Source organism: Phyllostomus hastatus, unplaced genomic scaffold, assembly GCF_019186645.2.
Source record: "Phyllostomus hastatus isolate PE091 unplaced genomic scaffold, TTU_PhHast_1.1 phas_scaffold_501, whole genome shotgun sequence".
Lineage (NCBI taxonomy): Eukaryota > Metazoa > Chordata > Mammalia > Chiroptera > Phyllostomidae > Phyllostomus > Phyllostomus hastatus.
This window is the reverse complement of record NW_025334033.1, coordinates 2,076,681-3,018,518: the sequence shown is the minus strand read 5'-3', so window position 1 is coordinate 3,018,518 and position 941,838 is coordinate 2,076,681. Positions and strand designations below refer to the sequence as shown.

The 941,838-nt window shown below is 41.5% G+C and overlaps 6 protein-coding genes, 1 non-coding gene and 4 pseudogenes across 7 annotated transcripts; 6 read left to right on the top strand and 5 right to left on the bottom strand.

Annotated features, from left to right (window-relative positions):
• Window positions 1–142,658: 142,658 nt before the first annotated feature.
• On the top strand, window positions 142,659–647,192 carry RYR3 (ryanodine receptor 3). The gene is made up of 104 exons (XM_045822230.1): window positions 142,659–142,752; window positions 301,881–302,000; window positions 332,446–332,545; window positions 343,530–343,538; window positions 364,424–364,494; window positions 366,707–366,785; window positions 373,098–373,210; window positions 374,148–374,247; window positions 377,196–377,289; window positions 382,386–382,457; window positions 384,402–384,558; window positions 396,752–396,916; window positions 400,841–400,962; window positions 413,714–413,882; window positions 415,198–415,333; window positions 417,445–417,540; window positions 419,020–419,138; window positions 424,397–424,530; window positions 426,319–426,560; window positions 436,637–436,829; window positions 446,396–446,612; window positions 450,270–450,374; window positions 451,966–452,069; window positions 453,259–453,342; window positions 454,925–455,084; window positions 456,481–456,628; window positions 457,489–457,685; window positions 458,279–458,453; window positions 466,264–466,472; window positions 468,068–468,243; window positions 469,139–469,175; window positions 470,686–470,849; window positions 471,996–472,161; window positions 477,166–477,252; window positions 477,562–477,788; window positions 479,257–480,052; window positions 482,063–482,263; window positions 485,559–485,661; window positions 486,411–486,545; window positions 503,762–504,035; window positions 505,592–505,706; window positions 507,211–507,344; window positions 508,500–508,587; window positions 510,257–510,392; window positions 521,981–522,161; window positions 523,328–523,439; window positions 526,827–526,947; window positions 534,801–534,970; window positions 538,351–538,571; window positions 542,784–542,874; window positions 544,578–544,718; window positions 545,872–546,035; window positions 548,136–548,214; window positions 551,733–551,822; window positions 552,790–552,962; window positions 553,143–553,197; window positions 554,350–554,425; window positions 554,538–554,661; window positions 557,687–557,802; window positions 558,366–558,433; window positions 559,373–559,494; window positions 563,045–563,094; window positions 563,506–563,566; window positions 565,361–565,599; window positions 566,988–567,069; window positions 573,765–573,895; window positions 579,906–580,226; window positions 582,439–582,679; window positions 590,839–590,926; window positions 591,026–591,118; window positions 600,070–600,240; window positions 600,562–600,621; window positions 602,127–602,258; window positions 602,712–602,824; window positions 605,660–605,756; window positions 607,395–607,501; window positions 607,905–607,956; window positions 608,892–608,948; window positions 609,846–609,945; window positions 610,096–610,175; window positions 611,664–611,740; window positions 614,254–614,327; window positions 614,585–614,602; window positions 615,028–615,108; window positions 615,576–615,664; window positions 616,815–616,943; window positions 618,509–618,613; window positions 620,308–620,389; window positions 621,059–622,386; window positions 624,266–624,324; window positions 625,304–625,472; window positions 626,587–626,673; window positions 627,763–627,963; window positions 631,045–631,175; window positions 634,702–634,744; window positions 635,209–635,336; window positions 635,758–635,818; window positions 636,154–636,300; window positions 639,535–639,669; window positions 640,958–641,114; window positions 642,358–642,422; window positions 642,838–642,938; window positions 645,310–645,361; window positions 646,287–647,192. The coding sequence occupies exons 1-104, from the start codon at window positions 142,702–142,704 to the stop codon at window positions 646,380–646,382; spliced, it is 14,574 nt and encodes a 4,857-aa protein (XP_045678186.1). The 5' UTR covers window positions 142,659–142,701; the 3' UTR covers window positions 646,383–647,192.
• A 115-nt stretch (window positions 647,193–647,307) lies between these two features.
• On the bottom strand, window positions 647,308–816,832 carry AVEN (apoptosis and caspase activation inhibitor). The gene is made up of 6 exons (XM_045822231.1): window positions 816,447–816,832; window positions 774,851–775,028; window positions 657,195–657,265; window positions 651,665–651,760; window positions 648,592–648,955; window positions 647,308–647,798 (listed from the first exon to the last, which is right to left on the bottom strand). Exons 1-6 carry the CDS (start codon window positions 816,684–816,686, stop codon window positions 647,683–647,685), a joined length of 1,065 nt encoding a protein of 354 aa, XP_045678187.1. The 5' UTR covers window positions 816,687–816,832; the 3' UTR covers window positions 647,308–647,682.
• LOC123808023 lies at window positions 716,475–717,018 on the top strand (annotated as a pseudogene).
• LOC123808270 lies at window positions 762,389–763,524 on the top strand (annotated as a pseudogene).
• LOC123808994 lies at window positions 773,064–773,178 on the bottom strand (annotated as a pseudogene).
• Window positions 816,833–826,992: 10,160 nt separating the features above from the next.
• LOC123808493 (actin-related protein 2/3 complex subunit 3-like) lies at window positions 826,993–827,747 on the top strand. The gene is given in 2 exon segments (XM_045823163.1): window positions 826,993–827,589; window positions 827,592–827,747. Coding segments are annotated over 2 exon segments (753 nt in total).
• A 4,520-nt stretch (window positions 827,748–832,267) lies between these two features.
• On the top strand, window positions 832,268–833,866 carry CHRM5 (cholinergic receptor muscarinic 5). The gene has a single exon (XM_045823487.1). It carries the CDS (start codon window positions 832,268–832,270, stop codon window positions 833,864–833,866), a length of 1,599 nt encoding a protein of 532 aa, XP_045679443.1.
• A 14,338-nt stretch (window positions 833,867–848,204) lies between these two features.
• Window positions 848,205–860,229, bottom strand: EMC7 (ER membrane protein complex subunit 7). Its single transcript, XM_045823942.1, has 5 exons — window positions 859,933–860,229; window positions 855,704–855,823; window positions 852,895–853,033; window positions 851,500–851,580; window positions 848,205–848,672 (listed from the first exon to the last, which is right to left on the bottom strand). The coding sequence occupies exons 1-5, from the start codon at window positions 860,163–860,165 to the stop codon at window positions 848,520–848,522; spliced, it is 726 nt and encodes a 241-aa protein (XP_045679898.1). The 5' UTR covers window positions 860,166–860,229; the 3' UTR covers window positions 848,205–848,519.
• Window positions 860,230–872,653: 12,424 nt separating this feature from the next.
• On the bottom strand, window positions 872,654–872,838 carry LOC123809043. The gene has a single exon (XR_006783919.1). It is a non-coding gene; the product is annotated as a small Cajal body-specific RNA 16 (non-coding RNA).
• A 15,716-nt stretch (window positions 872,839–888,554) lies between these two features.
• KATNBL1 (katanin regulatory subunit B1 like 1) lies at window positions 888,555–931,496 on the bottom strand. The gene is made up of 10 exons (XM_045823485.1): window positions 931,352–931,496; window positions 902,733–902,863; window positions 901,434–901,474; window positions 899,130–899,409; window positions 894,557–894,675; window positions 893,738–893,788; window positions 893,554–893,643; window positions 893,116–893,205; window positions 892,030–892,123; window positions 888,555–890,570 (listed from the first exon to the last, which is right to left on the bottom strand). Exons 2-10 carry the CDS (start codon window positions 902,847–902,849, stop codon window positions 890,538–890,540), a joined length of 915 nt encoding a protein of 304 aa, XP_045679441.1. The 5' UTR covers window positions 902,850–902,863; window positions 931,352–931,496; the 3' UTR covers window positions 888,555–890,537.
• LOC123808686 lies at window positions 909,924–910,342 on the top strand (annotated as a pseudogene).
• Window positions 931,497–941,838: the final 10,342 nt, after the last annotated feature.

Below are 941,838 nucleotides of genomic sequence, written 5' to 3'. Positions count from 1 at the left end.
GTAAAGTTATTCAGCCACCAATTTGGAGTCTCTTCTGAAAACAACTCATATATTTTGCCAAAAGAGCTAAAAGTAAAAATTTAAAGTTTAAAATTTAAATAAGAAATTCAAATTTTTTTCATACTTCTTGCCTGTTTAAGGCCAGAGGTAATGTCAAGAAAAAGCAAAAATCTGTAAGCCACTACTGGCCTTGTAGGGCTTTTCCAGTCTCTTCACCATAGAAGTGGCTGAAACATCACAAACATAAAGGCAGCTGCTCCTTCCTGTAACTTGAGGTACCAGGAGCATCTCTGTGGCTAACATTTCTATGCACAAGCATGGGGCTTAGAATTCTGTATGACAACACTTCATTTCTTTAACTAAAGCATTGCTCAATTTTCAAGATGCCCATGTTTAAAAGAAATCCTTCTGGGAAGGGAAACACAGTAATCATTTATTAACCATTGATATCTGCAATGAGTGGTTTTTGTCAGATATTTCCTAACTGGTTCTAAAGAGTAAAAAGCTACACAAAAGTACATCTTAAGTGGACCAAGAGAAAAAGGGGGCAGAGTTTTATAATCGAAACTCCTTGAGGAAGACAGATAAAGAAGAATGATAAAATGAAGGTTTAAAAAATGCAGATATCTGGTCAACCTGGAGTTGCCAGGTGGGCTCAGACTACTCACAGAAAAAGAAGTGAAACAATGTTTTTAAAGTACTGAAAGAAAAGACCTGTTAACCCGGAATTTTATATCTGGTCTTCAAGAATCAAGGTGAGCCCTGACCAGTGTGGCTCAGTTGGTTGGGCATCATTCCTCAAAGCAAAGGGTCACTGGTTCAATTCCCAGTCAGGGCACATGCCTGCACTGTGGGCCTAGTCCCCTATTGGGGGGTGTATGTGAGAGGCAGTGCATACGTATTTCTACCACACATCAATGTTTCTCTCCCTCTCTTTCTCCCAACCTTCCTCTCTCTTTAAAAATAAATAAATAAAATCTTTTAAAAAAGGTAAAATAAAGATGTTCTCAGATAAAGGAAAAGTAAGAGAATTAGTTGTGAGCAGACCTGCTGTAAACGAATTTCTAAAGAAAGCTCTTCACAGTTCCAGCCAAGACCAGGAGTAGGTAGAAATGCTTCACTTCCTCACACAGCCAAAAGAAGGATAAAAACTAACTTAAAAAAATAAACAACCAGAACTTCCAGAAAATTAAACTGCATGGAACTCCAACAACCAAGGAGTTAAAGAACCATTCATCCAGAGTGGCAGGAGGGATGGAGATGGGCAGCTGGGTGAAGAGGACCTGCCACAAAGCAGGGACTGGTAGAGCAGGAAACTAAAGACCTCTAGCTATAAAATCCTGTGGGAGTTGTGAAGGAGGGAGAAATTCCCAGTCTCACAGGAGAGTCTGTTGGAAAGTGGGGCTAGAGTGGAGCAAGTCAGTGTCATTGTTCCCTTTACAACCTCTCCCCCACAGACAGGGCCACAGTGCAGCAAAGAGGGTTGCCTTTCCCTGGTGAATACCTAAAGCTCCTCCCCTTAAAACATAATAGGTATGCAGAGACAAAGAAATATGGCCCAGCTGAAAGAACAGATAAAAACTCCAGAAGAAGAGCTAAATGATGAGGAGGTAGACAACCTATCTGATGCAGAGTTCAAAACACTGGTAATCAGGATGTTCACAGAATTAATTGAGCTCAGTCATAAATGAAGGCTATACAAAGTGAAATAAAGGAAAAATATATAGGGAACCAACAGTGAAGGAAAGAAAACCAGGACTCAGATCAACAATTTGGAACAAAAGGAAGAAATAAACATCCAACAAGAACAGAGTGAAGAAACAATAATTCAAAAAAAGTGAGGATAGGCTTAAGAACCTCTGGGACAATTTAAATGTTCCAACATCCAAATCATAGGGATGCCAGAAGGAGAAGAGGAATAGCAATAAATTGAAAACATATTTGAAAAAATAATGAAGGAAAACTTCCCCAATCTGACCAAAGAAATAGACTTTCAGGAAGTCCAGGAAGCTCAGAGAGTCCCAAAGGAACTGGACCCAAGGAGAAACATATTAAGGCACATCACAAATACATTACCCAAGATTAAAGTTAAGGAGAGAATCTTAAAAGCAGCAAGAGAAAAGGAGACAGTTACCTACAAGGAATTCCCATAAGACTATCAGCTGATTTCTCAAAAGAAATCTTGCAGGCAAGAAGGGACTGGAAAGAAGGATTCCAAGTCATGAAAGGCAAGGATCTACATCCAAGATTGCTCTATCCAGCAAAGCTTTCATTTAGAATGGAAGGGCAGATAAAGCGCTTCCCAGATAAAGTAAAGTTAAGGGAGTTCGTCACTACCAAGCCCTTATTATATGAAATGTTAAGAGGACGTATCTAAGAAATAGAAAAAGATCAAAAACTATGAACAGTAAAATGAAAACAAACTCATAACTATCAACAACTGAACCTAAAAAACAAAAACAAAAAGTAACCAAACAACTAGAACTGTAACAGAATCACAGAAATTGAAATCACATGGAGGGTTATCAGTGGGGAGGGGAAGGAGGACAATGCAGGGAAAAAGGTATGGGGAATAAGAAGCATAATTGGTAGACATAAAATAGACAGGGGGAGGTTAGGAAATAGAATAGGAAATAGAAAAGTCAAAAAACTCATATGTACAACCTATGGACATGAACCAAGGGAGGCTAAAGAAATGCTGGAGGGTGGGGGATACAGGGCAAAAGGGTGGGTAACTGGGAGAAAAAAATGGGACAACTGTAACAGCATAATCAATAAAATTTACTTAAAAAAAGAAAGCCTTCAGACAATGAAAATGACACCAGAAATTTATAATATCAAGAATGAAGGAAGAGCAACAGAAATGGTAACTATCTATGTAATATAACATTAATCCTTTCTTAAATTCTTTAAAAGATGCTTGACAATTAAAAGCAATAAAATAATATTGTTTGATGGGGTTGCAATGTATGCATCTATGATAATATAAAACAATGACAACAAAAAAGTAAGTGGGAAAAGGGACATATATGCTGGTAAAGAATATTAGTACTTTAATTCTAACTGCACTGTGAAGAGTTAGGCATATACACTGTAATCCCTAGAGCACCCAAGAAAAAATACAAAGAGGTATAATCAATAATATAATTGATAGATTCAAATAGAATAATAAAAAAATTTCACCTAGCTAGTGTGGCCCAGTGGATTGAACGTGGGCTGCAAACCAAAGGGTTGCTGGTTCAATTCCCAGTCAGGGCACATGCCTGGGTTGTAGGCCAGGTCCCCAATGGGGGACATGTGAGAGGCAACCACACACTGATGTTTCTCTCCCTCTTTTTCTCCTTCCCTTCTCCTCTCTAAAAAAAACAATAAATAAATGTCTCTTTAAAAATCAATTGCTTTAAAAAAATTCAAAAACTCAAAAGGAAACAAGAAAGGGTAAATTAGGAAAAGGAACAATAACAACAAAAAAAGAGGCAACAAGCATAAATAAATAATAAAATGGTAAACCTTAATTTAAACATAATAATTACATTATGTAAATGGTCTAAACAGAAAGATTGTCAGAGTGCATACAATATAGAGTTAAAGTCAATGGCTTAAAGTTACTCAAGGAGAACATGCAGACCTTGAAAAGCAAAAGTTTCAGAATATACTTCTGGAGACACAGATATTTAAAGGATAGATATATGAAGGGAAAAGAGACTTTAACTGAGGCTGAGAAGGAAATAGGTAGTAAAGGAATTCCCTGTATTTTATTTATTTTTAAAGATTTTATTTATTTTTAGAGAGAGGGGAAAGGAGGGAGAAAGAAAGGGAGAGAAACATCAATGTGTGGTTGCCTCTCAAGTGCCCGCTACCCAGGTGCTTGCCTGGACTGGAAATCGAACCAGCAACCCTTTGGTTCTCAGGCCAGCACTCAATCCACTGAACCACACCAGCCAGAGCCCCCATATTTTATAGCTAAAGAAATTAAGGTTCAATGATGTAACTTCTTACTATGCTTGTATTATAAGCCTGTAAAACCTAGCTCTGAAATCTTTTAATCATTGAAACCAAACTGAGACCAGAATTCATTTCTCAGAAGCTAGTATTAGACTAAACCACAGGACTTCCATAATACAAGCAAGCATTTCTTTCTTCCTTCCCTGGCAGTAATAGGAGTCACACCCCAGTTATATCCTTAAATCCTTATCTTCAGCTTCATCCATCACCTTCTTAAAGACCGTGCACTTTTCTTCTATTGCTACATTTTCATTTGTAGAAGAACAGAATAAAAATAGTGACAGTCGCAACCATGGTGTGGTGCCATGATGAAGACCATTTCAACTAGGACCAAACAATAGGGTGTAGAAGATAAAGGGGATGAGTTTGGGGTTGCAGAACTTAACATTGTTCATGTGGTTTGTGGCAGGATACATAGCAACAACAGCCCTCTATCAATTGTAAAAGAAAAGTGTCCCATTCCTGGAACTAAGAAATCTTTTAAAATGTTGCAGAGTTGTACTTTGCTTCCAAGATAAAATACTCTTCTAAAAGGTTCTGGGAGTCCAAATCCAGATGCAAATGGGTTACTTCATGTCATGTGTTCATAATTTCTGAGTTTCCAAGGACCATACGCAAGTAGAGAAGATACTCTTAGTACTTCCCTCTCTAAGCCTTATCATTTAATAAAAATTTCAAGCAAAAGACATTATCAGCAATGAAAGGCAGGGGCTAACAATGGGAGTGAGTTGTTTTAACTATAAGCCATCATCACTTGGAAAGAACAAGTTTCTCCTCCTGATGCACAGCAGCACAGGCATTGATATGTCATCAGTGGCACAGAAACGATCTAACTTGCCTGAATTTTGCAATGACAGAGCATCTTAGAGGAAACTCATAAAAAGTTCATATTTTATGGTCCTGGAATGAGTTTTAGAATTACCTTTGCTACAATTTTGGACATCCTAAGTCCAAATGATTTAAGACAGATTACTGCCAAGAAACATAAACATTTTTCAAACACTTATTTTCCCATTCTCTTCCATAGTTTGAAATTATTTTTAACAAAATTGTTGTGCACACCCTCCACTATCATCATTGAATGTTTACAGAGCTGCCTCGCTGTGAAACATGAAATAACAATCCATGGGTCTTCCAAAATATCCCTCTCTCAATCAAAGAAAAAAGCCAGGATTCAGTGAGCATCCCTGGCAGTGTCAAATTTCATGTCCTTTGTGAAATGAGAAATTTAATTTCTAAGTTTCCAATCCACTGACTCAAAATATTATTTGGTGACACCTACTAGCTGACCAAAAGACTACAAAACTCCCCCTCTTCAAAGAAGAAAAATGTATACTCTGAGTAAATGAACTTGAACCTCAACACTTTAGTCAAAAGAGGGCTTCAGAGCAAGGCAAATGCTTTTCTGTGATAGTCCATTAGCAAGTCAGAGTGCAGTGCTGAATCATCACACATATTTTCCATCTGAGAAACCTGAGGAAAAAGAACTGCAAGTCTTGGATGGGGAGAAGAAAAATAACAAGAAAAGCAATATGAAGTGGGGTTAAATACACCAGCACTGCAATTTCATGCTGAGTTCACAGGACTATTTCAAGCAGCATTGCCTCATTCTGCTTTGACTAAAAGGCAGCAACTCTGCAGGCTCCACACACTAAATTAGACATCTTAATTTGGTCTATGCAGTGACCTTCTTTGGTTGCACTCCGTGTAAGAGCACTTCTTTTCCTGAAAAATCTTCATGTCTTCCATTTCCTCCGACAAAGTCCAGGCTGACATTCTCTTCAAGACAACACTGCTAATGGATATTTCTCCCCTGGCTCTTTTTGTGATAAGCAAGTACATGATTTTATTCTACCCAAAATGGAAATAGCTAGTGTATTTCATTATAGTGGGAAATTATTGACTTTAGCAGATGCTATTCAATGCTCATATTTCACCAATGCCTAAAATAAGATCCAAGAATTAGCTGCTATCATTCTGTCTGCTTACTGTACATTTTCTAATTAATTTTGTCCCTAAAAGATGATCAATGCAAAGCTTTGCTTGTTTTAGCCATTGGCACAGTCATGTCCTAAGTCTCCATCTGAGCCCAGTGCTGCTAAGATAGATTACTCCAACTTCTGTTAACAAACTGAAAATTGTTTGTTAACTAAATCTGAAAACTTTCCATTCAGATTCAGGCTCTACCCTTCTGCACACAACTTGAAGCATCAAGATGCTGACTTTTATGGATTCAATCAATTAGCTCCTTTGTACTCTGGTTTCTATTGCGTTTAGCCACTGATAAATACTAGCAGCAAATGGAGGGCAGAATGGAAGAAGGGTCAGAATATTTATTCCCTGGCTTCCCTCCTCCTAGGCTATGTTTTTTCAGTAGGTGTTTCCACAGCTCCTCTTGGATAGCCTTTCCCCAGCTACAGCTATTTTCTCTGGGGAGCAGTTACTGCTCCCTCCCATTGCTCATTCAGGCCGAGGTAGCTTTGAATTATGCCTTTCATGTTTGATTTTGAAGAAGTCGGTGCCTTCATGTCTCCTTTCCACCCACCCCAGAATGGAGTGCAGTGCTACTGTTCTTCAAATGGAAGACATAAAAACAAAGGTAGATCTACAATAGCTTTCTAGCTCTTTTCCCAAAGGAGGAATTTTTCTCCAAATAATCTACACAATGTAGGAGTAGGATTATGGGAGTAATAACTAAATTACTACAATACAAAGCAGAAAAAGACCCATTTTATAAAATATCAAAGAACAGATCAATAAAGGGCAAAGAAAGGAGAGACCACATCATGTGTATAGAATCAGAAAATCCTTCAGGCAGACAATAGCATTTGAAATAGCTCACTAAAGGGTAAGATTTTGACAGGTAGCAATTAAGAAAAGGGAATTCCAGAAGGAAGAGCATTATATAAGATTGCAAATCTGCTAATGTGTGCAAAGGGAAAAATTACTCACTTTGTTTCTTAGATACATGTGAGGAAAGATTAAGTTACGAAAAATAGAGTGATAACACATTGCAGAAAGATTTGAATCCAGGTTGGTAGGAAGTTAACACTAACTTCATAGACAATTGGGAAGCATTTGATGTGTTTCAATCAGGAAAGTAGTTTATTGAGCACTAAACTAAGAAAGATGAACTTAGTCATAATAGTAGTACAGAATGGAGTAGAAAGAGACCAGAGAGTCAAGAATGAAGAGCTCAGGAAAATATCAAACTATTCAGAGGTTGAAACAGAAACAATTAGATAGAAGTTTGGATAGTAATTTTAGTAGAGGAATAAAACACCAAAATATATTGCAAAGAGCAAAAAAAATGGTTAAGAGAAGGAAATGAGAGTAGCATTTTGCACAGGTATTAAGGCTTTGTCTTCGCTGTTACTTTTGTTTTTTAAGACAAAGGAAACTTCACCATGATTTTAGTTGAGAAGACAGAGGTAGTAAAGAGGGAGATATTGGTAATACAAGTGGAACATGTGGTCAAATGGGGGACAACAGGTGAAGGAAGGCACCAGGGGAAGGAGAAGACAGGGCTGGAGGACGCAAGGGGAGTTCAGCCTTGACAACTAGGAAGGTTTCATGCTCAAAGGTGAGGGCTAAGTGAAGAGGAGAAGATGACTCTGAGATAGAAGCAGTGAAACTGAGTTTACAGACTTATCTCAATGGTTATTGTTTTCTTCATAAACACTACAAATGTATGATTTTATTTGCATTCTTACAGTGTTACAAGAAAAAAAAGCACTAAGCTGGTTTATACTGTAGAAGCAAACTTTCTATCTTTGAAACTCTAATTTGACTTTGATACCACCAAGAGTCCAAGCTAGGTTTTATTATAACATATAACATACTAGCAAATCTCTACGAAAATAAAATAGAAGCCAAAACTTATTATTCAACAGAATTATTTTTGACTGTAGGGCTCAACTTCCATTTGAGCCACACAACCACTCTGTGAGGCAGACATGACAGATGTTGTATTGTCACTGCACACAGAGAGGCTACAGGAGACCAGAAAGTTTAGAGGAACTTCTCCCTGGTCACACAGCCAGTGAGGGATAGAAGGGACTCAAATCGGGGTTCCCAGATTCCCAGTTTGGTGCTCTCTCTACTATCCTACTACCGATGACAATTACTTTTTTAAAAAGACTTTTAAAGACAGCTAAAAATGTGTTGCTGGGCCCTGGCTGGCATGGCTCAGTGGATTGAGTACCAGCCTGTGAACTGGAAGGTCACAGGGTCAATTCCCAGTCAGGGCACATGCCTGGGTTTCAGGCCAGGTCCCTGGCTGGGATGTGTGCAAGAGACAACTGATCAATGCTTCTCTCCCTCTCTTTCTCCCTCCCTTCCCCTCTCTCTAAAAATAAATAAAATCTTTTTAAAAATGTGCTGTTGGATAGAACTTTAATGCAATGTAGTACTACATAAAGTGAAGCAAGTGGGCTCAAAGCCCACTCCTTGGTAAAGGTTTCTTATTTAAATATGACTTTTTGAAGACTTCTGTGTCAGAGTAAATGCTCAGAATTCCATGAGGGACCATAACTCATAGACAATAATTTCATAAGTTGTGTCTGCTTCCTTTTTGCATTGTTTTGGGAAACATACTGGTATCAGTTTCACAAACTCTTATGTTTACCATGGGAATCAAAGAAGGCTCTTATTCACCTTAAACTAGTGCCACTTCATAAAATCTGCCATAAGAGTTAGTTATTTTGAAATGTATTTTGCACAATACCAGTAACTCTATATAGAGTAGTGGTTAAACAGAAAGCTCTCCCAAGAAAGGGGCAAGGTGACCCTGAACTGCATTCTGGCTCAGTGTTTACATCTGTTTCAGCAAAGACAACTGGAATTCCCAGTGCTGTCCCACAAGCTCGCTTTCCTTAGTTCTCTAATGAAGAGGCAGGAAGAGAGCCTGGGGAAAAGCAGTAAGAATCTGTAAACATTAAAGATAGAGGTATGGCAGTGAAATGGATAGATTCATACTTGGTTGAGAAGAAAAAAGGGAAGGGAAGGAGGAAGAGGAAGAGGATGAGAAGGAGAAGGAAGAGGAGGAGGGAGATGAGAAGGAGAAGGTGCAGGAGGAGGAGGGGGAGAAGGACATTCACCAAAGTTTCATGAGTTCTTAACCAGTGCTAGGCCCTAGGCTAAGTGCTTCCTATGCCCCATTCATTTAATTCCCTCAGTCCTGTGAAATGAGCACCAGTAATTCTTGCACTTCACCCACGAGAACCATGTAAACTTAGAGAAATTAAGTAACTTGCCCTAAGTCACTGAATTATTGATTTGCAAAACTGGAACTTGAATCCAAGCCTGAATGTCTTAAAAGTCTGCATGTAGTAGTTACAAAATACTGCATTCCTTAAAACCTCAGGGAAAGATCATGAATCATCTATGGGATATCCTTAGATCTCTAGCACCTCTACATAAGGATTATTTCTCTTCTCTTTGGGAAATAATGGTTTACAGACTATGGAGTTTAAGCAAGTAACACCATGATCTGCTGTGGTGTTACTTAGCCAGAATATGTTATGGCAGCAAGGAAAAAGAGCATGCAACATCTGCAACATTCCTTCTAGAACTGAATTATCTTATCGCTAATTTCAATAGTTCTAATACAGACCCTTCTGCATCACCCCAGTTGCAATCAGACCCAAAGGCTTAGCACAGGAAGCAGGACCTTCTTAAGCTCCATGCACATCTTCCATTTAATAAACTGAGCTTCTCTGAGATGCCCCGACTTGACTGCTACTCACAAATTTCACCACTTTATGCAAACATACCATGTCCACTATTCCTATATCTGTAAATGTTACACAGGTGTCTAAGATTTCTTTTATACCATTTACATATGATTTTAGCAGCATTTCCTGATGATTCCACAATTTCATTCTCAAACATATGTTAATTGATCTCAATTGAAAGGCAAAAAGTATAAAAAACACATCTCTATGTCAGAAGTCAAAAACTACAGCTATCTAAGTGGCAGACTTGGAAAGAATAAAGGTGAAGATAAGTACACATTTAGGAAACTGATGAAGAAGCCAAAACTTTGAGGTATAGATGATTGTCCTAGATAATTTGTTACAGCAACTTCACACTGCTTCTAGAAATTTCCCATGTTCCTAGGATTCAAAACACATTTAAAACTCCTTTACAAAACAAGTTAATAAGAACATTTCTGAATTTGAGATTGTGAAGACCTCTAGATAGATTAAAGAAATAACTATATACAAAAAAGTTTCAATTGCATTTGAGAAAGGTGGCTGCCATTCTGATCCCCAATGGAAAGAGTGGCGGGTCTCTCCCCATCACCAGCACACAGGGGAGCCTGGGAATTAAAGGACTCTGAGCACATTTCTGGTATCAGGAAGATTTTAAACAGTCTGTGGCAAGTTACAAAGACAGTTTGAAATAAGTGCAAATATATGATAAGTGCAGCAAATATGTGTGCCACAGTAGTTAGAATGCAGAATGAGAAGGAAACTAAGGCCTGAGGTTCCATAACTTTTATAGCCTTCTATAAAAAGTTCCACTTGGCACAAATTTCTGTCTCATAAACTGCAAAGTAAATCTGCGAATCAGATGAGGCCTCCAGGGAGTGCACTATTGAGTATTTTTTTTATCATCAGATTAAATAAAATGTTCTCTAAAGTAGACATGTACTTACATGATGAATCTATTTTCTAATTGGAGGAATTCTATATGGATTAAGAGATCAGGATTTACCAAGAAAATCCTTCTTAAAGGGCCTGCCGCCATCAGCAGAAATACCTGTTTGGCTGCACTGGGGGCCTATTTGAGCCAAATAAATTCACATGCTTCTAAAAAGCAGGTTCTGGGGCATTACACATTTAATTTTATAACATAAATAAGTTCAGGACATGGGAAATTAATCCCACCACTGGTTCTTTAGATTGAATTATTAGTGGAGGAAAAATTAACTATGGGGTTTTCTTAAATTTGATGTTGGGAGACAGTACTTAACTCATTCTTTTTCTTCAGTCTCAGTTGCCTTCCAAGAGTCAGCGTGTCACCAATATAACCATAACCACAGTTAGTTCTTCTTCAATTCTAAGGGGTTTCAGGAAAACCTATACAATGAACATATTCACATATGCAATGTGTGTTCATTACACAGTTAGAAACTATGTTAATATCACTAGCTGCCACCATAATGTATGGCCATGTGTAGTATATAAAACACAATGATTCAAATGGGAGATGTGTTTTACTTCTAATGTGATCACAGATTTTATACTGTATTAATGAAAAATCGGACACCATTACTAAGGTACAAAGCGGTGAATGTGGATTTATGACTAAATGATCAACCCACATACTAACTCAAGGTCCCGTGATGAACTAGATGCAAAGGCCACTGGTACACTGAGTAAAGTGGAAGACGGTTGGCAAGGTAAGAAAAGGTACAATACACAGCTACAGGAGTATTACATGGATCTACATGCAGTCATGAACCATAGCCAGCTGTACAACAAATGCACCTTGTCCCCAAGGGATGGGACTAAAAAGGAAGAAGGAGGTGGAGAATAACACTGGTTATGTGGTTTGACACTGAGTTAGAGATTCTACATTTGTTATCTCATTTCACTCTAGCAATGATCTACTGCCTTATATGGTTTTCATTTTGTTTTATACATCATAATCAATAAAATTCACAAGAAGGAAGTGGCAGAGTTAGGCCTCAACACAAGGTCAGTCTAAGCCCAAAATCAATAGTCCCTTCAGCATAGCACATTTGAGCAGCTAGAGCCTGACTATTTTTCAATACTCTAGCTTATCAGGAAGGATTTTAAAAAGAAAAAGGGACTTTTGGCTTTAGCTCAAGCAGTCACTTCATCATGGCAGACACTAAAAAGAAAAAAGGTTAAAAAAAAAACAAATTATTTCAATAAGGCTAGAGAAAATTTAAAGGATGAAAAATTAAAGAATGTGACTTTGAGGTGGAGGCAGGGAACCATATCACTGAAACTCTACTGTAAGTGCAAGGATGATCTTCCCAGAGGCCTTCTGATAAAAGAGCAACCTCCTATATCCCACAAGAAAATGGAGCAACCAGAACAACAATCTGAAGTTACGGAGGAACAGTGATCTACCTGAGCCTTGGTGGCGATGCAATATCCAGCCCACCTCCTTGTGACCCTGATGGACAAGGAATCCTTCATGATGTACAGGGAAAAGTTTTTGCATTGGAGCAACAGGAAAAGGGAAGGAGACATACATATATATAAAAATCTAGAGAGAGAGAAAGGGCAAATTGTGGGTAAGAAACAGGAGGAGACAGAGAGAAAGATGAGGACAAAGAGAAAAAGGGACAGACGTTAACCAAACAGAAGAAGGCTGGAAATTTCTATGTGTTCATAAAAGACTTTGTAAGACTATGAAACCGACCGTGCTACTTCAGGGCCCAGATGAGCAAGCATGGCCAGGGTTAGAGAAAGGGCCGTTCTTTCCCATGCGCCATCTCCTTCAGTGTCCTAAAAACTCAAGAAGGCCATTACAAAAGCCTGCTGTGCTCAGCAGCGTGGTTAACAGAGGGCACCAGCAGCAGGGGCCGGAGCAAGGTGCAGTGAGGACAAGGCTGTGTGACGGGTCTGAATGCTGAGCATGCGATGCTCCAGGAAATAACAGGAGGTTTAAAGAAGTGGATGAAGTCCTATGTAAACAGGAAAGAAGTAGGATTCACCATAATATGGTATTATTACTAACGTGGCCTCACTGGAACCAATAGAAGTGATTGCTGGGTTACTAAATTTATATTCAGTGAAGAAGAAGCAAGTGACACACACACAAAAACATGATGAAAAGAAATTCAGGAATAACTATGACTCCCTTACCAAAGAAGGGAAAAATCAAAGTCATTCAAAGGAAATAGGTTTCTTTGAAAGGCTTGCTATCACTGGACCTTTTCAAATGCATGTTGATGGCAATTTGATAGAGATCCTGAGGAAATTAAATCATTATCCATTCAGTTCTATAGAACTATCAGTCCTCCTTAATACCCCCCTGCTCAGATTCAAATCCATTATCAGGTCCTGGTGATTTTACCTCCACAAGTGGCCTTGTGCTTGGATGAACTGGTCTTCAGAACCAGTTCCACCCCATGCTAGTATTTTTTTATACACATTATAATATATATTCGTCTTGGACAGGCAAAGAATATTTGTTCTCTTAAGCTATTATTTGTATTATCTCACATCATTATATTTTTATTTCAAATAAAAACAGTAGATCCCAATAATCATGAACATTTCCTTGATTCAGTTACTTAGACCATTTAATTCCCTAACACCCAGATTTTGATCCACTGATATTTAAGGGTATCTAGCCTAATAGAAGCCACTAGATTCTTGGGAGCATAGGATCAAATGAGCAAATAGCATATGGTTTTTCCTGTTCCCAACTCCCCTACTGTATGAAGGTTATTAATGATAAGATCCCCATGTATGATTGGTTTTCCCATTATGGACTTAGAATACTTGGGCGATCAGAAATATTTCCACATTCCACACTATTGTGTTTCCTAAAGCAAAGTGTAGTGGTTCAATTGAACCATGATTTCTGCTGCAAAATGGATGCTGACCCACAGGGCTAAATAAGGAGCCCAGGACATTGAGGGAACTTTCAAGTGGACAGACTTTTTCCTACCACATGTTTGCTTTAATTAATAAACTAGATTCCTTTCACAGGAAAGAAATATTCTTTAACTGTTAGGGTCTCAATCATGGAGAATTCCTAGGTTATTTCTAGGGAGGGACTTGACATTCTAGAAGGAAACCCCTTAGTCTTCTAAGTGTTTTATCACATATTTTCTCCTTTTATTACTTCTCTTTTACAAAAAATTTAAGAAGACAGGTAGCCCCTATATCTCCACACCCCTTTCCCTTTCCTTTGTTTTTAAATAAAGAAGTGAGTCCTTAAAAGTGAAGAACACGTGATTTAGAACACTTCACACAATGCTGGCTGTGCATTTGTAGGTCTGGAGACTGGAAAACCAAAGTTAGGTATGGTTCCAGGAAGGTCAAACTCTAGTACACTTCAAAGCAGAGAAATCCTGAATATACCCACCCCTCTTTCTGCCACATACACACTCAATAGTGCTCACCCATGGAAGTGAAAAGCATCAAGACATTCTCATCGATATACATGTCCCTCAAATGAGAGGTTCCGTCCCAGTTGGATTATTTATTGAACTGAGATACAAAGCCTCAAAATTCCACAGTGCTTTTGGAAGAAATGTGATGTATACAATCTTATTTAACTAAACAGTTTATCTGAAAATAGTAGAAAACAAGATCAACACGTGAGACACTGCAGACTTTGCTGAGGGAGGTTGGAGAGAAATACTGGGATGGAGTGCCAACAAAGCAAATAGCACATTTGCTATTGTCTCACACTATTCTAGATGGATAACTTGATTTTGGCTTCTCTAACCAGCCTCTTTGTGCTTCCTTTCCTCTTACTTGTAATACATTCTTTTTCCTGCCCATGTGAAAATTCACTTTCAAAATATGGCCAGATAGAAATCATTTAGCATTTGACTACATAATTTCACCATCCCAGGAGTATGTTCATTCTCAGGATTACCCTGGCAAAGGGAATGATAGGCTGTGGATTCAGTTCAGGGAATTGCAGCTTCACTTAAGTAGAAGAGGTATTGAAATGGTCAGGGCTCTTCCCAGCATTGACAAAATCCCAATGAGTCTGCCTGCAGCTAAGACATGACTTAGGCATACCAAGAGTGTTTCTGAGTTTTGATCCTCAGGTGGAAGATGAAGAAATAGCCTACATCTTTAATTGTTGAGGTGATTACTATTGTTTAGTGATCACTTACCAGGTACTAGTAACCTTTCTTAGGGCTTTTCCTGTTTTAACACATTCATGTTGACAAATAAAAGAGTCTATGAGGTAAGTGTCATTACCATCCCATTCTACAATGAAGAAACTAAGGCACAGAGAGGGTAACTAACTTGCCTTGGGTCTCACAGTTACTAAGTGACTGAACTGGGATTTCAACCCAGATGGTTTGCTCCAGAACCCTGTCTCTGAAAATCCCTACAGGACTGACTGGGGTCACTGAATCCAAATCTGAAGACGGATCCACTGATTTACTAATTCTTCTTTTATGGAGCACTCACCCCATGGTACAACTGGGCCAGGACTCATGAATCTACATATAACACCATTTCCACCTGGGCAGTGCAGATCAATCAGAGTGAGAAGGCTTGGGCTTGAGCCCAGCTCTGCCAGTTTTGTGAGTCAATTAACCTCCTTGTGCCTCAGTGTCCCCATATGTAAAATACCTTTTTATCATCCCTCCCAATTCTATCATCCCTCCCAATTCTGTCATCCCTCCTGCAGAGAAACTGAGTCCACTCTCCACTGTACTTTTCTAGGTACCTAGTAGATCCAGGTCACACACTGGATCAGAACCCAGACTTCTGGAGTCAAAAGGCAGCACAAGGTGGTAAGGGAGGGAAGCAGCCAAGGGAAATGGCATATGAAATTTACAAGGAGAGGGACAAAGCGAAACTTTCATCAGTAATGCAAGAAACTAGAAAGAAGGCAAGCCAAGTATTAAAAGCAATAACACTGAATGTAAAATTAACATGAGTAAGAAAGAATGAATTAATCAAAGCTTATTATTTTCACCTCTATTGTAAAAAAAATTGTTAGCTTTAGTGAGACTCAGGACACAGCCCAGCACTTCTAAAGCCTTTTTCCCTGTGTGGTCCAAATTCTTTATTTGGCATTTAACATGTAACCTCTGAAGAGCTGCTTTAAGCACTCCTCCTGGCTCATGCACAAAGGCAAAAGTCTTTAATTCAAGCCCTCCTTCAGGCTCTTACAGTCTAACCCAGGCTGTGATGTCTCCAAGCCCTACTCTCGGTCTCCGATCTGTTTAGCCTTCCCTGGCAGAACGTTTGGTGCAGTCCTAACTGAGTCTGTGAACTCAGACTTCAATAGTCCTTGGGCTCCATGCCTCATAGTCTTTAGGGCCAGAGTAACCCTCCCTCTTACCCTTTAGCACAGCTTTAGGGTCTATACTGTCTTTGTTCAATTCCCAGCTCTTCCACTCAGCATGGGAACCTTAGCTAGCTATGTAATGTCTATGTGCCTCAATTTCTCATCCCTAAAACATAGACAATGATATCTGACAGACCTATCAGCATTTAGAACATGGAGTCTGACACATAGCAGGGGTTATATAGTAATAGCTATTATTATTATGTGTTCCAGATCTGCATTATCCAGGAATGGAATCCCAATGCACCCTGCTTCCTAGTGTCAATTAACCTTTTGACATGTATTTTTCCCTATCTGATCAAAACCTCCCTGAAGGGAGGACAGCCATCATCATCATCTTTGTTTTCCCTACAACACATGCCTTAAAGATGGTGGATATTCAGCAAAGAGTGGACTAAAGTGTCATTATCTGAAGATATAAACCCAACCTGTGTCTCCGCCTGGAAATTCAAGCATGTCATCACTTGTAGCCGGCACGAATGACCACTGATGGCTCTGGTTTCACTTTCTGACAAATGTGATTAAAGTAGACAAAAATTGCAATCATGCCCATCATTAAGATACGTATCAGGGAAAGAAAAATATAAAAAATACAAAAAGGCAAATTAGAGAGTAAGAGACTACACTGATACCAAAATTTCCAATAAAGGTCAGATTAAAATAGAAGTAGGAGATGTGAAATGTGAATAAAATAATTTTTGATACTCCCAGATACTAAATGACTGGTAGAAACAATAGATTTATGAAACCTTGACCAGTGCCTAAGAGAAACATGAAAGGCATGATTTCAGGATTCCCACATAAACTTAAAAAATATATTTTTACTATTACTTTGGCCTGAACCGCCCCAGAATCTTTATGACACAAAAGATGCCTCATTAAAATACTTCTTCAGTGACTTGGCAGGTGTCACTCTCCAGCCCTCACCCTGATGCACCTGAGACCACAGAACTTGTCATCTGCCACACTGCACACCCATGGTCACTCTGCCTCTCCCCAGGCACTGCAGAATGCCACCACGGTGAAAGGAGAAGCTTTGTTCCCTGCTGTGTCCTGTGCTTGAGAGTTTACCTGGAAAGTCACGCATGCTCAGTAAAAGTCTGTCCAATGAGTGTTCCATTTATTAATACAGATATTAATAAATATATGTATGAAGTGATTAACATAGTGCCTGGCACACACAGTGGGCCCAATTAGCTATTCGTAGTGAGAGTACAGTAGCAGAATTCCTCCCTCAATTCTCTTTGATGTCTTAGTAACAAAAGTCTTCTGTCCTGGAGGACTTGAAAGCAGTGTGAAGGGTTATACAAGGGGGCAGGAGAGGCAGCTTGAAAATCTAAGAGGGGAGCTATTCACTTTATTTAGGGGCCTATTGGGAACTACTGAAGTGCTCTATGGTACAGGATGGTCAAAGAGCATGCTTTAGTGGTACTGTGGATGCTAACAATGTGCCAGGTCGGGGGAGGGAGCAAGACTGGGATCAGTAAGCTGGGGATAAGAGTGGGCCAGGGTGCAGGTGACAGTGAGCAGAAGTACAAAGTGCAGCAATGATCTAATCCACTTTCTTACCTATGTCTACAATTGCTTGGTCAGGCTCCAGGCTTTGAGATGTCAAAAATGTGATACCACCAGGCCTGTGTAGAAAAAAATAAAAAGCAAGGCTTACCTGAAGCAATTTGCACACTAGGGGCGTGTATGCATGTGTGTGTATGTGCCTGTGTACACTGCTGCCTTGCCTCTGTTTGAGGAGGCCAATTCCAAGGGGCTTTCTGAAATAGGATGCTATGGTGCTAATCCTTTTTCTTCTGATGTGAGCCTGCATCTTTCATGCAACAACCATAATCTCTACCTGAATGATGGCATAGCACAGGTGACAGATAGGGCTGGCTTGCCATGAGTTTCCAGAATACAGGCTTTTCAGTGCTAAAACCAGCAAAGTCCTGGCCAAACCAGTACCAGCTGCAACTCTACCACCCTACCACCACAGTGCCTCCAAACAGGTCTGTGCTCATTCATCTGTTGTTCACACTGCAGCCAGTGCAATCTTTTCCAAACAAAAATCCAACCTTGTCACCTCCTCACTAGTCACATACAGTCAAAACCCTTCAGTGGCAATCTTGCTCTTAAGACAGGTTTCAGGCCTTAACCTGGCCTGAAAGGCCCTCAGTGAATGGCCCCCTATCTGTTTTTCCACCTTCATTTTATCCCATGCCTTGGCCACAGTTACCTCTCAGTGGCTGACGGGCAGGCCACTCCCTCCACATGCGGGCTCTGCACGTGCTGGTCCCTCCGCACAGAATGTGACTGCCATTCCTCTTTCACATAGTTCACTCAGAAGGTTTTTTTGTACCATAGTTCCATCACTATCACTTTTTCAGAGAAGACCTTTCTGACTTCCCTAAGCAGACAAATCCCCTCTCCTGTGCCGTTTTGGTGTCATAGCCACTACCTTGGTGCACCCACATCCTCTTGGCAGTCATCTCCTCCCACCAAGTGCTGCTCACCAGAAACACCTGTGACTTCCTGCCTGAAGGCCTTTGTCTGTCCATGCGCGCACCCTCACCTGCACACCAGCTGGCACCGGGAGAGATGGGAGTGACAAGCAAGAGTGCAATCAGGTACACTTTGTGGGCCATGATATGGAGTCCAGATTTCATTCTAAGCCCCATGTGAAGCTATTTGAGAGTTTTAAGCTGAGGAAAAACATGATCTGATTACATTTTAAAGGTCACTCGGGCTGCTACACGGAAAACAGACTGTGAAAGGGCAGGTGAGGAAGCGGAGAGAGACCAGCTGGGAGGTTAATGCAGTGACCCAGATTATTATTTCAGAAGGAAGCACTGTGGAAGCGCAACTGAAAGCATAATAAAGAGTGGCTATTTGTAGCACAGCAGATAGTGCCTTCAAGTTTCGGATCGGCTCCAGACCAACCGCTTACCTGAGAAGGCCCTCTGAAGTCTGTTTCATTCAAGTTGGTTCTTGGAGGAGGTTAAAAATCTTACTCCTTTCTATGTATGAAGTGGGGACAAATACATGGTGCATAGCCAGACATGCAGTTTATCTGTGGTATTAGCAATTCCTGGGTGGGGGTGAGCAATTAGGGAGAAGTCTAAAGGAAAGAGACAACGGAAAAAACAGGTTGAGAAACACTGCTCCAGAACATCAGGCAGGCTGCAGGCTCCTTAGGACCAGAGGTGCTCTTACACTGGCCTGGGATGGCCCCTGGCCTGCTGGACCAATAGCCCTAAAACTGCCCTGTCACGTTTCCTGGGATCTGTACAGACACTGGCTATTTTACTTCTCAATGGGAAGATGGTCCAGTAAGATATAATGGTCATTTGCAAGTCAGTCTCTCTAAACACAGACACACCTGTGTGGACACTTTCGAGAAGTATAGTGAAGGAAGGAGGTCTTAGCAGCTGCAAGTGCCGTGGGTCTCAGCAGGGTCTCCTGTCCTGTGTTTCATGTTTCTCTTCCTTTTAAGACTCTGTCGACCTCTCACCTGATGAATTTCTGTGCGCCCAGCACAGCCCAAGTGCAAATATCTCCTCCCCTGGAAATCTGAGGTGAAGAATTATTCCTTTGAGTATACAGGGAGTGTTGTACAATAATATTAATGGCATCTATTTCTTGAGCTGGGGGGGCAGGCATTACACTAAACATTTTACCTTATATAATGCTACTGTTAATTCCATTTTACAGATAGGAAACTGGGGCTTAGGGAAGTGAAAGAGCTTGTTCAATGCCATATAGCAAGTAGATAGTAGAGATTCAACCCCAAGCAGCCTCTTAACCTCTAGACTGTATAGACCCCATTATACTACTCACCCCATTGTATTGTAATCAGCAGGCCATGTGCCTCTTTCCTCTACTACTCCCAACACAAGTGACCCAGGCCAGGTGTCATAAAGCCAGAATGAGTTTTACAATCAAATTCTGCTGTATAACTTTGGGATATTACTGAGACTCACCTTCCTCTTCTATAAAATGGAGACGTAAACACCTACCTAATAGATTTGTTGTCAAGATAAAATTAGACATAACTTTTAGCGCACTTACCAGTTTCTGGCACATAAAGGCCCATTCAATTAAATAAGTATCAATTGAGGGCTTATGAAATATCAGGCTTTAGGATGGGCACTGAGGATAAAAATAATAATAATAAAACAGTTCTCATGGAGCTAATACAGTGGGAATTTAATATATTTTGGTTGCTCTCACTTCTTGAGGGCAGACACTATATGCTATTCAACAGTGAAATTTTAAAGTTCAGGATTGACTAGCACCAAATAGGCACTCAACAACTTTTTAGTAAATGAGTGAAAATGGGTTACACAGTTTCAGGGACCCTAAGTATTAGGGGTTATGAATGACTGTGTCAAATTAGTGGGTTGGTGTTTATCAAATATCAGAGTCGGTAAAATAACTTAAAATAAAGTGCAAGGGTATCACACCCAGAGTCTGTACATATTCAGTCTATTTAAGCATAGAGCTACTATTACCAAACATGCTTAAAATTAAATTCACAGAGGATAATGGAATGCTATAACTTGAAAAATATACCAATAATAATGCATCTAGTAATACCCAGGAGGTTGGAGATAAAGAAGGGAGAAAATTTCAAAAGTGTTACCCTTCAAATAAAAGGAGGGTAGTCAATTTATACTCTCTAAAGAAAAAGTATTTAGAAAACAGCAATATAATTAATAACAATGACTCCAACCTCTTAATGTTTTCATGACATTTTAGCTATAGAGAGGTTTTTTTAAAAGAAATTAATATACTTTGAAATGAGGTAGTTATTTGAATATCCTTTAGTTTTAATTCAGTTGCTTTTCATTGCTTTCAAAATTTAAAAATTATTTTTGTTATAAATAGCATCTCTATTCAATTTTATAAAGTATTTCTATCTAAACATCCATTCATAGATAGACAGATAGAGAGTCTGAAATGATGTTCACCTAAGGTTAACAATGGGAATTGTATTATTTGAGATGATTTTTAAGGATTGTTATCTTTGTGACTTTCTGTCTTATTTCAATTCTTGATAATCAATGTATATGATTTTTAAAAAGTGTGTTACCTAAAAATAAAGAGAGAGTATGCCAAAATGTAGTTAATTCTTCCTGGTGGTAATATGAATGAATCATTGTTATTTTCTTCTTTGTGCCTTTTTGTATTTTTTTACATTTCCAAAAATAATTTCTAATGGGCTTTACATTAGGTTCTACATTTATGATTGTGTTTCTTTCCTTTGCAGCTAGACTCCAAAATAGAAATTATGTTTTTTACTTCTGTGGCAAATGGTGCCTTGCAAAGCAGGAAAGACTAGATTCTTTTGAATGTTCTTTATAAATGCAACCCACTCAAATAAATCAAGTAGAGAGATAATGAATGGCTATATGGAAACCATTCATTTAAAGGTTTTAAAGGTTTTTAAGGTTTTTACTTGAAGGTTTTTCAAAGGGGATTATGAAAAGCTTCATGATGTCAGACTACTTCTGATGGAGCCTTTGAGACCATGATCTGAAAATAAGTGGCTTTCCTTGTCCGTTTGGGTTTAAGACGTGCTTCCTGGATGTTGACATCTGTTTGCTGCAGTAAATAACCAACTAGAGTAATCCAGTTATTACCCTCTAATTAAAAATAATAATAATACAAATACACAAATGGTCACATTGTTGTTAAAGGGATTAGTTTCTGTGAGACATTTTGGGAATGGTGGCTAAAATATCTGAGCTGTTTGGGTTTCGCAGAAGGTGCTGTAGTAACATTGTTTCATTTATAAAGATTTGGAAGAAAAATTGGAACTCCAATTTATTCCTTAAAATAGCTCAAGAAACCTATTTAGTGTCATGTAGGCTAGAATTCTAGGTACAATAGAATACAGTATTTCCTGCATTTTATAAGATTACAGTAATATTATAGAAAGTTTTTTAATTCAGTGAGTTGCCTGAGTGAAAAACCTTAATCATCATTAATTTATTCCTTTCATTTATAGGTAAAAAACAAATTTTTGTTTCTGTTATTTTTTGGAACTATCTTCTCTCAATGAAAGTTTTCAGTCTATGGTTCTTTTTTTCTTATTGCATTCTGTCAAAATGTGGGTTCACATTTTCCTTGCCTAGGTGTTAATAATATCCATAGAGAAACTATTGGGATTTTAGATTTGAAGAAAACTTAGTCATTCCATCCCATCTCCCTACTAACACAGGACTCTCTCCTTCACTGTAACCCTCATGAATGACCATCCAGTCTCCTCTTGAACTTTTGCATGGGAAAGTGTTCTCTACTCCACAAGGAATCCTCATAGGATTCCAGATGGCCTTAAATGTTAAAAAAAAAAAAAAGTTTTCCTGAGCCAAGTCTATTTCCATTAACATCTTTCCACTGGTGCTTGTTCTTATTTCCAGAGCTGCCTTGAGAATCCAACTCCTCTCCTAGCCAATAATCCTTTGAACACCTGAAATCTAGTCCTGTTTCCTGAGACAGCCTCTCACCTGACTAAACCATCCAGTCTTGTCAAGCCCTCAGATGAAGTGTTTCCATCCTCAAAAACCTGCATATCATCTCTCTGTTCTCTAGTGTGTCAGTGACAAAGCAGTACCCACGGCTAAAAACAGCTTCTCAAACAATGCCAAAAGTTGTTCCAGATCACAAATGCAATTCTTGCAATAGTCACTTTAAATCGTTAGACAAACACATCTTAAATAGCTAGATTCTATCTTACTATCTCTTCACCTATCTGGAGTTTCAGTTTCCTCTTCACCATGTTTTTCTGCCTTTGCAATTTTGAAGACCATTCTTAAATTACTCTTGGTTGCAAGCAACTGAAACTGATTTTTGTCTACCTTCACAAAAAAAGAGCCATATCCAATTTCATTAAATTCCTGCGCAATTTCATGAAATGAGAGTAAGAGTTGAAAAGCCAAGAGCAGGAAGAGCAGGAAGCAGTGCTTGCCAGGGGCCTCGGGGACAGGACTCCTAAGCTATCTCCCCAGGTCACTTCACTTACTGTGACTTAACTCCAGAGACTCTCAGTCACTACAGTCCCTCAATCCTAAACTCCAATTCTTGAAAATGTCCCTGCATTTAGTAGCCCTGGCCAGGGACATGGTGTTATGTATATGATGCCCACGCATTGTATCTGGGGTTATTTTCAGAGAAAGGAAAATGGATATGAACCTGACAGATATCCAAAATTACTGCTCTTCTAAAGGAAAGTAGTATTCAGAGATGTTAACGTTTTTGTTATTTCCTTTTGTTTTCTGTCCCTTTGGCTTGATTCCCAATAAGGCAAGTATTCTGAAATTGGTGCTCACTGCATCAGGGGAGGGATGTAACAAGGAGAAGAAGAGAAATGACCTGAGAATATTTCTAGATTTTTGTTTTCCAAAATCCTTAAAAGAACTCAGGGAATGTCTCGAAGCAAGTAAAAAGAAATAAGATTTATAAAAATGGAGAATCTTTAGGAAACATGGAGTAATATCTCCCTAGAGCTACTAGAAAAGAAGGGGGTAGCCTTACAGATTTAGAGGGGTGAGGGGCCAGCTCCTGCTTCCTGGCAGTGTCTCCAGAAAGAGCACAAGACTGCAGAGCTGTGTGTGGTACAACAAAGTAGAAGGAACCACTGGAAATATCATCAAAAGGTTTCTGTGGACTAAGAAGAACCTGGAGATGTGCGACTCAGAGAGCCATGTGAGCAGCACCCCTGGGTGCTGCAGTGTAACCTGTGTGGTCTGATGCCTCCTTGACCCTAGGGTCCCCTCTCCCAACACTGCCCTACAGTGTCAGCCACCTGGCCTTGACATGGTTCTGGGGAGTGGTGTGACCCTAAGAAGGGCTGAGGGGAAGTCTTCTGCCTTCCCAGAAGGAAGAGGCTTGAAACTGAAATGCTTTGTAAAAGAAGAAAGAGAGGAGATACTTTTCTTTATGCACCTGTCTCTGTAGATGGAGATTCCCATCTGCTGCACTTGAATGGAAAAGACAGAAGCAAAAGGAGAACCGAGTGGTTCTGCTTCCTTGCTCTCTGTGTATTTGACCTCATCTTCTTCAAGCAGCGGACTCTGTACACCATGCACTGACTGTAAGGTTAAAAGCCCACTTTTATAAAAACTGGCTTAGCGTTTTTTTTTCAAACTCCCTTCTTGTTTATGAACTTACTTTTTTCCTGATGCTATTCTCCTGGGTCTATGTCATACCTCTAGATGTGTAGTCTTAGACTATAAACCCTCTCTCCCCTCTTCTGTGCTTTCATGTCATACCTCTAGATGTGTAGTCTTAGACTATAAACCTTTTCTCCCCTCTTCTATGCTTTCCTTCCTTCTGAGATGTGGTTAGAGAACAGGTTCCCCGTGCACCCACCCTGGAGCCGTCACCTGCCTCTCCCTTTGCTTTGCCATTTGCCCATGTGGTAGTGACTACGATATCAGTTTATCTTTTTAAAAACTTTTTAATTCTTTATTTATTTTGGAAAGAACAGTAACATGAGATCTACCCTCTTAACAAAATTTTAAGTGTACAACACAGTATTATTGACTATCAATACAGAATTTTGTTTTTCTTAACACATTCTGAATTAGTTAAGATCCTAAATCTAGCCAACGCTGCAGAAAGTTAGTGGCCATTGATATGTTTTACCCCAAAATGAAAAACAAATAAAAAGGCCAAGCCTCAAACACTGGGTCTGAGAGTTGACTGTCTTTTCATTTTTGTGGTTGGCAGGGCTGGTACTTCCTGAAGAGAAGTCAAGTGATGTAATGAACAAAGCCCAGGGAGTCGGGTGACCTGGATCTATTCTTGGCTGTGCCACTGACCATGGCTGACCTTGGGCAAGTCACTTTTTATCTCCTCATCTCAGTTCTCCCACTGTACAACTAGAAATATACCTTGTCACCTACTGAGAGAATAATTTGGGTATAGGAGTTATGGATAATGCTGCCTGAGAAAACAGTAAGTTTATTTGTTTCAACCTGCCACGGTTTCCCTTATGACAGTAGGGTGTCATGGAGTTTTAGCTCTTCAAAAAATCATGAAAACTAGAATTAACCTGTATTTTCAGAATTTAAAAGAAATCAGGACCACCTTATGACAAATAAGAAAGTGACCTTAACACAAGACCAGTGTACCTTATTATGCACGATATGTTCTATTCCTATGTATTTGGGGGTTGGTTGGAGAGGAAAGATTGGATTCAAAAGACCAGTTGGTCTCCTGTAGGTAGAAGATGCTACAGCAGAAACAAAAATGAAAGGAGACAGGGACATTGGCAAGTGGGGATGGGACAGAAGCCAATTCTGCAGATGAATTCTGTTTTCTGCAGGCCTGAGGCTTTTTAAAAATTATGTGCAAAGCTTTCCAAATCTGATCTAGGCTTAGAAAAATTTTGAAAGTGGCTGTCCTTATTTAAAAAGAGAAAGGATAATCATTTTAATACCTAAAAAAAAAAATCAACCCTTGCTTTTCACTAGATCCATACTAAGAATACTGCACTATATTTATGGTTTATCCTAGTTTGAAAGTTTCAAAAATTTTAAAGCCAGGAATGCTCTCAGTGGCTACTAGACAAAAGGTGGAGTGCAAGCCCAGTGGGTGGAGTAAATACTACCCTGATCCCATTTACAGCCATACCCTTAAACATGCACATTAACTTCTCTGAGTCTTGATTTGCTCATCTATGCTAAACAGTATCATCTATCTACTGCACAGAGGTACCTACTGACAGATTAGGTAACAAAGGGAAGAAGCTTCAATCACGTTTTAAGCACAGAATGGACACAGAGGGAACATACAACTCATGCTCACTGCTTGCTCTTGGAATAGACTTAAAGGGCATTTTTTCTCAGAATAGAACATCAAGTTATATGGGCTTCATGGTGTAATGGTGAGAAGTTGGCTTTCTTAGTACTCATAGGACCAAGCCCATACAGATAGGCTTTCGGTCAGTGAACAGATCAAAGCAGCAATGTACCCTTTGGAAATGATGACAAAGATTTTAGTTACTACCTTCTGGACACTGAATACATTTAACATTGTATCTGCCCAGGTGAAATTCTCACAGAGGAGAAAGATCATTAAATGTTATAAAAGCAATTGTCATTCCAAAATACTTTCCCCATCCTCGCTCAGCAATCTTTCCAACATTGAAGAGCAAATTGTTCTGTAGAACTTAGAGATGCTGAGACAGTGGAAAGTACTCTTGGGGAGCATGAGAAAGGGCCATTACTATCTATGTGCTGCTCAGAGGGTTTTCTCTCAGCCATAGATGATGTCATTGTTTCAGAGAATTGTATTAGAACTTCACTTGTGCAAATGTCAAGGCTTTGGAAAATGCGGTTTCCCCAAATTACCATGGTGAATAGATCACTGGGGTTAGCTTCTCCTGATAAGTAGACAAGTTCTCCACTCTCTCCAAAAACCGCATATTTTCCTTACCCTGTTTCATAGAAGAAATCACTGGAGGAAGCATCTGAGCCTAAATGTGGGGACTGTTACTAGTGTAGGCTAAAACAGGGCAACTATAGCTAAAGAGCACCCACAAACTGCTCTGTTAGATGGATTTTTAAATATCGTTCTGCAGGTCATTGCATGTTCCCTGTGCTTCTTTCATAAAAATGTACACTAGAGCACTCCTCTTGGGATATTGGTACTAGTACCTTCACAGTAGCAACAAAATGGTATTTCCTGCTCTGCTTTAAAGTCTTATCAGCCCTCCTCAATCAGCTTTCTGGCTGCATTTGCTACTTGTCCATATCTTAATGACAAACATGAATATTAAGAAGTCCTGCCATCCTGCATTCCTGTTGCATAGGCCACTCAGAAGGTTCACAGGAACATGTGATGCCTTCACCAGCGACATTCAAACTGCGAGCTGAGAAATTCATTAAATTGCTACTGCTTGTCCTCATTCTACCATCTCAGGATGCTTTGAGGTCAACATCTAGAAATTTTGACTGACTACACTCTGGAGTCAAAAACTGGGAATATAGTTTGTTATAATCATTAACCTTTGTCTTTCTTTTGTTTGCATAGAAACCCCCCTTAATTAAATGCCTGATTGTTCACACTATTATTAAAAGACACAGGCCTAAAATGGAGTCACTTGTGCTAAGCCCATGTCACCAAACTAAGACTTAATACCTAACCTAACTGCAGTTTAAGCCTATCTAAGTCTTGTAATCTTAACCAGTTGGTATGGAATCATCTGGTCAGCACTAATGACCAGTGAGATAGACCTCTGCCCACCCCTCAAAAGGAAGGTGAGCTTGCCCAAGATAATTCACTCTGCTAGAATAACTTCCTTGCCCTGCCTCCTTCTGTCTGTAAGTCAAAAAGTCTTTCATTTTGTGCAACTCCTCAGAGTCCCTTTCTATTTGCTAGACAGGATGTTTTCCAATTAATGAATTATTGAATAAAGCTAATTAGACCTTCAAATTTCTTTAGTTGAATTTTTTGTATACTACATAGAATCCTAACTTAGATACCCACCTGACTCCCTCCTATACCACTGACTCCTGAAACTAGACACACCAGTTTTACTAGACTGACTTAGTCCCAGGGCTGAAGACTGTTTCAGCAGGGTGGGTAATGCATTTAAATGCCATTTTCTGCTTTCTGCTCCTTGTTCTAATCTGTTTGCTTTCTCTCCTCCTTCGTTGATCTCTTATCTTGCAAACCTTTACCCCAATCTCTCTATAGCTACCTATAGCCTGGTCTTTGATACATAAAACTTCCTAGAGGGAAAAAAAGGAAATTTCAAAGGGCAGAATGAGGGGTATCAGAATATAGTGCCCCAAAATATGCTTCTTTGGCATATGGATTATTCTCAGATAAAGACCATTGAGAACCAGCAGGTGCAGGAAGAGCTCTAAAACCAGTGCATAAGTTTTCCTTTTGTAAAGGAAACATATTTATGAAGACATTTCCATTTATAACAGGTATCTCCTCCCATGCTAGGAAGAGGAAAACTACATAACTCTCACAAATGGAGAAGAAACTGACTTAAATATCCATAACACACCTTATTAAACAACGCTTGTTTATGACACTTTTCTGGTCACCTTCCCACAATTTGCCTTCCAATCAGAAGCCCCAAACTCCTTTTCCTTTAGCCTAAGGTGGTAAATATTTAAGCCAAAATCCTCTCCTACCCTTTGGAGTTACTCATGTTTGGTTACTTTCATATGTAAGTGTTATACATGTGATAACTAACTTTTGTTTTCAACCTGTTATAAGAAAAAACAACAACAAAAAACCTCCTGCTTACATCCAAATATTTCCAATAGCCTATGACTTGGAATACTAAGGTAAGAAAAAATATTTTACTTGAAAGATGTTGACCTTTAACAATGATCTATGACTCTTTAGAAAGGAGAAGCAGGCATAACCCTAATAAGATAGAACACAATACGGTTTTGATTAAGGTCAGTTTTGATTAAGGTAAGAAAATAGATTAATTGGTTTAAAAAAAACAAGAACAAAAATAAAAAACTAGCTAGCAGCCCAGTTCTTGCAGAGGTGAATTACAGAGGTCTTAATCATTTCAGCAAAGTGGTAAGGTGATGTGACCCAAAGGGAAGACCAACTCTTCCCCCTTCCCCAGACTCATGCATGTACTGTGGCATTATATATTCAAAGCCTAAAAAAATACAGATTACTCACAGACATGTTTTATATCTAGCTAGAAAACATAAGAAACCCTAGTAGGGGATGGTCCGCTTCCCAGAACCTTGACTTTTATATGTTGACAAGGTAAGGAGATTCGTAGCCTTCCTTCCCTCTTCCTACTTTCATAATTATCATATTACAGACACACAGACGACTGCTTTGTCAGCACCTCTATACAGACACTAAACACAGGATGTTTCAATTTCCTCACAAGGCCAGCCTGTTGGTGCAAGCTCATATTTGCTCCGTGAGGATACAATTCCCATGGTTTAGCATCTTTACAAGATTAAGCAAATCAGATTAGTGGCTATAACTCTGTCAACACACAGGCTGAGACCTGCTGAGAATAACACTGATTTTTAAGACAAAGATTATATACATCTAAAAATAATGACCTCTGTGGAAACTAAGGCTCAATAAGAGATTCTGAATAACTCCCAAACATGATCCTCTAATGGTGGGATCACTGTATGTTATTAAATATCTCTGATGAATTTTCACAATTTTATAAGTGAAGTTGTAAAGAAAACCATTAAAGGCAAGGTTACCTAAAACACACCTTTGCCAAGGATAACATGCACAAGTTCAAAGCTTAAACAAAACTGGACTCTGACTCACTGTATACGAGGCAGGAAAGAAGTGTTTCTGAACCCTCTATCAAGAATGTTTACCATCACCACATCACATTCCAATCTGCTCCCATTCCTCCCATTCCCCTTCCTTTGGACACAGATCTACAAATTTTATTCCTAGAAAGGGAGGAAGGTCAAACAAGATATGAGGTCCACCCTCAGAAAATGATAGTACCCATAGGACCCCATCCCCTTGGTCAAAGCAGAGTTAAGTATCTAACCAAGGACCAATCAGAGTTCTTTCCTGAGATTCACTTTGGAGTTAGAGAAGGGAGCTAACCTAAGGTTACAGAGCTAGATTGATGTGAATCTAGAGCTTATGAAGGTACTGAGAGGACAAGGTCTCTGATACCAAAGAATAAAGCCAAGACAGAGAAAGAAAAGCAGAAATAAAAGATGGGACTAAAAAAAATAGAGACAAGGAATCAGAAAACCACTAATAAACCAGAAATACCTGAATATCAGGACCTGGCTGGGGGTAGACCAGCTTCCTCACCAAGATGTTAGAGCTTGGTCATGACTCAATTATGTTAGCCCCAAATGCCTATTTTTGTTTAGGATTCTTTCTGTTGGCATTCCACCCCATACAACAGAATGGACCCTAACTAATATAATAGGCAATACACTCATAATTTCAAACTATCCTCCCAAAGCAGATAAGACTGTTAACCTCTAAAAATGAGAAAATTGAACCACATAGATTATTCAGTAATCACTTGCTGTTTTCTGCATGGGCAAAGAGAAATATATTATTCTTCGAGAAGAAAACTATTGTGAAACAAAAGTTCATCCATCCTGGCAAGTTAGAGTTTCTTCAATTCCCTGGGACATTTGAAGGAAAGCAGTTCTGCTTCTCCTGGGAAGAAGCCAATGCATTAACTAATGTGTAAAAAAGCGCAATTTACCAAGTCAGTGCACTGCAGAGCCAAGGGTAAAGAAGCAGCCTAGGACAGGCCTAGAGGTCCAGAAACTTTTTCTAAAGCTGCATCTCTAATGCACCTTGATAAAGCTTGCTAAGCATTTGTGCAGGCTGGTGAGAGAAATGTCTGTCCAAACACAGGTGGCTTCAATCAGTGCCACCCTTCTAAGATGGAGTCCTACGAAGACCCTGAAGACTGCCATCCTCTATTAGCATCAGCTTTAACAACTAAAATGGATGGAGAAAGACAATGCAGAAAAAATACACATCTTAAGGACAGAACACTGGCTTCCATTATCCTCACTGGCAAGCATTATTAATATCAATAAAAGTTACCATTCATTCCCTATTTATAATGTGCCAAGAACTACTAGGCATTTTAATTACATTATCTCATTTAATCATTACAACTTCCACTATGAGGCAGATAATATTATCCTGATCTTACAAACAAGAAACTAAAGTTCAAGAGGATTAGTGACTTGCCAAAATCACTCAGCTAGTAAGTGGATGGTCCAGAATTTGAATCCAGGAGACAGGTTTATGAATTTAACCTTATGATATACTGCCTCCAGTGGGGCCAGTATTGCTTAGTTCCAGAAGTATTTATATTTAAGGACATTTTATTCATTGATCCTACTACCAGACTATAAACACAGTTGAGAAAAAGGAGACTAGACATCTCTGACCAAGAAGACCTAGGACTTTTATAACACTTTTAAACTGATATCTTCTGCAATGATGATCTGGTGTGCAGTGCTCAGTTTTACTGTTTTTCCTCCTGAAAAAGTTAATAAGTCTATGATTCAAATGATTTTGTAGTAAGTCCTAAGAACAGCTGAGCAAGAGCTGTTGAATCCCAGTGGCCTGCCCCTAAGATATCTACCTGATGTAGATAACACAACACAACTCTCTCTCCCAGGAACTTAATTCGCCCAAGGTGGCACAGCACGTGATGGCACATACCCCATATGCAAACATGGATTATGCTTTAGTACAACTGGAGCCACAGCAGAAGAAAGTCAGACGCTGAACTACTTGACCTGGTCCTCTTAAAGGAACTCTCCATGACTGAAGCACCCATTTTGCACAGATCTGCACCACAGGTCCTGGGCTCTGTATTCAGCCCATCAGGAAAGTGTCAGTGCCAATGTCAAACTCTCCAAAAGTCAGCAAGCAGCAGCGTGGATGACTAAAACAAAGGTGTGTGTATGTGTGTGTGTGTGTGTGTGTGTGTCCGCGCGTGGCAATCTCAACTGCAAATGAGGATAAGGAGAATCCCCCAAATCACACTCTGCTGCCAGCTACGTGTCCTTTAAGTACATGCGGACTTGGTTCTGGCCTCAGAGGACAAGGGCACTGCTCATTATTTGGGGGATCAGCACTTACATGCCTGAACAGAGTCTGGCTTTGCAGAACTTGAGGAGCTCTGATGGAGGAAGAGAATGATGGTGGTGGAGGTGATGGTGATGATGATGAAAGAAAAGAACGATGATGATGAATATCACCTATAAATATAAGCAGAAAGCAGCAAGAGATATCCTTCTATATACATTGCTAGTTATCACGAAGCAGCTTCTGCTCCCAAACCAGCCCCAATAAGGGGCTCCCCCTCTGAACTAGACACATCCAGCTTCAAGATAGAGCGTCGTATCCCTCCCTCCCCCGCCCGTCCTTCTGCCCGTCCACCCTTCCTGTGCCAAGCTGGGAATGAGACTGCACTGGTGAGTCAGAGGGCTGGGACCTGAGAATTAAGGACACTTTTAAAGTGAGGAGCGTTAGGGTAACCCTGGGGGCCCCGCCAACGCACTTTGGAACCGCTCGGTTGGGGAGCTGAAGGAACAGACGTAGAAGGGGGGTAAGATAGGTAGCTGGTCAAAACAGATTTGGTGCCTCTTTGCGAGAGCCCTAAAGCCCAGGGAGGCGGAGCAGGCAGCCTTCGGTCGGGGAGGAGAAGAGGCGGGGCAGGCCGCCAGCGAGAGGGACAAGTCTCTCTTTACCTGACCAGGTGCAGCAGCCTTAGCCGCTGCAGCGAGGATGCTGCGAGGGAGTCCAGAGCCAGAAGCTACAGCAGCCGCTGCGCCGGCCTCTGTGGAGGCCCCGCCCTATCCCCGCCCCCCAGCTCCGAGGTCCCACCTCCCTAGCACCCGCGGCCTGACGAACTGTTTGGGGGGGCGGTAAGTAATGGACTGATCGGCAGGACTACGGACCAATAGGAACGTGCAGCGGCGATAGGAGCGGTCAGACAGCTGAGCTGCCGGGCCGTCCTAGGTCGCGGTGTGGTTGTTGGGCGACGCTAGTCCAAGCTGCTGGGTGGAGGCGGTAGTCGGTAGCCTAGGTCGGAAGCCCTGATCACGGCCAATCGCCTCGGCTTGCTTGCGTCGGGTGACCTCTCTCCGAGCTCTCGATCGGGACTAGTTCGAAGGGGTGGCGGGAAGGGAGCGGCTGAGACTCCCGTGATTCTCGAGGTTCCCACGCCTCCGAGACCCCGCGAGGCTGTGCAACTCCAATGATCAGATCAGCGGCCCTTACCCCTGTACCTTCAAGCTAGCCATTCAAGATTAGAAGTGCTAAAAGGAACCAAAGAGGAAAACCCAAGAAATAGAATCCACAGGTAAACCCAATTCTCATGTTAGTCTTGCTCACACCTCTCAATTCCACCTCCAATTAGCTCTTGAACCCTAACCGCTGGCAGGTACATTACTTTGACTACTTGGAGGTAAGAGCTAAATTGGTTTCGGCGAAACAATGACCTAGCTCGTTAGTTACCCGGGAAAGAAACACTGGGTCCGCTTGTCCGGAGGCCTGGGCCTCACAATGAAAGGTACCTGCTTGCTGGCAAAGGGTAGCGTTCAAGTTGTTGTTGCCCCTGTTTCTGTGCTGGTGAATCACCAGTATACACCTTGATCCGAGGTAAACCATCATGCTACCAAATGCCAGATCGTCCTAGAATGAACTATCTTCAAACGTGGCGTAAGATTTGAGGCCTTAATGATAAAGTGATTTGGTCTGTGATTTGGGTGGCACTTCTTTCTGCTTCAAGTAGATAGGCAAGAAAGAGCATTGCCTTTAATCTGCTTTCTGATAAATGCAAAATTTATCATGCATTTGGCATAAAGAAGAAACTGTACCCTGAACATATTCTGTTTTCAAATAATAAGTGTGAAACACTTTGGCAAGATATTTTAAAGTGAATTTTTTCCCTCAAAAAAGTTTTTTTCTAGAAATAATAGCTTATGGAAATTCTGATTTATTCTTACCCATAATATTTTTATCTATAGTTACTACCTTCAATCCACACATCTACCCTGTGTAAATTTTACCTTATAAATAAGAAAACGGAGAGCTCAGAAGATTAGTCAAGTTCTCAGGTCACCTAATTAGGAGTCGAGTCAATACTAGGTCAACACTTGTGTTTGAAACCCATCATTATGAATTGGAAGAACAAGAAGCATTAACAGCACTCTTATTTTTTTTGAAGTTTTTTTGTTTGGGGTTTTGTTGTTGTTGTTGTTGTTTACCTGGGAACTTTGCTGGTGGGACCCAATTCCCACATTACTGACTTCTTGGTGCTCCAGCTTCAGAAGCACTGCCAGGAGTGAAGCAGCAGCTCTGATATGTGTGTGGATTGAGTACAAGTCAGCTTTGTTCATAGTCAGGAGATGTGATTTGATATTGAAGGGAAGGAAGTAAATTTTTTCAGGTCTTGAGTCTAACTGGATTTTAATGGAAGTAGAAGTCTTTTAAAGTAAACCAAAAATATATTATCATGGCCATAAAAGTTTAGTCCTAAAAAGAAAAAAGAGGATATAACCCAAAATCTTATTCCAGCATTGTTTCAAAAGCTTTCTGAAGAGACTCATAAATCATGTTCTGACCTTTCTTTAATCAAACTTGGAAATATGTTCTTGGGAGAAATATCTAAGCTTGTGAGAGAGGAGTATATAGGAGGAGGTTTAGAGGGAAAGAGAAGAAGAAAACTATATCCCAAAGAGGCTACTGTAAAGACAAAATATAAATAAGTTAAAGGTTATAGATCAATACAAACGTTAAACCAATTAACAGGTTAGTGATATAGACACTTAGGATTGTATGTGCTCCTCATTTAACAAACAGTTACTAAGTGTCTAAGTGCCTGACACTACATGTTAGATGTCGTGCTAGACTCTGAGGATATCCATTTCAAGGAAAACCCATTTTCTGATACCCATGAAGCACAATTCGAGGACACACAATACGGATCAGACTTGGAGAGATTGGTTTGTAAACATAATTACTAGCCTTCACAACCACCCAGGAGGTATTATCCTCATTTCGCAGATGAGGAAACTGAGAGTAGAGAGAACAGTAATTCACTTGAGGTTACAAAGTCGACAAAAGGCTTAAACCCAAATCCTTCTGACCCGGAAACCCACAATTTTGTGTTACCAAGTACTTGCCTTCCTAAGGGAAGACACTATCTTTAATAATCCCCACAGAAATGCACCCCTCTCTGAAATATATGATGCAATGCCTGCAAATTTTTAAATATTGAATTTGGTCAATTTGTTTGTGTAAGTACTCTACTTCTGAATGAAACCAAGAAAATATAAAAGATGGTTTCTGCCTATTTGAGACTTCATGAGGTGCTTACATGTCCTCTTTTTAAGCCCTTAATGGTAGGTGGAAGGATTTCATGTAACTCCCCATCCATTCCCAAACTCTTTTCTGTACCTCTTAGTTCACTTCTAGTGAAACTAAATAGTGATGTTCATTTGGATGTGTGGTCAGAAGACCAGTGGATTGACTTTACCTGGAAGCTTGTTGGAAATACAGAATCTCAGATCCACCCCAGACCTAGTGAATCAGCTGAATCTGCATTTTATCCCAGCTGATTTCTATGCACTCACGTTTTTGAAGGACTGTTTATCTTGTGTGAAATTCATTTAATAACTCTGGCAGCTTTAATAACTGACCAAAGAGGCCTGCTCCTGACTTCGAACTGGGAAGGGGAATGGGGGAGAGGAGGGGAAGGTAACATCTGCACACACTCGCAAGTGTTTCTTCTATTACCTGTAACAGCAAGAAACATAGCTGCCCACAGATCACTGACTCTCAACTTCTCTCAAAAGATGAAACCATCTCTTTCCTGCAAAAAAAGGGTGAAAGAGAAATGTAATCCAGGCTGTAGATTCAGATGAATCCTATCATATATGTGAAGCTTTCCAGACCTACTGTTGAGACCTTCTACAGTCAATGAAAGCCACGGATGTCCTAATTTAACCACTAAGTGCTTTCTTTCAAAGAAAGAGATTTTAAAATGTCTTCCTACAATTAAGCTCCAGCTCACAATTTACTTCCTCCTGAGACCTTCCCTTATCTCCTGTCAGAATTCATTTCCAAGTCCGTGCTTCTGTGCTGTGTTGTTTGTAATTCTCTTGTTCTTTTGCCCCCCGTAAAGGGCTGCAGACATATTTGTTTCCTCCTCTGGATTGAAAGCAATTGGAGGGAGAGGATTGGCTATTGTTTACCTTTTCACCCCATGGATGCCTTGGATATAAGTGTTCTACTTTGTTTAATTGAATCTTTGTCCTTCCCCGAGGTGGACACCTTCAATTTGTGACCTAGAAAATCAAAAGAGTTTCAAAAAGGCAGCAGAGCCACCAGACACAGAGAAAACACAATTTGACGGTTCCATTTGGAAGGACAACAACCAGGTGGGGAAAAAGAGATGGGATGCTGCCCATGACATCATCTGTTGCCTTGGAGTCCTACCTTCCATTATGTGACCAGTCGGGAGCAAGGACTTTCTTTTACCCCAAGGCTGATGTCAGGGAAAAGAACTCTGAAGAACCTGTGTGTGGGTGTCAAGGGGAGACCAGCCAGAGTGAAAACAGAGACTAGACACTACAGGTGAATTCTGGGAGGTGTGGAGGGAACCCGGGCAGGAAGAGCACCCCAGTGATCCGTCCCTGGGGAATGGCCTTGGCCCTCCCACAGAGAAGGACTGTGCTCTGACAGGATATAACAGCATATCAGATAATTCCAAAAAGGGCCCAACATGTCCTTACCCTCACTAGTTATAAGGCCCAAATCACCTCAACCAATTGGGACTTCCCTGTCCTTACCGGTCATAGATGGGGATGATAAAGTTATCCCAGAATGCCCACCACAGGACCTCAATGTTAATGTTCTTTGCTCTGACTGAGGTAAATGTATACATGCAGCATTCTCCAAGGCAGATTTTGTTAGATTTTATTTCAACTGCAAGATGACCAATGGGAAGAGAAAGGCTATCCATGGGAAACATTCAACATGAAACCAGTGATCACATCCCTTTGAAATGTAGGACACTGGGAGCAAACCTAATCTCCAAGATGTTTCCACTTCATTTGCCCTCAGCTGTGTAATCAGCTTTTCCTCTCCACACCGGATAAATGCAACTGGCCTGCTGCCACATTCATCCTAATATAGATGCTATTCTGTTCATCAATAGCTACTCATCACCCCAACATTTCCTGATAAAACTTAATGGCATCAAAATGTTTATCTCTGCAGCACATCTAGGGATCTAAAACACAGAAAAACAAGCTTTGGGCTGCAACATTGTCACTTAATGTGGGTTCACAGTCTGAGAAAAGATAAATCGAGCCATGGAAAAGTCAGGACTTAAATAATGGTTGAAAATACTCAAACCAGCAGAATGATACCTCTGCAAATTGAGAGGGCTCAGCCTCTTCCAATGCACCATCCATATTATTTATTCCCCAACTCATTCTGAAGAGGATTTGAAATACTGCATTCTCCCTGTAACGTTTCAATGTGTAGGTGAACATTGTGGAGGCTGGTAAAATGTTTGCAGACAAGATTTTTTTAACTTGCCTACAGAAGTATTAAAAATATCTTAAGTGCCACCTGAAGCACCATATGGAGAAATTACTCTCACTTAGCTACAACCATAATTGCATTTATGCTATCAGATTGTAGCAGAAAAGCAAGAACTTGAGTCCTAAGCTGAAGCCATTGAATCACCCATTTTATTTCCCTGAAAATGTTGAGGTTTGACTCAACAGGAGAAGTCATGTTGACCATCGGTCTCTTGACTATGGGGGAATAGAAGGGTAGGATGTGTGAGGGCTTCGTGCCAAGAGATATCTCCTCAGGCACTACAGCAGGATTTGTAGTCATTGCAGGCTTGGTGTGCAGCTCCATCATGAAAGCCACCAGGATGCATCCCTGAGGGCGAGAGAGAGAGAAAAGCAGGATTCCAAGTCACCTGCTTTGTGGCAAATCAGCTAAAGTGATAAGCAGGGAAGAATTACCCCATCTGGGGCAGAACTTCAGACAATGCAGCATAATCATGTTCCAGGGCCTAGAGTGGTAGCAGTCAGAGGAATCAGTGCCAAAGACAGCAGGCTCTGCAGAGGACAGCTGCATCCTCAAAGGGAAGAAAAAGCTTTTTAAATGATTTTCTTATTATTATGAAAGTATCACATGATCACTGTATTTTGAGAAATACAAGAAAGCACAAAGGAGAAAATAAAAATGGATCACAATCTCGCCACTCATCTATTTAATCGGCAAGTATTTCTTGAGCACTGGGACCCTTTCTAGGCACTGAAGATGGAAAGGTGAACACAAACCTGCTCTCTTTGAGTTTCTGGTGCATGAAGGCAGACAGACAAATACTAGAATCACACAAAGGAGAGTATCATTACTTATGAGGTTAAGTCCCACAAGGAAAGCAATAAAGTCCCTAAAAGTAGAAGATAAAGGAAACAGTTCCACTTAAAGGGGAAGGGAGGTGAAGTAGTCGTTTGAGAAGGTGACTTAAACTGAGATCTGAGAGATGAGCAGGAATTAATTAGTAAAAAGATAAAGAACCATCCAGGTAGAAAAAGTAATCTAAGCAAAATTCCCTGGCAGGAGGGAACACGAGGTGTATGGGAGAACTGAGAGAAACCTGTGTAAATAGACTCTGAGCTCAAAGGAGAGGGTGGGATGTGAGACTGGAGAAGTAGGCGGGGCCAGACTGCACAGGGCATTGTTGACCTTCATATGAATCCTTAAAATATTTTATTTTTATATATATATGAGGTCTGTTCAGAAGGTATTCAGTCATGTAATATGAAAAATAGAGATATTTATTGAAGAAGATAGAAGATACAAGAAACATTGTACATAGGACAATCACACTTCAATCCCCTTCAAGGTGGATACCTTGGGACCTCACACAGTTCTCTCAGAGTCTTTCCTACTGCTCAAAACACTATGCAAAATCCTTTGTTAAATCACATTAGCTGCCCCATTGTATTTTACTGAATCTCGTCAACAGTCCGAAATCTCTTCCCTTTCAAAGGAGATTTTAGTTTTGGGAAAAGCCAGAAGTCACCCGGTGCCAAATCCGGGGTGTAGGAGGGCTGAGTCACCTGGGTGATTTGATGTTTCACCAAAAACTCTGCATGAGATGTGATGCATGAGCAGGTACATTGTCATGATGAAGCTACCAATCACCAGTTGCCCAAAGCTGGCTGTTTTTGTTACATTGCATCTCTCAACCAGTGAAGAATATTGAAGTAGTACTTCTTATTACTTATTAGGTCTTGTGGGGCATACTCGTGATGGGCAACATCTTCCCAATCAAGAAACACAGTCAACATGATCTTGGCTTGCTGAGACTTTGCCACACCTTTTTCGAGAGTGGAGAAGCGGGAGACTTCCACTGGGACAACTGGGTCTTATTTCCAGATCTTAGCCATACTCTCACCATTCATCTCCAGTTATGACCTTCTTAAAAATCTGGTTCATTGGTAGCAGTTTGGAGCAAGTCATTAGCAACTGCAGCATGATGTTCCTTCTGCCTTGGAAGCAGAAGCTGCAGAATGAATTTTTCCATGACATGTTTCATACCGAGATCTTGTGTCAAAATCCCAGACACAGTAGTTTTTGGAATCCCCATATCAGCTTCTAGTTCTCACACTGTCTACTGATCTTTGTCGATTGCAGCCCAGACACATTCAACATTCTCAGGTGCTGTGTTTATTGCAGGCCTTCTAGAACATGAATCACTTTCAACAGATTCTTGACCATCTTTGAAGTGTTTGTGCCACACTTTTATTTGCACTGCAATCACCTCATAGTCCCTGAAACCCTTCTGAATCATCCAAAAAATTTCCTTGGAGAAATATTGGAGCCTAACACAAAATTTGATGCAGATTCGTTGCTCTACTCGCTTGGTCATTTTGAATGTGATGGCCCCACAGTACACATGCTCACTCAACAGTGTCTACCACCCCCCTGACTAATGCAGTGAAGTCAGCAATGTTCACTCATGTGCATTCCAGTCCACTCTCCCTGGCTGCCAGGTTACATCGATGTCATGCAAACTGTTCTCATTATATTAACAATGGCTGGACTTTTTCCAGACAGACCTCAGTATGTGTACATATGTGTATGTGTACATACATATACAACATGTATGTATAATGTATATATATATATTTGTATATATGTTTAGTTTAACCATTAACCATCAAATTGTCAAATTTCTTCAGAAAGCATACACTAATTGATACTCTTACACTATATGAGTGTCAATTTCACTTTGTCCTCAATAACATTATCTATTTTTAACTTCAACATTTGATAAGCAAAAAGTATGTCATTTAGATTTTCATTTAACACAAATGAAAATATACACAAATATAAAGTTCCTGTGGTCTCTCCACTTGATTCACAGAAAGCAGGACTTTGTTCTCAGTGAAATAAGTACAATATTGTTAAGATCAGTCAAAGGCAGCTGGAATAGCCCCTCTGTTGGAGATATCTCTTGCAAAGTTTCAGCCTGGATACCTACTGTTCCCTCATTACTCATCCTTAAGCTAAGGCATTAAAATGTGAAAGCAATCTATCAAATTAGTGTTAGTCATTAGTCTTAGTTCAAATTAATACATGAAATTAATTGATTTCCTCCTGGCCAGTCACATAGGATAACCTGAGGGAAAGAGGAAAGTCAGGTAAGACTAGTTGGGCAGAGAAAAGAGTCAGGTCTGGGCTTGAGGGCAATGGGCCAGTCTGGAAGAGGTAAAGGCATAGTGAGAGCCAAAGCAAGCACCTCCCAAAGAGACTTCATGCCAAGCAGAAGGGATAATCAGTGAGAGAAAAGGGCAGCGAGAGAAGCACTTAAACACAAGTGTGATGGTTTCACCGTCCTGCCCATGGAGAGCAGGGCTCATCGGCATGAATCACACAAAGACTCACTGGCCTCCCTTTCACCTTAAGTCCCTTCTGCACAAACAAATCTTGATCTCAGAAGATCAATACTGTGATTGCAGTGTGTGAAGGCTTCAGAAACTTATGCAAAAGTCATGTGGCACATCCCTAGAATTGGTAAAAATCACATCTCTGGGCAGGTCTAAGGAGGTGTGAGGGTGAAGGAGGAAGATTTACGTATTTCCATCTACTGGGACCCCAGAATTTCAACAGCAATGGTCAGGAGGGGCTCATCTTGAGAATTCACTACAGCACTGGAATAGTTGTTTAACATGAGAATTTTATGGAACAATAAGTAAAGAAAGATTGAGAGAACACTATCCATTGAATTCTACATATATTTTACTATATAATCTATATACCACAAAATACAGATACAATAAAGTGGTTTTCTCTGCAAATTTCCAGTTCCAGCTAACTAAAGAGGGTAAGTGACTAATACAGGTTCTCTCTTCTGGTCTGCACTGGATTCCTTTTTTGTGTGGCTCACATCCTATAAATGAACATCTGTGGGTCTCAGTTCCATATTGCAATCCAAGTCCAGCTTCATGGGCATGCCACCTCTGCAGTCACACAGAGCCCAAGCACAGAAGGGCCCCATACTTTGTTTAATGCTTTGCTCTGTCTTGAAATTCTTAATAATTTTTGAACAATGGAACTTGCACCAGGTCCCACAAATTTGTAGCTGATCCTAGCCATGTTCTGTTCCCAAGACTCTTCTTTCCAATATTGAAATGTTTCAGAGGATTCATAGTATAATTGTGTGGTTAGAATATGTTTGGAACAAGACAGACCAGAGCTCACATCTTAGTTCTGGCACTTTCCAACACTACAATTTTTGACATATAAGATCTCTCTAAACCTCAGTTTCCTCATCTGAGCTTACCTCATAATTTGATGTTTATGTTTTTTTAAAAAAATAAAATGTTCCAAAGCACTTAGCATCCTCTTGGCACAATGCATGAAGATACCATTAGCATGTGAATATACACATTTTACTTTTATTGTGTATATTTTGCTAATTAATTATGGCTTTGCTTCTCCTCAATATAATCAGCAAAATATTTACCACTAATTACCATAGTAACGGCTTGTCAGATTGTGTGGTCTTTCAGCTCACCATCCCTCTCTGTCTCCTCAGTCTGCACACCTTGGTTTAAGGTCAGTGATTGCTGAGTTCTGCACTGTCTTCCTCCCATACAGCATTTTGCATTTCCTTTGTGGCCATAAAAAGGTTGCTTTTATTCTGCAACTTTAGGCAGAAGGAATAACTCCCAGATTTGGGTCTGGACCAAAAATGGATCCTGGACTCTCAAATCATTCCCCACCTCACCCATTTTGCCCCCAATGCATGACAATTCCTATGTAACACCATCAAGCACTTGTCCTACCCACGACAGTGCAGTGATACCCCAGAACATGTAAGAGTAATAAAAAAGCTTCATTTAAAACCCACACTTGGGTGTGCACATACACATACATACAGGTAAATGAATAAAAATAGATTATACTAGGCATCAAAAGAATGGACAGCCACAAGTGTTTCAAAGGAAGTGCACTGATGTCTGCAACTCACGTTGAAATGCATAAAAATTATGATAGACTGAAGGATGGGTGGAGGGATGAGCAGATGGATAGATATATGACAAAGCAAGTAAGCCAAATATTTCCTGTAGAAACTAGATAGTGAGTATTTGAGTATTCACTGTGTAATTCTTTCTTCTTCGTACATGTAAATTTTTTTTATAAAATAGTGAGGGAAGTCTAGTCATGTTTTGTTTGCTTGCATCGTCTTCTAAAAAATCAAGAAATGTAATGAAATCCAGATTTTTATGTTTCCATAAAACTAAATTCCAGCAATAATGAACCTACATGCCTACAGTGGTTGAGACTGAGTAGCAGCTGCATTTTTCAGGGGCATAAGACCACCAGGTTTCTATATCGCTTACCATTTCCTGCTCTGATAGGTCCTCCCTGAGTCACTCATTTAGGATTTCTGCCTGACCCTTATAGACATTTGAGTTACAAACCCTGATGAAATGGTTATGCACTTCTTAAAAGTCTTCTTCCCAAAGTTCCTTTCCAGAGATTTTTTATGTGACACCTTTAATGTTCTCCTTCAGAAGTAGCTATAAATGTCATGAAATTATATGTGCCTGGAAAATATTGTGCCTATGCCCTTATGTTCATTTTTTCTAAAAAGGTAGTCCATAGCTTTTTAATTAGGCTCTCAAAAAGATCTGTGGCTCAAAAGTAATTAATAACTAACAAGTTAAGGAACTGTGCTAGTATATTTTAAACAATTCAAATTAAAACACACCACCTACACATAACCAGTCAGGTACACTGTTACACTATCCTGAACAGAAAGGTACCTGTATACCCCTTCCTGAACCAGAATGTGTCAGGCTTCTGTGTGTAAGAGAGTGAGTGAGTGAGGAAATGGGTGCATGAGTGAATGTCTGCTTAGAAGGGAAGGTGAGATTTACTGTTGATGAAGGACCAATGCCCATAGAGTTCCCAAATACTCTGTAATCCAAGCATTAGGAGTCTACATTCATGTGCATACATAAGAGCTGGTGATCTCCTGGAAGCTCTGAATCTCATGTGTACACAACTCCAATAGAACAAAATATTTTGATGAATCCTAACTTGGATACTAACAATTTCAAAACTGTTTCCCTCTCTACTTCAAGTCCTGTCCCTAAGAATGGCCAATAAAAATCTTGTTTCCCCTCCAAGAATTGACACCAGAATTTCCTGGATTTGTACAGATAATGGCAGTTATCTATTTTAAGTCATTGCTTCCTCACTTAACTCTCTCTGTCTTCAAGAATATAAGAAGAAAGATTTGGAAACAGCCCAAGTGCCCATCAATAGATGAATGGTTAAAAAAAGCTGTGGTACATTTACAGAATTGAAGCCGTAAAAAAGAAGGAAATCCTACCTTTTGTGACAGCATGGATTGACCTGGAGAGTATTATTTTAAGTAAAATAAGCCAGTCAGGGAAAGACAAATACCATATGATTTCACTTATATGTGGAATCTAATGAACAAAATAAACTAACGAAAAATAGAAATAGACTCATAGATACAGAGAATAGACTGACAGCTGTCAGAGGGGAGGAGATTGGGGGATAAGTGAAAAAGGTGAAGGGATTAAGCCAAACAATAAAAAATAAAAAGGACTGACAGAGAATAGTATGGTGATTACTAGAGGGAAAGGGGTGGGGGAAGTAGGAGAGGGTAAAAGGGGAATAAATGGTGATGGAAGCAGACTTGATTTGGGGTGGTAAATACAAGACAATATACAGATGATATATTATAGAATTGTACACCTGAAACTTACATACATAATTTTATGTATGTAAATAAATTCAATAAATTCAATAAAAAAGAAAACTTTAAAAAATGTAAGAAGACATAGTTGTTAAACATAGTTAACCTTTTTTATTTATACACAATGCTTTTTTTGTCAGTTTACCTGATCTTTCCATTCTGAGTGAACACAAACACAAGATAGAAATGAATTTTATTCAACTACATGTATTGTGAGTCTGTCATGTTTCATGCAATGTGATACTATCTAGACTAAGAGGAAATATGACTCAGTCCCTATAGTCAAGGAACATTGCTATAAACACTATTGCATTGGTGCTCAAATAAGTTACAAAACAAACAAATTATCTTTAAGATTCTATAATATTAGAGACATGGCCAGGTAGCTCAGTTAGTTAGAATGTCCTCCATTATACTAAGGTTATGGGTTCAGTCCCCAGTTAGGGCATATATAAGAATCAACCAATGAATGCATCAATAAGTGGAACAAAAAAAAAATCAATCTCTCTCTCTTTTTCGCTCTCTCTCCCTCACTCTTTCTCTAGCCCCTCTCCTTTCTCTCTGCAATCAATAAATTTTTAGAAAATTTAAAGATTCTATAATATTAGAAATATAGTTTTTTTCAAGGAGTTCTTGTGTGGATTACCAAAACTTTAAGTCTACCAATCCTGAGGTCTTGCCTTTCAGAACTTTCTCTACTCCCTTTTCTCCAGGATTGGTCACTCTGAATTTGATCACATGAAAATCCCTCCCAGCCAACAGAGTGTTCAGGCAGCTGTGACCATTCTAGTTTCTGAGAGCCTGGACTTTGTAGTTATGGGTATGTGGGGAGACAAGACACAGAATGAGGGGCATATCCAGGGACAAAGCAAGCATTGGAGCCAAGTAGAGGTCTACTGGAGGCATCAGTCAAAGGTCATAGGCAGATAGGTAGAAAGTAGTTAGGAATCAAAAGCAGGAGGTAAAATAGAGGTACCTGGATGGAGGGAATAAGAAATACAAAGAGATTCTATAAGGCATCTCAGAAGTTTCTCAAGCAAAAGGGAACTGTCATGGTTTGTGGCATGTTTACACATAGATCTCTTGTATCAACAATTCTCTAGGCCTTCAGGTGCTCCTCAGTCAATCCTTAATTTTTACCATCTCTCCATTGCTGCTTTCCTTGCATATTAACCTCAGCCATTCTATCACTGACATCCTTCTGAATAATTTCATCTCATCTCTTCTAGCCTCATTGCATCTAGGCACATCCATAAAAGGCAGAGTTTGGAATCAGATGATGGCCTTTCCAAAGTTCTTCCAGTGACAGAACCAAAACAAGAAATTGTACCTTAAAGTTAAGCATAACTTTTAATAAGCGACTCTTCTTTACCTAAATAATCTGGAAGAGTCTTTGTGAATCTAACATCCTGATACAACACCAGTATATCACCCTATCTAAAGTTTATGGTTATAATCCACTCAGGCCTTTTGATATAGGTACCAACTATTTCTGTAAAGTCATCAGTCAAATGCCATCCCATTCTATTCATCTACCAACCTGGGGGCTGAGGCCAGTGAACACCCATGATCAGATCCATATGTAACTGCAAGCGACTCAGATTAGTGCCTGCATCTGCATTTCCCAGCATCCTTCCCCACCCACCTCCCCAAATCATCTACCTATGCAAGACACTCACTCTTAGTAAAGGTCTCATTTCTCATATTTCCTGAGCAAAGCAGAATGAAGATGAACCTAGATAGGATTTCTCAGCCTCACACTATTGACATTTGAGGCCAGAAAAGTCTCAGTTTGGGTGTGGGAGGGTGGCCTGCCATGTGCATTGTGGGACTTAAGGAGCATTCCTTGTCTATACTAGACACTAGAAGACAGGAGTACTACCCACCAGCTAGTTGGAAACCAAAAATATCTCCAGACATTTTCAAATGTCCTGTGGGGACAAAATTGTGAGTGCTTCAACATTAATTATATCATTTAATTTTATACCAACTCTTCATAGCACAGAGAAAAAAAATTGAGATAATGCCACAGAACTGAGACTGGGTTCTATCCAGCACATCGCAGCTACCCCCAAACAAGTGCAGAAATGCAAATGGGTCAAGGGTCTTGGGATTTTTTTCTCTTCCAAATCCAAATCATTGGGCTCATCTTTTAGGGACAGTAATGCACATTAAAGTCCTTTCAGATTGCCCTCTCCCTGATTGTCATACTGCTTTAGTAACTCAGCTTCACCTCAGGTAACCCAATTTACTCACCAACAGCTATCACTCCTACTTATTGGATCTTTGGATGGATTTCACAACAGGCCTTCTTTAGCACAAGCTGTTCAGCTGAGTTTTTCTAATTTAACTCAAAGCATCTAATGCCTGAATACTGGAGTCAAGTAAGGAAGAATACAAAGCTAACACTCAGCTGGAACTTAATGATTCCCAATGGAAAAGGGGAAACAGGAGCAAGAGCAATGCACACCTAATGGGCATCTGATCTTTCCTTCTTTCCGCACTTGTTATAGGGCACTGCTACCTCTAAGCCAGCAGGTGGCTTAACTTACTCTTACAGTGAAAGGAGAGTGTGTTTATTCCTATATTCTTGAGAGGCCAGCTGTTTTACTAAACGTGATTAACAAAAATGCAATTCTTTGTACTATGTCCCAAAGGATTTTTTAAAAAAGCAAGTTAACACCTGGAGGATATAGGACTAAGATGACCAGATGTGTCTGCTACTCACTGGCTTTATTATCTTTCCTAGGATAATTCCTGGTTCCAGATGCTGAAACAGAGACTCATTGGCTCCTTGCCAGAAGGCACCTTACTCAAATACCCATATTTTACACAATTCTAGAATGTGAGAGAGGGGGAGAGGTGATTAACTGATAGGAAGATAGTCTTCACCCTTAGCGTTGCTTTTCTTTTCAAGTTTTATTTTAAAGGCTTACATGTTACTTGGTTAGGGCAGTGTTCTGCAATTAGTTCATTCTTATTATTTAAACTACTGACAAGATAGACACAAGAAACTTTATCTTGACTATATGAAATATATTTACATTAAAAATGTGGGAGGGATGGGAACATAGTTCCATGTTTTGGTTTGTTTTTTTCCAATAACTTCTTCAGTAAGCTAATTGGCTTATCTTTGGCAAGTGTAAAAGATTAAGCTAATTTTAAGAGTTCTTGTGATCTGAGTTCTTGGAAGAAATGGCTGGGGAGGTTTGTAAATTTTTAAAAACCTCACATAAATGTCATTTACTTAAAGTTAATAGTAAATTGAAACTTCTTCAAAATAAACCTATTTTTAAAATTATTTATTTACTTCTAGAGAGAGGGTAAGGGAAGAAAAAAGAGAGGGAGAGAAACATCAGTGTGTGGTTGCCTCTCGTGGGTCCCCAGTGGGGACCTGGCCTACAACCCAAGCATATGCCGTGATTGGGAATCGAACTGGCAACCCTTTGGTTCACAGGGGCCAGCCCTCAATCCACAGAGCTACACCAGCCAGGCTAAAATAAACCTCTTTTATATTGTGTATGGGGAAGATTAGAAGGTCCCACCATTGTCAGATGGATACTAGACTTATCAATGTTACCACTTTGTAAATTACATAAATGTTTAATCCCTATGTTGTACACCTAAAACTAATGTAATGTTGTATGTCAACTGTAATTTAAAAGTAAAAAAATACCTTAAAAGGTGACACGATTAAACTCTTACCACTAGACAAAACATTTTAGTTTAGCGTAGCTGAGATTACTCCTTCTCTCTTTCGCTTCATCCTCATAATAATGTGTATAAAAGATGCTGTGTTTAATTTTAGGCTCTCAGAACCTTGGGATCCTCCTAGAGATAAACCTGGTAAAACTGTACCCCTGGCCTAGGCCCTAGGGTGTTAAACCACGCCAGCAATCAGTGCTCCAGCTGAGCTACCAAATCCAGTTGACATTTGGGTCAGCTGTCCCAAATCCTTTACAAATTAGATTCTGAAGGTGGTCCCAACTGGATAATCTGAAATAAAGTCACTTGGGCAAAAACCTATTAGCCAGAATAATAGACCTAAGAGGAAAGTTATACCATAATTTGACTCATTTGGGTTAGAGCTGGCTCAATTCTGTGTTGTTTTTGTACTTAGTTTCCTTTTTTTAAGTGTTTTTTCAATTATAACTAGAAAGAAAATCCCTGAATAACTTTAGATCAGTAATCACGGATTACACTAGGGCTTAGACACTGAATATTTGGTTGGGACTGGGGCGGGCTAAACTCACGGTGTTAACAAAAGCATTTCCTAGAGCCCTCCAGAACCAATGTTCTCATCCAGAGAGCCTGCGAAAATACCTCCTTAATTAAGATTAATATGAAAACACATAAAAGATATGATTTATTCCATATTTAATTGTATGAAAATTCTTTCTCTCTGGATGGGAATGCCTTCTCAATTTCATTAAAATTTTGACATCAAAGTAAAGACAAGAAAAAGTAAAGACAACAAATTTATAAGAGCAGAGTGACAAGGATCCCTACCACCTTGTGATGTTGGAGAGAAAAATCCAAGGAAAAGGAGCTGAAACATGCATTTAAAAGTACTGTTGTGTTTCTATGACCTTTTATAAATTTGACCATAGAGCATAGAAGATCTTTTTTTTCCACTTATTGAGTTTATAGGGGTGACATCAGTTAATAAAATTGTATTGCTTTCAGGTGTACAATTCTATAATCCATCATTGGAAGATTGTGTTGTGTGTTCACCAACCCAAGTTAAGTCTCCTTCCAGCACCATTTATCCCCCATTTACCCTCTTCTGCCTCCCTCACCCCCTTTCCCTCTGGTAATCTCCATACTATTGCCTGTGTGTATGAGTTGTTGTTTTGTCTTCCCTTTTCTCTTTCTCTTCTTTCTTTCTTTCTTCTTTCTTTCTTTCCCTTTCTCTTTCTCTCTCTCTCTCTTTCTTTCTTTTTCTTTCTTTCTCTTCCTTTTTTTTGCTTAATCTCTTTACCCTTTTCACCCAGCACCCTAACCCCCCTCCCCTCTGACAGCTGTCAGTCTGTTCTCTATATGTTTGTTTCTATTTTATTTGTTAGTTTATTCTGTTTATTAAATTCCACATATAAGTGAAATCATATGGAAAAAATAGAAGATCTTATTCTAGTTGTCTGGGGAAGTTAGTTAGTCCATTCCCTTGATTTTAGAGCCATCCTGGAATGTTTTTCCACCTTAGTATTTCCCCATTTGAATTTTTAGGTAAATAATATAAAATAAAAATCAAACCTCTCAGCCACATTTATAGTCCTTTCTCTGTACCTCACACTTACCCACTGTATTTTCAGACATGTGACTACATTATGGTTTACTTTAACTATTTCATCATGTGTTCTACTTTTATATTGCATACTACACAGTGTTATGACACAGATACCGGCCAGCAGTATCTGTGGTGCTGTGGATGGTCAAGACATGAGAGAAATTCACATGGACTACCAAGTCCTGTAGAGGAAAAGGGACGGCTTGGCTACCCTCTCAAGGGGAAGGTGCCTCGGAGTGGCCTAGCAACTCTCTCAAGAGGAGATTGCTGCACTGCCCTGCCTGAACAAGCTTTTATTAGTTTTGGGGGGTAGGAATACAGATACAGCTTATTAATCATTTTCTGGCAGTGAGGATCAAACAAATAGATAATGTTCAAAGGACTAATAGGGCTACACTGAGTTGGGGTCTATCACCTCAAAAACTACAAAACTTAAGGGGCCAAACTCATTTCCTGCCCAGGCCTTTATAATCTAATTAAGAGCACCCTCCACAAAGCAAGTTTCACAGGTTTTTACATATCCTTCCTCAGCCCTAAAAACCCCAGGAAGTCCACTGTTTCCAGCACAGGGTTGGGTTGCACCACCCCTTGTCATTGTTACAGGCTTGAGTCAGGCAGAGGAGAGGAGGCAGCCAAGAGATAGGAGACTTCTCACAGGCAGAATGAGGACTCAGGCTTTGTCAAAGCCAAGGGGTGAGGGGCGATCACCCCACAGCCCCCCAAATCTTTCCCTGAGGGCCTTCCCACGTGATCATGCCTGTCTTAATGTCCCCTCCCATGAGGGATCTTACCCATCATTGGCTAATTGGCCAAGCAATAGGGGCTAAGCAAGGAGCAGAAACAGCGCTCCTGCCAGGGAGATAAGCTTGTCTCCTTAGTGGCTTCTGGTCCAGAGGTCTCTCACTCAGCCTTAGCCAAGGGGGTGGGCATGGGGGTTACAGCTCCTGAAGCCAGGCGGGGCAGTTCCCAACAGTGTTAGAAAAAATAATATTCTTCAACAAATGTATTACAAAACTTTTAGTTTTCATTCTCTTTGCATTTCATCTACAAATATGTTAAATGCTCCAGAGTTCATTTAGCCAAAGCATAATATCAAGCCTTTTATTGCTAGTGAAATATGTGTGCCCTGACTGGATCTTCGACTCCCCATCTGTCTCTCCTGAATTTGAACTAGAATTCAAGTTAATCATAAATAGCAGCATGATTATTAATTATGGCTAATATTTGTTGAAAAATCTACTACCTACCATGCACTATACTTATTGGAAGAGGCAGTATGCCATGAGCTTTTGAACATTCCAGCATGTTCTTGCTGGGTGTGCCAAGAATGCAAGGCTCTGACCACTTTTCAGCCAGACCATTTCTCAGAGTTGTGTTGGAAGCAAGTAACCTTGGAGGATGAGGTAATATCTTCCCCTGGGCAAAGAGCAAGCTTGCTTCTTCTTACTAGAAAGTGGTAAATCCCCAAATATAGTGCCCTCTTTTATAAGTCAACCCACTGTGCATGCAAGTATTTATTACAGGGCTCATGGGACTTAGAGGACATAGAGAACCAATGCAAATGAGCGTGGAGCTCTAGCTACTGCTTTTGCTGTAATATACTTCTTTCTTTCTGTTTCAGAAGTCATTTATCTCCTACCAGCATCCTCTGGCAAGCTAACTTGTAAGTGAGGTCAAATTACAGGCCCTGTCTGCATACTCCCTAACAAAGTTTTGTATGTTGATTGTCATGCTTAATTTTCACAAAGACCCCATGAGACTTTTATCCCCATATCTCTGAAGTTATCAACACTGTACTGATCACTTTTTGCTTCATTACTAAGTTTGGACCCCATTGTCAATTTTCTCGTCAGCACTCTCAACACCCTATGCTTTTCCTGCAAACACCAGGTAACACACACAAAGCTTGACCAGTTGGGAAGTTAAACTTCCCACCTGTGCTGCAAAGAGCAGTCCTATCATCTGCAGTCACTAAACTCAAGACATCCAGCCTCACCTGAGCCTCCAGCACCATCTATGGCTCTTCTTTGCTTGTCCTTGAATAGTTCCGAGTCCTGTTCTCCTCAAATGCCAAAAACTACTCTTTCCTGAAAGCTCCTCCTCTAACTCCTTGACTCCAGAGTCCTGTTTCATAGAAAGAATAGAAAGTTTCAGAAAATAAGTCCATCAACTCCCCTACACACACACACTTAACAGTGTGACTATGAACATGGCCTCCACAATTTCCCTAAAAGTCCCAGCTGATCAAGTCAAATCCTTGTCTACCCTCCCCACATCCCACTTTTGATATCATCTCTGCTTATCTATCACTACTCAAATTATGCTCACATTTCCCTTGCCTTGAAACATTCTCAAGTCTCTAGACCAAAAAGAAACCTTTTCTCAAGACTCCTCCTCAAGGATCTCTTCCCTATTTCTTCTCACTTCCACACCTCCTCCAGGCTTCCCATTCACTACGTCACAGAAATGCTCTGACAAAACTCAGCCAAGATCTCCTAACTGCCCAGTCCAGTGGACCTCTCTCTTCTCCACACATCTAAGCCACAGTCTCAAAAGGTACCAGAACCCAGTAGTAGCAAGGCTGAGTTCCTTCCATAATGATTTCAAACTATGTAACTGCAGTGCTATTGTTAAATAATCATAAGATACCAAGTTTAACCATGGTTGGACTTGACATTTGAAGAGGCTAGTGAACTAATAGGTTACTTATAATAAATGACCTTCAAACAGGATTTGTTAGGTAATGTGTTATGTACAGAAGAGAAGAACAAATTATTCTTTTCAGTTTGAAGTTGACTTACTTGGGTCAGTTTTGGATACTATTTTCATTGTGCACTTGTGTATCCTGGGGTAGTATGTAGTATAACCATCACTGCTCTTTAATTTTCTTAGAAACTTACATATTTATCTTAAAGAGCCAGAGTCAAATATTCCTTGGCCCCATGATTTCCCTTGGCTATACTCTGTATTTAATCATTTGGCAACCTCCTTCCCCATGATTTCTGCCAAGGGAAGACCTAAAATGTGAAGGTAGAAAGGACCTTGAAGAGTATTGAGTTTAACACCAAAATTTTACAGGTGAAGCTATAACCCAGAGATGTCACTGGAATTACCCAAGGTCAAACACCAGTTGTTAGAAATTAAACAAGAATTCAGGTTCCCACAGTGCTTAAATCTTCTCTTATTTCCACTTTCCTGATTTTATATGTGGCCACCCAAAATGTGCAGCCAATCTTCCCTTAAGTGCTATTCTATCACCAGAAGCTCCACCAGCTGGAAGGAGTGTAGAGTGGTGCCCTAGGCATAGTGCTGAGCATTCAGACCCCTGTGTCAGAACCTGTCTCTGACCCAACAGCATGCAGGCAAGGCCTTTTGTCCATCTAGACCTATGTTTTCCCTTCTGAAAGAAAAAAGGGAGGGAGAAGTCAGAACAAATGATTTCTAAGATCTCATTCATATCTACTTACACAAGTGCTGTGGAAATTTGTTTTATGAAAATAATGATGTGGTTGTCATATATCTAGAGAGCATTTTATTATTTTAAATATACTTTTAAAAGATTTTATTTACGTATTTTAGAGAGACAGGAAGGGAGGGAGAAAGAGAGGGAGACAAACATCAATGTGTGAGAGATATTGACTGGTTGCCTCTCACATGCCCCCAACCAGGGACCTGGCCCACAATCCAAGCATGTGCCCCAACTGGGAAGCATACCAGTGATCGATCTTTCAGTCTGCAGGCCAGCACTCAATTCACTGAGCCACAAAAGCCAGGGCTAGAGGGCATTTTAAATCTCTTTAGCACAGGTGGCAAACACAAGGCCTGTGGGCCAAACCCAGCCGTCACCTTGTTTTATCCAGCCAGGCACCTTTTTTCTACCCAGTGGCAATGCCAAGCTCTGGCTTAACTGTTAAGGAAGAGTTACATTTATACAGTCCTAAAATTACATTCAGCTCTTTGAAGGCAACTGTGAGGCTGATGTGGCCCCCAGTGAAAATGAGTTTGACACCCCTGCTCTACAGATATTCAGTTAGGTTTCTATCATCTAAGTGGATTATATTCTTGTTTCTAAAAGAAGGATACCTTTGAACCTTAATAAATATCAGATTAGGACCACCACAGGTATTATACTCCCACTTCCAAAATAAACACATTTTTAACAAAGATTTTAGTAATCCCAAAGACTAAGAGAGAAGGAAATGGCTGTGAATTAATTATCACTATTTTCCTATTTGAAATATTTGAAGAAAAAATGGTAGGAAGAATTGCATGTCTGGGTCTTCCAAGAAGGAGACACTAAGATGTGATTAGACAAGCAAAGATGTTATTAGATGACATGCCTATGAGAGACCACAGAGACGGAGCCAGGAAGGGCTGGGAGAGCAACCTGTCTATGACACCAATTTGACCACAGCTAAAGGAATGAGGCAAGAAAGGTTGGGTGGAAGTATCCCAGGCTGTCAAGCAGTCCAAAGAAAGTTCAGCAAGGTCACCAAGGGTCATTGAACCAAAGCTGGACTTCAGAAGAGTCCTGTCTCCAGGAGCAGACTTGCCTGGCTATCCCTCCTGCATTTAGGGAAGGGGGATAAGTAAAAAATCCGTGTATAGCTTGGGGGGGTGCAGGGGTGAGGACATAGCACTGTCTTCAGTTTAAACTCCCTTAATTTAAGTCTTTAAGGTATATATATCCTTAATGCCTCCACAAATTTCTCTCCCTTTGATTTTTCAATATCTTAGCAACTCTTTGCTCTAGGAACAATTATCATTTACTGGCTTCCCCCTACAGGTGATCCATCAAAAGAAGAATATGAATGAATTCTAATTCTATAATTTCCACTTAATCCTTCTGGAATTAACTTTCTCCACAGATAATACTGGCTTCCCTTATTGGCTTGTCTTTAAAAAATTACTATAAAACATGATTAGAAACTGTCTTGTAGAAAAGTTTGTAAGAATGAGTTAGGCTACAGAAATTGTCACAACTCTATTCTTACTCATTTAGTAGATTAGAAGGGAGTGGAGTTTTAAAATAATATTTTCCTTCATGTCTTGATATCTGGGACTTCTGATCTTTGCTTACAAATTCTAGCAGGCACAGAGGAAGACAGAGAAGACATAGAAATGTTTGGAAAGGACACACCTTCACCTGTCCATACTTCTCCCCTGCCCTCCCAGGTATCAATTCCTCCCTCGAGAGAATCCTTCTCTGAAGGGTGTTAGAGCCTCTTCTCTATGTCTTTACTGTTCTTGTGCTACAACCCTCCTGTTCTGGGGTGGAGTTTCCCTTATGTTTCACACTTTATTGCAAGTTTCAAGAAATATGCATGCTCTTATGCAGTTACTCATGGTTGAGATTTCCAATCTCGAATCCTCCAGTTATTACAATACTGTTACTTATATTCTATACTGTACTTTACATTACCATGACTGTTTTGTAACTACCAATCTGTACTGTAAATATTGGGGAGAAGACTTTGCAAGGTATATGACTGTCCAACCACTATGCAGGACACGTGAAACTAACACAAAATAATATTGAACATAAACTGTAATTGAAAAAATCTAGAATCCTCCTCTATATTTAGAGATCCTGCTTTCCACAACTTGCTCTCTGTTGAATGACTGCTGCCAGTTATTTGTCACTTGGGAATGTGTTGCAAATGGGTATAAATCAATTTGGTCATGCTAACTCTCTTAGGTTCTTTTATGCAAAAAAAAATCATAGTCAATAAAAAGTTCGAGGCTCCCGAGAGTGAGCATTTCTCCCCAACCTTACTACCAGATTTTAAAGAAAGCAAATTTCAGACAGAATTCTAGCACACATATACTTACAAAACAAGCATTTATTTGCAAGCAAGTTTATACAAGCTGCTCTGTAAATTAGATAAAGTTCTAGCTCTCTGTTTTTCTAGGTGCTCTGACCATAGCTTGAATGGAATACTCCACAGGCAGAGGACTATCACCCTTCTGTTCAGCAGCAGAGAAAGAGCAATCCTCCATGGTTGGACACAGGACTAACTTGGAACTGAGCCCTGGGTTCCATACAGAAGGTTCAGGCTGTATGCCTCACTGAGTTCTTATACTCTCTGTTCATGTTCATGCATGAGTAGGGAGTAGATCTATATTTTGACCAGTCCACAAAATCACATACCTTTCTTTTAACCAGTAAGAGCCAATTCCTAACATTCAAACATGTTAACTAGCAGTGAATTTCATAGATAAGACTCATTTTTGAAATTCATTTCATTACCCAAACTCCTCATATTGACTGGGTGACAGATTAGGGAAGTGCATATGGTTGTTGCTGCAGAGTATGTCTAGGCCTTCAGATTAGATGCTAGCTGACCCTTTAGGCCAGCTGCATTCACGATCTGAATACCATTTGGAGTTCGGCTGTAGCTTAACCTGATTTAATACAGATGGGTAATCACATGGTCTATGCAGAAGTATCACAAGGATGAGTACAGACATTGTAATCAGATTTCTTTTCTCTTTATGGGACCCTGGAGCTATTTAGTCTTTCAAGGATGTAAGTTAATGCACTCGCTGTTGACAAGAAGTACCTCCCCTCTGTTACCTCACCTCCCCTTTCCAGCCCTACTCTGAGGAAAGCCAGTGGTTTCCTGCCTCAGGGCCTTTCCCCTTGCTTCCCGGAATGCTTTCTCCTAGGCTCGCACCCACCTAGCTTGTGCTTATCCTTTAGTTCTGAACTCAAATGTCACCTCAGGAGAGCAACCCTCCTGTGCACCTCATCTAATTCAGTTGACCCTTCTCCCCAGTTGCTTCCTATGACATTGCCTAGAGTGTTTTCTGCATATCACCTTCATATGTTTTAGTTCATTTGTTATTGTCTTGTTAATAGTTTGTTGTTTTAATTATTTCTTATTGTCTTTTTTTATTTTAAGAATCAAGAGGTTAGTTACTGTCTCCTCAGTGACCACAGCAGTACTTGCGTCTGGTACATGTGTATTAAATATTTGCTGAAACAACACATGTGGTCTCCCCCACTGAGCCAGAGAGGTGGACACTATGATCCTCCTGTATAACACTGTTACACACTTTTGCTTACAGCAGCGAGGATTTTCCTATTTATTCATTTTAGGTCACAAGCCATCTTTGAGGTCTTCAAAACACAATCCTTTACATATCACTAGATCTTTCATTCTTCACTTCCAACTACTCTCTTCATTTTCTGTTGGTGAAAGTAAGATTGTTCAGCCTATCATTCTATGGCTTGTACAGGTCTTTTCCCACCAGTCACTGAAGTTTTTGTGCCATCTATAGATCTTTGACTCTGAGCTCCAAATTCATCCTTTTTGCCTACTCTTTAAAGATGAATATTGGCCCCTTAAACATTTTTCCTTTGTCAGGTGGCCAAGTGTTAAGCTTCGTAAATAGAGGACATTGGAGACGTTGTAGGAGGAAAGGTTTGCTTCCTGATTCCTCATTTTGTAATAGGTGTGGAGCAGGATCCGGAACTTGGGGTGCCTGGGAATATAGGATACCTCCTGTAGACCTGGCTGGGGGTGGAAGACTTGGATCAGAGCCATTGAGAGTTACTTTGCATATCATTAATAGCAGGCTAGCTTCATTCAGCACCTGCTCTAGAGCTTGGAAAGGGTTAGTGCCACACCAAGGGACCACACCTGCCTGGACAGATAAGGTGGGTGTGTGTGGGGGGAGCTTAACTTTGCTTGCACAAAATAGCAAGGAACTCGTGGGAGATGCAAGAAACCCTGCAAATGTATAAGACTCAGCCTGAGTATTTAAACTCGGTGTGCATAGCACAGCAATTCACTAGAGCTGGAGAACACAGAGACATGGCTGATGGTGCTAGAAATTGCAGAAGCCTAGCTGAGCTTTCTAAAAGACATGCCGTGCCTCTGACTGGCCTGGTTTGGCAAGGGGAGACAAAACTATGTGTATTTATGGGTGTTTGGGGGATTTGGGGACTTAAAAACAGAATTTTGCCATTGTTCTAAGTCTGTATAACTTTTAATAAATATTCCCTTTCCTGTTCACCTAACTCTGGCATTGAAACTACATTTTCAGGAGTGGGCAATAGAACCCAAAATCTGTTCCAGAAGTGAATAGCTGGGCATTCCATTATAGTTCTTGGTGCCTAAACATGGGGCTGAGATTGCCTATGGCAGGTTGACCCCCTTGGGAGTGGGAGAGCAAGACTGTGGAATTCCCCAGTCTCTGAGAATTTATCTGCACACCTCCTGAGGGCATTGACCGCCAAACATGCCTGGAAGGTGGGAAGGAAGTGGATCATGGATCTGGGAAGGGATAGGAGAAGTGAGATTATTTGGTTGAAAGTTTGTTCCTGAGCACAATTTTGGAACAATGGAATTGGAGTTGTGGACAATAGTTTGGGGTATATGTGGCCTCCAGTTTGGGAAAATACATGGTCTGTATTTTCCTTGTTGTGGCTTTTTGCTTGTGCTGCTGGAACAATAAGAGCAGTTCTGGGCTGGCCCCAAGGGGGAGCCTGTTGAGTAGAATTTTAAAGGACTGGAATATTTATTGCTGTTATTCAAAGTCTAAGGAGGTATTGATTTATTACTGTAATAATACTGTTTGGCCTAAGTATGTTTCGGATTGTGAGGAAAGGTGGCCCGTGGATGGTTCCCTGAGTTACTATATCATTAAGCAATTGGAACAGTATAGCCAACAGTTGGACAAAAGGGATGAAATCCGTTATGTCAATGCATTTGTGTTGTTGGGTAATAGGGTTTCACCAGGGATGGAGAACTGATTCATGGTGAAGAGAGAAGTAGCCTCAAAACCTCTCCCTCACAGTAAGACACAGGAAGAAAAGGAGTATACGGTGATGTCTCTTTAATGCCCCGGACCCAGGGGACTCAGGGTTGGTAGCAGGAAGACCACTCCTGTCTCCACCTTCTCCTCTAGTTACCCCTGAAATAGAGAACCAATGGCTCCACCCCTATATGACAAGGTATGAGCTTCCCCCTCAGAGACATACCAGGGCACCCAATTTGGCCAGGGAGCATTCCTATCTGGAACAAGGCCTTTTCCTTTGAGCCAGTCTAAAGGTGGAATAAATCAGCAAGGCCAGCCTGCTGGCTACTATTGGGCCCATACTCCATATTCCACATCAGACTTACTAAATTGGAGAATTTCCAACCCCTTCTATAGGGAGGATCCTCAGAAAATGACAGATTTTGTCACTTGCATTTTTGCCACTTATCACCCAAATTGGGCAGATATATAGGCTCTCCTAAGTATTTTGCTAATGGCAGATGAGAGATGGGTGGTTCTAAGTAGGGCTGATGAAGAGGCCCAGCATCTCCATGAAAAGGGTTGCCAGGGGACCCTTGACCCAGCTGGCACAATTCCTTGGATGGAGCCTGGGACCTGAGTAATAGTGGGGGCCTAGCCTCTTTGAAACAGTACAGAAGGTGCATTTTGGGAGGGCTGAGAAAAGGAATATCCAAGCAGAGGAGCCTGTATTTGATACAGACTCTTCAGCAGAAACCAGAGGAGGATCCTTCTGAATTTTTAGAGAGGATATATCAGGCTTATAGAAGATACACTGATGCTGACCCACAGGCACCAGAAAATGTGAGAATAATAATCATGACTTCAATTTGGCAGGGTGCCCCAGAGATCAGAAAGAAACTCCAGCATGTAGACGGGGTATTGGGAATGAGTCCCTCCCAGCTGGTGGACATAGCATTTAAAGTTTACAATGTCTGGGAAACAGGGAAGGCAAAATAGCCCTTGGTGTTTTTAGAAACAGGTGGGGAGGCCAAAAGAAGAGGCAGAACCCTAAAGAAGGGAAACTCATTAGACACCCACTACTGAACCTGTTGCAAGGAGGGCCCTAAAGAAAGGAGGAAAGACTCAATAGGCATGAGTCACTGGAAGAACAAGTGACCAAATTGCAAAAGGGGAAATAGAAATGAGGATCCAGGCTGAGAGATGTTAAAACTTCGAAAGGAGGCTGATGATGAATGAAGAGGTCCAGGGGCTCCAATGGGCATCTCCCGACCTATTACCATTTCCCCACAGAAACCCCAGGAACAGCTGACTGCAGGGAACAAGCCAATTGATTTCCTTGTAGATACAGGAGCTACATACTCCATGTTAATACAAAATTAACCAGGAAAAGTTTGGATGAAGTAATGGTTACTAGAATGACTGGCCAGCTACAAAACAGGCATTCCTGCAACCTCTGGAGTACCAGCTTAGGGATCAAAAGCTTATGCATAGTTTTTGGTATATGCCAGATTGTCCCATTCCATTGTTGGGCTGAGATTTGCTTTGTAAACTACATGCATAAATACCCTTTCCCATGAGAGACAGCAGTTGTGTGTGCAAGTCCCACTGGAACCTGCCCTCCGACTGCATTCCTGACCTGTCCCAGAGGCCCCAGAGGTGAACCCTTTCCACCTGAGATCTGCAAACATGTCAATTGAATTGTTTTGGCTGATGAAACCCCAGGTAAAGCAGGTAACATGCATCCCATAAAGATAAATCTGAAAGAATGGGTGCAGGTCCCACAAAAGAAGCAGTATCCTCTCAAAAAGGAGCCTTTAGAGGGGATCCAGCCAGTGTTGCAAAAGTTTTTTAAATTAGGTTAATTTGACCATGCCAGTCACACTACAAACTCCCATTCTGCCAGTCAGAAAGCCGTACTCTGATGAATATCAGTCTGTACAGGATCTCAGGGCCATCAATGACATTGTTGAGGACATTCACCTACTGTGCCTAACCCTTATACCCTCTTGACTATGGTGCCTGGGGACAGCAAATGGTTTTTAGTCTTGGACTTGAAGGATACCTTTTTCTTTATCCCAGTGGATGAGCAGGCTCAGCAACTGTTTGCCTTTGAGTGGCAGAACACAGCAACTAAGGCCACACTCCAATACTGCTGGACCAGGTTGCCACAAGGATTTAAGAACTCCCAACTATGTTCAGGAAACTGCTGGCAAAAGACTTCAGTATGTTCAATTGAAATTGGGAATTTTTTTGCAATATGTGGATGACCTGTTAATAGCCAGCAGCAACTATGAGGACTGTTTGCACAATACCCTCACAGTCCTAAATGATTTGGCGGAAAGAAAACACAGAGTATCACCTCATAAAGCCCAGATCTGCAAACAGGAAGTGGCATATCTGGGCTTGCAACTAAAACAGGGTACCAGGAGTCTGATGGCAGATAGAAAGCAAGCCATCACTATGCTAAAAATTCCAGAAAATTGAAGGCGGTTTCGTGGGTTCCTAGGAATTACAGGGTTTTGTCAAATTTGAATACCAAACTTTGGATTCATATCAAAGCCAATGTACAATTCCCTAAAGGAACTGGATTCTGAACTCCTCAAGTGGACAGGGGATTGTCAGGTAGAATTTGATACTTGGAAGGAAAGGCTGATTTTGGCCCCTGCACTAGGACTGCCCAACCTACAGCAGCCTTTCAAATTGTATGTGCATGAAAGGCAGGGGATTGGACTGGGGGGTGCTAACCCAGACTCTGGGAAATATACCCCGACCCATAGCCTATCTCTCAAGGAAGTTGGATCATATTACAAAGGGTTGGCCACTATGCCTCTGAGCAGTAGCAGCTGCATGTGGCACCCTACAGGAAGCTGAGAAGTTTACCTTGGGACAGCCTACTACAGTGTTGGTACCACACTAGGTTAGAACAGAGAGGAGGATATTGGCTGGCAGCAGGGCATATGGGGAAACACCAGGCCATTCTGCTGGACAATCCAAATGTTACCCTGCAAACCACTACACCCCTGAACCCAGCCACCCTACTCCCAGGTATGGAGGGGGACTCAGTCCTTCAGCATGAGTGCTTGGAAATTATTGACCAAGTTTATTCTCACAGGCAAGGTCTGCTAGACCACCCACTGGCAGCTCCAGACTAGAAGCTGTATACAGACAGGAGCAGCTTCATGGACAGTGGCCAGTGGCCAGTGACGAGCTGGGTATGTGGTAGTCACCACAGACAACGTAATAGAAGCCCAAGCCCTTGTACTGGGAACCTCAGCACAAAAAGCTGAACTAGTAGCCCTCACCAGAGCCTTAGTACTGTCCCAAGGAAAGATGTTTAACATACAGACTCCAAATATGCCTTCATGGTAGTCCATGCCCATGGATCAGTATGGAGGGAGAGAGGACTCTAAACCACAGGGAACAAGGATGTTAAACATGCAGGAGATTTTACAATTGCTAGAGGCAGTGAATGTACCAGACAAGGCTGCTGTAATGCACTGCCCAGGACACCAGACAGATGGCTCCCAAACAAGTCAGGGAAACCAAATTGCTGATAAAACAGCAGGACAGGCAGCCAAGGAGCCGCCACCCTAAGGGCTCTGGTCCCCCATCTGGACTTGCCAGAGTTTAAACCTCATTACACAGAACAAGATGAGACATGGGCCCATGAATGGGGATTCACTAACACTGATCCCAGTTCTATGTGGAAGGTCAGCACTCATGGCATGATCTTACTCCCTGAGGCTCTAGTGTATCCCATCCTCAAACACCTACATGAAGGGACGCACTATGGAAGGGATGCTCTAATGGACTTCATTAGGCCACATTTGAAAGGCCCTTACTTGCAAAGGACTATCCAGAGAATCAGCCAAGCCTGTCAGATATGTGCCAAGAACAATACTAAGACAGGGCATGTCCCCACAGAGAAGGGAGTACAATATAAAGAGATGTGTCCATTCGAGGACGGGTAGGTGGACTTCAGGCAAATACCTAAACCCAAGGGAAACTTCAAATTCTTGTTGGACTTAGTGGATACTTTTTCTGGATGGATAGAGGCATACCCCAATAGGACTGAAAAGGCAACTGACATGACAAAACTGTTACTTAAAGAAATAATTTCTAGGTTTGAACTTCCTCAAAGCATTCAAAGTGACAACGCACCATTGTTCACTTCAGAGATCTCCCAGAAGGTTGAACTGGCATTACAGATATGATGGAAATCTCATGCATCTCAGAGACCTCAATCCACAGGAAAGACTGAGAAAATGAATCACACCATAAAGACCAGGCACAGCCCATTGCTCTTCTCTGATTTAGGGTGGCACCCAGAAATGGGCTCAAATTGAACCCTTTTGAAATAGTTTATGGGAGACCCTTTCAAATCTCTGCTTTAGGAATATCCCCTCTAGATTTGGAGCATGAGGCAATAATTAAGCAGTGTACAACATTTAGGGCACACACTAACCATTTTGCAAAAGTTTGCTCATTGCAGGTCTGTCTACCCATCTGACAAACCCCTGCACCCCTTCCAGCCAGGGGACCGAGTCCTACTAAAGACCTGGAAGACTCAAGTCCCTGAACAGCAGCTGTCTGAACAGTGGACTGGTCCCTACGATGTCCTGTTGACAACACATTCTTCCTTGAAGCTGATGGGAATTAAGCCCTGGATTCACCACACATGGGTAAAACGGGCACTCCCTAAGGGATTTGTAGACCTGCTGCTGTAGTTGATGCTGAAAGGGAAAGCTGGACCTGCACTCTGGAAAGTTTGAAATTCCTCTTCTGGAGAAGGACAGTGAACCCGACACAGGGTGGCGATGTTTCCATTACTTTATGCATATGTTTGTAGAGCCAGGGACTTTGAGCTGCCAGGTACTGAGTTTGAGTAGTCTTTCCCAGTGTGGAAAAGAACAGGGATTAAAAGTGAATTATGGTTAAATCTGAATGGGTAAAAATATGTATAAAGGTTGTGAAAATTTCAACTTTGAAGAAAAGGAAACCTCAACTACCTGTTTTTCTGATTTCATGGGAATGTAGTTTGAATTTTGCTCTGTTTCTGATCAGGAATCCTCTGTATCCGTCTAGCCAATAAGACCTAGGAAACATCACCTGTAGCTGGTTGGGGAGAATGCCTTTGCCACCCAGGGCCAGGAAGGGTCATTCAGGGCTGACACATATTCCAGCCTGAGGCAAAAGAGCACGTCCCTGCCAGGAGGCCAGTGGACTCACTGGTGCAAGGGAATGCCCTATCTGTGTGTTTTTCTTTTGGAACTTGGTCTGTTTTGAATTTTGTAGTTTCTGCTCTGAAAAGCAATGGAGGTTTCCTAGGGAAAGTTGAAACTTCACACTATGCAGGAAAGTGAACAGGGAAATTATAAGACATGGGAATGCAATCTTGGTGGATATCAGAGGGATAAGGATTTTCCTTTACACTTTCTATTTTTTCCTCTACCTGATCCCTCCAGAATTTGGCATTCTGAAGGAGTGAGTGATGACATAAGGTTGCTTTGTATAAAACCAGTAAGACCAATCATTAATGGTGGTTTTGTTAACCAAGATTTTGACTAGAATGTCCTACCTGAAGGAGGCCTGTTGGGATTCTAGATGTCACCAAAAAGCCCTGAGGAACTGGGATTCACTTGTGAAGCTAGCAAAAGCCCATGAGAAAAAGCCTGGTACCTTGATAGGTTGTGTGATTTGTGGCAGCCTTTCCATGGAAGGAATGAAGGTTGCTTTCCTGAAAGGTGGCTAAGAAGGAATATGCAGGCACAATGGAATCCTCAAGGACTTAAGCGAAATAACTGGTACAGGCCAAGCCAGATGGCAGGTGTGTGGCTCAGCTTCTGTGCCCTGAAGGGTGGACTAAAAGGTCAATCTAAAAGTTATGGAGAATAAGTAGCATAGATGGCAGGTAGAAAATAAACAGGGGGAGGGCAAGAATAGTATGGGAAATGTAGAAGCTAAAGAACTTATGGCACATGGACATGAACTAAAGGGGGGGAATGTGGGTGGGAGAGGGTGTACAGGGTGGAGGGGAATGAAGGGGGTTAATGGGACAACTGTAATAGCATAATCAATAAAATATATTAAAAAATAAATAAAGGTTCCCTGTGTGAGTTCCAGCAAAGCAGACTTTAAGATTATACGTGATCAATGCCTGCTCTTGGTGTATTTATGCAAATATACAGGCAAAATTAAAACTGGACTCAATGTATTCCCTTTAATAACAATGAGGGTGATCTTAAGGAGAAAAATTGTGGTTCAAGGAAAATCACAATGCTCAGTTTTGTATATTGGACTAGTACAACTAACTGTCTTGAAAGTTTGTTTTCATTTGGAAGTTGCAACTGGGTTTGTGACATCATCAAAGATGCTCAACATACAAGCACAAAATATCTGTCAAGTTCCCACTGTTAAATGTCATGCCAGCAAAGGCCTTGCAAGTGAATGTCTTTCCAAAAGGCAGTCTGGCAAACTCAGAAGCTGGTTTGTGGGTTGTATGAATTAACATGTGTGTTCTTCCTTCTGTTTTCATAGGGTGTAAGCCTATGACCTCATCACTTGAGTGATTGGTTGCAATATAGACCTCACTTAAGGGACCCATCTTTATCATCACCCCCAAGACTCAACATTTTGGCTGGACTAAGTGGTTGGGTTGGTGAAGTTTGGGATGGTCTGTGGACTTCACTTTAAAACTGATTTTCTTTTTCTGCTCTAATGACTCAAACAGAAAAGGCTCAGGAATCTGGAAAGGGGGGAAATCCTAAAATATTCCCCTCTGCCCAAGATAAGTATAGTGGGGAAGAAGAGCTATGGACAGGTGTAGCATACCTTGCACACCTTCCTCCAGATAAGCTGTTCTTTTCCTAATGTGAGACATTGAAGAATTGGTCCCTGCCTTTGTTGCTTAGTGGTTGTGGTTTAATTTTTACTCTAACCCTCTTGCCAAATCTGTCACCTCCAGAATACAAGGATGCCAACTGTCCAGTAATGCCAGCCTTTTGACATCAAGCCTGCTGCTCCCTAGTAACCAACTGACCAGGACTCTGCAAGATCCTTCCTCTCATGGGAAGGCCACCCTTCTATGCCATACCCCCCCACTCTTTTAGGGAACCCTGGACCCAAGGGTAGGTAGTGTGTTGGCCATATCCAGCTAGAAATAGCTCCAAGAAAATGAAATCTTCACCCATTGCCCTTATAAAAATATAAAGGATCTAAACCTAAAAGAGGGAAACTATAACAGGTGTGGAACAGGGTCCAGAACTTGGGGTATCTGGGAATATAGGATATCGTCTGTAGACCTGGCTGGGGGATGGGAGACATGGAGCAGAGCCATTGAGAACTACTTTGCATGTCAATAACAGAAGGCTAGCTTCATACAGCACCTGAAGAAGAGCTCTGAAAAGGTTAGCCCCGCCCCAGGGGGCCATGCCTGCATGGAAAAAGCAAAGAACTTGCAGGAGATGCAAGAAATCCTGAGAGATGTAGCAGACTCACCACAAGTATTTAAACTGGGTGTGCATAGCATAGCGATTCACTAGAGCTGGAGAACAGAGACACGGCTGATGGTGCTGGAAATTGTGGGAGCCTAGCTGAGTTTTCTGAGAGACATGCCTCTGACTGGCCTGGTTTGGCAAGGGGAGGCAGGACTGTGTGTGTTTATGGGTGTTTGGGGGACTTAAAACAGAATTTTGCCATCATTCTAAGTCGATATAACGTTTAATAAATATTCCATTTCCTGTTCACCTAACTCTGGCATTGGGAACTGCATTTTCAGTGATGGCAATAGAACCCCAGATATGTTCCAGAAGTACATAGCCCAAACATCTGTAACAGTTTGTTTTTCAGAGATTCACTAGAGCCAAATAACCATATAGAAAGTATATTTATCTCAAGCTATAGACAGGAGACACTGGGTAAGTATTACAGTGGAGTAATGCTGAGTTCCTAGTTGTAAATTCTAGCATGAAATTTCAGCATCTTAGTACAACTGTCTTGTTTGTATGACTTGATGCCAAATCATCTGTTAACAAAGTTTCTTCTAACTTGTCAAAATCCATTGATATCGTGGCACAAAATGTGTGCTCCTGGTTCTTCTAAAAATTGCCCTATTTGTAAGTAGCTCTGAAAAGCACATTTCCTTACAAGGAATCTCTTGAGAGCCCCTAGGCCATAAGTCTTCCAATAAACACTACAAAAGACATGAGGTAAGTAAAACTAAAGCCCTTTATCAAAAGAATAATTACAAGTAACAGAGCAAGTACAACGTGATGTATTCATCTCTAAACAGATGAATGGATACATAAAATGTGGCATGTACCTATAACGGAAGACAATCATCCTTAAAAAGGAATGAATCGATCTTGAGAGCCTTATGCTAAGTAAAACACCAGCAGCAAAAGGACATATATTGTTTAATTTCACTTGTATGAAGTACCTGTAGTAGTCAGATTCCTAGAGACATAAAGTGGAATGGTAGTTGCCAGAACCTGGGAGGAGGAGAGACTGGGGAGTTATTTAGTGGATGGAGTTTTCATTTCAAAAGTTGAAAAAATTCTAGAGATAGTGTCGATGGTTGCACAAAATTGTAAATACATTTAATGCCACTAAATTGGACATTTAAAAATGGTTACAGTAGCAAAGTTTATGTTATGTACATTTTACTATAATAAAAAAATTAAAAAGTAACATATTCCAAAATGAATACTTAATTGGGCATTTTGCCTGGACACCTTCCACTTCCAACAATGCACACACTCACCTCACCCTGACTAAATTTTGTGGGGTTTGTGACCATCAGTCTTTCTTCCTCTGAAAAAAAGGCATGAAACAGCTCCATATTTCTAGATTGTGTTGTTTTATCCAATGGGCAGATTACTCGTACACTTCAGGAAAATGCTATCCAATAGCAATGTGACAAAAGCCACATATGTATTTTAACATTCCTTAGAAATCATGATAAAAAGGTAAAAAAAACAGGTGAAATTAATTTTAATGTTATACTTCATTTAATCCAATAAATCCAAAATATTATCACTTTAGTGTATAATCAATATAGAAAGTTGCTAGTGAGGTATTTGACTGTATTTTATCATGCCTTTGAAATCTAAAGTGTATTAGATTTACCTCCTTCTCATTTAAACGAGGTGCCTGGGGCTAGTGGGCACTGTGCTACACAGCACAGCTTTAAGGGCTCAAACCAAAATAAGTTTGTTCAAGGAGAATATGTTTTAAAAATTTTGACATTAAATTTTTCTATAATGCAATGTGAGGGTTATCATATGAAAATTTGTATCTCATTTTGTGCTTTTAAATTAGAATTAGAAAGGATTTGTGTTGATGATGTGTCTGTTTAATTAGCAGTGTCTTTTTTTTCCTAATACACATAATGAAGTGGTGCATCTTATAATTACTGACATTTTGGATTTTAAGAAATATAAACCTTAACCCTCAGAGTCTCTGGCTCTTCCTCCATAAAATGGCAGTAAAAAGACCTTTGATATGGGATTGTTGTGAGGGTTACATAAAATAATGTGTGTGAGTATTTAGCAGCTTCTAGAGGCTGCCTGCATTTTTTGTCTCATGGTCTCCTTCCATTTTCAAAGCCATTGCTCGAACTTCTGATTATATCAATTATATCTCCTCCAACTCCAACTATCCTCCTTTTCTCTTTCACTTGCAACAACCCTTGTGATCACTACATTGAATCCACTTGGAAAATACAGGATAATCTCCCTTCAAGATCCTTAACTTAATCATATCTGCAAAGTCTCATATGAGGTATGTATTACAATATTTACAAGTTCCAGAGATTGGGATATGGATATCCTGTGGAAGGGCATTATTCTGCCTCCTATATCTCAAATGATAAAGTGTTGCTTTGCCCTGATTTCTATACTCTCTCCATGGCATAGAAAGTACCTACTACACTAAAGAGACTTCTTATCAACGTGAGGTGGGTAGGAGCAAATGTAGACCCAGTTGGAAGATGTCAAAGCAGCTGAAACATGCAGAAATAATAATCAGGATCGGTGGTCATGTTGAGGTGAACTTCATCTTCCTACATACAGTTGTCCCCACCTCTTACTTATTTTCTCAATTCAGAAGTAGTTCTTCCCACCTCTGTGTTTTCCTTCCATAAACAGTCTAGAAGTTGCCCTAAATGCTTTGAAAGCAGTGGTTCTCAACCTTGGCTGCATATTGTAATCACCTCAGGTAGGGAGGTGAAAGGTGCTTTTCAAAAATTCCAGTGCCCTTAAATAAAATCAAAATACCTAGGGTTGGGGCCCAGGCAGGAATATTTTTAAATATCCCCAGGTGATTCTAATGTATTACTGAGGTTAAGAGTCTGGTGTAAAGGAAGTAAGACCATCTGGGTGGTATAAGGGACTGAACCAATTTAAGGCCTCCACATAAGCATTAAAAAGATTCTGGCAGGCACTTATGGAGATCTACTTGCCTTGAAACTACCCAAAACAAGCCTCACATGTAAGTTCCCTTGCTTATTAAATCTACCACCTGCTACCTGCCACCTGGAGTGGGCTTTTCTCTGGTCTCTCCCTGCCCTTTGTATATGGGGGCCAGTTTGTGAACCAACAGAGGCCCCTTGGGATTATTTGGTGCATTCTCCACCCTCCAATTCTGTCGATGTCTAATCCCTTGGAGACAACAGTTTATTGAGTCCATTTTGAACTCTTTCTTGCATAAGTGAATAGGTAATAATGACTCAAACAATTACTAATCAAGTAAGCGGCTATTCAGATTCTCCCTGCTGGGAGAGACTTCTCTTTGACTATGCAGAGCATTAGAGTAGGAGCTCTAGCCTCTCCCTGGGCACTTTATTTAAAAGCCTGGGAAAGTATTTGGATCATCATCCCTCACCTTCCCTCCCTCTTTTATCAACCTGTGTCTCTGTCGCTGCTTATATCAATTGACACCTCCCCATTAGCTTCTTCCTGTTCCAGATGCAATCTTTTCTCTTTGAGCCTCCTTGGCACGGCATCCTCTTAATGGTGCTTCCTCACTCTTCTTTGTATCACAGACACTTCATACTTCCTTTTTCCCTTACTAATAGATAAACTCAAGGTAGGAATTACAAAATAGAAGTAGGAATTGCATAATCTTTTTGTGCCTATTTTTCCTAGTATAGTAGGGTAGAGAGGAGGGACATAAAAATTTGTTGAATTGACATTTCCTCTTGTGAGATTGGTAAATGGTGATCTTCCCAGTAGGAAAAACCTTGGGAAGAGGATAGGTTCCAATTACATAGGAAGTCTCTAGTATGCTAGGCTCCAGGCTTATATTGGCTCAGCAATTTTCTACACCAGAGGTACTCAGACCCTTCCTGGAGAGGCAGGGGGACCTTTCAGGACCTAATCTCACATTCATCTTTTATTTCTAGACTGGAGTGCTAACTGTAAGCTGAGTAAGGTTTAAACTATTATATGGTTTTATTTAAAGTTGACTGTAAATGTAGTTCCAGGTTAAACTGGCCTGGAAGCCAAGAGTCTCCTAACCACCTACATTTGCTGCAGGAAAATTCCAGCCAAAAGAAGAATCCACAGCCAGGAAATCCATTCCCTTTCCTGCCAGACCCTCTTGGACTTTCCCCACTTGCTGTGCTTTCCTAGCCTTCACTCCCACCCCACGTCACCACCTCTGCGTGGTAATTCTCCTAAGAGCTGCTGAAAGCCACTGCTATTGCTCCTACCACTCTTCTGTGACTTAGCTCAGTGGGGCTCAGAAATCCAGTACCTGAAAAGCCTCAGGTTAGATCCAGGTTTCACCAACCTTCTAACAAACCTCTCAGAAGAAAAATAAATGCCAATTCCAAGCCAGAGGTGAGGCTCCCACAGATTGCTGGCAAGGGTAGACAACCCCACACTAGGGCGGCTCTGCCAGCTGAGACCCAGGAGGACAGCAGCGAGAAGACTTCTACCTGCTGAAGCAAATGGAGGAAGCAGCATCTGCCCATCCATGGTCCCTGCCACAGAGCTGGTGGCTCTCTAGCTCAGAGACCATACAGCCCACGGGGATGCAAATACACTGAGCTAACTCCCAGAGGGAAGAACTGATGTTCTTTCAAGCTGACGCCTACACACAGTGGGTGATGGCTATGGCATAAAGGCAAGGATTTCAAAGGAACTGATGAAATCCTAACTGGTGAGCATCTATGGAGTGAGGGAAAAAGACCCACCGTGACAATTTCTGCTGGGCTTTGCAAGTGTCAACCTGCCAGGGACAATGACACCCTGGAATGAGTCAAATCCTCTCCAAATTCTATGTTATACTAAAAGCTGTAACACGAAAGTGGCATGGCTGCGTGTGAGAACTAAAGCTTTTATGTGGGTTCCCCAGGGGCTGTCTTGGGCAAAGCTGCTCTCAGTAGAGTCGCCATTCCAATGATTACTTCAGTTTCCCTGTTACCACCCGGACCCAACACCTCCACCCACCTGTGGTAACAATGGCCTTAATAGATTCGCAGGCTTTCCCTATAAAACCCACATCTCCCTTGCAATGCCTTAATAAAGCATTTATCCAAGGCATCTTTAATTTTAAGGGGAATCATTCAACTAAAGTATAATTAAGCTCCAAATTTAAATTTAAGCCAATGAATGGAAATGATCTTGGATCTCTATAGCAACTTTAAATGACTTACAGAAGAGAAAGGAAAATAGGTAATGGGTGAGTAACTGATTACAATCACTCATTCAATAGTTCTACTAATTAGCAGACTAATGTGGATTTGAAGATGACTTCAAGGGTCTTTATTACATCTGAAAATGAAAGGCAAGTGTCCTGGAGGAATCCAGAGGTGGCCTGTGAGCCCCGGCTCTGCCGCTTACTAGCTGGGCGATCTCAGGCAGTTCACTGAACTGTGAAATGGGACCATATGGAGCATCTCTCTAACACTGTGTCTGCGATATAGTAAGTGATCAATAAGTGATTATTGATAGTTCTGAGCCCCCATCAAGTCAGCATTGATACTTCAGAAGAATTTCACAGTTACCTCTACCCTTGATGTTGAGTTCCAGGATTTGCTGCAAAATTGAGAGTCTTTGAGAACATGATTTATTGCTTATTTCTTGATCTCTTTGCCCTCCCTTTTCCTCTGCATCCCTGTGCATTCATCATGCAGTGCTGGGCACATAGTAGGAACTCAATAAATGTCTGTTGTTCTAAGATTTTAAACCAAACTTCCTAACTCATTCTTAAGAAACACTATTTCTTAAGAAGGTAAGACTCATTAAAGCATCATCCACTGAGACTTCTGACAAGGAAAAGTGATGGAAGCACTTCCGAGATTCCAGAGGGATCCCCTGGAAAAGAGGGAGGGCAGGGAAGGGCTCAGATGGATGGCAGGACTGGGGCCTGGCAGGTTTGGAGAAGGTTAGGAAGAAGGTAGTTTCTCACTTGTGTAAGGACCTGAATGGACTAGTTCATAGAATCAAAGAATGTCAGAATGGGTGGTCTTAGAAAGCACCTAGAAATCAGCCTCAGGCCCAGAGAAGTATGTAGCTAGTGTAAAATCAGGTAACAGAAAGGCTGGAGCCAGCAGCTAAGATTTGACTCCTTTTTCAGTCTTTTTCAAGACAACACTGAGGTTTTCAAAAAGATATCATAAAGTACATTTTTTAAAAGGCATTTCCATGTTGTGTTTGGAACAGGAGAGCTGAAAGGGAGAGAGCACTCCTTAGGATTCGGGTGTAATGTTAGTAGATAAGAGTCCTATTTCACATCAGCCTTCTCTATCAAGGAAACTGATCTTTACCATGATAAAAAGGGTAGTCCAAAACAGGGAGCAGGTAATTAAGTTTTCAGATAGGTGAGAAGATATAAGGAGAGCACTTAATCCGTTTAATTGAATTCAAGTCCCCAGACCCAGAGAAATTCCATTTCAGAGTATACTGGAAAGACTTGCAGCTATTGTAACCTGCTCCTGGGGGAGAGCAGTGTTGGCCACTTTATTTTTATTTATTTTTTCATTTACTGTTTTCTTTTTTTATTAAGTTTATTGGGGTGACATTGGTTAATAGCATCACATAGGTTTCAGGTGTACATTTCTATGACACTGTATAAAATCTGTGTACTGCAGTAGGTGCTGTTAGCCTCTTTAACCGAAGCATTAACTAGCTGCCCCAGTTCAACAACTATCACAAGGGCAAAGATTTCACACCCAAACTCCTCTGCATCCAGAGTTCAGCGATTTCTACTGTAGCAGCTATCTCTGGTCATTAACTGGGTGAGTTAATTTCTTCATAGAATCAGAATTTTCAATGATGATGAAACTAGCAACCAAACCAACAAGTAACATTTATCAGAGCAAGTGGAAAATCCTGCATTTCGTATTGTTTTTCAACCTGTGTGAACACAAAGCAGAGGAGATGTAGGGTTAAGAATAATCCATGTTCAACAGGGTTAGGGATCTTGGTTGATGCCAAACTCCTATCTTTGTGTGTTACAGCTTCCAGAATGGCTGCTGAAAGCTCAGGAAGCATTAATGAAGCCATACTGTCCAGAATAAAAGGAGACTGGCGCTGCTGCCCTTTGCCAGTCAGACCTTATCTGTAGGATTCTATTCACCTTGGGATGTGGAGGAAGAGTAAATTAGATAAAATAAGACCTACAAGCCGTGTCATATGACAGCTTACAGGACTTGGGACTGTTCATGTGGAGAACAGAAGGCTGTTTGGCTTTAGAGACTAAAATATGAAGGAGGCAGTCATTTTTCTGTGTGGGTTTCGAAGGCAGAACTAAGATGAACTACTAGATAAAGGCAAACTTTTGTCTAATATAAGAGAAAGGAAACTCATGTCAGTTGAACATCCATCATGTGCCCATTGTTGTGTCAGGTGCTTTGTAATCATTCAGAAACCGATGGATATTTGGGGAGTGGTAAGCTCCTGTTGCTGGAACTCAAAAGTCCAGCTCAGCACTGCTCACTAAAAGCAGTAGTCACCCCTGTTCTGCTTCCCAGACTTGGAAATGTTATCCAGGCCCTTCTCAAATCAGACTTCTACTTGGAAACAGGTTCTCTGGGTGGCTGGAAAGGCCCCTGTGCTTCTGCAGTGTGGGTTTCCAACACAGCTTCAAGGGTTCAAATCTCCACTGGATCACTGACTATGAGTGAGGAGCTACCTCATCCCCATTTTCCCAAGCCTATATTTTCTAGTCTTGTTGAGGTGGGCCCATGTTTGTCTAGGATGTGTCTGTAGAAAGTGCTGGGAGGTTGAGGAGAGCCTAGGAATTCCATGAGCTTATGAGGGATTGTGTGACCAGGGATGGGAAGGTCTCAGCAAACAATACCTTGGTAAGTGCCATTTTTTTCCCACAAACCTCTAGTCCTAGAACCACCCAAATGTAGAAACCCTCCAGTCTAATGAATGCTTCTGGCTGATGAACAGTGTATCAGCCACAGTCCTGGCAGGAACCAGAATTCAACTTGGAAGTTTCCAATGAAGAGAGTTGAATGAAGAAACCACTGCAGAGGTATGAGCAGGGAACTAACTAAGGATCCTCTGATGTTCCAGGCACACACCAGCCTCAAGGCCATGCACTTGTTCTTTCCTGTTTGCCACGCTGCCCCCCTTGGTATCCACATGGTCTTTCATCTCCTTCAGGTCTTGGTTATAATGCCACCGTCCCAAGTGAGGCTGCTTTTCAAAGGCTGCTCTTCAGTATTCCCTGCCTCCCCCCACCCCCACTTAACTATTTATGTCTCATGATATCATCTGATATTTCCATATTTTAATTATTTGCTTATCATCTGCCTTTACCCACTTGAATGTGGTTAGACATTTTTGGCTGTTTCGCTCTAATCCTAGAGTGAAACAGAGCCTAGAACACTGCCTGCCCTAAGAAACAGGCTCAGTAAATATGTATTGAATGAATGAATACTAATGGGACTTGTTAGAGCTCATAAAGAGAATTGTCGGGGAGAGACAAGTGATCTGTCTTCCTGTTTCAAACTTGCTGATCATACTCTTGCCTTTGTAGGTGAAGCCTGCTTAAATGCAAAGAACTTTCATTTGGCCACAAGAGGGTGGTGCTGGTCAGATTTTCACTTTTTAAGAGCCTTGTTCTGAGACAATTCAACCTCTTCCCCCTAGCCTCAACCTGCCATCTCACCCCTGAAAACAAACAAACAAACAAACAAAAACTATGGGATAGGGTCACGTCCACAGCCAAAGGAAATGTGCACTGTATCTTTTTTTTAACCCCAACATCGGTACCCAAGTGAAATGCAGTTAAAACCTTTATCAAGAATGGTTTGGAAAGGAGAAAGGTCATCATAAGGTCATCACCAGGCTCTTGCCTGGGGAATGCACAAGAGGAAGGAACTGCCAAGGAAAGGTGCCTTTACCAGTTAGCTTCAGTAACCTGTAGAAACCACCACCTGACCACGTGACCTTGTATTTGTGTGGTATCCCTTCACCTCCCTTCCCTCTGCACTACCAATACCCAGGTGGCTGTACCAGCAAGAGTGAGCTCTCACAACACGGGGCCTAGACTCATGGTCCTAACTGTCACCCTCCAGATACCGTGGAAAAGAAGTACAAATCTCCAAGGAATCATTCCTAAGTACCAACTTTGTATGGGCACTGCAAGAAGCCACAGGAGATGAAGCAGAATAAAGGGATCAATCATAAGCCCTATAGTCAAGACACACAGTAATGACACTATAAGGCAGCAATAGGTGGGGCATAAGGGAAGCCCAAAGGAGGTGCTGGGAACATTCAGAAGAGGGCAAGTGAGGCTGTCTTAGTTCAGGAGGGGTCAGAGGAGGCATTATGGGAGAGATGGCATTTGAATTAAGATTTAAATTATACATATGTGCAAACTGTGTTTGGCTATGTCTAGAGTATTTTCTGATTTTACACACTGCTTTTTATGTGGCACTTAAATTTTAGGGTAATTTTTTCCCAGTGGAAGAGTAATCATCTGTGCACATGAAAAAGGTCAGTTTTAGAGATCATCCTACTCCTCTAAGATATAGGATGATATAAAATAAAAGTTTTAGGGGTATAATCAAGCCTCATTCTACCTAGTAGCTCCTCAACTGAATGCTCTTTGTGCCCACCTCAACGTGAGTAGAGAATCTAACAAATGAAGACATTTTTTTCTACTTTTTTTTTTATGAAGCAAAGAATGGAAGTCTCCCTTGGGGAGATTTTCTTATCTCACTATAAGTGCAGCTTTCTCAACATTGCAGGGTGGAAACTATGAGTGCCTAGTGAGGCCTCAAGACTCACAGACCAAGCTCACAGACCAACATATGAACTCTGGTCAAACATAGTCTTTGTCTGAATGGGAGAGACTCCAGAGGGAAAGTAAGGGAAAAGGATGAAATGCAGAGGTCACATGTCAGAGCAGCAGCTCGGAGTCAAGGCTCCCACTCCTTCCTAGCCCATCACCCACACAGAGCAAAGCCACAGCCCTCTCTCTGCTGGTATGTGATATGAAGCCCCTCCGCCCCCATCACTCCTGACTAGTATGGGAGAACTTCTTCCACTTCTAGAGGGAAGAAGGGAAATAAGACCTCCCTCAACCTCTTCAAGGTGTCCCTGCTCATTACCATGGGGAGGGCATCCACAAGGTCTGAGTTTATGTACTGCAGCTCAATGAAGACCATGACCATAAATACCAGATGCTGGAAATGCCTGCAAAGGGATGTTCACTGTAGCACAGAAGAAAGAGCCAGCCCAGTACCCAGCAGTAGGAGGTAAACTTCATATTCATAAATAACTGGAGAAGTACTTTCTTCAGGCAAAACTGGTGAGGAAGTTGGAAAGGAGACACAAGGGGTGAGGGTGAGGAATAGGTGATAGCTGAAGAAAGATTGATGTAATGTTTAGGAATCGAATACAGCCCTCCTGATGTTTAGCCTTCCAATCAAATAGATGCCCACAATGAAAGGTTGGAGGTGCAAAAGTGACAACTTCCCAGGAACCATATGTATATATGGGGCAGGCTATTTGGGGTTGTCAGAAGGTGTCCAGGACCCTCACACTTGTGAGCACCATGACCAGTGGTGCTCATTAGTCCACTATGACAAGAAGTTCTAGAATTTGAAATAAGACTGGCCATATCTGATGTTAACACCCAGGTGAAACAATTAGGATTTTTTTTTTAAACATCAGGTGCCAAAAGAGACCAACTCGGACAATAAAAGGAATGTGCATTGAACTGTACTTACCCGCATGCACTCAGGAAAATTCCACCCTGAAAACTCATCTTTTCAGTCTTCAGCTATATTGAAATGTCATAAATTGAAGCTTTTCATTAAACTGCCATATGAAGCATTTCAGAGCCAGTCTCCTTGTTTCAAAAATAAAAAGTAAAAAAATCACAGACAGTTTAAGTGTTTTTTCTCTAAAATTTCATAGGCTTCAGTGAAAGAACTAAGAAAATTAATAACTCTGAACTCTCTTTCCAGCAAAGAGTTTAGCAGAGATTATCAGGTTCAAGATCTGAATAATAGAAAGGGGCCACCCCTCCATCATAAGCATGGAACTTCTCAGAAAAAGCTTTCTCCAACCACCAAGTTCTGTATAACTCTGGGGTTGAAAACAGAAGCAATGGGGAGAAATCTGTGGCGGCCTGATGTTTTCTGGTTGATGGATGTGTTTATCCTTCCTCCTTATGCCCTTTCCACATCGTCTCTTACTTCTACAAAGTCAATGTGGCCTGAAGTAGGAAAAAGGGGAAAAAAAACAAAAAATAAAACAAGACTCTACCACTTACCTGTACCAAAAGATTCTTTTCTGTTTAATAATGGTCTTTGCCTGTGGGAAGCAATAAGAGCCACCGCTGTGCCTGCCCACGTGCTCACAGAGAGGCAGTAGAGCCAGGTGCTGAAGAACTTAGACCCCGAGTCAGGCTGCCCGGGTTCAAATCTAGGCTTTGCTACTTTACAGCTGCCATAGTGTAGAACTCGGTACTGAAGCTCATTATTTCCTTACTCTAGAGTTATTAAAAAAGAAGAGTGGGGACAGGGGAGGAAAGGATAAAGGAAAACTCCAGTTGGGGAAAGGAGGACTTACCATGTTGTTTTGAATGGTTTCTACCTGGATTGACCCAGGTTTCACTACTTGGGAGGAGTTATTCTGAGCTTTGAATCTGGTGAAAAAGATCAGATCTAAGAATTATGTAACATAATCTGAGGGGCTGATGGAAGGTGCTTTTCTAAGTCATGTAATATCTATGATTTATTTCCTGGATTCTTGATAACATTCACAATGCTCACATTTAAAATTTGTAATGGCTCAGCATTCAAAGAACCAGGTAAATGTGTTCCATTTTCAAGAGAAAAGATAATCAGTGAGGAGTAATCCTGACCAAACCCTGCTGTTAAATTCAAACTGCAAGAAGTCTATATCTATTGGTGGCTGTTCAAATCACAGTTCAGTTCTGGTATCCTCAGCTGGGCTGCTCAAAGCTTCCCTGAGCATGCGTGGTTTAGAGATAAGCCTGCAAATGGGGCAGAGTTTAGACACAAAATGCAAGACTCCATCTCTAGCCCTTTGCTTTTTATCCAAGAACTTCGTCCTGTTTTTTAGTTCAGAAAGATGACAGGTTTTCTCCCTGTGTTTCAGTTGCACCCCACACACCAAGTTAGCCTGTCCTCAGGCTGACAGTAATAAAAAGGAGGGAATTGACCCCCCGATTCCCTTCTTCCAAGTGTCAACTCCCCTCCAGAATCTGCCTGCTTTTATTCACTCTCCAGTGCCTTATGATTGTTTGCTTATTTGTCCTGTTGTCCAGAGTTTGGAGTGGTTTTCTGCCAGAGGGTCAGATCCAGTAAAGCTTACTCAACATTTTCATGGGAATATCTTTGTAATCATCAGACAGAGGGGAAAAGGTAGAAGTGGCGCAGACTGCAGGCTCTGGCCAGTATGGAATAGCTTTTGTCACACTAGACCAACTATAAAAGCAACTATAAAAACTGGGCAAAATACATAAAACAACTATTTGAGTGCACTGAAGAGTATAGTCAGAAGCTGAGGGGATACAAACCCTGAGTGAAATAAAGTGTTTGGAGATGAGCTCCTCACTCACCCAGGGTTTCCCCAAAGGTGTTTGCCAACAGGTGGTATGGGGAATGGGGTCTATGGAGTGAGTTGCAGCATTAATTGGCTGATGAGACAGAGAGTGGAGTTCAAGACCATCAGGTGACTGTGACTTGAGGTAAAAAAATGCAAGTGAGGAGGGAATTATAGAGAAATGAGTTCAAATAGCTGCATGAACTTCCTTGTCAAGGCTTTACATGAATAGATCAAGGCTCCAAGAATGGCAGAAAACAGAAGATTCCTAAAGAGCTGAGCAAAGATTAGAGAAGGCTGGGGTGTAAATTCAGAGTTCAACATGAAGGCGCCCTGCCACATCTCCAACAAAAAACACAATCCTTTCAATACATACAGAAAAAGCATTCAATAAAATGTAATACCTGCTAATGATAAAAATAAACCATTCAGCAAACTCAAAATAAAAGGAAAGTTTCTTAATTTGGCAAAGGATGTCCATAAGAAACCCACACACCATACTTAATGGTGAAATATTAAGCACTCTCCCCGTAATAAGTAAAAAGCCAAGGATGCCCCCAGTCACCTCTCTAGCCAATATTGTACTAAAAATCTAAGCTAATTCAAGAAAAAAATTAAAAATGATCAATATTAAAAGGGAAGAAATACAACTGTCATTATTCAGAGATGGAAATATATAAGAATCTATAAACACAAATTATTAGAATATGTGAATTTAGCAACTAGTGGGTAAAGTTTAATATACAAGGTCTGTCCAGAAAAAGTCCAGCCATTGTTAATATAAGGAGAATGGTTTGTGCGACATCAATGTAACCTGGTAGCCAAGGAGAGTAGACTGGAATGTGCACATATGAACAATGATGACTTCAATCTAGTAGTCAGTGGGGTCAATAGAGGCTGTGGAGTGAGCATGTGTACTGTGTGTCTGTCACATTCAAAATGACTGAGCTAGTAGAGCAATGAATCTGCATCAAATTTTGCGTTAAGCTTGAACATTTCTCCGCAGAAACTATTTGGATGATTCAGAAGGCTTTTGCGGATGATGCCATGAGTGCAGGTAAATAAAAGTGTGGCACAAATGCTTCAAAGATGGTCAAGAATCTGTTAAAAGTGATCCATGTTCTGGAAGGCCTGCAACACCAGAGAATGTTGAACGTGTAATGGCAGCAATCAACAAAGATCGGCGACTGACAGTGATAGAACTAGAAGCTGATCTGTGGATTCCAAAAACTACTGGCATTTCCCAAAACTAAAATCACCTGAAAGGGAAGAGATTTCAGACCATTGATGAGATTCAGGAAAATATGATGGGGCAACTGATGGCAATTTCAACAAAGGATTTTACAGAGTGTTTTGAACAGTAGAAGAGATGCTGGGAGAATGGTCTGAGGTCCCAGGGTGCCAACTTTGAAGGGGACTGAGGCATCATTGCCCTATGTACAATGTTTTTTTTGTATGTTGTACCTTCTTCAATAAATGTCTCTTTTCATTGTACATGGATGGATACTTTCTGGACATAATGTGTGTATTTGTGTGTGTGTGTAGACCAATTATATTTCTCTGTATTAACAGTAATCACTTAGAAATTAAAATAACAAACATGTCATTTATAATAGCATCAAAAAAATAAAAAACCTAGGAATCTGTTGGAAGATGTATAACACTACATAGAAAACTACAAAACACTTGAGAAACTTAACAAGATCAAAATACTTGGAGAAAATATGTTTATGGCTTGGAAACTTAATTAGCCTTCAAATTTACCAATAGATTCCATTAAGAGAATTAAAAAGGAGAGCCATAAAATAGATTATAATACTTATATCTGACAAATGATGTAAAAAATAGGAAGCCCTACAAATCAATAGGAAGACAGACAATCTCCCAAATATAGGCAGAAGATATTCCACAAAAAAGGGTGCCCAAATTTCCAATAAACATTTGAAAATATTTACGATATCTTTAGTAATTAGTAGTAAAATGCATTACTACAATCAAAATTAGGTATTACTACACTCTTGCCAGCATGGCTAAAATTAAAAAGACTATAAATACCAAGTAAAAAATGAGGATGTAATTAAAACATTTCTTATGAGAGGGAATATTGGTACAGGAACTTTGGAAAAGTATTTGGCTTTCTTTAATAAAGCCAAACATATGTACACTTTATGACCCAGCAATTCCCCTCCTTGGTAAATACCCCAGAGAAATGAATCATATGTCCACCAAAAGACATACAGAAGAATATTATAGCAGCTTTATTTGAATAACCCCAAACTGGAAAAAAACAAAACATTCATCAATAGTAAAATGGATAAATTATGCCATATTTATACAATGACATACTATACAGCCACAAACAAGATGAAACACAACTGCATATAGCAACATACATAAATCCAGTGAGAGATTTACTAAAGAGAGCATACTGAATTATATAAAGTTCAAAACAGACAAAACCAATGACAATGATAGAAGTTAGAATAGTGGTTGCCTTGCAAGGAAGATTGGCCAAGAGGAGGGCACAGGGAGCCTTCTGGGGACCTCAGAGTGTTCTATATCTTGATGTGAGTGGCACTGATGTGTGCATATATGTATAAAACTGTGCCAAGCTAAGTCCTGAAGATTTGTGCACTCTATGTGTATTACAAAATATAATACATAATACAGTTTAGAAGTGTAAACAAAAGGAAACTGTGTCAACTTCTGGGCCATATCTGTATAAGTCTATAGAGACAGAGCGTACATAAAAGGGCATCACTGGGCCCCAGGCATTGCGGCAGGCCCACCATGTCCTGGGAAAGGGGACAGCACAGGTGTAGGGAGAAGCATTGCTGGGCCTCTTTGTACTGGAATGATTCCTCTTTGAGCCTAATCTGAGTCAATTTTCAAAAATAACACTCAACTGAGGACGTATGAAGAGAACATATGAAAGAGACTTTTGAACATTGATTGCCGAGAAGGGCGGTGGAGAAGCCTGACAGCTGATGATTACTCAGGCTAGACCATGGGGCAGAGCCTCGCTTGCTGGGGGCCATTCACAGTGACACGGCTGATCTGAGGAGTTCCCTGCTCCTCAAACACCAGCTGAGACTGTCACTCCAGTCCATCAGGGGGATCATTTTTCTACACTTACATTCTTTTTCAAGAAGCAGCACCTTCTTCTCCTTTTCCACCTGCTTCAGTATTTCCTGGTATTTCTTCCCATGGAAATAAAAAGTTGTCATAATCAAGAATTTCTGTGTATTTTTATTACAATATCATTGATGAAAGATTGTCTTAAAGCTGATTCCTCATATTCCAAATAATAAATGCCTGAGCGTACATACACAAGTAGGGTGATGTTCTAACAAAAAAATTAGGAGATATTAGTGACCAGATGAACATGTGTGAAAAGGGAATTCTCTCTTGGAATCTTGCTTATATTCAAATCCCAGCTCAGATGCTTACTAGCTGTGTTCTTAAAGGAGCACACTCCCTAATTCCTTAAACCTCAGTGTTCTCTTGATCATAACAACATCATCCCCACAGAGTTATTGCACAAAATGTTTGAGAAATGTACTCTATAGTGGGTGCTTAAAAATACCATATGTTCCAGCGCCTGGTACAAAGTAAGTCTTTAACATACATCTGTGTTGTTGTTGTTGCTGCTGTTGTATAAAAGGCATTTTCATTTTTTCCAGAGGCAAATTTTCATACCAAGGAGCCCACAGCCTTAGAGAAATTCTGCCTCTATTCTGACTTGCCCCCAGAGGCAGTGCGCCTGCATAAAGCCAGTGGGCCTCATCTTCACAGAACTTACACACAAATTGGTAGTTGTTCTCTATCTAGAAAGAAAAGAAAATTAACAGATTTCATGAGTTAAATCTGAACCAAGTTTGGCTGCTCCCTGAGACGGTGACTGATGCATTGGACATTTAGGTTACCTAGCAACTTCTTAGGTGAAGGAAAAACACCCACGTCACAAAGCAGTGATCTCTTCCTTCACAGGTAGGGTCTAATTTTGAATAAAGGAAATTGTTTGCTTATGTTGTCACATGCCTCTCAGGTGAAACATCAGATGTTTCAGGGCACTTAGTTTTGGGATTCAACAGTAGTGTTTGAGGTAGAGGGTGTTTAAGAAATAGTAAGACTGGTGCTTTTAATACAAGCTTTCTTTCCCTCTACCTGCACGTGAATCAGAATTCATTTTCCAGATGTTCTTGCTCCCCCATGCCCCATGCCTCAAGTTGTTCTGTTGGCATCTCTCTCATTATAGCCTGGACAAACCCCCAGTGAAGGAGACACTGAGGTAGACAGCCTCTACCTTGACCAGTTTCTTCTCTCACTTGGCACAGGACTCTGTTGACTTTTGTAGTCTCACCAATGAAAGACAATGAGTGACAGCAGAAAGGCCATGGCATTCTTTGGTGGAAAGTAAATGGATGACAATCGCCCTTTTTCCAGACCAGCAAAGAGCATGCTAATAATAGCTATCATATATTGAGGGCATACTCTAACAAGCTGAGGTAGACACTATTATAAGCCCCATTTTACATGAGGAGACAAAAGCAAAGAGAAGTTAGGTGCATAACTGGTTTAAAAGTCACACAGTGGGAGAGCTGACATTTAAGCCTCCCGTCGCCTGACTGCCCAGTGTGTGGGGCTAACCATCCTCCTTCCTCCAGTTTGACTGACCCAAGCTCACCAGCCTATCTCTTATATTCCAAAAGGTGCACTCACATGCCTTCTCAATCACAGAGCAAAAGAGAAATCTTGTTCCTCCTCTTCCAGAGAAAAACAGGAGAGAAGGGCTCTGGCAGAGTAGGGTCAGCCAAACTACCATACTTGCCAAACAAATCTGCAGACATTCCCATTAATGTTTCTGCCCTCTGTTGGGATCCAATTCATTCATTAATTCATTCAACAAATATTGATTTGGCATTTACTATATGCCAGGCACTGAGGAAATAGGAGGAAGGAAATAGGAGAAAAACAGACCAAGAAATTGTGCCCTAATTGTATTTACCTTCTTTCTCTTTATGGGAAATGCATCTGTTATATGTTTAAATATATTTTTGATTATGCTATTACAGTTGTCCCATTTTTTCCTCCCCTTTATTCCCTATCACCCTGCACCTGCCCCTACCAGCATTCCCACCCCCTTAGTTCATGTCCATGAGTTGTACATATGAGTTCTTTGGCTTCTACATTTTCTATGCTATTCTTAACCTCCCCCTGTCTATTTTCTACCTACCATTTATGCTTGTTATTCCCTGCACCATTTCCCCACCCTCCCCCACCCCCTCCCCACTGATAACCCTTCATGTGATCTCCATTTCTGTGATTCTGTTCCTATTTTAGTTGTTTGCTTCATTTGTTTTTGTGTTTGTGTTTTTTTAGGTTCAGTCATTGATAGTTGTGAGTTTGCTGTCATTTTCCTGTTCGTAGTTTTGATCATTTTCTTTTTCTTAGGTAATTCCCTTTAACATTTCATATAATAAGGGTTTGGTGATGATGAACTCCTTCAACTTGACCTTATCTAGGAAGCACTTTATCTTATTTTTTTTTAAAAAATAATACCTCTTCAGCCTATAAGCCATAGGCTGGAAAATCAAATAAGATTTTTGACCCATCCCTGTATAACTGTGGAAAATGAGTCTTCTTTCCCTACTTGAGTATCTGTATTCATAGGTCATTTAGGTCAGGTGTCACCAACCCCTGAGCCACAGACTGGTAGCAGTCCTCAGCTTGTTAGGAACCAGGTCACATGCAAAGCTCTCCTGAGCTCCACCCCAACTCCTGCTGCCCACCCCCACCCATCCACAGGGGGTGAGCAAGAGTGAAGCTCACCTGAGCTTTGCCTTCTGCCCCCCACCACCTTGTTGCATCTTCCACAAAACCAGTACCCCAAAATGTTGGGGACCACTGATATAGATCATAAATTTGTCAACTGATAGTCATTGGTGCCAGTTCAAAACAAACAGGAATACCTTTTGGGGAACAGCAAAGAAGGAAATTTTATTCAGTGCAAACAGCTCAACTGTGATATAGCATGGCTGTGAAAACAGTACAGCTGTGAGACAGCCCTGGGGCCAGGATGTTCTCCAGCTAGACAGCTCTGCTCTGCTCCTATCAGTCTGCTTTGCACTGTACTGGCCTGCTCCTCTTTGCTTTGGTCTGCTCTTGCCTGCAGTGATCTGCTCTGATAAGACATCTTCAGTGTTTCAGCTCAGCCAGGGAGGTACAGCCTCCAGTCTTTGGTAGAAAGGGAAAATGTACTCTGAGTCAGAGGGGAGCTGGCTTATATGGACAGAAGGCCCCGTCCCTGGTCCCTGATTGATTTGTCCTCATGCAAATGAGGGCCCTAAACCCTCACAGTTTGGTTTGGTCAAAAGGCACTGTCCTTATTGGTCAGAATAAAGCTACTCGGTTGTTTGGAGCTGCATAGCTCTGATTAGATGAGAAAAAAAGCCTCAGTCCTATTGGTTGAACTGGAATTCCAGGAACTCCTTTATAAGGGTTCACTCAGATGGCACAAACCCAGTGCAGGCAGGCAGTTCAATGCAGGTTTCTCCCTGAAGGGCAGTTTATGTGAGAGGCACCTGTGTAGAAAGAAATGATTGCTAGCTGTTTTTTATTTGTTTGTTTTGTATTTAATTTGAGTCCATTTAGCCACCAGGAGCCTTTCTTTGTAGGTGTCTTCCTTCTCAGGGTTCACAAACTTGAGGGAAGATCTGGACCAGCATTAAGACCATGTGTTTTGTTGACTGGTGGATGATGAAGTTGCTGGAGCAATTCCCTCCACTTTCTTTTTCACTGCAATCATCTCAGCACTGGTGTGACTAATAATGCTATGAATGCCACACAGCCATGGGATGGGGGGAGATAAGGACACTGGGTCCCTTCTGATAAGCATACAGACATAACCAGTGTAGGGGAGTCCTTGAAAGCAGTTTCTCTCCAAACCTAAAACGGACAGTATCTACCAGAAAATCTGTTGTTTTTTTACTCACCTTCGATTCAGCCAACATCTGCTTTGAGGTTTTGTTATCAAGCCCAGCATTTTAAACTCTCCTTGAAATCTGAAATATACCAAAAATCATGAACTGAGCAAGGCACACAGACATGAAAACCTGGGGTAAGGGCAGACTTAGGAGGTTTCTGGGCTGCAGAATAGTGTTTAATTGACTTAGATCCCAGATAGAAGCTTGATAGAAAATAATCTCCTCCCAATGAGAAGCAGTCTGACTTTGTGCTAGCAGGACAGACTTTTTCGACCCCACAGTCCATGGAAACAATGGCATAAGGAGAAAAGGAAGATGAGGAGGGAGGGAAGAGAAAATAGGGCAGAGTGGTTGGGGGAGGGAGGAACAAATCTTTTCTCCCCCTATAGTCCTTTAGCTCTGTAATGTCTGGAGAACAAATGGCGACACTAATTAGAGTTTGCTCTAAAGATTCAGGAGGCGACAGTCAGGAGGGAGCACACAGATTTTACTGGTGGGTCCTTCTCCAGCCTTCCTGACTGGAGAGTTCAAGAATTTGGACAACTCAGTGGTGATTCCAAAAAAAATGAGCCTCCTTTCAAGAGTGGACTTATCCTTGGATCCTTGAAAGTCCAGAGACCATCTTTCCTTCTTTTGAAGCTCCACCACATTCCTGCTTAGAGTCTCGTTACTATTCTATTGTGAAAGAAAGAGGTGAAGGGGACAAACATACTTTGCTCTTGATTCCTCCCCCTGAAATCCAATCTAGGCCTAAGTGTATCAAGTGGGAAAAGTAAACTGGCTCCACACAGAGGATGCGGGAGCAGAGAGCCCCATACCGAGTGCTTCATTCCCAGAGCTGTGACTAAACAGCTGTGATTTCTACAGACACAGGAGTAATGGCCACACAGTGATGACCCCTGTGGAAATGAGAGCCCAGACTTTGAGCAAAACGCATCAGTACATCCTTTTCTAGACTCTCTAGTTCCAGGTCTCCTACAGTTTCCTTCTTTTCATATAAGATATGGTTCAGCTCTTCCTTCCCTTTGGTTTCTCCTGATGACAGTAACCTTTTTTCTAGACTGAGTGACGACCAAATACAGCAGCAATAAAATGTCAATCTAATGTGGAAATTTAATGCAAAAATCTATACATAAAACCTTTTGAGGGCATCACAGTTGATGTTTCACAATTTACATAACACTCTAAAATTCACCAACAAAGAAGTTAGCCTTCCTCCCACATTTCCTTTAACCCAAGGGCCATTCAGATGCAAAGCTCTTACATCACCATCTGCAAAGGCTGACCTTTGATTAGTTTCTTCTTTCCCTTGAATTTTTCTGAGAAAAACCTTATTTGCCTCATCCAGTCTCTGTGGGTCTTTTCAAAAGTCAAAATTCAGGTAGACAAGTTTCTGTTTTGTGGCTCCTGGTGCTGGTATTTCTATCATCTCCTGCCTACAGGAAAATTATCTTCATTACTAAACTCAGGACAGGGAAACAGAGGCCCTTAAAAAGATTTTCCGCCACAATCTCATTCATTACCCCATCTTCTGTTGTTAATACACCTAAACAGCCAGCCCTAAATTGTAATTTTCCAAGATAAATGGATTTCTTTTTAAAATATTTTCTCTTTTTTCTTTGTTTATTTATTGAATCCATTGGGGGTGACATTAATTTAAAACTTATATAGGTTTCAGGGGTACATTCTGTAATACATCATCTGTATATTGAATTGTATGTTCACCACCCTAAGTCCAGTCTCCTTCATCTCTATTTATCCCTTATTACCCTCTTCTACCTCTCCCATCCCCCTTTCCCTCTGGTAATCACCATACAGTTGCCTGTGTCTATGAGTTTTGTTTTTTTTTTTCACTTAATCCTTTCACCTTTTTCACCAGCCCCCCAACCACACTCCTTCTGAGAGCTGTCAATTTGTTCTCTGTATGTAAGCACCTGTTTCTATTTTGTTTGTTAGTTTCTTTTGTTCATTAGATTCCACATATCAGTGAAATCATATGGTACTTGTCTTTCTCTAACTGGCTTATTTCACTTCTTTTTTATGTAGCATTCCATTGTGTAAATGTTCCTCAGCATTTTTTATCCATTCATCTACTAATACTCACTTGGGCTGCTTCCAAATCTTGCCTATTGTAAATAATGCTGTAATGAACATAGAGGTGCTTATGTTCTTTCAAATTAGTGTTTTGGGTTTCTTCAGATATATTCCCAGAAGTGGAACCACTGGGACATAGGCAGTTGCATTTTTAATTTTTTGAGTAAACTCTGAACTGCTTTTAATAATGGGTATACCAGTCTGCATTCCCACCAACAGCATATCAGTGTGCTCTTTCCTCTACATCCTTACCAACACTTGTTGTTTGTTGATTTATTGGTGATAGCCATTCTGACAGATGTGAGGTGATATCTTATTGTAGTTTTTGTTTGCTTTCTCTGATGATTAGTGATGTTGAGCATCTTTTCATATGTCTGTTGACCATCTGTATGTCCTCCTTGGAGAAGCATCTATTCAGATCCTTTGCACATTTTTTAATTGGATTATTTGTTTTTTTTTTGTTGCTGAGTTGCATAAGTTCTTTATAAATTTTGGATATTAACCTTATCAAATGTATCTTTGGTAAATATGTTCTCCCATTCAGTGAGTTGTCTTTTCATTTTGTCAATAGTTTCCTTTGCTATGCAAAAACTTTTTAGTTCGATGTAGTGCCATTTGTTTATTTTGTTTGTTTGTTTGTTTGTTTGTTTCCCTTGCCCAGGGAAATATATCAGAAAAATACTACAATGAGAAATGTTTTTGTAGTATAGTTTGATAATTGAAATGAGAAATGTTCTTCTAGTATTGTTTGATATCAGTTAGTGTTATTCCTCCAACTTTGTTTTTCTTTCTCAAGATTGCTGCAGTTATTTGGGGTCTTTTGTGATTCCATATACATTTTTAGAATATTTGTTCTATTTCTGTGAAATACGCTATTGGTATCTTGGTAGGAATTGCACTGAATCTATAGAATGCTTTGGGTAGCATAAACATTTTAATGATGTTAATTCTCCCTATCCATGAACATGCTATATGCTTCTACTTGTTTGGATCTTCTTTGTAGGGACTTCAGGGCGACCATTTACCCAGAATCCAATTGGAATGGTGCTCCCTGGAGTTATTCAAGAAGCGAATGGCCCTGAAAATGGAGAGTGAAAATAGCCTGGGTTAGATGCAGAAAGCACCTGAATTTTATTCTATTCTGGTACTTCATAGTTGTGTTACCTTGAACAACTTACTTAATCTCTCTGAGTTCAAGTCTCCTGACCTGTGAAATGGGCATTATTTCTACTTCACAAAGTTGTGATGTGGATTAAATAAAATAATATGTGTAAAGCTTCTAACACAATGTATAGCACACAGTAGTTAATTCTCATCCATGCTCCAACAAAATACATGTTTAATTTTTTTATCTTATATGAACTTTGTATATGCCTGTGTTGAACATTTTTAGAATAATTGAATGACTCCTTTCACTCCCTTTATCTAGAATCGGTGCTATTCTCGCTCTCCTTCCAGCACACCTAAGAGACTCACCTGTCCACTCTCATTAGTATAATCTTGTGAGTAGCACAGTGCACCATAGTAGAATTCTCAACAGAGGGCCATGTTCTCCAGGAGGCTGATGCATGATCATCAGGGGTACACTCTGAAAGCCCTGTTTAATGTCCCAGAGAGGTAGTTACCTCTGGTTGAGAATCACTGATGAACATATTCTCCCCACCATCACTCCTTTCCTTAAGGATATTGAACAGATTCACCCTCTCCATGACACCTTCCAAAATGAACGTCTTTTAGCTTATTGCTACAAGTAAATAATATTTACTTTGAAAGTGACTATGTTTCCCTTTCTGCTTTGATAAGGAGAAGCAAAAATTCCACATTTGAAGTCTCAAATGTCACTCATTCATTTTTGGTATAGAGGAAAGCAATTGACTTTGCATATTAATCTTGTATTCTGTTACCTTCCTATAATAAGTTGCTTACAGTTCCAGGGGCTTTTTTTTTTGTTTGTTTTTCTTTTTTTTTGATCTTTGAATTTTCTACATAAATGGTCATGGCATTTGTGAACAAAGACAGTTTTATGTCTTCCTTCCCAGTCTACATAGCTTCATTTTCTTTTCTTGCCTTATTGCATTATCAGAAACTTTTTTTTAAAGATTGTATGTATTTATTTTTAGAGAGGGAAAGGAGGGAGATAGAGAGAGAGAGAGAGAGAAACATCAATGTGCGGTTGCTGGGGGTCATGGCTTGCAACCCAGGCATGTACCCCGACTGGGAATCGAACGTGCGACACTTTGGTTCGCAGCCCCGGCTCAATCCACTGAGCTATGCCAGCCAGGGCTGCATTATCAGAAACTTTTAGTGTGATGTTAAAAAGGAGTGGAGAGAGGGTACATCCTTGCTTTTTGTACCTGATTTTAGTGGGAAAGCTTCAAGATCCCACCATGAAGTAAGATGTTATCTGTAAGGGTTGTATAGATATTCTTTATCAAGTTGAGCAAGTTTCCTCTATTTCTACTTTGCTGAGCTTCTTATCATAAATGGGTGTTGCAATATCAGTATTATTTATTTTAGCTATAAATTTCCCATAATAGTTCACCACGATCTGAATTTGCATTTGCCTAATGATTAATTGTTGTTGAGTTATTGTTGAACATTTTTCATTTTCTCCTTTGCTATCTGTATATTCTTTATGGTGAAATGTGTCTTCATGTTCTATGCCTGTTTTCTACTTGGATTGTTTTTACTGGTGAGTGGGTGAAATTCTTTACACATTTTAAATACAAATCTTTTGTCAAGTATGTGATTTGCAAATATTTTCTTCTATGCTGTAGCTTTTCTTTGTATTCTCTTAAGAGTTTTCACAAGGAAAAAAAATTGAATGTAAAGAGATACATTCATAGGTCACCTCTCACATGCCCCCAGCTGGGGACCTGGCCTGCAACCCAGGCAGGTGCCTCGACTGGGAATCGAACTGGCAACATTTTAGTTCACCGGTTGGCATTCAATCCACTGAAGCACACTAGCCAGGGCAAATTTTTTAAATTTTACTGTCAGTTTGTAGATTTTTTTCTTTCATGGGTCAATTTTTTGTTATGTCTAGAACTCATTATCAAGCTCTAGGTCCCTGAAATTTTCTCTTGTGCTTTCTTCTTAATGTTTTATAGTATTCCATTTTACATTTAAATCTGTGATCCATTTGGAATTAACTTTTGTGTAAGGTGTGAGGTTCGTTTTCTTCCCTTTTGTGTCTAATTGCTCCAGCACCATTTGTTGAAATGACTATTTTTTTCTCCATGAATTGTTTTTGTACCTTTGTAAAAATTAATTGGTCAGAACATGGTCTTTTAACAGTTTTATCTGGTTAGATCCAGTTGTGGTGATTCAGCACTTAGTTTTCATATCTCCTAGGCAAATGCTGTTGTAACTGAAAATTTCTTTTGACAGTTATGGCCTCAGGTTTATTTATACAAATAACACCGGAGGATACCAGCCCTATGAAGCGCAGGGGTCACACCAGTTCTTTTGTCTTCAAATCAGCACGCAGAGACTTCTGGAGTCTTTGTGGGGGCCTGAACAGCTTTGGGATAGTGAACCAGAGCTGCAGCTAGAGCCACAGCCCAGGCCTTGGTTTAAGAATTGACCTTGGACTTTGGACAGCAGAGCCTGAAACCCTTAGTGATGCAAGCACAAACACGTTTCCCAAGCTGGAGGTGAGCAATGTAGGAAAGTGGATTGAGCTTGTGGCTGCCATCCTTTGGGATCTTGGACTTGATCTCCTTGGACTTTGTGAAGGCCTTCATAGCCTTGCCGTGTGCACTCATGGCTTTGGCTTTGTTGGCCTACACCTTCTTCAAGCCTTATTGTGCCTCTTGGAAAAGTGCATATTCTTCAGGAACTTGGTGTCTACCCCCTTAAGAGATTTATATCTTTGTAATTAGTGTTTCTTGGGACCATGTATGTGCCATTTTTGGGACTGGTTATGCGTGGTCTGATTCTTGGACTTGACCATGTCTACCTTTTCAATAGCACAGCTAGAGGAGAAATATATAATCAGATATATATTTCCTGGCTTCTCAAGTAACTCTGTTTGCCTTTAGCTAGTACATATGAGGTCTGTCTAGAAGGTATCCAGCCATGTAATACAAAAAACAGAGACATTTATTGAAGAAGATATAAGATACAAACAACATTGTTCATAGGACAATGACACCTCAGTCCCTTTAAAGTAGGCACCTTGGGATCTTACACAGTTCTCCCAATCACCATCAGCTGCCCCATCATATTTTCCTGAATCTCATTGACAGTCTGAAATTTTTCCCCTTTCAAAGGTGATTTTAGTTTTGGGAAAAGCCGGAAGCTGCATGGTACCAAGTCTGGACTGTAGAGGGACTGCATCACCTGGGTGATTTAATGTTGCACCAAAAAAAACTCTGCACAAGATGTGATGCAAGAGTGGGTGCACTGGTGTGATGAAGCTGCCAATCACTAGTTGCCCATAGCTGTGGCCTTCTGAATCATTTGAATAGTTTCTGCGGAGGGATGTCCAAGCTTAACGCAAAATGTGATGCAAATTTCATTGCTCTACTTGCTTAGTAATTTTGAATGTGATGGCCACACAGTACACATGCTCACTCAATGGCATCTACCGCCCCCATTGACTAGTACAGTGAAGTCATGCATGTGCATCCCAGTCCACTGTCCTTGGCTGCCAGGTTACATCAATGTCATGCAAACTTCTGTTATATTAACAATGGCTGGACTATTTTCAGACAGACCTTGTATGTATGACTAATCAGTAAAATATAATTGGATCTTTCTATGACATAACATATTTTGAAGTTCTGAGTCCTCATAGACACAAACTTTTAAAAGTATGGACCATGTGTTTTATTTCCTTGGTTTATCTCTGCGCAGTATATAATCCATGAATGTGAACCATTTGCTGTGGATACATACCCAAATGCTCTCTTTGCTATAGTTTCATTTATGTCATCCTAGCAAATAAAAGAATGATATATATCAAGATGACAAAACCCTTATTAACACCTCAATATTTTAAAATTAGTTTAAAAACAATCAGCCCTTTGGACTTCCCATGGCCCTCCCTACCCCTAGCAGTACACTTGTAATGATGTACTGGGGAGCTCTAAGCTCCAGCAGTTTAGGGAAACAGAATTGAAAGCTCCTATTTACTGTTTTGAGTTCTGACTCTTAGTTTTATGCAGAACTGTTCCTGTTTTGTTGTAGTACCTGAGGCTATAGAGGAGGCCTATGCTAATTTGCATGGCTATAAAATGCAGTTTTAACCTCTCTGTGAGAAATTCCACAAATCAGAAGGCTTTGTGTCATCATGCTATTTTAGTTCTCTACAAACATCAGAGTGGCAGACAAATTTTTGCAGTATCAGGAATTAACTGTTTTCTGATTAAGAAAAATTAGTTTTCAGCCATTGGATTTTGTACCAGAAAGATCAACAATGTTGATTTAATATGTTTAAAGACCCTGCATTCCTTATTTTGCATGCAAATATGCAAAAAATAGATCTTTTGAGATTTAGAAGAGATCTACTTATTTTGCATTTTTTATAGTTTTTCATAACATTAAGACTAAGTTGTCAATCAAGCCTAATAGAATAAAATGAAAATTTTTATATTAAGAGAGAGTTGTTCACAAGGTAACAAAGGCATTGTACAATTTATAATCAAAGTTTATAATACCAGGATAAAAATATAATAAGTGGCTTTATCTCCAAAAAAGAAAAATATCCCTTCTAACCCATCATAGTAAAAAAAAATTCTCATCATATTCTTAATATCTGGGAGAGGTCTATACTCTAAGAATCCCTGTATTACTTTTAGGGCACTGGGGTCAGTTATGATCAAAATAATGACAGCATTGGATTCTTAAAAACTCTAAAATCTGATTTTCTTCTATAAGGCCCCTTCTAATAGACTGTGTTGTTGAAAACTTTGCTGATGGCCTGCCACAGTTTATATTAGATGGATTCACGAAAGGAAGGAGGGAAGGAAGGAAGGAAGGAAGGAAGGAAGGAAGGAAGGAAGGAAGGAGGGGAGGAAGGATCACTTAGATAATGTTAGATGTGGCCTAATAATTTATGCACAGCACCAAGAACCTCCCACACTGTCAGTGAGGTGCAAATTGGCACAACTATAAAAAATGCTTTGGAGAGAACAACCACTTTGGCAAAATGACTTTTGGAAATTTGCAAATGGCAAAATAAAATATGTATTCATCCTACAATGTAGTAATCTCACTATCCAACACACCCTAAAAAAACTTGCCCAGTACCCTAGGAAAGAATTATAATAATTTTTACATAGCATTGTCAATAACAGAGAAACACTGAAAGCAGCACAAATGTCCATCACCAGTAGAATGGAGAAATAAGTTGTGATATACAGCAGAATAAATAATCTTCAATTATGCTCAATTACATGGATGAATACGCTAAGGAAAATGTTAACCAATGAGGCAGATCACAAAAGAATGTATGCATTCTAATTTGACTTATACAAAGTTCAAAATATATTAAACTGTAAACAATGTATTTTAGAGTACATATGTAGATAATAAAATCTATTAAGAGCAGCAAGGGAATAATTATCACAAAATCCATAATAGTGGTTTAATATTCTGAAGGAGACAGGGGATGAGATCAGTATAGGGTACAGGAAACTTCTGCATTACACAAGTATTTTGTTTTCTGGTAGTATATGAGTGTTGACTAATTATTATTCCTTAAACACTACACATGTTTAAAATTATTTATTTATTCATTTTCTTACATATTTTAATTGTTGTTCAAGTACAGTTGTCTCCATTTCCCCACCACCACTCCCCACCACCCCAGCTACCCCCACCTCCCATCCTCCATCCTACCACTCTTTGGCTTTGTTGGTTTGGTCCATGTGTCCTTTATACATGTTCCTTGGTGACTCTTCCCCTATTTTCCCCCATTATCCCTCTCCCCCTCCTCTCTGGTACTGTCAGTTTGTTCTTAGTTTCAATGTCTCTGGTTATATTTTGCTTGTTTGTTTGTTTTGTTGATAAGGTTCCACTTAAAGGTGAGATCATATGGTATTTGTCTTTTACTGCCTGGCTTATTTCACTTAGCATCATGGTCTCCATATTACACAGGTGTTTTTATAAAACTCTTATTCTATATTTTACAATCAAATATATAGAGGAAAGACACCTGGGTTTTGGGTTTTTGATGTCTGAGTTTCCCAGACCCTTGGTACAAGGCAGAGAGGTGAAGGTAGGTAGGGGAGGAAACCATAGAAATGTCTTCATATTGAGAGGTGTGGGGGATGAAGGAGAGTTGTTCACATTTAGCAGCTGAAAGAAAGAGAAATGGTCTTCCAGAAAAGGCAACCCCAAAACAGACTTTTCTCCTTAGTCCAGGTGTAGTCTAGGAGCGTTGAAACCATCACTGTGAGTCTGTCAAGATGGGAAAGTAATGGCAAGCATGATTTTAAGCAGAAGTAGGAAAAGGCTTATTTCCAAAAAGGGGCTCTTGGTTCTGGAGCTCAGAGTTTTCAAACCACTGGTGAGGGGGTGAGGCTTATATTGGCCATGTGTTAGACTTGACCCACACATGATTATAATTTTTTAGCTAGTCAGTAGCCATTTTGAAAGGACATTTCATGTGAAAATCTCAAATTTTAGTTCCTCTTAAACACTCAAATTTGTCTCTCCTATTTTTTTTGAATAATGGAAGCTCATGATCTTGCTACAACGCAGGGAGGTGTAGGTAGGTAGGGGAGGAAATTATAGAAATGTATTCCTATTGGACATCTTATTCACCTAGAAAAGCAGGCTCAGAAACAGATTTACCTTATGAAGAAAGAAAAGATATATGATTTTTTTTTTTGCACCTTGACTATGGTGGAAAAATTCATTCATGCCTTTCACTTTTCTTCACGTGTTATTTATTGCTCCAAGAACAGTTCCAGATGACAGGAGGAGGAGGAGGGAAATGAAGGCAAATTGAGCTTCATGATAAAGAGTGGGGACAGAGGGAGGGAGAGAAAAAGCAGGCTAGGTGGGAAGAGGCTGGTAGGCAGCATGACAGCTGACTCGATTCCAAGGGCCAGGTGGTGAGCAAGAACTTGTGGAGGACAGAATAGAAAACACAAGGGCACTTCAGTCATGAAATAAGGGGGACCCCCTTGATATTTACACTTAACTTAATATTTATGACAGACATGAGTTAAAGATTGGAATTGCTTAATGTTTGGCTATAGGTGAGGGCAGGAATGCAAATTCTTTTTTGAATCTGATGCCAATATTTAGGCAAACAGGACAATAAAGAGCTAGGACTCATGAGTTACCCCACAGTGCAGAATCCAACAGACAGATTCTCTAGCAGTGGTGTCCAACCTGAGGCTGAGGATGGCTATGAATGTGGACCAATTCAAAATTGTTACTTAAAATATTATGAGATTTTTTTTGTGATTACATGTCACAATGTATTTAACATGTGGCTCAAGACAACTCTTCTTCTTCCAGTGTGGCCCAGAGATGCCAAAAGGTTGGACACCCAAGTAAAGGAGAGGACTTTTATTTAAGGGGGAGGGGCCTGTGCAGCTTTAGAACTGGGCAGACAATAGAGCACATCCCAGTAGAAAAGACAAGACGTAGGTAGCATCCTGAATGGGAAGGGAGTCAGAAAGGATGGTGCTGACAGCAATGTGAGCCGTCAGTGCTAACGAGAAGCGGAGTTCTCTCTCTTCTTCTCTACACTGTTTGCGAGGGTAGGAGGCTCTCCTGCTGTGGAGTTAGATGAAAGCAGAGAAACACTGAGTTTTGTTGCTGCTAGAGTCACAGAAAGGGCCTATTTGAAGGAGAATACTTGGTTAAATATTTTCTATTTATTTGCCTAACCTGACCAGGCCTTGCTGCTGACTGGGGGCAGGGGGAGGCTATTTATTTGGAATATAAATATGTGTTGATTTTTATGATTGCTATGTCAGCCATGCCACTCTAAGTGTTGGAATTCAACTATATTAAAATTAAACTCATTTAAATTCAATATATATTTGCATAATGCCTATTATTTATACAGTATTTGAATTTTGTCAATTGTGCCAATAGTGTTCTTCATTGCATTTTTCCTATACCAAGGATCTCACTCAGGATCACACTTTGGTTGTCATGTCTATTTAGTCCCCTTTTATACGGAACAGTTCTTTTGCTTTCTTTTGTCTTTCATGACATTAATATTTGAAAAGTATAAGCCAGTTGTTACATAGAATATTCTTTATGGTACATAATATATAGCCTACATAATTTTAATATTAAGAAAGATACAGACAAAGAGAGAGTTTAGTGCTCAAGAGACCTGTGAAATTATTCCACAAAGTTTAATTTTAAAGATGGGAGAACTAGTCTACAATCTAATTTAAAATTTAAAAGGGTAATTCAGATACCAAGTTTTCATTAGGCAGTTGGCACAAACCTAAAGAAAGGTTTGGTGAGAGCTGTAGCATATTCAGGAGGTTCCACAGAGGAACCAGCAAACTGAAGGCTGCCTGGACTTGGACGGAGAGGACACAGAGCCTCAGGTTCCTTGTGCACAGGGTCCCTCTCAGTGGCAGAGCACATTTTCCAAAGAGGACCACAGCAGGAGCTCTTTGTAGGACCTGGCCACTCCCTTATCAAGTCCTTCCTCCTTGAATTTGGCTGAACTTTTGACTTGTTTCCATAAATAGAATGCAATGGAAGTGACATGAATGGCTCCCAAAGCTGTGCTAGAAAAGGCCATGCAGCTTCCACCTGGTTCCCTTCAATTCCACCTCCATGCTGTGAGCAAGCCCAAGATGCCCATGGAAAGCATCACAACAGCAGGCGCAGAGGCCTGGCTGAGCTCCTTGGCAACAGTCAACGTCAACTTTCCAGCCACATGGGCGAGAAATCTTGAAGCTAGAATTGCCAGTCGGAGAGCCCCAGATAACATTATAGAAAAGACAGTAGCCATTCCTGCTGAGTTTTAGATTCTTGAGGAAAAAAGAAAACATTGTAACTGTTTTACTATCTAAGCTTGGAGTGTGGTTTGTTGTCACATAATTGTGGATAACAGCCCTAGGTCACAATGTTGTCTAGTCTTTGGCTGTCTTGTGAGGCAGAGGCAAGAAACCAAGAGTCAGGTGTTTAGAATCTCTTTAGACACAAAAATAGCAAAGTATTCCAATTCAAGGACACTATAACTGAAGGGAACTGATGAGAAGAAATTAAACAGAGGGCTTTTGACATCTACTGGACCTTAGAAGCAAGAAACAGCAGTCACACCTGAAAGGCTGCAGCTTAAACGCTGTCATCCCAGGCTCACTGCATGGCTCCAAGGAGCTTCGCTGGGTTAGGCCTTCACTCGACTGCACTCCATCCTAGTCCTTCATGCTAAAGACCACGTCTCACCTTTGTCCTGCTTCCCTGGTGTCTAGAGACGGTCTTCCACACTCCCTGCCTCACCTGAAGGGCTTAACTCCAGGTAATTGAAACTGGGACAGTTAAAAATGTGAACCCTCTACAGTATAGTCCCAAAGTCAACCAAGGCAACTGTAGTTACCATTCCCAAGACCAACCCAACTCAGCAGGGGTCCCGACACAGAGAATCTGAGTCCGGAGACTGTTCCAGAAAGATAAAGACCTCCCACATGTGGGTTAGAACTTTCTCCCGTAGGTTGATAGCAGCCCCTCGACAGCCATAGAAAGAGCTTTCAATCTTTTCTAAAATTTATTAGCAACTCTTTTTCTTTTCTTGAGTACATCTAGGGATTAGTTGGAATAATTAATTGTAATTGGTAAGCTATAATTAGAGACATACGGTTTCCCCAGAGTTTAGGGCCAATAGCTACAGAATCTTATTAGAATATTTAATTAATGTATTTCCAGTACATTTCACTTATTGGGGGTGGGGAGGGGGACCAGAACAGTGATGAAAGGCTTTTCATAGACATGTTTTTAAAGTTAGGTAAATTACCATTTAAAAAGCCTGATTACAAAAGAAAAACATTCTTTTCATGCAATCTTGTTTGGCTAAATGAGTAAAAATGCTTCTTGGCACTGCTTTTTAATTGTCATCTCTTTTCCTAGTTTTAAAACAAATTAAAACTAAAGGAGACATGCCATCTTCCATGAAATCAATTCATCATGGATTGGGAAAGATATAATCTTGATTATAAAGGGCAAATGGAACAAAGATTACCATGGCTAAGAGATATATTAACTTCTGAGCACTTGAAGAAAGAATCATATTTCACATAGTTCTCTCCACACCATTATAATAGACATTACTGTACTAAACTATATCCCCACCAATCTACCAAAATTTACCAGTTCCACAAATAAGTGTTCACCAGTTTTCAGTAAACCTTTTTGCATTTAGGATCAACCTGTTAAAATATTACTATTTCCAGAAAGAGTACTATATCAGTTATTAAGGTTTTATCTTGGACCTTTTGAAATGAAACACTGTTGCCTCGGAAAGCTAGAGCAAATGTCCTGAGTGGAGGAGGACGCAGGGTGGATACACTTTGATGTGAAAAGGAGTTGAACAACTTTTCAGGGGAGCTGGTCTTTGTGAGATGAAATAGATGCATGAAGCTGAAGATCAGTCAACTCATCATTTTCCAGGGCTGGCCCCCATCTTCGGTAGAACCAGAGTAAACTGGATTACTGAGTTAAATGCAATGAAAGTTTACCCCCTCTGTGTCTTTCCCTTTTTCTGAAAGGCCTCTGCACTTCTTTCCCTGGCAAACACTGAAGCCTTTTCTCAAGGTTTAGCTTCTCTCTGAAAACTTCATAAACCCCCAACCCCTAGAGCAATTAATTATCCCAGCTTCTTTAGTCTCACCAAATTATGCATATCCCTCCATTACATGTGTGACCTCTGTTAGCACATGAGCTCCTAGAATTTTAATGGTGCCTAGACAGAAGGGTGTCTGAAGGTTAGCAGATGAAGGAAGCACCTGTAATGTCTGTGCAATGGGAGATTTCTCTTCCAACTCCAGTGCAACACAGATGTTGCTTTTCCTGCAAAGGTTTCAGGGACATTCAGAATAGAGACACATAGAAAGTAGCAGAAGTATGCAAATCGAGAAACTATTCCCAATTAACGAGTATATATTGGCAAGCATTTTTGTCAAGCTTACTTAACAAAGTAAATCTCCTAAGAATGAAATGAATGGGGCCTCTGTGACATATTGTCTGAAACCTGTACACTTTCAAATCAAAACTGTATTTATTCTCTGAAATTGGCCACAAGTACCTTGACACAAGGAAGCAGCCGTTTAAAGCCAGACCAGCAGGGAGCAGGAATTACTCTCAGTAGAATCTCAGTGAGGAGAAAGAGCCTGGAGATGAAGGGAAATCTTTCATTCATTTGTAGTAAGGATGGCTTAGAAGTTAATTTGCAAACACCAGGATATAGAACTTTTATGTATTCTATCTTTATCTATCTCTTCATCAATCTGTCATTTAGCTATACTCAGGTTACCTGAGTGATAAATTATTGTTCTTGTTCATCAATGTGAGTTCAAGCATCATCACTCATTTGATTAACTTTATAATAACTAGAAATAATCTCTGAAGTATTATCATAGATAGTCATCTGGACCAGTCAGCCCACCCCAAAACTGCAGAGGTAATCAATATTCTCATGCTCAGAGTGAGTCCACCAGATGGGTGTTTTTCCTTATAGAATTTTCCCCTCACAAGACATATTTCTGAGCATGCTGTGTGTCTTCCAAGCCCCTGTTCTTCCTACTTCTGTATTCTTGGTTACTAGTACAGTGACTGACATATAGCAGGCATTCAGTAAACACTCATCGTATAAATAAGTAAAAAAAACCAACAACAACCATTTCACTTGCACTTGCTCCTCTCAGCTAAATCCCCAAAGCAGAATGGTGAATGTTTGGATGGCAGGCACACGTCCATCCTGCTGTTGATGATCAATGTGACACAATAAAACTATTGGTCCAACAATGACATCCATTAAGTAAAATTATATTTTGCTTGTGTCTTCAGACCATCATACTGAATAACTGATGTTAAACAATAAGTAGAGTTTCTATAATTTTTAAATATATTTTTGCAGAGCAGAAAATACTTTTCTAAACCTAAATCAGATGGATTTGGATAGAAGTCTTCAAACTAGGATCTGAATGGGAGCTGTTAATGTCAGGTTTTAGTTGGGTTTCTTTCAGCCATAAAGTATTACCTTTCCTCATGTATTCCTCTAAACACAGAAAAGTAAATGATATTTTCTTTTCTGATAAAGACATGCCAAAGTCATAATTGCCACTTGAAATGGGGAAGACGGTAGAAAAATAACTTTAATTAACACTTGGCCCATATGCATGGTTGCACATATTTTTGATTAAAGTATTTGGAACTAGACTGAATGTCAACACAATCAGCTGTTACCAATTGTAGCGACACATCAAGGCAAAATTGTGACTCTGGGATCAAGGAAAACTAATGAATAGTGACAGTAAAAAATACTTCTATTAATTGCCAAGTTGAGTTATACACAGAAGCATTGTCTCAAATTAGAGTTAGAGAGGCAATTCATGCAAACATGATCAGCTTGAAGGACTGAAATGCTAAATATTTAAATTTCTTTAATTTAATCAAAAATAGTTTTCTTTACTCCTTAGGAAGGCTCCCAGTTTTTGAGAGACTATATTTGTCGATCTCACACAATGCTTTTGTGCAGCAACCCTAAATAATGCAAAAGCTCTTGAGCTAGAACAGGAGTATGCTAGCCTGTGGGAAATCTAACTACTTTCAAATCAAGAGGAAGGAGGGCTCAGAAATGACCTGTAAATGTAAATGAAACTCGATGTAAATGAAACTCTCGCCTCCTGAGATACAGTCTGACCTTCAGAGAAGGATTTTACATATAGTAACTGTGCTAATTAGACTCTTTATAGAATGGACTCAGTCAATGAGTAAGAAAAAGAAGGTGCATCATGAAGATAAAGAGCCAACCTTCAGGATCTAAGGCAGGTCTATAAACCACGTGCTCCTTGCGCTCACCCTTGGCTGGTGAAGCCTATTCTCCTGAGTCTTGCTTTGCTGGGCATATCCATTTCATTGTCTGATTTTCTTATACATAAATGAGACTAGTTCCTACTCTATAGGGCTATTGTAAGGATTAATTGATAAAAAGCACTTTGAGCAAGGGTGCATTTTTTAACCGATTCATTTTTCTTTTCCCTTTAGAGAAAAACTCGCAGAAAGAATTGTCTATTCTGTTTTCAATTCTTCTTCTCAAATACTATGTTGAAACTACTCCCATTAAGCTTTCATCCCATCACTTTGCTGAAGCTGCTGTTACTGAAGCCATTGATAACTCCCACAGTGCCCACCCCAGTGCTCTCCCTTTGCTCTCCGCAGAATGTGACACCGTCGGCCCTTCCCTCCTCCTTCACTTCGGCTTCCCATTCCTAGTTTTCCTCCTACCTCACTGGGTTCACATGCTCAGTCTCCTGTCCTAGTTTTCTTGATCTCCTTGATCTCTAAGTAGTGGTGCGACCCATGGATAGGCCTTAGCCCTTCTTTCTTCTCTGACTATGTTCTTCCTGGGTATCTCCTTCCCTCTCACATGCCGAGCTTCAGATACATGCCTGAAGGACAGTTATCACCACTTTTATGTCTAATAGGCATTTTAAATTTAACTTCTCTGAACTGAACACCCAATCTTCTTCCCGTGACCTGCCTCTCCCACAGTTTTCCTCGTCACAAGAAATGGCAACTTTATCCTCTCGGTTGCCCCGTCATTGCTGAATCCCCTTTCCAATCTGTCAGCAAATCCCGATAGTTCTTTCTTTAAAACACATGCAGACCTCGCCATCCTCTTCTTAAAATTTCCATTGTACATTCTCAGTCCAAGCCACCATCGCTTTTCGCTGGAGTACTGCAGTAAGTCCCCGTCTATCCGAGCCCCCAGCAGTCTGCTCTCCACACAGCAGCCAGAGGCGTCTTGTTAAAGGGAAATCAGAGTGTGTCACTGTCTTACTTCCCACATCCGGGGGCTTCTCATTTCACTTTAGAATAAAAGTTAAAGTCAGTACAATGGCCTATAAACCAGGCCCAACACAGACTTGCCGTTTCCTACCCCAGTCCAGCGCCAGCCTGGTCTCCTCTACCCTCCTTGTTTCCGGACCCCAGTCCAGCCACTCGGGCTGCTCAGGGCCTGGGCGCTTGCTCCTCCCTCCACCAAGAACGGCTTTCCCCACAGATGTCCACATGGCTCACTCCCTGACCTCCTTCCCGTGCTTATTCAAATGGCACCTTCTCCCAGAGACCTTCTTCACTGTAGTTGATTCTACTCTCCTCCAGCCGGCCCCCTTTCTTGCCTTATTATTCTCCACACCAATGACCACCATTCAATATACTATTTGTTTCACTTGTCTAAAAAACTGTTTACCTCTACATGAGAATGGAAGTCTCATGACAACAGGGTTTATTTTGTTTTATTTATGTCTCCAGTGTGAGGAAAAATGCTTGGAACAAAGTATTCAAGAAATATTCAACCAGTGATTGGCTAACAGGGGTGTCCAAACTTTTGGCATCTGTGAGCCACACTGGAAGAAGAAGGGTTGTCTTGAGCCACACATTATATACACAAACACTAATGAAAACTGATGAGCAAAAAAAAAAAAAAAGGATTTAAGTAAATTTACGATTTTGTGTTGGAATGCATTCACGGACATCCTGAGTATTATGCAACCAGCAAGCCTCATGTTGGACACCCCTGGTAGAATGAATGGTCCATAAATCTCAACAGTAATTACCACCTTGCTCTCAATTGACCAGTTCTGCTGCCCTGAGTTCATGGGGAAATTTTGGTTACCAGAGAACATGGGCTGGGCAAACTCCCAGAGGGTTTACCTCTGTGTTTGTGTGCAACACGCGGTTGCATCACACTTAGCACATCTGAATGCCACCCCAGAAGGTGCGCAATTAATTGTGTGTTCCGCTTGCCACCTCTGCTCTATCCCTAGTTCCTCACCTGGGGTTAGGACATACCCCTGGCTGGGGATGGGGGCAGGGGCTACTATGTTCTGAAAAGATCAGAACAACAGATGAAAACAAGAATCTGAAAGAATCACCAGGTTGTTAGCAGTTTTCTCTGGTGGAGTGGTAGGAAGTGGGAGGGTGATATTTTTTATGTTGTGTATTTTGCTTATCTGAGTTTTCTTTAATAAACAAATAAAAGAAATAAGTTTGAAACTTTGTTTTGTAAAAATGAGAAAGAAAAAATTAGATTTAGAGATTCTCATATCTCAAAAATGTCCAGAATAGGCATACCTCACTCCAGGAATGGGACCTACTGACCTGGGGGCAACTGTGTCTCTAGGGAAGGGGGGAGTTGCATTTATCACAATGGATATCAGGTATGCCTGACTACTTCCACTTGTTATAATGCCATGATCACCAGGCAACAGTTCCGATAATTTAGTATCCCAGGGAAATTGCCTGCAGGGAGAGGGTGCACTTCCCAGGCATAAGCATCCATCTTCCTGATAGTTACATTTTCTTCATTAAAAATGAATATATTTGCTTTTGGGATTTGGTTTTTAGGGTAATGGAATTTTGAAAATTCTAGCTGAGAAAAACGTACCCTCAAACCTATCTCATTCAAAAACCCTGCTTAAGCCCTGGCTGGTATAGCTCAGTGGAATGAACATGGGCCTGCAAAGCAAATGGATGCAGAATTGATTTCCAGTCAGGGCGTATGCCTGGGTTACAAGCCAAGTCCACTGTAGGGGGTGTGCAGGAGGCAACCACACATTGGTGTTTCTTATCCTCTCTCCTTCTCTTACCCTCTCTCTAAAAATAAAATAAAATCTTTAAAAAAAAATCCTATTTTAGTCACACGTGTTTGCCCTCGTATGTCCTTGTGTGAACACGGTCCCTGAGTAGGTTGGTGGTGAGAAGTGGATCTGAATTTCAGTGAACAACTGTAACCAATTACTGCAGCTCTTGCAGAAGAACAAAGATTTTGTTGAAACTATGGCAAGAAATAGAAGGGAGACTCCACTGAAAGACACAGGCACGGCTTATAATGACAGTGAAATAACTAAATCTCACTTGTGCAGATAGCTGCATGTTAAACATTTATTTCATGCCTGCAGCTGCAAATTTTAATCTTCTTGGAGAGTGAATGGCATGATTTATGCCCAGCAATGTCTCTACAACTTTATTTGCATAAAAACCTCCTGGGGAGCTTCCTTAAATAGAAATCCCAGGCCATACTCTCAGACTCTGCTTTTGATCTGCGCCCAGAGAGAGCGGCCCCCACTGGACCTCTTGTGGCTGCCCTGCTCTGCATTGGCTACTCCAGCAAGGCTCAGCCCTTCCCCTGTCCTGCTTTTCCTCTGTTTTCCTCCCTCACTCATCTCTGGGTCATTCATCCTCCAGCTTCCCCCTTGCCCCTTGGGCTGATGCTTGTTACACCTCCTTCAGCACTGAGCTAAGGCTTCTCTGTCTCCAGTCCATCCGTACTCTTGGGAGCCCATGGTTTGCTGCCATCCCAGACCTGATCCTAGGTCCATGCCAGAATGAGAATAGTGATTGGGAGCCATTGCCACAGGCGAATGTATTCACTTCCAGAGTCCAGGAAAGAATCAAGGCCTCAGAATCTGCGTTTTAAAATAAGAACTCCAGGAGGTTATAATTTAGTGTGCATGTGGGGTTAGGAGATGTCCTTGGGTCACATTTTGAGAAACATTTTTAAAGGCAGTATGCAGTTTTCAAGCTATAGATCATAATCTACTAGAGGGCAATGATATCAAATTATTGGGTCATTACTAGCATTTAAAATATAGCAAACAAAACAGAATAGAACAGCCCTGGCTGGTGGTGAGGTTGGAGCATCATCCCATGCACCAAAACGGTTGTGGGTTTGATCTACAGTCAGGGCACGTACCTAGGTTTGGGTTTGATCTCTGGTCAGGGCTTGTGCAGGAGGCAATGGATCAATGTTTTTCTCTTACATAGATCTCTCTCTTTCCCCTTCCTCGCTCCCTAAAATCAATAAAAATGTATCCTTAGGTCAAGGATAAGAAAATAGATCAGACTGTATCAGAGAAATAAAGTGTATTTCATATTATGGGTTGCTGTTGAAAAAGAAGGAGGAGGAGAAGGAAGGACCCTGAGTTAAGGGATGGACCCAGGAATCAGCACACACCTACAGCACTGAATGCTGATTTTGCTTTCCATACTGAAGAAGTCGGTGATTTTCCCTTATCTTTCAGCTCAGGGTGCGGTTTGCTATTACTATGGTGATTTTGATGTTGAATCTATCCCATTGCAATTACCCAACAAACATGGCCTTTCTTATTTTTATTTCAGATTTAATTAGACAAGTTTACAGACCCCTTTTCATCTAAATAGTGATTTTTTTTTCAAAGATTCTCTTGTAGCATTTTCAATTTAATTCCTTAATGTAAGAGTGGAGGGAAATAGAAATCTGCAAGACTCATTTTAACTGTTCATCGGATCATTCAGAAAGAATTTATCAGTGATCAAAAAGGCCGGAAAGCCTGCATTTCTGATTTGGCAAGGGGGCTGCAGAGGAGGGGAGAAAATGGACTCTGTGCACTCTGTGTGACCGGGTGCCTGGGGCGTGCCACCCTCCAAGGGTCTCCATTCATTTTCTACTCTTGAGCGTGGCTAAATATATGTATATAGTACAATATAACACAATATAATAATATTTATTAGATATATAATTACGTAGTTTTTTCTAGACAGATAGAATTAATTTATTGTCATTCTTTTAAGTCTAATACTCTGTGGCCTCCTACCTCTAAGCAACCCTGAGGTTCACTGCCCCACATGGGTAAAAGGTTAATATTGCATAGAAAAAAGGAGGTCATTTTCATTTCAAACCTAAGGGGTTTTTTTTTTTTTGCTTAAATAATTCAGGAAATTCAACAGTCTTAAAATTAAAGCTTTATGGAGCTAGAAGAGGGATTTCTCTGTATCTAATCTCCACTCTCTCACAGATCAGTGTGTTGATGAAAGAGCACCAAAGCCTATAGAAAAGTTTTATAAAAGTTCATTTGAGCCAAATTTTGAGGACATGCTGGAAGCAGTATCTCAACAGATTGAGACAATTCTCCAGAGAGTGGCAGTTTTGCAGCTTATTTTATACATTTAGAATCAAAGGAGAAAAACGTAAGGGAGCCACATTAAACCTACTGGTGTTAGATAGGGAGGTGGGAGAAAGCAAAGTGGAGAAATGTCTAGGGTTGGATGAAAAGCAAAGTGGGGAAATGCATGTTCCTTCGCATTGGTGGGTCCAGGACAGTTAGCATTTAACATTTATAGTAAAGACAGTATGAAGGTAATAAGGCAGCAATGAGGGGTTGTAGTCCGATGCTCTGGTGATCTCGTGCTCTGGTGCCAGCAGTTGTACTTTTGAGGGGTCTGGAAAAGAAAATTACTTTGATTCTTCAAAGGTATGTTATCCTAGGTGCATAAGAACAATGGGTAGAGCTCACAGACTAAGCTTTGCTAAGGAAGCTATTGGCCTAGGATGTGACTACCTCCTATGACCTGCCCAGTTAGAAACTGGGCACATCATCCTGTGGTTACTTTTGGTTACTGAGCTTATCGGCTGGCCACATGGCTCCTAGGGCTTGTCAGATTTATCCCACAGCCCCTTTTCTTTTTTTCACAGATACCTGGTGGTCTTAATCTTAGAGCTCTTAAGTGGGGAAGGCCTGTGAGATAAGATGGAGAAGTGAAAATCCTGAACTTTTCAACAACACCTTTAGGTTTGTGAAGAGAAGAAAGGAATCAAAGCTAAGTCCGTCCAGAGGGATTTTTCTCCCCCTCCAGAGCCCAAGCCTTGAGTAAGTGAGAGTGTAGGAACATTAAGATAGGTACTGAGGCATCCACAATGCCAGGGCTCAGGGCTGCCTTCCTGGAGGAAGCCTGGGAGAGGCTGCAGGCCACCTGGGCAGTCTTGGTGCACTGCTTGGTTCCATGTCCAACGTGGCATCAGAGTGACAGACCAGAGCCAACTGACTGGACAGGTGAGCCTGCCTCAGTGCTCCTGGCTCCTCACTGGCCTGGTCTTGCCTGCAGAGACGCCTGTGTGCCTGCTGAGGAGATGGGAAGGGCCAGGGGACCCAGGGGACCAGTAGGATAAAGAGGCTCCTTTAAGAGGGGTGTTCACGAAGGAGCAGGTGCCTGGAACCACAGACTCCAGGGATAGGTACCACGACATGACCTGAGAGGACCACATGGAACCAGCCACACAACAGTGATTAGCACTTAACGGTGCAGGTCAGACAAGCCGTACTATTGCAGAGAGCAGCAAGCCCCCAGAGGACACTGCAGGGATCCAGTAAGGCGCCTCATGCATCTCTTAGGAAAGAGAGGAGGGTTACAGCATCACCCTGGAAGCCTGAGAATTCACCCAAGAGACTGAATCATTCAAAATACACAATTCATATAAGCCCCACCAGGAAAGTGAACTTTGAATAATCTGATTGCTTAACTAAAAGGAGATTATTTAAACCCTAAGAGGCAGAAACTTTAATTAGCAAGTTAATTAACAAGATTTTCTGGTACCTAGTGAGGATGGAGGCTTATAGAAAATTAACTACATCTTCTTTGTGCATATGAGTGTATAGCCTGTGTTATTTGGAACCCTGATACACCAGCTGAGAAACTGCATGTGAAACCCCAAGGAAAGTTCTTTCTTTCAGTTTTGCTTTGCTTGCAAACTATGCTTAGTCAGGAAGGCAAACGGCTGGGTGGCTCCAGTCTACCTAAGTCACTCCATGCCCAGTGTATGAGCTCGGGCATCACTGTCAACCCGTGAAGTGCCCTGTGGATACTCCTGTCACCCCACAGCAAACCACTCCCCTGGACCTCTCTCTCTTCTCCAACTCCCAGTGACCAAGCAACAAGGAAATGTGCAATCTTCTGCAATCAAAGTCCAGAGACTGCAGGCTTGTTTGATTCAGTGATGCGGCAATGTGACTGAGGCTCTGGTTTGTTCCATTGCTCTGGTCTGTTATCATAGTGTCACCTTAACTCTCAGATTGGTAGAAGATGGCTGAGGCCATCTCTACCAAGAGTCACATGCAGTCATAAAAATGTCCTGAGGAAGTGAGACCATTTCCCCAAAGCCCTCTGCAGACTTCTCTCATCAGCCAAATGTTGTCTCCAGTCTATTCCTAGCAAAATGCTGGAAGGGTGATAGAATTACAAAGATGACACTAACTTGTCTAGACTTGGGTCCAGAGTGTGGGTCCACATGGAGCAGGCTGGCAGGGCAGCCGTTATTCAGGGCATGTGGTTGTGGCAGGAGGACAAGGGCAGGAGCAGAAACAGGTGATGCTTCTGTTCCGCACCTGCACCAGCCCTGTCATCCACAGAGCCCAGTCCAGACTCCATGGGTGAACAAGGGCAGGAAGGAAGAATTGTGAACAAAGAATATGTTATACCACAGTAGTTGAGAAGAGAAGAAACTTGGGAAAAGCAAAGAGGGTGGAGGCTTTACTCTGCAGAATATGGAAGTGCACTTAAGAGGGTACAAGCAAGCTCTGGTCACCAGCCTCTCTTACTGAGCCTGGTCTCGTTAGTGATCTGATAGAGTCACAGAGCTGGGCAGCATGCAAGGTTCTGGGAGAGGGTTGTGGTCAGCCCAGCATCCGCCCTGTTTGGAAAGCTCACCTTGCAACTGTGGGGCTTAGTATTTTTACCTTTCAGCATTCAGTTCCCTTTTCATCTTCACCATGGATTGATGCAATTTTTTTTCTGATTGGTTGCAAGAATAAAAGTTTATCAGCTAGACCACAATTAAATTTAATTGGATACATTAACACTAAAAAGACACTTAACTTGCCTATTAAGTTTTCAGTGATTCTAGTCTCAGTCTATATTATTCCATTCATGCCTCTTTCCTAGAATTAGAGTTTTTATTTTAAAATCTCATCAGTAACTCTACCATGATCATTAAGTAAATGTTTACAGCTGTGAAGTCACCTCAACTTGAAAACTCGAGGTCATCTGAGCTTCTGTGTCTTATCTACAGAGTTGCCAAATATGGGCACCACTTCTTGGGAATGCCTCTCACTTCCTTCTCCTGTCTACAAGCAGATACATCCCCACCAAATTGAATTTATTTATAAAAATTGTGTACTTTTAAATGTTTAAACTTCAGCCACCTTCAAAGTACTTCCATTTGATGCAATACATCTATGTAGATGTTTTTGCACTACCGAAGCAGTTTTTGAACTCGTCAATTTGATGCCTTTCAGTGCTTCTGCTATTTTTTTGTTTCACCTCTTCCACACTGGCAAAACATTTCCCTTTACGGACTTTTTTCATCCATCAAGACAAAAAAAGTCACTTGGGGTGAGATTGGGTGAATAGGGAGGGTGGGGCATGGAGGCCATGCTGTTTTGGGTCAAAACTGCTGAACACTCAGCATGGTATGGGCAGGTGAGCTCACAAATCACCCTCATGAAATGGGCAAACACACTGAGTCTGCAAAAAATGATTCACTGAAGCAGGACGCAGCCTCTCACAACAATGCGAGCTGGTACACTGATATAGATGGGTTTCTAGAACACTCATCTAGTGGGGAAAGGCTGTACTGTAAGGGGTCTGACCTCCAGAAGATAATTCCAGGATTTTATGGGCCCCCCTCATATTCCTTCCCCCACCTTTCACTTATCACCTCCCACCTGAACAATTGCACTAGCCTTTTGGGAGTTGCCTAGTTAGTCACTACACTATACTTTATCACTACATTGTATGTTTTATTTTTTCTTTTAACTTTTATTTTGACAATTTCAGATCTACAGAAAAGTTTCAAGAAAAGAACAAAAAAATTCAGAAACTTTTTACCCAGATTCTTTAAATATAACATTTTATTACATTTGCCTTTCAATACACACACACCCCATACAGGTGTAGTTGGTATACATGTTATATACATTTACATGTGTGTGTGTATATATACATATATATTTCTGAACAGTTTGACAGTTGCAGATATAGCCCTAAATGCTGCAGTGTACATTTCTGAAAAGGAAGGATATTCTAATACATAACCACAATGTAATTATCCAACACCTGGAATTAACATTGGCCTAGTAGGATTTGTTAATCCACTAACCTTATTCAGATTTTGCCAATTAACCCAATAATATCCTTATAGCTAAAAAAAACAAACAAAACAAAACAAAACAAATAACATGCTGCATTCAGTTGTCACTGTTTATTTAGTTTCCTTTACTTTGAAATTGTTTCTCAGTATTGCTTTATCTTTCATGGCATTAATACTTTAAAGGGTACAGGCCAGTAATTTTATAGAGTGCCCCTGATCTGGAGCTGGTCTGATGCTTTTTCACCATTTACCTCACTAATTTGAAAGTGCCACTCTGGCCAGGACAATCCCTCCTGTTACTGCCTGTTACGTCCCCAGCAACACTCACATTCTCGGGCCTCAAGGACCTGACTCTATTCTTCTCTTCAGTCTAACTTTTTATACTCCAGCCAGACTGCACTAAACAGCCAACAATCATTTTTGACTGTTCTTTTTTTCAACTTTCATTTTTGAACTACACTTGACATTCAATATTTTATAGCGGTTAGACACTTACATAACTTATAAAGTGATCCCCCACCCCCCAATAACTGACTGTTCTTAAGACGTCCCTTCACACTGGATCATTCTCTCCATTTTCATGCCACCAATTGATGCCTACTCCCCTTCACATGTTAAGAAAAAATGCAAATACCATCTGAAACTACCCATATTTTCTCCACAGTCACAGAATCATCCTCACCGTTTATTGCACTTCTCTTGGATTTGTTTAGAATTTTATGTTGATTGCCAGCAAAATCAGGATAAGAAACACAAGTCTATGAACACCTAAAATAAGCAAGCAGTAATGACTAGAAGCCAGTTTCCCACAGTGAAAGCAACCCACCTCAACAGAATCTCATTCCTTTTTGTGATAAGATTTCAAGACTAAAGGCTCAGGGAAATAACAGGGGCACTGCCAACTGACCAAGGCATGGGACCAAGTCTGGCAATATAGACAGGGTTTAAAAATATGAGCTACTTATTGTCATTGAAATTCAGATTCCTGGCATCTAGCTCCCTCCTCTCCCTAAACCCAGGGTCCCTCATCCCCCACCAGCATGTTCAGCTTTACTCTGTCTCCAGGCAAGAGGCTATCAAGAAGTCTAGCCCAGGTCACACTTGTGGCCAGTCCAGCTCTGACTCTATGTTGCATGTCTAGTCTGCTTTCTTGCTTCTGAAACCAAGTTATTACTTGGTCTTCAAGTTCTGATAACTAGATACAGTACTTATTGACTTTCTATGATCTATGACTAATTACATTCTTGGCCTGTTTTTACCTCCAGAACCATGCTTTGATCTTACTACATCTACTCCCGGGAACTGGAATCCTGCCCATGAACTTGAGTCAGAGTTAGGGTTCTTCAAGATTGTATACATTTTCCTGATGCTAAGTGTCTCCCTGGATTTCCAAGTATCTGCCCTATTGCTCTGCCCTACTTCCAATTTGGACTAAGTCCACTAGGTTATGTAATCCTCATTCTCTGTCTTCCCCAGTTGACTACTTGCTTGTTGTCTGTTACCGTAATTTCCAGATACTGGCTGCTGCTGCCTGGTAGGCTGGATTCCATCCAGAATTGACCTGTGGATCTATCTCCTGATGCCTGGCCTCCCCTTTGGCAGGTACGAGTTTACATCTGGACCCCTTCCAAGTTATCCTAACCTGCCATTCCTGGCCGTAGGTCATCATACGATCTCCTATTACTGTGAAGTATAGCTAGTTTAACAGCTGTGTGTGCAGGCTGTTGATTGCTGGATCAATGCTGATTTGGCAGGAGGTCTCTAGAGACTGCTACTGAAGGGTTCTGGACTTGACGCTGCACTGTTCAACTTTTTTTTTAAATCAAGGACTAGAAGGAAGCTAGAGAAAGAATGTTTATCAAACTTTTGGATAATCTACAGCCCAGGGAAATAGTGACTATAGACCTTTGATGGGTTGAGAATATTCTAAGATTACCATGAAAGGGCAAAACAAATGATGTAAATATTAAAAATAATGAAGACCTTTACTTAAGTTCTAAATACAATGTCTCCAGTACATGAAAGGGAAAACCTGACTTACAGCAGTTTATACCTGACAGTCGAACAATACAGACCTGCAAGAGGCCCCTTTCCTCATCATGCTCTTTCTCATGCTCTGGGCCTTCCTTTCTTCCATCTAGAAAGTCCTTCCCCACTCCTTTCATCTGCCCAACTCCTCTGCATCCTATAGGACTGAGACAATCACCTCCCCTACAGAACCCCTCTGCAGCCCCTGTGTGTTTCTGCGTCATTGGACTGCCCACATGATGAGGCAGGTCGATGGCCTGTGTCCATCTCCCAAAGGAGTCTGTGAGAACTCTGAGGTTTGGGCATAGGTCCTCTTCATCATTCATAAGTAGTGCTTAGCCCAGGGCATGGGCATGGCAAATAATGATTATGTGAAGGTGCTGGAACAGGCTTGATCCTCTTAAGAGCTTCCTCTTCTCCTCAGGGCTCAGCCCTGGAAGACCTAAAATTGCTTCATGTTATGTTTCTAGATTCCACCTCTGAAGTCTGTTTTTCATCTTTGCCTGTTCCTTATTGAAGCTATTTTGCTATGTATCTTTATTTTTATTTCAATCTGCACCATAAATGTTACATTTCTGACTTCCCCTTGCTTTCTGGCCTGCCCTCACCCAGGACACCCTTTTTGATTTTCTCCTCAGCCTGGGCCCCCAAGCCCAGGACAAGGACCAGCCTTGTTCACACCTCGGTCCACATACCCAGATTCTATTCTTAAGACCTAGCTGGTGAAAGAGTCGTTTCCTTAACTAGACCTCCCTGGACCCCACTCCCTCCCATGATTCACCTACCTCCAGGCCAGCATGATGGCTGCAGCAGCACACCTGGGGCTTTAGCTGACCGCAGGCATAATACAAGTCATCAGTGTGCCACAGGTGCTGCAAAAGCACGTGTATAATTCATCAGTGGGAGTATAACAAATACCATGAGATGAAGTGTCCCTATTGCACTTCAGACAGATCAGATCCATTTCGGGCATCACATTAAGGACAACACAAACTTCGTTCTTCCAGGGAGGCACACCAGAATGCAGAAAGAGATTCAGGCCCTCTCCTGGAAACCAGGCAGCCGAGGGGGAGATGAGTGTAATGTTAGAATATCTATCATGAAGAAAACTTTTTAGAAATTGTTAGCATAGCTTTCTAAGTAAAGATTAAATGAAGTGAAGATTTCGTTTGCTTAATATCAGGAGGAATTTATTCTCAGTGAAAACTGTTTAAATGCAAAATTGACAGTCTTCTTGGGATATACATTATCTATAGGTCATTTCTTAATACTCTTAATATATATTATTTAAAATAAAATACCATCTATTTCATATATTTAAGAGTGTTAAGAAGCGACCCTGGGTACCAAACACTCTACAGAGTGTGCACTGTGAGAGGAGTTGGACTTCATAATTTGTGAGGTCCCCTAGTCTAAAATGTCAGTCCTCTAACTTTTAAAGCACCCATTTGAACCTGTTTTCTATATTAATACATGTAGTTGTCTGATTGGTCCCACCATGTTGCAGGCCCTTGAATACAGGGGCGTTTTTTTCACCTCTGCTACCCTTGTAAAAGGTACATACATAACATACCGATTTGCTCTATAGACGAATCAATGATGGATAGGTGGATCAAACAAGAACAATGTGAACTCTTTCAGAAGTTTTTCTGATATCTTGAGAAAATGCTCAAATTTTTTCCCAAATTAATAAAATTGGCATAAACTAACAATTCTACTCCTTGCAATGTTAGAGGAACTAGCTAACATAAGACACCAGGAACATAATACCATGAGACAAAAGCATAGTGAAAGAACACTTCATCACCGATCTTTACTCCTGCCTCAAATCCTTCTATTAAAAATTGACTTTTTTCTTTGTTTTAATAGTTTATTTTTATTGTACTTTTTTCATTATTATTTATCCCCCTTATACAGAGTTTGATGGCAGACATTTCAGGCTCAGACACATTTTTATATGAGTAATTTTTTACTGTGCCATATTCCTTTTAATCAATCTTCATGGAACCATAAAGTCTTTTCTGTGGCATGAGTTAGAATACATTAACTGAATAATGCAGCTTAAGTTTTACTACTTTTGAGACAAATTTTAAAAACATCCACTCCCTATTAATTAACAAAAACAGCAGTGGCATAAACGCATACTTATCAAAGGTCAAAGCAAGAGATCACTCACTGTTTTTTAGAATGGTGTGAGTTTGCCCTTGTGGCGGGTCTGTTGAGGCATCTGCCACAGCGCCCATCTAACACTATTCACCCTATCGCAGCTTCAGTCACATAGACCCGTGCCACCCATGACCAAGGCTGGAGTCATCACCGTCTCTTCCTCCAAATTCTGAGCTTGTGGTTAAATGTCAGGCTCTCTCCTTGAAGCTGTGCGCAGAACCTGTCATCTCTCTTCTGTCATATTTCCCAGTGTCTCCCAAATGACAGGAAACCTTCCTCGTGCATTCATCTTTTTTAATTGTCTTTATAATGTATATACACATATAATTAGGTCTATGATTATTGTAGCCTCCTGAAGAGTATTCATATTGATTTAATATTAATTTGGCTCATATCTGGGTTGCAAGTAATATTATAGGTATTTTAAGGAAAAAATAGGAAATTTATTTTAAGACTATTGGAGTAGCTAATTGAAATCTAAGAACAGAGGAAAATAGGTAGCAATGCTATCAGGACTAGCATCCTGTTTATTAATTAGCCTTTTTTCTTTTGTTTAATTTCAAGTCGGTTTATGAAGGCTGACCCAGCTGGAACCATCTCTTAATAAACCAAAGTGTTTTATTTGCCATCAACAGTGAACACATTTGTCAGGCATTCTATCCGTCTCAGTACCACAGAATCCCTGTTAATGACACCTCTCTGGATAGTGTATTACAGAGAAAATCACTCAGGTTCCTCAAGATCCCAGGTTGCTTTCTGAATTCTTTACAAGAAAATATACAGAAACTATAATTAGGTGTTCATTGTTTCTTCTTTTTGTAAAATGGTGAGGTTTGTATTTGCTACATGTGAAAACACTATTTACCAGAACATTGAACTCCAATCAGAATGATAGCGGAGGATACACAAGCTTTATCCCACGCTACATTAGCTCCATGCCACCAGAGGGCGACCTAGTGTAATTATGTTGTGTGATTCTGGGAGTTGACTTGAAATGCAGAATGAGCCCCAAACTGCTGAAGGGAAAATATCACAATCAAGAGCATATACTTGAAAAATTAAAATAAGGATACGCATAGTTATAACCTTCCACTCTTTCCTATTCATACTTCCTTGTTTCCAAAAAGCCAATTTCATTCATTAAGGATATATTTACTGTTAGCAACTTGATATTTTTATTTCTTGCCTTGGTTATTTTTAATCCCTGCTAGTGCCTCCTTGCCTGTCTGAATTAATTATGGACTTATTTCTTTAGGTCAAAAGATTATGTAGAAAATAATGCATTACAATATTTGCAACTCACTACTTAAAATGGAAAGATGGCCCTGAGGCACTTCTTACACGTAGGGACCCCTCCTGGTTTGAAGATTCATATAGGCGTTTGTGTCAGTATCTCCTCTGTTCCCCTCCCCACTGTTCCCACAGCAACAGCATGTTCATGGTCTCCCCCAAATTCCAAAAGTTGAGTAGAAACCCGCTTCCACCTGCTTTGTCTAGTAGTAATGGAAACAGCTTGTTAAAGATACAGAAAGTTTTGTTATATCCTTTCCTTGGCCTTTTCTTTTTATTTTGAAATAATATGCATTCTTTTTAGCTTCTTTTCAGACATTACCTGGCTGACATTGCTACTTTCCAACTTTTCTATTATTTTGGTGCCCTCCTCTGAAACAAGTAGATTGGTTGATTTCATGTTTGGCACCCCCCTATTCCAGCCCCCTGCATTGGTTTGTCCCCTGTGGAGCCAAGGACATCATTGGTGAAGTGGGGGGTGTCTTCTTGTTTACTTTGGTTTTAATTCAAACATGCACCAGTGCCAGCCTTTGGTCTGAACTCATGCTGCTCTCTGTTCCTTCAGCAGAACATGAAAGCTGTCCCCATTGCCCGCCTCCAGACTAACAGCCTATCATTCCCTGAAATCGGCCCTTTGATTCTCAAATGCCCCTACCCAGCAAGTCACAGCCTCCTCACTGCTGAAAGATCTTCTGGGGGCAGGCTGAGGACACAGCCCAGCTTGCAGGGGCCTGTGAAGGGAGGAGCCTTTGAAGTTAGGTGGCTGCTGTCCTTGGTGCACATCGCTCATAGCACTCATCCCTAATAATATCTCATGAAGACAATCTTTCCTGGGAAACAAATCAGAAGGCCACTGTAATCTGTGTGACCTGCTTTCAAGCCCTATGTCATATTGCAAATATGTGGGCATTAAGGGGTATGTTTTCCTGGCTCCACACCTGAAAACCAACTCTGCCCCGAGACTTAACTGGCAGCCCCAGGACCAAACAAACATGCTGCCTAGTCAACACCATGTCCTTTCAGTTCCAGCAGAAGCTCCTGTCTGAACACAAATAAGAGCTTGTGTAGTGAAGGGGATTGTTACGAACTCATACACAATAGCAGATCAACATGGTAGCATGTGTTCTTTAATGAATGAGTGGCTGTCATCTTCCTCCTCCTTTCACTTTTATTTTCCTGTCTTTGAGCTTTTGATTAGAATGAAAAAAGCAAGCCAAGATCTGTGCTTTCCTTTTTCATTCTCAGTAAGCAGTGTGGGAAACAACTGGTCTTCCCAGTGCGTAGCGTATTAAATATCAACTATCATACAAGAACCGAAAGTTCATTGGCCAGCCCCTCTACTCTGCCTAATACAAGAAATATTAGATATATACTAGTCGTAGTAGTTAACATTTTTTTCAGGTCTTTTACTGTGCCAGGCACCTATGCTAAGCACTTGGCATATATTAGGTCACTTAATTTTCACTACAGCCTTTTCAGGTAGTATTTTATTTTACAGATAGTGAATCTGAGGCTGTTAGAGTGTAAGATATTTGCTCAAAATCTCACAGCCTGTAAGATGAGCTCTGACTCGGCACCTGTAATCATACTGCATTCTGGATTTCAACACTGTACTAAAATAGGACACATACACAAGCAGAACACCTTGGATTTTATATCACCAGGCACTCACCTGTAGTTCATCTAAGATCCCATGCTATAAAAATAGGTGTTGTGTCCTTCCAGTTTCTATAGCCAAAGAGATCTTCTGGACTTAGTGACGATATGGACCGAGGAAAGTCTCCAGGCTGGAGAAACCAGTTCTAGCTTGTCGAGTGGTTATTGGACCTTTCTCCAGTCTCTCCCCTCACCCACTGGACTCACATAGCAGCTGAGGGGGCCAGGGATGGTCTCCCAAGCTGCTCAGGTTTTAGCCATTGAAGTTGATGTTAAGCTTCTTGAGCTATATGGCAGATATCTCCTTAATCTAAATTAATACATTTTGCACAATTGAAGATTAACAAAAAACAAGCAATACATTGTAGGCAGTGTACATTGTGTGCTCACAGCCCTGCTGGGATCTGTAGAAGATGAGGAAGGAAGATGAACCATGACCTCCGATGTGGATTTGAACATTAGCAAAAGGGACGGGCTCGAGGCTCCACATCACTCTAAGCTGCTCCTCATTCCCACAGCCAGCCAGTCACTCCTGGGGCTCACTGTACTTCCTGACCTGGCAGAAATATGATTAGTGACTTATACTAGTAGTTTTTCAAGCTTAAAAATTACTGAGGACATAAATAGCTTTTATATGTGTACCATCTAATAATATTTATAATATTCAAAATTAAAGCAGCTAAATTTTAAAAATAGTTGTTAATTTTTTTTGAAATAACAATAATAAATTCATTGTTTATAACACATTTTATGAAAAACAACGGCATTTTCCCAAAATATTAATGAGAAAAATGGCACTTTTACATTTTAAAGAATATCTTTAAAGAATGACAATGAAAAAGAGCATGATTCTCATAACTGCTCCTTCACTCATTATCTGTTGGGATATGTTGTTTTGATTGCAGTACATGGAGAAAACAGAGCCTCATGTGGACGTGTAGCTAGAAATGGAAGACCTACCATACTGCCGAAAACTGCTTTAGGGACCTCTAGGGGTCCTCAAACCACACTTTGAGACCAGTGATCTTTGCGCAGAGTTTGGGCACAGGTACCTTTCATGGCTTAATGTAAGCCTACAACCACATATTGGCACAGACACAGAACTGTCATATGACTGTGGGTGTCCAGTTAGACAGTTACCCGAGAGACAGGATTTGAGAAGCTTGCAAAGGTGTTCCCATCCCAAAGTATCTCCCTTCCTCGGCCCCTCGAAGTGCATTGAACCTGATCATCAGTCTCATTTCAGGGTAAAGATACTGAATGCTCCTATTTAAATGTAAATTTATCAATCACCTTTTAAATAACCCTATATTAAATGGCATAAATGTGTGAGACATAGAGCTATAAAAATAAATGTGAATAAAACAGAATAATAGAAAACTTTATTAGCAAACAGTTCCCTGAGAGAATGAAAAACATGACATGTTTTGATGGGAAGGCAACAAGTAGCTGAACAATTCTGAAAAGGATATTATCCACTGTGGAGGTGGCCAGCATGGCATAATTTGAGGGACATCCAGAATTCTCATCTGGAAAAAAAAGTGCCTCTGAAAGCTCAGTTTTTGGAGTTATTCAACTCTTTAAAAAAAAATGAAAGTATGCCTCCTTCTCTCAACTACTGTCAGAACTGTTGGACATTCTCATATGTCATTGAGGATTCCACCTGAGAAAGTCTTTAGGTTCTGTATTTATTTCTGTATGTAGATCTAATCTAAATCGCAATGTCACTGCCAGGCAATTAAGACTAATTGCTGCTCCTTAGGGAGTAAGACCTACATTTTCAACATTAACTTCCCAAGCTCCTGCTAAATCTAGATCTAGATATATATCTACATATATACACTGCACACACACATTTATTGAAAGAACTTGACTTATAAGATTGCAAGACTAGGCAAGTCCTAAATTCATATGGCAAGCTGTGAGACAAGAATGCTGGAACCCCTAGGGCAGGACCTGATGTCACAGTCCATAGGCAATATTTTTTCTTCTGCAAGGAAATCTTACTTTCAATTGATGGGATCAGGACCACTCAGATTATCCAGAATACTCTCCTTTACCTGAAGTCAACTGACTAGATCTTAATCACACCTACTAAATACCTTCACAACAGCACCTGCATTCGTGAAATAACAGTATAATTGCCTAGCCAAATTGACAGATAAAACCGACCAGATTTACATGAATTTGTTTGATCAACTGCTTACTCCTTGAAAACTTTTTAGATGTTAAAATCTAAAAACAACCAAGGATAAAGAATAAAGAAAAATCTAGAGCAAGAAGATAAGATGAGAAAGTGGATCAGATGGGAGGGGAATGGTGGACAGGGAATAAGAGCAGAGAAGTTGACACAGGGAGGCACATACCTGCGTACGAAATTATAGAGGGAAAGACAGAGGCCTGTGGGGAGAAGCAGAGGGAAGGGTGACGGTTCTGAGTTACACTGCTCCCATCACTAACTTTCAGGTAGGAGTTAGGGAAATGATTGTTATTCACAACTCTCCATTTTATTTACTCTGAGTGAAATGGAATAGACATCAGAATTTGCCATGTAGGGAGATATAGTTCCAGAGCCTCCAGGGACCTGAAACTTTTTAACTTTGGCTCGTGGCTGCAGCTGGCCTCCCCATCCCTACCCTCTGTGTTGAGACAGGCTTGGTTCTTCTGAATTTAAATATAGGGAAAATGTGGGGCCTCTCTCCTCTCTTGTCAAGGCTTTGGCTCTACAGTCAGGCTGTGTGGGAAGCATCCTTTAAGGTGGCTGCCAACGATCCCATTCTCTGGTATTCATGAATTTTGTATTCATGAATACAAAATTCTTCTTGAATGTGGGTTGGACCTCATGAATCACTTTTAATGGACAGAATATGATAGAACAAGGCAATGCGATGGGCTGTCACTTCTGAGATTAGATTTCAAACAATGGTGACTTCCATCCCTCTCTCTCCCTCTCTCAGTTTTCTTGGCTACTTGTTCTAATGGAGCTGCCTTTTACTATTATGTTGTAAGCTTCCCCATGGAGAGGCTGCAGAGGTGAGGAACCGAAGACAGGCTTTAACAAACAGTCAGAGGAACTGAGGCCGTCAGTGCAATAAGCCACAAAGAACTGAATCTTGTCAATAAACACATGAGAGATGTTGGAAGTGGATCCTTCTCCAATCAAGCCTTGATATGAGCAACCCTTACTAAACCTTGAATGCCCCTGATGAGACACCCTGAGTCGGAACACTCAGCTAAGCCACACTCAGATTCCTGACCTGCAGAAACTATGAGGCAATAAATATTGTTATAAGTTACCCCTAGACTTAGTAAAGTCTATACTGCTATATAATCTGTTATACAGCAGTAAATAACTAATACAGACTGCCTGAATTTAAATCCTACCACTTATTAGCTATGTGACCTCAGGCAAGTAACTTGAATTCTTTGCCTCATCTTAAAATGTAGACAATAGAAACACTGTCTGCCTAAGGCTATTATAGAATGAAGTGATTTAATATACATACAAAAAATGGATAGTCCCTAACACACAGTAAATGCACAGTAAATGTTAGCCTGCAACTGCTACTACTATTACTATTACATCACCATCATTAAAAGTTTAGGGAAGGATCACCATGTATATACTTCTACAGAAACACAATGTCACCACCAGGCAATTAAGACTAATTGCTGCCCTTTAGGGAGCTAGCCTTAAATTTTTAATATTAACTTTCCAAGCTCCTGCTAGCTTCATGCAATTCTAAATTTGAAATGGCCTATCCACACACACAGGTGGTCCCTGAGAGCCCAGTGCCTCACTGAGCCCAGAATATCCTAAAATATTTGTGAAATACTTGGGAAATGTCCTCTACTACTGTTTTTTTTTTCATATTTGATCTCTTATATTGTGGCGCAATTTTACCCAAGAACTTTCATTGCTTGGTCATGGAGTTATCTGCTGAAAAAATGGAGACCTCTGGCCTCAGGGATTAGCAAGCCATCACTTGAACAAAGCTGAGCAGAAGCTGCAGCTGCCCTGCCTGTGATCCACTCCAGAATCTTGTACAGCCTTCTCCTATGGGGATACTGACGGAGGCAGGAGCAGGAGGATGTCTGCAAAAGAAAAAGACCAAATAGAAGGGTCATTGTTGGTCATATCCTTTTCCTTAACTGTAAATGACAGAAAACATTTTACCCTCTCTCCTTTTTTTATTGTTGTTCAGTTACAATTGCCCCCATTCCCCCTACCCCATTGTTTTCCCTGACCCAGTCCAAGCCCCACTCCCTAAGACAATCCCCTCTCCATTATCCTTGTCCATGGGTCCTTTGTACATGTTCCCTTTCTTTCCCCCATTAACCACCTTCCCCCTCCCCCTTCCCCTCTGGTCACTGTCAGTTTGTTCTTTATTTCCAAGTTTCTGATTCTTTTTTGCTCACTTCTTTGTTTTGTTGATTAGGTTCCACTTATAGGTGAGATCATATGGTATTTGTTTTTCACTGCTTGGTTTATTTCACTTAGCATAATGCTCTCCAGATCCAGCCATGTTGTCACAAAGGGTAGGATTTCCTTTCTTTCTGCTGCATTGTATTGTATAAATGTACCACCATTTTTTGATCCACTCATTTACTGATGGGCACTTAGGCTGTTTCCAGCACTTGGTTATCATAAATTGTGCTGCTATGAGCATTGGGGTGCACAGGTGTTTTTGGATTGGTGTTTTAGGATTTTTAGGGAATAATCCCAGCAGTGGAATTGCCAGGTCAAAAGGCAGTTCCATTTTTAGTTTTCTGAGGAAATTCCATATTGTTTTCCACAGTGGCTGTACCAGTTTACATTCCCATCAACAATGTACTAGGGTTCCTATTTCTCCACAGCCTCACCAGCACTTGTTTGTTGATTTGGTTATGATGGCCATTCTGCCCAGTGTGAAGTGGTATCTCATTGTGGTTTTAATTTGCATCTCCCTGATGTCTAGTGATGCTGAGCATCCTTTCATATGTCTTTGGGCCCTCTGTATGTCCTCCTTGGAGAAGTCTTTTCAGGTTCTTTGCCCATTTTTAATTTGATTATTTGTCTTCTTGGTGTGGAGTCCTGTGAGTTCTTTATATATTATGGAGATTAAACCCTTGTCCAAGGTATCATTGCCAAATATGTTTTCCCATACAGTTGGTTCCCTTTTTACTTTGCTGATATTTTCTTTAGCTGTGTAGAAGCTTTCACCCTCTCTACTTTTCTAATCTGCCTTGTCAGGAATGAATGAATGAATGAATGAATGATAGTATCTTTAACACATTTGTTATAGTAAAAGGAAACTTCAGGTAAGGAGTCCCTTTGATTAAAGAAAAAAAAACTGTCAAAAGGTAACAAATGGAATGCTAAGTACTAGCTGAATGAGCCTTACAAATTTTGTAGAAATGGGGTTGAAATCAGATTTCAAGGAATTCTTCCACTCTGAGAGATCCAAGAATGACCGTAAATACACCATCTATTGGCCAAGACCAGAAGCTGTCACTCAAATGGATTTAAACCTATTTTCTTTTGTCTCTTCTCGATTTGTTTTCCACAAGCTTGGAGCAGCTGCTGAGATGGGTGTAGCTTTAGAAAAAAATCCCCCAAGTTGTGTTGATACTGAGGGAGACTGAACAACCTATAAATACAATTGCTTTGGATCAGTCCACAGGATCTAACTTGACTATCCCAAATTTAAAATAACTAAGAAGTCTTCTTCTCTTTGCTTGAACTGGAAGTATGGAAGTGCAGTGCTTTGGTCTGGCTTTGAAATCAGATATACTAACATGCAAATCCAGGTTTAGACATAAAACTTTAGGGGGAGTTACTTAAACCTTGCTCTCAGTCTCCTCATCTATAAAATGGTGATAAAAATGCCTACATCACAGGGTTGTTGTTAGTTATTATTTTTTTTAAGAGAGAAAAGAGAAGAGAGGGAGAAAGAAAGGGAGAGAAACATCAGACGGCCCCAACTGGGAACCTAGCCCACAATCCACGCACACACCCTGAGGGGGATCAAACTGGTGACCTTTCAGTTCTCAGGCAGGTGCTCAATCACTGAGCCACACTAGCCAGGGCAATACTTATTATGAGGTGAGAGATAATGTTGAAGATGGCAAGGCGGTGCAATGGCAAAGAGAGAGACCAAAAGCTGGATCTGCCTCTGGAGTGGTGTTTTTGGGAGGATGGCATCGCCACTAGCATGAAGCATTTTGCTTGTTCCAGGAGAACTGAGCGATTATGTTAAGCAGCAGTCCCAGCTGTTAGGCCTTCAGCATTGACAGCCAGTACCTGGATCAGGGGAACTCTTGAGCCCAATCATTGTATGCTGCCTCCTGGAAATTGTATCCTGGATCTCTTCTTCTAATCAAACTCTAATCACCCTACCGGACTGAATTTAATCCTGTTAACTCAGTGGAGACTGTTACCATTCAAAGGTTTGTGTGCACCATATGTCAAAAAGCCAAAACTCAAAACATCAGAGTTGGGAGTAAGTCAAGGTTTATTGATAGCGAAGCAAGAAGATGGGAGACCTAATGGTGTCTCAAACCCATGTTACTTGCTAGACTAGGTTAAGGTTTTTAAGGGGTTAGGGAGAATAGAAATTGGAAGTGCTGGCAAGTTTCAACTGAAGGCCCTTGGAACTTCGCCATTTATAGTAAAGGGGTGTCAACACCAGACCTACCTGGACAATAAACCCTTGGCTTCTGGTTCCAGTGTTCCAGACCCAGTTATGTCCTGGACCTTTGGTTCCACAGGGGATGGGGGTATGGAGACTTTGTTTCCAGGTGGAGCAGGAGGCCACAGTTCTTTCCTCTGCAACATGATTCCACTGCATAACTTGATGTTGGTCTGTTATCTCTGAAAAACAACTCAGTGTGTCATTAAACAGGATAGGACCGCTTTGAGTCGGTTCTGTGGTCACAAACCCATTCTGACTGCTCAAGCCAGCAGCAGTCTCACCCTCCCAATGACTTACGCTCCACTCACTGAACACTGAGCAAGTCCTAACTTCTATCACTGCACATCTTCCTGCATTGTTTATAGTTTGTCTCTGAAACTATGTTACAGTTTTTTGAGGATAAGAAGTGGATTTTTACCTTTTCTGAATCACTCTCAGTAGTAGGCACCATGAACTGTGTGCTCCACAGACTGCTCTGTGGATCTCTAACCTGTAAAGGTGACTCAGGTATGTCACCTGGGATGAGAGAACTGGGTTCCCAGACAAATCCTGGGCTCATCACCACCACACTTGTCTACCAGCTTCAGCCAGAAGAGCCTGGTTCCATCTGTTTTGCCTTTGGACTTCAGTGGTGATGATGATAGTTACGCATTTATTGAGCATGCTGGTAGAGAATGTCCTCATCTATTTCCTTGGGCCCTATCATTGTATGGGCATGTGCCAGCTCAGTTTTCAACTACTTGAGGGTTTTCTCTGGCAGCCAGAACAGGTGGTAGTGCCAGAGAATTCACAAGGCCTGGGAGCAGCTTTAACCACTGACCAATCAGAGATAGTGAGTAAGGACTCTAGCTCGCTTGTCCTTCCAGGGGATGACTGAGAGGTGGACATTCCCATGAACTCTCAGAGTTCCCCAATTTAATAGGCTCTTTTCTCCACAGTGGTAACTGGCTTGATAACTTACTCCTTATGGACTTCCTTCCCTACCCTGTCTCATTTCCTCACTTACAGGTATTTCCTGGGATCACTTCCCAAATCCATGTCTCTGAGTCTGCTTCTAGAAAATCAGACATTAATTTAGCATCCATTCTAAAAGATTTACAGATATAGACTACTTGTATTCTTCAACCACCTACTAAAATATTTTCATTTGACTTTGTGATTTAATCTTTATTGTATTTAGTTCCATGACCATTTATTCCCTTTATGCCCCCTTCCATCCACAAACACCACACTGTTGTCCATGACCATGAGTCCTTTTTCCTTTTTGCTCAGCTCCTCTATCCCCTAACCTCCCCACCACTAGCTGTCATCTGCTCCCCATCTATGAGTCTGTCTCTGTGTTGCTTGTTAGTTCAGTTTGTTCATGAGATTCATATGGTATCAAGTCTTTCTCTGGCTGGCTTATTTCATTTAGCATAATGTTCTTCAGGTCCAACCATGCTGTTGCAAAGGGTAAATTTTTTTCTTTTTTACAACTAAGTAGTATTCTATTGTGTAAACATCCCATAGTTGTTTTATTCACTCATCTACTGATGGGTACTTGGGCTGCTTCCATATCTTGGCAAGTGTAAATAACACTGCAATGAACAAAGAGGTGCTCATATTCTTTCAAATTAGTGTTTTGGGTTCCTTCAGATATATTCCCAGAAGTGGGATCACTGAGTCAAAAGGCAGATCCATTTTTAATTTTTTGAAGCATCTCCATACTGCTTCCCACAGTGGCTGCACCAATCTGCATTCCCACCAACAGTGCAAAAGGGTTCCCCTTTCTCCACATCCTCACCAGCATTTGGTGTTTGTTGATTTATTGACCATAGCCATTCTAACAGGTGTAAGATGATATCTCATTGTGGTTTTAATTTGCATTTCTCTGATGATTAATGACATTGAGCATGTTTTCATTTGTCTATAGGCCATCTGTATGTCCTCTGTGGAGAAGTGGCTATTCAGGTCCTTTGCCCATTTTTGAATTGGGTTGTTTGTTTTTTGATGTTGAGTTTTGGAAGTACTTTATAAATTTTGGATATTAACCCCTTAGCTGACATGTGGATGAATATGTTCTCCCATTTTATAGATTGTCTTTTTATTTTGTTGATGATTTCCTTTGCTGTGCAAAAAACTCTTTAGTTTAATGTTGTCCCATTTGTTTAACTTTCCTTTTGTTTCCCTTGCATGGGGAGATACATCTGATAAAAAATTGCTACAAGCAATGCCTGAGATTTTGCTTTCTATGTTTTCTTCTAGGATTTTTATGGTTTGGGGTCTAACATTTAAGTCTTTGATCCATTTTGTATCTATTCTTGTGTGTGGTTTAGTGGTCTAGTTTTATTTTTCTGCATGTATCTGTCCAATTTTCCCAACACCATTTATTAAATAAACAATCTTTATCCATTTGTATGTGTTTGATTCCTCTGTCAAATACTAATTGACTATAAAGGTATGGCTTTATTCCTGGGCTCTCTATTCTGTTCCATTGATCTATTTGTCTGTTTTTATGCTAGTACCATGCTGTTTTGATTACTTTGGCCTTGTAGTATAGTTTCATATTAGGTACCATGAATCCTCCAACTTTGTTCTTCTTTCTCAAGATCACTGTTGCTATATAGGGTCTTTCGTAGTTCCATATAAATTTTTGAAGTATTTGTTCTAGTTCTGTGAAATGCATCATTGGAATCTTCATAGGAATTGCATTGAATCTATAGATTACTTTAGGTAGTGTGGACATTTTAATGATGTTAATTGTTCCTATCCATGAACACAGATTGTGTTTCCACTTCTTTGCATCTTCTTCAATTTCTTTCTTCAGTGTCTTATAATTTTCCAAGTACAGGTCTTTTACATCCTTGGTTAGGTTTATTCCTAGGTATTTTATTCTTTTTGTGGCAATTGTGAATGGGACTGTTCTTAATTTCCCTTTCTGTTAGTTTGTTATTGGCATATAAAAATGCACTGATTTCTGGATATTAACTTTGTATCCTGCTACTTTGCTGAATTCATTTATCAGTACTAGAAGTTTCCTGGTGGAACCTTTGGGGTTCTCTATGTACAGTATCATGTCATCTGCAAAGACAGTTTAAATGGTGCTGGATTTTATCAAATGCTTTTCTGCATCTATTGATGTGATCATGTAGTTTTTATCCTTCATTTTCTGTATGTGGTGAATAACATTAATAGTTTGTGAATGTTGTACCAACCTTGTATTCCTAGAATAAATACCACTTGATCACAGTATATGATCTTTTTGATGTGTTGCTGTATTAGGTTTGCTAATATTTTATTAAGGATTTTAATGTCTATATTCATCAAGGATATTGGCCTATAATTTTCTCTTTTTGTACTGTCTTTATGTGGTTGGAATTAGGATAATGCTGGCCTCATAAAATGAGTTTGGGAGCACTCCCTTCTCTTGAATTTTATAAATTAGTTTGAGAAAGAGAGGTGTTAGTTCTCAAAATGTTTGGCAAATTTCACCTGTGAAACCATCCAGTCCAGGGCTTTTGTTTGTTAGGAGTTTTTCAATTACTGCCTCAATTTCATTACATATAACCTCTCTATTCAGTTCATCTGATTCTTCCTGATTTAGTTTTGGAAGATATTATGTTTCTAGGAATTTATCCATTTCATCCAGGTTGTCCAGTGTGTTGGCATGTAGTGGTTCATAATATCTTTAAATTATATTTTATTGGTTATGTTATTACAGTTGTCCCAGTTATTCCCCCTTTGCCCCCTCCACCCAGCAACCTAACTCCCTTAGGCAATCCCAGCACCATTGTTCATGTCCATCCTCATGCTTTTAAGTTCTTCGTTTACTCCATTTCCTATACTGCATTTTACAACCCCCTGTCTACTCTGTAACTATCAGTTTGTACTTCTTAATCCCTTCACCTCCTTACCCATTCCCCACAAACACCTCCCATCTGGCAACCATCAATACACTATCCATAACCATGATTCTGTCTCCGTTCTTCTTGTTTTCTTAGTTTGCTTTTTAGATTCAATTATTGGTAGATGTATATTTATTGCTATTTTATTGTTCATAGTTTTGATCTTCTTCATTTTCTTAAGTCCCTTTAACATGTCATATAATAATGATTTGATGATAATGAACTCCTTTAGTTTTTTTCTTCTCTAAGAAGCTCTTTATCTGCCCTTTGATTCTAAATGATATTTTGACTGTGTAGAGCAATCTTGGCTGTAGGTCCCTGCTTCTCATGACTTTAAATATTTCTTGCCAATCTCTTCTAGTCTATAAAATTTCTTTTGAGATCAGCTGACAGTCTTATGGGAATTCCCCTGTTGGTAACTAACTGTTTTACTGTTCCTGTCTTCAAGATTCTCTCTTTATCTTTAACCTTTCACATTTTAATTATGATGTGTCTTGGAGTGTACCTTTTTGCATCCATCTTCTTTGAGACTCTCTGTACTTCCTGGACTTGCATGTCTATTTCCTTTATTAAATTAGGAAAGTTTTCTTTCATTATTTTTTCAAATATATCTCCAATTCCTTGCTCTTTCTCTTCTCCTTCTGGCACCCTTATAATGCAAATGTTACAATACTTCAAGTTGTCCCAGAGGCTGCTTATACTACCCTCACTTTTTGAGATTCTTTTTTCTTCTTGTTGTTTTGATTGGTTGTTTTTTGCTTCCTTATGTTGCAACTCATTGATTTGATTCTCAGCTTTATTCACTCTATTGTTACTTCCCTGTAAATTTTTCTTTATCTCAATTAATGTCTCCATTGTTTCTGAGTGGATATTTTTATGCTGTTGAGGTCATCACTAAGTTCCTTGAGCATCCTTATAACCAGTTTTTTGAACTTTGCATCTGATAGATTGCTTATATTCATTTTGTTTTGTTCTTTTTCTGGAGTTTTTATCTGTTCTTTCATATGGGCCTTATTTCTTTGTCTCCTCATCTTGGCAACCTCCTTGTGTTTGTTTCTCTGTATTAGGTAGAGCTGCTATGACTCCCTGTTTTGGTAGCGTGGCCTAATGTAGTTAGGTGTCCTGTAGGGTCCAATGCACAGCCTCCCCTATCACCCAAGCTGAGTACTCAAGGTGTTCACTTTGTATGGACTGAGTATATCCTCCTTGTGTAGTTGAGCCTTGATTGCTTTTAGCAGATCAATGGGATAAATATATGCAGGCCAGTCAGCTGCAAGAACTGGCTGTGACCACTGACCATCAACCTCTGCCCTCCATGGAGGATAAGCTGTGCAGGTGCAGGGTGGTGGCGCTTTGAAGTGGTGTAGTTGTCCATTGGTTGTGAGGGCTATGGGGTTTCCTGGGTGGTGCATGTCAAGGTCAGCCCCCACTTGTGTTTTTCCTTGGGACACCCTACCTGAGCTATAAGGCAACCTGAGATGCCCACTACTTATGCTGGCTTGGAGATTCCCAGGCGAAGCCAAGCTGTGAATCTAAGCTGGCTGCTGTTAGTGCAGGACCTGGGGCCACTTAGCAAGAGGTACAGGGAGTAGGGACTCATTGAGGCCAGTTGTTGCTTGTTTGAAAGGATTTAGGAAGTTGTGAAGCATGAGCCAAGACAAGCCATACATATGGAAAAGTGCCATTTAATTGCTTGGGTGGGCCAGTAAGTTGGGTGGAAAGACTCTCAGGGGATCTCCAGGGTGGGGTAAACAGTGTTTGCCAGGTTGATGGAGTTTATTTTGGCTTTGTGGCTCTTTTGGGGAGAGGGTTCAGAAAAGGCACAGTGGCTTCTGTTTGCTTTTTTGTCTGGGAAAAAACTGTCCCCCCAGCTCTTGCCTTGATACCCAACACTTCCATTGCCTCCTCTATGCCACTGGTGCCTTTCAAGCTGCTGCCCTGGTGCTGGAGGTCAGAGGGAGTAAGTCCATGTGTGGGTTCTTTAGGAGAAACTGCTTACAACTGCAGGAGTTTCTTCACTGACACAGTCCCTGTTGGTTTTTACAGCCAGAAGTTATGGGGACTTATCTTCATGGGACTGGAACCCAGGCTGGGGGGCCTGGTGTGGGGCTGGGACTCCTCACTCCTGAGATATCCCTCCTGAATTTTTAGCCACTGTATGTGGATGTGGGACCAGCCTGTTATGCATCTTCACCTCTCCTACCAGTCTGGATGGATGTGGTTTCTTTAATTCTGTACTTGTCCGATTTCCATTCCACTCAATTTCTGATGGTTCTGACAGATGTCTGTTCCATAATTTAGTTGTCATTTTGATGTGGTTGTGTAAGGAGGCAAGCCATGTTTACCTATGGTGCCATCTTGACCAGAAATTCATTTGATTTTTCATTTTGCAAATAAAGAAATTGAGGAAAGTTTAGGTGGCATACCTGAGTTCACAAAGCTAATACATGTTGATGCCAGAACCTGAAGCATAGGTTTTCACACTGAACAGACTCTGACAAATTTGCTGATCCAAGTAGCTACCCTTCCCATCCCATTGTGTAGCAATCACAGCTTCCTCTATAAGTCCTTGGCAAAGCTCATTTTATTTCATTAATTCCTGAATCTTGTCTTTGCCACATTTTTTTTAAGTCTATATGATCTTAGTCTGTGTCTTGAAGATAACTCTTTATTGGAAGCATTACTTTTGTTTCTTATAAAACAAACTCTGTTATAGAGGCCAAAGTAGGGATAGTGGAAAAGGGAGAAGAAGGGTGTGCTTATATCTTGACTAATTATTTCAGCTGGTTCCTTTGCCATCGTTAATGGAGATAGATGTCCTTCATTCTAGTAATTGTTCCTACAAGTATGATGGGACCAACAATGGAGACAGAGATGCTGGGAGGATGGAGAAGCCAGTTGGTGTGGAAAAGGAGTTAATGGGAGGAACCTCACTTATGTGATTAATTTTGTTTAGGTATGTTGTGTTTGAAGAAATGGTGAATCACATAGTTGGAAATATTCAGCACACAGTTAAAAAAGTGAGTCTCAAACTTTAAAGAGATGGTAATAAATATCTGGGCATGGAGATGGTTGTGCTGAAGTCATGGAAGAAGATAACATGCATTTACAGAGAATGAAGAAGTTTCAAGGATTGAATCTTAGGAAATGCCAATTTCTGATGTCAGGATGAACAGTAGGATCCACCAAAGGATGCAGAACAGTGCCATGGTATGGACTCAAAGGATGGAGAGTAGTACCAAGAAATTATAACTAATCAACAGGGACCAATACTACAAGGGTAAAGATGGAGAATTTGGACCAAAATGAAAACATAGTGCTTAGAATGTCTCTCTTACCCTTTGAGCCTGATGATTAGAATGTTAAGATAGCCCTGGCTGGCGTGGCTCAGTGGATTGAGCATGGGCTGTGAACCAGGCATTGCAGGTTCAATTCCTAGTCAGGGAACATACCTGGGTTGCAGGCCACGGCCCCCAGCAACCGCACATTGGTGTTTCTCTCTCTCTTTCTCCTTCCCTTCCCTCTTAAAAATAAATAAATAAAATCTTTAAAAGAAATAATAAATGTTTTTGTGTTAAAAAAAAGAATGTTAAGATAAAAACTAAGGAGAGGATGATATGGAAAATGTGAAGTGATGTGTAAGTCATACAATTTAGTAAATCAATCCTTTGCTTTTGTGAAGGATATTTTAGAACTGCCCTAAAGTATAAACTTCACCAGTCCTCAGAACTCCCCAAAACATTGTTTTAATATATAAGTGTTTAGTGAAAAATATTTAAGATTAACCTCAGTTTTAACTTCATGGATTTGTTTGTTGCTATTGGTTTTAACAACTGGTAAATAATCCTTTAAGGAGCCAATGCTCTATCTAGCTACTAAAGAGTTCCCACAAATGTATTGTTTGTTTTTAAAGAATTAGACCATAGCAATTCACTTAACATCATGACTTTATAGAAGACAAAAGACAAAAATAATTGTATTTGATGATTAAGAAGACATTCCAGGATCTTTCTGTACTTCTGAGCCATTACCCTGAATTCCATTAAAAAGAAGGCAGAAAAAAAATAAATACTACACAAGGAGCCAGGAGATTTGGGCTCTAGTCCCAGCTTTCATCAATTCAATTCATCACAGAGAGACTCAGTTTCCTTATCTTAGAACAGGGAGATGGACTTTATTGATGATTCGCAAACCAGCACTAGTCTCTAATGATATTTTCCTTTTCTTTGCAGCAAAGGAAGGAGGAAAAGAGAGAGAAGGGGAGAGAGAGAAAAAGAAATTAGAGAGTTGTTCATAAAATTAGACTTACTTATTTTTAATTCAAAGATTTGTCCTTTTTACTATTGTACTAAAATTTTCTTTTATAAAACAATTGTCATAATTATTAGCAGTTATATTTTTATGTGTTTAAATAGCAACCTAAATAGCTGAAAACATAATAAGACAGCTGAAATTTTTCTCTAGATTTTTACTGGGCTATTGACCCACAGGACTACAATAATTATTTTCTTCTCAATTCCAGATTGAATACAGTGAGTAGAGTTTAAAATCTCTGACTTTTGTTTGGATCTTAGATAGGAGCAACAGGAGTCACCCAGCAGCACTGCCTGCCTCCTGAACTCTTGTTAGAGACTAGAAGTGTCCTGTCATACTTGTCAGCAACAGTGACACATTGGGAAGGAATTTGAAAAGCAGAGCTTGAATTCCAGACACCAGAGGTCTGAATGCCAACAGAAAAATGTGAGTCCTTGTAAAGACAAAAAAAATTTACTTTGTTAAATTCTTTGAATCATTTCATTTTACTTTTAAAATTTTTTAATTGAATTTATTGAGGTGACATCGATTAATAAAATTACATAGGTTTCAGATGTACAATTCTATAATAGATTGTACATTGTATTGTGTATTCATAAATCCAAGTCAAGTCTCCTCTTGTTATCTTTTATCTCTCCTTAACCCTTTTCTACTCGACCCATCCCTCTGGTAATCACCACACTCTTGTCTGGGCCTATTAGTATTTTTTTTTCTTTGCTTAATCCCTTCACCCTTTTTTACCCACCAACCCCTTCCCCTCTGACATCTGCCATCCTGTTCTCTGTCTATGAGTCCATTTCTATTTGTTTGCTAGTTTGTTTTATACATTATATTTCACATATCAGTGAAATCATGGTATGAAAGTCAAATATGGTATTTGACTTTCTCTGACTGGCTTTTTTATTTATTTTATTTTTTTTAGACTTTATTTATTTATTTCTTAGAGAGGGAAGGGAGGGAGAAACAGAGAGAGAGAGAGAGAGAGAGAAACATCAATGTGCGGTTGCTGGGGGTCATGGTCTGCAACCCAGGCATGTACCCTGACTGGTAATTGAACCTGCAACACTTTGGTTCGCAGCCCGTGCTCAATCCACTGAGCTACGCCAGCCAGGTGGCTTTTTTCACTTAGCATAATAATCTCCAGGCCCATCCCTGTTGTCACAAAGAGTAAGATTTCCTTCCTTATTTTACAGCTGAGTAGCATTCCATAGTGTAAATGTACCACAGCTGTTTTTATCCACTCACCTACTGATGGACATGTGGGCTGCTTCCAAATCTTAGCTATTGTAAGTAATGCTACAATGAACATAGGGGTGTGAGGGACCTTTGTCCAGCAGAGCTCCCCTGGGCCACTGTGGATGAGAATAAGTCTACCAAGACATGATCTGCTTGGGGAGGAAAGGTGGCTAACCTTTCAGAGGAGAAGAGCCTTGAACTTGTTCCGCAATGGGCTTTTATTGGGTTTAATTTACATAAGAATACAGGGCGTAAAGCTCATCAATCATTTTCAGGCAGTAATGATCAAGGAATAGATAACATTCAAAGAACTATAAGGGCATATTCTCAGTCAGGGTCAGATAGAGAGAGAGACACCAAAAAGCCATAAAACTTTGGGAAACAAACTCATTTTATGCTTGGATCCTTATCATTTAAATTGAGCAAGTTTAACAAAGCAGGTATTCAAAGCAGGTATTCTTAGCAAAGCAGGTTTCATAGGATTTTATGCATTCTTTCTGACTGCCCCTGGAAACTGCCCATTCCAGCACAGGGCCACACCCACCTCCTGCAATGTTTCAGGCTTAAAATCAGGTGGGGGATATGGGCAGCTAAGAGATCAGGAGACTTTTTACAGGTAGAATGAGAACTCAGGCTATGACACAGCTGAGGGGTAAGGGTCCATCACCCCTCTTTCTATAGTCCCCTAAGCCCTTCCCTGGTGGCCCCTTGATGACCATGCCTATCTTAGGTTGCCCCTCCCTTGAGTAAACGTACCTGTCATTGGCTAACCAGTCATCTGCCTGGGGCCAAGCAGGGTGACGTAAATGAGGCAGAGGCTGCACCCCTGCCAGGAGGATAAGTTTTGTCTCCTTGGTGGCTTGTGGTCCCAAGGTCTTTTCACTCAGCCTTAGCCATGGGAAGTTACAACGTCTGAATCCAGGCAGGGTGGTTCCCAACATAGGAGTACATATATTCTTTTGAATTAGTGTTTCAGGGTGTTTTGGATATACATATTCCCAGAAGTAGAATCACTGGGTTGTAAGTCCATTTTTAATTTGTTGAGAAAACTTCATACTGCTTCCACAGCAGCTATGTTAATCTGCATTTCCACCAACAGTGTATTAGGGTTCTCTTTTCTGCACTTCACCAGTTCTTGTTGATTTATTGATGATGGCCATTCTGATAGGTGTTAGGTGACATCTCATTGTGGTTTTAATTTGCATTTCTCTGATGATTAGTGATGTTGAGCATCATTAATGTTCATATGAACATCTTTTCATATGTCTAGTGGCCATCTATCTGTATGTCCTCCTTGGAGAAGTGTTTATTCAGACCTTTGAGGATTTTTTATTTGGATTGTTTGTTTTTTTGGTGTTGAGTTGTGTAAGTTCTTTATGAATTTTGGATATTGATCCCTTATCAGGCATATTGGCAAATATGTTCTCTTTCAGTGGGTTGTCTTTTCATTTTGTTGATGGTTTCCTTTGCTGTGCAAAAGATTTTTAGTTTGATGTGGTCCCATTTGTTTAGTTTTTCTTTTGTTTCCCTTGCCCAGAAAAATATATCAGAAAAAAGTATGGCAATGAGAAATGTCTAAGGTTGTAGTGCCTATGTTTTCTTCTGGGATTATGGTTTTGAGCCTAACATTTAAGTCTTTAACCCATTTTGAGTTTATTCTTGTGTATGATGTGAAAAGGTGGTCTAGCTTCATTTTTTTCACATGCATCTATTCAATTTTCCCAAGCCATTTATTAAATAAATTATCTTTACTTCATTATATGTTCTTGCCTTCTTTGTCAAATATTAATTGATCATAAAATTTTGAGTTTATTTCTTGGCTTTCTATTCTGTTCTACTGATCTATGTTTCTGTGTTTGTGCCAGTACCATGCTGTTTTGATCAATATGGCCTCATAGTATAGTTTGATATCAGGTGGCATGATTCCTCCAACTTTGTTCTTCTTTTATAGTTCCATATAAATTTTTGAAATATTTGTTCTAGTTTATGAAATATGCCATTCTTATCTTGATAAGAATTGCATTGAATTTATAGATTTCCTAGGTGTTTTATTTTTTGATGCAATTGTAAATGGGATTGTACCAACTGACACCAAAAAAATTCAAAGGATTATAAGAAAATATTGCAAAGTACTATTTGCCAACAAATTGGAGTACCTGGTCAAGATGGATAAATATAATTGTCCCAAATCAAATAAAGAAGAATCAATGAATCTGGATAGACAAGTGTTACAACTAGTGAAATTGAAACAGTAATCGAAAAACTCCCAACAAACAAAAGTCCTGGACCAGACAGCCTCATAGTTAAATTTTACCAAACATTTAAAGAAGAACTAACACCTATCCTTCTCAAAGTGTTCCAAAAAATCCAAGAAAGGGAAGACTCCCAAGTTTATTTTACAAGGCCAGCATTATCCTAATTCCAAAACCAGATAAAGATACTACAAAGAAAGATTATAGAACAATATCCCTGATGAATATGAATGCTAAATCCTCAATAAAATATTAGCAAACTGGATCCAGCAATATATTGAAAAGATCGTACAACATTATCAAGCAGGATTTTTTTTTCTGGGGATAAAGGTCTAGTACTATATCTGCAAATCAATAAATGTGAAACACCACACAAGAAAAATGAAGGATTAAAACCACATGGTCATATCAATAGATGTAGAAAAAGCATTAGATAAAATCCAGCACCCATCCATGATTAAAACTCTCAGCAAAGTGGGAATAGAGGAAACAAACCCCAAAGTAATAAAGGCCATATATCACAAACCCGTAGCCAACACCATACTCAATGGGCAAAATCTAAAAGCATTCCCCTTAAGATCAGTAACAGGACAGGGATGTCCCCTTTCATCACTCTTATTCAACATAGTACTGGAAGTCCGAGCTACAGCATCAGACAAGAAGAAACAAAAGGTATCCAAATTGAAAAGGAAGAAATAAAACTGTCACTATTTGCAGATGACATGATATTATACAGAGAGCACCATAAAGATTCCACCCAAAAACTGCTAGAACTGATAAACGAATTCAGTAAAGTAGCAGGATACAAAACAAATATCCAGGAATCGGTTGCATTTTTATACACCAGTAATGATTCAATCTTTGAATAATTTCAAAGGATATTTCACTAGCTCGAAGATACTGGGAATAGGATCTGCTCAGAACAGACTATAGAAACAAATTTAACCAACTGCCTGTATTAAACAGTTGCAGTGCCTGTAGCTTTTATGAGAGAAATAAAACAAATATCATTGGAAAACAACAACAAAAAAAATTTCTGCATCTATCTCCTCCCGAATGAAGAAAGGAATTACAGCCAAGGCTCTCTGGTATGGCTTTCAATTCTTTGAACCAAAGGCATACATCAACATAGTAGCTTTACCTTAGAGCCAGAATAAATTTATTTACCTATATTTTTACTTACTGAAATGTAGGTCTTACCCTGGAACCTGAAAGAAATAACACAAAAGTCCATTTGTCTCCTTCCTGCTGGGTACCCCACCTATTTCAGCAGGAACTATTAGAACTGTAGCAGGTCAGAGCCAATTGTTGCTGGCAGCGGCTTTAATAAATCTGTGCCACTAAAGTGCAGAACGAATTAAAATGCAGAAATTAGAAATCAAAAGCATTGAGGTTAGTGTGAGACTTATCTGATTAAGCATATTTCATAAACTGTTAGATCTCAATTTCATAAAGCCTTAGGGAAAACCTGAGGGGGGCAGCGATGACAGCCCCACCTTCCGGAAGAAGCCACGGATTTCAAAAAGCCATAGCAACAGGATACATTTTTCATTGCAGATGCGGGCACAATACAGCTCAGACAAAAACTCCCTAGGAAACAAGCACGGAAAGTAGCACTGGAGTTCACTGTCAGCTTACCACCCATGAGATCTGTCCGGAATGTTTTGCTTATTGGGGCAGTAAACTGTTTCCTGAAATAAAAGACAATGTGTCTTTGCGTCATGGAAATGGAACTTTAAGAGAGGCAGGAACAAATAGACATGAAGGGTAGGCATTGGAAACCAATACAAAGGAGGAGGAAGAGGAGCAGATTTGCAAGAGAAATCTCACAGTCTTATACTGGGCACTGTCACAAGACACTCTGCTAAGCATTTTCCAACTATTAGGTCATTTACCATTATCTTGAGAAGTAGGTATTTTCACCCCCCGACCCCATTTTTCAGAAGATGAAATGGGCTCTGAGAGTTTAAATCACTTGCTCAGGGTTGTATAATCTTTAAATTATAGTCTTACCCAGCACTCAAATCCTCATCTGCCTCAAGGCAAAGTTTATGCTACACAGTAGCCACAGTGCAAATTTGAGGTTAAACAGAGATCGACTGGAGGCAAGTACAAATGAGCTTAATCTATTGCTTTAACAAGCCGTTCCAGCTGGAGTTGTCCTGAAGCTACATCAGCTCAATGGATGGCACCCTGTGGGAAGATCCACCCCCAGGCCTCCACAGGTGAACCCAGTTTGCTTCCATCTCAGCTAAGACTGGAGTCAAAAACCCTCTGGGACAGCGTCCCCTTTTTGAGTAGTTTAGTTTCAGAGCCTTTCACTTTGTTACGTAATCTTTTAATTTTAAGGTATTGGGGGGGGGGGAGACATTTCCATTTGTTCAGCTACAAGATATCCTTAGCTGTGGATCCTTGCCTGAATTAAATAGTTGTAATGTCTGTGGCTTTTGTGACAGAAATAAATCAAATACCATCAGAAAACAACAACAAAAAATATTTTTCTGCATTTATCCCCTCCCTAATGCAGAAAGGAATTAAAGCCAAGGCTTTTTAGTATGACTTTCAGTCCTTTGGACCAAAGGTACACATCAACATAGCTTATTGCAAACATTTTGGAAACATGCTAAACATTTCTTAACACTAGCAAAAAAAAAAAAAGACTTCTGTAAGTGTGCACACCATCTTTCCTTCCCATTGGCACCAAATCAAGATGGCAAGATGGGAGGCAAGATGTCCTTTTAGAAATAATTTCTGTTCATGGGCTTAACAGGTGACAATGCCTTCCTGCCTTACCACCAGTGAAAGAGATTTACAATTTAAACACTTGAAGAAAAAGAACAGAAAGGTGGTGTTTTCTCTTTGCTAATGGAAAAAATAAGTAAGTATTCAGTAAACATGTGGATAGTACTTACGTACATGGTGAGGTGTCAAACAAGATGAAAACTTGCAGAGTCAGCCCTCTTGCCTTCACCATTATTCTGTCATTGCCTTTTACACTGTCCCTAGGCAGCCCCTGAGGCAGGCCAACACCCTGAGCACAGCTCAGTGGAGAAATCAGATGCAGCAAGTGCATGACTCCTATGGTGGGGAGGTGAGGCCACAGTGGATATTGATGGCAGACTCAGTGTTGCATAGAGTTTAATATAACTCCAAAAACCTGATGAAGGCTATCTTTGTCAACTGTGGCCTCTGAGCTTCTGCGTAGGTCTTAGTTGATCACTGGACTTGGGCCTGCCTTCCCTATGGTGAAGCCAACAAAGATTTATGAGGCTCTTGGGGAGAATGAAGGGGCCAGGGCCTTTGGCCACCAGGTAGAGTAAAGCTAACATGCCCTCCTGGAATTGAATCCACAACCCTGGTTCCACTGATAATCAAGTATAGCTATTGAGATACTGAATTATAAGACTGCGGGCATTTTTTCATCTGTATTTTAAAGCAATATCAGTGTTGTTGGTAAAATGCATGTCAGAAACCCTGTTATGTGAGAAGGTCCTCAGGACCAATATTTCATTTGAGAATCTGTCAAGGGGTCTTCTAACAGATTCTGTATGTACGTAAAAGGTACAGCAGTGCTGAAAAGATAAAAATGAAAAATTCTAATTTGGCCCCACAAGCCTAGGGTTGCCGTTATATATGTGCTCTGCGGTTTCCTGCTGCTGTTGATATCGGCTCTGCAGGAGCACCCCAACATGCAGGTGCTGCCCAGTTTCAGGGCTGGCCTTGAGCACCTCAGGAATCTCAAAGCTCTTTCATTACTCTGTGGGCACTTCACTAGAAGTGGCTGATGGCTTTCTCCAGGGGTTTAAAACCTGGGAGGCTTGTTTTTTCCTGACGAGACTATAGTAGCTGTTAGGTCCTCTAAGGCCTAAGGTCCAAGCCTTCTGGCTCTCTCTAAAGAGTAATTGGACCTAAACAACAAGACAAACAAGCAAGCAAAATATAACCAGAGACACTGAAATTAAGAACAGGCTGACAGTGACCAGAGGAGAGAGGGGAGGGAATTTCAGGGGAAAAGGGGAAGGGCCTACAGGAACAAGTATAAAGGACACATGGACAAAAACAAGGAGAGGGGGTGGAAATGGGAGGGAGGTGGGGAGGGCTGGGGAGTAGGCTGGGATGGGAGTAAAAGGCAGAAAACTGAACTTGAACAATTAAAATAAAAAATATAAAATAAAACAAACAGAAAAGACTAATTGGTTTGGGGAGACATTCAGTTTTGAATCTGATATTTTTCACTTTGCTGTCTTAGAAACAAAAATTTTTTTTTTGCAGTGAAAAAGTAGTGAAAAGTACTAGGCTTGGAGTTGGGCAATCCAGGTTTGAATGCCAGCTGTGTCACTTACCAGAGATATAAAGTTAGACAAGTAACACAGTCCTAGCTCATTCTCTTCTAGACTTGATGGTAGAAGTAATAACAAAACTTATACCAGAGCCCAATGTCTCAAATAAATCTCTCTGTCTACCTGTGTACCTACCTACCTACCTTACCTTAGTTTCTTTTCTTTCCACTCTTTCTTTCAACTACTCCTGAGGACAAGGACTTTAGCTCTCACATTCAATGCTATATCTACAGACCTAAATAAGTTAAACCCTAAGGTGGTGGAGTAATCAAGCATCATCACTGGTGAATTTTTTTGGAAAGCTTATAAAATGGGAGTGGGTTTCACATAGAGGGAAATGTGCTACTTTCCCCAAACTATAGGCTAAAACTTTAGACTAAGAAACTATAGGCTGAGCACCAGAATAAACCGTAGACTGAGTAATGAAACAGCTCACTTTTGAGTACACTGAAGGAATGCATCAATCCCCAGGAACCCTAGTGGGTGCACTAATACCGTCACAGCCGTCCTTTCCCACTTCCTTTTGTGGTGGGGCTGTTTGACTGATAAAGCTGGTGGCGTCTTACCTCAAGTATCTGGATTTAAACAAAGAATGTAAAAAAAGAGTTATTTGTAGTCTCCTCATGAACAACAAATTTGGACTGTAAAGTGGTATCTTTAGGTAGGCTATTTACCTATTAAATAATCAAAAACAAAAGTTTGAAAGTTAACCCAAGAAGGTATGCCAAAAGTGTGTCATATCATAGTTTAGTTATGATTAGCACTTTGGATGGGATAATAGAGATTCAAAAAAAATCTTAAAGGACCATGTATAGACAAGAAATTACAATCGGAAGAAGTACTTTTAAAAGCTTGTATTTAAGTACTTAAATATGCCCCAAGTGAGGAAGACTTGACTTTAGTGGTTCACATGGGAGAGAAAAAAAAAACAACCCTAGAAATTCTAGTTAAATGCAAATGTGTCATTGGTGCTGCCCTATAGTCATCTAATTCTAGGCTGCCTGTACAGACTGCAAAACAAGGCGGAGAGCACTATGATGCAAGAGAAGACGAGCAACAGGGCCACTTCTAAGGCCATCGAGGAGGATGTAGGTGCTGAAAACCGTGCTGCAGGGGGTGGTGTGGGGAAGAGGAATCTTTAGCCAAAGGAAGACTAGGAAGACACGTCTCAGTGGAGAGCGTGACAGGTGCCCTGCAGTGTGCTGGGTGCGCAGGGCTGCCGTGTGCGGAGAAGGCTTGACTTACTCTAGGCAGGCTTCAGAAGAGAACCAAGGGCCGAAGTGCACACTCTAGAAGGAAGCATTTGGGTAAAATACAAGAAAAAAATTTTTTTTCTTCACATTTCTGATGTCCATAGAAAATGCGGGGCTGGAGCTCAGGGAAGAGGTCTCAAGGAAGGAGAGAGGGAGGAAGGGAGGGAGGGAGGGAGGGAGAGAGAGAGAGAGAGAGAGAGAGAGAGAGAGAGAGAGAGAGAGAGAGAGAGAGACTGGTCTTCTTCCACAAGGAAACTATGAAATTGTGAAATTGGTTGGGGTGTCCAGTGTTCTTTGCTACCATCAACCTGGAATTGTCGCCCACACATCTTCTGGGTTTCTCTTCACCCAAGGTTTCCATCTCTTCCCAAGGCTCCCTTCCTGGCCAGCAGACAGAAGAGGGCACCCTGTACTACCAGCTTTAGCAAGGACCAATCCGACAGCCTTCAAACCCAGGAAAACGACCTAAGGATGGTCGGGATGTCAGCAGCCCAAGGACATGGAAAGGGTCTCACTGTATACACTCCCTTTTATCCCTCTTACTGTCCACAGAGCTGGCACGCTAAACCGTAGAGTAAGTTTAAACGAGGGGTAGGCAGAGAGAGAAGACTCTGATGCCACCTGACCTCCGAATTGCAGGTGGAATGAATGGGGAGCCCCGGAAACCTCCTAAGGTGCAAAGAAAAGTTACTCTGCCCAGGAACAATGGACAATCAAGGGGTTTGGTGAAATGTGCTGACTGATGTTGAATGGGGAAGGGGCGCCTTTAAGGTGCAGAAAGGGCTATCTAGAGAGTAGCAAACTTTGTTACGAATGGAGAGCACCCTCACTGTACCCTTTTCTCCTTGCCTCTCAGCAAACCACAGGCGCACCCCTCTCCGCCTTCGAAGGCACTCGGGTCAGAACAAGGCATTCGAGTTCAATACACACGCACACGCATGCACACGAGGGCAAAGTGGGCAAAGCAAGAGGGTTGGTACCTAGTCTTGGTGCGCTGGAGCTAAGCAACTAGCCTTTGTGGATAAGGAGCAGGGTAGGGGGCACCCTCTCATCGCCGCGGGCTGCGCGCCTCCGCTGAGTGCGCAGCACGGTGAGGTGCGGTACGGTGCGGTGGGGAGGGAGGTCCATCGGCCCGCGTCCGGTTCCCCACGCCGCCCCGCCCGCACCCCGCGCCTACCGCTGCGCTTGCCGCCGGGCCCACGGCCCCCACGCTCTTGGCTGGGGCGAGAGGTGAGAGGGGTAGGCGGGCTGCTTGGTTGGCGTTGGCGCTCTGCAGTGCAGTGAAGTGTAAGCCCAGCTCCCTATATGGTCGGGGATTAGCTCGGCGCTGCTGAGCTGAGCCAGGAGCCCGAGGAGGAGGGGGGAAAGGAGGAGGAGGAGGAGGAGGAGGAGAGAAGAGCGCAGCAGCAGCCAGCGCACGCCGAGCGGCTACCAGGAAAGCAGAGGCGCGGGAGGCTGGGGCAGCACCGACGCCTCGGGAGCCATGGCCGAAGGGGGAGAAGGCGGCGAGGACGAGATCCAGTTCCTGCGGACTGTGAGTCTCCGCTGCGGGGCCAGGCGGCGGGCAGGTGGGGAGGAGCGCGGAGCTGGGCGAGGAGAGGCTGCGCTGCGCGCCGCGGTGCCGGGTGCCCTGAGCGTTTTCCGAGCCCATGGGCTGCAGAGGTGGACCAGCCACCCACCGCGAGGTCGCCAGGGGCTGTGTGGGAAGGGGCTCCACCTGACTGCCCCTTTTTCCCCTACCGCAATCCCCATCCCAGACTTCCACCTCTACCTCTCTCCTGGCAACTTGCTACTTGATCTGAAACCTTGGATGCCCAAACTTCCACTCGGGGCTTTCTCGTGTTTGCCCTGACCCAGAGGATCAGAAGTGCAAGATATCGCCCCAGAGTTGGCCTGCTTCGTCACCCCCAGCACTACACCCCAACCTCCTGCCTTGGAGGCTCCCCCACGCACTTGGGGAACCGCTAGAGGAACCTGAGGGGCAGGGGCGAGCCTGGGGAGCTGATCTGGAGAAGTGGGTGCAGGCGCTCAGTCCCAGTCGCGCAAGGAAATTCACCCAGCGCTGCCCCTCGCACCTTAAGCCCCAAGTGCCCAACTGCTGCTAAACGTTACTTGACTGCTTGAGTTTAAGAGCCGTGGCTTCTGCTGCTAGCTCCTTCAAGCCCTGCAGGACAGGGAAACCCCAGTCTGTGGCTCCGCGTCACTCAGGTCCCCTCCCTGGCATCCGAGGGAGCTGCTCTGCCCCACATTTTAGGGGAAGTGGCAGTGGTGGGGGGAGGTAGTGTCTGTTGTAGCCACATCGACCTTGTCCTTTGGGTTAATGAAAAGCCTTTGGTGATGGGCGATAACCAGGATGAGTGGGGGGCGTTGAGGTGCACCTCAGCTCTGATTTCAGCCAGGTGACCTTGAGCAAATCGCATAATCCACCCTTCTTAGTCTCAATTTCCTCATGTGTAAAATGGAGAAAATAAAGCCAGCGTTTCAGGATGATAAGGATTAAATGAGATAGTGAATGTCATAATGTTTTGTAAACTGTAAATTGCTCTATAAGTGTTAGGTCCTTTTATATGCGCTGTCTAGCTCTCAGAAATTAGAATGAAATTCTTTCTCTTTCTCTCCCTCTCTTCTTTTTATGTACCCTTCTGTCCTGGTCTCTGAAGATAATAACTTAGCTCTTGTCCATCTTTTGGGCCATTCCTTCTTTTTCTTGAAGTGCTTCCTTACAATTCCTTTCAGTTTCTCTTCCAAACATGAGTCCTCTGTCAGGGCTGGGACTTGGGTCTGCTTCAGGAGATACAGTGGGACCCACCACCCTTCTGATATTACAGAATTAGCTACCTGGTCGGCAGACCCAGGCCCATACTCCTCTCTTGAAGTGCACCCAGGACGGTTTGCAGCCCTTTTATGGTAAAGCCGCCAGTTTCCCACAAAGCCCCGTGGAATTCTGAGGCTTTCCTTTAACGGGCTTATTGGATGGGTGGCAGCTCAGGTACTCCCTACCCTATGCCCTCCTCAATCATTCATTTCTTGTGCTTATTATTAGTGATCTTCTAGGCATTATTGATTGAAAAAAATCCCTCCTTCTGGATAGGGTCAGTGTTAAATAGATGGCCTAGAGGGTCAAGGCAAAGCCCTGGTTTTCTCAGATCCCAATCCCACATGTTTCTCTTGGCTCCTGTGGCCACCTCCCCAGTGTTTCTTCTCCATGGGGCTGTGTCGCTGGCTTTCAGATACCTGTCAGATACCAAGGTTTCCTGTGTGGCAGTGGTTCTTAAATTGTGTGTGTCTTGGGTATCCTGCTCCAGAGATCAGAGTGGGTGGGCTCCTCTGAAGGCCGATCCACGGCCCCCTGTGGTATTCAAGGGCCAATGTTAGGACCCCTGTTACAGATGGACTGCATGACAGTTATGGCTTCCAGGGAAAGCTGGAGGTAACCATGGGGTGAGTGACTCCAAGTGTGACATTTCTGATTCTTTTTTCTTCTAGTAATCACCTTAAGTATTGTTAAGATGTGATCCTCTGTAACCCTGGAAAACAGCTTAACTTCTTCATCTTTGGCTTATTGAAGAGAAATAGGATTATTGCGAGAAAATAGGTGATGAAACTGAGGCACAGGAAATCAAGTGGCTTGGCCATGGTTGCCCAATGAGTTACTGATAATCAATTATAGCGTTAAATCAAATTCCCACTACAGCCTGCCATTGAGCATTATTTCAGAGGTTACAGTCATAAAGTTACCAAAATGAAAACTGCTGCTTTCTGGATTCCGACACTCGCCTTTGGTATCCATGAACAGAACCAAATTATCTCTTTGAACCCAATCACCAGAAGTTTTGGTCTGCACACAATTTTGTCTTTATCTTTCTGTTTTTAGCCAATTCGGGAATGACAGGGCTGTGCTAGCAGAGGAATTTCCTCACCTCTGAGTATGCCTGGGTTTGAAAAGATATTTCAGTTTGAATTCCTCCATTTACCCATACCTTGGCATTTGTTTCTTTCCCAGAACAGTATCTTCTAAAGCATTTTTGGTCATATGTTAGTCACATAATGCCTCCTCACCTTCTGGACCAGAAGGTGGTTGATATGATGATGGACTGGAATCCTATCTTTGCAACCGTGAACTTCACAGGATTGCCGTTCTGGAGAGCCCAGGCTTTTAAACCTATTTTTTTTTAAACACACCATGGAATAGCACTCGTGTCAAGGGTCCTCATCAAATTATGGTGGTTATGGTGTGCTGTTTATTATGATAGTGACAAAACTGAAAGCACCTAGAACTATCAATGACATGAAATGGGCAAGAGTTATTGCAGGAATGACTATAAAGTGTGTGTGGTGAGGCTTCAGACACATGCTAAGTGTTAGTGTTCATCTTGGTTGCATCTTTTGATACATTCGAAGCCCACCTTCTCCTAGGGAGCAGGCTGGACACAAGGGATTTGGAAGTGGAAGCAGATTTGCATCTTAACTAAATGCTCCTGTACTCCAAACCTTAAATGGATTCCTCCCTACTGGTGGGATGGGTAAAACTACACATCTTCTCCTGGTCTTTTGAAATCACAGGCAGTCATTTAAGTCAATGAGAGAGAGTCAGCCAGACAGATGGACCTGAGACTTTTCTTTAAGGCTAGAATTTTCCCTCCCACTGCTGCTGGCAGTGGCATCAACCTCCCTTCCAATTGCTCTTGCTGACGTAGCCAGTGTCACTGACGCGGCTCTGAAGCTGCTCAGAAGCAGATAAACCTGCCAGCCACCGATCTGAAAGCAAGAAGTTACAGTGAGAAGAGTGACAATTACTCTATCTCCAGACAGTTGGTGGAGCTGGCGCCGCATCACACTTTGAGAGTGCCAGGCAGAAGATGTTTTCTCCCCCAGCTTTTTTCCTGAGACTATAGTATCCATTTAAAAAGAAAGAAAGAAAAGTCTCCAAGCCTCAGCTTCTTGTTTTTAATACACCATGCCTTCTCCTTGCAAACCCCTCTCCACCACAAAGTTAATTGAAACAGAACTCAAAGGGAGGTAGACATTTGTTTCTATTAATTTCCCATTAAAGGTTGGTCTTAGATGCCTAATTTAGTCCTTCTGGTAGAAAGTTGTCCTCCTCCATCTAAATTTGCAGCTCTCAAGGGACAAGAGAAGGCCCTCTGGCTGAGAATCAAGACCACCCCCATGGTCTTGGGTACCTCCCTACAGCCTGCCCAGGACACATCCTTGCATTGGAGCTGCAGCACTAATGTGAGCTCACGTCCTTCCAGAGCACATTGTCCCAGGTTGGGGTGACAGTGAACTTTCACTTGGTGGTTTACAGATTACTGCTTGCTTCTTCACTCAGCAGAGTCCATTTACATAACAGCTGCGTGATGACAGTGTCATGCTTTTGATAGCTGCTCCTCAAGGAGGCAGGGGGAGGAGGTGAACACGAGTGACTTCTTCCTTCTTCCTTCAGGGACAGTGGCTCAGGGTGACACTGGGTGACAGTAAGGGAGGGAGTGCTGGAAGGCAGGCCCCATATACCCAGGGGTATGGTTTTGGAGAGCCATCCTGGGCTGTCCTGGTGAATTAGGTTTGATGGTTAAAATGAGAACACTCACTGTTTCCACATTCTGAGCCTCCCAACATCACTTCATGCCCTTCTCAGACTCTGCCAAAGAGCTTGCTCTTTGCCTTCAGAGAGCTCATCTTATTAAAGATCTGTAGCTGGGCACCCAATATCTCCTCCTTTCTAGGGACATTCCCTGGTGGATGGGAGAAAAAAGGTAGATCCTCACAAAGAAATTAACTAACTTGTGCCAGGAAGGCTGCATCAGCACTTGGTATGTGGGGGTTGGGGGTGGGGAAGTGGCTCATACCTGTAAGGCACTGATTACCTATGGTCATTGGTTGTCCTAGGGGATTTTAAGCTGCTGAGCTCCTGGTGAAGGTGAAAGCAGTGATGGTGACTGTGAACTTGGAAATATTTGGAATGTGGAATGTGTTGTAGCTCAGTGTGAGAGGAGTGAGGCCATGAACAGGTTTGCAGTTGAAGTAGGTATGTCTGATGTCTGTGAATTTCTTTTTTTTAGTGCTAATATGATTGTGAAGTGGAACGAGGACACTTCAGGGAAATACATTCTTTAAAACAATTCTTTATTCATTTTCCAATATTGATTTAGAGGGGAAAATATTTCTCTGGTTCCTTAGGGTTGATCTGAAGATTAAAAATGTTGAAGAAGAAAGGGCGAGAGGATTTTATTTGGAAAGCAAAATACTCTGAAGACTGGTTTCGAAGGACTTGTATTTAAATGGGCCTTATTATGTCTGTGTTTATTTGCCTCCTTATTTGCTTCTTTTGTCATCATTCTTTTTTACTTGTTCCTGGGAAGGACATTTTATCTCATAATTTAATTTTTCCTTTACCTTACTACTTAAAGAGATTTTAGTTTGGAAGCTACTGGTTTCCTCGCTTCTAACTGACTTGGCATCGTCCCGAGTGATTTGTACCAATCTCTCCTGTACGCCCTGGAGGTCTCATGTCTCCAGAAACTAATACTTTTTAGTTCATTTCCCATAGTTCCACATCCATACAAATCCTCCTAAATTACCTCTATCTTTAAGGTACCCATAATACAAGATTTATCTAGTAGGAGTGGAATGATGTAATTAAAAATTGAACTTAGAGGCAAGAATTCTTATTTCTAGCCTTAGTTCACTGTGACCTTGAACGAATCACTTTAGAAAATTGAGGTTTCGTTTGCCCCACAGTGTGGAGATAGAACCTGCTTCAACAACCTCACAGAGGTATGGTGAGAGGCAGCGGTAATTTCGATAATACCTCAAATGAGAGAAGAGGGTGTGTTTTGTGGGGTTTTAGCCTGTGTTTCTGCTGCACTAGGAGACAACCCGACTTGTGACTGCGTCTTGTGGAAACACAACGTTCTCTGCTACAGGTTCTCGCCTTCATCTCAGAGTTGTCAGTTCGTCTCCAATGTTGTATATCTACAGCCTCAATATATCTATCTGGGAAACTGCTTGACTAAAGCAATTGCCAACTTTTGTTAAGTGATTTGACTAAAAGACTTGATTGAGAAGGCAAATCAGATGGTGCAATAATCTTCAAGAGGCCAGGTAGGTCTTCAGGATTCCAGACACCAAACAAAGCAATCAGTTGCTACTGTTCTTGTTGTTATCATTGTTACTATTTTGTCTTCCTATAAAACAACCGAAGCAGTTCTTTCCCGTAAGACCACATTTTCTTTTTAAATCCCATATCTCTTCCTTTCAAAGCCATCCCTCCCAAAGCCTTCCTCCCATTTCTTTTATGAGCCCATTCTTCCTTTACCCTAGAGAATTGGGACCAGCTTCCCTGTAAACCAACATTGCTTTTCTGCCCAGGGATTTTGCGGCTTCAGTTACGTCTGTTTAGGGAGTCCAGGCCTTTGAAAAGTTCCTGTGGGCTGCAGCTGGATGAAGCAGATGCTTTGGTGGCGGGAGCCCAGCCAATGCTGAGGCTGCAGGGCACCACTTCTCCCCAGGGAGCCATGTCCTGTTTTCAGGGCTTTGGACTGGCACCTCCTCAGCCATCCTCTTGGTTGTAAGTCAGTGGGGTATTTTAGGGACAAAGACATTTCCAGCCACTGCAGTTTCCCTTGCTCCAGTGAGTTTTGCCATCATAGCACCTCTTCAATTCAGAGCAAGGGAAGAAAAAATGCTGGCACCTTAGCCCTGACCCTGCTACAGGGATGGGCCTCGTGAGGTGCCAACAATATTATTTTTTTCCTCCTTATGTCATTTCTGATTCCTGATTGTTAGAAAACAAAGTTCAGAAATGGCTCGGAGACTGATGATGCAGTATTCAAAAATAAAAGAGCTGTGCCTCCTCTCCTCACATGCTCTTCCTCCACCTCCAGCTCAGAGCACATTGCTGACTCCGCAGCAGTGTGCTGGGCTCTTGTCCTTTTAGGTGAGACACAGCCTTACAGGTAGGAGACACTGAGGCACCAGACTGTGTTTTGTTTGTTTGGTTTTTATTTTCATTCACCTTCCACCTCCTTAGATGGTGGACTTTTCATTGAATTCAGGTTTTGTCTACTTTAAGAGGTCTTATTTTTATTGGAGTCAGTGCCCCAAAAGAGGCCATCCTATGAGCCATCCTTTTGGGGTGACAGCAGCTTGCTGCTGCTTACTTTAAGAGTGTAAAGGAGACAGGACAGAGCTCTGGAGGCAGAGTTCCTGCTGTCTGCAGAATCCTACTGGCCACCCACAGTTCTCCTACCAAGTTTAGCTTATTATTTAATGCTATGGAACCAATCAGGGGGTGAGCAAGGCAGCACAGGGGACCAACTGAAAGAAGGTGAAGGAATTAGTCAAAGAACATATAAGAAGTACCCACAGACATCGACAACGGTGTGGGGATTGACTATGGAAGTGGGGAGTGGGCTGGGGAGGCCAAGGAGGGAAAACTGGGACAAATGTAATAGCATATACAATAAAAAAAAATCTGGGTTTGTACTGATGTCAATGTGACCCACGTACAGAAGCTATCATTCTTGTTAGTCTTCCTTTGGGGTAAGGCACTGACACAGGAAATTTTTTCTTTGAAAACACCAAAATGCAAAATTGTTTGCCTGGTGGGTACCATCAATGATTACCATCATTAACAAGGAAGCAGAACCAGTTCCTGAGGGAACAGCAACTGAACTGGTGAAAGATAATAGCACTTGGGGGTCCTGCTGAGAGGGGCAAACCTAAATGAGCTCTGCATGGTTCTTGGAGAACCCTGGGTGGGCAGAAGAAGCATCAGGCAGAGAAGTCTGAATTCTGGGGGTGGAGCCACAGAGATTCCATCTTTGTCTATTTATGAACTTTGATCAGAGGAGCAGAATCCTCGAGCTACAGAGAAGGAAAAGTGGCCAACTCATTACAGGCACTGGGAAGAGCTCTATTTGCAACCAGGACTGGTGCTCATAAATACTTTTAGATAATTCAGAATCAGAGACAACATTAGAAAAAGAAAGTTTCAGATTTTTATAAGATGAGGTGACTCTACATCAACATGAGAACTAAGGTGCAGCCTTCCTGAAGTAGAAAACTGTTTGAGCAACAAAACTCCACTATCAGTTATCATATTTGTTGATATGTTACTCATCATATCCCAAGCAAATGATCCAGGATCCCTGAAACCAACTTAGCGCAATTCCTACTGAAAAAAAAAATGAGAGAGAGAGAGAGAGAGAATGCTAAGAAGACCTGTGTATCTCCCAACACAGCAAATAAGAAAGGATCTTATTGGAAGGTACAGGCTTCTCAGCAGACCAGTGACAGAGCCTGTTATTTATTCTTAGATAATTTCACAGTTGAGTTCTCTAATGTGCCAGAGCAGGAGAGCTCAGCAGTGGGAGACCACAGGAAGAAATGGAAAGTTCTACATCAATGGTACAGAAATGTCCACAATGCAGGAAGTATTGATTAGAACTGCTGCACTCTGAGCCATGGACAGATCCACTCTGTAATAATGCTGGGGTCCTTAGAGAGATCCCATTGACCTCCACTCCACATTGAACCAAAAGCTGAATTCCAAGAAGTCACGTCAAAATAAGGAGGAGTGTGCGCCCCTCATAAACCCTTCATCTCTATCATTCAGGACATATGGCTATGGTTCTTCACTTTAGCAGTGCTTCATTTCCAGGTCATCCTCTCTTCTGTCCAGGCTGGCTAGAAAAGTGGAGACCAAGAGTAAGTCATAGTGATGTCTTGAACAAATCTCATTTCTTTGCAAGTGGCATTTTAGGAAGAAAAGCATAACAGGGAACATACCACTCAAGCAGGTAAAACTCAGTTAAAGTGTTTGCTCTATTTAATGGCATTCCTATGGCTAAATGCCTGTAGGATTGTCTGTTTATTCCTGAGTTTTAGTTTATCCATTTATAAATCATACAATGATGATTATATCTCATAGATGCCTTGAAAAGAGGAGTGAAGAGTCTCCGAGTCTTTTCCAGGAGAACTAGGTGTGTGTGTGTGTGTGTGTGTATAAGCTTGGAATAAAAGTTGTTTAGTTTCCCTTTTGCCTGAAAAAGTTGCTATCAACCTGAATGGACTCCAAATTCCTAGGTACCTGTAGATCAAAGAGCTCACAAACTTAAACACTTTGGGGGCCAGGCAGGTAACTGAGTGTGTGAATAGGCCATTTTTCCTCCCCACAAAGAGAAGTGGGCCTGGTCTACACATTCAAATGAAATTCCTAAACACTGCCAGCCAAGCAAGACGCATCTGCAGCAGAATTCTAAGCTGCCTGCCAGTTTGCAGCCTTGGACGAAGCCTCAGAGTCTGTGTGAGTGAATGCGCTCCCTAGAATGCATGAATATTTTTATGAGTAGGATCAGGCTCACAATACACATCAAGGTCCTTGGATGAAAATGTCAACCTAAATGACAATATAGCATTAATCGTAGTGTATAAGAGAGACATAGGCAGAAAGATGAATAGGTTTAATAAATGATAGACTTGATCATCAAAATCAATTCAGATTGTGCTAGCTTTTAAACACCCTTTAAAATGATCATATCACTATAGATACCATGAAATTTAAAGTACGCAGAGTATCCATTCAACATTTATTGACCAACTTCCCTATGCCTGGGCCTGACCAAGTCACCAAGAGTATTGTATGGGTGAGTAAGACATCTTAACATTGAAATCCTCCACTGGCTGAGGGTCAAAAGGGACCTCACTCTTGTTTTGAGGTAGCCAGGACATTAGTCACTTCAGATGAATTTGTAACAATTAATTTAAATTTGTCAAACTCCTATGGCATAAGAATCATCTTATTAAAATGTGTGACCTTGGGGACACTCATTAACTTCTTTGCCTGTTTCCTCATGTGTTAAATGAGAGTAATAATATTGCCTTTCTCAAAGGGTGGTTGTAGGTATCCAATGAGTTAATCCACATAAAAGTGCTTGGAAGAGTGCCCGGCATATAGTAAGTCCTCAATAAATATGTATTAGCTATTAATATTCTCTCAACAAACAGTGTAAACATTGACATTAGTCACACTAGCTACTCCAAATGTCATTGCACATTCATTTTATAGTTGAAGAGTACAAAGGGACAATACCCTGTCATTATCCCGTGGTCTTGATTCCTGACATTCTGCTTAATGTTAACGAAACCAGGCTTGTGAATGGCAATGAGTCTGGAATGGACATGGCCTCACGAGCATAGGCTGATAGGTCGGTTCTCGGCGGGCCTACTTTGCAAAGCCTCTTGATGGAAATACTAATTGACTTTCCCTCTAGCAATTTTTGATTACCCACATTGATGGATGGGCAACATGATTCAGAGAATCCTGTAGACAAGCAGCTCATTGTCCTTGGTTTGGGAGACTTTTTTTTTTCCACCCATGTTTTAAATATGGAAATTTGCCTTACTGGGCATTATCTGTATTTTCAGTTCCCACTATAAAGATCTGGCCATGCACCTTCTCTGATCTATTCTCATGTCTGTGCATATGAAACATGAACCTAAGGTAAAGCTTTAGTGCCCATCCTCTGAAGGCCTTGCAGTGGGCAATGGCCCAAGCTTCTTATTCTTACCCCTCCTGTCTATCAAACATTATTCTCATTTTTTCTTCCTGATTTCCATGGAATTAAGCTGAATAGTGTTGGTTATTTACTCACTATTAAGGATTTTCCCTTCCCTGAATGAGAGTAAATGTTTACCTAATTAGAATACTCTGCTCCTTGAAGAGTGACAGGTATATAGGGTGTCTAGGTACATGGGCAGGCTAATGGCGCCTTGTTTTTCATTAAGTCACATCACTCTAATTGGCTCTTCATTTTCACTCATAAAGCTGGTCTCAATCACCGAATGCTTAATTGGGCTAAGTAGATGGGAAATTTCATTAAAAAAATTAAATTGAGATTTCCCTAAATGAGAGAGAATGGGTGGGGTTTTGATTTCTTTAAAAGAGAGAGAGAGAGAGCCCTGGCTGGTATAGCTCAGTGGATTGAGTGTGGGCTGCGAACCAAAGGGTCACTGGTTCAATTCCCAGTCAGGGCACACACCTGGGTTGCAGGCCATGTCCCCAGTGCGGGCCACTGGAGAGGCAACCACAGACTGATGTTTCTCTCCCTCTCTTTCTCCCTCCCCCTCTCTCTAAAAATAAATAAAGAAAATAAAATATTTTTTAGAGAGAGAGAGATTTCTTTTTGTGTCAAATCTGGGTGTTTCATTAATTAGCAATAAATTTCACCATTTTAGTTGTGAATAGAGAACTAAACTATATGTTTGAGCTATTTCATCTATTTCAGCCTCAGTTTCCTAATCTACACAATAGTGAAAATCATAACTAATTCACAGGGAGGATCAGGAGAAACTGATCAGACCCCTGTATTCTCCAGAGTAAGGCCCTACCTTATTACTGTTGACTGCCTCCTTCCCCTCGACATCTGATAATGCCTGATACTGAGGATCCTCTGAAAGCATACCCTATAAAGAACGAAATGCTATAGAGATGTCACACATGCACATCAGAACCTGAGCAATAGTGAAGTCTGATTACATATGCATACAGCTCACGATTCTAATCAAATAAAATTCAGATCAAAGTTATTCTGACATATTTTTGTACACAAATATTTTATTGGCTCTAACCAGGCATTATTGCATACAATTCACAGAAATGACTATAATTAATATAAATTTTGCCTAGCCGGACCAATTTCTTCCATTGAATGTCCTAGTTCTTTCCTATTGTCAACCTTGAAATTGATGATTTTTCTAGTACCACGTATTATTTTCAGATCACCATTATTATTAACATCAGCGTCAATACTATTATCACATGCAGTCTCTGTTAAGAGAGTAGTTAAGAACTTCAGGTAAAACAGACTAAGGTGTGAACTCTAGATTCATCGTTTGCAAGCTATTTACAAACTGTGAGACTCTGATAGTTTCCTCCTCTCTAAAACAGGGATATTAATAACTTTTCATGTGACTGCTGAGATAGTTAAATGTGGTAATGATTGTAGAGCTGCAATGAACACAGTTCCTGACTCTTAGCATGCGTATTTTCTCTTCCGTGCTACAATATGTGATATGATATAATACACATTTTGATGGTAGAACTTATTCCCCAGTAGCTGGTATTCCCTTTGCTAGGTCCCCGCAACCCGTGCTCAGCCTGAGCTTCTACAAGCCACCTCAGAGCCTGAAGCAGCTGCTCTTCAGTGATACGGGAACTGTCTTGTGGGGCGGAGAGTAGAAGATGTACTTGAAGTGTTTATTTACTATAATTTCTAACTCAACTAATTGGAAAAAATCTAAATAGCTCTCCCACCTGCTCCTAGAAGCCTTAGCCAAATAGAAACTTGTGGGTGTGCATGTGTTCGTGCTTGAATTTTTGAACTCACAGAGGTTGCAATCCCAAATCATGCTTTTAATGAAAACAGGAACCTGTGCCTGACTCCCAGCTGTTTGGTAGGAGATGACAAGTGTGCTGACAGATCCTGGGGCTTTGCTCTGCTCTCTGGCTGTGCTAAGTGCATGTCACTCCTGTCCATGTCCTGGTGAGGCTTCTAGAACACACAATAGAAGGCAAACATCTCATAAAGCTACAAGAGGCTCTCAGAACTAGTCTAAACTCCCGAAATCAAGTAAAAATTAAAAGGTAGGTTTACTGGGCTTTTAGAGTAAAACAGATTTAGGGTTAACCTTTCTCTGGCCCTGTGTTTAGGTATAATATGTCCCTGGGGAAGATGTGACTCCTATGCCCCAGATTTTATTGTCTGCAAGATGCATGGAATTTCTGACATTTCAGTACTCCTTTGGGTTACGGCATTATCTCCAAGGCAAATGTATTTGCTGGGGGTCAGGGAGTAGATTTAGATGTTGTTATACCTCCTCTTAGATTGTTAGATTATCTAGGAATAAAACCTTGATCTAGTAATGAGGCATTGAGGTTGAACGATAAGGAATGGTTACTAGGGCACTGATAGATTCAGTCCCATAGTAGCTTACCCTGGATCTCCTACAGAAATAGGAGCAAAAGAGGCTACAATTAAAAAGGAAAAAAGCACCTAAAGGATAAGGAGCAAAAAGGCCAAGCATCACTGATTTTGTAATTTTTATCTTAATCTTATTTTGTAGATGCCAGTATCTTAGATGAAGCTCAATTAATAGAGTTTTCTATTAATAGAAGAGTGATTCTAATATTAAGTGTCTTTTCCTGCACTGCCTACCTTACTTCACCTTTGTCACTTATCAACATTAACATACGAAATATTTTATTTACTTATTCTGTTTGTGTGTCTTCTACCACTCAAGGGGCAGAATTTTGTCCTTTATTTCTTTGCTGCATTCTCAGTACTAAGGATAGTGCTTAGCACATAGTATAGGTCTCTATAAATACTTGAAGGAATGATTAAACCCTCACATGTCTGCCTGCCAGCCCACATCCCTGCCTCACTGAGTTATCTCTGCCCAAGTTCCCCTTTCTGTGCCCTTATGGTTGGTGAGACTGATGTAAGTGAAATATATGTTTCCATGAAGATAGAAACCAGCCATATTATGGTATTATCCAGACTTGGGATATGGGGACTAACGTCTCAATTTCTAACCTTAATGACTTATATGAAGTTAGCCTGTGAAAATTGTAATGAGAATAGCTCCACTATCACATATATGTGTGCCTGACTGCCAGGGCTAACCACAATTATGGGACATTTTAGGTCCCTGTGGAAATGTAGAATGGATATGGGACAATGCTATATATATATATATATATATATATATATATATGAAGCACATGAGCATGCCTTGTATACATTGACATCAGTCAGGATGACTATTGATATTTTTGTAGTTTTTATGTTTCTAGGTGTTTACAAACTGATGCTTATTTGAGAAATGGTTATTTTGATGTCAGTTTACTTTAGAAAAGTTGTCTGTGTCCTTTTTGAATCTCTGATCTGTACCATACACAAACCAGAAACCATTCTATATGGCCCCTTTATTTCCATGGGATTCCTGAGTGCTAGAAACAGCAGACACAGCATCATCTGCTGGCCCATGAACCTGCAGGTTTCGAGGAAAACTTAGCCATCATTCATAGCTATAGATGGAGGGAAGCCATTGTATTAATAGGTTGTTATTGAATAATTCAGGATTGATTTTTGTTTGGCTTTGAAATGTACTTTACTACCATCATGTTGCTTAGCTTGTGTCTTCTTTTACATTATCTCTGTTTCTTCCTAATCCTAGTCCTTGTTTAGAACCTACAGGTTCTTCTGAAACTTTGACTGGGATTTCCTCCTGTCGTGTTCTGAATAAGACTATGATGAGGTTTCGCTCTCTTTTCTAGTATGAGTCAATGGAGATTTTTTTCAATGTCTACTGACCTAAATAAGAACTAATGCCTTTTTAAAGGATCATAAGACATTTGTGATTATTCCATTTCTGATTTATTACATTATGGAGCTAGGTAAAGACCTTGGCAATCCTCTGTTAATTTTTGTGTGGGGTAGCTGAGATGCTATGTGTTATTTATCCATTCATCCATCTACCCATACATCCATCTAGCAAGCATTTATTGAATATTTACTACGTGAAAGGCATGTACTAGGGATGGGAAATTTAAAGGTGAGCAAAGTACATAATCTTATTGTCATGGGTCTCAAGCTATAGTAGGAGATTTAGGCATCTAAAGAGCTAACAGTAAAGTAGGACAAAGAATGTGGTAAATAAAGGTAAAAACAATACACTCTAGAAGGAATAGTTAATTTTAACTAGGGAGTCAGGGGAAATTTGAAGAGAGAGAATATCTGAACTGGGTGAATTCTATAAGCTGTTGGTCAGTGGAAAATTAGCTTCAAAGTATATTTCAGGCAGATGGGTCATTACAAAATAACACCTAGAGGTGTGAAATTATATGACATGTTCAGGGAACTCTAAAGACTAGAGTATAGGGGGTACATGGAAAACTTTGGGGGGATGAGATTGGAAAACTATTTGGGGAGTAAGCCAAGATGATTCTTTAGGTCATGAAGAACTCAGTAACACATATACAATTAATTCTAAAGATTTCAAAAAGATATGCTTATGTTAATTCAGTATGCATGGTTTTGGTAAAGTAGAATATATAGATATAGATTATGTGAGGGTAATTTAAGAAAATTGGTTTCTTCAGTTCACGGTTGGATATCTGATGCTTCTAGAATCTAGGTGGCCCTGTAAGGACAGATATAGATCACTTGAGTGACTTCATCTATGAAGAATGGACTTGAGAGGTCTGAGACTATTAGCAAGAGAAAACCTCCACTGTTAGGGAACTGGCCTTGCCCTTGCAATGAAAATGGAAGAAGAGTCTTACGTTGCACCTAAACTACTTCTTCATGGAGTGAGAACTACTGTATAGCTCCAGAAGATGATTCACCTTGGCTCAGGCCAAGGGATTTAAGATGACAGAAAAAGAAGCAGGTACTTCAAGCATGACCAGAAAATAGAAACTGATTTTCTGAAAGGGCTGTACTGAAGGGCTGTAGCCCCATTAGAAGCCTTATTGAGGACTCTGGCTGTTAAAAGTTAAGTACCAGCAGTGTCTCTCATACCTCAAACTATTAAACTTTGGCTCTCACACTCCCGCCAGAGGCCACTCCTAGTCCATGGAGCACATGAGCCCTCTGTGCCACTAGGAGTGGTAGGTGGCAACCCTTTCTTGAATAGACTTTATATACTCTGGCTTTTGCCCTTTAATGACCTATGATTTGGTCACATCTAATAGGAAAAATAAGAGATCAAAATTCAAAATGCATTCAGATTGTTTGCTTAAAGTTTTGCTAAAAGTTTAGTGAGAAGTATGACTGGAAGGTAGTTATTATTTTTTGTCTGGACTAAATAATCTGGCACTTGGTTATACTGTGCAAACTTTGTTTCATAGTAGATAAATCTCCTTTTTTTCACAAGGCTTAATCGCCTCCTGGGTGCAAGGTCTTTGCTTAGTTTGTTTGATTTCTTACAGTTCCTATCAGTGCATAAACAATGGCTAAGTGATATCTTAAATGGTTATTTTTTAATTACCTGTTATTGTTTATGTTATTACAGTTGTCCAAATTTTTTCCCCTTCTCCCCCTCTATCCAGTCCCCCCTCCTCCCTCATGCAATCCCCACACCATTGTCCATGTCTATGGGTTATGCATATATGTTCTTTGGCTACTCCATTCCCTATGCTGTATTTTACATTTCCATGACTACCCTGTAACTACCAGTTTGTACTTAATCTCTCTACTGTTTTGTACCCATCCCCCTCCCCCTCCCATCTGACAACCATCAAAACGTTCTTTGCATCTATGATTCTGTATCTGTTCTGCTTGTTTATTTTGTTTTTTAGATTCAGTTGTTGATAGATATGTATTTATTGCCATTTTATTATTTATGTTTTTTTCATATTATTCATTTTATTATTTCTTCTTCTTCTTCTTCTTCTTCTTCTTCTTCTTCTTCTTCTTCTTCTTCTTCTTCAAGATCCTTTAACATTTCATACAATGCTGGTTTGTTGATGACGAACTCCTTTAGCTTTTTCTTGTCTGGGAAGCTCTTTATCTGTCCTTCCATTCTAAATGGTAGCTTTGCTAAGTAATTTTGGTGGCAGGTCCTTGCTTCTCATCACTTTGAAAACTTCTTGCCAATCCCTTCTAGCCTGCAAAGTTTCTTTTGAGAAATCAACTGACAGTTGATCATTTTATTCAATATTTCTGCCAGATCTCACTGCTTAGACTGGGTATTTAGCAAGTATTACTTTGGAACACCCACATGTGTGTTTTTCCTTAGTGGTTTATAAAAAGGGACTCAACTTTCAGAAACTGCAAGTTCCATTCTGAGTTAGACAATGAGAACTTCTAGTGAAAATGACTCTTTTTCCTTGAAGTTTAAAAGGGGTGTGTGTGCTTATCTGAGATGAAGTCAGGGACTTTGAATTTTTATTGTTGTTGTTTTTTCTGATGTATCCCCAATGGCCAACACAGCACAGCCTATGGCATGTGCTGCGTAAACATTGATAGAACAAGCTAATAAAACTAAATGGAGAAAACTTAAGTTTATTTGAAATCTGATACCTCATGTTCCAGCTAAACTCTACCAATAGGTCTACCTATGAGGAACCATTGATTCCCTTGCATGGGCTGTTATCACAGCTCTGCCTGCAAACATCCTTATCTTTCTGGAGTGCTTTTCAAGCTTGCCATTGTTCCCTTGTAGAAGTGCTTAAGAGAGCCATTCATCATAGTTTCTTTCTTTCACACAACTTTCAGCTGTCCCTTCTCAGATCCCTGCCTTCAGGCCTGAGGTCCTGTAACACATCTTCAGATGAACCCCTTCTCTGTTACTAACCTACATGGGACTATTGAGGTGAGTGCCTCAGATGATACTCTGCTTTCATCAAGAGCTTCATTATAGTTTGGGGAACATTACCTCTATGCAGTGGTTGAATGCACACATTTCCCATGTTTTAGTTAGGATTGGTCTGTAGCCTTCCTTCCCAGAAGTTACGATTGGTTCAATTATTTTTGGCTTAATTAGACTTTGGGTTGTGAATCTAATATTGCCACTCAAGTGACTGAATCATTTTGCAGCATTTTAATAAACCCAGACACATATTCATTCATATGCATCTAAGCCTGTAAGACTACTTCCCCCCTCCTCCTCAAGTGCATGTGTTTATTCTCTCTCCATTTCTTGCTCACTTGTTGTTACATTGTTATTTTCTCTCTTTTCCCCCTTGTTATCAGCTGCTTCTCTCTTTCCTCATATCTAGTTCTCTTTTTCCCAGTCTTTCTCTGAAAATAAACAGAAGTACAAGTAAAGTTTAGTCCTAGAATAATAATGTTGGCTGTCAGGACTTCAGTTAAAGGAGATGTCACGTCAGAGCAACAGCAGCCCTTTCCCACTTCCTGACCTTCCGTTGTTCACCAAGTCTTGTCTGCGAGCCTGAGAACACTCTCCTGCCCCCACCCCCCCTTTTCCCAATCCCATTTCCTCCCCCTTGACTTAGAGAAGATTTGTAGACAATGGGTCAAGCTCATTGGCTGGGGAATTTTTGTTTCTACTGTATGTACAGCTGAGAGCTGGTGGGTAGTTCTAGGCTGGGTTTCCATAGTGGGTCAGCATCAAATATTTAACTCTGTCTCCCAAGAAACTAAAAATTTTATGTCTCTAGGGAAGTCACTTACTGAGGGACATGAGTGATACTAATAAAAGCTCCAAAAGATTTATATAAAAACTAGAAAGTCAGGCTTCAGGTTTACCAGAAGAATTACTTGTAGGGTTTTAAAGTTCATCAAACTTTTTGCTGAGGGAAGAATTGATAGTGACAAAAGGAAACTGGTGTCTCTGAAAGGATGTTTGCATCGTGCTCACTCATTTTAGTGTGTGAGAGGTATTCTACTCTGTGCCTTTTGGTAAGAAGAAGTGGAGCACATATTATATACTGGAAGCTGACACCATGCTACTAAGTGCTTAATCTCTAGTTCTCAAAATTCTCATTTTTTTAAAGCATCAGAACATTTTGCTTTTAAATTTTATGTTTCTTACAATGTGACAAATGGTAGTTTGTTTTTTATTCAATGCCTGACCACAGGACTGGTTTCTTCCCAGTATAAGCAGCCCACAAGATGGTACCCAATTGCAAGAAATTCCAGAGACTGTTGCACAGAGAGATTTTTGAGGTGAAGTAATGCCAAGAAGGAAATATTTAGCAGAATCTAGGAAATGGAGCCAGGAGCTGGGAGTTGGGAAGGCAGCAGTTGCTAAATCAAGATGGCAGTGCAAATGGTCAAAAGGAAGTGATGCTGGGTCTGGATAAAAGACCTTGAGGGTCCTCCAGGGCTGTCTGCTTACACAAGCTTGAGGCTTTCTGGGCCTAAGTCAAGGTGGTCAGTTTTTATTTGTGTTGCATTCTATGGAAGCACCATCCTTACCAATAAATCTAATGAGTAACATCTCAAGGTTATTCTTGTTGATTTCATTTCAGGGTAACTTTCTTTGTCCCAAAATTATTGCGGTACTACCCTTTATGGGCTGTTGTCTCCCATTCACCAACCATACCTCCCTATACTCCTTCCTCATGCCTTCTGTTCATTCCCACAAATAAACTGATAATAAATAAAGTGAAAAGAGGAGTTTTTGTTTTGTTTCTCTGCCCTTTTATCTCCCTGTATGAAACAGTTTCAGAGGAACAGTTGCCAGAATGCCATTTTTTGCCACCCAGCCTGCCTCCCACCGACCGACTGCACCCTCCTCCACAGGGACCGGAGGGCGCGACTTGTGGTATGGCTCTGCTGTGCTCTGACTCTCCCTGCGCTTCCTCCCAGAGTCTGCCGGTCCAGTGTCCCCACACATCGTGGTGCTGTTTGCCATCTTGCTCCTGTTCTTGTGAATTAATTTGAGCTAGGATATTAAAAATGGACAAATACTGCACCTAGATAGTTTCATTTTAGAATCAGTCTTCACTGCTTTGATTCACATACATTGATTACTAACTGGAATTCGAGACCAGCTAGCAGCAGGAGGACACACTGAAGCTGCAGCAAGAAAAGCTACTCACGCCTTCCTCAGTCCCAGGTTATTGACCCCCTTCATCAGTCTTATGGGTATAATTGCACAGAACTACACTCTGAATAAAAACCAGTGAAATTTTAGTTTTCACAGGATTCTCTCTTAAAAATACACACCCACCTGTATAGCATTTGGGGGATAGTCTGAGCCCAGCCACTAGTTTGGCAAACTTGGGCTATTGTTTATTTATCTCAATGAATGAAGCTAGATAAGTTTTAAATTCTGGTCCAGGTCTGGTATCATCTCAAAATAATAATAAGTGGCATTTTCTTTATGAAGAACTACTGTGCTCTAGTAAGGATTTTGTTTGTTGTGGAATTTAGCACATATACTTTTCAAGTTCCTACTCTATAACAGGCATTGGAGTGGGCACTGAGGATATGATAGTGACCACGATATGTAGAGTCCCTGCCCTCAGGGAGCTTACATTACAGCGAAGGAGAGAGACAATGAGAATAAAAATAGAGAAGAGACGTAATTCCATATACTGCTAAAGGCTAAGAAAGATCATACAGAATTGCGGGATGGGGAATGCGGGTTTGCAGAGGTCTGGTGGTTATTAAAAGCAAAATGGTAAGATTACATTTTAGTCAGGTTCTGAATGGTATGAGATAGAAGTCAGAGAGAACGTAAGAGAGAAAAGAGAGAGAACTGGTCAGAGTCCCTGAGACTGGAGAGGCTGGTGTGGATGGAGCAAGGGGAAGATGAAGTTAGAGGTAAACAGAGATCAGGTCTAGCATGGTCTTGTAAGCCAAGGTAATATGGCAGGTGGGGGTACTATTCTAAATGCTTCATGTATTAACTCTCATATCAACTTCTTCATGTAGATAAGCATTGTTATTATCTCCATTTTACTCATAAGAAAACTAAGGCTCGATGAGGTTAAATAACTTGTCCAAGTTCACACAGTCTGAATGTGCCAGAGCCAGGTGGTGTGGTCCCAGAGATTCTACTCTTGACCACTGTGTTCTGCTCTCTCTAACTAGTAGGGGTTTGGGGTATTCTTCTGATGAGAAGCTGTCAGGAAGGTCTAAGAAGGGAGAGACGTGGTTAAGAACTCTGACTCCCATGTAGCAGGAATAGAGTGGAAGCTGGGAGACCAGTTAGGAGTGGACTGCAGTTGTCCTGCTGAGGTGGCGGTGGCTTAGGCCCAGGTTTGCTGGAACACTGAGCCGTGATAAAGGCTGCTCCACGTGATCGTGGGCTTGTGCACCTTTGAGCTTCATATGTTTTTCGGTTTTGTCTTTATTTGGGGTGGAGAGGCATGCTTTTTATGGATGTCACACATGCAGATTCGTCAGTGCTCTGTAAATGCAGAGGATCGCACCGCCGCTCTCTCAGGAGCCGAGCTCACAAGTGGCAGAGCCTTTTCGGCAGTTTTATGAGCAGACCTGAAAGAACCAGTTTCAAAGGTTGATGGTCAGGGTTTTCAGCCTTTCCAACCTGCTGTATATATTTTTAATACATTAGAGTTAACAAGACTTTTTCAAGACAAATATGTTTTGGAACTTTTGGGAAAAAAACATCTTCTTAAAATTGATCCATTCTCTTTCAAATATTAATATAAAGGTGTTCTTGATGCCAGCACTTTAGGGTACACACATAGTTAAGAAGGCAAAATAATCTGTGCTTACATTTATTCCACCTGTTCTCTTATACTTGTTTAATTTGCTGATGTTCTTATAAAGTAGATCACTAGATAATTCCACATTTTTGGAAAATGTACTGAAGCATAGTCCAGTTTAATTAAGTAATTTTTGGTATTAAATTAGAAATAGACTCTTAGAAAGAAAATAAAATAGAGTTTTAATAGTTTAACTAAAAATAGACTCAGTCTCCTTGATTCACTTAATGACAATGCTTCCAGTTTTTCTGCTGTGACAGAAATAATGCACACATACCGTATTTTGCCATGTAGAATGCACACCCATGTATACTGTGCACTCTCATTTTTGGCCCAAACTTTCAGGGGAAAATAATTTTTGTTTTAATTTTTAACTCAATTTTTTACTTATTTATATTTAGATACTTGGTTTTTGTATCATAAAGGAATTTTAGCATTTATTTTTGAACATATTATGGCACAAGAAATTTTGTGTAACAAATAATTACAAAACACAAGAACAGATACAAGGTATTTTAGTGCTACCCATATATATAATGCTCATCCTTATTTTTCCCTCAAACATTTGGGTAAAAAAATGTGAATTGTATATGACAAACTATGGTAATATATAGTCAATATAATAATTATATAAGTCTTTTAATAAATATATAACTAAGTAATTGTACTCTGACAAAAACCTATACATACAATATATATTTATACATTAAGTGCTGAATATAAGATACCCAGTGAAATGAATTTTTAAGAATGAAGACTAAACAAAAACATTTACATACAAAACAAATCTAGGAAACTTTCTAAAGTGCTTCAGTAAAGGATATACTGTATGAAGAATAAAAACAACCCCAGAAAGAAGGTCTGAGAAGAAAGAGCAAATGGTAAGAAAAACAAAATGAAAACATATAAAAATGGTAAACAACTTTACATGAAGTAGTAACAATAAGTAAATGTGGGGGTTAAAATAACATATGTTCAAAATTCTGGATAATAAGAGCATATAAATGAGGAAGGAAGTGATTGATGAAAAAATCTTTAGTCCTTTTATTGTTGTATGAAGGTAAAGATACTAATTTTAGACTTTAACTATACAAGTTAAAAACACTTACTTGTAAAAAACATTTTGTTAAATATACAAGTTAAAATTTCTATATTAGCCTGCAAAAAAGCAGAGCTTGGCAAACTTTTTCTGTAACAGAATAGGCAATAAATATCACTATTTACCCTCTCAGTTAGCTCTCACAGCTACTCAGCTGCGCCATGGTAACACAAACGCCACCATGGACAATATGAAAGTGAACAGTTGTGGTTTTTTCCAATAAAACTTTATTTATAGAAACAGTCAAGGGGCAGTTTTGCTCATGGCTCTTGGTTGCAGACCTCTGCCTTAAAGGCTGCTTTAAAAAACAGAATAGTTGGAATAAATGAAATAATCATCTAACTTAAAGAATTTGGGGTGGGGGGGGAACAAAAGTAGAATAAACCCAGAGAAAGGAAGTAGAAGAAAATGATAAAGACAAGCACAGAAATAAATACAAATAAAGACCCATAAAACAAACCCATAATCTGCTTATTCTAAAAGACTGCTTTAGCCCAGGTGCTCCAGAAGGCAGAAGCTTGGGTAATGACTAAGGTTTCTAATAGAGCAGTCCCCCCTTAATCCAAGGTTTCACTTTTCATGGTTTTAGGTACTGACAGTCAATCACAGTCTGAATATATTAAATGGAAAATTTCAGAAATAAGCAATTCAAACGTTTTAAATTAAATGCCATTCTGAGCAGCATGATGAAATCTCTTGCTGTCCCAGTCCACCCCTCCTGGGACGTGATGTGAATCACCCGTTGTCCAATATAATATTGCTGTGTTGTATCCGCTCTCCCTCAGATAGTCACTGAGCAGCCGTCTCAGTTACCAGATCGGTTATCAGAGACAGAGAGAGAGAAAGGGACCCACAAACATAACTTTCTTTACAGTACATTGTTACAATTGATCCATTTTATTAGTGGGTATTGTTAATCTCTTACTCTGCCTCATTTATAAATTAAACGTCATCATGCGTATATAAGTATAGGAAAAAACATAGCATATCTAGGGGTCAGTACTCTATGTTGTTTCAGGCATCCACTGGGCTCTTGGAACCTATCCCCTGTACATAAGTGGGGACTACTCTACTTGTATTGGTAGGCACAAGCCCAGGGCTGTGGGGATTGGTATGAAGAGTAGCTAAAAGCACAATGAACTCTCAGTGGAATGGCATATTTTTTGTCAGCAAATTCATGCAGCAGTGTGACCTTTCAAGTGGGTTCAACAGTGGAGAGTAATCCGGGATACATGGGCTCTGTGCAAGAGAGAGAGAAAATGTGATACATAAAGTTCATGTTGCAATGCAAAGGCTAGCAATGCTTCTGAAAGTCTGAAAGACAGATACAAATATGAAAAGGCATGAAGTAATAATGTTAAAAATAATATGGTTAAATCTCAGGTGCAGCAGAGATTTGAAAGATAAGGGAATATTATGAGCCTTTGTGCCAAATAATTGTGTACACTTAGGTGTTAGATCAAATTCCTAAAAAGTGTATAAATTATCAAAACTGATTTAAGAAGAAACAAAAAATCGGAATGCCCCATAAGCTATTAAACAAAATAAATCAACATATTTAAGAACTTTCCTCTGAAAACACAAGGTTCAGGTAATTTTATATAGGCAAATTCTACAACAGCAAAAGGTCAAGCAACTAATACCTTACAAAATCCATTAAAAGGGTGTAAAGAGAAGAAACACTCCTAAATAAATGTAAGAAGCTAGTACAACCTTTTTTTTTTTGCCAGTACAATCTTTAGACCAAAATCAGTCAATGATTATTTAAGAAAGAGAAATGACCATGTTAACTTTTGAACATAGATACAAAACCCTAAACAAAATGTCATCTACTTTTTTTAACCAACTGAACTTACCAGAAGGTGAAAAGGTAACGCATCGGGCCGTCAGTCGGTGCAGCCACTCTGGAAAATAACACGGTTACCCAACAAGACAATGAAGGTGAGCGGGAGCATCCCCTGTGGCCCCGCAATTTTCTTGGATACAGCCGCTGAACTCGTGCACATGCACACTTTCATGTGTTCAAACGTGTTATTAGTGTTTAACAACCAGAAATCACCCACATACCCATGAACAATAGAACGGAAAAAAGGTGTGCCTTAACTATCTACAGCAACCTGCAACAATGTGGGTGAGTCTTATGGCTGTAGTAGTGGAAAAGGCAAGTTCTCAAAAACTACACACATTTGGCTTTTCTTATAAACAAGCAAAACTAAGCAAAACATTATTTTTAGGTATGTACCCATGCAGTAAAACCACAAAGGAAAGTACAAGACCAAAAACCTGCAAATTAAGGGTATGGCTCCCTCTGGCAGATGGAGTACAGGGCTTCCTAGGATTGGTAGTATTCTGTTTTTTATTCTTATACTGGTGGTGGGAACACCAGAGTTGTATCATGTATAACATTTCTCTCTCTCTCTCTCTCCCTCTCTCTCACTCTCTCTCTCTCTCTCTCTCTCTCACACACACACACACACAAAGAGAGAGAGAGAAAATAGGCATTTTCCGGAAGGGGTTGGGACTACTGCACCCAGACCCAGAGGAGTGAGGGGACCCGCTGGCTCAGGACTGGGAAAGTGAGCTGCTGCTCCACTCCTGGGGGTGGTGGGGGTGTGGCCGGAGGGCAGACGGTGGTGGATGGGATTCTGAAGAGCCTTGTATGAGATTTGTTTTGGAGGGAAGACCTCTGGCCATATTTTGGAAAGGAAGTGAAACAGTAAGAGCATTTACAAGCCTTCAGGTTCACTTCAGGCGAAAGATGACAAAAGTGTCACGCGAAGTAGTGGCAGCCGGGACAGAGATGCAGGATTTGAAGGATATGTCAGAGGCAGCATGGACAGGATTGGTGCTGCCCGGTGGTTACGGGGGATGAGGAAATCAAAAAAGGCGACTTCAAGGGTTCCAGGCAGCACAGTCAGAGGAGTCAAATGACCGTCACCTGAGTGGCAGAACACCAGAGGAGGGACGTTTTGTGGCCCCAAAGAGAAGAGGAGAAAGGAAGACAACAAATTGAGCATGAAGCGTATACTTTCCTCCAGGGCTGGCCCATCGAGGGGCGTTGGGCCGCTGCCCTTCCTAGAGCTCTGTTCCATGACCACTGCGTGCCTCTCCCGGACAAGCAAATAGCGCTTACCCTTCCTCGGCTGCTCCCGTTTAGTGGCCCCTCCCAGCCCTTGTATGAAGGACCGCAGCTCCCGCATTACTGTGGCCGGACAGTTATACGAGTCGCGCGTTCGGGGATCTTACTTTCCGAAGGGTGTCTGAGCGGTGTCTCACCTCTGCATGTTTGTGGTCAGAGGCTCCAGGGTGCCCTCCTGTCACCGCCTGCCATGCTGACAGAACGGCTGTCCTGAAGATTCCTTTGTTTCTTTGGGCTTTGGAGGCTTGTTCCAGAATTCTAGAATCACTTAATTAAATTAAAATATTCTTGTCCACAGAAGCAGAAGGCTTTGTGTATTAGTTTGCTAGGGCTACTATAATAAAAGTCCACAGCTTGGGTGGCTTAAGCCATAGAACTTTATTTCTCACAGTTCTGGAGGCTGAGCATCTGAGATGAAGATGTCAATGGGTTGGTCCCTCTTGAGGCCTCTCTCCTGGGCTGACAGATGGCCTCCTCCTCTCTGTGTCCTCACACGGCTTTTACTTTACGTGCACACATTCCTGGAGTCTCTTCCGCTTCTTATAAGGATGCCAGTCCCATTGGGGGATGCCTCACCTTTATGACCTCACTTAACCTTAATTACACCTTTCAGGCCTGTCCTATCTCCAGGTACAGTGATGTTGGAGGTTAGGGCTTCGACATTCGCATTTGGCGAGAGGACATCATTCAGTTTGTAATTCCTGAGTTCTAATCAAGGCACTAGAGGTACAATCTTAGGCAAGTGACTTCTCCTGCACTCCTATTCTACTCATCTGAAAACAAGGTGTAAGGTCTAGAGCAATGATTCTGAAATGTATGCATGTACCTGAATGGCTTGTTGAACCAGATTGTTGAGCCCCATTCTCGGAGGTCCTGATGTGGTGGACTCGGGTGAGTGAGAATTTGCATTTGAGCAAGTTTCCAGGAGCTACTGCTGCCCTTCTAGGGACCATACTTTGAGAACCATGGAAATAGAATGATCTGTATGATCCTTTTGGATTTACTCTTCTACAGTGATTTTGTGGGAAGGTAATATCTTACAGCCTTTCTCAACTGGGGTTCCTCATCTCAGTCACACAACCTGGAAATTAATCTGAGTGGCTGTTTGCTCAGTTCTCCTAAGGATGGTACATAACTAGTTTGTACGAACCTGGATGCACAGGAGGGATCTCATTCATCACAGAAAGGGGATGAGAGGGCATTAAAGTTTGATTCTCTTGTGGAGCCCCTGTTGAAAATGGCCCAGACTGCAGAGAGGGCTCCAGTGATGAACGTTACTTCTTTCAACGAGTGTCCACAGCCTGCAGGAAAGCAGAAACACTATCGGACCTGGTACCTGTCACTGCCTTTTGCCCAAAAGGATTTCAAAAAAATCAAAAAACCTTAGAGCTCAAAGAGATTGTAAGTCATTTCTAGACCAGAGTTATACTTTTTCCAAGGAGATAATTGAGGTTCAAGGATGACCTACCCAAAGCCACACAGCAAATTAGTGGCAGGGTTGGAGCCAGAATTCATGTCTAACGACTCCCCTGGCCAACCAGGGGCTCTATTCCTGCTTAGCATGCAAAACAAATGGTCCAGCAGGGGAAGGAGGGGGTCAACATGGGAATGGATGGGCAGGATTTCTGCTCTCTGGAACAGCAGGCCCAGCCCCTGCAGCTGTGGTGGGCGGGTCACTTCCGAGCACAGGAAAGCGGCATATGCTACATCAGTGCTCCTACTGGGAGCCTTCTCTGACTCCTGGCCCCTGCCATCTGCAATTTTCCATAGCGTGGGCTTTAGACAACCAACAATTTGTTGCATGGCTTCAAAACTCACCCTTTATAAATTAGGAATAAAATACAAGAAGATAAAAGTTAAACTCCTAAAAGAAACTTTTTGCCCATTGTATGTTCAGACATGTTCATTCTTCTCAGCTGAGGTGGGTTTTGGCATTAATTTCTCGTACTAAGACCTCTGCCCTGGATATCAGTTTTCCTTTATACACCTGCTTGATGATATGCACTGATTAAGGAATTTAAAATATATTAATAGGTGGCATTTTCATAACCTGTAATAGTTTAAAAAATCATTTTCAAGGAAAGCTGGTCTCTGGTTTCATGCACACAGTGTTATCCATGATCTTGTTTACTATGTTTAAAGTCAATTTGTATCAAAAAATAAAAATAATAATAATAAAATCCATTTGTATCAGCCTGTGCCCTCTTTCAGAATCCTTCCCAACCCCTAAATTCAAAATCAAAAGCAAGATGCCACTGTTCAAAATTGCATGAGTTTTTATTTTTTAAACAATATGCTCCAGCTACCTGAACATATGCCTCAGGTTTCTGGTTCACATCGCTAGTGTAATCAAACTATAAATTTCCCAACCATACTCCAAGACTTAACCTCACAACTATTTCCAAAGGAAAAAGACATTTCTTATTGATATTAACTCACAGATCAGAGTTTGCTGTTCAAACTCTGTCTGCCAGATCCCTCCTCATAGGTAATGTTGGAGGACAAATCACAATCTGTGACAAGGTATCTTGGTTCCATCCCTCATCTCATAGGCAGAAGTAGGAAGAAGGCCTTGAAAAAAACTGGAGTAGGTTGTTTTTAATGTTCTATGTGCTCCAATTAATTAAAACAGAAAGGAACATCCATAGCAAAGCTCTTTTTGATCATGCAATTGAGAAATTGGTTTCAGGGAACATGATTCTATCACCTCACCACCTCACCATAAGAAAAAAAAAAAGCAACCCATGAGATAATGTGTGGGGCTGTCTTTACTGGGGATGTTCGACAGTATCATCATGGTGTAAGTAAACAGAGTGTTTCCACAGGCCCTCTGAAAATTCTGAGTTCTTTGAAAGCATGGGGTGGTCCTGGCCAATGTGGTTCAGTTGGTTGGAGCATCATCCTGCAAACTGAAAGGTTTACGGTTCGATTCCCCATCAGGGCACATGCCTAGGTTGCATGGGTTTGATCCCCAGATGGGGCAGTACTGGAGGCAACCAATCAATGTTTCTCTCACATTGATGTTGCACTCTCTCTTGCTCACTCTCTCTCCCCACCGCTCTCTCTCTCTCTCTCCCCTGCTTCCTATCTCTCTGGAAGCAGTAAGTATGTCTTCAGGTGAGGATAAATAAATAAATAAATAAATAAGCATGGGGTGGCTTCTTACCGCCTCCCTTTTCACACCAAGCTCTCAGTTTCCCTAACCTGCTCTTCCGTGTCAAATGCAAAATTTAAAAATAAAACAAAAAAAACCCTCTTCAACCTTACTCACTTCCTCCTTTGCATTCTAACAAACACCTCCCCTTGTCCCTCGCTTTGTGTCATCTTCTCTGTAGTTCTTCCTGCTGAATTGCACAAGAGAATTTATTTTGGGTTATTTTGCCACAATTTTGCATCCCCCCATTTGACTTCCCAGATGCTCTCACCTCAGTGTCTTTTGAGTGTTTCAGCCTTTTCTATCTTAAAAGTGATTTGTGATCATCCTTGCCTATTTTTCACTGTCTCAGGAAAAGAGCTTGTTCCTATCAGTGGGAAAACTCATTGTTTCCTTTAGATTATTTCCTGTCTACACATCTTGATATTTTCAGAATACTTTGCCACTTATTATTATTCTCAGTTCCCCTTGTTTTGATTCCGCTTTTCAGGAGAAGGAAGTTAAGAGCAAAGCGAGAGGTGTCCCATCCCAGGAATGGAAGCAGTCTTTCACTTTGGTTTCTGACTATCTGGCCCTGTTGCGTTTAGCTTGGCTTCTTGGTGGTTCAGAAAGATGTCTGGGGTATCTGCATTTTTTCCTATACAGTAGTAATTCCTGATATCTTCTGGCTGTGGAGCAGTGATTAGTGTAATGGAGAAAGGTTAAGAAGATTTCCAAAGATGGCAGCTTCTAGCAAGCTTATTTTAAGATTCAGACATTTCTCTGCCAGAGGAAGAGAATTGAAATGCTGTCGCAAGTAGAAATTCAAAAACATACATTCACTTGCTGGGATTTTTGTCATTGCTTTTTACAAAGCAGCTTTACTGCAGAGTCATGAGAGGCTACCTGTCTGCATCAGCCAAAGAATGAAAACTCTTTTCCCTCATTGAAGGTGAGATTCCAACCCACCCTGGAAACCCACACTGGAAAAGCAGAAGCCCTGGTTGCCCTCATTAAATGGCTTGTACCTTGTACCCAAATCTGCCACACGGTTGAACATGTGTGTTGTGGTAACACTGAATTGAACAACGAAAAGTCATTTATTTCTAGAAAACATTTCCCAGAACTGACCAATCGACAATTTAAGGTTAAACTTAAGCAAATTAGACCCCACCATGGCTCTGTCCACACTGGCAAGTGTTTCCTAATACAGCTTTCAGTTCTCTATTTCCTTGCTTTATATATTAATTCCTAGCAGATGAATTTTTTTTTCCAAAACAAGTTTTGGAATTAGTGAAATGTGTTTATTTTCTCAGGCAGAGTTTGTTTGTTTGTTTGCTTGTTTCTGGGCGGTTCTGAAGACCACTGCCTTCAAGATGTTTCTCAAATGCTTCCACTCAACTCTAATTTCAAAGACTGATTCTTGGTGAAAGACTCTTTTTTTTCCTCAATTAAAAATTGATCCTTTTTTATTGTTGACACTATTACAGATGTTCACTTTTGATGAATTTGATAATATAAACATTTTGAAGATTGTTTCTTTAGGCAACAAAAATACGCATTCAGTTCATTCTACTTTCAGTCAGAGTTATTGAATCTCTAGGTGTTAGAAAGCTGAAGTGGTGGGGATAGGAGATATGACTGAACACACGAAATAAGAGACCAAAACATAAATGTCATATTTAATAAATATAATTGGAAAGTCCCGAGCTTAGGCCTGATTATACATATTGGATGGCAGAAATCCTGATGCTATAGCTTATTTTCGGAATTTTATTGCTAAAATTCACCTTCCCAATCCTTCCCACATTTTGCTGATAGAAAAGAGGAGTTCAAAGATATGAAAATAACTTTCTTACATCTACAATAGCCAATAAATAGCACAACTAGAAACACAACTCATGTTTCTTGGTTTCTAACTCATTGCTTTTTCACAAGTTCAGTATGAAGTAACTGTGTGATGTAGTGGCCAAATATATAATGCAAAGTCAGGTAAAAGAAGAACAGAGTAGAGTGTAAGTCTGCTTACTCTGAACAATCAACTTACACATTCAATACATAGCTACTATATGCCATTCATTGTAATGGTTATTTAGGGTGTCACTGAATAGCTATAATTTTAAGCAGCATTTAGAAATTTGGGGTCAGGGGAATATCATAAACCCCTATGAATATAAAGGCTGTTGAGGTATACAACCCTGTGTCCGACTAGCCTCTGGTTAACTACCAGGCAGGGATTCAACAGAGCATTTCTGCAATAGTGAATGTTGAGTGAGATGACCTCGAAGGCTCTTTACAGCTCAAAAGTCTTATGTTTCCTCGAAAAGCTTCTATGAATGCTTTTATAACAGAGTGTTTGATAAGAATTGAGCACAGGAGAAGGTAGTGTTTAGCCTAAGACTAAGGAGAAGGTCTCAGACTTCATTCTCTATCATTCGTGGACCCTGCCTGGGCCTGGCAGAACTTGAAAGGGAGGAGTGCACCACTCACCCTGTGTTACCAGCACCTCGCTGCATTAGGTCACATGATATTCAAGAAGAAATATGCAGACATTTTTAAATACTGAAAAATTTTCAAATTACAAAATTAATATGCTCTGTTTATGAAAGTTTCAACATTATAGAAATCCATACATGAAAATGAAAATTCTTGATCATACCACCCATCCCCCTATAAAGCAGTTTGGAGTGCTCTTGATATGTTAACATGCCATTTTTCTAAAAATAAAATTACGTCTACTTAAGTTTACAACTTTTTTTACTTAGCCATTTTTTCATGTTAGTATATTTATTTTTAGAAGGCTATGTAGCATTCCATTGAATGGGTGTACCATAATTTCAAACTATCATTTACATTTTTTCTATTTCTAAGATAATACCGCACCAGCACACCAACTTCTAAAGGATTCTGACCTTTATAGTTTTAAGCTAAAGGTGACAGGTGATTCTTAGAATATAAGAGATACACAACGCTGGTTTTATGTATGTGTGTGCATGTGTATTGGGTGAGAGAGACAGCTGATGGGGAATTGACCATAAAAATTTATTGAAAAAAAAAAGGGAATTGTAGTATCTCTGCAAACCGTGCTATGGCATTCTGTTGTTCATACTTACTGACCTCAATGGTTTCAAAGCAGTGCTACTGAATGCATAGGGGAATCCACGGCTCCTAATTAAGAACCTGAGTCCTCAAATAAAACTTGCACCAGACTGTGACAGCAGCCCACGGAGCTACAGGACCAGGAGCCCCAGAACCCTCTGGGAGGCAGTACGGTGGCTTGTTTATACATGGCTTCACCTCCTACCTTGAACAGCTGTATCCAGGGAAACATTTCGAATATTAACATCCAGATGTAAGGATTGGCATGTGTTTAATTGCTTTAGAAGTTCAAAGTACTTCAAAATGCCCTATTTTGGGGTATCTTGTCATAGTTAGAAATCCAGTGGACATCACAATCACTGGCAGGCAAGGTCCTCCTGTGAGCCTCTGTCTAAGACACCAGAAGGGGCAACAGTCAACCAGCACAATCGTGCTGCTTTGTTTGTGCAGGTCCCGAAAAACAGCACATTAGAACACACACTAACGCTGTTGATTTCATTAATTAATTGGCTTTATTTTTTGAATAATTTGAATAATTTTCCATTTATTAAACAAATAAACAAGTAGTACAGAGTTCCCATGCCACTCCCCCTGCCTGCCCCAATTCCCCTACTATTAATACCTTACATTAGTATTGTCAATTTTTATAATTAATAGACTGATATTGATATACTATTATTAACTAATGCCCATCATTTATTTAAATTTCCTCAGTTTTTAACTGACATCCTTTTTCTATTCTAGGATTCCATCAAGGATACACATTATATGTCATATCCCTTTAAGCTCCTCTGGGCTATGACAGTTTTTCAGACTTCCCTTGTTGTTGATGACCTTGACTGTTTTGAGGCATACTCATCACTTATACTGTGGAATGTCTCTCTATTGGAATTTGTCTGATGTTTTTCTCATGATTAGGCTAGGGTTCTGGGGTTTGGGAAGGAAAAGCACAGAGGTAAAATGCCATTTTTATCACATTATACCAAAAGTACATACTGTTACCACAATTTATGACTCTTTGTGCTGACCTTTATCACCCAGCTGATGCAGAGCTTGCCAAGGTGTCTCCACAGTAAAGTTGCTTTTCACCCTCCTCTCTCACTGTCCTCTTTGGAGGCAGTTTCAGTGTGCCTAGGAGTGGGGAGTCATTCCTCACTTTCCTGAGAGTCAAACATCTACATAAATTATTTGGAAGTCTTCTGCATAGCAGATTTGTCTCCTCTCTCCCTTATTAATTTATTCAGTCACTTATTTGTATCTGTATGGAATTGTGGGTATTTGTTTTATACTTGAGTTATAATCGACTGTCACTTTATTTTGTTGCGCAGGTTGTTCCATCTTTGGCCATTGGGAGCCCTTTCAGTTGGCTCCTGTATCACTTTGATACACTATATCTTTTAAATATTTTTATTGTCTCCCTCATTTCTAGCACTTGAACATATTCTGGGCTCATCTTGCATATTCCCTGCCCCAGTCCTAGAATCAACCTTTTTTCCTTCTTTGGAAGAATGGTTTTAGAAACCAAGATCCAGGTACTAAGTGTATTTGTTGCTGCTGGCTTTTTGCTTATTTCAGGTTCTTTCAACTAACAAAGAAATATACGTGTGTATACTAACCTTTACATGCACACGTGTTTATAAATATTCTGTAAGTAATGATCTCTATTAACCATGAGTGCTTATTGATGTCTCCAAATCTAATACCTTCCCACATGCATCACTCTAGGTTTCTCCCTTGCTTATCTGTAATTTCCACTCCCACCATGAGAAGCCTGTTTCCCACCATCTGCCATCCATGAACTTAATTGTTCAGTTCCAGTCTGTATATATAGCAGCATCAGAATTGGCAACCCACATTTCAGTGGGAAACAACTAAGTCCACTGGAGAACAGTGCTATGCACAATTCATTCTGCCTGTAATCATATGGACTACATTTATTTCCAGAGTTACTTAGGCTAGTGTCTTTTCTCCCTCCCTTCAGTGAAGTTGTTTCATGTATTTGTAATACAATTAGATTCTTGTATCATTATCTTCATCCTTTTCTGAGTTTTTCTGATCTCCTAAATGATTTTTTAAGATTTGTCTGAGTTAAGGTTTTTGTGCTGCAGAGCTCAATGAGTTTCGACAGATACCCATGTACGAGCGTTATAGTATCACACAGAAGAGTTTCATCACCCTACAGGTGCCCCCGTGCTTCATCCCTCCTCCTTCCCCTGAGACCTGAGCGATCACTAATCTTTTCTCTTTCTCTGTAGGGTTGACTTTTCTAGAAGGTCATATGGTTAGAATCACATGGTAGGAAGCCTTTTCACACTGGCTTCTCTTGCTTAGCAATATCCTCTTAAGATTCCTCCATGTCTCTTGTGGCTTGATAGCGCATTTCTTTTTTACTAATATTTCATCGAGTGAATGAATCACAGTTTGTTTCTCCATTTGATTATTGAAGGACACCTTGGTTATTTCAAATTTTGGCAATTATCACTAAAGCTGCTGTAAATAATATGCATGTGTAGGTTAGGTTTTTATGCAAGTATAAGGTTTCAAGTCATTTGGGCAAATACTTAGGAGCATGAATGGTGGATTGTATGGTAAGACTATGTCTACTTTGTGAGAAACAACCAAACTATCTTCCAAATTTTGCATTTTTGGCAGCAGCAAATGAGACTTCATATTGATCAGCATCCTCGCCAGCATTTGGTATGTCAGTTTTCTAGATTTAGCCATTCTAATGACAAATGATGTTGAACATCTTTTCATATGCCTTTTGCCATCTGTATATCTTCCTCAGGTGACTATGTAGGTCATTTATCCATTTTAATTGTGTATTAATTTTTAATTGGTTGTTAAAGTTGTTGGTTTCTTATTGTGGAATTTTGAATTTTTTATATTTTTGGATACAGGTCCTTCACCAGATTTTTGTTTTATAAATATTTTCTTCTATCCTAAGGCTTGCCATTTCATCATCTTAACAGCATCTTTCATGTCTTGTTAATGGCATTATCATTTTTTTTCCTCTCAAAGAGAAGCTTTAGCAATCTATAGATTCAGCACAGTTCCTATTAAGATACCAATGGTGTATTTCACAGCACTAGAACAAATACTCCACAAATTTATAGCAAACCACAAAGGACCCTGATAGCCACATTAATCTTGAAAAAGAAGAACAAAGTTGGAGGAATCATGTTACCTATTATCAAACTATACTACAAGGCCAGGGTAATCAAAACAGCATGGTATTGCCATAAAAATGGACGTGTGTAGATCAATTGAACAAAATAAAGAACCCAGAAATAAACCCATGCTTATATGGCCAATTAATATTTGACAAAGCAGGCAAGAACATACAATGGGGTACAGACAGTCTATTTAATAAATGGTGTTAGGAAAATTAGCTATGTACAAAAAATGAAACTAGACCACCTTCTTACACCATATACAAGAATAAATTCAAAATGGATTAAAGACTTAAACGTGAGACTTGAAAGCATAAAAATCCTAGAAGAAAACAGGCAGTAAAATCTCAGACATTTCTCTTAACATTTTTTTCTGACATATCTCCTTGGGCAAGGGAAACAAAGAAAAAATAAACAAATTGGGCTACATAAAACTAAGAAGTTTTTTCACAGCAAAAGAAACCATCAACAAAATGAAAAGATGACCCACTGAATGAGAGAACATATTTTCCAATGTTCTCTCATAAGGAGTTAATCAGAGTTAACATCTGATAAGAAGTTAATATCCAAAATTTATAAAGAACTTATGCAACTCAACACCAAACAATCCAATTTAAAAAATCAGCAAACAATCTGAATAGACACTTCTCTAAAGAGAACATACATAAGGCCAATAGTCATATGAAAAGATGCTCAATGTCACTAGTCATCAGAGAAATACAAGTTAAAGCCACAACGAGATATCACCTTGCACCTGTCAGACTGGCTATCATTAATAAATCAACAAACAAACAAGTGTTGGCGAGGATGTGGAGAAAAGGGAACCCTTGTGTACTGCTGATGGGATTGCAGATTGGTGCAGCCACTGTGGAAAACAGTATGGAGGTTCCTCAAAAACTTAAAAATGCAACTGCCTTATGATCCAGCCATTCCACTTCTGGGTATATATCTGAAGAAATTCAAAACACTAATTTGAAAGAATAGATGCCTTACTATGTTCATTGCAGCATTATTTCCAATAGCCAGGCTATGGAAGAAACCCAAGCACCCATCAATAGATAAGTGAATAAAAAGTGGTGGTACATATATACAACAGAATATTACTCAGCTCTGAAAAAGAATGAAATTTTACCATTTGTAACAGCATGGATGAACCTAGAGAGAAGTATTCTAAGTGAAATAAGCCAGTCAGAGAAAGACAAAAACATATGCTTTCACTTATATGTAGAATCTAAAGAACAATATAAATGAACAAACAAAACAGAAACAGACTCATAGACACAGAGAACAGACTGATAGTTGCCAGAGGGGAGTGGCTTTGGGGGACTGGGTGAAAAATGTGTAGGAATTGAGAAGTACAGCCTGCTAGTTACAAAATGGTCAGGGGGGTGTAATATACAACGTAGGGAACATAGTCAATAATATTGTAATATTTATGTATAGTGATACTTGGATACTGGAAATACCATGGGGAACACTTTATAAAATATTTGTTTGTCTAACCACTATGCTGTATACCTGAAACTGTTATAAATAATATTGAATGTAAACTGTAATGGACAAAATACAAAGAATAGTAGCTTTAGGACTATTCTGGTGGTAGAGAAGATCAGTTGTTCTGATGCAGCCAGTGCTTTGCTCCTCCCCGACCTGTCTTGATAAACACTCATCTAGATTCTCACTGCTCTGTAAAACCCACCACACTTTGGAGCCTCTTCTTGTTGACTTAACAAGATTGCAACAATGGGGTTGAAGGTGAATGGAAACCTGTAAGATTTAGTGCTTAATTCTAGCTATGCTCATTATTAGCTATGTGGTTTTGACATCACAATAGTATTTCTCTGTGCCTCGGTTACTTTGGATCTGATATCTCTAAGCTAATAGTTTATGAGATGTTATTAACAAGCAAAAGCTTGAGTGTCAAAGGATCTGATTACTTTCACTGAGGCTCAAAGTTGCCTACTACAATTAGCTTTTAGCACAGAAGCCTATCCCCACTTCTGTTCACTCACGGTGGTCATGTAGAGAGTTAATGTCAACTCTCTGCAACTGGACCATTTCTAGAAATATGTTAGACAATTACAAATGCCTCACTTATATTAGGACTATGTGGACCCTTCACTCTTCTCTTGGTATATGGTATTTATATTGCCTTTGAAATGTTTTCTAGACCTAACGTGAGGTCTCCTTTGGAAAGTGCTTCCTAAGATGGAGAACCTACTCTGAGTTCTTCTTCTGACCTTTGTCATGCTAAGTAGAAAGGGTTAGAGCAGCAAAGGGGGTATCCAAACTTTTGGCATCTCTGGGCCACACTGGAAGCAGAAGAGTTGTCTTGGGCCACACATTAAATACATTGTGACATGTAATCACTAAAAAAATCTCAAAATTTTAAAAATAAATTTACGATTTTGTGTTGAGTTGCATTCATAGCCACACTGAGCTGCATGCAGCCTGTGGGCTGCAGGTCAGACACCACTTAGTAAGGTATATGAGTGCATTTGTTTTTTTGTTTAGTTTGAATTTCAATGAGAAAAACCTGAAATGGTTATGAAGAAAATAGTAATGTACAGCCAACTCTGATTTTTGCCTTGATATGATATTTCTAAATTACTCTATTTGCCAGGGGAAACAAGTGAAGGATTTTAAGGAGGATATTGATGTGATTTGATCTCTTTTTTTTGGAAGAGATTAGTCTTGGTGGTGTTTATAAAAGGGACTTTAGGGGGACACTAGTGGAAACAGGAGAACACCTGAGGGAATAAGTGTGATACAGGCAAAGCTAGAAAGTAGTCTGGACTGGGCAATAGCAGTGAAGTTGGAGAGAAGGCATCAGAATTGAAGTGCATTTGGGAGGTAGAGCTAAGTAGACTTGCTGATAGATTGGCCTTGACTGGGACATAAGACAACTACTGTACTGGTTTGCTCAACACTGGTCCCAGTTTTAGCCAGGTCCTGCCGGTGAGGGACTACCCACTCTCTAATCCTGGGGATTAGAGCCAAATCATGACAGTTCTGCTTAGCTCTAAAGTTCTAGATTTCTGTGATTCTATGAAATACTTCTGCAGAACAATTTCCCCCCATGAAAAAGCTGATGGTGATCTTGATGTCTTTCCCTGCCAGGGCCAGGGCAGAAACTTCAGAAGAAGGCAAATTTTATGAGATAGCACATCTCATCCTTATAATTTCTATGTAAAAGAGAGTTCTCTCCCGGTAGGGAAGATTTAGCTTCTAGAAAAGGAAGACTTTTCTAACTGTATAGCTCTGGGAAATGGAAACCTGTGAGTCCTCCCTTTTGAAAGGTATTTGAAGAGTAAATTGGACATCCATTCATCTGAAGGCTTCCCAGAATCAAAGTGAAGGTTGACATGACCTCCTGAGGTCACTTTGGCGAATGGTTTGAGTTCTACAGCAAAAGAAATTGGTGAACATGAAATGTAATAAGTCTTTATTGTCATGACCCAAGATAAATGTTTAACCTCCCATTTTCTCAGATACAGGTGGCCTTGATGAGAATCCCCTAGAGATGCATTCAGTCTTGCAGCTGTTAAATTTAGCTGCTCAGAAGCACCTGCTAAGAAACCTCCCATACAGAAACCATGTGGTAAGATGCCCATTTGTTAGTGTTCCCATCCACACAGTTCTGTTTCTCTTTAGAATCTGGTCTGCTGCCCCTCACCCACTTCTGAAATAGTTTTGCCTCCTATTTTGCTTTTCTTTCTGCAAACTGCTTGTCACATGTGAAGCCTTGACCCTACCCATAGGGAATTATGAGTCTCTTCAAATCCTGTAAATGAGATCATCTTTACAAAAAAGAAAAACTGCTAAGTGTCAAGTATCACTTTATAATGCAGCTCTTGACTTTGTATTATTCAAGAGTGCTAGGCCTTTCATCTGCTTTGCAAACCTGTTCAGGACTCAACTTAATCAGTTTTCTGAACATGCAGGGAAGCTATGGTATAGGAGTGGGGGTAGGGAGTAGTTTCTTACTAACTCTCACAGGTACTCTTTATGAAATAAGTAGATCTTTCTTTCAGGGAATAAATTATATCAAAGCTGATCTGGGAGCATACCCTTTTCTGTGATCCTCAATTTCCTTAGTAATTCACAAGTAAAGTAGTCAAATTTCTTTGTCCAGTCTATGACAGAACCACCTTTCAGCCCCACTCACCGTGTACCCCGACAGCCAAGAGCAGGTCACTAGTTGCTTCATGTAGGCTTGTCATCCCTCTTTCCAGTGAAGCATGAGGATTAGGGAAGATAGTGCTTTCCATATTTAATCTTGAAGGTTTCTTACTTGCAACCATTTAATGGCAGAGAATAAACCTTATACTTCTAATAATATCTAATATTCATTTAGCACCACAAAATACCTCATTTAACAGCCTGCTACCAGCCCTATGAGGTATGGGACAATGCCCAACCAACTGAGCCAGCTAGCCAGGGCAGAGGTGTATATTATTATCCCCATTGAATAGATGAGGAAACTAGGGTTTGGAAACTAAGATGTTTCTGCAGGCTCACATTGCTAGTAAGCATTAGAGATGGGTTTGCTACTTCTGTGGATACCATAAAAACAATCAAAGACATGATGTTTATCTTCATGCTTCTTTTCTGCTGTATTTCCTAGTGGGTTCTTAAAGAACCAACTTTTAATCCAGTCATAAGACCTCTAAAGTGTCTAGATCTTTCAGGCTGGTGTTGCTTCTATTGCTGCTGGCTCCGTGGAGGCCCTTTGTCACTTGAGCTTCCAGAGAAAATGGCTGCCTCTCACCCCTGGTGTTCTGGTCTGGGCAGCAGTAATGCTACTTACCTGGGGGGCAAAGGAAGAGAGCTTGGTATCTTCCAGTCCCTACACTGTTCACATCCCCAGCATGCCACTTAGCTCTGTTAAAGGACTTTGTCCCTTTTATTCTTTAAAATCCCATAATTGATTTATGATAAAATTCTTAGGTTCCACTTTCTGTAGGATCCTGTGGTGGATACTGTGAGGGAAACAAAAGAATAAGATCTTTAGCTAGGACATTTTTAAAAAATATTTTATTTATTTATTTTTAGAGAGGGAAGGGAGGGAGAAAGAGAGAGAGAGAAACATCAATGTGTGGTTGCTGGGGATCATTGTTACAGGGTGCAGCCAAGAGGGGGGACCCCAAATGGGCATTTGAAATGGGGTCCAGAACTTAAGGTGTCCAGGAGATTTTAGGATGTTTTCACCCCCCCTCCCCAGGGTGTGGGTAGGGGGAAGGGACAAATGGAGCAGGGCCATTGAGAGCTGTTTTGCATAGCAACAGCCTTGTAGCTAACCTCTGGTGTGGTCATTTAACATATCTATAGCCTTTGGCTGGTCGCTTAGATATGCTAAATAGCTATGGCCAGGCTCAAGGCCAGGGGGATGGAAAGGGATCTCCCCCCACAATGGGACTGGGGGGCAGGTCCCCTGAGTTACAGCGCCTGCATGGGAGCTGGGAGAAGATTGGCTCCAGGACATGGGGTCACACCTGCCCAGACCCACAATGGCGACCAGAAAAGCTGGAGAAGACAGCAGATTGAGGGCAAGTGTGCCCAAGTGTAGGCGGAGTCAGAAATGGGGTTGCAGAGGAAGATTGGCACGGGGGATTTAAACCCAGAGGCGGCAGCCATTGAGAAGGAGAACCATGCAGCAGCCCTGAGAGAGAACCATGCACAGCCCTGAGAGGGAGAACCATGTGGCTGTGGAAGTGAAGAGAGGATCACAGCCATTGCAGAGAGAGAACCACACAGCTTTAGCAGAGTGAAGACTCCCACGGCCCTGAGGGAGAGAACCACGCGGCTCTGGCAGAGTGGGGACCCCTGCAGCTTTAGAAGGGGGAACCACCACCTGGTTTTAGCAGAGATCCCGGCAACTCAGCTGAGGGTGCCAGGAACCCAGGGAGGTCTCCCAGTCGAGATGGAGTACTAACTGGGAAGAACCAGAGGACTGCCTGAGACATGGACTTCTATTTCCTTTCCTGAGATATGGTACTCTGGACTGGGCAAAGGGGGAAGGAAGGAAGGACTGTGTCTGTTTGTGGGTGTTTTAAGGGACTTTGGGATTTTTGATAAAGACATTAGGTCACTACTTTAAGTTTGTATAGTATTAAATAAACGTTTCCTTTCCTTTTCATGAATTTCTGGCATTGAGAGATGTCTTTCCTCTGGCGGTGGACATGACAGACCTGGAGGACTTTTAAATAATAGTATATCGTCCCAGGCCCCCCTTGTTTGTTCTGTAACATCATGGCCTGCAACCCAGGCATGTACCCTGACTGAGAATCGAATCGCGACACTTTGGTTCACAGCCCGTGCTCAATCCACTGAGCTACGTACGCCAGCCGGGGCTTAGCTAGGACATTTAGATAGAGATGCCCAGCACATGGACAGCAGAGATGTGATGCGGTCACCGCAAGCAGTGTCCACTGCATTGTGGATGAGACACGAGAAAAATTCACACGGACTACCGAGTCCTGTGAAGCAAAAGGGATGGCACAGCCACTCCCTCAAGGGGAGAGTGCACCAACCCTTGCTTTGACAGACACTTATTCTTTTCTTGGCACATTACATGATGGTCCTCATTTACCATGCAGAGGTTCGCTTTAGGTGGTTACCTTTTACAGAAAACAAAGGAGAGGATACCGCTAATCACATCACAGAAGAAGGACATTTGCAAATGCAAAGGGAAAAGTGGTTGAACTTGTTACACTCCTCCTTGGAAGGTTTAGCATGGATTTTAGGAAGTTACTTTAAAGATATGCAATAATCATTTGCTGCCTCAATTCAGGGTGAGGGAGTTTCAGCAAAAAACAAGTCTCAGAGTGGCCTAGGTACAATGCAGGCCTGATTCCCCACAGGAGAACCTATCTGTGGGCGTTCGGACCTTGCTTTCCACTGGGAGCTGGGCCCACGCCACAAAGAATGGTCTCCTATAGAAACATAGTTGAATTTGGGAGATAAATGAAGACTGTGAGTATTGCAACTGGAGAGCATTATGCTAAGTGAAATAAGCCAAGCGGTGAAAGACAAATACCATATGATCTCATCTATAAGTGGAACCTAATCAACAAAACAAACAAGCAAGCAAAATAGAACCAGAGACATTGAAATTAAGAGCAAACTGACAATAACCAGAGGGGAGATGGGAGGGGGTAATGGGAGGAAATGGGGGAAGGGTTTTCAGGAACAACTATAAAGGACACACAGACAAAACCAAAGGGGGGTAGGGTTGAGGGTGAAAAGTGGGGATGGCTAGGGTCGGGGGAAGTGGTGGGGTGAAAATGGAGACAACTGTACTTGAACAACAATAAAGAAAAGTTTAAAACCAAATTTTAAAAAAGACTGTGAGTATTGTTCTGTGAGTCATGCCTACAGTGAGGGCCAGTGAATCTAAGTAAAGCAGCACGGTTTATTGGAAAGAGCCCAGAATTTGAAGTGAGCAGGTCTGTGCTACGGCCTCATTTCTACCTCTTACTAGGCACCTTTGGCAAGCTATGAAATATCAAATAAACCCAAATACTTTATCTCTAAAGCAGAATAATTACCATTTTTACTTGACAGCATTGTCAGAAAGGTAGAAATAAAGTGTTTTGACATGCCTTGCAATCTGTTATCAAAATTTCAGTTTTTATATTTTTATCTGTTACCAACAAGTGAGAAAAACAAAGTAGGTGGTGCAGGATACACACGGAAACGACCCCCTGGTGACTGGCTGCCACTTTGGAAGTAGGCTTAGAAGTTTGAATTTGTATTTGCGGACCTTTCTGTTTGGACAGATGCTATGGCACAAATGGAAGAAACAGTGACAGTTAAGAATACATCAACCAAACGAAATTATGTATGGGAAAAGGGTAAGTTGCTTCATCTTTCTGAATCTTGGTTTCTCCCTCAATAAAATGGAAATGATTATGTACAATCATATTTTATTTTGAGTGTTAAATGATATTAAAAAATACATACAGAACTCCTTAGCATAGTCCTTAGCACAGCATAACCAAGCAAGAAGTTGGCTCAGTGACTACGAAGAAGCAGCCTAGTGCTGTGGGTGGGAAGCCCCGGCACTTGCTGTGATCAGCTACTCAAGTTTGCTTCCCTCTGTTCCCTCATCTGTATGTGGATGGCTTATTGTGACAGTGACTGGCACACATTGTCCAATAAATGGTCTGCATTATAAATGTAAGTTTATATAATGAGTTAGCAGTGGAGTGAAAGGCTATGGAAGCTAAAGATTTAGACAGATGGGACCAAATGGGAATTTCCCATGCGTCTTTCCATTAGTCAGGACCAGTTGTCAAGGCCGGCAGGACATTAGAACCTGTTCTTACCATTCTGATCTTCAGCAGGGCTGGGGACAAAGGACCTAGAAAAGACAGGTGGACATGGAATTGCCACAGGTGAACTATTAATAGGTAAAGGCCAGAAACACAAGTAGAAGTGAAAGTCAGCTGGTTTTATGGCCCAAAATTATGTATGGACAAGGAGAGATCAGCTCATTTTACTCACTGGAAAGAATACAACCAAATACAATATTAGCTTTATGGGCTTATGGATTCATTAGCTTCAGTAAGCATCATGGGCTGTCAAACAACAAAAACTGTTAACTCCAAAACAATAATTAGAATAATGAATTGTTATGGAAAGTCACAGTTCATCAGAAATAATTTACAAAAACTATTATTATAAGGAGGCCTTAGTTGTATTTATTATATAAGAAACACTAGAATCTTTCTGTAGGCTTACTATTAGCAAATTTGAGAATGTTTTGTTAAAATCTGGGGATTTAGTGATCTCTGAAATTTAATTCTATGCAGCAGACCACCAGAATTGATTGAATAAATGAAAACATTAACACTCTGTAAACCCAATCTGTTTTTAAGAGATGCCGTCTTACATTAGACTATCAGCTCTAGCTTAGCTTGGACTGAAGGGAGATTCACTTTGGAAGGGGATTTAAAAATAACAACATATACTTCCTTTATCATGCCATATGCTGGTATCTGTGACCTGTCCCTTCATACTGGCAGAGCTTCTGTTCTACACAAGCAGGATCAGGGTTTCTAGGCCCAGACTAAGCTCCTGAGATCCCGGGCTGAGGACAGGGCTCAGGCAGGGCTGACCACAATACACACATCAATGTGACCTCAGAGAATCCTGGGAGTGAGGTAGAAATCAGAAGCCAGGCAGCCCTTCTGAAGAGCCTCCCAGGAGAAGACCAAGGGACAGAGTGGAGGCTGGGGTCCTAGGCTCAGATTAAGAGAATATATAAACCTGGATAGGGAGCGAATGGGGAAGGGGCTCCTGGAGTTGCTGGAGTAAAATATCAGATATCTTAGGTTATACAAGCCCACACTCAGGCTCTGACATCGGGAAAGCAAAAAATTTCTTCCAAGTCTTAAAATAGTTGTTCAGTAGGACACGACTGAGGTTTGCTCTCCAAGGATCAATGCAGCATTTCACCTCCCTCTAACTTGGCTTGTAGTAAGCATCTTATAAATGGTAGGTAGTAATCATTTATGACATGGAAAAACAGGACTTTGGGGACCATAGTTCAGAAAGTCATTGGTGATGAGATCATCCAACCTGGGTGCTTCTTTGGGAAGAAATGATTCCTTGTGGCTTGTGACTCATTCTTCGACTCTGCTGTGATTGCCTTTTGTAAGTGGGAAGCTGGTGTGCCATCCTTCCCTCTTGTGTTCTGCCTGTTCCTGTCTGCTTGCTGCCTCTGTCTTCTCACCGTGCACCTTGGTAGTGGACATGGGTGTTGGCAGCAAACAGGAGTCTAAACATCTGAAAGAGGGCCTGGTCCTACTTTTCTGCCACTTTTCAGACCTAGATTATTTAGGTTCGCTGGACTGCTCTAAAATGACTTCAGCTCTGCTCTTGAGTGATCTGAGAAAGAGTTCCTGAAAACAAACTAACACACAGAGAAATCCTGCCCCTTTAGGGACTGCCTTGCTTTGGAAAATTTACTTGCCGAGTTGGACCAGAAGGAAGGTTCGGCCATGTAGATGAGAATGTGACCTTTGTGTCGCTCTCATCTTCCGATGACACGCTGCTCATTCACCACACATCACCCTCCTCCTCAGGGCTGAGACCCTCCTCTATTTCAGAACTTCTCTGATGTTCATAAACCTTCTAGTTTCAAAATCAGACTCTAGTTCTCCAGGATAACCCAACTAGATTTCCCAGCTTGCTGCATTTTTGTCTTTTATGTTATTGTATAATGCCTATTTAAAATGAGCAATAAGTTTATAAGTAAACTGGATATTTTAGAATTCATTTATGAATATTTTATTAAATAATCTCTCTTCACTAATTTTTATACTGGATCTTAGCCAAAAGGCCAAGAAATGATGTCTCTTCACTAATTTTAAAAAACAAACATGCAGGATATCCTCCATCACTGTCTCACCATTGAACCTGATCATGTTTTGGGTCTCTTAGGTGAGAGGTATTTTCCATGAATGGCAAGATTGTATATTGGACGAGATGGGAAAACTTCACTAGAAGGAGGACTATGTTCAAGCTCTTTTTACAACAATTTAGACAGTAAGCAATGTTTGAAATTCCAGCAACAGGAGGACTCTCTTTCCCTCTGATTATTTCTTTCTATGCTGGCTGATGCAAGTAATGGAAAGTATGGAGTCAGGTTGGGTCCAAGTTCTGGCTGAGTGACCATAGCCAACTCACACATTTTCTCTGAGCCTTGCTTTTCTCCTTGATAAATGAAGATAATGATGCTGACTTGATGGAATTGTCCTGATTAAGCACAGTGGATCAAGCTACTAGGCCCCCCGAAAATGCAAGTATGACCCTTATGCTAGATACCTACCGGTTAGGGCACTACTGCCCACCTGTGATCTTAACCTCAATAAGGGAACCATGTCCAGGATTTGTCCCTTGACAAAGTCTCTTGGCCTCTATTTGGCTTACTTGACATTTGTTTGACAGTATGTCTAGCTGACCCATAAAGAGAAGGATTTAGACAAGGCTGAAATGCATCAAATTCAGTCATGTCTCCACAAATCAAGGTCTATGTTGTGCTAATGTGAAAAAAGGTCTGTAGACACATAACAGCTTGACGTGATTCAGCCCAGGACCAAGAAGGAGCCAAGGCCCTTACTCTGCCCGAGTCTGATATTCACAAGAGTTTTGACTTAATCTCCTTATAATGACTATTGAAACAAGGGTAATGGTTAAAAAAAATCTGGCAAGACAGGAATTGTTTTAACTTAATTTTAATGCTTTGTTAAATTTTGCTTCTCTCACAGTCCCTAGCCCCTTAGTAGTAATTCAAGGTGTGTGGATGAGGCTCACTCACAACCCTTTGACCAAAATAAATGAAGCACAGACTTCTCCCGCGGGATGATGACTGTTCTTCGACCACAGAGGAGCGACAACCCTACCTCACGTGGCTGGGAACTGAACTGTGTGCCAGCTGCTATTCTAAGCACTTTTCAGGGCCTTATAATATGCTAAGCCTGCTTTAGTATGTTCTAAGTACTACTCTAAACACTATTTCAGTGCTTAAAGCATATGAAGCACTTTTCCATTTTTCCTCAGAGCCAGCCTAGAAGGTAGGTACTCTTCACTTCCCAAATTTACCCCGACTGCTTTTGCCACTTCCATGGTTACGCCTTACCCCAGGTGACTGTCACCGCTTGCTTGGGGACTACAGCAGACATAACTATTGCTTCCGTCTTTTCCAGCTTCATCTTTTCTACTCATAGCAACCAGCATGATGCTTTTGAAACATAGATCATATCTAATCATTTTCCTTCTCTTTAAAAAAAAAGGCACAGCAAACAAACAAAAGCCTTCACTCATTTTCCAACATACTTCACTTCAGATTCCTTGAACAGCCCTCAAAGTCTCTGCAGGATCAGATCTTTACTGACCTGCTCACAACTTTTCTCACTTGGCCTCAGCCATAGTGGCTTCTCAGCTGCCCCAGACACGGTTCTGCCTCAGGGCCTTCGTACTTCCTGTTCCCAGGGCTTGGGATGTGATGCTCTTCCCCGGTATCATCTCCTCCCCTCTCCTCTCCCCCTCCCTCTCCTCTTCCTCCTCTCCCTCCTCCACCTCCTCCCTCCCCTTCACTTTTCATTGACATCGTTACTTAAATGTAGTCTCTTCAGAGAGGTCTTCTCTCACCTTCTGTCAAACCCTGCATCTCTGTCCCTTTCTATCCCCTTACCCTGCTTTATTTTATTTATGGCATTTATCACTATGAATTGAATCTATTTTCATGCATTGATTATCTGTCTTCTGTCTTTAGAAAGTAAGCTTCAAGAGGGGAGGGACTTTGTTTTGTTCATTACTGTATCCCAACACTTAAAACTATACCTGCCACATGGTAGTATTTTGTTTAAGTAAATTTTGAGATGTTATTCAAATGCAATAAAATACACCCATTTAAATGAACAGCTTGATGAGTTTTAAACCCACATAACCACTACTACAATCACAAGATAAGACAGTTCCCCAAAAGGTTTCTTCCTGTCCATTTACAGCAAATCCCTGTTCATTGTCCACTCCTTGGCCCCAGTCAGGTACTGATCTGCACTCTGTCGTCATAGATTGGGTTTGTCTTTTCTAGAATTTTATATACATAGAATCTTACAGTATTTACCATTTTGCGTCTGGCTTCTCTAAGCATTATAGATGTATATTTAATACATAGATTCGCCTATTTTATTGCAGTAGTTTGTTCCTGAGTGCTGTTGCATTACAGGGATGCACTGCAGTTTATCCATTAACCAGCTGATGGATACCTGGGCTGTTTACAGTCTTTGGCTATAATGACTAAATCTGTTATGAACATTCAAACACAAGTCTTCTTTGATGATAGATACCTAGGCATGGCTTACCATATATTTGAATGAATTTTACAAGTGGGGAATTGGAGCCTTAGAAAAGTCAAATGATCTTTGATCTTCCCAAGTACACCAGTAAGAGGTGGATGTGAGGTTTGCACCTGGTTGGTTTGACTCCAAAGTGCCTGAGATTTGAATCTTTCCTTGAAGGTTTCTATGCCCAAGAAAGCTAAGGAGTCTCACACATGCCTCAGAGTGGCTCTCTGCACTCAGACAGAGCAGTAGACTGGGGATGAGCAGAGGCTGTTTACCCACTTTCCTCCTGGATTTCCTTCCTTCTCTCCTCCCTTTCTTGCTCTTTTTCCATAGTGTTATCCTCTGAGCACAGAGCATGTGTATTGAAGGAAAAGCAGCAGACGCAGCTCTTATTGTAACTGAAGAACATGGCACGTGTCCCTTGAGCCGAAGGCTTCTCAGCTGCACACTCTGGGGCCTGCACTGCTCGTGGGCCTGGATGCAAGTGACCAGCTGGTCTGGTGTAGCTTTGCTACTGTTGCACCTTACCTGTATATGGTGAGAAGTAGACACTAGATCTGAGTTCTCATCTTTGGTAAAGATGCCTTCATCTTCTTTACCTGAGAATCTCCACTGGGTGCTTGCTGAACATGTGACACAGAATTATTACAAAGATTAGACTGCCTGTACCATCTGTAGCCAAACTGGAAGAATGGTGAGCAAATATACACCAGTACAGTTTTTGCAGAAACATTATAGGAATGAAACTACCTGTTCTTGTGTGGCTTTCGCCAGTTTAGCAGTATGGGAATTACATGTTGGTATCAATAGGTATGACTTCGCAGAAGAGGATGAGGAAGAATGAATTTTAAGGATGTTCTCTACTACACCTTTTAAGGAGTGGCCAGGGTAGAGAAAATCAAATAAACTGCCAGGTTTGCAGAGGTCTCAGGCAGCATGACACATGTAAAATATTAGCTAAATAAGCAGCAGAAGACTGGCTTCATTGTGACATTCACAGCTCTCCAGCCTTGAGAAGTCCCTTTGTTTTGTGGTTTTTCCCTCTGGAGGAGGAGGGGGTTGGCCAGTGTGCCAGTGGTACCCAGTTCTTAACATGTGAGGAATAACCTAGTGGGTGTTAAAAACACAGATTTCCAGATCCTACTCTCAGTGACCTGGAGCTAATCAGGTTGGAATGGCCCAGGAATCTGCATTTCAGCAATTCCCAGATGATGTGGATGCTTGTGGTGAGGGAACCATGCTTAGAGAAAGGGTGACCTAAGCCTGGCATCTTTCTCGGTGAGCAGGGTTCAGTGAGAACCCCTTGCAGGTAACTGACTGGAAGCCAGCTCTGCTCTTGGACAAAGAGCAGTGACTAGGTTAAGCCCCACCGGCCGCTACCACCCATCCACAGGCAGGCCGACCCTCTTTGAAACGTCTTGACGGGAGATGAATCTGACAGGTTAGTACTGTGTTATTTATAACACACTCCTGCCTCCTACACTGTGTCACCTCTTGTTTTTTTGTACCACATGCTCTGCAGCTCTTGTAAATAAGAACTCCCTGTTGGCTTGTGTTATTGCAGTTATTGCTTGGTATTTTTGTCTTCTGTTCTTTTTTGCCTTGCTGTGTTCCAAAATGAACAGCCTGACATTTCTCCCTCTCCCTTACAGCATAGAGTTGTTGGGGGAATTAAATTAGATAATGTATGTAAAACATTGAGAGCAGGGCCTGGCACATGTAATCACTCAATGAATATTAGTTGCCATCATCACCATCATCATTATTTCAAAAATATAAGCTGGCACATTTGTGTAAATACATACATTTGCTTCAACCTTCTGTTCAAAGGTCTTTATGGATCCCAGTGTTCTACTTAATGGGTACCAACTCCTAGCCTGGCAGCCAAGGCTGACCCGTCTTCCTCATCAGTGTTAGCTTTATCTTTTACCAACACAGTGTTTTAAGTGAGCTGAATTGCTCAGTGTTCCTTCCCACGCTTTTTCATGTGTCTTCTGACACTAGACTTCGTGCTTACAAAGCCCTTCCCTGAAACATCATACACCATGACCCCCCTCAGTGCCCAAGAGAAAGCACTAAAGTCATCCCACCCCCAAAGGTCCCTCTGCCTTCCTGGGCAGTATTACTAGTTCCTTCCTGTAGACTCTCAGGGGGTTTTATCTGACTTCTCTTATGCCACCCACGCTTTTCACTTTGTGATGGAGTTGTTTGAGCTTGGGTCTTTTCTCCTCTATTAGAAAATAAGGGTAGTGGGTTTAGGATATATTTAGTGAATTATATACTTCTTTGTATCCTTACCCTGTCCTAACTGCCCTTCCTTCTACACAGTGACCACATATGATGGCATCTTCATGCCCATTGGCTGAATATATAAATAAAAATACAATTAATATTACCAGGTGCCAGGTGTATCCGTCAGCCTCACGCAGTGAGAGGAAGCAAGCTGCTTATGTAGCTCCCAGTCTCCTTTTTCACCTCTCTTCCTCTTTTGTGAGAAACTTCCTCAGTCATTGGGGCCTTGGCTCCAAGTTCTCGCCTATCCTACCTCCCTTGGTCCAGTTAAATGTCTTGGTTCTGTTATTGTTGGCTTGCTTACATCTGATAACTGGTTGTTGTGAATATGCTAAAGGCTGATAAGCTGAAGAGCTTTCTCTTGCGCTTCAGCTGGTACAGATTTCTAATGCTCAGTTTTGCTGTGCAGGGGATCCTTTGGCCAGCGGATTCTAGCTTGCGGCATGAGGCCTCCTGGGGTATGACATGAATTATTCTAGTGGGTTTCCAGATTCATGTATGTATTAAAAAGTGTGTGCTGGTGAAAAAAGAGATAAACTCTCTTGCAATATTTGTATTGGTATTTTTTCAAATATACAAGGTCTGTCCAGGAAAAAGTCCAGCCATTGTTAATATAATGAGAATGGTTTGTGTGACATCAATGTAACCTTGCAGCCAAGGAGAGTGGACTGGAATGCTCATGCATGAACAATGACAACTTTACTGTATTAATCAGTGGGGGCAGTAGATGCTGTTGAGTGAGCCTGTGTACTGTGCGGCCATCATATTCAAAGCGACTGAGCAAGCAGAGCTTTGAATCTGCATCAAATTTTGTGTTAAGCTTGAACATTCCTACTTGTGGAAACTATCTGGCTGGTTCAGAAGGCCGAAGCTATGGGCAACTGGTGATTGACAGCTTCATCACAACAACACACCTGTTCCTGCACCATGTCTTTTGCAGAGTTTTTTGTGAAATCTCAAATCATCCAGGTGACTCAGCCCCCCTACAGCCCAGATTTGGTGCCCTGTGACTTCTGGCTTTTCCCAAAACTAAAACCACCTTTGAAAGGGAAGGAATTTTAGATGAGATTCAGGAAAATATGATGGGGCAGCTGATAGTGATTGGGAGAACTGTGTGAGGTTTCAAGGTGCCTACTTTGAAGGGGACTGAGGAGTCATTGTCCTATGTACAATATTTTGTGTATCTTCTTTAATAAATGCCTCTATTTTTCATAATATATGGCTAAATACCTCTGGACAGACCTCATATGTTGGTATTACTGTGATGAGTAAAATGAAATTATTTAAAGGAATTACTGAATGTGGTGCATCCTTTTTTGTCAATTTGCATTTTTCCATTCATAGGTTGTTAATATAAAAATGACTCTTATATGTTGAGCCCAAGAAATTTTTGCTAAGAGTGGTTATCACACTTAAAACTTGCTGTGTGTCTGGATCATGCAATCCATTGTAGTAACTTTCCAGCTACACATGGCTCTTGAGCTCTTGAAAATGTGGCTGGTGCCAGTGAGGAATGGAATTTTAAATTTTATTTAATTTTAATTAATTTAAATGCAATAACTGATACTGCATCCAGCTATTGGAAAACTTTTAAAGTGTGTTTGGGACAACTTGGATATGAGAATCTACTTTTTCAAATGTAAATTTTATAAAATCTATATACACATGAAGTATTTCTGATGAAAATTGAGCATCTGAATTGAGGTGTGTGGTAAGTGGGAACAATACAACAGATTTCAAAGATTTAGTAGAAAAGTATATAACATCTGTAGTAACATTTTATATCGATTACATGCTAAAATGACAATGTTTTTGATATATTGTGTTAAATCAAATGTTATTAAAATCAATTTCACCTGTCTCTTTCTACTTTTTTAAATATGTCGCTACTAGAAAGTTAATATTTCATGTGCGGTTCACATTATATTTCTTTTGGACAGTGCAGCACTACATCATGTCTCTCAGTAGGTAACCGATTCTTTCCAGCACAAATCTCTTCCCTCCCATATTCTCTGTTTCAAATGGGCCAAAGAGGTGCTACAATTACCTTAAAACAAGTGATTAAGCAAAATTACTGCCTTCCACATATACCTCATGAACACCCCTTTGCAGGATCCCTCTGTTTCCCATCTGTACTGTTTCTCCAAATTCTCATTTTTGCCAGATTGTGATTTCTGTTAGCAGCTTGTAAAACCACAGGCACAAGAACAGGAGAAAAGCGCGGCAGAGTAATGATGGGAGATTTCAAATATTTGGGCCTGCGTAGGCAGGCTCATTCAGCTGAAAAGCGGAGTATCCAATAAGGCACGGATATGCTTTGGTGTAAACGCCATCTCCTAGGATATAGAAGTGACAGTTCTGTCCAATGAGGAAGACTCAGACTGGTGAGCAGGAGAAGAAAGGGGTTCTAGAAGAAAGTGATTTTATCCTTGGAGTTGATCAGAATCAAGTAAAGAAGACTAGGCAGAGGACCCCAGACTTGAGCGAGGCAGGCTTCAGAAATGTCAGAAAAAGCAGTAGATGCCATTCCACGGCATCCAGTTCTAACAGGGAAGAGGGCTCAGTAATGTTATGGAGATCTCAGAAAGTAACTCTGTCACTTGCAAGTGATCTTAGCAAGGAAAAAAAGAAAAGATACATGTGAAGGTGTTTTCTTTCTTTCATTGCTGAGAGCATTTGCAATTGCAGTGTGAATGCTCAGGGGGCTTCTTCAAGAGCTCAGGGGCAAAGAGGACATGTACTCAAGATGGCCAGAAGGACATGGGAGTAATACAAGTGTGACACAGCAGCAAGGTGTAAGAACAGCACCCTGAAGTCCGAGGGTTCACATTGGCTGACCCTGATGACAGACAACAATGCTAAGAGCCATTTTTAGTTAGGTTGGTGCGGAAAGGGGAATGAGAAGGGGCAAACCTTGACCTTGGGGTCACAGTGCTCATTCTTGTCTTTAGATTGAGAGAATGAACATTAATAACAAGTAATAAATTAATAACAGGGAAATGGTTTCTTGCCTGGGTAAGTTATACCCCGTAGGATCAAAAAGCAGTCAGTAATGTCTCTGAGTTTCTGACAGAATCTTTAGAGACTAGAAGAATAGTAAAGTGCTCAGAATAGGGGGGAAACTTGTGAGTTTCCAGGTTTAAAAAGGAAGGAAGTAAAGACTCTAGTATGGTGAGTTTTGTCAATTCCAGGCAATATTCTAGTATAGATTATGAAGAGGTAGTTTGTGAAAATTAGAAAAGCTATCAGTGGTCAGTAGGAGACAATTGAGGTTTCCCCCAAATAAGTCATGTCAGAATAGTTGATCTTAATTTATTAAGATTGGGATAGTGTTCTGAATATGTCTCTGCAGTTACTAACATACTTAATTGGATCTCCTGTGAAACTGTTGAGAACCAAACTGAGATATGTAAACCGAATGATGCCGGCATGGTGCTTGGTAACTGATGCCCATAATTAAAGGAGACTGGTCACTTATTACTTACTAAAATGCAAACAGTTTTATCAATAAATTAGGTAAAGTTAAAAAAGACATGCTTTTCAATTTGCAGATGCCATGAAACTTTCAGGAATAGGTCATGTATTTGGTGGCAGAATGAAAAAAGGTCTTGACAGTTAGGAATGATGGGCCTCATCAAAGAGGATGGGTTTTATTTTTATAGGAAGGAATTAATGTGGAGCCCTGCACTGAGTTTCAGAAAATTAAGAGAACCAGCAGCCATGGTATGCATGAGCAAGACTCTTGGGGTTTTAAATTCACAGTAAACGCAACCTGAGTCAACAGTGTGGTGTGCCTGATGAAGAACTAATGTGAACCTGGGCTACACTGAGATAGACAAAGATAAATTGGAGAGGCGAGTTGCTAGGAAAATCACTGGGAGGTCGAGGTGCTTCAGCACTAAGAGCTAGAAGGAGGCATTGGAGCCATGGGAGTATGGAGACTGGAAACTCAGTAAGTGGCTTTAACTACTCAAAATAGGAGAGAATTTTGCTATATGTGTGAGACTTGTCCCAATGGGGAGTAATTAGACCAATCTGTGGAAAATAAGGGAGGTGAATTTTAGCCCATCAAAAGGAAGCATTTTCTATTCTTAAAAGATTTATTTATTTTTAGAGAGGGAGAGAAACATCAATGTGTGGTTGCCTCGTGCATGCTCCCTACTGGGGACCTGGTTTATAACCCGGGCATATGCCCTGACTGGGACTCAAACCAGTGACCTGTTGGTTCACAGGCCAGCACTCAATCCACTGTGCCAAACCAACCAGGGCAAAAGGGAGCATTTTCTAACAGCTCAGATGGAATGGAGTACCACAGAGGGAAACAAGTCAGCCCGTCTCGAAAGGAATGTAGGGATGTCTAGATGACCTTGAGTGTATCTGGTATCAGAGATGTCATTCTAGCACTGGGAGTACAACAGTTTTTAAATGCTACTGAAGACACTGCAGTTGATTTAAGAACTGTGGCAAATATATAAGAAAGCATTACTTTTATTTTTGTAAGTAAATTATTTTCAGTAGCCGGAGGCTCTGATACCTCCTAGTGGTTATGTCACCAAATTAGAATATATGTAGTTTATTACCAGATGTTAAATTCTGTCACAATGCATTTCTGAAAAGTGTTCAGAAAGCATACAGTAAAAAATAACCAAGAAATAGCTCTGGAGACCTTGTCATTTTCTCCTCCAAATAAATCCTCCTTTTTCTCATTCTCTTTCTTTTCTTCCTTTCTACCTCCCTGTTGCTGCCCTTTTCCCACTGCACAGTCTTTTCCTGTTGTCGTCTTCAGAGATTTTAGATAAGATTTACTTAATTCATTTTATTGGTTAATTAATTTATTTTGGCCTCAAAGATTACAATAATTTTCTAAGTTTAATGTGTACACAGGATTATTTAATACATGTATGTATCATGAAATGTTTACCATAATAGGGTTAACACCTCCATTCCCTCACACGATTACCACTTTGTGAGTCTCTGTGTGTATGTGGTGACAAGATTTAAGGTCTACCCTCTTAACAACTATCAAGTATGAAATACAGTATTGTTAACAATAGTTGCCACATCATTACATTCCAACCCCAGAGCTTACTCATCTTAAGCCTGAAGGTTGTATCCTTTGAGCAACATCTTCCTATTATCCCCACCCCTTCACTCATGGTAACTGCCATTCTACCCTTTGTTTCTCTGAGTTTGGAGTTTTAGATTCCACAGATGAAAGAGATGATACAGGATTTGCTTTCTTTGTCTGGCTTCATTTAGCATAATGTCCTCAAGACCCATGCCGTTGTCGCAATAATCAGGATTTTCTTCTTTTTTAGGGAAATAATATTGCATTATATATATTATATATATCACATATTTTTAATCCATTGATCTGCCAGGGGACACTTAGGTTGTTTCCATGTCTTGGTTATTGTAAATAATGTTGAAATGGGCAGGAAGATCTCTCCTCAAAGTAGTAATTTCATTTCCTTCAGGTATATACTCAGAAGTGGGATCTCTGGTAACATGGTAGTTCTATTTTTAATTTTTTGAGGAACCTCTGTACTGTTTTCCTAGGGACTATATCAGTTTACATTCTCACCAACAGTGCAGAAGGGTTTTCTTTTCTCTACAACCTCACTAGCATTTGTTATTCTTTGCCTTTTTTTATAATAGCCATTCTAATAAGTGTGAGATTATATCTCATTACTGTTTTGATTTGCATGTCCCTGATAATTAGTGATGTGGGTCTTTTCACATACCTGTTGGCCATTTGCATATCTTCTTAGAAAAAAAATCTATTAAGTCTTCTTCCCATATTTTAATTGGATTATTTTTATTTATTTATTTATTTATTTATTGCTATTGAGTTATGAGTTCCTTATGTATTTTAAATATTAACCATTTGTCAGGTAGATGGTTTGAAATATTTTCTCCTGTTCCATAGTCTTCCTTCTTATTTTGCTGATTGTTTCTTTTGCTGTGCAGAAGCCTTTTAGCTTGATGTAATCCGACTTATTGATTTTTGCTTTGGTTGATTGTACTTTGATGTTATGTCCAAAAAATCATTGCCAAGACTCATCAAGGAGCTTTTTCCCTATGTCTTCTCCTAGGAGTTTTACAGTTTCAGAACTAGCATTTCAGTCTTTAATGCATTGCCAGTTAATTCTTGCAAGTGGTGTAACATAGAGGCCTAATTTTATTCTTTTGCATGTGAATATCCAGTTTTCCTGACACCATTTATTGACAAGACTACCTTTTCCCCATTAAATGTTCTTGGCTCACTTGTCTCATACTAGTTGATCTCACATGTGTGGGTTTTTGGGGGGCTCTCTATTCTGTTTCATTGATTTATGTGTCTGTTTTTGTGCCAGAACCACACTGTTTGGATTTCTTTAGCTTTGTAGTATAGTTTGAAATCAGGAATTGTGATGCTTTCAGCTTTGTTCTTCTTTTTCAGCATTGCTTTGGCTATTTGGGGGTCTTTTGTTTTTCCATACAAATTTTAGGATTGTTTTACTATTTCTCTGAAAAATTCCATTGTAATTTTGATAAGGATTGCATTGAATCTGTAGATGGCTTTGGGTACTCTGGACATTTTTAACAAAATTAATTCTTCTGATCCATGAACACGGATGTCTTTCCATTTATTGATGTCTTCTTCACTTTCATCCATGTCTTATAGTTTCCAGTATACAGATTCTACCTCCTTGGTTAAATTTATTTTTAAGTATTTTATTTTTTAATGGTATTTTGTATGATATTGTTTTCTTTATTTCTCTTTCAGATAGTTTGTTGTTAGTATGTAGAAATACAACTGAGTTTGTTATGTTGATTTTGTATCCTGTAACATTACTGAATTTATTTGTTTTAACAGTTTGTTGATAGTCTTCAGAATTTTCTATATATAAGATCATATCATCTGCAAACAAAGATGATTTTACTCCTTCCTTTCTGATTTAGATGCCTTATATTTCTTTCTTGCCTAATTTCTCTGCCTAAGGCTTCCAGTACTGTGTTGAATAGGAGTTGTGAGAGTTGCCACACTTGCCTTGTTCCCGATCTTAGCAGGAAAGCTTTCAAACTTTCGCCCTTGAGTATGATGTCAGCTGTAGGTTTATTGCATATAGTGCATACCTTCTTTATCCAACTTGTTGAGAGTGTTTATTAAGAAAGGAAGTTGAATTCTGTCAAATGCTTTTTTTGCATCTGTTGAGATTATACGATTTTTATCTTTTGTGCTAATGCTACTAAAATGCTATATTACATTTACTGATTTGTGTATGTTGAACCATCCTTGCATCCAAAGGGTAAATCCCACTTGATTATGGTGTATAAGCCTTTTAATGGCTATTGAATTTGGTTTGATAATATTTTGTTGAAAATTTTTGCATCATATTCATCAGGAAAACTGGCCTATAGTTTTCTTTTTTTATATTGTCCTTATCTGGCTTTGGTATCAAGGTAATGCCCACCTCAAAAAATGAATTTTAGACTGTTCATTTTCTGTCATTTTTTTTTAAGTTTTCTGGAACGCTTGGGTGAGCAGGTTTTATATCTGAGGCCAGCAGGTGGGCTGACATGATGCCTGGGTCCATGGGGGCAGTCCTGAGGCCTAGGGTCACTGGAGCAGGCCTGGCACAATAGTCTTCAGTGATAGGCCTATGACCTGGGTCCTCCTCATGGGTAGATCTGGATCTTGGGTCCACAAGGGCCAAACAGATGCTGGGAACCACTAGGGTGGCCTGGCATTTAAGTCTTTGGGGGCCAATCTGGTACCAGGACAGGCCAGGAGCTTGGTTTCATAGAAGCTTGGGTTCAAGGGTGGCCAGGCTGGTGGGAGCTTGGAGCCTGAGTGGTTGACTTGTCACTGGGCCCAGCTGGAGCCTGGGTTCTTGGGTACTCACCTGGAGCCTAGGTTCCTAGGAGCTAATTGGGAGCGTGGGGCCACAGGAGTCCCCCAGATCATGTGACCTGGCCAGTACTGGAGCCCTAGGTTCAAGAGAACATGCTACAAGCCCAGCGGCCTGCTTCTGGAAAAGACTGGTGTTGGGTCAGCAGGAAAATTGGGAGCTCACTTCACTCTCCTTCTACAGGGAAGGTGTCTGTCCACGCTGCCTGGGCTCGGGGATGTGGCGAGGGGGATGATGTGAGTCCATGTTTCTCACCCTCCTCAGTGCTTTTTTTCCTCACCCAGAATTCTTAGATTTTGTGAAGGTGTTTCCATACATGGGTAGTTGTTTAAATTGATGTTTCTGGGAGGGGACAGGTGCTAGAAATTTCTATACTGCCATTTTTCTGGTGTTATCTCTGTTGATTTAACTTAAATGGTGGGGAAGTCTAATTGAAATAATGAAGAAATCTGAACTGTAGGATATTCAATCATAAACAGAGCTTTTCCAGCCACAAGAACATGTACACAGAGTTACCCTGTGGCGAGAAGGAAGAGAAATGAGGCCCTAGGATTCCACCCTGCTCTTGGCCTGATGAGGATCATTTCTAATGAGCACAACTGTCGGTTTGATAGTAAGGTTGCCAGGAAACGGGTTTGTTCTTAAGGAAAAAAGTGGGACAGCTGTAATAGTATAAACAATAAAATATTTTAAAAGAAGTCAAAACTGCTTCTGTGCACTATAATTTAAAAACACAACTACTAAGCTCTTTCTTCATACATAAATACAGTATGATACATTTCTGAGCGCTTCCTGTATTCCTAAAACGACCCCCAGGAGCAGAGTCGGTTGGTCAGTGGCAGCACATTTCTCTAAGTTCCCAGCCGCTGTGTGCTGCAAGGAACCCAGGAGACCTCCCAGTTCAGCCTCACCATTTTGCAGATATGAAAACCAAGGCCCACCGAGGAAACTGACTTATATAAAGATTTGTGGCTTCTCTGATGCAAAAGATCTTTTACAGTGAATGCTGTCCTTCATCTCACTTATGGGACACATATTTTCCGTAAAGAAAGGATGTAAGTATTATTAGCTGTGTAGGTATGAAGGGGCAGTGGAGGTTTAAACTGAACTCTAGTTTTATTTATATCTCATTCTGCCAATAAATTACAAAAATCCTTTAGCTTTCCTCAGTCGCCTAATCATCCCCTTTGGAAAAACCAGCCTAGCTACCAATTCACAACAGTAAATTACAAAAAGATGTAAGGGCCTAGTGTAGGGAACAAACCCCTGCAGAGTTTGAATTACTTTAGCTCATCCAAATACGTACGTTGGACTAGATTCTCGGTCATAGCCTGGTTTTGCAGCTTGAGAATGGGAGTCTTGTCTCATTCCTGTAGTCATTCTTTCCCTCTCTCTTTTTCCCAAGCTGGTTCCCTCTCACGAGGCCTGACCCTCCTTTTGGAGGGGCAGCAGGGTTCATCTTTCAGAAGCCCCACACTGGTCTGGATAGTACAGCTGCTCCTGGCTTTGCCTTAGGGCCCTTGCTGAAGCTGTTTAAGCTGCGATTGCAGGGAGGGGATCGGTGATATGGATAAGTGCACCTCCTGGTCCGTGGTCCACGGCACTGGCATGCAATTAGGTGATCGTGTTTGGTATGAAGTGGTTGAACCATCCTAATGAGATATGCAGGAGGTAGTCTTCTGCTCACTCCGCCTCACTGGATGCAGTCTTTTCACCTGCAGTCTCCACTGCAGTCCACCCTCAGCAGGGGGCCAGCTCCTTCTGCAGGGAGAGCAATGGGAAAAAGCCTCTATCTGGTGTGGGATCAAATGCCTTGAAATCTGAGAAGCAAGCCTTAGGGTCCAAAATTACAGGGAGGTCTAGAAGAGAAGATTAAAATCTGAAAGAATGCATCATCCTAAAAGCTTTGACTTTCTCAATCCACCTCAAAACAATGGCTTTTTAGTCATCATCAGGGGCATCTTCCAAGGCTTGAGTGAGCTCTTGCTTTGCAGCAGCACCATCAGAAGGCTGAACCTAGAGCCACGATTCTCTGCTCAGTCAGAACAGACGTTGCTGGGTACTGGGTACTACTGGACACATTTGATGTGTATAAAATCACTTAATCCTGAAAACAACTCTATATCCCCCAGTGTGCAGAGAAGGGAACAGAATCATTAAGAAGTTCAATCATTTGCTGAAGGTCACACACCTAGAAAATGGCCATACTGGGTGGGCTGGTCCAGAGACTAGGCTTAACCACTGTGCTCTGCTGTGCCTAGACTAGACCTTATTCCCTCGCTTCTTCCTCCGTCAAGCACTCTCCTTACTTTCTAGCCAAATTCAGCCTTCTATTGTCCATGGGTACCCTTGGCATTCTTCCACCTTGGTGCCTTTGCCCAGTTTCTTGTCTTTGGATGTCCCTGGTTTCCTTCCTGTTTGTTAAAACCTCATCACCATCCTTGCCAAGCTCACTTACTGCCTGCCTCCTCCATGAAGCCTACCTGTCTCCTTCCAGCTATAATAATTTCCTCACCTCTGTGCTCAAGGAATATTTTAATCATAAAATCCTCTCTGTTTACCTCCACAGCAAGTATCAGTCTATCTATCTATCTACCCACCCATCCACCATCTATCTATCTAATCTATCCATCCACCCATCTATCTATCAATCCACCATCTGTCATCTTCATCATCATTTATCTATCTGCTCTGTCACCTATGGCTCAGGTCTTCCCCTACCCTAAGCTGTAAAGAAAGGAATCCTGTTTGTTTTTACCCCTGGATACCCAGTACCTATAAGAAAGTTTGGATGCAAGTATTCTTTGAATGAATAAGCAAACAAATGGATAGATTTTGTACCTTTCCTTTAGTAACTATCACAGTCAGCCTTAAGTTTTAGTTCTTTTTGTGCAATGTTTCTCTGCCAAACTTAATTATAAACCCCTTGGGCTCTAAGGCTTAGAGCATGAACAGTATCTTCTGCAACTCAGAAGTCCTTCCCACACCTAATATAATGTGCCTCGGACATAGGAGGTGCTCATTGATGTATGTTTGTTCACTTGAGTGGAAGGAACCTGATGTCACCATCTTTCAGCACACTGCCATTTATTTGAATATTTTAAACAACTGTTTGAAAATGCATCTTTTTTTCCCCTGTAGGATTCTTGGTACCATGGCAACCAAATTGGTTTGACTTGTAAGTATGTCTTAGTTGCTGGAGGTTTTCCTTCTACCTGCTGCTATAAAAACCATACACTGAGACACTCTTTAAAGATTGTTTCCATCTGAGCAGATCTGAGTGGGTAGAGCCGTTCTTCTCTCTGCACCCTGTGACACAGTTTCTACCTGTTCTGCACCACCTCCTCCTCTCACCCTGCTATCGATGAGGCACTTTGAGGCCTGTAATCATGATGTCAGAAAGTCAACAGTGGTCATTCCCTATGTGTTCTCATTGGCTCAGAACTCCAAAGTCCAGAACTCTAATGCCAGATGTGCTGAAAAATCAGCTGGCAAGCTGCTGCTTCCAGACTGGACACAGCTGACCATCCAGAGTGCTAACTCTCAGTTCTTGGCTTGTGGTTCTCATCTTTAACATAGGAAACTACTACTGTGGTACAGATGCAAAGTAAAGTTACTGGCATTGCAATATGTACCCATTTTTCCATTTTCTAGCTAGGCATTTTAGGGGAGTTGTCATGCCAGGATGTTGGCAGCATTGGTGCAAGACAAGCAAGGCTGTGAGCCAGCATAGAGAATGTCAAGTAAAGCACCCAGAGGAACTGCAGGGAAGGCTGTGACCAAGGCAAAGTCAGGTTTAAGGCCACTTAAGACAGGCAGGGAAGACTGACATTAGACACTGGAAATGAAGATAACTCATAATTGAACCAGTAGCTGTTAGAGATGGCTGTGGCCACACTGTCCACCACCCACATTCTAGGGAGATTAGTCCTAGACTGTAAGTGCCATGTGGCAGGGATTTGGGTCTATTTTGTCTCCTACCTGATGCCTACCACTAAGAATGGCTCCTGAGGGTGCTCATTAAGTATTTGACCAATGAATAAGCAAGCCCAGGACTGAAGTATTTTATTTAATGTTTACTTTGTAACTTATATTTAGCAAAAGCATCCACACAATTAGCTCCTGTAATCCCACAGCAGCTCTTTGAGGGAGGATCTCATCCTGTTTTATGAATGAGGGAACAAGCAGGTGCTTAAAGGGGCAGAGGGACGGACAGTAGCTCAGCTGAAAAATGACATTGCAGCTCCTTCTGCCACTTGGAGTTAGTTGCTTGTCAGCAGAGAAGATATCAGGGATGAGCAGAACTCTGAGCTAAGGACAGACTGACATCTAGCAGGAGGACTCTTTTTCTGGGAGCCACTGTCTCTCCAGGTAGGATGGGACAAGGACTGGAAGTGCAGTAACTCCTGACGTGTTGCAAGCTTTGACTAGTGCAACCTGGATTCTAAGCTACTGCCTGTGAGTCCAGGGCTGGTGGGAGGTAGGAACTTGCAAAGGGCTGAGGAGCTGAGCCAGCAATGATGGTTGGCTCTGCTGGAGCTCTCCTGAGCAGCAGCCAGTTTATTGGGCATTTCTGCCAAGAAGCTAAGGCCTGGAGGGCTTCAGTTGAAACTTACTCACCCTAGCCAATGAAGCATTTGTTTCCTGAAACTACTCTGCAAATGATAGCTGACACTCTCTGATACTCACTGGGAATCTAGGCACTGTGCTAACTGCCCCAGATGGGTGATTCCAGTCAGTGCTCACAGCAATGCAGGGAAGGAGGTACCACTGCTTTCCCCAGTACATGAGGAGACTCAGGCTTTGATAGTGTCACTGCCCAGCTCACAAAGTTTTGCCAGCTCTTTCCTGGACACAAAATTTAAAGAGCTCACAAGAGCCTGGCGTTGTACTGTGTGTTTCTGCCTTCTCCCATCCCCTGGTGACTCAGGAAACATCTTAAGTGCACCTTCCCTCTCCTGCTCCTCTCACTGTGCCTTTGCTGGCCTCTCACTTGCAGGGGCCTATCCTCCCACAACATAAAGCTCCATTCAAGTTTCAACTCCTTAGCAGCCTTCCTGAGTACTGTGTTAGAGTTTGCCTTATCCAAAATTGTAAGACTTTTAACTCAGTGCATGACTAGACACCCTCTCCTCACTCATTGTCTCTGTACCTACTTTGGTACCCAGTCTGGATTACCCACCCTTGCAGGCAGGGACACTGTCTCAGTCTGCTCAGGCTGCCATAACACAATACTAGAAACTGGGTGGCTTAAAAAAAGACATTTTTTTCACAGTTCTGGATGCTGGAAGTTCAAGATCAGGGTGTCAGCATGATTAGTTTCTGACTTGCAGAAAGCCATCTTCTCTGTGTGTCCTCAAGTGATGAGGAAGGGAGAGGAGTGGGAGACAGAGAGAGAATTGGAGGACAGAGGAGCTCTCTGATACTTCTCCCCAGAAGGGCACTAATCCCACCATGATAGCCCCACCCTCATGAACACATCTAAACCTACTTACCTCCCAAAGGTCCTGCCTCCTAGTACCAATACCATCCCATTGGAGGTTAGGGTTTCAACGTTATTTCTGGGGAGACAGCTTTGTGAATAGCAGACAACATCTCGTACTTCCCATATATCTCTCTGCCACTGCTCCTTCCTATCAGTGAATTTACTGAGCGACCCACTCACTTTGAGTTACTTTTCCAGAAATCGTAGGTTTATACTGATCAGGTCTTCTCCTCCCTGGTCTCTGTCAAATTCACCAATAAGCATCTGCAAGTAGCTGACCTGGGGTGTCCTTGTTCATCAGCTTGTCTTATGAATACATCTCCATATGGCATTCTTAGAGTCCTTACTTGTTTTCGCCATTTTTCCTACCATCTGTATGGAAATGCCAGAAAGAATCCAGATCATGTGACGCATTTATTCCTAGTTCACCAACAAGTTATTTAACTTCCTGGATCATTATTTCTATGTCTGTAAATTGTGCTGAATAATACCTAATTCATAAGGTTGCTGCAAGGTCTAACTGAAATAATTCATGCACAGGGCCTGCTGTAGTAGGTGACCTACCTGTTTTTATGAAGTCTAACAGTGTTGGTGGTACATCAGTGAGTAGAATTTTAATAAATATATTTCTATGCATTTATCAGATACCGATGCAATGGCTGCTCGCTGTTTTGTTTGGTTTTGTTTTTTGTCCAGGGTAAGTTTCCAGGAGGTGACTGGCTTTTTATATTCTGATGTGTTTTAAATCACATGCAATCTTAGAAAAAAGCACCATCATGCTTAGTTCTGCTACAGATCCACAACAATTACATTGGATGCCCTTGAATAGCTCCAAAATGATTAAACTGAGGGCTGTCGGAAGTAGCAAACACGGGTGAGAAAAGACAGTACGCCGCCTAATTTGTCTCACAGTTACCGTGGTTACATGAAGACGCAGCTGGTCCCCAAGTCGGTACACAGTGTAACAGGGAACCACATTGTTCAGGACGCTGCAACCAACCCTGTGAGCTATGGGGGGCGCTACCGCAGCGATGGGCTGTCACTCCGAGCACAGCGCGTCCCCAAGCGCCCCAGTGGCTTAATTTATATGCAGTTAACATGGTATGTCAGGCTGAAAACAATAATGTTTTTTTTTTTTTAATCTAAGGGTTCTGACACTGCAACCTTTAAAATGCAATATACATCTCAGGGGGATTAAGCAAACAGCTATTTAAACCATAGCAAGGGATTTGGTCCTACAGGGTATGTTTTAACATGAACTACAAAGTGTTTAAGATGTGATTCATGCCTTGCCTGCAACAGCTGCCAATATTTATAATATTTTGTAACAGCCCAAGACACAAAATGGAAGTTAAAACCAGTTTTTAATATGTTGCAGTAGGAATAGAGAACAGGAAACTGGAAACTATAAAGAGTAATTGAAATTTACAAATAATTAAAGAAAAGAAATCTTATTTTGCCCAATGATTTAAACCACAATGCCTTGAATCAGGGCTTCTGTCAGAAAACAAATTTGGCTGGTTTAATTTATCTTTATTTACTCTGTCAAATCTCCAGTGGAGCAGTAGTGAAATGTCGATTAAGATAGGTAACAAGAGAGAGGAAGATGAGAAACACAAGAAAAGAAATCTAGCAAGAAAAGAAGTTCACTTCAGATGCCAGGTTCCCAGCCTCTGGATAACATAGTATTAACTGTGGCTGCCTCCTCCCTCAGCCGCCCGCCCGACGTGTTACTAGTTCTAAACTCATCTCTCATTACCAGGTGTCCTAACAAAGGGAAGTGGAAAATATCCCCACTTAGTGGCATCAAGAAAGACTTCTCTGCAGATCAAACGTGCTCCTTTGGGACAGTTTAAAGTCATGTCTGGTGGTCTGAATTGCATTTCATTTTTTTTAACCATAGCAAATTTGTGCCTGGAAAAGTAATAAGAAGGAAATGTTATATTGAGAGCAGGTAAAGGATATCGCACTTGATGCACAGAGAGGTAACTGTGATCTTGAGAAGCTGGGGGAGCCTCCCAGAGCCCGCCCGGACAAGCAGCGGCTGCATTCAGCACCCCCAGGCATGGCCCCAGGTGAGCTTTGCCCAGCCAAAATCAGAGCTGCAACTTGAATCCCCATTATTTATTTTTAAAAACTATCTTAGATGTTTACTATAATCATTACATTATTATTTTCTGTTCAAGCAAGAGATATTTTATTAAACATACATTGAAAGCAAATAACATCTAGTGGAGAAGACCCAGTCTTTGGAGTCAGAGTCAGGGTTGAGTCCTGGAGTTTTTGCTTATTGGCTCAGTCAATACGGATAAGTTGCAGAATTTCTTTATATCTCAGTTTTTTCATATGTAAAATGGAATGATAATACCTACTTTTAGGGATTGCCTTATTTTTAAGTGAGATACTATCAGCTGAATTTTTGAGTTCCTCCCAAATTCACACATTGAAACCTAACCCCTAATGTGATGGTATTGGGAGGGGGGCCCTTTAAGAAGTGATTAGTTCAAGAGGATGGAGCCATCGTAGAGGGGACTGGCGTTCCTGTCAAAGAGATCCCAGAGCACTCCCTTGTCCACTTTTGCCCTGTGAGGTTGCAGCCAGAAGAACACCTTCTGTGAACCAGTCTCTCATTGGATGCTACATCTGCCGGCATGTTGATTTTGGACTTCCCAGCCTCCACAGTTGTGAGAATCACATTTCTGTTGTTTATAAGTCACCCAATCCATTATATTCTGTTATGGCAGTTCAAAGGGACTAAGGCAGTTAACAACAGCATTTAGAACACTGCTTGGCCCATAGTAAGCACTTGAGAAATGACAATTACTGTTCTTGCTGCTGTTATTGTTACTAAGCCTTCACTGGTCTGGGGGTGGGGTAAAGGTTGATTCTTTAGCTGGCAAAATCCTGAGTCAGCTATCTGAACTCAGAGATGGAGAGTACACAGGAAAGGAAGTTGTCACAGTCCTCCAAGAAACCTTAAAACTCCTTAGAAAAGGGAAATCCAGCCAGAAAAAAATGCAGGAGAGAATGAGAGGAGAGAGGCAGAGTCCTGGGTAAAGCCACATGCGGAAGTTTCAAGGCTTCGGACTTTCAGACTCCAACACGGGAGTCGCTCGGGAACTGCTTTTCCAACCCCACTGCAGCGGGACCCACGATGCCAGAGAACTCTGCTCCGTGGGGTGGGGTGGAGGTTGCAGAGCAAGCCCAGACGCAAGGCCTGCATTTTTTAAAATGAGATTTAATCTTCATACAGGAAAAGGCACAGGTGTAGAGTGTGCTGAAGTTTGACAATCGTCTGCACCTTGGTACCCACCATCCCGATTAGGACAGAGAACATTTCTATCAACCCAAGAGTTTGTATTTTGCCACTTTTCAAGCAACTCCCCTGTCACCACACAGAAACAACCACTTCCTAATTTCTAGTGTCATTGTTTTACCGGATCTGGTGTTTCATGCGAATGCAATCATACCATGTGTACTTTCTTGAGTCTGGCTGCTCTAGTGCAACCGAATGTCTTTAAGATCACGCATGACATTGGGTGTATTAGAAGTTTGTTCCTTTTTATTGCTGAGCAGTATTGCCTATGTGAATATCCCACAATTTGTTCATTCTCTGATGGACACTTGGGTTTCCAGTTTATGGCTGTTGTGAATAAGGCTGATTCATGAGTGAGTCTTTCTGTGTGCATGTGTTATTTCTCATGTGATAACCCTTCAAAGTTGTCTCAGATTGCGGTAAGAGGGCATGCCCTTGTACCCCCTTTGACCACTCATCGGATGAGAGCCACTCCTGCAGACAGAATGGAGCTCTGGCTGAGGCTGGGGAAATGTCTAGAGAGTCAGCTATAAGCCACAGCAGCTGACACCAGCAGCTGGGGATGAGGGCCTTGGTCTGAGTGGGGGCCTGGGTGGCGCATCACACCATCTACTACACTATCTAAGACATGTTTTCTGGCTCCAACGTCGTTTTCTTCCTGAAATTTTATGGTTCTTTTACATTTGTGTCTATAATCCATCTTGAAATTATTTCTGTATATGGAGTAAGTTAGGGGTTGAGGTTTGTTTTTTACATGGAGACACCCAGTTGTTCTGTCACCACATGTTGAAAAGACTTTCCTTTCCCTATTGAATTTCTTGGTGCCTTGGTTGAAAATCAATTGACCATATGTGTGTGGGTCTATTTTTGGATTCTCTATTCTGTTTTATTGGTTTATTTATCCTTACATGAGGCAATGTTTTGAAAGAAGTCTAGCAGAAATGGTGTAACCTTTTTCTTGATCAGGAAGGTAATTTGGTAGCTCAGAGAAGCAAGGAAGGCTGCCACATGGATCATGCAGGTTCATTTAGGCAGATGCAGACAGTGAGGGGCTGTAGTGATTAAAACCTGGGGTAGAGTGCATGGCATGTTCCCAGAACTGGCCAGGCTATGCCGTAGTTACAAACTAATTTTGAAGTCTTAGTAGCTTAACTCTATAGAACACAGGTGGCAAACACAAGGCCCGAAGGCTGAATCTAGCCTTCCACCTTGTTTTATCCGGCCTGGCACCTTGTTTCTACCCTGCGGCAGTACTGAGCTCTCACTTAACTGTTAAGGAGTAGTTACATTTATACAGTCCTAAAATTACATTCAGTCCTTTGAAGGCAACTGTGAGGCTGGTGTGGCCCCAGTGAAAATGAGTTTGATACCCCTGCTACAGAAGTTTCTCTCTTCCTCAGAGCACCACCTGGTGTGAGTCAAGTGGCTCTCCTGGGCAGCTCTTCTCCAAATGATGACTGGGGCACCCCAGCTGCTTCCTTCTTATAACTGGGCCACCCGGGACTTGTGCCTGCCAAGGCTCTGTGGACAGGGAAGAGGGAGCTGAAGGGCTGCACAGGACATTTTTAAGTGTCTGGCTTAGATGTGTTCACATCACGTCCACTCAGATCTACTGTAGGAAACCCAGTCACTTAACCAACCTTAACGGCAAGGAGGACTGGGAAGTGCAGTCTTCATTAAACATGAGCATTGACTCTGCCACAGGTGAGCCTGGGAGGAGGTGAGACTCGGGACTGGGGGCAAGGTTGGGTTTGATAACTTTCATTGTGGGAGGTTTTAGAGCAGAGCTATTAAATGCATGAGCTCAGGAGCTAGATTCCTCTGGTTCCCACTTCTCTCTGGCCCTTACTACATGTGTGACCTTGAGCATGTCACGCATATTTCCTAATGTCTCAGAATCTTCATCTGTAGAATGCAACGTGTAACAACACTCACCTTAAGGCCTTAAGGGGTTGCAGTGAGAATTTTAAGAATAGTATACATATAGCCCCAAGCATAGTGCTTGGCACAGAATAAGCATTTGTTGAATAGCATCAATAGCAATTATGATATACATGCACAGGGGCCTGCAGGCATTGCTTGAAAGAGTTGAGATCTGGGGGAGCCAGCCCAGCCCAGCCCAGCCCAGCCTCTTACCCTCTATTCTGCACTTTCTTCCACACATCCTGGGAACTCTTGGAGGGATCAGAGCATCAGAACCGAAACAGCTCTGAGCCTCTCGCCACTTCACATTTGTAAGAGTTGTTCTCTGGGAGAAATATTGTTAAGTGGTCAGAGGCCATACCCAACAGAATTTTTAAAGGATTTCTGGTCCCAAGAGCCTTGGATTATAGGTGTTTTGAGGCTCTGTCTTCATCTTTGACAGAGGCTATGTGGTTGGTGTTAAGCTGGTTTGCAGTGACAGCCAAGGAGACCCAAACTGTTCGAGGAGAAGCAGATAAGGAGAGAGGACCTAGTGTTTCTTTGTGGGATAAACTGGACAGGTGTTTGTGCTCTGAATATTTGTTCGGCTTTTCAGAAGTTAATATTAGGACAGGGAGTAGATTGAAAATATGTGTTCATACTACATTTAGTCCAATCGAAAGCCTTGTCTGGGTTACTGAAACTGTTTCTCTTTTCTTTGTTCTGAATGACTATGGATAAATTACCCTTGTGGGTGTGGATCTTCACACTCATAGAAAACGGAGATGGTAATAGAGAAAATTCTGATAGTCTCCTGGTCAGGAAAAAATGAGTACAAGAAGTTCTGGCTGCTGCTTGGTATCACATAAAAATAAAGAAATGCTTTCCTGTGACATTGAGCAACGCTGGTTTTCAAGAATTTGAAAATGTGTTGGTGCAACATTCTGAAATAAGAATGGAAGGAACACTTGGTCGATGCCTAGCCATATAGCTATTGCTTGTTATAGTTTAGAAGGACTGAAATTGAAAGCCCAGGTTGTGGGGACTGGGATGGGATGGCCGCTGAAAGAAAGAACTTGGCCTGGTCTGATGTCTGGGGGAAACATGCATTTTGTTAGCAAAGTCCATTTGATTTTGACTTGAATTGTCCTGCCACCCTAGATTAATCCCTCTTCAGTTCGCTTGTTTTTTACCCAATTGAGAGCAAACAATGGAATTTTTAAGTTAGGGAGAATAGAACTGAGATTGTCATTGAATTTTGCTCTGATTTTTATATTGGTGACTTCTCTCCCTGAGGACTTTCTATGAGGAGCTCCCAGCACCCCTGTCTTAGCGAAGGAACTGACCAGAGAGCCTGATCTTGGAGGTGGTAGAACTCAGGAGGTGGGTCCTTAAATAAGCGCCTATTACTCGCACCAAAGATATCCTTACAACATTCTATTTTTAAGGCATTTTCTGGCAAGGAACATTTATCTTTGAGTGACTTCTAAAGTTCTTCTAGCCATGGGAAGGCTGAACTAGAGATAGCTTAGCTATTAACTACTAGGGTGATAAGCACTCTACAATTTTCTAGGAAGAAGGCCAAAGATAGCAAATTCCACATGCTACACTTATCAGAATACCAGGAGAGACAGCTCATATTACTGAGGCTTCAATCATAGCTCAGAGTATAGCCAGTGATGTTCCATGTGATCTCAAGCCACACTATGCATAGTGTTTCACAGCTGGTAGAGGCTGCATGGTACTCCTCTGGCATGTGGGACAGTCCTTTGGAGCTCAGGATGCAGTACATGTACACTTAAGCCCAGTCTTCCACAGATATCCAAAATTGTCTTTAGCCTACAAAGCTCCCCCAGTTCTCCCAATTTTGGTTGGTGTCATGACCATGAAGCCTTTATAGCTCACGATTTATTAGAGCCAACATTTTTACAAAGAAGCAGTTTATTCATAATTTATCAAATCTGTGCTATTCACTCATGATTTTTGAATCTTAGGATGTATGTCTGAGGCATCATCACCTTGTAAGGATCAATCATCTTCTAAATTGTTTGCAACCTCCAAATTTCCCTCTCCCTCCTGCAGTTTGTCAGACCAATCTTCCTAAACCTCCTAAACCTCGAAAGCATTCCCCATACCCGAAGCAACAAAGGCTCCTTCTGCCCAGCGAAGGAGTCCAGCTTCCTCAGCTCGCCATCCTGTTGTCCACAGACATTTCCAACCTCTTATTAATCTTAGACTGTTGGAAAGAAGAGTGGTCTCAGAAATGCCTGAGGCTCAGGTGTTACAGATAAGGAGGCAGATACACAGTAGTGAAGTGATTTGCTCAAGGTTATACCGGCAATTAGCAACAGAACTGGAATAATGACAGCTCAGGGACTTTTATTTATTTTTTTCCTGTGGTGTTACCAGTGCCCAGGACACTCGGAAATTCAATAAATATGTATTGAATTAATCCATGAAGGAACTGGGCCTGGACCACCAGTCGTCACAGTCTCAGTTCAGCCCTCTGTCCACCTCTCTGCTGCCCTTGGCAAACCTCGGCTGCCCTGGCCTTATTGTCCTCCAGGTGTTTGCCTTCAACATTCTTCCTACCCTGAGGCTTTCTCTCAGCCAAATTCTTCCTTCAAGGCTTCGTTCAATCCTACCACTCCTGGAAATCATTCCTGACAGCCTGGATTTCACATGTCTCACTCAGCCGGCCTCCTGTGGCATCTGCAGTCTTCACAGCCCGCTTACCCCAGGCTGCCGAGTGATGCTCGCCTCCCATGAGCACGGTCTGCACTGGCCCTGGCGCACCCTCTGTCCTGCAGGAGCTCTGTGTGGTAATGATGAGCGTGGCATTGTCACAGACTCTGATGCTCACTTTCAGTCAGGCCGCTCTCGGCCTCATCCCATCCTCCGTTCAACCCTGTGTCTGTGTTACTTACTTCACTTAGTCCTATGCCTGGCTTCATTGATCTCATGTCTTGAGTGCTGGGCAGTGGTGAGTAGTATAATGATTTCCAGAATGCATGGAGCATAGCGTAGCACAGAAATCAAGGGAGATCATAAGGGGGAAGAGAGAAACCAAAATTAGAATAAAACTTGAGTACTTTAAAAAAATGATTAAAAGTTAACCAAAGAAGAGTAGAGAACATTACAAGCAGAGGTATCTTAGCAGGACAGTATTGTAGGAAACAGCAAGTAGCTTTGTGTGGTCAGAGGAAGTAGCTTTGTGTGGTCAGAGGAAGACCGCATATGGGAAAGTGGAGGGGTTGAAGCAAATGTATAGGCAGCAGCCAGACCCTAATGACTCGTCTGCTGGAGTATTTGAACTTGATTGTACCTTCATTGCAATTTAGTCCTTTACTCTCAGAAATAATGACAAAAAATTTCCACAGAAAGGTGATAACTATATATGGTTTATACTTAAATTGAATACTATTCAACAGAATGGAATAGGTCTATATATATTTAAACAATGTAATTGTCAATATAAATTAGGTAAAATATATGTGTGTGTGTATTGTATACACAGACAGAAAAATTTTATGATACATAGGAAGCTCAATGGAACTCTAAGGGTCTGGAGTGAATGCAAATTTGACATGTCATTGGACATCCTTAGGTAATTAAAAATTTAAACTTGACTAAAAAAATCTTAGTTAAAAGATGAGCAGATATTTACACCTAGAATCAGGCACTGAGTTTTTCAAATAAGATTTCCAATTAGCAAGTGATATGATCACAACTTCAAAAAGATCATGAGACAAATACCATATGATTTCACGTATATGTGAAATCAAAAGAACAAAATAAATGAACAGACAAAACTGAAACAGACTCATAGATACAGAGAGCAGACTGCTAATTGCCTAAGGAGAGGGATTTGGAGGACTGGGTGAAAAAGGTGAGGGGATTAAGAAGCGCAAATTGGTAGTTACAAAATAGTCATGGGGATATAAAGTACAGCGTAGGAAATATTGTCAATATGATAGTAACTGTGTACAGTGTCAGGTGGATACTGGAAATATTGGAGGGAACACTTTGTAAAGTATTATGATTGTTTAGCCACTATACTATATACCTTAATACAAAATAATATTGAATGTGAACTATAATTGAAAAAAAATTATAAAAGATCATAGGACAGTAGCAGGAAAAGCAGATGGAAGAAGTACCTAATGCAGGCAAGGGATCCAAGTGGTTTTTGGAGACTATTGCAGGAATCAAAGAGAAGAGATGGGGGGGTGCAGCAGTGGGGGTCAGGGTCAAGGTCAAGTGGGAAGGAAATCTGAACTATGAGTATGCCAGGGCTCCAGGACATACATGGGAGGAGCAGGGAAGAGTGAGGCATGACTGCCAGGTCTGTATTGTTATAGCAATTGGCTATCTGGTGCTGTTGTCACTGGACAGGGAACATAGGAAGATCCCCCCAAAAAGGCTTCAGTTTTGAGATAGTCACAGTGTGAGGTGCCTCTGTTAGGCAATTAATATTCTTTGATTAAGAGGACTGGTGGTCCTTGTTGGTGTCTTTCAAGAATTTCTCTCTGGATTTCACACTCAACAACATAGGTTAACATCCAGCATTTTCATGGAGTTCATAGCACCTAAGTCTTACCTTTCCAACGATAAGAATCCAGTTCACCTCTAGTTAGTGGGACCATGGAGGCAGAAAAACTAAAGCAACATTAGCCCTGTGCATTCTGCCCATGTTTGATAGGGAGTTATTTGTCTCCTAGGTCTTAAATATAGGTGTCCCTTTGAGAATATTGCCACTGTGGCACTTAAAGATGAAGGGTAACTATGGAAGAAATAGTAAAATATGACTGTAATACATTAGCCTTGATTTTTTTTCCTTCCACACTTAGATGATCTCCACAAAGTATAGAAAGAAGAAAGTGAAACTGTTTCCTAGGAAATTTGATATAAGACCAGTTGCTCTGCTGTTTTCTTATTCCCCAACTTTTTTATCTATATTAAGGCTTGTTTATTTTCTGGATTTGTACAACATTTGCCATTTCACTTAGAAAGTGAGAGGCTGCATGATTAGTTAGTAAGTGTTTATTGATTACTTCTGGGCCTTTTGGCAGAATTGAATTAGAGCCAGGTGCTATCCCTTTGTGCTCAGTGATAACTTTTGTTTTGTTTTCTTGTAGAAGATGGAGAAATATGTTCCTTTGGCTAACAATAGGGATAGTGGAAATTTTCTTTTTTTATCCTGGTAAATGGCAGGATACTTAAGCTCAACTGATCATTTTTAGCTGAGTGATGAGCAGTATGAGTTGAATCATTTTGTTCTGTGGCTGCCTTCATTATGAGGAGACCCTGAAATTAACAAGTGCCTAGTTATCTCCCTACATTAAAAAAAAAAAAAAAGGCCTTCAGAGTGTATTTAAAATCTGAATGGCAAAGCCAAATACTCATCTCTTAGGTTGTTACTGAATTGGGGCAGCGATGACTAGCTTCTACATCAAGAATTTTCAAGAATGTGCTAACACCAGTGCCCTCTTTCCTCTAAAAATGTCTACTTTTATAAGACAGAAGCAATATTTCTTCCTTTAAAGTTTTTATGGAATTTATTGGAGTGACATTGGTTAATAAAATTATGTAGGTTTCAGGTATACATTTCTGTAATACATCATCTGTATAGTGTGTGTTCACCACCCCAAGTCAAGTCTCCTTCTGTCACCATCTGTCTCCCCTTTACCCTTGTCTACCTCCCCCACCACCCTTCCCTCTCGTAATCACCATACTGCTTGTGTCTATGAGGTTTTCCTTTCTTTGCTTAATCCTCTCACCTTTTTCACCCAGCACCCCAAATTCCCTCCCCTCTGACAGCTGTCAGTTTGTTCTCTGCTTCTATGGGTCTGTTTCTATTTTGTTATTTTGTTCATTCGATTCCACATATGAGTGGAATCATGAGATATTGTCTTTCTCCAACTGGCTTATTTCACTTAGCATAATCTTCTCTAGGTCCATCCATGCTGTTGCAAAGGGTAAAATTTTCTTTTTTTATGGCAAAGTTGTGTTCCAGTGTGTAAATGTACCACAACTTTTTTATTCATTCATCTACTGATGGACACTTGGGCTACTTTCAAATCTTGGCTATTGTAAATAATGTGGCAATGAACATAGGTGTGCATATATTCATTCAAATTAGTGTTTTGGGTTTCTTCAGATATATTTCCAGAAGTGAGATGGCTGGGTCAAAAGGCAGTTCCTCTTAATTTTTTGAGAAAACTCCATACTGTTTTCCACAGTGGTTGCACCAATCTGCAGTCCCATCAACAGTGCACAAGAGTTCCCTTCTCTACATTCCTGCCGACACTTGTTGTCTGTTGATTTATTGATGGTAGCCCTTCTGACAGGTATGAAGTGATAGCTCATTGTGGTTTTAATTTACATTTCTCTGATGATTAGCGATGTTGAGCATCTTTTTATATATCTGTTGGCCATCACTATGTCCTCTTTAGAGAAGTATCTGTCCAGGTCCTTTGCCCATTTTTAATTGGATTAGGTTTTATTGTATGTGCATGGGTTTTGGGGGGGTTTGGTGGGTTTTATTTTTGGTGTTGAGTTGTTTAAATTCTTTATAAATTTTGGGTATTAACTCCTTATCAGATGTATCATTGGCAAATATGTTCTCCCACTCAGTGGGATGTCTTTTCATTTTGTCGATTGTTTCCTTTGCTGTGCAAAACTTTTTAGGTTGATATAGTCACATTTATTTTTTCTTTCATTTCCCTTGCCCAAAGATATATGTATAAGAAAAAATATTGCTATAAGAAATGTCCAAGATTTTACTGCCTATATTTTCTTTTAGGATTTTTATGGTTTTGGGGCTTACATTTAAATCTTTAATTTATTTTGAATTTATTCTTATATATGGTGTATGAAGGTGGTCTACTTTCATTTTTTGCACACATTTCCCAGTTTTCTTACCACCATTTATTAAATAGACTGTCTTTACCTCATTGTATGTTCTTGCTTTTTTTGTGTGTTAAATATTAATTGGCCATATAGGCATGGGTTTATTTCTGGGTTCTCTATTCTGTTACATTGATCTATTTGTCTGTTTTATGCCAGAAACATGCTGTTTTGATTACTATGGTCTTGTAGTGTAGTTTGATATGAGGTAGCATGATTCCTCCAACTATATTTTTCAAGATTGCTGTTGCTATTTGGGGTTCTTCAGGAAAAGAAAATGTATGGATTCAAAATGCTGAATCTTTAGAAAATTTTTTTACCTTCTATGTCAGTTTTTCTGAAGCTGATAACATTTAATATTATTAATATAGCCTGAAATTCTTTCCCTTCCAACATCACACCCTTGCTTGCTTTTTATCTTTCTAGAAGATGTGAATTAAGAACCAGAACTCCTGAGCTGTGAGCAGTTTCTTTAACTAATTGGCCTTTCATTCCTTGATGCCTTCATTTTATCAAAATTATAACCAATTCCATTTCTAGAACAACTTCAGTTTCAGGCAGCCCATTCTCTTGGAGAAAAATGTTTATATGAATATACAATATTAATACTGAGCATGATCACATCCCAAATTGATAAAATTGCCATGAACTGGGACATTCAAATCTAATATAAATCATGACAGCATGCACTGTAACGGTAATTCCTACTAAATAATGGGCAGGATCCCAATGCTTCTGCTACAGTTTTCTGTCAGTTTTTAAAGCCATCTTAACTAGTTTTAGATATACATTCAGTATCATTGAATATATTCACATTGTTGTGCAGCTATCTTCAGAACTTTTTCATCTTGCAAAACTGGAACTCTGGGCCCAATAAACAGCAATCCTCATCTCCTCCTTCCCTCAGTCTCTGGTAACCACTATGCTAGTTTCTGTTTCTCTGAATTTGATCACTCTATATACCTTGTATTGGTGGAATCATACAGTATTGTCATTGTTACTGGTATATTTTACTTATTATAACACCTCAGAATTTATTCATGTTGTAGTATGTGTCAGAATTTTTTCCCTTTTTTAAGGTTGAATATTCCATTGCGTATATACACCATGTTTTGTCCATCTTTTCACCCATTGATGGACACTTGGGTTGCTTCCACTTTTTGGCTATTGTGAAGAATGCTGCTGTGAACAGGAGTATACAGATAACTCTTTGAGACCCAGCTTTCAGTTCTTCTGGGTATATGTCCAGAAGTGGAACAGTTGGATCATATGATAATTCTATTTTTAGTTTTCTTAAGGAACCATGTGTTTTTCCATGATGACTCTACCATTTTACATTCCCACCCACAGTGCACAAGGGTTTTAGTTTCTCCACATCTTTGCCAACACTTATTTTCTGTTTCTTTTTAAATAATAGCCATTCTGATGGGATGAAGTGCCTATGAGTTTTTTATTGATTGATTCTTAAATAGGAGTAGCTAAGGATCACCTGATAGTTGAAGATAGCCTAAAAAAAATGAAAAAAGAGAGAAAAATGATGAGACATGAAGAATGGCCTCATAGAAAACAGGAATAAATTAAATGAAAATGTGACTAGATACTGCATCCATAAAACAAGACGCTCAAAAAAAGAAATGAACAAAACATTTAAAATATGATTGTTGAAATTTAAAAAATATTGCAAGGGTGGGTATTGAAAGATAATATTGAAACAATTTTTTAATAAAATAGAATAGAGATACAGTGATGGAAAATATGAGAGAAGGATAATAAGAGAGAATAAATTTGGGGAGCAGAAAGAGAGAACAAAGAAAAGAGAGAAAAGAAAATTATCAAATAAATATGTAAGATAATTTTCTAAAATTGAAGGACCAGAGTGAAGGGACTCACTGAATGTCCAGCACAAATGAATAAAACATTATCTACAGACAAAAACTCTCTGTGGAAATTCTGAATACCTGGGAGAGAGGGAAGCTTTTATGAGTATGTGAAGAAAGAACATACATAGACGCAGGTCACCCACAAAAGAACAAGAATCATAGCAACAAGGGATGCAATATTTTAATAGTGTTAAAACTTCGAATTTTTGAGTAGAAATATTTCTCTGTCCAGAAAAGCTACTAGGCAAGTGTAAGAGTAGAATACAGATATTTTTAGGTACATTCAGGGGTGGGGGATGGACAAGAAAAAAGAAAGTGGAATTCTAGAAATAATAACTTCAACCCAGGAATGTAATGAAGGAGAATCCTAGGGTGACAAAGGGGTTGTACTGATGGATGGGTAGCAAGTAGTCATGATTGGAGCAGGAGAAAAGATTGTGTTATTAGGGAGATAACAGAATAGGGATAGCAGGGGAAAGATTCTACAGATATGTTACAACCTTTGATTCTTTAGATAATATAAGTAATATATGTAATACAGAAATGACATGACTACTGGCCTGCAGTGACTGTGGATGGCTCGTCGAAATACGAGAAAAACATACACAGAGACAACCAGGTCCTGTGGGGAAATAGGCACAAAATGGCCACTCTTTCTAGTGGAGAGCGCCTCGTTCTCCCGCTCGAGCAGGAGCAGGCTTTTATTGGGTTCGTTTACACAGGAATTCAGGTAAAGCTCATTACTCATTGCTGGGAAGTAAGGATCAAATAACAAGGAACTCTGAGGGCCTATTTTGAGTCAGGGTCAGATAGCTAAAGAGCTGTAAAACTTTGAGGAACAAACTTACTTCTTGCTTGGACCCTTTCATTTAATTGAGAGCATTCTAAACAAATCAGGTTTCACAGGATTTTACATATTCTTTCTTAGGCCTGATCACCTGGGGAACTTGCCCTTTCCAGCACAGGGCTGCACCACCCTCTGTCATTGTTTCAGGCTTAGGTGGAGCAAGGAAAGTAAGGCAGCCAAGAGCTTAGGAGATTTTCTCACAGACAATGAGGATTCAGGCTATGTCAAAGCCGAGGGGTGAGAGTCCATCACCCCCTTTTGCTGTAGCTCCCAAAATCCTTCCTTGGGGGCCTCCCACATGATCATGCCTGTCTTAGATTGTTCCCCCCTTGGGGAATCTTACCCGTCATTGGCTAACCGACCAAGCATTGGGGGCCAGGCAGGGTGAAGTAAAAGGAGCAGAAGCAGCGCTCCTTCCAGGGAGACAAGCTTTTGTCTCCTTGGTGGCTACAGTCCAAGGTCACTCCCTCAGCCTTAGCCTTGGTGGGGGTTACAGCTTCTGATACCAGGCAGGGTGGTTCCGAACACAGAAAACCATTGCAAGAGGGAAAACAAAGGCAACTAGAAACTCTAGAAAAAATAAAAGATGTCTAGAAAGGAGGTATGATCACATTGTACAATTTAGCTCTAAAGTGAACAATATTTATAAAGTCATCATTATTGATTTCAACATTTAGAATTAAATTATAGACAAAGCACAGAAGACAGTCATGGCCATAGAACCCATGTAAAAGATATCTATCTCGCATATAAAAGTATAAATACAAACAACAGAGGTTCAGGATTAGATGTTGGGAAGGAGAAATGAAGGGGAGGATAAGGGCACTCAGACTCTTCATTTATTCACAGAGTGGAAAATTAACAAGGTATTGCCTGTAGTAGACAGAAGAAATAAAGATAAGTATGATTTTTAATTACAAAGAAAAATAATAAGGAAATTAAAAGTAATAATTAATAGATAATATCTAAAGTCAATAAATTTAGAAGTAATCATGGAAGCATGATCACAGAGTGAAATGGAGATAATCAGTAGAAAAATTTAAAGCAAATGCTTAGAAGTGGTTGCTTCTGGGATGACAGCAGCTATGATGTGGTATGGGGACTGTAACTTATTTTAATACATTTTCTGAATATTTGATTTTAAACAAATGTGTACAGAATTTTAATAGACATATAGTAAAAGTAAAATTATTCTAGGATAGCAAGTAATGGAATGGAATAATAATTACAACATCTATAGAGAAACTTGGAAGATATTTTTCAAATGTTGAAAAATCTGAAAATAGATGTACAATATGATCATAATTTCATAAAGTATATGTGCACATGCACAGAGATCAAAATATACAGATAAAATAAGTATTTTGTGTAAAATTTTGAATGATTCTCTCTTTGTAAAAAAATTTTTTTAGTTGAATGGCTCCACTTAAATTCTTTGTAAAATTTTATTTAATATTTTTACATTGCTTTTTCAAGGATATGGCTTAGTATTTATGGGTTATTATGTTATGCAGCTGTTTTACCTTTTAGGACTATTTATGAAAATATACTGTGACAGTGAATTGCATGAGAAAATAGCACCCTATAAATGTATTGCCCAAGCACTCAGAAAGGTCACTTTGTCTGTAAGAGTTACAGTGAAGGAGGCCTATTATTTAGGGCATGCTGACCAGTCTTCAATTTCTCTCATTTCAGATTTGTAAATTACTGCTGAAAATGTTTATGTTTGCGGTAAATGGATTTTATGTCACTAGATGATTTGGCTTCATTACTGGAAATCTGCATTTTTATTCCAAGTAAAGTCTTGCTGTTGGGAGACAGGAGAAGAGATGGTCTCAGCTTTTAATGTGTTTTTCAAATGAAAGCAATCATTAAATACAGCTTTTTTGTATTGTCTGTTTGAGAATTACAGAAGAGTTTTTGTTTGGCCTGTTATTCTGTATTGGCTTCAATACCTGTATACCTGGGGTTCCTAAATTTCACCTGAGCTACTTCACTCTGACTTTTCCAAACCATTCAAGACCAAGCTGCTACAGAAGAGAATTCCTATAAAACATTCTACTAAGTTATTTTTATTTGTTGATCTTACGATACTGAATTTAGGGGAAAATTTGGCCCATTAGTTTCATAATTTCTCATTTACAGGGTTCATAGCTGTGCAGAAAAGAGTTAATATAGCAGGCCCAAGGCTATCTTTGTGAGGATCTGCTGGTAAGGCTGATCCTTGGCTAGCATTTGGGAATTTGATACTTTACTCGTCTGAGACAGAGGGTTGATCCACTCTGCCTAGACTGCACAGTGTGATTATGCTGAACACTGACTTACTCTGGGAATCTATAGCAATGGTGTGTGCTAGGCAGAGGGTGCCTGTGTGGCCATACCCCAGGAACAAACTTGGGTGCTGAATCTCTAATGGGCTCCCTGGACAGAAACATTACACATGTTATTGCACTTTTAATTTCTAGATAAAGAAGCACACTCACCCTCAGAGGAGGGAGAGGGCATAGGAAGCTCGATATTGATTTCTCTGCCTGTGTCTTTCTGTTACGGTCCAGCTGTACATCCTTTCTATGTGGCTGTAATAAATCATGGCAGAGAACCTATAAGCTTAGTCACATGAATCCTTCTAGTGAATCTCCAGATATTGAGAGGGGGGTCTTTGGAATGCATGAAACAGTAAATATTAGATTAATCATGCACCTTTCCCCTCATCCCTTCAAACCACTTACCCTCCTTCCCCCACACCCCACCTAAACACACACTGGATCAAGGATTAGAGTAGTTCTCAAACACAGACATCATTTTCTATGAAAGGACTAGAAGTCCGACCATTCTGTACTGGTGTGTCTCCACTGAGGTTTCACTTCCCATAAAGCCAACTAATTTTACTTTTTAATAACTTCAAGATATGTTTTTAGGTACAGTTTAAAAGCAATCAGCTTTTTTGAGGGCTGGACCAAACAGAATTGACAAATTATTAGATGAGTGAAATAATAGTGTTTCGAGTTTATATTTGAAGTCCCAAGTTAAATTAAACACTCCTTTCAGGTTTTTTAGGGTGTTTTTGCCCAGTTTGATAATTCACAAGGATTTTAAGAGGGTATAGGTTCTTCCCCAGGGCTCCAGCCCCATTTGTCTTCCCTCTGCAAGCTGTCTCCACGAGCCTCCGGGCTCCTATACATGCTATTTCCTCTGTGTGAGCTTCCCTTCTACCCACTCCCTACCTCGCTCATTTACCCAAACTTGAGCCTTTGGCTAAAAGCTGCTTCCTAAGACAACTCTTCTCCCAGATGTAGATAGGTCTCATTATACGCTCTGGTTGCATTCTACACTTTGTCTTCAGAGCATCTACCAATTAAATCCTTACTTATTTGATGTCTGTGTCTCCCATTAGAGTATAAATTTAATGAGAAAATGATGTTGTCTTGTTAGCTCTTGCACCCCTAGAACCTAACACAGGGTCAGGCAAATGGTGAACCCTCAAAAACAAGATCTGTGGTGAATAAAGGAATGTAGACACTGTCTTATCACAGTGGTAAACCTTTTTGGTCTCATTGCGTGAGTCAATGTCTTAGGTTGGACTGACTCACAAGAATACCTTGAGATAAGGTTGGAGCACAGGTAGTTTCTTTGGAAGGTGATTCCAGGAAGCATTGGCTGGGGAAGAGAAAAGTGAGGCTGGGAAGGGAAGGAAGTCAAACCAGGCTAAGCAGTGGGTCACGCCTGTGGAACTGGAACTCAATCCTGCTTCGGGCCTTGGAGACTATATAGAACATGCCTCAGAGATGTTTTAACTGAGGGGTGAGGAATTGGGTGTTTTCTCACTAGCTCCCTTCTATCTTGTTTGAAGTTACTTCCTGGATCATTAACTCCCTGACACTTCCTGCCTGTTCCACTTGAGGGCTAGTGGGCTCCTATGGCTAATGAAACACCGTAGGTAAAGAGTAGAAAATGTTTGTAATAGCAAGACCTCAGCCTCTGGTGAAGGTGTCAAGGGAATATGAGTGAGTCACCACCAGCATCTGCTATCATCTAGAAACCCAACTGGATGAAATTGAAGCAAGGACAATCTATAATTGTGTCATGTGTTGAAAATGAAAGGCAAAGGATTCAGTTGTATATGTGTGCTTATGATTGCTCAAGCATATTTTAGGAATGTGCAGAGGCAGTGAGTTGCAGGAGCAACTGGCACACTGCAGATAAACAGGGTGGCAACAGCAAAGCTCATGTTGGGTATAGAGTTGGAAGCTCTGAAAACAGGCTCCTCCTAGGGCCCTGAACGAGTGACTAGAACCACCTCACCTCTGTCACATGGGGCCATCTCTATCAAGGGAGCTGTTGTGACAGCATTTGTCTTTGAGTGTGTGTGGGTGTTTTTTTATGTAATTGCCTAAACATTTTGGGGGGAACAGTTCTGCTAAGTGGATGTTAACAGGTAGAATCTGAGAGCTGACGTGGCTTAAACAAGGAACGGAAACATCCCAGGACTGAAAAACTGTGGAGTGTTGTCCCACAGCACTTGCTTATTTTCAGAACCTCAGGGGAAATATTGAGAGGACTTTGCCTTACCTCTGGAACTTCCCCTCAGTGGGTGGTTTTATTTCTACAGCAAAGTTGTTATAAAGACAACAGGAACCTACATAATGCTTGTGAAAATGCAGCATTCTCTAAGCCATTTCTGGGGAAAAGAAGAAGGAACCACATATAAAAAATGAGGAAGGGTAGAAAAATTGTTTATAGTGAGGAAAGCAGTTATATATTCTGTGAACTTTAACAGTGAGCCCACTTGAACCCATTATGGTTGAGGAACAAGATGAACAATATTTAAAACATGGGGTGATTGAGAGGACTAAGGATTAGGAACCCACCCTTATGGATTTTATGCTTGGCACAGTGCCAGTTTGGGGAGGTCTCAGAGCCTCTGCTGGACACTGGAGTAGGATGATAAACTTGAGTTCCAAACCAGGCAAACTCCCAGTCTTGGATCTTTGGACCACAACATGGCTCTTCCTGTTGGCTTTCATGATCTACGCCAGGGAAAGAAAATATACAGCTACTGAGCAAGGATACACATGCCAGATACAATATAGGTGTTCTACACTGTGGTATCTCATAATGCATCTAGCAGCCCCATGAGATAGATGCTGTAACCCCCTTTACAGATGAGGAACCTGAGACACCAAGAAATTAGGCCTCAGTCCCAAGGTCAGCCAATGTGTAAGAGGCAGGTTTTCAAAGTCTGTGCCTTTGCTGACTCCATGTGGCACAGGTTACTTCTCCATTCTCCCATGACCTTAGGAAATTCGTTGAAGTAATAGCATCCTCCTTTTCCACACTGGGGAACATAAAAGGCCACACACTTAGCACTACATGGCAAGGCCTCATCCCAGAGCAGAATAGCCCTCTGTGTTAGCCTGGTGACACCCCTACCATGGGCTGAGACAGAGACAAGGGAGGAAAGCATTACAGGATTCTAAAGTTTTCACTTGACTTTAACATTGTTTAAAATATTTTCTGCAGAGCCCGCAAGAGAGATGGGGAGTCAGAATATCAGAGCATGCAGTGATCTGGGTCCAGTGGTCAAAGAGAGAGAGAAAGAAAAATGATTCACATTTACCTTCCAACTTCCATGTGGTTAGGTTGGCCCAGATTATAGATCCTTTGTTTCTAGGCCTGGGGGCAGGGAGCAGGGTATGAGACACCCATTTTTTTTAAAACATCTTGAGTTTTTTCTATCTTGTTGAGTCACAAGTTGTCACTTTGGCTGCTGAGCTGACTTGCTCATCAGTATCTCTTTGGGGTGTTATTCTGTGAAGAGAACTGTAATTTCAGTGAAAGAACCCTTTCCTTCCTTGCATTAGTTCTTGGCTGAAGCCACAAACTAATTTGATTCTGAAATGATGCCATATAGAAAAGCTGATCTTTGGATCTCTGGGGCTTCCACCAACCAAAGATGTGCTGATTCTGGTTTTTACAAGTCAAGCTAATTTCCAAATAATGTAGCAACCAGTTAGGGTAGTAACAAGAGGGAAGAAAATTGAATTTGAAAGCCAGTTCTGAGAGATACATAGAAATAAATTTGGAATTTGAAAGGGAGGGTGAGCCAGGCTGGTATAGAGTTCACTAATCATGAAGAATTTTTAAAAATACTAATGCTTGGGTCTCGGAGGTTCTGGTTTAATTGGTGTGATATGGGGTACAGCTTTGGCATTGAGATTTTACAAGCTCCCCAGAGTCTGAGAGACACTGGACTAGAAAATAACATGTTCTCCATGGATTGTGTTATCAGGGTAATTTTTAGAGGACAAACAATCAATTTTGCTCAAACACACAATACAGGCAGCTTTAAGGTCCTATTGTGAGAAACTGATGTCCACTGTCACAGCCGTGCGCACGTCACGGCGAGACTTTTCATGTTAATCACAAACGTGGGGCTCTAGCCTGAGCTGGTACTTCCGGCAAGGGACTGATAATGAAAGGCTGATTTCTTTAACTCTATTTTTATTGTTGCCAGTATTACAGATGTCCCCGTTTCCCCCTCATTTGCCCACCTCTACCCAACCCCTGGCCTCCTTTCCCTCTGGCCATCACCACACTGTTGTCTGTGTCTGTGGGTTATGCATACATGTTTTTGGCTAATCTCTTCACCTTCTTTCATCCAGTCCCTGCTGCCTCCTCCCCTCTGACAAGCTGTCAGTCTGTCCTATGCATCTATCCATGCCTCTGTTTCTAGGTGTTCATCAGTTTATTTTGTTCAGTGGATTCTATATATAAAGGAGATCATATGGCATTTGTCTTTCTCTGACTAGCTTATTTCACTTAGCATAATAACCTCCAGGTCCATTCATGTTTTGCAGGAGATAAGAGTTCCTTCCTTTTTATGGTTGTATGGTATTCCATTGTGTAAATGTACCACAGATTTTTAAATCACTCATCTACTGATGGGCACTTGGGCTGTTTCCAGATCTTGACTATTGTAAATACTACTGCTGTGCATGTAGGAGTGCATATAGTCTTTCAAATTGGTGTTTTGGGATTTTTAGGATATATTCCCAGAATTGGGATCTCTGGGTCAAAAGGCGGTTACCTTTTAAATTTTCTGAGGAAACTCCATACTGCTTTCCACAGTGGCTGCACTAGTCTGCACTCCCACCAACAGTGCACAAAGATTCCCTTTTCACCACATCCTTGCCAGCACTTGTTTGTTGATTTATTAATGATAGTCATTCTGACAGGTGTGAGGTGATATCTCGTGGTGGTTTTAATTTGTATCATTCTGATTAGTAATGTTGAGCATTTTTTCATATGCCTATGGGCCATTTTTATGTCCCCTTTGGAGAAGCATTGATTCAGGTCTTTTGCCCATTTTTAATTGGCTTGTTTGTCTTCTTGGTGTTGAGTCATATGATGTTTTCATGCTTTATTCTTTCTCACTGGTAGTTCCCGGAGCACTGCTATATTTGTGATAGGTTCTTTAAAAATGAAACTTATAAATGGAATCCCTCCATGCCCCTTTTATCTCATGGACTGCTGTGTAATGCAATGCGCACAAGGGGTTCAACACTGGGCACTCTGCACATCAGCCTGTGCTTGCAGATGACTGACAGGCAAACCAGAGAGACAGGCTGAGCATAAAATTTGAGCTGGTGATGGAATCTGGGCCAGACCCATGACTGAGCAGCTGCCAGTGACATGGGTAGGAGATCTGGGAGTCCTTCCTCTGTAGCTGGAGCCCCGTGTTTGTCAGGCATCCTAGAAAACATATCTGGCTGCTTCGTGCCCCGATAAACATGGACATAGTTCACTCAGAAGATCCAGCTTGTTAAATCTTGTCTGGTTAGCTGAGTGATTTATCTTGAGGACTGCTTGCCATGAAATTGAGTTCTTATCTGTCCTACCATGCCTGTCCCCTGTGGATGTCTGGTCTGACTGAGTAGGTGAGGGACTCCATCCACCTACATTGTCATTTTGAACTTGTGACTTTTCTCCAGTGTTTGAAAGGATGTAGATGTTGCCTGAAGTGATCTCATATCCAGTTGTTGGCCCACTTGAATAATTCTGAAAGTTGGACTTACTCTGGCTCAGAAAGGCATACCTCACTAAAGGAGCCCTGAGCAAGCCTTTTTGGGACTACACTCACTTAAATCAAAAGTTGGAAAAGACATCCAGGCTGGATAGGTGGGGAGTGGAGCACCTTGTAACTCCTTCCATGTTCTGTGACAGACTGACACCTTGAATGGCATGTTTGCCTATGTCCAATGGGGACAGTCATGGTTTTCACCTTAAGGGTGGCCTTCTGGCCTCTGTCCATCTGAAGGCCACTTTACCTGCTCTTTGGTAAAGCAGTGGGTCTTTACCACCAGCCCTCCACCTTCTCATCTTTTCCTCCACTTCTCTCTCTAGAACAGAGAACTGAAGCCTATATTATCACGTGGCCAGACAGATGACACAGGAGTGACACAGATGAGTGGGAGACGCACTAGGAGTGCTGATGTCTCTGGCAAACTGTCTCATCTACAGGGAATACCTGCTACTTCTCTCCAGCTAGTTGTTACCAAGAAGGAACTTGGGACTAAAGAGTTTTAAGAGCCCTGGCCAGTGTGGCTCAGTTGACTGGAGTGTCATCCCATAACCAACAGGTTGCAGGTTTGATTCCTGGTCAGGGCGCATACCTAGGTTGCCAGACTGGGTGTGTATGATTCCCCTGTTCAGGCTTGTATGACAGACAACCAACTGATGCTTCTCTCCTGCACCAGTGTTTCACTCTCCCTTCCTCTCTTTCAAAAGCAATGAAAAAAAATGTCTTCAGGTGAGGATAAAAAAAAGAGAGAGAGAATTTCAAGAGAAACTGTAAAAAAAAGTCCTGATTTTATACATTGGCATCAAATTCATATTTTAAAAACCCTGTTTGAGGAGATGAAAACTTCTGTGGGCCAGATGCGGTCCGGACTGCCACTTCAGATCTCTCTCAGAAGCAACCTTTTTCTAGGCCTTTGGGTCTTTGCAGCCCCAACCCTACCTTTCCTTCTCCCTGCCCCTCAGTATACACATTAACATGCAAGAGGGACCTGGCCCTGTGACATCAGGCTCACTGGTATCAGTGAGATAACAGATGACCTGGGTCTGGAGTCCCAGAGAGATTTTTGCCTTTCATTTCTCGGTGTCTCATTCCCTAGGAAATAACACTCAGGGTTACCTTTCTCTTCCAATGTCCTTTGGAGACTTTGAAACCCAGAAGAGGAATTTAAGACATGGCCAAATAACAGAAACCAGTCTCTTCATTTCCTTGGTCAAGAAACTAAGCCAGATTTTTTTATTAATACTGTTATAATAAGGTAAGGAATAATATCTGCTAAGTGATTTAGCAGAAAAATTGAGGATTATATATATCTTGGCAGAAAAATTGAGGATTATATATATCCTAGAAAAGGGAACATAATGCAAGTGATTTTTGTGATATATCAAAATCCTGGTATATCGAATACAGTATCTATGTAAATCTATTTCAACTCTTTCTCTAGTATTCCATCAAGATAAATATTCAATTTGGGGTTCCTTTAAGAATGAGCTTTTACAAATTTAAAGTAGCTTTAAATAAAATATGACAAACACACAATGTTTATAAAAACTGTTGAGGGAACTACCTTTGCTGAAAAGATTTTTTTCAGTTGTTTAGATCATGTCAGTGGTCAAAGCCAAATTGATAGGTTTTGTTATTGGAAACAGTCGAGGTGGCCATTCAGCCACAGCGTCTGCACCTCAGCGTAGCAGCAGTGGGAGGAATTGGTGACTCTGTTAAATCTTCACTCCAGAAAATGAGCTCTAAACTCTGAATGGTATTTGACAGCCTCACAATCAGAAACACAGGGATCAAAATCAAAGGGATTAACAATAACTAGGTCACTGAAAATTTGGGTACTACTGGAATGTGCTATTCTGATAGGTCTTCAAATGGTAAACGTGTCCCCAATAGTTTCACTGTGTATAAGACAAGAGAAGTTTCTCTGTGTGTGTGATTTTGTGGAGAGGGGTTTGTCCCATGCCACTCTTGCAGGCAGGTAGGCGGAGTATTGCTCCCCTCCTGTGAAAGTGAGGTGGTGGCATTAGGAACACTGTGAAGCCGCAGAACCACAGAGCCTGGTGGCAGGGACTTGAACTGAGGGGATGATGTCTGGTGTAGACCCACAGAGGCAGACTTGACCCGGTCACCTGGATCCAAGGAGAGTGAGGCTCGGCCTGAAGGGGCTTGCTTACATGGGAAGGTGTCATCTCCCGTGGCTGTGGTATCTGGGTGCCGATGGGGACTGTCACCTACCTGTAGGATGCTAAGAATGGACCTCCCAGATTGTGCTGATGTTTCTTGCTTCTCTAGGCTGAAGAGTTCGTTTCCCCAAACTGGCACTGCATGTAAATCCAGAATCATGAGATATTATGGAAGAGAGTGCAGGCTTTAGAACCCATCATATCTGGGGGCTGAATCCTGGTGTCACCTGTGACAAGTGACCTCCCTTTTCTAAGTCTTTATTTCTTCACCGGAGAACTATGTGACATTTGTATTTGCTTCTTAGTCAGTTTAAGGGCAACCTTTATAGTACTTTTAAGGACTGCATTGTTATAATTTAGTAAATTAGTGGATCCAGAACGAAGCCTTCTTTCCACATACTCAAAAAGGTACCCTGAATTGTGCGTGAGCCACAGCTGCTTTGTCCCTTCCCAGCCCCACAGGCAGGGAGGGAGGAAAGTGACATAGCAGCTGGCAGTTAAGTGAGCCTGACAGCTGTATCTATATTACTACAGTTATAGCTGTAACTATAGAGACACATGTGCACATGTGCAGTCAAATCCTAACTCTTCCTTTTTAATAAACTTTTAAAATTAAAGGACAAACCAGAAAGTGCACACGTCATAACAGTGCAGTGAGTTCCCACAAAGTCCATACACTACCCAGCTCGATAAATTGATTGTTATCAAGAATCATCAAAGCACCTCCCATGTTCCTCCTCTCCCCTTCTCACCTCTACCACCCAAGGAAAACTCTTAGGTCACTTACAACCCCATGGGTGAGTTCTCCATGTTTTGAACTTCAAGTGGAATTGTGTTTGCATTGTTTTGTGTCTGAATTCTTCCACTCGAGAGTTATATCTGTGAGACCCAAACACACGAATGCTGTGCTAACACTCAGGTAACCAGATGTAAACTGGGACCATCCTAGTTTATGTTATTGTCTTGTAATTACCAGTAGCACAGCTTTTCACTCTTGAAAGTTGTTCTTATTTGGATAATAAATTGAATGACCAATGCTATCTACCTACCACCTTCTTCCCACTCACCCTATAGGCTGCCCTCTGTAATTCCTTTTCCTTTCAAGCCGACCTGCAATGGTACAGGCAGTTGATGGGACTGGTGCTCTTTGCAGTCACAGCCTAGAGGGAAGCCCATGAAGCCCTGACTTCCTGCTCAGCGGTCTGTGAAAAGTTGCAGAGGGCTGAGCTCTCGCACTAATTTGAACTGCCTTCATGGAGACTGTCTTCCTTCATGGGGGGCTGTACAGACCCAGGTAAGGGAAAGGGGCAATTTTGTGAGGTAGTGGAGTAAGGGTGCTTGCATTTTTAATCTTAAAACTTTGGCTTCCACCGGGGAGTGGTATTGCTAAATTTACCAATGTTCTTTCCCTTTCTTCCCCAGTTCATAATTCAACACATTAAAATTATGACTTGAATGGAAACACTACTCTGTGAACCTTCTTTTGTAGATTTTTAGTACCTTTTTTTTTTTAACCTCTGCTCTCTGAACTACTGTTTGGGTCAGTCATACCCACCCAAAGACAAGGCACCATGGGCAGGACCGTTTTTAAGTAAACAGTGGGCAAGGCCAGCAGCGTGCCTTCACCACCACTGTGGTCCGGTCACTGCAAGCCCTGCTGGTTCTGTCAGATTTTGTTTACCAGGGCATAACGGTGTTAGCAAGCCTGGGCTGAGTATGAACAAGGGCTCTTCCCTGTGCCTCGGAAGAGGTGTCCCTGGAGAACCTTACTTAGCAATGTCTTCTGCTCAGTCATCATGAAGTCTTAACAACAGTACTGCTTTGTTCAGACAGCCATCCTGAGAGGTAACCAGAGTTTGGAAACCGAAGGATGCCTCCCTTCAGATGACAGCAGCGCTAACTTACATGTACAGAGCACTTAAAAAAATTATTCAAACTAAAAAATGCACACAAAACAGTGCACCCATTTCTTCCACCCCACACCTCTGGCAACCACTGATTTGTTCTCTATTTTTTTTTCCTTTAGATTCTGCCCACAAGAGAGATCTTATGGTACTTGTCTTCCTCTATCTGACTTTTTCACTTAGCATAATGTCCCCAAGGTTCATCCATCTTGTACCAAATGGCAAAATCTAATTTTTTGTGGTTGAATAACATTCCATTGCATATGTACACATATGTCTGTGTGTATGATGCCAAGTGGGTACTCGAATTATTGGGGGGGATCACTATGTTAATTATATAATTATCTAACCACTATGCTATATGCCTGAAACTAATATAAAGTAATAGTAAATATCAACTATAATAAAAAATAAAAATAAAATATATCATAATTTCTTTGTTCATTTATCCATCAATGGAGCACTTTTAACTTCTCAAACCTCATTCAAAAAAATTATTACTTTTGCCTTGGCTGATGTAGCTCAATGGATTGAGTGCAGACCTGTGAACTAAAGTGTCACTGGTTCAATTTCCACTCAGGGCACATCCCTGGGTTGCAGGCCATGCCCCCAGGAAGGGCTATAAGAGGCAACTACACACTGGTGTTTCTCTCCCTCTCTTTCTCCCTCCCTCCCTCACTCTCTAAAAATAAATAAATGACATCTTTTAAAAAATTATTGCTTTGGTTCTTGCAGTGATAGCCTTGGTTAGGATGGGTGTAACTTTTTTGTTGTCTCAGGTATCTGACAAGTACACTACCTGGGAAACTCCTGCAACAGGTCTCCTAAAAATTGTGTTCAGCTCTATCCCTCTCCCCAGCTGAATACTATATAGCCATTAAAATGATTTGGTGGAAATTCTAGAATTTCTGACCTGTAGAATAATTTTTTACATGGTAAAATGTTGACAACGTTTTACTTGAGGAAATGAGTTATAAAATAGCATGTTTAGTGTGATGCCATGTGGGAAAAAAGATTGTCATATCTCTTTAAAGCTAAAAAATATTTTTCCTTAAGATTCAGACAATTTTTCCATAGTTTAACATTTTAAAATGAGGATACATCTTACAATGTGTGCCCCACCTGACAAGGTTCTTATGTGGATAGTAAATCTTACATTCGATTAGCATCTTGGAATTAATTTTTATAATCTTCTCTCCCTCTCTCTCAAATCTGTATCTAAATAATTTGCATGATACCCACCAAAATGTTAAGTGAGTACCTCTAGGTGAGAGAATGTGGGGATTTAATTTTCTTTTTACTTATATCCTGTGCATTTTTCAAATTTTCTAAGTGAATGCATATTAATTTCAACAGTAACTCTTTAAAAAGATAATGTACAAGGCCCAAGGACCCCTTACTCAGGACAGTACACTCTACCAAAGAAATATAGATGAGGCTCTTCTCATGATTATTACAAAGTCATAGATGTAGAAGAGAAGGTTCTACATATATCTTCTGCAGAAATGGTTAAAGGTATTTAGGCAGATGTTTGTTTCAGGAAACAGAAATGGAAATTGGTTTAATGTTGCATTTGAAGAACATTTTCTTGGTCATAGATATTTCTGAACAATGTAAGGATATCAGATAGGAAGAAATAATAAGACATTAATAAGTTTATACTGGATCTGCAGTTGGTTTGTTCATAAGTGTCTTCCTAATAGAACAGGGAGACTGTAACAGTTTCCGTTTCATAGACCACTGAAGTGGTCTGATTAGGAAATAACAATGGAATTTAGATTCCCTAATTAGGTTTTTCACTCCCCAAATGGTGCAGGTACAAAGAAGGCTTTCATGAACCAGTTGCATGTGAAAGGTGTTAACCAGGTGCCTGGTGATTCTGTTGCAGTTGCCGGGATAAATGTCCTTTATCAGCTTAACCCCGACCTCTACTTTAGAGCCTGATTTCCAGTGGAAATATAGACAGGCTGTTTTTGTTTCTGTTAATACTAAGCTGAATATTAAACAGCTCTGTTAGACTGAGGCCACCACCGTTGATGATGACCCATTCAGTGTGAATCCTGCCCGGACTGAGAGCAAGTTGGCCAGAACTGCCCTTAGGCAGGGACTCCAAGGACTACTCCTCAAGGACTCCGAATGTTCACTGCTGGGATATCAAGTTTGCGTTTTGTCAGCTCTCAGAAGGACTTGGTACTATTTGTTGTCGTGAAATCATCCGTCAGTTAGAGCCGAAACTAATTAGATTGACTGTGGTGTTAGCTGCAGAGATGTGGGCAGTTGTGAGCTCACCGCAGATGGGTGTGGGTGGGCAGTGCCATGAGTGGCCAGTCCACCGTCAAATGACTAGGGACAGAAGTGTTTAACGACATCTTGCTTTTGTATTTATTTTAGTTTTTGTCTTTATTACAAAACAGTGTAGAAATAAATGAGTGGCTGGCACAGCTGATTTGAACATGAGAAATCTTGAAGAGTTTGTTTCTGAACTGGGACTCTATAAGGAGGTTTGAAACCCACTAATGGAAGAGATCTGTTTAGCATGTCTTTAACTGTTTATATTGATATTTATTTTCTAACCATGTATAGGTAGCAGGTTAAACCAGTTTGTGATAATGCTTTTTTTTAACCTTTGAACCAATATCTATAGTTAAATTAATAAAATATTTGGGTTTGTGAGGAAAGCAAATCTAAACTCTAAATAAGATACATTTTTAAAGCCATGAAGCTAACTCTGAAAATTATACTGAGAAATGCTGAGATTTGATTTTTTTTCTAGTGGTAGATGTCAGATATTTTTAGTAATCAGAGATCAATTGAAATACTTTAAAACTATCAATAACATAGTTTATCCAGTGATGTATATGCCTGGTACATATTAAATATAAACATCCTTAGTATATAAATATATACATACTCATACACAAGAAATGAAGATGTGAGTCTTTCAATACCAATAGGTTGATGAAATCTCTAAAGATTCTTCTAGGTCAAATTGTAAATTTCACTGTAGAATAATCTGTAACAAAACTCTCAGTAAATATGCATGATGCATTGACTTCAATACATGTAATTTTAGAAAACATAAAGTGAATCATTATTTTTTCAGTGAAGTTAATTATAATTTTACTCCATAGCTTATAATTATATTCAGGTGTTTCTGTGTCCATGACACATGCTGAACTTAAATGGTTAATAAGTATAATCTATCTATGCATAATCCAGCCCATTGTTTTCTCCAGTTTCTTCAAAAGATGTTTACTCTTAGTTGGATTTGTCTGAGTTTGTCCTTAAAGTGAATCTTGGATGGTTTCCAAATTATAGGCAGAAGAGAGACTCTTAGCCAGCCAAAATTTTAGAGAAGTTGTAAAAAATAAATGCAATTGGCAAAAAGCATGTGGAATATCTTGTCAACTCTGAGATAAACAATTGTTTTGTATGGGTATTTCTCACTCATAATAGCAGACCACATGTTTCCGAACTTTCAGAATTGTTTGCTTCTCCTGCTCAGCAGTGATGGGGAGGTAAAATGATGGTTCACTTACATCTGGAGTGGCGCCTTTCATTAGTAGAAATGAAGACAGACATAAAATCAAAATATTGCTTGCATTGTTGGTTTTCAGCTTATGCTGTTGACTATAAATGATGCAACATATTGATGATCTTAAAAGGGAAAGAACTCAGTTTTATTGAACACTTATGTGTTCATGTGCTCATTTAATCTTCACAACAGTTCTACACTGTAAATAGTCATCTTGTCTGAACCAATTAAAACAATGAGCCCCAAACCTGCCAAGTAACTTGGCCAAGGTCACACAGATGTGGGGAGGGGCTGTGATCTGAAACTAAGTTTATCTGATTTCAAAACTCAGGTTGGTTGGATTAGATCTTTCTCTTTAGCTAGCTGTTTGGTTGCTCATAGTGCAATTATCATTGAAATAGCTAATTCATTTAGCACAATTAACATCAACAAAGTAGGTACCTACTTATGATTTTAAATGGAAAGTGACTATTTACTTTTATCTGTCAAAATTGAAAGGAAGGGAAAGGATCATCAAGGAACCTGTATAAAGGACCCATGGACAACGCCAAAGGAAGGAAGGATTGAGGGTGGGAGGTGGGGGTGGGTGGGGCAGGGCAAAGTGGTGGTGGGATAATGGAGACAACTGTACTTGAACAACAATAAGAAAAATGTATTCAAAAATTAGAAAACACTAGGCTTGAGTCACTATTAAAAGTGTACAAATCAAGCAAATTATTAAAAAAAACCTGAAGAATAGTAATCACTATTACAAGTCATAAGACAAATGAAAAATAGTGAGTTCATAAAAGTAATAAATAAAATTGACACAGATTAAATTGATTTTTGAAAGCTATAGACTAATTTTTGTTCTTTCAGATAAAATGTACCCCTTTAATCAATACACATAATCTTTATGTTTACAAATCTGTTTTTTTTCTTGGTATCAGACATCAAGTGTCCTGGGAAATTGGAAGTAGAATGAAAAGAGCATGAATCCTTCAGTCAGGTGACCCGAGTTTTAGTCCTGGTTCTGTAACTAACTAACCATGTGTTCTTGGGAAAATGGCCAACTTGGGAAGTCTTGGTTGTCTCAGTTGGGAAATAGGAATGATAGCACCTCTAGGTTGCCTGAGTGAGATAATGTTTATGGAAATATTATAAATATATCATGCATTCTGTGAATCTAAGGTGATAATTTTGGGGGTGGTCAAACACTCAAAAGAAAACTTTCGTCTTCTTGGGTGGGTATGTTTAGTGTAGGATGTGCCTTAGTGGTCTGAGCAAGCAGCCACTGCTGGTTGTCATTCTTAAGGCTGTGGTCCTGGCATCAGAGACAAGCTCTGAACCACTGTCCTGACACACCATGTTAAGTGTGCAGCTTGGAGCTTACCCAGGTAAGATGTGACCTTATAAACTGTCTTGTGTTCACTCTCTAGGGATATTCCCTAGGCCCTTCCACTGAGTTATTTGACTAAGATGCCAGGCCAAAGGTAAGATTCTGGGACCATGGGAGGTTTATCCTGGCTTTCATAGTAAAAAGAAAGAGTTGAACAAATCTGAAGAACCATGAAATATCTCTGATGTGTATATGTATTCTTTTAGCCTGTATGTATTACGTGTTCAATAAATACTTTCTCCAGTAGAAAGCATAGTGAGTCAGCTTGTTTGATAGACTTACCTCTCTGATACAAGCAGGTAAGTCCTGCAGGTAGTAACGAGGCCTATTAATGATGCCCATTCAGTTACAGGTGTCAGCAACCCAACTCAAATGAGCTTGCAAAGAGGGAAACTTCTATGCTAGTGTGTTGTACCTGGATGGTCACAGCAGCAGTGTTGGCTCCACACCCAGTTGGTATGAAGATTAGGTGATGTCACCAGGACTCTGCTCTGCTTCCCTTGATTGGCTCTGCTGTCCTCTGTTCCACTGTCAGGCAGGTTCTCTCTGTGGGAGCCAAGAGACCCACAGTGGCTCCAGACCCAGAGCATCCTCACCACTCCATTGAGTGTATCCTGGGTCTATAACTGACTAGCTGTGTGACGTTGGGCAAATGGCAGCTTTGAGAAGCCTTGGTTGTCTCACTGTGAAGATGGGAATAAGTTACCTGGAGAAAATAATGTGTTCCTCTCTTCTCCATCATCCTGTATTAATTCTGAAAGGGACTCTTAATGGCCCTGTTTTAGTTATGTACCTACCCTTGAACTAAGTAGTGGACCCAGGAGGATGTGTTATTCTGGCAGTTTGGCCTGAGTTACCAGCTTACCCCTGTGTCTGGGAAGAGGCTTGGGGTGGAAAGAGTATCAGATTGGTTCGTTAGAGCACCCTCTATTCTTTGGCATGGAGACTTGGAAACAGGAGTTCTATTGGATGCCAAAGAAATGCTTTTTTTCTCATTACCCCTTTCTCTGATTCGACAAGTGATGAGGGAGGAAGGCTCTCAAGTAGTGCATCAGCTGATAACAGATGGACTAGCTCCCTTTGGCCAGACAGCTGGGCCATTGGGTATAACAGGTCTGCTCTCAGGAATCCTCCCACTGTTTTTCCTCCCCCTCTGACCCCTCCCCACTTCCCATAAAACTCCTGTCTATAATGTGTCCACATTAGCCTCACAGTGACAGTGTTGACCACATGATATTCAATTGCCTCCAAAGAACATTTACACTGGAGAACTTTTTCCAAAGATAAGCTTTTAAGGGCCAAGGAATAAAGAATTACTATAAAAAATGAACTGGAGCTCTTTTTTGGGGGCCTGGCAGCCCTGCCTTGCAAATCCTCATATAATACAGTGTGGGCAGCCACCTAGTCTGCTTCAGTCTATAGTCACCAGCCCTGTGTTCCAGAGAATCAGTCTGGACATAGCTGTAAGTTGAAAGTGGAGAACCACCTCAGGCCTGTCCATCGACCCCTTCAACAAATGTTTCTTGAATTCCAAACATGTACCAGGTTCAAGTTTAGGTCTTGAGGATACATCAATGTATGAAGCAAAGTTCCTGCCTGGAGGAACTATTTATCTTAGGACAGGAGAAAGAATGACAGTCAATAAGCAAGTAAATGTATATGTCACAAGAGAAGTAAAACAGAGTAACAGCACTAACCTGTGCATGGGGGACAAAGATCCGGTGGAAGAGAGAGTAAGCCTTAGAGATATCTGCAGAGAGAGTTTCAGGCAGAAAAAACAAGAAGCCCATGGTGCTTAGCTGGCCCATGCTTGGTGTGACAGAACAACAGCTGGCGGGGTAGTGGCAGCCGAACTGGAGGCCACCGTGAGGATGTCGGCTTGTGCTCTGAGGGAGACTGGAAAGCACTGGGGCAGGGGGGCGAGGGGACATGCCAATTCACCCCGATACCAAGACCTGAGTTGAGTAACTTTGATTTTGTGTCATTAGATGCAACTTCATACTGGCTAAGTAGAACCCTTAATCCATGGTAGTGGAAGAGATGAGCAAAGAGACAATGGCGTGGTCTACGGAAAACAGGAGAGTAAAATCTGGACAAAAGCATTAACTCCCAGCGTGGCCACTGGGCTCCAGGTTAACCATGGGTTGTGTGCCCAGTTGCCACCCAGTTATCTGCTGAGCACTGCCTGCAGTGTGTGCATTCTCCCCTTCCCCTTCTCCCTCAGAGGAGTCGAATCTAGCGGTGTTAGTCTGTACCGCATTGCTTGGAGTAGGGTTTCCAGATTTAGTGGGGGGAAGGATACTCAGTTAAACTGGAATTTTAGAAAAATAATAACTTCTAAGTATAAGTATGTTCCAAATGCAATGTCCCATTGTATACTTTATCTGGCAATGCAAATAGGCAGAACGGAAAGTTGTTAACATTTCTGGTCTGAACTTCAGTGGCTGCTCTCGTAGAATGGAAAAAAGGATCTTTAAGATTTATAGTCATCTACTTAGATCTATGCCAGAAATGTGCTTCTCACAAATTTGACAGAAATCCACACTCTGTGTGGGTGTGCCCCGATGGGGGTAACAAAACAACCTGAACATCATGGTTTCACATGCAGCAGGGGCTTACTTTTTGATGACTGACCAGTAGTCTGTCTGTGAGCACCCACAAGCGGAGAATGTCCAGTCCTCCAGTTCACTTGGTCAGTGGCCTAGGTGACTGCATTCTGCTTTGCAATACAGGACAGGCTTTTTTGTCCCACTACACTGTCTAGAGTCTCCTCCCTGTGTCCAGTGAACACAGCTGCCTTGGTCTCTCCAGACTCCTTGCTCCATGCCCTTCACTCAGGCTCCCCTCAGGCATCTCCTTCCCACGTCCCAGCCTGGAACCCCCACAGCAGGCCCACCAGCTTTCAATGCCTGGTATACAGTATCTTCTTCCTTTTTGCTGTTTTTTTTTTCAGATTGGAGCATAAATCTGGCCCTTTTATTCCATGGAGGCCAGTGGTGTACAAGAGACTGTATTTTAGGACTTTCTCACTCCAGGGCTTCAAGCTGTGCTTTAAAAAATTCTTGATTTCCTTCAAGAAGTGGGTCTTAATTTAGCTTTATTTATAGACTAAGAAGGCCTGGGTTGGAGGAGGATTGTTACCTGAGAGACCCATGAAAGATCCAGGGTCCAGCGATCCTGGGATTCAAATCATGTTCCTAGTTTAGGACAATCCAAAGCAGGTATAAACCCCCAAAATGCAGAATTTAAAAAGATCATTACCTTTCTTTCACCGTTTGATTTTGAATATGGAGGAATTGTACATCCCCCTGCATCAGCACAATCTGGGGTTTTGTGTTCAGTGACAAATGACAGTGAAAGGAACTGTCTGCAGCAAGAGGCTCACACAGTGCGGCCTCCTGGGAAATACATGTCACAGCACTGATTAAGCAGACATTTGGCCTGATCTGCTAGCTCATCAGACTTGGTGGCATTATTGCTCCTCGTGTATTTTTAAGTAACTGAACACAATGCTTTGCTTCTTCAGAACACTCTACTTGACAGGGCCCAGGCTCCCTAATTTGGAATCAACTAAGATGAATTGAAATGAACAGGCAGGTAGCCTCCATAGTGGAAATTAATTATTCACTACATGTCAAGATGTTGAAAATGATTTGTTATAAGTTTAGACAAACTTTTTATCACTAAAGTTCATCCTCATTATTCAAACACAGGACCAGCCAGCCATAATGGACTCAAGAAGAAAGGCTTGTCAGGTGAAGAAAGCCAACCACTCAGAAAGCAGTGAGCAGTCCGTGTGTTCCTGGTTGCCTTATGTTCATCTGATTGTCGGAGAGAGTTGGAATTGAGATATAAAGGTCTCTTGGAGAAGTTTCTTCTCTTCTGTAAATTATTTCAGCTTCCGAGTGAGGGGAGTACTGAGTTGTGTATGGGGGTACTCCCTCCCCCCATACACAACTCAGCAGTGGGGGAAGCCCCACCTAGACACCATCACCATCACCATCTGACTCAGAAGCTGATCTCCTGCTGGCACCCTTTTTTCCCCATCCCTGTGCCTGGGTTTTTCTAGTCTGGCTGTTTGGTAGTCTGCCTCCCTAGTGCTGAAGTTGTCCTGCTGAGACCCTGAGAAAAGTTATGAAATGTCCCAATTAAATTTAAGTAATATATTATCCTTGTCTCTGCACAACCTGCAGCCATCACCTTGGCATCTTTGGGTATTAAGTGACGCAGACAAATGTACTCCTTATAAGGACTGAAGCAAACGAATTCATGCCTTCTATTCAAATGTACTCAGTGAGAGGGGTTCACATGGCCACATATGGACACGAGAAGGAACAGGATACAACTTTGAGTTAGAAAGGTGACATGCAGGGGGATTAAGCAGCACCACCTGTTCTCTGGGCATGCTTGGCCTTCAAAATCATTATTTTTTAGTTATTTGCTAATTTGGCCTGGATGCCAAAATCTGAATCATAAAACTTACCATTGCATCAACTTTACCCTCAGAGCTAGTTGTCCTTACTGCCTACACACACAAGACCACGCTTCCTGAGGGGCTGTGTCTTGGTGAGAAAACAGCATTTCCGAGCGGGTCTTTTCCTTGTGGTCACACCTTGGTGGCATCTCCAGCCTGTACGATGCAGGTAACATCACATCGGCAGTAAACACGGAGAAACAGGAAAACTGACAGACATGTGGCAAGTGTCTGTCTTTCCTGTCTTTTGGATGTTTTCTGTAGTAACTAGCTCCATGAAGACATTTTAGGGCCAAATTAACCCCCAAGAAAGAATTTGTCACAGTTGTCTGTCAAGAAACCTCATATTACTGTGAATGTGATATCAAATTTATGTTTCTAGTGTGTCAATGACACCTGTTGTTGCCATTCTCAGGACTCCTGAGTAAATAGTTTCTAAGTTACTGAGAATAATTGCTTAGGCATATAGATTAAAAAATGACCACTGAAATGAAGTAGACCAATTTCCTTTTTAGACATAGTCGTGGGCTCAGAAAATTAGTAGTTTCTGGCGAGAAGTGCAGCTTTTCCATTCAATATCCCCTTTGGCCTGAGACCCAGAAGGCCACGGGTTGTTCTGGGCACTGACTTGCTGGTGACCTCTTCTAAGTGCCAAAGTTATGTTCCCGAGCTGGATCTGGGCTTTGATGCCACTCCTCCCAGGGGAGCAAGCTGACAGCGGAAACCCCGGCTCTCTTGAAGGCTCTGAGAGAGGCAGCAGGTGGTGGTGTGTGAGTTTCCACTAAATAACTTGGTTGTCACCAGCAGGATCACATTGCAGCCACCCTAACTAACCATCTATGTTTGCTGGCAGAGGTCTCCCTGATGTCTGGGGAAAGGAGAGGAAAGCCCGTGGTTTCCTTTCCCGGCCTGGCGTTTGTCACCAGGGCTCCGTAAGATGGATCCAGGGCCTTTTCCTGCACTGCTGGGGATGCGCAGGTTTGGTCATAACTCTAGAGCTGAGCAAGCATGTGGCTAAATCAAGCCCCTGCTCCACAGTTGCATTTTCAGAGCTGTCCTCCGTTTTGCATGTTTCACACCCTCCCACTTTGGCAGCTTCCTGTTTGCAAACAGCTTTGCTTGTTAAATGAAGAGAACCAAGTTTGCAGGCATTTTTGTCAGGGAAAGCCAGTCTTCTTGGAGGAAGGCAGCGGGGGTTGAGTCCCAAGAGAAAAAGATTCTGTTCAAGAAAATAAGCTTCCCTAGGCCAATTTGTCCATCTTCTTATTACTGTGTCCTTTTTGAGGACTGGAATGGTCTGCCCGTCTCTGGGCCTGAAGGGCAAGTGTACCATCTTGATAATTATCATTTTTAATACATAGAATGTTTTTCATCTATAAAATGAATCTTCTTTTGAAGAAAAAAATGAGATATTTGTACAACCATTTGGTGGTGGCTCTGGTGGTGTTGGGTGTTATGCACTGTAAAATAAAGGGAGGTAACGTGTTTCCCAGGAAACTTGGTAAAAACATACATGTATTCTCCCAAAACTCTTCTCACTAATTTAGATGACTCAAAAGGTTTATGTCTCAGGCAAGAGTTCATATTTGAGCAACCTTCTCAAAGAGTGAACATTAGAAAGAGATGCTATCTATGGCAAGTGCCATTTCCAAACACATGAAAGAACTTTGAAACCAAAGTAGAGAACTGTTAATGCCTTGGGGAAGAGCCATGCTGTTTGATAGATGGGATAGTCTTCTCTTAAAAATAATAATTATAGTGCAGTATGTTCAGTGCTGTAATAGAGAAGAGTCCTGGTGCTTTGGAGCAGTGAGGATAGTGAGACAGGGAATGGACACTGAAAGCCATGGAATGAGAAAGGCTTTAGGGAGGAATGGACACTTGAACTTCAAAGGACAAGCAGAAATAAAATAGGTGGAGAATGGGAAGAACATATTTCAGGTAGCGAGAAAAGCATAAAAGAAGACAGTAAGACATGAACGTGCTGGACAGAATGGATCCAGCAAGAATTCAGTGTGGCCAGAGGCAGGAGCAAGTGGAAGAATGTGATCCTGGAAAGACTGTGGAAACTGGGCTTTATCCTATAGAACATATCCTGTAGAACAAGCTAGGCTATAGTGATATGGCACTGAAATAGCAGGAGGTGGCATCAGATTTGTATTTGAAGACCACTAGCTCTGGAAGCAGTATAATTATGGCACTGGGAAAGGCAAAGACAGAAGCCCTGAGGCATACGGCCATTGTCAAGAGACATGAGAGCCTTAACATCGGACACTGGTTATAATAGACATGACGACAGTGATACATTCAGAAAATAGATGATGTAGAGAAGAGGATTTGAAAGTTGAAGTCCTGTGAGGAATCAGGGCCTTCTGCTAGCATGGTGAGGACAGAAGCCAGAATGCTGTTAGGAAGTGAATGGAGTTGAGCAAGCCAATAGGATAGATGACTCTATCACCAAAAGCTTGAGGGTGCAGGAAGAGGCAAAAGAGTGAGTAGCCTTTAGTGGGAGGACATGGGGGTGGTGCTCAGCCATCCTGCTGGGTGTGCTTCATGCTGAGGGAAGCTAAGCTTTCAGTGGGCAGGAGGATAGGATCTTAAGGAGAAAGTGGAAGAAGCAGATAAAGGAGGGAAGTGAAATTTGAAAAAGACACTGTAATAAACAGAGGTTCCAGAAACCCTCAGTTTTATCCTTTTTGGTAACAGGCACGGCAGACTTTAAACCCTTCAACTTGCAACAACCATCTTCGAGGTAGCAGTCCTGTTCCTGCTTGCTGTGGATTTTCCTGGAAGGGGCTGGAAATCCAGTTCAAGTAGGAAAGTTAGTGTTGGTTATAGGAGGTAGGCTCGGTTGGTACCACAATATCAGCCAGATACTGGACTCTGCTCTCTCTCATCATAAACACTGAGCTCCTGCCCTCCCTCCCTCCTATTAAACTGATGTGCTTTCCTTTAGACTTTAGTTTGAAAAGACTTAAGGAAATAAAGTACCTTTCTGGTGAAAGATTCTATCAAACTTAATGGAAATAGTACCTTTACTTGACAATATGACCACATTTTCTGGGCTTTATTTTTTTTTAATCTACAAAACTTAGACATTAGGTCTGATTGTTGTTAAGATTCCTGTTTAATTCCAAAACTTAGCTGGTTCTCAGTTGAGTCGGTGCCTATTTACGGGACGTGAAGCAGGAGAGGGACAGAGCGTGTGCTCACCAGTGAGGGAGCAGGTGTCGCTGGACAGCACGTGCATATTGTCCCTAGTCGCTTCGCCAGGCAGCTGCAGTACAAGGACGTTTTGCCTGCATAAGCAGCGTGTGGTTCAGCTCTGAATATATGCCAAGCACACTTGAGAACTTTTGCATTTTTGCAGCTGAAGTACAACACAGCTGGCCCCCTAAATGATTTAAAATCTTTCTCTCCACCAGCAGAATTAAAAACGAAGAGACCATAATGGTGCCTCTAAGGGAATGGAGATGCAACCTGTAATTATGAATTATCAGATAATAGGTGACTTTCCACAGCGATCCTTAATGTGTTACCCTAATCACACTTTGTCCTTTGGAGAATCCAGCCTTGGTCTCAACAATCTGAGTTGCTTGGAGGGTAGAATAGGGGAAATGGGTGTGTTACTCCCCCAACGTGACTGAAAAAGGAAATTTGATGGGTTTCCTCCCCACCTGCAGCTGAGCAACCCAGAGGTAGAAGAATCAGAGTGTCGAGGGGAGGGGTTTTCAGGTGACCTGGGGAGTCTCGACCCCAGGGTCCAGTGTATGTGCTCCCACAAACCCTATGCATTCTTGTGTATAATGTTACTTGTATGGGTATTTAAGTTTGGGTAATATTTTTATAATGGCACATAAGAGCAAGGCAAATCTGTTGTATTTCTTGCAGGCCACTCTTTTCAGAGTCAAGGTACCTTCATATCTCTTCTTATTCTTGTAACATCCTGATAAGGTAGAGTTTATTGTCCTCATTTTGCACAAGAGGAAGTTAAAGCACAAAACAGTCCATTTCAGCAAAGCAGGTCAGGGGCAGATGGAGCACGGGAATCAGGTCTCTAAATGTGTGACATTTTTTTATCCTTTCCTTTAGAAAGAAAAAAAAAGAAATTAAATCTTAAAACTTGAACCAGTGTTTAAGTTGTTCCCCTTGTTCTTTGCCTACCTTATGTGAAAGGAATCTGCTTGCTTCTGATGAAAATATGCCCAGATGAAAAAATAAAAAAGCAAAAATATTCTGGATCAGCATCCACCATCAGTAAAGTGAATCCCACCAGGCCCATTGCCTGCGTTGCACATGGAAAGCTGCCATCCTAGGAGCATTTGTCAGCACCTGCGTGATGCCAGGCAGTGTGCTAGAGACTGAAGATACACAAGAAGTAACAGATCAAACCCCTGCCCTTGCAGTGCTCACCGTCTAGTGGGAGACAGAAGCAAGTAAACAGATGATTCAAATTATCTGAAAAACACTGTGATGGCAGCAGGACAAGGTGTCATGGGAACAAACATGAGGAGTGTCTCACGTTTTCTTGGGAGTGGTGCTTAGTTATTGTTTCAAGGCAGTTCTCTCTCTGAGACCTGAGTAGGTTAGCCAGGCCCAAAAGGGGAAAGCATCTGGGGAGATTGAGAGGAGGGATTCCTTGTTATTCATTCTATCCAGAACACAGGTTTGGAGGTAAGAAAAATCCTATTGGGTTGGAGGAGAAACTTGAATCTAAATTTTAGAGTTGAGAGTGGTGTCAGTGTGACTGGACAAAGAGGCAGAGAGCAGATATTGTAAGACTTCTTTAGGCTGTGTCAGGTATTTGGAAGGGCCTGAGGCATTGGGAGTTTATCCAATGAGGGCTGTTTCTAACTAGTCACTGGGGATCTAATGACAGGTTGGAAGAGGACAAGACTCAAGCAGCAGTTTGGAGTTTGTTCACACTCCAGATTACAAATCCAGGCCTGGCTCAGGAAAATGACATTGAGAATGCAAGTAATCTGGGTGATTTGAGAAAGATTTAATGGCACTTGGTGAAAACTGCATGTGGAGGAAAAGGCAAAGGAGGGAGGCTTCAAGGATGGTGTCTGGTTTCTGATTCTAGAACCCAGGTAAATGGTGAGGTGAAGAACACTGGAATAGGAGGAGGTAGTGGTGACTTTGAGGGAGGGGACAGTGGGCTCCTTTAACTTTAAATTGCCTGTGAGAAATTCAAGATGCCTGGGAGGCAGCAGATACATGGACCAGGAGCAAGTTTGGAAGATCTAGGCTGGAGATGAAGATCTGAGTCTTTGCCCAGGAATCACAGCCTTTGGAGGGCACGGGGTTGCCCAGACAGCATGGAGAGGGTATGATCCCCTCGTCATATGAGGGAGGGGAGAGGGAGAGGGCATGCAGTGGAGATTGGAAAGGAGCCTCAGTCCACTCTTAAAGGACAAATATTATGCAGTTTCACTTGTCTGAAATGGCTAGAACAGGAAAATTTATGGAGACAAAGTAAATTCGTGGTTGCTGGGAGCTGGGGAGATGGTGGAATAGGGACTGACCACTAATGGGTCTGACATTTCTTTTTGAGGTGATGAAAATGTTTGAAGACTAGATAATAGTCAAAACTGCACACTTTCTGTGAACTTACTAAAACCACTGAATTATCTGCTTTACAGGCGTGACTTCATGGTATGGGAGCTACATGTCAGTCAAATGTCCTTTAAAAAAGGAGCTTCAGTAAATCAAGCACTTATGGGAGACGAAGGGTTAATGCTGATGGGGGGCACAGAGATACTGTAAATTGGTGTCAATTTTCACCTGCTTTTCTAAGTCCTTCAGTAATCAGGCTGAGCCCATTCCATCTCACAGAATTGCTAGTGTCTAGGAGTTTATGCTTACAATTCAATAAATTAAAAACAATGGACCAACAGGAGAAGGGCATCTCATTTCAAAACTGCGCGACTGTGAAGAGTGTTTTCCTTGGTACAATAAGCACAAAACAGCCACAATGTAAAAGGACTCAGAGGCATCCAAGGCCTTGAATTACCATCATTTTTCACGTCACTCCTGAGTGAACAGCATTATCTTTTTATTCTTTATTTAACCACAGAATAAACAGAACCTATTCTTGCAAAAATGGCAATTTAAAGTCTTTTGACTTAAGTCAGGAGTGTTTTCTTTGATACTGCTGCTGTGGGTTTGGCCAAAGCCCTCAGTCTCCTAGGGACCTCCACTGAGCTGCTATCTCCTTGTTGCTTCCATTCTCCAGAGCTTTCCAGGGAGTGAAACAGATAAATTAAAATGGAAGCTACACAAGGAGAATCCAGCCCAGCCAGGAGAGAGAGTGGGCACAGGGGCAGCAGACTTGGGAGAGACAGGTTCATGAATCCATCTTCCTAATTAGTCAAGTTCAAGTTTCTGGTCCTTACAATAATCAATTCTTAGTAGTGCTATTTTTAGGGCAACTTTTCAGATATCTATATGCATGAATTAAATCTGGGAATGTAGAGGCTTAGAGGAATGATTGACAGTCCCAAGTTCGCACATAGGATTAAGTCAGGGAGCCAGAGTTGAAACCTAGGGCTTCAACCCTCCTGGGGACCTCATCATCTTTTCTTGCTGTGGCATCAGCTGCGACACCGGTCTAGCCCTCTGGTGTGAGAAATGAGGAACATTTGAGTGAGGACTTACCAACTGGACTTGTTGAAGGACATATGTGAGCCTTCTCTGTCCCTGGATACATGAGCCTTAGATTTGGGCCAGGTCACATCCTTCTGAAATGAGCACCTTAAAAAGCCTCTGTGAGGTTCTGATGACATGTGGCGTGACCTTCAGGTAAACTTCTCAGACAGGCCACTGGGGACTCAATCATGACGGAGTCCTGCTTGTTTCTTTGTGGGATGCCTCTGAAGACCAGCAAGGTACCTGCTGCAGTGTCAGGTAGCACCTCCAAGAGACAAGATCCAGGACACCAGTCATTTCCAAGTGCTGGGTACAGACCATGCTGGAGCAATGGCTCAGGCTCCCCCTTGGTTTACTGAAAACAAGGAACTCCGAAGAAACACAAGAATGAGATTTTTGTATGCGTGTGTAACTCTCCATTCTATGAAGGATCCAGCAACAAGATCTCGTTAGCAGGGCCAGAGAAGCTCAGGGGAGGTAGAAATTCAATAAACACTCTTTAGTGGTGGTTCCTGTCCAATCTGGCCAGGGGTGATTAGCAGACTTTAACTTATAATAAGTCAAATGTTTACTTTCAAACCAGCTCTTAGGGATGTGCAATGAGTTTCCCAAATGAAATAATGGTATCAAGGGGAGTTGTCAATAAGTGATGAAAAGCGAGAAATCTAGGGAAGGCAATGATCAGGCAGTCTCTGGAAGGTCCCTGGGAAGGAACCTGAGTCTCTGAGGAGGAAAGGTGACTGGGAAGAGGCCTTGCTTAATCAAAGCCTCTTTCCAGCCATAAAGAATGATGTAAACCTGGGACAATGTCATTCCTATGTTAGAATTCTCAGACCTAAAGAGCTGAATGTTCACTGTTACTTATGTTCATGGAGGGCTAACTAAGCTCTAATTGCGCTGACCAAAATACATGGACATTTATCCATCAGAGTATCAGTCTGTCCATTTTTTATCTAGAAACATGTCTGGTGACTAGAAGACCTCCTATTTGTATCAGTTCCATCTGTTAGGTAGAATTTCAGAGTGACCCAATTATCAGATGTATTTAGAAGTAGAATAAAGAAAATGGGTGGATTTTTAAAGGTGGTTTAATTTAGTCACACACAATGTGGAAGCTCTTCTGCTTGGAAACAGACATATTTAGTGACGAAAATAATCACATTACCTATTTGAAGTGGGTAGTAGTGGATGATTCCTAACATTTTTGTTCTTCACTTTCAGATTTTGTTTCCCTTCATTGCAAGCAATTCAAGTGTATCTTGATAATTGAACAATTCTATTTCATGTGGAACACAGTTCTACAAACTGCTTCTCATTTGCCTTCTCAGGAAACTTCCTTGGGTTCTAAACTGGGTGGATTTCTTATGGCCCCACAGGTGTGGGTGATTCTTTACAGCTTTTCTGACTTTGACCTTTTTTTTTTAATGCTAAATGTAATGTTCCTTCATTTTTCTCTGGATTGGCATCAGGCCTCCGCCCACAGGACACAGCCCAGCTGTGCCTGGGTTGCCAGGTACCCTGACCATCTTACATTCCCTCCCAAGTCTCGGCACTTAGCTTCTCTGCCCAGATATTTTTTTTAATTCATTCTTCAATTACAGCTACATTCAATATTATTCTGTATTAGTTCCAAATGTATAGCATAGTAATTAGATAATCATGTACTTTACATAGTAGTCCCACTGATATTCAAGAACCCACCTAGTCCCATACATAGTTATTATGATATTATTGGTATTCCCTATGCTGTACTTTATATCCCTGTGACTTCTGTAGCTACCAATTTGTGCTTATTAATTCCTCACCTTTTGCACAAAATCACCTCCCCTCTGATTTTAACTGTTTTACATTTTACTTAATCACTAGTCTTCATACTAAAATTTGGTGTCTATTGAAAGGCAATGAAGAGGCACCAAGGAGTGACTGTTCCTTTAGAATTTGGAGGATCAGAGTCTTCACTCCCCAGCGGAAGACTAATAAGTCTCCCCTAGTTATTAGAGAGCCCTTTATGTAATGCTAGTCTCTGCAGGAGGAAATGAAGTGGCATATTGCTGTTTTCAACAAAATAACAGTCTAGAGCAGTGGTCCCCAACTTTTTTGGCACTAGGGACCAGTTTCATGGCAGACAGTTTTTTTATGGACCATTGGAGGGCAGGATGTCTTTATAACCTGCCACCAAATGCAGCTTAATTGTCACTTGCCACTCACTGATAGGGTGTTGATACAAGTTTGCAGGCAATTGACTTAGCATGGTCTCTGTGCAGTCAAACCTCTCTGCTCATGATCATCTGTATTTGCAGCTGCTCCCCAGTGCTAGGTAGCATCACCCCCTCAGCTCTACCTTATCTTCAGGCATTAAATTCTCATAAGGACTGTACAATCTAGAGCCCTCTGGTGCAGTTCACATTAGGGTTCGCATCCATATGAGAATCTAATGTCTACACTGATCTGACAGGATGCAGAGCTCAGGTAGTAATGCAAGCAATGGGGAGCGGCTATAAGTACAGATGAAGCTTCACTCACCTGCCCCCTTGCCTCTTACCTGTGTAGCCTGGTACCAGTCCGTGACCCAGGGGTTGGGGATCCATAATCTAGTAGAATATACACATGCAAATAAACAATTGGAATATTATCATTGCTGTCACAAAGGTATCAATAAACAGAGGCAATGGTCCATGGGTAAAGGAGCCTCAGAAATCTGGGCAAGTCTTCATGGAACTAAAACCTGATGCTAGATTGATTAGGCTTTTGCTAGATGATAAAAATTGGGGGTGGGATGAGAATGTGAGTGAGCCCCTTACAAGTGTATAGCAGACCATGGACATAGAGAGAGGCGTGCAAGAGCCTGGCATGTCCTGGTGCTCTTCGCTATCCCTGAAGCATAAAGTTATAGACAGCAGACTTGGACAGGTAAGCAAAAACCAGATCAGGAAAGGCTTGTATCCACTCTAAGATAGTTTAAATATTAGCCTATAGGTTGTAAGAAGTCACTAAAGTGTTTTAAATGGCATAATTTGAAGGCATCTAGTTTTAGGTTGGTTTGTAGACATTGTCATTCTTACCTAGCACAAGGCCAAGGCCTAGCACGGATCAGGAGACAAGAAAGGTTTGCCTTTATTCCTTCTGGCAGTGGTTGAGGCAACTCTGCACATTAGTGGTTTATTTGTTTGTTTTGTTTTTGTTACTCCTTGGGGTGCGGAGGATATTTTTTGTCATGGTAACAGATATAACACAGAATTTGCCATTTTAACTATTTTTAAGTGTACAATTCAGTGATATAAGTACTTTCACCATTGTCACTATCAATTTCCAAAACAAACTTTCCATCTCCCCATATAGAGAGTCTGACCATCAAACAATAACTCCCCATTTACCCTGTCCTCCACCATGTTCTGGTAACCTCTGATCTACTTTCTGTGCCTATGAATTTCCCTGTTCCAGATAGCTTATATAAATAGAATCATATAATAGTTGTCCTTTTATGTCTGGATTGTCTCACTTAGCAGAATTTTTCCAAGGTTCATCATATACCAGAATTTCATTTCTTTTTATAACTGAATAATATCCCATTGTATATATAAAACACATTATAAGTTTATCTAGTCATCTGTTGATGACAAAGGCTTGGGTTGTTTCTACCTTTGGCTGTTTGAATAATGATGCAGTGAACACTGGCCTACATGTATCTGTTTGAATCTTCCCTTTCAGTTCTTTTGCATATGTACCTTGATGAAGAATGTCTGGGTCATATGATAATCCTATGTTTAACTTTTCAAGTAACCACCAAAATGGTTTCCACAGTGGCTGCACCATTTCACATTCCCACTAGTAACATGTGAGAGTTCTTATTCTTTCACATCCTTGCCAACGCCAACACTTTTCCTTTTCTGTTGTAATTTTGTTTTACTGTTATAGTCATCCTAAGTGGGTGTGAAGTACAGCTTCATTGTGGTTGTGTGCCCACTAAGGGACATGAAAAGATGTTTTCTAGTGAGTAATACCAAGCTTTGAAGACATTTCTGTTCATGAGGCTTCTGAAGATAAGTGTTCCTCTTTTGCCATAGAAATTATATTTGAATACAAACTTGTGTTTCTAAGTTAAGGCTTGTAGTTGGAGCATTCTTTCAAGGTTTTGGAGAATCCTTTGCTCTGAAATACTCTCTAATGCATTCAGGTTCAATTTGCTGATACTGAAACTTCCAGCTGCTGCTTTGTGCCTAGCTGTACAAGTGTCACTTTCCTTGCCCTGGTTCAGACCCTCCTTGTCTCTGGGCTGGACCAGGGCAGTGGCCTGCCTGCTGTTCTTCTGATCTGTGATGTCCTCTCTTCCTACTTCTATGAGCACAAGCATCAGAATCAGACCCTGGTCTGAGTCCTAGCTCTGCCACTGCTACCTGTGACCCCTTGGACAAGTCATTTAATCTCACTAAACTCTGTGTCCTTGCCTATAGGATGGGAAAACCATGGCGTCTACTGATTGGCCTGTTGTAAGGACAATGCATGATGAGCTCTTGGTACTTTGCTGAACACATAGCAGGGGTATAAAACTCATTTTCACTGGGGGCCACATCACCCTTGCAGCTGCCTTCAAAGGGCCAAATGTAATTTTAGGACTGTATAAATGTAACTACTCCTTAACTAGGGGGAAGGAACTTGGTGCTGCTGCCAGGTAGAAACAAGGTGCCAGGCTGGATAAAACAAGGTGGAGGGCCACATTTAGCCCATGGGCCTTGTGTTTGCCACCAGTGACAGAGCATGTCAATAATTGTTCATTTGGGGCCTATTATGTGGCCTGCACTTACCTTTCTAAAAACCTGATTATAGAATTTTTCACCTTGAACTTCTTTGGATTTCTACTTTCTCCAAACAGAGTTCAAACTGTTTGGCAGTCTGTAAAAGGCCCTTCAGAGCCCAGGTGGCTGGTCTGGTCTGCTGCCTCGTTCCTTTACCTCAGCCCTCTGAACCACTGGCCAATATAGACTAGCACATTCATGTGACCATAGCTGAGTGCATGCTCTTTGCTCTGCTTGAATGAACCTCGTATAAATAATGTGCCCTTGACTCTCAAGCCTATAGAAAGACCTCTTCTCCATGAAGCCCTATCTGGCATGGTAGCTTGGTCATAGCTCACTTATCTCTGTTACAGTGATTATCTATTGTCCACAGGTGCTTTTGCACACTCGTCTCTGATTTATCTCACTTACCATGTCCTATTCATATCATGCACACTGTCCAGATTTGATCAAGATGATCAAGATGTGAATATGGAAATTACTTTACCAAGTCATTTACAGAAACCAGTCCTACTCCCTTCCTGTGTCCTCTAGCTTGATGCGGTTTGTCAGACTTGTAGACAGGATTTCCGTGCCTTTAAACTCACCTGTCTTTTCATGTGGCCCTATAGTCATCAGGACAGACTCCTTAAAGGTGAACCTTGGATAGGCCTTATTGCTGCCGTTGCTCTTGGCTGTGTTTTCTTTATTCAACAACTTTATCGAACACCCAATTTATGTAAGTCACTTAATAGTCCCCCTAAGGAAGATATAGAATTGCATAAGATGTTTCTGTAATGAGCCTTCTCAAATAAATCTTCTTGCTCACCCTGTGACTTTGAGGAATGTAAACTCCAGGACAAATTGTAGTCTCTACCATTTTCTTGAGAGATCTTGGGAAATTCTGACTTCTCGTGGCATCATTGTATTTCCAAAATATTTCATCCTTCTTGGTGAGTGATGAGGCCACTTGTGGCCCTGACTCAGCTCTTCAATGTCTGGTGAAATCTGAACTAGAGAGACAAGAAAAATCCTGCTGTTCGTAAGTTGTAAGGGAGATCGTGGTAGATAGCAATTCAGAAATAAACATGCAGAATAACCCTGTGTTGTCTACAATCTCCAATGAGTTCTCTAATACTGAATTTTATCTGAAGTTCTGCTAGGTTGAGACTCATAATTTTGTCACCTTTTGCATTTAAAGAAAATGTATGAATATGTTCTTTTATTCTTTATAACCTCCCTTTTTGACTGTCTGGTCTCATAATAAAAGCTACAAATCCAGTAGTGTTCTTTTGACATGACATTAATAAAAGCGGGAGGAAGTGTGAGTCAGGAGAAGTGTTCTAGCAGAAAGCGGTGGCTAAGCATTCTTTTCAAAACTAGAAATAAAACTTAGTTCAGCACTTCTTGATAGTTAAGGCAAAAGAGAATAATTAAGCAAATATCAAGAATGGAATTAACACTTTGAAATACTATGATTTCACAAACTTGAAATTGTTTAGTTGAAAGTTTTCCATGTTTTTAAGAAAATTGGCAATTGTAGGCATCCTCTGTGATCCTCCATGGGCTTAGTAGCTTTACTTCCAGATTTGAGGTTGGGTCCAGCCTTGGAAGTGAGGATGGACCTTTGTTTCTGAGTTATAAACATAGCAGGCTACAGGCACTCACTATTCCATGTTTTTTAATCTAGTCATTAAAAAAAAATGTTGCCTCTAGAAGTGGACCTTGCCATCTGATTGGTGGTAAGAGTGTATTATTTTTGTACTAAAGACCATTAAGTAGGTACAAAACTATATAAGAGTTACCTGGATTTTAAAATACTTTTACATATATCTAGTTGTGTTCAACCCTCTCAATAATCCTCTAATGTTTTATTATCACCCATACTTAACAAGGATAGAACTGACATGCATAGAGGTTAAGTACATGAGCAGCTCATTGGTGGCAGAGCCAGGGATGGAAACTGGGTCCTGGGAGTTTCAGGGCTCGTTGTTTCCATTCCACCATCCTCCACAATTATTTACTGGGTTCCATAGTTACTGGCTAGATAGTGTCTCTGATGGATGGATGCAAGGGTGTGAAGGAGGACACGCAGCAAAGCACTGGAGTGAGTGGGTAAGTACAATACCTGGGTATGTGTGTTAGTGGCTTGGCTATTTATTATAAAATTATAATAAATGTCAAAATTAAATGTTCTATTCTTTCTTGATTTACCCTATCTCATTTTACAGAGCAGATGCCATAAGATAGTTTTGATTAAGGACCAAAAATATTCAAACTGTGATGATTGATAATTAGTAATAAAGGTCTCTGCTCATGGCTAAATTTTGTATGTTTGATGAGTATTCTCTTCAGTTCATATTTATGACCAGTATTCTTAAAATATATATTTTGGGATGATGACCAAAAAAAAAAACCCCTATATTTTATTTTTCTGAAGCTGGATATTGTATGAAAAGTTTATTTATGGATCTCTGTAACATGAATATTTATCTACCTGGGCAAAGCCCTCTCATTCCCTAAGTAGGACCAGTCACAAAGGCATCACAATGCAAGGCAGAGGTAGAAAGGAAGTAGGTCCAGATTCACTAATATAAAGATGAAACTAGAACCTGACATTAAGTAAGTGTCATGGCTGCGTAGCCCTTTCTCTGTTCTTGCTAGGAATTCTCATTCTGGATAGGAGCCCTGATTCAAAGAAAATAGCAAAGGGCAGGTCTTGAGTAGGTTGGAAATACTGTCTTGATGAAGCCTTCTGAAATCCACTCTCCTTCCAGCCAAAGAGATCTCTCTGACCTCAGCTTCTCCCTCTTGTTGATCCCAAGCATCAGGTATAAGAAGCTGCCGTGTATTGTCCATTATTTTTGTAGAGTAAGCTCCTTCAGAAAAAGGTTCATGCTTATAGTAGTAGAAGGCCACCCTGACACTCCTGAACAATCCAGAATTTTTAAGTGAGACCCATTGGTCATACAGGTAGAACTATGGTATGTTATCTCTTTCTCTACATTCTATCTCCATCTCTTGTGTGGCATAAGAGTGAATAAACTTATAACATATCCAATAACACAGTGACAGTTGACATGCAAGTACTCGGTAACTAATAATGATAGGCACTCTCTCAGGCTTAACAAGGTCTGCTCCAAGAAGGGCTCCACTTCCTCTCAGTTTCCTTTATGAAATTCATCTTTGTGTGTGTAGATATTAAGATATGTACTTTAAAGATTTTAATAATCTTTACTCAGATTATTTCAGATAAACAAAATCCTCTATATGGTTGAACAAACAACAAAAACAAAATACCTCAGACCCATGGTTCTGGGTCTTCCCTGATCCACTTAAGGCAAAATAAAATGCCCATGTAGAAGCAAAACCTTAACCTAAATTCCTCGGGGGGCGGGGGTGGGGGGTTCTCCTCTCTTTGAAGGGAAGGATAAGAGTGAAAACTTCTTAGGTAGATTTCAATTCTAAGATAATTTAATTCCTTATTCCTTTTTTTTTTTTTGCAATCACATAGTCAGACCGAGTTAATGAAAACAATTTTTTTCTGTGACTTGATTTTTAAAGTGAATAATAAATAATGACTTGCAGTTTAGAGGAAACATTTTAATGAAAAAATGTCAACATAATTCTATGGGGCGCTATGTTAGGATTTTCACTAAAGTTCTTCTGAGCTATAACTTATATAACATATTAATTTCATGTGTACAACATAATGACTTGATATATGCATATATTGCAAAATGATCACCACAATAATCTAAGAAATATTCATTACTATTTATAATTACAAATTTTTTATCTCTTGTGATCAGAACTTTTAAGATCTACTCTCTCAGCAACTTTCAAGTATGCAATACAGTGTTACTAACTGTAGTCACCATGCTGTCATTACATCTCCATGACAATTACTTATACCTGGAGGTTTGTATCCTTTGTCCAGCTTCTCCTGTCCCCCCCCCACTCTGAAGACCACTAATATGTCCTCTATATCTGAGTTCATGGTTTCGCTATTATCTTTCTCTGCCTGACTTATATCACTTAGTGTGATGCCCTCATGTTGTTGCAAGTGGCAAAATTTCACTCTTTTTTTTCAATATAGTTTATTGATTATGTTATTACAGTTGTCCCATTTTCACCCCTCACTCCCCTCCACCCTGCACACCCTCTCCCACCCACATTCCCCCCTTTAGTTTATGTCCATGTGTCATACTTATAAGTTCTTTTGCTTCTACATTTTCCATACTATTCTTACCCTCCCCCTGTCTGAATATTACATTGTGCGTATCACATTTTTTTATCCATTTATTTATTGATAGCTACTTAGTTTGTGTCCACACCTTGGCTATTGTAAAGAGTGTGGCAATGAATATGAGGTGCAGATATCTTTTTGAGTTAGCATTTTCATTTTCTTTGGACAAGTCCCCAGTGAATTGTTGGATTATATGGTAGTTCTATTTTTAGTTTTTTGAGGAACCGCCGTACTGCGTACCATAGTCACTGAACCAGTTTACATTCCCATCCACAGTACACAAGGATTCCCTTTTCTCCACATCCTTGCCAACATATTTCTTCTTGATAATAGCCATTCAAACAGGATGAGGTGGCATCTCATTTGCGTATGAGTTCTTTACATATTTTGGATATTAACCCCTTGTAAGATATATGACTTGCAAATATTTTCTCTCACTAAGTAGACTGCCTTTTTATTTTGTTGCATGTTAACTTTGCTGTGAAGAAGCTTTTTAGCATGATGTAGTTTCACTAGTTTATTTTTGTTTTTTGTTGCCTTTGCTCTTGATGTCAAATCCAAAAAATTTTTGCCAAGACCCAAGTCATGGAGCTTATTGTCTATGTTTTCTTCTAAGAGTTTTATGGTCTCAAGTCTTGTGTTCAAGTCTTTAATCCATTTTGAGTGAATGTTTGTGTAAGCTGTAAGATAGTGATCCAGTTTCATTCTTCTGTGTGTGTCTGTCCAGTTTTTTCAACAACACGTATTGAAGAGATTGTCCTTTCTCCATTGTATATCCTTGGCATCTTTGCCATAAATTAATTGACCATATATGTGTAGGTTTATTTTTGGGCTTTCTATTGTGTTCCATTGATCTTTATGGTTTTTTAAAATGACCATGCCATTCTGATCTGATTACTATAGCCTTACAGTATAGTTTGAAATCAGTGAGCAAGACCCTCCAGCTTTGTTCTTTTTTCTCAAAATTGCTCAGGCTATTTGCGGTCTTTCAAGGTTCCATAGAAGTTTTAGGATTATTTGTTCTATTTCTGTGAAAAAATGCTGTTGGTATTTTGAAAGGGATTGCACTGAATCTGTAGATTGCTTTGGGTAATATGGACATTTTAACAATTTTAATTTTTCCAATCTGTGGGCATGGATTATCTTTCCACTCATGTTGTTTTCGGCTTCTTCAATCAATATTTTATAGTTTTTAGTATACAGACATTTCACCTCCTTAGTTAAATGTATTCCTAGGTAAAAAATAGTTAATCCACCCTGGCTGGTATAGCTCAGATAATTGACCGTGGGCCTTTGAACCAAAGGGTGGCCGGGTTGATTTCCAGTCAGGGAACATGCCTGGGTTGTGGGCCAGGTCCCCAGTAGGGGGTGTGTGAGAGGCAACCACACACTGATGTTTCTCTCTCTTTCTCCTTCCCTTCCCCTCTCTCTAAAAATAAATAAATAAAATCTTTAAAAAAAATAGTCAGCCCTCTGGCAGGGACTTGGCTCTCTCCTGGTGTGTCTGAAGCTGTAACTTCCAGACTCTGTCAGGCCCAGCCAGTCTAGCTTCCTTCTCCTTTGTTAACTCGCAGCTGCCTGTGCTCACACGATGAGTATCCTGCCTTAGTAAAGTGTAGGAGTCACTAAGGATTATTGTGCAGTTCAAAAGAGATTTAATTTTTTTCTTATAAACTACCTTCCTTTCAACAATAAAGTTATCCCCTTCTGAGAGACGTTTTTTAAAATCAGATGATAAGCTGCAAATAGGTAGTGCTGCAGGATGTCACTCTTTCTTCCTCTTGGCTCCTAGGAGCCTGGCCCTGATGGCCAGATCTGAGCTTCTAATGGGGCTCTAATTTACTGGTTAAAATGTGCCATTGTTGTTGCTAATGTTTTCCTTGTGCTTTTCATGACATTCTTTGAAGAGAAGAAAAACTCCTCAGAACTCCGAATGCTTCCCCAAAAAGTCCACTATCCATCAGTCACCATACGAAGTTATTGTGATATTGATATTATTAATATTCCCTGTTGTTGTTTACATCCTCATGACTTATTTATAAGTTTGGGCCTCTTAATCCCCTTAACCTTTTTGTCCATAATGCCACCACCCAACCCTCTGGCAATTATCAGTTTTTCTGTATCTATGGGTCAGTTTGTTTTGTTTGTTCCTTTTAGTTTTTCACATTCCACTCCTAAGTGAAATGATACAGTATTTGCCTGTCTCTGACTTAAGTTCATTTAGCATAATATCCTCTAGGTCTCTCCACGTTGTTGCAAATGGCAAGATCCACTTCTTTGTCATAGTTGTGTAATATTCCAGTGTATTATGTGCATGTGCACACACATCCACTTCTTTATCCATTCATCTAGTGATGAACACCTGGGTTGCTTCAATAACTTGGCTATTGTAAATAATGGTGCAGTAAACAGAGAGGAGCATATATCTTATTGGGTTGTGCCACTTCTGGGGGGCTTATCTGAATAAAAGAATTGCTGGGTCCTTCTTTGACCCCTATTATATAGCCTTTGTTTTAAAGTCTTTTTGTCTGATATAAATATTGCTATCCCAGCTTCTCTCTTTTTTTTTTATTTCCATTCTCTAAACACCATTTTAAGGGACTTCTTTGTATATTTTGCTTAAGAAGATTTATTGAGAACTTCTTGAACATGTATAGGAAAATTGCAAAAATCCAGTGAATAGTTTAGGAGGCTAGTCACAGGGTAGCTTTGATGATAGGCTTTTAGAAAGGCAGAGCTCTGTTAAATATTGTATGGCATAAACAAGATTTCTTTTCAAAAGATGCATCATTATTACTGTTTCTTCAGGAAAGAGAAATTGCAGCAATGGGATAAAAGTGTTTCTTCGATTTTTTATGACTCCTTGGTTGCCAGTGGAAGTAGGGTTCTTGCGGTGTCACAAGGAAAACATTCCAAGATACCCACGTGGTTAAAATTTACTTGGGCTTCCCCAAGTTTCCAATGTCTCATCTCTGTCTGTCCCCACATGGAAAAGTCCAATCTTGCCTTCATCGGGCCCAGAAATAGGACTGGTGTTCAAATGTTTTGCAACGTTGCTTTCAGTCCATGCCTCGGTCCCCATGCAACTAGAGTAGTCTGTTCCTGGCTGGTGGTGTGGTCAGGCCCACACAGTCTGCTAATGGCCCCAGACGCTGCCAGAGTCACATGGCTGCTACGGACAGAACACGCAAATGAAGGGGGCAAGCTCAAGTGACTGGGTGAGGAAGAGAGGGGCCTTTGTCTTTGGTAGGCTCGGGTTATATTATCTCAGACTTGGGATGGACCCGGCACATTTTCAAAGTAACCAATTAATTCCCCAAGCTTTCCCGGGCTTCTGATGGGTCCACCCCTTAACCAGTACATTCCCTCAATCCCCACAAGGGTGTCCAATCTTTTGGAGTCTCTGGGCCACACTAGAAGAAGAAGAGTTGTCTTGGGCAACGCATTAAATACACAAACACTAACAAAAACTGATGAGCAAAAAAAAATGTTTTAAGTACATTTATGATTTTGTCTTGGGCCACATTCATAGCCATCCTGGGCCACATGCATCCTGTGCGTGGGCCACAGGTTGGCCACCCCTGCTGGGCTAGGGCTTCATGTTCCCTAACCAGTCTGATCCTATCCAATCTGATACTTTTCCCAGGCTAGACTGACAGGCCTCTATGACCTCCACTTTGGCTCCTACTGCACATGTGCTTACCTCCCACTTTATTGTTTAATCCCTTCCCCCAGGGATCTGTGGGGAATGGGCAGGTGGGGAGTTTGTGAAGCTATAACTTCCTGGGAATCAGACTCAGGTTCCCTAGTTGATTATGCTTAATAATGTCCAATTTCCTTTGCCCTTTCCTTTATTAATATCTAGCTACCTACATTAACACCTCCAGCCAAAAGTTCTCCAAAGCATACTGGGCCTTCTGGATAGGTATCACTGGGATCGGTCTAAAATGGGCATGTGTGCAAGTGAATGAGTGAGATTTCCAGTTGACATTGGGAAAAACTAGGGAAGAGGAGTATATACTGTTAGTTTTGTAAGATATGAGTGCTAGCAAACCCATCAACTGCTGGCATCCTCAGAAAAGAGTCTGAATTGCTTTCTTACCTCTCAGTTTTATTAGAGCCACCTTCTATAACTCTGCCTCAAAAAATAACTAAATGCAAGGGTCCAAAAAGAGTGGGTCAAAGTGCAGTGCACTGCATAAAAAATGTTGACAATATTGCACATAAGTGAGAATGTGAAGTAACTGGTACTCGTACATATTGCTGGTGGAACTACCAATTGGGACCACCATGGTAGAAGGTGAGTTGTAAGTTTCTATTCAGCCCAGTATTTCTACTTTAGTACATCTAGCAGGAGATAAGCATAACAGTGTCCACTGAGAAGTAACAGAAGTATTTCCATACCATGGGAGACTATGAAGCAGTTAAAGGAAATGATCTAGATCTGTCCCAGCTCAACATAGAAGATCATTGAGTTGGGGGCGGAGGGGGGCAAAGCAGAAGAGGAAGCTGATACATATGTATTTTATGAGATACCATATAGTTTCTGTGGCTGCATTTATGTACAATCACACACAGATATGAGTGTATGTATATGGTGTACAGGTATGTCTGAAAGAAGACACACTTAATATTTACCTCTAGAGAGGAGACAGGAATAGAGGATGATCATTGAGGATTTAGCTTTTTCTGAAATGCCAAGAAGACTTAAGTGTGTGTTCATGATTACTGATTTAATTTAAGTTTAAAATTTAATTTAAGCACTGACCCTCTGGTGATAGGACTGGGCAGTTTCTAGGGTTCAGGGAGGTTTTTGCATCATCACGTGATCTGTCTACATATTTCAGGTGATAAGCAACTTGACTTTTTGGAGAGGGGGATTATTTCTACCCTTACTCGTGGTGCTTTTTTGCTGGCCTTATTTCAGATTTGGCTACTTGTAAAATGCTAATGTATAACAGATGGCTCTTGTTTAACTTACAGGGGCCTCACAAATATTAAGTTGCACTTTCAGATTGAGAATAAGTTCATGTTCTCCCATGGCTGAGTGAGTTTTTTAGAGAAAGCCAAGATGAGCATCGTGAGTAGGAACCTGTGAGGATCACAAAAATCACAGGTGCCCTTGTAAAAAGATGACTGGTACAGCAGGAAAAGCGCCAAGTGTCTGCTTTAAGTTGAAAGGAAGAGCAAGGTATCTAGAGAGCACAAAGGACATTATTGAACCACATAAATGTAGTTTTGAAAACAGTGCATTGACATTTAACCTGCCAGCCTTAATTCTGTAGCTGGATCATCTGTTTGAGAAAAACTGCTGTTTTAACATTTTTCCTTCCCGCTGGGCTGTGGAAGTTGTCACCTCAGAGTCCCACTCCCAAGCTTTGCAACAACACTGCATTTAAGTGGGATTTGCAGGTGACTCTGGAGCTAGTCTTGAGGTACAGCCAACCATCTTATCCATCAGTTTTTGACTGTGGGAAACACTTGTATTACTCTAGATGTGAAGCTGTTTTCAGTCCCATTAATTACGCTTTGATTTAATTGGTCTTTCAATGTCTGGCATATATGAAGTGAGGATAGAAATATCAATTGACTCCAACTCTTTGGCCTAAATTAATCTAGTCCTACAGCCTGGAAATAATGCCCATTGTGTTTGCTACATGAGATTAGTTTATTGACCAACACTTTAACCTGGTTTATCCTCTGCAAAAAACCTGTATTGATCTTTTCCTTCATTAGCCTTTGACTCAGGCAAACATTCTGAAGGAAGATGAAATGGGGCCTTCTAAATTATTGCTGTCTGCAGTATAGAGATGTATTTTATGTTGTATATAGTCAGGTGCATGCTTTCTGTTAATGTGTGCAAGCCTAAAGCTGCTACCTGGGTCCCCAAACTCTTTTTCATTATTAGATCATTTGTATATCTTTTGGATTTCTCTAAAGCCATTTTGGTCATTCATTATTTCATTTAATAAGTACACACTAAGTGCTCAAAACTTGTCAGGTAGCATGTGCTGGACATAAAAGATGAAAAAGAAGTAATGATATGCTCTCAAAGAGTTTAAAAGACACCACTGAAGGTTAATGTGTAAAAACTGAATGCAGTGGTAGAGGTAAGCAAAGGTGTAAATGAAAAGTAGCCCATTTAAATATTGATTCTGTAAATCTTTCAGAGTAATGAGTTTCACATGATTACTCTATAAAAAATACTTAGTATTTTAAAGATAAATTGAGAAAGCACCTTACTTAGTAGCTAGTACATTTCAGGCTTTCAATTATGGTGGTTCTCTCCCTTCTCTCAAACTTCCAATGCCTTTACCATATCTTTGGATAACTTGATACCTTTCAGTTACATTTCTGTTCAATTCTCATCTTAGACTGGCGAATTTTAGTGTGACCTGTTGGACACAACCTCAGCCCCTGCATCCCTGTATGTAATCTTTCTGAATCTTTACCAGATCTGTTACACTTTCTTCAAGTGCAGCAATTGGACCTGCACACAAGGTACCAAAGAGCAGAAGGACCCTTGTTCTCCAAGATCATAGGATGATATTCTGTCTCTTTTCTGGTGGTAGTTGGCATTTTTTTGGCCACTTTTTTTAGGCATAGCACAGATCACTATCTTTAAAAATAGTTTATGAGGCCATCAAATCATCTTTTCTAACTCGTGTCAGAGAGAAAGCTCATCAGGCAAATGGTAGAATGTGGATTATGTTTTCAGTAAAAATATTTTCTTCTACTTGCTTGCCTGTGAAACACTCCAGTTGTTTGTTTGTTTGTTGACTGTTTTCCAGTCACAGCTCTAGATGTTTGCTTTGCAGATTGCCACCAATGCCTTGGTTGTGGTGCTTCTAGTTCTCATTAGCAGCGAGAGTTCTGTGCCATCTGCATTTCAAGATTTTAAAGTATACTTTCTCCCTCCAGGAGGTTTTAGAACTCAGTTGAATCCATTTATTTCTCCCCATATTTCCACATTTCTAAATCCATGTCCTCTATAATAGAGAACAACAATGACCAATTTTGTGTCAACATTCTTGTAAGTAGAGTTTTGTCTGGAATCTTGGCAATTTTGTGAACTATTTCAGCTATATGTAAAGTAAAGAGAATAAAGATAGTAAGTACTCATGTACTTACTATTCACCTAGAACAACAAGACATTATCAACAGCTGTATGTTTCTCCATAATTGTATCTTTCTTTCCTTAGAGGTAACCTCTGACCAAAACTTTATATCTGTTATTCTCTTGCTTCTGCTTTGGGTTTGCTACATGTAGGTATTTCTCTAAGTACTACTAATAAACAAAATCAAATATTGAATGGACCAACTTGAAGTACCAGCCACACTGGACTGTCTCTGAGCTATACCTTTTCATTGGTCTGTGTACCTATATTAGTCCCAACACCACATCATTTTCCTATAACTTTAAAAGTGTGTTGCTGTGCAGTAGGGAGAGTCCCCCTGACTTATTCCTATTCTTCTTCTTTCAACTGTCTTTGCTATTCTTCCCTCTTTTATTTTCCATGTAATTTTTAGCATTAACTTGTCAACTTAAATACACACACCGGGTATTTTTGTTGCATTGTGCTGAAATTTTAGATTAATTTCAAGATAATTGACATCTGAAATATCTTTTTAATCTTTGATCATGGCCTATTTATTCTGGGCTTTTTTTTTCATTCCAATAAAGGTTATGATTTTCTCCTGGAGGTGATAGATTTTAAAACACAACTAAAAAAAGAATGGAATCAATAGCACATTACCATTTATGTCAGGTAAATATACTTGCACATAAAACTGTCATCTACCCCTTACAAGAACTCATACCAACAAAAGGATACACATCAAACACTAGAATGTTGTTCTATGGGTTTTGTGGAATTGAAGTAGAAAGGAAAGAGGAGGTACCAGTATTGATTTATGGGCCAAAAGGTGAAGAGAATTGTTATCTTAAATCTCAAAATGTTTTTTAAAATTGAATTAAGTCCTGTAATCTTTTGTTAATATATTTTCCTGGTTTTTTATTGCTGCTGTTCTTGTTATTTAAAACTGGTAATATTTTAAACTTTGTTTTGTAATCCTTTACAGCTAGGATATAAAAATGCTTTTGCTTTTTTGGATGTTAATTTTAGAACCAGCCAACATGTAAAATTCTTAATATTTCTATTTGTCTTTGGATTCATTTAGGATTTCCATGCAAGAAATTATGTAGATAGCAAATAATGGCAGTTTTTTTTTCTTTTCTGAAATTGCATAGCACAGTTTTGAATAGTACTAATAATAGTGGATATACTTCACTTTTTTAATCTTTAAAAAGATTTCTTCCAGTGTTTTATTATTGAATATGACTTAGGCAAGTTCCCTTTACTTTCTATTTTTTCTTATTGTTGGGGTGTGTGTGTGTGTGTGTGTGTGTGTGTGTGTGTGTGTGTGTAAGTGAATGGATATTCCAGTGCTTTTTTTGCATCTATAAAGATCATCACATGTGTTTTCTAGTTTATTCCATTAATGTGATTGCTACAACATTAGGAAGTATATTTAGGTACTCAATCTTAAAATCCCTGGAATATGCTCAGTTACATCATGATATAGCATAGTTTTCTTGCTTTATTGGATTCAGCTTACCATTATTTGGTTGTTTTTTAAATTTATACTGGTGAGAGAAAGTAGTCTTTGATCTCCCCTATTCTCCTTAAGTGCTCTTAGTATCATACAATGAGTTAGGGAATATTCCCTATTTATAATCTTTATTCAAAATGTTTTAATGCTTAATCGACTATAACCTCAAAATGGTCATGTGATCACGGACAAGCTACTCAGTCTCATTAAGCTTTTACTTTCCTTATAAATAAAGTGGGGGTGATATACACTAGTGCCATGGGATTGTTGGGAACATTGGTTGAAATAATCCATATGAAGCATTTGGCTCATTGGCTGACATGCAGAAAGAAGGCACACAAAAGTGATAGATATGGTTGTATTGTCATTCATTAGTCTCTTCTCATCCATAAACACATGTGCTTGCTCTTTCTTTGTTGTAAACAGGTTGCCTTTTGTGTTTGCAATTACACAAGTAAGGCTATTTGAAACCATTAAATGTGCTGGGATTAGTTTCCTTACACTACAGTTAGAAAGACCAAGCATACGAGGGCAGGTCTGCAGGTGCTTGCTCCTTGGCTTAAAACTCTCTGGGTCTGGTTTGATGTCAGAGCAACTAGCAACAGTAACTCAAAACAAAATCCCTTTAAAGGCTCAGATTATATCTCTTCTTTTTAATCAGTTGAGTCCAACTTCATGAAAGGTTGGGAAATGCACATAAGTGTGAGACTCAGCATGTAGAGCATTGCCTTGAACAAGGAGGCACATAGGAGAACACAAGGCTTGCAGCTTCACCTGAGCCATGGCCCCACAGTGTTTAAGGACAGACTAGCTACGTGGTTTTGGTCCATTGGCAGTTTTGCCTCACCATAGGACATTTGGCAGTGTCTAGGGATGTTTTTAGTTGTTACAACAGGGGTATTGGTGGTGCTACTGGCATCTGGTGGATGAGAAGCAAGGGATGCTGCTAAACATCTTACGATGCATGGGGCAGCCATGAATAACAACAAAGAATTACCTGATTCAAAATGTCAATTGTGCTACTTTTAGAACCTGTATGTGTCAAAGTGACTCTCCCACAAGTATCTTTCTGTATCTTTTGGGTTTCTTCAAAATTCTAAAATTCCAGGTTCCACCCTTAGGTAACCTTTCAACATGGTAGAGCTCTAAATTCTCAATTTTTAAACATGCAGATGAGTCTGGTGTAGGTGGTCCTGGAAATTCACCCTAAGAAATACTGAAATAGACACAGTGAGAACATTTTAATAGATGCATTTACCAAGTACTTGGAGGGCAAAAGAGAAAGAACGATAGGTCAGCAACAAGAGTTCTTAGAGCTTTACATTGAGGAGCAGCCAGGCTCATCGGCTTGTTCTTGTTGTGGTAGCAATTATTTCCCAAGTCACTGGGCCTGTGTAGCAGTGGTTTCTTACATGCGGTTAGTGGTGCTGTGCGGTTACATGCACAGCACAGCTGAACGATTTCCATCATTATCAAGCACTTTGTGCTCAGCCAGCCACACTACAGCACCACTTCAGTGGCGAGGATCTGCCCTCCTCCTAGGTAGGCTCACACAGGGCTGAGTGCTGTGGATGGAATTCATGGTGCTGTCCGCCGAAATTCATTTACTGCCATCCTGGTTGCAGTTAGGGTTATGAATACCTAGAGGAAATTTTGTATAATTTTATTCTCTATTTGCCAGATTGTTCTGGCTTTCTCGCCACCCATTTCAGCAACAGCATTAACTAATGTCAGTTGACCAAAATCCCATTTGTGGTACACCATCTTTGTATGAAAGTCACTTTTTAGACAGTGAACTTACAATTTCCCAGGAATTGCTCCAAGTACTTTCAATATATTAGATGATTTAAATTCCACTTGATCAGATGACTAGGTGCTATTACTGTTAGGGTGGCCAGTGATGCAGGCTGTGAAAGAATTCACAAAGAGAAGAAAATTCAGAGGGCAAAGTTTTATTTTTATTTTCCCAACAGAGGGAAAGGGATAGGTGTGGAGAAAGGCACCAGCAGCGAGAAGTTGAGGCGGTGAGTTTTTGGATGATAAAGGGGAAGGAGGGTGCAGCTGGGTAGTCATGGCAATTATTTATAAACCAGTAGGCTTCAGCTGACTGTGCAGGCTTCAGCTCATTCTGCCGTTGTCTTTGGGTTCAGGGCCTGGGCGCTCTGGTCTGGCATGTCCTGTTCATGTAAGTTTTAAAATACCTGTGTTGGGGGATGCTCCTAGTAACCTCTCCAGTCCTGAGAACAGAGGCTCAGACAAACCACAGTTAATTATGCCTGGCGGACCTAAGGAGAGCTAGCACTGATAAAGAGGGCCTGAAAAGGGCTTATTTGTCCTTTTAATTACTAACTACATTTTTAAGTGAGAAAACCAAGTCAAAGGGGGATAAGCAATATTCCCCTTGTCACACAGCTAATACAAGTAGGGACTCAAAACCAGACACTGTCATTGCTAGGCCTGAACTCTCAGTCATGTGACCCTACCTGGTCTCCCAGATCCAGGGTCCAGCACAAATAATGCCCCATTTTTATTTAAAAATCTTTTATTATAAAATCATAAACATATAATTCTGTAACATAATATCACATTCAAGTACACCATATGACATTTTAGGTGAAATGTTCAAATTAAGACTATAAATAATGATACCCACATTATTACCCTACCAACCACACTCAAGCAGGCCTTATTTCTGCCAGACCCTGTATTTTCTGTGATCATAGAATTAAATTTACAAAATGCTCATATCCGAGAAATTCATTATTTAAAAGGCCTCTGCTTTTAAGTGAATGCTCTGCTTTATACATTGGTATTTTTAATTCTACTTTATTTCTGCTAACACACTAAGGACCTTACTGCTGTTAAATGTGAAATACCCGCCCTAGATCCTCATATAGTCACCACATTGGATTCCACGGGGAACCCCCTGTTGGAGACTGAATTTTACTTCCTTGAGAATAGGAGAGAAGGAAAAATTAATAGTGCAGGACAAAAGTGGTTTCTGGACGTATCATTGGAATATCATTCAGCAAATTATTGCCTTCTCAGACTGTCCATAGCAACTTCTAAGTTTCCTTTTCTCTCCTGCTCTGCTGGTCATAGGCTTTTGCCTATGCCACTTAAACCAGGGAGAGGTCAAAACCAGTGACTGGGGTTAGTGTCATGAGTGACTCTGAGTATGACCCTCCCAAATGTGAAATGTTTGATTTCTCACCTTAGCAGCATCTATCTCCTATACATTTGTATTTCAAAGTTTACTGTATGGATACCATAATCAATATAATACATTACCTTCATTTTTTCCTTCTAAGAGTGGAAACACAGCTAAAAGATGGTTGTGAAAACAATATTCAGCTAAACAGTTGGCATTCCCTCTGGAATTAGTTACATCGTTTTCTGCCATTTCCTATTTATATTCTCTGGGGACCAAGTTAGCACTTTTCATACAACTTACCTTCAGGTATTGGTGTTCATTTTTGTTGATTATTTTGCTTAATATTAGGTAGTTTAAAATTTTTTATGTATTTAATTCCTTCTTACTTATACATTTTTTTAAAAGTTTTAAAGAAGAATTATATTTGAGAATTTCTATGTGATATGGTTTTCTTTGATGCTTCTGGAGGAACTAAAGAGGGGAATAAGTTTGCAAAGAAGTGTCATTCAATAATGGTAACAAAGACCATTGGCTGATTAAAAAAACAATTAGCACCACCAGTTATAACTACGTGACTGTGCCAGAAATTTGAAATGGCTTAGAAATGTCACATTTTGTTATTCCCTTTCTCAAGTCAAATAGGCTTCATACAGAAGCTTCAACCATAGCAGTAGTTCCTTCATATGGAGGTCACTTACTCAGTGTCTGTGAGCATTTAAAATGTAAGTGGTGATCCAGTGACAAGCAAAGACCTCTGACCAGACAAAATACATGTCACAAAATACAAGCCAAAAAGTGCATGTATTTATTCAGCAAAGGGGTTGTAATTAAAGTATATTTGTTCTTAAGTTAGAATACTTGTCTCAGTAATTAGGGTTTCCAGACCACAGCACATTAGAAGGTAGGGGAAAGGAGGAAAGTACAAACTGCGTAAATAAAAGTGAAACATTTCTAGTAGACACCTAGAAAATGAACCAAACCCTGGGAGCCAGAAAAATTCACAGGGCATGCTCTGGAATGTCTACCAAACACATTAAAGACTCAACATAATATATTCACTTGATTGCATTGGACCTAAGTTATTAACAGTGGGCTAAATCATGTTCAGTATAGGCTGTTTAATAAAGCAAAAGTTTATAATCCACTTAAAAAGAGATTAACCCACAGTTTTCTGAGAAATTAGCAAACAGCCCCTAATAATGTGACAATATCATATCAAAAGTATTGCTTACTTAAGATGGTAAAGAAGGTTTTGATGTTGTTCAGAGCAGTCATTGTCAGGTTGTCAAGTCCTTGTTTTACAAGACACAGGGCCCCCAGAGTCTAGAAATGATGGCACAGATACCAAATGAACACTCTGGCCTTGCTCGTCTGTCTATTTGGGAATTCACTGGCTACGCTGCAGCCACGTGCACACAGAGGGGTACTCTTCATTGCATTTGCCCTCAAATTCCCTCCCATTTTCTGCCCTCCTCTTGCTCCTGCTCTCTTTGGTGATTTAAGCCTATATGTTGACAGTTCACCTGGGGTCCCACGGAAGCCAGCCTGAACGTCTACTCCTGCTCCGTTCCAACACAGCACAGCACTTGGAGGAGGGGCAGAGCATGAGACCATTCCCCCACAGCCTGGAGGTCAGACTGAGTGGGAAGTGCAGGGTGCCCCATGTGCCTGAAATGAGTTTGAGGGCTTTGTGGTCAGCATTTTTTGAAATTAAAATTTTAGTCCAGAACACCAAATTGGGTTCCACACTAATAAAATTTTGGTGGGATTTTGTTCTACATCAGGGGCTGCTGATGCCTCTGTGCTCCACCCTGGGACCAGGAGCCTATCACAGACCAGTACTGACAGGCAAGTGACATAATTATTTGTCTCTATGACAGGGAAACTAGTTAGAGCAGAAAGTTTCCTTAGCAGCAGCTCCTCGATTTAAGCTGATTTGCATTTTAATTTGCTTTGTGAAAAATAGAAGTTTTAAAAGTATTTATTTTGCTAACTTCAATTTTAGAGCAATAGGCAAAAAGTGCCTCATTATGCTATGTTCAATGTGAAATAGCCAGGGCCCTTACTCTGAGGTCACATATATCTGGTGGCTTTTTTTTTAATTGATTTTAGACAGGAGAGGGAGGGAGTGAGGGGAGTAGAGAGAGAGAGAAACATTGATTTGTTGTTCAGCTTATGTATGCATTCATTGGTTGCTTCTTGACCAACGATGGAACCCACAACCTCGGTGTGTCATGACAACGCTCTAACCAAATATGCTACCCCATCAGGGCTGCTCAGTATCTGTTTACTAAGCACTGGCCATGTGCATAGCACAGTGGTGGAGGCAGAGGGAAAGGGAACAGAGAACCTTCCTGCCCTTGTGGAGCTAACATTCTAGAGGAGAAAGGACAACAGAGAAAGCATGTGAATAAGTACAGATTGGGATTTGTAGCAGGTACCCTGATATACATATTAACCATAATGTGAGACATGGTACGCGTGAAGAGCTGTCTCAGAAATTACATTTGAGGCATAGATCTGAGTGGTGAGTGAGCCAGCCACATGCAAATGCTAGCAGGAGAGCATTACAGGCAAGGGGTAACAGTATGTTCAGAAGCCCTGAGAGGGAAAGGGCTTGTCACATTCAAGAAGCTGTGACTGGGTGCAGGCCCAGTGAACTGGAGGGAGCGTGATGGCAGTTGAGGTAGACATGAAGGCAGCGGAAGGTTCCTGCTGGGCCTTGTGGGACACAATAAGGTGCATGGATTTATCCAAAGAGTAACTGGCCTCTGCTGGAGGGTTTTTACAGAGGAGTGGGAGGTTGTGAAAAGATTCCATTTGACTGCTAAGCTAACCGACCAGGCTGGAGAGAAGAATGAAGCAGGAGGATGAGTTCAGAAGCAGTTGCAGTGGTCGGAGCTGAGGTGGTGGCAGCTTGGACTCGAGAGTCAGCAATGAGGGTGCCAGGAAACAAGAGATGGAATATGTTTTAAATGTGGCAGTGACGGCAATGGCTGAGGGATCAGATATTGGAGCGGGTAAGAGGGAGGGTGGAATCAAGAATAAATCTTAGGTTTGAACAATTGGGTGAATAGTGGTATTTGCAGTATTGAGGAAGACAGGAAGGGAAATTAAAAGATCTGTTTTGGGCATATTCAACATTGAAATGCCTATTAGCCATCTAAGCAGAGAAATAAATCTTATTTTTCTTAATTGAGTCCCCCTCTATGGAATGTGGCAGACACACGGTAGACCTTAGGTTTAGTAACATTACATCATGGAGAACCTGCCTCTCAGCTTTTCAGTCTCAAATGTGAATGTTCATTCTTGTCTCTCCTTATATCATTTTGCCACAAAAATAAATGCACACACACACACACACACACACACACACACACACACATACATGCATATATATGAAAGCCCTCTTAAGACTCAAAGAAGAAATTCAAGGGAAGAATTCAATGGGTATTATTTTCACAAAAGTTAAAAGTCAACTTAATTGATCCTTATTTTGTACTGCGATGCTTTGTCCATCTTATAAAGGAAAACTGATGTAATTTTTGTACTGTTATAAATAACAGTAGAAAGTTTCTGAAGCTAGATAACGAAGGTGAGCCTTAAGATTCTGAAGGTTCTAAGCCACTGAGGCAGCTTAGTAGATGTTATAGACTTGCTCCCCTTAAGCCTTTACATGAACTCCCAGGACTAGCTTCAGTGTCATTGTCCAGAGTCCAGTTCTGAGGACAGTGGAGGCAATTTCTTAAAGATATCCCCACCCTTAATATGTATTTTCTGCATGAGGGAATTTTAGGATGGAAACCAAGAACCTGTAGAAAATGCCCTTAATTACACTTGGCCTCACTAACTTCTGATTTCCTGATTCTCTTGCTCAAATTAGTGTTCCCATAAGGTCCAGGCAAAAAGAGGTTGGGGTAAAAGATTTTCCTTTAAAGTTGACATCAGAAAGCTGAGCTTTTCTTCCCAGATATGGAAGCTTTAGAATAAACACCAACTAGTATGAAAATAGGGTTAATATATAAAGTACCACAGACCGAATGGCTTAAAGAATTTATTTTCTCACAGTTTGGAGGCTAGAAGTCTGAGATCAAGGTGCCAGCAGGGTTGGTTTCTTCTGAGGCCTCTCTCCTTAGCTTGTAGGTTACAGAGGAGTGGGAGGTTGCAAAAAGATTCCATTTGACTGCTAAGTTAACCCACCAGACTGGAGAGAAGAATGAGGATGAGTTCAGAAGCAGTTGCAGTGGTCGGAGCCAAGGTGGTGGCAGCTCAGGCTCGAGAGTCAGCAGTGAGGGTGCCAGGAAACAAGAGATGGAATGTGAAGGCACTGTCTGCAGCCAGTGTCTTCACATAGCCCCCGCTCTGTGCTGGTCTGTGTCCTCAGCTCTTCTTACAGGGAGACAAGTCCTAGTGGATTGGGGGCCAGCCTAATGACCACATTTAATGCTAATCACCTCTTTTAAAAGCTCTGTCTCCAAATGCAGTCACACCTGGAAGTACAGGGGATTAGGACTTGAACATGTGAATTTGGGAGAACACAGTGAAGCTCATAACAGTATTTCAATGTTATTTAAACCCCTCCTCTCATAAAACTCATTGTACTGTAGAAACTTTCAGCATTTCTTTTAGTACCTCTGTATTGTTAACCCTTGTTGATCCCCCCATCTGTCCTTCCCCTCCTGTACTAGTGCAGGTGTCTTCTAACCGATCCACATGTCTCCACCCTTCGCCTCCCTCTAATCCACCTCCCACACAGCATCTAGAATGATCTAAAACACAAATCTCAATGTGACTGTCCTATTTGGCATCCTTCAGTGATTTTTCATTTTCTAAGAGAAAATCTAAACTCCAATGGTCTTTAGTATTCTAGACACCCCTCCTCCCACTTACTTTCCTTATTCTGCCCAGATTTGCCCCTCAGTGGCAGTCATGAACTGTTGATGCTGCTCAGAGGTGTCGGGCTCTGCACGAGCCTCTCCTCTGCCAGGAGCACTCTCTCCTTCTCACACACTTTGGAGAAGGCAGGTTCTGCAATGCCTCCACAACCCTGCTCACTGCCTCCTGCACTGACTTCAACAAATGCAGTCGATAATGGACTCTTTCATGCAACCATGTTGTACTTCTCAGCCTGTGCAACAGTTCTTCACTTCCACTTCTGACTTGGAATAGAATGAGAGAAGTGAGGTCAAGAACTGTGTTTAACTTGTATTCTAGTGTTTAGCCTGACATAATAAATGCTTAATAAATAAGGAATTAATATTAGAGAATTGGAGAAAGCTTCCATTTCCTTAGTGTCAATAAAGATAATCCATTGTTCATTGCTTAGAACTTTGTTTTAATTACTTTAAATTTATATACTCTTCTTAGCTTCACACAGTGTCCATTAGAGCGACTAGATAATGGTGATGATAACTGGGTACAAAATGACCTGTATGCTTCAGAACAACTGGAACTGAATATGCAGTTAATAGTAGGCAGACACACAGTCTTGGCCCGAAAGAACTTCCTTCTCACTCCCATGCCTTTACAAACTGCTTCTCTGTGAATTATTGGGCTCTTAGACTCCTTAGAAGGTCAAGGTTATATTTGGCTGTGCTCTCTGGTCAGTGCAGGCAATCTACTTGTGTTCCCTGTAGGTTGGATATGAGAAAGGTAGGCTCATTCATGGAAAGGATGTTCTTCTAATGCTTCATTGCCCAATATGATAACCAGTAACCATATGTAGCTATATAAATTTAAATTAATTAAAATTAAAAATTTTGACCCTCATGCTAATCATATTTCAAGTGTTCAGTAGCCACATTAAACCATATTAAACAGCACAGAGTATAAAGCACTTTAATCATCACAGAAAGTTTTATTATTTCACATGGCTCTAAACCTTAGGTCATAGCTTTTAGTTGTAATAAGCACCATTTAAAATATACTTACCCTGTGTTAAAATCTTTTAAACCTTTATTTAAGCATGTAGAAATGGAGGCTCAGTGAATTAATTTTCCCAAAATTAGAAAGCAACAGAGCTGAGATAATAAAAGTATATTATTTTTTAAGTTACCAATTGAATACATATAAAATGGGCCTGCACTATAGTTTCAACTTGTGTGTCTTTGACAGTGAGGTTAACTAGTGCAAAGCTAGACCTGGGAAGAGGCTGGGTGTCCTACTAATCTGGCTTCATGTTTCTGCTGCCCACCTTGTCTTGGTTCCATTGTGGAGGCTGAGTCTTCCATTGAGGGGCCCCTGAGACTGTGGACAGCTCCTCTCAGGAAAGCAGGAGTCTGCTTAGCTGCTAACCACAGGGGAATGTGGAGTGTTTTCCCATCCTAACATCTCATTTAGGTCCAAATCATGTTTAATTGGGACAAAGAGTAGGATAAGACTAAACAGAAGACCCTTTATTCTGAAGCAACCCAATCAACCATTGAAAAGATGCACTGGTTGAACAAGAAAAGACAGATTTAAGGAAGCCGATCTTTTATTCATGTTTTTATGTGAGTTATAAAACATCCTGACCAGAAGAGACTGTTAGACTTCCTAGAAAATTGAATAAGTGTTTCTAAAGATGGAAACAAAGGAAAAGCTTTGAAAGTGAAACTTGAAGGTGGCTGAACACTAATGAAATAAGGAAATGAACATAAAATATCAATCATGGGCAGGAGTTTCTCCAGATAGGGACAAATAATGAGGGACCTTATGCTAATGGAGCAAGGGTGAGATTTTTGCAGAAATCAGTTCTTTCTGTAGTCTTACTCTTTCAGTGTAGTTGGGCTCCTAAAGAAAATCAGAGAGTAAGGGAACTGAAGCCACACAAATCTGTCTGTGGCTTCATTAGGTGACACATGATGACAGGTGATAATACTTTTTCATGTAGTCAGCTCCTGAAGACAAATGACTTTGTCTTGGTGGTCCATTCTGATTGATTGAAAGTGGCTGTCTGGAGTGTGAAGAGAGAATGTGGTGACAGATTATCCACACCTTTCAGAGGTTCAGAAAGGGAGGGGGTGATACAGATGTCAGGTATTTGTGACTGAAGGGTCTCAGAAGAATGTCCTGGGGAGAGTTTCAGTGCTCAGAATATTTGATGTACCAGATAATTTGTTACCTATGACTATACACCAAATTATCCCCAAATTTAGGGGCATAAACAATAAACATTTATGATCTCTTAGTTTCTGTGGGTCAGAAATCTGAGTGTGGCTTTGCTGGGCCCTCTGATCCAAGGTCCCTTTCAGGCTGAGTCAAGGTGTTACTAGGGGCCATGGTCATCTTGGGGTTCATCTCAAGTTGGCTAAGGGAGGATCTACTTCTAAGCAGACTCACCTGGCTGTTAACAGCCTCTGACTGTTGTTGGCTGTTGGCCAGAATTGCAGTTTTGACCACATGGACCTCTCCATGTGGCAGCTGCCATCCACCAGAGACAGCAAGAGAAGGCATGTGACATGGAAGCCACAGTCTCTTTGTAACTTAATTTTGTAAGTGACATCACACCATTTTTTTCTGTATTCATTTCATTCAGAGGATGCCACTAAGTCTAGCCAAACTCAAGGGACAGGGATTACATGAGAGTATGAACCCCAAGAGTATGAATCATCCTGGGGTTCAGTATGAATTCCTGAACCCCAGGAATCACTGGAGGTCATCCGAGAGGCTGTTTATGAGGCAGGATATTGAGTACATTAAAGAAATCATTTGTTTTCTTGGCAATGTATTTTAAAATGTAACAGGGTTATATATAGTCCCATACTGAATATAAAAATAACACAAATGTTATAATAAGTGTGGAAGAATTCTGATAGTTCCCTAAAGTTTAATCAGATTGCTTTTTGTGATAATATTAAGAGGATGGATTTTTTTAAATTTATTTTTTATTTTTCAATTACAGTTTACACTCCACACTATTCTGTATTCATTTTAGATGTACAACAAAGCAGCCAGAAAATCACGTACTTTATAGAGTGGTCCCCCCACCCCGATGCTTCAAGTACCCACCACACCCCATACATAGTTATCACGATGTCATTCACTATATTTCATATACTGTAATCTACATCTCTGTGACTATTCTGTAGCTACTAATTTGTACTGCTTAATCCCTTCACCTTTTTTCACCCAGGTCCCAAACCCCCTCCCCTCTGACAACTATCAGTCTGTTCTGTGTATCTATAAGTCTGTTTCTATTTTATTTGTTTGCTTATTTTATTCTTTAGATTCCACATATTAGTAAAATCATATGGTATTGTCTTTCACTGTCTCACTTCTTTTACTTAGCATAATATCTTCTAGATCCATCTGTGCTGTCACAAAAGATAAGATTTCATTCTTCTTTACAGCAGAGTAGTATTCTATTGTGTAAATGTACCACAGCTTTTTTTATCTACTCATCTGTTGTTGGGCACTTGGGTTGCTTCCATATGTTGACTATGGTATATAATACTGCAGTGAACATGGGGATGCATATATTCTCTCAGATTAGTGTTTTGAATTTCTTTGGATATATTCCTGTAAGTGGAATTGCTGAGTCATATGGGAACTTCATTTTTAACTTTTTGAGGAATCTCCACATTGTTTTCCATAGTGGTTGCACCAATCTGCATTCCCACCAATAGCAGTACACTAGGGTTTCCTCTTATCTACATTCTCACCAACACTTGCTGTTTGTTGGGGAAATTAGATATGTGCAAAAAAAAAAATGAAACTAGACCACATTCTTATACCCTATACAAGAATAGACTCAAAGTTGATAAAAGACTTAAATATAAGACTTAAAACCATAAAAATTCTGGAAGAAAATATAGGCAGTGAAATTTCAGACATTTCTCTTGACAATATATTTTTTCTAATATATCTCGTTGTGCAAGGGAAATGAAATAAAAAATAAACAAATTGGAATACATCAAAGAAAAAAGGTTTTGCACAGCAAAAAAGGCAACAACAAAATGAAAAGACAGCATACTGAATGGAAGAATATACTTGCCAAAATTTATAAAGAACTAATAAAACTCAGCACCAAAAAAACACACAAGCAATCCAATTAAAAAATGGGCAAAGGACCTGAATAAACACTTTTCCAACAAGGACATACAGATGACCAATAGACATATGCAAAAATCCTCAGCATCACTAATCATCAGAGAAATGCAAATTAAAACCACAATGAGATACCACCTCACATCAATCAGAATAGCTATCATCAAGAGCATGGAAATTTGGCAAGGTGTGTGGGAATAGGTCAGCAACTTTGGAGCATGGATCTCTTTGCTTCAAAGACGAGGTGCCCATGCTGGCATAAAAGGAAGACATTGAGCCAGAGGGAAACATAAACACTGAAATTTTTGGAGGAGGGGGACAAAGGGCAATCAGGGAAGTGGAATAGGTTCTGGATTAGGTGGGGAAATAACCAAAAGAAAATTCAAACCTATTTTGAATGTGTACTTAGGGGTGGTCCTACCCTTCCCTCCTAGAGAGGAAAGAATCCACAAGTTCTCTCTCTCAACTCAATCCACTTATCTCAACCTTTACTGAAATTGAAGGATTTGACACCAAGAAAGAAGATTGAGGCATCATGGAGCTAGTTCCGTTGATGTCTTGGCAGGAACACTTTAAATGGCCAGGGCATCACTCACCCTACATGTCCTCGCCCAAGCAGGGGTTATAGGCTCAGGCTGACCAAGAACCTGAGATTCTACAATGCTCTTCTGCACAATGAAAACATCCAGCTGAATAATTAGATCTTGAGTCTATTGGCTAAGAATTTGATGGTGAATTTATAACATATAATTGATTCCTGAGGCTAGGAGGCCAAGAGGAGAGAGCCTGGATGCCACCTGACTCCAAGCTGTACACGCATGATGCAAAGGCCCTCCATCTCCGTCCTCATCTCAGGCTGCCCTAAGTCTGAGGTGTTTCCCCAGAGCACTTTACAGAGGAAACTCTTTGGAGCAGTGGCATTGTTTATTACTGCATATAACTTTGGCAATGCCTGGTCTTTTAGTTCATTTGTTTAACTACGGTGTCAGTTTATGGATTAATATGTAGCCTTTATTCAGATGGCAGAGCCTGCAGGATCCTTATCTTTGCAGAAGCACTCAGTCCTGGGCAGGCACAGTTCACATGCACATGTAGATTCCAGAAAAGAAAAAACCTCCAGAATTCACGTTCTGAACCACAGGAAACAGACTAGTAGAGTATGTCTCCTTGTCCAGTAGCTTCTCACTACTCCCAGGTAGGAGGCATATATAGAGACTCCAGCTCACAAATTCAAGTGCCTCTTCCCATCCTCTTTGATGTTTATAATGATCTCTGAAATAAGCAGAAAAAAAAGATGCTCTGTGGCCCTTACCAGAGACTTGTTGAGGTACCTGAAGCAACCTGAAGTTGGAAGAAAAGAAGTGAAGATGAGTTTTTGTTTGGACCCATTCCAGCAGACCTAGATTCTTATTTCAGCTCTCCCACTGTGCTTTGTGGATCAGGATAGATGACTTATGCTTTGAGCTTTATCAGTTTTCTCACCTGTCATGTGCATGTGAGGTGGTTGTTAGCATTTTGTCAAGTTCTGTTTATATAATGCTTCACACAGAATTGGCGTATAATAGGCACTCAGTAAATTGTGGCCTCCTTCATCTTTTCTGAAGCAGTTCACAGTGGGTGGCGGTCATTACCCCTATTCAAACCTGCACTCTATTCTTCTCTTCTCCATTCCTTCCCACCCCCATAAACTTCCAGGATAGTACCAGTTCCCATTTGTCTAGTAGAGGCTCAAATACAGCACTTGAATGGAAGAGAGGGCCCACTGGCTGCATAGCTCTGTTAGAAATTGTCAGGGTTGTCAGGAAATAGGAGCCCAAGTTACAAAACAAAACAAAACTGGAGAAAATGTACTGCACATCAGATTATGAGGCAGACAAGCAGGTTACATTAGCATGATGATTGTAATGCATCTGTGGCATCTGCGTGGCCTGCCAGGATATGGATGGGTGGAAGAGAATCCAGAAGATTTAGAGGCCGAAGATCAAGTCCAGACAGGAGCTCAAGGTTACAGAGCAAGGACAATAGGGTCCTAGGCAAAGCGAGAGATTGAAAAATAAAAGCTAAGAACTTGGCTTTTTACTATTTATTATACTTGTACTGTTTCACAGTTTATAGACTACATCTCCATGAACAACTATATACCTCTCACAATATCTTTGGCTGGGGCATTCATTATTAACTTCACCTTGTAAGTAAGCCTCATGGCAGTAAGGACTTACTGAAAGCCGAGCAGCCAGTGAATAATCTAATCAGCACTCAGACCTGGGACTTTGGAATTTCATTTTGGTTCTTTTTCTATTAAATCATGATCACAGACTTAATCAAACTGTCTAGGGCAATGGAAGTCTGGTTGAAGGACAGGAAAGGGCCTTTGTATTCCAGCCACCAGCTAGAACTTGAGAGTGGCCAGGACGTGTTTATCTGCCTCTCCCCCAGAATTAGAACTGTCTTCAAAGAATGCAAAGTCCAACCTTTATTTGGAGTAAATGACAAACTTGGTTATGGGGTGTGGTGGGGCTGACAGGTAGTGAAACGGTTGCTTGTGGTTGTTTGAGTCCATCTCAGTGGGTGTCAACACCCAATGTGTTGACAGTTCATTGTAGAACAGAAATAAGATTTATTTCCTTTAATTTCCAACTTCCCAAAGAAGGACTCATATGGTAGACTTAGGTCAGTAACCTACTGGGGGAATTATATATTGTTTAGGCTTCAAGTAGCATCTCAGTTTTGAGAAAAGCAACTAAAAAGCAAAAAAATGCTGGTTCAATTTCTCCTTCTAAATCATAATTGTAACTTTGGAGACATCAGTGATCAGTCTGTAAATATCAGAGTATTCTATTGTTATCAGGAGATACAGACCATCGAATGTTGTATATTCATAAAGGGCTTCTTCAATAAAATAACAATAAAATGAACAAAATACCCTTTCAATGGAGCACATGTTACATGCAAGTACTTTTATGGGTTTTATATTTACCAACTCATTTAATCTCAAACAATGCACAAAGAAATTATTATTTCCATTTCTCAACTGAAAAAAAATGAGACAAGAAATTAATAACATTTGCCAAAGGCCATTATGCATAGATTCAGAGATAAGATTCCACCCCAGCCAGTCTGATTTCAGAGCCTGATCCTCTTCACCGCTCTGTAGTAATGGATTTCATATGAAAACCGAGGTAGCAAAATCAATCAATGCACAAGACAGACCTAAAAACATCTTAATGCTTTCACTATGATTACATAAAAACCTACAGCAATATATTAGTGCCAAGGGAGGTTTTGTCTCTCTGAATTGTAACTTGTTGGATAAACTCTCCCGAGCCACAATGGCACTCTGGCTCTGTCTTCTTGCCTCTCTTTAAAGATTCCAGTGAGGTTTGCTGCTATTGAAACTAGAATTTTCCTCCGAGGGTCAGCAACTTGAATGGTAGATTATAACTTCAACGGTGAATATAATGAAGCAACAAGTTCTTTCACTAAGTTCTAAAAATGTGAAGACTTTTATTAAACATCTATTTATCAACTTAAATTGAGAAAGTTGAGAGGGTTAAGTGCATCTTAAAGCCAGTTTTGGCAAGATTTTTAAGGGAAAAAAATTCATTAGTATTTAGTTGGCTTTTAGGCATTCTATATCCATTTATCTGTGATCCTGGCCCAGATGTGGCTGATTACACAAGCTTTTTCCAGCTTTGCTAGTAGTTACCTTTAGCTGTTTGAGGGCCTTTTATATGTTCCTTCTCTAGAGTAATCTCCATAAAGCATCTGAAATCACACATGGTAGCAAGAGACAGCATCTGCTTGCATGACTGTCTGGGTGAGAAAATCCTACATGTTAACGGCTTGTCCATTAAAAAAAGCTGAAATCTAAAATAGGACATATGGCAATTCTGTAGGTTTAATGTGAAAAGGACCAATTGGTATAGTATAGAGTAACAATTTAGCCTCCCTAAAAATGTACATCTGTATGCAAATGTTGACTGCCTTTATATCACAGACCCTGTTATGTTTGGGCAGGGGTGTTGCATTGTCCTTGTATATCTGCAATAATTGACACAGGTTTCAGTTCATGACTTTTTATCTAAAGAAAAAGAAATGAAGATGTCGTTGCTAAAGGAAGTATTAGCTGCAGAGGGGCAAACACATGGTTAACTTACATGCAAAGGAACACAGCAAATGATCAACTCTTTGACTCATCTGGAGAGGAACAGTGGGTCAGACATAGCCTCTTTCCATTGGATCCTGTCCAAGGGTCCATAGGTAAGTGAGTGACTTATTTGGAATTAGTTGTTATTGGGTTCATGCCAGGCTGAGGCTTGGAGGATGGAATTGACTCTAAAAGTTGGCAATAAGTCAAAATCTGAGCAGGCATAGCAGGCATAGGTCCACCTTAGGCTGGAGGACCTCTGGAGGGCCTCCCTGGTCTGTTCCTTCAGTTCTTTCTGAGGATGGGGTTCACTGGACAAAGTGAAGATACTGGAGCACTGAAAATAGCTCCTGATGTCAAGGAGTTTCCAGCAAAGAGAAAACTGAAGGCTAAGAAACAAGAAGTTGCACTGTTGCTCAACACTCTCAAGTCAAAGTGCAGACACACATCGGAGACATTGTAGGTTCAGTTCCAGACCACCACACCAAAGTGAGTATTGCAATAAAGCAAGCTGTAATCTTTTTGCTGTCAAAGGGTCTTGCCTTCAACTTGTAAAAAAAAAATACAACATCAGTGAGGCACAGTAAAGCATGGCACAGTCCAATGAGGTATTCCTGTAATTGGCCAGAGAAGGCAGTTGAGGCATTCACTTCTAAGACTTTATTTAAACCAGCCTGTTACTCCTTGCATATCCCATTGACCTGTTCTTTTCACCTACTTTGCCATCCAGTGGCCTGGCCTAAAAACTAAAAACCAGAAATTACACTTGACTATATTGGTTCAACATGATGAATTTAAACTTAAGACCCCGGGCCAGCTGAGCTCAGTCGTCCCTTCATTGGGCATTTACTGGGCACCTCCTTTGTGCAAAGCCATGTTCTAGGCCCCTAGATGAGTCAGATGTGGTCCTGGTGTTCTGTGATCTTATGGCCAGCAGAGGTAAGCAGACAGATAACCCTGAAGGAAGTACTATGGAAGAACACCAGGTTAAGTGAAATGTGTGATGCCTTAGAAAATGAGTAGTGTGACAGAGACAAGCAATCAAGGCTAGAATAGCATGTGCAAAGGCTCAGGGGTGAGAGAAAAGCATGACCCTCCAGGTAGTAACTCCAGAGGGTTGAAGGTTAGTGTTGGGGTGAGGGCCAGTGGGGGAGGGGTAGGAACTGAGACTGCAGAGGTGAGGGCAGGAGCCAGATGAGGAGGAAGAACTTGAACTCTCTCCACAAAATCCAAGTTGTGGGCAAACCACTGGAAAATTTTCAACACTAGAGTGAAATGCTCAAATTTTTCTTCAGGTGATATTACTCTGTCAGGAGCATGGAGGACTGATGCAGGGTAGTCAAACAGAAAGTCAAGGTTCAGAAGGAAGCTACTGTAGTAATTCTAAGGGCCCAGGCTAAGGTAAGGGCAATGGTAATGGGGAGGAAGGGGAAGTAAAGGGAATTCCATCTGCATATGTGAGAGAGAAGAGCGTGGATGGTGTCCAGCCTTCTGCCATGGGTATGTGAGTGAGTGATGATACCTGTCACCCATACAGGGAGTGGGAAAGGGACAAATCTGGGAAAGGGAAGATAATGAGATGAGTTTTGGATGAATTGACTCAGTGTGTCATGGACAGCCTAATGGAGAAGACCAAGCACCCTTCACTCTAATGCTCAGATAAGAGAGTCTGAGGAGCCATCAGGGAAGGAGGTTTGAGCTGAAACCAGTCATTGGGATGGAGTCACTAGGTAAACAGTCTGAACAGTGCAGGAGTCTGAGGATGGGGCCTGAGGAACTCCCAACTCTCAGGGCTGAGAAGAGGCTGAAGGAAAAGGGAGAAGATAAGAAAATGAGAAGACAATGGGGAGATCAGTACATTGCCTTAGAAGACAGGAGGGAAGACTGTTTTCACAAAAATGAAGGGATCTGCAGTATCCATTGCCACATAGAGAGGTCAAGAAAGAGGAGGTTGCTGGTGACCTAAAGTGAAAGCCATTGGCTGCAGGAGCAGAGATAATATTAATGAGCAAATGGATCAGGCTTTGTCACACTGTCACAAGGATAGCACCCAGGATCCTGGTCTTTGGATATTGGTCCAACAAAAAAGTATTAGGCAAAACAGTTTACCTTGTTATAACAAAGAACAGTGAAAATACTTTATTATCTATTTACTTGCACATAATGCCATGCTAAACAGAATAGAGGACAAATTAAACAGTTTGTGCATTCATGGACCATGAGTCTCAAGACTCTAAAGTTGGATAAATTGACCAAAAATAATCCTTTTTAATGGCTATTTTTATAGAATGTGTTCTCACAGAATTCCAAGCACAAGATACATTAAAGATCCCAGAAAAATTACTTCTGTATTCTGTTTGTAAATAACTGTAATCCAATCTTGACAATTTATGGTAGCATTTAACCCTCACTTTCAGTAAGTCCTTTCTCCTATCTCATTTCAGTCTCTTCAGATATATGTTTAGGGCTATCCTGTCTTGTTCTGACCTCAGTGGATAACAGATGGTTACCATTTTCCATATATCCTTCCTGTACTTGCAGGTGAATAATAAATTTCCATTCTGCTTGGAATTCCCCAGGCTAAATAACTAATGAAGCCTAAAGAATTGATCTTGCAGAATGTGAAGAGGATTAACTAGTTAATGGACACTGACTGTAGGCAGAGCAGGCAAGCACATGACAGAGGAAGTTTTTAATCAGAAAGAGAAATATGCAACAGTATTACATCTTTCCACTGGTTTTATGTTTTCAGTTGGTTTTTATGTATCTTTTGGTGCTTTCTATGTGAATTCCTTGACATCTTATGGATGAATTGCCAAGAGGTTTCAGTGACTCTGGAGGTGCTCCTTCCTTAAATATTCTGTGATTCCATGTGGAGCATTTTTCCTTCCCTTATCTTGGTTAGGAGGTTTATTTGCACAAGAAACCCTAATAATGACAATGCAGGAGGAGTGAGGTCATGAGCACTTTCTTAGGATTTTGTTTTTTAGCTATTGCTGCTGTGGTCTGCTCTATACTGTTTTAGTTGGTCAAGGCTGAATCAGAAATCATGAGAGCTACTACAGTCAGTGTCCTCCAGGATAAAATAGGGACCTTTCTGTACCATTGACCTGCTTTGAAGAAAAGGAGCAAATGTTGATGCTTAATTCTAAATTGAGTTATAGATTTACAACCTAAAATTATTAAAGGAAAGGCTCTCAATCCCCGAACCATAAATATATCACAGTCACCAGAATCTTGCTTGTGTTCAACACATGGATAGCTACCTGTAGATGAGCTATGATTTCAAAAGCTTGAAGAATATTCTAAGTCACACAAATTATTTAACATGTGTGATACCAATTGTATATATTCCCCATGTTATTGAAAGAAGACTGAAGTTGTTCTTTCTCTACTTCCAGGTAGAAAACATGTGCCTAAGAAAAAGTAAGATGGATTAGCTTTGGAACATTGTTTGGGTATTCTGACATCTGTCACTGAAAAAGCAATGTATTATTGAAGAAAGATCAAGAAACCTTCATTATCTTCCAGAATATACCACTGTAAACAATTCCTTTATACATTTTGAGGCTCAATTAACCCCAGCCATAAAGCACTTCAATTTTTAAGGGCATATAAAGGGGCATATTTAGGGCATATTCATTCCAAATAGTTTTACTTGCCCTTTTTTGAAGTTACCAGAAAGTCATTCCCACCTGTCAAGGGAGGAGGTTGGGAGTGGGCTGGGGAAGGGAGAGGAAGGACCCTCAAGTGCCATGGTACAGGCAGTGCTGGGCACATTGAGAACATTCCACAAGTACTTGCTGGTTGGTTGGCCAGTTTTCTGTTTTAAACTCTTTAGTCCACTGTCTATTTATGATGTCCTAGTTTTGGTGAAGTCTTTGAGATAATAGTTTATCCTGCTTATTCACATATAGCTGACAAATCATCTTCCTAGTCTCTGCACCTAGGGAAAAAAGTCTTATGAGGCAACATTACGAAGGCCTACAGAGAGGAAAAAGAAGTCAGGCTATGTTCTAGAGCAGGGGCTTACAACCAATGTGCCACAGAATTTTAGTATCATGTGTGCCATAATATGAAAAAGGTTGAAAATCACTGTTTTAGAAAAATATACCCAGTGAGGGGCCTGCACCTGGTGTAGCCTTTGGTGATTAGAGGTTCTTAGGTCAGCAGTGACCTAGCTTTTGGATCCTTTATTAAAAAGAAATGGGGGCACACCTGATCTTTTGCCCACTATTTTGCTTTTATTACATTTAAAACACTTATTTATTTATTTATTTATTTATTTAGTGATTCCATACCTGTGTCAGAGTATCAGCCAGCCTCCTCTGATTTCCCCAGCTATTACCTCTGACCTGAGTCCTAGGAATCAGTGCCAAGGAGTTCTCCATCGGCACTGTGCATCAGTCATCTCGAGAGATCTTAACCCCCTCCACCCAGAACCCCTCCCAGAGATCTCCACTCATGTGGACTACGGTAGTGCCCAGGCATCAGCACATTTTTAAAGTGCTCCAGAGGATTCTCATGTCCACATGGGCCTGAGCCCCACTGCTTTACAGCACAGCCAGGTTTGTATATATTTTTTTCCTGGAAACTCATCAAAGCAAGAGAATTCCAGGGAGAAAATACAGAATAAAAATGAATTAGTTCTTCCTTTGCTTTCTCATCAAGACTAGCAGGGCTTTGTGGCCTAGAGATCTGGGGCTTCTTTTATCCTGGGGTGGAACTGAGACTTTTATTTCCAAAAGTCTCTTGGAGGTGAAAATTTGGGTGGTCCTAGTGGGGAAGGGGCCATGAGGCTTGGGTAAGATAAGGCTAGGTGGCCAAACTTGGGAGAGCCTTGCTTCAGAGGATGGAGGGAAGCATAGGGGCTTTATAGGTAGCAGAGACCTACAGCCCTGCCCGTATACTCTACCTGGGTGATTGTAGGCCTATCACCCAGGTAGAGTAGGGCCAAAACGTTGGAGACCTGGGTGCTGGGCCTGAAGCATGAGGGCCTTAGGGTTCACAGTCTCTGTAGCTAAAAATGGCAAAGAAGTAGTGAATATTTGCTATCAGATGGACCACACAGACCTGGACAATGGGCATCTAGGCAGCTATCTTGATGGACTGTAGACCAACTGCTTTGCCAAAAATTTCATGGAACATATAGATCTCCTAGAATTATTATGTAGTCACAGGGAGGGTATAGCTTCCCCAAACATGAGTGAGGCTGAAATTATTGCAAGTAAGGATTCAGAGCCAGACATTGCTATATGAAAGTCTTTTTCTTCATCTGAAGGATGTGGAGTACATTCTAGTGTCTGTAACAAAAAGAACCAAGCAATCAGCCTTAAATGAATTGAATAACTCCATCTCATATGCTTTTAATTGTATTGGTTTTTTATTAGCTTTTGGTTTGGCTGAGAGCTCTAAGGACTTTTGCTGCAGGAGGACACTTGAATTTTCTTAATCTGTTCATAGGATGTAGTGGTTGCTCAGAAACTGTTTATGGTGGGGCTTCAGGTAGGAGTGTAGTTGTGATTTGGAGGGGAGCAGAGAGAATGGCCCAGGGCCTTGACTGTTGTATCCTAACTTGATAGAACATTGAGAAACAATTGGATATTTATCTTTTATTAAAGAAAGAGGAAGCTTCCCCCTCAGTTAAAGCCTTCTAGCTGGAGCACCCCTACCTGTATCACCACCCCCACTGATAAGGTGAGAAATTGAAAAGCAGCTTCACAAACTGGTAGTGGTGAGTGTCAATTACACAAGCTACTGATACGCTTTCTTCACAAAAGGAGCTTTCGTACAGTGGGAAGAATTTAGGTTTTGGAGTCATACTGAACTGGATTTAAATTGCCACTTAACTAGCTTTGATGTATTTTTGTACTCTCAGGATCTACAAGTGTGTGGTGTATAATGGGCACTTAATGAATACTTAAGAAATTAATGAATAATGGATGAACTGAAAAAATAGTCATCTGACTCCTTGCAGTCACTTAACATATATATATGAACCTAGCCTAAATGTCTTTACCTGTAGGATGGTATTTGGGTAGGTTTTTGTTTTTGTTTTGTGTGGGGAGGTTATGTGTTTTAAAGAATTTATGCTGGATTTTTGTTTCAAGTTCTCATTTCTGTTCTTTTATCTTGTTAGGGAGTCTTTAAGCCAAGCTGTTGTTATATTATCCTTTTCTTTTTTCTCCTTAAGTCCTAGACCATTGTACCTCCATTGTCTTGAGGCTTTACAATATCTACAAACATCAGAAGGCAAATAGGAAGGGAGCTGAGTAGACTTTGATTTTTGTTTTAATTTATGTCATTCATTTGATTAAAGGAGTCTTGATGATTAGCCATTATATCAATATGAGACCTCCATAAGGTTTTTTTTCTTTTCAATTTAGAAGTTTTTCCAATTCAAAGGATCTGTCTTCTGGCCACTGAGGAATATAATCTATTAATTTTAATAGTGACTCAAACCAATAAACCTTTCATGGCTAAACCAAAGGCACAATAAGTATCCCATAAGAATGCAAAGAATGCAACCCTTATAAGATCCAAAAAGTTCATTCTGAGTTAGTGTGAGAAGATGAGGGGGCTGTTTTTAAAACAGCTGTTTCAAAACACAGGTAATCATAGATGAATTATTGTCATTTGCAACAACATGGATGGATCTGGAAAATATCACACCAAATCTTTACTGTAGTTGCATTTGCCCAAGAAAATAGTTTCACCAGTATTTTCTCCTGTTAATCTAAATTTAGAAAGAGACAAAAATTATCTTTTTTTTTTACCAGACCCACAGATAGAGATCTTAGGAGGCTGAAGAAGATAAGAAAAGCTTGTTTGTCTGCTTGATTGTCAGACACCCAGTATCTCTTAGCTACAGTTGTCTTAGGAAAAGCAGTTTTCCATCTGGGAAGTTCTCCTGGCTGGCTCACCAGAACTGTCAGGGAGGGGGAGAATTAATTTTATTATGAGTCCTACAGGTGGACTCATAATAAAATGATAAAATTGACACAAGACTAGATTAACAGGAGAGAAACCAATTAAATACATACACTTGGGAGAATCATAAGATGCTGACATTATAAAATGAGGTTCAAAGAAATGATCAGACCAGGCAGCCTTTAATACTTTTGAGACAAAGAAACAATACATTTGTAAGAAATTGATAGGACAAAAAATGGTGGTGCTCATTAGAAAAGAATATAAGCAAAGTTCAGGCTTGGAAAGTAAATTAGTAAAGGTATTACAAGGTTTATTTCTATGGGCTTTTTTTACTCTGAATTTTTTAACTCTTATGATAAGTTTGTCCGCTAGCCCTCAGGAATGGGGCAGGCACCTATTGTGGAGATTTATTTCCTGCTTTTATGTCAACAGAGAAGAGTCAGAGAGCTCCTCTATCTCCTGCTGTTTCTTGAGTGATTTTAATTCCAAATATTCACTATGCCCTTGTGAGATACCTTGGGGAAGCCTGGCATGGACACCAACAGTGGGTATACTCATAACTTACTCAATGAGATTTTTGAGCATTTTATGAAATGTAAAGTGCTTAAACCAGTATCTGGTATGATCTCTTTGTATTTGAGTTGCCTGCCGACAGCCGACTTCTCTTGTCCTGTTGACTCATTGTGTTCTGACAGGAACAGCCTTGCTGAATTGGAATCCTCAAGGCAGGAAGTTGTTGCATACAACAGCTGGCTTTTAACACCACATGAGACTCTGATAACTCAACCCTGAGTCCTGCAATAGTTAGGTTGTGTTGAGGAGTATTCTTGTCAGTAGAAGTAGGCTTGACTTGACTTCCAGGGATCCTCTGTCTCTTCATAAGGAATGTCGTACGATCCCTGGCAATGTCTAGTTTGGATTCCCGACTTTTGGGCACTGTGGTCTACAGCTTTTCACTTAGATTTGACCCACCATTCTGATCCACTATTTCCCCTAACCTTCGTTCTTTTAATTTGAGAAGCATTTGTTACATGTTTGACATATGCCTTTAGGAATACAAGACAAACAAATCTTTGTCTTCTAAGCAGAAGAATTCTGGCAAAAGGGATTTAGATAAGAAATCTAAGAATTACAATATAGAGGGGGAAGAATAGAAACATACACGAGAGCCCTTCCTGGGACATAAAAGATGTCAGGGAGGAAAGAGATGTAGCTCAAATATCCCTCCCTGCATTTTTGTCTCTGTCTTAGATTCTTCTGGCTCTCAATCATATCATCATCTCTGAAAACCACAAGTTGGTCTGATTGTATATTCCACAAGACAGTCATCCACTTAGAATGGGAGCTTCAGGAGGGGAGATCCCGAGCCTGTCTTGTTTACTACCACTATACCCCAGGCTGTGAGACAGAATGTGGAGCATCAGTAGGCATGCAAATATTTCTTAAATAAATGTATGGCTTAGTTCTGAGTGAAGTTGGAAGAAATGGATGATTTTTTTAAAGAAACTTGTCCTGGACAGTTCATAGGCTTTATGTACCATTAAATTATAAAGACACTTCATTTGCCTTTATATGACCTGTTTTTAAAGACTTAAAGCCATCTAAATGTCAGCCCATACAATTCTTTTTTTTCCTTGTTAATCAACAAAAGAAAAAAGCAATTCTTTATGATCTACTAACTTCATCAAGCATACTTTTTGAAAAAGGCACAGTGTTCCCTAGCTGTTAAATTTTGTGTGGAAATTGCTGGCTGCTTTGTTCTCACTTTCATTTTAAATTTTAAATCTGTCAGTACATTGGAATGATTATGCACATACACAGAGTATTTGAGTGTATCCTACATGTTACATATTTAATTTTGTTTACTTTTTCTACAAATCTTAAAGGAGAAAATTCCAGAAACTACCCTGTCTGAGACACTGCCTAATAAAAGTAAAAAAGAATCTCAATACATACTTACTGTATTGTTTAGAAAGAAAAGCAGATGGTACCATGTCTCACTCCCTTGAACATAGATATTGCTAGAAGATCAGGCTAAAAGTGTGTGGGCTGTCACAGGTGAACTGCATGGCCCAGGGAATGAGTTATGCCTCAAATTAGAAGACAAAAGTCCCACAACCATTGATAAAAGTAAAGGAAATTGATTTAAAAATAAAGAGTAGATCTAATAACATAAAAATACAGATATCCTTACTCAATTTGTCAAGGTGTCTCAGTGATGCCGCAGCAGAATCAGAATTGGATGCTCTCTGTGTCTTTCTGGGGTCACAGTGCTTACATCGCATCAAGATGGAGACACAGTGCAAACTCATCAGCATTTATGATATGAAACTGGGAAATTGAAGTGTCCTGGTCAAATCTCCTTTACAAAGTTACATTCAGAGCAGTGTTTGATCCAGAGCCCTAAACTTTCCTGCCGTAAGTTTATTATCCATCCTTACTGCTTCTGAGGTTAGACATGGAACATTGTGATTTGCTCTGATGTTCAGGTGTTTTTTTCCCATTTATTCCTCACCCTGGCTGTTCCCTAAAGAAAGAAATCAAAGGATTATGTGCATGCACCTGGGTGTGGTCACTCTCCTAGTGTGTTCTCATTGGGAAGGAGAAAAGTATTCAAACTACCAACATTATAATTTTGTACAAAACCTTTGTGTAGGAGCTGGAAGAAATGGATTATTTGTTAAAGAAAAAAAAAATTGTATGGTACCTGAAATCTCTTAGTACCAACAAAATCACTCTTTTTCCATGCTATGAGAATACAAAATTCTAACAACCATTCCTTCTAGGAGGACTTGTTGTAGGCCACTGCATTGTTCCATGTCGGGTAGCAGCATGTTATGTAAGACAGGGAATTAATTGCCTATGTAAGCCCTAGTGCCTGCTTGTCTCTCTAGTCAATTTAAGGAAAGGCTCTTCCCTGCAAGTTCCAAAGGGAACCGGGCATGGGAGAGGCTGAGTAGATTCTATAATCACACCCTAAACTCTGCCTTCTTGGGAATGGAAAAAGTTATAAAGAGGAAACAGAACACTGCTTCTGGTTCCTGGAGCAGAAAGTGTCCTCCTGCAGGCTGTAAATGCCTTTTTTGTTTGTCAGTCCCCAACATAGCAAACTGCTCCAGCTGAGGCTGAGGACTGTTTGGTCACTTTCCGTGAAGGAATGAAATAGTATAATGAATTCATAAGTTTTTGTGGTCATTGTATTTAATAGGAAACAAAATGACTTGTCTGTTATTCTATGATGATTTGAGTGTCTGCCATGTACCAGGCATTGTTTTAGGCATTGGGAATGTAGTGCTGAGCAAAACAGTTCCTGTGAGGGCTACATTTTAATGGAAGAGAGAGATAAGAAAAAATAAGTATATATTCTTAGGTGGCAAGTGTTAAATGGGAAAAAAGGCAAGAGAAGAAGTACAGAGTGAGAATGGGGTTGTAACTTTATATGGGTAATCAGGGAGGGCCTCTTTAATAAGGTAACATTGAGCAGACCCCTAAAGGAAGTGAAGGAGGGAGCCCTGCAGATATCTGGTAAAAGAGCATCCTAGGCAAAGGGTTTGAGGAAGGGTCATGCTTCAAAGATTTGAGCTTCTAGAAAAAGGCCAGTGCAGATGAAACTAAACAAGCAAAAGAATGATGGAAGAGAGATTGTAAAAAGATGGGCATATTTTGGGGACCTCACAGACCACAGCAAGCATTCTGCCTTTTTCCTGAGTAAGATGGAAAGCCATTGGAGAGTGTTGAGTATTGGAGAGACATAATTTCAGTTAGATTTTAAAGGCCCCCTCTGGGTACAGTGTAGATAAGAAATGTGAGTAGGGAACAAGTTGAGAGGTGATTGCAACAATAACAACAAGAGATGATGGCATGAGCCAGGTGATGATGGTGAAGAGGATGCAAGGTGATCCAACTGGATGAATTTTGAATCCAGAATACATAGGATTTATTTTGGATGTGAGGTGAGAAAAAAAGGATCACTGTGACTCTAAGATGTTTTAAATTAAAAAAAAATTGTGAATGACCTGACGAATGGAGTTACCATGTCTTAAGATAGAGAAGATCACAGGAGGAACATACTTGGGAGAGATGATCAGGAGTCAGATGTCTGTTAGACAATCACCTAGAGATATTAAATAAGCAATTTGAGATAGTGAGTCTGGATTTCAGAGAAGTTGATACAAATTTTTAAATTATGCAAAAGATACAAATTTCAGATTCAACAGTATATACATGGTTTTTAAAGCCATGAAGTCTAATAAGATCACTGGGAGGGCAGTGCAGGGGAGGAAGAGAACCCTGAGGAATAGTCCTGGAGCACTGTTATGGCATTAGAGGGTGGGGGAAGGTAAGGATATGCCAACCAGGGACACTGGGAAGGAGCTGCAACTATATGGGAGGAAAATGCAAGCAAAGGAAAGTGTACTTATAAGCCAATGAATCAAGTATTTAAAGAAGAAAAGAATAATAAACTATCTCAACTTTGTCTCTTGGAACTCTGAAATTTCCGTTTTACTGAATATTACAACCATCAATGAATAGTAAAGAGCCAGAAATGGGAGCCATCCCTAATTTCTGACAGATTCAAAAACAAGAAGAATTTCTAAATTTTCATCATACTAACACCAACACAGACAACAGCAATAGCAAAGCCCTGGAGATGGCCCTGGGACACAGCATAATGCCAGTCTCTGAGAACTGCACATAGGACTAGTTAGCCTCTTCCTTCAGTCTATAACCTTTGGCTTCAAAATTTTTTAAATTATATTAAGAATATTCACATGTCTCCTGGGCCACTGTGGAAGCCAACAGGGTATCATAGATCCCTTTATATAATCCTGACTATTCCCAGGCTGACATCCAGACACTATGGGTAAGAAAATGTAAAAGGGGATTTTATTATGCAATTTAATGCATAAGCATTTTTTCTAATTTTATTAGTTTTTAAAATACACAGTTATGTCATTAACTTTACAAATATCTCTGCTTTGATACTCAGTATCAGGCACTATGCTGGACACTGAAGATTCACAGAGAAATGAGAGGCTCCTGCCCCCGAGGAGCTCAGAATCTAAGAAAACAAATACTCAAAATGATTGATATTTCCAACATACAAGTAGACCATCAGTGTCATTAATTCTTGTAAACAATTGTGGTTAATCTCATCATCCCAAAAGCATCTTTTCAAAAAATAAAAGATGCTTTTGGGTAAAGCCTTAAAATGAACTCTCTCACCCACGTCTAGTATCAGCTCCCTAAAATCATGCCTGTTGTTCCAGATGAGTGGCTGAGACACATCTTTTTTAAATCATTAAATGCCTATGGATTTTCCTCTGCAGTAATATCTGCACTTAAATGTGGTCCATGAAATCTACTGGCCTGCACTCTGTCCCACATGCTCCCTGCTCACGAGCTTCTTGGTGCCGTGATGTGCAGATCCAACTATTAGGGCTGTCATCAGCTGCTTAGTGTTCTCCCTTAAATAGGACTGTCAGCCATTTTGTTTGGTTCCAAAGAGCTCTTTGCAAATGACCCAGAAAGAAGAGGGAGTATCAAGGTGCCCCCAGCCACCAAATCAGAGATGGCAAGCATGGTCATTCTGGCCCTGGGGCTGTGAGCCAGGGTGTAAGAAAGAAGCAACAGGGATAGAACCAGGCAAGCTCCATTCATTTTCAAGTTAGAAGTTCTATAGCTCCAAGAGGACTATAGAAAAAACTTGACTTTGTCAGAGATGGCCTGTGATAATAATATGAAATCTAAGCAAAGAGAGCCAAAGGCTATATATTCTTGTTCAGGAACAATCACTCAACATCCTCACAAGCTGAGTCTGTGACAGGAATAGCTGGTGCTTGTGCACTGAATAGCTTGGAGGGATGCTGACATATGATATACCTTGGATTTTAATCATTTTCCCCCACAGCTGGAAGTTTTGGGATGATGTTTTCTCCTTCAAGTGTTGTAGTCATTGGGCACAGGAAAATATTATTTTATGGAACTTGTAGCTCCCTGACTGTTCTCTCTGGCATTGTGCTCTGTGATTTGGTTACTTTTCAGTGTTGTATGGCCATTTGAGAGGGCTGGTAGCTATCTATTTTTATCGGCACCCTTGCCATGTCTTAGAGTCAGGAAAATGTGAATTCAGACTTATTGAGAAGGTCAGTCTCTTGGTAAGAGAGCCAGCTTGGCACTGTGGTAAAGGGGACTGGCTCCTGATTGACACAGGCCAAGGTTCAAGGCCAGCATCTATTACTTACATGCAGTGTGGTGCTAGGCAAACTAACCTCTCCATGCCTCAATCTCTTTATCTGCATGCAGAGAGTATTTTTATTAGTACCTACCTTATAAGGCAATTGTACACTGAAATGCTGTAATATGGTGGTACATAATGACTTCATTAAATATTCATTCATTAAAATTGCTTAATTGCTCTGAGCCTTGGTTTCCTCATTCTTAAAATGGTGGTGTTGTTTTGAATATTAAATTAAATAAAATTGAGGGAAATCTCAGCAGAATGTCCAGTATAGAATGAATAGTTGATATTATTATCCATAATAGACTCCAAGGTCTCATAAGTGCTTATTCCTCATTACTTTTTTAATGTCAATATCTGAATATCTGTTCTCTTTTTTTATTATTCATTTCTAATTCATCAGTGAAACAGTAACCCTGCCTACAGTAACTATTGTTATATGGCTGAGAGTGGAGAAGTCTCTTTTTTTCATCTGATTCCATGTCCCAGTCAACATGTGTTTACCAAACACATTATTTTCCCAGCTTGAATGGGTAAGCAGTTTTCTGCTATAACAGGGTTTGTAGTTAACTGGGATTACAAGGTGAAAAGATATCCTTTAGTAAATTACAGCCAGATACTCATGATGCCTGTGAGTATCATGACTGGGTGTATACAGGAAACAGATGTGGGCTCTGCCTCCGAGGGCCGCAAGGGCAGCTGAGAGGAGCAGGGGAGAGAGTATGGATAGAGTCAGCCAGGACTGGATACCAGGCTCTACCCTTTGCCACTATGAAATCGGAGACAGTTATTTAGCTGCTTTTTACAAGGGAGCCTCATTTGTCAAGTGGAGATAACAGCAGTACCTATACAATGGTATTAACTGAATTTAAATGGGTTATTGTGCATAAAGTACAATGCCTATCAGATAGTCATAGATCAGTAAATGTTAGCCATTTCAAATTATATAATATAGTGGGGATAAGGCATGCAAGTAAATAACCATAATGCAAGAGCCTGGTGACATTGCTATAAAAGTTCAGAGAGAAGAGAGATTACTTGGGCTTCATGAAAGAATGTGAGATTTGAGCTAAGCTTGGGAGGACAGGTAATATATGAACATGGAATAAATCAGGGCAGCTTTAGAATTAGAGACAGCATGAGTAAGGGCATGGAGGTCTAGAAGACCAAGGAGTTCTGTGGGGAAGAAGTTGGGAAAATAGATTGGAAAGCAAAGGTCCTCAGATGCTCATGTAAGCTGTTTGTATCTGTTATGTGGGTAGTGGAGGGAGTACCATTACAGATTTTAAGCAGGGAAATGGAGGTCAGAGCTATGCCTCTGGTGTTGTAACAGCCTTGTGTTGGTCTCTAGACCTCCAGTCTCTCCCTCCTCTGGCCTATTTACTGTTGGATAAAGGCAGGAAGACTCAGACAGAAGATGACATTTGAGCCTGGGTTGCTGAGAGGTTGGATGTGTCACTAACAAACAAACATAGGGAGCACAAACACAGACTGAAAATGAAGTCTTTTGGGGCATTGGGACATACTGAGGTGTTCGTGAAGCCCATGGATGTAGTTAGGAATAGGTGAAGATTTGGAATCTTAGAATGCCACTAGGATGGAGGGAAAGAGGGCATCACAACTTTTGAGAGTAGAACTAGAAGCCTGAAGAATGGAGAAGATTGCTAAGGGAAAATGACAAGAACCTACTCTGGGATGATCCCTATATTTACAGGCTGCAGGAGAAAGAGACCATGGGAATGCTCCATCAGAAAGGTAGTTAAACTAGGAGAGCAGAGTTGAATAAAGGAATGGAGGGGTTTCAAGAGGGAACATTTTGTGGGCTAAGCAAGACTTACTTGGGTGACAGTAAAGTAATAGGAATGAAGAAAAGGTAAGGCTAGATGTGGAGGGGAGAACTCAACTGGGTGGGGGGGCACTCTAGGATTCAGTCAGAAACCTTTTGACTTACTTGGCAGAAGGCAGAAAAATCGTCGTGATCTTACATACATTATTTCCTGGGACATAAGAGATTGGCATCCCTCACCTTAAAGATGGAGTTTAGGTCTGAAAGTCCTACCACTGATTGTGGTTCCTTCTGACCTTTCTTCTCTTTCTTCTCTTTAGTTATCTGATATTGACTGAGTTGAATCTGTTGTGAATCCTACAAAAAAGGGAAAATTTTATGGTCATGTTGCACTGAAATCTGAGTTCAAACAAGCTAAAAATATATTACAAAAAAAAAGTCCTGTAAATTTTTAGTGGAACAAAACCCAAGAGTTGTGTTATTTTCTCTAAAAATGTATCATTCTTCAGAAAAAGTCAAGATCCACATGATCTCCTTTATATGTGGGATATAAAACAAAGCAACAAATGAACAAGGCAAACAAACAGAAACTCAGAGACACAGACAAAAGATTGGTGGTTACCAGAGGGAAAAGGAGGGTGGGAGGAGGCTAAAGAGGGTAAAGGGGGTCATATATATGATGATGGAGGGAGACTTGACTTTGGGTGATAAACAATGCTATATACAGATGACGTATTGTAGACTTGTACACTTGAAACCTATATAATCTTATTAACAAATATCACCTCAGTAAGTTTAATAATTTTTTAAATTTTAATTGTTCAAGTATAGTTTTCTGCCCTTTACCCCAATCCCAGCCCACCCCTCCAACCTGTCATTCCCCTTCCTAGGGTAGCGGAAATAATGGAGATGGCAGTGCCCTTTAAGAACCGGTAGTCTTGATGAAGGGGAGCAAGAATAGCAAAAGTAAGAGAATAAGAAAGCAAGAAAGAGAAGAGTGGGTTCATAGAGTAAGATAAGTTAATTTTAGATTTCAGAGTTAGAATTGTTCTATAGATAATGACAAGGAATGTTCATATAGTGTGTTACTAAAACAAAGTAGAAGTAATTAGGTCAGGTGTTTGTTTTGAATGGATTGTCCACATCGACCTTGAACTTACTTGAAATGATGACTGGAGTGGAGTGGAGAAAGGCCATCTGCTGGCCTTTTGGCCATCGGCCCCATTATACAGTACTTACAGCTCTTGTCTTATAAAACCTGGTGTGCTCTGCAGTGTCCTGGCAGAAGCTTCATCATTGGAAGGTAGTCAATAAATGTGTGTTGAATACACACCAAAATTTCTATCACATGTTCTGATTGTCATTAAATGTGGTAACATTGTCAGATTGTCAGATAAGTGGTAACTGGACTGTTGATAAATTGCCAAAGAAGATGTGGACATTGACTATCACCTACTTCAAAATGTAAGAGTTTTGCGTTTGAGTAAAAATGTCGGTCTGAATTTGACACTGGGGGATGTAAGGAGAGCACCAGCTTCTGAGGCGATACCAAATATGGAAGAATTTGCAACCTCCATCTAAAGGGCTTCCTTGGAAATGGTATTCTCTGGAATTCCTAGGCCTGATTTAAAGCAAAGGCAGAAAGGAAGATAGATAACAGGAAAAGAGGAAGTCTACATCGGTACAAGGATGAGTAAACCAGGTAGGGCAGTACCTGGAAAGGCTGGTGTCCTGTGCTTTACTAGGGAATGAGAGAAGTAATGAGACAGGTTGAATTAGCTCATCTCGTGATTCCCAGTAGGACTTGGGTGCAAAGATTTCAGTATTATGTGCTCGAAGGATCCAGATGTCTGTCTGTTGGAGGTTTGTGGAGGTAATAGCTGCTGTCTGGAGCAAAGGCAGGTGCAGGCGGCCACTCCAGGTGGTGCCTGTAGCCAGATCAGCACTGAGCATACAGTTCGAGACAGCAGGTGGAAAACAGTGAAGGTGTTTGGAGATGGCAAATCTGGCTTCCAGTGCCACACCTGTCTCTGTGTCATCCTGAGTGATGACCTACAAAATCTCTTATGCTGGACTGCACTTCAGCAAATGGTTATTGAGCCAGGGCAGGTTTGTTTATTGCATGATTGGCTGATTGGCAGCCCAGGTTATGAGGATGTGAATTATAAGACAGGTAAATTTCAGAAGACAAATAGAGACTCAAGGCAGCTAGTGCAAGGTCAAGCTACAGTATTTTTCACTCCTTTGGGTGAAAGGATGTGGGAAATGAGATCATGAAAAGAGATTCTCTAAGACATATACCATATTTTTGGACTATAAGATGCACCCCCCAATTTGGGGGGAAAATGAGAGTTCATCTTATAGTCCGAATGTAGCTTTACATTTACATTGGTGAAATACTGTTATTTATGTTATTAAATATTTTAGCACATTTTTTGCTTCAAAAATTTTTTTCCTATTTTCCTTCTCTAAAACCTAGGTGCATCTTATGGTCTGAAAAATATGGTACTAAAAAGAATACTTCTCAACTTTCACTGGGTCATGGAAAGTCTTGTCCATAATCACACTCCTGTGATTTCCAAATGCCTTTTTATAAAAACTGGTGAATTGTGTGTAGGTGGTAGATATTAAATATTTTTCAATTAGGGGGTCCTCTTGACATTTTGTACAGAAAAATTGCATGTTTCAGAGACATTGTATTCGAAGATGTTTCAATTACATGTTTCTTGCAATATACACACCATTTATCTCACACAGCCCCTACATCACAATGCACATAGCACCCCTCAATCATTTTGACAACTGAGAGTACTGCCCATTGCCCATGCCCTTTAGGAGAATGGATCTTGGGGAGACTCCACCTGAGGAAAAACTTCATCGTCCTCACAGATTTCACTGAGCCCATGTTTGGAAAGAAGTGATGTTCTGGAGTTTTCTTCAGTCTCAGTTCAAATGAAGACCATGAATTCTGACTTCGCTAGAATCAGAGTTTCTTGAATTTATTATTGACTCAAAGTAATAATGGACAGTGACGTTTCAGTACTAGTATAAGCATAGAACTTTTTCTTCCTCTCAATCTTCTTTTCATATGCAATTTGTGGCTTCTTTCATGTCCCTTTAGCCCCTGACCAATCTCTGGGCACCAGCAGACACATTGTTGGAGTCTGGTACTATTGAATCACTTCATCTTCCCACCAGGTGGAAGGATTTTATTTTTCCATGACACCGTTAAGAAAATGTTGTTTCTATTTAATCTACCTGGACAAACATTAACACCATGGGACATGGGGATGAATCAGGGAAACAGGAGAGTTACAGCTAAGGAGGAAGCTCCATCTGGCTCTTCTCATTACTCCTTTAACTTCACCACACCTGAAATCTCTCTGAGGTCTGAAGCCCAAAGTCAAATGGTGGTAGATAGAGGGCGTGGACTAATTGGAGGAGCAAGAATGAAGGAATTGGTAAGGAAAGTGTTTTCCTCCCAGCCTCAGGCAGGTTGTACAAGAGGAAAGCATATTAGTGAACATGGAGAACAGCTTTGTTTCTGACCATCAACAAGAGAAATGCCATTCAAACAAGGTCTCTGAAATTTTAAGAGGCTGCTTTTGAGCATGATGTATAGAAAGGAGGTCACCTCCTTGGGAATCCAGAATGAGTCCTCTGCTGGACTTTCGATTCCTTCTTTCAATCTGAACCTTCAGGGAGTCTTACAGTCTTCCTTGCCAATATACCAAAAACATCTCCTGTTACCCTCCAGTTCCTTCTGTCGGATCTGACAACTGTGTAACTCACTACATATACCCCTCCCCTGACAAAACAAAACATGACTCTTGCCTCCTCCACACACCCCAACACAAAGCAGACTTTCCCACCCTGAATCTAACTTCCCTCTGATCTCTGCTGTGGTGTCTGTTCCCTCGATCACATCTTATTTGATTTCATATTAGGAAATTGCTTAGGTTTGCTTTCATGGTCACTCAAGGGTTGAAATCATCTGCTCACCTGGGGCGTGTGCACTGTAGACATCTCAGAGGAAAGGCCCATGCTGTATGTTTGTGTAGTATGTCCACTCCATGTACTTGTTCCTGGTGACTCCACATCAGAATCTACATCAGGGTAGGTACTCAATTATACCATGTGAATATAGGCATGTGAATAAAAGTCTCCTTTATTTAGTATTCAAAAGCACGTGCCTCTCAGCATACCTGAGAAAGATACAGCAAGGCAACTTGGGGGCCTGGTTCTGCATGGAGAGGCAATCCTAGGCCACTCTCATTTGTCTGTCTGTTCTTATGGCAGGAAGATGAAGTGGTTCTCCAGTGCATCGCGAGCATTCACAAGGAGCAAAGGAAGTTCTGCCTGGCAGCTGAGGGACTTGGCAATCGCCTGTGCTTCTTGGAACCCACTTCAGAAGCCAAGGTGAGATTGATTACCTTCCGGGCACCATCCCCCTTGGCCTCCCAAGCAACCTTTTAGGGGATGGGGCTCCTGGGAGATGGTGACAATATTTAAAAAGATACTTTTATTTATATTTGCTAAAGTTTCAGCTATACAACATTATAATTCAACATCCATATATACTACAAAGTGATCACCCCCAAAAGTCAAGTCTAGTTACTGTCCATCACCATGCAGTTGACCCCCTTCACCTCTTTTGCCCACCCTCAGCCCTCTTTCCCTCTGGTAACCCCAGATCTGTTCCCTGCATCTATGAGTTTGTTTTTGTTTTGTTTGTTCATTATAAAAAAGGACACATTTATTTTTAAAATTGGTAGTAGATTAGATTTAGAACATATCATATTTGCCATGTATATTGAGCACTTTTTGCCCAAATTTTTGAGGGAAAAATAAGGATGTACATTATACATGAGTGTAATTATTACTTACTATGGGTATAATAATGAGTATAATAATCCCAAAATACGGTAACTCTCCCCAGCGTAAGAAACATTTTAGTAGGAACCGAGAGCGTGATGAAGTATTAGAGGCGCCTTGTTTGTCACTGTTCACCTGGACACAAGGGAGGCCTTGATGTCACTGTCCCCTTTCACGGAGGAGGTTCTTTTAATATTCCCAGAATGCCTTTTCTTGCTGTTAATCCCTAGAAGTCTGAGTGTGTGTTCCTAACTGTCAGCTGTCCTGTACTGCTACAGGGACTCATGGGTGCCTGGGCCTGTCCTTGCAGCGTGCACACTGTTCCGAGTTCTGACTGTTCTGGGATTGTGATTCTCTGCCTGTTGTGACCTGGGGACAGAGAGGAACTTTTATTCTGGTCGTTGCCTGCGGGATGGAGAGTAACGTCCTGTCTCTTCAGCCAAACTTTTCTTCTTTAATTTTGGACTGTTGCTGCCTTTTATAATCTGTATGTCAAGTGGATCCATGTGCTCAGCATTCTCAAAGCACTTTGCAGTCCTGGCAAAATGTTTCTATGAGTCGGGGTTCTCCAGAGAAACAGAATCAATAGAATCTCTCCCTCTCTCTAGACAGGTGGGTGGGTTGGTGAGTGGGTAGGTAGGTGGATTGATAGAGCAGGTAGGTAGAAAGATAGGCAGATAGAGATTTATTTTAAGGTATTGGCTCATGCAGTTATGGGATTGGCAAATCTGAAATCTCCTAGGTCAGATCAGCTGGAAGCTCAGGCTAGAGCTAATGCTGTCTTGAGGCAGAGTTTTCGTCCCTTAGTTTTTATCATCAAGGCCTTCTACTCGGGGAGGCCCACCCATGTTTTCAAGGGTGATCACCTTTAAAATCAACTGATCACCTACAAAATATCTTCACATCAAAACCTAGATTGGTGCCTGATTAAATAACTGAGTACTGTAGCCTAGTCAAAGTACACATAGCTTACCACCCTCTAAGTTCAGTTTTCTCAGAGCACCTTTTTTTTCTCTTAAATCAGTCAGGTTACATTTTCCAGTAGGACCAGCTGATTGGCATGTCATTTCTGCACATGAACATATACAACATAAACACACATGCAGAGTCTGAGCCAGTCCTAGAACACCAGATGCACACTGTGATGACCACATCTCCCAGAAAGCCCTCACCTCTCCATCTCCATCTCTCCCATATAGGTCACCAATCCACACGTACAGTCATCTGTCAGGGGCACATAAGGCCAGTACCAGTAGGACAGAGTCCCATTAAAATTAATGGCAGAGCAAAGAGATAAGAAAGATTTTTATCTTTTTAAAGGTCTTAGACTTGATTTCCCTGAGGCCTTTTCTCATTTGCTTTTGTTCTTAACTAGATATTTTTCTCTTCATTCCCAGCAGTCTAGAATAATAGGAAGATCATTAGATTGGAGTCAGTAAGTTAATTCTCAACCATTAGCTAGTCATGTGACCACAGGCAAGTCACTCAGCCTTGTTTTCAGTTTTCTCATCTACCAGAATGAAGTGCAGTCTGTGGAGTGGAAAGAGTGTTGAATTAGACACCAGTGTGACTGTTTGCTAGTCATTCTTGGAAGGGCGCATGGGACCAAGGTTTAGGGCACAGGCTCTGGGGCCAGACTGTCAGAGTTTGAATCCTGTCTCCACCACTCAGCAGTTAAGCCAGAAGCTTGAGCAAGGTACCTCACCTTTCTGAGCTTAGTTTCCTTATCCGCTCAGTGGGAATTTAATAGTAACTACCTAATAAAATTATTATTAGGATTAAATAAGTTAATACATGTGAGGTGCATAGCACATTAGGTGGTCTAGTACATTGTAAACTCTGTATATAAACATGTGATATTATGATTTAATCTTACTTAAACCAGATAACCTAAAAACAGATTAAAAAGAACTTTATATCATAACCTAAAAATGCTTTGTATTCCCCAGGTATAAAAATAATGATTTATGGTTATTAAGAAATGTCTTGTATGTGCTTTTGCTTCTTGGAGTAACTGTCCAGGTTAGCAGTAATGGTGTCAGGAGCATGAACAGTAGTAAACTGCTTTCCTAAAAGGACATACCACTTGTTGCATTTGGCACATGCCCAATATCATTTCATGAGTGTATGCCTCTTTTACACCTAGTAATTGATGGGGAAAGTACACCATGAGAACTTCTCATAGAGAATCAGGGTCAAGCTCATAGAAAGGCTAGAGTAGTATTCAGAAATTCCTGTCACAATTCCTGGGAGCTGCCTGCTCCATGAACCCATTTTCTGTGGCTTCAGTCTTTTCTGCAGTCAGCGACAGCTATGCATACATTCCTCTGGCAGGTCTCCTGCCTTTTCAATAAACATTTCACCTAATTCTCTACCATCCAATTTCACAGCTAGCTGGACCATTGTTAGGTTCTTGGAAGCTAATGTAAGCTCCCTTTATGCAGTGAAGTGAGAAGGTGTATTCCCAAGCCTGGCACTGGGCATGAGGCACAGACATTAAATGCCACTCTTATCAGAGCCAACCAGTGACCTTGGGCTTTCCTAGTCAAGGGTATTTAAAGCTAAATGAAACTCAGAGAAAACTGAGATGCACTCTAAGGAGAAGAGATGAGATAAGTTTCTCAAAGTATATTTTTAGTGTACAAGCCCTGAGAAAAGGAGGTCCTAATGAAGCCAGGAGTGACAGAGTAGAATAAAAAGCAAAAGTTTAAGACTGTCAACACTTGCTACAGACATGGAGGCTATTTAGCACATTGGAGAGCTCCTGTGACTTGGATTCCTGTATGCTATTCCACCCTTCTTTGAAGGTCTCCCGAAACTGCAGATATTAACTGATGGAAGCTCCACCATTTATCATCTCTTTCAACTAAGCACAGCTCCAGGAATTAAAAGCCATCTTGTTTTATAGGAAAGACTCAAATCATAACCAGAAAACATGGAGAAGAAACATTGCTTCTTTATTTTACTTATAGTAGCAGCAAATTATTTTTGTTTTGTTCTGTTTTCAATCCTTAACTGAGGACATTTTTTTCATTGCTTTTAGAGATAAAGTAAGGGAGACAGTAAGGGAGAAAGAGAAACATCGATGTGAGAGAGAAGCATCACTCGATTGCCTCCCATACACGCTCCAATTCCTCTGACCAGGAATCAAACCTGTAGCCCCTTGGCTATGGGATGATGCTCAAACCAACTGAGCCACAGCAGCCAGGGCACAATAGCAGCAAATGTTTATTTACTGTCATTTTTAAGTAGTGCATTTTTTCCCAGGAACAAAAATATACTGGTCATGTGTGTGTGTGTGTGTGTGTGTGTGTGTGTGTGTGTGATCTGTTTTGTATCTGCAGTGTTCAGTGTCCATCACAGGGTTTTGTTTGGTTCAACCTGACATTCAGACTCAAAAGACTTTCATAGATCAGTTGGCACCAGTCTGCTCAGTAGGATAGGAGCCACAGCTTGCCTGCTGGGAAGTGTCAGGCACTCCTGTAAAAATCCTTGCAGTGGTACAGCGGTTAGCTTCTGAATTTCCCACTCCAGATGACAGCTCAGGTGCAAAGAGCCAAGGTCTACATCAGGCAGGTATAAGAGTCACCATGGCTTAAAAGCCTCTTGTACCACAGGTACTGATGTATCTTGTAACAACTCCACAGTGATAGCCTTGAGGATCCCCACAAAGGACCACACCAGCTACAAGCGTCTTCACACTTAGGGAGTCGCAAAGATAGGGCTTCTTCTAAGGTCTTGGTAGTCATCCTAGTCCCGAAGCAGGATACCAGCCAGGGATCATTTTCACTGTAAACACATATCAAACACTTAATTCACATATCAATTTTATCAGCTTGTCCCAAGAACAAAACTGGACAGCTAACAGAAGATAAATTCTCATGCAGAAGGAGAAAAGAATTTCATAAGCCATATCCCAGAGTAATCTTCACTGATGACAATTATTTAACTACTGTGGCTTTCTCAGATTTGGGGGGAACACCAACACCTTTCCAAATCCTTATTTTTACTGTCTTTAAATATAGATCATCACCAAAACGTAGGAAGACTATGGGAACTTTTTATTTAAAATCAATTTCAAAGAACCAATATTTGTTTCATGGATTTTAGTGATGATGAAACTGAAATTGACAAAGTGAAACAGCTTACCTGGTGTCCTTGACAAGCCAAAGGCAGCCTGAAGCCTTCTGGCTCCGGGGGGCTCAGAATGAAGTTCTACCTCTCTGCTGGGGAACACTTTGTCTGTCTTCCTGATTGTGGTTTATTCAAAATAAAATTTCAGTTTCAAGTCCAATTTCCAAACTGAAAATTTTCAGGAAAAATTTTATTCCTGCTATTTTCACTTCCTCTGTTGAAAATGAAGAACAGTCTGCTATGGTTTCTGCAAAGTTGTATAGGCTCTCAAGACCCGTGACTCGCCATCTGTGGTTGTGCAAACATCATTATGTAGGTGACACCAATTAAGATGGCATTCTAGGCTAAAAATAACTTTTTTCTATTATTTTTCTCTTTCTCTCAGAGATAGATTTACTGTTTACTCCTAAAAAACTAAGCCTGTGCAAATATATAGTGACAGAAACTTGACCTGAGGTTGTACACTCTTTGAACTTCTGGTTGATACTTTTGTGGGTGTTATTTTCTCTGGACTGGAGATCTTATGCAAGGTCAAACTATAAAACTGTTTTCAAAAATATCACTTGTGTACTATAAATAGACTTACAAGTTGAAATTCTGAACTTTTTTTTTACATTTGTCAGGCATCATGTGCCATGCTCTCGTGTAATCTTTACAGCCCACAGAGCAAAGGTTTTTTTTTAAGATTTTATTTATTTATTTTTAGACAGGGAAGGGGGGGCGAGAGAGAGAGAGAGAGAGAGAGAGACATCAATGTGCAGTTGCTGGGGGTTATGGTCTGCAACCCAGGCATGTACCCTGGCTGGGAATCAAACCTAGGACACTTTGGCTCCCAGCCTGTGCTCAATCCACTGAGCTACGCAAGCCAGGGCTGCAAAGTTTTCACTCTCAGAGAAGAAAGGTATAAGAAGTTAGACAGTTAAGTAACTTTCAGAGGATTATTCATTCCAAACTCCAATCTCCATCTAATTTCTATAATACTCAGCAATGAAAGTACCATGGATCCAACTTAAGGGTAAAGAAGACATTTTTCATGTGGCTAGATTTTCAAGAATACCTGGCTAGATCTTCATACCCACTCAAACAACCTTCTGCATCTGTCCTCTAAATATCTGACATTCCAGAGCTAGAAATAGGTATTTTGCTTATGTTCTCTAAAATGCAAATGTTCTGAGAGAGCAAATGAAGCAGTGTTAAAATTTTATAGGCAATTTTTCCTGCATAAATGAAATCATCATAAAGTATATTTTTCTAGAAAATATATTTATAAAAGGGGATAGGCAGATCACTAAAAGCCTCTGTATCGGAATACAAGACACAGAAATACTGTAAATAGGGAAGTCAGAGCATCTACTCCATTGAATTTTGATGGATTACCTGCCTTTTCACCTGCCCTCCCCCATTCTGGGAACACTGAAGTCAAAGACTACAGTACAGCAGGTACCAAACATGACCATTAAGCTGGGCTGCCTGGACTGGTAATTCTGTCTCCATGGCTTAATTGTGTTTTGATGGGGAGGGGAAATGGCTTCCCTTTCTTTGCTTTAGTTTCTTCCTCTTTAAAACTGTACCCAACTCATACGACCATTATGAAGATTCAGTTACAAGGGCTCCTAGTTATATAGTTGACCCTTGAATAACATTAAGAGCACTGACACCCCCCAATTCTGCACAGTTGAAAATCTGCTTATAGCCTTACTGATAACATAGTCAATTAACACGTATTTTTTTATATTATATACTATATTCTTATAACAAAGTAAGCTTGAGAAAAGAAAATGTTAAGAAAACATGAGATTCATCTATGAGTTTTTTCAAATTGTTGCAGATCTCAAAAAAACCTTCCAATATATTTATTGAGAAAAATATGCATATAAGTGGACCCAGTTCAAACCTGTGTTATTCAAAGTGCTTAAGACAGCACCTGACACAATCAAAGTACTATTTAAGCAACGGCTTTATTATCCCCAACAGCAGGCCAGATACACATTAGGTCCTCAGGAACTATTGCTTAACTCAGTTAAGTGTCCCATGTACTGAATCAATTAAGTAGTTTAAAGGCCTGGACTTGAGGATCAGTAGGACATTTATGACCTTTAAAAGTAAAATATGAAGGAGAATTAGAGACACTAAGTTAGATGAAAAGGGTTAAGCAATGAGTGAGTGGTTTTAAAAAATAGTGGGATGTAGATTTTTGTTAAGGATTTATAATTTAATTTCAATATGGTCAGAAAACATACTCTGAATTATTTAAATACTTTACAGTTTATTGGGCTTATTTTATGGCCCAGCATGGTGAATGTTTAATGTGTGCTTTAAAAAAAAACTCATGTATAAACATGTAGTGTTTTATGAGTATCAAGGTGGTTGATAGTGGTGTTCAAATCTTCTGTGTCCTTACTGACTATATTGTACCTCCTTGTTCTATAAGCTGCTAGAGGCATTCAACTCTCATTGCCTCCCATTAGCTCTGTCAGTTTTGTTTCATACATTTTAAAGCTCTGTTTTAAGGTCATATAAGGCATTTGGGGGTTGTTTTCTTAATGAATTGATCCCTTTGTCATTATCAAATGTCCCTGTTTATATAATAAGCATTATATAATGGTCATATGTCTTTAGATCTTGTTTATGTCTTTAAATCTTTATATTTAAAGTATATCCCTTACAAATAGCATATAGTTAGGTGTTGCTTTTCCTCCTCGTTTTATAAACTCTGCTATTTTATTAGAGTATTCAGTTCACTTACATTTATTTCAATAACTCATGTTGTTGGGTTTTAGTACCTTTGCTATTTGTTTCCTTTTTCCCCTCTGGTTTTTGCCCCTCCATTTCTCCTTTTCTGTCTTTTTTAAGATAAATTAAGAATTATTAAGTATTCCACTTTATCTCCTTTATTGGCTTTTTAGTTCTACCCCTTTGTATTATCCTTAGGGATTTTAATATGAATTTTTAACTCATTACAATCTCTTTTGAATTAATATTATACCACTTTCCTTATATTCTTTGTGTTATTATTATCATGTATGTTATATAATGTCAGTACTTTCTTATTTATGTTTCAAAGACTTACTTGTCTTAAGCAATTAAGAAAAGATAGGGTTTTCTAATATCCACATAGTTACCATTTTTAGTGTTCTTCATTCTTTCCTCTAGAATATAAACCAGATTTCCATCTGACAGCATTGTCCTTTAGTCTGAAGAATAGCCTTTAATATTTCTTGTAGGCAGGTGTGCTGAAGATCAACTTGCCCAGCTTTTGTTTCACTAACAATGTCTTTATTTTGTGCCTATTTTTGAAGGAATTATTTTCTTTCTTTTTAAATTCTAGTTCTTTTTTAAAAGTATATTTTATTGATTATGCTATTACAGTTGTCCCTTTTTTTCCCCTTTATCCCCCTCTGCCTTGCACCCACCTCCTTCCAGCACGCCCCCTCTCCTTAGTTCATGTCCATGGGTCATGTATATAAGTTCTTTGGCTTCTCCATTTCCTATACTGTTCTTAGCCTCTCCCTGTCTAGTTTGTACCTACCAATTATGCTTCTTATTCCCTGTACGTTTTTCCCCTTTTCTCCCCCCTCCTTCTCACCACTGATAAGCCTCCATTTGATCTCCATTTCTGTGATTCTGTTCCTGTTCTGGTTGTTTGCTTTGTTTGTTTGTTTGTTTGTTTTAGGTTCAGTTGTTGATAGTGGTGAATTTCTTGTCATTTTACTGTTCACAGTTTTGATCTTGTTTTCTTAAGTTCCTCTAACATTTCATATAATAAAGGCTTGGTGATGATGGACACCTTTAACTTGACCTTGTCTGGGAAGCACTTTATCTGCCCTTCCGTTCTAAATCATAGCTTTGCTGGATAGAGTAATCTAGGTTGTAAGTCCTTGCTTTTCATGACTTTGAATACTTCTTTCCAGCCCCTTCTAGCCTGAAAGGTTTCTTTTGAAAAATCACCTGATAGTTTTATGGGAACTCCTTTATAGGTAACTATCTCCTTTTCTCTTGCTGCTTTTAAGATTCTCTCCTTATCTTTCATCTTGGGTAATGTAATTATGATGTTACTTGGTGTGTGCTCCCTTGGATCCTACTTCTTTGGGACTCTCTGAGCTTCCTGGACTTGCATGTCTAGTTCCTTTGCCAGACTGGGGAGTTTTCCTTCATTATTTTTTCAAATAAATTTTAAATTCCCAGCTCTTCCTCTTCTGCTTCTGGCACCCTTATGATTTGGTTGCTGGAATGTTTAGAGTTGTCTCAGAGATTCCTAAGCCTCTCCTTATTTTTTTGAATTCTTGTTTCTTCATTCTGTTCCAGTTGAATGTTTATTTCTTCCTTTTGTTCCAAATTGTTGATTTGAGACCCAATTTCCTTCCATTCCTCGTTGGTTCCCTATATATTTTTCTTTATTTCACTTTGTATAGCTTTCACTTCCTTTATTTTGTGACCATATTCAATCATTTCTGTGAGCATCCTGATTACCAGTGTTTTGAACCCTGCATCCGATAGGTTGGCTATCTCCTTGTCACTTAGTTCTTTTTCTGTAGTTTTGATGTCTTCTTTCATATGGGCCATATTTCTCTGCCTCTGCTCACCTGTTACATTATAAGGGGCAGAGCCTTAGGTATTCACCAGGGCAGGGCAACCCACGTCACTGGATTATGACACTGTATGTGGTAAAGGGATCAGAGAGTGAACAATGCTGCTTGCTTGGCTCTTGCCCCACTTTCAGTCAATTGCCTTGCTTCCTACAAGTGGATTATGCCCTTTCAGATGCTGATTCTTGGGGTGGGTGGGCTTGTGTACATTCTAGTAACCTGTGGGCCTCTCCAACAGACTCTCCTATGAGACTGGTAGTTTCTCCCAGTGCCACAACCCCCACAGGTTTTTACAGCAAGAGGTTTTGAGGCTTTAGTTTTGTACTGGATCCCTGGGTTGCATGGTCTGTCTTGCTCTCCAGTTGTTCCTCCCGGCTTATCCACACACAAAGATGGGACCTCCTAGTCTGCCAGCCACTGCCTCCCTGACCTGGTTAGCCATCTGTGGCCTTGTCACTCATCCTCTCCATCCTGGCTTTGCATCTCCTCCCCTCCTCCCAGTCTGGATGAATGTTCTTCTTTAACACCTTGGTTGTCAGACTTCCATGCAGTTTAATTTTATGGCAGTTTTAGTTGTTTTCTGTTTTTAAATTGGTTGTTATCCTTCTTTTCGTTGTGCAAAGAAGCAAAGCATATCTTCCTATGCCTCCATCTTGGCCAGAGCCTCTGAAGGATTTTTTTTCTGTGTCTATAAATCCTGGTTTGACTATTTTTTCTTTCAGTACTTTATAGATGGTATTTTGTTGTCTTTGTCCTCTTTTCTAAAATGAAAAACTAGATATCATATTATTGTTCTTCTGGATTTTTTTTCTTTATCTTTGAATTTTAGAAGTTGTAATGATGTATTTGAGGGTAATTTTTTTTTGTATTTATCATGACTGGATGTTGTGGAACTTTATGATCTCTTGGTTTGGTACTTTAATCAAGTTTGGGACTCTGGGGACAATTATTTCTTAAAATATTTGGTCTGCCTCATTTACTCTCTCATTCTTTGAACCCAATTTTTATATATTAAACTGTTCTACATTGTTCTATAGCTCAGTAAAACTGATATTTTTCTAAACTATTTTTCTCTCTGTTCTTCAGTTTTGAATAATTTCAACTGACTTATTTTTATTTACTGATTTCTTAAATTTAAATGTGCTATTTACTCCCTCCAATATATCAGATGTCATATTTTTAAATTATAAAATTTCACAATAGTTTATTCTTAAGATTTTATATATTCTCCTCAAATTCTCATTCTCTTTTCCATTATTCCCATATTTTCTGATACATTTATTAACATATTTATACCAGTTATTGGGTCATTTATGGGTCTTCTTTTAATGACTGGCTTCTCTTTTGATTACAAATCACATTTTCCTATTAATTTGAACATATAGTAGTTGTATACTGAACCATGTAGGTAATATTTTATAGTTATTCTGGTTTCTTTTATCTTCCCCTGAAGAGTGTTGTATTTTATTCTGGCAGTCAGTTAAATTACTTGTGGGATCTCCTTGATCTTGTAGAATTTTGGTCTCTTTTATTTTTCCTTTAATTCTAAGGCATAATCATTGGTCTTGGAATGTAGTCTTTCTGGGTTTTAATGAAAATCCTGAAGTGTTTCTTAACTCCCTCTATTTGGGAAGACTTTAACACTAAATTCAGGCATCTCCAAACTGGAAGCTGATGAAACTTTTGCTCTTTTTTAGCACTGCAGATGTTTCTTTCCATCAGATACTTAGAATATTGCCTGTTTACAGTTGATGAGTTAGCCAAACATTTGAGGGCAATTAGTATGCTGATTTGGGGTTTTATAATTTATGGTGATTCCTTTTGTCCCACAATTCTCCTCTTTAATTTCCAGACATTTTGACAGCCCTAAACTCAGACTTCTGACTGCACAGCAGGTTTTTGTTTTATTGGATCTATCCTCCAAATGTCCCATGAACAGAAGAGTGCCCTCAGGAGAAAATTTAATTAAATGTGGACATCACCTAGTTAGCTTCCCATCTTTTAAGAGTCATGTTCCCTCAAGCTTTAGATTGCTCTCCAGTGGCATCAAACATTTATATTTAAAATTTTGTCTGGAGCTGATAATTGTTATTGTCAGGAGAGTTTTTCTATTGTGAGTTTCTCCATCATTATCTGAACCAGAACCTTATCAATGAGTGTTTGACACTCTCTAAAAGAGCTGAGTGTTAAAAGCAAGAAGAGAAAATGGTATTGAAGCAGAATCTAGGTTACAAAGAAGTAGTTTCCATGATGAGAGACACAAGCATGTTTCTAGGCAGAGAGGAAAGAGGGTGTAGAGAAGATGTTGAAGTTGTAAGAGACACTGTTAGCAGATTAAATTGAGTACAGTTTTTGGCTTATGCAAAAGAAAAGAGAGGAGGTAAAGGCACAGATTTTGAAGTAATAAGAATGGGAGCTGAACAAGAATGGGGGTTTATTGTCTGAGGAAAACATGAACTTGTGGAAGATGTATAGGTTCTTCATATGTAAATAGATGATGAATAGACTGGGATTAAGTTTAATTTAGGTATGGTTAATAAAACGCATAGAATGATGGAGATTAAGGTAGGAGGAGTCAAGTGTGACTCTAGAACTATGGGCTTTAGCTGACTATAGGTGGTATATTATTTAGTAAAATAGGGTATGTTGAAGAAGATGATGCTTATTAACTGAAATTTGGACATACTAAATTCAAAAGGCCTGGAAGACATCCAAGAGGAAATATTGGTAGGCAGTAGGATATATGAATCAGGGATTTAGAAGAGAGGTTGAGATGGAGGAGTTGTTGGATTAAAGGTAGTAAATCAAACTATGAGAGTGAGTAGAAAAAAATGTGGATTAATGAGAGGATGGAAGAGAATCCTGAGAGATAAAAGGGAAAATAGGCATGTGTAATATCATAGAAGCCACAGAAATAAAAGGAAGCTTGTCAAGAAGGAGCATAGTCAGTAGGGTAGAATTCCACTGGAGGTCAAATAATAGGATGGAATGCGTATGACAGACATGGTGACATGGAGAACAATTGCAGCTTTGGTGGGAGCCCTTTCAATGGGGTGATGAGGGCAGAAGCCAATCTAGTAGAGGTGAAGAGTAAGAGTAGAGTAAGAGTAAAGATACCATTTCAGACATCTCTGAAAGAGGGATAGCTGGAGAGGGTCTGAGGATAGAAGGGTTTTTGTAATAGGAAAAACTAAAATGTGTTTAAATGTTGATGAGAAAGTACAAATGGAGAAGGAGAAGAAAGAAATGCAGGTGAAGCAAGGGATGGTCTAGTGTGAAAATTGCTGACATAGTGGAAAGGATAGATATCAAGGACAGAGATAAGGAATTCACCTTAAGCAAAGGAAGAACTCATATTGTATTTAATAGGATGAAAGAAGGCAAAGGATAGGGTAGATCTGTTGGTTTTGTGCAGAAAGTTTTAGACAGAATAAGCTGCTTAGAGAAGAGCAGCAGCCTTGCTGAGCAGCTTGAGGTCCCAGCATTGAGGGCCAACTGAGGCTGATAACCTTGAATTTTTAGTGCTGCCAATTTTTTGCAGCAGCCTCAGCAGTCCCAGCATAGTCATGAAGAAAGTGGATAGTTAAATTCAGCCAGGGTCAACATGTTTGCAGGTGAGTGTAATAAAGAACAAAGGGGCAAGAGAGTTCCTTGAAATCTTAGAATTTAAACTGAATGAAGAGAGCTTAAGATAGGAGCAGAGCCCCGGCCTTGTGGCTCAGTTGGTTGGAATGTCATCCCATACACCAAAAGCTGTGGGTTTGATCCCTGGTCGGGCATGTATGGGAGGCAACCAATCAATGTTTATCACTCACATTGATGTTTCTCTCTCTCTCCCTCCCCATCCCTTCCTCTCTCTTTGAGATCAATTAAAAAATATATCCTCTGGTGAGGATTACAAAAATTAGGAAGCATCTGGTAGTGCAAAGGTATAGGGATATATATAGTGATAAGAGTAATCGAGTGAGCAAATGAGCAAGCTGGAAGATGAGTGGATGGGTAGACAGTGGAGTGTGTCAATCGGAGGTGTCAGAATGGAGCATTTTGGCTGAAAATAGGTCCCAGGTTTATGATCACGATAGAGGGTGGCTGAACTGGAGTAGAGAATATGATTGATCAAGAGGGGAGCAAAATAACTGAGAGGCCATGATATGTGAAAGATTATTCATACAACACATTACTTTCCTAAGGCTCCTGTAACAAATGCCCACAAACTAGGTAGCTTAAAACAACAGAAATTTATTCTTCCAGTTCTGCGGAATAGAACCTGAAGTAAAGGTGCTGGCAGAATCAAGCTCCTTCTGAAGCCTCTTCAGGAGGATCTCTCCTTGGCCATTCATTCCAGTTGCTGGGTGCTTCAGGTGTGCTGTGGTTTGTGGAAGCACAGCCCCACCTCTGCCTCTGTCTTCACATGGCTCTTTTCTGTGTGTGTGTCTGTTTTCACGTGGTGGTTTTCTTTTCTTATAAGGACATCAGTCTTATTAGGTTAGGTTCCACCCCAATGACCTCATCTTAACTTGATTACATCTGTAAAAACCCTATTTCCAAATAAGGTCATATTCAAAGTTCCTAGGGTGAGGACTTCAACATACATTTGGTGGGGCGGGGGGGAGGCACAATTCACCAAGTAATAATGTGAATGTTCAGTCACCAAGAGCAGGAATGAAAACGAGTTAGAGGTTTCAATGAAGATGGGGAAGGTCACAGAAATAAACAGAAGAGGGAGTGAAAGGTGATATTGCCAAGTGTGGAAAACTTAAAGAAAAAGGACTTAATTTATGGAAGATTAATGACCTAGAAATAGTACTGCCCTGACTGATGTGACTCAGTGGGTTGGGAGTTGTCCTGCAAAGTGAAAGGTTTGATTCTGGGTCAGGGCACTTGCCTGGGTTGTGGAGGGCATGTGTGAGAGGCAACTGATCAATGTTTCTCTCTCACATTGATGTTTCTCTCCCTTTCTTTTGCCCTCCCTTCCCTTTTCTCTAAAAATAGATAAAATATTTTTTTTAAATAGCCCTGGGAGGGAGAGGGATACAGACCCCATGTGCAAACCCCAAGTTACCCAAGATATGAGAAAATGAGCATCTGTAGTTGGGAGACTTCCCAAGGGAAATGGGGTCCTTTGGGATGAGCCAGATTTTATCTGTTCAGGTGATTTGCAGGGAGAAGGCTGGGGGTGGATGATGGAGTGTGTTGATCATGAAGCAGCTTTTTCTAGCATATTTGAAAGGGGATTGATGGGTCAGGAGATTGGAGGGTGAAAGCATTAGGAAATGAGAATACGAAAGAGGAAAACTAAGATAGCAGAGAACTTATACAGTCAGTTGTCTAAAACAAACAAAGGGGCCAGCCTTTTGGGTTTAGCCATGCAGTCTTCCAGAAGACAGGGACCACACAGAGACTCATGGTAAGTGGAGGCTAGGCAGTCATTCTGTTAGACCAGGCAGTTTTTTTCTCCTAGCTGCCAAACAACCTGTTTACAAGTTCAAGTCCTGTTGTCCAACATGTGGGGCGTAAACAGAGGTGGCTGGGAGTGTTCTGCACAGCCCTGCATGCGCAGTGGCTTGGTCTTCTGGTGGTGCCCTCTGGGACCAGGGTAGGCTCTCTACATTGAGTGGCTAGTCTACATTGAGTTACTGTTCCACCTGGGCCAGGGATTATTTATTGTTTTGTGCAAATAAGACTAAAAGACTCATTTCATGTGGGTCTATATGTGAATTCATCAAGCTAAAGAGTTGGAGTAGAATCCTAATCGCTTGAATTCTGAAAAACATGGCTTCATCTTTCAGTTCTTCCCAAATAGCAGGTGAACTGTTTTGTTTTGTTCTTTTTCTGAAAGTTTTATTCCTATTTCTACATCCACACTGAGCCCCATGCTCTGTTATTTCTTTTTTTTTAAGATTTTATTTATTTATTTTTAGAGAGGGAAGGGAGGGAGATAGAGAGAGAGAGAGAAAAACATCAATGTGCGATTGCTGGGGGTTATGGCCTGCAACCCAAGCATGTACCCTGGCAGGGAACCGAACCTGTGACACTTTGGTTCCCAGCCTGTGCTCAATCCACTGAGCTACGCCAGCCAGGGCTGCTCTGTTATTTCCTACAGTCCAGAGATGAGAAGAGAAACAGACATCCAAAGAAACAGCATAAAAGTCAAGTGCAACACGTCAAGTTTATTAATGCATTTGTCATTTGCTGGATCCCATGACCTAGTTAAAAAGAAAAAATTAGGTCTAACCTTTTAACCCTGAGAACTTTCCTCATCTCTATCATCCTCCTTTCTACTTGAGTTATTAATACTGTCATGATAACTCATCTGCTGGAGGCAATACCAGTCCCCTCTTTTTATTTAAAGACAGTCTATACCCTGGTGGCGGGAAATTTCACAAAGAATTTATTCAGTGTGTAAAGTGGCACCGTCACTTGCTGTCCATTTGTCATTTGCTTTCTCACAGCAGGCAAATGGCCCCAGGTGAATTATGAGCAGGTATTATTCATACCCCCGCTCCCCTGCCACACTTAATACTTTGCTCTTCAGACCTAAGAGCTGCTATTTTGGTCTCGATTAGCAGTACTTTTTATTCCTCCTCCAACTCCTGAACTTACTAATTAGATCACAAACTTGCCTTTTTTTTTCTGTGATTAGGAGACTGTCTCTTTTCCAGTTGTTGCTTTTTCCCTGCAAGAAAAATACTGCACCACCTTTGTGTTAGACCTGGAGCCCAGAGAACCCAAGCCATGTGACATGTATCATTTTTTACCTTTATGAGTATTTTAAAACCTGGGGATGAATCTTAAGTCATAGTTATGACTTTTATGTGGTCTTTTGAAGTTATGTAAATAATCATAATTCACAGATCAAGCTATTGTTATAAAGAACACTAGGTAGTGATTCGGGACATCTGGATTTGCTCTCCCTCCAACTTGCTATAAGATGTTGTGCTAAGTCTCTGACATCTCAAGTCTGATTGGCTGTCTGCCACCTAAGCAGAGTGTTATAAAGAAAATGTTTATAATTGTTTTAAAAATTAAAATTTTCAGACATTTAAGTCAACAACTTTATTTTTTCCTTCTCAGTAGTTGATTCAGTCATTTTATTCATTTTAAATAGAGACACTATGTAAATGTTCTACAGTTTTTTGATCCACTCATTTACTGATGGGCAGTCCTACCCTTTGCAACAGCATGGATGGAACTGGAGAGCATTATAAGTGAAAGAAGCCAGGTGATGGAAGACAAATACCATATTATTTCACCTTTAAGTGGAACCTAAACAATAAAACAAACAAGTAAGCAAAATATAACCAGAGACATGGAAATAAAGAACAAACAGACAGTAACCAGAGGGGAGGGGGGGTAACAGGGCAAAGAAGGGGAAGGGTCTTCAAGGAACATGTATGAAGGACCCATGGACAAAGATAATGTGGGTAGGGTGAGGATTGAATGTGGGAAGTGGGGGTTGGTGGGATGGGGGAGAGTAATGGGGGGAATGGGGACAACTATAATTGAACAACAATAAAATAAATAAATAAAGACATTAACAAACTATATAAACTGAAACATTTTATGAATCACTCACAAACAGTATCTTGCTTGTTCTTAATCCCCTGACATGCAGCAAGTAGGTGATTTTAAATAATTCAAAACACTGTGGAGACTTAATTTGTTTCTTTGTCCAAATTATTTCAGAGAATAATTACAGAGTGTTCCTAATGCAGTCATCCAGGATTTAGTTGCTTTCTCTGTCAGGATGTTTTCAAATCATTTTTCTTCCATTCCACTGAAACCCAGCTTGGTTTTATCCAAAGCCTTTACAAGGTGAGGACAACTGGTACAAGAAAGTTGTCTGTAAGCCTCCCTCAAGCAGCTATGGAGTGGTTGGCAAAATTTTTTTAAAACTTGACCTAATGATCCATTTCTTATTTGAGCCCTTTCATCAAGGATTTTTGCCTCATGTCCCACTTTAGCACTTCCCTGTACATCCCAAGGTATTTCTACTTCAAAATAGAACAGATTATCATGTGTTTGGGTGGTTCAGGTGCTCTAACGCCATTGAGCACAGAATAATTGATCTCTGCCTCACCTTTTCCAGGCCAAGAGCAGTCACTTCAGATTTAAAATGTGAAATTTTACCCTGATTAGCTGTGGAATCTAGGTTCAAATAATTTCACTTCTTTTGCCTAAAGATGGAGAGTTTTTAGAATTTAATGCAAGCTCTGAGACTGAGTGAATGCAGAAGGTCTAATGTTATCATTCAGCAAAATTTCTAGTAAACAGCCAAAGGATATTACTTTTTGGTGAAAAATACTGCCAAAAAGGTGAGAGCTTTTGGTGTTCATGAGGAAGTGTCCACAGTGTCTTCTGATCACCTTTCAAGTTGAAAACTTAGTGCTATGGTTTTGATCACCGCCCAGTTTCCCAGGTAAATTATGCCAAGAGTTCCATATCCTTAAAGATCATAAGGCTAGCATTGGAGGGTTTGGCCCAGAATTCACCCAGAAGGGCAGAGGTTCTCAAATTTGAGTAAGCCTTCAATCCCCATCTTCAATCCCCATCTTTGTCTTGGGTGGGGTCAAAAATCAGCTTTTAGTTTTTGAAACAAACTCCTACATGATGCTTTTAGAGGTGGTCCTCAGATCAGCTTTCAGAAATTGTGACAGGGCTGAATCTGTAGTCATGGGCTTTCCACACCTGTCTTCTTATCTAAGTATTGACAGAGTAGCTAGCCAACCTAGGTGGGCAGAAGTCCTCACAAAGTGAAACAAAGCTACGGCCTTGATTTCATCAGCATCATGTTCACTTACCGACAACCTACCATGGAAAGTTTTCAAATGCTATTGTAATGAATGAACTTGCTTCTTTCTCAAAATGTAAAAGTTTAATAGGAAGCCAAACAATGGCTTTTGTCTTCATCTTGTTCACTGAGAACATAAGGGCAGATGCCTCTGGAGAGCAACTGGCTAATTTGAATCATTAATCTTCATAGGGTCTGACAGAGTTTGCCAAGGTCACCATGAGCAAGGACTTACCTTTTTGAGGCATGACATTGCCCCCTCAGTTTCTATCAACACATTCATTCTCTTTCATGGTACCAAGTTAACTATTATGTACTGGAAGTAACTCCTGGATATTCAGGAGGGGACAAGAAAGAAAAGGCCATAATCTGTCTTCATCATGAATGGAGACCCTCAGTAACCTGGCTTCCTTAGCAGAGCTGAGGAAAGGAACTCAAGTGAAGGCCGAGACATGTGAACTGGGATGGATGGACAGGGGCAGTATTTGACATGGTATTTCCTGGCCAGCTTCATCAGATGCTGAGTGATGGGTTGGGTCAAATAGGAAGAGACTGAGTCTCCTAATGCTTTTCTTATGTTGATCAGAGCTGGCTCATGCCCTGAGTGAAAGGAATCAGTGACTTCAGAGTGGGGGAAAGTTTAGAGAGGATGAGATCCAACAGATCTCCACAGGTCAATGAGCATTTTGATGGCTGTCCATTCTCCATACCTAGAAGGCTTCCTGGTAAGGGTCATGCTATTGCTATAGGCACATAAGGTGATAGGTCTCTCCGTTACCACTCCACTGAAGCAGTGCTTATTATTAAGTGAACGCTTTTAATTCGTGAAGCTACTAACTGGCAGTGCTAAATCCCTGCTCTATGACATGTTTTAAAGTATCTATGATGAGAACCACATGCCTCCTTGCAAATGAGGGCACATAATACTAATCTTTGCATGTAGTACTAATTCTTGCAAATGTAAACATCTAGTGGCAGGAGTTTAGCTCAGACACTATGAGGAAGTTGGAGGGGAGGGGGTGTAGTTTTTCATTAAGATATAGGAGGATTTTTTCCACACTGGAAAAAATATTTATAGCTGTTATTTATTTCCACAAGGATTTTTAAAACTGCAAATTTAGTGAACATATATTCTCATATTCCTGCCAAACATTTTTCAATCTAGAACTTAGTTTGTAGTGATATGCTTATTTCTATTGAAGAGAATATTCCATATGGGGGGGGGAGTAAAAAATAAAACCTGTATTTCCACAATACAATTTGGATTCAGTCTGAGAGTGGGAAGGAAGCTCTGGGAACAAAATTCAAACCATTTGGAAGCCAAGCTGCTGTCCTTGCCCTTTGTTGTTCTGAGCTCTGCGCCCACTTCCGATCCTGAGTGCACGCATGCCGTGGAGCTGGTGCTGATGTCAAGGAGGACCCAGTCCACCGGAGGTTCTTCCAGTAAGTGATGCCGATGCCAGTCACACCTCAGGGGCAGCACTGTCGTTAGGTGCCCTGTGTCTCAGTTCTGTCTATCAGCCTTTGGTCCCAGCTTGGCATTTTCTCAGCTCTTGTGGGCGCCTCCTCATGCTTTCCTCAATCTTCCCCTTCCTGTTGTGCAATGAAAAGGCCACAAGGAACATTCTCCCATCCTGCAACTGCTGGATACCACTTCCCAATGCTAAAGAACAGCCTCACCATGGTTTCCAGATTCTTTAGCAACCACATCATCAGTCCCAAGGAAGGAGAGTGTAAGCAAAATAGAGAGAAGTATGTGGGAGGTTCATGCTGATCAGGGTTCTCTCTCCACCAAAACTAAAGTAAACCAAGTTTTAGACTAAAACGTAACTGACAAGTTGAAAGACGCTCAGCTTTCACCTCATCTCTTGATATTTATGCCTGTCACACCTCCTCTGAATCCACCACCCTGGATTGTGTGCTCTTCCTCTGGCTGAGGATGCTGTACTTTGACCTTATTCATGGAACATGGAAAATGCATGCTGATTTCATCTCCTTTCTGACCTGCTGCCTTTATTCTTTCCTGTTCTCAGCTGTTTTTCTGATAGGCAAACTCTTCAGAATAACGTCCTAACAGTTTCTCAGGCAGGGTAGTCACCACTGAAAATGGGTGTGTGTGTGTGTTAGAGTCCCATTAGCGAATCACAGAGTTTGTTGCATTACCCATGCTGCTTATTAAGCTCGAGTTTTGTTTATGGCCATATTTTTAGGGTCATGTAAAGAGTCATTGTTTCAGTTTTCTCTACCCATAAACAGTAGGTATTATCTGCTGCCCCTCGGTAGGCTTGTTTCTCCAGGTGCAAGTGTTGCAGTTTCTACCTTTTGGCCATGTACCTTTTGTTCAGTACCTTTGCTACTGAACCAGCTGACCACGGCAGGCAGGGAGAGACGCTTGGCTCAATCAAGAACCAAATCAACCACCCAGCCTGTCAGTTATACTTTTCCCCTGCAGGCAGTTTGACAAGCCAGCTGCCCAGCGTTTGTCTTGGATTTTTTGGCTGTCCCTACTTCCTTATTTTTAAAAACACGAGCTTCACAGCACTTATTTTTGCCAGGCTCTTGGTAAAATTTTTCTTAACTTGCCAGAAATAACTGATGTATGGCAGAATATAGGTGTTTGGGGCACCTCAGTGTTATTTTTGGTTGGGACAACATGAGACAAGATCATAAGACAAGATCAATAATCATGTGCATTTTGAATGATTGGGTTACTCATTTGAGAGAAATTCTTATATTCTGATGAGCTCTTTAACAAAAGATCTAGAGTAAGAATCAGTTACTCTCCAGGAACTTGGTTTTTCTTGTTGGGTCCAGTTGCAGTATCTTTCAAAGTGGGGTCAGAGACTCCTGGAGAATACCTGGACTACTTCTTAGGGTACCCACCTGGAGAAGGGTCCCAGTCCTGGGAATCTGAAACGTTAGCAGTCGTGCCCAGGAGTTTCGTGGGCCCACTGTGTTTTTGCATCAGTGCTTCCAAACATGCTCTTGGGAGACATCTCCGAGTGTCATTTAAAAGGACAATTGATGTTGCAAACGTTGCTCTCACTTGAATTAATAAGCATTCTCCCTAAAAGAGGCTAGATGTAATGGTTCTGTCCATCAGTGTCAATTAAACAGCCAATAACTGGGCACCTGAGGGATGCAGTAAAGAAGCAGTGATTGTGAGTGTTTCTAGTTCTTCATCACTTTGGGCTGGTTTTTCTTGGTGAGACATTTGTCAAGGCAGATGTGGCCTGCATTTTGGATTTCCTGCTTCTAGGTGGCAGTGGTACCTCCCTTACATAGAAAATGTTTCAGCAAATGTTCTTTAGTAAATATTTAATTTCCTAGTAGAAACCTTTTATGTTTAAAAATATCAACACCTCCATAACTTGAGAACCTTCTCCCTTTTCCTTGCATATAATCTTCTTTCGTCCCTTTCCTTCTGAATACTGGTCTTGGCTTCAAGTGAACCTCAGGCCAGCCAGGCACCAGACGCTATCATCACTCTGTTCGCAGATGTGAGTGTTTCTGCTTAGCAAGCCTCCATGCGCTGTCGTAGTGATTTTCCACAGCTGTGGTTCTCCCAGGGCAGCTCCCTGGTCTCCAGAATGAAGGATCACCTGGAGACTGCTCGATGCTGAGAGCATTACATTCCTCAGGCATCAGGAGGAAACTTTTTTACTTCACTTATTAGAAAGAAATTCATATCTTCCTTCTCTCCTCCCCCAAAAGAATGTTTTTCAACTACAGGTTTCAATTTTGTGTACTTTATTGCTTACAGATTATGGTTTTTGTTAGCAGAGTCCAAGCAGAAATTGGAACTCAACTGTTATGAATAGTTTCTGTGTGTGGTTTCAGAAAGACCCTCTGTCCTTTACCATAGCAAAATATTTAAAAATAGAAAATTTAGGCAAGGTTTTACAGTTTAACCTTGTTCCATGGCAATAGCTCTTAACACAGATAAGCAAAATCTCTTTTCTCAAAGTGTTTAAAATGTGGATATACATGTTTAAAATTACACATGTGTGTCCTTAGAGGAAACATGCCCATCATACCAAGAGTTGAGTTGCCTTTTGAAAGAGAAAGCTTACATGGTAAGTCAGTCTCGGATTTTAGAAGTGCATAAAAAGATGGAAATGACCTCACCTGCTGGAAATCTCGATTTTTATAAAACTCTGGAACTCTGGTAGCCCCACTAACTTCAGTCTGTAGTGTCTGCATTCTCAGTGGCCATTCCAAAATAGAGAAAGCTTTTTGAAATAGTCAGGAACCTAATGTAAGTTCTTTAAGTTTTTATTAAAATACAAGAATTGGAAGGGGTAGCCTAGTGGGATTAGAATTCTGTAGTCTTGCTGTAGGGTTAGGAATTTTCTCTTCAGGAATGTTGACACAACATGAGTCAGAAAGAATTGAGTTTGAAATTCAGGATTTAAATGTTGTTCACAACATATGATTGTGGAGAAGTGCTTCAACCTTTCTGAATCCCAGTTTTCTCATCTGTAAAATGGCTATAATCTCTTCCCTGCAAGGGGGTAAGGGTTAAATGAGATAATATGTTAAAAGCCTTTAACATAATACCTGGTACAACTATATAAATAGGTAAATAGAAACATTTAAAATGTGTATGTGGATTCTAATCTTGTTTCTCTGCTTGCCCATAGACATTTTACCAAATTCCTTTGTGCCTCAGCTGACCCACCTCTAAAATGGTTGTTAAGCTGTCTCTTGTAGAAATCCAGACACTTGGTGACAGCTTACGACTTAAATATTCACTATATAACTTTATTATAATCTGTTAACAACTTAGCAGAGGTTGCAAAGGTAGATTCAAAAAATACTTAACTGCATAAATACTTAAATAAATCCTGGTTGGGATTGGATTTGGGTTTTAGTTTGGTAATGACTTGCGTATCTACCTCTGAAGTATAAACACAATACAAATAACTATGTATTATCAATAATAGATAAGAAGTCTGTAAATGAGCTCATGTCTGCTGGAGATGGATGAGATAATGTCTATAAAGTGCTTAAAGCTCCTGAAATACAAATTATACATGCCATCACTGGCTATCCTGAGGCTATTCCATGGAAAGTGGGTCTTAGCCAGTGCCACACTATACCCAAAAGGACCTGGTTGACCTGGAACATTTTCTGGAGGAGTGATTTTCTGCCTCCGAGAGCTTGGGAGGTCTTCTCATCTGTGGTGTCTGAGTGAGACTACATTGAGCTACTGTAGGGAGATAATGATCAGTCCTACCTGAGGCAGTGTAGTGGAATGGAACAAACGCAAAGCATGTAGAAGCCAGGCCACTGGGGACTGAGTCCAGCTCTGCCTGTTACCAGCAGGCCTAGTGCCCTTGGAGAAACAGGCTCTCTTTATAGACCCAATCTGAGATCTAGAGCCATAAGAATGAACACCAGCCATGTTTATTCCCACACTAGGCAGGCCCAAGTATCACGAACAGAGCATGGAGCGGGGACAATTGAGAGAGCCTTCCTTAATGAAATTCAGGCATTTCAAGGCTTATTCCTGAACAGGGGTGTCCTATTGGTGAAGGCTGACTGGTCAAGGGCCCTCAGCTTGGCCCCCTGAGTTTTGCTGCTGTCCTGTGGTCCTTCTGTGTGATTCCCCTGCTACCTTTGTGTTGGCCACAGGGGAACACTTTGCTCCCTTCAATGTTCTGGCTTACTTGTAGGCCAATTTTTTTTTCTCACTTTACATAATCCAACCAAAACAGGCTAGAACTTCCAAAAACTTTCATGTGTGTGTGTGTGAAAATTTCAATGGAAGAACACATGAAAAGTAAAGATGGAACGGCCAATGTATTCCTACATTCTGGCTCAAATGTATTGATCTTAAACAATTAACATACTCATTGCTCCTGTCCCTGTTTACATGGAACCCCAGAGGGATAAATGACTTGCCCAAGTCCCTTACTTTCTACCCTCACACATAACACTAGTTGGATGCTTCTGTAGCATCTGCCCAAGGACACCCCATGTTGACTCTCTGTAATGTGGGTCCAAGATGAGATGAACTTCTCTCAGCTATCTCAGCTCTGCTTCCTTAGTTCTGGCTTCTCTCTCACAGTCACTCTTGCTCCCCATGTGATTGACATTAGAAGTTATTTCACTTTGCAGGGAAGACTATGCAGCCTTCCATGTCAATGGGGCTGAGTACACAGAAATCCATTAGCCTGTAAGTATGACACAGTATCAATGGCATTCATCTACCTGCTTAGTCCTGGGGCTGGAGTGGTAGGTGTAGGTAGAAAAATCAGTACACGGCAGTTATCCACTACTTTCTCCTTCCTTTGCTCATTCCCTTTACCAACTCATAATACTTCTAGTACTTGACCCTTTTCTTTGGGTAGTTGGGTGAGAAGGCAAAGGAAAGTAAGGAAACAAGTTCTATAAAGCCCATAACTTAATAATGCCACTTCAACTAATGGAGTTTTCTTTTTCTTTTTTTATTATTTATATATTTTAAAGATTTTATTTAGTTTTAGAGAAAGGGGGAGGGAGGGATAAAGAGGGAGAGAAACATCAATGTGTGGTTGCTGCTCATGTGCCTCCAACTGGAGACCTATCCCACAACCCTGGCATGTTCTCTGACTGGGAATCAAACAAGTGACCCTTTGGTTCACACACCAGCATTCAACTCACTGAGCCACACCAACCAGGGCTGTTTTTATTATTTTTAATAGTTCATTTTTATTGTTTTTTCCATGGCCATTCATCACCCCATACCCTCTTCTACCTTCACCGACCCCCTCCCCACCTCGCAATTACCCACAGTTGTGTGTGTCCATGAGTCCTGTTTCTTTTTTGCTTGATCACATCCCTCCACCCTCCCAATACTCCCCCCAGCTGTCAGTCTGATCTCTATCTATAAACAAAAGGGAAGAATATGCACAAAAATTTGAAAAGAATAATTCTTCCATTGTATTCATTCATTAAACAAATATTTGAGTTCTTACTGTGTGCCAGGAACTCCTTGCCTACATAAACCCTCTTCAGGTCAAGCTCCAGCCTGGGCTGGCCTTTTCTAATCACAACATTGTCCAGAAGGCTCCAAGTCCTATAAGATGTGTAATTCATACTCCTAACATTAGCACTGAGTATACTCCTTTGCATTGTTTCATAAAGTCTCATGTACAGTAAGTCTGTCTCTCTAAGGTTAAAAATTCCTTAAAGGGTAGAATACATGTCTTACTTTTCTCTTTTGTTTCCTACAGCAGCTAGTATAGTACTGAATGCATGTCATTATGCTCTCTAAATACTGGCTGACTGCTTGATAGACATGAGAAAGGGCTGACTCTGGTTGCTAGGTCTCTAGGAATTCTTCTATTGTGGAGAATGTCATTTTCTCACATTCCTTGTCTTCTCCTAGATGAGCCTACCTCGCTGACATTCCAAGGGATATTCATACATAGTCACAGCCACTTCTCCACCCTCCTGTCATCACTCGGTATACCAATGGGAGATTCCAGTGGGCAATTTGCCAAGAGTAATTACTGTCTCTGTGGTCTTACAGATGCTTGATGTGGCTGCTTCTTGCTTCATCCTATCTTGATGCAATCTATACCATTCAATAGATACACTTTCTTCTTCCACTCCTCCCTCATCATCTCCCACATCCAATTAATTACTAGCTCTTATCTTGCCTAACTTCTCAGGATAATTCAGGTTCGTTCTCTTATCTTCATCTCCCCTGCCATTTCTTTAGTCATTGTCACCTCACAACTAACTTGTTGCAACAACCTCCTAATTTGTTTCTCTGCCTTAACATAACCTCCTTCACACTGGACCTGCAATGATCTTTCAAAGATGCAAATTTGGTTATATCACTTCCTGCATAACTTCATTTAGTGGTGCTCCATTGCTCTGAAGTTAAGTCCTAACCTCTTGACCAGGGGACGCACAAACCCTTCTCAGTCTAACACCTACTTCTTCCTCAGCCTCTCTTCTCACCTTCCTTTGCTTGCTTCTGCCATCCATCTCCTCCTTCTCCCACTGCCACTTTCTCTACCCCACCATGTTCAACTCTGTGTTCTTCTTTACCTGCATTCTTACTCAACCCTGCACATTTTTTTTCTTTTTTTCCCCCCTCTGGACATTTTGAATCATACTTTGAAAATTGTCCATTTGCTTCCCCAAAACTCTACTAGACCACAAAGCCTTGAAGGGCAGAGGTTTTGCCTTATCCTTACATAAAATAAGAATTTATATAAATGAACATTTGAGTTATTGATGTTTTGATTTTACTTCTCTGTGTGGGATAAAATCTGACATTTATGAGTGCTTATGCATCAGACTCTGTTTTAAGCTTTTTAACAATAAAAACATAGTTCATTCTGAAAAGTGGGTAGTATTACATCTTTTTTTACACATAAGGAAACTAAGGTACAGAGAGACTAAGTTACCTGCCTAATATCATTCAGCTAATAAGTAGTTGTACAGAGATAGAACCTCATGTAGTACTACACTAGAGTGTTTACTCTTAACCAATATGCCCTATATTGCTTTTAATTCAAAGCCATTGATGCACTTGTAGGGTGAACCACTGATGCGTGTTTGAGCGAGAGCCAGATTGGTAAACAGAGAAATGGAAGGAGGCCTATCATAACGAGAGAAGAAGGGCTTCTTGAACAATAAGCAGGAGAGTTGGGGAAGAGACTCAGCTAGGCAAGTGAGTGCTCAGTGCAATATGTCTGCAACCACAGCAACAATCTTCCATGTATTCATGGATAGTCTTCTGGGATACAGTCAGTTCAAGAAGATTTGAGTTGAACATTTACTATTCCATATATTGGGGATACCAAAAGTAGAATAAGGCATAAATTTTTCAAGATACCTACACTCTAGTGAAACAGACTTATCCCTGCATAAGGAACTGTATAAGCCAAAAACAGACTGTGGTTAACAGTGTAATGGAGGAATGTCAATTCTCCTCCTTGTAATTACCTCACCTCTTCCTTTCCCCAAAGACTTGACCAGTACAGTGCCTAGTGCTTATTGCAGGATGCTAGGCAGAAAATGCTAAATAAATCCACTAATAGGAGTATCAGATTCCCACCATCTTGGATCTAGTAAGTCCCAGAAAAATACTTTTATTATGGTGAGGAAGATGTTACATACATGTATGGAGCATGAAGCATCCATATGCCTTTTCCCCCACTATTTTTTACATACTGGGGCTAAGTGAATACCTAGTTCCTGGCTTACCCAGGACCCTGGCTTTCAAGGTTATCTGTAGGACATTTGGAAATGTAGTGCTTCTCTAGGCTAAGGAGAGGGCTGGGGAGAGTGATGAGCTATTTCAGAACAGATGTCAAGAGAGCCCTTCTCTTCGTGCTGAGAATCATCAAGCACATGCCTCATGCCTCCCAGGCAGAGTGACTGAGGCACAGGCTCCAGAGCACACAGACAGGGAGCTGGCCTCCTGGGGGACTCTTCCACTGCAAACAAATTAGTTTTGCTGGACCAGTAGCCTTTGCTCATTCTTGGGGAGTGTGAAGAGGGGAGCTCGAGCTGGTGTGGAGTTTAATTAAGGATGGCAGCTGGAGTAGCACGTCAGATGGCTCTGTGCTCTGCACTCCGTTCATGTCACAAGTTGCTAGTTGCATTTTGTTATTCTCCAGAATCCCTTTTTGCTTGTTCTTTACCTTGCCACTGCCCATGTGTTATTCTTCATGCCACTGGGGTGATGTGACCTTATCCCTAAGCATAGAGAGTCCAGAGAACACACACTAGAGGTAGAAAAACTGCCCTGGCCCAGTGGCTCAGTTGGTTGGAGCATCATCCCATGCACCAAAATGCTGTGTGTTCGATTCCCAGTCAGAGCACATACCTAGGCTGAGGGTTCAATCCCCAGTCAGGACACATGTGAGAGGCAACTGATTAATGTTTCTCCTCTCTCTCTCTCTCTCTGAAATCAATAAACATATCCTCAAGTAAGGATTTAAAAAATAAACTAACTGTTAGGAAACCATCAGTGGCAGATACATGCCCCTATATAAGACATTTCCTCCCCAGGCTCACTATCTCCTGTTTAAATACATCTTTCATGCCAGTAATGAAATCATGACTACCTTGGAACTTTTAATATCTCGAAGGAAAAGAAACATAACATTGGAGCATGCCTAGTGTCCATGTTGTCAGTGGTCCTCCATCAGGATAGGTGAGAGCATTGTCGGGAAAGAGCTCCTGTGTCCTGTCCAAGCAAACCAGGCACAGTGAAGGAAGAAAGCGGACTTAGAGTCACACAATCTCATGTAAAGGCAGAATTTTGGGCACTCACAACTGTGAAAGTTTCTGTCATAAAGAGAATGGGTTAAACCGTGAGCATGAATCTTCAGATCATTCAATTAGCCAAAAAGCACCCTGGAAAGTACAAACCACAACTGAAAGCACTCCTGAATAGGAAATCTCCTAATCACTTCCTCTAGTTACATGCAGGAGGAATAGGAAACTCAAATCAGGCTTCTTTGGCTTCCTACTCTGGTGATCTGAGATCCAGGAAGACTAGGAAGTAGTAGAAAACACCTCTATAAAATCTTCTGAGATGGCATCCTATCTTGGGAAATTGAGTTGGATGATGTACATTTATGGCACAAAGTCTTTAGAGAAATGCTTTATTCTATTATTGCCTGCTATTTGGAATGATGTTATGTGTTCTAAAGAAACACTTCCCTCCCGGACGTGAAGCTCCACCCTGCATCACCAGCTGTCTGCTCACTCAAGTCCCATACAAATGAGTTAATTACCTGTAGCAAGAACAGACTTTGAAAACAAAGCAAGAAATATGGAAAATAAAGGCTGTTTTCAGCTCATGTTACAGTTTCTCCTTGGTTACATTATTTTTTAAAGAGAACTGGGCAATTTCCTATAATTCCAAATTTTAGGAGGACTAGGTTTTTAGAATTTATTACTTTTGAGACCCTGAGTAGAAAAATTATTTCAGTAGAAAACACTTAAAATGTAAATCGCCCATAGGCTAGTAGCCTTTGGGATGGGATTACCTATTCCTGGTTTAGGGGGCATCTTAAAACTTTAATAAAGAGAAGTCGTAGGCAGGTCCAGTGAGTGGGACATTATTTTTTTTTTTTATGGCATTGCGGTTGCAGAAGGAGAATAAAAAAATGTATAAACACTTGTAAATTAAAGGGAACTTACAGACTGCCAATTCTATGATCTGTATTTTAAAAATGAAAATGTTGGCATCAGAGAGGTTACCTGTGCCCTAGCAGCAGGTTTGCTTTAACTTTTGGATTGGAGCTCCATGGAAACAGCTTCACCTGCTCAGCGTCAGACACAGCTATGGGTGACTTCTGGTTCTCATTCCTTGCCCCTGTTGCTCTCATGGTGTCAATGTTCTGCCACTGTCCTTTGGGATTTAACATCGTTATAAGCTGTACTCCCAAAGAAAATGCACAACACTCGATTGTAAACTCCCAAAGAGCAATGATTTTCTTCCCCATGTCTGTTTTTCTTTCTCAATACCAACCACTGTGTTTTACATAAATGTAATACTTGAAGATTTGCTGATTGAAAATATTCTAGTTGTGAAAAATATTAATATCTTTAATATTTTCAGCAGTGACAGGAAGTGTAGAGTTAAGTGTAGGGGCTTTGGAGGCAGACTGCTTGTATTTGAATCCAATTCAGCCAAGCATAAGCCATTACCTTGGGCAGATGACCTAACTTCTTTGTGCCTTAGTTTCCTTGGCTGAAAACTGGAATCAGTCATCCCTACCCTATTGGCAGGTTGTGAGGGTTAAGTGAAGTAATATATGCAAAGCACTTAGTGCCTGCTGGAGAAAGTACTCAGTGAGCATTAGCTATTACTAGTCAGTATGCAAAGAAGGCTCTAAGTATTGTTGGTAAATGTCCCAGAACAGATATGGATATCATGACATTACTTGAGCGCATAATAAATTAAAATGATTGTTGTATGGGGCCATCAATTCTTATAATTCTGGACATTTCTTTGCCCAGAAATATATTTATGTAGCTGTTCATCCCCTCTGTTGCTTCTATTTACACTGTAGTATTGAGGTTTATTTAACAAATAAATGAATTTCCTAATTTGCCCACCATTGTCTAGAGCCACATTCTAGTCTGTCCCTTGATTTCTTACCAATTATTGGTGATGAGTTCCTTTGGTCACACCCAGACATCAATATAAATCTGCTTGTCCTTTCTGTCCCCTGCACAGTGAGGCCATATGTGTGCCACCAGTCCTCAGTCAAATTGGTCCTGACATCTTGGTCCCTGTTCCCTTGCAACTGGGGATTTCCTCTTCCTCATCCTTTAGAATCCAGCATGAAACCCATCTTAAGTTGAATAAGAGAACTCCACCTTTTATATTTCTATTCATCCATTTATCCAACTGGCACTTTGAGTCATAGGCTCTTTGTCCTTGAGGAGTTACTGCATGACTGATGCCTAACTGACATGAGTAGGTGTCCTCATTCTGGCTTTATTTCCACAGTTTGTTCCTCCAGACCTCTGTGTCTGCAGTTTTGTGCTGGAACAGTCCCTGTCGGTCAGAGCCCTGCAGGAGATGCTTGCCAGCACAGGGGAAAATGGCGGTGAAGGGGTGAGTACCTGAATCATGTCCTAGGTGGGAACTGGGATACAAATAGCCCAAAAGTACATACTTCATTTTGTCCCTTGAGCTTTGACCTGGGAAACCTTAGGGTCCTTGAGATGATCTCTGTAGATAATAGATCCTTCTCCCTGAGTTTAATTCCTCTTATTTAGCAATTCTAATTCTCCTTCCTTTGGGTTAACCAACTTCCACCAGAAAATAGAAGGGACCATCATTAATGCTGCCTGAGCAGGGCATACAGTACTGATCCGACTCCCTTCCCTATTCCATAACCCACAAGGAAATGTGGAGAGGCTGAGAGGACCTTGAGATGGAGGGTGCATAGTAAGTAGGGGTTTCCCCCGCTCCTTGGGAAAGTCTTCTCAGAGGTTTACAACTGCCCCAGTGGAGCACAACCAGGTGACGGCAGTTTGGAAAAGATTTCCTGTGGAATTCAGAGTCTTTGATATGTGCTCAGACCTCCACAGTTTCATTGATGATGAGCAAATACAGAGCTGTCTTGAGTGTCTCTTGCTTGAGTCTGTAAAATAGTCCCTGAGTATTAAACTGAGGGATGATGTGCCATATCTCATGTGTCAGAAGGTCTTTGAGCAGAGACCTCAGAGTAATTTTTGACCCTTTCTTTCCTTAATGACCTATATCTATTTATGTCCATTTATCATCAAGTATTTTAATTCTATGGCCTGAATATTTCAAATACAAACACCTCTTTTCATACCTTCTAAATACGACACCAATGACTATTCTCTGTCTCCTGGGTTCCTTCAAAATCCTCCTAACCGCTTCGGTTCTTTCCGTACTTGCCCGTCACCACCACCACCATTTGTTTTTTCACTTGGCTGTTCAGAATGTTCTTTCTAAAATGCAGATCTAATCATTATACTTCCCTAGTTTAAAGTCATTTGTCATTCATTACCTTGAGAAAAAACTCCAAATCCCTTAACTAGACATAAAGCTCTTCAGGATTTGGTGAGCCCTGCTCACCTTTCCCACCCCATCTCTCACCACATCCCGCCAGGAACTCAAGACTCCAGCCACATCGAATTGCTTTCACTTCCTCGTCAGTTCTGTCCTGCCTACGATCATGTGTGTCATCAAGTCCCTCCATTTAGAACAGCTTTTACTCCTCCCTTCCCGTAGGTAATCTCTACTTCTCCTTCAAGGAGCCAGTTTAGATATCAGATCTACTAAGAAGTCTTTGCTGACCCTGCACATCTGTCATGGGTGCCCTTGCTTGAGCAAAAGTCAGTAAATAGTTCTAATCATTCTACACTGTAATTGTAAGTCTAATTTTCTGCAGCCTATACTGGAGAGTAAATTACATGTAGGTAAAAAACTATTTGCTGTACCTAGCATGGATTATTCTTACTTGACTCTAATGAGCTCCTATGTGACAAAGAAGTATCTCATTTATGATAGAAGAGACAATGGCCGAAGACTCAAGAAAACCAATATTTACATTTAGGTCATTTTCTGGCTTTTAATGTGACCTCACACAAGTCTTCTAATTTCTTGAGGCCAGTATGTTCTCATCTATAAAATTAGAATATTTAAATAGTTTTCTGGAATCTTTAACACTAATGTTTGTGATTCTTCACTGTTTTAGTTCAGAATGAAATGCTTTCATCAGCCAACTGAAAATAACTTTGACTTCTTCCTTAGTGCATTAACACAGGTGATTTTTGGTTCCTTTGATGTTCACTGAAGTCTGTGTTTATTTCCCCCTTCCATTGGCCTCAGTACCCCATGCTTTCATCCCTAGGCACACTCCTTCAAATGTTTCCCATTTAGTAGAACAATTTTATTTTTAACTGCTCACTCTTTTTTCAAGACTAATAACTCATCATTCACAGACATCTTTTGTGGGGGAGACATAGTTCATTTGGAATATCACCACTTTCACTGTCAATCAGGATCAGCTAGACCCTGCCTACTTATGGCCCTAGGATAGAAAGTGGCAAGACAGAAGCTATACTAACTGGAGAATTGTCTCTTGGGCATTCTGTTTTGCTCAAAAACTGCATTTCAAAGGCTTCTCTTTTTTTATCATTTAGCTTGAGTAGTTCAGGGAGTCCTGTAGATGACAAAGTAAATTCAAAAATTCTGGTTATAATCCTTGCTGTTCTTGATTTGCAAGAACTTAAATAATAGCCTTGACTTGGTTTGTTTGAAAAATAATAAATAATAATTTATTTTCTAAATAGAAGGTGAAGACCATCTTATTGAGAATGAATACTTAGTTTTGGAACATATGAATAAGACCTCCCTTAATTACCAGCCATGTTATAGAAGAAGTTTACACAATATAGCTATATAAGTATATTTCAAGGTTATCTTTAATATATAATATGTAAAAACCAATACAGTAAATCTTATTGGGGGATTAATTCTCTTTGAAGACTCAACTCCAAAATAAATGATCCATGACATTTTTATTATTGGATAACAACAGTAATCACCATGTTGAATCTGACTGAAATTTATCATGTGTCTTATTGCCTTTTTGTGCTATTTTACCAAACAAAAAGGTGCGATCCAATAGTTATTTTTTTTCATCTTGACATTATTATTAGTAGAAGTAATAGTAGTAGGAGGGGAGGGAGTATTTACTAGGTATCTTAGAACTAGAAGGAAAGAATTTTAAAAGAGAATAAGATAGAATAAGTAGAATAAGATAGAACAGTGCACTGTTTTAAAAATTATTGAGATTTGGAGAAAGCTAAAATGGTGGCCTAGGAGGTAAACACAGCCCACCTCCTCACACAACCACAACAAAATTACAACTTAACTACAGAAAAAACATTATTCAGAATTGCCAGTAATTGAGCTGAATGGAAGTCCTACAGCTATGGAATTAAAGAAGAAACCACATTGATATTGATAGGAGGGGCAGAGACACAGAATGGACTGGTCCCACACACACATGTGACAGGTAAAAATTGGGAGGAATACCTCAGGAGCAAGGGATCCCAGGCCAACAGAAGACCCCCCTTCGTCCACAGTTCCAGTGCTAGGAAGATAAGTCCCCATAACTTCTGGCTGTAAAAACCAGTGGAGACTGATGATGCAGAGGACAGAAACTGCTGGATTTCCAGGCAGTTCCTCTTAAAGGGCCCATGCATGGACTTACTCAAATTCACTCCCTCTGAGCTCCAGCACCAGGGCAGCAGCTTGAAAGGCATCAAAGGCATATGGGAAGGAACTGAAATGTCTGGTATGACAGTGAGAGCTGGGGGACAGCTTTTTGCCAGACAGAACTGCTGGCAGAGGCCATTGTTCTTTTTCTGAAACCTCCCCCAACAGAGCCACAGAGATGGCAGGCAGGTGATATATCTGAGACTCCATCAACCTGGCTCACACTGTTTGCCATGCCCTGGTGATTCCCTGAAGCTATGCCCCACCCAACTTGTTTCCAGTGACTTTTTCATAGCAATGGCTTGCTTTGGATCATGCTTCAGGTATTTCTAAATCCTCTCAAACAAGCAGCATCCAGCCTCAGCAAGCTCCATACCTCTTGCTAAGTGGCCCCAGGCCTGACACTAGCAGCAGCAGCTGGCCTTGGTTCACAGGTTGGCCTCTCCTAGGCACTTCAAGCCCAGCAAAAGTGCCAGACATCTGCAGATCACTTTGTGGCTTATGCCAGGTGGCCTCAGATAGAACACAGGCAGTGATGACCTTGACCTGCACTTCCCAGGAAGCCCTAGAGCCTGCACACCCAGTAGACAGCTACACACCATATCGGAGCACCGTCACCAAACCACCTCCACAAGTGACACACTCAAGGGGCAGACTCAGAGAGCACTAGAGCCCTGCTAAAGTTAAGTCCTGTTCTGTGGAGTGGGCCCCTGCACAGCTGATCCTCCACAGTGGTCAGAGGTTGGTAGTCAGAGGTCACACCCAGTCCTTGCAGCTGATTGGCGTGGGTAAACCCTCCCATTGACCTACCAACAGCAATCAAAACTCAACTACGAGAGGAGGGTGTACTCAGCTCACATGAGGGGCACAGCTCAAGTATCCAGCTTGAGTGATAAGGGAGGCTGTGCCACTGGACCCTGCAGGATACCTACTGCATTAGGCCACTCTACAAAGCCAGGGAGTCATAGCAGCTCTACCTGATATATAGAAACAAACACAGGCAGGCTGCCAAAATGAGGAGACAAGTAAACATGCCCCTCCCCCCCCCCAAAAAAACAGGACAAAACTACAGGAAAAAAAAAACAAACACAATGGAGACAAGCACTAGATTGCTTGTAGAGTTCAAAAAACTTGTTATAAGATGCTCATTGAACTTAAGGGAAGAGCAGATGAACTCAGCGTAGAAAAGAATATAGAAACCATAAAAAAAGTCAGAAATGAAGGATACACTAACTGAAATGAAGAACAATTTATAGAGAATCAACAGTAGAGTGGATGAAGCCAAGAATCAAATCAGCTATTCGGAATATAAGAAAGCAAAAAACACCCAATCAGACCAACAAAAATAAAGAAGAATCCAAAAAAATTAGGATAATGTAAGAAGCCTCTAGGACAACTATAATCATAACCAACATTCACATCAGGGGGGTACTGGAGGGAGAAAGAGAGCAAGAAATTGAAAACTGATTTGAAAAAATAATGACAGAAAACTTCCCTAACTTGGTGAAGGAAATAAACATGCAAGTCCAGGAAGAACAGAAAGTACCAAACAAGATGAACTCAAAGAGGCCCACTCCAAGACACTCATAATTACAATGCCAAAAATTAAAGACAAAAAGAGAAGCTTAAAAGAGCAAGAGAAAAGCAGTTAGTTACCTACAAAGGAGTGACCATAAAATCATCAGCTGATTTCTCAAAAAGAAACTTTGCAGGCTAGAAGGGATTGGCAAGAATTGTTCAAAATCATGAAGAGCAAGGACCTATAACCAAGATTACTCTACCCAGCAAAGCTATCATCTAGAATTGCAAGGCAGATAAAGAGTTTCCCAGAGAAATAAAAGCTAAAGGAGTTCATCACCACCAAATCATTATTATATGAAACATTCAAGGGACTTATTTAAGAAAAAGAAGATCAAAACTATGAACAATAAAATGGCAATAAATACATATCCATCAACAATTGAATCTAAAAAAAGCAAACTAAACAAACAAGAACAGACACAGAATCATGGATACAGAGAATGTCTCATTGGTTGCCAGATGGGAGAGGGATCAGAGGGATGGGCGGGAAAGGTAAAGGGATTAAAGTACAAATTGGTAGTTACAGAATAGTCATGGGGATATAAAGTACAGCACAGGGAACAGAGTAGCCAAAGAGCATATGTACATAACCCATGCACATGGACAATTGTGCAGGGATTGTCTGAGGGAGTGGCAGATGGGGTGGAGGGGGGCAAAGGGGGAAAATTGGGACAACTGTGATAGCATAATCAGGAAAATATAATTTAATAAAAAAGATTTTATTATTCATTGGAAACTGTACTAATTAGTTACCTAAACAGCAGCTTCAGTAACTCTAACCATCTTGGAACTCTCTTACAATCTATCCAGGCTCTCTGCCTTTAGTATGAGAAATAATATTTTATGTAACCTCTTGGGTCTGATTGTTTTGCTTTTCTGAAGTGATTGCTGTGTACATTTTCTATTAGAAGTTAATTTGATTTCGGGTGATAAGAGGTGATAATATCCAGCAGGGAAGAAAAAAGAGGGAAAAATAGAGCAGGAAATGAGTTGACATGACAGACCAGAATGATTCCCTGGGGAGCCTGGCGATGTTTGAATGGAATGACACCTCCTTTGCGTGCCAGGCCATTCTGTTTGGAAATAGATATAAATGCATTTAAATAGATGCTATGCTCACAAATGTCATGACTGCCACCATAAATTGGATCTTGTGCAGTGTGTCTGTTCACTGCTATGCAGCAACTGAACCTTTTAAAAAATTATTTCAGTTTTTTTATCCATGTGATGAGTGTACAGAAGTACTTTGGCAAGGAGTTACAATTCTGCAGGAATCCCTCTTGCTAACAAAGAAAACAAAGATGCCTGGCTCCATTTAACAACAAGAGTTTATCATTGAAATGTCTTTAGCTACAGCCCATAGCTTGGGAGACCCAGCTTTATGTTGAAAAGGAGAATGAATGATGATGAGGACCTGGGAGCAGAGAACAGTTGGTGCCCCTTAGAACCCACCTTAGTTAAACTCATCCCTGGGTCACTTTACCTCTGACCAAATTTTATTTGATTTTCTTCTGGGGAAAATTACCAACAGATAGATACTTGGCACTGTGGCCCATTAAATGTCTGGAGTTTGCAGTACAATCCCTGCTTGCAAATACTGAATTATTTTCACATTTTGACTGATTGGACCTACAGTGTATGACACCCCCAGCCATCCTCAGCAGGACATGGGGCTAAAAGAGATATCACCATCTCCATCTGGGCCCTCAATCCCTATCGTCCTGTAGAAATGACTTTGAATACAGAGCAAGAAGCATTTGTAGCAAGAAAAGTCATCCTTTGGAGTCAGGCAGGTGTGGTCCAGCCTATACTGGACCAGGTGACCATGGGGCAAATTAGTTCTCCTTTCTGTGTACCTTACTTTCCACATCTTTAACATGCAACCTACTCATAGGATTGAGTGAGAATTAAATCAATTCCTACAAATGCTTTGGGGTGGGATATAAATGAATATTGGTTCCTCTTTTTTTCTTCTGATCCATTTCAACCTGTCACAGATCCTTCAAACATGTTTTTATCAAAGGAAGGACATTTCCATGCTATATGACCAAGTACATGTTGCATCTTGGGCTACATAATACAAATGCGTTTTGACATGAATGGGCATAATGGCTTCTGAAAAAAAAAAAGGGCCTTGATTTATAAAATTACCAGCTGTACTTCTTCTGATAAGGGCTCTGGTTTTCTCTAAAAGTTGACTTAATTATTGGTAGACTTTTACCATTAAAAAAAGACATGAAATATACCTATAAAATAATTATAATTAATGTTATGGCTGCTACATGTATGGCTGATACATTTTATATAACACATAAGAGCACATAACATCATGAACACGTAAGATAATGCTTGACTTTAGACACTAAAATATCTAGAATTTAATATACCTTGATTGGGAAATGTGACTTGGGAAGATATTATTTCTACAAGTATCTTCCTCACAGACATACTCACTGACAGGTAGTTCTTTAATTCCCTGTATTATTTACATGAAAGTCCCATTGGCCCTAAAAAGGAGCTTTAGGTTCCTTTCATTTGCCCCTGTCTTTAGAGTGGCAATACTACACACAGTGCAGTTGTTAGAGAAAGGCACACATACCATGTGGCACATGTGTCATGCCCCAGGACGATGTGCCCATGCCTTCTGAGAAGCTAGGAGGTTGTCTCCTGGCACCATGTGACCTTGTAAACACCCAGTGTGGCATAACCTCCCATGATGGGGTATTCCTATAAAGGTCTTTAAAGGACATGTCATGGGATACTTACTTTGCATTCAAGTTCAGGACATTCACCCATCTTATCAAGTTACAGATAATTAGGCCACAAAAAATGTGACATCATTAAAAAAAGAATGTACTAAAGATGCAGCTACCCTAACATTTTTTCAACTAGTGAACAAATCAAAATAGATGCTGATGAGGGGAATTTGAAGCCTTGTCTAAAGTTTGAACTCCAGCTATGCCCACATTTAAAGATCTTGCAGTAAATTCATCCAGAATGAAGAAGGCTAATAGGATCCCTACCTCCTCCTTATCCTGTGACCCTGAGCTCCCACCATCACTTCTATATCACATAAGAGAAGAGACACCCCCATCAGCCAGATTTAGCCTCTTCCCCTGAGATTTTCACCTTCCTGCTGGTGTGGCTCAGTGATTGAGCACAGGCCTGCAAACTAAAGTGTCGCCAGTTCGATCCCAGTCAGGGCACATGCCTGGATTGCAGGCCAGGTCCTTGGTTGGGGGCATGGGAGAGGCAACCACACATTGAGGTTTTTACCTCCTCATCACAATTGTCAGAAAAGAGTCAGAATGAGAATTTATTTTGGTATGTGCATAAGACTAATGGAGGAACTCTGTACATAATTCTAAATAAATCTCATCCTCATTGGCATTTCTTTAACACTACATTTTTAAAAGAGGAATCATCAAATAAGTAAAATATAACAATAGGCATCAATTACACCTTTAGAATGGGACATAGAATTTCATTTGGAGAAAAACTACAGTCACTTCTGCATGTCTCATGATTTAAACCCCAGGACCTACCCATACTTGCCCCAGCACCAGGATGACTAGGATGCACCAACATAGCCCCATTGTGTTCAAGTCTGAACTTCTTTTGCACTGGTTTGTAAGGAGCCACTGCATCAAGCTCTCCAAGTATCTCTTTGGCGACCCCCATCAGGACGACCCAGCCCAGTGCCAGCACTCGGCAGGCCGTTTGCTCAACCTGGGGTTATCACCCCTGCCCACCACCAGTCTGTAAGAGCTGGGTAGTGTGGTATTGAATTCTCAACTTGCTTGACCTGATCCTGTTTTTCTTTTGAAAGGGAGAAAAATAGCGTTCTGATTTTGAATGCCTCCACTTTTTTTTCTAATCTAGGCTGGTCACCCACACCTGCTACGAAAACAATATTCTGTATTTTTATATAACAACCAAATCTACTTGGTAAAAGTGCTCTTACATGTAAAAGCATGGGAGGTTTATATGCCAAAAACTCCTTTAAAATCTGCCTGGCGTTTGAGTTCACCTTACATATCTGCTCATGGGAGGCAGCCTGTCTGGTGACAAAGTTTGGGGTCAAGAGGTCTAGGTTTAGTCCTCACGCTGCCACCAACTGGAAGTTTGACTGTGGGCAAAGGTCTTCCCTCCTCTAGGCTTGGGCCCCACCATCTCTAAAGGACCACAGGCCTCACTGAGATGCAGTAATACTCTCTCCTACCTGTGAAGGTTGCAATGCGCCAAATTAGCATAGAAAAGTGTCACCACCTCACCTCCTCTGGAGTATCCCATGACTGCAGCCTATCTCTGATTAGCAGTGGGAATGTGGCCTGTTGGTGTCAGCCATTGTTCTTGAGACCCTGACTCACTTGTCAGGGAGAACGGGTCACTGTGTTTATCTTCCTTCTGCTTCGATGTGGACAAAGAGAACGTCCCAAATTCCATCTAGGGCAGCAGCCCTAAAGCACTCAGTGATGACTATATCACTAAAAAATTTGTGAGACATTGAATCCCCTGTAAATTTTCTTGTGGAAAAATATGGGATGCATTCTGTAGTGGTGACAGAACTTCTTTCTTGAAAGAGCCAGACATTATTTTCAGAAATCAAATAATAATGAGAAGCTTCCAAACTAAGGTTTTTAATGTGTTTTTTCATAGATTAAAATTGCCATTAAAGATATCCCTTCTCTTTACCCCCTTCACCTTCTTACAGTTTTTTCTCATGTTACACTAGGATTTTAGGATTTTTTGTTGAGATAGTGGATTTTAATGTTTCTCTGATAAGCTGGTACTTATGAAAATTTATGCAAATAACTCATTGAACTGGCTTTTTGATATCTAATTAATATCTACTATGCCATCCAAAAGAACTTACTTTGTGGTAAGAAAGCCCTTGTTTGGTATAAGAAAAATCCTATTGATTATTTACAGTATTTCTAAGAAAAAGAAATCCCAAATTGCCTGATGTAGGTACTGACCATTTGCTTTGGTGGATTTTCTCGCATAACTATAATTATGAAAAAGTGCTAAGACAAATTTAGACTGCAGCATATTGCCTGCCTGCTAGTTTCTTGATGACACCAGCACTGTACTGGGAGGGGAGAGGGGGCAGCGGGAGAGTAAACACAAACGTTGGCATCTAATGATCTAGTGCTACTGCTAGTTTCTAGTTAAAATAAAATAATCACCAGGCAGAAAATCTAACCCCTTTATTCTCATTGGGTTTTTTCTCTGTGGTAAGTATCAGTAGATTCCTCAAATTACTTAAAAGCTTTCAGAAAGACTTGCACCCACTAAAATATCCAATTACTGTTTTGTTTTTGATTTTGCTAGATCAGTGACCTCTCGGAATGGGTATGTTATTCACTCCTTCAATATACATGTACTTTGCATGGACAACTGGCTTCAGCTGTATTTGTAATGAACTGGGCCTTTCATTTGTGACTGTTCAGGGCAATTGCCATTCTTTGTGCCTCTGCAATTTAACAAAACATCACACACTTCAGTCTTGTGGAATCAGAGGTGGCTGCACACTTACAAATTTGTTGCGAAGAAGCTTATGTTAAGCCACTACACTTCAATTAGGAAAATGGCTTGCCTGTGGATTTTTTATTTTTCCTTCAAGACACTGAAAATTGTTTTTAAAAGTCTCTCCTTTCCCCCCGAACGGGGTCTAGGTGGCCCATGGCCATAGGTTTTGACTTGGAGAGATGACAAGTGTGCAGCCTTACCTTCATCTGAGCTCCTCGGTGCCTCAGACCTTTCCCAGAGCTATTATGCAACTCCAGCTCTGCTCTTCCCAAGGCTGGAATTCATAAGAAAAATGGAAAAAGCTAGTTCGCTGTGTTCCCTTTCTCACACAACATCCCCAAAGTGAGCCAGTGAAAGAATTAAATGTTGATTTCAACGGTTAAGAATAACGGTTAAGTTTAACTAGCTTTTTACATTTCTTCGTGTCCTGACTGGAAGCATTTTCAAGGGAAAGAAACCACAGAGTTAATTTTTAAAGCTCCAGACTCTATCAAATATCCCCTCCCCCTTTCTGAAGATAGTGCTTCAGCTTCAGTGGAATTGCCTTTGCGTTGGTGAAATTCTTTTCCTTCTGAAACCAGTGCCTCGTATTCAGGATCAATATGCCTGTGTGATCCTGGTGGTGTTTGGCAAATGTGATAACAGAGCTTTGTGACTGTAACCCAAGCCCTGGAGTGCTTTTCATTCTTGCCGTGGACATCCAGACGCTCGTTTAGTAGAGTCATGTCAGTCATCTTAGAAAGCTTGAGCATCTTCCCTGTGGCTGAACTAACCAGCAGTTTCTTGGGCTTTTTTGTTTGTTTGTTTGTTTGTTTGTTTGTTTGTCACATATTAATTGCAAAGAAATGAAAACATTTTTGTTAAAGTTTCTTAGAGTAGTGAGAACAGATCAGGGTATCTAAGCTTCCTCCAGTGTATACTAAATAGGTAAGTAGTTCTATTCTTGAGGAAGAATGTAAAAATGGATCTCAGCTGCTCTTTTAGGAATATGCTTTAATCCTAAATTGTAAGATATTTAAATTTGGGGGAAATCTTTTGTTTTAAGAGACCTGCTTACCTCTTACAAATGAAGCCCCTTTAGAATTCAAGAAATTCTGTTTATTTGGTAGGCTTTTCCTTTGTGTAATTTACATCTAAAAGCTACCAGTTTAAATTACATATTTGTAAGGAATGTTGAATGAACTAGAAAAAACTCCAACTTATTTCCATCTTGTGGAAGTTTAATGAAAGTGTTACAGGGTGCAGCCAAGAGGGGAGACCCCAAATGGGCATTTGAAATGGGGTCCAGAACTCAAGGTGTCCAGAAGATTTTAAGATGTCTTCACCCCTTCCCCCACATGTATGAGTTGGGGGAAGGGGCACACACAGCAAGAACATGCAGGGCTGTTTTGTACAGCTGACAGCTTTGCAGCTAATCCATGGGCATAGCCATTTAACATACCTATAGCCTTCGGCTGGTCACTTAAATATGCTAAATAGCTGTGGCCATGCTCTGGGCCAGGAGGATGGAAAGGGACTCTCCCACCCAAAATGTGACGGGGGGCAGGTCCTTCAAGTTACAGTGCCTGCATAGGAGCTTGGAGAAGATTGGTTCCATGATATGGGGCCGCACCTGCCCAGACCCACAATGGCAGCCCAGTAAAGCTGGAAGAATATAAGATTACTGGCAAGTGTAACTGAGTGTGGGAGGAGTCGGAAATGGGGCTGCAGAGGAAGACTGGTGCAGGGATTTAAACCCAGACACGGCAGCCATTGAGGGAGAGAAGCATGTGGTTTTGGGTGAGTGGGGACTCCTGTGGCCCTAGGAGAGAGAACCACGCAGCTGGAGCAGTGGAGAGAGGACCACATGCCTTTGCCAGAGTGGGGACCCCCGCAGATTTTAGTAGGGGGAACTACCACCCAGCTTTAGCAGAGATCCTGGCGACATAGCTGAGGGTGCCAGGAACCCAGGAAGGTCTCCCAATCAAGACGGATCACTGGGAAGAACCGGAGGCTGCCTGAGCCAAGGACTTCTATTTCCTTTCCTGAGATACAGTACCCCAGCCTGGGCAAAAGGGGAAGGAAGGACTGTGTGTGTTTGTGGCTGTTTTAAGGGACTTTAGGATTTTGATGAAGACATTAGGTCACTACTTTAAGTTTGTATAGCATTAAATAAACATTTCCTTTCCTTTTCACGAACCTCTGGCATTGAGAGACATCTTTCCTATAGATGACAGACATAACGGACCTGGGGGATTCTTTCAGTAATAGTATATTGCCCTTGGCCCCCACCTTGTTTGTTTTGTAACAAAAGCACCTCTCTGGATACTCTGCTAAAGAAAAAGTAAGTTGGTGCCAAAGAAACCCTGATCTCACCTGGCATTCCCACCGTCACAAGAGTAAAATCCCTATGACCAGCACTACAGCCCTGTAGTAACTACTGTCTGGCTTTAAAATGGAAGGACCTGAAATGGCCAAGTGGCATCAATGGAAAGAGAGCAAGAATAAGAGCAAGAATATTAGGGGGCCATGAGGTTAAAAGGGCCCCTGCTCTGCAGAGGGCTAAGACAGCCACCTGCAGGGGAAGAGGAAGCTGAGGCCAGAATGCTTCTGTTTTTACCTGGCATCTCCAGTGGCTGGTTTTTTCCCTGGTTACAGTTGACATCCCATATAATAGCGATTTTCAACCTGTTCCATCTCATGGCACACATAAACTAATTACTGCAATTCTGTGGCACACCAAAAAATAGATCTTTTGCTGATCTGACAAAACATAACTTTGATTCATTCACACTGCATGGCTCTTGTTGTGTTGGCTGTTAACATTTTTTTTTACCTGACAATCTAAGAGAAAAGAGGTCAGTGCCCCTGACTAAATAGTCAGGTATTGAATGTTTTAACATTTTTTTGCAGCATACCAGTTATAAATCACTGCCATGTAATATTAGTATCAAGTGTATGGCATAGTGGTTAGACCTTTATGTAACTTAGGAGATGACCCTCCTGCAACTAGTCTGGTACCCTTCTGATTCTTAGGCTGGTGCTGAGCCTTGGTCCCCAGTCCTGAGATGTTGCTCTGGTGGGAAGGAACTAGTCTGGTGGACTAGTGGGAGCCAGGCATTCAGACCTGGGCACTGCCATGCTCTGGGCCTTGTTCTGCCCATCTGTGAAATGTGGGTTCTGAACTACATTAGATGCTCCTAAACATCTCCAGTCGCTGTTCCAGGACCAATGTCTGTCCTTGAGGAAAGATTCAAAAGTCATCAGAGAAATGAGGAAAATAAAGACAATGTAGGACTTGTTTCATTAAGCTAACTTATAAATGGGAAGGTCTGCTTTGCTGATGCAGACACTGGCCCACAGTGTCTGATTCATTATGGATGAAATGAGACATTCACATGGACTACCAAGTCCAGTGGAGGAAAAGGGACAGCATGGCTTTTCTCTCAAGGGCAGCAAAAGCCACGGCCTCCACCATGACAGGCCTTTATTGGGTTTCTCCGCCCATTACATGATGGTCGTCATTTACTATGCACAAGTTCACTTTGGGTGGTTACCTTTTACAGAAAACAAAGGAGCCAATGCCGCTAATCACATCACAGAAGAGAAATATTTGCAAATGAAAAGGCAAAAGTGGTTGAACCGGTTACACTCATCCTTGGAGGGTTTAGCATGGATTTTAGGAAGTGACTGTGCAGTAAATATCCTCAATTCAGGGAGGGAGTTTTAGCAAAAAGCAAGACTCATAGTGGCCTAGCCTCATTGCAGGCCTGATTCTCCATGGGAGAACCTATCCATAGGCGTGGGTCCTGTGCATCTCTGAGTGGGAGCTGGGCCCATGCCACATAGAACAGTCTCCTACACTTTCTTTATTTTCTGCAATTGTCTTTTTTAGTATAGTATAATGGACATAAATTTGAGGGGTTTATTTATTTTTTTGGAAATTACAGTGATAGTGTAGGTAACAGCTTGCTTTCCTTCCTTTCTTCCTGTCTACCTTTTTTAAATGGCCTTTTGGGAAAAAATGTAAAATAGTAACTATGTTGATGGTACTTTGCTCCTGTTGTTGAAATTGCACCAGCTTTTGAACTTGTTACAGTGAGGCTTATTTATGTTCAGTGTGGGAACTCCATGTTCTAAGTAGTTTACCCAAGCACTAGACACATGATTTGACTTAAAAGCTGTTGCTTTACAAAAAAAAGAAAGAGAGAAAGAAAGGAAGGAAGGAAGGAAGGAAGGAAGGAAGGAAGGAAGGAAGGAAGGAAGGAAGGAAGGAAGGAAAAAGAAAGAGAGAGAGAGAGAAAGAGAGAGAAAGAAAGAAACTCAGATAATATTTGGTGGCCTAGGTGGTTGTAATTATGCACATCTTTCTTGGTGTTGGAAGGAGAGGTCTTGGAGGTGATAGGCGCCAGGTGTGCCCTGTTTAGGTTATGGAGAAGAAAGTGGAGCCAGCACGTCGATAAGCATCACCTGCTGTCCTCTCATAACGGATGTGACGCTGTGCTTCCCGCCCCCATTTCTCTGCTGCTCACTGGCTTTTATGGTGGAGGCCAGTGGGCAGGAGACCAGGGATGATGTTCTAAAGGAGTTAAGAGCTGTTCCAGTGTCAGTGCAGCCAACACCATGCAGGTTTCTGCTGAAGAACAGTCCATAGGAATTTACTTGAGAAGGTCTTCCTCTCCTGACACCCCTGAGCCCCGTTCTGTGGGTGGGGGTGGGGCCAGTGGCGGAAACCCACGGCAGAGCCTCTCCTGAAAATACCTCCTTTCATGCCTTCGGTTAGATGTTAGCAGGTAAGTTGGATGCATTACTTTTTTTTAAAACTAGGTGTATGTCTTTCAAATAGTTGTTTATTTTCTAAAGTTTATGACTTGATATTCGACATTTTCAAAATCGCTGCTTGAGTACAGAAATCTCCAGATTTTTATCTTATCAGTGCATACAGGCCCTGAATCGTAATTACTGAGGCACCTTCAGTCGGTCAAGCAGAGAGAGTTATGGTGCTGATTCTCTAAAACTTAATGCAGCACTCTGCACTCGTAGTTTGAGACACCGCGGCAGAGGAGAGAGCAGCGGCTAGGTTGTCCTAGAGTCTGTAGAACTGTCTCACCCAGGACAACCCTAGCAGCCTCACCTTATGTGTCCTACGCTCATGGGGACTCTTCTCTGCTTGGTGAAGATCCAATTTTAGGATTTACACAGATTTTAGGAATAATGACGTGTTTTAATATCTCAAATTCATGTTCTTTCTCTGCCTTTAAATGGGCCCAATAACATGTTCTGCACCTATTTAATCTAGAAATTCCAACAGTGGGGGAAATGGAGGGTGACTATTTAACAAAGGCGAGCATTTCAGACTCTCTGCTCTGCTCAGGGTTATACATTTTGTGGTGTGATTGACTCCCTGTTCTATTCCGGCAGCCCACCCAGGCAGCCTCACCTGGAGAACGGTCTGAGCAGTAGGAGCCACAGACCTCGGACCCCAGACAATCAACCCTGGTCCCCAGGAGGATAAGAAGCTGCCATTTCCCAGTTCATTGTTCCTTCCAGGCAGCCACTTGGATGCACAGGGCAAAAGGCATATACACATCCGTGAATTATCAGCTGCACTGATTTCCGTCACAGTCGGTGGACGAAACAATAGCACCGCAGTATCTCCGGGCGCTCTCTCCAGAATGCAGTCTCCACTTAACCTGTGTATACAGAATTCAATTCCTTGTCTCATAACTTGCTGTTTCCTATGGCACAAATGCCTTTTAAAGGCTTTACTGTGTCTCTCCCCCAGGAAGAGTTACCTAGGCCATGATTGCTTCACCTCTAACACTATTTACTTCATTTGCAATCTTTTATTAGATTGAGCTGTTCCCAAGGCAACCAGAAGTGATAAGTTAATGTGCTGATTCCTGCTAATAGGTCCAATTCCAACTGATTCTTTGTTTCACCTGACTTTTTTGTGCTGGCAGGAATGCAAAATGCTCCTCAGCTCTGCCATCCCTTCCCCCACCTGTTTGTCCATGAGGACTCATTGTGCACTTTTTAAAAAAGACAGTAACTTCATTTTAATCTTATTAATAAACCTTGGCATTTTTCTTTCTTATGAATAACAAATCTCACTCAACGTCTCCTCACATTTACCCTTGTCTTTCCAAATGTATCCCCCTGTATGAAAGGAATCTGTGTCCCTTTAAGGTAATAGATTTCCTTTGGTCATCTGCTCTACTGTACCATGCCGTCCTCTGTTTATGGAGTGCCTGCTGTAGTGGTTTCTGTCCCCTGGTTTCATGGCAGTTTTTTAGTGTGTTGAGGGAGATCTTCCTTGATTCTTCAGGCTACATAAAGAGCTATAGATGCATACTGGCTACTTACAGTGATGAGTCACCAGGATTTTTTACAGCTGCCCTGGCCCAAGCCAGTCCCTCTGACTCTCTGTCATACTATGGACTCTCTTAGAGAATGTCCTCGCTGCTTCGAGCCTATGAGGATTGTTGACAGTCAGCAGCAGTATCTCCCAGTGTAAGGAGCAGAGACCAACTACAATGTATCTTTGTTTGTTTTTCAGTTTTATTGAGAGAAAATTGACATGCAACACTATATAAATTTAAGGTATACTACATGATGACTTGACACACACACATGTTGTGAAATGATTCCTACAATAAATTTAGTTAATATCTACCACCTCATAGAGTTACAAAAATTTTTCTTTTTTTGTGATGAGAATTTTTAGGATTTACTCTCTTAGCAACTTTCTCCTATACCCGATAGTCACATGTGGTACATTACATCCCTACACCTCTTTATCTTATCACTGGAAGTCTGTGCCTTTTGGCCACCTTCACCCAATTCCCCCAATCCCCATCCCTCCCTTGGTAACCACAAATATGATCTCTTTTTCTATGAGTGTGGGTTTTACTTAGATTCCACATATAAGTGATATGATACAATATTTGTCTTTGACTTATTTCATTTAGCATAATGACCTCAAGGTACATTAGTCTTTTTGCAAATGGCAGGTTTTCCTTATTTTTTTTGTGGCTGAAGATTCCATTATATAGCAAAACCACATTTTATTTATCTGTTCTTCTGTTGACAGATTGTAAGTGATTGTGTAATCACTTGTAAGTGATTGGCTTACAAGTGTAAGCCATTGTAAGTGATACTGCAATGAGCATGGGGGTGCAGATATCTTGTTGACATAGTATTTTCATTTCCTTTGGTTGAATACCCAGGAGCAGAATAGTTGACTCATATGCTGGCTCTATTTTTACTTTTTTGAGCAACCTCCATATCATTTTCCAGGGTGGCTCAAACAATTTACATTTCCATCAACAATGCATAAGTGTTCCCTTTTCTCTACATCTTCTCCAGCATTTATTATCTTTTATCTTTTTGATAGTAGCCATTGTAACAGGCCTGGGGTAATATCTCATAGTGGTTTGCATTTGCATTTCCCTAATGATTACTGATGTTGAGCATCTTTTCATTTACTTCTTGGCTATTTTTTTGTCTTCTTTGTAAAAAAGGTTTATTCAGGTCATTTGGCCTTTTTTTGTTAACTTGGGATTCTTTTGCTATTGAGTTCTCTGAGCTCTTTTTATATATTTTGTATACTGAACCCCTTATATATGTGATCTCCAAATATTTTCTCCCATTCTGTAGATTGCCTTTTCATTTTGTTGATAGTTTCTTTTGCTGTGCAGGGATTTTATGTGTGACGTAGTCCCACTTGTTTATTTTTGATTTGGTTGCTTTTGCTTTAGGTGTTACATCCAAAAAAATCATTGCCAAGACCCATGTCAAGAAGCTTTCTCCATATGTTTTCTTCTAAGGGTTTTATGACTTCAGGTCTTATGTTCAAATCTTTATTTCATTTTGAGTTGATTTTTGTGAGTGGTATAAGATAGGAGTCTAGTTTCATTCTTTTGTATGTAAGTGTTCAATTTTCCCAGCACCATTCCTTGAAGAAACTGTGTTTTCTCCATTGGGTATTATTCTTTGTTTTCTTGTGAAATATTAGTTGACCATATATTCATGGGTTTACGTCTAGGCTCTCAATTCCTTCCACTGACCTGTGTGTCTGTTTTTATGCCAATACCATACTGCTTTGACGACTATAGCTTTATCATATAATTTGAAATCAGGAAGTGTGATGCCTCCAGCTTTGTTCTTTTTTCCCTCAGGATTGATTAGGCTATCTGGGGTCCTTTGTAGTTCAATTAAAATTTTAGGAGTGGTTTCTCTACTTCCATAAAAAAATGCCTTTGTAATCTTGAAAGGGGTTGTATGGACTCTATATATCTCTTTGGGTAGTATGGAGATTTTAACAATATTAATTCTTCCAATCTATGAACACAGGATATCTATTTATTGTGTCTTGTTCAATTTTTTTTACTAATGTCTTGTATTTTTCATTATAAATATCTTTCACCTACTTGGCTAAATTCATTGCTAAGTATTTTATCATTTATGCTATTGTAAACAGGATTGTTTTCTTTATTTCCTTTTCAGATAATTCATTATTTGCAATGTTCTTTTCAGTACTGAGTTGTCACATTATACTCATGGTAGCTACCAACCCCACTGGGAAGGGATTTATTCATTTTTTTCAACCATTGAAGGAAGCAAGGATCAGTACTACTGAAACTTAGTTTTGTTTACTCTTTGGTTATTTTTTTCAAATTGTGAACCATACTCAGTATTTCTGAGCCTCTCTCCTCCTCCCCACAGAGATAGCAAGTGCTAATTTTAATGTGCCTTTTTCTCTTTATCTATAAAGTTTGCTCTGGTTTCTTGCAGCTCAGGGGAAGTTGGGTTTAACTATCAGTCCCAGTAGGTTATCCTCCCATTGTCAGTGTGATGAGTTTACTTCCTGCACTATGGGGAGAAAATATATCGGATGGTGCTTGCTCTGTACAGGTCCCAGTTTCCATTCACAGATCAGCAGAGGAGGCATTTAAAAACTTTTATTTTTCTCTTTGACTGAAGAGCTAGTTGTTTGCAGGAACACTTAGACCTGAGTGAGGCCTCTGAAGAGTAGGCTTTTGAAAGCAGCTATGTGAATAGCACTGCCAATGTTAGGTGATCCTGACAACTCTGAAAGACACTCACCTTGCAGGCGGAGAGGAAAGTAGAATATTGTAAGAAAGAAAGCAGAATGCAGAAGAGTACCACTAAGAGCTGGGGACACAGAAACCAGAGTGAGAACAGAAGATTAGAATGGACTGATGGGGGAAGGGTGACCAAGTAGTAAGAGAAGAAAAGTGAAAGCTCCTTCCCCTAACCTGCTCTGCTTTTTGCCATCAACTCTGTCTCCTTCCAGCCCTATAGAGTACAGACTGATGAGACAAAGTCCAGGCTATGGCTAAGGCAGCAGACCTTCATACGCCAGAAAGATGGGTGGGTCTCGGGGTGATTACGATGGGCCTGGAACTCCCCTTCTGTCAAGTTTGGATTGTCTAGAGCCCTTACCACTGAGATTTTACAGAGAAAGTTGTGTCTTTCCACCTGTCCCATCTGTGGCAACAGAGCTAAAAGAGAAACAGGGTCCAATGTTAGTTCTAGAGCCACCAAGGTCAAGGGGAAGCAACCAGAGTTGTTCTTTGCTTCAGTGGGGTTCTGGAGAAATAATCAGTCTCTGGCCCAGAACAGAGGTGGTTCTGAGAAAAGAGAAGCACCTGCTGACTGTAAGCATCATACCTATTACTTGAATGAAAGGTCCATTGTGGCTGGGGAAGTCCTAGAGGGGTGGCTGTAAAGCCTGGCCATGCACCTGAGTTACCTGGGAGCCCAGGTCTCATCACACAGGAACCAAGTGAGGATCTTAGGGAAATGGCCCAGGCTTTGGGCTATAGTTTTTTTGTTTGTTTTTTCTTGCTTTGCTTTCATTTTTAAAGCTACACCAATGATTCTGATGGCTAGTGGGGATTGAGAACCACTTCTGTAGAGAATCAGCCTATGAGAGGTTCAGAAAAATCATTTAATTGCCCTCCAAGCAGCATATGGTCCGTGGACAGGAGTAACTGTCCTCTTATCCATCTCCAGGCCCACACATACACAGATCTCTGAGAATTTGCCTCTCCACCCAAGGCCACTTCATATACTTCAAGGAAAGATCAGGCATTCATTTATTTCTCTTTCTTGGAAATATAAACTTGGCTCTGACCTTATTATGTGGATATAGAGAGAACAGGATGAATTGATCACTATCCAACAAGACCATGATTGGGAACAGAACAAAGAAGGTTAGAGAATTGAAAGAAAGAGAAGTTATGTTGACAAAGGACATCCAGGAGAGAGGAGAAATAGGCTGAAGAGTGCAGGAGAGAGGAAGGATGGTCAAACAAAAAATTATAATCAAGTTCATTTTTTCCCTTATAGCCCACATAGGTAAGCTTGTTTGTGTACAGTAGGACTCAAGAACAATTTTATGATAGAAATAAAAATCATACTCCTATTTTATTATCCCCAGAATGAGCAATGAATTTTTTAAATCTTCATCCAGGACTGTATTTATTGTTTGAGAGAGATAGAAATATCGATCAGTTGCCTCTCATATGCACCCCAACCAAAGACCAAACCCACAATGTAGGTATGTGCCCCGACCAGGTATTGAACCCACAACCTTTTGTTGTATGAGATGATGCTTCAACCAACTGAACCACCTGGCCAGAGCAACAGTGAGTTTTTTCCCAGAGAGATAATCAATTAGAGACAGTGTCTGATTTTTCAGGTCAAGGTATTCTGAACTTTCATGTGTTAAACACTTTGTAGAAAATACTCATTATATATATTTTTTTACCTTGGGTGAAAGGAAATGATTGGGCAGAGTTCTAAGTCTTGGTCCTATGTGGCCACTGGTCCACCACATCATCAGAAGCCTGATGAGTATGGGAGGTTCAGATGAAAGCTAGAGCAATGACTGGAAGACAAATCTGGCTGACAGGGTTCTGTTATGTAAAGAATGAACTTGGCAATGTCAGTTTCTTAGAAATCTGGGAGGAAGAGGGAAATTAATTGAGAAGAAAATAATTGCTTTACCTCTTTCCAAAGTATACTTGTCATCAAGCTGAATGTCATACACTGACAAATACCTCCTGCCAATTTGCTCTTTTCAAAGAGACCATCACAAACACATGTTAGAGCTGCCACTCTGGCTGTATCGTTTCCCTGTGGCCTCTACTTTCAAAGCAAAGCGCAGATGCATCTAGAATGAACCTGTGCTCAATTTAGAGGCATCCCAACAGCCACCTTTGTTCCTTCATTGGAGAATGTTTAGCTCCCGTGTCAGAATTAGGGTTTGAAAGAAATCCCAGGCCTACCTCCAAAAGCCATTTAACTCATTCCCTAAGTACCACAGGTTGGGAAAGAGGGAAGGAAAAAGGTTGCACACGTCTATCATTTTCATAGATCAGAAGCTCTTATTTTTAAAGAACTGACAGGAAATTCCTCAGTTGTCTTCAGCTGTGCATTCAAGGGTTCACAGGAAACAGTGAACTCGGAGTCACCTCCACTATCCCTAATTAATTCATCTGAACCATCTCTAGATTTTCCTTGCCCAGTGGGCCAAATCTGTGCAAAAGAGAAGCCATCTCTCTTGGGCCTGGAACTCTTCCTCTGTCAAATTTGGATTGTCTAGAGCCCAGAAGAAATGTGGATATCCTCCTGGGAGGGAATTCCTTCTTGCTGTGCAGATCCTTGCTAAAGATGACACTCATGACCCAGAACTTCCAGTTTCTTACATCAGGCTCTGGCCTTTTATCCTTTTGTCCTGAGATACTTCCTTATGGCTGTGCAATTAATGACATAAACAAAAATAGGATTTCCAGAATCTTCTTACTGGGATAAATAATTCTGAATGCTTCCAAGAAGGTGAGTTGGCTGAATTCAACGAATTACAAACCCTGGGAATGGTAAATTTGGCCTTCAGTGGTGAGTGGTTGGATTATTTGATTTTGCTTATTTTCCCTTGTTAAAAATGAAAGAAAGAGAGGAGGAGAGCCTATCTCTGTAGGCAGTGTTTGGAGCATCCCATGGTCTGTTCCTGTGATAAACAGTGATGGGGAGTGGGAGGTGGGGTTCCTGGAGTCAAGGTCACCCTGCTGACCTTGAAGCAAGAGCACAGCAGCCGAGGGAGCAGTGGCTGCCATAGGCCCTCTGTCAAGCAGACTTAGCCTGTTCTCTGTGGGGTCCTATTGTGCCTTGTAGTCTCTGACATGTGGGCCCTTCTTTTTAGTAAGGCAACTGGGGAGACTTGGATGATCACTGAAATTGGGGGAGTGGGCTGTCAGCTGCCACACCTTCCACCTCTTTCCTGAACTTCATTAAAATTCTATTTCATAATTTTAGTTTTTAATGATACCCCAAGAGGCCCATGAAGGATGCCAAGAACCCAGGCTCCTTTCAAGTGCATTTATCATAAGGGCCTGCACTTTCCTGGTTGGGTTGCCCCACAGTCACTAGAAGGGTTTCTGACTGAGGAAACTCCTCCAGGGCATTTCATCCTGATGGCGCAGCTTTCCGTAGCCAATGGCTCAGGAACCTCTGAGTAAGAGCTTTAGGTCTATACTAACCATCCCACTGCATGTAGAAAATCAAAGCGTCAAATTTAAAAAGACACTTCATACTTGTTCAGTGTTGTTATGTCCCAGGATGGGGAGCCCAGGAAAAGCTGGACTTGGAGATTACCTAGCTGAAGAGTTGAGTATTTGATCCAGAAAAGGGGGTGAAGACAGGGGCCTAGTGTCCTACATTGGGTTTTTCCAGGATCCCACACATAGTAAGGGAATTAGGGTGGCTAGAACACGCATATTGAATTTCTTTTCTCATAGTCCCTGGTTCTGACTCCAAATCACAAGTCAAACTAATCCATGCATGTGTCCCCCCCACCCCTGGATGACACCTTCTAAATTCCAGTGTGCTGCTTTAACCATTATTAAGGAGGAAAAATTGTCTGTTACTATGAGTTTATAATCCAAGGCTGGTGTGGAAAATGCCCCCTCAGTTCCTTCAGTGCCCTTTCAGCTGGAGAGCCCCATCTGTTCACCCCTCTGAGAAAAGTGGGGTGACTGGGTGTGGGGTCTTGGGAGTTTGGCCAGAGTGGGTATGGCCTTTAGTAGCAGGAAGATGAGGACTTGCAATCTGACAGCTGGGGAGGCAGCCTTAGGAGGCATGGAAAAGGCTAGAACCCAAGTCTCCAGGAACAAGGATGGGGTCCCAGGTGGAAGGTCCCCAAATGTCGGTCAGAAGAGACAGGGCATTTGGGATCCAAGCATGACTACTCCTGGTGGCAAGTGATTTTTCCCTACAGAGTCTGCAGCTGGGCCTGAGGGAGCTCCAAGGGCATCAGAGCTATCTTGGGTAAAAGCTGCCTCTGTGGGTTTCCATTCAACACCAGGGTGGGGTGAGACTCTGCAGTCAATGCCTGAGAGCAGGCATGCTAGATAAGCATTGTCAGCCACCTTTCAGGCAGGTGAAGTCGTTTGTTGAGGACTCCAGCAAAGTAATCACACCTTGAGCAACTGAAGTTTTAACCAGGAGACAAAACACTTCCGTGGCTCTCCCTTCCCTGGAATACGTGCAGCATGCTGTTGCCTTCCACATACATGTATTCTTTTTGTTAAAACAATCATGTGGCAATAGTGTCAAAGACAAATTCAGAAAAGGAAAAATCCAACAGTTCTGCAACCAACTAAATGACTATACTCATTTTTATAGGGTTTTTTTATCACTCTTGCATAAATAAAATTGTGGAAGGCATTTTGCATTCTGCCTTTATCACAGCAGTGTATCACAAACACTTTGTGCTTCCATTAGCCCCTGTAATTATTGTCTTTAATGGTTGCAAGATAGAACATCCTGAAGGAGCCAGTGATTTACTAGATAATATTTTTCTTTTGGATATTTAGGTTCTTTCCAGGTTCTTATTTGTCCCCATTATAATGTTCTTATCACAACAGTATGCACTCTTTTTTTTCCCCTACTCTTGAGTTATTCCCGTAAATAGAATTACTACAGTAAAGATTATGAACTTCTTAGGGCTCTTTTATATATTCTGATATTGCTTTGTGAAAGAGTTTTACTCAGTGTCACCTTATATTGGAACATACCAGCTGAGTTGCAACTCTGACAACATTAGGGTTTTTTCCCTCATTTTTGCAAATTCAGTTGATGGAAAATGATATATCAAAGTTGCTTTAATTGTCATTCCTTTCATTACTAGAGGAGATAAAACTTCTTCCATATATTTTCATTTTATTCCTGATATGAATCACATACTCATTCTTTACCTATATGTTTATTTGATGCTTTCCTCCCCCTATATTTCAATGTTACCCCTTTTGTTAAAGTGATACAAAGAATTTATGTAGTCTATTAAATGTTGATGTATCCATTGTTCTGAAGTTTCATAATCTTGCTACAATCTGCCTTTTGTTTCCTTCCAGTTCATCTGTACTTCAAAGCATGGATAAGCATTAGGTCTGTAGAGAGAGGAATGTGGACTGTTTATTACATGATACTTGTTTTAGAATTTAATTTTAAAATGAAATATTTAACTCTATTATCCATCCAGAATCTATCTTTTATATTTCCTGTGGGTCTTACTGAATGCTTTTCTGATTTGCTATCTACATATCATAGAGAGTTTTGTTTAATAATCTTGCCTTCCCCCATTGTACTAAAAATCTGCTTTATTGTTTGCTACATTTTAGATTTGGTTATGGGCTGCCTATATTGTGCTACAGTCTTCTTTTTGAACCATTGCCAGAATGAATTTTGCTGCTTACTGTTTATATTTCCAGCTTAAGTTTATAGAAATTTTGTTCAATTGCAAAATACCCTATTGGAATTTTTATTAAAACTGCATTAAATCTGTAAGTTAAATTTAGGAGAACTAGCATTTACAAATATTACTAGTATTCTCATTCTATAACAATGAGAATACCACCAAATCATGTTTCATTTTATAGAATAAAGGTTTGCCATTTCATTTTAAACGTTTAGCTTGGGTTTATTTTAAAGGTTTAGCTCATCATCCAAGTAAATTCCTGAAAATGTATTATCTTGTAGCAGTCATGAAGAGAACCTTCCATTATGTTTTCTAACTGAAAATACTAGGTTGCTTGCTTCTGTTTCAGTAGAAACAGTGTTACTCGGTATTATTGGGGTGTTTTTGTTTTGGTTTGGTTTGGTTTTTGTTTTGTTTTTTTTTTTACTATATGGCATCATTATTATTTAGTTGTCACTTGTGTCAAAGTAAGCCTCCTGGGCAATATAAAGGGCCTCTAGCATGTTCAGGAAATGCCACCCTGTGACTTTTTAGAAAGGCTTCTTTCTTTCTTTGTTGACTTCAAAGACTGAAACAGAAGTGGGGTCAGGAGGGAAAGGAAGATGAAAGTGCAGACGCACATCCAGACAGTGATGCCATGCTTCACAAGTGCCCCCAGTGAGGCGGCCCCCACAGCTCTCACAGGTTGTGATAAATTCAGCAAGGAGTCTTCCTAGGGCCTGGGACCCCCAAAGTGGAATTTAGGGCTTCAGATTATTAAAAGAAGGCAGTGTACAGATCGAACAGCCTTGAGACATGTATGTGTGCCTGGAGAGAAGCCACATTCCCCCTCCTCCTTGTTGCTATATCAGGTTTATCTTTCTAGGAGGCAGTGTCCTCCAGGAACCACCAAAAGAAATGTCAGTGACAGAATTAATTTTGAAATTACTGGTGAGATGACTGAAATAATGACCTAATGGAGCATTTTTCCTCTGGACCTGGCATCAGGGCACTTCACCAGCTTTGCCCTGCTCCACCCCCATCCTGTGAGGCCCTACGAAATATCCTCCTCCTGCCAGTGACTGCGGCCAAGGTCACTCGTGGCAGAAGCAGGACTGCCCTCCCAGGGAAGCCTCGTGGTCTAGGTGTCTGCATCCTCCTTGTGAACAGACCCGTGCAGTCTTCTTCTGGGGTGTAATTCCAGAATTAGCATCAAATAGCAGGAAGGGTGGAATTTGTACTTAGACCCAAATTCAAATTCAAGCTCACAAGATGACCATGGGAAAGTCTCTCTTTTCCCATTGTAAAAAGGAGACAAGAAGACCACTTACTCCAGTTGTTATTTATTCATTCAGGAAAAATGAATATGAATAGGAAAGTCAGTGCCTCCTATTTGCCAGGCACTGATGAAAGTGATGTTGATGTGGCAGAGAACACATCAAAGATTCATGCCACTTATGTCCATGGGTAGGGAGGGTGGATGCACATTGAAACTAGCACGAATTCATATTAGCTAATGAAAAATTCTGTGAGGAAAAAATAAAGCAGGAAAATGAGAGTAAATATGATTTTTTAAAGATTTTATTTATTTATTTTTAGACTGGAAGGGAGGGAGAAAGAGAGAGAAACATCGATGTGTGGTTGCCTTCTATGTGTCTGCTACTGGGGACCTGGCCTGTGCCCCAGGCATGTGTCCTGACTAGGAATCGAACTAGTGACCCTTTGATTTGCAGGCTGGCACTCAATCTACCTGGCCATACCAGCTGGGGGTGATTGTTCTTTTAGAAAGCGCAATGTGAGAAGACTTCTTTAATAAGAGATCTGAGCACAGAACTGAAAATAGTGTGGGAATGAGCCAGGGGAATGTTGGAGGAAGAGCATTCCAGGCCGAGGGAAACGTGTGCAAAGGCCCTGCAGTAGAGCGTGCATGTGTGACGGACAGAGGAAGGCCCATGAGGCAGGAGCAGAGGACTGACGGGGAATGCACCTGGTAGGTGGTGAAGTCACAGAGGTGGAGAGAACCAGATCAAGTGGGGCTGCAAGGACAACCAGGGAGCCAGATCCAGCCTATGGCCTGTTTATGTATAGAATCTCTAGGTAAAAATGGCTTTTATATTTAGAAAAACTTGTTTAAAATAAAAAAGCAGACTGTAAGAAAGACCATACGCATCCTGTCAAACCTAAAATATTTACAATCTGGTCCTTGTACTTAACTTTTTTATGTTCATCTTTCCCATTTTATTTTTAATTAGGTTTATTGGGGTGACATTGGTTAATAAGATTATATAGGTTTCAAGTGTACGATTTATGATACATGGTCTGTATATTGCATTGTGTGCTCACCACCCAAAGTTAAATCATCTTCTGCTAGGATATATGTGGCCTCTTTACCCTTACTACCTTTACCCACCTTCCCTCCCCCCGCAGACCACCATGCTGTTGTCTGTGTCTGTGAGTTTGCTTTTCTTACTTGTCAATTTGCTGCTTTCAGTTTTATATCCCACATATGGGTGAATTCATATGGTTCTTGACTTCTTCTGTCTGGCTTAGCATGATGTTCTCAAGGTCCACCCATGTGGTCACCAATGGCAGTACTTCATCCTTTCCTATGGCTGAGTAGTGTTCCGTTGTATATCTGCACCACATCTTCATTAAGCAATCAGCTGTCGAAGGACACTGGTGGTTTGCATGTCTTGCCCACCAGGAATAATGCTGCAATGAACATAGGGGTGCATATATCTTTGCAAATAAATGTTTTCAAATCCTTTGGGCAGATACCCAGAATACAGGTTGCTGGGTCATAGGGTAACTCTATTCTTCATTTTTTGAGGAGCCTCCATACTGTTTCCATGGTGACTGTATCAGCTTGTATCCCCACCGGCAGTGAATGACGGTGCCTTTTTCTCCACAACCTCTCCAACTCTTGTTGTTACTTGTCTTGGTGAAATCCACTCTAACAAATGTGAGGTGGTATCTCATTGTAGTTTTGATTTGCATTTCCCTAATAGCTCATGGGGTTGAGATTCTTTTCATATTTCTGTTGGCCATTTCTATATCTTCTTGGGAGCCAAAAACATAGTGGAGAAAAGAAAAACTTTTCAATAAATGGTGTGGCATAATTAAATAATACATGCAAAAGAATGAAACTAGACTACTGTTTGTTCCCATGTGCAAAAATTAACTCAAAATGAATTATAGACCTAAATGTAAGACCTGATACTGTCTGGTCTTTGACAGAGAAAATTTGCCAATTCCTAATGCAGGGCCTTGGAGGCCATGGTGAGGATGTTGTACTTCCAAATGTGAAGGAAACCATGGGAGGTTGGGGGGTTGAGCAAGAAAATAATGTGATGTGATCAGTGGTCTTAAAAGGATGCTCTGGCTGCCATATTAACTCAGAATATAAAACAGGGAGGGCGCAGCCAGAAGCAGAGTTGGAGCTGTGATTAGAGTCCAGGTGAGACAGGGCGGTAGGTTGGACTAGACTGGTAGCAGTGGGGTGCCGAGTAGCTAGACACAGCACACATTTTGAAGGTGGCACCAAAGGGGCTTTGGATTGACTGTGGAGTGTGATGAGAGGGAGAAAGGAGTAAAGGATGACGCCAAGATTTTTGATGTCCACACTCTCCTTACGTTGTGGTGGAAATTGAGTGAGAGAATGATCTTCTCTGCACCTAGGGTTTAACACCTCCAGTCTACCAACCACTCTGTAGTCAGGGTTATCTCCCGAATGTACAGTTTTGATTGTGACACTCTCCTTTCAAAAACCTACACCAGTGTCCCCTTAGCAATAGAACAGTGTGTCAGAGCACTCCATAATGTGACCTCCCAGCATCTGTGTCCTGACTTGTTTCCAACTGTTTTTGTTTTATTGACCCCAACACTGATCAGTGAAATACATGTCTGCTAGTCCCCATGGACACTTCATTCTCTTCCACCTCGAGGCCTTCGCCCACATGAGTCCCTCTTTCTCACTCTCGTTACATGTCAGCGGTCCCAGCAGAATGAATGTTATGGTCTACCTTTTCAATAAAGCTCTTCCTTAACACCCTCTTTACCCTCTCGCTGTACCCCAATGCTCTGTGTCTTTTCAACTCTTTTACCAGACATGTTGTTTCTATTTCTATGATTTTTTAATACACAAGTCTTATCTCCCTGACCAGACTATACAGGACACAATGTAACGTAAAGTTAAGTAGCTCATCTTTGTTAAATCCCAACCCTGTACTTGGAACCTGTACAACTTTAAGTAAATTACTTCATGTCTTTAAGCCTCAGTTTGTGTTGCTGTTAAATGGAGATAATTACCATAGTTACTTCCCAGCACTAATTAAGAAGATAAAATGAGTTGATTCATATACAACACTTAGTGTAATTCCATGCCTGCTGTATAATTAGAGCTCATGTAATTCCAGCTATATGAATTCACCATCACTGAGGAGCTGAGGATATATCTTTGTATCCTAGTTTCCTGGTGCTTTGTGCATGGTATTGCACACAGTAGGGGAATGAATATATTATGAAAAGTGGAGCAAAATGAGCTCACATTCTAGAGTCAACTCTGACTTCAGTTCTTCCAGCACCATATCCAGCTGTGTGACATACGGCAAGACACCCTCTGAGAGCTTCCGATTCCTCACTTTTGAAATGCAGACAACGTCTCTCACTGAAGGGCTATGAGAATAAGCTGTGATGGCACATAAAGCACCTGACGCACAGTGCGTGCCCAGCAGTAGCTGTCACGAGGACGGCGATGATCAAAACTTCAGTAGAGAAGAATCCTCTACACTGATCCCCCTTCCAGCAATGAAGTCTGATCACTCCTTACAGCAGTGGTTCTCAAACTGTGGCCACTGGGCCAGCAGCATCATCAGGGTCGGGTCCCCAGGACCTTGTTAGAAATGCAAGTTCTCAGGCTCCACCCCAAGCCTGGTGAGACAGATGCTGTGGAATGGGGTTGGCCATCTGTGTTATAACAGCAGACACACACCAGCTTCTAAGAAACACTGCCTTAACGGAAGGGGAGTCAGGAGGTGAGGAAACCTCCAGGGCCGTGATGTCCCATTCAATCCCAGTTGTCACCACAGGAAAGGACTCGGGTACCAGATGTTTCCAGCAGAACCAGAGAAGGGGAGGAGCGCAAACTCTGCGGAGCCGCCTTTTGGGGTCAGCGACTCTTGACTCTTTACTTATGATTACTTACCAAGTTGATAGAAATGAAGATGAACTGGAGAACGTTGTGACCCATAGTCAACACTAGGAAACAATCATTCAGTCTGTAGCTCCGTTGAGACATGGGGCTGGTTTTGGGAGCATACACCCACAACATAAGCCATCATGAGTCGTCAATTTGAATAATACAAAAATGTACAGTGAAAATATCAGCTGGACTGACAAGTTGTGAAAATTATTTAGTATGACTAATTTTAATGTAAGTTGTTAACACATTTATATTGTAAACACAGGAACTAAAGTTAGATCAAATTATTGCAAGCAATTTGGAAATATTGTGAAGAACATTTAATTCCTCCATAATACTAAAATCTGCAGAGCATTTAAATATCTCCATAGCCAGTTATATATAGTTAGACACACACAGAGAGTTATATATAGTTATCAGCTTTTTAAAAACCTGATACCACATTTATCCTTTTTCTTAGGTCCGTTGTATGACATTAAAAGTCATCTCTTTGACAGAGTGATTCTGTTAATCCAAATGAAGTTGAAATAAAATTACTCCAGACTTCATTATCCAAACCTCTGCCTTCTCCCCACACCACTGGCTTTCCCTCTGTTGCCCAAGGCTCCAGTGGAGGGCGAATGCAGGAGAGGGGCAGAACCTCAGACCAGCCCCTTGGGCTCTGGGTCTGTAGCTCTAAGTACAGTGCGCTACATAAGGCATTCCCTTGGTGTATAGAAGGAAAAAGAAAAATGCTATAATTTCTCTTTATGATTAATTTTAATCACAGGCTTTGAATTCTCTTTTTGAGTGTATTTAGGGATGAGGGCCTATGTGCAAATATATTTTCCTAAAAGGGGTGTGTGATCAAACTAATTTGTCTCTGAGGGCTAGTTAACATGACAGGGAGAGATTTAGGTAAAAGGTTGAAAATATTGATGCCAAAATATTCTAGAATTTTCTGTAGATTCAGTCTTCCATATTACCTACTCATCTATAGCTGGATTAATAGTAGTTTTATCTCATATCATATTTAGTTGGGATAGTTGAATGTAAATCAGACTAAGGGAAAAAGTAGGAAGCAGGCTCCAGTGGCTTTATGGTGAGCTGCCTCTTCTCCCATGCCTCCCTCTGCTTCCGTTGGGCTGCCCCGGAGTGAACAGCCACAGTATCTCTCAGTGAGATTTGGGTGAACGGGTCCCATTTCAGTGAGTGGGTAGAAGGCACAAGAGCCTTGAGGGGAAAAGACCACAAGGCGCAGAACGTGACCATACACCTGCCCCCAAGCTGCCTTTCTCTCGCTGGGCTGTAGTTACATCACATGTGTTTCTCTCTCTCTCACTCTGAATGCTTCTGAGAAGTTTCAAAGGAAGGTAAGCAGTACCTCTCTCGCCTCCATGCTGCTCTTGTAGAACAGCTCTGGGTTCCTGCTGAACCCAGACAGGGGCCACTTTGGAGAAGAGGTTTGGCCCCACACCCCCTCTCCCAAGGATGTTGCATGACTGTGGTCGCAAGTCTTCCCCCGCCCGTAGGCTGGCCACTCTCTTCTAGAACGAATTCCTTGGGAGCTTTGCAATGTGTCTTTTCTTTGTAGTTTGTCTTGTAGAATTCTTGCGCTGCTTTGCTTTGAGAGAGGCCACAGCCTGGCTTGCACTGACTTTTTCCTTCTCCTCCTCCCCCACAGGCAGCACAAGGGGGTGGGCACAGGACTCTGCTATATGGCCATGCGATTCTCCTGCGACACTCCTTTAGTGAAATGGTAAGTACCTTGGGGTGTCCACTTTCACCATTCAGAGAGGAGGGGAAAGGGAAAGGAGGGAAAAAAGCACAGGAAACCAGCAAATGTGTAGATCAAGTTAACATCAGGAGTCATATGGAATGTAGATAATTGTAGCACATTATTGTCTTGGCTTCTCCTTACAACTTACCTGAATTTGTAACTACTTATTTGCATTTGCATAATATCCAACCACCCACCTCCCCACTCCATGAGGACAAGGACTGTGATCCCACTGAGTACAGTACCTTGACACACTGAGTGCTCAGTAAAGATGTGTCACATTGACCACACAAACTATGGGATAACTGACTTCCTGAGTGCACAAGGACAACTAGCATAGAAGAAAAATCAATCAAGTAAGATTTTGTGAAATTTCTACTCTTTGCTAGCTGAAGGAAGTGGATTGGTATCCACCACCTTCAATCCTGGAAGAACTTGAACATAATTTGTTAGTCCAGAGGCATGAGACAGCTGATCCAGGTATAATTAATTAGGGATCTAGAATCACAATGAACCCAAATGGTGATGACTTATGTAACTTGAATTTTTTTCAAGTTTTAAATGAATTTGTAAAATACATATACTGCAGATCTTTGGCGGGGAGTATTAAGGAGAATCCTTGTAATCTCAGTCAACTGTAATATGTGCAATTCTGATACATTTACTCCCAGCCCTACATATATTGTTTTCACCCATTAGTTTAAGTGACATTGGTGTTCTTTCTCTGGCCCTAATGGAAAACTATTACATTCATTCAAGACTTCACTTCCACACATTTACACCTGCAGCATACTGCAAAGTTCATCTCAATGCTTGAACTATCAAATTGGCAGCAGGAGCAGAAGCTGCCTCTTAAATAATTTATTTATTGCAGCATTTCTTTTCCTGAGCACTGGTAAGAAGTTGACCTTTTCTGCCTTAACATTCTCCTGCTGTAGTCCTTCATGGCAAAGGACAGAGAACAAAAATGACCAAATGGAAGGTTACCTGAGCAGGGGATGGAGACATTTAGAGAGTGCGGAAACATTGTACCAGGACAATCTCTAGAACTAACAGGTGATCACTGATCTTTCAGACTCTGGTGCTTATCCACAAGGGTAAATAAAACCTTAATGCCTTTCTTTTTCTACCTACATACAATAAACAAAACTTCAAACAGTATATTCTTCTGGCCTTGAAAACTTGGGCTAACATCATGGTAAAGATATGAAGGCTTATATTAATTATCATTAGACTTACTGCTTTCCCCCCAAATCCCCCTCACCATTCACATAAACTCTATACAGTACTGCTCCTTTTAGGAGGAGCTCTGAGAATAAAGCCTGTGAGCTGTGACTGTGGGCACTGCAATGATTCTTCACTTCCCCGCTGCAGGGAACTAGGACTATAACCCAGAAAGCACGTCCCAAGTACACGCCTGCCTCCCGGCTCATTCTGGGGTCAGCCGCGGGCCTGTCTGTGGCAGAGACAGGGGACAGGCCGGGGCTTGTTGTCCTTTGTGAAGTGATTCTAAAAATCATTGTTAAGTTTCACGTGCACATGTATTTTTGTAATTGGAAAAAATATATAGACATTATTTGAGAAGTTTTAAAGGTCACAGAAAATTTTAAAAACAAAAAATAATTAGAAGTGGTGGGGGGGGGGGGGGTCATCATGGTCTCTGCCGCCATCCAAAGATTACTTCGGTTATCAGTTTGGTGGAATTTCTCTTAGCCTGGTTGCGAGGCATTTAAATTTTGCATACGCGCTAACTATACAAATACACTATTTTGCATTGTTTTCATGCTATTATTCGACCTTGATAAAAACAGTTAATGGTAACATAATATTCCACAAAATGAAGTACCAATGTTTATTGACCCTTCTATGAGTGTTGGTCATTTGTGTTCCATTTATATTCCCAATTTAAAATTTTCTCAGAGTATCTTTCAACAAAAGCATATTTAATATTTCAAACTTATTTATATACATAGAGCCCCATTAGGTAAGTCACTGGGTCATCAGGTAGGAACATTGTTGAGGTTTTAGTATGTTATTAAAGTATATTGCAAAAACATGATGACGACGAACAAGGTGAGCCCTTTTCACAGTAGCTCAATGTTGACATCAACCACTGGGAGCCGCGCAGCAGGGAGATGCTGAGACCTGACAGAAGAGTGTGACTTCACTCACATCTGTTTTTCTTTCATAGTATCTGACATGTTTGACTACATCAAGATCCCAGACAGATAAACTTGCCTTTGATGTAGGTCTACAAGAACATGCCACAGGTAAGTCCACATTCCCAGATCTCCTGCTCAGTGGGGTCTTGGGCCAAGGTCTCTTGAGAAGGATAATGAAAATGTTATTCATTTCGGATTTCAAACCAACTAACCAGTGGGGTCAGGAAATAGATCTCATAAACTTTTGGAGAATGTGTGATGAAAACACAGGAACCAAGAATAGGTGCTTTAGGCACAGTCTGCCATCCTCAAAGAAAAACAAATTTTTTAGGGTGAAGTACTGAAAATAAGTAGTGTCATTCCTGATAAGAACCAATGGTAATGAATAACTACTAAAAAAACAAAACATAGAACAATAAGGGCGTCAATGATGAAGTATAATGTCCAGATCACAGGAGTAATCTCTTTTTATTCTGCTGTGAACCAGCTATTTCTAAAGCAAAATTTTCAAGTGTTAAGCAATGGCATCGACCCACATGATTTTTACATTCCAATGCACCACATTTATTATCATTTACTTTGTTTTTCTTTAAATTTACTTTTCTACTTAAAATTTTAGAGACAAAAGTTATATCATTTCTATAAGTAGAAAACTGGTATTGCTTGCCATAAAAGTAAATATAATGAAAAGAAAGTCATTAAATAATTGTAGTGATGTTATCAAATACTAAAAAGGTATTAATGAGATAGAAGCTCCAAATTTAAAATTTTTTCTGACTTAAGTTTTAAGAAAACTTTTTCTTGAAACATCTTCTGAATTAGAAAATTTAAAGGAGTAATAAAAAGTTCTCATTGTATGATTTAATGTTTAACCACCAGTGCTATACCTCATATATTTTTTTTAGTTTAGCCAAAAATTTTGATAAGATAGTCAAAACTATAGTCAGGATAACTATAGTTATTTATTCATATTACTTTCATAGGTATAGCACCAAAGAAGGGTCTGACTTGCTGTGGGTTATTCCAAAGATCAACTTTTGGAGAATGTGTGATGAAAACACAGGAACCACAAATAGGAGCAGTGGATCAAAGTTGCAAGGAGGTGTATTTCATTCACCGCAGTGAAGGAAACCACTTAGTAACACCTGCAGTTACCCAGCAGAGGAACAGCTGGCCTTGGGGTGTGGGGTGCTCCCTGTGGCTGGAAACATTCTTGAGCAATCTGATCAGCTGTCAAGGGCATTTCATATGGAATTTCTGTTCAGTTGAGATGTCGGGCTATGTACCAATTAGGATTCTTAGTTTGAAGACAGCAGAAACTGATTCAGGTTAACACAAGCACAATGAGAATTTACTGGGAGAACGTTGGGTAGAACCTGCTCTAAGGCTGAAGCCCGAGGTTTGGAAAAGGGGCAGGAACAAAAACAGATCAGGGAAGAGAGAACAGCCTAGGTCACACTGCAGGAAGTCGTCTTGGATGCAGTCCTTAACATCGTAACGTTTTCCTCAAAACAGGACGAGATTTCATTGTTGGGTAGCCAAAGGAAAAATGTCCATGTGGATGTTCTAAAACTGTCAGTAGTCTGATTTTACAGTTGATACAGAAAAAATCTGGAGTTCAAACCATGTGCACCTGCTGTTTCTGCATCATACTTAGTGGTGTCAAGGAATGCCTGAGGAGAAATCCTTTCTCTCCACTTATTATTTTTGTACAAAGTGGAAAAGTTGGCCTGCCTCAACTCATTATGGGTATTTTTTCCCAAAATAAGATTATATTTGAATTTGATTTGAGGTTGCTTTGTTTGCAGCTGAAGTGTTATTCTTAAAATATACTTTCCTCTAAGGTGTTGTCAACATCATCTGAAAATTATCAAATGAGTGAAGTACCACACTCTCTGAATGTAAATTGGCCTCTAATATAAACCAGCTGTCAGTCTCGGAGCATGCAATCAGAAAAGTTATATGTCATTCTACCTACATCGGTAAAATGACTTTAGACTTTTTGAGAGCTGGGAAGAAATTGACCACTTTGTAGTCATGTGTTCAGGAAATTCATTTAAATATTAGAGACTCCAATAAAATTGAGGGAAATTGCATCAGATATTACTCTATCCAGCACTCTTTTCTAAATCCCTCAAATCAGGCGTGGTGTAAATTCTGTCGACAGATGAACACATGAACCAACCCGAATTCAAATTGGCTGATCAGAAGCTAATTGAGGCAGAAGACAGATGGGAAAGGATTGACCAGGTGTTCATGAAAATCTAGAGCCCTTTAACACAATTTATTTTACCTCTCTCACCCAAACCCATCTCATACTGTCCTTGAAGAAGGCCAGCTTGGTATTTGTGAGGGAGGAGAATACACGTATAGCTCAGATAAGTTTCAGTATTGCCTGGCGGAGTCTTCTCACTCCAGGAGGAGATGCACTCAGAATTCAACAGAGTACCCATTCTGTTTCCTACTGGGTCATTCTATGGATGCACCTTTGGCTCCAGAACCTCTTCTAAGTTGAAAACAAGTAAGTGTTCAAGAGTTGAGTTGAATCACTAGGACAATGTGAGAAGTTTGAAGGCAGTTACTTGAACAATTCTGAAATTCCCCCTGCATAGAGGGTATTAAATAGTTTGACTGACTTAAAAGAACTGGTGGTCACCCTGGCTGGGTGGCTCAGTTGGTTGAAACATCATCCTGTACACCAAAGTTCTGCAGGTTCAATACCCAGTCAGGGCCCATACCTAGGTTCAATCCCCTGTTAGGGCACATACAGGAGGCAACATATTCTCTCTCTCTCTCTCTCTCTCTCTCTCTCCCCCCGCCTCCCGTTCCTCTCCCCTCCCTTCACCCTCCCCCTCCCCCCTCCCCACACCTTCCTGTCTTTCTAGAGTCAGTGAACATGTCCTCAGTTGAGGATTAAAAAAAAGAATTGCTGATTATTTCCCCCTTGGTTTTGGTCACTGAGTCCTTTCTTTTTTCCTTTTAAGGGTTGTTGTTGTTGTTTTGTTTTTAGTGTTTAGAGGTAGCTTTAAAATGAGACTTAGGAGGAAATAAATATGAAAACAGTGCTTTTAGTGTTTTTCTTTTATGTATTTTAGGGTCATCAACTGGCCCATATCCTATTGATTCTGGGAATGGCTCTGACCACTGAGCTGTTCCCAGGAGAGAGCAGTAGAAGAAGTAGACTCTTCCTCCATGTGACTGTTTAAGACCCACTTTATCCCAAACACCTTTAGTCGTCCAGAGTACATAATGGATATAAATATCATTTTCCTTTGAAAATGTGGAGTCAACCTACCTTTAGTCATGAAATTTTTTATTTATTTATTTATAGTTTTTTTAAAGATTTTATTTAATTTTAGAGAGAGGGGAAGGGAAGGAGAACAAGAGGGAGAGGAACATCAATGTGTGGTTGCCTCTTGCACACCCCCTACTGGGGACCTGGCCCACAGCCTAGGCATGTGCCCTGACTGGGAATCGAACCTGCGACCCTTTGGGTGTCAGGCTGGCACTCAATACAATGAGCCACACCAGCCAGGGCTTGTCATGAAATTTTAAACTTTATCAAAATAAGCATAATTACTTAATCAAAGTAATGCCTATATATAGTTTAAAGAAGTAAAGAGTCCTTTTAGTTATTGAAAACAGTCTCCTCCCCACCCTTCCCTCTCCTGGGGCCCCACCCTCTCTCCAGGCACCTACTTTCAGTTCCTTTAGTATTGTTTACCACTTGTTTATGAATAATATAGCATACTATTTAGTTATTCTTTCCAGATTAGGTATTATCTACTGATGGTTCCAAGTGAGGAATAAAAAATAACTCTTATGATCCATTCTTTCCTATCTTCTTCCCACCTTCCCAATATATTTACATGTAACTACCAAATCAATATAAACTACTTCTATCAATATAACTGTAACTTTTATTTGCAAATGAGACTCATCACATACTATGCTCACTTCACTTTATTATTTTTTAATTTTGCAGTAGTTAGTAATTGCCTTATTTGAGCCCCAGCTGGTGTAGCTCAGTGGATTGAGCACAGGCCTGTGAACCAAAGGGTCACTGGTTCAATTCCCAGTTGAGGCACATGCCTGGGTTGCGATCCAGGTCCCTGGTAGGGAACGGGTAAAAGGCAACCACACATTGATACTTCTCTTTCTCTCTTTCTCCTTCCTTCCCTTCACTCTAAAAATAAATAAACAAAATTTCTTTAAAAATAATTGCCTTGTTTGTTTTATTTTCGGTAGCTCAATCATTCATTCACGTCTAAATTATTCCATAGAACTGAAACTCTCCCCTGATTAGATCCAATCACATTAGCCATTCTCTCGGTTTTATCTTCTTAGAAACATCCACCATCACCCAGGAAATTTCCTTTGCCCTCTCCTATATTCCGCGTTTCCCGGATCTTATGTTTTTCTCTCTTCTTGGTTTACTACCTCACTTCGGTGGAGCCCATTATCCAGTAGCTTTTACAGAAGAGATTCATGGGAGGCAAAACTGTCATCTAAAAGTTTCTTAATTGCAGCTTCACAAGTAATTCACAGTATTCTACATGGGAAATTTTCTTTTCTCAGCATCCCAAAGGTTTTTACCTATTTTCTCTTAGTTTATGGTCTGCCTATTTATTGATTTCTGATCCTCTGTGTATGCCCTGTTTATATTTTCTGGGAGTTATCTCGATCTTCTCTTTTGCCCTAATGTCTGAAATTCCACAGTGATATCTTTAGACCTGGATCCTTTGTCTTCTAAGCTTCACAGGCATGGCCCCTGGTGTAGGTCTCTCTTCTCCACTGTGCTAGGCACTTTGTAGACCTTCCCAATATAAAAATGCTTGTCTTTCAGGTTTGGAAGCATTTTTCATACTATTTATTTATTTATTTTATTCCTCCCTTTTCTCTGTTCTATTTCCTGGAAATTCTCTAGATTGGTTTTCTAATTGTCTTCTCACTCCTGTTTCTTTGTTCTTCTTTTTGGGAGAAATTTTCAACTTGATCCTAAACCCTTTCTTTCTCTCTTTTTCAGAATCAGAGAGTTTTTCTTTTTTCTCCAAATGGATCTTTCCTGGACATGTTCATTGCTGCTTCATTAATGTACTTCTTCTTATCTCTCTGAGATTATTACTACAATATTTTTTAAAGTTTTCTTTGTCTCTCTTTAATCTTTGTTTTCTCTAAGTCCCTTTCCCCCTTTTTGTTTTGTTCCTGTCATTCACATCAGACTTTCCTCAGATGCCTGTTGATCCTTTGCCTCTGTTCAGGTTTAGATCAGGGCAGTAGGAGCTGACTGGAAGCTCCGAGTGTGACTTGCCCTCTCTTATAGCTCACTTTTAGGCAATCCAGATGGGACCTAGGCATTTCACGGGGGGCGCCAGGACAGCAGCATCTTTTATGTTGGGAATTTGGCTTCCCTAAAGAGCAATCCTCAAATCTGGGAGTGGGGAGGGAGTCAGCATCACAACTGGCATTCTGGAAGCCAAAGAGAAGGGAGCTGGAGTTACTAACCAGGACATAGAATTTTAGTTATTCTCTATCTTCAGTATTTTTTACCTCCTTGTTTGACAGTGCCTGGTATTTCTAAACCCAGACTGCTGATGGTTTCTCATTCCATGGATTTAACTTCTTCTTTTGGGTGGAGGAGGAAGACTTCCCTATCTGTGTGTGCAGCACAGAAAAAAGCATGCAGAGGGTTAAATGTTCCTTTAAAACCTTGAGCCAGCCCTCCTGTTTTCAGCCCTGTCTCCTACTGTTGCCTGCACAAGTAACTGTTAGTTCCAGTTCCAGAGGCTTTCTGGGTAATATGCAACAGGAATGGCTCTATTTCTTGAGATTGTCTTCTCATCCATTTTCTTACCAAAAAAACTTGAGTTTTTAGCTTTCTTTGGGCTAAAACCATCTATCTTCTTTTTTTTTTTTTTTTACAAAATGTCAGTTTCTCTGTATTGCTGTCAACTTCACATCCTGCTATCTTAGTTCTTGTAGATTTTGGCTTTTTGAAAAATCTCTCATCATCTTCAGTAGAAACACTGATATTTTAGTAGAATTCATGGGAGGGCCAGGGAAAAGATTTTTAAAAAAGTCTGTGAGTGGTCAGTAGTCCAAAGAAGTCAATTCTTAAAGATTTGTAAGTACCTAGGAAGAGAGCATTTTTCTCTATGTATTAAAAATACTCAGACTTCTATAGCTGCTGGCCTCCAATACTCTTTGCAACACTGCCTTTCTGCCTCTAGAAAAAAACAGTCAACATAGGCAAAAGCAGATGTGGGGCTAGCTAGAATGCCTATGGATAAATAGAAATTGGGTTCCGGAGTGTGTGTGTGTTCGGGGGGTTACTATTATCAGGAGCAAACAGAGTGAGGGACAGAATTAGAGACAAGGGCTTCTATGAAGCAATGACTGACCTCAGGAGTCTTTATGCAGGAGAAGCCTGTTGGTGGACCATACATCCCGCTTCCAAACAGAGGTCTGAAGGAGAAAAAGTTCGAATTGGAGATGACCTCATCCTCGTCAGCGTGTCCTCTGAAAGATACCTTGTAAGTACCTCCTAACACAGGCATCTTTCATTTCCAGAACATTTCCTTTTGGGAACAGTTGGTCAAGGAGAACAGAGTCACAACAGGTTGCGCAGGATAAGACAGATGCCTTTACATAGCATACTTAAGAGGTGATTAAATCCTCTCCCCTGCCAGGTTGTCATGGGGCCTGGAATTTAACAGTGAAGGATCCTTTCAGAATAAGGCACTGTGCCCAGCAACCTCTGCTAAACTGTTCAAGGCACTTGCAGAGAAAGCCAGCTATGCACACATTAGCTGCCATTACTCTGAGTGTATCACATTGTTTAGCTCTTGTCCAATAAAGAACAGTCCTGAAAGAGTGGGATAGAGACAAATAAGCTGCTATTGATGAAAGAAAGGAATTTAAAATGTTTCAGCATGTGAAATGTCATAGCGGTTGGAAGCTGCAGGTAAGATTTTGCACCTGGGATAGGCATTAGGCTCTCATCACTAACATCAAGCCCTGGACTGGAGGGGTGTGGGGGGGGTATGTGTGTGTGAGTGATATCTGAAGATCAGAGAAATGTCAGAAGTAAGTTTTTAAGCTTCTGAATGCCAATCCTGTTGGCAGACTTTACATTGCCTACACTGAAGACTGGAGTAATTTTTCCCATTTGTGAGTTCTCTGTCCTGCCAAAAATAAACATTGTATAAATTCCTGTGGAATCAAGGAGCCAGCTGAAGGGATGAAGTCAACACTTGTCTGTCACCTCTGGAGCTAAAACTTCATCTTCCCTGAATAGTATCCCACTTTGAAGCTGCTTCTAGATTGAGTGAAGAAATCTTTCACAGCTATGTAGAAAGAGTCAGATGATGCTAAGGCTGTTTAATTTGATCCTTCAAATTCTAGGAGAACTGCTTCTGTCAGGACTGGCCAGGTGATTTAAAGGATGTCTCATTTTTGTTTCTGCCACAGCATCTCTCAATATCAAATGCTAACATACAAGTGGATGCCTCCTTTATGCAAACACTCTGGAATGTACATCCTACGTGCTCAGGAAGTAGCATCGAAGAAGGTATGCTTTTTATATGCATGCAGCCCTCAAGCTGCCAGCCTGCCTTGTGCTATATGTATTGACATTTTCTGCTGCCTCCCAACTCCCACATGCATGTCTCGATACACAGCTTGATTTTAGTTCACCTGACTTCCTTTCTCTGATGTTGGTATGGGTTATTTTCTATCCTAATTTCTGATCACATGAGCATTCCTGGAATTATGTTTAATCCTTTGGAGTCCACTATTATTTTAGCACTATATGCATTTGGGACTTGGATATGCACCCTTCCTCATCTACTGACTCTTCATTTTTATTTACAGTGATAGTTATAAGTGTACAGACCTCAGCAACTTAAATTTTAGAGGAGATTATTTGCCAAGAATGTGATGTTGTTAATATTTCTTCCCAAGGCATCTCTCCGTACAGGTGGGAGGACTTTTCTTTTTAATAAGAGTACATTTGGCTTTGTGTTTCAACTTCTATTTCTGGAAGGCCATTTAAAAATAATAAATAAAATGTTCTCAGTATTTTATATTTCCTTTGGAAGTAAGAGCCTCAAAATTTGTTCAACATATCCTATTTCTTGGAGCCAGGAAAAGTTAATGCACCTTTCAAGTTATGCAGTAAATATACTGACCTTATCTTACTCACGGGTAATATCACAGCTGAGCAGAATAATCAAATGTCAGTGGCCTGTAGGTCATCACATAAGATTCCAGCACTTAGAGCAAGATCAAAAATTTTTAAAATATTTACATCACAGGCTTTAACCTTGTTTTTAATCTTGAGCCTAGTAGTTTCAAACTAGGAATGTCCTCCTATGGTAGGTAATGTTTGCAAATGGCAAACAAAGTGTCAAGGTGATATCCCAGCTTTAGAAGGCATCATAGCTCAACTGAGTGATCAGGGGACAGCAGACTTTTAACCCTTTCAGCAACTTGTGGAACATTTAACCCTCTTGTTTTATGCCAAAATTAACCCACCATCCTCTGTCAGTTGTCAATCAATCCCTTTCTATGAAGAATCAGGAAACACTGGGTTTAAATCTTCCCCAGGGGAGTTTTGACTGACTTTTCTCCATGTTAAATTTTCATTGTCACTATGGGAATAAAATTGTTTCCCAGTCCCAAAAGAGGGCTTGTGGAGACTAATTAAGAAGTGTTTGGAAATCACGTCAGGAAGGTCCTTCTAGAAGTGTTGAGTGCCCTTGTCATAGAACCTGGGCAGCTCATCACGTGAGTCGTCTGGCCCTATAGACACTGGCCTTGCAGGACCCACTGGTGAGAAACCCACTGCAGCCCTTGAGAGTGTAAGTGACCCTCATCATGATCCTTCTTTCCTGACTGTTGCCCTGCATGTTTCAATTAAGAAATGCTGTGATGTGCTGGCACTGAGCAGTTTTCTCCGTGTGGATAAAATGTTGATTGGAGGAGCCTGAGGACTGTAAGTGATGAGCTCCCAATGGGGCATGGTCTCACCATCATGAGACGATGGGGAGTTTATGCAAGAGCATGATCATGGATGATTTTCATTTTCTAAATAAATTGACTGTTAAGAATTCCCCTACAGTATGTCATAAATTATCTTAATGCAAAAAAAAATATGTAACTGAAAATATTAGTACAATAACATTGAGAAAAATGGAAAAAGACTTCTGAATGTTTGGGGGATGTTTAAAAAAAAAAAACTTGCCTTGCCTGGATACAAAACAAAAAAATGGAGGATACCAGACTGCCCCTGCACAAGATACATTGGTAATGCTTTTCTCCTCTGGCATGACTTCTCATTCCTGCTGATTTCATCCAACACCCAAATAGTTTGACAGCCCCTAAAGTGATCTAATTATGTGATTAAAAAATAATCCTAATACAGACATTGAGCATATTAAGTTCATTATGTCTCCTGAGAACAGACTAGCCTGGAGAATTTTTTAATTCAGTAGGATAAAAAAATGCCCACTTCTGTCCTGGCTGGTATGGCTCAGTGACTTGAGTACCAGCCTGCGAACCAAAGGGTCACTGGTTCAATTCCCAGTCAGGGCACATGCCTGGGTTGTGGGCCAGGTCCCTAGTAGGGGGTGTGCCGGAGGCAACGACACGTTGATGTTTCTCTCCCTCTTTTTCTCCCTCCCTTCCTCTCTCTCTAAAAATAAATTTAAAATTCTTTTTTAAAATGTCCACTTCTCTGTGCAAGGTAAAGCTCAGACTGGGGCCCCTCTCCTGCTACTGCATGCTTAGAATTAAGGCTAAGAATTTATTTGAAGATGAATTGGTCATCATTGCTTGAATCTTTCTGTTTCCTATCCATCTCTGAACTCCTTAGCTATTCAGATTCCTTTTCTTGTTATAAAAGCTAAGAGCTTATTGATAGTGGCATCTATGCTTGTCAACTCAGGAATACTGGAATATCATTCTGCTTCCCCTCAAAGCAGTAGGATCAGTGCCCAGTTTTGATCTGTGTTTGCTAAATGCATTCAGAAGCTAGCTTCTCCTAAGACAATGTTTAATAACAGTTGGCTAGCCCCCTTCCCAGCTCCTCCTTTCTTTCCCATGACTGCAGTCTGATTTGAGTTTTGCCACAAAACACACACAGTGAGATCTAAGAGCTCATCCAGGAATTTGCTGTCGAATGTCTTTACATCACAAGCAGTTGGAAAAATCCTTAACAGTAGCAACTTATTTTCTTTTTGGTTCTTAATGCTATGAATTGACACCATTTTCACCTTACTTTTTGATGTTGGACTTGCTCATCCCTGAGACCTATTTAACTTTCAATGTTAGAATTGTTTTGACATTCTTGTCTTTTCTGCCTGAGGCCTGAATTCATGGAATCTGTAATTTCCCAAATACTTCTCTCTTGGTGTTTTTCATAACTGACACAAACCTGCACAAATTTATCCTTTTAAACATGATATTCTCTTTATTAAGCTTTTCATCAGTTCATGGTAGAATGTAACTCTCTTCTAGGATACCTACTTGGAGGGCATGTAGTACGTCTTTTCCATGGTCATGATGAGTGTTTGACGATACCATCTACCGATCAAAATGATGCCCAGCACAGGTAAGCTGATAGCTTCCTCCTTCTCCTACCTGTCTCTAGTCTCAGATGACTCACACTGAAGAGCTTGCATGTGGATGTGGCCACAGATGAATTCTGTAACTGGTGGTCAATAGCAAACCCCACAATCACCATCAGCTGCCCTGTCATGTTTTTCTGAATCTCATCAATGGTCTAAAATTTCTTCCCTTTCAAGGTGATTAGTTTTGGGAAAAGCCAGAAGTCACAGGGTGCCAAATTTGGGCTATAGGGTGGCGGAGTCACCTGGGTGATTTGATGTTTCTCTAAAAAACTCTGCACAAGATGGGATGCACAAGTGGGTGTGTTGTGATGGAGCTGCCAATCACCAGTTGCCCATAGCTGCAGGCTTCTGAATCATCCAAATAGTTTCAGCAGAGGAATGTTCGAGCTTAACACAAAATCTGATGCAGATAAATTGGTCTACTTGCTCAGTCATTTTGAATGCAATGACCACATGGTACACGTGCTCACTCAATGGCATCTACCACCCCCACTGACTAGTACAGTGAAGTCATCATTGTTCACACATGTGCATTCCAGTCCACTCTCCTTGACTGCTAGGTTACATCAATGTTGTGAAAACCATTTTCATTATATTAACAATGGCTGGACTTTTAATAGACAGACCTCATATATACATGTACTGCTTCTTTGGCAAGCAGATCTATAATGCTTTCCAACCCCTTTATTTTCTTTGGTTGCTCCTGTCTCTAAGGAGTTTCTGGTAGTATTAATTGTAGCCTGAATCACCCCCTTCAGTAATAGAAATCAAGCTAATGACTCTAATGGGTCTGTGAACTTACATAAATTATCCACCAGACTCTTTACAAGCAGATCATCACTATTATTCCCCATTCATGAGCTAAGTAATTAAGGTGGCGTTTGGTGATTTCCTTTTGCTTAATACCAAACAGGATTGAAGGAACCAAGTGTCACTATCCAGCTGGAGCTGGATTTAGCAGGGGATGGTGCCAAGGGCTACATTTAGAGGGTGCTGTTGACAGTGGTACTTTTTCTTCTCCTCTAGTTGACCCATCAATGAATGTTTTTCAGAAATTTAAAACCAAAGATGGAAGATATCAATACAGGTCTTAAATTCATACTGAGGGGTACTTTAGATTGAATTTGGAACAGCACTGTGTCCGATATCCTGGCAGTAAAACATTCTTTGTTTTTGCATCATGCCTAAGGGAACCTTGTCAAATGTCTCCTTTACTTTATTAGAAACATGGGGCCACATCCACACAACTTAGAAATCATCTAGGGCAGGTGCCTACCCCAAGGACGCACACTGAGTGATCTTAGATGGGAACCTAGAAGCCAGAGCTGTAGACTGCCCATCCAGGGCTCATTCCTTATTCAATGTACACAAGAACTCCCAGGAGCAATGAGCTGGAACATACTATTGTATATTTTAGAAACCATCCATTGGCAATATGTATTCCTTCTTGTTCTGAGTCTCTTCCTGCTTGTTCTGTCCTCTCAATATCCCTTCATGGGAACCAGATGTGCCATGGGAACCAGAGCAGAGTCTAGGACAGATGAAGCACAGACCTATGGCAAATGCCTGATCAATTCACTCACCACCTCCCTGGCACTAGTCCAATGGTGAGGCACTCTTGGTTTCCCTTAGAATTGAGAATTCCTTGTTCTACATAATATCCTGTGGTCCTATTCACTTGCAGTTTTCATTCCCTTTTCTTTATCAGTGAGTTATGCAATTGCCCATGTATCATCTCTCTTATTATTTTATTCTGCTGTATCAGGGGAAAGTTTGCAGGTGAATAAAGAACTGAAGTTTTGTGGGTGAGTTTTCCAGAGTTACACCTAAAATGGAATCCATCAGAACTCACTAGTTCTTCTCAATCCTATTCTTCTTTTAAGGATAGGAATGTGGGGAAAATGAAACACTAATCCCGTACATGGCTTCCCCCACCCGCCCCCCCCCCCACCACCACACACCTGTCATTAAATATAGAGCCATATTAGGAGAAGCCTGTGCAGAAAAGTCACTGCTTGGGGAGTCATGCCATTTGGTGGGCACTTTAGTCGGGTGGTTCAACAAGATCCCGACTAAAAAGAAAGGCTGCACAGGTATTTGAAAGGAAATGCTGGGGAGGGTGAAACAGATAGAAAGGTCCCAAATGGGCACCTGAAGCAGGCACGTGTGCCATCACTGAGGTGAGAGTGAAGGTGGCCTTCCCTGGGCTGAGGATTCCTCGGGATCTAAATTGTATTTTTTAAAGAAATTCACAGGTAAAAATGAGAATGCTTAAATCCATTCCTCAGTAAGGAAGTGTGAAGGGGTTGAGACTGGGGTGAGTGAGTAACTCTTTCTTATACTGGAACCTGAATTTTTGTGTCAGCTGGTCTCTTAGTGAAAGTAGGATGTCTTGGCATTATTTGCTGTCTAGGTAAGGTGAGTGGCGAGCCTCATGGCTATCCTATGTCAACAGGTAAATTCTCAGAATGGGCCAGGATGGCCAGGAATACTGGAATCTGGGACAGCACAAAGGAATAGGGAATAGAGAACACACTAAAAAAAATAAACCCATGTAAGTGATTCCACTTAATAGGGCTGACTTTCAGGTGAAAGTAATTTCTCTTCCCTCTAAAGCCTGAGAGCGGTGAGGCTAGATAGAGAGACTGACTGTCCCAGGGTGCAAACCCAAAATCAACCTAGCTTTCTGAGCTCTGATCCTTGTCTGTGCCTCTGGCTTGTCAAGCACTCTGGAGTAAGTCACTTAAGCTATTGAAGTCAAGGCTAAGCTGTCAGCCAAGCTTTCAAAGGCACCTCAGCTCACCACCCACTCTACTCCTCTCCTTGAGTTAATTGTTTTAGAGAATGGGAACAGGTTGTTTCAACTTCTGTAACCTTGAGAGAATAAATGAAACAAGCTTCCATCATTGCCTAGGTGGATAGGACTAACCTTCCAGAATTCTTCAGATGTCAGAGGGAGAGGGTTCTCTAATTGTGCAACCTAGGGTGAGCTGCTCTGCCCTCTCCTCCTTACAGATCCCTCCAGCCCTCAGTGAGGAAAGAGAAGCATTAGTGAAAACCTCAGCACATTTTCTTGTGTGGCTAGGAGGCTAGTGCAGTATTATTACCATTCTAGGCCTGGTACACAGACACCTGGGGTTTCAGAGCAATAAAGTAATGTAAGATTTCTTTCCTAATATTTAGTACATATTTGCTGATAATGTGTACATTCGAGAAAGATTTAGAATGCCTTCAGTCATCTACCACCCAGAAATAACCACTGTTAATATAATTTTTCATTGTATTTCTATACCATTAACTGCATTTTTGTATGCATGTTTATAAACATCTGTGTTTAAACAGAATTTGGATTAATCCACAATACATAATATTTTGTGTATCTGGGAGCATCTTTGGGCACATTGATTACAACAGAACACATTAAACCCTCACAGCCATTCTGTGACTTAAGTCCCCTAACTAGACCTTCCCAATGAGAAAACTGATGCATGGAGTTGAAAGGACTTGATTAAGGTCATGCAGCTAACAGATTCAAACCTAGGTCTGCCTGACTACCACATGCAGCTAACAGATTCAAACCTAGGTCTGCCTGACTACCAGGCCCCATATTTTAACTGTCTCATGATTATACAACTATTTTAGGGTAAAAATAATTAGACATTTCCTCTTCACCTCTATTGATTACCTATTGTCTCAAAAACCTAGATCAAGTTTTACAGGGACTTGAGTGATTCAATTTTGATGTACTATATACAAATCCTCTATGGTGAATTTAAATGCATCTTAATGATCAGTCTTAACCTAAGATCATGAGATTCTCAAAAAGTATCTGGGTTTAATATACCAGGTAAGCCAAAGACAACTAGAATAGTTAATTTAATTCCTCACAATCTGTCATTTAGGTAGGTCAACTCCAGTTATATAGATTAAAAGCAGGCTTTGCTAATCATCAGATAGGCATCAGGCAAACCCACATCGAGGGACATTCTCCAGAATACCTGGCCAGCACTCCTCAAAACTGCCAAAGTCATGGAAAACAAGAAAAGACGAAGAAGTTATAACACATCAGAGGAAACAGGCAACGTGACAGCTAAATACATTGTGGTGTCTTGGATTGCATCCTGGAACAGGAAAAAAAAATAATGGAGAAACTGGTGAAATCCCGATGAAGTCTTGAATTTAGCTGGTAATGATGTACCGATGGTAGTTCCTTAGCTCTGACATGGTACCATTGTCATGTCAAATGATACCATTAGGGGGAAGCAAGTGAGACTATACACAAACCCTCTGTACTGTTTTTACAACTTTTTTGTAAATCTAAAATTATTCCAAAATAAACATTTTATTAAACACATTAAAAGCTTATCTTATTTCAGGAAAGGAGACAAGAGCGAAGTAATAAAATCATGAACACTGTAGTCACTGAGCATAAAGTTTTGTTCTGAGCATCCTAGAACAGTAGAAATGAATTCACACTATACTATGTATATGTTTTCAAAGTGCAAATGCATTTTAAAAGTTGTAAAACATCAACATCAAGGCACTTAACCTGAAAGAACTGGAGCATTTGGTATTGAGTCTGATCATGTGACTGGCTGTTTTGACTCCTGATGTGGAAATGGAGATCCTTTTCATTGTACACCTGATAGATGGTTTGTGAGTGGCCATGATACGTATATGACAAGCAATTCCCTCATCGTTAGCACTTTTTCTCCTCATAACAGAGACTGACAAAGTGTGCCTCTCTGACTCCTTTTTTCAAGCTACTTTATTTTTTATTAAATTTATTGAGGGGACCCTTGTGCACTGTTGGTGGGAATGCAGATGGGTGCAGCCACTGTGGAAAACAGTATGGAATTTCCTTAAAAAATTAAATACAGAACTGCCTTTTGACCCAGTGATCCCACTGGGAATATATCCTAAGAACACAGAAACAACAGTTTGAAAGAATGTATGCCCTCCCTTTGACTCTTGTTTTGCTGACTTAGAAAAACAATGTGGGAACCTCCGCAGGGAGCTGTCCCCCATCCGGTGCTGATCAGTGTCAGGAACTAATCTCCAACTCTGCTCACAGGAGATTATTCTATGAAGCTGGGGGAGCTGGGACACGAGCCAGATCTCTGTGGAGAGTGGAACCCCTTCGGATTAGGTAATGGAGGGTCAGGGTGGTGCTCTCAAGATTGCTTCCTTTTCTGGTACAGTCCTTTCTCTTAATTTCTGAGAGGAGAAATTAAATACTACTTCATTTGTTCCATATCACCCAGCAAACCCTCAAAAGTTCTTGGCCCACAGCTAAATCTGAAGTTTCTGTAACTTTGTTTTTAAAGAAGAAGAACAATGACAACAATAACAACACGCACACATGAACAATCACAATTTCCAGGACCTCTGTTTTGATTATAAAGCCAGGCAGCTCCTCTGCCCTTGCAGCATCTGCGTCACAAAAGGCAAGCTCAGTCATGACCACTGGAAGTCAACAGCACTCTTCTTCCATTTGTTTTCTTAAACAGATTCTCTAGAATCCACATTAAGTCTCCTTCTTCTCAGTAGCTCTGTTGGCTCCATTGGAAAGTTATCTCTAAGTGACATAGTGGTGGTCATGATCACATGAGGTAGGGAAGACAAGAACATCATTGAAAACATAGCTGTGAAAAAACGGCATTTACCAGAACTTGTTAGAAACAGTGCTGCATCTGGATGGAAGTAACAGGAGGCTGAGACTCTGGAGCTATATGCTTGAGCAAAAACATATGGTCTCTAAACATCAGACCACTAAAGGGGATCCAGTTAAGTTTGTTGACAGGGACTGCAAGTGAGGCTACAGCTAAACTGCTTGGGATAAGAGAGGGGGTCAAGTGTGGCCATCTTGGTTTTCCCTCTCTAACTTTCTCTCTAACTGTCTGCTCATTCTTCCCCTGAACACATGTTCAAAGTAACAGTCTCTCTCATGAAGTACTCTCAAAATAACCCATTACCAATCAGGCATTACGACTTCTCTTATACATACACATACACACATTCAACTTTTTACTGAGAGCTCTGGAGATGGCTGGTTTAAGGAAAAGTGGTTTTAAGGAGCACCTGCTTGTTATCTGGCTCAGGGCTTTACATTCTCTTTCCAGCCCTGTTAAGCTTTATACTGTTTCTCAGGATATCAGCCTGTGATTCTTACTTAATGGACTTGTATAAAAAGTCAAAACAAGTATGTATGTAGACTTCTAATAATGGTTGTTTATTTCCCCAGCATTTAAAGCATGAAGAATTTAAGCCTTTAACAATGTACTTTGGATTTGCTGGTGCTCCAAAGAGTTGGATAAAAAGAAAAGTTTTTAAAAATTTGGTGCATGTATCTCTTAAATGTTCCATTCTAACTTAAAAGATAAATGTATAAATTATTCAGTGGATAATTTCTCCCTGGCACTTACTGTAACTTTTGTCGAATGCCAAGCTTTTGATGTAGGACCATAAAAAACTTGGTATTCGATATGGGATCTTTCTTATCTTATTGAAAATATCTCATCCTGTTTTACTTTTCACCCATAGAATTTATTGCCTTTTAATATACCACAATATTAATTTATTTATTAGGCTTATTTATTATCTCCCTCTCTCTGGCAAGTGTAAGCTGCACAAACATTTTTGCTCTGTCTCTTGAAGATTAGATTTTTGTGGTGGAAAGGTGTTTGAGTTCAGGTGGCACATTTGGAAAGGCTTGGCTTTCCCAGAAACAAGTTTCCCTTAAAAAGGCAACCTTCCTATTCTTTTTTCTGTTTTTGTTTTTGCATTAAGATACTTCAGTCGAGTGAAGGAAAAATGGGAAGTTTGGACCTTCCAGTGAAAGTAGACTGTTGCCCTGCCCCCACGATCATGTTTCTTATTGGTGTTCTGAAGGGCAATCACAAGAGAGCACCATGCTTAATTTTAGGCAGACAGGAAATCCTAGAGCAAACCAGAGGGTTGGTGCTTGGTCCCTTAGAGGATGAACTGTGGACACCATGTAAGTCTGCTAGCGTGTGTATGGAAGCACAGAATAAATATTGAAAAGTACTTATTTTTGTGTAAGTGTAATTTCTCATATGTCTCATCTGCCCAGCTGGAGTGGCAGTAACATCAGATGGGGCCAGGCTTTCCGACTGCGGCATCTCACCACAGGCCACTACCTGGCCTTGACAGAGGACCAAGGCCTAATACTGCAAGACCGGGGAAAGTCAGACACCAAGGCTACAGCCTTCTCCTTCAGGGCATCAAAGGTAAGGTCTGATGAAGTGGACTTTGACCTTGTTCTTAAAGCAAAAACTCTGAAATCCTCAGGTAGACCTATGACTGAGAGGAAAGTAGGCTGAAAGAAGATGCAATTGGAAGTTAAACCTATGATACTCACTTCCTCCTGGTATCTCTTGAAGTGATTTCATAGAGGAATGTGTACCTTAGATGAAAGTTGACATCTTAGGAGAGAGAGATTTTAAAGGAGAGTGAAGAACCTGAGAAAACAAAAGGATCACAGAAATGTACATTGTTGCTCAGAGGCTAATGGAAATTATTGATGTTTAGTACTTATTCTAAGAATTTCTAATACTTTTAAGTCACATGTTTCATTCCTATAAAGCAATGGTAACATGGAGGTATAATTTCAGTGGTACCTTTGTTTGAGTCAAGGAAATGGTTTCTTTCAGAAAGATTTAGAGAAGGCATATTTCTGGACATGACATCTTCTCACCATTTTTTCTGTTATACAGAGTTACTAGTATCTTCCTCATCCTTTTCCCAAGGCATCTCTTCTCTCCAGATCTCTTAGCTCTTACCTATTTGTCCCCCACCTCATTAAGAGTAGATCTTGTGTTTGTTAGATTAACCCCAAATGTGCAGCTTTGTCATTTGATATGTATTTAGACAACTGTTTTTTAACCTCTATCTTCAATATTCAGCCAAGTTTTGACTCCTCACAACTCAGAGCTGCATCTCATTGGATGGTCAGAATTGCAGGCTGAGCTAACTTTTTTATTGTTTATGCTATTACAGTTGTCCCCATTTCCCACCCCGCTTCATCCCCCTCCAGCCCGTCCTCTCCGGATTTCCATAGTCATTCTGTGCACCATTGTCTATGTCCATGGGTCCTTCGATATATTCTTTGATTAATCCCTTCACCTTCTTTCAAATGGTCCCTGCATCTCCCTCCTCCCCTCTTACAGCTATCAATCTATTCCACAGTTCCATGCCTCTGGCTCTATTTTGCTCATTACTTTATTATGTTCATTAAATTCCTCTTATAAGTGAGATTATAGGGTATTTGTCTTTCACTGACTGGCTTATTTCACTTAGCATAATAGTCTCCAGTTCCATCCATGCTGTCATGAAAGATAGGAGTTCCTTCTTTTTTTCTGATGTGTAGTATTTCACAAATGTGTAGATTTTTTTAATCTACTCATATATTGTTGGGCATCTTAGACTGTTTCTAAATCTTGGCTATTGTAAATAATGCTGCTCTGAACATAGAGGTACATAAGTTCTTTTCAATTGGTATTTCGGGATTCTTAGAATATATTCCCAGCAGTGTAATTTCTAAGTCAAAAGGCAGTTTCATTTTTAATTTTTTGAGGAAATTTCATACTATTTTCTACAGTGTCTGCACAAGTCTGCAATTCCACCAACAGTGCACCAGGGTTCCCTTTTTTTTTCCACATCCTCACCAGCACTTGTTGTGTGTTGATTTATTAATGATCACCATTCTGACAGGTGTGAGGTCATATCTCATTGCAGTTTTAACTTGCATCTCTCTAATGGCTAGTGATGTTGAGCATCTTTTCATATGTCTGTAGGCCCTCTGTATACCCTCCTGGGAGAAGTGTCTATTCAGGTCCTTTGCCCATTTTAAATTGGATTGCTTGTCTTCCTGCTATTGAGTCATATGAGTCCTTTATATATTTTGGAGATTAGACCCTTGTCCAATATATCACTGGCAAATATGTTCTCCCATATGGTTGGTTCCCTTTTCATTTTGATATTGGTTTCTTTAGCTGTGCAGAAGCTTTTTAATTTGATGTAGTCCCATTTGTTTGTTTCTTCCTTTATTTCCCTTGCCCTAGAGAGACATATGGGCAAAAATATTGCTATGTGGGATGTCTGAAATTTTACTGCCTATGTTTTCCACTAGGATTTTTGTGGTACCACGACTTATACCACCCTTAACGTGCCCAATCTCATCTGAGCTAACTTCTGATGGACAATTAGATGCCCTGTTGCTTTACAATTTCCCTGGAACAATCATCCAAGCATACGAAAGGCTCCACATGGATGTCTTTAGGGTTATCAGGGAGTCTGCTCCTCATAAAAAAACAGCTCAACATCTCCTTGGGGAGCTTCATCTCTGGTTCCATTCTTCATGGCTCTTTTCCCAAAATAGATTCTGATTCATGTTCTCAACACGATTTCAGTAAAGGTTTGTTGATGGTTCTGTTTGTGTAGGACTCAGCTTGAAGCTGACAGCCCAGATTTCTATGGGGCAGCTCTGCTTCTTAATGAATCAGAGGAGGGTGGTCTTTCAGCAGCTTTTGTGAGCAGTGAGTTCAGACTCCCTTTTACCCCTTTCTATAGTGCTATAGTCTTTTTAGACAGCAAATAGGTTTTCCTCCCCAAAATTGCCCTGTATCAGAGTTAGGCTTTTTCCTTATCATATTTCAAACACTAAAAAATGTCAGCTTCCTGCCCTAAATTCCCCCCAGAGATCACCTTCATTTTCTGTTTTGCTTTCCATGGCTTGTTGGTTCCTGGACTTCATTCTGGTTTTCTGAGCACATCCCTTTCATGCTACTCTCACTTTTTTTTTTTTAAGATTCCCAGCACAATAAGAATTTTAAAGTCAAATTTATATCTGTGTAATAAAACATTTTGGCCTCCAGGAAGTGGTTTAGGGCAGTGCAAATTGCTATAAGAATCAGTGAAACAAAGAACTAGAAAAATCCTAAGAGCAGAGGCAAAGAAGATCACGTTCCTCCCTCAGAGACAATTTGGACATGGGTGTCAGGGATGAGAGTGAATAAGAAGGGTGGCAGATGGAAAACAAGAAATGACTCAGCATGGCTGATGCCCAGGTAAATACCTTTCTAAGAATGGCAGCTTGGCTTTTTTCTTGTTTGAACGCTCTACCCCAGTTTCCTTAGCCCACTCTAGAGGTGCTGACAATGAGGCCTTTACCATTTCAGAAAGAAGCTCCTTTTATGACACCAGATGAATCCAGTGGCCTTCCAGGAAGCTGGCAAGCTCCTGCTCCAAGGGGACTCTTTCTTTCCACTCCTTTCTTGGCTCAGCCTATGGAGCATGGCTCAGTGCTGTGCCTGGGTCTCTGGGGGAGTCCAGAAAAGCTCAGAGCACTAGAGACAGTCCTCATAATGCTCCCTCCTTTTGGCACCATTTCTGTCCTGTGGGCACACTTTACCCTCAAAAGACTCATTGCCTGCTGTCCCAAGTCCCTCTGTTTCCATACACATAGAGAGGAACAGCTGATAGCTGAATGTCATTGAGGTGTCATGGGGCTGCCAATATAGCAGAGGTGGGTGTAAAAAAGTCACCCAGGAGTCACATTGTCCCATGCACTTGGCAGTGTAGTTGTGTTGTATTGAAGCTCCTATCTTAGAGATTTTAAATAACTCTCAGTGCAGCAGTATTCAGCCTAGCTACCTTCATTCCAATTTGAAAGGAACTGAAATTAAAATGGCCCAGGCTCTGTGGCAGGTCAAGATAGGGCTATGTGCCCACCAAAGACTGGGCCTTCCTTGGCACTTGTGGGAGCTGAGCACTTGGCATCTGAACTGTGAAGCTCCACAAAAACAGAGAATGTGTGGGGAGCACACAGTTCTGCCAGGCAGTGTCCAAAGAGCTCTTGGGGAAGAGTACTAAAGATGCCTTGATTTCTCTGGGTCTCTAGCTTCCTCTTAAGTAAATGTGTTCTTACATCACATGGTGCAGGCTCTCCTCTGAAAGTGGGCTCTCCAGAGTGCTTCTGCTCACTGGGGAATAGTGATGGTCCCCATAAGAAAGAAACTGTGGCTTTCAAAAAATTTTTAATTTATTTCTTTTTAGAGAGAGGCGAAGGGAGAGAGAAAGAGAGGGAGAGAAACATCAATGTGTGGTTGCCTCTTACATGCCCCCTACTGGGAACCTGACCTACAACCCAGGCATGTGCCTTGACTGGGAATTGAGCTGGTGACTGTTCGATTCATAGGCCGGCACTCAACCCACCAAGCCACTAGCCAAGACGTGGCTCTATTTTTCAATGGTGTGAGGGCATTGAGCCATCTTGCCAATTCTTGCCTGTTCCAGGTGTTACATGATAGAGCAGATAGCAGATAATGAGATAGTGCTTCAGGTTCTGGGTGGTGGCACAGGGGTTGGGGGCACTCCATGGACAGGCAGAGAGGAAGAGATAGTGTGCATTCTTGCCTTTGTTAATGGGGTAGGGCGGGGTATTTTTCTGATCCTCTCTGTATGCTAGAGAATCTAGAAGGCATAAAAGAGACTACTAGGGGAGCACTGTTTGGGCTCATGTGTTCAGGGAGGACTCTAGGTTAGCTGGGCTGGGAGTCATTTGACAATGATGGGCTTCCCACTCCCTGTTGCCTGTCAGATTGCGTTAGCCTGTGACAGCTATGACTACTAAATCGGGGGCCTTGGAACGGCTGCAAGTGTGTGTTAACATCCTTAGCAAGCTGCCCGTACAAGGAATATGACAGGTGCCCCTGTGAATCTTGAACAGGGGGGTGACTGAGCCTCAACGGAAAGGCCAAGCAGCTACTACAGTCATTGGCGTGGTCTGGCTCAGATGGAATGGAACTGAGGTCTTTGAGCAAGCTGTGTGAAACGGTGTAGAATAATCAGCAAAGTGTGATTCTAGTCAAAGTGATTTCCCCTGTCCATCAGCAGGATGATCCAAATCAGACCAGAGGTCTGGGATGCATTGGTGCCTCAAAACGGCAGCATCACACATTATTCCTGTAATCTGGAAGAGGTGTGGTAGAAGACAGAGCATGGTCTCCAGGTCACCTAGATCTGGCCTTGACCTTCATCTACTCTCTGTGAGACCTTGATCTTCATTGAGTTCACCTCATTATAGTCTGTCATAAACATTAAGATGTGACCCTTGCCAGCCTTTCCATCATATCCATTGCCACTCTCACACTGTCTTGAGTTCTAGCATACTAAATATTGGCCGTCTTCAAACATGCTGTTTTTTTCTCACCACTAAACCTATACCGAAAATTCCTTTTACCTCTCCATACACCTTTATTAGGGAACTCACCCTTCCATATGAGTGTCAAGTGCCTCATACAGGAGGAAAGCTCTTCTATTGTTCTTCAGTAGGCCCTGTTCATGGTTCTGCTACAGCCATCACCAGCTTGGCCAGGAGCCCTGGACGGCAAGGACTATGCTTGCCTTTCCCTTCATTCGAACCTCAGCACCCAGCACAGAGTGTAGCATGTAGTATGTTTGAAAATTGCTTGCTGAAGAGATACACACATGTGATTACATATTAAAATGCAGAGTGAAATCCATTTTACTTTAATCCCTGTCATCTTCATGGAAGTACTCTGTCATCATGGTGTAATTATTTTGAGGTCATAACACTCTTCCTGTAAACATTCAAGGAGAGGGATTCATATTTTGAACATCTAAGTCACATTTCTATGAATTTGATTTCACATCATCTTCCCATGGTCTTGACATTGCAAGGCCATTCCCCAAGGATTGTCAGATAATGTGATTTGCTATTTACTCTGGCATGGCAATACTGTCTATTAGATGTCATGTCTCAGCATCAGTTTACAGCACTGAATTCGTTTTAGAGAAGGGTAAATTAATATTCAAGCAAGTCTTATGACATCTAGCCATTTATTTTATGGCTATACTTAAAGATTCTGCCACAGATCTTGAGTAAATGATTGAGATAGAATCTCAAATTTTGCCTGTTTTATTGCATAAGGGCATACAGCTGTAACTGTTCCCCATTAAAGGAAATTTCTCCTCAGTGTATAAAAACATGAAATTCTACTTAGTCAACATTTATCAAATATCTACTATGTACTAAGCGCTGTGTTCTTGGCCAAATGTGACTCCCCTCCCTGCCTTTTGAAAACTGCCCACCACTCTCTGCTGGGGGTGCAAAGCATCCCTGCAGACTGGATCCTCGTGAGCCCTTTACCTCAGTGGCCCACAGCCAGATGGCAGCCAGGCTCATGGTGCACCCCTCTCAGACAAGATTGTGCTGAAGTAGTGCCCTTTGTGCCAGGCTCCTGGCACACTCCATTTCCTCACCAGGTTATCAGTGGGAGAAAGCCAGGGTATGGAACAAAGGAGGGAGCAGGGAGGAGAAAATTTACCTTAGGATTCAAACATCTACAGAGTGTACCATTTCCTGAAGTTTTAGTTTAAATAAGTCTACAAAGAATTTTTAAAACTTGAATTGATGCTTTCCCAAGTTGTTATTGCTTAAAGTGGACCAAATAAGCAGTCAAGGAAAACCATGGGCTTTAAAGTAGGAGAAACCTGGGTTTGAATTTTCACTCTGCCATTTGCTGCTCAGCAGTAATGCCCTTTCTTGTTAAAAAAAAAAAAATGGGGGTGAAGAGCTATGTCCAGAAGTGTTGTTGTGAGAATTTGAGGAGACTGGGAAAATGACCTGGGAGTTTTTTTCCTTGTCCTAAAGGTGACAGTAGGGATTAATTGGCAAGGATGGAGGAAAGAGCCCAATATGGTGCCTTCCACTCAGGTGGTACACCTTGCCTAATGAGGCAGACAAAGCCACCCCCTCGCATGCTGTAAATGGTGGTGGCCCTTCCTTGTCAGCTGCCCAGCAGGGGCTTTGCAGCCAGCCAGACTTCAGCAGTGTCCTTTTAAGGCCATTTTAAGACTTCATATTCAGGGTCAGAAATTCAGAAGGGGACTGAATTGGTGGGGAAATGAACCCAAAGGTGATTTCTCAGGTTCCTCCAGAGACACCTAGGAAGGAGTGAGCTAACCAGGACTTTCTCAATGGCTTACTCCAGCATCCACAAATGGGACCCACCTTCCCATATCTACCTTTCTTCTGAAACATGCTTACAGTCTGTCAGAAAAGAGCTTTGCTATCCTTTTTGGACACAGATGGTTTAATTGTGTCAAATAACAACAAATTTAACTCTGATTAATACACATGAATTAGGATTGATTAGGATTGATTAAACAAGATTAGGATCTTGCTCTGTTCAAGATATCACATTATATGCTAATGCCATAGCTGACAACTTGCTTGTCTATAGCCTTGTTTCTTTTTAATCCATCATTCACACTGCTGCTGGAACAATTATTCTAAGATGTAATCCTTGTGTTATCCCCCTGCTGAAAATTTTCAGTAGATTTTATTACCCACACCGGCTTTTCCAAAGAGGTGTTCCAAACAATAATTCTATGAAGAGAAAATTTAATGCTGTGCTCAACGGAACTCAACAGGTTGTTTTGGTTTTTCTGTTGTTGCTTGTTTTTTACTGTAGAACCATAGACTCCATATTATATTATCCTAATGTTCCCTTTGACTCATAAAAGAAACCTCACTTGTCCAAGTCCTTTTTTCCTACAGAGAGTTTGTCAACATTGAAAAACATGAACCTGTAGGATAAAGTTTAGTCCTGTTCAGGTCCCTTTCAGGGCTTCCACGCTCTCCTTCCCTCACTATGTGACTCTCCATCTCCTAGAATGCCATCCCCTTCCACATTCCCCTCTTTTCCTCACTCTCCTGGCTGAGCTCACATCAAGTGTCAATCTTGAATAGAATCATCCCTAACTGCCCAGACAGTGTGAGTTGCTCTTTCTTCCAAACTCCTATTTTTCCTTGAACATAAACCACATCACCTTATTGTCATTGGGAATTTTTATGTACAACTCCTAAAGTTGATGCAAACCCAGGACTAACCTGGCCAGGTGGTTGGTTGGAGCATCATTTCATATACCAAAAGGTTTCAGGGTTCAATCCCTGATTAGGGTACATATCTAGGCTGTGAGTTCAATCTGGTTGGGGCATGTATGAAAGGAAACAAATCAATGTTTCTCTTTCTCTCCCCTTCCCACTTATCTCTCCCTAAAATTCAATAAACATATACTTGGGTGAGGATCTTTTAAAAAAGCCAGAGTCATCTTCCATAAAGTAATAGCATAGATTTTCAACTTCTTTATCATAGCCTTCAAACAACTAAGACATTAACACAATTGATATGTAACTATGATAATAGTAACCATTACAAAATTATGTTCAACTGACAAATGGGCTTGGATGTATACTTAATTTAGGATTATGGTTCATTACTTATGAGAAAATGCTCAAACTCTGCAATTCTTGGTTTTATCATTAATAAAGTAGAAGAAATAAAAACAGTAGAGCTATTGAAAGGTTTGGAGAGTGTTCTTAAAGTGTCATGTACAACACATATATCATTTTGTGGGTCTTTAGTAAATTCACATGATGATGTCATTGTGAGGGACTTAGCAAAAAAAGTCACTCAAAGTAGGCACTAGACACTCATTCCAGTTCCCTTCCTTGTCCTAAAAAGCTTAAGTCAATCTGAAGAGCAGCAATTTAATCACCTTGAACCAAGTATTTACGTGATAATCATGATGTGGTCACCAGCATTTCCTTAGTAAACTCTCAGTGAAAATAGGAATAATGGTTACAATACCTTTCCACACATATTAGGACAAATAACCTGTTCCTTCTTGGAATCAGCTCATTATCTAACAAGGAAAGGTTGTGCAGATAAACAGACAAATTGATGCCCACAGACCAAGAAAACAAAAACATTATTTGCAACCTATTTTAAGGAGAGTATTATGTGGAATACAAAGACAAGCAAATCCCAGTCTTGCTCTTGGAGAGTTTTCAGCCCAGTAAGGGACAAGAAGTGGACCAGCACAGGGCTCATATTGCAGAAGATGGTGAAGAGCCTTGAAGGAGGTGAAGCCAAGTTTGATAAGATCAGAGAAAATCCAGAGGGGACCTGGGAAAGGCTTGATGGATAAGATGTAAATGTGCAAAGATGAGGTGGGGCAGTTCCAAGAAGAAAGTATCATGTCAGTAAACACCCAGAGGAAGGGACACTTGATATATCAAAACAATATAGTCCAATTTGAATAAAGCATATGGTATATACGAAGTTAGAAATGAAAACTGTGTTCTGTAGGAACTTGAGAGTTATGGAAAAAGGGGTGATTGGATTAGCTCTATCCTTTGGGAAGGTTCCATTTCCAGGAGTAGGGTGGGTATGTCTGGGGCCATATTTAAGTGGAAATGGAGAAGGGAGCATTGGTTCATGCTCAAGTCAGAGGGAGATCACCAACCTGCCATCAGCAAAGCCAGGCTTGTCTCTATTGTGGACCTGTCTCACTTCCTTAACTACATATCATCATTGTTGCTTAGGTTTGGGTTAAGTTGTCTTTAGTGTTAGTTTGTCTCTATGTTTTAGATTTTGTTGTTGATGCTCCTATTTTAAATTAGAAGCAGCCATTATAGTGACTGTCATAGAATTTTGAGAGGTGATGCTATTTTATAACAGTGAAGACACAGAGAGACACTCCATTCTATAAACAAAATTATGTGGGGGAGCTTTGTCTGCAGAGCCCCCCATCCACCATGGATGAGAATAAGTCTACCAAGACATGATCTGCTTGGGGAGGAAAGGTGGCCGATCTCTCACAGGAGAAGGACCAAGAGCCTTTTCCTCAACGGCTTTTATTGGGTTCGTTTACACAGGAATTCAGGTAAAGCTCATTACTCATTACCAGGAAGTAAGGATCAAATAACAAGGAACTCTGAGGGCCTATTTTGAGTCAGGGTCAGATAGCTAAAAAGCTGTAAAAAAACTTTAATGAACAAGCTTACTTCTTCGTTGGACCCTTATCATTTAATTGAGAGCATTCTAAACAAAAGCAGGTTTCACAGGATTTTACATATTCTTTCTTAGGCCTGATCATCCCAGGAACCCGCCCTTTCCAGCACAGGGCTGCACCACCCTCTGTCATTGTTTCAGGCTTAGGTGGAGCAAGGGAAGTAAGGCAGCCAAGAGATTAGGGGATTTTCTCACAGACAATGAGGACTCAGGCTTTTTCAAAGCCAGGGGCAAGGGTCCATCACCCCCTTTTGCCGTACCCCTCAAAGTCCTTCCTTGGGGGCCTCCCACATGATCATGCCTGTCTTAGTTCATTCCCCCCTTGGGGAATCTTACCCGTCATTGGCTAACCAACCAAGCATTGGGGGCACTCCTGCCAGGGAGATAAGCTTTTGTCTCCTTGGTAGCATATGGTCCAAGGTCATTCCCTCAGGCTTAGCCTTGGGGGGGGGGGGGTTACAGCTTCTGATACCAGACAGGGCAGTTTCCAACAAAATGATCCATTTATTTCAGAGACTCTAGAAAAATAAATCCTACAATTTTTTTCCTTTGGCAAAGTCATATTTATACAAGTGAAAAGTGAAAAAACAAATTAAATGACTGTGATTATTGATAGTTTGGAAGCATACAATATTTTAACTGTGAGCTCTTTGTGTTCAGTATAATTATTTACATTTATCTATCATGTTATTTTTATTTTGCTGCACCGCCTGTGGTTACAGAACAGGCTGGAGATGAAAACTTTGACATATTTAAGTCTGTTACCGGCCTAAGTGCCTACAGAATTATGGATATTTCTGAAGTGAAAACCAAGTATTTATTGTTTTATAGAATAAATGCACTCTTGACCAATTGCCTGTAAAGAAATCCTAGTATGTCAAATTTTATTTTCCCATTGACTTCTTAAAATAAAATCAGAAATAAGTCCCTTTGGAAATGTTCATTTTGAGGAAGAAGTCATATTTAACAACCCACCAATATTTCAACATACATTAAAAGTAAAAATTTCTTGTCAAGTGTTTCTTGTTTCATTGCTTAAAGTGATCCTATAAATATGTGCAAAATAACTAGTTTTACTCCTATGAAGGTTTGAAGGAAAAGAAATAAGAGCTGAAATGAAAACATATTTGAAATGAAAAATACTCATATATATACATATATATTTATTCCTTTAATATGCACTTATTAAGTAATTGATAGGTGCTGCATTCTCTGGACTAGAAATCTAAAATTAACTTAAATCTGGCCCATTCCCTAGATTCTTTCATGGCTTTGCAAATGGAAAGTGTCATGTCCACAAGCACATTCACAGTTAGAGTCGCTAATTGCTCAGTAGAGGAATGAGACTGTGTTGGGGAAATGTAGGTGGAAAGACTCACTCTGAAGGTGACACCTGAGCATGGGCGGAAGGGTCCGTGCGAGTTTAGAGCAGTCTGAAAGAGCACAGTCTCTGGAGCTGGACTTCTGGTTTAAATCTCGGCTCTTTAGCTTTTTATCAAGTGACCTCGGACAACTTATGTACCTTCATTTTCCCCTCTGTAAAAAATGGGATAGTATTTGCAGCTGCACCAGAGGTTGCTATGAAGAGTTAATGTGTGTAAACAAGTTAGAGCCCTGCCTTGCCCAGGGTAGAGCTCAGCACACATGCTGCTCTTGCTCTATCATTAAGAGTGGGAGTAGAGTTGCCACAAGCAAAAGGAATAGCACACTACTTTTTTTTATTCTGTAAAAAAAATGCTGCCTAGCTCATGGCTTTTACAAATGAGCAGTTTAATACAGGAGCAGAGAAGCAATGGAAGTAGAGTAGAATTGTGCAGGCCCTGAGTGATGACGACGGTCAGAGGTACCAGGCACAGGTCCACTTCCTGAAGCATTCTGTGGCAGGCACCTCAGGTTGTCACCGAGGGTACACCTAGTACAAGTGACACTGTTTTTTCACTCTGGATAATAAGTTTAGTGAAAGAAAGTCAATGGAAGTACAAAGCCTGTGGCTGCAACACACAACCGAGGAGGCCATAAGAGAGGGACATAACAATTATGCGTTAGCCCAGCAGCTGCCAACCTGCTCTAGGAGCCTGCTTTCTCTGCTGATTTCTATAAAAGATAGTTTTGAAAACGTATTTAAAGTCCCTAAGGAATTTATGTAAGATAGCCACTAAAATTATGGAAAGTACAAAACTTACTGAAAATAAGTTAATTGACAAATGACGAGTTAATTATTAGGGGAAGTCAGGATGAGTATATTTAGAAAATATAATGGAGAATTATATAAAATCAGAACCAATGAGAGACCTACCAGCTGTCTCCTTTTCCCATGGACATAAATTAATAATCACTAAAGTAGCCAGAAATCTATTGATTTTATCATTAACAGCCTTTCTGAAATCCTAGCTTGGACAAACACATCATGATTATTTTGTTAATCAGTCCCCTGGCTTACAAATTCATCATGAGTGACTTGTTTTATATATTACATTTCAGTTTAATCAGACTTGCCTATGTTTGTGTCTTTTCATTTTCGGTGAAATAGGAAATCAAGGAGAAACTGGATTCCAGTCACAAAAGAGATATAGAAGGCATGGGAGTTCCAGAAATCAAGTACGGAGATTCTGTGTGCTTTGTCCAGCATGTAGCCAGTGGTCTGTGGGTGACCTACAAAGCACAAGATGCCAAGACATCCCGCCTTGGACCTCTGAAAAGAAAGGTGAGAGGTCGGAAAAGCTGTCCAGAATTGTGTCACACCAAGACAGAAGCAACTGGGCAGGAGAAGCAGTTGTGAGAACTGGGTGGGTGTGATGTGTGTTTAGTTACTGTTCTGCAACAGATCGTCCAGCCGAATTTCATTACTTCGACCTCATATTCAGTGCAAAAAAATAGTTAAGTAGATGGCAAATATGTGAGGAGGCGGTAGAATTTGTTCAATGGAACTTAAAACCTGCACAAAATGCTTTTGGTGGTATCCTATTCGGGGATTAACCACATCATTGCTCCCTCCATTTAAGTGGATAATTGAGTTACTGTGCAGTTTTCATAATAGAGAGATGAAATAGAATCCCTACAGAGAAAAAGCAGATCCCATGGTAAAAAGCCCACAGGAGCCAACATGCAGAAAAAAGAGATATTGTAGAATGATGCTGCCTCCACAGAGGATGTTTCTAGAGTCGAGTGGTCCATCACAGCCTGTTATAATGGAAGACTGGCTTGGAGACACACAGCACCTTTTTACTGGAAAGTCAGTTGTCATAAAGCTGTTTCTCTTGATGGGAACCAGAAAATAGATGCCAAAGGCATGATCCTTTTTTTTTTCTTGGAAAACCCCCACAAAACACAGGTTTGCATGTCAAGGAGTCCCAGGTAAAGTTCTAGGCGGTGTTGTACAGTGTAGTTCAGCCTCACGTGGAGATGATGAAAAGTTTCCCAAATGACGGTGCTTGTAAGAAAGGAGGTTGGGAGCAGACCATAAGGTAATAGCTTACTTTTGTGTAAAGCAAAACATACCAGGAAAATATCCATAAAAGGGAAATAAAATCATGAAGAAGAAATAGAGAATAGAATAGAATAAATAAGATGCCACACTGAATAGCTTGTATGAGCCCAGCCCATCCTCTGCAAGTAGTTGTAAAGGCTGGATAAAACACAAGAAAATCGAATGAACCATTTGAAGGTTTCAATTACCAGAGAACCCGGGCCATGAGTGCTAAAGCTCCATAATAGAAAATAAGTGCACTAAGATGTACCCCACCTTTGTCACCACTTCTGCCTCCATGTGCTTGCTGAGTTGCAGCACCAAGTAGTGGCATCATGTGCTAGCTTCACTGAGCTGGAGAGACAGAGCAGCAATCAGGTCAGCCAAGGTTTCTGTGACTTGAGGGGCCAAGATTCCGGAATGGAGGGAACTATAGGAACATGAACTGAATTTCTATCTGCAGTTTCCTCTAGGATCTTAAGCTGACCATGGATGGGATGTGAAGCTAAGGTAGCAAACAGTGAGTGGCACCATGAGGGACAAGAGGAAAGCAGAGATGTGGACAGTAGGACAGTACTGGGGAGACAGAGCCTGGGGTTTAAGGTCCCTTAACTTGGAATGATCTTTGAAAATACAGTGCTTTCAGTTAAATCCCAAAAGGACTCTGCCCAGGAATAAGGACTATGCCCTAGAAATAGCAGGCAGATTGAAAATCAATGCCAAAAATGCATCATCTACCCTACCAGCCTAACAGAAGAAAATTAAATCCTGTCTAGAGAGTATGATAATACCATCTAGAGCCTCCACAATTTTTCATACCTACTAAGGTAATAATGACATTTAAGGAGAGTGGAATTTGTGCATCTTGGCTGTAACTCTGGTGGGGATGGACACACTCAGAGGACCCTGTCAACCAGGAGAGATCCCAGTTTGTGGAGTTGAATTATTGTGCCTGTCCCTGTCTTTCTATTCCAGAGCCATAATCCCTAGGTCCACTTAACTGCTGAAACATGCATGTGAATTTGGAGGGTGCTTTCTGAAACTAGCTCTCAATGGTGTTGTAATGCTCAGCCCTTGACAGTGTTGTCCTTCTCCATTTCCTGAGAAGCAGGTTGAGCTCCCCTCTAAAAATACAAAGGATGTCCAAATCTGTGTTTCATGAAACAAACAAAACAGGAACCTAGGAAGACCAATGGAGAACAGACACCATGAGAAACCTAATGAACCATAACTCACCTTAAAGAAAGTACCCTCTTTCCCATTTGTATCTCAGACTTGTGCTCTCTGCTATTGGGCCATGGGATTCCTCCAAGATAAAAAGGACCTTAGGAACTGGGCTGCAGACATCAGTGAGGCACAAAAAAAAACCAGTATTCTAACAGCTGCATTTCCCCGCTTCTCCCTTTCTTATTGGGCTGGTCAGTTTGAATGTGTTATGTGAACAATCAAAGCCTAAGGATTTTAGTCTTTAGGGACCAGAAAGCTGGAAGTGAGGGCAAGGTGAACCTACTGGCAATACTTCATGTATAAAGGACACATGGACAAAGCCAAAGGGGGGAAGGATCGAGGGTTGGACATGGGGATGTGTGGAGTGGGGGAAGTAGTGGGGGGGGAAATGGAGACAATTGTATTTGAACAACAGAAAAGGAAGAAAAGGAGGGAAAGGAAGGAAGGAGAGAGAGAGAAAAGGAAGGAAGGAGAGAGAGGGAAGGGAAGGGAAGGGAAGGGAAGGGAGGAAGGGAGAGAGAGAAAGAGAAAGAAAGAAAGAAAGATATATCACTAACCAGTTGCTGGGAAGTGCTGCGAAGTTCTGGCAAAGTCATGTTTTGAAATGGTGACTCCAATGGTAACAGCATCCTTTGCTGGCACTTAAACTATAATGTGTAGATGGGTTGCAAAGTCTGTTCTCAAAAATGAACATAAACTTTTGCATACCAGCATTCTACTCCTATGTATATTCAGTATATCAGGACATATCTTCAGAAGAAAACTAATAAAAAAAAAGATTTTAACATGGAAAGGAAAATAAATTGTTTCTTTGTGCTAAGAATGACACCAAAGAAAGAAAGACCAAAAATCCTTATTCTAAAGATATTTTCTAAAGCCTTGTGTTCGACTTACTTGACATACAGACTGACAGACCACCACCACCACCTCCAGTCACTCGGGACCTACAGATGGTCTCCCATCAGGAGACCATGCCAGAAACCTGAATCAAGATTGACCCTGATTTGAACTACAGTCAAACCACCCCAGTGAATATCTGCACATACTTGACCCTTTTAAGCAGAAAACTACTGACTTCCATGCCAAAAGCCACTAGCCCCGCCAAAAATTGTATCATGGTGATGAACGGTATGCTTAGCTTCTAGATCTGAGATCAGTAACATGCTGCCCCTTGTAACAAACATTCATTGAGTACCCCATATCCTAGGAAACATGCTAAATGATTTACTTGTAAACCATCTAGTCTTCCAAACAACCCTTCAAGATAAGTCTATTTGCAGATGGTAAAGTTGAAGCAGAGAGAGGTTAAGTAACTTGCCTAAGGTCACACAGCTGGGAAGTGCACAGAAGGGTTAGAACTCAAGTTGCTGATACTGGGGCCTATGCTTTCAAGCCTTCTCTCTAGCCTCGCTGAGAAGCGCCCTGCCCTCCTGTGCTGCTTCCTCAGTTCTGCAGTGAGCTAACCCAGTGTAGCTATCCTGAGCAGAGAAATCCACGCCTGACCCCAGCGGAGGGTTTTGCTTTAATGTGTCTTTCTTTTTACTCAATTTACCTCTGCAGGAAAAGTGTCTAACAAAAGAACTTTTTCCATGGCCAAGAGTAAGCTTTGTGTTCACTATAAGAGAAAAATCTATTATAAAGTGTGTTTTCACCCTTTCAAATTGGCCACCTAGGCCCAAGGAATTTATTGTAATTCATACCACGGTGGCACATAAAATTTTATTTTCCTCAAAGCATCGTGTCTCAGGAATGATTCATATGTCAGTACGAGGGTGTATGGGCAAAATAACTTTGTTAATGTCCCATTTTCAAAATGGACCCAAGGGAACTTGGCTGGGGAGAAAGAGTACAAGGGTAGAGGGAAACCCTGCAAGAAATGTTGAGCGCCCAGCTGTGGAGTCTGTGTAACCTGGCCCCGGTGGCTTCGCTCTGTAGGTCATACTCCACCAGGAAGGCCACATGGATGATGGGTTAACACTGCAGAGATGCCAGCGTGAGGAATCCCAGGCGGCCCGCATCATCCGCAACACAACAGCCTTATTCAGCCAGTTCGTAAGGTGAGTTGAGTGCCTTACCTTTCTCTCTCTCTGTCTCTCTCTCTGTCTGTCTGTCTGTCTCTCTCTCTCTCTGTTCTACAGCCTTCCAGTCTCGTCTGCCCACCTTCTTTTACTACTGCAAGTGTTTTCAGGAAACACTAGCAAAAAGGTTTACCAAAGAGAGCTTAAGGCTGAAATATATTTCCCACATAGGTGACCTCCTACCAGCCTCTCTCTTTGCCCACAGATGTCCCAGTCCCACTGGTTACTCAGGTTGGTGTCATGAAGATCCAAGGTCATCTCAGGAAAATTAAGTGAAAGAGCTGCCATGCTCTGAGTCCCTTTTGTATTAGTATGTGAAGAGGAGAGGAGAGAAAGGACGCAGATCCACTCGTCCTCTGCTATTTAGACAGGATTTCTACAGCATTCAGAATCATCATTATGGTTTGCATCCAAGCAAATTTGCATTGGAAACCTTGAGTTACCCAGCTATGACTGGGACTTAAATGGGAAAAGTACGTGAACTGCCTGCTTGGATCATAATCCCGCAGCCCTAACAGTGCTGCCAAAACAGAACTCCGTGGATTGTGTTCACCGATTACCATGACAGAGTCTGTTGGCAACAGTGTGCTGTTTCAGGCCATCCTTCTCTTGTGGGAAAATATCTCTAAGGCCAAGAGGGTTTAGATTATACATGTGAATTTGTGTAAAATGAGAAAACAAAAGGCTAGACTTTTCTCCTTTACTTTTCTCCCTGCTGAAACAATGTGATCCAAGAAATGTGTGTACAGATATAAGCAAAGCTGCTGTTACAGTTCAGGATAAACTTTTATTTCTCTTTAAGGTAATATTATAGGGGAGGTGAGTGTTTTAAGGAAGAGGCTGGCTACTGGGGCTCAGGCCCTTTCTGTCTTGTTGCTTTGAGATCTCCTGAAGGTTTTTAAAGGGTGTCCATGGACTGGCCCAGCAGTATCACCTGGGAACGTGTTAAAAATACCCATTCTCAGGTTTCACCCCAGACTTACTAAATGAAACACCTGGGACAGGTACCCCAGAAAATCATGTTTTAATAGGCCCTCTGGTTGATATTGATGCATGTTCAAGTTTACAAACCAGTGCCCTGGAGTAGACAGGTCTTAACCTTGGCCACATGTTAGATTCATCTGGGCAGTTGTTTTTTTTGTTTTGTGTTAAAATTTTGTTTATTTTTAGAGTGGTGAAGGGAGGGAGAGAGGAAGAGAAGCAGCAATGTGTGGTTGCCTCTCATGCACCCTGTACTGGGGACTTGGCCTGCAACCCAGGCTTGTGCCCTCACTGGGAATCGAACCTGCCACCCTTTGGTTTGCAGGCTGGCACTCAATCCACTTAGCCACGTCAGCCAGGGCCATCTGGGCAGTTTTGAACACCCTGATCTCAGACCAATTGTATCAGAATCTCTTGGGTGAGATCCAAACACCAGAGTATTTTCTTTTTGGGTTTTCAAAATTTATTTGTTACAGTTGACATACAATATTTTATATTAGTTTCAGGTGTGTAATATAGTGGTTAGAAATCTATATACCTTACAAAGCAGTCAGCCCGGTAACTCTAGTAACCATCTGACATAGTTATTACAATATTATTGACTATATTCCTTGTGCTATACTTGGTATCTCTGGGAGTTTTTTTATAACTGGCAATTTGTATTTTTTAATCCCTTTCACCTTTATCACCTGTCTCCCCAACCTCTTCCCATCTGGTGACCATCAGTTTTTTTCTCTATTTATGAGTTTGTTTCTGTTTCGTTTATTCATCTTTTTTACATTCCACATATAAATGAAATCACACAGTATTTGTCTTTCTCTGACTGGCTTATTTCACTTAGCATAATATCCCCTAGGTCCTTCCATGTTGTCATAAATGGCCAAATTTCATTTTCTAATGACTGAGTAATATGTCATTGTATATATGTACCACTTTGCCATCCATTCATCTATCAATGGACACTTAGGTTGTTTCCATCTCATGGCTATTGTAAATAATACTGCAGTGAACATAGGAGTGCTTGTATCTTTTTGAATGAACAAAGAACAGCATTTAATTAAACCTCCCCAGGTGATTCTAATATTCAGCCTCAGTCAACAACCACTGTCCTGGTGTGTTTGCTTCATCTGCACCACAGGTGGCAAACAAGCCTCATGAGTGAATCTGGCCCTCCACATTATTTTATCTGGCCCAGCACCTTGTTTCTCCCCAGTGGCAGCGCCGAGCTCCTTACCCTGGTTTAAGAAGTAGTTACATTTATACAGGCCTAAAATTACATTCAGCCCTTTGAAGGCAACCACAGGCCTGATGTGGCCCCTGGTGAAAATGAGTTTGACACCCCTGATCCACACAATCAAAATTTGCTTAGTTGCACCAACGTCTAAGGTCTCGTCTGCAAAAGAGGAAGAAAGAGAAAGCAGAGGGCAAGTGATTTCTTTTTAAAAAAGATATGACCTGAAAGTAGATCACTTTATTTTGAAGTCTGTTAGCTAATGCTTAGTCATGTGACCACACATACCTGCAGGAAAGCTGAGAAATGTAATCCCTGGTTGGTTGGCTATGCACCCAGAAAAATTCAGGGCCCTGTTACTGAATTGGAAAAAGGAAAGTCAGTAATTGGTGTATTCCTGCCACAGGATAGAACTGAGGCCTGCAAGTCAACCATTCTTTGTCTGCCCTTGGCTTTGCCACTGGTTTCCTGTGATCACTGAGCAAAATACAGTATTTCCTCCTTGCTATGCCAAGTTACATTCAGACATGCACCCCTTTTCAGAGAAAGGATGTAAGAATGGATGGCTTTGTATAGCAAAAAAAGATAGGTACATAGAAACATGTGTTTCATGTAGTCTGGATTATTATCAGAACCATCACATTAGAGGTAGATAGTTTTATTTATTTCGTCCCCAATTCTCTCAACCTCTGCCCCTGTATCTTTTTTAAAAATTAGTGGCTCCTACTGTTACAGAACACAACAAGGGGGGCCTGGGACAATATACTATTATTGAAAGAAAGCCCCGGGTCCGTTATGTCCGCCGCCAGAGGAAAGACGTCTCTCAATGCCAGAGATTCGTGAAAAGGAAAGGAAACGTTTATTTAATGCTATACAAACTTAAAGTAGTGACCTAATGTCTTTATCAAAAATCCCAAAGTCCCTTAAAACACCCACAAACACAGTCACAGTCCTTCCTTCCTTCCCCCTTTGCCCAGTCCAGAGTACCGTATCTCAGGAAAGGAAAACAAAGTCCATGGCTCAGACAGTCCTCTGGTTCTTAGTTAGTCCTCCATCTCGACTGGGAGACCTCCCTGGGTTCCCGGCACCCTCGGCTGAGTCGCCGGAATCTCTGCTAAAACCAGGTGGTGGTTCCCCTTCTAAAGCTGTGGGGGTCCCCACTCTGTCCAGGCCTCGTGGTTCTCCCTCTCAGGGCTGCAGGAGTCTCCACTCTGTCAAGGCCATGTGGTTCTCTCTCCTAAAGCAGCACGGTTCTCCTTCTCAGGGATGCGGGAGTCTCCACTCTGCTAAAGACGCATGGTTCTCTCCCTCAGGGCTGCAGGAATGGAGAGTCCTCACTCTGCCAAAGCCGCGTGGTTCTCCCTCCTAAAGCAGCACGGTTCTCCTTCTCAGGGCTGCGCATGGTTCCCTCTTCTCAAAGCAGCATGGTTCTCTCCCAATGGCCGCCAAGTCTGGGTTTTAAATCCCTGCGGCCAATCTTCCTCTGCAGCCTCATTTCCGACTCCTCCCACACTCGGCTTCACATGCCAGAACTGTATCCTTCCAGGTTTACTGGGCTGCCATCATGAGTCTGGGCAGGTGTGGCCCCATGTCCTGGAGCCAATCTTCTCAGAGCTCCCACGCAGGCGCTGTAGCTTGGGGGATCTGCCCCCAGTCACATCTTGGTGGGGAAGTTACTTCCATTCCCCTGGCTCAGAGATGATCACAGCTATTTAACATATCTAAGTGACCAGCCAAAGGCTATAGATATGTTAAATGACCACGCCAGAGGGTAGCTGCAAGGCTATTGCTATGCAAAACAGCTCTCAATGGCCCTGCTCCATTTGTCCCTTCCCCCAACCCACACCCTGGGTGGGGGGGATGGAGACATCTTAAAATCTCTGGGACACCTTAAGTTCTGGACCCCATTTCAAATGCCCATTTGGGGTCCCCCCTCTTGGCTGCACCCTGTAACACTACCTCACACATGCACAAAAAGTAATAATTCAAAATGGATCAAAGGCCAGTTCTAAGACCTAAAACTATAAAACCTAGAAAAGAAAACATAGGCTTAAATTTTCATAATCTTCGCTTGGACAGGGGTTTCTTCAACAAAATAAAAAATAAATGAATTGGAATTTATCAAAATTGAAAATGTTTTGCCCTGGCCTGGTGGCTCACTTGATTAGAGCATTGCCCAGTACACCAGAAGGTTGTGGATCCAGTCTCCGTCAGGGCATATACCAAGGTTGCAGTTTTCCCTAGTCAGGAGGCCTATGGGAGGCCTAGGGAGGCAGCCAAGCAGCCAGGCAATGCTTTGATGTTTCTCTCTCTTCCTCCCTCCCCCTCTTTCCTCCCTCCCGCTTCCTCTCTTCTCCCCCCGACCCTCTCTCTCCTTCTCCCTCCCTCTCCCTCCTCTCTTTCCCTTTCTCTCCTCTCTCTCCCTCTTTTTCTAAAATAATAATATGTTCTTTGGTGAAGATTAAAAAAAGAAAAAAAAGAAAAATTCTTTTTGCTAGGAAGGATACCATCAAGAAAGAAAAAAAAAAAAGCCCACATAATGAGACAATATATTTGCAAATAATATATGTGATAAGGGACTTGTATATAGAATAAAGAACTCTCACAACTCAACATTAAGAAGACAAATGTACCAATTTAAAAATGAGCAAAGAATCTGAATAGCCATTCTCCAAGAAAACATACAAATGGCCAATAAGCATATGAAAAGATGTTCTACATCATTACCCATCAAGAAAATGCAAATCAAAACTACAGAGAGATAACAGCACTTTATTCCCAGTAGAATGGCTATAATCAAAAAGACGGTTAATAAGAGGTGTGGGACAGGATGTGGAGAAACCAGAACCTTCACAGCGCTGATGGGAATGTAAAATGTCACAGCCACTTTGGAATATAGTCCTGAAATTCCTCAAAAGTTTAAACATACATTGATTATATGACCCAGCAATTTCACTCCTAGGTATATGACCAAGAGATATGAAGCATATGTCTATCCATGCAAAAACTTGTAAACAAATCTTCGAAGCAGCATTATTCATAATATCCGAAAAGTAGAGACAACCCTTAACATTCAGCTGATGAATGGATAAATAAAAATGTGCTGTATCCTGACAATGGAATGTGATTTGCCCATAAAAAAGATATACACTACAACAGGGATGAACCTTGAAAGCTTTGTGCTAAGTGGGACAAGTCAGTCACGAACGACCACATTATATGATTCTATTTGTATGAAATGTCCAGAATAAACAAATCTGTAGAGATAGAAAGGAGATTTGTGGCTGTGTAGGCGTAGTCATCAGGGGTGAGGGGAGTAACCACTAAATGGGTGTGGGATTTGGGGGGAGTTGATGGAAACGTTCTAAAATTGATTGAGGTGAGGATTGCACAACTCTGGAAATATACTGAAGACCATTAAACCCTTAAATCGCACCCTTTAAATAGATGGTGGTATGATATGTGAATTATATTTTAATAAAACTGTTATCTTAAAAAAAGTAAGTGGGAGTTAAATGCCTGACAATGAAAAAAATTATTTTTAAACAGCTTTATTGGGTTATAATTTACATATCATAAAATTCATTCTTTTGAGCGTACAAAGCAGTACTTTTTAGTAAATTTACAGAAGTGTACAACCATTACCACAGTTCAGTTTTAAACATTTCCATCCCCCAAAACAACTCCTTATGTGTTTTGCAATTTATACCAGTTGCCATCCTCATTCTTAGGCAACCAGTGGTCTACTTTCTGTGTCAACTTAACACATCAAATTGATAAATTAAATCATACAATATTATAGTGTTTTGAATTGGGCCTTTTTAACTCAGCATTACATTTTTAGGGTTCATCCCTATTCTGTTATAGCTCATAATGGTGTTCTGTTTCTTTGCATTGCTGAAGAGTATTCTTCTTGTATGTGTACCATATATAGCTATAAATACAGACACACATATGTGCACATAAATGCTCATGTTTGTATGATTTGTACATACTTGTACATGTACAAGTGTGATTGTGTGTGTGTATATACAGATGATATATATGTTTATCTCTGTAAAGACAGAGACAGACACACTTCACATTCTGTTTTATTTATCAGTTGAGGAATAATTGGGTTGTTTATATTTTTGGTTATTATCAGTAATGCCTCAATGGATATCAGTATAAAAGTTTGTGGATATGTGTTTTCATTTCTCTTGGGTAGATTCTTTGAAGCGTAATTGCTGAGTCATATATAAATTCTATATAAATTCATGTGTAACTTTTTAATACTTTTGTGGTAAAACACACATAACAAAATTTACCATTTTAATCGTTTTTAAGTGTGCAATTTAGTGACATTAAATGCATTCAGATTATTGTGCAACTGTCACCATTATCCATATCCAGAACTTTTATATCCCTCTATGCCAGTTAAACAATAACTCCCCATTCTCCCCTCCCTCCAGCCCCTAGTAACCATTATTCTACTTTGTTTTTCTATTAATTTAACTATTCTAAGTACTTCATTTAAGTGGAATCATACACTTGTCTGGCTTATTTACTTAAAAAGATGTCTCTAAGGTTCATACTGTAGCATGTGTCAGACTTTCATTCCTTTTTAAGGTTGAATATTATTGTATCATATGTCAATACCACCCCATTTGGATTATTCATTCATCCATCAGTGGGCATTTGGGGATGTTTAGCTTTAAGAAACTGAGAAGTTTGTTTTCCAAAGTGGATACATTATTTTATATCCCATTCAGAAATGTATGAAGTTCCACTTTCCCTGCATCCTTGCCTGTAGTTGCTACTGTCTGACGTTTTGATAGTAGCCATTCTAGTGAATATGAAGTGGTATGTCATCATGGTTTTAATTTGCCCTTCCAAAATGACTAATGATTTTCAACATCTTTTGATGTGCTTCTCAGCCATTCATATATCTTTTCTAGTAAAAGGCAATCAAGTCTTTTGCCTATTTTTTAGTTGGGTTGTTTATCTTTGCATTGAGGTTTGAGAGCTCTTTGTATCTTCTGATTGTTTTTTGTAGATTTATGATTTGCAAATACTTTTGCCTAGTTTGTGGCTTTTCTTCTCATTTTCTTAATGGTGCTTTTATTAAGCCTAAAAGTTTTTATTTTGATGAAATCTATTTTAACTTTATTTTTGTTTATGGATCATGCTTTCAGTGTTATATCTACAAATTCTCTGCCTAACCCAAGGTCACCAAGATTTTCTCCTATGTTTTTTTCTGAAAGTGTTATAATTTTAGCTCTTATATTTAGGTCTATGCTCCATTTTGAATCAATTTTTGTGTATGGCATGAGGTAAGGATTTAAATTCATCTTTTGAATGTGGCTCATGTGGATGTCTGATTGTCCCTGCACAGTTTGCTCACAATGTGCCCTTTCCACATCAAATTGCCTAAGCACTTTCATCAAAAGTCAAGAGACCATAAATGTAAACATTCATTTCTGGACCCTTGTTCTGTTCCATCTATATACCTGTTCTCATGGCAGATCAGCGCTGTCTTGACTCCTGTAGCTTTATAGTGGTAAATACTAAAATCAAGTAGGCAAGTCCTCCAGTTCTTTCCTTTTCAAAATTATTTTGGCTCTTCCTGGTCTTTTGCATTCCATATAAATTTGGGGGTAAATCTGTCAATTTCTGAAGAAAAACTTGCTGGTGTTTTGATTGATACTGCATTTAAGTCTAAGTAAATTTTGGGAGAACTTTTATCTTAATACTAATGAATCTTCCAATCCATAAACATAGATTGTCTCTCCATTAATTTATTCTTCTTGAATTCCTTTCAGGAAGATCTAGTTCTTAGTGTGGAAGTCTTACACTTCTTTTAAAAACTTTATTCCTAAGTATTTTTGATGCCAATACAGATGGAATTGTTTTTTTAAATCTCATTTCAGGTTGCTTACTGCTGATATACATAAATACTAGTATATAAGATTGAACTTTTTAAATGTGAATCATGTATCCTGTGACTTAATGCAATTTTTATTAGTTCTAATGTGAGGTGGGTTTTTTTTCTTTCTTTTTTTTTTGGCATGGATACTTTAGAATTTTCTACATATAGGATCATGTCATAGGTGAATAGAGATTTTTTTCCTTTCTAGTATGAATATTCTTTCCTCTTTCTTTCTTTCTCTCTTTCCTTCTTTCTCTCTTTCCTTCTTTCTTTCTTTCAACTTTTATGATTGTGCTGCCTAGAATATCTACTACCATGTGGAATTAAAGTGGAGAAAACAGACATCCTTGTCTTGTTCCTAATTTTAGCAGGAAACATTCAGCCTTTGACCATTAGGTATAGGTTGCTCTGGGTTTGTAGAGATGCCCTTTATGAGACTGAGAAGTTTCTGTCTATCCCTGCTTTGTTGAGAGATTTGTTTGTTTGTTTATTTAATCTTTATTGAGTATTAGATTATGTTAAATTATTTTTGTCTATTGAGATTATGGTGTGGTTTTGTCCTTTACTAATTTAGTTTATTACATTAATTGATTGAGAATGGGGTATTGTATTAAAATGTCTGTTATTATTGAATTGTCTATTTCTCCCTTAATTCTGTCCATTTCTACTTTACATATTTTGAGTTCTATAGCTGGGTACTTATATTTAGAATAGCTATATTTTCCTGATAAATTCACTCTTATAGTTATAAAATGTCTCCCTTTTTCTTCTACAAACATTTTTGTCCTAAAGTATGACTTTTAGAGCCACTCCAAATGTCCTGTATGCAATATGGTTACTGTTTGGATGGTATATCTCCTCCAATCCTTTTTGCTTTCAGCCTATTTGCCTCTTGAATCCACAAAGTGTGTCTTGTAGATATCATACAATGGATTTTTTTCATCACCATTTATCCCCCCATACCCTCTTCCATCTGCACCCACTCCCTCTCCACCCCCGCAGTCACCACTGTTGTCTGTGTCCTTGAGTTCTTTCCCTTTTTTTTTCCTTTTTCACTAAATGCAAAATAGAGACAGGCTCATAGATAAAAAGCAGACAGCTCTGGGGTGGGATTCAGTATGATGGATTTTTAATGTAGTTTGATAATCTTTTCCTTTTATTGGTGTATGTAATCTATTTATAGATAATGTAATTTTTCAAATGGTTGGATTTATGTCTGCCATTTTTTATGTGATCCCTGTCTTGTGTCCTTTTGGTTCCTCTGTTCCTTCCTTACTGCTTTCTTTTGTATTGAATATTTTCTAGTGTAACATTTTAATTCCTTTGTTGAGTTTTTAACTACTTTTTAAGGTTATATTCTTAGTGGTTGCTCTAGGCAACTCAGTATGTATTTAATGTGAAACAAATTAATATAAACTTGACAAGTAAAGCAAAGCAACTTTGCTCCAGTATTGTTCTATTCTCTCCCTGTTCCTTTGTGATAACATTGTCATGGACATCACAACTTAATGTGTTACAAGCCCAGCAATACAGTTTTATAATTTTTGCCATATGCACATATATGTAGTCTTACATTTAGCTACACAACTACTTTCACCAGTGCTCTTTACTTCTTCACATTGATTCTAGTTCCTGTCTGGTATCCTTTTCTTTCAGCCTGAAGGACTTCCCTTAGTATTTTTTGTAAGGCAAGCCTGCTCCCCATGTGGGTTGGATAACATGTTAAAGTTCAGGCAGTTTTGAGTATGTCCAACATTATACTTTCTGCTTGCACAAAGAAGGCTGATGTTCATCCAGAAGAGAATAGATAGCTAGGTCCCTCTCTAGTCCTTCCTGAGCATGTGAATGGCTTTACCCAGGGTCTGCCCTGGCCTGTTGGAATTTCTTTCCCCTAAAGCTGGGGTAAGGCGAGTGAACAGCCTCAGGCTGAAACACCATAGACTTCCCCCTGTTTTCTTAAATACATAGTTCTCAATTTGTTTTATGCCTTAGGTAAATTTCCAGAGTTCTACGGGGTTATTTTGGATGATTTTGTCCAATTTTATTATTGCGGGAGTTCTACCCTCAACGGAGGAAATTCTTGATTCTCCAGCCACAGGCTGTTTTTAGAAGAAAGGACAACTAATGAAAAAGAAACCAATGTGTCAGGGGTAGGGGCTGCAAAAGCCACAGTACTTGAATTTTGCAAGAGCTGGCAGGTGAAAGATAAAAACATAATTTGGAACTACATTCTCTCCCCTCCTTTCTCTTTTGAGAAACCAACAGTGCATGCTATGTACAAATGGAAATCAGAGGGAAGAGTGGCCACCTGGGAGAGCAAATTAAAGTTAAATGAATAGGGAAGGAACAAGAAGGAATAACAAAGAAGAAAAGGCTCAAGTTTGCTTGTGCTGTCTTTTTATCCTCTGCACAGTCGCTGGGAGCTGTCCAACAGGACAGGAGCTATCCAACAAGCAGAGCAAGAGACAGGGGTGTCTTGGAAATCCTGCTGAAGCGGCGATAGCTGCCCAGCTGACCTCTGCGTTTACACTGAGGAGGGAAACAATTTATAAATGTGTGAGGGTTACAGTGTGGCAGATGTTCAGAATTGCCTGAGATCTTACTTGACTTTAACAAAAGAAACCCTTGGCCAAGAGTGAGAATGTAGTGAAGTAGCAACCATAGAGTCAAAAAAGTTGGGATAAGATAGGTGCCCACGCAGTTAGTTCTGCATTCAAATGGCATTTTGCCCCTGTCTCTCTGCATCTCCTCCCCAGGGTTCTAGAGTAGAAGGTGAGCACCATTAGGCCATTCAGAGGTCATGTCTATTCTCACCACTGTCCCCAGTGCCAGGCATGCGGTATGTGTTGTATATTGAAGGCATTGAGAGATCTGCCTCCATCCCGGGGAGGACTGTTGTACTGACGTTTTGTCAGGGAGCAAGATGAAGTGATCAGCAATGAAAATCACAGAACAAAAAATTATCCCTGAAGGACCTGGCTGTACAGAGTGTGCCTGCCTATTTTCCAGATGTAAAATTGTGGAACAAGAGGCTAGGAGGCACTCAAGCCTCATTAGTTAATGGCAGTGCCTGTGACCTGGGTTTTCCAGCCCCCTGCAGAGTAGCTTTTTAAAGCCAGAAAAATGCCAATGAACATCTCCTTTTCATCTTTTCTTATCACTTGAAGAAACACTGCTTACTTAACTGCCATCAGTGGGTCTAATAAACTCAAAATGTTAGAGAAGGAAAGAGAGAAAAAAAACTCTTTAACTGGACCCAAAATGTTAAGGGAAATGTACTCATCCCTTCACTGAATCTAGAACTGGGAAAGCATTTCTGATTGGGTTTTGTAATCCCAAACCTTCACCTCATGACAGCCCCCTTCCCTGCTGTCTTTGCCCAATAATATCTCAGACGGTCACTGCAGAACACTCCCTGAGCACCCACCATGGGCCAGACCACACATGAGTAAGAAATACTTATAGTGTTCTGCCTTCGTTGTGTACACCTGGCATTTTTTACGCAAATTTAAAATTATTGTCACCTTATAACCTGAGTATTTTCAAGACTTGTTCAGCCTTTGTTTAGACCTAGAGAACCATCTTTTCTTCTCATGTGTCCAGATTAATAAGTAACCAGATGCACTGTAAACACAAAGGGAACTCATTAGAAATTGACTCTAGGAAAAAACTTGACAATTTATACATTCAATCAACTCCCAGTCCCTCGGGACCGATGATGCATTTCTCTATGTGCCAGTTCCATTTCCCCTACCTCTTCTTACCCTTTATTCTCAGAGAGGCCCACAGTGTAACCCTCAAGGGGATGAGAAAATGAGGGCTCATTTCACCATTTGTGGAGGTTTGTGATCTCTCAGTATTGAGAAGATTAGTGACAAGACTTTCTTAAAAAAATGACTGAGTCAGAGAGACAGAGACACAGTCAAGATAAGGAGGAAAACAACAGAGAATGAGAGGGAAGTAGTGGGGGGGGGCACCAACAAGGGGGGCATTGAGGAAGAGAGGAAGGATGTGGAGAAATGGGGGGATGCTGAGAAGGAGATGAGGGTAGAGATACAGAGGGAGGGCCCACCGTGGAATTGGAGGAGAAAGACAGACACAGAGATTGGAGATATCAGCAAATGGTGGGGGGAGCAGGTGTGTGCATACACACCCATAGAAACCTTAGAGAAAAACATAAGCAGCGATATTAAAAAGACACAGGGAGAGAGACAGAGGGAAGACAAAGATGTATATGGAGCAGGAGACAAGTGACAGACACCCTCCCAGCCTTAGGTTTAACCTATCCCCAGAAGAACATGTAATAGTGTAAAAGAACTATGGGTTAATAAGTGTATTATTTTAGGAGATGTTCTTATTCAAAAAGGAAAAAGCGTGGCAGACAGCCAGGGGCCATTTCACTTTATTTATGAAGTGGCTTTAAAATTGAATCAGAACATTCTCTTCTGTTGCTCTGTTAGTTGGCAAATGTCAGTCTAGGCAGCAACTACCTTAGGAGGTGGTGTGTTGTGCCCAGTGTGGGAGCAGGGGGAGCCAGGACCTGGTGGTTGCTTGTTGGGGTCCCTACTGGAGGCCCAGTGCCTGAGCTGTGTCCATCTCGGGTTTTGCAGTGGAAACAATCGCACAGCTGCCCCCATCACCCTGCCGATAGAAGAGGTCCTGCAGACCTTGCAGGACTTGATCACCTACTTCCAGCCCCCAGAGGAAGAGATGCAGCATGAAGATAAACAGAACAAGCTCCGCTCACTCAAAAACAGACAGAATCTTTTCAAGGAAGAGGTAAGTCCAAAGAATTAAAAATTGAGGTTCTCCTTGTGTCCACAGCTGAAATATCCCTGTGACTGCAATTAGCTGTCTCCATGCATGAAAGAGACATAGAGCACATGAAAGAGAGGAAGCTGGTAAGAAAAGGAGTCACTGGGAGCTGACCTTCCCTGTCAGCTGCCAGGGAAGGTTATACAACAGTGTACGTGGTTGCAATGTACATTGGCACATTCAAATCACATTACATGTTAAAGTGTCAGTGTCACACATATATCCAAAATCTGTTTTCAAAAAATCTCGGCTATTAGACCACGGCATTGGCTGTGATCCCTAAATTTCAGAAGAGGTCAAAATTACCTAGGAAACCTATTTGAAAAATACAAATGCCCAGGTTCCATATCAGAAATGGCTGAGGAGCTGGTCTGAGAGATACATGATGCTGGGCCTTAGAGAGAACTCGAGCATCTGAGTCACTAGGGATGGGGCCTGGATGTGAGGGAAACACTAACTTGGAGCTCAGGAGGCCCTAGTTTGGCTCTATCCTTGGCTGTGTGTGACCTGAGACAAATCACAGGCCTTCTCTGAAACTGGACATGGTGATTTGGCACTAACAGGCCATGGTCATACTCCTATGGTGTCCTGTAGTCCCTCATTCCTGGGGACAGAGCCTGTCCCTTGGTCATTTCCAAAGTTAGTGACGTGGAATATAGACTCATCCCTGCTCAGGCAGTCCAGTGATCTAAGCAGGCTGGCTCTGGGGACATTATGCATTGTGGGCTTCCAGAACAACATCTCCTTGAGGATGACTAGGCGCAGATGTTTTAACTGGGTGGCATAGTATTGTAATTTAAATGGAACAGTAGTTGAAAATACTCTTTTCGTGGTATTGTCTTTAGATTCCACTTTGTGTAGCTGAGTGGAATTTCTTGAACATATTTGAGATTTAACAGAAAAACAGGCAGCATACCCAGAGCTGTTTCTGGGTGAATCAGAGTCATTTCACACCGGGCACCAAGAGGGCATTTGTGAGGCTCATTCACACTCCTACTTCCCCAATGTGCCCGTGGTTTGGACTAAACATGTGGGGCACACCTGTCAGAGGAGACTGCTGACTCATTCCCAAAATGGAGGTTCTTTAGGTCTGTGAGGTGCAAAAATGCATATATTGTTTTTAGGAGGAGAAAAACAAAACCCAAGCTGGCACCATGAAGGCCTACTTGCCTGTCACTATTATTAGCTTTAAAAGTTGCTTAGCGTGGGAGGGAAAGAACAAAAGGGGTCCACCTTCTTAATCAGGCAGTTTTGTTCTTTCACCCACTTGCCTTCACAGGGAATGTTGGCGCTTGTGTTAAATTGCATTGACCGCTTAAACATCTACAACAGCGTTGCACACTTTGCAGGGATCGCAAGGGAAGAGAGTGGCATGGCCTGGAAGGAAATTCTGAACCTCCTGTACAAATTGCTGGGTAAGTAGGTGCACAACCCTCTCCCTGAGAAACTTTCCAAGGGTGGTCTCTGTGGGATTTCCACATGACAAACCATAATGGTCTTCTAGCTTCATTTCTCGGAAGCCTCTTTTCACCATTTGATTCTAACCCTGACTATCACTCTGTTAACTAGTAGCTTATTGTACTTTCCAAACTTAGAGAGCAAGGAGTCAGCAGCCAGTGGAAACAGATAGTGACCATTTTGCCTAAACTGCCTGTGAACGCTTGGCAGTGACTTAACGTTCTCTGAGCCTCAGTTCCTCATCTTCATCGTGAAGGAACGAGACCAGGACATGTCCATGGTACCTCCATTTCTAGTCTTATACCTCCTGCACTTTACAGATGGTTACTCTCTTAACTCTGCATCCTTTCACTGTTGACTTACTGGTCAGTCATGATTCCTGCTTCTTTGGTCTGTTCCTTATTTCATTTTGGTGGGAAAAAGGGCAGTGAGTAAGGATGTTTCAGCACCCAGCCTTTCTTCTCATGACACTGAATGTGTGGTCACATTCTGGTGCCTGCTGTATTCAGTGTCCCCACATGGGCCCAGGCTGACAGGCCATGGGAGGGAGACAGCAGTAAACATACTGGCCTCTGCAAGGATGTGGCCACCAGTAGTTGCTCAGACATGGTGACAAGGTAGCATTTCAGGGCTTTGCTCTGAAGCATATGACCCATTACAGGAAGTCCATAGGAAGTTGAGAGCAAGCCAGAGGGGAGCCCAGAGATGTCAGGTTAGACCTATTCTCAATGTCAAAGATCAGATTGACTGGACTGCTGTGGTGCTGTGTGATCTTGTAAAGTAACTTCCAACTCCGATGGTCTGTGATGATACAGCTCAAACTCAGTAATAATTACTATAATGGTAATAGCTAACATTTATTGAGCTCTGGGAGCCAAAGTGCGGCATATCTCTTCTTGATCCTCAGAGCAACATTTTGAGGTGTAGGTACTAGAATTATTCCCATTTTATTGATGAAGAAACTGGTGCTCAGAAATGCTCAAGGTCACACATTGCAAGTGGTGGAACTAGGGCTTGAGCCTAGGCAGACTGACTCCCTGAGCTTTGGCTGACCTGAAAAGCAGGTTGGGAGCTCAGAACAATTCTGCCCTCCACTAACTGCAGAGGTACAAAGCGGAGGTCCTGAGGTAGACCTTTCCTTATCCGAACACCTTACAAACATCATTCTGAAAATCAACAGCATCAGAAACGAGCTACTTGAGCACACTCCATTTAGAGGGACTTGTTCCAGAGTTATATCTGCAGTGGGCTTATGGATGGAAGGTTACTTCTTTTCTGGATTCTTGAAAATCTAATCACAGCATATTCCCTCCCTCCCTTAGCAATACCACCTACCATTTTTTTTCATGTGTGAGCAGGCATCAAAAGCAGATGGAGGGCTGGTTAAAATGCAGGTGCTAGGCCCCATCCCCAGAGCTTCAGATTCAGTAGATCTGGGATAAAGCCAGAGAATTTGCATTTCTAACAAGTTCTCTGGTGACACTGACATTCTGGTCCAAGAGACCAAACTTTAGGAACCACTGTCTTACACTAATGTGCTCTAGATATTTTTAGAGTTTCATGTTTGTTATTACTCACCTACTAACTTAACCAACTCATCCAGCTGTGTTCATTTGGGATCCTTCTTTTAACACCGAAAAATAGCAAATCTCTAGCTAGGTTTAAGAAAACACTATGAGAAACTGAGTTTTTTAGCCAGTAACTAAGCTGATACTTTTTTTTTGCTTGTCATCATCTGAAGTAATTTTATTAATTTGTGTGTTGATAGTCTCTTTCTCCTGCTTCGTGAATGCAGGAACTCTGCTGTCTCGTTCCCCCTGCTTTATTTCTAGTGACTAGATAGGTGCCTGGTGCATAGCAGATTCTCTGGAAGTACTTGAGTGAAGGCTAGATTTATACTCTTCTTGATATAGAAACAGGATTGAATCAAAGGGCTAAGGAGGGGAAGATTGTTATTCATTTCTTCTAGTTGTTAAGTAGCTGAAGTATATTTAAGAACTTCCCAACTTCTTATGCCCATCATTGCATCCTTTAACCTGTACACAATCAGATATTTCTTTGTTCACAGCTGCCCTCATCCGTGGAAACAGAAACAATTGCGCTCAATTCTCCAATAACCTTGACTGGCTAATCAGCAAATTGGACAGACTAGAATCTTCCTCAGGTAAGAATTGACAGGAAAACAATGGAGAAGGTAGTCTTTTTATTTTCTCCTTTCTGTAAAAAGGAAGACATGGTTGAATCTTTGAATAACTCTTTGTTCCCTTGGACCACAAACAAACAAATAATTATTTCAACAACAACAGCTAAAAGCTAAATCTTCCTGGCACCCCTATAACTTTATTTAACAATTCCAACCCGATTTTAATAGTCTCCCCCTTTGTTTCACATTTCATTCTGTGCCTTCATCTTCATCCCCTGGATCCTCTAATGGCCCCCGGCCCAGGGTCCCGATCTCCTTCTGACTGCTACCAGGACTCTCTCTCTCTGCTTTTCTAAATCTAAATTCTTTCTGGATGCAGTCCTCCTAACAGTTTGGGTTAGAAGCAGGACTGAAAAATGACTGTGGAATAAGAGGAAATGATGATCCTTCCACCCTCTGAGTCACCCTTGACATCATGTCCAGAGCCCTTCATGACTCACAGAGAATTTGAGCCAAGAGCATAGTCATTGTTGGTAAGTGACCAAGTGACTATGCCATGGAGCTCAGTGGTTGGCTTCCTCGGAGATGAGTGAGCATGACAGGCATGGGCCCTCGCTGGGAAGCTGACAGGCTTTGATGCTGTTTTCATTGTCTAGAGGTGGCAGGAGCTTGGACAAGACAGGCCAAGGGAAGGCTTCCCCAGGACTGTCCACCTACACATGTCTTCCCAGGCCTCTCTTTTCTTCGGTATCTCCTCCCGTGGGCCAGACTGCATGTCAGGGCAATTTACAAAAACCTCGGGGAAAAACAGAACGAAGAGGAATTTTTTTATTAAAGCCAGTGAAGGTGCTGGCTAACTTCTTCCCTTGCATTTTCATCATGGTGTTGCCAGGCTGTTGGGGCACCAGTTAGTTGTTCTTAAGCCTTCACTTAATACAGAAAACCATCCAGTGTGCCAAGAAAAGGGGGCAAAGGCAAAGAGCATTTTTTAGTGAGTTCATAATTTGATACTAAAATAAAGTAAAAAGGACATCTAAAATAAAAATAATTTCTGGGGTAATTCCAAATAAACTCTTATTTGAAAAACACTTCAAATATTGTCTAAATTACCTGAAAGACCTTTAGAATTTATACTAACCTGGCAATCTATTTTTTCTATTTTTATTTAAGTATTGCTTGATTTGATCAAGTTAACAATTCCACTTTACAGCTGTTTTTCTATATTTTGACATAGAAGTATTATGTCTTTGCCCAGGAAAAGGGGAGCGTAGTTAGTGCTGCATAAAACTCACCTCTAATTACAGACCAGTTGGCCCTCAGAGGTTCCTGAAGTCTACAAAAGAGGACTGCATCTTTCGTCTGGCTGGAAATATGTAATAGATTCAGAGAACTGATGATATTCTCTCCCCTCAGGATGGTCTTTTCATTCTCAGGTTTCAAAGTTATGGCCAGTTCAGAAGGCTAATATATGTCCAAGTGACTTTTGTGGCATTCACGTAGGTATCTTGGAAGTCTTACACTGCATCCTGACGGAAAGCCCAGAAGCCTTAAACCTGATAGCAGAGGGCCACATCAAGTCCATCATCTCCCTGCTGGATAAGCACGGGCGGAACCACAAGGTGGGTTGGTGGCTGACTTTACATGGCTTTTCCTCCCAGCCACTTTGTAACCATTGTGTGTTATCAAGCGTATGTTGCCTGCTCTCCTTCTTGGCTTTGATTTATATTTTTTTGAAAAACCCTTGGGAAACATGTTCTGAAAGATCTTTCCTTGCCTGGGAGATACTACAAGCCAGTCAGTCAGTCACACTTGGCCTTGGATGGTCTCCCTTCATTTCCGCCAACTTCCCAAGTAGTCCTGCTCACCATCATTAGCCCTCAACACAAGCAGACTGTGGGAGGCACTTGGCTGGAGTCTATACACAGCCAGCTGCAGGCCTCACTCCCACCCCTGGGATCTGGGAGCTTAGCAGAGCAACAGCTAATGCTGGCTGTGTGAAGAAGATTTACAAAAATCAGATAAAAGCAACATAGAAAGTCTTGTTATTAAATGAAATTAGCTTTACCATGGTGAGTCAAGCCAAGGGAAGTAAATGAGTCTGCAGGAGCCAGCAAGAGGACTGAAGCTGTGGGTCTCTCCCTTTGATATACAACAGCTGTGTGACTTCGGGCCTCAGTTATTTCATCTGTAAAATGGAGACACTTCACTTACTAAAGTGGAATGCCGTATCCATTTGTTTTTCAGTCTCTTTTAAGTTCTGCATCTATTTTTGTGGAATTACATTTCTAAAGACACAGTGGTTTTTGGGGAAAGTCTATTAAAATATGTTTTACCCTGACCCTTCAACATCTGCCCCTCATACATGAGATTGCTGCACTGACTAATTAGACGGGTACTCAAAGGTTGAGGGAGTGTATTCCAAGAGCAGATGGCATGAACGGGCATGAGGGACAGCAGCTGGGATCCTGCAGAGTGGAGTGAACTCAGCTTGATCACTGCCCTCTTTTGCTTGCCATCATCTGGGGGCACTGCATATATGAAGTACATCTCAGGGGGTCCAGGAGAAGGAGGCTCTGCAGCACTGCTTAGATGATATGTTTCACCCTCAGGAAATTAAAAAAAAAATGCCATGGTCCTTAGCATCTGTGAAATTGCTTGGCAAAGAATAGAAAGAAATATGTGGGATCTGTAATTGCTTTCCCAAATGTGGTAAATCAAAAGCAGGCATGAGGTTCCAACTTCAGTTCAGCTTCTCAGTGTTTCAACATGGTTCTTCCCCCTGTGGAGTATAATGAGAATAATTGTTAAGTACCCAAGTAACGCATTGCCTGAGCTATGAGCTGCATGCAGATGTCAAGAGGAGCCCTTTGGCGGGAAAGCTGCTGTCACATCAGTTGACGTCATTGTCCCTGGGACTTCTTTATGATAGCACCACATAATGCACTTAATAAAAACCAGAGTGTTAGGGCATCTTTTAGCCAAAAGCCACAAGGCATTTAATGGATGTCCCTTGGCAGCAAGGTGATGACTATTCTGCCCATTCTACAGTTGAGAAAACTGAGGCCTAATAAGCTGAGGTAGTTTGCTAGAAATCAAGAACTCATCTTAGATGTTACCCAGACACTGTAGCAGAGTAGTCTTTAATCTTCTAGAGCCAAGGCACTGTCTGAGCAATTCTAGTAATGTCAAAGTTCAGGCGATATGGTTGTGTAACTCAGAGAGTCTGCTGAAGGAGTCCCCTTTTTGTCTTTGGATAGATTTTGGTGATGGCTGGCTTGCTGTGAATTTAGTTCCACTCTGAGAGATTATTCCATTGGATAACTTATATTTTCAAGGATAAGTCTGGCATCAAATCATCAGGAGGGGTATGTGTGGTAGCTTTGCAAAGAATATGCGGAGTGCAGGCCAGACTGCTACTGTAATACTTTATCTTTGCTTGGAAAACGCCCAAGAAATGTTTCCCCATCCAGGCAGCTCTGTTTTCTGCAGTCCTAGGTGTCTCAGCCCCTTCACTTAATTTTCCATGAAGACAGTGACAGAACAGATACAGAAATTTAGAGCCACAGTGCACCTCCCAGCTCCTCCAACGATGGTGACAGTAATAATGAGGATGGTGGTAGCTAACATTTATTTTGCCTTTGACAAATGCCAGGTACTATTCTCAGTGCTCACATGCATTTTCTTTAGTCCTCGTTCTGATGCCATGAAGTGGTACTGTTAATATTTTCACTTGACAGAGGCAGTAACAAGGCTGGGACGTGGGCTTTGAGATGTTAAGCAATTTCCCAGAGGCCATGGGAATAATGAATGACAGAGCAGGACCAGAATTTAGGTCTCCCAACTCCAAGTTTAATGTTCCTTCCAGGTTTCTCAAGCTGAAGTCTGTGAACATGTTCTTCATGGCCCACATGTTCTGTGAGAATGTTTCATTTGTGTCCTTGTTTTTATAGTTATGTAAATACAAAAATCTTTGTTGTGAAGAATTCGCAATTAGAAGGCATTTTCATATAAGTTTGGGTTGCTCAGACTGATGTTTGAGGGTCCATGAAGATGGTCTTCAGAGTCATGACATTTTTCTTTTAAAAAAGTTTGTTTGTCTTATTGGTTTGAGATACCCCTTTCAGTACCATGCCCCCTGCAATCACATGCTTAAAGAGTGGAGAGTAGCTGTACTGGCAATGAGTAGACCTTCCCTTTCTCTCTAAAAGTTTGCAATTGCCACCTCTGTCCCTCCCATGGAAAGCACTACCACTCATCTGAAGCATGATCAAGTTTGTGATAAACAAGTTAGAGGGAAAGAACACAATCTTTGGAGTGAAAGAGAAAAAAGTGGGGTACACTGCCCACTCCCCATTTTCTGAATGCACTCTGCCCCTTGATCCCTCCTACTTTTTTAGGACCCACAAAAATTCTACCCACCCTTCGAAACTTAGTTCAAATGCCACTTCCATGAAGCTTTTTCTTATTCTAGTTGGATATGGTCTCTCCTTGATCCTATACAACTTGCACTCTGTTCCCTGGTGGTTCCACTCTGCCTTTTATTGTGGTTTTGTGTACATGCATATTTCTCTCATAGATGCCAAGTTCTTTCACAGCAGGGATCATCTTTGCAATCCCTATAGTGCCGAGCTCATATGTTATACATGGCAGGCATTTCATACACGTCTGTTACAAGTGTAAGAAATGAGTAAAAGGAATGACAGAGTAGAGCCAGAATCCTCTCCCATCTCTCCTGGAATGATGGAAGCTCGCATACATGTACAGAACTTGTCTCAGTCTGAAGCCAGTCCCTGGGAGGGCTCCACTCTGTGTGGTTATTCAGAGACACAGGTTCCTTCCATCTAGCAGCTTCCCATCCCCTAGGACAGGGCTTCACAAACTGTAATGTGCTTACAGATCTCCTAGCATTGCTATTAAAATGAAGGCTCTGATCTGGTAGGTCCAGGGGCATCTGTATTTCTGGCAAGCTCCCAGGTGGATCACACTTGGAAAAAGGAGGCCCTTGGGTTTTATCATCCTTCCTTGGATAGCTACAATCAGCTAGAAAGAGAGACAGTGCACAAAGGACTGTGCGGGTTTTTAGGGCCAGGACATCACTGTAAGTGAGGTATCTACTTTTCATTATCCAGAACTCAGTCACATGACCTCACATAACTGCAACAAAGGCTGGGGAATGTATCCTCTTGTGTGCCCAGGATGAAAAGGAAAACAGAACCTGGTGACTCACTCAGCAGTAACTGCCACAACAAGCCACACATCCCAGAGATCGCTGAGATATTATTTCTTCATCAGAAAGTACAGATGACCTATAGGCACAGTGACTGTGTGTCCCCCATCCTGTTCAAGAGAACCCATTTAAACTTTTCTGGAAAAGGAAGTGTTTCCCCACTGCCCATTATATCCAAAGATACACCTGCTGAAACAGCCTGTGTGGTGTCACACTTCTTTATGGCACTGCTATTTGTGGATGAGATACTGTTAGGCTGTGTGCATTTCACACAGCCCTTTTTCTCTTTGCTGGTCTGTTGTACCAGATTAAGCTCTGCTTTCCCTAGGCTGTGAGAGGCAAAACAGATGAAAATGTGTGATAGGCCAGATGATAAGTATTTAATTTCATGGCCATCTGTGGCTCTCAGAATGAGAAGTTACCCTCTGGAACCCTGGATGGAGCTCTGGGTTTCCACTGAGCATACGTTTCATGGAGTGGTGATTGGGAAAGTCCACAAAACCACCTTTGGGGTCCTTTCTGCTTGTCCCATAAATGTGCTTTGTGTTTATCTGGAACAAAGTTGACATTTGAGGAATCACATAGAAAATTGGTTTGTGAGAATTATGGATACAAATGCCACCAGCAATCTGAAGCCATCCAACCCCTTGAAGCATTGAGTCTTCAGTGGCCGCTTTGAAAGACTGAAATGCGGCCACTCGTCTCCCCTTCAGTACAGCTGCCACACTCCTGGCTGTTCCTCATCACTGGCTGTAGGAGAGAGGAAGGAACAGTGCCTGGCCCAGCACAGTGTGCTCTGCCAGGGCAGGAACACAGAGTCTGGAATGAAAGAGGATGATGAAAAAGGAGTCAGGGTGGGCATGAGCAGCACATGGTGGAGGAGGCCAGGGGCTGTGCCCACTTCCAGGGCAGCCAGCAAACAAAAGGAACAGAAGTTGGTGGCTGGTCTCATAGATGCCAGGGCCACCTGTGCTCTTGCAAGTTTGGCATCACTCTAGAGGGGAGAAGGAGAGCAGGGGAAATGTTTTTGAATATGGATTTCTAGGAATATAGGGCATCTTAATGAGATTTAATATCACAGTGAGACCCGAGAACCAGAACCTGCCCTATTACCACCCCCACCTGAGCCACCTGAGTTCCCAAGCCTGCTCTGTGTGAGGGACCTTAGCAAATGGGAATCTGAGTGCCTACTGACCGTGGTGCAGAGGGGAGCATGGGCTTCTCTCTGTGGCCAATGAAGGGCTTTCCAGCCCATGCCCCTACTCATATCCAGCGAGTGGTGCCTGGATTTTGTGCCCTGGACGCCTCACCTCACCCTAGTCCTGGCCCTGGCTGGGATATAAGCTAGGCAGTCTGCCTTCAGAGCCCAGACTCTTACCCACATTAACAGAACAGTAGCTGAAAATGTGTGCCTTGGAGGAAAGTGCACAAGACCAGGGCAGAGGCTGGAAGGAAGCCCGGCCTCATTTCCCAAGAGGCAGAAGGCTCTGGGGCATTACTCACTTATGCCTGGTGGTAGGGGTCAGGCTTTCTTGACTCTGAACAGGTCATTGTCCCACCTATCACCCAGCCCCCACCCCGCAGCAAGCCTGCTTCCTTCCTGTGTCCAGGCTGTCAGGTCCTAAGGCCTGGCGGTGTGTCCCACTGCAGGTTCTGGATGTGCTGTGCTCCCTCTGTCTCTGCAATGGGGTCGCAGTGAGAACCAACCAGAACCTCATCTGCGACAACCTGCTGCCCCGGAGAAACCTGCTGCTGCAGACGCGGCTGATTAACGACGTGACGAGGTAAGGCCACCATCATGACTCCAAAAGGGGCATCTGGTCTCCAGACAGGGAAGGAAGGGGGCTGATCTGAACTCCAAAGCCACCCACCCATTATTTCTGTGATGATTCTGGTGCATAAGATGAGAGCAGGCAAATGTGTACCTTTTCATGGCCTGGTTCAGGGCCTAGTACCACATCCACTTTTGGCACTTGTTCAGGTGAAAACCTGAAGAGCCCAGGGCCAGTGTATATATACCACCCAAAGCCTGAAGAGTTCAGCCAGAAGTGGTCTGTCATGTTTTACTTAAAACATCAGTACACATCTATCTTATGCCTTCTTCATGGCTTTATTTTTAGTTTGATACACCAACTTTTTTTCTAAAAATCTCTTATAGATTAGATGTCCCGTGTTGATACCATGATTTACTGTATGCTCTGGCTCATGGTCATTTCCCCAGGAGTATCTGTGAAGGTCAGGGTGGAAAGTACAGGCCCAGGCAGAACCTAGGTGGCTGGTCCATACGTGTGGCCACATGATAGTCATGTGAACTCACTGGGCCTGGACTAGGCAGGCCTAAGGTTCTTCAGTAACTTTCCACCAAGGCCCGCTTTCTAATCTATATACCATGGTGAGAGGAGACCCTCCCCTCTGAAGCATGGAGCAGCCAGCAGACCTGAGCCATCCACACAAACGTTTCTTCTTGGTACCAGGCTGGTTTCCCCTCCCACACAAAATGGAACATGACCCCACCCAGATCAGCGGACACCTCAGAAAAACTCCAGGGGTTTTGTCACAAGCTCTTAGCCATTTTGCTGGATACATTAAAACCTCCGGCCCTTAAGAATGTTGCCTAAGAATGATTTCTTCCTCCAATTCTTTCCTGTCATCTAGGCTGAATTTTTTTCAGATTTATTGAAGTATAATTGACCACAATATGGTAAGATGTTTAAAGCATACAAAGTGATGATTCGACATATATACAATATACGTACACATTGTGAAAGGCTTCTCCCCAAAGTGTTAGCACATCTATTACCTTTTTTTTTTCTTTTTTGGTGAGAACATTTAAGTTCTACTCTCTTAGCAAATTTCAATTACGCAATACAATGTCATCAGCTATAGTCACCATGTTAATACATTAGATCTTCAGACCTTAGTCATAACTAAAAGTTTGTCTCCTTTTACCCCCTCTTCCTAGTCTCCCTGCTCCTCACTTCCCACAGCCCAGCCCCCTGGCAACCACTTTTCTACTCTCCGTCTCTTTGAGTTCAACTTGTTTTTAGTCCCCACGTAACTGATACTATGCAGTATTTGTCTTCTCTGCCCGGATCTTTTCTAATGTGACCTCTTAATGCTTTCAAAAGGCCATTGTTATTAATAATGCTTGGGTGACAACGCTGCTGTTATGAAAATAGGGATGATTAAACCAATTTACCGGAAGATGGAACAAGTCATTTCCTTCACTTACAGTAAGATACAAGGGTTTGTAACTGTGCAGCTCTACATGACATCTTCGGCATCTTTACCCATAGCTGACCCTCAGTAAACGTTGGTTACCTTGAATGGAACATTTAAAGGGAGTGAGGTGCTCTGTATTTTGTAATGGAATTAATGTCATCCTGACACCTTCCTAAGAACTTGATCAAGTGTTGGAGGCTCCAAGCTTTTTGTGCTTTAGAACAACATGAAAACCACAGAACTGCTCTTGCCCTTGGTTTACTTGGGCCAGTGCCTCCTCTGGTCTGGTTTGGTTTGCTCTCCTCAGTTTTTAAGTCAGTAAATGCCCCCTGTCCCATGTTTAATTTCAGTATTCGACCAAACATCTTCCTGGGAGTCGCTGAGGGCTCAGCACAGTACAAAAAGTGGTACTTCGAGCTCATTATCGACCAGGTGGACCCCTTCCTAACAGCAGAGCCCACACACCTGCGGGTGGGCTGGGCCTCTTCCTCAGGCTATGCTCCATACCCTGGAGGCGGAGAAGGATGGGGAGGCAACGGTGTTGGGGATGACCTGTATTCCTATGGCTTTGATGGACTTCACCTTTGGTCAGGTGAGTACCTTGCCAAAGATTTGGCCCCTTATCTCTTACTGGGAGTGATTCAGGCTTGAATCGTTCGAGCTGAAACAGTCACTTCCTGTATAAATGGTATAGACTTAAGTATAAACTAATTAGAAGATTAGGTGGGAAGAGCATCAGATTTTAAATGAGACTATCCTGCTTTTAAACCATGACTCTGGAGCTTCCAGCTGCATATCTACACAGATTGCTTCATTTTTCCCAAGTCAGTGTCTGTATCTATATGGTCCTACTCACAGATGATCTCATGGTTGTATGGGCAAACAGAAAAGGAGAAAGAGACTCATTGAGCTGCATACCTTTTGTACATTTTTTCTCTCACTTTATCCTTATAATGACACCTTCAGGAAGTTAATATTGACCCCATGCTAGAGATGTGGGAACTGAGGCAGCGAACTATTTAAGTAATTTATTCACAGTCACATGGGGAAGGACCTAAACCTGACTGTAAGCCCATCATCTCATCAGTGCAGTGTGTTGCTTCATGATGCACTTTATAAAATGGCTGGCTCTATACCTGACACATAGTAGATGCTGATATGTTAAAAAGAATCCAAAGCTTCCTTTTTTATTTATTGATTTTTTTCTAGAGGTGGGGGGAAGGAGGAAGATAGAGAGAGAGAAAAGGAAAGAGATCGATTTGTTCCTCCACTTACTTATGCATTCATCGGTTGATTCCTGTATGTGCCCTAGCCGGAGATCAAACCCACAACTGCAGTGTAATAGGACAACATTCCAACCAACTGAGCTCGCTGGCCAGGACCAAAGCTTCCTTTTTTAAAGATGAACTTCGTTTTCCCCAAGCATGTCCACAGCCTGTGCCTGTGCAGGAATGGGTCAGCTTCTGCTGGGATGAAATGCAAGAATGCTCATGCCTTCATCCCAGAATAAGAGTTCCACCTCTGCTGTCTGTTGTCTACAGTGTGTCCTATCTGCATCTTTTGCAAAACTGCAGTCACATCCCTCATAGAAACCCCTTACATAAGCACTGTGCTACGTGCCTCTTACATAAGGAACCATGACACACATTCTACCCTAAATCCAGTAGGAGGGAAAAGTTTGTCTCTAAACGCAAACCCACCTATTTTCTTTCATACCTGGGAACCCATCACACTTCCTTCTTCCCTTGGCTATCCGGCTGGAACCATTAGCTCAGGTCCTGATGAAATGCTTCTTGTCATTGGTCTTTATTTTCAGTTAGCCTTTATGGTTTATGCCTGTGTGTGCTGTTTTAAATTCATTTTAAACATTTTTAAACTTTTAGGAAGGGTGTAAACTTATGTATATATGTATTTGTCTTGGGTTATTTGTGGAAAGAAAGAAGAAGCCTTTACTTTGTCCATGTTTTATGTGTCTGAGGGACAGTGTGGTACAAACAAAAGTGGATGCAAAATAGCAGGATGATGAGTTAGAGTGAGTGAAAGTCTCGTCTTAGCCTCCCAACTTAACCTTCCCTAGTTCCATCTTCACGAGGGTCAGGGTGGAACATCCCTTCTTGGTTCTCCAAGCCCCTGCATGGAGCCACCAAGTGGCTATACAGTAGTAGCATTTAGCTGAAGTTATCATCAGAGGTCATAAGGTACTCAGAGAGTTGTCTCTGGGGAAGCTATTTGAGAAGAGTCACTGTGCTCATGCACATCCACAGCTCCTGAGTTTGGTAGAATTGAATCTGTAAAGGACTGAACAGGATGGACTTGAGAAAATTATTATCCCACTACTTGTGGGTGGCTGCTCATCTGCCGCCATCTCATGACCACAGTTCAAGGGTATTTCCTGGATCCCAGTCTACACCTGAAGGGACCTCTGCATGGGGATCGGTTAAAGAAACAGGAAATTCACTTACACCCTTGGATGAAGAAAACTGGATCCTCATTTCAGAGGGAAAATAACCATTCTCAAAGAGAAAAATTGTTTGGACTTTTCTAGACTTTGCAGCCCTGCATGGGACACTAGTATATCCCTTTGTAAAGTTGGCAGAATGAGTGTATCAGTCAGTTAGGAGGCAGAGAACCCATGCCCTGTGTGTCCAGAGAGGGCTGCTGGCTGTGCATTGAGGACCCAAACATCTGCCTACATGTGTGTCATTCCAGGAGTGAACAGTGCCCCCCATCCCTCTTGTCCTGCTTCCTCTGAAGACCAGGAAGGCGAATGTGCCTACCCGGTTATCACTAGCAGTGCCTCTTATGACTGGAGATGGGGAGGAGGTTTGGGACTCCACTTTTCAGAAGGCAACCATGGCTGTCTGATCACTACCCACACCGAGTAACAGAGGTACATTTAGGGGACTTCACCCCTTAGTCTCCAGCACCTGAGGAGAAGTGGGAAAACCAGTGCCCATAAGCTTTATAATTGTCATGCTCACCGAAATACAAAGCTCCCTTGGGCCTGGGCATTACTCTGAATTCTCCAATCAGCACAAGGAACATGTATCTCACAGAATGCACTGTGGGTAAATACGTTGGCATGTGCACCCCCCAACAAAGTAAGATTTCTGTTAATGACTCCCACAAGGACAGCATTGAGTTTCAGACTGTCAGATGAAAGGATAATTGTCTAATGAAAAAACAAAATGGAAATGACACTCCAACTTGTCTGCTATAAGAAGGAATGGAGGGTGGCTAGGGAGAAATATTGGAAACCGGTTGTGACAATTTTTCTCCTTTTCCTTGAGATACAAATGCCCAGGTTCATTAACTTTAAACTCATATGTATGCATAAATTAAGCCACGGCCTTGGACTGGTCTTCAATGCATTTATTAATGCACAGTAGAGGTGCTGCAGTAGGAAAGAAGTGCAGTGCCTCCAATGCTTTGTCATTGGAAAGAGTCCAGAAGAAATGGCATGGCTTTGGACTTACGCCTGGTTTGAATCCCAGCACCTCCAATGACCAGGTGCTTTTTTTTTTTTTTTTTGACATTGGGCAAATTACTTAACCTCTCAGAGACTCATTCCCTCAGATAAAATGAAGATGTGCTATATGGCTCTTATAGAATTTAAATGTGATAAAAGACATGAAGTTCTTGACACACACTCGATATGCAATAAATAGGATTTTTCCCTTCCCTCATTGTCTATCAAGTTCACTTTACTCATAAAGACCAAGTCCAGAGTTCTGGATACTTTACTGGAGACCATAAGAATAGCCCTATCCTAAGTGGGTAAAGAACCCAAGTCCCCTGCTGAATGGAAAATGAAGTTTCAAAGTGACATCCTGGGAGTGTATCAGTGAGCTTTTTCTCTCTGTAGTGGGAGGGCAGCTTTAATGGGTCTATTTCACCCCAGAGGCCTGTGAATTCACTTTCAAGCATGTGCTGCACAAATATCTGTCTTCTCAACCCTGCCCAGCCCTCTCTATGGCATGCTGAGTCAGCTCAGCCACTGTGGTTTTCCTTTGGAAGGAATGGCTTTTCTCCGGTCATGGCATCGCTCTCCGTCTCCTGACATGGCCTTCATGCAGCCTTTCCAATCTGCGTTTGGAGGTGAATTGGGCTCAGAGCAGCCCAGAGTATGCTACTGGCTAGGGAGCAGTTTCACAGGAGGAAACGACACCTTCCCTTTCCTTTTAACAACTTTTTCCTTTGCAAAATTGGAAGACACTGTGGAATTTACCTTCCTAAGAGATAAGTGATAACAGAAAGTGCATGAGTGGAGTAAACTTGTGCCTCCTGATTTAGTGTGATTTCTGAGTCATCAAGATAATTTGTCTCTACAGCCAAATTCATATAAGAGGGTCTTCACCTATCTCCCAATAGAGATGAATCCCAGAGTACTTGTGTATCAGAACACATCCCCCTGTGACTCAGACATTTCCAACCCCCCTACTCTGTGGACAGGATCCCAGGTCTGTAGAACACCAGCACTTTTGCATATTTGGATACTCTCTCTTTCCAAATGCCTGTGTATTTGTGTTTATGTTAGAATGCCAAGCTCTGCGGTGCCTGGGGCAATAGAAATGCTGAGCATCGGTGTTTCCAGCTGCCTACATTACTCATCAGAATAGACTAAGTCCCACAGTAATATATCCTCAGGTTAACTTGAAGATGTGCAGCTGATGGTAGAGTGGATTTTTCTCTTAAAATCCTAGGTTAGGAATGGCCTTTCCGACCTTCCTGGGACTTTTAGGTGGGCCTAAGCCAAGCAGTCAGGGGTTTCTTCAGACCAGCAGAGGCCAGGGGACCTCCTGACCTGTCTCAGTGGGTGCTCTCTAGTGTTACTCAGAGTTCCTAGTATCTGGAAAAGCAGTTGAGGCAACTTAGAAACACTGTCTGCAACAACCTTGTTTTTTCTGGCTACAGCGTTTTCTGTCTGTATTCTACAAGGGGTTAAGTACATTAAACATATTTGAAAGTGAGTGTTTTTGAGCCTTTTTATTCAGTAAAGAGACTTAATGATTGCAGCAACTCAATGCAGTCATTTCTCAAATCACTTTCCACACTCGTCCCTCAGTGCTACTCTTGTCCGTATTGTTATTTCTTCCTAGTGTTACAACCAACATAATATTCCTACAATGTTCTGGCAAGCTTATCCACTGTTAGTCTAGTAATTAAAGTTTTGGGAGTAATAAACACAATAATAATACTTTTTCTTGCAGGTTACCACATGTCAGGCACTCTTCTAATCACTCTACAGCAAGTAATTTATTCAGAACTCACAGCCACCTCATGACATTACTACTTTCATTTGACAGATGAGGGAAATTGAGTCCACAAAGGTAAGTGGCTTGCTCAGTGTCACACAGTAAGTGACAGAACCAACACTCCTCCAGCCCAGGGAGTCTGGTTGTAGACACGCCCCTTACCTGCTGCACACTACTGCCTCTTGAGTGGCCTAGAGCACATCAGCTAGGCATTTCATCAAAGGCACAGGACTGAGAATGGTACCTGGCAAACAGTTCTTGACAGCAGCATGTGGGCATTGCTGCACCCAGTTTACAGATGTAGAAGCTGAGCCTCAAGTAAAACCACAGGTTCAGGTTCATGTAGCAGTTAAAGGCTGGAGATTTGAATTCAGACTCAGCCCTCTGTGTCTCTAAGACCACTCCCCACCCCCACCCCATGCCACCTCATTACAGAGCAGTTGGAAGGATAAATGCCTTGTTTAAGTGTGGGGTGCAGGACCCTTCCGAATCATCTGGAGCCCTGAAAGACCTCACAGGGGTAGCAGTTGCTTCCTCTAGATGAGAACAGATTTATGAAACAGAGTGTGCAAAAGCAATCTCATAATTCCATCATTTTCTAGTTTCATAATCTCCACACTACTCACATTTTAAAACTAGGTATGCTTTACCAGATGACTTTTTGTAATATGAATATTGTATGAAGTGGGCATTTTCTTTAAGCAGACTTCCCGTTACATTACTCTAAGTACTTGCTAAGTACTTGCTTCCTATCCAGTGATTAGCAACAGTAACTCTTTAGTTTCTACATAATATTGGTCCCAACTCTGTATTCTCTATTGTATATGCTTTAAAAACAGGCTTAGACTGTGATTTCAATTTGCCTGTAGGTGATGTTAGCATGTGTTCCTACAGCAACTTCTCCTTGGCACCCAGTGTCTTAGAATAAAGGAGGTGAAAGACAATGTCATTTCCACAAGGACATAATCGCTCATCCAGGTGGTTGTTTTCGACTGAGAAAATAAGCCAGGCAGGGGAGCAGCTCCCCGCCATTGTTCCTCAAAAAGGCACTGGCAACTGTGGTGCACTGAAGGCTAAATAAAGCTCAGAACTCGGCCTCCAGTGGCATCAAAGCGCAGCTTAGATGAAGAGCATCCCCTGTGAAAGCTGCTCTTGATCTTCACTTACTGAGGCTCAGGGGCACAGGAAGCTGACAGTGCACTCTGAGAGGGTGGAGGAGGGGACCCTGGAGTCACAGTTCGACACAGTTTTGTCCTAGTTGATATGATCTCAGAAAGGTAATCTTCCTTGTAATTTGTATTTTCAACCAGTATCAATCTGGGTGCTTTTAAAGGTAGCTGTCCAACCTCGTGTTTCAGTTAGTTTTTACTTTTCCCAAATCCACAGAAATCTCTTGGGCTTTGTTTACATGACTGCAGTAATATTTTCCAGAAGCTAAACTGATTGAAAAAGAAACAACTGAAGCAGAAACATTGGTTTTTAATGAGAAAATAAGGAATCTTAAGAATGAAACAATACAACAAGGTTTGCTGAGTTTTTAATATCACAGATTCCTTTTGTGGCAGGCTTGAATACAATAAGGAAGGAAAGATTCTGGGACCTGGGATATCTAACCTCCATAAAAGGCACTAAGAGTACTCATTCTTCTCAAACAGAGACATAGGAAAGGGGCCAAACCTATGTACTCTCCCAGTTGGACTTAGATTTGCTCTGGTTTAAGTGGGGTTGACTCTAGGGCCTACAATGAGGAACTTGCTCCTCATTCTCAGTAAGGAAACAAAGTCTGAGGCCATCCAGGCTCATTTGCCAACATGCACCGAATTTGTTGAGCTGGTACAGAGCAGGGAATCTGGGTTCCAGGTTCTAGTCCAGCTTTATCCCCACCACATTTCCTCATCAGGCCCCCATGTATGAAGTGGGCATTATTGCCCACATCCCAGCCTCACCAGACTTGAGCCACTCTGCCCACACAGCAAGTCCTCCAGTTTTGTTATAATGTTGATGAAGAAAAAAAATGACTCTCAGCCAGGGCCATCTCTGTGTGTGTTTTCTCCATGTATTCCAGTTTCCTTCCAAATCCCAAAGATTGGCATAAAGGAGATGACTTCTGGAGGTGGGGGATATCAAGTTGGCTTGAAGAATAAGAGATTCATTCACTAGATAAATGAGATCAAGTTCATGATAGGCTAGTTGATATAAACAAGAGTTAGGTGTCTATAGCATATTTCTGGTCACAAAAACAGTACCAAATGTCTAAATAAACACTTCTAAAATATTAAACATTGAGGTAAATGTAAGCTATACCCACATATAAGAAAGATTAATAAAAATAAGATCATTATTTTCCAACCTGTTTATTCCAGTTTAGGGTTGCAAGTAGCCAGAGATTAATTATCCTGGCAGCTCCTGACACAGGTGGTGCCCAGCCTGGACAGAACGCCTTTCCATCTGAGGTCACTCATACGCATACTCACTCAGACTGGGGCAGTTTAAACACACATGTTAAGTAAAATCAGTTTCCTTATATATCATTTCACTGAAAGTCTCAGTTTCCAAGAACCTGTCAACCATGTTAAGTGAGGATGTGCTGTATGCTGTATACTCCTGTTATGTAAGCCAATCATTCTGCTTATGTATGAATGCTCTCTTACGGAATTTTGGGGTGCTCTCTTCCTTCTCATTTATCTAGCGAACCTTTCATTCTTCAAGTCAACTCAATGTCCTCTACCTCTGGAATTCATCTCCTTTATTCCAGTACTGACACTGAATTGTAATTCTTCATTTGAATGTTTATTTCCCACTAGAGTATGGGCTACCTAAGGGCAGGTATGGCACCTTCTGTCTGTGGTCCCCAGTCCCAAGCACAATATCTGGCCTCATTCCTGTTTGTGGAAGGTTGGGATATACAATATATGGCTTTGTCAATCACCTAAAATAACCAGAAGGGGGCACCTAATTTTTTTTTATTAATGAGAGTACAGTAGTTTTACTATTTTAAAGTCCACTACTTAGTTTAGAATCTATTACTTGAATAGCAGTAACTACTAATAAACAGTATTCACAATAAAACATTAAATAAAAGTTTAAATATTTCTAAGCTGAGAAGAGAAATATTACACAGCATAGACACATGTATAAAATTTATAAACAACTCACATACACATCATAAGGGGATTTTTAAAAAGTGCCTTTCCATGACATAGTATAAAATCATTAAAACTCAATTTCTAATGACTGTTTTATTATAAATAAAATATAATCTGATAAGTAGCATTAACAAGTTATCAAACCTACAATATCTCAGTTTGGATGAAAAATATATATTTGAAAGAATAGAAGCATTTTTATTACATTTTTTTCCTCGCTTATACTTTTATATCTATATGATGAACATTTATCATGAACTTGTATTACTGCTGTAATCAAAAACAAAATACATTTCATATGTTTTTCTTCCTGAAACTTCATTTTAATACATAACTTCTGGCACTTCATGGCAGTCTTCCCAACAGAACTGTAAACCTATGGGAGATGGCAGAGTGGTTATGATCATTTACTTTTAGAACTTTCAGGATGGGGTGCTGTTACAGAAAAGTGAGAGGTGATTTTCTCACTAGGTTAGGCCAGGAAATGACAAATCATCTTATGAAAAATAAATGCAACAACAGCAAAACAAGTCACCAATATAGGGTATAAGTGACAGTGTTTCTCTGCCTGTCTGAGGTGGTAAAATTCTTTAAAACAAATAAGAAGCCTCTGCTGCACAGTGTAAAGGCTAGATGACCTTGCTGTTCTTGACTTTGACAGCTCCTGCATCCAGTGCTAAAGTGGTCCTGTCTACCTCTGTGAAGGCTTTCAAGGCTCCTAACAATTTGGAAGAGTCCTACGCCCACACTTACGGTGTTTATCCTTCCAGTTACTCTGTAATAAGATAGCCTGGGGGTGAGGGTGGGGAGAGGTCTGGAAGTCACAGAGAGAGGACTTCAAACCCCAAGTCTTTACCTGCTACACGAACCTGAACCTGTGGTTTTACTTGAGGCTCAGCTTCTACATCTGTAAACTGGGTACAGCAATACCCACATGCTGCTGTCAAGAACTGTTTGCCAGGTACCATTCTCAGTCCTGTGCCTTTGATGAAATGCCTGGCTGGCCTGCTCTATGCCACTCAAGAGGGAGCAGTGTGCAGCAAGTAAGGGGCGTGTCTACAACCAGACTCCCTGGGCTGAAGGAGTGTTGGTTCTGTCACTGTGTGACCTTGGGCAAGCCACTTACCTTTGTGGACTTAATTTCCCTCATCTGTCAAATGAAAGTAGTAATGCCATAAGATGGCTGTGAGTTCTGAATAAATTACTCACTGTAGAGTGATTAGAAGAGTGTCTGACATGTGGTAACCCACAACAAATGTTACTGTTACTGGTTTTGGTTTTGCTACTTCAGAAACTTTAGTGACTCGGCTGATCATGGATAAGCTTGCCAGAACATTGTTTAGAAAAAATATCAGGTTGGCCAAAAAGTTCATTCCATTTTTTTCTGTAAAATCAAAGACATATTTTTCATTTTCACCAATGACTACATTGATTTGGATATTTTGAGTGTGTCAGCCCTCTCTCACATAGTATAAATGTTGATTGCTCTCAATGTCTCGATTTGATCACTATCAACTTCAACTGGTCTACCCAACCATGGAACACAAATAATCTACAGCACAAAACTTCACAAACCACTTTGACATGTTTGATCAGTCACAGCATCTTCTCCATACACTGCACAAATCTTCCTTTGCGTTTCAGTTGTGTTTTTACCTTTCTTGAAATAATAAAGCATAATATGTCAAAAATGTTACATATTTTCTTCCATCTTCAGTATCAAAATGGCTGTACAAAAATTCACCAGTTTTGATAATTTTTTAATGCACACTGATATGACAGTTGTCACAATACAGTCTAACAAAATTATTTAGAATGAAGTTAAAGACAGCTAAGCCCTACTAGAGTCATCTTACAGGGGGGAGAAATGAACTTTTTGGCCAACCCAGTAGAAGAGAGCAAGGACACTAAAGAACACACACACACACACACACATCCATCTTGCTCAAAGTCCCACACCCAGCAGAGGCAGTCTGCCCATTGTCTCAGACACGGAATCTGAGCACACATTGGGCAGGTAGAATTTGTGTGTGTTCTCATCTCTGCAGCTTGAGAGTTTCCTCTGAGACTCATGCCGTGTCACACCGCCCACTCACCTGCTTAGGAAATCATTTCTCATTGCTCACCTCATACAGTTTCAGAAAGCAAAGTAGCATGTCAAATGCAATAGCATGCCCAGACCTTTGTGCCCTCATACCGCCCACTGGTGGCCTGTGAGCCTCTCTCCTGGAGTCTCACATGCCTTTTTCCTGTTCTTTGCTCACCAGGTCGCATTCCCAGAGCTGTGGCCTCCATCAACCAGCACCTCCTGAAGTCCGATGACGTGGTGAGCTGTTGCCTAGACCTCGGTGTGCCCAGCATCTCTTTCCGCATCAATGGACAGCCTGTGCAGGGGATGTTTGAGAATTTCAACACAGATGGGCTCTTCTTCCCTGTGGTGAGCTTTTCAGCAGGTGTCAAGTAAGTTATGGCCATGATCTCATGAAGAGTAGCTGTTACCCACCTCCCACCACTCCTATGAGCCAGGGAGCGTAATCTCCTTCAGTGCTTTGGCACCGTAGCCAAACTCCCCTAAGAGGGGAAGGTGATGAAAAGCCACTCACTCCTTATATACTTGTTGAACTCATGCCTCCTGCCAGGGGTTATATAATGTCCTCAGATAAACAGCAAGGTGAATAAGAGGAATCCTGTGTAAAAAAACTACTTTAATAATTATAAAAAGTGTCACATGCTCATTATAAAAAGTAGAAAGATACAGTTATAAATAAGACAATATACTCATGATCCCCTTATTAAACTATCATCTGTATTAATGTTCTGGTGCATTTTCTTCAAGTCTTTTATTCTACAAGTATAAGTATATATTTTTAATTGACATCCCATTAAGTGTGAAGTTTTATGTCCTGATTATTTTTTACTCGGGAATAAGTAATGACTCGGCCCTTTCCCGAGTCATCTCGCGTTCCCCACCCCACCCCCAGATGATTGATAGGGCCATGTAACACCCTTTTATCTGGTTCTCCCATGATGCAGCCATTACTTTGTTGTTAGACTTCACACTGCTCCCATTTTGTTATAAATTATTATGAACATCCTTGAGCATAACGTTGTCTGCATTTCTGTTTGGTTTCTCGTAGAAGTTGGTCAAAAGATATGAACTTTTGGAAATCCGAGTTTATAATAAGGTGGCCAAATAGATTTTTTTAAAAGATTGTTTGAATAGTTCAGAATTCATTATCAATAATTTTGAAATATGAACAGCTCCAAGAAACAAATTTTTTTGTGATTTATTTCACCACAAAACCTGACCTGAACTTACTTTGTGGCAAAACTATCATCAACAGAAATGGGGCTGTTTTCAGTCTTTCATTTATTCTACATATTGTGAATATTTACATGTTTAACTGTAGAAATATTAACATGTATGATTATGGGGTACAGCCCCCCACACCTGGCTGGAGGATCTTTTTAATATGTATTACATGTACCTTCTTTCTTTTATAAATCTGAAGAATTCCCAAGTCTGAAGCACAACTCCAAAAACTTCAGGTGTGGGATTTGGGTCTGTGGTATCATTTAAAGCCATGTATGGGCAGACCCAGCTGATTGACTCCTCGTGAACTTTTCCTGCTGTTGGTTATCTTCATCTTTGCTAATTTGAGAAAATTGTGTCTTAAAGTCTTAATTTTCTATTTGACTATTGATGTGGTTGAACTTTTTCATGCTTAATGTTTTTGTGTATTATTTTAGCCCCATGTCTTTGTTAATTTTGTGTTTTATACCTTTCTGGTATTAATTTTTTGGCAGTTACTTTCCTACATTAAGGCTATTAAACAATCGTCTTATAGTTTCAAATATTTTTCCTAGTTCATGATTTACTTTTGGACACTTAATATTTTTTGGTTCTCCATTTTACAAAAGTAGTATCAGTCAAAGAAAATAGCAAGAACCCATCATCATACCATCCAGAGATAACCATATTACCTTTTTATTTCTACATACCAATAACTTTACATTACACTGGACTTGTGCTGTGCAGGCTGATTTTCTACGCACTGTTGCTAACTACTGTGTCCATTGCTCTGCTCCTCTCTTTGTTTCGTTTGGATGCTGTATTAATTGTCTGTGTCTGACAATACATTTTATCATCTGTGAGGCAAGATCCCATTATCCTACTCTTCTTTCCCAATATTTTCTTAGCCGTCCTTGCTCCCTGCCTGTTAAGGAGATCACAGTGGATCAAGTGGGAACTAGAGTCAGCACAGTTAGGATCACTCTGGTTTTCATGAACACTGTTAGAAAGAGTCCTGGGAGGAGGAGAGCTGTGGAGAGCAGTGCTTAGAGCTGGGGCCACAGCAAAGTACTTCAGAGCTGAGTTCCAAGCACCCAGGCAATGGGATTTCCACAGCGACACCACTGTGATGGCCTCAGCACCTCACGTGGGCTGAGAAACCAAGGCATGTCCACCTATTTTCTAATAGAGGATAAACATTCTGTTCTGTTTCAAGTAAATAAACTATGTAGGAACAAAGAATTACTTTTTGGGAAATGATATTCAGCTTGTAGAACTTGACACAGATACACATGCCTGCATAGTGTGTACAGTGATGTGTGTTTGTAGACACAGCAACACAGCATGCATGCATGTTCCCACAGCCTCACGTGTGCATATTTGTAAGCATGTTCATGAGGGGGGGCATAATGTATTGAAATTAAACATTATCATCATGGTGACTTGTGTAAGAAATGGAGAACCACTCTAGTAAAACTTTATTAGGTTTGTAAACCCACTCATCACAGACTCCAGCCAGAGAATTGTGCGCTAGCCCCAGGGACTATACTCTTAAGAAGTGAAGAGTTCTTTACCTGTGTTTGGCTGTGAGGGTGACATTTCCATGAGAACCCCACGCTGAGTCTCCCTCTGTCAGTGTGGTGTAACCTGTCATTCCTCATTGGCATCCACTGGAAGCCTGCAGACAACCAGGAACACTACGGACAGGTCCAGGCACTATGAGCACGAAAGCAACTGGCTGGACACAGACCCCCTGGCAGATGGGGGGAAACCAGAGCAAGCCCCATTGCATATCTTCCCCATTCCCCAAGAGTACAGAGAATGAATAGAAATCTAAAACAACGTAACAGCATTTGGGTTGCCCACAACTGGCTCGGTGCCCTTTCCTGGAGAAGCTGCTGTTCACGTGGAGCAGTCCACTCCCGGACCGCACTTGCCGGGCAATCAAGGCCTGGGGCAGCCAGTGGCAGCACCCTGACCTTCTGTGTTTGCATCATACCCCACTCACTGGGCTTTACTTTCATCTGAGAGACGTCAAACCTCTCCAGGGGGGTCTCTTCCAGTCTGCTGGCTGATGGACTTTCCTGAGTATTCTGTGTTCAGACAATAATAGTACATCCAGTCTTGCATGTTGCATAATGATTTTCAATCACTAACTCATCCATCTAATCTCCCTCAGAGCTATGAGGTAGGATTTTTAAATGTGTGACTGGAGGAAGGGTGTAGGTAGTAGGGATTTTTTAAAACTCTTTTGGCAAAGCACTGTAGCTAGAAGGTGAAGAAATAGGTGATGGTTAGGTATCCACATGTAGAAGATCTTTCTAGCATCTTGTTTCTCGGTCAGCAGATCATGCCCCTCTCTACTGCTTTAGTTCAGCTGTGCAAAGAGCTACACAGAGAAACCAGGATCTTAATTCCAGTTAAAGTATCTTATTGAAAATAAATGCATTTAATAATAAAATTGGAAATAGATTATTGTTTTTACTCAATATAGTAGAATATTTGCCTGATATATAGTGTCTCTCCCAGCAAGGTGCAAGGTTATGCCCATTGAGAAAGAGTCTTCTCCCATCATAGAAGAATTTAGAAATTTCCTCACTTCACTTCCATGTGATTCTAAATTAGGTTTCTTTTTTACAGCCCCATTGCTGCCTATTTAATGGTCTTTACTGAGGTGGTAGTCTTGTCCCAGTGACCCCGCATTAGTTTATAATTATGAATTAGGTTATTAGTAATACCTGATTAAGGTGTCCCTGCCAGCAGTCATTGAAAAGCAAAAATCTTTTCCAATTAGATTTACCCACCGTGAAGTCAAAGGCAGCATGAGTAATTTCTAACAAAATCCACAAATCAATATGTACTCTCCTAGCTATTATGAATATGCCTCCTAACTTTTCTTCTCAGTGGGATTTATGGCCAGTATGATTAGTGGATCAGGGCTTCTGAGTAACAGCACTATTCATTAGAGGACAGATTTTGGGATGCAGCATATGTACCTTGGAGCCCACCCAAATTGGTTGAGTTACTAAGATGCCAGGAAAATCTTATTAAAAGGTGATCTCACCCTGCAAAATGGCATTGTGGCATGAACCACCCAGAGAGCATTACAGAGAAGCTGAGTGTATAGTGAAATTCAGGTGCTTCATTTTTGTTTTGCAGAAAATTGATGAATTAGTCACCATGGGAGAATATAACTATAGTTAAACTCCCTGTAGATTATTTTATCATCTTATGTAACTCTTTTATCAGTCCTTGCTAATTTATAGAAACAACAATATCCAAAGATGGTTAGTGTTTGCAGTTGCTGTTTGCTTTCCGTTGGTATCCACCAGACTTGGCTAAAATTCAGGTAACCAGCAGCTTAGCTATTTCCAGCTTGCTGTGGTCAATGCTGTGGAAATTATTGCTGAGATAAATATATTTCTGTGAAGAATATGATGAGCACTGGCTGGCTTGCCCCAGGCTTTCATCAAATACTGGCCAGAAAGAAATATGAGTGTGGTAACATACATAACTCATATTGTTCTCCTGTCTGAGTGATATGGACTAAAGATGCAATTATGAGCCATGACTTATGAGTTGAATTCATGTCAGCAAAAGCTTGCTGTTTCTTTCTCTGCTTAACCATGGGCTGTATCCTTTTGTTCTTTGGGACACCATCCCAGCTCTCTGGGAGGGACTCAGCAGCACATAACAGTAATGAAATGTTTAGTAACTAAGACTAAAGTGACTTCACGTGGTTGCTTAAGATGTGGATAAGGAAACTGAGTCCTTTCTGAGCACAGTAAAGCTTTGATTGTTTGCTGCATGTATTTTATATTCGTGGGTCAGTCTTTCAAATCTGGAAAATTGCCAGAGGTATTCTCATCTCTTCTGCAAAATGACAAGCAAAAAAGCATAGATCTCAAAAGATGAAAATGCTACTGAGGATTTTTTCAATACAATTTGCTCTGTTTTCAAAATGAGTCAAGTAAATAGAAAATTCCTCTGTACATCCCGGCACTTCAGTACTCCCAGGTGGCCATTACTGAAGCTATTGCTCATTCTGAGGTGGAGGAATCTAAGGACACAACTGCTCGCTGTGATCACTTTAGGAAGAAAGAAAACCTTCGAGAGCTGATGGAATGTCTGAGTTATAGGAAGGACCCCAGAAGATGATACAGGCGCTCTAGTGGAAGCAATTGAATTGACTAATGAAATTGATTTTTAAAATCCATTAATGTAGAGAAAAATCCAAGGATAAAAAGGAACTAATTTTAATTAAGAAGTCTGTTTTTAAATTATCTTTTTTGAAAAAACTTTGACCTTTTTTGTGATGCTGGGAGGTTCCATGGAACCCAAGGAGCAGAAAAGAATACATACACCTAGAGAAGAGAGACTAACATTCTATTTGGAAATTTTTCATTTATAAATGAGGCAAAGGATTTCAAAGGTAAATATTAAGTGCCTAATAACAGATTTATTGGGAGGTGTAGACCAGGTACATGTAACTTTGTCCTTTCTCCTTCGACCCCTTCAAACCCATAATGTGGAATTCTGGAGTTCTGTAGCCCTGTCACCCTTTTTAAGAACAGGAACAATCTTGTCAGTAATTCAAAAGTCTCATGTGCTTGAACATAAAAACTCCAGATTTCCACCCCATTGTTGTTGTTTGAGCCTGCCCCCACTTGGCTGGCAGTTTGAGAGCAGGCTCCTCCCTCGTTGGCCAGCTCCTGTCTCAGACCCTCCTGCGCTGAGCCCAGGGGCCCGTGACTGGGAAAGGGCTCGTCCTGTGGGATGGATGCAGCTGTCACGTGGCGTCAGACCTCTGTGTGGCAGTTGTGTGATGGCCGCCTCTGTCTCTTGTGGGGCCCTTCTGTAGTTTTCTTGAAGAGCCACGAGCGAGTAGCTTCTGATAGCAGCTTCTTTGGCACAGGCTTCACCCCTTGTGCTGGCTGCTCCCTCTGGCTGACCCCAAACCTCCCCATGCATTTCTGAAGGCCTTCCGGCTCTCCCAGCTCCTGGGTTGCTGATCTCTACTCAGTCATGTACCTTCCTGGAGATGACTGACAGCTGACTCGTCAGTGGATTTTCTATCTGGCCTTCCAGAAGCATAGTCCTTGGCCCCATCCCTCTCCCTCTTTCCCATGAGGGTCTCAATCTCTCTCTCTCTCTCTCTCTCTCTGTCTCTCTGTCTCTCTTTTTCTCTTTCTCTCTCTCTCTCTTTCTCCCTCTCTCTGCCTCTCTCTCTCTCTGCCCATGACCGTGTAAATGTGTCCCTCACTAAACCTCAGGGGTGAATCATGAAGCTTCTGAAGAGTCCTTGAAGCCCTCATCCTTGCACTTCAGATGAGAGAGAACCATCCCCCTGTCTCCGTGATGAGTTCTTTCCTTTCTCATCCCTGTGGAGGTTCACCGTGGGCTATAGCTAATGGAACTGGTTTCACGATATTTTGGAAGTTCCACTGCACTTGATCCTGCCCCTCATTTCAGGGTGTGCAAAAAATTGGCATTCACTGAATTATCTGCCTTTGGGACCTTTGCTAAAACTCTGAGACAGAGGGGAGCCTATTCTAACATCTTCAAATAAAGTGGATTTCAGCTATTTCCTTTCTGTCCTTCGTATTCTGCACACCTATATGCTATCTCTAGTTCTTTCCTTTGACCTGGTCAGTCTGGATCTCCCTGAGAGAGTGAGGAGGGGCACCGCCAAGAGTGGTGGAGGTTTGCTGGAGCCCGTACCATGGTCCCTGGGCAGTTCCTCATGGGCAGCAAAGGCAGGAGCCACAGACGGCGGGTGTGCCCAGCATCTGCTCCTGTCCAGTCTCACCGTCTGGGGTGCAGAGCTCCTGTGTGACAGGACTTTGAAAGCGACCCAGGATGGCTCTCCCACCCACTAAAGTACAGCATAATGGCTGTTCGAAGACTGCTTCCACAGTCGGGGCACACTGACTACTGGCTGGGCTAATTTTCATGTTACAGTTGGTGTGGCCATTGGAGGAGATAAATTTAGCATTTATCTTACTGCTGTCTTTGAATGACTGAACACACAAACAGAAAGCATTGCTCTCTTTAAGTGCTACATGGCACTCCACCTTTCTTGATTTGTTATCTGTCCAGAAGAGGAGAACAGCAGATTTTAAAACGTAAGAGAAATTTTAAAACCAAACAGAACGGGCAAGAGAGCTCATGAATAATTAAGTGCATCTGGAAATCCTCATAGGAGGTCATTACATGAGTGAGGGACAAAGAACACACTTGCTGTATAAGCTCCCAGTTCAGCTTCTTAAAGGAAAGAAATGCAAAAAAAAAAAAAAAAAAAAAAAAATCCCACACTCATTCGTTGCTCAGAAAGCTCCAATTGTAACCCATACTTTCAACATGTCAGTAGCACAATCTGTTAGGTTCCATTTGAATTGGGAAGTTCTCCACAAATGGTTTCAAGGCTTAGTCATTATTTCCTGAAGGCTCACTAAATTAGTAACATTGCAGCCTAATGATTCAATTTTGTTTAATGTCATTGTTCATATTCTTAGTATATGTAGATCATGCCCTATTGCATAACGTTTAATGTAGAAACATTTGCAAGGGATAATTGTGGTTCTGATTCTATATCATTGTTGTTTAGTGCTTTAAAATGGGAAAGTGGGAGGCTTCATATTTCTATAATTAACTTTAAAGCAGCATTTTAAAAAATGCTGTTTGGATAAAGAGTTTGTATTAGAAAAGGAAAAACCCTTAATGTCTCTCACTTAGGGAGATTTCTATTTTCCATTTTCATAATCAGGCTACGTCCACTGTCACGATGACTCCATCACACCGACACTCCTCTCGCAGGGCTGCCCTGCCGGGACACTCCAGTTAGAGGAAGTGCGGTCTAGTGGAGCACATTGCTATGAGAGTGTGGCTAGATCAGAACCCTTCCTCCACATACCTTGCCTCACTACACACACACATGTCCATCCCATCAGCAGTTCCTAACATACCTAATTCTGCCCAAAAAGTGGGATGTGGCTGCTGCTTTCCCTGTTGGCCATCAGCACCTTGGTCCAACCCACCCTTATCTCTCACTGTGACTACAGGGTGTCAGGTGCCTGCAATTGCTTCCTAATTGGTCCCTAGGCCTGTCTGCATAGAGCAACTTGAAAATCTTATATTTCTTGTTAAAATCCTTCAAAAGCTTCCCACCTGAAAGAAAATCCCAAGCCCTCGCCATCGCTTACAGACCCTGCCGCCTCCTGCCTCATCTCCTGCCCCTCAGGCTCTCCATGTTCTCAGCACACTGCCTCCACCCAAAACTGTCTGCCTCAGGGCCTTTGCACACATGCACATGCTGTTTCTCTGCCTGGAATGCTCTCCTCTAGATTTGGAACTCATTGGCTTCTTCTCCTTAATCTTTGAGGTTACTCACATGCTCCTCCTCAGAGAGGCTTTCCTTGACTTCAATCTAGGAGCAATTTTACGTCTCCCTCTGTATTCCCTCACCAGATGTCTTTCAATCAGAAGTTAGGCCTATTTCCCTAGTTGGATGCCTACTATGTGCTTTGTTCAGTGCTGAATCCTTAGTGCACAGAACTGTGCAAGTCATACAGGCTTAGTAAATAGTTGTTAAATGGAGGGAGTGATGTTGTGTGCAGATGTTGCGTGTATGTGTTGGTTTTTCCTGTGTGACATTATTGTCGACCCTGCAGGACTGCATACCTTGCTATGTTTTGATTACTTAAAATTTCAGTCATATTTCCTCATCAATTTAATGCTATGTTACTAGTTACTAACCTGAGAGCGTGTGAGTATCATTTTGTAATAGTTCACTTTCACACTCTCCTCTTTGCATGAGGAGCTTTGGCATCCAACCCTAGCTCTAACCTAACCTGCAGATCTGGGGATGAAATTCAGTCAGAATGCTGAATTAAAATATTGAAAGACTTCAGTGCATTGTAACTAGTGCCTGTCATTCCTGTGAGCCCCCAAGTGTCCCAGTCCCCTTCCTTGGGAGGTTCCTCCAGGCACTGGTGAAGTGAGCAAGGGTATCAGGCTTGGAGGCCAGCAGGGTACTGGTGCCCCTGAGTAAAGCACTGGGACCCTAATAAGCACTTTGTTCCTGGCTGGCCCCTTGTGGGCCCCCCACCCCACCCCGGTGTGGCCCCCTGCTGATACTTCCTCAGAGTCACCCTCATAGGGCTGCTTTGGAGAACTGCAGCCTCTGCCCTGTATCATTTCTATTATCGTTACCAGGCATGTATACCACTTGTGTCTACAACTCAGGTGTTACTAAATTTTTAGCCTGCATCTTAAAATAAGAATTTCCTATTTTTCTCGGATAGTTATACTGTGCTTCTTTTAATTTATGTGTGGCTAATCTCTCTCAGACAAAAAAGACTTTCAAGTTCTCATGTTCTAATTGTAATGTTATTTCTAGAGAATAATATCATCATCATCATCATGTTATTTTTTAATACTCTAGTAATAACATATAGTAATATGTTATACTAGAGTAAGGATGTTTTTTAAAGCTAGCAATATTAACATTCAAATGGACTTTTAAGAACTTCGCTGACTTGGCGAACTGGGGGCCACACCCAGTTGTCCCTCCACTCTTTGTCTCCCTTGTTAGAATGCTTGCTGAGCTAAGTCTGAGTGCAGCCCCTTTCCAACAAAATCATTTGGGGTAGGGGGAACTGATCTTGAATTTTCACCTGTTTGGGCTGGGATATTGTTTTAACCTCTCTCTTCCTGGTCTCTCCAAATGGCACAGAGTACGTTTCCTGATGGGTGGACGTCATGGAGAATTTAAGTTTCTGCCTCCCTCTGGTTATGCCCCTTGCTATGAAGCCTTACTTCCCAAGGAAAAGATGAGATTGGAGCCTGTCAAAGAATATAAGCGTGACACCAAAGGCATCAGAGATCTGCTGGGAACCACCCAGTTCCTCTCCCAAGCCTCCTTCATCCCATGCCCCATAGACACCAGCCAGGTAGGTTCCAGCTGCCAAAGGGAGCCAACCCATGCAGATGAAGTAATGGGGCTACATCCTTTCTCTGTTGTCTTTGAACAATTCTTATCATACTTTCTATAGAATTGTCGTGTAATGTGAACAACTGTCATTCTTCATATGTCCGCCATCTGCATAGATGGAGCTCTATAAGGATTTCTCCACCAATGACCAAGTTAAGCACAAGCTACATATAAACCATTCTACTAGGCTCTATGAAAGCATAGGCAGAAATACTTCAATATTCTCCGGGAATTCACAACCAAGTTGAAGAAGTAAAAAACTAATGTATGAAGTGTAAATATAATAAATGCAAAATAAAGAGTGTACACCAGTAACTGGTAGAGACACCCTTTCAGCTGCGTGGTTCTGTGTAAAGAGGCTAGAATTTCAGTCAGGGGCTTCAACAAGCTTAAATGGGGAGGGATGTGTAGGGGTGAAGTAACAGGGATGGGATAAATAAGGGCCTAGAAGCTAGAACACAAAGTAGGGGCAGGTGGTAATGAACATTCTCATGAGGCTGGACACTTGGAGGAAGACGGGCATGTAGGAGAACAGTTGGAAATAAAACTGAAAGTAATGAGACAGAGAGGAGGGCTTTGAAAGTGACAAATGGACACTTTCCCCCTTCTAGGGCCTGTATTTTGAGAGAGACACATTCACATAGTTATGATAGGGGACATAAATAAATAGCTTTCGGTATTTTCTACATACCAGTGCTACTCAAATCATTATTCTAGATGTTAGAGAAATTAAATGAAAAAGGGGGCTTGTCTACAAGGTGCTTGAGTTAATAATTGGTAGGCATATAGCTTTTTGGAGTGTAGAAGGTCACAAGCAAGTATTTTCCCATAGCATTCGTATGATCCTCTTACATTCAGCCACGTGTGCATGTTCCTGAGTTTTGTTCTTACTTCCTGTAGCTGATGATGGTAAGTCCCATAAGATAGAAACTGCAGCCGTTCTCTGCCTGCTTCACAGTGCCCAGTACAGCACCTGGACAGCAGTTGGAGCTGGGGATGCTGATGGTAAAGTGGAGAGGAGTCTGTGAGCCAGGGTCACCCAGGGACTCCACCACCTGGTTCCTATGTATTCTAGGCAGGGAGCTCTCCCATGGACACAAAGCCACTAGCACCCAGGCGGGGAGAGAACAGGAACAGGAGCATGAGTCCTGCCTCCCTGTGCCGCCCTTCTCACTAAGTTATCATAAAAGGATGTGCTACTCAGAAGAGGCTTATTGGAAGAAATGGGGACTCAGAAAGAGGTCAGAAGAATGAGGGGAAGCTTTGATGAGGGAGGAAAGGGGGGTGACCAAAGAGGCAGAGGAGTTTCTAAATATGCAGAATTGAGCACTTGGAAATCCAAAAGTGGAGATAAACCACAAACCAGAGCAATGGTGCTGTGAGGACCCAAAGCTGAACGTGTATGGACCCTGGATCTAGGAAAGTTTCGCTGGAAAATAAAACAATAGGGAAGTTCTCGTTGGAAAGGCACAATTTATTATCTTGACTGAGATCTTGTAATTTTTTAGACTCTACCATTATGTGAAATTATTGCCAAAGGAGAAGTTAAATACCAGATACAGAGTGAATGCCTTTCCCCCTGGGGCACATTAACCAATTTGCAGGTTAAGTATCCCTAAGTCGAGCCCTGTGGCTACACACACAACATTGCCTAGTGCTTGAACCACTCCCAGCCTCAGGCTGAGTGCGGGGAGAGGGGAGCCCAGCTCTGCACAGCCCAGCCCCAGGCACCCAGGAGGCAGTCATCAAGCCAGTGTTGTTCTGTCCCAGGTGGTCACCAACTAAGGCCACTGAAATTGTGATTTGGGTATTGGGGGAGGCCTCTTTCCATGTTTTCCTCTTTCACTGAAGCATGCAGTTCCTCTGACTGTGACCAACTAAGGAACACTTAGTTTAAACACATTATCTTAATTAAGTGGTAAGAGCCAAATACAACTGCAATTTGTTCTATTATGATAGTAGTAAACTATAATTTAAAAATTAGGGAAAAAAGAGAAAGTACTCAGGTGCCCCAGTTTGTGACCTCAGTGGACAGTTATGAGCTGAGTTCCAGGAAAACACAGAGAAACTCGCCCTGAAGGTAAGTGGGAAAGACTTCCCAAAAATGGTGACATTCAAGCTAAATTCAGAAGGATAAATACTGAGGGTGTTTGTATTAAAACCAGGGCTGGACAGCAGTAAAAAGCGTAAAAACAAATTTTATTTAGGATCTATTACAATAAGGGGAAAGGAACTCCAGAACAGAGCTCAATTTCAAATACAAGAACAAGGGGATTTATGGTCAAGGAGCAGGTTGAGGGGAGGCATTGGGGGTGGTCAGTGATGGACAGTTACTAAGAGGAAATATCAGGGGTTGGGGTGAATTCTTGCTAAACTGACCTAACAGGATTCTAGCTGAAGGCAGGCCGGAGCAATCTGCTGCCACCTGGGAGATGGGGGGGGGGGGGGGATATTTGATCAGGTATGGAAGGCGATCAAATATCAAGGGTGGTGGATTCTTTCTGACTGATTTAGCATGAATCTTGCTAAATTTGGGATCTTGAGAGCAAGGCCGAGGATGAAGAAGCACCTATCTAGAGTTTGGTCAAGGAAAGTCTCTATTTGTCATGTGGCATGGAAGCGGGTGTGTGGGTGTGTGGGGGGTATGTGTGTCTGTACACATACTGTGTGGCTCATGGGGCATATTAATAAGGTAGAGGTTGCATATGCAAGGGCATGGAACTGTGGAACATGTTGTGACCTTTTGGGAGAATTTTGAGAAGTTTAGAAGGATATGTTTGAGAGGACTGGGATGAGAGAACTGAAGACACTGTGCTTGGTTAAGACATCTAGTCTCTGTCTCAGGAGTGCTGAGCAACATGTGGAGACACTCCAGAGGAGTGTGTTTTAATGTGGTTTAAATTTGTAGACTCATCCCTCTGGCCCCAGTGTGGAGTATAGATTGGTGGGGTGTTAGAAAGACCAGTTGTAAGGCTCTTACAGGGTCCAAAGAGAAAATAATGAAATTGAGTAATGTAGGGGAGGACACCCTTCAGAAAGATGCCTCATAAACAAACATAACTTATTTCATGACTGAGTAAGTAGGGCCATAGAGGGGTACAGGTAATGCCAAGAGGGAAGACACTCAGGTGATGTCCAGGTTCAAAGCAATGGTGGGGCCATTTAACAAAAAGAGAAAATAAAAACAGGAAAAGAAAAATGGTTTAAAGGGAAGATAATGCATTCATCTTTGAATAACATAGTGAGTTCACTTGGGTGGCAATCCTGCAGGCAGCTGGAACAGTGGGCCTGAACTTCAGTAGAAACCATGGCTGGAGATGCACTTACTTGGAAGTGCCCATCTCTGAGTAGGTGAGATCTTCCAAAAACAAGAGCATGAAGGGAGGGGAGATAAGGCCCAGGGAAGCATCCACAGGTGGCACCAGTATCTGCAAACAAGACTGAGAAGAGATGGTCTGAGAGGAAGCCAAGAGAGGAAGGAACTCTGGAAGCTGCCCCTCCTGGGTGACCTGTAGTGAATTCAACTAGGGTACCTGATCCATACAGATGTTATGATAGATTTCAGTACAGTTGGCTCTTGCAGTTCTGACTTCACACTTGTCCCTCTTTCTTTTAGGTGGTTTTGCCACCTCACCTAGAGAAGATCCGAGACAGACTGGCTGAAAATATCCACGAGCTTTGGGGGATGAACAAAATAGAGCTTGGCTGGACTTTTGGCAAGGTACGGGTCCCAGTGGCCAGCCACAGTGCAGGGTGGGGTTGCTTTGTTACCACGGGAGGGGTCCTTCAAAGACTTGAATGAGGAAGGGAACCTCATGAGCCACAATTCACTCTTTAATTACCACCTGTCTAGCTTCTGCTGTGTCCAGCACAGGCTTGTTCAGTCATTTGTTTAGTGTGGTCAGGAGTTTGAGGAGACCAGCTCTGCCTAAAAGAATGAGGAACCTACTTCCCTTTTCACTCCAAAATGCTGCTTTCTTTTATTGAGGGAACATCGAATGTGGTCGATCCTCAATGCCCCTTAGAGAGCCCTCTCATCTCCCTTTCCTTCGGAAAAGCTGTCCTTTCTGCATGGGTGGTAAAAAGAGGCTGGTTCATTGTCTTGAATCAGAATTTGTTTAATATGGTTTTCAGATGTATCACTAAGATTAATGGACACTCAGAGGAGGTTAAGGAATCTCTTTTACTAGAAAACGTTTTTCAAAGAAGCTGCAAATTAACTTTGTTCTGTGATTTGTATAAGGTCGTGTTTGAAGGCAGAAGGCTAGGTGAGTTCTGAATCTTCCTCAGACTGCATAGTCCAGCTTAGTAACTGATAGGGTTCCTGCACTCGAGCATGTCTATATTGCTATAGCTACCATGAAATATGCTCCTTAAATCTGACCACCTCTGTGCTGTATGTACGATCTTGTAATATCACAAACCTCTCCTTTAGACAGCTAAGCACAATTGTAACTTTACCTTTATTTCTATGATCATTTTATTATTGTTTCCTGCCCCATTCGACTGTATCGGCTTCATAGGCTAGGGACTACCCCAGCTCACTGTTGAACTCCGAATGACTAGCTCGGTGCCCCCGCAGAGTAGACACTCAGCCAATATTTGTTGAATGAATGAATGAGTTAATGTCTGTCCAGTACAGTAGCCATGAGCCATATGTGGCTACTGAGCACTTGAAATGTGACTAGTCTGAATGGAGATATGCAGTAACTCTAAAATATACACCAGACTTTGCAGACGTACTAGAAAAATGAAATATCTAATTATTTCTTACATTAATTACTTATTAAAATGATGATATGTTGGAAACATAGGGTTAAATAAAATACATCATTCAAATTCATTTTACTTGGTTTTTTTTTTTGCTTTTCTAATACAACTACTAGAAAATGTAGAGTTACAAGTGTGGTGCACATTTATGGCTGACTTTATGTTGCTCCTGGACAGTCCTGCTCCTGATTCTGTAGTCCCATGTGTCCTGAAGAATGCCACCATTCAGGAGCATTGTGGTTCCATGAATTTGGCCAGGCAGGAGCATGGCTACCATGTATAAAATTGCTTCTCTGGAAAAGTATGTTCTGAATGCAGACACCTGACTAGAAACAAGTCCACAGAGCTAAAGCCACTGGCAGTTTGGGGATTGGTGTATCATCTACTAGAGAGAGGATCATCTATTTGTCTATCAGCAAACAGCTGTCTTTGTCTTCCCGGATATAGACAGCCTGGGCCATGTTTTACAGGGTGTCCTTTTCTGTTTTCCAAGGCAGCGCCAGCTGTCAGACTTAAATTATATTCTTTGTGTTGCCACCTAGATACGGGATGACAATAAAAGACAACACCCCTGCCTGGTAGAGTTTTCAAAGCTGCCCGAAACCGAGAAGAATTATAACCTACAAATGTCAACTGAAACCTTAAAGTGAGTGTTTAATTGAATTGAATTTGGACTAAACAGTGAGTGGATGATTTAATGCTTTATAACTAGACTTCAAAGATATGTCTCTTGCCTGGAAAACAATGCATTCTGATAAGTTAGAGGGTGATTATTCATGCCACAAAAGGACTTAGCATAGTGAATAACACCTCCACCATTGTTACTTAGCATATATATATATATATATATTTTTAGAGGCCATTTGCTATTTGTCAGAGGGAGAATGTAGGCAGGAAAAAAAGAAGAGCAACAGACACAAAGGAACAACTGTGTCTTGCAGTTCGTGTTATATCAAGAAAAAAGATAAGGTATTTCTAAAAACCAATGCGAAAACATGATTTATTTCACTAAAATTCAATTTAAAAACAAATTTTAGTTTCTCTGTGATCCCACCCATAATTAAAAGCCTGGTCCAGACTTTAAATTTTTTAGCCCAAGTTGGTATCCCCCATCTTGAGTTTCTTCTGTAATTGTTACCTGTTCTCCAGGTATTGTATTTCTGCCTACAGTTGTCAGAGGAGAACACTTTAACCCTGTGGTTTGGTTGGTGTACTCATGCTCAGCCAAGGTGCCTTGTCTCAGGCTCATATATTCAATGCCTTCAATCACCCTGATGCTTCCTGAGGGTGAGGCTCTGGGACCTCCCAGAGTCTCGCATACTCGAGGCACTGTACAGGGCACACACAAAGAATACTCACTGACTTGTCACTCACTGAGTATTTAAGGTCCTCTCTGCTCCCTGGAATCAGAGAAGCAGTGTTCAATCCTAATGCAAATATGTACTCAAAAATGCCTCAAAGTGGGGCTATGAACCAACATTTTATATTCTTATGCTTGCTATCATCTAAATCTGGACTTGGCAAAGTATGGCCCATAGGCCAGTCTGATCAGCCACCTCTTTTTATAAATAAAATTTTATTGTAACAAAGCCAACTGATTTGCATATTGTTTGTGACTGCCTCCACTCTTTACAATGACAGAGTTGAGTACTTGTAACTGACATATGATCCACAAAGCCTAAACATTTTTTATCTGTCCCCTTACGGGAAAACTTTGATAACTCCCTGATCCAAACAAATGATCATTGTCTGATTTTATCAGCTCAGATATGTAGGGTTCTTGCTGTCCTTCATCTAGCAGTTGACCCTAGTCTTTCCCCTCTGATACGCTGCAGAACGCTCCTAGCCTTGGGGTGCCACATTGTTCATGTGAATCCAGCGGCTGAAGAGGACCTCAAGAAGGTCAAACTTTCCAAAAAGTAGGTGATTTTTTTTAACTGTCCAAGTCGTAATGCTTTAGTCTGAATTTTTTAACTTGGGGATGGGAGGCCCATGCATGAAGGCAGATGACAGTGACAGCAGCACCAGGCTCCTCCAGTCACTAAGGCTGCAGTGAAACTCCCAGACAGAAGTCTGCCGAAGTACAAGTGCTTCCAGCCTTTCCCTCTTTTTTCTCCTTCTGCCCGGATCTATACTACTATTGTTAGCTTTGAGCCAAGCGATGCAGCACACTGTGCTACCTTTGGTCTATAAAATCAGCGGTTGGCACAGGAGGATTCACTCCTCTGGCATTGAGCCAGCCTTATAAATCCTTTGTGGAAATGAGCATCTCTGCCAAGATCTAATTTGGGCCCCTAAATCTGCACGTGTGCTACTCTTCCTCTCACCCGCACGTTCAGGGCCGCATGCGCCCACACATTCAGAAATGCACTCACTGGAGCATCCCCTGGCTCTTGTCTGCTTCCCTCACGTGCCAGATCAGATGTTCCCACAGTCACACAGGTGTCATAATTAGTTATGAGCCATGGCAGTGCCAGCATGAATCAAATGCTTCTCTTCCCTTTGCTCCCTGTTAGACTCCCAAGCTCCACTCTCAGAGGCTGAAAGCAGCACATCTGAGAGGCAGCTGCTGGAGTGGCGGCCTGCTGGCCAGGGCTGCTGGGGTCAGTGCTCAGCAGTCAATGTGTGTTGACTCTGCCCAAGACCAGGTGTCCTGAGGTAGACAAGGGGCAGTATGTTATGCCTGCAATAGACCCTGCATCTTCCACTGCTCAGAGGTTCCTAAGTAGTGTGAGCCTTTGCCTACAAGTCATCATATTTAGGTTCTGGCCTTGGTCTGCACTTTAAGGGCTCTGAAGCCATGGGCGCCCCTGGACTCACATCCCCACATGGCCATGATCAGCTGCTCTTCTGAGAGCCACTCCACAGGGTGCTCTTGTCCTCTCCATTCAGACATGCATCTACCCAGACTCGTACTGAGCTTTTTCCCATCTTCATGTTATCTTCAAGTTAAAGACATCTGAGGCTGTGACTCCTGGACTAGACACCTAAGCACTAAGGTCACTTTAAGCTCACAAATTCTCTAGTGCCAATTTTTTAATTCCCCAAGTAAAGGTTTAACTATCGAAGATGGAGCAATCATGCTCTGCTCATTTATAAGAACCATGTGGCTCAAGGTCCTGTCCTTGCTAGTATGGTTAGACCCTTTTGTGTTTTAAAGTAGGATGCAGCAGCTTCTGGTAAGGTGACAGCCCACTAAATATGCCTATCATTTGTAAGGCACTTAAGTTTTCTTAGAAATAAGGATGGATTTGTACTACTCACCCACTTTCTCTGACAGTTTCCTTGAAATTGGTGACACACATTGGCAGAAAGGTTGGCAAATGAGGGGTTTCATCTTTGACATGAAATAGAACCAAGCTCTCCATTCTGCTACACGGTAGAGCCTGTGGCTGCAGCCTTATTTTCATAGTTTTTTCACCATGTGCTCTTGATCTAAAATCTGGAATGGGGGAGTTGTACAGATCTGTTCAAAATACTTGTTTTTCCATTTACTTGTAGCTACATGATGTCCAATGGCTATAAGCCAGCCCCTTTGGATTTGTCTGATGTGAAGCTATTACCTCCTCAGGAAATTTTAGTGGATAAGCTTGCAGAAAATGCACATAATGTCTGGGCAAAAGACAGAATAAAACAAGGATGGACCTATGGCATTCAACAGGTGAGAAGTGCTGGGTCAGCCCCACTCAACAGATGGCAAGTGCTGGGTCAAGCCCACTGGAAAAGTTAGGAGATGTGACCATCCATCAACATGCCAGTTTCTTTGGCGGGTGTTAGACTGGAAGATGGGGTTGCCCTTGCACTCTGTCCCTCCTGCCTCTACTCATTCATTATTTATAGCATCTCTGGACTGGACAGTATTCCCACTGGTCATGTCAACATTAACTCCAGGCACCATTTCAATTTTGTAGAAATGGGTAGGCTTACTTTTCCTTTGTTCCTCTGGCTCACTTGTGATCGTGTTGCCTTGTGCATGTGCCCACTAGCTGCACCTGCTCTCATTCCCTCCTCGTCTGGCTGCATGTCTTATGCAGAGTTGAGCTTTCATGCCATTCTCTAAGGCCAGGGTAAGGCTCTCACAAATCAACATCACAGGTCAGCAGTATTTCTGGAATGGTCTCAGGTATCCACCACTGAGAATGCAAAGGAGGGGCACTAGCCCAGGAGAGGGACAAACCAGCCTCCCAAGAAGCCTATGCCCCTTTATTTCACTCAGTTCATCAGGCCAGGATTCCTTGGCAGCCAAGATTCTTAGCTTAAGCAGGAGTCAGCCTAAGAGCCAGGGCACAGCAAGGAATTGGGAAGAGTATAGAGCCAGAGTTCAGCCCCAAACCATCTAGCACACCTCTCTTCTTCATTCACCTCAGTAAATACCAGGGTTAATGTCAGGGAAGTTCAGGCATAGCTCTGTGCACACATTTTCATTCATATCTGAGTCTCTGAACCTATATATGTGTAGAAGCCAAGAAGACCACAACTAAGGAAACCATGGGAGGGAGAGGAGTGGGGGTTCAAACAGCATGTCGAGCATGTTTATTCATAATGACTTATCACTGCTGTTATCATTGCCCTCCCAGTTCTCCCTAAGGAACTGAAGACTCTTAATACAAATGTGTGTCTACTGCGGTAAAATGGACCACTATGGTTCTGCCACCTTTTCTGATGTTCTTCTATGCGTATAGATGTTTCTCTGTGAAGAGGCTGTAGGGAGGAGGTTCTAATAGTTGAAATCCTGGCATGATAATTCCACAAGGGGTGGTTACATAAATCCCCATCTGCCTTGCCTTGAGAATGGAGGTTTCTAATCATTTCATGGCACTCCATTTTATTCATAGCCTGGCACTATTAAAATGTGTTTCTCTCATGCCAGCTTTGAACATTAGTAAAAGCTTTGTATTTATATTCGTCTAATCCTGAAGAGAACTAAGATGTGCATCGCTAAATATCACGGCACTGGGGGAGGAGCTAATAGACTAATGTAAGGAAACCAGTGGGACAAGGCATTTGTAAAGACAAAATGTATGTACTCCAAACCTCTATTCTCTGGCTGTGTGTAGGATGTGAAGAACAAGAGAAATCCCCGTCTGGTGCCATATGCATTACTGGATGAGCGTACCAAGAAGTCAAACAGGGACAGCCTTCGTGAAGCTGTTCGGACGTTTATTGGTTATGGCTATAACATCGAGCCGTCCGACCAAGAACTAGGTAAAGAGTGGAGATTGCTCATTCTGGCCCTGTAGTTTACTAAACCTGTCCTCTTCTGGGGAAAGGCTAACTTGCTAACTTTGAGTAGGTCTAGCTTGTTCTAAACTAAATGGTGTATTTTAAGAAGCAGGGGATGAGTGGGGAGAACCCTGTTCGATAACAAAACATTGTCCCATTGACTGATGTGTCTATGATGAGCATGTCTGTGACCCCATCCCACAGGAAATACATTATCCTCCAGGGTAACTGGGCTTTTCAGGTTATTTGGTCACAAAACCTTTATTTCTTTTATTTTCCTAACACGTGAATATCAGCTTACTTTTGGACCAGGTAATCTCATCCCTAAATGAAACTCTAACACTGAATAAATCAACAGCTTTAATTTATGACCATGTTAGTGTCATGCCATACACCAGGATGTGCCATGCCACTGGGGCAGTAATATAAGTAGTTAAGGGGATAGATTCTAGGTAAGACAGACCTGGGTTCAGATCCTTGCTCTCCTGCATTTATTGGCTCTGTGACCTGGAACAAGCAATTCATTAACTTCTCTGAGCCTCCATTCTTCCTCTGTAAAATGCCTTCATAGGATGGCTGCTAGGAAAAACTGAGATATAGTTTCTAAAGGATCTACTATAAAGTAACTGCTCAATGAATGGTAGCTTCTATTGTTATTATGATATGATGCAAGTGATGAATACGTTATGAACAGAATATTATGTTAGAAAGTGGGATATCTATCATCAGTCTTTGTTGTTTTCAAATTCTTTTAGGGAATGCTACCCAATTAATAAAGTTCTGCATTCTCTCCTTCCCTCTGTACCCTCAACTCCCTTTTCTTCTCACGATAGCTGACCCAGCTGTGGAGAAAGTCAGCATAGACAAGATCCGATTTTTCCGGGTAGAGCGGTCTTATGCAGTGAGATCTGGAAAGTGGTATTTTGAGTTCGAGGTGGTGACTGGAGGAGACATGCGTGTTGGCTGGGCCAGGCCAGGCTGTCGGCCTGATGTTGAGCTGGGCGCCGATGACCAAGCCTTTGTGTTTGAAGGCAGCAAGGTGAGTCTGGACAGTGTCCACGCATCCTCAGTCCACCTTCTGCAAACATTTCTCCAGAAGTTGGAACTAGTGAATATTTGGGTCTCTGGCTTCAAAATCAGTGGCCACCACCACTAGCAATTTAAACCATTGAATGATTTATTGCCTAGTGATTATCACTTTGCTCTTTGTTCTTTGCTCTGGTGAAGGGGAGGACCGTATACCCAAGTCCCTTCTGTAATCACCTGCATATCTGCCCTTGTCCCTGAGCTCATTGTCTCTACTCCAGAGGAGGTTCACAGAAGACTGTGTGGCTGGTATCTAGGAAAGTCTTACCACTTTGTCATAGGGAGGGTCCCACTAATTGTCATAGCTGCCGAGGTATTGGGAGACTTGACCCACCTTTTCTGATGAGCTTTACGTACCTCATTTTCATTCATCTGTAAGATGGATCACCCCTTCTTGTGACTTGTCCTTGGTAGAGAAGTGAGTATCTTATAGAAACCAGGTACTACTGCCAGTTAGGAGAAATTGCTCCTTTGGCCATTTCTCTAGTTGCCTGGGGGCTGCTTCTAGGACCTCATATCTCTAAACTCTGGGATCTTATTTCCTAGGGCCAGCGCTGGCATCAAGGGAGTGGGTATTTTGGACGTACCTGGCAACCAGGAGATGTGGTTGGATGTATGATTAACCTGGATGATGCTTCGATGATCTTCACACTAAATGGGGAGCTGCTGATCACCAACAAAGGCTCAGAACTTGCCTTCGCAGATTATGAGATTGAGAATGGTAAATCCACCACCTTTCCCTTCATTCCAACTCCAAGAGGAGTTGGGAAATTGTAGGAAAATCCAGGGAGAGCTCAGTGGGCTTGTCTACCTCTTTGTTTAAGTATACTGTCCTTTAGATATTTGAACACCTGGTGGTAAAAACTCCAGTGGTAAAAGCTCTTATATAATTATTATTGAAATCAAGATAAATAATAGGGATAGTGGATATGTACAGCATAAGTTATAAGTTCTGAATTTCAGATAGATTGATGAAGATGCTCCCCTCCAAGTCTCTGGTCTGCATCTTGGCAGTTCAAATCTCCCCAAGTTTCCTGGTATTACAAAGGAAATGCTAATCATATCTGGATGGATGTCCCTGGCAGAACAGAAAAGTCAATGAATTAAAGAATTATCTTTTTATTCTGATTTAAATTGTCAGTCTACTTGCGTGTGTAATTGAACTTGCTGCTTTGATGAAAACCATTGAAACACAAAAGTTCAACTTAGCTCTTCCCTTGAATGAAATACAATTTATTTTGCAATTCAACCACTGTGAAACCGAAGCACAATGGTATTTATTAATGGCCATGGATAGACCGCAATCAGGGCAGCGCTTTAGAAACACAAAGGAGCAATTGGCACTTCTTAGTTCCTGTCTGCAGAACTACATTGTGTACAAACATTATTGGCATATAGGAGAAGGAGCACTGGACTGAGAATTAGCTGCCTCGCTCCTGACAAGCTCTGTGGCTCCCAGAGAGTCTTGGCTTGCCTTCTGTGGGCTTCACTTTCTTCATCTACAATAGACCAGAGAATAAGAGGGTAGACTACAAAGTTCCAACCCCCTTGTCAGATATAAAATTCTATGGTAATGGCTACTATGTGCTGTGCACACAGCACTGGTTGGAGCTTTGCCACCCTGCTGCTTCATTACAGACTTACAGACGAGGAGGAGGCAGAGGGGTTGAGGAGGAAAGAGGCTGCTCCAGTGGGGAGACCTGGGCTCTCCTGCCTCTGCCCAGCCCCCGCCTATGACCTCTTGGATCCACTTGATTCAATACCTTCGTGTCTCATCCCCGCCCCCGTAAAATGATTATTGCTCCTTGCTAGCTCTAAATCCCTGGGACTTCACAAAAAAGAAACAGTCCCCACTGAGAAAGCTAAAAAAGATAAAACTGCCTAGGCAAGAGCAGCAGAAATATGTGAAACTGTATGTATAGTAATATAAATATTTCTTACTTACAGACTATCTTTAGCTTTATAAGTCACTTTCATACTTTTTGCACATACCTATTACCTGTGCCACTCCTGTCCAACTGTTCCATAGAAGAGCTTTAAAGATTTTTCTGAGAGCCACCTATTTGGGCAGATAGAAAGATTGCAAGTCAAGGTATTTTCCTAGAAAGACAGGATGGCTAAAGCAAAATGGAGTCCTATTTTAATGCCTTCTGAGAGGTTTAAAAGTAGAGTTCTAAAGAAAGAATCCTATTTTTGGAGACAGGTGGGGAAGACATTGCCATCAGAAAGAAAGGCTAGTGCGCTGGGCCAGAGACAAAAAAGGGGAAATTGTAGGTGGACATGAGGGCAGTGCAGACGGACCTCTCCTGGCACTGCTCTTAGGAAACAGATGTTTACCCAGCACCCTCCACAGGCAGCGCTCTCTTCCTCAGGCCATGAAGAAAATGGAACACTAAAAGATTCAGGCTCATCCCCAAGGAAGGGAGCACCCGGGTTAGAAGGGGTCCACACTTCTTCCTGGCTCTCCTGTGTGTTAACTGGGTGGGGAGGGGTACCTATCTGTGAGGCTTGGACTCAACATGAGGAAGAAATAAGAATCTTGTCTATGGTGCAGAGTTAGGAGAACTTTGTAAAGTCCAAAGCCTTGCTGCTCAAAGTGTGGTTTACTTATGAGAAATGCAGACTCTCAGGCCCCACCAGACCTACTGAATCAGAAACTGAATTCAGACAAGAGACTCTGGTTTGTATGCATTTTAAAGGATGAGACGCTGTGCTCTGCAATACACAGACCTGCAAGTGGTACCTGTATTAGAGAGTTCACTTTCTTGCTGTAAAAATAAATAAGATGAGCTCTTCCGGGGATGGTGTCCATAGGCACTCACAGTGGTCCAGCATCTGACATTCCATCCATTGGAGACTGTCCTGCCCCTAACTAAACTAGGCTGTCCCGATCCCCTGGTAATAGAATTGTTTACCTTCATACCAAGAAGGCTGGGAAAACACCAAACCCTGCACATGGCATGTGCCGGCTGACTTCTCAGAGTTCATGCCGTGAGACCTAAAGTCTAATGAGGCGGTCTAAAAGGAAAAACCGTGTCAGCAGGATCTGTGGTGAAGCCATGCATGCTGAATGTGTCCATGACGGGACCCAGTATACTCACCGTATCGAGGAGCAGAAAATCACTGTGAAGTGTTGAGGGCACAAGCCCAGAGTCAGAAATATAATTTTTTTAAAAAATGAAGCTTTTTTAAGTAATAAAAACAAAACAGATAAATAAGATTAAAATATGAAAAAAAAATAATAATGTAAAGCCATTGGTTAGAAAAGGCAAGTGACTAATACAGAATGAAAATTCTGTAAGGTCGGGATTGGCACTGAATGTTAAATAAGGAGCGTGAGATGACCCCCTCTCAGGGGATTGGCACCCCCCTCAGGAGATACAGCTAGGGGATTGCTGGGGAATCGGGGAACTGCAGGAAAGGGCCAGACAGGTTGGAAGATTTGTGTGTGGAATTTATGGAAGATGAAGCTGAAAAAATAAGACAAGGTACAGATTACAGCCTCAGATACCAAGACTCAGTCTTTTCATTGAAGATACTTTCATTGTCTAATCTGAGCCAAGCATGAGTGAACTCCCTTCTCTAAGGCATGGAGAGCTGTTGTAGGGTTTGAGTGGAGGAATACTACAAAATAGAGGGATATTTTAGAATAACTCTGCTTTTAGAGATCATCTGTTAATACAGAAAGAAATACCTCATAGACATTTTTGTGTAGAGGTGTGATTTGACCTTCAGAATAATAAAGTCTAATACGAGGAAGCTGTTTTATAATAGAATTGTACTGTCTTATGTTAACACATTAAACTGTAGTATCATATCGCACTTTAATAACACAGAGACAAGGTAATTGGAAGGCTTTCTGTCTGTGACGCCTCAGAAAGAGTAATTAAAAAAGAGTCTTTGTGCCATTCTTTGATAACAATGGCTCAGAGGCCTGGAATAACCATGTAGCATCTCTCTGTTTGCTGTATAAAGTGGAAAGAGGCAGCAGTTCTTGCTTTGAGCTGTTAGGAGAAGCATCTGTTGAAAACAAAACATTCCATGCATTGTCGCCCCCATAAAGCAAAATCCCCTATGCGTTTGTGTTCCGGTTTCCAGCCCCCAGCTTTGATTCAGGCCCATTATCCCAGTGTGTGTTGTGCTGTGGGAAGTTGTTAGTCCTTTGAGAGAAGGAATGGGAGCAGACATTAAAATTGACGGCTCTTTTTTCCTCTGGGTTATTTATAAATTGTTCTCTCCATCCTCTTCTGCATCGTAGATTATATGCATTTACCTGCCTCATTCAAATTGTTCTAATCATTGTTCCTGACCCTGATCCTTGGCCTGGACCATTAAAGCTCTTAATGTTGTCACCTATAGTCTGAAAGCTCAGAAGCTTCCATGGTGAAACCTTTGCAATTAGTCTTCTCTTTTATTCCATTTAAAGGGATGGAAGATAAAATCCTGAACATCTTGCCAGACCTCAGAGTTGATGTCTGGAAGAGGTGTGAGTGCCAGTCTCCTGTTCCACCTCTGTGCCAGGCGCTCCCCTGGGGGACATCCTACTCCTACTACAGCTCTGATGTCTGCAGGGGCAGCTCCTCGGCTGTTCCCGCCATTAGCCTGTTGGAGTTGAACAGCTCCCCCAGTTCTGACAGTAGCACCTCCATAGGCAGCAGATGAAACTTAACTTGCAGCAGTGTCGCTGCCATCTGCACACAAACACATTGATACCAAAGCTTGCCCCGTCAGTCTTTCTGCTAATGGGTGGTATACTTCAAAATGTAGCTGTGGCAGGGGAAGCATGCCTTTTGTTCCCCGTGTTTTCTGCAAGGCTTGTGACAAACTCAGCACTGTCCCTGAACCCCGTCTTCTTGAGGCTTAGCGGGAAATGAAAATTACAGGGTAAAACACACGCTGTGGGATTAAGACGCACAGAAACGCCCCAGGAATGGTCTGGGCAATCATCTACCCACTTCTCTCCAAGATGTGTTTTTCCATTGCTGGTGGTGATTTGCTCTCTTGTCTGTCTTCAGTTTGATGGATTAAAAATGGATCCATGGTTTGGATTTTCCAGAGAACTGGTTTCTTTCCAAGCTCCTGAATTATAAAAAGATGACCTCCTTGCCATTCCCCTTCCTAATCACAAAATCAGTGTGAAGCCCTGTGATAGAACGTATATCAGAACCTGGGTCTGCAGGATTTAAGTGCATGTGTTGTTGTTCCCTTCCTGGAGCAAGAAACCCCATGCATATCTTGGTTCAAGGTAATGCCGTATGCACATTTCCCTCTCGAACCTCTTCAAAGAGGAAGCGGGTGTTTCTGTCCCCCGTTAGTTTCCCGTCTTCTTCCTTCTCTAGTCTAACTTGTAGCTGTGGGTTAATTGGGTTGTGTGCAAAGTGCCTATGAGAGTCAGAGCTCGTAGAAGTGCCATGAGGCCTCACCAAATGGGACTTTTTTATGCAGATCAACTCCAGGGAGCCATGTGGCCAGTTGTGACAGGCAGCCCTTTTCCTGTAAGTGACCTGGAGTCTTCAGTCCTAGGTCTTATGGTCATGGAACTCAGGCTGCTGAGCTAGAGGCAGACTGGTCCACAACTGCATGACACTTCAGAAAATCACTAGGAAAGTGAAGGAAGAGTTAGGTGCAAATCAAGTCATTGAGCGTAAGAATTCGAAAGCAGTCACCCACGTCTCACCCCCATTGCTTGCTCTGGACTGCCTCCCAGGCTGCCCCGCTCACGTGCTGGCTCTGCTGCTTCCTGGGTGACAGACCTTGAGCCAGTCATTCCAGCTGCTAAGTCTCACTTGCCTCATCTTTAAAGTGGAAATAATAATGAGCTAAATCTATAGAGCCCTAAGCCCAGTGCTTAGAAAGTATTTGATAAATATTAGCTATTGGGCTTTATCGTCATTATTCCCCCTTATCTATCATGCAGAGTTATAAAGTTACATGAAGTGTTAGTGCCTTAAGTGAAGAAATTTTAGATATACAGAAATAATTAGCCAGAGACTGTCCACAACGTGTAGAGAGCTGATCGAATGTATCCAGTTATCAAATATCCTGCCCCAGGAGAAAGTGCTGGTGCTTTCTAAGGACTTACCTTTGTTCTTGGTACTTTTCAGGTTTTCTCTCTTCTGACTTAAGGTTTGGATTTAGTTTCTTTGCTGCTTTACAGAGCTGTCTCAGCTGTGCCCACGTAGCCCCCAGAAGGTCCCCACTCTCTTTCCTTCCCATGGCGTTCACCTTCATGGCTTCATTGCCTCACCTGTTCTCATGCAACGTTGCACTCTACCCTGTGAAGAGGGCTTCTGCCCTGTAGTGATTGCACTTGACTCTGTAACGAGTATAGCCCCCAGGGCTGGCACATAACTGCTGTTTAAGTCTGGGGCATCATCCCCTGTAACATTCACCCCCTCTTACAGACTGACTGGCAGCCGGGCTATGAGTCAGAGGGTGTGGGATCTTGTCCTGTTTTATCACTTGCCCTTCTCATGACCTTGGTCAAGTCTGTTAGTTCCTCCCGTCTCCAGGTTCATCCCCAGTGGAGGGCTGTTTCTTCCACTGATAGCTTAGGAATGATGAGTTCCTTAGAAAACAAGGCTCCATGTTCATATGACTTTTTCTCCGTTTGGCACGTGTCTTACATTGTTAGTGTGACTGTTATTCACAGGAAGTTTTTCATATGACCTGGGTTATTCAGAAATTCTCATCCATGCTTCTTTCAACTCGGCTTTTACACCTGTTGCTTGTCCCACTGTTCAAGTTAATAGACAAGAAAGGAGATGAGAGTGTTTCTGAAGACGTCCTATTGCTTCTCGCATCAGGCTGAAACACTTTGGGATTGTGGCTCCAAGAAAAATGATTGTGGTGGTAGTTTTCTGGTTGGGCCACCACACTGCATCAAAGACCAAAATACTGTCTTGGGAGTAGGGATGTTTATAGCATAACACTCACTCTTACGTATTTTATTTGTCATTTCTATATCTGCAAGCTCTATGGACAGCTTCCTCTCCTTCCTTCACATCTTACAGCACGTAGCAGCCCTTTGTCCCTGTGACAATTGAAGATTTTGCTAGCAAGCAATCCTATTTCACACTGGAGTCAGATTTCCAAAGGTCCCTTATTCATAAAAACCTCTATCTGTAGAAAGGAGATGGTTTCACCTATCAGAGTCCCTACTGTGAACATGCCAGAAGCACAGCAGTGCTCAGGAAGTTGAATGGTTGCTTGTCTGATTGACCTGTCCACTCACCTTCCTGAGGGCCATGGCCATGGTCACCTGTCTACTCCCAGTCCTTGATGGCCCTGAGAGGAGAATTTCAATATAGATATCACCCTTGCTCTGCTAGTATTGCATTAAAGCTGTATTTAGAAATTACATTAAACAGTGTTACTGTAAATAATGTCCTTAATGACTTCATCATTTCTGAAAGCAAGCAGCTTAGCTTGTGAGAGATTTACTTTCCACTTCCTTCGCTTCTTTACATACAACCTTTGTGTTGTGCAGAAGCACTCATGGTAGGAGGGGCACGTTTTAGCCCTGGTCTCTATGATCAAAATGGTCCTTCTCTTACTGTGGAGTGCAAGATACCAAAATCGGCTTTTAAATGTCCCCTGAAATAAACATCCCTGCCCTAGAAGTGACACCGGTTTTCTTCTGGGGGCTCCAACCCCTGGTTTAGCCTCAGAGCCTGCCTCCCCTCCGAGCACTCTCAGCCGCCTGCCTCCCACACCCTCCCCAATCCGGGATAATTAGTGCTTTCCCAGAGCTGCTGATTTGTTGGTCCACAATAGTGATTTATAAATAGCCCACAGAGAAGAATACTGAACAATTAGGACTTCTGCCTTGGTCTGTTCTGCAGGCAGTGTTTTTGTAACATGATGTGAGCTTGGAGAGACAGGAACTGTTGGAGGGAAGAGAGTTTTCTACAGCTTCTGCTCAAATCTCTTGCCTTCCTGCCCAGTGGGGACCATAACCATAGGCTAGGAGGATGAGGGTTTATAAACTGTATTTCGTGAACAAGCAGAGTCATGGTGTTAGCATTTAAAACTTCTCAGAATCATACTGCTGAAATGGGAAGAGCCATTAGAGGTCTTATTTCCCTGGAAATATGCTGAGACCTAGAAAAGTTGGGCATTTGCACCAAGTCATTCTTCAGTTTTCTTGTGCTGTTGTTTGGGGCAGTTAAAATCCTCAGGCCCGATAGCAATTTTAGCTAAGGCATGGATAGATAGAGAATTCTACCTTTTCTCTTATTGGTTTTACTTTTACAGCTTGTGTTTATTTATAGTTTAAGAATAATCTTGGCTGGATGACTATTTTTTCCCCAAATTATTTCAAACCAAACTACTTTCCCATACACTAAGGGCAGCCATAATCTCCATGTGCCTCCTGTTGTTGAGTTTACATGCTAGGAAGAAACAAAGAATAGTGTCCCATCTTTGTGACTGGGACTCAGCACCTTTACGGAAGCACAAGTTTGGCTTCCTCGCAGCTTCCTGGGGCAGCACTGCAGGCTCAGGCAGGGCTCTCTTTCCCCATTCTGCAGGCTTTGTGCCCATCTGCTCCCTGGGACTGTCTCAGATCGGCCGTATGAACCTCGGGATGGACGCCAGTACCTTCAAGTTTTATACCATGTGCGGCCTCCAAGAGGGCTTTGAGCCTTTTGCTGTCAACATGAACCGAGATGTTGCAATGTGGTTCAGCAAGCGCCTCCCGACGTTTGTCAACGTGCCAAAGGATCATCCCCATATAGAGGTAATGTTACACATCGTGGGCAGCCCTGGCAGGACAGGTGGGCCAAGGCACTAAGCCCCTGCTAATGCTCTGGTTACAGGGCAGCTGCTTACCTAAGTCCATGTCCTGGCTGCCTACCAGCCCTCTGCTGGCTGGCCCTGAGAGCTGCAGCTGCAGATGCCTTCATTGGGGCAGCTCAGTGGCCTCATACAAATGGCAGCCACTTGGCAGATCAGTCTCCAAGCTTTTGGGCTGCTGTGTTTTCTCTAGACATTTTTATACTGCTATTGTCATAGCAATATAGTATTCATAGACCTTAATGCCATTTTCTTAAAAATGTTCAGTACCTATATTTAAGATGTCCTGGACATGATTCTTCTATGCTCATAAACTGGTGTCCTTTAGGCCATATTTAATTTCTACCGAACCATTTCCAGCATCTTAAGCTGAAGCATAGTAGTTTATTATGATGCTCTCATCTGGTAGGGAGAGCTGAGTGGAGCCAAAGATTTGGGCTCCCCTGGTTTGGATTTTGATTCAACATCTACTTGCCTACCATGGTTTTTTCAGAAGATAGAGGGTGGGGCAGTGATGGAAAGTCAGACGGGTCAGCTCACTGAAGCATTAGACTCAGTGGTTTGCTTCTACCTGCCTGTAAGTTCCCTTAACTCACCTTACAATCTAAATTCATCAAGCACCAACTCTTAACACCCCACTTTTCCTCACAGTCTTATGCAGTGGAGAATTTTATTTCTCAGATTCCTACCGGACCATCGCTTTAGGAAGGTGACGCACAAACCGATGGATTCTAGAGACCCTCCACTAAGAAAAAAATCTACAAATCACACAAAAATACTTAAGCATACTCGTGGACCCCAGGATTAAACTAGTCTCTAGAATGACGAGGGAAATGCTGGATCATGATAACATGATTATAAGTCCCATTTTACTGTCTGTTCCCTGCTCCCCATCCCCCACACTCACACATTGTTAAAAATCCACTTTTGATCTTTCCTCCTCCAAACTCTTTCCCTGCAATGCTGGTGCCCTGGTGCTAGGAATTCCCCACATTTAGAGAGGCTTCAGGGGGCCTCGGCACTCAGGCTGTGGCTGTGGCTGTGGCTGTGGCAGTGGCAGAGCTGGGAAATGCACTGACAAGAGACAGGACTCTCCGAGGGAGCTGTGATTTCTCTTCTTGAGATTTGGGCTTTCCAGGACCCTCTCACTATGATATGCCCAGGCCCGTTGACAAGGAAGTCTTTGGGAAGATTTTCTTTAGCCACTTCCCCCCTAGCCTGAAAGGTCAGCCTCAGTGGACACCATGCCGCATTATCCAGATACTGTGCCCCTGTCTTGCACCTGTTCTCCATCCTTGACCTTGCAGAAAACCCAGTGGGGGTGTTTTTAAATCTCTGATTTCTCCAACCAGAAGAAGATCCATTATTTTCTATAGGGCAGGGTACAAGTAACATTGAGAGTAATGGTTTGGTAATCATTTGAGACAACTTTCATAGTTTTCAGAGAGTATTGACCTATGTTATAGCAATGACGGAAGGAGGGACAGGGTGGAGTCACGCTCTTGGGTGTGTCTGGTAAAGGACCTATGGTGTTTCTAGGTCATGAGGATTGACAGCACCATGGACAGCCCCCCATGCCTCAAGGTGACACACAAGACATTTGGTACCCAGAATAGCAATGCCAGCATGATCTACTGCCGCCTGAGCATGCCCGTGGAGTGCCACTCCTCCTTCAGCCACAGCCCCTGTCTGGATGGTGACGCTTTCCAGAAGAGGTGAGGGCGAGACCTCCAGCTCTCTCAGAGGTGCTCATTGTGTCTGTTGTGAAGTTGGCTTTCCATCTGTCTGTTTCTCACTCTACCTCAACACAACTAGACCTCCGTGGGTAGGGGTCTCTCCGCTTTCGGTCAGGTAAAGAAAAGAGGACTTGTGTGTGTACCCATGGGCATATAAGTGCATGTCTGTGCACACACAAGCAATGCAGAATTAAGGGACTGATCAAGCTACACAGGGTTGCATATAGTGGAAAAGTTTCTGTTCTTCTTGAGCCCTCTGAGTCCCTGGCCTCCTTGTAACCTAAAGGACTCTATTTTCAGAGTAAAAAAAAGAGAGGGTGCAGTTGTTGATGCCTTTGTTTGAAGTTAGAAACTTCTGGAGGAAAATACTGTTGCCTTTGTGTAACCATGGCCAATGTCCAACCTAGACACTGGGTGACTCATGAGTAATGTGACTTCTTCCTTCCTGATAAGGAAGATATTCCTTACTATGTTTCTTTTTTTAATGTCTATTTTTAATCGTTGATGTGTGTCTGCCTGTTTGGAGCTGTCTCATCCAGGTTTCCTCTAGAATTCCACTGTCTACCAAGCTTTAAACAGGCACAGCTACTGGGGAGAACAGAATGTATTCAAAGGTATCCCTAATAATGTATTAGAATCTTTTCAATATTCCCACCCCCACCTCCTGGGCTGAGGGACAAGAGTTGGAAGCCACAGCCTTGACTGGTGGTAGCACGTTACAAATGAACAAGCCCAAAAACAGTTGGGAGCATTCATGTATAGAAAATAGTTTCCTAAACTAGCCTTCATCATTAAAGGTAGATCAATTGCCTGTCAGCATCATGGAATTCTCTCTACAGCTGAATAACTAAAACATGGATTATCTTCCCTCCAGGAAGCAGATGCAAGAAATACTCTCTCAAACAACAACAGTAAGTAAATGTGCTCAATTATGATTTTAATTATTTGAGTCTTTGCTGTGCCTGGTAATATGCCCCTTACAGCAAAGATCTGTCTAGAGATCCTCCATAATTGCCAATTACTCTGTCTTTTAATATTCATCTTGATGCTTCCAAAACACATCTATGGCATTGCTCAGATGGGGGAAGAGAAGATAGTTATTGAGTGCACAGGGGAAGCTCTACCTGGAGCATCTAATTGGGCATCATTGCATACTTCTTGCCCATTTACCGCCAGGGACCCAGCACTGCTGTCTAATTGAAATGAATATCAGTTGGGGGGTCTTACCTTAATCCTTTTGTTTGCTCTTTTATGTAAACTCCTATGAATCAACTTGCCCATCTCTTAGAACAATGCTGAATAATGTTGTAAACAGTTAAGAGAAAAGGAGCCAGAGAACCAGCCCAGAAAATAAAGGCTGCTTTTGGTCCCCTTTCTATAGCTAAACAGTAGTTAGAAAGCAGGCCTTCTTCACTGCTTTCTTTCTCTCACTCTTATTTTCTTTTAGCACCTGACCTCCCCCCCAAAAAAAAAATGTTTTCTGGAAGAAATGCACATCATCCCTTATCCTACTGTCTCAAGCTCATAGGTTAACTGCCATCAGGAGTAGGATTCTTGCTGCCTTGGTCACAGATGTAGAATGTGCAGGAAACTGTGCCAGGTGCACTGCATCGCCTTCCCACTCAATTCACACAGCGGCCCCGTGGGATGGACACTGTTATGTACCCTGAGACACAGAGTATACCAATGACTTGTCCCAGGTCACGTGATCAATAGCTGCCACTGCCAAGATCCAAGCCCAGGTTCCATGGGCTGATCCTTTTATCTTCTAGTTAAAAGATGTGACAGACAACAAATAGAAGTAACTTCATTAAGAATAAATGTGCTTTGTTTCATAAAGAGCATGATGAAGCAATCACCTTAAAGCTTTCGCTATTTCTGTAACATAGGGATACACTTCACAAATTGTTATGGGATCCACCAAGAACTGGTGTAATTCTCCACACTGTGTCAATGAGCCCGATGACAACAATAGGAGCTTTTTGCACAGCATCTTTTTCAAGATTTTCAAAAGATATCCCAGACTTCCCTGCAGAAGTGGAACACACAGTAGGAGTTCTCTAAGCCTCAGCTGTTCCCCTTCTCAGGGCAAACACAGTTAGGCCAGAGAGGGTTAGGGTTCTGTGCTGGCCATTCGGAGCAGCTTCCACTTATTTCCTCAGCAGCCTCTCCTGAGCAGAGGATGGTAGACAATGTATTTGATTCTCTAGTTGCTAAATCACAACAGAAAATAGAAAAATAAGGAAGCCAAACTGTCTAGTCAGCCCTACTTCCAAGTCTATAATGCAGTGCAGTACACCCATGGAACCATGTGCATTTTTTAAGAAAAAAGGGCCAAGGGGGCTACTGCTTTATTTCTGCCTCTTGAGCATGCCTTCCCCCTAACTGGGGGCCACTCACTCACCTGTGGTCTCTCTCCAGCAGTGCTACTATGCAATCCGCATCTTTGCTGGACAGGACCCATCCTGTGTCTGGGTCGGATGGGTGACTCCTGACTATCACTTATACAGTGAAAAGTTTGACCTGAATAAAAACTGTACAGTGACTGTTACTCTGGGGGATGAAAGAGGCCGGGTCCATGAAAGGTAAGGGGTCTCCTCACTTCCTCCCCCTAGCAGTCTCTTTCCCTCTAACCCCCACACCTCGAAAGAAGGAAACATCCAGCATCTATCAATGTTAAAAAGGGAAAATGAAGCACAGGCTTAAAATTCTTAAGTAAAAGGGTGGGTGTGGGTACTATGAGGGAAGATATGTTATTAGAGAAAACAGTGGGTAGTTTCATCGCGTATATATAACATGACCCAAGGATGGGAAATGCAAATGGACAGTTGGGAGCTCTGGGCTTTGTTTCAGACTCTTCTCCATGATTTCTGGGCAAGTCTCTATTTCTACAACATCAGAACAACAAGGTAGAGAAGAATCCCCAGGTGCCTGAGAGAACTCACTTCAAAAGAAATAAAATAATGTACTGCATCACATCTCAACGGATCAAGTTAGGACTCCTGATCCCGAGAGTCTGCCATGGTTGAAAGCACCAAGAACACAAAAAAGATATTGCAAATTCATCCATAATAACCACTGGATAGAAATTAGGGATCTTTAGGGAGAAAACATTTTAGGCACACCCAATCCACTGGCACTGCCACCAGAGGAAAAAATCCTTGACTGGTTATGGCCCAGAGGGGCCCCAGGCGACTGTGTCTTGTTCCCCCTGAGACCAACCTGACCTATTTTTCAAGTCTTCCTAGGCCCAGGCCTGACATCCTAAAGAATGTGGCTCTGAGTCTCCAAGTGTCTTAATGATTTGTTTTATTTGTTTGTTTATTTATTTTTTGCCCTGACACTGGGCTGGGACTCTGAACACAGAATTTTGTTCCTGCCTCTTATACCAACTGCCTATACGAGTCTGCTTGTGGGAGTCACCCAGTTTGTGCCTCCATTTCCATCTCTGCACCACCATCCCCGCTCTCTAGTTCAGAAGAGTGGGTTGACGTTTAGCTGGGGACCAGTTCCCCATATGTTAGGCTCTGTGACCAAAGTAACCTGAAAGATTATCACATCCCTAAACTGAGTGATTTGTGCCTGAGGAGACTGGGTTGAAGCTGAATAAATTCATTTAGGAAAAAGTGTTATTAGGGGCAGACTGGCAAGCCAGGGGCAGTTCATCCCTGAGTCCTGCTTGCAAACTGCCCCAGTCCCAACTCTGTGCCTTTTATCTTTTTGGCCCCTAGTGTAAAACGCAGCAACTGCTACATGGTTTGGGGTGGGGACATCGTGGCTACTTCCCAACGGTCAAGTCGCAGCAACGTGGACCTGGAGATCGGCTGCCTCGTGGATCTGGCAATGGGCATGTTGTCCTTCTCAGCCAATGGGAGAGAACTTGGCACCTGTTACCAGGTAGAGACAGCTTCTGGGGCTGAGACAGCAATGTCCCCATCTTACCTCCCTGCCCCTCATTATCCCCATACTCAGCACCCGCATTGTGGAGTGTGCAGGTGATGAGCCCACGTGGCCCATAAGACATCTTGGGGGGAAAAAGAGCAAAGTGGTTTTATTTTGTCCGGAGAGGAGAAAAAATGGGGATGGGGGATGAATGTCATATTTATTAGTTGATCAGATATGCTGGTCATCTTTCTAGAAGATAAGAATGTGTTTCTTTGTGATGGGCTCCAAGAGGTTGTTTATTCCATAAATATTTCTTGTACAACTTTTATGTTACTTGTAACATACAAGATGTAAAGTTTAAGAGGTGAACAGAGATACTCCTTGCTTCAAGAAACTTCTATGATCAAATATAGACCCCCCATGCAAACTGATTAATTTGTCAGGGAGTATTCCCTTTGAAAAAAGTGAGTCTCATCCCCTATGGATTCCTTACAGGATCCTTTTAAAATGCATGTCTATAAAGAACATGTTTTCTATTACATTGAATGTGAACTCTGATAGAACTGCTCAGGAAAACCATCGGTTGAATACGGGTAGGTTTACTTGTCATTAAGCCCAAGAAACCTGTAGTCAATAATATTGTAATAACTGTATGGTGCAGGTGGGTACTGGAAATATTGGGGGAACACTTTGTAAGGGATATGATTATCTAACCACAGTGCTGTGCACCTAAAACTAATACAAAATCATATTAAATATAAACTATAATTGAAAAATAAGGTTTTTTAAATAGACAAAAAATAAAGATATGGACAAAAATAAAATTACAAGGTAATGGGGGAAAAGCACAAGAAGCCTGATTTCCTTTAAGCAGGGTTTTCATCCCCGATGGCCCTGTGAGCTTGGAAATGCCACATATTATATCCTCTTTTTGAAGTTTCATGATGAACATTGACTTTAAGAAATACTTTAGAAAGAAACCTGTCTAACCAAGCATTTCTCATTCTGTTTTACCAAGAAGAGCTCTTTTTTTTTTTTCTTTAACTTGTCATAGTATTCTCTAAGCCTCAAGTTCTACAGAGCACAACTGGGAAAGGCTAAGAGAAGGAGTCAAATGTCTGTATTAAACCTTCTTGACATTCCAGGGGTAGAATGAAGAGTTCCGTGTGTGTGGGCAGAGAGTGTTATTTGACTTCAGAGAAGGAAAAACTCACCTCCATCCAGAGTGGTCAGGAAAGGGTTTATTATGGAGAAACTTTGATTTTGAAGCCAAAAAAAAAAAATTTTTTTCTTGTGAGAGGGGAATGTACTAGGTTGAAAGAATGGCACAAGAAGCATTATGGAGATAGGAAAGCATAAGGTATTTCTGAAGAACAATGGACAGACTGGTATGGAGCTTTATGGTTAGTGGTTGAGAAATTCATTTAGAAAAGAGGAAGATATTGATTAGAAATGAGGGCCTCCTGAAGTGGCTAACCTAGGACAGTTACATTCCATGTTTAAGAAAGCTTAGCTAACTACACTGGTAAAAAGCCTCCTACTGCCATGTAAATGAATAAAACCCTGGATTCCAGAATCAGCCCAGGTTATAGACTCCAGGCTGAAAAGCCCCTTGGCAGCTGTTTTTCTGGCGTGTGGTTGAAGAGATGTCATCTAGAGAGGAGAGAAAGAGTAGCCTCCTCAAATCTGAAGTGATTGGTGACTAAGAACAGGTGGACCCATCCTTTTGGGGGGTGTGGGGACAGCCTGATGGCACAGGGGCAGCTGCCTCCTCTCTGGTACCTCCTACAGCGCATGAGACTGTGACCCCCTTCTGTTCCTGGAAGAAAGTAGAATCATCAACCTGCACAGCAGGCTGGGTCCAGCAGTTGGGGCCCAGTGAGGCTATTCTTCTAGTACATTCTTATGATTCCACCCTCCCCCCAAGTCCTTTGAGAAAAATGTGTATATACATTACGTACTCTGTCCTTCAGAATCCATTAGCTTTTTCCCATTAACTTTTGAAATGAGTTTGACTATAGGTTCCTCCCTGAGGTGCAGAGAGCTCTAAAGCATCTAATAGCATTTAAGGCTAGTTGGGCTTCAGAGGTCCCTAAATAAATAAATAACCCACGGCACACGAAGCAGCAATGACTAGCCTTCCTCAAGGAAGAGCCATGATGTTGAGATGTTGTAACAAAGAGCGAGACACTGGCCGTTTTTAATCCCATCTTTTACACTAGTTCCTGGGTGACATCAGGGTGGGCACTGGTCTTCTCTGAGCTATGTGTTGGCACCTCCACCTACCCCTGGGACTCCTGCCTCTCCCTGACATATATGAATCCTGATTTCTCACTCAGTGGTCGCAGTCCTGCCTCCCACCCTGAGGAATGCTGCTGTGAGTGGGGAGAGAGCCCCGGCTCTGCACAGGGTCCCTAGGGAGGCTCACACCCAGCCAGCCCCCCCTCACACTGCAAGCGAGACGCTAACATGTCTGGCCGTGCATCTGGTCCCCCTGGCAGTGAGATCATTGTTATTCTGAAGCTGTAGCCATTTTCATTTTTCAATTATCTTGAGAGGAACAGGGCAGCAGTATTTATACAGTGGTTTTCTATTTGGAAAGGACCAGTAACCAAAATAATGAGAGAAGGATTCTTTCAAACAGTATTTTTAGAGCTCCCTGTTAAACACTGCTAGGTAATTTGAAAACCTTTTTCTATCCCATTTAATGTAATCATGGGAGAGATGAGAAGTAAAATTTATGTTCAAGAGATACTATTCCTCGGTTACTGACACCCCAGCCATACTGGTCTGAGAACTGACCCAGACTGATGACAGGAGTTAGCTTCCAGTTCAGGGCAGTCCCTATGCCATGGTCTTCACAGAGAATTGGAAATAGAACGCCTGTCACTGCACGGGCAAAACAGATCAGCCAGTGATGAAAGGTACCTTAAACACAAAGGGAAAAATGTCAGTGGTCCTCGAAGGCAGATCCAAATCTGGGCTCACTGTCCATTCCATTCAAATGTAAGTTCCTCATTTGGAGTGTAAGACCCTTGAGGGCACAGGCCATGCCTCATGTTCATTGCCAGGTCCCCTGTACATAAAACAGTACCTGGCACCTAGCGAGTGCATGCTAAATATTTGTTGTCAAACTGCCCAACCAAGCTGGAAAACCACTTTGTTAGTTGTTTAATTGTTGCCTAGTAAGTTACCACAAAATTAGCTTTAAACACACATTTACTATTTCATAGTTCTGTAGGTTTGACTGGGTTTTCCACTCGGGTTCTTACAAGGCCAAAGTCAAAGTGTCAACAAGGCTGAGCTGACTCTACCTGGAAGTTCTAGGAGGAATCCACTCCAAGTTCATTTGCGTTGTGGGCAGGGCCCAGTTGTGGTTGTAGGCTGGGGTTCTGAGGTCCCTGTGTCCTTGCTGGCTGTTAGTCGGGGCCACTTTCTTCTCCCAGAGGTGCCCACATTCCTTCTCATGTGGCCCCTTCCTTCTTCAAGGCCCCAAGGACATGTCAGGTTCTGGTCAAGCTTCCAGTCTCTCTGACTTTGCCTTCTACCTGGTTTCAAAGGGCTCATGTGACTAGATCAGTCCCACAATGATAATCTTTCTCTAGGTTAACTGGTTAGTAGCCTTACTTGTCTCTGCAGAATCCCCCCTGCCATGTGACAAACACCATCACAGAAGCAACCACAGGGGTCATGAAAGTTAGCTAGGATTCTGCTTACCACACCCCCAGTTGCCACTTTTATCTTCTGTACATCCATCACAAGCCCACTCTGTGTTACAGTCTTATTTCAGTAACTGAGGAAAATATTCATTGTTCTTTGTGGCAGCAGTGTACTCTGCAGGGCAGAAATCAACCTGTCCCAGGGCATGCTGAAGGTTTTCAGAGAACTTCCTTTCTGCAGGGGGGTGTGAGGATGGCCCTGGCATTTGGCTGTGTGGTTTATGAAGTTTACAGGCATCAGTTTGCAAGGTGGCATCCATAACTCCCATTATCCCCTAACTGAGTCTGTTGGAAGAGCTACAAGAATTCCCTCATGTTTGAATTTTCTTAAAGGCAAAGAATTTTGGTTGGTGGAATTCAGAATTCCATTTCTTCAAGGTCTCATCAAAGCGAGCAAATGCTAAGTGGAACCCCAACATCATAAGTGAATCCATGTGGCTCTCCTAAGTGACAACTAAACGACAGTCAGTGAATCCATGTCATTTAATGCAAGAACTACAATCACAGAGAGAAGTCCAGGAGGACCAAGTGGAGGGAGAGATTTGGAGAGAGGAGGCAGCTCTGGAGGCAGCCCCTTCCTCTTACTCCAGGGAAGCGCCTCACAGCCCTGCCTGCAAAGCAGCAGTTCTTGAGTGAGGGTGCTCTTCTCGTCAAGGGACATTTGGCAACCTCAGAAGGCACTTTCAGTTACCATGACTGTGATAGGGTGGGAAGTGCTACTGACATCTAGTCAACAGACACCAGGGATGCCAAAAATACCCTACAATGTATAAGACAGCCCCGGCAACAAAGACTTTCCCAGCCCAAACTGTCAGTTGTCCCAAGGTTGAGAAACCTGCTGTAGGAGCCTCCCTGGGTTGCTGGACCAATGGCCGTTTGCCCTCTGAAATTACCATAGTACCTTCTCTGGGCAGATATCTCTGTGCTCTGTGATGAGCCACAACATCTAATTGTTCAGTGACCAAGAGCAGGCATTGCCTTTGGTGGCAAGTTAGTAGCCTTATGACCATCCTCCTGAGCTCTGGAGAAAGCTGATGGAGAGAGAAAATGAAAGGACATGAGATATGTTAGTCCCAGTAGAGAGAGTCAGAGAGTGTTTAAGGTAGGAAGCAGAGACGGTAATTACCAACAGGTACCAGATCTCTGAGAATTTCTGAGCCAGGGTCAAATGACCTGGCAGTGAATAATCCTCTTCCAGCTGAAGTTAGAATGTGGGTGGTGATTAAAACACCCAGTGACTTAGCCATCCATGATTTGATAGTTCTTCACTAACCTCCCAGTTTGTTTTGGTTTCCAGGTGGAGCCCAACACCAAAGTGTTTCCAGCAGTCTTCCTGCAGCCCACAAGCACTTCTCTGTTTCAATTTGAACTTGGAAAGCTGAAGGTAATTATCTGTCCCCTCATAGAATGGCTATGACAAGAGAAGGCACATTGACCATGAAGCCTGTGTCACTTCTTGCTTCTCATACTCCCTTCTCATTCTCTCCTTCTCCCACTTCTACTGGGTGCTGAAAGAATTAAAACCCATGTAACGCATCACCTAGGTCACAACTAATGCTGGTAAAGCCCTTAGAGGCCCCTGGATATGTTTGTTTCTCTTTAATTTATACACACCCTGTTGGTCACTGTGGGCCAGCCACTGAGAATCTCTGTTGCACGTATGTTCTCTCCCATGCCTCTCCGCCTCGCCCAGAATGCGATGCCCCTGTCGGCAGCCATATTTAAGAGTGAAGAGAAGAACCCAGTCCCGCAGTGTCCGCCTCGGCTTGATGTGCAAACCATCCAGCCCGTGCTCTGGAGCCGCATGCCCAGCAGCTTCCTGAAGGTGGAGACAGAGCGGGTGAGCGAGCGCCACGGCTGGGTGGTGCAGTGCCTGGAGCCCCTGCAGATGATGGCGCTCCACATCCCGGAAGAGAACAGGTAATGGAGGGTCCCGCAGATGACGGGCAGGCCTGGGAGGTGGTGAGGCAGGGCCAGCACAGAAGGGAAGGAGGGGCACCCTCAGCGGCCCAGGGCCCTTCTCAGTCCCAAGATGACTTTTCATTTCCCCAAAGCCTCAGTTTCTCTTCTTTCCCTTCTCAGCTTTTGTGATTCACTCAGAAATAGCAGGATATTCACCATGCTGTGCCTACCACAGGGCCTTCACTGTAGCTCCCAGTGCCTGTGTTCAGGGACATTTCCATGCACTTAATTAAAAATCTTAGCATGACTCTGGAATATATGTTTATTGATGGCAAGGAGGAGGAGAGTTAGGTATGCCTAGCTTGCTTAGAAAATGAAAAAATCAGGCTTCTGGCCTCGTCTCATTAAGAGGTGCTCTTGGTTGATGGCCAGGGTTCAATCCCAACACTGTCACTTTCTGGCTGTGAGGCCTCCATTTAGTTACTCACATCCTCCAGGCCTCAGTCTCCTCAGGATACAGTGAGATAAAAGTCCACCCAGTGGAGGACTGGGAGGTAAAAAATACAGTATAGTTTCTGTGCATAGTAAGAATTAAATAAATTGTATTTTGTGGATATTATTAGCCCTTGATCTCTTGGACTAAAAAATTAATTAGGAGAGAAGGTAGAGGTATTTGACACCTGCCTAGCTACCAGTTGGGTGTTCCATTGGGTCATGGGCAGCCGCAGGACAGGTTAGTATAGGGAAGGAGCAGAAAAGACCAGCAGTCCACCCATGTATGCCTGTTGTGAAGGATCCTCAGATCTTCGGTGAGGAGCAAAACAAAGTAGAAAATCTAAGCAAAGATCAGAGCCCACGCCCTGGACCCCCACAAACGAGGGAACGGCACAGAGGCAAACATACCTCTAAGGTTGGGAAGGAGAAAGCAAACTATTTTGGCAGCTCATCTCCAGCTGGAAAGTGTCTCCCCTCTGGACAAGAGTGCAGTAGGTTTGTTTTCGAGGGAGGGAAAGCCCCGTGGATGATGACAGATTGGAGATTATACAGATGATGTAGATGGTAGATTGATGGAGGGCTTAGGCTGCATCTTACATCAGGAACCTAGGGATCCCCTTGAGCCTACAAGTAAGAGGACCAAGTCACCTTTGACTTGTACCTGAATATTTTTCAGTGCTGATATTTTGGGGTTTTTCCCTAATAAGGAAGTGTTTAATATTTAGTAAGCAGATGTCCTTTCTAGGTATTACAGACTTTGGAGACCCTTGTAGTTAGAAATGGTGAATTATCAGGAACAGGGTATGAACCAGAACTGGGAGACAGACGATGACCTCTAGGAGAAAGTGTGGCAGAGACGCCTTCATCCTTCTACCTGCTCTGCCTTCCTCAGGTTGGATGAAGTCCCTGGGGATTCAGAGAGCAAGAACTCTGCGATATTCTGGCACACTTTTCTCCCTGTGGAGTGGTTGATTGCTTGTCTCATTCTCAGGTGTGTGGATATCCTGGAGCTCTGTGAGCAGGAGGACCTGCTGCAGTTCCATTACCACACGCTGAGACTCTACAGCGCCGTGTGTGCCCTGGGAAACAGCCGAGTAGCCTATGCCCTGTGCAGCCACGTTGACCTTTCCCAGCTCTTCTACGCCATTGATAACAAGTACCTCCCCGGCCTCCTTCGGTCTGGCTTCTATGACCTGCTCATCAGCATCCATCTGGCCAACGCTAAGGAGAGAAAGCTGATGATGAAGAATGAGTACATCATCCCCATTACCAGCACCACCAGGAAAATCCGCCTGTACCCAGATGGGTCAAAAAAGCATGGGCTGCCTGGGGTGGGCCTGAGAACTTGCCTCAAGCCGGGCTTCCAGTTCTCCACCCCTTGCTTTGTCATGACCAGTGAGGAGCACCAGAAGCAGAGCCCCGAGATTCCCTTGGAGATTCTCAAGACGAAGGCGCTGAGCATGCTGAGAGAGGCTGTGGAGTGCAGTGGAGCTCACATCCGAGACCCTGTTGGGGGCTCTGTGGAGTTCCAGTTTGTGCCTGTGCTGAAGCTCATTGGAACCCTTCTGGTCATGGGGGTGTTTGATGATGATGACGTTCGGCAGATTCTCCTCCTGATTGATCAGTCTGTGTTTGGCGAGCAGAGTAGGGAGAGAGAAGAGGGAGCAGAGAAGGAGGAAGTGAGTCAGGTGGAGGAGAAGGCAGTGGAGGCTGGGGAAAAGGCCAGCAAGGAGGCTCCAGTCAAAGGCTTGTTACAGACCCGATTACCAGAGTCCGTCAAGCTCCAGGTAACTCAGGCATCAAAGTTCCTGCCCTTGGAGGGCTGGGGAGGGAGACAGTACAGCCCAGTGGTGTTGAGGCTGAAATTGTGATGCCAGCCTAAATCTGGAGGGTAACAGAGATGCTCAAAACACCCAATAGTCCTGCTCATTTCTGATATAGAATGTACTCCCTCCATCTCCCCAAGCCAAAGTGAAAATACCAACCCTTGCCAATAAGGCACATACTCTAGAATTGTTCTGGTACTAGTGATGGATTTGCCCTGACCTTGTCTCTTACCCTTTGGGGCTACAGGGCATATTTGAGAGATCCTGTCTAGACAGGGAGAGTAGCCTTCGACTATGGAGAAGACCAAAGGAATTGACACATGGGGGACCACACTTGTCACCAGCTCTCATTTGTATTCAGGCTCTGATCGCCAAGCTGTTGTGGACCTGTTACACTAGCAAATACTAGAAACCAGCAAATACTAAAGAAAATAGTCAGGGTAATTTAGAGCTCTCCCCTTGTCATCGCCTAGCAAACCTCATCATTTCCTAAGGCAAAGCTTTACCAGATGCAAGCTAGTGACAGTAGTGAACTGGTGACCACACCTTTTGTCTTCTGGTAGCAACTGAGGAAAGATAAATGAACTGAGTCTGGCTCGTGCTTCCCTGGATTTCACTTCCTCTCTGCCAGAGTCTTGGCTTTTTGATTTGTAAAATGTGGATGATAATATAGTAAAATATAGGATTAACTGTATTTTTATGAAATATAATATGAAGTTTTTTATCATAAAATGTATTATAATCAAGTAACCTAAAGATGAATCTGTCTTATCCAATGTGATGAGATTGGTAGGTCAGTCAAAATGTTAACTATAAAGGAGAAGCATAACAAATTATATATATATACTTTAGTTTTTTATTAAAATATATAAATGTGCTATTCTGACATAGGGCCAGGACCTTTCCCTTAATGTGAGTCTCTGGCTGGCACAGAGTCCTCTTGTGCATAGGTGGCACCTGTCACACACCATCCACAGTTGCCAGTTTGGGCGGACTGCATGCAGATTTAGAGATCATTGGGAAGCGGAGTGCTGAATGCATCTAGATTTTTGTAATTCCCCTTAGTTTTGTGTAGTTATCTAACTCACACCCAATTCTTAGCATTTTTGTAAAAACAAAACAACGTACCTTTTACAGACATCCCTTAGTCATTCAACTTAGTTTTCCTATTTCATTGGCTCATATAATTTTTAATTAACTGTTGTAATTACATCACAGGTGTGACTGGTATAAGCTTCAGATCCTAGTTCACCGGGCAGGAGCCCAGGCGTGCAGCCAGGCCAGAGCCCCCCCCACCACCACCACCCAGATGACCAAAGAGGCTCCGTTAGTCCCAGGGAGAGTTAAGTGGGGGTGGGTCAATAGAACTCTGTTCAGTAATATCAGGAACACCGAGATTCATGGAGATAAAGTATAGCAAGTGTCTGGCACCTGGCACAGTATCGGTAAAGTTAGTGCTCAGTAAGTTATGGTTATTGCATCTCTTATTAGTATAAGTTGTAATTGTGGTGAGATTGGTAACACTAGCAATCCTAAAGAACTAATCACAGAAAAATAGAACTTAGAAACAAAAACAATGAGAGAGCCAGAAGACGTCAGGAACGACCCAGGGCCCACTGTGCATTTCAATGCTGGTTGCTATGCTGAGCTTAGAGCCCGCTGGAAACACTCCTTTACAAATGTTTTCTCTCTCTCACTGCACAGACAGATGTACTCTGTGTTCAGTGAGCTTACTTCCATTGTTCTCCTGGCCCTAATGCTGAAGAGCTGGTCTCTGGATTCTGGCCAATTTGGAATCAATAGCTCTTTGCTTACTTACTAAGCAAACCCTGTAACCCTCCTGTAACCCTGGAGAGGTTACTTAGATCACCTACGTCTCAGTGTTACCGTGTATAAAATGGGGGTGCTAGGTACTTCCTCAGTTTCCATAAACCATTATTATATTAGCATATATATACACTTGTATTGCAGATGTGTGAGCTCCTCAGCTATTTCTGTGACTGTGAGCTGCAGCACCGAGTGGAAGCCATTGTGGCCTTTGGCGACATTTATGTCTCCAAGCTCCAGGCAAATCAGAAGTTCCGCTACAATGAGCTCATGCAGGCCCTGAACATGTCTGCAGCCCTAACTGCTCGGAAGACCAAGGAGTTCCGCTCACCTCCACAGGAGCAGGTGAGAACCCCTTTCTGAACCTCCGTCCCATTCCTAAGGAAGACCTTGAACCCTGTGGGAACAGGGCTCTTGGAACTTTTATGTGCCTGGCAGCCCCAAGAGCTGTGGGTGATTAAAAGACCAGCCCAACACCAGGAGACAGGCCTAGTGTGACAACTGAGACCTGCCAGTTACCTTTTGGGAGAGGAAAATAATCCTTCCAAAACTGCACAAAGGGCAGGGCTTCCTCCCTTCCCTCATGCCTGTGTCCTTATCACCAAGTCAAGGACCAGATTGCAGTTGGTATCAACTTGCATCCCAGCAAGGACCTACCACTTGAAAATTTCTGTTCAATCATTCTGGAAATCTGTCTCTCAGAGATCAACAAAATATGGTCAGCATTTGCCAGCTTATGAGAGCTGGGGCACCATCCTCATGGTCATAGCTTACGATCCTGGCTCCTACCCTTTCTTTCCCCATTCTGCTTCCTTCCCTCCTCTTCCCAGGGCCAGCCATCGCTTTAGCCTACTGAAGAATCATGTCATCAGAAAACTGTAACTCAAGAAATTCTTCCGAGATGTATTAAACCAGTGATTCTTGAGCAAACGTCAGAATCCCAAGCCTAAATAAAACCCAGCCCTGGCTGGTGTGGCTCAGTGGATTGAGTGCCACCCTGTGAACCAAGACTAAATAAAACCCAGATGGCTGGGGCACCTCTAGGGTCTCTAGTTTAGCGGGTCTAGCACAAGGCTCAAGCATTTGCATTTTTAGCAAGTTTGCAGGTAACATTGATGCTGCTGGTCTAGAACTGAAAAGGAAAAAGGGGTACTAACTCCTGTCAAACTCTGCTATCCCATCTGCCACCACTCCCTGAGTATTCATTTCTAGAAGGAATCTACCCATAAAACTCTCTAAATAAGAATTTAATATCTACAAAGGACATGGAAGATTTAGGTCAACTTTAGGGGAAAGAAATGCAAAATCCCTTGGAAAATGGAATGTATAAGAATTAAAATTTTAAAATAGTGATATGATAGATTACTTCATCCTTCTATAACCTTGAAGGAAAGAGTAGGTTTTCAGCCCTATATCCACATGATACTCAGAGAGATGAAAAAGCCACACTTGGGGATGTAACTACATACAAGAGTAGCTAAAACTAAGGTTATTAGTCCCATGATTATTGGCAAATTAGCCAAACATAGTCAGCAAGCCTTTAATTTTCAAAAAGGCTTCATTAAAGGGTATGACCTCCAGTAGAAAATTCAGCTCACCACCCTTTTATCTTATGCCCTTTTGGATTTACACCCTGCGGGCTGGTGGGCCACTGCTCCTTACATGTTCCACAGAAGGGAAGACCTGTCAGTAAAGATATTAATTTCCGAATTCTGGAACCAGATCTTCAGATCTTATTTTTATTTAATAAACAGCCTATCAGTATATGTTGTTGACATAACTATCATAATTTAACATTATAGAACAACCACAAAAGTTACTTTTCCAACCTGTTCTATAAATATTATTGTATTACAAACTACACGGCTACCTACTTCCAAAAAATTGTTTGCCATAATCTAACAATATTAAATAAGGTTCGTGGTTTAATAAAAGAGGTTGTCGATTTTTTTCACCCAGAAACCTAAACAGAAGGAGGAAAAAAAAAGGCTTTCTGTTGTCTGAGGTGCTCTGCCCGAGGCAGGGAATGGACAAGATGACCTCTAGTCACCGCTGCAGCTCCTGCAGGTGTCCTGGCCTGGAGGCTGGGTCTGCGGGCAACTCAGACACCTGGGAATCTGAGTGGGAAATGAGTGGCAGCTTTATTTCTACCAACTTTTTATTAATCTCTGATAGTGTATTTTAATTATTAAGGTAGGCAGCAAAGCGAAGGCTGGACTTTATCACCAACATAAATTGCATATTTTTCCATTTCATACTGCAGTGGTTTTAATGCCTTGAAATATCACTCACACTCATCACGTACTTCAGGATCACAGCAGCTATAAGGCTTGCCCCCGGATGCTTTTGTCTAATAAGTGTATGTGCTACAATATCACAAATTCGTTTTTTATGATCTTAATAATTAGATTTCAATATAATGGCTTCTCTTTGTAGCCTTATACATTTTATTTTATGTGTTTATTAATCTGAGAAGAATCTGTGGGTTTCCCTGGACGGTCAGAGTGGTCCGTGGCGCAGAGTTAACAATCCCTGAGACAAACCTACAATGCAAAAGATGATAGACTGACGGCAGAACATAAAGCCTACATCTCAAAAAAAAGCACATAAACGAAAGCTCACTAAACACTAGAAAATATATTTCGAATATATGTTATGAGAGTTAATAGTCCAGAGATGTGCAAAGTGCTTGTTAATTTTTTTATTATTTTTTCAATTAATTTTTAAAACAGTAATTACCCCACAGAAAAATGGAAGAATGTGGATGGTATATTCATAAGATATGAAGAAAAATGGCCCTTATATGTGGAAAAACAAAGTTCAGCCTCACCAACTAAATGCAAAATAAAGCAACAGGGGCATGACATTTTCACCCATTAAGTTGGAAAATATTTGGAAATGCATTAACTCTCATTTCTGTAATGAAGATGGCAAAGAAATACATACTGTTGCATAAATTCAACAACAATACAAATTGTTGTGAGCTTCCTAGAGGACAATATAGCAATTCATATCAAAAGCCATTGAAATGTACAAACCTTTTAATCTCATCATTTTGCTTTTAGGACTTTATCCTAAGAAAATGGTCAGAGATGTGAACAAAATTATGCAAAAGGAAATTAACATTAACTTTATTTATAAGGATAATGAAAATAACAACTATATCATAACAGGTCATTAATTTTTCATAAATTGCTATTTATCCATATGATGAAAATGCAGTGCACCTATTAAAAATCAGGTTAAGGAAATAAGAAAATGCTCAAGATAAATTGTTAAGTGGGATAAAATGAGTTTCAAAAGAGTTTACCTAGAATACAATTTCAACCTGCGTAAAGATGAAGATATTAACTGAAATATTAACATATCTTTGGGTGGTGAGATCTCAGTAAACTTTCTTCCTTAGGTATTATCCACATTTTGTGCAATCAGTAAACTAATTTTACAATCCGGAAAATGCAAGCTACTCTTAAAGGTTGACCATTTTTGTGCGTGGGCACACACACACACACACACACACACACACACAAATGAGTTAAATAAAATTTGCAGGCAGTGTTGGGTGTCTGCCTAAGGCAGGATCTGAGTTCTTTGGAGCAACACTGAGAACCAACTAGCTGCTCTTCTTTGTCCCTCAAAGATCAATATGCTCCTTAACTTTCAACTGGGAGAGAACTGCCCCTGCCCAGACGAGATCCGGGAGGAGCTGTACGACTTCCACGAGGACCTTCTCTCTCACTGTGGTGAGCTTCCAGGGATGCAGCTTCTTCAAGGACAAGTCTGTCCCTCAGTCCTTCACAAGAAGCTAGTGGGGGGAGGGAAGATGGGAAGTTGTTTTCCTATTTAAAATTGCAATACTGATTATTCAAGAAATGGTCCTACCCAAACTACTTGGGTCAGAGGAAATAATCCTGGCATAATTCACGACTGAAATTCCTTCTACCTGGAAGAGACTTTGCTGAGATGTGAGAAGGGATGGTGTCTCTGAAGAAGGAAAGGTAATTGACCATGACGTAAACCTCACCCAGCTCACTTCAGGTTAGATAGCTGGGACCGGGACTCTGCTTCCAGCCGAGCCAACACTCTGATCCCCTTTGTTCTGCAGCGTTTGCAGTGATACATTACTGTAACTTCTGCCTTTAAGAATTCTAATGCATCTGCTGATTTTAAGTGGCTCTTAGCACTTGTGCCGCTCATACATCAGTGGACTGAGTAATATATTGGATAGATGGTCTTTTCATTTGAAATAAGTCAATGTTAACTCCTTCTTTCTCAAGACTCTACAGTGCTCTGGGGGCATAGGTCAGAAGAGTTAAGTCTGGGGATTGAAATTACTTGATGTTCTTGTACACAAGAAATCACCTTTTTAAAAAACTTGCGAAAAGATACTATGTAGATAAACATTTAAAGTTCCAGAAGTTCTTATGTTCTCTCAATCATATGATGTTTCATATAGTGTTCAAGATTTCCACTTTGTTCTATGGCCTGCTAGGGGTCCCCCTGGAGGAAGAGGAGGAGGAGGAGGAGGTCACCTCCTGGGCAGGCAAACTCTGTGCCTTGGTGCAGAAAATCAAAGGCCCCAAGCCAGAAACAGAGCAGCCAGCGGTGGAGGAGCAGAAGTGCCCTAGTAAGTGACCATACCTTTCAATTACAGTGCTGCCCACGCAGTGGTCCTCTAAGACTTAATTAAGGGAATTAGCTTTCTAACAAATACCTAAGGAAAAGATGGGCTGCTTAGCTTCAAAGACAGCATCTGAGCATCTATTACAATTGGTGGTGGTGGTTATTGCTGTATATTTTGGGCTATGCTTCTGATTTGATTTACTTTCAGTCTTTTGAAACCTGAGAGGTCTCTTGCTTGGTGGGTCTGTCTGCTCTTGTATCTCTAGTTAAATATGCCTAGAAATGTGTTTCTGTTCTGTGTTTTATGTTTCCACAATCTTCCTCTTCTAACCATTGTTGTTTCTGTCACTTCTGCTTGTGGTTCCTTAGCATCAAAAATTGCCTCAGTAATTTTGAAGAAACAAAATAATAATAAAAGAGGAGTAAAGGAAACAGGGTGTGGAGTTTTAGGGAGGTTGTTTTTGTTTTTTGGCTATGATTTTCAGAATGTAACATCCTAGAGGACTTTGACCTTCTATTCTTGCAAAAACACCAAACCTTGTCCAAATTCATTTCTTTCATCCTTACAGTATAGGTGACTCCTACCATGTGACCCATGTTGAAACAAGATCATAATTTGCTCTGCAAGGCAGTTTACTGCCTATAAACCATTAACATTTCAAAATGAACATTGTCGGCATATTATATATGCTCAGTCTACTATTTAGTATCAGACTCTGCAGATATTTCATTTGTCTAAAAAAGGAACTTCCCAGGTTTAATATAGTTGCCTTTTATCTTGTTCCCTGTTCTTACCTGTATTAGACTATGCCTTCAAATCATGGACTAGAGCAATAGCCTGCCAAGGTATGATCGGTTTGTCTGAAAACACTACTTTGAGGTAAATATGTCTTATTGACCTTTATGCTGACCTTCCATCTTTGTCAGAATCTCTCCGAAAGGAAGAACCTTCACCATTCATCAGCAGAAGTGTTGAAACCTCTGGAAAAGGGTATGGGGTACTTGGCAGCAGTTGCCCTGGCAACCCTGGATCAGTCCCATCTGTCACCACAGAAAGAGTAGGGTGGGTATTTGCTGAGGATGTGCCAGCAGGATTCTAAAGGCACAAAAAAGTGAGTTTAGACTCCTTTTGTGGTTCCTGCCAAAGCAGAACTAAAAATAGACTGAGCTGACCCCTATTGCCTGCTGAGAGTCTATTCTGAAAGTGGATGTTTTTCGCTGATAGAATGTCACGACTAGGCACCCTCCAAGGTGACCATTTCGTGTCAGGGAAATGGAGTCCATCAGACGCAATCACCTGGCTCCGTGAAGTCTTTCTGACTCTAAGAATGGGGCCCAGGCTCTAGGGGTTGTCATCTTTAGCACTGCTACTACCGAGGGCCTCAGGCACAAGGACCGCCCTCCGCCCGTTCTGGCAGAACGTGCAAACCTGAGAGGCCACCTGAGGAGGGGACTCTCCCATGTCTTCACCCCTCCCCGGGTTTCTTCCCTCTCAGGTTTATGAATTATGAAAGGTACTAGCTTTGTGTCACAAGCCTTCTATCCTTGAGTTCCAGAAATAGAAGTAGAAGGTGGTCGTCCTTGTGGTTGTCCACATGTGGGTTACTGCCTAAGGTGCCACAGTCATAAAGCCCCTCACTCAGAGCTGACATTTTAAGAGAAAATATTAGGAATGCTTTAACAGCCACACCCCCAAAATTGTTTTTAACTTGATTGAATGGAGACAGTGTTTCTGAGTAGATAGACAGTTCCAATAAAGGGGTCAAAATTCTTTAAAATGTTGGTAACTTTGTCAACGTTATTGCTTATCTGATCTCTCTTGGCCTTGCATTTCACAGAACGTGAAAAGTACAGCTAATGAGAATAACATGCTAGCAGGAATTGACAACTTACCAAATACTTCCCACAGCTAGTCCTCTGTGGCTCCGGGTTCTGCACAGCTACATTGTTGCTCACGTGCCCTATGTAGTTTGGCCTAAAATGGCTGTGTCTGCACTGAACTATTCCTTAATTATGACATATACATTAGATTAGGTAGTATAAATAATCTAGAGATGATTTACAGCATGTGGGAGCATGTGCGCTGGCCATGTGCTAGTACTGCACCACTTTGGGTGAGGGACGTGAGCATCCAGGGAATTCAGCGTATGCAGGGGCGGTCCCGGAACCCATCCCTTGCAGACCCCGAGGGATGATGGACTATTAGTTTACTGCTGTCAGTTTCTTTCTTTCCAACTCTTCCATTGTATGGTTGGATGAAAATAGGACTCAGAAGAATTAAGGGATACTTTCATTTATTTTGTCCACATTTACGTGATTCCAGGAAAATTTCCAGGGGACTGAATGTCACCAGCCCAAGGGAACCAAAACGAGTAAAGCTGTGACTTGACTCAGCTCTTCTGCCTCTGATTCCACCCTCTTTCCGTTGCCTCACAACATCTGCCAAAGAATGTACAGTATCCCTCTCGGGAAGCCCCCAACACAAATATTACATAGAGAAAGGCTTTCTAAAGCCATCATCTTTTTATCTTGCTGACCACATCTGTGAGGTAACTCACTACTTGCCTCATTGTTATATGTAGCAAGTATAAACCTGACGAAAGCCAAAATTTTAACATCAAAAAGTCAGCCAAGCCAAAGATCACACTCGGGGTTTTCAGGGTAGGTAGTACAATTTCTCCTGTAGGAGAAGTTGGCGTTGGCCATGACCTGCAGGGAAACCTCAGCACTCCTAGGAAACAGGCAGCAACAGGGTCCTGCAGCCCACGGGAATCTGGCTTCCTGGCTCAGTGTGTTACTGCATTCACCTAAGCTAACTCCAAGCCATATTGAAGATCAAAGCTGTTACAATCTTATCAAAAGATCATATGATAATGAAGAGAGAAAATCTAATAGTAGCAGCCCACTCTACTGGGTTACACTTTTTGTTTTCATATCCCAAACCGGCAAATTCCCTAGAAAATCCTTTGCCTGTTAGTTCTAGGCCTGTGTTTCTCACACACAAGACTTTAAGCAGGGCTTCCCTGAATATAAACACATAGTCACTGAGTCCTTCCTCCAGGGGCATCATCTACCACAGGACCTGGCACAGCATAGGTCCTCGATAAACATTAGATTTTTTTCTCTCCCCTGGCAGTCAGTCTGGGTCAGCCCAGATCTGGGTCAGACTTCTGGGTAACAGAACTGTAAGACAGTAAACTGGTGTTGTTTTGTCACTGTGTGGTGGCTTGTCACAGCAGCAATAACAAAACTGATGCAGGCGGTAACAGCAAGAAGTGCACTCCAGGTGTCAGACACCATATAAAGGCAGAGTTGGCATATCTTGGCAACCAGTTAGAAATGTGAGGAAGAGGAAGGTGTTACAGATGGTCTTTATGGATCCCTGTGAGGCAGGTGATTGAGTTAACAGACACAGAGGGGAGGGGTAGAGCCTGCCTTTTTTTTAGCTCCTTAACAGTTGCAAGAAGAGGTTTCACACCTCTCTCATTTTGCCTGGAGAGCCCTGCATGGGACACAACACAGGCATCATTAGTCCTAGCGTGGAAATGAGGAAATGGAGAACCCGAGGCATTAAGCAAAAGCACCTTGCCCTCACAGATGGCCAAGCAGGGAACAGAACTCATTCTGATGATGCACTGGTTCCCGGTCCAGTGCTTCTCAGCAGTACATGCAGAACAGGTGTTCTGCATCTGTTGAATCAGTCAGCATCAGGCCTGCCCTTTGGTGATGGAAAGAGAGCTTGGTTGTCAGGGGAAAGAAAACCTTCATTTACTGAGCACCTACTTTGTGCCAAGCACTGTACTCGACACTTCACCTCCCCTCATTTGACTTTATTCTCCAGCAAATAGCCAGGTTCCTATTTTGCACACCAGGCAACTAAGCCTGAGAGAAGCAAAATTATTTGGACAAGATTCTTGCAATGGGAAAGGAAGAGGCCAAGACTGAAATCCTGCTGCATGCCTGGGGCCCCAGCTCTTTCAGAACACTGCGCAGGGGTGGCTGGGAGGGAGGCTGCAGTGGCAGGAGGAGAGGACAGGGAAGCACAGGTTCCAGGATGCGTGGCCCCTAGCTTGCCCCATCATCAGTTCATTCTCCATACCGAACAGACATAGAGACCAGAATGAAAGCAGTTTGATTATTTCCCCAGCACAGTGAAGACAGAGACCTCAGCCCCCTGAGTCTTCTGCTGTCCCATCTCGGCTGCATCTTCATTTCAGCATGTCATCTATTCTCTCTGTCTGCTCTTTGCCCCATCATCTCATCGGTCATTTAATTGCCTGAATGTTTTTGAGAAGGTGATTATGGGGCTAGTTGACTGATTTGAAAAACAACAGACTAATTATCTCTATATGATGGATGAGAGCCCGGGGGCCACAGAGGTGGACCAGCAGGGTCAGCAGTTTCCCTGGTGGTCTGCAGGGCTGCTTCTGATGGGGAGGGATGTCAGCAGTGGCAGGAGAAACAGCCTTTTTGCTTCCACACTTATCTCCATCATCCCAGGTGGGGAGGCTCTGGCTAAGGTAGATAACCAGTAAGGGAAATCCAGACACAGATGTAGCAGAAATATCCAACCGCCGTGTGCTGTCCACACACAGCCAGTCCTGAGAGCCAAGGTCAAGGGCAGCTAGGCCAGGTAGACTGGGTGACGTGTGGGGTTCCTGCCAGTTGTGGATGGAGGCAGGAGGCTCTGTCTCTGGTACTTCTCCAGCCTTCACCCCCCATGCTGCCTCTGTAGACTGCGTGGTTACAGGAGCCTCAGTTTCTTTGTTTATTAAGTTGAAGTGTTTCTTTGCCTTATTAAAAAATAAAGTGAGCCCTGGCTGGTGTGCCTCAGTGGATTGAGCACTGGCCTGCAAACCAAAGGGTTGCTGGTTCGATTTCCAGTCAGGGGACATGCCTGGGTTGTGCGCCAGGTTCCCCAGTTAGGGGCACGCAAGAGGCAACCACACACTGATGTTTCTCTCCCTGTCTTTCTCTCTCCCTTCCCCCACCGATCAAAAAATAAATAAACAATCTTAAAAAGAATTTGAAAACCAATGACTAATCTTTAAAACAATATAAAGTGAGGCTTAGTGTGGTAATGACCATCACTGTTGAGGAAACTCTGTTCCCACTGCGTCTTTTTTCCATTCTTCCCTGGTGGTTACAAGGGTCAAATGGTAATTCAGGTGCAGTGTTTAGCACAGGAAGCTCTTGGTAAACATTGCCTACTATAACTGTAACAAGAAAAAGAATGTTCTAGCCAGCAGCTTGAACTTTTACCCCTATTCCCCGCCGGTGAAGCCAGGAGAGAAGGAAACAGTATCCCCGTCCGAAAATTAAATGCGGAGCTGGGAGAGTGAGGGCTGCGTGGGTCCACGAGGCTCAGCCACTTGCTGCAGAGCCCGAGGTGGGCCCTGATCCCTCACATGCCTCTGGGGTCTGACAGCTCCTGCCTGGTCCCTGGGCCCTGGGGACACGCAGTAAACGGAGCAGTTCTTTCTTGTCATCCGGGAACAGGGCTCCTTACTGTCTTCGCAGGCTTTTTCAGGTTGTCAGAGGCTCCTAACCTTGGTCTCAGTGTTTCCAACAGCATCTGTGTTCTCGTGGAATGAGGTAAAACGTGGTGCCCACACTGCGGCCTGGGCGGGGAAAGCACAGAGAAATTAACATGATGAATTTTCCAAGTCCCCTTGGGGTCAAGGGATTGAACTTCCTACCCTGACCTCCTATGCTAATAAGTATTTGGCCACTTTATAATGCAGACCAGACTTTCAGCCCAGAGGAAGCTCTGGGGCAAGGAGCACAGAGGGCATGAGACCTTCCCTGGGAAGTCTTCCCGACCAAATCAGCAGACTGCTGTGCATTCTGACCCTGACGCAGGCAGGGTTCTCCTCAGCCACAGGTCAGGGCAGCCAGCAGCAAGGCCACCAGCTGCCACAGCTCCTGCAGCTCCTCTCCTCAGTGGAAAGGAGTAGTGGTGTGCAGTGATGCTTCAGTGAGGGCCAGTTACACACCGTGGTCGGTCACCACTGTACTCTTAAGGTTTTTCTCAGTCTCAGGTTTTACCGTTAATAACAGCCAGCTGGGTAATGTGACGAGAGGGCCAGTTGGCCTTGAAATGTGGTGGTGCAATCGGTGCTCATCAGTTAAACCCAATGAAGCCGTGGGCATTCATCTGCTAGCTTAATAAATTAGTACAACCTTTTCAAAAGCTCAGTGGGTCAGAGAGACACAGAATTCTAGAATCTTAAGCCGCAAGTAACTTGACTTCATAGACGTGCACAGACACAGAGAAGTAAAACAACTTCACCAAGGTCACTCAGCCAGGGCTGGGACAAAGCACCCAGCATGTTTATCCCGGTGCCATCCTTGCATTCATTTTCTTCAACATGGATTCTATATTGCTCGCTTCATTTTATTGCAGAAGAAATTGAGGCACTGGGAAAGTGAATAATCTGCCCAGTTCAGAGTCGGTTGGAAAAGCAGCCAAAGCTTTATAATTACCAGGATTTATTTCTAAATCCATTTAGTAGTTGATTATAAGAGACATCTAGACAGTATAATATAAATTTAAAGAAGTACTAATTTTTTTTTTAATTTTATGGAGCTGTTGAAAGTAGGCAGCTTGGAGATGGTTTAGATTCCAGCAGCCAGGGCTGGAGTGTTAGCTCTATCATTTATTAATTGTGTGATGTTAGGCAAGGATTTTTTATTGAATAATGCTCCATCTAATCTCCTAGTACTTAGAAGTTTGTATATCTCTCAACTGCTGAAGTGAATATACAAAGGATAGTTCATAAGAATTTCATCACCACATGTATCATAGCAGATGCTTTCAGGAAAAAAAAACAAAAAAAACCCTCAGGTAGAGGAGCTCAGAAGATCAGGGCGTGCCTGGAATTTCAGAGTCGGAGCCAGCCCCCAGGCCTGGTTCATCCCAGGCTCTGCTCACACTCTCCACACGTGTTCCAGCTGTGCCTTCAGGCTGAGGGCCAGACGGTGGCTGCAGTTCTGGCCTCACGTCCAGTCACGACAGTGTACAAGGGAAAAACAAGAAAGTTTTTCCTGCCCTGGCCAGGTAGCTCAGTTGACTGGAGAATTGTCCTGATATGCCAAGGTTTCAAGTTCTATCCCCCAGTCAGGGCACATTCAAGAAGCAACCAATGAATGCATAAATACGTGGAAAAACAAATTGATGTTTCTCTCTCTCTCTCTCTCTCTCTCTCTCTCTCACTGTCTCTCTCTCTCTCTCTCTCTCTCACTGTCTCTCTCTCTCTCTCACACACACACACGAGCACATACATCAATAACTTTAAAAAAAGAGGAAAGCTTCTCCTACCCTTGTATTTGTGAAACAAGGATCCTGAGATTACCACTGTTTGGAGAATCTGGTCACAGTTTCATTCATGAACCAATGAGCGTGACTAGAAAATAAAATCCCGACTTAAATCAATCAGTACAGCCCTCCTTTGAAGTGGGGTTGCATCAGCTTTCACTGAGGATCATGGGTCCTAAGGTAGAAAGGCTCATATCTCCACAAAATCTGGGTTCTGGGAAGAAGGAAGAAGGGACAAATGAAAGCTAGCTGTGAGGTCAGGAATATTTGTTGTGCCATGGTGGTTATCACCATCAGCATCTGTCATGCACTCAGTGGTTAGTGTTGAGATGTCAGCAGTTCTAGCCCGTGATGTTCAAAGGGAGAGAAGAGGCCAAACTGGGTCTGGGAAAGCACAGACTGTGCTGTCTGTGCCCTGTGTCCATGATCTAATTGGCCACCACAGTGCTGCAGTAGGTACTTTCTTCATTCAGTGTCACTGTGGTTTGACAGAGGCTCTGGCCAGACCCAGGTAGACTTCCATTGTGTCTGCACTCTGCCACTCAACCCAGGCGCCTCAGCAAAAACAGAACTGGATCTTTCTCAGGTCCCGCCTTCTGCGGGTACTTTTATAGCTGCTTGCTCATTGAGACCCTGCAGTCTGACGTGTAGCTTTGGTTGGGAAAAGAGTCAAATAGTGTCAAACCAGGGCTTTCTATCAACAGGAGTGTATTAGTTTCCTATTGCTGCTATAACAAATTACCACACACTTAGTGGCTTTAAAACTCTGCAGATGTATTATCACCCAGTTCTAGAGATTGCAAGTCTAAAAGGGGTTAGTAGCACTATATTCCTTCCGGAGGCTCTGGGAAAGGAGCCACTTCTTGCTTTTCCCAGCATCTAAAGGCCTCCTGCATTCTTTGACTAGCAGCTTCTCTCAGCAAGGGGATCAGTCTAACCCCTACTTCTGTCGTCGCATGTCCTTCTCTGACCCTGACCCTCCTGCCTCCCTCTTATGAGGCCCCTTGTGATTATATTTAATGCACCCAGATGATCAAGGGTAATCTCCCCAACTAATGCAGTGCCCCTTTTGTTACATCAGGTTTCCTGGTACACACAGGTTCCAAGAATTAAGACATGAATGTCTTTAGGGGGCCATTAAACAGCCTACCACAGGGAGGCAGAAAGCAGAGGGCAAAATACATTTGTTCTTTCTCTTGAAAATGATCCATCACCTGTTAATGCCTCCAGAGTATTTACAGCATAGCACAAGCTGAATTTTTAGTCACCTAGAGTTTAAAAATCAGCGCACATAATTTAGAGGCACATAATTATTTTTCTTTTCCAATTGTTAGTGTGAGCTCCTTCTCCTCAATGTAATCAGAAGACATTTTCTTCCAAACTGGCCTAGGTTTCAGAACAGACTCATTGAAATGTAACACCAGCATAGCTTTGGGTCTGTAAACTAGAGGAATTTGCTTTGCCAGAGGCCAAGATCTGCTCTTCAATAATAAGCATGTACTTCATTGCATGATGGCCTCTTGGACTCTGAACTAAATTTAGAAATGGAAAAAAAAGATTCTTTCCAGGCCCCGGCAGCCAAAAATTGAAACCTACACCATGAGAATATATGACCTTTCTCTTATTGTAGCTGGCATCACAGAGCTGGTGATTTGACCATTGAAAAAGAGTTTACCAAGTATTGTGGGTGACACTAGAGAATTTCCTTACAAGGTTCACAGAATGGAGAGCTTGGGGTTCTGAGGTCCAGCAGCAGGTTGCAACATGGCAAGTGGAAGAAAGTAAATAGCAATAATACCTGGATTCCCAAAATGAGGTACTCAGGCTAGCTCTAATGTAGAGACACTCTGTCCCTTTCTTCTTAAGTGGAAGGTCTGACTAATCCAGAAACATGTAGTAAAGTAGCTATTTTTCTTTTAAAGTATCTTTCAGGCATCAAGTTTTCCTAAACAATACAATGCATTAGAAATATTTCCATTCTGAGTCAGCCTGAACAGTCATTTTGAGTGTAGTTTCCAGATCATATATTTGCTATAATTGCCTAGATGTGACTCTCCCTAATTACACTAATTGCAAAGTGGAGTGAGCTAGAATGTTAATAATAATTTCATAAATGAAGCCATTTATAATTGTCAAGCAAACCACATGCACATGACTAGCTTCCCTGAGGCAGTCTGCTTCATAGGATTTATTTTATATCTCAGCAGAAGACAAGCATTGGGTTACACATATTTCTTTCTTACTTCGTCCTTTTTGAAAAGAGCACTATATAGCTTTTTAAAAATCCTGTGAGCTGAACCATCCAGGGCACTTGATAAGGGCCTTCTTCAAACAGGCAAATCAGTTGGTAAAAATCCCAGAGTTGCCACGAAGCCTGGAAGCAACTTCGTTACAGGCGGTGGAGGCTCTGAGTGGGGTATGTAGATGCATGTGTGTGTGTGTGTGCCTGAGAGAGACGTAGGGCCGCACGTCATGGCAAACAGGAGGTTTCAGCTCCCCGCCTCGCCCTTCCCTCTCTCCTGGAGTCTGTCCCCTTTCAGGAGTTGTGTTTCCCATGACTACTGAAGTGTTTTTTTAAATCACTAAAGGGCAGCATTCCAAAGGGGAACTTAGGGAAGCAACAGCAATGAAATCATTATTTAGCTGTATCTGTTCTTTACGTATCTGTCTCTCTTTGGTTAAGAATGAAGTTCAAATTTATCTCGAGAATTGACTCCCTTTGCAGTTGAAATTCCTGCCAAAATTGTCAGCTTTACCCCACTGATACCAGGAAAAAATATTCACTTCAGGGACTACTTGTATGAGCAGCTCTTGAAGGAAAACGGCATCCCACACTCATCACGACAAAGAGCAGTCCTTTCCATTAGGTCCCTGCACCTACCGCTCGGAAGGCCCCTCCGAGCTTCATCGCAGGCTTTCTGTTCCCTGCGTCTTTGCAACATGGGCCTAGTCCGGAAATACAAGGAACTTTAGACAAAGGACTCATTAGGGAAAAAAAAATAAGAGAACAAAATCTTATCATTTCTCTTCTCTAATTTCTTTTGAATGGAAATATTTACTACAGGTATTGTACCTTCTAGTGAATTATCTTATTTCCTAAGAATACACAGTTTTACCCATTTTTTTTTTACTTCCCATTAAATGCTCCACATGTATGTATTTAGTTTCCCCAACGAGGCTGCTGTGGGTAATAATTGTGTCTTGGAATATTTTCATGTAGGGTGTGTAACTCAGTGCTTAACGGAAAACACCCCTTGATTCATAAGCTACTTTAGAAGGGACACAACTGGAGGTGACTGAGATACTAAGATGAGGACAGGAAGAAACCTACCAAGATGATCTGTCCTGAGGTCTGGACGCGCTGACGCCAGGGCAGAGCCTTCCGTAGTTGACAGCCCTAGTTTCCCGTATGAGTGAGAGTTAAGTGTTGCTAAAGGGTCAGCTAACATCAGCAGCAAAGAGTTAAGTGGTCCCTGCAGCCCTCAGCATACCTTTCTTCCCTGTGCCCTATTGCACTGGCTGCGCACCAGGCTAAAGAAGGCCACTCAGCCTCTGTGTAGAAGATACCACACTCCCCACTTGCTCTGAAGATGACTGATCTTAAACCAAAATTGCAGACAGAAGCATTTAGGGCCCTGATGGCCCCCGGGAAAGCCCTCTAGTGATGAATGAATAATGACTGGGCCCTTGCTGACTGCCAGAGTCTCATCCTCCAAACAATGATTCTTTGATCCTCTTTATTTCTCATTGTGAGATGTCTTACTGTCATACTCACAATTAACCCACCTCCCATCCACAAACAGACGTGGAAAGCTTCCCGAGCCTCTGCCTTCCAGGTTCAGGTCTCCGCTATGTGATCAGAACCACATGGTCTAATGGAATAAGGTTTTGTCCTAACTGGAGGGAAAGCTTTGCCGCTGAGTCATGGCCATCACCTCAGTGGGACCCCTTTACACAGATCAGTGGTTCCCAAGCCTGTTGGTCTCAAGACCCCTTTACACTTTTCAAAATTTTCCAAGATCTCAGAAAGATTTAGTTTATGTGGATTATACCTATCAATGTTACTGAATTCAATTTTAAAACAGAAATTTTTAAATAATCATTAGTTTACTTATAAATAATAAAAACCCATTACATTTACATATATAACATACTTTTATAAAAACAACTAAATTTTTAATATAAAAAAGGATCAGAAGAGTGACATTGTTTTGCATTTTTACAAATTTCTTATGTCTGCCTTAATAGGAGATATCCAAATTCTTATGCCTGGTTTAAAGAATAGGAAGAAAAATTGGTTTCAAACATATATATAGTTAGAAAGAAGAATATTGTAATAGCTTTTTCAGATAATTGTGGAAATTCTTCTTTAACACTATATAAAAGCTGAACATGTACATTCTTCCCCTTTCTCCTTTGTCCAAAAATGTCCTTGTATACCCAATGTGGCCTCAGTGTCTTTGGAATTTTATGGAATTATCATGCCTATGCAAATTCTCCATGCATGTGTATTAAACTTTGATTTTTCTCCTGTTTGAAAAAAAAGTAGCTTCTCAAAAGTTAATTGCCACATGGAATCTAAAACCATATTAAAGAAATTTTTGCACTTGTTTACATAAGAATACATTGGTCCATGTTGCACATTGAATGGACGTTTTACCCATGAAATGTTTTGTAACAGCATGCACTGGTCACAGGGGAATTATTGGTTCACACGTTATGCAGGGCTTCCAAATGTTAACATACTTAATTATAAAGGTTTTAAAATCATATTTGTTAATAACAATATAATAAGAAAAGTCTGAAGTATTAGGGAACTGTCTCAAAGTGGCAAATAAACTTTTTTCCAAAATTCTGGTTTTCAAAGCTCAAATTGTGTTATGGCAACATATACTGTCCAGTGTTTTTCCTTGAAGTGCTAGGATCACTTCTTCTATTTTCAAGATAATGCCTGTCGGCTACCAAAGTCTGATTAACCACAGTTTTTCTGTGACTCTTTTAATTAAAAATGACATTTCGTGAGACAGCAGCAGTTTTAGCCCCCAGCTCGGTCACGTGGCGCCCCCGCCCCCACCCCCACCCCCACACCCACACCACTGCCCTGTGAGGGGCAGCAGTGCTTTAGGCACACTTCCCATTTTGTCACACGGGATTTAAGGAGGTGTGTTCTGAAAAGTGTTATTAATAAAGTGGATAATGTTTCTCCTTCACTGACAACATTCTTGTGCGGAATGGGGCACTTTCTGAGCACTTTCTGAGCGCTTTCCTGGAGCTATGGCCCTAGGGAGTAAGGAACAGCGTTCGACACTGCAGACCGAGCTCCTGCTGAGACGCGGCAGGTTTACCCGCCACTGCTTTTTCACCGCCGGAGAAGCTGTCAACACAGTGAAAAGGCAAATAATGTCTCCCAAGTGTTACGGAAGTACGTTTGGCCTGGCACACTGCCTACAGGATCTTGGTAGATCCTGTCCCAAGGGTCTGTGGGCCATACCTTTTATAACTACTGTGTAGATAGCATAATAGTTAACCTTTATAAAGCCCACAACAGGTGTCAAGCATGGTTATATGCATTAATTATTTTAACACTCAAGTGTACAGATATACGGATAGTCTACTACATTCCAAAACGTGGATTCTTTTTCACCTGTTGACCCTGGCGTATTTATGCTGCTCTGCCGCTGGCTCATGGGAGCGAACTAAAGCATGAGGGGTCTTCAGTAGTAGCATGGCTGCCAGGGGTGTAAAGCTCCCTTTTCTCAGCTTCCAAAGGGTCTGGGCCATTAGACAGCATTCAGCAGAGGTTTGCCTGGTGGGTGCCAGCTTGCTAGCCTGGGTCAGGCTACAGAATACACTGCTCTTCAGGCTTCTTGAGAATGTTTTCTCCCTGCCCTGCAGTTTTCTTCTCATTTCTTTCTCTCCTATTCTTTCTCATATTTGGAAAGCCTGATCAACAAGAGTGGCCTCTGTTGTTGTGCCTGCCACTAACTTATTACACCTGTCCATCGACACACAACACTGAGGAGTCTTGCTTTTTCTGTTGTGATCTTGGGGTCACGTTTTGCTTTTAACTGAGCTCCAGCTTGGTCCCACTCACATCTATTTATCTCACTCTCTTCTTCTTACCTGGGGGGCTGGCCTGGGCAGAGAACCCTTCAGGCGGTCCCTGCTCCACCCTTTTGGGTTAAAGGGCTGTTTCCTTACCTGTTTGTCCTCGAGTGAGATATTTTGCTGTGGATGTTCCATTTCCTAGACTATAAATATTGATTTGGATTTTTAAGTCACTGTGAGGCTAGGATCTTGCCCAAATCCTGAATTAATCTGAAAGCCGGGTACAGGAAATGCTAATATTTATTTGGTTTCATCATGACTCCATAAAATGCCCTGTTGAAAAGAGAGAGGACGGACCTTGAGCGGATGAACAATTCTGGTTGTTGCTTTTCCGGTGCAGTGAGGACTGTGAGGATGTGTGTCACCTCTGCAGAGAATTTGCTTGTTAGTGGAGCGAACTGTAATTCTTTCAGTCCAAAATATAGGCTAAAAGAGGGAATTATTCTTACAGGACTAGAAGAACTTCTGTTGGGTCCCAGGGCATTTACATTTCTGGCTTGCTTTTATTCCTTACTGTGAAGAGTAACAGGAGAAAGGACCTTCTACATCATCTCCTGAGGAAACAAGTTCCTGAGAGGAGCCCAGTCTAGCCCGTAAATCACTGTCCCCCAGAGTGTCCAGATATTACCTGACCTAACAGCTAGTAGTCAGCGATCCCTGCCTAGTGAGATCTCTTAGCACCAGCTTTCACCTGTGCTTCTCTCTGCCTTCAGTATCCTTTCTTAAGGTTTTCAGCTTACGTCTCCTGCCATGAACCTAAAACACCCACAGGGTTGATAGACGCAGCATCAAGTTAAATTAATCCTTCAGATCTCTTCAGGAACTCTATTTTTATATCCTTATGCCGTGCCAGGACTGGGAGTAGAGCAGACACCTGCCATGTACAGTGTGTGGAGGTAGAAGACAAGACTATTGCAGATGGCACAGGCTATGGAGGCGCCCACCTGAGTGTATTCCCACTCCTTTCACTGACGGACTGTGAGACCTTCATTGGCCCTGAGCGCTGCCTTGAACACCGGGGCTGAATCCAGGATCTTGGTGCCACCCATACCTTGCAGGCATGTGCTAGGCAGAGCCAGGCTTGGATGCAGTAATGATGTAATGGCAGCACTTCTCACCTCTGTCACGGCACCTTCCAGACACATGTGTGGCGTGGGGAGGGGTGAGTGGTGCCTTCCCAGCCACTCAGCTCCGTCCTCCCGCTCAGATCTCCCCCACTTTTTTGGCCATCTCCTCACACCAGTGCCAATCAGCGCGTGTCAGGGCCACTTAGTCCAACCTCCGAACACCCTGCAGCCAGATCGGGTCCCACTTCAGCAACTTTTTCTTTACTTATGCAACCAGTCATATTTCTGTGTGCCAGGATGAGCCCTGAGAAATTCTGAATCCAAAGTCATACTGCTTCCTGTCTTCCTGGTGCCTGTGAAAATAGTTCGTGACTCAGTGTCAGCCAACTCCTGCAGAGACATGGGCAGCACCGTTCAGGACGAGCAGATCAGGTGGCCAATTGCAAAGCCTTCTGACCTCATGGAGTGTTTGTAGTCCACTCCCCTCCATCCCCTGATGAATTTGTAGGTTAGATCACCTTTTACACTGTAAAAATAACTTTCGCAATTCTCAAATCAGTGGCTTGACCTCGTCAGTTCATAGTATGTGGTATCTTTTAAATATTCAGAGGCAGTACACACGACAGAGAAATCTCAGTGCTTAGTATTCTTTACTCTAAAGAGGCAGCAGCAGTGCCTTCTTCCCACGCCTTAGCCCTCCCAGAACTGGTTGCTCCCCACTCTCTCCCGTGGCACTTGCACATACCCCCATTTTAGTGTTCATTACAGTGTTACAAAATAAAGATAGAACTTGGTTTTTACGAAATCAAAATGAAAATGTAAATTCCTGGCTTATAAGCACCTTGAAGGCAAGAATAGCACCTTATTTAGTCTTCTGTTTCCAGCATCTATTCAAACATCATTTTATCAAAATAGTATATTTAACACCCTCAATTCAAAATTGAGATACTCTGTTCTTGCCGTGTGGCTCACATGTGTGTCTTTCAACAACGTATTCTACTTCTCCACATTCCATATCCCCATCCTTTTAAAAAATTTTATTAAATTTATTGGGGTGATGTTGGTTAATAAAATTATATAAGCTCTAAGTGTATGATTCTATGACACATCATCTGTATACTGCATTGTGTGTCCACCACCTAAAGTCAAATCTTCGTCCATCACCATATATCTGACCCCCTTTGCCCTTTACTGCCCTTCTAACCCCCTTTTCTCTAGTAACCACCATGCTGCTGTCTGTGTCTGTGAGTTTTTGTTTATTTATTCGTCTTGTCTGCTCATTTCTTGCTTTCAGTTTTATATCACACATATGAGTGAGATCATGTGGTTCTTGACTTTTTCTGTCTGACTTTGCTTGATATTCTCAAGATCCATCCATGGTGTCACCAACTGTAGTATTTTATCTCTTTATGACTAAGTAGTATTCCATTGTATATATGCACCACATCTTCTTTATCCAATCATCCGTTCGAAGGATTCTTCAGTTGTCTCCATGTCCTGGCCTCAGTGAATAATGCTGCAATGAATACATGGGTACATAGATATTTTTTCAAGTACCTGTTTTTAGTTTTAGGGGTAGATACTCAGAAAAGGGTTTGCTGGGTCATATGGTAACTTTATTCTTAATTTTTTAAAATTTATTTTTTTTTTTTTTACAATTTTCAAATAGTTTTTCAAGTATAGTTTTCTGCCTCCCCCCCCCCCACCTCTCCCTTTATTCTTAATTTTTTCAGGAACATTTATATTGTTTTCCATAGTGGCTATACCAGTTTACATTCCCATCAGCAGAGAATGAGCATTCCTTTTTCTCCACAGTCTCTTCAACACTTGTTACTTGTCTTGATAATAGCTATTCTAACAGGTGTGAGGTAGTATCTTATTCTAGTTTTGGTTTGCATTTCCCTAATAGCTAGCAGGGTTGAGTATCTTTCCATATATCTGTTGGCCATTTGTATGTCTTCTTGGGAGAAATGTCTGTTCAGTTCTCTGTCCATTTTTTAATTAGATTGTTTGTTGTATGATTCCTTGTATGTTATGGATATTAGCCCCTCATCAGAACCCTTGTTTGCAAATATCTTCCCTGATTGGGCTACTTGCCTTTTTGTTTTGTTGGTGGTTTCTCTTGCTGTGCAGAAGCTTTTTAGTTTAATAAAGTCCCATTCATTTATTGTTGCCTTTACTTCCCTTGCCTTTGGAGTCAAATTCATAAAGTCTTTCTTAAGATCAAGGTCCATAAGCTTAGTACCTATGTTTTCTTCTGTGTAATTTATTGTTTCAGGTCTTATTTTTAGGTCTTTTATCCATTTTGAGTTAATTTTTGTACATGGGAAGAAACAATAATCTAGTTTCATTCTTTTGCATGTAACTTTCCAATTTTCCCACACCATTTATTCAAGAGACTTATTTTCTCCATTGTAATTTTTTGGTTCCTGTGTTGAAAATTATTTGCCCATATACATATGGGTTTATTTCTGGGCTCTCAGTTCTGCTCCGTTGGTCTGTGTGTCTGTTTTTCCACAGCAATGCCATGCTGTTTTGATTATTGTCACTTTGTAGTATACTATGAAGTCAGGGAGTATGATGCCTCCACCTTTGTTCTAAAAGAGAGAATTTTTTAACCTTGACCAGCTGATGATATGTCTTACAACTGAATGAGGTGGCTGAGGTACACAGCTCTCCCTGAGCTAAGGACAGCTACAGTACTGGTCCTTCCTATTGTCCTTCCAGCAACACTGAAGGAACTCATCTCACAGACCATGATCCGCTGGGCCCAGGAAGACCACATTCAGGATGCAGACCTCGTCCGGATGATGTTCAACCTCCTCCAGAGGCAGTACGACAGCATCGGGGAGCTGCTGCAGGCCCTGAGGAAGACCTACAGCATCAGCCAGGCCTCTGTGGGTGACACCATCAACCTGCTGGCAGCCCTGGGCCAGATCCGCTGCCTCCTCAGTGTCAGGATGGGCAAGGAAGAGGAGCTGCTCATGATCAACGGGCTGGGGTAGGTCATTCTCGGTGAAGTGCAAGCCTGTCGGAAGAGTGCCACATGGGAAACTGGCTTACCTTGCTGTCTGGATGTCCCAGAATCAAATCATGTACCATCTCTGGGTGCCCCCTCCTGCAGGCACTCCTTGTGGGATTACATTCTTGTCACATCAGTCACCTTTGATAACGTGAGAGGCCAGACTACTTGCTAATCAGAGTGAAGGGACGTTGTCAGAAGAAGTGGAGAGGAATCTTGGAGAAAAACAGTTATTTAGCTTGAATCTGATGAAAATAGCCTCAGGGAAGCAATGAAAAAAATTAGAGGAAGGGAGAGTGTGTCCAACCCAACAAGAGAGACACCTTGCAAGAACTTCTGCTTTTGACTAGAAAACCTCTGAGACTTCCCTCTGAAAAATTGCTCCTTGCACCTTCCTTTTCTCGGGACTCTGCTAGTATCGTTTTTGTCAGTCCAGGGACACCTTTTCCCATAACAACTGTTTGTGTGTCTCTTCCTTACAATTATTAAAAAGATAGCATTTTAGACATCAAAAAGATTTCCTTTAATTGGCTAACATAGCACTTCCATCTTGCAGATGAGAAAACCAAGTTCTAAAATGGTTCACTGTCCAGCCCACAGCTCCACTTGGTTAAAATCAGGAACTAGAGCCGCAGCCTTCCTGCTGCCGAATGTTCCATCCCACCGCCCTTGAGCTGGTGAATTAAAGGAGTGTCCATCAGCAAGGCCCAGAACGGGGACTTGGAGGATACTGGGGCAGGGTACGGGGTGTGGGGAATGCATGCATTCCTCAAATTCACTTCCAAAGGAGTATCTTACAGTAGAAATGAAAAGACTTTTATAGGAAGAGAAAAAAGCTACCAAATTAGCCTCCCCTCACCCCCCAGCCCTCGCCATAGACATAGCCACAGTAATGGTGTCTGCTCCTAGCAGCTGCAACACGGCGGTGGGGGCACCCTGCGGGCGTCACGCAGCCCAGCCTCCACTCTCCCTTCCTCACATTTGCCTGCAGCTTTATTTTGTAAATCTGTGTTGAATGACTGAAAAACATGATTTCTTTTACATTCCATTGTTGATTGTATCATTGGGCTTTGAGGACCACTGTCCTCATTGTTACCTAATATGCAATTGTCTTAAGAAAAGGCTACAGCTGTATTATTAAGAAAACTAAAATATGTAGGGACACAAGAACAAGAGTAGAAAGCAACAAAAGACCCTAAGTACATGGCAGAAGAGAAATTAAGTGATTTGGGCTGCCTTGAAACTATTGTAAGTGCAAAGACCAAGGGGCAACTCTTTAATATGTCATTAGAAGGAATGTTTCAAAGAGAGAAAGCAAGTGCTTAGCAGAAATAAAAGAGCATAGAATATTCCAATCAGCTAAAAAAGCACTCCACGTTTCTTCTAACTGACCTAGTGCCTTCTAATTACCTTTTCAGCCTGTTTTTATCCCATTTTACCCTAGGTGTGTGTGCGCATTTATGTGTTCTCATCCCTGAATTTCCACAGCATTGAAGTCAGCCCGAGCTGACATCTCTCTCCGATTCTTACCCTAGAGACATAATGAACAACAAGGTGTTTTACCAGCACCCCAACCTCATGCGAGTCCTCGGCATGCACGAGACAGTGATGGAGGTGATGGTGAACGTGCTGGGTGCAGAGAAATCCCAGGTAATGCTACAGGGAGAACTCAGCCAGAACTTGACCCCTGGGCAGGAACACAGGAGGTGACCTGTTTGCAGCCACACGGCTAGTGTCTGTTGCCTCAGTTGCTCTTCCCAGAGAGAGGGAGGGACGCACACGGTGCCAGGAAGAAGCCAGCAGGTGGGACGATGCCGCCAAATGGCACCCAGCCAGTGGGAGCGCTTCAGCTCTGGGAGCTCGTGGGCTTTTCTCGCTCGTTCCACTGGGTGGTTCAGCTGTTACGTTCACCATACTTAGCAGCCCCGCTTCCTCCCAGATGGGATTCCTCTGGTGTGTTTTGTGCTGTGTCAGGAGAAGGCTGTTTTAAAGGAGAACAAGATCTTGTAATGATCCTGGCAGTGCCCCTCAGGAGTGCGTGGGTTTCCTCTGTGAGCCAGGCTCCTGATGGTGTCTTGGTCAGCCCCGCATGAGGTGCCAGCCGTCAGGGGAGCTCCTGCTGGCAGGGGGAAAGGCAGGATTAGGGCTCACCTTCTCAGGGGTCCTCCTTGGAGTCAGATAGCTTCTGAAGGCAGTAGATGGGGAAGCGCCCATATGTTTTCATATGTTGGAAATTTTAGAGTGCCAGGGTCCTAGGAACGCAGTTCCACCAGCATTGAGAGGTGGGGGTGAGAAAGGAGAACAGACATCAAGCTCACCTTCCTCCTCACTTGCTTGTCTGATCTCTTGGGAAAGTGGACTCTCCAGAACATCCCCAGGTAAATGGCAAGATGCCTCAGCAAGCAGGTAGATGGCAGATGTCAGAACCTTACTTCTTGAGCACCCTCCAAGAGTCAAACCAGGGATGTCAAGGGCTTCCTGGGATCCTGGGCATTACTGGATCAAAAATAAGACATGGCCAGGCCCTGGAGACACCAGTTACTTTGATCAGCAGAGAAGTCACAGTCAACGGTGCTGTCAGATGGCACCTGAGTACCGAACTGTGTGGCCACATGACAAGTGCTGTAGGAGCCCGTAGGAGAGGAGAGGAGAGCAGACGTCACCGGGGGAGGCTCACAGTCTGCGAAGGCGATGCTTCTGAGGCTTGCACACCTGGAGGGGCTAGTTTTCACCCAGGAGTCAGGTTTGGGGTCTCATTTGTCTGTGGTCACCCATCTCCCTCCTGAAATTTCCCGTCAGCATTCTGTCCACCCCTTTCCTAGTTAGAAACCAGCCCAGTATAGGACCGTGCAGTCTCACGTGGCATCTGAGGATGACTGGGGTTCTTGTTTGATGTCTGTTTCCTTCGAAGGAAAGATATTCCAGGAACTCTAACTAGTTGGCAATATTTTTGGAAGCCTCTTCTTAGCTGTGTATGTACTCTCCATCTTTCCTATGAAAAAGTCTTGGAACAAACTGGAAGTAAGGAGAAAATTTGTTTTTCCAAAATGTTCACAGTTTGCCAGACTTGAACCTAAGACTCTCTGAAGCCAGACTTTCCAGAAAGACCTCATGATGGATTCTTTTTCTTGACACTTCCTACTTCTCCCTGCAGATTGCTTTTCCAAAGATGGTCGCTAGCTGTTGCCGCTTCCTCTGCTATTTCTGTCGAATTAGCCGGCAGAATCAAAAGGCCATGTTCGAGCATCTAAGTTACCTTTTGGAGAATAGCAGTGTTGGCCTAGGTATGTCCTGTTATAACTTCCACATTTGGGCTCAGAGGTGACATGCCCCCTGCTGACCACTTAATTAGGAGGTAAAAGGAAAGAAGCCACATGCATCCTATGGGTTTTTTTTTTTTTAATACAAAAAGGCCCCTGCCTGGTCTAAAAACAGGTGGAATAATGACACCATCTCTCTGCTCCCCAGCCTAATTAGTGACGTTGCTCCCAGCCAGCACCCATGACAGGTTTGTGTTGGCACGGTCACACAGTTTTAGCTCATCTCTCTTGGGACCAGGTATATAAAATGCTGCCTGAAATCCCAGACATAGTCTGGGGCCCACTCCCCTGCCCATGGGGCAGTGCTAATGAGACCAAGGTCACGGATCCAGACCTTTCTCAGCAGTCTGGCTGCAGCCTGTCCCATTGGCCAACCAGCCAGCGCTGTCCATAGCTGCGGGGCGGACTAGCCAAAGCAATGCGGACAAACAGTGTCAGCCTATCACCATCACAAGGAAAGCAACAGGATACATAGGCCCCATTGACTGCTCTGAAGGGAATCTGAATAAACTTGTGGCAGATGCAGAAACACACAGAAATCTGAAATCTGATAGCTCGGGTTTCCTATTTATCAAATGCCACCTCAGGCTACCAAACCTTTTTGTAAAATGCCACCTGGAGGCTTTCTTAATTCTAGCCTAAGGCCCTGACAAAGGGAAGCCACAGTGGCCTGATAACTGTATGAGCTAATGCTGTTTGAGGCTATTTTTAAATCCTGGGTGGTGGCCCCAGAAGCAGCCAAGTCCTTTGAGTTTAGTTATTCAATGACATCTGAGTCTTTAAAGTGATCATCAAAAGGGAACCCCAGGAAGTTTCATGGTAGAAAAGCACTTGAAAATCCGTGGTCCCAGCTGCTCCTGTGAAGTGATATTCCTACTTGATGCATGTTCACAATCAGTAATGAGTTGCATGATGGGCTGGGGGAAGGGAGAGGACAGCAACAGGGCAGTCCCCTCAGAGAACCTCAACGTGAACCAGGTTTAGGGTGTTTGCTGCCCTCACCTGGCCAGTTGTGTGCACTACCGTCTCAGTTCAACAAGGGGGAGGTTTGTTGGTCCTGTTCTCCCTCCTCCTTTCCTCCTTTCTCCTTTCTCCCTCCTTCCTCAGCCTCCCCATCGATGAGGGGATCCACTCCGCTGGATGTGGCAGCTTCCTCAGTGATGGACAACAATGAGTTAGCACTGGGCTTAGAGGAACCAGACCTCGAGAAGGTAACGGCCCTGAGGAGGCAACGTGCTTGCTCTTTCCTGCCTGTAGAGCGGCCAGGCCCAACAAGTACATGCATTCCAGAGGATCTGCGGCCTGAAGCAGGGACTTGGGAAAATCTGTGAAGGGGATGGTGAGGTTTGCTGCAGCTTGCAAGTGGTTCCAGCAGCTTAGCTTTGTCTAGACCAGAGTCAGAAAATTTCCCAAGTTTGGTTCCGGGGAGAGAAGGAGAATGGACCAGTAAATGCTGCTGCTCTTCCTTCTGTTGATCATGACAGAAATTAGGTCCCTTCGGATTAAACAACAGCAACACACACACGCCCAAACTCGGGCACCTATTTTAGTGGCCAGTGAAGTGCCTCATATCTGTAATCCCAAAAACTCTGCCTCATTCCTGCCTTTATTGATGTTTTCCCTGACATTTTAAAGGCCAGATCAAATCTAAGCTCCAAACAGAATAGTATCCTTACTACTTTAAGAAAGGAAGGTACGATGATAGTTTTTTACTGAATTTTGGCTTAGATTCATTATTCTTGCAAAAGGACTTCAAGTATTTGACATCAGTGAATACATGGTTCATTTGATGAACATTTATTGAGCATCTAATATGTGCCAGACCCTGGAGATTTTTCTCTTTTTTATTAAATGTATTGGGGTGACATTGGTTAAAAACCCTAGAGGTTAAAAAACAAAAGGACACCACTGGTGGTCAAGGACTCCTGACCATGTGGCTTTCACAGCACAGTGCACTCTTCTCATCTCCCCCCACACAGGAAATATCAAAGGCTAAATCAGAGCAACAACTGCATGTCAAGAAAATGTCTATCTACCAGGCTCTTGCCTGACACCACCTAAAAGTAGGCAGATTCTAATATTCCACATGGTCACAGAGCTGGGAGCTCATGGTGAGCGTCTGGTGACCTGGAAGCAAAGAGGGCACTACCAATCCTGGTCTGCAACTGGCTGTGGCCTCTTCACTGGCCACCCCAACCTTAACATCTCGGCTTCTCACTTTGGACAACTGTTGGGGATGCAGAACTTGAGTAGGGACCCCTGGTTAGTCAAGGGCCCACTGGGTGTCAGGCAGTGACTGCATTTTTGGTCTTGAAATACCATGGCCAGCCTAGATCCATGGCTATCTCCCCAGATGTACCCTACATATACCTATTTTTATTTTATTTTATTTTTTAAACCCTCACCCAAGAATATGTTTATTCTTTATGTCTAAAACTGTGATTTTAGAGAAAGAGGAAGGAGTAGAGAGAGAGAAAAACATTGATTTGAATTTGAGAAACATTGATTGGTTGCCTCCTGTACATGCCCCAACCGGGGATCGAACCCACAACCATTTGGTGTATGGGACGACACTCCACCCAGCCAGGGCAGTAGGCCTATTTTTAAGTGGCAGCTCCCTCTTGCCAGTACTGGGAAAACCAGGGAATTGACAGCATACCGTGTTCTCATACATAACAGTGATTGTCAGTCTTGTGGATTGCTTGGAGACAAAACTGAAATGTAGGTTTGGGCTTCAAATCTACTAAATTACTTGCTTTAAAAGTTTTGGGCTCTCTGTAGCTTTTAGGGAAATGAAAGCCCTTCGGGTCCCAGAATTTTGCTGTCCTTAGAGGATCTCATAAAGACCTTGGGCACTTACTTATGTACTGTTGGTGGCAGGTGGTGACTTACTTGGCAGGCTGTGGCCTACAGAGCTGCCCCATGCTTCTGGCCAAAGGATACCCTGACGTCGGCTGGAACCCCATTGAAGGGGAGCGCTACCTGTCCTTCCTGAGGTTTGCCGTCTTTGTGAACGGTGAGTCCCAAATGTCCTGTGCCTTTCAGATCTAGGGTGGCACAGTCATGGGTATATACAAGGAAAAGGAGATCCTTTGAATTGCTTTCTACTCATAAAAAGGATAGATTCTACAGATAGGTGGCAGCTGGCAGAAAAATCTCAGAAAATCAGGCCAGATAAGGATCAAGAGAATCATCGAATGATTCTCTTCAGCAGAAGTGCTAAGTTCTAGTGCCAGATGCAGTGAGAAACTCATGGTGTGGACTTCTCAGCTCTCTGTACCCCTTCTATCACTAAAAGAGGGGGGTTATTAACATCTCTTACCTGTTTCACAGAGTTAAATGCAGAGATGCCTCCAGATTCTCAGACTATTGGATGGATGGATCATGAATTAATTAACTACTGAAAATCAAGAATAACTGAACAGTTATATAAGACAGCTAAACTCCCTGGAGAAACAAATGCTATAGCAATCATAAATAATATTATTCTTAATGCAAGTCACCTCCCATTTCCAGTGAATTCCTAGCCTACAAAAATTCTATAGTTCTCCTAGTATAATATGCTAAATATTGCATAAAATAAGTGGACTTCTTGCTTTCTTGAAAATGTATCTTGCCTCCCAAGGTTCTGTTACAATACTAATCTACTTGTATTTATATTACAGTTAGGACTGCTGTTCCTCCTCCCAGTTTGGTGTTCCAGGCTAACAAATCCAGCTGGGCTAGTTAAGTGATCACGAAAAGGAACTGCAGCTAACAAACGATCATGACAGTTTCTAAGTATGATAATTTACCTCAAAGTATATTGACATGATATACTTACTGACTGGAGCAAAGGCAAAAGCACACTGGGCTCAGGAAACACAGTGATCAACTGTTGGTCTGGCAGGAGTGTCCAACCTGCGACCTGTGGGCCACATGCAGCCCAGGATGGCTGTGAATGCAGCCCAACACAAAATCATAAATTTACTTAAAATATTATGATTTTTTTTTGTGATTATGTGTCACAATGTATTTAACATGAGGCCCAAGACAACTCTTTGTCTTCCAGTGTGGCCCAGAGACACCAAAAGGTTGGACACCGCTGGGCCCAGAGGATGGGTGGATACATAGATAACTCTAGTAAAAGATAAGATTTGAAAGATAGGTAGGCAGCTATTGTGGGGAAAACCAAAATGCCAACCTGGAAAGTCTAGTCTTGATTCATTGCGCAGAAAACTGGGAGATCTTTTTAACAAAAGAGAGACTGATGGGAACCACTGGGAATTTCTGTGCCCAGGTTATGCTAACAGGTTTCTGCATTATATTGGTAGTAGGAATGGGGTGTAGAAGATACATTTGAACGAAATTACAGAGATGGAATGTACAGAACCGGGTGGGAGTGCTAATTATGGTGGCTGGGCCTGGGTATATTGAGAGAAAGAAACTGAATTCACATTGAGGCTTAGCAAGGTAAGGGTAGGGAGAAAGAAATCAAGAAATGAGAAGAGAAAATGGTTTGAGACGGACAATAGTGAGCTTGGTTTGGTTCAGGCTGTGTTGATTTTGCAGTGTGTGACCCCGAAACAGAGAGGCCCCTCATTGGGTTTAGAGGGCAGAGATCAATGGGCCGACAGTTTGGGACTGGGTAGACATGCAGATCATCTGTAGGTGAAGTAGAGGGAGTAGACCGTCACGGGGAAAAGCATGAAAAAGAGAGATGCAGAGTATGAGAAAGAAAAGATTAGACTTGTGTGGAACAAGTGACTGTGGCACAGCAGAGCGATGTGGAAGAGTTTGGGCTGGACAGTGGAGGACCTTGGGTTCACACATAGCTCTATTGTTTACAAGTTTTGTGAATTTAGGCAAGTTATTAAAACTTTCCTAGCCCCAGTTTTTTAATTCACTATATAAAATAGAGATAATAATAGTATATAGCTCACAGAGTTGTTGAGATGCTTAAAAGAAATAATCATGGCTGAAATAATCGTGGTAAGCTTTGATTAGCACAGTGTCAGAATCATAGCCCGCAGTTGTGATAGTTGTCACTATTCATAATTCTGACAAGAGCATTGGAAATGGGGAGACTCCAATCAATAGATCCCTCCAGATCTCAAAGCCTTTTATAAGTCTTTATGTATGAGAGGCAATTGAAAAGAACTTCCCAGCCATGTTTGTCACCTCTGCTCAGCAGTGAAAGATAAAAGTGCAGTGGGTGACTATGGGAGATGGTGGAAATGGTCATGGTGGTTGATGATGGTGGGGGTAGGGGCGGGGGTAGTGATGGCGATGGTGGGTAATGGTGGGTGGTGACAGGTGGAGGTGATGGATGATGGCGAGTGATGGTGGGGGTGGTGATGGTGGTGTTTAGTGATGATATTGATAGTGGGTCTGATGGTTGAGTTGTAGACATAGATGGTGGGATATGCCATTTGGGTGGTAGACAGTCGTAGTGGGTTATTGAGGTGACCATGGTAGGTGATAGTGAGTGATGATGTGGTGGAATTGGTGACAGTGGGTCATGAGGGTGGTAGAGTGATGATAAGAGGTTAAACTTACTGAGCATTAACCACATGCCAGGTGCTGTTCAGAGTGCTTTTAAGTGTATTCACTTACGTAATACAAAAATCCAGTGAAATAGGCATACTTATCTTTCTCATTTCATAGAGAAAGTACCTTGCCCAGAATCACACAGCGTGTAGGATGTAAAGCTAGGATTTGAACTGGAGAGGTCTGGCTCCAGGGACCAAACATCAGTCAGATCATTATGCAGTTCTGTCCTGGTAGCACTGTCTCCCTAGCAAACAAGAAGAAACAGCATTGTTTTCCTTTGAGCTTGTCAAAAACTGAGGCATTATTAAATTACTGAGTGGTGCTAATGCTTTTTTAAATGCATTTTTAAAAGCCAAACCAAAAGTTCTTACTCTATCAAAATAACAGAACTGGAAATTCATTTCTAACATTATTTTACTAGTCTTTCTTAATATTTGTATTAAATCTCCTTAAACAAGATTTGTCTTTAAAAGAACTTCTTAAAGTATATAATTTTCTCCACTTTGTTTTTATTAGCTTGCTGGAAGCCTAGGGGTGTGTTTAACTCTGAGAGTAATGAAATTCAGCAGCTTCTATTTACTCTGCTGTTGCAAGTTCCATAATCACTTTGGGAGTCTGATTAATCCCTTCCTAATACACATTCCAAGAAGTAAAAGATTGCATACCAGTCCCCAAGAAGAAGAGAAAACTTCTTGTTTGTGCTTCCTTTGAGTCCATGGAGTGTTTCTGTGATGTCTCCCCCAGGCGACAGACTTGGCTGTGAGAAGCACAGGATCTCCTAGCTTTGCTGAATTTCTCTAGGCCACTTCACCATTGGTGGCCATAAGTTGGGCACCCACCATATGACATGTGAAAGTTATATGAGACTCTGCAAGAACTGACAAGAGACATGCTCTAGAAGTTCTACTCTGATGTTACTAATAAGTTAAAGCAGGAAACAGAGAAAACTTAAGTTGAATTATCAGAAACATTATGGAATAATTACTAAAAATTGTCACCAATGACACCGGCCAGCAGAGTGACACTCATGTGACTGCTGGTCTGCCAGAAATGATGGTTCTCATTGGAACATGGTATAATGGATCTGGGACTGCCTGGGCAAGAAGGCAAGTGTTGAATGACATCTCGAAGAGAGAAATGGACACCATTTAGCAGAGTAGTATTGAGCGAACCTACTGATTAGCTTTTGAGCTGAGAGACATAAATCTTTTAGGATATGTCAACTAGATCACAATAAAGCTAGAAAGGTCTTTTTGGGTCAAAAGAACAATGTAGCAAATTAACTTTGAAGGGCATAGTCTGTACAGATGAGTGAAAGAATCAGCTGGTTCATTTCTGTTCATGTATTCGTGTTTTTAGAGTCAGAAAAAATATGATAACCATTTCTCAGTATGCTTGGTACTGAAGACCTGGCATGGTTACAAGTAAAATATACAATGTTGTTCTTATTCTCAAATTTACAATACAGTTGGAAAGATTAGGCAAACTTTCAAAAAAATTAACCAATGGTAAAAGGTTTAAATAACAGTTGGAGACAATTATGAGTAACAGTGTGGTACTCAGGAGACACTCGGCTAGGGTGGCAAGGGGAGAAGGCAGAACAGGGGATACATTTGAGATATGGCCAGTGGGGATTGGTTGTTTAACTTCTGTGTCACACCTTCTCACCAATTAAAAGGTGACTGCGTGTGCAGTCTCCTCTTCCCCACCTTCCTCACTCTGCCCCTAGGCCTCTTGAATCTCTATGACTGAGAAGATGAAGAAAATCAGTCAGTGGGGTCGGATAAAGGCTCACAGAGACAAAGGCAAGGAAATGGGCCTCCATCTGTAAAACCTCACAGGGAAACAGCACCAAAATAACTTACTCAAACAAGCCAATGGCCAACCAATGCCCAGGGCACCAAAACCAGGAAGCCGGCGCCTGGGGGAAAGCACGCTGGGCCCTGTTCTTTTCATGCTCAGTGGGCTGTGCAGCAGCCTTCCCCACAGCTCCCATCAAGCCCAGCAGCAGTGCTAGCTGAGCAGCTTGGCAGTGAGCTCCAACGTCCAAAACCCACATGTAGAGAAATTCTTTATCAGTCATTTTATTGATAAGGATGGTAAATGAAGTCTGATGCTGAAGTAACATGGTGGATTTTAGCTGAAATAGTAAAGCTGAGCAAAATTGCTTCATCAACATTGTTCACACAAAATGGCACTATTGTATGAGCCTGGTGCTCACAAATTAATTTCCATCAACTCAATGAGAATGCCCGTATTTAACAGGTGGATTCCACTCTCTCAGAATAGACCTCCCAAGATACTTCCATATCTCCCTAGTTTTACTTCACATATTTCAGGAAAAATCCATAGGGGCCCAACATTCTAGACACATGGGCAAAATTATAGCACAATTCTGGGATTAAATACCAGTCTGCAGAATTCTTAGGTTCCTGTGCCAGTGCACCCTGCAGGATTTTCACTGAGTCCCTTGACTTCAAGTTCCACGTGCATGAGGATCATCCCCAACGTGAGCATTTCCACCCTTTACCTCCTCCCAAGCCGCGGACTTGTATACCCAGGGGCCTACTTTGTATTTCCATCTGGCAGTTGAATAAACACCTCAAATTTTGTACATACTATGGCTGAATTTATAGTTATCTACCCCAAACCTGTTCTTCTCGTAGATTCTCCATCTCTCTTAACTATCACAATTTTGCAGATAATTCAAATGAAATCTTAAGCGGCATCCTTGATTCAACCTTTTCCCTTTTCCTTGAATTCAATTCATCAAAAATTCTGTTGATTCAATGTCTCAAAGATATCTGAAATCCAGCAACTTCTCCCCATCTCTGGTGGCCACATCCTGCTCCAAGCCAGCATTTTTTTCCACCCGGACCACTACAGCTGCATAGGAACTGGTTTCCCGCTTCTGCTTTCACCCCTGCATCAGTCAGGCTCTGTGGCACAACACATAACCTCATAATCTCACTGGTGTGTTACCTGAAGCATGAGATTTTTGCTCACGTATCTGTAAATTGGCTGGGGAGCTCTGCTGCAGGTTTGTGCATCTGCCGAATGGGCCCTGTTGCACTCATCACATCCTACTGTTCAGGCCTAACTCCCTTCTTCACTACTTGCCCACTGTTCCGGGATCAGCAACTGGAGTGTAATACCGGCCCAGGGAAGGGTTGGATTCATAACCAAGCGTGCAAATAACCTCTGATTTTCTCTGTTTTGTCACAGTAATTTATTGACACATGTTCAACTCCCTTCCCAGGCACTAAAGAGGGGATTTTATGTCTAAAGCACTTTCACTAACTTATTTATACAAGTTCTCTACCACCATATTAAAGTTGGCACTTAACCAAAGAAAGGTATTGACTCTTGGCCATCACCTCTGCTTTGTGATTCTCTAAATTAACTAAATGAGAGTATCTCTAGACTCATTCATGCTGGGCCCCACAGTGCTCTCCCTTATTGCACTGGGACTTCATTAAGGATATGTTCATTTCCTTAGGACTAATTGAAATCTGAGAAATCAGACTCTTATAAACAGAGGCTAATAATTGACTGGGTAATGCAATGATGCATAGTCCCCCTTGGCTTTCCCTGCAGTCCTTTCAACCCTCCATCTTGACTTGCAATATAATACATTCATGTATTCAAAAAATATTTTGGTGTTTTTTAAGTATATTTTATTAATTATGCAATTACAGTTCCATTTTTTTTCTCCCCTTTATTCCCTTCACCCTGTACCTCTCCTCCTACCAGCATTACCCTCTCCTTAGTTCATGTCCATGGTCATACATGCAAGTTCTTTGGCTTCTCCATTTCCTATACTATTCTTAACCTCCCCCTGTCTATTTTGTACCTACCATTTATGTTCCTTATTCCCTGTACCTTTTCCCCCATTCTCCCACCTCCCCCTCCCTGCTGATAACCCTCCATGTGATCTCTATTTCTGTGAATCTGTTCCTGTTCTTGTTGTTTGCTTAGTTTGTTTTTGTTTTTGTTTCTGTTTTTTAGGTTCAGTTGTTGATAGTTATGAGTTTGTTGTCATTTTACTGTTCATAGTTTTGATCTTCCTCTTTTTCTTAGATAAGTCCCTTTAACATTTCATATAATAAGGGCTTGATGATGATGAACTCCTTTAACTTGACCTTATCTGGGAAGCACTTTATCTGCCCTTCCATTCTAAATGATAGCTTTGCTGGATAGAGCAATCTTGGATGTAAGTCCTTGCCTTTCATGACTTGGAATACTTCTTTCCAGCCCCTTCTTGCCTGCAAGGTTTCTTTGGAGAAATCAGCTGATAGTCTTATGGGAACTCCTTTGTAGGTAACTGTCTCCTTTTCTCTTGCTGCTTTTAAGATTCTCTCTTTCTCTTTAACCTTGGCTACTGTAATTATGATGTGCCTTGGTGTGTGCTTCTTTGGGTCCAAATTGTTTGGGACTCTCTGAACTTCCTGAACTTCCTGGAAGTCTGTTTCCTTTGCCAGACTAGGGAAGTTCTTCATTATGTTTCAAATAAGTTTTCCATTTCTCACTCTTTCTCTTTTCCCTCTAGCACCCCTGTGATTCAGAAGTTGGAATATTTAAAGTGTCCTGCAGATTCCTAAGGCTCTCCTCATTTTTTTGAATTCCTGTTTCCTCATTCTGTTCTGGTTTATTTCTTCCTTCTGCTCTGAAGCATTGATCTGAGTCCCGGTTTCCTCCCTTCCCTGTTGGTTCCCTGTATATTTTTCTTTATTTCATTTTGCATGGCCTTTACTTTTTCCTCTATTTTGTGATCATACTCAACCATTTCTGTGAGCATTATGATTACCAGTGTTTTGAACTCTGCATCTGATAGGTTGGCTATCTCTTTGTCACTTAGTTGTTTTACTGGAGTTTTTATCTGTTTTTTCATTCGGGCCATATTTCTTCTTGGAACTCCTGTTATGTTGTAAGGGGCAGAGCCTTAGGTATTCACCAGGGCAGAGCAACCCATGTAGCTGTGCTGTGGTGCTATATGTGGGGGAGGAGTCCGAGAGAGAACAGTGCCTCTTGCTGGGCTCTTGGTATCTTTCAGTCACTTCCCTCACTACCCACAAGCAAATTGGGTCCTTCTGGTGCTGTTCCAGGGTGGGCATATTTGTGTACATTCTAGGACCTTGTGGGTCTCTCCAGTGAACTCTCCTGTGAGGATGGGAGTTTCCCCCACCCTCACAACTCCCATAGCTCTTAACAACCAGAGGTTTTGAGGTTTTCTCAAAACCTCAAAGGTTTTCCCTTGCTGGATCCCTGGATTGCGCAGTCTGTCTCACTCCCCAGTTTTTCCTCCCAGTTTATCTGTATGCAAATGTGGGACTGCCAGCCACTACCTTGCCTCATGTCCTCTCTGCTCCAGCTACCCATCTCCACCCTTCCTACCTGTCTGAATAAATGTTTCTTCTTCAACTGCTTGGTTGCCAAACTTCCATATAATTTGATTTTCTGGCAGTTCTGGTTATTTTTTGTTTTTAAATTTGTTGCTGTCCTTCTTTTGGTTGTGCGAGGAGCAAAATGTATCTACGCACACCTCCATCTTGGCAGGAAGTCCCCAAAAATGTTTTTGAATTCCAGTTATATGCCACATATTAACAAGATGCTTGAACATGTGGAGATAGATAATTTGCACATAATTCCATGTTCTTTTTAAACATACAGTCTAGTGAGAAAAACTGACACAAACTGATACAAACAATTAATTGATTATACTTGAGTTCTGTGCTTCAGGGAAGAGGACAGGGGGTTTGAGAGGACCACATCCTCTGGGGCTTCCAAATTCAAAGTTGTTCTGAAGGATGAAATGGCCCAGGATAATCAAGGGTTGATTGCAAGGGAATGGAGATCAAAAGAACATTTCAGGTAAAGAACCTTAAACAAGGATAGGTAGTGAGAATATAGAGGATAAGGAAAGTGACGGGCTGATGGTAATATCATTGTATCTATAATAATCATCCTTGTGGTGAGAGTGATTTCTTCAGGGTAAAATGAGCAATCAGTCCATTTCCATCCAAATTCTCCAGAATGTGGAAAGAAGATAGTAATGTGAAGACAGTGTTCAGAGCCTTTGAAGAAAGTCACTGTAAACATTCACACTGTTGTGAAGCTCTGTTCATTTTGGAACTCAAGCAAAAGCATTGTTGTAAGCCCTTGGGCAAAACTAATCTACCTCACATCTCACTCTCCCTTGTAAAATGCCCCTCAGGGTCAACATTCAGCTTCTGTGCAGTGAATTTGGTTGGCAGTCCAGGCTGCTGAGCTACAGGTAATTAAGAAGAGAATGTTCTCTCTCTTATCTAATCATGCCATTCTCTGCACCTTGTGGAGCCTTTGGAAATTCTTTTCCACGGTCCTCTCTGTAATTAGCAGCAGCGGTTGCACTTTCGTTCATTCTCTTGCAGGTCGCCCTCTGCGTCCCCCACAATTCAGTAATCAAGGAATGGCTTCCTAGGTCAGCTGGTAGAGCCAGCCTAATTAGCTTAGATCTGAACCTGAGATTCAGATAAAATAAGGCTAATGTGGCAAATGAATTTCAACAGTACAGAGCTCACAGTCTGGTCTTTCAAATTCTGTTAAACATTGTGGGCCATGTCCCACCAAACTCCATGATGCTGGTGACTGTCGGAAGAGCTGAGTTGAAGCCAGCATGCTGGTGAAGACTGGCTGACCCACCAGGAAGGGTCTCCATCCTGACAACTAAAAGAATCAGAGTACAATATTTAAAGAAGCTGATTAACGGGGGAATTTTCCTTCTAATTTTAACATGGAAAATTTCAGATTTAGCTTCATTATTCTTAAAATTAAAAATGACAACTGAGGAGGTAGATGTATGTGTTCCTTCATAATTTTGGGGACCAAAGATCATTGAAAGCAGTGAACTATGAGTTTATCTATGACTAAGAAGATTTGCTTTCAAGTATATTGAGTCTCCTGGTGTTGTTCTCTAAGTGTTCCTCCTGTGATTAAACTTTATCAAATATAGATGTTACTTTCAACTAATAGGAAAGTGTGGCCTTAGGATTTCTCACCGTCACTTCACTCGAGCTTTTCTACAAATTGCACAATGTCACTCACTCTCTCCTTGGTTTCTGTCTGTGTTGGTGCTTTCTGCCATACCATTATTATAATTCTTTTACCCTTCTGGCACCTTGTGAAGACCTTCCTCACATGGATTCCCATTTGATAAAAACAAATTCCTTTCTTGATGTTGCTCATTGAATGAAACTTGAAACAAAACTTCTTTACAAAAATTTTAGCCTCCTAAAGGAGTGAACTATAAAGCAGTGAATGCACACTGATGGATTTAAATTTAGTTAGTGAAACTTTTTCTGAATCAAGTCACACAATTCTAAAACCTAGAGGTATATATTTACAATCTTGAATTTTATTTGAAATGCAAAACATTGAATGATTTTAAGGAAAAAAAAAGGATGTCAGCAAGCCAACCTCGGGAACAGGAAAGATTGCAGCAGGGACATAGGGCAGGCTTTCGAGGGCTGTGAGACCCATCAAATGTGTACAAGTATGGAAAGCTGCACATGGTGAGGAACTGAGGCCTCCTGCCTGCATCCACATGAGCGAGCGTGCAAGCTGATACTCCATGTCCAGCCAGGGCCTCAGAAGACTGCAGCACAGGCCTGCATCTTGGCCGGCATCTCACAGGATTTCTCTAGCCAGGACCACCTCACTTAGTCACTCCAATATTCCTGACCTACAGAAGTTGTAAGATAACAAATACTATTGTTTTAGCCTGCTAAGTTTCAAGATATTTTTTATGCAACATTAAGTAATTAATACAACAGCACATCAGGATGCAACCTCTATTATGGAGCTCAATTCTCCAAGAAATATCTACTAACAATTTTGTAGAAGAGTTTTTCTTCAGGCTTCATCCAAGCACAACATCAAAAAGTCTTGTCTTTGAGTATTGGCCAAGAGATAAATTCTCAGACACAAATTCATATTGTATTTGAGACAGAAGATGTGTTTTATGAAGTTGTTTGACAGCTGTCAAACTGCTTTTGACTCTAACTATCAGCCCTGAGAGGCATTGGCTGTTCCTTTCTACATGTGACAGTTTCATTGCTTAATCATGTCTTTAGGAAATGAGTCCCTGTCTTAGTCGCCTGCGGCTCCTCCAAAGAAAAATACCAGCAGAATATAATTCTCCAACCTTTAGCTTCTTATAGTGCTATTTTTAGTATCAGTGTAACCAAGGCAACCTGACCAAGTAGATTTTTACCATGGAAAACTGGTTTCAGGAATGCTCGGCGGTCTATCCACACGAACTTGGTTGTTCCGGGGCGGGTGCTAGACTAGGAGACCGGCTCAGGAGCCCACATGTCACTTCTCCACAGGGTAACTGAGGCGCATCAGCTGCAGTTACCATTTTACCTCCTCTCAAAAAAAGGAAGGAAATCCCTGTTACCTGACCCTTACAGGGTCAACAAATATATAAAGTTCTTTTATTTTCTGAGTCACTGGTGAATTAATCAGTAGTTAGTGATAGACTGGGTGCTGTATTTCTTGGCCTCTGAGGTCCTAAAGAAAAAGTGAAATACTCTGAATAGCACAAAATCCTGAACTTAAAAGCAGGATTCTGTTCTATATTGGTTCATTGGAATACTTCAAATAAACAACTTCTGACCTAATCTTTCAAAGCCTACCTTTCTTTCCGTATTACAGCCTAACCTTAAAAATGTGTGGCAAGCTCAGTCAATTACTGTTCTCCCAGCCTCATCAATTAGAAATAAATTCTCGGGCTCTGGCTGGTGTGGCTCAGTGGATTGAGCACTGGTCTGTGAACCAAAAGGTCGCAGGTTCAATTCCCAGTCAGGGCACATGCCTGGGTTGTGGGCCAGGTGCCCAGTTGGGGTGGGCAGGAAGGGAGTGATATATCTCTCACACGATGTTTGAGGATGTTTGAGGCAGCCAATGTTTCTCTCACACATTGATGTTTCTCTCCCTCTCTTCCCCTCTCTCTAATAATAAATACATAAAATCTTTTCTAAAAAATTCTAGGGCTGTCCTTTCTAATGAGAAGGAAATAACTCTTTTCCTCAGGTGAAAGTGTGGAAGAAAATGCTAGTGTCGTGGTCAAGCTGCTCATCAGACGCCCAGAGTGCTTTGGTCCAGCCCTGAGGGGTGAAGGGGGGAATGGCCTGTTGGCCGCCATGCAGGGAGCCATCAGGATCTCAGAGAACCCAGCCCTCGACCTCCCCTCGCAGGGATACAAGAGAGAAGTGTAAGTGAACAGAATCGCCTTTGGCACAGATACAATTGGTGAGCGCCCAGATATTGTCAATGCATGAATGATTAAAGATGTGCCAGTAACTGCCCCCTGGTAGAGAAAGCATAGGTTCTTTACAGTGACAACATTTTAAATCACTTTGTCAAGCACATTGTTGTTCTCACTCTCTAATGCCTTCACCCACTTCCATTTTTCTTACTCCACTGAGACCTACTGGCAAACCAAGAAGTTTGGCAAGCTCTTTTAGCCAACACAGCCCCTCCTGGCCCCCACACAGCATCACCACAGGAGGGAGCTGTAGAGCAGCTAAAAGGCCTGAATGGCCAAGGTTACAGTCCTTGTCTCACTCAGCTCTATTCTCTTCAATATTCTAAACCTCGGTGTCTCATCTCACACCTCACTTTTAATCCTTCCTCTTCTGAAAGTATTTTGATTTGATTCTTTAGGTAAAGAAGAGAACTGCAGAATATGAAAAATGGCAGCCTCACTAATCTTGGTATTTAAAGGTTAAGGAGATGGTGCATTGGCAGATTGCCTTGTGACTTTCTTTTCACTACGTCTTGTGACCCTTCCCCTTTCTGTAACCACAGCCTCTAGATTAGACCTCAGAATCTAGAGAATGGCTATAACTCAGCAGAGAGACCTCTCCAGTAGTTGGTGGGGTTTGTTTGTTTGTTTCTTGGCCATTTGTTCTGGCAGGTGACCTACTAGAGCTAGAAAGAACGTAAGGTGTCTCTACTTCCTCATGTTATGTAAGAAAAAACTGAAGCCCAGGGTTATATAGCTTGTTAGCAACAGAACAAGAACATGGACATAGCCCTCCTGACTCCTTGTCCAATGTGCTTTCCATGTATGCTCAGGGAGGAAAGAGGAATGAATGGTAGGAACTATGGGGGTTATGGTTCCTCTCCGTGAGTGTATATGGTCTGAACACTCAGCTAATGTCAGTACATGTGCCGTAAAGTTCTTGGGACCCTAGGAATGTCATGAACAAGTGTTTGGGACCTTTCGACTGGGCGACTAGAACCACCTGGTTGGCTCCTGGAGAAAAGAGAGGTGTCCACGGGAAAGGGTGCGTGATGCCCAGGGTGAGCAGAGCGTCTCCAGATCCAGCAGCTCGCCAGGCTCCCTCACACCTCCTTGTGTTGGTTCTTTCTCAGCAGCACGGAGGATGGTGAAGACGAAGAAGAGATCGTGCACATGGGCAATGCAATTATGTCATTTTATTCGGCTCTTATAGATCTGCTGGGCCGCTGTGCTCCTGAAATGCACGTAAGTATTCGACTTCTCAGAGTGCAACTTTGAAGAGCTTGATCTGAGAGCCCTGTAGATTTCCCGAATGTAATTTCTTCTTCTGTCTGGCACTTGCTGACATGCCTTTCTCTCAGTTCGTTTTTAGCTCCCATTAAAAGTAGTTTCCGTCTCTGGTACCTGATTCTGCAGCTTTCTAAGGAATGTACACACATTCCTTACATGCCGTTGGGTCGGCTGTGACTCCTGGTGACCCATGGCTGAGAGATAGATGTCCACAGTGTCCTGTTCAGCAGCCCTGTGCAAATCCTGTAAACTCAGACCCGTGGCTTCTTTATGGAGTCAGTCCATCTCATATCTGGTCTTCCTCTTTCCCTCTGCCTTGTTTTCCCCACATTGTTGTCTTTTCCAAAGAGCCCTGCCTCCCACAATGTTGTCTTTTCCAAAGAGCCCTGCCTCCCACAATGTTGTCTTTTCCAAAGAGCCCTGCCTCCCACGATGTGCTCAACATGGGACTAGAGAACGGCTCCTGGGCAAACCCCTGTGTGGTGTGGTTTCCCTGTGACACCAGTTGGGCATCCCCTCCATATATCCTGTTTCAGATGCCCCCCCCCCAAATTATGGGCCATATGCCTCAATTTGGTCAAAAGGTGACCAACTTGATTCTTTTTTCTATGACTTTATCCCTTTTTTTAATTTTTCAATTATAGTTTACATTCAGTATTATTTTGTATTTGTTTCAAATGTATAGCATAGTGGTTAGACAATCATATACTTTACAAAGTATTCCCCTTGATATTTCAAGTACCCACCATGCACTATACATAGTTATTATGATATTAGTGCCTACATTCCCTGTGCTGTATTTTACATCCCCATGCCTGTTCCGTAACTACCAATCCTCACTTCTCAATCCCTTCACCTTTTTCACCCATCCCTCCAACACTCCTCCCCTCTGGCAACCGTCATACTGTATCTGTGAGTCTGTATCTGTGAGTCTGTTTCTGTTTTCCAAATTGATTATTGATTGTGGACATCAGGCTACTCATATAGAAAATCCTTTTTTCTTAATGACCATGTTTTTAAGCACCAGAAAAATAGTTTCTTTCCATGGTTCATGTTTATTCCTGGAGGTAAGCTTTCCAGACATGCCAAAAAGGATGCTTCTATTTTTATGGGATGTCTTCCCAGACTTCCTCTTTTGACCTTAAAAGTTGTAGGGTTTTTTTCTCTTCCCTTTTTTACCTCTCCTGGGGCCTGAGAGAAAGTGACCTTATTTCATATAATGTCTTACATCATGTGTGAAAGAGGAAAGAACTGCTTCTTACATGATAACAGAAAAAATAGCCTTTTAAATTTTCTTTAAAAACGTGGTAATTGTTTGAAAGAACTGCTTGATTTGCTCATTCAAGGCTCTGACACCTGCCTGCCTCTCCGTGCAGGGCTCATGGAATTGGAATTATTACAGAGCATTTCCCAAAAGCACTTATTTACAAGGTGGATTAGGTTGATGTAGACTGTAGTAACTGGTGTTGGTAAAACTGGGTGTTTGGTCACTGCCAAGTTAACAGTAGATGTGTTATATTTTTTTAATGCTGATGAAAAACAGCACCCATTAAAGTAGTGGCTTTCAAACTTTTTTACCAAAATAATTTATTTTGCCCATAGTAAGAAATATAATTTACATTGTCACCTAATATACATATATTCCAGAAACAAAATTAATCTTTACTACAGATATTGCACTGCAATTTTTTCTCTTCTCTAGTAATGTATTTCATGCTCTTTAAAGTGCTCACAACCCACTAACTTGATTTTCCAGCCCTCTGATTGGTCCTGACCTGTACTTTAGGGCACCTCATTAAAGCCTCCACTCTTGCCTCTCTTCCAGTACGTCATGGGTCTTGCCTAATACACAGTGTAGCCTGTTTACAAATCCATCAAAAAATGTTTAGGAAAACTATTCCAACATGGAAGAATCTAGATCAAACATATGTGGTTGGTAGAAAGTCTAAATCTTGATAAGGGAAGCTGATCCTTAGACTTCTGTTTTCTACTATGACAAACCAGCATTTCCCACATGGGCTCATCTTCTGTTTCTGTGTCTTAAACAAATAAAGGAAGTTTGAAAGGGAGCCAGGGAAATACTAGGGTGTTTTGCAGTCTTCAGGGTGGGATGTCAGTTCCCCTGCTCACCTGTCATCACTTCGGAAAGCAAGTTACAGTCTGCTCATTCTCAGGAAGATGGCAGCGTGGGATGGCTAAGCCATCAGAGCCCCATCTGGGAAGGAGTTTCTTCTCCCTACTGCTCCTCTGGTGTGACACTCTACACATATACACACACACCTTCTCAGACCCCCTCCCCGGGCTCCGGCTCTGTGAGTGGTGGTAGGAGGGGAGATGCCATCATCAGTGACGGCTGGCCCTCTACACACAGGAATGAGAGGTGGCAGCTGAGTGAGTGCACAACGATCTTTCCCTGAGGCCCCTGAGCGTCATATCCCAGCATGCCCTGCAGCTGACCTGGGGTCGTTTCAATTCTGAGCTCCTGGCACTTCAGTTCTCTGCTGTGTCTTTGCCTAGAAGCATGCTTGTTGCCCCCATGTATAGGAGGTTGTGCACCTGTACATGCTGATTGGCCCACTCATGGCTGTATGGTTCATGTCATCCACCCCAGAATAACTCCACTGAGATTCTGTTTCTCTAGGACATAAGTGGCAAACACAAGTCCTGAGGGCCAAATCTGGCCCTCCACCTTGTTTTATCCAGCCTGGCACCTTGTTTCTACCCAGCGGCAGTGCCAAGCTCCTTGCCTCTAGTTAAGGAGTAGCTACATTTATCCAGTCCTAAAATTACATTCGGTCCTTTGAGGGCAACCATGAAGCTGATGTGGCCCCCAGTGAAAATCAGTTGACACCCCTGTTCTATGACATTCTCTACACCCCTCTTGCCTACCTCCAGTCCCAGCACTAATCATCCTTTTTGGAAACTAAAATGCATAAGTCTTTCTATATTTAGTGACATTCCAGACTCTGGAATTGTGGCCACATTGTCAACACTCCTGTCATGGCCATGGAGAGCTCCCTGTATTGCAGTCACACCAAGAATTACCCACAGGCACCACATTTACTGCTGAGACTTGATACCATAACTGCATGACCATTGTAATCCCAGCAAAGGAATCAAGTGACCTCCCTGGAAAGTTATTCCCTCAATAGCACCTCTTCCAGGAAATCAAGAGAAAGCCCTTCCTTTCCCCCTGTAGTCATAAGTGTCCATCACAATTAGAGACATTTAGAAGTGTCCCCAGCCCTGAAAGAGAATTCGTTTGCTGCGAGAGGTTTGGAGGTGGGGTGGAACGGGGGTGTGGGAACTTCCTTTATCTTTTTTTCCAACCCTGCATTGCAGCTTATCCAGACAGGAAAAGGAGAAGCCATCCGGATCAGGTCAATCCTACGCTCCCTGGTCCCCACTGAGGACTTGGTTGGAATCATCAGCATCCCCTTGAAACTGCCCTCCCTGAACAAAGGTAAGAGAAGCAACTCGGGCCGAGTGTGGCCAGTCCCTGCTGGGGCCGTTCGGTCAGGGCCAGGACGGCCTCCCAGTCCTCCAACACTCTCGTCCTCTGGGAGGAGGCTGATGGAATGGGACCAAGGAAAGCTCTCAGCATGGCCTTCCTTCTTTGCCCGTGTGTCCCTGAGATTGTGTAGCCACCTGGGGCAACAGTAGGGCCCCACATAGGCTCCCTTCGGCCACAGTCCTGTGTACCTCATGGCCGTGGATCATAAGTAGATTTTCCCCAATGCTACCTGTGACACCTGGCAACAATCAGTGTTAACTTTGTGCAACTTATACCCTCCCAGGAACATTCAGTTTCTCTGCCTCACTCCACCTGCTGTCCAGACAGTTTCATCCAGGCAGGTGGAGGAACTGAAAAGATAGCATGACTCTGACTGTTAGTGTTTCCCAAACTGGTGTTCTGTGGAACATTTTTGTGGAAGATATTCATTGGTGTACAGGGGTTTGGAATTAAGTAAGTTTGAGAAATGCTGTGGAATGTATCACATTTTTTCTAGCCATAATGAGATATAACTGATGTATAACATGTATGTTTAAGGTATACAGTGTGATGATTTGATGCACTTATATATTGCAAAACATTTAACACATTAAGGTTAGTTAACATCTCCTTTACCTCATGTAATTACCATTTTTTGTTCTTATGGTGAGAACATTTACATTCTGCTCTCACAGCAACTTCAAGCATACAATACAGTATTAACTGTAGTCCCTGTGCTGTACATCACATCCCCAGAACTTGAAAGCAAAAGTTTCTAACTGTTTGACCAATGTCTCCCCACCTCCCCCAATCCCTGGTAACTGTCACTCTACTCTGTTTCCGTGAGCACAGTGTTTTAGAGTCCATGTGTAGGTGAGGTCACACAGTATTTGTCTGCTCTGTCTGACCCATGTCACTTAGCATAATATCCCCCAAATCCTTCCATACTGTTGCAACTGACAGGATTTCCTTCTTTTTTATGGCTCAGTATTCCACTGTGTGTGTGCCGCATTTTCTTTATCTACTCATCCATCAGCAAGTATTTGGATTGTTTCCATGTCTTGGCTGTTGTAAATAATGCCACCATGGACATAGGGGTGCAGATATCTCTTCAAGATAATCATTGTATTTCCTTTAATATATACCTAGAAGTGGGATCATATGATAGTTTTATTTTTAATTTTTTGAGCAACCTCCATACTATTTTCCATGCTGGCTGTGCCAGTCTGCGTTCCACCAACAGTGCTCCAGGTTCCCCTTTTCTCCACATCCTCGCCAGCATGTGTCAGCCCTCGTCTCTTTGGTAATGTCCATTTATAAGTATGAGATGATATCTCATGGTTTTGATTTGTACCTCCCTGATGGTTTGTGATGTTGAGCACCTTTTCCTGTACCTAGGGATGGTTTTTGTGTCTTCTTTGGAAGAATGTCTATCAGGTCTTTTGCTCATTTTTAATGGAATTATTTGCTTTTTGCTATTGCATTGTATGAGTTCCTTATAATTTTTTTTATATTAACATTTTGTCAGGTACATGGCCTGCAAATGTTTTCTCCTATTATATAGGTTGCCTTTTCATTTTGTTGATTATTCCTATGCAGAAGGGTTTTTTAAATTATTTTCATGGAGTCCCACCTGTTGATTTTTGCTTTTATTACTTGTGCTTTTGATGTCAAAGTGAAAAGGTCATCACCAAGATCAATGTCAAGGAGCTTAAGCCTATGTTTTCTTCTAAGAGATTTACATTTCAGGTCTTGTTCCCTTAATCCATTTTGAGTTACTTTTTGTGAATGGTGTAAGATAAGGGTTAATTTTATTCTTCTGCATATGAATATCAATTTTTCCAGCACCATTTATTGATGAGACTATCCTTTCTCCATTGAGTATCCTTGGCTTCTTTGTCAAATATTTCTTGACTGTATATGTATAGCTTTATTTCTGGGCTCTCAATTCTGTTCCATTGATCTCTGTGTCTGTTTTTATACCAATTGTGTACTGTTTTGATTGCTCTAGTTTTTTATAATATAGTTCAAAATCAGGAAGTGTGATGTCTCCAGCTTTGTTCTTTCTCAAGATTGCTTTAGCCATTCAGGGTCTTTTGTCATACTGTAGGAATTTTAGGATTGTTTTTTCTATTTTTGTGACGTTGGAATTTTGTACAGATTGCATTGAATCTATAGATTGCTTTGGGTATTTGGACACTTAAATAATATATTAACTCTTTAGATCCATGAACACAAGATTTCTTTCCATTTATTCATGTCTTTCATCAGTGCCTTATAGTTTTGGTATATAAATATTTCACTTCCTTGGTTAAATTTATTTCTAGGTATTTTTTTAAGGATTTTATTTATTTATTTTTAGGGAGGGAAGGGAGGGGGAGAGAGAGAGAGACAGACAGACAGACAGACAGACATCAATGTGTGGTTGCTGGGCGTTCTGGCCTGCAACCCAGGAATGTACCCTGGCTGGGAATTGAACCTGGGACACTTTGGTTCCCAGCCCGCACTCAATCCACTGAGCTATGCCAGCCAGGGCTTATTTCTAGGTATTTTGATACTCTTGTAAATATGATTGTTTTCTTTATTTCTTTTCCATATAGTTCATTATTAGATTATAGAAACACAGCTGATTTTTGCATGTTCACTTTGTATCCTGAGTCTTTACTGAATTTGCTTACTTGTTCAAACAATTTTTGGTGAGGACAAGATCACATTATCATCAAACAGAGACAATTTTACTTTTCCTTTTAAATTTGGGTACTTTTTATTTCTTTTTATCTAATTGCACTGACTAGGATTTCCAGTACTGTTTTGAATAGGAATGGTAATAGTGGGCACCCTGTATTAACCTAAGAAAATTCCCATCTTAGAGGGAAGCTTTCAGGCTTTCAACATTGAGAATGTTAGTTGTGGGTTTGTCTATATGGCCTTTATTTTGTTGACAAATGTTTCTTCTCTATGTAATTTATTGAGAGTCTTTATCATGAAAAGATGTTGAATTTTGTCAAATGCTTTTTTGTAACTGTTTAAATGATCACATGATTTTTGTCTTTCATTCTATTAATGATACATCACATTTATTGATTTGTGTCTAATGAACCATCCTGGCATCCCAGGGATAAATCCCACTTGATCATGGTGCATGATTCTTTTAATGTGATATTGAATTTGGTGTGCTAGTATTTTGTTCAGAAATTTTGCAGGTACAGTTGACCCTTGAACAAGATAGAGTTGAGCTGCCTGTATCTATTTATACATTGATTTTTCCAATAAATATATAGTTGGCCCTCTGTACCCATGGGTTTTGCACCCACAGGTTCAACTACCATGGGCCAAAGACATTTTCTGATTCACAGTTGGAAATCTGTGGGTGGGGAGGGCTGACTGCATGCATTGTTACATACTATTTTATGTAAGGGACTCTAGCATATGCAGATTTGGGTATACTTGACTCCCTTATATCCATGGGGTTCCTAGAGAAAATTCCCTACAGATACGAAGAGACAACTTCAGCTAAGGTTTAAGGGAGTCAGAAGTTATTGTGGACTTTCAACTGTGTGGGGGTATTGGCACCCCTGCTCCCTGCATTGTTCAAGGATCAACTGTATATTTATCAGGAATATTGGCCTGTAGTTTTTCTTTTTATGTAGTGTCCTTACCTGGCTTTGGTATGAGGATACTGCTGGCCTCATAAAATGAGATTGGGAATGTTCCCTCCTCTTCAGCTTTTTGGAAGAGTTTGAGAAGGATTGGTGTGAATTCTTTAAATATTTGTTGGAATCTACCCATGAAGTCATCTGGTTCTAGCCTTTTCATATTGGGAGGGTTTTGATTGCTGATTTAATTTCCTTACTCATTATTGGTCTATTCAGATTTTCTACTTATTCATGATTCATTCTCAGTGGATTGTATGCTTCTAGGAAGTTATCGATTTCTTCTAGGTTGTCCAATTTGTTGGACATGGTAGTCTTTTCTGATCATTTGTGTTTATGTGATATCAGTTTAATGTCTCTTCTTTCATCTCTAATTTCACTTATCGAGTGATCTCTCTTTTGCTTGGCAAGCTACAGGTTTTTTTTTTAATTTTGTTTATCTTTTCAAAAACTCATCTATCAGTTTTGTTGATCATTTTTATTGTTTTTATATTCTGTATTTCATTTGTTTCTGCTCTGGTCTTGGTAATTTTCCTTCTTTACAATATTCTTGACCTGACTGTACACTTAACTTTACCAGTGTGTTATATGTTTTTATAGGTTTTTATGTTGTTAATTAGCATCCTTTCATTTCAGCTCGAAGAACTTCTTTCAGCATTTTTTATAAGGAAGGTCTAGTGATGATGATTTTCCTCAGCTTTGTTTGGGAAAGTATTTTCTTGCCATTATTTCTGAATGAAAACTTTGTTGGTGCAAGTATTCTTGGTTGACAGTTTTTCTCCTTCATCACTGTGCATGCATAACCCCACTCTCTCCTGGCCTGCTGGTTTCTGCTGAGAAAGGTACTGATAGTCTTACAGGGGGGTTCCCTTGTATGAGAAAAATTTTTTTTTCTTGATGCTTTTGAAATTCTTTCTTTGTCTTTGATTTTAGACAGTTTTGTTATAATTGATCTTAGAGAAGATCATTTAGGATTGAAATTTGGGGGTGACCTATTACTTTCATAAATTGGATGCCCATATATCTCCCCAGGTTTGAGAAGTTCTCAGTGATCATTTCTTTAGGTTTCTACTTCTTTTTCTTCTCTTCCACTCTGGGACTCCAGTGATGTGTGGATTGTTTCTCTTTCTGGTGTCCCATTAGTCCCATAGTCTTTCTTCATACCTTTTTATTCCTTTTTCTTTTTCTTCCTCTTACTGGATAATTTCAAATGTTCTTTGAGTTTGCTGATTTTTCTGCTTGTTTTAGTGTGCTGTTGAAGTGTTCTGTTGAATTCTTCCATTCAGTCATTATATTCCTCAGCTTCAAAATTTCTATTTGTTGTTACACTTTCATATTTCCTCTTTGTTGAACTTGTTTTGTTCTCATATTGTTTTCCTGATTTCATTAAATTGTTTTTCAGTGTTGTTTTGTAGCTCTCCAAGCATCTTTAAAATAATTATTTGGAACTGTCAGGCAGTTCATGTATCTTCATTTTTTTAGGGTCAGTTACTACAAGTTTACTTTGTCCCTATTGTGGTGTCATGTGTCCTTTTTTGTGACACTGTGGCCTTGAATAGGTATACACACATTTCCAGATGATGTGGACTGACTTTGGCAAGGAAAGACCTTCCCCTTGTGGATGGGGCATGTTAGGGTGTGCTATGACCCCAGGTCTAGTGAAGCAAGGGGCCAACTGCAGGGGTGTGTAGCAGCTTTGAGCCTAGGGGGAGGGGTGATGCCATCTCAGGGCCACAGAGGTCTACAACACTGACAACTGTGTGGTCCTTGGCAAGAGCTGCCAGGAATCCTCAGTCACTGCAAAAGCTGTTCAGGTCCTTAGCAGGCCTCCAGGTCTGGCAACTAGGTCCCAGGGCAGGCAGTGGGGGTGGTCAGAGCCAGTAGTATACACAGACTCAGCTGCAGGGACCAACTACAGGTGCCTGTATAGCGGCACAGGCCAATTGCATACACACACATAGTGACAATGGCCAGGGCCAACAGCAAGGCCAAGGGCTACCTGGAGGTGCAGTAGCAGCTGTGGGAACCCTGGCTGCCAGCGTGCTTTCCTGTGGCTTCCAAGTCTTGCCACAGGTGCATAGCAGCAGGGGCCAGTGACAAGACGCTGGCCAGTGGTATACAAGTTCACCACTGGAGGTGCTAGCTACAGGTGAGCCCAGACAGGGCTGGAGCAGGCCCTACGAGCAGCTCTGGGGTCCCTGGCTGTTGGTATACACTGCCATGGTGGCAGGGCCTCACCACAATGCACGGCAATAAAGGCCAGGGGTGGGAGTCTGTTCCCCGGTGCACATATGGTGACGGGTGTCCGAGGCAGGGGTCTAACCTGGCATCTTGAACTTACACAGCTGCAGAGGCTGCCAGTGGAAATCCTGGGTTCCAGCAGTGAGGGTAATAGGAGTGCAGAGAGACTCAGGCTACAGGCATCTGCAAACATGAAAAACCTATAAAATCTGCCAGGGTTTTGTGGTGGCTAGGCCAGCTGTTGGCTTCTTCGGTGGCAAAGCTGCTGAGGTTCTCTGCACAGCAGGTCCCTGGGAACCACATTGGCTCCTGCTGCGTGGCTGGTGCAGGTAGCCCCTGCCTGCCCTTCTTATTCTTAAGCATGTCCAGACATCCCAGCTTTGCTGGCCCCTAGTGGGTTGAAGGCAAAGTAGGTCCTTCTTCTGGTGTCCCAAAAGGCTGGAGGAGCTGACCGCTCACCCTGCTCTCCACTTTCCAGCAGCAGAAGTTCCCTCATGACACTGAGCAGGGCCGGTCTGGGGCACGGGAGGATGCAGGCAAAATAAAGCTGTTCTTCCTTCCCTTTTTGTACCATCACTCCCAGGTGTTTTGTTCCACTGTATTGCTGAAGTTTCTTAAGTGGACTCCAGAGTTCTCCCAGTACTATTTTTATTCATGGGTAGCTGTCTGATTGTGTATCTTTGTGGGGTACAGAGCCTGGGACCTCCTATTCTTCAGTCTTGGTGACATCACTCTCAAAAATATCGCATTTTTATAAAACTTCATCAATCACATTGGATTATAGAACCTCTGAGAAAATTTAGGATGAAGAAAATAAATGTTGAACTCCGTGTTTCCCAAACTTTTTTGAGCACAAAACACTTACTGATACGCCATAAAAATAATGTTCCTCAGCACACCAGGTGCATGGGTCCTAGAGGTTAACTCAGCCTTGGCTGTGCGGATCCAGCTCCCCCTAGTGCCCACGAGAGGAGCAGCAGGCGGCTTCCAGTTGGGAAAGTCCCTTCCCTCCTGGCTCTCCCAGCACCCGAGGCTGATCCCTGGACCACACTGAGTCTTTGTGGCTCCCAGGGTGCTTGTGAAGTACGGAATTTAAATATGCCCTAACTATAGATTGATCATTTGCAGGCTGTCTTTCCTAGTTTTTTTTATGTTAGCAAAATAGGAGGAGGAAGACAGTTTTTCTTTTTTATCCGATTTCAAAATGCTGTCTTTATTTTCCAAGTAAAGCAATTTTTATTTTCTTCATGGTATTTCCCACTTCATCTTTGAACATGTTCATTCAGATAAGGTTAGAATTATTGGGCAATCTGATCTATATTCCAGCTAAATCAGATAATAGTTTTTAAATACTGGAAGATTTCCTCAGTTTTGTGCTATTTATGATGTAATAGCTACAGACATAACACACTTTTAAATTTATTCTGCCTTACATTTTCTCTCTCCCTTTCATGTGTCTTCAACAACAAAGCTGTAGATCAAGCACAGACTCCTGCATCTGCCCATTTCTGTGGTGTAAATACTCTCACCAGGGTCACTTTCACGCTACCAACCTCATATCACTGAGCATGGGGTTGGCACACGGCACACCAGTGTACTGCATTTCCAACATACAAATACAATAGATGTAAACAACCTCAAGATAGTAATGAGGAAGTAATGAATTTTGAGTATTTGTTACATTTTAACATTCACTTTATTGTATGTTTTATTTTTTTAATAATGAGCATGTCTAACAACTCACAACATTCCTGAAATTTTAACAGCCAGCTCTTCCAAGCCAACCTAAGCTGGATGCAGCACAATATTATATTGTTCCCCAAATTCCTGTTGCTTGTTCGGAGAACAAGCCACAGACGACAAACTATGTGTTGCCTCTGAGGCTGTGGAGACAGCACAGGGGGACATGACTGTCTCTGTGTCTTCCAGACGGGTCCGTCAGCGAGCCGGACGTGGCCGCCCACTTCTGCCCAGACCACAAGGCACCCATGGTGCTGTTCCTGGACCGTGTGTATGGCATTAAGGATCAAACGTTTCTGCTCCACTTGCTGGAGGTCGGATTTTTACCTGACTTAAGAACTTCTGCCTCTCTAGATACAGTAAGTATCTAAAATAAGAAAAAAATAGTTTTCCCACCAGTGTAAATTAGTGTCTTTGGATTCAGCAGTGACTATTCACTAATATACTCACCGATTACACACTAGTAGCTTGTTTTAAAGGGTAAGAAAACAGAGTCCCCAAGAAATGGGAGATCTTAATTTATTGGGCCAGCAACTTAGATGTATATAAACTTGACCTCAAATATTCAACCAGTTCCCTCTATTCCAAGGTTTCTCAACATTTATAATATTTTGGGGGGAAAAGGTATCCTGTGAATTACAGGATGTTTAGTGGCATCCTGGCCTCTACCCACCACCCCCAAACCAATTCTAGATTTCACCACATGTCTCCTGTGCGGCAAACATCATCACATGAAAAGTAGGGCTCTATCACTTATGAGAGAGGCTGGCTGGCCTCACTAGAGGCTGGCAATACTCTTCCCACTCTTAGTCCCTAAGTTTAATACACTGTCAAGCAAGATAGTCCGAAGCCGACAGACTTCAGGTATGACAAGGTTAAGACAAGAGGTCAAGGGCAAATCCAAGTTTGGAAGTCAGGTGTGAGGTACAGTAACCCATTATCAACAGACATGAAGGCAGGAGGCCCCAGAGTTGAAGAGCACAGATGCCTGATGCCCCAAGTCAGGGCTAAACAGAGACCCGATGCACCAGGAGTACTGGGCCCAAGAAGATAGACTGTTCAAATCAGCTTAAGTCTAAGAACATTTTATCAGTTTAGAGTTTGTTTTTTCTTAAGAGCCAGAAGCGTATCTTCTTGATCAGCCATAAAGTTGCCCAAAGGCGCCACCTGTTGTCCAGCCCAGATAGCAGTCTGAGTTCTGGGCTGGGTGTCACATAGCCAACACCTGGACAGGACTGGGTTCCATTTGAATGGATTGCCTGCAAGTGCAAAGCAGTATGATCCTCATTGCCCTCCCCCTGCCCAGGTCTGCATGAGAGCTCCGTCCCCGTCTCTGGCTTGGGACTAAGCAATGGTATATGACGCGTGCCCACCTGCCTGCAGTGAGCACAGAACGCTGCAGATGGTTCGTCAAAGCACGAGAAAGAACATACACAGACAACCAGGTTCTGTGGGGGAATGGGGACAGAACAGCCACTCCTCACATGGGGAGTGCCTTGGCCACCCTTTCTCCTGGAGGGCGCCATGGCCACTTCTCATGTGGGGAGCGCCTTGTGCCCATACCCAAGCAGCTTTTTATTGAGAAAACAGACTTAGTTTGTGGATTCACAGTTTGGCAGAAAAGATCAAAAGATGTAAACAACTTACAAAGGTGGGGGCAGCACTCCTGCTGAGAAGCTGGGCAAGTTTTGGGGTTTTTAACATATTGCTTAAAGAGCTAGTTTTGGTTTCCTGTCTGTGCTTTTAAATTCCAAGATAATAACATCCTCCAGCAAACAGATCTCACAGGATCTTGCATATTCTATGTTCCAGGCCTGATTACCCCGGGGGCCCGCCATTTCTGGTCTGGGCTGTTTTGCCCCTGCAGGTCTCAGGAGACAAAGGCAGCTAGGAGACTTGGATTTCTCACATCCAAGAGCAAAGACTCAGGCTTTGACAAAGCCAAAGGGGGCAGGGGTTGATGTCTGATCACCCCTTCATTTCCACAGCCCCGTGAGTCCCTGTCATTCCTTCGTGAACTCGTCTGTCTTAGGTTCATTCTCTATCCAAGAGAATTGTTACCCGTCATTGACTGCCGTTCAAGCCAGGGAAATAACTTTTGTGTCCTTCAGCGGCTCCTGGTCCAGAGGTCTTTCACTCAGCCTAAGTCACTGGGGGTTACAGCTTCCTGAGACCACGCAGGGCGGCCCCCAACAGGTATATCCATGAAGGTGTTAGGGTGATCCTTTTGGATAATTAAAACAATGCTCCCACAGCTTGTTTTCAGCTTTTCAATAAATTCCTTGGTTTAAAACCTAATGATTTTTTAACTTGTGGGATATTCCCAAGGTTACTGATCAAAGCATTCAATTTTTTATACATGAAATAAATAGCAAATGCTGTTCTAGCATTTGGTGTCCGAGCCACATGCTTGTCTTAGCACCGTCTACAAAAGCAGTTTTATATTCAGTTTCTCAGCACACACATTTTCATGCATTCTTGTCTGAAAACTTTTAAGCCACTGTAATAGAAGCTAGGTCCTTCTTCATTTTAATTACTCTGTTAAAGTGATAAATGTGAAGGATTCAGTACAATAACTCAAACTCCTAGAAAACAAGGTTTTGATAATTAAGAGGAACACCCAGGAATGTGTACAGTTCAAAGAAAACAGTTTATCAGATTGTAACTTACAGATATAATTATTGTGATGATCACAGAAAATGATGATAATATTTCATCTCTGTGAATCGCAAGGTTTCTTTTAAAGTTTTGCAGTTTTCAGAGATGATAGTTAAATATGCTGTGGCTACCCTGGCTGGGTGGCTCAGTTAGTTGGAGCATCATCCCATATACCAAAAGGTTGTGGGTTCGAACCCCAATCAGGGCAAATACCTAGATTGTATGTTTGGTCCCTGGGTAGGGAACATACAGGAGGCAACTGATCGATGATTCTCTCTTACATCAATATTTCCCTCTCTCTCTCTCTCTCTCCATTCCTCTCTCTCTAAAACATCAATAAATGTATCCTCAGATAAAGATTCAATCATAAATCAAATGCTTTAGCTAAATTTAGTGTCACTAAGCGGGCCTCCCTTGAATCTGGCCTGTCTAAATACACCGGAGAGCACGTGGGGAGTGAGAATCACAGCAGGTGTAGAGAAGGGCCTGCATTTCTATTTCTTGGACAGTTGCTCCCATGTAAAATGAGATCTGCCCTCATATCACTTATTAGATTGTGAATTGTTCACGATGCTCATAAATTAAATGATGGGGCTCAGAATTCCTCCACTCTCTGCAAAACCAGCGAAATGAGAGCTGGCTTGGCCTTTACTCACTAATTCCAGAACCACAAGAGAACAACGTGTGAGTTTCCCTAAGATGAGAGAAAAGAGCTGCAACAGGAAAGATAATGCAGTTGAGCTTTGCAGACATCAAGGAGATTGGATTAGACTGGCCATCACGTGATTTTAACAGTTTAGAAATCTCTGAGGAGAGTGGATGTTTGTGGATCATTTAGAATGAGTTAGGACCAGCCAATCTTTGCTTTTCACTTGTTTATTTTTTAAAACAAGATTTTTTTCTCATTTAAAATGCAAAAGAACAATCAGTCTGCTGAGAAGGTACAAAGTTGTTACTTTGTTCCCGTGAAGCACTGATATGTGTGAGCTTCCCTGCCCGGCTTGGTGGGCGCTCAGTTCGTGGGGTGAGCTTTGCTCTCTTTCCAGGGGAGCTTGACCAGTCTCCCTGTGCCCTTCCCTAGGTTTCCCTGAGCACCACGGAGGCTGCGCTGGCACTGAATCGGTACATATGTTCTGCTGTGCTCCCGCTCCTCACAAGATGTGCCCCTCTCTTTGCTGGAACAGAACACTACACCTCTCTGATCGATTCTACACTCCAGACAATATACAGGCTTTCCAAGGGACGTTCCCTCACCAAAGCTCAGAGGGACACCATAGAAGAATGTTTGCTTGCTATTTGCAAGTAAGTACCCCGACCCTGTTTTTCTCCTGTGTGTATGCATCCATGGCAGCTGCATTTAATCGTGTAATCAATCTAAAAACCAGCGCATCCAGTCTGAGGAAGCTTCCAGCCTGTGCCGTACACCAGCCCTCCCCCAGACATCTCCTCTGAGGATGCCCTTTGTCCCAGGCTCTTTCTGATCCTTGTGGAGGAGGGTGGCGGTGCAGCTCAGCCTCTAGCCCTCAGGGTTGGGGGACCAGGAGATGAAACTGTCTTTCAGGCCTGTAGTATTCCAAAGAACTACTGTTTTAGTCCCTAAGACAGAGCTGGAAGCAGGATTTCCCCTCTAAATGAATGGGCCTTTTGCACAGAGGCCAGCCTTTATGACTTTGAATCAAAGCAACCTTCTTCTCGACCTCAGAGACTGGGAGCAAGGAGAAGGCATCTCCAGTGCCAGTGGGGAAAGCAGGGCAATAGTTTTCACCACTGCAAATGGGTACCAGAGCCTCCAAGGACAGAGCTGAAGTCACCCCATGAGCCTTGGCTCCTCAGGAAACTATGTCAGATCAGGTAGGGTCAGAGAAAGAAGGGCTCTTCCTGCAGCTGCTGATGCAGGACCAGGGCTCCTGCTTTAAGCGTGTTTTCCACCTTAGCTGCACATGAGAATCACCTGGGGAAATACCAGATTCATGCCTCAAGGCCCAGGTCATACCTCTGCCCCCAAATCCAGCCTCTGGGGAAGAAAACTCGAGCCTTTGAAGCTGCCAGGTGATTCCATAACGCAGCCCAGGTGGAGAAGCTCTGCTGCCAGTTGTCCCGGAGACAGGACCGGCACACAGCAGGTCTGGTCATGGCTCTTGGTGAAGAAGCTGTTTCCCAGCCACACAAGGTGACTGACTCTGTACTGAGGGGCTAGGGCCACCTAGGGGAAAAACAGTTGATTGTTGCTTTAGAACATCAAACTAAAAGACAATCTCACACTTGTATTTCAAATATAATCATGACCCTTACATTTATAGCACTTCATTAAAAATGGAGCTGCATCTGCTGTCTTTCTCTCTTCTAATGCCTACAGACTTCAATTTTTGGGTTGGCCAAAGAGTCTGTTCAGTTTTTTCTCTGAAGTAAATGACACATTTTTCATTTTCACCAATAACTGTATTGATTTGGATAGTCTGAGTATGTCGGCTATGTCCCAGGAGGTATAACATTGATTGTCCTCATTAATGTGTTGATTTGATCAACGGGTCAACTTCAACGGGTCTACCTGACTGTGGAGCATCCCAGTGAGAAACCTCCAGCATGACACTTTGCAAAAGTTTCTTTGCAAAACACTTCTGATACATTCAGTCAACCACCTTCATACACTGTACAAATCATTTTTGTGTTTCAGTTGTGTTTTTACCTTTCTTGAAATAATAAAGCATCATATGCTAAAAATGTGTATTATCTTCCATCTTCGATATTTAAGTGGCTACACAAAAATTCAACAATTTTGATAAGGTTTTTTAATCCATACTGATATGACAGCTGTCACAATACATTCTAACAAAATTGTTTGGAATGAAGTTAAAGAAAACTAAGCAAAACTAGAGCCATCATGCTGAAAAAAAAAACAAAAACAAAAACAAAGAAACATTTTGGCCACCCCAGGCCTTCGGGGACAGACTGTGTCAGGGGACAGGCTGTGTCGCTGTCCAGTGCTGTTTGCCTGGGTTTGGAGGAAAGGGCAGAGGGCGGGGCGCAGGGGCCTCCACCAGGGCCCCATAAAAGGGGCTTCTCTCTGAGGTCCCCCACCAAAATCAGGGCCTGTCCTGGGACGCTATTTCATTCATTGCAAGACCGCTATAACTGGCAGAGAATCAAGCTCATTAGAATGTTTGGTCCTGAAAGAGAGAGGGCAGGGTAGAAGCACTCACGGGCGTCTAGGAACCAACAGGGCCCCAGGTATCCGCTCTGCTGCTGCGAAAGGAAGAGCGACAGCCCGTTACTTGTGTGGATGGGTCTCTGCTTTTCTCCTCCACGGCCGCAGGGGAACGAAGGGCGAGGTCACACACACAGAAATGCTGTCGCTGTCGAGTCTGTAGCTGGCACCCGCAGCCGCCACAGACCTTGTTCTGCCTTTTGCTGGATTCGAGCTCAGTCCCGCGGAGGAGCCCTGTCTGCCCCCAGGAGCTCTCTCCCAGCATCAAAGGCGTGTCGGTGGGACTGATGAGAGCTGCCAGTGCTCTTAGAGAACCAGACCTGGGGGGAGTTAGAATTTTACATCAAACTAAATTTAACGAACAGCCCTGCTACTATACTCCGAGGAGCTTCCACGCCCCTCCTCTCGGTCCATACGAGCTCCAGGTACAGCGGACAAATTGGTATTCACCTAGTTACGTCATTATTTATTTTTAATAAGTCAGGAATTAAAGAGATTTATTTTCATGCCTTGATTGTATTCAAGTTAGTCCATCTCCGGTGATTCGACCAGTGAGCTAAACAGCAGTGTGAGAAGTTGAGGAACTTTACACAGTAAGTGCAGGAGTCGGCAGCGAGGCCGTTTACTACGGGCAGGTTTCCGCCGACCCTTCTCCCTGCAGGGCTTCGTGTCCCACGGGCAGCTGTAGGGACTGTAGTGGAGCAGTCGGGTCGTGTTGTCCGTCTCTGTTTGCGTCCACCCTCCTCCCTGTGGGTGCGTCCGAGGCTTTCCTTCCTGGCATTCGACACTTGGCCATCAAAGTTATCAACTTGGCCTCCACGGCTCCTTGGGCATCCGCAGGAGGGGTTCACGGGTCCATGAACTGAACTTCCATGCCAGACCGTGTGGACCGTGTGCACGCACTTTTCTCTGCAGAAGATCCAGAGGTTCCTCCAGGCTTTTAAAGAGTTTGGCCATCAAATGTGTGACAAGCTGGAGGGACCTGGAGGGCACTATGCTAAGTGAAGTAGGCTGAACAGAGAAAGACAAATACCACATGATTTCACGTACATGTAGAATCTAAAAAACAAAATAAATGGACAAACAAAACAGAAACAGACTCATAGATACAGAGAACGGGTAATTGTCAGAGCAGGGGGTGGGTTGGCGGTGGGGGGGCTGGGAAAAAAAGGGGAAGGGGTCAAGAAGCACAGATCCACAGTGGCAGAGAGGCTCGGGACATGAAGCACAGCACAGGAAATGCGGGCAGTAGCATCACTGGGTCAGGTGGTTACTAGACTTCAGGGGTCATTTCATAACTTACATAAATGTCTGATCACTGCGTTATACACCTAAAACTACTATAATATTGCATGTCAACTATAACTGAAAAAGAACTTTTTTAATCTAAGAAAGAGATTTAAAAGTTTGGCAATCTAAACATAAAGGCTAAATCAGTATTGCTTATCTCTCCTTTGTCTCATTGAGAGAGACAATAAATACCACAGCTGTGAACTCTTTAATACTTGGATAAATTATTCTCTAATTAGTTAGTGCATTTGCCCTTTAAAGGAGTGTTTTTGAGGATGGAGCCTTAACCCAAAGAAATAATCCCAGTAATGAGAATTTCAAAGATCACACAGTAACTCAGGGGGCCTTAAAATTCCCTTCAGATAATACCAGTAGGTGGCCTCAGATAGCTTCTGCTTGTTTGGAGTTCAAGGTGACTTGCGGTCCTTAGAAGACTGAGCACTGCCAAAGGAAAGGGAGGAGGCACGGAATGGTGGGAAGAAGGGGAAGGGATTAGTTAAAGGTCTGAATGACCCATGGACTTGGACAACAGCAGATTGGGGATTGACTGTGGGGGTGGGAGTGGGGGTGCTGGGCAGAGGAGAGCAAAGGGGGAAATTGGGACAACTGGAATAGAGTAAACAAGAATAAAAAGTAAAAGTGAATAAAATGTAGTCAATTATATATCTAAAATAATAATAATAAAAGCCCCTTCTTTCTGTTACATTCTTCGCACTTAATCAGTAGCTACACTTTGTGTAGACTCCAGAACGTCTTGTCGAGTGGCAACTGGAATGTAACCTCGGACACCTCAGTTTATTCGCTGCATGTCCCTCTTCCTGCATTTTAACTACGCTCAGTTCTTACAGTGTTTCGTCCTCAGCTGTGCTCTCCCCAAGATCTTGTGTTTTAGGAGCTCATTGTTTTGAGGCTTAGCCCTAATAGATGGTTATTGCTGAGTGTTTCTTTTATTCTTTCTTTATTATTTTCTCTTTTTTTTTTTCATCCTGCCCTTCTGTTTTTCTCACTGCAACCCGCAGTCACCTGAGGCCTTCCATGCTGCAGCAGCTCCTGCGGCGCCTGGTGTTCGACGTGCCCCAGCTCAACGAGCACTGCACAATGCCCCTGAAGGTGAGCCTCTCTCGCTTCTGAACGCAGCTCATGCGTGGCACAGGACGCTTGCCTTGCAAACTGTGATGTCTTCACAATTTGGGGAGCAAAATGCATCCTTCATGGGCTCTGCTCCTTTAAGTTGAGTGCCAACAAGATGCAACCCACAAAATGAACCCTTTCTTGAGTGTGTTGGGGTGAAGGGGAGTGGACCTTCCAGGTTCATGCCCTGCCCCAGCATTCTGCGATGGGGTCCACAAACTGCCCGTCACTTAGCGGAGGTTAGTCAGGGGACCTGGATTTGGGCTTTCCTGCCCTAATTAGCCTTTCAGAATGGGTTCAGTCTCAAAACGCTTTGAAAGCCTGTTGTTATTCATGTACAAAAACTTAAGTGTTCCTTCTCTCTTCCAGACTGTTTTGTAATTTTACTTTTTTTTTGTAACAGATCCTCTTTTCTTCTTTACTAATGAAAAGGAAGCTCTCTCTCCCCCCTCCCCCTCCCCTCTCCCCTCCCCCTCCCTCTCCCCCCCTCCCCCCTCTCCCCCTCTCCCTCTCTCCCTCTCCCCCCTCTCCTCCTCTCCCTGTCTCTCTTGTTTTCTCCTTTCTGGTTTTCTCATAAAGTACAAACATTTCATCACTAGCACTGTGAGCATCTTGGCCTGGGGAGGGGCACCAGAATCAGCCCCCACACCTGCACACAAGAGGGCAGTTTTTTCATCTTTTACCTTTGTGCCACCTGCAATATTAGCACATTCAAAAGTGTCAGCCACAGTCAAAAATTCTGCCTAGTGATTTTAACAGAATTTTTCCTTCTTTTCAGAAATAGTCCAAGCAAAGGTTTCAAGAAGCATTTTTACTGGGATAAACAGAATTCTCAGGAGCCTTTAGTTCAGTCCTTTCTCCACACCAGGCAGAGAACAGCTTGTTGTCAGGTTCTACCTCCCTCCATGGACTCACTCAGCTCTCTAACCCTAACTCTCCAGTTCTAATCTCAAAAAGTACCACAGCTGAGAACCACGGTTCTCACAGTTCAGCTTAACACTGCTTCCTCTGCAGGCCTGTGCTGTCAGCTGGATTCTGGCTCCCAAACAGGCATCTTGAATAGCCCTCAATGCACTCACTTTTACCTCTTAGTTCAGGGATTTTTCTTGGAGGATGGGGAACATTGGCAGTGTACTTCTGCCCTCTGCTGGCCATATGTGGAACTACTGTAACACAGCTGGGCCGTGGGAAGGGGGAAAGAAGGGAAGGAAGCCCTGGGCACTAATCCACCTAGAGAAAATCTTCGGACCCACAAGGTGCCTCCCACCACCCTGTCCCCATATCAGTGTCACCCAGCATCTTCCAGATTTATAAGCAAAGATCTCAGAAGAAATTCTTCCTACCCCTGACTGGCTGAAACAACACACAGAGACTACTTTCAGAAAGCAGAATTTTCTCATTTGGAGTAGAAATAGTTATCCATTTTTCAGTGAGGTCTAAGGGCACATTAGGAGGCACGAGAATTATTTAGACAGACTCAGTTCAGGCTGGAGCTCATCAGGCATGAAGCAGACCATTTCCGGTGGTGTCTGAGGGCCTCTGTAGATAACTCATCTGTTGCAAATGTTGGTTTGGCTCTCCTGATGGCCACTTGCTCTTTTCTTTTCCCCTGCTTGTCGGTGATGCCTGTGGATCCCCTCCCCCCTGCCCCACACCGTGCGATCCTGTTGCCGACCTTCCAGCTTCTGACGAATCACTACGAGCAGTGCTGGAAGTACTACTGTCTGCCTTCGGGGTGGGGGAGCTACGGCCTCGCTGTGGAGGAAGAGCTGCACCTGACAGAGAAGCTCTTCTGGGGGATCTTCGACTCCCTGTCCCACAAGGTGAGGGCAATACTTCCAGAGAGACAGGGAGGCCCTCCGGGGCCCAGGCTGCTACACATTGCAACGGCTGACCTCTGTTCAGCCTTGACCGTGGGCTAGGGGCTGCACTTCGCAAGCATGCTCTATCCATTCCTCCTCACCACCACTCCCTGAAATGGGAACTACTCTAATCCTCGTCTCACCAGGGAGCAACTGGTGAGTGGTCAGACACGCAGAGCTCACACAGGGGAGAGAGACCACCAGAGTAAATTACAAAAAGGTTTCCTGGTTTCAGTATGAGGACGGACCCCACCGCCATTCCGTGGCCCCAGCATTGTGTGGCCCTGTCAGCTGGTCTTCACCAGGTTCCAGCCTAGAGGAGACATCGGCACGTCTGCCCTGAGGTCAGGGCGTGGGATTTCCAGGAGACTTGAAGCCGCAGGGGGAAGGTTCTTCCTGGCCACCCGTTTGAGGAGGCTGAGGGAGAACTGGGGGCCTCGGAAGCCAGAGCCTTCCTGCACCGTCTGATTGGAATACACCTCCAACACTCGGACTGGCCTCCACCTCCCCTGACCCAGCTTACGTAGATTTTTGAGGTCCTCAGCTCTAAAGGCAGACCGTGAATAGGTCTGGTTTTCTTACAGAAGTCCGGAACATGTGTATATGTAGCATGTTCACCTGCACGTACATTGTCTTCACACCTTTATTCCTGTGGTTTCTAAAAGCAGACCAAAAGCTGCCCCTAACCCCACGTTTTTGGCTGAAATGCCTTCCTGGCTGGGTTCAGGGAAGAATGGACGTGCTCTTGAACAGGCTGCCGTGAGGTCAACATGGGGCCGTGTCAGCTGCGGAGGAGCCTGGCCCCGTTTCCTGCGCCCTGTGCAGTCACAGGCTGCGCCGCTGCCGCGAGCCTCTACGGCAGGCGAGTTCATAGACATTTCCGGCCCAGCGGGGACCTCTTTAACCCTTAGCTAGTCCTGAAATTAACTGTTTCAGAGATATTATTGTAAACCGTGATTTAACGTTTCTCAAGGACCCCTCGGTTTCCTCCAGAATGTGTCAGAGGGCTGCCGTGCTGCCGTGTTGGTCACCGGGGACGAGTGAACGCCTTGGTTCTGCCTGGAGGCCGCGGTTCCCACTCCTGCACTGACACGGTCTTCGGTTTTTCCCACAGAAGTACGACCCAGACCTCTTCCGGATGGCCCTGCCCTGTCTCAGCGCCATAGCCGGGGCCTTGCCGCCAGACTACTTAGACACCAGGATCTCGGCCACGCTGGAGAAACAGCTCTCGGTGGATGCAGATGGCAACTTCGACCCCAAGCCTATCAGCACCCTGAAGTGAGTCCAGAACCACCTCTGTGCTGGTTCTGCCTTTGGCCCCGTGCCCGGTGTTCTCTCTCCGAAGGCAGCGAGACAGTGAGAGTCCCTTCCTTCCCTCCAGCCAGCACTGCTGTCCTTTCTCTAGACACCACAAGTCACACCAGGCACTGGGGTTTGCCCTCAATTCCTGAAGGATCCATGCCTCCATACCTGGGTATATACTGTGTTGTAATATTTCCAGGCTTTTGTTTTAGAGGGTGGGTTTACTTTATTTATGATAAGAGGTGGGTGTTCTCCACAAAGAAATGTCATCTGAGGCATTGCCAGAAACCACCCTGACAAATGAGCCAATTAAGTTATTAATGAGTTTTTTGACAAAATCTTCACTCTTTGGGAGGTAGGCCTGTACCACTTCAGTAGCTCCTTTCGTCATGACGACCCCACAGATAACGCACAGCAGGGCCCCGACGAGGCCTCGGGGTGCGTGATGACAGAGCAGCACAGGGCCCCTGCCTGGGAGACAGGCCCCGCTCTCGGCCGTGCCAAGGGGCACTGACGCTCCAGAATAACCCTACCACAGCACCTTCGGCCTCTCCCTCCGATTCCCCAGCGCCTCTCACTGGAGGTGGTTAGGCCACGGACAAAACATACACCCGATTGTGGCTGGTGGCGGTTCTGCCTCAGCTATGATTATGTGTGGGGGGCGTGCCGTCCTTACCTCCAGGGGCCTGGTAGAAGAAGAGCTCCAAGACTTCCTCAGCATGAGCAGGGAGGTAAGACATCCTAGACGAGCCCCTTGGACTTGGGTTTTGTGGCAATAGCTCTCAAATGGCCTGAACCCTGTCCTGGGGCTGCCAGCTTTGATAATGTGTGAAATTCATCTTTGGGAGGTTAGGTACACAGTCCATCAGACCGAGCCTTGAACTGAGTGGATGGTGAGAAACAGAATTGAACCTACTCTGAGGAAGAGGTCAGGGGCCCAAGAGAAGGCAGGCATTTGCTTCAGACACCTCCACCCTCTGAAAATATGAGTGTGCTGAAGGATGCCAAATGGTGCGATCATGTGGATGCTTTTATAAACGTTATGAGACAACTTCATACTCTAGGAATTGGGTGCGAATAAGCGGTTCCATGTTAACTTGAGAGTTCTCATTTCCTCACCTACACCTTGATACCAGTCTGGTTCTGCAAGTAATGTGAGTCATAGAGACAAACTCTCACTAACTTGGGCAGAAAAGGACCTTATTGCAAGGATGGGGGGTCGTTATCAAAACCTAATGAAAGGCTGACTAGCCTGGCCTCAGTAAGGTCAGAAACCAAGACACAGTAGCCAGACGGACAGCCTTCAGGGGTCCCCATTGGGTGAATCCCCTTGAAAGGTTTGCTACCCTGGTCTCACCTGACTCAAGACCCTCATTCCTGGAAAAGGGAGTCTGAGCGGCCGGGACAGGGGCCCCTTCTCAGACAGTTCACACCTGACCGTGGGCAGTGCAAGATTTGTTCCTAAAGGAAAAGGGATGCGCTGTGACCAGCAGAAGGGACCCAAGCTGTCAGACTGCTACACTTCCAAATTTCTAGTATTTAAGTGTGAGTTGCTGAACCCAAAAAAGTAGACAACCACGATTTTTGTAACAGTTGGTCCTCTAGCTTCCCATTCCTGCCATTCCCAGAGCGCAGCCCCGGGGCGACAGGCCGGTGTCTTCAAATGGAGGGATTCTCACTGTGTAGCCTAGATGGGTTTGACCCAGGAGGCCAAGCGGTTCGGGGGCCAAGCGGTTCGGGGGCCAAGTGGTTCGGGGGCCAAGAGAACTCAGAGCAGCTGGAGGGAGGCCACCGACAGGGCAGAGCCTCCTGTGGCCGCGGGGCCATGCAGCGCCGTAGGTACACTCAGGAGGCTCCCTGTGTGTGGTGTCTAGCTCCAGCTCCGGGCTACCCAGTGGATCATATCCAACGTCTCCGTCTCGGCTGGTGGTGGTTCTGTCTCAGCTCTGATTGTTTCCACCACCAGCCAAACGGATGGCTGATTGTTGGTTCTGGACTTCTTTTCGGCACATCTGGCTGAGGTGCTTGGGGAGGTTGTAATTTGTTTTTTCCTTTTTTTCCCCCTTCTCATTTCAGTTTCTCCTTGCCTGAAAAATTGGAGTACATCGTCACCAAGTATGCTGAGCACTCACATGACAAATGGGCCTGTGAAAAGGTGGGCATTATCCTCCAGCTGTCGGTCGTCAGGGGAAACCAGCCCAAGAACACTGCAGGGTCCGTCCTGGAAATCTGCCTGGTCTGTCCAAGCAACAGACTCTGCCTGAGAGCGTTCATTATTTCCAAGTGGGGTCAGAGCAGGTCGGAGACGTAATCAGCAGCAGTCGGAGCTGCTGCTTTTTGTATTTCTCCAGCAAATGATCGATTCTGTTAGTCTTTAGTCTTTTCTCAAGATTGCATTTCCTGGAGCTTGCACCCAAGCACCTACTTGTATGTGTCTGATGCAAACGCTTAATGTAAGGTGGGAGGCTTTTATTACACTTTTCCTTTAAAATGTTTTTCTCTCTGGAAAATGGAAAATGAAATTGAAAGCCTTAACCTTGCGTTTTGCCAGGAAACTGGATTTTATTCTAGAGAAGGATGGCACACCTCTCCCTATGGCAGGCAGCGGTAGGAGTCCCAGACACTTCCTATTAATAAGCCTGTCCATCTGGTGTTTAAAATTCCTCAGCACATGAGGTCAGGCTGCCTAATAAGTTTAATTGCTCTGTCAGCCCTTTAATGCTGGCAGGCAGAGTGGAAGGAATGTGCCAAAGACACCCAGGGTTCCTATGCGCAGCCAGTTAAAGGTTGAGGCCAGAGCTCAGCTGCAGCTTCAGATGGAACCGTGGACTGAGGCCACAGCAAGGCCACAGGGACCGCCTGCGTGTGGCGGCTGCGTGTGGTGCTCCCTGGAGAGGGCACACATGTGCCCCTGGCTGAGCCCCTGCACTGGCCCAGGCTCAGCTCTGCTTCCACGGGAGCCAGCGATCACAGCAATCATCGTAACTGTAGACTGGGCTGAAACCTCACCGTTCAAGAGCAGGGCTTGGCAAAATGTTCCTGTAAAGGACCAGAGAGTAGACTTTGTGGCCAGTCTGCACTGCAGCTACTCCTCTCTGCAGTTAGGGCACAAAGCAGCCACAGACAATGTGTAAATGAGCGTGTGTGCCTGTGTGCCAGTGAAACTGTGTTCATAAAACAGACGGTCAACTGGAGTTGGCCCCAGGACTGCAGTCGGCCGGACCCCACTCAAGAGCTTGTTATTTTCTCAGCACTCTTTACATATGCTGTGTGGCCAGCCTGTGAAACAGGGAAAAACAGCACCCAGTCCACCCATAGCAATGGCCAGTCCATCACTAAGCCATGTGGGTTTACCTCCTTAGTCTCTCTGGGATCAAGAGACTCTCCCTATCCCAACCCCCGTGGCTTCAGTTCAGGCTATCGACCTCTTTGGCCCAGAGGATTGCGATTATCTCAGCAGTCTGCCCATGAGCATTTCCTCCTGCCTGTTCTTCACACTGCAGGCAGGCGATGGTTTCAGTGTGTGCACTTGGTCCTAGCCTACCGCCGTTCTCCATTACAGCCCCTTCTCCTCATTAAAGTTCCTTAAGAGCTTCTAACTATTTTTAATACAAAGGTCAAAATCTTTAGTGTGGCCTGACAGGCACTGCCTAACCTGGCCTCTGCTACCATCTCTAGCCTCATCTCTCGCTTCACCCTCTGCCCTCCAGCTGCATCCCCTTCTTCTCCCACCTCCCCTCCCCCGACACACACACACTACAGGTGCCTGAGACCCCCCAACCCCCCACTTCTGAGCCAGGTGCCTATCTGCACTCTGACATGCACACACGCTGCTCATCAATTCATCCCTCAAATACCCGTTCAGGTGTGATTTCCTCGGATGCCTCTTGCCCAGACTTTCAGCTGTGGGTCCTCTTGGCGCCTTGCTCTTTTCCATCATGGTGCCTTTATAGCAGCTTACGCAGTACTATTTACAACACTTGTATGTTTGTACCAGTTGTCAACTGCACGTTTGCTGGCGCGGTGTTTGGTTCCTCTCTCTCTTCCACTGCACTGTGCGCTTCATGTTTGTGAGGAAACGTGCTGGCTCCCCATGGCCAGGTGGGCATCAGTTATCTAACAAGAAAAAGAATATCGTCCCTGTCCTCAAGACCCTAACAGAGACCAGGCTGGTGATCGCCAGAGGGGAGCCAGAGTGGGGACTGGGCAAAAGGGGTGAAGGGACTGAGAAGTGCGGATCGGCGATTACAGAGCAGTCTCCGGCATGTAACATGCAGCGCGGGGAATGTAGTCGGTGATGTTGTGATGGCTGTGTATGCTGCCAGGTGTGTGCTGGAAATATCAGCAGGAACGCTAAAGTCTATGATTGTCTAATCACTGTGCTGAACACCTGAAACCAATGCACAATAATGCTGAAGGTAAACCACAATTGAAAAATGTTTTAAATTAATCAGAAATAAAAGAACTCTACAGTCCTGTGGTAGGAAGAGAATAGACCAGCCACGGTGGCACAGGTCGTTGGCACAGGCGTTCACTGCTATGGCAGGTATGAGCACAGGGCTAAAGCACCAGGGGCAGCCCCTAGTCCAACAGTGGGGACCAGGGGCGCTTCCTCCAGCTGGCGACATCTGCCATAGGTGATTGGGGATGGGGGAAGCAGGTGCAGATCCAGGGAGGCGAGGGGGAGTGTGGTGGCTCTAGGGGCCCATAGAGCACTGTGGCAGGTCCACAGAGTGGGGAGGGCAGCAGGGGGAGAGTGGGGAGACGCGTCCAGACAGGGCGGCCAGGCCCTCGCTGTGGCTCTAGAGGCCAGGAAGAGTTTGCATTTCACCATGATGGCAGCTGGAAATCAGACACTTTCAAAGCAGTGGAGTGCCCTGATCAGGGTGATTTTATAAATATCAACTCTCAGTGGTGTAGAAAATGGAGTATACAATGCACAATCTGTGTCAGGCATGCCAGAGGTACCCTTGGAAATATCGAAGCAGAGCTTAAAGAGGTTTGGAAATTAGGAGGGAGGTCTGGGCTGGACATACTGCTTTGTGATTAGTCCTCTTATGGACTCTGGGCTTCAATTCGATCACCCAGGGAGAATCTTTGAGTTGTGAGGTTATTTGTGGGAATCAGGGACTCTTATCTCTGTGTCCACAACGCCTGGGACAGAGTCGAACACCTACACTAGTAGACATTCAAGCAATGTTTGTTGAATGACTCTTGAAATTCATAAACTGCTATGACTCTAGGAAACATGCATTGCCACAGTTTTGCTGTGCAGTTGGCAAACAAGGAAAGCAGTGGTTGGAGGTCCTACCCTCGTGTACCTTTAGCCTTGACTTCAGTCCTCGCCTGTAAACGTAACACACTGACCTGAGAAGCACTGTTCTCTGGTCTTTGGAAACATCCTTCTTTCTGCAGCGAGCCTGAAACACAGGCGAGTAACTGGAGGGGACAGCAACTAAAACGAGAAGAAAGGAAGGAGCAGAGTTCGAAACCCGGGGGCAGGAAGCCTGACACCCTTAATGGATCAGTTAGACGTGTGGGGGAGAGGGCAATTTCCGAGCTCTGTCACATTCCATTATGCCATTTGTCTGGTGAAAATAGAAGCTAGGATTTGGGTCACATAGCAGGGCCCTTTGGGTGCCAAAGATATTTGAACTGAGAACATTTCTGCAGAGTCAGAATGGATGGAAATACGGAATTTCCCTGGACGAAAACGTGAAGACCCATCCGCTGATAAGGCCTTTCAAGACATTAACAGAGAAGGTAAGGGACGGGCCTCAGGTAACACTGAGTGGCCGCCCTGCTTGTCCTTCCTTGGGAGCTGTCTCAGATTGTCAGAGTTGAGGGCACATTCATCCTCCAGTTCCTTAGAACTTTTAAGGACTCCCTACACTCCTCTGGAGCTCCCCCTTGGGCACCTGTTCCTGGACGTTTCCAAGAGCCCGGCCTCAGGGTCTGTTCTGAGGCTCTGAGCGCCCTTTGGAGAGGGAAGCATGGGTCAGCACTTGGAGGCTGGGCCGGAATGCATGTGTACTTCGCTGGCAACTGAACTAGGAAGGCTTTTGTTAGATTGTTGAGGTGGAGAGAAGGGTGAATTGCTGGGGAAAATTCAAAGAGAAATAAGTGTCAATCATGGAAGATGAAGGAGAGAAGAGAGTCCCCAAGGAAATATGGGCAGGTCCCCTGGGTTTTTTCAATGAACAACTATACAGTTCAACCCCACGCTGAATTCCTATCTTGTGGTCAGTCCTTTGTAAGCTTCAGGTCTAGTGTCACCCATGAAGGACGGCACATGTATTTTTGTGTGCACACTGACCACCAATAAAATTGTACACAGCTCTAAAGAGAATTCTCAGTCTAAGACATTCTGTTTCCCAGGATCCAAGGAGAGTGTTGTGTGGACGCCTTGTGGTGAGTCCCTCTTACACAGCTTCTAGAACAAGCTAGAAAAGTCACTCTCTGTTCTTGCTCCTCGTTACCCACAAACTGTGGGTGACATCTGGTTCATTCCCTCTGGAGGCAGGAGATGGTAGGGTCTCACACTTAAAAGCATCAGAAAGACAGATTGCGTGTTTCGGGTGGGATGCTGCACAGGGGATCAGACCTGGTGAGAGGAAACAGGAACCAATGCGCACCCGTCCAGTGTGGGATCCGACCTCCACAGGGAGACAGGCCAGCCAGAGTGCTGAGGCGTGCCCTGCAAAGCTCTTCTGCTCGAATTTTCTTCCAGGAGAAGGAAATTTATCGCTGGCCAGCCAGAGAGTCCCTGAAAACCATGCTGGCTGTGGGCTGGACTGTGGAGAGGACCAAAGAAGGAGAAGCCCTTGTTCAACAACGGGAAAATGAGAAGCTTCGGAGCATGTCCCAGGCCAGCCAGGTAGGACAGAGGCCCACGCCGGGCCAGTCTAAACCCCGAAGAGCCTGGGGACGTTCTCCCCAGGGCTCCAGAGGCCAGGACCACCAGCCGCAAGCCTGGGGACCTCTTGGGATACATCTTTGGCAGCTGGTGTGGGGATGCTGGGAAGAATAAGGAAAATCAGGGCAGCCCCCGGTGATTCTGCCCTTGCTCTCCTAGGGCAACAGCTACAGCCCCGCCCCCCTGGACCTCTCCAACGTGGCGCTCTCCCGAGAGCTCCAGGTCAGTGCTGACTGCGCCGGAACAGGGCCACTTGCGCTCTGAACCCCGTCAAGTGCAGAATGTATTACCCTCCAAGGAGGTGTTTTGTTTTGTTGTTTTGTTTTGTTTTTAAGATCAAGGAGAAGGGAAAGAATGCCTAGAACATATCACCACAAAAATATAAATAATTGAAAAGGGCCCCTTTGGGCAGCGGCCACAGGGAAGGTCTCAGCAGAATTAACGAGTTATCTGAGAAAGTGGGGTGTTGTACGTCTGCCAGGGATGCCATAGAACGGGTAATCACTCTTTAAAAGGCAGAACAAATAAATTCTGTATCAAAACCCAAAACAGAACTAACAACGGCTAGGAGAAAATCTGTGAAAAGACGCCTGGGTTAAGGGGTGCTGTCCTGCCCCTGCGGGGCCGCCCGGCCACAAGGGCACTGGCATATCCTGCAGGGGGTCCACTCGGGTTCCCCGACGGTGCAGACACGCAGTCGTTGGAGGACTTAGGGAAGTCCTACCGAGAAGGTAGAACCGAGAAGATGAAACAGAGAGCATTCAGCTGCCTCCCCGGTCATCCCTGCCCCCCGGCTCGCACTGGTGGTCACTCGGGGCCCCAGCCAAGGCCAGTTACTCCTCGCAGAGTCCATCAGACCGGCCCTTCTCACTTCAGAGGAGGTTTCTGTCCAAAGTACACCGTTCCTGGTCACTGCTTTATGAATCGTTTTGCAATCGTTTTCCCCAAGACATGACTATTTTTAGCTTGCTAAGCTAAACACTTTCAGGGACTCTAGACTTTTCCTTCACCCCCACTTCCAGACCCCTAACCTCAGGTCAGGAGTGAGAGGCTGAGCTCCCGTGATGCATGGAGAACCACCAGGATGCACTTCCACATGGAAACGTGTGCTTCTCCTAAATGCATCAAACCGCCAGGATCATAAGTTACGAGGGAAGGGCAGAATCCGAAATTGTTTTCTGTGTGTACAGGAAGACATAAAACTAATGAGGTGCATAAGCACAGACTAAGTAATAAGGAGGGCAGACACTCAGTCGCGCGCCTCGCAGTTGACGTTTGGTGGAGCCTTGCCCGCCAGGCTGCCTGAAGCTGCCTGGCAGACAGCAGCCTGTTGCTCTCGCTTTGTCTCTGACGGCCCTCTCCCTGGGGACACAGGGAATGGTGGAGGTCATAGCTGAGAACTATCACAACATCTGGGCCAAGAAGAAGAAGCTGGAGCTGGAGAGCAAAGGTAAGCCTGGTTCACAGCACCCCCCGGAGGCTGGGCTGGGGAGCAACAGGTGTGTTTCCCTGGAATTGCAAAGAGCCAAATTTGTTGTCAGCTCTCACCTTACTGACCCCAGGTGGTGGCAGTCACCCTCTTTTGGTGCCATACGACACCCTGACCACCAAGGAGAAGTTTAGGGACCGAGAGAAGGCACAGGACCTCTTTAAATTCCTCCAAGTGAATGGCATTGTGGTTTCTAGGTAAGTCGTCTTCCAGGGGACGTCCATGGGGCTGGGCACCCTTATAGGTATGGCCTCTTCGTCTTCATAGGCTTCATTACCTGCCTACGAAAAGAAGGGGAAGGGTCGTCAGGGAACATGTATAAAGGACCCATGGACAAAGCCAAAGGGGGGAAGGATTGAGGGTGGGAGGTGGGGGTGGGCGGGGCGAGGGAGAGTGGTGGGAGGAAAATGGAGATAACTGTACTTGAACAACAACAACAATTAAAAACAAAGAACAATCCAAAAAATAATGAAGAAAAGAAACATTAAAAAAATGGATCAAAACAAGAGTCGCAGGTGAGTCTTGGGAAAAAAGAAAAGTTTTATTTTGCAGGATGAAGCCCTCTTTTCTGACATAAACAGAACCAGTCAATATCAGTTTTAAAAATCAATCACAACACAATATAAGTGAACAAAACAAAACAGAAACAGACTCATACCTACAGAGAACAGACCAAAGGTAGCCAGAAGGGAGGACCGTTGGGGGACTAGGTGAAAAGGGTGAGGGATTTGAGAAGAACAGATTGGCGGTTACAGAACAGCCATGGGGATGTAAAGCACAGCTCAGGGAGTGTGGTCAATAATGTGATACTGTGCACAGGGCCAGGCGGGTACTGAAAATATCAGGGGGAGCACTTTGCAAAGTATATGACTGTCTGACCACTGTGCTGTACACCTGAAACTAATACAAAATAATACTGTAAACTGTAATTGAAAAACCATTAACAAAGAAAAATCACTAACAGCAGTTATGACAAATTATACATGCATATCTTAAACATTTAATTTTAAGTTAAAACATGTCAATATGTATTTATTCACAAATCTTGTGCTATAGGCCAAGGCCTTCCTTTGTATGTTGTCCTATCCACTGGATTTACAGACCACATCCACAATGCATCCTCAAAGTTTTGCCATCGTGGCTTTATAAGGACAGTGAGAATTACCGCATGCACAAAACTGTGTGCGTGCAGTGTCTTCCAGATATTCTTTTCCATTTCGTCCCCTTCCTTTTACAGTTTTCTCACACATACCTACTTCAAAAACTATGTGTGTGGAAATTTGCTATCACAGGTCTTTGCAAAATATGCAACTTTGTTCTCATAGAATCAACAGTTCTCTTGACACTTAATTTCATTGTTGTATGTGGTATTTCATTAAGTTACACCATAACAGTAGTAAGCCCTGCTGACATAGATGGTCTCTGAATGAAGAAACTGATCCCTGGGAAGATGCAAGTGCAGGCGGTGGGGGGCATTGAATGAGTCATGGTCTCCTAAGGCGTTTTATCTGGACTTTGGCAGAATTATCTAAGTGAATGTTTTACATGAGAATGGTCTTGGCTGCTTGAGTCTTAAAAGTGGAGCCTATCTTCTTTCACTGGGCCAATGCCCGCAGTGGGCTGTGCTCTGTAGGGCCCTGTGTGCTGAGTCCTTTGTGGGAAGAAAAATAAGCTGCTGTTTTTATTGATATAGCCATTCCTCCTAAAAGGAATGTTTGCTGAGCCAGCTGCTGTTTCTTTCAGTTTCCTACAGAATTTTTGACACTGAATAGCAGAAATTCAAATAAAAATTTATACAGATATTTCTGTTGTGTATCATATGGAAAAAAATAAAACTTATGTGCTGTACTGTGAAGTAGGAAAGGTCAGACAGTGGGAGACAGCCTCGGGGGAAGCACTTGAGAAAGACACCCACTGTCATCTAAACCCTGTTCTTAGCACCAAGATGAGTGCACACTGTGATTTGCTGTGAAATAACTAGCTCACAGAAATGAAAAGTTCTTCTTTAGTATAACTAAAAAAAAAAACAAGAAAATAGGAGGGAAAAGGAGAAAGATCATTGAATTAAGCAAACATGCCCTAATGGCCATGTGCCAGCTGCCAGAGCGTGTGGTGGACGCCTGGAGGTACAGGTGAGGCAGCGAGACCCCTGTCACCAAGGAGAACTCCCCGTTTCCTGCTACCCACACCTCTGCCCTGCTCCATCCTCAGCTTCCCCATCACTCGGTGACAGCCCATTCATTCCCGGCTCTTCTCTCTTTGTCCCAACCCATGCCCAATCCTTCAGGAAGTTCTGATGGTTCTACCTTTCAGATGCCTAGAATCTGACCACTTCTCACCACCTCCATGCTGTCACCAGGATTGCTGAAAGAGCCTCCTACCTGGGCTCCCTATTTCAACCCTTGTCCCCACAGTCAACTTCAAACCTGATAACTAGAGTAATTCTGTCACAGTGTAAGTCATATCATGTCGTTCTTCTCTGCAGAACTTTCAATAGCCCCCCATCTCAGAGCAAAAGCAAAATTTGAAGGATGGCACCCAGGGCCCTCATGACTTACTCCACTGCCCACCCCCTAGCCATCCGCACCCCGCTGTCTGCTCACTCCCATGCCGTCCACACTGGCCTCTGCCGTAGTCCTCCAGCGCAGTGTGCATGCTCCCACCTCAGGACCTTTGCATCTCTACTCCCTGTGCCTGCAAAGCTCTTTCCCCAGAGTCCATAGCTCATCCTCTCCCTCCCTCAAGCCTTTACTCCAACAGCCTCCTTCTAATGAGAGCAGCACTGAGTGTTCTGTTTGACACTGCAGTCTGCTCTCCCCGCTTCAGACACACCTGGGCCCCGCCATCCTGCTTCAGTTTTCCTTATTCCATAAAGCTTAGTAACGTCTATCATTCTGTATCCTTTCTACCTTGTTTCAAATGTTGTTTGTGGCTGTCTACAGCGTGTAAGTTCATGGGGACAGGGGTTCCTGCTCACTTTTCTGATTTACCCCTGGCTCAGTGTGTGTTGATTACATGATGAAGATCTCTTTGAAAAATCTTTGCAGACATTGTTGTAGTACAGATGCACATGCAGCGAGGTGGGTTCCGTGTGCAAAGGGAAGTCAGTCAGATGAGCCGGGTCACGTGTGGGAAACGGAGTCAGCGTGGGTAGGACTGTTGACACGCCAAAGTCACAACGTCATCTCTGTTGCTTCCCGGGTTTACACGTTTCCGACCTAGAGGTGTGAAGGACATGGAGCTGGATGCCTCCTCCATGGAGAAGAGGTTTGCCTATAAATTTTTGAAGAAGATCCTGAAATATGTTGATTCTGCTCAAGAGTTTATTGCACACTTGGGTAAGTCTTGTTGCAAAATGTCACAAACATGTATGCTGCTCATAGTGCCTCATAATATCACAGAATTTTATATTTCTTCATCAAGGAACAAGGCCTTCATACCGTAGCTGTTTGTGATTCATTTGGGCTCTTGGTTCTGGGGAGGAAACCCCCAGGGGCTCCCCCAACACACACCAAAAAAATCGGTTTCATCCTTGGTTTCCCTGCTGGGTTTGATTGAATCATCTGTCATTTTTCATGTAGCTCATCCTACTTTAACTTTCCTTTTGTTTTGCTTTGAGACCATGAGCACGTGACTTACCTTCTCTGAAGCTCCTTTCTTATCAGTTAGGTGGAGAAAGGGGAAAAAAGTGATTAGATAAAGTGGAGAAAAGGGTAGTGAAACAGCTTGGAGAACTGACACAAGAAAGAACTAACCAGAACAATTGTAAAGTACTGTGTAAAATACAAGATACTGTGTAAAAATCAAACAGCTGCTCTGTTTCTAAACTGCTGGGACTGTGTGGTCTTTGTTGTTTAACTCTGGCCACCTGGCCAACTTTGTGTTACTTGTGTCCTTGTAGAAGCCCTTGTCAGCAGTGGGAAAACTGAAAGGTCTCCCCATGACCAGGAGATCAAATTCTTTGCCAAAGTAAGTGACCCTGTATACTTTACCAAATTCCTTTTTTCTTAGGATCTGCACAATTCAGGGTATAAGTTAAGCTAACCCAACAAAGATATCCAGAAATCCAACGGCTTCAATGAGACAGACATGTATTTCTCTTCTGTGGCACATTCCCGAGGCAGGGGGTAGTCCGAGTAGGCAGGGAGCCTGCCCTGCTCCACGCCATCACCCAGGGTTCCAGGTTCTTCTCTGATGCCCCACCATCTCCTAAGGTGTGGTCTGTGTCTGCCCATGTGGTCCCACAGGCTCACCTGTACCACATCTGTGGCAAAGGGGGAAAGGAGAGGGGAGGGAAAGCTGCTACTTTTTTAAAGTTCTATCCCATTAGCTAGAATGTAGTCACTTTCACCTCACCTAACTACAAGGGAGACTGGATAATGCGTTCTCTAGTCTGTGCCCAGCTGAAACCCAGGGGTTTCTATTGCTAAGAGAAAGAAGGGGAGAATGAATCTGAGTGCCAGTGAGCAGTCTCTGCCAGACAGCCCTACTCAGAGGACTGATTGCACGGTGGCCCTGGGGCAGCCACGCTGTGATGCAGGGACAGAATGGGCGTGGCCAGTATTGCTGGCCCAGGCTCCGGAGTGCCTGTGAGATGCCATGCTCCAGAGGCCGCGTCTCAGTGCAGGTGTCCCACAGGTCTCCCCTGAGAATGGTGACTTGGACCTATACTCGTATATCTTTGGGCCCTTAGTTGGTGGCGCTGTCCTTTCCCATGTCCCCATGACTTCTGGTTCTAGGCATAAAAGGAAAATGTATTCGAAACTGAGAATCACTGGGTCGAGTTTCCTGGAAATGTCAGGACAGCGTTTAGAGGCTTTTTGCTCACTGAGAATGAACTTCTTCAGAGGAACCACAGGAAGGGCTTTGGCTGGCTTCCTAGAAGTTCATTTCTGGTGGGTTTTCCAGGTTCTCCTCCCGCTGGTTGACCAGTACTTCACCAACCACCGCCTCTACTTCCTGTCATCCCCTCTGAAGCCCCTCAGCAGCGGTGGGTATGCCTCCCATAAGGAGAAAGAGATGGTGGCCAGGTGAGTCTGCAAAGGGAAGAGACGGTCACGGTGCTGATGTGAATTACATAAAACTCCAGATTCCTGGAGACTAAGTGATACTTTTGGAGAAATTAACTATATGCTGATGATCAGTAGCTTAGAGGTTTTGGTTATTACCTGGGTCTCGAAAGTAAGTTTATTCATACTTATCTATATGTTATTATCCTCGCAACCAAGAAAAGTGCACTGTTTGGGGGTTTCAGTAGGGCTGGGGAAAAATTTGTATATCCGGTCAACTTCTATGCTGAAATAACATTTAGAAAAAGGCGAAGGTAATTCTGAAGCTTAGGAAAAGCAAACACGCAACATTGAAAAGAAGCAGATGAACACTGTTTTCAATTCCACTCTTTTCTGGCTTTTTAAGGCTAAAACTTAAAAAACAGAATCAGATCTTACAAGTTCTGGTGTAGGTGATCTGAGATTTGAAATCTAGAGCAACATAATTCAAGTTAAATTCTTAACAGGGAAAATTTTTTCATCAAAAGCACCAACCCCCTTTACATGTCACTGGGCAGAACAGTTGGGTTCCTCAGCAGAGATCAGAACAAAAGGGGTGCGTCCTGATCAGGCTAAGACAGGGGTGTCAAACTCATTTTCACTGGGAGCCACATCAGCCTCATGATTGCCTTCACAAAGCTGAATGTAATTTTAGGACCGGATAAATGTAACTACTCCTTAACTAGGGGCAAGGAGCTCAGCACTGCCACTGGGTAGAAACAAGGTGCTGGACTAGCTAAAACAAGGTTTGGCCCTCGGGCCTTGTGTTTGCCACCTGTGTGCTAAGAGATGGATACCACCGTGCCTCAGGTCTCTCAGTGTTTGATATATGAATGACAAGGAAGGGGTTCAACTACTACACAGCAAAGAGTTAAGGATTTGTAATGAAAGCAGGTTATCAGCTCCTTCCCTAGCATCTGCTGATGGTGAACTGCATACATAATACTTAAAGAGGGCCCAACTATAAGGTGTCACCCTCTCTGGGAAGATATTCATATGAGGACTTAGCTAACACTTATTAAACACGATATGACTCAGCAGTGACTTAATTTTTCATATGTAAGAGTCATGGCCCACTCATGCATCCTCGCCACCATGCTCAAAATTCTAAGACAGCTGTGTATGATGAGCTCCGCTTTGCAGGGGAGGGAACTGGGGTTCAGTCAGGTGACCACAGAGCCTAAAGTGTCCCGGGGAGTAAATTAGGACAAACATGAAAGCCCAGTGCTGTCTGTGCAGACCACGTGCCGTTTTCCCTGCATGGTCATTACTTAACCTCATTTGTTAGGAAAGGAGGAGCCCACGCTATCAAAATGACATACACTTGGAATCAGTTACTGGCTAGCAACTTCCTAAATATTTTCAGGATGCACCAGTGTATTTTGCAAAAAGGTGGGGAACTGAGGGGCAAAGTGAGATATTCACATAATCCAGCAGAGGGCAGGTGTGTCTGTTTTCTTCACCTATGTTTTTTTAGATTATTAATTCATGGAAATGTAACATTTGTTCAGCCAGGCACCATTTGTCACGGCTGAAATACAACCTGGAGCTGATCAGCCTTGCAAATAGCTTTCAGCCCCAGCAGTGGCTTGCCACAGAGGCTGTGGTGTCTGCGTGGAGGTGCGCACATTTCCAGACCCAGCTGGTTTGCAGCCTCCGCCCTCGCCCCACCTCTTCCAGCTCAGATGCTTTTCAGCAGGGCTTTCCACACTTGCTCTCCTGGGAGCCCTTTAATTTATCACCTTCAAACTCTGAGGGGACTCTAAGGACAGTATTTCTACTTAAGTCCTGGGCACCCCAGGGGACAAGCCAGAGCCTGTGGAGATTTCCTGGGCCTTGGCACACCTGAGAAAACGCGTCTCACAACAGGGGGACCATGTTAGCATTAGGATCAAGCAACCAAACCATCTGCTTCAGCCAGGAAAATGCTCTTTTGTATTTATAGAGAGCATGCATTTATCTCACCAGAAATAAGTGAGTTTATCAGCCCCACGTCTAAAAAGTGAGGGTAGTGTGGATACTCTCTACTTACAGGTGAGAAAACTAACCAACGCACTGAGCCATGAGGTGGCTGTACCAACAGCCTAGCCTGTCAGGGCAAAGCCCGGGAGCTCACATTCTTCCAGGTTGCCCCTCCCCCAACTCCATGAGTTATCAGATATATAGCTCCAAAAAGACAAACGCAGTGGGAAAAGGAAAAAAGAAGCAGTCCATATTTAATTTCACACTAGCTGGCTGCCCAATTTCTATTAACTTATTCTGAGTTCTCTTAAGCTCCAGGGCCAGGGTTCCAACTGATTTCTGCTGAAAAACAAAGAAAAAATGACTAACCAGGAGGGACTTTGGCCATGATTCTTAGGAGAGAGCCCAAAAAGGCCCAGAGTATTCACTGAAAACTTTTGAAAGATGAGCACATTTTCATCATCCCCACCAGTACTCAGGAAGTATTTCTTCTCCATTCGAGCTGTCCTCTAAATTAAGACTTCAGCCCTGTGTAGGGCATGAAGCCCATGGCAAGCTATGCAGAAGAGATTGGGAAGGAATTCAGCCCAGCCTGACCTTGGAGTCCCATGGCCAGTACCAAGTGTTTTTAGTCCAAGTATTTCTGTTCCACCAGGAAGGACCACTTTCTGAAGAGGTTGCCAGCCTCCTGTCTAGGTGTGCTAGTGTTGAGTACCGTCAGAGTTCTGGGGAACCTCCTCCCACCAACATGGACAGCACAGGTGGAACGGCGGCCTGGTGCCCCTGGATGGGGTCCATCTGTAACATATTTAGAAACATGTGTAGGCTCCTTTCTCACTACACAAAGCCCTCTGTGTGGCACTGTGGAAGGTAAAACAGTGAGACACAGCTGGATCTCCAAGGGCTTCCAGGGCAGAAAATATGGGCAGAAGGCACAGAGTAGGGGCAGAAAGCACAAAAGCATAGTATGCAGGCTTTCCTAGCCTCTAAGGACACAGCTAGCACAGCAAGCTGGTCAAGCCCATCCATGAATGGGAAATGACAATGAAAAGCAATTTCTTACATGTTTGGTTCAACACAGCATTGCCCATACCTGAACCACTAACTTTCTTCCAGCCTCACCTTCTTACCCACCTCCCAACAAAGCCTTCACATCCTAGTGAGGGCTGCAAAACGATTCGCCATCCACTTCAGCAATGGAAAAATGATGTTTCTACAGAATCCCCATTTATTCCTGAATGTCATATGAATGAACATTTCAGTATGTGGTACTCTGTGGTAAGGGATGGTTTGCAAAAGCCAGCTCTCTACAAAATACTGCAACTGTTCCAGAAGGACTGTTTTCTGTAAGGTTGGAGCCACCCATGAGGTATCTTTCATGGCTCTCCAGCAAGACTCCGAGAACCACGTGTGTTCCTGGTGTGGTCCAGAGGCTTGATTGAGAAGAACATAGAGCATCTTCCCAGAGTGCCACTGAGTGCTCTTTGTTTTGCAGCGGGGGGACCTGGGGAGGTACAAATCAATCCTTGAGTCTGTGTGCCTCTCCGACTCACGCTCTTTTCTGCTTCAGCCTGTTCTGCAAACTCGCTGCTCTCGTTCGGCACAGGATTTCCCTCTTTGGTGAGTGAAAAGAGGCATGCTAAGGGCTGCACTCCTCCCCGTAGTCCTCCTGCACTCGCATTTTGCCTTTTTGTGCGTGTCTCCCACAGAACACCTGAGCCCGAGGACGAAGGTGTCACCTAAATATGCCATAGAAAATTGGTACGAAGTATGATAAATGACCTCCCTATCCCTTTAACAGCTCTGATTTTCCACACCAGTGAATGTTTTAAGCTCTTCCTCCAACATCCATCATAAAGCAGATGTGTCAGGCCAGAGATAAATGCATTGTCCCTGAACACAGACCTTGCATGCTGGGTTATCTGTGGATCGGTGGTTGATTATGCTGGGCTGTGGTTTGTGCTTATTGATAAGATTGTGTTTGAAAGGCTGACTGGTTCAGGGAGTCACAGGCGATACTTTTGATTCTAGGGAGTGATTCTACTACAATGGTGAGCTGCCTTCACATCTTAGCTCAGACGCTCGACACAAGGTAAGTCTGCCCAGTGTTTTCTAGTAGTTCCTCAACACTCGCGCTCTCACTCAGGACTGCACTGGAGAGAAGCAGACAGGGAAAGGACGGATCCTACCCTGACGTTAGCACTTCTTTGTTTCCCCATCTGCATGGCAGAGGGCCACGGCTAGGGAATATGCTCAACGCTGAAAACTGAGCATTTGATCATTCTTGTCATCTCTTACTGAGAAGTTCACCTTCAGAAGATGAAATGTATAATTTGGCAAATACATTATAATGAATAATGAGCCACTCTGTGCCTCATTCCCCACAAAAAAAAAAAAAAAAACAAGAGCTGCCTGATGGGTGGCAAGGCCGCCGCCTCCTGGGAGAGGAGAGCCATCACTCTCTACCAGAAGACCGGAAAGGGAGTGTGAGCCCGAGGCCCAAGGGCCTGTAGGGAAGACAGCTGAACAGGAAAGGAAGTCATATGTATATACACCGATAATAGAAATATTTTATATGTGATGAGACAAAAATGAGACAAACTGTGGGAACAACTGGCTGACAGGGAGCTTTCTTTAGCATGTTCATGTCAAAGTAGAGAGGACGACATCCATCCCAAATACAGAAGAGAGGCAGCAACCTGAGTGGCCATGAGATGAAAATCCACTACAAACAAAGAGTAGTCACACACGCGAGCACACGCGCACACACACACGCACACACACACACAACACACACACACACACAGAGTTAAGGATAATTGGGAGTTTTAGGTTTTTGAGAGAAACAAGCATTGTGGAGATACTGGAACAGAACAAAGTTTGCAGGTCAGACCAAAGCCTCCCAAGGGACTGAAGTCCCTTGCAACTGGAGTGAGGGAACTTTTCTCCCAGAAACGTGGGACACCTTGAGAGAGAGTCCATTTAAAAAAAAAAATGTAGGGCAGTGTGTTTAATCACCATACCTGAGAAAACCTGCGGCAGGAAAGTTAAGGAGGTGGCAGGTAGCTCATGAAGAGACTTGCAGGATAGGAGCAAGCCTCACTGACTTTCATTGTTTTTGTTTTTCTGGTCAGTTGGATGATCGTGAAAATGCTGTAGATATAAAGCAACTGTCCTTAACAAGCCTGTCATAATCCTGTAAATAAGATGTAGAACTACAGAAAATAATAGATGACTTCTAGGCTTTGTTCCAATTCTAAGGTTTAGGGAATTATTCTCATGGGTGAACCTCAGATATCCATAGCTAATCTTCACGCCTATATGGTTTTGTCAGTGAACTGCCTAAACTGTCTGTTTTACAAGGGGCTGGCTGTCCCCCTCCCCTTTCTCCAAGTGAGGACATCCCTGTGAGCTGATAGAAATCTAAGCTTCAGTTGACTTATTCCTTTGTTCTCACTCTCTAAGTAGTCCTGTATCACAGGAGAGCTAACATTTCTCGCTAAGCCTTATAAAAGTTGCTTATCTCATCGTGAGCTCCAAGAACTCCCCTCACTGTCCTTTTAATTAATATTTGATGATGTAGCCACGATATGTATAGCAAGTGGCCAATATCCCTTCCATTCTAAACCATCCTCTGTGTTTCCTGAGGAGCTGGACACAGAGTCCCTCAAACAGAGCATACCATCCCCTTGCCAGGCCTCTTTGTACTTTGTGGTCCAGGTTTCTTCTGAACCAAAGGGTGCCCTCCACTGCTCCTGACACATGTCGTCGGGTGACTGGAGTGTCAAATGTCTGCACAGCTCGCACTGCAAGTCACCAGTTTTGAGAAGGTGATTGGCCAAAGGTTCAGATTTTGCTTCTGGTTTTGAGTGCTGTTTGCTTGCAGGACCGTCATGAAGTCGGGCTCAGAGCTGGTGAAGGCCGGGTTACGAGCCTTCTTTGAAAATGCCGCGGAAGACTTAGAGAAGACTTCGGAAAACCTGAAGCTCGGGAAGTTCACGCACTCCAGAACGCAGATTAAAGGCGTCTCTCAGAACATTAACTACACCACGGTGGCGCTGCTCCCCATCCTGACGTCCATCTTTGAGCACGTGGCGCAGCATCAGTTTGGGGTGGATTTGCTCTGTGAGTCAGACTGCTGTGTGTGTGCGTTCAGGAGCACACAGCCGCAGGCAGGAGGAACGAGGCTCAGTTGCTGAGGCTGACCTTGAGGGAGGAGCAAAGAGATTATCATTCCATGCTTTTTTCCTTCTTAGATTTAAAAATCAAGTAGTAGACTCTAGGATGGGAAGAAATCCCCAAATTTGAGTATATAATATTTCATCTTTTCCCACTATCATTCAGGACCAGGATTTTTCACTGACTGGTTTAGCTCCCAGCCTTTGTGCTCCTCTTCATTCGAACAGTTTATCTGAGTCATCCAGCAGGAGACAGAGGTTTGCTCCCAGGGCTTTTCAGCTACCAGTTTTCCTGTTAAGAAGCACTAATTTATTCACAAATACCAGGAGCAAAGGAAAGCTGCTAAGACGTCCTTATCTGAGCCTTTGGAAGCCCACAGTCAGTTGGTTTTATTGCAGTTTGCAGTTAGTAGCATGGACAGACCCCTCATGCAGATACTCTGCCACCACGCTTCAGTTGCACACTTTAAATGTCGGCGCAGGGAATAATTTAATTTAGCCAGTTGTCATAGCTAAGGCTGTGTCTTCCGTATCCCTGAACAACTGAAAATCACTTATTTCCATGGGGTTGGGGGACTGGTGGGGGAACATCTAACCTCATTATTTTGTATCATGGAAATAATACACCTCCTTGTTAAAAAATAAAAAATGAAATTAGTTTTCATGGTGCTAAATTAGTCCCTGCCTTGTTATGAGTTCTAGACATTAACAAGAGCATGTAGCCTTCAGATAAACTTTGTGAGTTGCTAGGTGGAATATGCCCTTTTTAAAAGGAAATGTGGCAAAATCATTATCTGTTTGAATGGCCTTTTGAAAAACTTCCCTCAGAGAACTTGGGACAAGGGAACATGAGGAATTTTGCTCTTGTTACTCTGTCTCCGAAGAGGTGAGCACATTGTACGTATCTTCCTAGGAAATGAACGAAAGGCAAGGCTCATTCAAACTTCGGATTTCTCAAATTCTTCTTTTCAAAGCAAAGAAATGTTCCTCTGGGTAAAATTTGGGTAAAGTGTCACCCTCTATTGGAAAAAAAAAGTCTCAAATGAGGGACTCATTGTCCAGTGATCCTGTGACCACATCCTAAGCCCCACAGAGGAATGGGTGGCTCCGTGTGGGGTATTTTCCCGAGAGTTTTCTCACCCAGTTCAGTAATTAGCATCTGGGCAGAAAGGAGCTGTCTTGGGGGGCGGGGGGCAGGGAGGAGAAGGAGAGAAAGATCTCTTGGGCTCTGGGTGATGCGAGCACGTTTTCCCTGTGGGTAGACCCTTTCCATGTGTAGGAGGTGGGGAGCTGTGATTGATCGCAGTGATGGCCGCTCTGTTTTGTTCTTTGCAGTGGGTGACGTGCAGATTTCATGCTACCACATACTGTGCAGCCTCTACTCTCTTGGGACGGGAAGGAACATCTATGTTGAAAGGTAATTAGCGAACAGAAGAGGCCAAACATTCAAGCTCAAGAAGATGTTAGCATCTTTTCAATCCAGCAAAATCAAATGCTCACTGAAATGGGATGGTGATTTTGAGCCTAGGTTATGAAATGTTTGTGGCAATTCTAAGAAGTGTAAGGATGCTATTAAGATTTATGACTTTTGTGGAGATAGCTGGTGAATGTATGTGGCTGGAGGAGCAGTATAGCCAAGCTAAAAAATCTTGTGCTAGTGACTAAAAAAATGTCAAAGAAATGCTCAGTTCTTCATAATCACAGCTTCCCAACAGCTTCCGGAGTTCCTGGGGTTAAAGCTTGCTGAGAAGCTCAAGGGACATGAAGCAGTTGCTTTAGCATTTAATGAGTTTCCATGTGATGCAGTCCTGGACCTTGGCCATTCTCGGCTGTCAGATTAGCTATAGTTTTAAACAAGGCCACACTTGGGTAGCAGAAATGCTATTCAATAATCTTGAACCTGAACAAACTGCTTTTCAGAGATGCTTGGGTTTCAGCCTTGCTCTCTAATCTGCCTGCAGCTACAGAAGCCTTTTGTGACCCCTGCTTTTCACCACCAAATGCCAGTGTTCTGTTGTTCTGTTCTGTTTAAATGTATGCGGGTGATCAGAAAGATAAACAGTGTTAGCCAAACTCTGGACTTAGTATTATCCCTGGAAGAGTTTTTTTTCTCCTCCCCCCCACCCCCGCCCTTTCAAATGAGGAAACTGGAAGGAATTCGATCTGAGCTTAAAATTAATCTAAACATTCCTTGATAGCTATGCCCCCTTGAGCCACCTCAGCTTATGGTGCTCTATCAAACAAACCAATTTAAATCCTCGTTTCACCTAAAAACTTACATAAACTCTAACTGACATTTCTCAAAAAAGAAAAAGACTGGTTCCTTGAAGAACTAAAGAACTAATGATTTGAAATCATGCACTAGCAAGAAATGTCTGTATCTTCATCCTCATAGCGTCCAGATAGCTTCTATAGTTCAAGAAACTAATGACTGCTTTATATTGATTATGACTTTCATTTCTTACAGTTGCACAGCCTTCCTTATTGTTTTATTTAAAATATGGGTACTTTTGTCATTTAAGATTAGGAACTGGGGAAACAAAAGTTTTAACCATATTTTATACTAAATCAACAAGAGAATTTAAAATTTTTCATTTTATGGAAGTTGGTCAAGAATTTTCCTTAGGGAAGGTGTCTTCAATTCGTTTTTCCCATTAAACATTTCTGAGTATTTTCTCAATGTCTTATTTTCCCATTTACTGTGTGTGTCTATACATGCATCTGTATGTGCATGTGTCTGTACAATTTTTTGAAAAGCTTATGCATTATTCTCTTGAAAAAAAGGGGGGGTCAAAGAAAGGTCAACTCTGAAATGTCAGACCAGAGAAAGATTGCTCTTCACGTGGCTCTTTATTTTATTCATATAGTCATTCCAGTTTTATTACATATTGTGAATATCAGTGTTTGTGATTCATGCTCCGTGTGGGCAGAAGTCAGGCTGGCAGAAGCACCCACACCAAGGCTGCTCCTGCGGTCTTGACAGTCAATGACTTACAACCCTAGGGCTGTCATGCTGCCACTGGGAATGACTTTTGTTTGCTTCTGTGGTATTGTGAAAGTAACACACTCTTAGAGAGCTATTTCTCCCTTCTTTCCCTGCCCCCCTTTGACCCGATGTTTCTGACCAAATAAGGCACACCATCCCTAACCCTCTGCCCCGTTGTTTTTCAGTGCCATGCTCAGCCCTGTTTTCTGCTCCCCACTGCGAGTTGTTTTTTCTCCTTAGCACCCTCTGGAATGTACATGAAGGGACTTTCAACATTGCAAAGCCCCAGATAGGTACAAGGCGTAAGTGTGATTGCTGTGCCGACTTTGTCTCCCTGGCCATAGACATGTGAGAAACAAGGTCCCAGTCCATGGGAGTGATACTGAGAGAACGACTTAAGAAGTAGCAATAGGTGAAACACAAATTGAACCCTCCTCAGTCTGTCACCATTGACCAAGTACTGCCCATGAAAAATACCGTACTAGACCAATAACAGCTAAGGAGGGAAGAAAAAAGAGTTTCCATATCCAGCGATAAACTCTTCAAGTAGGTCCTTTGGTTGCCATGGAGCTGTTTGTGTAGCCCTTGCTCCTGTTGGTCCACACCACACTGCCCCCTGGGGGACACTAATGACTGGAGAAGTGTTATAACAGCAGGCCTTTGCCCAGCTCAGTCCCTCTGGGGCCTAGAGGCCAAGGTCATTCACTCTGGTATTTTACAGCCAGGAGCATTAATTGGCAGACTTCCGAGCCTTACTTATATAGAACTTTTAACAGAGAGGCCAAGAGAATTGTTGTTTGTATCCCTCCTGGCCAGTGGCTAATTAGCATCACTGGGAGCTCCAGACCAGGAAAAGGCCTGTTGTGAGTTTGTAGAGACTTGGGTTTCTCAGTAATTAGTATCAGGGAGGACAGGGTCACGCGTGGCCCTCAGGGCAGTGCAGCACTGGAAAACTGACTTTTGTCCCAAGGACTGTTTGTGTACCACGACACAGGCTTTTCTGGAAATCTGCATTCATGAGATCATGACTTTGATTTTGGTGAGAGAAAGAGAAGAACAACAGTTGGTTCAGCACCCGGCAGCACAGGGCCCACCGCTTCCTGGGCTCACCTCCCCGGGCTGAAGGTTTGCTCTCAGATCTGATGCTCCTCGTCATCCCTGATTTTTGCCCAGGGATTTTTTTCTTTAATGCTCCCATGTGGCATGTCTTTCTCCACCACAATTTAGTTCTTTATTTCCTCCTTCTCAAAAGGTGAGGCAGAGGAGAGGAAACACAGTGTTTCTCCTCATTGGCCACTGTGGTTGGTGAAAACAGTGAGACTGTAGACTGAAAGAACAAAACACTGTCATACATCCTGTTTGATGTCAACAGGCCCTCACCTCACTGGGGGGGTTGGTCATTCAGGTCTGAACCTAAGACAATGTCTCTTTTCTTACACTTTTCCACTACCTGGACTTGAGCAAAGGCGGGGAGTGACTGGGGGGAAAGGTGGTGAGAAGGAATGCACAGTGGGGAAACGGGGCCAGCCTGCGGCCTGCTGAGACTGAAGCAGCCTTTGCCGAGGCCTCCTAGAGAGTAAGCCTGGTCTCTGTAGTCCCCACGTCCCACTCTGTCCCCTTCCACGGCTGATACGGCCTCCAGCTGGGGCCCGCAGCATTAACACACGGGGCCCAGAGGACTGGCTCGGTCCAAGGGCTGCCGCTGCTGTGCCCCGAGAGCAGACCTGGACTGGGATGGGGGAGTGGAGGAGGGGTGAGCAGCCAGACCTTCAACGGAAGGACCAGGCTGCACCATTAGCTAAGAAGTGACTTGCCTACCTGAGGACATTCTTGCTTGCTGGAGGCTGGTTTTAAAGTTATCTGCTCAAATACTTTATGGCCAAATGAGCTGTCTGCTGGTCCCCTACCGGCCAAGCCTAAGAAGATAGAAGATAAGGAATAAATCCATATTTATTAATTGTCCTTTAAAGTAATTAAAAAGTCACTTTTTAATAAGTTTAATAACTTGACTAAATATTGTGTGGGGCTTCCATGGAATACACAGCTTTCTACCAACTCGTTCCCTCACTCCCGCCCTCCTCCCTCCCTCTAGCCCAGAAGATTCCTCCATCATCTCAAGCAGAACTGTTCTCTGCACAGAAGTCCCCCCTTTTCCACAGGGGATACATTCCCTGACCCCCAGTGGATGCCTAAACCACGGGTAGTACCAAACCCTATATATACCATGTGTTTTCCTCTACAAACATACCTCAGATAAATTTTACTTTGTAAATTAGGCACAGTAAGAAATTAACAATAACGTAAAATAATTATAACAATATGCTACCATGCAAGTTATGTGAATGTGGCATTGTTAAGAGAGATAAGGGCTATTCGAACACAAGCCCCACAATGCTGTGACAGCCCATGTGATAACCAGGGGCCGCTAAGTGGCTACCAGAGCGGGATCGTCTGCAGCGTGGAGGTGCTGGACAAAGGGGTGATTCACAGCCCAGCAGGGTGGAGCCGGATGGTGCAAGATTTCAGCACACTACTCAGAACAGCATGCAATTTGAGATCTGTGACTTTTTACTTCTGGAATTTTTTAGTTAATAACTTCAGACTGTGGGTAACTGAACCCGCGGAGAGATGTTATTTTATCACACTGCTTCCGCGTTCTGTCCCTCCTCTGCATTCAGTGAGAAAGGACTTTCTCCACCTGGAGACAAAAGCTAGAGCTGTCTGGCTTACTCCTTGGGGAGCTCTGGCTCCCCTGGGTGCCTCCACCACCCAATAAGTGCTTGTCACCCACGTCCAGAGACCCTACAGTTTTGACATTCTGGCATTTTCTTGAGGCTGCCCGATGTGTTGACTGTTGCCATAGTGAAGGGCAGGTGACACAGTCTCAGGTGCAGGTTTTTGGTGGAACCTGAAGGGAACCAATGGCTGAATGCCTCTCTGTTTCCGCACTAATAGGGCAAACGTTCGCTCTTGGCTGTAAGTGTGCCCTCTCTCGCTGGCCGTTTTCTCTGGTGCTTCTGTAACATCCCCCACAATGGTGGCCTTCGACCCCCAGCATCCAGGGATGTTGCTTGTGGGCTTTGTATACACAGTGTCAGTGCTCAGCTCGAGCTGATCAGTCACAAGCAAGATGGGCTTGCACACCATACGCTCTTCCAGTGTTGCGCGTGGGTCACCGGCTAGCAGTGACCACGGAACGCTGTGGATGGCTCGACAATAAACACGCGAGAAATAACAACATGCACAGAGACAAACTAGTTTCTGTGGGGAAGTAGGGACAGAATGGCCACCCCCCTAGTGGGGGAGCGCGCCGATTTACCGTCCATACCTGCTTTTATTAGGCTCATTTTGCATAATAATTCAGGTAAAGTACAGTACTCATTAGGGGAAGTAAGGAACTATAGAAAACAAAGAACTCTGCCCGTCTATTGAGTTGGGGGTCAAAGAGCTGTAAGGCTGAGGAACAAACTAGCTTCCTCCTAAGACCCTTCTCATTCAACTGAGAGCATTCCAAACAAAGAAGGTTTCACAGTAATTTACATGTTCTTTCTTAGGCCTGATCACCCCGGGAAATCCTCACTTCCCAGTACCAGCTGTACTACCCTGTCATTGTTTCAGGCTTAGGTGGAGCACGGGAACTAAGGCCACCGAGAGATAAGGAGATTTTCTTCCGGACGCTGAGAACTCAGACTTTGTCAAAGCCGAGGAGTGAGGGTCCATCACCCCCTTTTGCTGCAGCCCCCCAAGTCCTTCTTTTGGGGGGCCTCCCAAAGTGATCGTGCCTGGCTTGGGTCGTTCCCCCCGTGGGGAATCTTACCCGTCTTTGGCTAACCGACCAAGCTTTTTGGGGTTCAGCAGCAGAAGCAGCATTCCTGCCAGGAAGATAAGCTTTTGTCTCCTTGCCGGCTTACGGTTCCAAGGGCGTTCCCTTAGCCTTAGCTAGGCGGGGGTTTCAGCCTCTGATACCAGTCAGGGCGGTTCCCAACATTCCAGTGCTCAATTCTAGACCTGTTGTCCACATTTCCCACGAGTGATCTTGGTTTCGTGGTCTAACAAAGGACTCAGAATATTGGTGTTTTTGGTAAGAAAGTTTTCTCCTTATATGGAAACTGACATTCATGTGAAACTCCTGGGACAGGTGTATGGTATGTCCATGATTGAATGTCCAAGAGTGGCTAAGAGAAGATATTTCTGGGTGAGAACCAGATGGCTCTGATCTCAAGTTCATCAGAAAGCAACAGATAACAGCCCCCATACAGGGCTCTCAAGCCAGCACTGTCACTGCACTGTCTCGCTAGCAGAAAGGACCTGCTGGGTTATAGCTCCAAGGCTGAGCCCAGGTCTGCGCAGGGGAAGCACTATTTCAGTACCAGCTCCACACTGAGCAGCCAGGGGTGGGTTCCCGTCCCTCACACTTGGAGACTGGGCCATCCCACAAGCCAGACAAGTCCTCTCTGTTGGAGAACTGGAAATCTGAACTAGGAATCCCAAGCACTTTATTTTTGTTTGGTTACTTGTTTCAGAGAAAGACTCAAAACCCAGAGCTCAATACATGGTGGACACTCAAACATTTGTGAAAGGAAGAAATAGAAGTAGTAGGTGGCAGAGGTCTGTCCTCAAGGCAAGCAGTATGTTTAGGACCTCTTATTTCTATTACAAGGCTGGTATTTTATTTTGTGTCTAATTCATGATTTTGGCCCCTTATCTACTGTTCCCACTGGTGATCGCAGGCTCTATCCATGGTAGGGAACAGACACAGAGAAATTACACAAAAGATTTCGAAACATTTTGAGAACAAGGAGGATCAGACTCAATGTGGATGTCCACAAAACTTGCTCTCAGATATGCAGGGAGAAAAGAACAAAGTGACATGGTATATTATATCACCTGAGCCAGTTAATAACTAGGTTCCAAGTAGTGAGACCATTGCAAACTGTTGGTTAGTGTCCAGCAAAAGGTGGGGAGAAGGAAGTGCCTGCAGCCCCGCTGAGCCCAGGGCCGAGGGATGCCGGTGGAGTAATACAGGGAAAAGCAGCACGAGACATCCTGGGGAAGGGGCCTGGCCTGCCAGCGCAGGGGGCCAGCCTGTGAGCGGCAGCACTTCTGAATGGATTTCTTGTTTATAGACAACGTCCTGCCCTCGGAGAATGTCTGGCTTCACTGGCAGCTGCCATCCCAGTGGCGTTCCTGGAGCCCACCCTTAACCGTTACAACCTGCTCTCGGTCTTCAACACCAAAACCCCCAGGGAGAGATCTAGTAAGTATCTTCCCACAGTGACATGCCCTGTGCTGAGAGGAGAGTGGCAGGGAGGGAAGGCCACACAGGCAGGGGGCAGCCCCCCTCCAGCACTGCTGGTTCCCGGGGCCCAGGGTTGGGGGCAGGGGGCAGGAGGTCAAAGCCCGTCTCCATCTCACTGGAAGAATGGGCATGGGCAGGTCCTTTGTGCTCATTCAACTTTGGTTTCTTCCTCTATAAAATGAGGAGACAGCCTAGTTGATTTCTAAATCTCTTCCATCCTAAAACCCCAGGTTCTGTCACTGACCCTGGGTCTTAACTTCTCTTCCTGCATCTGGAGATGTGATGACCCATTCACAGTTCCTCTCCAGAGTGTCAACAGAAGGGGCACATCTGTACTAATAACCTAATTAAGCTCTTCGAGTCCCAGGAGAGACTCTGTTGCCAAGGATGATGACTACATGTTCTCCCTCTGCATGGAAAATAAGGCCTAGGAAAACACCAGAGGGAATTGGAATTATACATGAAACAAAATCAAACCAGAGCACCAAGTTCTAGGGCAGCTGTCCTAGGACTTAGGAAGTAACATTTTATTGCAACACGGTCACACCCACTCATTTACATGTTGTCTGTGGCTGCACTAGCGCTATGTCGGGGAGGAAAATAAGGTTCCCTCTCTCCTGTGTTATTCTTGGCTAAAACTCCTCTGTTGAAAAGACAGTTTAAGGAGAAAAATGAAACTATTTGAATCACCTACATGTGTGTGCATACAGCAGCCCCACAAAGATGTGAGACTGGAGAGGTAACCAGGGACCGAGCCTTAAATAGCAGCCTGAGCAAGGGAAGGGGCCAGGGTGTGGGGCCTGAGAGAAGAAGGCGACTCACCTGCAGCCAGAAGAGGAAATGTTTGTGAGCTGAGCTGCCCTGCCCATTCGGATATGTCTCCAGTGAAACAGTTATGTTGGGTCATAGGTCTCCTCCTGGTAGGCTGCCTTTCTGATGTAAATTCCCTTTATAAATGTAGAGTTCTTTGACAAAAGGGTAAGTGCTACTCTTTTTTCCGAGCTTCTTTGTGCAGTTTCCTAAAAACAATAATCTCTGAGCTGAAGAAGCAGGTGTGCAGGGCCATGGTCTGCCTGCTCCCACCCCAGTGGCAGAGCCGAGTCAAGGCAGCACAGACCATCTGGCCTGCAGTGCAGAGTATTTGCTCTCCGGCCCCTTACAGAAAGGTGTTCCCCCCCCCTTTTCTAGGAGAACTGTAGAGCTGGAACACAAGGCAGGTTGTAAACCCGCTCCTGGAGGAGGAAGGGAGAGTCCTCACACACGATCAAGGGCAATCCTACTGCAAGGCCTCAGGATAGAGGAGCTCCAAGCAGGAACCTTCATGCCACTAGAAAGAACTGCAATGATCTGATGGAGCAAAAGCTACCACATGGTGGGCCTCATCAATATTCACAAAAAGAAAAAACCTTAGTGAACCATTCATACCAGAGCCATCCTATTCAGACCCATTGATACACCAGCAGTGACTGAGCAGCATGGCGATCCCACTTAGTATGGGCCCCCTTCGCAAACTGCCGTGAGGTCCTAAGGGAGAGAGTCCCGAGAGAGTGGGGTTCGTGCTCCAGTCCTCTTTGTCAGCAGTCTTTCCATCTAAGAAGGCAGAGAGCAGAGCCACAGTGGATTTATTCCCATTTGCTTTTGCTACTTCAGATCAAAGTCATACCTTGGCCCCAGGAATGATCACCAGGACAATGTAGACAAGGCCACGCTATAAAATTCCTTTCCTGAGCTAGAATGCAGTAGACACTAGTGTTCTCAGGGCTGGTTAAGGGAGAAACATTGCTGAGATGCCTCCACTTTCCAGGGTTGGGTATGAAATGTCCAAGTCCCCAACACCCTCAGCTTCGTCTCACCCTTTCTCTCCTTTCTGGGACTAGCAAAAGTGTATTTCCAACCTTGTTTTTTTTTTCACGCACCCTCTCATGCTTCTAAATGAGTCACATCTTGCAGCTGAGTGGGAGCTGAGCAATGGAGCAGGCTCTGGTAACACTGAGAAAGGGCTGTGACACCTGCAGGCACATGCCAGCCCAGGTTGTGCTCCCCATGCCAGGATCAGGGCCCAGGCATGAGTGCCGGATTGTACACGTCCATTCTGCACCACCTGTGATTCGAGGAATAGTGCGTCCTTGTCTCTGTATCAGCAATGTGTAGACTTGAACCTTGGGAAAGAGAGAGACCTCCTCTGCTCCTGGGCTCATAGAGGTACAGCAGGAGGCAAATGGGGAACTTGACAATGACAGACACAGGAAACACTAGATGGGCTTTGGGAAGGAAGGGAATGGCTCTCCCCCATTGTTGTTCATCTCGAGCTATTTGAGAAACATGCCTTCTTATTTCACATATTTTTACATTGATTTAATAAGACATGTTCATAAATAAAAATAACTGCCCATCATCGCATACCGCACGTGGGAGAAAAAAGACAAGCTTGTGATTAGAGATGACATGGTCCTTCTTCCGTCAGTGGGCCATCGGCATACCGTGGGACTCAGTACCCCAGGCCCTTAAGCCCGTGTTTCCCATCATTTAATTAATCAAAGACGGAATGCTGATCGTGTGTGTGGCTCTTGAAAAGTAGAGTGCGCGTGAATATGTACCTGGGGTAACCAGGTTCTCCTGGAGCCAGAGGATGACTGATGGTTTAAGAGACTCTAGGGAGGTAGACTTCATTCATCATATAAGGTGGGCGGCCTCAGGGATCAAGAAGGGGCAGCAACGTACAGGGTGACAAACGACGTGAGTCTGATTTAGAAATGCAATATGAACTGATTTATCAAGCCTTCAGTCAATTGGACATCTCTATTAATTTCCACTTAGCATTCTTGACAGCAGTTACTCACATTAGTAACTCTTCTACCACATAAGATCCTGGCACATTTTCTGACTCATCCAAAAGTTATTAAGATGTGCCTAGAAAAGGCTTAATACTGTTATGTGCCAGTTATTCAAAACTAGATAAAATCTTTGGTTATGTGGCAGTGGTCTCTTGATCAGAACATTAGGTTGGCCGAGCCTCCTGGTCACCGGCTAGCTTACTCTGCACACCCGAACTGGGATGATCGCCTGGAAGGAAGGGGGTCCGGCTGCCACGGAAGCTCCGCCTCTGCTGCACAGGGGCACGGCCCTCAGATGCCCTCTTCCTGAGGGAGGGGCTGCTCGGGGAAGGAGATGCAACTGAAGAACCTAACTCAGTGGTCCTCAAACCTTCGCATGCACCAGAATCACTCGAAGGCTCCCTAGAATAAAGACTGCTGGGTCCCCTCCCTAAGCTTCCAATTCAGTGGGTCTGGAGTCAGAAGGTCCCATCGCTGCTCTGCTGCGGCTGCTGGTGGGAGGACTTCGCTTTGGGAGCCGTGGATCTAGAACAGTGACTCCAACCCGTGTGCTGCAAGAGGCACACTGTGGTGCCGCAAGAAGTTTAAACATGCAGGGCCTCACTATTTAGTCGGGACACTGCCTTCTTTTCCCCTGGAGGGTCCGTTTTTTTCTAAACAACAGCCAACACAAAGGTAGCCACCCTGTGTGAACGAACTGAAATTTTACCTATTTTTTTTTTTGTTGGACTGACAAAAAGTGTATTTTTTGGTGTGCGGCCGAATTTTGGTAATTAGTGTGTGTACCAGGGATGAAAAAGGTTGGAAACTGCTGATCTAGAAGAGGAAAGGGCAGCGTGTTCCAATGGTCACCCACGACAGTCCTGTGCGATTCTGACAGGGCCCGACTGAGGCTGTTTTTCAGGTAGATAACTCAGCAGCTTTCATTCTGTGCTTTTGTTATGTGGCATTTGACGTTCAAAACACCATCTGAATGGCAAATGTTTCCTCTACTCAAGGACCAATTACATATAAATAACTTCTAAAGGTCGTCATAATGACTCCAGTGTAGAAACATCAAGCAACCGTTTTTTCTTAGGGAAAAAAGTGTTTGTGATGATATATTATCTGTGTGCCATTTACACACACACGTACACACACCTGCATCTTCTCATTTACAGTTTTACAGCCAATAGTTGTAAACTTTGGTTGCATCTGCCACAGTCTGCACTGCTCTGTGTGCAGAGCTGGAGGGTAGAAAGTTTGACTTCTCTCTTTACATATTTATTCTGGTGCTATTTGTATAACATTATTTTGTTTGTGAGAGTCTCCCCTCTGCTAAAGGGTACAGGCTAGACTTGCTCTCTGCAAATGGCCCGCACAGGCAGTGGGCCGTGTCTGCCCTGTGTCACCCCCTTCCACTGTGACTCATGGGACTTCAGTGTTCTTTGGCTTTGACAGTGTGAACGCTTTTGAATGGTCTGGATTTTAAATGACATTGGTCCACTCCTGGCATCCAAGGAAGAGAGATCTTGAGCCTTCTACTCCCCCAAAGGCCATAGAGTTAACAACAGAGAGTCAGCCCCAGGGAAAGCTAGGTAAGACTCATGGGGCTGCACCAAAGCAGGGAGCCACTCCGGATCCATTGCTTTGCAACACGCCATCCAGGAGAAACACTTACCTCAGCGACAGGTTCACTATCTCCAGGACAGCCAGGGCTATCCTGTAGGTCTGCTCTGGGCAGCACAATCGTGACGGAAATCAAAACAGTCCCTTTCAGTTGGCCAGTGCTTCTGAAGACCAGAGAATTGGTGGTGTCCTCTTACTCATTAGCTCTTAGAGTCCCATGGGCCTAAAATCTAGAGCAGACTTCCCACCAGCATTAGCACCAATGGCAAAGGGCCTGCAGGCATAACCCACTTCACTGAACACAAACGTTCATTGGAAGTCTTCTGGAATTCATGAGAATGTTGCATTTAACTTCTAGTATCAAAAATAAGTCCCTCCAATCTTCTAGTGGAGTTGATGTTCTGGGAAAATGCTCCACATTTTCCCATGGCTTCTCAGCCTCCTGGCACCTGTGGCACCTAATGCTTCGGCCCCAGTGTGAGAAGTTGGGCCTTTGGGTGTCATCTGTGCCCCGGCCCCCCTCCCCCACAGGCCTAGGTGGACTCTGTGGGGAGCAGGGAGATAAACAGAAGCACCCACAGAGCTCTGGGCTCATGCTTCTTTCTCAACCAGCCCATGTCCTTTCGCTCAGGGCCCTTTATCTTCTCACCTGTCAGGAATCTCAGGGTGCTCTGGTCTCTCCTCCCAGCTTGGGAGAAAGAGTGTCCTTTTTCCTTAAGGAGAGCAGGTCAGCTCACCCCTGGCTGCTTCTGTCTGCTACTCTTGTATCTGACAACCTTCACTGCTGAACTCTGTTGTCGCTCCATCCTGTCTGTCCTTGTTCAGTAGAGTGACCTCAGTCATTCAGTGTGAGGAAAAGACAGCGAACGCACTGTTCCTTGCACAGGAGCCTGCAGAAACAAAAAGACTTAGGCGATTGGCAAAAAGTCTCAGCACAGCTCACCTCAGGTCCCCAGTAACTTCTGCTGTAAATGCCGAAATCAACACATGTGCCACGTTTTCCTCCCCAAATCTCAACTGGATGGAACGTATCACTGTCTGTGGTCCAGCTGAGAGAAAATGTGATGAGAAGCTTCCCCTTTTCTTTTCTAAACAGTACAGATGTGATCCAGGTGATTGAACCATGAATTGGCAACTGAACACCCATTAGTTGCTTTTCTCTAACTAGTACCACCCCTCCTGCAGTGCACACACTTAGGCAAGAGGGAGAAGGCCAGAGACCAGCTTCGTCACAGAGAGGCCTTATGAAACGCCCCTTAGCTGAGTCCCTGCTCTGCTCCTTTAACCTTGTGTCTAAGTGTTCTAACCTCAGTACCACATGTGGGCAGAGTCCCCTGGCCCCTGGGGGCTGCCCAGATGTCCCACAGCTGTGGACAGATGCTCCTCCACACCACTGCTCAGTCATGCGAGGCTCTGGGGGAAACTCATGGGAAAGACCAAAGGAAGGTGGGACAGAGGGGGATACAGTTGCACCGTTGTGGTTTTGAATTACTGTCCCTTTGTTCTTCCTGTACCCTCTCGGGCAGTTCTGGGGATGCCGGACACAGTGGAAGAGATGTGTCCTGACATCCCCCAGCTGGAAGGCCTCATGAAAGAAATCAACGACCTGGCCGAGTCAGGGGCCCGGTACACAGAGATGCCCCACGTCATTGAGGTGATCCTGCCCATGCTCTGCAACTACCTGTCCTACTGGTGGGAGCAGGGGCCTGAGCACCTGCCCCCCAGCACAGGGCCCTGGTGCACCCGAGTCACCTCGGAACACCTCAGTGTCATCCTGGGCAACATCCTGAAAATCATCAACAACAACCTGGGCATCGACGAGGCCTCCTGGATGAAGCGTATTGCAGGTACCACACATGCTTTTCTCCCCAGCCCCCCCCCCCCCGGCTCAGGGGCCAAGGTGCCTAGATTCTCTGTCCATCTCTTAGTTCCCCAACTGCTGCCCTTAGTTACTTAAGAGTAAAAAGAACGGACTTATTTCCCCGTAGAGCTTCTCAGAGCAGATGTTCCTGCCCTGCCCCCCAACTAACCCAGGCCCCTCAAGCCCTCAGGAAGCCCTCCTTGATAAACCCTGCCTGACACAGATCATCACTGCACTAGTGCTTCTGGCACTTAAGAATCCCATTTGCTCTTACAGTAATAACTGTCCATACTTTTTTGGTAAGTAGTCCTCGTTTTTCTCCACGTGTGTGAAGCTCACTCCCATCTGGGCTGCACTGTAAGTTCCTAGAATTTGTATTTCACTCTATGCTTTCTAAGACACTCTCTAATTTAGGTCACAGTAGTATCACTTTGTCTTGGGAGGGTGGGGGCACTGTTCTGCGTTCTGGAACTCTTTGCATGCCGTAAGCTCTTGATAAATGTTGTGAGCTGATTTTCTCTTTCCAAAGCTACCTCAAAGAAGGAAAGACTTGGAAAGTGAACAGCCATACCATCCACAGTCAAGAAGCCATGAATATTTAGTGTCCTCTGTGTCCAAGTAGAGTCTGAGGAGATAGAACCTGAGGCAAAGTCATTTAATGGACCGACAGTTCAGATAGGAGACTCTACCATAACAGCATAATCTCCGGAACCGGGGCTGAGTCACAGGGAGTATCATCAGCCCAGCTTGAGGTGTTTTCCTCCCTAAAAAAAATTAGTGGACATTCCTCTGCAAGACCAGGGGGGAAGAAAGTTCCTACCTACTTGTCTCAGAAATGAACTCAGATCAAAATCATAAATATTTGGATGCTCATGGCTGCTGGATAGTAGAGATGGGCTTCTAAGAACATGAATAAAGAAAGTTGGTGTTCTTTTGTTACGCATTAGCCCAAGAATGTTGTTAACCCTAAGGTAATTTGTTGAGGGGCTCTAGTTTGTAAATCTGGATTAAGGGAGGGAGGAGATAAATGATCAGCTCCCTCAGCTCCCTAGAGGGACAGAGAGGAAAGATGTCGCAGCCAGAGAGGCACTGATGGGAACTGAACTTGGCCTTTAATTCCATGGGTGAATTAACTCAACAGTCAGACGATTTCATTCCTGGTACCTAAAGAAAATTGATTTTGATAGTAACCCCAAATTGCCCACATCCAGAGTAGCCACTCTGATCACAGAGCTGTGAAACTGAAGTCGTCGTGGCACTAAGTTTTGAGCTCCTTGTTAATGCCTCTCAGCAGAGAACTCCCGTCACCTTCTCTTTCTCAAACAGTCTTAGACAAAATGAGATTTTTTTAAAGTGCTGGAAAGTAGGCCATTTTCCATTAAAATGACCTAAGCTAAAGAAACTTTGAAATATACCATGAACATTGTCAGTGACTTTTCTTCTTATTACTTCATTTCACTTTTCTTATAATTATTCTGATTCTGATCTTTTCTATGGATTGAACAAATAGGATATTCTATTTTAGAAATAGAGTGAGATATAAAGGTTTTCTCTTTCTCAAGGGTCAGAATTATAGTCCCAAGTCCCACTGATGGCTTGTTTCTGCTCTTTGACGTCTGGTGTCCACCTCACCATCTCTCTCAGTTCGTCACAGCTGATGATAGCTGTCTGCCTTCCCCAGGGTCCAGGCAGTCCTCCAGTGTTGGGGGCTAAGAACTGTGGGTGGCTAATGTATTTTTAACAACAGGTTTTTCTGTAAATTAACCAGAAAGCAGAATATTCAGTGCCTACTCTTGGCCCAGTGCTGGTTATTATGAACAGAAGGCTTCCTTCAAGGAGTTTGTAATCTAGCTGGTGAGCCCGAACCAACCTGAACACACTGTAAAATGATACAAGGTAGTTGTTAGGAAGAGTTAGGGGGTGTGGCAAACTCCACGCATGCCCAAGCGGCTCAGGGGTGGCCAGGGGCCCTCATGGCCTGCAGGAGCAGAACAGGACCAGGACCTTCCCCTTAGCTCCACCCCCACCCCCAACTGTGGCTTCACGAGAGGGAAGTGCCAGTAGGAGATTAAGGAAGGGAACAAGGGACAGGCGCCATCCTGAGTGGATGGACTTTCACAGACTCACCCTCAGTGCCACTTCTTTCCTTTAACCAATTGTTATGGGAAATGAGGGGGCGGTCCTTTGTTTGCAAACAGTGTATGCCCAGCCAATCATCAGCAAAGCCAGGCCTGACCTGCTAAGAAGTCACTTCATCCCAACTCTGGAGAAGCTGAAGAAAAAGGCCGTCAAGACTGTGCAGGAGGAGGAGCAGCTGAAGGCCGACAGCAAAGGGGACACCCAGGAGGCAGAGCTCCTCATCCTGGATGAGTTTGCAGTGCTCTGCAGAGACCTCTACGCCTTCTACCCCATGCTGATCCGCTACGTGGACAACAACAGGTATGGAAGCAGCCTGGAATAGCACATCCAAAGGACAGAAAGATGGGGTTGAGTTGGGTTACAAGTGAGAGGCAGAGGTCACAGCTGCTGCCACCAGCACCCTCCCCAAATAAGCCCTAGTGTGGGACCTCCGGTGGCGGGGGCGGGGGGAGGGGGGGCGGGTTGCGGAGGGTGGTAATTTCCTTGACCAGTGATTCTATGTGGCCAGTGGCATGGCCATCCCTTCCACCCTCAAATACCATAGGGAGAGGCAGTTGGCCAGAGGAGGGCAGCAGCGACCCACTTCTGCCCTTCTGCTGCTCCACCCCACATCCATTCCACAGATACAATTGAATGCTCCAGGCACCAGAACAGGATGAACAAAACAAAGATGTCTGACGTAGGGAGCTTTCCTCTGGCAGAGGAGTGGAGCATTCAGACAGTAAACAAAATAACTATTTAGCCCTGGCTGGTATGGCTCAGTGGATTGAGTGCCAGATTGTGAGCCTAAAGGTCTCCAGTTAGATTCACATCAGGGCACCTGCCTGGGTTGCCGGCCAGGTCCCCAGTTGGCAACCAATTGATGTTTCTCCTACACATCGATATTACTCTCCTTCACTTCCTCCCTCCCTTCCTCTCTCTCTGAAAATAAGTAAATAAAATCTTTTTTTAAAAAGTATGTATATACTTATACGTACTTATATACTTGTGCATTTAATTCCACACTTATAAAAGTAAATTGTACAGAGCAGGGTAAGGGGGAGTAGAGTGGAGTCGCAGTTGTAAATAGAATGTTATTGAGAAAGAGACACTTGAGCAAAGACCTAAGGAGTTGAACTGAGGAACCCTGCAGGTCTGGGGAAGAGTGTTCAGGGAGAGGGAACATCTAGTGCAAGTTCTGAGGACGGAGTGAGTTTGGGGTGTTCAGGAGATCACAGGAGGCTGGTGAAGCTGGGAAGAGTGAGGGGTGTGGGGAGCATAGACTTCTGAGAGGCAGCAGGAGTCGGGCCTTGGCGGCTTTTGCTCTGAGTGAGATGAGAAGCTGGTGGAGGTTTTCAGCTAATTTGTGATGTGATCTAATTCACTCTTTGAATGCTGTGGCGAGGGATAAAAGAAAAAAAAAATGAAGTGAGAAGACCATTTGGGAGGGTCACAATGATCCAGTCAAGAGTTGACCATTGAAAGTTGGGGATGGAGGTTCGGGAGGGGAGTAGAATGGGGAACAACTGCTTATGGACTTGGAGTTTCCTTTTAGAGTCTTGAAAATGTTTTAGAAGTAGCTGGCCAACATTGTGAATGCACTAAATGTCAGTAATGGCCAATTTTCTGTTCTGTGTATTTTACCACAATGAAAAAGAAAAAAAAAGAGTGGATGTTGTCTGGTGCCTGCATGGTAATAATGAAGGTTGACAGTGGATGACAGATTCTGGGTCTATTTTGAAAGTGGAGCCCTTGGGACTTTCAGATTGGGAATGAAAGAAAAAAGGAGACTCAAGTCAAAGATGATTCTGGCCAATGGAAGGATCGGGTTTTTCATCAACTGAGCTGGGGAAGATTGTGGGTACTGAAGATTTTTAGGGGAAGATTAGGACATTGGTTTTGATCATGTTAAATTTAAGTTGCTGCCCTGGCCAGTGCGACTCAGTTGGGTGGAGCATTATCCCATAAGCCAGGGGTGTCCAACCTGTGGCCCATGGGCCACATGCAGCCCAGAATGGGTCCAACGCAAAATCGTAAATTTACTTAAAACATTATGAGATTTTGTGTGTGTGTGATTACATATCACAATGTATTTAATGTGTGGCCCCAAAAAAATCTTCTTCCAGTGTCACATGGAGATGCCAAAAGGTTGGACACCCCTGCTGGCATAAACCAAAGGTTGCAGGTTTGATTCCCAGTCAGGGCACATGCCTGGGTTGTGGGTTCGGTCCCTGGTTGGCACATATATGAGAGACAACCAATTGATGTTTCTCTCCCTCTCTCTCTCCCTCCTTTCCCCGCTCTAAAATCAATAAGCATTTTCAAGGTGAAAAATTAAAAGAAAATTTGGGTTGCCTAATGAATATCAAAGTGAAAATGTTAAGTGGGCAGTTGCATATGGGTGCAGAGTTCAGGACTGAGGTTTGGTGTGGGTATAGGAATTTGGGAGTCATCAACGTATTGACATGCAGTCTTTAAGACTCATGAGACTGGGTGAGATAAAGGACTGAGGCAGAGAGAGAAGAGTTCCAAGCCCTCCTCATGTTCTCCAACATTAGGCAGAAAAGGAGGAATTGGTGACTTAATAATTTAAGATTACTTATATAAGGAACCAACAGAATGTTGTGTCTGGGGTGCCAACTTCATAAAGCATTTCCAATAGGAAAGAATGCTGAATGGAATCTATCGGTGACCCTGACCAGAGCAGCTTGAGCAGACCAATGGAAATGAAAACCTCTTTGGAGTGGCTTTCTTCCACTCTCTTGTAGCAGAGAATGGAAGAAAAGGACTTGGAGACAGCAATACAGACAAGTTGTTCAAGAAGTCTTGTTATAAGGGGGAACAGGGAAATGGGATGGTAGCTGAAGACAGAAGCAGGGTCAAGAGAAGACTTTGTGAAATGGGAGACTTGTCAGCTTGTTTCTTCGTTAATGGGAATAATCCACGGGAGAAGAGGAAACTGATCAGAGTGAGAGAGAAGTTCTAAAGCAATGTCCTTGAACAGGCAAAGGATCAGCCTCAGACAGTTCATTCATAACATCAGGCAGGAGGACAGAGGGTGGATGCTAATGCTGGTACATACTCACATAGGTACACATGTACATATGTACATACATACATGCATATAATATACAACACACATAACATACACCTGTGTTCATGTATGGATGGACAGAGTCTGTAGGAGTCCTTTTCTGATCGTTTCCATTGTCAGTGAGGCAGGAAGCAAGATCGTCAGCTAAGAGTGAGGATGAGGAGGAGGTGCTTGGAGATTTGAGGAGTGAGAAGGTATAGGGCAGTGGCCAGGGAGAAGTGGGAGAACACATGGACCAGGGAAGGGCAGTGGGATTGGCAAACAGCATTAAGGGGCCCACTTGAAATCTATGATCATAAAATCTATGATCATAAATTTCATAAATTTGTCTGTTTTCTCCAGCCAGTTCAGCTGCCAGGCTTAGGCCCAGAGTAGAGAGAGAGATGGATTTAACCAGGGTTGGGGGTTTGCAAAGTGTGTATGTCAAAGAAAACGTGGGTTAGGGAGTTGAGGGTGTATGTAAGGGTAATCATGAAGACAGACTATGGAATTGAGGCTGAATGATGAGGGGACATGAGGACACAGGAGAGTAATGACCGTGCCCAGGAAAGGAAACAAGGGATTGCTGGTCCCAGTGGAAGGCAAAGACCAAACAGATATATTTTGATTATACTACACCCTGTTAAAGCTTACGGGCCTAAAATATAAATTTGGGAAAGCTTGATTTTAAAATACCTCCTAGATATTGAAAGGACCCAGGAATATTTGAGAGAACATTACTAACATTTTGAGTGGTATCCCTTTCTGTCATGGGCAGGAAGTAGGTCTGAATATGCCTGTTTACTTTATGAGGCAAATTGTATTTATTATTTAAAATAGCTTAAGGTTACTTATATTTAGCATTTCAAAATAAACACCTCACCCACAGCATGTGTGTGTGCACATATAATCCCTCACCTATCTTTGGGAAATTTGACTCACTTTCTTAGATGAAATCCTGTGCTGACAGCCGTCCTTTTAGTCATTTCCCTTTAACATAATTATGTTCACAGTTTGGAGAAGGAATTCATCAAAGTCTGAGGTGAAAACAAAAATGAAAGTAGAGTAAGCTTACTCCAAGAATAGCTCTTTAATGTCATTTGTCACTGTTGATGACCAAGACTCAAGACAGAGTATGTTCCACCCCCACCGTGCCTGACAGTGCTAAAAGCGGCAATGTCAGAGAGCCTTTGAGATCATCATTAATTCATTCACCCCCACTTCCCAGCCCATTCTTCCCTGAACACCAGGGAGCATCTTGGCCATCTGAGCCTTACTTGGAAATGCTTCCTTCCTGTGTGTGCCGTGACCTTCTTCAAGTCCTTTTTTCACCCAAAAGAATTAGCTGGCTTGGGATTATCTGAGGTCATTTCATCTTCCCTCCGACTGGAAGAATAGATACCCCTTTCCTTTTTCCTAGCAGTGCATGTCCTGCCTCTGATGGTTTATCCACCGCGGTTATAGACAGTAGGTGCGGCCTTCCAGTGGGTGCAGCTCCTGTTCCACTCACAGACACTTTACACCATTTTGAGCTCAGGGGTAGCTCCTACTATTGGCTCTGATTTTGCCCTTCAGAGCCACACAAAACTATATCAGTCTCTCTTGTGGCAGCTCTTTAAATATTAAAGGGTGCTGCCTTCTGTCCTCCCTGTTTCTCCTCGTTATATTAAACCTTTGCCCTTCCTTCAGCCTCGTCATAGCAGCGTTTCAAGTTTCTTCACCGTCTGGAACACTCTCCTGAACAGAAGCCCCTGGTCAGTGAGCAGCCCGAAACTGACCCACAATGAGCAGGAATTCCTGGTGTGGTGTGGTGTGTTGCAGCGCATTGTAGTGTGGTGTGGTCAGAACTGGGCAAATCAGTTCTCCATCTCATCCAGGAGATATTAAGTCACCATAGGTCCAAGAAAATCTCTCTCCAAGAAGCATTGGCTTCTCACCCTCTTATCTGGAAATCAGAAATAATCAGAACATGGGAATAAGCCACTTTAAATAGTGTGATTTTGGAGAAAACCCATCTCTCAGCCTGTTGAAGGGAACCCTGTGCAGTGACAGCATAAGGCTGTGTCTTCTACCAGAGGCTCAGAAACAAGGCTGAGAGAAGCTCTTACATCTAAGTCAGACAACCTGACCGTGAACTTTCAAAAAATGGTAACTTATCTTTTTGACAATGGAAATCAAACTTTCCTTACTCTTGCCATCAGTCCAGATTTTATTATTGTGCTTCTTTTCTCCATTAGTATGCTCAGTAATGTCATCTACTTGGGTTGCTTTACTATCACCCCCCATGGGTAGTGAATCACTACCACTGAACCCAGCCTTCTTCCCACCTATGGCCTTGTGTGTTCCAACTGTTCTTTGGCAGCATGCATGCAGTGCAGATGATAAGGGGCTTAGGAATCAGTTCTGTGCCTCCAAAAGGATCAACTGTCTGAATATTAAGAGAGATCATGAATTCTATGGAAGACGGTGGGCTGGGGAAGAGGAGCAGATACATCACGTAGGGGTAGAAAGGCTATGGGCAAATAGATGTGAGGTCAGGATCTTCTAGTCTCCTGCAAGTACCATCTTAATCTGGCTTGAAAGAGGTGCAGAGGGTTTTTGTACCTGGGGGAAGACATTTAATGAGATATTCTTCATGCGCACCCACCACTCTGAACCTGACGAAAGGACTTCACTAGAAATAAAGACTGCCTCTTAGAAAAAGAGTGATGGTCCTGGCTGAGTAGCTCAGTTGGTTACAGTGTCATCCTGATGTGCCAGGGTTGCCGGTTTGACCCCTGGTCAGAGCACATGCAAGAGTCAACCAGCGAATGAATGTATGCATACAGGTAGAATGGCAAATCAATGTTTCACTGTCTCTCAAATCAATAATTTTTTAAAAAGTCTTTAAATGAAAAAGAAAAGAATGATGAAATAAAATTCATTCAGCTGAAACTGCTTTCCTATATGAAGGCAAAGGGATCGAAATCCTCCTCATTCTCCTGGGAAGAATAGTTTACCTAGGGTTGTTTTCAGCTCCTGCTGCTCATGCTCCTCGTGGCTGTATTTTTCCTTGGTTGGATAGGATATGACACCTCCCCTCTTCCCACCCTGGGCATAGTGCCAGCCTATTGGGTTGGCCAAAAAGTTTGTTTGCTTTTTTTGCCCTAAGACGGCTCTAGTAGTAGTTGTCTTTAACTCCATTTGAAACAGTTTTATTACATTGTATTGTGACAGCTGCTATATCAGCATGCATTTTAAAAACAAACATCAAAACTAGTGAATTTTTATGTAGCCATTTTAATATTGAAGACGGAAGAAAACATGCAACATTTTGGCATATTATGGTTTATTATTTCAAGAAAGGCAAAAACGCAACCAAAATGCAAAAGAAATATTTGTGCAGTGTATGAAGAAGGTGCTGACTGATCCAATGTGTCAAAGTGGTTTGCGAAGTCTTATGCTGGAGATTTCTTGCTGGACAATGTTCCACACTTGGGCAGATCAGTTAACATTGATAGCAATCAAACTGAGACATACATTGAGAACAATCGACATTATATCATGAGGGAGATAGCCAACATACTCAGAATATCCAAATCAATACAATTATTGGTAAAAATGAAAAATGTGTCTTTTACATAAAAAACTAAACAGACCTTTTGGCCAACCCAATATATAGCTCATTTCAACCAACACACTAAAGAATGAACAACTGCCAGTTCTACTAAAACTTGACATTTGACCCTGAGAAAGCACTCCTGAAAAATCAATATGTAAAAAAATCAAAAAGCATTACCAATGTCAAACCGCAAGTTTGGATTGCATTTGGCTTTCAGTAATGGATACTTGATGACAGTTGCTTAAACAGATAAGAAGCCAAATCTCACACATACAGTAAGTCCAAAGATAACCCAGTCCAGGGCTAGTGTGCTCATTCCTCTCACTCCTTTGTCCTTTTATACCTAACATTCACTTCCATCTTCAGAGTTACTTTGATGGTACAAAATGCCCATTAGAATCATCATATTATCATTGCAGACAGGAAGCAGGAAGGCAAAAAGACACCTTCAGCTACCTGATCCCTTTGCAGAAAGCTTTTCCAGAACACCCATGCAACAATTTCCACTGCCGTCTCATCGATCAGAACTTAGTTACGTGGTGATCCCTCAAAGGAAGCTGGGAAATATGATCTTCATCAGAGTCAATGCCACCCTAAATAAAATGGGATTTTTGTTCCTAAGGAAGAGAAGAGAATGAGCAGACAACCTGTAGTGTCTGCCACATACAAGAGAGACTAGTTGAAAAAAAAAAAACAAGAAAGATTAGATAAGAACATCCGTGAGACTGGAACTCAGAGCAGTATGGAATTCAGGACAGAAGAAAGGGATCCAAAAGTGGCCTTGGCCTCCTGGTCTTCCATAGGCTGGTGCATGCCACCTATGAGTGGGCTGGAGGTCAGGCAGCCAGAGGCAGGTCAGGCCAATGTTCCCGGCTGGGCCTAGGCAACTGGCTTTGGATAGTTATTACCCTGCACACACCAAGGCACATGGGGCTTTTCAGGTCACCTGGGAAAGCAAAGTTTTCTTTCAGTTAAGAAAGGCAATTGACAATCCAACTTCTATATCACTCTATACAGGTATTTGAAAATGCCAACTCAGCCAGTCCTTTCAAAATATAATTTAACTCAAATGCGTAAGATACTTAGGGGCAAAAGAACTTTTTAGAAATTGACTAAGTTCTACTGTAGTTTAGCCTTCTGGTTGCCATTGTGAAGTTTCTTAACCTAGCCCCCCCTTCTTTTTTTTTTTTTTTTAAGAAACTAATAATGACCATTTACAGGGAATTTTCAAACCCTTCCAGAGGGAGATACTTGGTCTCTGCCCACACACTTCAGTCAACAGTGCAAACATGTTGCCTTTTTTTTCCTTAAAACTGGCTTCGAAAGCAAAAGGGATGAGGCCTGTCTATACAGTGCTCCACGTTCCACAGGCTGGACTATGACAGTGTCAGTGACAAGGGTAGATGTCACAGTAATCAAGACTTTCCTAGTTTTGCCTGCCTTACATATTAAAGGGCATTTGTCCCAAAACTTATGAGCGTAGCCTTAATCACTTCATCAATTTAAAGGGGGGGGGACTGTCTTTGACAATTGAAATGTTGATTCCTGGCATCTGTTTGCTAAGGTAGTCCTTGAATCCTTTGGTAAAATGGAAATGATTAGTATAGGTCCTTCAAAAATATCTACAACAATTATGTGCCTGTATCCAAGAGTGGAGGAGTGTATTGATCTTTGGTCTCCCTGAGGACAGCCTTCTCACGGGAATACAGCTGTGTCTGGGAAACGTGTGCATCCAGTGTCCAATGAGCGTGACTGTTTGAGTCAGTGTTGAATTTCATGTGCATATTCCTTTACTTTTCAATTCAGATCTAACTGGCTCAAAAGCCCTGATGCTGATTCTGACCAGCTCTTCCGCATGGTCGCAGAGGTCTTCATCCTGTGGTGCAAATCTAACGTAAGGACACATGTGGGCCCTGGACGTAGAGATGGCTGTGAAAGGTACAGACCTGGGAGAACTGTCTTGTAATGTTTGTTTTTTTATCCCCCCCCTTAGAACTTCAAGAGGGAAGAGCAAAATTTTGTGATTCAGAATGAAATTAATAATTTGGCATTTTTAACTGGAGACAGCAAAAGCAAGATGTCAAAAGTAAGTCCTTAGAAATCGATTCCAAAGACTCTTCAACCTTGACCTAAGCTGTGTATATTTGATATGTGAAGGGATTCACTCTACCGTATTTAGGTCAAACCAACAGTCTCCACTGTTGTTTCTTTGAGAATGAACCGGAAGAAATAAGCATGGTCATCACATTTATGAATAAATACCTACTTCTATGTCCAAAAAGTTATGTTTCAAGACCTGCCTAAGGCATTCGGGAGGTCTCTAAAACAAGGCTACTGTTGGTACTTTTAAAATAGAGCTACTTCCTGTGTAGTGAAGTTGCAAAAATATAGGTGCCTAGAGTCACCTTCTGATTAGGAAATTACCTTGCTTTGAAGAGTTCATTAGCACATGCTCTTACAGTATACCTGTCGTCCTCCTATCTGGAACATCCAATAGCTGCTTTCTTTCAGCTGTGCTCTTAATGCCTTCTGTTTATTTTCCATATGAGTTGCATTCCGAAACCCAAACATTTCCCCATCTCTGTGCAGGAAATGTTTGAAAGAGGGCATACTGGACATCTGTCTGAAAAAAAAACTAACCTATAGGGAGGACTGTAGCAGGAATAGAGGAGAGGGAACTGGCCTCCCAGCTCCTTCTAGGCCAGCTCTGCACAGTGAGGCTTTGCTGATTTGATTGGAGAGAATTCTGAGACACACACCTTCAAGTGTACATACAAAAGCAAGGCTTACTTAAATGTGATGGTTTGTTACCTGCTGTTACGGCTTACCCTTGATTCTTTTCCCTTGAGAGGTATGCCTCAAAGAGGGCTGACTGTATATATGTCAAATATAAGTGACATGCCATCCCCGAGATGTGCATCTGTCTCCTTGCTTGTACCATGCTGCCTTTGAGGAACACAAAGGTGGATGCATGGGGACCCCTTAAAAGTGAAAATCAGTTCTGAAAAGATGACAGTCATGGGTTTGTAGTGAAATTCTTAGGGCAGCTTTCTAAATAACCATTTGGGGTGGAAGACCTTCGTATGTGGACCTGCAGACAAGGGCCTGGTATGACACCAAAGATCAACACTCCAATCTTCACAACGTGTGGCCAGCTCTAGTCAGCTCCGTCACTCTGAACGTTCCAGCCCTTCCATCCTTTAGCTGCGCTGACACCAATACTTCTTCCAGCACCCGACAATTGACTCCTGAGGTTTAGAATCTGATATGCACTGCTCTGTAAAGTTGGATAAACAAAATTGTGCACAGAAGACAGAGGCATAGGTAGACATGCTTCACCTCCTCATGCAGCCACAGAGAGAATTACAGATATTTCTCAAAACAAATAACAACCAGAACTGTCAGAAAACTGAGCTGTATGGAAGTCCAACAACCAAGGATTTAAAGAAGCCACATTCATCCAGATGGGTAGGAAGGATGGAGTCATGGAAACAGGTGGAGAGGTATGGAGATGTGGTGGTAGTGGAACAGGAGGTCCCACATTCATGTGTGGTGGGTAAAATCATGAGGGTTACCTTAGGAGTGAGCAATCTCAGCCCCAGGCCAGACCACACATCCTAGGATTCCAACACTGGGAAGGTAAATACCCATAACTCCTGGCTATAAAAAACAGTGGAGGGTGGGGTGGCAAAAGAAACTGGCAAATTTTCAGGAGAGTTTGTTTAGAGGGCCCACATAGACTTAGAGTGGACACAAACCCACCCACTCTGGGATTCACCACCAGGGCAACAACTGGAAGGGCAACAGTCACATATGCAAAGTGGGTCAAGTGACTAGAAATGAGGAGAGTGCCTGGCAAACGTCTAGGAGCCAGGCATTGGCATGGTCCCCTCCTCAAACCATCCCCCCACACGGAGCCACAAAAATGGTGAAGTGGGTTGCCCTGCCCTAGTGATTACCTAAGGCTCTGCCCCACACATTTACAGGTGCCTTTTACAAGGAGTCAAAGCAGCTCTACCCAATACGCAGAAACAAACACAGGGAGGTTGCCTAATTGAGGAGATATAGAAATATGGCCCAAAGGAAAGAACAGAACAAAACCCCAGGAAAAGAACTAAATAAAACAGAAATAACCGATCTGATGCAGAGTTCAAAACACCAGTGATTGGGATGCTCAAAGAACTCACTAAGTACAACAGAAACACAAGGGAAGAAATGAAGGTTACACTTACTGAAATAAAGAAAAATCTACAGGGAACCAACAATGGAGAGGATTAAGCTAAGATCAAACCAACAGTTTGGAACACAAAGAAGGAGATGGTATTCAATCAGAACAGCAGGAAGAAAAAAAGAATTTAAAAAAATGAGGAGAGGCTTAGGAACCTCTGAGACAACTTTAAATGTACCAACATCTGAATCATAGGGGTGCTAAAAGGAGAAGAGAAAACAAGAACTTGAAAATTTATCTGAAAGAGTAATGAAAGAAAATTTCCCTAATTTGGTGAAGGAGGTAGATATATAAGTCCAGGAAGCACAGAGAGTCCCAAACAAGTTGGACCCAAAGAAGACCACACCAAGACACATCATAATTAAAATGCCAAAGGTTAAAGATAAAGATAAAATCTGAAAAGCAGCAAGAGAAAAGCACCTAAAAGGAGTGTCAGCTGATTTCTCAAAAGAAACTTTGCAAGCAAGAAGGTACTGGTAAGAAGTAGTCAAAGTGATGAAAAGTAAGGACCTACAGCCAAGATTACTCGACCCAGCAAAGCTATCATTTAGAATGGAAGGGCAGATAAAGGGCTTTCCAGACAAGATAAAGCTAAAGGAGTTCATCCTCACCAAGCCCTTATTACAGGAAATGTTAAAGGGACTTTTTTAAGAAAAAGAAGATGAAAACTATGAATATTAAAAGGGCAACAAATTCACAACTATCAACAACTGAATCTAAAAAAAAACAAATTAAGCAAACAACCACAACAGGAACAGAATCATAGATATGGAGATCATTTGGAGGTTATCAGCTGGGAAGGGAAAGGGGAAGAATGAGGGAAAAGGTACAGGAATTAAGAAGCATAATTGGTAGGTACAAAACAGACAACAGGACGTCAAGAGTAGTATAGGAAATGGAGAAGACAAAGAACTCATATGCTCGACCATGAACATGAACTAAGGAGGAAAATTGCTGGAGGAAGAAGGAGTATTGGGTGGAGGTGGACATAAAGGGAAAAAGTGGGACAACTGTAATGACATAATGAATAAAATATATTTTTAAAGGAAAAAATAAAAATAAATAAAATTGTGCACCTACAAATGGAGTGATCAGGATTATATATTCACATTCAAGAGAAATCTTAGTTGCAAAGAAACCTTACTTATAGTGGATCCTTTTGAGCTTTGTGTAACTTTTGATTTTCCAAAATTATTTTGCATTCAACTTTTAGCAAACGCATCTGCTGCTCCTGTCAGGTATACAAGGTAGGATGGTTCAGACTCCAGATTCCTGGACATTTATCTCAAGCTCCCTCTGAAGGGTCTTCTTACAGCTCTCACAGGCTCTCCTTTGACCCTGCCCACCTAAATAAACCCCAGGGAAGACATCTCAACCCTTTGGTGATGAGTGGATGGATACTTAGGGTCCTTGGGTTTACACTTGGAAGGAGATGAGGTGACAAAGAATGATGTTTCAAAACTAACCTGCTAACAAACTAACCTGAAATAGTGTTCATTCACATTACTGAATGAGGAAAAGAGTATGTGTGCCTTGTCAGATAGTCATATTCAGAATCTTTGCATCTCCCCCATTGATAAGGTCAGTCTATATGAGCAGACACCTTTATTTTATTTCCATTGACATTGTATTCCAGTTTTTTCTGCGCCATGGGATAAAGTCAAAGTTATAGTGTAATGGATGTGAGGATACTCCCTTGATGTTAAATAATGCTCACCATGTTCTTCAGGGTAAAATATTCATACTGTTCCTGTTTCATCAGTTGAAACACAAAATGTAATAGTAAATAAGACTAGAGACTGAAAGAAAGCTTTCTTCCCCTTGGCCCAACAGTTGACTATAGAGGTATGGCCTTGTGTCATTCACTTACCTCATCTGGGCCCTGATTTACCAGTCTAGAGGGGTTGAACTCCCCCCAGCTCTACTAGGATGTTCTACTCAAAAGTCAGTTTCAGGCCCTGGCCAGGTAGCTCAGTTGGTAAGAGTATCATCCCAATACACCAAGGTTGCAATTTGATCTCTGGTCAGGGCACATATGAGAATCAACCAATGAATGCATAAATAAGTGGAGCAACAAATTTATCTATCTCTCTCTCTCCTCATCATCATATAAAACAAAAGTCAGTTTTAAATTGCATCTCTAACAAAAAATAATGTTACATAAATGCAATGCATTATTTCAGACAGAATAGCATGCTTCCAAAACCACAATTCATAGCTGTTTCTGCTGCTTTTTTTGGTTGTACAGTTATATACTGAGGAGCCACAGAGGGGGATAGTCTTTCTTATTATCAATTGAATTCTTATTGCCCTTGCCTCCATGAAATTAAAAATTCTCCCTACTACCTGATCTGAATGGTGACTAGTCACCTGTGCTTGCTTTTTTATCTCCACTCTTAATTGAATTCTGGTGTTCTATAAATGAAATTGGCCGCAGTGCACATGGCAGCCTTTGCAGAGGTGTGTGCACTGGAATGTGGCATGCCCGCACACACACCGTATTTGCCATTGCGAATGGAAAGGAAGCAGAAAAATTATGCAGTGGGCCACGCTGCTCATACTTGGTTAACTGAGGTCAGTTCAGACATGTGATGTTTCTGGAGGCTAAAGCAGAGTTTTTGGGGGGGTTTTTTTTGGACAGCTCATGTATTATTTTGTTTATGTAACACTGGTTTGCAAATATGTTAAGCTAAACATAAGTAAGCTGAGCAAGTGTTTTTTTGCTTTGTTTTGTTTTTAAACTTGTTTTCTGAAAAAATGGCAACAGCTTCATCGGAGGGCAATGGTAAGTTAGAACGCATTTGACCAGGATTATAAACAACGAAAGAGATGCGGTGCAGGAAATATTGGAGGGCCTCCTTGTTTAAGCTACTCCACCCCATGAGTGGTTTCAGTGTGGACAGGGAGCAGGTTAGGAGATGTCTTTGAGTTTTCTAAGGATATTCAGAATTACGTGTGTGAGTTTCTTCTTACTCCAGCATCCCCTATTGCATTCTCTCTCTCTCTCTCCCTCTCTCTCCCTCTCTCTCTCTCTCTCATTCCCTCCAGCCCTCCACCTTTTTTTTCATTTTTATTCCTTTTGATCTTGTACTTCTGTAGCTTAGTGCTGTTTCTCAATCTCCTTCGCCCTCTCTCCCTTTCCTTTCTCCCTCTCTCTGTCCTCTGTCGCTCCTCACTTCTTCATCCATTAAAAGTCTATGTTTTTTTCTGAAGTTCACATAAAAAGTCATCTGTTTAATCTTAAACTACTAGGGGAAATGAAACGATTATGAATGTACAGGAATTTATCAATATTTGTTCAGAAAATAAAAAACTTTAAGGCACCTCTTTAAAAAAGATTTTTCCAGTATTAGCAAAATGCATTCTATCAACTGGTCTTAGCAATATGTGGAAAAAAAGAATAACATTAGAATCTGTAGGGCATAGGAGCCTTTGACCTCAGGTATATTCAACCATCACAGCACAGGAAGGGAGGGGCTCCACCCTTCAGGCCCTGGGTGGCCCTGAACCACCTGAGAGATCCTAGAGTCCTTTCAGTTTAGCAAACTTTTTAGCATGAGCATACCTATCACCCCTTCACTTAGGTGTGCCCTCTCTCTTTTATTCTTTTTTTTTAATGTATTTTTCAATTATAGTTGACATAAAATATTATATTAGTTTCAGTATGCAGCATAGTAATTAGATTACATATTTCTATAAGCACAGGTCTGCTAGAGGTGATAATGTGGTGGGTGGAAGGAAGAAAGAAAATTGCCTTTGGTTAAATGACGGATTGTCTACAGCCCACCCGGTGAAAGGAGGGAGGATGGAGGGGAAAGACGTTAGATCTAAAGAGTTCATCTGAAGAACAAACACCTGGGTCTGAGTGTGACGCACTCTGGGAGGCTGATCTCTGAGATGACTTTGGCCCCCGGGTGCTGTGCTTGGCCTGGATGTAAGTCCTTGTGACCAAATTAATCTCCATCCTAACCTCCCCTTCACTCGATGTGCCTTGTTCAACCGGCTTCCAGAATGGTCGAGTTTCTGTTGTGTTGGCTGCGGAACTGGGGCTAAGAAGCTACGACTAACATGTGATACCTTATGCCTTGGGCCCCTGCTTTTACTGACTGACTCTTCTCCTTGTTTTTTTCTTTTGTCTTTCCACACAGGCCATGCAAGTAAAGGTACAGGTCAAATGCATGATGTGTCTTTTCTGTCCTAGTATTAGAGGTGCCGGGCTCTGGCCACCCTCTGCCCTGTGCTCACCATGGGGGTGGTACAGAATGGATTTTCTCACCTGGAGGCGCCCCAGGCCAGCTCCAGGGAAGACAGCTGCCTGTCAAAGAGTCAATCTAGGCCTTGGAATGGGGAAGCCGGGGAAGCCAGCCTAGCCTCGCCCTATCCGAGGTCTCCTTGCTGTCTCTGCTCCCTTCCCCAGCTGCCCTCTCTGAAGCTAGCACACTAACAGGAATACAGGGACACTGACAGGGCTCATGAACCTGGGGGACACTCCTCTGCTATGCCGTGCAGGGTCGGACTCCTGTTTGCCCTTCACACTGTACATTCCTGCCTCCTGTGTAAGGTTCCTGCGATTCAAAGAGAGTTTTCCAAGGGCTAGACTCCAGGATTGGAAATCAGCAGATAACCATGAGTTTTTGCACAAAATGTATGGTGGAATAAACCTTGAGATAGTTGCCCAGTGGCCCATACAGGTTATTACTTGGATATACTTCTCTCTCTCTCTATCAGTGTGTTTACTGCCACTGTCCCAGGCCCTCTGTGCTAAGGCATGGGGCAGAGGAAAGGGCTGTGCACGAGCCGGGTCACATGCAGTTTCCTTTTCACTCAGAGAGGGAAAATGGAGCCATGGACAGATAGCCTTGGGTCTAGATGTTGACTCAGATGCTTACTTGTTCTGTGACCCCGGAAAAATCGCTTAATTTTCCTGAGCATTGTGTTTTCATTTATAAAAATGACTCATTTCCATCTCAGAGTTTGGGGGAGCATTAGAAATGTTTTATTTTAGTTGCAGGCACATTGGAGTCACATCATATATGCAGCATTGGACCACTGGGATTGGCAAGATAAAATAGAGAACGAGCAAGAAATCAGTTAAATTGTGTATCAAATCCACATAGTTACATTTTGCATATTTACTGGATTGTAAAAAGCATATTACTAGTTGCCTTTTACATTTATATGATGTACAGAGTACTTCTTAGTTTATGAACTTTTGTACTTCTTAGTACATAAAACTGGGTCATATCTTTTTTGAATGGGCTGAAGCATTTTCAAGGGTAATTTAGACTACAAATGAGTTTTGCCTTAGCCACAGCCTTTAGAATTCTACCGCTGGGGGTAAAACAAGTAAGGAGCCTTGCAAGTACTCAGGAAATGAGTTAGCACTCTTATGGTCTTCGTGTGAACCAGCTTTCTGCTGTGTTCTGGAACCCAAGAAGACGCTGCCTCTTAGCCTCCTTTCTTACTCCCGCTCAGATTTCTCTCTGCCCCTCCCACTGCTGTCCTGGGTCTGACCTGCTGTTTTGGAGCACCGGGCACAGGGTGGCCCTGCAACCAGGAGAATTCTCAGTTAGTGTTTGCCCAGACTGGGTTGTGCCAGCCAGGGCTTTGCTGTGGTTTCTGTGCTATAACCACCAGGGTAAAAGAAATCATATCCATTTTAAAAGTATCTGTTAGTAATTAGGAACCTCTTTCACACTTTGGAAAGTAAAGAGATCATGCTAAGGCAGAGTTAATCCTGAGCCTCCTCTTCTCTCAGAAAGGCAATCCTTTCTAAAATGAGCTCTGCTCCAGCCCTGGGTTGTAGGTCTTAGACACCAGTTCCAGGGGCAGCATCTGGCCTCTGCCTACTCCCAGAGGCCTCTGGCTCATTGTAAAAATTGCAGTGCTGCCACCTCATCACTGCAGACATTCCACTGGCACCTCACGAAGCAGAGCTTCGGTGAGCAGCAGCTCACTCTCCTCGGTGGTCCCTGACCTGGCTACCTATCCTTCCACACTTCCAGAAGGTGCCCCATTAGCTGAGGCGAAGTCCTACAAGTGAGGTGCCACATGAAAAGCTTTGAAGCTTTTCACAAAAAGTCCGGTCACTGCAGTGTCTCGTCTCCTTGAACACTCACCACCACCACCACCATCATGCGTTGTAGAGCTGAGGGTTCTTGGGTGGTTGCCTCAGCGCAGTGCATTGGCCCCTTCTCTCAAGCCTGCTGCTTCACTGGATGAGCTCTCCCTGAGAGGGATGAGAAACTGAGCCAAAAGGGGTCGGACTCGGAGAGTTCTGGTCTCTCCTAACTCCGCCCCCCCACCGCCAGATCCCAAAGCAGGGATCTGTAGGGCTACTGGGGGATTTGCCTTTCCCTGGGGGAATTTGCACTGTCTGGAGGTAAAGGCTGAGAGGCTCTGTGGTGCTCCAAAACACCAGCTTCACCCTACAAAACAGAGAACCGTTCCGCGGTCGCCCCAGCATCAGCATTGTCCCTTCTTTCCCGGAGTCATTTTGCCAGTTTGCAAATCATTTTTTAAAAAGTCCAGTTCATTCAGTCCAGAAGTGAGTGAGCAAAGAGACTGGCGTTGTCCGTGGTGTGTGTGTCTGGTCATGTGGTTCCGTGAGCATGCGCAAAGGAGAGGGCTCTGGGATTTTTGTGGCCACCTGGTTGTCTTTGTTCAACACACTCCTTTTACTGTCCTTTGAGATGTACTGTTAGGCCCAACCTGTACTGATAGGGCCCCAAGGAGGCAGGCTGCCTCCCCGGTGAGGCAGTCCCCTCGAATCGCTGAGCCTCTCTGTTTGTGTCAACCTCGTCTCCTAGTCTGGAGGGCAGGACCAGGAGCGGAAGAAGACCAAGCGGAGGGGAGACTTGTATTCTGTCCAGACCTCCCTCATCGTGGCTGCGCTCAAGAAGATGCTGCCTATTGGTTTGAACATGTGCACCCCAGGCGATCAGGAGCTGATCTCCCTCGCAAAGTCACGATACAGCTTTGTAAGTTGCCCCCGATGCCAATTCAGCTGAGCACGTAGGACAGGCGGAGGTGATGGGTGCTCGGTCCGGTCCTCCTGGGGACGGAGGGTGGGAGAGGGATGAACAGAAACCAAGGTGCGCAGAGGCAACACACCCTCCTCTTGAAGCTGGTTTGGGAGTTAGCTTGTTTCCTTGGGAATAAGCCTCCGTGATTTCTCTTCTTTATTGTTCTTATAATAAAGTTCCCAGCCAAATTTCCTTTGGCTGTCCACACATCCCTGCACCCTACTCTACATTTCTGTAGTGACCTCTAGGGATAAAATTTAATTTTTCTTTCCACAGAGAGACACAGACGAAGAAGTGAAGGAACACCTGCGGAACAACTTGCACTTGCAGGAAAAGGTGATGTCGCAGGAAGACAATGAGAACTCACACTGGCTTCTTTCTGGCCGCAGGAGGCCATCCTCCCACTTAATTTACTCACGGTGTTCTAAAACAGTCTCAGAGTACTTGTGTTAAATTGGTAGGGCTAGCTCTCTGCCCCTAATCTTTGTTTTTCTAGCTCTTAGTTTTTGTTCTTAGCAGGTACAAAGAGGATGCAGAGGCATCCTGTCAAACCTGCCTTCCCCCTTCCCCCTGTGCAAAGGAACAGGAATGTCCAGCCCCAGCAGGGGTCAGATCAGGCTCAGAATTTCCCGTGGTGATAAAGTGAACAGTGAAGCCGGAGGCCTGGGGGTAGCCTTGGCACCTCCTGCTCCAGAGAGTTCAAACCACAACAATTTTGTATCTGAGTTGGTATGATCAAAAATGAGACAAATTTTGATTTTAAAGGCTATTTGATATTTTTCCAGAACTGTGATTCTGAACAGCTCTTTCCTCAGATACATTATTCCCTAAGAGGGAGGACTAGGCTGACGCAAATAGCCTCTTCTTCTCACCCCAAACATACAGGAATGATAGAAAAAATAAAAGGCAGTAAAGCCAGAAAAGGCAGTAAAAAGAAATCCCAAGCCGGGGGGTGGGGGTGGCGGGGAGACACACTAAATCATAGTACTGAGAAGTTGATGCAGTTGGGAAAACCTGTAGAGTTCTCTGTACCAGATACGTATTTTAGGGGCTGAGTTTCTGATAACATTAAAGGGAGACAGCTATGGGACCTAATTACTCATATTGTGCATAAATTCAGAGCAAGAAACTTACACAAAATTAGCCTTAAACCAGTGAAACATGTGAATCTCCTGAAACCACTTGGAGAGTCTCCACTCCCTAGAATATGGGCTGAGATGCCAATAAATAGATTCCTCCTGAAGACAAATTCACATTTAAAAAGTACAAGGTATGAGAGGAAATCCATCACTATTAGACAGCCAGAAAATACAACAAAGAGAATAATGCAAGCCTAAGGGACTGCAGAAAGGAATTTAAAATAAGTATGGTTAAAATATTTAAAGAGATAAAGGTAGCAATAGAATCCATAAATCAAGACTTAAACATTATATTTCATTAAAGAAGGGAAAAGAAGATGTTATTGAAAAAGCCCTCACAGTGATTACAAAAATTAAAAAATAGTCATTGAAATTAAAAATCCAATTTACGCATTAAAAAAACAGGTTGGACATAGCTGAAAAGAGAATTTATGAATTGGAAGATTGCTCTAAGGAATTAGAATGCAGCACAGAGAAAGAAAGGGATAGACAATGTGACAGAAAAGTTAAGGGACATTTGGGCTAGAGTGAGAAATTCCTGCATAGCATCTACAGTATTCCAGGAGAAGAAAATAGAGAAAATAAGTGAGAGGCAGTGACAGAAAGAATATAGTGTTGGTAACTATGGGCCCCTGCTAGGAGTGAAAGGCTGTTTCAGTACAGAAGGCATTGGAGATGGCTCCTGTGTGCTTCAATTATCAGTCTGATGACCCAGCTGTAAAGTGGCAACTGAACCTCTACAAGGATGTTTTGAAGAGTGAAGAACCTTCTGATCCAGAAAAGACGGTGGAGCGTGTGCAAAGAATTTCAGCAGCTGTCTTCCACCTGGAACAGGTAAGGAGCATCTGCCCTGAGTACTGAGGAAGAGAGACTGTCTTGGAGAATACAAAGCTCCTGTCTTCACTCAGTTCTTAGTAAGGGTGCCCTTTTTAGACAGAAAACAAGAAGCAAGGATCATCCCAGCTCACACCCTTGTGTCACCTTTGTAGCAAAATCTTCAATTCTTTCCCCTCCCAGTGTTTTACAAATTTTTGCCATTAGCTCAGATGACCTGTTGACATCCCCTCCCGCTTTGTAAGGTTTCTGTTAAGCAATAAACAGCCAAACACAATTGAGAGAAAAAAGCAAACCTAAAACCTCCACAAACTGAACCATCTACTAATGGGTGCATTTTGCTGACTAGTTTAGAAATCAAAATTCTTGCAGGGGTAGAAGTCTGGGCTGCAGGCGACCACCTTCTGCCACCCTCTCAGCCTGTGCTCCCCTCCCCGTGTAATCTCTTCTCAGGTGGAGCAGCCTTTGAGGTCCAAGAAGGCAGTCTGGCACAAACTGCTGTCTAAGCAGCGGAAACGGGCAGTGGTGGCCTGTTTCAGGATGGCCCCTCTCTACAACCTGCCCAGGCAAGTATTCTGTCATTTTTTCTCTGGATGGTGAGCCAGTGATGGGAATTAAGGTATCCTCCCAAGGCTGTGCTCTCTTCTGGCCCCAACTCTCATGACCCAAGAGGTAAAAATTGGAGTCCTTCACCCACAGAGCCATTACAGGCCGCCTATAGTAAAATGGCCTGCTGAGGCAATCCAGGTAAGCATAAAAACTGAAGCCAGGTGAGATTCCATAGTAGCCCATGCCTCCCTCAGCTCACTGTTCTGTACAGTGAAGTCAGCCACATACGCACATGGTCGGTCTCTAGATTTACCTACGTGGGATTCTTTGTGAGGTTGTAAAGGCACCCTGGAAAAAAGGAACTGTTTCCTCAGCTACTTAACTCTAAATTCCATCAACAGATCAAACAATACTTCTCTGCTCAGGCACGCTGATGAGAGTTACTATGCCTCCTCAGCAGGTACAGAAATGTAGCTTGAGAATCCTTTGCACTGTGTAATTGCCTTCAAGATGAAGAAAGGACACTGTCCCAAGAGGCTAGTCACAGACATGATGCCTTTGTCTGGGTGTTTAGTCTGTATTCTGAAGTCCAACACACGCGAGGGCTTTTCTGGAATGTGTGTGAACACATGTGCTGGCTCTCAGCGCAGATCAGGCCAGCACTGAGCACTGAGACTGTCAACAGCGGTATGGCAGCAGTCCATCCTCCTGTAACTTCAGAATTGGTGAGGTCAGGTCCACAATTAATAAACAAAGTGGTAAATGAGTATCTGCCTCTGCTTCATCAACTTCCAAATCAATAGAAACATCCTTACTTGGTTAGGAAAAATAAACTCACTTGGACAAGAACATTCTGAATCACATGAAAATAAATGTAGGTTTTTTGTTGTTTGGAATGTCAGTGCAAGGACCATTCCTATGCTTGACATTTTGCTTTCATCAAATTGTGCACCTTGGCCATCATTTGTCCAGAGTGTCCTGTGACCCTGTCCGGAGCGAACTAGCCATCTGAGCTTCCCTAGTTAGGAGCTTTGGAAATGGTGGAGAATCATGTCCTCTGAGACACACACATGCTTCTCTTGAGAAAACAGACTCGTGCCTTTGGAAGGGGATCAGGCACCGCAGAATCAGGCCAAATTCATTAATAAAAAGCTGAAAATTTAAGTCAAGCTGTCATGGGCACGAAGGCTGCTGAAGTTCTGGCCAAAAAGAAAAAAAGTGAAATTCATAGCCCAGTAGAAAGAGCAAAAATGCATAGGGTTTCTATCTGTCTTCCAGACGAGACGAAACATCAGAAGGCATTCACGCTCCCCTCTGGTGGAGCTTCATGCCTCATGCTGTACTGATTGGGCCTCCAGGAGTGCTCCGCTCTAAGTGCATGTCTCCACCAGCTAGGCAGAAATTCCATCTCTTAAAAACAAGCCTTATTTTTCTTCCTAAATCCGCTGAAAATGTTAGTACCACCCTTTCATATTTTGATTGCTCCCTCAGCAATTCTACCCTTCTGTCAGTAATAGTAAGTTCAGGGATTCACTATGTCCTTGATGAAATGTGGTCATCCCCTAACCCAGTTGTTTTGGGGGGTTGCCCTGGATTTCCTGCTGGCATGGAGGACAGTAAGGAGGCGTCGTAACAGCAACAGCAGAAACTGTCTAAGGAGCTGATGGTGGAGACCACATCACTTTACCATGCTGTGATCATGTAAACTGCATGGAATCTTCCAAACTGAAGGGCTAAAGGGATTGATTTTATTGTGTGGAAACTGTTTCTCTGATGTTAGTTTTTAAAAGAAAACCTGTATGCTTTTCCCCAGACACAAAAATAACAATTTCTTCCTGATCACCTTTCAACGGGTTTGGCTGGAAAAGGTTAATGAAAAAACTCAGTATGACAGGCTTATACCCATTTTAATGGTAATGTAACCTGTGGAGGGACCTGCTCATTCTCTGCACACTCCTCCTTTCTTGACCATGATTTAACATTACCATAAAGACATAAATTTGTACAATTTTTTAAAAACAACTCTGATTGGTCAGATTTTAAAGAAAGACAGAAAGGGCTGTGTTCTGCCAGAAGCAATGACCAGGTCTTGATGACTCTGGCCTTGACCGTCTTCTTTTTCTCTCCTTCCTCCTCACTACTCTCTTCACATTGGGTAACCAATTAACTGCTGCTCCCTGGCTAGGATTCCCAGAAGTCAATCGGCTTCTGGGGAGCCGGTGGCTGTGCCAGTTAGTCAGTGTTTTCAGGCCCCAGGGCCTCAGCTGGAGTCCCTGAGGCAGCAGGAGTTATGCTAATGAGCACAGCTCGCCCAAGCCTTCCTAAGACTTGACTTCCGAAGTACAAACAGGAGCACCTTGCAGCTGTGATTCCTTGGAGGCTCGGTAAAGAAGCCGAGCTTGGCTGTTTTCAGTATATCTGAGACTAACTCACTCACCACCGGCATGATTTGGACTGGATTACCTGGAGATGTGATCTGCAAAGAGGAATAGTCAAATTGCCGTATTAAACAAATACCTCTGGACCGTGTCTTGGACTAATGAATTATTTTTCATTAGAGGGGAAGTGTGATAAGGACCCCATAAGACCAGAGTAGGATTGTGGTTACCTCCAGATCTTCCTCTCACCTTTGTTAGTCATGCAGAAGGTGACCCAGACATTCAGGAAGCACTATGTTAGAGGCTTCCGGTTTTTTGAAATAAGTGCTTATAGTGTGCTAGAGGCTACCCTGACCAATCAGAAGATAAGAATTGTACAAAAATCTGTTCTGCTTACTAACGTTAACCACCCCCAAACTAAAATAAGGTGTCCCGTGGATCCCTCTTGACCTCACTCTCACCCCTTCCGCTCAGGCACCGCTCTATTAACCTCTTCCTCCATGGCTATCAGAGATTTTGGATAGAAACAGAGGAATGTTCCTTTGAAGAGAGACTAGTACAGGATTTGGCTGTAAGTACAGACTCAACTGGGAGCAGATATGAGTGTGAATGAATTTGACTTTTGTATTCATGTGTGTGCATTATAACAGTTAAAGATTCACAAAAATTGAGTGTGTAAATTTGAAAGAAACTAACAGTATAAATTATCGGGGGAAGCCCTGCTAATGGTTGTTAAGAGCCAAAGGATGAATTTCACTTGGAGGTGCTAGTAACTGTTATCATCCTCATCATCATTATTAACAACTAATATTTCTTGGGATGCACAGCCGCACGGTGGAAAGTTGATGCTGTTAAGTTTTGAGCACCAGTGCTTGCAGGAGGCCACCCCACCCTGGTCTAGGCCCTGCAGTTGTGGTCACAGCTCAGCTTTAGGAAAGGCACATCTAAGTCCCCTTCCTGCATCTCACATTTCTGTATTTGGCCCTCAGAAAATTTGTCATGCCCCATTTCTCTCTAATGGACTTCATGCTGAAAACACCTTACGATTGCATGCAAGGGGAGAAAGCTGGTGGTAGCAGACCATAGAGCTTCATCCCAGCTCAGGAAGAAAACCAACCCTTCTATCCTCTGGCCAACCCATGGTTAATGTTTGTGTGTTTGTTTGTTTTTTTGTTTGCTTTTCTTTATTTCTGTTTCTCATTTTTCTCTTGTCCATTAGTCTTGCCCTGTGTTTCCCATATTCACCATTTCTCACATGTCTTTCTCTTTTTATCTTTCCCTATCTCCCTCTGTTTCTCTTCCTCTGCTTATCTCTTTTTCCCCTTTCTCCCCTACTTTTCCTCCATTTGTCTTTATGGCCTTCATTGTTTTTAGTGAGTGCCTGTCAGGGAGAAAGACAGTTTCTTGGTTTTCCCAGTCTCTTGATTAGTATGACCTTGATAATGAGTGTTGTTTCAGCCATCCACTTCTTAGGAACCATTCCCACAACCTGTGCACTTCTCACCACTTTACTGGGTATGGCGCACCCTGCTGGCTGTGCTAGAAAGCTCACTTTACCTCTGGCACCAGCTGCTATCTCCCTTTCTGTAAAAGGAGATCGAGAAAAGATTCAGTAAGAGGAGAAACAGTAAGGCTTGCAACTCCAGGTGTCATCTCTCAGGAACAACAAGATTTTTAGAGTCAGGAGTGAGATTAAAAAAGAGAAATGTTTATCTGGGTTCAGTCTAGAACAATATTAGCCCCCCAAAGGCCCCGGTGCTTTGTAACTCTTGCCCCATCCCTATCTCCAGCCCAGTTCTCCAAGAGAAGTGCCAGGTGTGGGCCGAGAGACCCTGCCTTTCGGGTGACTCTCCAGGGCTTCCCTCCTGAACGCGGGTGCCCAGAGCTTGCATGAGAGTTCTGCTGATTGGGGTCTGGAGCTCCTCCCCTGTGGGCAGGCTTTGGCTTTACCTTTCATTTTGTTTTACCCCAAAATTGGAATGTTTCTTTGATTGGCTGAAAAAAATAGATACATTCACATGCCAAACCTCGCATCCTTAGGGCTTCGGTCCTGAAATAAATATGTAAGTGATAAAGAACTAAGTGATTTCTCTTTGTGCTTTCGGTCCGATGCACTCTGTGCCTTGCGCTTTACCTTCTCTGTTCGCATGCAGTTGTGTGGCACGTGCTGAAACCCATGCCTAAAACCTGTCTGCATTGGTTTGTGTAGCAGTCTCCCAAGGCGGAGGAGCAGGAGGAGGAGGAGACGGAAAGGCACCCAGACCCACTTCATCAGATCATTCTCCATTTTAGCCGCAATGCTCTCACCGAGAGGAGGTCAGCCAAGTCAGAGCATCCTGTTTCTCTGGGCCCCGGGTGTGGTTGTGTCCCTGGGGCAGGGCCTGCAGAGGGGAGGCCAGATCAGAGCAGCCCTCCTCGCAGCCCTAACGTTGACCATCAAGAAGCATTGAGGGAAACTCCATAAGCCACAGTCCTCTCATCACAACACCAGACTCTGGGTCTGTAGATTAAGCAGCCAGAAACTGTAACCTTCATCCCTGAATTACCCATCAAGCCAATGCTAATTCAGATGTTCAGGGTGGTTTCTAAGAATCAGGGTGTGGGGTAGGGGTTTTCTAATTAATTCACTAGTACCTATCATTGAAGCTTTATGTGGCTCTCAGTCTTGTCTGCTGGGCCTTGGAGGCCACCTGCTAAATAATTCCTTTATGCTTTCCAGCAAACTGGAAGATGACCCTTTGTACACCTCCTATTCCAGCATGATGGCCAAGGTATGCCCGGGTTTCCTGCCTTTTGTCTCGGCTGTCTGTCTTCCCCTGACCTCTTCAGGCCCCAGACACGGGCAGGGTGAGCAGCAGGCCTGAGACTCAGCCACAACGTGAGCTCCAGCCATCACACAATTCATGTGCCGTGCTGGGGGGGGACATTAGTAAGCCTCTCTACCCTCCTCCTAAGAAAAGCTTTGCAGAAACAGTGGCAATGTTAGCTAGACTCACAGGCAATTCTAAGCCAGCTCTGCAGGGCTCAGACATACAGCCTGCCCTTGCATTTTCCCCCAGCATTCAGAACACATCCAACCATTCAAACACACCTGTAGGTGAAAGAAGTTCAGTACATTTGGAAACAGGCTCAGAAACTAGAGGGAAATCCCAGTGTTCAAAAAGAAGCAGTGTGACCAGAGACATTGTTGCTATGTCATGTAGAGGGGCGGTAGCTCTGGAATGCTGAGTGGTTAAGGGAACCGCTCCTTCTGAAGTGGGAAACCTCCATGTCAGGAGGAAAGCAGGATGTGTTGGGGTGCAGAGCACCTGTTCCTTTACCAGCTGTCCCACAGGGTCACCGAGGGAAGCGGCACTTGGGGGTCAACAACCTACATGTCTCTGATCTCCCTGCACTCCCGTCTCCCAGTTTACACGGGAACTTTCCTAGGTAGAACAGTTCAGGTCTAAACCAGAGAGGTTCTCATTGCGTGATCTCAGTGTTCCCATTTCTCATTTCTGAGCCTCTTGGCAACTGCAAAGATGGTGTTTAGGGTGGGATGTTGCCCTGCAGTGGTCAGAACGTTCCTGGTTTTACGAAGTGCTAAGGTCCTGTGGTGCCCGTGAACTGCATCCTGTCCCCTGCTGCACAGTGGAACAGAGTCTTGTTTACTGGTTTCACCTTCAGTTTGATTGTCTGTCTCCTTTCCCTGTTCCATGGAACCCAGAGTTGTCGGAATGGGGAGAACGAGGAAGAGGAGGAGGACAAGGAAAAAACATTTGAAGTAAGTTTTCACTAAGATTGAAGACAGGGCCACCCTCCACAGCCCATCGGTAGGGACTTCAGAGGCGGGAGTTGGCATTAGCCATGTGGCTCACCCACACACAAGTCTGCCTGGGCAAAGCACACACATTAGCTGTGGTTCTGTTGTCTGTCTGTCTGTCTGTCTGCCTGTCTGCCTGATGAAACGTAGCAGGCAGCCAGTCAGTCAGCAAGCCATCTCACTAGGTTTGTTCTTCTGGGAAACTTTATATTTGTACCAAGTATGGTAGTAACAGGGGCCACAGAAGGACAGACTCAAACATCCAAAAATGGGCATTCAGAGCAGTGGAGACACTGGGATGGTTTTTGCCCTACTGACCTGAAAATGTAATAACAGCAGTTTTTGTTTTGAAACAGTGCAGGCCCCTACATCTCCCAAGATAAAACCATATTAGTTGACTTGTACTCTTTTATAGACAAAGTAACAACAGTAAAACTACATGAATATAAGCACAGTTCTGGAGAGCCTTGACGGTCCAGTGCCCCATGTCAGGCAGAGTGTCTGTTAACTGCAGTCTGCACATTCCAGATAAGAGGGCGAGTGACAGTCACACAGGTATATTCCAGCTAACCACTCAGCAGGTCTCCTTGTATGACAACATTGAAAACACATTTTAATCTGGGGTCACTTCCTATAATTCTGGTATCAAAAAGGAATGGACTGTGTTGCCTCTGCTATGAAAAGTGGAAAATTAATCATGAAAATATGAGTGAATTGTGGGTGGACAGTTTGGAAAGCTGAGTAGCATCCAAAAATAGACTTCTGAAATTTTCTCTGTGGGTCACCTTCCTCAGGCAAGTAAAGATTATCTCTCTCAACTTACCTCACCGCAGTGAATTCCCTGTGTACGTTTCCCAGGAAAAAGAGATGGAAAAGCAGAAAACCCTGTACCAGCAGGCTCGGCTGCACGAGCGCGGAGCTGCAGAGATGGTCCTTCAGATGATCAGCGCCAGCAAAGGTGGTTTCCGTGGTTTCTGGACGGGCCCCTGGAACCCCCACAGAGGGCTCACACTGTGCGATGAAGTCCTGATTAAAGAGTCCTGGTAAAGCCCAGCAGGCGTGATTTACCCTCTTTCCTTGGTGATTCAGTTGAATTTCACCACGACAGGTGAGATGAGCCCCATGGTGGTTGAGACTCTGAAGCTGGGGATCGCCATTCTGAACGGAGGCAACGCGGGTGTGCAGCAGGTAATGGGGACTCCCCAGAGGTAGTGCAGACTTCCTGGGGTCTTCCCATTTGACAACTGTCACACTTCAGGGAAGAGGTACTGACTCTGCTGCAGAGGGGACCATCCAGAGCCACCTTTGCTGTTTGTCCTTAGAGGCCAGTTATGTCAGAGTAGCTGGGAACGTAAATAAAACCCAGCTGGGTGTTGACAGACAAATGTGTACCTAATGCAGAGGGTTTACACACATTTAAAAAGAAAAACATTTTGTTTTTTCATCAGTGGCTGATTTTTTTGCACAATTATGCTCTAGAGGAAGTTTCATAAGCCTTAAAATTTTTATTTCAACTTCTCATTTGATTAGCTGCCTTATTGTGAGCAAGGAGCCTGATCAGTTAAGTGGAGTTCATTATCCCACACACCTGTTGTCCATTCATTTGTTCACTCATCCACTCAACACCTACATAGTGATCACTGATGAAGCCCTGAAGCCCCCAGGCTCTGTTCTAGGGGTGGAGAGTGTAGCAGTGTGTAATGCAAGCAAGAAACAAACAAAAACACAAACCCTGCCACCCACAGTAGTTGGGAACACAGAAGCATGGGACCGAGTGCCTGGCACATGGGATTCATTCAGCAATCCGAGTCGGAAGTGGCTGCAGAGGACAGCGATGCTCCGCTGTCTCCTGGGCACTCGGGCTCTGCCCAGAAGCCTCTGCCTGCAGTGGACAGTGACATTTCAAATACTCTTGGCATTTGTGAGGCTTATATCCCAGGGCTTTTGAGAACCTCCAAACTCATAACTACCATTATTGAATATAATCTCCCCAAGCCTTTATTCATCCCAAACAAATTCTCATGAAGAGCTACCATTTTCTAAGACACCCCTCACTGTCTGCTCTCTTCCATCACCAACCTCCACCAGCTGATTTTTCTTGAAGGGCCTTTTTTAAAAACAAAGAAACAAATTTTTTACCAGGCCACACAAAGTTCCTGCCTTCCCAGTGGCTGAGAACAGAAGGAACAAAGTCCGACTGTGGAAGAGATACTGAGCTCTCAGTGAGGCTCGGAGCTGGCTGAGCTCCTTGCTTCAGGCGTCAGACTCATTGCCTGAGCCGTTCGGATTACACCTCAGCCACCATGAGCATCACTAAATCGTGGTCTTGCTGCTCGTGCCCAGTAGGAGAGAGTTCAAACAGTGAATCCATGAATGTGAAAGATCTACTATGCTGCCATAGCAGAAACACCAGTGGGTCTTTATAAAATAAAATTTGTCCACCCTAAATGATTCAGGCTCTGCCAGGAGAGGGTGGGGCTCAGAGGGTGGGGACACAGGGCAGGTTCAAGTCCACAGGTGGTTCTGATGCTTGCCTGGGGTTCCAACCCCCACCTGGATCTGAGTCAGTGTGCCTGCCTGGCTAAGACTGTGCCATTTCTCCATTACAGGTAGGGGGGTCAAAACTTGCAGCATAGTTTCCATTGTTTTTCCTTTTAAAATGTGTCTCCCTTGCAGAAAATGTTAGATTACCTAAAGGAGAAAAAGGATGCTGGATTCTTTCAGAGCCTTTCTGGTCTTATGCAGTCTTGCAGGTAAATATGGGAAAACTACCCACAGCATTTTTTAAACTCTTCACTACTCAAGAGAAGGGGGAATGGGGAGGAGGGCACCAAATACACTGGCTTGTCATGGAATTATTCAGAGAGGTGTCACCTACTTTCGAAGGGGAAGAGGATGAATGGGCATTGTTCCCCCAGCTTTCAGGGTGACATTCAAATAGCACTCAGAAAGGGAATGTCATCTCCATTAGACATGCACGTGTGTGCGCACACGTGTGCACACACACACACACCTGTTTGGCTTTTTCATTCCCCTCACCTCCTTTTTTGTTATGTTGTTATCCTCAGAACTGAGTGTAAGTTTCTCCTAAACATATATGCTCATAAAAGTCAAACCAGAAAAGAATGGAGAGAAGAGGAATCCCTCACTATGACTCAAGGCTATGTGTTTCATTAGGCATTTTGTTAATCTTTTGCCTTAACTGGTCTTTGAGCCTATTTGAATAGATATTTGGTAGGTACATATTTTGACAGAGGAACATCTTAACTTGGGAACATTTTGTCATAGCCTTAGAAACAAAGCATTAAACTTTCTGTTTTTATTACCAAATTGTGTAAGCCTTCCCTCATGACTGAACCTCTGACAAATGAACAATTTGTAACCAAAATCAGATTACCATACTTACTTATTTCAGAAATGAGCCAGAAATCTAAGAAAAAGCATCAGCCTATTGTCTGATATTCACATATATTTTGAACAGTCTGCAACTCATTTTAAAAGGATTCAAAGTTATTACCTAGCTCATTTGCCTCCAATTAATATTCTTTAAAATGGAACATTAGGTTTTCCATTTCAAAATTTGGGAGATGAACAGCCTTTATTTTGATGGACTTTGTAATTTTACTAACCTTATTTGACTGGGTAAGTGTTGTGCCCTGGGGCCGGAGGGAGCATATTTGAGCTGCAATGCAATCCCTTGTTCTTACCCGCATTCCTCCTCCTCACTGACAGCCAATTCCTTTATTATCTCTCTTAGAAAGAAAATGTAATATTGCCAGACCTGACTCACTGAGGGTAAAGTCGCACACATGGACTGAGATGACAAAAAGCAAGGCAGCTCAGTTCCATATTGCTCAAAAATTCTCAGTTAAATTCCAAAGAGTTCTCTTGGTGGTCAGCAGTTCTTAATGTTGCTAAACTCATTTCTAATGATGGCTTGGAAGGACAGGTGACATGCCCTTACAGGCCAACTGAGTTGTAGCAGAAGTTGTAAGGCATTTTAGTAGTTTTATGCTGATTATAAAAACAATACTTATTTGCAAAACATTTAATCATTACATAAATTCAAGCTTTTTGAAATGGGAGTTTTGCGATGGAGCGGGGGTCAGAAATGTGTGTGGCATAGATCGTCCCCTGAGTCAGAGTAGCTGCTGCAGAGCAGCTCTGTCCACACGTCTGTTCCACAGTGTCCTCCCTTGACAGCAAGGTCAAAGTAAACAGATACTTTTGTGTTACTGAACAAATCCTTTTTACAGCAGAACCAACAAGATGTTAGTAGGAATTTTCACTGATTTTTCTTTTAAATTCATCTAAATTGCAGAATGTTTATGACTCCCTCAAAGGGGAAAAGAGGTACTGGATTTTTGTCTAACATCTTTCCAAGCTGATGGTCGTTTCCTTTACCCGGTGGTAAAAGGAAGGCAAGGTTTTGTAGACTTTTAATGGATTCCGCCATAAGCTTCCCTGAGAGCTATGTTCTTGTGAGAGTTATGTTCTTTCAAATTTTCATATTGGGAGCTGGAATTTGTTAGAGAAATAGAATGAGCCCCAGTTGGAAATAATATGATCATACAGTGTCCTCACGGTTAAGTTTTGAGGTCATACAAGGGTTCTGACTAAGTAGAATCTGTACCTAGAATTTGCTGATGGCTGTGACCGGGCAGGGTGGGGACAGTGGGGACAAAAATGAAGGCCAACTTGTCAAAGTTTCGGGAACACCATTGCCTCTAGAAAGCTTAATCTCACCCACTATTTGGCTCCTAAAAGACACAAGAACCCTAAGGGTGTGGCCCTCTGAAATTCAGAAATTTGTAGCTTTCTGCATCAGTATTCATCCTAAGCACTAAAAGCCACAATTCCTTGTGATCCTCAGAGAAAGTAGGCAAACATGGGCATGAATATTAAGTAGTGCAGCTTAAAGTAAATTTTAAGTCTTGAAAAACTTAAAGACAGATGGTTCCTTCTTTATTTGGAAAGCCTCTCTAAGTCTTCATCCCTAAGAAAGGAAGGACTCACACTGGCCAACAACGACAGCCACCACCAGTGTTTCTGCCCCTCTCTGCAGATGCCACCAGGCCCGTGAGCTCCAGGCCTCCTTGGGCAACACTGCCTGGTGCAAAAGCTGCGAGACTCAAACACACTGATGCGTTGGTGCATTTATGATGCTACAAGGACAGAATATTCTTAGTCAGTGGGTACATTGACGTTAGCAATCCGTTCCCTGGTGCACGCAGCCCTGAACCTTGTTTTCTTTTGTCTGTTCAAGTGTCCTTGATTTGAATGCGTTTGAGAGGCAGAACAAAGCTGAAGGCCTGGGCATGGTTACTGAGGAAGGAACACGTAAGTAAATAATGAATGTGAAGGCCACTCTCCTCCTGACAAAAAAATCTTAACTATAACTGATTAGAGGCCCTGCTCACTGTTCTTAATCCTCAAGGACTTGCTCTGTGTCAGCAAAATATTTCCATCAGCAACTCTGAGAAAGCCAGCATCCAGGCTGGGTGTGTTCAAAGAGCCAGTCTTAGCTAAAGACAGGTTAGTGTGGTGTTGATGGTCATCTTACCTGTACTCTCTCTCTGTTTTTCTCTTATAACCAGTCATTGTTCGTGAGCGTGGTAAGTCTGAGTTGCTAACCTGAGTTCCTACCATGTGTGAGTCCTGAGGCATCCGATTTAACTGTTTCAGCTCCAACACCTTTTAGGCTTGGAGGTTGCATGTCAAGTTGAACTCAGCAGTTCGATGTTTAATTAAACAAGATCCTTCCATCTGGAAAGCATGGGTTTTGGTCTGTGAATCATTACTGCTGCTAGCTTGGTTGTGTACCTTACAAATTAGCCCTGCAGCTAAATGTTTTAGCTCTGTTTTGGTCATTGTGTTGTGCAGCCTCAGTTCCAGGTTGATCGGGTCGAACACATTCATCCCGAGTTTCCCTTCCAAACCATTCCGGCACAGCTTCTTTAGCATTTTTGCAGTCATTTGCATTGGAAGGTGTTCTATGTTTAGAAGCAAACAATGTTCACCAGTGTCCTCTGTTTTCAAGGTGAAAAAGTACTCCAGAATGATGAGTTCACACGAGATCTCTTTAGATTCCTACAGTTACTTTGTGAAGGACATAACAGTGGTAAGTGGAACAGATTAACTCGTCAAGGGAAAACAGCATTCAAGTGCCAAATTATGATTCAGTTCAGGAAGCCATGCTGAATGCAACCAGTTGGTAACTTAAGGACAACAGTTAATTCATTCCTAAATGAGAAACTCTATGTAAAATGACCTTTAACTCAGGGCTAAAGTCATTTAGTGCCACCCAGGCTGAGCTGCTTCCAGAATCTTCAGGTGGTCAAACCAAACACCAAGCCCTTCTGTCAAGTCCCTCAAGGCTCATTAGGTCCAGTTTCTAGTGTCACCAGGATGGGAGGGCTCAGGTCAGACCTCTGTCCTGCAGGGTCCACCAAGCCCCAAACAGGGTGGCCCTGCATGGTCCTTCACATGGTGTGCCTCTCCGAGTTGAGTTAAGAGAGCATGACTGGATCCCTAGGCATGGCAGGGACAGGCTCTGATCCGGATCTGACCCGGCCCTGGTGTTATCAGACTTTCAGAACTTCCTGCGAACTCAGATGGGTAACACCACCACCGTGAACATCATCATCAGCACCGTGGACTACCTTCTGCGTCTTCAGGTGAGTGGGCCTTGGGTGGTGGCATGTCTCAGATTCACTTCCAAAAGCTAAAGGCAGTTGGTTACACAGAGTCAGGGAGGCCCAGGCGATAATCAAACCCCAGTAAGGCAGTATTGTGATCTATGTCCACACAATTATAGGAAGTCAAATGCAGTAAGTCCCCAATAGCATCAATAGGTTCTACTACTTTAAGTGTGAAATGACATATAATGAAACCAGTATTGCCAGAGGCTAACCGATGTAAGTTAGAGTTAGGTTCCTACAGCATCTCATGAATATTATAGCCAAACAACATTGAACAAAACAAAGTTATTTGAGGACCGTGCAAAGTTATTATGCACAAAGTTATTTGTGCATAAAATGTGTATTGGAATGTTTGAAGACTGACCTGGGGGAGGTGGTTTAAAACTATATCATTTATTATGAAATGCTGGTGTATTTTAGTTTTGCCAGTGAAAACCTAGCCATAATGCCTGACAGCAATAAAACAACCTGTGAATGAGAAAAGAGTCTTTACCAGGAAAAAGTCACAGAAAGTGGTGGGAATAAGGTGTTACGAAGTCACTTGATTTAATTCTCTGAAGAAAAATCCAAATAATATCACAAAAACCCTACACAAACATAAAAAAGGTTTCCCTTTTCTCTTTGTTGATTCTTCATCCCCTCCTGTCACTGAACAGTTTATGACATGGAGTGATCTGTTAACCTCCCTGTGTTTCCGATTTCTCATCTATAAAATGGGTAGGAACATCCCATTGGATAACAGTAAAGACCGAGAGGTTTAATGTATGTAATAAGCTCAGAACAATGTCTGGCATTTACAGTGTTAGCTATTATGTTGTAATACTATGATTATTTGTATGATAATCATTGTTTATCTATGGTGCACATTTTTCCTTGTGAATAAAGTCTCATATCATAGTCACCCAGGTCCAGCTGACCTCTCTCCTAGTTGTACTTTCCTGTGGAGCGCCCTCTTTCCTTCAAAGATGCCAGGGACCAGCTAGCGTGTTCTTCTCGGAGCCCCAGGCTCCTGTCATAGTGAAGAGGTCATAGAGATGTAGGATTCTCTTGTGCTCTTCCTGAATGTTGACTTTAGCTGCACTGACAGACTCCTAGGAAATGTTAAACTCTGCTTGTTTGTTCTTAGGAATCAATCAGTGATTTCTACTGGTATTATTCAGGGAAGGACATAATTGATGAGTCTGGACAGCACAATTTTTCCAAAGCTCTGGTGGTCACCAAGCAGATTTTCAATTCTCTTACAGAATATATCCAGGTATGTGCTGCAGAATGCATGCTCAGAAACAAAGAGAACACCTGTAACATCCCCAAATTCTGCCTTGTGAGCAGAATATTGGGTGCACATATGACTGTGTATCTAGCCTTATTGCTGGCAATGTTTCTCATCTGTAAATGGGAACCAAGGGTACCTGCCTACACTCTATGAGGCTGTGACCTGTTCATTGTGTCACCATACTTGCATTTATCTAATTACATTTTGCTTTCCCTCCTAGACTGAAAACTTTGCAGACAAAAAGCTTCATATTTAATTTAATATTGTTCATTTCTAGCATAAGATCTAGCACATCATAGGTGTTAGGTAAATGTGGACAGTGGAGTAGAGAAATGATAACTACAATGAAGGAATAAAGGTGTAAATGATGTCACTTTGAGTCTTGAGATTAAAAACAGAATCTACAAGATGCTATGAATGTCAGAAAAGAACTCTGTGGAAGAGGTAACTTCAAAAGTGCATCAGCTATGTGCACTGGCAGTAGAGTCTACAGGTGGAGTTCAGGTTGAATGTCTAGATCTTGCAGCATTCCTTTTCTGTTCACAGCCTTCTCTGCTCATTGCCTGCAGAAGTCCAGCCACTGTGAAAGAATAGAGGGTGTACTTGGGCGTAATTTGCTATAAAATCAGTAGCCATATTACAGTCGTCAGTGACATGAGCCATAGGATGAGCCCACTGGCACAGTCATATCATATTTGCTTACTAAGATAAACACAAAACTAAGACTGTCAACTTGAAAAGGAGGATTTTAAGGGAGAGACTGATCCTCAAGGGAGAAATTGGTCACCCAAGGATTTTAAGAACATGGAGAGAGAAACCCAGGAACAGGTGGCTCATCCGAAGTGTCACAGAATGTGAAATACTTGTGAAGATGATTTGAACAGATCTGACAAGCCTCTGATTCGCTCCCTACAGAGCCCATCCTAATCTTCAGAATTTCCCATGCAGCACTTAACCCAAAAGTAAAGGAGAAGCTTTGTGAGTCTTTTTTCACAATGGGTTTTGTTCCAAAAGCATCTAGAGGTTTCTAGGGATCAGGCAGCAAATGAACACGAACAGTGATTTTTAAACAAGCTTTCGTGACTTAGGGAAGCAGGCAGTATTTCTCCTGCTCACCTCTTCCCTGGGAATTCTGCCAAGACTTTTCTAGAACATGAGATAGTATCAGTGTTTTCTTTGGAAATTCCTTACTGAAGAGTGATTTGAGAGTGATTAAAGGGTAGAGAAAAATAAACTATGAAAGTACAGGATTAGAAATATTACTTCAGTGATGATCTGCAAAAATAGGAAAGGTTATTAACATGGAAAAGGCAAACTGGTAATTGTCATCCCTTTGTGTTTGGCTTTCAGAAAAGATAGTCAGAGATGGAATTATACTTGCAGTTCAGGTTAATGGTAAAAAAATCGCAAAAGTATTTGAACACCGGGAATTTTTTTTAACTTGAGTAGACAGCCGTGTGGTCATAGCATTCTCCATGTAGCTCTGCCAGATGGCGACAAGAGCTCCCATGATGTCTAAGTGAAATGGGATGTCCTCCTGTCCACAGGGCCCTTGCATTGGGAACCAGCAGAGCCTGGCTCACAGCAGGCTGTGGGACGCAGTGGTCGGCTTCCTCCATGTATTTGCTAACATGCAGATGAAACTCTCACAGGTACTGTGGCCTGTCCCCAGTGAGCTGTTGGTGTGAAATGCTAAGTCAATCCCCACCCCTCGGTACTCCCATTGTGGATGTAGCTGCTTGGTAAATGGATGAAAATGCCATGCATATTAGGTCTCACTTTTAACGCCAAGGGTCTAAGTGGGAGGCAGGCATGAACTGCCCCAGACAGGCTTTTGCATGGACGCAGCTTCCTTCCTGATGTCCCCCGACCGCCCTTTTCATAACTGCCTCCACGTCTGCCCTTTATGGTGCTAACCCCTTTGCTTCCCTGTCACTGCTTTGTCAGTTTACAGCAGTCTACCAGCCCTACCTGACCTGTCAGACATCTGCATGTCTCTCTAATTCACATGTCCTGTCTCTCTCACCTGTGCTCCCCACTCCCTCCCCGTCTCTGTCGTTCCTTCTCACTCCCCATCTCTCTGGCAAGATGAACCAGACTCGCTCAGAGCATTTGTTATGAACAAATAAATGGAGTGTTATGTAGTAGTTGATCGTCTCTCTCCATGGCAACACATGAGGGAGAACTTCAGGATGTTTCAGGCTGATTAGAATAACATTTGCAGCATTGATTTAAATAATGTGTATCTAAAATGTTCAAGGCTGTCACATCTGCCTCCTCTCTTCTGGAATGTGCTGTTTAACCCTTTCATTTTTCCCCTTTTGACTCTGGCCTTATGGGAGGAGAGAGTTCTTGGGAGGGCTGCTAATTCGGCAGTGGTACATCAGCCGACTGCACCCTGTGTCAGCCCAACTGTGGCTGCACGGTGGAGGGGCTTTGGGGACAGGAGCCTGGGCCTGTCACCTCCTCACTGGTGACTTTCAGAAAGTCACTTCCCTTTCTGGTTTTTTTGCTTCATCATCCGTAAAATGTTGGGAGTTAGAAGAGATCTCTTTCAGCTCTAATATTCCACACGTCTGTTTTATACAGAGCTATGACACACAGCAAAGGTGGGGGAAACCCCTCTGAAATTTACAGAGCTAGACAAACTGTCTTTACAGAGAGAGTCTGTAAAAGAAGTGGGGCCCAGACGCATTTCACCCCACCCTCGGATTGCCCACCGCAGATCTTCCAAGCATTGTCTCCTCCTTAGCTGACAGTGCCCTGTCTGCAGTGCTGCAGCTGAAACCAGACTAGCATCAAAACCATCCGGAGGTAGAGCCTCGATTATATAACATTTTAAGGGACCAGTGGCACCCAGATCACCACCAACTAGAATCAGGAGAACCTACATTGATCCAGAACCTAAATTAATCCATTTAAAAAAAAAAAAAAAAAAAAGGAGAGCCCATATGTGGCGATTTCATCTCAATGCCTGAATTGGATTGCAAAATATTCCCAAAAACTTCATTTGTATTTCTCCAGTATGAAAAACAACAACAAACTACTAGATATACCTAACAGCTCTCCGGGGGATTGGGTTGTCCAGTAGCTTTGGACAACAAGTGGTATATCTGCCACAACGTGCTGATAAAAGAATGCTATTGGCCGAGCCCTGCTACAGCGAGCTTCCTGGCGCTACAAACAGTGGATGGTAGGACGTCCGCATTCACAATAAGAAGGGAGCTTATTCCCGAGTCTGACGCAGCCCTCACCTAACATTTCCAGAGCAGGCTCTTCTTGCTCACTGCCCCGCACCGTGCTGAGGGATCAGATAGCTCAGGGGTATCTCCTGTTTCTGTTCTAGGATTCCAGTCAGATCGAGCTGCTGAAGGAACTCTTGGATCTCCTTCAGGACATGGTGGTGATGCTTCTGTCCCTCCTGGAAGGTTGGGCTGTTTGGTATAACTAGGCATTCACACAACTGTAATTGGTCTGAGTGCTAACCATACTAATCACGCAGGTTATCCTTCTGGCAGGTCATTCATGCCATATGACATTGGTTAGAAAGACAAATTTTCAGCCACAGCAACAGCAACAACAAAAAAATGAGTGAGGGGCACATGGTCTGAAGGACAAAGCCTGAAACCAACTCATTTTATGTCAATAGGAAAGCCAGAATGAACTGGGGAAAACCTCCAAGCTTTGCTCCTCCCTATCCTCTCCCTCTCCCCATTGCTTTTCAGTACATCTGGCTGCCAGTGTGTATGCCAGCCATCTAGTTGGTCACCCTCCTAGGTCTAAGGGGATAAGAGGGGCACCGCTTATTCCTATGTGTCCCCAACAATCTGATAACAAAACTGATTCCCGGGCCCCAGGCCAGATAAAAAGGCCCTGGTGTGGTCCTCTCCTCCTCCCCTCTGTCTCCATCCCCCTTGGCTCCTAGTGGTGTAGTCTTTATGGCTTGCTGCTCCCTCCTGCCCATTTCCAAATCATCACAGTCAGAAAAGAGCTGACTGAGTTGGCACATAAGTCTCCTAAAAATAGCTACCTGACCAGTTACACCACGACTTGGATTTATTGATATATGTGTATGTCTTTTTGAACCTGCCTCACAGGGAATGTGGTAAATGGAACTATTGGCAAGCAGATGGTTGACACACTGGTAGAGTCATCTACCAATGTAGAAATGATCTTGAAATTCTTTGACATGTTCTTGAAACTGAAAGACTTAACCAGCTCAGATGCCTTCAAAGAATATGACCCAGATGGGAAAGGGATTATCTCCAAAAAAGAATTCCAGAAGGCCATGGAAGGGCAAAAACAGTACACACCATCAGAGATTGACTTTCTCCTTTCATGTGCAGAAGCTGATGAGAATGACATGTTTAACTACATCGATTTTGTAGACCGGTTCCACGAGCCGGCCAAGGACATAGGGTTTAACGTGGCAGTGCTATTGACAAATCTGTCAGAGCACATGCCAAATGACTCTCGCCTTAAGTGCCTGTTGGACCCAGCGGAAAGTGTGCTGAATTACTTTGAACCATACCTGGGACGCATTGAGATTATGGGTGGGGCCAAGAAAATTGAGCGTGTTTATTTTGAGATCAGTGAATGTAGTCGAACTCAATGGGAAAAGCCCCAAGTGAAGGAATCTAAGCGACAGTTCATCTTTGATGTTGTCAATGAAGGTGGAGAACAGGAGAAGATGGAGCTGTTTGTGAACTTCTGTGAGGATACCATCTTTGAAATGCAGTTAGCATCTCAGATCTCTGAATCTGACTCAGTGGACAGGCCAGAAGAGGAGGAGGAAGATGAAGGCTCTTCTTACACGTTAGAAATCGAGGGTGAAGAGGAAGATGACAAGTCCTCCGAGCCTGCCTCTGCATTTGCCATGGCCTGCGCCTCAGTGAAGAGAAGTGTTGCCAACTTTCTGAAGAGGGCAACCCTGAAGAACCTCAGGAAGCAATACCGGAAGGTGAAAAAGATGGCTGTGAAGGAGCTGGTAAAGGTGTTTTTCTCTTTCTTCTGGATGTTGTTCGTGGGGCTGTTCCGGTTGTTCTTCACCATATTGGGAGGAATCATTCAGGTCCTCTGGAACACAGTGTTTGGAGGGGGCCTTGTAGAAAGGGCAAAGAACATCAGGGTGACCAAGATCCTGGGGGACATGCCTGACCCAACCCAATTTGGTATCCATGACGACACCATGGAGGCTGAGAGGGCAGAAGCGACTGAGCCGGGTGTCTCCACTGAACTAGTACACTTCATAAAGGGGGAGAAGGGAGATGCGGATATTATGTCAGACCTTTTTGGATTCTACTCAAAGAAAGAAGGTGGCTTAAAGCATGGGCCCGAAGTGGGTTTGGGTGACCTCTCTGAGATTGCTGGCAAAGATGAACCCCCTACGCTAGAGAGTACTGTACAGAAGAAAAGGAAAGTGCAGGTAAGCATGATTTGTTCCCATCGCCTTTATGCCCAGAAGAAGACTTCCCACTATATTTTGCATCAGTCCTGACACCAAGTTCCTAAGAACCAACACTGTATTAGAGACCAGCTCTCCTATGATTACCCCATCTTAAAATTCCAGCTCTGTCATGTCTGGCAGAGCAAGACTTAAATGGCTGTCTCAGTGCTTAATTGCTGAGTCGTCCTCAGTTTACGTTGTAGAGTTCAAACATGACGATCTGGGACACTCACCTCGCTTCCATGCTTGCATTAGAAGGTTAGTTCTCAAGGTTTATTCCGTGAACTGAAAGCACAGAAAACCAGGTCCAGCACAGGAGGAGACTTTTCTTGTGAGACAATAAGTCTACAGTGTCCCAGAAGGTCCAGCTGATATGATATAATTTAGCACAGCATCCCAGTGAGTTTGTCATGATTGGGACACTTTTATTCTTATGAAATTTGGGTTTTGAGTCAGTGGACTAGATTAAGAGAATAAGATAACAGTAATTCGGAGCTCCTTGGTCATGGATGTGGGCCCTTGGTCTACCGTTGGCCATGGGCATTTCCTTCTGTTGCAGCATCTAACTCACAGCATCAGCCTAGCACTAAAGAGTGTATGGAGAGAAGTGTGAAGAGATCAGAGCGCAAAGACAACTTTCATCCATTCATTACATTACTATTAGCTAACTAGTTAATATGTGGTTGTCACTGTTTTTGGTTCTGAGAATACAGTGGTGAATGAGAAATGCATTGTCCCTATAATTTAGTGAAAAAGAGAGATATTGGACAAGTCAGTGTAAGTGTGAAGAATGTTAGGAGGGAAGAATGCCAGGTGCTAAGGGAATGTACAGGACAACACTCTCACCTGGCTTGGAGAGTTGGGGAAGAAGGCATCAGAATCATAGGAGTTCTTACAACAGTAATTTCTTTACTCTGCTTTGCTCCCTGGTGCAGCCCCAGGGCATGGACTGGGTTTGATACATAATAGGGACTCATTCAAGGCCGGCTACCTGCCAGACTGTGCTCCAAGGATAAGAGAACTCAGTTAACAGGAAGGACAGCTCTTTTGTTTAATAGAGCTTGACTTCTAACGGAAGAAGACAACAAATAAATAATTACCATTTGTGACACATGCTAAAATAACTGAACAAGGGCATGTGGGCCCTACTCTAAATAGGATGGTCAGGGAGGCTTCTGAAAAGGTGTCCCCTGAACCAAGTGCTGAAAGTTATCAGGCATATGCTAAGCAGTCACGCTCCATGCCAAGGATATGGATGGTGTGAAGGTCCTGGTGCTGGGAAGGATTTGGAATTTCCAGGCAAGGAAATGAGGCCTGGGTATTGGGTGTAGGAGGAAACGAATCAAGTGGCACAAGATGAGGATAGAGTGAAAGGCCATGATCGCATCGCTCTTGCAGACTCCAGTAAGGAGCTTGGCCTTTCTTCTCAGTGCAGTGGCCATTGGTCCAAGGGATTGGGGTGGTAGTAAGGGGACCAAAGGCCAGGCAGGTACCCTGTCTGACAGAAGCAGGTTCTGGGATGGACCTGGTATTATACATGTCCCATCTCTCCTTGAGGCCATGGGGCAGTAGGACCACTGCCACCCGGCTCTGACAATGTCCTAGTGCAGGTTTCTTTGAGGGGAATAACAGGGCAGCAGAGTTTTGGGGTTTGAAATCTTTGTCTTGACATCTCTCCAGAGTCCCTTGATATGTAGCAGCAGGGCACTTACAGTTCATGATCCAGAGAAAAGCAGATGCGTGAAAAAAGAAAGCTTTTGGGACTTCTAACCAAGGAGACAAAATGGCCAGCAATGTGGCTCATCACCATGAACTCCTGATTTGGGGAAAATCTTCACTGATTGTTATTTTTGTCTAGGCGGCAGAGATGAGAGCAGCCCATGAGTCAGAAGGAAAAGTAGAACCTGAGAAAGCAGAGTAAGTTCTTGGCAGCTTTAAGTACTCAAAATCCTGTAGTAGATAGTCCTTGATAGCATCCACTATTCTATTGCCATGGTAAATAGAAAACTTGATTTCTAGTAACACGAGAAATCAATTTTTTGCAAACTCAGATACATTTCCTTTAATCCCAGATATACAATAAACACATTTTATTAATCATGTTAACATTATAATCTCACTTGTAGATCAGAATTTCTCTGATGGGCTCTGGCTGGTGTGGCTCAGTGGATTGATCATCAGCCTGCCAATCAAAGGATCACCAGTTGGATTCCCAGTCAGGGCACACACCTGGGTTGCAGGCCAGGTCCCCAACAGGGAGCACATGAGAGGCAACCACACATTGATGTTTCTCTCCCTCTCTTTCTCCCTCCCCTCCCCTCTGTCCAGAAATAAATAAATAAAATCTTTAAAAAAATAATATCTCTAATGGAAATTCCTCTTAATAGCTGTTCCTGTATGCGTGTTATATGGGGACCTGACTGCTAGTCCACATGGCCAAACAAATCAGCAAACACCCACATCTCGTAACTTCATATAATGTTGATGATGATATCTCATGTAGTGAAAATCTCTTCCATGCCAGGCCCTTTGCTAAGGCCTTTTACACAATATCTCATTTAATTCCTACCTCAGACTTGGAGAATAGGTACTATTGCTAATTCAAATGAAGTCTTAAAAAATAAAGGACTTTTTTGAAGGGAAAGAGTTCTTAGGCCAAATTTCAGAAAGAGACTACAAATTTATATTTACAGCTATTGTACACCTGTGACCACAGCTCCTTAAAGGGAACACTGCTCATTAAGAGCAAAGCTGACGTCCAGGCACTGTGGTGTGATAATGCCCTGAGGTTTCTGCCCACAAGGAATAATTACAAGATTTCTCTTTAGTTCAGTCTCCCCGTCCAAGCCGGGCCTCCCTCTGTGCTCTGGGCTGAGTGGGTTTCTTGTCCCGGCAGCATGGAAGATGGGGAGAAGGAGGATCCAGCCAGAGAAGAGCAAGCCAAGGCTCTATGGGCAGAAGCCACAAAAAAGAAGAAGCGACGGCATGGCCAGAAAGTCGAGAAGCCTGAAGCCTTCATGGCTAATTTCTTTAAAGGGCTGGAAATCTATCAGACCAAGTTGCTGGTAAGTGCTCCCGCCCTGGCCTCACTTCTGGTGCAGGAGCTGCCCAGGCAGACCTCAGAGAAATGACCATGGCTTTCAATTCACCGTTTGGTTAGTTATGCTTCCTCACTTTCTCATTCCTCTTCTTTTCCTCTTCTCATTTATCTGCCTGTTTCCTTTGTGCTGGAGGAAGAGAAAAAGAGGATAGACTGGAAAAGCCAAGTGCTCCAGCTGCCCTGCCCAGCAGTGGGCACGCTCTCTGACCCGTGCTCTCTTGGAGAGAGGGAGTCCCTCTTCCTAGCTGGCCCTACATGTGTGTGTTATGTGGGGTCCAAAGTTCAGAGGTCATTGGATGATTTGGGATGCAAAAAGAATACTCCTGTGTTAGGTTAGATTCTCACACTTGTCCTCAAAAGCTGTTATTTCACACACAATCAGCCCTCAGCACAGCTTGTGACATTCTTTCTCGGACACATTGCCCACTGAGGTATAGTTGCTGATGGCCAGGACGACACCTTCCCCAGCACCATCAGTGAGAACCCTCTCTGCAGAGAAACTGAGAGCTTTCCCCATGCAGCTGCCAGTCTAGTCCTCCAGTGCTGATTCTCCCAGGAAGACGGCAGTGAGAACAGGAATGGTGCCCCCTGAGAGGGGAGAGGCAGAGGCCTTCCCCTCTGGGACTTACAAAGGGCCAAGGGCTTGGGGCCACAGTCTGGCTGCATGCAGAGTGAGAGCTGCAGAGGAGACTTTTTGTGAGCTTAGATCACGCATAATGTCCAAATAGACTGCTTTCTGCACGAAGTGCTCAATGCATGCACACACACACACACACACACACGAACACACCTCCACAGCACCACGAGTCTGCAGGTAGTGTGTTTGGCATTTGGTTCCCTGAGGGATAAGCTGGGGCAGAGTTCCTTTGAATATCATTCAAAGAAATTTTTTTAAATCACCATTTCTGGTTTCTCCCAAAAATGAGTCCTGAGAAGGTCAGGACTGTCCTCGAAGACTGGCTACCAAAGAGCAGGACTAGTCCTGCACAAACTTCTATCCAGAAGAGATCTGTGCAAGAGAAGGGAGTTCTCTTCCCCATGCCGAGCTCTGTGACTTCTGCCTGTCCTTTTCTTTTCAGCATTACCTGGCCAGGAATTTCTACAACCTGAGGTTCCTTGCTCTGTTTGTAGCCTTCGCTATCAACTTCATCCTGCTCTTTTACAAGGTGATACGTCATTCAAAGGCTATTTGCTACACTTTATTTGTTTTAAAAATAATAGAAATTAGAGCTGATATTCTAATATCTAGTGAAATCTCTAAGACACTGGCTCCTTAAAAGGATACTATTTTTAGCAATGGGAAGAATGGACAGACTGCTTGCAAGGGAAGGCAATTAGGACACTTTCAGTAGTTCAGGGTTATTCTATTCATTAAAGTTCTTTAAATATTTGTTGGTCATCTACTATGTCCTTGACCCTACATTAGGAACTTTGAGACATTTCAAAATGAGTAATACAGTTCTTCCCTTGAGGAAGAAGGTAAGCAAGAGCCATTATAATTGGCCCATATGTTAGAACCCATAGTACAAGGAAGACCTAACAGGAGTTGCTGGCTATGGAAAAAGAGATATGAAGGGTTTGAACACTGGTAAGTGGGTCTTAGACACAGTAGGCACATAATAAATGTTTATGGAATGAATGAATGAATGAATGAATGAATGATAGGTCCTGGATTTTTGACATAGTCTTCAACTGGCTATTTCACCTTGACTCTCTCCCTTCCTGTTTAAAACCACTGATCTCATTTTTATAAAACATGCTTTGCTCACCTCCACCTTCCACTCTGTGAACTAATGGCTCTCTCTTGCCTGTAGAAGAAAAATGGAAGTTTACAGAGCGGTGTGGCAAAACTTGGTTTCATATCTATCGAGGTGGAAGTGACCGCAGACCACTTCCAGGTGGAGGTGGCCACAGGCGGTTGGAGCTGCAGGATGCAGCCACGGAGGCGTAGATTTGGGGGGCATCTGTGTGAGAACGGCAGGCAGTCAAAGCGATGAATGGGTGTCAGTGGCATCCAAGAAAGAACGGAAAATGCCACGTGTGCACGCCTGCGGGTGTCTTCACCTCCTCCCAGGCCACGACACATGCTTCCTGAATACTCCTGAGGCACAAAGATTATAGCACATAGAGTAAAGCTTCCCTAATTTTTAAAATATTTTTGCTTTTCCTCAAACATTTTGTCTCTTTAAAGTGTTGCTCACCTCATGGCAGAGGCTCTTTCTGATGTTTCTAAGAGTGTATGTGTCGTGGGCCAGGTCACGGAAGAGCCCCTAGAGGAGGAGGCGGAGGACGTGGCGAACCTGTGGCATTCCTTTAATGACGAGGAAGAGGAGGAAGCGATGGTGTTCTTCGTCCTGCAGGAGAGCACTGGGTACATGGCCCCAACGTTGCGGGCCCTGGCCATCGCCCACACGGTCATCTCTCTGGTCTGTGTGGTGGGCTACTACTGCCTGAAGGTGAGCTGCCGTTGCTGCCGAATCCAACCTGACTCCTTGGGGAGGAAGCGTCCCTTCTGAGCCCAGCTGGCCCTTCGCTCTCCCAGACCTCTCTAACAGGCTGAAGTTCGTGGGGCGGCAGCAGCCGGGGTATCACCCAGGAGCTGGTTAGACCCGTGCTGTCTGCAGCCCTGCCCCAGGCTCTTTAAATCAGAATCCGCAATGTAACATGATCCCCAGGGTTCAGTGTCCGCAGTCTAGTTGGAGAAGCCTTGCACTGTGAGTCCCATTTCAGGCACCATTTGTTGAATTTCATACAATTAGAATCATCAGGCTAAGTCACACGTGGAGCTGGTGATGAGAGTGTCTTGCGATCTTTCATGTTGGAGTTTTTGTAAAAATGCTTTTGACTTTTCAAAAATTATTAGGTTTTAACTATTTGCCATATCAGAAGAAAACTTATTAATAAGTTAGTTTCAGTTACTGTTTATTGCTGTATAACAAATCACCCCAAAACTTAGTGGCTTAAAGTGACACATTGTATCTCTCTGATTCTGCGGACTGGCTGGGCACACTGGAGCCGTCCACCTGCTCCATGTGAGAGGTGGCCGCATCAGCAATTGTCTGGGTGCTCAGCAGGGCCGGACTGTCTACCGTGGCATGCGCTCATGCCTGGCACAGTGCAGGGGTACCAGCTGGCAGTCTGGGCTCTGCTGGGGCAGCTGGGCAGCTCTATGTAGCCTCAGCACATTGCCCTATCCATGTGGCCTCTCCACGTTCTCTCTGTAGCCAGGTAGCTACACTTTTGCATATGGTGCCTTGGAGTTTCCAAAAAGAGCACAAAAGTGAGAGTGGCTAGCTCTCCTGAAGCCAGGCCCGGAACTGCCACAGTGTCGTTCTTACTGAAGCCTTTCGGTGACAGCAAGGCCCGGGGTGGCCCAGATTTATTGTCGATGGGGACGAGCAGGGCTGCACAGAGGCATGAATACTGGAGGCCTGGCTCGCTGGGGCTGTCTTCAGACACTGCTACACGCACGGCAGTCTTCAGTCCCTCTGTTTTCAGTGTTCTAAGTCCTTTTCCACAGCACCGCATTTTCTCGCATTATATTTTTTCTTCTCTTTAGTAGGAAGCCTCCTTGGCTCTTTACCAAGCCATCTCCTCCCAGGGAAGAATCCAGGAAATAGATCCCTATTCTTGTGGCCCTCACTTTCCCGGTGACCCATGGTATCATGTAGAAAGTTCAGTTGCCATGTTGGCGAGAGACCCTGTACCCTAAACCACACTGAGGACCCCACTGTAACAATAAAAACACAGATTCTGGAGCTGGGCTGCCTGGCTTGGACTCAGATATCTGCCACTTAACCTCACCATTCCTCTGTTTCCTCATCTGTAAAAATGAGTATTATAATACTACCACCAACTCCTAACAGTTGCTGGGAGGAATAAATGAATTAACATGTGTAAAAGTACTCAGAATGTCAGACACAGTAACTCCAGGGTGTTAGCTCCCATTCCGCAGGTCCCCATCCTCGAGCTCATCTTGTCGGAGGGGACGCAGACACACTGCTGACCCAGAGCAAACGAGAGGAGCGCTGCCTCGGGACTGAGAGCAAGTCCTGCTCACAGAGCTGCACGCACTCCGAGAAGACTGAGGGGAATGCTTTGAATCCCAGAGATCAGCACGGCTCTCAAACTTGACATTATCATTGTTATTCAGAGTCATTTCAAAATACAGCAGAAATTAGTCAGCGTAGCTTTATCTTTATCTTTGTTTCCCCTCCCACATCATCCATTAACTGACAGCCATCGTGGATTCCTCACAATGCCTGTTATTAGCCTTTGCTGTCTTCTTATCATTAGTCTTTGATTTCCTCAGTGTCATTTTATTGTTTTAAAGAAAAAAAAGAGCAAGAAGTAACTCTTTACAAATCATGATCTAAATTTTTTCTTTTTGTCTTGGAAATAAAGGGGCAGTATGAGGTATATGAATATCATTAGCTTTGAGGAAGAATTATTGGAAAACACTCTTTGGAAACCAAGGTCTTAAGGATGTTGCTAAGTAACCAGTGGTTTCCCAGCTGAATGAGAAACCCTGGTTCTGTCTGAATTATGTTTCTAGCTATTCTGACTTCCTCTGGAATTTCAGCAGTGCCCTCTGACCTCACAAACTCTGTCCCATATTTGAAGTGTGCGTGTGTCCAGTGATGGTCGGGGTGAGTGGATTATATCCTGTTCTTCTGTGTGTACTTCTTTGGTGGTAGGTTTTTTCTTTCTTTAATTGATTCCTACAGAGAGAGAGGCGGAGAGAAAAAGGGGAAGAGAGAGAAAAACAATGATTTTGTTGCTCCACTTATTGGTGCATTCTTTGGTTGAGTCTTGTATGTGCCCTAACCAGGGATCGAACCTGCAGCCTTGGCGTATCGGGATGATGCTCTAACCAAATGAGCAAATCAGCCAGGACTGGTGGTAGGTCTTTGTAGCCATGCCACCATGTCTAGTCTAAAATCAGACTTAGAACTACAAGAGAGTGGAGATAATAGTTGAGAACAAATAAGCATGCTCCTACCTCACAGGAACTCTTCAGAGAAAGAATCTCAGGAAGAAAACCTCAAAACAGAAAGACTATGTGCAGAGCCCAGTGCATCCTCTCATTCTCTCTATCCAACCGTGTTTCATTAAGCAAAGCCATGAGGTGACTGTGACCCTAGCCACTGAAGGGGTTGGAACATTTCATGGCATTTCTGTGGCTGGCCAGTCAACTCTAGAATGATTTATCATCCTTTCTTAGTTCTTAGGAGTCTTAGGAGACCTAACTCATTCAACCCAGGGACTCATCTATACATAGGACGAGCTGAGGAGTCCAGTTTGCATTAATATCTGCTGTTTAACCCAAACTTTAAACGATGGCCTAAGTCAGATCCGCTTTTGGAAAGGAAGGTGTATTAGCCAAAGGAGTGATAAGAGATTTGACTCTGGATGCACAATTAAGCCACCTAAGAATTCCACTAAAAGACTGCTGCCCTGAAGGTGGAAGGCCTGTTTGGAGAGAGTGCTGTAATTGGAAAGCCTTCTCTGAGTACCCAGTGTCTTCCCATTCCTAGGTCCCTTTGGTGGTATTCAAACGAGAAAAAGAAATTGCCAGGAAGCTGGAGTTTGATGGCCTGTATATTACCGAACAGCCATCTGAAGATGACATCAAAGGTCAATGGGACCGCTTGGTAATCAACACACCGTAAGTATCCCCCCCACACCCTCCCCACCAGGATAACCAAGCCCTCTAAGCCTTAGTTTCCTCTTCAGTAACAGAGGGATGAGAATACCACCTCCTGCAGTTTGGGAATAGTAATGCCCGGCCCAGTGCCCACTCATGGTAGGCATCAGTGTTAGTCATCCCCTTTCCCTGACTGTTCACAAAATGGCCATCATTGTTAGCGAAGGTAATGCTCTAGTGCCAGCGCATTCACAGTTGTGACAGTGAGAGTTGTAAGATAATGTTCTGAAAGAGAAGAAATAGGGTCAGATGGGTAAACTAAGGTGATGATGTTGAAACACTTAGCTGTGACAGTTAAAATATGCACGTGTGGAAACAACAACTCCGACCCCCAGAAGAAGGAAATTGCTCCTCACCCACAGAGGGCCAGACAACCCGAGAGAGGCAGCTCTGCAAAGCCACAACTGAGCCTTCTCAACAGTCTCTGGAAAGGAAACTCTACTCTTGGCGGGGGGCCGGGCCGGGGAGTGAGCATGCAAGTCAAAAGCCTGTTCCTGCCATCCTCTTCTAATAAGGAAGAGGGATCCAGCTTTGTTTCCTGCCCTTTGTCATTACAGAACAGAAATGTTGGATGCCATTAAATAATTCACTGTATTTTTTGGACTATAAGACATACCCAGGTTTTAGAGGTAGAAAATAGAAAAAAAATTTTGAAGCAAACAATGTGGAAAAATATTTAATAACATAAATAATATAATATTTCACCAATATAAATGTAAACAGAACTCAACAGCAGCATTAACAACCATTATTCCTCCCAAATGGGGGCAGGGGAGGGAGGCTGCATCCTATAGTCCAGAAAATGTGGTAATTCTTTGGCAAGCTTTCTGCAATTATCATGAATGCTTGTGTCTGTGGCACAAGATGACATGGCCTGAAAGTACCAGGAAAAAGGCAGTTCAGGCTCGAGAAATTTATCTTGAGGAGGCAGTGAGACGAGAACACTAAAATGTCCCAAAAAGGATATCTGCTAAAACTTTTTATTTGAAGTGGCTTACGTGTCCTTAAGTCTTAAGTAGGAAATACATAAATAAGTAGATGTTTAAGAAATTTTTGACAAATGGACCCTTAATTTTTTCACAATAATGGCCTCATAGCACACATAGTACTTCGTAACCTGTTTTTTTCAGTTAACTATATATCATGGAGAGCTTTATTTTTTAATATTACTTTTGTCTTGTTAAATATGCATGTAGAGGGTAGAGAATGTGTATGCATATTTTGAAGCATAATAATAAATTGAACTACAAAGGCTAAAAATGGAGCACTGCAGAGAGCTTCAAAGTCCCAGATGTTATGATCCTCCTTGCCCTGTCTCCCCAAACCCCGCTATCTACTCTCCTGACGTTGGTGGTGCTTGTGTTCGAGTCTTAGTTCCGCTACTTCGATGCGTGTCCCTAGATGCTGTTTCAGTTTGACTACTTCCGGACTGTATGTACACAGAGTTACACCCTCTGTGTGGTACCGTCTTTCGAATCACGTGTTCCGTGCCGTGTCTGAGATGATGTGTGTGTCCATCATTTTGTCATTTTCAAAACTGAGCTGTTTTAAAGCATTTTAGAAACACATGTAGGAGTATATTATCATATATTTATCTATTTTCCTGACAGTGGGTACTTCCAGTGTTTGCAGTCTCTGGCCATTACAAACAGTGCCACAATCAACGTTTCTATAACTCTTGCACAAGTAAAAGAGTTTCTCTAGAGTAGGGACCCAGGAGAAAAAATTGCTGAATAGTAGGACATGCAGACGCCTGTCCAGTTTACCTTCAACCAGCACTGTGCGAGAGTGCCTGCCCACCCCACCCCCTGCCTCCTCGCCAGCACTTGTTACTGTCAGACAGTTCTGCGGCCCTGGAGGGCAGCAGCGGCAGGTCGCTGTGAACGTCTGATTTCTAAAGAGCGTACGCATCATATATTATTTTTCTTGACCATTCATGGATAGATGTTTTTTATTTATTCACTTCTCTTCTGAAGTTTCTTTTGTCTATCCCACACTTTAAAGAATATTACCTAGTAAAAATATGTTTTCTACCTTCAAGGGGCTTATTTACCTAACCAGTGGACAAAAATACTCTGACCAAAGTAAGATCACATTCAAAAGGGTCTCGTCCAGAGCCTTCAGTCAGTGGCCCTTCACCACTTCTGGAATTTTCTACTCACAACAAAATGTGGCCAAGGCTGGATTGTATGTTATGCACTATTTTTATAAAGGACTTAAGAGAGAAAGGAGATACCAGTGTGAACAGAGGAAGCCTCGCTTGATTTTCCTTTGTTTTGTTTATTTTAGACTCTAAATGCAATACATTAAAAAAAATTCAAGTCGCAGAAAAATGCACAAAGAAGAAAGTCACCATAATTGTGGCCCTCCCCATTAGCCATTTACTTTATAAACCCAGCATTTGTTCTTGCTTTTCAGTGGCATTTGGCAATTTAAGACAAACTGCTTTAACTATTTTTTAAGTGTTTTTAAAGATGGCCACCCAGTTGGGGAGAGGTGGCATTTGCTCAGGGTTGTTCTTCTGAGAAGTCCATGCACAGAGGGAGGCCCCCACTCCTCACACCAACTGGGGCAGTTTCCAGAACAGGAGACTGTGTTCCAGTTCCAACAAGAATGACTCAAATGAAAAAAAAAAAAAAAAACCAGACGCGTAAAAAGCACATGCCAAGGGCCAGCAGTTCCTCGGCTGTGATCTAGCCTCACAGGGAACCCTCCCAGAATGGGCTAATCATTCTGTAGACTAGGGGAACAAAGTATTTTGAATGGTTTTTGCCAACATACCTGAAAGTGGCAGTTCTTTCTTGACTTTAACAATAGAAAGCTCTTTGCAGTGGAGCTAGTGGAAGCTACCAGGCAGAAGAAAGGAGAGCACTCTGTGGGGTTAGGGATAGGATGTTTTGGGAAACCACCTCCGAAGAAGAAAGAGATCTAATTCCCTGAAGAAAGCAGACCCCACAGGAGTTACAGGGAATGGAGAAGAAAGTGGAAGAGCACTCCGGTTAGCAAAACTCTATAGAAATTAACTAAAGGTGGTTCCCAGACTGGAAACCTTGTGTAGTTGGGGACTTTGTCTACACGTTATCCCATGGAACCCGGGTCTCCTACCCCAGCTACTAACATAAACCAGGTACTCAATGAATGCAGGTTAAATGCATGTGTTTCCTACAGGGTTCTGCTTCTACTTTATGCTGGGATCACTAAACACTTTTCTGCTTCTGTCTAATCCTGTCATCACAAGTGCTGGCTCTTAGCCATTATTTTAACTAGAAAATGCAGAGTGGTTTTCTGAGTGTTTCAGAAGTCAGTGCAAAGTAGTGAAACTGTAAATCAGCCCTGTGGTGACTGTGAACTTCAATCACATCTGGAATGCTTCAATGAGCCGGACAAAACCCACAGGGATCACAGATCCAGACACTCAAACTGCGAAGTTTCTTGATGTGCTTTGCCTTGATGTTAAGAACCCACCTTTTTTGTTTTCTTTTTTCAGATCTTTTCCTAATAACTACTGGGACAAGTTTGTGAAGAGAAAGGTAGGCCTTGTCAGTGGGGGTGAGTTCCATGACTACCAAAGAAATGCCATAGGTTTTGAGCGCTCCGCATACAAATATGAATAAATTCGGTGTTACTTTTTATGACAGTTTCCCGAGAAGAGTAAGTCACAGATGGGGTGCAAATGAACATATGCAGGTTTTTGGCTTCAATCCTATATTCATCTGCCTTAAACAGCTCAACACAGTCATTGTTTTCTGCGTACTAGGTTCTTGCTCCCCTCCAAGAAAATAGCGGCCTGAAACCCAATTTTCATTTAATTGCCTTTATCATTTCTGTTTTCTTTGGGGGCTATTTCCCTTTATTTTCCTGTTGCATTTTGAATCCTGTCTTTATCACCCCCTTGAAGAGCCCAGTGTAGGGCAGTCCTCTGCAGACGGTGGGCTGGAGGGAACACTGACGCTCTTGTGTGGCCCAGCCTCACCCTGTCGTCCCTTTGCTTTAGGTGATAAACAAGTATGGTGACCTCTACGGAGCGGAACGCATTGCTGAACTCCTGGGTTTGGACAAAAATGCCCTTGACTTTAGCCCGGTAGAAAAGACCAAAGCAGAGGCGGCCTCTCTGGTGTCATGGTACAGAGCTTAGGAGTTTAAACCCAAAGTCTGGCTAAAGTAGATCCTTTGATTTCTCCAGCCCTTTTCAAGGTGCTAAAGGGAAAAATTCTCAATCAGATCTTTGTTCTCTCAGGCTCTGGTCTGGCTTACGTGTTTCCTCTAGATTCTAACATATTGGGAGAGCAGTGCTTTAAACAACTTAAGGACCTATCAGGCTTTTATGCCTGGTAGAGCTGAAAGAGGAAGACTAATTAAAATTCCAGGTTGGGTTAGTCTCAAGGGGCACTCATACAACTTGATAAAGCTCAGAGCCGTATTTAGATTATTATTAAACCTGAGAGAGAGAAAAACAATCTTATACCCCCCCCCACCCCCGCCTTATGAAACACTTAACTTACGCCTGACATTTATGTGTTTTTAAATTCTTTGGCCCCCTTAGGCTAAGCTCCATCGACATGAAGTACCACATCTGGAAGCTGGGAGTTGTTTTCACTGACAATGTAAGTGTGGCACCTGGAAAAACAAGATTCGGTTCCCCGGGTTCAGGGATGTCATTGGGCGCCACGAGGAAAAAAATGAGGGAGCTTGCCCAGAAAGATTCTGGGATCGCTTCAAAGACAGAGAGCTACAAAGGGGCTGGGGACACGTCTCTCTCGTGCAAGAGTGTAAGACAGATGGGGTTTCACTTGGCAGTTCTTAGGCCAGTTCACAGCACCTCAACATCTAAAAACCCTCTGTCCTCACTCTGTCCCCAAAGATGAGAAAAATTAGCTCAATCAGCACATCAGGAGGCAGGAATGCCTGAAAAGCTGCCAAATCTCTTCCATTTCCGCAGTCCTTTCTCTACCTTGCCTGGTACACAACCATGTCGGTCCTGGGCCACTACAACAACTTCTTCTTCGCCGCTCACCTGCTGGATATCGCCATGGGCTTCAAGACCCTGAGGACTATTCTATCATCTGTGACTCATAACGGCAAACAGGTAGTGGGTTTATACTAATACAGAACTGAATGGACCTAGATATGGAAAATAAAATGACCAAAACAGGTAGTACAACCAGTGTATGGCAGGAAGGTACATCATAGTATATAATACAACTTTCTTGGTGAAACACTTGAATGGTGATTGTTTTTATTTAAAAATAAAATTGTAGCCATCATTCAAGAGGCATAAGGTCTTGATTCAGAGACCCCTGACATTTAGGTCAAGCAGGGGAGAGGGAAAGAGGTGATTGACACATCACTTTGGGGGCCTTTTGTGGATCTTCCTCTTCCTCTGTGGATCTGATATACTCACTGGGGGTCAGCACATGGTCCTGTGTAGTCAGAAAACTCCCAAGGTTCTTCCAATATAAGCTTCCAACTAAGAAGCAATGATTTAGACATGGATATATACACACACATAAAAATAGCTGTAAATATATGTATATACATACATACAGATATATATGTATGTGTTTATAGAGTGCTGAAAGTTGGTAGTAAAAGATATAGTTACACATCTATATAGCCATTGCCATATCCAGTCTGTCTTCTGCAGTGTTGTCAGGGCGAATCCTTCAATTAAAATCCTCTAATGGCTCCTTCTGTCAACAAATTCAAACCCTTTAACATTTCCTTCTGCATTAAGTGTGATCCATGAATGAGACATGCCCCCTCATATTGCTAAACCTTTGTATGAGAAGGAGAAAAAAAGGAAGTTAATATGTGCCCAGCTCAATACAGCCATTGTAGAAAACATATGGAGGTTCCTCACAAGATTAGCTGTAGAACTGCCGTATGACCCAGCAATCCCACTTCTGGGTGTTTATCCAAGGAAATGAAGTCAGTATCCTGAGGAGAGAGCTACATTCTCATGTTCACTGCTGCATTATTCACAAGAGGCAAGATATGGAAACAACCTAAGTGTCCATCAATGGAAGAACATATAAAGAAAATGTGGTATATACACACATACAAGGAGATATTATTCAGCCATAAAAAAGGAAATACTGCCACTTATAGCAACATTGGAGGCATTGTGCTAAGTGAAATAAGCCAGGCACATGAAGACAAATACGGTATGATCTCACTTACATGTGAAATCTGAAAAAGGTGAGTTCACAGAATCAAAGAGTAGAACTGTGGTTGCCAGAGGCTGGGGGCCTGGGAAATGAGGGGACGTTGGTCAAAGGGCATGAACTTCCATGCCATTATAAGAGGAATAAGCTCCAGGGACCTGAAAGAAAGCATGGTGATTATAGTTCACACTGCTGTATCACAGACTGGAGATTTTCTGAGAATGGACCTTAAGTGTTCTCACTGCACTCTCAACCCTCAGAATGATAACTGTAGGAGGTGATGGATATCATGTTAGTTAACTTGGTTTCGGTCATCATTTTACAATGCATACATATATTAAGTCATCAGGTTGTGCACCTTAAAAAATAAAGATTCCAACCTGAAAAAAATCAAGTTGACTTTTGTTCTAAAATGAAAGTTGCTGGACCATCAGATATTATTAGGGTGTCTGAGATCATTAGGGATGTCTTCTGGGCTTCCAGTAGTAGCAACAGTCCCTACTTTTTGTTTGGGTTGGTGGTCAAAAGAATTGAGGAAAGATAGAGAAAGTTTCTCCCTCATCCAAGAAGCTGCAGTTTGGGGAGGTGGCCACAGAACCTGTGATACAGATGTTGGCTTAGAGTGTTAAATGCTTCCTTCTCCTGGGAGGAAGGGCATTGTGTATTTTTACATGCGTATCTTGGGAAGTTTACCCCATAAAGACCACGTTTCCCAGTGTGACCTGTGGAATGCCAGTTCTGTATGTCCTTTTAGAATTATTTTCCTCCCCTTTACTCAGATATTGAAACTTTAGTTTTTATTGATTTGGCTTGACAGCATTAAGATTGTAACTTAAATGGAAAGTTTCAACAATGAATTTTTTATATGGCCTTGCTGAATAAGCTCTGGCAAGATCATTTAAAAATAAGAAGTGTGCCCAGCTTGTGCCTTGTGCCAGGTACTGTGCCAGGCCACAACTCCTTTGTAAGGCAGATGTTATGTTCACTTGACAGGTAAGAGAATTGAAGCCCAGAGAGGCTAAGTGCCTCACCCAGGACCACACAGTTGCTAAGTGGCAGAACTAGCTTCTTTCTTCCTTGGTGCAAAGCTCAGGTTCTTTCCGCTTTTCTAAAACCAGCTGGTTCTGTGAGGTCTGCCATCTGAGGTTAAGTTAGTATTCATTGTCTAAGAAGTTGCTGAATATGTCTCTTCTGCTACTTATGTTAGAAATTTTGTAACTGATCGTCAGTTTCTGCTCAGCACCTAGTCCCTTGAATAGGCCAGATGGGCAGGTCCTGTGTGCTCCTCGTGTGTAGTAGCCCCTGAAGCCAGTAAATGAACATGGCCTATGACCCCTGCAGAGGTCCAAGGCAGATATCTTGGTTATAAAAAATGTCACTTTACTCAACCATCATAAAGAATTCTTGTAGTAACTTCAAGGCTATGACAATTATCCCATTCATGGTTACTTATAAAATAGTGTCTTGTAGGGACCCCTACCAGTCCAAAGACCTTTTAATTCCTTTAGAAGCAGCATTAGAGGAGAAGCTGCATTGTGACACTGCAGGTCACTGCTCTCTCTGTGAAAACAATGGCACCTTCACCACCCCATCCTGAACTCCCTTTGCAGTTTGCACAGGCCCAATTCCATACCCCAGGTACTAGCCCGCTCTGAGTGGCTTAAACAAGACATTTCCTCTCAGCTCTGGAGGCTGGAAGTCCAAGATCAAGGTGTAGGTGGGCATGGCTTCCTCTGAGGCCTCCCTCTGTGACTCCCACCTGGCTGCCCTCTCGCTCCCTTTCCACTCCATCGCCCCTCTGTGCAGCCGTCTTCTTTCTCTCTCTCTCACTGTGCCCCACTCTCTTCTTATACGAACACCAGTTAGGCTGGAGTAGGGCCTCCTCTAACAGTCGTTTCAGTGGAATTACCTCTTTAAAGGCCCTGTCTCCAAAGTCACATCCTGAGGTACTGGAAGTCAAGGCTTTAACATGAGTGGGGGCACAATTTAGTCCATAGCACCCCAACATTACTATTTTTGCCCAATAGCCTATTGCTACACGATCTTCTTTCCCCTTTCTCCCCGGCTCAGGCTCCCCTTTCCTGTGTCCTTGGAGTTGCCCGTGTACATTTCAAGGTGCACAAGACCCACCTCCTTTTCTTTCTCTCCCCTCCCAGCTGGTTTTGACTGTGGGCCTCCTGGCCGTGGTGGTTTATCTCTACACTGTGGTGGCATTCAACTTCTTCCGCAAGTTCTACAACAAGAGTGAGGATGATGACGAGCCCGACATGAAGTGTGATGACATGATGACGGTGAGAGCCTACTCAAGGCCACCTGGTCACCCGTCCTTGTTGGGAATTAAGAGCAGTGGAGTTGCAGAGGAGAACATAGATGCCCCATCCAAAGAGGAAAGTATCCTGGACAGACAGTAGTGATGGAAGTGGGTTTCATGAGCACTTACCGAAGGTTAGGTAGAAATACAGGCACCCCACAGAGCATGTAATTGGTCATTGTTCATCTGTAGTTGTTTGTGGCAAAGATGTGATTACTTATATCTAAGTGTGAATGGACCTGTACCTAAATGCATGCAAGGCAAGCTTTTGGTTCTTTGCCTCTGAGCTGGAGCAAAGTCCCATGGACCTGGTGCTCAGTTTATTTCAGCAAGTCAGTAGGCTGACAGATGAGACAGCAGTAGGATCAGGTGAGGGGCCTCCCCAGCAGGGGCGCCCCCTGTGGGAAGGATGGGCACAGCTCAGGGTGAGCGAGCACAGCAGCGGTGGCATCTCTACAAGTTCACGGTGACCAGATGTCAGGAGAACATGAGGCAAAGGTGGGAGACCGTGAACGGCCCCAGCCTGTGATTATTCCTCTAGAAAATGGGCAAGACTCCTTGCCTAAAAACGTTCCTATGCTTGCTTGGGGCAGCACCCTCATGTGACAGCAACACTACAGTTGCCAGAGCACTGGTGTGGCTGGCACCCATCTCCACACTGCCCTGGTGTCTGACTTCCCAAGTGTAAGGCCTAACCCATCCAGGCAGGAGGAGAGCTGCAGGGTGCCCTGCCCGATGAGCCGGTGCCCAGGTCCCTGCACTGGGCCACACGTGTGGCACAGAAGGAGAGCAAGTCCATTCTTTAAGGTGCTACAGGAATCCCTGCCCTACCAAGTGTAAGGCAAACGCAGGAGACGTAGAAGGGGCCTTTCTTCCCAGAGGTGGGAGCCCAGCCTGCCCCCTTATAATTAAACCACAGAAAACTAATGTCTGGCCTATGCCGTATGCGTTGGGGCTAAAAGGTCTTTTAACGTATGCACATCTTAAATGAATTCTCTTGTATGTATCAAAAAGTTCAAAACTTTTTAAGAATGCGAGCAAACAATATTGTTAAAGGCTAAATGTAACAACAGTCTTTCCCCCTGAGGAGACAGCAAACCGACAAAGGGCAGGGCGAGGCAGGGCCGCTGAGGTCACTGAAGAGCACCTTGCCCAGCTCCGGGTTGTCCCACCCCATCTGACTGCCCGGCTGACCTGACAACCATCTTGCTGAAAACGAGCACCACTCTGCACCTTCTACCCGGACTGACATTATTTTTCTTGTCCAGTGTTACCTATTCCACATGTATGTGGGAGTGAGAGCTGGCGGAGGCATTGGCGATGAAATTGAAGACCCTGCTGGTGACCCCTATGAAATGTACCGCATCGTCTTTGACATCACCTTTTTCTTCTTTGTCATTGTCATCTTGCTGGCCATCATTCAAGGTATGGCTTCTAGTTAAGTATGAACAGGGCTTAATCTAGTTCTCTGTACCTTCCTACAACAGCAGCCTAATTGTCTTATGTAGAGATCTGTACATGCATTTATTTGTTAATTCCACATTTATTGAGCATCTACTATATATGAGGCCATGCCTACAGATAAAGCCAAAGATTCCCTTGAGACAGTGATGCATGCTTAACTCATTTTTATGGTGCTTTACAAATGTTGCATTTTTTCACTAACTGAAGTCAAGCCCTTCTACCAGCCAAAAGATTACAACATGCTTTATTGAGTCTTGCTCTACCGAGGGGTCTGGAACCAAACCCGCAGTATCTCCAAGCTTTGCCTGTACAAGGAACAGAGCACCCCCTTCCTGCCATTCCCCACTCGGAACTCACCGTTCCCTGCTCCCCAGAGATTCCCTGTGTGTGGTCCTGCCCACAGCCTCCTGATTCCCGCCCGCCTCGTTTTCCTCCCTGGCAGTGGGGTGGGATAAGGCGGAGGAGCACAGAGAGGAGCTAAGAGCGTGTGATAGGGTTTCTCTTCTTTTCAGCGGAGGGGTGCTGATATTTAGTCAATACCTTGTCAGGAGTTAGTTAAAGGAATGTGATGAATTCAGTTTGGGTCATGGTGAGTTATGGTGCCTGTGAGATGTGCAGGTGTTGAGGGCTCCTAAGCAATTAACTGTAGTAGGTCTCTCAAGGAACAAATCAGGAATGAAATAATATAATAAATACATGTAAAATAAGTAGAAAAATACAAAAATGAGGTAAAACAATAGAAATGAGAGCCATTGTAGTGGGGCGGGGTGGGGAGTCAAAGATGCTGGCCTAGAAGAGATTCCCCAGAAAGAGAGACAAACTGAGGAAGAACCTGAGACACACCAATGCGTCAGGGGCGGGGAGAAGAGGGGGAGCCAACAGGAAGACAGGAAGTGAAAGGCTGAGCAAAACAGAAGGGGGAGAGACTGGGGAAAAAGGAAAATGTTTCTAGGAGGAGTGAATTGTTAGCAGCACACACTGCAGAAAGGCTGAGTCAGAGGAACAATGAGAAATGGTTAGCCAGGGTGAAGCATCTGAAGATAAAGTACTTTTTCCTGATTTTATTTTTACTGAATAGGTCAGCTTGATGATTTACTTTTTTACAAAACAAAGTGGCCTCTGCCATTCCTTCCATTTTCCTCTACCCCAAACCACTGAACAGATTATTTAAAAAACTTCCTCTGTCTTTACATGTAAAATCCAGGTCTTATTATTGATGCTTTCGGAGAGCTGAGAGACCAGCAGGAACAAGTGCGAGAAGATATGGAGGTGATGTTCTCCTAACTACTGTTTGTATCTCACAGCAAATGAAATGTATAAACAATAGGTTCTACTATTACTTAGGGCCAGCCCTGGGCAAAACTTCCAAAATATTTGTTTTCCACTCCTGTCCTCGTCTTGGTGCCTAACAGCTCTGGGCATTTAGGGCCCCACTCTGTGTTCTGCACCATTCCGTACCCCTCCTGGGCTGCTGCCCCCACCGTGCCCCGTGGGTGGGCACGAGCAGGCACCCTCAGCTAGCAAGGAGCTAGGTACTATGTGGCACTGCGGGGTAGATGACTAAGAGCCTGAGTACTTCAGAGAAGTATTTTTCAGGGTCTCTCAATGCAATCGGATACCCTCACCCTTTTCCCAACTGCCCATAATGCCTCACCATTGCCTTTCCTGCCTATTATTTTTCTAGACCAAGTGTTTCATCTGTGGGATCGGCAATGACTACTTTGATACGACTCCTCATGGCTTTGAAACACATACATTACAAGAGCACAACTTAGCCAACTACTTGTGAGTATTCTTGGTCCATGGAGGCAACGGGCAGGGGAAGGTATGGCAAAGTCAACCATTATGTCATTCAGTTCAGTCTCTGCTGATGCTGCCATTTCCTCCTACTTCAATGAAAAGTAGAGACAATTAGGAAAGAACTTTCCAGAAGCCCCCCTGAGTGTATGAGTGTCTTTGTCCATACACTCATCCCTCCCATGTTGTTGCAGACCTGTGTTGTGGACGGATGGCTCCTTCTTTGTGCAAAGGTCAGATGCCATCCCCCTGGGAAGGTCACATACCTCCAGCAATTTTTCCTTCTTTCCTAGAATTTTCCTACCATGCTACAATGTTTTTAACCCTAAACAGAGACAAAAGTCTGTGGCCCAACTTTAACCTATAGCTGTTGCCCTGCTTCTCTCAGTCCAGCAAACCTTAAAAGCACCGCGCTCACTGTCTGCAGTTTCTCCGCCCCGCCCCCTTTGTACCCACCCCAATCAGGGCTCCCTCCCCACCACCTCCTTGCCTTTGCAGCTGTCAAGGTGGCCAGTGACCGCATGTTGCTGGACTCCGTGACGTTCAGTCCTCACCGAGTCTGTCCTCTCCTAGTAATCCACAGGCTCTGTGAGAGCAGGGGGCAGGGTGGGGACGTTTTCACACGGCTGTATCCCAGCACTGAGGCCTGACACCCAGTAGGCAAAGAAAGAATATTTCACTTTTTTAAGGGAAAGCATCACTTAAGGACAAGTTATTCAGAGCCTATTATGTGCCGTGAACTGCCTGTGAAACTTACAGAATATAGAGAAAAGACGGATTACCCAAAATTCAGATTCTGTAACTAGGGGTGTCCAACCTGTGGCCTGTACACAGCCCAGGATCGCTATGAGTGTGGCCCAAGACAGCTCTTCTTCTCCCACTGTGGCCCATAGATGCCAAAAGGTTAAACCCTGTAAGAGCTCATTTGCAAGGAAAAGACAGACTGCCCCCTGGCCTAGTGTTTCCCCTGTGTCTACATTGTATTTAGAAAGGCCTGATCTTTCTTTAAGATGGAACAGGCCTGGCATCTGGCATAGGTGTCACTGTCAAAGAGCAGTAGCAAAAATGTAGTGTCTTGAGGCAAAAACACAAGTGTTTAAAAAATAACTTGGGCTCACCCGCCCTCAAGTCTGAGTAGTCAGCACTGTCCATGTGCAGTGCTGGAGTGCGCCTCCTAGTGGAGGTGATGGGGCAGCTGTCCTTCCACAGCAGGTGTGCACACGGCCTCCTTTTATGTCAGGACCAGCGACTAGAGAGGGGTGAAACAGTGCTATGCCCCGGGGTGCAGGACCCTCCCTGTCTTCCCCTAGCCCTCTGTATTATAATACTCCATTTTCTATCTCTGGGCCCCTCTACCAACAAGCTTGGGGTAAGAACTCATCTCATTCAGGTTTGAATGCCCCCCCCCCACCCCACATGGTGCTTTCTCAAATAAATGTGCTGGGAAAGGAATAATGTCCTACATGCCTGAATCTCAAACAAGGTAAGATATTGGCCATGCCTTGTTTCTTAGTCTGATAAAAGGAAGGAAGGAAACTAATATATTTATGGTCTGTGCTGAGAGGCACAATCTGAAGCTATAAACCTAAGGAAGGGTACCCTGAGAGAACTCAAATTTCAGGGCTCAGGCTCTCCTGACCCTCAGAAGAGCATTATTTCCACTTTTTTCTTACCAGAAGCCTCAGAGTCCCTTTCCTAAAGGGCACAAGACTGGTTCCCTTGGAAGCTGCTGCTGAGGTCATGGAACGAGAGCTGACAGCTCGGCCTCCCGGGAGCCTTGTGTGTCCCAGACACACAGGCTCAGCCCTCAGACGCGCGGCAGCCAGGGCAGGTGAACCCTCAGACGCGCGGCAGCCAGGGCAGGTGAAAGCATCATGGCACCGCTCAGTGCCCACAATAAAGACGAAACGCGCTTCTTGAAGAATCAGTGCAACTTAAATACAGAAATTCCTTATCCTCTAGACAAACATACAATTTCAACTCTACATTCTTATGATAAATTGGCCTACTAAAAATTACAGTGTTTGAGTTATTACTTTATTATTTAATTGGGATATTTTTAAACAAAATGGTAGGCAAAATGTTTCCCCACAAGTGATCTTAGCTCAAGGATTGGAGATGGTAAAAAGGGATCTCTCTTCATCAAAGGCTAATTGGAGATTAACCTCACATTATTAGAAAATGATGGTTTGTGTCTTTTTGCCACAGTTCTCCAATTCAGAGAGGCCTAGTAGGCAGCACGATACTAGAAACATATGTGAGGCCCCTGTCTGGTTCAGATAAATGAAATTAGGTTTCCTAACTGAAGTATCTAATATTGCATTTTACTCATTTATTATACCTTTCTCATTCCTTCCAGGTTCTTCCTCATGTATTTGATTAACAAAGACGAAACAGAGCACACAGGTCAGGTGAGGAAAAAAAGTTTCTAAGTAAGAATTAAGAATTACCCACCCCCACCCCATCCCATGTTAGAGGTTCCCTGGTCCCAAGACTCGGTTGAGCACAGGCTGCGGGAAGAGACAGATGATCCCAGCAGTCTCCTCCATGCTTTCCCGCTGCTCTCTGCATTACTCCATCATCCCTTTGTGATGCAACCCCAGTCTCCTCCAAAGACTTCCTGGTTACCCTTCCCAACACACACTGACATTATCTAAATCCTTGTGGTTATTGCTTCAGAGTAAAGTAGCTGGAGGTTGGGGGAGCATTAGAGGGAAAAAAAGCAATGAGGAGCTGAGTGGGTGGCTACACAAAGAGCAGGAGAACCAGAGTAAAATGCTGCAACAGACAACGTAAGAAGGAGAACCTTATGTGTGAATGGCACGGGGCGCGGGGGGTGAGTATGAATGAAGGTACACGTCAAAGGTATTCTGTGACAAAGGATGAAAAAGAAATGTAAAGACAGAGGACACAGGAGGAAGAGGCAGGTTATCAAATATTCACACATTCCTGGATTTGCAGGAATTCTTCACAGCTCAAACTTTTGAGAGAGAGGAGGGCAGCTGGTCTCCAGATCTGGCTTCAGCTGTCCAGGCGTGTAAGCCAGTCCTCAGTGTTCCCTCAGCTTGCATTTTTCTACCAATTACAAATGACATGGCATCAGCCTATCACTCAATCTTTAAGTATTTTTTAGTGACAATCGGTGACTTGGTCTCAGTCATTTGGAGGAAACCTGTAGCTCCCCATGGGTTGGGCACAGAGCAGGAAAGAGTATGCCGGCTGAGCCTCGTGTAACCCACATCAATGTTCCTAAAGGGACATGCACAGAACAAAACCGGAGTTTTAGCTTTACTGTGGTTTAAAAAGCAGTACCTCTCCCCCACCCCCTTATTTCAGGAATCTTACGTCTGGAAGATGTACCAAGAAAGGTGTTGGGATTTCTTCCCAGCTGGTGACTGCTTTCGGAAACAATATGAAGATCAACTTGGATAAATCTGAATGAAAGACACTCCACAATTCTAGACTGTCAAGTTAAAGTGAAATTAAAATCCTTCTTTTACACTTCAGTGACATTTTTAAAAGGTGACATTTTCTAAATGCCTCCCTTACCACAAGAAAAGTGTTTGTTAAAAAATCTGAGTGATATTTGGAATTGATTTGGCTCTTTGTGCCGAATGGACATGCTCTGTGAGAGACAGCCTGTCACAGTGTTCGGCCAAGGACTCGAGTTGAATGCCCTCCAGTTCTCCAAGTCTAAGGTACCTGGTTTGTCGGGATGGCATCACCAAGAAAAGAACGAGAGCATGAGGTCTTGAATGCGTAATACATGAACTTTAAAACACTTGATTGTCACATGACAGTATCCACCAGTGACTCATGGTCTGAACTACAAAAAATCATTTTAACTGCAGTCTAATTTCTCCCATGGTACTTGCTAGTGAATTTACCCAGAATCAGCTCGAAAAGCTTTAAGCAGTTAAACAGAAATAGGAAAAAAAAAAACCCACTTTGTCGACACTGAAATATCGATTAAGTGCCTTAAAATATCTTTAGATATAGCTATGCAAGTTTTTTATGTTCATGTCCCAGACGGAAAGTTCCATTAAATAGTTATGCCGATCTCTGGTCTTAAGAAACTGCACTTGAAGGTTATTCATATTTTTTTTTCAGTAACAGCTGTCAATTGCTGTTATTAGAAGTACTGTACTGAAAACTCAGAAAAATCTCAATCTTACGCTAAATTGCGTAATGCTTTATGGTCCCTTGTAAGTAGTGGAGCTGCTATGTTTAGGTGAATCTCTCTAAATAAAATGAAGTGCCCACTGCAATAAAGTATTACATGCCAATCTGTGGTTCGGCCTCTTGTAATGCGCCACTTCTGAGTGATTCTACAACCCCGCCCAGAAAAGAAGAAAACTCCACAGAACAGCATTGGTTTATTCCGGCCAAATGCACGCCTTGTGGCTTGCTCTAGTCCCTGCAGCAGCAGAGCTTGCTATGTTACTACATAAACAGTGAGAGGAAGAAGGCTGGAAACAAGCGCTATAACATCTCCTGCCCTTGATGAGTCTCTTAGATTACTGAGCCAGAGAAAAATGCAACGAGCCTCTTCAATGTATCGTGTGGGGTGCTGTCAAATACAGAGGCGGGTGTTCGCTGTGGTGGTGGGGGTGGAGCGCACTGGCTTGGGTTCGCTGTCCTTCACGGACAGCCTGGGCCCGTCCTCACTTACAGAGCAACCAAAATCAGCTTCAGGCACTTTTTTCCTTTTCTGTCTCTTTTTCTTCTTTTGTTAGGAAATCATGCTGTCCAGCCAGTCTTCAAGTTCTTCCTCGGTAACGTTTTTTGATGTGCTCGGTTGCACAGATTCCAAGTTCTTTTCTTCCATCACAGACAGTTTCGCTAGAACTGGGGAAATAAGAGCAATGTGAACGACTTCGCATTAGTCCGCAGACTGAGGGTTAAGGCTCCCCTGGGGTTTGTCCCATGATGTAACCATAATTATTACTTTTCTTACAGCAAGGGGAAACATGCCATTATTATTCTTGTTCCCTAAGAAGATACAATAATAGCTAAACAAATTAATAAACAGGGTAGAAATATGCTCCTCTATTTATTCTTAAGTTGAATTTCACAGTTCACTAGTTTTTTTATAAAGACCAACAGCTCGGTTTTCTTTTTACTATTGTAGCAATCCTGAGAAGTCATTAAAGGCTCTCGAAAGCAGTACAGGGCCGGGGCAGTTGCCGTCGGCCTCTCCACACCACACAGGCCACCATCTCACCCAACATGCACGATGAGGAAGTGCTCTTCTTTCATAAAAAAAATAAGATCAAAATAGCAAGCACGACATAGGCAGCGTTGGTTAACTGGCCTGTTCAGACAGTCAATTAAAATCCTGCTGCTGCACAGCTGAGGGCAGCGAGTACCATGATGCCTTTTTATAGCACAGGTTCAGTTCGCAGCCCAGGTTGCACATTGCAGTCAGACAGACAGCAGCTTTTGGAAACCGGTATATGGAGTGAGAGAAAGGTCAGCACAGGGGAGGCGGAGATGTGAGCACGGAAATAGATGTCAGGAGACAACGCCAGTTCGGTGTCAGACACCAAAGGACTTATGTACGGATGTGACACGGGTGAGGCTGTCCTCACCACAACACTAGAATCAAGAAGACGGTTAGGGAATGAAATGAAAACCATACCTTTTTCCTCCTGGGCCGCCACCTCCTCATCTTTCTCAGATTCCAGGGCCTGGGGTATCTGGTCTGGTAAGAGGTCATCTCCCGCTTTTACAGGTGCATCTAAGTTAAGCAGCAGATCTAATTCTTCTTCCAAGTGGTCTGCTGCTGATGGCAGTGGGGAGGCGGGTTCCTGGGAACCCTTTGCAGGGCCCGGACTTGGGCTGTCCTTACCCAGGTGCACAGGACAGCCAGCAGCCGCAGATTTCTGCTCAGGCACAGACCCCTTTCCTCCAGGCCCCATCGGCCCTCTGAACTGCATGCCTAGTCCCTTGCCTTCATCATTTCTCTTCGGTTTCACCTGAGGAAGCTCTAAAGGAAGGGCAGTCTGAAAGAGAAGCATAACTGAGTTGAAAATGTGAATCCTGCCACACTTGCTTACACAGAAACAGAAGCTAAGGAAGACATCAAACTCCACAGATAAGAGGTAATTCAGACAGGAAGTTTACCAAGGGTCTCCAGTCTGGGCCTGCGCAGCAGCCTTCCCAGCTGATCTGGGGTCAGTGTGGGCGGGACGCCTCACTGAAACATAACAGGGCTGTACTTCCCACTCCCCCCACCTCGGCTCTGTGCTGAGAGCTGAAATCAGAGGGTCATGTCTTCCATCAGGCCTGAGCAATGACAGTGCCACAGGTCTACCTGAGTGTATACTTACATCTGTGATGAGATTTAAACTTCTATAAAAGGTACTGAGAAGCAAATGGCAAAGCAGATCTGTTAACGGTACAAAAGCACTAAAATGTAAAGGGACACATTCACAGAGAAGGAAACACTGACAGGCTCTCCATAATGAGTAAGAAATGCCAGATGTGAAAGAAACATACTATCTGACTGCATTTTTAAAAAGCCAAAAACAGGCAAAACTGATCTTTAATACTAGAAATCAGGATAATGGTTTTAGGAAAATAGTGACTCGGAGTAGTGGGAGGGAGAGAGCTTCTGGAGTCCATGGTTATAAAGACTATCATTTATGCATACACTTTTCTGTACCCACATCACAATTTAGTAAAAGGGAAAAACTCCCCAGGTGATGCTGATGCAGAGCTCGGGCTGAGGGCCGCTGCTCCGGAGAGAGGCCTGGGCGAGCATGGCGTCAGAGTGAGTGGAGGGGTTCAGAATGAAGTTCAACTACCACTGGCTGCATTGTCCCGTTTGTACAGTAAAGCAACTAGCAGATCCAATTTGCTAATAGCTCTTCAGGGCTTTTAAGACATCATGATTATACACACAAAGTTAAATGTTCATCCATCGCTGTCAGGGTGTGGGCGAAGCTGGGATGCGGTCTTCACCTCTAATCCTGGAATCATCTAGTGTCCAGGTGTCTGCCATCAGTCAGTTTGTTTACCTCCCCCAGGGGGTCCCAGTGTACAAATACGGCTGAGATTAATTGCTGTGCACCATGGCACAGAGGACAGGAGTGGGGTTTTAAAACAATTTAGCCAGGGTTTCAAAGTTACTGCAGTTGCTATATATTTTTACTCTTAAGGCCTGCTGCCAACACAGCCTTCACCTTCAAATTCTTACTATACTTCCTGTTTCCCTCCTGAGTCTTGGGTCCGCCCTCACCTTCATGTCAGTGGTTCCTTGATGTGTTCTGTTCACCATTCCTCAAGGTGTGTCACCAAACTGATCAGGTAAGAACCTCGAACACCTGGACACCCAGCAGGAAAAGTAGCATCCTCCCAATCACTGGGACAACCCCAAAGACCGCCCCCCAACATTGGAGCGACTCCCAATCAGAGCCAAACGCTGTCCTCTGTACTTCCCCGCCCTGCCCTGCCCCTAGCTGTCCTCCAGCCCCGACATCTACTTGCTGCCCTGAATTAGAGACTCGTAAGTGCAATAGAAACAGCACCACATTCAACTGCAGAACAAAGTTGAACACTTTAGTTGCTGGGATTCTATTTAAAATTAGTACTGCCCAGGGTTTCACTTTAAAACTTTCAATCAAGCCACAATTAAATTTTGAAGTTCGTAAAGTACCGTCCTTGGGCCTTTTCCCCTCAATTGCCATCCTATATGGATATCTCCCAAATTTCTACTTCTAGCCCCTAATTCTGAACTATACATTTCTATATCTGTTTGGCTAATATTTTCACTTTGATATCTCAGAGGCACAAACCCATAATGTCCAAACCTCACCCTTCCTGGTACCACCAGCCACGGAGTTGTACAGCTGGGGAACCTAGAACAATTCCTCGCCTGCTCTCTCTCCATCTCAGTTCTTCCCGAAGTCTTCTTGTCTTTTAAAGTACCTCTTAGAAAAGTCCAGTTCTGTACCATCTCTACCATCATCACGCTGGTGGTCCTAGCCGCAGTACTGCCCACCTGGACCCATGCGATTACCTCCTCGTTTGCTTCCCCTCGTCTCCTCTCCTCCTGTGAGTGCAGTTTTACCCATGAACACCCGCCCCCATCCCACAGCCCACTCCCCATCTACAGCCAGCAGGTTCTTGTTACTGGTTTGTTGGCAGTGCTGTTAATGCAGATCTATTGGGTCACTCTTCTCTAAATTTCAAGTCAAATGTTCCTCTGCTTTGGATCTCAGCTTATCTGTCACTTCTTCAGAAAATCCATTCCTAATCACACCAAAGTAGATCAGGTTCACTATCATGTACTCACATAGCACAGTGTGCTTCTCCTTCAAAGAAGTTACCACAATTTGTACAGTTGTGTGATAATCTGATTAGTACCCATTTTCCCCAATGGATTAAGCTCCACAAGGGCAGGAACCATGTCTGTCTCCTCAAACGTTGTATTCTTAGTACCCAGCATGATTATCTTGAGAAAAATACCAGCCAGATTTTATACTTTTACATTTCATTCAACTCCATTACATTTGATTCTTCAAAATGTTTCAATTCTTTTTTAAAAAACTTTTAAAAAATTAATTCATTCTCCCTTAAAACTTTACAAAATGCTACCTGACCCAAAGCCCTCAGCTTTATGAAAAGAGAAGCTGAGTCTGAGACCTCGCACTCTTTTTCACCTCCTGCCCTAATGCACACCAACTGGAAGATGCCCTTGGGGTTTTTACCTGGACCAATTCAGCAGCAACGTTGAGGCGTAGAGAGAGAGGCAGTTCTTGAAGAGCTTGAACCAATGATTCACAGTCCACGTAAAATGCTGAATTCTAAAGATAAATAAATAAGAAAAATACCTATACCATACATATACATGTGATACATATTTCTGGTGATGGTTACATGTGAACTTTTTAGAAATAAAAGAGCACAAGATGAAAGTAACTATAAAAAAAAATATTCCCTGGATTTTCATTCAGCTGGGTCTCAGATAAAAAAATCACTTGATATGATTCAGTGTATCACCTCTGAGTTAAGATGGGCAAAAAAAAACAAACAAACAAACAAAAAACAACCACAACCTTCCTGAGCCACTGCTCACGCTGTAGGAGCAGCAGGGCAGTGATGCCCCCACCATCAAGAATGCATGGTAACCTGAAGACTGGGCACTCTTGGACTTAACCAGCAAACTGAAAGAAAAATAAGCATTAATAAAATCTAAGTGGATGCCTCCCTCAAATTCAATGGCTGACCTTTGGGATGGGGAGGGGGGAGGCACAGCCCTAGGAGCCCAGGCGGCACCTGCTAACAAGGAAGAGAGGACAGAAACCCACCAACAGCAGGCAGCACGCTGTGTGAGGCCACCACTAAAGGCTCCCTTTGACTCCCTTCCCGTTCACAGATGTGAGTCACACCCCTTCGAGGACCTCCCAAGTTGACAGTATTTGAAAAAGCATTCAGGATTATCACAGGGCTTGATACTAGTTTAACAGCTGCTTCTCAGTGCCCTGGCCACTCAAGAGAAGGACAAAACTAAATTAAGGTGGTTACAATGACCTCACATTAGAGGCACACAGCACTGACCACCTCACCTAACAGGGACAGCCACAGGTCCAGCTAGAACCACGTCTTAATCTATAACCACTGACTAACTTCAAGTTAGAAGAAAATCCAGGGCTCATCTAGTCCAATCTCCAGTCCCCTGCAGGAATGTCTCGGGTAGATGAGTTTAGACTTCGGACAGAGGGTCGGTCATTCCTGGTGCACTCAAGAAGAACTCGAAACGAAACCCAGACCCACGCTCACCCCTAACCCTGACAACAGCAATGCATGGGGGTCAAAGGAACAATGAGGCTTTTCCACTGCCCTTCTGAAATTTTCCAAAGACAGATAGCTCTTAGGCAAGGAACCTTGGCAGCACCAATTGTGGCCCCTTGTCCTGGAAAAAGGGGGCTTACATTTACATCTAAAAAAAAGGATTTAGGTAACAGATGGATAAGAAAAGCACTGATAAGAAAGTAAGAGCTTCAGTAGGCTGCAGGCCCTTCCTCCCCACTGCACACACACCTCACTGCCGAGATCCAGGCCAGCAGGGCCACATCTTTGTGTTCAAGTTTGGAGACGCTCTCTTGGCCCACTGTAAGGTGTGATCTTGAGTGCTTGACACATGGGTAAGTCACCAAATTACAAACTAGAAATCTCACCCTCCCCACAGCTAAACTGTCTGCAAGGCCACACATGCAGACCCCTTCATTCAGCCTCTAAAAGGGCGAGAAACTTTCCCTCCACCACCTGTTGCTCTCTCAGCTCTCCAGAGAAGAACTGTTGAGACATTTCAGGGGCTGGCTAAATGTGCCCAAACTTCCTCTGTGCCCTTCTGCATCCCGTGCAAGATGACTACAGGGTACACCATCAACAATGAGAGGTGTGTGAGACTGACCGCAGAGAGATGCGGGAACAGCCAGGCTGTGCTTGGGAGCCACGCTCTGAATGACGGACACTTGGCCATGTTTGCGACTAGAACGTCTCCTCCCCACGCATTTCTAATGTCCACCCACCATCCACGGCCTGGCTGACATTGCACCACCTCCACGATGCCATCCAGACATTGGAGCCACCACAGTAATTGCTCCTCATCTCCTTGCAGGCGTCCCAGAGCCCAGGACCTGCCATCAAGTGCCACTTTGTAAGAGTCCCTTTTTCATCACCAATTTGCCCCTTAACAGGCTAAAGCTGAAAACATTAGATGAAAAGGGAGCTGAAGTGACTTGTTCGTAATAAGTAAAGTGTAAATTTTACAATTGGTTTCAATAGAATAATAACCACAAATTAGATTTTTGCTACAAGATTTTAATTTAAAATAACTGGTAGTCTAATTTTTGCCTGGAGAGCCCAGTCCCTACATCCACTTGACCAACTCTGACGGTCACTTGAGACTGGAGCATGCAGCCTGGTCTGTGATGCCAGGGCACCCAGATGCCTTCTCTCCCGCAGATGCTGAGGCTGGCAGAGGGGAGCAGGCTTGGCTGTTAGCACAAAGACCCCCCCGCCCCACACCACTTCTCTGCCATCAGTGTGCACAGAAGTCCGTCTGGGGGTGAGAGTCTGTAATCCTGAAGGTCCCTCTTGTCCAGGAACCTTATCAGGCTCTGAATCTCAGAGTCTTTGTAAAGATACACTATTTGGTGTGAAAAGAACATACTGGATACTCCATTTTGCAGCTTAAACAAAGCCTAGAACTGTGTTCCTTTGGTTCTATTCCACCTTGCTGAGAAGGATCACCATAGCCTTTGCTCAGGCCATTGTGCCCTCCTCCAGAGCTACCACACGGGCTGTATTCACATGGGACTCAGGGCGACAGGTACACTCCAAAGAAGTGCCCACCCAAATCAGGCCGCACCTTTTAAAGGGGTGCGGAGCTTTTCAAGATGTAGGTTCTCAGGCCTCACTCAGAGCTGGGCTCTGGGGGGTGGACCTGGGAGTCTACACCTTTAGAAGCCAGGCGTTCAGGAATCACTGCGTGTCATCCAGCACTCAACAGTTGCTTAAGTAGTTCTGTTAAATAAATAAGTCACCATGTCAACAAAATGAAAAATGAAATGAAAAAGGTGATCTTTTCAAAACAGATCTATTTTTTCACCTAAAGAAGTTCTCCTGTCTCCCTTTCCCTCCACACATGTCCCCGTACTATCCGAAGGAAAGATGTGAAAATCCCACTCATGGACCGAAGGGACAGCTCCCCTGCAGTAACTAACGTGCGCTCACCACCAGGCTTCGTCGCCATCACCCTGCACAGGAACCACAAGGAAACGAAGGCAAGTCAACGTGATGGTGCTGGGTCCCTCTCCTATAAGGACGTCCTTTGAGGACCTAACGCGTCCCACTATCGAATTCCTACTTTTTCCCCTTTCTCTGTATTGTCTTGTGCCACTGGTTGCACTGGGGGCAGAGGGGGCATGAGGGAAAATACATACATGTATTAGTGTGTGTGATTACACAAATACACATATATAATTTCCTCTCTTTTTCTCTCTCAAGCCTACAGGAAGAAAGAGGATTTAAGTGGGACAGAAAACAGTTTTGATGCGGAAATGATAAATTCAGTTTTGACTATGTCCCACCAATACCTCAACTCAGAATGTTCAAAATCAAACTTGCCTTCTTTCTACTCTCCTTTGCCCCACTAATGGCATCACCACCCACCTAGTCTGGATGTACAACTACAAATCTTTCTTGTCCCCATGTTTCGTGTTTGGTCAGTGCCACAAGCCACCTCGTCCTCTGCTGAAGTCCCATCATCTGTAGCCCTTTCCCACCCTCACTGCCTCCCACTGTCAGGCCCCATCCCTTCCCACTCACCCAACATAATATCCTCCCTAAATGCTTTCCCTGCCTCCAGCCGCTGAGCTCTTCAGCTCCTTCTTCTCATTAGCTGAGTTCAAATCTAGCCATTTCTATTTTCTTGCTAAACTAAACTTCTGTGAACAAATCATTGTAGTCATATGAGCTAGTTTTCTATGCTCCCTACATGTCAGGAACTATGCTAAAAGGCTTTTATTTTTTAATTTAATCCTCATTAAAGCTCCAAGTTACCTTTTATTATTCGTTATATTTTACAAATGAGAAAAAAAGAGAAGGAAGGGAGTTTGCCAAAGTTGTAGAACAAGGATCCACACTCGGGTTTGTCTCTCACATGCTAAACTGCCCCTGGGAGAAAATGAGGACCAGACTGCTGGTACTAACTAGTCCAGACCTGGAGACTCCTCCTCTGGAGAAACTGCACTCCAGCGACACTCCCCAGCTGAGCGCAGCTCGGTCTCTCAGATCACCTCTTCCCTCTCCTGTGGTTCCCCTGGGCAGGACCTACCAGAATCACACTCATCCACAAGGGCCCATTCAAATGATCTCTTTCCCATGGCACTGCTCTCAATCACTTCCAGCCCACTATAGCTGTCTCTCACAGAAGTATGTTAGTTCATTTATTACACCACTTACTTTATGTTGCATTCTTTTTCATTTATTACATAAATATTTACTGATCATCTACTATACATCAGCCCCTAAGGTAGGGCACTCAGGGTGGTGAACTAGCATGCCTCTGTCTTCTTCACCTTTGAATAAGCTGTGTCTGATAAAATATCTAGTAAATAATGGTTGCTCAGTGCTTTGATGCCAACATGGTTCAAAAAGAGCTGAAATGTGAGTTGTTTGGTTTTCACCATATTCGTCAATGATCTCAGTTTGTCTGTTTTCAACTTGTCCTAGAATTCTAAACTGTATCTCAGGTACATGCCCAAAGAGACTCAAGCAAAGGCAAATATTTTTAGTTCCTAACTCCCTGTATATTATACTACATACTCTTTGCAAAGTGACAGGCAGTCCTTTTACAAGTAACTTCCATTACTTCAGTTTGTATAAGACAGTGTCCATCCCAAACAACTAAACACCACCAGCCCAGAGATAAAATGAGCCACCTACAGTGTGCGTACTGTGCTGGTACTGGAATGGGGAAGAGGGTGCCTTACCTTTGGGCTTTGGGTCTGCTGCTCAGCCACCTGGGTGAGGCCGTGGGCAGACTGTCTAATCACCGTACCAGAGAGTATGCACTAGCCCTGGAATCGGGGAGCATATGACAACCCACTAGTAATTCTCTGTGCATTTTAAAGGGTGAAAAATACCTGTTCTCTCTCATATGGAAAGAATTGGTGAAATCATGCTTGAAAAATAATCAAAACTCTTTGGGAAGAAAATATGGCATGAACCCAAAGCAAAATAATTGGGTTTTATAGATTCTCTGAAAGACATCTGTGATTTCATTCCTATTTGATAGCTTTAATTCTCCTAATTCTGGAAGAGGAGTTATTTAAAGTTATAATGTAAGGGATTTTTTAAACACCAAAAACAATGTGGAGGAAAAAATTAATTTTCAGCCCTAAGGAGAATTTTCACAAAAATGGAAAAGAAGGAAGCCCAAATGGCAAAGTAATCAACTCAAAATCATGACTATTAATTTCCTACCTTGCATGCTAGTCTGTGTGAGCAATTTACACAGGTAGGCAAGTATGAAGGTGAACTCTACCTTCAAGGACCTATAAAACTTAAGCTCCCTGAAAATTATATGAGCAATGTAGGTAACTGAGACTAAATTGTACATGAATTACTAAAATCTTTTCTATGTAAACACTCTACCTCAACAATAACTTCAGAGGACCATCTTCAGCCTTAAGAAGAGCCATCACTCACATTCAAGACAATCCATCTTACCTGCTTTGGACACGAAGCCTCACCATCCCACTCTTTCTCCTCAGCAAACCGGAACTGTGAGAAGGAGTCCCCTAGAAACAGAAAAAAACATACAACTTTATGCAAAAGCCAAAGGAGAACACTCAGTTCTCTACACTCCCCTTTCAGAATAAAAGTACCATTTGTGAAGAGCTAACCATCCTGAACTCTGTGATATCTTTCAATGGAAGGACCTGGCTTCCACATCATCACACAGCAATCTGTGCATGGTGGACACTTGAAAATATTGTCAACAATGCATTTACTGTCCCATTCAGGCCTCAGTAAGTCACTATCCTACATGCTGGCCTGAACTGTACAGACCAGCAGATATGGCCATCTACCCATATTTAGCATATTGTCATCTTATCTGCTTAAGGCAGGGTTGTCAAACTCATTTTTACCGGGGACCACATCAGCCTCACAGTTGCCTTCAAAGGGCCCAATGTAATTTCAACTCCTTAACAGTTAAGGAGTAGTTACATTTATATACTCCTAAAATTATTTCAGTTCTTTGAAGGCAACCACAAGGCTGATGTGGCCCCCAGTGAAAATGAGTTTGACACCCCTGGCTTAAGGTAAGCAAGGAAACTTACAGTTATGATTTTGGGGTGGGTACAGCAGAAAAGGATGGAGAAGAACAGAAATGAAGGGAAGTAGTTCTAGACTGATCCACAATACAACAGACTTAAAATATCTCTTTGAGGTAAGGTTATGAACCTCAATCATCACTCCAAAAATCAACTGCTTAGAATGTCAAATGCAAGAAAAAATCAAAGAATGTGTATTAGATAGTTAATGTGAATCATAGTACACTGCTCTGATCTCTCGGAATAAAGGAATATCAAGTTGTAAGACAGACATAAGCATGCATGAAAGAAAATCCTGTACAGCAAGCTTTGACATAGACTTATTTTGTAAATGTGTACTTATCTGATTATTTGCATGAAAAACAGCTAATTTATAAATGAAGAATTATTTCTTGGCCTAGCTTTCAGGATCCTCCAAAATGTGGTCCTACCTCATTAACCCACATTTACTGCCTATTTCTTCAGACTTTCTGCTCCAGAGTGAGCCTTTTCCATATTCCAAACATACTTCATATTCCACACTGGCCTCACTTCTGTTTTAATCCTTCACTCTCATCTGGAAGATCCACACACTTCTACCCAGTTATATTCTATTTATACGTCAAAAACTCAGGTACAACCCACTTCCTCTACCTCTGATACCCCTGTGGGGATTTAACCATATATTTGTTCTTTACTTCTACATTAAAAGGAGGGGAAAATGAAGAACTCAAAATTAAAGAGACAAAGATAAATTTAAAGATGAAAACTATGCCAATCCCACCAATCCCAAAACACATGGATCACAACGTTAACATTTGACAAGCTCAAATTCAAGGCCAAAAGGACCGAGAATGACACTCTTTATCATGAAAAAGGGTAAAATCACTACTCATATTCCATGGTAAAACAATCTGATCCCCCAAAAAGTATGATACAAAGAATCTGAATAATATAATTAATAAGGTCTTGCATATGGATGTAGATGTATGTGTATTTGTGCATGTATGTACTATGATTGAATATATGAGGTCTGTCCGGATAAAGTCCAGCCATTATTAATATAACGAGAGTGGTTTGCATGACATTGATGCAACCTGGCAGCCAAGGAGAGAAGACTGGAATGTGCGTGCATAAACAATGATGACTTCACTGTACTAGTCAGTGGTGGGGGAAGGGGTATTACACCATCGAGTGAGCACGTATACTATGTGGCTATCGCATTCAAAATGACTGAGCAAGTAGAGCAACAAGTCTGCATCAAATTTTGTGTTAAGCTTGAACATTCCTCTGCTGAAACTATTCAGATGATTCACAAGTCTTTTGGAAATGATGCAATGAGTACAGCGCAAATAAAAGTGTGGCAGAGATGCTTTAAAGATGGTGGAGAATCTGTTGAAGGTGATCCCCGCTCTGGAAGGCCTGTAACAAGCAGTGCACCTGAGAATGTTGAACGTGTCCAGGCTGCAATCAACAAAGATCAGAAACTGACAGTGCAAGAACTAGAAGCTAATTTGGGGATTCCAAAATCTACTGTGTCTGAGATTTTGACACAGGATCTTGGCATGAAACGTGTCAGGGCAGAATTCGTTCCCTGGCTTTTGCTGCCAGAGCACAAGGAGCATCGTGCTGCATTTGCTAATGACCTAATTCAAACCCCTACCAAGGAACTGGATTTCTTCAAGAAGGTCATAATTTTGAAGGGGACCAAGGTGTCACTGTCCTATGTACAATGTGTCTTGTATCTGGTGTTTTCTCCAATAAAGGCATTTTTCATTTTACATGGCTGGATAATTTCTGGACACACCTTGTATGTGTATACTTTATAAATATCTGTGCAACATTAATTTTTAAAGGTACTATAAAAAGGCCACAAAACTTCAACAAATCCTAAAATGTAATAGTTATATAAACCATATTCACTATTGATAAATATCTGTAGCACATATTGGTAAAGAGCATCTCTTACATAAAAAGAACTTTGTTCAATCAGAATAAAACCATCAAATAGAAAAAAAAGGGGGTGAGAATATATATGCATGATCTATATAGATTTATATGTATAAATCTATTGTTATATATACATATGAAATAAATAATAAATGAATAAATTAAAGATCAATCTGGCTACCTGATATCAAACATACAAGAAGTCTGTAATAGTAAAAACAGCATGGTACTGGCACAAAAACAGACACATAGATCAATGAAACAGAATACAGAGCCCAAAAATAAACCAACAGTATATGACAAAGGAGGCAAGAACATACAATAGGTAAAGACAGTCAATTCGATACATGGTACAAAATTAGACCACTTTTGTACTAAAAACAAAATTAGACGTTTTTTTATCCTCACTCAAAGATATATTCATTGATTTCAGAGAGGAAGGAAGACAGAAAGAAACATTTATGTGAGAGAGAAACAGCAATTGGTTGTGTCCTGTATGAACCCCAACTGGGGATCAAACCCACAACCTTTGCAGATCAAATCTGCAATCTTTTGGTGTATGGGACAATGCTCCAATCAGCTGAGCCACCCAGCCAGAGCTATACCTTCTTACACCATGTACAAGAATAAACTCAAAATGAATTAAAGACTTACATGTAAGACTTGAAACTATAAAACCCCTAGAAGAAAACACAGGCAGTAAAATCTCTGACATTTCTCTTAGCAGTATTTTTCCTGATATATTTCCTTAGGCAAGGGAAACAAATGAAAAACAAATAGGACTGCATCAAACTAAAAATGTTTTGCACAGCAAAAGAAACTGTCAACAAAATGAAAAGACATCCTACTGAATGGGAGAAGATATTCACCAATGATATATCCAATAAGGGGTTAATATCCAAAATATATAAAGAACTCAAACTACAACAACAAAAAAACAAACCAATTAAAAAATGGGCTCACAGCCAATAAACATATCAAAAGGCACTCAGTGTCACTAAGCATCAGGGAGATGCAAATTAAAATCACAATGAGACAACACCTCAGACCTGTCAAAATGGCTATCATCAATAAATCAACAAACTACTAGTGTTGGTGAGGATATGGAGAAAAGAGAACCCTCATGCACTGTTGGTAGGAAAGCAGATTGGTGTAACCATTATGGAAAACAGTGTAGGGTCTCCTCAAAAAATTAAAAATGGAACTGCCTTATGACCCAGAAATTCCACTTCTGGGTATATGCCAAAGAAACCCAAAACACTAATTTGAAAGAATATGTGTACCTCTATGGTCACTGCAGTGTTATTTACAAGAGCCGAGCCATGGAAGCAACCCAAGTGCCCATCAATAGATGAGTGGATAAAAATGTTGTGGTACGCCCTGGCTGGCGTAGCTCAGTGGATTGAGCTTGGGCTGCAAACCAAAGCATCATAGGTTTGATTCCCAGCCAGGGCACATGCTTAGATTGCAGGCCACAGCCCCCAGCAACCGCACATTGATGTCTCTCTCTCTCTCCCTCTCTCTCTCCCTCTCTCTCCCTCTCTCTCCCTCTCTCCCTCCCTTCCCTCTCTAAAAATAAATAAATAAAATCTTTTTTAAAATCTTAAAAAAAAAAGAATTGTAAAAAAAGATGAAAAAAAAAGTTGTGGTACAAAGATGCAATGGAATATTACTCAGCCATAAAAAAGGAAATCTTACCATTTGTGTAAACATGGATGGACCTAGAGGGCAATATGCTAAATAAAATAAGTCACACAGAGAAAAACAGCTACCATATAATTTCACTTATATGTGGAAGCTAAAGAACAAAATAAATAAACAAAATAGAAACAGACTCATAGAGGCAGAGAACAGACTAATGGTTGCCAGAAGGAAGCAGCATTGGGGATCGGGTAAAAAAAATGAGGGATTAAGAAGTACAAATTGGTAGTTACCAAATAGTCACAGGTATGTAAAGTACAGCATAGGGAATACAGTCAACAATATTGTAATGACTATGCATGGTGCCAGGTGGGTACTTGAAATATCAGGGGGACCACTTTGTAAATAGGATTCACTAACAACTATACTGTACACCTGAAGCAAATACAAAATAATATTAAATATAAAATGTAATTGAAAAACATTTTTTAAAAAAGAAAGGAATTTAAAATGGCAATAAAATCAGAGGTACTCTTAAAAAGGAAAAAATCAATCTGGTAGATTTTTAAAACCTAACCAAATAGCTAAATACCTTATTCAGTGTTATTTTTGGCACTCACGAACTTTTATATTATAAATGATCCTATGATTGCACAAATTACTATAATATATAATCAGCATAAGATAACAGTAATGCAAACAAAGCATGCTATGTGTAGTTAATATCTGAATATTTACTTTCAAATACAGGTAAGATTCCACCAATAGCTAAATAGCTTGTTACAAACTAATCCTCTTGCTGAGAACTAGGAACACTACGCCAAACCAAATAATAATAATAATAATAACAACAACAACAACAACAACAACCTACCTGAAGACATTATGTAACAGAATCCCACCCACTCCCATTCCCTTCCTGCCCCCATCCCCATGTGGGTTCTGTTTACTCATGGTTCTTTTGGCCCACCATCATTAAGAACTGAGGCTCTCAATGCCAAGGTGGTAAAAAGGAAAGGAACTATCTATTCAAAAGTTATATAGTTTCAGAATAATGGCAAAATGTTGCCATTAAATCCCAAAGTCCCTTTAAAACACCCACCCACACACACACACACACAGTCCTGCCTCCCCTTGCCAAACCAGGCCAGGCAGGGGTACCTATCTCAGAAAAAGAAAATAGAAGTCTGTAGCTCGGCTGGGCTCCTGTTCTCAATCCAAAGCCGTGTGGCACTTCTTCATGGTAGGCCGGTGGGAGTCCTGCATTCTTTCAACCCGTGTGGCCAAGGCCCTGCCCTGCCGGTACAAACATGGTCAAGAGGCTTCTCCTTCCCCAGCCCCATGGTCAACAGGCCTACATGGCTGCCACATCCTGCTTTTCTGCTTCTTTCTACCTGCGTAGTCAAGAGAACCCCTCTCTCCCCGCTCCCAAACCAATGGTTAAGCCCCAGCATGGCTGCCGCACCTGGGTCTAAATCCCTGTGAGGATCTTCCTCCATAACCCCATTCCCGACTCCTCCCGCAATTAGCTACACCTGCTAGCACTGCCATATTTTTCCGCCTTCCTCGGCTACCATTGTCAGCACAGGTGAGCATGGCCCCATGAAGCAGAAGCCACCGCACCAAGCTGCTCTCGCAGGTGCAGGAAGCCCCTCCCGCTACATTGCATCCTGCGTTAAAGTCATGCCCATCTCCCTGGCTCCAAGTGCGTACACCTTTTGACATTATTAAAACACTGTCCAAGTTCTTCAGATACGCAAAGCAGCTCTCAATGGCCCTGCTCCACTCCCCTTATCCCCCAAGCAATAGCTGTGGGGGCATTAGGATTTTGGCAGGGGACCTCTGGCTCAGCACCCCATTACAATTAGAGCAGGGGTCCCCAATCTCCAGGCTGTGGACAGTTGCTGGTGAGGTCTGGGCCTGTTAGGGACAGGGATGCACAGCAGGAGGTGAGCTTGGATGTAATGCACTTGAATCATCCCAAAACCATCACCTCCCACCCCAGTCTGTGGAAAAGTTGTCTTCCACAAAGCCGGTTCCTGGTGCCAAAAATGTTGGTTACCGCTGCACTAGAGAACTAAGACAGCAGTGAGAGTATGAGGGACAAAGGTCCAGAGAGAAAGGAGAAGAGCAAGGAGATGAGTCTAACATTTAGATGAGTCTAACATTTAGAACTGCTTTTCCCTTTGAGGCATTTGATAATTTCCAAAGGATGGGGAGGCCTGAGAGACTGAAAAACTGAGCATAAAATAACCACCAGGGAGGCTGTGAAGCTGCAGAGACCTGCTGCTAGTCTTGACCTCACTAGGCGAACACAAGCTGGAGTCCAGGGCCCATGGATGAGAAAGAGTCTTGGAAAGCAGGGCTTTCCCGAGGGGCCCCTGATGGCCGCCTCTTAGAACTGGGACGAAGGAGGAATGAGCCAGCCCTCACAACGTCTGAGGCCAAGCTGTGAATCAGCTCAATCTCTGATTCTGCCCATAAGAAAAAAGTCCTTTTTGGAGGAAAATTACATTATCAATAGCCTAAAATTATCTCTACAATTTTTTAATACAGTGTCCAAAATTCATGAAAAACCAGCAGGCACATCAGGAGACAAGACCGAGATAACAACAAGCTAAGAGAAAGGAAAAAATAAAGTTAAAACCAAAAAAAAACAATATCCACAGAAGTTAAGATATTGGAGTTATCGATCAGACTTGGATTTTGCGGTATAAAAATTTCAACACCAGTAAAAACGATAGTCACATGATGACAGCCATGAAGTCATCTTTGATTCATATAAAATCTACACATGAAAACACAAAGAAAACAATCTCTGAGGAAAATGTGTCGCCTAAAACACATTTTGTATACAGTAATCAAACTGCAAAACAATGCAACTTAAAAATTGTAATAAAGCATAAAGTGGCTAATTTTGAAAAAGAAGCTTATTAAAATGACTACTGAGGAACATCTGCCCCTCTGATCCCCTCACCAAACATGAAGGAGTACTGAGACTGGTCGAAATGATGACTCCTAGACTCAGGAGTGCTTCTGGAAAACATGCTAACAAAACTCGTCCTCCTGAATTACATCATGACACGGACAAAAACGATGGCAGTGTTGCCAGATGTGCTACTCCCACACCTTGGCTTTCAGATATGGGGACATGCAGAAACCAACGGAGACATTCTTTAAGACAGCACAGCACATTAACAAGGCATTCCATTCTGCTCCTGCTTTATCCTTGCAGAGTGCTTCGTTCCCGGTCTCTCACTCTAAGGGCGCATTCAACTGAAGAACTGTGGAATGGAAACCAGTGAAGAACAATGAAGTGACAGCCAGCTGTTGTTGACAATGAAACAAATGGCGAAGTTGAGAGTGCCTAAGAGTCGTAGCATTCAAAGTTTTGGTCACACTCACCCGCTGTATGTTCAGAAAGTAATTACAGCACAATGAATTGAACAGAACTGCAAATCATAAAAGGAGCACAGCACTTCCTTCCTTCCTCATCAGCCAAAGACTAATTCCATGACACAAGAGGCTGTGGACTGCCTTGTTGTGTACTAATACACCATCCTCAAACAAGTCGGAGGAGCACCAAGTGCCTGTTAGAAAGGCTGCTTGAACAACAGCAACAAAAACCCCATCATATTCTACTTTGCAGATAAAAACAACAAGGTAGCGGGCCTACTAAACCCAATGATTGCTTATGAAGAACACAATTTATTCACTAGAATATGCTTTAAAAAAAAAAGGAAACTGATGTACTTCAACAGTTCACATTTCTCTTACAGAATAAAAACTCCCATATAATGCTATTCCAGCCACAATGCTATGGTTGGTTTACATGCAATAAAATCTGAGATACACACTGAAACAATTTTGTTATATCTTGAAAGTCAATTATATTGCTCTAATGCCACATTTCCAGAGCCAAAATTAATGACAGAACTTTTTTTTCAATCAAATAATTGTGTGAAGCAGCAAAATGTTAGAAAATTAAATATGTAGGATGGCAGCAACCTTAAGTATGCTTCTGAAAAATATTCTAAAAAATGTCGCAAGCAGCATGCAACACTCCAATTTCTGGAATTACTCATGATTAGCAAACAAATCCCCAAGTCTAAGATTCAGTGAAGAAATAAGTCTTTACCTGGTTACTATTAGAGAAGACAAGTTAACTGCTAAGTATCACCAGTAGTACTCTACTCTGGCAAAGCCAGCCAAACATCCTGCTCCCCTACCCACCTCAGCCAAAAGCTGCCACTTACGTAGTATTTCAAATACACAGTAGTGTACAGTGACTGTGGGAACAAGCTAACAGAAGACAGTGGTGAGAAATGAGAATGCCTGCACATGACCAAAATTAAATCTGGTAACTAAAAACTTTTATAATAAAATTTAATAGTTTTGTTAAATTTTCAGATTTTTTCTTGTATTTTGGATGTTCAATCCACAATGTAATATTGCCCTTTAGCTTCAGCTAAATACAACTTAACACTTGACCATCTGGCCAGTGTGTATTTGGTGCACCTCAAACTTTCAGTTAGTGACATTCTATGAGGCCCTTTTAAAAATAAGGTAGCTTTCGCCCTGGCCAGGTGGCTCAGTTGGTTGGAGCTTTGCCCCCTATACCAAAAGGCTGAGGGTTAGATCCTGGGTTGGGGCACAGAGGGAAGGCAACCAACTTCCTTCTATCTCACATTGATGTTTCCGTTCCTGTTTCTCTGTCTCTCTCTCTCCCCCCCCCCACCCCTGCCACCCCCAAAAAGATAAAGGAAAACATATCCTTGGATGAGGATTAAAAATAATAATAATAAATAAAACTAAGGTAGCTCTATATGTACTGACATTAATAGATACCCATTACTCAACTGTTACATGAAAAAAGTCAAGTTTTAGTACAGTGTGAATAAGACATATAGATATACACACAAAATATAAATCACAAAAATACTAATATCTGCCTAAAAGTAAGTTGAGATAATTATATACCTACTTTAAGAATGTTTATCTCAGAAGATTTCCAGCCAAGATGGAAGTATAGGTTGATATACTTTGCCTCCTCACACAACCAAAACAAGGACAACAAATTTAAAAACAAAAAATAACCAGAACTGCCAGAAAATTGAACTGCATATAAGTCCAACAACCAAGGTATTAAAGAAGAAACATTCATCCAGACCGGTAGGAGGGGCAGAGACAGGTAGCCAGGGCAGAGAGGACTCGTGGCAAGGCGGCAGCTAGAGGACCCAGTGGTCCCACATTTGCATGTGGATAAACCGGGAGGAACACCTGGGGAACGAGACAGACCATGCAACCCAGGGTTCCAGCACAGGGAAATAAAGCCTCAAACCTCTGACTGAAAAAAAAAAAACTGTGGAGGCTGAGGCAGCAGAAGAAACTCCCAGCCTCACAGGAGAGTTTCTTGGAGAGACCCCTAGAATGTATGTAAACCGCCCCCCCGCCCCGCCCCGGGAATCAGTGCCAGAAGGGCCCAATTTGCTTGTGGGTAGCCGGGGAAGTGACTGAAAGCCAGCAGAGAGCTGAGCAAGCAGCACTGTCCCCTCTCATACCCCTCTCCCACATACAGTGTCACAACACAGCCATGTGGGTTGCCCTGCCCTGGTGAACACTTAAGGCCCCTTACTATGTAATAGACCCACTGAGACCACACACACACACACAAAAAAAAACAAAAAAAAAAACCAGCCCAAATGAAAGAACAGATCAAAGCTCCAAAAATAGAACTAAGCAATGCAGAGATAGCCAACATATCAGACGCACAGTTCAAAACACTACCAATCAGGATGCTCAAAGAAACAGTTGAGTATGGTGGCAAAATAGAGGAAAAAGTGAAGACTATGCAAAGTGAAATAAAGGAAAATGTACAGAGAACCAACAGAGAAGGGAAGAAAACAAGGAGTGGAATCAATGATTTGGACCAGAAGGAAAAGAGAAACATTCAACCAGAACAGAATGAAGAAACAAGAAATCAAAAACATGAGGAGAGGCTTAGGAACCTCTGGGACAACTTTAAACGTTCCAACATCTGAATCACAGGGGTGCTAGAAGAAGAAGAGGGAGACCAAGAAATTGAAATCTTATTTGAACAAGTAATAAACTTCCCTAATCTGGTGAAGGAAACAGACTTCTAGGAAGTCCAGAAAGCTCAGAGAGTTCCAAACAAGTTGGACCCAAGGAGGCACACACCAAGGCACATCATAATTACATTGTCCAAGATTAAAAATAAGGGCAGAATCTTAAAAGCAGCAAGAGAAAAGGAGACAGTTACCTACAAAGGAGTTCTTATAAGACTATCAGCTGATTTCTCTAAAGAAACCTTACAGAAAAGAAGGGGCTAGAAAGAAGTATTCTAAGTCCTGAAAGGCAAGGAACTACATCCAAGATTGCTCTATCCAGTAAAGCTTTCACTTAGAATGGAAGGGGGGGATAAGGTGCTTCCTAGATAAGGTCAAGTTAAAGGAGTTCATCATCACCAAGCCCTTATTATATGAAATGTTAAAGGGACTTATCTAAGAAATAAAAGATCAAAATATAAACAATAAAATTATAACAAACAACTATCAACAACTGAACCTAAACAAAAACAAACTAAGCAAACAACTAGAATAGGAACGGAATCATAGAAATGGAGATCACATGATGGGCCCTGGCTGGTGTAGCTCAGTGGATTGAGTGCCGGCTGCAAACCAGAGATCACATGGAGGGTTGCCAGCAAGGAGGGGGAGGTAGGAGAATGGGGGGAAAGATATGGGGAATAAGAAGCATAAATGGTAGGTACAAAATAGATGGGAAGGTTAAGAATAGTACAGGAAACGGAGAACCTCTATGCATGACCCATGGACATGAACAAGGAGGGGGACTGCTGTAGGGAAGGGGAGGTGCAGGGTGGAGGGGAATAAAGGGGAGAAAAAAATGGGACAACTGTAATAGCATAATCAATAACATATATTGAAAAAAAATGATTATCCCTCAGAGGGTGGGATTAAGGGAGACTTTTCCTTTCTCCACAATACCTGTTCTAGTTGTATTATCCTTTGCTAGCAACAAGCACCTATTACTCTTGGAGCTGAGCCAAACAGAAATAAGGAAATCTAGGAAAAAGCTAAGTTGCCTGAGGGCAGGGACCTTCTAAGAATGCAGTTAAGGCAAAACATCCACAGATCTCAAAGCTGGAACCACAGATGCCATTCGTTCAACTCTCTCTTTATAGAGCAATGAAGAACTTCAGGTCTGGAAGGCTCAATGGCCTGACCAAGGCCACACAGCCAGTTAGTGTTAGACACCAAGGCCTCTTGAGTCCTAGCATTTCTTATTATATCCATAAATAATAAAGTTCTTTCTGCTGTTTCCATTAGGTTTTGAAGCTACCTGAAGTCCCTAGAACAAAGATAGTTACTCAATGAATATTTTATGACATTTAGTATAGTAATATTTTATATGTTGACAATGTTTGAAGATACAAAAATCCAAATTCAAAAATAGAGAATTCTTTCTTTTAGGGAAAGAATCATTCAGGGTTCTTTTAAATAACTGTAGTACTTTTTAAAAAATCAATGTTTTTATAGAATTCTAGGTATTCTAAATATTATAGCCTCAGGAAAAAAAATTATATACCAACATTGACACTGTATTTATAATACCCACGATTCTCACTCCACCTAACTTCTTAAACTGGTCTAACACATGTTGTATGGTCAATGGCCAAGTGGACACTAAACTGGTTAGAATTCTGCAGTACTGCGCTTTGTAAAGGTTTAGTCACAGATGACACATCTTTGCATTTTAAGTTAACCCTCTGGGCCTCATCAGCAAAAAAGGGCTTTCTGCTATGCAAAAGTACTTAACATGATGAAAGCTCTCCAGTGAAAGTTCAGGTAGGGTTACAAGGAATTATCTGGACAAAGAACAGCAAAGACTTTCGGTTTCAACAATTCAGGTTTTAGGGATATATGAAAAGTGGAGTGTAAAAGATGAAAAATGTACGTGAACCTAACAATACCCAGTTGCAATGCTTTGGTAGTGGCAATTTCCGTTAACTGACATCTGTTCTAGGTATTTGGATCTTTTTGTCATAAAACTGGCCCAGACCTTTGTGGTGCGTTCTTTTGGAAACCAACTCTAGAAAGCAAGAGGAATGTATCACTACTTCTGGATGAATACTTCAGTTTAAGCTCCATTTTCCTGGCTTTTCTTTATCATGATCACATCTCCCTCACAGCCCTTAGTATATGCCCACAACCAAGACATGGTGTCTCTGGGAAACCACAAACAAACTTTATAGGATGACAAGTTCACAATCTTCATTAAAAAGAATATGCTGCAATAGTCACAATGGCTGCTACAGAAAATGAAATGTCCCCTTTCTTTTCTCTGATTTCTCTCTTCTCATCTATGAGAGATGGCACGGTTGGAAGGTCAAGGTGGAATCTAGGTCCACAGGCTAACACAGATCAATTCAATGGTGATCACAGTTCAGCCTCTAGGACATAAAAATCCCTGCCACCCCCAACTGCTAGCTTCCATGGATGAGCCTTTCTAGATGATGTCAAGCACTCTGATGTTTATCCTAAAACAACACAACAGCTAACATCTTGTCTTTGTGAGGAAGACTAACAAGCTACTACAGTATTAATACAATAAAAAAGTCAGGCTGAGCCAAAGAACAAAAGAAATAAGAAAAATTTCTCTTCCTGCTCAACAGTGACTTATAATTAGCTTTCTCACCAGGTGTGGGGTCCCCAAAGCCCCTGAGCATCAAATGTCCACATTGAATACTACATAATAGATGTGCCTATCTTTCCAATGTCCCTAAAAAGTTGCCTCCCCATCTGCATGGTTTATGTAGAAGGAAAAACCAAACACACTCAGGTATCATGAAAGGGTTCTAGGCTTTATGATAGAAGGATGATGCTAACATTCTAGAATTTAGAATCTAGCTGCTTTCCTCAAAATAGTTGAATAGTCTATGTTAACCCTGTAGCACTGTAGGCAATCTACTACAATTTCTCAGACCAATTACTTCCAGAAATATCAAACCCTGGCACAGAACTCCAAGGTGAGAATAAATGATTAGACCAAAGGGACTAAATAAGAGACTATAAAGATCAACCCCCACATGGACATAAGACTGAGAACTGGTCTGAAGTAAATCAGCACGTGAGTTAGGATTAGGTCTGGCTGCATGAAACAGAGAGCTGAGAAACTATGGCTTAAACAAGATACAAAGTTATACCTCTTTCAACCAAAAACATCAACACTGAGGTGGTCAAAGGCTTGGATGGTGGTCCAGGCTTCCCCCATGGCACTGGTCTGCCATCCTATGGAGCCATGATTCAAGATGATGGCCAGAGTTCCTGCCACCCCATCAAAGCTCCCAACAGCAAGATGGGGAAAAAGTTGGAGAAGAGGGGACAGGAGGCATGCACCATCTATCTGCTGAGTTTTCCCAGAAACTACCATAGAACATTATTTCTTACTCATTTCTCTGTTGGCCAGAGTTGTATCCTATCATTTTCTCAAGACACAAGGAATGAAAGATAATTAATTTCTTCCCAGGTGGCCATGTGCCCAGACAAGAATCAAGAGTCTGAGGAGAAAAAGGAGAATAAATACAGGTTGGGGAAGGAACTACTTCATGACAAATTATCAGAATGTGCTACTCAAGATGCAGATAGTTAATGAGGGTCAGCTTTGAGCATAGTGACTGTGCTCACTGAAGTATGAGTTGTCTCCAATTATTTCAAACTTCTGAAATTGTAATTAAAACTAATTTTAGAGAATATATGCCTTTCAACTTTTTCCCACTTCTGCTAAGAGGTGTCGGATAAAATTCTAGTTTCCATCATAAAGCAAGACCTTTTTACCAAAATAAATACTGTTGGCTACTTTTCTGGGAAAACAGGCATAATGTGAAGTTGAACAATAATGACTGCAGAAGTAACAGTTCCTCTATTTAATCAATAGTTTTTTCATTCTTTCATGTCTTTTTCAGCACAATTATGTGTCAAACACTATTGGGTGCTAATAATATACATAGAAAAGAAACATTCCCTGTTCTTCTTGCTTTCAGATCCTGAGTTGAACAAGACAGGAGAGGACTATAAAAAAGAGAAAACTATGAAATTTTTAAAGCATTTAAATGCCTTCCCCAAAGCTTTAGAAGGTTTGCACTCTCTCCCTTTCTTCTTTTACACATACGTGCACACATAATGAGGCAGTCATGGTGTTAATTCATTTTAAAAAGATTTAGTCCACCTAATAGCTCATTTGTATTTCATTTTTAACCTATTTGACACCCAAAATGTTGGCTTTGTTGGTTATCTCAGTAAGTGAAAACTGTCACACAGACAGTCAAAGTTTCCAAGCCCAAGACCTGACACAGACTGAGCTCAATCCCTGGCTGTCTTGCAGTGGTTTCCAGTTCACTCCCAGAGGGAGATGAGGAAGAAGAGCTAGATCAATGCCAAACCACCATGGTCTGGAAAATAGCCTGGTATCTGTAGAATGATGCTCAGACATTCTTTCTCTTTCTCTCCCCCACCCCCTCTCTCCCCCCGCCCCTCTCTTACACACACACACACACACACACACACACACACACACACACATTCAGTGCAGCCGTACAGAAGGCACAGTCCCACAGCACACTAACTCTGCCTTTTCCTAAGATCACTGTGGAATTCAGTATCTCAGTCCCGCAGCAGAGTCAAACCTTGCCTGAATTTTCTGGCCTGTTATCCATTCTTCCTCATTATTTCATTTTCTTTCCTACAGTAAACATGTTTCTGAAAGTCAATCTATTTATATTACTATTTATATCTTTCAAACATGGTATTTTTGAGCTTAGCCTGCCCAATTTTTCTTCTTACAATTAAAAGTTCTACATAAAGGTTAATGGTAAATAATTAAATCCCCAAATGCTGTAATCCCATGATGAAAAAAAAATATGTCTTGAAGCATGCCCTCTGATTTACAGAGTACTGTGGGGTTTGCTAGAGAAAATGTCTGAATCCCTTTCTATCATGAATATGAAAATGCTTTCAATTTGTTGTTTACTGACTAAATGTATGCCAGAGTCTCTTAAATTAAAGAGTCAAGAAGTCTCATCTATTGTCTTACGTCTGATTTGTCTAATTTTCTTACTGCACCTTAGCTCAGCTCCCTGAAATCACCTCTCTGATATGAATTCACATCATCTTAGCATAAAAAGCAAATTCATATCGACACCTTAGCTGCTGACAGCACTCCTTTCAACTTCTCCTCTCATAGGATTTTCCTAAAATCCTATAAAGTCTCCTTTTCAAAACCACATAAAGATTTTCTTAATATTCTTCATAAAATCTCCAACTGAGCAGCACCAGCAAGCACCAGTAATACCCAAGCTGAAGAGAGGAAACCATTAGTCTACAGAGTTTTATTGAAATCAACTCACACAGGCAACATAGAACGTGTAGAGATGAGTTTTGATTAACTTCTCATATCCCAGAGCCTTGTTTTTCTTTGTAAAACTCTCTTAATTCTAGCTTTTAAGTTCGCCTGCAATGAGTTTGGTAGGGCAGCATGTCCCCACAGAAGCCGCATGAGCAGAGGCCTCGGATTGAAGGGAGTTTGGCCATTCACAGAGCAGAAAGGCCAGTATGGCTCAAGCACGGTGAGGGGTGAGGAGGCAAGATGTGGTTGATGGGACGGCTAGGTCACGTTCTTTATGTGACTCAGCATTCTTCACCCAGTTATCAAGTCTCACTGCTAAACACCATACTACCATATATACCACAGTAATAACCAGGCTTAGCAAAACTCAGTCAGGACTAGTTCTTATCAGTTAAACACATTTTGCATGAGTACCCAAACATACACAAATTAAATACGATTATCCTTAAGGTGTTTACAGATTAAACGAACCACCAAACGGTAAAAAATAAAAAATGAACTGGAGGCGGGGGGAGGAAGCTGTCAAATTTTCACCTTCAAAAACAAAGACGATATAAGATTCAAAAGTTCTCTCTGTATATGGTAATGGATTGTTCTAAAAACATTACTGTATCTATATGGCACCTTCCAAGCCATATGCTTCCAAGCTTCTCGAGAACCTGGAATCCAAATATGAAGCTAAGTAACTGGGAAGCTATCTTGACAGGTAAATTAGCTCAGGGAAAGACCTGGTAGGACATCTATGGGAAGTTTGGGCACAGAAAATTCTCTGTGCCTAAGAACATGCCACTTCCCCAATTGATACCCGAAATCACTAATCTGGAAAGCAACATAACTTCAAACAGTCAGTGGTAGAAGGGAGAGGAAATGTAGTGAAAGACAGAATGAGCTGGGTGGAAGTATACACCTCACCTAGTAACATGACCCACCCCTGTGGCCTGGCTCTAAACTAGCAGAGGTCACGCCAGCCTCCTGGTCCTCTGTTCCTGCTCAGAGCTGCCCACAGATTCAAGCCTCAGTGTTTGGAGCTGGCTACTGAGCCCCGTCTCGTAGCCTTCAGCTATTTAAGACCACAGTTATTTTTAACAGCATCTTTCCTAATCCAATCCCTAAATGTGAACCTTGGCCCGCGTTTTGACCACACTTAACTTCCAGCCTTTCCAGGTCTGCCGTTTTATTTTGGCATCCATCTCATGGCTATTTTCTTCTTCATGTAAGTGAGATAGTATGCGTCTGATGATAGTTGATGTGTGTTCAATGCTTAAATGCAGCATGATGAAGCGGAAATGTAAACACCACCTTCAGAAGCCCTAGTATTTTTTATTAACATATTTAGATGGGCACTTTTGGGTCCTGGCATTATTCATGCGAATGATACATACTGCTTTCACTGGAAAGTCACAGTTGCCTTATATTTGGTAAATCTGCTCGAGAATGTCAGTAGCAAGGATGATGATTTTCATTATTTACAGCTGCTTTAGAGTATAATTGGCTTTTTTTATCTAAAATTTCCATCCCATATCTAAAGTAAAAGGAGTGGCGAGTTTTAAGAAAATCTGACATACAAAAACACAATAATTTGTCACTTTTACCAAAGAATTCATGAGCAGATTCATTGAGATATTGAAATTCCATGACAAATTTAAAATGTGATTGAGTTTCCAAAAGCTTTACTTAAAACCTTTCAGAATACACTTATTGTTAAATGGTAGGAATATCGGTGCATTATCTATACAGAAACATCTGTTGTTTGGATGCTCTTCTCCAGTGTTTCTAGTTTGAGGAGCATGTTTGTGTTTTATTATATTCTCAAAAGAAATATGTTGCTTATCATGGGTATTGTCAAAAGTAGCAACATTTTTTCAAGATTTCAAAGCTTCAAGTAGATTTTGTGCAAATGAATTATCAGAGCAGAATCTCTAAATCATTGGTGTATCTCTCGTGTTTTAAGACTAGGATGAGGGTAATAAACGTTGGGTTTGCTTTGCTATTTCAAAGGAAGATTCTAAAGCTTTTGCCAATATATGAGAAACTCTGGCTAGGCAAGGTGCCAGTGGAATCTGTTTACCAAATTTCATTTAATAAGTTTCGGCAATCATTTTTTATAATTAACCACCTTGGTTCAGTCTCATGTTTACTATGTTTCCCAGGAGACACTAGTGGATAGAATTCAAAAGTTAAGGGCCAATTTTTTTTTTAATTACTCACCTTTGCAAATTTAGCCCCCTTTGAGGCTTTCTGGGTATTAACCAAATAGTATGCTTTTTTTTTTTTTTTACTTTGGCATAGACCTCTAAAGTATAAGGCCTTTTTTTAAAGACTATAACAATAATATTATGTGTAAAAGTGGTAGTAATTAAATATAATAAATTACTATTATCAGATATGCAGATAATATTTAAATTATCTCCATAAAACGTTTTGGATTTCTCTTGGGGGAGAAGAGGAATGTTTTTCATAGTTGGTATATTCAAATAACGATTCAACTAAATTCCCCACAATGCATTTAGTTGATGCACCCCACAAATCTCTTTAGTATTCATAGTCTATTTGTTGAGAAAACCAGATCATTTAACCTATCAGTTTTTTTCACTTCCTGGATTTTTCTTCTGTATAAACTAAACTGGTAGTTAGAACTAGAGGTTTGGTCAGATTGAAATTCAATTATTTTGGATAAATGCTTTTTAAATCAGTGAAAATTAATGAAAATTTACAAGGACAGAATCCAATTTTAGATAAGGTGCGACATTGGCTTTTAGAGTCATCCGGACAGGAGGAAAGTATCCCAGACCCACCATCTACCTAAAAGTTTTAGGAAATGAGTAGACCCCAAAAGTGCTCATCAGTAATATCATTTACAAGTAAAGTTAACATAAGATTAAATTATAATAGAGAAAAGTTTTTAAATGGTGAAGTGACTGACAGTAATGCACAACCTGTGTGGTCATCGACAATGACATCATATAAAACCCAGGATGGGAACTGACGAGCTTTTTCAGAGAGAACAGGCTGGGTCATGCTCACCCAGGGAAACGGTTGTACACTCATATCCAGTTTTGAGCCCATTTTGTTTGCCAAGGAAAAGAGGTAGCAAGTGGAAGAGATGAGAGTCACTTTCCAAACCACTTTCCCATCTTGGTAATTTAGAAATGTATACAAAGGGAAGCAGATTCATGCCCAGGGTGAATCCAGAAGAATTGTGCTCTGGGAAATGTCAAAAATTGGTACATAATTAAACTGAAAAATTTTTAAAGGGAATTAATTATAAGACATCTGAAGTTCTTTGAAGCCCATTCTCAGGGCTGGTGCTTTGTGGGGCTTTTGGAACAGCACAACTCTTGCCCCTGCTTCACACGCTGCAGGAAAAGAAAGGTTGCTCACACCCACTACATCCAGGTTCCCCATCCCAATACACACCCAATGTCTACAAGCTTGGTCCATGCGATTCCTATGCTGAATACAGCACATGGAAAGTCACCTCTTCTCTAATCCAGGGCTGTCAGCATTAAAGGAGGGGAACTCAAACTCCCGCTTCTCCACGTTCCTATTTCCAATGAACTGTACAAATCTTTCTTTTGTGCTCACAACTTACATTTTAGTGCATGATACACATTAAGCTTATTTATAGCTGTCATTGTGAAAATGTAATAGTGCTAAAATTACCTCTAAGTCAGAATTACAATTGAATTGTAAAGTGGTATTTTGTTACAAAATAAAATTTCAATTTTCATCACCCCCTTTCAGAAGAGGATGCTAAGGTTTTCTCTTTTCTGGTGGAGAATGTGGGAAAAAATAGCTATTTGAAATGTCAATGTTTCTAAACCCAATATATATTTAAAACTGTTTAAATATAATAACTTCTGGCATTGCTTTCCTTTGGTTTCTCTTCTGGAGAGGTCCATCCTCCTGCCAAATGGGACATACATGCTTTTTTAACAGTTGTGACATTCAAAAGCTGATAATTCTATATATAGATGTGAAGTACTGTAAGGTAACTTGCTGTCTCTAAAGAAAGAATAGATTATGTAGTTTATATGTACTTTATTATTTCTAACTTTAATTTTTTTGATAATTTGTATAATTAACATGGTAACTCTTCCCTTTTCTTGGGATAGTGCGGGGCCTGTGACCAGCTAAGAGCGTGAAGACCACCACTGACTGGCTGCCCAGGGCTGCACTTCCGCAATGAACACTCATAAAGTACAACCAAATACATACTAGCCATCTATGTGAAGGATTAAAAAGCCACAACATGGACCCAAAAATAAAACGGCAGAGATCAGCATGATGCAGAGGGCCATCAATGTAAAAGAAGAGATCTCATATTTAGACTCTAAAGTTCTCAGAGCTGCCCTCCTCCTCAAAGCCTGTGAACTGTGTGTGTGTCACAAAAGGCCACATGATCTTACACAAGCAAGATCCATGATGACACATTTGCTCTGACTCAGACTGTGAACCAGAGCACAGAGCTCGCTCTCAGTTGCTCCTGCAACCCATCCCAGGCAAGAAGTGCAGGGCTCAGAGTCAACTTTCAGGGTTAGAGAGCTCTTTCATGGATCCTGTCACCAGCTCCAGGTAACTGCTTACATGTAAAGGGCTGCTCGGAATCAAAAGTGTCAGATCCAATGATCACACAACGATAACACTGCCGACAAGGGGTGGAGTAACTGGATACAAAAGGAAATTCACAAAATGTACATTAAGACTTTAAGATCCACTTATTTATAATGTTTTAGAGAAACAACAAAGGTTTACCTGACAGATTCAATGACACGATACTATGTCACTGAATATCCAATGTCACTTTGAAAGGTGAAGGGCTGGATTTTCTCAAATATAATGAGGAGTGCCAAGAAGAAAAGTTAGAGCAGCCCAAAGGATACCAAATCATGCTCTCAGACCTAATTCCCAAAAAAAGGGGGAAAAGAGAAAAAAGAAGTGAAGTGAACACTGGAACAAAATGGGGGATTTTAATTTAGGGATCTTTATTTTGATAAAGTATAATGAACACGTGTGCTTTCCTGGTGGTTAAAAGATCAGGCTCTAAAGTCAGACTATCTCACTTTGAATCACGGCCCCACTATTTAGTAACTGTGTGTCTTTCTTGAAAGTTGCCTGAACTTTCTGTCAAATGGGGATATTAATAGTTCCTAGCTTTGCAGGATTATGAGGATTAAGTGAGCCATGCACACAAACCTCTTTAACACAGCCACCAGAAGGAAGCAAATACTCAGTAACATTTAGCTGTTGTTAGCATAACCACCAAACAAACAGTAAGTAGAAATTATGATGCTGCTCCACTCTGAGATATTTTATGTTGCCAAAACCAAGTTATGCCAAGGCTCCCCCCAAAAATGTCACTTAATTCATCTAAGCCTCAGGCTAAATTCCCTGTACCAGTTTTGAAAAGAAATCACAGCAAAGGAAAAAACCTCTTCCATGGGACCACAGGACTAAATGAAATGGAAAGAGTGATAGCCATGTATTGTGTGAATGATTGTTTAAAAACCCACATGTGCTTTTTCCTGTAATCCTGAATGAGAATGAATAAAGAGATTAGAGTTAGAAATTCCACCTGAGTAATTAAATGCCTTCAAAGCCCAATGATCTATCGCCAATCAGGTGTCGCCTGAATCACGAGAACCAAGGGAGAACTGCTCCAAGGCGTTCAAAATACTTTTCAGAGTTGGATGTTTTAAAAAATCCCATTATTAATTGTCCCTTTATCATAATAAAAACATAAATACTAAATATTAAATTTCTTTTACTTAGAAATAATTTTACACCAAATATAGCAGAATAGAATTTATCATCATAAAAAATTATCCTGGAGTGAAAAGGAAAAAGGCAATCTCAAAATTCACACCCATCAATGTCTCAGATGTTCCAATGCCTAAATCAACCTCATGTTCACCTTGTCCCTCAGTATAACTCATTAATATTAGTAAAATCAAATTTGCCTCACAAGTGTATATTTTTTAACAGTACTTAATCATTTGGCTCAGATTTGCTGGGAGTGGGGGGAACCTCACATAATATAAGGTAACCAAATCTGAATTTAGTTTACTTCTTATTTAGAAAACACTTATTTGATTTAATATATAGGAAAACTAAAATATCCTCTGAAATAACATATCTAATTTTCCTTTAATAGGAAAGCCTTTTTTAAGAATAATTTTTTAAACCTTATGTTAGTCACTTCCAGCTACCTCTTCCCAAGCTGTAACATCAAGAATTTAACAGCAGATGAAATTCAGTAGAAGGCTGATTACAGATAAATAAATCCTAAAAATCAATAACTTTCCCACATACTATCAATAAACAATTAGATAATGGTTGGGGTGGCAAGAAAAACCCCTTCATGGATGCACCAAAAACTTAAGAAATGTTGAGACCTATGTGAAGAAAACTGTTAAATTATAAAGAAATATTCTTGTTCATTCATTTAACAAAAATTTACTAAGAATAAGACTATATTCAGTGTTAAAAGTACAAAATGACACAGGCCACTGTTGGCCTTAATGAGTTCACAGCTACATAAATAAGTGATTACAGGACATACAATGACAGACAAAAGGTCTGAGGGGAGCATTGTGTGTGGGGGGGCGTAGGGGGGTGCAGGGGACAATTAACTCAGGTTGGGAACATGTCAAAGTTCCTTTAAGATGTGATGCCTGACCCAAAGGGTGATAAGGAAGTGTCCAGGCAAAAAGCTAGGAGATTGTAATTAAAGGCAGAACCAAAATCAGACAGTGAGAAAGTACGGATGTAGTGGGCATCTACCTGCATGCAGTTTGGTGTTACTAGAGCATAGAATCTGAGGAAGGAAGGAGTAATGAAAGATAAGAAAAGGTATAAAAAGAAAAATGTAACATTCTTGGATTAAATCTCACAACTGTAACATCAATTCTCCCCAAATAAATATTTATATTCAATGTAATTCCAATCACAATCCCAATTTTGGGTAGGGGGCAATTTATCAACTATTCTGAGCTTCACATGCAGAAATATGTGTGTAAGAACAAACAAGACTTTTCTGAAATATTTTGAATAACAAGGAAGGATAAGTCTTACCTACCAAATCAAAATGCCAGACTATAAAGTTAGAATCATTAATATAGTCCTGGCAGAGGAATAGGAAAACAGAGTACACACTTCAGAAAGAAATCCAGGCATACGACTTTGCATGTGATGAAGGTGACATTTCAAATCAGTGGGGAAAGAGCATCACAGCCACAGGGTGGGTCTACTTGCTCTCCATATGGAAGAAAAATTACTTAGGTTTTCACATTTTTTTGCTACAGACATACATACATAATTTCAGATAAATTTAAAATATAAATGTACAAAATGAAAGTACAAAAATACTAACACAAATCAGAAAGGAATAGTTTTATCATCTTTGAATATAGTAAGACTTTTCAAAGCAAGACTTAATTGAAAATCAATAAAAGATTAATATATGTTACAACCTAAAATTGAAAACTTTTATTAATCAAAAGTTAGAAAAAGACTGACCTGACTTTTTTAAAAGCATCATAAAAGAAAAAAGACTACCACCTTTAATATACCAAATGTGATTATAAAGAAACCCGGGGAAGACACTCCATAGAACAGAGTTGAGGACAAAAGAAGACAAAACACAGGGATTTGGGGACTTCCAGCCAAAATGGAGGCATGGATAGACACACTGTGCCTCCTCGCACAACCAAAAGAAGGACAACAAATTTCAAAACAAAAAACAACCTGAACTGACAGAAAATCAAACTCTATGGAAGTCCGACAACCAAGGAATTGAAGAAACATTTATCCAGACTTGTAGGAGGGACAGAGACCAGCAGCCAGGTGGAAAGGACTGTGGCAAGGCTGCAGGTGGCGGGCAAGGTGGCGCTGGGTGGTCCCACATTCGCATGCAGATAAACTGGGAAGAACAACTGGGGAGAAACAACTGGGGAGTGAGACAGACCACACAAAACCCAGGGCTCCAGTGCAGGGAAATAAAGCCTTAAACCTCTGACTGAAAACACCTGTGGGGGTTGGGGCAGCAGCGGGAGAAACTCCCAGCCTCACAGGAGAGTTCACTGAAGAGACCCACAGGGTCCTAGAACATACACAAGCCCACCCACACAGGAATTAGCACCAGAAGGGTCTAATTTGCTTGTGGGTAGTGGGGGAAGTCACTGAAAACCAGCAGAGAGCCAAGCAAGCAGCACTGTTCCCTCTCAGACCCCTCCCCCACATACAGCATCACAACGCAGCAACGTGGGTTGCCCTGCCCTGGTGAACACCTAAGGCTCTGCCCCAGACTATGTAACAGGCATGACAAGACAGAAAAACGGCCCAAATGAAACAACAGATCAAAGCTCCAAAAATAGAACTAAGCAATGCAGAGATAGCAAACCTATCAGATGCACAGTTCAAAACACTGGTAATCAGGATGCTCACAGAAACAGTTCAGTATGGTGGCAAAATAGAGGAAAAAGTGAAGATTATGCAAAGTGAAATAAAGGAAAATACACAGGAACCAACAGCAAAGGGAAGAAAACCAGGACTCAAATCAACAATTTGGAGAAGGAAGAAAGAAACATTCAACCAGAACAGAATGAAGAAACAAGAATTCAAAAAACATGAGCAGAGGCTTAGAAACCTCTGGGACAACTTTAAATGTTCTGACATCCTAATTATAGGTGTGCCAGAAGAAGAAGAGGAGGAAGACCAAGAAATTGAAAACTTATTTGAACAAATAATGAAGGAAAACTTCCCTAATCTGGCGAAGGAAATAAACTTCCAGGAAGTCCAGGAAGCCCAGAGAGTCCCAAACAAGTTGGACCCAACGAGGCACACACCAAGGCACATCATAATTACATAACCCAAGATTAAGGAGGAGAGAATCTTTTAAAAGCAGCAAGAGAAAAGGAGACAGTTACCTACAAAGGAGTTCCCATAAGACTACCAGCTGATTTCTCAAAAGAGACCTTACAGGCAAGAAGGGGCTGGAAAGAAGTATTCCAAATCATGAAAGGCAAGGACCTACATCCAAGATTACTCTATCCAGCAAAGCTTTCATTTAGAATGGAAGGGCAGATAAAGTGTTTCCTAGGTAAGGTCAAGTTAAAGGAGTTCATCATCACCAAGCCCTTTTAAAGGGACTATCTAAGAAAAATAAGATAAAAAATCTGAACAGTAAAATGACAACAAGCTCACAGTTATTAACAACTGAACCTAAAAAACAAAAACAAAATAAACAAACAACTAGAACAGGAACAGAACCACAGAAATGGAGATCACATGGAGTGTTATGAGTGGGGGGTGGGAAAGGGAGAGAGGGGTAAAAGGTACAGAGAACAAGTCACATAAATGGTAGGTATAAGATAGACATGGGGAGGTTAAGAATAGTATAGGAAATGTGGAAGCCAAAGAACTCATATGCATGACCCCTGGACATGCGCTAAAGGGGGAGAATGCGGGTGGGAGGGAGTGCGCAGGGTGGAGAGGAGTAAAGGGGGGGAAATGGGACACCCGTAACAGCATAATCAATAAAATATATATATATATTTTAAAGATTTTATTTATTTATTTTTAGAGAGGGAAGGGAGAGAGAAAGATGGGGGGGGGGAGAGAGAGAGAGAGAGAGAGAGAGAGAGAGAGAGAGAGAGAGAATCAATGTGCAGTTGCTGAGGGCCATGGCCTGCAACCTAGGCATGTGCCCTCACTGGGAATCGAACCTGTGATGCCTGGTTCGTAGCCCACGCTCAATCCACTGAGCTATGCCAGCCAGGGCTAAAATATATCTTTTAAAAAAGACAAAACACAGGAAAGTATGCTCTAACTAGGTGTCAAAAAACAAACTTAAATGATCATAAGAGACCACTCCATTTTTTTTTATCATGAAACACACAATCTTTAAAGAATAAGACATTCAGGGTTAGTAAAAATGTGGAAAGATGGAGAATTAATACTTGTTAGTGGAAACATACATTGAAACAGCCTTTAAAATTTTTTTCAATTACAGTTTACATTCAGTATTATTTTGTATTAGTTTCAGGTGTATAATACAGTGGCACAGCCTTTTCTGAAAGATAATTGGGCAGTTTCATCAGAGCAAATCTTCTAGAACTCATGCAAGCACTGATTATAAAAATGAAAAACTGGAAACATTCTAGATAATCACTAGTAGGAGAATAACTCACAGTGCATCCCTAACATAGAATACGACACAGCCATTAAAAGGAATGAGATACATCTGCACAACCAATACAGAGGATGTTTGTGAGGCAGTGATAACTCAAAGAGCACCCTAAGAAACATCATAATGTTGGGGTTCCCCGGACCATCCTCACATTCAGAGATTTGCCAGGAGGGCTTATCAGACTCAATGTATGATTATCCTTATGGCTCTGATTTATTACAGTAAAAGAATACAAAACAAAATCAGGCAAGGGAGAAGGTACATGGGGCAAAGTCCAGAGGCACAAGCTGCCAAGTGTCCTCTCCAGTGGAGTCACACCAGCTGAGCCACATTCCTCCAACAACGGGGTGTAACAACACACAAAAAACACTGTCTACCAGGAAGGCCCATTAGATACTTGGTACTGAAGGTTCTTACTGAAGGCCAGTCACACAGGCACTCCCCGATGTAGCCTGTCCCAAAAGTCTAGACACCCAGAAGGAAAGCAGGTATATCCAGCATAAATTACATTGTCTATACAAACAATTTATGTACAGTGAGTCACTCATCAGTTCTGGGAATGATGAGAATTCTGCCAAACTCCAACTTCCCAGACTCCAGCCAAGGGTCTGCCTGGCAAGCAGGACTTTCTGTGGATAAGCAGTCTCAGGGTTGCTATGTTAACCCTTTTCTATACAACCATGAAGACTAAAAACAAAGCATATAATAAAAAGAAGGTGTTTTTAGAGTGGGGAGAACTAGGTTCTAGTTCCATCTTAGATAACTTCATTTTTTCATCTATAAAATTCATTCATTCTTTCAAACATTGGTTCAACAACAATACCTACTATACACTGTTCACAGATGCAGGTGATACAGTGGTGAGTAAAATAAAGTCCCTGATCTCTTGGAGCTACATTCAATCTACACAAGGTAAGTGTATAATGTGTCAAGTGTCATGCAGAAAAACAAAGCAGGTTAAGAAAAGCTGGCACCAAGAAGGAGAGGCAGGGAGATTGTTACTGTATTACGGTGTTCCCTCTGATGGGGAACAGTCTGCAGAGACGTGAAGGAGCAGGGAAGGGATCGTGCAGATTTCTGAGCCTCGAGATGGATGATGCTTACTTAGCATATTTGAGGAGAAGCAGAGTCCAGAGTAGCTACAGTTATGGGTCATTACCATCCTTCACAGGACGGTGTGAGGACCTAAAAACAATGTGTAAATAAATGTACTTTATAAACCAGGCTGGCATTTTATTAAATAGCTTTAATCTTGGGGAGTTTAAGATATTATCTATAGAAAATGCTTTTGAATTTCTACTTTTTTTCCTATTTCAGTAACACAAGATGGGTTCTCATAGATTCAAAAAAAGATTATTTTTCAATTTATACTTGAAAATAAACTTTTCAGAACATATTTGATTACTGTATTTTATATTTTGAACATTTTCCAGATTTCCAAATAAAAGCATCAATAATCTATTCTGTTGAGAACTGCCCTGCCTGGTTTCAGAAGCTATAACCCCACCATAGCTAAGGCTGAGTGAGCGACCTTCAGACCATAAGCCACTAAGGAGACAAAGCCTCTGCCCCTTTTACTTCACCCTGCCTGGCCACCAATGCATGATCGGTTAGCCAATGACAGCCAAGATTCCTCAAGGGAGGGATGACCTAAGACAGGCACAATCACAGGGAGCCCCCAGGGAAGGGCTTGGGGAGCTATAGCAAAAGGGGGTGATGGACCCTCACCCCTCAGCTTTGACATAGCCTGAGTCCTCATTCTGTCTGTAAGAAGGCTCCTAATCTCTTAGCTGCCTTACTTCCCCTACCTGACTTAAGCCTGAAACAATGACAGAGGGCGGTACAGCCCTGTGCTGGAAAGAGCAGTTCCCTGGGTGATCAGGCCTAAGAAAGAATGCATAAAATCCTGTGATACCTGCTTTGCTAAGAATGATCTCAATTAAATAATAACAGTCTAAGCAGGAAATGAGTTTGTTTCCCAAAGTTTTGTAGCCCTTCAGCTAACAGACCCTGAATCAGAATAAACCCTCATAATTCTTTGTATGTTATCTATTGTTTGATCCTTACTGCCTGACAATGACTAATGAGCGTTACCTGTATTCCTGTGCAAAATGAACCCAATAAAAGCCCATTGAGGAAAAGACTCAAGGTCCTTCTCTTTGAGAGATTGGCCACCTTTCCTCCCCAAGCAGATCATGTCTTGGTAGACTTATTCTCATCCGTGGCAGCAGGGGGAACCCTGCGGGTGGAGCCCCCCCAAACTATTCCATTAACTAAATCACAAAAGGGGGCATCTTTTGACTGTTGCACTGCAGTGACTTCAAAAGGTGAACATAATAAACTCAAAAACTTGGAGACCCCACTTCCCAAATAATGATGGCCTTTTAACACAAGTCAGTAGAATGAAACCTTTTCCAATCAATATCAAGATCATTTTTGTTAGTATCTGACAGATTTCTGGCTTTTACTGTCCTCTTCATTGCTGACTTGTGAAGTCCGTTTTGGTTTTATCGTTGTTTTAGCACGCACTATAAGGTCAGCTAAGGACTCAAATAGTATGAGGTTCCTTAGAAGTCCATGTTGCCCCTCAGAACCACACTTGCACATAGCAAATGTATCTTGGAAGCAAGAAGTCCCCACCCCACACCAAGCCCCCCCAGCCCAGGGTTCCAGTGCCAGGAAGATAGGTTCCCATAACTTTTTTAAAAAAATATTTATTTTTAGAGAGAAGGGAAGAGAGGAAGAGAAACATCAATGTGTGGTTGCCTCTTACACACCCCCTACTGGGGACCTGGCCCACAACCCAGCCATGTGCCCTGACTGGGAATTGAACCAGTGACCCTTTGGTTCACAGGCCGGCGCTCAGTTCACTGAGCCACACCAGCTAGGGCAGGTTCCCATAACTTCCGGCTGAAAAAACCAGTGGGGATTGAGTCAGGAGAAGAAACTTCTGGAGTACCAAGTGTTTTCTCCTAAAGAATTCATACACGAACTTACACTCACTCCATCTGAGCTCCAGGATTGGGGTAGCAGTTTGAAAGGCAGCAGTGGCATACAGGGAGAAGTGAAGGGTCTGGCAACAATTTTATGGCTGGGGGGACAGCTCTCTCCCAGAAAGACCATTGTCCCTTTTCTGAACCCTTCCCCCATGGAGCCACAGAGCCCAGAGCCAGCAGGCAGGTGCCATATCTGAGATTCCATCAACCTGGCTAACACTATTTGACCCACCCTGGAGATCCTCTAAGGTTCCATCCAGCCCAACTCATAGCTGTTAGAAGTGGCTTTTCCATATGAATGACTGGTCTTGACTCATGCTTCACACTTTCTAAATCCTTTCAAACAAGCAACAGCTGACTCCAGTGAGGCCCCAGCCCCTATACCTCTAGCTAAGTGGCCCCAGGCACTGCACTAGCAGCAGCCAGACTAGATTCACAGCTTGGCTTTGCCTGGGAATCTCCAAGACCAGCACAAGTAGCAGCCATTTCAGATTGCTTTATAGCTCAGGCAGGGTGGTCCCAGGCAAAACACAAGTGGGAACCAATCTTGGCCTGCACTACCCAGGAAACCCCAAGGCCTGGGCACCCAGTGAACAGCTACAGATCATGTTGGTGCACCACCACCCTGCCCCTGCACAGCTGATCCTCCACGGAGGGCAGAGGTTGGTGGTCAGTGGTCACAGCCAGTCTTTGCAGCTGACTGGACTGGGTAAATCCCTCCCAATCATCTGTCAACAGCAATCAAAGCTCAACTAACTACAAGAGGAGGGTGTATTCGGCGCACATGAAGGGTGTACTTCAAATACCCAGCTTGGGTGATAGGGGAGGCCTACAGGCCACCTACTACATTAGGCCACACTACCAAGACAGGGGATCATAACAGCTCTACCTAATACATAGAAACAAACACAGGGAGGCTACCAAAATGAGGAGACAAAGAAACATGGCCCAAATGAAAAAACAGAACAAAACTCCAGAAAAAGAGCTAAATGAAATGGAGACAAACAATCTATCAGATGCAGAGTTCAAAACACGGGTTATAAGGATGCTCAAAGAACCTAGTGAGGAGAACCTCAATAGCATGCAAAAGATCCAGTCAGAAATGAAGGATACAAAACAAATAAAGAACAATTTATAGGGCAACAACAATAGAGTGGATAAAGATAAGAATCAAATCAATGATATAGAACAGGGGTGTCAAACTCATTTTCACTGGGAGCCACATCAGCCTCATAGTTGCCTTCAAAGGGCCAAAAGTAATTTTAGGACTGTACAAATGTAACTACTCCTCAAGAGTTAAGCAGGAGCTCGACACTGCCTAGGTAGAAACAAGGTGCTGGGCGGGATAAAACAAAACAAGGTGGAGGGCTGGATTTGGCCTGCAAGCCTTTTGTTTGCCACCTGTGATCTAGAACTTAAAGAAGAAAAAAACAACCAATCAGAACAAGAAGAAAAAAGAATCCAAAAAATACAAGGATAATACTAAGGAGCCTTGGGACAACTTCTGGCACAGAGGTGCTAGAAGGAGAAGAGAAAGAGCAAGAAATTAAATGCCTACTTGAAAAATAACAAAAGAAAACTTCCCTAATTTGGTGAAAGAAATAGAAATGTAAGTTCAGGAAGCACAGAGAGGACCAAAAATGGATGCAGAGGCCCACTCCAAGACACATCATAATTAAAATGCCAAAAGTCAAAGATAAAAAGAGAATCTTTTTTTCTTTTTTTTTAAGATTTTATTTGTTTATTTTTAGAGGGGAAGGGGGGAAAGGGAGAGAGATAGACAGAGAGAGAGAGAGAAACATCAATGTGCAGTTCCTGGGGGTTATGGCCTGCAACCCAGGCATGTACCCTGACTGGGAATCGAACCTGGGACACTTTGGTTCCCAGTCCGCGCTCAATCCACTGAGCTACGCCAGCCAGGGTGAGAATCTTTTTTTCTTTGAGCAGTAAGAGAAAAGCAGTTAGTTACCTACAAGAGAGTTCCCCTAAACTGTCAGCTCATTTCTCAACAGAAACTTTGCAAGCTAGGAAGGAGGGATTGGCAAGAAATATTCATAGTGATGAAAATCAAGGACCTACAGCCAAGATTGCTCTACCCAGCAAAGCTATCATTTGGAATTGAAGGGCAGTTAAGGGACTTTCCAGATAAGAAAACACTAAAGGAGTTAATTATTATAAAACCATTATTATATGAAATGTTAAAGGGACTTATTTAAGAAAAAGATCAAAACTATGAACAATAAAATGGCAATAAATACATACCTGTCAACAATTGAATCTAAAAAACAGACTAAGCAATCAAGCAGCACAGAGACAGAAGCATTGATACAGAGAACGTTTTAATAGTTGCCAGATGGGAGGAATGTGTAAAGCACAGGTGGCAAACACAAGGCCCTCAGGCCGAATCTGGCCCTCCACCTTGTTTTATCCCACCCAGCACCTTGTTTCTACCCACAGGCAGTGCTGAGCTCCCGCTTAACTGTTGAGGAGTAGTTACATGTGTACACTCCTAAAATTACATTTGGCCCTTTGAAGGCAACTGTGAGGCTGATGTGGCCCCCAGTGAAAATGAGTTTGACACCCCTGGTATAGGGGAATAGTTAAAGAGGTAAGGGGATTAACAAGTACAAATAGGCAGTTACAGAACAGCCATGGAAATGTAAAGTACAGCATAGGAAATGGAGTAGCCAAAGACCTTATACACATGACCCATGAACAATGGGATTGCCTGAGGGAATGGGGGAGAAGGGGGGAAATTGAGACAACCATAATAGCATAACCAATAAAATACAACTTTTTTTAAAAGTAGTATTTGAACGGTCCTGGACAGAGGAGAACGCTTTGAACCAGGAGATATGAAGGAGAAGAATGGGCCATTCTAAGTCGGGAAGAAATGCTATATTGTCAGAAATACAGAGGCACGTAAGAATGGTAAAAGGAAGGAGTCCAATGTGATGAAAGTATTAGCTGTATGATACATTTGAAAGGTAGGTGGGAACCAGGTCCAGGTAGCAGGTGGTAACACGCCTAAATAAAGTGCATGCACTTCATTCAGTAGATGTTTTGGGGGCACTGAGTGGATAACAGTGGTAAAAAGGAATCTTTTCTCACCCCTACCCCTCAAACACAGTGAAGAGGTTTATGTAATACAACAGGGGACTATTCATAGTTCTTTGGACTGTTCACATGGCCCAGGTTGCAACTTTTCCTAGTGGTCCAGCTACCTTCTAATATCAGAACTAGAAACAGCTGGAGGGCCCCAAGCACTGTGCTACCACCCTGTGGAATCTACACTGTGCATCTGCGGAAATGCTTCCCTCCTGAAAATGTAACATTAATTCAAGAGTGTTTATATTTATTTGCTTCAGTAAAAGATTCTTCTATTGTTAAGGTGCAAGCTAGAGTACAAAAATTGGTAAGATTTCTCACAGAGAAACTATTTTCTTAGTTAATGCCTCTTTTCCCAAAGAGCATTCCCACAATGCGAACCAAGTCATCCTTTTGGGTTGTAAAGCTGAGAATCCTCAAACTATATATATATATATTTTTTTAATTTTACAAGTACATAGAATAGAGAGTCTAATTGCCAGCAATTCTGCTAAAATTCACAGTGAGAATGCCAAGGTCACAATCACTGCATGCGTTCTTGTCCTAGCATCTACTCCTGTGCTTAAGGACCTTCTCCCCCTCCCCGCACTCCCCTCTTTTTCTTCTCTCTGAGCCCTCTGTGCAATTGTAATTGCTCTGTGGAAATGAGTCCTTGAAACCCTTTGGAATCTAGAAGGTCGCTTCTCCCACAAAGCTAAATTGTGTCTAAATGTCCTCAACTGTCTGAGATTACAGCTCTAATGTGGAAAAGCGGATAATAGAATCTCAGAAAAACAATTTTTTAAAAAAAATTTAAACACACAAAAAATCTGACTGCATAGCCAGGTTAGTCAACTAAAATATCCTTTTGATGTCATATTTCTCTTCAACCACAATACACAATATAATTTCTTTAAGGTCTAAAACTTGATATTCAGCTATAGGTTACAAGCATAAATCAGATTCCATTTCTAATTCCTAATTATTCAATTTCATAAATGGCAATACCAGTCAATTAATAATTACCAGTGACTAGCTCATCATCTCTCCCTCCGCAGTAACGGGACATCTCTCCTCCCTTCCCCACGCAGACTCACTGGGTCAGGGCCAGAAAGAAGGAAGAAGTGGTGGGATGGAGGGGTCTGAGTGCAGCCCCCTAACTATTTTCCAAACGTGAATGTAAATCACGTAAGGGTAAGCCACTGACTTCTATTTCTGGTGCCTTCACTGCCCTCTATGAGACCCTCGTTTCCTAAATATTCCCACTTCATTTTTCTTCTTTAATAACAGGTTTATTGAGCTATATATAATTCATATACCATACAACTCACCCACTTAAACTATATGTTTCAATGGTTTTTAGTACAGATGCTCTTCAGCTTATGATGGAGTTACTTCTGGGTAACACCCATCATAAATTGAAAATGTCATAAAACAAAAAATGCATGTAACACACCTAACTTACCAAACCCCACCTACCCCACCTTAAACAAGCTCAGAACACTTACAGTAGCCTACATTTGGGCAAAATCATCTAATACAAAGTCTATTTAATAATTAATCATTTAGTATGCATATCCCTTTTACACCAGTTATGCAAACACCACCACAATCAATTGTGGGACATTTCATCATCCCAGAAGGAAACCTGTGCCCATCAGCAGTCACTCCCCTCTCCTCCTTCCCCTCTAAGCACTTGGTAACCACTAGTCTACTTTTGGTCTCTATGGATTTGCCCAGACTGGAGATTTCTTATCAATGAAGTCCAACAACATGTGGCCTTTTATAGACTGGCTTCTTTTACTTAGCATGTTTTCAAGGTTCCTCCAAGTTATAACATATATCAATACTTCACAAATTTATTGAATATTCCATTGTAAAAATATAACATTTTATTTATCCATTCGAGTTAATATCACTTTACATTCTTTGAACCTAGACTGTGCTTGCTTTTATACTTTAAGTAAAATAATCAATTTATGCTTTAATCTTACATGTTTATCTTTAGCAGTCTCCCTATAGTTTGATGATCGATTTGCCCTCGATAACCTCCCAGAATTTCTAAAGCAACTGTCACCGACTGGAGTCATTTACCATTCTTTGGGCCACCAGACTGGAATCCCCTTCCTTATGAAACAGTCCTTCTCCTATTACCAAAGCAGAAAACACCAGAGGCTCCCTTTTCACTTCTCTTGCTCTAGGACACAGGCACATAAACAAGGCCACATTGATCATAAACACTCATCCGTAGTATTTCAGTCAAAAATTAACAACGAGAGTAAGTGACCACAGTAAAGGAAGGAAACTAGACTCCCAGTGGTGAGCACACAATTGAATATAGAGATGTCATATTATAATTTTGGACACCTGAAATTTATATAATGTTAACAATGTTACCCCCAATACATTTAATAAAAATAATTTTTAAAAAACTTTGATACACAAAGAAAAAGTAAAGTGCCATGCAGAATCCATTATCAGTGTTGGGCGGTGGTGATAATCAGTTTCTAAAAAAACACAGCAGTGCCCAGTATTGGCAACACTGGTGTGGATGTACAAGCTACAGTGCCCTGTGCCTAGAAGGAGGAGGAGCAGGAGCAGCAGCAGCAGCAAGCCCGCTCTTGATCAGCTCTGCAATGTCATTTGAGGCCCTCTTCCTGTCCCTCCAGGCTCTGAGCCTGGTTCTCAGACCCTCCCAGAGAGGGTATGAGCCGCACAATAAATTCCTTTTCTCAAATTAGCTTAAGTCAGTTTCTGTTGTTTACAATTAAGACCCTGATTGATACAATATTATGGTTTACTTAATTTTACATATTTTTGGCATTATATGATCTCATTAACTATGTTCCCCCCAGAACAAACATGGGATCCTGGGTAAGGAGATATAGTCAGGAAAAAGCACATGTAACATTAACGCCTTTCATTGTGCAGATCTTCACTATGAACTCTAAGAATGAAAAACAGGCAGCATGATTTATATTTTTTAAAATGTGCTTTAAGGTACAAAAATAACTTTTTCATTGCTTACTTGCTGTGAAGGCTTGGAAAACTTAGTTAAACTCTCTGGGCCTCAATTTTCTCATTGGAAAAAAAAAAGGGTAATAACACTTATTCCCTAAGGCCATTTCCAGGATGAGAGATTATATAACACCTAGCCCTGTATCTGACATTTACTAGATGCTAAATAAACTTTATAATCCTACCCTCATAATCAGCCCATCCCCTCAATGTCAAGTCCCACCTACTCTCCTCCACAGATTCTTTCTTCCAAACTAGGGAAAAGGAAAGTAAAATTCATTCCTGGATCCAATCCAACCAAATGCACTGACCACAGAGAAACAACATCCTTTGCTAAGTGTGCTAGTTAGCATACGCTCCCCTCTATTTTTTCTAGTATACTATCTTTCTAATTCTTCTAGATTTTCTGAGCACCTGTTATACATGAATTACTGTCCCTATATCCATGGAAGCATATATGTTGTATTAAATTGTTAAATCTGATGTTATCAATGCAACTCCCCTAACAAAAATAAAATTAATAAGGTCAAGCTTAAAGCCCCTCAGCCACCTAAGGACAGATCCAAGTCCCCCTGCTTCTTGGTCAGAGCTGGAGTCAAATGCACACGCGCGTCTCTTCTCCCACGTGCTTGAGACGCACAGGGTGGCCAAGGGGCAAGGAAGGCAAGGCTTCAAAGGACGTGGAACGTGCACCAAAGCAGGCAGAGGAGCCCCCTGTGCTGACGGATTACACAGAACGTTAGAGATATCCGAGGGGCTTTAGAGATTATTGGATTCAACCGCCTCATTTTACAAACCTAAAAAAATGAAGCCCAAATTACATAACTGACTTTCCGATGTCAAACAACTAGTTAATGGTAGAGCAAGAATAAGGACCAAGTTCTTCTAGTTGATAGTCCAATGATCCACAGGCTTTTCCACCAAATGGTGAATGAAAGGAAAACTATGGATTTGGAACGTCTCCCGAACTTGGCCTCTGGACCACCGGTCTAGTGTTACAATATTCCAGATATCACCAGGCTATGGCCCTGCTCGCCCAGCTCCAGTTCCCTGCTGACACCTACTAGGCACTAAGTTAACTCTCCTTACAAGCTGAGACTTCAAGGGATGGACAGGAGTCTGTCGCTTTCTCCGTACTCAGGCTACTTGGTCTCAAGGGCAGCCACCTGAGGCCAGCCGCCATGCCATGCTCTGGGAATTTTAAGGGGCACCTCAGAAGAAAGCCTGCAGTGCTAAGATCAGTTATTTTGCTTCCAAACTGGATTATGTTTTTAAATGAGACATTTTTCCCTAATGGACATTGTCAACCCTCTGGGTCCATGTTTTTCACACATTAAAAAATTTTGCTAAGTAAGCTCATCAAGAAGGAAGGAAATGTTGTAACAGTCCTCATGATGGACCTGGTGGTGACCCTGGAGGCACAGACTTCACACAGCTGTGGCTTTCATCTCCCTCACCTGCCATCCCAACAACTACACACATTAAAATTCACCAGTTCATAAGAATCAAATAGAGAGCGAAGGCTGTTTCTCTGAAGTCTTAATAACTCTGAAAATAATAAAGCTCTAGAAACATCCCTGCTGCACTGTCCTAACCACAAAACTGCCAACACCCAAACAATCTTGAGATGGAGCAAAGACAAAAATGTAAAAAAAAAAAAAAAAGTGAAAGTGCTAGAAGAAAACATGGGTAAATCTATTTTTAATTTATTTTATTTTTAGAGAGGGGGAAAGGAGGGAGAAAGAGAGGGTGAGAAAGAGCAATGTATTATTGTCTCTCACATGCCCCCCTACTGGAGACCTGGCCTGCAACCCAGGCATGTACCCAACTGGGAACTGAACCCATGAACCTGTGGTTTACAGGCTGGCACTCAATCCACTGAGCCACACAAGCCAGGGCTAAATCTTTTTTTTTTTAATATTTTATTCACTTATTTTCAGAGAGAGAGGAAGGGAGGCAGAAAGAAAGGGAGAGAGACATCAATCAGTTGCCTCTCATATGCCCGCAACAGGGGACCTGGCTTACAGCCCTGACTACGATTGAAACAAGCCGCATTTTGTTTTGCAGGCCAATGCTCAATCCACTGAGCCATACCAGCCAGGGCAACATGGGTAGATTTTGTATTTTAAAATCTTGGGGGTAAGACCTTCATAAACACAACACAAAATTCATATAATTCCATAAAATATAAAGTGCCTATATAGTCAAAAACGATGAAGTCAGAAGACACAGGACATGTAGGAGAAATATTTGCAACCAACAGATAAAAGACTGTTCTTCATCTACTACAATGTACACTTTACAAATCAATTTTTTAAAAATATTTCTGAAAAATAAAATATGTATAACAAAATTTACCATTTTAATCATTTTAAGTGTGCAGTTCAATAATGTTAAATATATTACCATTGTTATACTACAACCACCACCATCCATCTCCAGGACGTTTTCATCTTCCCACACTGAAACTCTGCAACCATGAAACAAACCCCCACCCACCCCTTCCCCAGCCCCTGGCAACCACTACTCTAGCTTTTGTCTCTCTGCATTCAACTACTCTAGGAACTGCACATACATGGAATCACGGGTACGTGTGCTTTTTTGTGACTGGCTTATTGTACTTAGCATAACGTCCTCAAGGTTCATATATGCTGCAGTATGTGTCAGAATTTTCTCCCTTTTTAAGGCTGAATAAGACTCCATTGCATGTGTATGCCACAAACTGTTAATACATTCATCCATCAATGAGTGCTGCTATTTTCACTTTCTGGTTACTGCATACAAACCAGTGTTTTAAAAAGACACATAACCCAGTTAATGAACAAAACTACAGAAGGTCTGGGTGTCAGTCCATGCAGGGGACTACTGCCGGGGAAGGAAGAATCCACCACAGACTTCAGTGGTCATGTGCATCTATAGCAACGAAGCTAAGATTTGAGCACAGCCAGTTTCTCTCACATTGTTCTTGCTGAGTTCTAAAGGTGCTTTGGAAAGTAAAGCGGTTTTACACATGTCTCATGCCCCCTACAGCAGCCTTCCGCTGCTCTGAGCTTCCTGCCTAGGCGGCATCTCAAGTTATCTCCCCAAGTACTGGTTATCGGTTGGGTGCTTGAGTTGGTTAGTGATCCAGTTACAAAGTTACACAGGTCCTGAGTGGCCAGCCCTGGCCTCCATTTCCCCCTTAGCCCTGTTATTTCAGTGTGTGATTTTGCAGGAACCCAGACCCCTTGGGAAGGCTTACAGCAGAAACATCTTCATTCCACACCCAGGAACAAAGGTGACATTCTGTGCCTACTACTTGGAGAGAGGAATAAAGCTAGGTAAAACGCTGGCGATTCAGAGAATAAGACAAAAGTAAAACGTGCAGGGCACAAACAAACAAACAAAAAAACCCGCAAGAGCTCTCATGTGAATAAACTACTTGCCCATTTGTGATGATAAAGTGGTTTTATACTACGTTGATGCACTAACAATATGTGGATCAATACTGATACGTCACTAGTTCCAGGCCTGCACAAGAGAGCAGGGCTGTTTCCTTCCTGGGCACAACGGCGCTTGCTGTGAGACACTGACCGTCATATACACAGGAGGTCTTCTTCATCACAGGCTCTGTCAGCACACTGTGCAATTTAGTTTTGGAAGCAAATTAATTTTTATTAGATGTTGAAAGTATCAGCTATATTTCTACCTCCCCCCATCAAGCCACAGTTAAAAATCATCTGTGTTTTATTTCTCAAATGTTTAAAATCAAAACAATTTTAGAATGACTAAAATTACTAAATCCAACAGGTATATAAAATTATAAACACCATAACTTTATATTTTTCTAGGGTTTTTTCTCTAATCATTAAAAAAATTGCTTCAAAAGTAAGGAACTGCCTGTTCAAATGCGTCTGTCTTCAGAGTCCCTTGATATCTGGGGAAGGCACACATTCCTCTCCCACCTCTGAGGTCTGTCAGCACGGAGCTGGGGGCAGGCTAGAAACAGACAGGGTGGGCAGCTGGGAGGGGGCTGTGTGCTTTGCCCGACAACTATTGAGGTATCTACTTAGAAATCACCAGCAGAAAAGAAAAAGAGAAATGAAAATAATACAAAGCCAACACATTTACCGCTGACCCAACACCTGCAAGGCACTGTCCCGGGTGCTGTGAGAGCTCTGGCCACAGAGGCGAGGGGTAGGCACACACCGCTGGGACCTGACGACAGCTCTGTCAGCATGCGTGTCTATTCGGCTAGCCCAGGGCGAAGGGCGTGCTGGGCACAGGCGTCCTCTCTCACAGAGCCTACTGCACCGTCTGCTCCAGGGTCTAAAAAGTGAGAGAGAGACAGAGACGCCCAACTCACCCGAGGGTGGCTTGCCAACTGTGCCAGGAGGAGATCTGTCTAAGGGACAGGCTGGTGAGGCTGGAATACCAGGAACATCCTGAAGGTCGGCCGACAGAAAAGGCAGCTCCACCCAAGAGGCAGGAGACACACTAGTTCCACAGCCTCTGCCGACTAGTTGTCACTTCACCTCTCCACTTGCCCACTTCTGGGCAGGTATCAAGATCATAAATATTCCTTATTAAAATGCTTTAAGCTCTTTGAAAGAAATGCAACTTTAAACTAATGAATCATTGTGACTCAACACAGAATTAGAAGGAAGAAGCCAAAAGAGTGAGAACAGTTCCAAAACCTAAGCTAGGCTGAATCCGACTCATTAAAATCTTCTCCCAAAAATATTTATAGATATTAAATAAATGTTACTTATTCTTCTGGGGACAAACTCAAGTACCTCCTCTGGTTCTCATCATGCCCAGTATCGAAACCACCGCTGTGCCAGTGCCACACTGGTCAAGCAAACTCCATGATTAAAACTTGTTCCACGGAGGACAAGCTATTGCCATGAAGGCCACAGACAAAGGCCAGTGCTGCAGGCATCTTGAGGAACAAAGGAAGAAAATACAATAAGAACAACAGCATCAACCCTAGCTATTTCCACCTGTGCTTTCATTTATTTCCTTTTGTTTCTGATGAGATGCATTTAAATGAGACAGTATTTCACACAGCCTTTCACATGGCACTATACACTTTTCATTCAAAGTGACTTTTAGAAATAATGCAGTGTCTGGAAAAAGACGTATACATTTTACTCAGTCCAGCAAGGCTAAATGGGAGAATAACTCTGTTAAAAGCATAAATTACATTTGAAATCTAAGGCACTCCCAGGGCAAGGGTTTTAAAATAAGAATTTCTGAGCCATAAACTGAGACACTTAAAGAGCTAAGAACTATAATTAATAATATAGAGCTCTGGAAATAAAAGCACATATTATATAAACATTGACAAGTCACTGTGTGATCATCTAATTGGGGATATGAAAAGATGGAGATCTAATTTGTTATAAATCATACACACCATTGCAATAACAATTAAGAATCATCTTTGCAAACTTCCCATTACTTACAGGCTGACAACTATCTAGTGACTTATGTGGTTCCTTTGTTTCTTCTCAGTTATACATCTAGAGAAGGATGTCAGCTGAATGTACATAAGAACTTGGAGAGAGAGAGAGAGAAAAAGAAAGGAAGGAGATGAAATGCAAGTAGGTTCATTGTTTGTATGTTGGACCTTCCAATAACTGAATCTGATAAAGGGAAAAGGAAGAAACTCTAGCCTTCAAGATAGATTTGTGACCTACAGACATAATATGTAAATTACAGATAATTATGTAAATTATCTGTGAATCTTTGGAACAGGCATGAGGTAATAGAAATCAGAGAGATGTGTGTTTAAAGCTCAGCTCCACAGCTCATCAGCTCTGTGACCTCGGTAAAGTTATTTAACCTCTCCTCACCTTCCCATATGTAAATAACATTTAATGCTATCTGCTTCATAGATCTATTGCTAAGTTTAAGTGAAGAATCACAGGTATGTGTTTTAGAAGAGGCACAGTGAACACAATGCTGCCTCCACACTCCCCGTCTCCCTGTTCACCGCTTATCTGTACAAAAGATAACCCGCCAGAGATAAAAGGTATCCTACATCACATGGTAGTTTTTGCTTCATATCAGAAAGTATCACTTATGGGACAGCAGTCATTAAAATTTGATTTATGAAAAGTTTATTTTAAAAAACATGAAGGAATATAGAATGTTCATAGAAAAAGTTATTTATATATGGGGATCTAAATGAGATCCCTCGCAAAATTATTATCTGTAATGTTAAAGAAAATTCTTAGTATAAGGGCAAAAGTACAATATAAAACATCACCAACAACAGATTTCCATCAACACGAAATCTAGCCCCTCTTCAAAGGGGCCGCCTTAGTTGAAGTTCTGCTCATTTGGAATGCTTGGCTGTTCCGATCATAGCTCTCCTGTGGTCTCCATTAAGGGACAAGCTTGTCTCTCACTGCCAATTGAGCAAATCAACCAGCACAACTAGACTGGGGACAAATGACACTCTTGTGCACTACACTCCCACTGGTGGCAAAGGGGAACCGCGTCTCTCTAGGCCAGTGACTCAAATCCACGTTTAGCGAGAACTTTCTAAAATTCACTAGTGAAAATGAATCAAACATTTACAGACGGGGATATATTGTTTAAACATTATCATGTAGAAGACATAATAGAAAAAAAGATTTTAAGAAGTCTAACAAACATAGTAGCTATGGCTACTTTTAAATAAATGAAGGCTGAAACCAAATGTTAAACTTATAAACTGGTTTGGTTTTCAAGAGAGTAGAAATGGACAAACAGGTTCCAAATAACACTAATTCTCAAATAGTCAACACTACAACTGTTCTGTTAACAAAGAAGAAAATAGAGATACCCAAAACATCATTAATTTGGGACTGTACAGCACATTACGGAACATACAGGGATTTAAGCAGATTTACATTCCTAATTATGTTCTAACCTAATATTAAAATTACCTTGCAGTAAAAAGGTTTTTTAAAAAATTACCTTGCAGTATATCCTAAGCCTCCTGGTGGGATGACTAGCAACATGCTGAGTGGCAAATGCAGCGAAACTGGAATGACATCAACCGCAATGATAGCTCTCTCATATACAATTACTTATCTCATTAAAGTTTATACATTTCCTGTGAAACTGAAAATCAGCCTACTAAATCATAATAAAATGATCAAGAATATAATGAGTCATAGTATTTTGAGTGCTTTTCCCATAGAACCAGAAACAAGGCAAGAATGTCCTCTGCCAGCACTTCTAGACCAGCATAGACTTGACACATGAAAAGGCATCCCCTGCTCCAGGCAAGGACAGCTCAGCATCCAAGGACACCAGGCGGAAACTGAGGTCTACAGACATCATGCGGAGTGCCGGAAAAGGGAAATATGTGAGTAGATATAAAACACCATTTTTCTTCTTCTCTCTTAATTTTCTGAAAAGACAATTGGTGTTTAAAGCAAAAACAGTGACCCTGTAAGGGAGGGTCCACAGCGTATGTGGAAGTAAACAGTGGCACGAAGAGCAGGGGAGAGGTGAAGGACACTACGCTTGCATTTGAGGAGTAGACAGGAAATGACAGTTCTCCCTAAGTTAATGTGAAGTTTCATGAAGTCCCCCAAGATAGCAATGAGCTCTTTTAGAATAGTATTATAGTCATTCTTTACAAAATTCAAATGTAAAACTAAACACACAAGGACAGCTAGGAGCACACTGACAAGGAAGAACCATCAGAAGTATTAAAACACATTAAAAAGCCTCTCTGATTCAAACAGTGTGTAGCACATGCATACAGAGAGAGTAATGGAATAGAAAGTCCAGAAATAGAACTATATGTAGCATATGCTAAAGATATACCTAAAACTAATGAAACAAAGACAGCCTTTTAAATAAATAGGATTGGTACAACTGGATAGCTATTTAGGAAAAGATAAAATTAGATCCATTCCTCTATACAGAAGAATAAACTCCAAATGCATCATAGAGCTGAATGTGAAATAAGAAACTCAACAAGTACTAGAAGAAAATATAGGTGGATTCCACTTTAACATGAGTATAAGGAAAAGCTTTGTAGCTATGATTTAAAATCTAAATGTGAAAAAGTTGAAAATTTGGCTAAAAATTAAAGCTTTTGCATAATCAAAGCCAAAAACGACAAACTGTAAGAAAATATTTGCAACATACAACAAAGAAATGTGGTAAATAACCTCTAATATGCAAAGAGCTTTTAAAATGGCAGAAGAAAAACAAAAATCCCACAGAAAAATGGGCAAAAAATAAATAAAACTCATGAAAAGACAATTCATAAAAAGATATAAAAATGGCCCTTAAAATACTAAAAGATATTCAATTTGACACACAATAAGAGAAATGCAAATTTGAACTTAATGAAATTATTTTTCAGTCATCATACTGGCAACATTGAAAAGCTTGATAATATACTCTGTTGGCAAGGTTATGGGGAGACAGACATTCATTGCTGATAATGCAAAATAAGACCACCTCCATGGAGAAAAAGTGGCATTATCTAATAACTAACCATCTATGCATTTGCCCTTTGAGCCAGCAATCCCACTCCTAGGGATGCACACTGAACATAACCCTCAACAGTGGGATGGCACAGGTGCACAGTTACTCGTCGCAGTACCATTTACACACCAAAAGACACCTAAATGGCCAAGAACAGGAGACCAGCAAATAAACTGTTTATATCCACATAAAGTACTAAGTAGCTATTAAAAAGAGCAAAGATTTCTATGAAGTGATGGCAAATGACTTCCATGAGAAACAGTTAGTTGAAAGTAAAATAAGCAAAGTACAAAAAGAGTACATATAACATGCTACCTTTAAAAAAAGTAACATGTTTATTGAGAAGTAATTCACATACCATACAACTTGCCATTTAAAGTGTATGATTCAATGGCTTTTAGTACCTTCAGAGTTGTGCAACCATTCCTACAACTTTAGAACATTTCCATCATCCCAGAAAGAGACCCTATACCCATTAGCCCCTCAGCAGTCCCCAACCTTCCCAGCCCTAGGCAACCACGTATCTACTTTCAGTCTCCATACACTTGCCTATTCTGGACACAGTGTGTGGAAGGGGGAACTAAGAAAGCATACACATGCCTGTTCTCATAAAATGAAACAAAAGAAGGATAAGCTAGAAAACAGTGATTAAAGTTATCTATAGGGGCTGGGGGGAGAAGGGTGGGAGGGAAATAGGAGGCAGTATGGCCTCCCTTAGGGGCGTCTTGTATAGTTTTAACTTTTGAAGACGGCAATGATAGATAGATGAGAGGTAGGTAGGTAGGTAGGTAGGTAGGTAAATGGATAGCAAATAAAGTCAGTAAGAGTGGGTACAGGAAGAAACACCTAAAACCAACATACATCTATTGCCTAGCTCTGACCACTTAGCAAACACACCCCAAGAACAATGCATGCACCTAGTGCCCGTATCTTGATCTTTAAAACCATTAGAACTAAAAAGAACCAGGGCTCCCAAGAGAAATGGTCAATTCCAACGTTGGGACAGAGCAGGTACAAGATGAGTGTGGAACATCTCGAACGCCAGAAAGTACAGAGATATGCCAAAGATAATGAGATATGTCACAAGTAGAGAAGAACAGCTAGCTGAAGGGGCTTCCAACTGGCCACATCTGGGATAATTTAAGATGTGCTCTAGGTATAAAACACAGAAGGATTGAATAACACTAGATTTCAAATGTTTTACCCGTCCCCCCAAAAAAGGATATAAAATATCTCAACAATTTTATATTGATTACACAGTGAAATGATAACATTTTGGATATATTTAGATAAATAAAATATATTAATATTAATTACATTTGTTTCTACTTTTTTATAAAATTACTAGAAAATTAAAAATTACATGTGTGGTTCCTATTATTGAACAGTGCTATCAATTTTAAAAACAGATTTTTTAATGAGTTAAACTTTAGCATCTAGAGCTACATTTGAGTGATAAAACTGTTTTTAAAGCACAGGAAGTAATTACTACAAACTCAGACAGTGGTTACTAACGGGGAAGGACCTGGCTGTGAATGGGCTAGAAGGTAAGGAAGACCCTGAGGTTTTATTTCTTGACCCAGGTGGTGACTGCAAAGGCATTTGCCTTTATCAGGCTACACGTTTGTTTTATACAGTTTTCTGTACCTGTGGTTTATCTTACAATAAAACCATGCAACAAAAACAGAAATAAGACATTTTACTTTAAGCTTTCTGATGTAAAAGCAGATTCTTAAATGCATCTAAGAAAAGAAAAGCAAATACTATTAGCAGGCCTGGAAAAGATTAAGTGTCTTTTAAAATCTCCTTCAAGGTTCTTTTAAAGGACCGTACCATTTACGTTCACTTAGGTGCTAGTACATTCTGTTAATATCAAACTGATGCTGTAAGTCTAGGAACCTCTTTTTCTAAATCTTGTTTATTAAAGAATTTAGACAATACAAGTTGAAAACTACTGTAACTTGTGCCAAAGAAGAACACAGCATTTTGTAAAATTTAATGAAGCATGTTCTATCTTCTCGGTCTTTTAAATTACAGCATCTCTGTTATAATTAAACTTTTTCTTATAAATTACATGGTTTTTGACTAAGAATGACTAAGAATGACTAAGAATTTCCTCAACGCGGAGAAAATTACCTTTCTAGTGGAGGTCAGTGCTGTTGGCTCTCATCATGAAACACACAAAATAGCTCCTGCTTCTGTTTGTGTTTTTAAGAAAAAAAGATCCATATTAGTATCCTGCTGACATCAAGTTTCTTAGGAAAATAAATTCCGGACTCTACTGCAAACTTCAATTATGTCTAAAAACATTAGGTAATGATAATATTACATAGTACAAAGAAATAATAAGGTAATTCTAAACTCAGAAAGACAAAGTTAGTATTTCTCAAACAGCAGCTGTGCAACTTTGGGATGTCTAAAGCCACCCAAGAAGCTTTTTTAAGCTAGAAAGACCCAGGCCTACCCAAAAGCTGTTAAATCATATTCTTCAGGATGGAGTCAACATTTACAATATTTTTCCCAGATCTCAGTGGAATGTCAACTCCACTTTGACAGAAAACAAGAAGTGTATGGGAATGGATCATAGGAATGCTCAACTAGTGGCGGCACCTTACAATCTGTGGCTTAGATTAAGATCACAGAAGCCAAAGACAGGCAAGCAAAAGGTATTTTCTACCTGTGGAATATGGGACTCAACACACACACTTTCTTCAACTGATAAAGAATTTTACTGAGCATATTTAGGTATTTACTCTCAATCCCACAACCATTACAAAGTGCAAATAAGAGTAATTCCAGGCAACCTCTAAGGAGCTTCCCATCTAATAGGACACAGATTTACAATGAATGCAGGTCAGTGATGCTTCCACCAAATGCATTTAAACTTCCATTTCTAGTCTCTGACTACAATCTCTGGTCTCTCTGGCATCTTCCCAATTTGCCTGCTCTTTCAGAGTACTTCCTGACCTAGTACTCCTCCTCTAGGGCTCCCTGCCCCAGAACTAAAGGACCAGTCAGTTTGCTCTCACTAACTAGCACTCCCCATTACCTTGCACACTGGCCCAGCAAAAAACCACACCAAAAACCCTAACCCTGAATTCATGATACATCTGCTTCTATACGCAATAGGGTACTTAAAGACAATCATAACATGCAGATTTGTCCTACATTTTTTTATACTGTAAAATTCTCATAACATAAAATTTACCACCTTAACCACTTTTAAATTTAGTTAATTCAGTAGTGTTAGGCATATTCACATTATTATGCAACCAACCTCCAGAACATTTTATCTTGCAAAACTGAAACTGTGTAGCCATTAAACAATTCCCCATGTCCCACACAACCTACCTCACCCGCACATCCTGTCCCTGGCAACCACCATTCTGCTCTGTGTTTCTCTAACTTGGATTACTCTAGAAACCTTATATCATTGGGAACATACAGTAGTTGTGTCTTTGCCCCTGGCTTCCTTTTCTTGGCCCTATTGTTTTTTTGTCAATACCTTATAGCAGTGATTTATACCTTAACCCCAGTACTCGCTTTTATCTTTCTGCCACTCTTTTTTAAAGGATATGCTCTTTTTTTTATGATAAAAGTAATCCATGTTCAAAGCAAAATACTTGAAAAACACAAAGAAAGAAGACATTTGTTCCTAAATTCCTACTACCTAAAGGTAATTAATACTAGTGATGCTATGGTCTTAATAATGTTCTCACAGTTATTATTTTCTATGTGTATATACAGATGCAAAAATTTTTTTAACAAACTGGTGTTAAAACATACACATCTGATTTTTCCTTCCCAGTTTTATCAGTCCTACTATGATCTTTATTCTTCTCCCCGTCGTCCTGTTTCCTTCATATTTTAGGTCCACGCCTGCAATGGCCATTAAGTGCTTGCTCTTCCTACTTTTAGACTTGAACCTCTAAGCCACTTGCCATACATTCCACCAGAGAGTCTTCCTAATGTGTGAATCTCATAGTTTCTCTTTGCTTAAAACCCCTGAAAGGCCACTACATAGAAAATAAAGTCTAAGATCCTGAGGACACTGCATAGTCTGCTCCCAGCCTACTTCGTCAGCCTGACCCCTACCACCGCCTACCTGCCACTTCACACTCTGGAAACAGACACGGCCCCTCCACCCTCCCACATCCTGGGATGTGCCTCTCCTCCATGCCCTGGCTCTTGCTGTTCTCTGTCTCTGGAATAACTGTCCCCTATTCTTCTTCATCTACCTCAACCCTATACATTTTAAAATTAACCACCATCGTCCTTCATCATGCCCTTCCAGAAAAAGGTCCTTTTGCCCACCACAGCCTGAATTAGTGGCACTCTCTGGGACCACACAGACTGGTCACTGCTCTGCTACTGGACTTACCCTGGCTTCCTAATGACTCGCTTCTGTGTATGTCCATCTGACTCACCAGACTGTGAGCCTAAAAACAAGGCCCACATGTGATTCATCTTTGGACCTCTAGCACAGTGGCAGATACATAAAAGATAATAAATGCTTGATGATTAATATTCTAAATATACTTCCTCATTTCTCAGTTTTCAATAGCTAAATTTATACTTGCCCTTGATAATATTTTTAATTCTAACCTGAGGACATGAATTTATTAATCAGAGAAAGAAAGAAAGAGAGAGAGAAACACTAATGTAAGAGAGAAATATTGATCAGTTGCCTCCCATATGCACCCTGACAAGAGATTGAACCTGCAACCTAGATATGTGCCCTGACTGGGAATTGAACCTGCAGCCTTTTGGTGTACAGCACGATGCTCCAACCAACTGAACCATCTTGCCAGGGCAGACCTTGATAATTTTTTAATGCTTTTCTACAGAGTCTAGCTTCAGCCACTTATTGTGACCATAAGTCTTCCCACTGAATTTTAGTTTTAAGAAAAGTGACACCCTATCTGGCTGGCATAGCTCAGTGGATTGAGCGTGGGCTGCAAACCAAAGTGTTGCAAATTCGATTCCCAGTCAGGGTACATGCCTGGGTTGCAGGCCATAACCCCCAGCAACCACACATTGATGTTTCTCTCTCTCTCTCTCTTTCTCCCTCCCTTCCCTCTCTAAAAATAAATAAATAAAATCTTAAATATATATATATATATATATATATATATATATATATATAAAAAGAAAAGTGACACCCTACATTAAGGTTCCTATTGTCTTCAGGCTATTGACAGAAAGAGGCAAAGTAATTAAGTCTACCCTCCCTAGAGATTAATTTAAGGCCAAGGAACATGGACAGAAGACCTATTCGTGCCAGGCTGGACTCAGTGTGGTCAAACCAGCGCCTTTGTTAGCGTCTGCTGACATCGGGGCATCAGAGAGCCCTATGGTGCGTGCACAGGTTACAGGGAAGAACAGCTGCTCATTTTTTAATAACATGTTTTCTATTTATAAAAGTAAAAACAAGAACTTTTTTCAAAAATTTCCAAAAAATATTTACCAAAACCTAAAAATACCTGTCATTTAAGCACACTGAGATAACCATTTTATTTTCATCCAGTCATATCCTATGTACACAATTTTACCCAAATCGTATACATTTTAAGTATAACATTTAAAATCAACATTGAGTCACAACTGTGCCCAAAGTTCCATATAGTCTTCTACGAGCCAAACTTAATGGCTGTATAATATTCCCTCTTAGGGTTACCACACAACTTAACTATTCCAACATTGGTTGAAATTTAGTTGGTTCCCCATTTTTCATTATAAATGATGATTAGATTAACTTCCTTATACATAAATCTCTATCTGATCCTCTACTTCTTTATGAGAGATTCAGAATAGCAAAGTTACTAGAAGGGAGAAAAAAGGTTTTTATGTATCTGGGAAGATATTGCTGTTCATATTCTCCCTAAATGTTCCATCAATTTCACATTGCTGTCATCTATCTAACCACAGTGCCTCTCTCACTATACCTTTATCAATACTGAAATTATCTTCTAGTTTACATTTATCAATTTGATGGGAAAAGGGTGATTTACTTTTAACATTTTAATCTGTATTCCTTCAATAAGTACATGGAAACATTTAACCCTACCAGTTAACATCTCTATTCCTAATAGGCATACTTTTAAAATTTGACTCTAAAAACCTAATTAGGGGAATCTCATTGAGTTAACTGGTCTAATAGCATCTGTCTTCTTCTCTCACCTTCCTGATCATGTTCTGCATTTAGACTTATTATTGAATACTTAAAAACCTACAAAGTACAACTGCATCAAAAAATAAAATACCTATGAATAAATGTAATGATTTAAAAGATCTGTACTCAGAAAATTTTAAGATACTAAAGAAACAAATTGAAGAAGATACAAATAAGTGAAAAAGGAAACATATACAGTGCTTATGGATTGGAAGAATTAACATTATTAAAATGTCCATACCACCCAAAGCAATCTATAGAATCAAAGCAATTCCTATCAAAATACAAACTGTGGGTTTCTCAGAACTAGAACAAATAATCCAAACATTTATGTGGAACCTCAAAACATCTCAAATAGCCATAGCAATCTTGAGAAAGAAAAACAAAGTTGGAGGAATCATGCTACCTGATATCAACCTATACTATAGGGATATAGTAATCAGCACAGCCTGGCACTGGCATAAAAACAAACATATAGAATATATAGATCAATGGAACAGAACAGAAACCCCAGGAATAAATCCATGCCTACACAACCAATTAACATTTGACAAAGGAAGCAAAAACATACAATGGGATAAAAAGTCTATTCAATAAATGGTGTTTGGAAAGTGGAACAAATAGATACATGCAAAAACTGAAACTAGGCCACCTTTTATACCTTACACACAAAAATAAACTCAGATGGACCAAAGACTTAAATGTAAAACTTCAAACCATAAAACTAGAGGAAAATATAAACAGTAAAATCTCAAACATTTCTTTTCCCAATATTTTTTCTGATATATCTCCTCAGGCAAGGAAAACAAACATAAACAAATGGGACTACATCAAATTAAAAAGTTTGTGCACAGCAAAGGAAACTGCCAAAACAAAAAGACAATTTATTGAATGAGGAAAGATATATATTCACCAGTGATACATCTGATAAGGGGTCAATATCCAAAATTTATAAAGTACTCATACAACTCAACACACACAAAAAAAAGAACAATCCAATTAAACAATGGGCACAGGACCTTAATAGACACTTCTCTGAAGAGGACATACAGATGGTCAATAAACATATGAAACGATGCTCAACATCACTAGGCATCTGAGAAATACAAATTAAAACTACAGTGAGATATCACCTCATACCTATAAGAATGGCTATCATCAATAAATCAACAAACAAGAAGTGTTGGCGAGGATAAGAAGAAAAGGAAACACTTGGGCACTGTAAGTGGGAATGCAGACTGGTGCAGCCACTATGAAAAACAGTATGAAGGGTCCTCAAAAAACTAAAAACAGAACTGCCTTATGACCCAGCAACTCCACTTCTGGGTATATGTCTGAAGAAATCCAAAACACTAATTCAAAAGAATATGTGTACCTCTATGTTCAATGCAATGTTATTTACAAGAGCCAAGCTATGGAAACAACCCAAGTGCCCATAAAAATGTTGTGGTACATAAATACAATGGAATATTACTCAGCCATAAAAAAAGAAGGAACTCTTAGCATTTTTGACAGCATGGATGGACCTAGCAGGTATTATGCTTTCTCAGTCAGAGAAAGACAAATACCATATGATTTCATTTATATGTAGAATCTAAAGAACAAACTAAAACAAACAAAATAGAAACAGACTCATAGATTCAGAGAACAGACTAAGGGATGCCAGAGGGGAGAGGGAATGGGGGAATAGGTAAAAATAAAGGGATTAAAAAGTACAAATTAGTAGTTACAGAATAGTCATAGGGATGTAAAGTACAGCATAGGGAATACAGTCAATAATATGGCAATGACTATATATGGTACCAGATGGGTACGGGAAATATTGGGGGGAACACTTGGTAAAGTATATGATTGTCTAACCACTATGTGGTACACCTGAAACTCATACAAAATAATACTGAATGTAAACTGTAATTGAAAAATAAAATGTTAAAAAAACTCTACAAAGTGATAACTACAAGCTCTGAGATAGTCCCCAGTCCTCACCCATTCTCTGTATCTAAATGAATATGGATTCCATTATCCGCATGTCTATATCCTTCCACTATTTATCACTCTCTGTACCAGGTCTTTAAAAAAAACAAACCCTAAAAAAGACCACAGCATCTTGCTTTGTGTTTATACTACTTTTGAAGTTGCTAGTTATTATTTCAAGAACTATGCTAGCATCAGTACTTTCACCTTAAGCCCTTGGGGCTCAGATAGCTTAATGAAGGGGAAATTTGTCCTAGCTAGACAATGGAATCTCCATTACAGAAGATTTGGCTTTGGAAATCAGTGTGTCCTGGTCATGTCTTATATTTAGGACGTGTGAATTCCTTGGGCATCAGAATTCATCCTCAAATATAGTCAATACCTCTTGAAGGTATAACTAGCCTCCTGAAGTAACTCAACCTCTTTCAGACAGACCTTTATTTTAGGACACTTTAAGAAAATTGTTGGCTTTTACTTTTCATATCTCAAGAACAATGACAAACAGATCCTTATCTATGAAATTATTTGATCAGGAGATACCTAATCTGCCTGGATTACTTATGGTTAACAAATCTGGAACCTTTAAACTTATGGAATGTAACCCCTTGAAAAGTATCATATAAACTGTGTAACCAATTGTAGTAAAATTATTATTTATCAGTAAATTATTAATAAAGCCTGATGTGGGGTAAGATCTGATTCTTGTGGATATGATTAACAACCTAACCCTCTGTGTTATCTCAAAGACCTCTTCTAAACAGTTTATTTCATGAAATGCTTTTTGCTTCTGCTATTTTAATGTTTCTCTCCTTTTTTTTTTTTTTGGTCTTTTTTTTGTCCCACAAACAAAGTTCAAAGTTTTGTCAGAAACGAGCAAGTAAATTAATGTTGAATTTATAACTGCTTTATAGGTATTCTAATGAGCACCATATACATGTTTAATAAATATTAATTTAAAATAAATCTATGCTTTCTGAGTTAACCCAAGAGCACATATTTTAAGAATATAAATTGTATTTTAAATTTAGAAAGTTTTTACAAGATTAAGGCAAACTACATTTGAAAAGGATAAGGTAAGAAGAAAGGTAATGAACTTGGTAATTACCCTTCTTTGTTCTATTTCAATGAAACAATCTTATTAGGCAGAAAAAAGAATTAGTAAGGTAAGATTTAGTCACACATTGTTTTAACAATTGAAGGAGTACTTGGGAATTTATTCTATCCTGAAAGGTGTGTTTAACTTCCATAATGTTAATGATAATTATATGCAACCTTTCAATATAATAGTAGTCAAGCAAATGCACTAATAAAGAATAATCACAGTCACTTCATCAAGGCATATTAACTGATTTATTCTGTGACTTCGTTAAATCGTAAGACATGCAATTGTGAGAGCCTTCAATGTTATAAATGTAGAGCAGATTGGGAGACTTATTTGGTAAAAGACCAAGTAGTAAATATATTTGGCTTTGTGGGGTCACACAGTCTCTGCTACAACTATTTAACTCACTGTCACAGCACAAAAGTACTCATAAGCAATACATAAATAAATGGATGTAGCAATGTTCCCAAAAAAACTTTATTTACAAAAGCAGGCAATTGCCCAGAATTGGCGCCTGGGCGGTACTTTGTAGCCGGTAATACAGAGAATCTCCATCTCCACCAACCATTCGCTGAATGCCTAAAGCATAATGAGGACCTGGGGTACAGTCTGGCCCTGTCCTCCAAAGAGTAACAAAAACCTGCTCAACACCTGACACTAATACAAACTAATATTGAATGTAAACTTGAAAAATAAAAATGAAAACCTGCTCAATAAAATAAAGCAGCACAGAGTAGGCATAAATGTAGTAGTGTAGGATTTAGACAAGTAGAAAGAGGGGTGAAGTAAGGGGTGCTTCCAGGTGGGGAAAAACAGCCAAGTGAAAATGCAGGGAAGTTTTAAAGTGACCAGGAAAGTATGTCACAAATTTGAGAGAAATGAGGGACAAGTGTGAGAGTCTGCAGGAGACCGCCAGCTCTACCTAGACTACTAGGTCCCAGGCCACCAGATCTAACACAGCTCAAGAGCAGTACTGCCCAGTAGAACTTTCCACAATGACGGAAATGCTTCACGCCCGACTGCCGGGGATCCAGTTGGCAGACTCAGTTCTCTTCAACACTTAGTCAAAAGCAGAAGTTCTGTCCGTTCAATAATGCAGCAGCACCACTATTAAAGAATATTCCAGGCCCTGGCTGGCGTAGCTCAGTGGATTGAGCATGGGCTACAAACCAAAGCATCACAGGTTCGATTTCCAGTCAGGGCACATGCCTGGGTTGTGAGCCAGATCCCTAGTGGGGGCCACATGAGAGGCAACCACACATTGATGTTTCTCTCTCTCTTTCTCCCTCCCTTCACCTCTCTAAAAATAAATAAATAAAATCTTAAAAAAAAAAGAATATTCCATAAATCTCACAATAAGTCACTACAACAAAGGCAAGAACAACCTGGTTACTGAGTGTTGTCAATTCAAAGATTAGTCTCTACACAAGAAAACTTGGAAGCACTGATTTCTTACAGCTCTTATTGTAAAGGAAACTTGAGAGATGTTTCTAAATTTGATAACAGAAACAAAGCCAGCAAGACAGGGCTGTTGAGTTGACAGGGAAGGTGGCCCTGAAAGAAGCTGAAGTAGGGGGTACTGTGGCCAGTAGCCAGCAAATCTAGGCTAAAGAATGAATTTAGAGGACTAATAGCCAGGACAGAAGTTTGAAGCTGAAATGAGGTAAAGAGGCAGAGTGCTCACCAAGAAGCAACTGATTGGGGGAGAGAAAATGTGCTCTTGGTGGGCTTTAGAACCAGGGAGGTAGACAATGGGATTCCCAATCCAGAGTACTCAGTTATGTTCAGACTATAAAGTGTGCATGTGTTATCACCTTGGCACTTGAGTCTTAGTTTTATGTGGACTACTAGTCACTGAGGCACAGAAATGGTAACCCCAGTCTGCCAGGACGTCTTGATGTCATACTGCCAATGTGCTAACTTCATAATTTGAGTGATTTCATGTGAAAGGACCACACCTCATAGCTTTACACTGTCTTTCCACCGACAGGGCTGGGCCAAACCCTGGTCAAAGGAAAAACACTGTGTAGGATTGGTGCCGTTATCAGCCTTGTGAGCTCCCAGAGGAGAGAAGGCTAGTTTTTGAGGATGCTAAATTTGCAAACGCTTCAAGTATGTATGGGATTTTTAATTATTTAAACAAGCCATGAAACTCAAGTACGAATTCTCTACCACCATTACAAAATTAGAATGTTTCGGCAAGCAACCTAAATTTGCACACAAAATAGAAAAAAGGACATTACTGTGATGAATTACTCTTTACCACCTTTTTCAAAGATAGATCAAAATACCCTCCAATAAATGTCATTTAATCTTACTGCTAAAAATTAGGTGATAAATGGGAAACACAGTGTCCCTAAATACACAGTGAAGACGACTTGCGAAGTTTAATCTTCACATGTCTGAGAAGAAGGGAAATTTATTCAGAACAAATAGGAACATAAGGCATTAAACTACTAGGGAACTGAATTAAAGTATATGATTACAGACGGATGAAAATAAGTACACTCAGTTATAACTGGCATAACTACTGCTTAAAGAAAAAAGAAAAAAATCCAGTCCTTTCTTCCTAACTGCTACAAATCAGCTCTGTTTGAGACCTACCAAGGAGTCCTATAAATGCACCAGCACCTTGAGGAACAGATTAGGAAACTGTCCTGATACAGTAATTCCCTAAAACAATAGAAAAAAATAACAAATATCTTCCATCATTTTACAAATAATCTTCTGTTCTCTTTCTCTGTCCCTCTGTCTGTGGTTTCCTAATCTTTTAGGAGTGAACAGAACTATGTACTTGAGTTGAGAATATTTTCCTGGGGAATACAGACCTGATTTAGTACAGCATCTTGACACCCAGCCACTCGAGACAAGGAAGTAAAGCACAACATTAGTACTATTTTGGATCCATCTGCAAAAAAGAACTACTTTAGCAATCCCTAAAGATGTTTTATTAGCTAAATACTAATTTCAAGTTCACTTTAAGCCAAGTAAAAGTCAAGTCCTAGACACGAGACTTTCTAGAAAAGAATGTTAGCATAAATAAAATATGCATAAATTATAACCTATAACTCTTTTCTCAAGAGACTTTGAGCAAAATATTCCCTCTTCCTTTCATGTGAAACAGCCTATAAATACTTTCTTGCTAAATGTAAAATGCTATGGGAATAGTCACTGTGAATTCAAAATTAAGATGATCATATTAAATATGAAATTCTGAATGAAAAGCAATATGTTATAATTTAAGAAACACTAAAAGATGATAGCATGATAATCAAGATAACCATGATTTCATGATTTTTTAAACATCCCCTTTTCTTCTCTGGGCAGACCCATTTACTTGCATATACCGCCCACTCCTTAGAAAAAAACAGAAGGTGCAATTTCCTGAAGGGGCTCTTCTTCCAGAATGACTACCAGTGACAGGGTGGTACAAACAATGAGTGCATTATCTGTGGTCTGAATCATAAATCATTATCCCTCATGTAAAAAAGGCAACCTTCAAAAACTGAAATTCCATTATAGGCTCTTTTGTATAGGTTTATTTTTAAGTTATTTCACTCAGCACACAACCATCAAAATAAGGGAACTTTTAAAACATTTTTGAAAATGTGTTTATTTGCAAAAAAAAAAAAATAAACTATACTGGATGCTTTCACTAAATTCATTAAAATAAACCTGCTACAACAAAACCCAGTATTTAATTTTAAATACTTTATTTCATCTTTTGTTTTCATCTTCTCTTAATGAAGAGCTTGGTCATTAGAATTCATGTATTAGGCAGAATACAAAAGCCAATTGGTAGAAAGATCTTTCTCATAGCCAGAAATATAGCTAATTTGCAACAGATAGCTCATCATAGTCCAAATAATCCCCCAAAAGAAGAAAGAGACAGAGATCACAGAAAGAATAAAACATCCAGAGTCTTCACACTGACAAGGATAGAACTAATTCTGAGACTTTATGGCATTAATCTCCAGGGAAATAAATCTCAGTGGAAGTACCGCCCAGCCTCTTGTACAGTTAGTCTGAACAGACTCCCATCATGTACAAGTTAGAATATCATCGAGTTCATTAATAGGTACATCTTACCAAGTCAAGATGCAGATCACTAAGAATAGCATCAGATGTTACAAACAAGCTACATCTACTGATGCAAATGAGCAGAAATCTGAAGAATAAAAACAAGAAGCTTTAGGACTTACTGTGATATGCACTATTTAATAACTTATAGCCCAACTTGGCAAATTTGTAACTACTATTTCAGAAATCAACAAAATAGTCTGAAGCCTCCATTCCCACCAGTAGATACTCACGGTGAAGGTCATACAGTGACCGTAACCACACAGAAACTTCATTTTTTAATAGGACCTTTTATCCTTTCTTCCCTTGTGACTCAAACTAGCCTTGTTCAGCACCACGACTCACCTGCTCCCCTCCTTCCCTGCACCTCCACTCCCTCAGTCATTATGCCCACAGGACGATAAGGTTCGGTTAGCATTGAACAGTCCTAGGAACAAAGCCTCGTGTCTGTTGACCACAGAAAGAGAGTTTCAGTCAACCTAAAGATAACATCTAGGCCTCCGCTGTGTTTCAGCCCCAGACCCAGAAAAACAGAACGACCCTACCAACCACACCCTTGCGAAACCGAACAGAGAAACACTAGGGCTGACATCAGGACCCCATGCAACGGCCAACTATCCCCTACCCTGGCTCCCACCCATCAGTAGAGACCACAACCCTGCCTTCCTCAGTCACCATGATCAATGATTTTTCCCCTGTGTAACTCCTCCCCTAGAAAACACCAGGGAGCCAGATCCCAAAGCACACCTCACCTGTGACTCCAGGCTGGTGCCATTTCCTCAAATAAACCTCTGCTGTCTTTGATGCAAACTGCTGCTGGCACTGGACTGGGCTTTGATTTGCGCCAGCAGATGGACCCCTTCAGTTCGGTAACATGATCTTGCAGGTTAAATGTGTGTACACACAAGACAAACACAGTGCCCAGGACAACTATATACACACTGACATTACCATGTGTACATTTTTGAAGCATTACTTCTATGACGAAGTTAAACTGTATTAGGAATAAATACAATTATGAAGGAAAATGATAAAGGTCTCCTTAAGCCAGAATTATTTTTTAATTGCAGATCTTAACACATCAGTGGTTTGTAAAACCAACTGTATGGGTATCAGCATTTTCAAAATCAAATTAAATAATAGAATATATCAAAGACATTGTATATAGTCAATGTAAGATTTATTTCGTGAATCTTTTATATCTGGCATGTGTGGGGAAGGGACATCAATACAAACTGCATGTCTTACTTCGATCCTGTTCACAAATTTGAAATCCACTGCCTCACACATTCCCTTTACAGGACATAACCTGACTAGGCAGTGCTTGAGATGAAGGGAAACCTGGAAGAATCGTGTTCCTTCTCACAGCCTGGCAGCTCCAGAATCACAAAGGTCACAACCTTATTCTGACACCGATTCCAATGCATGGGGTTTCTTCCACAACACCAAGCAATTCTCAGGCACCAGCCGGTGTCATATAATTCGACTCCCCTTCTGACACTATCAGAGACAGCACCAAGTTCCACAGGTTAAGGCAGGGGTGTCAAACTCAATTTCACCGGAGGCCACATCAGCCTTGAGGTTGCCTTCAAAGGGCCAAAATAATTTTAGGACTTTCTAAGTGTAACTACTCCTTAACTGTTAAGGAGTTGAAATGACATTCAGCCCTTTGAAGGCAACCACAAGGCTGATGTGGCCCCTGGTAAAGATGAGTTTGACACGCCTGGGTTAAGGGCTCAGCACCACAAGGCTGTCCTCCACTTCAGACGCCAATCGAAAGTCCACGTGCTTCTGTCCAACTGACTATAAATCAGAGGTTCCCACAACCCCTCCTTGGGTTTCACTGATTTGCTAGAGAAGCTCACAGAGCTCAGGAAACCAGCTTACTCACTAGGTTTCCAGTTTATTACAGAGGCTGTAACAGGAACAGCCACATGTAAGAGATATGTAGAGGACTGTATGGGAAAGGGCTCAAAGCTTTTGTGTTCTCAGAGCCTGCCACTCTCCTTGAATGAACATGTTCACAAACCCAGAAGCTCTTTGAGCCCTGTCCTCTTGGGGTTTTATTGAGGCTTCATTATACAGGTATGACTGATTGAGTCACTGGCCACTGGCAATTGATTCAACCTCTACCTCTCTCCCCAATCTAGAAATCCAGGGGGTGAGACTGAAAGTTCCAGCCCTCTAATCACTTGGTTGATTCTCCTGGCAACCAGACCCCATCCTTAGGTACCATCCAAAAGTCGCTTTATTAATTCAACAAAAGACACCTTTATCGTTCTTATCACTTAAGAAATTCCAAGAGCATTTTGCCAGAAATGGGGACAAACATCAAATATATACTTATTGTAGAGTGCCCTCAGCAGTCCTGGGATCTGTCTCTGGCTTCAACAGGTTTTTTACAGAACAGACATAGGGATACCCCTTCTTTCTAGCTACCCTCCAACCTCTTTTCTAGTCACCACCTTCTAAACCACCTCAGCCTTCCTCAGTCACAGAGACCAGCCAGCACCGGTTTTGTTTTGTTTTTTTTTACCTTAATTCTTCATTGCCGAACAACCATGAGCTCCCAAATTCATCAGAATTATCCCACCGAGGTGGAGGCTGCAGTCAACCACCTGGCCAACCTGTATCTGCAGGCCTCCTACACCTACCCCTCGCTGGGCTTCTATTTCTACCGTGAAGATGCAGCTCTACAGGGCATGGGCCCCTTCTCCAGAGAGTCAGCTGAGGAGAAGCGTGAGGGCTCTGAGTGTCTCTTAAAGCTGCAAAACCAGAGCAGTGGCCCATTAATTATAGGGCCACATTCTTCTCCAGGACGTGATGAAGCCTTCCCAAGATGAGTGGGGTAAAACCCAGGATGCCATGGAAGCAGCCTTGGCCTTGGAGAAGAACCTGAACCAGGCCCTTTTGGACATGTATGCTCTGGCTTCTACCCACACAGACCCTCACCTCTGTGACTTCCTGGAGAACCATTTCCTGGATGAGGAGATGAAACCCCTCAAGAAGATAGGCGACTACCTGACTAACATTCGCAGGCTGGGCAGCCCCCAGGCTGAGATGGACGACCATCTCTTCAAAAGGCTCACCCTCGAGCATGACTAGGAAGCCTTTGGAGCCCAAAGGCTTCTGAGGGGCCTCTCTGCATTTCCCTGCTACCTGGCTTTTGCATGAGCCTCACCCTGAAATCCCACCCTAGAACCCTCTCCTGGGCACTGGACCAAGTGGAAACAAAGCTTTTTCAAGGGAAAAAATTTTCTCCTGTTTTTGTTTACAAGTGTCAACTGATGGTTCTTGGTGCCAACTCAACACCAACAGGAATCCCCAATTTGGGGTGCAGTTAAGAAAGAAACTTCATTCAGTGCAAAACAGCTCAATTGTGATACAGTATGGTTGTGAAAACAGCACAGCTATGGAACACCTTGATCGTGAAACAGCAGGGCTGTGAGGCAGCCCCAGGACCAGGCAGCCCTGGGCCTGGCCCCTTTCCAACTAGGCAACTCTGCTCTGCTCCTCCATGGTCTGGTCTGGTCTGGTCTGCTCTGCTCTGCTCTGCTCTGTATGAGTCTGTTTTGCACTGCATGGGTCTGCTTTGCTCCTGTGCTGCTCTGCTTTGCTCCTGTGCTGCTCTGCTTTGCTCTGCGCTGCTCTGGCAAGACACCCTTGGTGTTTCAGGTTAAGGGAAGGAGACACAGGTTTCAAGTCTTTGGTGGAAGGGGAAAGTGCACCCCCTCCCACCCTCTAAGGGGAGTCCAAGGGGAGCTGGCTTATATGAACAGGAGTTCCCATCCCTTGTCCTTGATTGGTCTGTCCTCAGGCAAATGAGGACTCTAAATCCTCACAGTTTGGTCCCAGAGGCACTGTTCTGATTGATCAGAATAGAGCCACTCCTGTTGATTGGAGCTCACAGCTCTGATTGGATATGGAATATCTCAGTCCCATTAGCTTAAATAGGATTCCAGGAACTCCTTTATAAGGACTGGCTCAGATGGCAGAAACACAGCACAGGCAGGCAGTTCAATGCAGGCTTCTCCCGGAGGTGCAGTTTGTATGAGAGGCCCCTGTGTAGAAATGGCTGCTAGACTCTGCTTTTTAAAAATTTGAGCCCAGTTAGCCACCAGGAACCCTTCTTAGTAGGTGTCTTCTTTCTTAAGGTTAATACAAGTTTTATAGTAGCTCTTACTTTCAGGTCTATGACCCATTGCTTTAATTTATTAAATTGTGCAAGGTAATAAAAAACATTTCTTTAAACGGGCCATTTCCTGGAAGAAAATATTTTCACACATGTAACAAAAATTAACATCTATCTCTAGAATACACAAAGAACTGCTACAAAGCTGAACTACTTGCTACACATGTATACAGAAACTCTTGGCAGTAATTTATTAAGCAACATGCCACATTGTTCAGTTTTCCAAATTGAGAATGTATAAATTATATTTTCAGAGTAAATAAGGTAGCTCTATATGTCTAACCACAAACCACATTTCCTACCAACCACACCATCGGTCATGCCGATTTCTTTTAATGGCCGAGTCACTCTCCCACCAGCCTGTCACCCGCTCCCTCTTCCTTACTAAGGTATCACTGAATTTACAATGTGGTCAACAGAATTTGATCAAATTTTATAACCAATTATGATTCATGAATTGCCAGAGTAAAAGGCTACCATTTTAGGAGATAGGATCAGAAGCTGGAAATCAGTACCAATAGTTACTTTTGGAGTAACATGTACACATGAATACAACATGCTAAAAACCAAGTTCCCTACAGAGGTAAACTCTAAAGGAACAATACAGAGAAAAAGGGAGTAGTTCACTGTCACACTGGGAAGGTGCAAAATGCACCAGAAAGAATTTTAAACTAGGAAATAGGAGGCCTGAATTCCAGTCTAAACTGTGCCATAAACTAGCTATGAATTGCATTATGTAATATCCATAGTCTTTAGCTTTTTCATCCTTAAAAGTACAATGGGATCATTGTTAAAAGTTCTGAAATCTCTAAAATTCTATGACTCTATACACCCTTTCCACAGATGGGGAAAATGTGCTACAATGAGCTGAAAATAATAATTTGGACTTAAATGTAGTATAAATTGGCACCTCGGTTTCCTTTTAACAACATTTAAAAAACCACTAAGGAACTGATTACCTCTTTTTAAAATCAAGTAACACCAAATATTTCAACAAAATAACTCCCTTTTTGTCCTAATTTGTGTGGCTCCATAGATTGGGCATCATTCCAGGAACCGAAAGGTCACCTGTTCAATTCCAGGTCAGGGCACATGCCTGGGTTGCAGGCCAGGTCCCCAGCTGGGGACATGAAAGGCAACCAATCAATGTTTCTCTTGCACACTGATGTTTCTCTCACATATAGATGTTTCTTCCCTCTCTTTCTCCCTCCCTTCCCTTCTCTATAAAAATAAATAAAATCTTTAAAAACAAGCTTCCTTTTATCAATATTTCCCCTTCTTATCAATCAACCTTCCGGTTACTCCCTACATTCTGGAAGCTTAAATACAATGTTAGGAGTTACTGATTGGCAGACAGCCAGTCCCCAGTGCGGTGCCCCAAAGCAGACTTCAGTCATAGCTCTGAAACTGCGGGGCTGGCTGCACACACGACCGAATATCCATGCAATCTGCGGGATTCATATGTCTTTGGCTGACCATAGGGATTCAGCCTCATTTGGACCATACATCCTTCCTCTGACCTACAATAAAACTCTGGCTCTAGCAATTCCTAATCTGTCTTTCTACAATTTGTCCTACAGAATATTAGTCCTGCAAGATGCTCTAAAAAAAAAAAAAAAAAGAATGCCACACGTATTTCAGAAACTCGGCATGCGACCTCATTCTTGAGCAATTCACAACGACCATGAAAACATTAAAGGATCTGAGAAGCCCTAGAGAGTACAGAAACCTGATTTATATTGTTTCTTGATGTAACTACAAAACCCTTTTTTCACAGGGTATCTATCAACACCCTAGAACATTAGTATTTCAAGGAAACTATTTTGGGAAGTGCTTGCTTAAACGTAATGTGATGATATTTAATTCACACATTGCTAAAACTGAAACTGATTTGGTTTTTGTTGTTTGTTTTGATTTTTGCTTCAGACATTCTATATGACTCAAAAATTATTTACTGAAACTGATTTGTTTTTTGTTTGATTTTTGCTTCTGACACTCTATATTACTCAAAAATCATTTACCAATTTCTAAATGTGAAATTAATTTCCCAACGTCCAATTGTTCAAGGATAAACAAACCAACAGCAGAGCTTTCCCCTTGACACAAGCATCTGAAAACGACCAAAGACTGGTCAGGTGTGATAGAAACCATCTCCAGTTTCCAGTCTGAGTATGTAAATCACTGTCACCCTGTCAGGGCAGAACTGGTACCCATTCCTGCCTGGTTGCATAGTTTTAGTTTTGGTAACTGCAGAGTTTACATTAAAAAGCAAAACAGAACTTTTAAGCAAAAGGTAATTAAAATACAGCCAAAGTGAGAATAATTTAAACCACCAGCAGAAGAAGGGAAATTTAAAAACTGAAAATGGGTAAGTCTTAAGATATACCCTATAAAAGAAAAAAACCTATTATTTTTTTTAAAAAAACAGACTTATGGGACAAGAGGCTTATACACAGCATTCATATTGGAAATATAAACACTTGAATTAAGATTGACTTATAGAGTCACACATAATGGGGCAATACTTGCAAAAAGTAGAACACTTTGTTAGGTATCTAAATACTTCAGTTTTTCAGCTTTTACTCTCTTGATAGTAAGTGTTCTTTCTTCCTTCTAGTCATGTCAAAGAAGAAGATGATAAAGGAACAGCCTACCCTAAATCACCGCCATCAAAAACACTTGGTCCTAATACGTTAGCTAAAACAATGTGCTTCTCAAGGTGCTTTAAACCTACCTTAGGGATCCTGTGACACAAATCTTTATTGCACTTGAAGACTCACTGTCAGATCTTGATAAAAATCACAGTAAAAAATCGGAACTTGTCCTCATTAAATAAACTCAAAATTACTACATCAAGTTACAGCTATTACTAAATGCAGAGAAGAAAAAGCACTGAATACTAGCTTTCAATGTCAAATTCTATGACTGTAAAATTGCAAGATCACATTTTTCTTTACATTAGTGCCTCTTCTTCCTGCTGTCAGTTCCCTTTACCACTGTCCTCCAAGCTCCTGTTCAAAATGCATCACTTTCAGGGAGTCCTCACTTCCATACTAAATGCCTCCAGGACCAAGAGTTTAAAGGTGAAGTTGTACTTTGTGACATGCTGCTTTAGGACGATGTTCTTTACTCGTGTGTGTGTGCGTGAATTTTCAACAAGACTATGTGAGGATTCTTTTATAACTCAGGGCTGCTCAAATGTTTCTACCAAAGCACTTCTTTTGTTAGGGGATCTATCATAAAATCAAAATTTATTTGAAGTCTTCTGTTTAACCTTTAAAATCCATTTGAAATATAAGATTCAATACCATAGTCTACATTTGTTTTAACATAAAAATAGGAATATTTTTGTGTTGAGGAGGACACAGAAAAATTGGAACCCTGTGCTCTGTTGGTAGAATAGTAAAATGTTGTGACCACCACAGAAAATTGCATAGAGGTTCCTCAAATAACTAAAAATAGAACTACAGTAGAACCTAGGAATCACACTTCTGGGTATACATCCAAAAGAACCGAAATCAAGAACTCCAAAAGATATTAGCACCCCCATGTTCACTGCAGCACCACTCACAATAGCCAAGAAGTGGAAGCAACCCCAATGTCTATTGACAGATGAATGGATAAATGAAATGTGACATATGCAATGAAATCCTATTCAGCCTTAAGAAGGAAGGAAATCTTGGGACTTCCAGCCAAGCTGGAAGCGTAGGTAGACACACTGTGCCTCCTCGAAACTAAAATAAGAACAACAAAAATTTAGAAACAAAAAAACAACCAGTACTGACAGAAAATTGAACTGTATGAAAGTCCAACAACCAAGGAGTTGAAGAAATATCCATCCAGACCAGTAGGAGGGGCAGAGTCAGGCGGCCGGGTGGAGACGACTCACGGCAAAGCAACAGCTGGCGGACCCCGGGCGCAGGGTGGCAGCAGGCGGGCCCAGTGAAGCGACAGATTGTGGAGGAGCTTGGCGCACAAGGCGGCTGGTAGACCGGACCATCCCACATTCAGGCACAGATAAACCGGGTGAAACTGGGGAGCGAGACAGACCGTGCAACCCAGGGTTCCAGCTCAGGGAAATAAAGCCTCAAAACACCAACTGAAAACACCTGTGGGGGTTGAGGTGCCAGAAGAGACTCCCAGCCTCACAGGAGAGTTTGTTGGAGAGACCCACAGGGTCCTAGAACATATACACACCCACCCACACCAAAATCAGCACCAGAAGGGCCCAGTTTGTTCAAGGGAAGCAGCAGAAGGGACTGAAGTCCAACAGAGAGTGGAGCAAGTGCCATTGTTCCCTCTCCAACCTCTGCCCCACTTCTGCATCACAACCCAGTGACGTGGGTTGCCCCACTCTGGTGAACATCTAAGGCTCCACCCCTCACTACGTAACAGGCAAAGACAAAAAAAAAAAAGGCCCAAATGAAAGAACAGATCAAAGCCTCAGAGCAAATACAGCTAAACCATGAAGAGATAGTCAACCTAACAGATGCACAGTTCAAAGCACTGGTGATCAGGATGCTCACAGAATTGGCTGATTTTCATCACTAATTAGATGAACAAATGAAGGCTACACTTAAGTGAAATGAAGGAAAATGTACAGGGAAGTAATAGTGATGGGAAGGAAAGTGGGACTCAAATCAATGGAGTGGACCAGAAGGAAGAAAGTAACAACCAAATAGAAAAGAATGAAGAAATAAGAATTCAAAAAAATGAGGAGAGGCTTAGAAACCTCCAGAACATCTTTAAACAGTCCAACATCTGAATTATAGGGGTGCCAGAAGGAGAAGAGGAAGAGCAACAAATTGAAAACTTATTTGAACAAATAATGAAGAAGAACTTCCCCAATCTGGCAAAGGAAATAGACTTCCAGGAAATCCAGGAAGCTCAGAGAGCCCCAAAGAAGTTGGACCCAAGGAGGAACACACCAAGGCACATTGTAATTACATTCGCCAAGGTAAAAATGAAGGAGAGAATCTTAGAAGCAGCAAGAGAAAAGGAGACAGTTACCTACAAAGGAGTTCCCATCAGACTGTCAGCTGATTTCTCAAAAGAGACCTTACAGGCAAGAAGGGGCTGGAAAGAAGTATTCCAAGTCATGAAAGGCAAGCACCTACATCCAAGATTGCTCTGTCCAACAAAGCTTTCATGTAGAATGGAAGGGCAGATAAAGTGCTTCTCAGGTAAGGTCAAGTTAAAGGAGTTCATCATCACCAAGCCCTTATTTTATGAAATGTTAAAGGGACTTATCTAAGGAAAAGAAGATAAAAAACATGTACAGTAAAAGGACAGCAAACTCACAATTATTAACAACCATACCTAAAGCAAAAACAAAAACAAACACAAACTAAGTCAACAACTAGAACAAGAACAGAACCACAGAAATGGAGATCACATGGAGGGTTAGCAACAGGGGAGTGGGAGGAAGAGAGAGGAGGAAAAGGTACAGAGAATAAGTAGCATAGATAGTAGGTAGAAAATAGACAGGGGGAGGGCAAGAATAGTATGGGAAATGTAGAAGCTAAAGAACTTATAAGTATGACACATGGACATGAACTAAAGGGGGGAATGTGGGTGGGAGAAGGTGTGCAGGGTAGAGGGGAGTGAAAGGGGAAAAATGGGACAACTGTAATAATGTAATCAATAAACCATATTAAAAAAAAAGAAGGAAGGAAATCTTATCACATACTACAAATTGATGAACCTGATGGACATTATGCCAAGTAAAATAAGCCAGCTGCAAAAAAAGAGATACTACATAATTCCAATTATATGAGGTACCTAAAGTAGTCAAATTCATAGAGACAGAAAGTAAAATGGCGGTTTTCAGGGGCTGGAGGAAGGGGAATAGGGGTGTATTGTTTAATGAGCACAAAGTCTCAGACCTGCAAGACGAAAAAGTTCTAGAGACCTGTTTCCCAACAATGTGATTATACTTAACACTACTGAACTGGGAAGTGATTAAGATGGTAAATTTTGTGTGTTTTTACCATAATTTTTAAAAATGTTTTTAATCACTGTATTTGCTCCAAATCGTGAAGTAAAATTGATATCACTGTATTTACTCAGCATATACAAACACAGATGGAATGAAGATGCCTGAAAATCCCAGGCAGCCTTGAAGGCGGCTCACAGGACACAACGTTCTCCTGCTCTCACATCCTCTGCTCAGGTTAATGGTTATGGAGCCACTACACTACGGTAACTGCGAGGGAACATAAAGATTAATTAGGCCATGGCCCCTGCCCCTGAGCAGATCAGAGAAACCCATCGCACCTTTCTCAGTGCTGGGACCTATTACCTGTGCAATGGATTGACCAGGTCTGCAGTTCTCCTCAATTACCTGCCACGCTGTGTGAGGAAGTGGGATTTCTGTGAACCACGGTTTCTCCAGACAAAGTTCTCACAACAGCAAGCACAACGAACAACACCCACATGTGGGACGGGAGTGAACACAAACTTTAAAACATTAAATTAACCAAAAGTTCTTTTGTTAAAAGAGAAACACTTGAAGTAAAACCGACAGAAAGGCTCTTCCACTAAAGCAGACATACAGAGAATCCTTAAGGCACTCATCAGCCTAGCAAAGCAGAGACAGATTCTCCATGGCAACAAGAGCAAGCAAAGGCTGTCCAATAATATAGAAATATGCAGTCCAATATAAGAGGAAATACTTGGCTGAGATACCTTTAAACAACTGTATTCATATAAATTCCAATGTTTTATCTAGCAGACCAACTGAATTTGGTTCTGGGCAATGGCTCGTCATGACAGCACCCGGAGCTGTCCCCTGAACAGTGAAGGTCCCTGCTACTTCCCAGAAGGTCTTCCTGTGAACTGCAGTGTTGATTTTGTCATAAATCCTAGTACTTCGCCTCCAGGTGCTACCACCAGACACTTCATCTGTAAGGACAAGCTCATGCTCCTTAATAATGGGATGTTGGTGAGTTGTGTTACCACAAAAACAGTTTTACCTCCAAGGGAATCCAATAAAGCAGACATTATGGGAAAAGCTGCTTTTGTCCATCCTCAGCGTCTCACTGAGACTCAGGCCCTCATCATTTCCGGATTACTGCGAAAGCCTCCTACCTGCCCTCCCTGCCTCTTGTCACACATGCCTCAAACCCATCCTCGTTTACACTCGAGTCATTAATCTTTCTAAATTCCAAAACTTATCCTGGCACTCCCCTGCCTAATACCTTCTGTGGTTCACAAAGCCATTGGGATGTCTGAAATGCCATAGGAGGCTCTTTACCATTTAGTCCCTGCATGACACAGTTCTTAAGTACCTTTGTTCAGAAGTCATTTCAAACTTACAGCAATGTTGCAAGAATAGTAAAAAAAAAATTCCTGATCCTTTTCATCCAGATTCACCACTTACTAACCCTAAGATACAACCTCAGTGAGAGCAGGAACTTATATTTTAGTCATAGTCCCTGGCACAGAGTTGATCATCAATAAATTCATGGAAGAAATTAATCTGTAAGTGAATGAAGAGAAATTAATAATTAATAACCCTGGCACAGTTAGGGTTAGAGAGAGCAGACTGAATGCAAATGTCACCTCCACTCCCTCCTGGACTCTCCCTTAAGCAACTGCTAGACTTTTTTTTAATCCTCACCGAAGGATATGTTTATTGATTTGTGTGAGAAAGAGAGAGAAACATTTACCTGAGAGAAAAACATCAACTGGTTGCTTCCTACATGCACTCCAACCAGGAATTGAACCTGCAACCTTTGGTGTGTGGGGCAATACTCCAACCACCGGAGCCACCCAGCCAGGACTAATCACATTTCTTAAGCCTTAATCCAGAAGAACAAAGAGAAAAGACAACAGCAGCCAAAAAAGTGAGGTAGTTGACCTGGCAGCCCTAGTCATGTGAACCTTAGAAGGGATGCCCAGAAGGGAGGCACAGGCATCTCTGAATGTGTGGGTGCAGGGATGGCCTCAAAGCAAATGGATGGCTGAAAACAACCTTACAACAGTTAGACCCCCCAGAGCTCCTGCCCAACGTGACACAATGACATAACCAACCCTCCTGGCAACGCCAGCTGAAAAACTCCAGAGAAATTCAATCAACTGTAAGCAAGCAACTATGTGCCAGGCTCAATCTAGATGCCCCAAATCTCTGAGGAAACAAAGCTAAGGCCTTGCCCCCCACCCCAGAGCTTCCATTCTAGTGAAAAGAAATAAGCAAGCAAAAATGTGACAGATCTGATGTGACTTATGGAGCAAAAGGACAGGGTGTGTGATGTGGTTCTTGCTACACAGCAGAAATCTGAAAGAAAGAAGTGAGCCATGCAGGTATTCAGACAAACAACATTCCAGATAGACGGGGGTAGGTACAAGACCTTGGGGTGGGAGCATACTCCGCGGGCAGGGGACATGGTGAAGGTACAGGGGCAAATGCGGTCTGAGATGGAGCCTGAGATGGAGCAAGGGGCCAGATGACAGAAACGTCCATGGAAGCAATGATTCCCCTGCCCAGCTGTACACTGGAATCACATGAACAGCTTTCCAAAAGTTACATGAATCTTATCCCAGAGTTTCTGGTGTGAATTTTGATTGGTATGGGGGGATGGCTGGTTGTACTTTCAAAATCTCTGCAGGTTGTTCCAATGTGCAGATGAGGTTAGAGCCACGGACTCAAAGAACTCTGGACTCTGGGACTCGAGACAGAGCTGGGGGGTGAAGTGGAAGGCTCCTCGGGAAGCAGGAAAATTGAGGTACAGGTGACAAACCCAAGATCCACCCTGCAAGCCTCTCCCCATCTAACTCCAAGAAACCACTAAAGAAAATGCTGGTGGCCAGATGCCTGTGAGTTAGTTGGAGATTGATACCGACAAAACACAAACAATGATTGCTCCCACTGTGAGGGAGGGAAAGCCAAACAGCTGGGGGACTCCAAGTGTCTGAAAACTGAGCATTGTAACCCAACTAATGGAATGGGAGATGGGGAAGAGCCTCATGAGAGGGTACAAGAAAAAGATAAGAAAAACAGAAACAGCCCTGGCTGGCGTAGCTCAGTGGATTGAGTGTGGGCTGCGACCCAAAGTGTTGCAGGTTCGATTCCCAGTCAGGGTACATGCCTGGGTTGCAGGCCATGACCCCCAGCAACCACACATTGATGTTTCTCTCTCTCTTTCTCCCTCCCTTCCCTCTCTAAAAATAAATAAATAAAAATCTTAAAAAAAAAAAAAGAGTATCTCCTGAAGCTTTAAAAAAAAATAGAAAAGAAAAGAAAAACAGAAACATCTATGCTACCTAGATGCACTTGGGGACTACTAAATTAAATAAGTAATTTAACCACGAAATATAATCACTTAGACTCCCTTGGAAACAGTCATCTAGAATGAAAACGATAGCTATGTTATGTCTGTGTGGATGGAAAATGTAGCAATAATGAGTTTCTACTAGGCAGAAAATTCATCAACAATTCCAACCATTTTAAAGAGTTTTCATTTTCGAGAATGACAAAAGAAGTCTTTTGAAACTATATGTGCAAGCATAATCAAGAATATATATACCATCAGATATTAACATGAGTCTATGTGCTATTTCTAAAAATACCCACTATACTTATAAGAATATCAAATAATGTCTCTTAACTGCCTATGTCACCTGTCTCAGTTTCTGTACAAACTGATATAAAGAATCAAGCATCACTAAACTAGTAATTTATTTTGTATATTTAAAAAGGAAATTTTAAATTTCTAAAGAACATCAATATTTTAAAGATGCACAAAGCCTAACAATAAAGAGAGTAACAATACTTTTAAGTAACCTTTTAGTGTCTTTCAATAAATAGCTAGAGGTACTAAAAATGTGAGGGAAAAAGCTATCACTGCACTCAGACACTGCGGCAGGAGCTAAAGAACCCCAGAATGCATCTAGAATAAAGTATGGTGTCTGAAGCTGTCTGAATATAACAATTCACCACATTTCAGTAAGCATTTGTTGATGTCCTACTACATACCAAATGTCCCACTAGGTCCTGAATGAAAAGCCCCTGCCCTCAAGCTCAAAAGTTGTAAGGGAGACAGACACCCAAACAAGTCATCGCGACCATCATGTGGTCCCGGGTCCCGGGTCCCAGGTAGAGAGCGGACACAGAATGGAAGGACTGACTGACTGCACTGGGGCACCAGGGGAGGTTTCAGGACTGAAATGAGAATCTGGGAGAGTTTTTTTAAAAAAAGGGAAAAGTGGATCAGGGAGAGAAAAAAATCAGATAAAACAACACTAAAAGGTAGAGAGCACAGTATGTTCAGGAAACCATCATTAAAAGCAGGGTGAATTTGTGAGGGGGAGCAGGAGACACTAGGGAAGCCATGTGGCAGTCCTGTTCCAGCAGCAAAGCTTTCGGAAGCCTCCATGTGGAAAGGATGCACATACGATTTGGTCTCCGGGCTCCGTGTGCATCAGGGTGTCCCCAAAACAGTTTCTTAACAATTACTGCTTTGACCTCATCAATTTAATACTTATTGCCATTATTCCCTGAGCCAAAAATCAATGACTAAACAAGTCTTCAAACCCCCACATTAACACCCCTTTTACTCCATGGGGGAGTCTCTCATCTCATTAATCTTAAACCCATACCCTTCCTGTCTCCTTGAAGACAGGAGACATTTTGCCCAAATGGCTCCATACATATATGAGAGAAATTTCCTTCCCAACCTATGTGAGACACAGATTCTCAAACAGAAGCTCTGCATCCATCTCCGTTAGCACAATTTTGCTACATAACTTCAACAACCCTATAACCACTATGCACGTTTCCTAACTCCCTCCCTCTCTGCATTCATCCAGCTTGTACGGAACGTAAGGGGGGACACTTGTCAAGGAGGATGCTACTGAGTTCCTGTCAACATCACTCCAGTTTGTGGTGTGACATCGGTCTTCAGGGTTCCAGGAGCATAAAGAGTGGAAATACAAACCAATCAAAAATGACCGGTGGCTTTAATTATTTATATTACATATCCTCTCCTACTTCCTCTCAGACTTTGATCTACAGATTATTACCCCTTCTTCTTTCATTTCAATCTCATCCTTTATGGTTAAGAAGCAAGTGTTTAGGAAAAACTATGATAGCATAGAAGGAAAATTTCAGACTTCAAAGCAAAAATTATCTTAACTGAGGAGGATGCTTCTGTTCTTCAGAGAAATCACTCTCAACTGCATCTGTAAAGCTGGATAAGACCAATGCCAAACATTAATTTCCTAAATACCTACTACATACAATTCACCATCTCCATCCAAGTAAGCACAGCTCTAGAGCTCAGAAGTCCATTCAATTTCATTAGTGAGATCTCTAGATAACCCAGGGTTTGTGCAGCTATAGTAACAAAAGGCAGATTTTAGAACCAAATTCTATCTGGCCTAGTTTTAGAAATGAGAGTCCATACCAAGGTGGCTATGTAGGTAACAGCAGCTCACAAACTAGAGGACGAGGATGAAGAGTATCTTCAATTAGAAAAATAAGTCAGTTCAGTTTTCCACATCAACAGAGAAAAATGTACACTCTAGGTTTCAGGGGAACAGGCGGGGGGAGCTGGAAGAGGCAAAGCACTGAGAAAACAGCAGCATACCTTGCAACCTACTCCCTCAACTATTAGAAGACAACCCCCAAATTTATCCTGCTTTGCGGGTCTACATAGATTCTTGTCATATTTGATGGTTAGAGGGAAATGAGAAATTAAGTCTCTTTTACTGCAATTTCAGTATTTCTTCTCTTTCTGCATCAGACATCAATACACTCAATGGCAAAATATTACAGTAAATCTTTGAAAAGATATGAAATTGCATGAATGATGAAACAGTATTAACTTTCTTTTAAATGGCTCCCAAAGCAGCACAAATGGAAAAAAATAGAAATTAAACATGTGTTTGGTTTTTGTATGACAACTCAATTTCACATAATTTTCTGAGACGGTTGAACTGGATGTGAAATGAAACTGTCCAACTGAGGAAAACAATATAGACAAAAATCTGTCAATCAGCCATGTTAGTGCCTAATGTGGCACTATAAAAAGACAGCTACAGCACTGGCCAGGTAGCTCAGTTGGTTGGAACATCATCCCATACACCAGGAACAAAAAAAATTTTTGGTTTGATTCCCAGTCAGGGCACATACCTGGGTTGCAGGATGGATCCCTGGCCAGGGTATATATGGGAGGCAACCAGTCAATAGTTATCTCTCACATAGATGTCTGTCTGTCTGTCTGTCTGTCTGTCTGTCTCTCTCTCTCTCTCTCGCTCTCTTTCAAATCAATAAACATATCCTCAGGTGGGGATTTAAAAAAAAAAAAAAGACAGCTACATATACACAGGACACCAAGTTTGGCATGACCCTGTCTACAAGGTGCTAAAGACTAAAACTAAACAAAACACGTCAAGGATACACATAGATTCCTAAGTATCCTAGTGTTAACTAAACAGGACTTTTCCATTTACTTGTACTCCCACCAACTCCACTCTTATTTGAGATGAATAACACCTGAGTTATCAGTGTCACTCTTTCCCCTTTTCTGCCTAGACAAGCCCCTGAAAGCACCACTAAAAATTATTCAGGTAGTTATCTTTCCTACAGCTTTGCACTGGAAAGATTACAAGACATCTTGAACAGTGACTTCCAAGAATCCAATACAAAAATAATACCCTTGACTGCTCTGACCAGCATGGCTCAGTGGATTGGGCCTTGTTCCACAAAGCGATAGGTCATTGGTTCAATTCCTGGTTGGGACACATGCCCAGGTTGCTGGTTTGGCTCCCTCTTTTCCCTTTTCTCTAAAAATAAATAAATAAAATCTTTTAAAATAATAATAATACCCTTACTTTTCAGATGTCACAGAAGATACTGATTGTTTAGCATCACACTATTGTCTTTTTTTTTTTTTTAACAGCACCTACAACCTTGCCTATCAGAAAATCCTATGAAGATCTATGAGGATCAGCATTCTAAGTACTCTGTTAGGTTCATCTCTTTGCTTGAGCTTTTGCCTTAGTAACTCAAAGGAACTACTGAATATACCTGGGCATAGGATTAAATTTTTTTTAAGTCCAGACAGCAACCAAATTGTGAGTGTGAAGGAAAATGTAAATTAACTTTTTGGTTTCAGCATATACTCACATTCTTTGTTAGAAATGTAAGCAGACAAGAACTGCATTAAATATTTGGTGTCCTATTTGCTCCTAATACTTATAAAATCTAAAAGTGTAATCTACAACGTGCAAAGCTTAAAACCATGAAGTACTGCAGAGAATGATAGTATCCTAGGCCAAAAGGCATCTGATCCAACCTTTTGCCTCCAATACTAAACTAGTCATGAAGAGCGATAGTAGCCTCCTTTAAAAGAGCATCATACATTTTAGAATTCTGAGAGAAAAATGAGCAATGAAGCAGAAGTAATAAAAGGAGGATAAGAAATATGGAGGAGAGAGGAGAATGGAAATTAAAAATAAAAGCACCATTCTGCTAAATTATACATATTACCTGCTTTTTAAAACCAAGCACTGTATGTAGTTCATCTCCCTCCCAAACTGTAAATTATGCCGCCTATTCTCTGGCAACCAAAGAGAGACAAGGTGACAGCCACTATTGTCCTAAACATTCAGTGATGTAACTTAGGTCACTGTAAGAAAAGGTAAGAATAGCAGGAAGTAAAACAGTTGAGATGTGTTCCTTTTATTCATCATCTTCAAATACAAAGTTTTCCCTAAAAATTAAATTTGAGATAACTGAAAAAAATCTATCTTTAAATTACCATTTATTAAGTGTGCTTAATATTATTTAAAAATTCTACTTGAATGCTTTCTTCAGTGGAAAATGCTGGGCATAATACAACCTTCCGTAGTGACCCTGATCAATCATTACAAAGTGACACTCTCGGGCTGCTGATACCTGTAGGGCTGTGTCTCACAGAAATGAACATTTTTGGTTATTGCTTTTGATGTGTCTAGCTTCCCTTGTCTGCTCTCCTGACACCAGTTTGCTGCTGTTGGTCCTCGCCAGCGTCCCCGACTTATAGCCTCATCTCTGCTCCTGCTACTCCCTCAGCCCAAACACCCCACTCCAGCACTTCCCAGCCTCGCCTTTGCCAACAGCAGCTCATCAAACTTTCTGATCTCTGGCAGTCTGATAGCTGAAAATCTGTATTTCAGTTTAAGTTTAATTTGCATTTCTCTTACCATGAGTGGGTTGAGAATCTTTTCACATGTTTAAGAGCTATTTGCATTTCATTTTATGTGAAGAGTCTGCTCATAGCCTTTGCCCATTTTTAATAAGATCATTAAAGCTCAGTACATACATTGGAAATCAGTCTGTGACATAAGTTAGGATCCTCCCCACCAACCACCACCTCCATGCGCACATTAATTTATTGGTCTTGGCTTTCGTTAGGGCTGTTATCATTCAGGCATTCTTAATTTTTATGTAATCAAATGTTCTTTTATGGCTTCTGGATTTTGTGTGATATTTAGAACAACCTTCCCCATTCTGACATTAGAAAAGATTTTGTCAGTGATTTGTTCTAATACTGTTATGAGTGTTTAAATTTATATTAAAATTTTTGACCCACATACACTTTATCCTCTTATACAGTAGGAGGTTTGAATCCCACTTTTCTCCAAGGTGGTAACTCCGCTTGGACCAACCACTGATTTACAAATCCTTGTTCCCAATGATTTGAAGCGCTTTGGAGTCTTTTGGTTTGGGGTTTTTTCGTATGTCATGATCTCCTGGTGCTTAGGGTTTATGAGATAAAGGCATTCAGATAAACTAGAATTAAAAGCAGTTTAGACTTAAGTCACTGTGTTACACCTTCTTAAAGTACAAGAATTTACTCTATCAGGGTAAGTATTAGGACCCATGTACTCTTATTTGACCAGCACACAGTAATTGCTTAATAAATGTTCCTTTGAATAAATAGTGATTTACATTTCTTAAGACCAAGTACAGATTTAAATTCTCTTAAGGTCTGGAAAAGAGTGGTATCACTGTTAACCCTGGCTAGTGTAGCTCAGTGAATTGAGCATGGGCTGCAAACCATGGGGTCACCAGCTCAATTCCTGGTCAGGGCACATGCCTGAGTTGCAGGCCAGGTCCCTGGTGGGGAACGTGTGAGAAGCAACCACACATTGATGTTTCTCTCCCTCTCTTTCTCCTTTTCTTCCCTTCTCTCTAAAAATAAATAAAATCTTAAAAAAAAAAAAGGGTTGCATCATTGTTGATTAACCATGTGTATGTCCCAAAGGGTAATTTTGCCAGCCCTCCCTGTCCATGCAGCCCTTTCTTCTTTGATAAAAGTCATTCAGTCTAGTCAATAGCTGCCAACCTCACTACATGCAATGAATATTTAATCAATTCAACTAATCATATTTTATAACCACTATGAAAAATGATTTGGCAATTTCTTAGAAAATGGAACATAAATCAACCCTATGACCCAGTATCTCTGTTCCTAGATATTTACCCAAGAGAAACAAAACCATGTGGCCACAAAGAGATGTACATACATGTTCACAGAAGTTTTATTCATAACAGTGCACAAGTGGAACTAAAACAAATGTCTGTGAACTGATAAACACATGGTGCTATAATTATATAATAGAATACTCTTCAACAATAAAAGGAATAAACTACATGCAACAACATGGGTGAATCTCAATATCATTATTATCATGTGAAAAAAGCCAGACACAGAAGAACACATGCTGTATAATTTCATTTGTATGCCCTCCAAGAGCCAGCAAACTAATCACGATGACAGAAGTGAAACCACGGTTCCCTGGGGAGGGGGAAGAGAGGAGTGAAGCCTTTCTGAAGTGATGGTAACATTCAGCAGTCTCCAAAGTGCGGTCCCTGAACCAGCAGCACCTGGGAATCGTTAGAAATGGAAATGCTCAAGTCCCAGCCACAGACACACCAAATCAGAAACTCTGGGGGTGGGTGCCACAGTCTGTGCACTTTAACAAGCCGCCCAGGTGTGTCTTCAGTGTTAAAGGTTGAGAACCCTATTCGATAATACGTCTTGTTTTAGAGATGATTAAACAGGTGTATACAATTGTCCAAGCTCATCAAAATGTCTGCTTAGGATCTGAGCATTTTATAAGAAAATTATATCTGAATTTTTTCATTTGGATATAATTCTTTAAATACAATCTTTAGCCCAAATCTGTCTCCTCTTCTTGTTTTCCTTACCTTAATAAATGGCAAAATAATCCACCTAGAAGCTTGAATGAAAAAACTCCCTCTTCCAATCCTTTCCCTCCTTTGCTCCCTGCAGTCAATCACCACATCTGGTAAATTTACCTCTGAAAGGTCTCTGCTTTTCAGTTCTTACCCTCCACTTCTAACCCCTCCAATCCCAGCACCCATTTCAACAGACACCTTCACTTTTGACCTGGTCTGGTGGAACAGTATGTCCCTACCTCTCTCCTGTCCAATGCAGTCTCTAAATTGCCAGAGCCATTTCTCTATGTCAGCTGAATGTCTTCTTGCTTTTTAAAGACCATGACTCCCTTCCTTCTCTCTAGAGCCTGAAGTCTCTTTGGTGAGACACCAAAACCCTTTAGCAACCTGATCACAATGCAAGGTATCCAGTCTGATCTCAAGCCATTGACCCCCCTCAGAACTTACATTGCTCCAACACTAGTGCAGTCAAGATTTTTCCTAGTGTTCCAAGCATGATCTTGCCTTCAATCCTTCATTCAGCCTCTTCTTATCCTCGAATGACATCTCCCTGACTTTCCTGCCTAGTGTAATCCAGCTACCCATGAAAATCCAGCTGAAACATCACCTCTTTTATAAAAGTTCTGCATCATCATACCCCAGGCAGCATTAGCTGCTCTTTCTGTGTGTTTACATTTCTCTACTTCAGAGAATGCGTACCTATCAATGCCTCACTTTTTTACGCACATTTCAGTCTTCAATTCTAGTAGTTTTAACTCTAGTAGTTTTAGCAAGTAATCTCATATCACTTCCCTACTTATGACCTTTCAATTGGCCCCTGTTACCTACTGAAGTTCAAATTCCTTATCAGGAAGTCCAGTACGTGTCTATCTTTAGTCCCTTTACTGTCTCTAACCTGTGTCTCACCACTCCCTATACTTTAGTGCAAGTGACAGCCCCCAAAGCATCAAGCCCTCTAGTTCCCAGACATCTCTGTGTGCTTCTCCCTTGGCCTAGAACACCCTCCTTCCTGCTCACTTTCCCTTTCCCCATCTCCTCCTCTCCTGGAAAAGTCAAACTGCAACAAACCAGTCACAGGTCATTAGGTCAAAGAACTACTGGGTTGGCCAAAAAGTCCGTGTGGTTTTTCCATAAAATAAAAGCCATACTTTTCATTTTCACTGATAACTTTATTGATTTGGGTATTTTGAGCATGTGGGCTCTCTCCCGCATGATACAACATTCATTGTTCTCATTAATGTCCCGATCTGATTGCTCTCAACTTCAATTGGTGTACCCCAACTGTGGAGCACCATCCAGCAAGAAACCTCCAGCATGAAACTTCACAAACCACTTTTGACACATTCAATCAGTCACAGCACCTTCTCCATACACTGCACAAATCTTTTTTTGTGTTTCAGTTGCATTTTTACCTTTCTTGAAATAATAAAGCATAATATGCCAAAAATGTCACTTATTTTCTTCTATCTTCAATATTAAAATAGCTACACAAAAGTTCACCAATTTCAATAAGTTTATTTTTAATGCAACTGATACGACAGCTGTCACAATACAATCTAACACAATGTTTCAAATGAAGTTGAAGACAACTAAACACTACTAGAGCCACCTTATGGGCAAAAACAAACGAACTTTTTGGCCAACCCAACAGAAATGGACAACGAAGAAGATCAGAGCCAGGTGAAGTGGAGTCACAGCACAAAGGAGAAAGGGGTGCAGCTGCTCTCTTTCCTGGCAAGTGCTGGAGAAATGGGTAAGGCATGGTGTCTGACTTTGGGAAGCTCAGTTTTGTGGAGACTGGACAGACATACAAACAAACTTCCACAATCCAGACTGTGTGACAACAGAATGCTATTAGTATAAGAAAGGACACACACCAAATATACAAAAAGACACGTACTTAAAAACATGTCATCATGAGATTTAATCAAAGGTCAAAGGGGTTCGCTCGCTACCCACAAGATGCTGCTGAACACCACCAGTGTGGTAGTATATTAATTACTAAATTCCTTTGAAGTATTCACCATCAGGCAAGTCATTTAACCCTCTGTGGCCTCAATTTCCTCATTATACAAGAAGACAACTTGCCCCAACCAGTATGGCTCAGTTGTCTGGGTGTCATCCTGCAAGGTGGAAGGTTGCAGGTCAGATGCCTGGGTTTCGGGTGCAGTCCCCCCATTCGAAAGGCAACTGGTGGATGTAGCTCTCACACATCAGTGTTTCTCTTGCTCTCATTCTCCCTGCCATCCCCTCTTTCTAAAAATAAATAAATAAAATCTTTAAAAGAAGAGAACTTGATAAGATATGGAGCAATAAAATATTTACAAACAAAAGCAGAATTCTGGACACTGAATATGTGGGCTTTTTCAACAGGAGGGAAAAGAATGACTTTCGTGTTTTCAACTATACTAGGAAATAAAATCAAGGTGGGTGGGACTTCTATATGTCACATCAGTGAATATGACACTGAATTTAAAATCCTGAAAATTGTAGCTTATAATGGAACTGCTAACACAACCTCAGCCATAGCTGCAAATGCACCACCATGATCGGGTTGTTATGGCAACTGGAACACGCAGGTTAAAGAGAGGAAGAGAGTCTGTGTGTGTGTGGCAGGTTTGGTTGCCACTCCCATTAGAAATATTTAAAACGTTGTCTATGTAATCTCAAACCACATTCTTTGCTTAGCACACAACAAGCCCCTTATTAGTGTTTTGAAATAAAGAAAAATAAAATGGGCTTCTTAAAAATAACTCCACTGAATGAATTTAAAAGGCACCTAGCCAACTCAGTTTAACATACATTTTCTAGAAAACCTCCCTTATCTCTACAAGCAAAACTGTCTATTTCCTCCTGTTGGCGAGCCCCACTGTATTTCCTATCCTATAGCTACTTCAGTAACTATCACACTGAGGACAACACTGTTCATTCATATGCTCATCTCCCTCTCTCCATGTTGGCTGCTTGAGAACAGAGTTTCTCATTAGTCACCTTTATACATCCATGCCTAGAACAATGCAAATATTTTAGGTGCTAAATTGTTCTCCTGAGGACTAACATATCAATCCTATCAACTTACAAATGTGAACTCTCAACTGAATGACATAACTATTGCTAACTTATTAAATGTCTTACGAAACATTTATTTCTTTTATTGTTGTAAGAATTTCTCTTAGGAGAAAAATTAAGAAGTAAATGGTATGTCTCAGGGAAAGAACTATAAGCTGGAATTCCAATTCTTGGAGCTCTACTGCTCTAACACATCTAACTCACTAACCCACTGCAAGATCTGCATCCTTGGATGAATGCAAACTCGGCAGGTGCTCGGCATTCTCATCTCAGAAAACAAGGTGTCTGGGCCATCTGAGATGGAAAAGCCCTTGATGTCTATACGTCAAGAAATTAAAGAACATTAAAGAATGTGGACATGTCAAAAAGTATTCACAGAAGATTTTAAAGAAATTTTTCTCAGTCAGGTTGGGGAGCAGGGGGCCTGCAGTAGGAAACCTTATTTATTCCTAGAGTGGTTGTTTTCAAACCATGCCCCATACGGAAAGATTGATCTATCAATTAATTTTCTACCTCCCCAGAATACCTGCAGGGGGAGAAGTTATGAGTATGTGTTGCACATAAATAATAGAGACAAGAACAAAACAGTGAACTTTAAAACCATCATTTAAAACACAGAAAAAGGACTATTTCTGAGGGTAACATATAGGGGCACAGAGATTCTCAATACCATGAGTGTGCAGTACTCTTGTGCATGCCTCAAGTATTCCAGAAGGTAAGAATCACCAGATCCACAGCCCATCTGGTTCAATGTTCTCTCTCTTGATCTTCCCCTTCCCAAAGCCATTCCTCACCCAGCTTTCTCCAACTGCAGCAAGTGGCATCCCATCCCCAGTTACTGCAGACACTTCTGAGTCACTCCGACATGTCACTCTCCATCACACCCAGATACCCAACTCATCAGCACATTCCATCTTTTATACTTCCAAAATATTCCTTTAGTCTATTTCTTTCCTCTTCTGTACTTATTTTAGTCTAAGGAACTGTTATGGACTAAATGTGTACCCCTAAAATTCATATAAGGGGGGATCCAAAAAAACAGAATTTATTAATAAAAAATGGTGTATTTATTCCTACATGTTTAAACTTCAGTCACCTTCAAAGTACTTTCCACTTGATGCAATACACCTATAGAGATTTTTTCCCACTGTTCAAAACAGTTTTGGAATTCCTCGATTTTGATACCCGTTATTGCTTCTGCCATTTTTTTTGTTTCACCTCTTCCACATTAGCAAAACGTTTTTCATCTAGGGAAACAAAAAAAGTCACTTGGGGTGAGATCGGATGAATGGAGATGGTGGGGAACAGGGGTCATGCCATTTTTGGTCAAAAACTGCTGAACACTTGGTGTGGCGTGGGCAGATGAACTTGTAAATCACCCATCATGAAATGGGCAAACGCATTGAAAGAGTGCCCCAAAAGAATTTTTTTTTTCAATAAAGCCAAACACTGCCTCTCACAACAATGCCAGCTGGTACACTGATACAGATGGGTTCCTAGAACACTGACCTAGCAGGGGAAGCTTATACTACAAGAGGCCTGCCCTCCAGAAGATAATTCTGGGGGTTTTTTGGGTCCCCCCTCATATGTTGAATCCCAGTGGGACAATATTAGGAGGTAGGGCCTTTGGGAGTAGGTAATTACATGTGGAGCCTCCATGATGGGATTAATTATCTGCACTATCCCCTTTTAAAAAGAGGAGGAGACACCAGAGCTTCCTCTCTCTGCTATGTGAGGATACAGCAAGGAGTCATCTGCAAGGCTCCTTTACCAGAACCCAACCATGCTGGCAGCCCACACTCAGACTTCCCAGGCTCCAGGATGGTGAGAAACAAATGCCTGTTGATTAAGCCCCCCAGTCTGTGGACTAAGATAGGAACCATCATATTTTGCTTAATCACAATAATCTTACTGGTCTACCAATTTCTTAATTTCTCACTATGCCACACAGGACTCAGATCTTTTAAAAATAGATCACATTTAAGGCATGCCCCTGCTTAAAACTTCCCATTAACTCCCCCCTGATTTTACTGCATATCATCACACAGTTATTATCAAGAGTATGTTCACTTACTCATGCCCACACTAAACTCATCTACCATTTCTCACTCACAGAGCTCTACCCTGGGATTCATCCCTAACAGCTTCATACATTACCACCTAATCTGCCAGCTTTCCTCTTACCACTGCCTTTCAAACAATTTATAAAAATGTTAAATGAAAACCGCCTCTTACTAGAGGATCCCCAAAACTCCTCCAATTCCAAGAGCTGATGCCTATTCTTGTAATTCCCTTGCTGCCTCAGATAATAGCCTATTCACTTAAAGGTCCCCAAGATTATACATATATTTAGCTATTTGTTAAGGTTTTTTAAAAATAGACTTTGCTTACCTAACTATTAAAAGGACTTTCAAATGGGAGGCAACAATTGTTTATTTGAGATCAACAAGAACAGCTACTCAGGAAGAAGGCACTGGTTCAGGCTGAAGCCCAAATAGCATTTGGATCGGCAGGCAAAGGCAGTGGGTATTTATGAGAAGGGAAGGGGACAATTACATCAGTAGAAAAAAAGGAATTTCTATGGGTGCAGATAATGTAACACAGTTACAGTCTAGGAGTCACCAGTCCAGCCCATAATATCTGCTTTCTTATTATCTTTGCAAGTAGTTCTCTGGGGCATAATGTTGCTTTAGTGCCAATCCAAAGGTAATGTCGCCCTGTTTTAACATTCCAAAGATCTGAGGCATATGATGTGCAATGTTAAAGCTCCATTAAGTGGTTCTGTTAATAATTTTTTGATGACTTTAAGGTATAATCTTTGTCCAAATATTTTTTAAATCTAAAATATAACCCAATAGTTTCTATTCACCCATATAGTTATTTATTTCTGAAACCAAGCTACTTTTTCTTCAATAATTGTTCACCTAAGTATTGAAGAATTATATACTTTTAAAAATGGATCTACCATCCAGAAGGTTACTAACCTGTTATTTTCAGAATACCCCCTGGAACTTTTGTTACAGATAAAAGACTAACAAACTGTCTGGCTTTCTATATCATCATTGTTTATGTGGAAATATTTTGTTTAATATTTTCCCAATTTCACCCTTAACGTTTTTTTCTTTTTATCCTCACCCAAGGACATTCTTTTTTTCATTGCTTTTAGAGAGAGAGGAATGGAGAAAGAGAGGGAGGAAGGGAGGAAAAGAGGAAGGGAGGGGGGCAGAGAGAGAAAGAGAGAAACATCGATGTGAGAAACATTAACCCGGGTGCCTTCTCACACACACCCCAAATGAGGATCAAACCCCCAACCCAGGCATATGCTCAGACCAGAAGTCGAACCGATGACCGTTTGGTCCATGGGACAACACTCCAACCAACTGAGCCACACTGGCCAAGGCTCCCTTAACTTCTTCTTTTTTTTTTAACTTCCTTTAAAATTCAAAATTGCAATTTAGTTCAAAACATTTATCCACATAAAAATTCTTATGAAATCATGTAGTCATTAAGCTGATTAATGACTGAGTCAAAATTTCAGCCTTCCTAATATGGAACAGCACTAGAGACAACAACTACAGTTATACGGCCTGCATGAAAGAATAAAAAGAACACTAAAACCTATTGTGTAAAAGGGACTAAACTACCTCTGAAGTCCCTTCCAGCACTAAAACTAAAGTAAGTTCCACAGCAATAATGACAACTGCTGACACTGAGTCCTTGCCCTCTATGTGCTAGGCACTGTGCTCGGTACTCCTCATGGGTCACTCAGAACAAGTCCCCAAGCACGTCACTGGAGACACTTTTCCATCTAAACACCCTAAGATACAAGAAACGCAAATGGGGTGCAGACCCCTTCTACAGAAGAAATCTTTACTATGAAATAAAATGGAAGAGAAAGGTCCCCAAATGTGGGGCTTGCCTTGTCCCTGGGATTGAGAGAGGCTGCCTCCTGCACAAACTGCTTCCCTAAAGCTCACACGCCGGGAGCAGCTGAGAAGGGCATCGGAAAGCACCAACCAGTGCCCGGCCCAATCACCCACCTGGCCCTGAGAAGGGCTCCTTGCCAGCCTGATGATGACGCAGCATCAGGCTCACCAAGAAAGCTGGAGCGCCCTCACTATCGATGAAGAGCTACAGAAAGGATCAAGAGTATGAGTGAAGCTTTGATAAACCTGGAAGTCTCAAGAGCCCAGGTAACCGGGATCTAAAAGTCTGTGAGATGGCCATGCCTAACAAGTGGCCCTGCAACCACGTGCTCACACTTCGGGGTCCTCACTAGACTGCAGAGTTCTTAGAAGCAAAGAGCTTACTTTTTTTTTAATTTACCCTGAGGACAGAGCATAGTATAGGACCTGGAACATAAAAAGCACTTAATAAATATTTAATGAGAAATATTAGTGACCAGTCTCGTAGGGAACGTATCTATCCCACTCAGCAGGGTGTGCCCGTAAAATCACAGCTTTGTAACATGTGGGCTGGAGACCTCTAGTGGTGTGGGCACCACACTGAGAGAAGTCAACTCTGAAGGAAGACGGGTTGGAAAGGCTCAGGCAGCAGGACACAGGCAGCAAACCCAAGGCCCACAGGCTAAATCCTGCCCTCCACCTTGTTTTATCCAGCCCGGCACCTTGTTTCTACCTGGTGGCTGCATCGAGCTCTCGCTTACCTCTTAAGGAGTAGTTACATGTATACAGTCCTAAAATTACATTTGGCCCTTTGAAGGCAACCACAAGGCTAATGTGGCCCCTGGTGAAAATGAGTTTGACACTCCTGGACTAAGGCCTCAGGGGAGTAAAACAAGTGAGTGCTGTGCTAGAGTAATGATGAACTGAGGAAGTTAAAAACTAAAACATAAAACAAGACCAAGTAAGAAGATAAAAATGCAACTGGTTTATCTGAATGTGATACATAGAAAGAAAGCAATGTTTTCTTAATAATTAGTTTTATTTAAAAAGTACAACAAACCTAGTTCATAATCCCCTTATAGCACCATACTTAGTTAAATGTTTTTAAACATAAATGACTGGTATTCTAAAATATATCGCACTGACTTCTGGTCAAGATGGCAGCATTGGTAAACACAGTGCTATTTGAGAGACTATTAAAGGATAAAGTAAACAATTTTGGAAAGAAAATCATCCCTTTATAAATTCTAAGCATGGAAATGAGAAAGGAAACAGTCCTTCTATATTAAATTCACTGTCTTTTTCTCAAAAATGGTCAGCCACTAGGGCCATCTGCCAGTCATCTGCGTTCTCAGAGAAACTGCAGATCTCATTTCGGTAGAGCAGGAGTGATGCTGGAGAGGCACCACTCTCAAAACTACATTCCGAGTCTCACACTTAAAGGGCAGGTCTGCCTGATCTTTTTCTCAGCAGGGAATCTCACTGGATGCACACCACAGTTCAAGGTCTAACTAGCTGGGTCAACTTGAGCAGACGGGTCAACTTGAGCAGATTCCTGCACCTCTCTATATCTCAGTCTCCTCCTTTATAGAAATATGGGTTGGCCAAAAAGTTCGTTTAGTTTTTTTCTGTACAATAGCTCTAGTAGTGCTCAGTTGTCTTTAACTTCATTCAAAACAAGTTTGCTAGATTGTATTGTGACATTTGTCATATCAGCGTGCATTAAAAAAAAACATCAAAATTGGTGAATTTTTGTGTAGCCATTTTTTTCAGCATGTTATGCTTTATTATTTCAAGAAAGGTAAAAATGCAACTGACACGCAAAAAAGATTTGGGGAGTGTATAGAGAAGGTGCTATGACTGATCAAATGTGTCAAAAGTGGTTTGAGAAATTTCATGCTGGAGATTTCTTGCTGGAAGATGCTCCATGGTTGAGTAGACCAGTTGAAGTTGACAGTGATCAAATGGAGACATTAATTGAGAGCAATCAACATTATACCACAAGGGAAATAGTCAACATACTCAAAATAAATCAGTAAAATTATTCACAAAAATGAAAAATGTGTCTTTTATTTGAAGGGAAAAAAACACATGGATTTTTTGGCCAACTCAATAAAAGTGACTATATATGGTGCCAGGTGGGTAATGGAAATATCAAAGAGAACACTTAGTAATGCATATGGTTGTCTAACCACTATGCTGTACACCTGAAATTAATACAAAATAATTAATGCAAACTGTAACTGATAAATAAAATTTTTTAAATTAAAATAGAAATGATAACAGTCTCTGCCTCAAAGCTATGAAAAACAGGTGCATTATACATTCAAAGACCTAGAACAGTGTCATATACCTAGTAAGGAATCAAGTTTATGTCAATTATTACAATTAATGAGCTCAAATGACCTGGCATGACCCAAGTAAGCCAACAAAGACTTGCTATCTTTAACAAAGCAACAAACAAGCTGTTTTTTTCATGCAATTTATTTACTTTTACAACTTAATTCCAAAGTCTTATAACCTGTTGGTGTAACAGCTTTATTAGTTCAAATCAAGACATCACATGCTCTAGCCCATCAAGTATATTTTAGAAAAAGTTTTCATGATTCTATAATACTCTCTTAAAATGAAACATTTTTCCTGGTATATTAACTGAAAAATAATCATACTTGAGATTATGAATATTTAAACTACCCTAAAAGAGTAGTTTCCATAGAACTCCTTTATCACAAACCCTATTCATTAAGAACTCAAAAACATAGAGGAGACAGACTATTTTTTTCTTTATAAAAGCAGTTATTTTGCAAAGTCTCAAAAACAGCTATAAACATACTTCTAGGTAGGACCAAACACTCTTGCACAAAAGAACTTTGCAGGGGAAAAATCACATATCATATACAAAGTTCTTTAAAAATCTATGAGACCTATGAAGCTTCTGAAATTGTGTGATGTACTTTATAGTGGAAATGGGAGAGCTTATTTTTTTTTTTAATATTTTATTTATTTATGTTTAGAGAGGGAAGGGAGGGAGAAAGAGAGAGAGAGAGAGACATCAATGTGCGGTTGCTGGGGGCCGTGGCCTGCAACCCAGGCATGTGCCCTGACTGGGAATCGAACCTGCGATACTTTGGTTTGCAGCCTGTGCTCAATCCACTGAGCTACGCCAGCCAGGGCGGAAATGGGAGAGTTTAAATTAAACATGAGAATAATGGCAGTTGAAACATTTGAACAAAAGAAAACTGTGCTTTACTACATGCATCAAAGAGAACACAGAATCCATTTCCCTGAGACTTTCCCTCCTCCTCATATGGGGTTTCGGGGTGGGAAGAATAAGCCAGCCACCCTACCAGCTACTAGATCTTCTAGACTGCTGAACAATATTACTCACAGAGACAATTCGTCCTTCAAAACATAAAGTCCATCCTATAGAAAATAAAAATACAATAAATGTAGCTTCCTAGAAACAAGATCGAAATCAGGAATACCAAGAACAAAGTCTTGGAAAAAAGTGATTCTCACAATGGCAGAGATCAGCTATTTTTGGTTTGGAACTCTACAGGTTACTGCTTCAGTCAATGTTTTTCTATTAATTCATTTTTATAGCTAGTGCACTGAGAGATGATGATTTGAAATTGAGTAGGGAGTTACACCCAAAATACACTGACATCTATTATTCTAGTTCCCTCTATAACCACTCTGTCACCAACCATACAATGGTCTGTAGTAGAACGTGCACATTTACAAAGTACCCACCTCATGTTGAGGAGAAAAATTACAAAAAAAACTTTGGGGGAAAAAAAAGCCTTTCAGCCCTCCTTTCCACAGCATGTCATATGACAGGAAACACAACATGAACACCTTTGGAGAGCAGCAGACCATACCCCTCCGTAGAAACAGGAGCATGGCCCTCAGTAGAGGCTTTGAGCCTGGGTGTAATTTCCACCTGTGCCCGTAATGGCTCTCCATATTCCCCCTTCACATCCTCATTCACCAAGCCAAGTTGGAGAATGGAGGGGGTAGGGAAGATAAACAGAGAGAATATGCACGAGAATGAATTTCAACAGTGGAGGGAGCAGCACACATTAGTTCAGGACCTCATGTTGACACATTCCTGGAAAAGTTGAGTAGATGGTCAAATGCTTTGCTTTTTTCAGAAAATGAGCTGGGAGTTCAAATCTTAGAGGAAAATAGAAATTCATAGGGCAAAAATATCCCTGATATTATGGGAAAATATATAATAATTTATATAATGTATAGATATTATATAATCACATGTTATTATATATCACAGTCACTGGTCCTCGTGAACACGATGGCCCCATTTGATTTTTACTTCTCTCTTTTTACATCTTCACAGAACTCTAAGTCACATTCAAATGTTGGAAATGGCTTCATAGTCATTGGCTTAAAACTTGGATCATTTACTATGGCAATGTTCTATTGTTTTTGCTGAGGTAAACAGACAAGATGGTTTTTTCAAGCAATAAAATAGAACTGGCCCTGGAATGTATTTGACTGCACTTGCCCAGCCCAAAAGGGAGCCTCAATAGGCTGGGGCAGAGTCGTGACACTCATACTCCAGAACAAGTCAAGAAGCACAAGGATCAATGAACCTAACCAATGACCAATCATCACCACATAAAAATGACATTGCTTTTCAGTATCATGAATAATGTTCAGTGGAAAGAAGTTTGGGAAAATATCCTACAGATATGTTCTCCTATGTAGATATTCGTATGATAAGTGTGTGTAGAAGAGCACTATAAAACTTAATTTTACTTCTCTCTCATATTGATCATCTAAGTCAATGTTTAAAATTCTAAGGCCTAATAACTAATTATAAAGTGTGGGCTGTGTCTAGATTCTATTTCTTTTAAAAAAGCAACCCATGCAAAGAGTTTCTGAGTCATGAGATATGTTACCCCAAAGGATTGTTTACGATTAGCCCCACTGTTAATTATTGTTGATTTTAATAACTATTATTGTTAGGTGTCATAATGGCACAATGGTCATGTGGCAAAGTGTCCATACTTTAAAAATATACATACTAAAGTACACAGGAGTGAAATAAGAATTGCATGAAAATATTTCAGCTAAGAAAAAAATTAAATGAAGCTAAATGTGGCAAAATCTTGATAATTATAGAATCTGGGTGATGGGTTTATAGAAGTCCATATATTCTATTTCTATGGTTTTGTATATATTTGATATTTTTCAAAATTTTTAACATGTTTATAAGCATTCTATTGTCCAGAAAGACTCCTCAAAAGACTCTATGGACTACTAGAAAAAAATATCTTCTGATACTTAAAAAAATGAAGTACAAAAATTATGAAGTTGACATTTTTAGATCTAGTCTTTTATACAGTTAATCAGAATCCCATCTAATTTTAGAAAATTTTAAAATGAAGACCCTATTAAAATTTTATACCCAGCAATGACTCTTAATGCTTTACTACAAAGCAACAAAGTGCACGTGCCCAAAAGATATGTAAAAACAGGTGTCTCCCACAAAAAGCAGGCTTTCCCTGCTACAAATCTTTCAAATTCACAATCTGCTTATCTATCTCAAAGGCTTTTTAAAAATCATTTTCCTTCATTCAGGAAAACTATCATGAGGAAAGAGCTTGGCAAATTTTCTGCAAATAATGCATAGGTTAACTAGAGTCCTTTCTTCCAGCCAAAAAGACTAACGGGAAAAATGAACATTTTAAAAAGCATTTTGGAACCTTATTCCAGCTAACTCTGTGCTCAGCTCTCCTTTTCCTCCCAAGACACGTCACTTAACTGTCTGCCAAAACAACTCGAGCCCCTTCCACCTGATCACATTCCAAAGCTGCAGCTTTTCCTGGACGCAGTTCTCAATAACGAGCTGCTCAGACAGCACCTACCAAACCAAATGTGATCATCTGCTCCTTCCTTGTCTCCTTCCAGGGCATTCTGCTGTCCATCAGGAGAAGTAATTAACAGGTTTATTGTGTATGAAAGCGTCATGCCATCCGTGAGCTGCCTGGTTTGAAGGGCTTGTATCAGCTCTTCATTCATACCAAGAATACTCCTGTCCGGAGGTATAACGCTGTACTTCCTTTTGGATTTTCCCTCTCTGTTCAAACACAGTGTACCAGAACTACATGTTACAGAAGCATGAGGAAGACAGAAGAAGAAATCCCTTCATCCTCTACAGAAAGGAAGCTAATAGACTGAAAAGTTGGTAAAGGAAAAAACGAGAAATGTGAGAGAGAACCTCCATGCTTCCATTCCAGACAAGTTCTGAAGCAACTTGGTTCGAGTGTGTATGAGATTCTGAAATATGGACAGAACTTTTCCTGAAGGCAAAATACCTATAGAAAGAACCAGGATTTCTCATTACTGAAACACTCGATGAATTTCCAGCAAGTTCTGAACACTCAAGTTGTCTGTGGTCCGAATCAACTGCTGTTACCAGATAAAGGCAAAATCACCCTCTATGCTATAATCCAGTCCAAACGGAGTCTTCATCTGCTGCGTGCTGTCCTAACTGAGGCTACAGGATTACCAGGAATACAGACACTGCAAGAAATCAAACACAGTGGCAAAGGAAACACAAAAGGAACAAGTAGAGAAGGCATTTCGGGTATCGAGGCTTACTATTTCCAGCCAGAGTTCAAATTACTGAGCTTCAAATGAACCACTGCTACCAGGTAAGATTTAATTTTATAACATTAATTTATATGTTGACTGGGAAGCTAACCCCGCTGATGCTGTGCACGAGCCAGGAGATTTCAATTTCATGCAGTCCTCCCTTGCGCTTTCCACAGACTTAAGCCTTCCAAGGTAAAGTCTTGTTTTTACTTACGCTACATAATAATAATAAAACAGTAGAATAATCCCATTCAATTTTCACTGGATTTGTCCCCCCTTTGCCTTCATTTTTAAAATCCCAATTTTGTGTCATTGAATAGCTTGGGAAAAAGGCACGGGGAGAGCCCTGAATGGAGCACGAGAGCATTCACAGACGCTAGTAACAGAACACACTCAAATGACATTCGCTTCCCAGGGCACTTGGTAAAGCCAGAAAACATTCATGCATTTTTATATGACTTCTATTAATGCAAAAGAACAAAGCTCAATGACGGATTTTTATCATGACAGAAAAAAAGCAGGCTGTGATGTCACTCTCATTCACACTGAAGGAAACAAGCTCCAGCAGACTAGGTGTGACCCCGACGTAAAATGGTGCTAATTTACCCTGAAGGTCCTGGGCATATTTTTATGAGGCTAAAGAAGGACGTTTTTCTGATTTAACAACAGAACAAAAGGATGTCTGGTACTTTAACGGCTTTCACTCAGATTAATGGTCCAAACTGTAAAATGCAAAGAACTACTCAAGCCATCAAAGAATTTTAAAGGGTACAGTGCCTTTGAGAAATTCCCTAGAAATCACCCCTTAAAGAGACTTCTAGACACACACACACACACACAGAGCACTGTCAGAATTTTAATTCCCTACATAGATTTTTAACCAAAATTCAACCATATTAGTTTTCATATAACTTCAGCAGGAAAAGTTCAAAGCTTGATTTTTTCATAAAGAAGCCCTACAACAAATAATATATTTCTATTAACTTAGAAGACAGGAGATAAGGGAAACAAAAGCAGATCACATCTAACTATAGAGATCTGACAATACAAGGAAATTTATCAGAGGTAATTATTCTAAATCAGAAGTATTTATCTAAAACACAGTAAAATGTGAAATTGTTATCTTCCATTTCACTGAATTCTTTCCATTTTTTTCAAATTTTCATAGAGTGAATTACATGATCCCGTCACTATTTTCAAGGCAATCTATTAATAACCTCAAATATCGTAAGTCTTTTGCATCTGAATTCATTACAGAATTTCACCCATCACTTTCCAATACCGAAGGAAAGCAGCAAATTAAATACGAGCAGGGACAGTGGAATGTACCAATCTGTTGCAGAGTAAAAGGTTTATTTATTAATAAATTTCAAAACAGTTACCTTGTATTACCAGCCCTAACTAAAAGTAAAGTAATTGCTTTTTATCTACATTGAGATTTACCTGAATTGAACCCTTAAGGATCCCTTTCAACTTTTCCTCCTTATTACGATATATTTGTAGACTGACATCCTTTGTAAGTGAAAAATATTAACCAATACTTCAACTCATAATTGAAGAATTTAATGAACTTTGGCAAAAATATGAGGTTAATAATATTATGCTCAAACAATTTGTTTCCAATGACTAGAACCGACAGGTGTATAAAATTATATTTCCAAAGTCTTCTGGACTCTATTCAGTCACTGGAATGCACACAGAGACTCAAGTCCCACCGGTGTGGGGACTCTGCCTCTACGACCTCCTTCCTAATGACAATGGGCGGGCAAACCATCATCATCGCTCTCCTCCCCTTCGGCTCTGTCAGCATCCGTCCCAAAGAGTCTTCCTTTTCCTTCCTATCTAAACCCAGGCTTTTCTCTGTAATAATCCTTTCTGAATAATGATTACTGAAGTTTAAAAACACCATACTTATGTGCAATAATCTACATTTTCCTCTTCATTTTGGTGAAAAATAAAAAATATTAGCTAATTTTATCAATTAGCTAACTTTATCAACGATGTGTTAAAAAGTTGAAACTTGCTTAGCATCTCATGGGCACGAATGGATAAGGAGCTTTATGCTGGTACCTGAAGATCTGATTCATTTCTGGGAGTTTGAAAACTCCCAGAAATGATGGATTTATTTGATGATGGATTTAGCAATTAAAATATTTTTAATGTTCTTGGGAAGTAGTCGATGAGTGCCTAATTGTTTCTATAATTTAAAATGTATTCTGTGCATATGGTATATAAAAGTGTTACAGTGTAAGTGATAGAACTGTGCATCACTGGGTTCATCATAGAAATGGAGCGAATATTTTGGCTACCCTATCCTTTCAATGATACTTATTACTATCTCCTTAGATTCTGCACATTTTAAATCATCCAAAAGCTATGAACTTCTTATTTGAACCATGAGAAAACAGAAGTAGGTATTAAGGTCAGAATCAAATACTTCCATTCAGTGTCTCTGCTGACTTCTTTTAGATTCATGTGCTATCTTTGTTTGAACATAGTTTTGTATATAAAATTAGAAATATACCTAAAATCCATTTTTAAGTATTAATATTTTATTTAAAGGGACTGGCACTAAATAATATTTTTAAATTCAATAAAGAAATATTTATGCATTACTGTAATTTCCAAATTTTCCTTAAAATATCGGAAAGACTTTTTTTCACTCTAGTATAATGGAAAAGTTTTTCAAGCTTAATTCAATAGGATATGTCAACCAGCTGGTATATTTGTTCCTTCTTATGGTTACTTTTCTTCATGAATCAATCAGATTTGAATTAGGATGATGGTTCGTCATGGAGATTCATCTCCTCTCAAGCTTCTTCCCACTGAGAAAGAATGATCTTTGGTTTGTGACATCACAATGGGTAGCTAGGGAAGTGGCTGTGATATCAAACATGATTATATCCTTTCAATGTGCACTGGCTGCAAAAGAGATGTGAGCACTATCATTTCAAGTCATATCACAGGGACACTAAAGAGATATGTGACAGGCACTGAATTAGAGAAAGATGCTTTCATTGCAGTTGACACTTTTACAGAGTCTGCTATTAAAGATAAAAGTACCATTTCACAGTTTTCTTCATTAATAATTTAAAAGAGGCAGTAAACATCACGATACTAAAATTCACAGGTGATAATCAAATGGGAGTGAGGAAAATACCAGCAAGCAGACGATAACAGAAAGGAAACCTAGAGAACTGAGGAATAGGTGCAAAATCTCACCTTGGTTCAAACAGTAACATTGATGCTACTCAGGAAACTGAGAAAACCCTTCACACACTGGAAATGGGAAAGAATCTCTCTGAATGAAAAGAGACTCCTAAATATAAAGTAGGAAGTGATCCTATTACATAGGTCAATTAGCATGTGGCACATAAACTAGTATTATAAAATGGGGGCAGGGAGGAAGCTAGTGAACATCCTTTAAGAAAATATGAATTCATAAAAGAGAAGGAACCTCTTTAATAAGCAAAACAACTTTGTTCTACAAAAATAAAAAATGCAAAAAATAACAGAAATAATTTGGGAGGGCTCAACAAAGGAGACAAAATGAGAACTCCTCTTTCTTATACACATACTCACACATACACTATCTCTCCTCTTTTCATCATCTTTATGCAGCTCTAGTTGCAAAGGACAAAGCAGAACAACCAATCCTTCCACACAGAGCACAGGTGCAGCCTATGCTTTGATTAGTTGCAATAGCCTCGACTCACAGCATCAGTCATTTGTGTTTTAGCCTCCTGGACTCACAGTCTACATAGATGTGTAAATAAAAGAATAATAACTCCATGAATAACTACAAGCCAAGCTGAAGTCTTGTTATCTACAGTTACACAACTGGCTTGAAACAATGGTATGGGAGAGAATTTTTAAAGCATTTTTCCAGTCCTATGTACTGGTTAAATACTACCACTTTATTTTTCAACAGTCTTTCTGTTAGACTCCATCTTTCACATGATATTGGAGGTATCGGTGAAATAACTCAAGAATGCAGGTGAATCAGAACACATTACCACTTTTTAGACCCATAGTTTGAAGTCACAACTTCTCGTCAGTATATGTGGGCCTCCTGTTAACCAATTATCATTATATGAATGTATAATGTGCTCTTTGGATAGTGAAGGTCAAAGACGGTTTCCAGTTGTTACCCCAGTATCTCCAGCTGTTTACAGAATTTTCTTGGGGCAATAATCTAAATATGCTGTGGGGGTGCATAATCTAAATCTACAGGCTTAGTACCTCACATGGCACTACTCCAACATTTGATCCGTCACCAGCTGCAGGTCTTCCTTTGCATGTGTTGTGAGGACACAGTCCTCTGCATACAGTAACTTCTGGGTAACCTGTAGTAGGACCTGCAGAAGAGTTTTTCATGCCTAGGAACTTCCATAGTACCTCCCTTATGACACCTTGTTAGGCTGCATTGGAAAGCTATTTATACACTTATCTTGCCTACCAAACTCCACAAGCTCATGGGTGAGGGCCTCAAGAATGAGGACGACATCTCATTACTTTGTCTATTTCCGAGGTAAGCACAGGACTAGTTAATCAATAGATGTGTTATATGAATGTGAAAAATGCACCCTAAGACATTCTTAAGTGCAGTCCATCAACAAGCAGAAGAATAGTGACGCTAAAATAAACCTCAGCTTCAATTCACTAGTAATGAGCAAATTGAACAAGTACAGAAATGTTTCAAGGTGGGCAGTCACACTGAAATATGGCTACAAAGATAGATATCAAATCTGTTAAGAACGTTATATGGTATTATGAAATGTACAAATACAGATAGCATATTTATCCCTTATTTGCTGTATCTGATATATGAAAATCACATTTGCCATAACATTATGATTTAGAACTTCATCAATAGTCCAAAAGGACCTAACCTGGCCCTGCTATTAAAAAGAGATTACAGGAGAATTTGGATAAGCATTTTGCAAAAGAAACTGAAGTATTACTATAATCAGCTTCCTACTCAAAGGTGAGAGTAGGGTAGTGACAGACTTAAAAATCTTCCAGTTACTCTATGCGCTCTCCTTCTCTGTGAGAGGGATGACTCTACGCAGATATCTAAGTCAAATCTCCTGAGTTTCAGAGCCACAGTATCAGATTTACCTGTTAAATCTATGCCAGCAATGGTGATCTCTTTCAAAGTGAGGACAAAGACTAAAGCTTATGCTATACCTCATCCTCTCTTATAGAAATGAAAGCAAGAAGAGAGTTGAAGCTGGCAGCATTCACTCTAGAGCTCACCAGCATGTGTGTGGGGATGGAGCCTGTGACACTCTCTAGAGATGCTGGGGGCATGTGCGCCAATGCCTATAGAGTCCCCACAGGAATCTAGGGTTTAATGTTGGTGCACACAACTCAAGGTTTTTTGATAACCCATCATTTTTTTTAGCAGTATTACATTCTTTCAAACAAAATCTTAGATAACACCAAGATATATAGAGCATATAGAAGCAGACCTACCCTGGCTGGGTTGAAATGGAAAGCCGAGAGCCTGGCTATGTAGCAGGTCCCCTACTCACCCCATCCCCCTTGCTCTCCCCTTCCCACACTTCTTGGACTGGCTCCTAAGGTACATTTGCTGTAACTGTTCTGCCATCTAGAGGACCCACAAAGGTATTCTTCTGCATTTTAACATATACATCTGATTCCATATAGACACCACCAAATACTCTGAAATTCCTGGAATGAGTTACATGAAGCCACAGTTTCTGCTGGTCCTAGCGGGCACAGGTTGCAAAATAGTGTGGTGTAGACACGCAGTGAACTACTCAATCATTCTCAGCTCAGCAATGATCAAGCAACTGAGACCTAGAATTCTAATAAATTACAAGTTGGTAAACAAGGACTAAACACCTATAATTTGCATTGGAATATCCCAGAAATAACTAAAATTAACAAAATCTCAAAAATTACATCATTTGCAATCAAGAAGTAAGGCATGGAAATGAAACAGTGAGAATTTGTCACAATAGGAGTCAGAATTCAGTATAAAAAAAATCAACAGAATTCAATTGTTGGAAATGCCACGAAGCTGCCTTTTTTATATTTTTTCACCTATAACCTTATGCCAAACATTTTAGTTGCCTTTAGTTAACTTCAGGTTTGTGGACTTTGTAATTTACTTGACTTTGAGAGTGAGACAGAGTCTTAAGTATTAAAACTACAAACCATACAGAACTAAATTTTACATCTAGCAGAATATATTGCAGAAAAGCAACCTTGTTTTTTAAGAGGAAGTATCATTCTTGTCTACAACAAAACATGTTTCAAATGTGGTGATACAATTATGTCATAATTTATTATGTAATATTTTATTATGATTATGTAATAAATTATTCGCTTCCATTCACTGATCATCTCCAGCACTATTTCCTGTGTACTAAGAAAGTCTCATAACTATTATTCCTATTCCAAATCCCCCAAATGAGCAATGTCTTCTTCCCCCTAAAATGCTTCAAAACCTTTTGAAATATATTCTTGAGATTCTATTTTCTTTTTTTAAAGATTTTATTTATTTATTTTTAGAGGGGAAGAGAGGGAGAGAGAAACATCAGTGTTGCCTCTCGCATACTCTCTACTGGGGACGTGGCCCACAACCCAGGCGTGTGCCCTGACTAAGAACTGGACCAACCACCCCTTGCTTTGAAAGCCAGTGCTCAACCCACTGACCCACACCAGCCAGGGCAGATTCTATTTATTTTTAAATATTTTATTATGAATTATTTCAAACATGTAACACCCATGTACAATACTTACCAACCAGCTTTAACAAATAATCAAATTTTTGCTATTTTTGCATCAGATATTTTTCATGGTCTCGCCATAAATAGGTCTAAGAAGAAAAACTCCAGGAGGCAATACTTGAGATAAGTGTGTTAGGAGCTAGTTATAATTCATTCATCTTAATCAAGAGAAGGACCTTTTGTAACCATAATATACAACTATTTTCATTACAAATACTTTAAATAAATGTAAATACCAAGACAAGAGGCAAAGATTAAAAAAACTGATTGTATGTTTCCTATCTCAGACTCCCAGCTGAACTTTTGAAACAAATGTCCTAGACAACAGAATCACACCGGCTAGTTTCTTTTATCTTCCCCCTGGGTTACCTTTCTGTGCTGTAGTAACATCCTGGATAGAAGGAAAATAATCAACATTACAGGGTCCCTTGGGTAGGAAACCAACTCTCAACAGTGATTTCTTATGTAGAAAAGAGATACCTAAACTTGTGGTCACAAAGGGACAAGCAAGTTAAAGCAAAGTTAATATCTTGTTTGTTTTTTAAATGTGTCATTGGCTCAAGTCAATACCAAAGAAGTTGAAATGTGCATCTCCTCTAATGACAGTCAGAAAATCCACCCATTCCCTTTTAAATGCAAAATAAGCAAAAACCACAACAATACACTCCGGCTTGAGTTCTTACAGTGAGACAGGGAAGCTTGCCTTCAGGGTAACAATTGAGAGTAAGCTCCAACACTTTCACCTTGAAACACTTTGTTTCTCGTACACTGCTGCCACAGAAAGCCCACCTGATCAACGCTTCAGCAAATGCAGAAGATGGGACAGAGTCAAAGAAATCTTCCGCCTACTCTACCCTTGCCTTCATTCACAAGCACATAAAAGACTGCATGTCACAATGAACTCCAATTTCACACATTCACATTCTCTCTCGTTAGGAGGCTAGGATGCCTGCCACACTCAGAGTCAGGCTATTGTATGCCAACCTAGTGGCTTCACCGCACACAATTCATATGTTCTCTCTCCCCCAAGGACACTTTGAAAGAAAGGATGGTCCGTGCATATTTTCCTTTTCATTACATCCCTATATCTATGTCTGTAAAATTTTGAACCTTGAAACTCCATGTCTACAAAGGGAGAACCACAGGTTCTCTACTCTACTCTAAACCAGGGATGCCAAACTCATCCTCACTGGGGGCCATACCAGCCTTGAGGTTTCCTTCAAAGCGCAGAATGTAATTTCAACTCCTTAACAGTTAAGGAGTAGTTACATTTACACAGTCCTAAAATTATTTTGGCCCTTTGAAGGCAACCACAAGGCTGGTGTGGCCCCTGGTGAAAATAAATTTGATGTCCCTGCTCTAAACTATGATCTTCTAAAAATATAATTTCCTGGTAAATTAATTCCCTGTTAAAGCAGCCAGGTTTATAACAGAAAAACTATTTCAAAATGTACTGCCCCTATATAAAACTGCAAATAAACTGATCCAGAAAAATGTGGGGATCAGAGTAGACAATGAGAGAAGCACACCTGTCTCTAGGCAGAGGAGCACTTCAGACTGGCCATTCGGAACCAAGTGGTGCTCTTGTATTATTAGTACTTCCTGAGCGCCCTCTGGGCCTGCTGTGGTACTAGACTACAGTGTGGTGCTAGACTATGCTAAATGAATATGGATAGACGAGGTCTCTCAAGGGATTAAGGGAAAAAAAGGGAGAAGAGGTACATTTAAAAACTGGAAACAAAACTATCAAATGAAAATTAAATTGGCCCCTAAAGGGTTTGAGAAAAATGAAAATCACCCCAGTTTTTACCCTTTCCAGGGTTCCCACCCCCAAGAAACATCAGAAGGACATAAATTACAAACATGAAAACCAGTAAATAATAACCTGAATCCCAAGTCTAACAAAAGCAAATGTGGAAAATAGACAGGAGAAAAAGATACATGTCCATGTCAGGCATGCATAGAGGCATTAGAACAGATCGATCAAAAACAGACAACAGATAGAGCCTTTTGGCTTCCATGGGACTCCAGATTTCTTTCTCATCCTATATGAATCTGTTCAGAAAAGAATATTCCTAGCCTTTAACTCTGAAATGATCTCTACTTCCTTTCTATTACCAATCTGGTCCTAGTTTACCCCAAAGGAATCAACTCAAATCCCTCTCTCAAATAAAAACTAGAATTCAGTGGGGTGTCTACTGGTAAGATTTAGAGACCACACTGTCTATGAACCTACAGAAAAGATACTTATCTGAGCAATTCATCTCCAAGAAACATCTATATGGCCTTAGGTCTAACCCCAACTTTATGAGTCTCAGTTACCCCATCTGAAAAGTGAAAGATATGGATGGACCCAATGGTACCTGAGATTTTTGTGTTTCAGAGTGTACATTCTAGAATGCTCCTTGAAGAATGAGGGAAAAGACATCAAAGTTCAAAACACAACAACCTCACTCAACTAAGAGTAGTTTAGCACCCTTGGGAATCTTAAAGGGCGCTTGCAGAAAAGCAATAGGGACCTTAGGTGGTCAAGAAAAAAGCAATTCATATGTGGCTGTATATATTTTTTAAGTCAACTGCTGATTATTGGCATAGCGGGGGCAATGAAAGAGACTGAAGATGCTATTTGAAGAAATCATCCAGGTGAACACTAACTTGTTCCAGCTATGAATTCATTACTCGACGATAGTTCTTAATCCTGTTTTCTGGTTTCAAAACAAGAAACAACTTTTTCGTTATGATTTTAAGTTTTAAAGAAAAAAAGCATAAGATTAACAAAGGAGAATACTTAAGACAATCTGCTTGAATCAGTGCTATTTTATTAAATGATCACATTGTAAACTAGTATGGCTCACAGCAACTAGGTGCAGCAATGATTAGGTACGAGAAAGTCAAATACATAGGGCCGAAGATACATTATTGTAAGGTTACATCAGGAACAGCAAATGTTTTTTAGGAATTACACTGCATATCTGACAGACATGCACACTCCTACACAGACCAGATTTAATAATATCTTTGCTAACAGCATACCTTTCAAATACTCAAATACCAGTGCACTGGGAATGTCTTAACTTGACAAGACCTCACCGAGCAGCCTGCTCTAAAATGATTTCACTTTACCTGTTGCTTTCCTAGCATACTTTCTTTCCTGTAAGGGTGTCCTGGTACAGTCCCACTCGTGAGCACTCCAAATGGACTGCTTCCTGAGCAACACTCCCTCCAGTTTCTCCGGCTGTGGCCTGATGGCCACGTACAGTAGGAACACTAAATTTACATGTATGGGTTTCCTGGGAGAGATAGCCTGAGAGCAAGGGAAGCATGAATGAATGCATAAAAGCCCAGGGCATGAAAATAGGTAGTCAAGTACCTAACTGGGAAAGGAAAGGGAGTGCCACAGAAGAAGAAAGAGGCAGAGACCTAAAGAGAAAACTTGCCCCAAACTCGGTCCATTTATCATTATCGGCTATACACAGAGAGAGCTCCCAACTTACTTCCTGCTCTAAGGATAACTACAGACAAGTGCCATAGCTCATTCCCAAACCCCAACACACCATATGCAAATGAAAGCATTGCTAACTTGCAATACCATTCTGGCTTCAAAATATCAGGAAAAAATATAGCTCCTATATATAGTTAAAACTAGCCTACACTAAAAATAACATCACTTGAGCCTCCAATCAAAACTAAGGAAGATTAACCTGGGATTCAGAAACACTTTGCAAATAAGTCTTCTCTCACTTTAAAATAGGGATCATCGACCTTGACAGGATGGCTCAAGTTGGTTGAAGCATCGTCCCATACACCAAAAACTTGTGGATTCGATTGCCAGTGAGGGCACATACCTGGCTTGTGGGTTCAATCCCCAGTCAGGGCATGAAAAGGGAGGCAGCCAATCAATGTTGCCCACATCAATGTTTTTTTTTTCTCTGTATCTCTCTCCCCCAACCATTTCTCTCCCTCCAAAATCAACAAACATATTCTCAGGTAAAAATTTAAATTTTAAAAAATAGGTATCATCAAGTTGCAAAAATGTTCAATGGTCTACTGAGATTAAACTGAATTTGTGTATGAATATTACAATCACAACTTTTGCCACGACTCACCCAAGCCCTGGCAGCAATCTTTTTTCATTTTCTCTCAAAATTATGGGACAAAGATATCTAAAGAAACCTTAGAGGTAATATGGAAAATATTAACAATAGTAATACCTTATCAGTTTTCCTAATATGAAGCTGATTAGTTTCATTTGCACGTACAGCATACATAGTTTAACGCATAATTGTCTTTTTTTGCTTGAGTTAATAAGTATCAGCAGTGAAGAAAAACTTACTTCCATATCAGAGCTCCTGAGTAACTGTCATAATAATACAAATTGTAGAGCTGAAATAAATCCATATTTTGTTTTTCATATTTTTCAGTATAAGTGACACAAGTACAAGTAAGAAATGTTTTTATTGTCATGGCAGATCAAAAGGCACCAAACTATACAACAATGATAATTTTTTCAAAGTAGACAAATGTTTGTTTTGTCTTGTTTCTGCTACAGGGGGTGGTGGGGGGGACATAACTATTCCAAACCATATAATGACTCATTTTCTATATAATATATCCAAAGAGCCTATCACTGCAGAACCAATTGCAAGCATTCTGCAGAAGGCAACAGCTCACTCAGCACAAAGGACATTAGTGGGTTTTGTAATCAGACCAATAAGAAATCATACTACAGCTCTATCACATACTAGTTATGTGACATTAGGCAAGTCATCTAACTTCCTTGAGCTTAATTTGCCTCATCTATAAAATGGTCCAATACTGACCTTGCAGAGTTATCTTGATTAAATAAAATACTGTATATAATGCACCAAATACCCAGCCAGGTGCTCTATAAATAAGACCTATTTTAACACATTTATTTATGTCTACACCTCAACTACTTTCCCACCCCAAATTAAAGTAGGTATTGCTATTCAACCTGATACAGAAGGTGGCTCCAATACATACAACAATGCTGTCTTCACCACTGCAAATTCCTGCAAGACCACTCCCTCTCCCAACCCCCTCCCTCCTCACCCAAACCCTACTCTAATGACCCCAAGAATTAGAAATGCTGGATTCTGCAAGAGAGAAGGGGGGGGGAGGGAGATAGAGAGGGGGAGAGAGAGAGAGAGAGAGAGAGGGAGAGGGAGGGAGGGAGGGGAGAGAGAGAGAGAGAGAGAGAGAGAAAGGGAAGGAAAAGGAAAAGGAAAGGAAAAAGAAGAAAAGGAAGTGAAACTATTTCTGACAATAGCACATCACAAAAAATCTGTTCTGGAGCAACAAAATAATATACAGTTAAAAGGCCAAATCTCAGTACAGCAAATTCAATTTGACTACTATTAAACCACCACTGACAAATCTTGATCATATATTTAAGACATTACAATTCTTTTAAGTGCTAGAAATCCTTCCCTATATCTGGCACTGTACCAAATACTATTACTCCAGATTTCCTCTTACTAAACTGAAATATCTGAACAAAATACATTTAGATTATGGAGCTGCTGAGAATAGCAGTGAGGAATAAATAGTTATGTCATACACCAAAATGCCGTGATGTTTTCCCCCTTAGGAATCTAAAAACACGTTAACCACATTCTCTCTCTGGACCAGCCGCTGTTTGGACAGCGCCCCAGGAAAGTCATGGCTACAGTAGAATTGCCCCAACTTCAGCAGAGTAGCTAGTGTGTGCTGGGATGACTGCTGGCTCACTGAAACGTGCCTCCTCACTATTGACTCCTGTTGGGGTAACTTGTAGAAGACTGCACCTCCTGATCCCACAGGACACCATAACTGTCTCTTGCATAAAGAAGCACAACACTACACATTTTCTGATCAATGGATTTGAGACATGTGATACAAATCATTTGGAGTGGAGCTCCTAATATCAATATATGTATATATGTAATCATATATACGTGCATGCAGACACACATATATACATATACATGCTTGTACACATATATATACAGGGATGGGCAAAAATAGGTTTACAGTTGCTTCTTGTATTATTATTTGTTATTTTTCTAAATGAACAACTGTAAACCTACTTTTGCCAACCCTTGTATATATAGCTTCTTACTTGGTAGCCACAAAAGCTAAGAAATAAAATAAGCATTTTGTAACTGATTAATGAGAAATTAAAATCCATTATTGATGTTTTATCTTGTTTCTCAAATGTATCCTCATTAACCCCACCTGGTTAATATAAATGATTCCACTCTTCAAAAAAATTGACAGAAGAGTCAACAACACAAGAACAGGACCATTAGCACCATTTTATAATATAGACAGCTCTGCGGTAAAGCTTAAATGGAAAGGTCAAGTACTTAGTCAACATAATTTGACCTTTTTAAATAATAATTTATTTTTCAATTATAGTTGATATACAATATTATATTAGTTTCAGGTGTACAACCCCATGATTAGACATTTATATAACTTAAGAAGTGATCACCTAATAAATTTGGTACCCACCTGGTGCCGTACCCAGTTATTACAATATCACTGACTCTACTCCCTCTACTGTACTTTACATCCCTGTGACTACTCTGTAACTACTAGTCTGTACTCCTCAATCCCTTCACCTTTCCGACCCATCCCCTCAACCCCCTGCCCTCTGGCAACCACCAGTCCACTATGTCTGTCTATGAGTCTGTTTCTGTTCTGCTTATGCATTTATTTTCTTTTTTAAACTCCTCATATAAGTAAAATCATCTGACATTTGTCTTTCTCTGACCAACTTATTTCACTCACCACAATAGCCTCTAGGTCCACCCATACTGTTGCAAATGACAAGATTTTATTCCTTTTAATGGCTGAATCATATTCCATTGTATACTCGTAATATGCACCACTTCTTTACCCATTCGTCCACAATTTGACCTTTTATCTGATGCAATTCTCTGCCTCATTCTGAGAGAACTGGTTTCCCTGAGCCTCTAAGAAAAATTAGAGTATCTGCATAGCATCAAAATACCTCCCCCCAAGGCACTTTTTATCCAGTCACTATTTTAACATATGCCCACAAATTCCTCAATACCCCTCCCTGTAGTAGGTAAAGCTTAGTTCTTGTCCCCGTGAGGGTGAGCAGGAACTGGTCACTCATCTAGTGAACAGATAACTGGAGGTAACGTCACAATGGAGAAACCCAACAGACGCCACCTTAACCATGTGATCGAAGTGATGTCATGTTGGTGTCCTGCGTTCACAGGTAAGATCCAACAAGAAAGGCATCTCTGTGTATTTCTCCCCCGAAATCCACAGCCTCAGTCCAATCATGAGAAAATAATCAGAAAAAAAAACAAATTGAGGAACATCCTACAAAATACCTAACCACTGTTCTTTGACAGTGCCAAGACCAGAAAAGACCGAAACTGTCACAAATTAAAGGAGGCTAGGCTAGTGCCCTAATTTGGAACAGAAAAAGGACATCACCCTAGGTGAAGGGTATATGGGAATTCTCTGTGTCTTTGCGACTCTTCAGAAAAACCTAAAAAGAATTAGAAATTAAAAAGTTAATAGAAGTAAATAAGGGCCGTCCTGTCACTCAGCAGGAAATGGAGTCGTACAAGGAGTGCTGCAGCTCAAACAGCCTTTCTCACACGTTTGAAATGGGGATGGTGACAACGGGAAAAGTGGCTGCTCAGGGACCAAAATCTGCCATTAAACCAAGTGTTACTTTGGTGACTAAGCTGCCATGAGACAAATTTTAAAGCAACAGATCAAACTGGACAACAGCTGGACACCTCTGGAAATAATGAAATTCAACATGTTAAACTGCCTGAGAGATTTTAATAGAAGCATTAAGAAAATCAAAGACAAAACTCATAGAAATAAATGAAGATAAAGCTAAAAATCAGAAGCTCTCCATGCAAATCTCTCTCTCATGAATATGAAAGGTCTTTCTAATGACTAATAAATATTTTTAAATTATGTAAAAACAGACCCATTTACATGAAAGGCTTCCCAACTGGTACAACCCTTGGTGAAATAAAAGATTGAAAGATAAAGGTCAAGTACAGAATCCTCAAATGAGAAAAAAATTACACAAAGCATTTAAGGGATCAATATTTGTAGTATCTGATAGTCCTGGATTTGCTTAAAAGTTTCTAAAAAACACCTGCCCAAAAGCATAAACATGCATACCTTCTAATCCTTTTCAAGGAAGATTACTTTGCAAAAAAATAAAAAATGAAGAAAGCAAAATAAAGTGTAAGCTAAATTAAGAGCTAGTGAAGAAAAACAGAATTAGTATGGATGCTGAAATGAAAACTCCAGAAGAGAAGCTTGGATATTTATAGAAATTTGGGCCTGACTTAAATGATCAGACCTATAGAGAAGACCCACACTTCCTTCTGTCAAATCATTGGGAAATAAAATGGATAGCCTTTATCAGAGAAACAGAAGAGGGAATGATTCCACTTAAACAAAAAGCTAAAGAAGCACTAGAGAAAGACGAGGAAGCCAGAACGGTCACCTACAATTATGGAACAAAGAAGAGATGTAGGAAGGCCCAGGAGAGGTAGAAAGAGCAGTCCTGAAATAATCCCAGAGAATCAACAAGAATTCCTACACAAATGGAAATCAAAAGGTCACAGACAAAAAGGAAAAGGAATTAAAACTGCCAAGGCTGGTTCTGCTACAGGAAAAGTATAGTTTCTGGGAAAGAGAATGAAAGTTAACACTGACGACACTCAGGATGAAAACAGTGCAGCTGGACGGGCACCCACGGGCAAAGGAGAGCCTGCCCCAAAACCACGGAAAACACAAGCAGCACAGGGCACCCAAAGTCCAGCAAACACGTTGCTGTGCTTTGTATCTCTGGAAGTTTGAAAAAGAGAACAATAAATTAGGCCCCTTCAATGTCCAGCTGCAAGACAGGAAAGACTTGTGTGTAGTTTAACCTGCCTTTGTTTGTTGTTACCCAAATAAAGATTTTTTTAATGAATAGTTCTATTTGGTGTTACTTCAAATGCTTCAAATGTCGAAAGAAGGTCTTTCCATTAAACTGCCTTTATAATATGAGAATGTACTAGTATGACTAATAAAATACATACCATTTAAAAAGAGAAAAGGATGAACTGATCAATGAGGGCAATACAACTATCCTGCTGCTTCATGGGGAAAAAGTCGGAGTTTAATATAAAAGTAGAAGCAGCTACTTTTGCAGCTACAGATATGCTTTCTTTTCCCTTTCAGTCTAATTGCTGGCAAATGGACACAGAGCCTGCCCCCAGAAAAGTCACTATACTAAAATGTCCCTCACAGAATTAACTTTTCATAAAATTACATGAAGAAGATAAATAAAAATATGCACAGACAACTCTGCTGACCAAACTATAGTCTAATTATTCCATTTTTATTTGTTCCACTGAAACACAGTTATAGATACTTTTATTTTTATTTTTTAGATTTATACTTATTTTTAGAGAGAGGAAGGGAGGGAGAAAGAGGGAGAGAAACATCAATGTGTGGTTGCCTCTCACGTGCCCAGCCCCCTCCCCTCCCCACTTACCCCCCTTCCTACCCCCCAACCTCACTTGCAACTCAGACAGGGACCCTGACTGGGAATGCAACTGGTGACCCTTCAGTTTGCAGGCTGGCGCTCAATCCACTGAGCCACACCAGCCAAGCCTAGATTTCTTGACATAATTTTCTTTAATATATTTTATTGATTATGCTATTACAGTTGTCCCATTACCCCCCCTTCATTCTCCACCACCCTGCACACCCTCTCCCACTCACATTCCCCCCCTTTAGTTCATGTCCATGTGTCATAAGTTCTTTAGCTTCTACATTTCCCATACTATTCTTGCCCTCCCCCTGTCTATTTTCTACCTACCATCTATGCTACTTATTCTCTGTACCTTTTCCTCCTCTCTCCACCTCCCACTCCCCTATTGCTAACCCTCCATGTGATCTCCATTTCTGTGGTTCTGCTCCTGTTCTAGTTGTTTGCTTACTTTGTTTTGTTTTTGTTTTTGTTTTTGTTTTAGGTGTGGTTGTTAATAATTGTGAGTTTGCTGTCATTTTACTATATATGTTTTTTATCTTCTTTTTCTTAGATAAGTCCCTTTAACATTTCATAAAATAAGGGCTTGGTGATGATGAACTCCTTTAACTTGACCTTACCTGAGAAGCACTTTATCTGCCCTTCCATTCTACATGAAAGCTTTGCTGGACAGAGCAATCTTGGATGTAGGTGCTTGCCTTTCATGACTAGGAATACTTCTTTCCAGCCCCTTCTTGCCTATAAGGTCTCTTTTGAGAAATCAGCTGACAGTCTGATGGGAACTCCTTTGTAGGTCACTGTCTCCTTATCTCTTGCTGCTTCTAGGATTCTCTCCTTCATTTTTATCTTGGGTAATGTAATTATGATGTGCCTTGGTGTATTCCTCCTTGGGTCTAACCTCTTTGGGACTCTCTGAGCTTCCTGGACTTCCTGGAAGTCTATTTCCTTTGCCAGGTTGGGGAAGTTCTTCTTCATTATTTGTTCAAATAAGTTTTCCACTTGTTGCTCTTCCTCTTCTCCTTCTGGCACCCCTATAATTCAGATGTTGGAATGTTTAAAGATGTCCTGGAGGTTCCTAAGCCTCTCCTTATTTTTTTCGAATTCTTGTTTCTTCATTCTTTTCTGTTTGGTTGTTTCTTTATTCCTTCTGGTCCACTCCATTGATTTGAGTCCCAGTTTCCTTCCCATCACTATTGGTTCCCTGTGCATTTTCCTTCATTTCACTTAAGTGTAGCCTTCGTTTTTTCATCTAATTTGCCACCAAAATCAACCAATTCTGTGAGCATCCTGATCACCAGTGCTTTGAACTGTGCATCTGATAGGTTGGCTATCTCTTGGTCACTTAGTTGTATTTGTTCTGGAGCTTTGATCTGTTCTTGTTTGGGCGAATTTTTTTTTTTGGGGGGGGGGGGTGGGTCTTGTTGCACCTGTTACATATGAGGGGCAGAGCCTTAGGTGTTCACCAGGGCAGGGCAACCCAGTTGCTGGGTTGTGGTGCTGTATGTGGGGGAGGGGACGAGAGAAAACAATGGCCCTTGCTCCGCTCTCTCTCAGACTTCAGTCCCTTCCGCTGCTTCCCCCAAGCAAACTGGGCCTTTCTGGTGCTGATTTTGGTGTGGGTGGGTGGGTGTATGTTCTAGGACCCTATGGGTCTCTCCAATGAACTCTCCTGTGAGGCTAGGAGTGTCTCCCTGCTCCTCAACCCCCACAGGTGTTTTCAATCAGTGTCCCAAGGCCCTATTTCCCGGCACTGGGACCCTGGGTTGTGTGCAGTGCCTTGCTTCACAATCGCTGCCTTGCTTCATGATCACCACCTTGCTGGGTTTGCCGGTTGCCTCCCCGCACCCAACATCTGCCAGCCGCCGCCTGCATGCCCAGGGTCTGCCCACTGCAGTCTTGTGCGCCCAGAATGCCTTATGTACCAGGTTCCACCGCTCTGTGTGCTGTAACCCCTCTTTGCCGGGCTGCCCAACTCCGCCCCTCCTACCAGTCTGGATGAACGTGTCTATTTTAACTCCTTGGTTGTCTGACTTCCATACAGTTCAATTTTCTGTCAGTTCTGGGTGTTATTCTGTTTCTAAATTATCATTGTCCCTATCTTGGTTGTGCGAGGAGGCACAGTGTGTCTACCTACGCCTCCATCTTGGCCAGAAGTCACACAATTTTCCTAAGTATTGCTCCAGTGCCTTCTGCTCACACTGTAAACAATTCTTCTAACTCTGGTTATCTGTGACATCTTGAAAGAAATAGATAAAGCATATGGCATTAATTCAATGACTCATCATTTGGGAATAAAAAAAAGTAGGGGGTGGAAAAATTGCTCAAAGATCTAATATTTTATGTCTCAATGTTAAGTGAGAGTATGATACCAGTCTCAAAGCTTGTAAAATGTAACTCAGAACTGCAAGAATACTGTTGAAGAAGAAAAGCAGAAGGCATGATCATGTTTCAGAGGCTTACAGGAAGAATCCTTAAAAAATGAAAAATCCAAAGGCTCCCAGTCCTACCAAGAAAAGCACGATTTCAAACAAACTATCACCTTCCCATGTCCTCCACCTAGAAGCATGAGCTGCCACCGCCCATGGCCAGAAACTCACACAGAGCAGGCGGCAACTGCGCACTGAAGGCATGGGCTGGTGGTGCTCTGAGGTTGCTCTCTCCAAAAACGTTGCCTGTGGTCTGCACTGGCAACAAAAGTTCTATCACTATCAGATTTTTTCCCTTGTACAGAGATATGTAAATCAAATAAGATATTGTGTTTACTCATACACAATTTAAAGAATTATTAAACAAACATAAACAACCATCATCCAGGTCAAGAAACAGAGCACTACCACCATCGCAGAAGCCTCCCAGCCCCTCGACACCTGCTGCCTGCCGCTCCCCCACCAGCTCTCTGCTGGGGCACACAGTGCTGATTTTTGTAATAATCACTTCCTTGGTTTTCATCTTACCATTTAAATAGGAATCTCTAAATAGCATAGTTTACTTTTTTCTCGCATTTGGACTTTATATAAAATCCCACTGAGGACTTATGTGGATATGTAGGGCTTTTTCTTTTCACTTCTCATTATGTTTGAGAGGTTCATCCACTTATCTATGCATTTATTCCACCGTTAACGGGCATCTGAGTTGCTTCCATCTGTGACTCTCCTGAGACGCTGCTACGGACCTGGGTGCACCCGTGCCAGCATTTCCTGGAGTAACTCCAAGCGTGGAAGTGCTGGATCTTCCACTTCACTGGGAAGTGACAAACTATTTCCTAGTGCGAATATACCAACATGCTTACACACCAACAACATGTACAGTAGAAATTTGCTCTTTAAATGTATCACTGGTCTGCAAAAGTTCACTGTTACAGCAGAAATCCTATCAGAAGACAATGCATTAAGCTGGATGTACTCTCAGCCAAGAGGTCTGCCTCCAAAATGGCATTTCAGAATCCCAGCGGAAGTGTGCGCGTGGCACAGCCAACTCTGGAACAAAAAACAGTTCAAAGCACAGAGCCTTGTGCTTTGTGCAGAGACACCAAGTCTGAACCTCACGTCCCAGTGACAACGGCCGTCCTTCACAGCACGTGCAGGCACTGAGAATGAGGAGAAAATCAGACGAACAGCTGAAGGTGGCAAAGTGGGAGAATGAGGAGTAGACTTCATTTATGACCTAACCTAAAACTGCCCACTGTTAAATGCTCAGCAACTCAGACCACTGCCTCTGGTTATTCAATAAACAGACTCGATAATCAGTTATACCCAAGAACTTTTAATTTCTCAGAAAAATGAGGATACATAAATTCTGTCAGCAAGCATTGCTCAATTCTGTCGGCAACTATTATTATGTGTCTAACATTCAAGGGGAAAAATTATACTTTATTTGACTTCACTAAATACAGTTAATTAAGCTAGCAACAAAAAAATTCAGATAAGTTCTGAATCTAGGCACCATGGTTATATTTAAAGCAGAACTAAAACCAATGATAAATTTCAGATAAGAGGTCGACATCATCAAATCGAGTACTCCTTTCTATTCTTGCGCGTCCTACTGAGAGAAACAGTATTGCCTCAGGTTAGACAGACACGACAGAACAGCATTCAAATGCAGACCTGCTCCATGTGCTGCTTAGATTAAGCCACGCTGACAAAGGAAAGACTGTACCATCACAGCTGAACTTAAATGTCCAATACTAAATGTCAAAATGTTCAGTGCAGACAAGTTACTTCTAACTTTGGTTACTTTTGTGCTTAGTAAAGAAATTACGTACTATTAAAGAAAAATAGAAAATTGAATCCAAAACATTATATACTCTTTCAAAGACTAGAATACAAGCAGAGTGATTATGCCACCTTACTTCACTAATGTTTGTAAAATGGATATAAAAGTTTCAGTTACGCAAGGTAAATAAGCCCTAGATGTCTACTGTACAGCACCGTGCCCACAGTTAACAATGCCACACCCTACACTTCAAATTTGTTATGAGGGTAGGCTTCATGCTACGTGGCCTTACACACCTGCGTGTGCACACACACACACACACAATAATAGTAATAAAGGGGCAGGAGGAAGCTGGGACATGATGGACATGCCTATGGCCTCCGTGGTGGTGACAATTTCACAGGTGTATGTATACTTATCCCCAAACTCTTGAGTTGTACAACCTTTAACATTTTACATGTCAATTGCACCTCAATGAATTGTTTTTTTTATTAAATGATTGTGAAAATATACAGCAGCCAATGAAATTGAACATACTTCAGAAAATAAACAAAATTTGAACTTTTAGTAAAACACCTTCATGATCTTGGGGAAAAAACAGATTTCTCAAACAAGGCGTAAAACAGCATAAACTGTAAGATACAAGGTCAATAAATTACATTAAAATGTAAAACTGGCCCTGGCTGGCGTAGCTCAGTGGATTGAGTGCGGTCTGCGAACCAGGCATTGCAGGTTCGATTCCCAGTCAGGGCACATGCCTAGGTTGCAGGCCATGGCCCCCAGCAACCACACATTGATGTTTCTCTCTCTCCCTCTCTCTTTCTCTCTCTCTCTCTCTCTCTTTCTCTCTCCCTTCCCTCTCTAAAAATAAATACATAAAATCTTTAAAAAAAAATGTAAAACTGTGCACCGAAAGTCACCATCATGAAAGTAAAAGTAGGTCTCATATTGAAAGAAATTTATAATTATAAAATCTAAAGGTAATTATCAAGAAAATATTTAAAAAATATCTGTAAGTCAATAAGAAACAAGCCAAATGTAAAAGAATATGTGCAGACAGTTCAGAGAAGAAACCAAGAACAGCAACCAAAATGTTCAACCAACCTCCATGGACCGGTCTCTCTGCCCAGCCCAGCACCAGTCACTCTTGTTTGTGCACCAAAGTATAACGTTACCAACATCTACAAACCAGCCCTCACCAAACTTCAACATCGAGCACCCGACTTTACAGCCACCACTTCCTGCCTGTGGGACTCACCGCCCTGCAAGGAGGTCGACAACCCTTGTGCACAGAAGAACCTGCAGTCCCCTGGGGACACCCCCATCGCTGCCCACCACCTCCTCCCCGAGCCTGCACTTCCCGCCCACCCGGCTCAAATTCAGTGCCAGTCTTTCTGCTCCCCCCTTTCCTGTCCTTCACTTCACTGCATTTGCTTGGCTGAACTGTTACCATGATTAAACCCCACTGACCCCCACTCTATGTGCACCTGTGCCACAGAAAGTGAATAAGGTAGATACACCTGCTCTCACCTTCAATTCTGAACACAACCTCCCGTGGCCCTCTTCTACAAACACCCTGCAGCCATGCATGCTCCCATACTGCATCACTCTCCCACTCACTCCCTGCACAGCTACGTCTTACTACCTTCTGTCTCTCCTCCTCCCTGGCCCTCACACACAGCTTTCTTCTTTCACCAAGAAAACAGTGGCAATTAGAAGAGAACCTCCACAAGCCTCAGTCACATCCTACCCTCCTACCTATGTCTATGCCCACGTGTTCTGCCTTTTCTCTGACTACAGGTGAAAACCTATCCAAACACCTCGCAATAGGCAATCCCTCCCACTGCACAATAAATTCCAACGCTCTGTGTGTGCTGCAGAACACAAAACCAGCAATTCTCACTTCACCCCCAATTATGTTTTCCCTCTTTTCTGGATCTTTCTATCAACAAATAAATGTGCAGCTACTTCTCCCATCCTTAAAAATGTGTCTTAGCCCACTTTCCCCACAGTTCATTATGACTCTCCTTCCCTAATAAAACTCCTTAAAACAAAGAGTTACTTGTGCTTACTGTCTCAAATGTCTCTCCTCCCGTGTACTTTTTAAACCCAAGAAAGAATTTATCCCACCACTGAAGCAAAACTCCCAGTCAAGGTCACGAGTAACCTCACGTTGTCAAATTCAACTATCAGTTCTGGTTGTCATCAGCTGCGTGCGACCCTGAGCCTCCATCCTCCTGGAACCGTGAAGACGCCACGGCCTCCTTGTTCTCCCTTCTACCCTAAATGCTTGGACTCCTCCCCTGGTTCCTTCTCATCTCTTCACCTCCAGACACTGTCCAGGGCTCAGGACTTTTCTGGCTAAGAACTGCCTGGGTCGTCCCACGCCTTCTCAAGGCTTTGACACATCACCTCAGGGCTCGCGTTGCTCACATGTGTATCTCCACTGCAGGCCTGGATCCTGAACCCCGGGTGCCTTCATCCAATCGTCCACTTGGCACTTGGTGGTGGGTGTTGAGCCGGGTCTCTTCCATTTGCTACTCTAGAGTCACCCTCCAACCTCTGCCTCCCTGTTCTGCCCGAGGAGTGTGTGTCTACGGGGATGGCAGGAATAGGCTTCCCTTGCCTTGCGGCCTCCAATAGGCTAAGCTCATGGGAAGCCCTGGCAGAAGAATGGAGGAAAAAGGGAGTTAAAGACCAGAGTATTCACTCCCCTGTCTTTCTCCTGTGGAGTCATCGTCACTGGCTAGATCTCCTAACCAAAGGTGATGCATCCTCTCAAGGTAGACTGTTCTCCGTGAATCTCTCCTTCAGAGTTTCTGGCAACGAGGGGTGGTAACCTCTCGCTGTTACCTGCCCCCCCACACACTGTACTATCCCTGTGCTTTCCCTATGTCCTACCCACACCTTTGTAAATGATTCCTTTGTTAAAACTTTCCTTCCAATTATACTGAGTGTGCCATCTATTTCGTAACTCTGACAAATACAGATGTCTAGCTGGCATCTCACTTTTAACACATTAAAAACTGAGCACCTCCACCTGGCTGGTGTGGCTCAGCAGCTTGAGCACCGGCCTGTGAACCAAAGGGTCACTGGTTCAATTCCCAGTCAGGGCACATGCCTGGGTTACAGGCCAGGTCCCTGGTGAGGGATGTGCAAGAGGTAACACATTGATGCTTCTCTCCCTTTCCTTCTCTCTCTCTTCCCCTCTCTAAAAACAAGTAAATAAAAAAAATCCTTTTTAAAAAACCTGAGCACTTCCAATAGTTTTATCCATCTCAAATAATGGCAACCCCCTTCTTCTAGCTGTTTAGGCCAGAAAGCTGGTGTCACACCCATACCTGGTTTTATGTTACTTCCCATGTTTACAAGACCTATACACGCAATTCCCTCGAACAGACCCAGAGCCCAACCATCTCTCACCACCTCTGCTGCCACCAACCTGGCCACAAACACCAGCAACACTTGTCTGGGTTGTTGCAATAGCCCAGCTGGTCTACCTGCTCCCCCCTGGCCTATCTTCAGGTTACTCCAGCACAGTGGCCAGAGGGATCCTGTTAAGATATGAATTAGCTACATTACTCTTCTCTTAAAACCCTCCAGTGGCTGCTCATCTCAGAGACTCAAAGCCTTTGAACTTGCTATTCCTTTGCCGGCAACACTCTTCCCACAGATCCTCATTGCCCACTCCCTCCCCTTCCTCAAGCCTTTATAAAAATGTCATCTTCTCAGTAAGACCTTCGCCAACCACCCTTTCTAAATTGTAACAGCTTCTCCCCATTTTATTTGTACCCTGAGCAATCATCATCATTTAAGATCTTACATACTTTTCTTTATTGTGTCCTCCAACCTCTAGAATGTTAACTCAGTGTCACAGGTGTTTCGGTTTTTGTCTATTCTGTGTATTGTCATATCCTCAGCTTCTAAAACAGGACCTGGAAAGAGTGGGCGCTCAAATAACTGTCAAACAAACCACAACTCGACACCATTCAATCAACTGGCTACAATTAAAAAGGCTGTGAGTGCTACACATTGGCAGACACCTCCAATCACAGCTCTTCACTTTGGGGAGCAATCTGGAAATATCTACAAAGTCTGCGATGTGCACATCTAACAGACTAGCAACATTTTTTCCTGGTTTGTGTGCTTATTTATACAAACAAGGGCAGTATACTAAAAATGAGAATCATTCCAAGAAGTATGGTCAGCCTGTCTAGAGCATATTCTTAATATTTTATGACCACAGAATGAATCTCCACCACTGACAAGTAAACCAGTAATATAGCTCCACCCCAACACAAGTGAAGAAACCACAGCCACTCTTTCTCAGGCTTACACTGTGTGCAAGGAAAATAGTAAATCAGTAGCAGAGCCGGGAAGAAATATATCAAAAGATGTGACCGTTGTAATGCACCAAGAAACCAATCACAGATAAACAAGCCACTTAAGAAATCAGTAAGCAAAGAGACTACCAAAAAAAAAAATACCTTTGAGACCCAAATCACACCATTTTAAGTTATAAATAAATGCTAAAATAAATAATCAAAATCATAAGCTAATGTGCATAACTGCTGGCTTAGACTAGAATTCTGAGAATCACTTTCAAATGCGTATGCAGCATCTTTATTTTCAATTACAGTTGACACTAAAAAATATGGAAGGCTTCAGGAATTTGCATGTCATCCTTGCGCAGGAGCCAAGCCAATCTTCTCTCCTTCTCTGTACGGTTCCAATTTCAGCATGTGTGCTGCCGAAGCGAGCACTAGGCAGTATCTTTTATTGCCAGATACTGCCGTTGTAGCTGACTACACAACTGATTCAATTAAGTCCACATGATAATTTTATTGCACTACTTCAGTCTTCCCCATAAATCTTTTAGCAGAACTGATAAAAACTGAAGCAAACCAGCACACATTTTACATTTCTCCAACCTTGAATAAAAGTGCTTTTAAACCCCTAATTGGCCAAAATGCAGGTAACGAGAGAAAAATACTCATCTGACTGGCAAAAAGATGAGTCACCTGTCCCTGAATGGTCAGTGAGTTGGATGCCATCAGCAAATCTCTACCTAAGGTGGTCGCACTGCATGCCCCACAAGAATGAAGACAGCACACAGAATCTGCTCTTCTGACTCACACTCTCATACTCACTCCACTTCCCTCTTTCTTTCCAACTATTCGACCAAGAGAGAATTCATCACTGTTGAGTCTTAGTCTGGTTCAGGCACTCAAAAATATTGGCAGATAGGAAAAACGGTAAAACTCAAAAGCAACATCAAAGGTGTGGGAAGAGAGAATTCGAAACTGAAAATATTATTTTCATTTTATTTCACTGCTTCTCACATATCTTAATCCTTTACATTTTTTTAACTTGACAATTTTTTTTTATTGAGGTTATTGTAGATCCACATGCAGTTATGAGAAAGAACACAGAGAACTCTCATATGCCTGAAGCATGGTCCCTCAAAGGTAACATTTTGTAAAACTGGAGTACACTGCCACAACCAGGATATGGACATCCTGACACTGGCAGCATTCACCAATCCTACTCAGACTTCCCCAGGGTTATTTGCAATCACTTCTGTGTGTGTATTTAAGTTCTACACAATTGTATCACTTGTCTGGGTTTGTGTCCCCACCACCACAATCAAGATAATGGTCAGTACCAGGACCACAAGCATCCATATTGGTGCCCTTTTATAACCACATTCACCTCCCACCCGCCCATCCCTAACCCCTGAAAACCACTAATCTGTTCTCCATTCATCCTTCAAATTCTTATGTCTCACCCAATAGAAAGTAGCCATCTGTACAACCAGCCCTGTCCCATTATTTCCTGTAACTAACTACTCTTCAATTTCACATTGCTGCACACCACTCAAGGTGAAGTCAATCTTAAAAACACAGCTATTTGTGGAAGGAATGAGTTTTTCACCCTCTTGAAAGAGAAGGCCATCCAAAGCAAAAAAGAAAACTTTTGGTATTCAGGTGCATATGTCTCTGTGTGTATATCCACTAATATGTACATTCCTGGCTACAAAATAAGGAAAAAAAGAACATATATTCTAAAAAATCTATAAAGCTTTTCATAAACCTAAGCACCAATCCCTCTGAAATCAAAGAAAACAGTGCTGTTTCTCAGACTGCCCACTTGAGAAGGGCCTAGTTCAGCATTTGATTTTTCATTTCTATGAAGACTTTTATCCATTTCAACCATGGCTTACGGCATTTACATCAGTACACGGAAACCCTGACTTCCACTTCAAGAAATGCCATTTTTCCTTGCAAAGCACTAGACACACTGTCCTTTACTTGGATTTAAAATCCAAAGGACAAACGATGAATTGCTAGTTACTAAGATGCAGTTGAAAAGGAACATAAATGTCTACGCAGCTTGCACAGCACGAAGCAGTATGCGAGCCGCTGGAACGCATACCTGCAGAGCTGAGAAGAACACTGAAATCTGTCCCCCTCTGTGATTCTCCGCTTTCATTATCGCCCTCCTTTTCGGTGTCTTGATATCGATCCCAGTTAGAGACGATCTTTCTTTTAGAATAATTTCCCTGTTCATCATTCTCTTCTCCATGGGTCTCTGCATCACTGTCATCTTCGACCTGCAATCATTAGAGACAAATCAATAATCAGTGTAAATCTTGACCTAACTAGTCTCAGCAGTAAAATAAAACCAAAAAATATATAGTACACAGGTATCACATTAGAAGCACGTTTGTAGACCAAGCTCTTGAGGATATTATATAATATTTCAAGATAACCCCATTCCATCAGACTATACACTTTCAGGGTAAATTTTCACTTAGCTTTGAGAAGACAATCTGGGGAGTTCCTACCTAAAAAATTTGTGTCACTGGTATCTGAAACTCTACCCCAGAGCATCCTATTTCAATAGTTGTTTCCTCCTACCGAAATAATCAAAGCTGTAAGAGTCTTAAACTCAGAGGACTTTAGGATAGAAATCAATTCTTTCAATTTACAGATTTTACAAATACTCTATAAATGTTATATTGTAAGCTTTAAATGGGAACCCTGCTCAGATGCATTCTAGAAAAGTTTCCTGTCTTAGGCATTAAAAGGTTGACGGCACATGCAGGAAAATGCAGAATATGAGAAATTACAAAAAATAAAAGGCCTAGTTTTGTCAACAAATAAACTGCGAGAAGAAATATGGTGGGGGAGGAGCAAGAAACCTGTAGATTAAAAGGGCTTAATGAACAAAAGCAGGTGTGATGTCGGAAACTTCTTTGCACTCTGATTCATAAGTGATTAGAGAAAATCACTTATGAGATGATTGGAAGAAGGTGAGCAATGACTACATATTTGATTATATTAAAGATATTATTTTAGACTTCCAGCCAAGATGGAAGCATAGGTAGATACACTTTGCCTCCTCGCACAACCAACAGAAGGACAACAACAAAATTAAAAAAAAAAACACACACAACCAGAACTGCCAGAAAATTTAACTATATGGAAGTCCGACAACCAAGGTGTTAAGAAGAAACATTCATCCAAAACGGGAGGAGAGGCAGAGACGGGCAACCAAGGCAGAGAGGACTCACAGCATGGCAGTGGCTGGAGGACCTGGGCGGGCAAGGCAGCAGCTTGCGCACTGGGAAAGGTGGAGGCTGACAGAGCAGGAGGTCCCACATTTGCGTGCAAATAACCAGGAAAAACAATTGGGGAGCAAGACAGACCATGCAACCCAGCTCTCCAGCGGAGGGAAATAAAGCCTCAAAACACTGAAAACACCTGTGGGGGCTGAGGCAGTGGAAGAAACTCCCAGCCTTACAGGAGAGTTCCCTGGAGAGACCCACAGGGTCCTAGAATATATACACACATACACACACACACACACACACACACACACACCAGCACCAAAGGGCCCAATTTGCTTGTGGGTAGCGGAGGAAGTGACTGAAAGCCAGCCAAGAGCCCAGCAAGCAGCATTGTTCCCTTTTGGACCCCTCCCCCACATACAGTGTCACAACACAGCCATGAGGGTTGCCCTGCCCTGGTGAACACCTAAGGTTCCACCCATTACTATGTAACAGACCCTTGGAGACAAAAAAAAAAAAAAAAGACTCAAATGAAAGAACAGATAAAAGCTCCAGAAAAAATGCAATTAAGTGATGAAGAGATAGCCAACCTATCAGATGCACAGTTCAAAACACTGGTAATCAGGATGCTCAAAGAAACAATTGAGTATGGTGGCAAAATACAGGAAAAAGTGAAGACTATGCAAAGTGAAATAAAGGAAAATGTACAGGAACCAACAGGGAAGGGAAGGAAACCGGGACTCAAATCAACAGTTCGGACCAGAAGAAAGAAACATTCAACTAGAACAGAATGAAGAAACAATTCAGAAACACGAGGAGAGGCTTAGGAACCTCTGGGACAACTTTAAAACGTTCCGACATCCAAATCATAGGGGTGCCAGAAGGAGAAGAGAAAGAGCAACAAATTGAAAACTTATTTGAACAAATAATAAAGGAGAACTTCCCTAATCTGGTAAAGGAAATAGAATTCCAGGAAGCCCAGATAGTCCCAAAGAAATTGGACCCAAGGAGGCACATACCAAGGCACATCATCATTACATTACCCAAGATTAAAAATAAGGAAAGTATCTTAAAAGCAGCAAGAGAAAAGGAGACAGTTACCTACAAAGGAATTCCCATAAGACTACCAGCTGATTTCTCAAAAGAGACCTTATAGGCAAGAAAGGGCTGGAAAGAAGTATTCAAAGTTGTGAAAGGCAAGGACCTACATCCCAAATTGCTCTATCCAGCAAAGTTATCATTTAGAATAGAAGGGCAGATAAAGTGCTTCCCAGATAAGGTCAAGTTAAAGGAGTTCATCATCACCAAGCCCTTATTATATGAAATGTTAAAGAGACTTATCTAAGAAAAAGAAGATCAAAAACTATGAACAGTAAAATGATAACAAACTCACAACTATCAACAACTGAACCTCAAAAAAAAAAAAAAACCAAACTAAGCAAACCACTAAAACAGGAACAGAATCACAGAAATGGAGATCTCATGGAGGGTTATCAGCGGGGAGGGGAGAAAAGATGCAGGGAATAAGAAGCATAATTGGTAGTACAGAATAGATAAGGGGATGTTAAGAACAGTATAGGAAATGGAGAAGCCAAAGAACTTATATGTATGACCCATGAACATGAACGAAGGGGGGCGATGCGGGTGGGGTGGGGTGCAGGGTGGAAGGCAATAAGGGGAGGAAACACGGGACAACTAATAGCATAATCGATAAAATATTTTTTTAAAAGATCACTCTGAGCCCTCAAATATCATCATAAACCTTCCTGGCAGCATAAAAAAAAAGGCAATCTATAATCTAGGCCATTACAAAGATTGCCTGAACCCTGAAGGTTTCCTGCTATAACCAAAGTTTCTCAGAAAGAAAAGATGCTAGCAGCTGAAAGGCATGTGACTGAACAAGATCTGCTATTTAAATAACAAGTACCAGGAACATTCTAAAGAAAACAGCTTTGCAATTCATGAGATACGGGGGTTAGAATGAGAGCTGAAAATACTAGAAAGGTTTAATCTGGAAAATCTACTATTCTTTTGTTGGCCCACTGGGTAATCAGAGTTAGAGAGACTTCCCTAGTTAGTACAAAACTTCTAACATAGCAATAACACGAGGCAAAAATGTAAACCTCAGTAAAGCAATGAGCTTGACATGAAAGAAGGCTTTGATCTGACACACCTGCAGAGCTGTTAACTGGAGACAAGCACAGACATGCGAGAGGAGACCTAAACAGAATTAATGGTCCTGCCATCATCACCATTTAACATTTACAGAGTTTATAATAGGCTGGGCTTCGCAGAGCTGAATGACTCACTAATCCCCAACGTAGAAATATCACTGAACAAGGGTCCCGTTATCTCCACCAACTGCAGAAATGAGGACAGCTGTCATCAGCATCCATCACAAGAGGGCAGTTAAGAAGTAATGAAGTTTAGAAGACACTTGATGTAACTTAGAGAAAGGTGTATCATAAAAACACCTAAATGTTTTATGCTTAGTTCATTTTGCAAAGAGCTGAGACAAAATAAAATATGCAATCTCAAGATGAAGAGAAAGAACGGATAAATAACAAAATACTGATGAAAGCTATGAATAAAAATGTGGGGGTGGGCAAAAGTAGGTTTACAGTTGTTTGTATGGAAAAATACATAATACAAGAATAAACTCTTTCACATACTCACAACTGTAAGCCTACCTTTGCCCATCCCTATATACACACAGCATTATATTAACATCATCATTCCAAAATTAGTCTGGTATATACTAAAAACTACAAGACACTGATGAAAGAAATTAAAGAAGACACAAAAGAAAAGATTCTGTGCTCATGTACTGGAAGAGTTAATATTGTTTAAATGTCCACATTACCCAAAGCAATGTACAGATTCAATGCAATCCCTACCAAAATTCCAAAAGCATTTTTCACAGAAATAGAACAAACCATCTACAAACAGAACAAATTTGTATGGCACCACAAAAGACCCCAAATAGCCAAAGCAATCTTAAGAAAAACATCAAACTATATTACAAAGCTCTAGTAATCAAAACAGTGATGATATTGTCATAAAAACAGACACATAAATCAATGGAACAGAATAAAGAGCCCAGAAATAAACACACACATATATTCATGTGTCAACTAATTTATGACAAAGGAACCAAGAGCAGTCTTTCAGATAGGCGTGTTCAGGGTGGTATGGCCGTAGACAAGAACAGTCTTTCTATGGTGCCAAGAAAACTGATAGCACACCGTATACAAAAATCAACTCAAATGAGTTAAAGACCTGAAACCACAAAACTCCTGGAAAACACATAGCTCATAAGCTCCTTGACATCAGTTTTGGCAACGATATTTTGGATTTGACACAAAAAGCAAAGGCAACAAAAGCAAAAATCAACAAGTGGGACTACATCAAACTATTCAATGAAAAGCTGCTGCACAACAAAGGAAACCAACAGAATGAAAAACGCACTGAATGGGAGAAAATATTTGCAAGTCATATTGTCACAGGTGTGCACAGGTGTGCACAGGTAACCAGGTTCTTAGTGATCGAGGACAAAGAATTGAACCGAACACACAAAGTTTATAGCATAAAGAAAGAGGGGAGGTTTATTAAGTGATAGTACACACCACAGGACACGGGAGTGAGCCAGCTCTGAGCAGAGGAAAAAAAAAGGGCATGTGGGCTGGGGGATTCTATTCTTATAGAGGCAGAAGCCCCCTGCTAGTCTTTGGCGGGCTTTTCCTGCACAGGTACAAGGAGTTGGATTTCAAAGCTACTGTGCATGCGTGGTTTCCCATGACTTTCTTGATTGGCTACTGGAGAAGGGAGTCCCACAATGTTATTTCATTATAATGATATTATAATGAATCAGGGGTAGCGCGCAGGCGCATTCTATGATTCAGAGTTGTCCCAGAAAACAGGAACAACCCGTCTTAGGGGGTCTTTGTCATGTATAGGTGTTTTCTACCCTCAGCCCTGCGGGGCCTCGGGAGCTTCCTTCCTGACTACCTCCTGCCTCAACTTCCCCCTGAGAGACATGGTTCTCAAAAAATCTTTTTGGGGGTTGTTGAAGGATGAAGATCCGTCTTCCATAGCTGCTTCAGGCTTAGATTGGACAGTAGACCCTGCCTATTGAGAACCACGGAACTCTCGCCCTATTCTATCTAGGGGTTGAAGAGGAATTCCTGAGGCCACCGCAGATGCTGTATGTTGGTCAGCTTCAACATCGTTCTCAGGGATTGGTTGGAAACCTTGGAGCGTCATCAGTTTGACGTGGAACTGCTTAAGTCTAGAAGAAACAAATTTAACAAGTAAATTAAATAAGCAAGGTCCTAAAAGTAGTAAAACCAGCAGTGTTATTAAGGGCCCTAAGAAGGGTAATAACCATGTTAAGCCAGGGAACCAGGAGGTCAGGGCTTCCTTAATCCCTTGGCCCTGTTGATTATACTTATGTAGCCATTCTGCCTGTTCATAAATTTTCTTTATGTTAGTTTCGATCATTCCAGAGTTATTTACATAGGTGCAGCAGGTTTTATTGATAACAGCACATACCCCTCCTTGTTCTGCTAGAAGATAGTCAAGGGCAAGGCGGTTATCCATGACTACATTTGCCAATGAGTCTACTGATCTTGAGAGTCCAGCTAGAGTACCAGCAGTATCTTTGGAGATTTCTTCTATAATCTTAGTGAGTTCCCTTAGAGTGGCCTCATGATAGGCGAAGCCTCCCCAGGGGGCTGCAGCGGCTATAGTGGCAGCAGCTCCAGCCACTACTAGACCAAAAGCTCGCTTTTTTTTCTGCTGAGAGATGGACTCCCAGGACCCATAGTTATATTTATAATGGTAAGGTCTTGGGGTGCCAAGGTCCCTAAGGTACAGTCACCCCCATGTTTAGAGTTGCTGAGATGAGTATAAGCAATAGCTTCTTGAAGTTCTGAATGATCCGTTAGCCAGTTATTGGGAGTCCCACATAGCCAGACGAGCCCCGGGGGTGCTGCAATAACTGTGGCATTAGTGGAGTTATATTTGTTAAGGAGGGCATATGGCAAGTGATAGGGAATGTATAAAAATATGCCTTAGGATTTCCTTCGACCCCCATTACCTTAACTGATTTGGAGGAAAGAGGTCCAGAGTAAGAGTTAAGGACAGAGTAAGTGGCCCCTGTATCAACAAGAAAGTCGATTTTCTTACCTGCCACATCTAGAGTTACCCGGGGCTCCTCGGTAGAGATGGGAATATGAGTATTCCCTGGGGCCGACCTGTTCCCCGGGCACCTTCAGTCCTCAAGAGTAGCCATGGCCTTGGGAGATGACCCCTTTCCACTATGGGAATGGGGGCAGTCTACCTTCCAGTGCCAGGGATCAGAACTGAAGTTCTTGCATAGAGGACAGGGCCTCGGAGGTGGCTGAGTGCAGTTCTTTGACCAGCGTCCAGGGCGTTTGCACTTATAACAGGTCTGATCCTTTTGCCCCTGATTCCTTTGAGGCCTCCCGAGCTCCCCCTGATGGGGGCTGGTTTCCGCCAATGGCACTACTAAAGGCTAGTGCAAGGAGCTCTGCTTGCCTCTCCCTTTCCTTCTTTCCCTGTTTTCTTTCCTCCAAATCCCTATTGTTAAAGACTGAAAAGGCTGTATCCATGAGCTGATCTAAGGGGGGTCTGCGGGCCCATTTGTAATTTCTGAAGCTTCCTGCGAATATCAGGGGCAGATTGAATTATAAAATGCTGCCCTATCAAGATCTCGACCCTCCGGGGGATGAAGGGTCCAAGTTTGTATATTTTTGGAAGGCTTCTACTAGTCTGTTTCTGAAGAGAGCTGGGTTTTCTTCCTTGCCCTGAAAGATTTCCCCTAACCTTTTCATAATTCACAGGTTTCTTGATGCAGTTTCTCATTCCTGCCAGTAAGCAATCTATCATTGCATCCCTACTCCGGATCCCTGCCTGAGTATTGTATTCCCAGTTAGGTTCCTGGTCCGGGGACAGCTTGGGCAGCTGGCTGGTTAGTGCCAGGGTTCTGGGTATGCAGCTGATCTGCATACTTACGAGCCTCCTCCCAGATCCGCTGTTTCTCGTCTGGGGAACAGCAGGTGGTCAGAATTATGTACAAATCCCTCCACGACATACTAAATGCTAGAGTAAGAGTCTGGAAATTACTAGTGAAACGTGAAGGGTCCTCTGAAAAACTCCCTAGCCTGTCTTTACATTGTTGTAAATCAGTTATAGAGAATGGCACTTGTACCCTTATAGCACCTTCAGGGCCTGCTACCTCCCTCAAGGGTAGGAGTGCAGAGGTGGTAGGGAGATAAGAAGCGCCACTTCTAGTATGTCCTGCAGGGCTGGGTTTTTCCTCAGCTGGTGGCTTTAGGTTATCCATAGCATAAGGTGGTGGAGAGGTCGCTCCCTCTAAGGTAGGGGCAGAGACTTCAGAACTCTGGGGTTCCCTTAATCTCCCTTGAGAGACAGGTGGGGAGCTAAGGAGGGTATCTTCTAATTGATCAACACTTGGGCCTGTAGGTTTTGTCAGGGTGGGGCTGGAGCAAAACGAGGGATCTCGGTACAGAGCCATAAACGCCTGCACGTAAGGAACTTCAGACCATTTGCCTTCCCTCCGGCAGAATAGATCTAGCTGTAGGATAGTATTATAATTTGTGCTCCCATTCTCAGGCCATATCTCTCCACCCCCTAATTTATACTGGGGCCAAACAGTGTTACAAAAGAAAACTAATCTCTTCTTTTTTTAAAGTTTTTGGGGGTCAAATTTATCCCAGTTGCTAAGAATGCAACCCAATGGTGATTTGGAAGGGATGGAAGATGTAGTTCCCATCTCGACTGCGGTGATCCTAAGAGAGAAGAAACACAAAGATACTCCTTTGCAGACTAGAGGCGTCCCTCTCTTTGCTGCCCTTAGGAGATTCCTAGTGGGCCATGGGCGTCCCCTGGGATCCCACCGAACTACCAGACGTCTCTGGCGAAAGAGATTCTAGTGAGAAAGATACTCCCTTGCAATCGAGAGGCGTCCCCCTTTTCTTGCCTCAGGAGCTTCCTAGTGGGCCACAGGGCGTCCCCTGGGATCCCACCGAACTACCAGACGTCTCTGGCGAAAGAAATCCTAGTGAGTGTCGGCCGACAGAAATCGAAAAAGACTTGAGAGAATCACCACAGTCTACTTTTGTCTCTAACTATTGGGAAGGAACCAGTCCTGCATTCTTGAGCAATTGCCTATAATCCTGAAAATCCCAGACTCTACCCTTGTGGCCCTAGTACATTTCCATTTCTGTATTCTTCATCTACGGGGACCCTCATTTTCCTGTAAGCTTTAAGATCTGGGGCAAAGGAAGTGCCTTACTAGAAAAATAATTTCTGGCCCTGTAAACCATTAAGAGGAGCACCAAGATGACCTTATTATAAAATGACTCCTTTCCAGATCACAAAGAAGACCCTTAAATATTCTATGTAATTTTCCAGAGCTTTAAGAAATTGTGCCTGCGTCTGAAATCTCCCAGAAGGGACCTCAAGCCATGTCGAAAACACCACCCTTCATACTGGAGGCGTATCTCATGGAGGGACAATGAACTGAGAGGGGGAAATTAAAATACCCTTATAGAAACAAGTAAACCACCTTAGAATTCCAAATTCAATTAATTAGGTAAAAGTGGCTCTATGCAGCCATTCTAATAACCAGCGACCAGCAGGTACCTGTTGTGCAGTTCTGAGCGATGTTGCTGCTTACAATGATAGTATACACGTGGCAAAGATGGGAGTGGCTCATTCCTGCAACTGTACTTAGCGCTAGCCTAACAATGACCCCAAGGTAGATATCTTAGTACAAAGACAGCAGGAACCCTTCATACATAAAAGGCAAGTGGGGTGTGAGTGAAGGTATAAAGATCAGAAGTCAGTTGGGGAGGAAAAGCATAAAAGACTGTCCGTGGGCCTGATGAAAAGAATGCAAAAGGGAAGTCACAGTGCAGGTGCGGTGGTGACTGATATCCCGCTTGGAAGGTCCGACTATGCCTGCTGGGGGAGTGGCCGCGGGGGTGGGGGCAGTGTTTTGTGCTTTCCACAGTGTGCCTGACCGTTGTGCGGACATTTTCTTGTACCTGGCGGGGACTAAGGCTAACCCCTGTTCCGCATCCAAGTTATCCTATCACAGGAGTCTTCAAGCGGCGGGCGCCCTTGTGGCTTTTAACTGCCCGACCTGTGCCCGCAAATTAGCGGCCGACCTTCCGTCACGGAACATCAGAGTCACCGAAACAGAATAGGTGATAACGGAAAAGGGCATCCCGGGTGTCAGAGCAGCAAAGGGGGGCTTACCACTCCGGTGTCTTCTCCTAAGCTGGCTCGCCAAAAACTGTCACAGGTGTGCACAGGTGTGCACAGGTAACCAGGTTCTTAGTGATCGAGGACAAAGAATTGAACCGAACACACAAAGTTTATAGCATAAAGAAAGAGGGAGGTTTATTAAGTGATAGTACACACCACAGGACACGGGAGTGAGCCAGCTCTGAGCAGAGGAAAAAAAAGGGCATGTGGGCTGGGGGATTCTATTCTTATAGAGGCAGAAGCCCCCCTGCTAGTCTTTGGCGGGCTTTTCCTGCACAGGTACAAGGAGTTGGATTTCAAAGCTACTGTGCATGCGTGGTTTCCCATGACTTTCTTGATTGGCTACTGGAGAAGGGAGTCCCACAATGTTATTTCATTATAATGATATTATAATGAATCAGGGAGTAGTGCGCAGGCGCATTCTATGATTCAGAGTTGTCCCAGAAAACAGGAACAACCCGTCTTAGGGGGTCTTTGTCATGTATAGGTGTTTTCTACCTCAGCCCTGCGGGGCCTCGGGAGCTTCCTTCCTGACTACCTCCTGCCTCAATATGTCTGATAAGGCCTCTCCTCCCGTACCTGATTTTAAAACAACAATTCTATGAAACAATGTGTGCGTGATTGTAGTCCATGTGTTACGGGCCCAGCAACGCTGGGAGGGAGCAAACTGCACTGGACGAGGAAGTGACCCCACACCGGCACTCGAACACACAGAAACAAATGAGCAAAACTGGAAACAGGAAACAAGAAGGCTCACATAACAAAAGCGATAAGTATGTGCTTGCTCCTCTTTCTTCTCTCACAGTCTTTAAAAGACACAAACTTACACAAGGTAAGAATTACAACAATGTATTGCTGGTTCTGTAACGTATAGATGTGTATAACAACACCACAGGAGGGGTAGGGGAACAGTCTATGTAGGAGTAATGTTTCTCTATCTCAGTGGGATAAGTTGTTATAAATCTAAAGCGGATTCTGGTAAGGTAAAATGTATACAGCACAGTTTATACATTTATATGGAGCTCAAGGAAGTGACTAAAAGTGAAAAAAAGAAATTAAAGTATTACATTAAAAATATTCACTTCATGTAAAAGAAAGCAGCAAACGAGAAATAGAGAAAATTCACATGAGACAGACAGAAGACAAAAGGTAAGAGGGCAGACAAATATTCAATTGTATCAATAACAATAAATGTGAATAGATTGAACAATTCAATCAGAAGGCAAGGACTGACAGAACGAATATTTTAAAATCCAACTTAGGCCATCTAAGGAGACACATGAAATTCAAAGATAGAAATATCACTATAGTAAAGCACAGAAGGAAAAAATTCCATGTCAATAGTATGCAAAAGAGAGCTGTACTGACTACACAAATAACAGAAATAACAGACTTTAAGGCAAAATTGTTGTAAGAGATAAAGGACATTATACAAGGACAAAAGGGTCAATGTATCAGAAAGACATCACTACGAACATATAAACACACCCTAACAATAATGCCCCAGAGTACATGAAGCACAAGCTGACAGAACTGAAGGGAGAAATAGTGTAACTGTAATAGTTGGAGACTTCAACACCCCACCTGCAATAATGGATAAGGCAACTAGACAAAAGGTACCATTTGCACAACAGAACCAATAAAAAGACTTATTCACTGAGTCTGTGGTCCTATTTAACTCACGTACAACTATGATTAACACTAACTTACAACCTGCTGAATTTAACTGGCTGGACTGTGAAAAGTGTGTTTGGCAACATTCTCTTTGAAATATCCTCTATTGAGCAGGGGCGGGTAGGGGGAGGCAAGGGGACTAAAAAGTGATATAAAAAAATACAATAAAGAGTAAATTTAAATATATAAATAAATAAATAAATAAAATATCCTCTATCTTTTCATTCAAAAAAAAGCAATAGTCTGCCAAGAGAATATTTAAAAGATGATCTTTATTATGCAGAGCCCTCAGATAAGCCAGTAAGACATCGAAAGTTACTAATAATACATAACATCGAGACAACAGATCCTATTCACAGCCTTTTGTACTCAGGAACCTAGTTTTTGAAGGTTCCACTTTCCTCTGGAGTAAAGGGGTGTAAAAAAGGCTTCCCTACTTTGAACCTAATAAGGAGGCTGAACACAATCGCACCGTTTTCAACAACCTTCCGTGTCCCTCCCAAAAGAGAGTAACCGGCTGCAGAGGGAAACGTGTGGGATGGAAAGAGGGGAGGGAGAACACATCTCAGGAAACCGCCGACAGAAAGTCACTGGGAACAAACTTCAGCTAATGCCAAACACATCCAACCAAAACTGTTACAAGGTGTATAATCGGGAAATTATATTAATTCGCCCTACTTTAAAATTTTTTAATGTTATCAAGCTTTAAAATGTATTATTAATTGTCCAACTACTTTTACATTTACAAACCATTTTTTTATCTTACATAATCATTTAGGCCATAAGCACCAACAGTTGCTTCTCTATTAAAAAATCATCTTTTTAACAACAGAAAAATTCATAAACCATTATAATTAAAGAGTTCATTGGCAGCTTTGGTATCACAAAAATATTTCAGCAAAAATAGCTCTACATATATTTCAAGAAGCTAAATTTCAATAAAGCATTAAAAAAAACACACATACTTTAACACAGTATACAGGTATACATAGTACATAGGATGTTTCCATCTGTCATTGTGTATTAAATAACATGCACATTAGAGTGGGATCATATCTGAAAAACTAGTAAATGCAATATATGTATATATCTAAATTACCTAGTGAACCTAGAACAGTGTACACTGAGCTCCAAAATACCATGCCACCAAGAATGGGAAAAAAGTGATGCAGACTATACTCAAATTTGACTGACAACAGCCCCTCTTCCCGTCCCTCCCCGAGACCAGTACACGGGAGAGAAGAGGGCACAGAGGGATCTGAGAACAGACAAAACGGGTCCCAACTCTCCAAGCAGCTGTTCAGAGAGTCTTCTCACAGGCCTCTCGGCTCATCACGAATCCTTACACTGTATCTTCTTTCTCCACGTCCTTGTATCTCTCCCAGGTGGGTAATCTTGGTTCAGAGAGTTGGCTAAAAATAGGTGGTGGAGAAAGATAATTACCATTTGCTCTCAGCCGACACAAGGGCTGGACACACCATAAGGACCTTCACAGTTCTATGCTTCCATGATTTAAGAGTGGTTTGGGAAATTAAATGGCAATAATTGCACTAGTTGAGATTTAAAATATACTTCCTGGAAGTCCTTTTATATGGAGTCATTGTGGGAAAGAGGGGGAGAATAGCAAGAGAATCAGGTTCATTTTACCTGCTTTACAACTTGAACTTCGTGCAAGAATTCAGGCTAAAACAGATTTAAAACTACCAAGTTAATCAACCTTGTGAGTAAAATTCTAATACAAACTAGTCAACAATTTTTGTAGTAAAGAAGGAACTATAATTAAGACAATTTGATTCTTGGTGTACTTATGATCTAAAAGATTGTGTTTTGTTATGTTGACCTTTTGACTATAGACACATACACAGTAACGAGAGATACAAAGAGGCCTTCAAGTAAACGCTTTCTTTGTTAAATAATTTAACTGAAAGGTTTTATCATTTTTAGATTTTTTTTTATTTATTATTCGATTACAGTTGTCCTAGTTTTTCCCGCTTTGCCACCCTCCACCCAGCAACGCCCCAGTCCCTCAAGCCATCCCCTCACCATCGTTCATGTCCATGGGTCACACATATAAGTTCTTTGGCTGCTACATTTCCTATACTGTGCTTTACATCCCCACAGCTATTCCATAACTACCTATTTGTACTTTCTAATCCCCTCACCTGTTCACCCTTTCCCCCACACTCCCCCCTCCCATCTGGCAACCATCAAAACACTCTCTATATCCATAATTCTGTCTCTGTTCTTCTTGGCTTAGTTGATTTTTTAGACTCAGTTGTTGATAGATATGTATTTATTGCCATTTTATTGTTCATAGTTTTCATCTTCTTTTTCTTAAATAAGTCCCCTTAACATTTCATATAATAGTGGTTTGGTGGTGATGAACTCCTTTAGTTTTCTTCTTGTCTGGAAACCCCTTATCTGCCCTTCAATTTGAAATGGTATCTCTGCTGGTACAGCAGTCTTGGCTGTAGGTCCCTGCTTTTCATGACTTTGAATGTTTCCTGCCAATCCCTCCTAACCTGCAGTTTCTTTTGAGAAATCAGCTGACAGTCTTATGGGGACTCACCTGTAGGTAACTAACTTCTTTTCTCTTGCTGCTTTTAAGATCCTCTATCTTTAACCTTTGCCATTTTAATTATGATGTGTCTTGGTGTGTTCCTCTTTGGATCCAACTTGTTCGGGACTCTGTGCTTCCTGGACTTGTATGTCTAAATTGGATAAGTTTTCTTTCATTATTTTTTCAAATAGATTTCCAATTTCTTGCTCTTTCTCTTCTCCTTCTGCCATCACTATGATTCAAATGTTGGCCCTCTTGAATCGTCCCACAGGCTGCTTACACTATCCTCTTTTTTTGTTTGTTTTCTTTCTTCTCCTTGTTCTGATTGCTTGTTTTGTGTCCTTATGTTCCAAATCATTGATTTGATTCTCAGCATCATCACTCACTCTACTGTTGTTTCCCTCTTTATTTCAATTAGTGTATCCTTCATTTCTGACTTGGTCTTTTTTATGCTGTTGAGGTCCTTGCTAAGTTCCATAAACATCCTTATAACCAGCATTTTGAACTCTGCATTTGATAGATTGCTTATCTCCATTGTGCTTAGTTCTTTTTCTGGAGTTTTGTTCTGTTCTCTCATTTGAGCCATATTTCTTCTTTGTCTCTTCATTTTGGCAGGCTCCCTGTGTTTGTTGTTATGTATTAGGTAGAGCTGCTATGACTCCCTGTCTTAGTAGCATGGCCTAATGTAGTAGGTGTGTCCTGTGGGGTCCAGTGACACAGCCTCCCCTATCACCCAAGCTGGGTATTCAAGGTGCACCCTTCATGTGGGCTGGGTACACCCTCCTCTTGCAGTTGAGCCTTGGTTACTGTTGGCAGATCAATGGAAGGGATTAACCCAGACCAGTCAGCTGCAAGGGCTGGCTGTGACAACCACTGACCACCAACCTCCACCCTCTCTGGAGGATTAGCTGTTCAGGGGTAAGGTGGTTAGTTTCTTTCACTGACTCAATCCCTGCTAGTTTTTGCAGCCAGAAGTTGTGGGGACTTAGCTTCTTGGCACTGGAACCTTGGGCTGGGGGGCCTGTTGTGGGGCTGGGCCTCCTCGCTCCCAAAATATCATGCCTGAATTTTTTTTTACCACACATGGATGTGGGACCAGCCTGTCCCGCATTTGCCCCTCCTACCAATCTGGATGGTTGTGGTTTCTTTAATTCTATAGTCATCAGACTCCCATTCAACTCGATTTCTGACAGTTCTGAGTGATGATGGTTCTACATTTTCGTTGTAATTTTGACATGGTTGTGCGAGAAGGCAAGCCACGTTTACCTAGGCTGCCCTCTTGACCAGAAGTTCGGATTTTATATACACAAAAATAATCAGCATTTATAGGAAGGCTGCGTGACTGACTCGGAGCATCCCTGGGTACAAAACCTACTCTCCCCAAAGAGAGCCACTGATAATTACACTTTTTCCTAAGGGGCACATAACAGTTCAGGTGCATCTCCCACTGCTCCTTCTTCCCTAGGACTGCACTGCACAGGCTAATGCTGGAAGTGGCCAGATTTTCTTCTGACTCTGTCTCAGTTCAATTTTCACCTCTCTTTGCCACCAGCACAGGGCTGGTTTACTTGGTAACTGAGGTTTTAATGTCATCACCTTCCATTTTCTAGAAAAATAACAGACTACTAAACCACTGTTTATCTAGCCAACTTTAAGACTCTCCCCAAACCCTGAAGTCACCAGAGAAAAGGAACTTAATTAACAGGTAAAGAATTATGAAACTAGAGCCCTGGCTAGATGAGTCAGTTGGCTGGAGTGTCATCCCATGCATCAAAAGGTTGCAGGTTCGATCCCTGGCCAGAGCAAATACCTAGGTTGCAGGTTTGATCCCTGGTTGGGATGTGTATAGGAGGTAGCCAGTTGGTTTCCCTCTGACATCAATGTGTGTGCTCTCTCTCCCTCCTTCTCCCCACCTTCCTCCCTCTCTAAAAGCAATAAAAACATATCCCTAGATGAGGATTTAAAAAATATTATGGAACTAGAAGGAACCTGGGCAGTCCTGGCCCAGCCCTCAGACCTCAAGCAAATTCACTGTGTGCAGGAACCACATTGGGCCGGTCTGCTCCACACTGGTATCTGTGGTCACATTCTCTGCCCAAAGGGACCACACTGCCTCCTCCATAAGCACAAACTTCCAATCCCTTAATCATTATCATTGTTTGTTCTAAATTTTCAAATTCCCCCATGACTGTTTTTAGTGATTATAATGAAAATGGACTCAGTAGATGCAACTTGGCCAGGGCTGCCTCCTCCCTACCACAAATTTTGAAAATACAGTCACCTTTATAGTCCATTCTAAAGACATATTTATTTCTTTAAATATAACTCTAAGTGGCACTTAGATTTCCTCCTGCCTATCCTACAACACATCCAAAGAGGGCTGCTTTTGTTCCCTGAGCACGCAACTGCCAACATTCCCTCAACAAGCATTTCTTGGGTCGTTCCTGAGTGCCAGGCACCAGGTCCAGCAGTGGAGATACAGAAACAAACAGGACAAGGTCTCCAGCCTTCCAGGCCCACAGGCCTGTGAGGAAATCAGGAAAGTGAACGCATACTTAAAGCAGTGTGGTGTGTGCTGTGACAAAGCATTCATAAGACACTGTGGGAGCACAGAAATCGCACCAGCAATGGGGAGTCTTCAGGGCCAGCCTGTGAGCGAGGAAGGTGGAGGAGGGAGGCCTTCAGGCTGAGGGGACAGTGTAATTCAGCTCCAGCCATGGACACATGGCCTGAGGTCAGTCTAGTGAAGGCAGCTGCCACCATCTCGGGCTGGAAGGTGGTTCCCAAGCTCAGAGAGATTTAGCAAAGAACATGCTTCTGACCAAGGGATAACAGCTGCTCAAAACAAAACCCAGGGAGGTCAATAATGTGAAAGTTTGAGAAAAGAAAAACAGGTACAGGGATTCTGGGAAGATGGTGGCAGTAGTCGCACAGTATTTTAGTCCTCCTCCCCCCCATAAACACTGAACAGAGCAAGTAAGACTGCAAAATCAAAACTCCACGGAAAACATCCACAGAACCTAGGTGGCAAAGTATCTCCAGCAAGGCCCAAATCTGAGCAGGAAGGAACAAATCACCGACAGTCACAAGATCTGCTCCGGCACCAGCTCCATGAGAGGAGGCGGAGGGAAGCATCGGGGCCTCTGAAAGACCTGAGCACCCCAAAATAAACAACAGGTACTCACTAGAAACCTTCTAGTTGGGCAGGCCCATTGAGAACAGGAGCTAAAGATGTTGGGCCTCAGAGTCTCCCATAGCTGGTGAGTCCAAGTTCACAGAAAAGACTGAAGGGTCCCTATGAAGTCCCAAAAGTAACTGGGCAAAGTTCAGGGGTAGGACAAAACTCCACTCCAAAGAGAAACTGCTGGGGTAGAATCCAAATTAAGCAGAACAGGGACCAAAAAAAGAGAAAGGAAAACGTGGGCCGGGTGCAGTGAGGGGCACCGGCGTGTCAGGGGCAACGGGGATTTGAGAAGGTCCGCAGTTTTGCACTCCGAAGTGACGGCAGAGGGCGCTCCAGAGCCATGGAATCCAAAAAGCTATCCATAAGCATGTCCCTGTGTTAAAAATTGGAGAAAACTGACTTCACATGAAAACCAGGAACAACAAAGGATCAAGGTCAAACTCCATACTGGGCTGTTATAAGGACAAAGATATTATAAGGATAGGAGCATTTTCATAATAAATTTCACAAAGCATCCAAAAATGTTTTTATTAAAATACAATTTCACTATTCTAAGTATATAACTAGAAATTCTACCTTCAGTCTGTAGGGGAAAATTATTTTTAAAAAAAACAACGGCTGTCCAGTCTCCATATTGTTCAGAAGACATCAGCCCATGGGAGAGAGAGAGGGAGAAAGGGAGATGGAAAGAATCTGAAAACAGAAAAAAAAATGCAAACCAAGCCACAAAACGGTTCTTCAATGACCCAGCTCACAGGGCCATTCCCTCCATCCCCTTCCTTCTCCAAGTTCTTCTCTCTTTCTCATAGGTGTTACTTTGCATCAGAGTTTCATAAAAACGAGAGGAATGAAAAGGTAATTACCAGTTGTTAGCAGAGTCAAGAATGTAAGCCCTACATCTCCCCTCTCCATTCCCAGCTCCTCAGAGGCCCTTCACCTTCCCTTCAAACAGTACACCCAGCCCCGACAGCAACCACCAGGCGCGCACAAGACTGGAGGCAATGTTCTCTTTCCTAGGTTCTTTATCAGAAGAACCTATGTAAAAAACGCTTCATAATAAAGAGAGCCACTGTGATAGACTATGATTGATATGTATTTATCTCACATGATCAGTTCTCTCCTTCCCATTACCGCATCCTTTGCACGTGGCAGTCTCTTTGCTCCCACAAGTGTCCCTCTTTTCATTCAAACTACACTTCAGCCAAAAGTGTCTCAGCAACATTTATCTCGCAAATTGCAAAATGTAACCCAAGTCTTTCACAAAACCTTTCTAACAGATTTAAATCCAGCCAACAAACTTTTCTCCAAACCTGTGAGCCCTGCTCTTAGCTCAACCCAATGTCTCTGTGTGCTTGTATGCCACAGAGCACATAAGAGGGAAGAAACAATGGAAATACTGGGTTGGCCAAAAAGTCTACATGGTTTTTCAGTAAAATACAGGACACATTTTTCATTTTCACCAAAAATTTTATTGATTTGGGTATTTTGAGTTTACCAGCTATATCTCCCACTATTGGCTTCTAGTGGGTAGAGGCCAGGGGTGCTGCTAAACACCTTCCAGTGCATAAGACAGCTTCACAACAGAGTTATTTGGCCAAAATGTCAACAGTACCAAAAAACTTCACAAACCACCCTTGACACATTTGATCAGTCACAGCACCTTCTCCATATACTGCACAGATCCTGTTTTGCATTTCAGTTGCATTTTTACCTTTCTTGAAATAATAAAATACAATATGCCAAAAATGTTGCATATCTTCTTCCATCTTCAATATTAAAGTTCACCAAAATTCACCAATTTTGATAAGTTTTTTTTTAAATGCACACTGACATGACAGCTGTCACAATAAAACCTAACAAAATTGTTTTTTGAATGCAGTTAAAAACAACTAAGCACTACCACAGACATCATATGGAAAAAACTAGATGAACTTTTTGGCCAACCTAATACATAGAGAATTCCCCACTGTGGTGAGCTGTTCCATTTTACAACTGTGTAGGTATTTTGACAAAGACAAAAGGTTCTTCTTTACACCCAAGTTCTAAACCACTGCTGTCTAAATCATTTCTTGGGCTTATAAAAAATAGTATGATTTTCCAAGTGTCTTTTCACCTGCCATGAACCCTGCGAGCCCGGATTCACCCCCCACAGTCCACACACTAACAAATCATCAGAGAGCCTAGAACAGAGTGCTCAACTCTCTCTACAAAATTCGACAGCAAAGTAACCACCAGCATGTGCCATTTTAAATAGCATGGAGAGCTCGTCTTTGTTCCAATAAAGTTAAAGTTTCTTCAAAGATGTCCTTTATCATCAGCTATTCTGAAACATTTATCACCTAAGACTTTTCAAGCAATGTTCCTTTTTCCATGTGGCTAACAATTCTAGGAAGATGCCAATGACAAGGTGATTTCAGCAAGTCTCATTCAGCAATTCCAAAAGGATTGAAAACTCTACTGCTAACAACTATTTATTCTAGCAATGCAATGAAAGAAATGTGATGTCATACACAGTCCTTTTGCAAGCTATCGTACTTTATCCAATGCACCCAACAGGTTCAATGAACTATTTTTTGTGAAATCATCTACTCTTTTCCATGCTTTGAAATAAAGATTTTACTGCTAGAGATCATCTTTTTCTACCTTTAGAAGAAACCTTCTTTCCAATATCTTTATAAACTTGCTCCAAAATATTAATCCAAGGAGGCAAATTGGAAATTTGTTTGCAACAATACTCTCTCTTAAAGCATCCTTGTAGGTGTCTGGTTTAAGCCCCAAGGCTTTAGAGATGAAATGAGGTTCAGAAAAAGAACTTGGCCAAGATCTTTACAACAAAGGAAGAATGAAAATCCACCTAAAATACAATCCAGTGTCGTTGCAAATAAGTCTCTTCACTGAGCAAAATCTTAGTAAATAAATCATTTTCTCTAATGTTTTAAGTCTCTTAGTTTCTAAAGCCTTCATGAAGGTTCTACTCAAAACCACTGGCTACCAGTAGAAAAAAAATGATGAGACTGTTAGGGGGCAGGAGAGACATGGCAAGCCAGCAACTGATGAATCAAGAATTACCTTCTGAGCTGCAGAACGGCCATTCTCCAGAGCATTTTCTCAACCCATTGAGATTTTGCTTCCTGGCAACTGTAGTCATTTTGACTCAAACTCTTACAAGACTTTAAAAAAAAAAAAAAGAATCATCATCTGATGTGTGCAACAACCTTCCCTACATCAGTGACACTATTCTGCGTTCTCTCAAAACTCATTCTCATTCAATTACCTTATTTAACTTCAAGGAAGTCCTCACAGATTTATCTTCCTTACATATAATCAGTTATACATACACACACAGGTGAAATGCAGTTGAATAGTCCATATACTCACTCCAAAATCAAACAAATCTGACCCCAGAACTTATTCCCTGCAACCCAAATCATTGAAAACAGCAAGGCTCATTGTATGGGGAAATGGCTTGATAGTTGGAAGTCACTAACAGAAGAAATAAATATGACCAGAAATTGAGAAGACAGGGACACACAGAATCAATGACAATAAGAACAAATACACAATTAAACAAGGAAATTAATGAGCATTTTTGCAAAAACTATCAAAAGTACCTCAGAGCAAACAAAAACAGATGATAGCCCATAACAAACTAGTAAAATGTGGAAAAAAGGAAACTATGCTAAACAGGTGTGCATTTTCATCTATCCTTATTAATTACAGGATTGAGGCCACCATCTGTGGAATGCACTTCTCACCCCACCTCACAGCTCAGGGGGACGGCACGTCTGTCTGCACTCTCCTTACTGACTGGTAGAAGCTGCAGCTGCACAGCTAGAAACTCAGCTAGAAACTCGAGTGTCTTCATAAAAGCTCTACCCATTACACCATTAACTTCCCTTGACCACATTCCTACTCTCCTTGTGGCAAAAAGCTTTAAGTGTAACAAGGTCAGATTTCAGATGCTACAAAGTAATACATTCACATCACTCTTTAGTTGTTCTGTCTTTTAGACAAGGGCCATACGCAAGCCCTCGCCGGCAAAAGCTGCTTAACTTGCCATTTCACATTACAGAAATGGGCCAGAAGTCACTTACCTCAGGTGGGACAGCCCAAAGACACACACTGACCAAATGAGGAGGGATGACTCACTAGACCAATCATCTGAAAAGTCTCTTTGTCCATGTATCTTACAGATATTTGTGAAATAATGTGATGCATCGTCCCACCTTCTCTAGCTTTCTACCATTTGAAGCTCCTCTTTCAATTTATCCTCCTTTTCCAGTTCTTCCCTGATTAACAGATTTGTGTAAAATGCATCACATTTCTTTTCTGGACTGGCTGAATGTTTTGTACATTAAAATCGTTTCTCTGTGAGAGCACTAACCCAGACACCATAAACATGAAGAGAAAGGGACACGAGCACAGACAGCTCTCCCAGGGGTCCTTGGAAGTCCTCAGAAATCAAACACCTACTGCAAAAATCGTATGTAGAGACTTCAAGTCTCTACATTTTGTAACATATGGAAAAGGCAGCCTTGTCTGCAACAAAGACAAGTGCGTGCATTAAACCTGAAACCTACTTTGCCACAAAACATGTGACATTTAGAGGCGCTCAGCTGGCACGCTTTTCTTTTCTGATTAAATTATGTTCTCTCGCTCCTCAGCCATCAGCTGCATGACATTGTGGCTACATATTAGAAACCACCACCTTCCTTTCAAGGCACACCATTTTAACCAAAATTGAGAAATAAAAGAAAATGCACCTTTCAGAGGCAGAGTGATTCAAGAAAGAATTTCCCCCATACAAGGACAGAATACTATAATCTGCATTTCTCTGCAGCAGCCCTTTTCAAGTGTGACCTTTAGGGAAGATTTTCTAACACTGGGGAGGAAAAAACTTTAATTAAAAGAAAGGGCAGCAAAGATGCCTAAGGAAGGGAGGATGCTCTTTACCCTGCATTAGAGAAAGGTGGATTTTCCCAGAGCTCCCAGCCCACAAGGATGGAGTGCAGACCCCAGGGTCCGGGTTGCACAGAGCGCACCAGCCGAGGGCCCTGAGGCTGGGCCGCCGCACAGCACGTCTAAATAACTGCGTGTTGGTCAAATTCCCTCGGAGCTGGCAATACTAACGTTACCTGAGCCTTATCTTTACTAGAAGTGTGAAGCACTCTCTGCTTCATAGAAATTTAAAGCAACACTTTATTCCACCTTCTCTAAATCCCACCAACAGTGTCCAAATTCTCTTCTGTGGAAGAAGCACAAATTAAACTCTAATATTGCTTTCCTCCAGTAAAAAGGCCTGTGAATTTACTGGGTTGGCCAAAAAGCTTACATAGTTTTTCTGGTACGATGGCTCTAGTAGTACTTATCTGTCTTTAACTTCATTCAAAACCATTTTGCTCGATTGTAATAGCTGTCATATCAGCGTGCATTTTAAAAAACTTACCAAAACTGGTGAATTTTCGTGTAGCCATTTTAATATTGAAGATGGAGGAAGATGCGCAACATTTTTGGCATATTGTGCTTTATTATTTCAAGAAAGGTAAAAACGCAACTGAAATGCAAAAAAGGATCTGTGCAGTGTATGGACAAGGTGCTGTGATTGACTGAATGTGTCAAAAGTGTTTTTGCGAAGTTTCTTGGTACTGTTGACATTTTGGGCAAATAACTCTTTGCTGTGGGGCTTGTCTTATGCATTGGAAGAGGTTTAGCAGCACCCCTGGCCTCTACCCACTAGAAGTCAGTAGCAGGAGATAGCCAACACACTCAAAATATCCAAATCAACAAAGTTATTGGTGAAAATGGAAAATGTGTCTTTTATTTTCCTGAAAAAAACATACAGACTTTTTGGCTAACCCAAAAAATAACAGTGGGTCATTCCTTCTCGTTGCCAAGTTGCAGTCCCTGGTATAGATCAGCAATTTTCAACCTTTTTCATCTCATGGCACACAGAAACCAATTACTAAAATTCTAAGGCACACCAAAAAATATATTTTTTTGCTGGTCTGACAAAAAAATAGGTAAACTTTTTTGAGCCCTGGCTGGTGTAGCTCAGTGGATTGAGTGCGGCGGGCTGCAAACCGAAGTATCGCAGGTTCGATTCCCAGCCAGGGTACATGCCTGGGTTGCAGGCTATAACCCCCAGCAACCGCACATTGATGTTTCTCTCTCTCTCTCTTTCTCCCTCCCTTCCCTCTCTAAAAATAAGTAAATAAAATCTTAAAAATTAAAAAAAAACAGGTAAACTTTTGGTTCATTCACATTGAACAGCTATTGTGTTGACTGTTGTCATTTTTTTATTGGACCATCAGGGGAAAGAGGTCAGTGCCCCTGATTAAACAGTCCTTTTGTGGGCGATCACACATTCTGAACATTCCTGCGGTGCTGCGGCTGGAAATCTCTGGTGTAGACATGCCTGAGTCTGTGTGTCCATTCACCAGTTAAAGAATCTCTGGTTTTTAGCAACTGTGAAAAGAAGCCACCAGAAGCATTCACATGCATAAGTTTTCATTTCTTTGGGGGAAATACATACCTAAGAGTAGAACTCTTGAGTTGTATGATAAGTATTTGCTTAATTTGATAAGAACCTGTCCTCAGGCCCACTCACACACGAGGAGAGAGACCCTCTCTAGGGCTGCCCCAACCCCCAGCCCACAGGTGGGGTTTCTCTTGGAGTTCCAGCTGCCCACGTTGTCCCTCGAGGGCAAAGCAGAGAGAACAAGAGAACAAAAAGGCGCATTCTCCCACAACTCTTTGGACTGCAAGGGCCCCTTTCACCCAGTGTCCCTGGTGAGAAAGACAGTATTTCTAGAGACACTTCAGCTGCTGACACCATCACCTACCCTGGCTCTCCAAGGAGATTCTCGCTCACCCTGCCCCTCCACCCTGTGATTCAAAAAAAAGAGGCACTTTCCAGTTTGAATTTTCCTGGTTTTCTGGACAAAAAAGATGGGATTTCTCTAGTTTAGCTACGTCTGCACCACAGCTGCAGCTCTGCCAAGAGCCTGCCTTTGGCTCCAGGCCAGAGAGAAAAGAAAAACAAGGAGAAAATCACCCCAGTGGTCCCCCATACAGGTAGGGTTTTCACTCCCTTCTCAATATGCCATCTTTTCTTGACTTCTCTGAGTCCCTCAGTAATCAAGGTGTCCACAGTTTACAGCTGCAGTGAGCCAGAGAAACAGGCCGTGGAGAGCTGCTTTGTCTTGGTCCTGCCCTCCCGGTAGATTCGCTGTTACATGCTGAGGCAGCGTCCCTCCTGACCACTTCGCATCAGGACAGCTCCTGCACACCCGGGCCCACCCCGCCTTCCACGGATGACACCGCTGGGGTGGAGAACACCATGCCACTGATTCATAGAAAACCATGACATTCAGTGCACATTTTTATCCCCCTCTTGAGCGTCACTATTTATTTCAAACCCTTAAAAAGGAGAAGAAGCAGAACAACAAAGCTCCCTGACCTCTATAAGCCTCCATCTTTTGCCTTCCCTCCCAAGAGGCTGGAAAATGATGAGAGCACTGTTTTACACAGAACAGCCAGAGGAGCCTCCTCAAAGATCACATTTAAGCAGAGAGTCGGACGGGACAAGGGAGCAAGCCCTGCCAGATAGGAAGGGGTAGGAAGCAGAATGTTCCAGGCAGCACCTGCACAGGCCCTCAGGAGAGAACAATCCTGCCTCATTCGAGAATCAGAGATAAAGCAAGTGTTACAGCTGCTTTGGATTGAACTAGGAGGAAAGGGCAAAGTAACGAGGCCTGAAAGGCAAGCAGCCATCAGAGCAGGGAGGGCCTTGCAGGGAGGGCATGGTGAGGACTTGGACTGTATCCTAAATGAGGGGAAGGCAGACCTCACAGGCATAAACATGCAAGGTCTGATCTCGCGATCTTTCTCACTCTCCATCCCAACCAAAAAAAATTACTTTCGAATTCAGAGCGAAACCTAATGTTCAAATCCACTGCAAACTCCATCTTAACAGATCAAGAAGTCAAAACAAAGTCAAATACAAATTTACACATGAATGAAGCATAATTCATCTCAAAAATAATATTATGTATTTCATAAATGATCATCTCAAATGCCCAATTATTCCTTTCCTACTAGAAAAGAAAATTGAAAGACTACATTTAGCTTTTTTAATTTGTATTTTTTAACTTGTACTTTTATTATAAAAATCTTCAAACACAGTACACCGAATCCCCAGGCACCCATAATCCAGCTTCAACAATAATGAATAATTCTCTAATCCTGTTTTTAACCTATCACCCCTACAGTCCTCAAACACATTTGCACACACCTATCATTTCACCTGTGGTATTTCATTATGTATTTCTTATACTAAAAATGTCTTTAAATATAAACACAATGCCTTTAGCATATCTAACAAAAGAAACAACTCCTTAATATTACCTCACACCTAGTCTATGTTCAAATGTCCTCCACGTGACACAGACCTTTCCTTCCACGCTGCGCAAGGACAGGACCCGAACAAGGCCAGCATGTTGCACACGTTAGCCCGTCTCTGTAAGTTCCCTTCAATCCATGCTTGTCCTACAGAATTTTCCCTCTTCCGGGATTTGACTTACCACTTCCTTGTAGTGTCCTTTCACCTGTTCTTCTACCCCACTGTTTCCCCAAACTCGGCATTGGATCGAGCGGCTTGACTACAGACCAGTTTAGCATCCCTTGGTGATTATTGTTTGTTTAGATCTATTAGATCTTTAGGAGCTGAAAATGGCAATTTTCTAATTCTAGCATTTCTTCTGCATTTACTAGGTGCAATTTGTCTACTTTTTTAAAATTTTCATCATCAACTATGTAGTTATCCTGAAGTACAGTTTATTCAGGGAAAAGGACAATTTTGAGCAATTGTCCTTTTCCCTGAATAGATCCTTTCCCTTAATGTATCAGTGTTCAAAATTGTACATTGTTACCTAAGAAGCCTCCAAAGGCAACCAATGGGGCCGGGGGCAGTGTTGGTATCATTAAAACTCATATTTAATGTATCTCAATTCACTGCATTTATCATTCTGATTGATGCTCAAACAGCCCCATCTAGCAGGAGCTCCAGCAGCCTTCAGCAGTGTTCTTGCTTTCTGCCCCACAACTGGAAACAACCTTTCCTCCAACAGGCCTGGTTCCTTCAAGTGGGAAATAGTATCTAGCAGAGCACTAAGACTGTTCACTGCAACTAGGTTGGCTTTGCTTATGGATTCTCAGTGGAAAATACATACCTAAAAAGATGAAAGTAAATCTAAATTCATATAGCTATTTCCATTCAAATATAAGATTATAGGGTTTTTACTTAATTGCTTCAATTCTTGTATTAGTATCTCTTTTCTCCACTCTGAAAAATAGGAGTTGCTAACATTAACATAACTATTTATTTCCTTTACCCTGAAGTATGTATATATAAATGTCAACATAATGATATCAATATCATTACTAATGGTAAAAATACTAAATACAATTTAAAATTTCTCTTAAGTACTTAACTTCTTAGGATGTATCCAACAAAAAATACACAGTCAAAATATAATTTTACAATCACTCAAAATAATTCTTCTCTGTTTAAGCCACACTCGATAAATTTGTTTGGGGTTTTTTGTTGCTGTTAATTATTTTGTTTTCAGTTATTTACCGTCCAGCTTTAAAATGAGGGTTTGCTCCACCCCCCACCTTGCCACACACTATGACATGTGAGCAGTGAGTCAATGATAGTTTCACCGTTTACAACAGCAGATACAATGAACCTGCCACACTGTTAGGTGCTGATCACCAAAACACAAGACCCAGCATAAAATACAGCCCTGTATCCAGAAAAAATGACTTATTCTAGGACTGGGGCAGGAAATACACAAGATGAGCCTGGAGCATCTAATATCTAGCAGTACCAGAAAGTAGGAAGTCTCTCTCTCTCACACACACAGATGAGGGTATGTCCAAGGAGCACAGGAGACAAGTGAAAGAGCTCCCAATGGCCCAAGGTGGAACAATTTGAAGAACAAAATGAATAAAGTAGTATTGAATTATAGCCCACAGTATAAATAATTATCCATAAGTCCATACTAGCATAGATGACTAAGTAAATAAGTAAATGAGGTAGACGAATCTCTCATGTGAAAGAATTCCAAATATTTTACATAGTTACTCCAGCTCCGAGGAGACAGCCATGCAGAAAACAGCAGGGAAGGGAGACAGGAGTAACTTTCCGGTGCAGAAACCTGACCCCACTTCCTCGGCCAGGTGAGCAAGGTCAGCACCAACAGTAACAAGTCACTTCAATAGTATGTACTCTGGGTATGATGTAATGATGGCATTTTACCTCCCAAAACCCAAAACCTCAGTCTAATCATGAAAGAAACATCAGACAAATATAATACTGGAACAGAGCAATAGTTAATAATGTATCATATTGCTTCATTAACTGTAACACATGTACCATAGTAATGTGAGATATTAATAATAGGAGGAACTGGGTACACGATATATGGGAACGCTCAGCTAAACTCTCCAATTCTCTGTAAATCTAACACTGTTCTTAAAAGCTATAAAATATATTTTTTAAGATTTTATTTATTCATTTTTAGAGGGAAGGGAGAGAGAAAGAGAAGGAGAGAAACATCAGTGTGTGGTTGCCTCTTGTGCACCCCCTACTGGCCTGCAACCCAGGCATGTGCCATAATCAGGAATCAACCAGCAACCCTTTGGATTACAGGCCAGCACTCAATCCACTGAGCCACTCTAGCCAGGGCATAAAGTATATTTTTAAAACTACACATGCAGAGTACATGCTCTGAGACCATGTATCAACAAAAGCAATTGCCTTATCCTATTGCTATGAGTTGTTTCAGTAGATACAATGATACTGACAATCAGATTCTAGTCAACTAAGCAATTGAGATTGCACTGATGGGTCTTTGACATTTTCTGAGCAAGCACTATCCACAACTCAACCTAACTCTTAAGGGTGTGGACAAGTTTATAAAATATTTGTTAGGATGTTTACCTCTTTAAATAAATTCACAATAGCAATATCAAATACAGTGCTACCTCAGTACTTTTGGGCCTCAGAACTCATCAAACCTGGTACTTGTCTCGTTTTGACAAGAAAAAGGAGTGTTTAAGCACTCCCTGCTTGCTCCACACTTGTCGTGCCTGCTAGAACTTGTGTGAGTCACAACTCTACCCAAGCAAGAGAAAATGCTCCATCAATCACTGTTTGCTGGCCACTCACTGGAACAAATTAATGACGAATACCAAGGTACCACTGTAATTACTATTATGTGTGAAGTGGAACTGGTGATAAGAGAAAAAAAAAAGAAAAAGCAAATCTTACACAGATTTTAAGTTTGAACTGAACAAAAACATGAACGTTGTATCCCAGAGCCTGAAATAACCCAGAAGTCTGAAATGATGGCCCAGAGGTAGGCTAAGCCCAGGCACGACAAACCATGTTCAGCTCAAACATTTGGGGGAGGGGGGCTAATATTTTAGAGGAAAAAACTGTTTATTACTGATCACAGAATAGAGAAGATTTTCGTTTTTCGACAGGGGGGTTGGGTTTAAACAGCTGAGAAACACTCATGGAGCATGATTCCACCAGGAAAAAAAAAAGGCTGAAAAAGAAGAACTCCAGTATTTTTCAAAACAAAGTTTTCTTATACCTTATTAAATGTATCACTTTCTGCCTGTGACGGGCAGAATGACAGCCCCCCAAAGATACCCCTGTCCTAACCCCTGAACCTGGGTATCTGTTAGGTTACACAGCAGAGGGGACTTAAGGTTACTAATCATTTGACCTTAAAATAGGGAGAGTACCCTGGATTATCCAGGTGGGCCCAATTTAATTACAAGCATCCTCACGAGAGACAGAGGAAGGCAGGAAAGAGAGAGAAGGAAGGATGTCACCACAGGAGTGAAGTCAGAGAGATGTCCTGCTGCTGGCTTTGCAGACAAAGGAGTCAGGAGACCGGGCAGAGCGGGACAGCCTCGAGAAGCCGGGAAGTCAAGGAAGCAAATTCCCCCTGGAGCCTCTCTGGGGCCAAGCTCGGCCAATACCTTGATCTCAGCCCCGTGGGTCCCACCCCACTGTAAGACTCCAAAACTGTAACACAGAAGTTTGTGTTGTTTTAAGCCATTAAATTTGTGGCAATTTGTTACAGCAACAGAACACGAAATACACTGCTGCCAGGAAGAACTCTCCTGCTTTGAGCAGGAGAGCACTTTTAACCCAGTGTTGGGTGACGTTTTTACCACGTGCCATTTAAAGGAAAAGGGAAAAAATGTTATCCATATGTGTGAGGTAAACAATAATAAATAATAAGAGAACTTAAAAATCAGGAACTAAAAGAACTGATACCTGTAAGCTACAGCACAAAGCAGGCGGGACTATTCATTTCAGTCACGTCACAGTCAGATGTCCTTAACATTAAACTCTTTCCGGTTTCTTAGTCCACTTCATCTGAAGTCTTCACATGAAACCACTGTTTTAAAAATACCTATTTATTTGTGGTTAAAAAGTGAGCCATCTGTGTTAGTCACCGTGAAATGCCACAACAAGATGCCATAGACTGAGTGGCTGAATCAATATAAACTTTCTTCTCACAGTTCTGGAGACAGGAGAGCCCAAGATCAAGGTGCCAGGAGATTCAGTGTCTAGTGGGGACCCCTCCCGGCCTGTAGACAGCTACTTCTCATGTAAGCTCACAATGTCAAGGAGATACAGTGCTCTCTGCTCTGGTCTTTCTTCCTCTTCTTATAAGGGCACCAGCTTCATGGGGCTAGGCCCCTCCCTTCTGACCTCATTTAACCTTAATTACTTCCTTAAGGCCCCATCTCCAAACACAGTCACGAGGGGGGTGGTTAGGGCTTCAATACATGAATCTGGGGGACACAAACATTCAGTCTCTAACGTCATTAGTAATCATTATTTATGTAAGAAAGCAAAAAAGAAAAGCTGGGAATATAAAAGCTTCCAAATAGCATATTAATATATAACATATATATTCATTAATATACTAATATACTAATTAATATACAACACATATATTCCTTGTCCAGGTCAGACAAGGACATGGGCCAACTGTATGTGTGTATACATGTACACAGTCAGCTCCTACACTTAAAATGAAAGGTGCCTCTTTAAATTATTCTTTTAAAATAAGTGTGGATTTAAAGATATACCAGCTTGGGAAGTGGGGAGGTAGAGATGGCTTTGGCACAAAAAGTCATGATATAAATAAACTGCGTATGAAAACACAGTTTATACAACCCAGAAAAGAAAGCAGTGGACACAAAAGTCAACGTATCCAAAGAAGCTAATAGCCCAAATGAAAAGAAAAATTCCCAAGGTTTGTGATTTATTCCACAAAATTTATTCTGTTAAATGTAACTTCTACTTTGACTGTAAACCATTAACGCTCATTAACAAATCAAACTATATTGAAATCTCACAAACATGACAATAAATACCAGATGTGGAATTTATACTATATATCCATCTCTAAATTTGGAACAGCAATAGCAAACAAGTATTAATTCATTCTCATTCTCTATTTCTCACTCATATGACATTTAAATGTGAAACGCCTTTAAGAGACTATTCAGTATTAGAATGTCATTGTTATAGTTTATAATAATTAAATCATCCTCATAGATTAAAAAATTAAGCATTAGATTCATATGTGCTCTGAGCCAACATTTTCATCTAAAAATACCCATGTTAAAGATGAAATATTAAATGGCATATTAAACTCACACATGTACTAATAATTAATTATCCTTGCCTGAATTACCCTTGGCTATGACATACACATCGATGAAAAGTCAGAGATAATGCTCATACATCCAAAAAATAAGAAACCAAAGCAACAAAACATGGTTTTCTTCTGTAACTTGTGTCTGTGATTCCTACTCTCTTCTTCCCCATGAGTAAGACTGTACTAATGTAACAAAATAAGGGGAGGAGACGCACAAGAGAGAATGATGAGTATAGCTCATTGGGCAGATTTTCCTGTCTGATTTGAAATATTATCAACAATCTCGGAAGCAGTCAAAATTGAGGAGTAAAGAACTATAATCACTATCAAGATATTGTTGCTGTTGTTTTAACCTACTCGGGTAAGGTTTGAATGTACTCAGTTTTGCAAGCATTCCATGGTTGTTACCTCAATGATTCAAGAATAAAATTAATGTTACTCCCATTTGGAAAAATGTTGGACTGCTTACCCCACCTGCTGTTCACCGCAGGAACTATGCTTTGGTGGCTGGTTTCATCTCAGCTGTGAGGAGACACACCTTCTGTGCAACAGATGGCGCCTCAGAGTGGTCTGAACTAGTCATTGTTGGTTTGGAGCTGGACAAGGGCCTTGGAGTTAATACACCTAATTCAATCTTCATTTGACAGACAGCTCAAAAGCCATTTATCTGAATAGACCAAAAGGCAGTTACACATTTGCTTTAACTCTACTATTCACTTTTTATAAGTTTTTGTTTTAATTTTTTTAATTATATTTTATTAACTATAATATTACAGTTGTCCTAATTTCCCCCTTTGCCCCTCTCCACCAGCGCCACCCACTACCTCAGGCCACCCCCACACCATTGTTCATGTCCATGGGTCATGCATATAAATTCTTCAGCTACTCCATTTCCTCTACTGCACTTTACATCCCCACGGGTCTTCTGTAACTCCCTATTTGTACTTCTTAATCCCCTCACCTCTTCCCCCATTCTCCCCCAACCCCCTCACATATGGCAACAATCAAAATGTTCCCTGTCTCCATAATTCTGTCTCTCTTTTTTTTTTGCTTAGTTTATTTTTTAGATTCAATTGTTGATAGATATGTATTTATTGCCATTTTATTCATAGTTTTCATCTTCTTTTTCTTAAATAAGTCCCCTTAACATTTCATATAATAATGGTTTGGTGGCGATGAACTCCTTTAGTTTTTTCTTGTCTGGGAAGCTCCTTATCTGCCCTTCAGTATGAAATAGTATTCTTTGCTGGGTAGAACAATCTTGGCTGTAGGTCCCTGTTTTTCATGACTGAATATTTCTTGCCAATCCCTTCTAGCCTACAAAGTTTCTTTTGAAAAATCAGTTGACAGTCTTATGGGAACTCCCCTGTAGGTAACTAACTACTTTTCTCTTGGTACAGTTAAGATTCTCTCTTTATCTTTAACCTTTGCCATTTTAATTATGATGCGTTTTGGTGTGGGCCTCTCTGCATCCATCTTGTTTGGGACTCTGTGTTTCCTGGACTTGCGTGGCTATTTCCTTCACCAAATTAGGGAATTTTTCTTACATTATTTTTTCCAAATGGATTTCAGATTTCTTGCTTTCTCTTCTCTTTCTGGCACCCCTATGATGTGAATGTTGGAATGCTTGAAGTTGTCCCAGAGACTGTTTATACTATCTTCATTTTTTGTTTGTTTCCTTCTTCTCATTGTTCTGATTGGTTGTTTTTGCTTCCTTTTGTTCCAAATCACTGATTTGATTCTTGGCTTCATCCACTAATGTTTCCCTCTAAATTGTTCTTTATTTCAATTAGTAATATATCCTTCATTTCTGACTTGATCTTTTTTATGCTGCTGAGGTCCTTGCTAAGTTCCTGGAGCATCCTTATAACCAGCATTTCGAACTCTGCATCTGATAGATTGCTTATCTCCATTGTGCTTAGTTGTTTTTGGAGTTTTGTTCTGTTCTCTCATTTGAGCCATGTTTGTCTCCTCATTTTGGCAGCCTCCATGTTTGTTTCTATGTAGTAGGTAGAGCTGCTATGACTCCCTGTCTTGGTAGCATGGCCTAATGTAGTAGGTGTGTCCTGTAGGGTCCAGTGGCACAGCCTCCCTTATCACCCAAGAGGGGTACTCAAGGTGTGTCCTTCATATGGGCTGGTTACACCCTCCTCTTGCAGTTGAGCTTTGATTGCTGTTGGCAGGTTGACTGCAGGGATTTACCCAGGCCAGTCTGCTACAAGGACTGGCTGTGACAACCACTGACCACCACCCTCCACCCTCTGTGGAGGATCAGCTATGCAGGGGCAGGGTGGTGGAGCTCCAGCGTAGTCTATAGTTGTCCACTGGGTATGCAGGCTATGGGGTTTCCTGGGTGGTGCAGACCAAGGCCAGCCCCTACCTGTGTTCTGCCCAGGGCCACCTTTCCTGAGCTATAAAACAATCTGAGATGGTTGCTATTTGTGCTGGGCTTGGAGATTCCCAGGCAAAGCCAAACTGTGAGTCTAGGCTGGCTGCTGCTAATGCCTGGTCTGGGGTCACTTAGTAAGAGGTTCAGTGGCTGGGGGCTCAATTAGGCTGGCTGTTGCTTATCTGATAGGATTGAGAAAGTTGTGAAGCATGAGTCAAGACCATTCATATGGAAAAATCACAGTTAACAGTTTGGTTGGCCCTGTAAGATGGGTGGGACAAAGTCTCAGGGGATCTTCAAGTAGGGGTCAAACAGTGTTAGCCAGAGTGATGGAATTTAGATATGGTACTGGCCTGCCAGCTCTGTGGCTCTGTGTAGGGAGGGCTCAGAAAAGAGATAAGGCTGTACCTCTGCCTGCCTTTTTGTCTGGGATAAAGCTGTCCCCCAGCTCCTTTCTTTATGCCTGGCACTTCAGTTCTTTCCTCTATGCCACTGGAGCCTTTCAAGCTGCTACCCCAGTGCTGGAGCTCAGAGGGAGTGAGTCTGATTAAGTTCGTGTGTGGGTTCTTTAAGGGGAACTGGCTGTGGCTCCAACAGTTTCTTCCACCTCAATCCCTGCTAGTTTTGCAGCCAGAAGTTATGGGGACTTATCTTCCTGGCACTGGAACCCTGGGCTGGGGTCCTGGTGTGGGGCTGGGACTCCTCACTCCAGAGGCATCCCTTCTGAAATTTTATCTACCACATGTGGATGTGGGACCAGCCCATTCCATGTCTCCACCTCTCCTACCAGTCTGGACGGATGTGGTTTCTTTAATTTTGTAGTTGTCGGACTACCATTCAATCAATTTCTGGCGGTTCTGAATGATGGTTGTTCTTGTATTTTAGTTGTAATTTTGATGTATTTGTGTAAGGAGGTGAGCTATGTTTACTTATGCCGCCATCTTGACTGGAAGTATTATTTTTTAAAATACCAAAAGTATTTTTTTTAAATACTTCTTGTTTAAAAAAAATCCTTTAAGCAGAACCTTTGTAAAGAGAAATGACAACATCGATGGGTCTTGAGAATATCATTCTAAGTGAAATAAGTCAGACAGAAAAGGTCAAGAACCATATGATTTCACTCATACGTGGGCTATGAAACTGAACACAACAAACGTACAAACATGAAAAACAAAAAAAAAACTCATAGACACAAACAACAGTCTGGTGGCTACCAGAGGGAGGGGGAGGGGGGGTAGTAAAGAATAAAGGGGGTCAAATGTATGGTGATGGAAGGAGACCTGACTTTGGGTGGTGAGCACACAATATACAGATGATGTGTCATAGAACTGTATACTTGAAACCTATGTAATTTGATTAACCAAGGTCACCCCAGTGAATTTTTTTAAAAAGGGGAATGCATCACTATTGCAGTCATTTTTAATCAATTTGTGCCTCCAGAATGCATATTTACAGAGCACATTTCAATCTAACACTTAATTTTTTTAATCTATGAGGATGATTTAATTTATTATAAACTATAATGATGGCATTCTAAAACTGAGTAATCTCTTAAAGGCTTTTCACATTTAAATGTTTTATAAGAGAGAGAATGTGAATGAATTCATAGCTATTTGTTGTAAATGTCCCAAATCCAGAAAGAAAAAAATTGAGAAGGGAAGGCAAATAGAATGCCAAAGTTCCCCAGTCTTTTTAATGTCACACATCGCAGCAGCCCACTTAGAACTTATGTTTTAGGAACTAGAATTCGGGAAGTACACTGTGGTGAAGCCACACACCTAGACTTTCAGATACCGGGCAGAAACCTCAATTCCTAAGTCACGTGGTGGAAATCTTAAATTCCAATCTCCGTCTTTTCCTACTACACCTCTTGTTATCTCAAAGCATGATAAGTTACATACAAATACACTAGAAAAGCTGAAGTCAACAGGTCAAAGGGATGAACTACAAATCAATATATCCTTACCATTTGCTACATTAGAAAGAAAAGGAGATATGCTCGATAGGAAAGAATGAAAAGTACACAATTTTCCTAGGAGGGGAAAAAAATCAGAATTAGTTGTTTTACTCATTCATAAACAAATAATTAAATCTCATCCTAGAAGTCAGAAACCCCAAGTTCAAGTATCAATCCTACCACCAACTATTTGGGTGCACCCTTAAAAAGGCCTAAATCCTACTATTTCTTCATCTGTAAAACTACACTTATTACTGCCTGCCTTTCTCGCAGGGAGGTTCTGATAATCATTTAAATGTGAGGACTTCTTTCAGGTCCTACCCTAAAGAAGTGGTTTTAGTTAATGTAAGTTTTACTGTTGAATTAATTTCCTCAACATATAACTAATGCATGCTCATGGTAACAAAATAAAAATTAAAATAGTACAGAAGACATAAAAAAAAGGACTTCCCTCATCCTCCTTATCTCCAAAGGTAGCCACTACATATTTCCTATACAGCCTTCTAGAAATAATCTGCGCATACAGATGAATACATTCTTTTCACACAAATGGAATGACACCATGCTAACTTTTCTGAAGTGTTTCCGTCAACATTAGACACCTTCCATATCTACCCCATTCTCCAGCAGCTGCATGGTATTCTTCTGCACAGACCTACCATCATTTATTTAACCAGTCCTTAGCAGAGGTTTAGGAAGTTGTTTCCAGGTTTTCCTTATTTTGAACATCATGTCAGTGGACAACTGTCTATGACCAATCATCTGCTTATATTTGCTAACTTGTTCAGTAAGATGAATTGCTAAGTACAGAATTGATGGGCCACAGGCTAAATTTTGATGTCAAGTTGCCTCATTTATTGGTTGTATGAACCCCCACCAAGAGAAGAGTATCTAAGTTCAGCCAATACTGAATATGATCAACACTTTAAAAATAAATAGCTTTAAAAGTTGTTTTCTGTATATAGTTTCATTAGGAAATTTATCACCAAGAAAATTAACATGGATGTTTAAATATTTGTCAGCAACCTAATTTATGTTTCCACCATCTATATGAAGCAATAAAGAACCTACAACTTCCATTTATCAAGACAAACAATGATAATAATTTTTAAATTAAGGTGCAAGACACTCCACAATGGAGAGTACTGGCCGCCATGACTTGAAGAACAGTAGCCCTCATGAAAATGAGGGGCCTTGACATCATCACTGTTATTACCCTAGAATTTACCACTATTCTAAACTTTAAATGTCTCTAACTACCAGATACTTGTCTATGTCCCCCAGAGTTTTAAAGGTGTCCCTATAATGCCAGTATATTTTACTAGAATGTGTGTAACAATAAAAAAATTATGCATGAGAAAAAAAATGGAGGCATAAGAAATGCTCTGTCCTGAGTTAGTCCTGACCTAATTTTACAGCATAAAGGAGTACTATTGGGTTGGCCAAAAAGTCTGTTTAGTTTTTTTCATAAAATATGACACATTTTTCATTTTTACCAATAACTTTATTGATTTGGATATTTTGAGTATGCCGGCTACCTCCTACTATTGGCTTCAAGTGGTAGAGGCCAGGGGTGCTGCTAAACACCTTCCAGTGCATAAGACAGTCCCACAGCAAAGAATTATTTGCCCAAAATGTCAATAGTACCAAGAAACTTCGTAACCCACTTCTGACACATTCAATTAGTCACAGCATCTTCTCCATACACTGCACACATCTTTTTTTGCATATCAGTTGCATTTTTTACCTTTCTTGAAATAATAAAACATAACACTTCAAAAATGTTGCTTATTTTCTTCCAGTGTTATTTCTTTGGAAGAGATATCTCATAAAACATTTTATTAAATGGCTGCACAAAAATTCACCAATTTTGTTTTTTTATGCACGCTGATATGACAGCTATTACAATACAATCTAACAAAATTGTTTTGAATGAAATTAAAGACAACTAAGCCCTACTACAGCCATCTTACGGAAAAAATATGTAATGGACTTTTTGGCCAACCCAATACTATAAAGGTGGTGTACTTTAATTTTTTTCTGCTAGATTATATATATATATTCCATTATTCCATGCACAGGATAAACACAACACATTTTTTATTTAAAAAATTCTAGTTTAAATTTAACAAATATCTAGTCTTGCAAATTCATCACTAATAGTTTAAGAAATAGTTAAGAAAAAAACTAAAATAAACACTAAAATTACCTATGGAATCTAATATTTCACATATCATAATAAAAAATACCAAATTAGTCCTGGCTGGTGTGGCTCAGTAGATTGAATACCTGACTGCGAACAGAAAGGTCGCCCGTTTGATTCCCAATCAGAGTGCATGCCTGGGTTATGGGCCAGGTCCCCAGTAGGGGGCACACAACAGGCAACCACATATTGATGTTTCTCTCCCTCTCTTTCTCTCTCCCTTCCTCTCTCTCTAAAAGTAAATAAATAAAATCTTCAAAATGCTCTACTGGATAGCATCTTTTAAAAAATAATACAAAACAAAGAAATACAAAATATACAGAATTATATAATCAGCTTTTTAAAAAAATCCTATTTATGCCCTGGCTGGTGCGGCTCAGTGGATTGAGTGCTGACCTGCGAACCAAAGAGTCACCAGTTCAATTCCCACTCAGGGTACATGCTGGGGGTGTGGGCCAGGTCCCCAGTAGAGTGTGCATGAGAAGAAACCACACAATGATGTATCTCTCCCTTTCTTTCTCCTTCCCTTCCCCTCTCTCTAAAAATAAATAAATTAAATATCTTAAAAAATAAAAAGTAAACACTCTATTTAATAACTGACAAAAAAGTCAAATGTGAAAAGTGGAAAAGGATCCAAAGTATAGACAAAATAGTCAAGCTTGAACAATATATAAAACAAATGAGATTAAAACAGATATAGAGAATAAAATAGTAAAAGTGGATTCTGTAGATATAAGACCTCTGGATAATATAATTCCTGTTTCAGTCTCACAGTTTAAAAAATCTATTGTTTGCATCAAATCAGAATGTTTAAGAGACAGAACTAGGAGAATATAAAATCCAGTGAGAACTAAAGCCATTGTATAAATCAGGCCCTTATGAGCGCGATAACTTTTTAGTTAGTGAGCTTCCATGGATTTTGAAAAGCTAATCTTAAAGCAATTTTCTTTTGGGACACTTAAGCACGTTCAGCTTCTAACCAAAAATGCTTCTGTCTTAAAAAAAAAAAAAAGGAGGGGGTGGGTGAATGTCTAGAGGCTGTCATTTAGTTTGAGCTTTAATAGGCTCTTAATCTCTATCTGTCTGATACCACAGGGTGACTATTTTCAGCAACAAAGAAGGGGCAAGTGCCTTAGAAACCTACCACCATCTTTGATTTGACATCTCTCTTCTCCCAGGTTCACAATAAACTTGAAATCAAAGTCAGAGATTTCCCTTTTACTGAGTCAAATAGGAGCAACGAAAATATCAAATGTCAAATCCTGAGGTGAAAAATTTATACTATGGTTTATAAAGCAAAAGTTTGGTCAGGAAAAAATGCCTCCAAGTTCTACTCTCATTAATGCAGCTATAAAAGCGCTACCTTATCTTTTTTTAGACATAAATTATTAAAACATGATTAAAAGCAGCTGCCATATGAACACGGGGCAAGAAAGCAAAGATCTGCTGACATCCACAATAACCGAATATGGTATCAGTATTACCCTGAAGCCACATTGTATTACCCAATTACCACATTGAAACATCAGGAAAAAAACACGCATGTACAAAGCATCACTCAACAGTCCTCATAAATCTCCTTTCACATCTCCAGGTCTGTCCAGAGGCAGTGTAGGGTAGCAGTTGAAAGAAAAGGTTCTGGAGCCAAAATGCCTGGGTTGAACTCAGGCTTCGCGAATTGCTGGCTGAATGACAGAAGATAAATTATTTAACCTCTCTGATGAGTTGCTTAACTGTGGCCTCAGTTTTCTCATCTCATACCAAGTGCTCAATAAATGTGAGGTACTATCATTACTACAAGGAGGAAAAAAGGGGGAAAAAACCTCCCAGGAAAGCCAACAGGTGTTGAATTTCTCTTTGCTAATAGCTCATCAAAAAGATGAATATAATATTCACATGCTCTAGGACTTGGGAAATTTTTAAAGTTACTGATTACATCAAGCACATCATGCTTCCAGTGGGGATTCAATGAAGATAATCAGCCTTATGATATGCTTACCCTACTCTGTAGGCTTGGGGTTCACACCATCTGCAGAAGGACTGATGGAAGAGCAAGAGATCTGAGGATGCTATGCACTCAACTAAGTTACCTTGGAGTATTATGTATCTAGAAGTCATTTTAGCTGGTCTTATTTTGTCTTGTTTTCCATTTATAAGTCATATATGTGTTGTGGTGTGAAGTAGAAAGGAAACGCTGTAAACAGTATTAAATACCAGAGCTAGGCAGCTGGTCCTTACACAGCTAAAACTCGATTATGAATTTCCTTCTGAGCATTTCAATTACTTTCGATTTGAAGCACAAATGCACCTTGGGATATGAGAACAAGGAGGCCTCAGGAAGGGTAATCAATCTTGTCCCATGTAATCTTTAGGCAGCAATAATGTTATTCTCAGCGTGCCTAAAAACAAACAGTACTTCAGAATCTGAAAGGAGAAGGGACCTTAGAGGTCACCTACCCAAAGCAAAATGAAGGAATAACCTTTCCCACATCTCAACCTCCACCTTTGCCTGAAAATATGATGGGGGTGGTAACAGCAGAAGTGGTGGCTGCTGCCGCAGATGTTTATACCTCAGGCACTGGGCCCTGCATTCACATGCACTGACACATTGAAGCAATCTGTGAAATGAGAAAATCGTAAAAGAAAATATAAGATGGAATTTTAAAGACCATTCCAAAAAAGATAAAAACCTAAAATTTTCATAGAATGGGTTATAATATTACCATAAATCAAAAAAATATATTATTCATCCTCTAAATGACAGACCATCATTGTACTCAATTTAGTTCAGCAGACATGAATGAAACAGAAGCACTTTCATTCACTCACTTTAACAAGCTAAAGACACTTGTCATTAAAGGTCTGTGTGCCTGACACCTTAGTAAGTACCAGAAGTACCATTACTACAATCACCATTAAAACATGATTCCTGTAGGTAAGGAGTGTCTACTCTGTTGGTAAAGCAGTGACTGTACTGGCTCACAAAAATGTAAGAGATAAAATGTGGTGGAGTCCATGGCAGCGTGGTGTGAACCCCAGCTCTGCCACCAGCTGTGACAGCTTAGACAAGTCAGTCAACCTGCAAAAGTCACTGTGTTACATGTATGCATTTATATATACAATAAAGTTGTTACAAAGTTGTGTAAATGGCTTTAAGTTGCTTTAAAAGTAAAACTGTTATAATTATATAAATTTATATATGTAAATATTATTATAAAGGTAAAATGGGATATATAGTGCAGACTAGATCAGTCTGAGTTTCCTTTATTCCCTGATAAGCTGACCCTGAGATCTTCTCCATACCTCACTCAAAGTTTCGTATTACCTACCTGGATCCTAACAAAGGTAAGTACATTACACTTAAAACCTTTAGTTTTATAATTTTTTTCAACTCTGTATTTCTGCATACAACTACTATCTTCAGGGACATCTTACCTACTGTGCCCTTAACATATTGTAAATATTTTAGTTATAGAAAATTTTGCCTCAATTTTTAACAAATGTTTTAACCTATGCACATGACAATTCAAAACATAAAGACAGTTTGTACTGTAAATGTTAAAATAACAGAAGAACAGTTCATAAAAAGGCAGTAATCTAAATACTTTAGCTGGAATATCAAAGGAGAAAGAGTTGCCCATATCATTCTCTACAGCTACCTCTAAGAAATTTCCTTAGGATTGTGTGACAAAGACCCATCGACCATACTGCTATTAAAATTTGGACTTGATTACTGAAATATTTACTAATTGAAAATTCAAAAAGACCATGGCCAGTGACCTGATTCCTACTTATACATAATAAAAGAGAACTATACTATTAAAGAGAGAGAACTATGCCTTGGATCCCACCCCCAAGTACTATGAGTCAGTCCATTGGAGGCATTCTTTCATTCAATAAACATTTATTATGCACCTACTGTGTGCCAGGCATTGCACAGTGAACACAACAGACCAAAAAAAAAAAAAAAAATCCCTTCTTTCCTAATAAGAGGGATATCTCTCATAATGTCCCCATGTCTCCCTAAGGCTGCCCAAGCGTTAACTCCTGGAGGCCAAGTCCGGGTCTCACTCCCATCCAACAAGGGTCAATCACAGTGACACTCCACCCGAACCCAACAGGCCTCTTAGGCTTGCCGCCCTCGACCCCTGAGTTCTTAACCAATGTGGCCCGGGATCCCTTGGGCAATCCAGGGAAGCCCTCGGAACCTGACAGTGGGGTTTCACCAGCGCAAACTCCGAAAGCGCCACGTGCACGCCCGGCGTGTGCCCGCCACCCTCCGCCAGTCCCGCGCAGGCGCCGCCACCGCCCTGCTCGCGCGCGCGGCCCCGTACGCCACTGTGGGATCCAGACTCGTGCCCGAACCCTACCAGCTCAGGTTTCGCGTGGTCCCGACCGCACCAACCACCACCTCTTACCGGCACTCTGGCCCCGGCGCCCCGGCCTCCCGGCTCCCGGCGGCCGCCTCGCTGAGCACCTCCTCCTCGGCCTCCTCGGCCCCCTCGGAATCCCCGACCACGGCCTCGGCGGCCACCTCCGTCCCCGCCACCTCCTCTCTCCACCACTGCTGTGGCTCCTGCGCGATCTCGGTCCCCACCGGGCCGGTGGCGGCCGGACCGGCGACCGTGGCCGCCTCGAGCTCCTCGGTCTGCCTGCATCGGGCCGCTGCGGGAGGTGCAGAGCGAGCAGGGGCCGGGCGCCCGGAGACGCCCTCGCCCCACCGGAAGCGGGTCGCACCGAGAAGAGCAGAGTCGACTGGCCCGGGTGGCTGCGAGCGGAGCGCGGGCGCGGAGCCGGGGATGGAAGCCGCTGGCGGGGTGGGGGCGGGGCTGTCCGGGATCCCGGCAGGTTGGGCCGAACAGCCTGGGGGTAGTCGGTAGGCTCGGGTGAAGGCCCGAAGGCGGGAGCGCGCAGTGAGGGAGGGGGATGGGTCTGGAGGTGGGGCTGTAGTAGGTAAAAGGACAGGTTATAAAACAGTTTGTGTAATATAAACTCGTTTTTGTTTAAAAGAAAGTAAAGAAAAATACAAATATGGGTGTATTTGCATGAAATGCCTGAAGTGTATGCCAAAATGTTAAGTGGTTAATTGTGGTGAGATAGAGTGTTAATTTTTCTGTTTAATCTCCTGATTATCCAGAATGAATATAATTTTTAAAACTTCTACTGAACTCGTGATTCATGAGCAGGTAGGGAGGAAAATGCAGGTGGGTTTCAGGTGAGAGGTGGGTGTGGGCTGCAGCAAGCAACTGGGAGTAGAGAGAACAGTACAAAACTTGTAGATGGATAAACCAGCTCTGAGGTCCCCAAGAGAACTTCTGTAGAAGTGACTATGTTAGCTCACTCTTACTGAGCACGTGAGCCTTACCTTCTCCTAATGGCCCTGTTAGTCTTATTTTGCAGACGAAGAAACAACCCGAAAGAAGTTAACTCGCCTTAGGTAACACAGCAGGGTAGTGGTGGAACTAGCATTCTAGCTCCCTGCAGTCTGTTATGTTTCACTTACTCTGTAGAAAGTTTTTGAGACTTATCCATATTTTCTGATTTAATGTTTTGTTTCTTTTTATGCCTAACTAGTAGTCATTTTATGAATCAGTCTCTATGTTTAACCGAGGGGAAGAAGGGCAATTGGTTATGCATATACATGGGAGCCATTTTTAACTTTGTATTACAGAAACCACATGACAGTAATAAAAACAAGGGTTTAAACTGAAATGTCCATTGTCCCATCAGCATTGAAAAGTAAAGTGTTTTCTTCCTTCCCAGTCTTTTCTGGCCCTTAACCCATATATATACACGTATTTAACACTATTTATTGCTTCAGTTGTCTACTCTGTCAGGCACAGTGCTGTGTCCTGAAGATTTTTTTAAAAAGCCATTGTCAGCCCTGGCTGGTGTAGCTCAGTGGATTGAGCATGGGCTGGGAACCAAAGTGTCCCAGGTTCGATTCCCAGCCAGGGTACATGCCTGGGTTGCAGGCCATAACCCCCAGCAACCACACATTGATGTCTCTCTCTATCTCCCTCCCTTCCCTCTCTAAAAAAATAAATAAATAAAATCTTTTTTTAAAAAAAGCCATTGTCTCTACCCAAGTCACTGGTCACTTCCCATAAGAAAGATACTCCTGTAAACAGATTATTGTCATAGTGTGCTGAGTACAGTGAAAGGCTCAAGGTGAAGGTCCAAGGGAAGAAAATTTAAACTATGACTGAGTCTGTCACTCAAGGCTTCATGAAAAATAGACCCTTAAAATAGGGCCTGAGGGTTGAGCAGGAGTTTGATAACTGGAGGTGGAGGCACTTCCCAGGCAAAGGGAACCACTGAGAAAGGTGTATAAAGTGCACAGAAACTCAGTCTTAAACACAGGAATACAGCAATTACTGCACCAAAGGCCATTCTAAGTCCTTTATTTAAATCTCACAGCAGCCCTATATAAGGTCACACTAGTGTCCCTACTTTGCAGACAAAGGATCTAAGAGATATTAACTAACCTACAAAATCACACAGCTAGTAATGGCATGATTGGAACCCAGGGCAGTCTGGCTTCAGAGGCTTGCTCTTAATCACCATACTCAAAAAAATTTATTCTGTGGAGGGGAATTAGAATATCCAGGCAGAACCACTTGGGAAATACTGGAAAAATCTAGGCCATAAATAGGGCCTGGATTAAGTTGCGAGCCAAGGAGGCAGATAATAGAATAGGGAAGAAGAATTAATAGTACTTCATGCCCAGTTGTAAGTGGGAAGGTCAGAGGGGAGAGAAGTTAGGGTAGATGCCCAGGTTTCTTGCTCAGGTGACCAGGTAGGTGGTGCCATTAGTCAAGAGGGAATACAGATTTAGGGGAGAGGATGTTGTCAGGATAATAGTATTTTTTAAGGTTGTATTCTGCACTTTTCTGTGTTGCTTTTTATCATAACATTTTGGTCAGTAGGCCCTTCTCACACTTCTTCAATTTTTCGTACTCTTTTCCCTCTGTACTGTTCTCCAGCCTTTCCCTTTTGTTTTATTCCTCCAGGCCCTATAGGCCCTATTCCGGGCCCCCCACCCTTTTTTCTCTCTCTACTTATAAAATTAAGTTTCACTGTGGCATTCAGGATTAGGTTATTCATCCTCAGGCTAACCTCAAATTCAGTAATTCCTCCTCTAGAAAAACACTAAACCACAGGAAGATGGGAAAAGTAGAAAGAATTGTATCCTTTTCCCTATACACCAGAAGAACTAATAGGAGATACACACGTATGAATAGTATTTTTTTAAAACCCAGTGGACAGCCTGGCCCCCCAACCCATGTGGCCAGGATTGATAATGGTTTGGTACAATACATTGATTGTCTCTTCCTAATTCTACAGCCAGTGGCATAAAGTTGGTGACTTGAAAAGGGCCACAATGGGAACTCTTACACCACAGAAATCGGCAAGTTTCTGAAATAAGGGCTTTGTTGGTTGTGGGGCAGAAACAGGTTAAATTTCCCAGCACACCACTGACCTGGGCTCACCTCTCCGAGGTGAACATCCATGTATTAAAGTCATGCCAGACATTAGCATAGATCAAGGGTTTCTCAGCTTTGGCACATTTAGGGCTGGATGATTTTTGTGGTGGTAGCTGGTCCTACACATTAATGTCAGAGAGGATCGCAGCCTCTACCGTTTGGTAGTCTCCCCCCATCCACAGGGGAGATGTTCCAGAGCCCCAGTGAATGCCTGAAATTGCTGATAGTACTCAACCCTATATGTACTGTTTATGTCCTGTGCACACATATCTGTGATAAAGTTCAATTTATAAATTAGACAATTGTAATAAAACAACTCTGACAATATTCCATAATAAAAGTTATGTGAACATGTCTCTCAAAATACCTTATTATACTGTACTCACCTCTTCACTTAAAGGAAGTGCTTTACAACTTCTTCAGCATGTCCGAATCGCCAGCATCACTGTTGTGGTTCGGGGGCATTATTAAGTGAAAAAGGGGTTACTTGAGCACAAGCACTGTGATACCGTGACAGTCGATCTGGTAACTCAGATGGCCACTAAGTGCCTAAGGGGCTGGTGGCACACGCAGGAAGATGCCTGAACCAGGATGCTTTGTGCCTCAGGTGGGAAGGAGCAGAATGATGAGTGATTTCATCACTACTCAGAATGACAGGAAAGTTAAAACTTCTGAATTGTTTATTCCTGGAATTTTCCAGTTTGTATTTTCAGACTGCGGTCGACCGTGGTTAACTGAAACCACGAAAAGCAGAACCACAGACAAGGGATTAACTATAGTTGCTGCCCACTAGGAGCCCTCCCCCTTAGCTAAGACAAAAATGTCTTCAGACATTTCCAAATGTCCCCCAAGCAACAAAATCACCCTGGATGAGAAATAGCACAAATGGATTTAACTATGGAAGTGTCCCTCAAGAAGCCTCTAAAACTGTGAGGTTAAAAAGATCAGTGGGTGTCAAATTAGGCCAACTTCATTAGGGCACATTCATCTGCTTAACACTTCCACTTAGCGGTCAATTTAAGACTCAATAGCACTAGTGAAAGGTATTAATTACTGTACTTCTTTTACAGAAAGCCTTGTTTGTGGATAGTGTGAGCTCACACTTAACATTCCTTTGTACCTAGCACTATTCTAAGCATTTCATTCATACTAATTTAATCTTCATAATATTCCTATGAGGTAAATACTATTATTCCTATTTTACAGATAACAAAGCTGAGTCACAATAGAGCTAAATAATTAGCTCAAGCTAATAAGTGATAGAACTGGGATTCATACCCAGACATCCCGGTTTCAGAATCTGTGTCTTTAAGTCTATGCTGCAGAGGCCATCAGAAGTTCAGAGACTACATTGGTCTCCCCTCCCCCATCTATTACCTGTGAGACAAGGGTTTTTTTCAATTCAACCAGTAGTGTTCCGGATACGGAGGGTTCTGTGGTCCCCTGTTAACACTGCCTAATTGGAGGACACCAGTAGCGGAAGTTCTTTTAACCAGGATGTTGAGTATGCTTTCCTCATTTGATTCTGCTCAACATGGAAAAGGCGTCTGTCATCAGGATGAAAATGCCATACAAGTCCCTCCTGTGTTGCAAGAAGCCAGAGACCTTTTGATTTGGTAAATAACAAAGGAAATGAGGGTTTTCTGGTATCACTTTCACTTGCGAGCCATGACTTTAAGCATATGCCATTGCATGAATAAAAAATTCAGTTTTCCCTTAGGTAATATTCGTGAAACAGCAAAACAAAGTGCTGAATCACATCGGTAGCTCCTTAAGAAAGTAAACTATACTTTCTGTGTTTAAATATATATATATAGCCTAATTTATTTTTTTAAAAGGAAGCCAATTATTTAAGGCAATAGTTCTGAAAATGTGGACCAGCAACATAGCACCTGGGAACTTGTAGAAATGCAGATTCTCAGGACTCACTCCAGACTCAGAAACTCGGGGTAAAGCCCAGCAATTCAGTGCTTGAACAAACCCTCCAGGCAATTCCGATGCTGCTCAGGTTTGAGAACCACTGTCTCAAGGGAGTGTTTGAGCCTCAGACATCACAAGAAAACTTCATAATCCTAGGCCAAGGCCATGGATCTCATAAACTCTCTCAGCTTGATGAAAGTAGATGTTAAGTTAGGTCTTTTTAAAAACAAGTCACTGTCACCCTGCAAATATAATTTTCATGTAATAAATGCATCTTCCTGATTCTTCTCTTTGTAAGCGGGCAGATTCAGTGGATTTCTGATACTTAGAATATCAACAAGGCAAACTGGAAAACCCTGATATGGGTTATCAAAAAGATATCTCTATGTTCACATGTTTCTGAAGGGCTGCATCCACTTGGAAGGGTGCTCGTGGGGCTTAGGGCAGGGACTTTGGCAGGAGCCCTGTCAGACCAGAGTCCCAGCCTAGACCCTGGTAAACATGATGGCAAGCGAACCAACTGCCTGACAGGGCACAAAGGTGCTTGGGCCTCTCCAGATCTGGGGTCAGGGGCAGAGAACTCCCGGAAATGACAGAGTGAACTCCTAAGATACGGAATTCACAATTTGATCCCTTCTCCCTGCTTCCACCCTGACTCTCAACCGCTGACCTTGCTTTCAATTTGACAGAGATTGGGAGCAATCAGAAAAGAATTTCCACCATTGCCATTGCCACAACCCACAGACTACCTATATCCACACCCATATATCCTGCCTCCTGTCCTGTGACTACAGAGGGCTCTCTGCTCTGGCGCGAGGCCAAGGCCTCTCCTGTTTCACGAGGCCCTGTTCCTGCTCACCTCCTTGAGGACATCCCTGCAGCTACTGCCCCTACATGTCAGTTTGCACCTTCTAAAGGACCATTCACATTAGCTTACAAACGTGCTATATTTCCACCTTTCTTTTTTAAAAATTCTTTATAAACATCCCAATCCAGTTTCCACCCCATTTCTCTACTCCCTTTTATAGCAAAGTTCCTCAGAAGGGTCATCTAGCAGTGTCTCCAATTCCCCCATTCGCTCTTCAAGCCATGGCCCAAGGCCTTCATGCCTACCCCAGCCCCAAAATGACTTCAGGTTCACTGTGGTTTCCCTGCAGTAACTAAACCCAGTCAGCGGGGCTCACTCCTAACCATTCTTATTTTATCAGCCCTATTTGGTGCAGTTGATAAGTCGCTCCTCCTTGAAGAATTCTTTTATTGTTGCTTCTAGGAAAACATGCTATCATTAGGAATTCAAATGTGAACGTATAATCCATGCCATTACATCTGTTGAGAAGACTTGGACAATACAGTCAAGAGCCTCTGACTTCCAGACTGTCACGTAAATCCATGTGTGGCAGTTTTCCAGACTATTTCATGTCATGATGCATGGAGAAAATGCAAATATTCTCCCAGTCCTCAGGGAAAACCAGGCAAGACTGACCCCAGTAGAAGGCTCCAGGCACAGTGCATGCACTGAGTATCTCCAGCTTATGCCCTCATGTAAAGCAACCCCACCTCTGTTTTCCTGTCCTACAGTAAAAATAAAATCATTTAATGTCAGTGACAAACTTCTCTGTCACATAAATGCTGTGTAAAGTTTCAACTTAATTCTTTTTTTTTAAGATTTTATTTATTTACTATTAGAGAGGGGAAAGGGAGGGAGAAAGAGAGGGAGAGAAACATCAGTGTGTGGTTGCCTCCCATGTGCCCCCTACTGGGGACCTGGCTTACAACCCAGGCATGTGCCCTGACTGGGAATCCAACCGGCAACCCTTTGGTTTGCAGGCTGGCACTTAATCCACTGAGCCACACCAGGCAAGGCTCAACTTAATTCTTATATCTTCTTTTTCTTAGAACTGTAAAAGATTAACATCTTCAGATCAAGAACTGTATATCTCTTTCATATGCTCTTATAGCATATAGCACAGTAGTGAACGTATGACATGTTTGAAAAACATGTCGCATTGGCCCTGGCTGGACATTGGCCCAGTAGCTCAGCTGTAAAGGTTGTGGGTTCAATCCCTGGTCAGGGCACATACAGGAATCAACCAATGGCCCTGGCTGGTGTGGCTCAGTGGGTTGGGCACTGTCCGGCGTGCGAACAGAAAGGTCAGTGTACATGCCTGAATCCCCGGTTGCCTCTCATCTGAGCAAAGTTTCTCTCTCACACTGATGTGTCTCTCCCTCTCCTTCTCCCTCTCTTCCCCTAAAATAAATAAATAAAATCTTTTTTAAAAAAAGGAATCAACCAATGAATGCATAAGTGGATGGAATAACAAAAAAAAATCAATGTTTCTCTCCCTTCCTCTCTCTAAAATCAATTTAAAATTTTTAATTTAATAAAATAAAATAAATGTCACATTAAGAACCTCCAGATATTATTGCTTCAGCAGCATTGAGAATTTATTTCTTAATCACAACATATCTTTGGACAGCATTTCTACTCCATCAATCAAAAAAGTTAGCTAGACCTTACTTTAAAACAGAAACCAGAAAAGGCTAGTCCAGAAACTCCCTTCTTCACACATTCTCTTATCTGTCGGCGACCAGATAAGAGATCAGAAGGGTCCTCCCCGCTCACATAACTACTTGTATTGGCTTGGCCAAAAAGTCCTTTTGGTTTTTTTCATAAAATAAAAGATTTTCACTTTTCATTTTCACCAATAACTTTATTGATTTGGATATTTTGAGTGTGTATGTCAGCTATCTCCCTCTCTTGGATTCTCATGGGTAGAGGCCAGGGGTGCTGCTAAATATCTTCCAATGCATAATAAGACAGCCCCACAGCAAAGAATTATTTGGCCAAAATGTCGACAGCACCAAAATACTCCTCAAACCACTTCTGACACATTTGATCAGTCACAGCACTTTCTCCATATGCTGCACAAATCTTTTTTTGCATCTCAATGCTTTTTTACCTTTTTTGAAATAAGAAAAGCACAATACACCAAAAATGTTGCATATCTTCTTCCATCTTCAATATTAAAATGGCTGCACAAAAATTTACCAATTTGATATTTTTTATGCATGCTGATATGACAGCTGTTGCAATATGATCTAATGAAATTTTTTTGAGTGAAGTTAAAGACAACTAAGCACTACTAGAGCCATCATACAAAAAAGTTAAATGAACTTTTTGGCCAACCCAATATTCCATTTGCCTTTGCAAACCCTCCCTTCTACAGCAAAAAGAAAAGAAAATAGAGTTACCCTCCATAAACACAATCTTTTTTTTTTCCAAAAACCTTTTAATGACTCAAAAAGTTTATTGTGGCCCTGGCTGGCATAGCTCAGTGGGTTGAGTGTGGGCTGCGAACCAGGCATCGCAGGTTCGATTCCCAGTCAGGACACATGCCTAGGTTCCAGGCCACGGCCCTCAGCAACCGCACATTGATGTTTCTCTCTCTCTCTCTCCTTCCCTTCCCGCTCTAAAAATAAATAAATAAATTTTTTAAAAAAAGTTTATTGTGGAGAACTGTCAAGCTTGAAATTCAGTTTTCACACTCAACTGTCACTCACAATCCTTCAGCAATGGAACCTACCTCATGTCCCAAATGTCTTTGTCTGTGGAAAATCTGTTCATTTGCAGCAGCTCAGGGATCAGGAAAAATTATGCTCTCAAAAATAAGGCAGGGAAAAAATGCACAGAATAGAGGGATGCTAAGCTGGACAGAAAATATGTAATAATTTTAAGGAGGAGAAATAAAATGTGCTCAAATGTCCTTGGATGACAGAGAGGGATCCAAATGTTACTGCACATTTTAGCTGAAAAAATGCTAGTTTCAGCAGCAACTTTTATAAACTTTAGTTCCTCTTCTCTAGGAAGTTCAGAAATTATCCTCAGCCTTGTTATTTTAAGTATGGCTCATGGTTCTGCAGCATAAAGCATACCTGGGAAGTACTGAGAAATGTGGAATCGAAAGCCACCCTTTCTGCAGTTTAACAAGATCCTCCATGTAATTCATTACCAAGCTACATTTTGTGAAGCGCTGATAATTCCGTTGTGAGGTGCTCCCAGGTGATGCCAGTACTGCCCATCTATCATCTGCAGCTTGGCCAGCCTGGTTGCATGTGAGAATCACCTGAAGAATTTCAAAATGATGTGATGTGCATGTCTCCCCCACACTGATTCTGAGTTAACAGGTGTGGGGTGGGGCCAGACGTCAGCGGTTTTCTGAAGCTCCGATGATTCTAATGAGCCACCTGCGATATGATCCACTTACCTAAACTAACTCTTCATTTTCTAATCGTTAAAACTACAAACTGACATTGGAGTAGGACTCACTGGTTTCCCTACATTATCTCATTTGGGGATTCTCAAAACGACTCCGTAAGGTACATGGGGCAGATATTGTTGTACCATCTAACAGATGAGAAAACTGGGGACTCAAATTGGCTGACAGCTGCTTTCACCATGCTAACTTTCAGAGCAACTAAATAAATGCTATTTCCCTTGCTGAGAATGGAGGAAAGTTGAGGTTTAAAATTAATACAGTGGCTGGTGTTCTCCATTGTGAGTCTAGGAAAAGCCTTACAGCATCTTAAAGGATAAATCATCAACTCCAATCTCTTAATTTTACATGAGAACACCGAGGCCCGGAGATCTATCTCAAATCACAAAATTTTAGCCAAAATGAGAACTCAGATCTCCATACTGCCAGTTCATATGTTTCCTACTAGTGCGTTTCCCAAGTGTGATCCATGGATTCCACAGGGCACCAGCAGATGTTCCTCCGGAAAGGGTTAGACCTGCTAGGCCACCTCTGGGTTAAACCGAAGTAAATGGTGTCCCTGACTGCAGGACCTCTCAGCCCTTGCCGGGCTAAGGTGTCTTCTGTGCCTCCGAGAACTGAATATCTAATATATAGCATCTTCTCAACTTATTTGACCATGGGACCATTTATTTTTCAAGCATCTTGAAGTCACCCTATTCTAATGAGCAGACTTTGAGGAAGACTGTGTTAGCTTTGATGCTTTTCAAGGTTATTCCGCTTCACTGGTTGGGAACAATTTGCTCTGGCCCTAGAGGTAGAACACCAGCTACACAGACTAAAGGGGAAAAGATCATTGGCACCATGAAGTATCTCAAACAGCCAGCTGAAGGTAGCGAAAGTGTTGCCTCATCATTTTATCCCACTTTGTCCCGTTCCCAGAACAGGAAGTCATCTTGGTGCCCTTCTTGCCAGCTTGCTTGCTACTTTGTAATGCCTACCCCCCTGTGTCAGGCACTTAGTGAAACACTTAATGTGGATTAACTCATCTAATCCTTAAAGCATGCTTATGAGGTAGGACTCTTATAATCTGCACTTTAAAAGTTTAAACGTCTGAAATTGAGAGAGGTTAAGTAATATGCCGAAAGTCATAGTTCAAAACCACGTTTTGAACCTGAAGCTGTGCAATGCCAGATTCAGTTGTGTAATTACAAGATGATGTCACCGTTATAAATGAGCTGCTTTTCCATTTATCCAAGAGTTTATTCTGTTTATCAGCAAGAGAGAGGCAGAAGGAGGAAAAAATGCTTAAAGAACTGGTTCATGCAATTGTCGGGGCTAGCAGGTCTGGACTGTGCAGCTCAGGCCAGGGGGCTAGGAATTTCCACGGGAGGGAGCGGCATAGTCCTGAGTCTAGAGGCAGAATTCCAGCCTCCTCCTGCCCTGCCCCAGCCTCCAGACCAGAAACACTGCACTCTCACCCCATCCTCCCCACCTGGACTGAAACTCAGGAGGCCACCAAGGCGCCAGCTTACCACTCTTCTCTCATGGACCCCGACACCAGACTCATTGGAAACATGGCACTGTTGCCTATGAGAAGTCAGTTCGAGGGACCCGCCCCTGGAGGGGCAAGAGATACAGATATTGTAGATGAACCCATCTATTACTTCAAAGCCAATGTCTTCTCCAAAAACTATGAAATTAAGAATGAAGCTGATAGCACCTTGATATACATTACTCTCCACATTTCTGAGTGTCTAAAGAAATGCCACAAGTGCAATTCCAAAAGCCAAGGTGAGAAAGAAATGTGTACACTGGTAATCACTAATTTTGCCATTCCTGGAGAGCCTAGTTTTCCACTTAATACAATTTATGTCAAACCTGCAAACCAACAGGAAGACATGTGAGGAAGGCCTATTTACAGCAGCTATGGCAAGAGACTGGACTGAGACTTTGTGAGGAAGTTTTTGACCCTCAGAATGATAAACCTAGCAAGTGTTGGACTTGCTTTGCAAAGACACAATTTATGAACAAGAGTCTTTCAGGCCCTCGACAGTAAAGGGAGCCTAGGCAGCATTTTTTAGCAAGATGTACACTGTTCTTTGCCTTTATCTCATAAAGTTTTATACAGAAGAGAGAAGAGAACATATCTTTACTGGAAAAGTTCATTACCAAGAATTTGGGCCCTGGCTGGTTAGCTCAGTTGGTTAGAGGGTGTCCTGCAATGCCATGGTTGTAGGTTTGAACCCCAGTCAGGACACATAAAAAGAATCAACCAATGAATGCATCAAGTGGAACAACAAATCGATATTGCCATCTCTCTCTCTCTAAAATTAGGAAGGAAGGAAGGAAGGAAGGAAGGAAGGAAGGAAGGAAGGAAGGAAGGAAGGAAGGAAGGAAGGAAGGAAGGAAGGAAGGGAAAGAGGGAGAGAGGGAGGGAGGGATTGGTAGGGTGCTAAGAATGAGTCATCAAAAGGTAATTTGAGATTTTATGCAGTATTAAGCTACTGCTTAATAAATAATAATAAAAATGTCTAATTTTTTGTTGAAGTTCCTTCCTCTTTGGGGGACCTCAGTATTTTCCCTTATGGTCTTGAACAAATTGGATGAGGCTGACCCACAATACGAAGGCTAACCTGCTTTACTTGAAGTCTACTGATTTAAATGTTATTCACATCTAAAAAATACCTTCACAGCAACATCTAGATGGCTGTTCAGCCAGTCACCTGGATACCATAGCCCAAGCAAGTTGACACATAAAATTAACCATCACATTATGTAAAATACAAATCATAGAAATGTAGGTATCTTAGATTTCATAGTCCAATTTCCTTACCTTTGCAAATAAAGAATCAGGTCATAGAGGATAAGCACCCAATTCATATATATGCATTCACAGGAGGACGTGCATACCTGAATTCCTGAATCTTTCATAAATCACTCCCTAAATTTAAGTGGGAAATTAAATCCTTTCAAAACACTGATTATTTCTGTTTTGAAGACTTGATCAGAAAAACTCAACAGGCAGTCAGTGCATTTTATTATGTCTCCCAGACCAGTGCCCCCAACACCCTGGATGTTGGGACCACCTTCAGAGCGGTTGGGGAGTCTGGAAATAGCTGGCACAGTTCTCCCAGAAAGGAGACTTTTCTCTCACGTCCACTCTTGTCCCTCCTGCATCCCACTGGTCTCACTCTCACTTCATAGGTTTCATGGTATTGGATGCCTCCTTTTGCCTCTGGGCTTACAGACAAGCTCTTCCCTTCTGGGGCTGAATCACTCTTCCCCAACTCCACCCTACCCCTTTTGCCTAGCTAAAGCCCATTTGTGTTTCAAATCTTGGCTTAGATCTTTTTTCCTCAGGGTGTGCTTCCCCCACCCTCACTCAACTGAGTTAGATGCCCCTCACAAGTGCCCCTTTGGCTTGCAGTACCAACCCCCAGATATTTACCTATATACCCACTAGGGTCTTGGTCCACAGTATCCTCAGCATGACAGTCTATTACATAGCAGAGAGTCAATAAATATTGATGGATGGATGGATGGAAGGAAGGAAGGAAGGAAGGAAGGAAGGAAAGAAGGAAGGAAGGAAGGAAGGAAGGAGGGAGGGAGGGAGGGGGGAGGGAGGGGAGTGGGAAGGGAGGGAGGGAGGGAGGGAGGAGGGAAGGAAGAGGAAAATAAAAAAATTCTGTAGGCCCTTTCTTGCACAGTACAGCTTAGATCTGACAACTCAAAGACAGTCTATGTTGGCATTTGCCCAGATAATTGTAGGGCATAAAGTAACTTCAGTCTTTTCAGGCTCTGGTGAGGCTGTATCTGGTGACTTGGCATTCTTGGGACTGACTTTGCCAGCTTTTGGACTTTGATAACACCAAGGAGTTATTGCTGTAAGGTAACAGGAGACTGGACCAGTGTGGAAACAGCAGGAATGGAGAGAGGCCCGTGAGAGAGAGGTGTCACAGGTAAACTGGACTGCGTCGGTCAGCATGTGAAAGACAAGGTTACACGAAGAGGAAGGTGGTAGAGAATCTGGTTTCTATTACATGACAATATCTTCAATTCCATATTGAATTTGAAATTTAAAAAAACTAAAAATACAGTTTAATATATTGCAACATAAAACAAAGAAAATTCCTAGCTCCTCACAAATTTGTCATCTTTATATCAATTACTGTTATCAAAGAAGTGTCCAGACTGGCCAGCAGGCAGAGCAGGCGTTGCCACATGACACGTTCAGAGGGTCATCAAAGAGTCTTCCCTCTTCGCTATCATCATGTCACAGTGCCTGGCATTTTGTAATGGTATTTTCATATATCATCAAATACATATTATGTGTACATCTTATCTGTCTGAAAGAAAAGATAAGAAATGAACACTGGTTACCTCTGAGAAAGGGGGAGTAGGAGCTTGGAGGTCTGAGGTGGGAGGGAGACCTGTCTTTTACCATTTTACATGTTGTACCCATCAAAGCTTTTATCAGGTACATACATTTTTAAACTAGAAAAGAAAATTTTCTTTTTATTTTTAAAAGTTGGAATTTGGGCCCTGACTGGTGTGGCTCAGTAGATTGAGCGCTAGCCTGCAAAGCAAAGGGTTGCTGGTTCGATTCCCAGTCAGGGCACATGCCTGGGTTGCGGGCCAGGTCCCCAATGGGGAGCATGTGAGAGGCAACCACACATTAATGTTTCTCTCCCTTTCTCTCCCCATTCCCCTCTAAAAATAAATAAATTAAAAATCTTTTTTAAAAAGTTGGAATTTGGAGTTGGAAAGTTGAAAAGTTTGTCAATGGGTAAATAAATAAATTATAGAATGAATATTATTATTTATTTATGAATAAATTATAGAATTATTGAATACATAAATTACAGTATACCCTTTAAGTGAAATAATGGGCAGTCATTAAAGTGCAAAAATAAAAAAAATTGATCGAAAAGATGTACTGATACAAAAGAAGCCCATGATAACTTGTTAAGTAAAAAACAAAAATTCAAAGTAAAAACATTAAAAATTCACCCATTTAAAAATAGGTGTATTTAAATGTTGGTGAGTGTATGCATTGGGAAAAGTTGTAAAACACACAAAATTATTAGCATTGGTTACCTCTGCAAGACTGAACTAGAGGAGACTTTTGTCTTCTGTTATACATTTTGACAGTGCTTTGACTTTTACAAGGAGCACATTACTTTATAATCAGATTTTTAAAAAAAGATAGTTGGGTGGTGAACACACAATACAATATACAGATGATGTGTTATAGGGTTTCATGTACACATGAAACCTATATACTTTTATTAACCAACATTACCCCAATAAATTCAATAAAACCTTTTTAAAATTATGTGAATATAAAAAATAAATAAAGTATAGCATAAGGAAAATAGTCAGTAATATTATAATAACTATACATGGTGTTAAATGGGCCCTAGATTTATCAGGGTGATCATTTTATAAGTCTTAGAAATGTCTAATCACTCACTATGTAGTACACCTGAAACTAATATGATATTATATGTCAACTATAATTGAAAATTTTAAATTATTTTTAAAAGAAAAGAAATTTAAAATAAAAAAAGAAAGATATTTTAAAAATTTCTATAACATTGCACATAGCCCAAGGGAGGGTTATCGTCAGCAGCTGAAGCAAATTTCAAACCCTCTAAATGAGAGGTGTCAAACTGGTCTTCACCAGGGCCCTCATCAGTCTCGCGGCTGCCTTCAAAGGGCAGAATGTAATTTTAGGACTGTATACATGTAACTACTCCTTAACTGTTAAGGACTTGAAATTACATTTGGCCCTTTGAAGGTAACCAACCTGGAGGCTGGTGTGCCCCACCGCAGATGAGTCTGACATCCTTGCTCTAAATGAAAACCAGGTACCACTGGGAGTTTGTGCATTAAGTCAGGGTGAAGTTTTGTAATTCAGTCTTGGCTCACAACAGTGCCTCAATAATGCTTAATAATTGAATTCATAATTAAACTCAATAATGTTAATAATTGGACTATACAGTTGATACAGCTTGTCTTTTTCTCCAGTGCTTGACAATGTGCTTATCACCAGGAGCTTAAAAAGTGTCTGCCCTTAAGGCCATTGCAGTCTAAAGTAACTATGTCACTTGTTTTCCCCTCATTACTACCTATTCCCAATAATCCAATTCTCTTTCCTTTCCTTTGCTCATCTTCCCAGACCTTTTTAAAGTTGCTTTTGAGAACCACAAGAGGGCAGCAGCCTCACGTACAAGAAAGGCACTCAGGCATTATTAATCATAAAAATCAAAGGGATGATGATGCCCTTATAAAAATATTATCTAATGGCAATGGGGGGGGGGAACACATTAAAAAAGTATTTTTAATGTAATAAAAACTTTGGAGATTCCATTATCTTGCCCCAAATATGTGCGGGACAACATTTAATGTTTTCTTAGAAATTATAAACAATAAGAGAAAAAGAAATTCACGCTGGTGCATGAAGATAATGTATTTCCTTCCTTCTCTTCCAGATGCTGTCGCAGAAGAGGTGCTAGATAGAAAAGAGAACAGTGTGGAACCCGACTTACTCCTAATGCAAATTCTTGCCCCAGAATGGAAGGAGAATCTCCCCACAATGCAACTACTGTCAACAGCACCCCGGTGAATCACCAGGCTTTGGAACACCATGGGCTGTGGGAAGTCATCAGCATCGCAGCTGTGACTGCTGTGGTCAGCCTGATGACCATCGTGGGCAATGTCTTAGTCATGATCTCCTTCAAAGTCAATAGTCAGCTGAAGACGGTCAACAACTATTACCTGCTGAGCTTGGCCTGTGCAGATCTCATCATTGGGATCTTCTCCATGAACCTCTATACCACCTACATCCTCATGGGACGCTGGGCTCTCGGGAGTTTGGCCTGTGACCTTTGGCTTGCGCTGGACTACGTGGCCAGCAACGCTTCCGTCATGAACCTTCTGGTGATCAGTTTTGACCGTTACTTTTCTATCACAAGACCCCTGACATATCGGGCCAAGCGAACCCCCAAGAGGGCTGGCATCATGATTGGCTTGGCCTGGCTCATCTCCTTCATCCTCTGGGCCCCGGCGATCCTCTGCTGGCAGTACTTGGTCGGGGAGAGAACGGTCCCACCTGATGAGTGCCAGATCCAGTTCCTCTCGGAGCCCACCATCACGTTTGGCACTGCCATTGCTGCCTTCTACATTCCTGTTTCTGTCATGACAATTCTCTACTGCCGAATCTACCGGGAAACTGAGAAGCGGACCAAGGACCTTGCTGACCTGCAGGGCTCAGACTCTGTCGCTGAAACCGAGAAGCGAAAGCCTGCTCACAAGACTTTGCTCAGGTCCTGCTTCAGCTGCCCTCGGCCCACACTGGCCCAGAGGGAAAGGAACCGAGCTTCCTGGTCGTCCTCCCGCAGGAGCCCCTCAGCCACTGGACAGGCAGCCCAAGCCCCCGGCCCAAGCCCGGAGTGGGACAAAGCAGAGCAGCTCACCACGTGTAGCAGCTGCCCCTCCTCAGAGGACGAGGATAAGCCCACCACTGACCCTGTCTTCCAGGTGGTCTACAAGAGTCAGGCCAAGAAACATGCAAGGGAAGAGTTCAGTACTGAAGAGACTGAGGAAACTTTCGTGAAAGATCAAACTGAGAAAAATGACTATGACACCCCAAGATATTTCCTGTCTCCAGCGGCTGCTCATAGACCCAAGAGCCAGAAATGTGTGGCCTATAAGTTCCGACTGGTGGTCAAAGCCGATGGGACCCAGGAGACCAACAATGGCTGTCGCAAGGTGAAAATCATGCCATGCTCCTCCCCGGTGTCCAAGGACCCTTCAAGGAAAGGCCTGGATCCCAACCTCAGCCATCAAATGACCAAACGGAAGAGAATGGTCCTTGTCAAAGAGAGGAAAGCAGCCCAGACCCTGAGTGCCATTCTCCTGGCCTTCATCATCACATGGACCCCTTACAACATCATGGTCCTGGTGTCCACCTTCTGTGACAAGTGTGTCCCAGTCACCCTGTGGCACTTGGGCTACTGGTTGTGCTACGTCAATAGCACTGTCAACCCCATTTGCTATGCCCTCTGCAACAGAACCTTCAGGAAGACCTTTAAGATGCTGCTTCTCTGCCGATGGAAAAAGAAAAAAGTGGAAGAGAAGCTGTACTGGCAAGGGAACAGTAAGCTGCCCTGAAGAGTTAACAACTGCCCTCAAAAGAATGACCACCATCCACTTCCTCTGAAGATGGCCAAGCTGATTCTGGTTTATTTTTCAAACAGACATCTGTCATTTTTAAAAAAGATTTTATTTATTTACTTTAAGAGAGAGGGGAAGGGGGAGAAACAGGGAGGAGAGAGACATTGACTGGTTGCCTCTTACGTGCCCCCAACGGGGGACTTGTCCCACAACCCAGGATGTGCCCTGACTGGGAGTCAAACAGGTGACCTTTCAGTTCCCAGGCTGGTGCTCAATCCACTGAGCCACACCAGCGGGGGTAACATCTGTCATTTTGAGTTCTTGACGATTCTGTAAAGACTTGAGGTTTATCACCAAAAGAAAGGAGTCACTCCTGCCACCATATTGAATTATTCATGTCTGTGACTAAGGTCACCTGATGCCACTGCAGTTTGCCATTGAAGTAACTAGACAGACTCATGGCCCTTCACAGGAGGAGAGGCACACTGGAGCACAATGAACAATGACTGAGGGAATTTTCGTCTGACTTCCTGTGGGAACAGCAGGGACCAGTTGGAAACCTCTCCCTGTGGAAACCTGTCATAGACTTTTGTGCAATATGTATGTGTCCTCTGACGCTGTTTTGTGCCAGTGAGAACCAGGAGAATGTAAGTCAGTGTTGCCTATTAACAAGGATGTTATTCAACTGGCTTCTAAGACTTTCTTTATAAACGGGTCAGTATTTATTTACAAAGTATTTATTATGCAGCTTTTATGTGTTCTGTGCTGTGGTATGTGTTTCCATCCCTACACCTGAGTGAAGCTCTTGCTCATCCCTTACACAACCGATGCCAATCCTGGTCCCCGCTGAACCCGTGCTGGTCCCCACGCTTCCTTTCAGAATTCTGGGTCTGATCACACCCAGTCCTAGAGAGGGCCCTCTATCTGCTAATAAAGATGATCAAGTCTCCACAGTCAGTGTTTTAGGTTTTACCAGTGGGAATTTTTCCCTTTTTTTCCTAAACAAAAATTGTGCATTCTATTTTGTGTCTATTTAAACCCATTTATTCATGCTCTATTCTTAGGAAAGCTAGTGTAACACAACTGTTCACTGAGGAAAGATATTCTCCAGGCTATTTTGTCAGGGTTCTCTTAAATTGTTTTCAGAGGTCTTACTTTCTAATCCCTTTGCAAGGCAAACCTGAAGCAAAATGTGGAAAACAAATTTGTTTTCACTCCCAAATTTGTTCAGACTAGTTCACACTCAGGCACAAGCAGGTCACAAGCATTTATCACTCATGAGCCTCCAGACAAAAGTGGAGGGACAGCAGGGGAGAGGTTTTATTATTTATTTAATAGATCCTTGAATCATGGTCCACAAATGACTTATTCATTCCTCTCCAAATTCATGGTCAAACATGAAAAATCCTACAAAGTGCAGTTGAGCTCCAGTGAAGCTGGCTGTGGTTATTAAGAATGAAAGCCTCACCTTTAAAAACGAACTGTGGATCACAAGAATGTATGAAAATAAAGCAGTTGTATCAACATATACATTACAGTATCGGGATTACTAAAAACCAAATTATCTAATTTAATTGAAATCTGTGCAAACAATCTGAATTTGATAATTCTGAAAATAAACCTATGTGCAAGAAATTGAAACTACAAAATAGTGCATACAATTAAAGATCCACAAGGAAAGCAGCAGCATAGTTAGTACTCAGGAAGAATTTAAAGATGAAACACTCCTGCCAGATAGAAGCTCCTTATTTAACCTGTTGATTATATCTGCATTATGTTTTAAAATCTCGACTTCATTTTACTTAATATAGCCCAGTTCTTTCTCAGCCTCATTTGCTAAGGAGATGTAAAAATAGATGGTTTAGTTGTCCTAGGAATCTTCACATTCTTGAGTATAGGGGAGTTTCACCCTACCACTGAAGAGCAAATTAGCCACTTACACAAAGTCCCAAGAATGCTCAGGGCAGTAGGAAACCCAGGCCACTCCCCCAGCCCTATAGAGACTCAATGCTGAGATGTAACATCTTGGGAGCAATGCAGCTGCTGAGCATTTGTGAAGAACAGGTTGACACCTGCCAAGAATTTGGTAGAGAATATTAGTTAATTGGCTCAGTCCTCCAGGACAGAGGTTCCCAGGCCTATGTGATGCCAACAGGGTGTGACTCCATGAGCAAGCCTACTCTACCAGCTTTAGATAAATAGCTGGGTTTTTTTAGTTTAAGGGTTTGGTTCCTGAGAAAAATGAAAATCCCTCCAAGAGAATAATAGCACTTTGAATACTCACTGGGCACTCACTGTGCACATAGAGCAGAGAAATAAACGAACTCAAACAAAGGAACGCAGAACTTGAGGCAGGGTGGCGGGGGGCAGTGTCGGAAGCACAATTTCCACACTCTTCACACTCCAGAGTTGCCTAGGACTTGGTCATCATACGTGAAACTAATGAGAGGTCTATGCTTCCTCATCAGCTTTTAGGGACAGCCAGTTTTGCAGATTCCTATGCTCTTTGACTTAAATTAAAAAAAAAAAAAAGTCCAAACTGCTAGGCGAGACTAGCACAGGGCCTTTGGTGGGGTCCTCAGAATGAAGAGACCCAAATGCAAACTGCAGAGACCTGGCTGGTAGGGGGGATGGGCTAACTGCAGATCTTAGACCGATGCCCCCAGTGTCCCGAGCTCTGTCCATGGTAAACTATGTACAGTTTCGTTGGACTAGTTCCTAATGAATGCTGTTACGTTGCTAATGTGTTTCTCCTCGTCTGTGAATCTGGTGGCTTGCTGGGGAATCGTTTTTCAGTACAATTTTTGGTTAAAGCATTTTGTCAGTATTCCTGGCCTCTGCTTTGCTCCCTTGGTGAATGTCCTTTGAGGGAGATGCTGATGTTAGGCTCTTTGTAATTGTGAAATCTGTACCTAGTGTCTGGATTAGAATATCCAGTTGTCTACAATAAATACCAGAATTGTAGCAAAGGATGTGGGCTGCTTTTCTGTATCGTACAAGCATCATTCTGGAAATTAAACAAATTTAACCACACAATAGTCTAATGGAAAGCATTTAAATTAGAAAATGGTCTCCAGTTAGCTTGATAGATCCATTTATTTTACAGATTCCGCACACATTTGCAGTGGCCTAGCCTTTTAAGTAGGGAGGGATTGATACACACTGGAGACAGACATCCCTCTTGCTACCTTTGTGATTTCCCCACTTCCCTCTCAGTTACCAATGACCAAGTTAAGATTAAATAATGATGACAAGATTCCTGTGACCAAAATGATTCCCTTTCCCTCCAGAACAAGGGAGCTGGGGCAGACCTCAAACCACAGCCCTTTAGCTGGTTACAGACCCTGCAACAAAACAGCAGCAGCATTTTCTCTTCAACTGCTCAAAAGGCTAGAGCCCTAGTCATTCCATTGTGATTCAAATTTCCATCTCCCCCATGCCATTTCAGCAGCACAGTGTGAGATAACACAAACTCTTACCCATTAAGAACCTCAGATTGTGAGTGGGAGGGGGAAGGGAAACAAAATTTTTTTAAGTATCAAGGAAGGAATCAGAAGGAAATTAAAAAACAAAACTTTCTTTTTCAAAATAATTTTAAACTTAGAGAAACACTGCAATAATAGTACAAAAGAAACTCTGGTATCCTTCGCCCACATTTCCCAATTGTTAACATTTTGCCACATTTCAATGCTGTGTGTGTTTGCACACATGTTTTTCTACAACCATTTGAAGTTGCAGACATCATGTCCACCGCCTTCTAAATACTTCAGTGGGTATTTCTTAAGAACAAGGAGAGTGCCCTAGCCAGTGTAGCTCAGTTTGTTGGGCATCAAATCACAAATCAAAAGGTCATGGGTTTGATTCCGGTCATGGCACATGCCCGGGGTTACAGATTCAGTCCCAGTGGGGGCATGTATGGAAGGTAGCTCATTAGTGTTTCTCACATCGATGTTTCTCTCCCTCTCTCTCTAAAATTAAAACAAAACAATTTTAAAAAGAACAATGAGATTATTTTACATAACCACAATACAAATATAAAAATCAGGAAATTTAACATTGCTACAATATTATGTAATACATAGTTACATAGTTATGTACTCCAGTCCATACTCAAATTTTACCTGTTGTCCAAATGTTGTATACGAATTTCTTTTCCAGTGCAGGATTTAATCCAGAATCACACCTACATGTAGTTGTAATGTTTCTTTAGACAACTTTAATCTGGAAGAGGTCTTCAGCTATCCTTTTGTTTTTCATGACATGGTAATGTTAAGAGTGCATTCAATCCAATTTTTACAAATAACATCCATCATTCATGGGTTTGTCTGATTTTTTTCTCATTAGAGTCCGTTTAATTTGTTTGATCTGGGCAGGATATCATACATGTGGTATTGTGTCCTCAATGTATCACATCAGGAAGACGCGATGTTTATCCCATTTTTGGTGATGTTAAAATTGATAACTTGGTTTAAGTGTTTCCACTCACACCCAGATTTCCCCACTAAAAATTTACTATTTTCCCCCTGCAATGAGTAATTTGGAGAAAGAGACTTTGAGCCTATATAAATTTCCTGTGGGTTATCAGGTTTTCACTTGATAATTAAAGCATATATTCATTATTCTCACCCACCTAAGTCATTACTGTGCTGATTGCCAATTGGTTGACATTCTACAGTAGGAATGCTTTTTCCTTCTTTCTGACTTATTTATGTACGTATCATTAGGGACTCATTAACTCTTATTTCAGTAATTGGTTAAAATCCATTACTGTCATTATTTCAATGCTCAAATTGTCACGATTTTTTTAAAGATTTTATTTATTTATTTTTAGAGAGGGAAAGTGGGGAGAGAGAGAGAGAGAAAGAGAGAGACAGAGAGAGAGAGGGAGAGAGAAACATCAATACATCAATGTGCGCTTGCTGGGGGCCATGGCCTACAACCTAGGCATGTGCCCTGACTGGGAATCGAACCTGTGATGTGTGGTTCGCAGCCCGCGCTCAATCCACTGAGCTACGCCAGCCAGGGCAAATTGTCACAAATTTAAGCAGTAAGAGCTTCAGGATAACTCCTGTGACCCTTTGACATATCCTGAACATTTTTTGAGCATTCCCTTACTTTCTGGTACAAAAAAAATTCCAGGCTCACCTTTACTCTCCATCCCAAGCCAGGAATCAGTCATTTCTTCAAGGAGCCCTGCTTTCATCAAGTAGAGAGAGTGGCACCTGACTCAGATCTGGACTCAAGATATATTCACTGCTATTAGGCCCTTTGAGTGGATAAAACTAAGAAATATGTATGTATGGATACTTATTAAAAACAATGAATTCATATTAACACCTGCAATTCCAATCCTATACCATAGGATTCTTCCTTTTCCATGTTTGTATTTCACTTTACCAGCCATTTGCTCATTTGCTCAATCCTTTAAGAGTTTTGGAATTGTAACACCCAGAACACCATAAAAAACAAACCTTTCCTGGCTGGAGTAGCTCAGTGGATTGAGCTCGGCCTTCGAACCAAAGCATTGCAGGTTCGACTCCCAGTGAGGGCACATGCCTGGGTTGCAGGCCATGGCCCCCAGCAACTGCACATTGATGTTTCTCTCTCTCTCTCTCTCCCCCTCCCTCCCTTCCCTCTCTAAAAATAAATAAATAAAATCTTTTAAAAAAGAGTTTGATTTTAAAAAACAAAACAAAACAAATAAAAAAAACCTTTTAGTAAAGTCCCAGTGTTTGTTTGCAGTTCTTTTGGGATTAAAGTTAAAGGGATATAGTGAAACTGCTATGTTGCTTCTGCAAATGAGGACACAAGTAGAACAAGTTGAACAACTCTGGAGACATTACATTAATAATAAGCAAAAGACTGACACTCAAATAAATACTCATATTCAAACCAAAGGGCACCTTCAGCTGGGAAAATTGTCCTTCCAATGAACTGCACTGTCCTGCATCTCCCCTGATGAATTAATGTATGAGGGGAGGGTGGGGACGACCACCTTATCTGCGACAGTGCAAGAAAAAGCCAAGAACCAGTCTGCTCACTGGCCTTGACTATCATCCAGACTTATCCACACTAGCGTCCCTTACAGCAATCTATTTGTCCAAAAAGTCTTAATCTTCTTATTTTATATGGCCCTCAAGCCTCATACCACCAGATGTCCCCACAAATGTCCTCATGCTCCTACTAAGAGCAGTTCTCTGAAGTTTTACTTCCCAGGCCTTGGCAATGGTTTTCTAGAGAGAGTTATCCTGCATAGATGCATCCCCAAGGGTGTCCTAGTGAAAAATTGGGCACCCTTACCTTCAACAAATGGTGGCTCATACTCTGCCCGCTTATCCCCAATATCACTAGTGGGAAACTGGTGCTTGTCTTTAGTAGTACCAAAGTAGTCTACCCAAAGTAGACTTTGGGTATAGTCTTCCTATACCCAAAAACAAGTTTATGGACCAGCCACTTTCAATCCAAATTCATGAAACTTGACCACGATGTGCTAACTATAGCCTAGTTTTCCTACCATAAAACACAGTGAACTGCAGTGGGAAACACTACGGGCTGGATGCCAGCAAAGAGAAAAAGGTAACAGATTTAAACTGGGATTTGGAGGACCACTCTTCTCCCTGAAAAACTAGACTACCATGGAAAATCTTTTGACAGGTCCTTTGCACTCAGAAGTAGGGCCTTTCCAGCAGAGTCAGAAACAAGAAAACTATACTGTTTTGTTTTATATAAAGTAACTATATTTCATAATACAGTGATTAATACATATTTGCTTGGAAAACTTAGAAAATAAATAAGCAAATAAAAAATTACCAGTAATTCTACCACACAGAGATAACCTCTGTTAAATATCTCAGCGTCTATCCTTGTAATTTTTTTTTCTAAGTACAAACATACGCTTTTTAAAACACGCAGAACTGGTAAGTACTGTTCGGCAATCCTCACATTCACATGTTGCAGACTGGTCGGTCAAGCTCTTCAAAAGCAGAAAACCGTAAGGCTTCAATTAAAGGGGAGCTTCATCCACAACTAAATATAGATTAGAGAGAAGTTACTTCTGTCCTTTTTCATCTCTGTTAGACACACCCAGTACAGCTTAGTTGACAGGGATTATTGCCCTCTTCAATGCTGATCTCGAGAAGAGCCAATCACTACCTGGAGTGATGTTTTGAAAAGACTTATAAAATCTAATTTTTAAAATGACTGTAGGACTGCCATAACACAGTACCACAAACTGGATGGTTTAGAAAAACAGAAATTTATTATCTCACTGTTCTCGAGGCCCAAAGTCCAACATCCAAGTGTCAGTGGGACCATGCTTCCTCTGAAGGCACCGGGGAAGGGTCTGCTCCAGGCCTCTCTCCTGGCCCCTGGTAGCCTCGGGCGTTCCTTGGTTTGCAGAGTCATCTTCTCCCAGTGCCTCTTCATGTTATCCCCACCTCACCCCCACCCCGTGTGTGTCTGTCTGAGTCCAGACTTCCCCCTTTTCTAATGACACCAGTCATGCCGGATTAGGTTACCCTAATCTCATTTTAACTTGATTACCTCTATAAACACCCCTTTTACAAATAAGGTCACATTCTGAGGTACTGAGGGTTAGGACTCTAACATATTTTCAGGGACACAATTCAACCCATAATAATAACCAAGGAAGGAAAACACTTTCTATTTTACAGATGAACAAATTGTAGACCAGTATTGGGCAGTACCAAATGGGAAAGAGTTCAGAGCCATGGCTGAGGAGGTAAGTAGTGTCAACTCCATTACAGAGACCTGGCTGGACAAGGCAGTCTTAACCGGCATGGGACAGTCACCTTGTATTTTTCAAGTAAGAGTTTGCCTCTTCTCTCCTAGCCTGAGAAAATACAGGAAACTAAAGGAATGGACACATATTTTTAAAGCACCTTGTATATTTACGATGAGCACCTCTGGAGGCTTCTATCCCCACATCTGGAGCGTAGCTTAAGCTAAAACTCTCTGAGGGTACAACTCAGAAATTTTTCTAGGGGAAGTTTCCTTCCTAAATTCCCAGCATCACTGCTCAGGGGCCCTATGGGTTTAAATCTTTCATTGTCAGAGTTTAGATTTCCCACTCCCCTTCCCCACAGTCCAATTTTGGTGCTATACCTCATTTCCTCTTCCACTGATATTTCATCCATCCAACCATTCTTCACATTCTGGGAATAAAATAATATACTTTTCGGGATAGGACAAAGTCTGAGAGACCATCAGGTAGTTGCATAGTTTATAAATTATCCTAAGAGGTGACTTTTTGCCCAATTTTTTAAGAACTCCAAAAAAAGTAAATCTTACAGTGGCATTTCCCAATTTTATTTACCATGCCAAGAACTTTTTCACAACAAACTACAGTTGACCCTTGAACAACTTGGGAGCTAGGAGTGCTGACCTCCCCTTCAAAAATCCGTATAACTACAGTTAGCCCTCTGCACGCATGGACTCTCAGCCATGGAGCTGACCCTTGAACAACACAGGTTTGAACTGTGTGGGTCATCTGAAAACTCCACGCGGAAGTGCACCTGCCCAGTTCAAATCCATGTCGTTCAAAGGTCAACTGCAATTCCTTCTGCTGTAATATAAGTGCATTTCCTTTCTCAGACTTTCATGGAGTGATACACAGCTTATCAGAATTTGCTTTAAAGGGGTTATGGATTATTTAAAAAATCCCTTCAACATTCTCTTCACCAAACTACAAAAATCAGACCTTTTAATCCTTCCTAAATTATATCCAATATAGTCATAAAGTCAACAGAAGCATTTGTATAGAAAAACGTGAATGTTAATCACTGGCAGCTTTTCTCTAAATCTCTATGTATCCTCTTAGGCTGAAACTGGACCCAGTACTCACCTAGTGAGTCAGATAACAAGAAAGGGGTTAGGGTAGAGATGGTGGGGGAAGGGAGTCAAGAGGCTTTCACAGAACCTCTGTAAGAGCAGCTGAACCTCCCTGGAACTGGACTGTTATCTGGTAGCTACTCTCTCCACCCCTCTCTGGTGTCATCATGGTCTCTCACCCAGGCATTTGCTATAATCTCTGCTGGGCAGATTGCTGACTTCCATATTCTACTGTTGATTCTGCTTACCTGTGGCTCAGCATCAACATACTGCCTTCTCTGATCCCATACCACCCAACTGACTGGCTCAAGTCCCACCCTCGGTCCAACCAGCTTTGAGTAGAAAGGGAGATCCATCCAGTTCTGTGGAGAGACAAGTGCAAAATGGTATTTTTCTTTCTTTTGTACAATCACAAGATTCCATGAGAGCAGTTATTGCAAGGAAGCTCTCCTTAGACATCTTCTCTTGATCCCTTATGAATCATCTCATCATACTTCTAGAATGACCCCATTTCTTTTTTTTTAATCCTCACCCAACAATATGCTTACTGATTTTAGAGAGGTGGGGGGGAGAGAGCATGAGAGAGAAACAGCGATTGGTTGCTCCCGTACACACCCCCCTGGGGATCGAACCCACAACCTAAGTATGTGTCCTGACTGGGATCAAACCTACAACCTTTTGGTATATGGGCTGATGTTCCAACTGAGCTAACCAGCCAGGGCTAGAATGATTCCATTTCTTAATCTTCATGCGAAATTTTCATGATAATTTAATTCTAAATATTTTCTAATTTCTTACTACTTAGTAATTTTTTAAATATCCAAATATATGTCACAGGAGCTCATTAAAAGTGAGAACAAATGACTAATATTCACCTATATGGAAAATTGATTACGGCCTTGACTGGTATGGCTCAGTGGACTGTGAGTGCCAGCCTGTGAACCAAAAGGTCGCTGGTTGATTCCCAGTCAGGGCACATGCCTGCATTATGGCCTAGGTCCCCAGTAGGGGGCGCACGAGAGGCAACCACAGGTTGATGTTTCTCTACCTTTCTTCCTACCTTCCTCTCTCTAAAAATAAATAAATTCTTTAAAAAAGAAAATTGATTTCAAAATTACCTAAGGAGATACAAATATTAATCTCTCATAGTATTAGTTTATTGAATTTAAGTGGAATTAAATGCCTTATCAAAAGCTTTCTTTTCGAAATGCTCTGCACAGCTCATTTCTATGGTTCTTCCCATTCCTTATTTACTGTTTGACCTTCTTAATTTACTACTCCCTCTTATGTCTGCCTGCCTGGCTCGCTCAATCCTATTAGGCTGCAGGCATTGTGAAAGGCTTCAATTTCCCTATGCTTTCAAAATAGTTACCACAAGGAAAAAAACATACGCTAATATTTGGTGGTATTTTGGGGGGACTCTTTTCTAATGAAGCTCTTTTAATATTTCATCATTCTTTCAAAAGTATTAAAATGATGTTTATGTTTATAGGCCACATCTAATTTTGCAAAGCCTATCTTCAAGCTCCCTTGAATACAAACACTTTTACCAATTGGATATTCTCATATACTTTACAAATTAAAATATCGTGACACCAATCACACTTAAAATGCTAAAAGAGCCCTGGTTGGCATAGCTCAGTGGATTGAGCGCGGGCTGGTAACCAAAGCATCGCAGGTTCGATTCCCAGTCAGGGCACATGCCTGGGTTGCAGGCCACATCCTCAGTGGGGGCCACATGAGAGGCAACCACACATTGATGTTTCTCTCTCTCTCTTTCTCCCTCCTTTCCCCTCTCTAAAAATAAATGAATAAATCTTAAAAAAAAAACTCTGTATCTTTATTTTTTTAAAAATGCTAAAAGAACAACACAATAGAACTAGGCCCTGTCTCAACATACTCCTTGAACTAAATGGCTCAGCCACTAGCTTCTACTGTATTCCCTAAGATTAGTGCTTAGGAGAATTTTTGTTGAGTTTAAATATAAAATGGCTCATACGTGATTGTAAACATGCAGAAATATATATGGGACCTGGAAAGCAATAAACAAAAATAAAAACACTTGACCTTATTTTTAAAAGATATTTAATTGATGCCATCACCGACCGGCAGTGACTGCGGAACGCTGGGGATGGCTCGTCGACACACGAGAAAAACATACAGAGACAACCAGGTCCTGTGGGGAAGCAGGAATAGAATGGCCACTCTCTCTAGTGGGGAGCGCCATGGCCACTCTCCCTAGGGGAGAGCGCCCCTAGGGAGAGCAGGCTGTTCTCCCGCCTGAGCAGGCTTTTATTGGGTTTGTTTACATAAGAATTCAGGTAAAGCTCATTACTCATTGCCAGGAAGTAAGGATCAAACAATAGAAAACAAGGAAGTCTGAGGGCCTATTCTGAGTCAGGGTCAAAGAGCTGTAAAAAACTTTGAGGAACAAACGTACTTCTTGCTTAGACCCTTTCGTTTAATTGAGAGCATTCTAAACAAAGCAGGTTTCACAGGATTTTACATATTCTTTCTTAGGCTTGATCACCCGGGGAACCTGCCCTTTCCAGCACCGGGCTGCACCACCCTCTGTCATTATTTCAGGCTTAGGTGGAGCAAGGGAAGTGAGGCAGCCAACAGATTAGATTTTTCTTGCAGACAATGAGGACTCAGGCTATGTCAAAGCTGAGGGGCGAGGGTCCATCACCCCCTTTTGCTGTAGCCCCCAAAGTCCTTCCTTGGGCGCCTCCCACGTGATCATGCCTGTATTAAGTCATTCCCCCCTTGGGGAATCTTACCCGTCATCGGCTAACCGACCAAGCATTGGGGGCCAGGCAGGGTGAAGTAAAAGGAGCAGAAGTGGTGCTCCTGCCAGGGAGATAAGCTTTTGTCTCCTTGCTGGCTTACGTCCAAGGTCGTTCCCTCAGCCTTAGCCTTGGCGGGGGTTACAGCTTCTGATACCAGGCAGGGTGGTTCCCAACATTTAATAACAACACTTTATAAACTTTTACTTGGTTGAGCACTTAAAAAACTCCAAACTTTCTGAAAGTTTGAGTGACTACTTAAATGAAAAGGCTTTCTTTTATCATTATTTGCATTCTTCATTGGGATCTTGAAACCTTCTCACTACTGAAAAGTTGCTGAATGGTTGCTTCTTCCCTCCTGTCAAAGGAAACATGAAGGGGAAAATAAGATACTTTACTGCTCTAGGAAGGTTAGGTAAAATCCCAAGTCTTCACAATGTCAACAAGACTTGGGGTGAATCCCAAGGTTTTAACTCTTAGAAAAACTGCTTAAAACTGCTTAAAAACTTGAGTGCTCTTAATGCATCCTGGGCACTCAGGACTTCCTATCAAGAACAAGCAACAAAGATTTGCTCTGCACAAAGTCACTACTCACATTTAAATTAGTAGATTTAAAATATTTTAAAACCCGGAGCTTACATTTCAGAGGAGATACTTACATGTAAACTGAATCTAAGAAAGGCCCTAAAGAAGAGAAAAATAATATTCTGTCTCCAGATGGGGAATAGCAAAAAGAACCCAAGGAAGCAAGAAAAGAGGAAGTTGGCACTGATCACTGACCATCTAACTTTAAGGGTAGGTTAAAAGTATAGTAGAATTTTATATCTGAAAAGGAATTTACAGGTCTAATCCACATCCTCAATTCACAGATGAGGAAACTTGAAGCTGACTTATTTACTGAACAAACATTTAATGGTGTCTACATGCTCAATGCTGGAAATGCAATGAACAAGACATGATGCAAAGAGGGAAAGTGGCTTGCCAGAAGTCACAAAGCAAGTTAGCAGGTAAACAGGTTCTTTGCACTAAATCCCTATTCTCTTTATTTTTTAAAAGATTTTATTTATTTTTAGAGAGAGGGGATGGGAAAGAGGGAGAGAAACATCAATGAGTGGTTGCCTCTCGAGTGTCCCCCACTAGGGACCTGGCTGGCAACCCAGGCATGTGCCCTGACTGGGAATTGAATGAGCAACCCTTTGGTTCGCAGGCCAGTGCTCAACCCCCTGAGCCACACCAGCCAGGGCTAAATCCCTATTTTCTAATAACATACAATCATTTCTGCACCTGTAAGCACACTAAGCATTTGATGAAGGTTCCATGCAAAGACAGTGAGATTTTCATATGCAATTGATGTAATAACATTCTGTAATATAAGGGGTATGTATGTATGTACATTATTATAATTCAGATGGTGTTAGACTGTATGTAAAATAACCACACATAGTTTCTTAATTAACACTTGAACACTTAAAATGGTAATTTCCTTGGAAGTGCTACTTCCTCATCATTAGGTATTTCATATACAAATTTTGACAATCCAGATTTTGAAATTTTTCAAAGTGACTTCTGGTTATACAAACTGACTCTTTATTCTGTCTCCTTTAAATTATAACTTTCACTGAACTAGTGTTCTAATATTTTATTTTCAATAAATTATTTTATATTAAAAGACCTACTTCTCACATTAACCAGTTTATATACCTTAATCATGCATCATGTAATCAGTCTGGTAACTACTTAAGTGTTTTAATACCAACAGAGATATAGTTCCTCCTTTATATATTTAATACAAATGTCCTGCACTGGGACTTAGAAGAAAGCTTATGTGCCTCATTTCAAAATGACTGATGGCACCTATTCCAAGAGGGAAAATAAACTTTTGGAACCAAACTTTCTTGCTGTGTTTTGCTGATTTAGTTACCTAAAGAAAAGCAATAGAGGAGTTCTTTAGCATAGGAAAGGACAGGACCCCTCTACTGGAAACAATACTATAGCCTCAGAGTTCCTCTTTAATTAAAACAATGCATCAGAATAGTGTGATATTTTTGTAACTTAATTAAATAAAGTTTATGAGACTCTCCTGTCTGGAAAGTAGTAATTTATATTCCAGCCACTCTGAGAACCAAGGATGGGAGGGATGAAGAAGTGAAAAGCTACCTGTGCCACACCACCAATATTACACGAAGCTGTGTCCTCAGACTCTGGAAGGCTCTCCTATCACTGTTCTTCCTTCCCCCAGCCACTCACTCCCTATTATTGTTTGTGCTCCCTCTCTTCATGTTAAGCTCTGTTAAGGACTGACACTGGAAATTATTCATCTCTGTATCCTACCATGAATCACACAGCACATACTGACACTCAATAATGACTACCATAGATGGTAACCACAATTTCAAGATTCATAACATATTCTATTTCATATATCCATACTCTGAAACTAACTGTAATAATAAAAATTAAAAAAGTACATCAGGAACATATGGTTCTACCTCAATCATCATGGTATGTTCAATGGCAAGGCAGGGCTGAGCATTTTCAATGATCTGGCTGTATAAAAAACCATGGTTCAAACTGCTGTAAAATTTATCACACACTTCTTTTTAAACAGAAAAGATCAATTTCAAGCCTCAGATAATGAAAGACAGAAGAAAACTTTTAGGATCAAAGGAAACATTAAGTGGAAATAAATGACAAGATAATTTTATCTCTGGGTTAAAACATTTTAATATACATAAGTATAGTACTTCATATAATTTATTAATGTCATTTACTATAGGACACTGTAATTAATTCAGTGACATCAATATTGACCTCACACAAAGGATGATAGCTGGGTTTTCTTGTGTACCGAGTCCAAAACATGTACTGAAGGGTTATCACACACAACAGTTATAAGAGATCAACTTTAAGGATGACTTAAGTTTACAGTAGTTGCTTCACACAGTTTTCCCTCAAGACTTGAATGCCGCCCGGCATTGCCGTGTTTGTGCAAATGCCAGCTCTGGACCACCCAACTACCTCCTTTTCCCAGCCCCACTTTTGCCTGTTTTACTGCTGCCGCTGCTAGACTTGCCAGATGATTTTGAAGAGAAGAGTCTTGTCATGAACTCAGAAACATCAGGCAATTCATGGTTGGAATTCAGCATATTCATTGACTGCTCCATCTCCTGCAGGAAGACAAAGCATGATGACATGAAAGGCAGAGGGACCCTTTGGGTCACTAAACAACTAATACTTCCATTAAGGGAGAAGGAGAGGAGTAGAACAAGTAAAAGGCACTGGTTCTAAGCAAGAATGCAATGTCATATCCAGGAGCACTTCAGAAACCCTGTTTCATACCTCCTTTCTACCACTAAGCAGTTTGATCCTTAGTAAATTCCAATAAATGCTTCCCTAGGCTTTGATTCAGTTCAAGTTTTTTTAAAAGGCATTTCCTCTGATAATGGACATATATGACCATATTCCTGCCATCTTATGTTTTCTGATTAAAATGCTTTCTTGTTGTTTTGATGAGTGTTTTTTTAACTCATGCTTTCTTTAGATGAATACAACCAGCATATCAATTTTTATCTATCAAGGCATCAGAGTAATTTGGAAGGTAACAGCAGTTTTCCCAACACTTGAGTCCTAAGGCCCTTAGTAATAAATCTATGCTGTACAGCTTGGGTGACCTCAATTACAGCATCCACAGCAAGCAACACAAATGCTACAAACAAGACACTGGCAGGATGGGATAAGGATCTGGCACTTTTATTTTGAGGTTTTTGTCCTCCCCCTTATTGAGCCAATAATCCATGAAGTACTGTTCCACCTTCAACAATATTAATATAATGTCTGCTTCATTTGAATTTTACATGACATCTCAAAAACGAACCTAAAATTGTATTAGTTCAGACCTAAAAAAAAAAAAGCAAATACTATATTATCTGTCACTTAAAATTGAACATCATTATGGTATCAATTTGGGCTTTCTCCCCAAAAGTAGAATTTATACATGGGTTTTCAAGGAGGCCAGGAAAAGAAACATTACAAATAGCCCCGGCCAGGGTGTGGCTCAGTGGATTGACCGCTGGCCTTCAAACAAGTTTTACTGGTTCAATTCCCAGTCAGGGCACATGCCTAGGTTGCAGGCCAGGTCCCCAGTGGGCAACCACACATTGATGTTTCTCTCCTTCTTTCTCCCTCCCTTTCTCTAAAAATAATAAAGCCTTTAAAAAAAGGAAAAAAGAACATTATAAATATGTTAACATGCCCTAATAATCAAGAATGAGACCTGGCTGTGTGTGGCTCAGTGGCTCAATGGACTGAGTGCCAGCCTGCAAACCAAAGGGTTCTGGGTTTGATTCCCAATCTAGGGAACATTCCTAGCTTTCAGGCCAGGTCGAGAGAGGCAAGGACATATTCTCTCCCTCTCTTTCTCCCTCGTTTCCCCCTCTCTAAAAATAATAAATAAAATCTTCAAAAAATTTTTATAAAGAATTAAATATATATGGTAATAGGTCTTGAGTCCTTGCAAAAATGTATCAACTGTATTTTCTTTAAGACTTGATTTTTAGAGAGGAAGAGAGGGAGGGAGGGAGGCAGAGAGAAGGAGAGAGAGGGAGAGAAACATCAATATGCCAAAGAAACATCCATCAGCTGCCTCTCGCATCCCCTCAACTGGGGACCTAGCACACAACTCAAGCTTGTGCCCTGACTAGGAACAGAACTGGCGACCTTTCTGTTTACAGTATGACACCCATCCCACTGAGCCATACCAGTCAGGGCTCAATTCTATTTTTTAATCTGTTCAATTCTGCAAATTTTGAATGAACAACTTTTTATACTGCTTACCATGTACAAAGCACTTTGCAAGTAATGAACTTTTAATTTCATGTGACTTCTGATGCTGCCTTCTGTTTATGCCAAAGAGAGTTGGCTTAAAAGATAAAAGGACTGTACAGGATGTATATTTTCTAGCCAACACTGAAGCAGAGATGCCAAGATTTAGTAATAAAATATTATGAAACATCATAAAGCTTTCTTTTTCCAGGAAGCTTTTTCTGCTATTCCAGCTTGGAATAAATGCCTCACCTTCTACAGAACTTTATCACCTACTATCTCAGCAAACATTTTTATTTATTTTATTCTTACCTTATTTTTCTATTTAAAACACACCTCTGCACACACATATACACACTCCCCTCATGGCAACAAGAATCTTTTATAAATCCGTTCTATCCCTACATTTAACTGGATTATGAGCTTGCTGAGGACAAGGGTGATATAATTATTCATCTGCATATTCCCTGGTACCCAGAACCTAGAAATTGATTAGTAAATATTTTTCAGTAATGAAAAGACGTCAACACATCAATACATTAATTATAATGAAAAAACTTGGAACTAAGAAGATATTTGTTGATGTGTTAGAATGGACAATGGTTTTTAAAAAATTGCAGATTCACTATGGAAGCCAACATTTAAAAGAGACAAAGCACTAAACGTAAAGCATCCTCCTTGGCAACTCCTCTCTCCCTTGCCAAACCAGCACAGTCTTGTGGTACAAAGTCTGAAAGCCACTATTCTATTTTTCTCCCATGGTCTATTCACATCGTTTTCATGTGTCTGAACACATAACCAAGTGTGTACTCTAAAGAGTTTCGTAAAAATAGATTATAAGAAACTATCATTTTGCAAAATATTTGGGTTAGGTGTACCAGGATTATTACGCATTTCAATTGTCTAACAAGTGAGGCACAAACAGTCTAGTACTAAGTAGAATATTTTAGCTATGTGAAGAGTCCCAGGCCTTTATCAAGCACAACCAAATGAACTGATCTGTTCCAATGGAAATGACTGACTAGGTGCCAGGAACATTGTATTAACACCATTTCTAGATGAATCTGGCTTGGAAACTAGGATAGAGTTGAAAGACCCGAGCCACCCAGACACAATGGACGGACCAAGTATCAGAATATGGTTCAAAAATTCACAGCTGGACAACCATCTTACCCGTCTCATTTCAGGATCACTTGTGTTGACCACTTTGGGCAGAAGTACAAATATCAACAACGGAAGAACCATCATCATAACCTGTGGGGGAAGACATTCAGAAGATATTTCTTCCCACTTAATAGTAGGACAAAATATGCATCTAATACCCAACGATAAAATTAAAAACTTAAATGTTGTATACAAAATAAAACTAGGAGCAACTACCTCAATTCTACTGAATCAGCCCTGTCGATAGCAAGGTGCTCCTCAAATGTCTGACTATTGCAGAACATAAAAGCCTTATCTATGTGTGTTTGGAATTTACATCTCACTTTGCATTTGTGCCACCCACCATTGTGCAGTTTACAGTTTTATTTAGCATGAATAATTCGCAAACAGAACTATCTATTCACTCTCTTCAGTCTGCGGTCTGGCTTTGGGATTGGTGATCCTGATAGCCAGTGGGGCTGCTATTTCCAGATGACTGCGGTTCTTGGAGAAAACATTGTATTGTACTTCTCATTAATGTACACCCCCTACAGCCCCCAATGTAACGCTAGGCAACTGCTTTAGCAGATAAGTTCGAAAGATGACCTAGAAGCTTATAGCACTGGATATGCTTCCATGGAATTTCAAAAACAAGAAGATGGAAGATGTTTCTTAGTAAGTTTTGAAGTCTCATTGCTGAGTTCTCCCGTCCACTCTACCCTTCTGCTTCTTCACCCCGATAGGAGATTCTAGGTACTCATTTATTGCTCTCTAAAGGATATACAGCCCCAAACATTCCTATTTGTGATCTAAATAGGTATCAGCAAGGAATATGAACAAAATTTAAGACAATTCTAACTTAATAATTCAACTTTCAAAAGCAGCAAAAAAAGCCAATTTGTTTCTAACAAATATATTCTATTAGTATTTTTTAATTAGTAAAAAACATCACATCAGTCTCATGATAATACCAAATATTTAAATTACCACAGAATAAGTTCTTTGCTCAATATACATGCCAAAAAGGAAGAAAAAACCTTAATGATAACATCAATAAAGGGCTGGTTAATAAATGATGGCACACTCATCAATGGACTAAAACGTAGGTAGCACGGAATAGGAGACAGCTCCCACAGACTTACCACATATTCTTACTCTACTTGAATTTTAAAACATTTCATCATAAATAAGTATTTATCCAATTTGTGTCACACATTTCAATGTCAAATCTGCCATGTTAACTCTCACTGTATTCTTTTCCTTATATATTCCTAAAACACTATTTTCTTGAAATCCACAAATTATTCACAATTATCCTTTCATCCAACAATCTGACTTCAGCTATCTCACAGGGGTTAAAAGTTTTCAACACCTAGAAGCAAATTAGAGATTAGTAATGCTACTTTATTATAGCCTGATACATACCATCGGGTTCATGAGAAAGTCTGTCCAGCCCCACGATTCCCTTTTAATAAAGTAAGAAGGTGGACCTGAAGATTTCATTTGGAGAGGATAGGGCAATCTAACCACTTCTGATGTTTTGATGTAATTCACGTATCTTGCTCTGATAAAGCAACATGAAAAAAGGCATCAATAATTCTACTAAAAACATTACTAGTTAAAAAAACTGCCTATATAGCAATGCCTTATAATTACCTTTAGCTTTCCCCAAATAGTCAGGTATCTAAACTTTTGACCTTGAAAATCTAATCAAAATAGTTTTATCTGTGTATCTAAAATATTTAGCAAAATGTAGAGAAAGAACTCAAGACTGGAATCAAGCTACACAGTTAAAAAAATAGCTATACATATTTTACCCAGCATTTCTGAGGTTTTACATTCTGCCAAAATGTCAGAAATGGAAGTTTCACGTATATTTGAAACTAACTTACCAAGTATGCTTATAAAACATTGGTCAAGAACATTAGGATCTTCTACGAATCCTATCTTGTTCTCTACTCTGTCCCACCCCCAATTATTAATTATTGGGTTTTTTTTTTACCTATGCTTCAGGCATCCAATCACCAGGAATGGACCTGAGTATATGAATCCCACTGCTACCACCAGTCCTTAAGTGCTAAAGCAGGAAGTACTCTTTACCCAAGGTAAAAAAGCAAATAAAACTTTGTATTTAGAAAAATATTTCTATTTGCTTAGACTACAAATTCAAAATTCAGAGTAAGAGAATAAATAAAAATAAATTAGTTTTTAATAGACAAGTATCCTCCTTTAACAACTCTCATTCCCTCCAGTACTCAGTGTTTGAAATTTTTAAAAAATTTAACCTGTCTGTAATATATACTATAATCTACATATCCCCCATCTCCAACCCTGCAATTCAAAATGTGTACAGTCATTAAGTCCTCTTAAAGGACTTAAGTCCTTTAAGTTTTAGATTTCCATACTAGAATTTCACCTGTACATTTTTTTAAAAATCTTTGTCTCTAAAAAGACATGAGAAAGTCGATACCACATAAGGTTCATGTACTTTGAAGCAATCCATTTAGTCCATCAAGGATTACTTATAAACATATTTGTAAGGTATTAGCTTCAATTCAAGCTTCACCCTTGCTCTAAACTTCAGAAAGAGAAAAAGTAATTTGTTTCCAAAGAATGTACTTTTAGTGACATCATGGTACTGGTTTCATGATAACATTAAGAATTTAAATGACTACAGAATCACCGTCTCTGTTCATTATACATGCTAAGGAAGGAGAAAGAAAATCCTACATGTCCCTCGGTAGGAGCTGGTCATAAAAACAGACTGATATTCGGGTGATGTAAAGGATAAGACAGCTTTATGTGTTACCCTATTTGAATTACATATGATACTTTAAAAACTTCCAATACTAACAGAAAGCAAAGAGAGAAGTAAAACATTTTAGGAGTAAACACTAACTCAACTACAAATATTATGGTACTAAGTGAACATATTTCTTATAATGTCAACTCAATTTGATCAACCTGAATAGGCTTGGCACATACTGAAAATGTCAGTAAAACACAGCTCCTCCAACCCCAAAATTATTTTTGCCATTGCATGGCTTGTGCTTTATTATAGCAACATGGAATAATTTTGTGGTAGCTCAAAAAAAGAAGACACATTACCATTCAAAACTGTTTCATATTTGTTAATTATACCTCAGTAAAGCTGGAACACATAAATATGTAAAACTGCTTCCTATACTTCCTGGAGAGATTAGAACAAAAAGAATACTATTGGCAGCAGACAATAACAAAATAAACAAATAAATAAACTGGAGGTTATAACAAAAGGCTGCATCTGAACACCGTGGGTATCTACACAACTGGTTCCAACTGCAAATGTGTCTATAGTATTCCATACTCAGAGCCTGAATTAATCCAAAATTCTTTTCACCTCAAATTCAAATCGCAACATCTACTTACAAATTCTGAAATTTTCTCCTAGTCTGCCAGGCTCTAATGCTGTACTTTCCTTTTTCTTATCATGATGTTTACTTACTTCGACATAAACTCTACAATGTAATCTATTATTTTCCCAAGAAATATTAAATTTCCATTGCATATTAAATATTCCACAAAGGAAGAACTATAAAGTTTCTAGGTCAACATATTATCAAATGGGCACTAAGGGGCATCATCAAACTATTTCAATTAAAAACAAGTAATAAATAACATTTCCAATTTAGAAAGTTAAATTATTTCCAACTTTATTCACATTTCAATTATAACTTTCACAGCACTTTTTTTTAAAATCCTTAACCGAGGATATGTTTATTAACTTTAGAGAGGTAGGGGAGGGGGGAGGGAGAGACAGACAGACAGACATTGATGTGAGAAACATTGATCTGTTGTCTCCATATGCATCCCAACTGGGGAACAAACCCACAACTTAGGTATGTGCCCTGATGGAACCTGCAACCTTTCGGTGACCAGGATGATGCTCTAAACAACTGAGCCACCTGGCCGGAGCCACAGTGCTTTTGCTTGGATAGTAAGTAATCTTACGTCTTCCCTATATAATTAGATTAGGAGCTTTAAAGTAAATTTTAAGCTAGAGTAGAAGAAAGTTCAACTTTACAATATTATCAATCCTCAGAATAAAACAATATAAAGATGTTTTAAGTGTTTGAAGGAATACCTATAGTTTAAATGAGAACATTTTCAACCTTAATTGTAAATTCTGAAAGTAATATAGAATGAGGTATATAGTAGCCCAGACTTCAGTGAAAATTAAATCAGTTGCTCTCACCTCATTTTTCCTTTTGAAGTAATGTCCACTCTGATGGGATCAAACCTATAAGCAGGAGATATAACTTCCACTACATAGGATCCAGAGGGTATGTCATGAACCACAAAACTCCCATCTGTCCTAGAAAAATGAAAATCTTATTTAGTCACTACTGATTAATAGTGTATCCTTTTCTTATGTTTTAGATCATCTGTTAATACCCAATGAATTCCAAGAATGACACTCAGAGCAATTAGCAAAACAACAACAACAACAAAAAAAACACCCCAGACTAGCAAGAGTTGTCTCATTCTTCAGCTTCCATAATTATACTGAATGGGTTCTGAAAACACCCTAGACACTTCACAGTGGCAGAGAGCCCTGACACAGAACTACTTCTGCTCCCTCTGTGGAACAGAGATAACAGGTGTCAGGAGCAGTTTCTATTTGGAAGCCATGTCTTTATTCAAGGAAAGTTATCAATATACATTATTACTACAACATTAGTGGTTCCAATTTTGCCAATCCCCTCCAACGATTTCTAAATTAAAATGGCTTTTTAAAATAGTTTTAATTTGCACTTTGTGGTTCTTTCTTCCTGTTTTTGTAGTTAAAACCATTAATCTTTTCCTACCTGCTTTGTCATAAACTTTCTGGGCTTAGAAAACCATCCCATTAAGAGCTGATAATTACATGTTCACAGATCAAAGTTAATGCTCTGATAATGAATGAGAAACTGCCATTCTAAGGAAAAAGAAGTTTCTGTTTCAGGAAAACAAATGATTGATTCTAAAAAGAACAACTTTATCAGAGAACTCCCAGTATCATAATAATATTTTCAAATGATGCTTCTTATTATTTGGCTCTTTCACTATTAAAGGAATAACTGATTCCTGCCATATCCACAATATTTATTAAAAGAGTAAGGGTAAGTATTCCCTGCTACTTCAAAGCACACACTTAACTAAAAGAGAATTGAAATGTAAACATCGAGTTAATTTTATTCCTGAGCTAGATGTCTTCCATTTGCCCTTCAGACCCCTCTCCCCCATCCTTCTCTCTGCACACTGGAGGAAGGGAAGAAAACACGCTTAGCATCTTCTCCCCAATTTCTCTCTTCAAGAGGCCACCTCTGACTGGTGGCATCAAGGCACATAGTTCCTCCTCACACGGTCTTTTCTTCCCTTCTAGCTTCCTCCCTTCAGGCTTAAAGTTGATAATAGACTTGAGGTTGTAAACTTTAGGGTATTATGCAATCTGGTTGCTCCCCAACACCATGATTACACTATTTAATCTTTTCATTAAACTTTCCTTGAGTTCAGTAAAATGACAGCAAACTCACAATTATTAACAACCACATCTAAAACAAAAACAAACTAAGCAAACAACTAGAACAGGAACAGAACCATAGAAATGGAGATCACATGGAGGGTTAGCAATAGGGGAGTGCGAGGAGGAGAGAGGGAGAAAAGGTACAGAGAATAAGTAGGATAGATGGTAGGTAGAAAATAGGGGGAGGGTAAGAGTAGTATGGGGAATGTACAAGCTAAAGAACTTATATGTACAACCCATGGACATGAACTAAAGGGGGGGAATGTAGGTGGGAGAGGGTGTGCAGGGTGGAGGGGAGTGAAGGGAAAATGGGACAACTGTAATAGCATAATCAATAAACTATATTGAAAAAACACCTTTCTTCAAATTATCTAATTTGTCTGTATCTTCTGTTTCTTGATGGAGCCCTAACTGAATACATTTCAAAATATTTTTCTAGGTCCACAACAAATACAGAATTAAACTAATGACTGTGTAACATAAATAATAGCAGAACCAACTGCCTATAGAAAATGCAAATAGATTTTTCATCCTAAGGTAAATATTTTACTTTAGAAAGATGACACAAACTTTATAATGACATTTTAAAACTTGGCTTTAAAACTGTACTCAACAATATATAAGGCCTTGTTGGACCATATTTTGAAAGAACAATTACATAAAAGCATTTTTAAGATAAGTGGGGAGCCCTGGCTGGCGTAGCTCAGTGGATTGAGCCCGGGCTGCGAACCAAAGTGTCCCAGGTTCGATTCCCAGTCGGGGTACATGCCTGGGTTGCAGGCCATGACCCCCAGCAACCGCACATTGATGTTTCTCTCTCTCTCTTTCTCCCTTCTCTCTTTAAAAAATAAACAAATAAAATCTTTAAAAAATAAATAAAAATAACAATAATTTTTAAAGAAAAAAAAAGATAAGTGGGGAAACAAATGGACTGGGTATTAGATGATGTTACAATATAAATTTTGTTGAATCAATAATGGTATTGTATTATTTTCTAAAACTTTATCTTCTAGGCATACATAATTACATTTTTACAAGTGAAATAATATCTTTGGGATATTTCAATAGCCTAGAAAAAATAAATGAGGTATAGAAGAGAAATGAAACAAAACAGTAGACTGTGATTAGTATCTAAGGATTCACTAATTGTTTATTTTAGCTTATGTCTGTAATTTTCCATAATAAAACATTCATAAAGATACAGTACGTAATCTTCCTATATCAAAAACTGAAAACCACCTAAATGTCTAAAAACAGAGGACTGGTTAAAGGTTTATTTATATATGCAGTGATAAAAATGAGAAGTGGCATGAGGAGTCCTAAGGCCAAACTTCCTTCATTCCCCTTAACCAAGCCCCAAGCAACTTCCAATAGGCACAAACAGGAATCAAAACTGCACACTATTTATGCATAACAGGCACAAGACAAATTGCCTATCCCTCTTCCAACAAGTTTGGCAGGACAAACTCCTTATATTCATTCTTAATCAATCTTTCTACATGCAAATGGAAAAACATGAAATGGCATCAGGAACTACTCACAAAATATTAAGCAAAAAAAGCAGGTTACAAAGGATATATACTGTATTTTACTAAAAATATAGATCACGATTCCAAGAAAGGCTAGGAAAGATAAAAGAAAATGTTGAGTTGTTGTCTCTATTTTATTATATTTTCTTCAACATACATATTACTTAGATCTATTATTTTTAAATAAAAATAATAAATGCTTTTTAAAAGAATTGTGTACTTCAGGAAATAAAAGGGCAAATGGTCAAGTAAGACTAATTTTCCAAAACTTAATGAAAGCTTTATCATTAAAACACTGTTAACTAGATTAAACATAAAGAATTCCCTAATGCCAGATCTTTAATTAGACAGATAACATTAAAATCATGGTTGTAAGCTTCTTGTCATTGTTTATAAATCTGAGGTTGAAATCCTCATTCAAAGACATCTGGATGATGTGAATATTTGCAAATCAAATTTAGAACTAAATGTCAACGTTTAAGTGGTCTGGTTCTCAGACACAGATTGCTGGTGCACAAACCCACCAGAAAAACACTCCTTCCCCAAATATTTTTTCAGTTCGTAGTTTCATTTTCCAAGCAGTGATTGAAAGATTTAAAACACCACACGTGTCTAAACATCTGAAAAGGAGGCTGCCACAAAATGAGAGTGCTAATAAATTCAACACGACTTTTAATACAGTTTGAAATCCCCGTTTCTACTAACAGCTAGAGAGGACAGAAGCGCGTAAGCAATCCCAGTGAAGCCCTAGTCCCACATAAATGCCAAGTGTAACGTTGCAAATCCCTCGATGAAGTCAAGTGCAAAAACGAGCAACAATTCCACCTAGAGGCGAAAAGGGTGCTTTGATCAGGGACTTCAGGGCCTATTAATTTTAGAAGCAGCATTAGTCTCCCAGTCTATGTCATCACCAGAAGCCCTTTGGGCTTTCAGAATTCCCCATTTGCTTACCATCTTTCTACACAACATCAAGCTACGAAAAGACTGCAATGAGTGGAAAAAAATAAATAACAATAACCGGCCAGATTCCAGGGAAACCAAATGAGATGCAAATGAAAGAATTCAGCAAGAGACAAATGAGGGGTCCATCTGTCCCCAGAGCCCATAAGTGGTCGTCCCCATACAGGGCCATCACGGAGTTGAAGGTAGCTGACCCCACCTCCTCCGGCCCTCGGGCAAGCACCTGCTATCCTCATTTCTGAGGTGCGAGACTGGGAAGGGGAAAGCTTCCGACAGCCTCCCAAAGTCTCCCGGCACAGACGGCTAGCGGCACCTGCCCCTTCATTCTCCGACTGCGACGTCGGCAGCTCTTGACACTTAGTTCTCCCGGGGGTACTTCCCCTCCGGCTTCCATCCCAACCGTTCTCCCGCGTTCCTCAGGATACTCACTTAAGGAAGCCGACGTGCTCTTCTCCGTCTACCAGCACTCGGGCCGCCGAGATCCAGTCCTGAGGCTTCACTCCTGGAACAACCGCACGCCCCTCAATCTTGAAGCGGTCTCCTATGCCAACCCCAATGCCCCCCGACCCGTCCGCAGAAGCCCCGTGGACCTCCGAGCTGTGAATTTTCCCTGCTAGCAGCAGCAGCAGGACGAAGAAGGGGCCCCACGGAGCGGCCGCCATGACAGCAGCTCTCAGCGGTCGGGCCAGCTGCCCCAGAAGCCCTCCCAGTCTCCCAGGCGCCGCCGCCGCCGGCCGACGTCATCACCGCGCGTCCGGCTCTGGCGCGATTTGCGGGCTCAAACCCGATGACGGGATTGTTGGGCCCGTCGACTTGCGTGGCGGAAATGAGGCGGCAGTTCCTCGCGCTCGGATTTGGAAGGCAGTCTGAGGGGCGCGTCTAGTGAAAGGGGCCGCCCACAAAACCCAAAGTGTGTGTTGCTGTGGCAACCACCGAGGTCGAGGACCTCGAGGGAGTCAAAGGTTGGACTGAAATGGACAAGGATCTGCAGCAGTGTCTGCAAGTGATACTAGGGCTCTGGTAGTCAGGCACAGAAGAAAACGTTTAAAGGAAGATGTATATGAAAAGGCTCCCGTTTGTATGTTCAAAGGAGATAATGTCTGTACAGAGAAAATAGCTGGAAAAACACGTACGTATTTACGAAGGGTTGCCTCTGGTGAAAAGGGGACGAGTTGGAGGACATTCATCTGACACCACACCATCGCTCCTATTTTGAATGCTTTGTGGTGAGCATAACAACAGCGTTGTTGATAATGGGGCTACGCCGAGATTTCAGAGTCATTTTCTTGATGATAAAAATGAAAATGATTTGCCGGGGGTTTCTGTTGGCGTTAAACATTGTCCTCTCTACTGCAAATCCCTAATCAAGATTATTAAGGGAAATGCATGTTTTGCCCTGGCAGTCTTAGAATTGGCCTCTCATGGGAGAATAACACAAATTGAGAAAAAGATAAAAGAGCCAAGTATTCTGAACCCCTGGCTGGAGGTGTGGGCGAGGGGTGGGCACTCTATTCTGATCATCAGCAACTGCTTCTTAGGTGTACGTTCCCTAAGTCTTTTCAAGATTGCCATTTCTTCGCATTTGATCTTTGAAAGAAGGAGATCTGCTGTAAAAGATTATCAGGCCTGTAACTCTTTCCGCCACGAACAATCGTCATAACTATGCTAAAGTATGAAATAAAATTTCACTTCTCTAAAGTGATATTAAACTTAAAAATATGCTGAAATATTAATAGCTTCAACCCGAAATTTTCTGATTTTTTCTTCACATATTTTTGGTGACCCTGCTCTCCTGGTGGCTTCGACACGTGTTTAACCTAATAATCAGTGTTGGTCTCAATAGCCCAAGCAGGAGCTGAGAAGTTTACTTTTTATGTGGGGCAGGGAGTGGAAGAGGACCAGCAGCAAACCTCAGCTGAGCTCTTTGTGTCCCCATATCTGCATCTCTTTTCCCCCCTATTTTCTTGTCAGTCTAATACCAAAGTATCCAATGTTTTGCAACCCTAAAATGCCAGACATATATCTCCACAGTCATTAAATAAAGGAGAGAAGCCTCAGCAATGTTTTCAGGTAGTGTGAAGTTTTGTTATTTATATGGGCTTTTTTCCAAGTAGATCACAGAATTGCACAAATATTCAATGCCAAATTATGCAAAAGTTATTTCAGAATGTATCCCTTGGACTCCTGTCTTATAAAAGAAACTGTAATGGTAATGAAATATGTTACAAAGATTTTGTACTGAACCTGCTGTGTTTGCTCAGCCAGGTCCATTTTCTGCTCGTCACTGCTTTGTGCCCTGGAAGGCTGGACCTTGAAAAATTGGAAAAATTTGGTTCCTTTGTCCTCTGGGTGCTTCCAGTTGGGTTCAGCCAACAGGAGGGATGAATAGGACATCCCTTTTTGTTCCCTTACCCTACCCATACTTCTACAAAAAGTCTAATAAAGGGATAATTTACAATCCACCCCCTCAAGTCTCCCATCTATTTCCTGCCAAGACGCTGACCCATATAGATTTCAAGCAGACCTATTTATCTCAATTATGGAAAATACCATTCAAGTGAGAGGTGACCAGTTTATGATCCACACCCTTTGCTTCTCTCGCTCTTCCTTTTTTGCTGCCAGGCTCATGGCTTCTTCATATCATGGCCACAAGGGGGTGAGCCAGGATAGGAACAGAGATGACACTTAAAAAAACAACATGGAATTTTTATGAAGGTTGGAGTATACCAACAGAGGTTCACTCTGGGTTTTACAGATAATATTTATTTTGTGTTTTTTAATGATTTTTCTGATATTTGTGATGTTTTTATACAAATATAAAGCTATTCTTAAAAATAAAGAGAGGGCCTTAACCAGGTAGCTCAGTTGGTTAGAGTGTTGTCCCAATATGCCAAGGTTAAAGGTTCAATCTCTGGTCAGGATACTTACACGAAGCAACCAATGAATGCATGAATAAGTGGAACAAGAAATCTCTCAAATCAATAAATAAAAAATAAGGGAAGAAGTTAAAATTGATAAAAAGTATATAATAGAATTTACTTTGAACTCCTAAAATTTGAATCAGCCTAAAAACAACTGTAGAGTTTTTGCGATCACTTAAAGTGGCATCTTTGATTATGATTTTGGTCTTTTTCTTCACCTCAGTATTCTGCTTGTCAGCATCTCTCAGGGTCATGGTACTTTTCAAGCTATTCTTCATAAAATGATTGTCATAGAAGAGAGAGTTGGTTATAAGGTATGACTACAAAGGAATGAGAATCATACCGTTAGCCAGTTCTCTTACATTAAGTCAGTGGGTTTGGCTTTTTTAAAAGTAGAGTACAGGCATACCTTGGAGATGTAACAGGTTCAGTTTCATATCACCAAAATCCAGTATCACCATAAAGTGAGTTGTGATCTTTATTTTAAAATGCAACATCTATGATTGCAATAAAATGAGGTATGTCTATAATACTAGCACACTGCTTGGGAAACCTCAGCTGTGCTAACCCCCAGATACCCTGCTTTTTATTTATGATTTTTGCCCTGTGAGTTTTCTCAAAGAGTTTTGAGATAAGCTAATCCTTTTTACTCAAGTAAACTGGAGCCAATTCCCTTAATATCTAAAAATGCCTTTCATCCACTAGGATATCTGGTTTGGCTGTCTGAAGTTCTCTATGGAAGTTTCCTGAAATGAATGTGTCATCTACCCATCTCAAAAGGAGTACAAGAGGCATCTAATTTGCCTTAATGTCTTGCAAAAATAAATTACAATGGGAAGACTTCACTTTCTTCAATTTACTCTAAATTCAAATCCCACCAAATTCTGTGAAAAACCTAAGTTTTCTTACACACACACACACACACACACACAGAATTCAATTCTATTTTAAGACTGCATTGGTATAAAGGCAAATATAATGCAGGCAGATTCATTATTGTATATTTGTTATTGTTTTATTTATTGCCTTTTTATTTTAAAAGAAATTAAGACATATTTGTGGGCTCCTAAAAGTATCCTGGACCCTAGGATCCTAGGCACTGTGCCTACCGTGCCTAATATATAGGTTGGTCTTGGTTTACTGAAGCCTCCAAATGAGAATTTCACGAGGAGGGCTGGCAGCCATACAGCGCTTGGCAGTGTGCTGAGCTCCCACAATCAATGAGCAGAGACAGATAGTTAGGATTCCTACAATTTTCAGACAGGATGCTTTCTGAAACTGCATCAGCAGTGTTGTGAGTTGGTCATAATTTTTAGTTCCTGCTCTTCCTACTCTTAATTATGAGTCACTGTTAATGTACTTTATCTCTTCATTTATGTGAGAGTTAAGCCTATGAAATTTAGTGATACAATTCAACATATCTTGTCTATAATTTTCCAAAAACCAGATTTTAAGACATGTTCCAAAAACCAGATTTTAAGACATGTATTGTAGTTCAAATGTCATTTGGTCTCTTAATACTAAAAGCAGAGATAAAATTTCCCACAGTGTTTTTTAGTTGTCAGAATATGTCTTTAAGTTCATATTCTTCTCTTTTAAAATAAATAAGTGACTCATACATGGGTTTGTTTTTTTGTGTACTTTGTTTTACTTCTGAAGAATCAACTTGAATGTTGAAGATGTCGTCTAGGTAGAACCTGATGCTAACGAGGTGGTGACAAAATATCCTGAGTAGGCTAAAAGCGACAAAAAGAGGTCACAATAATTTCAGGAAAGATGATCCATGATAGAAGGGCAAAGTATGGAAGCATCAGGGTAGATAGAGGAGAATGCTCATCTTTCATTCTGGCCCCAGAAAACTGTATCAGAGAAGGGACTGTCTCTTGGATTCACAGCTGACCTTTGCCATAAATTGTAATTGAAGTGCAAATTTTCTTTAATGATAGTAGGAAGTGTCATTTCCATCTGAAATTAGTGTCTTAAAATTTCTTTCACCTTGGCCAGACTATCTGAATGGTGATAGTAGTAACTAACATTTGTCTGGCTTGTCCTGTAAAATTTGGACCTTATATCCCAAAGTAGACACAGCCAGGAAATATCTCTTCCCAACAATAACCTGACTTGTTATCTTAGCTGCTGCCTGCATTTGACTCTCATTGTATCCAGAGCATTGAAAGTTAACATTGTTGACAACTGAACCACTGGTTAGTAACGCATTTGCTGTTTTTCTCTTGGGATCCAGATCAAGTTCTGGTCTGTGAGAAAGGATGGGGAGAAGGAAATGTATACCTCAGAAAAAGAGTATTAGAACCAGAAGTTCTTTGGCAGTGAGGACACAAATGTTCTTTTTCTTCTGAGCTTCAGAAAAGCAAATGAATCACAGGAAGCTGAGGTACATTATATTTCTCATTTAGGAGAGGCCTATTGGCAATCACCAGCTTTTTAAAAGGTTTGGAACAACTCACAGAGAAAGCAGACAATGTTTAAAACTCTTAATCTGGCTGCTACCTCTAACATCATGCTACTGAAATGAGTGTAAAATGGAACACTTAAAGTGCTCTGACAAAATGTAAGATTGCATTTTTTTTCTGGTCATTTGGGCCTCTATATTTAAACAAATAAATCTTTCTATATAGAATTACTAAAATTTATTTTTAAATGAATCATGAATATAGTCTAGTCATATAATTCTAAGTTCATCTGTGCAGAAAGTAGCCTGACAGATGGCCCACCAGGGAGCACACACAGCTTGCACCAAACTATGAGGCATCTCGTGAACTTCCAGAAAACTGCAATCAGGGGGTCCCTTTCTTGGGACCAAACCTTTCCCAAACCTTTCTTTCCCAGGTTTTGGCTGAGTTGAGGAAGAAGTTCTACTAAAGGGTTAGAACTAGAACCAATGTATGGAAACCCTAGAGAAATAGATTTCACCTCATTATAGGGTAGAAGTTTCTAAGTCAGAAGTGAGTGTTGCCAGAAGTGCCAGTTATCCAGCAGAAACAGGCCACGTGGCCAGCCACTTGGTGAAGATGCCATAAAGGAGAATTCAAGTAACATGTGGCTGTACATGATCATTTTAATCTTGGGATTTTGTGATTCTTTATTTGGATCTGAACAGTTGTTGTTTTAAACTCCTTGAGATCTTATTAATAGTGGTTACAAGAGATCCAACCATCATTTCTCACATGCCAGGTGAAAAACACTCAATAAATACAAAACAGAGTGCTAGCTATCATCATTAGTAAATAATCTTCCAACAGGAAAAACATGAGATAATCAGTTCTATTACGTTAGGTCATACCACAGATGTTGCCAATTGATAATTATCCCATAAATTTAAAGAGGATAATGGTTTGGAATGTATGCATTGTGATTTAGTCACTCCCAAACTTCCTGTGAGGTCCTAAGAAAATCTACAAACCTGAGAATTATCACTCCTAAAAAACCCTCCACAGACCTCAGTGACTCTTAAACTCCTATGTGTGTCAGAATCACCTGGGAAGCTTATTAAATAAACATCAGATGCCGGGTCCCCACCCATAGTGACTCTGACTCAGTGGATCTGGGACAGCGGCCTGGGTAGACCCATGTTTACGAGCTCCCAGGTGATTCTGATGCACTGAGTTTGACAGCTACTAACCTATCACAGGAGAAATTATTTTTACATAAGTAGCCTAGTAAAGCCCTTAGAAAACTAAGTATGACATAATGTTGAGCTTTATTTTTAAGCAGAGTACCTCCTGCATGACTATTATTAGCAAATTTCCAGAAGCAGAAATTGTTACGTCCATATATCAGGATACTAACCAATTTCTCTCCAGCTCCAATTCAACACTTAAAACACTGTAAGGGTTAAGAATATACACATAGGCTTTGAAGTCAAATCAGATTTTGAATCTTGGCTGTGTCAATTACTGACAGTGAGGCCTTGGCCCCAGTGGCTTCACTTTGCTAAGCCTCAATTTCCTCCTATGGAAAAAGCAGGAATTAGAGCACTTACCTCACAGGGTTGTCATGAAGATTAAGTGAGATAATGTAATTGGGCATACCGCACAGCCACAGGCATGTGAAAAGCACTCAATAAATACAAGTATTATTATGGTGACTAATCACTAGATTATTTCAGTGTGACCTTGTTATGATTAATACAGACTTAGAAATAGGATCAATCTAATGAGCTTTCTGTGACCAGATATTTATTCCGGGAGAAGGTGAAATATACATGTGTTTCTATTATACACACTACAATAAAATGTTTTATCTATTTTAAAGTAATTTTATCTAGTCCCTTCCATTCTTCATTTGTTTGTATCACTTAGAAATAAACTCCCCTATAATTACACAGGGAGTTCATTGTACAGAAAGAAGTTAATGGCCTGCAAAGGATGTGTGAAATATTCAAGGCCACACAAGAGAAACAACTGTAGAAATCTAAGATTCAGGGGACTGATTTTATATCCCTGACCAAACTTCTCCCTCAAAACCAGCATGCTTTTCTAAGACAAAAAATAAATTAGTCAGCCCTGGCTGGTGTGTGGCTCAGTGGATTGAGTGCCAGCCTATGAACCAAAGGGTGGCCAGTTTGGTTCTCAGTCAGGGCACATGCCTGGGTTGTGGGCCAGGTCTCCAGTGGGGGGCATGCTAGAGGCAACCACACATTGACGTTTCTCTCCCTCTCTTTTTCCCTCCCCCTCTGTTTTAAAAATAAATAAATAAAATATTTGTTAAAAAAATAAGTAAATAAGTCTTACAGTGGTGAGAGGTGCATGTCCTATACCAGACAGAAAAGTAGTAACAGTAATTGACAAACAGCATTAATCATTTTTCTTCTAGCCAGATCACTCTGACCCATTAAATTAAAGTGAGTATGAACAATTTTCAGATGAAGAATCTTCAGCAACTCTTTTTCCAATAAAGCAGTTCAATCCTCATATCCCAGGCTTACCCAGCTCTGGTTCTCAAAGGTCCCTAATGTTTTTCTGTGGGAACAAATTTCCATTTCCCAAACACTTTATGATTTTGTATTGGTAGGTGGTAGGAGTGAGGTGAGGCAGAAAAAGGCCCAGAAGCTGACAGTGAAATCCCTGAACAGAGCTGGACAGTGCTGACAATGGTCACTGAGCGAGCCCTCTGTTCACATCCATCTCTGGGATCAGGTCAGGAAGAAACCAATATGGTGTGGGCGTGAACCTTCATAGCAGACCTATCAGTAGAGATCCTGGTGAGCTGGTGGAGGTCCCCTGGGTTTTATCATGATTATCAGTTTGCACCTAGCATGCAATGAAACTGTGAAGGGTGCTGTGAAGGGTCTCATTGTAATAATTATTGTCTATTTGTTACATTTGTTCTGCCACAAAATATGCAGTCTTACAGTTAATGACCCATGTGTAAGGCAGCGAACCCCAGTGGCAGTAACACAGGGTTTGCAGATGTGCTCACCGACAGACAGCATAGCAGGATCCTGTTACAGGAGCTCTGTTACTGAATGAATCTTCCCTCCACAGAAAAGCAGGTGCCAGTTGGTGGCTACAGTCAAGAAGAATGGGAGACAGATAAGGACAGGTATCAGGGTCTTATCTGAATATTCTGATTGAGTAAAAGCACTCAGTAGCCCTTTGTTCCTTTGTTTGCTCATTTATTCAACAAATTTGTATTGAACACTTCTTATTTAGGATGCACAGTGCTGGGAGCTGGGGATACGATGGTGAGTTAAACAGACTGATCCTACCTAAGAAGCTACTGACAAATAGGTAAAATGCAGTATAGCCTATTATACTTACGTGCTTGCTATGATGGGGAATGCAGGGCACCCTCAGAGCCCAAAAGTGACACACCTGACATACACAAAAATTAGAAGTGAGGAATAAGCTAAGACTCGAAGATTCAGGAGAGTTATTTTAGTAGGAGGTGGGGAGGGTAGTTGGAGGGAAAAGGCAGAGAGGGAGGAAGGAGTGTTCTTGGCAGAAGGAACAGTAAGTTTGAAAGCTTGGAATTGAAATTGCAGGGTGTGTCAGGCAAAGTGGCCGAAGAGTACACTGGCAACCAGGGTGTGTGTGTGTGTGTGTGTGTGTGTGTGTGTGTGTGTGATGTTAAGATGAGATGAGGCTGGAGAGGAAAGCAAAGCCAAGAACGTGAAAGGCCCAGCAAGCCAAGGTACTTTATCCTGAGGTGATACATCACTACTGAAGCATTTCAAATCAGGAAATGACTTGATTTTCTTGTAAGTTTGAAAGATCCTGCTAGCTATTTATTACAAAAGATAAAGGAGAAAACAATAATTTTGTTATACTCCTGCCTCATACAACCTGTCAAATAGGTCCATGAAATTTTACCATCCAAAATAGTAGCCTATAGTAGTTTATAAATTTATTGAAACCATATTAAGGTGCAAGGAAAGTCCAATTAGGTCACCAGCAGCAGCGAGCTGACGTGGTGAAATCTGACAGAGTCTGTACCAAACTGAAGAGGGCTGGGTGGGCTTTCACGTTTCTATCATTGGTGGGAGTGCTTTCACCCCTTGTCTTTCTAAAGCCTACCTGATGCTGACCAACCGCAAAATAGGGAGAACACAGCAATTTGGTCTACATCACTAATAAAACTATTCCAATTAGAAGACAAAAATAAAGAAGTTCTACCCAGAATAAGCTTATAAACTATTTGAACACATTTGGTATTTGATCTATACCAGCGATTTTCAACTGGTGTGTGTGCAGCAGGAATTTTTAAAATGGGGAACACCTGACTGCTTAGTCGGGGGCACTGACCTCTTTTCCCTCACATTGTAATTTTGTAATTAAAACATGACAACAGCCGACACAACAATAGCCATCTAATGCAAATGAATCAAAATTGTACCTGTTGTTTTTGGCTATGACCAGTTGGCTCAGCTGGTTGGAGCATCATCCCATACACCAAAGGACTATGGGTTTGACCTTGATTGGGGCGCGTGCTGGAGGCAACTGATCAATGTTTCTCTCTCATATTGATGTTTTTCTCTCTCCCTTCCTCTTTCTGTGCATAAAGATAGTTTTTTCAGTTAAGAAATATACCTATTTTCTTATTAGATTGGCAAAAAACATGTTTTTTGGTGTGCCACAGAATTTTAGCAGTTAGTTTATATGTGCCATGAAAAATGAGAAAGGTTGAAAATTGCTGATCTATATTACCTGCAGTTGCTACTTGAGTACAGAGAACTTCTTTCCCAGATTCCTTCAGACTAAAATAATCCACCTGTATCCAACTACGCCTACCAAAAAAAGAAAAACATAAACAAAAACAACACACACAACCACACTTCTCCCTCCACATGCTTTATGCCACTTTATTTTTTTTTCATGTGTGTACCCCTTACACAGCTCGTAAGAGCTTGCATACAGCAGGTACTTATTACAGTCTTTTCAATAAAGATGTGGTTTTAAATCTCTCTGTTTATATGCATAGCAATCTGTTGGCCAAAACACGCTTGAAAATTTAACTCACAATTTCTATTCTCCCAAACTTTTGCGTTGAAACACGGGGAGAAGTGAAGTAGTGGGAACTTCTGAAAAAATCAACCCAAAAGATTTCATTCTCAACATGGACAAAAGGGTTGTCAAAGGGACCCTAACTGTGCTGATTTCATGTGCCCCTCTTACTGTAAAACTTGAGATTTAAAGTATTTGAAATTGTAATTGCTGTCCTGGAAGGGCAAGTGACAGACTCCTGGGCTTTCACAGAGGTCTGTGGTGCTCCCAACCTAAGCAGCTGCCCTTTATTTTCCTGAAAGGCAGGTCCCGTGGTGAGAGTCGATGGAGAACCTGAGACACAGGCCAGGAGAGGGCTGCCTGGCTTTAGCATGAGGGCGTTCGAGTCTTTGTTTTCAGTCTGCCATATTATTAGCATCTCATTCATGTTAACAACTTATTCCTCCTGTTAAAATATCAGTTGAAAACAAAAACAGTGAAGTGGAAAACAACTATAGGCTTCTTTTAGGGAGGCATCTGAATCCATGGTTTCAATTTTTTCTTTGTGCCTTTGCTCTAACACTCAAATCAGGAAATCTGGACTTGTAGCTTTTTCCAATTTACATGGTGTAAATACATCCACCGTGACCAATTACCAGGTTGTGCCATGGAAGGCGGAGTTGGGATGAGCACAGGTGGCTTTCCCAGAAGTGGGTATGAGTTGGTTCTGGCAGACGAATGCCTGTGACCGGAGTTGAGCCACACCAGACAGCTCCGGCCAGTCGAGTCACTCCAGCTCAGGGTGCAGCACGTGGGGTAGGCACGCACTGTTCCTGCTGTGCCCTGCCCAGGTTCTGGACTCCCAAAACTGTGAGTGGAATAAAAGTTGTTTTTTTTTTAAACTCACTAATTTTTTGACAACTTCATTGAGATATAATTCATCCAATTTGTGTAAAATTCAATGGATTTTAGTATATTTATGGAGTTGTGTGTCCATCACCATAATCAAATTTAGATCATCCCTCTTATTGCTCTTAACTGTGACTTCCCCAACTTCCCCCCCACTCCCACCCCCATGGACCAATAATATATTTTCTGTCTCTACTGGTTTTCCTGTTCTGGACATTTCATATAAGTGGGATCATATAATGTGGTCACTTGTGACTGTCTTCATTTGCTTAGCATGTTTTCAAGGTTCACCCATGTTGTAGCATGTATCAGCACTTCATTTCTTTTTATTACCAAATAATGTTCCATTGCATGGATACACTGCATTTATGATGCCATTTTTTCCCATTTCTCAACTCACTTGAGTTGTTTACCTTTTACTGGGCCATTCAGGCTGCTATAACAAAAATACCACAGAAAGGGTGGTTTAAACAACAAACATTTCTGTCTCCCAGTTTCAGAGCCTGGAATTCCAAAATGAAGGGCTTGGCAGATTCAGTGTCCGGTGGGAGCTTCTTCGGCCACAGATGGTTTCCTTCTTCCCGTGTCCTCACACAGCAGAAGGGGCAAGAAAGCTCTCGAGGGTCTCTCATAAGGTCACTAATCCCACTTATGACCTATTTACTCAAATTTAGGGACTTGGAATATTATTCTCAAAGCTTACCAAATCTTTTATTATCTGGCCCCTCACATAAACCTCCTGTCACCTTCCATGGAATACCTTTTGCCCCATCCACAATGCCTTCAGACTCACTGGCGACTTTGCCTGGAGTGCCATTCCTCAACTAGCCAACTCCTACTCACTGCCTTCAACTCGGGATACTTCTGTGAATCTTTCCTTTATGGTCCCCTTTCCCACTTCAGGTGTTCTTCCTCTGTGAGCCCGTCAAGTCCTGTGTTTGAGTCTCCACTACTGAGCCTATCACACTCTGCCGAAGCTGGGGACTGCTGGGGCGCAGCGCCAGGTCTGGCTGACCTTTGTGTCCCTACCCCACCACACCAGTCAACAGTGTCCCAAGGAAAGAGGGGCAAGCAAGAAATGGAAGCTTGAAAAGGTTTAACTTCAGAATTTAGTCTCCAAACTCACTTTTGGGAGAAGATGGAGAAAATGTAACCATTTATTCCTCATCCTTAAGCTTCCCATGACTGAAGGAGGCAGTCTTTTGTGAAACTGATTCTCACTCATGAAACCTATATCCTTGGCAGTAAATTTCCCAGGAAAATTAGCCTCTTATTCATTGTAAGGATACTATGGGGTGTGTGTATGTGTGGGGGGGGGGGTGTTGTATAGGCAGAGTGCAAGCCTCAAATTTAAGGAATTACAGCTGGAAAGGAAGCCAGTACCATTCTTTAACTTTATCTCCAGGTTAGAAGTTTTGTTTTCATTTTGTGACCCTTACTATACAGATGCAATGAATGAGGAAAGGGCTTTCCATGTCATTCTTCTTACAGGTGTTCTGCCCATGGTTATAGTTAAATAATTAATACCTTTCTCATATCAAAGAATGTACAATGAGATTGATGAAATTGCAGTAAAAAAAACTACTTTGGCTATAATAGCAGCATAATTGTTTATTTTCCTCTTTTTAACATAAGACAAGGCTTATTAGAATTATTTTAGCCCTGGCTGGCGTAGCTCAGTGGATTGAGCTCGGGCTGCAAACCAAAGTGTCGCAGGTTCAATTCCCAGTCAGGGTACATGCCTGGGTTGCTGTCCATGATCCCCAACAACCACACATTGATGTTTCTCTCCCTCTCTCTTTCTCCCTCCCTTCCCTCTCTAAAAATAAAAAAAAAAATCTTAAAAAAAGAATTATTTTAGCATCAGTTTTCTTTTTCTCTTGTTTGCAGTATCATACATGATCATCAAACTGCTGCTAGAATGTTCACACTTGTAACTGCGAATTCAAAACCCAGGCAACACTCTCTTGGGGATTTACTGTGGGTCAGGGTAGGGCTGCCTGGTATGGGCTGCACTCACCGCTGAGTAGGTTCAGCAACACAGGAGCCTTTCCCCAGACTGTAGCACCAATTTTCTTAATTTTGCTTATATGCATTAGGGTACTGGTAGATGATAATTTAGCCATGGATTAGACCTGATCTGGCCTATTTTAATGTGAAAGAGACTTTGGTATCTACTAAAACTTCCATAGTTAAGGAAAAATATAAGCAGAAACAACTTTGATTTCTTGCTTTATTTAGCAAAATTAATTTAATTTTATTTTTTATACTCACCCAAGGACTTTTTTTTCATGTTTTTAAAGAGAAAGTGCGTGGGTTGGGGAGAGACAGACAGACAGACATCGATTGGTTGCCTTCTTGTATGTATCCCACCCAGGGATCAAACCTGCAACCTGGGTATGTGCCCTAAGAGGGAATCGAACCTCCGGCCTTTGGTCTAAGGGATGATGCTCCAACCAAATGAGCCATACCAGTCAGGGCTAGCAAAATTAATTTTAAATGGAACTTTTCGTTTTCTTGCTCCACCTATAACTGGGAAAGCACAGCATTATGGGAATAATTTTGTATGGTGCTGTACTAGCAAAGACACATTGTTAAAAGTATATATACATAAAATAGGTATAATCGTGTAAGATATAGTGTAGGTCTTAGAAATGATTGAAATTTCATAGAAATGAATCAAAACATCCATATAAGATTTAATATGTATAATACAAAAGAAAAATACTAGGCACATATTCTAAAAGAATAAAACAGATTCTTTGAAGAATTACAAAATTCATATCACTGTCAAGGATGGTAGTAATACCTATTTAACTAAATGCCATTTTCGAAGGTCAGATTCTGCTTAGATTGCCCCATCTCCATCCCTGGGAGTGGATTATATATAGCTTAATGACTAAGAGCACAGACTCTAGAGTCAGGTCGCCTCCTTTGCCACTTGTGAGTTGAGTAGCCCTGGTGAGTCAGTTACATTCTTGGACTCCCATTTCCTCATAAGGATGACTATAGCACCACATGGTGTTTGTGAGGACAAAGTGAGTGAATACATGTGAAGTGTCCAGAACACTGCCTGGCACGTGGCAGTCAGTGTTAGCTGTTATTACTCCTAGAGACTTTTTCTTCTGAGGGCCTTCAACTACAACAAGGGCTTCCAGGCTTTTAAAAAGGGTGAAATTAAAAAAAATACAATAAAAAATGTTTTGCCTTAAAAAGTAGCAAGTAAAAATTAATAAATAAAAAGGGTGAAATATTTGTGTTCCTTAGCATTATCTTTGATCTGCAATAATATATGTACAATATCAAAAATAAGTCAAATGATTAACAGTTATTAATATAAAAGTATAATAAAAACTACTAATAACGCTCGGGAGAAAAAACAGCGGTGAGAGGAAGTAGCCGATTCTCATAAATCCGACTTGGGCAAGTTGTCTTGGGTGAATAGGTATAAAATATTAGAGGAGTTCATGAGTAGAAATCCAGATTTGAATGTAGGCGTCAAAAATGTGCTGTGGGACACAACTACAGCTTCGTGGTGCTTCACAGAAATAACGTTTCAGTTGCGTGCAGAGGGGATCACAAATGGAATCAAGTGAGTCAGCAAATCCTGTCAAAGGTAATGAATGCATTTACTGAGTGCTCTTCCAACTAAAGTGTTGTAATGTCTCTATAAATACAGATATTCAAAACTTATAATCAACTAGGTGTTATATTAAGATATTTATTGAGATCTTTAAAAGCTTAAGTATACAAAAAATGAAAGAGTTAAAATCATTAAAAATTAGAGATTTAGCCCACATTTCAGAAATATAAAAAAGGTTTCAGTTGATATAAAATATTGTCTCACTCTTTCTTTCCAAACCAAAGTTGGCATAGCTTTATCAAGATCCTCTTCCCCTGGGTGTGAAAGCACAAGTTTTATAGTATGCAGAGGACCATCCCAAACCAGAGTTCATTATTATCAGGGGGTATAGAGGGGAACTCCGACTCATTTCTCCTAATCTATGTAAATTTAACCCACGTCAACTGATTACCACTTTGAGCCTCAATTTTCTGAAGTATTTACAACTTAAGGTCCCCTAATCCTAGTCCAGTGCTCTTTCCCCTCTGTCACACATGTTCTAAGGAAGAGCTTTCTTCTGAATCCTTAAAAGGGAAAACTCAGATTCCCCAGAATTTAAGCAACTTTGGAATGGAAAGTTCAGCAATTTCATTTGAGGTAGTACACAGAATGTACCTCTGCTAGGCTCACCACACGCCTACGAAGGGAGGACTTTTGGCATACGGCTTCATCTTGTGCATTGGTAATGCAGCCTGCAGTCATTGCATAACCACGCACGCGCCGGGTTCCCCAGGCAGCGATACTGCAGCTAAAGCGGAATCTCGGGGACGTGAGGGGTAGGTACATTCAAAGGCTATGGTTTCACATAATGTGTACATTTTTCCTATAAAAGATGATGGCATCACAAATCCAAAGGAGACCTATAGCTTTACCTTTGCATATCCTTTATAATTAAAATGTGATTTTTTTAGCAGAGCCAAAAGTAGCAATTTAGAATGTTGCTGTAACAACTCATGAAGGAAAAGGGGCCATGTTGGGGTGGCTTGGTTGGTTCGAGCCTCTTCCATGCACGAGAGGGCTGCGGGTTCGATTTCGATTCCGTTCAGGGCACATATCAGGACTTCTGGTTTGACTCCCCCCACCCCCCTCCCGCTCAGGGCTCATATGGGAGGCAACCAACCGAATCATGCTTCTTTCTCTCTCTGAAAATTAATAAACATATCCTGGAGTGAGGATTACTTTTTTTAAAAGGTGAAAAGTGGATACTTAGAATTTACCAAGCAGCCATCACTCAGTATGACGCAGGACCTAAGTGAGGGAGAAGGAACAGGGAACAAAGGCCTCAAGCTCTGCCCTTCCCCTTTTCTGTCCAGGCTGGAACCCTGTGGGTGTGACTTTTACAGACCACCTGCTCCCCCTGCCTTCCCATTTCCCCCTCCCTCCTTTTCTGTAGTTGAGAAACAAAACCCTGATCTCAACCAGCTTCGATAGCCATATTGACCTAAAACTGATCAATAGGGCCATTATTGTATCTTTATAATACATTTGCATTGCAGTTTCAGGATCACTCCACCTCCCATCCAAGCACTAACCAGGCCCGACCCTGCTGAGCTTCCGAGATCAGGCGAGATTGGGTATGTTCAGGGTGGTGTGTGGCCTAGACAGCCTCCCAAAGAGCCCTAACGGTTCTGGGAGGACCAAAAAGAAACCGCTGTCTGGAGAGAAGTCACCACAAGCTGCGTGGGCAGTCACTCAACACCCACAGAAGTCGAGGACCACCCTATCCCTCCTCTTTGCCTACATTTTATTAAAAAAATTCCACCCAGACCCAGGTGGCCGCACCTCCTTCTCTGAAGTTGCCCTCTCTTACTTCCTAAGTGCGTACTTTTGCTTTAAGTCTACTGCGCTTTGCTAAATCTTTCCATCTCTCTCTCAGATCCTTTCTTGTGCAGTGACAGGAACACAGACCCCATATCGGAGGTCAAAGCTTCCCCTGGCCTCCCCAGCGCCGCCTGGCATCACAGCCACTGAGGGCATAGTGTAAGTGTAGCAGATTTATAATCTAAATTAAATACGAACAAGGATGGACATGGTATGTAGGAAAAAGAAATTAAAGCACAAAGTATCAAAGGCAAAAAAATCTATTTTTAGCAAAAATCTGAATGATATGAGTTTCTCTGATGGAGCGTTCACCTCAGCTTCCAAAGGTATTAATGGCTAGACGGCCATGACTGCCAACTACAAGCCCCATGTCACACGCAGGTCTCTAGGACACGTTTGTGTTGTGCACCTGTAACTTTGTCCGCGTTGAGCAGCTCTTAATTTGCCCTGCCCACGTGCCTTGGCAACCCCCATTCTATTTTCTGCTCTGTAAGTTTATTTTAGATACCTCACACAAGTGGAATCCTGTAGTAATTGTCCTGCGAGTGACTTATTACACTTGGAATAATGTCTTCCAGGTCTATCCATGTAGCAAATGGTAGGATTTCCTTTCTTAGAGCTGAATAATATTCCCTGGTATGTACATACATAACACATAGAACACATTTTCTTTACCCATTTGTTGATGAACATGTGGGTTGTTTCCTTGTCCTGGCTATTGTGGACAATGCTGTAGTGTACACTTAACATTTTCATGAGGGTAGATCTTGGGTAACTGTTCTTACCATATACACACATACAAGGGACAAGGAAACTTTGGAAGTAACGGATATATTTACAATATTACTTTGATTATGATGGTACCAGAGGTGTATACCTGGGCATATATATGTTCAAATCCATCAAACTGCATACCTTAGTGCTCTCCCTCTTGGGAACATGCTTGCGCCTCTCCCTTCCTATCCACCCCACCCCCAGCCCCCACATTACCTTTGCTTTTCTCTCCTAAGCTCCAAAGTCTCTTCTTTTGCTTCTGTAACTTGTTCCCTGAGCCTATGTAGCCCAGATGGCTCACTTCTACTACCTCTGTAACTTTCTAAATAAGCTTTCTCTTATAATTTGAAAAAAAGTATGCATTAAATAAGTGCAGTTTTCACATACCAATTATACCTCAATAAAATTGTAAAAAATGGAGATACATTTAAGATGACCTGGGAGTAGTGTAATCAGAATTCTCCTGGGTCAAGTTCTTATAAGGATCACTTCCAAGCAGCTACCCATTAAATAAGTCCATAACATGTAGGGAAAGATGGAATGAGCTCATGACAAAATGTTCTTGAAAGTTATACCTTAATTCACTTGATGCCACTATTGTCAAAAGACTTAAGTGGGAATAATAAACTAATACGTAAGTATGATTATCACATACTATAAGTTAGAAATAGACAGGGATGGCCATGTTATATAAAACTCCCCATTAAAATTAATTATTACTGCCCTAGTTGGTGTGGCTCAGTGGTTGAATGCCAGCCTGTGAATCAAAGTGTCATGGGTTCAATTCCCAGTCAGGGCACATGCTTGAGTTGTGGGCCAGGTCCCCAGTAGGGGGTGCAGGAGAGTCAACCACACATTGATGTTTCTCTCCCACTTTCTCCTTCCCTTCCCCTCTCTAAAAAAATAAAATCTTTTAAAAAATTATTACTTGAGTTTTGATTATAAAAGATCTGTGGGACCTATATAACACCAGGGTAAATAAATAGCTTTACTCTTTTGCAGACAATCATGTTGTAAAAAATAACATGCACTACATAAAGAAAAAACTTCAAAATGCTCAATATAGTACCTTATAAATTTGAGTATAATATTGCTAAAATCTGGGTCTTCCTAAGTATATGTAAGAACTAAAGATTTCAAAATCTTTTCCATAGTATAGTTTAGGATCACAGTACATTTAGTATTTTTTAAAAGATTTTATTTATTAATTTTTTTAGAGAGGGGAAGGGAGGGAGGAAGAGAGAGAGAGAAACATCAATGTGTGGCTGCCTCTCACATGGCCCCCACTGGGGACCTGGCCTGCAACCCAGGCATGTGCCCTGACTGGGAATCGAACCTGCGATGCTTTGGTTCGCAGCCCACGCTCAATCCTCTGAGCTACGCCAGCCAGGGCAAGTATTTTTTTTAATATTGTATTTATTTATTTTTAGAGAGAGGGGAAGGGGAGGAGAGAAACATGGGTTGTCTCTCTGCCACCCAGTCATGTGCACTGACCAGGAATCGAACTGGTGACCTTTTTGCTTTGCAGGACAAGGCTCAACCAACTGAACTACACCAGTCACAGAGCACATTAAGTATTTAAAACAACTCTTTGAATAAACTGTTGTAGCCACTATAGAAAACAGAATGGAGATTCCTCAAAAAAATTAAAAATAGAACTATCATATGACCCAGCAATTCCACTTTTGGATGTTTACTTAAAGAAATCCAAAACACTAAGTCAAAAAGATATATGCATCACTATGTTTATTGCAGTATTATTTACAATAGATATCAACCTAAGTGTCCACGATAGACAAATGGATACAGAAAAAGTGGTATATATAGCCCTGGATGGGTGGCTTAGCTGGTTGGAGCATTGACTGGTACACCAAGGGGTTTCGGGTTGGATTCCCAGTCACAGTGTGTATGGGAGGCAACCGACGGATGTTTCTCTCACATGGATGTTTGTCTCTCTCTACCTTCTCTCTCTGAAGGTCAATGAACATATCTTTGGGCGAGGATTAAAAAAATAGTGGTTAACACTCCATAAACAATGGAGTATTAATCAGCTATAAAAAAAGAATGAAATCTTGCTGTTGTGACATCATAGACGGACCTAGAGGATATTATGCTAAGTGAAGTAAGTCAGACAAAAACAAATGCCACAGGATTTACTTATATGTGGAATCTAAAAAACAAAATATAAACTCACAGATACAGAGAACAAACTGGTGGTCGCCAGATGGGAGGGAAGTTGAGTGGGTAGGTGAAAATGAAGAAGTACAAATCGCTGGTCACAGAGATGTAAAGTGTAGCACAGGGAATATAATCAGTAACACTGTATTATCTATGTATGGTGTCAGGTTGATATTAGTCTTATGGGGTAATCACTTTATAAGGTATTTAAATATCTAGTCACTATTGTGTACACCTTAAACTAATATAATATTGTCAACTGTAATAAAGAATAAATAAAAAAAAATAAAGGGATATCTGAATTAAAAGAAAACAACTCTGAGGACAAGGACTCTACCTAACTTCTGTGGTTAACATCAACCAGCATATAGCAAATAATCTTGATTATGTAAACTTTCTCTGCCTCAGCCAGTTTATTTCCCAGAAACAGTGGCATGCGGTAAATAGAGAACTTTGGACAGCCTCAGTCATACCTGCTGGCAGTCACTGGGACATAAAACCGCCTTCTTAATTTTCCAGTAAATGTTTTGGGAAACTCAACTGATACATGATTTTTAGAGAGCTGTATAATCAGAATGACTAACGGGAGAAAAGAAATTTCTATTAGTCTAATATGAAGAAAAAAAATCCCTGGATTTAACTTTAATTTTGAAGCTATTCATATACATTTAAACACTTGTTAATAATTCAACTGTTGAATGTTGAACCAAATATATTTCTTTGGTAATGCCAAACATTTGGCTTATGGTAGTTGTAAATGTATATTTCTAAACTATGTGTTACAATTCATGGAGATCACTGCTAATAAATATTACTAGAATGTACTTTAGGAAGCTTTTTCTTCTATATAGTCAGCTGTTGCTTTTTTCTTGAAAAAAAGATGGATCAAGAGATAAAAGTGGTGGACATGAAACTCATACCACATGCGGTACGACAAATGGGGGTGTGCCAGCTGTCACAAGCAGCTCTCGGGAGCTTTGTACTTTTATAAATATCTTTTAATTAAAGTATTTGATTTCAAAGATACAATGCAGTTCCTCAAATATCACACTAGTCAACAGCTGAATTAACATTTAAAAGAAAAGCCCTAAGTTTTTATGTCATTTAAACACAAAATTTATACTGAGTCCCCCCATCAGCTCATATTTTCAAAGAATTATTGGGTTCCACTCACCAAATACAGATAACAACAACAAAAGCCAGGTTATACTCATTTAGTTCCAAGTACAAAATTATATCATTTGTCCAAGAAAAGCTTAAGAAGATATATAATACTAATCTAAAACATTTGCTACACTCTTGAAGATTACAGCAAGCACATGTCAATTATTATAATCACCTCAGCTATCACCACTTAATTCCAAATTTATGGCAATGTTTAATTAATGAAATTTACAGAAAATGACTACTTTAGATAATGTACCACAGTACAATTTCTAGTTATCACCAGAAGGTTTGAGGCAAACTTTAGCTATTTCATATTTTGAAGATTAATAGAATGACATTCATACATATTAATCTAACCATATGGCTGACAAAGCAGAAATGATTTTTTTAAGCCTTCAACTGTTTACTGATGTATCATTCACATACCATCAAATTTAGCATATGAATTTTTACACAATTCAGTGGTTTTCAGTATAACAAAATTATACAACTATCACCACTAAAAATTCCAAAATACTATCTTCACCCCCAAAAGAAACCCCATATCCATGCACAGCCACATGCCACTCACTGTCAGGGTCACCTTCCTTGGGGTAGAAGCCCAAGTCAGAAACAATTTATTAATGAGACTAAGGCAACAATAAATGGCCCTGAATCAATACCATCAGGCATTCCTAAAAACCTAACAGATTTATTTTGTTTCAATTGCTATATAGTCATCTTTCATTTTTTCTGTTAATTGGTTCAGTAAGTCTAAGTCAAAGAAAACAAAACTAGACCAGATTAAATCACCAATAACTTATGTGAAGAGTAAAGCTTAATTGCTGTTCTTTAATATAAACATTTAAATGGTACTTTGTGAAAGCAAGTCAATCATAAAATGTGATCTTAGAGTTGGTGACGACTAGAAAGTTTTGCCTAGTTAGTACTATAAACACACTAATACTCTATAGGAGAATGAACATTCAATAATAGACAGTGGGTCCATTGCTAAGAAAATCACCACCCCTTCACTCCACATAAAAATTTAATAATCTTTATGGTTGATTATAACATAGAATAAAAGGTTGGTTCTAGATACAATATTTATACTTATGTGAATATGTGCATGTGTATTTGTGTGTGTGTGTGTGTGTGTGTGTGTGTGTGTATAAAATTATTAGCTTTATCTACCTCTGTTGTTACTACTCACCATTTATATTCTCAATTTCTGGCACTAAATTTCCTTCAGGACAGAATGCAGATTACTTTTTAACTAAGAATATAGAAACTAGTCCTGGCTTGTGTGGCTTAGTGGATTGAGCACAGGCCTGCTCAATCCAAAGGCTGATTCCTGGTCAGGGCACATGCCTAGGTTGTGGGCCAGGTCCCCAGATGGAGGCATGAGAGGAAATGGATGGATGTATCTCTCACACAACGATGTTTCCCTCTTTACCCTCTTTCTAAAATAAATAAAATCTTTAAAAAATACAGAAACTAAAAAGCAATTATTTAAGTAGCACAGAAAATTACTTAGAAGCATCAAAATAAATAGATTTGTTGTAGAAAATGTTTTAAGAAGTCAGGTTATTAGGAATTGATTTATTTCGACAGGACTGAATCTTAAAAATCATATCTAGTTCTATACTGACTCAATATTTATATATTCTTATAGTTATATCAGTTTCATACATAAGAACTGACTACTATTTAGAAAGTTATGTTTGATGGCTACAGGAAATACACCACAGAATAAAAGGTGAAATTTTGTTCCCAAATATGAAGGATCATTTAAATAAATCCATGCTTCTTTTCAAAATGCAGAAATTATATTGTTTTTCCTTATAAGCCCTCTTTTTAACATTACAAAAAAATAATGATTAGCAATGATCAAAGAAAACTGAATTATACACAGAACACTTCAAAAGTAACTCACAAATATTTTTTGGCCTCTTCCAATATTCCCAAAGACATTAACAGTAACTGCTCAGAACATATAACTTTAATAGGCAAACAATTGTTCAGTTCCCTTCAAGTTTTTCCAGTGTATGGAAAGTAGGAAATAATATACTATATATCAGTATATACAGTGTGAATCCATTTATATTAAAAAATGCGTACACATGAGAGAAAATCTAGGAGACACACAATAGTTCCTCTAGGTCACAGGTGGCAAACACAAGGCCCGCAGGCCAAATCTGGCCCTCCACCTTGTTTTATCCCACCCAGCACCTTGTTTCTACCTGGCGGCAGCACCGGCAGCACTGAGCTCCTTGCCCCTAGTTAAGGAGTAGTTACATTTACACAGTCCTAAAATTACATTCAGCCCTTTGAAGGCAATGGTGAGGCTCATGTGGCCACCAGTGAAAATGAAAGTGACACCCCTGCTTAGGCAGATGAGATTATGGGTATGTAATTTTCTTCCGTTCATTATTCTATTTTCCTAAATAGGTACAAACTATTTTGTGATTTAAAAAAGGAACGTGTACTATTTCACATAATTCTCAATAAGATAAAGGCAGAAGGGAAACATAAACACCAAAGGAATACCCTCAATTCCAAGGAAAAAACATGTGTTTTATACATTACATGAAAATACCTTAATTTTTCACTGTATAGATAGTCCTCACTTGCATAAATTTTGTGTGGAGGAACCATACAATTGAAAAACAAATGTCACAACCTTTAAGAATCAAACACATTTTAGATAAGGTTTTATTTTGTTATAGCATGAACACGTACAAACTAGTTTCCTAAAGCAAAAAAGGTGAGAAAACTGGCTGTATTTAATCTAGAATCACTCATTTTAAACTGCTATGCTATCACAAATTAGCTTTGGATTACCAAATTACTTCCTCATCCAATGTGTGTCTAAAGATGACACACCCTTGCGTTTATTCATAAGAAGTAAATGCCCAATTGCCAGGCTTTGTGCTAAATATTGGGGATGTGACAGGAACAGAGTCTCTGATCTCAAGAACTATCAATCCAGCTGGGAAGACAGATAATAAACATTACAAAACACTTAGAAATAGTGTTGAGAGAACAAGTTTGAGTTAAGAACTGTGGCCAGAGACCTCTAACAGCTGAAGAGGCTTCAGAGAGGGCTTCCCAGAGGAATGTGTTTAGGCTGAGACCTGGAGGCTAAGAAAGTGGTAACTGTGTGAATTTTGGGGGCCGAGAGAGTTTAGGCAAAGGAAGTATTTGCAGAGAAAGTGTAATGCTTTCTTGAAACTAAAACAAGTTCATTCTAGCTGGAGCATTGGGAGGGGAGGAGGTGTTGGCAAAAGACTGTAAATCACACTCCAGCTTTTCTCTTGAGAGCCCTCAAGTGACACAGTACGATTTGTGCTTTACATACTATTCTGAGGGCAGCATGTATGGGGAATAGGTTGTAGGAATGAAGGGCCAATGCCTGGGTCAGGAGGCCGCTGTGATAACGTAGACTAAGATAATGACAGCAAAGGTGGTGAGATGTAGGATAAAATTCATGGGGTGGGGTGGGGGGATGCACCAACAGGATTAAAGTGATTTAGAGATGATTCAAAGATGATTCACAGGTTTGTGGCTTGATAATTGCTGATAATAGGACTAGTCAATGAGAAAAGAAAACCAGGTTCCAGCAACAGCAGCCTTTCTGTCCTTGTGTGTGGGGGTGGGGACGGGTAGAGTTGGTGGAGGAAAGTGGAGGTGGAAAATGAGGTCAATTCTGGATATACTGAATTTAGAATGTCTATAAGATATCCCAATGGATATTTCCAGCAGGCAACTGAATACATAATTTATGAGCTAAGAGTTAGATTTAGGGCAAGAAATAATATCTACATATCCACATATATATGAGAATTGATATACAGTTCAGTTTTCTCAACCTTTAAAAAAAATCCATGTCCACTTGATGAACCCACAAATGGCCTCCCTTCCACTCCCAAAATGAAAACAATTAATATATATGGTAAGGGAAGCAATGGGAATAAACAAGAGGGTTTTTTCAGGGACATGGCAGTGAGAAAGACAGTAAGACAGAAACTTGAAGAACACCAATGTCTAAGGGACGGGCAGGGGAACCTTCAAAATAAATAAAGTGAGGTGGTTTCTCTCCTTTGATGATTTCTTGTCATCTATTCAAAGTAGCAGAAAAGGAAACCTGACTGGCTAAAGGGAAAAGATAAGCCTCTCCAAAACCTTTTGTAAGTTTTAGAACCTGCCTAAAAGAAAGGTAACATATCGACCTTCATTTCTCCTGCTGTTGAAGCTAAGCTGCAGTTGTACAGCAAGGAACTGGTGAGTGTGTTGCAGGGCTGGTCCAAGGTGAGGTAGGTCCTTATTCACCTGCTCAACTAATTTTATACAAAGGACTAATGAAGCTTTTTCTTTTACTTAAAAAAAATGACAGTAGAAAAGTAAAACAGATATTAACTTAGCTCCTGACTCCTTGGAGGTGAGGTCTAATTCTAGTACAGGTGCCACATTAAAGGTTTGGTTGATAAATGAAATACTATAATTCTAGAAGCAAACAATTCTGGCAATTGTCTTCCAGGCCACCCACAACACTTATTTCTTACCCTAGAAAATACTTCGGATCAACTTTTTTTTAAAAGACATACTTATTTTTTATGCTTTGCAAAAACGGATTTTTTAAAATTTTATTTTAATCATTGTTCAAATAGTTTTCTGCCTTTTACTCCCATTCCAGCCCTCCCACCCATCCCTCCCATTACCCCTGCCCCCCATTTTTGTCCACGTGTCCTTTAAATTTGTTCCTGTAAACCCTTCCCCTTCTCCCCTGAAATTCCCTCTTCTCTCCCCTCTGGTCACTGTCAGCCTGTTCTCCATTTCAGTGTCTTTGACCATATTTTGCTTGTTTCTTTGTTTTGTTGTTTAGGTTCCTGTTAAAGGTGAGATCTTATGGTATTTGTCTTTCACTGCCTGGCTTATTTCACTTAGTATAATGCTTTCCAGCTCCATCCATGTCGTTGCAAAGGGTAAGAGCTCCTTCTTTCTTTCTGCTGCATAGAATTCCATTGTGTAAATGTACCACAGTTTTTTGATCCATTCATTTTTTAGCTTTGGTGCAAATCCAGAGTAACAACAAACTTGCCTGGGCCCAGGACATTTAAAAAAAAAAAAGAAAGAAAGAAAAGAAACAAACTGTAGTTTAAATCTGAATGAAAATACAGAATACTGCAAAGCATAGAATCAACACTATTAAAAGTGTATTTAGGGGCTGAATCCTTATTCAGGCTCCTGGCATCTTTCATCTGAAAACTTCATAGTTCAAAAAATAGTAATTTGTGTATCAAAGGAATACTGTTGGGTTGGCCATAAAGTCTGTATGTCTTTTTCTGTAAAATAAAACACACATTTTTTTTTCACTTTCACTAATAGCTTTATTGGTTTGGGTATTTTGAGTATGTTGGCTATCTTCTTCCTGGTATAACATTGATTGTTTTCAATTAATGTCTTGATTTAGATGCTATCAACTGGTCTACCTGACCATGGAGCATCGTCGAGCAAGAAATCTCCAGAATGAAACTTCACAAACCACTTTTGACACATTTGATCAGTCACAACACCTTCTCCATACACTGCACAAAACTTTGTGTTTCGGTTGCATTTTTACCTTTCTTGAAATAATAAGCATAACATGCCAAAAATGTTATTTTCTTCCATCTTCAATATTAAAATGGCTACATAAAAATTCACCAATTTTGATAAGCTTTTTTTAGTACACACTGATTATGACAGCTGTCACAATTCAACCTAACCAAATTGTTTTGAATGAAGTTAAAGACAACTAAGCCCTACTAGAGCCATCTTACAGAAATAACCAAACTAACCTTTTGGCCAGCCCAATATATAACAAGTTTTCTTATGAAAAGTACTGGCAGCTATGGGGCTGCCCCTTCATGAAACTACTGGAACCCAGTAACAGTCATTTTGTGTTTTATGATTAATCAGAGCCTATAAAATACTGTGATATCTACAGCTGACCCTTGAACAACATGGGCTGGAACTGTGCAGGGCCACCTATATACAGATTTTTTTCAATAAATACTGTAAATGTATTTTTCCTGATTTTAATAACATTCTCTTTCCTCTAGTTTATTTTAAAAATACAGTATATAATACATATAACATACAAAATATGTGTTAATTGACCATTTATTTCATTGGTAAGGCATCAGTCAACAGTAGACTATTAGTTAATTTTGGGGGTGTCAAAAATTATATGCGAATTTTTCACCCTGGCTGGTATGGCTCAGTGGATTGAGTGCCAACCTGTAAACCAAAGGGTCACCAGTTTGATTCCCGGTTAGGGCACATGCCTGGGTTGTGGGTCAGGTCCCCAGCAGGGAGTGTGCGAGAGGCAACCATGCATTAATGTTTCTCTGTTTCTCTTTCTCCCTTCCTTCCCTCCGTCTAAAAATAAATAAATACATTAATTAATTAAAATATTATATGTTAATTTTTGACTGCAAGGGGTGGGGGAGCTAGTATCCCCAAGCCCTACATTGTTCAATGGTCAACTGTACTGTTTTGTACTTAACTTTACTGAAGTTTGATTTTAGCATATACTATTAAATCAATAATCTGATCCAGAGAAAACTGACAATATTTGAAATATTAAGTATAGCATTGGAAAATGTACTTAGTATACTGGGTATATGATGTGTAGTATTTGTTTTTATTGTTATGGTTGGTGCTATTGTTGAATCAATCAAGCTATGCTATAAATTAGATGCATACAGTGTTCAGGCTGGAACTTTTTATACTATATTCCTGTTACAGAATAAAAAAAGGAAGGTGTCACAAAGTTTTATGACAATTTTCACAGCTAGAAGAGCTGGAAAGTAAGGGATAAAGAATAACATAGGAATAAATACCTACCAACAAATGTCCAGCAGTACTTTTTCCATCTGAAGTAATCCAGAAAATAAAAGTCTGTATTGAAAGATAAGAAGTAGTGCATTCAAATGGATCACTCCAGTGAGTCAGCTGCTTGTGATTCTATTTTTTTTTCCTTTAAATCAATAAAGGCAACTGACATTACCATCCTGTTCTTAAATAGGAAGAGTGGTAATTGGGAATGACCAACAAAATATTAACTTAAATTTTGTTTTTTCATATTCTTTGACTCATTTAAGTAAATAAACATTTAAATATGATTTCTATTATTATTTAATAGCTAATAATTATTAATGTTCTAAGTTTAAGAAAATTACTATTTCAAAGGCCAGAAATATAGCCTTGAACTCACACAACGATTAAGGTTAGAATATGACATGTACCAAGTATTTTTAGGGGATGGATAAGCATTTAATTCTTCAGTAGTCCTTAGACTTCAGTGCTGACATTAATGATTCCAACAAGTAGATAGAGATAATTATATCCAAATTTTCACACCTCAGGACTCATGTAAATAATCTGTCAATTACCTTTGAAATTACAGCCAAAAGATTAATTTTAAAAACCATCTGATACTGTTTGCTTCCTAACTTTAACCCTTATTCTGATCATGATCACTTATGGCAATATCCATTCCCTTTATTCCCAGTAGAAACAAATTACTTGATTATAACCCTCTATCATCAATAAACTACCTGTCCTGAGACTTGGAAAGTTAGTAACGTTTAGTATAGAAAACCTAAGAGGGCAGAAGAGGTAGTAAGGCATAGAGACACTGGGTAGTCCCTCAGTTCTGTATACTGCTCAGCAGCACAGCGATGACAGATAGCAATTGTCCTAATCTAGGTCAATAACAGCCGACATACTTTGTAAACACTTTCTTTGGCTCTTTCTGGAGATCATCACTGTTCTGATTAAATACCATGCTAAGATCTTAATAACAACAAAACCATTCAACAATATTTACTTATCTAACATTTTTTATGCAAAATCTTAAAATCACCTAATACTAATCATAATTCAATCACTGAGGGAAGTAGGTACTAAGGCAAACTGCAAAGGCCAAGTACAGAAATTAGATGTGCTACTGAACGATCTTTATGAGCTAAAAACTGCTGGTTTACATATAGTTCCAGGTAAATAAAATGGATTATCTACTCTCCTTCAACAAACCCAAGGTGAGACATAAGAATTCAGTATTAACAGGATAGTACACTTTCTTACTATGTTTCATTTATATATTTGTACTTAATTTTTACTTAAGTGTGATTTATTGAAGTGTAAGTTTTAGAAGATAGTTTAGTCAATGATCTTACCCAGAGAAAACTGTAGTGACACAGTATTTTATATATTATTTTTAATATTATTACATTGTTTTTTAATATTAGAATAAAAGTCTATAGTATTACATACACCAATTATTTGAATTATCTTTCTTATTTGAGGTGAAGGGTTTATGCTCAAGTTATACACACCATCTTCCTTGTGACCAAAAGCTGAATTTGTGAGTTGAATACTGAAGGTGCAGTCTGTAGCAACAATAGTTCCGTGGATGTGTGTGAAGTTAACGAACCTATAAAAGGACTGAGATCCTGTCCTTAGCCTCACTAGCACCATGCTCTGAGTTAACTGGTTCAAACTGTTAGATAAAAGTGATAACTAAAGGAACAGGAACAAAGAAAGGTTATATTTCATCATCTTAAGGTTTCAGAGATGACGCAGGCTCCCGATTCAAATTCCCACCTCCTGAAAAACAACTTCTTAAGTAACTCACCTCTCAAATCACAAAAGTGCAAGAATCTGAAATTATTCTAATCTAAAGATTTCAGAAAACAGTCAATTACTACAACTGATGTTCACTGTAAGAAATACATAGCTACATGAAATATAGCTACACAAAAATAGAATTCAGTAAAAGGTAACATTTTTCATGTATTTTAAAGCAAGAAGGATGCCTGTTTAGGATTCATATCAGTAGTTGCTAATTGAGTAAATGCTAACGTCTTACATTCAAGGGCTTGAAGGACTGCTGCATAAAAATCTTTGCTCAGATCCTTCTTGGGTTCATTGAAGATGAGATAATGTATGAATCAATAGTGGTATTTAAATCCCAACCACTTTCAAGACAGGCTAAGACATACAGCTGTAGACATTCCGTAAGTGGGTTCATTGACACAAAAAATGGTATTAAAAAAAAAAGACCTCATATAGTCTGCTGGCATTTCATACCAACCACTGGAGGAGGTAGCAATATAAAGTGTTGGAATTTAAAATACAAAGTCAGCACTAACAGTAAACATTTCTAAAGCACTGTAATCCTTTAAATCATAATGTAGTGAACAAGAATTAGAATTCATACAAAAACAAATGTCAAAAAAGCAAAAAATATGAACATTTAGTAAATTTACTCAAATGAAGAAAGCTTAAATGATACAGAACAGAAAACATTAGAAATCTATATACAATACAAAGTAAATATAAATTAGCCAACTCTATGAATACTTACAGCTAAAGCACTCATACAAATACATATTCACCTTTCTCTTTTATATAGGAATAACATACATACATGACGATTCTGGCAGAAAAATCAGAGATATTCAAAATATTGTCAAGTTTTACAGATGGTGTGGAGTAAGTTTTAATAAGAACATTCTCCATGAATGGAAACCCCTGATTTAATTCCATAATTTTCATGCCAGAAGCATGATTGGTTTTAATTTTTTAAAAACAGATATTGGTATCATACACATTGGCTTATTAATAATTAAGGCATTTTGTATACACAGTATCTCAGTGTGGACAAAAACTTTCAGTATTGATTATTTGCTATGATGTTTTAAACTTTCAGTCTTTTCAACATAAGAAAATAGCTGCACACTTTTGAGTGTTTTCTTATAAAACACAATCTTAAAAAAAGTAATAATGATTGGTCTTTGTGGTTCCTAGTAATAAGTTCTGTCTTATTTTTTCACATAGTATAAAGTATATTCTTATGCAGGATTGCATTAAGATCCAGTAGTTCTTAAACAATGTTATCAAATAACCATATAAATTCCAAATGCAGCAAAGGTGAACAATCTTCATAGTGCACTTCCACCTTACTGAAGTTAAAGCTGCTCCTTTCGGATATTTTTCCACTTCAATGTGAAGTAGATCGTTAGCGTTTCATTAGTGGTTTCATATGTGGATTAAAAAAAAAAAGTTTTAACATCTTCCACAGTTTCATAGTTCTGTGATGAGACTTTTTTGGAAATCAGATAGTCCAAGGGTGTTTTGAGTAACCAAATGCTCTTCAGTAGATGAAGTCTTTCAATGCAACTGTAATAAATAAGCATCTACATCCTTAGAGAATAAAACAAAAACATTTCATTAGCTAGTACAGTAAAAACACATATATACAACCCATTTTCTTCTCCCTTTTGTCACTTTATTTGCCTTAGTTTCCCTTTGTAACCTTTTGAGGGTAAAATATGTGCCATTTTAATTTGCCTTTGTTTAGCATGGGGCTGGCACACAGCACGTGCTCAATATATGTTTGCTAAGTGCTGAGTGAATGGTTTAGTTCCTGTGACCAAGCAACTCTGCCTTCATAGCTAGGCAAGAACATTAAATCATTCACAGCAATTCCTTCAGTTTGATGATAGCCTATCTTTCTGCTTTCTGTTACAATTACAATTACAATTGAGGGTTTATTACTGTAAAAGAGGTTTTATTATAGCTAAAAGAACTTCATAGAACTTTTAAATATTTAATATTGTCTTTATCTGAATCTCATGTTCACAATAAAGCTTCTCTCTTTATAAAACATTACAACTGAGAGCAAATTTCTAAGGAAACGATAATTTTCCAGTTCCATTACCAAGAATATAAGACCCCTCAAGAACAACGTGAAATGTCATGTATGCTTTAAAAGCACTTCATTATCATTCAGGTTTTACACTTCATTTTTACCCCCATAACCAAAGAACAACAGAAAAAAAACTTCCGGGAAATTGATTTCTGTCTATAAGATTTTCATCAAGAATTCTACAAAGTAAAATTATACACAGTGGTAACACACATACTTGAAATATCACTTTGCTTCTTTTCTTGAAAAGTATCCAAGAAGATCTTTACAAATAAGTCTATAACATAAGTCCTTTTATTTAGAGTATTATATTTTTTAAAATTAAAGAATGCTTTTATGTTTCTGGCTAATGCCCATTTATGATACAATATGCTCTGTAAAAGGGTGGAAACTTTTAACAATGACTTTTTTCCCCTGCAATTATATGTATTGTATATAGCAATGTTTTCTGGAGTTTAAATATTAAAATCCAATGTACCTTTTCCTTTAAGAGACAAGCAAATGAATAAAGACCAATATCAAATCCATACTTCGATTTGAACAGTTTACTTTCCCAAAGAGCATAATGTAGTAAAATATAATATCCCAAAACTGTTTAATTGTATTCCTCCTCATCTTCAGATGCCTTTCTTACCTGGATTTTTAACTTTTTCAAATATCTTTCTTTGACTGGAACTAGGCCATTAAACAACCTCTAAGGCATTATTTCTGTGGCTGTATCTGAAACACATTCAATGGCTAATTCTTGTGTTCCCTGCCAAAGTCACATTCATATCCATATAAGCATTTGCAAATATGATACTGACTTTAGATCTCATGAATAGTACTGAATTACTTTGCCAAAAATTTGAAAGGGTTCATTTACAAATGCATAATACTAACATTATTTCTAAATTTTAATTAAGTTTAAATATTGATTTTAACCTTAAAATTTTAAGCGTAATTACAGATTACCTTAGCAATATTACCAGTATATCCTGGAACTAAAGTAAGATGGTTTTCTTGTTCCCACAATCCACTTAATTGTTGTTTTAAAATCTGAATATTTCTAGGAGAAAAAAAGAAAAATGAGAATGAAATATAATAGTATATGAACTTTCACTGTACATACATTTAATGAAAACAGTTTTAACTTTTTCGAGTATATAGCAGAGAAAACTGTACTATTTGAAGTCAAGTAACTGTTTAAAATTGTACATGCCAATCATAGAAATTAAAGGTTACTTAGTTGTTAATGCAGGTAAGAAAGCTAGGCATTTGAAGAATTCATGAAGTAGGAAATTTTGAGAGTCTAAAAAGAAAACTATACACTTTAAGGAGACTACTGGGAGATATTTTTTATAGCTTATGATAATCTGTCTCATCTGGTAAACACTTACATGTTTTCACATCAAGGCACTACTCAAATTATGATGATTATGATATAGGTCTTACAACTGTAACCATCCACATTGGATTCTAAGGTTAATGTCTAGGTTGCCAAAGGATACCTCCATTCCTGTGCCTCATTACTTACTCCACTAAAGGTCATCTCTTTTCCTTTCTCTTACTCATTATAAAGAGAGTTAAACCACTGCTGTACTTTTTCCTTCTAAAATGAAGAGTTCTGTTAGAAGAAGAGATATGGGGGTGCCCTGGCTGGTGTGGCTCAGTGGATTGAGTGCCAGCCTGCAAACCAGGGGGTTGCTAGCTGGATTCTCTATCGGGGCATGTGCTTGGGTTGCGGGCTGAGTCCCTGGCTAGGGGCGTGCAAGAGGCAACCACACACTGATGCTTCTCTGCCTCTCTTTCTCCCACCTTTTCTCTAAAAATAAATCAAATCTTTTAAAAAAAAGAGAGATATGGGGGATACTGGGCTCTGGAATTCATCTTCTATGTGTAATTTCCACATAGGAACAGTATCCCCATTTAATATTTCTCTGAAAGTGAAGAGAATAAATATTATAAAGTGACGAATAAAATTATTACCTAGTTTAATACAGCTGCTTTTCTGGAAAAAAAAAAGTAGAAGCACGAGGTTATCTTTAAAGGTATACTCACCCATCATTTATAATTTCTGCTTTGGATGATAGTTCTGACCACCATCTTTTTATGACTGCTTGAAGCCAGTTTAAACCAACTATTATATATCTGAAATGACATTTTGTTACAAAATTCAACTGCCTTCATCCAAGAAGCCTTTACAAAAAATGATACCCCTCTACTCAAAACAAATACACAGACATACAATGATCTTTCCCCTTTCTAAAAATTTATTTCACTACCTTCACAAAACTGTATTTTATATAACTTGTTTATATATGCTTTTATAATTGGTCTTTAATCACTTCCCATTCTTTTCCTAATTGGATTCTAAGCAACTTGAAAGACAAACGATGTATGTCTCATGGAGCTCAATGTACTACTAATGCACATAAAGGGCACAAAATCAAGGATGTTGAAAAAGAAAAATGAATTGAGATTCAGATCAGCACTTACTCTTCAAATTTGCTTTTAAGTAGTGACTTTACTAGAGGCAACAAGTCTACACAGCAGCCAAGTGATATATATTGTTTTTCTTCCTGTAAACTAATATAAAGAAATACTAAGTTATAAAAATGTGAACAGGTCATAATTTGTCCTTTTTTAAAATAATTTATTTTCTGAAAAATATTCTTTTTACCTATTGGTAAGCACAGGAAGGCAATCCACCACCACACCCAGGTCTTCTATCCTGTAGGTACACAAAGAATACCATTGCTTAGAGCAGGGGTGTCAAATTCATTTTCACCAGGGGCCACATCAGCCTCGAGGTTGCCTTCAAAGGGTGAAATAATTTTAGGACTGTATAAATGTAACTACTCCTTAACTGTTAAGGAGTTGAAACTACATTCGGCCCTTTGAAGGTGACCAGGAGGCTGATATGGCCCCCAGTAAAAATGAGTTTGACACCTCTAGCTTAGAGAGCTAATTTCCTCAATTATTTTAATATGATGACCTTCATACTGCTTCTGAGAAATTCACTCATTCATTAAATAACAAATTACCCAAGTGCCTATGATTAGCCAGATGCTGAGGGTACAGAGTAAACAAAGAGATAGGGGCTTGTATTACAGTATGTGTGTGAGTGTGGGAGGAAAAGGCTGAGATGGACAAAAAACATATAAACAACTAACATTTACAGAACTTGTAGATGGTGCTAGATGTTATGAAGAAAAATAAACAGAAAAGACAGGGAGTAAAGAAATATATATTTTAAAATCAGGTAGTCAAGGAAGTCCTAAGATAACATTTGAGAAGGTAATGTTTAAAATTCTCCCATACTGGTATCTCTTAGTTTTATGGATAAAATATTTTGGTTACTCTCAGACTGGTCATGAATGTCTCCATTGAAGCTAAACATAGCAGTTGAAAGTAACAACAAATAACAAAGAACAGGCACCTCTAGATAGCACATTGGAAATTATATTTATTGAACAAAAAGCATAAAAAAATCACTTACCTCACCAAATAAGCTACAAGTTCACTTATACTTCTCTTTTTCCAGAAAGTTAAAGCCACATTCAATCTCAAATTCCTGCTGAACAAAACTTGTGCCATTGTTTCATGGTCCTGAGAAACCTGAAAGGGAATAATCCAACTTCTTAAAAAGTACATTAAAGCATATGAAATAATTTTTTCAATTAAGTTATTCTTGTAAGAGGGAGGTGGAAAAGGGTAAAAGGGAGATAAATGGTGATGGAAGGAGACTTGAATTTGGGTGATGAATACACAATACAATATACAGATGATATATTATAGAATTCTACACCGGAAACCTATAATTTTATTAACCAATATAACCACAATAAATTCACTGAAAATTAAAAAAGAAAAAAATATACAAAGGTGATTCCTTTTACTGATACCCACATGAAAAAAAAAATATTGCAGTTAAACATAGTAAATAAATGATCTGAATAAACTTAGCACCCAGGACTTCCAGCCAAGATGGAGGCACAGGTAGATACGTTTCACTTCCTACACAACCAAAAGGATAAAAATCAATTTAAAAACAAAATACAACCAGAAGTGCCAGAAAATGAAACTGTCTGGAAGTCTGAGAACCAAGGAGTTAAAGAAAAAACATTTATCCAGATTGCTAGGAGCAGTGGAGATGGGCAGCTGGAGCACAGAGGACACAAGGCAAGGCAGCAGCTGGCAGACTGGGTGATCCCACATTTGCATGCAGTTAAATCGGGAGGAACAACTGGGGAGTGAGACAGATCTCGTGACCCAGGGTTCCAGAACAGGAAAAGAAAGCCTCAGAACCTCTGGCTGTAAAAATCCGTTGGGGGTGCTGCGGCAGGAAAAACTAAAATCTCACAGGAGAGTCTGTTGGAGTGGCCCATGAGGTCCTAGAACATACTCAAGCTCACCCACCTGGGAATCAGCACCAGGGGAGCAACAGAAAGGGGCAATTTGCTTGTGAGAAGTGGGGGAAGTGACTAAAAGCAAGGTGAGAGAGGAGCAAGTGCCGTTGTTCCTTCTCTGACCCCTCTCCCCACATACAGCTCCACAATGTTGCCCCGCCTTGGTGAATACCTAAGGCTCCCCCCTTACAACATAACAGGTGCGACAAGACAAACAAATATGGTCAAAATGAAAGAACAGATCAAAACTCCAGAAAAAGAACTAAGCAATGAAGTGACAGGCAACCTACCAGATGCAGAGTTCAAAACACTGGTAATCAGGATGCTCACAGATATGATTGAGTAGGGCCACAAAATAAAGAAAGCAGTGAAGGCTACACAAAGTGAAATAAAGAAAAATATACAGGAACCAATAGTGAAGGGAAAGAAAATGGGACTCAAATCAATGATTTGGACCAGAAGGAAGAAATAAACATTGAAGCAGAACAGAATGAAGAAATAAGAATTCAAAAAGAAGAGGAAAGGCTTAGGAACCTCTGGGACAACTTTAAATGTTCCAACGTCCGAATCATAGGCATGCCAGAAGGAGAAGAGGAACAGCAAGAAATGGAAAACTTATTTGAACAAATAATGAAGGAAAACTTCCCCAATCTGGCAAAGGAAAAAGACATACAAGTGTAGGAAGCTCAGAGAGTCCCAAACAAGTTGGACCCAAAGAACAATACACCAAGACACATTATCATTAAGTTGTCCAAGGTTAAAGATAAGGAGAGAATCTTAAAAGCAGCAAGAGAAAAGGAGACAGTTACCTACAAAAGGGTTCCCATAAGACTACCAGCTGATTTCTCAAAAGAAACCTTATAGGCAAGAGGGGGCTGGAAAGAAGTATTCCAAGTCATGAAAGGCAAGGACCTACATCCAAGATTACTCTATCCAGCAAAGCTTTCATTTAGAATGGAAGAGCAGATAAAGTGCTTCCCAGATAAGGTCAAGTTAAAGGAGTTCATCATCACCAAGCTCTTATTATATGACATGTTAAAGGGACTTATCTAAGAAAAAGATAAAAACTATGAACAGTAAAATGACAACAAACTCACAACTATCAACAACTGAATCTAAAAAAACAAAACAAAAACAACAACAAACTAAGCAAACCACTAAAACAGGAACGGAATCACAGAAATGGAGATCACACAGAGGGTTATCAGTGGGAAGGGGAGGGGTAAGAGGAAGAATGGGGGAAAAGGTACAGGGAATAAGAAGCATAATTGGTATAGGTACAAAATAGACAGGGAGAGGTTAAGAATAGTATAGGAAATGGAGAAGCTGAAGAAGTTATTTGTACAATTCATGGACAGGGGAGGAATGCTGGAGGGAATGGGGGTACTGGGTAGAGGGGATAAAGGGGAGGAAAAATTGGGACAACTGTAATGGCATAATCAATAAAATATACTTAAAAAAATTAGGACTTATTTTTTATCAGTACTTTCTCTTATTTGCTACCATTTTCTTTTAAATATCAATTATTTATAAAAATAAATTCTTGTTAGCTCATCTATAAACCTAGGATTCAATTTAAAATATGGATTAAAGGGAAAGGTAAACATATAGACAAGTCATTATCTACTTAATAGTGCATAGAAGGGAACCATAAAAATTCAATTCTGTGACAAGTATTTAAATTAACTCATTTATTCATGTTTATTCATAATAAAGTGATACATTCCTGTTGTAAAAAGCTTACAATTAACAATACTCACACCTTTGATAACCTTATATCCTCATAACCTCATATCCTATCATAACCTCATTGGCTACAATATTGCCACTATGAAAAGCTAGAAAAAATTTAAATAATGCAGACCTACATAAAAGTAAAAGTTAATTATTTTACCTGCCCACAAAAACATCTATTATCACTTCTAAGAAGTAATCACAGTTTGCATTTGAATTAGTGCCCTCTTTTTACTTTGCTCTCTGATTTTGATTACTTTTCAGAAAACTTCCTTAGCCTCACATTTAATGATGTTTGATTACACTTTTGTTGTTTCACACGCTTTTTCCTGATTGATGAGTGCCTGCTTTAAAACCCGGCAAAGGAAAAAGACATACAAGTGCAGGAAGCACTGGGATGGAACTGGCAATGTTTAGGTTCGCAAGCTGATGCTCCACCTGCTGAGCCACACCAGCCAGGGAAAGATATGTAGTTTCTGTCATTAACTGATTAGTGTTGGTCTCGTCTATGACTACATGAAAGTAGGAAAAGTGTCTGTTTTTTACCCTCTAATCTACTGCCTCAGAGCCAGCAGAGTGCATTACACAGTAGAGAACCCTTAATAAATATTTGTGAATGAATTTAGTATGACAGTGATTCTCTTTAACACTAAATTTAGTTACCATACTATATTCTCCAGGGCCCATGATAATTCAATATTAAACCAAATTCTCCTTCCTGCCTCCTTTCTCACACACTTCCTTTACTTCTCCTAGCGTTGCTAACTCTATTACTCCAGAATGTAATTTTTGTAAGAACATTTTCACTAGCAAAAAGAATCTTTTTTTGCATCACAGTCATGATTTTAGTTAATAACACTGTATTTTCTTTCTTTCATCTTATTTTCTTGTAATTATTATACTAAATATGATGCTCATCTTCATTCACCTATATATACTTATGACCATTTTAATTTAAAAAGCTTTTTGTTTGAATGACACAGAAAATACTCTTTAAACTGTTATGCCAGACAAAAACAATACTGTTTACCAAATCATAAAGAAATTAATGTACTTTCAAGCAATGTAATGTTACATTTCTATTAAAAAATTGTAGAAATCACTTTTCTACAATCACATAGAAAAATACCTAAATTTATTAAGCATCAAGGTATCAAATAATATGTCAGTATGAAGAGAAAGATACATTGAAAATTTAATACTGTTATTTCCAAATGTTGAGATTATAGATCATTTTTTTCTTCGGGTTTATTTCTACAACATATACAGTAAATATGTAATAATTATTATAAATTAATGTATTTACAAATTTTATCAATCTTTGAAATGACCATATTTATAAAAATGACATTTTTGAGGTATAATTTATACACCACAAAACTTATCCATTAGAGGTATGTAATTCAATGATTTTTAACCAATTTATTGTTGTGTGACCATCATAACAACCCAGTTTTGGAATGTTTTTATCATCCCCTCAAAATTCCGTTGTGCCTATTCAAACACCTAATTTTTCGTGAGCCAGGAGAGCAGCATAAGTCAGTAGGTTTGCCAAAACAAAGCTTTCTACTGGGTGACTTTGAGAGCCCAGCAAAATGTGCTTGGATAAACTGGCTTTGGTGGTCCATTTTTAGGGCAAGATTTCTTTTCCCTTCCTTTAAATCTCTACTGGCTAATTTGTCATTCTGGATATTTATAGAAGCTTGTCAATCATTTCAAGCCACCTCATTAGAGGTAGAACTAACCTCTAACTTAGAGAAATGGAATAAACTACTGATTCAAGTTTGGTTAATCAGGAAAACTGTCCGGGAATTACAATCATTCAAATAAATCTGAATTCAATGAATGGCAAATTATGCTGCTTGCAGAATATGACAAAGAAAAAGACTCAGTAGTATAACAAGAATAAGGTTAAGTTTATAAACTTACCTCAGAAAAAAAACTACTGTATTTTGATGATGGGCTTTCTGTCTGTGAAGAACCAGAATCACTGGAGTTAAGCAAATATGTTCGACTATCATGGTGTAATTTTTCAGGCAGGTGGCCTGCACAAGCCAGTTCATTTTCTTTATTTGCCATGTCACAGCCCCCACTTCTAGGGGACTGTTTCTTTTTATTACAAGGATTTGGAAAAGGATGATGAACTTTCTTTCTGTGGTAGATCACCTTACGTAGTTTATCTGTGCTTTTCACAGCTTGTCCAACTGTTCTGTAAAAATGAAAAAAAAGGAGCACATGAAAACCTTTAAATGTTTTTAAACAGAAAGGTTCAAGAGGTCACATTCTGTGATCACAATCCAGTAAAATGAAAATTAAAAATCTTAAATTTGAGATCCAAGAGGTTAATTTACAAACCATCTGAAAAGCAATGAAAAAGATGATACTTTATATCAAATGAAAATGAAAAGTGGCATAATAACTAGATGCCTTTAAAATGAAATATTACAGGCCATTCTGGGAGTAAAAAAGTTATAGCAATTTCTAGTCATCTAAACTTTTTGTAACAATTATACATGCTTGAATATATTAAAATTTATTTTGATTAAGCATATTTAATTCCACTTGAATAAGAAACCGCAATCGAGCACATCTCATGGTTGAGTATAGTGGTTCTCAAGTGTTTTGGCCTCAGGATGCTTTGCACTTTTTAAACATTCTTGAGGTCTCCTGAATTTACAGTCCTCTGGACAACAGATATATAGAAAGATGCTCAACTTCACTAGCTATTAAGAAAATGCAAATCAAAATTAAAATGAGATACCACCTCACACCTGTTTAAATGGCTATTAATAAAACAAGGAATAACAAGTGTTAGAGAGGTTATAGAGAAAAAAGGAACCCTCATTCACTGTTGGTGGAAATGTAAACTAATATAGCTACTATGAAAAACAGTATTGAGGTTCACCAAAAAGTTAAGAATAGAGTTACCATATGATCTAGCAACCTCTCTTCCGGGTATCTACACAAAAAATCTGATTTACTCATAAAGATATATATACTCCCATGTTCACTGCAGCATTATTCACAGTGGCCAAGACATGGAAACAACCAAAGTGTCCTTTGATAGGTGACTGGATAAAGAAGATGTTGTATGTACATACTATGGAATACTACTCAGCCATGAGAAAAGATGAAATACTGCCACTGGTGACAACATGGATGGAATCTTGAGAATATCATGCTATATGAAATAAGATGGAAAAAGTCAAGAACCATATGAATTTACTCACATGGGATATAAAAACTGAATACAACAAGTGGACAAATAAGACAAACAAACAAACAAAAAACCCTCACACACATAGATAACAGTATGGTGGTTACCAGAGGAAAAGGGGGATGGGACTAAAGGGTAAATGGAGTCAGTTATATGGTGATAGAAGAAGACTAGACTTTGGGTAGTAGCACATACTATAATATACAGATAATGCATTATATAATTTTATACACTTGAAACCTATATAATTTTATTAACCAATGTCATGCCAATACATTAAAAAATTTTTTTTTAATTCTTGAAGTCTCAAAAGAATTTTTAATGTGGGTAATAATTATTGATATTTTACTATATTAGGAACTAAAACTGAGAAAATTTGCTAATTCATTTAGCACAAAATATTTACCAAAAAAAAAAAAAACCCTATATATACACATACTGAGAAGAATGGCACTTTTACATCTTTGTAAATTTCTAATATCTACTTTAACAGAAGACAGCTCGCTTCTCATTATCTGCTTCTCCATTTGATTTATTGTGATATCAAATGTAGCCCCTGGAAAATTCTACTGTATACTTGTAAAAGAATAAAAATGAGAAAGGTAAATAATGTCTCAGTATTGATATGAATATAGTGACCTCAAAAACTCCCTGAAAGGGCTGTAGGGACCCTCAGCGTCCTCAGATCACCAGTGGTTTAGGAGAAAGTTCAGCAGATCGGAGAATGAATGACATTTTTACCACTTTCTGGGTGTACAACTCTGAACAAATCACTTAACTTCTCTGATCTTTAGATTTCCTCATCAATTGTTAGTGGGTAATAATACCTACCCAGTAGGACTATTTTAAGGATTAGAGATAATACTGATATGTTTAGCACAGTGCCTACCACAAAGGAACTGTTTGCCAATCAGTTAATTATTATAATAAAAGAGAATACTTATTTTTTTCCTATTTTTACTCTTATCAAGCTTTCAGTATTTGCTGGTTCACACAAACTTTTAAGACGCTCTTACCTATTTATGTAAGCAGCCAACTGTTTTGGAGATTTCTTAACCTGAAAAATTAAAATGAACAGTTGCAGTATGTTTAAATTTTTAAATAAAGCTATGTAAATTTTGTGATTGATATTAACAAATCTGAAATTCAACAGTTACATTTTCCTGTTCTAATGCTTTATCTCAATCATTAGTTACAACATTGTATATACTTGTTTTTGATATATCCATCTCCCTATTTTATATGCCACTAGTCACGTATTATACTTATAGGGTGCTCAATAAGTTGAATTTTAATATGGTTTAAAAGAAATTACATCAGTGCTGATGTGCCTTTCAATGGTGAACAAAAAGTACCTCTATGATTCCTCTTTAATATTAAACTAAAATACTAAAATTATATCCTATCAAAATAGTGTACTGCCCAAAAACTTTTTAGAGCTTTCAGAATATAAACATTTCAGAACATAAACATATTTCATTAATTTTACTTAATTCTGTCAAGGTAAACCAGAACTCCCATTGTTCAAATAATTTAAACAGAACTATCCAGAGCCCTAATAGTTTAAATTGTCTCTGATGGAATGAAACACTGTGTTTCCCAAAATTCATATGTTGAAATCCATGCCCTGGCTGGTGTGGCTCAGTGGACTGAGTGCCAGCCTGTGAACCTAAAGGTTGGTTGCCAGTTTGATTCCTGGTCAGGGCACATGCCTGGGTTGTGGGCCAGGTCGCCAGTTAGGAGCATGTGAGAGGAAACTGAGCAATGTTTCTCTAGTATGTTGATGTTTTTCTCCCTTTCTTTCTCCCTCCCTCCCCCTAAAGGTAAGGAAAGAAAGAAAAAGAAAGAAAGAAAAAGAAAGAAAGAAAAAAGAAAGAAAGAAAGAAAGAAAGAAAGAAAGAAAGAAAAGAGGAAGAGAAACGAAGGGGAGGAAAGGGGAGGGGAGGGAAGGGAAATTGATGATGGTATTAGGAGGTAGGGCTTTTGGGAGATGGTTGGGTCATGAGGGTAGACCTTCATGAATGAGATTGGTGCTCTTCTTATAAAAGAGACCCGAGAGAGCTCTCTTATCCCATCCACCATGTGAAGACAAAGTCAGAAGACAGTCATCTACGAACTAGCAAGTGGTCCCTCACCAGATATCAAATCTGCCTAACCCTTGACCCTGAACTTTCCCCACTCCAGAACTGTGAGAAATAAATTTCTCATAGGCTTGTTTGAAAGCACCCAGTTTATGGAATTCTGTAATGGTATTCTTTACCTGACCAGACTAAGATACATACTATCTTACCTGTTAGTAGAAACCACGGACTTACCTCCTTCATGTTCTTGTTAGTGAAATTAGAGATCCTTTTTCTAGGAAGATCAACGGAATGATCCTCAATATTATTACAAAAGTTCCGTTTTTTAACATTGTGGGTTTCAGATGCCATAATCTCTTAAATACCTAGACAACAAAATAAAATAATAAATAGAAAATACAAAAAGCAAAAGAACCTGATCATTTCCTTAATACACATCTAGAAAGATAACAGCTCCATACTATGTGAAAGAGGCTTATGAGTAAAGCAGAGAACACAGTTTCCTAACTACACATTTTTAAAAACCCTAAGCACAGAGGAAGCACAGGTAGGGCATTTTAGGAAATTAAGGCTCATTCTGTTCTCATTCTTTTTCATTGTAACGTGTAAAAATAATATGATATGCATTTTGGGCTAATGCAAAACATCAATCTTCCCATTCTCCATGACAGTAGCCATATATTAAATTTCAATTTATGGGTCATAAAATCAGGTCTATATGTACAGTAGTGATATTTATGGCATCCAAATGTACACAAGCCTACAATTTCAGAACCAAATCACATACACCACCACAAGTAGTCAGAGGAACCAAAACCAAACTACATATATCTGACTTGTTTTAGGCCTAACGCTTACATTTTTCTTTCATTCTTACAACTAGCTTTCCAAAGCTTTCCTCTACCTTTGAAAAAAATAACCCACTCTCACATCCCTCTAATTATATCTGATCCATGAATAGCCCCTCCACCTGTACCCCTAATTAAGAAACCTCTTGAAGGAGGCCTTTTAAAAAGTAAGTAAATAATGGACTTCTGCCAAGATGGAGGCATAGGTAGATACACTGTGCCTCCTCACACAACCAAAAGGACAACAACAAATTAAAAAAAAAAAAAAATCAGAACTGACAGAAAATTGAACTCTATGGAAGTCTGACAACTAAGGAGTTCAAGAAGACACATTCATCCAGACTGGTAAGAAGGGAAGAGACAGGAAGCTGAGCAGAGAGGACTTGTGGCAAGGCAGCAGCTGGTGGAACGGGCAGTCCTACATTCAGGTGCAGATAAACCAGGAGGAACAACTGGAGAACAAAATATACCCCACAACCCAGGGCTCCAGCATGAGGAAATAAAGCCTCAAACCTCTGACTGAAAATACATGTGGGGGTTGGGGCAGCAGTGAGAGAAGCTCTCAGCCTCACAGGAGAGTTCATTGGAGAGACCCACTGGGTCCAAGAACATACACAAGCCCACCCACCTAGGAATCAGCACCAGAAGGGCCCAATTTGATTGTGGGTAGCAAGGGAAGAGACTGAAATCTGGCAGAGAGTAGAGCAAGTGGCACTATTCCCTCTTGGACCCCTTCCCCACATACAGCATCATAACGCAGAGATGTAGGTTGCCCTGCCCTGGTGAACACCTAAGGCCCCGCCCTCCCTCACTACAGAATAGGTGTGCTGAGACAAAAAGGCCCAGATGAAAGAACAGATCAAAGCTCCAGAAAAAATACAACTAAGCAACGAAGAGACAGCCAACCTATCAGATACACAGTTCAAAACACTGGTAATCAGGGTGCTCACAGAATTGGTTGAATTTGGTTGCAAATTAGATGAAAAAATGAGGGCTACACTAAGTGAAATGAAGGAAAATGCACAGGGAACCAATAGTAATAGGAAGGAAACTGAGACTCAAATTAACAGTGTAGGCCAGAAGGAAGAAAAATACATTCAACCAGAAAAGAATGAAGAAACAAGAATTCAAAAAAATGAGGAGAGGCTTAGGAACCTCCAGGACATTTTTAAACAGTCCAACATCCAAATTATAGGGGTACCAGAAGGAGAAGAGGAAGAGCCAACAAACTGAAAATTTGTTTGAACAAATAATGACAGAGAACTTCCCTAATCTGGCAAAGGAAATAGACTTCCAGGAAGTCCAGGAAGCTCAGAGAATCCCAAACAAGTTGGACCCAAGGAGGAACACACCAAGGCACATCATAATTACATTACCCAAGATAAAAATGAAGGAGAGAATCTTAGAAGCAGCAAGAGAAAAGGAGACAGTTACCTACAAAGGAGTTCCCATCAGACTGTCAGCTGATTTCTCAAAAGAGACCTTACAGGCAAGAAGGGGCAGGAAAGAAGTATTCCAAGTCATGAAAGGCAAAGACCTACATCCAAGATTGCTCTGTTCAGCACAGCTTTCATTTAGAATGGAAGGGCAGATAAAGTGCTTCTCAGATAAGGTCAAGTTAAAGGAGTTCATCATCACCAAGCTCTTATTATAATGAAATGTTAAAGGGATTTATATAAGAAAAAGAAGATAAAAACTATGAACAGTAAAATGGCAGCAAACTCACAGTTATTAACAACCACACCTAAAACAAAACCAAAAGCAAACTAAGCAAACAACTACAAAGGGAACAGGACCACAGAAATGTAGATCACATGGAGGGTTATCAACAGGGGAGTAGGAGGGGGAGAGAGGGGGAAAAGGTACAGAGAATAAGTAGCATGAAGGGTAGTTACAAAATAGAGAGGGGGAGGTTAAGAATAGTGTAAGAAATTTAGAGGCCAAAGAACTTTTATGTATGACCCATGGACATGAACTAAAGGGGGGGAATGTGGATGGGAGGGGGGGTACAGGACAGAGGGGAATAAAGGGGGGAATGGTATAACTGTATTATCATAATCAATAAAATATATTTAAAAAATAAAAAGTAAGTAAATAATTGCAGTAATACAATAAGCACTGATAGAGGGGCACCCAATGTGAGTAAGCAAAGCTTCACTAAGGAGAATTAAAGGACAAGCAGCATGTATTGAATTGAAAGGCACGAGGAAACATGGATTGTTTGGCATTATCTTAAGCAGATGGTGACTGGAGTTTAAGCTGGGGGTGGGTTGCAGCTAAGTGAGAAATGAGGCTGGAGAGATAGGCACAAGCTAGATCTTAAAGGGTCTTATCCACCAGGTAAGCCTTTTTTTTTTTTTTTAAAGAAAGGGAGACATTTAAAGATAACAGGCTAAAAATGCAATTACTTCTACCTTTCCCTGAGACTCCATTACAATGACAATAAAAAGTTTGTCTTTTATGTTTAAAGACATAAAACCCATAAGGACAAAGAAGAGGAGGTGATGGCAACAACATTTTGGAAACAGCAAGGCAGAAGTGATAAATGACTTGGCAGATCTGAGAAAGCCAAATTCTAAATCAGCAGTGAGTAAAGGTAAAAAGTAGAATCACCAAAAGGTTCAGGATTTGCCAATAATGAGGATCTCAAGAAGTGAGGATTAATTAAGGTGGACTTATGAACAAGTAGAATGACTGTGCATTCAAGACACAGTTATATCTCTATATCCTCTCCTCCATTCCAGTAAAAAAACTAGTTTTATTGTATAGAAAATTTGAAACAGTCCCTGGGATAAGAAGCACCAGTCACAAATGGGGGATCAAGTGGTAATTTACATACGAATGTCCAGGCCTCTAACATTTTTTCTATCATTTGCCTCACAGAGGCTTGCAGCCAGGCTTATTCACTTCAGAAGAGTGCAGGAGATAAATCCCAGAGGGAACACACATATGTACACATCTAAAAATACTGACATTAGTGATGGTCAAAGTCCACAAGGAACTGTTTTGTATCTTAGTTATGGTGGTAGTTATCCAACTGTTGAAAGTATGCAATATAAAGGGTGAATTTTTATTAGATGTACGTTTTATCTCAATAAACCTGACTCTGAAAAAATCCTTGAAGAGTTAAAAAACAAACTGCATTCATGAAACACAAATGAGACAAAAAACAAACCAACTATACTCCTGGAAATTTATTACTATTAGAGGAAATGTTTCTGTCAAAACATGTAATCTGATTAAAACAATCTATAAAAAGTCAACTTTTTAGAATCCAACACTGATAAGTATGAAGTTGCCTATCACAAAAACACCTTCAGAAGTAAAATTGGAGAAAGAGATCTCTAATGTATTCATATTTTAAAAATAAATAAGAATACTATAATGATAATCAAAAGAATAACAGTCTGAAGGTGAGATAATGGTCCCTATTTCATTAAGATTATGCCATTCCTAAAGCACTAGTATCTGATTTAAGACTACAAATTTTAAAAGATACAGAAAACAATAATTACTAAAGAATACTAGTTGGAAAACTAATTTGATGCTTAAAATAGGTGGTGTGACAATAACATTGATAATTTCTAATAAAGTAACAGCAATTACCATTTTATCACTTAAAATGGAACCACAGATGCTTTATATTCAGAATCTCAATTATTATAATTTCTGATGCTGAAATTATAATCCTCATTTTTAAAATATGTAGGTTTTAAAAAGTTAAGTAACTTGTTCCAATATACCAAAGATGTTTTATGCTTCTTTAGGCCAAAATTTGCCTGATCAGTGGAGGATGGATGATAAAATTTCCCATCTCAAGGTTCTGTGTATTTCTTGTGCTCTGTATCTGAGGAATGCTTTCCCCTCATATATTCTGATAGTTTCCTTCCTTATAACATTTTTAAGTTCTTGCTCAAATACCCCTCCTCAAAGTGGCTTTTCCTGACCATACTCTAAAATAGCATCGGCTGCCCTGGCTGGTGTGGTGTGGCTCACTGGATTGAGTGCCAGCCTGCGAACCGAAAAGTCACTGGTTTGATTCCCTGTCAGGACATAGGACTGGGTTACAGGCCAGGTCCCCTGCTGGGGGCATGTGAGAGGCAACCAATTGATGTTTCTCTCCCTCTTTCTCCCTCCCTGCCCCTCTCTCAAAAAAATAAATATATAAAATCTTAAAAAAAAAACAAAACAAAACAGCACCTACCTTCACCTTCCTATCTCCTTACCCTACCCTGCTTTTCTTGATAATATTTGCCACTACTCCATGTATAAGTTGTCTCTTAATCATGTGTCTTCTCTACAAGAATATATGCTTCATGACTGGTGGGACCTTCCTTGATTGTTTACTCTTATATTCCTGGGGTCTATAATACCGCCTGGCACTTACAAAGTGCTGTATATGTACATGTTGAATGAATTAGTAAAAATTCCATTCTATACTATGTAGAAATGATAATTAGTTGAAACAACTTTCACCTTCTTACTTTTTTAGTTCAACCTTTCCTAGTACAGACTACCAGAATCCTTTATCAATAGATTAACCCTACTTATTACACACACGTATATATGCATTTTAAAAGTCTACAGCATGCAGACTGGTGCAGCCACTGTGGAAAACAGTATGGAATTTCCTCAGAAAACTAGAACTGCCTTTTGACCCAGCAATTCCACTGCTGGGATTATACCCTAAAGATCCTGAAACACCAATTTAAAAGAACCTATGCACCCCAATGTTCATAGCAGCATTATTTACAATAGCCATGTGCTGGACAGCCTAAGTGCCCATCAGTAAATGAATGGATCAAAACACTGTGGTACATTTACACAATGGAATTCTACATAGCAAAGAAAAAAGGAACTCCTATCCTTTGTGACAGCACAGATGGAACTGGAGAGCATTATGCTAAGTGAAACAAGCCAGGCAGTGACAGACAAATACCCTATGATCTCACCTATAAGTGGAACCTAATCAACAAAACAAACAAATGAGCAAAACAGAACCAGAGACATGGAAATAAAAGAATAAACCGACAGTGAGCAGAGGGAAGGTGGGAGGGGGTAATGGAGGAAAGGGAAGGGGCAAGTCAAGGAACATGTATTGAGGACCCATGGATACGGACAATGGGATGGGGATTGTCGGTGGCAGCGGCAGGGCAGGGGAGAGCAACAGTGAAAAATGTGGGACAACTATAATTAAACAACAACTTAAAAAAAAAGGAGTAAAAGGAAAGTCTATCAAATTTGAATATTTTTCTTAGAAAACAGCACATTTATTGATAGTCTGTCTCCCTTTTATAAGGAAAACATATTCATTTCTTTTTTTAAAGAACATACAGTGTATTTTTTTTAAAGAGTGAAGGACTTTACATCATTAGAAAAGTGCAAGTCAAAACCACAATGAGATACTACTTCACAACCACCAGAATGGCTATAATAATAATAAAACAGACAATAAGAAGTGCTGGGGACGATGTAGAGAAACTGGAACCCTCACACATTACTGTGGGAATATAAATGGTACAATAGCTTGGGAAAACAATTTGCCACTTTTTTAAATGTTAAATACAAACTAATCATAGCATTCACATATTTATTCATGTGAAATGGAAGTTTACATTCACAAAATACTTGTATGCAAATGTTCATAACAACATTATTCAAAATAGCCAAAAATGTGATAGATCTAAATGTCTATCAACTGGAAAATGGATACACAATATTAGGTATATCCGTCTGGAATACTACTCAGCAACAAATAGGAATGAAGTACTAATACATGCTACAATATTTATGAACATCATGCCAAGTGAAAAGAACCAAGTACCAAAGACCACATATTATATGATTCCATTTATATAAAATGTCCATAAAAGAAAAATCTATTGAAACAGAAAGTAGGTTAACAGTTGCCCAGGGCTGGGGTGGGAGTGGGAATAACTGCAAATGGGCTCAAAATACCTTGGGTGGGGGTGATGATAATGTTTTAAAATTTGATTGGGTTGATGACTGTACTATTCTATATACAATTATAATCAGTAAACTGTACATTTTAGTCAAGTGAAGTTATATTTCAATAAAGCTTAAAAAGGTGAAGGAAATTATCAAAATTGTAATGGTAAAGTCTCTTGAAGGAATTTTATATTACAAATTCTATTTTACTTTATGCCTTATGCATTTGGTATACCTTTCTTGGGCAATAATATAGGATTATCCTTTTCCTCCAAGAGCCTGTGACAGTCTAAAACAATTGTTGAGGCTCCTAGATATTTGCAAAGTGCCATTTGATAATATATAAAAAGAGAATAATCAGAAATGGGACCATGTGTGGTTGAAACAGTGATTATAGAAAACAGAAAGAATAATCTTTCAATAAAAAAAAACAAAAGGAAACAAGGACTTGAGAGATAAAGCAAGAGCTATGGCATATTGAGAACAAAATACTAACTACTTGTAACTATTCTGAACACTGGATATAGTGTCTATTTTCTTAAATAAAGACAATAGCTTCCTTGGTGCTACCTATGGAATAGTCATCTCCTAATTGGCACCATGACTGTCAACAGGAGACAGTCATCTCCTAATTGGCACCATGGATGCCCTCAGATCCCTTGTGATACCCAAGATTGTCAAAAAGAAGACCAGGAAGTTCATCTAGTACCAGTCAGACCGATATGTCAAAATTAAGTGGAACTGGTGGAAACCCACAGGTATTTACAATAGGGTACACAGAAGATTCAAGGGCCACATCTTGATGCCCAACATTGGTTAGCAGAGCAACAAGAAAACAAAGCACATGCTGCCCAGGGGCTTTCGAAAGTTCCTGGTCCACAATGTCAAGGAGCTTGAAGTGTGCTGATGTGCAACAAATGTTACTGTGCCGAGGCTGCTCACAAAGTCTCCTCAAAGAATCACAAAGGCATTGTGGAAACAGTGGCCTGGCTGGCCATCAGAGTCACCAATCCCAATGCCAGGCTGTGCAGCGAAGAAAATGAATAGACAGATTGTATACACATTATGTTTGTGTTAATAAAACCATAAAATTCTGCCAAAGAAAGACAATTAGCAATTGCTATGGCTATTTTCTTGACAAGATAAACAGTGGCATGCAGGAGCTAGAGGGATGAATTCCCTTTATAGAGTAGTCATATACCAGAAAAATGAAAAGGGATCTATTCATATAATTTACTACAATGGTTGCCCAGTAAAGAGATTAAATAGCTCCAAGTGTTTAGATATTTCCTACCTACTCCCAGTAAGAAACCTCATCACACAGGAATGAAACAAGTCTGGACTTTCGTCTCTAATAACTTAAGCTACAGCTTAAGATCAAATTAACTTAGGCTTTCTTTTTACATTAATATATTATAGTATATCAATTATTTATATTGTATTTAACTCTGCAATTTCACTCTTCTTGAAAAACAAAGCATGGATGTGTACAAAGGATTATAATAATATTTTTGGTATCAGCGATTCCCTTCCAATCACCAACATCAGAGTAACTCTCACTATTACAAAGGGTGTTCTCATCAAGAGTCTTGAGGATGAAAATTTATGACCCTAACTTATAATAATAAAAGACATTTTAGAATTTAAAGCTTCAGCCTACTTTTTTTTAACCCAGAGAGAACAAGTGACTTACCAAAGACAGTTACATATTTTTCGGACTATAAGACAACCCCCCAAATTTGGGAGGAAAATGGGGGTGTGCCTTATGGTCCGAATATAGCTTACCTGGCTTGCTGTGTGTGGGGGGGGGGGGGGGGCGGGGCGGTGGCCTATGATATTTATGTTATTAAATACTTTACCACATTTTTTGTTTCAAATTTTTTTTCCTATTTTCCTCCTCTAAAACCTAGGTGCATCTTATGGTCCAGAGCATTTTATAGTCCAAAAAATCCAGTAGCTAATTAATCGTATAGCACAAGGCATAGAAAGAATCCATGTCATTTTACCACAACTTTGTTTTCATTAATTGAATCCAATTCATTCTCAACTAAAGTCAACATTTTAATTCTGATTAACCAAAAAAAGATGAGATTACTATTTTTCTGAGGAGATGACAAAGGAGGGACAGGTGACCATAAACAATATGGGAACCCTACCTCCCATCCTTCCCTCGCCCTACAAGGGTAACTTTTCCTTCTCTCTTCTAAGGCCCCACAGAGAATTTACAGGGCCTAAAGGCAAATCACTGGTTTCTCTGAAACAGATGCCACACAAAAAATAAAAGAGGATGAACACGGATTTTTTTCCAAGAATGTCAGTGAAAGGGAGAGAGAAAGAAAGTAAAGATAGGATTTTCTGGGACAATCTTTAGAGCCTGGGGATGCTGATTCTTCCTCCTAAATTCAGCTCCCAGACTCTCAATAACTGTTTTGGTATCTGTAGCACTTATGTTTAATAACAGAATTTGGATTAGGTTAAAAAAATGAGATAAAAAAGGGAACTGAGAATGCCTAGGTTGATCCAAGTGGGATTAGTGCTTACAATGGAATGTTAAAAACACTATTTACAAAGAGTATTTTGGAAGTGGAAGCAGTTTCAAAAATAATAGTATTTTTAAAAGTAGGACAGAAAACAGAATATATAGTATAGTATAATCATGTTTTTCAGAATATATAAAATTAATCCATTCAAAAGGACTCTATCAAACATTAACAAGTTATTTATTATTGCTGGTGGAATTACAGGTGATTTTTCTTCATTTACATGTTTCTCTATGTTTTACAATGAACATAGATTATTTTTATAATCTGAAGATATAAATATTTTAACATGAGGTCACTATAAAAAGCAGATTATATAACTCCTTCATAGTAGAGAAGTGAAAAAGGTATAAATGCCAGCACACAGAGGTAGTATTTCATAGGAAGAATCTACTTTAACTTTTACAAAATGAGGGCAACTCCCTCTTTCTCAGTTCTTGCCTTCTCACCTCATCTGGGACTTAGCTTCTACATACACTTTTGTATCTTCAATTTCTTCCTTTGAACTGACTCCTCCCCTCCTTGCTTTTAAACAGGATCAGGTTCCCCCTATCAACTCCTATACTCTTTCTCTACTTCTCTTTCCTGCCAAATTTCTACAATGAGTGCTTTTTAGTTTCCATTTTCTTTTTAACCCTTTTACAATCTTGCTTTTATTTTGCCCTCTTATTTGAAAAAATTGCATCTTCAAGGTCACTCAAAGCTATAGGGGAGCTTTTACAGCACTGGTGATGCTCATCAAGGTCAGCCAAGTCAAGTCTCAAGACTGCTCACTCTTCATCACATAGCTTTTTTATCACTTCAACGTCCCTCTTCCCTCAATCTTTGTGTTCACATGACACAGCACTATCTGCACTTTCCTTGTTTCTTTACCTTTAATGACTCATTTCTCTTTAAACTAAAATTGGAAAAATATTCTTTCATGGCTTCAGCTATCTCTCTAGATCTAGTCTCTCCTCTGACATCTATGTATTTGGCTTCCTGAACTGCCATTGCTAGGTTCAAGTCAACACATCTAAAATAAACCTCTTCAATCTCTTCCAGTGTCAAAACAACTAGATGCCCTTCCTATCTACCGCATTTTAAATTACTGGCATCAAGCTTCTCTCAGACTAGAAACCTGGGAGTTAATTTGACTCCTGGGAGTTAATTTAATTCTCTCTAACAAATCAGTAAGTCTTCTTGAAGCTTCCTTCAGATTCTTTCATGGATCCATTCTGACCTTCCCTTTTCCACTATTAGATCTGCAGCCCCATCACTTCAAGCCTAAATAACTGTATGAATTATTTTACTTTCCTGCTACCATTCTGTTCCTGGTCCCATAAATCATCCTTTACAATCACTGCCTACAGTATTCATGGCAAAATCCTCAAATTTTCAATAGTTTCCTAATAAATTTCTGAGCCTCTGAGAAGGCTGCATAATTTTATTTAACCCTGAGTCCCAAATTTAGCCATCATCCTATTTTTTAAATTCTGCCCAATATGCATCAAGTTTGAAAGATGCAGATGTTACAAGAAACAGTTTGTTGAATTGATTTACTACACCAAGACTAAACTATTTATCTAGATGTAGAAAAACTTCATAATCAGGTACCTTACTATTAGAAATTAATAATTTTTTTAATTAGAGGGGAAAAAGAACAAAACATTCCCATTATTATTATTATTTTTTTAATATGGGGAGGATGGGAAGTTTTTTGTTGAGGCAGGGAGATTCCATTGTATTGGTGTCAATTAAGTAGCAATAATATTAAAAATAATAGCTAGCCTCTCTGGCTGGTGTGACTCAGTGGGTTGAATGCTGGCCTGTGAACCTAGAGGTCACTGGTTCGATTCCCGGTCAGGGCACATGCCTGGATTGCAGGCCAGGTCCCTGGTTGTGGGTGTGTGAGAGGCAACTGATTGATGTTTCTCTCCCTCTGTTTCTCCCTCCCTTCCCCTTTCTCTAGAAATGAATAAATAAAATCTTAAAAAAATAATAGCTAGCCTTTATCAAAAGCTTACCATATGCTTGCCATAGGCATTGTAGATATATTATGATATTATGCCCTTTTTATAGATGAGGAAACTGAAACACAGAAGATTACATAATCTGTCCAAGGTCAAGCAGCAAGAAAATTATGAGTCAGGATTAGAACCCACACATTCTGTCACCATTGCCTTTACTCTCAACCAATATATCATAATGCCTGCCTTTCAATTAAGATGAGAAATTAAGGGTGAATGTGTTGATAGACAATGCAGGTTTTTTGTATGTTTTTTTGATCTTTATCCTAGGATATGCTCACTGATTTTAGAGACAAGGGAAGGGAGAGAGAGAGATGGAGAGAAACCAGGAATTGAACCCATGATCTTCTGGTTTACAGGACGATGTTACAATCAACTGAGCCACACCAACCAGGGCAACAATGAAGGTTTTCTTTTTTTCTAGCTTGTGATTTTCAGCAGGTCATTTATTCTATTCTGAATCTGTGATCTCTAATACAAATGGAAATATGGTTGTAAAGATCAAAATGAAATTACACGTAAGTTTTTACAGCCAATATTACTCATAATAGTTATATTAAATATAAATATATACAATTCTGGTATTTTGGAAGGCAAATTTGACATTGTAGGGCAAGTAAACTGTACCTTTTCACTCAGTTTATAGCATCTATATAATTTATCATCCAAATCAAGACATATTTGTGAAAGGAGATATTAAAAATTATTCTGAGTCAATAGGCATAAACCAGCTTTGACCCAAGCAAATTGAGATGTCTGGTCACCCTAACTCATTTAAAATGTTTACTTTCCTAGACTGATTTTAAAGTATTTTTTCTATAAAAATCATCAACTACTCAGAAGTAAAAAGAAATTACTGATATATACAGACTATATGAGAATGTCTCAAACGCATTATGCTAAGTGAGAGAAGACAGATTTAAAAGGGTCAATACTATATAACTTCATTTTTACAACACTCCAGAAAAGGCAGTATTATAGGGAAAGAAAACATGGATTGCTGCCAGAGTCTAGGGGAAAGTAGAAGTTGACTGTCACAAAGGGATGAGAGACAATTCACTGTGGTGAGAAACATGCTTTGTATCTTGTCTGTGGTAGTGGTCATACTGTACGTCCATCAAAACTCATATAAATATACATCAATAATCTGGCTTCAAAAAATTGGAGTGTAGAGCACGCGCCATTTATGGCTTTTCACTGGGCTCCTTGGACACTCAGCACTCACTTGCCAGAAGTAATATGGCTACACGGGGGTCATATCTGTTTTTTTTTTTTTTTTCTAGGAAATTGGTCTACCCTTTAGTCCTGAAGGTTCCAGAAACATTCCTCAAAGCATCTGGAATTTTCCTCTCTTTCAGCTGGAGATTATTAAGGCCAGTCCTTCTGGCTTCATCTTTGTTCTAGTCAGCAACATGGGCTGAGTTTGGCCCTGAGGATGGTAGATGCACTCAATGTCCTCTATGTGCATCAAAGTGGGGTGAGTACTCTCACTTGGAGACCAGTGGGAGTTAAAAACTTAATCTGCAAAGGCCTTTAGGCTTCCCATGCCTCTCTCAGTTCTCTGGAAAGTTTTCTGCTCACTATGCAGTAGGTACCACAACTCATTACCTGGGTAAAAGATTAAGGACTCGTCCAACCTTAAGGGCTGGTATTAAGTCAGACAGACCCATGTTCAAATTTGTACCTTCTCCCATTTAACTAGCTATGTGACCCTGGAAACGGCTGACCTCAATTTCCTCACCTATAAAAGTAAAGATGTTTGTGTTTTTACATTGCCTCACTCCAAAAAAATAAGAAAACCTGCAGACATTTTTTTTCTTTCTTTAATTGAATTTATTAGAGTGACATTGGTTCATAAAGTTATATAGGCTTCAGGTATACAATTTTATAATATATTATCTGTATGTTGCATTGTGTGTCCACCATACCAAGTCTCCTTCCATCACAATTTACTCTCTCTGTACCCTCTTCTACCTCCCCCTAGTCTTCTTTCCCTCTGGTAATCACCATACTATTGTGTGTCTGTAAGTATTTTTCTTCTTAATCCCTTCCCCTTTTTCACCTAACCCCTACCCCCACCCCAACCACCTCTCCTCTAACAGCTGTCAGTCTGTTCTCTGTATCTATGAGTTTGTTTCTATTTTGTTTGGTGGTTTACTTTGTTCATTAGATTCCGCATATAAGTGAAATCAAATGATATTTGTCTTTCTCTGACTGGCTTATTTCACTTAGCATAATACTCTCCAGGTCTATCCATGCTGTTGCAAGATGTACAGTGAGTATAGGAGTCATTACCTTTTCCTGTTTTTCTGTGTGAAAGCTTTAACTCGGTTTAAGTTTCTGCCATCTTCTCATAAACGGACTTCCTTGATCTCTGTGACATTCCAATGTTAGTGCTTTCTCTCCTCAGAATTTGACTACTACTTTGAAATCACTTTGATCACTAAAAATATTCTTTTGTTATAATAGTTTGGTTGTTAACTTATTTACTCCCCCCCACCCCATCTCTTTATCCAACTAAAGAGATCAAGCGGGTTGGTTTACAAAGAAAAACTTAACCATATTAAACCATATGAATTAACCATATTAAAGCTTCACAAAAAGAAATGTAAATAGGTAGGGACTCCTAAACTCAGTGTAAGCATCCCTAAATACAGAAAGCACATTTTATAACATTAGGTCTCATTTTCTAAGCTTTTGCTATTAAAGCTTCCTGTCTCTCTTGATACTTGGGTTCTATGGTAACAAATTGTTTCTTGTCCCTGAAAAGTTCCTTTCTCTCCTTGCCATTTCATCACAGCCTCCAACTATAATGATTGAGTTCAAATCTTCCTCTGAAGCATTTGGAAAAAAAATCTTCACCCAGGAATGTTTACTGATTTTAGAGAGAAAGGAAGGGAGTGTGGAGAAAGGGAAAAGAAACATTGAAGTGAGAGAGAAACATGGATCAGTTGCCTCCTATATGCACCCTGAACTGGGATTGACCATGCGACCTGAGTTTGTACCCTGACTGGGGACTGACCTCAGCAAACCTTCTGTGCACAGGATGATGCTCCAACCAATGGAGCAACCCGGCCAGGACACTCTCTAAAGCATTTCTTGATTCCTATATTCATTGATCTCTTCCTTTACCATGTTTTTATGGCACTTAGTTAATATCACATAGCTTAGAACTTCAACAATTTACAAACAATTGGCACTAACTGATCTACGTGTGTTTCCACTCACCAACTGGACTACTAAACTACTCATGGGCAGGAACTGATTGCATACTGTTATATACACAACCTGAAAGGCAATTTAACAACTTAGGTAATTTAAATATGTACAAAACATCTCTCTCTCACCCACCCCCCCACAAACACGCACACATCACTATGTGTGAGCAAATGAGCATCATCACAATCAAAGTCTTAGTAATTTAAGGCTCATTTAAAAACAATGATCAAAGGAGTCCTGGCTGGTGTGACTCAGTGGATTGAGTACCAGCCTGCAAACCAAAGGGTTGCCAGTTAGATTCCCAGTCAGGGCTAGATCCCAAGCATGTGCTTGGGTTGTGGGCCAGGTCCCCAGTAGGGGGTGTGTGAGAGGCAACCCCTTCTTTTTCTCCCTCCTCATCCCTCTCTAAAAATAAATACAATCTTAAAAAAATAAAAAATGATTAAAGGAAAGAAAGCATATATATTCAATTCAACATATCTTTACTGAGCACCTACCATGTGTCAAGAAATAGGAAGTACATGTCTTCAATAAAAACAAAACAAAACAAAAAACCCCTCAGAGACACAGACAACAGATCAGTGATTACCAGAGGAGAAAGGGGGTAGAGGAAACATGAAGAGGGTAAAGAGGATCAAATATTTGGTGATGGGAGGAGATTAGGTTTTAGGTAGTGAACACACAATAGAGTAAACAGATGTCATATTCTAAAGTCATACATCGGTAATTTATATAATGTTATTAACCAATGTTATGCCAATAAGTTTGCTAAAAAGTAAATAAATGAAAAAAAAAACAACAAAAGAAGTACATGCTCTATTTCTCAAGAAGCTCATGGCCTAGTGGGGAAGAATAACAAGAAAGCCATTAAGTATAAAATAATTCTGTGCTAGCCCTGGCTGGTGTAGCTCAGTGGATTGAGCTTGGGCTGGGAACCAAAGTGTCCCAGGTTCGATTCCCAGCCAGGGTACATTCCTGGGTTGCAGGCCAGAACCCCCAGCAACCACACATTGATGTGTGTGTGTGTGTGTGTGTCTCTCTCTCTCTCTCTCTCCCCCCCCTCCCTTCCCCCTCTAAAAATAAGTACATACATACATACATACATACATAAATAAATAAAAATAATTCTGTGCTATACAAGAGGAACAGATAGTACAGGTTGCTAAAAAAGCAGCACCAATGCATCTAACTTGAGAGGCACCAAAACATCCAGGAATATATCTCAGGTCACAGCAGATTTGAGTCCTGAAAACTAAACAGGAAATTGCACAAATGAAATGATGCAAAGTGCTCTATGTAAGCAATCATAGTAAAACTCATATGTGCTTAAAAAAAAAATCAGAATCTAGAGCTTTCCTTATTTCTATATTTTTAGTTCTCCAGAAATGATTATTTAATCTAAGCATAAATAGAAATAAAAACTGATACAGAAGCTGATAGGAAATTTCTCAATGGATAGGTCGGGTTGACAACATCCAAACCACAAATCAACTTTGGCATCACAGAAAAGGGTTCAACCAGATGTTATTATATTTCCTGATGTGACACACAGGAAATATTACAAAACACTACTATTAAATATTCTTGCAAAAAAAACCTAACCTGGACATGATCAAGCGTCATCCATCTGTTACCAACTGCAAGTTTAATCGAAATACAGAAAACAGAGGGGAACCTAATAAGCACTACCATGAGATAAATACAGAAAAACTGAAAATCTTTGGGACACAAAAATTAGTTTCCTCAACAAATACTTTGCAAGGAAAAAATAAAGAGGTGGGCCCTGGTCGGGTGGCTAGCTGGTTGCGGTTTTGATCCCCAGTCAGGGGATATCTATCTATCTATCTATCTATCTCTACCTCTCTCTACCTCTCTCTCTACCTCTCTCTCTCTCTCTCTCTCTCGTCTGGGAGGCAGCCACTCAATACTTCTCTCTTGCACACTTGCACAGATGTTTCTTGTTCTCCCTTCCTCACTGAAAAAAAGTGTCCTCAGGTGAGAATAAAAATAAATAAATAAGCATATCCTCATTAGAAGATTTAAAATAAAATAAAAATAAGAGGACCCTATATATTAAAAGAGACTGTACCAACTGAATATAATGTGTGGACACTGCTTAGATCCTAGTTTAAAAAAAAAACTTAAAAAATGTAAGAAGCAGAATTTTGAATAGTGGCTGGATATATAATTAAGGAGTTGTTTGTTTACAACTCTGAAGTTAAACTACATAAAATGAACTGTACGTATTTAAAGTATACTTATATATACACCTGTACATATATACCCATTAAGCCATTACTATAATCAAGATAGTAAACCATCATTTCCTATGACCCTTTGTAATCTCTCCCCCAAAATTGATCTACTTTCTGTCACCATAGAATAGTTTGCCTTTTCTAGGGGACTTCTGGCCAAGAAGGCATAGGTAGACATACTGTGCCTCCTCACATAACCAAAAGAAGGACAACAATAAATTTAAAAACAACCAGAACTGACAGAAAATCAAACTCTATGTAAGTCTGACAACCAAGGAGTTCAAGACGAAACATTCATCCAGACCTGTAGAGGGGGTGGAGACGGGGAGCTGGGCAGCGAGGACTGGTGGCAAGGCACTGGTTGGGGAACCAGGGTGGGCAAAGCAGTGGATGGTGGACTAGGTCCCATGTTGTGTGCAGATAAACCAGGAGAAACAACTGGAAAATGAGACAGACCGTGCCACCTAGGCTTCTAGCGCAGGGAAATAAAGCCTCAAAGCCTCTGAATGAAAACACCTGTGGAAGGTGAGGCGGCAGTGGGAGAAACTCCCAGCCTCACAGGAGAATTCGTTGGAGAGACCCCCAGGGTCCTAGAACACACACAAACCCACACACCTGGGAATCAGCACCAGAAGGACCCAATTTGATTGTGGGTAGTAGGGAAGTGACTTAAATCCGGCATAGAGCAGGGCAAGGGCCGTTGTTCCTTCTCAGATCCCTGCCCCACATACAGCATCACAACGGAGAGATGTGGCTTGCCCCGCCCTGGTGAACACCTAAGGCTCTGCCTCTTATTACGTAATAGGCGCCTGAGACAAAAAAATGGTCCAAGTGAAAGAACAGATCAAAGCTCCAGAAAAAATACAACTAGGCGATGAAGAGATGGCCAACCTATCAGATGCATAGTTCAAAACCCTAGTAATCAGGATGGTCACAGAATTGGTTGAATATGGTCACAAATTAGAGAAAAAAATGAAGGCTATGCTAAGCAAAATAAAGGAAAATATACAGGGAACCAACAGTGATGGGAGGGAAACTGGGACTCCAATCAACAATTTGGACCACAAGGAAGAAAGACACATTCAACCAGAACAGAAGGAAGAAACAAGAATTCAAAAAAATGAGGAGAGGCTTAGGAACCCATGGGACATCTTTAAATATGCCAGCATCTGAATCATAAGGGTGCCAGAAGGAGAAAAGGAAAGGGAAGAAATGGAAAACTTATTTGAAAAAAATAATGAAGGAGACTTCCCCAATCTGGCAAAAGAATTAGACTTCCAGGAAGTCCAGGAAGCTCAGAGAGTCCCTCAAAGAAATTGTACCCACCAAGGAAGCACCCACCAAGGCACATCATAATTACATTATCCAAGATTAAAGAGGAGGAGAGAATCTTAAAAGCAGCGAGAGAAAAGAAGAGAGTTACCTACAAAGGAGTTCCCATCAGACTATCAGATGATTTCTCAAAAGGAACCTTGCAGGTAAGAAGGGGCTGGCAAAAAGTATTCCAAATCATGAAAGGCAAGGAGCTATCAGTACATCCAAGATTACTCTGTGCAGCAAAATTATCATTTAGAATGAAAGGGCAGATAAAGTGCTTCCCAGATAAGGTCAAGTTAAAGGACTGCATCATCGCCAAGCCCTTATTATACGACATGTTAAAGGGACTTATCTAAGAAAAAGGAGCTAAAAAACATGTATAGTAAAATGACAGCAAACTCACAATTATTAACAACCACACCTAAAACAAAAACAAAAACAAACTAAGCAATTAACTAGAACAGGAGCAGAACCACAGAAAGGGAGATCACATGGAGGGTTATCAACAGGGGAGTGGAAAGAGAAGGGGGGAAAGGTACAGAGAATAAGTAGCATAAATGGTAGGTAGAAAATAGACAGGGAAGGTTAAGAAAAGTATAGGAAATGGAGAAGCCAAAGAACTTAAATGTACAACCCATGGACGTGAACTAATGGCGGGGGGGGGGGGGTTGTGAGTGGGAGGGGGGTCAAGGGTGGAGGGGAATAAAGTGGGGGATAATGGGACAACTGTAGTAGCATAATAAAACATAGTTAAAAATAAAAAAATAAAAGTATTTGAAGGTGATTTAAATGAGTATGTTTTAACACATGGGTGTATTTATTTCTTATATATAGAAATAATTTGATGAACATCCCTATATTTATAGTATCTATTTTCTTTGCATAAACATATTACCAGATAAAAAGTATGATTATAGAGTTCTTGAAATATATGGTAAAAGCCTTTTATATACTTTGGCTAGGAGTGATGGTTGGTCACAAGATCATTTAAAATGAGGATTCATTTTTAAAAGGAGAGATGTACAAATGTACCTTAAATATTTTCACTTAAAATCTACAAATCGTGCATATGCAATTATCTATGATTTCTATTTTGGGTTTCTTTTTTAAAGTGAATCAAGAACTTAATGATACTCACAAAGCATTACCAGTGCAAAATCCTAAATGGTGTTACTTCATTCATCTTTAACTTTCTAACCTACACCAAATTTGATAGGGAGTTTTTGAGTCACTTGCCTTCATTCCATCTATCCAAGGCATTCCAATTAGTTTTTTAAAGACAGTATTTTTAAACTTTTATTTTAAATTGTTATATTTACTAAATTGGTAACAATATAAGCTTGGCAAACACAGCAGAGATGGGAAGTTGCCCTCCACATCCAGATTTCTGCCACTAGCTATGTAGAATGAGCACTATCAATGCCCCTGATAACAGAAGATTCTGTATTATTAACTTTTTATCTTTGAAAATATGACAGACAATAAATAATGTTTTAGTTTGCTGTTGAAAGATTTAACATGATGTTGTATATGACTAAACTGAAATGACTAGGCAGTATGTTGTAATGGGAAACACAAGTCCTACTATCAGAGTTCCTGGGTTTGGGTCCTGCTCTAACCATTTACTAGTCATGTGATCTTAGGCAAGTTACTGAATTCCCTATTTTCAGAGTAGTGTCGTGAGGAATAAGTAAAAGAATCCACTTACCATGATGTCTGGGTTAATCACTCTGTAAATGTTAGGTATTATTAAGTTACATGTAAACATCACGAATGAAGCAAATTGCTTTTGGTGTAAAAACATGATTTGTACTGTCAGCAAATTTTACTACCAGTTCCTAAATTTGTTATGTTTCTTCTGTATACAAGGATGCAAGCTCTTTCTAAAAAATGATATTACAGTTGGGCCTTTTTTCTTTTTTTTTTACAGTATTAGGTTGAACCATTTCCTTATTTTTCTGTATCAACTTTCTACAGTAAAATAATTACATTTTAAATAAAAGGATAAAGTTTTAATGTAAAACAATACACTAACAGAAAATACTTTCTTAAGCCTCAAAACACAAAAATTCTTAAGTTATGTAAAGACACACAAAATAATTGTAAAACTATAAAATTCAGTGACCCGAATCTCTTTAAGGTATAAGAACTCTTGGTATTATGATGTAGCTACATAATACCAAGAATACCTCACTTCTGCTGGGACCTTTAAACTTCCCTTTCCTGCTGTAACATTCTCACCATCACCACGAGGTTTAAATGGGAGAAACAAAACCCAGCAATTATTATACAAATGTTAAGCATGGCGTTACCTCTATGACTTATCTAAAGAGTTTAGGAAGAAAACTGCTCTTCAGTAGAAGAGAGTGGTTTAAAGCAAAGATATTTATACAGAGTCATTTTGTAGTTAATAACAACTTCTAGTACAGCAGGGCATGCCCAGTATTTCATCTCACTTTAATGAATGTATAAAATTAATTTTCATGACTATTCCAAGAGCCTTGAAAACAAATGCTGGGTCCTGGCCAGGTAGCTCAGTTGGTTAGAATGTCAGCCCCATACACCAAGGTTGTGAGTTCAGTCCCAGGTCAGGGCACATACAAAAAGCAACCAATGACTGCATAAGTATGTGAAACAACAAATTGATGATTCTCTCTCTCTTTCCCTTCCTTTCACTCTAAAATCAACTTTAAAAAATCAACTCATGAATGCCTAAGTATATGGAACAAGAAATAGATGTTAATTTTTCCCAAGTTACTCTTTCTCTAAAATTCAATGTATAATTTTTTTAAAAGACATTAAGCTGAACAATCATGTAACCCAGTGTAGAGCAGGTATAATTTATTACAAGAACTCAGAAGCAACCCCCCCCCCCAAAAAAAGAACTTTAATGTGAAACCAGATTTAAAAAATACATGATTCCCTAAGTGTGACATTTCTTTCTTAGGTATATTTGAACAAGGGGTGAGGAGAGGAGTTAACAAAGGCAGCAAACACTTGTACTCTAAAAGTCACAAAGTAAATGGTATGTTAACTGTACTTGTTATAAACTATATGAGACACTATTACACTGACAAAGTAATGATACATTCCATTGATTGGTCTTGCTTGGAGCCTTTAACTCCCTTCTAGAGTCTAATGTAACTGAAAGTTAACATTTTGAAAGAATGTGTCAGATAAAGCATGGACTGGGGGAAAGAGGTGAACCACACAGGCGAGAAAAAGAGAAGCACAAAAACAAATATAGGCAGTACTTCAAAAAAATATATTTTATTTATTTATTTTTAGAGCGAGGGGAAGGGAGGAGAGGAAGAGATATATCTATTGTTGCCTCTCACACCCATCAACTGGGGATCTCGCCCATAACCCATGCAAGTGCCCTGATGGGGAATCTTTTTTTTTTTTTTTGTCTACACTATTGTTTCTTTTTCAGGATAGAGGGAAAAAAAGTACTTTCTTTTCAGCTTCCTTTGTTTTTTTTTTTAATTATTGTATTGTTCAAGTATAGTTGTCTGCATTTACTCCCTACCACTACCCCCCCAACCCCAGCCACCCCCACCTCCCTCTCCTACTTCCACTGCCCCTTGGTTTTGTCCATGTGTCCTTCATAGTTGTTCCTAAAAACCCTCCCCCCAGCATTATCCCCACCCTTCTCCCCTCTGGTTACTGTCAGATTGTTCTTAATTTCAATGTTTCTGGTTATATTTTGCTTGCTTGTTTGTTTTGTTGATTAGGTTCCACTTAAAGGTGAGATCATATGGTATTTGCCCCTCACTGTCTGGCTTATTTCACTTGTGACACCATAAAAGTCCTAGAGAAAAACATAGGCAGGAAAATCTCAGACAATGCACGCAGCAATATTTTCACCAATATGTCCCCATAGAGCAAGGAACATAAAGGAAAGAATAAACAAATGGTACCTCATCAAATTAAAAAGCTTCTGAATGGTTAAAGAAAACAGCATTAAAATGAAAAGAGAACCAACTCTATGGGAAAACATATTTGCCAATGATACCTTGGACAAGGGTTTGATCTCTAAAATATATAAAGAACTCACACAATTCCACTCCAGGAAGACAAACAACCCAATTAAAAAATGGGCAAAAAACTTGAACAGACACTTCTCTAAGGAGGACACAAAGCAGGCCAGGCCCAGAGACATATGAAAGGATGCTCAGCATCACTAGCCATCAGAGAGATGAAAATTAAACCACCATGAGATACTACTTCACACCACTGAGAATGTCTATCATAAACAAATCAACAAAACACAAGTGTTGGAGAGGATGTAGAGAAAAAGGAACCCCAGTGCACTGTTGGTGGGAATGCAGACTGGTACAGCCAGTGTGGAAGACAATATGGAATTTCCTCAGAAAACTAAAAATGAAACTGCCTTTTTTACCCAGCAATTCCACTGCTGTGATTACATCCTAAGAACCCTGAAACACCAATCCAAAAGAACCTATGCATCCCAATGTTCATAGCAGCACAATTTACAATAGCCAAGTGCTAGAAACAGCTTAAGTGCCCATCAGTAAATGAGTGGATCAAAAAACTGTGGTACATTTAAACAATGGAATACTACCCAGCAGAAAGAAAGAAGGAGCTCCTACCCTGATGGAGAATCTAAAGTGCCACCTTTTGGTTTGCAGGCCGACCCTCAACTCACTGAACCATACCAGCCAGGGCCAGGCAGGCTTATTCATGCACTGTCTGGGGTGAAGAGTACCCCACCAAGTTTCCAGGAATGTCTCATAGACTTGCTGAGTTTATTCCTACTGAGGAAGTGAATTTACCAAGTTATCAGAGCCTAATAATCATTGTAAATTATAAAGCTAAGTCACATTCTGATTCCAAGTTCAGAACAACTCAAAACACCTATGACCTGAAATAAACCCTGACAGTTTTTTTTATTGACTTAATGATGACTCATTCCCCCCACCCCCCTGCCAGGCAAATCCTCACTGGAGGATATGTTTATTGATTTTAGAGAAAGGGAAAGGGAGAGAGAGAAATATTGACTGGTTGCCACCCATCCATGACCCGTGCTTGACAGGAGATGAAACCCACAACTCAGGTATGTGCCCTGACAGGAAATTGAACCAGCCACCTTTTTTTCTGGGGCACAGAACAACGCTCCAACCAACTGAGCCAACCGGCCAGGGCTCATCACACCACCTTCTCTTCATTCCATTTCCCATGGAAGGCTGGTGTAAGAAATAATGTCAAATTCAGGAAGCAGGTCAAGCACAAAAATACCAATTTCTGTAGACTCAATGCAGACAATATGATTACACATCATTATAACCAATTAGACCAAACTGAATTCCAACTTTCTTATGACCAAGTCACCCTGAAATAATAATTACAAAAGGGGAATTGCCTTCTCACCACCTCTTCCTCAGTTTTAATAACTAGGGCCACTGAGCATACTACATTAAAGAATTGGGATTAATGGGAAAAAGAAGTTAACTAAATTCTGAGAGCTAGGTGGTTGTTTATCATTACATTTATCAGTGGTTTTCGACCAACAGAGTTAATTTTTTCAATGACTTTAGGACTTATTGTCTTTAGTTGTAAAGGGGAGGGGCAGGTACAGAACAGCATGTTACCACTTAGGTAAAAACAAAATGTGGCCCTGGCTGGGTATCCCAGTTGGTTGGAGCACCATTCTGATGCACCAAGGTTACAGGTTCAATCCCGGGTCAGGACACATACAAGAATCAACCAGTGAGTGAATAGATAGGTAGAACAAGTGGATGTCTGTCTGTCTGTCTGTCTGTCTGTCTCTCCCCTGACCCCTCTCAAATCAATAACAGTAAAAAAAAAAAAAAAAAAAACAACTAAAAACAAAATGTATACATGAGTGATTGCTTGTTTATTTACTGAATATCTTTCGATATTCAAAGAAAGAAACTGGGAACAAATGTCACTTCTAGAGATAGGCTATGTGTGGCTGGGGAATGAGGTGAAAGGAAGATGTTTCCCTTTAGGGCTTTTAATATTTTGTATTTAAATGCCAAGTATTATGTTTCAACAAAATTAAAGTGTATTAATACTATACTATACATCTTAAATGGCTATATAAACATCTAAATCTTTGGGAAGACTTCAATTCTTAAGCCAAGCAGATGATTATCTTACTAGTCTGTTTTACTGAATATCCCTATTCCAGTTATTTTTCTGGAAATATTCACAGGGAGGAAAAATACTCTAACCCTTCCTAATTGTCTTCTTAAACTCATAAATGGAAATGTACATACACACATATACAAAATAAGTCGCCTTAAGGATCCTTTCTGACCCCTTGTTTAGCTACTAAAGGTATTTCTGATGCTTTTAAGATAAGCTCCCTACATATGGAAGGATATACCTATAAGGTATATGACTCTCCAAAAAACAAATTAATATAAACTAATTTAAACACTCATCTTTGTGATTTGGGATTTATCTATTACACATCTATTAACACTTGTGACTAATATTTGTAGACCTGGTCAGTATGAGAAGTTATACCCTAAGATCTTGAAATAAGGGTACATTGGCCTTGCAGAATTAAAGTAATCAACAAAAGATGATGTTCGAGTCCTTTTATAACAATGGTTCTTAATCTTTCTTACACCCCAATGCTTAGACTGATAATTACTGCACATCCCTATCAGTTGCAGCAGTTTGTTATCACTATGTCACCAGGGCTAAAATCAGAATGTATGTTGAAGTTTGAAAATGCCACCCTTCTCTTAGAGAATATATTCCCTTCTCCAGTAGAGGAGTCAGACACTACCTTAAGGAGGTACTAATGACTCCCAGGTTCAAGACTCAACTGTAATCAAATTTAACATACTCATTTTTTTAAAAAAAGAAGAACAGTTCATTTCAATGTTTCCCCTAAACTCTAGATTCATTTCTCCAAATGCCCACAAGTCAGCCTCACGTGAGTGCCTAACAGTCACCTATTCTTGAATTTAATATACTGGAGCTAGACCCTTAATATTCACCCCTCTCCCATTTCTACCCTCATTGTGTACCAAGAACAAAGAAGAAAATGTAACACTTGCCCAAAGGTAATGGATACTAGCTATCAGAAGATACCTGGAGATGAACACAAAGTAGAAAACACAGCATTTTAATCCAACAATGTAAAGTTATATCCTATCTAATTTGAAAAATGTATACCATGTGTATTAGGTTTAAGGTTTTTTTTTTTAATTTACTTTCCTAAATACATTTTCCAGACAGCACCAAATTAACCGCTACAGATTAACAAGTGTAAAGATTGATGAAATAACAATGTATGGTATGATGTTATGAGGCATCGCATCACTGGCCAAGCGTGTTTAAAGATAATTCCTGCTCTCCATGAAGTTATACTCACCTCTTGCTCATAAACTGTAGCATATTATACATTTAAAAATCCCAAACTAGTCCTTCATTGCTCAAAGTAAAATTTAACACCAACAAACTTATTTAGGATTCTAATAGAAAATGTATTTCTAAAAACCTTTCCAAGAAGAGGAAAGGGGAAGAAGACTTGCTAAGAAGAAACTGAAAAATAAGCTTAAAACAAACAAGCAAAAAGAAAAACAAAGGAAAATTATAGGAGTTTTAGCAAGATATGAGGTGATAGGCATCTAGGGTCCTCATTAAAATCTCATTGTCTGTCTCTATGAATAGCAGTTTACCTACCTAAGATAAAAAGTATTATAAAAATGCCAATTTATTTCAGTAGCTCCACCATTCATTTAGGGTTCCAGATTTAAAACCTTGGAGATACTGCAGTCTTTCACCCTCATTGTTTTCTATAGTTAAATCAGTCATCATATTCTAATATTTCTTCCTTCAAATCTCTCCTGTGAATACAAAGCAAATTTCCCAATTTCAAAAGAATACATACAAAAAACAAAGACTGACCATTAAAAAGAACATTTTTCAAAGAATGAAGAATGAGAAATACTCATGATATGCTGAGTCAAAAACAAAACAAAACAAAACAGAAAATGCCCAATTGCCATAGGGAGAAAAATACATAATCCTACTTTTATAAAAGGGAAAATAGTTACCAGCGTAAAAACAGATTTGAAAGGAACTATTCTACATGAAAATGGTAACAAGTTGTTCTTCCTGTTTGGGGGGTGGTTATAACTGTTTCTCCCCCTGACACTTTCTCTACATTTCCTAAATTTCCTACAATGAACAAGCATTATTTTCAAACTTAGAAAAAATGTTATTTAAATAATTGTCTTGTTTTACCACTACTTGTCCATTCTCATGGTCTCATCCTATCTCCTCCAGTCTCTCCCTTCCCCAGGACTCACACAACAGCCTTCTTCCTTTTTGAGGTCTCTAAGCCACCTTCTCTCCAACTTGAACATTGCTTGTACATGCTCCTAAAATGCACCACACATACTTATCTACAGCACATGGAAGCAGAGATGGCCATACAAACAATTTAAAACAGCATTTCTCAGTTCCGGGACCACTGATGTTTGGGATAATTATTTCTTATGGAGGGGCTTATCCTATCTTAGGATGTTCAGTAGCATTCCTGGCCTCTATCCACTGGATGCCAATGGCACCTCCCCTCCCCCTCTCTTGTGACATTGCCAAATGTTCCCTGGCGTGGGCGGCAAAATAGCTCCCATTGAGAACCATTCATTCTAAAAGCCTTAAAACTTCCAAAATCATATCTCTCCCTGCTAATATATATATGTCTATAGATACATATATCTAGATATCTTTATATCTATGTATCTCAAGTGTAAACTTCTTTGACATATGTCTTATACAATACTCCTCATAGTCTTGCCCACATCTTGTTTTTCTCAGTAGGAACTTTCCAAATAGACAAGATTTATTTACTGTTCCCTAGAAAATTGAGAATTTTCATTCTCAATTCCAGGTCTTTGAACAGTCTCCTCACTAAAATTCCCCATTCATACTTTTCTATTCAATGGCCTATATCCATCCTTCACTTGTCAGTTCTTTGTAGAAGCTTTACTGAGTTGCTCAGTTTAGTTCAGCATATATTCATTATACCAACACAGATATATGTGTTTGTTAATCTCATACCTCAAACTACACTAACCTCCTTCAGGTTTGTTGCTTAGACATTTCCGTTGCATAGCCACTGGGCTAACACTGTGATGGGCATAGAGGCAATCAAAACCTTGATAACTGATGAATGAATTTAAATGCTCTGTTGTTAATAGCGTAAACTACTGTTTTCTTATTAAATGATTTCTCTTTTGAACCATATTTCTTGTCACGGAGCAGTTAATCATTCCAAGTACAGAGTGACCACTTGATAAGTTTTCAGAATAAAAACATTAGTATATAATGACATTTTCAGGAACACATAGGTTTTGAACTATTCTCCACTTTCAGGAAATGATACAAAGGAATTAAAACTATTAACTGAAACACAAACATGAACTTCATGAACTCCATTTATCTTAAAATACCCAATGGATGTTTTGCTCAGTGCATAAAACTCAAGCATGGTCAACAAGAGAGGACCACTCGATTTTATAGTGTGTGAATACCTATGTACACAAACACCCCTTACGTATATGTATATTACATCCCAAGTCGTGGGAAGTAAATGAAATGAAACTGCTTTGTGAACTGAAAAGAGCCACATACAAAGGAAGCAACAGAGTAGCAACAACAGTCACAAGCCTGCTAGGGTTCCAACCATTAGTAGCTGCGTAAACTTACATACGGTACTTAACTTCTCCGTGCCTCAGTTTCCTCCTTGTCAAATAGGGATAATAGTACCTGTCCCAAAACAAAGCTCTCAAAACAGCGTTTGCAGGGAGAAAGCACAAAATAAATAGTAACCATTGTTATTACTGCAGTGTTAGTTATTAGCCATGTAAAATCCTCAACGTATAAAGTTCTGATTCAAGTCTGGAGCTGGTTTTACAAAAAGCAGGTTAAGCTATTTACAAGTTTAAGCTACTATGTGGATTAGTTTTTCAGAATTTTTGCTGGTGCTAAACTTGTGATTTTTACAGAATTTTTGTTAGTTTTTTTGAATCTGCAAAACAACTGACATAGACAACTCTGTTTTCAAGGAACTTTATAAGCCACACACACACACAAACCCAAATCGACTCTTTGTTATCTCCACAATTTAAGCCAAATTTAAGAGGGCAATAAAAGCCTAGGTGGTTACTGAACTTTTCAGAAAATAAACGAGGTTTTTAAAGTTGTAATCAGCAATTCTTATGCAGTAATGTCAAGTTTTCGTCCTGCTAAACAAAAGCTTATCCGTCAGGAAGCCAAGAAGCCCTAGGAAAAGAAGGAAATTCCGAGGCCGGGCCTAAAGCGGCTCTCGGGAAAACCTGTCCTCAAACTGGTCGCCTCCCGCGTCCCGTCCTTCCCCTTCCCCGGGCTGCAGATGTCGGCTCCACCCGAAGATAAGTACGTGACAGCAGGTTCCGTCAATGCCTCTCCCTGCCCGACCCCTCGGGCCTTCCCACGCCTCCAGCGCCCGCAGACTAGAGCTCCCTCGCCGGGGCCGGGCAGGGTGTTTCACCCCGGAAAACGCGGCCTCGCCAACCGGCTCCCCAACCCGACAGCCCCTCCGCGGCCCGAGCCCAGGCCCCCGCGGGGCCTGCAGGTGGGCCCAGGGCGCTTCCAGGCCCAAGGAGAAGTCCTGCGCGGCAAGATAGCTCCGGACGCGGGGATCGCACGGGACCGGCCGTCACTTACCGGCGCCTCATGGTATTCTGGCACCTCAACCCAGCTCCGGTGCAGACGAACTGCGCCCGGAAGCCTGGAGAGTCCCTCCGCTCCCAGGCAGAGACCCTCTCAGAGACATTCAAAAGCGGCCGCGCGCGCGGCCCGCCGGGATTGCTCCCCCTAGGGCGTCTCAGAGGCTCCGCCCAGCGCTGGCTCCGCCCCCTCGAGTCGCTCAGAGGGGAGGGAAAAGGGGACGTGTGGCCACAGTGCCTTCTGGTGGCCACAGGCAGGCACACTAATCAAGCTACTACACGGTAATACTGCCCTAGGAATTGAGGGTAGTAAAATTCACAGAATGACCCTGCGCTAATGACAATCTAGCAGGGCAGACAGTACCTTAAGTGTTGCACCAGGAGGTTCAAACATCTATAAAAATACAGTGCAGGGAGGGAATTATTCACTCTTATTTAAATGCACTAAAGCAAAGTGTTTGAGAGCATGGACTCTGGAGCCCATGCTCTCAAACATGTGACATTGTGACATTGGGTAAGTCATATAAATTCCTGTGTGCTTTGGTTTCCCCATCTGTAAAATGGGGGTAATAGTAGCTGCCTCATTATTGTGAGTTTTAAATGAGTTAAAACTCATAAAATGCTTAGAGTAATGTATCTGGCATATAGTAAGCACTATATAATTGTTAGCTATTTTTTTTTTTTGGTTCCTAATAATGCGCCAGACTCTGTCAGACTCATGAGAACATAAGAAATATGTATGATGCATACCCTGTCCCCAAGAAGAAGGCTCAGCCTCTTTGGAATGGGGTATACTCAACTATGAGGTTAAATTTGACCAGTCACTAACATACTTTTATTTATTGAGGGTAATTCTCTTTATCAGTGCAGGCAGAGTCTCCCCATTTTCGAGGTGAAGCCACTGGCCAAGGTTAACCAAATTGTGACAGGAGCAAGTTTGTCTTTGGTTGGCCTCTCACCCCTTGCAGAAGCCAATCAAGTACTGCATTTGATGGAAACTTTCCTCACTGCAAGACTTTATATCCTTTGACTCACCTTTTTAAGGCACTCCTTATCTCAGAACTCTCCATGGCTTGCCTAAGAAACAAGTTGGTTAAGTTTGGTACAGCAATATTTTTGGAATAGTAGAGGGTCTACTATATGCCATGCTGACCTTGTACTGGGAGCTGTAGCCTGCAGGAACTCACAGTGGCTTGGGCAAGCAAGGAAAGATATTTCAATACACTGTGGTGAGTGCAATGATAAAAATGTATATTCTAAATGCTGTGGGAGTTCAGAGCAATGGGTGGCCTGGCAGATAAACTAATTAGAGCTAAGGTGTCATTAGGTGAAAATAACAATGTATTTTTCCTCCCCAGTAACAGGGTTCTTACTGCAAAAAATTAAGTAATGGTGAAAATTTTGGGCATACTTTAGGTCTGTGGGAGAAATATTTTTAGGATATGTTTTGCATAAGCAATGCCTATGAAAGATTGTCAGATAAATCACACACAAGAAGGCACATGCCTATGTGTGGGGCCACACCTATTAACAGGTGGTAATGTTGAGATAGTCCAGCAGTGTGAGTGAAGGAGGCAGGAGCACTGGGTTCTAGGCATGCACAACTTGGAACATTGCTGCATATGATTTCAACTAAGTAGGTGTGCTGTTTTAAAGAAAATAAGTTAACACACATGGGTGAAGTCACTTTCTCTCAAGCTATTTCTTCATCACCATCATCATAAACAGGAATTTCTTGATGATCCACTATGCCTTCATCAGAAGAAGGTGGGAAAAGTGTGAGACAGTACTTATCCTCAAGGGATACTGGATGATGAGGCAAGACAAATAACGGGAGTCCTGAGACTCAGGAAATCTGCTGTGTTAACATAGAAGTATCTCTGCTAGAATAAGACCTGAGGTAGACTGAAGACCAGGGGAGAATCTTGATGTTCTCACCTGTAGAGCTTCTGAGGGTACAGTGTCTGTCTCAGGCAGGTTCATCTTCAGCCTCAGGCTTTAAGGTTTACCCCAGTGGATGAGCTGCCCTGGCCCACAGAGCTCAGGTGACTGCCAAGTGTCAATATAATTTAAGGTGAAAAATTTATAAGCGTTTTTTTATATTGCTACTTTTGAAATATATACCATTTTAGTGATGAAAATGTAGGTCAATTTTCTTGCTTTTCTTTTTTTCAATTTTCATTAAACTTTTTAGTCAATAAAGTTGAATTTTTCCCCTTGGAGTCCAGTCAAGGTTTTTTTTTTAAATCCTCACCTGAGGATATGTTTATTGATTTGAGAGAGGGAAGGAAAGAGAAAGAAAAAGAAAGAGGGTAGTAGAGAGAGAAACATCGATGTGAGAGAAATATTGATTGTTTGCCTTCCTCTGCACCCCAACTAAGGATCACACCTGCATCCTAGGTATGTGCACTGATAAGGGAATTGAACCCATGGCCTTTTGGTGTACAAGATGATGCTCCAACCAACTGAACCACCCAGCCAGGGCAAGTTTGTGTACACACACACCACACACACACACACACACACACACACACAATTTTTAGACAGAGGGAAAGGGAGGGAGAAAGACAGGATGAGAAACATCAATGTGTGGTTGCCTCTTGCGGACCTGGCCCACAACCCAGGCATGTGCCCCGACTGGGAATTGAGCTGACAGCCCTGTGGTTCACAAGCTGGTGCTCAATCCACTGAGATATACCAGCCAAGACAAGTTTTTAATATTTTTTGATGGAAAAAAGTAAAGCCCAAACATATTTTTATTATCCCTGTACCACTCTGTGCACACAGAAAGGTGGTTCACTGCTACACCTGACAGTAGAGTCTCTGAGGGATCTTAACCCTGGGGCCATTCCCTCATTCCTTCCTTCTCCCTACTTTAAACATTCCTTCACTCTGACTGAAAAGCAGCTGGGTTTAGCCTTTCTGCCCCACACCCCATCTCTTAAGGGTATGGATATCACTTAGGGATGGTATATAGAGTAACCCTAACCATAAACCATAAACATGAGAAAGGAACTCAAGCAAAATCAGCACACATTTCTTGGAGAGTAAGGGGAGGGATCTTGGAGGAAGTTTCAAGCCTAGGCCTGACAAGCCAGACAAGATTTTGTCAGGCTCAGTGTTCTGACCAGTGGGGAAAGTGCAGAGCAAGTTCCAAGACCACTGTCTATCCTGACTGGACTGGAATGGGAAGAGCTCTAGGGAGTAGCAGAGTGAAGACTGAAAAGGCATGTAGTCATATGACAGGTTGTAAAGATCTGAAGTGATCAAGTAAAGGTGTTTGGGAAGGGAAAAAATAATTAAGAGCCCTTGAAAGTCTAGTATTCATGGATAAGCACTGTCTCCATTTGAAAATATATTTTCTCAGGTATTTTACTGTGAAAATGACTATAGTTAAGAACAGAAATGAGATATCCTACTTATAACTTTGTAGGCTCCTTTTCTTTATTTTTTAATATATTTTATTGATTATGCTATTACAGTTGTCTGATTTCCCCCTTCACTCCCCTCCACCTTGCACACCCTCTCCCACCCACATTCCCCCTTTAGTTCATGTCCATGTGTCATAAGTTCTTTAGCTTCTACATTTCCCATACTATTCTTGCCCTCCCCCTGTCTATTTTCTACCTACCATCTATGCTACTTATTCTCCATACCTTTTCCCCCTCTCTCCTTTTCCCATTCCCTTGTTGCTAACCCTCCATGTGATCTCCATTTCTGTGGTTATGTTCCTGTTCTAATTGTTTGCTTAGTTTCTTTTGGTTTTGTTTTAGGTGTGGTTGTTAATAACTGTGAGTTTGCTGTCATTTTACTATACATGTTTTTTTATCTTCTCTTTCTTAGATAAGTCCCTTTAACATTTCACAAAATAAGGGCTTGGTGATGATGAACTCCTTTAACTTGACCTTATCTGAGAAGCACTTTATCTGCCCTTCCATTCTAAATGAAAGCTTTGCTGGATAGAGCAATCTGGGATGTAGGTCCTTGCCTTTCATGACTTGGAATACTTCTTTCCGGCCCCTTCTTGCCTGTAAGGTCTCTTTTGAGAAATCAGCTGACAGTCTGATGGGAACTCCTTTGTAGGTTACTATCTCCTTACCTCTTGCTGCTTCTAGGATTCTTTCCTTCATTTTTACCTTGGCTAATGCAATTATGATGTGCCTTGGTGTGTTCCTCCTTGGGTCCAACTTGTTTGGGATTCTCTGAGCTTCCTGGACTTCCTGGAAGTCCATTTCCTTTGCCATATTAGGGAAGTTCTCCTTTATTATTTGTTCAAATAAGTTTTCCACGTGTTGTTCTTCCTCTTCTCCTTCTGGTACCCCTATAATTTGGATGTTGGAACATTTAAAGATGTCCTGGAGGTTCCTGAGCCTCTCCTCATTTTTTTTTGAATTCTTATTTGTTCATTCTTTTCTGTGTGGTTGTGTCTTTCTTCCTTCTGGTCTACTCCATTGATGTGAGACCCAGCTTTCTTTCCATCACTATTGGTTCCCTGTGTATTTTTCTTCATTTCACTTATTGTAGCCTGCATTTGTTCATCTAATTTGAGACCAAAATCAACCAATTCTGTGAGCTTCCTGATCACCAGTGTTTTGAACTGTGCATCTGATAGGTTGGCTATCTCTCGGTCGCTTAAAAGGACGAGTTCTGGGGCTTTGATTTGTTCTTCTGTTTGAGCCATCTCTCTCTCTCTCTCTCTCTCTCTCTCTCTCTCTCTTTTTTTTGGTCTGGTCGCACCTGTTATGGTGAGGGGTGCAGCCTTAGGTGTTCACCAGGGCTGGGCACCCCAGCCGCTGGGTTGTGATGTTGTATGTGGGGGCGGGGTCAAGAGGGAACAATGGCACTTGCTCCGTTCTCCTTGGGACCTCAGTCCCTTCTGCTGCTTCCCCCAGGCAAACTGGTCCCCTCTGGTGCCAATTCCCGTGTGGGTGGGCTTGTGCACACTGTGGGACCCTCCAAGGACTTTTCCTGTGAGGCTGGGTGTCTCTCCGTGCACAACTTCCACAGGCGTCCTCAATCAGTGTCCTGAGACTCTATTTCCCAGGGCTGGGATCGTGGGAAATAGATGGGTGGCTCGCAGTGCCTTGCTTCACAATCTCCACCTCACTGGGTCTGCCAGTTGCCACCCCTCTGCCAGAGTCTGCCAGCTGCCGGTTGCATACTCAGGATCTATCCGCTGCGGTCTTGCGCACCTCGGATGCCTTACTTGCCCCCAGAGGCCTTATGTGCCAGTCCCAATGCTCTCTGCTCTCCACACCCCGACCCATGCCCAGCTGCCTGACTCCACCCCTCCTACGGGTCTGGATGAATGGTCAATTTCAACTTCTTGGTTGTCTGACTTCCATTCAGATCAATTTTCTGTCATTTCTGGTTGTTATTCTGTTTCTAAATTGTTGTCCCTATCTTGATTGTGCGAGGAGGCACAGTACATCCACCTATGCCTCCATCTTGAGCGGAAGTCCGTAAGCTCCTTTTCTATAATAAATATATTATGTAGGTCAATCCATGCTAGTCAGTATAAGTGCACATAATAAAAATGGCAGTTTAAACTTAACAAAACATATGGCATAGGCATTGAGCAGAGAAGTGACAGAGTTAAATCAGGAGTTTAGAAGGATTAATCTCTCACAAGGATGCAAGATGGCTAGTTGGAGGGAGGGAGGATTGATGGCAAGGACCTTAGGGATCAAAGTGTTACAGTTCAGGCTGAAGGTTCAGGGAGTCACAGCATTTACTGAGGTGTATGTCATTCTCATCAGCTCAGACTGAGGCCAGACTGAGGAAGGACAATGCTTTGCCTGGTGGCAAGCATTGCCACCAGGACAAAGACAGCAAGAGCTCATCCATTCCATAAGTAACTACATCCACTGCTCAGCATCAGAGCCCTTGGAAAGTTCCAGGCAGTTGATTTTGGCAGTAAAGGTGAGAAGTTGATCCCTTTTGTTCTGCTCTTCCCTTCTCCACCTTCCTGTGCTAACTGTGGAAGGAAGTAGTCAGTGGCGGTAGGGGTAGGGAACATTTCAGATAAGGCAATAGCAATGGAAATGAGCAAATATCACTGCTAGTTTACACAAGATTCATGATTTTTAAGCCACCACCATAGTACTGATGCCCTCCTTGGTGGCAGAAGCAGCTGTTGTTTTTTTCTTAATATGTAAATAGTTTTATTTATTAATTATAAAATACAAAACAAGCTAGTGGTAAAATAAAAACAAAGCAATACAGAAACATATGTAAATAAAAAGTAAAGACCTCCTTGTAATTAATGTCTTTCCAACAGTCTCCCACACTGTACCAAGAATAACTTTTATTAACCAGTGGATGAATCTTTGTATACATTTGTAAATATATATATATATATACACACACAAATATATATAATGGGCTCACAGTGTACATGTTGTCATGTAACTTAGTTTTATTCTCATTTCACAAATACTGTATCACGGACAGATTTCCATGCCAATATATATATACTGTATGTTTTTCAACAGAAGCATTAGTTTTGCTTGGGATTTCTGTGGCCTGGAAGGTAGGAGTTGGTGGGGAGTGTTGGGTGTTAGGGGATCCTCCTTTTAAACAATTTGTTCCTGATGCAGCTCTGTAACATATCAACAGCTGAGATGCAGGTGGCAATATTTGGTATTTATAGATCTTCTATTCTGAATCCCCTGAGAACATTCCCCTTCCCTCAAGTAGATTACCCACAATTAGGATATACTCACTAAGTGGAAGATGGTACAGGGCAGCATGTTAGAGAGAAAAGAACACGAGCTTTGGAACAAGGCTGGCTCACCTGTTGGAAGCCTAGACCACTGCCTTTGGGCTCTTCTCTCATGGCATGTTGGAAAATAAGATAACCTGCATAAAACACTACACTAGTACCTAGCACAGTGATTTTGTCTTTCTCTGCAAAATATTCCCAATCCCTAACTTTATCTATTCAGTGCTTTTTTTCTCCCAAGATAGAGAACACAATATGTTGGCTGCTGCCTTGGAAAAAAATTTAATCTGAGCTGGAAAATTCAGGACCAGCTCCCAAAGGGCAGGGGTGGGGGGGCGGTGGGGGCAATCCTGGGGAGACAGACTCACTGTGATACTGATGGCCTGGAAATCAGCACAGGGTATCTGAAAGGTATGATCATACCCAAAATAAGCCTAATTATGCAGTTGCTTAGGGGGTTCAATACTACTGGGGCCTCTTAACAAGCAGGGTTAGTGAAGAGGAATTCAAGGGCAGGGGGAATATAGGAAGGAAATGAAATGGGGAGGTCAACGATTATTAAAAGCTGGATAATGTCCTTGGGAAGGGGATTTAAAGGTACACAGCCTCAAGAGATGGGAGCAGTAGAAACATTATCAACTAGATTCACTTCAAGGCAAAACCACTCTTACAATAACAAAATTCAGTCTGAACCTAAGTTAGCTTGAGTTCTTACCCAAAATTAGCTGTGTTCTTCAGAACACTAGTTATACAAGACGTTGATAGTTTGAAAAAGAGAGAGAGAGAGAGAGAGAGAGAGAGAGAGAGAGAGAGAGAGAGAGAGAGAGAGAAAGGCTTTCTTGGCCACAGAAGTTTGGTAACTGCTAGATTAACAAATGTCTCCTTACTATAGCACTCCCAGAGCCTTTAAAGTACTAACATTAACTGTATCTAAAAGCAAGATTTATCTAGTACACACATATTCTAAACAATTACTCTTATCTAAGAAGAGTAGCAAGACTAGTCAGGGTCTTAGGGAAATGGATGTGACTCCAGCTGCAGGCTGGGTGGGGAAGAGGGTGGAATCACAGCCAGAGCTGTATAAAAGCAATGAAGCCTGAACATCTGGCAGAACTGTAAGAGACAAAAAAACAAATAAGAACCCCACCTGAAATACAAATGTAGTTATACTTTTTTCTTTGCTTTTTTAGAAAATATTTTATTTATTTATCTTTAGAGAGATGGGAAGGAAGAAAGGGAGAGAAACATCAATGTGTGGTTGCCTCTTACGTGCCCCAACTGGGGACCTGGCCCTCAACCCAGGCATGTGTCCTGACTGGGAATAGAACCAGTGACCCTTTGGTTCACAGGCTGGTGCTCAAACCACTGAGCCATACCAGCCAGGGCTTTGCTTTGCTTTTTTTTAAAAATAAAAATATGGGTCTTTATGAAATATTGTGTTATAAAACAGTACGCTAAATAAGTCTAAATATAAATCAAAACCATCTGGAAGAGTTGAAATCAACATGCCTGGGAAAATTTTATGGGGGGCATGACAGGGTTTTTCTTTTTACTTGTATTTTATTATAGTTTCCATTTCATACAATAAATGTCTTTCTTTTGTAATTAAGCCAAATTTAAAAAATCACTTTATTAAAGCAATCAATCATAGCAATTAGGAAATTAAACTTTTCATATATATTTGGAAGTTTAGGATTTGACTAGGCAGCTTTTATTACTACTTATTTCCCACTGAAGCTAACCCTGATTAACTTCATTCATTTATAGGGAACCTTTTTTAGATACTTGTACTATTTTACTAGGGACGCTGTAACAAAGTACTAGAAACTGGGTGGCTTAAAACAACAGAAATACGGTCTCTCTTACTTCAGTAGGCTAGAAGACCAAAATCAACGTGTTGGTGGGGCTGTGATCTCTTTCTGTAGGCTTGAGGGAGGAATCTTTCCTTGCCTCTTCCTAGCTGCTGGTGGCTCTGCCAATTGTTGGTTTATAGCCACATCCCTCCAGTCTCTGCCTCCCTCCATTGTCACATGGACTTCTCTGTGCATCTGTGTCTTTCCTCTTATGAGGATACCAGTCATTGGATTTAGGACCTATCATAATTTACTTCATGTTAACTAATTACATCCGCAAAGCCCCTATTTCCAAATAAAGTCACATGGTTCTGGGTGGATGAAAATTTTTGGGAGACACTATTCAAATTACTACAATAAATGATTTAGTTCACAAACCCTTAAAAATATAAATTAACATATTTTGGAGGGCCTGTTTGGACATTTCAATGTTGTCACTGTATAACCTCTATGGTAAGCAATCCTAATTGTATGGCTGTCCTATAGAACTGTGTTGACAAACTACCCAGGGATGTTCACAGTAACATTTTTTATTGTAGTGACAAATGGAACAACCTAAATATCCATCAATTGTGGACTAGTTAATGAAATTATCACACACCCATGCCACATATACTCTGTAGCCTTTAAAAAGAATGGGGTAGACCTGAGTGACAGGCATGGAAGGTACCCAAGATAGACTAAGTGAAAAAAACAAGTCAGTGGACAGTGTTTAGTATGTTTTCATTTATAAAATAAGCTCCTACAAATTAAACAACCCTACATTTATGTGTATGTTTTAAGGTATGACTTTGTCTTTCAACTACCAAAAAGTACTTAATATTCTCCTTCAGTTCTTCTGAATCCAACTTCATCCTTGCAGTAGTCTGCTCAGGCTACCTACCATAGTCTGCTCAGGCTGCCATAACAAAATACCATAGACTTGATGGCTTAAAAACAGAAATTTATTTTCTTACAGTTCTAGAGCTAGGAAGTGCAAGATCAAGGTTCTGGCTGATTTGGCCCCTGGTGACAGCTGTCTTCTTGGCTTGAGGAAAGCTACCTTCTCATTGTGTGTCCATGGCTTAGTGACAGAGCAAGCTCTCGTCACTAATCTCTTCTTTTTCTTTTTTAGTGACCTTTACATTCCATTTTTCAATTACAGTTTATATTCAATATTATGTATCAGTTACAGGTATATAGGATAATGGTTAGACAATAATGTACTTTTTTGTGTGCTTCATATAAGAACACAAATCCTATTCTGAGAGCCACATCTTCATGGCCACAAGGAGCCATAAGCACCTCCAAAGGCCCCATCTCCAAATACTAATACACTAGGGGTTAGGGCCTCGACATAAAAATTTTGGGAGAACAAGTCCACAAAAATTCTCCAAACAAACAAACAAACAAACAAACAAACAAACAAAAATACCCAGGCTGTAAAGCAATGCTTTATATCTGAACCAATTGAGGCTTTTAAAAATTAGCACATGGGGAAAAATGCCACAAAGGACTGGATTGGTCATTCAGATACTTGATGTAGAGACAGCTTAGACCTCTTCCAAGATAGTGAAATTAATTACCATAATGAATTCAGAGTAACCAAGCTTGAAGAAACATGTTAGGCCATCAGTAATATATCACTGTGACTCATGCTACGGTTCATTCTTGTTCTTTAATGGGATTTGTGGGAATGGCAACGCTCCCAGCTTTCTAAGCTAGTGCTGGAGGGAAGTGCTCTAATGGGAACTTGTTAAAATGTGAATTTCACAACAGTCCTCCCCTTTCTTTTCCCGAAAGGAAATAAAGTTAATTGCTAAGGAACAATGGTATTATTACTAACCAACATCTTCTTCCAGCACCTTACTGGTTCATATCACTGCTGATGGGGTGACATGACACTGCAGAGCCATGAACCAGAAACTG

Bases quoted from the DNA above. Each gene is read 5' to 3' on its own strand.
- KATNBL1 (XM_045823485.1), bottom strand. From the start codon at position 902,849: ATGGCATCTGAAACCCACAATGTTAAAAAACGGAACTTTTGTAATAAT. The intron at 893,789-894,556 runs GTAAGTGATTTT...GTGTACCTACAG, and splicing joins CTTGTAGCTTATTTGGTGAG to GATAGAAGACCTGGGTGTGG. The intron at 893,644-893,737 runs GTAAAAAGAATA...TCTTTATATTAG, and splicing joins CTTCCTGTGCTTACCAATAG to TTTACAGGAAGAAAAACAAT.
- AVEN (XM_045822231.1), bottom strand. From the start codon at position 816,686: ATGCAGGCAGACCGAGGAGCTCGAGGCGGCCACGGTCGCCGGTCCGGC. The intron at 775,029-816,446 runs GTAAGAGGTGGT...TAATGATTGCAG, and splicing joins GCGCCGGGGCCAGAGTGCCG to GTCGAAGATGACAGTGATGC. The intron at 657,266-774,850 runs GTATGCGTTCCA...TTCTGTTTCTAG, and splicing joins TGTTCTTCTCAGCTCTGCAG to GGGACTCCTTCTCACAGTTC.
- RYR3 (XM_045822230.1), top strand. From the start codon at position 142,702: ATGGCCGAAGGGGGAGAAGGCGGCGAGGACGAGATCCAGTTCCTGCGG. The intron at 424,531-426,318 runs GTAAGGCCACCA...GTTTAATTTCAG, and splicing joins CTGATTAACGACGTGACGAG to TATTCGACCAAACATCTTCC. The intron at 504,036-505,591 runs GTAGGTCATTCT...TTCTTACCCTAG, and splicing joins CTCATGATCAACGGGCTGGG to AGACATAATGAACAACAAGG.
- CHRM5 (XM_045823487.1), top strand. From the start codon at position 832,268: ATGGAAGGAGAATCTCCCCACAATGCAACTACTGTCAACAGCACCCCG.
- EMC7 (XM_045823942.1), bottom strand. From the start codon at position 860,165: ATGGCGGCCGCTCCGTGGGGCCCCTTCTTCGTCCTGCTGCTGCTGCTA. The intron at 853,034-855,703 runs GTGAGAGCAACT...TTGCTTTATCAG, and splicing joins ACTTCAAAAGGAAAAATGAG to AGCAAGATACGTGAATTACA. The intron at 851,581-852,894 runs GTATGTATCAGG...CTTCCCCCACAG, and splicing joins ACTTTCTCATGAACCCGATG to GTTATGATGATGGTTCTTCC.